Here is a 1,153,433-nt window from a genome sequence, read left to right as displayed (position 1 = left end):
GATGTATACATGCATATGTGTATGTCTGATGAAGCCTCGTTTCACCTAAGTCGTTATGTCAACTCACAGAATCACAGGTTCTGGACCGTGTAGAACCCACGAAACATCACTGCATTATCAGAAGCTTGATGCTTGGCGTGCAGTGTCAGCACGCCGCATTCTTGGTCCTATATTCTTTCATCAGAAGCTGACTTCGCCGCGCTACGTTGCCAACATTTTGAAACCATTTGCGGCAACAACCTACAGTTACTTCCAACAGAATGGCGCCATTGCCCGCACAGCCTGCCGAACCTTGGCGCACATTTACACCATCTTCACGCCTGACGTTAGCATAGGTTAGTCTGGAGATGCCATACCCAGGTCACTTGATCTGTCAGTGTGCAATTGCTTCCTGTGGATAGCCCTCAAATGTAAACTGTATCGAAACAACTCTCGTGGTCTTCAAGAATTGCAGCAAAACATTTTGGCTGAGACTGCAGCAATTCCAGCCGTCTAGCTTCGATCCGCTTTTGTAACTTGTAGACTAGGTCCCAAAAGTGCTAATTCACGAGTGGTGGTCACTTTCAACATTTGCTACAGTCAGGTTAGAACTATTTCCTTTGCTCTGCTGTGTTCCTTTGTAATCTCGGACCCCGATCCCCGGACCACTTTTATTTGCCCAGCCTCTAGACGGCAGAACATGGCAGAACATAGCATTCTTTGTATATTTCTTTTTATGGGTAGATTCCTCTGTTATACGGTGCTGGAAAATAAATTAGTTCACTCCTTTAGAGATGGCCAATCCACTTAAGATTTATTGTTGAACAGTGCTGAGCCGTGGTAAAAATTGCTGTTTCGAACAGCGGGCCGCAGCGCGTAGTATGAAGCAGTCGTGCTCCGTTTCTGGCGGTGGCGCCACTGTGGCTATGGCACCCTTGGTGTCTCCCTCTGGTGGGAAAGGTTGCCTGTTCACGTGCATTTAAGGGCTATAAGAGCTCGCCAGTCGGTCATTCTGGGTCAGTCTCTGGTCCGCAGCTTGCCAGTCTGTCTCTCGTCCGAATTTGTTAGGCAGTTAGTGTCTGTCGTTCGGATCAACCTTTAAAGCCAGCAAAATGAGAGTCTTTCCACTCCGCCAGTAAGAGAACTAAGCGAGTGGTCGCCCGGTAGGGTTTTAGTTCTTGCATCTGAGTGTGCGCGTTAGGCCGCCAGTTTGCTCGAGTTCACTCAGGCAATCGTCATTGGCGGTTGGATCGATCGGTTGGTTGGTTGCACACTGAGGCACAAGATGACTTGTCCGCCTTGAGCGTCGGCGCGTGTGAGGTCGCCACGTGAGTCCAATGAGCCGCAGCGTATAGCGAGGGGTAATGACTTCGCGGTCGACACGAGAGCAACAGGAGTCAACCCACGACATCAGTCTGGCAGGTGGGAGCTGCGACGCCGTGAGACGGGAGATCGGCACGCCTTCCTGCGTCCGTTGAAGCGGCTGGCAGCGGACGGATCGGGACAGCGATTAGGGGGTGCTGCACCAGGTCCTCTCAAGAAATCGCACTTTATTAGAATTTAAGTGATTGGTGATATGTTGTTTGATTTACTCTTGTTAAATTCTACTTCTTTTCTTGGAGAGGTCACCAGCCGTTTTGCTTTGGGGTCGTCCCACCATTCTTCTCCGTTTGCCCACCCAAGGGAAGGTGGTTGCTTATAAACTGGGTGGTCAATTTTTCCCTTGTGGAGTACGGGCGGGTTGTTGGGTAATCTCCCTGTCAATCTACCGTACGTTAGTAGCTGCCGCTGTGATGTTTACGGATTTGGTGTGTTAACGAATTTATTGCTTTGAGTGTAACGGCCTAGTACCTGAAATATGTTTTGATCTTTGGGAACTCTGATTATATTGCCTGTGATCTTGAGAAGCGGTATCTGTGCACTGTAGATCATCTTAACTATCGTTTGGCCAACCTTGTAGAATTTTATGTAGATAGCATTTTATGGGCTTTTATTTAAATGATCATTTTCATATATAAAGTTGCCACCCTTTCACCGTAAGACTTTTCTTGTTGTTGATGTGGTCTTAAGACCTGAGACTGGTTTGATGCAGCTCTCCATGCTACTCTGTCCTGTGCAAGCTCCTTCATCTCCCACTATCTACTGCAGCCTACATTCTTCTGAATCTGCTTAGTTATCCATCTCTTGGTCTCCCTCTACGATTTTTACCCTCCATGCTGCCCTCCGATGCTAAATTTGTGATCCCTTGATGCCTCAGTACATATCCTACCAACCGATCCCTTCTTCTATTCAAGTTGTGCCACAAACTTCTCTTCTCCCCAATCCTATTCAATACCTCCACATTAGTTATGTGATGTACCCACCTAATCTTCAACATTCTTCTGTAGCACCACATTTCGAAAGCTTCTATTCTCTTCTAGTCCAAACTAGTTATCGTCCATGTTTCACTTCCATACACGGCTACACTCCATACAAATACTTTCAGAAATGACTTCCTGATACATAAATCTATATTCGATGTTAACAAATTTATCCACTTCAGAAGCGCTTTCCTTGCCATTGCCAGTCTACATTTTATATCCTCTCTACTTCGACCATCACCAGTTATTTTACTTCCTAAATAGCAGAACTCCTTTACTACTTTAAGTGTCTCATTTCCTAATCTAATAACCTCAGCATCACATGACTTAATTCGACTACATTCCATTATCCTCGTTTTGCTTCTGTTAAGGTTCATCTTATATACTCCTCTCAAGACACTGTCCATTCCATTCATCTGCTCCTCCAAGTCCTTTGCTGTCTCCTACAGAATTACAATGTCATCGGCGAACCTCAAAGTTTTTATTTCATCTCCATGGATTTTAATACCTACTCCGAATTTTTCTTTTGTTTCCTTTACTGCTTGCTCAATATACAGATTGAATGACATCGGGTAGAGGCTACAACCCTGTCTTACTCCCTTCCCAACCACTGCTTCTCTTTCATGTCCCTCGACTCTTATAACTGCCATCTGGTTTCTGTACAAATTGTAAATAGCTTTTCGCTCCCTGTATTTTACCCCTGCCATCTTTAGAATTTGAAAGAGAGTATTCCAGTCAACATTGTCAAAAGCTTTCTCTAAGTCTACAAATGCTAGAAACGTAGGTTTGCCTTTCCTTGATCTTTCTTCTAAGATAAGTCGTAAGGTCAGTATTGACTCACGTGTTCCAGTATTTCTACGGAATCCAAACTGACCTTCCCCGAGGTCGGCTTCTACTAGTTTTTCCATTCGTCTGTAAAGAATTCGTGTTAGTATTTTGCAGCTGTGACTTATTAAACTGATAGTTCGATAATTTTCACATCTGTCAACACCTGTTTTCTTTGGGATTGGAATTATTATATTCTTCTTGAAGTCTGAGGGTATTTCGCCTGTTTCATACATCTTGCTCACCAGCTGGTAGAGTTTTGCCAGGACTGGCTCTCCCAAGGTTGTCAGTAGTTCTAATGGAATGTTGTCTACTCCGGTGGCCTTGTTTCGACTCAGGTCTTTCAGTGCTCTGTCAGACTCTTCACACAGTATCGTATCCCCCATTTTATCTTCATCTACATCCTCTTCCATTTCCATAATATTGTCCTCAAGTACATCACCCTCCTATAGACCCTCTATATACTCCTTCCACCCTGCTGCTTTCCCTTCTTTGCTTAGAACTGGATTGAGCTCTTGATATTCATACAAGTGGTTCTCTTTTCTCCAAAGGTCTCATTAATTTTCCTGTAGGCAGTATCTATCTTACCCCTAGAGAGATAAGCTTCTACATCCTTACATTTGTCCTTTAGCCATCCCTGCTTAGCCATTTGGCACTTCCTGTCGATCTCATTTTTGAGACGTTTGTATTCCTTTTTGCCTGTTTCATTTACTGCATTTTTATATTTTCTCCTTTCATCAATTAAATTCAATATTTCTTCTGTTACCCAAGGATTTCTACTAGCCCTCGTCTTTTTACCTACTTCATCCTCTGCTGCCTTCACTACTTCATCCCTCAGAGCCACCCATTCTTCTTCTACTGTATTTCTTTCCCCGATTTCTGTCAATTGTTGCTTTTTCTTAGAAATTGAAATCAAGTTGCACCTTCGGTGGCAAGGTTAATATTTTAATTGTTAGTGTTTTGTACCACTTCCATCACTCCTATGGGGGGGGGGGGTGCATAGTTTGTGTGCTTGTGTAAATTGTTAAAACTCTTGGTTTAAAGTAATCTGGTGTGTTGGAGATGTGCACCAGTGTAGTCGTTCAGAGGCTGTTGTGAGCGGTCGTAAGTACGGCCATGTGAAAAGGGAGCGGCAAAGTTCTCTGCCCGAAAGCTCATACAGTCAAAACTTGTTTCTTTCTGCCTCTGAATAAATTGTAACTTTGAGATTTAAAGGGTGCTTTCTAATTTTAAATCTGTTTCTTTTAAAAAAATGTTTTAGGCGCTATTAAAGTAAATAAAATTCCCATTTGTTAAAAGGAATTTGATTATGATTTCATCTGTTACTCCCTGGCAACTACTTCCATGCTTACATAGTGATTAAATGTGTTAATGTTCTTGATGAATCGCTAGTAAGTAAAATAAATTCTTAAGAATATTCTTTGAAAGTAAATCACGGTTCAAATGCATATGAAGGGCATAAAATGACTGCATTTACAGATAAATAACATAGGAGGTTCTGGGGTACCAGGTGTCGACCTATGCTGAAACAGCCATACTACTTTGTGGTGTAGCCTCCGCAGGTAGCAATACAGGCGCTGAATCTGGTATCCAGTCGATCGTACAGATGGCTAATACTGTCCAGAGATATGCTATTACACACGTACTCAACCTGTTCGATTAATTCTGTAAGAGTTGTTGGCTGACAAGTGGCAAGAGCCACGTTTCATCCCATCAAATGCCATGTGCTCGAATGGAGGCAACACCAGAGATCGCACTGACAAGGGACGTTGCAGCACGTCTTTCAGAGCTCATTGAGTTTCGCAGGTAGTAGGTGGGCAAGCAATATCCTGTTGGAACAAAACGACGCCTTCCTATTGGAAGAACGGCAGAATAGTGGGTCCAACAATATTCGGCATGGACCGAGCGCTGTTTAGCGCCCTCTCCAGAAACACCAAACTTGAAGGAAAGTTGTAGCTTATCGCACCCCAGACAATGAGACCTGGGGTGAGGCCAGTCTGTTTTGGGTGAATCAGGTCTACAAGACAGCGCTCACCAGCGTCGTAAGCGCAAACGACCATCGTTTTCATACATCCTTTCATCGCTGGAGGTCAAGGCTCGCCATTCCAAGTGACCTTCTGATGGCACCAGTCGAGCTGTGCACTTCGATGCTGCGGGCTGAGTGGAAGAGGCTAGAGGTGTGCGTGCCTGTAGTCCCACTGCCAATAACAAGTTCGTGTGGACACGTCTGGACTCACAAGTCATCTTATCTGCGCTGCGGTGGCTGTACGATGTGCCACTGCTTCCCGTACAATACAACGATCCTGGCAAGCGTCTGTGCTGTGTTGATGTCCAGATCCTCGTCTACGGGTATGAGAATGTTCATTTAACCGCTGATACCAGCACCGTTGCACCACTGATACAGCATTTCCAACTTGTGTGATAGTTCTCGGAAAGGACTACCCGCCCAATCGGAAGAGCACTATTTGACACTTTGCAAACCCGCTCAGTTGGCTGTAGGAACCACGAGTGCATCTCCACGGCATGGGTGCCTACTTGCTTCTCACTGAGTCTCCTGGCAGTAAGCAATCTCTGTTAAAGGGTAGATACAGATGGCGCACTAGTAGCTGTGCCACTGTGCTATCTGTTGGCGGACGACGTTGAAATCATTATCAGTACGTCTACTATCCTCCAGGAAGCGTATATCGTCATCGGGTCAGAACCGACGTCGTCTTCCCAGGAGCACTAATTTTCCTTTTCCATCAGTGGATCTAATTTGGCAGTCTTAGAAAATATTGCAGAATGCTTCGTACATGAGCTGCATATATCAATAAGTTCCGTACGCGAACGAAACTTAAATACTTAACAAAAAAGATCGTGGAAAACACTCAAAGATAAACGAAGAATTACACGGGAAATTCATGGACTGAAATAAGAGAATGGCCATCAGACACTAAACGAGAGCCGTATGGAAGATCAGAAAGATAAATCATACAAAAGACTGAGAGATCCAAAAGGGTTCACACGATAATGAAGATCTGTACAAATTATAAAACTGCATATACAATGTAGGTGTGTACTAACTAGTATGTATGTATGTATATATGCATGCTCTAGAACTTTTTCCAAACAAATCAGCCGATTTCAACCAGACTTGGCGCAATATCATTTACCATCTGGAAAGAATCACTGTCGGGGTAAGAACCACCCACATATCAAAGGAGTGGCGGTGAAAATGAAGTGTAACTCACGACACGCCAATACCCGTACTTTTTTCATTCAGTATTTGAGAATGAGAGCACCTAGAGACTCGCAACAAACTTTATCGAGAATTTAAAACCTTTATGGAACTTTTCTCGCTATCGACCCCCACCAAATCATGACAGGAAGAATGTTTGTCGGTCACTAAATTTTGGCTGTACATGCAGTAAAACTTCCACATGAAACATGACGTTTTAATTTATAGCTCATTCACTACTACATGTATTCGTGACACGTTGTGCAGATAGTATTCACGTATACCATTGAATGTACCAGAATAGTTACGTCTTTGTAAGATACCTAGTTCAGGAGATACGAAGCCATAAGCACTGAATGCTTGAGAAACTACCGCATCATGCAACAGATATAAATTTCTTATTTCGTTCCTACCATCCGCTACACTTCTTCCAGACCGTTTCGCATTTGCTGCTAAATGTACATACAAAAATGTATCATTTTACGACACATGTTCAGGAGGTATGACGTCAAATACTGAAATGCGTGAAAAACTGATACATCATTATGACCTAATTTATTACTATTTTTCATACTAAATCTATTTGCAGTACTTTTCGCAAACAGCATCCACACTTGAAGCTGAATTTACGGAGCCAAATATGTCATTGTACAACACATACATCAGGAGATATGACGTCATTAACACTGACATACGTGACAAACTGCCGCGTCATGCATGAAATTTCAATTTATTACTTCTTTACTACTGATTCCATTCACAATACATTTCTCAGACAATAGGGACATATACTACTGGATCAAAAGTATCGGGACACCTGGCTGAAAATGACGTACAAATTCGTGGCGCCCTCCATCGGTAATGCTGGAATTTAATATGGTGTTAGCCCACCCTTAGCCTTGATGACAGCTTCCACTCTCGCACGCATACGTTAAGTCAGGCTCCGGAATGTTTCTTGGGCAATGGCAGCACATTCTTCACTGAATGCTGCACTGAGGAGCTATATCGATGTCGGTCGGTGAGGTCTGGTACGAAGTCAGCGTTCCATAACATCCCAAAGGTGTTCTGTAGGATTCAGATCAGGAATCTGTGCAGGCCAGTCTAATACAGGGATTTTATCGTCGTGTAATCAATCCGCCACAGGCCGCTCATTATGAACAGGTGCTCGATCGTGTTGGAGATGCAATCGCCGTCTTTGAATTGCTCTTCAACAGTGGGAAGCAAGGTGCTTAAAACATCAATGTAGGCCTGTGCTGTGATAGTGTCAAGCAAAAAAAGGGCTACAAGCTCCTTCCATGAAAAACACGACCACACCATAACACCACCGCCTCCGAATTTTACTGTTGCCACTACACACGCTGGCAGATGACGTTCACCGGGCATTCGCCATACCCATACTCTGCCATCAGATCGCTACATTGTGTACCGTGATCCGTCACTCCACACAACGTTTTCCCACTGTTCAAACGTCCCATGTTTATGCTCCTTACACCAAGCGAGGAGTCGTTTGTCATTTACTGGCATCATGTGTGGTTTGCCAGCAGCCGCTCGACTATGAAATCCAAGTTTTCTCACCTCCCGCCTAACTGTCATATTACCTGCAATGGATCCTGATGTAGTTTGGAATTCCTGTGTGATGGTCTGGGTAGATGTCTTCCTATTACACATTACGACGCTCTTCAACTGTCGGCGATTTGTGTCAGTTTACTGACGAGGTCGGCCTCTACGCCTTTGTGCTGTACGTGTCTCTTCACGTTTCCACTTCACTATCACATCGGGAACAGTGGACCTAGGGATGTTTAGGAGTGGAGAAATCTCGCGTACAGACATGACACAAGTGACACCCAATCACCTGACACCGTTCAAAGTCCGTGAGTTCCGCGGAACGCCCTATTCTGCTCTCTCACGATGTCTAATGACCACTGCGGTCGCTGATATGGAGTATCTGGCAGTAGGTGGCAGCACAAAGCACCTAATATGAAAAACGTATGTTTTGGGAGTGCCCGGATACTTTTGATCACATAGTGCATACAACTCGGTTTACATATAACATTATATCATTTTGCAGCACATAGCTTAGGGGATGATACTTCATGAACATTAAGCTACCTGAAAATGAGACTGTAGGGTGAAATTCAATGGACATATATGTGACATGTGTGTTCAAATACACGTGAAGCATGTTAAAAATCTAAACAGCCTACTTACAAAATATGTTTCACACATATTTATGTTGGTAACGCCACGTAGCTCTCTGTATGAAAATCGCTGGCTGTGCTGTGTGAAGTCTGTGGCTGGTTTGCATTGTTGGAATTTGCCATTGTAGTGTTGGGCAGTTGGCTGTTAACAGCGCGTAGCATTGCGCAGTTGGAGGTGAGCCGCCAGCAGTGGTTGATGTGGGGGGGGGGGGGGGGGGGGGGAGATGGCAGAATTTTGAGAGCAGACGAACTGGACGTGTGTCCATCAGAAAGAGTAAACTTGTAATACTGTATATCATGAACTGATACATATATGATGACATTTGAACACTTAATGTAAATACATTGTTTGTTCTCTATCAAAACTTTATTTGCTAACTATGCCTATCAGTAGTTAGTGCCTTCAGTAGTTAGAATCTTTTATTTAGCTGGCACTATTAGCTCTCGCTGTATTGCAGTAGTTCGAGTAATGAAGATTTTTGTGAGGTAAGTGATTCATGAAAGGTATAGGTTATTGTTTATCAAGGCCATTCTTTTGTAGGGATTATTAAAAGTCAGATTGCGTTGCACTAAAAATATTGTGTGTCAGTTTAGAGATGATCAGAATAAGTAAAGAGACAAATGCCTGAGTACATTCAGTTTTGCTCAGCTGTTGGAAAATCAAATAACGTAAGGGGTTTACCAGCACAGTAGTTCACAAATTTTTCTAAGGGAACGTTTCAATTTGACATGTGAGTATTCGAGCAAATACCCTGGTAAAAAGCTCATCCTAACCTCCAGGAGCGATTTCTAGCACATCTGGTACACACACCAATATATGCAGGGGTAACGGTTAACAACCTCCTATTGGGAAAGGTGTGATAACGTGGAGAGAGAATGTAAGACAAGGAAATGGACAAACAGGGAGGGTGAAGGAGGAGATGGGCACTGCTGGAGGAGGAGGAGATGGGCATAGATAGAGGAGATAGTGAAATGGACTGAGAGAGGTAAAATAAGGAGATGGAGACTGAAGGGAAAGAGTAGGAGATGGACAGAAGCAGGAGGAGACAGGGACAGATAGTGGCAGGGGGGAGGAGGAGATTAACAGATGAATACAGAAACGGAAGAGGAAATGGAAAGGGAAGAAGAGGAGATGTAAAGAGATATGGACAGGGAATGGGTGGGGCAGGGGAGGGGAGGGGAGGGGGTTTGGGAGGTGGACACATAAAGAAAGAGAGATGGAGAAACAGAGAGAGGGGTTAAGATGGACAGGGCTAGAGTGACGGATTGAGAGATGAGGGACGACAGGTGGATAAAGAGCGAGAGAATGGATAGAGAGAGGGGAGAGGAGGAGGAGGTGGATAGAGAATAAATGAATACATGGGCAACGCTGGGTTTGTCAGCTAGTGATAACTATAAAAATCTGCCTCCTCCTCTTGAGCTTGTGATATTCACTTATATAATTTTTACTGCAAATATCCCTCCTTAAAAACTGCTGAAACCACACAGATTACCTTTTGTGTAAATAAGTATATCTGGCCAGGACCACACCCTCACACAGTGGTTAAACATCTCACTGATCCGTCAAGTGCTCAACGCCTTATATTTTGCGAAGAAGGTGTATAATCGCAACTTGTCGAACGATGGTACACGCATCAATTAATGTCCACTTTTCGTGTTTGGGTCACTGAAAACCTGCAGCTTTATCAGCCTGTATTAACAACGGCCTTTTTCGAGGTACCCGATCCCAAATATCCAGTGTATACAATGTCCTTCGCAGTGTTCTCCCTTGGAACTTGTTGAGACAGACGTGCATTCGAAAATAACAGGAACTTCTTGTCAGATTGGAAATCAACTTTGGCTGACAAAGCACGGGACACGTCTCCAGTGTCAGTTGGTTAGGCTCTTCTTACGACCACTACCCTTACACTGTGGCGTGAGTGATACATTTCTTGAAGACACGTTGGACATTCTTAATGGTGAATGTCAAGGTCATAATAAATGGTACATTTAAATGAAATTACAAGAAAAACATTTGAAAGACCCAAGATCGTTTTTTTATAGCTTATGTTTACATTACCGGTTTCAGCAAGGAAAGTGTCATCTTCGGATCTGTAAAGCATATATCTTAACTGTATAAATATAGGTTCATGTGTAATTCAGTGTGATATATTTTTACATAACAAAGATACATATATACATAAAACATACGTTATGCAAAGGATTTCTACGAATCTTGATCAAATGCACATTATACTGTGTCCTACCATAAAAAGACAATTCAAGAACGTGAATGCCATCGTAAATCGACATGTCAGGTGCAAAACACGCGTCATATAAAATGCCAAACATATTGCAGCGATTATACAATCTCGTGTTAGCACAACACAGTCGTTGCAACCAACCTGTAGTTGGCACTGTAATAGTGCCATAAAACTCATAAGGGTAAAATAACATCCAAGAATCATACACTGCAGTTATTCAAATTGTCTCCACGTGTAAGAAGAAATATTCATCGAAATAAAAGTACATTTCAAAATAGTTTAGTTCGAAACTCCGAATTTATTTTTATAAAATTATAAGAAAGTGTCGTACGTTCATTGTGGCACTTATTACAAAGGAAGTCAAGCTATCTTGTTTTCACAGCCTATAAACAATGATAACTCAATACACAGAACTTGACAGGGAACAAGATGACGAAAAAATAAAACATGACAAACTGTGAAGAATAACAGACACCGTAAAAACGTATTACAGCAGGAAAAGTACACCTGGGACAAAAAACAAAACTGTGTTTTGCTAAAAGCGGATCCCACCCAAAAACATATGACGTCAAGCCAATTATGTGCCGAGTTCATGTCGGGGATATATCAACAAAACAACATATCGACACTCAATTAAGGTGTAAGTAACAAGGATACAGAAACAATATAGGAAGTACATGTCGTAATAGCGCAGACAGCGTCATCGACTAGGCTTAACAATATCATTTCAGATTTAGGTAATTAGAGTGTTGAAAGCATCAAGAAAGTATGTATCATAATATACATATGTGGGAACGAGTGTCAACCTTTAGCTTGCTATACACAATTCACAATATTATGAACCATCAACCATACGCCACAAAGTCTAGGTGCTAGTATAACTCTGTCTAGTGGTAGTGTAGCAGACATGAACTTTTTTCTAAAATCTCGAATAGTTTTGCTAAACATACTCGATGATGAACATTTTCTACATTGTACTCGCCGTTTAACCTCTCACACGATAGTACTTGGACTTGTACATGGCAAGTAATAGTGTGAAAGTTGAATATTCCCTTTAGGAGGTTACATTCCCGATTAAATTACATCTAAATATCGAGAAACAATTTTCATAGTACCTAGATTTCATGCCGTACTGTTAACGGTATATAATAAAGTGATTTGCATATGGCTACTTAAAAGTACCAGTTAACCATACTTGTGCAGCCAGCGCTATTACAATGTGTACTTTATACATTGTTTCTATATCCTTGTTACCTAAACCTTGAGTGAGTTACTGTAAGTTATTTTGTCGACATATTTTTGACATGACCTCGCCACATAATGGGCTTGACCTCATATAAATGATAAAATGAACATAAAATAGTTTGTTATTATTTTTAAACAGAAATCCAAAATTATAAACTAAACCATTTTGTAATGTACTCTGATTTGGATTAATTGTTTCTCTACATGCAGACAATTAGTATAATTGCATTATATAATTCTTGAATATTATTTTACCCTTATGCATTATACAGCACGATGTATTCTATTTGCCACTGCAGTGTCACGTGGTGGTCTATCACAACATTTGTGCTGTTTACTTTAGAATCTCATCTTCATTCAGTTACTGTGTGAACATGAGATTGTATAATTGGTGCAATATGTGTGGCATTCTATATAACATTTGGTTTATACTTGACACAAAAGTATATCATGGTTTTCATGATCTTGAATTGTCTTTTTTATGATGTGACACGGTATAACGTGCAAGTGGCCAAGATTCTTCGAAATATTTTGCATAAGGTATGTTGCATATGTCCTCGTTATGTAAAAATGCATGATCCCCATTGTATATGACTCTGTTCTGCTTACAGTTTCGATATGTGCTTTACAGATCCGAAGACACCAACTTAGTTAGCTTAAACCGGTAATCTAATTAAACGCTGTACTACAGCGATCTTGGCTGTTTGAAGCTCTTTACTTCCAAATTCATATTAATCTAGATCGCCACAAATGCTTGAAAAATTTGGAGCATATATAGTAAATTTAAAACAATATTAATTCAACATTGTCTTGTTTCTTGGCAAAATAGTACATCAATATTAGAGAACAAACAGTGTCCTAGTGTCCTGTGAAATATTATTTATTTGGCACTAATCTTTATTTGGCTTCTTAGGAGACTGTCAAGTGACAACTGCAGATTTCAGTCACAAATGAACTGACATGTTATTATATTACTTATACACAAGATACAAAAATGAGGACGAATGGAGAGTGTATAAAGGAAAGTATTATATTTTTTGTCAAGGAGAAGTAGTTGTATGTAATTGAAAATGAGAAATCAAGTTTTATATGTGCTACATATTTAATAACGCATGAAAATAAATTTACAATTGTAATATAATGACGGTGTAACTGAGGCTTAATTTACAGAGAGGATAAATAGAACTGAATTTAGCCATATATATTGCTGAAGGCCTAGAACGAGGACCTGGTGACCCTGTCCCAGTTGCACATTGCCCATCTAACGACTTAAGGGTAATTAAAATTTGAATTTCAATATTTTAAGTAAGTATCCACGGAATTTAAATATTTAAAATGCTCTTGTAATCTACTCATGAATGTTTAACATACTAAGACAAGTATTAAAATTAGAATCTGTATAGGCGTCTTGAAGCAGTGTAACTGACACCACTCAAATTACATAGAATGTATTCATCCAGTAACGGCTTCCGTCAAACGTTATACATAATTTCAAACCACTTCGAAACTTAATCTTGCTAAAATCTCCAAAAAAATAATGAAGGGAAGACAGTTTACCGCGTTTTATATTTTGCTGTTGATTTAGGAAAGCTCCAGCATCAGGTATGTAGTTTTAAGTTATCACTTCTTTATCACTTATCCTACTCACAACTAACTCACACAGAATATCCACGCATATCACTGAATGAACCTGAAAAATTATATCATTGTACGACTCATGCTCCAGGACATTCGTCATAGTCAGTAAATAGTTCAGGACATACGTCATCAACTAGCTTTTCTTAAAAAAAGTTTTATAGGCCTAACGTAAAATATTTAAAAATATTAACTAAATTCAAAGTAAGCAGGCGTTTGAAGCTGTAGTTGTGCGGCATATTGTCTTAAAACGAGGCTAGCATTCTGTGTGCTGTGTTTATGGATTTAGCACCTTTCCAGTAAGATTATCTTTCTGCTTTTCGTCGACAGTATGTAAAACTTAATAATCCCTATAATATGAGTGGATTTCCAGCTAAAAGATTTTTGCAAATGTTGAATCTGTCTTTCTTGGTCTGCAGCTTTTCTCATGATGCACTAACGTCGAATATCGTATTATCGGTTTGCGACATTCACTTGTCACATGACGATGGCCTAAGAAGGCGACAGCCAGTTTGTAACGAAATGAACTATTTTTCATAACATTAGGGGAGTGTTTACCCGCGTGGATAGCCGTACGTATTATAGCACCGCTTCCGAGACGAGGAGATGCGCCGTCCCCGAATTGAATCCGCTCGGAGGATAAACGACAGGCTTGTAGCCTGTTACCCGCATCCAATTACGTCTGTATCTACGTGATTACTCTGCTATTTACAATAGTGTCTGGCAGAGAGTTCAATGAACCACCTTCAAGCTGTCTCTCTACCATTCCACTCTAGAAATGTGCGCGCAGAAAACGGGAACTCAAATTATTCTGTGCGAGCTCTCATTTCCCTTATTTTATCGTGATGACAATTTCTCCCTATGTAGACGGGTACCACCAAAATGTTTTCGCAATCGGAGGAGAAAACGGGTGATTGGAATTTCATGAGAAGATCCCGTCGCAACGAAAACGCCTTTGTTTTAATGATTGCCACTCCAATTCACGTATGTCTGTGACACCATCTCCCCTATTTCACTATAATACAGAGCGAGCAGCACTTCTTTGATCTTTTTCGATGTCATGCATCAGTCCCATCTGATACGGATCCCACACCGCACAGTAATACTCCAGAAAAGGGCGAACGAACATAGTGTAAGCAGTCTCTTTAGTACACCTGTTGTAGGTTCTAAGTGTTCTGTCAATGAATCGCAGTCTTTGGTTTGTTCTACTCGCAACATTATCTATGTTATCGTTCCAACTTAAGTTATTTGTAATTGTAATCCGTAAGTATTTAGTTGAATTTACAGCCTTAAGATTTGTGTAACTTATCACGTAATCAAAATTTAGCGGATTTCTGTTAGTACTCATGTGAATAACTTCAAACTTTTCCTTGTTCAGGATCAAATGGTTCAAATGGCTCTGAGCACTATGGGACTCAACTTCTGTGGTCATTAGTCCCCTAGAACTTAGAACTACTTAAACCTAACTAACCTAAGGACATCACACACATCCATGCCCGAGGCAGGATTCGAACCTGCGACCGTAGCAGTCGCACAGTTCCGGACTGCGCGCCTAGAACCGTGAGACCACCGCGGCCGGCGTTCAGGATCAATTGCCACTTTTCGCACCATACAGGTATCTTATCTAAATCATTTTACAGTTCGATTTGGTCATCTGATGGCTTGACAAGACGGTAAATGGCAGTATGATGTGCAAACAATCTAATAGGGTTACTCACATTGTCTCATATGTCGTTAATATAGATCAGGAACAACAGAGACCTATGACACTTCCTTGGGGAACGCTGGAAATTCTTTCTTTTTTACTCGATGACTTTCCGCCTATTACTACGAACTGTGACCTTTGTGACAGGAAATCACGAATCCAGTTTCACAACAGAGGCGATACTCTGTAGGCACGCAGTTTGGTTAGAAGACGCTTGTGAGGAAGGTGTCGAAAGCCTTCTGGAAGTCTAAAAATATGGAATCAATTTGACATCCCCTGTCGACAGCACTTATTACTTCATGAGTATAAAGAGCTAGTTGTGTTTCACAAGAACAGTATTTTCTGAATCCGTGATGACTATGTTTCAATAAATCGTTTTCTTCTAGATAATTCATTATGTTCGAATATAGTATATGTTCCCAAACCCGACTGCAAATCAACGTTAGCGATATGGAGCTGTAATTCAGCAGATTACTCCTATTCCCCTTTTTAGGTACTGGTGTGATTTGAGCACTTTTCCAGTCTTTAGGTACGGATCTTTCTGTGAGCGAGCGGTTGTAAACAATTGCTAAATATGGAGCTCTTTTATCAGTATGCTCTGAAAATAACCTGACTGGTATACAATCTGGAACGGAGGCGTTGATTTTATGTGATTTAAGCTGCTTTGTTACATCGAGAATATCCACTTGTATGTTTCTCATCTTGGCAGTTTTTCTTGATTCGAATTCTAGGTTAATACTGGGCCCGTACCCTAGTCCCTCCTGACACGATTCTGAAACATTCAGAAAAACATTCGCACACTTTCACATGAATAACACTGTACACTGATAGTGGGGTACACATATTTCATCCTGCAGGGTAGCGAGGTGATGGAAGCCAGCGCTTAGATCAGCCATGAAAACGCTTTTTTGACTTTGCCGGCCCTACGCAGATGCGGGACAATGAGACAAGAAAAGGAAGAAGTAGCGAAGTCTTTCCTATATTTAATAATTAGCTGTTTCCGTTCACGTGTTGCTGTGGCTCAGTGTGTAAAACGGAAATGTAAGAAAAGTGAAGGCACACGTTCGTAATGTATAGTCCCATGGGAATCGTATATACGTTCTAGTCTCCTTCTCCCCCATGTGACTGTACCCATCCCCTCCTTCCGCTTTCTTTGTGCATATTTTTTTCCTTCACCGCTCTTCTTCCCCTCTCTCTACCCATCTCATCCTCCTCCCCCCCCCCCCTCCACTCTGTCCACCATCTCATCCTCTTCGTTCTCCGTCTTCTCCTGCCCCTAATCTCTGTCCATATCTTCTTTTACACTTTCTATACCAATTTCCTCTATTCTCTCCATCTCCTATTCCCCCTTTCCCTGACCTCAAGCCACCTTTATCTTTCAGATTCTGAAGTAGTATTCTAATCACAAGCCAAAAAATACAACTGTCCTGCTTGGTGACAACATTTCACAATTACATCTTTTTTATATGAATTTATGTATTATATATATATTAAAATAAATAGCTTACACGTGTACACTTTTATTTTACATATATATCTATATGTTAAAATATGTAGCCTATGTCCGTTCGAATGTTCATAAGAGTATTGTGTAAAAATTTGAAGTAAATCGGCCTAGAACTTTTATAGAGTTTTGATAATGATATTTCCCCTTTATGTAATACATATGTATTTTTAATTTAAATGTATTAAAAATATGTACGTAAGAACGCGTGCGTATTCGAATGCAACGTTTGTCAAAAATTCGAAGTAACCGCTAAGAACATTTGGATATTTGAGATTTTGAACAAACATCTGTATTTTTATAAAGATTTCCCATACATACGTATATAAAAACAAGCACCTATTGCATAGCAACGGTGTCAAAATTTGAAAGCAGTCAGCGAAGAGCTTCCAGAAATTTAAGTTTTTGGACGAAGAAACATTCGCATTTTTACTTATAACGTACATTCATTCAGGGCCTACAAGCTGCTGGCAGTGGTTTGCAACATAAAATGAAACACTCTCATAATTCGTTTTGAATACGTAGAGGTGTGAAGTAGTGCGGCTTCACTGTCAGCCGTGTGACCGTCGTGCTTGAGCCAGGCGTCTGAGGCGCACTGCCGCCGTGTTGTACCTACGTACCCCCCTCGGCAGGCAAGAATACCAAACGGGCATGTTTTGAGAAATAAATTACCTTACGTAAAGGTTTGTCCCGCAGGCCGCCTTTCCCTGGCGTGTCTCTGCCGCCGCGGCGACCGCTCCTGTTTGGTCAACAAACACGTGGGCTCACGTGTCCACTGCGCGCCAGCTCAAAGAGCCACGAGCGGCGCTTGTTTTTTCTGCGGGCACACTGGGCCGGATGACTCAATGCCGGGCCGGAGTGCGGTCCACAAATTACAGGCAGTGCACCAGTTGCTCCCAGAGATTTACCACTAACGAGCATACCGCACGCGGAGCGCAGACGATGCGTCGCCGAAGATAGCGGTGACGGCGGACCGAGTGGGGGCAGCTGGACAGACAATATTTATGGCCAGGCGGTATCAACGAAACTGTCGCTGTTGCTTTAAATGTGGGACGTCTTTATTGTTCATCAGCCTGATGAAATTCAACTGCAGCGTATTTTACATTCCCACATCCACCATCTTGTAATTCCTTCACAGGCAGACGTAACAACTTAGTGATAATGTTCTTTATTTTTATATGTTTTACGACACGCCCACGTGACTTTTTCACAGTGCCGTAACCAGTTTCTACCAGATCTCCTCAGATTGTCAGTAGATCTTCTTCTTTCTGCGAGTTTTCTACATCATGCGGTGTCTCTGGCATCAAAGTTCCCATTTCCTTTTGTTATGCCCGTCCTCTTCTTGCATGGGTCTGTGCTGCACCGCATGGTTCAAATGGCTCTGTGCACTATGGGACTTAACTGAGGTCATCAGTCCCCTAGAACTTATAACTACTTAAACCTAACTAACCTAGGGACATCACACACACCCATGTCTGAGGCAGGATTCGTACCTGCGACCGTAGCGGTCGGGCGGTTCCAGACTGTAGAGCCTAGAACCGCTCGGCCACACCAGCCGGGTGCACCGCATACCTCATTCCATCGTTCGAATGTAGCTGAGTTCTTACTCTTCTTCATTGTCGTAGACGTCTCCAGTGCTATATTTCAAAAGGTCATCTCTCCTCTGGTCTTATTCTAAGACGTCCATATCGTGTTAGGCCCTCGTTCTCAATTGTGGCCACAATGGCCTTCATAGCTCCCATCCGTTGTCGTAGCACTTACCTCTTCTTGTTACTTCAGAACTTCGTCTCCAAAACTCCATTTCCACTGACTTTTCATTTCTTCTTATTGACCCTGGAGGTTTCCTATGGTGCAGCACCACAAAGAACAATATTAGACCAATTTTTATTCCGAATAATAGAATATAACTGCATAATGGCCACCTTTCTCTTTCCTATTCTGTGTTTCGGTTCCCTGTTGCTTCCACCTTTGCACGAAAAGACTGTCCCTAAATATTTGTATGGTCGGCTACACTTTACTTTACTGTAGATCTGTCATCCATAACAAGAGCGCTTCGTATACCTGCGACAACCAAGTACTCAGTATATGTTAAGTTAATTTTCATACCCCATTTCTAATGTTCTTCTTTAAGCTTTCTTAACATATAATACACATTCAAATCTTCCTCGCCGAAAACAATCTGATCGTTGGCGAAATTTGTGGAAAACGTTATGTTATCACCTATTCTAAGTCCCATGTTTTTGCACCTTTCCAATTTTTCGGTGCTTCGTTCAAATATATTTGAAACTGGGTAGGCACTAAATAGCATCCTCGTTTCAGCCCTTTGCTAGACTTAAATTTCTGTGGTAGTAACTTCCTAAACATAATGCAACGTGTATTATCTGAATACAGCTTTCTAATAGCTTGTACATGACATTTATGATCTGTTTATTTATTGCTTCTCGCATTCTAGAAAATGGTACACTATCGTAAGCCTTACGCAAGTCTATACAAACCAATTGTGTCTCCAAGTTATGTGACATTCTCTTGTCTGTCACCTGTATAATGCTGCAGATGTGATCAATACAGGATCTGCTTGCCCGGAAGCTATTCTGTTCTTCCGTTTCCTCAATTTTCCTCTCAATTCGAGTTTTAAGGATATTATGATAGTCTCGATACAGAATTGTGATGTGTCGATTATTTGCGCAGTCATCCTTGTTTCCCTTTTTAAATATGTTTCTGATGGACAATTCTTTGACCTCGACAGGTATTTCTTCTCCACTAAGACAGAGATTAAAGGGCTTCGTCAGATGTTCAAATAATACATTCGGCACTACCTTCAACGACTTATATATAACTCCTGGGCAAATCTTGCAACAAAGAATCATTGCATAACCTGCAAAATCTGCCCGAATTAAAAGCGGTGAAAACTAAGACGGGAGACTGAAAAACCAATCAAATTAGGAAGAGCCAATATCAGGACAGTCGGTTTAGCTTTTGCAGACAATCAGGCTATATCATACCTCAAGACATTCAGGCTGCACAAAAAGGAATAGAAATTCTTATAGGTTCAGCAGAAAGTATAGATGTTGAAATACAATTTGTAAAAGACAAAAAAAAGGATCAAAGAACATGTCTAACAACAACTTGGCACCCAGAATTTCGTAAAGTAAATGTGGTCCGGGAAAATCGGGAAAGTTTCTCAGTTGAAATATTTAGGGGAACCCATTCAGGGAACTGACATGGAAAATATTGGTAACGAAGTTCGTTGCTGCAAAATGCAAACAGAGTTCAGTCTCACAAAAGATATCTACAACTATAAAATGCATCTCAAAATTCGCAGAATGAAACACTGCAATGCTGTCTGGAAACTAGAGTTTCTTTATAGTACTGAAACAATCATTCTAAATACACTCCTGGAAATGGAAAAAAGGACACATTGACTCCGGTGTGTCAGACCCACCATACTTGCTCCGGACACTGCGAGAGGGCTGTACAAGCAATGATCACACGCACGGCACAGCGGACACACCAGGAACCGCGGTGTTGGCCGTCGAATGGCGCTAGCTGCGCAGCGTTTGTGCACCGCCGCCGTCACTTTCAGCCAGTTTGCCGTGGCATACGGAGCTCCATCGCAGTCTTTAACAGTGGTAGCATGCCGCGACAGCGTGGACGTGAACCGTATGTGCAGTTGACGGACTTTGAGCGAGGGCGTATAGAGGGCATGCGGGAGACCGGGTGGACGTACCGCCGAATTGCTCAACACGTGGGCCGTAAGGTCTCCACAGTACATCGATGTTGTCGCCAGTGGTCGGCGGAAGGTGCACGTGCCCGTCGTCCTGGGACCGGACCGAAGCGACGCACGGATGCACGCCAAGACCGTAGGATCCTACGCAGTGCCGTAGGGGACCGCACCACCACTTCCCAGAAAATTAGGGACACTGTTGCTCCTAGGGTATCGGCGAGGACCATTCGCAACCTTCTCCATGAAGCTGGGCTACGGTCCCGCACACCGTTAGGCCGTCTTCCGCTCACGCCCCAACATCGTGCAGCCAGCCTCCAGTGTTGTGGCGACAGGCGTGAATGGAGGGACGAATGGAGACGTGTCATCTTCAGCGATGAGAGTCGCTTCTGCCTTGGTGCCAATGATGGTCGTATGCGTGTTTGGCGCCGTGCAGGTGAGCGCCACAATCAGGACTGCATACGACCGAGGCACACAGGGCCAACACCCGGCATCATGGTGTGGGGAGCGATCTCTTACACTGGCCATACACCTCTGGTGATCGTCGAGGGGACACTGAATAGTGCACGGTACATCCAAACCGTCATCGAAACCATCGTTCTACCATTCATAGACCGACAAGGGAATTTGCTGTTCCAACAGGACAATGCACGTCCGCATGTATCCCGTGCCACCCAACGTGCTCTGGAAGGTGTAAGTCAACTACCCTGGCCAGCAAGATCTCCGGATCTGTCCCCCATTGAGCATGTTTGGGACTGGATGAAGCGTCGTCTCACGCGGTCTGCACGTCCAGCACGAACGCTGGTCCAACTGAGGCACCAGGTGGAAATGGCATGGCAAGCCGTTCCACAGGACTACATCCAGCATCTCTACGATCGTCTTCATGGGAGAATAGCAGCCTGCATTGCTGCGAAAGGTGGATATACACTGTACTAGTGCCGACATTGTGCATGCTCTGTTGCCTGTGTCTATGTGCCTGTGGTTCTGTCAGTGTGATCATGTGATGTATCTGAACCCAGGAATGTGTCAATAAAGTTTCCCCTTCCTGGGACAATGAATTCACGGTGTTCTTATTTCAATTTCCAGGAGTGTAGTAAGAGACGCATGGAAGAAATGCAAAAGAGAGAACGAAAAGTAACCAGGAAAAATTTAGGTCCAAATTATCCTGGGGAATGACCATACAAACTAAGAGCAAGAAACGAAATGCAGAAATATATCAACATTTTTTCCCCTTTCTGGGAGGAAAAAAAAAACATTAAAAGAAGGAACTTGAGGGGTGGACTGCCATCAAACGAAAGTTGTCAGCAAGATTAGAATATACTAAAGCTTTTCAATATTAGCACAAACAAAAATATCCATCCGTATCGGCTGACATGGGAGACCACAATACTTTCGAGCCACGACGAACACACTTGTTGTCGAAACGCTATTTACATGGACTTACGTATCTGGAACGATGTAAAAATCAAACGAGGGCAATTAATCACTTTGTAATTTACTTACGATTTTTGGTGCCTCGAAACAAGAACAGCCTCAGACATTAACGGCTGAAAATGGTCACTACATTTGCCACTTTTTTCTGTTCGAGTATTCCGCCTGTTATTTACAACAGATTTTCTGCAAAGATACGTTTTTGTACCTAGTTCAAATGGTTCAAAGCACTATGGGACTTAACATCTGAGGTCATCAGTCCCCTAGAACTTAGAACTACTTAAACCGAACTAACCTAAGGACATCACACACATCCATGTCCGAGGCAGGATTCGAACTTGCGACCGTAGCCGCCATGCGGTTGCGGACTGCAGCGCCTAGAACCACTCGGCCACAGCGGAAGGCTTTCTGTAGCTAGTCATTGGTCAACACCAACGTAGACTGTCCAGTCCATTAATGTGACCTCTAATCAGATGCCTGAATAGCCATCTTTTGTAGTGCGCACAACTGAGAAACGTGCAAGAAGAGAGTTGGTGAGGTTCTGTAAGGTACTGACAGAGATATGCAGCCATGCCGAGTACAGCGCTGTGGTTTGGTGCTTGAGTAGCCATGGCGAGAACAGCACGATTGAGATAGTCCCAGGCGCTAAAGTCTGGAACCGCGCGACCGCTACGGTCGCAGGTTCGAATTCTGCCTCGGGCATGGATGTGTGTTAGGTTAGTTAGGTTTAAGTAGTTCTAAGTTCTAGGGGACTGATGACCTCAGATGTTAAGTCACGTAGTGCTGAGAGCCATTTGAACCGTTTTTGAGATAGTCCCAGCATTGTCTATTGGGTTTTAATCACGAGAATTTGGTGGCAAGGGGAGTACGGTGAAGTCACCGTGGTGCCCTTCGAACCACGCACGTGCATTGCGAGCTGTTTGGCAAGTCGTCCTAGTGGTAGGTGGCATCGTGATGAGGAAAAATAAACTGCATTCAGGGATGGAAATAGTTCCCAAAGATTTATCCATACTTGCGTTGATCCACTGTCCCTTCCAGAACGACTAGATCACACAGAGAATGCCACGAAAACATTTCCCAGACCATAATGCTCCAGCCTCTGGCCTGGACCCTTTCGACGATTGTTGAAAGGTGTTAGCTTCCAGATGTTTCACGCAGTACACGCCAATGGCCATTTGTCCGATGGAGCGTAAAACGTGAGTCATCTGAAAAGGCCACCTGTTGTCGCTCAGTGGACATCCAGTTGCGTTCCTCGCCGATGAACAGCATCAGCGTGGGTGCAAGAAGAAGGCCCTGCTGGGGAGCCCCTTATGCAACAACTGGTTACTGGGAGAATCTCGGGTAACTGCGATTCATCAGCAAAGGAGGTAAAATATAAGACGTTATTGCGATCTGAACTAGAGTGCCGCTCAGGCGTTTGGGAGCCGTACCAGGTCCGATTAAAAGAAGCATTTCAGAAGCATACTGCTAGATTTGTTACTGGTAGGTTCGAACAACACGCAAGTGTTACCGAGATGCTTCGGGAACTCAAATGGAAATCTCTGGAGAGAAGGGGACATTCTTTTCGAGGAACCCTATTCAGAAAATCTAGAGAATCCGCATATGAAGCTGACGGCAAAACTATTCCGTTGCCTCCAACATAAGAGGATCACTTTTATGGAAAGAATCGACAGGGCATCGTGTTCGTTCATCGTGTCAAATGATGTCCTTTCACGGTCTACCACTCTTGGCCAATCACTCACTACGCCCCCATTACGTTTCACCTCTCTGCCGGTGTTGGATCTATATTAATATTGCTCTGTTTGTCCCTATGTTAATCAGTAATCCCGACGATTGTGAAGTGCGCCCGGTTTATTCGGTTATTAAAAGCAAAACAAGTTCGTCCTGCTGAATTTCACCTGCAGCATGTTGAAGGTTATGTTGTAGGCGTAATGAACGATCGTAATGTATGTAATTAGGAAAGTGGAAAAGTGGAAATTTGTGGTAAGTTCCTATGAGAGCAAACTGCTGAGGTCATCGGTACCTAGGCTTACACACTACTTAATCTATCTTACACTAACTTACGCTAAGGAAAATGCATACACTGATCCCCGAGGGAGGACTCGAACCTGCGACGGGGGAAGCCGCGGGAACCGTGGCAAGCCGCCTGAGACCACGCGGCTGTACGTAATTAGTGTACGCTGCCAGAAAGGTCTTGTCTTCATGAAGAACAATGTGGACTGCCTACTGTCATGAATGAAGACTTGACACAAAAAGGTGATGAGGAAATTCCCCAAAACAAACGCTTCACTATTGACGTGCTACATCAGAAGTTTCCACCAAGTTTCAGAATAAGTAGTTAATCACACTGTTACCGCCAAACTTCACTAAAAAAACGAATGTGCGGGATGGATGCCGAAAATGTTGACAGAACAACAGAAACCACAAAACACATTAATGTGGTTTGACCGTGTAGTTTGTCTTCTGCACAGCCTGAGTTTCCGTTCAGCGTGTCAGTCAGGACCCAGGCCGCCTCACCCCGATTGATGTGTATCGTTTTCGAGGAGACGATAGTTTTGGCGAAACTGGCGTGAAGTCTTGCCTGGGCAGTCTGATGGCAGGTTCGGTGATAGCGGCGCGACGTTTCGGTAACGTGCAATTTTACGGCGTGGAGGATGAGCATATTTCCAATACAAGTTTTTTAATCAGTCACAGAGTGTGTTAGGTCTACGCGTAATTATTTTTTTGGTTCGCATCGCGAAGTTGTAGAGAATCTCACTAAAACATTAATGACCTTAGAACTTGGCTTACTGTAGAAATACGTCTTTCTGAAGAATTATGTTTCGATTGCAGTACAGAATCTGTTTGACGCATTTTAACTGTTTTACCGTTCGGATGAATTAATAGCACTCTCCCTATAAAGTAGCTTCACTAATTGTTTACCGCTGCAAATAGATTTTTCTTTGTTTAAATATTGAAACTTTGTTCAAATGGCTCTGAGCACTATGGGACTTCTGCGGTCATCAGTCCCCTAGAACTTAGAGCTACTTAAACATAACTAATCTAAGGACATCACACACATCCATGCCCGAGGCAGGAGTCGAACCTGCGAACGTAGCCATCACGCGGTTCCGGACTGAAGCGCCCAGAACCGCTCGGCCACCGCGACCGGTTGAAACTTGGTGTTCCAAGTGTTACTGAACAGTAATATTGTAGCGCTAGGAATCTTCATTGTTTCCTAGAGACCGTTATGTGGCTTTATAACCAAATATTCGCATATCAATTAATTTCCTTGTCACCACATGCCTATTTAGATGAGTTTACTCTGAACTGCTATTAGACGTTAGCCTCGTGTCAATCGATGCAGGGTGTATAGTACACGCTATTAGCAATGGTAGTAATTTTCTAGAAGTAGTAGTACAATGAGTCCCAAAATTAGAACCAATTGCGAGGAACACTATACTTCACTACTCTATGTTTGATTTTTCAGTATAAAACGTAGGTGACAGAGGCTGTCGCAGTAGGTTGAGTCACTGTTCTATTTTCTATGATGTGTGTTTATTTGTATTTATAAGCTATAATAACAGTATGGGTCCACAAGCGCATTGCACGCTAAAGAGCTTTTAGTCCCTGTTGCTGACATTTCTCACACAAAGTCAGATGTTCTTGTAAATCAATTTTCGCTTGCAGTGGCCACTATAAACTGTTGTGTAATGCAAACCTTTGTCTCCTAGACAATCTATAGATATTAGATATTATAAAAGTGTATGTACGTACGTATATTCTACATATCAGAAGGATGTAGGTTGCACTAAGTACTGGGAGATGAAGAAGCTTGCACAGGATAGAGTAGGATGGAGAGCTGCCTCAAACCAGTCTCAGGACTGAAGACCACAACAACAACAACAACTTTCTGCTAACCCACTGATCGATTTAAGGCAGACTTGCTACACATATTACTCACTGTCTGGAAAGAAATACGGTGAGGGTAAGAAACAGCAGCGTCCTATTAGTAGATGTGATGGCATAGAGAGAGAAGGGATGAGGGAAATATAAACTGAGAGAGGCAGAGGGGGAGGTAGGCAAAGACAGGGTGAGGAGGAAATTGACAGATGAAAGGAAGACCAGAAGATGGACAGACTGAAAAGGAGAAGGACAGAGAAAGGAAAGAAGAAGTGGTGGACAGGGAGAGAGAAAGGAGGAGATCAACAGGGAGGGGAAGAGGAGATAGATAGGGATAGGAGGAGAGAGACTGGGAGAGGGGGAGGAGCCAGAGGGGAAAGCAGTAGATTGACACAGAAAGGAAAGAGGAGAAGGTAGACACCGACATTGGTAAGGAAGAGATGGACAAAGAGAGGGGTAGGAGGCAATGGACAGAGAAAGGGAAGAGAAGAAAATGGACAGACAGAAAGCACAGGAGGAAGTGTAAAGGGAAAGGAAAGAGGAGCAGATGGACAGAAGAGGAGAGAAGAGGAGAGAAGAGGAGATGTACAGAAGAGGAGAGAAGAGGAGATGGACAGACGGCCGGAGAGGAGGAGATGTACTGAGGGAGGAGATGGACTTAGGGGAGTAAGAACAGCTGGACAGAGGCAGGTAGAGAAGAAGATGGGCAGGGAGAGGGGGAAGGAGCAAATGAAGGGAGCAGCAGGTGGACAGAGTAGGGAGTGGAGGATGTGGACAGAGAGAAGTGAGGAGGAGAGAAACAGAGAATGGGGAAGGAAGCGACAGAAAGAGAGAGGTGGAAGGAGAAGGTGAACTAATCGAACACTGGAATAATGGAGGGCCTTCTATAAATTTTGCAGTAAGATCGTGTTACTAAGTCATTTCATGTGGCTAAACATTGTATATGACAGGGCATTTTCAATTCAGGACGTATTGCTAGTCCTTCAACAGTTTCATCTGTAATATACTGGCCTCTTCACGGTGTGTGGCAGAGAGTACTTTATCAGTGTCAGTTCCCCTTTTTCTGTTCCAGTCGCCAATGGTACACGGGAAGAACGATTTCTGACAAGTCCCCGTATTGGCTCGAATCTCTCGCTCATTTTATCTTCATGTTCTTTTCGCGACCTATACGAAGGAGAAAACAATATATTGGCTTTCTCTTACAGGAACATACGCTGTCGAAACTTTAACAGAAAACCACACTGTGATGCAGAACGCCACTCTTGCAGCGTCTTCCATTGGAATTAGCTGATCATCTGTGTTATGTTTCCGCGTTTATTAAATAAACTTGTGACGAAACGTGAAGCTCTTCTTTGGATCTTCTATATGTCCTCTATCAAACCTGTGTGGTACAGATCCCATATTGGCGAGTAGTATTCAAGTACTGTCGATTGAGTGTTTTGTAACCTACCTTCTTTCTTGATAGACTACGTTTCTTGAGGATTTTTCCAATGAATATCAGCCTGGCACCTGCCTTATCCGCGTTTAATTTTATGTGGTCGTTCCACTTTCAATGGCCCCATACGCATGCGCCTAGATATTTTGTGGAAGTAACTGCTTCCAGTGATTGTTCTACATTTTCATAATCACACAGTAAAGGGCCTTCCCGCCTATGTACACGCTGTACGTTACTTTGTTTATGTTGAAGGTCAATTGCCACTCCCTGCGACAAACCTTGATCCTCTGCAGATCTTTCTACATCCCGCTACAATTTTCCAGCTGTACGACTGCTCTGAATACAACAGCATTATCCGCGAAAAGTGTCATAGAGCTTCTGGTATTTAGAATGTCATTTACAGTATGTATACTGTGAAAAGTAATGTTTCTACAACACTCCTTTTAGGGATACCTGAAGTTACTTTTACGTATGAAGACCTTTCTGTGAAGAACGACATGCTGTTTTCTGTTGGCTGGAAACTCTTCTCTCCAGGCCGGAATGGCCGTGCGGTTCTAGGCGCTACAGTCTGGGGCCGAGTGGCCGCTACGGTCGCAGGTTCGAATCCTGCCTCGGTCATGGATGTCTCTGATTTCCTTAGGTTAGTTAGGTTTAATCAGTTCTATCTTCTAGACGACTCATGACCTCAGAAGTTAAGTCGCATAGTGCTCAGAGCCATTTGAACCATTTTGTCTAGTCACACACTTTATCTGATATTCCCTACGCTCGTATTTTGTTCATTAGGTTGCAGTGCAGAACTGTAGCAAACGCCTTCCGGAAGATAAGGAATATGGCATCTACCTGTGTCCCTGAGTATAATGCTTTATGGGTCTCGTGTACAAGCAAGGCGAGCTGGGTTCCACATGACAGTTACTTTCGCAAACCGTGTTGATTCCTATGGCGGAGATTTTTGGTCTCCAGAAATACCATAATACGTGAGCATTAAACATGTTCCAATATTGTACAACAGACCGACCTCATAAACGTCTAAGATGTCTAAGTGTTTATCTTTTCCCTTTGCTTGTAAAAGATGTGCTTACCTTATCCCTTCACAAGCCAACTCTTTCAGTGTTCTTGAGTAGTACCAATACTATGACTCTTTTGCAAGACGTGCTGCTAAAGCAGTTTTATTAGTTATGTAGGAGTTCTCTAAATCGCCTATTATATGCATTTCACATCACAGACGAGGAATGAAACATTATAAACTCCCACGTTTTCTTATTTACTATTTTTTCATTTATTATATCGTGTTTGTGCTTTAATGCCAGTTGACTTTCTGAAGGCGAATTTTGTATTATGCATCCGAAACATGTGTTCTACTTTGTCAGACGTCTTACCGATGGTGATGAATTTTACTTTCTTCTGAATATCCGGAGTTCGCTGTTTCTTTTCGTAATTTTTTTGTGTATCCTGTGGACTACTTTCAGGCTATATTCAATTTTATGGGCAACCTGTTATAAAATCCTAAATTATCTCTGACAGCTGCAATGGAAGACTAAGAATCGTATGGAAGAATAAGTAGAAGGAAACGTGAAATGAAAAAATTCAGTATTTGTAATAACGCACCTATACTTACTGCAATCACTGTTCTGAGGAGCATTGTATGAAATGTGAATTTCCGAATAACGTCATTGGACTGATTTCCCGTAGTTCCTTATTGATGATATGCCGTTTAACCCTTTGAGTGTCCACCTACTTTTCAGTTTAATTAGAATCGGCATATTATTCTGGATGGTAAAATTTCACTAAGCTACTGAACGAACATTATAAAGGGCTCAATTTGTGAGCTGTCTTCCAGCCCGCACAAGAATAAGGAGTCGCAGAAAACGTTTGGCGCATAGGTGGTCAGACACTAGGAAACTGATATTGCTTTGCAGTTTTTACATGGCCACTGCTCACCTAACGGAACGTTTCTTGTCGTCGAATTTACTGTTGGTGGAGAAAAGGAAACTGAATATCTGTCCGATGATGATCTGCTTGGCTTTAGGTAAGGTAACGGCACCAGAAAGACAGTTCTGACGTTGCATTTGATAATGGCTGCGAGACTTAAGGAAACCACACGCATTAGGATTTGTGTAACTAGTAAAAGTGTTCGGTAATGTAAAAAGGTGCAGTTTTCAGGCAAATGGGTACAAGCTATAGCTAAAGACGGATAATAAATGTTATGTACTAGAACCAGGTGGTGAGAAATAATAAAAGAAGACCAAGAACGAAGTGCTTGGATTCGAGAAAATATAAGACATGACCGTAGTTTTTCGCCCCTACATTGCAGTCTGACATCCTGCGAGCAAAATAACGTATGATGGACGAAGAAACGAGGACATAAAAGGCAGATTAGTACTGCTCAAGAGGGCATTCCTTACAAAGTGAAGTTTTCTAGTGTCAAACACAGGGCTTAATTATTTGAGGAAAATATTTCTGGTAACATAAATTAGGAGTATAGCTTTATATAGTACTGAGTCATAGACTGCGGGAAAGTGGGAAAAGAAGATAATCGACGAATTTGAGATGTAGCGGTACAGAAAGAGGTGAAAACTAAGATGGTCTGATAAGATCTTAGAAAGTTCCTCGCAGATACGGTGAGGAGAGAAACATACAGAGAACGTTGACAAAAGGAAGGAGCAGGATAACAGGACAGACGTTAACACATCAAGGAATATCTTCCAAGGTTCTTGATGGAGATGTAGAGGGTGAAAATATCAGGGAAAGACAGGGACTGGAATACTTCCAGCAAATAATGGAGGACTTTGGCTACAAGTACTGCTGTGATTGTGAGATGGAAGAGGTTGGCACAGAAGGAAATGATGAGCTACAAAGAAAAAAAATACTGAGTGCTAAGTTAGAGTACATCAGTCACAAACCACATTGCTTTAGCGATGAAGGAACCCAGCGAGCATCAATCCATGCCTGTAGCAAAGATGTGGGTTACGATGAAAGAAGTGAAAAATGGAGTAGTCTCCATTATTGTACTGAAGGAGCCCGTACACCCAGTACTGATCACGTGTTTCCACCACACTATCTCCTGCTTCCTAGATGGTATGCAGGGCCGCTGTCATCGTCCATCAACCACACATCTCTACAGGTGCCAGTCAGCTACCGTTTCTGATGGATCTATGGAGCCATAATCTTAAGGACACAGGCATCTGATTTCGTGTCGCCATCTAGACCTGTGATGAAAAGTGAGCTTTCTGTCTTTAATCCCTGAAACATATTTCTTATTGGTAGTGTCGCCCTGTCTCTCCCTTTGGTGTACTCCTCGGTTCTACAGATTTTGGATTTTGGCAAAAAAAAACTTACTGTTAACAAGCTTAGCTCGCAAGCAGGCAGACTTGTAATCGCCCCCACTGTCTACAAATACGACGAGGTGATGTGGATACGTCAAACAAGTCTGGGAATTTGCTCGTTAGTGCTACGCCGATCCGACGAGCATCTCGAGCTACTAAATTCCGGTATCGACCGCGCAACAAGCCGCTCGCAAACGAGTAGCTATACCCTGCGGTTTGCCGGGGCCTTATCTCCGCGGGCTCTTATTTCTCTTTTAAAAACTTGAATTATAATCATTCGATGCACAGCGCCGTCGCGCTGGAGCGAGAGATACGCACGACGACGGGGCTCTCAGCTCATGGGAGCGGAACGGGCCGCGTGCTGGCCACGAGGCCTCGGCGCCGATAAGAAGCGCTGCGGAGGCTGCTAACGAACCTCGATTAGCCTTGCCGCGGGTATGCGTCAGCCGGTGTGGCGTGCCGCGGCGCGCCGGCTCGTAAGTCACAATCAGCCGATACGTGGGGGCGGGTGGCCGCGGTGGGCGGCGGTGAAGGGACGGTGCACCGGCCCGGCTGCCGCTGCCGACAGCGTTCGGGAGGTCCCAATCAGCGCGGAGTGTAGGCCGGCGCTGACGGTCAGCAGCCTCTGGACTGACCCTCACTGGCGTGAGTCATCACACACCGGCGACATCACGCTGTCTGAAAGCTTTACTCCGGAGTGAATGGAATCGAAAACAGGGGAATGAGACTTCTCAGACATATCGCTAGTGTGCACTAACATTTGCCTATATCTGTAAAGAAGCGCTTACTTCAGAGATAATGGAACAGAATACGAGGAAACGGGCCCTGCCTATGACTGCTGCGACGCTAATAAACTGTCCATTCAAAATGGTTCAAATGGCTCTGACCACGATGGGGAGTTACCATCTGAGGTCATCAGTCCCCTAGAACTTAGAACTATTTAAACCGAACTAACCTAAGGACATCACACACATCCATGCCCGAGGCAGGATTCGAACCTACGACCGTAGCAGTCACGCGGTTTCGGACTGAAGCGCCTACAACCGCTCGGCCACCGCGGCCGGCACTGTCCAGTCCTATGACCACTTGTCAGAAGCCTGAATAACCAGCTTTAGCAGCGCGAGACGTACAGAAAGAGTCAGTGAAGTTCTGGGAGATGTCGAGAACATTGTGTATCCATGCCGCCTCCAGTGCCGTGGGCAGTTTCGCTAGTTTTCACTGTTGACGAACCATAGCGGGAACAGCCCGTTCGGGGTGGTTCAAATGGTTCTGAGCACTATGGGACTTAACATCTATGGCCATCAGTCCCCTAGTTCTTAGAACTACTTAAACCTAACTAACCAAAGGACATCACACAACACCCAGTCATCACGAGGCAGAGAAAATCCATGACCCCGCCGGGAATCGAACCCGGGAACCCGGGCGTGGGAAGCGAGAACGCTACCGCAAGACCACGAGCTCTGCGGACCCGTACGGGGTGGTCTTTCGATTGGTATCAGTCTGGGCAGTTTGCTAGCCGGGGTAGTAGAGTAACCTCACATTGGTTTTCTCCGAACCATGCATGTACAATGTGAGCTGTGTCTGACATTACACTGCCCTGCTGGTAGATGGCATTGTGCAGATGAAAACAAACTGTGTGCAGTGGTGGACATGTCTCAAGGCATACTTTTCTTGATCCACTGGGGCTTCCCGAACGACAAAATCACCCAGAAAATGCGACGAAAACTTTCCCCAGACTATAAAGCTCCCTGCTGGGTGCACTATGTTTTCAGACATTTCACGTTGTACACGCCAAAGTCCATTTATCCAATGGGGCATAAGAAATTGGTTCATTTGGAAAAGTTACCTGTCGCCACTCAGTGGATGTAAGGCTGCGGGCCGCGCGGAGTGGCCGCGAGGTTTGAGGCGCCATGTCACAGATTGCGCGGATCCTCCTGCGGGAGGTTCGAGTCCTGCCTCCGGCAGGGGTGTGTGTGTTTTTGTTAGGATAAATTAGTTTAAGCAATGTGTAAGTCTATGGAGAGATGACCTCAGCAGTTAGGAATCCACACACATTTGAACATTTTAAGGCTCCGGTACTGACGTGCTTATTCCAGACTCCCTCGCCGATGAACGGTAGTCAGCGTGAACCAAGCGACTCGTGTTGAGGCTCATACACAGCAAACGATCGCTATGCATTTCTATGCGACCGTACACATTTTCGTAGCCGCCGTTCACCCGTGTCATCTATGACCTCTAGTGCACCACAGTTGCCTCTGCGTCGGTTTTCAATAACGTCATTTTCCGATGGAAGGTATATTTTAACCACGGCTGCACGCGAACTGCTAATAAACGTAGCCATTTCGGAAATGCTTCCATCCTTGGCCCGATAGCCAAAGATCATGCATGCCCTTTTGGACGTCACATAAATTGCTCAGTTTCCCCATGACGACCACAACTGTTCCGTTTTCCTCATCCCCCCAAACGCTTTTTATACATCCCGCACTGGTAGTACCGACACCTGCCATCGGTGAGTTGTTATTGCGCGTTGACGTCGAACTTGTCATTCAGACGTGCGTGGATCTCAGAAGGTACTGCAGAGTAGTCCGTTAAACACAGATACTTCAAATATTATTTACAAGCCTGGGCAAAGGGCACTACAAAAATATGTAAGTTTGTTCATGGGTGGGAATCACGACGATTGTGTGAGTGCAGGACGTGGACACACGGTAACGTATGGAGGTCTGCGTCGGCTCTGAAGGTGTGCGCAGATAGCGGAACTGCTCAAGGCAGCCGCTCACGTAAACCGAGAAAACCGGGTTCGAGTTCCGCGCTGCCAAAAGTTTTAATACGTTGCCAAGAGTGTTGGAGTCTCATCCTATTCGCATCTGCGATTACATTTCTTAGAATTCAGAAGAGTTACTCAACTGAGAATATCATTTACATGTTCACTCACCAAATTTTACAAATATTATATTAAATTAATAGCACTGGTTGGTATTTTCTTTGACCTATCTGCTTGGCTTTGAATCTCATAATATCTTCTTAGCAAACTGGGCTCATATGGGACTGATGATATGAACAAACAGTGGATGTCACCTATAACAAAAGGATTTCAGGAAGCTGTACATCTACAACTACATGGAAACTCCGCCAGCCAACGTACGGAGTGTGGCAGAGTCATTTCCTTTCTTGTACCATTCACAAACAGAGCGAGGGGTAAAGGACTACGTCTATACCTCCTTACGAGCCCTAATCTCTCTAATCGTATCTGAATGGTCCTTACACTTACTGGTAGCGGCATCATTCTGCCGTCAGCCTCAAACGCTGCATCTTTAAATTTTCTCAATAGTGTTCCTCGAAAAGAGCGTCGCCTTCCCTCGAGCGATTCCCACCTCTCAATTGCTTCGTTGTGTTCTTTTAATCCGACCTGGAAAGGCTCCCAAACACTCAAGCAGTACTCAATAATGGGTCACACTAACGTCCTTATACGCTGTCTCCTGTAAGGATGATCCGCACTTTCCCACAGTTCTCCCAATAAACCTAAGTCGACTATTCGTCATCCTTACCATAATCCTTACATTCTCGTTCCATTTCATATAACTTTGCAACTTTACGCCTAGATATTTAATCGACGCGACTGTATCAAGCAGCAGACAGCTAATGCTGTGCTCGAACATCATCTATCTGTTTTTCCTCATCGTTTCAAAATGGCTCTGAGCACTATGGGAATTAACTGTTGAGGTCATCAGTCCCCTAGAACTTAGAACTACTTAAACCTAACTAACCTAGGGACATCACACACATCCATGCCCGAGGCAGGATTCGAACCTGCGACCGTAGCGGCCGCACGGTTCCAGACTGTAGCGCCTAGAACCGCTCGGTCACACCGTCCGGCCCCTCATCATTTGTATTAACTTACATTTTTCTATATTTTCGATTTTAGAGCTACCTACCATTCGTCACACCAACTAGAAATTTTGTGTAATCATCTTGTATTCACCTACAATCGCCCAACGACAACACCTTCCCATACAGCACACCATCACAGCAAACTGTCACAGACTGCTGCTTACCCTATCCGCCATATAATTTATAGATGTAGAAAAAAACAGTGGCCCTACTACACTTAGTGGGTCGCCACTCATGATACCCCTGCCTCTGATTAAGTCACCGTCGAGGACGACATACTGAGTTCAGTTACTTGAAAAGCCTTCGAGCCACTCACAAATCTAGGAACCCATTTAGTATGCTTGTACCTTCTTTAACACTCGTCTCTGTGGTAGTGTGTGAAATTCTTTACAGAAATCTAGGAATATTGAATTCGCCTGTTGCCCTTCATCCATGGTTCGCATGATATCATGTGAGAAAGGGGCAAGCTGAATTGTGATGCCTGCTAAAGTCGTACTGATTTGCAGACAGAAGCTTTACCCTCTCTAGGAAATTTATTCTATTCGAACTGACAATATGTTCGAGAATTATACAGCAAACCAATATTAATAATACTAGTCTCTAATTCCGCAGGTCCGTTCTTTTACCCTTCTTATATACAGGGAGTCACCTGCGTTTTTTTTTTTTTTCAATCTCTTGGGACTTCGCGCTGGTCAGTAGATTCTCAATAAATTCAAGCTGAGTAAGGGCATCAGAGATGCTTTTATTGTGTGCTCCACACGGGACTCCATGCGATAGTTAAACGACGGTTATGTTTGTACGATTCTCCTGAGTGATTACCTTTGCTATCGTCTACTGCCACATCAGAACGCTCAACGAATGACTGAATAGCGATTTTACGTAGGGCAAGAATTTTCTCGGAATCTCGGCAAGATCTATTGCTAAGATGTGATGGTGGTAATTGTTGTAAGCTTCTAGCATCGATTTCCTTACAGGCACACGAGTTTCTATTAACTTTTGCCTGTTCTCATTTGCGCGTTCTCTTTTGTACCGAGAATACAACAGCCTTTGTTTCAGCAGTTTCCGAATTTCAATGCTAAACCTCAGTTAGTCTATTCCGTCCGCAATCCACTTACGCAGCACGTACTTCTCGAGAGTATGATTTACGATCCGTTTAAACTTTGCCCATACTTCCTCTACGTCCATCGTGCTGGAACGAAGTGACGTCAATTCAATGTCTAAGTGGGATACTGTCTATCTGCTCTTTCAAGCAGAATACACTTCTAGCATTCTTGACTGGTTAATTAACTTTAGTAACCGAAGTTGCTATGATGACATAATTGTCGCTAATTTCTGTCTCTCTACTGATGTCGTCGGGTAGATCAGGCCTGTTTGTAGCTGTATGGCAAAAATATTTCCGTTGCACGTGTGCTGTCGAAATAGCTGCTCAAGAGACTTTTCGGAAAATGTGTTGAAAGTAACTTCGCAAGACTGTCTGTACCCCCAGCAATGAATCTATAGATGCCTGTTTCTATGCTCGGCAGGCTGAAGTCGCCCCCAACTAATATTGCATGATATGGGTATTTCCATGCTACGTCCGTAAACTTTCAATGAAATTCTTCCAATTTAGTTACAATCATAATTTGGAATCATTGCAAACATTGGGAAAAGAGATATCAGTATGATAACGTATTTTTCATGTTTTCAGTCAATAATAGGGAATAATGTTTTAGGGCGCTTATCTTTAAAAAAAGATAGTTTTCATTGCCCAAAAACGTACTGTAAGAATAATCTGTGGTGCCCACTAACGATCATCTTGTAGAATTTCTTAGAGGAGTTAGCCATTTAACTCTGCTTCAAACTATATTTATTCCCCAACGAGGTTTCCTGTAAATAGCCCACTAGAGTTAAAAATGGAACAAAGATGTACATCATGCACAGAATGGCGTTCATGTTTCAATTCCAAGGTTGTTCGTAGCAGAAAAATGGTAGGCACAAAGTTGACACCAGTATCTTTGATGACTTAGCTAATATATAAAATGCATGACGAAGAGAAAAATTAAATTTGAAAACGAAATGAAGAAATTGGTCCTCGATAACACCATCCATTCCGTAGATCAGTTTCTATTTACGTAGTATGTAAGAAGTGCTGGGTGGCAATTACTAATTAACATCCGTATTAAAAAAGAGAAGAGCTTTAAATTGTCAGCATGTAGCCAAATTTGCATACACTGCTGACAAAATAAAGTTAGGCACCCAAAAAGAACACGTGGTCAAATGTGAATGTTACTTCACACACCTAACACCATAAGTGGGTATGCAAATAATTAGATTTGAAATTCTGTGTGACAATTGGAACAGCTACCACAAGGCATTAGTGCTGTTCGTGTTTATTGTTGTTACCTGTCCTGGTAGAGTAATTGGCGTGATGCTGTGAAGGCCACAGAGATTTGACGTATTCGTATGACACAGCGTTATCAGCCCCTGGCAGAGTTTGAAAAGGGCTTCACTGTGTTTCTCCGTTTGGCTGGCTGGTCGAATCTTACGGTATCAATATTTGTGTTGCATTTGGATGTGAGAATGGCGCGACCTTCGACTGCATGGGAATGTGCGAGCAGGCGTACTCTTGTCAACGTTCTGGTAGACCATGTCTGACCACCGTAAGGGAAGATTGCCATATTGTGCACGAAGCACATGGTAACTCCTTCATGTCTGTGCCTGTCATCGAGAAAAACAAAATGAATTACCTGCTATCATTTGTGTCATTCGCGCCATTGATCAGAGATTACAGCAACCACGACACAAATGGGAGCGTTTAAAGTGGTGCCGTGATCGGGAAACATGGACTATTGGTGAACGTCATTGCATTGCATTCAGCGATGAATTGTGTTCTGCTGCATCCCAGATGACTATCGCGGCAGCTATGGCGGCCACCTAGGGAGAAGTCCCGTTAATTCAGTTTTGTGGGGAGGTACATAGGTATGTATGGGGAGCGAACGGGTATGATTTGAGGTCACATCTGGTAGTGATTCAGGGAAATCTGAAGCCACAACAGTATGTCATTGGCATCCTGCATTATCATTCGTTACCTCTCACGTGACAGTATCGTGGTGCGATTTTTTAACATAGCAACGCTTGTCTAAAATTGGAGCATGTCTCTATGAACTGTCTGCGTGATGCTGAGGTACTCTTGTGGCCATTAAAATCCCATGACGTGTCTTCAGTATAACATGTGTGGGACCAGCTCGAACGTAAGCTCTGTCCCCACGCCGTATCCGGCATATCGAGAACCAGTCCTCATGAGAAGGTCCGACAGCGTTACGACACCCCTCCCAGCCGAACCAGTGCATGCATCGAGGGAACAGGAGGGCGCAGCTTCATACTGGTAAATGGGCTCGTACTGTAAAGTTTTTCCGAAACTGACTCGATTTTGTAATCATTGAATTAATACTATATGTCTTCAAATTCCTTCCAACCTGTGGAATTTCATTTCGTTTGCTCTTTGATTTCTGTATACTTCTCAGACACTGTGTGTATATGTAATGCGAATGTGAAATGACTCGTTCTATGTCATTACGATTAATCTTACAAATGATCCTTGGAACATGAAACAGCCCTGAAAATTCATGGATTGAAGGAATTGACGGGAATAAAATCAAGATGTAATGACATAAAATGGTAACAAACTTTAATGATATGAAACGTCAATGCTTACCTTTCAAACACGCTGCAACTTCGATGCAATGAATGTCTCTGCAATGCACATCAGTAACAATGAAATTTTGCGTTATATCTGATTATGGCAGCTGCTGGCCAAAAGCAGGAAATCGAGGTTCGTGTGCTTCAAATGGTTCAAATGGTTCTAAGCACTATGGGACATAACATCTGAGGTCATCAGTCCACTAGGCTTAGAACTACTTAAACCTAAGTAACCTAAGGACACGGAACACATCCATGCCCGAGGCAGTATTCGAACCTGCTACCGTAGCAGCCGCGTGGTTCCGGACTGAAGCGCTTAGAACCACTGCTCGGCCACCGCGGCAGGCTGTTCGTGTGCTCATCTGTCACAAACTTTCAGCTGTCACTATATATTCAACAATACTGGTTGCCTGCGTTGTGGCCAACGGTCTCGGTGCATAGCTAACACTAATGTTTAAAAAGACTGCGCTTGAATTTTTTATTGCTATATTTCATCTCAAGCAGTTAACTATCTTCAAAGAGCACAGTGCCATTCTTCGGTTCAGGCGGTAATATGTGCGACATACTGATTTTTAACCGTGTAACGGATCTACTAATGTTCCACCTACCGGTACCAACAGTATGCTTTGAACTTTTTTTTAACTGGTCAGTTGAAGCCTGAAGTTACGACAATACTGTAGAAGCATCCTTGCAAAATTGTCAACGTAGTTTCGATTTCATATTTTCGTGACCTGAAGCTCTGTTACCATATTCATATACTATGATGATCAGACTCATAAAATTACTAGAAACCAATCACTCGGAGAGACACTGCAAAATATATTCATTGCCGATTTTCGTAAGCTCATCCGCAACTTGCAAGCGGATGATCAATTATTCTATGTACCCCGATTTCTCAGTATCAATGACATTGCCATCAGAGCCGTTTACTTCCCTTCTGTATACGTTGAACAACAAATCTCACCGTAAATGACTGACACGCAATCGTATTACTTTATTTGAGCGGAGCACGTTGTAGAAAGGCGACCGTGAGAGCTGTATTTCTTTGTCGCAGAAATGTATCCACCACACTCCGCTCGCCAGATGCTACAAGCAAATCGACTTCCTGGAGGACAAATTCCTGAATGGTGGAACGATTCCATTAAATCAGTCTAGCCGCGGATTCCACGTTAATGGCTTTGAATCTCTTAGTAGGAATCGCGCCACATAAGAACAAGACTAGTTATTTCGTTCTTGCTGTCTTACCTGTACGATAAAGACGGCGCGCACTTCTTCAAAGAGGCATGTGAAGACATTCAAAGCGAGTTTTGTCTTGGATTGTCCCGCATGCCTCTGTTCCCATGTAATAAAAGACGCGATTTAGGTTTCAGAATGTTTGAGGTGAGAGGGACCTTAATGACAACGTCCGCTGGATATCAGGAAAGGAAGTGGAAATAAACTGTTCAATGTATTGTATATAAAGCTAAAGAAAATACCTATTATTCTTAGATTACGTTACATGTTTCGTAGTGGGAAGGAATCAGGACCAGAGGAGATATCAATAAGTTTCTACGAAGGTTATGTGATAGAAATTGCCTTTCCTCTAGCAGAAGAATATCGTAGATCGCTAGAGTGAAGAAGAGTACCTAGCGACAGGATAAAAAGCGCAGCTCATTTCCGTTTTTGAGAAGGGTTGTAAGACAAATTCATATAAATATAGGCCTATACTGTTGATGTCAATCTATTGTAGGATTACGAAATATGTATTACGCACAAGAATTATGATGTTCTTGGAGAAAGAAACTCTTCTAAAGAAGTCAACATGGACTCCGCAAATGGAGGCCATGCAAAACTCAGCTCTCTCTGTTCCCATAGCACTGTATATTAACGGCGCTCAGGTAAATCTCGTATGCCTTGACTTTAGGAAGGCATTTGTCATCGTCGCGCACTGCCGGTTAGTGAAAAATTAAATAAATAAATAAATAAAAAACAGTACGAGCACCAGATATAAGACTGGATTGGAGATTTTCTTGCAGACAGACCTCAACACGTCACACTCAACGCAGAAAAACCGACAGATGCGAAGTTAATTTTCAGAGTACCCCAAGGAAGTGCGACAGGACCGCTACTGTTCCCAATATTTATAAATGATCTAGTAAATGATTCAAACAGCTCTGAGCACTATGGGACTTAACATCTGAGGTCATCAGTCCCCTTGAAATTTGAACTACTTAAACCTAACTAACTTAAGGACATCACACACATCCATGCCCCACGCAGGGTTCGAACCTGAGACTGTAGCAGTCGCCCGGTTCCAGACTGAAGAGACTACAACCGTTCGGCCACACCAGCCGGCAATGATCTAGTCAAAAGAGTCGAAAGCTCCTTAGGACTGTTCGAAGATCAAGCGGTTGTCTATAAGAAAGTAACAACGGCAGAAGACAGTATCGATTTGCAGAATGACCTGCAAAACATTTATGATTGGTGCTGGCTCTGGCAGTTGATCCTGAATGTAAATAAATGTAACATGTTGCGCATACATAGGAAAAGGAATCCACTACAGTACACCTACACTAATGATGAAAAATTGCTGGAAATAATACCCACAGTAAAAATCTAGAAGTAACTATCCGAGCGACCTTAGTAGAATGGCCGCATAAAACAAGTAGTAGCAAAATCAGATGCCAGACACATTCATACGAAGAATCTTAAGGAAATATAAGTCATCCACAAAGGAAGTGGCTTGCAAGACACCTGTTATTCATCAATCTGGGGCCCTTACTAGGTAGGACTGATAGGAGAGAGAGACTGAAGATACAACGAGGATAGGCGCGTTTCGTCACATGATCTTGTAGTCGGTGCGAGAGCATTACAGGGATCGTCAACGAACTACAGTGGCAAACGTTGGATGAGAGGCTTTGTTATCACGGAGAGATTTTGAAATTTCAAGAGAGCTCTTATTGGGAAGTGTCGGAGACAACATAATACATTCTCCCACGTACGGGAAAATTCGAGTAATTAGAGATAACACTGGGCGTTATCCATGTGCCATTCCGGAGTGGAACAGCGAAGAGGGACATCAGTTAGCGGTATACGCCATTAGGTGGCTTGGGAAGTGTCATGTACATGTAGATACAGATGCTCACAGGAAACGATCACACCCTTAAAATATCTAGTACTATTCATACGAAAGGATGTAAGTGGATAGACACATTAAGTAGTTGTCGGAAAGTCTTATGCCTGTTTCATATCCATTGGAAAAACTGCAAGGAAATGTAGTTAACCGTGGAGGAGAACTAGAGCAGGCAGAAATGATGTGGAGAAGGGTTATGCATTCCGTCAGGGGTTGTTCGATAAGCACGAATATGTCACCAACTTGCGCATTTAACGCCAGCGGAAGACGACATAAGAAGGTGTTGTTTATCACAAAGGAACTTACCTTTAAACAATTCCGAGAGAGCAGGGAATGTTCAAGTACCATTCTTTTGTTTCCAATCGTGTTTCTCAAAGTGAACGAAGCAGTAAAGTCACGTAAATTGGGGTTCATTTGAAGAATTAGCGACAGCTATTCCCATACACCATCCGCGAATGGGACAGGAAAGAGGGGGAAATGGCAGCTGTAGCCCAAACTGCCTGCGCCGTATAGATACAGCCAAAAAAAGACCAGTTTCCAGGCTCTATCAATAAAAAATGGGTGATGTTGCCCATTCTGGAGTGGTGTAGTATTAACATACACCAAATTATGAACAATTTAAAAGTCGAAGTGTCAAACGAGCTAATAGATATTCTATCGCTAAACTTATTTCGAATGCTGTTGTGTTCTCTATACTCTGCTGAATGTCCCTAGACTTGTTCCGAGAGCCCAATCATGGAGAAAATGTTTCAAACTCATTACGAGGTGGTGCATGGTCTTTGTGCCAAGCGGCACTTCCGTCTAAAATTCCAAATTACATCCATCAAAGTCGCTTCCATTTAGATGATGAACAGTTTGTCTGGTAAGCAGAGTGGATGTTAGCTTTCGTTTGTGTCAGTAAAACACCTTTGTAATGGAAGGAGAAGATTTGGGCTTCAAAACCGACAAAGAACGTTGGATGAAAAAGGTAAGCAAAGCATTTGTTCCACAAGATTTACGGAATAGAGTTGAATCTGCTACAGCTATGAACGATTACCATGTAAATCCAAAGGATACAACTTATTTCTTTCATTTCAAAGATGCTGCTTGAAAGTAGTTGTTAATACAGGAGTGTAAGTTCTCCAAATCCGAATCAAATAGCAATTCTGATCTCTTGCTCTAGAATAGAAGAATGGAAAAAGTCAGTGTATTCAAAAGAGAAAAGATCGTAGCTGATGTACGGCATACAATACTCCATCGAAAAAATAAGTTGCATTTGTCAGTTGCTAAACGGAAAATGTTTACAATGTTGCCATTCCTTCCTCAACAGTACAGGGAGTTCTACAGTAAACTTTGCAATATCTGATCCCAAGAATTAAGTTTTGTAAGTAACAGAAGTCAGTATCGAGGAATTTAAGCTTAATGAAATAATAAAAACGCCACTGTTCATTTCAGTGCTTCCAACATCTGTATTATATATATGTATACTACTGGCCATTAAAACTGCTACTTAAAGAAGAAAGGCAGATGATAAACGGGTATTCATTGGATAAATATATTATACTAGCACTGACATGTGATTACATCTGAAATGTAACGTCCACTGTTCAAAGTGCCGTCAATGCGAACAAGAGGTGACAGAGATGTGTAACCAATGGCACCCCATACCATCACGCCGGGCGATACGCCAGTACACAATGACGAATACACGCTTCCAATGTGCGTTCATCGCGATGTCGCCAAACACGGATGCGACCATTATGATGGTGTAAACAGAACCTGGATTCATCCGGAAAAATGACGTTTTGCCATCCGTGCACCCAGGTTCGTCGTTGAGTACAGTATCGCAGGCACTCCTGTCTGGGTAACCGCAGCCATTGTCTCCGTTCTGATAATCCCTGCAGCTGCAAACGTCGTCGAACTGTTCGTGCTGATGGTTGTTGTCTTGCAAACGTCCCCATTTGTTGACTCGGGGATCGATACATGGCTGCACGATCCGTTACAGGCATGCGGATAAGATGCCTGTCATCTCGGCTGGTAGTGATACGAGGCTGTTGGGATCCAGCACGGCGTACCATACTACCCTCCTGAACCAACCGATTCCATATTCTGCTAGCAGTCATTGGATCTCGACAAGTGCGAGCAGCAATGTCGCGATATGATAAACCGCAATCGCGATAGGCTACAATCCGACCGTTATCAAAGTCGCAAACGGAATGGTACGCATTTCTCCTTCTTACACGAGGCATCACAACAACGTTTCACCAGGAAACGCCGGTCAACTGCCCTTTGTGTACGAGAAATCGGTTGGAAACTTTCCTCATGTCAGCACGTTTGAATGCTCTGAAAAGCTAATCATTTGCATATCACAGCATCTTCTTCCTGTCGGTTAAATTTCGCGTCTGTAGCACGACATCTTCGTGGTGTAGCAATTTTAATGGCCAGTACTGTATATATATAAATAAGGCAGTGTGTGTGTGTGTGTGCGCGTGCGTGTGTGTGTGTGTGTGTGTGTGAGAGAGAGAGAGAGAGAGAGAGAGAGAGAGAGAGAGAGAGAGATCTGCTCCCCAAACCCTGGATAGAATCAGATCCAATAAGGGTGGAAGTACAAGCATAAACGTGCTTTTACACTTCCTGGTGAGTAGGCTGTCCTGCATGACAGGACTCTTTTGTGGAAACAGTATCAGCCTGCCAAATCCATCTCCTTCGAAGGGTAGCCTACATCTCAGGGGCAAGAAATGGTTTTCTGGGCCACAACGTGTAGCCTGCCTGCATGGCTGTACCATGAGAGTATTATCGACCTGCTTTATTGCAGAGGGTACAAGTTCCAATGAGGATGCCTAGAGACAGACTGAAATGGACAAAGGAGGGGATGGACAGAGCAAGAGGGAAATGGAAACAGAGGAGAGGAGGGGGGATGCATGAGGCAGCTTGAAGGTGTTGAGGAGTAGTGGGTCAGTGGAAAAGGAAGAGTGGGAGCTAGGCATGGAAAGAGTGAGGGGAGTAAGATATGCTCAGGACTTCAAGCTCCCTGATGACGACACTACTCGTTTGGTTTGGATTTCGTTAACTCTATCTGTCTGTTCTATATATACTGATTACTACTGAATTTGTAATGACAGGCTAATTAGGGACTTGTTTACTTTTGATGGCAGGAATTTCTTTCATTCTTTTTATATGGCTGTTGTGATAAAAGATCTTGCACACAGAATCTCTGACTGTTATTCCCGTTAACAGACTACGGTTTTGGCCCACCTAAATTTTGAGAACAGTCTCATCACCGATTGAACTTTATTCCAGGGTGCTCTTTTGCATTAACGGATATTTTATAAGATCGCAACGGATAACGCAATAGGAATTTGGGGGCAGTCAGAGAAAAGTAAGTGCTGGCCTGCACTAATCTTGTGCCAGCAACTTAAGATTGGGTAGCCTAATCATAAATGCTATTAACGTGACTTTTTTAGGCATGGTTAAAAATAAGGTAGCGATAAACGGAAGTTGTTTTCAGATTACGAGTTGTTTTTGTTTTTGATTAATCTTTCTGCGTTTAACAGTTTGACAGACATTCGTGATATTATTTATAGGGGGTCAGACACCTTTCGAAACTATTTCACCATATCTCACCTGAGAATTACAAGCCGTATTGGTTTCAATTTGCACAGTCCTGTGGGGAAGGGGAAGTTTTGGAAAGCACGTGGTCACTGCACTATTTTAACGATAGACATTCACATGCACTAATCAGCACGGGCAGGCAAATATCGACAGCACTTTGGTCAGAATATTTTTTTGTACTTCATTTCTAGCATCGAGCAGTATTTTGTGATGGCGTGTTGTTAGAATGCAGCGCTTGTAAAGAAACCGAATCGTCTCACAAAACGCGCACTCGGTATAAATTTTGAAAAGAGCATTCCGACATCGACACAAGATAATTTAAAAATATTCATTAATAATAAAAGGCAAGCTGTAACATTTCTTACTAAGTTTAACGGAAATTTAGATTTGAATTTATGGACCGCGTGGTCGCATCTAATGAAAATCACATTCTCATATTACTGTGTAGCCAATTAATTGGACTAAAAATGATAACCGGTCCCGAAATAATCATCACTGAAACACATCTATCAAAAGGAAATTGATGACTTTAGCAAATAAGTAAAATTCAAATACCTTTGTTCCGTATTCGACACAGCCGTTCTAAGGGAACGTCCGGTCTCTTACCTGTCTTAAAAATACTCTCCGCTACTAATTGCCGCGTGGAGCCCTCTCAGAGCAGCACGAGGTGGTGGGGAAGCCAATGACCAACCTATGCTAGGAAAACTTTTCAGCTTTTACACAACTTGGGCCAACCGTCCTGTTCCTGCTGTTTGCCTTCCACTAACCCACCACTTCCCTGGTTCGTCTGCTACCACATTCATCCCGCGTCCGGCCGTCCTGATTTAGGTTTCCCGTTATTTCCCTGAATCGCTCCAGGAAAATGCCGGGGAGTTTCCTTTGAAAGGGCACGGTCGACTTCCTTCCCCATCCTTTCTTAATCCGATGAGACCGATGACCTCGCAGTTTGGTCTCTTCCCCCAAACAACCAACCAAATTCAAAACGTTCATACGTGGCCACACACGTTAAGGAGGGGTAAAAAAAGGCAAAGGAGGACACAGGACGTGCACATTGGAATGAAAACAAAATACGTCGACCCATAATTATTACACAGGCATGCGGTAGTTGGGGCTGAGATACTACACGGTTAATTAATTACGTAAAAGATGAATTTATGCGGATTTTTGTATATCAGATAGTATGATCATACTCAGATCGAAAAAAGTTTTGCCTCATTCCAGTTCCCAGAACTCCGGAAGACAGATGTTGACTGTGGATATTTATCACAAACACAGGTCTTTGACCGTTCAGGGCTGTCACTAAACCCGCCTAAAGATGTAAACAACCTAGCATGAGCAGCGCCTATTAGACGGAGGGGGACAACAGCATATCAGTTCCAGTCATTCCACCAGGAAGCAGGTACACGGTTCGTGTTGTCTGTAGTTCAACCACGCCTAGACGGTGAGTACAGAGGTTCGATTGCGTCCGAACTGTTACATTGTGCCACAAAGGGCTCTGAACAAGGGAGGTGTCCAGGCGTCTCGGAGTGAACCAAAGCGATGTTGTTCGGGCATGGAGGAGATACAGAGTGACAGGAACTGTCGATGACATGCCTCGCTCAGGCTGCACAAGGGCTACTACTGCAGTGGATGACTGCCATCTATGGATTATGGCTAGGAGGAACCGTAACAGCAACGCCACTACGTTGAAAAATGCTTTTCGTGCAGACACAGGACGTCATGTTACGACTCAAACTGTGTGCAATAGGCTGCATGATGCGCAACTTCCGACGTCCATGGCCAGGTCCATTTTGCAACCTGGACACTATGCAGCGTGGTACAGATGGGCCCAAGAACATGCCTATTGGACGGCTCAGGATTGGCATCACGTTCTCTTCACCGATGAGTGTCACATATGCCTTGAGCCAGACAATCGTCGAATACGTATTAGGAGGCTATCTGATCAGGCTGAACGCCTTAGACACACGGTCCAGCAATTGCAAAAAGGTGAAGGTCCCCCACTGTTTTGGGGTGGCATTATGTGGGACCATGGAAGTTGCCGTAACGGCTTTACGATAAATGAATGCCATCCTACGACCGATTGTGCAACCATATCGGCAGCATATTGGCGAGGCATTCGTCTTCATGGACAACAATTCGCTCCCCCATCGTGCACATCTTGTGAATGACTTCTTTCAGAATAACGAAATCGCTCGACTAGAATGGCCAGTATGTTCCCCAGACATGAACCCTATCGAACATGCCTGGGATAGATTGAAAAGTGCTGTTTATGGACGACGTGACCCACCAACCACTTTGAGGGATATACGCCGAATCGCCGTTGAGGAGTGGGACAATCTGTACCAACAGTGTCTTGATGAACTTGTGGATAGTATGCTACGACGAATACAGACATGCATCAATGCAAGAGGATGTGCTACTGGGTATTAGAGATACCGGTGTGTACAGAAATCTGGACCACCATGTCTGAAGATCTCGCTGTATGGTGATACAACATGCCATGTGTGGTTTCCCTCATCAATAAAAAAGGGCAGAAATGATGTTTATGTTTACCGCTATTCCAATTTTCTGTACAGGTTCCAGGACTCTCCGAACCGAGGTGATGTAAAACTTTTTTGATGTGTGTATATTGGAGCACTAAATTTAATCATGGAACGGCACGTATTGTGACGTTACAGGAGGGAAAGGGATGATGTGGTTGGAGAGAAGAGGTGGAAGAAATAGACAAAGACAGGGGAGGAGGGAGAGGAGATAAACAAACATGGATAATAAGGAAGAGGAGATAGAGATGGAATATGAGGTGGACAGATAGAGGGATGAAGAGAGGAGGAGGTGCATTCAATATACGTGTCAAATGCATGTGGGGGCGAAGCTGTGTCAAAAGGACTAGTCACAAATAAAACATAATGACACAGTAATAATGGCGCTTGAAATAAAAACTGGATTGTTGTCACTCAGAACTATTCAGAACTATTTTCTAATTTGTCTATTTTTCCAGTCATGAGGTGAGCAGCATGAATCTTTAGTATGCAACTACATCCTAAATTTTTTGGAGAGATACATTTAATACAGTTTTGCATTCAGTTAAGGCAAATGTGCTAGATGCAGAAGTATCGGAAACTTATTTAAAGTACGTGATAATTGCTTTCACTTCGACAAATTTTTTCCTACTTTGTGTCATAGCTCGATTTATAGTAGTTAATACTTATAAATCTACGGAAGAACTTCCTCTGAAGCGTTTGAACCAAAATAATAAATATCTGCGAAGCACGTACTAAGACTGAAAAAAAGTAATAGTATGCTTATATTAAGTATGATAATCTCTGGCCTTTTTTCCTAGGTGTTAGTTGTGTTTTTATTCAGGTGGTTTCGTGCATTTCACTTGCATTATCTTACTGTACAAGACCGATGTGGACATTAAGTATTTCCAGAAACTGAAAAAAGAAAGAGAAACAGAAGCGCTCATGTCAACAACTCTTGTACGGGGGAAAAAGAAGATAGTGACCCCTTGACAACGAGTACATCAGAGACTGAGCAGTATCTCGGATTGGGAAAGGATGGAGAAGGAAATCGGCCACGCCCTTTCCGAAGAAGCCATCCTAGCGTTTGCCTTAAGTCCTATAGATAAATAAAAAAAACTCTTTATCTATATGCTCACAGATGTATCTGAATCGTTGCATCCTGAATGCGATTCCGCTGTGATAAGCACGGCGCTAACTCGTCAGGTAGTAGCTACTCGAGAGCAAATCAAATGTATAAACACAAATTTTGTTTCCTCTTTCAAATGAAATTGTGTAATAATGGTTCAAATAGCTTTGAGCACTATGCGACTTAACTTCTGAGGTCATCAGTCGCCTAGAACTTAGAACTAACTAAACCTAACTAACCGAAGGACATCACACACATCCATGCTCGAGGCAGGATTCGAACCTGCGACGGTAGCGGTCGCTCGGTTCCAGACTGAAGCGCCTAGAACCGCACGGCCACTCCGTCCAGTGAAATTGTGTAATACACGACACGATATTTGCAAGTGTAGCTATAATTAATTCTGGTACAATTTCTGACTTAACAAATAATATTATGACTGGAGCAGTTACTCAGAAACAGACCGAAAGCACTTATCGCGTGCATAGGAGTAATGGTGTCCAAAGTTTGCTACCCTTGGCCAGATCTTTCCCTGGACAGTCCCACGTACTGTGTCATCTCTGATACTTCTGTACATTAGACAAATTGCTAGTGGAAATATTTCTCGCACCAATGTGAAGGTAAGCTTCTTCATTATTGTAAAACGTAAATGAGCTTTTGTATTAGTGTATTTAGTGTTTCATTGTTTACTTTGAGACAGGAGGTAGAACCTAAGCTTATAAACTACTCGCATCTCCTTCCAACACAACAGAAAATGATAGAGTGATCCATCTGATGCGCTATCCTCTCGTTAGAAAAATGCACAAGAGCTGTCGGTAATACTGCCGGAACGAGTCAGCGAGGAAGTGTGTGTTACGTTAATTTTGTACATTTTGTTTACGTATTTGCTACAAGTTTACTCATCGTTCTCTATATGAGCAGGTAACCACGAAATAGAAATTAAGGAACTCTGATATCTCGGAAGTAAAACAACCTATGACTGAAAGACGCAAGGAACATGTAAAAGGCACAGGGTAAGAGGGCATTCGTATCAAAAATAAGTCTACCAGCATCAAACATAAACATTGAGGAAAAATTTCTAATATTGTATGTCTAGAGTATTGTATGATGTGGGAAAACCGACAAACAAGAGTAAGCGTCTGAGATGTGATGCTATAGAAGTATGTAGCAGATCACATGGAACCGTAAGATAAGGAATAAGGAGACTCTCCGCAGTGTCAGAGAAGAAAGGAACATTTGGAACACACTGACAAGACTCAACAAAATGCCGACAAGACACGTTAACTTCCATGGTGATTGATTGAGCTATAGATGGTATAAAAGTAGGAGAAGGAAGAGGCTGGAATACATCCAACGTGAACGTAGGGTGCATGTGCTACTCTGAGATGAAGAGGTTGACGCGAGAGAGCAATCTCTGGTCAGCCGTATCATACCAGTCAGAAGACTGATGACTCAGATACGTACCTTCTGAAACTACCACAGGCTCCATAAAAATCGAGGCAACTGTCTGTCAGTGTATAACACTGCCACATACGGCAAGCTTGCTTGGCGCAGTGCATGTTTCAAGCAGACGTTTGTCTGGGTGACGTCGTACCTGTACACAACCATTGACCCAATATAACAAGAAACGTGATTCATCCCACCAAGCTAAGTGTTAACATTGATTCACGGTCCAGTCTATACGATTCCGTTTACAATTTACTCGCGATTGACGATGTCGTAGGGTCAGTAGAAGGACTCATAAGGGTCATCTGTTGTGGAATTCCATGACCAACAATGTGCGCTGAATGAGATGTTTCGAAAGGCTAGTGCTTGCTCTAGCGCTGTACTGTGTTTCCAGATCAGCCACAGATCGCCGCACGTGTTATACAGCAGTCGGGTCTCTGAGCTCCACGTTCTGTAATGTGGCCATGACGTCCAACACCTTGTCGGCTATCCATGGTTTCATTATCCTTCAACCGCTTTAGACCTTACATTTTCCTAAACGTGTGAAGCACACTGATTTTATAAGGATCTGTAACGTGATTATAAATTAGGTTCCATTATTTATGTTTTCACAAGAACTTCCTCTGTAAGTTTCCCAAATTCTCTCAGATACCTTTTTTGTATTCGCTTCAGGCTACAGTTATTGTACTTTCGGTTTAGGAAACTTTTGTCTAATGTACTGAGAAGTGCTGCGGTTCGCGTTGGTGCTGTTTGTAGGTTTCCGCCCTCTGTTGTAGGCCAGGCCCTATCGATTAGTTGGCATAGTTCGGATTGTTTGTCTTCTTCTCGTCTTGACTGGCGCCACTCGTTTCGCAAGCGTTGGCTGTCCGCTAGTGGCACCAGCGGTGGTTATCGATATGTAGTAACTGTTGCTCTATATTTGGGGCGACGTCATTGTTTTTCCGTGTCGTGTGAGTAGCCAGTTCGTTTGGGGACTCAGGAGGAGCCAGGTCCACGAAGTGCCAGAACACGCCGGGACCGCTGGTGGCGCGCATGGACTGCTGGATGGAAGGGCTGTGGTCATAAGGGTGCACGACCTCGTCGTAAACCAGATCCTGCAGGATTAAAGATGAGTGCATTTCAGTTCAAGTACAGAAACCTCCACCATTATGACATCTCGCGATTTTCCAGCGACTTGGGTTGTTGTTGCTGCTCGTAGTGTCTCCGAGGCAAATAGCAGCAAGTGGGGTGCTTATTACTACTTACTGCGTTCAGCTTGTTACAATTTGTTAAGCTCAACCAGCGGTATCTTTCCTGCCTGGTAGCCGCTAACCCCCCCAGATACCTGCCCTAGGGGTTAGTGTATGAAACGGCAGTTTGCCGCTGCTGTCCGATAGGGCGTGTAGTTTTGACAGCTTTCTTGATTATAGGCCGTTTGTGATTCTTCTACTCTATTAGTAGTGATTCCTTTCTCGTTCGGGGCACGCCAAGCACAGTATTCTGGGGGCGTAGTGCAGTCTACTGGTTCTGGCTTTGGCGTGTTGTTCCATTCTTGCATTTGGTTCTCTGGACGTCAGTTAGCTTCACCAAGGTTATCATTATTCATTCGTTAGACTGCCAATAGTCTGAGTTACCATCTTGTGAAGTGAATGCAACTCTTGGCTACCTATCTCATCGCTAGCGAAAGTGTTTGTTGCCGGACCATCTCAGAGGTCGATTCCTAGACAACCATCTGTGACTGGTTCTTGTGGTTTATTATTGTGTTATTTATTACCATACCTTGTAATGCCTACATTAATGGATATGTACTGAATGTCTAGTTAATAGTTCCGGTCGCATTCTGGAATAAATCTAGCAGTGTAAAGGTTGTTTTACAAGGATACCATCATCGTATTTCATCTGTTTGGTGGTCAGTTGCTTGTTTCCTTCAATTAACCTTTGCTATAATTTGCTGTTTTACATCAGGTTTCTTAATTTTTTTATATATATTAATACCATTCCTGACGTGTAAGACCTTCAGCCGTGAATGTGGTCATTTGCTGTAAAAAAATATTCGATATTTGTATTTTAGCATTAAGCCTTAAAACCTTCTTTACTACTACCCCTGACGTCTGATACCTTCTGCTGTGTTTGTGGCCACTTACGTTTAATATTTCAATAACTGTAAGCTATAATTGCAGCGAGTTCTTAAATATTCTTAATTTGTTGCCATTTTTGGCGTGTAAGGCCTTCAGCTGTGATCACAGTGGCTTGTTTTTCTAAACTTTATCTGTATCTGTATTTTATGGTATTTGCTAAATTATAACGCACTGAAAACACTTATTTACACGGTTGTTTATTCCTTCATTAATAACGTGTGGAATTTATTTATTGTTTAGTCTGGAATTACTGTTTCAAATATATGTGTGTAACTGTAAAAGGCAACCAATAGTAACTGATTAAGGTCCCGTCCACAATCGTAACTAAATCCTGCCTTCCCTTGACTATTAGGTTTCAGGTACAATGACGTGGTCAGACAGCGATGTAACTTTGTACACGTATACATTATCAATAGGTATGCAATGAATTACAGTTTCAATTATCTGTGACAGGTAGAACATTCACCAGACGGTATTAGTTTTGTTCTTGTTTAGAATTGTTGTAGGAATCAACATGGATTCCGGAAACAGCGATCGTGTGAGACCCAACTCGCTTTATTTGTTCATGAGACCCAGAAAATATTAGATACAGGATCCCAAGTAGATGCCATTTTCCTTGACTTCCGGAAGGCGTTCGATACAGTTCCGCACTGTCGCCTGATAAAGTAAGAGCCTACGCAATATCAGACCGGCTGTGTGGCTGGATTGAAGAGTTTTTAGCAAAACAGAACACAGCATGTTCTCAATGGAGAGACGTCTACAGAAGTTAAAGTAACCTCTGGCGTGGGACAGGGGAGTGTTATGGGACCATTGCTTTTCACAATATATATAAATGGCCTAGTAGATAATGTCGGGAGTTCCATGCGGCCTTTCGCGGATGATGCTGTAGTATACAGAGAATTTGCAGCATTAGAAAATTGCAGCGAAATGCAGGAAGATCTGCAGTGGATAGGCACTTGGTGCAGGGAGTGGCAACTGACCCTTAACATGGACAAATGTAATGTATTGCGAATACATAGAAAGAAGGATCCTTTATTGTATGATAGAGGAACAAACACTGGTAGCAGTTACTTCTGTAAAATGTCTGTGAGTATGCGTACGGAACGATTTGAAGTGGAATGATCATATAAAATTAGTTGTTGATAATGCGGGTGCCAGGTTGGGATTCATTGGGAGAGTCCTTAGTAAATGTAGTCCATCAACAAAGGAGATGGCTTACAAAACACTCGTTCGACCTATATTTGAGTATTGCTAATCAGTGTAGAATCCGTATCAGGTCGGGCTGATGGAGGAGGTAGAGAAGATCCAAAGAAGAGCGGCGCGTTTCGTCACAGGGTTATTTGGTAAGCGTGATAGCGTTACGGGAGATGTTTAGGAAACTTAAGTGGCAGGCTCTGCAAGAGAGGCGCTCTGCATCGCGGTGTAGCTTGCTGTCCAGGTTTCGAGAGGGTGCGTTTCTGGATGAGTTATCGAATATATTGCTTCCCCCTACTTATACCTCCCGAGGAGATCACGAATGTAAAATTAGAGAGATTCGAGCGCGCACGGAGGCTTTCCGGCAGCCGTTTTTCCCGCGAACCATACGCGACTGGAACAGAAAACGGAGGTAATGACAGTGACACGTAAAGTGCCCTCGCCACACACCCTCGGGTGGCTTGCGGAGTATAAATGAAGATGTAGATATAGGTGTGAGACAGTGTTATCAGAACCTGACATATAAAGTGGCCTTATAGTAGGCCTCTGTTTTTCCGGCTGGTCGAATCGTGCACTATCCAGGTTTCTGGGGCATACGGATGTGACAGTGGCTAGATGATGGACTGCTTGGAAATGCGAGGTCAGACATACTAGTCATCAAGGTTCTGGCTGACCACATGTGATCATCACAAGAGAGGGTCACAGTATTGTGCACCCCTTGCATTGGAATCTCATCACACCTGCGCCGGCCATCCAAGAGCAAGTAATTTATTGCCTGCAGCATTTCATGTAGTGCTGCAACACTGGTCGGAGGCTAGTATCACCTGGACTGAGAGTTACCGTCCCATGCGTATGCTGCCACTGACAGAAACAACAAAAACGGCTACATTTGGAGTGACAACTTGGTCGGGAAGTGTGGGCGGGTGATGCATGGAGTGGCACTGCGTTCAGCACTACCACGGATGACCATCGCCGACGAGTATGGCGGCGACCTGGAGAGAGAGGTCCCATTCACACAGGAACAGCAGCGCTACTTCTGGCGTCATGATGTGGTGGGCCATCGGATACGTCTTCAGGTCACGGCTGGTAGTGACTGAGAAAACACTGACGGCATACGACAAATGATGGACGTCCAGCGTCCTCATGTGGTACTTGGTATCCGACAGTTTTCTGGTGCTATTATTCAACAGGACAATGCGCATCTACAAATGGTAGTGTGTCTAGGAAGTACCTGCATGATAAGATGTTACCTTGGGTATCATGATCCACAGACATTTTCCTGATAGAACATCTGTGGAGTCAACTAGAGCGTCAACTCGGTCCAGGATGTCGAGGACCAGTGTTTATACCCAGGTCACAGTGATGTGACGCCATACTGATAACTGGGCTCGTGCTCCAAGTTCTTTGTAAATTTGACTCAGTTCTGTTATCACTTTACGAACACTGTATACCCTCTCAACACGTTAGGTTTCATTTTGCTTGCTCCTCCCCTTCCGAGTGCCCACATTTTTTGCCAGGCATGAACGGAAAGCTGCTCGTAGTCATTTCCACATTGTGCCCAGGGCAATGGTCTAGAGAGAAAGGTAAATCTGTTCTCAGCCCAAATGTCGGTTTGAACAGTCCAGTGCTTTACTACACGTGGAGCCACGAAATGGGGTATACCATTGCCTTCCTCTGACGTTTGAACTGACTTACGCACTCATGTATAGATAGATCTACAGTTTAACTTAGTCTCTGAATGACGGCACGACTTGACATATTTTATAATAACAAGTAACTGCCAGAGGTGAAAGAAACGATACGGGAGAGAGAAAATACCAGGATAGACTAGGGATCAAACCCAATCCTCAGGAATCGTTGTCTAGCACTCTCTCAGTGAGATAACAAGCTGTAGAGACAAATCACTTATGGCTTGTTAATTTAAATGAACTCGTGTGGCGATATACGTATAATTCTCCGAAACGCTTAATGGAAAATTAATAGAAGTGGCTAATTAAAATCATTTGTGTACTTAAATTGACATTCATCGTTGTCTGGCCTAACCTAAATGTTCGTATTTCTGAGTCAGCTTCATTTAACAGATATTAGATTTACAAGTAACTGGTGTGATCGGACACGAAAGCAGCGTTCTGCTACACATTTCATTCATTATATGTTTCCATTTGCCTACACCGCTACTAATTACTCCGTTTCGAAACGAATGCCGTGTATATCGAGAAACTGTCAGATACGCACACATCCTCCTGAAGCGCCCATACGATCACGGATCTTCAATTACTGTTGACAAACTTACGAGCCTGGACAAAATACGCAGGCTGTCTGCTAATTGCGCCTGAAGAATGGCCTCTCCCTATTTGACAAGAGTGTTTATGCACCGGTAGGCAGTTTCTCAAGTCCTCCATACCCTGCCTCCCTCCACTATGTAGTGAATTTAACGACCTATCGTCACGCTCCGGTAAAGAACAGCGACAAGAGGAATGTATTGCACACAATTATTAACAGCCTTGTATTACACCCGTGCCCTGAATATAGATCAAATTATACAGAATGTTCAACAATTACTGTTATGAGCTTCTAGTAGTTGTAGACGAGCCTTCCTAGATAAAGTTCTAATAAGAACCCTATGCCCGGAAATGTTCCTTTTGGACGTAAAGTAAGTTAGAAGATCACTTTCAAAGCTTCTTCTTTACGGTACGCACACACACACACACACACACACACACACACACACACACACACACACACACACACGGGAGACATTGGGCTCTGATGCGTGTACAGTATAGGAGCCCGTGGCATGGGCAATGTTTCGAGAACTCGTCAGGTTCTCTTATGCGTGTCGAAGGAGGACCTTTTCAAAGTGGACAGAGTGGAGCGTCCGTGGGGCACCACAGTGAACCCTACTAGTGGTGACGGTAGCAGTTTTCGCAGTTTTGTTGTAGACGGACGAAAATTGTGTGCTGTGCCATAATTACATCAGAGACTGACCATAGCTTCCTCTTCTCAGTTTGTGTGTGTACCGGGAGATTTGAAAACGATATGATCTTCAAGCTTATTTTATATCTAAGTGGTACCCCTATAAACGTTGTTAGATTATAAGTGCAGATATTTTTACTGGTGACAGGACAGTGCACTGAACAACACTACACATACATTTACTTCATTTTCAGACTAATAATTACAGCTATTAGAAGTAGTATGTTTTTAGGTTGCTTAGTAACTCCAAGTACACCTATCAAGGGCAAGCCATTGATATTTATACTTCCCTGGACAGCAGGTTATATACTGGTGTAGATGTGTGGACGCAAAGCGGTTATTCTTTACTGACAAGAGTAGTCTACTTAGTGGGGCAGTTATGACTGTGCAAAAATTTTCAGGTAGTAGGTTATGTGAAGTGTTTGTGGAAGGACTGTTAGACACAGAGAAAAAACAACTAATACAACGAAGTGGTTACACATTAAGATGTCAGTGATCACAATATCTGCACCTGTACTCCTAACAATCTTTATATCTGGAACGGCATGGAGCTGGTTGGGAAGAGGTGGTAAGGTACTGCGACCACAAAGTAAAGTATACTTAAGCGACTCAACACTTTACAGGGAGAAAATGCTGATACATATGATTACCGAATAAGGCAGTTAAAGCCAAAGCTCATCACGTCAATAAATACAATCCTCGAAAGGGATGGGCGCAAGATAGTAGTTAAAAAAATATATATACAGCTAAGAATGCCCTACGTTGGTGGGTCAGAATAAAATTATCAAAATAACTTAAAAGTGTTAAACAGCTGCAGTAAAATTATTGACAGCTATACGACATTGTCGTTAACAGACAATTTACAGGTCAAGAAAATCAAAAGATAAAACAAATAATTACACTTACCAGCTGCAGAGATTTCCTAATGTCAAATGTCTACCATTGCGAACCCAAAACAATTTAAAGTACTTAAGCTTTCCATACAAACGCCTCGGTCATGAAGAGCAGTTTATGTCAACACTGGCAAAGCTTAAGAGATCAGAATTTCACTACGCAGAAGGTAAACAGCGTTTAAACAAATACAGAATAACTGAATTAAAGGCCGGAGGTCATGTAAACAGTTGGTGAAGGTGATTACATGAAATTTGGTTAAAATACAAGAAACCCATAAGGAACCATTTTGAACCTACGTCTAAACATGCGTCCACGGGAAGGTATGTTATCAGGTTGTCAAGCATATAAACGCAGTGAGCTCCACAGCACAAATTTGATTAAAAAACTAGGTTGAAGCTATACTAAAGATTGTCTGTAGACGGTTTCGCTTAAGTTTATTTAAGCAGAATTTAAGTGAAATAAATCCCTTTATATCATAAAGGGGAATCATTTTATATCTTAGATTGATTTCAACCAAATTCTGCACAGAAACAGTAGGCCGTTTGAGTGTAAAAACAAAAAAATGTTCAAACGTGTGAAATCGTACGGGACTTAACTGCTAAGGTCATCAGTCCCTAAGCTAACACACTATTTTACCTAAATTATCCTAAGGACCAAAACACATACCTATGCCCCAAGGAATGACTCGAACCTCCGCCGGGACCAGCCGCACAGTCCATGACTGCAGTGCCTTAGACCGTTTTGAGTATCAGCATAGTGGGGCTTTAACCTCCTAGGTCCAGTAACAGCAGAGATACAGACAAAAACGTGATTTTCCCGTGCTATGGTATTAGGCTGCCCTGCATGACAGAATGTGGGAACTGTAGGCCAACCAAGTCAACCTGATTTGCAAGGCCACCTACACGTCAGTGGCAAGAAACAGCTTTCCAGACCCCAACATGTAGGCTACCTTGCATGAGAGGTGTGTTGTGGGAGTAGTATTGGCCTGCATTAAAGTGGCTGCTTGTAACGATGAGAATGACTGGGGACTGTTTGAGATGGACAGAGGAGGGCATGAACAAAGCAAGGGAGAAGAGCAAACGGAGAGAAAATGGGGAGGAGATGCATGAGACTGATGGTAGATGCAGAGAGGTAGTGAACTGGGGGAAAGGAAGAGGGGGAGACCAAGATGGAAAGAGAGGATGGTAGGACGATATGCTCAGAAGGAAGGGGGAGGAGAATATGGTCAGGGGGAGGAGGTGGAGGAAATGCACAAAGAGGTGAGGAGGGAGGGATGGAAAATTGTACGAGGTGGTGTGTTCAATATACGTGTTGAATTGGTGTGCAGGTGAAGCCACATGGAGAAGGCTAGTTAACTATGAATATGAAGATTCCACTATCAATACCAAATGAAATTTAAATATGGAACACCAAAGCACGGCAAAAACTTAATCTTGTGCGTTACAGGGAAGCAAACAACAGCCATAGCCAACCAAATACACAAATAAAATTAGGCTAACCCAGTGGGCAGAAAAGTTGAAGATACAAGTCACACGATACTAATTACACTGGTGGCTAGTTAGCAAAACCCCTAATGACCAGCAACACGGATTTACTAGACTCACCTGCTCAGCTGCCTTCTCAAAATAGATACATTTTTCGCGGCTGTATGAGGAATTTACATAATAAAATGATTTGGTCAGGCATCTTTCTGGGCTTGTCCATGAATTCGATAAATAAGGCGTTAAATAACGGCTAATCTGTCCTGTAACGCACACTTCTAAGCAGAAGTAAACAGTACGCCAGTAAAATACACAACAACAATCAATTAGAGAAGGCTGGTGACTGCCGAATACGTAATGTACCAGACAGGTAACTTAGAGAAAGATTTGGTAGAAAGAGTGAAGTTTCATACGTAAACAATCCAGTCACGCTACTACGTAATGCGGCAAGTAGACAACAAAATCAAATTTTAATCCAAGTTCGGGCCATAAATCTCTAATACTTGTCCAGAAAGTCGGGTAAACACAGTCTGGTAAAAATATATAAAGTGCTACTTTGGCTCACAGTAGACGTGAGGAACGACCACATATACCAGCTATACCCAACAGAGAGCAGGATGCCGTGGGTCACATCACAGTTACCATTAGTATAATGTTGCTGTTCACCATAAAAAGTCGCGTCATATGATCCACGATATAAGAGCCAAATAGGCTCGCTACCTCCAGAGGTAGAGGAATTGACAGTGAAACTCCAGCCGGCGTGATGGCGTCAGCAACCCTCCATAGGCTGGGCCGTCGCCCTCTAGCGATGTCCAGCCCAGCAGAACGCTCACACGCATTTATGTAAGACCGGGCCTTCAACTGTCCACAGTGCTGCCAGCAAGTCCCTCCAATCTGTTTGCTGCACACGCCCCTACATTGCCGTCCGCTGCTGCTTTCGCACGAAACCTCTCGCTGGCCGCTATCGTCCGGTACCCCATCAACGGTGCAAGCACATACACAGAAAAGTATAATAGATTACTGGGCGTCAAGGACGTTGTGCGCACATGGGGCAATATCTCTATGCTTCTCATTGTTACTCGGTGCCACATGAATTCCTTCATGGACATTAGTGCTGCGATGATAGGGTGCCTTCTGAAAACACTGCTATGTTATAAGATATCCGACTCCCTTTGGCATCTCACACGTATCAGAGCCGCAAACTCATTGTACTATCTCTAAAGACTACAACAAACAATGAAGCTACTACATACTAGAAATAACTGTTGTCGAGAATATAGAATGATTCGTTCTCTGATGTAATGTGTGTCGCCTATGACCAGTACTTACAATTTATGAGAGGGATTTAGAGATTTTACCTAATCTTGAACGCCGCAAAATTCTTACACACAGTGCTGAAATTTTGGGCGACAAAATTGTGGAGTAACCAGAAGGGAAAGAGGAAACAAAATAAATCTTCTCAACTTGAGATGGTTTACGATGCTATTTCAAAGAAATCGAGTCAAGTTTGCAAAGAACTTGGCCAAAATTACAATGATTTCTTATCGGCCAGCAGCGTGGTGTAAGTCGTTGAATTGGACGCCTAGTCAGCGATGTGTGTGTTCCTAACGCCCCATGCCCCCCCCCCCCCCCCCCCCCCACGTGTCTTTCCCGGCGTCTCCTCGAATCGCTGACAGATAAAGGCTAGATTCAATTGCAGACTGAAAATTCCGTGATACAAGGATTCGATTACAGCGACCTCTCGACTTCTAGACACGTTTCTTACCGCTAGACCTACAGGCTCGACAATTTAGCAGTAAGAGCCCACTTATGAGCATGACGCTATACCCTCTCTGGGCCAATGTATGTACTGATTCAGTTGGTAACAGTGTCTTGGAGCCTCTTCTCAGATAAGCTGGCTGACAAAATTTAACAACTCCTCTTTGATATTATAGATACTGGGTGGAACTTACGACCGACTCTGCCCGACACATGTTACGTCGGAGGAGATTGGGGGCGGCTATTACAAGTCACAGAAGTATCTCAGAATCAGGCAGTTAGTTCAGCATTGTCCTGTTGATAAAAATGCATTATGATGACGTCGCATCAGAGCTGACGTATGTGACACTATATGTTCATGACAGATCTCTCAATCACTACCAGACGTGACCTGAAGGTATACCCAGCGTCTCCCCATGCCATGATTCCAGGAGTAAGGTCACCCTCACTCTGTAAGAGTGGAAGAATGGACCTTTCCCCAGATAGCCGCAATAATCGCGCGTTATGTAAATCCAGGATAGTGCCGCCATTCTTCAGCAATCCATGCTTCCTCAGCACGGTACCACTCCAAACAAAGCCTATATGTTATGCTGATAACGAGAGCCTGCACAAATAACGGTAATTCCGTTGTCTGGCTGCTGCTATTCTCCGACCAATAGTGTGGGATGACACAAGACGTCGTAGTGAGTGCTTAACTTATCCTAGAATAGGAATGGGTTACTTATCTTGTTATTCATTTTTTATTTACAAGTCAAGTTCCGTAGGAACAAACTGAGGAACAAATCTCCAAGATCATGGAATGTGACAGTACAGGAAATTTCAATATAGAAGTGATAACAGATAAAAATAAAATATTTATGAACATGAAAAGCCAATCCACAAATTTAAGTGAACGCAATCAATGATACAACAAGAATCAGCTTAATTTTTCAAGGAACTCCTCACAAGAAGAGAATGAGTGACCCTTGAAGAAACGCTTCAGTTTTGATTTCAAAGCGCTTGAATTAATCCTAAGATTATTGAATTGTAGTGGTAGCTTATTGAAAATGGATGCAGTAGTATACTGCATGCATTTCTGCACAAGAGTTAAAGAAATCCGATCCAAATGCAGGTTGGATTTCTGTAGAGTATTAACTGAGTGAAAGCTGCTGCTTCTTGCGAATAAGCTAATACTGTTAACAAGAAATGACAGTAAGGAATATACATATATTGAGAGGTCAGTGTGAAAATACCCAGACTCGTGAACAGGCGTTGACAAGACGTTCGTGAACTTACACCACTTAGTGCCCGAACCGCCCATTTCCGAACTAAAAATATTCTTTTGGAATGGGATGAGTTACCCCAACACCATACGACATAAGCGAATGAAGATCAGCAAAGTAGACTAATTTTCGTGTCGAACCATCACTCACTTCAGATACCGTTCGAATAGTGAAAATTGCAGCATTAAATCTTTGAAGAAGATCCTGGACTTGGACTTCCCTCAACAGTTTACTATCTCTATTTTGTCGAAAGTCGACATGTTGAGAAACGTGGCTGTTGTACTATAAGGTTTATAATTTATAAAAAAAAAAACAGCTACCAGCCACATGTATGGTTTAAAAAGGTTTATTTTCTTCAGACCATGACCTGTTTCGGATTTTTCTTTACAAATCCATCTTCAGATGTCAGTTACAAGCATTCTTAGTTGGACCTAGTTTTGTTTTTGTTATTCGTTTGCTGCACTGGGAAGGAAAAGAAATATTTTTGTTTTGATATCGGTAATGGAATTTTTACGAAAGATTTACTTCTTTTTCAATATCTAATTGCTCATGAGATTGTTTTTTAACCTTGGCAAACGTGCAGGTTAGTGTACTTACGTGCTGTGTAGTTCTGCCTGACGAAATATTCGTGCGTTTTTGGTTTCGAACGCAAGCTTAATACACTTTTCAATATGCACTATGTGAGTGCTATTCCAATCAATGGACGTCACTTTCAACCTCATCATCTTAATTACACACGCAGCACACACGAATAACGTTTACAAAACGTGGCCCAGCTTCATATTACCAACGAGAACAATATTTGCAAAGAGCTTACAGTCATAACGATGTTAACTTACAGATGCTGTATAGTCGATATGGGTACAGAAAAATATCTCTTTGCTAGTGTATGAAATTTCTCTAAAACGGAATAAAATAAAAATTACATACAAATAAGATTACAAACATTGTAGGAGATAAGTTCTAATATTTGACATGATAAGCAATGCACATGTTTTCATTATACAAATTTTATTTTATTCCGTTTTATATTAATTTTATACACTAGTAAAGAGATATTTTACTGTACCCATGTCGACTATACAGCATCTGTAAGTTAACATCGTTATGACTGTAAGCTCTTTGCCAATATTGTTCTCGTTTGTAATATGAAGCTGGGCCTCGTTTTGTAAACGTTATTCGTGAGTGCTGCGTGTTTAATTAAGATGATGAGGTTGAAAGTGACGTCCATTGACTGGAATAGCACTCACATAGTTCATATTGAAAAGTAATTTTTCTATTATTCCCCTGATGATCCAGTCCTCTGTTGATCTGATTAGATGTCCGAAATATGAAATGCGTTTCTTCCTCATTGTACTCATTGCCGGTTCTATTTCCTTGTAGACTGTTTCATTTGTAGCTACTCTCCAGTGTCCATCTTTCTGGTATGATTTGTTGATGCATATTCTAATGATTCTTCTCTCTATTTTGAGTATTTTGCCTGTTTGTGCAGTGTTAGTAGTTTTGAAGATGATTTCACTTGTATATGTTATTTCTGGTGTTTCAATTTTGTTGCTATTGACAGGTTCTTTTTGTTGTAGGTATTCTTGGTGATATATTGTGCTCTAGCCAATTCGTTTATTCTGTTATGCCGTGTTGGCTTTTCATTGAGGTTATATGTTATGATTTCTCCCAGATATTTAAATTTATCTACAATTTTGATTTCTTGTTTCCTATGGCAATCTTATTTATGAGTGGTGGGTCAGTTAACATGATGACTGTTTTTTCAAAGGATTTTCCAAGACCAATTTTCTGTGCCATTTCCAGCAGTGAGATAACTAGTTTGGTTTCCTCAATACTGTTGGACAAGAGAGCAAGGTCATTAGCAAATCCTAGACGTAAACTTATTTTGTCTTTGGGACTTCCAATTTGGATGTTCTTTTGGTTAATCTTGTACCATTCCCTTATGATGTATTCTAAAGCACAGTTGAACAGCAGGAGTGCCAAGCAATGTCCTTGTTTTAAACCTGTTTTTATGGTGAATGGCTCAGTTTCCCCCTGAACTTGACTTTTGATACAGTGTTGGTTAAGGTGAGTTCTATCAGTCCGATTAATTTTGTATGGAGCGCGAGCTTTAAGATTTTTAACATGGAAGATCTATGGATGCAGTCATATGCTTTTTGAAGTCCACGAATGTTACTACAACAGGTTTATTTCGTTTCTTGTAATATGCTATGGCTAATTTTAAAGTGATGATCGTTCTGCACCACCAAGATCTTCTTGGTATTCACCTAATTCTTCCTCTAGTTGCTCTTTGATCCTCTTTTACAGCATTCGGGAGAAACTCTTGTATGTGCAGTCTAAGAGAGAGATACCTCTGTAATTATCTGGGTTGCTTTTATCTCATTTTTTGTGGTGTGGGTGGATTATGATTGTGGTCCAATGTTCAGGAATATTTTCTGTTAACCAGATTTTTGTTAGGGCTATGTCTAAGGATGTTCGAACTGTATCACTGGCATATTCCAACATTTCTGCAAAAATTTGGTCTTCCTCGAATGCCATATAATTTTTCATCTCCCTGAGTGCTGTTTTCACCTCTTGCATTGTTGTATAATTTATAAGATCATGTGGAGTCTTGATGGGTGTGTATGTATTAATTACTAAAAGTTCCTGGGGTTCTTCACAATTCAAAATCCTTTTGCCATGATTTCGACATTTCCCTTGTCATTATGTGCCATTTTTCTATCTTTCTTTTTCAGCGTTAACGTGCGAGGGGCAAATTTTGTAAAAGTCTCTGTAATTGGTTTTACGGTAATTTTCTTCTATAGAGTCGATTAGATCAATCTGTGATTGTCTATTGGTTTGCCTGACAATTTGTGTGAACTTTTCACTAATAGTTTTGAGCTTGATTACATTTTATTCTGTTTTGTGTGTTTTTATCCATACATGATGTCCTCCTTCATGAATTTTGTCACATTCTGAGTTCCACCAGACATGTCTTTTACGTAGGTTCAGGGGGACTAAATTTTCTGCTTGTTGCCTGAGAATTTGAATCAGTTCTTCTAAATTATGTCAGTTTTATATTTTGTGTGACTTCTCCATACTTATCATTCTAATTAATTGGTGTGGATCGACGTTCCTCTTTCGTTTATTGCATTTTGGTTTCTTTTTAGTGGTGTGAACTTAACTTTGATTTTGACAATGTAATGATCTGAACCTGTATTTACCCCTCTTAATATTTTAACATTGTAGATTTCTCTGTGGAAGAATTTGTCCATAAATACATGATCCACCTGCCATTTTCTCCAGTCAGGATATTTCCAAGTTTTAATTTTGTTTGGCATTCTTTTGAAGTATATGGACTTTGAGATTAGTTTGTGTTCTCTACATAGTTCAACAAGTCTTTCACCATTCTTATTTGTTTTTTATGTGGAGCCCAAATTGCCAATGATTCTTACAACTGACCACCTGGTTTTAAATTTATCCTGTGAATTAGCTATTCTATTTGCATACCACATACTCCTTGCCTTCCTAATAACATTTTTAAGAACCTTACAGTGCTGTTAGTAATGGGCTACTGTAGCTTGATTGTGAGTATTTCTAACATTTTTATATAATTCCCGCTTTGTTCTACGTGATGTCCATACCCCACTAGTCAGCCACCCGAGCTGCCTTTTAGTGCTAGTACCCCAATTAGAACGTTGTAATGGAAAGCAACTCTCTAAGAGCATGAGAAATATGTTAAGAAAAGCATTAAAAATTAACGTCGTCTGTCAACAGACAGCGAATTTGTATAGTTGCCAGGGCATCTGTGTCTACCCTTTCGTACGGAATGCTCACAGCCTCAAGGCCCTATGTGGTTCAAACGTGTGAGGCAAGCAGGCAACCATGCCTCCTAGATGCACTCATACTTCGTGCAGCCAACTGAGCGAGTTTTAAAGTGGTGAAATTACGGGCTTCCGAACGGCCATACAAGTTGGATGGGCTGCTTCAGTTGCGCAACGATGTTGATATCAATGGTCACCTGAACATTCTGATCCTTAGGCGAGGTTCTGCAGTCCAAGCAGCACGGACACCCGCCAGGACCGTCGTATTATAAGGACAGCCGTGGCAGATCGCACAGCTATCACAGCACAGATAAGAGGGCTTTTGACTGCCCAGACGTGCCGTCATGAACTGTTGTGAACTTGTTTTTAGCAATGGGACTACGGGCACACACACCTCTAGCCTGTCTTCCACTCTCGTATCAGCACTAACGACCAGAGCTCCCAGAGGATCATCTGGAAGACGGAATGGCGCACGGTGGTCTTCAGAGATGAAGGCAGACCCAGCCAGCACTTCAGTAATGGTCGTGTTCGCGAACGACGTAGATCTAGTGAGTGCTGTCTCGTAACTTCAACTATCCAAGACACACTGACCCCACCACAAGCCTTATGGTCTGAGGTGCGATAAGCTACAACTCTCATTTGCCTTCGGTGTTTCTGGAGGGGGACTCTAATCAGCGTACAGTATGTGCCGGATGTCGTTAGACTCGTTCCTTTGCCATTCTCGCAAGGTGATGCGTTGCTCCAACAGCAACATGTCCGTGAAACTCAACGTTTTCTGCAAGATGTGAAGCAAGTTCCCGGGCAGCACGATGTCCGGACTTGGCTCCAGTCAACCCGTGTGGTATGGGACGGGACAAGAAGTGACTTGTGATACTTTGTATCGAAAATCTCTAACAGAACTACGTGTGGAATATCGTATCCCAGGGCAGTATTCGCAATCTTTACGGCCGACTCGATGCCTGAGTGAGCGCATGTATCGCCGCCTGTGGAGACTACACCACAGGCTAATGTGGCTGTTTCAGCATGTGACGACACCACGTACCTGAGAACCGCTTCCTGTATTTATCTGTAAAGGTAATCATTTCATGTACTACATATGAACTGTTGCGATAATACGCTATTGGCCATTAAAATTGCTACACCAAGATGAAATGCAGATGATAAACGGGTATTCATTGGACAAATTATTATACTAGAACTGGCATGTGATTACATTATCACGCAATTTGGGTGCATAGATCTTGAGAAATCTGTGCCCAGAACAACCACCTCTGGCCGTAATCTTGAGAAATCTGTGCCCAGAACAACCACCTCTGGCCGTAATAACGGCCTTGATGCGCCCTGGCATTGAGTGAAACAGAGCTTGGATAGCGTCTACAGGGACAGCTGCCAACGCAGCTTCAACACAATACCACAGTTCATCAAGAGTAGTGACTGACGTATCGTGACGAGCCAGTTGCTTGGCCACCATTTAACAGACGTTTTCAATTGGTGAGAGATCTGGAGAATGTGCTGGCCAGGGCAGCAGTCGAACATTTTCTGTATCCAGACAGGCCCGTACAGGACCTGCAACATGCAGTCGTGCATTTACTGCTGAAATGTAGAGTTTCGCAGGAATCGAATGAAGGGTAGAGCCACGGGTCGTAACACATCTGAAATATGACTTCCACTGTACAAAGTGCCGTCAGTACGAACAAGAGGTGACCGAGACGTGTAACCAATGACACCCCATACCATCACGCCGGGTGATAAGCTAGTATGGCAACGAATACACGCTTCCAATGTGCGTTCACCGCGATGTCGCCAAACGCGACCATCATGATGCCTTAAACAGGACCCGGATTCATCCGAAAAAATGACATTTTACCATTCGTGCACCCAGGTTCGTCGTTGAGTACACCATCGCAGGCGCTCCTGTCTGTGATGCAGCGTCAAGAGTAACCGCAGCCACCGCAGCCATGGTCTCCGAGCTGATAGTCCATGCTGCTGCAAACGTCGTCGATCTGTTCGTGAAGATGGTTGTTGTCTTGCAAACGCCCCTATTTGTTGACTCAGGGATCGAGACGTGGCTGCACGATCCGTTTCAATCATGCGTGTAAGATGCCTGTCATCTCGAGTGCTAGTGATACGAGGCCGTTGGGATCCAGCACGGCGTCCCATATGACCCTCCTGAACTTACCGATTCCATATTCTGCTAACAGTCATTGGATCTCGACCAACGCGAGCAGAAATGTCGTAATCATGATAGGCTACAATCCGACCTTTATCAAAGTCGGAAACGTAATGGTATGCATTTCTCCTCCTTACACGAGGCATCACATCAACGTTTCACCAGGCAACGCCGGTCAACTGCTGTTTGTGTATGAGAAATCGGTTCGAAACTTTCCTCATGTCAGCACGTTGTAGGTGTCGCCACCGGCCCCAACATTGTGTGAATGCTCTGAAAAGCTAAACATTTGCAAATCACAGCATCTTCTTCCTTTCGGTTAAATATCGCGTCTGTAGCACGTCACCTTCGTGGTGTAGCAATTGTAATGGCCAGTAATGTAAATCTTGGGTGAATTGGAAAACTGGAAACCTCTGGAAGCATGTACTACTTTTTTTCCTGAATACCAGTCGGATGGGCCACACGCCTGCAGGTCTCTAGTGACGCCTCTCTCAGAACGAAATGCAATGCTGACACGTCTCGTGTGGCGCGGAAATACTGTGATAAGGAGCAGACGGCGAGGTTGGCGAGCGAGGGAGGTGTGGCAGCCAGCGAGCCGTAAACGCGGACGCAGCAGCGCGGCGTGTCCACCCGACCACAAACAATGCGCCGGCAGGCGTCGAGACGCCTCAGCAGTGTCGCCTTAATTGGACGACGGCGAAGGCGCCGGGCGTCGGGCGCGCGTCACAGCCGCTAAGCGGCGAGCCTCGTTACGTCTCCTCACCGGAGACGTTTCTGCCCGCCTCACGCCAGCCATCCTCGGGATGGCCATCTCATTAACGTACAACGCGCCCACGAGACACCGAAACCCGCCGAACGAGTCGACAGCGGGCCACGGTCAACAATTTGTCGAGTAGGCATAGCGGGGCTCTCGTAATTCCAAAATGTGCTACGACCTCTCGCAGTTGCCCCCATTCCGCACGAACGTCTTCGCCTGCAATATCAGAGAGTGCTATTGTATGGAATTGCAACTCACATCATTCTATTGAGAATTTTCAGCTTGTTAGTGCGACATATATATCGTTAAAAAGTATCCGCTAACTACGAAATGACTCACGTTGGACAACGTAGCAAGATCCTTAGCTAGACAGAGCAAGTAATTTCTCAGTCTGTCGCACACATTGCAAACTAAGGTTGCAGCGTTGAATAAAAATAGCTCGTAAAAAAAATTTAAAAATGTTCAAATGTGTGTGAAATCTTATGCGACTTAACTGCTAAGGTCATCAATCCCTAAGCTTACACACTTCTTAACCTAAATTATCCTAAGGACAAACACACACACACACACACACACACACACACGCCCGAGGGAGGACTCGAACCTCCGCCGGGACCTGCCGCACTGTCCATGACTGCAGCATCTGAGACCGCTCGCCTAATCCCGCGCGGCTAGCTCTTCCAGAACTTGTTACAAATCATGGTGGGATGATACAGCACCCAGTGTCAAATGTTTCTGAGAGATAAGCAGTATTAGCTGCAAAACGGGCATTATTATGTTATATTGTAGCATTAGCGCATTTCGCCTTGTTTAAAGCATTTTCATATTTTCTGGCACAGCAGGTACTACACACATAGGCTGCCGTTCATGGAACTGTCTTGTCACGCAAACACCGTTGTCAATGTTAAGAACACTGCGTGGTGCGCTGACATATGTTGTGTTGAGTACATGGGAAGTCAGTTCTAACATATACAAAAATCTAAGTAGATTTTGCCCCTGCCGAGTTTTATCAGACATCGCGAAGTGTCCTTGTAGAGTGTATAGTACATTCCAAAAGACATGGGAGGAGGAGAGTAGCGTTTAATGTCCCGTCGACAACGAGTTCATTAGAGACGGAGCGCAAGCTCGGGTGAGGGAAGGATGGGGAAGGAAATCGGCCGGCATTTGCCTGAAGCGATTTAGGGAAATCACGGAAAACCTATATCAGGATGGCCGGAGACGGGATTGAACCGTCGTCCTCCCGAATGCGAGTCCAGTGTGAAAGAGACATGGGATCGGCACTACAGAAGTGCATCGCAACATGTAACTTTTAAGAAATACCACCCTCGATATTCTGGCCGCGCAAATAACAATAGATATTGGAATAGAGCTAAAAGGAAGGTTGGGTTTAACGTTCCGTCGACGTCGAAGTCATTAGAGACGGACCACTAGCTCGGATCGTGTCAAGGATGGGGAAGCGAATAGGCCGTGCTCTTTTCAAGGAACCATCCCGGTAATTGCTTGGAGCGTTTTAGGGAAATCATGGAAAACCTAAATCTCGATGTCGGGACGCGGGTTTGAACCGTTGTCCTCCCGAATGCGAGTCCAATGTGTGAATCACTGCGCCACCTTCTCCGTGGAGTAAAAGAGTTCTGTAACTAGTGACGCTAGCTACGCATCACTTGTAGTCCAATACTCAGTATTATTTGTGCGGCCATAATGTCTATAACGGCATTTCTTACATGCTTACATTTTGTGATGCACTTTTGTAGGCCTGATACCGTTTTGGTGTCTTTTGGACCGCGCTACATTCTCTACAAAGGCATTGCGCGAAGTCTCTAAAAACTCGACAAAGGCAACGACCTACTGATATCTTTATGTATTTTAAAAGTGGCTTCCCGTGTACTCAGTACTATTTATATCAGGGCACCTCGCAGTGATCTTGAAACACTGACAACAGCGTTTGCGTCTTAAGACATTTGCATGGACGGCAGCCTACGTGTTTAATACCTGTTGTGCCAGCCATTCTGAAGATGCCATAAACAAGGCAGAACGTGTTACTGGCATAATACAAGATAATAAAGTCTGTTTTGTTTACAAAAGAACTCTTACAGCCCTCTCGGCCTTCGAACTGCTCTGCTGATTTGGTGTCACAGTTGTGAGAAACTGGACTAGGATTCGGAAAGCTGACGATTTAATTGACCATCTACTCAGCCAGCCATATTTTTCGTGGTTCCTCAAATCTCTTCAGATAAAGGGTTGCTTCCGAAAGCACTAGGCTAGTATCACACCCTCCCCCAATCCGACCGAGTACGTGCTCCCTCTTTAAAGAGCTAGTTAGTCATATTTCTTAATATTCATATTGACCAACTAGGATCACATAACTTCTTAAGTTCTTATTTCTTCTGTGTTTTCTATTTTTATAGCTTTGTTAGTGTGTGTCTTCTCTTTTCTTTTGTTCACGTTATTCTCTTTTATTTACAGTTTGTTAAGTAAGAGCGTGGTCTGCATTACACACTGAAGGTAAAAAGATATCGCTCTAGCTCTTTCACAGGCCATCAGAGGGAATCTTTGTCCTTCATGTAGCGTCCGTAAAGCATTATTTTAGTCTGATTTCCTGACTGAGCTACACAGAAAGAGAGATGAGTGCAGCTTACCCTATGCATTTATCAAAGGTGTATTATGACGACTGCCAAACGTTGAATCACCGCCAAAAATGAAGATTGTATTCTGCAGGAGGATAATGATTCGAAGCAACGCATCAGCGACTGGAAAAGGGAGGAAGGTGTGCAAGTTATGGATTCGGCCTCTCAGTCACCTGACGCTAATCCTATTGAAAATGTGTAGTCTTACATAAAAAAGAGGTTGCATGGAGAAAAGTTCTTCACTTTGAAACGACTGTCAAACGCAAATTCGACGCATTTTGAGGTCTCTTCCACGTGAATACGCAGAAAACTTGGTTTCAAGCATGCCTGGGAGATGTCAAGCAAATATCGACACTAGCGGTGACCGGGCGTAGTATTAATCGTAATTGAATTTTGCTTTTGTTTGTATATTATGTATATGTATGTTTCAGCTGGTTGTCAAAAACATTTTCCTACTGATTAACCCGACCACGACTTACTTAATAGACTGTATTTCTTCTGGTTTGGTAGCCTTTTAAATTTAGTGTTCCTGTTTTTTCCGAGTCCCTGAAGTCGTTTCTTTCTATTTTTCTTGCTTCTGAAATCCAGGTTACCATCTATTTCTTTTCCTAGAATTTCAGTAACGTTTGTTTCGATAGACGGTTCTCACTCATTCCTTAGGGGTGACCAAAGACGATTAATTTTCCTTTTGTCATTACTTGTAACATTATGTTTTCGTTGATTTCCTCGATACTCCTCATTTTCCAACGGTGTGTAGTTTGAATCTCATCCGCTACTTTTCTAATAATCCGTTTTTCAAGTTCATCTGCTCTATCCAGCTTATACTACATTTTCAGACATGGAGATGCACTTAAATATGGTCTTACGACTATGTTGATTTGTTTTTTCTAGATATGCATTAGCGTTGTAAATATTTGTCTAACCACATGTTCTTTCCATTTCATCAAGGCTTTTACATCTTTCGCAAACTTTTTGCTCCATTTTGCTGTGCAGTTTCTCCAAGGTATTTAAATTTAATAGCTCAATCCATTTTATCTACTTGCGTTCCTATGTATTTTGGTATATTTTTTAATGTTTACCAATTTTTTTCTGCATATGAAATATTGAGAGAGTTCTATTCGTTTCTTTCCAGAAGATTTACTTGAAAAACTGTTTGTCACATTTGTGAAACTATCATCTGCAAAAGGCAGAAAGCTTACTTTACTTCCATTTCTTTTCCGTCCCAGAATCACTAGCTCAGTTTTGTGATATTTATCTCCTAATTCCAGATTTCCATTTTTTTCCTGTCCTCGTATCCAACGCAAGTTTTTATTTGAAATAGCTGTGATATTCGTCTCATAAATTTAGCTTTATATATTGTATTTGTTAGAGTTTGACGAATTGTGTTTTGTCTCACTACCTGTCGTTTCTCTGTCTACTAAATCAAATGGATTGTTGAAATCAATAAATGTTAGTATTGTATGTATGCTGTTCAACATTCTGTGTCGAATTGTCGATTTAAATTTACAAATCTGTTCTGTGCAGGATCTTCTCTATGGAAAGTCACTCTGATTTTCTCCCAGTCGTTTGATTAAACACATAAAACGATGTTTTATTTTTTATTACCTTTATGAGAAACTATCCATCTGCAAGAAACTTCATCACAAAAGTATATGTAATGTCGCTTACAGAAGAACAGATATTAATTGTAACTTACAGACAGTATACGTACTGTGTAATAAGTAACTTCTGTATTCCATGCTTTTCCTTCGCAGTTATGGAATAGCAATAATTTTATTCATGATGTCTCCTGTTCTTCTCGCTGCTACCACATCGATTTTATTTGATGATCTTACATTTTTCAAGTAGCTGAACCAGGAAATTGTTCCCATGTTGTCTGAAGGTAGAACGACCGATTGCTTATTGCGTCATGTCGTTTAAGTATTTAGTTCTCCGCTTTTCGAACCTGACGATCTATTTTCACGAAATTCTCATATTCCATGGCGGCCACAGATATATTTTCACCACGGAAAACCTATACTATTATTTCCTACTGAAAACAGTTTCCACGAAGTCCGAATTAATATTCTATAGAAATTTTTACGTGGATGTGGGTATGGTTTTTCACGGTCAAAGAGCCTTCAAACAAAGATGTTGCTCAACAGTCACCACGCCCTGTTAGAATCAAAATTTCATCATGTGTGACGGCTTAAGAATTTAAATGAAGGGTATTCTCTACGGCAGAAAGGTTAGCTGCACCTCGATGTGTGTAATATTACCAACCACGTCGTTCATTCGTGTTTGTAGCGTGTCTTTCCCGAGACAAACCTCCATCCATGTACTGAATACTTTTTCCAGAATTTAAATATTTCTCTCACTTCTGCCTGCTGGATAGGAAAGATACATGACAGGCTCTGTGCAGGAGAATTTCTTACGGTTTTTTGTATGCCACTGATAAATGATTTTTCTTTGTAATTGCCGACACTATTTTTTTACCATTACTAATTTTTGGGCTGCAGTACGTACTGTCCTCTGTAAGCATTAGTGGCAGTACGGCAACAAAATACCTATAACCCAGCAAACGTCGGATGGAGCCGTTCAAGTCAGAGTCCCCATTTATATTGTTAAACAGCTAAAAGGTTATTCTGTCATCTGTCCCAGTTGCAGGCTCTATGTAGCAGCTTCTAGGAGCAATAATAAAAATTTAATTATCCCAAATAAAAAAAGAAAATGCTGTCATAATGTGCTCATTAAGATTTTATGTATATAGACTGAAGCGGCGAGTGAAGGCTAATACTAATGCTGGGAATGGAACAGCGTCTCCTGCTCACTAGGCAGGTGCGTTAACCAATAAGCCACTTTGGCACAGCAGTTCACGCAAGTGCACGGTTACCCTGGCACGGCTCCTTCTCCGATCCAAACTCTCAGTGCCGCCCCAGTCTGCTTTAAATTCCCGCTTACATACGAACAGAACTGCCGAGATTCTCCATGTTCTGCAATAGCACCGTAGCATCGAACGTAAATGGGGGACCCAGCCTGAAACCCAGGTGCAGGTACTTATACAACTGAAATAACACTATTTCAGAGACGTTACTGGTTTCATACAGATATGATTTTACGTATATAGACTGAAGCGGAGAGTGAAAATTTGTTCGTGTGTAACAGGGAACTAGATTGGAGCGGCAGGGAGAGTTTGGATCGAACGGGAGGGCGTGCCAGGATAATACGTATTTTGTGAACTGCTGTGCCAAAGTGGCCTAGTGACAGACAGTTTTTTTTCTAATTTCCGTAGTAGAGTGTTTCATAATTCATCCCAGAGTTAGGGTGTTACTGCAAATAAGAGTTGATTCATGCTTTTTCCACTCTGTTCATTCGAATGTTGTTCTTCGCATAACTGTGCCTCGATAGTCTCACCGAATCTGGCAGCTTGCCCCTCTGTCATCCTCGCGGTGGTATTAATAATAATTCACAGAAAAGGAAATAAATAAATAAATCGTTGACGTTCTTTGTACTTTTGTAACAGGCTCCCTACACATTTTTGATTCCTGGGCGGAAGGAACGGGACATGGTGGCCAGGCTTCGTGTTGCGATCCATGTCTACTTTGCCTCCCCCCCCCCCCCCCTTTTGGGACCAGAAGGAAAATGGTTAACGAACCTGCCCACTAAGCAGGAGACCGGTGTTCGATTCCTGATCTTGGTACAGATTTTCACTCTCCGCTTCAGTCTATATACATAAAAATCATCTCTGTAAGTCCAGTAAAATCTCGAAAATTGTGTCATTTCATTTACGGGTTAAATGTTATAATCTTATTTTTGAGGTTTGATGGAGCTATCATTTGTACTCAGACGATTTATGTGAAAAGGTCTGCTACGTGATTGTGGCCGCACCATGGGAATTAACAAACTTTGATCGCGGAATAGTAGTTAGAGCTAGACCCATGGGATATTACATTTTGAAAATCGTTAAGGAATTAATTATTCAGAGATAGACAGTGTCAAGAGCTTGCCGAGAAAACCAAATTTCAGGCATTACCTTTCAGCACGGACAAAGCTGTGGCCGATGGCCTTTACTTAACGATCGATATCAGCGGTGTTTGTGTAGAGTTGAGACTGCTATCAGTAACCTAACTGTGAAAAAAAAAAAAACAGACATTACTTAGGGATTACGACGAACATATCCGTTTGGGCAGTGCATCGAAATTTGGCGGTAATGGACTATGGCAGCAGGCGACTCACGCCATGGTTCGAGTGTGGCGTAGACTTCCCGAAGCCATGGACCCAAGTTGTCAAGATACTCTGCAAGTTGGCGGTGATCCATAATGGTGTGAGTTGTGTTTGCATGGAATGGGCTAGTTCCTCTGGTCCAATTGAACCGATTAGGATCTCTTTTAAATAATAATTGCGGTGTTAGTTTGCTTCCTGTATCCCTTAAAGGCTAGTTTTTTATCTGCTTTCGAAACGTATACAGGAAGCAAACTACCGCAGATATTATTATTCATGAAACATCCTGCCACTCCATAAGATGGAAGCACGCATACTCTCATAGCATGATTGACACGTTTCTAAGAACCCCGGTGTCTGCTGTAATCTTTAACAATGAAATAAATATACTGAAATCGTAGCTGTAAATAGTGGATACCAAGGACTGCTAGTTGGTAACATCTTTCAGAATAGGGAAAAAGCTAAAACATGTAGAACAAATCAAAAAATTACCCTAACTAAAGACAAAGGTGTTTAAAAAAAGCAGGTATATAAGTTTTCCATATGTAGCTAGTATCTCGGAAAAAATAAACAATTTTTTTTTACGAAAAGTAATGTAACGTTGTCTTTTCGAACTGATAATAGCATTCCAACAATACTGCAAAAGAACGTAGGTACAAAAAAGTCAGTCAATGACAGGTCAGTCAACAATGTGAAAAGTTTTACAAGTGCCAGACGGGGAGGAAACTAAAGACAAGGTCTCTTGAGCACGCACAACAATCAAACACCTCAGCTCTGGGCTTCCATCTTGAAGCTTGTAACCGCACAATAGGTACCACTGATGAGAAAATGAAAATGCTACATCAAGCCAAAAAGGGATTAAGCATGAACCTTCTGAAGGAAACTGAAATCTTTTCTAACTTTGAAAAACATCCAAAATGATGTTTTCAATGAATACAAAGATTTGAGAATTAGGCTTTCTTGGAGAAATTCTCCGAGGTCTTTCACTTACCTGATTCCAACCCATAGCCTGTCTTTTTGAATTTTATCATTACTCCTTCCTCTTACCTGCAATCCCATTAAGCTTTTCTTCTTGATAAACCTTATAGTTTAATTTTATAATATGAAGAGACTGCCTGATATACATGTGACAAGTTTCATCTAGCATTTCAATGTCAACACCTGATATAAATAACACTTTTATTGCACATTCTTATACTCCCTGTTAGGTTTCTTCATTACGAGAATGTAGTACACATCCTGTGTATTACCATGGTTCATTATAAACATCTATAAAATGTTTGTAACTTCTCTCCTGTTTTGCACAGTGTATGGTAACAATTAGTAATTCTGTTTTTAACTTCTATTATATTTGACATAGACTTCTGGTCATTAAGTTGCCTTCACGTAAGGTATATTCCTATTCCCAAGATGTAGTTCTCGTTTTAATGAACTAAAGGTCATGTACTTCTTTTTTACTTAAACTGTGTGTTGTTCAGTGCTATTATGTACATAATCATCATGTATTGATATATTAGATAAGTCATCTACAGCTTTATGTCTACATTCCATCAAGTGTGTAAAAGTCTGTACACATGCGAGTACGTATTTTCGTTAGCCATCACTTGCCCTAATTACGCAAAGAATTTTTCCCTATTTGCCTCTCAAAGTGTATACTGAATGGCTGGTCCTCTAATGCCTTTAGCTAAAGTTTTACATTGTTTAAAGAATGTTACTCATCACTACCACTGCTATATACATGTGTTGTCAATATTACGTAAATCCAAATTTGGGTATATGCTTGGTTATGCTGTTATTTATGCCCGTCCCCTTCTTTACGATACTAGCATTACTTATGTATTAAGCTTCGAGCTAAGCTCTATTATTAAACTTTTTTATATATGAATATTATCTTTAAATATAGTCGATATGTCACAGTAATTGGTTCACTACTATAACTGGGATGCATATGAACACAGAGTGACATCTCATCACATTTTTGAGCACTGTATTTTAGTTTGTCTTAATGTTATAACTCATGAGGGTAACTATTAGCAACAATAAATACGTAAAACTGTCATTTTTTCAAAATAAGTGTTCAACAGATCACACTTTATCAAATTGTTCTTATTTCTCGGCCACTACGTGAGACATATTGAAATAATGCTTACAAGCGCTACTAGCGCCAACATGTGCATTTTCTAAATAAAGTTCACGTTATATTTTCTGTCAAGTAACTACTAATTAAGTTAACACAGGTCCCAACACGAAAAAATATGTAATACTTCCTACAAAGTACTTTACGTACCCATATCAGTTTTATAATTAATTTTATAATTAATAATAATTAGCCAAAGAGGCGTAAACGGTCACTGTTACATGTTATATAGTAATTTTAAATATCTAGCATATTACAGACATGAAAAAGTAATTGTAATTTTACACAGCTTTACTCATAATAATTTCATGTTACTACTTAGTTACTATACAACATAAATATAACAAAAAAATGTCGTCAAAATTGTAAACTTCAGGCGCAGCTCAAAGACGGCGCCATAGGCAAAACCGATGTGTACTGTGAAACCAACATATAATTTTATGACAGTAATGGTTTAACTGTGTAAGCATTCACTAGAACAAGAACAACTGCTACAATTCCTCACTTGGATGTAATGTTAACATTAAAAGACAATGTGATGGACTTACAACTTTTGTAAATCACATTGTAATATATACTCTTGTTTGTTTTAGCATTGATAATGACCTGCCACAGGTCGAAATCTGATCTGCGTTGTGACTGGAATTGTCATATTAAACCAAATTAATTTTACGACTGATTGCTGCTCTACCTAACCCATAATACCAAAGATGTTCACCAAAGATAACCTAGACGTTTACACTACCAAGTAAGTTGTCATGAACATACATTTATACAATGTGACGGAAATATTCTACACTCCTGGAAATTGAAATAAGAACACCGTGAATTCATTCTCTCAGGAAGGGGAAACTTTATTGACACATTCCTGGGGTCAGATACATCACATGATCACACTGACAGAACAACAGGCACATAGACACAGGCAACAGAGCATGCACAATGTCGGCACTAGTACAGTGTATATCCACCTTTCACAGCAATGCAGGCTGCTATTCTCCCATGGAGACGATCGTAGAGATGCTGGATGTAGTCCTGCGGAACGGCTTGCCATGCCATTTCCACCTGGCGCCTGAGTTGGACCAGCGTTCGTGCTGGACGTGCAGACCGCGTGAGACGACGCTTCATCCAGTCCCAAACATGCTCAATGGGGGACAGATCCGGAGATCTTGCTGGCCAGGGTAGTTGACTTACACCTTCTACGTGACGTTGGGTGGCACGGGATATATGCGGACGTGCATTGTCCTGTTGGAACATCAAGTTCCCTTGCCGGTCTAGGAATGGTAGAACGGTGGGTTCGATGACGGTTTGGATGTACCGTGCACTATTCAGTGTCCCCTCGACGATCACCAGAGGTGTACGGCCAGTGTAGGAGATCGCTCCCCACACCATGATGCCGGGTGTTGGCCCTGTGTGCCTCGGTCGTATGCAGTCCTGATTGTGGCGCTCACCTGCACGGCGCCAAACACGCATACGACCATCATTGGCACCAAGGCAGAAGCGACTCTCATCGCTGAAGACGACACGTCTCCATTCGTCCCTCCATTCAAACCTGTCGCGACACCACTGGAGGCGGGCTGCACGATGTTGGGGCGTAAGCGGAAGACGGCCTAACGGTGTGCGGGACCGTAGCCCAGCTTCATGGAGACGGTTGCGAATGGTCCTCGCCGATACCCCAGGAGCAACAGTGTCCCTAATTTGCTGGGAAGTGGCGGTGCGGTCCCCTACGGCACTGCGTAGGATCCTACGGTCTTGGCGTGCACCCGTGCGTGGCTGCGGTCCGGTCCCAGATCGACGGGCACGTGCACCTTCCGCCGACCACTGGCGACAACATCGATGTACTGTGGAGACCACACGCCCCACGTGTTGAGCAATTCGGCGGTACGTCCACCCGGCCTCCCGCATGCGCACTATATGCCCTCGCTCAAAGTCCGTCAACTGCACATACGGTTCACGTCCACGCTGTCGCGGCATGCTACCAGTGTTAAAGACTGCGATGGAGCTCCGTATGCCACGGCAAACTGGCTGACACTGACGGCGGCGGTGCACAAATGCTGCGCAGCTAGCGCCATTCGACGGCCAACACTGCGGTTCCTGGTGTGTCCGCTGTGCCGTGCGTGTGATCATTGCTTGTACAGCCCTCTCGCAGTGTCCGGAGCAAGTATGGTGGGTCTGACACACCGGTGTCAATGTGTTCTTTTTTCCATTTCCAGGAGTGTATTAAAAATGTTTGACTAGTTTCTCAATATTCTGTGTAAGCAATACTCACAGTTATTAACTTCCCTCTATACATTTAGTATTCGTATGTTTGCTTTCTAAGTCCTGTGTCATATATTTACATTCATGGCATGCTCTACACATTTTAAGTAATGGCTAATGCAATATGGTGGCCTAAACCATTTTAATCCTGTAAGTATTCAGGTTATTTTGCAGTTCTTTGTAAAGAACTGTTGACATTTCTTGTATACTACAGGTAATTATTTGTATCTTTGGATAGTATATGTAAGGATGGTCCAAGACCGAAGCGGGTAGATATCTTGGTTTAAAATAAAAAAAGCTGATGGGTCAAATATGCATTTTATACATCAGATATATGCACCGGGTTAAAGAAGATGAGTGTGATATACGTTCCATCCTGAATGTAGTTAAGATGGTTTCCCACAATTGTTTGTGCAAACGGTTGGTGTAGTGACAGTACTCACGACTCCAGAGAGTATCCTGGAACCGCGCGACTGCTGCGGTCGCAGGTTCGATTCCTGCCTCGGGCATGGATGTGTGTGATGTCCTTAGATTAGTTAGGTTTAAGTAGTTCTAAGTTCTAGGGTACTGATGACCACAGCAGTTAAATCCCATAGTGCTCAGAGCCATTTGAATCATCCAGAGAGTACCGCACTATACTCAATATGCCGCGCTCGAAATACCAATAGCACTGTGTGGGTTGGATGTACGAACTATACTGAGGTTCGCCAGGAACCCCAGCTGCCAACCCATGGGCATTACGAGTGTGGATAGCGATCGGTCGATGCCTCGTTAAATACTGGAGCACCGAGTTACGGGAGACAGTTCTATTGAGTGCACCGAGCCGTGTACAGTATCCAGTTACCGCCGAGTCTACAAGCTGCAGTGTTCGTCCGTCGTCTTCGAGACTCAGGCTCCTTAGGCATCGTAGACGAGCTCTGGACTCTACGTAGGCATCACTCAGAGGCACTGTGTCAGAAAGTTAACATATTAGAGGACTTTTAATAGAGTCAACCCTCTAATAGTGCTAGATATTTCACAAGAAGAAGTCTCATTTAAGTTGAATATTTCTCCATATTTAATTAATATAATTTTATTACTAATTGTTGTGAATCTTTCTGACTGAAAATAACCTACGCCGTAATCCTTCATTCCCAACACTGGGCTGGTTGGTCCCTCATCTCAGTCATAAAAAAGGAAACATGTAGATAAAACACGACAGCACTTTATACACAACTGAAAAACAATGAAAGGGCAAACATCCGTTCTATAGATGCTTCCATCAGTCGAATTTATTTAAATTACCAAATTATACGTGATATGTGGAAACGATTTTTTTAAGAAACCTGTGGCACTGTCTGATATCAGAACACGAAAATAACTTCGTTACAGCAGCACTGATTGCGCAAAAAATTCTATGTAAAAATTATTTATGTTATGTAAAATGAAATAATTCCGCCTGGTGATGGGAGTATAATCCGGCGAACATTTAATGGAAACAATAAACGTGACTGGTGACATCTACTTCTGTACTGCAGTCGTTTTTTTAATGGTAAAATTTACTTTTCACTTCAGCACATTTTATTGTCTAGTTCTGTGACTATAAGTTTAAACTATGAAAACATGAGCACAATTTAACCGGCCCCTAACCCCTGATTCTTCATTACTGGACGCATTTGTGTATTGGAAAATAGCTTTAATAGTCTGACTGGCAGCAAAATTCATATTCATGATGATCGGATTATAAAAAGTTACTGTGGAAATGAGTGACGCGGCTTCGGGACTTCGTAGAGATCTCGCTTATTTCCGTGTTGGAAGACACGGCACGCGGCAAGCCGACACGGCGCCAGACAGTTGAGGCTGAATGAGTTATTGAGGAGAGGGACAAAGCCGCGTGTTTCCGGTAACACGTCTTTCCGGCGGAAGATAAGTCATCTCTCTCGAGTTTCTTTGTATTCGCGGCAGCGGACTCTAACGGCAGCAGCATTTGAGAGGACACCCGAAAATGTGTGTTCCTGACAAAGAAAGTCATCTTAAAATGCAACTGCACTACTGTCCTGAGATTCTGTGTGCGTCTCTGTTCGTATTTATAATACACTACTAACCCATCCTATCTTCGAACGAGTTGAACTATCTACGCTCGGACGACTTGTCTAATGACTTGTCTAACACAAATCTTCATCGTGAATCAGTCTACCTATTAGTAAAAATCATATCAAGATCCCTACAGTAGTTCTTGACATTAGATTTCACACAAACAGAAAAATACAAATTAGGATTTTACCTTAAAATATCTATACATTTACTTATACGGGATGATCAGAAGCAATCAGAAAAGCTTGTGACAGTGTTGCAGGTTAGGTTGTGCTGAGAAATAATAGAAAGTTTGAACCGTTCCGATTTAATTTGCCTTGAACTTGGCCAATCAGGTCGTTGCGTACATAAATACAAGCAGCTCGCCAGAGGCGGAGTTACCAAACGTGTTCTTTGTCTGGTTAGCTGAAACCACAGGAAAAAAAGGTACCGTTCACGGCGGCGAGATCGAGCACTACTACCGTCCACTGTCCAATTTTTATACTGATTTCTTGCTCGGTTTGACGTAACCAAGTAAACAACATCGCTGGCAATATTGTCTCTGGCAGCCTACTTGAATTTGTGCGTGGAACGACCTGACTGCCTAACTTCAGTGCTAATTAAATTGAGAACAGTACACTGTTTAGGATTTCTTTCATAACAGATAATGCTAAGTACAACCTACACTGCAACATCCTTACAAGCTTTTCAGACTGTTTCTGATGACGTTGTGTACGAGCTATATAATCTTCAACTTACAAGCCTAAGGCATTAATAGCTTGAATAGTAATTGGTGAAAGAAGGTGCAGCAGTCAGACGCAATTTGTGGCTATTGTAGCAGATCTAGATTTCGGTCACTTAGTGACCATCCGCAATATAGCAGATACAGTCAGCATATTTCAGCTGTTAATCGGCAAATTTTACACGACAAGAGTGCATATCGAACGAGGGACTATACCAGTTTACGGCTGAAATGTGTTAACTTTATCGCTGCACTGAAGATGCTCACTCAGTGACCAAAATCTAGATTTGCTACAGTAAACACAAGTTGTGTCTGGCCGTTGCTCGTTGTTTCACCAATTGAAGTAAGTACGGTGCCTGAGCACTTCAGAGTTTCAGATGGAGTCAAATTTTAATAAGTATGTGTAATACTTTTGAAAGCGAAATGTAAGAAAATGGGTTATGCTTATGATTATACCTAACGACATCAGATAAAAATAGAGTTTTAAAAAACTCTCTCTGAGATCAGAGACTGCCACCATTAATTCGTTCTGATCACTTCAAATTCAACAGAAACCAGATTTACTTTAATCATAGAATATTAGTGTACGGGACAGGGTCTGTAATATATGTTAATGACGATAACTTGTGTAACTGATAGTTAGGATACTGAAGGAAACTGTTAGGGCAAGGTGAAGCTATATATCTAGACTTGGGATTTATTAACAGAACAGTCTTTAACTTATTATCTCTCTTCCCGTCCAGGCGTCTGGAAGAGCTTAATGGGGAAGCGAACGGAATTACGTTTCAAACCCAAGATAAAAAAGTTCGTCAATTTCGAAGTAACAATTTAATTTCAAATGAAAGTAGATTTCTTATAGGCACATACGTAAAGAAAATAGTTAGACATGAAATGCTCGTGGCTCAGAAAGTAACCATTGGTTTATTATTTGGACCTTACCGTGACGATTGAAACTTATGATCCTTTAACATAATAAGAAAATGGAATACATTGAAATCATACACACAGTCACAATCGGGTCTAGTTCTGTGTACAGAGCGGGGATAGGATACGGATCACGTAGTTAAGCCGCTCAATCTATCACTGAAACGCACAGCAACGAATAAAGGTAGTGTTCATTTCAGCTACCCGCTTTTCCAAAACTATTCAGAAACCAAGCAAAATAGGGCATGTGGGAGTAATCATGTGGACACACGGTTAGTAAAATATATTAGAAATTAGAAATCGGAGAAAGAAAAATCTCCACGCTTGCGGGAGTTAATTCTGAAGGAAAATAACGTTCAGCAACATGAATAATATTGTAGTGCAACAGTTAACAAAGAAGGAGCACATTGCGTACGGGATGCACTCAGCCTCGTCATGCTCACTGAGGAGCTACTTGACCGAACAGTAGTGGCTGCAGACCTGGAAGACCTGCAAAACTGCCGGGACAGCGGTGTGCTGAACACATGCCCCTCCGTGTCACATTCGCATGACGCCGCATGGCGGCCGGTAGACATTTCTTGGGCCTTTATAGCCTGTACGAGAAGGTCGTTTTGAAACCATTCTTTATACGTTATTCCTAACTGTGGAATTCCTCCAGAATTTTATCTCAATTTCAGTAAAAGCTTCATGCAAAAGTAAACAATTATTCTCGAAAAATAAGTTTATGCTGTCAGTAGTGAAAACTATTTTTTGTGCTTTCTGTTGTATCTTAGAGTGCAGCTATTAAAAACTAGGGGACATCTCGACACGAAACTTCAATGAGAGAAAATTTAACTTTCGTCTGTTGTTAGTACGGTCGCTCTTGTTTACATCATTTATCTATATGAACGTTTACACCACGCACTAACCTTAACATTCGATTTATTTTCCTCTTTTCGCATGACAGCTGTTATGACACATTGATCATTCATGAGGCGTAAAGGCATATTAGTTTTCCTCAGAAAGAACCAAAATCCCCTTAATTTTAACGAATGCTTTTGTATAATCTGTAAATCGGCACGATTCACTCACATATTCTCTACTCTTTTCGCTTATTTCGGCAGGAAGAACGTAGTCATCCGTATTATGTCGTCCTTTAAAACCATTTGTTATTAAAACGTTTCCTCTCCTATTTTTAATTGTGTATAAGTTAACTTTTTCATAAATTTGTCCGTAAGTCGAATAAGCGTTGCCACAATTCATTCCACCGTTCAAAACAAACTGAACTACCGCAATGGTTTGTAAAGTTGGTTTATACTGTTCATCACAAAGAACAGAAATTTTTCATTTGCACCGACCTCAAAAATCGTTTCAGCACCGAAGATTATGCGTTATCTTTAATCGCCCGTCCATAAGAAATTTAAAACAGAACCATCGACTCCTAGAGTCATGTTAACCATTTTCTTGAGTGTCGTTAGTCCACGTTCATATGACTTTCAGGAAGAGCAACGGACTATCTATACCCTATACTACCTAGGCATGATTGGTAGCGAAGTCAAGCTAGAGCTGAAGAAGAAATATCGGAATGGCAGAAGATAGGTGTGCTACAGCTCCAAAGCAACGATCGACCTCACATGGCACAGATGACGCTGAAAACTATGTTGAAGAGGATTCGGGGATTAAAACCTATCCTTCTTACAGCCCCGATCCTGCCCCTTCGAATTTTTATCTGTCTTATCCGATGGAAGAAACTCTGCATGGTATCAAGATCGGAGAAGACGTAAAGAAAAAGTGCTAAGCAGATTCTAGATGAAGGTAAAGAATTCTCCCCTAAAGGAACGAGAAGACTCCTAAGAAGACGGAAAAAGTGCATAGTGTGTGGTGGAGGTTACGTGGGGAAAAAGACAAAAATTGTATAGGTTTCATTAACTAGGTTTGATGTACAAATATTTATCTGTTTAACGTCTATAATACATACTTACAATTTTCACGTACAAAAGAATTACTGAAAGATCATCTGCTTCAAGGACCTTCCGCTAATGCTCATTCTGAGTGCTCCGTGCTGCTTTTTTTGGGTAGCTTCTGGACGAAGTATCAGCTAGCACGTGACCTGTCGCTTTTAATGACGTGTTGAGCGACCAGAGACACCATTTCCGCCCCACGTGTTGCAGGCAACCACGTGTAGAGTGTATCCATTAGCCATCGCCGGCATGCCTGTGCCATGTCAACCCGTGTAAATAGCGATAGTTTCTAATATACCAGTAATTGCCCCCAAGGATTCCTTAAAGAATCGATTTCCCACGTATCATAGCCCCGCTTTACGAAAAGCAAGTTTTTCACGTATCTCAACGTGCACAACGTCATGTCTCCTGAATTATGCGTGGTACAGTGATGTAATTTCGCCGGTAAATTCAGTGTACAGGTGGATACTGTCTTGAAAAATATGTCCCAATAGAGTTAGTGGTAATGAATAAAACAGTCAGATGTGATGGTGAAGTTCTACTGCATCTACAACGAAAATGTAGTAAGCGATACTCGTACTTTTCTCTTTTCATTATTTTGTGTGGTTATCAAAGAGAAAAATTTTGGAAAAGCTTTGAAATTACGGGTGAAGTTTGTTGGAAGTCTCTATGTACTCTCATTCTCAAATACTGTGTGAATAAGACTGGTTAACTTGCGCACTGTTAGTTACGATAAGCCAGTCTATATTTGATATCCTCAGTACTTCGACCATCATCAATTATTTTTCTCCCAAATAACAAAACTCATCTACTACTTTTAGTATCTCGTTTCCTAATCTAAATCCCTCAGCATCACCTAATTTAATTCAACAAGTTCTATTCTTCTTGTTTCTATTTTCTTGATGTTCGTCTTATATCCTCCTTTCGAGACACTATCCATTCCGTTGAATTGCTCTTGCAAGCCCATTGCTCTAAGCCAGTCTATATTTGATATCCTCAGTACTTCGACCATCATCAGTTATTTTTCTCCCAAATAACAAAACTCATCTACTACTTTTAGTATCTCGTTTCCTAATCTAAATCCCTCAGCATCACCTAATTTAATTCAACAAGTTCTATTCTTCTTGTTTCTATTTTCTTGATGTTCGTCTTATATCCTCCTTTCGAGACACTATCAATTCCGTTGAATTGGTCTTGCAAGCCCATTGCTCTCACCGACAGGATTACAATTTAATTTTGTCTCCCTGGACTTTATATCCTACTCCAAATTCTTCTTTGGTTTCCTTTACTGCTTGCTCAGTGTACAGATTGAACAGTGTCAGGGACAGGCTACAACCCTGTCTCACTCTCTTCCCAACCACTGCTACGCTTTCATGCCTCTTAACTCTTACAACTGCCGTCTAGTTTCTGTACAAGCTTTACGTGCTACAAAGTCTTTTTTTAAGATTTTTATACGGAAGTGAAACATGGGAGATAAGCAGCTCAGACACGAAGAGAAAGAAGCTTTTGAAATGTGTAGCTGTAGAAGAATAGTCAGGACCAAATGAACACATCGAATAACTAATTAGGTACTAAATCGATGGGGCAGCAAAAAAAAAAAAAAAAAAATTGTAGCACAGATAAACTAAAAGAGGAGATTGGTTGACATGGCACATTATGTGGTGTTTGGTAATGGTGAGAAGCACAGAAGTAAAAATTTTAGAGGGAGTCCAAGGCATGAATATGGTACGCAGATGAAATGGATGCAGCTTGCATTGTTTACTCATGTATGAAGAGGAACAATCGCGGAACTGACCTTGAGAGCTTTTTGCTCTATTTTACCCCACTGCCTTTACAATTTCAAAGAGAGTTCTCCAGTCAAAGTTGTCGAAAGCTTATCTTAAGTCTAGAAACACTATAAACTTAGGTTTACCGTCTCTGAACCTATCATCTAAGGTAAGTCTTAGGGTCAGTAGTCCGATGTCCAAACTGATCTTCCCCGAGGTCAGCTTCTGCCAGTTTTTCCATTCATCATCAAATATGTCTTGTTAGTGTTTTGCAACCATGACTTATTAAACTGACAGATCTGTAATATTCGCAGTGTTCAGCACCTACTTTCTTTGGAGTTGGAACTGTTATATGCTTCGCCTGTCTCGTACATTTTGCATACCAGATGGGAGATTTTTGTCATGGCTGCCTCTCTCAAGGCTACCATTAGTTTTAACGGAATACCGTCTACTACCACTGCCTTTTTTGACATAGGTCTGTCACTGCTGTGTCAAATTTTTGTTGCAGTATCATATCTCCCATCTCATCTTCATCTACGTCCACTTCCCTTTCTGTAATATTGGCTTCTAGTTTATGTCCCTTGTATAGACCCTCTACACACTCCTTCCACATTTCAGCTTTTCCTACTTTGCTTAGAACTGGTTTTCATTTTGAGCTTTTGGTATCCATACAGCTCTTTCCTTCAAAGGCCTCTTTAATTTTCCTGTAGGCTGTATCCTGTATCTGTCTTATCCCTAGTGATGCATGCTTTAAACCCTTACAATTGTCTTCTAGACACTTCTGTTTAGCCACTTTACACTTCGTGTCGTTTTTCAGACTTTTGTATTCATTTTCACCTTTCATCAATGAAATTCGATATATCCAGTGTTATCCAAGAATTTCTGCTAGGGCTTGTCTGTTTACCTATTTAGTCCTTTGCTGCCTTCTGTTTCATCTCTCAAAACTATCCATTCTTCTTCTATTGTATTCCTTTCCCGTATTCTTGTCAATAACTGCCTAATGCTCCATCTGAAACTCTCAAAAAGCTCTGGTTCTTTGAACTTATGCAGGCCCTATCTAATTAGTAGGGCTCATTTGAAAGTGTTGTGCTAACAGTTATGACAGGAAAAGTATTAGCTGCTAGTGACTCACCTTGTGAATCAGGAGGGCGACAGAAAATGTGCAGAGGTAACCTTCTGTAGGATGTACGTATTACCCTGTACAAAATGGACATTAACTTACACCATGAACACCGAACGAAAAATAGTGCGCCACAGTAATCACAAAGGATCGCACCATCAAAACCGTAAACCGTGAAAGACGTTCTGCTAGGTACCCACTCTTATAGAATGCGTATAGAATCTTATTGGTGTAACGGGGTGATGAGAGGTGATGTAATGTGGTAGCATGAAACTGAATTCGAAACGTTCTGTCGTGGTATTTATCGCGAAACTGGCAATCCTTTCTCGTGCAGCAGTAGATAATGCGATAATCAGTTTTACATCCAAGGAAAAAACAAACATTCAGAAGCTAAACTTGTCCATTGGTTCCAGGTGCTATGAACTGTAATGTCACACACTGGATAGTTTGCTCTAAATGAGATTGATTTTGATATGCAGACGAGAAAGCAAGCAAAACCTGATTAGTTTCACCGGCTATTGGCCAAAAGCAGTATTCATACCATAGCTGTAGCTCTCTTACACCCATTTTACCATTCTTGCGTCCTGTGACGTAATTATCCATACTGTCCTTGCAAGAACACGCACACGAGAAAGAATTGTAGGGGGCAGAGCAAATCTAACTTCTTGCAGCTTAATAAATAAGTTTCCAACCAATTTACCATCTAGGTTAACAGTCGGCACAATTGTATACCAATGCTTTAAGGCACAACTCCGTCGGTACCTCCAATTTCCAGCGTTCCTTTCACATGCATTTCCTCAACAAACCCCGATTGGACGGAGGTGAAAACAAGTCCACCATGGGACAACTCTGTTTATGCCATCTACAAATTTTCAGGCCTATTCCACAGTTTTCTGTGGTTCGTCAAGTTGACGCTTTCTTTAAAATTTCGTTACCTTCGTCTTTCAATTCTACGGCACTGTTTTAAATTGCGCAAACATCCACTGCTTCGCTTGAGATAGCTGTAATCTATGTAGCAAGCAGTATGATGCACATTCTGTAAACTGTATCGACCATGCCTTAACAGCGTATACCCAAGCTTTTGTAAGAAGTTCATCTTGTCCTCCCTTGGAAATATCCGTACCTTTTCTTATGTGCTACACGGTCATATTGGTGCAGACGTATTCGAAAACTATTCATAATTTTTTTTTACTATGTGCGAATGATTTTCCTTGCACTTACTTATTTTAATTAGTACTCACTGCTTGGACAACGATTCTCTCTTACAACGTATCACTGGAGGCGGGATTTGTGGCTCCCTGTTCTACAAGGATGATAAATTACATGGCTCGACCCATGTCTCAACATCACTTTAAAGTATCGTCATCATTGCACGCCTAATGTACACTGTTCTCAGAGTCGACCGTATACGACACCACAGATTCAATTGACTCACCTTGCAGAAATGCTAATATTGTATCTGTCACTTCTCTCTGACTCTTTGAAATTCCTTGTGTTCCTTTCTGGCGAAATATGTACTTCGACAACTGTTGTTGATGTAATGCGTCTGCTTTGTTTTTCGTTGTCATGGCTCTACTTCGTTTCAACTCCATTAGCACTGCACCACTATTGTGAGTTACTCGTCGACCTAGCAGTTCAATTAAACTCCGTATTCCCATGCTGAGCTCGGCATTGGATACCTCCAGCACCTCCCCGTGTTGCCGTTAGCAGCCAATATTATGGTTGCATGGTAGACAAAATTTGGGGTATCGAATGCCGGAAACATCATTTGGCTTTTCCTATCTCACTCTCAAGGGGTTCCTTGCTAGAACACTTACTCTTAGACAAATTTCTTCCTCAGGCAAACTCGCACACAAATGATCCGCTCTTTACTTAGGCGCCCGGGACAACACCGGTCACGATGAAGCTCACCAAGCGGCGGCGTGCGCCTTCCGAGGGTGGTCCTCCACACTGCTACAGCATCAGCCGCGACAACAGAAACACTTGGGCTCGCCGCAGTAAACAAAGTGGCGGGGAAGGAGCAGTGACGCCTCGGAGCTGCGCGTCGATGGATGGGCGGCAGACGAGATGCTCTGACGCCGGCGATGGCGCCTGCATGAAGCGCTGGCCCGAGGTCGGCGCAGAACGAGGGTACTCTCGTATCAAGCATTGTCCACTTCTGTTACCGGAACATGGACATCTACGAGCTCCCTACCCTGTTTATTATTTGTTGCTGGTATAGCAGGTTAAGAGGAAGTGAAAAATGTTTGCCAGTACAGAACTAAATGTGCTATTTTTTCTTTGTTTCGGATCTGAAGTCGAGCTCGTTTGCGTAAAACCAGTAACTTCTAGGAAATTATTATTTATTATTTTCTCTTTTCACACTTATTCGCTTGCTTTTATAACAATGCTTCTTCCATCAGAAAAGTGACTAATTCTGCCTTCTGATTCAAAGGGAGAACACTCTACATGAGACAGAAAGAACACACACACCTGTAAGTTAGGAATGTCACAGAAAATCACTTACAGGAAATGGAATTAAAAAGATACCTCACGCGGTCGAAGTAATTTAGAGGTTTAGGGCCGAGTACTGGCCCATCCAATCGGTTAGACTGCTCAGTTTACGATGAATAACACCAAAACTATATCTTCTCTGTTGGGATGAGAATCACTTTATTCATTCGAAGGTCAAGTTATACTGAATGTCTTTTAGACACTGTATACAACGATGACAAGACTCGTGAGAAGACGAAATCGAATCGTGTCCCGTCGAACGTGACACAGAAGCGTTCTGCTCCCAGCGTTCTACAGATGACTTTTCTGCTTCCTGCTTTCCTGCGCTTGTCGGAGCTGGCTTGTGGACGCTGTGTACTGACCTCAGTTTAGGTTTAGGTGGTTTTTCCCATGCTGCCAAGTACCAGGATGATGGTGAGGTCGCGGCAGTATTTGCAAAACTTGGCGTAATAATTTGTTTACAACGGTTTTAAGACTGTGCAGGTACCTACAGTCACGCACAAATTTAACTGTCGTTATTGAGAGAGCTAGAGCCATGCTGACGGCACATTACGGGTATTTTACTTGTCCATCTGTGAGGCTACTATACGGCGTTCAAGTATATCCACACTTCAAACATTTCTCAGAGTATTCTAGAGTGTAAGGAGTTTTACGTTTTTGCTCTGGTTCTCAGGCGTCGAGGAGCTGTGATGCGTCATAGGACAAGCAGAAATTTTGCCGCTGATAACAGAGTAACAATAATGTCACTAAAGGATATTTTATTTATTTTCATACTACACTCATGATGTATGAACTATTTGTGAATTGTTCACACGTGCTTTTTTGTTTGTGCTTGAGACAATATTTAATTCGAAAACACGTTATTACAAAATTCTCCATTCAGTGGAATTATTAGTCATGGAAAGGAGTACCACCTGCAGAAATATTTTGGATTCCTTGCATGTTTTACAGTCAGTAAAATAAGTTAGGGATGGCGAGGGTTTCTAGACTTTGTACTGATCCAGATTATGTTACACGTGACTTTTACGTCATGTTGTTTTGTGGGTGTGAGGCTGCACATACCCACCGCTCTTGATCTGCCAGTAAGCGACATCATACTTAGACTCATGGATCACGTTAAGTAACTGCAATGCATACTGGATTCATTGAAATATTCGTTAAAGCTCACTTTTTCCTTCCTCTAAATCATTCAACGACAAACGGCATTAGTAATTAACCTGGGATCAAAATTTCGTGTAAAAAGTTAATATTTTCATAGAATTTCACTCAAATCGCACATCTTGCACTCAATGTAGTTGAACGAAATGTGTAGGAGACATTCAAAACAAGCGCGCGCGCGCACACACACACACACACACACACACACACACACACACACACACACACACACACACACAGTCTTAGGGTAAACAACTACAAGCACTTGAGCACGCTACCTAGTTTTGCGCCCAACAATAGTATGCCAGTTGAGCACTAAAAATTCGTCAAACGTCTTCAGTGGTGATACAAGAAGCCAAGCTGCCTGGGTAAGTGACTGGTAGACTAAGGGGAAATGTAGAGCAGATGGAAATGAATGCGGAAGCTATTGTCACATGCCATGTGCTCAGGTCTATGAACGAAGCACAATGACATCATGGTAACACAAAGATACCATCGTACTGGTGATCGAGTGGAGTGTCACAAGAAGGCCCAGATACAATGCAACAGCCACTGGTAAAGCAGAAAAGAGCATGTGAAAGACAAAATTACGAAAGTCTGAAGCCACCTAATATGCATGGTGTTCTTGCTACCATCAATGCAGCAGAGCACATAGGGAGTGCTACAATAAGTATGAAACCTTACCTAATGATCTCAGTTGCAAATGTAGGGGGGGGGGGGGGGAGGAGGAGGACATACTAGTCGGCCTTCTATGCATGTAGCCATCTGTGCTCATCTGTGCTGCAGTGCAAACTTCTGGGTTGTCATTGATGGGGTGCAGAGACCGCCATCAACCTGTTTGCCTACTGGTGGCTTGACCAGGGAGGTGAAGAAGCTGCTGACCATTCGCCATCTTGAGGGGAGCCACTGGTGCTGTTTACCCATTCCTGCAGCCAACACTAATACTGCCGGCCGCTGACTCCTAAGTGGGGCAACAGGTCGTACTCTGTACAGCAAGAAATACTACAGGCCGGGATGGACAGCGAGTCTCCTGGGTGTGTGTCTTCGATGTCAACTGGAACGCTTTGGGGATCAGCTCGCAGAGCACTGACCAGCCGTGTCTTAAGGGCTGCCACGTGAGCCGTCCACTACACAACAGCACTGCTATGCAGATGTGTGACTGCTCCTGCTGATGGTGAAGAGGCCTACACACCAACAACCTGAGCTGCCAGCTCTCTGGTGAGACAGATCTGTATTCTTAATATAAATATGTCATTATGTCTGATTTTTCTTTGGAGGCCTCTAGTGTAAAGAGATTGTCACTGGATCCTGCTCAGCACAGTCCTGATTGTAGGGGTCTTGGACCAGACCCCTAATCTGGTGTCAGCACATAGTTGCCAGCAATAGAGGTGTCTATGCACGATGCCACCCCCAATGTCTACAGCATCAGCAGTCGACATAATATGTGAAGCTCAGCTGTAAAGTCAATTGCTATAGATTCCTGTTTGCTATGATGTGTGGTGTGTGACATATTTGTTGACCTTGATCTTTTGTCTTTTGTAGTGGCTACATTGAGCCTCAAGGGTTTCCACAATACGTTAAGTTATTTGTTAGGTCTGATTTGTCTTTCTTCCTTGGGAATACTTAGAAGTTTACCTACAGCCAGTGAGATTTAATTATTGCTATTTGTGTGGGCACAACTGACCATGCTGTGTCAGCTACATGTAGCCTATGTAGAAGGTTTGGTCCCGTGCCCAACAGTGGACAGAGCCCCACAGGGCCATTATGCAGCACAAAGATTAAGTGCCATTTCTTTTTTCTTATTTGTGTATTGGATGTATTGATTCCTTATTTTTCTTGTATACTGGCAGATAGAGCTTACGCAAACACCAGACCCACAGGGCGCAACTTTGAATGAAACAGTGGAAGTCCTGAAGGGGCAAATAGCTATGTTGCGGGAGACTGCAGCCCAACATCAGCAGCACAACGAGGCACTGTATGGGAGATTGGAGGGATGGGAAGCCTCTGGTCGGCAAGTACCTTCTGATTCAGGAGAGATCGAAACAGTGTTGAGCGTACTCGCCCCTTGTTGTTCCCACAACAGCTCATCTTATTGTGCCATTTTCGGGAAAATCAACCTAGGATGCATCTACTTCTACTGCTAATGTGAAGCTTGCTGCTGAATTGTAAAAATGGTCGGAGGAAACGGCGCTGAATATGGCTAAATTGCGGTTAGCAAACGACGTAAAAACATATGTTAGTTACCACGTGACTCTTGGTAAGGCATCGACATGTAATGAGGTCCAGTGCTACTGTACGCAGAATGCTGCAAGATTTCTTAGAGAGAAACTCAGTGGACTCTGGCAGAAACGTGGCCAAACAGTACAGACTTTCTCTGACAGGATTAGCAAATTGAATGGGCGCACATACAAGTTAAGGTGCAATGCAGAATTCGACAGTGTCGTCCTTTGTGACGCAGAGAATAGCGCTCTTGATGTGTTTGTAAGGTGCGTTTCCGATGACGTGTCAAGGAGAATCAGATTGGAGAGTCCAAACAATGTATCTACCGTCATTAGAACCGCCATGAAATGAGAGGAAATCAACATTGCGAAACATAGACGGAGTGACCACAGCGTATTCTCTTCTGAAATGTTATAGATGTGGGTGTGGGCAACACCAGGAAGCAATGTCATCTGCCGGAAGTTTATGAATGTCGGAAGGTGGGCCTTAAGGCGTGTGATTGCTTCTTCAGAGGTCAACGCATGTTGTTTCAGTTCAGGAGTGAGCTGCCGTGGCAGCCATCTGGTAGACACTTTGCGAAACTTTAGCAGTTCATGAAGGATGTGGTGTGCCGAGCCTGTGATGTGCCGAGCCATGAATAATGGTCAGATACGCGGCTATTTCATCCACCATAACACCGAAATTTTCCATCACAATGGTTGCAACTGATGCAGTGTACTCTGGTGTCACAACGTGGTGTGCCTGATCCGGACACAGAGCATCTGTCACAGAAGTCATGCCACTTCCGAGCTGTCTACCACACTCATATCTGGTGCAGTGATAGGCATGCATCACCAAACTGGACCTCTACTCGTTGATAGATTTCAATGTGTTTCGTACTTTCACTGCTCAGAAAACATATGACAGAACGCTATTCTTTGTTGGTGCATGTCGCAAGTGGGACAGTTATTTTCACTGAGGCCGTATTTCACTTGTCTGCAGCACGCTTCCGCCTGTAGGGCGTTCCTTACATCATTTGTAACAGTAAAGCAGACTTACAGAACTATGATAGGAAACGTCGATTCTTCACTTTTAAGGTTTTCACTTGCAAAATTTTAGGTATCAGTGGAACGTTAAATGTGGGTGTGACTGCATGTTGTATATGTGTGAGGGAGGGGGGGGGGGGGGGGTTGAGAGACAGTGAAAGACAGCCACATGAAGTGAAACCTGGATCCGCGGGAAGGTTCCAGTAGGAATGAAGGAGCTCCCTTCGGAACAAGAGCCGGGAGGCCAGTGGAGGATGTCACTTCAGAAAGTGCAGCGAGCTGCAGGCGGGCGGGATTCCAGAGCCGTATACGGCCGTCGCAAGTAAATTCCACAGGATGAGTGGGAGAGGATAGCGGCCGCCCGCGGAATCCAGCACTCAGCCTTCACGGCGGCAGGCATTCTTTCGAAAACAGCACCGCCATTACGGGCGCTCTAGTCCAGCTAGTAGCGCCCACGAGATTCCCGTGTCTCCTGCAAACACTGAGATTTTTACTTCCTTCGTGATATGCTCCTGAGGCAGCGCTAAATGTTTGGAATCTCATTCTTTCCAGCCAAGTCGCAGCGGCCTGGGAGTGGGAATATCTGTGGTTCATTTCTGTTTCCTGATAACTAAAGGAAGCCTTCTGAAAATTTTGCTCTGAACTAGAGAATTGGAAACATTTTCATTTGTTTCTAGGGTAATACTGTGCTTTGTCCCACACAAATATTATTTTCGCTCTGGAAATTCAGTTCATTCGATTTCATCCATTATTATACCGGTCAGAGAATGCTGTTTGGGATCCGGCCCGTTGATTGAAGAACTCTGTTACTTTCTGCCAAATGCCAACAATCTGGTAGTGAGTCAGAGGGTTTGCCAAGCGCGAACATTGGAGAGGAGAGGGGGGGGGTGGGGGTGGATGGGGGGAATAAACAGCACTAGTTTGCTTTATAACCAATTGAAACCTTCCGCAAACCTCGGTTATAGCCGGGGGATTCATTTACATCTTCATCTACAAATGTATGATTACTCTGTAAATCAGAATCAAGTACCTCGCAGAAGCTTCACCGAACAGTGCGCGTAAAAAATCGTTTCCTACGTCTCTGATATTTCTTATTTTATAATAATAATTATGATTTCTCCTTACGTACTTGCGCCAACGTAGATGGGTAGCCCTCTGAGCCCTGCTATTGCTAACCTATTTATGGAATGTTTCGAACAATAAGTGCTGCAGTCGCCAAAAAAAAAAAAAAAAAAAAAAAAAAAAAAAAAAAAAAAAAAAAAAAAAGCGCTTTGAAATGGGATCGATACGTGGATGACACCTTTGTGACATGGAATCATGCTGAAGAGGAACTGAGTGATTTTTTGGTGCACATAAATAGTTTCAATCCGAAGATACAATTCACCATGGAGAAAGAGAGTAATGGACAACTAATTATTTTGGATGTATTGTGTATTGGTTATTAAACGGGCAGATGGGACTTTGGGGCACAAGGTATATAGGAAACACACACACACACACACACACACACACACACACACACCGATAGTTACCTACATAAGGATTCGAATCATCATCCTAGGCAGAAGAGAGGAGTCATAAAAGCCTTAGTGGACAGGGCTAATAACATCTGTCAGCCAATTTATTTGCAAGATGAATTAAGCCATTTGCGAACGGCTTTCAAGAGAAATGGGTACACTGACAACGAAATAGGTCGAGCACTTCACCCTAGAAGAAAAGTGTCCGAAATACACAACAACAACCGTCGGCTGGAAAAGTTTTTCTTTCATTTATTCATAACATCACGGACCGTATTGGGAAAGTTTTGGCCAAGTTTCAAGTGGAGACAATCTTTCGACCTACAAAGAAAATTACTGAAAGTTTAAGATCGGTGAAAGACGCACGACACGCTTTAGCTACCCCAGGTGTGTACAAAATTCCGTGTAGCTGTGGCATGGTTCATATTGGAACAACTAAAAGGAGTGTTAATACCCGCCTAACGGAACACAAGAGGAACTGTAGGTTGGGACAAATTGACAAATCAGATGTAGCGGAACACGTTTTCAAAGACGATGATCAGGAAATAAAATTTAGTAGACAAAGGTGATAGCTAGGACCTGTATAGAGAAACTATAGAGATCTACAGACACGAAAATAATTTTAATAAAATAGAAGGATTAAAACTAGACAAGATATGGCGGTCGACTCTGTACCAACGAAGTGACTATCGATTACCTATAATCGAGAGAGATGGCACTAGCCAGAGAGAGGTCTAAAGTCGAAAGCACGTGACGAGTGGAGGCGCCATATAAGCGCTCTATATAAGCGGGACCTCCAGCGCCTAGCAGGCAGTCGCCGACTCACCTCAGAAGATGTTGGCCGCAGTAGGCAACGAAACGTCAGGAAGGAGAGGCAGTTTTATATATGGACCACGGCAATTCAACCCGGAAGTTTTAATTAATGAAGACGCCGGCCGTGAAAGCTTACATCTTATGATTTCTTTAGTCTTGCTTCCATTACCGGCCTGAACGTTAGAGTTGCTTCTCTGGTGCTTTTACCTTTCTTAAAGCCGAACTGTTCTTACACAAGCTCTAAGGAATAAACCACACATTGTCAACATTGTCCAACAACCAATGACAGTCTCACAGGCTATCAAAGAACTTGTTCTCGCTACATAAGCGTATCAAGTTTCTTGCGAAAAACATAACCCGTTCAATTCCGAAGCAAGAGCCGACAAGTGCGAGGATTCTCGCACTATCAGTTTAACAGCTCATGCACGCAATATGCTGACAAAAATATAGAATACTGTAAAAGAAAATTGAGGGTCTGTGAGGTGACGATCAGTTTGGTTTTAGGGAAGGTAAAGGCTCCAGAAGGGCTATTCTGACGTTGTGCTTGAAAATGGAAGCTAAGCTTAAAAATAAAAGAGACAACTTCATATGACCCAAGTGTCCAGGCAAATCCCGTGTTCCTTCATTTCCGAAGGCAAGGGAGTGATGCAGGGCCATTACTTTCTGCAATATACTTAAATTACCTAGTGCACATCGTCGAAAGTTCCATGAGACTTTTTTCCAATCATTCTGTTGTATACAGAGAAGTTGCACGCTAGAAAATTGTACCGAAATGCAGGAGACCTGTAGAGAACTGATCCTTGGTTCAGTAATTTGAAGTAGCTCCTCAGTACAAACAAATGTGTCGTATTGCGTATAAATAAATAGACTCATTACTGTGTGATTATGCGATCGCAGAATAAATACTGAAAGTAGACAAAGCCATTCAATAATTATGAGTTTACGTGTGGAACTACTTAAAGTGGAACAGCCTCATCAAACTAATCGCAGGCAACACAGGTGCAGCCAGACTGTGATTCACTGCAACAATCCTGAGGAAGTGTGCAACACTCAAAAGGGAGGTAGCTTACAAAACGCTCGGCCTGAATTTAACATTGCTCGTCAGTCTTGGAACCGTAACTGATAGGATCGACAGAGGATACAGAGAAGATCCGCAGAAGAGCTGCACTTCTAGTTACAGGTTCATTTAGCAAGAGCGAAAGCGTCATGAAGATTCTCATGCAACTACAGTGGCAGAGGTTGCAGAGGCGTTCTACACAGCGGTATGGTCCACTGTTAAAATTTCAAGATCGTACGTTCCTAGAAGAATCAAGCAATATATTGTTCCTTTTTAATTACATCTCGAGAAATGACCATGAAGATAAAATCAGCTCACACGGAGACTTACCAGTAGTCGCTCTTCTCCCGAACCTTACGCAACTGGAACAGGAGAAGAGGGAAATGAAAGTGACACGCCAAGCACCGTAACGTGGCTTACACAGTACAAATGTAGATGCAGATACAGGATTTGTCTAGCTAGAAAAAGCGTTCGACAATGTAAAAGGGCTCAAGCTGTCGGAAATTCGTAACAAAATAGATGTAAACTGTAGGGAAGGACAGGTACCACACAGTATGTGCAAGAACTAAAAAGAGGGAAATCTGTACAGCGAAGAAGCAGTGGCGAAAATAGACACAGGTTCAAGAGTGGGATTAAAATTGAAGGTGAAAGAATATCAGTGATAAGATTCACTGAAGTCACTGGTGTTCTCATTGAAAGTAAGGAAGAGTTACAGAATCTGTCTAATGGAATGAACAGGCTTATGAGAACTGAATATGGAGTGAAAGCAAAGGAGCAAAAGACGAAAGTGACGAGGAGTGGAAGAAATCATATCAGCCCTAAACTTACGGTAAAAATCTGGAACCACAAAGTAGGCGGAGTGAGGAATTTTGCTACCTTGGAAGCAAAATGGATGTCGGACGTAGCAAAGACGACATAAAAAGGAGTCTAACGGAGGCTAAAAGGGCATTCGTGAATAAAGGATACCTACTACAAACGGCGATCAAAAAGTTTCCGTTCGGCGCCCGCACAGTCCAGGATTCGTATGCCGATCAAGCAACCTTCCCCGTAATAATGGCCGGCTGTGGTGGCCGAGCGGTTCTAGGCCTTACAGTCTGAAAAGACACGAGCGTTACGGTCGCAGGTTCGAATCCTGCCTCGGGCATGGATATGTGTGATGTCCTTAGGTTAGTTAGGTTTAAGTAGTTCTAAGTTCCAGGGGACTGATGACCTCAGAAGTTAAGTCCCATAGTGCTCAGAGCCATTTGAACCATTTGAACCTTAGTAATGAGCAAGTATCCCATCGACGCGCCAGGTTAAATGAGGGTTTCTTCTGTTTTTTTTCACATATTCTGCGTAGTTATGATTATAGGTAATGTCCTATATTTGGTCCACGGACACATCTTGGACATTCATTTTATGTACATGACATAAGTATGACGTTCAACGGTTTACATCTCAGCATTTTATACCTTCGTATGACACGGATGTATTTATGTTATTTTGGAAGCTTACCATACTGTCATTTAGATTTTGTTGATGTTGTCTTTCAACAAGGCTACTTTATCACAGATATATAGATGTTTTTCATTCTGAACATTATATTGACTTTTATATATTCAGTGCACGGTATGATATAGGTCATCTCTACATTTTGTTTCTATACACATTTCTGGACATTCATTTTATACATACGTCGTAAGTATGGCTATATTTGGTTTTCACTTTAGCATTTTATAACACTAATATCCTTGTGCAAGAAGACTACTTCCGCATAGATGCATGTTTTTTCGCTTTACTTCTTTCTGAGGGCTGTTTTTTCTTTCATACATTTACCACTTACTGCACTTTTATCGTATAGTCGGTTATTTCAGGATTGTGCAGATAAAGTATCGTCCAATCAAACAATAAAAATCATGGAATATTTAATTAATGAAGTTATTAATAAAGAGTACAATTGTACAGTGTATAGTGTGGGTATTGGTTGTAGTATACTTACGTACACTATGTGATCAAAAGTATCCGGACACCCCCAATAACATACGTTTTTCATTTTAGGTGCACTGTGCTGCCACCTGCTGCCAGGTACTCCATATCAGTGACCTCAGCTGTCATTATATATCGTGAGAGCAGAGTGGGGAGCTCCGCAGAACTCACAGACTTCGAACGTGGTCAGGTGACTAGGTGTCACTTGTGTCATACGTCTGTACGCCAGATTCCCACACTCCTTAACATCCCTAGATAACTGTTTCCGATTTGATAGTGAAGTGGAAACGTGAAGGGACACGTACGGCACTAAAGCGTACAGATCGACATCGTCTGTTGACTGACAGAGACCGCCGACAGTAGAGGAGGGTTGTAATGTGTAATAGGCAGACATCTATCCAGTCCATCATACAGGAATTTAAAACTGTATCAAGATGCACTGAAAGTACTATGACAGTTATGCGGGAGGTGAAAAAACTTTGATTATATGGTGGCCGAGCGGCTGCGTATAAGCAACACATCACACCGATAAATGCCAAACGACGCCTCGCTTTATATCTGGAGCTTAAACATTGGACGATTGAACTGTGGAAAAGCTTTGTGTGGAGTGACATAATGTGGCGATCCGATGACAGGGTGTCTGTATGGCGAATGCCTAGTGAACGTCATCTGCTGAAGTCTGCACTAACATTCGGAGGTAGTGGTGTTGTGGTGTGGTCGTGATTTTCATGGAGGAGGCTAGCACCCCTTGTTGTTTTGCGTGGCACTATCACAGCACAGGCCTACGTTGATGTTTTGAGTACCTTCTTGCTTCCCACTGTTGAAGAGTAATTCGGGAATGGCGACTGCATCTTTCAACGCGATGGAGCACCTGTTCATAATGCACGGCCTGTGGCGGAGTGGTTACACGACAATAACATCCCTGTAATGCACTAGCCTGCACAGAGTCCTGACCTGAATCCTATAGAACACCTTTGGTATGTTTTGGAAAGCCGACTTCGTGGCAAGCCTCACAGACCGACATCGATACCTCTCCTCGGTGCAGCACTCTGTGAAGAATGGGCTGCCATTCCTCAAGAAGCTATCCAGCATCTTATTGAACATTTACCTGCGATAATGGAAGCTGTCATCAAGGCTAAAGGCGGGCCAACATCATACTGAATTCTAGGATTACTGATGGAGGGCACCACGAACTTGTAAGTTATTTTCAGCCAAGTGCCCGGATACGTTTTATCACATCTGAAGACCACAACACCAAGAACAGTGTATCTGTTGGTTTTATCAAATGATTACTGTTAAGTCACCTGTAGAGTCTTGTCCTTGATTCTATTTTTAATCAGTCTTTTGTATTGTATGGTTGGCAAGTTTGTGGTGCTATAATTACTGTTTATGAATACAGACCTGAAGATGGTGCACTGAAGCGCCGAAACTTGTGGCCATACAATAAATGACATTATAAGAATGGCTGCAGGTGTCATTTCCTCACATATGTGAACGACTGTAGTCTCCCAGACCTCCAATCAGAAGGATGGACTTACAAAAAGATTGAAGAGAAGCCTACCCATTTGGTAAATTACAGCTTCCTACTGCGTAAAGAAGCCTGTTACTGCCTGCTTCATATGCTCGTGGTCCCTCCAAGACCGTTTTTAAGGAATGCGTCATAATCACGTGGGGAGAGATCGTGACCGTAGAACAGGTGCTCAAGTGTCTCCCACTTGAGTGAGAGTGGCCTTCCAGATCGACGGGGTCAAATCAAATGGGTATGAGCACTATGGGACTTAACATCTGTGGTCATCAATCCCCTAGAACCTAGAACTTAGAACTACTTAAATCTAACTAATCTAAGGACATCACACACATCCATGCCCGAGGCAGGTTTCGAAACTGCGACCGTAGCGGTCGCGCGTTTCCAGACTGTAGCGCCTAGAGCTACATGACCACAGATGTTAAGTCTCATAGTGCTCAGACATAGTGCTACAGCGAGGAGATTCTCCGCCGAACCTGCGAGGAGACGAACATGCAGGAAACACTAACATGAAGAAGAGACGAGATAATAGGATACATGTTAAGACCTCAAGGAGTTATCTTCATTGTACTTGAGGAAACTGCCAGGTGACTGATGCTTAAGAAAATAAGTATCGAAACACAGTGTTAAAGAGTTTAAGATTCATTACATTTCTAATATGTCACAGCGTGTATTTTCGATGAAGAAAAGGCCGAAAAACTTAATTCGGTCTTCTGAAATTGTTTCAGCATGAATGATTATAACACAGTCTCTCCCTTCAAGTATCGTACGAACGTCGAAATGACATACATTGAGGTAACCGATAGCGACATAGAAAAACAGCTAGGAGTGGAAAGGCATGAGGACCATATGAGATAACCGTAAGATCCTACATAGATAATACGAAGGAACTTGATATCCATGTAGCAGCAGTTCGTCGTAGATCGGTGGAGCAAAAAAGGGTACCTAACGACTGGAAAAAAGCACATGTAATTCTCATTTTCAAGAAGGGTAGTAGGGCAGATGCACATAATTATAGGCTTATGTCGTTGACGTTAGTCTATTATAGAAATATGGAACATTATTTAAGCCAAGAATTATGACTTTTTTTAAGACTAAAATCTCGACCATAAAAAAACATGGAATTCGCAAACAGAGATCCTGCGAAACTTTTCTCGGTCAGTTCCTCCATAAGGTCTACAACACTGTAAACAACGGCTTTCAAGTTGATGTCGTGTTCCATGATTTCGGGCTGGCTTTTTGACAGCGTTCCGAACTGTCAGTTGGCAAAAAAAAAAAAAAAAAAAAAAAAAAAAAAAAAAAAAAATAGGTATTTGGTGAGGCTCGGACCAGATTTGAGATTGGATTCAAGACTTCCTTGCAAACAGACCTCAGCACGCCAGTCTTAAAGGAAGAATATCGCTAGACGTTAATTTCCGGAGTAGTCCAAGGAATTGCGATAAGATCATTACTGTTTATAATGTATAAAGATGATGTAGTAGAAACCGTCGGATGGTCTTTAAGACACTTTGCAGATGATGCAGTTGTCTATAGGAATGTATCGAAGCCAGAAGACGCTATAGCGTTACATAAATGCTGAACAAACTCGAGTGGCAGACGTTACAAGAGAAGAAGATTCGTTTGAAGTCCCGTCGTCATCGAGGTCATTACAGACGGAGCACACGCTCGGATTGTCAAAAATGGGGAAGGAAATCGGTCGTGGCCTTTCAAAGGAACCATCCCGGCATTTGCCAACAGCGATTTACGGAAAGCACGGAAAACCTAGATCTGGACTCCCGGATGCGAGTCCAGTGCGCCACCTCGCTCGGTGCGTTACAAGAGAGATTCGCTTTTGAAATTTCGAGCGAGATCTTTCCTCGAAGAGCTGGGCAACATGTTACTTCTTTCCACACACATCTCACGAAATAAATACGACGACGCAGTTCGAGAAATTAGAGCTAATACAGAGGCTTGCCTATAGTAATTCCTCCCACGCGCCATTCGCAAATGGAATAAATAAGGGAAGACCTGGAGTATCCTCCACCACACATCTTTAGGGAACTTTTGGAGTATGATGTAGATGAAGAACACAAAACATTATTTGTTTATTTACCATTCCAAATGATGCGCTAATAGCACTGGCAAGAAGCGGTACCATACCAGGAGTTATAATGGGTAAGACGATTGTGAGACCATTCGGGCAGTGATAGTGCGAAGTAGAGAAGAGGGAAGATCGATTCATCCTTTGGGTACATATTCCAGGAAACTCAGGGCTCTCTTAACTTCCTGGTAGTTATTTCCTTTGTAATTCCCTGGAAAAGGCAGAAGAAGACAGCGGTCGGCGCGCCGGCTTGCGGTATTTGGTGTTCACTCGGTAGAGAGCGGGGCCGTGATTCGATTACGGCCCTTGAGGAGGATCCCCCGGTATGTAATCGGGCAGCTGAGATGGATGGAGGCGGCGTGACGCTGCGTCCCGCCCTGGCTGGCGCTCAATTTCACGGCTCCTCACGGGACGCAGCCTCCGTTTCGTTCCGGACGACCCATCGCGCACAGCCATCGGCGCAAGACTCGCCCACTGGTAAGGGCTACAGCCGAAAGACGTCCTCACAACGGTCGTGAATTCCAAATTTGCGTATACAATCCGCAATTCACCTTATAGTGTGTGGCAGAGAGGACTTTGTGTATCACTGTCGCTTAACCTTTTCCCTGTCCCGACTCAGCTCCAAACACTCTCATTTTACCCTTATGTTCTTTTCCCGAGATAAAGGTAGGAAGAAACACTATATCCCTTGACTCTTCAAGGAATGTTAGTTCTCAAACTTTTAACAGTAAGTCACGCTGTCACGGAACACACCTCTCTGATTGTCTCTGCAACTGCAGTTGGCTGAGCATCTTCGTGACGTCTTCACACGTAAGCTGTGGGCACACAGACCGTGGTTTGCTTTCGAACTCCAACGCTGAGCGTGCCGAGTTGCACGTGCTGCTGAAAGCTCAGGAACGGTGCGGCTTGTACATACGGTACGTCTGCCTCAGCGTTACATACGTGATAGCAGTGCACTCCAGCGGCAGTTGTCAGTTATTTGGATCGAACATCACACTGTTTACGAAATGGACGGGCGTAAAATTCCTATATTAGCCCAATTAAAACGCATATTCGCTCCCTTTCCATAAGCTAGTCATGTTGTTATGTCTGTACTATAAGTTAGTAAAAACTTCAATATCCATGGACAGCTTGTAAGGCAGACAGGGAACTACCTTGTCCAAATATGACGATACAAATTTATAATAGTTCGCAACATAAGATAACAATTATTTCGTCATTCCCACTTTTTAGCAAAATACTAAGTTCATTTTTATTTGATCATGTTCCTAAGCAACAGCAGAAACTCTGCGAAACGCGAATCTCTACAAAATGTGGAAAACAAGACTTAACACAAGAAAGTGCGAAGTATCTTACTCCAGGTAGTCCAAGTGGTCTTGTAGGTTAAGCCAATCGAACAAACTCTCCCCAAAAGGAGCTAATTTTATTTACCTAATATCGGAAGTTGTAGAATATACTTTTATTAAACTAGTTAGAACCTTTTATAAAACGAGAAGGAAAATAAATTTTTTTAAAGTAGTGAGACTCAAACCAGGAACAAATTAACCGACATTTTATGTGTCCACGGCAACACTTTTTTTGTTGTTGTACTTGGTCGTAGCGGACGTCACGTAACATGATAAGTTCATTGATGATCCCTTCACTCAGTCTTTTTATTAGAGACCAGTCAGCTTTCTGACCGAACACGCTGAGCTACAGTGCCGGTAACGCTAGACTGACGGTATGTGTCATTTGATCATATTTTGCACCTTACGGTATCCTAAAAGCGCCGGCCGCGGTGGTCTCGCGGTTCTAGGCGCGCAGTCCGGAACCGTGCGACTGCTACGGTCGCAGGTTCGAATCCTGCCTCGGGCATGGATGTGTGTGATGTCCTCAGGTTAGTTAGGTTTAAGTAGTTCTAAGTTCTATGGGACTGATAACCACAGCAGTTAAGTCCCATAGTGCTCAGAGCCATTTGAACCATTTTTTTCCTAAAAGCTTCAATCGTAGATATGTTATTAACTGCTAGAATAAATTGTATCCAGAACACTGCATTTCTTATGGATCCTCAGAGTGCTGTTGCCTTGAAATGGCATACTTTCATCATAAGCAAGTTACAGTAATTCTTTAACCACCAATATGACGTTTCCTGTCATTTTTTAAAAACAAATCATACGATCAACGACAGGTTTTCAATAGCTCCTGAATTTTCTGATGCTTAGAAATGACATATATAGACACAGGCTTCAACTGAAAGCCAATATGGTACCTCTCGATTCTGTACTGAAGAGAGATGGCGATCATGTGACGTATATGTCGTTCTTCCAACTCACTGTTCTACCAAAAGAGAAAGAAGTTCAGGAGTTAATAGGGAGACGCAATAGGGGAACGTGGGGTAAGAGCTGGGAGTGGAGTGAAACCGGATACCGTGTTTCTGATGTCACTATTTTGCCCTCTGGTGGAACTCATGGAATATATGTCATGCTAGATATTGCTCTGCACATTCGGAGAGTGTCCCCAATACGCTACTTCCACGGTATGACACCAGAAACTCGGCACTCTCAACGCTCAGTGTTCGAATGCTTTAAGGAACAGGGCCGCACCGAAGTCATGGCGAGATAAGCCCCCACCAAGGCTGCAGTCACCGAGGGGGCACAAGAACAGACTGGAAAATACAACCAAAAGAGAAAGAAGTTCAGGAATTAATAGGGAGACGCAATAGGGGAACGTGGGGTAAGAGCTGGGAGTGGAGTGAAACCGGATACCGTGTTTCTGATGTCACTATTTTGCCCTCTGGTGGAACTCATGGAATTACACTCCACTAGTCAAGAAGAAAGAGCAACCATATTGGCTTTTTGTTGCTCTTTAGTTTTCTAAGCGCCTCTCAAAGTAAGTTTGCCGGCCGCGGTGACCGAGCGGTTATAGACGGTTCAGTCCAGAACCGGGCGACTGCTACGGACGCAGGTTCGAATCCAGCCTCGGGCATGGATGTGTGTGATGACCTTAGGTTAGTTAGGTTTAAGTAGTTCTAAGTTCTAGGGGACTGACGACCTCGGATGTTAAGTTCCACAGTGCTCAGAGGGATTTGAACATTTTTTTTAGTATGTTTGTTTTAGGGTACCAACTTAGTAATGTTCTCTTATTTTTAAACTGCAATTATTTCCTAGTCATCACAGTTATAAAAACGCTATGAAGTCAGGAATGTTACATGATTAGTAAGTATTTGTATACTAGCAAAATATAATGATTTGGTTCAAGAACAGCGTGCTTTTGTTTCGGTTTTATAACCCCTGCACTCGGGGTAAGATCAGGTACACTGAATGGGGGCAAGAACGAATAGTACCTCGTCAGTTCTTCGACTATGATTCTATGGATGAAGACGATAAAAGCAATAGAGACATCAATTGCTTGTATTGTATTTTCAAACTCAGAAGAGGGAGGTTGGATTCAATGCAGAAAGTATCTTTTTTGGGCCCACAAAAGCTACAGTGGTGTAGATGATAGGAGTTGTTACTTTACATGTAAACTTTGTCAGTAATTTTGTTACTTGAATTATATTTCAGTAAACAATTCTGGCACTTTCCCACTGAAAATCCTGTTCTGTAATCCCTTGAAGTTATCATGTGTACCCGCTCTTACTCCACTAGTGGGGTAAGGTCGGATGATTTGCCTCCTCCTGTAATCGTACTCACTTGAACTATAATCACTTTTAGTAAATATAAAAATTTGTATGTTACATGTTTTAGCTCGAAAGGACCTCGGAGTTCTAGCTACCAGATCTTACCCCACTTTCCGCTGCTTGCATTCCCGTAGTCGCCGCGTTCCTATCGCCTACTTACGAGGATATGCTTTCCCCATAGCCCGAAACTGTAAAAGAACGCTGTTGTCACAGTGTCATTTCTACAATGTTATTTTGTCCAAGTAGGCACCGTGGAGATTCGCCTATTATCGAACAGACTTCTGTCACTAACACGGTTTATGTATTAACAGCGCGTGCGGTCAACACAGCTGCTGTTTGGACAATTCGCTCATGTTCAACGATGAACTTGTTGCTGTTAATTTCAAAAATGGTTCAAATGGCTCTGAGCACTATGGGACTCAACTGCTGTGGTCATTACTCCACTAGAACTTAGAACTACTTAAATCTAACTAACCTAAGGACGTCACACACATCCATGCCCGAGGCAGGATTCGAACCTGCGACCGTAGTAGTCGCACGGTTCCAGACTGCGCGCCTAGAACCGCGAGATCACCGCGGTCGCCTGCTGTTAGTTTCCTACGGTACTGTAGGATCTCAGGGCTAGGCGAGCGGGTTCTGTGGCAAATATGCTATCCGAAAGAAAGCTTCCGATTATTAATGATTTCTTCGGATACAGGAATGGAGCGAGACGCAACAGAGGAGGACGCTAGTGAAAATATGGAAAGCCTGTACACTGCTTGACAAATGCTAAGGAACTGATACTTTCTAAAGAATAATTGCCAGTTGCTATGGAACAACCGACAACTGCTACGGAACTCTTGATCAGTAACAGTGAAACGAAGTGAGGAGGGTGGGACGTGTTAGCTCCAGAGTAGCCTGCGCACGATCGCTCTGTACGCATTCGACGTTCCATTCAGTACGGTGCCTGACGAAAGTAGTTGTGGAGCAGATTAGTGCAACAGTTGGTGGTACGGCAACATATCTGCAAGACGCCTCTTGAGTGCTTAGGATCGTGGACGAGCAGTTGGAGTTCGAAGCCGGTCGAAGTGTCGACACTGTGGCCATAGAAAAGAGTGTGTCCAAAAGTCTCATCTCGCTGTCAAAAGAGGCCACCAAAAGTGGAAATGCTATGTGAAAGCAAGATAGTGGTCGTAGACGGACCACCACACCGCAATAGGATCGATACGAAGCCATAGCGGCGCAAAGGAACAACATATCACTCCTAGTCAGATCGCTACAGAAACTGGAACCGCTAATGCTACACTTGCTCCAGCCGTTCTCTGAAGCCTGTTAAATGTATACAACTTCAAACACGCCATCGTCGAGAAAGAGTTAGTTGGTATAGGGTGCTTGTTGGTTGGGGTCAGCAACAGCGGTCCAGAATTATGTTCTCCCACGAATCTCGCTTCACTGTGGCAAGCGATTCTGGTCACCAGTTAGAATGGAGAGAGAGGGGAGCACGTCACACAACACAATGTTCATGAAAGTCGTCGGTATGGCCTGGGCGTTGTGGTGCGGGCAGGAATTATGCGCGATGGCCGTAGACCTCTGCATATCTCTGCGCGAGGTACCGTTAGAGCCCAGCGATATTGCAGGTAAATTATCCCGGATCAGGTCCGTCTGTTTAGTGGTGCGGTAGATGCCGACATTCTGTTAATGGATGACAGAGTCCATTCATACACAACTGCTGAGCTGTCGCACACACTGGAAAGTGAAGGTATTGAACGTATGGAATGGCATGATACTCCCCGGACCTAAATGCCTAGAATGTGCTTGGAGGACGCGTTTCTCAATGAAAACCCCTCCCCGAACTGTGCAAGAAGTGGAAATCGCCCGAGGAGGGTATATTCCTTACTGAGAGTCCGATATGGGCCGTTGTGTTGGGAGTCTGACGTGTGTCATAATTGAAAATTATTTTTGTCTGTTATCCTGCTTTCCCATGTTGTGAAATCTGTAACAGATTTCATTATAAATAGACCACTCCACCTCTATTATGTATGTACTGTTGTCGTCTATCACTGCAAGTGATTATTTCTGTCCAAAAATGACTCTTCTTCATCAACTATGAAGCTCTGTAAAATTTGCTTACTCCTCCTGCCAGTACTTTTCCTGTTCCCAAGTTTCAGTTGATACGATCTGTTGTGTAAGTAAGAAATAACTCAAGAATAAGTCTTATGTGGGTAAGTAATAATATTACGAGAGTTGCTAGTGGTTGTAACTGGAGTCAGCAATACTCTGTTCATCCGTATTGATCCTTCGTGGAAACACATGCATGCACAGCCATAAGTTATCGGCTGCATTGCTCAAGTATATTGTATCGTTAAACCGCTGGAAGTAGGCCCTATTTCTGTATTAGGTATTTTGATGGCATCCTAGAGTGCAAGAATCTCTGACAGACGCTGAATTGTCCGAAGTCGTAATCTTCTTTGCTAGTCACTGTGCCAAACGTTTAACTCTCGTAGTTGTTCTATCAAACACCACTGGACAGGCAGTTTCGTTGTATTTTATTTTTATTAAACCTACTTACATCACTACAAAATTTGATAAACCCCGGTAGAAAGAACTGCAGAAAGACTGTTTGATGGCGGTGAAGGGGCGGGGGCTGGGAATTGCGTAGCTTTGATGGTTACGCCTTCGGACAAAGGCGCTGCTTCACGTCGATAGCGCTCTCTTACGAAATGGCCCGTATAGAATCGCGCTGCTCTTCTTTCGATCTTCTATTTCTTCTGTCATTCCTACCCGTCACGTATCCCTGACAGACGAGAAGTATTCTTGTATTGCTCGAGCTAGTGTTTTGTAAGGCAGTTGCTTGTGGATGATTCAAACTTACCGAGGATTCCTCCAATATGTCTGTGTAGCATCCGTCTCATCTGCAATTACTTGTAGATGTTCGTTCCACTTTAAATCGTTCGTCCCATTCACTGGTAGATATTTAAAGCTCCCTGTATCTGTTCTGCACTCGCATGACCGTACAATTAAGAGTCTGTCAATGTATGCTCAGTACGTTACATTTGTTTATGGTGAGGGTCAACTGCCAATTCCTGCACTAAGCGCTAATCATCTACAGATCTTCCTGCATTTCGCTGCAGTTTTCCAGCGTGTGACTTCTCTGCATACAACAACGTCATCCGGAAAATGCTTCGTGGAACTCTCGACTTTATGCACTACGCACTATGTCATTTATATAAATTGTGAAAATTGCTTCAACACTCCTTTGGGTTACGCTTGAAGTTACTACTACGTCTGAAAATTTCTTTCCATTAAGAATGAAATGCTGGATTTTGTTTGGTAGGTACTCTTCAATGTAACCACGCAACTGGTCAGAAATTCCGTACGCTAGCATTTAGTTCGATAAACAGCAGTGAAAAACTGTATCGAATGTCTCCCGGAAGTTAACGAACACGGCATCTATCTGAGCGCCAGGATCTGCTGTTCTTTGGGTCTCGTGGGCCAAAAGAGCGAGCTCAGTTTCCCATGATCGTCGTTTGCGGAATCCATGTTGATTCTGGTAGTCGATTTCTGGTTTACAGAAGAGTCGCAGAACACGAGCACTGAATTTGTTCCGAAATTCCACAAGTCTGACGCCAGTGATACAGGCCGGCAGTTTTGTACATATTTTCGTGACCCTTCTTGAAAACAGGGATAACATTTTTCCAGTCACTGCGAATGCTTCACGCTTCTAGTGACTGCTGCTAGAAGAGGAGTAAGTTCTTTCTCACACGCTTGGTCATCGTCATGATCGGTTCCAAGGGAACAGTTGTGCCCCACGGCCCTGATGTAATCCAGGACAGAAAGAGGCTCAGTGTCGGTCATAATGTCATCTATCTTTTCTATTGTGTTGTATATATAGATTTCAGCTGAAGCACAGCTGCCATCAGTGCGTTGTAAGTAGTCATGTAGCCTGAACGTAACTATAACAACACATATTGTTACTAAGACATGTACAAGCATTAATCAAATTAAAGGACTGATGAACTAACGTTTGCACATGCGTGAATTATACTGCGATGCCTGTCGTTATAATTACGTTCAGTCCGCATGACTTCTTAAGATGCACTGAGGATAGCTGGACTATCAGTTGAAATCTAGATCTGCAGTGCAATAAAAAAGGTAGATGATATTACGCCCGATGCTTACGTCTTTCCGTCCTGGATTACGTAGACGCGCTACGTGACGTGTTTCTGAAGTTGCAGCGTGGAGAACGCCCATTTGCGTCAACATTCAGCGTAGTCCATGTAGTTTGAAGGACCAGTTTCTTTTCGCGAATGGCTTGTGTCTAAACTATGAGGTTGGAAATGATTATTTACATTATTATGTGATTTTCATTTCTTTTGAGAGCATTATACAGTGTTGAATATGTTGTTCTCTAAAATTCTCTGAGGCAGTGTAGCATGTACACTCCTGGAAATTGAAATAAGAACACTGTGAATTCATTGTCCCAGGAAGGGGAAACTTCATTGACACATTCCTGGGGTCAGATACATCACATGATCACACTGACAGAACCACAGGCACATAGACACAGGCAACAGAGCATGCACAATGTCGGCACTAGTACAGTGTATATCCACCTTTCGCAGCAATGCAGGCTGCTATTCTCCCATGGAGACGATAGTAGAGATGCTGGATGTAGTCCTGTGGAACGGCTTGCCATGCCATTTCCACCTGGCGCCTCAGTTGGACCAGCGTTCGTGCTGGACGTGCAGACCGCGTGAGACGACGCTTCATCCAGTCCCAAACATGCTCAATGGGGGACAGATCCGGAGATCTTGCTGGCCAGGGTAGTTGACTTACACCTTCTAGGGCACGTTGGGAGGCACGGGATACATGCGGACGTGCATTGTCCTGTTGGAACAGCAAGTTCCCTTGCCGGTCTAGGAATGGTAGAACGCCGGCCGCGGTGGTCTCGCGGTTCTAGGCGCGAAGTCCGGAACCGTGCGACTGCTACGGTCGCAGGTTCGAATCCTGCCTCGGGCATGGATGTGTGTGATGTCCTTAGGTTAGGTAGGTTTAAGTAGTTCTAAGTTCTAGAGGACTGATGACCACAGCAGTTGAGTCCCATAGTGCTCAGAGCCATTTGAACCATTTGAATGGTAGAACGATGGGTTCGATGACGGTTTGGATGTACCGTGCACTATTCAGTGACCCCTCGACGATCACCAGAGGTGTACGGCCAGTGCAGGAGATCGCTCCCCACACCATGATGCCGGGTGTTGGCCCTGTGTACCTCGGTCGTATGCAGTCCTGATTGTGGCGCTCACCTGCACGGCGCCAAACACGCATACGACCATCATTGGCACCAAGGCAGAAGCGACTCTCATCGCTGAAGACGACACGTCTCCTTTCGTCCCTCCATTCACGCCTGTCGCGACACCACTGGAGGCGGGCTGCACGATGTTGGGGCGTGAGCGGAAGACGGCCTAACGGTGTGCGGGACCGTAGCCCAGCTTCATGGAGACGGTTGCGAATGGTCCTCGCCGATATCCCAGGAGCAACAGTGTCCCTAATTTGCTGGGAAGTGGCAGTGCGGTCCCCTACGGCACTGCGTAGGATCCTACGGTCTTGGCGTGCATCCGTGCGTCGCTGCGGTCCGGTCCCAGGTCGACGGGCACATGCACCTTCCGCCGACCACTGGCGACAACATCGATGTACTGTGGAGACCTCACGCCCCACGTGTTGAGCAATTCGGCGGTACGTCCACCCGGCCTCCCGCATGCCCAATATACGCCCTCGCTCAAAGTCCGTCAACTGCACATACGGTTCACGTCCACGCTGTCGCGGCATGCTACCAGTGTTAAAGACTGCGATGGAGCTCCGTATGCCACGGCAAACTGGCTGACACTGACGGCGGCGGTGCACAAATGCTGCGCAGCTAGCGCCATTCGACGGCCAACACCGCGGTTCCTGGTGTGTCCGCTGTGCCGTGCGAGTGATCATTGCTTGTACAGCCCTCTCGCAGTGTCCGGAGCAAGTATGGTGGGTCTGACACACCGGTGTCAACGTGTTCTTTTTTCCATTTCCAGGAGTGTAGTTCAGTATGAATAAGGGTGATGACGATCATGATAATACGACGGCTTATTCCAACAACATAAATAAGTAATTGACTAACAATGACTTCGGTAGTAGCACTGGACACTAGGGGTCCAGTTGAAATTGCCCTGATTAAACATACCAACTTTACAAATGGAAAAAAGTCCAACGGAAATAATATTATTACGCAAACTACCACCAGGAATAATTCATCGTGTGTAACGCAACGGAAGTTCTGTTGGCATCTGAAATAATCTACTGTTGGTTATAGTGACCTAGTAATATATTCTTGACATACAATGTACCTAGACAACGAAACAGTTGCCTTGTAATTGTCGACTCAGACTTGCCTTCCAATACATTAAAATAGTTTACTAATGCTAAGATATGTTTGCTGTTTGAATAAACTTCTCGGAACAGAAGTGGCTCCAATTGGACAATCGATAGAATTACAGCACGAGAATAGTTATGTAATTATCTCTAGTTAACGCATTAATGCAAGCGTCGTGACTGTTCAGTGCTGCAAGACTAGTTTAATAATTTTAATTAGATTGCTAATAGGAACGAGACAGCAATGTAGACACAAAAGTTTGTATTTTATTCACTGTTATCTGGTCACAAAACAGCACGGGAATTATATAACTGAAACAATGCTGCACACATGCTGAATAGGTTACTTAATAAAACGTCATCAGCTGGTGCAAGAATGACTTTAATATTGTACGTTTGTGTATAGTCTATCATCAGATATCTGTGAAACAGATAACACAAAGTCAAGTAGTAAAAGCAACAGCGCTGCCACGCCACATAAAAAAATATTCACTGGTTACACCTAAAGAACACATGTAGGTTCATCGAGTTGTACAGATGAACTGAAGCTATATGGTATACACGTAACCATCAGAGGCAAACTGACGTGCAGGCAGTGATATCAGCAACACTTAACAAAATTCTACCTGTAGACGACGATAGTGAATCCTTAGTGGCACTGCATAGCGTCAAGTGACTAACATCTGTTTAGGTGCTACCATTTTTAAAGAATAACATAATCCGACAATATAAAACATACAGATAATTAAATTGGTAGTTTACATTACCAACGCTGCAAACAAAAATCTCAAATTTGCATAGGTAAAGGAGTAGTTTGTTTACTAACTATGCAGATGGTTACAATGTTCCCGGGTACCATAATGACCAAAATGTAACTAATGATCCAAAAAAACAACTTGAGAAATTGAAGGCAGATTTACTATTGGCTTAAGAACCCCAGTGCAACAAACAAACTGCAACAACTTTACGTTACGTAAGTAAACTAATTTTCCTTTCGAAAGATACACAGACATGTACAGGATAAAAATATACAGATGATATCGTAAAAAGTCTGGCACGGATAAATAAAAGCACTACTTAATAGTTAATCGACTTATTTTGGTGCCGTGCAACAAAATGGTTCAAATGGCTCTGAGCACTATGGGACTTAACTTCTGAGGTCATCAGTCACCTAGAACTTAGAACTACTTAAACCTAACTAACCTAAGGACATCACACACATCCATGCCCGAAGCAGGATTCGAACCTGCGACCGGAGCGGTCGCGCGGTTCCAGACTGTAGCGCCAAGAATCACTTGGCCACTCCAGCCGGCGCCGTGCTACATGTATTGTGAAAAGATTAACAGACATGATATATCAAAATCGCTAAAATAAGGCAGTGCATCAGACAATCTTAAGATCATAACATCTTGAGATACAGAGATTTAGTCAATTTTAAAATACCTAAAATAAGAAAAGCAAGGTGGCTAGATAGCGGCTGTGATGTCTCAAAAGTTACGTAACCAATTATGTCGTTAGAATATCAAAAAATAATTGGTGACAGTTCGTTCAGTTTTGTAAGCAGGTCATATGATTGGTGCGTATAGCTCTCCATCTGTTCCAGAATGCCCAGTTGACGCTCTTTAGATTCAACATGTGGGACGTTCATTCCTCTGTCATATGAAGTATGAAATGCTCTTCTTTTAACAGATGGCAGCTTAAGGCCGTATTATTTTCTTATCTGTGTTCCCTAAATCTGACAGAAAAATCCCACTTAGTATGGTCTCATGCTTTCTGTACTGCCTTTGTGGCTCCTCCAACAAGAATTAGAGAGAACAGTCATATTAATGTCACATGATATACGTTGTGCTATCAGCTTAATTACACTAGTGTGCAAAATTATAGCAACAGACCGCCATTTCCCCATCCTCTGTCTAGTTCACTATCTGATGATACAGACCTGACCAGATGTGCGTACGATTGTGTTCTGCACGGAAGATGGCAATCCATCAACGGAAAACCGTGCCAACCGTGACGTCAGGGCACCTATGAAACGAGATAGTGTGTGCCGGGTAGTCCCACATCCACAGTCACTGTGAATGCAGTCACAGACGGTGCCGTATGGCACAGAAAAGATGCCTACCAGACACTCTGCGGTAGAGGCCAGAGAAAGAAAGGACAGTCGCAAACTGATATGGCCCGATGGCTTAGTGTGAATCGTTCAGTTGTTTCTCGTATGTGGCGACAGTGTATGGGGACAAACTGTATCCCGAAGACCAGGGCAGGGTGTGAGAGGTCCATTATTTGACTGTAACGCCAAGGCAAGACAGTACCGCGTTAGTGATGCACAGCAGCTGGCATGTGAGCTCGCAACATCCACTGGACGTGTTGTACCGAGGCAAACGGTATGCAGAAGGCTTTGGCAGAGTGGCTTTTCCTGTCGTTTTGTCACAGAAGTGAACGTACCACCTGGACGGTCGGACAGTTTTCACAGAAGTCATGATTTAGCCAGGAGAGTGATTTTCGATGTATTCGTATCTGCAGGGAACGTGAAACGCGATTTCGGGACCCAAACATTGTAGAATGAGATCGCTATCGAGTAGGATCCCTAACGATGGGGGCAGAGCTTATGTTTGTCACTCGAACTACACTTCATGAAATTGTACGGGTGAGTCGGCAAGGTTTAACTGCTGTCAGGTATCCTGACAAGATCTGATTGCGGTTGTTGAGAGGTGCTGTGGGCCCAGAATTTGTATTTATGGGCGATAATGCTTGAACTCATAGAGCATGGATGGTTTGTGTTTTCTTGGATACGGAAAATATTGCACGCATGGCGTGGCCATCTCGCTCTCCCAATTTGAATACTATAGACTAGCGCATGTCTGGGATGCACTAGGGAGACGGCTTCATAACGTCAGCGTCCACCAACTCTACAAGACTGGCAGCAGCTCTCCAGGAAGAAAGGGCGTTATTGCGTCAACATGACTGATGACATCATTCACAACATACCCTGTCGTTGTCAAGCCTTTGTTGCTGCTAAAGGTGGTCACATCAACGAGTTGTCACAATGTGTTTGAAAATCCGTTATGTTGGAAAACGAAGAACATTTTTGTCTACCGTTCAGCTTGTTGCAGTTGTTTACGTTCTGTCTTCGTTCCATTGTTTCTACTTTACCATCATCTGTTTATATTGTTTTGTATGAAAAATTGAACCCTACAAAACTTCCGTGTGGTGCTTTAATTTTGGATACCAGTGTACAAGAATACAAAGCCTTGCTTCAAAACGTTGATTTGAAATATATATATACACTCAAACACGTATCAAACAACACGTAAACTGCATCGGATCTGCAGCACATCGATCATGACTCCGACATTCACTCCGCTACTCACACTGGACAACATTGACAAGTTGCTGCACCGTTCCAGTATACAAGAAGCTCGGCAGGTCATATAATAAACGCAATACCTTGTACTGCAGAACACGCGCACAGAGAGGACCTGTATAAGCTTGTCATCATCACTTCCTGAATAGAAGCCCATTGCTGCTTCCATGCATCGCTTCCTCTCTCTCAGTATACAGGTCGTTCAAGATTCCTGTTACATGCTTTTAGAGGCTGTAGAGGGGAATCAATTTTTGAACAGTTGCGATGTAAAATCTGTATGAATATCGGATCACTTTTCAATCTTGCACTTCACTGTGCGCACATAAACGGAGAAGAAGGCACCGTTGTCATTTCCCGTTGTGACTATGACATCACGTGACACCTTCGTCTGACGAGAACAACGGCTACGGGAACCTGGTACGGTAGAAAATAGTAGTGTTGGCTGTGGTGCTACACAAAGTCGCTGCCCTCTCTACTTTGAACAGGACGTCTTTCGTCATGTTGAAGAGAAGTCGAAGATAGGTACTCCAAACATTCCAGAATGAGATTTTCACTTTGCAGCGGAGTGTGCGCTCATATAAAACTTCCTGACAGATTAAAACTCTGTGCCGGACCGAGACTCGAACTCCGGACCTTTGCCTTTCGCGGGCAAGTTATCTACCAATCTGCCAGGAACTTTCATATCAGCGCACACTCCGCTCCAGAGTGAAAATCTCATTCTGGAAACGTCCCCCAGGCTGTGGCTAACCCATGTCTCCGCAATATCCTTTCTTTCAGGAGTGCTAGTTCTGCAAGGTTCGCAGGAGAGCTTCTGTGAAGTTTGAAAGGTAGGAGGCGAGGTACTGGTGCAAGTGAAGCTGTGAAGACGGGGCGTGAGTCGTGCTTGGGTAGCTCACTTGGTAGAGCACTTGCCCGCGAAAGGCAAAGGACCCGAGTTCGAGCCTCGGTCCGGCACATAGTTTTAATGTGCCATGAAGTTTCACTCCAAACATTACTCATACCATACGATCCTACGACACGCAGGTCAGCTCTCATTGTCCCTGTTGTGTGCGCATCGTGAGGCGGGAGATTCGAAAGTCATCCCATCGTCAAACTAATGTTACATCCAAACGGTACATTTTCCGGACTTGGGTTCCTTATCAAAACTTAATTTCTAAGTCCCCTCTACAACCCCTAGAAGCCTGAAATAGGAATTTCGAATCACCCCCTATGTTAATTCAGCCATATCACACGAGAGCACATCATACCAAACACGGATAAGAGACGTCTTCCACAGCTGAAACAGAACAGTCTGAACTAGAACGCTGTATTTTCCTTCCAAACCGGCAAGCAATGTGTGGCTAGACACCGGCGGAAATCAGTCTCGCGTCAAATTCGTCAGGCAGTATCGTTGCGATGCGGAAAGTGACGAGAACATGCCTCATTCCACGGCCGCTGGCGTGTGGCTTCGACTCCCGCTAAGCTCTGGTGCGACGCACCCGCTGCCGGCAGCGCGCTATACGCCACCTGCACACCTATCGACCCACCACCCACTCCTCCGCTGGGCCACTTGTTGGGCGCACCAGAGCAACGGAGTCAATGTTAATGAGCCAGCGCAACCTCGCCTCGCGCCACTCCATCCCAACGGTCTGTGTACCAACAACACACTTCTCACTAACACACGGGCTTCGACACAATTTTCCACGTTCCCCTTCCCTCACCTCCTAATTAACGCTTATGGAAATTGATATGATCAGGGAAAAGGAACGAGCTAACTCTATAGCTAGATTAGATGAGTACCCGGCGTCGGCCGGGTTTGCATACAGTGTGTTCGGAATTTCCCGTTACATGTTTCTAGGATTTGTGGAGGGGAGTGAACATAATATTTTGAATCTGTTGTCAATTACAACATACATTCCACTTCTAAATTTACTGTGGTGTTTCTGACTATCTGGGAGGAGACTGAGCAGTGAAACGTGTTACTTTTACACATAAACAAGAACGATCTGTCACACTACTACACTTTATAACACAGTTTATATGTAATTCATGTCATACAGTCTCATACGGAACCTACATCGGCTTTCTTTTATATACTGTATATGATAAGATACTGTCATCCCCCTTCCCTTCTGTGTGAGAGGATGAATGAGCAAATGTATTTCTAGTTGCATGCTTGAGGGTAGCAGACAAGCCTGTCTGCCAGAGAACAGTAGGACCAACGTCGGAACAAGTAGCTACGCTTTCTAGAAGCAAAGAGGTTTCTATTCTTAGTATGGTCCCGTCCGTCCCTTGTCATGTTGGTATGGGGAGCTGCCTCTCTGGTCACTTCCGTTGTATTTGTGAAGCACGCTCAGTAGGAGCCCAGCAGGTCAGTCTGTCCGTGGCGAACGTCTGAAGTGGTAAGATCTCCGACTAAGCGCGTGTCTGCTAAGTCCGTAGGACAATGGATTTCTTAAGATCAGCCTAACTGAAAATTTAATCACCTTTATTTCAGGTTTATATCTAATGTTATCTTAAATAGAAACGCAGTGTAATTCGAGTGTGAAGCTCAGAATATATTCCGGTAGTTGCTTTGTTACTACTTTGTGAGTAAAGTGGAACCACGTGTGATCAGTAACTCTAAGATCATCAATCTTAAATGCGAATGTGCGTGAGATTATAACGTCTCGTCTTGACAATATTTTTCAATACAGCAACTTTTCTTTATGTTCAACCCACGTGGGGCGTACTTTGTGAGACCTGTACCACGCGCTTATACAATTGGTTGACCCATCAGGCTAATAGTAAGACGATAGTAACCAGTTCGAGGTTTTCCTTTTGTAAATTGCTTTTCGATCTAATTTATTTTAATTATCAAAATTATTGTGGAGTTACACTCTTTGTGTAAACCAAGTTTACCACGTGAAGCATGTGGTGTAATCATCAAAGTAGCCCTCAGCTATTCTTTTCGGGAAGATTTCACAGAGAGTTAGTATGAATTTAGTATATCAGTGTGTGGTAATTACATGACGGACAGGATTGCGCTACGAACGTAACTTCTTTCGGTGAGAATTGAATCGGTTGGTTGTGGTTAATTTCCTCTTGCATAGGTTTCAACGTTCTTCGTGTGTTATTTTATGAATGCAGTTTTCGGCGATTCCCCTAGATCGCGACAGGCGAAGTCCGGGGTGGTTCCCTTGAAAGAGCACTGCCGAGTTGCTTCTCTATCCTTGATACCATCAGATCTTGTGCTCCATCTCTAATGACGTAGATGTCGACGAGACGTTAAACCCAATCTCTGTTTGTCCATCTTTTCACACAAGATTGCGGCACCTCAGTTGTTCAGTGCAGAATCTCAAACCAAACGCCTTTCAGCCGCCCAAATTGTGATTTATTGGGCTACCAGTTTCGGGGATATTACGCCATCTTCAGGGCTCCTTGATCGGCGTGCTGGAAGAGTCCCGCCTTTGGTAAGGCCCAAATAGGAGCAAGCATTCAGTGCCTGGTATCCGTGTAAAAATCTGCGGAAACTAGGCACTGAATGCTGGCTCCCATTTTTACTTTACCAAAGTTGGGTATCCTCCGGCCCGCATCTCGAGGTCGTGTGGTAGCGTTCTCGCTTCGCACGCCCGGGTTCCCGGGTTCGATTCCCGGCTGGGTCAGAGATTTTCTCTGCCTCGTGATGGCTGGGTGTTGTGTGCTGTCTTTAGGTTAGTTAGGTTTAAGTAGTTCTAAGTTCTAGGGGACTGATGAGCATAGATATTAAGTCCCATAGTGCTCAGAGCCATTTGAACCATTTTTTGGGAATCCTCCTCCATGCCGGTCAGGGGTCATGAAGGTGGCGTAATTTATCGCAGAAACTGGTAGCCCAACAAAATAACAATTTACACTGCTGAAAGACGTTTGATTTGACATTCTATTCTTTAAACCAGATCTTCCTTCCTTCTTTCCAACCTCTCTGACCTTGTTCAAGTGTCATGCACTTGTTTGTGAGTCTCAGAGTGACAGCTGATTTCACGTTTGCAGAAAGCACCTACATTATTCTTCTGACTGGCGAAGCAGACACAGTAATGGAAGAGCCGCTCGTCGCCTTTATCAGGGTCGTTCTCTACAATGTACAATTTCACCGCAAGCAACGGCTTCGAGAAAAGATTCCTTCATCGTTAGCAGGCGTGACCGTGGTGCTCCAAGGAGACGCCACACACTTGAATTGGAGGGTACCGTACTACATCGCGTTGAAGAGAACCCGTCAACGAGGATAAGAGCAGTGCTCTCACGCCATATATAAGTTCATTCTGTGTGTGGTAATTTGTGCACCGGTTACCATCAAGACTCAAGAATTCTAGTGTTTGACAACTTGCCGCCCGGCTTAGGTAGCCGAGCGGTTCTAAGAGCTACAGTCTGGAACCACGCGACCGCTACGGTCGCAGGTTCGAATCCTGCCTCGGGCATGGATGTGTGTGATGTCCTTAGGTTAGTGAAATTTAAGTAGTTCTAAGTTAAAGGGAACTGATGACTTCAGAAGTTAAGTCCCATAGTGCTCAGAGTCATTGGATCCATTTTTGAACAACTTGCGAGTGAAGTCTGGAAACTAAATTAACGGACATTTCTAACTGATTGTGTTGTGATTAACAACGGTGTGGAATGTCATCGTCACAGCCGTGAGATGATGTTCGACACGGTGATGTTCTATTGTGGACTGACTTGATTGCACTACTGCAGTGTATTTTACTCTAATCAGTTACCGCTGAACAGTTCTTGAGACATAAATGGTGTGATCAAGACTGAACTTTTAGTCAAAATATAATAATCTATTGATCACTGTATTCCAAAAATGTTTACCAAAATTGCTTGATATAAACGATGTCGATTTTATGCTTTCTGGGCCACAACTGAATATTTAGCTTCGCCACTGTGATTACTAGGTATTGTAGGAACTACCCTCATGTGAGCTCTAATTAGTCTTTTTATATCTGGTAAAGTGCCCATTGACTCAATTAACCCTCCTAAACGTGAATGGAAGTGCTAATTAGTAGAATTAAAATTGTTAAATTTTGTACATTATTGAGTGCAGACCTTCCGACAGGAACTAAGATTCTTGCAGCTTCATTGCATGTACGGACTGAAAATCGCTAACGTGTGGTCGCCGAGACTAGCAGCACCAGGGTAGTTTTGCCACAACCTGCTAAACTGCATGTCTTCCATTTAACATGGACGTCCTGCGTCCTGCAAAAAAATGGCTCTGAACACTATGGGACTTAACAGCTGAGATCATCAGTCCCCTAAAACTTAGAACTACCTAAACCTAATTAACCTAAGGACATCACACAAATCCATGCCCGAGGCAGGATTCGAACCTGCGACCGTGGCGGTCACGCGGTTCCAGACTGAAGCGCCTAGAACCGCATGGCCACACCGGCCGATTGCGTCCTGCAGATTTGCCAATTGTCATCTCCAATCCTACTTCTGATGTCGTGTCTTTTTCATCTGGCTGACAAGGTGAGAGTCGGTAACCCTTCCTACAGTCCTCACTGCAGAAAGACATCGACTTGCGTCAGGAATTTTTGATCACCTGAAATGAAACACAACTGTGGCTAGGTGAAACGCCTTGGGTGGATGACTGAAAAAGGTGCACCCACACCACTCCTTAAGATGCCCTCACATGGGATGTGTTTCTCATAGCGAAACACGCGAGAAATAGTGTCTGTTGTGGTCGCTACACTATCTAAAAGGACCTGCTACCTCACGCGGAAACCTCATCGTGATTTGCAACCACAGTGCTCTGTACTGGCAGCTGGCAGCTGCATCTGGCACTCTAATCACAGTTTTTTCCGGAAAATGGACACTATAGAAATACCTGCGTTAACTGTGTCGGCGATCGTCAAAGAATGGTGGGGAAACTTGCAAAGAACATTCTGGACTCGTCGATGTCTTGAAAAGTGAAATGGTAGAAAGGAACATTACATACGCTGCACAACGGTATGAGGTACATAACAGTAGAAGTCATTCGTTAGTTGAATCAGCATCACATTTTCGATTTTAAATTTAATATAGTTAAAGTAAGGCGACTAACGTCGGCAATTGCTACGCAAACACTGTGTCTTCACGTACGCGTACACCATAATTACTGTACCACGCAAACACTGGGGCTACACTCGTCTGGGATTCTGGGATGAGACGTTCCCAGGGCGTAGGGGGGGGGGGGGGGTCTACACAATATTCTAGACGCTATATTAACCACCACCACTCTGAAGTACCGCACTTAATCACATAGGTTTCATGATCGAGAACCGTTTCGCAATCTCATTCGAATGGAAGACGATATTTTTTCAAAGCTACTCACCATCACTGGAAATAATATTTGCCGGCAACATACAAACAAGACAGAACCCATAAAACCAAGAGACAATTGCCAACCTCATACACGAAGTTTCATTATAAGAGTAACTTGTTTTTAATTTTTGATATAGGCAGCAACTTACACTACTGGCTATTATAATTGATACAGTACGAAGATGACGTGCTACAGACGCGACATTTAACCAACAGGAAGAAGATGCTGTGATATGCAAATGATTAGCTTTTCAGAGCATTCACACAAGGTTGGCACCTGTGGCGACACCTACAACGTGATGACATGAGGGCCGGCCGCTGGTGGCCGAGCGGTTCTGGCGCTACAGTCTGGAACCGCGCGACTGTTGCGGTCGCAGGTTCGAATCCTGCCTCGGGCATGGATGTGTGTGATGTCCTTAGGTTAGTTAGGTTTAAGTAGTTCTAAGTTCTAGGGGACTGATGACCACAGCAGTTAAGTCCCATAGTGTTCAGAACCATTTGAACCATTTGAACCATAGTGCTCAGAGCCATTTGAACCATTTTTGATGACATGAGGAAAGTTTCCAACCGACTTCTCATACACAAACAGCAGTTGACCGGCGTTGCCTTGTGAAACATTGTTGTGATGCCACGCAAGGAGGAGGAGGAGGAGGGCAGTGTTTAACGTCCCGCCGACAACGAGGTCATTAGAGACGGAGTGCAAGATCGGGTTGGGGAAGGATGGGGAAGGAAATCGGCCGTGCCCTTTCAAAGGAAACATCCCAGCATTTGCCTGAAAGGATTTAGGGAAATCATGGAAAACCTAAATCAGGATGGCCGGAGATGGTATTGAACCGTCGTCCTCCCTAATGCTAGTCCAGTGTGCTAACCACTGCGCCATCTCGCTCGGTCGCAAGGAGGAGAAATGCGTACCATCGCGTTTCCGACTTTGATGACGGTCGGATTGTAGCCTATCGCAAAAGCGGTTTATCGTATCGCGACATTGCTGCTCGCGTTGGTCGAGATCCAATGACTGTTAGCAGAATATGGAATCCGTGGGTTCAGGAGGGTAATACGGAACGCCGTGCTGGATCCCAAAGACCTCATATCACTAGCAGTCGAGATGACAGGCATCTTATCCGCATGGCTGTAAGGGATCGTGCGGCCACGTCTCGATCCCTTAGTCAACAGATGGAGAAGTTTGCAAGACAACAACCATCTGCACGATCAGTTCGACGACGTTTGCAGCACCACGGACTATCAACTCTGAGACTATGGCTGAGGTTACCCATGACGCTGCATCACAGACAGGAGCGCCTGCGATGGTGCACAAATGGAAAAACGTCGTTTTTTTTTTGGGATGAATCCAGGTTCTGTTTACAGCATCATGATAATCGCATCCATGTTTGGCGACATCGCGGAGAACGCACATTGGAAGCGTGTATTCGTCATCGCCATACTGGCGTATCACCGGGCTGATGGTATAGGATGCCATTGGTTACACGTCTTGGTCGCCTCTTGTTCGCATTGACGGCACTTTGAACAGTGGACTTTACATTTCAGATGTGTTACGACCCGTGGCTCTACCCTTCATTTGAACTCTGCGAAACTCTACATTTCGGCAGGATAATGCACGACCGCATGTTGCAGGTCCTGAATGGGCCTTTCTGATACAGAAAATGTTCGACTGCTGCCCTGGCCAGCACATTCTCCATATCTCTCACCAACTGAAAACGGCTGGTCAATGGTGGCCGAGCAACTGGCTCGATACAATACGCCAGTCACTACTCTTGATGAACTGTTGTCTCGTGTTGAAGCTGCATGGGTAGCTGTACCTGTACACGCCATCCAAGCTCTGTTTGACTCAATGGCCAGGCGTAACAAGGCCGTTATTAGGGCCAGAGGTGGTTGTTCTGGGTTCTCATTTCTCAGGATCTATGCACCCAAATTGAGTGAAAATGTAATCACATGTCAGTTCTAGTATAATATATTTGTCCAATGAATGCCCGTTTATCATCTGCATTTTTTCTTGGTGTAGTAAGTTTAATGACCAGTAGTGCATTGTGAGACTTATGCATATTGAGAAACATTCCAGTCTTTGGTTCGTATAATAAGAACAGCATCAAATACATTATTTGTAAGAGGGGATCAAAAAGTTTCCTTTCGAAGTCCGTACAGTCAAGAATCGGTGTGGCAATCAGGCAAAATCGCTGTGAACACTGAGGTAATCGTCCCACTGACTATTGTGGTGAAACAGCGTAACCTGGCGCACGATGATGTCCGTAGCTGCCTGGTTGTCGTCCGATACAGATAATCGAACCTTCAGTGCCTTTCTTAAGGGCCCAGAGGCGTGATAATGAGAGAGAGAGAGAGAGAGAGAGAGAGAGAGAGAGAGAGAGAGAGAGAGAGAGTCCGGATGCGTGATGATGAGAGATATACCAGAACTGTAGGGCGAGTGCTCGAGTGTCTGCCACTAGAGTTAGCATAACTTGTGCGCTACGGCATTTGCGATATGGGGACGTGAGTTATTGGGGGCGGTATGGAACTTGGCGCACCATTCCGCAACATTTGTTTGCGACAGACATGTAGCACCATACACATTCTTCGTTCCCCGATGTTTGATCCTTTCCGAATAATAGGAATTGTCGAAGTATGCAAAATAGCTATTAGTTTCTGCAATCACCTCCTCTTTGTCCCGCCAGCCATTTATTCAAATTGGGGAACAAATAGTAGTCCGAGGGAGCCAAGTCTGGAGGATAGGTGGGGATGGGAAACGAGTTGGAATCCTATTTCCGTTAATTTTGCGACCATACCTGCTGAGGTGCATCGTTGTAATGGAAAAGGACTTTTTTACGGTCCAATCGCCAGGGTTTTTCTTGCAGCTCGATTTTCAAAAGGTCCAATAATGATGAATAATATGCTCCTGTAATAGTTTTACCCTTTCCAGATAGTCGAAGAGGAATATCCTTTGCGAATCCCAAAAGACAGTGGCCATAACCTTTCCGGCCGAAGGAATAATTTTCGCCATTTTTGGTGCAGATTCTCCCATGGTAACACATTGTTTGGATTGTTGTTTGGTATTAGGAGTATAGTAATGTATCCATGTTTCATCCACTGTGACGAAACGACGCTTTAAGTCCTGTAGATTCATCCTGAACAGTTGAAAACCATCCTTGCGACAGTTCACACGGTTCCGTGTTTGGTTAAGCGTGAGCAATCGCGGAACCCATCTTGCGGATAGCTTTCTCATGTCCAAATGTTTATGCAAAATATTATGTACCCGTTCATTCGAGATGACCACAGCACTAGCAATCTCAAGCGCCCTTAACTCTTCTGTCATCCATCACGATATCATGGATTTTATCAATGATTTCCGCACGGGGCGTCCAGAACGTAGAGCATCCCTTGTGCTCATATCCACTCCAAAAAGTCTGTTCTAATCGAAGGTGCAGAGTCACTGTAATGCTTATCAAGCTTCTCTTTAGTCTCCTGAGGCGTTTTACCTTTCATAAAATGTTTAATCACCACACAAAATCCTGTTTCGTCAATTTTTTTACATACACTCTACTTCCTTGATTCACACAAATGTCAAACACAAAGAAATAAACCAATATGGCTCAAACTTGGTGTGCGTTCTTTCCAAAGATGCTACTAACTGAGCAACACCTCGATACGCGCCGGTGGTTCCATCTCTCGGACTTTGCACGGACTTTTCAAACACCCCTCGCTATCTATGTAGTATGCTATAAAATTTTATTATTTGACATTTAACTATGACAAATTGTACCAAAAACAACGCGCTTTTGATAAATCATAATACACAATTTATAACACGAAAAGTTTCAAATAAGAAGAGCCTTTAATTACCGATTTGTAGATTCCTGTCATTTTATTATTAAAAGTCGTACCCGAAACGGCGCTTTTTCGAGAGACCCTCAGCGTACCGGTGCAATAAAGCAGCTTATATTCATACGACACTTCCTATAATATAAAAACCACCAAACATAGAGCTCAGGCCCATGACATCACACAAAAAATGATTCAAATGGCTTTGAGCACTATGGGACTTAAAATCTGAGGTCATCAGTCCCCTAGAACTTAGAACTACTTAAACCTAACTAACCTAAGGACATCACATATATCCATGCACGAGGCAGGATTCGAACCAGCGACCGTAGCGGCCGCGTGGTTCCAGACTGACGCGCCTTGAACCGTTTGGCCACACCGGCCGGCGACATCATACAATATGGCGTTTTCTAAGATCTGCTTACGACGTTAAAACCGATGCTGCATCTATGTCATTGGCCACGTTCCTCTCCGTAATGCAAATATCCGACAAGACGAATTCTTCCTTTTTACGTTTCGCTGTGTAGTGAATGATGGAATTTCACGCTGTAGCATCATTAGCTTTTTATCCACAAACGTTTTCACGTCACCTGAGATGGCGCCTTTAGTTGTTTATTGTATGCGAGTGCTGTGTGTCGTCTGGTCAATAATTACAGGTTCTTAAAATTATACAAGACGTTTTTACGCTACGTATGTCAAGTCTGCACAAATATCGTTTGTTTCGCTTTACCTTGTGGAATTTCTTCAGGGACCTAAAAGTGACGTTGCTGTCTTAAGGGATCATTTTAGGTAATTGGTGTACAGCCACAACTGCACTGAATTTAAAGTCTTCATATTAAGTTTTGGTGGTGGTTAGTGTTTAACGTCCCGTCGACAACGAGATCATTAGAGACGGAGCGCAAGCTCGGGTTAGGGAAGAATTGGGAAGGAAATCGGCCGTGCCCTTTCAAAGGAACCATCCTGGCATTTGCCTGAAGCGATTTAGGGAAATCACGGAAAACCTAAATCAGGATGGTCGGAGACGGGACTGAACCGTCGTCCTCCCGAATGCGAGTCCAGTGTGCTAACCACTGCGCCACCTCGCATAATAAGTTTTACCAACAGCTAGAAGCTGTAACGTAACTGAGAACCTCTCCCCACATAATATCTTGCTACTATACTATTTCTCATCAGAACATATGGCTTGACTTTTAGCAGCTTAAAAAGCATTTCTCATACAGTCCCAGAATTCTGAGACCGTCCAACCCAGCACCTTCAGTAACAAAGCATTTGTGTATCTCTTCCTTTGAGGAAGCCTTTTATTTCACAACGTAGCTTTTCACGGCGACATTTTTCAATTAATACCTCACGGACGTCATACCGCGCCAGATTTGTATTCAGTCTCAAGCTTTCGACGACTTCCTCCGCCGTTATTGTCCACAGATTTGAGTACGCTATTAGATACTTCAATAGTTGGAGGGATAAAACTCGTTACACAACACTTCCTGCAAACCTGGTTGTATTTTGACTTCACTCGCAATATCTACGACCATTTGATCGGATCTCAACTTTCGTTAGCATTCGATACGGGCTTCTCAAAAGACTTCATGCATTCATATCGGAAATTATAAAAAACACGTTCTTGAAATGATTTATTATAATTATTGCTACAATTAAATTCACATAATGATTTATCGACGGTTAATGCCTCTATATGAGAATCCTCTCTCAGAAATCAGTCGTTACCTTCAATGTTTCATAAATTAAGCATGAAACACGCTCGTATTATAATTTGTAGTATGCCGTTTAGGGGTAACCGAGCATTGAAAATTTATCACTGACACCTCACCATTATCGTTAAATATCTCTTAATAATGCATCTATGATATGAGCATTCAAGAGATACTGTGATAACCAAGACAGAGGACAAACACTGCAGGGGAATGTGTGACCATAATAGATAAAGTCCTCGATTCTAGAATCGTACGATGTGGGTTCGCAATTCGTCAAACGCAACTTATTCTCAAGTTAATGTTGTTAATAAATTCTGGGACTTTCTTATGAATGTAATACAAGTATGTTCTTCAATATTGGATGGTATTTACATTCTATTGAGTTGAGAATGAAGAATGAAATAAATATTTAGAGATTTTCGTGTGTGATTAGGCAGGAATCTAAGAGGACAGCTTAAATTGCTGCGATTGAAACGCGCAACAATAAAATTCTTATTCTTCCCTCTCACAAACATTTGGCTCTTTATTTTCAAAAATGCTCCGTATTCCGAGTGCGTAGCTAGACAGGAACCTAAGAAGACAGCTTATTCCTGTGAGTGAAACGAGAAACACTAAAATTCATATTTTTCCTTGTCGCAAATATTTTGCTGTTTATTAACGAATATGTGGTGGTTTCCGTGTGTGCTGTTAGGCGGGTGGCTAACAGTACAGCTTTAAACGTTGCGGCTAAAATGAGCTACAATAAAATACGTATTTCTTCTACTTTACAAATTTTTTACTACTTGTTACCGCATGTGTGGCGCCTTCCGAGTGTGTGGTTAGGGAGGAACCTAATAGGACAGCTTAAATTGCTGTGAGTGAAACGAGGAGCAACAACATTCGTATTCTTCCTTGTCACAAAGCCGACGGCCGATTGTGCGGTCTCGATATTTCACGTGATGTCACGTTTGCAGGAAGTGCTGTGAAACGAGTGTTACCTTAGTTGGACGAATGTTACGGAGGCGATAGCAGCTCACAGGGCCTCCATGTGCTATCACAGATTGTGTTAATGTCGTGACTAAATAAGGAAAGTAGACATGCTGATTTCGTCAGATGTGGATGACAAGTGATTTCACTGTTACCTCCCAGCATCAAGCACCCTCTAAAGGTGTAGTCACTGTCCCCGTTAAAGTAGTTGTTACATATCCGGGTCTGAACAGTTTCTTTTCTGACAGAATCCCGATAAGTCGATGCACGGGATAATATTTCCGTTTCACCAAACATAATGGTCTGTTCATGAGGCTATGACTGTCACATAAAATATATAATTTCGACAAATCTGCAGCTTCCGAACCTAGCCTTAATGGCCTTACAAAATTTCTTGAGACATCAAGTTGGAGACTTTGAAATTTCATAGGCTTTAGAATAATTTCGTGAGGCCGAGTTTCCGAATTAAATTCTGACAGGACTTAGGAATTATTGAGTAGTTTTCGGTGATAGTTTTTGTACGATCACGCAAACGTCAGCCCGCATTTCGTGGTCGTGCGGTAGCGTACTCGCTTCCCACGCCCGGGTTCCCGTCCCGGGTTCGATTCCCGGCGGGGTCAGGGATTTTCTCTGCATTGTGATGGCTGGGTGTTGTGTGATGTCCTTAGGTTAGTTAGGTTTAAGTAGTTCTAAGTTCTAGGGGACTGATGACCATAGATGTTAAGTCCCATAGTGCTCAGAGCCATTTGCACGCAAACGTCGAAGTTGTTTAAGCAACGTAATACAGCTGTGAAGTATAAAACTTCGCTGCATTTATTAACTGTAATAGTTTGACGAACTTGTTAGCTATTGTGTTTAAATGCACGCACTACGTGACTACATCTTCCACTGCTTAAGTAACTGACTTATCAACATTTTTGCAAATCTGTGTAAGGTTACCATTCGCATTTGTGTACATATTTACTGAAGAAACATTCTTTGGAATTGAACTCTATTTGGTTCGGGCTACATAACCCTCGTGATTGTATCCAATCACTCCACGTACCTTCAGTTACCTCCTTATTTATTATTTAATATGGTTTCACTAACTGGTTCCTTCTACCAGTCAACGGTTTGTTGTGTATTTATTGATAAAGATTTAGGTTTGAAAGCGATGGTGCCCGACCGCCCACTACTAAGTTGTAGAGAGCCAAGCCAATAAAGTTTTACGTCGTTCATTTACCACAACAATACGCCAGTTTAGTCATAACTGTCTTTGCTCGTCCGATAAAACAGGTAGCGTCATAACCATTCTTCGAAATGTGTACCCGCAAACGCTTGAGGATTTTCATCGGACCACCGATGTGAGTTTAGTGTGTTACTGTTACCATCACCAGTAAAAGTATTGTCTTTGTGATTTCAGACGCTAACAGACGTAAAAATTCGAGGCTGTCAGGCGTCGAAGGGGCCTCTTACTTCTTGTTATTGAGAACTTGTGATTGAAAATACTAACACAACTTCTAAAACGTTTCGGTACAGTCTTATTAGCGTGTTAATTTAAATGAAAGTCGCTTGAGAAAGCTGGGCGTGTAATCTAAAGATTTTAGTTACTAGGAAAGGAGACTATTTGTTATGTAGAAAGGCATTTTAGAATTTATGAAAATAGGTTTAAATAATTTATTGATTGCCGATTAAAATTTTAATTAAGGCACGCCAAACTACATTTCTCTTCCGGATAAACAGGTTTCAGTAACTTAATAAGTGTTCTCCACGAGGTCGCTTTTGCTGCAAATGGGAATTTTGACTTTATCGATCACTTGTGAAATATATATGTCAGTAAACTACTTTTCGGGAAAGTGATAGGTTCCTGAATAAACCTTTCTGTCCATCAGTAATTTCTTAGAAGCTGAGATAATAGCCTGGCCGACATTTAATGAACGTGTAAAAGTAAATGTCCATTCTCTTAAATTGTAAACATTAATTCTGGCTGAAAAATTTTACTCTGCACCGCAAGGCAAAAATTGCTATAACGTTCAATAAATTAGAAGACGAGTTTCTACTGCAGGCAGAAAATACTCTAGAAAGCGATGCGGACGACAGCGATTGGCTGTGGTGCATATGAAGCAGGCAAAGGAAACATTTGCCCGTACTTTCAAAAAAAAAAAAAATAAATAAACAAATAAAAATAAAATAAAGAAGAGACGTGTTAAGCTAAGCTTTATCCTTACATAATTAGTAAATAAGATAACGCGCTTACAGACAATAATTCAGTACATAATGCTTTATTACAAATCAGGTTCATTATAGTCTACATTGAAATATACAGGGTGTAAATTTTACGTTGACAAACCAGAATAACTCGAAAAATAAGACCCACACGAAAAAACTGTGTAGAATCCAAAGTTGCTTATTTTCGAGGGGGACATCTGCTAGTGATAAAATTAGCCCGCCACTCCAGCCCCCTAGGGTTGGCCGGAAGAGAACTTTAAAATTCAAATGAGAACCCCCAATTTTTATTGCAGAATCAGATTCTACATAAAAAAACTACCTACATTTTGTTTTAAACATTTGTTTTGACTTTGGTAGTTGGCGCTGTAATTCAAGAAAAATCATGTTCTCATTTTTACGTGGAAAACGGTTACGGATAAACAAAGAAATACTAATTTACTTCGTAAATTTTGATTTGCTAAAACTAAAACTCTCCCAATTGGGTCAACACTTGTGCGTTTGAGAGAGGAATTAAAGTTTTTGTATAAGTCTAATATCTCTGTGTCAAACCAAGAAGTGTTGACCCAATGGGTCAACATTTGTAAAACTATAATTCCTCTCTCTCAGACCCCACCCTATGTAGAGAGCGGGAGAGTTTTAGTTTTAGCGAATCAAAATTTACGAAGTAAATAAGTATTTTTTATTTTTTACGTAACCATTTTTCACACAAAAACGAGAACATGGATTTTCTTTAATTACAACGCCAACTACCAAGAATCGAAACAAATGTTTAAAACAAAATGTACGTATTTTTCATGTAGAATCTGATTCCGCAATTAAAAATGGGGGCTCACATTTGAAATTTTAAAGTTGACTCCTGCCCCACTCCCAGGGGACTGGGGTGGCCGTCTAATTTTAGCACTAGCAGATGCCCCCTCGATTCCACACTTTTCTTCGTGTGTAGCTTATTTTTCGAGTTATTCTGGTTTGTCAACTTAAATTTTACACAATGTATATACATTCCCAAAGCGTTGTCAGGTGATCTATTCTGCTGTTTCTGCACGTATGGCGCTGACGTTTGGTAACGATTTTAACGCCTTGAAACATAGTAAAAACTTTAATATAGCAAACCACAGTGAAGAAGAGGTTTTCATCGGTGATATGAATTTAACTGTGGAATGGGTAATGCATACGACACATTCATTGACTACTCCAACCCTAGGCAAACTGCCGCCTCTCAACATAATCTTGACCTCTGATTACGCTACAGTCGAGTGTGTTCGTAGCCTCTATAAAAAATAGTTCAGATGGTGACATCATTGGTCAAAGCAGTGCGACAGTATTACGATCTTGAATTCACGCACCGCCTCTACTAGACGCACATAGGTTCAGTACGCAGCACGATCCATCTCAGTAGCCTGCCATCACCACTACTATACACAAAACGTAACTCGGTCCTTTTGCAGGTGATGCAGTGAGCATAGGCAAGAAATCGCCATATAGATTAAGGTGCTGCGGGAGGAGGGTGGGGGTGGGGGGGGGGGGTGGCTGGAGGAGGGATGCGAAGCAATGTGTGGGTGGGTGTGGGGGTAGTAGATCTCGCCTTTTCCCCAAAGGGCAGGCAGCAAGCTGGACTCTACAATGTATTCATAGTGCTTACCACAATGCTACGTCGCGTTATGTTGTTTAGTAACTTACGTTGGCAACGGACGGAAACACTTTATACTGCCCGAGCTCATCGGACTTCCAACCAAGTTATATTGCACGTATAGTACATATGTCTTCCGAATACCTCAATGTAAGCTATTAACAACAAGAACTAAAAAAAAGTTTGGCTTTCAGAAAGTCGACCAGTTTGGCTTTAGGAAAGGTAAAGACAGCCGAGGGCATTGCTGATGTTTTGGCTGACAATGGAAGCAAGACTTAATGAAAATAAACTCACGTTAGAAGCATTTGTTGACTTCCAAAAACCTCTCTAAAAAAGTTCAAATGGCTCTGAGCACTATCGGACTCAACTACTGTGGTCATTAGTCCCCTAGAACTTAGAACTACTTAAACCTAACCAACCTAAGGACATCACACACATCCATGCCCGAGGCAGGATTCGAACCTGCGACCATAGCAGTCGCACGGTTCCGGACTGCGCGCCTAGAACCGCGAGACCACCAGGGCCGGCCAAAAACTTCTCTACGTTGTAAACTGGTGCCAGATGTTCGAAATTCTAAAAAAAAATAGAAGTAAGCTATAGGGAAAGACAAAGTAAGTACAAAAATAAGATGAAACAATAGAATTGAAATACCAAGAACGAAGTGCTTGGATTGAAAGAGGAGTTAGACAGGGATCTAGTCTCTCGCATCCACTATTCAGTGTATACATTGAAGAAGCATCGATGGAAATAAAACAGCGGTTCAAGAGTGTGATAAAAATTTAGGATGAGAGGTGCGATAAAATTTCGGGATGAAAGGATATCACTGATGAGATTAGAAGAAGACATGGCTATCTCCAGCGAAAGTGAAGAGGAGTTAGACGAAGTGTTGAATGAAATGAGCAGTGTGAAGAGTACTGGATATGAACGGAGGATAAACCGAAAGAAGTTGGAAGTAATGAAAAGCAGCAAGAGTAAAACTAGCTATAAACTTAACATTCAAATTGAGACCGAGAATGTAAGGACCACTGCTACCCTAAAAGCAAAATGACGGACGAACGACGCAGATTAAACAGACAAGTAGACCGCACTTGGTCAACATAAGTGTGCTACTTTGAAACAACGGCCTTTATCTCCGGAAGAAATGTCTGAAAATGTACGTTTGCAGCTCAGCTTTTTACGGTAGTGAATAATGCAGTGTGTGGAAACCGGAGAAGAGAGTCGAAGCGGTTAGCATGTAGAGGATAGAATGATGTTGAAAATTAGGTGGACTGACAGGGAATGAGAATGCTCTCCGTAGAATCGGCAAAGAAACGATCGTATGGAAAACACTAACATTAAGAAGAGACAAGATGATAGGACAAGTGTTAAGATCTCAGGCGATAACTTCTAATGCACTAGAGTTAGTTTCATATTCCAAGAATCATTTTTCACGTTAAATCCCAATGATGTAGAACAAATCGTTTTACATTCACATCTTAAATTAATTTGTTCCTACGGTTACAAGCTGAACACTTCTAAGATTTTTAATAAAAAATAAAAAAGATATAGAGGCACGAGTTAGTAGTTCCTACCCACCACATTTCACACATTACAATAATAGAAATTATTCCAAGCAGTAGAAGCAGTTGTCGAGGAGTAACTTTCTCAGTTTCTTTCCTAACTACTCTGCTGTCTGTCAGACATTTTGTATCTCTCGGTAAGCGATCAAAAATTTTTGTTGCTGCATTGTGCACCCCTTATTGTGCTAAAGATAACCTTAATGTGGAGTAATCAATGCCACTTTTACTTCTGGTATTGTATCTACGTACATTAGTGTACCTTCTGAACTGTAGTGAACTATTTACAACAAACGTCGTGAGGGAATAATTATACTCTGAAGAAATAACCAGAATGCTGAACTCATATCAGACGTGTACAACATCATCGTGGGTGAGCAACATGTGTTATTCTATTAGCACATTTGTTAGCAACTAAGACCTTTTTCTTAAAGACGAGTTAGCCCAGAACATTATTCCATATGACATAAATGAATGAAAATATGCAAAACGTATCAGCTTAAAGATTTTTCTCTCTCCAAGATTTTCAACGATTCCAAGCGATGGCTGATCTAAGTTGTTTTGGCAGTTCCCAAACGTGATTTTTCCTGTTTAAATTCTCATGAATATGAACACCTAAATATTTTGAACTTTCTGCCCTTTTTACTATTTTCTCATCATTTGTTACACTTTTCATTGGTGTAGTACCCCTAGGTGTGCAGAACTGAATATGTTGTCTTTTTTAAAATTGAGGGTGAGACCAATCGCAGAAAAGCAGTCTATTGTCATTTTAAGAACACCCATTTCTTCTGTTTCCATATCTATACTTGGAGTGATTACAATAGTGTCATCTGCAAGGAGGACACATTGTGCTTGTGGTATTTGGATGGAAGATCACCCACATACATGAGGAAGGTTGATGGAGCTGTAGAGAGTAAAAATTGTATGGGAAGACAGAGATTCTAGTACGTCCGACAAGTAACTGAGGACATAGGGTGCCGATACTGCTCTGAGATGAAGAGATTGGCACAAGAATGGAATTCGCTGAGGGCGTAAGTGATGCTGTCAGAAGACTGATGACAAAAATATGTGTAGTGTTTAGGAAGAAAATGGTATAGACTTTACTGGCCCTACCGTTTGAACTCACACGTGGGTAGCATTTCCTGCACCTGACTAAGTACGAGATGATGGAGAAGTAAATCGCTTTAGAAGTGCTGCGCTGGAGTAGGAAGAACAAGAAGGACGCGAGCACCCGCGGCAAGCGGCCGGATTCCTCCAGGGACGGGAAATAAATCTGGGCAGCCCAGCCGCAGCTCCAGCCGGAAAGCCGAATTCCAGGCCGGCGGGCGGCGCTCCCAGCCAACGTCCCGCCTGGAGCACTGCTGAGAGGCCACTTCCCCCTTTTACGTCGTCTCAGGATGAAGCGGGGTTTCGCTTCCGACTCCTAAAACTCGGACCTTTCGACCGAAGCCCCGGTTCCTATAGGTAGAAACAGTCACAGACTGCTGAACATTTAAATTCCACTATTCAATACGCTGAAACGTTCCCTTGTCCGTACCTCGAAGCTTTCGTAACGTCTGGTAAAGACCCACTCACGAATGCGAAGATAACCTTGAGAATCCCTGCACTCTTAGGGGGCGTCCACTAATTACGTGAAATCCAAATGAAGAGGGGAGGAGGGGTTCAGTAAAATATCGTCAAATCTCATTTGACAGGACCGGGGAGGTAGGAATGAGTGTCTAGCACAGCCAATATTACTCGCTAAACTTTATGGCCTCTATGAACTGAATTGAATGATTTACAGATTCATTGAAACAAGTGTCAGGTTGCATCTAGATAGTTTCCAGCCACGCTGCTCGAAATAACTGCGTATCAGTCAGTGTATCAGTCACGATATTCTGAAACGCACGTAAAGTTGGCGTTAACTGTGTTCACACTGAATTTGTATCAAAACGTTTACAGCGCGCAGGTTAATCAGCATGACAGCAAATTGAAACAAACACACCAGCAAGAAGTTAATCGTCTGTGAAAGAAAGCTAAGATGAAGTTCAGGCCTACGAGCTGGCAGTAGTGCGGCTCGCTGCATTGCAGTAGTTCGAGTAACGAAGATTTTTGTGAGTTAAGTCATTCATGAAAGGTATAGGTTATTGTTAGTCAAGGCCATTCTTTTGTAGGGATTTTTGAAAGTCAGATTACGTTGGGCATAAAATATTGTGTGTCAGTTTAGTGTTAATCAGAATTAGTAAAGAGAGAAATGTCTGAGTACGTTCAGTGTTTCTCAGCTGTTTGAAAATCAAATAATGGAAGAGATTTATCAGCACAGTAATTCAATAATTTTTCTAAGGGGACGATGCACATGTTACAGCTCATTTTATTACTTCTCTTCAAATCACATTAATCATGGAATGTAAACACACAGCAACAGAACGTACCAGCGTGACTTCAAACACTTTGTTACAGGAAATGTTCAAAATGTCCTCCGTTAGCGAGGTTACATGCATCCACCCACCGTCACATGGAATCCCTGATGCGCTGGTGCAGCCCTGGAGAATGGCGTATTGTATTACAGCCGTCCACAATACGAGCACGAAGAGTCTCTAGATTTGGTACCGGGGTTGCGTAGACAAGAGCTTCCAAATGCCCCCATAAATGAAAGTCAAGAGGGTTGAGGTCAGGAGAGCATGGAGGCCATGGAATTGGTCCGCCTCTACCAATCCATCGGTCACCGAATCTGTTGTTGAGAGGCGTACGAACACTTCGACTGAAATGTGCAGGAGCTCCATCGTGCATGAACCACATGTTGTGTCGTACTTGTAAAGGCACATGTTCAACATCACCTTCCTTCAATTGCGCCAACTGGCGGTGAATCGAGGAAGTACTGTACATACTGACGAAACTGAAATGAGTTCTAACATGGAAATTAAGCTTTTCCGGACACATGTCCACATAACATCTTTTCTTTATTTGTGTGTGAGGAATGTTTCCTGGAAGTTTGGCCGTACCTTTTTGTAACACCCTGTATTACTGAGTGAAACAGAACACACTGAGCCTACTTTCTCTTTACTTATTCTTATCTTTACAGCACTAACCCACAATATCCTAACGCAACGCAATCTGTTCAAAAATGATAACCAGAGGTCCTGAATTAGTAGAAACCCTAAATATTAGCTATACATTTCATAAATCACTTACCTCACAATAATCTTCATTACCCGAACTACAGCAATGCCGCAAGCAGCAATACTGCCCGCCAAATAAAAGATTCTAATTGCGGAAGGCTCTAACCACTGATAGGCATGTGGTTACCAAAGGGAAGATTTAGTTGCAGAGCAAACAATCTACTTACCTTAAAAATATGACAACCAGTTCATAATTTTGTAATTTCCATGACATCCAGTTCCAAAAATTATATAATAATCGACAAATTACATTTCCATGACGGACACACGTCCAGATCGTCCGCTCGCAGTACACTGCATACCTTCAACACTGCTAATTATTAACATCTCACCTCCAATACTGCTGACTGCTCACATTTAGCTTCCATCACTGCTGGCTGTTCACATCCAACAGCTATCACGGCGGACTGTTAACTTTCAACTGTTAGTGCGACCAGCCACAGAGTCTCTTACGAAATGCGTACAGCGCAGTCTGAGATTTAATACAGAGCGTTACATAGCGCTACCAACATACAATCACATAAACAGCATACTTACTATGCATTTTTGTGGTATGAAGCAACAATAAGAACATATCAAGTAAAGTTAATTATTTAAAAATTATGGAGTAAACTTCACTCGACGGGCATGGGGCGGGGAGCCATCTCACCAAATCTCACCAAGGGGCGTTCAAACTTAATGAACGTCCCCTTAGCTTAGCACTGTATGGTACACGGACGAATCTTGCGATGTATTTCACAGCAGACTTCCCTTTCGTTTAGATTTATATTTCAACTCCTCACTTTTTATTCCATTTACCTATCTTCAGACACATGTTTATGTTGTTTTCGTGATTGTACGGGGGATTTGGATAAACCCATATTTACACAATTAAATGCTCAAGTTATTACACTTTTTTCCACAATGAATTTTCAAAAAATAGCATGAGAAGTAAATTAGACATTTCTTTTTTATCAGTTCACACTGTTTCCTAAATCTGATCGTGAGCGATAGATTCTATGTAGATGCAGAAGATAACAAACGCAGTTAAAGTTGTGTGCGTGGTGGGGGGGGACAGTTGCCCGGTCTAACTGTATCCACGTAAATCACATTCTTGTAGGAATCTGAGCTAGTAATGCAGGATAATATCCACTTTTCGCTTGTTGGGACATTCTCACGTCTTCGCCAATGTTGTTTTCTGTGGCTCTTCACTTCACGTAAGTAGTCTGCATGCGACGATTTCAACTCGAGGACAGTTACTATAAATGAAGCTTAGGAACGCACAAACGGAAGACTGATTGCCTGATTCCTCCGTTTACTGCGAACATATTCCATCACTACATCAAATATTGAGTGCAACAGTGGACTATTTTATTCTATCTCCGAAGTTGAATATTTTTAAGGCCTACCGGGAATCGGACTCGATTACGGGAACCGATGAGAAAACTGATTTTTTACTGAACTTGTATACAGATGATGCTTGGAAAAGGATTTTTTTGATTTTGAAAGTGTTTTAGATGTTACGTGTTAAATGGAACCTACGCCCCCAAAATGTAGGAAGCTGTAGGCGCTAGATGAATTAGTTCAAGTAAAGAGTCGACAAGTACACGTATTTCTTTCCAATGAAAATTTGCTTAAAAGATGCACTGGTACCAATATGCAAAATGACAACGAGATATTCAGAGCATTCATTTGGAAACGGGTACGGAAATATTCAGTGTGGGGCGAAAACTGTTGAATTAGCAGCACATATAGTTGCAGGCAAATTCAGCAAAGACTAGTCATCTGTTCTGAAGACCACGAACGTTTTAGGTATCACCATCGTCACGAAAAGAAAAAACTTCGCGAAGGTATCTGACAGGAATCGCACGGCCGCCGCTGGGCAAGGAATGTGTCAGTTTGCTAAAAGAGCCCACATTGAAAAACGCACAGCACCAAATTCAGAACTAAAGCTAGGATCGCAGATTAACAGTAAATTTTGAAATGATGTATTTATTATGTTTTATTTTATGTATTTTTTATTTTTTATTTATTTATTTATTTATTTATTTATTTTTTTTTTTTTTTTTTGCTTACTACAACCTTCAAACTCGTTTTTCTCGAGCAACATTTTTCAGCTCACGAAGCGCACTAAAGCCTCGACAGATTAAACGATTCATTTGATTCTTTTAAAAAATGAAATATATTTAAATGTACAGGATCTTGGCGAAGCTACTTTTTATTTTATTTCAGTTTACTTTAGTTTTTATTTTTATTTATTTATTTATTTATTTTTTTTTTTTTGAGTTTCAGAAATAGCCATGAGTCTGCACAACGCTTCGCGCAAACCAGAACGCTCTGCGAGCGAGCGCTTTACAAGGGCTAGAGTCGCCTTTTTTAATTTGTTATGACTTTTTTTTTCATTTTAGGATGTATGTATAATAAAGTGATGAAACCTCAGTTTTAATTAAAAAAAAACGACTTCTATACATGTAATCAGCCCAAGTAAGGTTCACCGTAACACAGGATTAAAATAGCCACTTCTTCTATGCCACAAATCAAAGAACTGTGGCAGTCCAGCTGCTATCAAATGACCGATCCGATCACTGGATTGGAAAAAGAACGCAGCTACGCCATTGGTTTCTAGCCAAAAACGAGATAACAAAGTAAAGTTAAAAGCGAAAAGACGTACACATAACTACAACTTTCCACTGGAACAAATGGAATTTATTGTCTTCTGTAAGATTTCGCTACACCTGTCTCGTAGATACCAACACTAGCTCCATGTGGCTGATGTTTCGACGTTATGATATGAGACCTATGTCCATCTAGGCAATGTCCATACATTAAGTCATAGGCCTTGTCAGTAAACGGACTTGCTAACTGTTTCAGCTTTCTGTAGCTAAACAACTACTTTACTGATCACTGAGGATCACTGAGTGCAGATTCCATGTGTGCAGCATTTTTAAAACCACAGACCTGCTCCATAGGGCATACCACTATCGTTCCATCTCCATAAGGGCTGCCTGCTGATTTCCCATTTCGAGATCTCGACACTCCTCCGCGAAAGTATTGTGTGATTATAATTAAGGTTCCAATTTCAAGAAGTTTAAAAAAAAGAACGACAGCTCAAAACGACGTCATATTTGAACGGAATATTATGGAAGAAATGGTAAACATTATGGAAACAAAACAATTTAACAAGAATTTTTCCACTAGATGGCGATGTAAGCGGCAGATTATACAAAACGAGACATGTAGGGTACATGGATATTCCTCCGTTTGAATCTGACACACTTGACATGACTGTCTCAATGCAGCATCGTGTGCTGCTGGTAATGTCCTTTTATGAGAACGATGCCTGTGTATCAGTAGCTACACAGAAGTTCTGCACAATCAAGGGTATGAAAATGGCGCTGGTATAATGCCTTCGCTCCCGGGATTCACATTTTTGTTCCTGAAGTAACTTCCTACTACTTGCACACTAATCGAACTCACCAGTAAAACAATCTAGCAGCCCATCTCTGAATTTCTTCAATGCCTCCCTTTAATCTGATGTGGTGGGGCTCCTAAACACTCTAGCAGTACGCTCTAGTGACCTGTATGCCGTATTCTTTCCAGATAAGCCACACTTTCCTAACATTCTTCTAGTATCATGCACCCTCGGCATAAATTAAAATTACTTTGATTTTATCTACTACTGATAAGACATCCATTACTTCACTGTGAGGTGTCAGATTGTATGACTGTCAATTTCACTCCTTATGAGAGATTTTATATGTCATAACAAGTAGAGGAATATGTCACCTGACATACTTCACTGATAATGAGTAGATTTGCCTGTCAAAATGTACAGAATGTAATACAAAGGAATGACACTCAATTCGACAGTATTAACACACCAAACCCAAATGAGCAAAAGATGAAAAAAGCTTCTGGAGGAAATGTTTCAGTTTTGGGGGCAGACACGAGTTGTGCCATCGCGACCCGAGTACAATGCAAAACTCCTAAAAAGGGGTTGGTGACCCGCAGTGAGAGGGACAACGAACGCACCGGATGATACATCGATGAGAGCCGGTAGCAGGCCAGCACTGCTTGTGACATTGCGATTGGTGGTGGTAGTTTCCACAAGATGAAAGGAATGCTCCCATTGGTTTAAAAGAGCCTGAAGTGAAGCATTAAAGGACCCAAGTTTGGGACAGTTTTCTACGAAAGACAAGACCGAAAACTTCAGGCACTCTCCTCTGAGCCACGGTCAAATGTGGAACAGGCGCATCAAATTGTGTACAACGCCAAAAGAGGAATTTTGTATGAACACTGCGTTCATTATGACTGACATTCAATTAGAAATTAGCTGAAGGATCGTTGAGCTCCAATAGCGGAGAAACGAAACTACAACATAGTTAATTATTCTTGCGAGAACTGAGAGGGCATTGAAGTATACATGCTACACCATCTATTAACGTGTATATCGCCATATGTTCCAGACAAGGGATGAGTGCATGTCTTCTCTCCTAACGAGAAACATAGGACAGTTTCAGCTGATAACATTAGTAAATACACTCCTGGAAATGGAAAAAAGAACACGTTGACACCGGTGTGTCAGACCCACCATACTTGCTCCGGACACTGCTAGAGGGCTGTACAAGCAATGATCACACGCACGGCACAGCGGACACACCAGGAACCGCGGTGTTGGCCGTCGAATGGCGCTAACTGCGCAGCATTTGTGCACCGCCGCCGTCAGTGTCAGCCAGTTTGCCGTGGCATACGGAGCTCCATCGCAGTCTTTAACACTGGAAGCATGCTGCGACAGCGTGGACGTGAACCGTATGTGCAGTTGACGGAATTTGAGCGACGGCGTATAGTGGGCATGCGGGAGGCCGGGTGGACGTACCGCCGAATTGCTCAACACGTAGGGCGTGAGGTCTCCACAGTACATCGATGTTGTCGCCAGTGGTCGGCGGAAGGTGCACGTGCCCGTCGACCTGGGACCGGACCGCAACGACGCACGGATGCACGCCAAGACCGTAGGATCCTACGCAGTGCCGTAGGGGACCGCACCGCCACTTCCCAGCAAATTAGGGTCACTATTGCTCCTGGGGTATTGGCGAGGACCATTCGCAACCGTCTCCATGAAGCTGGGCTACGGTCCCGCATACCGTTAGGCCGTCTTCCGCTCACGCCCCAACATCGTGCAGCCCGCCTCCAGTGGTGTCGCGACAGGCGTGAATGGAGACGTGTCGTCTTCAGCGATGAGAGTCGCTTCTGCCTTGGTGCCAATGATGGTCGTATGCATGTTTGGCGCCGTGCATGTGAGCGCCACAATCAGGACTGCATACGACCGAGGCACACAGGGCCAACACCCGGCATCATGGAGTGGGGAGCGATCTCCTACACTGGCCGTACACCTCTGGTGATCGTCGAGGGGACACTGAATAGTGCACGGTACATCCAAACCGTCATCGAACCCATCGTTCTACCATTCCCAGACCGGCAAGGGAACTTGCTATTCCAACAGGACAATGCACGTTCGCATGTATCCCGTGCCACCCAACGTGCTCTAGAAGGTGTAAGTCAACTACCCTGGCCAGCAAGATCTCCGGATCTGTCCCCCATTGAGCATGTTTGGGACTGGATGAAGCGTCGTTCACGCGGTCTGCACGTCCAGCACGAACGCTGGTCCAACTGAGGCGCCAGGTGGAAATGGCATGGCAAGCCGTTCCACAGGACTACATCCATCATCTCTACGATCGTCTCCATGGGAGAATAGCAGCCTGCATTGCTGCGAAAGGTGGATATACACTGTACTAGTGCCGACATTGTGCATGCTCTGTTGCCTGTGTCTATGTGCCTGTGGTTCTGTCAGTGTGATCATGTGATGTATCTGACCCCAGGAATGTGTCAATAAAGTTTCCCCTTCCTGGGACAATGAATTCACGGTGTTCTTATTTCAATTTCCAGGAGTGTACTTTGATTAGCTTTTTACAGGATTTTCAAAGGGTGAGCGCACTCATGAAGCTGACAGCTCATCACAGTTAAGGTAAATGCTACTGGCAGAGGCATAAACTTGTTGGTTCACCAGCTTACGTCCACTTGCGAACTCTAGCAACCTTGATTAATGGTTTGCTCACCTTGCCACAAAAACTTACCCTCCTCTGTAGACTTTGTCATTCTAAATAGTACTGAACTTAAAACGGGAATCGGATGATTTCTCGTAATATTGAACAACTTGACGGTGTAGTAGTAAGAATAATCTTATGGAGAACCTATTTAAATTTGATATTGTTGTTTTCAGGGCTATTTCCACTAAACAAGACGTAATGCGTTATACTAACAACTGTCCTGTAAGTGTAATATCACAATATATGTAATTTCGTGTACTTCTTCGACAATAATTCTGGAACAAAACCAATTTTAAGCTAAACACCAATGTGCTCTGTCCGAGAATAAGGATCCATTCCTAACCGCAGTCACTGATTCTAGCGACGTTGACGCACTCATACGGTGTTTTTTCTTATGTCCGACGAACGTGAAAAGGAGTGGAGTGTCAGATCACATGTAGCAGAAAGGTTCCGAAGAATAGTAGTGCCATGTCGTTTGGTGTTTACGTTTATAAAGGGCCGCAGCTGCAGAGAGGAGTGCCGTATGGTGGGCCTTCCATGCGAGGGCACTCTGTATGATCTGTGTGCGCGTGTGCACGTAGTACCCACATTGTCTCTGGTGCGACAGTTACGTCAGTTGGATGAAAGAATACAAGGAGACCATTCACCCTGATCGTGAGACTCGAAGGGAGTCACCGAATACTGACGGTGTGGTGACTCACAGAAATCAGGCATCCTGATGGTGTGAGCACTCACCCAAATCAAGCGTCCCGATTGTATGGGGATGTACCAAAATCAGCGCTGAAAGGAACAGAAAACTACATTACGTTAAAAGTAGCTTCTCTGTCGTGAAAGTTTATCTTTTTGCAGAATCAAATTAAAACTATTAACGGAAACAACAGTGATTAGGACAAAAATGTTTAAACATTTACAGTAAATGTAATGTTGAGTCAGATGAGTCTGCGAGGGGGAAAGTGGGTAGGGGTTGTCCAGTTTTAGCACAGACCGATGTCCCCCTTGAAAATATTAACTTTCAACCTGGAATTTGTTTTCCTTTTTTGTATGATGTGTATTTCTTGAGAAACTTATCAGCAGTTCAGAATGGAGTTTAGTATGTATAAACAAAATCCTTAAGTCATTTTTCCTATAACATAAAATGTTTGACAGGTAATCTAGTACCTTTTAAACATTTTTGGAAGGTTACTGTGAACATCCGTTAAGGACTGTATAAAATACATGTTTGAAACATCAGCTATTTTTATTTTACGCCAGAAAATCTACCGGTTGCGGTATTGGGATATCTTCACGGATGAAGGGTTAAAATGTTTTAAACCATCATATTGCATCAGTCATTACTTAAAATATGTATTGAATGCCATGACTAAATATATGACACAGGACTTTAAAAGCAAACACACGAACACTAATGTATACAGACCAGTACTGAGCAGTACATAACCTAAAGTCATTTCTTCTGATCTACTCCTCCTATCCCCCCCTAAAAAACAAGATGAAAACAGGTAGCTTAAAAAATAAAAATAATAAAAATAACTGATTTTCAGTGTAGTTGCATAAGTAAATCTCAAATATAACATTTTAATTCGTCTTAAATTTAGATCTTTGTGGCATTTCGAAACTTGTAGTCACCTACTTACGGAAGTAGTTGCTTTTATAAGGTTCCTTTTATAAGGTTCCTTTTATAAGGTGCCTTGCTTCCATCCAGAAACTATCGAGGTTCGTCACAGGGCCACACAGAGTCTGGCCACCCAAAATAACAATGTATTAATAGAAACAATGACGATAGTGTATGGCAGCAGTTAAATGTGTTCTTGCACTGAACTGCCTTTGGTCTAGTCCTGAACTCAGTGAACGGTAGCTGCAACCACTTGTAGAGCATCCAGTTGGCTGTTCTTGGCAACGATTGTAGACAAGACCCTCATACGGCGTTAAGGTGCTGCTGACTGTCGATACCGTGCGATACTGTGGCGAAACTGATGCTTATATTGACTTAAGTGGAGTCGTGTCCGCGCCCAGTGGGTGAATGCCCACTTCGGAACTACAGCACATTAGCGACGTGTCTTGCCTTGTGGCGCCCTCTCTCGATACAAGTCTTAACTCAGTGCTATCTGAGTTGAAAGCTCGCCATTTCTATTTAGGGCTCTGTCTCCGTATCCTGTAAGCTAACTCGTTGCAGATCATTGCAATTAAAAAATCATTCAAATTAAATATGTAACATGTAGCTAACTAACTTTTCTGCCAACGACAATATTCACTACGACAAAAAAGGCCCACTACTAGGTTGTTATGCAAATTGGTCATAAACTTATAATTACACAGGTATCAAGGGACAATGCGAACTTATAACTCTGGTGACTGATGTATATCTGTATGGGCTTGCAACGCAATTTCATTGCACATTTGGTAAGGATAGTAAAGAGGGAACATATCGATACGGGGATACAAAACCTTTGTAAACTCCATTCCCTGTTCTCAGCTGGGCTGTAAACATGCCTCACAGAGAGGCAGGTGAATAGTACACGTATATATCATTTGACAGAGGACGTATAGCTGGGCACAAATAAGACATTAGCTTAGATTTAGTTCCATAGACCCAAAAATGAGAGGATTCTCGTGGACCTAGAACTTGTCAGAGATTATAATATTAAAAACGTAAAACATTTGAATATGATACTTGCTACTGTGATCATTTGTCACGAGATTGTTAAAATAGGTAAATACATTTGCTATAAACTAGAACTGCTAATATTTACAGAATTAATACATTGCCAGAATGAAACATTTTTACGAACTTTTAATAAATTTATCGTACAGAAAATACCTAATCTTCACTATTACAATCAAGTGCTGTCAAAACTGAAATCTAACAGACTCTTAAGATATTCACCTATAGAGTAGAAGAACTAGTCTACCAAAAAGTCTTTCAAACTCTGTTCAAACCGTGAATTTTCTGAAGCCAAGTTTTAATGGTTACTGGCAATTTATTTAAAATGTGCATTGCTGAATATTGACCCCGTTTTTAGGCCCTTATGTAGATTGTTCTTATTCCTAATATTGGTACTATGTTGAGCTATTGGTTGGAAATAAAAATATATTACTTGCAACAAATATCATCAAGGAATAAATATACTGAGAAGCAGTGGTTAGAATACAAAGTTCTTTGAAGAGGTTTCTACACGATGTTCTCCAATTTACACTACAAATGATTCTAATTACACGCTTTTGCAAGCTGAAAACTTTTGCTTGGTTTGATGAATCACCCCAGAATATCATTCCGTATGTCATAATAGAAGAAAGTCAGCGAAGTATGCAAGTTTTTTCACAAGTATATTTCCTACATCCGACATCATTCTCACTGCAAATACAGACTTGTTCAGGCACTTCAGCAATACTGTGGTATGCCCTTCCCAACTTAATCGAGTTGTAATCCCAGAATTTCTCATGCTGGAAGGAAATCTCTTACAGGTCTGAAGGGTCCTTTTGAAGTGAATTTGCTTTAAACCATTTACTAACGTCAGTGAAAATTTGATTAGGAGTTATTTTTAAATCTGTACTTGACTTGCTGCAATGTTTGCATCATCTGCAAACAAAACAAACCTAACATCTGGCAATGTAACGGACGAGAGGTCATTTACGTACACAAGGAAAAGCAATTGACACAAGATGGAACCTTGAGGAACACCATATGTAATTAATTTCCAATCAGAGGAAGACAATTTACCGTACAGGTATATCACAACGACTCCCTTTGTTTCTTGTTAGTTGGATAAGACTCGAACCATATCGTAACATTATTGATGACACCACAATACTCTAATTTTCTTAAGAGAATGCTATGATTGAGGAAGTCAAAGGCTTTGAATATGCCAGTACCCTCTAATTTGTTGTCCAATGAATTAACTACATTCTCACTGTAAGTGTAGAATATTTTCTCTTTATCAGAACCCTTAAGAGATCGAAATTCTGACTTGGACAGTTTATTTGAATAGGAGTGATGCCACTACTCGGCGGTCTTAGCAGGAATGGGTGAAGCATGGCCGAACACATTGTCAAGAAGGAAGTGGTCGACCTAGAGAGACGACAGAACGTGAGGCCAGGACTCGCCGTTATCATCGATCCAAAATGCAACTGATTCTTCTGTTCACAATAGGCGGTTCACGGAATGGGGGACGAGCTCACGTTGCACTTTGAACGGACTGCCATTGACCTCTGTTCACCGACAAGCACATTTGCAGCGGTGTCGCACACATTCGGCCTGGTATCTCACTGACTGGATTACCATTGTCTCCAGCGATGAGTCACGGTTCGAACTGAGTCCCAATGACAAGTGAAGACGTCTCCGGAGACGCTCTGGACTGCGATTAACAATCTGACTGTCGCCCACCATTCGGTTCTACAAGCAGGAGTAATGGTCTGGGGTTACATAACAGGACCCCAGCGGTACGTCGACGATATTCTACGACCCATTTTGTTACCCTTCACAGCAAGCCGTCCTGGCCTTATATTTCAACAACATAATTCCCGGGACCACATGGGGAGATTTTCTACTGGTTATCTTCGTCCTTGCCAAGTCCTACTTTCGTCAGCAAGATCATCGGATCTCTCTTCAATTGAGGACGTTTGGGGCATTATGGGCAGGGCCCGTGGGCCAGCTCGAGGTTTTGACGATCTAAAACTCCAATTGAACAGAATTTGGCACGATGTCCTCAGGATATTCAACAACTCTGTCACTCGATGCCAAGCCGAATAACTGCATAGAGGCCAGAGGTGGACCAACGTGTTATTGACTTGCTCAATTTGTGCAGCTCTTTCTCTTGAATAAATTACCCAGTTTTTATTAATGTAATCATTTGTGTGTACACGTACATCACACCTGATTTCAGTCCTTTTTGGATAATTTCTTCGTGATGCGTCGTAATTGTGTGTGTGTGTGTGTGTGTGTGTGTGTGTGTGTGTGTGTGTGTGTGTGTGTGTGTGTGTGTGTGTGTTAGAATGTACTTCGCTGTAGACAGCTGCATCGTCAGCGAACAGTTTTATACGACGCGCGATCATCGTCGGCCGCCACAACTGCTTAGAATGGCGTCTCACGTACCAACCATATGAGAACAAGTATGATACGGCGCTGCCCTCGACCGGTGACACACGAAATTCCTGCCGCCACGCTCCAGAAAACTGTCACGCACGCGCTAGGCGGACGCTCCGCGGGTTACAAATGGCCGCCTAACCCTGACCCTCCAGGGAGTGGCCTGCTCAGATCGTACAAGCACACTGCCTTCGCAAGTTGCAGAGTCGAGGACCTGCACAGTTTCTCAGTGAAAGCGTTATGAGTATCGAACCAACTTGGCACGCTCAATTCAACATTTCCTAAAAGACAGGTTCTGAGCACTACGGCTCTGACCACTATGGGACTATTCTTGCTTGGTTATTCGTACTGACTTATTAAATAAGTCTAAAATTACAGGTGACACACTTTCTTTCCATTTTGGCTTTTAAGCCTCCGTAAAAGACTTAGGGAATCTGTTCATACCGCCACGCTGCTTCGTCAGTAAGATTTGCGGTATTGCACTGCTTCTCTAAATGTGATGACCTCCGCTTAGTAAGTTCAAATGATTCAAGTGGCTCTGAGCACTACGGGACTTAACTTCTGAAGTCATCAGTCCCCTAGAACTTAGAACTACCTAAACGTAAATAACGTAAGGACATCACACACATCCGTGTCTGAGGCAGGATTCGAACCTGCGACCGTAGCAGAATGACACTACAACTCTATCCAGCATTGTCACGTGCCAATCGCATGCATGGGAGTTCACACAAGATCGAATGTACATCTGTATCTATACGCATAGTCCAAAAACCATTTTACAGTGTGTGGCCCAGGGTACTCTGTGTATCAGTATCCCTTCCCCCTTTTCCTGTTCCAGTCGCGAATGGTTCGCAGGAAGAACGTTTGGTGGCAAGCATCTGTGCGAGCTAGAATCTCTCTAATTTCACCTTTTCGTGAGGTGTAAGTAGGAGGAAGCAGTATGTCAGTTAATTTTTCTGGGAATGTACGCTCTCGGAACTTCAACAGTAAACCATATCATGATGCGAACTCCTCCATACAGCGTCTGCCACTGGAATTGGCTGAGCATTTGCGTGACGCTTTCGAGCTTACTAAACAAACCTGTTTGTATCAACTCTATCAGACCTATCTAGTACGAATCTCAGACTGGGGATCAGAATTCAAGTATTGGTCTAACGAGTGCTTTGTAAGCTACTTCCTTTGTTGATGGACTGACTACATGTCTTGAGAGTTCTGCCAATGAATCGCAGTCTGGCATCTCCCTTACTCCCAATTAGTTTTATTCCGCCGTTCCACCTCAGATCACTAAACACGTACCTCCCTGGTATTTTATGGAAGTAGCTCCTACCAATGATTGTTCTGCAGTCCTGTAATGCTACAATAAACGGTCTTTCTGTATATGTATACGCAACACATTTGTTTATGTTGAGTGTCAGACTCCACTCCCTGCCTCAACCGTCGGTCCTCTGCATGTCTTCCTGCACTTCGCTATAGTTTTCCAGCTTCGGGCTTCCCTCTATACAGGCTGTACCAAAGGAATCATCCGATTTAAAAAAAAAAACTTTTGTTATTTGAGATCTGCACGTGAATAACGTACTGTTGGAAGGAGCAAACTCTCAAGTTTGGCTTCGTTCCCGCTAGGTAACAGCAGTGTGTGCCCATTTCAGTTCTAGTAAAAATGGTGTAGGGACAAAAGAAAGCGTTTTGTGTTCTACGTTTTGCGGAATGTGGGTCAGTAATAACTGTCCAGCGTGACTTTCATGCTAGGTTTGGTGTGGCTCCTCCTACAGCACACAGCATTAGATGATGGCATCAATTCCGAGCCAACGGTCTTGCCGCAATGTAAACACCGTTTCCCGTCAGGTCTCCGAGTTAAGAGTTGTCGGGCTGGACTAGCTATTGTATGGGTGACACCCGGTCTGCCGAGCGCTGTTGGCAAGCGGGATGCACTTGGCCCCTGTGGGGAAAAATGAGGAGCTACTTGACAGAAGTAGCGGGTCCTGCCTCAAACTGACATACTGCGGGAGAGCGGTATGCTAATCATATATCCGCCAAGGTAGCCGAGAGCGCTAACGCGCTGTTTCCGCCCGCCCGGCGGATTAACGACGACGGCCGGTATGCCGGTCAGCCTGGGTGTGGTTTTCAGGCGGTTATCCACATCCTATTAGGTAAATACCGGGCTGGTCCCCACGTCCCTCCTCAGTTACACGACTCGCTGACATTTGAAACACATTCCCGCTATTCCACGATTTACACTGGACGCAGACACCTTGGGTACACTAATTCCGCCCCCGGGGGGGGGGGGGGGGGGGGGGTGTATGGGGTGGTGTCAGGAAGGGCATCCGCCCACCTCTTGACATTAACATTCCAAATCCGATTAACCATGACTGACCCTGCGTCACTGTGCGACAAGACGCAAGCGATAGATAGCGGTATGCTAATCACATGCCCCTCCAGATCCGCGTCCTGTGGCGCCTGTGGGCTGAGGATGTCTCGGATTTCATAGCCTGTTTGGGCGGAGTTTAGTTTAGTTTTATGAACAATTCCGAGAAATAGGTTGTTTGCGTAAAGACAAATCAGCGGGCCGTGCCCGAGTGACAAATATCGAACGCATCCGCCATAGTTTCACAAGAAGTCTGCAGAAACTTATCCGCCTTGCAACTCGACAGCTCAACATGCCCCCAATGTCCGTCTGTCGTGTGTTGCGTCGATGTTTACACATAAAACCATACAAAATTCAGCGACTGAAAGACCTTCGTGGAGGTGCCAGACAAAAAGTGTCGAGTTCTGTAATTTCGTTCTTTGTAAGAAGTTCAATCTTACATTACTGGCTTCCATGGTCACAGGACCTAACTATTAGTGAGCATTTCTTGTGGTAGTTTATAAAAGACTGTTTATGTGCTTCCGTTACCAACAACAACGAATGAACTGAGACATCGCATAATAGCAGCTGTGGAACTCGAAACATGCTCGCTGTAGTGTGCTAAATATAACATACTATACATAAACAACCAATTCAACAGTAATTTATGAGTTATGCAAAACAGTTCTATTATAACCATTTTACACAATGGAAAATTTTAATGAAACTAACATTTTTGGTTATTTCCGTTAAAATACCATCACTCTGGACATTAGCCATTTACGTGGTATCACTGAATACAAATTAAGCTGTATGTGCACAATCTTTTTATCATGGGTTAATATCAGGTATCAAAAAATGGGAGTATATAAAAGCTTAAGCGACAAGCCGTTATTCTAATGGATAATAATATATCCGTGGAACATAGTAACTTTTTTGAAAATAATGAACTATAAAAAGGAGAACATACCCATTGCCAATCACACACATGTTAGGTACACTTCATTGTTTACTAGTAGTGAACGGTGGACAAGGTACACTAGAGTTACGTTTGCAAAATTGTGTACTGTCGTCATAATAAAGTAACAGTGGCGTAATTTACTTAGACAACTTCGTTCCGAACACCACGAAAGAAATAGTAAGGGACCGAAAAAATGGTGTGAAACCCAGTTGTTACAAGGTAGTCAATAGTGTAAAATACATGCTAATCAATTAATAAAAGCTATTCATTCCAATAGAAGTATAAGTTAACACGCTGCTGAAATAATTTCTATGTCGGTGTCTCATCGAAGGTTGTAACCAGGATCTAAAATAATCAATTCCAGTAAGTTAACATGGTCGAAAGTACGATCAGGTACATGGCAATGCTCTACATAGAAGCAATCTAGGTAATGTCAGTTGAAATAAACGGTCATATATGTAACCTATTTGATGTTCCTCTAATAAACACACAAACGCAGCCACTCAATAAAATACACGATGTGTAACTCTTGTATTAAGTATGTGACCTCGTCGAGTGTCAATTCGAGTTAATTACGATCAATGATGCGGTTAATCTCTATCCACTATGGGCAAATAGTCTACTGGCCCAATCACTACTTTAACATGGGGACTCATTTATTTTACTTATCTTTACAATTCAGTAGTTTTATAAAATTGGTAGTTAAAGCGTATCGGCTACCCACTGATTTACGAGAAATGAGCATGAAAGTTGGAAGCACAATTATTTTGATTATAAGACCCATTTACTGAATAAGATAAACTGACTAATAACGGAAGTTGATAATGTACCAAGTATAAAATCTGTCTAATGAGGGCAAGTTACTCATCGAAGTAACAACATATTGCACTCCAATGCAGGTATAATCTAGGTGTAAACATGTGAACCATTAACTTGTAATCAGTACTAAACAGAACAATCTCTACACGTAGGGGAAAACAATTCAAGTATCGTCAACCTGTTGACATTAAACCTACGAGGAAGCTACGTCATTCTAAAAGCGATGTAACAGTAACATGCGGTAAGCGGACGGTGAAACGGTCGTGCTTCGTTGTTATTACGTGAAGGACGCCTAAGTAGATAACATTTTATAAGTAACTCGCCGTAATTGTTGACAGCAACCGTATGTGTCTAACACTAGGAGTCAGTGGTGAGATAGGCGTGTTCCATGCGGAAGGCAGGTAATAACTGATATGAAGTTAAAACTAGTGGTTCAAAGATCGTAACGAAGACAACTTCAGCACCAAAGATACGATATCGTGAAAGTAGTCCACTTATAGTATCGAGAATGAGAATATTCGATGCATACATACGAAATTTTTACACACACGACGCAAACTACTCCGAATCAACTTCTAACATTTATCGTACATATATTCTGAAAGTAACCTTATCATTGGCTGACAAACGTAAGGAAACCTTTCATACGCATGAACATGAGGTAAAAAGGACATATATTACATATCGAAAGTGACGAAGGACGGGATAGAAGAGCTTTTTTTTATTTATTTTTTTAAAGGGCAATGATCTGTGAATTTTTCCAATCGTCAGCGACACTTCATTCCCCTAGACATCTGCGATTCACTGCTGCTAGTAATGGGTTAAGTTTTTTCGCTTGTTCTAGTAGAATCAAACTAGTACCTCGTCGGGTCCAGGGGCCATTTCAGTGGATTTTTTTTATCTCTTGATCACATATTTCGATATATGTCACTTTGTCTCCCAAGCGACGATTTAAAGGAGGAACTATAGTGCGACCTGGTTGTAAAAAAGACGTTTAGTATTTCAACTTTGTATGTATTGTCCTCCGTTTCAGTGCCATTACGGTCACAGATTGTCTGGACAAGTGGTTTCAATCCGTTTACAAATTTAACAACGAAGCCCCACCAAAATCATCATCTTCTACTGTTTGCGAATTTGTAATCACTGAAATAACGTCAAATACCCTCTCAACCCGTTTCATTTCGTTTCCTCCTAGACATCTGGGTGTTTCAGTGTTTTCGCCAGGCAGTGTCTTTACGAGCCGGCCGCGGTGGTCTCGCGGTTCTAGGCGCGCAGTCCGGAACCGTACGACTTCTATGGTCGCAGGTTCGAATCCTGCCTCGGGCATGGATGTGTGTGATGTCCTTAGGTTAGTTAGGTTTAAGTAGTTCTAAGTTCTAGGGGACTGATGACCACAGCAGTTGAGTCCCATAGTGCTCAGAGCCATTTGAACCATTTTGTCTTTACGAAACAACACAGATCTCGCGAGTAACGGCTCGCTTCTTGGTTGTAGAAGCCGAACTCTCTGTGCCAATGGCATAATACATGCGTATCCTCGCAAAAGGGTTATCTCGTGGGAATTGTGTAATACGGACAAAAAAAAGTGTGATTCTGTTTGTTGATGATACAGCAGGTATCAGCAAAAATAAACACTAACCGAGAAGGACTATTCCTAATATGTAAAATGTGCTAGTTGGTTACAGCAACACGCATTTTAATTTATGAGGAAACTACGGTAAAGGTAATACCAAGTGGACATGCTGGAGGGTTAAATATTAAATTTTGGGCAAGAAAATCTTGTAAAAGTGAATGGATTTTGGTACCTCGATTTTAAAAGAGATAAAGAAGAAATATGAAATAATAACGTTGTACGGATTACAGAAGGCAAAAGGGTCTTCTATAAAAAGGAACAGTTATTAATATCCAAAAACATAGACCACCACACATGCAAAAGAGTCATGAAATTATGTGTTTGGAGGACAGCTCGATACCAGAAACGCGGACAGTGGGGAAGACAGAAATGAAATTATGAAATGTGGTACGCTAGTAGACCGTTCAAGATCAGATGATGCAGCAGTATTGCGTTTTATTCGAAGGACACTTAGAAAATGTGTCAGACCTACTAAGGAGACTGCCTACACTACGCTTGTCCGTCCGACTTTAGAATACTGCTGAGCGGTGTGGGATCCTTACCAGATGAGACTGACGGAGTACTTCGAAAAAGTTCAAAGAAAGACAGCACTTTTTGTATTATCGCGAAATATGGGAGAGAGTGTCACAGAAATGATACGAGATTTGGGCTGGAAATCATTAAAACAAAAATGGGTTTTTTGGTTGCGACGGAATCTTCTTGCGAAATTCCAATCACCAACTTTCTCCTCCGAATGTGAAAATATTTTGTTCACACCGACCTACATAGGGAGGAACGATCACCACGGTAAAATAGGGAAATTAGAGCTCGTACGGAAAGATATAGGTGTTCATTCTTTACGCGCCCTATACGATATTGGAATAATAGAGAATTGTGAAGGTGGTTCGATGAACCCTATGCCAGGCACTTAATTGTGATTTGCAGAGTATCCATATAGATATGGATGTAGAAACTGGCTATGACATCAGGGTTTTGACACGCTGCTGCCGTATGACGGTAGTGTTTGCGGAGTCTGTAATCCGTGGAGCCCAGAGGATCGAGACCTGCTTTTTAACGCTCAAGCACAACTTTCCCCATCCTATGCGCTCTAACGTCAGTACCCTATCGCCCAACAGATACACCCTGCGCTCTGCATTCAGCGCGCGCAGCAACAGCAATAGGACTAATGAAATGCCACCACATTCCCAACATGGGATACACAAAGTCAGGATAAGACTGTTTCCTATTGCAATGTTCACACTCCAACTACGACACATTACTGATATTCGTTTAGGAAGGACTAATTAAATCTTACGATAACTACTTACACTAAGAAGGCAAGGAACTGTTTCTTGATAGGATAAACCAACAGCAATAGAGCAAGGTAATTAACGTACATCTCAATAGTGCTGTGTACCACCATACCCAAAACCATCCGCCAGTTCTCCAGTGCCAATGAAGCGTTCACGGCTCACAAATACCCTAAGACGAAGCACTCGAAAAACGCTTTTTCGAGTGCTGTTGTAGATGCAAGTGTATTGTTTGAACTGGATAACATCCGGTACGGTGGTGTTCTGCAGTCGCGTTTACATTCACTTGCTGGTCTGCAGATCCTGGACCATAAAGTGTCTGACTACTACTCTCGGCAGGTGTTTCGTCACCTAACTGATAATTTCATTTAATGACACAGTGACATCGGGAATTTTACAGAAGACGACAGGCAGTAAATAAGATAAAAACTGGCATCTAATTGCAGCAAAACACACAAGTGCGGGGCAGTCCTGTCAAGTTTTCTAGAATACACACACAAATCTGGACTTGGCACGAAGCTACCGTGCTGTAATAGAAGAAATTAACAAAAAATCTCAAAATACACTAAACTTAAAAGAGATTGCATCCCGTTTGCAGGGAGCAAGAAACAGTTGAACGAGAGAATGGTAAGATGCTAGCCTCGCGATCCATACAACGAAAACAGGAGGAGGGGCCGAAAGAAAAGGCTTGTCTCATTACGATTCGTGAGGTCCCGATGCCGGGTTCTTGCTGTGCAAGCGATGTAATTGCTAGGTAGCAGCCAACGTGATTGCACCAAGTTTCCCTGATGCGAATCATGCTCATCTTCTCAGACCGCCCTAACACATGGCCGATCCCGGGATGATGAGAGACAACACTTGAAGAAGCAAAATGGTAGTAACTTCCTTAATTGCATGGTGCCCGAAGTGAAGCCGTCCGAGATCAGCAACCGAATGGAGCGGTGCGAGAATCTCCGCGCTGTTTGTAAACTCGGGCGCCGCAGGAGGAGGCAACGAACCGTTCCAGGCTCGCCCCGGAGAGGCTCTGTCTTAGGTTGGGAAACCTGTTCGGGTGCGATCGAGTAAAAACTGCCACCGAGTGGCCTCAGTTTACATTCAAACGTAATAGTCAGGAACTGTTCAGTATATTTGACATTTTGAGCATTTTCTACGTTAACTAAATGGAGAATGTGAAAATTACTCTGCCCCCTCCATTTGATGTTCCTCCATGTTTAGTGTTCTTTCGGTGATACTTGTTGGCTCGGGAAAATTAATTGCATAAAATGATCCATATACAGTTTTACGACTTGTTAATTAAAGATCTGTCTGGACTCATTATTATCAGTGGGCTCGAAATTTTGAACAAAACTCGAATGTGGTTGGAATTATCAAATTCATTCTCTTTGGCCCTGTTTCGTTGTGATGGCAACTAGCCAGTACAGCCGTTGAGGCCGCGGCCTGGGCTTGTGTTCTTCAACTGTGTCCCAGAGTGGTTCGCACAGTGGATGTTTGTGCCAACGTATCAGGAGCTCTCTCCACGCCACGTTTAGTTTTAATGTCGTTTTATAGTAACCGGGGCTTTGAAAAGTATTTTACGTTCCTACATGACTTGGAGGGAGACGGACGCTCCTTCCCAATATGTCTTCAATTTAGGATTTCCAACGCAGTCACAGCACCTGGCAGTAATCTGGCCGCCTCTTTATTTATTTGTTCCGTCTCGTTACACTGGACGGATTACATAAGAAGTCAACGACAACCGGCGTCTCATTAAGAAAACAAAAAAACAAAGACATAGAATTGTTGGGAGCGCAACTCTCGCTCAAAACAGTACTTGGAGGGACGGCGGAGGGCAGAGAATCCCAGGGGCAGGCCTACATGTGAGTACATGCGGCAATCAGCCTGTGACATCAGACGCAGCAGTTATATTGGGCTGAAGAGGTCACATGACAAGCGTAGAGAATGAAGAGCTGCATCAAAAACAAACCGCATGGCAGACCGAACCATGGCACAACCACGTTACCGGTTTCGACACATTCATATCGAAAGATCATGAATATTCACAAAAACATTTCGTCAAGAGCAACTGTAATGAAGACAGCTGTAGATCGAAGAGTGCCTAACGTCAAATTGCCGATTCTTAGGGAAATTTGAGTACTTCAAAAAAGTACACTAGTGGCCATTAAAATTGATACACCACGAAGATGACTGCTACAGACGTGAAATTTAACCGGCAGGAATATTATGCAGTGATATGTAAGTGATTAGCTTTTCAGAGCATTCACACAAAGTTAGTGCAGGTGATGACACCACCTACAACGTGCTGACATGAGGAAAGTTTCGAACCGATTTCTCATACACAAACAGCAGTTGACCGGCGTTGCCTGGTGAAACGTTTTTGTGATGCCATTTGTAAGGAGGCGAAATGCCTACCATTCCGTTTGCGACTTTGATAAAGGTCTGATTGTAGCCTATGGTGATTGCGGTTTATCGTATCGCGACATTGCTACTCGCGTTGGTCGAGATCCAATGACTGTTAGCAGAATATGGAATCGGTGGGTTCAGGAGGGTAATACGGAAAGCCTCCTATCACTAGCAGTCGAGATGACAGGCATCTTATCCACATGGCTGTAACAGATCGTGTAGCCACGTCTCGATCCCTGAGTCAATAGATGGGGACGTTTGCAAGACAACAATCATCTGCACGAACAGTTCGACGACGTTGCAGCAGTATGAACTATCAGCTCGGAGACCATGGCTGCGGTTAACCTTGACGCTGCATTACAGACAGGAGCGCCTGCGATGGTGTACTCAACGACGAACCTGGCTGCACGAATGGCAAAACTTCATTCTTTCGGATGAATCAAGGTTCTGTTTACAGCATGATGATGGTCGCATCCGTGTTTGGCGACATCGCGGTAAAAGCACATTGGAAGAGTGTATTCGTCATCGCTATACTGGCGTATCACCGGGCGTGATGGTATGGGGTGCCATTGCTTACACGTCTGGGTCACCTTTTATTCGCATTGACGGCATTTTGAACAGTGGACGTTACATTTCAGATGTATTACGACCCGTCGCTCTACCCTACATTCGATCCCTGAGAAACCCTATATTTCGTCAGGATAATGCACGACCGCATGTTGAACGTCCTGTACAGGCCTTTCTGAATACAGAAAATGTTAGACTGCTGCCCTGACCAGCATATTCTCCAGATCTTTCACCAATTGAAAACGTCTGGTCCATGGCGGCCAAGCAAGTAACTGGCTCGTCACAATACGCCAGTGAGTACTCTTGATGAACTTTGGTATCCTGTTGAAGCTGCATGGGCAGCTGTACCTGTACACGCCATCCAAGCTCTGTTTGACGGAATGCCCAGGCGTATCAATGCCGTTATTACGGCCAGAGGTGGTTGTTCTGGGCACTGATTTCTCATGATCTAAACACCCAAATTGCGTGAAAATGTAATACCATGTTAGTTCTAGTATAATATACTTGTCCAATGAATACCCGTCTATCATCTGCTTTTCTTCTTGGTGTAGCAATTTTAATAGCCAGTAGTGTACATTCCTCGCCGCATGCGAGGGGGTTTTGTCCTGCTGAAAATTGATATATAGAATGGCGTGCAGGAAGGGCAGTGCCTCTGTCTGTGAAAGCTCTCCGATTTAACGGTAGCTGTTCAAATTGCCCTCAAGTCGTAAGAGGTGATGTCAAGTGTTATAGCCAAGGCGTCCATTACACTTGGCGTATATCCGCTATGCCGCTCAGCAGTACAGTCAGCCTGATTCCGTTCAACACGACGGCGTCGATCGTGTATGCGGCCATTGCTATAGGGCAAGTTGAAGTTCGAAAACACTTTATTTTGCTATTCAGCATGCAAATGTCGGCGTTCACAGGCTCGCTACAGTCTGCGGTGCTCGTGGTTTATGGTGAGTGGAAGCCGACGCAATGGCATGCTCATCACTAGTTCAGCCCGCAGACGACGGAGACGAACAGTCGGGCAGACATGTCCACACACGTTGCAATGTTCTTTAATATACTTGTTGCATCTTCAACACTTTTCTATGTGATGTCTCCATCTGAAGCTGTCGTAAAGGATAGATAAGCTTTAAATGTGCATGATTTAACGTGCAAACGAGATTTAACTGATCTTTTCAGTACTTATGTTGACGACCTCATTCTCTTCGTACGTTTAAAGTAAATTTCCCCTTTTCGTACCATGCAACTACTTCGTCTAAATCATTTTTCCGTTCTGTTTATTTATTTTATTTAGCGTATGGCTCATAACATCACAGTAAAAATTATAGAAACAACACAATTTTTTAAAAAAGTCACATATGAATAAACAAAGCAAAAAATAACCGTTTGTATATAAGGACACCACCAATTGTAAATTTACACTCACAGAAGAGCAATCACAAACAAACGTACAGTTTAGATAATATATTGTCGATTGCCTCTTGAGTCGCCATTAAGAAATCCTGTGGGTCACCCTCATATGCCCTTAGTGGGCATTCCTGCACCATGTGTTTGATTGTCTGTCTCACAGCGCCACAGTCTCAAGCGGCCGAAGGAAGTTTACCCCAACTGGGTAAGGAATCGGCGCATCTCCCACAGTTTGTCCTGATACGATTAAGAGTTGATCAAACTTTGCGAGGGCAATCAAATCCTTCGGTTTACTAAAGATGCATGGCATACAGTGGCAGTTTACTGCTGTTCGCTGTCCCATTCCTCTTCCCTTCGGTCATTTACTTTAAAGTCGGTTTGGTGCAGTTCCTGTGCGGTCTTTAGTGGAGGATGCCTAGATCGAAGTCGGTTTCCTTGGATGTGATGAGTATCTTCATAGCTTTGTAATTAAGGGTTGGTCATAATTTTGTGAAATTCTCTAACCAGAGCGTGTTCTCGGCGCAGGTTAGGAGGGGCTATGTTACTGAGAACGGGCAGCTACACTGTAGGACTCGGCCTGAGTGTGCCTGATATAATACGCATTGTTGCATTAAGTTGGCTATCTACCAAGTGTGTGTGTGTGTTTGCTGTTGAGCCACACTGGGGCACAGTATTCTGCCACTGGATACACCAAGCCACGTGCGGATGTTCTTAAGGTAGATGCTGTGGAGCCCCAAGTGGTGCCACAGATAATTTTACTAGACGGTAACTGACAGCATCATCTGCAAACAGTCTAAAAGGGCTGCTGAAATTGTCTCCTGAAAGTTTCATAGAGATTAAGAGCAGCTGACGGCCTGTAACATTTTCTTGGGGAACCCTAGATATCATTTCAGCTTAATTAACCTAGTTGATTTCACGTAACTTATTACGAATTGTGAACTTTCTGACAGTAAATTACGAATCCAGTCCCACAGCTTAGACTATACTCCATAGCCACGCAATTTGATTAGGAGGCACAACCGAGGAACCGGATAAAAGCCTCGTTGAAATCTTAACGTATGGATTCAACTTAATACCATCAGTTGGTGGCATACATTATTTCGTGTGAAGAAAGTCCCAATTGTGTTTCAAGTTATTTCCTGAATCTGTGTTAGTATGTATGAATATATAAGCTTCTTCGAGGTATTCCATAACGCTAGAACACAGTTATGTTCCAAAATATCGCTGATATGCAATGGAGTGACAAAAGTAATGGTATAGCGGTCATACATACACAGATGGCGGTGGTATCGCGTGCACAAAGCATAACTCAATGGTAATTGGTGCTAGATGCATCGAACATACCATTTCAGAAATGGTTATGGAATTCTGTATTCAGAGATCCGCAGAGTAAAGAATGTGCCGGGAATACATAATTTCGGCATTACCTCTCACCGCGGACAACGCAGTGGCCGACGGCATTCACAACTAAGAGCAACGGTGTTTGCGTAGAGTTGTCAGTGGTGGCAAACAAGCAACACTGCGTGAAATAACCGCAGAAATCAATGCGGGACGTACGACGAACGTATCCGTTAGGGCAGTGCGGCGAAATTTTGGGCTAATGGGCTATGGCAGCAGACGACCGATGCGAGTGTCTTTACTAACAGCACGACATCTCCTGCAGCGATTCTCCTTATCTCGCGACCACGTCTGTTGAACCCTAGACAAATGGAGAACCATTGCCTGGTAATATGAGTCCCGATTTCAGTTGATAACAGCCGACGGTAGAGGTTGCCGACCAAACGACCAGATGTCCGCCTGCTGCTCGTAGCCGACGCTGACCCCGGTGAAGTACTCCGGATTCTCGCTCTGCGCTGGCATTTCTAGCGCAGCTCGTGATTTCGTCCGCTCGGACCTCATGGCCACCTCTTGCAGCGACGCTACTGCCAAACCGCAAACTTCGTCCTTCCTCTAGGGCTAGCGAACCCCGTATATGCATAGGCAAGAAAAGACCTTCTAACGACGCAACCCACAGATACCAACTCTTCCTCGTGAATATTGGCAATGGCGCCGCAAGAGGGATAGTATAGATTACACCTGAGCCAGTGGCGACAGATAGAACAAACTCAGTGGCCCCACGGCTCAAGCTCCCCCTCTCAAACTTGAACAAGCCACTTCGGGGCTAAGAACCCCTCACTCCACTGGAATGTTTAATCTGACTGAAATGAATCCTTATCAGCTTCCCCTTTCCCGGGTCCCTGAAAAAAAGATTCACAGGGCTTAAAATTATGACTATGGAATATGGACCTAGGAAAGCTTCCCTAAGCGTTTATCCCGAGAAGTCCGCCCAGGAACGTTCCTGATGTAGACAGGATCCCTTATCTTCCCTTGAAAGGAACGCATGTTTCTAATATAGCGACAGACCTGACAATCATGAGGCTTCCTATTATTTGCCCGAGTTCACCCCCATTTCTCACTAAGAACCTCCGGAGTGATAGACGGCGGCTAAAGATCATTTATCTCCCATAAATTGGAGAGCGGGGAAATCAAGGGACATGCGAGCAATAGGCTAAATGGGGTGGCCTGGGATGTTTCATGCCGTGCGGAGTTACAAGCAAGTTTAACTAAGGCAAGGTGGTATTCTACTCCTTGGGCGATTTATAGTGGTAAATAATCAACGCTGACTTTAAGTTGCGGCTAATTCTTCAGCAAAGAATAATACAGTGAGGTGTGGTAGGACACATTCTGAGAAATCAAGGGATCACCAATCACTGGAGTGCAGTGCTGTCAAGTGATGAATACAGTAAGCAGATCTAGAAAGATGCAGGTTGCGGTAGTTACTCGGGGATAAGGAGGCTGGCGCACGGTAGAGTAGCACGAAGAGCTGCATCATACCAGCGTTGTGACTGAATACCACAACAGCAGCAACCTGTACGAGCTCCAGTTTGTGACCAGTTTACACAACTCGTTCGTGGAGCATCTTTTTTTGTGAGTGTATTTGCAATGTGTGTCTCAGCGTGAGAACGTTTGGCCCAAGTACCCACACTACGCATTAAGTGTCTGCGCATATCTCACTATGGGTTCGTGAACGTGAAGGACCCCGCCGGATTATCTGGGATTCTGCTGACGCTCGCATCAGTCGCACGCCCACCGCTTGCCAAAAACATCCGTGTGAATAGCGAGTGGCCCGTATTTGGCTCTGTCGAGGCGGTAAGCGTTATGTCACCCTCGGCACGTCTCACAGTTGAAGAATGGAAGATTCATGCAGTCTGTGATCAAGATAACTCCAGAAAATACTGGTTGCGCCTCTGTCTTTGAATCCGTCTGTATTGCTCTCGGTCGTCCAACCAGAGGCAGTAGTTTATGAAATAGGTTATTTCTTGCTTCCACACAAAGTTTTTCTTTGGCTAAATACTGTGCCCCGCAAACCATCGTTCTCGCCGAGGTGAGGTGGGTTGCATACCTTAACGATACCGTAAATGAAACCGCAATAGAGCGATATCTGTGCACAGGCCAGGCTAACCCTTGGTTTCCGAAGAGGGGCGGCAACCTTTTCAGTAGTTGCAGGAGCAATAGTCTGGATCATTGACTGATCTGGCCTTGTAACATAGCCTTGCTATGTTGATACTACAAACGGCTAAGAGTAAACTGAGGCCCACTTGTTTCCAGAGTACGTGGAGCTTTCCTGCAATGCCTAATGATTTTGGCATCCTCTTTGGTAAAATATTCAGGAAGATGTTGTCATCTGGAAAAACAAAGCTGGCGTTTACGTGTCGGAGTGTGGAATAATAGATTCCTTAATCAGATAGGTACTTTACAGAAATGAAACGTATAGGTGGAAGTTAGATATAACGGAAATTAGTGAAGTGCGGTGGCAAGAAACAAAGGACTTCTGGTAAGTTCAGTGCAGATCAAGAAATCAAAACCAATTCGGGGTAACGCCTGATTAGGCCAAGTAATGAATAACACAATACGAAAGTGATTAAGGTACTGTGAACACTGTAGTCATTGTATTATTGTAACCAAGACAGATACGAAGCCCAAATTCACCACAAGAGAACAAGTTTATATGCGAAGTAGCTACAAGGACAATGAATACATTGAAAGGGAGGACACAGCATGTTATCTTGGATGGAGAGTCATCGTCAAATGTGAAAATAGTTTTTGGTGTGCTCCAGGGAAAAGAGTTGGGATCCTTGCTGTCCTGTTGTATATTAATGAATTTGCTTACAGTACTGATAGTGACTTCATACTTTTTGCGGATGGTGCTGTTATCCATCATGAAATATTGTATGAAAGAAGTTGCATCAATATTCATTCAGTTTGACAGGATTCCAATGTGGTGCAAAGATTCACAGTTTGCTTTAAATGTTCAGAAATGTAAAGTTCTGCACTTTAAAAAATCAAAAACGTGGTATCCAGTGACTATAACATCAATGAGTCGCAGTTGACTCGGTCAACTCATACAAATACCTGGGTGTAACACTTTGTACGGATATGAAGCGGAATGAAGAAGTAGACACCGTCGTGGGCAAAGCAGGTGGCATCTTCGGTTGTACTGTGGAAATGCAAAAAAAATGGAAATGAGCGTATGGCATCGTTGGCTGGGAGGTCCCATCAGGGGAAGTTCGGCAGCCAAGTGCAAGTCCTACTCCAGTCGACGTCATATTGGGCGACTTGCGTTGCCTGTCAGAAGGATGAAATGGTAATGAGGACAACACAACATGCAGTCCCTACCGGAGAAAGTCTCCGTCCCGGCCGGGAATCGAACCCGGGCCCGCTTTCACGAGGGGCAACCAAGTTACCAACCAGCTAAGAAGGTGGACTGCGGAAATTCAATCAGTATACTAAGTAACTTGTTAACAAATAACACATGCAAACAACTATAGAATATGGTTCAAGTGTGTGAGATCCGTACCAAATAGAACTAACAGGGAATGCTGAAGGGCTGCACGAATGGCCACAGGCTTGTTTGACCCGTGGGACAGTGTCACTAAGATGCTGAAGACACTGAACTGGCAGACTCTTGAAGATATACGTAAACTGTACTGAGAAACCTACTTAGCCGGCCGTTGTGGCCGAGTGGTTCTAGGCGCTTCAGGCTGGAACCGCGCGACCGCTACGGGCGCAGGTTAGAATCCTCCCTCGGGCATGGGTGTGTGTGATGTCCTTAGGTTAGTTAGGTTTAAGTAGTTCTAAGTCCTAGGGGCCTGCTGACCTCAGACGTAAAGTCCCATAGTGCTCAGACCCGAAGCCAACTTATAGTGTTGCAAAACCCTGTTTTAAATAGTCTCTAGGAATATACTACAACTCCGTATATACAGCTTGTACAGGGATCGTGAGTAGAAGCTTGAGTTCAGCACTTACAGAGGCACTTACAGAATATTTATTCCCGTGCTCAATACGTAATGGAAAGGGACGAACCCTAGTAACTGGTACAATTGGACGTACCCTTTGACAAGTACTTCACAGCGGTTTGCAGAGTGCAGATGTAGGTGTAGAAAGAATCTAGGTGCCAAAAATTTAATTTTGATGGCTGACTGGAATTTGATAGTAAGACAAGAAACAGAGGAAACAGCAGTAGGAGAACATGGACTGAGGGGAATGAATGACGAAGTACTCTATGGGATATAATTGTGCACAGATCTTAATATAATCATCGTTAACACTTCGTTTAAGAATCATCAAAAAAGACTATATACACTACTGGCCATTAAAATTACTACACCACGGAAAAGACGTGCTACAGATGAGAAATTTAACCGATAGGAAGGAGATGCTGTGATGTGCAAATGATTAGCTTTTCAGAGCATTCACACAACGTTGGCGCTGGTGGCGACACCTACGACGTACTGACATGAGGAAAGTTTCCAACAGATTTCTCGTACACAAACAGCAGTTGACCGGCGTTGCCTGATGAAACGTTGCTGTGATGCCTCGTATAAGGAGGAGAAATGTGCACCATCACGTTTCCGATTTTGATAAAGGTCGGATTATAGCCTATCGCGAATGCGATTAATGGTATCGCGACACTGCTGCGGCCGGCCGGTGTGGCCGAGCCGTTCTCGGCGCTTCAGTCTGGAACCACGCGACCGCTACGGTCGCAGGTTCTAATCCTGCCTCGGGCATGGATGTGTGTGATGTCCTTAGGTTAGTTAAGTTTAAGTGGTTCTAAGTTCTAGGGGACTGATGACCTCAGATGTTAAGTGCCATAGTCCTCAGAGCCATTTGAAACTTTTTTTTTTTTTGACATTGCTGCTTGTTTTGGTCGAGATCCAATGACTGTTAGCAGAATATGGAATCGGTGGGTTCAGTAGGGTAATACAGAACGCCGTGCTGGGTCCCAACGGCCTCGTATCACTAGCACTCGGGATGACAGGCATCTTATCCGCTTGGCTGTAACGGATCGTGCAGCCATGTCTCGATCCCTGAGTCAACAGATGGGGACGTTTGCAAGACAACAACCATCTGCACGAACAGTTCGATGACGTTTGCAGCAGCATGGACTATCAGCTCATAGACCATGGCTTCGGTTACCCTTGACGCTGCATCACAGACAGGAGCCACCGCGATGGTATACTCAACGACGAACCTGTCTGCACGAATGGCAAAAAGTCATTTTTTCGGATGAATCCAGATTCTGTTTACAGCATCATGATGGTCGCATTCATGTTTGGCGACATCACTGTTGACGCACATTGGAAGCGTGTATTCGTCATCGCCATACTGCCGTATCACCCAGCGTGATGGTATGGGGTGCCATTGGTTACACGTATCGGTCACCTCTTGTTCGCATTGACGGCACTTTCAACAGTGGACGTTACATTTCAGATGTGTTGCGACCCGTGGCTCTACCCTTCATTCGATCCCTGCGAAGCCCTATATTTCAGCAGGTTGCGGGTCCTGTACGGGCCTTTCTGGATACAGAAAATATTCGACTGCTGCCCTGCCACCACATTCTCCAGATGTCTCACCATTTTAAAACGTCTGGTCAATGGTGGCCGAGCAACTGGCTCGTCACAATACGCCAGTCACTACTCTTGATGAACTGTGCTATGGTATTGCAGCCACATGGGCAGCTCTATCTGTATACGTCGTCCAAGCTCTTTTTGATTCAATTACCAGGCGCATCAAGGCCGTTATTTCGGCAAGAGGTGGTTGTTCTGGGTACTAATTTCTCAGGACCTAAACACCCAAATTGCGTTATAAATGTTATCACATATCAGTTCTACTTTAATATATTCGTCCAATGAATACCCGTTTAATATCTGTATTTCTTCTTGGTGTAGGAATTCTAATGGCCGGTAGTGTTTGTTGAAGAGGCTTGAGGACACTTTAAGGTTGCAGACTAATGTTGAGACAGAATTTTGGAATCAGATTTTTAACTGTAAGACGTTAATGTAATAGATGCGGCGTCTGACGCAATTTATTGGTCGCGAATTGCAAACTAAAATGGATGAAACTGAAAAGAAGGTAGTAATTTAACGATATGAGATCTGGAGAAACTCAAAGAACAAGAGGTTTTTGTAAGGTTCACAGGAAGCATTACCAATGTCGGACTGAAACAGGGAAGAGGAATGCTACAAAAGACGAATGGGGTGCTCTAAGAGATGTAATAGGTAGTGATGACAGCAGAGGATCACACGGCTAAAATGACAAAGGCCTAGTAGACATCCTTAGATAACAAAGGAAGAATCGAATTTAATTGACGAAAGGGGAAAACATAAAATACAGTAAATTAAGCAGGTGAAAGGAAAATCAGATGTCTAAAAATGAAACTGATAGGAAATGCGAAGTGGCTAGACAGAGATGGATAGAACGAAATGCAAGACTGCAGAAACATACGTGGCAAGATAAAGATACATAGATACCGCCTACATCAAAAGTAAAGAGACCTTAGGGGATAAGGGGAGCAGCTGTATGTATGAGTATCAAGAGCTCAGAGAGCATCCAGCATTAAGCGAAGAAGAGAAAATTCAAAGATGAAAGAAATATATAAAGAGTCTATATTGGGAAAACAAACTTAAAGGCAATACTAAAGAAGGAGAAGAAAGGCAGCCTCGAGGAAATTGCTCCACCTGGTGTGGAATATGTATGAGACAGGCGAAATACCTTCGAACTTCAAGAAGGACGTAACAATTGCTGCTCCAAAGAAAACAGATGCTGACAGGCGTGCGTATTATTAAACCATCTAACTAATAAGTCATTGCTGCAAAATATTAACACGAATTATTTGGAGAATAAAAAACTGGTAGAAGATGATCTCGGAGTAGATCAGTTTGGGATCTGGAGAAATGAAGAAACACGTGAAGAAGCAGTACTGACACAACGTCTTGTCTTAGAAGGTAAATTGAAGAAATCCTAACCTGTGTTTGTAGAATTTGTAGATTTAAAGACAACTTTTGACGATGTTGAGTGGACGACACTTTTTTGAAAGTTCATATACAGTTTGTACATAAACCAGACTTCTGTTATGAGCGTCGAGAAACATGAAAATGGAAACAGTGCTTAAAAACCGAGTGAAAAGGGTTTGCAGTTTATCCCTCATGTTATTCAATCTGTATATTGAGCAAGCACTAAAGGCAACCAAGAGAAAAACTGGAAATGAAATTAAAGTTTAGGGAGAATAAATAAAAACTTTGAGGTATTTCGACGTTTTTGTAACTCCGTGCAAACGATAAAATGCTTGCTAGAGCAGTAAAACGGAATTGAAAGTGTCTTGAAACGCAGCTAAATGCTGAACATCAATAAAAATAAAACAAGGGTAAGGGAGTGTAGCTGAATTACATCAGGCGATTCTGGGAGAATTAGTTTAGGAAATGAGACACTAAAAGTAGGAGATAACATTTCTTTTTGGCCAACAAAATAACTCATGATCGCCGAAATGGGAAGGGTATAAAATGCAGCTATTTGTCTAGAGGCTAGGCTTTTATGGACGTGAAACGTGGACAACAAACTGTTCACACAAGAAGGGAATAGAAGCTTTTGAAATGTGGTGCTACAGAAGAATACTGGGGATTAAATGGGTAGTGAAGATAGTGATGAAGAGGTTGTTGTTGTTGTTGTCTTCAGTCGAGAGACTGGTTTGATGCAGCTCTCCATGCTACTCTATCCTGTGCAAGCTTCTTCATCTCCCAGTACCTACTGCAGTCTACATCCATCTGAATCTGCTTAGTGTACTCATCTCTTGATCTCCCTCTACAATTTTTACCCTCCAGGCTGCCCTCTAGTACTAAATTGGTGATCCCTTGATGCCTCAGAACATGTCCTACCAACCGATTCCTTCTTCTAGTCAAGTTGTGCACAAACTGCTCTTCTCCCCAATTCTATTCAATACCTTCTCATTAGTTATGTGATCTACCCATCTAATCTTCGGCATTCTTCTGTAGCACAACATTTCAAAAGCTTCTATTCTCTTTTGTCCAAACTATTTATCGTCCACATTTCACTTCCATACATGGCTACACTCCATACAAGTACTTTCAGAAACGACTTCCTAACACTTAACTCAATACTCGATGTTAAATTTCTCTTCTTCAGAAACACTTTTCTTGCCATTGCCTTCGACCATCATCAGTTATTTTGCTCTCCAAATAGCAGAAGCCCTTTACCACTGTAAGTCTCTCATTTCCTAATCTAATTCCCTCAGAATCACCCGACTTAATTCGACTACATTCCATTATCCTCGTTTTGCTTTTGTTGATGTTCATCTTATACCCTCCTAACAAGACTCTGTCCATTCCGTTCAACTGCTCTTCCAAGTCCTTTGCCGTCTCTGACACAATTACGATGTCATCCGCGAACCTCAAAGTTTTTATTTCTTCTCCGTGGATTTTAGTACGTACTCCGAACTTTTCTTTTGTTTCCTTTACTGCTTGCTCAATATTCAGATTGAATAGCATCGGGGAGAGGCTACAACCCTGTCTCCTTCCCTTCCCAACCACTGCCCTTCGACTCTTATTACTGCCATCTGCTTTCTGTACAAATTGTAAATAGCCTTCCGCTCCCTGTATTTGACCCCTGCCATCTTCAGAATTTGAAAGAGAGTATTCCAGTCAACATTGTCAAATGCTTTCTCTAAGTCTACAAATGCTAGAAACGTAGGTTTGCCTTTCCTTAATCTTTCTTCTAAGATAAGTCGTAGGGTCAGTATTGCCTCACGTGTTCCAATCCAAACTGATCTTCCCCAAGGTCTACCAGTTTTTCCATTCGTCTGTAAAGAATTCGCATTAGTATTTTTCAGCTGTGACTTATTAAACTGATAGTTCGGTAATTTTCACATCTGCCAACATCTGCTTTGTTTGGGACTGGAATTGGAATTACTATATTCTTCTTGAAGTCCTAGGGAATTTCGCCTGTCTCATACATCGCAGTATCATATCTCCCATTTCATCTTCATCTACATCCTCTTCCATTTCCATGATACTGTCCTCAAGTACATCGCCCCTGTATGGACCCTCTATATAGTCCTTCCACCTTTCTGCTTTCCGTTCTTAGAACTGGGTTTCCATCTGAGCTCTTCATATTCATGCAAGGTCTCTTTAATTTTCCTGTAGGCAGTATCTATCTTACCCCTCGTGAGACAAGCCTCTACATCCTTACATTTGTCCTCTAGCCATCCCTGCTTAGCCATTTTTCACTTCCTGTCGATCTCATTTTTGAGACGTTTGTATTCCTTTTTGCCTGCTTCACTTACTGCTTTTTTGTATTTTCTCCTTTCATCAATTAAATTCAGTATCTCTTCTGTTACCTAAGGATTTCTACTAGCCCTCGTCTTTTTACCTACTTGATCCTCTGCTACCTTCACTATTTCATTCCTCAAAGCTACCCATTCTTCTGCTGTATTTCTTTCTGAAGAGGTACTGAATTGGAAATGGAGAAGAAAGCTGTCTGGCGCAACATGACTAAAAGAATTAATCGGTTGATACGACACATCCAGAGTCATTAGGTAAACGTCAGTTCGGTGTGGAGTGAAGAGTGTGTGTGTGTGTGTGTGTGTGTGTGTGTGTGTGGTGGGTCGGGGAGGAAGGAGGGGAGTAAAACGGAGGGAAACGTAGGTTTGAATACAGTAAGCAAATTGCAGTAAATATTCACAGATAAAGAGTCTAGCACAGAATATACTATCATGGACAGCTGCGTCAAATCAGTCCTCGTACTGAAGACCACAACTACAAATAATGTGAACTACACTGTAGCTGATATGATAAGAAATTCAGTTCTGTTACACTGTGAATTTCGAAGCAACATCCACTGTTTGTTCACTTCGTGTCTCTTGTTCTTCTACAAATAAGACAAGAGAGGCCAGCTGAATAGTGTTACGACGAAAATCACTTTACCTTTTGTATTCCAAATCTGAAGTACTTGCCTGAAAGTTTTTATAACTAATGAATATATTCTTCATTTGTGGGGTCGTCCACAGTTCCATTACAATAAGGGTATTTAAATTCTGCCAGTGCAAGTACTAGAAAATGCATTTCTGTCACCATGTGCATTTCGAATATCGGACATAAAATGCTACCACTGATGTTCTTTCATATCAGTAAAATGAAATACTTCTGCAATAGAAATGCACATTTCCTGGTAGCTGCATTAACATGATTTAAATACTTCTAATTTGAAAAACGGGTATTTTAATTATGTATTCGAATAACCATTTTACAGAATACTATGAATCAACTTTGGTTTTGCTTCTTTGTGTTTATTATTCGTTTCTCCTAGGCTTCCTTCATCCTTCGAGAGTGTCATTCCTTTTCTTCGAGAGTCCACTTCTTTTCCTTTGCAGAACTCTTTCTTCATTGAAATTCTGCCCTTTGCGTTGCTTCTCTAAAAATATTCCCTTATCTATTACGAAAATTGCAATTCCAGTGCTTTCCATATCTTTGTCAGTTTCAGTCTACGATGAGAGTTTGTGTTTATAGCTGCTTAGTAAGTTGAAGAACAGCTTAGTCAGTCTGCTAGCATCCACTCAGTGTAAGTGTCTATAAAACTTCAGTCATCTTTCATTTTCAAATAAAGCTCTCTGTTTTACCTTAATTTGTGTTCAATATTACTATTACTTCTAGGTCTGAGGATTTTTCTTCGAATTCTTGGTTCAAATTTTTCCAGTTTTTCAAGATCCCCAAAATTGTTATTAAACGTTTCTGCTGCATACAGCCTTTCAAATTAGTTTGATAGTGTGTTACTGTTGCGTTCCACGACAAAGATTTTTTGTTATACATGTCTTTTGTCATGCGGAATTCCCTTCCCATTTTATGCACTCTCTTTTCTATGGCTATCTTTTTCTCCGACTTGTTTTTATCCATTCGCCGCGAGGGTATTTAAAACCGTTTGTTTCAGATTTAGTGTTGTTATGAATATTAAGATTTTGGAAAGTATCATTAATATTTGTCCCGAAGTGTGTTCTATCAGGTAATAGTTTAAGTCCTATTTTTCCTGCTTGTTTCTGTAGTTCTGTGATTTGTTCTTTGGCACTAAAATGAAAATGTCGTGTGACTAGGGCCACCCGTCAAACAGACCGTTCGCCAAGTGCAAGTCTTTCGATTTGACGTCATTTCGGTAACTTGCGTCTCGGTGGGAATGAAATGATGATGCTTAGGACAACACAACACCCAGTCCCTGAGTGGAGAAAATCTCTGACCCAACCGGGAATCGAAGCCGGGCCTTTAGGATTGACATTCTGTCGCGTTGAGCACTCAGCTACTGGGGACGGACTTCTTTGGCACTTATCAAGTAAGTCAGTAATTAATGCCATGTCATCTGCAATAGCTAGACAACCTGTTGTTGTTGTTGTCTTCAGTCCTGAGACTGGTTTGATGCAGCTCTCCATGCTACTCTATCCTGTGCAAGCTGCTTCATCTCCCAGTACCTACTGCAACCTACATCCTTCTGAATCTGCTTAGTGTACTCATCTCTCGGTCTCCCTCTACGATTTTTACCCTCCACACTGCCCTCCAATGCTAAATTTGTGATCCCTTGATGCCTCAAAACATGTCCTACCAACCGATCCCTTCTTCTAGTCAAGTTGTGCCACAAACTTCTCTTCTCCCCAATCCTATTCAATACCTCCTCATTAGTTACGTGATCTATCCACCTTATCTTCAGTATTCTTCTGTAGCACCACATTTCAAAAGCTTCTATTCTCTTCTTGTCCAAACTAGTTATCGTCCATGTTTCACTTCCATACATGGCTACACTCCAAACAAATACTTTCAGAAACGACTTCCTGATACATAAATCTATATTCGATTTTAACAAATTTCTCTTCTTCAGAAACGCTTTCCTTGCCATTGCCAGTCTACATTTTATATCCTCTCTATTTCGACCATCATCAGTTATTGTACTTCCTAAATAGCAAAACTCCTTTACTACTTTAAGTGTCTCATTTCCTAATCTAATTCCCTCAGCATCACCCGATTTAATTTGACTACATTCCATTATCCTCGTTTTGCTTTTGTTGATGTTCATCTTATATCCTCCTTTCAAGACACTGTCCATTCCGTTCAACTGCTCTTCCAAGTCCTTTGCCGTCTCTGACAGAATTACAATGTCATCGGCGAACCTCAAGGTTTTTACTTCGTCTCCATGAATTTTAATACCTACTCCAAATTTTTCTTTTGTTTCCTTTACTGCTTGCTCAATATACAGATTGAATAACATCGGGGAGAGGCTGCAACCCTGTCTCACTCCTTTCCCAACCACTGCTTCCCTTTCATGCCCCTCGACTCTTATTACTGCCATCTGGTTTCTGTACAAATTATAAATAGCCTTTCGCTCCCTGTATTTTACCCCTGCCACCTTTAGAATTTGAAAAAGAGAATTCCAGTCAACATTGTCAAAAGCTTTCTCCAAGTCTACAAATGCTAGAAACGTAGGTTTGCCTTTTCTTAATCTTTCTTCTAAGATAAGTCGTAAGGTCAGTATTGCCTCACATGTTCCAACATTTCGACGGAATCCAAACTGATCCTCCCCGAGGTCTGCATCTACCAGTTTTTCCATTCGTCTGTAAAGAATTCGCGTTAGTATTTTGCAGCCGTGGCTTATTAAACTGATAGTTCGGTAATTTTCACATCTGTCAGCACCTGCTTTCTTTGGGATTGGAATTATTATATTCTTCTTGAAGTCTGAGGGTATTTCGCCTGTCTCATACATCTTGCTCACTTATGGTGACATTATGTGGGTTTCTTCCAACATGGACACCCTTAGTATTGATGGATTTCCTCCATTCTCTCTCTACCTTCTCTAACGCACAGATGGAAAGCAAAGGTGATAAACCATCTTCCTGTCCTATTGATTTTGTTTCAAAACATTCGACAGTGCTTCATAAATTTTTCTTTCGACTTGTGTTTCTTACAGTTCCTGCATTTTTTACGTTGTTTAATTATCGAGTTCGAATACTGATTAGCGCATTACTATCAGTTGGGGCATATGCCTTTAAAATCGACAGATGTTATCACGTATTTCAAGTTTCTGATGTTCCTCATTTCTGTTACATCCTTTAGATTTAGTATTTGGGTTGCACAGGACCTTCCCTTCCCAAATTCTGCTTGATGCTTTCCTATTCGTGAGCTGAGTATTTCTTCAGCGCTCTTTAAAAGTGTCATGGACAATAATTTGTGCGTCAGTGACAGGAGGAAGATTCCTCTATAAGATCAGTTTTTTCCTGTTTTATGTTGTGGATGAATTACTATCGATGTCCATTCTGACGGTAAGCTGCATATTATCCAAATTTCATGAATTATTTCTGTTACACATATAATAATGTTGTCACTACAGTGTTTCTACAATTCAGCAACTATATTTCCCTCTGAAGCTTTGTAATTTTTAAGCCGTTTGAAATTTTTCTTGATTTCCTTTATTGTTGATCGCTTTGAGTCTGGTTGTGTTAGGATTACGTTATTATAAGGAAACTCTTCTTTGGGTGGGTCGCAGTTGAGCGGTTCTTCGAAGTTGCCCACAAGTATTCTACAGTTCTCAGTGTTATTATATGTAGTCTTTTGTGTGTATGGCTCTATCAAATTTAAATTTGATAGCCTGCATTCTCTTAAACTATTTTTTAGTGTTTTATTAAAATCCCCTTTGTTATTTTACTTAAAATATGACTCATCTGGCATTCATTGAGCTTTTATACACTGCACTCTGATCTTTTTGAGATTCTTTAATACTCGTTTCCTCACTTCTATAAAATTTTCCGTGTTCTTATCATTTTCATTTGTGTTCCAGATATTCCAATCTCGTTGTCTCTTTAGAATTAACTCATCACAATCGTCATTCCTCCAGGTATGTTTCCATTTCTTTTTAACAGAAATAGTTTCTTCTGCAATCTGAATAATGTCTATTTGAAGTTGTTCAGAATATTCAGCTATTCTTTTACATAAATTTCATATTCGATCATATTCTCTAGATAACTGCTGTGTGACACATTTTTCGCGTTGGTACTGGTTCTTTTTTATTTAAATATTGGTTTGACTTGAATTGAATGATAGACAGGTCATAGTCTGAAAAGCTGTCAATCTTAGCAACTTTTATATTGAGTACATCCATTGCAGAGTGTTCGCATATAGCAATCAATTTCTTTTTAACAATAAATCGGATTTAGTGACAACCATGGAGTTTGTTTTCTAGGAAGCTTTTAGTACTATGTTATGCTGTCTGCACAGGCGAAAGAGCCTTTCTCCATTTGTATTTAGCAGAATTTATAGCCTTCAGATTTGTGTCACTTAACGTGTAATCGAAATTTCTTTTAGTACTCATGTGAATAACTTTACATTTTTCTTTATTCGGGGTTAATTGCCACTTTTCGTATCATACAGATATCTTATCTAACTCATATTGCAATTCGTTTTTGTCGTCTGATGACTTTACAAGACGGTAAATGGCACCATCACCTGGAAACAATCTAAGACGGCTACTCAGATTGTCTCTTATGTCGTCAATATCGACCAGGAACAATATAGGGCGTATAACACTTCCTTGGGGAACCCCGGATGTTACTTCTGTTTTACTCGAAACTGTCAATCTCTCACAACATTACACATTTTATAGTACACAATCACGATAGAATATAAGTACAAATTATTGCTTTCTTGCTAGTTACTGTTAAGAAACAAGCGGAAACAGAAATAAATGCAGAATAATGGTGTTGCCAACGAACAAATGAAATGGTATGACTTCAAAGAATATGAAGTATAAGCAATTATTTTGCCTATGGTTATGGTCACACAGTCGCCTAATGTAACAACCACGGTGCAGCATTTTGTCTAGACTCTTGTAAGTCTGTTGCTCGTTCCATGACATAGCCTGTTATGAATTGACTACCTGCAAGATTTGGCCCATTCTGTTTGCTCTGTAACACGAATACATGACTGATTTTGAAACAAATTGTTCTTTCACCTAATAGTGATACACACCTACTTTAAATTTTTAACTTTAACTCATTTTTTATAAATTTTATGATTTGGTTGGTTTTGACATGATACTTACTAGCTAGCTAGCTAGACTGCCTCTGGTGGCTGCCTCATTTATTTTGGAGGCGCACCTTGCACCTCGGCCTGCCTTAGTGACCAGGAAGACAGCCGAGTAGTGAAGGTGCCCGCTAAACTCTCCCTCCAGCACCGCAGCCCCCACCCCGCCGTCCCCTCTTCCCTCCCCCACCCCAGCCGGTGGTCTGTGACTTCACAAGGACGCGAAACTGCCCTGCTCGCATCGATCTCGCCCTCCGCCCTTAGCCCTTCCCCACGCGTTCGACCTCCTCCTCGACTATGCCACCCTGGTAGTGGGTGCCCTTCTCAACCCTTCACCCACAGGGTCACAAGGTCGCAAGGGACGGACCGACCGACCTGCGTGCGTGCAGTCGAGCGGAAAGCTTGTTTACTTCGTTCCAGTCTCGTGTTCACAGGGGGCGTCGCTGCCACTCATGTGCCGTTCTTTGAAGATTCACTTATCGTTGTCGGAGAATATAAGCTCCCATGAAGCCCCGGAATTTCTCATCTCGAGACAGTGCGTGATACTCAACAAATTCATTAATTCCATGTGAACGAGACACCTTTTTCTTGTTGCATAATGATACATGTAATTTCCCAGACAAGTTTCATTTTTGGCGTAAAAGACGCCGTGAGTCGACTTACAGGAATAAAATTTTTCTATGTATATTAATCAGAGCTTTAAAACAACTACATCCCATTTTTTTACTTTACTCAAATGGTACTTACCAAAATTTTTTGATCTGTTCTATCGATTTCTGTGTTTTCTCTTGCTGAGGAAGAACATGAATTGTGCCCTGTTTTCCTGTAAGTAAAGCGTAAATGCCTCCTTCAATCTATGACCGCATGAGGGAATATGCAGAGAACGTTGGGACAGCGAAAAATTAGTATTTAATTTACGTAATAAAATTAAAAGATGAGCTGTTTTAAACCGATTCTTAGTGTAAAAACAAAACTGTATTCGTGAACATCCATTGCAGACGTCGTTCATGCAGAAAATGAAACCAATGTGCGAAATTCAATGCCAGTATAGCAAAACGAAAAATATGATTTCCTTGTAAATAATTATTTATATAATAACACCCTGAAATGCCCACTCCGACAAACATTACTTATGAATGTTAATGGTTACTGGTTCCGCGCTGGTGATAAAATTACTTCACGAAATTCAGAAATCGGCCTGTTTTGTATGGTTTTCCTTATGTCAAGACGTGTTCTGGGCTTTCAGTTGAGGTAATACATTTATATCTTTATCAATAGAACTTTTTTGTCGACCCGGTCCGTCATGCATATAGAAGAAAAAACTAAATGCTGAGACTTTAGGTCCTTTTACTAGGCACACGAGTGTTGTTGAAAAATATTCAGACATTGTTAAGCAATCTTGTACCACGAGCAGTGGTTATTTTTATTCAGTTCAGTAGGATACAAAAATGTGTTAAGCAATAATTGTACAACCGAAATTAGGTCTAAAAATCGTTTATTTCTTTTATATAACCCTATTTTCTACATTGTCGGGTTCTGTGCAACGCTCTTTGCATTAACGTATACCGTTAGCTTGTCATCTGCAACTAAATGATGTTACGCTAAATTTGGTTTGCGAGTTAACAAATCATACTACCTCTTAACGTAATTTTGTTGCACTACATTTGCGATTACTCAGAGGTACACTCCTGGAAATTGAAATAAGAACACCGTGAATTCATTGTCCCAGGAAGGGGAAACTTTATTTACACATTCCTGGGGTCAGATACATCACATGATCACACTGACAGAACCACAGGCACATAGACACAGGCAACAGAGCATGCACAATGTCGGCCCTAGTACAGTGTATATCCACCTTTCGCAGCAATGCAGGCTGCTATTCTCCCATGGAGACGATCGTAGAGATGCTGGATGTAGTCCTGTGGAACGGCTTGCAATGCCATTTCCACCTGGCGCCTGAGTTGGACCAGCGTTCGTGCTGGACGTGCAGACCGCGTGAGACGACGCTTCATCCAGTCCCAAACATGCTCAACGGGGGGCAGGTCCGGAGATCTTGCTGGCCAGGGTAATTGACTTACACCTTCTAGAGCACGTTGGGTGGCACGTGATACATGCGGATGTGCATTGTCCTGTTGGAACAGCAAGTTCCCTTGCCGGTCTACGAATGGTAGAACGATGGGTTCGATGACGGTTTGGATGTACCGTGCACTATTCAGTGTCCCCTCGACGATCACCAGAGGTGTACGGCCAGTGTAGGAGATCGCTCCCCACAACATGATGCCGGGTGTTGGCCCTGTGTGCCTCGGTCATATGCAGTCCTGATTGTGGCGCTCACCTGCAAGGCGCCAAACACGCATACAACCATCATTGGCACCAAGGCAGAAGCGACTCTCATCGCTGAAGACGACACGTCTCCATTCGTCCCTCCATTCACGCCTGTTGCGACACCACTGGAGGCGGGCTGCACGATGTTGGGGCGTGAGCGGAAGACGGCCTAACGGTGTGCGGGACCGTAGCCCAGCTTCATGGAGACGGTTGCGAATGGTGCTCGCCGAAACCCCAGGAGCAACAGTGTCCCTAATTTGCTGGGAAGTGGCGGTGCGGTCCCCTACGGCACTGCGTAGGATCCTACGGTCTTGGCGTGCATCCGTGCGTCGCTGCGGTCCGGTCCCAGGTCGACGGGCACGTGCACCTTCCGCCGACCACTGGCGACAACATCGATGTACTGTGGAGACCTCACGCCCCACGTGTTGAGCAATTCGGCGGTACGTCCACCCGGCCTCCCGCATGCCCACTATACGCCCTCGCTCAAAGTCCGTCAACTGCACATACGGTTCACGTCCACGCTGTCGCGGCCTGCTACCAGTGTTAAAGACTGCGATGGAGCTCCGTATGCCACGGAAAACTGGCTGACACTGACGGTGGCGGTGCACAAATGCTGCGCAGCTAGCGCCATTCGACGGCCAACACCGCGGTTCCTGGTGTGTCCGCTGTGCCGTGCGTGTGATCATTGCTTGTACAGCCCTCTCGCAGTGTCCGGAGCAAGTATGGTGGGTCTGACACACCGGTGTCAATGTGTTCTTTTTTCCATTTCCAGGAGTGTATGTAAGATTGTTATTATTACATATCTACTTATATATAACATATATTGAAATATATGTATCCTATGTCCGTCCGAACGTTTATTAGGCTATTGCGTAAAAATCTGAAGTAAACGAAGCCAAGAATTATTCGATTTTTTTGCTAACAACGTTTCCCCTTTATCTAGTTACATACCATATATATTTAAACAATGTGAAGCCTATGTCCGTTCGAACGCTTATCAGAATATACTGTAAAAATTTTAAGTAAATCGGTGAAGAAATTTTACAAATATTTGGTAACAATGTTAAAGAACGACTTGTCTTTATACAGTAGTATGGAATACATTATGCGAACTAAGGATGCATGAAGGCATCCTTTTGTATTGATTATGCCTCTGAGTGGGGACGGGGCATAGATACTCTGTGGCCTGAGTATGAACTATGTATTGCCCATAATCCACCCCGTAGCAATTCTGGACTCTTGGGGTATCGCATTGTTAAACCGAAGACGTGGGACAGGGGGCGACCAAAATTAAAGTTCCTGATTTCCTTCTAAGACATTTTTCTCCGCTTAGAGACACTTATTCTTGTGGTTTTCTGGTTAAAAATCACACTCTCAATTTACTGGGATGGGTAGCAGACCCTGCTGTTTTGGTGAGATATGGTCCCAAACCGCAGAACAGTACAGGATGGCTAGCTTCGCCTCGAAGCATCGGTAAACATTTTGTCTGTAGCAAAAGTTGTTCTACTTGGGCATATCTACCACCTCTAGCCATTCTGACGCAAAGACTATCGAAACACCCTGAATAGAGGCTGGTTGCTGTACTTCTTCAAGTAATCCAAGAAGCTTATACTGCTAATTTAAATTCCTCTCCTGAAATGAAATAATTTCGCTTTCTACACCTGGCTAAAAATGGCATGTTGAGCATGTTAGGGGGGTGGGGAGGGGGGAGGGAGGGTTGTTGTCGGTTTGCTCTTTATTATGTGAAAGCACAATATGGTTCATGTAGCAACAGCTCTGCGGTTCCCCATTACAATGCCACATGAATTCGCTTTGCAGGATCTTGATAAAGCCACCATTTCCCTAAACAGCTTCATAGTTAACTTGACATATTCCGTTAAAAAAGAAAAGAAAAATCCAATACATAAGAAAAGTATCACAGCAGTTACGTTACAGGTCGCAACCATTGCCTGCAGCTTCTAACCTAATTTCTTTTAAAATAGCCAAAGTTTAAAATGAAATAATGATCAACAAAAGTAACTGTTTCAGTGAACTGGCTACCGTTGATGCTTTTAGCTGTCGGAGTTGCTTTTACAGTGTCGTGTTTTTTGAGTTTTGGAAGAGATTTCTGGATTCATTAGGTTTTATGTATAGCACAAACACAAATGAAAGATACACGAATTGTTCCTTCTTCCAATACTTAGATTCAGTTGTCACAACACAACGCGCCCGCCCGCTTCGCGCATCACATTGCTATTTACAGACAGAAGGTATGACAAAACTCAACCTCTTATTGGTTGTTACTATGGTAGCTCTCTTGTAAACAGAACAAGCAGAGATTACAACAACTTCATTTGTAAAAAGGTTCGCAGAACAGCTTCTGTGAAGTTTGGAAGGTAGGAGACGAGGTCGGTAGCTCTCTTGTAAACAGGACAGGCAGAGATTAGAACAACTTCATTTGTAAAAAGGTTCGCAGAAGAGCTTCTGTGAAGTTTGGAGGGAGGAGACGAGGTACTGGCGGAATATATAGCTGTGAGAACGGGTAGCGAGTCGTGTGATTTTCCTTGTTTCCCCTAAACACTGTGGTTCCTATGGAAAGAAAACGTCCGATTTTCTCCCTCGATGCTTGTCGGTCATCCGTCTTCTACGAACTCGGCGTCGACGGGGCGTTACCCCTAAACATACTTCCTTCCTTCTTCCAAGTGAAGCAGATGGAGCTAACATCACTTCCAAAGGAAGCACTATTAACAGGGAAACCGCACAAAGAATTTTATAGCTTCATTAAGTCCCACATTAAACTTCTTACGCAATTAGACTGGAACATAACAAGACCATTAAAAAAGCAGTTACTACGCAGCAGTTGGTATACAAGAAAACATCAAAAACACTTCGCTACAAAACTACTGCAGTAGAGGAAGCACCCATAGCTTTATAAGGGCGTGAATAAATCGAAGGGACAGAATACTATAGAGAAGCAACCCCGCAACAACGGAGAAACCAATTGGCCAACCCTCCGTCATCTCTTATTGCGCCAGAACAAAAGGGCTTGCAGTAGGATAGTTATAGATAATATTTCAAGTAATTATGAAGTAACATCGAAAGCTGCAAATTACTGAACTAAATTACCTCTGATAATAGAGGAAAAACACTTCAAATGTATCGTCTCTCGGCAATGACAGTAACACGATCATTTGCATGACATTTACGGTAAGACACGACCTCAAAAATAAAATTTAGCTTTAGTCTTCGTAGGATTTAATGCACCCATCTCCACACGAAAGAATCTCTACAGAAATGTGTAGCAGATATGTGTAATCCACAACTTTCGGAGAAGAACAGATAGTCCTAAATAAGTTTACTTTTAAGTAAATTATGTGCTACACGTCATTAACTTTTGTTTGAAACAGAAGTAAGAAAAATAAACTTTGTGTCACCAGGGCCAATCACAAAAACGCCGACTAGTGTAACAGGTACGTTTTGACCCAATCCCACCCATAAAGTCGCGCATGAGACCAAATTTTGCAAAATGACTATGCATGTAGAAATCGATAACAATATCTAGTATCATACAGCACTTTTCAGTTTGCACTTTGCGAACAAAGAGCTTCCGTCAAGATTTGAAATTATAATTTAAGACAAGTAACTACCCATTCAAAGAACTCTAGCAGCCTTCCTGTGTACAATCCATACTTTCTAATGTGAAAACAAATTTCATTTAAAATTGAAGAGAAAGCTGCAAAAACAATTACTCGAGTAATACCTGCTACAAATGCCACAAACTCAATCAATGGGTTTAGAGTACTCACTCTAGAGACATAATTCACTGTAGCTTCCATGCGAAAACGAAGTTTTCAATCAAAATAAAACCTTATGACTTTATGTTTCTGAAGTTATGGAAATGTTACAAACTATTCTGATAGACTTTGTCAACAGGTCTTTATAGTCACGAAACTCTGTGAATGTCATACGGCTTATGGTACCTTGAAATAATTCGGATACAACAAGTTTTATAATACAAGCAAAACAATAGACCAATGCACGCAAAATACAGTACAGTGTCTTCAATCTTTTGTCCAGATATTTGTTAGCAATTGTACACTGAATACGCGGCAGTATGATTTCTAAAACACAATCATCAGTTGTGTAGGTTGCAAAACGAAAAACGAGCTCTCCTGCCGTCAATAAATAACTGCGGAATAACCGTTTAAGATATGGCGGCTAATAGTGCGGCAGAGCCCTAAAGTAACGCTCCGCAGCCCATCTATGAACACCACAGCCATTTGCAGTGAAACGTGGTAATGTTCCAAGTCACCTGTACCAGCTTAATGTAAGTGATAGACCCTATTGTGAGTGTGAAAATGAAGCAGTTGCAGATACCAACTACCACCCCGGTTGTAATAATTCACCAACGAGAGATAATTAGGAACCAAGTAAAGTAAATTGTATCTCGACCAGTGTCCTGCAGTACACCATCGCAGCAACTATCTCGACAGCAGTCGGATGCAGAACTCTGACCTGTGACCATAGAAATTCCGCGTGCCTGCAGGTATTCCCTTGATATGCATAGTCCGTCCCGACATAGTTGGGCGAAAACCTTCGTTCGGTCAGTACTTGACTGATGATTATTTATCCATTTCAGATTACAAATTTCATGTCATAGGCTGTAACAGTAACTGAAATAGAGAACTCTCAGGTCAGCAGCATACTACAATACTTCATCAGGAGACGCCTAAATATCCAGAACAATTGATTTCTTCACGTAGAGCTTCGAATTTTTTGTCCCTCTCGTAGTTTTGTTCCTAAAAATAGTTGTTCTTATCGTTGTGCTTCTTAGTCTGAAGATGATTTATGCAGGTCTCCATAATGCTCTATCCTGTACAAGCCTCTTCAGCACCGAAACATTACTGCTACCTACATCTTTTTGAACCAGCTTACTGTATTCAGCTCGTAGTCTTCCCTCCAGTACTAGATTGGTGATCCCTTGGCGTCTAAGAACGTACTCCGTCAACCTATACTTTCTTTTAGTCAAGTTGTACCAAAAGTTTCTTTTCTGCTCAGTAATATTCAATTCCTCCTCATTACTTGCGCGATCTATCTATCTAGACTTCAGCAGTCTTCTATAGTATCATATTCCAAAAGATATTCCAAAAGCTTCTATTCTCTTCTTGTCTGAAATGTTCATTATCCACGTATCACTTCCATACATAACATCAAAGAGGAATTCCTAAAAATTACATTTAAATTCGATATTAAGTAATTTCTGTTCTTCAAAAATGCTTTTCTTGCCATTGCCAGTCTATAATTTTATATCATCTTTTCTTCGGCCATTTTGAGCTATTTTGCTGTCCAAATAGCAAAACACATCTACTGCTTTTGGTGACTCAGTTAATAATCTAATTCCCTCAGCGTCGCGTGACTTAATTCGACTACATTTTATTATCCTTGTCTGGCTTTTGTTGGTGTTCGTCTCATACTCTCATTTCCAGACATTTGGCACATATAAATGGACACTCTGCAAACCATACTTAAGAGCCTGACACAGGGTTCATCGAACCACCTTCAGATTCTCCATTATTCCATCTTCGAACAGCGCGCGGAAAAAACGAACACTTGTATCTTTCCGTACGAGCTCTGATTTCTCTTATGTGATTACGATGATCGTTTGTCCCTATGTGAGTTGGCGTCAACAAAATATTTTAGTATTCGGAGAAGGAATCAGGTGATTAATATTTCGTGAGAAGATACCACCGCAACGAGGAACTCCCTGTGTCATATCATTGACACTCTCTCCCCTATTTCTCGATAATACAAAACGTGCTGCTCTTCACTGAACTTTCACGATGTACTCCGTTAATCCTATCTGGTAAGGATCCCACACCGTGCAGCAGTACTCCTAAATAGGACAAACAGGCGTAGTGTTGGCCGTCTCTGTTTTGTCTCTAGGTGCTCTGCCAATGAAACGCAGTCTTTGTTTCGGCTTCCCCACGACATTTTCTAAGTGTTCTTTCAAATTTCAGTTGTGCGTAATTGTAACTCCGAGGTATTTAGTTGAATTTACTGCCTTAAGATTTTATTGATTTATCATGTAACCTAGGTTTAACGGATTCCTTTTAGCGCTAATGCGGATGACCTCACATTTTTCGTTATTTAGGATCAATTGTCAGTTTTTGAACCATTCACATATCTTTTCTAAATTTATTTTGATCTTCTGATGAGTGTACGAGACGATAAACGACAGCTTCATCTGCAAACAAGATCTGACGGCTGCTCAGATTGTCTCCTAAATCATCTCCTGTAAGACCACCTTGGACAACGCTAGAAATCACTTATGTTTTACTCGTTGACTTTCCGTCAATTACTACGAACTGTGACCTGTCTGACAGGAAATCACGAATCCAATCATGTAACTACATAAGACGATTTTCCATAAGCATGCAATTTGACTACAATGCGCTTGTGAGGTAGGGTAGAAAGAGTTCTGCAGATCTAGTAATACGAACTCAATTTGAAATCCCTTCTCCATAGTGTTCAACACTTCGTGTGCTAAAGAGCTAGTTATGTTTCAGAAGAACGATGTGCTTCCTAAATCCGTGTTGCGTGCCTGCCAATAGACCGTTCTCTTCGAGGTGATCCATAATGTTGGAACACAACATATGTTTCATCATTCTGCTGCAAATCGAAGTTAATGATATGGGCCTGAAATTTAGTAGGTTACTTCTATTGTCTTTCCTGAATATTGGTGTGACCTATGCAACATTCCAGTCTTTGGGTACGGCTCTTTCGTCGAGAGAGCGGTTGTATGTTATTGTTAAGTATGGGGCTACTGCATCAGCATACTCTGAAAGGAAAGTAAGTGGTATACAATCTTGTCCGAAAGCCTTCCTTTTATTAGTGATTTAAGTTGCTTCACTATTCTGGGAGTATCTACTTCTAAGTTACTCATGTTGGCAGCTGTCCTTGATTCGAATTCTGGAACATTGACTTTGTCCTCTTTGGTGAAGGAATTTCGGTGGTCTGCGTTTGGTAACTGCTTTGGCAGCACTGTCGTCGATGGTATTTCTATTGCTATCGCTCAGAGAAGGTATCGATTATGTCTTGCCACTACCATACTTTACATACGACCATAATGTCATTGGATTTTATGCCAAGTTTCCAGGCAGGGTTTCGTTGTAGAAACTATTATAAGCATCTTGCTTTGAAGTCCCCGCTAAATGGCCTAAATCTCTCAATTACTGTCGATATTATTATTTTTTAATTGATACAACATCTGGTCTACATTTACCAGTAGATCGTTAATTTGGAAGGAGTGGAGACTGTCTCTCGGAGAGGCGTCAAGGTAATTTTTACCTGATTGTGTGAACAGTTATGTTTACGTTTATTTTAGGAGGATTGGTAAGTTACAATATTCTGTCTCGTCGAGACAACTCTGTGTTCACTAATTCCTGTATCCTTTCTGATGCTCGTTATTAGGTCAGGATTATCTGTTGGTAAGAGGTGTGTTTTTACAATCATTTACCATTCGAGTGGGCTTATGAACTAACTATGTTTTATGTGTACCTCCGGATTTAAACAATTATTGTCCCTAACACATCGAGGATAAATTAAAGTCACCACCAAATAATTGTCTGAGCTAGGTACGTATTTGAAATTAGACTCAAGTTTTCTTTGAACCTCCATTCCGTTCAACTGCTCTACCAAGTCCTTTGCTGTCTCTGTCAGAATTACAATGCCATCGACAAACCTCAAATTTTTACTTGTTTTCCGTGAAGTTTAATTTCTTCTCCAAGAGTGTGTAATCCAGTCAACATTCTCAAAAGCTTACTCTAAGTCTACAGATGCTATAAACAAAGATTTCCCTTTCTTTAACCCATCTTCTACGATAAGCCTTAGGATCATTATTTCCTTACGTTTTCGCACATTTCTCCAGAATCCACACTAATCTTCCCCGACATTGGATTCCACCAATTCTTCTCCATTCTTCTGTAAAGAATTCGTGTTAGTACAAGGCTTGTCCTGAAAGTAAGTTATGATCAGTCGCGAAATGAAAACTACATTGAAAATTAGAAATGTTTTATTTGCGACAGTTGGCTCCACCTTCCAGCTACTTCTCTATATAGTCGCACTCCAGCTAGGACATCTGTCGTACTGTTATATCAACTTTCCAATGCTGTCGCCACAAAAGACAGCCGCCTGTGCTTCCAGCCAATTCTATACGCTCATCTATAGCTCGTTGCTTGTGCGAAAATGTTGTCTTCATAGCTACTAGTTAATGTGAGCAGAGATGAAACACAGAGTGAGCCAATTACTGGCTGTAGTGCGGGTGATCAAACACTTCCCATCGAAAACGCTGCAGGAGTATTTTCATTGACCCTCCAGATTGCGACCCAGAATCGTCACGAAGTAGCAACCGTATGACAGTTCTGTAATGTGGGCTGCATAACATCAGGCGAAATCTCTCACCAGGACTTCATACTGGGAGGTAGACACTATTTTCTACACATCTTTATGCGCTCACCATGCGATCGGAACTGGAAAGAGCGAAGTGATGCAACCGACAGGGATACTAGAGACACTATCGAACAATGTGCAATAGTATCGGAAATTCACGGAGATCCGAATTGTGAAATAATTTGGGTGAAGGTCACGGTTAAACCAGGCTCAGACATGGTACTTGGATGTCTCTATAGGCCCCCGGGCTCAGCAGCTGTTGTGGCTGAGCACCTGAAGAATAATTTGGAAAATATTTCGAGTAGTTATAGTTCTGGGTGGACATTTTAATTTGCCGGATGTAGACTGGGAGACTCAAACGTTCATAACGGGTGGCAGGGACAAAGAATCCAGTGAAATATTTTTAAGTGCTTTATCTGAAAACTACCTTGAGCAGTTAAACAGAGAACCGATTCGTGGCGATAACATATTAGACCTTCTGGTGACAAACAGACCCGAACTATTTCAATCAGTTAATGCAGAACAGGGAATCAGCGACATAAAGCGATTACTGCATCGATGATTTCAGCCGTAAATAGAAATATTAAAAAAGGTAGGAAGATTTTTCTGTTTAGCAAAAGTGACAAAAAGCAGATTTCAGAATACTTGATGGCTTAACACAAAAGTTTTGTCTCAAGTACAGATAGTGTTGAGGATCAGTGGACAAAGTTCAAAACCATCGTACAATATGCGTTAGATGAGTATGTGCCAAGCAAGATCGTAAGAGATGGAAAAGAGCCACCGTGGTACAACAACCGAGTTGGAAAACTGCTGCGGAAGCAAAGGGAACTTCACAGCAAACATAAACATAGCCAAAGCCTCGCAGACAAACAAAAATTACGCGAAGCTAACTGTAGTGTGAGGAGGGCTATGCGAGAGTCGTTCAATGAATTCGAAAGTAAAGTTCTATGTACTGACTTGGCAGAAAATCCTAAGAAATTTTGGTCCTATGTCAAAGCAGTAGGTGGATCAAAACAAAATGTCCAGACACACTGTGGCCAAAATGGTACTGAAACAGAATATGAAAGACTAAAGGCCGAAATACTAAATGTCTTCTTCCAAAGCTGTTTCACAGAGGAAGACTGAACTGTAGTTCCTTCTCTAGATTGTCGCACAGATGACAAAATGGTAGATATCGAAATAGACGACAGAGGGATAGAGAAACAATTAAAATAGCTCAAAAGAGGAAAGGACCTGATGGGATACCAGTTCGATTTTACACAGAGTACGCGAAGGAACTTGCCCCCCTTCTTGCAGCGGTGTACCGTAGGTCTCTAGAAGAGCGAAGCGTACCAAAGTATTGGAAAAGGGCACAGGTCATCCCCGTTTTCAAGAAGGGACGTCGAACAAATGTGCAGAACTATAGACATATATCTCTAACGTCGATCAGTTGCAGAATTTTGGAACACGTATTATGTTCGAGTATAGTGACTTTTCTGGAGACTAGAAATCTAGTCTGTAGGAATCAGCATGGGTTTCGAAAAAGACGATCGTGTGAAACCCAGCTCGCGCTATTCGTCCACGAGACTCAGAGGGCCATAGACACGGGTTTACACGTAGATGCCGTGTTTCTTGACTTCCGCAAGGCGTTTGACACAGTTCTCCACAGTCGTTTAATGAACAAAGTAAGAGCATATGGACTATCAGACCAATTGTGTGATTGGATTGAAGAGTTCCTACATAACAGAACGCAGCATGTCATTCTCAATGGAGAGAAGTCTTCCGAAGTAAGAGTGATTTCAGGTGTGCCGCAGGGTAGGGTCATAGGACCGTTGCTATTCACAATATACATAAATGACCTGGTGGATGACATCGGAAGTTCACTGAGGATTTTTGCGGATGATGCTGTGGAATATCGAGAGGTTGTAACAATGGAAAATTGTACTGAAATGCAGAAGGATCTGCAGCGAATTGACGCATGGTGCACGGAATGGCAATTGAATCTCAATGTAGACAAGTGTAACGTGCTGCGAATACATAGAAAGAAAGATCCCTTATCATTTAGCTACAAAATAGCAGGTCAGCAACTGGAAGCAGTTAATTCCATAAATTATCTGGGAGTACGCATTAGGAGGGATTTAAAATGGAATGATCATATAAAGCTGATTGTCGGTAAAGCAGATGCCAGACAGATTCAGTGGAAGAGTCCTAAGGAAGTAGGTTACAGTACGCTTGTTCGCCCACTGCTTGAATACTGCTCAACAGTGTGGGATCCGTAACAGATAGGATTGATAGAAGAGAGAGAGAGAGAGAGAGAGAGAGATAGAGAGAGAGAGAGAGAGAGAGAAGATCCAACGGAGAGCAGCGCGCTTCGTTACAGGATCATTTAGTAATCGCGAAAGCTTTACGGAGATGATAGATAAACTCCAGTGGAAGACTCTGCATGAGAGACGCTCAGCAGCTCGGTACGGGCTTTTGTTAAAGTTTCGAGAATATACCTTCACCGAAGAGTCAAGCAGTATATTGCTCCCTCTTACGTATATCTCGCGAAGAGACCATGAGGATAAAATCAGAGAGATTAGAGCCCACACAGAAGCACACCGACAATCCTCCTTTCCACGAACAATACGAGACTGGAATAGAAGGGAGAACCGATAGAGGTACTCAGGGTACCCTCCGCCACACACCGTCAGGTGGCTTGCGGAGTATGGATGTAGATGTAGAACACATATGTGCAGAGCTTTATTACTTTCTGACAGTGGTTTCCATTTCTTGACCGATAGGAATTTACTTTCCGAATATCCTTCGTATTTTGTAACCATGACTGATTGAACTGATAGTTCGGTATTAGCCACACCGGTCAGCACCTTCTTTGTATGGAATTAGAATTACTACATTCTTCATGAGGTCTGAGGCTGTTTCGTCTGTATCATGCACCTTGAACATCAGGTGGAATAGAGCCTTGTTTCGACGTCCATCCTTCAGTGCTCTCTCTAGTTCCCCCCTCTCATCAACATATACGCCGTCTTCCCTTTGCATAACGTTACTTTCAAGTTCTTTTCCTTTGTATAGCCCCCTATATACTGCATCCACCTTTCAGCTTTCTCATCCTTGATTAGAACTGGTTTTCCAACAGAGCTCTTTACATGCATGAGACATCTTGTCCTCAAATGCCTTTTTAATTTTCCTCTAAGCTATGTCTACCTTCGCCCTAGCTATATATGCTACTATGTTCTTACATTTGTCCTCATGCCCTTCCTGCTTAGCCATTTTGCGCTTCCTATCAGTATTATTGTTTAGATGTTCAAATCCCCTTTCGCCTGCTTCATTTGCTACATTTTTATATTTTCTTCTTGCGTCTGTTAGATCCCATATTACTTGTGCCATCACAGAATTTTTACTCGGCCTTTTCTTTCTATCTATTTGATACCTTGCTGTTTTCATCATCTCATCCCTCAAAGCTACCTGTTCTTCTTCTACTATATTCTTTTCCCTTGTTTCAGTCAATTGTGGCCTAATACTCCTGCCGAAACTCTCAGTAACATCTACATCTTTTAACTTGCCAAGGTCCGGTCTCATTAATTTTCTACCTTCTTGCTGTCTCTTAGGTTTTCACCTACAGTTCATAACAATAAATTGTCGTCAGAGTCCACATCTGCTGCTGGAAAAGTCTTATAATTTAAAATCTGGTTCCGAAATCTTTCTCTTACAATTATGCAATGAATCATATTTCAGTATATTTCAGTGTCTCCAGGTCTCTTCCACGTGTACAAATTCTTTCACGATTCTTAGACTAAACATAAGCGGTTATTAAGCTATGCTCTGTCCTAAATTCTATTAGGGGGCTTCCTTTTTCGTTTCTTACCTCCTATCCGCATTCTCCTGATATATTTCCTTCCCTTCTGCTCCCTAGTATTCATTTCCAGCCACCCATCATAACTAAATTTTCATGTCTTTTACCTATTTCTATAAGCTTCTGTATCTGATCACGTGTTCTTTCAATTCGTTTATCATCTGTGGAACTAGATGGAACATACGGTGGGAAGTGTCTTCGTATCTTGGCTTCTATAATGAGTGGACTACGCTGTTCGTAGTAACTTACCCGCTTTCCTATTGTCTTACTCATTATTAGATCTATATCTGTGCTGTTTACCCTGTAACGATCTGACCAAAAGTCTTTTTCTCCCTTTACATCTCGTTTCAGTTATTCACCCTACGTCTCACTTCAACTTCTCCAATTCCCTTCTTAAATTCTCTAACCCATATATCACATTCAGGGACCTAATATTCCAGATTCCGAGCCACAGAATGCCATTTTTGTTTTCCCTGATGACGACATCCTCCTGAGTAGTCCCCAACCGGAGACCCGGAAGGGGGACTATTTTAAGTCCGGATTTTACGCAAGAGGAGGCCAGCATCATTTAACTGTGCAGTGGTGTTGCATGCCATCGGGAAAAATAATGCCTGTAGTTTCCCCTGCTTTCAGCCGTTCACAATGGCAGCACAGCAAGATCTTGTTACTTGATGTTTCAAGGCCAGATCAGTGAATCATGCAGATTGTTGCCAGTAAACTACTGAAAAGGCTGTTACCGCTCTTCAGGAAATATTTATTTGTGTGGCCTCTCAAAATGTGTTGCATCTAAAGCATAGCTATCTACATTTAGATCTACTTGACTAATCAGCAATTCACAACTGAGTGCCTGGCTGAAGTTTCACTTAACTCCATCAAGCCATTGCTCTACCGTTCCACTCTCGAATAGCTGGCGTGAAAACGAACATTTGAATCTTTCAGAGTGAGATCTGGTTTCTCTTATTTGGTTACAAGGAGCATTTCTCATTATGTAGGTGGGCGCCAACAAAATATTTTCGCATTAGGAGGTCATCGTTGGTGATTGAAATTTGCCTTTGTTGATTAAAGCTGCTTTACTATACCGAGAATATCTACACTATTTTATCAAAAGTATCCGGACACCTGGCTGAAAATGACTTTCAAGTTCGTGGCGCCCTCCATCGGTAATGCTGGAATTCAATATGGTGCTGGCCCACCTTTATCCTTGATGACAGATTCCACCCTCGCAGGCATACGTTCTATCAGATGCTGGAAGGTTTCTTGTGGAATGGCAGGCCATTCTACACGCAGTGCCGCTTTGAGGAGCGGTATCGATGTCGGTCGGTGAGGCTTGGCACGAAGACGGCGTTCCAAAACATCCCGGAGGTAGTCTGTAGGATTCAGGTCAGGATTCTGTGCACGATGTTGTTGTCGTATAACCACTCCGTCACAGGCCGTGCATTATGAACAATTGCTCTATCGTGTTGAAAGATGCAATCGCCATCCCCGAACTGCTCTTCAACAATGGAAAGCAAGAATTTGCTTAAAACATCAATGTAGGCCTGTGCTGTGATAGTGGCGGGCAAAACAACAAAGGGGTGCAAGCTCCCTCCATGAAAAACACGACCTCACCATAACACCACCATCTCCGAGTTTTACTGTTGGCACTACACACGCTAGCAGATGACTTTCACCGGGCATTCGACATACCCACACCCTGCCATCGGATCGCCACATTGTGTACCGTGATTCGTCACTCCACACAACGTTTTTCCACTATACGCTCTTTACACCAAGCGAGACATCGTTTGTCATTTACCGGCGTGATGTGTGGCTTATGAGCAGCCGCTAGACCACGAAATCAAAGTTTTCTCACCTCCCGCCCAACTGTCATAGTACTTGCAGTGGATCGTGATGCAGTTTTGAATTCATATGTGATGGTCTGGGTAGTTTTCTGCATTACAACCCTCTTCATATGTCGGCGGTCTCTGTCATTCAATAGACAAGGTCGGTCTATACGCTTTTGTGCTGTACGTGTCCCTTCACGTTTCCACTTCTGTATAACATCGGAAACAGTGGACGTAGGGATTTTTAGGAGTGTAGAAATCTCGTGTACACATGTATGACTCAAGTGACATCCATCACCTGGTCACGTTCGAAGTCCGTGTGTTCCGCGGAGTTCCCCATTCTGTTCTCTCACTATGTCTAATGATTACTGAGGTCGCTGATATGGAATACGTGACAGCAGATGGCTGCAAATGCACCTAATATGGAAAAATATGTGTTTTGGGGTGTCCGGATACTTTTGATCACAGAGTGTAGTTCTATGTTACTCATGTTAGCACATATCTTTATTCGAATTGTGGAATATTTACTTGAGGCACACAAGTCTTCCCACGTTGACAGGGTCAGTGCCTCTCGGGGGTCCTGCAAATGGTAACAAGAAAAATCTAGAGCTCTAGAAAATTTTTGTGTGGTATCTTTACCGTGTACGTGGTGCAGGAAATTGACGAGCACTTGCCACCATTCCCAGCATCCATTATCTGTTACCTTGTCCATGTACCACGTTGGACAAAATGGACCACATGCAGACCCATAACCACAGATAATTTTCATGAAATATCGATATTCAAGCCCTGGTGGAGGAAAATATATGGTCGCATTTGCAGTACATGTCTCCATAATATTTAAGTGTCAACATGAATGCTAGTAGGCGATTCATCTCTCCAGATATCAATGATACAAAAATAAATTTCATTTAAGACTGTTCCTTTGCAGAAGTTAATAACAGTTTCAATAAGCAGCACACGGACTCGACTAAAAATGGTGATCCAGGATGTGTAGAATTTGTTCATTTTAGACCAGTCCATGATCCAAAACAAGTTTTGTACTTCGGATATCGATTTCAGTAAGTGGCGGACATCTTCAGATGCGTTTCATTATTATTGTTAACAATTGTTTTGATTTTACAAAGTGAACGAATTTAAAGGTTTGTCTAATACTGTACATTACTTATTGGTTTCTGCTACATCTCTTGTCATATTTTCCACGACAAAGGAATGTATAAGAAAAGCGTAAGGAAAATAATGGTCAATAGATTTTCTGATCAGCTTGTCAGAATGTTTATCTTGTTCTCTTCTTTGAATCTGGAACATGCGATGTAATAAGGTCTTGTGGGAGCGGAATCGGAAATTATTTTCTTTCCATTCCAGTGACGCTACGTGGCGGTCGTATTGTAGTTGGGCAGCGTACAAAGTATGAGCATCTCTGGTCGGCACGCTTAGATAGCTGCAGTTTGACATCTACTGTTTGCAGAGATCACAGGAGGTCAACAGTTGTTGCCATCTGTAGCCTAACAACAAAATGCCCGAACAAAAGTTACTTGCACATTGCACTGATACCACTGAAACCACTGTGAATTTTTCCGCCTCCACGATATATGCTAAGTACGCTATACAAAATGCTAGGTATGCAAGAAAATAATTTTTGAAGCAGTTATATAAAAGTACTAAACGTTTCTTTCGTGTTTTCTTTGTTGCATGAGCGACGCTGAGATCAGTCTGGTCTTCGCACGACACAGGATTACATCCTCTCCGCATCGATAGCTGTCTAACGGAAGAGGAAGCCCGAAGCTGTTCCAAATATACTGCGTCAATTATTAGTAACCATGAAACAAAATGAATGTGAAGAACTGTAATGTTGCTGTTAATATCGTCAAGATATAATTTATTACTTTAATTAAACCATTTGAATACGTCTCAAATGCGAGGCATTCTTTGGAAAAGATAAAACACGTTGAAGTAGTTTGGAAATAATCAGCATTAACTGAGTTCGTCTATTTTATGACTCCTGAAAGCAATTTTAATTCCATCAGAGGAAAATGTATATTTCTAGAGGTATTCAATTTGTGAGAAGAATAGATAATGAGAAGCAATACATCTGGTGCTAAAATAGTTGCCCGAGACGTATTACCAAAAAAGTATCCGCGTTTATAAAGACGGAGTTAGACAGTAATGATATTTGAATAAAAGGTATTTTGCACCGATATGTTGACAGCTGCTCTATAATACTTTAATATTGAAATATTTTAATCTAGATTTGATTCATAGACTTTTCAGCAATTTGCGTGCGTATGATTAAAAAAAATGGTTCAAATGGCTCTTAGCACTATGGGACTTAACTTCTGAGGACATCAGTCCACTAGAACTTAGAACTACTTAAACCTAACTTACCTAACATCACACACATCCATGCCCGAGGCAGGATTCGAACCTGCGACCGTAGCGGCCGCGCGGTTCCAGACTGTAGCGCCTAGAACCACTCGGCCACTCAGGCCGGCTACGGATTATCGTGTCAGTTATGAGACTGGATTCGCGATTTCCTGTCAGGAACGTTACAGTTCATAGTAATCGACGGAAACTAGACGAGCAACACAGAAGTTACATGTGGCGCCCCAAAGAAGTTCCTAATCTATATAAACGATTTAGGGGACCGCTGAGCATCCCGCATAGGTTCTTTGCAAAAGTTGCTGACATGTAACATCTCGTTAAGTCATCAAATGTCAAAACCAATTACTAAATCATTTAGACACGATTTCTTTGTGGTGCGAAAAGAGGCATTTAACTCAAAAGAAGCAAATGTTTGAGCTCACCCACACGAGTACCAAGAGAAATCCGTCAACCTTCGATTGCAAGATAAATCACAATCCGATAAGTACTTAGGAATTACAACCACAGACAGCTTCAATTGGAACGATCAAGTGGATAATGTTGCGGGGAGAGGGAACAGAAGATTGTCTTTTGTTCGCAGAACAATTTTAGTCTGTCCAAAATTGCTTTAAGATTGATACTTTGGTAGAGCATGTGGAGGTTTGGAATATAGGTGCCATGTCCTGCACACGCCTAATGTTACATTTCATTCAGCTAGCTGCAACAGGAAAAGTATTCACGTTCTAAATATGGAAATTGCTTTAGTGTGTTTTGATTTTAGTATTGTCTAGGTAACAAATTATGAAGACTATATAGGGACAGTTTACGAGAATGCATTTTCTCACTACGTTACCGAATTTTCGATTAGCGGGAAACTGAAGTTAAATGATAACATAAGGGAATGAAATCTTAAGAATGCGTGACATTTTCATATGGTCGAAACCAGAATTAATGAGAGATAATTAGAGTTAAATATGACACAATTGTCGGCTCGTGCGCCAACTACTAATCGGACGCCTGTATAGTTTCGATACGAGGAACAGATCGCTACAGGCTTATAACCGAACTTTTATTAATTTTCTCTGATCCGACTACTTAATTCTAACACAACAAACAATGAGATTAGACGTCTTTATCACGATGAGGAAACATAAATAAGCCATTCTATTGTTTCGAAAGGACAAAAGCGATACGTAAAACGGTTCCCCTGTTTTACAGCAGTTATACTGTAAACTGTAATATTTATTCTGTGTGATAGATACTGAATTCCTGAGATGGACTTCCTTGGGCATTAGTTGCTATTAAGTGCCTATTATTAAAATCTTACGACGATATAATTTTGTTCTAAAAGTACTTGCACTTGTTCTGTAAGTACTGCACACGCCAAACAAGTATCTTGAATCTTGATCGGCCTGTTCTCCATGTCTACGGGGATAGTGGAAAAAATCTACTGGTGTCACTCTCGTAGCTATGACGGATTCCTGAAGTGTCGCTGTCACTGTTACTGCGGTAATCTAGCGGAACTGTCATCTCCTCCAACGAATTTTCCTAAAAGAGCTTCATTCTGCCTTGCTCTTTCCGTTATGCTTTACGTATGTTTGACGGTGTTGTTCCAGTTCACCGCGATGACGTTCCTGATATCTCCCCTTGTGAGTACTTCGACTACAGAGAATGTAAACTTATTACTGTTCTTGGAAACGCGAACTTTAATTTGATCACTTATTAACTTGGTTAAGTTGAAATGACAGTGTTAAGTTGGTGACCAAAAGAGTGTATGTCTTTTTTTCAGTTCGCCTATTTCGCATAGTGGGAATTGTGGATTATGTAGAGATTTTTACTCCACCTTTTTAGCTCATTACTTACATCCACTTAATGACGCTGAAACCAATTAATTATGCCATGGCAGATGCCTTGTCGAAAACGACTGAATGGTAAGGGGCATTATGTAGAACAATCGTTGACAGATTTCCGAGATTTGGGACTACTGAATGATCGAACGACTTTGGAAATGTAATGTCGTTCATTTATTCGTGATAATATCCTGTTTTCAAAAAATGTTTCAAATGGATCTGAGCACTATGGGACTTAACATCTGAGGTCATCAGTCACCTAGAGTTAGAACTACTTAAACCTAACTAACCTAAGGACATCACCCACACCCACGCCCAAGGCAGGATTCGAACCTGCGACAGTAGCAGCAGTGCGGTTGCAGACTGAAGCGCCTAGAACCGACGGCCACAACTTTGATTTAAAAATCAGTAGGCTATTGGGGAGAAACCATGCGAAGTGCCTGCAAGAACAAGACTAAGTGTGCCCGCTTGCCAGAAGACCTGGCCATTGTTCCTTAAATTGTTTCGTCTGTCCAGCCACGCTTGACAACGGGACCAGAACTGACACACGTTTCGTCAAACCACACCACTTCGTCGATATTCATGCTACGGATGTCCCTTAAAAATTGGCATCCACATACAGCTACATCGTCCCTCTCTATCAAGATGGCCACAGTAATGTCCATGTAGGTTGTGTAAAATTGTCGACAACTTTGAAAAGTTCCTGATTATTTAGATATGACCAGTAGCTTCCTGACAATTAGTTGTTCCTTCCGGCGATAATAATCATAAACAAAACGATGAATCGCATCCTCTGCAAACGAATCGATGCTCGTAATCCCCATTTCTGTAAGTCCTTTATGCCCCGGGGCGTTAAATTTCAAGTTTTCCTCAACTTCCGTTTCTGTATGTTTCCTTCGCAATCACAACAACAGTGTTTTTGTTTATATTCAAAGCCGCAGAAGTTCTGTCGATCACTTTGGTAACGGAGAGTAGCTGGGCTTTCATTCTCAAAGCAGGCACGTAAAAAATTTGTCTTGACGGCCCTCGTATGAACGACAGAACGACGTTGAACTTTTCCACTTATAACTTTCGACGAAATTTCCACTGTCGACGTTCAGTACCACACAACGAATAACGGAAACAAAGAATAACGGAAACAAGAAACAAAAATAACGGTAATAACGAGTAACAGTAAAAACAAATAAAAGAATGAATCTTGCAGCCGTAAAAACGAACATACAGAAAGTCAAAGGGCGCAACGATCACACAGGACAGCAGGATGGCTGCAACTGAAGCCCACTGCGAGGAGGAAGTGTTGTGTGGGCCAAAGGTTTGGCCACTTCGGGGATTTTCTGCTGCGACAGATGGCGTGGCACTGGCGGAAAGTGGCAGGGGCCTGTCGCGTGGGTGCCTCCCCCTCCCCCCTCTCCCCTCCCCCGTGGGCGGCCTCTCCTTCCCCCATTACCGCTTTCCGTTCTCGCTGTCAAAGCTAAAATAAAGTTGGACAGACCACATAAGATGCAACGGGTCCACTGGAGAGACTGCCTACATTACGCTTGTTCGTAACCAGATACAGCATTGCCGACGCGGTACGGGATCTTTACCAGAATTCTTGAACATATCGTCATTTAGAACATAAAAAATTTCCTTGAGACAGAAAAGCTTCCGTCCACGAATCAGCACTGTTTTAGAAAGCATAGCTTGTGCGAAACGCAGCTTGCCTTTTTCTCACATGTTACCAAGCGAACCATGGAGGAAGGGTACAGGCAGATGTACTGGCAGCTTCCACATTCCTAGATTTCCGAAAACCATTTGACACAGTGTCCCGCTGCAGACTGTTAACGAAGATATGAGCATAAGGAATAGGTTCCTGTATATGTGAGGCTCTCGGAGGCTTATTAAATAGCTGAACCCAGAAAGTTGTCCTCGACTGCGAATGTTCCATCAAACAAGGGTATCGGCAGGAGTACCACATGGAATTGTACTGAGACTGCTCTTATTCTCTGTATACATAAGTGATCTGACAGGCAGGGCGACAACCACAAAACTGCAGCGCCCTTGGGCAGCGTACTGGTTTAGAAAACAGTAAGATACAGAGGCGTGTCATATTCTTCGGGGATCTGATACCCACCTCCTCTCCTGTATATCTTAAAATTATTTTCTTTAAAGAAATTGTGAAGTGTTCCAGATGTTAGTATTTCGTTCCAGAGCAGCAATACGTCCGCTTTGTTTATCTACATCTCCAGGCTGCGTATTTTAAAAACAAGTAACTAACTACTAACTAAGTAATTTAAATATCAGTTCTCAATCGGTCAGTCTAAAAAAACAGAAGCGGCAATATGAAACACAAATTAGCCATCTGCGTGTCGCTGTTGACAGCCCTACACAATTTGACGAAAACATTGTTCGAAAATATTTTGTTATAATTCGGCAAAGGTAGCAAAAATACCGTAGTTGAAACAGATTTCTTGGTGTGGCCATTTAACGCAGCAAGTATAAAGAGAAGCGCCTTTTCTTTCTGAAATCTATATCTGTTTATGTTCCAGACCCGTTTTATATTAAGGCATCTTCAGTGGATGTAATACTGAATAATACAGTTTTGCTTTTATATGAGATACTTGTGTATGTAACGTATGTGATGGTATGTACGTGGGGCAAACAGGTAGAACTTTCGATTTCCGGTACAAAAAACATACGACAGCCAGCATCTATGGGATAAATTGTTCCACATTCGCAAAGCATCTCAGAGAACACAACCACAAAACAATCATCAGGGAAAATACACGGAAATAATAAGAATAAGCAATAAAAAACACCTTCTAACTATACTGGAAAATTATAGCACGTAGAAAACCAATACTAGGAAGAAAATCCTTTTCAATAACCATGTGGATCGTCCATCGCCACTGTTCACATTATTAGATAAAAAAGTAGAATAATACCCCAAAAATGATAGTCACAATAATGCCATGCAAACCCTTTCCCCTCACTCTCCTCTGTTCCCCTCCGAATAACCTCTGACCCAGGGGTCTACGAACCTCGGCCCGCAGGAGGCATGAAGTTCAATAGAATATCAGTGCGGCCCACGAAGCGAATATCCATCACGCGGTCGATAAAAGCATTAAAAAACCCATATCATTCCGTTTATCTAAAGCTGTAATAGATCTGAATATTTTCAATTTGAAATTATCACCGCACCATGCTATTCTCTCTCATTGGGTGGGGTTGGGTTGTTTGGGGAAGGAGACCAGACAGCGAGGTCATCGCTCTCATCTGATTACGGAAGGATGGGGAAGGAATTCGTTCGTGCCCTTTCAAAGGTACCATCCCAGCATTTGTCTGGAGCGATTTAGGGAAATCACGGAAAACCTATATCAGGATGGCCGGATGTGGGATTGAACCGTCGTCCTCCCGAATGCGAGTCCAGTGTCCTCTCATTGACCTATCCCGTCTTTTGTTTGTATTAAGTATAACAAGTGCACCCCAAAACAACTTGTGTGTTTCCAGTGTGGCCCAGGTTAGCTTAAAGGCTTGACACCCCAGCTCTAAGACAAAAATCCAACGGTCTGAATTCCTAGAAATCTTTACCACCTCTCTGACGACTATTAGATCCACATTCGATTACCTAGAATACCCTTTCGCGATGTCCTTGTATTTAAAAAATATTAAAAGATACACGTATTCCTATACACACTGAAAAAGAGAGAATCGAAAGGAATAGTCGTCATGCTTGTTACACTTGCATACACAATTAAGAAAAGAGACACCTAGCGTCAAACAGTGTTACAACCGACATATGTCATTTCCATTCTAAGGAAAATCTGCGCTTCTTGGTAGATCAGTAACGGTGTACTACAGAACATGCGTTACGAAATATGAAAACTACTTAAACATACAGATGCCGGGATGAAAATTCGCCGATTTTTCACAATTGAAGTGACAGGATGGTCTCTAACCACCGAGCAGGTTGACCGGAAAACGAATACCTAAGTTCTTTTCTAATACTTAACTAGGTCATACAAATCTTCATCTTCTTGTGCCTTCACATTCCTGCGTGGGTCTTTGTCGTCTTAACAGTTCCTTTCTCTTGTGCCCCTTCGTTTACTTTCCTTCTCCATCCTGCGTTTGATAGGGTTTTGGTGTTTCCTTCCACGTCGTCCAGCCGTCACTTGCGTGGTCTTCCTTTTAATCTTCTTCCTCTCGGTTACCATTGCGAGATCTCCTTTGCAGTTCTTGTGTCATTCATCCTTAGGACGTGTTCCAGCCATGATACACTTTTACTTTTAAGTAGCCTTACCATATTAGCTCCTTGTATGAGATGATCCAACTCATAATTGTTCCTTGCTATCCAAGAACCACCATTATTTCAGATCCCTCCACAAATTTTCCGTAGTATTCTGCGTTCATATACGCCGAGATATTGTTCATCACTGCTACTTAGTGTACATGTTTCATATACATATGCAACCACTGGCCAAATCATAACCTTGTCTAGAGACTGAGTTCTCGATTTACCATCGTAGATGTCATTAGCTTTTTAAATGTATGGTAACATGTATTACCTCTTAGAATGCGGTGTTTTATTTCAATGATCACGGAATTTACTTTATCAATATTAGCAGCGAGATATTCAAAATCTCGGCATGCTGAAAATTAAATCCTGCTGCTGACAAATTATCCAAGTTATTGTCCCCTGTTCTATGGAGTTTCATATATTTGGTTTTGGATTCGTTAATTTCCAGTTCCTTATGCTGTGCGGCTTCTTTAAGTTCCACCCCTCCCCTCTCCAATTACATCCTTCGTCTACTACTAACTGCAACGTCATCAGCATATGCAGCCAACTGCGTGATTCTTACACCTATGTATCGCGATATTTGTATTTTTTGTGTAATTTCTCCTAAAGTCAAACTGAAAAGTATTGTGGAAAGAGCTCCGTTATTGACATTGAAAGAGTCGCTTGATTCACCATCCACTCTCACCATTGCCTTAGAATTTGTCAGGGCTAAGTTAATAAACGAAATATGTTTGGATGGCATTTCTTACCTACTTACGCTAACAAAGACTTGCTTGAAGTCCGCGTAGGTATTTCTGGGTTCTATATTATATTGACAAGCCTTTTCCTGTATTTGTCTCATTAAAAATATCTGATCCACAGCTGATCTACTATGGACAACGCCACACTGATAGTCACTCAATATATCTTCTACGTGTGGGACTAAACTATTGGATAGGATTGCGGATAAAACCTTACATGTTACATTCAACACAATGACCCCTCTGTAGTCAGACCACCATTCCTAGTCACCTTTCTTATTTATGGGCTGGATTACACCTGCAGTCCATCGTTCTGGAACTCTTCCTTGATTTCAGATTAAAAAGCTAATTATCCGTTTGTGTAATGTAATGCCTGCTCTGTTTTATAGCTCGCAATTACTGCATCGTTTCCTTAATCTTCCAGATTAAGTGCGCTGAAGATGTCTTAATGCAAAAGGCAAAAAGCGTGTGGAACATAAATAACCATAGATAGCAGCAAGAAAGGGGAGTTTCAATTTATAAAACGAATACCGTAGCTGCAGTTTAAGCAAGAAGAGGGACGCTGTTTTGGGAGGCGCTGCTGCCCCGCTGCAAGTAACGTTCCTACGTCAGATGCGCCTGCCCTCCACCCCACCGAGGAAATCCGCTGGGACCCCGCGCCACCTCCTGGCCCGCCCTGCAACCCTGTCCTTGTAGGGCCTCGGCCACCCTTCGCCCTGCGCTAGGGCCCCCTCACAAACGTGCTCTAAGGAAGCACCAGCCAGGTAACAGAGACGGTTGGTTGGTTGCATAGCCGTCCCTGACCTCTCTCTAGAGAGAGAAATTCTTACACCGATGTATTTGGTGTAGTCGAGACACACTCGTTACAAAGAATTACTGCATGTCATTACTGATTTAGCCGTTACAGACAAACAAATACTTTTTACTTGCCTTTCCGGTTCTTGGTATGAAGACAGTCAAACACACTATAACACTAGCGATCATTTCGTAACACACAGCGACAGCAGCGCTCCAAGCGGGCAGAAAGCTAGACTCCTGAATACGATATCGGCTGAGTGCGAATAAAATCGTTTATATTGATTTGAGTCATAGTTTCAACAACAGGAACGTATGTAGTGCAGGAAACGTTAGCGACAGCCCCGGACATTTGCACAAGCCCCGCCCATTTAGCCCCCTCCACACCTACCCCCCGCCACACCAACCAAGAGCGCATCAATATGATCTTTGGTAGTCCTCGTCGCTGTAGTGTTTTTGTCAGTCGTTTTTTGTTTTACCGCGGTTATTCATACTAGCAGAACTGCTGTCAAAACCGATATCTAACAGACATTAAAGTACGATAAGATGTGTTGGAATGACACTGACGAAATTATGTACATATGTTTAACAATAGGCAGCTCTAAAGCTCTCAAACACTGAAGAAGAACTCAAAGTAATCTCGTGTCTGCTATAAGCAAGCAGTCATAAGAGTTCACAAGTAAATATTCACCCATTATACAGGCAAATATTACTGAAGAATGTCACTGTATAAATATCTGACTGCTTGCATTACGCATTTCTACATTATCCCATTCTTATATTCTTTAGTCTTAATGAGGTAATCAGAAACAAACCATGACATCGACTTTGCCTTGTTTATGCACAACATTGACTTTAGACAATCGAGATAAATGGACAGCAGCCTTGGCGATACTACCAATTAATATATCCCAACAAAATTTCTTACACTACGCGAGGTGCCGGGAGTTAGCACTCATTGCAGTTAACAAATATCAGATTTTTTGATATAGTGCAGATGGAAGCTCATGAAATAAAAAAGACAGTGTAGATATCATTTTTATTTTTCTTTCTTATTGATGATTTTTCAACTCGCATACTCAATGAACATATTTCTAATTTTTTCACAATGGTACCGGAAAAACTGCATTTCGTACTGACTACTGATTATCTCCCTTGTTATGATTGACATATCTGTGATGGGAACAACTTTGTTGTTGGAACATGCGGCAGACCATGGGCGGAGCTTAGGATATGGATTGGTGTGGAGGGTGTGATTGGGCGGGACTTGTGCACCGCCCAGGGCTGTCGCTAACGTTACGTATGAAGTACCATAAAAATCCACACTAAAGAAAAAAATACACTACATTTCTCTTTCTTTAGTTACCTAAGTGCCCTATGAGATACTGACTGCACCAGTAGGAATAATGTGTGTTCATCCACGGGCGTCATGCTGGTACCTGTTCAATGATCTAAGCGCCTTATACTGCTGTGTCACAATACATATATTCGCTAATGAAATTTGTCATAAATAATGAATCACAATTTGAGAACAACAGTGGTGTCCATACGTATAACGCTAGCGGAAAAAATCACATTTATTACCCGTAGATGAAGCTGTCAGTGGCACAGAAAAGAGTTCCATGTGCAGCAATAAAAGTTTTTGATTATAACATAACATAAAATTTGTGACAAGTAGCGAAGCAAGTTTTAAATCTAGTATAAAATCGTTTCTCCTGGATAACTACTATTTCACTGACGAATTTCTATCTAAAACTAGTAGACAGTAAAAATAAAAATAAAATAAATTTAAAAATGTGTAGTTTCACGACGAGAAGTAAAAACAGTCATGTGTTCACTACAGGTAACACCAATCGTCCACATCCACATCGTTCCCATAAAAAAATCGTTCAGATAATCTGTGGAACTTGCTCCAAACTAACGTTGCAAGACAGCTTATTTACGATTCTCTTGTAACCTACAGAAACTTACTGAAGACTGTTGCTTTCTAGTAAGAACAGGAAAGTGAGTAGTAAAGAGCAAATGAACGAACCTTCTGAAGAAAGACGTCGTATGTCTACTCAGTAACGTGAGGTTCTTTCATTACACTTCCATTCAAATTAATAAATGTAGGACGTAGGAAACATGTGTGGAATTCAGTACCTACATTATTTAATGTACGAAATAAGCCAAACTCCACCAGAAGAGAAAGCCATACGGATTAATAATAAGACGTCCCAGCACAAAGACACCAATTTGACAATTGTTGCTACATCTGAGCCACAAAGGGCGAGGATCTTAAACACATTCGCTTTTGAAGCAAAAGTAATTACATCCGCATAATTATTCTGTATCAGAAAGCGAAGTGAAGTCTAAAAACATGTGAATCACTCGACTCCACACAAAATAATTATGTGCCAAGGAAAGTGCCTATCATAATAACAGACAATAGAAGTAAGTGCTCCTCAGGCATTAAATATGTGTTTTCTTTCAAAACAGCAAGCTGTAGCTACACACACATATCTGAATATATTTTCCGTGAATAGGTTGCAGCTTATGTCACTAAATCCATGAGATTCAGCTGTTTTTACATTTATATCACGATCATTTACTAATGCTTCGGACGCAAAAACATAGTTACTATTCCGTTAATTAACTGGAAAAATGATTAAAAAGAAGCGTAATTATACGGCTGGCTGTTCCCCGCTAGACGCGCTAACGTCGTTCGAAGCGTCAGACGGTAATAGTTTTCACAGCAGTCAGCGTCGCGATTCTGTATGTCAAACTGTGGTGTAACAGTGCACGTGAATGTTTCATTTTAGTGGGATCTTTTTCCTGAACAGTTTTTTTCGAAAGCTAGAAATTTAAAAAACTGAGTTTTGTCTTCGACACACTGATCAGCAGTCAGTCACCATCACTCCACCGGCATCACCGGTAACAGCTGATGTTGCAAGAGCTGAAATCGTCACAGCAAAATAAATCCAAACTGAACAGCCATGCTACGGTCTCACGTAGTCCACTTCATGGAGACACAGCAATTCCGACCGGCCCCTGCATGGCTAGACACTGTACGGTCGCCGGTTAGCCGAAGCACCGTTAGAAACCCCCGTATAAGGCTGTAGGCTGTCGAAAGGCCGGCCATTCGCACAAGAAGGAAACGGCAGCAAATGAAACTGGGAGATTGGCACGGTTACGATACTGCCGACTCCGACAGAGTCGCACACGAATTAGGTGTGACAAAATGTGCTCATTGCTCCTACTCAGTTACGACTTGCTCCTCTGAGAATTTGAAACTGGAGGAGCTCCCTGAGTCGGGAGCGAACTATGTTCGAGAGAGAAAACACGACAGTAATGAAACGTTATAGGTACGATATGCAACAGCGTTACCTGTCTCTCCCCTCCATTATCTCGCAGGGTGCAACTTTTCACCACGTTTTTTTGTTCGTTCGCTTTCTTATCTGGTTGTCTCTTCGGTACAAATTTTACAATTGATTTTGAACTAGTTTCCTGATGAGCTAGATAAATGAAAATTTAAATACAGCTCAGAACTGAATGACAATGCAATATTAACTCGCTTTATTGTCGTGTGGCGGAAGGTACTTTGTTTACAACTATCATTTCCCAATGGCGTGAGACTTTCAACATTGCTCAGAACTGGGTGACAACGCAAAATTAACTCCTTTCTTGTGTTGTGTTTGGCGGGGGTACTTCTTGTATCGCTGCCATTTCTCCCTTTTCCTGTTCCTGTCACGAATGGTTCTTGAGAAGAAAGGCTGCTGGAAAGCCTCTCTGTGAGCTCAGTTCTGTCTGATTTTCAGCTTCACGGTCTTTTCGCGAATGTACGTAGAGGGAAGCAATATACTGGTTGAGTCAGGTGAAGAGAAACTGAAATAAACCTGAAATTTACAAGCTATCCCTGTTGTAATTTCATCAAAATAATTGAAGTCGATTGAAAAATTGACACCCATAAGATTAAAAACGTTGTTGTTGTGGTCTTCAGTCCTGAGACTGGTTTGATGCAGCTCTCCATGCAAATCTATCCTGTGCAACCTCCTTCATCTCCCAGTACCTATTGCAACCTACATCCTTCTGAATCTGCTTATTGTATTCATCTCTTGGTCTCCCTCTACGATTTTTACCCTCCACACTGCCCTCCAATGCTAAATTTGTGATCCCTTGATGCCTCAGGAGATGTCCTACCAAACGATCCCTTCTTCTAGTCAAGTTATGCCACAAACTTCTCCACAATCCTATTCAATACCTCCTCATTACTTACGTGATCTACCCACCTAATCTTCAACATTCTTCTGTAGTACCACATTTCAAAAGCTTCTATTCTACCGTAGCCGTCGCGCGGTTCCAGACTGTAGCGCCTAGAACCGCTCAGCCACCACGCCCGGCCCAATGTCTTTATTAAATTGCAGCATGCAGAGTCATTAGTTAAACTAAAAAAAGAGCTACTCCCCATAGTAAAACGAGCGTCTGACAATAAAACCTAATTGATGTGAAATTGTATTCATAATTAATATACCGTAAAAAGTACAAATACTAATATAACACAGCCACTGTTTTAGAGAACATACGTATAATCAAAGCAAGAGCGCTTTCGGTACATATTTAGATGGAGAAAGATATTTAATAGGAAGCATAGACAATAATATGAAAGTGTTGCATAGGGCGCCAAAGGGACAGTTGCTGAATCTACTCGAAGAAAGGGAGAGTTATGTGCACAGAAAACGACAACCTCAGTTACTGCTGAATGAACAGAGTGAGTTCACTCGAAATGCTTATTTTGATATATTGAGAGACCTACTAATCTGAGCAGCGTAGAGCACCCCAGCCGGTTGACGTGCGCCGGCCGCCGATGACGAGGAGTGCGGGCCTTCCTCCGTAAACTCCGCCACAGGAAAACAAGGATACTTCGACATGTCGCCATTGAGACCCCGCGCTGGATATAATATCGACTATCGACTTTTTTACTTGTAACGTGTAGCTACCATTTCATTAATTGTGCTACAGTTACGTTTATGGGAACTGCTCTGTTAGGCTGTAAGAGTTTTTAGATATTTTATTTCGTTGTTACACTTTGTATACTACCTTATACAGGTGTATGTTTACCTAGTCAGCCTAGTGGCTGAATTATGTTAGTATTTGTACTTTTTTATGGTATTTTAAGTACAAATCCAATGTCACATCAGTTACGTTTTATTGTCAGACGCTCGTTTTGCTATGGGGAGTAATTTAAAAAAATTTATCTAATGACTGTGAATACCGCAATTTAATCATCACATTGGCGACACTGGTTTAAAATGCGCTCCAGCTACAGTGCCCTCTGCTGGCATTAGTCTCTTGTATAAATACCAGGTGCAATTTGAGTATTACCAGCACGTGCCATGTACCCACATGTTTAACTTGACGGTGATTTACAGCAGAATATTTCAATCGTATGTATGGCTGCTACACGTGGCTATAAACATTTTATAGTTTTGTGTTTGATGTATCACTAAGACTTGTTAGATTTAGCGTTGACTTATTGAACCTGTAGCTTACACAATATTTACAACAGATCTGAGGATGGCAGTATGCCCAGACCGGTAATAAAGTGTAAGAAATCTGTGTGATCGAGACGGACTTGTGGAAATAAAGGAGTACGTCCGATACTGTCGGCCAGCTGCAGCTCGGGTGGTAGCCGTAACGCGGTGTACAGTATAACCGCTGCCCGCGCCGGGTGCGGGCTATCCGGTGAGGGCAGAGGTCGGTCGGCCGCGGAGGAGAGCGGCAGTGGCCTGGAGATGCCTGCGCGATGAGTGGTGGGCGCCTGTGCCGTTCTCCGGCCTGCTCTGATGTATGGCCACGTCTCGGAATACAAATTACCCGCGCGCCGTCGAACGTGTCGGGGGTAGCGCTTGCCCGCTGCCCGACCGATACATGCACTCACACGAAAGCTCTCTCTCTCGCTCGCTCACACACACACGCACCACGTAACAAAAGGTGGAAGCTTCTTCGAAGGTGAGCAACAACCACACGCGCATGTAATGTTCGGTTCTCTGATTAGGAGAGGAGGGGGGTTACAGTTTATCACTGTCTTCCACCTCCACCCAACTCGGCTACGGTAACAATAACAACATATACTGATCGAACCACACTGTTTCAGGTCCCTGAAGAGTCTAGATTAGATAAGAAAACAAAAGCGGTTATCCAGCAAACGCTGACATACACCACCTAAGCAGTGACAGTGAGAGGAGAGATTTCTGATGCCTTTGAAATCGGAGCAGGGGTGAGACAAGCAGACTGTCTATATCGTATCTGCTCTTCATTTGTATTCGAGAAAAATCATCCCAAAATAGCGCAAAGAAAAGAAAAAATCATGGATAGATAATGGGGTAAGGCTAGACTACTAGTATAATGACAGTCAAACGAAAGCAATACAGATGTAAAAAAACTAATTAAACTATTTCTTGTTTCAAAAGTAATCGCCGTAATTGTTAATATATTTATCCAGCTGAGAGAGAAATCGATCCTTGGCATCATGGAAAACTTTTGCTGTTTGTTGCCTACGGAACCACGATTGTACTTACGAGTGCACCACCCGCAGCAAATTAAAGGCCACGAAAGTTCTTTTTGTTCAGAGCTCCCAAACTATGGAAGTTAATTGGGAACAGATAGGGACTATATGGACGATGTGTAAGTGTTTCACCGTGAAATCTCTGCAACGTATCTGAAGCGGAATCGTTCTGTTGCAGGGTTGGCCGAGCGGTTCTAGGCGCTACACTCTGGAACCGCACGACTGCCACGGTCACAGTTTCGAATCCTGCCTCGGGCATGGATGTCTGTGATGTCCTTAAGTTAGTAAGGTTTAAGTAGTCGTAAGTTCTAGGGGACTGATGACCTCAGACGTTAAGTCCCATAGTGCTCAGAGCCCTTGGAATCATTTCTTGCAGGGTAATGCCCAGCCACATGTTGCCAAGGTTAATTCAACTACGCTGCAGAGATTTCTGTGGCAGGTCGTTATAATCTTCCATACAGTCCCGATCTCGCCCCATGCGATTCCCACATTTTTGAAGCCCCGAAGAAAGATAATTGTGGCCGTAGATTTACTTCGGACGAAACGGTATACAGCTTGGTCTAAGGTGGTCTTAGGTTGTGTTCCAAAAGTGAACAGCACAGAGACAGAAGTGATGACACTTTCTGCAGGACCTGACCATCATTTTGCAGGACGATGCTCAAGCACGTGCAGTCCAAGCTGTTACTGATTTGTTTGACTGATGGGGCTGCTAAGTGCTATACCACCTTCTGCACTCCCCTGACTTAAACCCTCGTAAGTTCAACTCTATTTATAAACTGAAGGGAACACTTCACATCATTCGCTTCAGAACTGCAACAAATTCGTCGGGCAGTAGACCGCGCTGCTCGAACTGTCAACACATCTGGCACTGTTAAGAGTATCCAACGACTTCCACATCGCTGGCAACGGGCTATGCACAATGCTGGTGACTACTTTGAAGGTCAGCAAAACTCTGGAACACGTATCTATTTTGTACGAGCTGTAAATAAATAGTTGCAGCTATTAAAGTTCCAATCCTCGTATATGAATGTTACAAGCAGACAATGTAATGATCTTTACAGACTGCATAGATACACCAGCAAAAGATTTTAAACAGCTGAAGACAGAGGCAGCGAAGAATGGGCTTCAAATCTCCATTGATAAGAGACAAACGTAAAATGCGCCAAGGGACCTGAAATCCGGACAAGGAAAAAGTTAAGCAGGCAGAAAAATTTAAATACGTTGTTCAATGGGTACAGTCAAACCTATCAAAGGCTGAAGTCTTCGTACTACCTATTAACAAAACAGAAAAGGCCCAACTACTAATTAAAGGTATCTACAATCAGAGGTCGATGTCCTTAAATACCAAAATTACATAGTACTGCACTTTTGTTCGGCACTACATGAAGCAGAGAGTCTTATGATGAACAAGAAAGTCCTAATGGAGAGACTTCTGGCCAAAGAGAGAAAAATTTTAAAAAGCAACCTGGGCGCATCAAAAAAAGCAGCGAGTGCAGAGAGCGTCACAACCATACGAAAGCACGTCGAGAAGATAAGCGACATGATCCTGAAAAGGACTATCTTTTATGATCACGTGACACGAATAAACTCAGGATGGGTATCTAAAGGAATACTAACCTACTTTCTAGACAGTAAAACCAAACGGGTTTGGTTCATAGAAGTTGAAAGTGATCTGCAGGAACTGGAGACTTCTCCTCAAGATATCGAGGACCGTTACCGGCTTAAGGGAAACGACGAATACAAAAAGGTTTCCCTGTAAAAACGAAGCTGAAGCTGGTGGAGGCGTGGACCCATGAGAAGGAAGAAGAAGAAGAAATTTATGTTTTAATAGGACAGAAATAATTTGTTTACATCAGTTGCTTAGTACTTCACTTTACCACAACTTACAAGAAATTAATTTAGTTTTGTCCCAATATAGGCTGTTGAACTCCGTGATTGTTCCTTAACAGGGATATCTTGAAGAAAATCCGCTATCAGTCAAGAATGAAAGCTATTTTGTTTAAAACACGACCGGTTTCAGGCTTCGACTTCAGGTGATTACATTCAGTTTCAGCTTTACATATTCAATGTTAGAATTACTTGTTTAACATAAAAGACAAATTCTTAGAATCGGTTTCTAGTGGTCTCATTATAACCGGGATCTTGAAACCTCGTTTTCCTATTTTCCTTGCAGAGTTAGTTATGAATAACCTCTCGCTTTATGTAGGCATTTTCGCACTCTGAAATATAGATCTTGAGAAAAATACGTATTGAGATATGCAGTAATATTCCTGGAAAGTAAAGCAAAGACATAAAGTGAAACTTAAAATAAAGACCCGATTAATTTTCTAGAAAATCGTAAGTTGTATACTGTCAGATATAGAGAATCGTGGATTATTGTAAGACATTTAGCAGCTCACAAGGTGTTCCTCGTTTGTCCTTCGTTGAAGATCTGACTTGTTGCACATGGTGACAATCAAGAGGAGGTGCAAGGTGTTAACTGGTAACCAGAAACCAAATCTGTCACACGTGCAAAAACTAGCGCAATCAGATCGTTCAATAACTTCTAAGAGACAGACAGGCAGAGTTAAAGATCTACCTCGAAATTGACATATCCCTGTGTCTCAAGCACGCATTAACAGAGTGAAAGTTGCGTTTAAGAGGAGCCTCTGCAAGTTCTTTCGGCGTGCATGACATACTTTGAAGTACGAATGTGCGAAGTGTGATTAATAATACAGTCACTGATAGACGACTGGGTTCGTGACGGTCCCATCGCACGGTCCTCGCACTTTCCCGATGTTACGTCATTAGACTTCTTCTTGTGGGGTTACGTAGAGTATCATGTGTGCACAACACCACGTGACATTGCTACTCTTCTTGGATGAAGCAATGGAGCAATCAGAACTGTTGATGATGTGCTGACCTGTAAATAGGTAGAACTCGAACATCGCCTTGATGTTCTGCAAGCGATGAGACATACACTGAAAATCTGGCAAAATTGTCAAGTACTGTTAGAAATGATAACACGTTTTACAACAAACAACAATGCTTCATCTCTAATAGTTTCCAAGTTACGATTTTTTTGAAGTGATAGCGGTGACTTTATGGACACCCTGTTCACTGTAAAATCTCATTCCTAAGGTAGATCATGATACGAGAAGCACATACGATCCAAAAGCGATAAAGCCAGGAAAAAGCAAAAGGGTATATCATATCAGCCGTCTGAAGCGTGACTACGCGATTTTATCAGTAGTGCAACCAGCATTTCTGAGCGGCAACTGCCTGTCAGACTTTTGACAGCGAAGTCGGTGGGGGTTGTCCGTAGAATCACAACTGTGGTAGGCACTGCGGTCGAATGGTTAATGCACAGGTCGCTCAGACGAAATGCGTCGCCACATAACGTAACTTTTTCCCGAAGAAGGAGACAGGTTGGCGGAAGGCAATCTGACTCGGTGGGCAACTGTTGTGTTCAGTGTAATTCTAAACTTGCTTCAGTGTAATCGTAAGAAAAGAACACCGTACAGTGCGATGCCTCAGTTTGAAGACAGGTTTGATGCAGGTCTCCACAGTACTCTATTCTGTGTTCGTCTCCGCGTAACTGCAGTGACCTACATCCGTTTGATTCTGCCTACTGTACTGAGGCGTTGGTCTGACTCTGTATTTCCCCATCCCCTCTTCCTCACAATTCCCTCAACCTTCAAACTGACGATTCTCCGATGTCTCAAAATTTATTTTATTCAAGTAATACCATAAATTCCTTGTTTCCCCTAATTCGATTCAGTAACTCCTCATTAATTACTCGATCTACACATATAATATTCAGCATTCTCATGCAACACCCATTTGAAAACCTTCTATTGTCTTCTAATCTGAACTGATTATCATTCACGTTTCATTTCCACACAAGCCAACACTCCAGGCAAACAGCTTCAGAAAAGACTTCTTAATACTTAGATTTATATAAAAATAACCACAAAATTCTCTTTTTCAGAAATTATTTTCGTATTCTACTTCGGCCATCATAAGTTATTTTGTTGCCCAATAACAAAACATGTCTACTGCTTTTAGTGTTCCATTTCCTAATGTGATTCCTGCAGCACCGCTAGATATATTCATTTCGATTACATTCCATTATACTTGCTTTACTCTTGTTCATGATCATTTTATAATTTCTTTTCAAGTCACTATTCATTCCCTTCCACAGATATTCCAAGCCATTTGCCGTCTCTGATAAAATTACAATGTCATCTACAAACCTCGAATTTTTTGTTTCTTCTCACTAGACTTTTATTGGTCCTTTATTTCTTTCACTGCATATTTAGTGCACAGATTAAATAACGTTGTGAATGGGCTACAACGCTGTCTCTCTGACGGTATCCTGTACCTCCCTATGTGCCCTAATTTCTCGAATATTATCTTCGTGCTTCTCACGCGCAATGTATGTTGGCGGCAGCAGACTTGTTCGGCAGTCACTTGCAAATGCCGGTTCTTTAAACTTTCTCAGTAGTGTTTTTCGAAAAGAACGTCGCCGTGCTGTATTTTATCCCGGCTACTTTTAAATTCCTATCACTCGACATTGTCAAAAGCTTTCTTTAAACGTACAAGTGCTATAAACTTGGGATCTGCGCCTTTCTAGGAGGGAACGACATCAGGGGATGCATAATCCTGGACAAATAGTGAGTATCGTGACGAATACAGGGATTAGCGACCACAAGGCAGTAGCTGCTATGCTGAATACCGTTACTCATAGAACCATCAAAAAGAAACGCAAAGTATATCTATTTTAAAAAGCTGATAGAAATGCTCTTAACGCATTTTTAAGAGACAGTCTGCACTTCGTCCTATATGATCATGTAACCGCAGAAAAATTGTGGAATGGTTTCAAATATATAGTATCAACAGCAATCGAGAGATACATACCACATAAATTAATAAGTAATGGTACTGATCCTCCATGGTACACAAAACATATCCCTGAATTCCAATGAATAACAACTGCCAATGTGATAAACATAGAAATAGATATCTTCGGGTTCGCAAAGCAGCTGAAATCACTTAATAAAAGCAAGGCTTCCGGTCCGTGTTGTATTCCTCTCCGAATATGCTGATACAATAGCGCCATACTTAGCAATTATATACAACCACTCGCTCACAGAAAGATCCGTATCTAAAGACTGGAAAATTGCTCAAGTCACACCATACCCAAAAAGGGAAGTAGGAGTAATCCGTTGAATTACAAGCCCATATAACCAACCTCGATTTTCAGTGGGGTTTTGGAACATATGCTGTATTCGAACATTATGAAGTACGTCGAAGAAAACGATTTATTGACACGTAGTCAGCTCGGATTCAGAAAATATCTTTCTTGCGAAACACAACTAGGTCTTTATACTCGTGAAGTAATGAGTGCAATCGACAGGGGATGTCAAATTGATTCCATATTTTTAGATTTCCGGAAAGCTTTCGACACCGTTCCTTACCAAAGTCTTCTAACCAAACTGCGTGCCTATGGAATATCGCCTCAGTTGTGCGACTGGATTCGTGATTTCCTGTCAGAAAGGTCACAGTTCGTAGTAATATATGGAAAGTCGTCGGGTAAAACAGAAATAATATCCGGCGTCCCCCAAGGAAGTGTTAAAGGCCCTCTATTGTTCCTTATCTATATTAACGACATAGGAGACAATCTCAGTCTTAGGTTGTTAGCAGATGATGCTATCATTTACCGTCTTATAAGGTCTTCATGGCCAAAACGAATTGCAAAATGATTTAGATAAGATATGTGTGTGGAGCGAAAAGTGACAATTGACCCTGAACAAGGAAAAGTCTGAAGTTATTCACTAAGAAAACGAAATCCGCTAAATTTCGGTTACACGATAAGTCACGCAAACCTGAAGTCTGTAAATTCAACTAAATACTTAGGGATTACAATTAGAAATACCCTAAATTGGAACGATCACATAAATAATGTTGTGGGTAGAGCAAACCAAAGACTGCGATTCGTTGGCAGAACACTTGGAAGGAGCAACAGGTCTACTAAAGAGACAGCTTACATCACGCTTGTCCGCCCTATTCTGGAGTATTGCTATGCGGTGTGGGATCCGCATCAGATGGGACTGACCGATGACATCGAAAAAGTTTTGTATTATCGCGAAGTAGGGGAGATAGTGCCACAGACATGATACCTGAATTGGGGTGGCAATCATTAAAACAAAGATGTTTTTCGTTACGTCGGGATCTTCTCATGAAATTTCAATCATCAGTTTTCTCCTCCGGTTGCAAAATCTTCTGTTGGCACCCACCTACATATGGATAAATGATCATCAGAATAAAATAAGTGAAATCAGGTCTCGCACAGAAAAATTTATGTGGTCGTTTTTCCCGCGCGCCGTTCGGGAGTGGAACGGTAGAGAGACAGCTTGAAGGTGGTCCATTGAACCCTCTGCCACACACTTTATTGTGAATAGCAGGGTAATAACGTAGATGTAGATGTAAATGTAGAGATGCTTGCGGTCTGCAGTAATGTTCATGTAGTCCTCGTCTGCCGTGGTGGCTTCGATTGCTAACACAGGTCCCATGGAGTCCCAGGTGAATGTCCCACATAGCATAATACTGTTCCAAAAAGCCTACGTCCGTGCCGAGCTGGATATTTTGACCAGCAGTTCGCCTGGTCGTTGGCGTATCCTGACACGACCATCGACCTTGTGTAGAAAGACACATGATTCATCCGATATTACGACACGTTTCCGTCGGATCTAGACGAGCCAGTCCCCACCAAACCGTAACTGACGTTGTGAACACGCAGAGGTTGTATGCTGCGGAGCCGCAGGTTCAGCAGTTGGCGCAGTACAATACAGTCCGAAACACTCTGAATACTGCACTCTGTCGCCAGATCTGCTACTGATCATCGCCTACCTTGCTTTTCCGGAGCGAGGAAGCTTCGACCTGGACGTTCTGTAAATAGGCGTGGACGTTCGACACCTTGTGGTTTTACCGTCTTTCAACCACTTGCCATAGGTGGCTCTGAGCACTATGGGACTTAACATCTATGGTCATCAGTCCCCTAGAACGTAGAACTACTTACACCTAACTAACCTAAGGACACCACACAACACCCAGTCATCACGAGGCAGAGAATTAGGCCATAGGTGCTCACAACAGTAGTGGCCATAGAGCCGACCAACTTCGGTGTTCCCATGGTGCTCATTTCCAGTCGACAGACTATGTGTGTATTCAGACACAAAAAAAGGTCGAAAAATTTTAAAGTTTACAAACACAGATGAAATGACAACACACCTGTATGGAACTAACAGCTACTCTAAGAACAAAATGACCAACATTTTTTAGCCGGTCATAGTGGCCGTGCGGTTCTAGGCGCTACAGTCTGGAACCGAGCGACCGCTACGGTCGCAGGTTCGAATCCTGCCTCGGTCATGGATGTGTGTGAAGTCCTTAGGTTAGTTATGTTTAATTAGTTTCAAGTTCTAGGCGACTGATGACCTCGGAAGTTAAGTCGCATAGTGCTCAGAGCCATTTGAACCATTTGAACCAACCAATTTTTAAAATGTTGTACACTGAAATTGTTGCGGGATAATACCTTCAGAAAGCATCGCTCGTGCGAAACTCAGCTTTCCCTTTTCTCGCATGATATACTGCGAGCTGTGGATGAATGGCAAGAAGTAGATTCCATATTGCCAGCTTTCTGTAAAGAATTTGAGACGATGCGTCAGTGCAGACTATTACCGAAGGTACGAGCATATGGGTTCCCAGTTAATGAGAGTGTCTTGAAGACTTATTAAGTGATGGAACCCAGTACGCTTACCTCGACGGTGAGTGTTCATCAGACACATTTGTATCGTCAGAAGTGACCACGGGAAGTGCGATAAACGGCTGTTATTTTCCATATACACTACTGTTCATTAAAATTGCTACAGCAAGAAGAAATGCAGATGATAAACGGGTATTCATTGGACAAATATATTATACTAGAACTGACATGTGATTAAATTTTCACGCAATTTGGGTGCATAAATCCTGAGAAATCAGTACCCAGAACAAGCCCCTCTGGCCGTAATAACGGCCTTGATACGCCTGGGCATTGAGTCAAACAGAGCTTGGATGGCGTGTACAGGTACAGCTGCCCATGCAACTTAAACACGATACCACAGCTCATCAAGAGTAGTGACCGGCGTATTGTGACGAGCCAGTTTCTCGGCCACCATTGACCGGACGTTTTCAATTTGTGAGAGACCTGCAGAATGTGCTGGCCAGGGCAGCAGTCGAACATTTTCTGTACCCTGAAAGGCCTGTACAGGACCTGCAACATGCGGTCGTGCATTATTCTGCTGAAACGTAGGTTTTCTCAGGGATCGAATGAAGGGTAGAGCCACGGGTCGTATCACATCTGAAATGTAACATCCGCTGTTCAAAGTGCCGTCAATACGAAGAGGTGACCGAGACGTGTAACCAATGGGCCCCCATACTATCAAGCCGGGTGATATGCCAATATGGCGATGACGAATGAGTAGGAAGACCAAACCCGTAATGTTCGGTAATAGTTTTAATAGTGTCCTGCTTGACACTGACAAGTCGTTTAAATATCTGGGCATAACGTTGCAAAGCGATATGAAATGCAACGAACGTGTGAGAATTGTGGTAAAGAAGGCGAATGGTCGACTTCGGTTTATAGGGAGAATTTTAGGAAACAGCCTGTTAAGGAGAACGCACAAAGGACGCTTTGCGATCTATTCTTGAATACCGCTCGAGTGTTCGGAATCCGTACCAGGTTGCATTGAAGGAAGACCCGAAGCAATTCAGAGGCAGGCTGCTAAATTTGTTACCCATAGGTTCGAACTGTACGGTAGAGGTACTCTAGAGGTGCTTCGGAAACCCAAATGGGAATCTGTGGAGGGAAGGCGATGTTCTTTTCGGGGAACACTGTTGAGGAAATTTAGAAAAGCGGCATTTGAGGCTGACTGCAGAATTATTCTGCTGCATCCGACATACATTTTACGTAGCGACCACGTAGATAAGATACGAGAAATTAGGTCTCATACCGAGGCATATAGACCATCGTTTTTCCCTTGCTCTATTTGCGAGTGCAATAGAAAAGGGATGATGGTTCCCTCCGACTCTCACCGTACGGTGTATTGCGGAGTATGTGTATACATACAGATGAAGATGGTATTTCTCACGTTCAGTAAATATATGTACAATGACCTCATTAATGGTGCAGAAATCACAGCTCTTGGAGAGTATTAATTTCTGTTTTATTAGTATTCATGTGCCCTTCTCGTTGTCTGTTTGTAGTAGCAGTTTCTTTTTTTCCTCGTCAGCCTCGACTTGAGATAACATGGGTGGTGTACAATCTGTTCAAAAAATGGTTCAAATGGCTCTGAACACTATGGGACTTAACATCTATGGTCATCAGTCCCCTAGAACTTAGAACTACCTTAACCTAAGGACATCACACAACACCCAGTCATCACGAGGCAGAGAAAATCCCTGACCCCGCCGGGAATCGAACCCGAGGACCCGGGTGCGGTAAGCGAGAACGCTACCGCGCGACCACGAGCTGCGGACTGCAATCTGTTGCTGAATCGCACAGTATCATGTGCCTTTGATGTTACGGTCTATGTCCAGTACCTCTGTCCAAGCCGTTTCTGCTTGGTTAGTGGGTCTATAACGAAAATCACTGATTGGTACGCGTCAGTAGTAGACGTTGCACCTTTTTCGTCAGTTGGTCTGTACATTCGTTGACCCCCCATTGTAGATGAAACAGTCGACGTAGCTGCCTTACTCGGCTGCGATTTTTCAAAATGTCGTGTGCTGACGGTTTTCCTTCAGCTACCCCGCTTGAGCGGAAGCCTCTCGGACCATAAAGATCTGTGCGGATTACCGGTAGCTGGGAGCTCCAGGCCCTTAATTGGGCCTCATAGGGATCTGGCTGCCAAGACTGGAAGAAAAACAGTGTGTGCTCTGAGGTCATACCGGGTGGAATAATTCCAGATGTAGAACGGTGGCTTCGGATGTCATGAAGAGCACAGGGTGCAGCCAACTGCAGGTAACGGCTCATGTCGAAACTAATAATACCTACTGCTCTGGATCGGAAAAGATTCTCTCTTGTTTCGGGGGGCTATATGAATTGATAAAGACTGACAGTCTTGCTTGCTGGATGAAGGAAGAGCTCACCATCCGAAGCCTCCTGGACAGGAACCACGGCAGACCTTTGGTAAAGACCCGAGTAGGGGATCTGCATCAGAGGCGGAGACGGTTCTGCGACTGTGGATACTGTAGATTCCTCGACTTGCGCCATAGGGTTGTGGGCTTTCGGGTTCTACTTAACAGGCCAGGAATCCATTACACACAGCAAGCAGACACATGGCTAGCGGGTGCTGTGTGGAGAGGACTCGGCGGTTTTTTTTATATTTATTTTTAGGTTAGGAGGTCTCGGGAAAATATAGAAAGGGCGTCAGTCTCAAATGGTGCAGCAGAAACAGAAGACAAAGGTCGACTTAGGAACAGTCAGTATTGTAGTTATAAATTGTCTTATCTGTCCAAGAGCTAACAGAAAGTACTGAAGCTCAAGTCGTTACAGGTATCGATAGCTGACTAAAGCCGGAAATAAATTCAGCCGAAATTTTTACAGAGGACCTAAGGGTAGGTTAAATACCTTTTGTGATGGAGTGTTTGTTGCTGTAGCTAATCCTGTAAAGAAATTGAGGTAAGTAGTTTATCTGAGTTAGTGTGAGGAGATATTGTGATACTTGGTTTCTTTTACCGACTGCCCGCATGATTCAGTTGCTGAACAGTTCAAAGAAAGCTGTCTCATTTGAAATAGGTACCCCACTCATAAAATTGTAGTTGGTGGTGTCTTCGATCTAACCTCGATAGGTTGGTGAAAATACATGTGTGAAGTTGGTTGAGGCACAACACATCATCCGATATTGTACTAAATTATTTCACCGATAGTTATTTTGAACAGGAGCCAACTAGAAGTGTAAATTGTTGCGGAAACGTAATTGACCTCTCCACTCCTTCAGACTAATTATGTAGGAGTAGACAAGACGTTGCTTGGATTCAAAGAAATAGTATCGGTGACAACTGAGAGATTTCTGCAGCACATATTAACAAAATGGTACACTCCATGGTACACAAAACAAATCAGAACACGGTTGCAGAAACAACAAAAACGTGAAAAATTTAAGAAAACACGAAGTTTCCAAAAGTGACAAAGTTTCACTGAAGTTCGAAACCTAGTACGTACTTCAAGATACTTTTAATAACTTCCACAAAGAAACTTTGTCTTAAAATATGGCAGAATATCCGTGAGCTGAAAACAGCCATTCAGGAGGTCTTCAACAGCATCGATGTCCCGACAGCGGTCATGAGGAATTTCACTATTCGTCAAAGATGGCAGACATGTGGAACATTTCATAACCTAAATCCCAATATGTGCAGTACCGTGTGCAAGCCGTAGTTTGTAACTAATTTACGTTTCTCTCATGTAGTTCAATAATTGCCACCCTGTATCTTCCTCCCGCGCAGATCGGTGCTCTACCAGAAACATTTGGCGACGGTTAAATTGGGCTGACCGGTATTCTCGGAAGCCTGATACATGTATACCACTTCAAACATGCCGTCGTCAAGAAAGATTTCGTTGGTGTAGGAGGCGTCTTGGTTGCGCTCAGCAACAGAGATCTAGTAAAGTGATGTTCTCCGGCGAATTCCACTTTCTGTGGCAAGTGATTCTGGCCACCAGTGAGTGGGGAAGAGAGAGGAACACCTTACATACCAAGAAATGTTCATGGACGTCACCGGTATGGGCGAGGAGTTATGGCGTGGGCAGGGATCATCTACAATGGGCAGTCACCACTGCATATCATTGCGCCTGGTGCCATTAAGGCAAAGCGCTATCGCACGGAGATTATTCTGGATCATGGCCGTCTGTTTAGGGGTGCGTTAGGTCCCGACTTCCTGCCTGTGGACGACAGTGCCCACCTACTCAGGATCACTGAGGGATAGGGCACACTGGAACGTGAACATACGGAACGTACGGAATGGCCTGCGTGCTCCCCAGACCTAAACCCTGTAAAACATGCCTGGGATGTTCTTGGCAGACGTGTTACTCAAAGAACTCCCCTTCCCGAAACGTCCAAGAACTGAAAAACTCCTTCACAGCGGAGTGGGACAATATCCCCCAACGACCCTTCAACCGTTTGGTAGCCAGCGTGAACAATAGGTGCAAAACGTGCATTACTGCCTGAGGACTAAGAGTCCGGTAGCGACCGTCATCTAACATGATTATTTCTGAATCTGTATCATTTTTCGTTACAAATATACCACTCCACCTCTATTACGGACGTACAGTGTTTCATGCGGTCCATCATTGCCTCTGATTATTCCTGCCCAACAGTGTATCTGTTCTTCAGCAACCGTCAATCAGTACAAATCTTTCCTTTGTTTCCAGGGCACGAGGCCGAGGTTGAAGGAGAAGCCCTCCATTAAGGTTCATGGGAATGGTCTGAGAGTGCAATGAAGCAAGTGGTTTCAAATGTTTTAAGGCGAAATGACCGAAAGGGCTGTTGCCGATCGTTTTAATTTTTCCAGAAGTACACTGCAAAAGAAATTAAAATCATTGTAGTTAATCAGCTGACTTTTGTGACAGCACAGCTTGGGCCATCATTTTTTTAAGGGATTTTTCGAAGAAACCTGGATCCATTGTGAAAGATATGAGGGCTGGGCACATGAACTTTGTGCAGACATTGAGAACTAATTTGTATTTTAATGAACACAGTCTTTTCTTGCTTTCTGCTTTGTTACCTAACTTGAATCGCGTGGAAGAACCAAAGTATTATTTTCCGTGGAAAAATTTGTGTTTCTGTTGTAAGTTTTTGCTTTAATTTTTTCAGTATATTGTAATTTTGCTGTATAAATAGATCAAATTTGTTTGAGTACCACAGAAGCACCTTTTTTTAAAATTAAAAACCTATATTTTGTTTATGACCCATGATTTGTGTGTGTCATTTTGGATAGAAATCTTATCTTTCATCATTCACACAAAAACATATCTTAAAATAAAGGTTTTACACAGTTATACCTCATTTCAGTACAACGTCAAAACCAGTTTTGGCTTATATGGTCCATTCTAGCTGCCGTTCCCCTGACTGCCGTAATAATAAATTTGCTCTGAACAAAATTTAAAATATTGTAATGTAACCTACAGACATATTTATTAATTAAGTCTAGAAATATTTTTACTTTATACATCTTTTTTTTCTTCTCTCTCAAGCAGTAGACAAGTTGTTTTGTTCTGACTTCTTGATTCATCACCGTCTCATTGGTCTACCGTTTCTTCTTCCTTTACCTTTACATTTCGAAAGCTTCTATTCTCTTCTTGTCCAAACTATGTATTGCCCACGTTTCACTTCCATACATGGCTACACACCATACAAATATTTTCAGAAACAACTTCCTGACAAATCAATACTCAATGTTAACAAATTTCTCTTCTTCAGAAACACTTTCCTTGCCATTGCCAGTCTACATTTTATATCCTCTCTACTTCGACCATCATCAGTTATTTTGCTCCCCAAATAGCAAAACTCCTTTACCACTTTAAGTGTCTCATTTCCTAATTTAATTCCCTCAGCCTCACCCGACTTAATTCGACTGCATTCCATTATCCTCGTTTGGCTTTTGTTGATGTTCATGCTATATATTCCTTTCAAGACACTGTCCATTCCGTTCAACTGCTTTTCCAAGTCCTTTGCCGTCTCTGACAGAATTACAATGTCATCGGCGAACCTCAAAGTTTTTATTTCTTGTCCCTGGATTTTAATACCTACTCCAAATTTTTCTTTTGTTCCCTTTACTGCTTGCTCAATATACAGATTCAATAACATCGGGGAGAGGCTACAACCCTGTCTCACTCCCTTCCCAACCACTGCTTCCCTTTCATGCCCCTCGACTTTTATAACTGCCATCTGGTTTCTGTACAAATTGGAAATAGCCTTTCGCTCCCTGTATTTTACCCCTGCCCCATTTACAATTTGAAAGACAGTATTTCAATCAACATTGTCAAAAGCTTTCTCTAAGTCTACAAATGCTAGAAATGTAGGTTTGCCTTTCCTTAATCTTTCTTCTAAGATAAGTCGTAGGATCAGTATTGTCTGACGTGTTCCAACATTTACACGGAATCCAAACTGATCTTCCCCGAGGTCGGCTTCTACCAGTTTTTCCATTCGTCTCTAAGGAATTCGCGTTAGTATTTTGCAGCGATACGCAGTGTAATTCATCCAAGAATATCTGTACAGAAGTACGAATGCTTCGCCCGTGACCCTAGACTGCGACGTATTTTGAAACAGCTGGAAGACTGTAACTTCATTTTACTTTTGTGGATTTGGATTTATTCTACATCAACTAAGCGTTTTAATGAATAAATGACGCATATTGTCAGAGAACTAGTTTATGAAACAGCTTCCAAGTCCGCACCCTAATGCCAAATGCAAATTTCTAGTGGGCTGTTCAAGAATTTCTCTTCAAAGTTCAGCTGCGATTTTGTCAGTGACATTCTCACCAACAGTCTGCGGTGGCATCGAACTCAGACGTTCTGTCAGTAAATCCCGATATAGCCAGTTTATAAACGGTCTTCATGTCATTCGATGTTCATTTTGTTGTTATGCTCACCAAAAGTTTTGTATAGTCCATTATTTAGTTCCTAAGTAATTTCTCTAATACGCAACGTAGAGTTACGACATGTACGGGGGTGGCAGTATTTGAAGCACAGCTACTCACGGAGAACCAGTGTGGGCTGTAATACCTTTCAGTCGGCGATAGTCTAACGCAGCGCTGTAATTGCTGCCGTTCACCTAAGACAGTTTCACTAACAGTGCACAGACTCTCTTTTCGATAGCCATACTGTTGACTCATGTTAAAGCTCGTCATATGGCAGCGTCGAGACCGTACCTTCAGCGCGACTGCTACGGTCGCAGGTTCGAATCCTGCCTCGGGCATGGATGTGTGTGATGTCCTTGGGTTAGTTAGGTTTAAGTAGTTCTAGGGGACTGATGACCGCAGATGTTAAGTCCCATAGTGCTCAGAACCATTTGAACCACTTTCATCTGGTGGGCACAGTTGGAACTACTTAGTTTTCCAGCGTAAATCGGTTCCTCGTCAAAGCATTAGAATATGTACCAGGTTCCTCTGCCATACGACAATTACAGCCCACAATGTTCCACCGTGAGAAGCTGCACATCAATTATTACCACCCGTTGGTACGAAAGGTCTGTCTCACTTCATCACAGGGTCTTCTCAGGACTGCCATTAAAAGAATTATTATAAAGACGTCCGCGATCTCTCAGTACCCATCAAAACACATTTAAGCAACATTTTAACAAGATCATCGGAGACACTGCATACACAGCCTTACGCGCTGGAGTTTCAATTACGAGTCCCGATTGCAGCCCGCACAGTCCGGTTTCAGAATGCGAGAATGCGTGCTTCCCTGGTTGGTAAATTTAGTTATTTCTCGTCCAGCTTTCCAGTTTTATATTTTCCGTGATTTTCCTAAATCGCCCTAGGTAAATGCCTGGGTGTCTCATCTGAAAGGGCAATGCCTATTTCCATAACCTTGAAACATTCCTAGCTTCTGCTGCATCTCTAATGGTTCCGACACCGACGGGACGTTAAATCCTGATCTTCCTTTTTTTCCATTGATGGCCAGTGTCAATTGTATCCGCTCTGATAGCTAGGTAAATTCTCTAACTAACGAATTACAAATCTTAAATGGAATTTATGTTGTTTACGAAAACCATCATCATTTCGTCATTGGTACGACTGTCCCCTGCAAGCCTGTGTTTTCTGTAGAAGATATAGGCCATACGATAATTTCCTATTTAGTGCTGAACTCCTCCAGTCCTGAATTCCAATTTACCTTACGCCATCTCTGGCCCCTTCCTCACACCGAAGATTTGGCCTTCCATCTCTCCTGGATCATTCAGCTACTGCGTTGAACCTGTTCTTAACAGTTCTGTTGTTAACTCTCAGTGCATCTCTTACCCGTTCCAGCCTTTTAATCTTAATATAACTGACTGGCTCATTCTATAGATAACTAGCTCAGTATCCGGTGTTGCCCGGATATGTATTTATTCCAATCTGTTACTAGTCCGTCTCCTTCTTCTCCCTCTCTCTATCCATCTCTTACTTCACTCCTCCATTGTCCATCTCTTCCACCCTTCTCTCTGTCCATCTCCTCCACCCACCACCCTCAGTCTCCTACTGTCCAACTCTCTGTCTCCTCCTCCCCTGTCTCATTGTCTACATGTATTTCTCTATCTGTTTTTCCCCCTTTTCCTCCTCCGCACTGTATCTCCTCCTCCTCCTCTCTTTGTCCATCTCCTTTTATGCCCTCTCTCTCTGGTCATCTCCTCCTTCCCTTCTCACTGCATGTTTTCGCCTCGTCTACATCTCCTCCTTTCTTTGTGCATCTGCTCTTTCGTGTGCATCTCCTCCCCTCCTCTTTCTCTATACATCTCTTTCTCCACCTGTCTGTGTCCACCTCTTCTCCCCCCCCCCCCCCAACTGACTGTCCGTCCCCTCCTTCCCCCTTCGCTCTCCACAGTATCACGCTCATCCGACTAGGCGGCTGGTGTTTGTTGGCCCACAGGTTTTCTTTTCAGAGCGAACTAAATGTGTACCAAATTTGGTTGAAACCGTTCCAGTGGTTTAGCATCTATTTACCTACGGCTTTGCCGGTTACGCGCATATCACATTTATTTAACAATTTCATCCATAACTATACACATCTTTCACCTGTATATCTAACAAATTTCGCCCTGCAGTTACATTTTCACGCAGTTGAATCCTATCTTCAAAAATATGAAATACAAAATTATATAATTTTGCACGTACATTCAGTGGTATCTGTGGTAAATATCTGCTAGTATCTTGTGAATAAATTTGGTAGTAAAAAAGTAATAAATCAAAACGTGCATGATTCCGAAGTTTTTCACGCATTTCACAAGGGAACGGTCCAAATCGTCGTGTCGAAAATTTTTCACGCAGTAAGAATATGCCGAAAGAAATGCACTTTGATAATTTTAGCTGTTAAGGCGCACTACACGTACTAAAAAAAAAAAGGTTACTCATTTCTGTCGTACGAAGAACAGCTTATGATAGCTGTTTGTACAGCCCTTCCTGCTTAGCGCCGAATATGCGAATAAGCAGGGGCAACCGTGGCTAGAAGATTTCGCGCCGCATAGCGCGAAGTCCAATGTACACACACGCGAATTTTAAGCATTTGACAATACCAAAAATGCCTGAAATCATTAAGTTTTTGAATAACTTGCAGTTCATATCGACAGCTAAACTATTGCAGATATAATCGTTACTCTAGTGACTAGCACAGGAAATAACACCAAGCAAGTGCTTGATGTTACATTACAGATGACTTCGTAGATCGGGACTTTAATTTGTTGAGATTAAATATTTTATAATAATTCCTGTAGCACAGTTCTTATGATATTTTTGAATAATGTATCTTTTGCTAACAAAGAAACAGTTCCTTGTTTATTTACTGTAGTTCTCACAAAGATGCGAAGTGTCTATTGGATGACGAAAGTGATACCTTACACCAGGCATTGCTGATGAAAGAAAAATTAATGTATTCAGGCACTTCACGGTAATTACTAGTTTTATTTAGACAGTACCGGAATTGAGTAATAAATGTTCGTGGCCGTTGTTCTGCATATTTTGCTCCATGCCAGGTGTAGTGGATTAAATTAATTCGTAAAATGTGCTGAAGCAAACTGACAATGCAGAAATGACTGAAGCTTAACAATACTACTCCGGTGATAAACGTGAAATGACAAAGAGCTAACGGAAATTGGATTGGCCGACAATCTTCTGAAAAATGCTTTAGCTTGTTGAAAATTTTTTATCTACCAACTCATTATTAGATCCGAGTGAAATAGGAATTACATTAAAAGTCGTTCCTTTGTCTTCATAAAGACAGAGGTGTTGTTATGTCCAGGCTGAGCCCAACAAAAGCAATGAATGTCTCAAAATGGTAAGAAGACTCTTCGCATGGAACACTGAAAATTACTCTAATTTTTCCAGATTTTGCTTCATCGATTACAAGATTTTTGCAACTAAACAGTCCTTTTTTTAAATTTTGCATCTTAATTTGTCTTGATGTCCCCGAAGATAGACATAACCCAGCAGAAGCAGTAATACACTGATTCTTACCACTCCCATTGGTGTATACGAATGCGTCCAGCATTCATCGACTTCACCACCGACTCTGTCTTTTTTTTTTTTTTTACTCGAAATGATTAAGTGCGGTTTGCACGAAACCTGACAGATTGGCTTTATATGCAGCTCTTTAGAGGCTAACAAGAAGCTTCGTCTTCAAGTCGGCTACGCTTTTCTCTGTGGTGTTGCCTATTAATGACATTTCCTCAATACGTTTGCTCGAAGTAAACTTCGTAATTTTGTGACTTTCTTTTCTGTATAATTCCCAGAATATGTTTAACAGATCGACGGAGTAATCATCTCACTGGCAATTCAGAGCGCTCAGTCACGTACCTTTCCTTCAGTAATGGCGCGTTGACTCTCATGAGCAGTTCTAAATGTTTCGAAAAGTTCTCTTTTTTTCACATTTTTGCGAGTTTCATATTGCCGTGTATTTCATACTTAGTGTAAATCTTTATTCCACTTATAAATTTATGTTCATATTTTACGAAACGAAACCGGCTTTGTATATTGCTTATGTATAAAAGTGTTCTTCCTCACCAAAAATTTTAGTCTGCTCTTTGACACTGAATACTATTACCGTACATGTTTTCTTCGGGCAAGGAAGATACTGTGTTTTTGTTCTGGCCTTTATCACAACAATCATCGTTCGAACCACAATTTACGGAATCGTCCGAGTCATTTCCCGTTTGCTGTAATGTTTCCACAATTTCTAACGAAATGTCGACATCATTCGAATAAATGTCCAAGAAAATAATTGACAAATAACACATATGTAAATTTTCAGAAATAGGTGATTTCAGTTGAATACCACGTTCTTCATATTTCATCTTGCATGGTCTGAAAGATAAATGGATTCCACATTACTGTGAAACTGTGGAGCTTTCGCAAATACATATTCTGCCATTCATGAACATAATTCCGGATGGTGTTCTCCAACAGTGTAACATTCAGCTGCCGAGAATTTTTCCAGGGTGTATGACCGTAGTCCCTGGAACTCTTATATCTCTGACGTTTCGTCCAAACCTGCGTTGGACATCTTCGGAGGTGCTCCTGGTTGTGCTGAGTCTTGCCGACTGCTTCCATGGACCACGGCTATACAACCCGGAAGAATTCTCGGCAGCTGAAACATCCTGTCGTGAAAGCCTTCATACCCTATTGTAACCCACCATGCTCCACAGTGTCAACAAGTTGCCTTTGCCAACTCGGTCATCAGATCTGTCTCCAATCGAGCACACATGAGAGATCATTGGACGACAAGTACACTGTCATCCACATTGTTAATGGTCCCTGTATTGATCGAGTAAGTGCAACGGGCATGTAATTCTACCCCACAAACTGACACCCGGCACCTCTACAACACAATGCATGCACGTTTGCATGCTTGCATTCAACGCCTGTTTCGACGTAACGTCAAGCGCCGGCGCGAAAATTAAGAACGGTACAGCAGAGAGGGCAGTGACACGACGTCAGCCAATAGTGCGCTGACTAGGACGTCACCACGACAGGAGCGAAGAGAAGAAGAGAGACACGCCGCCTAGCCGCGGCCGCACTAACAGATCCGGACTAGAAGAGAGCGCTAGAAGAGGTGCATTGATACTAACGATAGCAGTGATTTAGAATTTATGTGATTAGCTTGCATGGAAATTGTATCTATCAAAGGACAGTCATTAGTTGCTTGTAGCCAAGTGCTTACGACCCACCATGTAGAAACGGAAGTTCGGTATTGTTAATTCAATTACTTTAATAAACTCCATTAGTATGTTTTGCTAGTATGTTGTCCAGTTATTTGAGAAAACAGCTTCCTAGGCACCCTATAAGAGATCAGTGGGCAGGATACCACAACACCGGTTATTAATGTACCAGCATTTCTCATTTGCAATGACTTATCTTGCGCTACATTGTGATCTTGTAATGTTAAATATATTACCCATACAAATGTTATCCAAAAGTTTCATTACTCTACATTAATTATTTTTCGGTGTTGCTATTTTTTTTTTGAGCACTATGGGACTTAACATATGTGGTCATCAGTCCCCTAGCACTTAGAACTACTAAAACCTAACTAACCAAAGGACATCACACACATCCACGCCCGAGGCAGGATTCGAACATGCGACCGTAGCGGTCACGCGGTTCCAGACTGAAGCGCCTAGAACCGCACGCCCACACCGGCCGGCTGTTGCGATTTCTTTCTTTCAGTCTACATGTATATATATACGGTATGGAAATAATTTATAGCTGATTCTTCACTGTTCCAAGAATTTTCTTCTTCATCTTTCTTTAAAAGATGCCAAGTTGCTTTTCGTCGTATTTAGTTAACTTCCATGTTTCAGCACCTATATTAGTACCGGATTCACTGAAACGCTATGCATCACAAATTTAGTTTTCCTGAAAAACAGCTTTGATTTCTAATGTTTTCTGGTGGATAGTAGCAATTGTCAGCAGACAATATTCATTTTTGTGTCTCAGAGCCGGAATAGTTCTTACAGTTTATTTCTGATGGAAGGCAAGTGGATCTATGCAAAACATCAAACTTCCATGAATGGGAGTTAGGGTATTCTTTCTTCGCAATAGGCACGTCCTTAGTTTCTAGCAGAATTGCCACAATATTACTTCCTAAATGACAAATTAATTTCAGATACTGGTATTTTTAATCGTCATATGGACTGGCGTAACTATATTCTTTCATCAACATAATTCCTGCCTATATTCATAACTTTTTTCTATTCATTCAATAAGTAATAATGAGCGTATGGCATTGGTGGCCGGGAGACGCCTCGCGGGGTGGTTCCACCGCCGTTCCACAAGTTCTTTAACGTCACTACGGCGACTTGTGAGTGAATGAGGATGAAATGATGATGAAAGACACACGACAACCAGTCATCTCGAGGCAGAGAAAACCATTGACCCGCCGAGAATCGAACCCGTGACCCCGCGCGAGGGAAGCGAGAACGCTACCGCAAGACCACGAGCCGTCGACTATTCATTCAGTGAACGCTACTCACTCCACTATTTGCAAAATATTACTGCACCTGCTCATGCTATCGCTGTAAGGTTATCGTGGTCCTAGGATGGCGACTAACAAAATAGTAGAATAGAGTTCCCTGGTGAGCCCCTTATAACAGCTAGCAGAATACAGATGAAGACACACGTGTAGAGACTTCCTAACAGCCCAGAGCGGCCGTTGTGTTTCCTGAGTGGCGCTGCGGCACTTCCGCAGCTACGTGTGTGGCTTTTGTACACTGCTGAGGGTCGGAGGCACCGAACGAGCCGCTGACAGCGCGGAGGCGAGCAGCAGCGCACAAGCAGGCCGCCGACTGACGCTGACAAACACTGCCCGACCAGCGACCCGAGAAAGCTCCTAGCTCAGGGAACAGCGCCGTCGCTACGTCGGAATGTTAGGTTCATGTGCAAGCTGAGGCAGCCAACCAGCCTACTCCTCATCACCGGTTTCGTCCAGATTTCTGGTATATGCAGGGCTAGGTCAGAAATGAAAGTGACAAAAGCGGGCGCCCCGATGTAGCCAAGCGTTCAAATGAATACCATTTCTGGCACGGATAGGAAAAGGTACGAGTGACATGTATTAGCGTAGTCTCCAGTCACCAGCTGCTGCAGTGGAATGAGCTTCTGTTTCGTTTTTTTTTTTTTTTTTTTTTTTTTGTTTGAGTCACCTGACTGGTTTGATGCAGCCCATCACAGTTCTCCTCCTATGCCAGACTCTTTATATCAGAGAAGCGCTTGCAACCTACGTCCTCTATTATTGGGTGGATATATTGAAATCTCTGTCTTCACTACACTATAAAGCTGTGCTCCAGACATACATTCTCAGATACTTCAGATATTAGTTCCTCAAATTCAAGCCGATGTCTAATACCAGCAGACTTCTCTTGGCCGGGAATGGCCTCTTCACCTGTGCCACTCTGCTTTTTGTCCTCCTTTCTCCGTCCGCCACGGGTAATTTTGCTTCCAAGGTAGCAGAATTAATTAAATGCATTATCACCGGTCCTGATATTAAGTTTCTTCCTTTTCTGATTTCTACTGTTTCTCATTACTTTCGTCTTTCTTCGATTTACTCTCAGTCCATATTATGTACTCATCAAACTGTCCATTCCATACAGTTGATCCTATAGTAGTTCTTCACTTTCATGCGGATAGGAATGTCAGCAGCGAATCCTATCGTTTCACCTTGAATTTTAATTGAACTTTTGAACTTTCCTTTCATTTCCGTCATTAATACTTCGTGACCCTCAATTTTGATACATACATGATTACTTTCTTTAGTGCTGTATTTTTACTACTATGCCCCTCTGTTGTAGATTACAATACAACAATTTTCGAATAAAATCAGAATTAAACAGCGATAATTACAATACCCCTTTGTTTCACGTTACAAATGAATAATTTTCTAATAAAACCTGAATTAAAGATTTACAATTACAATTTTTCTATAAATTCTTTTTTGTTTTTAAGTAACAAACGGGAAGAAACTGCGTAGAACAACAATTTTCCGTAGGTTATGCGGCCCTATATAGATTCTAAACGGTTCACCGCTTCCAGTTTCTAGGGGACTCTAGTAAGTCGCTGATCGCTTACTTAAACAAAGCCATCCGTATGAGTTAATGCACGATAGGTGTGCAACACTCAAACGGTGAATGTAATGCAGCTTCGTCTTTAACTGATCAACGCTACTAGGAAAACTCCCCGAATATAAACTTACTTTGTCCATCGTAGTTTTACAACTCTAGTCTCGTCTCTGCCAGCGAGAGCGACGCATCTTTGCCAAAAAAAAAAAAAAAAAAAAAAAAAAAAAAGCACCTTCGTTATGGCCAGCACGCTGCAACAATTACTCTCCAGAAATTTGTCTTGAGTTTGATGTGCGTTCATTGGATCATTATGATGAACTCACGGGGAGCAGTGATTATTTCAGTTGTATTCGCATGGCAAGATCCATTATAACATGCAAGTTACGTAACATCATGTCTTTTGCGCGTTTTCTTTTGCATATGGACTTGACGTGATCGGACTCCGTCTCTATGCTCACACTTTGAGAATCTTGCTACTTTGATGGAAGAACTTCTTTTGAAGCTTAATAATTTTGTTTGAAAAATGAAAGGACCTTGTTTTATTCAGTGATTACTTCAATTTGTTACTTATAGTGTTCGGCAGAGCATTTATTGACGTCCCGCGGGATACCAGTGTTCAGAGGAACACGGTTTGACAATCCATTCTCTAAACCATTTACATCAACTTGAAAAAAATTAAAATTTAAAAGACCACAGAGCGGCCGCAACGCGGAAGAGTATGCAGGGACTCCTGGATAGCCATCACCAGACGAGAACGAGGGAAACACTGGTCGAGAGCTCTTAAACCGCTCAGGGAATCGCTACAGATAACGAAGGACTCACCTGAGCAGGAGCGGATATACTCTAGGGCACGAAAGATGGCGACCAGCTCAGCAGTGTAAACACTGCAGCCAGCCGGCAACGAACGTTGTTCAGAATGGTCCCCTAGAGTTAGTGCATAACCGACTAGACCAGCAACCATCGAACCGTCGGTGTAGACAACGCCAGAGCCCTGGCCAAGATGGAATAAAAGCGGCATCGGAAGGCCTCCGGAGGGACCGAGTCCTTCAGGCCCTTTGCCAAGTCGAGCCGAAGGCAATGGTGAGGCACACACCATGGGGGTGTACGCAATATGGCCCGGAAAGGAGGTGGAACAGTGAGAACCCTAGGGCCGGAAAGAAGCTCTTTGACTCGGACCGCGATCGTACAACCCGGCCGAGGCCGACGTTCTGGCAGATGGACGACCGATTGCGGGAAGAGGAGACGATAGTTGGGATGCCCAGGCAAGCTAAAAACGTGGGCAGCATAAGCGGCCAGCAAACGTTGGCGTCGTAACTGCAGGGCAGAGACACCTGCCTCCACAAGTATGCTGTCCACAGGGCTGGTCCGGAAGGCACCAGTGGCAAGTCGTATCCCGCTGCGTAGTATTAGGTTCAGCACCCGCAACGCAGATGGGGAAGCTGAGCCATAAGCCAGACTCCCATAGTACAGACGGGACTGGATTAACGCCTGGTAAAGCCGTAGGAGAGTAGATCGGTCGGCGCCCCACCTGTTGTGGCTCAGACATCGCATAGCATTTAGATGCCGCCAACACGCCTGTTTAAGCTGCCGAAAAGGAGGCAGCCAAGTCAACCGGGCATCAAAAACCACCCCCAAAAACCTATGTGACTCCACCACTGTAAGAAGCTCGCCGTCGAGACAAAGCTGCGGCTCCAGGTGAACAGTCCGTCGCCGGGGAAATGCATAACGCAGGTCTTGACTGCCGAAAACTGAAAACCATGCGCTACAGCCCAAGACTGCGCTTTGCGGATTGCGCCCTGTAGCTGACTTTCAGCAGCTGCAATGCCAATAGAGCTGTAGTAAAGGCAGAAGTCGTCAGCATACAGGGAAGCGGAGACAGAATTTCCCACGGCCCCAGCGAGCCCGTTAATGGCTATTAAAAACAGACATACACTTAGAACAGAACCCTGTGGCACACCGTTTTCCTGGACTTGGGAGGAACTATATGAGGCCGCGACGTGTACGCGGAAGGTACGATACGACAGAAAATTGCGGATATAGATCGGCAGAGGGCCCCGAAGGCCCCATCCATGAAGCGTAGAAAGGATTTGACGACGCCATGTCGTATCATAAACCTTCCGCATGTCGAAAAAGACAGCGACCAGATGCTGACAGCGGGCAAAGGCAGTACGGATGGCTGACTCTAGGCTCACCAGACTGTCGGCGGCGGAGCGGCCTTTACGGAACCCACCCTGAGACGGAGCCAGAAGGCCCCGAGACTCCAGTACCAAATTCAAGCGCCGGCTCACCATCCGTTCAAGCAACTTGCAAAGAACGTTGGTGAGGCTAATGGGACGGTAGCTGTCCGCCTCCAAAGGGTTCTTCCCTGGTTTCAGAATGGTGACAACAAGACTTTCCCGCCATTGCGACGGAAACTCACCCTCGACCCAAATGTGGTTGTAAAGGTCGAGGAGGCGTCGCTGGCAGTCCACTGAAAGGTGTTGCAGCATCTGAGAGTGGATGCTATCTGGCCCAGGAGCGGTATCAGGACAAGAGGCGAGGGCACTGCGAAATTCCCACTAACTGAATGGAACATTGTACAATTCAGGATGGTGGGTGCGAAAAGAAAGACTCCGACGTTCTATCCGTTCTTTAATGGGGCGGAAGCCGAAGGGGTAGTTGGCAGAAGCGGAATTCAGAGCAAAGTGCTCTGCCAAGCGGTTTGCAATGACGTCGGAGTCAGTACAAACTGCTCCATTCAGTGAGAGCGCAGGGACGCTGACAGGGGTCCGATAGCCATAGACGCGTCAAATCTTGGCCCAGACCTGCGATGGAGTGACATGGAGGCCAATGGTGGACACATACCGCTCCCAGCACTCCTGCTTGCGTTGGCGGATAATGCGGCGGGCTCCCGCACGCAGCCGTTTGAAGGCGATAAGGTGTTCGATTGAGGGATGTCGCTTGTGACGCTGGAGCGCCCGCCGGCGAGCTTTAATCGCTTCAGCGATCTCAGGCGACCACCAAGGCACAGTCCGCCACCGAGGGGACCCAGAAGAACGGTGAATGGCAGATTCAGCGGCAGTAACGATGCCGGTGGTGACCGATTGAACCACTGCTTCAATATCATCGTTAGAGAGAGGCTCAATAGCGGCAGTGGAGGAGAACAAGTCCCAGTCAGCCTTATTCACGGCCCATCTGCTAGGGCGCTCAGAAGACGGACGCTGTGGCAGTGACAGAAAGATCGGAAAGTGGTCACTACCACACAGGTCGTCATGCACTCTCCATTGGACGGACGGTAAGAAGCTAGGGCTACAGATCGAAAGTCAATGGCGGAGTATGTTCCATGCGCCACACTGAAGTGTGTGAAGGCACCATCATTTAATATCGAGAGATCGTCTGCGCCAATAAATGCTCAACGATGGCGCCTCGACCTGTTGCCACTGACCCACCCCACAGATCGTTATGGGCGTTAGAGTCGCCCAGTAAGAAGAAAGGTAGCGGCAATTGGGCTTTCAGAGCAGCCAGGACATGCTGCGCGACATCACCATCTGGTGGAAGGTAAAGACTGCAGACGGTAACAGCCTGTGGCGTCCATACCCGAACAGCTACAGCCTCTAAAGGTGTTTGGAGAGGTACAGACTCGCTGTGAAGAGAGTTCAGGACATAGATGCAGACGCCACCAGACACCCTTTCATAAGCTGCCCGGTTCTTATAATAACCCCGATAGCCACAGAGGGCGGGGGTCCGCATTGCCGGAAACCAAGTTTCCTGCAGGGCAATGCAGAGGAAAGGGTGAAGACTGATAAGTTGGCGGAGCTCAGCTAGATGGTGGAAGAAACCGCTGCAGTTTCACTGGAGGATGGTGTTGTCCACGGCTGAGAAAGGCATGATGAGACTGGGAAGTCAGATTACGCCGCTGGGTCACCTGCTGCCTCCGACTGAGCAACTGTGATAGTGCTTTCCATGGCGTCTGAGGGACCGGCGAGATCGAGGTCCTCAGCGGACGCCAAAATCTCTACCTCATCCTCAGACGCAGAGCTTGCAGGAAGCGGTGGGACAGGTGCCACCGCAATGTCGTTAGCCTTGGGGAATTTATTCTTCTGTTCCTCTCGCTGTGCCTTCGGTGGTTCAGGCTTCACAGGCTTCACTGAGTCAGTCTCAGGGACGGACGACGACCGTGAGGCCCGACGACCAGGGACTGGTGATTGTTTTAGCCACTTGCGGGTGTCCGCTTTTCCACTGGTCGGAACTTGTGAAGGGAGGTCCCCAAGGGACCCCCTCCTGGCGAGAGTAGTCGAAGAAGTCTTACACTTCTCCAGCTGGGAAGGGGGAGCTGATGTCCCCGATGGTTGGGAGGGTGTTGCTCCTGAAGAAGATGGAGCAACAGGGTGTGAAGTGCCCCCACAACCAAGGGGGCTGTTGGATTCTGACCAATCAGAGAACCAACCGTATGGGACGACACAGGAGATGGAAGAACCGTCGTTGCAGCAGCGGCGTACGTTGACGTCATTGGCACAGGATGGAGCCTCTCATATTTCCGCCTAGCCTCTGAGTAGGTCAGGCGGTCCAGGGTTTTGTATTCCATTATCTTCCGTTCTTTCTAGAAGATCCTACAGTCCGGCGAGCAGGGAGAATGGTGTTCTCTGCAGTTAACACAGATGGGAGGCGGAGCACATGGAGTATTGGGAATGCGAAGGACGTCCACAATCTGGACATATGATGCTGGAAGTACAGCGGGATGACATGTGCCCAAACTTCCAGCATTTAAAACACCGCATCGGAGGAGGGATATATGGCTTCACATCACAACGGTAAACCATCACCTTGACCTTTACGGGTAAAACATCACCTTCGAAGGCCAAGACGAAGGCACTGGTGGCTACCTGATTATCCCTCAGACCCCGATGGACGCACCGGACAAAGGGAACACCCCGTCGTTCTAGATTGGTGCGTAGTTCATCGTCGGACTGCAGTAGAAGATCCCTGTGGAATATATTACCCTGGACCATGTTTAGACTTTTATGGGGAGTGATGGTGACAGAAACATCCCCCAACTTGTCACAAGTGAGCAACTTCCGTGACTGGGCAGAGGATGCTGTTTTGATGAGAACCGACCCAGAGCGCATTTTGGACAAGCCCTCCACCTCCCCGAACTTGTCCTCTAAATTCTCCACAAAAAACTGGGGCTTGGTCGACATAAATGATTCCCCACCAACTCGCGTACACACGAGGTACCGGGGTGAATAATATCCACTGCCTTCTTTAGCCATACATTCCTCCCATGGAGTGGCCAGGGAGGGATAGGCATCTACTCCTCGGCATACGTGTGGAGGTAGCAGCTCAGGCATCAGCAGTGTGATCCCTGTGTAGTCAGGGGGCTACCACCAAGAGGGTACATGACAACCCCACCACAACGGACTGGCTACCGTGCTGGATGTCGGGTGTCAAAATATCCATGTACATCACGAGGACAAAGATGGAAGTGCACTATGGAGGGGACGGACGCTACCCGGAACACACTGCAGCAGATGTGGCCAGAAGCTCGATGGAAGTCGAACTCCTTGACAATATCGGGTGGGCCAGATCTTAGGGCAAGATGGATATATAATACACCACGTAAGGCGTCCTTCCCAAAATGGTACGCACTAACAGAAAATTTTGAAAGGTAGTGGTCAAACCCTTTAGGGGACCATCACATTAAGGCCGAAACGTTTGAGACTCCTTTTAGTCGCCTCTTACGACAGGCAGGAATACTGCGGGCCTATCCTTACCCCCAAACCCGAAGGGGGGCGTCTAGAAAGAAGACTGCATACAAAACATTCGTGCGACTCATCCTACAATATTGTTCAAGTGTGTGGGATCCGTACCAAATAGGAGATAAAAGGAATATTGACAGGAGAGAAGAAGGGCAGCACGAATGGTTCAGGTCTCTTCGACTCGAGGCCAAGAGTCACGAGGATGCTGAAAAAACTGTTGTGACAGAAAGAAGATAAACACAAACTAACCCTTGAAAACTTATTTAGAAGATTTCTAAAACCTACTTTAGATGATGAATCTAGAGGTATATTATATCTCCCTACGTTTTGCTCCCAGAGAGACTGCGAGAGAATATTAGGATAATCACATCCTGCACACAGACATTTAAGCAGTCATTCTTCCCGTGATCTGAACGTGAATGGGATGGGAAAATGCCGTAGTAATTGATATAGTGGGACGCACGCTCTGCCATGCAGTTCACGGAGGTTCAAAATGGTTCAAATGGCTCGGAGCACTATGGGACTTAACTTCTGAGGTCATCAGTCCCCTAGAACTTAGAACTACTTAAACCTAACTAACCTAAGGACATCACACACATCCATGCCCGAGGCAGGATTCGAACCTGCGACCGTAGCGATCGAACGGTTCCAGCCCTAGCGCCTAGAACCGCTCGGCCACTGCGGCCGGCAGTATGTTACAGAAGGTACTTGAAAGAAATACACTATGCCTTTGAACAGGCAAAGGTGAAACGCGTATGGGATAAAAGTAACTAGCAGTAAAAAAAGGCAGTTTTATTTACAAAAAAAGTATTTATATGCTTTCTGCGGACTTGTTAAATACGCTAGGAGATGAGCAGAAATGACGCTTATATTCAAAGACAACAGTTAGTACTACATTGAATTCACCGTAATTCTTGGTGGTCCCTTAAACATTACTAAAGGCCAGACGTGGTTCTTAGTGCGGTATGTTATAATAACAGATGGCATTGCACAGTCTGCGACGTGCTCCCATGCTGGTCCCAAGTTTGGTAGTAAGTTCTTGTGAGATGGTGTTCCATCCATCCACCGGCTCAATTAACAAGTGCTCGATGGTCGTTGGTGCATGTGGACTTGTACAATAGGGTCTTCCCCACGCATCCCACACGTTCTCTATGGGCTTTAAACGGGAGTCGGGTACTGCAGTCCACTTGCCAAATATCCGCTTGTTCCTATAGCTCCTTCTCCTATTCGATGCTGTCGCACATTGTCACACATAAAAATTAAGCCAAAGTCGAATGGACCCTGAAAATATGCACGTGGCGAAGCAGTACAGTGTCACAATAACGTTGACCAGTGAGTGTATCAAGTTCAAAGGTCACTACGCCTGTGCAGCATTACACCTACCCACGTCGTGACACGTGGAGCGCCATAACTATCATGCTCGACAATGTTCTTCGGTGTATTACGTGTTCCCACCTCTCGCCATATAAGGGTACGTCTACTATTCTCTCTAGACCTATTTATAGACCTATTTCTATGCCATCGGTGTTTGCTAAAGTTATCGAGAAGGTTGTATATACAAGGTTACTGGAGCATTTAAATTCACATAATTTGTTGTCAAATATACAGATTGGTTTTAGAAATGGTTTAACAACCGAAAATCCTATATTCGCTTTTCTCTGTGAGGTTTTGGACGGATTAAATAAAAGGTTGCGAACGCTAGGTGTTTGATTTAATGAAGGCTTTTGACTGTGTTGACCACAAGATATTACTGCAGAAGTTGGACCATTATGGATTAAGGGGAGTAGCTTACAATTGGTTCGCCTCTTGCTATAAAAACAGAAAACAGAAGGTAATTCTCCGCAATATGGAGAGTGGTAGCGGTGTTCAGTCCCAATGGGGCACTGTTAAGTGGAGTGTTCCCCAAGGATCGGTGCTGGGGCCACTGCTGTTTCTTATTTATATAAATGATATGCCTTTTAGTATTACAGGTGATTCAAAAATATTTCTGTTTGCTGATGACACCAGCTTGGTAGTTAAGGATCTCGTGTGTAATATTGAAACATTATCAAATAATGTAGTTCATGAAATAAGTTCGTGGCTTGTGGAAAATAATTTGATGCTAAATCACAGTAAGACCCAGTTTTCACAGTTCCTAACTCACAATTCGACAAGAACTGATACTTTGATCAGACAGAATGGGCATATTATAAGCGAGACGGAACAGTTCAAGATCCTAGGCGTTCGGATAGATAGTAAGCTGTTGTGGAAAGCCCATGTTCAGGATCTTGTTCAGAAATTAAATGCTCCTTTACTTACCATTAGAACAGTATCTGAAATAAGTGACAGTTCAACATGAAAAGTAGTCTACTTCGCATATTTTCATACGCTTAATATTATGGAAATGGAAGAGGATGTAGATGAAGATGAACTGGGAGATACGATACTGCGTGAAGAGTTTGACAGAGCACTGAAAGACCTGAGTCGAAACAAGGCCCCCGGAGTAGACAAAATTCCATTGGAACTACTGACGGCCTTGGGAGAGCCAGTCTTGACAAAACTCTACCATCTGGTGAGCGAGATGTATGAAACAGACGAAATACCCTCGGACGTCAAGAAGAATATAATAATTCCAATCCAAAAAAAGCAGGTGTTGACAGACGTGAAAATTACCGAACTATCAGTTTAATAAGTCACAGCTGCAAAATACTAACGCGAATTCTTTACAGACGAATGGAAAAACTAGTAGAAGCCGACTAGTAGAAGCCGAAGATCAGTTTGGGTTCCGTAGAAATGTTGGAACACGTGAGGCAATACTGACCCTACGACTTATCTTAGAAGCTAGATTAAGGAAAGGCAAACCTACGTTTCTAGCATTTGTGGACACAGAGAAAGCTTTTGACAATGTTGACTGGAATACTCTCTTTCAAATTCTGAAGGTGGCAGGGGTAAAATACAGGGAGTGAAAGGAAATTTACAATTTGTACAGAAACCAGATGGCAGGTATAAGAGTCGAGGGGCACGAAATGGAGGCAGTGGTTGGGAAGGGAGTGAGACAGGGTTGTACTCTCTCCCCGATGTTATTTAATCTGTATATTGAGCAAGCAGTAAAGGAAACAAAAGAAAAATTTGGAGTAGGTATTAAAATCCATGTAGAAGAAATAAAAACTTTGAAGTTCACCGAAGACATTGTAATTCTCTCAGAGACAGCAAAGGACTTGGAAGAGCTGTTGAACGGAGTGGACAGTGTCTTGAAAGTAGGATATAAGATGAACATCGACAAAAGCAAAACGAGGATAATGCAATGTAGTCGAATTAAGTCGGGTGATGCTGAGGAAATTAGATTAGCAAGTGAGACACTTAAAGTAGTAAAGGAGTTTTGCTATTTGATGGTCGAAGTAGAGAGGATATAAAATGTAGACTGGCAATGGCAAGGAAAGCGTTTCTGAAGAAGAGAAGTTTGTTAAGATCGAGTATAGATTTAAGTGTCAGGAAGTCATTTCTGAAAGTATTTGTATGGAGTGTAGCCATGTATGGAAGTGAAACATGGACGATAAATAGTTTGGACAAGAAGAGAATAGAAGCTTTTGAAATGTGGTGCTACAGAAGAATGCTTAAGATTAGATGGGAAGATCACATAACTAATGAGGATGTATTGAATAGGATTGGGGAGAAGAGGAGCTTGTGGCACAACTTGGCCAGAAGAAGGGATCGGTTGGTAGGACGTGTTCTGAGGTATCAAGCGATCACCAATTTAACATTGGAGGGCAGTGTGGAGGGTAAAAATCGTAGAGGGAGACCAAGAGATGAATACACTAAGCAGATTCAGAAGGATGTAAGTTGCAGTAGGTACTGGGAGATGATGAAGCTATCACAGGATAGAGTAGCATGGAGAGCTGCATCAAACCAGTCTCAGGACTGAAGACCACAACCACAACAACAACAACAATGTCATATGGTATTATTTTTTGGGGTAATTCTTCTGATTCAGAAAGGGTATCTTTGGCTCAAAAACGGGCTGTTCGAGCTATATGTGGTGTAAGTTCGAGAACCTCTTGTCGACCCCTATTCAATAGTCTGGGAATTCTGACATTACCCTCGCCGTATATATTTTCTTTAATCTCGTTTGTTGTTAGCAATTTTAGCTCATTCACCAGATTTAGCAGCTTTCACTCAGTTAATACTAGGCAGAAATCAAATCTGCGTGTGGAATGCGCTTCCTTGACTCTTGTGCAGAAAGGAGTGCACTATTCTGCTGCATCGATTTTCAATAAGCTACCACAAGAACTCAAAAATCTTAGCAGTAGCCCAAACGCTTTTCAGCTGCAGAGTTTACCCATGGCTCGAGGAGCTCCTGGAAGAGCTGAAAAATTAAGCAAATTCCAGTGTCACATTGTTGATTGACTTTATTTAAACTTACGAATTGTCGCTTGAATACGTTTCTTACATTTCATTTTATCTGTTTCTATTATCGTGTTATAATTTCATGTGTTGACTCGTTCTATGAGCATGGAAACTTCTCCTTAATTTGGTCCCGCGGAGCAATAAACAAATAAATAAATAATTAAAAAATGACAATCGTTTTGGTGGTTCAGACGTCATGGTGTGGGGATGCATAATGTTAATGCGCAAACTGAACTCCAAATCTTTGAACATGGTACAGTCATCAGACGACATTATTGTGACACTGTACTCCTTCCGCACGTGCGTCTTTACCGGTATGCTTTCGAACATAGCTGACTTTTCAAGGGTGAGAATGCGCGATCGAATCGTACGACATATGTGGAGGAGACCTTGGAACGAGAGAATATTCAGCGAGTTGACGGGCCTACCCGTTTCTCCTCCTCAAACTGCATTAAGCACTTATTGCGCAGCACGTTCAGATGTACCGAGGACCATACAGCAGCTTTCAACCGCGCTAGTGGAGGAATGGATCGGCCTACAGCAAGAACTCCTTACCAAGCTTGTTACAAGCAGAGGAGCACGTTGCAGAGCATGCGGTGCCATTCCTGGTGAGCAGGCACGTAACTAGGAACCATGTCCCACCTTTTATAATATCCAGCGAACGATCACGAATCACAGGCACTTCAGTGTTATTATTGTCTTTCAATTAAAATGTCATTTCTGTTCCTCTCATTCAGCATTGCTTTCAGTGACCTTCTGTACTACAGTTCTTTCTGTGTATTGTCAAAGTTCCTTCCAGTTGTGTTACTTGGCAGTGATACATCAGGCGAAAGTTATTTTCGTCCTTAAGTTTTGCACACTAGTGCATTACAGAAAATTAATGAAACTGGTTGTGGCCAACTTCGAGGATGATCACTTTGGGTTCTAGAGGAAAATGCAAGATGCAATCCTGTCAAATTGTTCAAAAATGGTTCAAATGGCTCTGAGCACTAAACTTCTTTGGTCATCAGTCCCCTAGAACTTAGAACTACTTAAACCTAACTAACCTAAGGACATCACACACAGCCATTCCCGAGGCAGGATTCGAATCTGCGACCGTAGCGTTCGCGCGGTTCCGGGCTGTTGCACCTCGTACCGCCGGCCTGCAGTGCTATCCCCACAGCTTGCAGTCAGTTCCACAAGAAAAGGCACACCATACTTTTAAACATAACGTCCGCAGCGACATCTCTGCTACTGATCTCAAATCTGTATTCAGTGCACTTTTGCACAGCGTAAAGGTAAACAGTGTAAGGGTTGAATGTTTTGTTTTGTCTGCCACAGTTTAAAATGAGTAAAATATCTGCAGCGTTCCGAGGCACAGCAAAAATTTTCAATATTTATCAAAAATGCTTGCTGAGGTCTGTTAAGAAGCTATTTGATTTGAACGAAGCAAACTGAATGCTTCAAGACGATAATGATCCGAAACATCACAGCTGTCTCCGTACAGCGCGGAAACAGGATATCGGAGTTTTCACGATGCACGGGCCTGCAATGTCTCCGGATGCAAATCCGATCGAAAATTTTGGTCGTATATTAAGATGAAGTTTAAACGAAAGCCAATATAGTACACTTTGGAGCAGCTGTCGTATAACATTAGTACGATACGGAGACCGTTAACGAGGGAATATGCAGAAAATCTCGTGACAAGCATGCTAAAATGGTGTCTAGCTATAATAGATAATGGCCTGGACTGGAATAACTATTAAGTAATTGTGAAATAACTAATAACATGTATTTTCATGTGAACATAAATTTATAATACTGTCTTTTTTCATAATGACGTATACTTTCTCGTGGAACTGACAGTATCTTACTAGACAGAATAAAGAAATGCATACCTTCTTTCAGAGCGTTTATAGATTTACAGAAAACTTTTGATAATGTTTAATGGAATAACCTCTTAGGAATTACGAAGGCAGCAGGGATAGACCACAAGTAAGGAAAATCATCAGCGACTTATATAGAAACAAGACTGTGGCTATAAGAATCGAAGGAGGGAAAAGAGGAGCAGTATTTGATAATGGAGTGAGAAAAGATGGTTGCCTATACACGGTATGGAATGTGTACCTCAGCAAAGCTGTGTATGAAACAAAGGAGAAACATGGAAAGTCAATTAAAGTTGAAGGTGAAGAAACAACAATTTCTGAGACAGCAAAGGACTTGGAAGAGCGTCTGAGCGAAATGGATAGGATCTTGACGAAAGGGTCTGAGATGAACTTCTACAAACGTAAAACGAAGGTAATGTAGTTGAATCAAATCAGGTGGTGTAGAGAGAATTAAATGAAGAAATTGGATACTAAAAGTTTTAGAGAATGCTATTTGACCAGCAAAATAATTGACGAAAGAGAAAGAGAGGATATAAAATGTAGACTGGTAATAGCATGAATAGCGTTTCCGGAAAAGAGAAATTCGTTTGAATATAATATAAAGTTATGAAGTTATTTGTCTCGAGTGAAGCTTCGAACGGAAGTGAAACGTGAGCGATAAGTAATTTAGAGAATGCTCTTCTATCCCCATATACTTCCTGCCCTGTCCTCATAAAGCATGACTTTTTTGTTGTGGGCTGTATATATTGACTCCTGAATTGCACTGTATTGCCTTGACAAATCCTCTTCATTTTGCAATGTTCCTTAGATGAATCAAGTTAAATAAGCAATCTTTTGCAATGTAATGCTATAGAAAAATGCTGAAGATCACATGAGACGGTTGAGTAAGTACTAAGGTATTGAACCCAATTGAGAGAAAAAAAAAGAAATGTATGGCCCATCTGACTAAAAGACGGGAACGTTTGAAGTGATACATCCTGATCTATCAAGGAATTGCAAGTTTTGTAGTTGGAGGTGGGGAGGGATTTGGGGGGGGGGGTGGATTTTTAGAGGGACATCAAGTCTCTAATGCACTAAACAGGATCGAATGGACGGAAGTTGCAGCAGTTATGCACAGATGAAGAGACTTAAATAGGATACAGTAGCGTGAAGTGCTGTGTCAGAGGAGTCTTCGGGGTGTCAGACGAGTCTACGGACAACAACAGCAACCCCTGTTTCGAAGAAGGGCGCCTACGTCTGCTAAATACTGGACGATTGAGAGCTCAAGAGCTTGAATTTTCGGCAAAGGAAGACGCATCTGCCTAAAACCGGGTCCGAATATGGAAGTGCTTGACACGAGGGTCAGTATGGCAGTAACGTAAGTCTGTCATTCACTATCGCTAGAGTGATAAGTTGAGGCCTGGTCTGGGTCGCGTCTGAGACTGTCTCAGCCAGCGAAGGGTCTTCCCGCTTGATGGCGGGCCGCGCCACGAGTCTAAACAAACACACGAGCTGCAAGCACATCGGCTGCGCGTGGAATGAATGCACCGATTGATACACTATTTGCACAAGAGACGCTCTTTCTCAGTCAGGCAGAAGGGCCGCAGGGGCAGAAGGTCACGTAAACAATTCCTCTCGGCGCGTCCACAACGGTAAATCAAAGTGGACCTGTCGTAGTACGACGCTAACAGAGCATATACCCGTAAATATATTATGAATGAAAACACACTGGTGTAATATTCTGCAATATTCCTTATTTATTTCACAAACCGGTTTCGACCATTACATCGTTATCAGGTAGAAAGATAAAGACGTAGTGAGGTGAAATGTTGTTGGATCAAAGTTTTTAAACTAGTAAATGTAGAGAATATTTCCATTCCAGAGATGAACAATCGATCTTGGATTTAAGAATAAAAAAAGAGAGATTATTTCAGCGTAAATGCGATGTAAGATTATTTAACTAAGATAAAATATGTGACACATTAACTAATGAACTAGATGCAAATTACAGCAGTTGTTCATAGAAGAAAGTAAATTGAACAATAAACTTGGGCGCCATTTTTCAAAGATGTGGTTGAACAAAATAATCTTGTCCGTAATAGGTCCTAAATTAAAAACAGTTAAGACGGACTAGTGAGATTAAGGAGGTAAGTGAAACAGCTGTGATATACAAAATATTTTTTTTAACACAACAACAGAAAATGCATTGTTAAATGAAACAACAAAAAATGTATTGTTGAATGAAAGGCCTGTTGAAAATTAGAAGGTATTACAGTAAATAAATCTTGAAATTATTAATATCGTCACTGATGTCTGTGATCAGATGTCCTTTGGTTTTATTCCTGGATCTAATATCAATATTTTTCATTCCTGAAACTAGGGATACACTGTAGATGGACTGGTTTAAATCTAATCCAACAAAAATTTCACTGCACCACACATTTATCTGTGTGCCTGGAGTAACAGCCAGATGTTTCCGGCTTGTGAAATAAATAATAAATATTGTATAACGTTACACCAGTGTTGTGTGCTCCATTCATAAAGCATAAAACATTTTGTCAAGAACCGATGGAACAGTCAATCAGAAGTCAGTAGGCTCTATAGGTTAACATTAACTTGAAAACAATGTAATAGATACCGAAGAGAAAATAAATGAAGAGGAGAGGGGCCACATGACACTACGAGAAAAATTTGACAGAGCACTGAAAGACTGGCGTCGACGTCTTTCCCTCGGAAGTACTGCGATTTCTAGGAGATAAAACTATTCCACCTGGTGTGCGAGAAATACGACACTGGCGAATTTCCCTTGTAGATGAAGAATAATGTAATAACTCCAACTATAAAAAATTCAGATGCTGACAGGCGCGAATATTAATGAACTATCGAATTAATAAAATATTGTTGCAAAATATTGATCCGAGTTATTTACAGCAGAATGAAAATACTGGTATAGATCGACCTAAACGAAGCGAAAATGGTTTTCCGGAGGAATATAGGAACATACGAGGCTATACTGACCCTACAACTTAACTTAGATGATAGACTGAAGTTATACAAACCACGGTTATAGCATTCGTAAATTTAACTGGAAGAAAGACAACTTCCCTGCCAAGAAATTATTTGTGAAACGTTTATTTACGAAGACCGGTTTCGGTAAACAGATTTACAACCTTATAATCTTTGTACAAATTAATACATGTGGCCAATCTGCGTTACAAATGTACTCCATATCTTAGTTACCTATATAGTTGACGTTAAGACGCTCTGTAACGTCAAAGTTAAAACCAGTATTTACATTATGTTCAAAGTTACAACTAGTATTTACAGCACAAACTGTTCAGCGGCGCTTTTGCATACAGATGAACTTGACGAAAGCCTTTGTAAATACTGGTTTTAACTTTGAACATATTGTAGGTACTACTTTTAACTTTGACATGCCAATGCATCTTAAGTGAAGTGCCCAGCTGATTAATATATGGAACACATTTATTGTGCTTATTGGTATCTTAGATGTTAACCTCTATATTGACCACATTGTGATGAAAACCAAGATGAAACTTAATGGGAATTCAGGGAGAAGAGATAAAAGCTTTGAAGTTTGCTGATGCCATCGTAATTCTGACAGACAGAACTGGCAGTAAAAAGAAAATAATTAGTGAAGAAGAGGAATTTTTTAACATCGAATATATGTTTCAACGTTGTAAAATCTTTTACGAAGCTGTTTTTATGGAGTGTAACCTCGTGCGGATGTGGAACATGGACATATAAGAGAACAGAAGCTTTTGAAACATGGTGTTGCCGAAGTATGCTGAAGGTTAATGGGTAGATCGAATATCCAATGAGAAGTTAGTGAACTGAATTGGGGAAAATGTAAATTTGTGCTACAACCTGACGGGAAGAAGGAAGCGGTTGATAGGGCACATACTGAGTAATCAAGAAGTCTGCAGTTTTGTAATGGAGGAATTTGTATGTATGTGTTGAGGTTGAGGATGAGGGTTGAAAAATTGTCGAGGGGGACGGAGATTCTAATACAGTAAGCATGTAACTTTGTCTCGAAACCTGGAAGAAAATCGAAAGAAATTCTGGTCGTATATAAAGTATGTTAGCGGCAAGACCGAATCAATGCCTTTTGGGTGATAGCAATGGAAATAGTATCTATGGCAGTGCTGATAAAGAAGAGTTACTAAACACAGCCTTCCGGAACTCCTTCAGCAAAGATGAAGAATTAAATATTTGAGAATTCGAATCAAGAACAGCTGCCAATAGGAGTAACTTAGAAGTAGATATCCTCCAACTTAATCGCTTAACAAAAGCAAGTCTTCCGTTCGAGACTCTATACCAATTACATTCCTTTCAGACTATCCTGATGCAATAGCTCCATACGTAACAGTCATGTACGCTGACTCGACGGAAGATCCGTACCCAAAGACGGGGAAGTTGCACAGGTCACACCAATACCCATGAATGGCAGTAGGAGTAATCCACTAAATTACAGACCCGTATCATTAATTTTGATATGTAACAGAATTTTGGAACATTTATTGTGTTCGAACATTATGAATTACTTCGACGAGAACGATCTCACACAGTCAACACGGATTCAGAAAATATCATCCTTGTGAAACACAACTATCTATTTACTTACACGAAATTTTGAGCGCTGTTGAGAAGGGATTTTAAATTGGTTCCGTATTACTACACTTCCAGAAGGCTTTTGACAATGTACTTCACAAGCGGCTTGCAGTCATATTGCGTGTTTGTGGAATATCGTCTCATTTATGGGGCTGGAGTCGTAATTTCCTGTAAGAGACGTCACAGTTCTTAGTAACTGACAAAGAGTCACCGAGCAAAGCAGAAGTGATTTATGGAGTTCGCCAAGATAGTATTATGGGTCCTCTTATTTATTTTTATAAATGATTTAGGAGACAATATGAAAAATCGTTTTAGGTTATTTGCAGATGATGCTGCCGTTTATCGTCCAATACATTCATCGGAAGATCAAGATAATTGCAAAACGATTTAGAAAAGACACCTGTATGGTTCGGGTGTTGGCCGTTGACCGTAACTAAAGAAAAGTGTGAATTCATCCGCATCAGTGCTAGAAGGAATCCGTTATACTTCGGTTACACGATGAATCAATCAGTTATAAAGCCTATAAATTTAACGTAACACCTAGGACTTACAATTACGAACAATTTAAATTGTAAAGAGCACATAGAAAATGCTGTGGGAAAGGTGAACCCAAGACTGTGATTTATTGGCAGAACACTTAGAGGACGCAACAGATCTATTAATGAGACTGCCCAGACTGCGCTTGCCCGCCCTCTTTTTTAGTATTACTGGGCGGCGTGGGGTCCTTACCAGACAGGGTTAACGAAGTACGTCCAGACGCTTCAAAGAAGAGCAGCACGTTTTTTACTATCGAGAAAGAGGGGAGGGAGTGTCAGGGACATGATATAGGATTTGCTGTGGACATCATTCCTCGCTGCAGCGGGATCCTCTTACAAAATTTCTGTCACCAACTTCCTCCTCCGAATGCGAAAATATTTTGTTGACATGGGCCTACGTAGGGAAAATGATCTTTATAATAAAATAATGCCAATTAGAGCTGGCATGGGAAAGTGGTTCGATGAACCCTCTGCCAAGCACTTAAGTGTTATTTTCAGGGTAGCCATGTAGATGGAGATATATATATGAGTCGACTAGAGCTGTACCTTTGTACTGAAGACAGCAACAATCATATTGAGTGCACTTACACAACAGTGACTTGCCTTACATCTTCATTATTGTTTTTCTACATTAGCTGCGTTAAGTTAGTGGACTGCTCCGTTCGTAGCTATTCAGTGAAATTTATTACGTGTGGTTCGTTGTCAGTTTCCTCTCAGAAAGAATTGAGGGGAGAGATTCATTTTCTGTAATTAGAATGGACTAAAGCTGACTGGCTTGTTAGTGAACGAAAAATTAACGAGTCGATAAATCGCTTTAAAAGTAGACATGTGTGTCGGCGACGAAAAGCACTGGAGTTGGCCACCCTCTTCTAAAATGGACATTAACATCAACACAGCTGAGTAAATCATTCGTAATGATTATCGTGCCTGAACGGAAATTACTGTGCATCAACTGCACATTAGCCACGTTTCAACATTTGCGATCACCCATGAACCTCTGAACTGTGGCAAAGTTAGCGCTGCTTGGATATTACATGAAATGACAGTCAGGAACATCTGGAAATTTCAAAATATCATGTAAGTCCTTTTGGAGAGGGAAGAGAAGAGACATTGTCTGTCGCGCAGCGGTTGTTGGTGAGAAGGGGTCAATCACTATGAAGCACAGAGTAGCAGGTAGAGCATGGTGGGGAGATATCCATCTTCAATTACTGCGAACGAGTTCAAGGGCCAAGCTTCTGAACGAATGTTGAGACTGACAGAGTTCTGCGATATGAAAGGTCCACTGACGATTCATTCACTGCTAAATGTCAGTCAGAGGATAGTGACAGCTGCTGGAAACTACTGCGAGACCTGATACCGAAAATCAAAACAGAGATGAGAGGCAAGCCTCATAAAGGTGTAATTCTCAATTCAAGATAAGGCTGACCGTCCTGCAGCTGGGAAACAATTAAGTACATTCAAAATTTTCCTTTAAGCTGTTGGAGCATCTACCTTACAGTCACCACCTAGGCACCAGAGAGATTTTTCCCTTTTATGTCCGACGAAGGAGCACCTGTGTGATACGAAGTTTTGGTGGGTCGACGAAGTTGTTGAGATGGTGCACAAGTGGATGTGAATGAGGACGAGTAGCTTCTGCAGCGACAGAATTAGGAACCTTATCTCTGGACCAAGTCCTGAGAGGCTGAGAGAGATTAGGTGGAGAAATGATTTTATTTACAATGACGCTTTCCCAATAAAACACTAGCTTTAAAAAAACTACCTTTACCTTTTTACTTTCACTCGAACTTCCTCACCCTTTGACAGACCATTGTATCAATTGGTTGTATTTACTGTGACGAATGGCTTGTACGAGAATCTCTATAATATATGAATATTCAGAATACGGATGCTGTAACTTGGCACCTCAATTTTGGCTCAAATGAAGTAATAACTTGAGCACATTTTTTATTCAGCAGAGACAAACAGAGGTACAATTCCTTTTATTATTAATCCCACTTGTGATTCAAATGAAGCACCTTTTGGTCTTATTTCAAACCGGTAGGTGGATCAAAACAAAATGTCCAGACACTCTGTGACCAAAATGGTACTGAAACAGAGGATGACAGACTAAAGACCGAATAACTAAATGTCTTTTTCCAAAGTTGTTTCACAGGAAGACTGCACTGTAGTTCCTTCTCTAGACTGTCGCACAGGTGACAAAATGGTAGTTATCGAAATAGACGACATAGGGATAGAGAAACAATCGAAATCACTCAAAAGAGGAAAGGCCGCTGGACCTGATGGGATACCAGTTCCATTTTACACAGAGTACGCGAAGGAACTTGCCCCCTTCTTGCAGCGGTATACCGTAGGTCTCTAGAAGAGCGTAGCGTTCCAAGGGATTGGAAAAGGGCACAGGTCATCCCCGTTTTCAAGAAGGGTCGTCGAACAGATGTGCAGAACTATAGACCTATATCTCTAACGTCGATCAGTTGTAGATTTTTGGAACACGTATTATGTTCGAGTATAATGACTTTCCTGGAGACTAGAAATCTACTTTGTAGGAATCAGCATGGGTTTCGAAAAAGACGGTCGTGTGAAACCCAGCTCGCGCTATTCGTCCACGAGACTCAGAGGGCCATAGACACGGGTTCACAGGTAGATGCCGTGTTTCTTGACTTCCTCAAGGTGTTCGATACAGTTCCCCACAGTCATTTAATGAACATAGTAACAACATATGGACTATCAGACCAATTCTGTGATTGGATTGAAGAGTTCCTAGATAACAGAACGCAGCATGTCATTCTCAATGGAGAGAAGTCTTCCGAAGTAAGAGTGATTTCAGGTGTGCCGCAGGGGAGTGTCGTAGGACCGTTGCTATTCACAATATACATAAATGACCTGGTGGATGACATCCGAAGTTCACTGAGGCTTTTTACAGATGATGCTGTGGTGTATAGAGAGGTTGTAACAATGGAAAATTGTACTGAAATGCAGGAGGATCTGCAGCGAATTGACGCATGGTGCACGGAATGGCAATTGAATCTCAATGTAGACAAGTGTAATGTGCTGCGAATACATAAAAAGAAAGCTCCCTTATCGTTTAGCTACAATATAGCAGGTCAGCAACTGGAAGCAGTTAATTCCATAAATTACCTGGCAGTACGCATTAGGATTGATTTAAAATGGAATGATCATATAAAGTTGATCGTCGGTAAAGCAGATACCAGACAGATTCATTGGAAGAATCCTAAGGTAATGCAATCTGAAAACAAAGGAAGTAGGTTACAGTACGCTTGTTCGCCCATTGCTTGAATACTGCTCAGCAGTGTGGGATCCGTACCAGATAGGGTTGATAGAAGAGAGAGAGAAGATCCAACGGAGAGCAGCGCGCTTCGTTACCGGATTATATAGTAATCGTTAAAGTGTTACGGAGACGATAGATAAACTCCAGTGGAATACTCTGCAGGAGAGACGCTCAGTAGCTCGGTACGGGCTTTTGTTGAAGTTTCGAGAACATACCTTCACCGAAGAGTCAAGCAGTATATTGCTCCCTCTTACGTATATCTCGCGAAGAGACCACGAGGATAAGATCAGAGAGATTAGATCCCACACAGAGGCATACCGACCATCCTTCTGTCCACCAAAAATACGAGACTCGAATAGAAGGGAGAACCGGTATAGGTAATCAAGGTACCCTCCGCCACACACCGTCAGGTTGCTTGCGGAGTATGGATGTAGTTGTAGATAGATCCATGTTGTGGAAGTGCATTTTACGGTATATTTTTCTCTTTAGGTATAGAGGTGTGAAAAGTACTGACTTAGGTTTTACTACTAAACTTAACACATTATTTGCTGAGTTTGGAACATCTACTGCATTTCCGCCTTCCATTGCGGGTAAAAATTTTGTTGTTAACCTTTAACGAAATTTTAAAGCAGTCACACAGAGAGTAACTGCGATGTGAGAGAACGCCAAGTCACAGATAAAAATCAAATGTACCATACTTATTTTACCTTCTGTAGAGGAAGACTCTATGTATCCGTTTTTCGAGAGAGTTCGATTCGGCTCGCCCGCTCAGGATAGTTTTTAATTACCATTAAGCTAAATCAGTTATGAGAAGTTCTGGAGATGCAAAAGATTAGACGTCGCATGTCGTAACACTGTTGTGCAATTCATAGAAAAGCCATACAAAACGTGTAATTATTATTTTACAATCAACATTAATTCCACTTAATTCCCCAGTCCTATTTGAACACTGCAGTTCAAATTATTTAATATAAGATCCGCTAGACATTTAAATGACTATATTGAGATGCAGCAATCGTAAATTAGAAATGCAGGGGTCGTTCTTATAATTTCAGTACTCGTAGAATTCTTTATTTGCAAAGTGCAATTTAACAAACAGCGTATTGGTTGGGCAATACCAACCATCCGACTTTTACTATCGGCACACTTCCAGTGATTACGAGCTTGGACAGGTTTCATACCTCATAAAAGTTATCTGGCACTGAGTGCTCCAGTGAAAGCGTACAGGACATGTGGCCTTGTGAATGCCTTTTAGATGGAGCAATGAAGTTTCATTGTAGTTCCAAAGAGAGAAGAAAAACTATGCAGATGTCTTAATGAAATTTGGATATATCTATGGGGTGTTTAAGAATCTTTACACCAGACGTCCAGGGGTGATAGATCACTTCACAAGGAACAACTTTTGTTACAGACAAAATGTTCGCTGGCACTTCCCAGCGATAGTAGGTCCTTCAGCATTCGCTGGTTCTGGGATGACCAGATTTCATCGAAGTGACAGGGTGCACATGAGAGATTGCGGGGCGGTAATGCAACTTAATTTTCTTAGGAAGATGATCTTTATTATGATGTGACTTCCTAAATCATGATGAAGTGGTGGGCAGTAGTTAATGCTCTGGCTTGTGTGCTATAGTGAAAGAAAGGCGGTAAGCTTTACCTGTGTTCAAAGGAACAGGGTGCGATTTAAACGACTGCAGTAAAAGCTTATGGCGACTGAGGGCCTAGGGGAGCGCGTTTTTTTTCTACAGAGCATGGGTGAAAACATTTCTGGAGTGGCAAGTTCCGCAGTCTCATTGTGCAGACATTTTGCTTGGCCCCAGACGGTGGGCTGCCGCGTCCAGGTAGGCTGATTAGCGCCGAGAAGTCGCCGCTGAACGGCCAGCGCATTGAAGACCGGTAATGAAGCAGCGGATGGGTCCCTGCTAGGTAGGAAGCCGATGAGACAACTGTGAGCTTTCTACGAATTTCCGTGAGACAGGTCACTGGCGCCCAGGCGTCCAGATTGTGATACAAAACGTATGTGTGAAGTCACGAGACTTTTAGCGAGCTTATGGCTGTTCTTTGGAAACTTTGAAATGGACAGGGGAGATAACGATCTTTTTAAGGAGGGCTGTGGTTCCATCCTGGGCATGTTTTAGCAAAAGACATGGCGTAAACGCGTGGAAAAGAGTCCATGAAGCTGAATTTTTTTTTTTCCTTTTTTCCCAATTAACTTTAAAGTCTCTGATTGGTGAAATCTGTGTATGCAGAGCAAGGGGCATCTCCCATCTTCGGATGCTGTGCTACAGCTCATGATTGGCTTGTGCTAAAGTGGGAGTAGTCTAAAATGTAAATGTTCTTTGCTACCGAGCTGGCAAGGGTGAGGAGAAAGAGGAGTGGTCACTCTTGTACTGGCGCTTCACTAGTAAAGAACTGCAGGTCTCTATCTAAATGGCGAGACTTCTGTCCTTTGCTAGTGTGCCACTTAGAGCCTGTGCCAGTCACCTTCTGAACCATCAGAGGTACTGCTTCTAGCATCATGCACACAAAGAGTGATGCATGGGTCTACTCGTACTTAACTGTCTTGAGTCGGCTGCTTAAGCAATTGACATGTTCCGTCACACATAGTCGTGGGACGGAGTCAAATTGGTTTGGCAGACCAGCAAACGGGTCCACCTGTACACTGGAATCCACCGGGCTTTCAGAGTCTCATAGGGAAATACCAGCATTCCGAATCAGCTGAACGCGAGATCGCGTACTGTCAATTTTTGGGTGCGTGCCGTTAATAACAGATTGCTGTCGCCCAAGACTTCAGTCACCGAACGCATCTTGGTGTGCCGCCCTGACCAACAGAAGGGTACAGTATTTGCTGCTACGGCGTAGGGCTCTAGTATATGTTTCTCAGCATCCTGTTCTTTCGATACATATTTTTCTTTTTGGAATAGTAGAGTATAGATGCTTGATGGTGGCATAGTTTTTGTGCCGTACCCCGGATTCACGTGTATGAAGTCAGATAAAGTGATTAGTGTTCTGGTTAGTGTCGTGTGTCGATGCCCAGCTGATCACTTTGTCCACCATAAATCCCATATTAGTGAAAGCATTTGCCTTGTGATGTTAAGAATGAATAATCCTATTGTAGTTCAGATCACAGCTCCTCCTTGTGCTCTTATTCCATTTTTATTAAAGTCCAAATTGTAAAAGAAAGTAACTAACCTACACACTAACCGGTTATGTGCTAACTATCTATGCCACTAAGTTGATACAGTGATATTCAACCAGTAAATCTGAAGAATCAGTTAGAAGCGCAACAGGAACCTTAATTTTGCTGTACCTACCACTTTTCATGCAGAGGAGATGGCTGGATTATAGGCAGCAAACATTGCACAACCGCACCGAATGGTGCCTACGTCCTGCCACGTGTCAGTAGACATAACCAGTACAAAAGGATGCCCAGTGCCTCCAGGAAACGCCGTCGAACATTTTGTCTCTGATAAAAGTTGTTTAGCATCACGTGATCTGTCGTTCCTAGTCGTTTGATACTTTGATACTTTGAAACATCAAGTGTTGACCATCACGCCTTAGGCTGCTCCGTCCCTGTCTAGCAGTTTCAGGAGCCAAGGAAAATTTGGTTTCCAGTGTCCCATTCTCATTAATCACGAAATATAAAACTTTACAATGCTACAATAGCCTGCTCTTTAAGAGGTATCATCTTACCGTAACAGGAGACTCCACAAAAAATTTAACTTTTCTTCTACTTTGCCGATTAAATTATTAACATTTCCATTAAAATGAACGCATAGAACCGATAAATTATATAGCAGTTCAATGCATTCAGTTCAATGGAAATGATAATAATTTAACTTGAGTATTATTTCAAACATAAAATTTCTGTAAATAAATGTGATAATAAAACAGATAAACCCCTTCTCGATAATATAAATTGTAAGTGGGCTGTTTAGGTTTTTATACTGGTGGCTGTTTAGGTTTTTGTATTGTATTGCAGTATATGAAAGTCACTGGCTGTGCTGTATGCAGTCTGTGGCTGCGCGGCATTGTTGTAATTTTCGCTATTGTAGTGTTGGACAGTTGGCTGTTAACAGCGCGTAGCGTTGTGCAGTTGGAGGTAAGCCGCCAGCAGTGGTGGATGTGGGGAGAGAAATGGCGGAGTTTTGAGAGCGGATGGTATGGACGTGTGTCCATCAGAAACAGCACATTTGTCAGAATGGATGTCATGTACTGCTATATATATTATGACTCTTGAACACTATTAAGGTAAACACATTGTTTGTTCTCTATCAAAATCTTTTATTTTATAACTATGCCGATCAGTAGCTTGTGCCTTCAGTAGTTTGAATCTTTTATTTAGTTGGCAGTTGTGGCGCTCGCTGTATTGCAGTAGTTCGAGTAACGAAGATTTTTGTGAGGTAAGTGATTTGTTCAAGGTATAGGTTAATGTTAGTCTGGTCCATTCTTTTGTAGGGATTATTGAAAGTCAGATTGCGTTGCGCTAAAAATATTGTGTGTCAGTTTAAGCACAGTCATTTATAATTTTTCTAAGGCGACGTTTCAAAATGCATAGAAGTATGCTAATATCTCAACATTACTTTCTGCAAACACTTCATTGAGATTGCTTAATATTTAGGATAAAAATCCTGGCTTTGAACGTAGAAAACCAATTTGCAGGAAAATGTATTTTAAATTTTCGTTGAAAAACGAACGCACAAAAGATAAACATCCGTTAGAACTCATCAGCACGATACGTTTTGCATTCTTGTCCCTGTAGGGCTTCCTCGTCTTCTAACTTCAAGAGCAGGGTAGCCTTTTCTGGATTTTTCCTTTTTCTTTTTCAGCATCTTGTGGACTGCTTGATCCATCTTTGATCTCAAGATAAGCAGAAATTCTCCAAGAAGAGTGATAAAGAAGTACTGGAACTCAGGCTTTCTTCGGTTTTCAAACATCACTCACTCAACTGAGGAACTGCTCCTACAAGACCCAAAAGTAGGTTTTTTTTCTTTAGGACACATGGAGCAAATGACACTGTGCAGATTGTCATCTGCATTTTGTATCTTGCCATCAGCACGTCTTGCAGCAGTGCATCGGATACAAGTCTCTGATTGACAGCTATTATCTTGACCAGAACATCTGTAATAGCAAAGTGTGAATATTATCGCTGTGAGGTATTCGGACTTGTGAGTCGGATACAGTCAAACCGCTTTGGTATCTAGGAGTAAGCACTCCAAGTTTTAGGGTGGTGTCTCCCCTTAAATGTTCAACTATTAGAAATTGTCTGTATGCTGTACGCCAGCATAACTCACAGCTTGTAAATTAGACATACTATACTCATCCAGCGAGAGCACTTAACGACTATGAACGAACTTTACCCTTAATTTTAAACCATTTCGAAACATTTTGTCCCTTACATTTCGCCGGCCGTTGTAGCCGAGCGGTTCTAGGCGCTACAGTCTCGAACTGCGCGACCGCTATGGTCGCAGGTTCGAATCCTGCCTCGGGCATGGATGTGTGTGATGTCCTCATGTTAGTTAGATTTAAGTAGTTCTAAGTTCTAGGGGACTGATGACCTCAAAAGTTAAGTCCCATAGTGGTCAGAGCCATTTGAATCTTACATTTCCCACAAATTAATGAAAGGAAAAAAGTTTATCGCTTGCTGCGTTTTCGCGGTTCATTCAGAAAAACTTCAGCATGAGGAATTTACATACGACACGGAGTCCAGGAGATATGACGTCATGAAACTGAGATGAACCAAAAACTAGCCTCTATTAAAATGGAGATCATTTCATTAAGGAACTGGGTTTGTGGGGGCGAGAGTCTACTGGTGTCATTAGGAAACTTGCAGGGACAACGTTATTGAACATAGCTGCAGAGTGTAATATGTGGAGGAGTCTGGAAGAAGCAACCAGAGCCGAAGCCAGGATTTTTGTCTAGAGGCGGGGGGGGGGGGGGGGGGGGGGGGGGCGGAGCGAAGGCGGGGGAGTGGCAGGCGGGGAAGAGTTGAGCTCATGATGGAAAGTTTCTATCACCACGCCGGCTCCAAATTCTCTACCGTAAGAGAAGATGTTTTCTTAATCTACTACACTCCATCTACAACAGCGAGCAAATTTTCGAGACTGAACAGTCTCTCTCTTCCCCCTCACACAGTTCTCTCAAGCAGCTCCTTAGTTGGACTCACAAGGTCTGAGTGCACCCCACTTGCCAACAGCGAACTGGAGACATGGACTGCCATCTACGTCAGGCGGATGATTTAACTTCTGTGACCAAACGGGAACCGACGTATCCACCGCTGAAAGGCCTTTGACTGTTGTGTTAAATACACTGACGGAAATGTAAGGTGTTGCACCGTGAAGCAAGTTGTGTTCGTCATATAAAGCGTTTTAAATGATTTAGCTTTCTTTCCTCTCAGTACTGATGACCAGAATCATGTGATGTGAACACCTGCGAGCACGAATACACTCTTGTATTTGTTGTAGTTTGGAAGCCAACAGCCTCCGAATGTCATGTTGAGGAATTACCTGTCTTTGCTGTAGCAGTTCATCAAGACTGCTGGCTCGAAGCTGGTGCACAAGTATGCATCTGCCCATCGCGTCGCAAACATGCTTTGGGTGACAAAGCAGTGGGTACAGGCAAGCGACACAACTACCCGTACATTCCTCAAAACGTTTGTGGTGTCAGCGGAAGCATGATGTGTTAGAATATCCTGTTAGAATATGCCGTTCAGTACCCTGGTCACGAACGGTACGATGACAGGGTTTATCATTTTTGCCACAAACTGTTGAGTATTCCACCTCTCTTACACAATTATCAAATCAGTCATGTTGTTCAAAAATGGTTCAAATGGCTCTGAGCACTATGGGACTTAACATCTATGGTCATCAGTCCCCTAGAACTTAGAACTACTTAAACCTAACTAACCTAAGGACAACACACAACACCCAGCCATCACGAGGCAGAGAAAATCCCTGACCCCGCCGGGAATCGAACCCGGTCGCGGGAAGCGAGAACGCTACCGCACGACCAGTCATGTTGTCATATCCAATAATTTCTTACACCATGACTCTTGCAGTTGGACAGGTATGAGTCTACAGAATCCGTGGTTTCTCTAATTTTTCACCAAGCCGTATATCAGCGCGTTGGCATCTATCTGAAGTCCAATAGCAGCAGCGAGGCTCACAGCTGAAACCGCAAATTGCCACTCAGTGTGCAGTTGACTCTGGCTCTACACTACGCAATTCTCTCTTGCTTTTCGTATGGTGCGTGCAGTTATCTACACAAGGGGACTCAATACCCCATCCTGGCTTCCAGTAAAATATTCCCGACATCGTTGTAACACGCATCCTGTAACCTCTGGCCGGATTTCAGCCATAAGTCTATTCGTCAGAATCAGTCCAACAATCGTACCACTTTCTCGTGGTATACTCTTTTTTTGGAGGCTCCGTGCCCACTCTCCTCTTAACACCGCTGTTTTAAGTTTCGTCAACACTCGTTCTGCAGCCACATTTTTACAGACAAGTATCTATGCAGTATGAAACTTCCTGGCAGATTAAAACTGTGTGCCGGACCGAGACTCGAACTCGGGACCTTTGCCTTTCGCGGGCAAGTGCTCTACCAACAGAGCTACCCAAGCACGACTCATACCCCGTCCTCACAGCTTGGATGTTTGGAAGTTAGGAGACGAAGTACTGGCAGAAGTAAAGCTGTGAGTACCGGTCGTGAGTCGTGCTTCGGTAGCTCAGTTGGTAGAGCACTTGCCTGCGAAAGGCAAAGGTCCCGAGTTCGAGTCTCGGTCCGGCACACAGTTTTAATCTGCCAGGAAGTTTCATATCAGCGCACACTCCGCTGCAGAGTGAAAATCTCCTTCTGTATCTATGCAGTATGTTGGCTTGGTGCTTCCTAGTCCCCGATGATTCGCGCTTTTTTGGAATTTGAAATATGTGGAAAAGCTGCAGGTGCACTTTCTCTGTGCGTTCTGTGTTTAGATCTTCTTATGACAAGTTCCAGTAACGTTATACGTACCCAATAGCCACCATGTGCTCACACCAATCTTCAGCTGTACTGACATTAACTAACATAAGAGTGAAATTTGAATCAATAGATATGTAAATATTTTAATATCAAGTGGGTGGCGTTCAGTCAGTGTTAACAGACTAAAATTTTGTCTGTATGAGTGTGGTTCGGTGGCTCATTGCAAAGTGCCAGACTACAAAATCCAAAGGTCTCGCGTTGGATCCCCGGTCAGTTCAAATGGTTCAAATGGCTCTAAGCACTATGGAACTTAACATCTGCCGTCATCAGTCCCCTAGAACTTAGAACTACATAAACCTAACTAACCTAAGGACATCACACACATCCGTGCCCGAGGCAGGATTCGAACCTGCGACCGTGGCGGTGGCACGGTTCTAGACGGTAGCGCCTAGAACTGCTCGGTCTCTCCGGCCGGCTCCCGATCAGTCAGAGGATTTTTATCGGTCACTTAGCACTTCGTTCCCGACTGTCAATGTTTGTTTGATGTGAAAACTGCCGAACTCCATCTTTGTTAAACTATAGGTCTGCCTATAACTGTATGGCTAAGTAAGTTCAAGGGTCGGAGGAACACAATGGCGTACCACCATCAACAAAAGCATGACTACTAAAGCTCTGTAGTGTTCAGAAGAATCTTCGAATTGATGACTGCATCGAGAGCGCGTGGATTCGACGAGGAGACTTCAAAAAGTAAGTCACTCAATGTTATAGCAGTCCAAGTAACTTTTACTGATTGCTGCATTACACTTTAAAGTTAAACAGATACATGAAACTACCGTTTCAACACAGTCGTTAAGTATCTGTAAACAGTTACCGATAAAGCCAAACCATCATTTAATTCCTCGACGACAGAAATCAGCTGATTGGTAGTGGAGACGTTAGACAATCGCGAATGTTCTCAACGTTAGTAAATCTATCCCTACCTCCACCCCCCCCCCCTTTCCAGATGTCCTTTCAGCTTGGCGGAAAGATGAAAATCGCATGGTGCATGATCCGGACTTCACGATCGGCATCCACATCTGTTGGCCTTTGTCGAATTGTTGGCATCACTTCATTACCCTTGGATGCGGCGCTGCATTTGGTCCATGTAACGCCTGATTTCCACACTGATTCCGTGTGCAGTGTATACAGAATGCTCACAAGAATCCAACAATGCTGCATAATTCAGCTTTTTATTACGCTTACAGTTGCCACGCAGTTTCATTCCTACACTGTGGTGCACCTGTTATCTGGACGACAGAAGAACCATATTTGCAGGAAACGCGGAATGTGTATTCTCTTTTGGCAATGTGGCGCTCTTGTTGCGTTCTGGTGTTAGCGTGTGTCAATAGACGCAGTTTACTTTCTGAAACCCCTATGTTTATTGCACTGAGGTCACAAATGATAGTACAGCGATATGCAAATGCACAGATGGCGATACTATCGCGTACACAAGGTATAAAAGAGCACTGCGTTGGCTGCAGGAATCAATGCTGGACGTACGACTAATGTATCCGTTGAGCCGAAATTTGGCGTTAATGGGCTGTGGCAGCAAAGAACTAACGCGAGTGCCTTAGCTAACATTACATCACCTGCAGCGCCTCTCCTAAGCTCCTGAGCATACCGGTTGGTCCCTAGATGAGTGGGAAACCGTGCCCTGGTCAGATGAGCCACAATTTCAAGTGGTAAGAGCTAATAATAGGTTTCGAGTGTGGCGCAGGCCCCACGAAGCCATTGCCCCAAGTTGTCAACAAGGCACTGTGCAAGCTGGTGATGGCTTTAATAGTGTGTGTGTTGTGTTTACAGGGAATGGACCGGGTCCTGTCGTCCAACTGACCCTATTATTGAATGAAAATGGTTATGTTCGGCTACTTGGAGACCATTTGCAGCTATTCATGATGTTCCCAAACAAAAATTGAATTTTTATGGATGACAATGAGCCATGTCACTTGTCCATAAATATTCGCGATTGGTTCGAAGAATATTCTAGACAATTCGAGCGAATGATTTGGCCACCCAGATCGCACGATATGAATACCATCAAACGCTTGTGACATATAATCGAGAGGACAGTTCGTGCACAAAGCCCTGCATTGCCAACACTTTTACAAATACGAATGGCTTTAGAGGTAGCATGGCTCAGTATTTCTGCAGAGGCTCTTCCGACAACTTCTGGAATCCATACCAGGTCGAGTTGCTGCACTACACGCGGCTAAGGGAGGTCCGACACGATATTAGGAAGTATTCCAGAACTGAAACTTCCTGGCAGATTAAAACTGTGTGCCCGACCGAGACTCGAACTCGGGACCTTTGACTTGCCCCTTTGACTTGCAGAGTGAAAATCTCATTCTGGAAACGTCCACCAGGCTGTGGCTAAGCCATGTCTCCGCAGTATCCTTTCTTTCAGGAGTGCTAGTTCTGCGAGGTTCGCAGAGGAGCATCTGTAAAGTTTGGAAGGTAGGAGACGGATACTGGCAGAAGTAAAGCTGTGAGTACCGGACGTGAGTCGTGCTTCGGTGGCTCAGTTGGTAGAGCACTTGCCCGCGAAAGTCAAAGGTCCCGAGTTCGAGTCTCGGTCGGGCACACAGTTTTAATCTGCCAGGAAGTTTCATATCAGCGCACACTCCGCTGCAGAGTGAAAATCTCATTCTATTCCAGAAGCGTTGACACCTCGTTATAAGTTTTTCTGTCATGTTCTACATCTCCTCACTATAGGTCTACAGAGCAATGGATCTAAATATGTATCTAAATTCATGTTGTTGTTGTTGTTGCGGTCTTCAGTCCAGAGACTGGTTTGATGCAGCTCTTCATGCTACTGTACCCTGTGCAAGCTTCTTCATCTCAGAGTAACTACTTCAACCTATATCCTTCTGAATCTGCTTAGTGTATTCAGGGCTAGGTCTCCCTGTACTGTTTCCCCCCCCCCCCCCCCCCTTCCCTCCAATTGATGATCCCTTGATGCCACAGAACGTGTCCTACCAACCGATCCCTTCTTCTATTCAAATTGAGTCCACAAATTCTTCTTCTCCCCAAATCTGTTCAATGCCTCCTCATTAGTTACGTCATCTGCCCATCTAATATTCAGCATCCTTCTGCAGCACCACATTTCGAAAGCTTCTATTCTCTTCTTCTCTAAACTATTTATCGATCATGTTTCACTTCCATATATGGCTACACTCCATACGAGTACTTTTAGAAGAGATTTCTTGACACTTCAAAAATGGTTCAAGTGGCTCTGAGCACTATGTGACTTAACTTCTGAGGTCATCAGTCCCCTAGAACTTAGAACTACTTAAACCTAACTAACCTAAGAACATCACACACATCCATGCCCGACGCAGGATTGGAACTTGCGACTGTACCGGTCGCCCGGTTCCAGACTTCAGCGCCTAGAACCGCTCGGCCACTCCGGCCGGCTCCTGGCGCTTAAATCTATACTCGATGTTAACAAATTTGTCTTCTTCAGAAGCGCTTTCCTCGCCATTGACAGTCTATATTTTATATCCTGTCTATTTCGACCATCATCAGTTATTTTGCTCCCCAAACAGCAAAAGTCATTTAATACTTTAATACTTTAAGTGTGTTATTTCGTAATCTAATTCCCTCAGTAACACCTGATTTAATTCGACTTCATTCCATTGTCCTCGTTTTGCTTTTGTTGATGTTCATCTTATATCCTCCTTTCCACACACTGTCCATTCCGTTCAAGTGCTCTTACAGGTCCTATGCTGTCTCTGACAGAATTATAAGGTCGTCCTCAAACCTCGAAAGTGTTATTTCTTCTCCTTGGATTTTAATCCCTACTCCAAATTTTTCTTTTGCTTCTTTTACTGCTTGCTTAACATAGAAACTGAATAACTTCAGAGATATATAGATTGGATAACATCAGGGATAGGCTACAACCCCGTCTCACTCCTTTCTCAACCACTGCTTCCCTTTCGTGCCCCTCGACTCTTGTAACTGCCATCTGGTTTCTGTACAAATTGTGAATATCCTTTCGCTCCCTGTATTTGACACCAGCCACCTTCAAAATTCATACATGTTATAAAAATGGATGTATGTATGCAGATTTGTATGTCTGCTCAACATCTCCTCCTCAACAACTGAACCGATTTAAGTACACTAGTTACACATATGACTTACTGCCTGGAAAGAAGCGCTGTGGGCATAGGAATCACGTAGGCCATGACCCGTCAATACCCACACTTCATCCAACCAGTATTTGAGAATGAGAGCACTTAGTATCTTAAAACGAACCTTACACACGGTTTTAAACTTTTTTCAAACTTTTTCACGCTGACAACCCCCACAAAATGAAGAAAGGGAAAAACTTAATCGCTTACTACGTTTTTCCCTCTTTATGCAGTGAAACTTCACCATCAGACATATCATTTTAAGTTATTTCTTCTTTACTACTAACTCATTTCATAACATTTTGGAGACAGTACCCAACACACCAATGAATGTACCTGCAAAATTACGTCACTGTACCGCACACAGTTTAGGAGACATGATGTCATAAAATTGAGATGTGTGAAAAGCTTTTCTGAAAACGGAGATCGGTTCTTATATGTGACATGTGAGTATGTGGGCAAAGCCAAGGGTAAAAAAATTCTACAGCCCTGGATCGATTTCCACCAGACTTATTACACATACTGCTTACTATCTGGAAACCAATTTCTGCTGGGGTGAGAACAAGCTATCTTCTATTGGGGTGTGGCTGACAAGGTAGGGAAAGAGGGTGGCAGGAAGAGAAGGACAGACAGAGAGGAGAAGGAGACATTGGTATAAGTATGAGGGAGGAGGAGATGGACCGAAAAAGGAAGATGAGCAGAGTGACCGATAGAGGAGGGAGGAGGAGATAAGAAGTGAGGAGCAATAGTGGGACTGGAGGTGATGGGCACAAGGTGAAGGAGTAGATGGACAGAATGGGGAGGAGCAGATCGGCATAGAGAGGAAGGAGGAGCAGATGGACTGTGTGGCAGGAGGATATAGGCAGAGATGTGGGGTGTGGAGAACGTGGGGAAAGGGAGGGGGCAGGAGGAGATGAACAGAGGAGGAGATAGACAGAGGAGGAAGGAGGAGATAAACTAATAAATACATATCCAGGCAACGACAGAATTCTCAACTCAGTGTCTGATAAAGTACATGGCAATCTTATTTTCACTGATGATAGCACTGTTGGTTCTGCTATTGCCAATATGAAGTAACACATTTCATCAAATCTCAGTCACCAAGATGTATATTCGAAAAGAAAAAGTGAATGTACAGAAACCATTTTTATCATGCAAAGTTCAAAAATGTACACTTCAAATCCTTTTCCTCTTTAATTTTTCTTTTCATACAGAGAATCGGGCTGATTTATATGCCCACTGAAAGTTGGCCGTAATTTTATTTTTTATTTATTTTACTTTTGATGCAAATCACACGATTCGCTACCGCGACACATGGTAGTCCATGTCTTTCCCATAAGTGTTTCTGAAACTGACGTTGAGAATATTTCAAAACCCTATTACCTGCTACTTCGTCGCCAGAAAACTTTTCATCCAGTACAAAAAGTATTAAACCTTACTTTTTATTCAGAGAAAGGCAAGCGAAAAAACAGCAGCGATTCTGTAATCATGGTGGTGGTGGTGGTGGTGGTGGTGATGATGATGATGATGATGATGGCCCTGTGAGCTTGATCATAGAGCAACTAAAACAGAAGAATAATATTGTGTTCGTAGCACCTGAAGATAAGCGAAACACAGTTATTGAATGCCTCAGGCAACTGTCTTTCGCTGTTCTTCAGACAGAAAGTATTTACCTTTCTCGTGACTTAAAGTTGGTCACAGAAACACGCCTGTTTTCCAATGAGTAAACTTAAATACGGGCCTGTCTAATACAATATCGGACGTCGGCAAACAAATCCCGTGCGCTCAGTTGATCAACGTAGGCGGAGTTTGATTCCTAATCGAGTGCAGCCAGGACGTAACCCTTCGGGCACACGACGGCGGCCGCCCGGCAGACTGAATTTGTTTGCCGAGCGTCAGGGAGCTTCCGGCCGCGCACCCTTGGCCACGCAGTAAATAAACCGACGGGCGACCAATTTTCAGCGCGGTACTTAGTCTCTGGTAAGACGTATAGAGAGGGGCGCAGCTGCGTCCACAGGGGCACGTGGCTCGTGACGTCACTGACACGTGCTCGCTGATTGGACGCCGGGGACGCGCCGACTCTATTAGGGAACATTCAACTGGCTAATAAGTTCGTTGGTAGCTGTGTGGAGTGTCAGCAGGAGGCAGCACAGTTGAAAACAAAATATTGCGTTCTTCCTCGAGTCCCTTGCGAATGACTCACGAACTGTCTTCCGTAGTCAATGTCTTTGCAACGAAGTGAAACATGGTTAAAACTGTTGCGAGTTAGCTTATTATAACCGTTTTATGAAGTGTGGTTCCTAGGACAGGGCAGCAGCATTCGACAACTGCAGTGTGTGTGAGTTTCGTGGCGGGCGCATTAAGTTATTCCCATGACGCAGTGTTGGCTGGTAGCAGAACATAGAAAGATGAATTCGCACATCTTATACGGAAAAAAATAAAACACCTGTTGCTGTTTCGAAATTACTGCATCGTTTCTCAGCCGAATTTGACGAAACCCATCGATAAAATATACATCTGCATATGCGGCAAGTGGAATAAGTTATCCTGTAGCTGAAGGTGACGCAGTAGGAAGAAAGCGACCGGTCAGTAACAGGGACATTCAATATTATGACAAAAAAGCATTAAATTTGACTCAACAGATGGTTCCGTGTTGATGATGGTTGGTTTGTGGAACGTTCAACTGCGCGGTCATCAACAACCGAACAGATGGCTCCGTAGGCGACTCACAATAGCAATAACAATGATGCCGTCTGCGAACGTATAATAGAAAATCAGATGCGTGTGAATCAGGAACGACTGTCAACAGTTTCAAATGTAGAGTACCACCACAGGAAAACTTCCACGGAACTTATATAAGCCCACAGTTAAAGGTCATACATAGGGTATTTGGAAAGCAAAAAAGTTGATGCAGGAACGATACATCCTATGTTGTTGCGAAAAATTATTCTCCATCAAATGCCAAGGATCCATGACCACATTGTCAATATCTTACAAGCTGATAGAAAAAAATTAAAAAATTGAAGCCAAAACTTCAGCGACTGCAGATTACTTGGTACAGTCACAAAAAATATCTTAAGTAAATTTTGAGGCATATATTTCTAACCACATGGTGTTGAATCAAGGAGTAATTCTAGTTGTCTATGCAGAACTTTCTGAAGTACAAATTCAGGGACCAATAACCCCCAGTGTTCATGTCATTAAAGTAACACGATAGACGAAAGTGTCACTTAGAGCGACGCGTGCCGTGTTATAAATTGGCAGACCTGCATCCCCACTTTTGACGATCAAATCCTTCCGCAGTACGTGTATATTCGTAGCACACGCTGTGAAGTTACTCATGCGTACCAGGAGTGAAACAATGTTTACAATATACTGATAATTTTTAGTTTTGCACCGTCTAACTACAACTGAATGAAACACAATTTTGGTGCCATAGGCGTTTCGTCTTTATTCTCTGCAAGGAATCTTCAGTAGCCTAGAATATATACATATTTTCACTATTTTGTTTAAATTTTGGGACAATGTATCTATAGGTTATAAACAGTTCTGGTGGTTGGTTTTCCTATGACGTAGTAATATTTTAAATTCTATTAACAGATTCCATGGACGATTTTCTACATGTTATGCTTTTGTTCCGTTTTTGGCGCTGTTCCTGTTCTCATAATTGCCATTTGCAGTTTTCCACATTTCACAGCACAAGGAAATGAATACTTGTTTTGACGCTATGTTTTGGTTTGTCTTGCCGTCTGTCAGATGTTATTGCCAAAGGTCGAATGTTATGGCCAATTTTCAAGTGTAATTTTTGGGATATATGTGATCTCTATGTGTGTGCATGTGTGTTTTTGTGTGAAATGGTATTTGTTTTGGTGAGATTTATTTTTTTAAATTGTGATAGTGTGAGGATTTTTTTTCACTTTATTTAGTGTGTGTGTGTGTGTGTGTGTGTGTGTGTGTGTGCGCGCGCGCGCGCGCATGAGTGACCAGAATGTGAAAGGGGAAGAGAGAGAGAGAGAGAGAGAGAGAGAGAGAGAGAGAGAGAGAGAGAGAGAGAAATGTAGATATGTATTTGTTTTAATGTGGCTGTATGTGGTGTGTGCAAGAGGGATGATTTTCATCTTATCATTTCTTTTATTAACTGTAGTAGGGAGTTTGTAATGATGTGTGTTTGCTCATTTATCACATGTTTGTCTTCAGCGATGGCTTTCTGCATGTGGAACTTTCTTGCATTTGTATAAGGCATTTATCATGGTTGTTTATTCTCATTATTTTCATTTCTTGTTGTTTGTAGGATGGTGCTTATGGTGTTTTAAATGCTCTGCAGATATGCAATGGTTTGTTTCATACTTCCTACACCTGATGTGTTCTGTGTACCATGTTTCAAAATTCCTGCATGTCATGCTTATGTATCCTGCATCACAACTTTGACATTCAGGTTTATATATTCCTGATCTGTGGAATGTATTTCTCTTGGTAATTGGTTGGCTTAAGTGTGATTCGATGCTTTGCACAGTCTAACATGCTATTTGGAAGCCTTGTGTCTTTAGTGTGTTTGCCACTCTGTGTCTTAATATATGTGTGTAAGCCATAGTGTACCATCTGCTTCTTTTCTGTGTGATGTCATTGTGTGTGTCTGCAAGTTCGCAGCTTGCGAGTTATCTTCTATACTGAATGTGTTGTGTTTGTTTGGTATTTGTGTGTTTATATTTTGATGATTGTACTCGTTCCTTTTTCATCTATATAACATATGTCTTAGTGTTGCAAGCTTCTGGTTGTGGGGATGATTAGATGTGGAATATATTGTTGTGTCTGTGTTTGCTGGTTTTCTGAAGGTGTTAAATGTATGTATACCATTTTCTATTATTATTGTGATGTCAAGAAAATTTATTTGACTTTCTTTTTCAAGTTTGAACTTTATGTTCCGATGTGCTTAGTTGATATCTGAGTGGAGTTCATCTTTTTTTTTCATTTGGCTCATCTACCAGACAAACAATATCATCCACATATGTGTACAAATATCTGATTAAAATATTTCATTGGCGATTATCTTTTCAAATAACTGATTTTCTAGATGACTATTAAAAATGTTTGCTAATGTTCCTGATATTGGGGATCCCATGGGCAGTCCATTATTTTGTAGGTAATACTCATTCTCAAACTGGAAGAATTTTTGTACGGTTGTCAGTCTGAGCATATTTGTTACTTCTACTATTACCTCTGTTATGAGGCTGCTGTGGAATGCGATATTTTGTTCTATGATTTCTACTGTTTCTGTTCTAGGGATGGATGTATACATGTTTTCTATATCATATGAAAGAAGTGACGCTGTGAATGGTACCTGTATATTCTGGATATATTCCTTTAGGTTTCCTGTTTTTATCACTGTTCTGTTGTTTTCTATTTCATAGTGTTTTGTGATTAACTTGTGGAGATGTTTGGCTATGTGGTATGTTGGTCCTTTTCTGAAGTTAATAACGGATCTCATTGGTGTTCCATCTTTATGTATCTTTGGTTGGTTGCTGAGTGTTGGTGCTTGTAGGTTTTTCTGTGTTATGTAGTATTTCTGTTTATCTGTGAGCGTGGGTTCAATGTTTTCCAGTATTTGTTTCAGGTTTGCCTGAAATCATGTAGCTGAATCGGACTTCAGTTTTTGTATAATTTTGGCAGTTATATATCCCTTGGTTTTCGTGATGCATTTTCCTTTGTCCATAGGTACTGTAACATTTCCCTTGTCTGCTCTTGTTATAACAATGCTGTTGTTTACCATTGTTTTAACGTTTTCATGGTGGCTGCTTCTGTTTGGTTGTTCTTATATGAATCTGTTGTGTATGTTCTCTTATGCCTTTTATTTCTTTTTTACTAATTCTCTTGTCAGTCCTATGTTTATTTCATATTTATTTTGTTGTTCTTCACTTGTAAGGACGTGTTCAGTTTCTATTATGAGATTTTCTACGCAATGGTTGTTTAACTTGCCGTTTTCCAAGAGCATTTTTTCCTTTTACGTGTAGTTTTGTCTCTGTTAGATTAACTAAAAGTGGGTGAAATGTGTGTGTGTTATTGTGGTTTCACATTCAAAATATGAATGTATTTTGTGTGTGTTTTATTGTTAATTTCATTATTTTCTGTTTATGCTTGTTGTGAAAATATTTCACTGCTGTGTATGTGTTGCGTTAAATATTTTTTGTGTCATGAGAACTGTGGGATATCGTATGTTCTGCACCAATTTTAGATGAGTGTCATAAGAGTATCATGTTTAGGAACTTTTTTTTTTAAATATATCGTAATAGTACATGCAACTGAGGTAGACAGGACTACAAAAGTTGAAGATACTAATGCTTCAAGTGTTTACGTTATGGCCATACACCCAGACAATATCGCAGCTAGTATCGTTGCTGTTGATGTGGTGGTCAACAGACTAGGGAACAGTTCCAAAACATCAGTAAATATTTCGGACAGTGCGGTGAGAGACATGAAGCTACGAACAAAAACTGTAAAGCGTTCTTAATTAGGAGACGAGTTAATGAAACAGCAGATTTTAACAATTGGAGCTTAACAACGCTGAGAATTATCTGCCAAATTAAACATTCTAAGGGCTCTGCACTTTTTCCCTGTGTCTACAATAATTAATGTACCTCAAACACAACCATATGGACTTACAAAACTTACAAACGAATTAGGTTTTCACCCTCTTTCTCGAGCAAGAGCAAAACCGGAAACAGAAAGTACTGTAGAGGCTCCCAGAGACATACAGTATAACATGCAGGACATATGTCAACAAACTGCTAATCCAACCATTGATAGAGCACAATTGGCGACAAGAAACACACGTATGGCCAGTGAACAAAGGCATCATGAAGGATGTAAATATCTACAGCAATTATGAAAAGGCCCAAGACAAAATTGTGTAAATGCGACCCGAGGTAACACGCACCTCCCCGGCGTTAGGACCACAGACATAATTGCGCGGGGTTTCAGTGCTATCTGGCAGTAAAACTCTGCATCATAGTACTTAATTGGGTAGAAGAAATACGAAGTGAACGAAACATACAGCTGTCGTTAGTAAAACCGTCGGTTGACAACCTACTAATATCAAGTTATGGGGTTTAACATTTTATAGGGAAACTGTGGCTCCGTTATTTCATATAAAGAATGTTTAGTCAGACAATTACACCAGAGCTGCGTAGCAGCAATTTTTAATCAAAGGCTATATTTCATTCAGTGTTGACAGAGATTATGGAAGAGGAACAGTACTAGTCAGAGACAATATAATCCACCAACCAATAGCTTTAAACTTGTTTAATTTGCCATTCATCGCTGTGGCTGCTAGGGCGGAATTACTCAGTATTCTAATATTTTTTTGTATTGTTGTGTATTTACCAAAATCTCTGGCTAAGAAGATCAGTGGGAAGCATTAATGATTACAACATTAGTAAAGTTGGGGTTGCATGTTTAATGACAGAAGAGTGAATACATCCTGGCATTATTGGATAATGAATCGCTGACTGTTAAGAATGATAACTCTCCTACAATGGTTCCCTGAGAGAGGAAAATCAGCATTAGATCTGATACTATGCTTCCTTTGCATTGCAGTAATGTCTACGTGGCAAGCAGCCCAGGATTCTCTAGAATCAGATTATTATCATATAATTATGAAGATCAGGTGTGAATAGAGACGCTATTAGTATACATACTCCACTGCTACATGGAATGTTAGGAAAGAAAACTAGGAACGGTGTCGTCAAGATAGTTCCAACATTACAATACGTGTATGAAAAGTTCGTCCCACTAATCGAACGAGCAGTAGCGTCGAATCAGCAGCAAACACAAACGACCGGCAGTTGTTTGGTGGAAGATAAACTGTTCCAGGGCCCTATCATATAGAACATTAGCTCTATCGCAATACAGAAAAATACGAACGTTACAAAATTTTTTACATTGAAATCTAATGGGACCGCAATAAAAAATGTTTTTAAGGCGCACGAGACGGAAAATTGAGTCGTTACGAAAAGATACCAGCATGACAGAAGTATGCCCATAGATCGGATGTTATAGAAATGGGAAATGAAACACAAAACTCATCAGGAAACAAATGTTATGGTTAGAATCATTCTTGGAGAGAATTGCACCATCTTCAACCCGTAATGAACATATTTACTTTCATGACGACTACAGAGCATGAATTGTGCACCCCTTTTACTGAACAAGAACTGATTAATGCTTTACAAAATTCACATAATACAGCACAAGGCACCAGATATCGACGGAATACGTTAGGGCATGATCTGAAACTTGCCATCTGAGGCACTATCCATACTAAGAAGCTTGTACAATGAAATATGAATGTGTGGTTCAGTATTTGAGGAATGGACGACGGAAATTTTGATTCATATTCTTAAACCAATGAAAGATACTCTTAACCCGTCTTCATGTTTATCAAAGACGCTTGAAAAAAAGAGTTATAAAATAGTTTAGAATGGTGGATGGCGACGATTAATATTTCCACTACGATGAATCTCAGATTTCGGAAGGGAAACAGTGCACTTGATAACTGAAATTCAACTGACTTTCATGAACAAATGTTTCCTGTTTCCGTGTTCTGTGATATAGCAAAACTTACGACATGTGAAAATCAGCACTGGAAAGAAAACTTGTTTCAACTGGTTTACCGCAGGAACTGATTTTGGGAATTAAATCATTGGTCTTAGAAAGAAGAATCTACGTTGAGTACAAAGGAAAAGCCATTGAGCCTCAGATAGTCGGCAATGGTCTCCCTCAGGGAGCTATACGAAACCTTCACCTGTGTTTAGCGTACGCGCGAGATCTTGGAAAATGTTTCTCGCCGGGAGTAACTACAAATCGCTGATGATCTTTGACTGTATTAGATGGCTTATTCTTCACAGACAGCAAAAGAAATTTTGGATCATGTTGTACCAAATCTCAGAATTTGGTTGAAAGACAATCGCCTGGAGATAACACCAGAAAACTCATAGAAAGTTATCTTTAGGCGACGCAGAGTTCCAGATTGCCCGGACAGTATGAGGACTGGTGGAATAAACATCGATTCAGGAGCCAACCTATGTTTCTAAACATGAGGCCTGACTCGAGACTAGCGTGGAGACCTCACATAAATATTTCTTCTGAGATAGAAACAATGAAAAATGGACTGAGATGTGTGGTCAGTACATAGTTGGGATAGCACACAAAAAATCTCCTGAACTTGTATGGAACACTACTGGTATCAGTCTTGGATTATGGATGCATATTTTATCACAATGGGGCACAAACTTCGATAACGAAGCAATACAAACTTCGATAACGAAGCTATACAAACTTCAGAGTTTCTGTATTTGAATATGCGCTCGACCCATGCTATCAGGAGTCGGACAAACTATGTATGGTAGCACTCCGCATTGTTGCCAAATTTATTCAAGATGTCGTTTCAAAGACGGCAGCGATAGATATTGAAACATCCCAATGACGCCATGGTGGGAAGCTCAAATTTTAGCGGATAAATAGGCCAATTGGTCTATCTCCAATAATCTAACACTCCCCAGCTCCCCTCCACCCATCCCGAGAAAATGACGGGAAGTTATTTAGGAATGGATTTCACGACGTTTATTTATTACACTGACACAAAACACTAGCTTGACAAGCTTGGGCGTCACACTACATAGGCTACAAAGTTGCAAACTACTCATAAATCACCAAAATAATTCATGTACAACGCACTGCAGACACGGTCACTAATTATAAATTGACGAAATAATGCATACAATTTATTTAGGGACGGATTTCACGTAGTTTATTTATCACACTGATAAAAAACACTCACCCTAGCGTGCTTGGGGTCACAGTAAATAGTGTACAGACCCGCAGACTATTCTAAAGTCACCGAAATAATGCAGCACACTGACGTTCAGGCATGCAAACCAATAGTAAATTGTCAACATAATGCATGTAAAAGGCTCTGCATACACCCTTGCTAATCGTCAACTGTCGAAATTATGGACTGCACAGCCTGCACACCTCTTTACAAAATAATACAACAGAGACGAAAACAACTCGTAAGTTGTCAAAAATAAAGCATGAGTAACGCTACGCAAACACGCTCCCAACGCTTAAACAGCTGAAAATAACGCAGTGCTCAAACACTCATTTCACATAAAAAACGATTTCCAACTATCGCCAACTGCAACGTACCAGCAAACTCTTCCGTACAAAGGTCCCACGGCATGCACGCCCGACAGCGCACTCACGCCAGTACCATATGCGAGGCGCCTCTGGGCCACACGAACGTGTTTTCCATTGCTGGCGCTATGCCTTTCTATCTGTGATACAGCGAAAATCTAACTGTCGAGTTACTTACCATCGTAGATGCAGATAAAAGGTTTTCAATGTTACACTGACGTGATATGTCGATGTAAACAATAGTCAAATGGTTCAAATGGCTCTGAGCACTATGGTACTTAACATCCATGGTCATCAGTCCCCTAGAACTTAGAGCTACTTATACCTAACTAACCTAACGACATTACACAACACCCAGTCATCACGAGGCAGAAAAAATCCCTGACCCCGCCGGGAATCGAACCCGGGAAAACAGTAGCCAAGTCTCTCTCTGAACGCACTATAGAAATCTGCTACAATGCTTCCCAGAATAGCACAGGGTGCATTGTTCCTAGCGATCCTAACAGGACATGGGAGATGCATCTGACTGTGCACATGTTTTCTGTGACTTTTGTATAGCTTTCAGACCTGTGAGTCCAGAGAGAGACGTTTGCATAGCAGCTCACCTGCGCACGTGCAGCTAAAAGGTTGTCAGTATTATACTGACATCATATGTCTATGTAAACAAGAACCAAGTCTACCTTTCAGAAATCGTGAAGTGTCACAGAAATAGTTAATGTAAGATTTTGTACGAACTTTCGTGATGTCTCAGCTTGTCTGCGCGGAAATTCCTGTCCTAACAGTGTCTGTTTACGAAAATAGTCCAGAATAACCTTGAATGAATTCCTCCTGATGGTCCTGACGTGGCACCCCGTCCATCACGTGTTACCTTTCTTGGAAATCGTCAAGTCCTGATTTCAACAGACATCTCCGAAATGCAGACTTTTCACCACTATGTAGAAGCTCCTATGTCCAAGCACCAAGGATGTCTTTCGAATAAATGGAGCCTTCTGATTGGCTCTTACTGAATTTACCCTCAAAATTACTGATGCTGGTGGTTTGGAAGCACAGTCCGCCATTTTTCTTTCTACAGAAGAAACTTTCAGTGGCAAAACTATTTTGTACAGATCGCCATATTGCAATCCTGCAGAAGTGTCCTACAGATCGTCAAATAAGGAAAGGCTCTTGCTCAGTTTCACTGCTCTGCCAGTGACGACGGAAAATTGAATATTTGAGCTTGAAACCGATTTCCACGTAACATATTGATGTAGTAAACATACAAGCCGTATCGTGAACCATAATGAGTCGCCCCTTTTGCAGCATGAATATACACTCCTGGAAATTGAAATAAGAACACCGTGAATTCATTGTCCCAGGAAGGGGAAACTTTATTGACACATTCCTGGGGTCAGATACATCACATGATCACACTGACAGAACCACAGGCACATAGACACAGGCAACAGAGCATGCACAATGTCGGCACTAGTACAGTGTATATCCACCTTTCGCAGCAATGCAGGCTGCTATTCTCCCTTGGAGACGATCGTAGGGTTGCTAGATGTAGTCCTGTGGAACGGCTTGCCATGCCATTTCCACCTGGCGCCTCAGTTGGAGCAGCGTTCGTGCTGGACGTGCAGACCGCGTGAGACGACGCTTCATCCAGTCCCAAACATGCTCAGTGGGGGACAGATCCGGAGATCTTGCTGGCCAGGGTAGTTGACTTACACCTTCTAGAGCACGTTGGGTGGCACGGGAAACATGCGGACGTGCATTGTCCTGTTGGAACAGCATGTTCCCTTGCCGGTCTAGGAATGGTAGAACGATGTGTTCGATGACGGTTTGGATGTACCGTGCACTATTCAGTGTCCCCTCAACGATCACCAGAGGTGTACGGCCAGTGTAGGAGATCGCTCCCCACACCATGATGCCGGGTGTTGGCCCTGTGTGCCTCGGTCGTATGCAGTCCTGATTGTGACGCTCACCTCCACGGCGCCAAACACGCATACGACCATCATTGGCACCAAGGCAGAAGCGACTCTCATCGCTGAAGACGACACGTCTCCATTCGTCCCTCCATTCACGCCTGTCGCGACACCACTGGAGGCGGCCTGCACGATGTTGGGGCGTGAGCGGAAGACGGCTAACGGTGTGCGGGACCGTAGCCCAGCTTCATGGAGACGGTTGCGAATGGTCCTCGCCGATACCCCAGGAGCAACAGTGTCCCTAATTTGCTGGGAAGTGGCGGTGTGGTCCCCTACGGCACTGCGTAGGATCCTACGGTCTTGGCGTGCATCCGTGCGTCGCGGCGGTCCGGTCCCAGGTCGGCGGGCACGTACACCTTCCGCCGACCACCCGCAACAACATCGATGTACTGTGGAGACCTCACGCCCCACGTGTTGAGCAATTCGGCGGTACGTCCACCCGGCCTCCCGCATGCCCACTATACGCCCTCGCTCAAAGTCCGTCAACTGCACATACGGTTCACGTCCACGCTGTCGCGGCATGCTACCAGTGTTAAAGACTGCGATGGAGCTCCGTATGCCACGGCAAACTGGCTGACACTGACGACGGCGGTGCACAAATGCTGCGCAGCTAGCACCATTCGACGGCCAACACCGCGGTTCCTGGTGTGTCCGCTGTGCCGTGCGTGTGATCATTGCTTGTACAGCCCTCTCGCAGTGTCCGGAGCAAGTATGGTGGGTCTGACACACCGGTGTCAATGTGTTCTTTTTTCCATTTCCAGGAGTGTAGTTATCGATCACGAGACACTCGTACATATACCGCAAAGACAGACAACATAAGCACATGCACTGTAAATACTCCTCGCAGCCCAAGATGTTTCCCGCGAGATCGGGTGGTCATCCACTGCAGCCAACAGTCACAAGTCATCGCTCCTGACAGGTGACCAGAGCGTCCTCGGGGGACTGAAGTCCTCTCCGAATTGTTGTACAAAGTTAGGCTCCTTTCCCCTCAGCGCAAAGATGTTACTGTTTCTGGCCCCGAACTGCTTGCTCTCTACACCCGTCTCCAGACTCTGGGATTACAAGAACATACGTAATTTCTCATGGTTTGCCAGGATATCATACCAGTTTCTCGATACTTTTCGACATCAAGAACACAGGAATATCGCTTGCATAGCAGTATCACTTGCACAGTATAATTCTGGAGGTAGAGACTGGAAATTATTTCTCTAGAAACTAATAGCTTTAGTGAGGTGGAGCATGCTGTAAATCGTTTAGTAACTACACACTGATCTCGTCTACGAAGACCTTTACGTGACACCTCAAAGAAAAGAGAGGAAACTGATATTCCCACTCGCAAATAAAGATGTCAGTGATATAACAGATTCCAAATCATATCTATAATTTACAAAGTCAACTAAGGTCTTTCTCATGTCTATAGAACCAGCAAGCGTGTCTTTCCTTTGTCTTTCACCGCAAACGTGTTGTAAGTAGGCTGTTTAGGTTTTCTTATTGGTAACGCCACGTAGCGCTCTGTATGAAAATCGCTGGCTGTGCTGTGTGCAGTCTGTGGCTGGTTTGCACTGTTGTCTGCAATTGTAGTGTTGGGCAGCGGCAGCTGGATGTGAACAGCGCATAGCGTTGCGCAGTTGGAGGTGAGCCGCCAGCAGTGGTGGACGTGGGGAGAGAGATGGCGGAGTTTTGAAATTTGTAAGAATTGGTGTCATGAAGTGATATATATATATTATGACTACTAAGGTAAATACATTGTTCGTTCTCTATTAAAATCTTTCATTTGCTAACTATGCCTATCAGTAGTTACTGCCTTCCGTAGTTTGAATCTTTTATTTTGCTGGCAGTAGTGGCGCTCGTTGTATTGCAGTAGTTCGAGTAACGAAGATTTTTGGTGAGGTAAGTGATTTGTGAAAGGTATAGGTTAATGTTAGTCAGGGCCATTCTTCTGTAGGGATTATTGAAAGTCAGATTGCGTTGCGCTAAAAATAGTGTGTGTAAGCTTAAGCACAGTCTTGTACAATTTTTCTAAGGGGCGTTTCATAGTGTCTTTTCCCTATCTTTAACCTACTAAGACGCACACACCACAATCGATGTTCTCCCGACTAAATAAAGGTGTGAATTGGGGAGAAGCAGTCATCTGGACAATTTACATGGAAGGGAATAATGGTCCAGTGCAAACACACGTCCATATTGAATCTTCTCAAATTTCCACACGATAACGAATGCTGTCCAACGTGCACTAACTAATAGTTCACTATTCGACCGTCTAGAGGACGACACGGTTAAGTCAGCTACATTCCTGCATTCCAACACGCCTCTCGATTCGGACGGGCTTGCCATTAGTGGGAAACGGTTATCATTCCCGCCACAGGCCACCGCCGCCGCCACGCACCCCTAGACAGAATCGTCAAAGGAAACCGGCCACACACAAATTTGTTCGATATACTTCCAATTAAACATTACGATCGTGGTCTCAATTATACGACATTGGGCAATGAGCAAAGTATCGCAAAAACACCGTGCTGATGGCTGTGGCCCTGAAAATAGAAATATCTGTACCGTTATTATGACTTGACATACTATTCCCTTACTGTCACAGACATACAAAAAGCAGAGCAAACCCTCTGCAAATGGAATATGTGGGTGGAAGTGCCTGGATGCAACCGGGTACAGTGCTATACTGTGCAGCCTGATCAGAAATTTAGTGCATTTGTGCTAGGTGTTGGCAGCTGTACTACATTTACAAGCAATTTTAGAGCACGATACGAGAGGTTATGTTATGATCGCATGGGTAGAAGTGAAATAAAATCGATAGAATTGCGAAAAATTACGGAAAATATGTATAAATTGATGGAATATACACGAAAATGGGAGGAAATTGAGGAAATACTTTATGTCTTCTGGCTGGCACAGAATAATTTGTACATAGGAACAAGAATGGGACAGCAAGAGGAATCCGAGAAAACTTCGGCATGGAAACGAATGCAACCAGGAAAGCAGTCACATTTTTTTCCATCCAGGCGTCACTGTACTGTGTATCTATTGAGGTAACAATGATACACACTAGTTGACTACTATATTTGACGCTTTTCAGTAAAACAGAGAACAATCACCCTCTAAACTTACATGCATTTGCATTAAAGGATAACACAAAGTGGACAGAGTGATCGATTGAGATGGAGCTGTAACGAGGTCCAATTTAATTGCAGACTGATAATGCATTCTAGAGAGGAAGATGTTGCTGCAGGTAATTTGACAATTTTTTTCTTTTGTTCAGTCAGGACGAAATAGTTGTGTGACATAGCCTGTGTTCGACTCGTGTACAACCACTTAGAGCACTGTCTACTTGCGATCGTTAACAGCAAACATCTCGGTCATCAGAGGACTTCCATTTCATGTGCGATGAAACGTGACCATCTTATTGCGACACATTCCTCAAAATGAAATTTTTTGTGATGTACTCCATTCCCCTGTCGTATCTTGGGTATAAAATCGAGTCTTCAGTTTCATAACTAAGATGATTCTAAGTTAGCGATAGGTGTTTGTGACACACTGCAATCCCCTTGTATACATCTGCTTGACGGATGTGCTGTATATAGAGTTAGTGGTGGCACGATGTGTAATTTCACATGTCGGACGCTGCTGCTAAGCATTTATGTTTCCTTGCAAGATATATTCTCCAGTACTAACGATCATGAGACTCATGCGGGAATAGTTTAGTTTCTGAACTGTGATCGGATGTGAACAGTGGATGCTATACATCCCTGGAAAGCTATATTATGCATGTATCACACAGAGCCAATGTTTTAAGGAAGCAGTTTTTTTTTATTTTACGGTTTGTTACCACAGTTTATCGTAGAGAAACCTGCGAGACGGATGTATCTCATGCGCTCGAAATATATTTCTCACAGTGGAATATGAACAGCGGTGCATTCCACATGACTGATAGTTTGGAAACTGAAGCGATCTAACATTATAGCCTGTTTTAAGTGGAGAACCGTGTAGCCTTAGGAGAGCATGCGTTTATGTTCTGTCTTACCAATACCCTCCTGATACTGATCCCAGACACTAGAACAATACTTTAAAATTGATAGTGTAGCTGATTTACGTAAAATGCTTCGAACTCCACCTTTCTTGAGCTCCATCATGCATTACCCATTTCTTATTGTGCTTAACCATCTGCTATTATATCACAACACTTGCAAATCTGTTACTATACACCGATAAGGAGTGCTAACCTCCTCTACATGGGCTTATCTGGAGAAATCTCGAACCATTCACCAGACAGGGAATGTAGTGTCCTACTTCTGGTCAGCTGCAGATTAAATCAATAACAGTGGTGCACAGTAGGTTGGTCAAAGTAGTGTGAGGTGTCATTCAGTCTCTAATTTTATCCTAAGAATGCAAGAATGCTCTTTGATTCCCATCTGCATAGAGATAGATCGTAAATTATGCACTATACTTGAGGGGCTAGAAATACGTAGAGCAATGTCTGGTATACTTTGATGATGCATATGTTCGAGAATTAACAACGAATGGACATACTGCACAGTCATCTATCTACATTCGCAAAGATACTCGCAAATTAGAGAAGGGGCAGTTTAGCGATTATACTGAATTTGGGAAACATGCTGTTGTATCATTGGTTGGTGTTGAAATTACTGTAAAATTGCTTAAGTTGTTCGCACTACCAACTGTGATGCTTATTATTACAGTACACAGAGAGTGACTTCTCCATCCCATCCGTCCACTCGTACGCTGTTGGTTACCCCATAATGACTGACTGATATTGCTTGTTTGAGATGGAGAAAGAGTTTTCGTGTGGGGGGGAACACCTTCTGGGGATGGCTAGAACTGATATGGTGATCGCGTACATGACTGCAATATGAGGAATCAGTCGAAACGAAACGCAGAGCCATCAGCTATTTTATCACTGTGACACTTTAAATGTAGAGGTCATCAATCACATTCGGACAGCAGTTTGGAAACCCTCCAAAAGGCCGCCAAACTCTTCCAGTTTCCTTATGTTGTAACTGTATTTTATTTAAAATCATCCAGTGTGTATGCTGTGTTATGGCAGCAGCAGTAACATGATTTACACCGTGCGACATCTTGTTTTCTGTGAGATGCAATGGCTCAACACATGTTACTGTCACTTTAGAACCTGACACAGATCTCGAAGTTGTGACAGAAGTAGCAAAATTTATGGCAGTGTACAAAGTGTGTTGCAGCAGAAAAAAAACGTTTCAAACAATGACACAAGTTCACAGAAAGCATCTCCTCGGTTATACACTACTGGCCATTAAAATGTGCTACAGAAGCGAAATTTAACCGACAGGAAGAAGATGCTGTGATATGCAAATGATTAGCTTTTCAGAGCATTCACACAAGGTTGGCGCCGGTGGCGACACCTACAACGTGCTGAAGTGAGGAAACTTTCCAGCCGATTTCTCATACACAAACACCACTTGACCAGCGTTGCCTGGTGAAACGCTGTTGTGATACCTCGAGTAAGGAGGAGAAATGCATACCATCACGTTCCCGACTTTGATAAAGGTCGGATTGTAGACTACCGCGATTGCGGTTTATCGAATCGCGACATTACTGCTCGCGTTGGTCAAGTTCCAATGACTGTTAGCAGAATATGGAATCGGTGGGTTCAGGAGGGTAATACGGAACGCCGTGCTGGATCTCAACGGCCTCGTATCACTAGCAGTCGAGATGACAGGCATCTTATATGCATGGCTGTAACGGATCGTGCCCCCACGTTTCGATCCCTGAGTCAACAGATGAGGACGTTTGCAAGACAACGACCATCTGCACGAACAGTTCGACGACGTTTGCAGCAGCATGGACTATCAGCTCGGAGACAGTGGCTGCGGTTACCCTTGACGCAGCATCAGACAGGAGCGCCAGCGATGGTTTACTCAACGACGTTACATTCCACATCTGTTACGACCCGTGGCTCTACCCTTCATTCGATCCCTGAGAAACCCTACATTTGACAAGGATAATGCACATGCGCATATTGTAGGTCCTGTACGGGCCTTTCTGCATACAGAAAATGTTCGACTGCTGCCCAGGGCAGCTCATTCTCCAGATCTCTCACCAATTGAAAACGTCTGGTCAATGGTGGCAGAGCAACTGGCTCGCCACAATAGGCAAACGTGCTTGGATCAAGGAACAGTCGGAATTGTAGTTGTGAATTATTATAGTTGTGCTGGGAAAGTCCCTGAGCTTCAAGCGCTAATAGAAAGCACAGAAGCTGAAATCGTTATAGGTACAGAAAGCTGGCTAAAGCCTGAAATAAGTTCTGCAGAAATTTCTACGAAGACTCCGACGGTGTTCAGGAAAGATAGATTAAGCAGAATTGGTGGTGGAGTGTTTGTGCCCGTCAGTAGTTGTTTATCTTCTAGTGAAGTCGAAGTAGATACTCCGTGCGAATTGGTATGGGTGAAGGTTATAATTAACAGCCGAACTAAGTTAGTAATTGGCTCCTTCTGCCGACACCCAGACTCCGATGATACAGTTGCTGAACAGTTCAGAGAAAATTTGAGTCTCGTAACAAATAAATAACTCACTCATATGGTTGTAGTTCGTGGGGACTTCAACTTTCCCTCGATATGTTGACAAAAATACTTGTTCAAAACCGGCAGAAAACATCTACCGAGATTTTCTTAAAAGCTTTTTCCGAAAATTATTTCGAGCAGTTAGTCCATGAACCCACGCGAATTGTAAATGGTTGCGAAAACAGTCTTGACCTCTTAGCCACAAACAATCCAGAGCTAATAGAGAGCATCCTGACTGATACAGGGATTAGTGATCACAAGGTCGTTGTAGCTAGGCTCAATACCGTTTATTCCAAATCCACCAGAAACAAACGCAAAATAATTTTATTAAAAAAAGCAGATAAAGTGTCACTAGACACCTTCCTAAGAGACAATCTCCATACCTTCCGAACTGACTAAGCGAATGTAGACGAGATGTGGCTCAAATTCAAAGATATAGTAGCACCAGCAATTGAGAGATTCATACCTCATAAATTGCGAAGAGATGAAACTGATCCCCCATGGTACACAAAAAAGGTCCGAACGCTGTTGCAGAGGCAACTGAAAAAGCATGCGTAGTTCAGAAGAACGTGAAATCCTGAAGATCGGCTAAAATTTACAGACGCTCGAAATTTGGCACGGACTTCAATGCGAGATGCCTTTAATAGGTTCCACAACGAAACATTGTCTCGAAATTTGGTAGAAAATCCGAAGAAATTCTGATCATATGTAAAGTACACAAGCGGCAAGACGCAGTCAATACCTTCGCTGCGCAGTGCCGATGGTACTGTTATCGACGACTGTGCCGCTAAAGCGGAGTTATTGAACGCAGTTTTCCGAAATTCCTTCACCAGGGAAGACGAATGGAATATTCCAGAATTTGAAACACGGACAACTGCTAGCATGAGTTTCTTAGAAGTAGATTCCTTAGGGGTTGCGAAGCAACTCAAATCGCTTGATACGGGCAAGTCTTCAGGTCCAGGTTGTATACCGATTACGTTCCTTTCAGATTACGCTGATACTATAGCTCCCTACTTAGCACTCATATACAACCGCTTGCTCACCGATATATCTGTACCTACAGATTGGAAAATTGCGCAGGTCGCACCAGTGTTTAAGAAGGGTAGTAGGAGTAATCCATCGAACTACAGACCTACATCATTGACGTCGGTTTGCAGTAGGGTTTTGGAGCATATACGGTATTCAAACATTATGAATCACCTCGAAGGGAACGATCTATTGATACGTAATCAGTATGGTTTCAGAAAACATCGTTCTTGTGCAACGCAGCTAGCTCTTTATTCGCACGAAGTAATGGCCGCTATCGACAGGGGATCTCAAGTTGATTCCGTATTTCTAGATTTCCGGAAAGCTTTTGTCACCGTTCCTCACAAGCGACTTCTAATCAAGCTGCGGGCCTATGGGGTATCGTCTCAGTTGTGTGACTGGCTTCATGATTTCCTGTCAGGAAGGTCGCAGTTCGTAGTAATAGACGGCAAATCATCGAGTAAAAGAGCTATCAGGTGTTCCTCAGGGAAGCGTCCTGGGACCTTTGCTCTTCCTGATCTATATAAATGACCTGGGTGACAATCTGAGCAGTTCTCTTAGGTTGCTCGCCGTTGATGCTGTAATTTACCGTCCAGTAAGGTCATCCGAAGACCAGTATCAGTTGCAAAGCGATTTAGAAAAGATTGCTGTATGGTGTGACTAAATAATCGAAAGTGTGAGGTGATCCATATGAGTTCCAAAAGAAATCCGTTGGAATTCGATTACTCGATAAATAGTAGAATTCTCAAGGCCGTCAATTCAACTAAGTACCTGGGTGTTAATATTACGAACAACTTCAGTTGGGAATACCACATAGATAATTTTGTGGGGAAGGCAAGCCAAAGGTTGCATTTCATTGGCAGGACACGTAATTGGGGACGGACTGTGGCAGATATGATACGCGTGTTGGGATGTAAGTCATTAAAGCAAAGACGTTTTTCGTCGCGGGGAGATCTATTTACGAAATTTCAGTCTCGAATTTTCTCTTACGAATGCGAAAATTTAAAATAAATCAGGGAAATCAGAGCTCTAACAGAAAGGTTTAGGTGTTCGTTTTTCCCGCGCACTGTTCGGGTGTGGAATGGTAGAGAGATCGTATGATTGTGGTTCGATGAGCCCTCTGTCAAGCACTTAAATGTGAATTGCAGAGTAATCATGTAGATGTAGATGTACTTAACCCTGCAGAAAATTATAAAGCTCTATATTCTATACCTAACGAAGCAGTATCTTACTAAGTGCCGACCGGAGTGGCCAAGCGCATCTAGGCGCTACAGTTTGGAACTGCGCGACCGCTACGGTAGCAGGTTCGAATTCTGCCTCTGGCATGGATATGTGTGATGTCCTTAGGTTAGTTAGGTTTAAGTAGTTCTAAGTTCCAGGGGACTGATGACTTCAGAAGTTAAGTCCCGTAGTGCTCAGAGCCATTTGAATCATTTGAACTTACTAAGCGAAGGTCATCACATTTAGAGAAGCAGTGCAATACCGCAAATCTTACTGACGAAGCAGCGTGGCGATATGAACAGATTCCCTAAGTCTTTTACGGAGGCTTAAAAGACAAAATGGAGCGAAAGTGTGTCACCTGTAATTTTAGACTTATTAAATAAGTCAGTACGAATAACCAAGCAAGAATAGTCACAAATTTCTTGTGGTTTCAAGGCACAGTGACATCTTTTATAATAAAATAGTAGACAGCTTAGCGAAGCGAGCACTGATCTTAGATGAAATCTCAACAAGTAATGCTGAGCTTAATCAATGAAAAAGTGAGAAACGATTGCCAGACTCCGCTGCAGAGTGAAAATCTCATTCTGGAAACATGCCCCAGGCTGTGGCTAAGCCATGTCTCCGCAATATCCTTTCTTTCAGGAGTGCTAGTTCTGCAAGGTTCGCAGGAGAACTTCTGTAAAGTTTGGAAGGTAGGAGACGGATACTAGCAGAAGTAAAGCTGTGAGTACCGGGCGTGAGTCATGCTTCGGTAGTTCAGATGGTAGAGCACTTGCCCACGAAAGGCAAAGGTCCCGAGTTCGAGTCTCGGTCGGGCACACAGTTTTAATCTGCCAGGCAGTTTCATATCAGCGCACACTCCGCTGCAGAGTGAAAATCTCATTCTGTAAATATAATTTATCTTCCGACTTTTTAAAAAGGAAAGTGTTCAAAGAGAATTCTTTTTCATTGCGAAGTTTAGTTAGGCGTTGATGTTGATGCTGCTGATGACTGATGGTGCTGAGGAGGGGCGGGTACTACCTACTGTTTGATAGCACTCAGGGATAACGGCCTCAGGAAGGTTGGGCTCGATTGTGGCTAACATTCCTCAGTAAGAGTACTGCCTGCGAAAACCGGGACCTGACTACGATTCCTCGCTAAGTGTAAATTTTTTTCGTCTTAAGGAAGGAAGAAATGGTCTTTAGAAGCGCAGCTGAAGCTGGGAAAGCTATGGATATGGAAGCAATTCGGGGATATCTTTGTCGAAGAAACCATCCCAGCTTTCCCCTTATGTCGTTCACGCAAGCACGAATGCGCCATCTCTGTCCGTTCTTAAATGAAGATGACGTAACCGCTGTAGCGTGTACTGATACGCTCGAAGAAGCGGTTTCTGCTGCCATTAGAGATCAGTTTGGAGACAAGACTTCTTATCCACAACAAGCCGTCGCTCTAGAAACCTCCCATCAAGACTGGACACACGTTGTGTATTCGAGCACCTCATCCGCTCTTGGGTCAAGCGCTTTTCGGTGACACATTCACCAGCCGCTTAACCTGCTCCGCTCTCTCAGTCTTCAGTACTAATCAGCCAAATGCCTCTCCAATTGTCCTCACGAAGCTAGGTCAGCGTTCTCAGACGAGATCAAATAAAGGAAATCATCTGCTGTGGTCCTCCGATTGTCTTCTTCAGACCTATTAACGAGCATCCTCGTGCAGCCGGGTCGACAGCAGGGCAACAGTGTCCCGTAACAGATCCTCACAGAGAGTAGCTCGGCACCCTAAAAGTACACAGCTTGGAACGGCACCGGTCGTTTGGGGTGTATTTAAAAAGTTTATGTCCGTGAGGAATTGAGCACCTAACCCTTTCCCGCCACACGAAACATCGACTTTTCCAACGTGCCTGTCTCAACTATACAGATTGCCATGCCGTAGTTTTAATCACAACAGAATATCTGTAGCTAGACTTGTTTAACCTATCCTTCCTAAAGACGGGTAGCAGCCTGTACGATTGACTGATCTGGCCTTGTAATATCAACCAACAAAGCCTTGCTGTGCTGGTACTGTGAACGGCTGAAAGCAAAGAGAAACTACAGCCGTTGTCGCTGCAGAACAATTGCTACTTGCCACACTTCTCGAATTCAAATTGTTCAAATGGCTCTAATATCAATGGGACTTAACATGTGAGGTCATCAATCCCCTAGACTTAGAACTACTTAAACCTAACCAACCTAAGGACATCACACACATCCATACACGAGGCACGATTCGAACCTGCGACGACAGCAGCCGCGCGGTTCCGAACTGAAGCGACTAGAACCGCTCGTTCACAGCGGCCGGCTTTTCGAATTTGTGATTTATTTCAAGTTAACAAGTTTCGCTCCTGGGCCCATCGTCGTAAGGCAATGATTTCTAGTACAAAATTCACTTTTTTGTCTTAAGGAAAGGTTTTGCTTTACACATGACAGCATTACATCATTCATTCGTGAAGCGCTGCTCATGTTAAGTACGCGTTGTCAACAATTTACGAAAAGAATGTGGACCTATCCTGTGTTAAGCCTTTTCAGTCAATCACGAACTAAAGACACTCCGGCTTGGAGAGAATGATAACCAGCAGGTGATCAACGACGCCAGTGAATTACCACATGTATCGCCCTGTCTGTCTACAAGCGGTACACAGCTTATAGTTACTCAGACACAGTTCAGCCGCCCCTAGCATATATCAGCCTGTATTGGCAAGCAAGGTGAATAATGATAGTATTGCTCCTCCAATCAATAAAAGCCAGTCCAGCTAGTGTGACAGTAACGACAGTGGTTTACTTGTAGTCTTTAAGCATACAAAATATGGCCAGGCAACATCAAATGATGTTTTATAAAAAAAATCGAATATAGAACAGCATACCTCACATTTCGCCAGAATAGCGGAACACAAATAAAGTTGAAACCAATTGTCACGTAACCAGTGATGTCCTGGTTAGTAGTGAAGTGCCAACTCCGGGTTCCAACCGTGCAATTCCGAGCGGCCATACTGTCGCCGTGTACCGATGACGTCATTTATATACGGTACAATAGAGCACGAGGTCAGAATGTCCTTCTGTAGAATGTTGTCAGCTCTTAGGCCTCGGAGCCGCAACATTTTTTTTCAAGCAACACCTAAGGTGGCATCACAAGGCTGAGCGCGTCCTATTCCATTCCTCCCACCAAATGAAAGTCCTTGGTATTACCTGAGAACTGAACATGATTCCTCTGCATCGAGGTCACACAAGTTGATCGATCAACTAGGTTGGCGGTCAGCAGTGAAGCAGCAGCTAAACCATATGCAAACAGCAGCTCTGCGTATTTACGAAGGGTGTATTAAAATGACACCCTTATCTGTCAAGTGTCTTGTGTGCCCAACACATGCTGAGGGCCAGATCGTCTATTAATCGTCCAATACACAGTGACATTACAATCACGGTGGGATGTTACTGTCACGTATTGCTATGCGGTATTAATTCGTTTCATGCTGCTATTTCGCAGTTAGTTTAGTTAGGATTCTGGTGCGATGTGTTTGGAAAGGCGGCCTTATGTTCGCCACACTGGGGCGCCGTTTTGCTAAAAACGTCTCTACGACCTGTTTTCTCGTCATAAGCCATTCTGTGAATCTCATTACGTCAAGAGGGCCTTATCTAGGCGATGCGGGCAAATCCGCTGAATTCCGGACAGGCACTTGCATCGCCTGTGGTCATTGAACCGTTACAGTCGCAACACATTCCCTAGAGAATAACTGAGAATGACACTTTCGCTTTCTACGTGCATTTCAGAGAGACACACGCTACGGCACCGCCCAAACAGCATAGGACACTCAGTTGCGCTCTCTAAAAATTTGGTTCAGCCAATAGTAGTGTATTGTTCTGCACAGCTTTCTTTGCGCGTAAGGCATACTAATCGTGAAGACACTGGTTTGGCCCGGTACGGATTTCGTATTGAAAAATGTGCGCAGAATGAGGTAAGTTACGTGTGGTTTCCCCGGCTTTTTCATGAATTTAGCAACAGTTCTCGTTCGTCACACTGGCAACGGCATGGAGCAATTCTCTCCATGCAGCGTTTTTTGAAAGTAGAGAGCTCTGGGCTGTGAACTTTAATTCTGCAGTTTCTGCTCCAATCCGTCACAGAGAAGGTGTCATCTCTGGTCACTGTATGGTGTTGACCAGTGCACGCTACCTGTTTAGGGGAATGTAAGTATCGCAGTTGCGGTAGCGCGATTCCTATTCTGTGCAGATCGTTACTTGCTTAGTTTGCCACGCAACTTGTAGTACCTAATTTGCTTAAAATTTGTGGTTTCTTACTGTAACATTAACTTTTGTTTTGGGAAACTTCTCAGGCAAGCAGATCTTGTTCCACTTTCTCCATACAGTCTTCCACACCTTTTGGTAACTCCCTATTATGTTAGCATTTTTTGTAGTTCGATTTGAGTTGTATGGAAATTTGCTCTCTATTAATTTCAGCCGGCCTCTGTGACCGAGCGGTTCTAGGAGCTTCAGTCCGGAAGCGCGCTGCTGTTACGGTCGCAGCTTCGAATCCAGCCTCGGACATGGATGTGTGTGATGTCCTTAGGTTAGTTAGGTTTAAGTAGTTCTAAGTCTAGGGGACTGATGACCTCAGATGTTAAGTCCCATAGTGCTTGGAGCCATTTTTTTGTTAATTTTATTGTGATTTCTGTCATCATTATAGCAAATAAACAACTTTTAATCTAGGCTTTGACTGAGATTTCAAGGCCTTTTAACGTCTTCTTTTGTTGGTTATGGGGTGCATTAAAAAATAAATATAACCTATTGTATACAAACTGGTTGACCTCAATATGTAGGGATTGCCCTTCTGCACATTGTTAATCTAAAAGGATAATTTACTTACTAGTTTTTTTAAAGCAACGAGCACTGCAATCACTTGTCTTGCATTCCTATGATGCGGTTTTACGTGGTACGCTGTGATAACAACGAGCATTGCACTCGATCATCTTGTGTTACTTCACATTGATTTCAGAAAAAGTTGCCAGAGCTTTCAACATTGGAAATTAACTCGATGACTAAATCCAGGAATATCCGACAGCACATGTTCACATCAGTTCTGCAGAACATATGTTGTGTCAAACAAAAGATTTCACTTCAAATATTGACTGTGGTGTATATGATGGGTAAACTACTGAAGTATCCGTGTCCCTAAATAAAATGAGAGTCTACACCCTGGCCTGTAGGCAAGATTCCAGAAAGGAGGGTCGACCATTGTTCAAATTTTCACCATGAGGCAAGTCTGGGAAATGTGCTGGGAATTCAACCATCGGTTTCTGGTGACGTTCGTGGCCTTCTCAAAGGCTTATGACAGTATCCACAGATTAAGTACATGCAACATCCTGAGAAAGATTGGTATACCAATGAAGTTAATAAATACGGTCAAGGTGTGCACAGTGGAGACAATAGTCAAAGTCATATACCAAGCGGAGTTGCCAGAGCAATTCCATATCAGGACTGATGTGAGAGAAGATGATGTTATTTCACCACTGTTCTTTAATCTCGTCCTAGAGAAAGCAATCCGAGAAATAAAAAGAGAAAATAAAGGGGTGACGCTAAATGGTTGGACAGATTTATTGGGTTATGCAGACGACATCGCAGTTCTAGGAGGATCAGAGGAAGAGATGGCAGAAACTGAAGAGGACCTAGCGCAAAATGCAAGTAAGATCGGGTTACGGAATAATACGGAAAAGACTGAGGTAATGGAGGTAACAAGGGAAGCCCCTACAGACATCCCATTGCAGGTAGTTGGGGTTGGGTTGTTTGGGGAAGGAGAGCAGACAGCGAAGTCATCGGTCTCATCGGATTAGGGAAGGATGGGGAGGGAAGTCGGCTGTGCCCTTTCAAAGGAACCATCCCGGCATTTGCCTGGAGCGATTTAGGGAAAGCACGGAAAACCTAAATCAGGATGGCCAGAGACGGGATTGAACCGTCTGCAGGTAGTGGTATGGAAATTTGCTAAAGTGGAAAATTTTAAATACCTTGGTACATGGATAAACAGGAAAAATAAATTAAAACAGGAAATAAACCAGCGTATTGTGAACGGGTCTAAAACTTATTTCAGTCTAAAGCAGATAATGTCATCCAAGAATCTGTCAATTAAGACCAAAGTTAAAGCATACAATGCCGTTGTAGTGCCAGTATTGTCGTATGGGACAGAAACCCTAAGCACAACAAAGAAGGATGAAGAAACATCCTTGGTCTTCGAAATAAAGTTCTTTGGACCTGTCCAGTCAGGGAGCTCGTGGAGATTAGAAACAAACAAGAATTGTATGAGTTGATGAGGCAACCGAACATCGTTCAAAAACTGAAAGCGCGGAGAATAAGCTTGGCAGGCAACATTGCTAGGAGACCAGACGCCTCTCGGGCAAAAGTCGTACTTATGGGAAGACTTGATGGTACCCGTCCAATTGGAAAACCCAGCAAGCGATGGGGGGGGATGAGCTACAGAAAGAACTCTGCCAACTAGGAGTCCCTGATAACTGGATCCAAAATTCACGAGATCGCGGTCTATGGAGGAGCATTCTGAGGTCGGCGAATGATTTACAGGGTTCTCTATCACCAATTTGATTGATTGATTGATTGATTGATTCACAGACACGTCTAGATTGACATATTGTGCGACCAGTGGTGGACAGTCGAACGTTTTCCTTCCAGGAAAGAAATACGGGCCATTGAGAGCAGTCTGCTCGCAACAGGACTATCGTAACACATGGCTCTGGTCAGGCCGCCATTGACACAGCAACACTGCCAAACTCGGGTTTTCTGGTGTCTTGAAAGAGTGCATTAGAGTGGCGCTTTGTTGTCTTCAGTGATGAGAGTAGGTTCCGTCTGTATGCAACTGATGGTCGCAGTGCATCCGGCTAAGACACCCAGGTCTCATCCCAAGCTTCATGGACGGGAGAGGGGGGGGGGGGCATCAGTTACGACACTTAGTCATATTTGGTGTTTGTGCATGACACACTAACCAGCGCCCTCTACATTGTGCAGGTTGTTACCTCCTTGTTGTTGCCCTTTGTTCGAAAGGGAGGTGGCGTGCAGTACAATGCGTGTCCACATGCTCTGTCTAGAGAGACCACCATTTCTGTCGTCAGCTGAATACATATGGGATATCGTGAAACGGAGACTTACTCGTTCTCCAGGGCATGCAAGAATCTTCTCCGAATTGCAAAAATATGTGCGAGATGCTTGGAAAAATCTATCACAGGATGCCATTCGACACCTTTATGGTCGTTTGCGTATAGGAACACACCCCTGGGTTGCCGCCAGAGGAAGGTACACTGCGTATTAATGCGACTTTTTGGGCACCCTTTACTATGACTTGTGTGTTTTATTTAGTCTGGGTTTGTTATCTTACAATCCTACAGTGATGAATTAACTGTCGCACCGCTTGTGAATAAAATGACTTTGTTCTCGAGGGTGTTGCATTTTCGTTTTCCTGCAGTATAGAATGTGATGCTAATAACCCATCACAGCTGTCGATGGTGCTGATGGGCTGGCATGCCCTATACTTTACGTTCTCACAAAAAGAGGCCACTGGCTTATCTTGCAGTCTTTCGAAGCGAATACAAAAGTCGTAACGACCTGCTCTCGACTACACGCCCTTTTTGCGATCTCGGAATACGGATGAGGCGTGCCGTCTCGTCAGATGCCAATCAGGCGGGCAGATTCCGGCGACGTGCGCGGTTTACGACCGGAAGCGGGCGGCAGCTGACACGGCCCGGCATCTGGTCCCGATTACGTGGACGGAATGGTGCCCAGGCCCACTGGGGGATCAAGAACCACTGTGCTGAAGTGGCCGGCCTCCCAGCGCCTTGATTAGGGGAATTTATGAGCATGAATCAGCCGGCGAGTAATTAACAGCCAGCGCCTGTTGCAAATTCTGCGCGGGCCGCCCATTGCTCCTGCCGGGCCGGGAAGGCACACTCTGCTTAAAGCAATGGCCGTTTGACCCTTGACTACACGGCTTTTAGCTCTTCGGCTGTCCCGAGACGTTCATTATGCAGCTACCGTATCCTACAGAGGGGACTGTATTCCAGCTGCCCAAGAAACAAACGACGTGCAACTTGGCACAATTAGTCGTTGCGGCCATACGCTGCTGTTTGGAAAAAGTGAAACATGAAGACCAAGAGATGTGATCACAATAAAATTTATTCCACTGATTAAAGACCTGACGGTATTCAAATGAGTAGTATTACAGACCTGACATTCACTGTGACTCTGAAATTCAGTACGAAGTAGCTTCACCACATCCTGCAATCTGAGCCGCTACACGTCGTGGCATGGTATCAAAGAACACCTGAGTATGCTGGTGAGGAATACTTTGCCACGCTGTTTGTAGGTGCGTCCACAAAGCGTCAGCAATGGCTGTACGAGGACCTGAACGAACAAGCTGCCGACCGACCATATCCGAGACGTGTTCGATGGGCGACGTGTCAGGGGAACTGACTGGCCTTCTCACATGTGGCCGAGCGTTGTCCTGCTGAAATATGACATGTGGAACGGCGTGCAGGAAGGACTGTGCCTCTGGCTGTAAAATCTCCCTGATGTAGCGGTTGCTCTTCAGATTGCCCTCAAAATGTAGGAAGCAAGATCGTGTGTTATTGGCAATGGCGCACCAAGCAGTCACACTTTATGTTTAACTCGTATGTCGGTCATCAATACAGTCTGCCCGATTGCGCTCATCACGGCGGTGTCGAATGCGTGTACGGTCATCACTGTTGGACACGCCAGTGTCGACGTTCCCGTAACCATTGTAGTCTGAGGCGTTGGTCGGTTCTGGTCAGTGGAAGGCGAAGCAACGGCATGTGTGCCACCAATCCACCCCGCGGAAGATGGCGTAGAACCCTGGACGCAGACGTGTCCACACCAGTTGTAGTGCTACAGCTTCGCGCCATCATTGTGGACGAAAGTTTACTGTCCGCAATGACCAAGCGGACAGGATTGCGGTCATCTGGCGCTGTGGTCGCATTGTGTCGTCCAATACCCTGCCGGCGCTATGTGCGCCCCTCTTCTTTCCACTGGTTCGACATGCACCTCACTGTTGAAGCAGCGTGCACTGTACCAGCCGCAGTTTCACGGAACGATTGACCGACCTCCTCGTGACCGATCATTCTGCCCCGTTCGAACGCACTCACACGCCGATGTTCCACACTGTGGTGCTAGAGAGGTATACCGGGATATAGTTAAACCATTTCCACTTCGTATAACTGCTGCACACTCACTTAGCGTTGCGTAACACTGACCTGCCAGGGCACACGAAAGAGAGCGCTGTTGGGCCTACGTGCGCGCCGCTTCTCTCTAATTTAAACCACTTAGCGTGGTTCTAATGTGCTACACGTCCTCTTAACGTGGTGTGTTGACAGCCATTCGTTCTCAGTATTTCACTTTTTACAAACAGCCGTGTATCTTGGGTGGCCTAGGTTTGTCACCCCCAGGAGACACCACGCTGATACCGTGTAGCCCCCTATTCTGGGCCGGCCGGTGTGACCGAGCGGATTTAGGCGCTTCAGTGTGGAACCGCGGGACCGCTACAGTCGCAGGTTCGAATTCTGCCTAGGGCATGGATGTGTGTGTTGTCCTTAGGTTAGTTAGGTTTAAGTAGTCCTATGTCTAGGGGCATGATGACCTCAGCTCTTAAGTCCCATAGTGCTCAAAGCCATCTGAACCCCCTATTCTGGAGGCTTCAGGGTGTGTTCCGTTCGGCTAGGAAGCGAGTGTAATAGATTTTTAAAGTATGTCACATCCGGTTCAAGTGAATCATTGGCTACTAACTCTCGATGATATTTGTTACTAAATTTTACTCAATGTTCTAAATAATCTCAGACTTTTTCTATCAAATTAACCTTCAGACTGCTATGTAAGGTTCAACTGGGCTCAGTGTAGAAGTTTTAGCTATTTCGAGTGAAATACCTAATTTAGAATTCCGCAATTTTTGTAATGTGTAACAAATTCAATCAGCTTTATTACCATAAAAGAATTCCGTAAAATATTCAATACATACAATTGTAAAAAAAAAGTACTATATGGGATCCACTACAACTCCTCATAGCAGTTTATATCTCATAAACGTTTTTGGATCTTTGGAGTTTTATGTTGGGTGCCCTGCGTTTTTCAGTTATTCTAACATGCATTGTTGGCTGCTTTGTGCTTTTCAGTTATTTTAGTCAGCCTTGTTGGCTTGAAATTGTGTGGAAACAGTTCAGTACTCGCCTAGTGTCCGTTGTGAGGTGTTGTCATGTCGAAACGGTAAGGTGAAACTTTTTATTTATGTAATCCTATGAATTTATGTAAAGCTATGCGATTAATAAATTATAACAATGATGAAGATGGATATGATATAAATGTAGAAATTTCGGATTCAGAGAATAAGGATGCTTTAGAACGAGAAGAGGAAACTTTAGACATACAAGAACGCGGAAATGACAGTGAAGATAACAGTGACAGAGACAATGAACATAAGAATGTTGAGTGCCTCATTGTTAAAAGTTATATGGTATGATAGGCCGATCTGTCAAATCCAACTCGACGGACTGGGCACTCCTCCTGGTTTGATAACCTGATCTCAAGGTATTCAGTCGGTGAACGAAGCTTTCTAGTTGTTCATTGATAAACACGCATTACAAATTATTGTAGACTGCACCAATAAAAAGGCTCAAAATTTTTATGATGAATCGAATGCTAAATCCCCGAATAAACGACAACAGCGGCATCCTACAAAACTGATGAAACACATGCCATTTTACGCATTATCGTCACAATGGGATCCCTAAAAGCTAGAAAGGAGTCTGTAGAATTTTTGTTGACAACAGATTCTCTCTGCAAGAGAGACATTTTCCTTGCCACACTGTCTAGAGCTAGCTTCCGACAGTTATCGTTTATTGGGTCTGATGATGTAAGTACAAGGTCCGTACGAAAAGGAGCTGATAAATCAGCAGCAGTTTGAGACATTTTTGGACTTTTTGCTACCCGCTGCAAATCCAACTATAATATTGATTTGCATATGACTGGGGACGAACATCTTGTTTTCTTCAGAGGACACTGTATGTTTACTGTGTATATGGAGTCGAAGCTGGCAGTATACAGCATAAAAATATTGGCCAGGGTGAATGTGAACTCAAAATATTGTATAAACATTCACATCAATAGTGGAAAACTGAGAAATTCAAGTGATAAAAACGAGCAGAAACGAATTGTCCTCGTCCAAACGAACTGTCTTCAAGCGTTCACTATGTCACAACAGATAACTTCTTATGTTCTGGTAATATACCGCGTTATGTACTAATCCACCACGGCTCTCGGGGTTATAGCACGAACTAGTAACACCTGAAGATGAACGTACAAGAACCCGAAACCGGTCGTGTCCTAAATAAAAGAACCTTGCAACTGTAGCGGTATTTTCAACCTCTGGATTATAAGAAAAATCTGATCCTTCATGGTACCCTCGGAAAGAACAAGGCTGATATTCCTGAAGGTATGCTTCTTAATGCATCCAGACCAGTGGAGCCCTCTAATTTTTGCTTTCAAAGGTGAACAGTATATTCTGGCAGTATTCAGGCTGTAATTTTACTGAGTACTGCGAACCACGACAAAAAATTGAGAGTGTAAAACAGAGGCTTTATAATCAAACAAAAGGTGGTGTGGATACAATGGATAAAATGATAGAAGACTATTCCACAAATCGCACTGCAAGATGGCCGTATTTTCTGCTGATTTGCATTACTGATATAGGATCCGTAAATGTGTAAATATTATGAAAGACAAAAAAACTATATGGAGATGGTGTCTGTTCTTTCGGACATTGTCTGCCGCGAGTAATGAGTGTCATGGGCAGGGGCACTACGAATGTAGTGTGTGGACATTGAGTTGGGAATGTGGGTCTCACGGGGAGCGTGTAAGGGATAAGTCCCTGCAGTCGCCCTCGGAGGCTCAGATGGATAGAGCGTCTGCCATGTAAGCAGGAGATCCCAGGTTCGAGTCCCGGTCTGGGCACACATTTTCACCTGTCCCCGTTGATGTATATTAATGCCTGTCGGCAGCGTAGGGTCCTGATTTAGTTATCATTAAAAAAAAACATGTTGAAAGCAAATTCGTCACACCATAGAAGATATTTTCTTCTAGAATTAGGAAAGGAGCTGGTGAACAAGGGGACAGAACCTTGAGTCGGCCTACACAAAGCTATTGCTGATGGTATTAGAAATCTAACAACGGATGAGAAGAGTGCGGAACTTGCAAGAGGGCCGCTGAAACTAAAAGGCCGATGTGATTTATGTCCAAGAAAAAATGACAGGGAAACTGAAACAAAGATATTGCAAGAAATTCATTTTCTATACTCACTGCGAGGAAATGCAGACAGTAGTGTGTCTTGGATGTTACATTTAGTGAATATGAATTGTGGAACTTCGCGTAAAAAATATTAAACGATACTGACAGTACATTGTAATGTTCATGACGGCGTCCCCATCATTTCGTTAATGGTCGCAGTTATTGTGATATTCACATGGAAGTAAGACAATGCGAAATTCGAAAGAGTTTGTAATGAAAAATAGAGGTCACTATGAATAAGGGTTTTATGCATATTGCATAATAAGTTGTACGGTAGGTAATTTAGCTAACGTATTGAATTTTTCTTTAGAATTGGCTGGAGGCCTCTATCCATCACCAATCTGGATAAAACTGATCTGACGTAGCACATTCATTTGCGATCGCGCCGTGCCATCGATAAAGCCAGCGTGAAATATCCACAACATCGCTCATATTTCATAAACGGTTTGAGGTATCGAAATGAGGTTTTGGCAAATAGTAGCACGCAAAGAGGAGAGCATTTATCGATGTGGTTATTATACAAAACTTCATTATCTACCGTGTTATTCCATAACTACAGACTTTTTCGACGGAAGACTGCAGTTTTTAAGCATCATCGATAGCTGATGAAAGAAGAAATGTCCGCAGCTCGTGGTCGTGCGGTAGCGTTCTCGCTTCCCACGCCCAGGTTCCCGGGTTCGGTTCCCGGCGGGGTCAGGGATTTTCTTTGCCTCGTGATCACTAGGCGTTGTGTGCTGTCCTTAGGTTAGTTAGGTTTAAGTAGTTCTAAGTTCTAGGGGACTGATGGCCATAGATGTTAAGTCCCATAGTGCTCAAAGCAATTTGAACCATTTGAACCAAAAGAGAAATGGTACTGGTTTCGGAACAACGTGAGTGAAGACATTACACGTTTGTTTTGTACTGAGAATGTGCTTTTTATAAGGCACTGACCTAACGTTTCCTTTATTTCCTCACTTAATAAACAGGTTTTCCAGATCTCCTATGCAACTGTGCCTACACATGTTATTGAGGTGAGACTGTGTAACCTCTGCAGTGTTTTGGTAAAAGTTACAAATGGTTAAAAATCGCTGCATTTTCGGCGAAATTCTTTTCAGATACTAACCAAAGCAGAAGTTACAATAGATATTTCCCCCAGGAAAGTGTGGGCCTGAAAGGCCCCCATTTAATATTTACAGAAAATGTGTGTCTAAGCTTCAGTTTACAGTGGCATTTCCCCTACAGCGCATTCCCGTAACCCCCATCACTACCGCTCTCCCCATGAATGCCCTGCCGTCTGGCGTATCTAACAGCCATGGCAATGTGCATGCACGGTGCTTCTCAGGTTCTGTGGTGTTTGGCCCATGTCAGCAATGGCCTTTTGCAACGTACCAAACAGTTTACGACCACTGTCATTACGCCATGTTATATGGCTGAAACTAATACAGCATTATTTCTAGACACGATGGATGTCTCGCGTTTATACATCAGCAAATCGAGCAACGTGATGTATTGTGTGGTCATGGACACATATAAAACGATACCTCGTTTCTCTCATTCTATCACTGCACGTCGACCAGTGCTACTACACTGATTTTATACAACCGACTGGTATGTACACACTAATTCTCTTCCATGATTAACGTCAACAGTGGAAGGCTACATTACCGCCTCGTACAAATTCTGCATCATCTTCTCAAAGCAACCAGTTGCTCTTTTGACGAACTGACGAAAATTGTCCGATGGGCTTTTATATTAATGAGCCAAAGCATTCTGACCACCTGCTTAATAGCATGTTGGTCCACTTAGGAACGCAAAAGTAAAGTGAGTCTGCTTGGCATGGATCCTACAGGTCCTTCGTAATTTTCTGCGCATATATGACACCAGATGTCTGCGTGCAAATGACTTACGCCCCGTAAATATCGACCTGGGCGCCGAGATGCCGCCCAATAACGTTCCACATGTATTCCGTGGATTACAGATCAAGGGAATTTGGTTGCCAAAAGATCAACCTGAGTTCACTATCATGCTCCTCAAATCACTCGCAGCACGATTCCGGCCTTGTGACACGGACATTTATCCTATTGTAACTTGATCTTGCCAAGAATGAAGGCATGCAGACGGCCCACGGCTGTCATAGTGTTTTCGATTACTACCACAGGCCCCACGGAAGCTCAGGTTTATGTCCTCTATGGCACACTAAAGCAGCCACCGATCTGCGTCCGTGACGGGCTGCATTTTTCTAGCTGCTATTCGCCTGAATGATGGAGTATCCGGACACGGTCATCGACCTACTGAAGAAGGAAACGATATTCAGTCTACCAGGCGACAATTTTCCATTGATCCACATTCACTATAGATGATACCGTGCACAATGCAGTCATAATTGCCAACATCGTTTGGGAGTACGCAGGGATCATCCGCTGAGGAAACTCATCTTCAACAATACGAACTGAACGGTGAGCTCCGAAACGTACCTACACCAGCATCGTACTCTGTCGTACTCTGACCTGTTTTATAGGGAGAGTAAGCCTCTCTGACGTCCACGTATTATGGTGATATTTGGACGTTCAACACTGTCACATGCACTTAGTTTCACCATCCTTCCACCATGTCCCGTAGAGGTACAGCCGACCAGCTTCGCCGTATTTGTTATTCTCCAACCCAAACACTGCGCCATAACAACTTGTCAAAAACGTTCTTCCCGATTTAAAGTCCGTTTGGTCCCAATTTACTTCCCTTTCTTTTCTGTTCCGCTCGCATATTTTCCTTATCGCCTCATAATGCCAGCGATGTCACCTTGCATTCACTCTCGCGGTGGGCAGTGGTCATAATGTTTTGGCAGATCACTGTATGAGCCCCCTCACCATTACGCTGACACGTCGTTGGCCGATCGGTCTATAAATAGTTTCGTGTTCGCGCGAGAAGTTTCCAACAGTCGTTCTATCCACGTACTATTCGTGACTGGAACAGGAAAGGTGTTATATGAACATCGGTCTGGAAAAGCCTTGTTTCCTTGCTACAACGCATTTTCTCCAATTCATTAAATATGGAAAACACACGTGAACAGAACGGACAATGCAACTCTTTCTCACAGATCTTCAATATACCGTCCATGGGCGCTGCTGCATGGAACACCCGCAGTCGCAGTGAATCCCGGATGCGCTGATGTATCCCTGGAGCGGTTTTGCAGCCTTCCACAATATGGGCACGTAGATTCTGAACACCTTGTACTGGGCTTCCATACACAAGAGTCTTCGAATGATGGATTTAGGTCCGGAGAACGTGAACGTCAGGCAGCTGGCCCATCTCTACCATTCATCTGTTACCGAATGTGTTATTTAGAAGCTGACGGACATTAACACTGAAATGAGGAAGTGTTCCATCTTGCATGAAGTACCGCAGATGCTTTGTCACACAGCTAAAGGCACATCTGCTAAAACTCAGGCGGAACATTCTCCATGGAATTGTGAGAACCTCGTCCCTTGAGCCAGAGTAGAAGAAAATGAGGCCCTACCAAGCAGACACCAACAAAGCAAGCCCAAACACTGACAGCAAATCATTGGTGATAACTTGCTGCAACAGTTGCGTGAGTATGAAATTCTTCCAATGTCGACTGTGAAAATTTACAATCTGCTCTCATTAAAATGACGCCTCATCTGTGAACAGCACCGTTGCATTAAAATTAGCATTGACACTTTGTTGAACGAAACATTCGCAGAAGAGTACACCTGCAGGAAAATTAACTGCTAATAGTGCGTGCACACGCTGTAAGTGGTTTGGATACAGCTGCTCCTCGTGTAACACTTACAAGACATTATGTGGTCAACATTCAGTGTTGCCGCTACGTGTCTTGTACAGACACTAGGGTCGTTTTTGTAATCCCTCGTCGCCTGTTTTCGTAAAGGCCTCGTCGCTACTGCAATGGAGGCCGAGTTTTCATTGTTACTGTAGGCTGAGTTTGTGTGTTGGTGAAACGGATTCTGGTGCAGTACACTCCTAAGTTCATTTCTCCCTGCCACTATTATACAGCCATGCCCCAGGATCAAGCAACAGGATAGGAGAACGAAGGTTCTACAACATTCCAACACATTAGTAACTGGCAGAAGCAAAGCTGTGAGGACGGGGCGTGAGTCGTGCTTGGGTATCTCAGTTGGTAGAGCACTTACCCGCAAAAGGCAATGGTCCCGAGTTCGCGTCTCGGTCCGGCACTCAGTTTTAATCTGCCAGGAAGTTTCATATCAGCGCACACTCCGCAGCAGAGTGAAAATCTCGTTCTGAAAATTAGTAACAAATTCACACAAATTAATTAAAAAGGTTTACTTATCTTTGTGACTTGTCGAATAATGAAGTCAGCAACACTGCATGCAATATAACACCAAGTAGACCCTCAAGGGCTAAGTGTAAATAATCGTAGATGAAATTCATAATAAAAAGCAATTTACAACAACTGTCTGGTCGCTTCTAAGAGTTCGTCAAACGACGTTCTCTGTCTAAGGCCTGGACGATGATTATAACCAAGTAGGCGAGAGCTGCTTGTCTATCTTCCGAGCTGGCTTCTGTACATTGTCGTTCGGTCATTGGCGGATTGTAATCGGCCGGCAACTAGCCGAGGCAAAGTCGATATCTACATCCTCAGCGCCGGCGCTGGTGGAACTCGGCTCAAGTGACGAGGCTCTATGGCACTGGTACCTATTCATATCTATGCGCCTGTGTGATTTTGCCTTGGCTGTGTCTTGTTCGGACGAAACAGCAGTCGTCAAATGCATAATGAACTGCCGCCTCCCATTGCGGTGTCTTCGTACTTCTAGGCCTCTCCGATCGCTAGTATCAGCCTTAAATGCCGCATGTTCCCTAAGAACGTTTTCCTGTCGGGGCACTTTAGTCCTGGAAATGTCTCCTGTTATAAACGTTGAGCGCGAGCGCCATTTCCACCAGCTAATCCGTACATCAAATGGGCGTCCGCCGTCTCTGCATTTGTATACACTGTCAATGCACGGGTCAAGTCTGCGATTGACTGTACATAGCAACCCGTGTGTTTGCACTCGTCGTAGTGATCGCTGAAACAGCTGATGTTACGTGTAAACAAGCAATGACGTACGTCGCATGGCAACAGAGACACGTAAAACAAAACAATGGCGATGGACAACGTAACCAGACGTTAGCAATAGTGCGTGCTCCTCATGATTTTAACGTTTTGTTTTTGTGTGTTTCCCATGGTTAATGAATTGGAGAAAATAAGCTGTAACGTGAGAAGAAAGGTTTCCAGACCAATGTTCGTATAACATAATTTCTTCGTCCACTTGTAAGGAATGTGTCCTGCAATTTGTGTCGCACATTTTTGTTGCACCCTGTATGTATATCACTCGGTCGTGAGAGCACAATTCCTTGATCTAACAGCACAAAGGTGTCTCTCAGTAGAAAGTTGCCTCTGACCCGATCATATTTATTGTGTCTCACTGTTTAGAGGCACAAAACGCGTGGTTATTTTCAGCTCTTTACTAATTGCAAATAAATAAGAGGCCGAGTTGATAGGAGCTGAAGGAGTCCAGGTTGCAATAATATGCGGTACAGCACACTGTTAGAGAGAAGGATTATTATTCAAGAAACACATAGTACAATGAAAATTACTTATCTTCAGTAGTTTGTAGGACTATAACTAATACAACATATTCTCAGGGACTAAGGCTGATGGCCCCCCTCAGGGAATCAATGCAAACAGAACTGGTTGAGGGCCGATTATGAGAGTGCGTCTGCCTAGGTTGAAATCTAGCTAAGAAGTGAACGAGGCACACTCGAGTTCCGTCGGGCTGCACAGCCCGCTATAGTGGCTGTGCTCGGCAGACAATGGGCTGCCAACCTTGTGTTGGCGCGGCGTTGTAGTAGTATCTGTGGCAACGATACTACAATATATTCGGTAGAAAATGAACCTCAAGGGGAGGCATTTTGGCAACACTGCAGTCACATGTCTGTCAAGAGTCTTCATTGAACAAATGGAACCACGCTGACCAGCTAGATGTCTGACGCACTCGGGCCGTGTCGGTTTAAATATCGTGCAGAGTTCAGCGCGGCTCGCGGCAGGACGTCTTTCTTTTATAGACTGTAACGCCAACGACAACATTCAGACAGACGCCAGGAAATTCACAGTCACATTCGGATTCCCATATGGGCAAGAGAGCCCCCATATCCAAAACGCTGACAGCTGGTTAGTCGAAACACTCTGTCTTTCTGAACACGTAGTACAGTTTTCAGTTGCCAACGCGAATTAAGTGAAAGCAATTAACAGTGAGATATGCGTACCAGTGGTGCTCCGCTTTGCTGCCGCCGTTCATTTTACTACTTCCATGGCAGCGACGTACAGAGAATCTGTGGCTTAGTCCGGTATGGGTCCGCACAACGTAAAGAGGCACAACTTGTCATCTGATGCATCCAATGAGACTACAAAACACTGTTCTGTAAATATAGAACTGTTCTGTAAATACAGTAGGAGAAATGATCCACTAACAAACGTTTGAGAGAATGGAGCGGTGTGCGAGTGGTACGAATAGATATGAAGAAGCATGTACCCTTTTACTTGATCGTAAATGATTGGAAGGCTGTGATTATACAGGATGTTCAAAAACAAGCGTTTAGTTAAATATATGGTAGTACTCATCGAAACAAGAAAATAAGTCCAATGAGCATGGGTTCGGGAACGCATAATTTCCGGGAGAAGCAGGTGTTTATAGGAAAGGCTGCGTGACGCTTGGTTGCGGATTTAAGCGCAGTCATTGGATTGGCGCTCCATGTCGGCAGGGTATTACGGCGCCACAGTCATATCACGCTACCTACTATTAGGTGGTGTGCAATCAGTTGTGTGTTTGGAGTCGTGTTGTACGCTACGTTAGTTTTCGCCGTGTTTGTGTGCGTTATTGTACACTGGCTTGTTAACTGTTACTGCGCCATTTGTACTTACATTTAAATTTTGCCTCTTCCTTCACTTGTTAGTAATGGAAACAGACTACTGGACAAGTGAAATGGCATATATGATATTCTGCTATGGTTTTAGCAAATGGACGTAGCCTGCGAGCTCGTGCCCTCCACAATGAAAAATATCCACAGGGCAGAGTGCCCTCTGAGAAGCTGTTCGGAAGACTTCTCCAGCGTCTGAGGGACAGAGGTACCATTGCACCTCGGAAGACTGACAGTGGTAGGCTCTGCATAGTATGCACACTTGACATGGAGGAGAGTGTGCCACGCTAGGTAGAAGAAACCCCTGGGAGCATTGGGAGACGATTAGCAGTAGCAGAAGGCTCCTTATCTGGGAGGGAGGGTACTTCATGAACAATTACTGTACCCATACCATCTGCAGAGCGTTCAGGCACTAAGGTCACAGGATCATCATGGCAGACTGCAGTTCTGTCAAAGGCTGTTGCAGCAGTGTCCGTAGTTCACATCCAAGATTTTATCTACCGATGAGTCAGGGTTTAGAAGAAATTGTGCTGTGTATTTCTATAAACAGCATGCACGGACAGATGTAAATCCCCAAGCAATTCAGGAAAGAACACCGATTCTCAGTCAACGTATGGGCAGATCTATTTGGCGATAGATTAATATGTGAACCGAAAGTAAGTGAACTGAAATTTTTAAAGAAAATGTATGAGGGCCAGTCGCGCACCTGTGTGGCGTGGGGTGGTTTAGACTACCTACGACTCCAGGGCCCGGCTACCACTGCATCCAGACAAGCACTCAGCTGTCGCGAGAACCGACGAAATAGGACTCTGAAGGCAGACTCTTGCTCAGGACGCTTGATTAACAGCCACACCTGTGTCATGACAGGCGGTTAAGACGCAGCAGTGGAATGCACCCACGACATCAGGACTCCAACCTACTGCCAAATCAACAGGCGCGATTACGCCGCTTCACAACAGCAGGTTCGCCCTCTTCTAGCTCGACGGCCATTCACTTCTCATTCCATGCGCCTTGCAGGAGAAAAGACAGAGCGGAAACATAAATTTATGCGCAACATCGATCTCTTTGGATAACAGCACGTGATAACAACGTCAGCCGAGAGGCCACACCAGTCGCAAACAAAACCGCAACCCTCGGCATCACAAAGGGTTCGTTCTCAGCCTTTAGAGCTCCCGAACAAACCAGTGTATCCCAAAAAATTCGTGCAGAATCGATCAAAAAGCGCGAGACTCGAGTCGATTCCATGGAGGGCCAACGGAAAAGTCGCACACGTAGAAATTCTAGGAAATTGACACACGATGGGGAACGCGTCATTGTGTTTCCCACTCCGATGCAACTGGCACCTGATAACGCTCATCACCAGCAGAACACAGAACAGATGGAGGTCAGTCAGTCTGATGGGGAACGCGTCATTGTGTTTCCCACTCCGATGCAACTGGCACCTGATAACGCTCATCACCAGCAGAACACAGAACAGATGGAGGTCAGTCAGTCTGATGGGGAACGCGTCATTGTGTTTCCCACTCCGATGCAACTGGCACCTGATAACGCTCATCACCAGCAGAACACAGAACAGATGGAGGTCAGTCAGTCTGATGGGGAACGCGTCATTGTGTTTCCCACTCCGATGCAACTGGCACCTGATAACGCTCATCACCAGCAGAACACAGAACAGATGGAGGTCAGTCAGTCTAGAACCTTAGGCCACTGGAGGTACCGAGGGCTAACTGAAACTCAACATGCAAACCTACAAATTTGTCAAATTAAATCTCAACCGGATACGGCCTGGTGGCAACCAGCTGATGTAGATCTTTCCCCAGGATGCCACCGACGGCAAACTAGCAGCCACGGCAAGCCACAACACAATTATCAAAATTGGACCAGAAGCAAGCACTGTGACCATGTTCAAACGAGGAATCCCGTGTACCCAACGGTCCCTGTTCCTCTCTTGGAGAGTCATAGTTGCTCGGTTACCACGACCTGCTTTTGATAAACATTTATGCTTCCTCTAGACGGAATCACGGAGCAGAAAGGTGTCATTTCTACCACTGCCGAAAAACGCAGCTTTCCACGTCTTTGCGAGCGCCGGTAAATCTGAATGGAAATTGCAACCGTGTACATCGTGTCAAATCCTAGGCTACAATTATTCCGAGTAACTTCATACAACAGTAGCGGAAATGATATCTGAAGATGTTTGGTGGTGACTGAAACCAAATTCCGTCGCTCCCACTGAACATCGTTGACTATGAGATGTGTCCTGTCAGCTTTTCAGATAATATTGTTTTCCACAAATCAGAAGTGTGTGTAGGAGCTTAGAGCACTGGCGCCTCAGATGTAGCGTTCTAGCGCTCAGACGTGGCAGTCCAAGTCGAGTAAAGTTGGCGATCAGCACCGGCCAAGACTTCAGACTCACTTTGGTGGACCAGACACGCTAAGATGAAATTGAGAAACTACTTAAAAACCTTCGCAGTTAATCGAATCAGATGGCATAACGCGGCTAATGACTTATTTTCCGGCGACTTGGTGAGAAGATTCACAACCAGTATGTTCTGTTCAAAACACAGCCGCAGTCAAACAGATTAAAGCGAAGATCTCGAGTTTAAACTAAGGGGCAGCCAAACGAAAGCGATACAGATGGAAGAATAATAAATAAACTGTTTATTATTTCAAAAGCAATCGCCATAACTATTAGTACAGGTACATCACTGTGAGAGAAGACTGTCGACGCAACCGTGATTGTACCCAGGCGTGCATCTCTTCATCCGCAGTCAAGTCGATGGCCACGAATCTCTTCCTTCGGGGCTCCAAGCACATGGAAACCGCATGGGGAGAGGACGGTACTGTATGGAGAATGTGTAAGGGCTTACCAGCGAAACATCTGCACCGTAGTCGAAACCACCTTGACAACGTGTTGACGGGCATTATCATGCAGCAGAATGATGCTGTCCCCTCAACATTCCTGGGTGTTTGGACGTGATGGTGCACTTTAATTTTTTCAGACTGCCCACCTACCGTCTTGCTTTAGTTGTGACACCGTACTCCACAAAGTCAGTGAGCAGCGGGTTGACGCACAGTGGCATTCTGCTGCAGAATAACGCCCGCCCTCATGTTGCCGAGGTTGCTGCGACGACACTCGAGATGTTTCGTGGCAATATGAAATTCCGGAATATCTGGCCTTACTCATCCTCCATTCAGTCCGGACAGCTCCTCATGCGATTTCCACTTTTTGGAGTACTAAAGGAAGATATTCGTAGGCGTTGATTGGCTCTAGACGAAGAGGCACACACCTGGATACAATATGGTTCCATAAGCAGCTGTGAACATTTTCCCATGAAGGCATCAACCGTCTTGTCTGTCACAGTGGGGTAAATGTTTTAACAGTTGTAAAGATTATTTTTGCAGTTGTAAACAGCGGAGTGTGAGCTGATGTGAAACTTCCTGGCACATTAAAATTGTGTTCCGGACCGAGACTCGAACTTGGGACTTCAGCCTTAGGCCGGCAAGTGCCCTACCAACATTTTTCAAAAATTTTTTCGTTATCTGTTTTTTTAATTTGAAAAATGTCTTCCTTCTAGAGAACAAATGGAATAAATACCTACTAAATGAGCGAAGTGTCGCAAGTAATGAGAAAAGAAATAAAAACCTCTACTGTTAGAAAATAAAAGATGACACTTTTCGTAAAACAAAACAACATTTCTTAAAAACGTTAACCATAAATAAGTATACCTTCTCAGCAACCAACTAAGCTACCCAAGCGCGACTGACGACCGTTTCTCACACCTTCACATCCGCCAGTACCTCCAGACTTCACAGAAGCTCTTCTGCGAACCAGTTTGGAAGGTAGGAGAGGAGGTACTGGCGGACGTGAATCTGTGAGGAACGGTCGTTAGTCATGCTTGGGTGCTCAGTAGTTCTACGTGTTCGGTCAGATAGTTAGCTACCCTCTGCAGTAATAAAAAAAAAAAAAAACTGAGTGAACTGATCAACGAAGAACCTGAACGGGTGTCAACGGACGTCCGCCCCGAACAAATTCAACCAACAATATAGAACAAAATGAGATAAAAATCAAAAAACAAACATTGTTGGTATAGCACTTGACCGCGAAAGGCAGAGGTTCCGAGTTCGAATCTCGGTCCGGCAAACAATTTTAATCTGCCCGAAAGTTTCACATCAGCGCACACTCCACTACAGAGTGAAAATTTGACTCTGGAAACATCCCCCAGGCTGTAGCCTAGCCATGTTTCCGCAATATCCTTTCTTCCAAGAGTGTTAGTTCTGCGAGGTTCGCAGAAGATTTTCTGTGAAGTTTGAAAGGTAGGAGACGAGGTACTGGTGGATGTGAAACTGTGAGGAGAGGTAGCGACCACTTGCACGTGAAAGGCAAAGGTTCCGAGTTCGATTCTAGGTCCGGCACTCAGTTTTAGTCTACCAGGAAGTTTCAGTTTACCCACTTTTTCCTACCTGTCTTGTTTTCATTCGACTGCTCCATATACGTCAAACTTTCGCTGGTTGCGAAGTTTATGCCTGGGACTAGAGTAACAGCATTTATACTCCTCATCCATTCTCTATGTGATTCAAAAGTTGCAACCTATCCGCTCTCATTTAATCACCACCATACGCGGTAACAAATGGTTCAAATGGCTCTGAGCACTATGCGACTTAACATCTGTGGTCATCAGTCGCCTAGAACTTAGAACTAATTAAACCTAACTAACCTAAGGACATCACACACATCCATGTCCGAGGCAGGATTCGAACCTGCGACCGTAGCAGTCGCGCGGTTCCGGACTGAGCGCCTAGAACCACGAGACCACCGCGGCCGGCACGTGGTGACAAGGACGTGCTCTAAACATTCATGATGGTGTCTGTTTGTTGATATTGTGTCTCCCTACCACTTTCGCGCAACGACGCTCGGAGCCTGTTTTTTAGGGAATTAACTAGTTTGAACCTGGGACCTGTTGCTGGTAAGGAGACGCCAGACCACACATGACATGTAGAATTCAGAAGAGTTCAGTGAGACTAGCGATGATATAACCAAATACTTAATGATCTCAGCGTCAGCTCCACTGCACTCCCTGTAAGAGAACCTTAATACTAACTAAATTTAGTGGAAGTCTACTCAGTAGACTATGTATGCCGTTACTGACAGTGCATATGAAATATTACAACTGGACACTCATAGTGAATGTAACAAGTATGTCTGATACCTACACATTGACAAATTTTGTAATTATTTCTGTGCTATGACATGTAATTTATTTTTAACTGATTATTATTTTTCATGAATATTTGTGACATGTCAAAGCACTAATTGTTATGTTCTATATTTAAAAATGAATATATTTTTGGAATACATATCGTTTGATAAACGGTATATACTGTGGTGATAAAGCCTTGGGATACCTCCTAATATGGTGTCGGACCTCCTTTTATCCGACGTAGTGCACAAACTCGACGTGGCATGGACTCAAGAAGTCGTTGAAAGTCCCCTGCAAAAAAACTGAGCCATGCTGCCTCTATAGCAGTCTATAAGTGTGAAAATGCTGCCGGTGCATGATTCTGTGCACAAACCGATCTCTCTATTATATCCCATGAATAGCCGATTGGATTCACGTCGGGCTGTCTGCGTGGCCAAATCATTTGCTCCAACTGTACAGAATGTTATTCAAACCAGTCACTAACAGTTGTAGCCAAGCGACATGGCGCATTCTCATCCATAAAATGAGTGACTGCAAATGGTCTCACAGTAGTCGTACATAACCATTTCCAGTCAACGATCGGTTCAGTTGGAGCAGAGGACTCACTTCATTCCATGTAAACAGAGCCTACACCATTATGAAACAACCACCAGCTTGCCCTGTGCGTTGTTGACAACTTGCGTCCGTGGCTTCTTGAGGTCTGCGTCACGCTAGAACCCTACCATCAGCTCGTCTACAATCCAACAGATATGGTCACGAGAGGAGCAGAGGCGCTGAAGGCGATGTCAAAATATGCTGTAAGCAAAGGCACTCACATCGATCGTCTCCTGCTGTACGCCACTAAATCCAAATTTCAAATGCTTCAAATGACTCTAAGCACTATGTGACTTAATATCTGTGGTCATCAGTCCCCTAGACTTAGAACTACATAAACCCAACTAACCTAAGGACATCACACACAGCCATGGCCGACGCAGGATTCGAACTTGCGACCGTAGCAGCAGCGTGGTTCCGGACTGAAGGGCCTAGAACCGCTCGGCCACAGCGGCCGGCTTCCACATTTCGCCACGCTGTCCTAACGGATACGTTCGTCGTACACCCCACATGGATTTCTGCGGTTCTTTCACTCGTTGTTACTTGTCTGTTATCACTAACAACTGCACACAAACGCTGCTGCTCCGGGTCGTTAAGTGAACGCCATCGGCCACTACATTGTACATGGTGAGAGGTAACGCCAGAAATATAATACTCTCAGCTAGTGGATCTCGGAATACTGAAATTTCTAACAATTTCCTGTTTGGAATGTATCATACATCTCGCTCCAACTACCATTTCCGTTCATAGTCTGTTAATCCCCGTCGTAAGATCATTGTTGTTGTTGTTGTTGTCTTCAGTCCTGAGACTGGTTTGATGCAGCTCTCCACGCTACTCTATCCTGTGCAAGCTGCTTCATCTCCCAGTACCTACTGCAAACTACATCCTTCTGAATCTGCTTAGCGTATTCATCTCTTGGTCTCCCTCTACGATTTTTACCCTCCACGCTGCCCTCCAATGCTAAATTTGTGATCCCTTGATGCCTCAAAACATGTCCTACCAACCGATCCCTTCTTCTAGTCAAGTTGTGCCACAAACTTCTCTTCTCCCCAATCCTATTCAATACCTCCTCATTAGTTACGTGATCTACCCATCTAATCTTCAGCATTCTTCTTTAGCACCACATTTCGAAAGCTTCTATTCTCTTCTTGTCCAAACTATTTATCGTCCACGTTTCACTTCCATACATGGCTACACTCCAAACAAATACTTTCATAAACGACTTCCTGATACATAAATCTATATTCGATGTTAACAAATTTCTCTTCTTGAGAAACGCTTTCCTTGCCATTGCCAGTCTACATTTTATATCCTCTCTACTTCGACCATCATCAGTTATTTTACTTCCTAAATAGCAAAACTCCTTTACTACTTTAAGTGTCTCATTTCCTAATCTAATTCCCTCAGCATCACCCGATTTAATTTGACCACATTCCATTATCCTCGTTTTGCTTTTGTTGATGTTCATCTTATATCCTCCTCTTGAAAGACACTGTCCATTCCATTCAACTGCTCTTCCAAGTCCTTTGCCGTCTCTGACAGAATTACAATGTCATCGGTGAACCTCAAAGTTTTTATTTCTTCTCCATGAATTTTAATACCTACTCCAAATTTTTCTTTAGTTTCCTTTACTGCTTGCTCAATATACAGATTGAATAACATCGGGGAGAGGCTACAACCCTGTCTCACTCCTTTCCCAACCACTGCTTCCCTTTCATACCCCTCGACTCTTATGACTGCCATCTGGTTTCTGTACAAATTATAAATAGCCTTTCGCTCCCTGTATTTTACCCCTGCCACCTTCAGAATTTGAAAGAGTGTATTCCAGTCAACATTGTCAAAAGCTTTCTCTAAGTCTACAAATGCTAGAAACGTAGGTTTGCCTTTTCTTAATCTTTCTTCTAAGATAAGTCGTAAGGTCAGTATTGCCTCACGTGTTCCAACATTTCGACGGAATCCAAACTGATCCTCCCCGAGGTCCGCATCTAGCAGTTTTTCCATTCGTCTGTAAAGAATTCGCGTTAGTATTTTGCAGCTGCGACTTATTAAACTGATTGTTCGGTAATTTTCACATCTGTCAGCACCTGCTTTCTTTGGGATTGCAATTATTATATTCTTCTTGAGGTCTGAGGGTATTTCACCTGTCTCATACATCTTGCTCACCAGCTGGTAGAGTTTTGTCATGACTGGCTCTCCGAAGGCCGTCAGTAGTTCTAATGGAATGTTGTCTACTCCGGGGGCCTTGTTTCGACTCAGGTCTTTCAGTGCTCTGTCAAACTCTTCACGCAGTATCTTACCTCCCATATCGTCTTCATCTACGTCCTCTTCCATTTCCATAATATTGTCCTCAAGTACATCGCCCTTCTATAAACCTTCTATATACTCCTTCCACCTTTCTGCCTTCCCTTCTTTGCTTGGAACTGGATTGCCATCTGAGCTCTTGATATTCATACACGTGGTTCTCTTCTCTCCAAAGGTCTCTCTAATTTTCCTGTAGGCAGTATCTATCTTACCCCTAGTGAGATAAGCTTCTACATCCTTACATTTGTCCTCTAGCCATCCCTGCTTAGCCATTGTGCACTTCCTGTCGATCTCATTTTTTAGATGTTTGTATTCCTTTTTGCCTGCTTCATTTACTGCATTTTTATATTTTCTCCTTTCATCAATTAAATTCAATATTTCTTCTGTTACCCAAGGGTTTCTAGCAGCCCTCGTCTTTTTACCTACTTTATCCTCTGCTGCCTTCACTACTTCATCCCTCAGAGCTACCCATTCTTCTTCAACTGTGTTTCTTTCCCCCATTGCTGCCAATTGTTCCCTTATGCTCTCCTTGAAACTCTGTACAACCTCTGGTTCTTTCAGCTTATCCAGATCCCATGTCCTTAAGTTCCCACCTTTTTGCAGTTTCTTCAGTTTAAATCTACATTTCATAACCAATAGATTGTGGTCAGAGTCCACATCTGCCCTTGGAAATGTCTTACAATTTAAAACCTGGTTCCTAAATCTCTGTCTTACCATTATATAATCTATCTGATACCTTTTAGTATCTCCAGGATTCTTCCATGTATACAACCTTCTTTTATGATTCTTGAACCAAGTGTTAGCTATGATTAAGTTATGCTCTGTGCAAAATTCTACCAGACGGCTTCCTCTTTCATTTCTTAGCCCCAATCCATAATCACCTATTATGTTTCCTTCTCTCCCTTATCCTACTGACGAATTCCAGTCACCCATGACTATTAAATTTTCGTCTCCCTTCACTATCTGAATAATTTCTTTTATCTCATCATACATTTCATCAATTTCTTCATCATCTGCAGAGCTAGTTGGCATATAAAGTTGTACTACTGTCGTAGGCATGGGCTTTGTGTCTATCTTGGCCACAATAATGCGTTCACTATGCTGTTTGTAGTAGCTTACCAGCATTCCTATTTTCCTATTCATTATTAAACCTACTCCTGCATTACCGCTATTTGATTTTGTATTTATAACCCTGTATTCACCTGACCAAAAGTCATGTTCCTCCTGCCACCGAACTTCACTAATTCCCACTATATCTAACTTTAACCTATCCATTTCCCTTTTTAAATTTTCTAACCTCCCTGCCCGATTAAGGGATTCCACGCTCCGATCCGTAGAATGCCAGTTTTCTTTGTCCTGATAACGACGTCCTCCTGAGTAGTCCCCGCCCGGAGATCCGAATGGGGGACTATTTTACCTCCGGAATATTTTACCCAAGAGGACGTCATCATCATTTAATCATACAGTAAAGCTGCATGTCCTCGGGATAAATTACGGCTGTAGTTTCCCCTTGCTTTCAGCCGTTCGCAGTTCCAGCACAGCTAGGCCGTTTTGGTTAATGTTGCAAGGCCAGATCAGTCAATCATCCAGACTGTTGCCCCTGCAACTACTGAAAAGGCTGCTGCCCCTCTTCAGGAACCACATGTTTGTCTGGCCTCTCAACAGATACCCCTCCGTTGTGGTTGCACCTACGGTACGGCCATCTGTATCGCTGAGGCACGCAAGCCTCCCCACGAACGGCAAGGTCCATGGTTCATGGGGGGATGATCATAGTCAAGTCGATATCTTTGCACATGAATCATATGAGTACAAATCAGAGCTCCGTGAATGCAGTGTCTTTTTATATCTTTTGCACGTGATACTACTGCCATCTATATATTTGCATAAAGCTATCCCATAACTTTCGTTACCACATTACATATTACAGCATTATTCGGCAAATCAAAAGTAGAAAACAGACTATATACACGTACATATCGATTATAACTCTTTGAGTATTATAAAGCAATACTCTACCCACTATTGTAACACGCTTTTTTTTGGGGGGGGGGGGGGGACATTCTCCGCTAACAACCCAGCCTTCGCTCGCCAAAATCGCCTTCATCGGCATTGGCTTCTTCTGCCGTTCCAGACATTTCATTGTAACTCTACTTAGGTTGTTGGAAAGTAAGCCCACTATCCGCACGGTTTCTTTTCCATTTTGTCGACGTCATTTGACTTTGTTGAAATTAAAAGAAACTTCTCTTAAACTGAAAAAAAGTTCCCCTAAGTTTCGGGTTGTGGCACTGGCTTTCAAAGGTAATTTGAATACATCGTACTGCAAAACGTATCAAGATGTTGAAGACAGAACGCGCTATACAATCGGATTACGCATGTACATCACTGCTGCTGTATGCCGTAGATGCGTAATCGTGTATTGGCTTTCTGGAGGCGTCCGAGGTGCCTCGCGTTTGTCTACGTGAGCCGACTTTTATATTTTCCACCCTAATGTGCCAGTCAGTCCCCATCACATCGTTTCAGCAGGCAGTGAACATCACCACCAGATGGTTCTGGGTGTCTACTCGAGGCAACCATGGGTACTGTAGTTCATGCGGATGCAGACTTACGGATAGGATTGCAGATTCGTGTATACGAGTATTCACTAGTACATTACCGTGCTGTTAGACGAGCTGTGTGACTCTGTCATCTTGGATTGTCAAGGTGACATCATCTGCATAGGCTCGGGTGAATGTTTTGAGCTCATAGAGACTGATGGCCGGTAGAGTGTGCTGGAGACGTCGTAGGAGAGCTTCCATGACTACTGTGTACAAAGTAGCGGAAGAAGGGCCATAATATCGCAGTACTCATTGAAAAGAGATCAGATCCGTGCATGTTTCATTTATTTTTATTCTCAATAGTGTGTCGCTGATACCTGAGACTACGAATTCAACTAAGATGGATTGAAAATCGAGGGCAGACACTGTGCAATAGGTAACCATAATACATTCCGTCTTATTCTCCTCCTTGGTCTAACAATGTGATGGCGGTAGATGGGTTCGCCTGCCAGGACATGTGTATCTTGTCTCTATAATGGACTAGAATATTCGTCACTGATCGCTCCTCTATGCCTCTATGCTGGTGCAATCTCAGGAGGCAACATAAGAGGGGTTTCACTCTGTTTTCAATAGCGCGCATCAGCAGTTTGAAATCGGGGTTGAACAACGTAATCGGCCGCAGAGGTTGTGTTGTCACGACATTGGTCGTTTTGGGAATGAGTGCTGAGTGAAATCTGCTGGTATGGTCGCACCTTGAAACAGTTCATTAATCATTTCTGGAAATAAGTCCTCGAAGAGATGCCAGTAGCGCACACAAACTCGACAGGTAGTGCGTTTTTAAAGCTGAGTGCAGTTCCTCTGTTGAAAATCGTGCGGGTAAGGTTCAAAATGGCTCTGAGCACTATGGGACTTAACTTCTGAAGTCATCAGTCCCCTAGAGCTTAGAACTACTTAAACCTAACTAACCTAAGGACATCACACACATCCATACCCGAGGCAGGATTCGAACCTGCTACCGTAGCGGTGCGCTGTTACAGACTGAAGCGTCTAGAACCGCTCGGGTACTCCTGCCGGCGTGCGGGTAAGGTTCTGTTTTGTTCGTCGGTGATTTTTGTGCGTTGATGAGGTGCTCCTAGCCAGGGCTAAGTGTGCGTGAAGTCTGCGATATCCGTAGAATATAAAGCGCTTTAGAGCTTGTAATACCTATATCGATTAGAAGTAGGTTTATACTATATAACTATGAATCTGTGATTACGAAGTGTTTGTTTTTTCTTACTTAAGGTCATTGATTTGTGACAGGAAATTTATAGTTTGTAATGTATGTATGGAAGAAACTAAATCATGTTTAAAATAACGACATTTTATAATACAGGGGGGCCCAAAAAATGTATCCACAGTTCAAAAGTCCATAACTGGCAAACTAATTGACGGAGTTGTCTCATCCTTGGTAGTGTAACAGTTTGTAGTTCCAGCAATCACCACACCAGCGTTGTATTGCGTTGTTTTGTTTTGTCCGATGACAGTCGTCAGATAGCCAGTGTTTTGTTCTTAGTTGCACAACGATGAATAGTTTGCAGAGATAATTGTGTGGTCTGATGAGGCACAGTTCAAACTCAATGGTACAGTAAATCGCCACAATTGCATCTACTGGGCCGCCGAAAATCTGAAAGTCCATTAGACAAAGCCGTGAATTTGCCAGGAGCAAATGTGTAGTGTGGGTTGTTTTACCGGGGCTTGATTGGGCCATTCTTTGATGGCACAGTTACCGGTGAGGTGTACCTTCAGACATCCATTTTACCTGCCATCCGAGACTTTTATGGTGAGGGAAGAGTTTACTTTCAACAAGATGGTGCCCCAGCCCACTACCAAAATCGTGTTAGGGCGTATCTCGGCGAAAATCTACCAGGAAGATGGATAGGCCGTAGAGGTGCTGTGAAGCATCCACCACGTTCCCCAGACCTAACTCCTCTGGACTTTTGCCTGTGGGGAAAACTAAAGGACATCGTTTATCGACAAAAGCCACGCACATTGGATGTACTTAGAGAATCCATCGTACATTGATGTGCACATATCCAACTGAACACGTTGCAGTCATTAGTTCGTGCTGCAGATCGGCGGCATCGTTTGTGTGTGGATGTTAATGGTGACTATTTCGAACACCTACTGTGATATCTTTAAGTTGGACTTTAAGCTACACTTTCACCAAAAATGAGACAACTCCGGGAATTAGTTTGCAAGTTTTGGACTTTTATACAGTGTATACATTTTTTTGGACCCGTCTGTATATGTGTGTTAATAAACAAAACATTGTATATTGGAAGCTGGTTCATGCTTGTATTGTATAACATAAAAGATGTAGGGAAGTCCCTCCGCAAAGGAAGTGGCTAGTTGCGTTGTAAAAGGTGGTTTTGGCGGTCGAACTGGGCGGCTTCTTGGTGGAAACGGTACGCAGTCAGTGGCTAGTCATTGCACGGTACATATCGACGGTGCTAAGGGAGCCAATTGGAAGCCGTTTTGCAAGGAATTTTGCCTCGGATGTGGATTTGGCTGTTGCATGGCCCTCTCGGCTCCAACACGTTTAAAATCGTTCGCCAAGAAGAAATTGTACAGAGCATTCAGACATCAAGAGCCGTGAGTACAGTCAGCCGCCACGTCGCTTGCCACCACAACTTTGCCACTGCTCCACCAGCTTCATGCATGCAGATATGCATCTGAGCACGGACCAGCTAATTTGTATGAGTGTTTGCAGTAATAATCTGTGTCCTATAAACCTTTGTTTAGAACCATAAATTTTATCCTAATCACGAACCTCTGCAGGTTCCCCTCCCAAGTGTTCATAAAACCAAGTATCCTGTTTCTAATGAACTAGTGATTTATTTCTGTGTATAAAATGTACTAACATTCACTGCCAAGCTGTGTAAATGTCACAGTCTAAAATACCTGCTTCTCAGGTGATCAAAAGGGCACACAAGTTAAACTTATCTGGAATATAATTTAGCCGTCATTGCTATCATAAACGACTTTTTTAAGTTAATCGAGCTCATTGTTGAATATTTGCCTTGAAAAATAAAAAAATATTCCAAGTGAGGCTCATAATTAAATTTTGTTGAATTGAACTTAACTATTGAAATAGAGATTGACTAGTGAGACAGTATCTGTTTATGGGTCCCAACCATATTTTTCTCATATGAGAAAGATAATTCGATTATTATCTCTACTAAAGAAATCTGATATATTTCAATAGGTGGGAATATAAACAGTGTAACTGTGGTATTATTTAATTTTATTTGTGGTATTTATATGTCAGTTAAGTCAGAAGCCTCTGCATGTCCAACTTTAGTTCGGTGCTTCCTGAACTAAAATTATAAATTATAATATATTCAAAATTACATAATGATAGCGATTGTTAATGTTATTATTATGAGTTGGGTACAATTTGCTTTGTATGATTACTGCTACCCACAACTTAGATTGTCCTGTATTCGTGTAAGGTGTCAGGCAAATCCAACACCTTCCATGAAAACCCTGACATGATAAGCAAATCCAGTAGTATGTCACATAGATCCGAATAAACCGTGACATTAAATTAACCAAAGTAATACGAGTAACGAGTGATCAAATGGAATGCCACAGACTAACACAAGAATGCCTAAATGCATGTCGTACCTTCCCACCGTGAGGCAGACGCAGTTCCGAGGGGAGAAACGAGGACAGAAGCCGAGAGCAGAACCGTGGTGTTAAGCTAGAAGGCCCTACGATAACGGACGGACTGGACACCCACGTTGGCAGCCTACCTCTAAGTCTACCACCTGCACGTTTTAGCGTGAGACTTTTTCGCGTCCCTGTTACGTCAAGGACCACCCCCAGCCCATGTTAAAAACTAGAGCCCTCCAGAAAAACAGTATATATCTTACGATAACACAAAAAGGGCAACTACCACCCGCAAGTTTTAGCGTGAGACTTTTTCGCGTCTCAGGTACGTCAAGGACCACCCCCCAGCCCATGTTAAAAGATAGAAACCTCCAGAAGAACAGTATAGATCTTACGATAACGCTAAAAGGACCACACCAGCTCCAGGGTTTAGCGTGAGACTTTTTAGCTTCTCTGTTACGTTGCAAACTTTAAAAACATTGCCCCACCACGAAAAGTATAACGTTTCTCATTGGATAGACAGAATTTTTGTAGGCGGAGCTTAAGGTTAACATTGAGACCCTGATTGGTCAGATGAAAACATAGCCAGATAGTTTTTTTTAAACTAACTTCGGTAAATTGTAGTAAGGAGAAGTTAGGAGAGTTAGTTCCGAGACGGCGAGCTGTATGGCTGGTGCGCCGGCCGCTGACGCCCTGACGCTGCCTAAACACCGACAAGGTAATGAACGCACGCGATGCCGCATTTTTGAGCGCATAAGGCTTCACTCAGAACTGCAGAAGACTCATCTGTTACACCCCTTTTTTGCGTAATACTAGTGTCGATCGTTAATTAAAACTCATGGTGTTCACATTTGCCACTTGAAGAAAAGATCTGAAACGCGCTGATTTTTCTTTTATATAGTTATTGAGAAGGCACATCAGCCACTGTAATTTACGACAAGTTAGATAAGTAATTAAAGATAATTGAGGGTCACTGTAGACCATTTTGATAGTTTTCTCTTTTGTGAAACTTAAATTAAACCTGGATTATAGATGTGATATGGCATAGGTCATCCTTCGATCGATTGTAGAACTTGGAAACCCATTCAGGGAATATTCGTTCACACTTTTGTTGAACGCAGTTGGTTTTTACCATCCTGTATTAAAACATCTTCTTTTATCAATAGTGCCATTTATAAACAATGTTTTGTGAGTAGAATAAAATATCCAATGGTAAACTTAACTGCTTTTTCGACGTTATTATACCAGCTAACTAAAAATAGATGCTCAAATCGACTTCTTTTAATCTCCAAATATTTAGCGAGTCACTGAGTCATGTTTCTCTGAACTCATCGCTTATAGGGGGAGCACTGAAAACGATTGTGCTCTCATTGCTGTGATAGTACGAATTATGTGGCTTTGTCTGCAAAATGTGGTCTCATGAAAATGTTGGTACCTCACGACGGCACCACAAGTAAAGACAGTCGTTGCCAGAAGAAGCAAAGAATAGGAAACGTCGGTGTAGGGTTGCCCGCATCTGTTTCCTTAGGTCGAGGCATCTTTGAAATTATTTGTGTCCGAGCGCAATGCCGCTCAACTCAGTTTCTATGCAATCGCCCTGTCTCGATACAATGAGCCACCACTTGTACTCATCGCTAAAGACAACAGTGTCCTGTAGGCACAGATCGGGCTACGTACTGATAGACCTCTTATTCTGAATTTTACATGAAGTTACAGATCATTGTACTCTGGTGTGCAACAATCGTTGTGCAATGAACAAATCGCTAATGTTATGCCAGCGACTGCATCAAGTACATATCATCTTTGTGGACCCTAATTGTTTCCAAAGTTAAGTATTTGCCGTGTCTAAATCTTCATAAATTACTAATGATATGTGTTTGTGTTGCAGTGTGAACCGTGGTAAACACTGCTGTTTTGAAGAGCCCGCCGCAGCGCGTAGTGTGAAGCAGTCGCCCTCCGTTTCTGGCGGTGGCAATCGCAGCTTTGGTATCTCCCTCTGGTGGGAGAGGGGAAAGGTTGCCTGTTCACGTGCATTTAAGGGGTGCTATGAGCTCGCCAGTCTGTCAGTGGGCCAGTCTGGGTCAGTCTCTCGTCCGCATTTGTTAGGCGGTTAGTGTCTGGCTTTCGAGTGCTAGTATGTCTGTCGTTCGGATCAACCTTTAAAGCCAGCAAAATGAGTCTCTTTCCACTCCGCCAGTAAGATAACTCAGCGAGTGGTCGCCCGGTCGGGGCTTAGTTCCTGCATCTGCACGTTAGGCCGCTAGTCTGCTCGAGTTCGCTCAGGCAATGGCCACTGGCGATTGGATCGATCGGTTGGTCGGTCGCGCACTGAGACATAAGATGACTTGTCCGTCTTGAGCGTCGGCGTATGTGAGGTCGCCACGTGAGTCCAGTGGGCCGCGGCGTATAGCGAGGGATAGTGACTTCGCGGTCGACACGAGAGCAACAGAAGTCAACCCACATCAGTCTGGCCGGTGCGAGTTGCGATGCCGTCCATTGAAACGGCTGGCAGCGGACGGTTCGGGGGAGCGATTTGGGGGTGATGCGCCATGTCTTCTCGAGAAATCGCAGTTTATTGTAAGTTAAGTGATTGGTGATATCTTGTTTGATTTACTCTTGTTAAATTCTACTTGTTTTCTTGGTGAGGTCACCAGCCGTTTTGCCTTAGGGTTGTCCCACCATTCTCCTCCGTTTGCCCACCCGCGTGAATGTGGTTGTTTATAAATTGGGTAATCGTTTTCCCCTTGTGGACTAGGGGCGGGTTAGAGCAACCTGCGGTTCGGGTTCTTCGGTAATCTCCCTATCAATCTACCGTACGTTAGAAGCGGCCTCTGTCATGTTTGTCGGATTTTGTGTGTTAACGAATTTATTGGTTGGAGTGTAACGGCCTAATACCTGAAATATGTTTTGATCTTTGTAAACTTTGATATTGTTGCCTATGATCTTGAGAGGCGGTATATGTGTACTGTAGAGCATCTTAACTATTGTTTGACCAACCTTGTAGAATTTTATATAAGATTGCATTTCACGGGCAATTATTTCAATTATCATTTTAGTTTATAAAGTTGCCACCCTTCACCGTAACACTTTTCTTAGAAATTAATATCAAGTTGCACTTCGGAGGCAAGGTTAATATTTTAATTGTTAGTGTTTATACCATTTCCGTTACTCCTACAGGGGGTGCATAGTTTTTGTGCTTGAGTAAATTGTTAAAACTCTTAGTTTAAAGTTACCTGGTGTGTTGCAGATTTGCACCAGTGTAGTCTTTCAGAGGCTGTTGTGAGCGGTCGTAACTACGGCCGTGTCAAAGGGATCGGCAAGGTTCTTTGCCCCGAAAGCTCATTTAGTTAAAACTTGATTCTTTCTGCCTCTGAATCAATTGTACCTTTGATATTTGGTGGGTGCTTTCTGATTATAATTTTACATCTGTTTCATTTAAAAAATGCTCTTATTCACTATTAAAGTGAAGTAAAGGAAACAAAAGAAAAATTTGGAGTAGGTATTAAAATCCATGGAGAAGAAATAAAAACTTTGAGGTTCGCCGATGGCATTGTAATTCTGTCAGATACAGCAAAGGACTTGGAAGAGCAGTTGAGCGGAATGGATAGTGTGTTGAAAGGAGGATATAAGATAAACATCAACAAAAGCAAAACGAGGATAATGGAATGAAGTCGAATTAAGTCGGGTGATGCTGAGGGAATTAGATTAGGAAATGAGATACTTAAATTAGTAAAGGAGTTTTGCTATTTGGGGAGCAAAAAACTGATGATGGTCGAAGTAGAGAGGATATAAAATGTATACTGGCAATGGCAAGGAAAGCGTTTCTGAAGAAGAGAAATTTTGTTAACATCGAGTATAGATTTAAGTGTCAGGAAGTCATTGCTGAAAGTATTTGTATGGAGTGTAGCCATGTATGGAAGTGAAACATGGACGATAAATAGTTTGGACAAGAAGAGAATAGAAGCTTTCGAAATGTGGTGCTACAGAAGAATGCTGAAGATTAGATGGGTAGATCACATAACTAATGAGAAAGTATTGAACACGATTGGGGAGAAGAGAAGTTTATGGCACAACTTGACCACGGGATCGGTTGATAGGACATGTTCTGAGGCATCAAGGGATCACCAATTTAGTATTGGAGAGCAGCGTAGAGGGTAAAAATTGTAGAGGGAGACCAAGAGATGATTACACTAAGCAGATTCAGAAGGATGTGGGTTGCAGTGGGTACTGGGAGATGAAGAAGCTTGCACAGGATAGAGTATCATGGAGAGCTGCATCACGCCATTCTCAGGACGGAAGACCACAACAAGAAAGTGACTAAAAGGAATTTGGTTATGATTTCCTCAGTTACTCCCTGCCAACTACTTCCATGCTTACATAGTGTGATTAAATGTGTTAATGATCTTGATGAATCGCTAGTAAATAAAATAAATTCTTAAGAATATTGTTTGAAAGTAAATCACAGTTCACAGTGTCTACTCGACCTTCTCAAATAACCGAAGTGCTACAATATACCACAAAATAACTGCTCACTTGTGTATAAGGCCTGCTGTAGTTGCTGTATACCATAACGATAATCATACCATGTAGGCAAAAACTAGAAAATGCAAAAAAAAAAGCACCTAGACCCGGAATGTAACCCTTAAACTCTAGTAGTCTAACGCAAAAAGTGTCCTTTTTGTTCGTCCCATTGCGTGTTTCTTTCAATTATTCGTACATTCTTTCTAAGTATGGTTCATGTTTCATGAGATGTGTTACGTGGCATAGATACATCATGCGAAACCTACTTCCACACTAAAGTTTTGCACATTAATATATAATAAGCGATCAAAAAGCTTCTTTCGAAGGCTGTACAGTCCAGAATCGGTATGCCTGTCAGGCAAAATCGCCGTGAGCACTGAGACAATCGTCCCACCGACGCAAAAGTTTGGAGTTAAGTTTGGTAAAACGCTGTGTCCTGCCGTGCAAAGAAATCCGTAACTGCCTGTTGCATATCCTCGTCTGACAGGAATCGTTAAACCTTCAGCAGCATTTTTAAGAGACAGAAGTCGTGATAATCGTATGAGGAGAGATCAGGTTTATGGAGCGGATGATCCAGTCTCTCCGGCATGAGTTAGCGTCACTTCTGCGTTACGACATTTGCGATTTTGGGTCGTGCGATATCATAATTCAGCACCACCCCTTGTCACAATTTTCTACAACTGCCGTTTCGACAGACATCCTGCGCCGTACACATTCTGCGTTCTGCCTTTGTGTCGGTACTTATACACCCACATCTGAGTCGCGTTACGTTGCATATGAACTGCAGTAAAATCCTCAAACGGAAACATTTTGATCGTCCATTATATATTACATATATTCCTCAGAAGTTTGGTAGTTAACCTTTCGTTCATGATACATGTCTCAACCGACTATGTTGAAATAGGAAACCAATCGTCGGGAACGCATAAATAGGGTAAACCATCTAAGACTTACACGGCAAATATAGCGAAAATGGGAAATGCTATTCACGTATGGTTCATAAAATGGATTGGTAGTCAGAGGCTGCTTTTGTCAGCCAATCAACAGATTTTAATAGTACTCAGAAAGTGTATTTTTGTGCAGAGATACACTCTTTTTAAATCCAACAGTGCCTATTGACATTAACAAACTAAGGGTAAATTAAAATAACAGTGGTGTCTGTTGCAGGATTATAGTGCGAGTCTTTTGTGAGATATCGTATTTTGCAAAGCTCCCACACTGACATTTGTGTAATATCTGTGCTAGCATGTACTAAAGAGCAACACAAATGCATACACTACTTACGTCCATTCTGAGCAGTATCGAGACGAGTGACCAAAACATGTTATGTTCAAAATGACCACCAACAGCATCAATACACACACCTAATCTGGTATGGAACAACTGCTGCACATGTGTTAACACTTCAGTGGAGATATCCAAGCAGGCTGCAGTAGTACATCACTGCATATAATCAGATGTAGTTGGTGTGTCCTTGTAGACAGCGTGTTTCAGCTTTCTCCACAGAAAAAAGTCTACAGGTATTCCAAGCATCTGGAAACAATTCATGAAGACATGCTAGAATACTTAGTGCACAATTGGATGGAAGCAACTGCGTTGGTACCACGGTCTCTGGAGGAATGGCTTCTAGTATCTTCGGAAGATAATCTGTTAGGTTACTGTGATACTCACGTGCCTTCAGTGTTCCAGCTATGAAAAATGGGCCTAAGTCACTGATGGTTCACTATCCCACTCTCAATGGATGCTTACGTTCCACCTGATGAAAAAAATGGGGATTGTCAGCCGACCAATAGTGCACATTTTGGTGGTATACCTGCCCATGATTGGTAGACATGGCTTCATCAATAAACAAGATACAGGAAAAATCTGGAGTATCCTGTCTTAATGCTCATGTACAGAAGTTAAGACGATTTTCACAATCGTTTCCATGCAGCTCTTGAGGAAGAATGGAACATTTGTCGATGCAGAATGTGTAGACACTTGCCTGACTCATGCCACTTCCTTGTGCAATTGTGTGGGGGCTAAGATGTGGATTAACTGCGGCAGCGCCAAGAACATTAATATTTCCCTCTCTTGTGCTATCACTTGTTTCCTTCTGTTACGTTATCTAGGTGTTATACTACTACTTTCATGTAACTGGTTGAAGAAATTGAATAACAGTTGATGTGTGTTGGTATATATTGCAGCATAAACTATAGAAGAACGAACTGCATTCTTCCTACATTATACATACACCATGAGCATTCAGCTTTTTCTGCGTTGGTAAATCCGACTGTCCATCCATGACCAACTATCTGAACTACCATAAATTACCTGACTAGAAAATCGCAGTGCACTTAGGGAACGCACAAGCGCTATGTAAGCGAAGATAATCACATTATACCTAGCAACAATGCAGACTGAATGGCACAGACAAGTGTCTGTGTGGGAAGTTTTCCAAATATGATATCTCATAAACAACCCACACTAAAATCGTACAACAAAAACCACTGATATTCTAATTTATCATATTTTTACTCTGTTAATGTCAATAGGCATGTTTACATTTAAAAAATAATGCGTTTGCACAAAAAATATACATTCTAAGTATTATTACAATCTGTTTACTGGCTCACAGTACAAGCCCCTGACTACCAATCCATTCTGTCAAAACCGCACATCGTCAGCACTTTCCATTTCCGCAAATATTTGCGCCGCAAGTCTTAAGAGATTTACCCTGTATGTTGTATTATGGACATATGCTGCATACAGCGCATAATAATGAAGAGTGTACCAATTCCTCAAAGTGACGACTGCTAGTCTCAATAAATGCATTGCAATTGTGCATGCTGTTCTGAAGAAGTCTTGCGAAGATTTCGGTTGTGTGTTGTATAATGGAACAGACAGCAGGTGATAAACAGCACACACCCCTGACCACCCAACAAACGTGCTGTACACAACTTAGCTCATAGCATGTATGTCATGTGACAACCGAACGCATCACACCACCACACTAACATGTGCATGCTGCATGCACACCAATGCCCCTGGTGTCAGTTGTCTCTTGCACCAGCCATCTTGCGATGTGTCCACGGAGAGGTGTGTTACTGTGTGCATTGCTTGATGAGATGGAATTTTTCTCATCACGAGAGTTGGCAGATATGCGTTCATTGTATGGTGTGACAAGGCATAGTGCTCATAAAGCAGCAGAGAATGCAGGCATCATTTTCACTGGAAGAAGTTTATCTGTGTGGATACCAAATTACGGGAGACAGGATTGTTTCTGCCAGTACTGTGTCTGGACACCAGATTTTGAGGTGGTGGTGTTGGATCATGTGACTGACCACCCAGCAATCTGTCAACTTCCCTGTGAAATTCCCATTTCAAAGAAAGGTAAAGGTGGCACAGGTATTACTCTCCTATCATTAAGAATGTGTGCAAGCACTGATAGTAACGGATTTTGAGGCCTAGTGCCGAACTTTGTACAGTTTGTTGTTGTTGTTGTGATCTTCAGTCCTGAGACTAGTTCGATGCAGCTCTCCATGCTACTCTATCCTGTGCAAGCTTCTTCATCTCCCAGTACTTACTGCAACCTACATCGTTCTGAATCTGCTTAGTGTATTCATCTCTTGGTTGTTCACAGATAAGGCCTAATTAACCTGTGATGGTGTTTTCAACAGCCACATGTGGAGTAGGACAGTCCCCAAACGCCACCCATACTAACGGCGACCAGCAACTATTCTCTGTCAACGTATGGGTGGGTGTTGTCCAAGATCACTTAATAGGACGCTATTTGATGCTTCCCTGTTTGACTGGTCTGTGTTACCTGACGTCACTTCGAGATGAGCTACCCAAACTCTTGGAGGCTGTAGTCCTTTATTTCCAAGCAAGGATGTGGTCTCAGTGTGACAGTGTTCTAGTCCAAGTCAATGTTAATGTCTGCGAGCATCTGAATAACATATACCATCATCATTGGTTTGGAAGCAGAGGTCCTATCCCAGCACCAGCACCACTGTCAGGTCTCACACCCCTGGACCTTTTCCTCTGGGGTTGTGTCAAGATGTTAATGTATGAAATCTCTATAGAAATAGATGACGATTTGCTTGTTAGTGTCCAAGCTGCTTGTCTCCTGGTACAATAGACACCAGGGATATTTGAGAGAGTGCAGCAGAACTTCATGCCACACATGCACTGCACTTAGTGACGAAATAAGGGTGTGTGCAGTGGCGTCGACAGAGACAAGGAATACCACGACAGTGAGGGAACCCACGTGACTCAGACGGCTACCGCCGGCTAGCGTCGCGTTACGCCTGCACAAAGGCGAGAGAAATCGCTGCTGAAAGCGCGAGGAGGAGGTGTCTGCAATACACCTGTACACGCGGCGTGATTCATGGCTGGAGTAAAGCGGCGCATGCGCGCTGGCGACAGGCGGTAAATCTGCGCCGACGGCCGCCGCTGACCTCATCCGCACCGCAGAGCCTGCCGCCGCCACAGGTCGTGGGAGGAGCACTCCGACCTGCACCAACGAAGGCGGGCGCCGCGCGCCCTACGTCTCCAGCTCCTTCCCCGTTGGCACACGAGCAGCAACTCCCATCCACCTGTCAGGCCACCTGTAGCTGTGCGCGCAATTACGGGCAAGGTGGGTAACACTCGGCCGCCTCACAGTTCACATTACCATCGGCGAAAGTTATTTTTATTATATTGGTACATATCAAGTTAGTTGATAGGAGAGTGACGACTTGAGTAACGTTAACATTTGTTAACACGACAGAAGTGAAAGAAATAAGAGAATTTTTCCATCTAAATACCAAGTAAGATATGTAGAAACCAATAAAGCTGAAACGTCCCCTTACAAAAATTATACAAGACTGCGCATAAACTGACACAATATTTTTAGCGCAACCCAATCTGACTTTTAAAAACCCCTACGAAAGAATGGCCCGGACTAACATTAACCTATACCTTTCACAAATCACTTACCACACCAAAAATCTTCGTTACTCGAACTACTGCAATACAGCGAGGGCCACTACTGCCAGCTAAATAAAAGATTCAAACTACGGAAGTCACTAACTACTGATAGGCACAGTTAGCAAATGAAAGATTTTAATAGAGAACAAACAATGTATTTACCTTAATAGTCATAATGTATATAGTAGTTCATGACATCCAGTCTTACAAATTACAAAACTCCGCCATCTCTCTCCCCACGTCCACCACTGCTGGCGGCTCACCTCCAACTGCGCAACGCTACGCGCTGTTCACATCCAGCTGCCGCTGCCCAACACTACAATTGCAGACAACAGTGCAAACCAGCCACAGACTGCGCACAGCACAGCCTGCGGTTTTCTTACAGAGCGCTACGTGGCGGTACCAATAAAAAACCCTAAAAAGCCTATTTACAAAGCTAGCAGATGTAGTAGCAAGTTTTCCTCAGTAAAAGATCTCTAGTTGTATTATTTGTTGAACAGAATTAGGAAGACTTTCTTGGAAGTGTGCGTCTGGAGCGCAGCATCCTAGTACAGTAGTTATTTTACTCATATTCATACGTGAATCACTTTTACAAGGATATTGGACATGTCATGGTATTGCAGTTTAAGAACAAACGAACAAGAAACATAATTTATGCACACACACACACACACACACACAGTTAGTTGCTTACACATCTAGTCTGACAAAGAGTCGAACAGATGGTTAAACGTAACCTCATAGTAGGAACCATCCCCGCATTTGCCTATATTAATTTAAGGAAATGGAGATCGGAGCCTCCACCCTCCCATCTCTCTCTCTCTCTCTCTCTCTCTCTCTCTCTCTCTCTCTCTGTGTGTGTGTGTGTGTGTGTGTGTGTGTGTGTGTGTGTGTGTTCCACTCGCGGATCGCGCGCTGGAAGAACGGAAGAACGACTGTCTGAACGCCTCAGTACGAGCTCTGATTTCCCTTACCTTTGAATGGTGATCATTGCGCGGCTTGGAAGTTGGTGGTAATAATATACGCTCTACATCCTCGGTGAAGAACGGATTTCGGAATTTTATGAGCAGCCCCTTCTGTTTATCGCGCCGTCTATCTGCAAGTGTGTCCCTCTTCATACTTTCTATGAGATTTGTAACGCTCTCGCGATGGCTAAATGTGCCAGTCACGAATCTTGCCGCTCTTCTTTAGACCTTCTCAATCTCTTGAATCAGACCCAACTAGTAAGGGTACCATACAGACGAAAAATACTCCAAGACTGGATGAAGTAACATATCTTCAGCTATTTCCTTTGTTGAAGGACTGCATCGCTTCAGGATTCTAGCAATAAACCTCAGTCTAGAGTTCGCCTCACCCGTTACTTGTGTAATCTGATCATTCCATTTGAGATCGAATAGTCACACCCAGATACTTGACGGACGTTACCGCTTCCAAAGGCTGGGCATTTATTTTGTACTCGTACATTAATGGGGATTTTCGCCTTCTTATACGCAGTAGGTTACACTCACTAATAGTGAGATATAACTGCCAGTCGTTACACCACGCATTTATTTTCTGCAAATCCTCACTGATTTGTTCACAACTTTCGTGTGATACTACCTTCCTGTAGACTACAGCATCATCGGAAAACAGACTCAGGCCGCTGTCAATTCCATCAATCAGATCGTTTACGTAAATCGTATAAAGCAGAAGACCTATTACGCTGACCTGGGGCACACCTAAAGTTATGCTTGTATCTGTTGAAGTCACCCCGTTCAGGAAGACGCACTGCTCCACGTCTGTCAGAAAACTTTCTATCGAACCGCATACGTCATCGGATACAACGTAAGCGCGCACTCTTTGTAGCAAGCGACAGTGCGGAAATTAGTTGAATGCCTTTCGAAAGTAGAGAAATATAGCAAATCGGGGAGCCAACATCTAGAGCCTGTTGTATATTATGCACGAAGAGGGCCAGCTGTGTCTCGCATGACCACTGTTTCCTAAAACCGTGCTGGTCTTCTCAGTCTAGAAAGGTCATTATGTCTGAACACAAAATATGTTCTATGATTCTACAACAAATCGATGTCAGCGAAACTGGCCGGTAATTGTGTGCATCCGATTTTCTACTCTTTTTATAGATCGCTATGACCTGGGCCTTCTTCCAGTCCCGTGGAACTTTCTGCTGTTCCAATGATCTCTGATAGATGATGGATAAGAATGGTGCTGTATTTGTAACATAGTCAACATAAATCTTACGGGGATACCGTCTGGGTCAAATGCCTTCCTGACGTCTAAGGACCTTAACTGTTTTACAATCCCAGATATACTAAACACTATGTCATCCATCCTTTCGTTTGTTCGATAACTGAAATGGGGATTGGTGCTGCAGTCCTCTACCGTAAACGAGTTTTTTAAAGCTAGGTTTAGAATTTCGGCTTTCTGTTTATCATCATCAGTTACATTACCCGTACTGTCAGCAAGAGAAGATACTGAATTATTTGTAGCGTTCGTAGATTTTACGTACGAACAAAATTTTTTGGGGTTACTTTTAGAATCAGCTAATAAAATATTCGTTAAAAGAATCTCTTATTGTCCTTCTGACAGCTGCTTTCATATCGCATGATTTCTGTTTGTCAGCGGAGCAGTGACTACGTTTAAAATGACTGTGCAAAATTCTCTGCTTTCTCAGCAACTTCCTAATTGTTGTAGCAAGGTGGATCCTTTCCCTCTCCTATACTTTTGCTACGCACATAATTCTCTAGCACATGGTGGACAATACCTTTAAATTCCGGCCAAAGATGCTCAATATCTTTGTGTCCCGCGGTGAATGCTTGGAGCTGACTATGAAGATATTCATTGCTGACACTTTTATTTGTTTTCTCAAACAAGAAAACAAATTTTTTAATTTTATTTTTTTTTTTTTTTTTTTTTTTTTTTTTTTTTTTTTTTTTTTTTTGCAACTTCCACTGACATAGAAGCCACAACGACATTAAGGTCGTTAATACCCTTTTCTAGATTAACTTCCTCAAAAATATCAGGTCTGTTTGCCCCCAACATATCTAATACGTTCCCATTTCGAGTTGGTTTTCTAACCAATTGCTCAAGGTTGTACGTTGAGAGCGCTCCTAGAATAACTTCACACGAATTTTTGCTTTGCCTCCTGTGATAAACGTGTAATTTACCCAGTCAGTGGATGCTAGATTTAAGTCTCCACGTTTAACTAATGGATAATTTGGATATTTACTTCCTATATACTCAAGAATTTCCCTGAAACGTTCTGCGACATTTGTTGCGGATGCTGGTGGTCTATAAAAACATACTAATACAATGGTCAATCCTTGTTTTATTGACAGCTTTATCCAGACTATTTCATAGTCCGACCCAGTATCGATTTAAACTGCTTTTAAAAAGCTTTTAACAGCAATGAACACACCACCTCTCATAGCATCAGGCCAACCCTTCCTAAACTTGGTCCAATCCGAGTTCGTAGTACAGAACACACTTTTGCAAAAATAGTTATTTAATAATGTAAAACATTAAGCTACACATCCATTTATTTCTAGTTACCAGTTACTGCACACGCTATACACACGTTATTTCGTAACGTAGCGTATATCTATTATCAGATGACATCAGGACCTTAGAGACATGTTTGGTTTCCATTTTGTGTTCCACAGCATCCCATTGCTAGCCTGAAAAATTTATTGAGCGTCCCATCATAGTAAATAAGATGAGAAAGAGGATAACGTGTTAGCATTTCAGGTTGTAGAGCTTTGCGAGAAATGTTCGAGAAAGTAAAAAAAAAAAAAAAAAAAAAAAAAAAAAAAAAAAAATTAACGTGTTGGGTGAAATGATAGAGATGTTTATTATCCTTCATTTTACAGAATTATTACTGGATGTATTTATATGAACTGGAAACTAAACACCAAACGTGTGTCCTGTGTATGAGGATAATGCCATTCATCTTTGCACGGCAAGAAAACGGGTTTCTCGTTTTAAGGAGGATATTTCTGACATTAGTGACCCTCAACATTCAGGAAGAAATAAGGTGTTTGATGAAGATCGTTTACTTGCATTAATCCACAGTTATCAACATCACTGTAGACTAGACTACTTGAGAAGTGGTAAGTGTTATGAAATATGATCATTCCACCACAGTACACACATTTGCATTCAATGCGGAGGGTTCAAAAAATCGGATGCATGGATACCGCATGCTCTAAGGTAAAATAAAAAATAGAAAATGGGAGGCCATTTGTACATCTCTGCTTGCTCATCATCCTTTGGCTCATTAACACCACCAAACATTCCTATCCTGTATCGTTACTGGTGACGAGAAGTGAAGCATTCATGCTAACATAAGGAAAAGAAAGCAATGTCTGAGCCGAAACAAACCAGCAACCCCTTGTACAAAGACCTGCATGCCTCTACAGAAGATACTGTTACTCATCTGGTGAAATAGTGAGGGTGTGGTGTACGTTGAATTGCTTCCCTGATGTGTAACCATCCCTACTGACATTTATTGTCAACAGCTGAGACATCTTCCGGAAACAATCAAAGAACATTGATTAGAAAGACTGCATCAAGTAATGCTACTGCACAATAACGCAAGACTGACAAAAACGCTATACAGTAGATGGGTTAGAAAGTCATCGCACACCCACACTATTCACGAGATCTTGCACCCTCAGATTTTCACCTTTTCCGCGCTCTACCAAACAACCTTCAAGGAACTTCCTTTCGAAACGGAAGGAAATGCACTCCGAAAGTAGCTCGACGAGTTCTTCATCTAAAAACCACATGATTTCTGCAGTCGCACTATCTGAAAGTTACTCCAGCGTTGCCAGACGGTCATAAATAGTGAAGGAGAAAATATTATTGATGACTAAAGTCTCTCTTATGTGTGTCTCTTGTGTTTCTTAAACTTATCAAGAAACGCTACGAACTTATGCACCAACCTAATATAATGATATACTGTCTGAAACTGTTTTTTGGTATAGGAAATGGAATGATCACATAGGCTCAGTCGCAAGTAAAGTAGGTGGAAGACTTCATTGCATTGGAGGCGTTGTGCCACAGTTCTCCTGGGAGTAAAATGCGATGACTGACTTTGCTAGGGAATGTCACACCATAGTGACGCAAGGAGCCACATTACAGGACTGGTTAGGCGTTTGCACCTAGGACACTGTAAGGGGATTGTGCAGATACCGTAAAAACCTTTCTTCAAGCGCTAAGTAACTATACAGCCAGAGGCATAAAAAAACCAACACACTGGTAAAGCTTGTTGTTCAGCGATCACGCTTTGCACCTTTGTTCTGACTTAGAGAGAAGGAATATTGTTGTTTTAGAAACAATAGCAAACTAGGCTTGCATATATGCTGCAGATATTAGATAGGCATCATCAGCCACCAACACTAGCCAGCTATGAGAGAACGACTATGCTAGACACTGCTAGGAAATGGGTCAACAAGCTGCTACATCAGATGCTGTCTCAACTAAGCGTACACTAGTTCGTGACTGGGCCACATACCCACCCAGCCTTCATTGCCTGTGTGGATGAATTCAGTTGCTGTTCATCACCCTGTGTGGGAAAATAGGGCTGTCGTCCGGCATTGCCTGTGCAGACACATCTCATCGCCACAAGATGCTGATGCTGCCATCCATGATGGAGTCCACAGCTCAACTCTGCACACCTTGGCATGCTGCGTTCTAAGGTTCGTGCAAGCACTTTGATGTGGGTGCCCCTCCCAGAATTGGCACAAAAGCTATTCACCCAGGCAGGAGGATTGACTTAGCAGTTCCCCACCAACGCACCACTGACAGAGGACACTGCTGCGCATGCCACAACAGCCCTTTGCCCAGGCTGGAGTCCTTAGTTGGTAGTTCGTCACAGCCACAATGCAGATGGGGGATGTTGCTGCCATGCTGCAACAGCCTCTTGCCCAGACTGGAGTCCTGACTTCGCAGCTCTTTTCCCCCACAGTGTGTCTTGCACTATTTTCATAACTCGGCCCTGGGTGGTCATCTTGGTTTTTTTTTTTTTTTTTTTTTTGACCTTAGCGAAGGTCCGCAAGAAATTTTTCTGCGATGTTCGTTCTTACGTCAACAATTGTTATGATTGTAAAAAGACTAAACCCAACTCCGGGTCTCAGAAAGGACTGCTACAGTGTACTCGCAAGCAGTGTCCTTTGGATCGTATATACATTATTTTGTTGGACCTTTGCCGCTTACTAAGAGAGGAAACAAGTACATCTTTGTGGCCGTTGATGCCTTCTCTCGCTTTCTCTGGTTGAGGCCTACCACCGTTCAGCAGCTAACCCAGATTTTCGCCTGGTTTGGACCCCCGAAGAGTTTGGTTTCCGATAACGCGTCGGCCTTTTTGTCTCGCCACTTTCAGGGATTTTGTTTTAATCAAGGTATTAGGCATATTACCATCACCCCTTATTATCCCCGTCCTTCGTTTTCAGAAAGAATTAACCGCAATTTGAAGGCGGCTCTTTGTATTTATCACGCTCGGGCCCCTGCTAAGTGGGATACCACCTTAGGTTCGCTCAATCAGGCGTTCAATTCCGCCAGGCACGAATCCACCGACTCTTGTCCCAACAAGTTGATGTTTTCCTATCAGGTCAATTCGCCACTCTCTAATCTCTGGATCATCAATGATCTTCTTCTGGAGCAATTTACTCCAGCGATGTTCCGGAAAAATTGGGAGAGAGCAAGGAGAAACGTCTTCGCGACCTACCAGAAAGAGGCCGACAGGTGTAATAAGGGAAGACGGCCATTTAATGCTAAGATTGGTGATTTAGTTTTTGCCCGTACGATTTCTGAGACTGGTGGACACTGTTTCGGAGGAAAATTTACACCGCGGTTTCGGGGGCTCTGTCGCATTGCTAAAATCTTGGGACCTTTGAGGTAAGAGATCTCTCTCCCGGACGTATTTCCAGGGTGCACCTCAGCCAGCTTAAATGCCCGCCTTTGGGGAAGGAAGATTTTGCCATTTCTCTGGCGCGTTGCCTATCCGGCACTATCGATAGCGACTTGTATTTCTGTTTCCGTCTGGTTCGGCCTGCGCAAGCGCTGAGGCGGCTGCTGCCCTCTGGAGCATTTTTCGCGGGGGGCCGCGCACGCTCGGCTCGGCAGTTGGATTCGCACCGAGCTGGTGGTATTTTGCCATCCGCTCCGGCACGGAGGTGTGGTCTCGTTGTTGGCGGCCCTCGTTGATTTGGTCGTTAGGTGGTGTGGCGTGTTGGTGATGTGCTGTAGTGCGCAACTGATAGATCCCCGCACGCGATCGCTCGATGTTCTCCGCCTCTGAAAAGGATGCAACGATATCGCTTGGATTTCAGGAGTTGGAAGGACTGCAGGGCAGGCTTTCTGTGTATCTGCTCTGTCCGGCCTGCGTGGCGGGATTCGTTTCACCTTACTTCAGCTGTTGTTTATATTTTCTGCGTGATTCGTTTTGGCTGGAGTCTAAAAAAATGGTTCAAATGGCTCTGATCACTATGGGACTCAACATCTTAGGTCATCAGTCCCCTAGAACTTAGAACTACTTAAACCTAAGTAACCTAAGGACATCACACACATCCATGCCCGAGGCAGGATTCGAACCTGCGACCGTAGCAGTCCCACGGATCCGGACTGAAGCGCCTAGAACCGCAAGATCACCGCGGCCGGCGCTGGAGTCTAGGTGTCGAGTTTTCTGCTGGTGTGTTCCGGTCTTCGCCCCCCTTTTTCCGACCTGGGGGACAGTCGTATTTGTTGGTGGGAATTATTTGGCAGTGTGTGTTTTGCGTGAACCCGGTGTGCTCACGCGCCCTTATTCTGAGTTGAAATTACTGTGGTTAGGCTGGCTCGGTTGCTGGAGTGTGTGTTATTGGTTTTCTGCCTTGCTGGGGACTGCTCCCGCGCCTTTTACGTTTTGTGATGTGGCAGCAGTCTGATATTTTTATGTGTGCTTGTTAAGTTGCTAGCAATTGCTTTTAGGCTTGTGTTTACTTATCCCTATTTAAATTGCTGCGCATTGTCATTTGCCTGTTCTTTTACCTTTATTTATTCGTATTGTCAATTAAGCCTAAGACGATGTCCAAGGTGCTAGCAATTGATTTTAGCCTCGTGTGTACTTAATCCCATTTAAATTCTTGGACATTGCCATTAGCTTGTTCCTTTACTCTTATTTATTTTTGTAACCAGTTTCCCCTAAGATGATGTCAGACCTTTGTATCTGTCAACCTTATTTTGGCTACTAGCGCTCAGGCGCAATATTTCCGGGCCTATCCCGGATTTTGTCATTAACTGAGATCCTTTTATACTGCATTTTTAGTAGTAGGTTTGGCAAGAGCACTTGCGTATGGTATTTACTATGCCCCCCCCCCTCCCCTCCTCCTCCGTGTAAACTGATTTTGGTAAGATTGCTAGGTGGCCTGTGTTCTTTTATTATGCAAGTTTCCCTGCTGCAGCAGACGTAACATGTTTTGACCGTCAAGCAGCCCATGTTGGCTAGAGTTTGAATGTGGTCTGCGCTGTTGAAATCAGCAAACTTTCTGTAAGGAAGCAAATGTTGGGCTTTGCCGTACATTATTTATTATTTGAGCTAGTCAAATGGTTCAAATGGCCCTGAGCACTATGGGACTCAACTACTGTGGTCATCAGTCCCCTAGAACTTAGAACTACTTAAACCTAACTAACCTACGGTCATCACACACATCCATGCCCGAGGCAGGATTCGAACCTGCGACCGTAGCAGTCGCACGGTTCCTGACAGCGTCATGACTAGTCATGTACGTGTTGTTGTGTTAAGGGTTTTTGGGCATTTTTAATTGAGATACCTTTTGGAAATTTTATTACTCTTTTAAAGAAGGTATAGGAAGGAGTAACTTCGACTGAAAATTTAATTGTAAATTATACATTTGTGTTTCACATAAAATTTAACTGTATTCGGTGAAGGTATGTAGTTTAATGCACAATGATTATTTGTTAATGCATCAATTGTAAACAGCTTTGTTTGGCAGTGATTCAAACGGTACAATTAAGTTTCTCTGTTCACCAGTGGCATATAACATTTTTATTACCTCATATTGTAAGCAGCTTGATTTGTTCGTGTCACTGTAATTTGTAACCCACAGTAATTTATTACAATTAATTGTTTTGGGGAAATAAACGTTGAATTGTATGTCCCCTTTTCATTAACCGAATCCCACCCAAACCGTCCGCTCACCTATAAAGGAGGATGTTGTGCAAATGCAGGCAAGCTACAAAGGAGATTACAAAACAGTCGTGAGGCTCATTCTATAATATTTATCAAATGTGTGGGATATTACCATATAGATCTAACATGGGATTTTCAGCATGTAGAAAGGGAGGCATTACCAATGTTCCCAGGTTTGCTTGACTCATGGGAGAACATAATGTAGACGGTGAAGCAACTGAAATGGTAGAGGCATGACAGTAAGCGCCAACTTTCCTGCAAATGCATAATTACAACATTTCAAGAACCCATCTTATGTAGGAGTTCTGAGAATATATAGTTCATGAAATATTTTAAAACAATTGTGTAACTTGAATGTGAAATAGCCTTTTGCATCTTATTCTGAGCTCATGAAAATATTTATCCAGAAACATGCTATTTTCTACTTGAAGTTTAGACCAAATCAATTATTTATAGCTCAATCTGAATATATTTTTAAAAATTGGACATGTGCGAGTAGGTTTCCGCTCTGAAGTTTCACTACAAACTTAATTATGCACACAGACAATTCATATATTATGGAAATGACAATCTCGACGATATTTGCTGTTATCTACATTGACATTGGCGTGATATGGGGCCCAGGAAATGCAATACTTCCGAGAATGTTTAAGTCGGATAACAAATGCCAAAGAAATATTCTTTTCTTGTGGTAGTGTTACAAATTAACAATTTTCTGATTTTTTCCCCTTTGCTTGTACTGTAAATCCTTGCCTTCTGCCAAATTTCATGATGCTAGGTCAACGGGACGTACGCTATAGGTTTAAAGGAATGAGACACAAATGATAGTATCTTTTGATTGAATTGCCCTACGAGCTTAACTTCTTTTACACCAAGAAGGTACCATACACTTCAGTATGTGACAAATTTCAGCTTCATACGTCTACCAGTTACTGAGAAAAAACACACCTTAACAAGAGACGGACAGTCAGTCAGATAACAAATCATGTGGGTACGATATACTTATAGATAAACAATTTTCGTATTTTTATTTATTTTTTTTACTTTTACTGTGAACGCTTTCTGTTTGCCAAATTTTATGATTCTAGGTCAACTGGAAGTACGCCATAGGCTTTTACGAGTGAGTTTGTGTATATCAAAAGCGCGTGACATAAATGACCGTATCTTTTCGTTTCAATGACTTAGACGTTCAATTTGTTTACAACGAAAAGGGACTGTAGACCTTAGTATGTGGCGCAACTTTCAACTTGATATGTCTATCCGCTCCTCAGAAATAGGGGTTTTAACAGGACAAACAGACGGACTACTAGGCTATGATCCTATAAGGGTTCCGTTTTTGCCGACTGAGGCGTGGAGCCCTAAGAAGGAACATATTTAAACGTAGTTACTGCTTAGTTCGCACAACGGAATGAATAGAGGACTTAAATGTGTTTCGCCGAATTTTATAATCACAATTACTACTTGCAAGTTCATTACCTGATTTTGAGAATATGTAGATAACCAACCTTCCAGGCAAACTATGTGCAATGAGCCTACGTGGCTCACCCTTATAATTTAACGCTTTTACACCTAGGTACTTGAAACATATAGATCCAAAACAATCACAGCGTCATTTACCTATAACACATGCAAAGAATGGCAAAAGTGTTCTGCTGATTGCAGCTCTTAAACTGTGTATATGGATTGCAATAGTGGCTCACGTTGACTAGTATTCCTGCTGAAGACAAAGTGTATGAGGATAAAGTATGTAGTTAAGTACAGGATGCAGTGTGCATGCAGTAGCGTCCTTAAACAATCTGTCATTTGGACAGGAACATTAATAACTCTCAAAAGCTTCAATTACAATGACAATTATTTCGACTCAGTACATAACCAGCGATGCAAGAGAGACTGAGATTTTCTGTACATGAAATTCATGGCCAACAGATCACTACAAAGAAGTGACTAACATGAAATTCTGTATACATGTAAATGCTGGAAACGTTTCACTAAACGGGAGTGTGACGAGTTCAACAAGCCTGTTAGTTAGGTGAATCAATGAAAATCCGAGTCTGTACCATGTACCTAGAAAAAACCAAATCATTGAACCACGAACGTTAAGTTCGAATACAAACAGATGTACGTTAATGATCAGAAAATGCTACAAATGATATTACGCCAAGATGTGGAATGCTATCCAGAATCTCACCATACATATGAGATTCCTTGCATGAAAATGACTATCATGAGACAACATCAATACAAGTTAATACATCATTCGTCCAATGCACAGTTGCAGCAAATGACTACCTAGAAACGCCAAAAGGGAGAAGACCAGACCAGACTCTACTAGAATGTCTTGCGTAAAGCAAACGGCATGCGCACAAAGAGCACACAAGTTGTAATTGCCTACAGTTTCTAGCGTTCAAAGTATATCACTTAGCTAGACAAAGACAATGATACATTCAGTTACACATCACTTAGTACAGAATGTCTTTGCGGTATGCTTGAGACCCAGTATCGAAATAAAAAAATAGTTTTGAAAGTTGACACTTTGTCAATTAACTTTCAAGACAAATACCTGCACATAAAGCAACAAATTGTACAGTAAGTAACAGACAACCTTTCCTAGTTTCTCTGAACATATTGCCGATAAGTTAGTTCGGAAAACCGCCGATAGTGGTGTTACTGTCAGTAGTTCCTGGAAAGCAGAAAGAACATTTTGTGTGCTAGAATTTGTCCGTTGTCTATCGTTAGCAAGGGTGCAAAAAATTTTCAGTTGCAATTTCCACGAGACACCACCAGTTTACAATTGCATAGCGGAGTTGTACTAGAAATTCAAGGAGTATGGTTATTTGTACGATGCAAAACGTTCGAGTCGACCGAGCGCGTCAGAATAGGCAGTGAACCCTATGAAGGACGTGGTACTGCGAAGTCCTGTAAGGTCCACCTATCGAGCTAGTTCAGAAATGAACAGCCCTCAGCCACCAACATAGGGAGTCCGTCGGTAGTGATGAAGAAAGACTCCGTAGTAATTGCAGCTCCTCTTAGCCACAAGCTATGACGATACATTTTACTGTTTACGGTCCTGCATTTATATGCATAACCATCTTCGACAAGACGACTTCACAAGGAAATATACCTTCAACGACGGAATCAGTTTTCATTTTTGGGGAATTTCAACCTATAGACGCATAGAGCTGTTGTCCAGCTGTCGACCATGTCCAGGATTCCGAGACAGCTGACGTGTTCTGCGCCATGTCCACCAAGACAGTGTATGAACTATACTCCTTTGCTGAAAGAACTATCAGTGGTATCATCTATGTCTACATGCTGCACCACCACTCGAAATTGATGGCAGAGATTTCATAAGATGGAGCACCTACACATTTCCAAATTTGAAGAGTAATTACGAGGTGACTTATATCAGTCGGGTAAGTAACTCCAGAACAGAGCTCCTCGAAGTTTGGTTATTAATATTTAACATGCATGTGTGCAATTAAGAACCTGACCTTACGATCTACCTGTAAAGGTCGGAACAATGTTATTAAGATCCTTGATATTTTGAAATAGGGGAACTGGGTTCATATCTTGTGGCGATAAGACACTTTGTAACCAAAATAATCGTCGTTGATGTTTTTCCTGTTTATAATATGATGAAAAATGTTGTATTAAATAATTATTACTGGTACACATTATTATTTTAAGTGGATGTGGATGAAATAGAGAACTATTATTTTTGAAATAAGTCAAAATGTCCCATTTGGTACCACAAACTGTTTACTAATAAACACCACAGGAATACAACTTTTAACACTTCTGTACTATCCATGTACGTTTATATTACATTGTACCAGACGTCAATACGACCGTGATAAACCATAGAAACATAAATCTGAGTCCATGCTTTCATTGGAACCTTCAAATCTGAATATATGTTTATAACAAGGCTTAACGAGATGATGATGCCCTACATTTAATTTGGAAAGGACTTTTGCACATCACTTGTTTTTTCTGGTTTCAGTTTGTTTCACAATGACAACTTTGGCACACTTATAGAAGATTACGGTTTTCCTCTTTTCAGTAGACTGTGCTTACACACGCCTGCAGGATTGGAATACATCGGCCTACATGGGACTCCAATCATGTCAGTGATTCTGTGTGAACTTTAAAAGCTCTATCAATTGGTGAAAAACTGTGTCCACGTACAGGCTACGTTACTGCAAAAGTTACATCATAATGCCCAGTGAGTTTGCTAAGCGTATACAGTATGACGTAGTTCTTCTCTTAAGCCCCATATCCATGAGAAAACAAATTAATTTTTCTTATGTGTTTCTTCTCACCACAACGTCCGGATAAAAAATGGAACAGTACTAAATGTTTCTTAATTACCCATTTTAGCATCGCCTTCGGATTATGTAAAGAAATGTTAATCATTCAAAGTTTAATTCGATTTACCTCCATAATGAAGAACTAAAAATAAATATTAGTGCCATACGTAACGAACTTAAAACACTTCTTCCAAAAATGTTCGAGCTAAAGGCTGGTTCTGCATGAAGTCGAATACAAAACTTGCAGAAGTTTCAGGGGCAGGTTCACTCAAGAGTTTGTGGAACTGTTTTGTCCTCTGTTTATGAACAGCGAGTTCACAAACTAATTCTTTCTTCACTTCTTCATTATGCTTACAGTGAATTCTTTGTAATCTCTTCCTGCAGTAACTGCAGACCTTTGTGCTCCGATTCCCAGTTAACGGTTCATAAGACAGTGATAGTTACAGGTTTTAACATCCTTCCATCTTAATATTCATCCGGAAACATGTTCCCCATTATTCGGATGCTGAGTTCTGTAGGCAAGTATTATCTATATGGTGTCTAAAGGAATGACGAAAAACACAATGTATTTTATTTTTTATGAAACGAATACATTATGCAATTTTTCTTTTTCATTTATGTTTACTGAAATAGAAGTACGGAGTGGTATGTACACCCTAAGACAACATGATGAAATTCAGAGTCCTAGGGCAAGTCGTAAAGTTCCATTGCGTATTAATAAAGCAGGCCAATTTATAAAATTGTGTAAGAACATAAAATTTTTTAATATGATCTTTTCTCTATCATAGCATCCAGATAAACACGTATAACTTCCTTGGGTATGATGTACTCTTTCGTTTTCCAGCTGCTTTTTTTTTTCCTCTTGAAGCGCCAATTACGAATCGATGTTCAGCCAAACGTTGGGCACGCTTCGGATCAATCCTAAGAAAATTACAGATAGTTGCATAACAAACTTTTAACTTGGTTCCTTTAGCACTTTCAATGAAATACGTAGCGGAAAACAGCCTTTCCCGTTTTCCATGATTACTTCTATTACATTCAGTTGGCTTACTAGAATATTATTAGTCATAAAGTTATCTTGTACTACTTCGGTAATAATATCACTATAATATAAGGTCTAAAATCTCACTAAGTCCTTCTCTAATAATAGTTTCCCTTCGCAATTTCCATCATTGTTCTTACAAGATACTTTCAGTCTGCTACCGTCACTTCATATATCCGGGCCTACTACTTGTTTTTTCGCCATTATGATGGATCACGTCTACTATTTCTCGCAAAACAACATTGTTTTCATGTTATAACGTCAAGTGGCTCTGAGCACTATGCGACTTAATTTCTGAGGTCATCAGTCGCCTAGAACTTATAACAACTTAAACTTAACCAACCTAAGGACATCACACACATCCATGCCCGAGGCAGGATTCGAACCTGCGACCGCAGCGGTCGCTCGGTTCCAGGCTGTAGCACCTAGAACCGCACGGGCACTCCTACCGGCTTAACGTCATCAAAAGATGCCGTAATTGCCAATAAGTAACACTCCAAGCACCGTACACAACCACAAAACACGCATTCAAACAACTAAAGCAGACACTACTGTGACGTAAACACGTGACTTCAAGCACTGATTCTGTTGGCCAGGTGGAAGTAAGTCCGACAGGAAATAAAGGAGCTAAGCAATAGCGTCATTTTGGAAATAAACACACTTTTCTGTTATACTTGTAGATGGGTTTTGCACGCTTTGAAAACAAAATACGCATACTGTTAGAATGACAAAAGACATACGAGAATGCGAGAATGGTGTTAGCTCAGTTTTTTTTTTTTTAGTATGGATGTAAGTCATTTTGAAAATACACTCTTCAGTTGTGTTCGAGGTTACCTGAATGAGACGTTACGACGTCTCTGGATAGGCCATGCTGAACTGGCACTACTCGAGTGGCCGTCATTGTCGCCACATTTTACGCCTTTCTATTTCTTCTTGCAAGACAGTGTTATAATCCACATCTGCCACAGAATCTCGAAAGCCTGTGACATCACATCCCAGCTGCTGTTCTAACCGTCACTCCCGATATGCTGGATGCAGTATAGGCATAATTGGACCACTGATTAGATGTACGCCTTCAGACAAAGGGTAGACACCCAGAATAATTATAAACATTGTAAGAAAAGCTTTGAGAGGTGTGATCTCCCCCCTCCTTGCTGATTCCATCTATTAGCCACATTAGTCTTTTATGAAAATTTGAGAGGAGCGAAGATTACAATACACTGTCTAGTTTACTTCGCTTGTCTAGGGGTCTGATTCTGGAAGCTGAAAACGTCACATTTTAGGTCCTCACGGTTCAATTCAGCCAAATAAATTTGAAGATTGTTGTTGCAGAATTTTTGTGTTTACGTAAATATTTTTTTTAATATTTTAGTATATTATATAGTCTTTTGATTTTTCACGTTAACAAACCCGACATTACATTGTCCGCACGAAATACAAAAATACGACCGATCACATCACAGGCATGCTTTCGGCTCTGCCGAATTACAATATTCCGAACGGTTTGTAATTTTTCTTCACAAATGAATTTCTACTAGAGTCTGTTACATTATTACTTTCGATTATTATTTCATAAATGAACCCAGAAATTAACATAGTAACCAGTAGCGCATTGCATAAATAATAGAAATTATAAGTGTAATTTCAAATGTTTCTAAGAAATTAATTTTAACTATACATTCAGAACTAGTACTTATCGATTATAACATGGAAACTAAAGCATTTTATGAGGTAGTTCATTTTGTAGGTTTTAGCTTGAAATATAACATAGCGTGTATAAAATTATATGAAAGTTTTCAGAAAAGCAACTGAGACAATATTGACCTGTCCTCAATTCGAAAAATAATACTGGTATTGACGACTAATGTTAAGGAAAAGTAATGCTAGAGGACAATGTCACACTACAGAATTTTTCAGTACTGTACCATTTGTTACGTTCTTTTTCGCCATCTGCATTTCTTTTTGGGATATTTGATGGAATTTAAAATTATCGTGTACTCCAGTCATTCATGTTCGTTTCTGTGTGTACCGTCAATCCAAAATTTGACTGACTACTGTGTGAAAAACCATTTAAATTACCATTCTTCCCGCGCTCCATACATGAACTGAACGGGAAGAAGCCCTCACATGTGGGGTAGTGGGAAGTAGCCTGTACCATACACGTCGTTTTTTTGTTCACACTGAACATATCATGACCACTGCTTTAGAGGATCGAAGAATGGCTAATGCTGAATGATATACAACAATCTGTTTTCCAAACGTTGTCGACAAAATCAGAGGAAGAATCGAAAACTTTGCAACGTTATTCACTATTAAAATTCCAGCTACATCAAAAAATTTATTATTTGACGGAGAAAAACGCGAAATTAATGTTTAATAGTTTTCACCTCCTTAGGTTTGGCACAGGATCCTAAAATCCACAAAACTCTATACTTAGGCGATCCATTTCTCGGCCATCTTCAGGAGGAACGCTGCTGCTGTTGCTGCTGCTGAGTCCTGCTGACAACTGATGCCTGAACTGGATATCTTCGTCCTGTATATGTGCAATAGCTTGAATTCACCTGACGACGTGTATGACAAAAATAAATCAGTCGACTGCTCTTTTTATTACTTTAGTATCTGTTGAATCCATTTGAATCTTTTCTGTGGGACCAGCATCAGAAAGGGAATACTGTTTCCTTATTTGATTCAAATGTGTGCAAGAGTGTTTAAATTGTAAAAGGGATTTGTAAACGGCTGAAACGGTCAACCTGTCAACTAGTCTAGCTGCAGGTTGCCTGTCTAATGTCTTTCAAGGAAATAAATTTTTCGTTGGTAGGACACGTTCTGAGGCATCAAGGGATAACCAATTTAGTATTTGAAGGAAGCTTGGAGGATAAAAAATCGTAGAGGGGGACTAAGAGATGAATACACTAAGCAGATTCAGAAGGATGTAGGTTGCAGTAGTTACTCGGAGATGAAGAAGGTTGCACAGGATAGAGTAGCATGGAGAGCTGTATAAAACCAGTCATTGGAGGGAAGACAACAACAACACACACACATGTGCAAAAATCCAGGCTCTACTTATTGCTGCTAAGATGTTGAGTTATTACCAACCAAAGACATGTTGAAACTTGGATAGGAGGCAGTGGTAGGGAGTCTTCCAGACTTTTGCAACTGACATAAGATTCTCTGCAGCACACTGAGTATGCCACAAAAGCATGGAGACTACAAGCGTACACTGCAGACACAGAATTTCTAGGTCATGGGAATAAGTCTGAAAGAATGTAACTGCAATAATAATGTGAATATTAGAGGTTTAGAGACACTGATGACTGGACAAAATGGGTTGCTGTTAACCGTCTGAAGATAACCTCTTACAATGAACGAGTATGACTACAGGGAATCTTATAAGTCGTTTCCTATTTCTAAACAGTTTTTATTTATTTATTTATGAACCAATTTTCTTAGAACCTCTTTATTTTGAAATAGCACTCCTGGAGATTGTGTTTAACATCTTTTTTTTCTTGTGTGTCAGTTGATACATGCCGCCTGTGTTGTCTGTAGAAGAACGGTCCAAAATAGCAGCCCGTTATGAAGTCTGGTGCTCTGTGATGCTATTACTAATGTGGTGGAGGGCTGAATCCATGCAACACTGGATGCAAAAACAGTTAAAAAATGCCATTCCAAATTACTAACAACAGGGAATGTTACCGATGGAAGAGGATCAGGATGACCATCAACTTTGAAGAAACCAGAGAATGTTGACAGTGCTCGTGAAATGTTCATGAGGAGCCCCAAGAAATCACTGCATGAAGGATCTCGTGAAATTCGTCTTTCACGTTACGCAGTTACAACGATTCTTAAGAAAGTACCGCTTTTACGGCATGTAAGCCGCATTGTGTGGAGCAATTGTTCCCTGATGGCTGTTACAGAAGAATGGAATTTAGAGAAATTTTTCGGGTTGGAATGATGATTGACCTGAACTTCTTGGGAAGATTCTCTGGACCGATGAGGCTATTTTCCACATTGTAGGATTTATAAACAGCGTAACTGCCATTACTGGGCAACGGAAAACCCACACAAATGTGCAGGAGCGTCTAGGTGATAGTACGGTGTGATATCACGTCATCCGAAGTTGTTGGTCATTTTTTTCTGCGGAACACAAGGAATGGCGAAAGATACTTGGAAATGGTTGAAGGTCGTGTATGGCCAGTAACGTCAGAATGGAACAACCAACAGCTTCACTTCACGCATGATGGAGCACCTGCACATCTCCCAAAAGATGTCTGCGAAAGTCTGCATGATCATTTCCCAGGTCGTTGGATTGGTAGACGAGGTGCAGATGAATGGCCTCTCCGCAACACTGATTTAACGCCCTGCGATTTTTTTTTCTGGGGGTGGGCTGAGGAGGAGGTTTACAAGAGAAAAGCACGTAACTTGGATTAAGTGGAAGCACTGATTTAATACAGGGGTCATTTGCTGAAAAATTCCCGGAAACAGCTCTAAATGCGGTTCTCGACTTGCTGAGAAATTTCAAAATACAGGCTCAGTGTTAGGTGTCAAACGAACTGGAAGACCACCTTAATAAACGGATAGAAAACGTTAGGTATTTCTGCCTCTATCCAGCGGACCCTAGCAAAAATCCGCAAGTTGGCATAATAAAACAATATCGGGCTCGCAAATGCATCAAACGGCTGTGCAATCATTGAAATTGTTCCCATATGAAGTGACAGCAGTGCATGAGCTGAAAGATGAGGGCCACTAAATGCGAATCCGCTACTGCCAAATGATTTTGCGAGGACATTCTTGAGATCTGCACCTATGCAGAAGAGAACTGGTTCCATGTCTCTGGTCATGTTAACACAGAAAACACAAATAGTGTGGAGAACGAAGAAGCCTCGTGCTGTCCTTGACAGGCCAATGCATGATTAGAGAACTGACATGTGGCTAGCAATTTCCAGACAGAGTATTACTGAACTTTCATTCTTTGAAGAAACCATGAATAGTGAACGTTGTTGTATAATTATCCACGATTTCATTGACCAGCTAAAGGAAGACGAAATCAGCTACTCATGGTTTCAACAAGATGGTACATTGCGCACGCAACTAACAACACTGAGTCTTCTAGAAGAGCTTCTTGATAAACCTGCCTTCTGTCGCCTCCTCGCACGCCAGACCTCGCTTCACCAGACTTTCCTCTTTGGGGAGCATCAAAAACTGCAGTGTACCGCAGTCGCCCACGCAGGTCTGGTTATTTGAAAACTGAAATAACTGATTTACCTGCATAATATCTTGTAGAGCCCCCACGAACGTGGCCTGGACTCGAATAATGTCTGAAGTAGTGCTGGAGGGAACTGATACCATGAATCCTGCAAGGCTGTCCGTAAACCCGTAAGAGAACGAAGAGGTAAAGATCTCTTCTAAAGAGCACGTTTCAAGGCATCCCAGACAGGCTCAGTGATATTCATGTCTGGGAAGTTTAGTGGCCAGTGGAAGTGTTTAACCTTAGAAGAGTGTTCCTGGAGCCACACTCTAGCTATTCTGGACGTGTCCTGCTGGAATTTCCCAAGTTCGTCGGAATGCTCAATGGACATCAATCGATGCAGGTGATCAGACAGGATGCTTACGTGCGTGTGACCTGTCAGAGTCGTATCTAGACGTATCAGAGGTCTCTTATCACTTCAACTGCACACGCTCCCTACCAGAACAGAGCCTTCACCAGATTGAACAATCCCAGCTGACATGCAGGATCCATGGATTCATGAGGTTGTCTCCATATCCGTCATGTCCATCCTCTCGATACAATTTGAAACGGGATGAGTCCGAGCAGGCAACATGTTTCCAGTCATGACCAGTCAGTCCAGTGTCGATGTTGACGGCCCCAGGCGACACGTAAAGCTTTGTGTCGTGCAGTCATAAGGGTAGGTACACAAGTGGGTCTTCGGCTCCGAAAGCCCATATCGATGATGTTTCATTGAATGATTCGCACTCTGACACTTGTTGATGGCCCAGCTCTGAAATCTCCAGCAATTAGGGGAAGAGTTGCACTTCTGTCACGTCGAACGGTTCTCTTCAGTCGTTGTTGGTCCCGTACTTGCAGGATCTTCATCCGGCTTCAGCGATGTCTGAGATACCTTACCGGATTCCTGATATTCACGGTACACTCGTGAAATGGTCTTACGAGAAAATCCCCACTTCATCGCTACCTCGGAGGAGGTGTACCCCATCGGTCGTGCGTCGACTATAACACCACGTCCAGACCCACTTAAATCTTGATAACCTACCATTGTGGCAGCAGCAACCAATCTATCAACTGCGCCAGACATTTGTTGTCTGATAGCATATAGGCGTTGCCTACTGCAGCGCCGTATTCTGCCTGTTCATATATCTCTATATTAACACACATCCCTATACCAGTTTCTTCGACGCTTCAGTATATATATATATATATATATGTCTTTGTGGGTGTAAATGTAGATGAATAATCTCTCTGTAATGTAATTGTTACGTGTTGCGTGAAATTATTTTTACCACAGAAGTTTTTACAATCTTTTAAACTGTAAAAATGTGAATACGGATTTGTTACACGCAACAATTCCTTGAACTAAACAATTGATTATAACTATTTCCTTTTATCGATGTTACGTAATTGCTCACTAAAGCCAAAAAACATCTCTTTTGGTCTCAGGGGTTGACACTTTTGGATTTTTATACAAAAAACTAGAATATTCAAGTCACAATATAAAAGGTAGCATGTATACAAAGAATTTTACGAACGCTTACACATCAAACCTCGTAGCGCCACCACTGTCCAATTAGTATAACATTAAGCGATTGTGACGTATATGACGATATATAATCCAGACTATTTAAACATATAGTCTGAAATATCAAAGACCACTAAAGCAAGAGCATAACACACATCAAACAAATATTTTTATTGACAATAAAACATATTTCATTGCGTACAATGCCATATGACTCAAAATTAATAAACATATAATAGAATACATTTAATGCCTTATACTAATAAAAAGTATATCATCCTTACAAAAGTTCATTCCTACTGTCCAGAACCATCTCAGTAGTAGTACTCCACGAATAACCATTATCAAAAATGGGCCACACCAAGCATTAACAACACGCAAAGAATGCTTTGAAGTCCATTTACGGTAAACAGAATCCTCCCACCGGTAACAAAGCCTGATTTGCGATGAAGGGGATCAAGCCAGTTATCACCTTCTAAAGGAATGCTGTAAGCGAGGAAAATTACAATTTAAAAAATAGGTTAATCGAAATTATATATATATATATATATATATATATATATATATATAGAGAGAGAGAGAGAGAGAGAGAGAGAGAGAGAGAGAGAGGGGGGGGGGGAAGCAATGTGTTCCATTGATCAATCTAATGGTAACCGTTATTATGTGGAACATATGAAGTGCATAAGAAATGCACACATGAAATAGGGTTTTTTTAAAAAAATAAGCTTAAAGTTTTTATTACATACCCTATTCCCTTAAACTGAACGAACTGCGTATTTAATACCTATAGATTTATTTGTTCCTTTTCAAGAATTCATTTATGGTATAGAAGGAGTTGTCAACGAGATATGATTTCAATTTATTTTTGAAACTATTACTGCTGTATGATTGCAATTTATTTTTGAAACTATTACTGCTGTCTGTCAGATATTTTATTTCATGTGGTAATTTATCGAAAGGTTTTGCAGCAGCATATTTCACCGCTTTCTGTTCAAAAAGTAGGTTAAGTAGAGGATAGTGTAAGTCTTTCTTTCTTCTGGTGTTATAATCATGAATGTCACTTTTCTTTTTAAATTGATCCATGTTGTTGAGAACAAATTTCATTACTCAGTAAATGTCCCCTTCTGTTCTTGACATGTGTGAATCTCAAACAAGAAGCTAAACTGACACTGTCTGCTGTTAATTAACTCAGTAAAATAAACTCCAATAGAAAATGATATAAATAATATATTTGCAAAAGTCATTGATTGGTTTTCTGCGAATGGCCTCGCTCTGAACTTCGAAAAAAAAAAAAATCACAGTGCATCCGATTTTCTACTGCAAGAAGTAAAATTACTTCACTACTGAGATGGCTAACCACTCTTGAGTATTTTTGAAAATACTGTAAGCAAGGATACTGGCCAGCAATTATTGACATCTGTGATGACCCTTTTTGGTAGAGAAGCCTGACAATGGAATATTTTAACCTTTCTTGGAAAACACCTTGAGTTAGTGATACATTACATATGTGTCTCAGAAAATCAGCTGTAACTTCTCCACATTGTTTTAGTATCTTGTTAGAGATGTCATCTACTCCATCAGAACATTTATTTTTCAAAGATTTAATGATTTTCCTTATTTCACAAGAAGTTGTTACATGAAAACTAATCTGACTAGGATTTTTCAAAACTGACTCTTCCATGCACTGCTTGGCTTATTCTTTCGAACTATTCTCAATAATTTTTTCACTACATTTAAGAAATAGTTGTTAAATACATTAGCCACTTGTGTGCTGTTGATTAAAATGGTCTCATTCTCTTTAATAGTAATACTACCTACCCTGGTGGTTACTTTTCTCTCTTCTAACAACATTCCACACTGATTTGTTTTGTTGCCAGAGTTGTTGATTTCACCTCTAACATACATATTTTTTGATTTTATGACAACTTTTCTCAGTATGTTACAAAAAATTTTATTGTGTAAAATTGCTTCTGAGTCTTTACTAATTCTTGCTACCTTGTGCAATTTTTTTTCCTTTCAGATGGGACTTTAATACCTGATCCAAAGTTTCTTTGAAAACTGTTTGGTGTTACATTTAGTAATTTTTTTGAGGCAACTGTGTTCAAAAAGGGTACAAATTTATCAAAAAATATGTTGCATTTATAATTGGCATTTGGCTTATTATATACATCTCCCCAATTAATATTTCTTAAACTTTCTCTCAAGTGCTCTATAGACACCAGGTTGACCAGCCTTGCACTTTTAGTTAATGGCTCCAGAACTGCACAACCTGCTAAGTTTTGTAAGTTAATCCGTTGTGCATCTTATAATCCATTTATTACAGGGAAAGCATGTGTTAGTTTTACATCCTCACACCACACAAATACATTATCTATTAGAGTGCTACTGTCTTGAGATATATGTGTAGGGAAATTGATCACTGATTCTACATTATATGTCATTAATAACACTTCTAGTTGATTTTCAATATCGTAATTGCCTAGAAAGTTTACATTGAAGCCACAACAGATTAATAACTTCTTTTTGTCTGACAGAGAGCATAATAGGGAGTCAAACGTTTTTTTTATGAAGAGCTCCCAATTTCCTAATGGGGTCCTGTACTCTGTTACTAATATCAACACTACATTATCTAGCCATAGTTCACATGCAGAATCTTCAAAGTACTGATCGACACAAAATTTGCTTACTTTTACGGTTTTGTATTTATACCCATCTTTTGTGCCAATGGAAACTACTCCTGTATCCATGCTAAATCTGCAAGTGTAAGCTGCTAAATTAAACCCATTTATTCTGACACTTTCCAGCCCCACAGTAACATGGTGTTCAGACAGACAAAGTATATCAATCTCATTCTTATTTTCTAGATCATCTAAACACACTACAGCTCATCAACTTTACTTTTTATTCCCTTGTTATTTTTATGAAGTAAATTGAGACTACCCTTAGCTTTATCCCTATTTATTGTACATGAAGCTTCTTTTATTCTATTTTTCTTGATTACTGTCTGTCTGGACTTTTGCATTTAACCTAAAATCCTGTCTGCCTGGTCCCATTAACCACAGGGATCATCCCTTCCTGTTTAGGTGCAAGCCATGTGTAGTGTACCCCATTTACCAATATCATAAACTGGAACACTACTCATGTGAGATTTTGCCAGTGTCTGGAGCATCCTGTTCATCTCAGAGTTAACTTGCCTTACAGCAGTGTTTACCCAGAGCAGATCATGGCGCTGAACGACCACCACAAACCCCACATTTGTGTGCGCAGTTTCTGCTCCTATTTTGTCCAGGTCACTCGTAATACTATATCTTGGATTCATAGTCAGGCTGTTTCCTGCTCCACCAACTATATTTATCTGATCCCTGCGTAGCTGACCTAAGTTTTTTATCACCTGGCTAAGACTAGCGCTTGTATTCACAAAATCTGTGACCTGGTATTCTTCACCTAATTTCTCCTGAAGCTGCTGAGCTACACCCCTCCCACGACTGCTACCTGGAAGCAGAATTCTTCTTTTCCTAATCTGATGGAGGGTGAGAAGGGGAGAGGGAGGGAGGGAGAGAGAGAGAGAGAGAGAGAGAGAGAGAGAGAGAGAGAGAGAGAGAGAGAGAGAAGGGTTTAATCCACTATACACACAATTTAACAAATAGAGGCATCAGAAGAATTAATCTCTGTTTTAAATTGTATACATAAGGCAGTTATGACGTTGCTGCTGATGGTGGAAGCAAGACTGAAGAAAAATCAAGCTACGTTCATACGATTTGTCGACCTGGAAAGAGAGTTAGATAGAGTAAAATGGTGCAAAATGTTCGAAATTCTGAGAAAAATGGGGTTAAGCAACAGGTACAGATTGGTGAAATACAATACGTACAAGATTAAAAAGGGTGTAAGACAGGAATGTAAAGTCTTTCACACCCACTATTCAATCTGTACAACGAAGAAGCAAAATCAATGACGGAAATGAAGGAAAAATTCAAGAGTGGAACTGAAATTCAGTATGATAGAAGGTTAATGATGATAATGAAATTACCATCAGTGAAAGTGAAGAAGAATTACATTATCTGCTGAGTAGAATAAACAGTCCTATGAGAACAGAATATGAAGTAAGAGTAAATCGAAGAAAGCCAAAAGTAATGAGAAATAGCAAACATGAGAACATAGAGGAACTTAATGTCAGGATTGATAGATGACTTTGAGGAATTCTGCTACCTAGGCATCAAAATAACCTATGACGTTCGGAGCATGGAGTACATAAAAAGCAAATTAGCACTGGCAAAAGAGGCTTTCCTGGCTAAGACGTCTCTAGTATGAAACACAGGTCTCAATTTGCGGAAGAAATTTCTGAGGCTGTAGATTTGGAGCACAGCATTCTATAGTAATAATATAGTATAGTAGTGGACTGTGGGAAAACAGGAAGAGAAAAGAATCGATGCACTTGAGATGTGATGCTACAGAAGAATGTTGGAAATTAGATGGCCTAGTAAGGCAAGGAATGAGGAGTTTCTCTGCACAATCGGCGAGGAAAGGAATACTCGTACACGGAAAACACTGACGAGAAGAAGAGACATGATGACAGGACATCTGTTAAGACATCAGGGTATGGTAGTAAAGGGAGCTGCAGAGGGTATAAACTATAATAAACTATAGAGGAGGACAGAGATTGAAATAAATCCAGCAAATAATTGAGTATGTAGGTTGCAAGGACTGCACTCAAGAAGGTGCTTCACGCCATACTACACGTCATCTGCTCTTCCCGCCCCTTCCCCCCCCCCCCCCCCCAACACCCACCCAATTCACTTCCCACTCCGTCTTCTCTTCCTTCACCAGTTGTGTTTGGCCTCCCACCTATCCTTTCACTCACTCTACCCCAGAACGATGTTTTAATTTTGGCGTGTCACAGTCTTGGCATGCCTTTAAAACTGGCTCGAACCCTTTCGTCGCTTACGTTTCAAATCACTTTGTCTTACCAGTGAGAGGGTTCTGTTCACTGTGGACTCCAACGCATTTGTTTGTATGTTTTTAGTCCGTGGATTGGCCTATTCTGTCTTTGACAACGGCTATAAGATTATTAGTAGGGTACTACTAACGGGATGATTTTGGTCAGTACGAATGAACTTTGCAAACATGAAGTTATGCTCTTTATTTCTATGATGTAATAAATCTCTTCTATTATGTGTTTATCAATTGTAGGTAGGATGGTAGTGTATGTATTGCAATATGTTATATTATCAATAAAAATATATTGTATGTTTGTTAATGCTCTTACTTAACTGATAAAGGATATTTTAGCTTGTGACTTTAAATAATTTGGATTGTGTATCAGCATGTACGTTAGATTCGCTTATTGTTATACTGATTGGCCACTGGTGGCGCTACGAGAAGGGCCGAGTATGCGTTTGCAAGATCTCTCTCTCTCTCTCTCTCTCTCTCTCTCTCTCTCTCTCTCTCTCTCTCTCTCTCTCTTCCTCTCCCTCTTTTGTAGAAGTGGTATTTTATGTTTTAACATCAAACAAAAATGAATACTATCATGGTCATATGTGACCGTTATTTTGTAATTTTGTAAAATAAAACAATCATCACCCGAGCGACGCACTCCCTCCAGCGCTCCCCACCTGAGTTTACCTAATGATGTTCAGTGCTCACGTAACACGTTTTTGTTGCACGCAACACTGAACTGTCGTACGCAAACAGTATCTTGCAGTTAGCCACTCATACAAGAAGTGTGATAGAAGTACACACATTATGGCGTTATGTTAGGAGTCATGTGGTATGTCATCATCTTGTGAACACATACAATTACTTCGGTTTATGTTATATGTTGTATGCGTTATTTGTAACACGGTATACTCTCTTCTACAGGATGTTTTGCTAATGAACAGAAGTCCGAAATTGGTCGCCATTTTATTAAAAACAGACATCAGTGCAGCTTTGAAGAGTTTGTGATTTCATGCAGTGACGTATGTTGTAACTGCACAGCAACTTTCCGAACACCATACACTATATTGAGTTTAAAATGACCGCACAGACGAAAGTGGACAACATTGAATACCACAAAATGACAGGATATTTTGTCCACATACAGAAACGGTAACCAGTACAGCATATTGATGTCATTTAAAAATGTTTTAAAAACCCAAAACGTTCTGTGCCTTCGTCCACCGAAATACGTCATCGCACAATCTCATGAACTTCGGCTGTTGGGATCCATGTGTCCCTAGGAAATTTCGGTGCGCGTGACAAATTATGCCACGTATCGCACCAATGATCTGGATGGATACGTTTGACGGTAGACCTAGATTAATTTTCCAATACATTGTAGTATTCTACAAGAGACAGACGTCAATGGGGCTGGATGGCAGTTTTGTGGATCACTTCTGTAAACGGATGTGGCCTGTACTTTCTTCCTTTCTAACGACTTAACCGTATTCTTCTCGCACCACGATGTATTGCAGAAACTGCACTGCTGCCTTACTTGGCTTAGTTCTCGAGTGTGGCGACTACAGTTCACGCTACACGTTTTGGATTTATTCCTACGGTCGCCTTCACCGCTGCTTGGCAGCTTAATAAAACGTATGATCCGAGCACTGCCTTTCAACGACCGCAGCGGCTGTTCCTATCGCGGTGCGCTCGAACCTGTTGCTGCGCCCACGCCCGGTGCACTTACTAATAGATCACACCACCGGACTGAGGCTGCCCCGCAGGCGGTGAAACGTGCGTCGTACAGCCCAGTCCCGCAAAGTGCGCGCCTGCTCTATTCCTTCCAGCATTAGTCCCTCCTTGGAGAGGGACCCAATCCCTCCCACTTATGTTTTTCCTACTATTGCTGCTTTCATTACAGCCTGTTACTCAGCCCGCAGGACCTGGCAGTTCTGTCGGTACTGGCGACACAGACATGACTTCTGCGCATATGTAGAAAAAAATCACAGAAACAGTTCGTAGAAGGAGGGTTGTTTCGTATGGTCATACTGCGCTGTGAGTCCTAAAAGGCTGGGCCACAGGATCTTCCGTTACTTTTTTTAACAAGAAAACCGAGACGTGGATCATCGCGGTAGCAAAAGACCTGAAAACCGAAAGGTATCCATAAATGCATTCCGCTCAAGAAGAAACGCAAAGAGCACCTTGTTTTACAAGAAAAAACGAAACTAAAAGCCTTTAAAACCTGGACTGAAGCGAGGAAGGAACAACATGGAAACCGAAGGCGGGAATACTGGGCTAGAGTTAAGAATCAGGCACTTGGAAAAGACGTGCAGTTTAAATAGCGCGGCCCTGAGCTAGCCAATACGAAAAGAAGAAGAAGAAGAAGAAGAAGAAGGTAGCGCAGCTATGGAACGTGAATTTCAACAGCAAATAATGTTATGCCCTGTAATGTAATGTACAGACAAACGCTTTTTGAAGTAGTCGTTGGATGGATTTAAGATTCATGAGTTCTAAATAGCTTGCTAATTAGGGCTTTTTCAAAAAATCGTGGTACTGGCGAATGTGGAATACTGCTGTTAAAACGGCCATAAAACGTTAGCCACAGCAACAGAAATTGTAACGTACAAGTGCCGTTTGATCTAATCGTAAGATGTCTTAAACGAAGTAACAGAATAGTGAGAACCAGTAAGAAGGCTGATTGATCGCGGAGTCCCTTAAGAGACCGAAGGCTTCAGCCTACCAGCAAACAAGACTTAAGACGCTGTTACACGATGCACAGTGAGCGTGACGCCGGAAACTCTGCATTCTGGTGGATGTTCTTGCAGCAAGAGGTAAGCATGGGTAGGGTTGTTTGTGGGAAGAGACCAAACTGCGAGGTCATTAGTCTCGTCGGATCAGGGAAGGAAGTCGGCCGTGCCCTTTCAGAGGAACCATCCCGGCATTTGTCTGGGGCGATTTCGGGGAAATCACGGAAAACATAAATCAGTATGCGAGTCCAGTGTGCTAACCACTGCGCCACCTCGCTCGGTAGGTAAGCACGTGTCATTGGGCAGTGGCCGATACGGAGACGAGTGAGGACCACCTCGTGTCTTTGTGGAGTTCGAAAGTAAGTGCACCATCGGAGTACAGTCGATTTGGTGGGCCGGGATTTGTCGTTGCCCTCTTTCCCGACACTGCGTTCCCGAGTCAGCCAACACTGGCTCTGTCACCTACGACACGACAGTCTGTAGGGGGACGTGAAGTTTGTTTTGCGTTGTTTTTCCCGGGGGGCTGCTTTCGCCTCTCTATGAACTTCCCGATTCCTCTCCCCCCTACATTCATAAGTCCAGAAACCCATCTTTTTCTTCTGCTGTGCATGAAATGGATAGCGTCCTGGGCGTCTCAACGATCGTATCTGCTGGAAAATTTGCTGACTAGCCAGTAGAGCACTAAGAGAGCCAGTGCAGATAAGAAACTTCCCTCCACCAAGGAATGTCACGTCCTCCAGTGCCTGCTTGACGGACGACTGCGCTACGTAGTACACTGAGAACTAGCTTTGTAGGCGGAGTTCAATGACAAAATGCGGGAAGATAATAGAACACAGACATTGCTCTCTCGCTTCGATCCATCGGTAAAAACCAGTATGCGATCCGGATACTCCGATAAAATGCCGTTAAAAACTCCTTTTAGAACTGAAGGCCAAGTGTAAAGCTTGTTATAATCTGACATATTCAAGTTAGCAATGGGCCTGTCAGCCGTCCAGGGAAGAGATTTGCCCTGTCCCTATTTAAGAACTGGTATGTCTGACACACAAAGTTGCTCAAAATATTCTTTCGCACGTGCATAAGAGTCTTAGCAGCCTGGCGACCGGTAAACTTGCTTTGTGTGATCAAGCCACAGGCCGACAAAGGTTCTATAGAATGTGGGCAATCTGGATCGATCTGCTCTCCTGTTATTGCCATTAAGACATTTTAAAATGTTTAGGACCTTTGGATATATACATTTCAAGTCCTAAAGATGTGTTACCACGTTAACCTCCGATCACATATGAGGCCCAAGAATCTCACTGAGGTCTTAAAATGCAAGGTAGTGCACCTCAGCCGGTATTCTGGGTTGGGGAATCATTGATGTGAATGACTAAAATACGAGCATAAAGTTTTTTTTCCGTGGATAATTAAAATTCAGTGCCTCCGGCCTGTTAAGAACCAGCTGCAGTTGACATTTCGTATCTTGAGACTGGAGGATGAACTGTTCGATACCACATCAAGTACACAGCCCGAGGCACGTTATGTCACGTTTGTAAATAACTTCGCTAGTGACTTTATTTACTTGTGCTTATCACACAGACAACATTACTAGTAATCAAATATGTAGAAGTTCTATCGGTACAGTGCGTAAACATTATACTGTTACCAATTTACTCGCAACATCACAGAAAAAATAGCATTCAAACTAATTAAGATATTCACACCATGTTCGGCTCGTGAGACAGACAATCTCACAAGAATTTGTTTGTTTGCTCTCCGGCTGTACGAGATGTTCTAGACCAGGTGTTTCAAGATAACTGAATAGGCACGGGTATCCAGATCTGTGGCCTCCTCCGTCGCTTGACATTACACCAGTGGACTTCTTTCTATGTGGGTATGTCAAGGACAGAATCTACCAAACAGCTGTCAACCATTTAAATGAATTAAAGAACCGAGTCTTGCCGCCAGTCACAGTTGATGTGAACGTGATGCGCCGAGTGTGTACATAGCTTGAATACTGGATGTTGTGCATGCCACCAAAGGCGCACAAATAAATAGCAATTGAATGGCCTAAAAAGTTTGTGAGATAGTTAACCAAACATTTTAATAAATGTCTTCATTAGGTGCCATAACACATTAAAGTTGTACAGTATCATTCCGGCAACTGTGAACGCCAAGTCTGTCCCAGTCTGAGTAAGTAACTGACGTGCAATTTTAATCACTGTCAGACCAGCATTAAAACACTTCAGGATGTTGTCATTAAATTTCAGTCAAAACTAAAAGACGTGTGTTCGTGAATTTATTTCGAATGTCAGCAATATGTTCCACATAATAAAAACACATACGGACGGAGACTGCAGTGAAGAGAGTGCATTCGGAATTTCAGTCAGGATAAAGAATATGCGAAATCATTATTCTTTATTTTAGTAACATACAACCACTACTTTTATAAAACGTGGGAGACACGTCGTTTTCACCATTTTAAAGAAGAAGGAGATGTAATTATAAGCCATAATATCTGCTGTGGCTCTGGCAGCTTGTAATGTTCCAGCCGTCATGAAACCTTATTTTGCCGACGTTCTGTCCATCACCAACGACCAACGCATGGCATTCATTCTTTAGTTCTTTCATTACCTCTTCAATATACAAATTATTTATCTGTGGAAACGATGGGCAACGCTGCATTACACATTTCCATCGGAGCCTTCATACATGCTTGCGCATTCCACTAGCGCGGAGTTGCTGTCGCCCTGTAACGTTCAGGAACTCGTTTTAATCCACCGCTCACGCTCGAACCCTACCTACAGAGCAACAGTTTCAGCCACTCAGCGTACAACTTTTCATCTACCGAGTAATGCGCGGTCACGTGCGTATCGATGGAGACCCTCGGCCCATTACATTTCTGCCAAGTCGGCGCTCGACAGCTGTAATGGGTCTCCAGCAGGGTCGCCGCCCGGAGAGGAGCTATTTGTCATCTGGCAGCGACCGTGGCCGCTACCTTAATGCGGGACCACCGGCCGTGAACAGCCAGTCCGCAGCCGGTCACCGGCCTGCCCCCAGATGTCTGCAGGCTGCGCGCCAACGCCCACGCCTCCACAAACGGTGTGCAATGCGTCCACACCTCCACGTCTCAGACAGGCACTCACAATCAGACACGTGCACTGCATAGGGTATCGTCTCAAAATTACTGTGAGGACCATTTGCTTTTCAACACCACGAGGGATAGCAAAGAACCTTTTTTTTCTTATAATTGTAGCGAATAATGGCCTGGAATCTCACTGGCTTCAGTGATGAGTCCCACTTTGGACTGAGCCCCGAAGGTGTGTCTGAAGGCGCCCCGGACAGCAATAAGATACCAAGCCGACCCAAAAATCAGAAGTGATAGTCTGGGCTGCCATATCTTTTCGTAGCACGATCTCTCTGGCTGTCACCCGTCGTACCGTAACGGCACAGCGATACGTCGACGATATTCAATGCCCCGTTTTGTTGCCCTTCATAGAAAGCCATCACGGCCTTGCATTTCAGCAAGGCCAGCCGGAGTGGTCGAGCGGTTCTAGGCGCTACAGTCTGGAGCCGCGCGACCGCTACGGTCGCAGGTTCGAATCCTGCCTCAGGCATAGATGTCTGTGATGTCCCTATGTTAGTTAGGTTTAAGTAGTTCTAAGTTATAGGGGACTCATGACCTCAGAAGTTAAGTCCCATAGTGCTCAGAGCCATTACAGCAAGATAATGCCCACCTGCACACAGCGGATGGTTCTACTGTTTGTCTTTGTACATCCAAAACCTACCCTCTACACCACTGAAGCTGGGCCCTCCAACCATCTCGGGATTTTGACCATCTAACGCGCCAATTTAACAGAACTATGCACGATATCCCTCAGGAGGTCATCCAACAACTCTTATCAATCAATTACAAGCAGAATAACTACTTGCATATGGGCCAGAGGTAGACTAGCACGTTATTGACTTTCTCAGTCTGTGAAGTTCTTTCTCTTGAATAAATCATCCAATTATTCTGAAATTGTAATTATTTATTTGGATGTAGATGCATATCACGTACATCACATCCACCAATTTCCACCCCATTCGGTTTATTCCTTCATGCTGCGTCGTTTCTTTTTTCTTTTTCTTTTTTTGTCTTAGAATGTACATCAAATAAGGAAGAATACACAATTAAATCTATAGGTGTTTTAGCAATACGTAAGATAAAATGTTCATTAGTCAGAGCTGCCACCTCTGACAGCAACAATGGCTCCAACTCGTCTGGACATATAGTCAAACTGAGGTCAGATGCGGGTGTCACATTCCATGCTGTTTCACCCCTAAGCCAGAATTCATGAGTGGCTGGCGAGTAGCGGCGTACAGTATCTCGACAGCATCTGAGCAAAGTTTTTCATTGGGTTAAATATCTGGGAAACGTGCTGGCAGAGTAACAGTCAAGCACCTCCTCATCGATGGAGGCAGGATGGGCAAGATTATATCACGGAGACCTCGAAAATAGCCTGCAGCCACTGACCTTAACACATCAGAGAAGTAATGCTTGTTGTCCAGTTTATGCATTATGTGAGCCAGAGGTCATGGTAAGTGCCCAAAGGTAATCCGATACTAGAACATCAGGCGCTGGGCCTGTGTGGCCATGAAGTATGCAACTGGAAATATTTTTAATGGAGTCTCCACATACAGATACAACCAACGTGATTATGAAACCAGAACCGGTACTCGTATGAACAATAGAGTACGTCTTTCGTCTCTCAATCCAGTCATGTCCTAGCGTTTAGATTTTGCGTGGCGTTAAATACGGCTCTCCTGAACCCACTGATTCCATGTTCTTGTCACACCTGTGAGATTCTGACCAATATCAGCAGGAAAAATGAGCTACAGTCTAAATAAAGCATAATCATAGCAGCGGAATGTATAATAAAATATATTCCAAATAGTTTTAACATGTTATACAGCACTTAAATGTATAATATGCTAAATATATATAAAGGCTTCTCAAAACACTACCTATGTCTAACAACGCTGTATAAAATGGCAGAAACTGGTTATGACAGTAGTGTGCATCTTCAAGTCTTTTTAAATTCAGTCACTAGACTCAAGTACCGACCAAAAAAAAACATCGTGTGTTCGAGGTAGACTATCATCTAGACATAACACTCTTCCCTGTTATTAATAATATGTCCCAAAGACTTAGGGCTAAAATTACAGCGAAGTTGGAAAATTGTCTACTGATAACTTCGATATAAGAAATTAATAGTTGGAAGCTGATATTTATTTTTTATTGATATTAACAACTTACATCTCAAAGAAACAATTCAAGCTCGTACCAATTCTTTCAAAGTGACGTCCATTGGGCTCAATGCATGCATTACAGTGAAATCCAGTCACAGATCCGAACGTGACCTCATTGATCGAATTCACTGCTTATATATGATGTAAAATAACACGATCATCCCTTATAGTTCAACGTGATGATTTTCCTCTATGAAGAAACGGTTCTTATTTTTCGCAGAACAATATTTATGAAAATATGCAAAGTTATTGGTTTTACTATACTATATCCTTTTTTAAAGAAAATATTCTATGAAGGTGTATACAATCAATTGTAAGTTATACCGCTGTGGAAATGCTAGGGACTTGGTGTATTGTAACTACCAAGCTTCGAAAGAATCGCTTTGGAGAGAAATCTGTGGACGTGGGCAGTCTGCTTTAAACCTGAAAACCTGACCTCTGCAGTCGCTAGAATGTGGACGCTCGAGAGTGCATATGAGGTATGCTCGTTAGATATGTGAACTACCAGTTGTCTCGTATGTTGCACTCTGCGGTAGCAGTGGGGATAGTCGTCACAGAGAAGGGACCCCACTCACAGTTACAATACTCGTGACACGATCCGGAGTGACCCAGTTAAGTAGCGTTTGGTGGAACAATGTTGCCTTTCACCACACGAAGACGTCGTTTACTGCATTGTCATAACGCGCAAGAACTAAAGAGCACCATCCACACAGGATGTCAATTTGATTCCATATTTCTAGGTTTCCAGGGGCTTTTGATACCGTTCGTCACACGCGGCTTCTAATATAATTGCGGGCAAACGTAGTGTCGTCTCAGTTGTACATCTGGATTCGTGATTTCCTGTCAGGAAGATCACGTAACTGACGGAAAGTGATTTAGAGAAAGTGAAGTGATTTCTGGTGTTCCCCAAGGAAGGGTATAGGGCCCCTGGTGCTATTGATCTATACAAACGAACTAAGAGACAATCTGAGCTGCCCTCTTAGACTGTTTGCAGATGATCCTGTCGTTTACCGACTTGTAAAGTCACCAGAAGATCAAAATTAATTGAAAAATGATTTAGACAGAGTATCTGCTTCACGGAAAAAGACGCCCCGAAAGCCGCACGTGCTGAAACGCCACTCCCGGGACGGGGAGTTGCGCACGCACCGAATCGAAGCCACCCGGCTGACTAACGAAGAGGGCCAGTGTGTCGGACGGCCTGAAGGTGGTTTTTAGGCAGTTTTCCACATCCTAAATGTCGGGTTAGTACCCCAGTCTGGCCTCAGATATCGTTTCACAAATTTTTAGAAACCTCCACTCACTTTTATATGAATAACACTACACACAGACATTTGGTGTGTGTGTTCTGTCCTGTGGGTTACGAGGTGGCGACAGGAAGAGCATCTGCCCACCTCTTAAACTAACCATACCAAATCCGTAAATAACTATAGCGAACCTGCGCTGATGCGAGACAAAGGCACAAGAAAAAGAAGCAGATCGGTATGTTGCGAAAAGTGGCAATTAACCCTGAACATGTTGCGAAGAAGGCGAACCAAAGACAGCGTTTTAATGGTAGAACGCATAGAGGGTGCAACAGACCTTCTAAAGAGGCTGTCTACAGCATGCTTATCCATACTCTTTTGCGTGGTATAGAATTCTTACCAGATAGAATCTGTACCGAAGAAATTTACGGCACTCTCGAACGCTCGAATTAATCAGCAAGAAAGTTCGTAATGGCATTCATTTAAATCACTGAAGTCATAACGTGCAAATATCAAAAGCTGACTCCCAGGATAATCTCTTTCTTAATAGCAACCAGCAGCCTATAATGGGACAACAGAATATTACACAACCATTTCTGAAAACAGTTGATCCAGGACATTAAAACCGAAAGATATCAAATTCTCCGTACCAAAAATTACAACATTCTCCCCCCCCCCCCCCTCTTGACTTAAAATTAATAAACTGACAGAGCTGACTCTACCATTAAATAACCAACAATAACCTTGTTTCGTAACAATAATTACAACTACATAAATAAGACATCAATATAAGAGACTGTAATTTACTCCATGTATCTTAATTGACAAGACGGTGCGAATGGTAGAGTTCGATAACCGTGTCTTCGAGTAAGAACGTTTCTAGACATGCCATGTATCCAGCTGGTCAAGGTCGAGTAGTCCTTTCACTCGTAATACTGAGACCTTCATCCTCCCAGCTCCCTGCTCCAAAAGAGCAAATAGATCATTCATATATAGCAACACTCAGAATGCATGCACAGTACAGCACTCTACTACAGAAAATCACTTGCGGCGTCGTCGTCAGCAGAGCTTCAGGAGCCGTGAAACTGCCTGGCTCTATCCCATCGTCCAGTCTTCTGAAAACCAAGTGACAAGAGGATTCTCATCGACACATATCTTGTCAATCGCTGGCCACAAGGAAAGTATCCATGTTAGTGCCAGTTCACCTTCGTATTACTTTTCTAAAATCTACATAATTTCTTACAATTTCGGTTCTCTTACATCAGACCATATGGTGACACTCAACAGCTCAAGGCAGTACGACACGTTTTCACTTCGTCCTCTCAACGCCTTCCCCCAGTCAACTATTACTCGCCATCCTTCTACTGCTGTCAGTTGGCGGCTCCTTTCTCCACTGCCTCGTCGCGTCGAGGCTCCGTCCATAAGGAAAAGGCGCTGAGCACTAATCGACAGCAAAACCCCAGTCGATTCGCAGAATCGAGCCAACTGGCAGAAATTGACAGACATCGAAAAAGTTCAGAAAAGGCAGATCGTTTTGTGTTTTCGTGAATAGATGAAAGTGTGTCGCGGATGTAACAAGCAACCTTGAAAATGAAGGCGTTTTCGTTCTGTGAGCTCTGTGCCAAAACGTTGAGTTGTAGATAAATCATGTAGATGTAGGTGCAACTGTTGCTCGTTCTGCACAAGGTGTAGTTACATAAGCTGCTTCTTTGGGGTATAAATTTTTGCCTCTCTCTTCCTATCCCTTTCCCCTCTAATCCCATGTCATGAAAACCAGTGATTTGTTCCCCTTTCCTCGTCGCAGGCATTCCTAGAATGACGGGAAGCAGATCTTCGAGATGGAATTTCTGAAGGGCCAAAATGCATATTTTTGTAAACGCAACCTCCGCCAAATCATTGGGAAATACACTGTATAGCCACATTAACGTGATCGCCCATCAAAGACTGAAGGACCATCTTTTGCAGCGAGGACTTGCAGGAGAGAGTCAGTGAGGTTCTGGAAGGTACCGACAGGAATGTGGAACTGTACTGACACAAGTGCTGTGGTCAGTGGCGCTCTTCTGCCAGTTGAGCATTCATGACACAGATTCTTGATTTGGTTTAAATCCGGGTCATTTGGTGGCCAGGGGAGTACGGTAAACTTGTCCTTGTACACTTCGAACCACGTACGTGCACTCTCTGCTGTAAGGGACGTTGCACTGTCCACCAAGTAGATGCTATCGTGCCGACCAAAAATAAACTGGATTTAGGAGAGGATATGGTCCTTAAGGATAGATGCATACTTGTGTTGATCCATTTTGCCTTCCAGCATGACGAGATCACACAGGGAATGCTCTCAGGCCTGGAACCTTACGACGGTTCTCGGTTCTTGCAGGGTGTTTTCTTTCAAACGTTTCGTGCCGTACACGCCACCGGCCATTTGTCCGATAGAGCTTGAAATGGTTCAAATGGCTCTAAGCACTATGGCATTTAACATCTGAGGTCATCAGTCCCATAAAAATTAGAACTACTTACCTAACTAACCTAAGGACATTACAACACATCCATGCCCGAGGCAGGATTCGAACCTGCAACTGCAGCAGCAGTGCGGCTCCGGACTGAAGTGCTTAGAACCGCTCGGCCACAGCGGCCGCCTCCGATAGAGCATAATACGTGATTTGTCTGAAAGGCCACATCTCACCACTTAGTGCACGTCCATTTTCGGTAGTGGCGTGAAAATCCCAGCTTTCATCCCAATGAACACCAGTCAGCAGGGGGTGCATGAACTAGACGCCAGCAGCGGAGGCCCAATCGCACCAGTGTCCGCTTGAGGAGACACTGTTGGCAGCCCGTTCGTTCATATGGGTGGTCAGTTCCTCAACAGTCGCACGTGTATTCGCCCGTACACATCTCCGCAGCCGTCGCTCACCCCTGCCTTCTATTGCCCATTATGAACCATAGTTGCCTCGCCGCTGGTTTTGAGTAGCGTCATTTTTTCCACACGCTATACCTTAACCACAGCATCTCGCGAATAGTGTACAGACTTTGCCGTTTCGAAAATGCTTCCACCCTTGGTCCGAAAGCCAATGATCAGGCCATTTTGGACGTCAGGTAAATCGCGTCGCTTCCGCATGAAGACAACGACTGCACCGTTTGCCACGTCGCCTCCACACGCCTTATACAGGTGGTCAGAAATAGTTTGGAAAGCTTTTAATGGTGCTGCTGAGTACGTTTTGTCGAGAAATAATAGTTCCGAGTTAATGAGCAGCTAATCAGACCGTTGCGAGTGCAAATGCAAGCGGCCTGTTAGGGACGGAGACGCCAAACGTGTTCTTCGTTTGTTTCCCTAAAACCGAACAAGAGAGCAATACAAAAAGTGATGGAAATGGCGTGTGACTAGGGCCTCCCGTCGGGTAGACTGGTCGCCTGGTGCAAGTCTCTCGAGTTGACGCCACTTCGGCGACTTGCGTGTCGAGAGGGATGAAATGATAAGGACAATACAACACCCAGTCCCTGAGCGGAGCAAATCTCCGACCCAGACGGAAATCAAAACCGCGCCGTTAGGCATGACATTCCGTCGTGCTGTCCACTCAACTACCAGGGGCGGACATACAAAAAGTGAACATGGGACGATAGTAAGGATCAAATCCGAGCCAATGGCTGAGCACTATCATCTACGCTATGAGAAGAATTGACACAAATTGTATCTGGCGGGCTGCGGGAGCAACGGACTGATAGCCTATCTTCAAGGCTAATTACCACGGAAATTTAACAATTATTTCTCAGCAGAGACTACCCTGCAACAGTCTTAGAAGCTTTTCAGGCTGTTTCTGACCCTTCCGTGTACCCTCCCTGCTAGTTCTGCCACGTACCGTTTGTGAGTTGTTACTGCACTTCTGCACGTTGGTGTCGAGCATTGGCGATGGTCATATTAATTTGAGTGGACCATGTGTGTAGCACATTCAAGAGTCGACATGTAGAGATGGATTAACACCTTGACTAAGTTTCATGAGCACGTCTCGATTTTTTTCGAAGTGGTAACTAATTCTCGTTCAGTCACGAGTTGTATTGCGGAAAACATCGCGGAACGCAGCTCGGCGCCACACACTTTTCACCGGCGCTTATCAGCCTGTCGCGGCTACACACGTAGTACAAGGTTCCTTTCCAAAGCCGCGCTCATGTATTTCACATGAGCGACGCGACAGCGGCGGCTGCGACGGCAGCGCTCACCATTCCGCGTGTCAGCCCAGGCAACTACGCCGGCCGCATGTAATCCTCGAGGCGAACGTTTTCATCTCTGAAAATAATGCTGCGCGGGGGCCGACGGTTTTGAAACTTTCACCGGCTAGGCGAACAGCTGTCCACGGCGTTGCGTCAAGTGGAACATTCCAAAAAACAATTTTTACCCAGTGTCCACTGCAGCGCCGCGACGCGATGAATAATTCATGAGAGTCGCATTAAATAATACATGCAAGTGTACGCGCAACATTCATCAGGTCTGGCGCGCAGAACGCGACACTGTCGTTGGCCGGTCAGCAATGCAGAGCTCGGCCGGTTGCGGGGTTATCCAGCGCCGCTCTGATTTACGGCGATACTTATTTTTTCCCACCGTCCACGATACCCATTCACAGCAGCGCACGGAATTAAGCCCTAATTTGATTTCACTTGTTCGGTGATTTGTTGAGCGGGTTATTTTGCAGTTCTGCCTTTTGTATTCGTATTTCTTCCTTCGTGCCCTAACCGCTCTCTCGCCATTTTACACACACACACACACACAAATGCGAAACCGCTTTCATTTCGCAGTGCCTGTAATGTTGGTACTTGCTGGTCGTGATAGCTGGACATTTTCCTGGCGAAATTAACGGCGGCTACTGCTCTCTGATGCAATATCTCGCGAATTATTTTTCCACCAGCGCACAACAGACTCAACAGCGAGCGTGTCTGCACCTGTTAATTTGCCAGGCCCTGCGATGGTTATTTTACGCCCTTCCATTCGTTCAGCTGCAGAAACGGCATGACAGTAAATATACACACACATTCAGGAACTATTCCCAAGCGCTTGTTTAATTGGTAGCGTTTTTAAATATCAAAAGTTTATTTCCAAATTAAGATCGCCGCTTCAGGGGTCAAGTGCAAGAGTACAGATCAAGGTCACAAGTTTCATGCCCGGTCAGTACTTGGATTGTTATGTGTCACTTATCATCTCCAACACTCCTGACAATGTTCGTTCAAGAGAGCACGCTGAACTACTCTGTGGTTTAGAGTACACATTAAATTTTAGGTCCCCCATGCAACTGGCTGGGTAAGTTAACTCAAAGGTCGAAGGAAGCCATCGCCATACCACCGCCATAAGACTGTAGGAGGATACAAGACTATTTAGACAAAATTGCTAGCTGGTGTGATCAACTGCAGCTAGATCTAAATGTAGAAAATGTAAATTAATGCAGATGGGTAGGTAAAAAAGACCCATAGAGTTCAAATACAGCGTTAGTACTGCGGTGCTTGACACAGATACGTCGATTAAATATCAAGGAGTAACGTTACATAGCGATATGAAATGGACCAAGGATGTGAGGATTGTTGTGTGGAAGGCGAATGTTTGACTGTTTTACTGGGAGATTGTGAGGGAAATGTGGTACACCAATAAAGCAGACCGCAAATGGGACGCTATTGCGACCTATTCTTGAGTACTGCTGAGAAGTTTCGGATCCCCACCAGGTCGGACTGAAGGGCGCCATCGAAGAAATTCCGCCGCGGGTTATTAGATTTGTTACCGGTAGATTCTAACGACGTGCAAGTATTACAAAGATGCTTCAGGAACTCAAATCGGTATCCCTGCAGCGAAGGCGTTGTTCTTTTCGAGGGACACTACTGAGAAAATTTAGAGAACTGATATCTGAAGTTGACTGCAGAACGATTATCCTTCCGCCAACGTACATTCCGCGTGAGAACCACGAAGGTAAGAGACATTCGGGCTCGTACGGAAGCATATAGACAGTCGTTTTTCCCTCGCTCTGTTTGCGAGTGAAACAGCATAGGAAATGACTATTAGTGGTAGAAAGCATCCTCCACCATGCACGGTAAGGTGGCGTGAGGATTACGCACGTAGATGTAGGTGTATTTAGTAAAGCACTGCGGTATTCAAATCAACTGTCGGATTATGACACGTTTAGATTGATACAAATAAGGCATCTTCAGTGCTAACCCACTTCTCGTTCATGAGTCACAAAGAATACCTCATTTGCCCTGATATGAAAAACTGCGCCTTTTAGTTGAACGAGTAATGACCTACGCAATTCATTAGTAAACGCGGTCTGACTGGAAGGAAGTTTTAAGGGGTGATCCAAAAGGCGGTACACTCCATAAGTGTTATGTCAGTAACTCAGAATCGTCGCCGGCCGGGTGGCCGAGCGGTTCTAGGCGCTACAGTATGGAACCGCGGGACCGCTATGGTCGCAGGTTCGAATCTTCCCTCGGGCATGGATGTGTGTGATGTCCTTAGGTTATTTAGGTTTAATTAGTTCTAAGTTCTAGAGGACTGGTGACCTCAGAAGTTAAGTCCCATATGCACAGAGTCATTTGAACCAGCCAGAATTCCCGTCAGCTCTGAGGCAATCATCCCGCCGACGCACCAGGTTGAAAATACTCATTTGGTAGAACACCATGCCCTGCTGCGTGGAGAAGTACGTAACTGCCCGCTGCACGTCCTCCGACAGGAATCGTCCACCCTACAAGGCCTTTTTTAATGGACAGATGGCATGATAATCGCATGGGAGAGTTCAGGACTATAGCGCAGATGCTCCAATGTCTTCCACTCGAGATGGCGTAACTTCTGAGTTACGACATTTGCAATATGAGGACGTGTGTTTTCATGATGCAGCAACAACCATTGGCGCACCATTCAACAGCGGTGGTTTTTGGGACACGTACTGCCCCATACACAGTCTTCATTTATCAAAACTAGACATGATTGTCTTAATGGGAATTCCGCGATCGTTCATTAAATAAAAATGTGGCATTTCAGTCTCTGATCGCTATTTTTTATTTTCAGTGACGAGTATCAGGCTAGCTGCCCATATTCAGATCATATAATGCAGTTACAGAGTAACTTGTCAGTACAGAAATATCGGTTCGCTGTCATAGTGAGTTATAGCCTGAAAGCGGTCATTGAAAATAAAAAATAGCGATCAAAGACTGAAATGCCATATTCTTGTTTTACTTTGTTCATTCTCTAGTGAGTGTTTATCGCTGTTTGTCCTTCGACAGCCAAGAAAAGAACACGTTGGTCCTGTTCGGAAGCATTTGGTAATAACGTCGCCATCATTCAGGTTTCCGTATTTACCGCACGCTCTGTCAGAAAGACACGAATGGCAAACAATCCCTTTCCTACATTCGGTCCTTATATACCGACATCGGAGTCGCGCTACGTTGTATTTACGCTGCAGCACGCCTTCAAACGGAAAACTCTTGATAGCTCCTTATAGTGGAGCAGAATCTCGCATAACGTAAGGACAACAGTCGTAGTGTCGGTAATTGAACATAAGGAAACCTGAAAAATCAGTTATAAGATACTGTCAAGGTTATAACTTCCATGGTTCATCAAAATATGCTAGAATTCAGTGTGAAAAAGGCTTTATTCGTGAATGGTCAGATCCTTGGGAACCTTGTCCATCCCTGCATGCAATTTGTTCTTTCTCCGCACGATGGCATCTTCCAGTAGGACAATGCAACGTCCTACACAGCTCACAGCGTACGTGCATGTTTCGAAGAGCTCCACGTTTGAGTTTATCGTACTTTTAGCGTCTTTTAGCGCTCTTTAAAAAAGGCGGTGTCAGATAACATGTGCGATTGACCACTTCTTAAATTACCATGATTTTGTATTATCAACTGTATTTAGTACTTAAGTAAAGTTACTCGAAAAATTGTAAATTGCTCAGTAAATAAATACACAAGTATGACAATCTTTGAGGTATTCTTGGTGTATTCATTTCTCAGTAGTTTTGGACAATAAGATGGTCAGCGTGATCGAGAGATATAGAAAACGTAATAAAATAGAAACAGGTACGTAGCTTTCAGGGATGGTGGCGATCGTCATCTGAGATATCGTCTGTTGGAATCGCATAAATCGTTTAAAAGTTGTCAATTCAGAAGCTCATTGTAAAAATGCTTATTCACTGTGAAGTATTAACTTTTGTAGATTTAAAGATATTGAAATATTGTTGTGTTATTGGCTGCGATTCATTTATCTGAGATCGCTGATATATTCAGACTTGCTTTAATACTTGGCAGTATGTTGTTATAGATTCCCAAAGAACTGTGAGAAGCCATCTTTCAGCTTGTGTGGCAGTCCGCCATGTTTGATGCCTCTAATGCACAAAACCCACGCTAGCAGCAGCCGCCCAAAGTCCCAGCGTTGTGGTTTCCCCCATTTCCGGCTACGCCGTCGTCTCTGCAGCTGGCTCGCCTGTACCGGCTGCTTCTGCTTGCCCAGTCAAGGCGCTTTGGCTGGCGCCGCCACTCCGCGCCCTGAGGTCCAGCTTCCACCCCCCCCCCACCCCCCCCACCCCACACACACACACACACACAAGCAACACCTCCCACCAACTCAAGCAGGCCAAATCTCTCGCCTACATATGCATAACACTACGTGACCCAACGACTATCTTAGCCGGAGGGTTGAAGAAAGACATACCTCCATTTAGAGAATGTATAGATTAGTAGAAAGTTGTTGACATTGTTCACCATATTACACATTTTGCAGGTGGCAGGGAGAGAGTACAATGAGCGAAAGGTTATTCACAATTTGTATAGACACCAGAGTGCGGCTGTAAGAGTCGAAAGATATGAAAGGGAAGTTGTATTTGAGAAGGGAGTGACATACAGTTACGACCTATCCATGATTTTATTCAAACTGTTAGTTGATCAAACAACAAAGGAAACATGGGTGAAATTCTGAAACGGAATTAAGGTTGAGGCAGAAGAAAGAAGGACTTCAAGATAAGCCAGTGACATAGTAATTCTTCCAGATGCGACAAATGACTTGAAAGAGTAGCAGAACGAAATGGAAGTCTTTAAAATAGATTATTATTTATTTATTTTATTTATTTAACCTGATCTGACTAGGGCCATCAGGCCCTTTCGTGCATCAGACCAAGGTTTCACACTTAAGAGAACCTTTCTAACATCACAGTTCACCAAAATAATAATTTTAGTATGGCAAATGTGCTGAGATGTCAAGTCATGGGGTATCACCTAATACCGTATCGGACGTCCTTTCGCACAGCGTAGTGCAGCAACTCGATGTGGCATGGATTCAACAAGTTGTTGGAAGTCCGTTGCAGAAATATTGAGGCATGCTGTCTCTATATGGCCACAGTCAAACCCTACTAACAGCTCTTACCAACTGAGATCGAGACTCATCTGACCAGGTCACTGTTTTGCAATTGTCTAGGGTCCAACCGACATGGTCACGAGCCCAGGAGAGGCGCTGCAGGCGATGTCGTGCTGTTAGCAAAGGCACTCGCATCGGTCGTCTGTTGCTATATCTCATAAATTTTGACGCACTGTCCTAACGGAGAAGTTGGAAGTACGCCCCACATTGATCTCTGCGGTTACTTCACGCATTGATGCTTGTCTATTAGCAATGACAACTCTACGCAAACGCTGCTGCTCTCGGTCGTTAAGTGAAGGCCGTTGCCCACTGCGTTGCCCGTTGTGAGTGGTAATGTCTAAAATGTGGCATGCTCGGCACAAAATTGACGCGGTAGATTGCGGAATACTGAATTCCTTAACAATGTCCGAAATGGAATGTACCATGCGTCTAGTTCCAACTACCATTCCGCTGTTAATACCCGTCGTGCAGCCATAATAACGTCAGAAATCTGTTCACATGAATCAACTAAGTACAAATGAATCCTCCGCCAATGCTCTACCCATATATACTTTGTGTACGCTATACTGCCGACTTCTCTACAGATCTGCGTAACACTATCCCATAACTTTTGTTCAAAATGGTTCAAATGGCTCTGAGCACTATGGGACTCAACTGCTGTGGTCATTAGTCCCCTAGAACTACTTAAACCTAACTAACCTAAGGACATCACACACATCCATGCCCGAGGCAGGATTCGAACCTGCGACCGTAGCAGTCGCACGGTTCCGGACTGCGCGCCTAGAACCGCGAGACCACGGCGGCCGGCCATAACTTTTGTCACTTCAGGCTAGTACTGAAATGATTTGAGTGTCTATAAAGATAATGTGAGTAAATAATACTGAACATGAACAAATAAAGTCAATACTGACAGTACTTCTGCTACTACTGCTGCTGCTGCTGCTGCCACTAATGATAATAAGAATAATGATAATAATAATGAGTGTAACAACAATAACGAAAGTGGCAGTTACAAAAAGAATTTGTAGCTGCACAAAATAGACGTTTTCTGATACACCGAGTTCTGGGGAAAAGAAATATTAGGAGTGTGCGCCAGCTAAGATTACTGGGAAATGAGGAAAATCTGGTTGGAAAGAAGGATGTACAGGGGTAACGAGTGCGTACACGGACAATTGTAGTTGTTATTGTTGCTTTCGTATATATACCATTAACTCGCTTCTGGAACTGGAGATGTTATTCAGTTCTCTAACATAATATAGGAGGTTATTCGAGTGTTGGGTTGCTGCTACTGAGAAGGACTTCGAGGAAGTGGCTGAACGATAGAGTGGGACAGAAAGTAGTCTGCTCTGATTGGAAACGATATTTCTTGAGTCTACTCGTTCTGAGCCTCAAGGGGCGATCTGTGATATTACAGAACACACATATCTTCGGCAAGATCGTTAACAATAACCTATTTTTCTCCGGTTTTTATAATCAGTGTTACCATCTTCAGGTCTCGACAGAGAGGTTTCTTAAAATAGCATTAAAAGTATTCTTTCTCATGAATTTTCAGATACATGGACAGACTAGATGATTGATACAATGGACCGGCTATGTGGCCGAGCGGCTCTAGGCGCTTCAGTCGAACTGCGCGACCGCTACGGTTGCAGGTTCGAATCCTGCCTCGGCCATGGATATGTGTGATGTCCTTAGGTTAGTTACGATTAAGTAGTTCTAAGTTCTAGGGGACTAATTACCTTCCATAGCGTTCAGAGCCATTTGAGCCACTGATACACTGGCACGTCAAATCAGAGCGACTATATACACAGTCATTCAGCACATACATCTGTCTTATCCCACTCACAAAAAAGCACATCATTGCAGCCGCAGCACCGCTGCCATATAGTTCAGACAAGAACGTTAAGGCCCAGTAGAGCTAAGAGGGACAGTACATTTTGATAAACAATAAAAGAGACATTATATGTAACTTGAAGAAAGAAAAGGACACTACGCGGAATCAGCGGCGACGAGTAAAAATGTGTACCGGACCCGGACTCGAACCCAGGATCTCCTGCTTACTAGGCAGATGCGTTAACCATTGCGCAGTCCGGAACACAGAGTTACTGCAACTGCGATAACTATCGCGGCAATCGTCACGATCAATTCACACTTCCATCGAGCGCCATCTATCTACTGTCTCTGTCCAATTGCTCCATGTTAGCTGCTCTCAGATTCCCACAGGATGTCGGACGTATTTGTGCAACCGCTCTGAAGAAGGTGAATCCATTTCCCAGCTAAGCGAGTCAATAATACGAATGTGTGGTGCCTGAAAGAACAGACGCCACGCATGCAGATAGTAGAGGAGATAGACTGAACGGAAATCATTGCGCTTGTCTGCACGCAACCAAGATTGCTGGCTTATGATTGTGAAATATGATCAAAGATTCGGACGTCACAGATACAACGAACACTGGCATTCATAACCAATTCCAGGCTCCGTGGGCATTCCTGAGAAAGACCTTATAGAATAACATAGCTGTAATCAGTGACTGGAGGTATAAATATCTGTAACTTTCTTTTTCTAGTCAAGAGGCAAGACTCTTTATTTTATATATTTCTGTAGGCATGGAGAGATGCTGATGCCTATCGCTTATTATGTGCTCAGTCCATTTTACATTTTCATCTACTATTATTCCTAGAATCTTGGCTGATAGACATTGAAATTTGGCTCATTTGGGATTGAATGTGCTAGGGATTCCCGATATTTCGGGCTAACAAGCCTAAAATGTCCAACCAGCACCGTTTGCGTTTTGCCTGGGTTGAACACTAACCTGCGTTCTGTGTCCATTTTGCTAGTGCACACAGGTCAATATTGAGATTCTCAGTAGGCCTCTTCAGGTTCATTGGTTTTGCACTTAGATACTGGAGGCCTTCAGCGCGCATGTAGTTTTTACAGTAGGACAACATGAGTCGACAGATCGTTGAGGTACAATAAAAGATGTAAGATGACTGACGAAAGCCCTCGGGTCTCCAGCCGAGTGCCGGTGTTGAACTACGGCGACATTCCGAAGAGGTTGCCAGAAGGTGATGAGTATGACACTATTCTGTTCAAATGGCTCTGAGCACTCTGGGACTTAGCATTTGAGGTCATCAGTCCCCTAGACTTAGAACTACTTAAACCTGCCTAACAAAAGGACAGCACACACATCCATGCCCGAGGCAGGATTCGAACCTACGACCGTAGCAGCAGTGCGGTTCCGGAGTGAAGCGCCACAGCGGACGGCTACTATTCGGAACGTCGTTGTACTTCCGCACCGGCACTCGACTGGATGCCAGAGAGTGTTTCATCAACAGTATCCCTCAGAAAGTCTACATTCACAGATTATAAGAGGAACATCAACACAACTAAAGCAAGGGTAAATAAGGCGATGTTGAGAGAATTACATTAATAAGTGAGCCACTAAAAGTAGTTGATAGGTTCTGCTATTTGAAGATCAGAGTAACTGTTAACGGTCGAAGTAGAAAAGACACTAAATGCAAGACAACAGCAAGAAAAGCATTTTTGAAGTAGAGGATTTTGTTAACATCTCAGACAAATTTAGGAAGTCTATTGTGGATGGATTTGTCTAGAGTGTAACCTCGTACGGAACTGAAACGTGGGCGATAAACAGTTCAGACAAAAAGAAATTAGAAACTTGTGAAATGTGGAGCTACAGAAGAAAGCTATTGTATTTAGATGGTCAGAACGACTGACGATGTACTTAATCGAACTGAGGAGGAAATAAGTGTGTGTCACGAGTGACCTGTTCGATTAGTAGGACACATCATGACGCCTCAGAGAATGAAGAGTGGGGTGAAATGATAATTAAATCAAGACCCTAAGCTGTGGGCAGGTGTTCGAACCGGGATCTCTTGCTTATATGGCAGACGCTCTATCCATATGAGCCACCGAGGGCACAGATGATATTGTGATTGCAGGGATTTATCCCTTGCACGCTCCCCGTGAGACCCACATTCCCAACTCAATGTTCACTCACTACATTCGTAGTGCCCCTGCCCATTACACTCATAACTCGCGGCAGACAATCTTACCGAGTCCCGTAAGAGTTCGGGCAATGCCTGTGCATCCAGCATAGAAGAAGAAGGTCAATGGCCGGAAGAGCAGATACCATTTTCATATAGGAAGTGTGGGAGGTAAAAATTATAAAGGGAGACCTAGTCATGAATACAGTGAGCAAGTTCACATTGTTGTAGGTTTCAGTTGTTATTCAGAGATCTAGAAGCTTTCACAGGATAGTCTAGTGAGGAGGGCTACATCAAATCAGTCCTCGGACTGAAGACGACAAGAACAACTAAAAATCTTATTGCTGAAGTAATACGCTCTCTACTTCTCTGCGCCAGTTAACATGCAAATTTGATCATACTGAAGCGTAAAGGAATATGGCTCTGAGCACTATGGGACTTAACTTTTGAGGTCATCAGTCCTCCAGAACTTGGAACTACGTAAACCTAACTAACCTAAGGACATCACACACATCCATGATCGAGGCAGGATTCGAACCTGCGACCGTATCGGTTCCGGACTGTAGCGCCTAGAACCGCTCGGCCACTCCGGCCGGCATGCATCCGTGGAAAGACCCACGTGGGAAAGAGCAGTGTCACAATAACATTATTAGGTGAGTGTACCGTGTTGAAAGATTTGGAAGTCAGAAGATAGTCGCAGGGTCATACTTCCCCACACTATAACACCTTGACCACCAATATGATCATGTTCGACAATGCTAGACATACTCTTACATGGCCGGAGGTGGGAAAACATAACGCACAGAGTAACAATGTCGGGCGTGTTTCAATTTTATGGATGAGAAGGAATAGTCAGTTAGTTAATGAAGGGAATTTGAGAAGTGTTCTTTGATTCAGCCATGCTCAATTTTTGCGTATCGATTACGAGAGAGTTCTTTGGTTTGTTTTCCGACCGCCAACTGCTCGATTTCGATATCCCTTTGCTACATGGGAAGTATTTAGGTTTCATTGGCGCTGTTTCTAGTGAATATCTCCGCCAATGGTCAAGTGGCTAGCTTCGCTACCTCTGGATCACGGGGTCACGAGTTCGACTCCCAGTCGGGCTGAGGATTTTCTGTGCCCGGGGACTGGGCGTTTGTTTTGTTTTTATCATTCCATCATCATTCATGAAAGTGGCTACACTGGACTGTGTACAGATTCGGAATGTGAACGAGCGCTGATGACCGCGCAGTTCAGCGCTCCACGATCCAAACATTATCATCATCAATGAGAGCCTATGCCTAGGATGTGGTGATACCTCGTGTGGGAGTGGTATTTGAAGGACGGAAAGTAGGCAGCTGCAGCGTGGCAGTTATGACTGTGAACATGACTCGAACTGTTCGAACGGTTTACGCACAGTTCGGGAAACCTCTAGTTGTGTTCGATCTTTCCATTAGCCAGCGACCTAGTGTACGGTTTTTGATGGTAAGTTCACGACCAGTCTTAGCGTCTTCAATGTATTGTGGATTTTAATAGTAAAAGCAGCTGCGAAACAAGGACTAAGAAATTTTCTAGGGTGCATATCACATATAACAACAGCATTTAATAAACAAATAGAAGCTTTCAGTCATATTTCTGTTCAATCCTCGAGCCTTCCCTCGTCTCACGATCTAGTAACGTCTGGGACTACTATTTCCAAGACCGGTCATGTCATTTTAGTTTATTCTGGCGATAACAACTATTGACAGTTTACCACTATATATTTCGTTTGTTAGGCATTTAATTCTTGATTAATATTCCTCCTTGTTTCATTTGAACGTTGCCATCTCGTTTTCAGACTGCTTTGTAAAATTACGTGCTATTGAAAATCTGTTTATACAGACATCGTAATGTTATTTTTCAGCCCACTCGGTAAATCGTTAGTCTCTCATCAGCAAATTAATTTTTTTTTCCGAGGACAATAGTTTCGCCTTTTCCCGTAACTTTTACTTAAAAATCTGCGAAAATGTTTAGATATGCATACATAGACGTACTGTATGAAAATTCTTACTACAAACTTATTCAAATATAACAGGAGTTTGTGCAGTGGCGAGATTTAAAGTTAATTTCCTTCTGAGTTTCAGAAATTGTCAACTTTTAAGTAGAGCCCCAGCTCGTTGTTGTGGCTGGTTCGTAGTGTCTCGCGCCACGCAAGTCAAATGTCACGTTGTTCTAACAGGCCCCACACCGTATATAACGCTGCGGCGCATCGGGAACTCTCGAACCTCTTCGAACGCTGGTATTATTTTCTCAGCCCTAGTGGCAGCTGTAAAGAGCAGTTGTAGTGAGGCAGTCAGCCTGTTGTCAGATGTGCGCAGTCCTAATTTGACATGTAGTGCAGTGTAGTGCAGTGCATGTTGTTATGAATTAGTCAGTTCTGAGCAGTTTTGTGCGCGAAACCCTTGTTACTGTGAGTTGGTGCAGGCAGGCAGTGCTGAGCCGGAAGAGATCGGCTGAAAGTTGTTTGAGCCATGCGCGGCGGTGTTCATGTCGTTCATTGCTTGGCATCTTGTCATAGCGGTTATGGCATCTCGTTTCTTATTCGATTTACTGGAGTCACTAAGTTGTTGGCTTGCCTACCCTTGAGTGGCAGCAGTAGCGCTTATCAATACGAGTACTGTGGTACTGTCTTTGGAGCGACCGCTAGTATTTCCGAGTCGCGCTGTGTGGCGTGGGCAATGGCGAACGGACATCAGGTCAGTTGGGGACGCAGCAGCGAGCAAGTCAGTGCTGCGTGAGCGCATTGCTGGAGCTGCTGGCGGAGTGTTGCCATTGTCGGTTGGGGGGAGAGGTAGCTGCGAGAGCGATGACCTCGTCACACACCGAACCCTGGACGTTTAAGTTGAGTGAAGAGTCAACTGCTAATGCAACCTCGACTATTCTGAGATCTCGCCTTGGGCAGGCAGGTTGTTGCTCCCAGGGCCGCTGAGCCTGGCGGCAACGAGTGAAGTGTTTCGAGGTGGTGAAATATCGCAGCCGTCTTTCTCTATTTGTTATTCATCACTGAATTTAGTATTATTCTTATTAGTGAAGTGCCACCAGCGGTATTTTCTACCTTGTGGCCGCTACCGCCCCAGTTAACTGCCTGAAGGTTAGCGTACTTTTCCGGCAGTGTACCTTTCCTCGTCGTGTTGATGCTGTCCGACACGGCGTATAGGTCGACAGACTTTTGTATTGTACTGTGCATTTGTTTTTTGGAATGGCTACCTTCGTTTTAGTGTTTCCTTCGGCCTTGGGAGTTTTCTGAAGGCGTGGTGCTGTCTGTCTCTTCGCCCTTGCCTAAAAATGTTCCATCGTTGTACCGGTGATCGGACGTTAGGCGGATTGGTCAGTCGGTCGGTCGGCGCAATAGCTGCCCCTAGTTTGACTTGCCATCCTGTTCGTGAGTACAACTTTGGGCTGCCTCTCTCACGTTACCTTATGTTTCAGTTACATCCCAGGCCACCCCTTGAAACACTTACTCAGAACTGATTGTCCTGATTCCTTAGATTGTGATGTTTGTTTTAAGGCTATTTGTAATTTTCTAATTAATGTTTATGTGGCCTTCAGCTGAGCAATAATTTCACTTCTTTTGGTGATAAGGCCTTCAGCCATGTTACAATTTGTTTTAAAAAGAAGTATTTATCTTAATTTGTGCTATTTGGAATTGTTCTTCTAATTCAGGCCTACAGCCGTTTGTTGTTTGAGATTATTGTTGGTGGCTTTCGGCACTAAAATTGTGGAACTTTTTTTCTGTGATAAGGCCTTCAAATATCATACAGTCATTTGGGTTTTTAAGAGATTGTTTTAAAATTTTAGTATCTTTAAATAAAGTTTACATATTTGTTGTGCAACCGAGGGTAACTGATTACGGCCCCATCCACAATCGTGATCTTATCCTGCCCCATCCTGAGAACCCAGCTCTCACTGTTTTCATCAGAGAAGCTATGGTCTGATAATTCTGTTGCCATTCAGCTGAAGAAAAGGTATCGCTACTGATAATGGCTGCAATATTAGATTTCAAAGAGCATCCTCTGTTTTTTGAATTGATTTTGACAAGTACATGTTGCTCTTCTCTGTGCATTCTGCTCAGCGATCAGAGGTAATATGTTATTGCTTCCCTTTTCTTACAGCTTGGGGTGTATCTAGTAGCAATGTGATTTTCTAACGAACCACATAGCAGAGAGACGATGAAGTTAAGCTCAATATTCCGTGTTGTTTGTGTTTTCGTCCAATTTTTAACGATCAGTCGGGAGTTACTAAATCAGTTTTCATTCACCAAACAGATAGCAAATATTTCTCTTTTTTCGTAATACTGCTGATTCATGACTCACTCGTGATGTAACTGTATTAAGTATAGGAGATGCTACGTGTTGTATTAGTTTATGTGACGGTTTCTTGGACTAATTATTCTAATAAACGGAATTCTTTTTATTTTTACAATTTTTTATGTCGGTCAGACTAATGCTTACATCTTGTGCCTTTTCTACACTAATACTCAATAACTATTTTAAGAGTATGTGGATTATTAACTTCTTGCTGGCTCAGTATGATTGAGGAGTCACAGCTGTATGTTTTCCGCCCCCGGTAGCTGAGTGGTCAGCGCGACAGACTGTCAATCCTAAGGGCCCGGGTTCGATTCCCGGCTGGGTCGGGGATTTTCTCCACTCAGGGGCTGGGTGTTGTGTTGTCCTAATCATCATCATTTCATCCCCATCGACGAGCAAGTCACCGAATTGGCGTCAACTCTAAAGACTTGCAGCCGGTGAACGGTCTACCCGACGGGAGGCCCACATCACACATTTCATTTCATTTCAGCTGTATGTTATGGTCAGTTTTATAAAAGTAAGTCACACTGCCGAACGACGAAGCTAAGCCTTTTTCAGATGGTGTACCATTATCAGTTAATGTGTGAGTAATTGCCTGACTTAACTTTTTATTCTATCTAAGAATAGGAATTGGCCGTCAGTAGCCTACAGAGATTGTCTGTTGAACGAGCCACTCCCGAACATCTCTAAATACTGATATAGATTGTACTGTTGTGTATTGGAGTGGGTGGATCCGTGCCTAGATTTAGTCAGATGCTCATTTTCGATTTATGAGCAGTGTTCAAATGAAAAGGTACGAAATGTAAATACCGGCCGCGGTGGCCGAGCGATTCTAGGCGCTTCAGTCCGGAACCGCGCGACTGCTACGGTCGCAGGTTCGAATCCTGCCTCGGACATGGATATGTATGATGTCTTTAGGTTAGTTAGGTTTAAGTAGTTCTAAGTTCTAGGGGACTGATGACCTCCGATGTTAAGCCCCATAGTGCTCAGAGCCATTTGAACCATTTTTGAAATAATGTAACAACTATTGGGTTGATATTTCCATATGCTGCTTTGGGATATCGTAGTGAGAAATCTAGGGACGCGAATGTAATATCGTCACCTTTTCCTAGAAAAATCAAAGCTGTACACTCAACAGGCAAGGTCTTTTTAGGCGTCAGAGGATCGATGCCCAACGAATTACTAGAGCATGGATGAACTATTAACAGTGACGTGCGTAACCGACGCAAGTCGCTCAAGAACAAACTGTCAGGGCTGCTTCTGGAGCGAGTGAGTCTTCTCCACGGTATTACTTGTCCATAGGGCTCCAAGTTGACACAAAGTGTAATGGCGGACTGTGAGCAGCTTTAACATTTGCCCTGTAGCCTGGACATGTCACACTGCAACTCCCAGGTGTTTCGTCTGATACAAAAACATATCAAAGGGAAGCGCTTCAACTTGTACGACGAACTGAAAGACACAGTGGAGGACTGGGTCTTATCACATACGCAGGAATTCTGGGAACATGGAGTCCTTCGGGCCTTGGAGCAGTGGGTAGTTGCTCTAAGGCCTCTGGTGATTACTTTTGAATAAAGACCTCAGTTATACCCACAGTGTTGTTCATTGCGTTTTATTTTGGACACGCCTAATACATACTTCTCTCTACGGACTCAATATAAATTTTGAGTTATAAAAACACTAGTTAACAAATTTGAACTTTCTCTGCGTTTGGTTTGTAAATGGATGAATTTACCTAGTTTTGGGGTGCTGAATAGACTGGTAAAATCACTTTTTCTCTATGACGTCACATTTCCTAGACACAGCAGAATAAAAAATGGTAATAGCGAAAACTGACACTACCAATTCAATCAAAAATACACATTCACGTTTGAAATCAATACTATTTTGTATGTATATATAGGCATTATGCCAATAAAAGGTCCACATCAGATATTTTCATTTTTAATCGTCTTTGGTTTTTAAAAAATACGATGACGGAGCTCTTCTCTTATTTGCCGTTTTGGCACTCTCCCTAACAAGACACCAGCAGTTGCCGCCCATCATCGAAGGGTTCTAATGACCTTGGTAACGGTGTTCCATGGTAAGAATGTCTTGGTAAAAGAGTTTACCATGCTCATTGTTTACAGCTCCCAAATTTTCCGGGAAGAAATCAAGGCGAGAATGTAAAAAGTGAATTTTAAGTGACAATCTACACTCCATGTTGTTCTATACCCAAAAAGCCCTTCATAATTGCTTTAAATGAAGACCTAGCAGCTAATTGGATATCTGTGAGTTTGGTATCGCAGGTAGGATCTTTCAGCAATTTTCTTACTTGTGGTCCAACAAACATACGCTCTTTCAGCTTTGTCTCACTTAATTTCGGAAACTTTTCTTTTAAGTGATTGAAGACCTTGATAAGGGAAGGCAAAATGATATTTTTGGGTTCAACCAGTGGGTTATTGTTCACATTTACATTTTCAATAACATACGACTTCCTTATAGGCCATTTCTCGACAGTATAGTCGTGTCACGGCTGTCCCAAAGGCACAAAAAGTAGCAGTATTTCGTGAATCCGACCTGTAACCCTGTAAGGAGTGCAACAACGTTTAAGCAAATCTGCCATCCATGATCCTTATATTTGATTGCTTCTAGCAGCAAAGCCATTGTTTCGTAAGTTTCTTTCGTGTTTACTGCGTAAGCCAAAGGTACCGATGGAAATACATTGCCATTTTGCAGTAGTACTGTTTTAAAGCTGGTTTTTATTTGAGTTAATAAATAGTCGCCACTCCTGTGGATTATGTTGTACACCTAGACTATGGACATCTCTACATATACACACTAATACTGCATATCGAAATATTGAGTGAAGGAAGCACCTCTTGATCTGAAACAGGAAATTTTTGTCCCTGGAGGTAGAAGGTTCCGTTGCTGCCGTCTTGACCCCAAGAGTTCAGCTTGCTGTTTCGAAAGTTGTACATCGCGAACCAGATCGTTCAAATCCTTTTCATTAAAGAGCTGAGGCGAAGTGTCATGATACTGAGTGCCGTACTCTTCTATATGTTCAATACTTTCTGATTCACATGACATGGTGTCCGGTTCAGTGGCTTTCAAGTTAGACAGGAATAGGCAACCCTTCATCATGGGCCACTGGTAAATGCACTGAAGGTACATTTTGATAATTTATTTTATGTCTAGTTTTGCTTAAATGTCCCGAAATATTTGTAAGACAGAAGTAACAGTCTGAGTAATGGTCTTCAGGCTCACACCACACCATCGAAACAACGAATAGCATGGCCCGGCGTTTTCCTTTCACCACTCGTTTAAGGTTGTAGTACAGGTTATGCAGGCAATATGAGGTGCAAAATTTTTATCTAGATCTCCAACAGGACAATCAAAATACAATTAACCAAATCAGTAATTAGTTTTCTTTGGGCTTTTGGAGTGAATTTTCCACACGCATAACAAAAGTTGACAGTGTGGTTTGTACAGCGACTAGATTTAGTAGTTGCCATTTTTCTTGGTGTACGTTTTAACCACAAAAAGTTTGCACTATCTTTCATAGGAAACACTCAATGAGGATCTCTTTCACACCACTGGATTACCACACCAACCGTTTACTGATGATTTATAGATCTTCTAGCTCTCCTTTGAAAATCAAAAACAAACAATTAATCATCAAAACAGAAGAAGAGAAAAAAGCGAAATACTGAATACGATGAATAAAAAACCTTTAAAAACTCAAAATGGTACGTTCTATAACAGTTTGAAAGGTATATTCGGATTCTACACCCAAAAATACATACTAGATGATGTATCACGTCCGGATGAAAAACGGCTGTTGACTAGTGAAATCGTAGAGACCACGGCTTCAATATTGTAAACAGGTTCAAGTAGACGTAATTATACAGATGTGAAAAGACTTACACAATATAGTCTCGTATGAAGAGTTGCAAAAAAGAAAAAAGTTTTCGGACTAAGGGCTACAACCACATCAACAGCAACAAAAGTACTTAATTAATGGACATAAAGTTACCAAATTTCTCCGACTTCACGAATGAGTGCTTTTCGGTTTTGGCCTGTCACTTTACCAAATTTTAAAACTACGTGTAATTTATGTCACTTTCGAAGAACACAAATATTGTGCACACAGAATTTCTTGGCTTTGTCTATCAGTGCAACGTTCAGGGAAGCAACGACGCAATTTTCCACTGAATTATAGTGAAAACATTTACTATAACGTCTTAGTTGCGTACCGAGCAAGGTGGCGTAGTGCTTAGCACACTGGACTCGCATTCGGGAGGACAACGGTTCAAACCCGTCTCCGGAAATACTGACTTAGGTTTTCCGCGATTTCCCTAAATTGTTTCAGGCAAATGTCGGGATGGTTCCTTTGAAAGGGCACGGCCGATTTCCTTTCCCATCCTTCCCTGATCCTAACATGTGCTTCGCCTCTAGTGACCTCCTTGTCGTCGGTACGTCAAACACTGATCTCCTACCCTTACCTGCGTAGTATCGCCGTAGTTGGCCAGACTCGAACTTGAGTTACGATCAAAGCATGCAGCAGTTACTTGATATTACACTGTAGTCTACTTGTTTATTTTCTGTTTAATATTTATAATCTCGAGCACCGTGGTTTATGTTGACAATTAATAAAGCCATACATAACACGTCTGGTAGCATTTCTCACTCGTCGTTCTCAAAATGGCAATATTCCAAGAACGAGTTAGGCCGCTTAAATAAGGTCGTTCACGACGTTTAGGCGCTGTTTGGTGTGAAATATTTTTGACAGGTACGAGGCACAAAACACAGGGCGTGTCTGCGGCTGGATGTTATCTGCATAGTATAGCGCTGATTCTGTCAGTTGCACTAGCAATTCTTTAACACGGGATACAGTATTTTACACTCGCGGAGCAATTGGAAGTTGTAATGCCATTCTTTTAACGACCATCCCTGAAGGTTAGAACTGACCTACCAGCATTATATGCTTCGCTTACTACCAAAGCTGTTCCATTTCACACCATCACAGGTTGTTACACCCAAACGCTCTAGACGAACAGGAGTGCAGGGACTTTCACAAGAAAAAAAAAATTGACCACCGACTTCTGAGATGTTACAAGACTTGACGATAAACTACACAAAATTTCTGAATGCACATTTGAAACTTTTTGATTCAGTATAAAAGCCGTTAATGAAATGTATGGTACCGAGATGGATGATAGATTTAGAAATAGAGTGGAACGTAATTGCTGTAACAACAGCTCTGCCACACAGTAAAAGGTATTCACCGTTGTGGAGTATCGAAAAGAATATTGGATAAGATCGAAATTTTCATAAGAAACAGAAATGATCAGGTACTTGGCAACTGAAAGACATGATCGGAAGTAAAAGTAGCGTATGATGTGCTACCATCGTCAAAAGTACCCGAACGACCTTAAATGCGTTCCGTCTTCCCCACAATTTCTGTGCCTTGTTGCAGGTCTTCTAATAGCTTTTCGATACTGTCGTTTGACTACACAAAATGGTTACTACAAGAGACCACTAAAGAACTTTGCTGTGTGTGGCTATCAGTCAAGAGCTAAATTAACACCACGACAATACAAATAACAGGAAACACGTTATTAAAAGTGACAACGTTTGTAAATTAAAATTTATTTCAGTAAATTACATTTCTAAAAGCAAGCTTCAACTTGACATTACACTGTGCAATGTTTTGTACTAGTTAGGGACTCAGGACTCCTATCTAGCAGATTACAGAAATGTTTCGATTCCACCCGTCTGCATTTATCCGTGACGTCATCAATATGGTGGAGATGGCCGTTATATTTACCTTGTCCCCACCATAGAACCTCCAATTTGCACGGTTGTCCCGTTAGTGTGATTGTGTTTTTGAAGGGAGATGTTATGGTCTTATTTATTTATATTTTCGTGTTTATTTCCGTATGTATGTGGTGACGTCTTAGGCGCCATATTGGAGGCGCTGAGAACGGCCATTGCGTCAACCACTAATGTCGATATTAAAAAACCAACACCTACAGGTGCAAAAAGTAAAACCAAAGCCACAACACCTCAAAAGCCCAAAAATTAAATACACCTACCTAAATTAAAACACTATCAGTGCACCATAAATACACAAACCATCACAACTCGAGAAGAATAGACACAAAAAATCCTTACTTACACCAACAAATACCGGCGTTGCAAACTAGGTTCGCCATCCCCCCCAGCAAAAAAAAAAAAAAAAAAAAAAAAAAAAAAAAAAAAAAAAAAAAAAAAAAAAAAAAACGCAGAAAAGAACTACCAAACCACCCACTAACTATCAACCCCAAACCACCCACGTTACGTAACCCCCCCCCCCCCCAAAAAAAAAAACACGCCAACAAATAAAAACCACAAAATAAATTAAAATCATTCACACCTTACACACCAGCAACTGCAACAAAAAAGGTCCTCCACAACATTATCATAAAACAATACCCCCAACCCATAATGCACCCGCCTAAATCCACAACCATTACACACAAGCCTTCCCCCCCCCCCCCCCTTGCCCCTGCCAACCACACATATCAAACGCTCTCATTTAACCACCTAAGGCCTGTACATATTACCCACAGCCATCAGAAAAACATGAAAATACAATAATCCCCGGGGACGCTCGTCCGCCAGTAATACTAATATAAAAGAGAACGCCTCTTACCCCTCCCTATAACCGATTTACCCCCCCCCCCCTCGCAAAACCTCTCTATTGTATTAGAATTCGCCCCACTTTCATAATTTTTGAACTCTAAACTATGATTCACAACTAAATGATCAAAACCCCTCTTCCCCAAAGCCCTATAACACGAATCCTCATCTGAAACAACAGTGCTCCCCTCCTCAATATACTCTTCAATAAACCATACCAATTCCCTCTTAGTACGGCCCTCCAAAACCCTAAAAACACAATCAGCATACCCACTCCCCCAAAATAACAGCCCCCCCCCCCCCACACCCACAAACCAACCAGAGAACCATATCTCCCATACTTCCTCTTCCCAAACTGCGATTCGTCGATCTCAGCCACCAGGCCGCCTCACCCAACCCACCCCTATACGTAACATATTCAGAATACACTTCCCTACAATAAACTATTCCAACACCACTCACTCCAGTCTTTTGCGCACAAAAACTAATCGAGAACATATAACAGAAATCGTATGAGTTCATCAACAAAACAATTTCTATCATGGTCAATCTAGACGACTCGAACCAGGTACCGCGTCTAATGGAGCGCCCACGTTTTCACGACGACACCGTCACATACAGGCCCGTCTCTGGTCCCAGACTCCGGATCGTTTGTCAATTTCATATTCTCGCGGCAAATAGTACACTTCACAGTCTCAGCCATCAGTGCAAGTAACTGGAGGAATTTAATAACAGACATGATGTTCTCCATTTCCGACCGCAACATATCACTGTTACCTTTCACTGTCATTTTTACCTAACAACAGAAGCCACACAATAAATTAAATGTCACCGCACCACCAACAGCAAACAAATAAACCAAAAAAAGTAATAATTCGCTGAAAATAATTCCAATTCTTACGTCCCGAACTAGAAACAATGTCAGCCACTTCACACGTCCAACACCGAAGCTCAAAGTAACCCAATACAACACATTACACTCAGCACGTACACGCACATCGCCAGAGGATACCATCAAACACAAGGCGACATCTACGAACACAACCAACTCAGAAACACTGCGTCGTTATGACGTCACACACCATAACACCCTTACGTCACGGGTCATACTAGACGGGTGGAATCGGACGCTCACGTTGTCCCGCTGTTGTTCCTGGTAAATAATAGCGAATGATCTCAAATATGGTCCTGATCACAAGTAATAAATGTAAGTATATTTAAACTTGTTTGAAGTTGTGTTAAAGGGGATTCGAACCCAGTACCTTATCGGATCCTTAATTAATCTATTCTTAATTAATCTAATGTTGTATATCGAAATTTTTCACCGTGAGATGGCTTCAACTGAATGACAATATGAAAAAAATTTCTTACCACGGTTCAAAATCGGCATGTACAGCGACGTTTTCTAGCCGTGAAGTATCTAGACGTTAAACATCGATTTACATAACCAGCAGCGAGAAGTGCACATATGAGCTGGAAATAAGGTGAAGAAACGTTCTGTGCTGACTGGGGATGAAGGCCACACATATAACCACTGTAGATTGCACATGAAGAGGCATCATCTATTGAATTTTTTTCACCGGTAGCTGGGAGTAGCATGTTTGAACCTTAAACGAACTGACGGGAAGTTCCGTATCTCATTAGAAGTCGAAACACACTTATCGATAATGTTGAAAACACGCAAAGAGAGACACACTATGCTATGGGGCGATCAGTATCGTTCGAAATGAAGAAAATACTTCGTACGCCATGATCATGGTGTAGACACTTTCACTATTCCAAAGACGACCGGTTTCCAACGGTCTTCTGCTGCCGTCATCTGATCTTATGGAACTTGGTATGCGCCACGGATTTGTATACAATGTGATCAAAGTATCCGGACACCTGGCTGAAACTGACTTACCAGTTCGTGGCGCCCTCCATCGGTAATTCTAGAATTCAATATGGTGTTGGCCCACCCTTAGCCTTGATGACAGATTTCACCCCCGCAGGCGTAAGTTTAGTCAGGTGCTGGGGAATGGCAGCACATTCTTCATGGAGTGCTGCACTAAGGAGGGGTATCGATGTCGGTCGGTGAGGCCTGGGACAAAGTCGGCTTTCCAAAACATCCCACAGGTGTTCTATAGTATTCAGGTCGGAAGTCTGTGCAGCCCACTCCATTACAGGGACGTTATTGTCTTATAACCATTCCGCCACAACCTGTGCATTATGAACGAGTGCTCCGTCGTGTTGAAAGATGCAATCTCCATCCCCGAAATGCTCTTCAACAGTGGGAAGCTTAAAACATTAATGTAGGCCTGTGTTGTGATAGTGCCACGCAAAACAACAAGGGGTAGTAGCCCCTCCCATGAAAAACACAACAACATAACTCCACCACCTCCGAATTTTGCTGTTGGCACTACACGCACTGGCAGATTACGTTCATTGGGCATTCGCCATACCCATAACTTACCATCGCATGGCCACATTGTGTACCGTGATTCGTCACTCCACACAACGTTTCTCCACTGTTAAATCGTCCAATATTGACGCTCCTTAAACCAATCGAGGCGTCGTTTGTCACGGACCGGCGTGATGTGTGACTTGTGAGCAACCGCTCGACCATCAGATCCAAGTTTTCTCACCTGCCACCTAACTGCCATAGTACTTTCAGTGGATCCTGATGCAGTTTGGAATTCCTGTGTGATGTTCTGGCTAGATGTCGGCCTGTTACACATTACGATCCTCTTCTGTTGTCGACGGTCTCCGTCAGTCAACAGACGAGGTCGGCCTGTACGTTTTTGTGCTGTACGTGCCCCTCCACGTTTCCACTTCACTACCACATCGGAAACAATGGACCTAGGGGTGTTTATAAATGTGCAAATGTGGTGTACAGACGTATGACAAGTTACACCCAGTCACCTGACCACGTTCGAAGCCTGTGGGTTCCGCGGAACATCACATTCTGCTCTCACGACGTCTAATGACTACTGAGGTACCTGGCAGTAAGTGACATATCAATACATCAAGTGTGAAAAACGTATGTTTTTTGGGGTGTTTGGATACTTTTGATCACAAAAAATGGTTCAAATGGATCTGCGCATTATAGGACATAACATCTGAGGACATCAGTCCCCTAGAACTTAGAACTACTTAAACCTAACTAACCTAAGGACATCGCACAGATCCATGCCCGAGGCAGGGTTCGAACCTGCGACCGTAGCAGTCGCGCGGTTCCGGACTGAGCGCCTAGAACCGCACGGCCACCTGGGCCGGCCTTTTGATCACATAGTGTATTTACTCCACAATAATTTCCCTAATGACTTTGAATTAATCACTCCTTCCTGAAAAATACTAACATTTCCCTTGATTCACACAATGCGCGGTTACGATTCATTTATCTGCCTGTTCTAGCACGCCGTTTCCTCATCTACCACAGCGCAACTACGTTTCTGGCAATGCAACGAAAAAAGTCTCACATGGGCACAGCACAACTTCGATGTCTGATATTTCAATAAACTTTTACAACTTAGCTACAGACATCCTTCTAATGGCTTCGGCCAAGTATCCTGGTGACTAGCTTGATCAACTCTATTCCACTAATAGCAACCCAAGGGAAAACTAACTCCACATGCCATGTCACTAATGTCGAACAAAAACAAGAAGATCGTGAATTCGCTGCATGTTGCCCTCTTCACGATCTTCTCGTATGTAACGTTTCCGCTTCAACATCATTTAGATGAATATCCTCCATACGTGAAATGGACCACAGTACATATTAAAGAACTTACAGCACAGAACCATGTGTCTTCGACTCTCAAAGTGATCTGATGAACACCTTCTGCCCAACTTCAAGATTCATGCTGCATAACACACCCTTTTACTTACATCTTTGCTTTTGTACATGACTTCGGATAAACTCAGTTGATAATCTCACATTGCTTACTCCTCCCGATGGTGGGAAATGTAATCAACTGCTTAATCTTAACATCCGGATACAAACTTTCCAGAACAAGAACCGAAACCATCCCAGTAGAGGCATGTGGCTGTTCATTGATCACATTTTGGAAATCTTCGACGAAGCTGTTCAAAGTTCAGTGTTGTCTATGGCGGTACAGTTAACACATTCTCTCTAGCTCTTTCATAACTGGATTGAAGTCAGAATGGTACCAAGATGTATACAGAGTATTCAATTTCCTCCGCCGCAACCGATTTTGCCACATACATAAATGTAATTGGATATCATTATCGGAAATCACCTTATCTACATTTCCTACATCCCTTAAGAACTTCTCCATTAACGCCTTGGTCACAGACCTTGCCTGCGTAATACGTTGGCGGAAAAATGTTCACAAACTTTGAAGTTACTCCCCTTGTAACCAACACGTACTGAAAAACATTTTGTATTCGAGGTAATGGTCCAAACAAGTTGTTCACAGCAAAAAATGGTTCAAATGGCTCTGAGCACTTTGGGCTCAACTGCTGTGGTCATTAGTCCCCTAGAACTTAGAACTACTTAAACCTAACTAACCTAAGGACATCACATACATCCATGCCCGAGGCAGGATTCAAACCTGCGACCGTAGCAGTCGCACGGTTCCGGACTGCGCGCCTAGAACCGCGAGACCACCGCGGCCGGCTGTTCACAGCAAATTCGCATAATCTCACCGGCACAATCGATTACAACCGACCATTGTGTGAAACAGTTGGAAGTTTTGCTTTTGAAGGGCCTTGCAAGTTGCAAGTACTATCCGAATCCTCTCCTTCATATTATTAAAGCATGCATATACCTACAAGTCGTATCTCTTTCTAGGACCAAAGTTTTTTTACTCAAGTGTGTATACCACTCCAACTCGTTTACAAATTCCATGGGGACACACACAACAGATTTACCATCCGACAGATTTCTACTTCGGAATAACACTCCATTTTCAGTTGGTGACATCAATAAATGCTTACTTGATTTCTGTCTTTCCATTTCACCTTCATTTCCGTAATGATTGGTTCTTTATTTCGTTTATTGACTATGTGTATCAGAATTACACCAACGTAATTCTCAAAGATACACCGAAATGGTTTTCTTGCAAGTCTGTGTCACTCTCTCGTGTTCCTGCAACTGACAGACAGAGTATCAGGAGCAGGATTGCCTTTTCCTTGTAAACATTGAATTGTAAACCTGAATTCCTGTAAGTACAGTGACCAGCAGGTCAGCAACCCGGATCCATCAACTGTGCTGTCATTAGAAATTACACAGCCTTATGGTCACGATAATAGCCCTTCCACATAAAAATTTCCGAAGTTTAGTAAACCCCTATATAGTTGTGAGAACCTCTAACTTGGTCACAGGGTTCTTTCTCTCTGATTTGTTCAAAATTTGGCTTCAAAATGCGATAATCTATTCTACTATCACGTCGTTTCGATCCACTTTCTGAAAGGCTCAAAATCGTGAGGTATCTGACGAGAAGCAAAACTCCTCATTCAGATCTGGATGGAGTATTCACTAAAGCTTCATTCAGCAATTAAGACTCCCTTGGTGTCCCTTAACTCCAGCCCTAGATTACATTCTGGCCCATTAGTCAGCCCAAGTACAGGATCGTTATCGTGTTCTCGACAAATATCTCAATAATTCTTTAACCCAAGAAATCCATAGTCTTGACGTCTTGACGTGGGTACAGCATAATACCATATAACTTGAAATTATTTGGATTCAGGACATATCCCTTCTGATGTAATTACATGCCTCAGAAACTATTTCACTATATGCGAAATCGGACTTCTGTACGTTCATCATCACACCATGTGCCTTGAATGCTTCTAATGTCTAGAGACTTATTACGCATGGACCACATATGTAAACCACACCTGGTTTACATAAAGAGTAACCTTCTCTTTTAGTCCTCTGGTATTACTGTGCTTAGCCCTTGAATGAAGGGGGCAGATGATACGTTCAGCCCAAAAGGCAGCTTCCAGTGTCGATAAGAGCATCTGTAACAGAGGAAAGCCATAAATTTTCAGCACGCCAGGTAATTCGATCTTCCAACGGCTTGCTTAAAGGCCATGTGAAGTAAGCAACTTCACTCCATAAAACGCATTAACATTTCAGTGTTCGTCTCTGGTCGGTCTGTCTCCCTTTCAATTATCGTATTTATTGCAACGAATCGAGAACCAATCATATAGAACTATCCTTCTTGCGCATGCAAAGGAGAGGGCTATTGTAAGAAGAGGTCGTTGCTTCAATCAGGCTCCGTGCAGTCATAGATAATATTTCGTCTTCCACCCTTTTTTGGTGCATTAAGGGGATGGTGTAGGGATTCACGAAGAAGTTCTAGCGTTCCTTGATCTTAAACATGCAGCCAAAACCAATAATTGCTTCGGGAATATTTCACAATACATCCCGGTGAGAGTTTAGTACTCTTCTCAACTGATTCCGCCAGGTAAGTGGCCTTATGTGATTTAGCTTACCGTCAGTTATCGGTAATACATTACTGTCATTATTCTTCAGTTTCAAAGATTCAGCCATGGAAGTGGCCATAAAACCTGTCGAGCCGCCGTCTTTCATACATTCCTTGTCCAGACAAGTCATCAAACTTTAACTGCACGACTCTTCCTCTCAGCTTTGTCTCAACATACCTTCCACATTATTTGTAACCGCACAGTATTGATTGAGAAACATCAACAGACGGGGAGGTGTACACAAGAAATTCGCACTTAACAGAAGAGACTGACACAGAAAATAAATCTCTTCTTGTTTTTTAGTACCCAAACTTCTTCCGCTTGCAGCAGCTGTAACACTTGTTACCGAGATTTAGGATTCCAGTGATTTGCCTAAAACACCCTAGGCAAATGGTTCCTTTGAAAGGGCACGGCCGGTTTCCTTACCCATCCTTGACACAATCCAAGTTTGTGCTCCGTCTCTAATGACCTCGACGTCGACAGGACATTACACCTAGTCTTCCTTCCTTTGTGCTAACCATTGTTTTCTGCAGAGACCATTCATCGTCGAGAAGATATTTTGAAATGTAGCCCTTCCTTCCTTCCTTATTTTATCGTCATTGAAGAAGTACGCTCTTGTTCAGAGAAAACGGAACACATTGAACAGCTAGAGGTAGAACTTTCATACTCACAGGACATGTGCATCAGTATGTTCTGCAGAAACAATTAGCATTTCAGTCACCTCGGTCCAGCATGTGTCCTGTTGCCTAGTAGGCACAGAGTCTGCCATGGGCCTTGATAACTTGTTCCCTGCGTGACGGGATCGATGCGTATTAGGCGCGAATGGCGTCCATGCTGCATCCATCTGGGACCAGGGCAAAAGGCTAACATCCTACGACTCCAAGAAGGCACGTGTTCGTGCAGCACAGTGTGGTCGTGCATTGTCAAGCTGAAAAATGGCGTCTGGGGGATTCCGCAGAAAGCATATGGCTACGGGTCGCAGGATGTCATTCACGTAGGTCACGCTCTTCGTAAGGCCTTGGACACTACCAACTGTGGTTTTTGGTTGTACTCAATAGTCCTCCACACCATAAGGGCTTGAGATGGCGCCGTAGGTCTTATGTGAATAAAGCCACTGTGATGCAGCTCCCCCTGTCTGTGGCGAATCAAAATACGGTCATCGTTTCCAAACACACAGAACCAGTATTCATCGGAAAACGTTTTCTGATGCCATTCCTAACCCCAGTGACTCGTTCCGTACACCATTGCCACTAGCGTGTTTCTGCACATTCGTCAATTGTAGGTGGAGAAATGGTCGACTCGCATATAACCCATACCATAATAAACGGCGACGGACTGTCTCCCCCGACAGTGTACGATGTGTTACACTGTTCCACAGTTGCGCTGGAGTAGATGAAGACATCTGTCCAGTAATGCCGTTCAAACGGGGGTGGTCTGGGTGGCGTGACCGGACCGATCTTCGGCTTTCCGTGAACGATTCTCCACACAGCCGTTGCACTGCCGACACATTTCATCCCACACGAACAGCAACTTACCGGATGGATGCATCTCATTCTCTAATGCCAATAATGCGCCCTCTTTCAAAGTCACTGATTTTACGGTATTGTTCGCGCATACGTCTGCGAAGCATCCTGCACGTCTGCTCAAGTCACACTGATCCATTATCTTCGGTTTGTAGCCACAACGAGAGCCGTAGGCACATTTTAGCAGTAGGTGACGTTGCGCTGCGTTGTCGATGTTCATCTCGAACCCACGGGCGACATGGTTCAGATGATAATGATTTCTGTGGAACACACTAATGTACATGTCCTGTGAATATGGACGTCCTGTCTCTGGTCGTTCAAAACCTTCTTTTTTCTGTGTATTTCTGTCTATTTAGACACCGAATTGTACATCTAAAAATAACTGAGACTTCACACAGAGCTACACTTGCGTAAAGAGACGAATTTGGCCTTTCTTTAGTTTGTAAATTAAGGTTTTTAATGAAGACCAAAAAGAAAATTTGATTTAAATGCAATAATGCTTCTCTCATGTGCAACTTCGGCGGTAGTAGACGTTGATTGTATTTTATTCGTAAGGCGTCAGTTTAGTGTAGATACCTGTATGTTTCATGGGTCATAACTACAAGCTGCCTTTATAATGTGGCACGAGTCATATTTACAATAATGATAAAGTTTCCCTGCGAAAATACATTTTTAAATTTTTGCCTGCTGTTGCACCGCAACTTATTTACTTGGCAGGGCTAAATAAAATAATAATGCTGCCACGGGTAGCCCAAGAGCCTCATGGAAGCGGGTTCGACTGGGGCTGACCAGGCACTTGCTTCAGTAGCGACCTTTACTCAGCGTATCTACGCCGCTTAACGAGTCTGCATGGACCAACTAGTGGCGATCACGGTTCAGTGGCGCTGTTAGCTGCAGCCCTGCTGCAGTTCATGTTAAGTCCGATGCTGCAAACTTAGTGCCCTGTAACAAATGCGAAATAATCTTCTTCTAACAAATCCTCAGTTTTGTTTCCCAATTTTCTATTATTTTTGTCAGCATCTGTGAGCATGCACCGTTGAGTTGGTTGAGCAGTAGTTCTCGCACTTTTGTGCTCTTGCTGTCTTTGGAAATGTGCAGAAGACTTTCATCAGAAAGTCACATGGTATGTCTTCAGATTTATAGATTCTTCGCATCAACTTGAATAGTTCCTTGTTTGCCCCATTTACCAATGATTTCATAAAGTCGTTAAAAGTCTTTCAAATGTCTATTAAACAGAGACTTTAATACTGTGCGACGTTGTCTAATGCTTACCGCTAGTGTGGTTGCTCCTCTGAAGAGACCATTTGCGTCTTTACCTGTGGCTACTCATACTGTAGCTAGAAATGCGATTTAATAAAATCGCATGTTGTTGTTGTTGTGGTTGTTGTGGTCTTCAGTCCTGAGACTGGTTTGATGCAGCTCTCCATGCGACTCTATCCTGTGCAAGCTTCTTCATCTCCCAGTACCTACTGTAACCTACATCCTTCTGAATCTGCTTAGTGTATTCATCTCTTGGTCTCCCCCTACGATTTTTACCCTCCACGCTGCCCTCCAATACTAAATAGGTGATCCCTTGATGCCTCAGAACATGTCCTACCAACCGATCCCTTCTTCTGGTCAAGTTGTGCCACAAACTTCTCTTCTCCCCAATCCTAATCAATACTTCCTCATTAGTTATGTGATCTACCCATCTAATCTTCAGCATTCTTCTGTAGCACCACATTTCGAAAGCTTCTATTGTCTTCTTGTCCAAACTATTTATCGTCGATGTTTCACATGGAAATACATAGAAATATAAAATAAAAGATGAATGACTAGTTAAATAAGAGGATTCTCTTCTAACGTCTGTAATTAATTTAGATGACAGATAAATATGTTGGAAAATTTTAATTCAAGAAAGAACATCGCAAATAAATAGCAAGTGATCCTACGTTATTCAGTTAAACTGTAGACAGAAAATATCTTTATCACCCGCAGTGAAGTTACATTCAGAAGAATGGTAGCAAAATTTCCAAATTAATTTGCATTCAAACACACGTAAAAATGAAGACCATTTCAGAATCGCAACACTCGAAATATTGCAAATTGTAAATTTTTGATAAGATCTTATGGGACCAAACTGCTTAGGTCATCGGTCCCTAAGCTTACACACTACGTGTCCATTATAATTATCCTGACTGTTATGCCGTGGTCGGTTGGTGAATTCTGTGTCAATTCCCAACGTTTCGTCCCCGTCTGAGGAGGACATTTTCAAGGGGGTCTGTAGCTCGATGGAAGGTCCAACACACCCAATGGCTCAGTACTAACTGCCGCTAAATTCTGTGTCTGCGAGCTCCCGCGCCGAGACGTGACGTCACGTGTTTTGAAAACGTCAGTGCAATTGACGTCGATCGCCGTTGCCATCACCCAGTGTTGGACGTGGTACACATCTCCTTCAACACCGGCATCCATATACCGTTTAATTTCACGCCCTCCTCCTTTCGATTGAAATTATTTGGTTGTTTGGCGAGTTCGATTGCCTCCCTCTAGAGCTTTTCGTAATATCCACTTGAGGCAGCTAGTACTTGCGTCTCCTCAAAACGAATATGGTGGTTAACTGGTTGGAAAGCATGCTCTGCAACAGCTGATCGTTCCGTTTCTCCTCTTCTACAATTGCCGTTGTGCTCTTCCCAAACGTTTTGAAACAGTTCTTTTAGTGATACCCTCATAAACATCTCCAGATCTGCATGGGATCATATACACTCCAGCTTTTTCCAATGGTTTGCGAGCGTCCTTGGCAGACACAGTGCCTAACGCATCTGTGCAAAGCTTAATCAGTATTTTCACTGTATTTTCCATTTCGAGACCGATCGTTCCTTTCTTTCCGAATAACCCTCGTATTTTCAATTCCAATTATAACGGCGAGACTTTGGAATAAAGAAAATGGTTTTCGCGGGCAATCTTTAATAGGACGATGCTAGTCCATGTATCAGTAACAAAGGTTTGAATCGCGAATGCAGAAAATGATTTCAAGAAATCGTAATCGGACTTCGTAAATAATAAAAAGATAATGGAGAGGTTATTTGACCGATCACAAAAATGTGCACATAGGCGGCTACAAAGCCGGCCAATCAATTGCATGACTGTGTCAAGACGTCCACGTTGTTTCGCCTGAAGATAAAGTTGAAACAGATTAGAAACGGGTTATGACATGGTATTTACAATCATCTTAGTAAAAGCATAAATGTATGTTGTACTAAAATATAGAAACATGAATAAAAAAATACCGCACCTCCCAAATACAGCATGTGTGTACCGCAAGACAGGAGAAGAGCGACAGTGTATGTGCGAAGGAGATAAAATCCATCGCTAAAAATAACAGTGCAATTTGTTTCAAACGTTACGTTTATATTTTACAGCGCCGCGTCATTCTAAGGAATGGTCGATAGTGCGATTAATTTTTGAAAAATGTGTATCAAAATGTCCAGGTAAACCACACCGTGGACGGTAGACTCGATGAAAAATAATGGACGAATGATGCAATTTTGCACAAATCCGGACCAAGTACTGACCGTGGGACTGTCTCTTTCCTTTTGACATGTAACATGAGGATGGAGTGCGTCCGATATACGAACGTTATGAATTGTCAGTTTGCAGGATCTACGAAACGTTGATTCATCGGGGAAACAGATCTTTCCAAAAAATTCATTGTTTTTCATCATCCTTGCCTAGCATAGCCACTGAAAACTGTCCGCGCTGTTTGTCTGTAGGCTTTAATGCCTGAAGCAGATATAAAGCCGTAAACTCTTGCGCAATACATTGTGCACTATTGATCGTCTCATTTACAACAACACTCTGGTGGCCGTACGCACCGATTTTGTCGGCATCGCAACCCCCGCCGTACCTTCCCCCGCCGTACCTTCCCCGCATTGGCGTCTGAAGCAAATGGGCGACCCGCCCCTTCTTGTATGCAAAACGCTGTCTGTTTCCACAAATAACGTATGCCAAGCCCGAATAGGTGTTTGGGACGGTGGTTGCCTTTCGCACCCTGTTCGAAAGTTCCGTTGCTCTTGGGTACCGAACGTCGTCCGCTTGGACCAGGTCACACACTGAACTTTGTCCTGTGTATCCACATTTGATGAGGTTTTCAAGTTCAATTTTGCTTCAAAAATTGGTTCACCTAAAGGTAAATCTTTGACCTTTAGGCTACACCACAGAACTTTGTCGTTTACTGTTGAATGTTCGGGTACGTTCGCTTCGGCTTAAACTGTTATAGAGTAACAATGATGCACTGTGCACTGCTCACATATTCGGCGCTCCCTGGAGCTCTAGTTTCAGTTCGCCACGGTACCTCTGAAGATGTCTGCCGCAGTCGGAGAGGAAAGGTTAGATGAAAGTTTTATGCATCGACAATGGCCTATTAGCCCGGAAGTTTCTACATCTACATCTAGATCAATACTCCGCTTGCCACCTAACGGTGTGTGGTGGAGGTTATTTTGAGTACCTCTATCGGCTCTCCCTTCTATTCCTGTCTCGTATTGTTCGTGGGAAGAAAGATTGTCGGTATGCCTCTGTGTGGGCTCTAATCTCTGATTTTATCCTCATGGTCTCTGCGCCAGATATACGTAGAAGGGAGCAATATATGGACTCCTAGGTGAAGGTATGTTCTCGAAACGTCAACGAAAGCCCGTACCGAGCTACTGAGCGTCTCTCTTGTAGTCTTCCACTAGAGTTTAACTATCATCTCTGTAACGTTTTCACGATTACTAAATGATCCTGTAACGAAGCGCGCTGCTCTCCGTTGGTTCTTCTCTATTTCTTCTATCAACTCTAACTGGTGCGGACCCCACAATGGTGAGCAGTATTCAAGCAGTGGGCGAACAAGTGTACTGTAACCTACTTCCTTTGTTTTCGGATTGCAATTCTTGCAATGAATCTCAGTCTGACATCTGCTTTACCGGCGATCAACTTTATATGATCATTCCATTTTAAAACACTCCTAATGCCTACTTCCAGATAATTTATGAAATTAACTGCTTCCAGTTTCTGACCTGCTATATTGTAGCTAAATGATAAAGCATCTTTCTTTCTGTGTATTCGCAGCACATTACACTTGTCTACATTGGGATTCAATTGCCATTCCCTGCACCACGCGTCAATTCGTTGCAGATCCTCCTGCATTTCAGTACAATTTTCCATTGTTACAACCTCTCGATAGACTACAGCATCATCCGCAAAAAGCCTCAGTGAACTTGCGACGTTATCCACAAGCTCATTTAGGTATATTGTGAATAGCAACGGTCCTACGACACTCCCCTACGGCACACCTGAAATCACTCTTACTTCGGAAGACTTCTCTCCATTGAGAATGACATGCCGCGTTCTGTTATCTAGGAACTCTTCAATACAATCACACAATTGGTCTGATAGTCCATATGCTCTTACTTTGTTCATTAAATGACTGTGGAGAACGGTATCGAACAGCATCAACCTGGGACCCCGTGTCTATGGCCTTCTGAGTCTCGTGAACGAATAGTGCGCGCTGGGTTTCACACTATCGTCTTTTTCGTAACACGTGCTGATTCCTACAGAGTAGATTTCTAGTCTCCAGAAAAGTCATTATACTCTAACATAATACGTGTTTGGCTGGCTCTGAGCACTATGGGACTTAACTTCTGAGGTCATCAGTCCCCTAAAACTTAGAGCTAATTAAACCTAACTAAGCTAAGGACAGCACACACATCCATGACCGAGGCAGGATTCGAACCTGCGACCGTAGCTTTCGCGCGGTTCCAGACTGTAGCGCCTAGAACCGCTCGGCCACATGGCGGCAATACATGTTTTAAGTGACGTTTGTTCATGATACTACTTGAACGAAATGACACGGTAAAAATGACAGTGTGTCAACAGCGAGCACTTACACCCGCGGGCCAAGTTGGGTAAATTCTTAAACCCGTTTTCTCTTTTTTCTCGATCAGTTTTTCCGCCCCTTGGTGGGTGCGCGTAACCTACACCTTCGGTACGACCATGTTAGTGTTAAAAAGGATTACCGCAAAGTGGGCACGTAGATTCACAAGGTACACTGTAGAGCACAACTACACATATCGCTTAATTTTACAACTGAATTCTCATGAAGTATTGGGAGTGTGTGTTGGGAGACACTGCTGTCGTTCGCTGTTGCGACTGCAAGATTAAGCGAAATGCATGCAGTAAATTCAAGTCTGTCGTCAGTACGAGAAACGTGCTCGTTCGTACACGGCTCGGCCACGACAGGCCACAGATCCGGGTTCGAGACCCTGTGCAGACCACGGTACCAATCTACAACGGAAATACATTACAGCGCACACTGCAGTGCAGAGGAAAGAGGTAAGTGGCTGAGATGCGATGGGACGGTAATGTGAAACCGTGTCGTGACAAGCGGGCGTGAGTGGCAGCTGCGTAAATGTGTCACGCGTGTGTTGTTTCATTATACAAGACCACCGAGTGGCGGTGATACTTCAAACATGACATCTGCCACCGTATGCGTGCAATCGTGCATGCAAAACTGTTAAATAATGTGGGAGCTCAAATATCTGACAGAGCAACAGCCAAAAATCCGCTTCCAGTAGGCGTTAATATTTTTGCTGAAATAAACACGCGCACTGTGTTCAGTGTCCCACTCACTGTAACTAAAACATTGGGCTTATATGGAAAGGAATGAAGAATGAATTAAATCTCTCTGTGCGTAACGCTGAACTGGTACAACAAAACTCTGTTCGACAGAAGCTAGGGAACAATTGACACATGCCTAGGAATAACTGCGAATTACTTGGAAATAATCTAACACTGCTACAGAACGCTCGACCAGTGATAGCAAAAGGAAATGCAGAGGGCTTAGCTGCAGAGGGCCTCGCACGGCAGCATGCCTGCAAGACATCACTGGAATGCTTACGATCGTGGATGATCAGCTGGACGGCTCGAAGCTGGTCAGTGTCACTACCGTGGCCAAAGTAATGGGTGTCTCGAAAAGTCTCATCTCGTGATTAAAATCGTCCACTGAAAGTGCAAATTCTACTCGAAACCGTGCCACTTGTTGTGGACGGACCATCTTAAAAATGGCTCTGAGCACTATACGACTTAACGTCTGAGGTCATCAGTCGCCTAGAACTTAGAAATTAAACCTAACTGACCTAAGGACATCACACACACCCATGCCCGAAGCAGGATTCGAACCTGTGAACGTAGCGGTCGCTCGGCTCCAGACTGTAGTGCATAGAACCGCACGGCCACTCCGGCCGGCGGACCATCTCACCCAAAACGATCGATACGTAGCGCGAGTGGCTAAAAGAAACAGATATCTCACTCCCAGACAGATCGGTTCAGACATTGCAAGCGCTGCGGGTACACATGTCTCTGCCAGAACCATTTCGTGGCAATTAGGTTTGTTTGTATATCGAAGCTTGTTAAATGCATCCCACTTCAACCTTGCCATATCGAGAAAGAGTTAACTGGTGTAAGGAGCATGTTGGTTGGGATCAACAACAATGGTCCAGGGTGATGCTCTCCAATGATAACGAATCTACTACAGTGCGGCAAATTGTGTGCTGTGGCTGTGTGTGTGAAGAGAGGGGGAGGGGGAGGGGGAGGGAGGAGAGAGAGAGAGAGAGAGAGAGAGAGAGAGAGAGAGAGAGAGCGGGGGAGGGAGGGGGGGGGGGAACACGTTACACACCGCAGAATGTTCATGATCGTCATCGGTATCGCCTAGTCGTTGTGTGGGCGGGCATTACGCAAAATGGTGGAACATCGTTGGATATGTTTGGGCGAAGTACCATTACAACACAAAGGTACTGCAGGGACATCTGTTGAGAGGTCCAATAGACCCCGACTTCCTATTTATAGACGACGATGCCCTCCCATGCAGAACCGCAAAAGAGTCGGACACACTCAGAAGATATTGAATGTACGGAATGGCCTGCCTGTTCCCCGGGATTCTCTTTGGAGACGTGTTTCTCAACAAACATCCCCTCCCCAAAGCGTGCAAAAACTGAATACCGCCTTAGGAATGGGAAAATATCCCCCGTGGACGCCTCATCAGTTTGATAGACTACATGAATAACAGATGCAAAATGTGCATTAGGGTCTGAGGAGCGCATATTTCTTACTTAGTGTACGATATCTACCTTTTTGCGGGAGTCTAGCCTGTAACAAACATGAACGTCATTTTATGTTCTTATACTGCTTTCGCATCTGGTGAAATCTCTACTGTTTTGGGTGTAAATACATCTCTCCACCTCTGATAGGTATGTACTATATTTCAAGACATCCATTATTGCTCGTGATTATTCCTGTCCAAAAATGTTCCTTAGCGATTGTCAAGCAGTGCACTGTGGTGCGCTTGAAGTAATTATTAGAAAGAGTAGGTCTAAGAGTAATTCTGAATATAAGAGATGAGCTTCATGGTCTTAATGTACTTTCTATAGAGATGAAACAACGTATTAAAACAGTCACAACTGTTATAAGTTGCAACTGTTGTTACCTTACAACTGCTAAAGGGGATTTTTTTCTCGTCGTACTACACTGATGGAAATAAAAAGTAGGACACTATGTAGCAGCAGTACCATGTTTATCAAATGTTGTGCAACTGTTCATCACATATTGGGTTCAAATATGAAGTTTTCAATCCATTTGAAACTAATACCCACTTTTAACGTCAGTGTGAGCTCTGAACCCTAACAGCAAAAATACAGCTTTGCATTCATTGTGACACAGAAGCAAAGAGCCTCCAAATGTCATGATGAGAAATTCCTTGTCGTGCCCGAGACACTGTCAGTTCATGAAGCCAGCTTGCTGCAAGCTACGAGAGTAATCCCAAAAGTAAGGTCTCCTATAAGTACATAGATCTGTTTATTTCTACAATGGTTCACATCAGTTTACAGCTTGAACATTTAGCTATTTTTCGACATAATCACTATTTCTGTCGATGGATTTTTGTAGACGCTGTGGCAGTTTTTGTATGCCCAAGTCATACCAGCTCGCCGCCACGCTATTCACAAAGTTATTAACCTCTTCGTTCACCTCGTAGTATGGAAATACACGTCTTCCTGTCGCATCACAGACATGCTTATGAGTGACAAATTAAAGGACTAGACAGACTACTCAAGACCCTGTATATTCCTCAAAACAATTCTGGTGCGAACTGTAGTATGGGTTCTTGCTTTATTCTGCTTGAACGTGCCATTTGGCAACCTAGCCTGCAGAGTGCATTCTTGCCACATACTGGTGAACACTAGAGATCCCATCAGCAACTACCTAATAAGTGCTGTTATCACGCACAATAGATCCTCATACCGTGATTCCGGGTGTTAAGGTATGTGTCTCCCATGCTTACTCTTCTTAGCAGGTGGGAAGTGTAGAATGTCGGTGAGCACTTGGAAAAGAAGGACAGGGAGGCAGAGATGGAAAAAGTGAGGGGGGAGGGCATGTTCAAATGGAGGGAGCACGAAGATATGGTCATTCAGTCAGACAGAGGGATGGAGAAAACGCAAAAAGTGAGGGGGGAGGAGATGGAGAGACCGTGGGGAACGAGTTACACACACAGTGGGAGGAGAATGGCCGGCCGGTGTGGCCCAGCGGTTCTATGTGCTGCAGTTTGGAACCGCGAGACAGCTACGGTCGCAGGTTCGAATCCTGCCTCGGGCATGCATGTGTGTGATGTCCTTAGGTTAGTTAGGTTTAACTAGTTCTAAGTTCTAGGGGACGGATGACCTCAGATGTTAAGTCCCACAGTGCTCAGAGCCATTTGAACCATTTTTTGTAAGAGGATGAGGTGGATAGACAAAGGGAGGAAGAGGTGGACAAAGCGAGGGTGAGGAGGTGTGTTCAATATATGTATCAAACCCACAGATGGACGCAGAAAAAAGTTTAGTTATCAAAATAATTAAAACGACTATTACAGTAGTGCAAATTTACGATTTATTGCTATCAGATTATTATCAACAATCCAAAGAATAGTGAAATCAGTCTTCGCATCGTTTACATACCGTCATTTCAAAGACATTTGTCTGTTGGAAATACATTTGTTTCTTTTCCGCACTTAACCGTTACGTTTCTGTCGTTTATTATGGAACAAACACGAAAGCATCCTGCTCCAGCAGTACTCTCCTTTGGGGTGATTTAGAGGGGTGTAGCTTGAGGTTCTTTTCTCAAAGTATCACTTCATCGTGGACTATAACATCCTTTTCAACATGGTCATCATTAATGCACTCAAACTCGATGCTGTATTGCGTCCATGTTCGTTTACTCCCTCAGTATTACTTTCATCTTCCCAATAAAGTATCCTGAATACTTCTTCTTTAGATGACTTTTTCTGTCATAGAAGTGACGAAAAGAATCTATCACTCGCCTCCTGGATCTAGAAAATTTTTGTAATTATTAGATCTGCTGTTCTTTTTTATTATTTCTGTAGCAGTAGCACTGTTCTTTATCGCCATAAAATAACTTCATAAAAAAGAAAATGTAGAAAGAGATGCATATAGGAACCTTATACTGGGCATGAATTGTTCCAGCTACACTCCTGGAAATTGAAATAAGAACACCGTGAATTTATTGTCCTAGGAAGGGGAAACTTTATTGACACATTCCTGGGGTCAGATACATCACATGATCACACTGACAGAACCACAGGCACATAGACACAGGCAACAGAGCATGCACAATGTCAGCACTAGTACAGTGTATATCCACCTTTCGCAGCAATGCAGGCTGCTATTCTCCCATGGAGACGATCGTACAGATGCTGGATGTAGTCCTGTGGAACGGCTTGCCATGCCATTTCCACCTGGCGCCTCACTTGGACCAGCGTTCGTGCTGGACGTGCAGACCGCGTGAGACGACACTTCATCCAGTCCCAAACATGCTCAATGGGGGACAGATCCGGAGATCTTGCTGGCCAGGGTAGTTGACTTACACCTTCTAGAGCACGTTGGGTGGCACAGGATACATGCGGACGTGCATTGCCCTGTTGGAACAGCAAGTTCCCTTGCCGGTCTAGGAATGGTAGAACGATGGGTTCGATGACGGTTTGGATGTAACGTGCACTATTCAGTGTCCCCTCGACGATCACCAGAGGTGTACGGCCAGTGTAGGCGATCGCTCCCCACACCATGATGCCGGGTGTTGGCCCTGTGTGCCTCGGTCGTATGCAGTCCTGATTGTGCCGCTCACCTGCACGGCGCCAAACACGCATACGACCATCATTGGCATCAAGGCAGAAGCGACTCTCATCGCTGAAGACGACACGTCTCCATTCGTCCCTCCATTCACCCCTGTCGCGACACCACTGCAGGCGGGCTGCACGATGTTGGGGCGTGAGCGGAAGACGGCCTAACGGTGTGAGGGACCGTAGCTCAGATTCATGGAGACGGTTGCGAATGGTCCTCGCCGATACCCCAGGAGCAACAGTGTCCCTAATTTGCTGGGAAGTGGCGGTGCGGTCCCCTACGGCACTGCGTAGGATCCTACGGTCTTGGCGTGCATCCGTGCGTCGCTGCGGTCCGGTCCCAGGTCGACGGGCACGTGCACCTTCCGCCGACCACTGGCGACAACATCGATGTACTGTGGAGACCTCACGCCCCACGTGTTGAGCAATTCGGCGGTACGTCCACCCGGCCTCCCGCATGCCCACTACACGCCCTCGTTCAAAGTCCGTCAACTGCACATACGGTTCACGTCCACGCTGTCGCGGCATGCTACCAGTGTTAAAGACTGCGATGGAGCTCCGTATGCCACGGCAAACTGGCTGACACTGACGGCGGCGGTGCACAAATGCTGCGCAGCTAGCGCCATTCGACGACCAACACCGCGGTTCCTGGTGTGTCCGCTGTGCCGTGCGTGTGATCATTGCTTGTACAGCCCTCTCGCAGTGTCCGGAGCAAGTATGGTGGGTCTGACACACCGGTGTCAATGTGTTCTTTTTTCCATTTCCAGGAGTGTATGTTACTAGTGCGAAAAGTTGGAAAGACCACATAGATAATATTGTGGGGAAGGCGAGCCAAAGGTTGCGTTTCATTGGCAGGACACTTAGAAGATGCAACAAGTCCACTAAAGAGACAGCTTACACTACACTCGTTCGTCCTCTGTTAGAATATTGCTGCGCAGTGTGGGATCCTTACCAGGTGTGATTGACGGAGAGCATCGAAAGGGTGCAAAAAAGGGGCAGCTCGTTTTGTATTATCACGTAATAGGGGAGAGAGTGTGGCAGATATGATACGCGAACTGGGATGGAAGTCATTACAGCAAAGACGTTTTTCGTCGCGGCTAGATCTATTTACGAAATTTCAGTTACCAACTTTCTCTTCCGAATGCGAAAATATTTTGTTGAGCCCAACCTACATAGGTAGGAATGATCATCAAAATAAAATAAATCAGAGCTCGAACAGAAAGGTTTAGGTGTTCGTTTTTCCCGCGCGCTGTTAGGGAGTGGAATAGTAGAGAGATAGTATGATTGTGGTTCGATTAACCCTCTACCAAGCACTTAAATGTGAATTTCAGAGTAATCATGTAGATGTAGAAAAGAACCACTTCAAGCCAGTTTGCAGCTGCTACTATCTAAAGATTAGCTGTAACTTCAAATGATGTCTTAGAAACATTTAAAATCGAAATAAATGGTGAATGCAGCTCCCAGTTAAAACTGTTTTGTATCTGGTATTATGGGTTTGGGTATCGCATATAGCCTGAAAATTACTTCTGGTGTTCACCATGAAGATCATCAGTGAAGTGTGACATAAATAAACACTGTATGGCTCACATGATATCAAACCGATCTGTGTTGAAACCATAAATCTCGACGAAATTAGAATTATATTAATACCTTCAGCTGCTGACGGGCGTTGATATATATCAACGGGGACAGGTGAAAATGTGTGCCCCGACCGGGATTCGAACCCGGGACCTCCTCCTTCCATAGCAGACGATCTACCGATTTAATTTTTTTTTCATTTTTTTATTTTGTGTGTGTGTGTGTGTGTGTGTGTGTGTGTGTGTGGTGTCGTTGCGGACATCACATGACATCCTTTAAAGTTCGTTTGTTGATCCATTCAGTTTTTTATTACAGAGGCCAGCCAACTCTCTGGCCGAACACGCTGAGCTACCGTGCCGGCGTCCATCTGACCCACCGAGGGCACAGAGGATAGTGCGACTACAGGGACCATCTCACCTTGCATGTCCACACACTACATTCGTAGTGTCCCACCCGAACACACACATTACTCGTGGAAGACATACGACATATCCGGAAGAACAGACACCATATCCATATAAATATAGATATTTGACCTTTTCCAGTTTTGTGTGTTTGTATATTTATTTTTCTTATGAAATAATGATCACAGGCTACGCAACTTTTTGTGCTTACATTCGTGAACATGATAGTCATTCACAGGAAATCCGATGATAGAGTTGAATAACGAGATTATAACTACATGCATGACTGAAACAAATGAAATGGGGAGTTAGGAGAGCAGGACAGATGCAGTTGGGTGCTTCGATATCATAGCCTGGAGGAAACAGGAGCATTTTGCAGCTGTGGAATTTGGATCTTTATTCATTGAATTACTATGAAGTGTACGACAGACGAGATAAATATCTACGAAGCGAAAAGAAAAGTAACCAGCAAAACTTTTCAAATGAATTATTTATTTCAATGTAGCTAGATTAGAGTCTGGACCCATTGTAAGATGGCAGCGAGGATTCATCGTACAACATTCACGTTTTTGTCCTGTAATAGCAACAGAATATAATTTTCTTGTTTACAAAAGATTTAACATTAAAGATTTTGCGGTACAATACACCATAGCTATAGAAGTATTCATTAATGTTCCATATTGTTCTTCGTTACAGCTCATTAAATCACTGGCTACCGTGGCGTCCGATGTAAACAACTGTCTCAACCGTCTTGTCTCTAGTATAGAATCGTGTTCACCACGTTATCTATGATCTCTATGCCGTAGTGTATAAAGCAAAACTTCTCCTCAAACGAGTAAAATGTGAAGACATTGTACACAATGTAAAAAGTTTCAGTAAACAAGAAAATCATGCATATCCAATGTCATTACATGATAAAAATGTGAAATTTGTACGAAGAACCCTCGCTGCCGTCTGAAGTTGGACCGAAGCCGTAATCCATTTTCGGTGAAATACATCATTCATACAAATACTGTAGATGGTTTCAGTGTTTCCTTTAGTGATTCACGTGGCATTCCAAATTAACCATTTATAAAATAACTTTTTATTGTAAAATATAGTACGGTTTCTTATCGCTCCACTCAAAGACTTTAACATTCGCATTGCTGCCCTGACGGACAGTTCCTGGAGTTTTCTAACCATGCTGTCGGGAAATGTACAGTGTCTTTCTTCAAGTGTCTACCATTTAAGATTTTCCACCATGTTCTCGTGCCAGTCAGACAAGCCTGTGACCATTGACACCTCTCATTTCTGTATGCACTCAAATACAAGTGTTGAGGGTACTGTGAACGATCAAACTTGTTTGTCCAATTATCTGTCTCCTTTCCAATCGTTTGTACGAATATCATGAGCTCATATGGGAACCCAGTTCTTCTCAAAGAAGGGAAAGCAGAAAGGTGGAAGGAGTATATAGAGGGTCCATACAAGGGCGATGTTCTTGAGAACAATATTATGGAAATGGAAGGGGAGGCAGAAGAAGATAAAATGGGGGATATAATACTGCGTTAACTTTTTGACAGAGCACTGAAAGACCTAAGTCGAAACAAGGCCCCGGGAGTAGACAACATTCCATTAGAACTACTGACAGCCTTGGGAGAGCCAGCCCTGATAAAACTCTAATATCTGGTGAGCAAAATGTATGAGACAGGCGAAATGCCCTCAGACTTTAAGAATATAATAATTCCAATTCCAAAGGAAGCAGGTGCTGACAGATGTGAAAATTACCGTACTATCAGTTTAATAAGCCACGGCTGCAAAATACTAACTCGAATTCCTTACAGACGAATGGAAATACTGGTAGAAGCCTACCACGGGGAAGACTAGTTTGGATTCCGTAGAAATGTTGAAACACGTGAGGCAGTAGTGACCCTACGACATGTCTTAGGCGTTCTTGTGTTTGTCTGTGGTATTCCATTTGCTCACTCGTTACTCGTGTTACTTTGGTTAATTTAATGTCACGATTTATTCGGAGCTATGTGACATACTACTGGATTTGCTTATCATGTCAGGGTTTTCATGGAAAGTGTTGGATTTGCCTGACACCTTACACATCTTATGACCAATGATTACTAATAGTATACTCAAAGATATTCTGCAGTTAATTACGATTCCTAATATGGGAAACCTCTGACTTTATGTCCCATACCAACAAAAACTTTTAACTACCTGTGACGTTAAACAAATGGCTCAGTGTGCAAATTAGTGATTTAAGACAGAGACAGTGTAATTATTCTTGATATCGTAGCGTCTTCTCAAAGCTCTGTGTATGGTAAACTCCTTATGTTGTATATTTCTTCAGCATTGTGATGTTAGTTTTGTGGAATTTCTAATTTCGAATGAATTCAGTTCTAATGCTAGTTACTCATACTAATCAGAAATTTTGTTATGTTATATACATATTTGGCAACCATTAATCTTTGATGCTACTCTACGACATAACTATAGTATCTCAAATATAACTTCATATTTGTTTCAATATTGTTGATAAACCCTTACTTTATTTATCAGAATCATCAATATGTTTACATCTGATGCCATGAATCATCAATGTTACTCTGTACCATAAACCTTGTATCTCGAAGACAACATAATCTTTGTTCAGAAGGACGTTAATGCATTTATCTTCTCTCGCCGACTGAAACATTGTATTGAATTTTAAGTTGTGTGCGATAGTGCAGTGCAGGTATGGTGAGTCTATTTATTCATCACATTTTAAAATTTTCAGTGGTCATTGTTACAACACCTAATTAACATTTTGAAAACACAAAGATGTAAAAGAAAAAGATATTGCATTAAAATTGAACCGGTTATAGCCCTATCTCAGATTATTATTTTTGTTTTCACACTGTCATGCTATCAACATGTAGTTGAAATACATATACTGTGAACAACTGTACACTTTTATCATAAGGAACTCATTAGAAAGTATGAATAGTTTTCCATTAGATATGTAGTTGATATACAAATTAGTAGTCAGAAACATAGGCTGAAGTGAAAGGACAACATGGACGAGATCAGCATGGATTCAGACATCAATCTTTATAACCAAAAAACCGTAGAACCTGTAAAATTTATTTAGTCATTTATTTATCTTTATAACCAAAGTTATGGAACATGTAAGAATTATTGACCTTCATCTTCACAAAAGGCTTTTGTACAATTATTTTTACATGACTCCTCATGTAACTACTGTTTCCTTGTGTAGCAACTCTTTACCTACATCATCACTAACCTACTTTGGCTTTATTCATCACTTTCATGTTATAGAGTTACAGAGTTCATTGTTTCCAGTTGGTTCATCAGGAGCGCCCAGTGTCATATCTTTATTTTTGTTGTTTGCTTTATATCGTATGAAGTCACGCTTTGTGGATGAACAAATCATATTTGATAATATCGATCAGTATTACAATTTATTATTTAGTTTGGAATCAAAACATCTGGTCTCTCAATATTTTTGCACTATGTACAATGATTTTCTTTTTATCTGTTTTGCTAGATTAATTAATGTGGAGAACTTCTATTAAAATACATGGTACCAAGATATGAATGCAGTGGACTTTCACAAGAAAAGTAAGCCCTACGGCACTTGCATGTCCATACCTTGTGTCCGTCCATGTACAAATGCTTTTTTATTGTAATCTTGCGGTCAAAATGATTAGGATTTGTATTGAAGGCAGCAATAAACTTAGTTGTACAAGCTATCAACAGTCATTATGATTCTCGTGAGCCAAATACATCAGACAAATATTCGTGGAGTACCAGTTTTGCTACACATTTTATCACGTAGATAAAAATCTGTCTAAAATTGCCATAGTTGTTATAAATATATGTTGGCGACTGCCAATGACCTTTTAATATAAAGGATGCAATAATCATAGGAGTGTAATTCACCAATTACTTTTGAAATCCTTAACATAGTACAGCAGTCAGAATAAAATGCAGCTGTATACCACTGTACATCATTTTCTTCTACTACTACTACTACTACTACTACTACTACTTCTACCACCGCTGCTACTGTAAATGATGATGAATTTGTAACTGTTCATCTCGTCCAGAATAAGCCCAATGACAACCTAAATACCCGTAGCTTACTTTTCTCGTAGAATGTGTAAGACTACGATTACTTCTCGTCTCTCTGACCTACTTTAACGACATATCTTCACTAAACTATAGGCAGAGGTCTCTTGTTGTTATCTGTAAGAGAAACTCACTGTGAGGTTATTCGTTCTGTTTTCTACGAATAAAATCTTGAAATATTTTACGCACCAAACTGCAAAACATGTTTCAGAATTTATTATGCATTATCCAGAATTAACTGGAGAGCTTAAGAATTTTCTGTCTAAGTGATACCGAGAGGAAACTTTGAATGCGCTCCGATTTGAAAAATAACTGTTGATGTTTGCAGCCATTTGAACGAAAAATTTGGCAGGCGGAGAAGCATTAGGTCTTAATTCTAATCGACACTCAGTAAGCTTTAAATGGAGCTTTGCAAGCTGTATTACATAATGCACCCAACGAAAGGAAAAAAGTTATCAATTTACAAATATTGATATTAAAGGAGAACGAGTTTCACTGTCTAGCTATTCTTATAAGCTATAAATTAGCACATTCACTCGCCGTCGGGGATGTAGCTCAGTGGTAGAGCGTTCGCTTTGCATGTGAAAGGCCCCGGGTTCGATCCCCGGCATCTCCACAATAATTTTTTAGTGTTTCTTATTACATTATTTAGAGATTTTTTTCATACTGTAAGACTTTGTTTCTTCAAATCTGTTATCGATAAATACAAACATGAGTTTGATTTACAAATATCAAACATATTACAATGGCTGTAGAACGAAATGCCAATATTTTTAGGTCTGCAGTTGCTTCTTGTAGTGACTCTACCTTTGCTAACTGTACCTTCGGTATTGTCCTCGTACAAACATCCAAAATGTAACTGTAACTCGCCTGTAACTGACTTGTTAATCAACTTTTATTCATTAAATAAACTTCACTGTGATGTCAAGACTACTTAAATTATTCCATTTATATGCTTTACTTAGAACTCTGAAATTTTCTCAGAACATGGTATAGTTCCCAGCTGAAACTATATGTTGCTTTTATCAGTGGCTGTTCATCGTTTGATTATGTAGCTACTCGTAATGTTGCCTATTCCAGAGTAAAAATTTTGTTTAGTCTGAATCGTATACGTGACGACGTCAGGAAATAATCGTTAGTGTCCTACTAGGAGAACGTTTCAATTTAATATTCGGCAACAATCACCTGCAACAATTAACAAGGTCACTAGTAACTTACAACACAAAATTTAAAGGGAAACACCTTAAAGCTTCAGTTTGAAAGTACAACACTCAAATGTAATTTTTGTAATTGTGTAGAGTGTCATACAAAAATACATTCGCCTTATAAGATGTCATGTTCCACTCTGAAATGAGTCACATAACTTTAAAGACGCTCTCGAGAGTGAGTTCACTTTGTACATAGTCAGTCTGATGATAATAATTGGTCGTTTATGAGCGTGAAATTCCATCAAAACTACAGAATTATTTCTAGGTTATTTAATTTTTAATGATCCAATAACAAAGTGAAATAATAACTCCTCTCTGCAAAAAAATGAATAAATAAAAATTTAAAAAATTAAGAAGTTGTAAATCTGGCGTCCTCTAACACCCTGCTGGTCAACAGCTTATAATTATTTGAGAAAGTAAATTATATGCAAATGGCAGTGTACAAGTTTTACCAGATGAGCTGTAAATTAAGTTTTGACAATCTAAATTGAAGTAAGGTCATCGCTTGTAAACGATCCAGTTTAATTAAAGTTTCGCATTAGTTATAATGTACGGTAAAGGCAAAATATTGTACATTATTCGAAACACACCTACCAGAGGATATGCACCAAGGACACCAGAACTGTCAAAAAGGAATATGAGAAAAGAGATTTATACCAAATTATAGGAGTTGGTTCAGGTTCTACATTAATGCAGGCTTAAAAAGCTGAGCTACAAAAAATAACGATTGTAAGTGAATACAAACGTAGATATCGAAGTTTCTCTTATTGGTAAAAGTTTGCAGCAGAATAGATAAAGCCAGAAACGATAGTAGCCTATAAGGGGAGAAATGGGTATTCACCATTAACAAACAACAAAACGTTACAAAATAAAATAAAACAGGTTTAAGCTGGAAGATGTTCTGTAAATGTTGGATGTAGGGATTTCGAGGCTTACAAACCTTTAATACAATTTAGTTTAGTGAGGAGTTTATTTATTTACTAAATCATAATATGCTGCATATCATTTTTCTACAGTCGTCTGTATGTTCACTATACGGGGGTATGTTTACAACTCTGTTCTTACAGAGGTCGGTTTATGCCTACCGCAATGTTATTCGATTAACTGATTAACATACCTTCTCGGAAGATTCTTCTGACTACGCAGCACGGCTTTTTAGGTGAAGTGCAGTGGACTAAAGCGCAGGTAAACCCCTCTTTTCTGCTGTGATGTTTACCACTGAAGTTTACATTGTTGGTATGCCGCTGTTCTTGCAACATCTACAGTTTCGTTGTTCCAGTAGGTTTTCTTTCTAGCTTTCATTATCAATTCTTTAATTGCTATGAGATTTACAGTTCTGATGCTGTCATTCTTCCAAAGCTCTTTTAGTGTCGATAAGAATGTTTTTCTCCGTTTTTTCAATACTTAATTGTGATATTTTTTAATATATCCACTGTAGAGCAAAAACTGGTATGTGTTTTGCACTCGTCATTACAGGCATGCAGGATATCTGGCCATGTACTTGACAGGTAATAAATTCGTTACACCACTATGAAGGGTAATCATAAAGTTTTAAACATCACTTCGAAAAAAAGTTCCGTTGCTCATTTTTTGATTGTTTTAGACACATGTATGCAGTTGTGGTATACATTCCAGTTTTACTTCTCAATAACTGGTATTTTTTGGTCTCTATTATAATATGCGTTTATTTTTTACTAGCAACAGAGTAAAGCAAGAGAAATGTCAATTAGCCATAGCAGCAGTTTTTAAGTACGTTTTAAAGAGTTATTTTTGTTCGTAAAATTTGCATTAGTTTGACATACTGCGTTATTACAGAAAGTGGGAAAAGCGATATTCGTAACAGTAAATACATATATAGATATATATTACATTGATTATTAAGAAAGCACCAAGTATACACATTGCAAAACTGATATGTGATATTTACAAAATCTATCAGTTTAACAGTTTACGATAATATTTCGTCTAGGATTTTCATACTGAAATTACGTTTGACATGTTTATTTTTGTTTAGTACATATTAATTATTGCTTTGTGAATCAAACATCAAAGCCGGGCATGTGAGGCCGTTTAATCAAACGTTATGTGAGCTTCAGAGTATCTGTTTAGTTTCATAAGTTTTTAAAATTTTGGAAAAGGGTTATTCGCTAAATAAATCTGTTCATTTAAGATGGTGTGGGGTGATTTGTTGTTATGGGAGAATCTCTAATTTTTCCAGGAGGTTCATCTTTATCTACAGTGCGTAGAATATGGAGGTTGGTTTTTGTATCTGTAATTGGATGACTATTTTGTGCTGGGTGGGCTGCAAAACTGGTTTTGTTTAAATCACTTAAACCTAGTGCATCAGTGTAATTCGTTTTCCAAGCAAAAGCAAATATGTCAAACGTAATTTCAGTAGTGAATTGGTCGACGAAATCTCATCCTAAACTTCTAGACTGATGGAGTTCATAAACAGCACAATTTTACAATAATGAACGTAGTATAAATCGATATACCCCTTTACTTAATGTCACCAATATGCAATGCGAATGCTGAGAAAAGGAAGTCTTTGCACCAACGTAAATTCTGTGAACATTTAGTCATGCTCTTCGGTTTATTTACGTTGCGTAAAACACGTGGCGATCGCTACATGTGGCCAAGTTCGTGTAGCGAGAACAATAAATTTTCGATACTAGTAACGTAAGTAATGCCTTGAAGTTCATCTCGTTAGTGTAAATCAATTCTCGCCAAATTCAGTCTTTACTTGTTTTATACCCTGGCGCAGCTACACGACTCCTACAATGCCGCAAACATTCAGTAAATGTGTACTGTCGGATGATGAATCGCTAGGCGATCCCAAACCAGTCATGGCAAGTAAAGACTGAAGAGTCACAAAAGGCAACTGGTAGCAGTTATTTCTGGAAACCTTTGTACCTTTCGTTTTATCGTTTAGCTGTTGACCTATACTAATTGGTATTTAAAATACGTCAGGTTGACGCACTGTTTCACAATCTTTACTAAATGCAGTTACAATCTGAGACTTCCTTATCAAAGGAAATATGAACCTGAGACTGCAGAGGCTCATCACCAAAATCGGTGAATGGGAAAGGCTATGCGTTGTTCAATTTCTCAGCCGTGTCATAGGTACCAGTAACAGTCTACGTAAAGCCGAAACAGAAGTGTTGCTTTTAAGGTGTTATTAGAAATGACGACTCATCACGGAGGTCGAGTTCACCGCTACGAGAGCGTCCAGAGCCGATGGAGAAAGAGTGTGTGAGAGAGGAAGAGGGGCTGCGAGAAGGGGGGCGGGGGAGGAGAGTGCGGTAGGCCCATGGCCAGGCACGTGACTGGAGTGGGGATGAGTGTGGCAGGGGTGGGAGGGAGGGGAGGGCCCCCGCTGCCGAATCTGGCGTGGCCAGGCCGCCACCTGCTGGGACCGGCTGATCTCCTGGTCGCGTTTGGCCCGCCGGGACCCCCGAAAACCGGCCCGCACGGTCGCCGACCCCGAGGTTGGCAGCCCGGGCCAACTTCCCCCCCGCCACCATTCTCTCTGTTACGTCTGCTTCTGCTCGCACCGTCTGCAGTGCTACAGCCTGCCCTCCCACCGAAACATTGCCAGCCAACAAACTACCGTTGTCACAGAGACAGGTTTCGCTCTCTCCGATCTTCTTCGCCTCTTCTCCTTTCTACCCCTCTCCCTTCCACAATTCATCACAGAGCGGAGCGAGTTGCCCACACCGGTTAAGGCCCCACATCCGAGGGACGGATCGCAGCGGGCGATCCGTCGCCTGATGGTGCGATTTCTCCGCGGATCCCACGTGTATGGGCAGATCGCATGGATTGATCGCTGATCACTCTTAAGTTTCAATGCGCTCTGATGAGTCGGATGCGACGTCTGACAATATGTCTCCGTGACGTTTGGTCATTTATTAAAAGCAGTTGTATAAGTTATTTTCGTTTCGCTTTGCCCACTTCGAATAAGAACTTAGCGTTACAGTCCATAGGTATTCAGGGATCACGAGCCACCTTGAGAAGTGAAGTAGAGACTGGAAATGCGATTTATATTAGTATGTTATACAAATACAGAAAGTGATTTTGCAGTGATTAGGATTTTCTAACTCATGTTACAATTAGAATTCATGCGAAGTTCATTGAAACAGTCGTCGTACACTGGGCACCATCTGGTGATTATGAATTATTTATGAAACAGCTATATGCATTATTAAATTTTTTAACTTGGAATAATGTATTGTAGTACAAAAAATAGAGATTTAAATGTTTAGTCAAATCTGTTATACAGTTATACTCAATTGTCTTGGCATTTCATATAACTAACTTCCCTCATACGATTTATATATAAGTCATAAGAATCAGACACGCTGCTATTGACAGTATTTCTATAAAAACTTCGAAATTTCGAAACACGTTGTGTAAATACCTGAACTAAAAGGCTAATGAATGGAAAAAAATAGAGGACTTCTAATAAAAACCGAACTGCGCTAGCACACTGGAAAGTTGTACACAATCCACTTGACGTCAGTGAAAATGTAATATATTCTTTAAAGTAGGTAACTCGAAGTTCTTAAGACAACAGTGTCAAAACGAATTAAATACATTACCACTCTCGTTTTTTAAATTTGTTTTGCAAATATTTATGGAGATCTGAATATGAACTGCCTCTGTTGCTAAACTCAGCAGTTCATTTTCCACGGGAGAACTTCACGACTCCATGACGTTCGTAATACTGGTTGAAACTGCATGTTCAACCGGTCGTAATTGCAGAGTCAAAAATGGTTCAAATGGCTCTGAGCACTATGGGACTTAACATCTGTGGTCATCAGTCCCTTAGAACTTAGAACTAGTTAAACCTAACTAACCTAAGGACATCACACACATCCATGCGCGAGGCAGGATGCGAACCTGCGACCGTAGCAGTCCCGCGGTTCCGGACTGCAGCGCCTAGAACCGCACGGCCACCGCGGCCGGCAATTGCAGAGTCGAAGCTAGCGACATATAGCAGGTGATATCGCAAGCGAAGGTCAGGACACCTGTACAGTGGGACACAAAGTACGCGGGTGAATCTCATATAGGGACCTTTGGTCTTTTGGCTGATTTTTAGTCTTCCATGTATGTTTTCGTTTCATAGTTTACAGAAATTGGTTTCATCAGTGTGCTTCTGATTACGACTTTTCGTGTGTATTGCACTCTTTGAATTGATTTGTAAATATGTTACTCGTATTCTGATTGCTTTCTTCTCGCTTCAATATTTGTTAGGAGAATGTTTCGAAAGTTGTTTTTGTTTCGTATGAAACAGATGCTGCTTTCGTTGCTTGGTCTTCGGCGTTCTTACGTGTATCTGATACCGCTTACGAAGCTGAGTGTGAACTGCTCGATTTAAATTCATTCTAAGTACATTGCTGGTATTCTGTGTCATTTTGTTTGAATCTTTTTTCTGTAATTTCTCTCATTTAATGAAGAACTCAAAGTTAGCATGTTTAGACACCACTGGCACTCGGCTTTATTATATCTCGCCACGGAATGAGTATGTAATTCTGCTTTGAATTGTGTTGCTTCCAGCAATTCACAGTATCTTGGACAATATGGATGTAGATATAGCTGAGTAGGCCCTATACCTTCTAGCCTTGATGACTACAGCATTCTGCCTCGCAAATTCAACAGTAGTTACACAAGTGTTTTCACATAATATTAACATGTACTGCAAATAATACATTTCAGCAAAAGTCAATGAAAATATCGGTGGCTTTCTTTAAATAGAGTACGAAAAACTGCTGGTAACAAAAATAACGTAGAATACTAGCAATATACTTAAAGTGCATTTAAATCGATAAGTTCACATACGGATTGTAAGCAATAACGAACAGACAAGTCCACAGGATACCAAGTCACTAATCTAATTTCCGTACCATATGAAATAAAAACAAATATGGAGTCATTTACCTCACCACATATTACGGATGCGAGCAGAAGTTAAGCAGAATACGGGCAACATATTTACATTGGAATTCAAAGAGTGCAATTACGCACAAGATGTTCGTAATTAGGAACGTAATTTCCACTGATAACAGACACACGGTCGAAATTGCACTGCTGGGTTTTACAAATACCTACCAGACCCACCCATAAAGTATAAATGAAAAATATCATGTAATACTAGTATTTCGGAAAGCAAGAAACAGTTTTCCGCGCCATATGCCTTGTATTCGAAGTTCACTGCCACACCACTTCAGCTCTGCTGTCGTTCTGTTTCCGTTCTGATATTTTGGTCTTGTGGCAGTTGATGCAGCTACCAGTACTCATACACATAATTTGCCAAACTTGGGGACATGCACCCTACTCGTAGCGACTTCTGGCTCTTTTTTCCAAAATGTAGGAGCGCATGTCCACGTGCGCCTTTGTGCTAAATTTGCCCTTTTGCTTCCGTGCGTCAGCAGTTGCGCTGGTGAAAGACCCTTCGTGTGGACATACCTTTACGTTGTCAGGTGCTTAAAACATAGGGACGTTTCGTTTAAGGAAGAATAATGACATAATAAGAGTTTCTAAAAGAAAAAGTTCCCAAACTGTATAAATTTTGAACATAGTATACGTCTGTCACTTTTGCGTACGGAAAGTTGGCCTATAAGGGCCTACGTATTTTAGTCACTGTCAGGATGGGGTACGTGACTGGGGAATACTGACGTGTTTGTTGTTACTTTGGACTCCTCATGCCGATGAGATGCTGCCTCCAAAGGTTCAAATTTCGCACGGAAGTTAACCTTATCGCTACAGTTTGCTAAGCACAATTTCTTAAATGTCACTAACTTTCCTGGAAATATGCAAACAAAGTGTCAGCGCCCTTTTGTATTTCTCGTACCTATGCTGTTTAGATAATATTTTACCCACATTCGTCTTATGTTTACGTTTTCTGTCGTCTTTCATCGCAATAAATGCAGCACAAATTGCGGAGCAAAGTAATAGATATAGAACATACCTCTTGCACAACGAAGCAACATCTGATCACGAGAAAGCGCATGTCCACGTGCGCCTTTGTGCTAAATTTGCCCTTTTGCTTCCGTGCGTCAGCAGTTGCGCTGGAGAAAGACCCTTCGTGTGGATATACCTTGTCATACGTTGTCAGGTGCTTACGATTTCACCAAGAGCAGTACATTAGTGGAGTGCGTAAAATGCTCACTGGAACGCAAAAGCAGCGGTGTGAAGAAATAAAATAGTCTACAAAAAGCAGGTGTTGCGTTCTTTTGTACCTCACGTAATGTGACTAAGAAGCTACAAGAGATGTGTATGAACGTCTCTGTACCGGGCTTTTATGAATCTCTGATACTTCTGTGCGTCAACCACAGAAAGTGTTTAAGAATCACGAGCTGTGTAAGTTATCGGAACTGCGAAATATCTTCAGAATCGCGGCAGTGGTACTGGTTTCAGCGATATTCCTACATCTGTTTCGTTTTACCATTATGCGAAAAGAAGCTAGCTTTCAGAAGTAAATTTTTATTTCTTCAAATACGCGTTTCAAGGTTTCACTGCTTTTTCCGAAGATTACAATTTTGTGAAACAACGAAACTAATCATTGAAGAAATAAAAATTAGATTAACAGAACAGGCAATAAAGTTAAATATATATTAAAAAATCAAACATAAAAACTAAAAATGAATTTTCTTTTCAGACACCTCCAGTGGAGGATAACCGGAAATAGTGAGTTATTACCAAAAGAAAAACTCAATTTCGCTGCGTCTGTTGACGTCTTTAGTAGGAAACACAAAAGGATGTACTGCCTCTGTTAATTTATAATTGCAGACTGCCATGACATGGCTCTTACGATGCTGTTAAAGTAATTTTTATGCTGTTTCATACTGTGCACGTGGTATTTTTACAAGAACGTGTTTGAAACGCAAAATAACTAATATCAACGCGAAATAAGGTTGTGCTAACCTTAAGACCATAGATGATATTCTGCTGCGTAATCTGATTACAATGTTCAGGCCACATTTAAATTTTCGCAAAAAAAAAAATTGAAGTCCTAGAAACGTTCAAAAATCTGTACTACACAACAGACAAGTCTCTGACGAGTATTTTGGTGCACATTATGTAAATAAATCGCACATCACATAATTTGTTGCTTTGAGACAATGTAGCGGTATGGTAACAGGTGCTGAGCTTACCTCTGAAATTCAGTAAATTCCACTTTGAGGAAGAGCAGCGTCTTTGGCGGATGAACACAGTGTTACTCTTGGATCATTATCAAAGTTTCTTTTCCACTGTTCACGGAACATTTGTACACGGTATCGAGTAAATTTATCTCTCAGTTATTATGTCCAAAGTGGAAACTAATCTGAAACACACGCACAACTACGGCGGTAATCAGAATGTTTAGACTGTTGACTGCTGCTAAGTAATACAAACGTTTCTGAAGCCAAATTTCGTTTAATATGACATTATTTTGAAAGTTAACTTTCCTTGCAATACACATCTGCAGTCAAAACCACTGTGCTACGAGTGGTGTCACTAGTAACTCCTGTTTCGACCACCAATGGCGCTCACTGTCCCAGAATGCCGTCAACGTTAGGTGGCGGTATGTTGGCTGCTGAGGTTTCTTGTGGGCGTCATTGAATAGGAATATCTGTGGAGAGAGCACTCGTAACATAATTTTGTCTTCAACTACGTTACGTGTACATGCCACTCAGCTTCTGGGAGATGAACGCCGTACTTACGACTCCGTATTTACATGTATAGGACTAAAGCGGTTTTAATAAACCAGTCAAATACCGTTTTTCCAATCGTCTGTGTCAAAGTATTGTCCCTGGGAATAAACTGTTTCCGTCTCTTCAGTTAAACTCCATGCTAAGTCTAATATTTCTACTTCTCATCCGCAGCAGTGAAACTCACTCTTTCCAAATAAACTAAGTTTTTTTCTTTTTTTTTTAATGGCCTAACCTGACGACGGGAAAACGTTTAGAAAACAGTTGTGCGTTTACGTGGGAGCGAAAATTGACTGTGGAGGAGGAAATCAGGTGACTAGAACCGCATTTCCAAAATCGATATTGGAGTTTACGTGACCAACCTGAAGCGGTACTGGGAAATTGGTTTACTAAATCGGATTTTGAGATCCGCATGTAAACGTAGTGATTAATGGTCCCCGAAGTCACGTGACTTCGTGGTAGAGTACTTACCTATGAAAAGAAGTGGTTCTTCCTTTCACGTATTTCGGTTTGTATCTGTAGTAGCAAAAATTGGTTACCGTTATTGTGAATAAAAAATAAATGCGTGAAAACAGAAAAAATAAGTATAATACTTAGTGAAACATGTGAACAGCTTTATACATAAGCCACGTGACAATTCCGGTTTGATGTTGGAGATACACGCAGTAGATCATGCTCGTCCTGTAGGAACTACATGTGGAGTGCATGCTGAGGAGGAGTTTTCTATGAACGGTACAGAGCGAGGTGATGCATTCACAAGACACTGAAGTAGTACTGAGCAAGACAGCGGCTCAAATACTCTTCCTGCCATCCACGTTGTTTCTCCAGATTACTATACACTGCAAAGGTAAACGCCAGATTGATTTCTTTGAAAAGGATGCGACCGACTGCCTTTTCCGATCCTGGCTCTTGGTCAAATACTAATGAGTAGCCGCCAGTTGCACGTTAAACAGTAGTCGTCCTTCTGTTCGTATTATTCGTCGGCCACTTGAGATCGTTGCAGTGCGTGTGAAGTTCACGGCGCTTCCATTAGGTGTTCGACTGTTCGCCAAACATGCGGTTGTTTGGCGGGCGGAATTTCCGCAGCGGCAACAGAGTAACAGATTCAAGCTGCTGACCCGCAACATGGGCGTCCGCAGAAATTTATTCTCATGAGGGGATGAGATTCTAAAATTGCTATTTTGCAAATAACCAATTCGGTGACTCTGAGAGTGTATAGTGCCCGCAAAAATAAATTTGACAGGAATCAACCAACAGACTTTTTTTTGAGTCATCAACCTTCCGACTGATTTGACACGGCCCGCCACGAATTCCTCTCCTGTGTAAACTCTTCATCTCAGATTAGCACTTGCGGCCTACGTTTTCTGTTATTTGCTGCATTTACTCGAATCTCTGTCTTCTTCCACAGTTTTGACCTTCTGAAGCTCCCTCTAGTACCATGGAAATTATTCCCTGCCGTCTTACCACATGTCCCATCATCCTGTCCCTTCTTCTTGTCAGCGTTTCTCATACATTCCTTTCCTCGTTCATTCCGCGAAGAACTTCTTCATTCCTTACCTTTTCAGTCCACTTAATTTTCAAAATCGTCTGTAACACCACTTCTAAAATGCTTTGATTCTCTTCTGTTCCGGTTTTCCCACAATATACGTCGCACCACCGGACAATACTGTGCTCCAAACGTACATTGTCAGAAATTTCTTTCTCAAATTAAGACCTATGTTTGATACGAGAAGACTTCTCTTGGGCAGGAATGCCTTTTTTGTCAGTGCTAGTCTCCTTATCACGTCCTCCTTGCTGTGTCCATCATGAGTTATTTTGCTGCCTAGGTAACCATTTCTCCTCGATAATCAATTCTGATGGCAACTTTCTCTCTGTTCTCATTTCTCCTACTTCTCATTAATTTCATCTTTCTTCTCTTTACTCTCAATCCATAGTCTGCAGTCATTAGACTGCCCTTTGCTTTCAGAAGACCATGAAATTCTTGAAACTTCCTGTCAGATTAAAACTGTGTGCCCGACCGAGACTCGAACTCGGGACCTTTGCCTTTCGCGGACAAGTGCTCTACCATCTGAGCTACCGAAGCACGACTCACGCCCGGTACTCACAGCTCCCCGCGAAAGGCAAAGGTCTCGAGTTCGAGTTCGAGTCTCGGTCGGGCACACAGTTTTAATCTGCCAGGAAGTTTCATATCAGCGCACACTCCGCTGCAGAGTGAAAATCTCATTCTGGAAGCATGAAATTCTTATTTACTTTCACTGAAGATAGCAACGTCACCGTCATTGATATCCCTTCGCCTTGAATTTTAATTCCACTCCTGAACCTTTCTTTTATTTCCGTCATTGCTTCTTAGATGTACAGATTGTAAGAATACATCCCCGTCTTACGCCCTTTTTAATCCGAGCACTTCGTTCTTGGTCGTCCACTGTTATTGTTCCCTCTTAGATATGAACGTCAAATGGGATGCCTTCGTACCACACAGTACGGTTCTTGAGAAGGCAAAAGCCACAGTTATTCGTCACAACTCAAATGGATTGGGTATGTCCAGCGGACAAGAAACAACAGACTTCCTCCACAAATTTTGTATAATGAAGCGAGCACAGTTAGTAAGCTCCGTGTAAGCTCCTCTGAAGCGCTATAAAGACTAATTCAAGGAGACTCTAAACATTAACCCGTTTAATTGGTACGCCGCTGCAGGTCACAGAAGCTGACGCACAACTACTTACAGCTGAAGACGAAAGTCGGAAGCAGAAAAATGAAAAACGTAAGAGATGTATAATTCGTCGGGCCCAGTCATGCTATGTTATGTGGAATGCATATAGTCGCATGTTTCATGCCAGGATTGGTCTGCTAAGCCGTCAAAGGCATCTCCATATCTGAACTCCGATGTAGTAATGGAAATGAAGGAGAAAAATAAAACTCGGATACGAACGTCAGCTGTTGCCGCCGCCGCCGACGACCACTACTACTACACAAAGAAAAGTCTTTGGTTTACTTCAAGCTTCTACATAATACTTTAATGAACAGTTGTATATACATTTTTAATATAATTACGTGCTTGTCTGCGACTCAACGTTTCCGTTATGTTATATTAGCAATTTATACTTTTCATAATATTTTGATTATTCCATCCTGGATTTTCCTCATAGATATTTACGTAATATATAAAGGGGAAACGATGTGACCATAAATGTCGAAAAGTACTTGACTTGTTTACTTCAAATTTTTACTCACTACTCTAATAAACAATCAGACAGACAAAGAGTATACAATCGTTTAAACAGTGTACAGGTTTTCTGTTAAAACCGACTGTGAGAAATAAAATAATGTGCTGTATTGTGAAAATTTGCAGTTTCGTTTTCTTTCTTTCGGCAGACAGAGAGATGCGGAAGGAGGTGATGGACAAAGAGGTGGGGAGGAGGAGGAGATGGACAGTGAAAGGTGGAGGAAGAGATGGATAGAGAGAGGGGGAAAAGGGAATTCCCATAGATATATAACACTTAAGAAGATTTGTCGAGCTGGCTTGTATTATTATCATACTGAAACAATAAGCACATATTATTATTGGGTCTATAGTGTTCAGATGAATATGAATGACAGCTTTTTGATTCAAGTATCTGAAACATCCTTCTTATGATCAAATTCGTGGTGTGGGGCAGTTTTCCTCAATAATTTTTTTTCTTGATAAACAGATAATTTTCAGTTTTTACAAAAAAGGAAAATTGAGAACAACTGAGAAAGTCGTTTTGAATAGCAAGAAAAAGTATCAAGGAAATTCGTCTAATAAATATTGAATGTGGAAAAACAGACACACTTCTTAAAAGTACAGTATTTCCTAAAGCGCACGACACTGCAAATTAGGCGATTTAGTATAATCATAGAATTATTAGTTAGAAATGAGCGAGAACTTCGTAATGCCCCGCATTTCAGACAACGGCCTAGCCTTCAAATCACCGAAGTTAAGCGCTGTCGGGCTTGGCTAGTATTTATCGGATGGTCACCATCCGGGTCTGTGGAGTGCTACTTGATCGAGAAATAGCGGCACGAAAACTGACCACATTATCCTCCGTATCTGCATTTAATGACGCTCAAGGCCTGAGGAAGACTCGACGGCTGGTCGGTTCAGTTGGAGCTAAAACCAAAACATCATAAATTTAAATTAAAAATTAAGTAAAAAGACACTTAAACCTTCAGAAATGGACCACTTGGAAGAAGTGAGGAAGTTTGAGGAAGGATGCAGACATCTTGTACTATTATGAATAGAAGAAGAAATACTGCTTCGATGGTTAGAGCAAGTCAAAAGAAAAGAAGACAGATGGCCAAAGAGATCACTTTCAGCCAGACGAATAGAAGAGAATAAGGAAGAATGGCGAGATCGATGCGTTTGGTGACAAGACTGCGGGATGGGATGCTATGGAAGCGAAGGACCCTCACGGCAAATGAAAGAAAGAGAAAAAAAAGAAGGAAAACAGCAGTGTCAGGTGACTCAGTTGCTGCGTCGTATTCTTGAAAAGCTGGTTTCTATTCGGGTCCAGTCATTCTCGCTTACGTTTTCCATGAACTCAAATCTGTTAAGGGCGAATGCAAGAGGACATGGCCACTTCTTTCGTCTGAATTGGCCATTCCAAGCACTTGCTCCCTACCTGATGATCTCGTCATTAAATCCAAACTTTACAGAGGACACTGAACAACGTGTTAAGCATGTGAATCTGGGCCACGCTCTGTAAATATTTATCGTTTGCGCCTCCATCAAACAGAGAGTGATGTGTGAAGTGTTTTCCAGTATACTGAACTTCAGTCACACGATGCACATCCACAAATGCGTTGATTTTATAATTCATAACAGAAACACAGGGTGATTTAGTCTGTGGTGTCACCGCCAGACACCACACTTGCTAGGTGGTAGTCTTTAAATCGGCCACGGTCCGGTAGTATACGTCGGACTCGCGTGTCGCCACTATCAATGATTGCAGACCGAGCGCCGCCAGATCTAGTCTAGAGACTTCCTAGCACTCGCCCCAGTTGTACAGCCGACTTTGCTAGCGATGGTTCACTGACTTCTACGCTCTCATTTGCCGAAACGATAGTTAGCATAGCCTTCAGCTACGTTATTTGATACGACCTAGCAAGGCGCCGTAGTCAGTACTATTGATATTGTAAACCGTGTATCGTCAAGAGCGACGATCGTCATTAATGGATTAAAGTTAAGTATTCCACCAGCTACATCCGTTTTTCTCAATTCTAATTCCCTTGCCATGTTCCAGACCTCACGCCAGCCTGCGTGAGCTAAAACGCGTGCATTTCGGCCTCCTTTAGTTATACGGGTTGGCTCTCCAGCCAACCACAACATAGTCACATAGAATTACACAGCACATATGATTTCGTCACATTTCACGTTTTAATAACTGTCAAACCGTTTCATAAATGTTTTAATAGAGATAAATTAAATTTTGCCTAATAGCGAACAAAAGCTTTCTCTTTTGCTAGCGCAGCAAACCAATAACCATTACAAAACGAGGCCCCAGCAAGAAAACAATGAAGCCTGTAACAACCATCTGGAGATGGATTTGTAAAAAATGCAAACCTGGTCATAGTTTGACTCAAATAAACCTTTTTAAACCAAATTTGTGGCTGGTTGCTGTTTCAGTTACAAACGTTAGTAAGAAAGTTTTCCATACTCCCGAAGGATTACGACACACATAAACTTGTCATGAAACGTATTATTTCTTCCCAGTTACATCTCATGCAATCTAAATTACGGTAAAGTTAGAGCAATTCAAAATTATACCGTAGCAAGAGCTGCGCTAGGATTTCACTCGGAACAAGTCCTGCCTATTCACCCCCCCCCCCCCCCCCCTCCGTGCCTGCCCACGTGGTCGCGCGGTAGCGTTCTCGCTTCCCGCGCCCGGGTTCCCGTGTTCGATTCCCTGTGGGTTCAGGGATTTTCTTTGCCTCGTGACGGCTGGGTGTTGTATGTTGTCCTTCGGTTAGTTAGGTTTAAGTAGTTCTAAGTTCTAGTGGACTGATGACCATAGATGTTAAGTCCCATAGTGCTCAGAGCCATTTTTGAACCCTCCATGCCTATTCCTAAACAGCCGCCAGTTCCGCAAACTGGAAGCTACATCAAAGTTGTTATCGTCACAGTCCAACACATAATACACTGTGATGAAATTCAGTAATGATAAGAAATATAAGTTTTTCTGGGTAGTAATATAATATGAATTTGCCTTATTAAAAAAAAATATATATATTTGAAAGCATCGCCAGCAATAGAAAACAAAAAATAACGTGATGTTATTTAAGGACAATAGCTACAGATTTTCATTAACTAATTCACTTATTATAATACGTTTATTTGAGGGAAACAGCGGAGCAAACATACAATGAGAAAACAATGGTCTAGAATCTGTCACGTCGGCAGTAAAGCCACGCATGCAGTCGAATAACTCTGTTGTCTAAAATCAACGTTATATAGAAATAAGTCAAAGTCGTTTTGTTTATGTAGGCCCTCACAGCACCTCACGAAAATTAAAAAATATAAGAATGTCATAAAGTAGAAATGCCTAACTAAAAAATTAAGAAATTTGCTTATATGACATATTTCGTTAGTACTTGCTTAACTTGTAAATTCTTCTAATGCCATACCTGCGCATTATAAACGAGGTTATAAAGAATTGTGGCTGTTTCTGTGTGATTAGTGTCCTATATGCTGTCGTTATTCTTTGTCCTGTCTGGTTTTAACGAAAATATTCATTAATTTCGTAAATGTCATTCGAATCCATTTTTTTTAAATAATAATGATGATGTGTATGTTTGTCACAGAGCAGTTATGGAGGAAATAAATGCTGCAGTGTTTCACGGCTGTAAAACGTCCTTCATGCTGTGCTAGTTCTTCTTGCACCCCTGAAAGTTTTCAGTAAAACTATTCAGTGAAGAACACGCAAAAACAGATTGGATCGATCTAGCAATTTTGATGCACTCTGGAAGTATAGTGAACATTGGTGTTTGTTTCACATATACTGTCTGAGTTCTGAAACTTAAGTGTCAAGTAAGTATACTGCGGTTCCTCTTTATCCAAGCAAATTATTCTTTGAGGGCAGGTTCTTCCTGTCCTAGCTTTGGGTGCTTTTTCTCACATAGAAGTATGTTTCTTCATAGGCTATTAAAGAATTCAGTGCTCAATTGTTTTCTCGTATGCTTGGTGTGAAAGTACCTGGCACAACTGAGGCCAATTGTGTACGTTTTTCGTAACGATTCTTTTAACCATGTGGCAAAATTTAACACCTAGCATCATATTAATTTAACATTCACTGCAAGTGCAGCCGAACGCTGTAAACCACGTGGGTCAACTGAAACGATGCCCAGGCGCCGAACAAAGACCGGGAAAACCGGGGGTGAATGGCCGGTACTTGTTCCGGGTGAAATCCTAGCGCTAACGATTCCTGCTTCTTGCTGTTCCAGCATACTTCAACAAATGTAATAGCAAAAATGAAAAACTGTAGTGGTTACTGTACCCCTCTGCCAAATTAACGTACTATTATTTCAGAGTATAGATGTAGTGGGAATTTTCTAGTGTCGACTGTTCCCCAGCTATAAGGTGTCATGAGCTCACGAAATCCATCACGCAGCTGCTGGGTTTGTGGAAGCTGCCGTCGAAGTTCCGTACTTCGCCGCAGCGCAGCGCTGCGTGAGGCGGAGTGATCGCGGCTTGCAGGAGAAGCAGACAGCGGCGGCGGCCGTCCCCGTTCCCTGCGCGCGAGTGCTGGGTACAGAGAGAGACAGTGAGAGAGAGAGAGAGGGAGAGAGATGCTGTCTGTCGGGACGCCGGAGATGGGATGCAGGCGGCAGTGAACTCCGGCCCAGAGGGATGCTGCGGGCAGTTTGGTCCAGAGGGAAGGCGCCGCGGTGTCCGTGCCACCAGGCTAGCACAAGCTGCCAGGAGGTGGCGGCGCAGGAAACAGCGGCGGCGCACTGCGCGTGCCTGGCGCGGGCGCGCGGCCTTGTTCAACTGCCGCTTTCGCAGACGGCACTACGAGTTGCGTATAGACAGTCGTTAAGGAAAATCAAAGGCGTCAACGATCTGAAACTACCAACTCTAATTTTAGCTATAATTTTGCAAAGGTTTCACTATTACCATCGGGTTTCCGTTTCTTTTCTTTAACCCCTAAATTATGGGATTACTACGGCGTGCTGCATCCACGTTGCATTCACAAAATTCAAGCATGATGTACAAAAAACAGTGCCTGCTTCGAGTATGTGGAGCTCAGACGACGACGATTTAATCGTTTTGGTCGGCTGTTTCGTCGTGATGCCGAAACAAAGAAAGAGGGCTCGTGATGTGTGGGGAAATGCCTTATTGGTAAAATGAAAAACTTGTTTTCACTTTAAATTACTCTGCCATGGAAGAAGATATACCTCACGATACTCACGATAGACGTAAGATATGAAGTTCTAAAGCAAATCAAGAACAACAAAGCTCGAAGAACCGATGACATGGCAATAGAACTGCTGAAATAAGGCAGAGAAGCATGCAGGAAAGCACTGAACAGAATAATTCTGCACTTTTGGAAAAATGGAAAAAATGTCCAATAAATGGCAACAAGCAGTGATATGCCAAACATATAAGAAAGGAGAGAGAACTAATCGTGAGTGTTACAGGGGGGTACCATTATTATATAGAGCATGCAAGGTATTTGGGCGCACTCTCTTATGAAGTATGTTATCGTATATAGAGTAAAATCTTGAAGAGCAACAAGACATATTTCTGATTGGCGTAACGGCAGCCCAAATGTTAATTACAAGAGAAGCACCTAGAAAGACTTGCAAATTTAAAAAGAAGCATTGACTACTTACAGATTTTAAGAAAGTCTGTGATAGTGTCCACAGATCCACAAAGAAATCATACGGAGGATAACGGAAGATTAAGGAATACCTCCGAAACTGATCAGGCTAACCAGAATGTACATTGAAAAAGCTAAGTGTAAAGTGAGGGTTCAAGGTAAGCAATGTGACTGTCTTATGGTGAAGACAGGTCTCAAACAGGGAGACTGCACCTTCCCAAGCTTTTGACTAAAAAGAGCGTCATGGACTGGAAGAAGTGTAAATGTAACTGTTCAAGTGAAACTCTCAACGTTAGAAGAGGAAGGACATAATAAAAACAACCGGCGTGCTATTAGGAGAGGAACAAAAAGTGAGTTTGAGGATCAAGACAAAAAAAAGAGTGTCTGACAATGACGGGGAAAAGGGGAGATCATTGACAAGAGAAGATTCCGAATTTAAGGCGACCAGGTCCTTCAAATATCGAGGAAGGTACTGTTATTGCGAACAACAAAATGCAGGAGGAATTAATAAATCGGATAAAATATACAGAGAGGCATCTGTTTTCAATGAGCGAACAATCCAGCAGCAAGGAAGAACAACAAAACTCCGCATGAACAAATCAATTATGCACCGGCATAATCTATGAGGCTGAAACACGAACGCTGAGCAAGAAAATAGAGAGAAATATAATGACCTTCGAAAACAAGGTGTTAAAAAAATCATTGGACCTGCCAGAAAATGGAACTTCCAGTAGAAGGAAAAACACAGAAATCCACATGTGTTTCTTGAACCACATCTAGCAGTTGTAATAAGGAGCAGAAGAATTTAGTGGCTGCAACATGTACTGAGAATAGAAGAAAGAATGAAATAGGCGATGCTGGAAGGGAAGCCACAAGGTTCGAGGCCCCCAGTAAATAAAAACTGAGGTGGATGGATGGATGGAGTCAAAGAAGACCTTGAGAGCCTTGGAGCCCACACGAGAACTTGGCCAGCAACAGATGCCAACGGAAAAGGCTAAGTAGGCAATGAATCGACTAAGTAACTAAGATATACCGAAGGCGAACCTGGAGAAGAGAAAAGTTAATAAATGGATTGCTATTACAATTAATGTATCAACGTGAGATGTCAGAGGTTTAGCAAATAAAGAAGAAGAGTTGGCAGTAATTTTAAATATGGCCACGGTAGACGTATCGTCCATAATACAAATGAAGAAAAGCTATAGGGTAACAAGTATGCAAGAGAATGTTTGATGTTATATAGTGGAACACGAAAACAGGAGAGAGTATTCAAAGGGGTTCAAACTTCCCGGCAGGTTAAAACTGTGTGTCCGACAGAGACTCGAACTCGGGACCTTTGCCTTTCGCGGGCAAGTGCTCTACCAACTGAGCTGTGAGGACCGGGCGTGTGGCGTGCTTCGGTAGCTCAGGTGGTAGAGCACTTGCCCGCGAAAGGCAAAGGTCCCGAGTTCGAGTCTCGGTCGGCACACAGTTTTAATCTTCCAGCAAGTTTCATACCAGCGCACACTCCGCTGCAGAGTGAAACTCTCATTCTGGATTCAAAGGGGTTGTTTCCATTTACATACATAAGAGATGCGACAAGACAATTATAGGGTACAGTTACATAAACGAATGAATTACAGCTTATACTGCCAAAGAAAAGAGACAAAATTTGTCTATCGTTCTGGTTTACACTCCTGATGAAGGGAAAAAGAGAAGTGCATAGATTTCTACAACAACAGTTCGGCGCTAGCGGCCGTGCGGAGCGGAGGTCCGATACTTCCGCCTGTGCGGCGTGTGCGAGTGTTTGTTTACTTGTGGACTTAGTCTGCGCGCGGGCTAATAACAACGATCATGGCGAACAAGTACAGAAAAACTACATTACGATTCAATTTCTGCAAAGACTACGAAAGACCAAAGGCTTTAGCAGTGGAACGATTCATACGTGAGGACGTCAAGATACCGCCAAACGATATTGTCGGAATTCACCTGTCCATCGTTAGTCCCACGGTGTATGTTAAGATGGTAAATGACGCGGCGTGTGAGAGAATTCTACAGGCGACAAAAGCAGGTCTCCGATTTTGCCATAGTGACGGGAATGTCGGCACGGTAACTGTAGAACATGCTGGTCTGGGTGTACGGACAATACGTGTTTTTGAGCTGCCATTTGAGCTCCCGGCTGAGGAAGTTATTGAGGCTTTTAAGCCATACGGCACGGTACATGGTCACACAGCAGAACTCTGGACACAATTCGCCACGTACCCCGTGCTTAACGGAGTGAGACAGATCACTATTGATCTTCAGAAGCATGTACCGTCCTATCTGACAATTGGTGGTTGTAGGGCGGTGGTGATTTACGATGGGCAACCACGTACATGTTCTGGCTGTGGCCAGGAGGGACACCTCAGGTCGAACTGTATGCAACGGCGGATTACGCAACTGCCTACAGATGTGCGGGAGCCGTCGCCAGAGATGACAGTACTGCCGATCACCTATGCCAAAGCCCTCACTGCGTCCGCTGATGACCGAAAGGACACAGCCCCGGTGGAAGTTCCCGATGGCACTCTCCGAAACCTTGTAGCAGACGTCGGGATGACAGAGGATGCTGCTCCATCGAGCATACAATCTACGGCGACAACATCAGTTGACACCGAACTCCTACCAAGCACACCGATAGTACACGAAGCAGTTCCAGCCACTACGGATGCTGTTCCGTCTGGAACGCACTCTGTGACGACAACATCAGTTTCGACCGAACTCCCGCCAACTACAACGATGGGACTCGAAACACTTCCAGTTCCTACGGATGCTTTTCTGTCGGGCAGCCGTGATTCCCTACAATCTGAGGACACGGAAGGAAGATCACGCAAACAACGTTCTCCGAAAAGGAGGAAACGGCCTCGTCGCACGACATCTCCTCGGGATGACTCCCCTTGCCCCGATGACGATGCGCCTGTGGAGCAAGACGACACAACAGCCTCTACGAAGCAGGATGAGGCAATGGAAACTGTTCGATCAGACCCGCAGCGGTCTGTCACATTGACGGTAGCGGGACGTGGTGATGCTGAAGAGGAACCACAACCAGTTGGCTCTCCAGACGCAGATGCTGTCGCTATGGACACGAATATATCACTGCCTGCAAAGATGTGGTATGACGATATTGAGGAGGCGCCGGACGTCATACAGAGGCAGCCGGCACTCACAAAGACGGCCTAGTAATTGCTGAAGGTGAAGAGAGAGGGGCGAGAGAACGTCTTCTAACTCAGCCCCCAGCGCCGATGCAGGGAGATATTGTTGCGCCTCGACAGAGTGGGATTCAATGCCATGCGAACCGTATTGCGACATTAAATATAAATGACGTGCGTTCACCAACCAAAATACACCTACTGAAGGAAACGATTTGGGCATCTGATGCGGATATTGCTTTGCTGCAGGAAGTCCACATAGCTGCACTCCCACACATCGCAGGCTACCAATCCTATTCGTCACATGGAGATCACAATGGGAGTGGGGTGGCAGTTTACGTGCGAGATGGCTTACCCGTGGAAAACGTGTGTTACCTTCCGTCGGCCAGGGGAATGGCTTTCACGACGTTTGGGACACGCATCATCAATCTTTATGCACCGTCGGGAAACAATCGGCGGCGGGAAAGGGCGCGATTTTATGCAGAAGATATTGCACCACTTTTCCATGGACGTTATGAATGTGTAATAATTGGTGGAGATTTCAACTGTGTTCTCAGCCAGAAAGACCAATGGCCGCAAGCAAACATCAGCCAGGAGTTGCGAATCGTTGTCAGCGACCTTGTACTTAGTGACACGTGGGAATTACGACATGGAGATGCACCGGGATACACCTATGTGACAAGTCATTCGGCGAGCAGATTAGATCGCATTTATATCTCACGGGCTCATGCAAATGATGTCCAGGACGCGGAACGCTGGCCATTGGCATTTTCCGATCACAGCGCTTACATCTGTACGGTGCTTCTTCCCCGTAGAGAGGTGTGGAACAGCAAGGCCCCGTGGAAATTAAACATTCAACATCTACATGATCCCGAATGTCGTCAACGGATCCTTGAGACAAGGACGATGTGCGAGCCAAAGGTTGGAAGGTATGCGACGAAGCTTGATTGGTGGCTGACTTGTGCTAAACCGGCGCTTCGCCGTACGTTCATCTCATATAGCATCGGTGAATGTGCAAACAGCTACTGGCGAATGCCGTGATGTAATAGCGCTGGAGGAGGAGTGCCGGCTTAAAGCGGCGATGGTGGCGGTTGATTTTGACAGTACTTTTGATAAGGTGCGCCACAACTATCTGTACGCTGTACTGGAACAAATGGGATTTCCAGACTGTTTTACTGGTCTCATTAGAAGGATTTATGGGAGCGCACAATCCTTGGTACACGTTAATGGGCGTATAGCAGGGCCCATTCAAATTCGACGTTCCATTCTCCAGGGTTGCCCTCTTTCGATGCTGCTGTTCGCGATAGCGTTGGAACCATTAATTGGGAGGCTAACAAATTCTCTTTCTGGGGTGGAACTGTGGGGCTACACCTTCAAATGTCGTGCTTATGCGGACGACCTCCTGCTGCTCGTTCGTTCTGAGGAAGAGGTGAAGACGGTTCTTGAACTGTTGTTGGACCACAGTGTGAGGGCGGGTAGTGCAGTGAACATGAACAAATCGGCAGCAATGCCGGTTGGAAGGGGCCTTACGCCGGAAGAAATCAGTCCGTTTCCTTATGTGCAATGATTCCGCTATCTCGGCATAGACTTTACCTCATCTGTGAAACATACTGCGGCAGTTAACTACCGACGTATTTTACAGACAACACGTACCATGGTCCGCAAACATCTCCTACGACGCCTTGATCCTTTGCAGCGAGTCGAATATCTGAACACTTATGTGGTTTCTCGAATGGTGCATATTTCGCAGATCCCGCCCCTACCACTCACGCTTGGGCATCGCCTTCAATCAGCACTAGGCTATTTTGTGATGATTGGGTCGCCCCTCAAGGTGCGATACGCAACGCTCACGCTCCCTACGGACAAAGGGGGACTCGGACTTGCGAGTGTTCGCTGCCGAGCGACGGCGCTCCTTCTAGCCACGATGTACAAGCAATGGCGTAGCGGGCGTGATTCCCTTACATCCCGCCTACTGGATCTCCTAGTCCCAGCGTCCCTCACACCTCCGGTGGCGGTGGGCAACATTACGCCACATTTTGCGCATGTATCAACATTTATCGTGGAACTTAGTTATATCAGAGACGAGCTTCCGCGCACGAGACCACCATGCGCGAAGGATTTTTATGTTTGGCTGCTACGACGGATAAGTCGTAATGTCATTGAACTGAAACACCCCACGTTGCATTGGCCGAAGATTTGGAGACATGTGCACCAAAAATTCTTTCCTACCTTCGTTCGGGCACTGTGGTTCTCTGTCACCTGTGTCAAGTTCAACACCAACCAACGACTCCATGGAATTGGACTAGTGGACACTCCACTGTGCCCGAAATGTCGCCAAGTGGATGACGACCATCACCGCTTAACTTGTATCGCGGTGGAGGACGTATGGCTCCTAGGACGACAGATGGTGGCTTGCTACCTCCGTGTGACCCCGCAACATATTACACCTGGTTCCTTCTTACATCCGGAGAGTGACTACTTTCCGGCGACTAAATCACAGTCGATCATCTGGGTCAAAGGTTGGACGATCGCGTACCTCTATGGGGATGCTGCCAAGTCGCGACTCGACTTTTGGTATTTCTTACAGCAAGCCCACTATGAGGTTCATAGATGGTCACACTATCGGAAAACCTTTGCCAAACTATCTTCAGGCAGTCTTCCTCGACCCCCCCACCCAGTTGGGATGTGCCGGGTGCAGTAGGTGTTCACATTTGTCAGCTGATAATGAACCTCACGCTTCTCTCAACGCTCCATATGTAATGCACATACTATACCATGAAATGATCTACATGATCTACATGTTCCTTTTAACAGGGTGATTGTGGAAAATAAATAAATATAATAAATAAAAACAACATCCCTGTATCCCTGTTCCTTTACATTTTGTGATTTGTTGTACAATGATTTTCTTTTGTTTTTGTTTTTGCAGAGGGAAAAAAAAGGTGGTAGAGCACTTGCCCGCGAAAGGCAAAGGTCCCGAGTTCGAGTCTCGGTCGGCATACAGTTTTAATCTTCCAGCAAGTTTCATACCAGCGCACACTCCGCTGCAGAGTGAAACTCTCATTCTGGATTCAAAGGGGTTGTTTCCATTTACATACATAAGAGATGCGACAAGACAATTATAGGGTACAGTTACATAAACGAATGAATTACAGCTTATACTGCCAAAGAAAAGAGACAAAATTTGTCTATCGTTCTGGTTTACACTCCTGATGAAGGGAAAAAGAGAAGTGCATAGATTTCTACAACAAACTGCAATCGGTTTTAGACAAGTATGACAATTAGTGTCAAAATATTGACTGGAGATTTAAACTCGAGGATGGGGAATAAACCTATCCGAAAGTTTGTGCTAACGATGGGAGAAAACGTCAAAATAAAAGTGGAAGATTGCTTCGAGATTTTGTTTCCTTTAACAAACGAAAGGTAACCAATATGTTCTTCAGCAAAAACATTCATAAATATACTTGGTCACTTCGAAGATGTAACCTCTTTTTGGCTACATTATCATTAATGAAAAAATATAAGGCAAAGTAAGGGACCTAAGTGTGCAGGGGATATGACATAGATCCTGACAGTTTCTTCGTGATATCTAAAATCTATATGTACATCGGAAACGGAGATATGCAACACATCGAGCAATGAAACGAGCTCGCTAAGAATCTTGGAACTGGTGTATACGTAATCAAAGATGATATTCACGGAAGGCGAAATATAGCTTATAAAACAACGAGAATGTTCAATCGAACAGGAAAAGAAGTTGCTCAAATAAATAACACCCAACAGCAAAATGGATAGAACTTTAAAGGAATTTAAGGTATGAATAAATGTACTCCACAGAGAATATAGAAGATGAAATTGAAATAGGACGTGTAGGCAATTTATGTATGGACAAATTACGAGAAGCCCTCAATCTCACAAAAATGAGCTACTGTATGGATTGTATAAATTGTGAACAGGTAAAATATGGAGGCTCCTCTCCCGTAGAAGACATTACTACATGTATTTAGTATGTGTGGAGAAAGGTAATTATTCCGGAAGCATGATCACAAGCAAAAGTTAGATCGCCGTTTGAAGCAGGAGGCTGCAATAGCTGTGAGAACTGTAGGGGAATTAGCTTCCTTGTCAACGCATACAAGGTTTATGCAAGAACAGTGAACAAGAGTTTAAAGGATATTGCTGAGATGGGGTTTCGGACGGGTAGATCTGCAACAGCTGAATTATTTATAATAAAACAACCAATCGAAAAACAGAAAACATAATAAGGAAACTCATTTAGCGTTAATTTATTTTGATACGGCATTCGATAATGTTGATGGAAATTGTGAAGAATTATGAGAAAAAGATAATATGCACAGCTTCAAATAAACGTTTAAAAGAGTCTGCACAATCACACGACTGTAATTTTAGATATAAATGGCCCTCTGACACAACCTGTAGCCACAAACAGTGGAGCAAGACAAGGGTGAAGCATTTCACCCACAGTTTTTAACATTTATTTAGATGAAGCATTTCGGAAATGGAAGTAGACATTTAACGGAAAAATTAAAATTAACAGTAATTCCCCACTTGAATTCTCTTTTATTCGCAGACGACGCCACACTGCTAGAAGATAAAGATGATGATGCACAAAGGGGAATACATTTATTAGGTATGGTGTGTGAAGGGTACCATTTGACGATTTCAGATAAGAAGACGAAATCAGTGGCTTTCAAAAGGAAATATAATGCGCGGACAAAAATTGTGATCAACAACAGAACGCTAGGAAGGTCAAACATTTTAACTATTTAGTTTGTGACGGTTACATATGAGAAGAAATGAACCAAGTTTCGGAATATATGTGCAACAATAAATAGATGTCTCACAAATAAAACGAGGAAATTTTATGAGACAATGACAGTTCCAACGTATGTAAACAAGCGGAAGTGAATAAATCGCAGGCATAAGTAAACATCAAGAAAGGTGCGGATAAGCAACAAAGATGAGGTTCTAAGAGCGATAAAGAGATGCATAAGAGCCGACAGATTTCGAAATTCGGGATTTTATGAAAAACTGAATAATTGATCAATTGTGTGATTGGATTGAGGAGTTCCTAGATAACAGAACGCAGCACGTCATTCTCAATGGAGAGAAGTCTTCCGAAGTAAGAGTGATTTCAGGTGTGCCGCAGGGGAGTGTCATAGGACCGTTGCTATTCACAATATACATAAATGACCTGGTGGATGACATCGGAAGTTCACTGAGGCTTTTTGCAGATGATGCTGTGTTGTATCGAGAGGTTGCAACAATGGAAAATTGTACTGAAATGCAGGAGGATCTGCAGCGAATTGACGCATGGTGCACGGAATGGCAATTGAATCTCAATGTAGCGAAGTGTAATGTGATGCGAATACATAGAAAGATAGGTCCCTTATCATTTAGCTACAAAATAGCAGGTCAGCAACTGGAAGCAGTTAATTCCATAAATTATCTGGGAGTACGCATTAGGAGTGATTTAAAATGGAATGATCATATAAAGTTGATCGTCGGTAAAGCAGATGCCAGACTGAGATTCATTGGAAGAATCCTAAGGAAATGCAATCCGACAACAAAGGAAGTAGGTTACAGTACGCTTGTTCGCCCAATGCTTGAATACTGCTCAGCAGTGTGGGATCCGCACCAGGGTTGATAGAAGAGATAGAGAAGATCCAACGGAGAGCAGCGAGCTTCGTTACAGGATCATTTAGTAATTGCGAAAGCGTTACGGAGATGATAGATAAACTCCAGTGGAAGACTCTGCAGGAGAGACGCTCAGTAGCTCGGTACGGGCTTTTGTTGAAGTTTCGAGAACATACCTTCACCGAAGAGTCAAGCAGTATATTGCTCCCTCCTACGTATATCTCGCGAAGAGACCATGAGGATAAAATCAGAGAGATTAGAGCCCACACAGAAGCATACCGACAATCCTTCTTTCCACGTACAATACGAGACTGGAATAGAAGGGAGAACCGGTAGAGGTACTCAGGGTACCCTCCGCCACACACCGTCAGGTGGCTTGCGGAGTACGGATGTAGATGTAGATGTAGAATTTAACATCCTCAGTTAAACACAAGAAAATATGAGAACCTGTAATGAACATCTCTAAAGAATGAGTAGAGAAAGATTACCTTTTCAGATAATATTTAAGCCACTGGGAGAAGAAGTCAAGGAAGACGGAGGAAGCGATTGGTGCCGTAACAGGCAAAACAAAGAAAAAAAAAAGCCTGATGCGTGAAATGGTGCTGGTGGTGGTGGTTGTGGTGAAGTAAGATACAATAATTTGAGGACAAAAGAGAAAGATATTTTAACCTCCTATTAGCTGCAACACGTTCCATTAAAAAGTAGGATACAAACAGGAGAGAAGCTATAATACCACACGAAATATTGCGATTTCTCGCGTGCTGGAGACGATTAGATTTCCGTCGACCACATGCGTCTTGAACGAGCACATCGGGGCGATTTATGACTTCTTGAAGTAGGTGCCCTATTTTTATTCCTTCAGAGACCTTGATAGATAGTTGCTACAACAGTGTTCCGTAATGCCCTTGTCGAATATGAATCAAAAACGTCTTTGCTGTGTTTGTCTTTCTCCAACAGAACCTTCCATCATGAAGGTGTTTCTAACGAAAGTGTAAGACGACCTTGACGTTCTTGTTTAACTGCTGTGTTAACATGTTTCTATGACATTTTCGATCGGATATCCCCAAGGCATCCTACAGTTTTTGGGAGACAGGATGTAGTAGAAGAGTTAAGACAATGCCCTGTCACCGCTCACTTTAAATACTTACAAGTCGAGAAGATTTTTCAGTTTTGGTTGAGTGTATATTTTTGTGCATGTTATGGTTCATAAGTTTCAATTACACTAGAGTGGCGGCTGCACAAGAACACCGACTGAATGAGCGTAACCAAACTGTTGAAACGAGCGTGAGTTGTATCGTTTCCTGCACCCCTTATATCCTTCTTAGCTAAAGTGTTGGTTGTTGTCTGATTATTATGTACTTCTTAATTTATAAGCTTCAAAAATATATCATCTAAATCTTCACCTTTTCTTTTAACAAAATTCCCTGATATTCTTCTGTTCTGTGAATATTCTGGAGCTGGTAAGTGGTCATGACGTCAAGTTTTCGCTGCCTCCAGTAAATAAGTTAGGACAGCACCGCGAATTTTCACCACAGCCTCTACATTGTACTACAGACTCTAGAATGCTTCGCATTACAAATTAAATTAACGTTACCACGATCATTAAAAATGCTGCAAAATCAACCTCTGCCACAATTTCGCTTTGAACGGCTAACTTAAAGTAGACAACGAAACACTGTCAGATGGCTAACTCGTTGGAACTTGGACCGTTCTGATACCTGAGGACAAAGTTTTATGAGACCGAGTAAGAGTTTAACTGACCGTTTTCGGTACGACTCCCGAGATGCCATCCATAAATGTGATCAGAGTTGTTGTACGAACTTTTTTTATGTAGTGCAACTGAATCCACCGTTATTGCTATTATCTCATAAACTATTATGTACTCAAAAAACTTATTGGAGGTTTCTGCAGAACTCTTGGGGAGATAATCAGAAATTGTAATAATAATTTTTTCGCAAACTGGCAAGTAATTTTCAACAAAATTAATTTTTTCCGAATACTATTGTTTTATCCGAAAATGCCTGCAGAACTATTCAACTTATGCATAGAGAACTGTAGAACTATGTCATATCTGTCAACAACTCTGAAAAAATGTAATATATCGTAAGTTGGATGGCAGCTTCAGCAGTCTGACCTGTGGATATGAAAAGCCACCGTTGAATGCTCGGAGCTTTTGGTAGAGCAGTGGCGTATTCTCGCCGAAAACCCAGCCCTGCAGTTGTCATTGAAGTGCACCTGTTGAAATAGGGTTACCGCTGTCTCCACTTACCGCACGCTGGGTAATGAACGAGCGAGGCGATTGAGGCAGGGAGGCCGCTGTCAGCCTACCAACGGCGCCGAGGTAAGCTATTGGTTTTGATGCGCAGCGTGCGTGGTCAAGTCATTTTCTGACCATGGCATATGTTCGATGTCAACGTGTAGCATCAAAAGTGCAGGTCATATGAAGTCAGGGAGTCGTAATACGGAAACGCAGCGATTGATCTGACGTTGAAAAGGGCACAACCATCGCCGTTCGGAACAAGTATGGAGGCTTTTCCTAAACAGCTAAGTTTGTAAACTGTTCGCGTGCCGCCGTGGTTAAGGCATACAGTGCACGGCAAAATGGCGCTATCCAAAACCGGGGCCGAGGCAACTGTGATGCACCGCGGGCCACAGATGACAGGGGTAAACGACGGCTACGGAGCAGGTGCTGGCGACGGCGGCTGGAATTTGGACGCCAGAACTGCAATTGGACGTCCACTGAGACGGTCTTCTAAGATCAATCATAGTTTATGCTCCATTGTAGAGATAGCCGTTGATGTGTAGGACTCTTCAACAATCGTAAGGGTCTAGGCCGGAGGAGGAAGCGTTTTGGTCTGAGGAATGTTTTCGTGGCATTCCCCTGGGAGATCTCGTCATTCTGGAAAGTACAATGGATCAACAAAAGTATCTTGGAGACATTGTCCACCCCTACAAGCAGATTGTTTTCCCCGGCACGATGGCGCCTACGAACAGGACAATACAGAGTGTCATAGCTTGCGATGTACGTGCATGGGAGCACCAGGATGCGTCTATGGTACTCCCTTGACCACCTGAGTCTCCCGATCTGAACCCAATCGAGAATCTGTGGGACCATCTCGATCGGGCTGTAGCCGAAAAACATAGCACTGGACTCGGTATGGCTTCACATCTGTGTCGGTACCTTCCAGAACCCCACTGGTTCTCTTGTTGCACGTCTCGCGGAGGTCAGTGCTAACCGAAAGTGATTATTCAGGCTTTCGACAGGTGGTCACGTTAATGGGACCCTAAGTTATTATCTTCTTTCATCTATAAGATGTAGTTTGTGATTTAGAAGCAGTTACCATAATTATCAGCGTTAGTAGATTAACACTAGTTGCAATCACTGCTTGTTGGTGCACTCTACACAAGTAGCCTACATGGGCTGTCTTCTGGCTGTTGACATAATGTTTGATTCGATCCACTGAACAAAATATTCGAAGCTATTATTCCGTGGTTAGAAGAATTTCTCCACAGTCAGCGAGACAGAGTGTGCGTCGGACCTCCGAAAGAGTTGCACCCTCCAGTGGAGAAGTACTTAGCAGACTGGGACTAAACATTGAGTTTCAACGAGAAATTCATCCGACTACGCATAATAGCTCGGTATATTTTTGTCGGACGCAAAAATTCACGTTTTGCAATTTGTATCGTTTCACATCACTGAAGATTTTGATTAGTGTTGCTATTTACGGAACTCGCTATGTGAATTAATGAATGCTTCTTCTTTTTCTGCTCCTTTGCACTTCAAATATTAGGCCTTTGACCGTTATGGTGTCTACCTCTCCCTAACTTCTTCGACCTACCGGATTATCATTTCCGACTTTGTAAGGTAGTCTGCCTCTTTTGATTCTGTCTAGAATATAATAAATCATATAGAAAGAGATAATAGTGTGTTCATCAGAGACAAGGATACCGTAAGGAGTGTTCCTGGGAAGCGTGATAGGACATGTGACCTGGTGGATGGGGTAAGAAACAGTCTGAGGCTGTTTGCTGATGATGCCGTGGCTTTTGAGGAGATGTCCTCGTTGAGTGGCTGTAGGACACGAGATCACTCAGACAAAATTTCCAGCTGCTGTGACGAATGGCAGCTAGCTCTAAATGTAGAAGAATACAAGTCAGTACAGATGAGTAGGGAAACCAAACCCAGTATTAATAACATGCTGCTTCTCGCAGTCTCTTCGATTAAATACCTGGGCGTAACGTTGCAAAGTAATGTGAAATGGAACGAGCGTGTCAGGATTGTAGTAGGGAACGGTTTTGGGGAGAATTTTAAGGAAGTGTGGTTCATCTGAAACGGAGACTGGGTATAGAGCACTAGTGAGACCCATTGTTGACTTCTGTTACAGTGTTTAGGATCCGCACCAGTTCGGGTTAACGGAAGACATCGAAGCAATTCAGAGACCGGCTGCTTTATTTGTTACCAGTAGGTTCGAACAACACCCAAGTATTACGGAGATATTTAGGAAACTGAATTGGGAATAACTGGAGAGAAAGCGAAGTTCTTTTCGAGGAGCACTCTTGAGAATATTTAGAGAACTGCAGAACGATTCTACTGCCGCCAACGTACATTTCGCGTACGGACCACAAAGATAAGGTTGGAGAGATTATGGCGCATACGGGGGCGTATAGAAAGTCGATTTTCCCTCGTTCTATTTGCCACCAGAACAGGAAAGCAAATAACCAGTAGTGATGGACAGTACCGGCCGCCACGAAACGTACAGAGGCTTGTGGAGGTTGTATGTAGATATAGACGTAGAGGCTCACCTTATTTTCTTCTGTTGTCTTCAGTTGGTTTCATACGTTAAGTATGACTATTCGGTTCTAATATCGCTGTTCTTTAAAGTTTCTGCTCTGGTGCAGCCTTTCACCTAAGAAATTTCATTTAAGCTGTCTGGGTGTTATTTGGTTGTTGTTTGTTTATGACCCACGACTTACTGCAGTGTAGTAGGTTGCTGACGGCCATTACTTTATAAAACTCCACTCGGTCTTGTGTTTGAAGAAGTTGTTTATTGCTCTACATATGTTTCCAAATTTAGCTACTTTCTTGTTTAAATCTTGCTTTCTTGTCTATGACTTTATTATACACATAGTATAAGTCACGTCATGTACCAGAAAATTAAAATAGCGACGGGTCCTACTACTTTTCTGTTCACTACCGTTTGGTTCATATGGGATCCCTTCCCATAGCCGTATTTTATTTATGAGGAAAATCAATTTTTGCAGGTCATTCTCTTTCTCTGTCGAAACTATGACATCGTCTGCACATCAAACGCAATTCAGAGTACTACGTCTGTCTGTTCTAATATCTGCAGGAAATTTGCTTTTCCTTTAACACGGTACAATAATAGCAATAATAATAATAATAATAATAATAATAATAATGTATGAACGAATGCCCTGTCGTAAGTCTTTCAGTTGGACGCCAATACGGCGACTTATATGTCCCTAACGTTCCCGAGTTATTCAATCGGAGAAAGGGAATCTACAGTTTAACGTGGAACCCCAACCACGTGTTGTTTCTGGCGACTCCTCACATCGTTGGGAGATGAAGGTCAGGTTAAAACGAAGACTGAAAAACCCGTGGTCCGATCGAGATTCAATCTCGTCACCTCTCGGTTATATTAAATAACTTGAGTGAAGTGATCTTATCTGACCTCGCTGTCTGTTACGAAAGGTGCTGCCAACTCGCAATTTATATCTAACATGACTGTTGTGTTTTTGTATCTTAAGATTTTTATGAAATGGAGTACATACTCTCTTTTCTTCGTATCTTCTTAAGTTTTCCCTATTAACTTAATGCTAAGTGGATTCCTCGATTAAAATCTGTATGTTTTTCAGTGATCTGCTTCATCACAATTACTGTGCCTTTTGTCGATTTTCCTCTACAGCAGTGGTTCCCAACCTTTTTGACACCACTGCCCTTGAGTGCAATCACATATTAGTATTCCTAGCGCCATGATCAACACTTGCTTCACTCACACCCTGCACCCCCATTTAGAATCAACGAAGCTAAAATTTGTGCATTATACTTATTGTTTTTAAATGGCTCGATTTGCTGGACTCCTTGCTTCTGAACTGACATAAACCCGTAGACTTTATACTGTCAGTGCTTTTTGCCTGGACACTACCACCAATAATAATAATAATAATAATGTTAATTATAACGAAACTGTCGTGTAGCCGCTGCAGTAGTGCAGTAGCCATTACATAATTAGTGTTGTGTTGCGCTGTCAGTTAGCTTATCTATAGGGAAGTAATAATGAAACAACTTTTTGTCCATCTGGCAATTACCTACGATTCGGAGAAGGAATTTTCATGAGATATTTAAATATACGTGACGTATAAGTCTCATTTTTAATGTCACTGATGAACGGTTGCAAAGTATGTGTCTAGTGGGTGTATTATGGAAGAAAGATGTTGTTCATGCATTCGTTCCACATGGGTAACCTACATAAACAGTATTACAGTCTTGAAATACTGGTAGTAGGAATGATCGTTTAAAACTAATTTAGCTTCGTGTCTGAATCACAATGAAACTCTCAGGAAACTGAATTTAACCCATCAGGGGGTAGATTGGGAACCACTGCGCTGCTGAAACCCATTTGTTGTTCTTGTTGTTCACGTAATAAACACTGTGGTACTACTTTTAATCCATGTTCAGAATTCTAGAGTAAGCTTGCCCACTGCGTCCAGTAAGCTAACTTCTATATAATCCCGGCAGTTACTTTTGTCCCTTTTTTTTTTTTTTAAAGTGATATAACTTTATGTTGTTGCATGCTATTTGTAATGAAACTTTTCATATTGCACATGTCGGATAGATTCAGTACGCTCTGGTGGAGAGCAACTCCACCGTGTTTTAGTTTATTGTTGACACTGTTCATGCCTGAATGCTCTGGTACTGGTTTTAACAATGTAGTGTTCAGTGTGCGAATGAATTCCATGCAAGTGATTTGGCTAAAAGCTTTTAGACAGTCCTGGTCTGTGGGCGGGCCGCCTCGTGCTGGCAGGGTGTAGCGGCCACCTCCTCGCAGCGGCTGCTAACCTGGTCCCTCGGCCGCAGACTCAATCTCAGCTCGCTCGCTCCGCCACGCCACGAACAGCACTCCTGTCGCACCGTGTCCCTCCACGCCGCTCTCCTCCCTCTCTGCCGTTCCCCCTTTCCCCTCCACCACCCACCACTGCTCCAACACAGCCCAGTCCAGTCAGTAACGGCCCCGCTCCCATTCAGAAACGAGCTATCCAGCTGCGTGTCGTGCCGATTTTCTCTCGGGCACTTTTGCCGTTTGCGGGTTCTCATTATGTCACTAAAGAAATGCAACAATCGAGTACCATAGCAAATGAACAGAAATTTCGTAATTCAGAAAAGATAGTCCACCTGAAGAAAGACACTGTTTTTCCTTACCCATACCCACTGCAGCACTTTTCGTACAGCCATCAGGGAAATTTTTTATTGTTCACTCTGAAAATTATTACTACTATTACGTTTATTTATTTTATGGCCTTCGAGGACCACTGTAGCCAGTTACTCAAAGGTTTATACGAGTTGTTGTTCAAAATAAAATTCAATTCAATATATTCAATAATAAAGTGATTATCCAAGCATTATTATAATTTATTATTATTGAAGTGTGGTTTGCTATTTTGTCTGCCCAACATTTCTCCATTCTTTCAAATATTTTCTTTCTTTCTCCATCAGAGATCACTTTTGCTGTAATCCTTTTATTCATTTTCGTTTCTGGTCTGGCTTGTGTGTCTTGTAGTATTCTGGATCTCTCTGTTTTGTTTCTAAGTCATCTACTTTAATTTGAAGTTCCCTTAATTTCTGTGATTCTTTTAGTGTTGCTCTTACCATTCCACAGTTCTTCTATTGTTCCATTACTAACTCTGTTTTCTGGTGTTCTCAACACATGTCCAAAGAATGAGATGCGTTTCTTTCGAATCACGCTCATCACTGGTTCTATTTTATTGTATAATGTTCCATCTGCAGCTATTCTTCAGTGCTAATGAACTTGAAATTGTTTATTTATGCATTTCAAAATTATTCTTTTTTTCGTCTTTTGTAATTTGTCAATTTCTGTTGTATTAGTTGTTTTGTAATTCTTCCAATCCATATGTGGCATAAAGCAAACCGGTGCTTAACATATTGGTTAAAAACAGTCTTGGTTGCAATTTTAGCTTTTTATCTTTCAACGACGCGTTTCGCCTTATTTAGTCATCTTCAGGTTATCTCTTCTAGATGGACGCGAGAGGCACCAAGACCTGCATAACGCGTTCCCGTTCACAGAAGCGAGTAACAGAGTAAGATGGGTGCTCAGGTAATTACCTATTTTTGAAAAAAAAGTGGACAAAGCACCTTCTTTTCCTGTACTCTTGATATTTGTGCTATCTTATCTTGAGCATAGCTCCTGGTTCACCATGTCAGATGTCAGTGATGGAGACCACTATGCAATAATGTATTAAGCAAAATCTTTCACCAAGTAAGTAGAATATCAAGACAATGTGTATGATTAAAAATGAATTACAACTTTTGGAAAGCAGAAATTCACTAATGTTCTATTATCTTACAGGGCAAAGATGTGCAGTTTATACGGGGAATGCTCGTTGCCATCTTACGATAAGTGTTGTCCACAACTAGTTACGGTGGAATAAATCATTCACTCACAAAACAGTTGGCTGATTTCAGGTTTTTTCTTTTGTGACGTTTCTGATCATTTTTTTTTCAAACTCCATCGCTGGTCTACAAGAAAGTGAAGGAAACAACTGTTTGTTTCAAAAAATATTTTTGGATAAACAGTTTTTAATTTTTTTGGTTTGCTTTGAGTCATCAGTCTTGTGATTGGTTTGCTGCGGTCCGCCACGAATTCCTCTCCTGTGTCAAACTTTCCATCCCGAAGTAGAACACTCAGCGTACATTTTCAGTTATTTGCTGGATGTCTTCCAATCTCTGTCTTCCCCCAGAAGTTACTCCCTAATGTCTAATTAGATGTTCCATCATCCTGTCACTTATTCTCGTCAGCATTTTCCATATATTCCTTTCCTCGTTGATTCTGCGGAGAACCTCCACATTCCTTCATTTTTTAAATTCTTCTGTAGCACACCACATCTCAAACGCTTCTATTCATTTTTGTTCCGGTTTTCGCACAATCTGTCTCACTCTCATACAATGCTGTGCTCCAAACGAACATTGTCAGAAATTTCTTCCTCAGGTTACGGCCTATGTTTGACTCTTGGCCAGGAACGCCCATTCTGCCGGTGGTAGTCTGCTTTCCACGTCCTTCTTGCTCTCTCCATCATGTGTTATTTTCCTGCCTACGTAGCTGATAACCAGTTTGATGTCAGGTTTCTTTCTGTTCTCATTTCCTCAACTTCTCTTTAATTTCCTCTTTCTTCAGTTCACTCCCAATCCATATTTTTCACTCATTAGACTGTCGATTCCATTCAATAGATCCTCTATTTCTTCTTCACTTTCATTCAGGATAGCAATGTCATCTTTGAATATTATTACTGAGATCCTTTCACCTTGAATATTAATCCTACTATTGAACTCTTCTTTTGTTTCTGTCTTGCTTTCTCGATCTATAGATTTAACAGTAGGGGCGAAATACTACATCCTTGTCTTACACCAGTTCTAATGCAAGCACTCCGTTCTTGGTCTTCCAGTCTTATTGTTCACTCTTAATTATTGTACATGTTGTATATTACTCGTCTTTCCTTGCAGCTTTACTCTATTCTTCTCAGAATTTCGAACATAGCGCACCATTTTACATCATCGAACGCTTTTTCCAGATCATCAAATCCTATGAACGTGTCTTGGTTTTTCTTCCTTGTTGCTGCTGTTATCCATCACATTAGAACTGCCTTTCTGGCGCCTTTACCTTTGCTGAAGCCAAACACATCCTCAATTTTCTTTTCCACTCTTCTGTATATTATTCTTGTCAGAAACCCGCATGAATGAGCTGTTAAGCTGATAGAGCGATAATTCTCGCACTTGTCGGTTCTTGCAATCTTTGAAATTGCGCAGATACTAATTTCCTGGAAGTATGATGATATATCGCCAATCTCATACATTCTACACACCAATGTGAATAGTCGTTTTGTTACCAATTCCCCCAATGATTTTAGATGTCTAGACGGAATGTTATCTGTCTCTTATGCCTTATTTGATCCTAAGTCTTCAAATGCTCTTCAGAGTTCTGATTCTAGTACTGAATCCCTATCTCTTCCCTATCCACTCCTCTTTCTTCTCCTATCACATATGATAAGTCCTTCCCATCACAGTGGCCTTCAGTGTACTCTTTCCATCTCTACGCCCTCTCCAGTGAAATTCCCACTGCACTCTTAATGTTCATTTCAAGGAAGGTTTTTTTTACTTCCGTCCTTCTGACAGTCATTTTTGCTGAGTTCTTCACATGTTTCATGCAGCTGTTTCGGCTTGGATTCCGTGCACTTCCTCTTCATTTCATACGTAAGTAATTTGTATTTCTGTATTCATGAATTTCCCTGAACATTTTTGTACTTCCTTCTTTCGCTGATTAACTGAAGTATTTTTTCCGTTACCCAAGGCTTCTTGGCCGTTACGTTACAAGCACCAATGATTTTCTTTCAAACTTTTGTGATAGACCTTTTTGATAAGTCCATTCCTGTGCAACTGAGCTGTCTGCTGTGCTTTTCCTTATCGCAGTTCTTTGCATATTGATTCTTCCTGACAACCCTCTTGAACTTCAGCCTAATTTTTATCTTAACTAAATTGTGATCTAAATCTATACTGAAGCTCGAAAGAAACTTTTATAGGTATGCGTATTCAAATACAGAGATATGCAAACAGGCAGAATATGGCGTTGCGGTCGGCAACGCCTAGATAAGACAAGTGTCTGGCGGAGTTGTTAGATCGGTTACTGATGCTATAAGGGCAAGCTTTCAAGATTTAAATCAGTTTGAGCATAGTGTTATAGTCGGTGCACGAGCGATGGGACACAGCGTCTCCGAGGTAGCGATGAAGTGGGAATTTTCCCGTACGCCTCGTCTGGGCCCGTCAACATCGACATTGGACTGTTGATGACTGGAAACATGTCATTTGGTCGCACGAGTCTCGTTTCAAATTGTATCGAGTGGGTGGACGTCATGCATGTCCCCATGGGACTGTTCAAGCTCGTGGAGGCTCCGTAATGGTGTATGACGTGTGCAGTTGGAGTGATGTGGGACCCCTGACGCGTCTAGATATGCTCTGACAGGTGACAGATGCATAAGCTTCCTGCCTGAGCACCTACATCCATTCGTGCCCATTGTGCATTCCGACGGACTTGGGCAAATCCAGCAGAAAATGCGACACCCCACACGTCCAGAATTGCTATAGAGTGGCTCCAGGAACACTCTTCTGAGTTCAGAACTTCCGCTGGCCACCATACTCCCCAGACATGAACATTATAGAGCATATCTAGGATGCCTTGCAACGTGCTGTTCAGAAGAGATGTCCACCCCCTCGTACTCTTAAGGATTTATGGGCAGCTCTGCAGGATTCATGGTGTCAATTCCCTACAGCACTGCTTCAGACGTTAGTCGAGTCCAAGCCACGTCGTGTTGCAGTACTTCTGCGTGCTTGCTGGGGCCCTATACGAAGTTAGGCATGAGTATCAGTTTCTTTGGCTTTTCGGTGTATATCTGCTCCTGGGTACGCCTTAAAACCCAGTTTCTGATTTTAGAGTCGATGTCTAACCATTATGTAACGTAACTAAAACTTTCCCACATCTTCCGGTCTTTTCTAAGTCGACTCTCTCTTCTTGTGATTCTTGAACAGAGTATTAGCTATTGCTAGCTGAAATTTATTGTAAAACTCTCTGTTCGCCTCTCTCCTCTCTCATTCCTACCGTGAAGTCCATAATCTTCTGTAACCCTGTCTTCTAATCCCTCCCGTACAACAGATTCCAGTCCCCCATGACGAATACGTTTTCATCTCCCTTTACGTACTTAATTACCCGTTCAATATCCTCATATATTTTCTTTATCTGTTCTTCTTCTGTTTGAGACGTCGGCATGTATCCATGAACTATTGCTGTAAGTGTTAGTTTTTTGTTGCTTCTTATGAGAACAACCCCATCACTGGAATCTTCACAGTAGCTAACTCTTCCTATTCGTAATGGATTCTTCTCTCTCTCTATGCAAGTTTCTGCTGCTGTTCATATTACCGCATACTTATCTGACCAAAGGTCCTTGCCTTCTTTAACTTCACTGACACCCACTGTATCCAGAATGCGCTCTAGCATTTCACTTTTCATATTTTCTAGCTTCCCTACCTACCACGTTCAAACTTCCAACTTTCCACTCCCCGACAGTACGTTATCCATTCGTTGGTTGTTAAATCTTTTTTAATCTTTCTCTCCTCTACCTTAGAAGTCCCCTCCCGGAAATCGGAATGGTGGACTATTCGCCAGTGGAGAGATCATCATGACACTTTTTCAATTACAGGCCGCATGTCCTGCAGATGCACGTATTGTGTATTTTATTGGAGTTGTTTCCATTGCCTCCTCATGCTTTTGATCAGTGCAGTTTTCCACCCCACCGTCAAGAGAGTGCCCTGAACCTCTGTATGCTCCTCTGTCCTCTTTGACAGGACCGTCGCCAAATGAGGGTGACTTCTTATGCCGGAAATCTTCGGCCGCCATTGCTGACGACTTTACTTAAAATTTAAGGAGTGCCGAGGTTCGAATCCGTGAGCGAGGACGTTTCGATTAGTAATCAAAGACGGCATACATGTTTCGTACCAGCTCTTACAGGTTAAGATAATATTCACACCATTTGCAGTTATTTTCATTTCATAACTACTTTTATGTCTCTGTATTTTAAGTTTGACCACTGGCACTTGAATAACCACTTCAGGACTTATATTTCTTTGATGCGATCCGCTACACTTGCCACTAGGTTATCTGACGAATCATGGCAACTGTAAGGGATGGCAAAAGAGAAGGAATATTGCAGAGGAAAGATAGTGGGTGATGTGAAAGCGGGGAAGGCTGCTGAAGTCGGTGTGCGTGTGCGTGTGTCGGGAGGATTTCCTTTTAGAAGAAAACTATTATTCCACACTTTTATTATAATTTATGTTGAGCGATGCGTTGGAATACTTTTCTTCCTATTTGTGCTCTTTTGTTCATCATTCAAATCCACTTTTTTCCTGATGCCACCAGTTATGGAACAGTGCCAGGTGCTGTGGTTGCACATCATGGAAAATGCCGTAGTGGAAAACGGACAGTGAAGCTGGACTGAGGAAAGATGCAGAAGTCCTTAGTGCAGGAGTAGCTGGATAGCGATTTCGCCGACTGGGTGGCACCAGGCGTAACGACAACCTTCCGGGGCTAGCAGACTGTCATCCAGCTGGCCGTGTAGGAACCAACCCATCATGGTCCTGTACTTAAAATGAGTCTTATAAAATATAATGTCTAATTTCGAGTCATACAGCCAAATAGGATCAGTCTCCCGCCACCTCGAAAGATTGACAGCTTTTTCTAAGCCATACTACGACGAAATTGTATTCTACGTTTACATCTACATACTCTGTAAATCACATTCAAGTGCCTGGTAGGGGGTTCATCGAACCACTTAAACAATTACCTATTATTCCAGCGCGCGGAAGGAACGAAAGCCTATATCTTTCCGTACGAGCTCTAATTTCCCTTATTTTATCATGGTGATAGTTTCTACCTACGTAGGTCGGCGTCAACAAAATATTTTCGCATTCGGAGGAGAAATTTGATGATTGGAATTTCGTGAGAAAATTCCGCAGCAGCGAAAAACGCTTTTGTTTCAATGATGTCCACACCTAACCCTGTATCATTTCAGTGTCATTCTCTCCTCTATTTCGCTATAATACAGAACGTGCAATTCATCTTTGAAGTTCTTCGATGTACTCCGTCAATCCTATTTATTTTTTATTTTATTTATTTATTGTTCCGTGAGACCAAATTAAGGAGAAGTCTCCATGGTCATGGAACGAGTGCCTAGAACCGCTCGGCCACAGCAGCCGGCCAAGTGAATTTTTATCTGCCTTTTTGAATAGGTATATTTTTCGTTTATTTTTGGAGCACTTGGGGGCTACAATATTCAGTCTCGATACGACAACTCTGTGTTCACTAATTCCAGTATCTGGTACTAGACCCTGATAGGGTGGCGCAAAAATTCATAGTGCAAGCCAGTCTGTAGACAATACCACTCGAAAAAGGGCATTTCGTCGTCAGCACTCATGAGCAGTGGATGGGCAAGATTATTCATAGCCTCCCATGATCTGCTGGATAGGTTTCAGTAAAATAATGCACAAAATTGGTGAGATACTGTGAATAGACAGACAGTGCAGGTTCTGACGCATTCTGAATTGTTGCCAGGTTTGTAATTGTCATCGATTATGTGGTGCACTGTTGCCAGATCCCCTCTCCCTCTGCCCCCACCGCCGCTGACACAGGACACTTGACTTATGTATAGAATGATGGCAAGATCAGAAAAGCCATGCCCCACCCCCCGCTCCTATGCATCACTGCAGAAGTACAGTTGTTGTCCAAAGCAGAAATTAACAGGAAATTAAATATATGAGATTGTGGATTCTCTAGTGTGAAATTCAAAACATTATTGACAGCTGGCCCCGGTCACTGGTGCAGCTCTATGGTGTCAGAATCCAAATGGCAACCTTTCCAATCCAGGACAACGAGGATGTGACCAAAGTGATTTTACCTATTATTTATAGGTAACCTATTTTCAACGACATGAAAAACCACTTCAGACATTATCCTCAACAAGATAGAATGCTATTTTTCACTCAAAAGCTTAGGGCCATGAAGTGCTATTTATAGCAGTCATGGTTATCAGGTCACTTGTTGTAAGTATGGAATCAAAGACAACCATTGGGATTTCTCCTGATGTCATACATATTACAGGTCTTAAGTTAAAAGTCCATTAGTACTACATTTAAATTCAATTCAGTATCAGTTCAATACAAAACTGTGCAACACATATTGCCATTATCATGTGTAACAGGAACAGGATAGGAAGAGAATAAAAATAGGATAGGAACAAACACAGCACTGGGGAGAGCCTTCTCTCCAGACATATTGATCGTGAGTGCGTGCTCCTTCCACCACAAGGTCTCCAATCGTTTACTACATAGGGCTTTTTATAGCCACGCTGGGCTGGGCTGTGCTGGGTCATGCAATGCATTAGATCGTGCCACTGTGCATGCGCCAGAGGCTTCTGCCCAGACTGGCTGCCCACATCGTATTCATCACCTATATTCTCAGAGCTCACTGTGCACCACATGACGTCATGCAGTCCCATGTCAGCAATGACTTCAAGTCCCTGGCCAATCATTTTCTCCTGCATGGTATGAGTCTGAACAGGCTGGGGTCACATCATCAGTATGATATGTGGGCAGACATATTTCAGTCTCCGGTTGTTTGATAGTGGCTGAATAGTTCAATACAGCTAGTTACAAGATTCTGCTCTTGGCGCTATTCTAATTTTAGAACTGAACGGTGGCTTACTGCATCTGTTGGGTCCAGGCTAAGAACTAAGACAGGAGCCGACACCACTCTGCTCATTGTGCCAAATGACACTGTTCTTAGAATCTTTAATAATACTTCTTAGAGAAAGGAATGAAACTACTTTAAAACCTGAGCTTTCCTCTGTGTTAAGAACAACACGCCAATTACTAGAAATTCTCCAACCCAATCACAAATCTAGTATGATATTCTGTATTTTATAAATGTGGTAACAGTGTGAACTGTTTCAAACATGGTACCAGCTTAGACACCTATATCTACCATCATCTGTGTCTGTGAATGAACAGAGCGAGTTACTTCACCACAAAGAACAACATGCATATGCGAACATTTACATCCCCTAAAACGCTCTAGCATGTTATTGGCGTTTACAATTACTTCAGGATGTGCAGTAGCTATCACCTAAGTAAAATTTGAAAGGAAGGTAGTGATACAACAGCTTGTTAATGTTTAGTTTGCAATGAAAGTTCTTGGAAAATATTACCTTCAATATAGTAATTTATACAGCGACTATATAATGCGATAGACTTCCTAATGAAACAAATGGACCAATGGAAGATATCGAAACAAATTCAAAGTCAAAATCAGCGAATTTAAAGGTGAATTCATTGAAATGTACCTCGAAATAGGTCAATTTAATGCTGAGATTAGCAAATATTACACGATAATCGTAAGACTATACCTAGAGGAGACTTTACAGTCCAAGTTCTTGATATGTCGAAGAGAGTTAGCACATTTTACACGTGATGGAACCTAACAGATTACAATATCAAACAGAGATTTGAGAGTTGCTACATTTTCAGTCCCGGTAAGCTACTACAAACAGCATAGTGAACTCATTATTGTGGCCAAGATAGACACGAAGCCCACACCTACTGCAGTAGTACAAGTTTATATGCCAACTAGGTTGGCAGATGACGAAGAAATTGATGATATGTATGAAGAGATAAAATAAATTATTCAGATAGTGAAGGGAAACGAAAATTTAATAGTCATGGGTGACTGGAATTCGATAGTAGGAAAAGGAAGAGAAGGAAACGCAGTAGTTGAATATGGATTGGAGGTAAGAAATGAAAGAGGAAGCCACCTGGTAGAATTTTGCACAGAGCATAACTTAATCATAGCTGACACTTGGTTCAAGAATCATGAAAGGAATGAGATTAACAGAGAGCCCAAAATGGCTAAGCAGGGGTGGCTAGAGGACAAATGTAAGAATTTAGAGGTTTATCTCACTAGGAGTAAGATAGATGCTACCTAGAGGAAAATTAAAGACACCTTTGGAGAAAAGAGGACCATTTCTATGAACATCAAGAGCTCAGATGGAAAACCAGTTCTAAGCAAAGAAGAGAAAGCAGAAAGGTGGAAGGGGTATACAGGGGGTCTATACAAGGGCGATGTACTTGAGGACAATATCATGGAAATGGAAGAGGATGTAGATGAAGATGAAATGGGAGATATGATACTGCATGAAGAGTTTGACAGAGCACTGAAAGACCTAAGCAGAAACAAGGCCCGGGAGTAGACGAGATTCCATTAGAACTACTGATAGCCTTGGGAGAGCCATCCCTGACAAAACTCTACCGTCTGGTGAACAAGATGTATGAGACAGGTGAAATACCTCCACACTTCAAGAAGAATATAATAATTCCAATATCAAAGAAAGCACGTGTTGGCGGATATGAAAATTCGCGAACTATCAGTTTAATAAGTCAAGGCTGCATAATACTAACGCGAATTCTTTACAGACGAATAGAAAAACTGGTTGAAGCCGACCTCGCGGAAGATCAGTTTGGATTCCGTAGAAATATTGGAACACGTGAGGCAATACTGACCCTACGACTTGTCTTAGAAGATAGATTAAGGAAACACAAACCTACTTTCCTAGCATTTGTAGACTTAGAGAAAGCTTTTGACAATGTTGACTGGAATACTCTCTCTCAAATTGGGAAGGTGGCAGGGGTAAAATACAGGGAGCGAAAGGCTACTTACATTTTGTACAGAAACAAGATGGAAGTTATAAGAGTTGAAGGGCATGAAAAGGAAGCATTGGATGGGAAGGGAGTGAGACAGGGTTGTAACCTATCACCGTTGTTATTCAATCTGTATATTGACCAAGCAGTAAAGGTAACAAAATAAAAATTCGGAGTAGGTATTAAAATCCATGGAGAAGAAATAAAAACTTCGAAGTTCGCCGATGACATTGTAATTCTGTCAGAGATAGCAAAGGACTTGGAAGAGCAGTTGAAAGGAATGGGCAGTGTCTTGAAAGGAGGATATAAGATGAACATCAACAAAAGCAAAACAAGGTAATGGAATGTAGTCGAATTAAGTAGGGTGATGCTGAGGGAATTAAATTAGGAAATGAGACACTTAAAGTAGCAAAGGACTTTGGCTATTTGGGGAGCAAAATAACTGATGACCATGGAGACTTCTCCTTAATTTGGTCCCACGGAACAATAAATAAATAAAATAAAAAGGATATCTAATGTAGACAGGCAATGGCAAGAAAAGCATTTCTGAAGAAGAGAAGTTTGTTCACATCGAGTATAGATTTAAGTGTCAGGAAGTCGTTTCTGAAAGTATTTGTATGGAGTGTAGCCATGTATGGAAGTGAAACATGGACGATAAGTAGTTTGGACAAGAAGAGAATAGAAGCTTTCGAAATGTGGTGCTACAGAACAATGCTGAAGATTATATGTATAGATCACATAACTAATGGGAGCTATTGAACAGAATTGGGGAGAAGAGGAGTTTGTGGCACAACATTTTCAGTTGTTGTGGTTGTGTAGACAAACTTAATGGTTCATGCATTTTCAGCTACTGCTGGATTTAACACTTCATGATTAGAAGAGGAAAAACGTGTTTGGATTATGGTTGCTCAAAAATTAAAGTATGGACAAGTGAACCATTCAAGACTTAGTGGACTTAAGTACAGAAGACATACACACACCTACATACATTTTCAACTATTCCTCCGTATCATGAACTTTATGTTCCAATATATAGTTGTCAAAGAGCGATTTAAAAGTCCTTCACCATAGACTGACCCAGGCACGACTCTAGTGTACGTTCCATTGACCTCAAACCACAGCTTTTTGCGACCTCATTGGATGGCAGGGTGGAGGTCTGTTGCGTTTTCTAGTGAAACCTGGTTCTGCCTCGGTACCAGTGAGGGCCATTTATTGGTTAAGGGAGGACAGTTGAAAGCCTGCAACCAACCTGTCTGGTTGCTGTACACACTGGACCTACACTTGGAGTTATGGTCTGGGGTGCGATTGAGTATGACAGTAGGAGCACTCTCGTGGTTATCCCACGCAACCTGACTGCAAATCTGTACGTCAGTTTGATGATTCGCCCTTTTGTGCTGGCATTCATGCATAGCATTCGAGAGGGTGTTTTCTAATAGAATAAAGTTCACCCACATACCACTGTTGTATTGGAAAATGCTCTACAGGATATCTACATGTTGCCTTGGCCTGCTTGATCAAGAGATCCGCCTCGAATACTTCACCTATGGGACATCATGGGATGACAACCCCAGCATCATCCACATACAGCAAAACCCTCCCTGTAGGGACCAAGTGCAACAGGCATGGAACCCCATCTTACAACCTGACATCCGGCACCATGTATAACACAATGCATGCACATTTGCACTCAACATCCTAGCGGTTACACCAGATATTAACGTGCCAGTATTACATACACTCCTGGAAATGGAAAAAAGAACACATTGACACCGGTGTGTCAGACCCACCATACTTGCTCCGGACACTGCGATAGGGCTGTACAAGCAATGATCACACGCACGGCACAGCGGACACACCAGGAACCGCGGTGTTGGCCGTCGAATGGCGCTAGCTGCGCAGCATTTGTGCACCGCCGCCATCAGTGTCAGCCAGTTTGCCGTGGCATACGGAGCTCCATCGCAGTCTTTAACACTGGTAGCATGCCGCGACAGCGTGGACGTGAACCGTATGTGCAGTTGACGGACTTTGAGCGACGGCGTATAGTGGGCATGCGGGAGGCCGGGTGGACGTACCGCCGAATTGCTCAACACGTGGAGCGTGAGGTCTCCACAGTACATCGATGTTGTCGCCAGTGGTCGGCGGAAGGTGCACGTGCCCGTCGACCTGGGACCGGACCGCAGCGACGCACGGATGCACGCCAAGACCGTAGGATCCTACGCAGTGCCGTAGGGGACCGCACCGCCACTTCCCAGCAAATTAGGGACACTGTTGCTCCTGGGGTATCGGCGAGGACCATTCGCAACCGTCTCCATGAAGCTGGGTTACGGTCCCGCACACCGTTAGGCCGTCTTCCGCTCACGCCCCAACATCGTGCAGCCCGCTTCCAGTGGTGTCGCGACAGGCGTGAATGGAGGGACGAATGGAGACGTGTCGTCTTCAGCGATGAGAGTCGCTTCTGCCTTGGTGCCAATGATGGTCGTATGCGTGTTTGGCGCCGCGCAGGTGAGCGCCACAATCAGGGCTGCATACGACCGAGGCACACAGGGCCAACACCCGGCATCATGGTGAGGGGAGCGATCTCCTACACTGGCTGTACAACTCTGGTGATCGTCGAGGGGACACTGAATAGTGCACTGTACATCCAAACCGTCATCGAACCCATCGTTCTACCATTCCTAGACCGGCAAGGGAACTTGCTGTTCCAACAGGACAGCGCACGTCCGCATGTATCCCGTGCCACCCAACTTGCTCTAGAAGGTGTAAGTCAACTACCCTGGCCAGCAAGATCTCCGGATCTGTCCCCCATTGAGCATGTTTGGGACTGGATGAAGCGTCGTCTCACGCGGTCTGCACGTCCAGCACGAACGCTGGTCCAACTGAGGCGCCAGGTGGAAATGGCATGGCAAGCTGTTCCACAGGACTACATACAGCAACTCTACGATCGTCTCCATGGGAGAATAGCAGCCTGCATTGCTGCGAAAGGTGGATATACACTGTACTAGTGCCGACATTGTGCATGTTCTGTTGCCTGTGTCTATGTGCCTGTGGTTCTGTCAGTGTGATCATGTGATGCATCTGACCCCAGGAATGTGTCAATAAAGTTTCTCCTTCCTGGGACAATGAATTAACGGTGTTCTTATTTCAATTTCCAAGAGTGTATTTTCAACAGCTTACAGCTTATCTTGCTCTTGCATTAATCAGTGATCTTGCAATGTCAATCACTTAAATATGTTATCTAGGCAAATACAGGGGTCACTCCAAAAGAAATGCACACAATTTTTTTAATCCATCTTTTATTCTGTATGTTTGAAAGTTCTACAGTGTGTGAATACATCCTTTAGGAACAATATTTTCATTTCTCCACATAATTTCCATCCCTGTCAACTGCCTTACGCCATCTTGAAACCAGCGCCTGTATACCCACACGATAAAATTCTGGACCAACATGTTGGAGCCACTGTTTGGCATTGAGCAGAAGGGAGTCATCATCTTCAAACCATGTTCCACGAAGAGAGTCTTTCAGTTTCGCGAAGAGATGATAGTCACATGGAGCCAGGTCAGGACTAAGGCAGGTATTACAGTGTTGTCCATCCGAGTTTTGTGATCGCTTCCATGGTTTTTTGACAGGCATGTGGCCGTGAATCGTCCTGCAACAGCGAAATATCCTACTTTTGCCGATATGGTTGAACATGACTCACTCGAGGTAGAAGTTTCTTAGTGTCGTCACATATGCATCAGAATGTATGGTGGTTTCACTTGGCATGGTGTCCACAAGCAAGAGTCCTTCGGAATCGAAAAACTTTGTAGCCATAACTTTTCCAGCAGAAGGTGTGGTTTTGAATTTTTTTTTCTTGGGTGAATTTGTATGATGCCACTCCAATGATTGCCTCTTCGTCTCTGGTGAAAAATGATGGAGCCATGTTTCATCACTTGTCACAATTTTTGCAAGAAATTCATCTCCACCATTCTCGTACTGTTTCAAAAGTTAGCTGCATACAGTTTTTCTTGTTTATTTGTGAGCCACTGTCAAAATCCTGGGAACCCACCTGGCACAAATCTTTTTTAACACCCAACGCTTTCAGTATTCTCCAAACACTTCCTTCCCCTATGCCAACGTAGCGTGACAATTCGGTCACTATGCTGCGTCTGTCAGCAGTCACCAATTCGTTAACTCTCTGCACATTGTCTCGAGTGCGTGCAGAACGAGGCCTGCCACTGCGATGACAATCCTCAATATTGCTGTGCCCTCTTTCATCACGTAACCTGCTTGCCCACCGACTAACTGTACTGCTATCGACAGCAGCACTTCCATGCACCTTTTTCAAGCTATTGTGGACGTTTCCCACTGTCTCGTTTCCACAGCACAGGAATTCGATGACAGCACGTTGCTTCTGACGAACGTTAAGTGTAGCAGCCATCTTGAAGACATGCTGTGACGGCGCCACGCACGGGAACAGGTTGACCTAAGTGTGAAAACAAACGAAAAGGATGTATCTACACACTGCAAAACTTTCACACATGCAGAATCTAAACTGTATTTTTACAAAAATAGTTCGCGTTTCTTTTGGAGTGACCCTCGTACATTGCCGAAATTTAAAAAAAAATGTTCAAATGTGTGTGAAATCCTATGGGGCTTTACTGCTAAGGTCATTAGTCCCTAAGCTTACACACTACTTAACCTAAATTATCCTAAGGACGAACACACACACCCATGCCCGAGGAAGGACTCGAACCTCCGCCGGGACCAGCCGCACAGTCCTTGACTGCAGCGCCCTATACCGCTCGGCTAATCCCGCTCGGCAGAAAATTTCATTAGTGTACATTAATTATATATTAGTGTTGCGATTTTTTTCCTTCTATATACGTAGACGGCAGCGATCACTGTGGTACCGCTCGCCGGTTCAGGTTGCGTCCGTGTGGGAGGAGACTTCATGTTAGGGAATTTCCCTACTGTTGACAATACTGCCGCGGCTCTTCTGTACTGTTTTATTTACGGGCGAAGTGTGCACCGCAACCGCCACAGCGTGGGTGGCACCATTTTCCAGCTCTGTTTCGGGCCGAGCGCCTATGTTCTCTCTGCGGCTGTCACCACGCACGTGCGTGCTTACGCACGGGTGGGCACGCACTGCCGCACCTGTGGCCGGATCTCGCACGCACCGCCGCACCGAATCGGCAGGTGGCCTGCTTGCGTGAGCCACGATACGCAACGAACAACGAGACCTCCCGCTGCTTTAATTTGGTCACCCTTTGTGTGCAGCGGAGGCCCAATTTACCTCGCTTTGCGCCCGCACCGGTACTCTTTCTTATTTCGTTTAACGTATGGCAACAGCCCCGGAGAAGCATCGCGGGAAATTAATTTGTTTAACGGTCTGCCGGCGCTAGTGTTTGGGCCGGACATCCTGGGGGATACAGTGACAAGTAGCTGCGCGTGAAGGGCTCCACCACCAAGCGTTGCGTGCCAGCGCCTGTTTCTTAACGGCTGCTGAATTTTGTAATCAGAGTTGTGCTATAGCACACGCGATATGGTGGTTAACATTGCGGGAACGGTGGTACATATCGAAGCGTGACGATGTCTCGCCGGCTTTGAGACGATTATCCACGAAGACACGTGCAGTGGGTAAGAATGAAACGAATATGGTGGTCAAGGTCTGTGGGAAAACCGTATTTATTTTATATTCTATTGTATTGTATGTTAACCGGGGACCTAGAAACGACGGAGAGGCTCCGTCCCCGCCGCAGCCGCAGTGGTCCACAACCCTACGACGACTACCGCAGTCCACTTCACCCCTCCGTCTCCCCACACCGAACCTAGGGTTATTGTGCGGTTCGGCCCCCGGTGGACCCCCCAGGGAACGTCTCACACCAGGCGAGTGTAACCCCTATGTTTGCGTGGTAGAGTAATGGTGGTGTACGCGTACTTGGAGAACTTGTTTGCGCAGCAATCGCCGACATAGTGTAGCTGAGGCGGAATAAGGGGAACCAGCACGCATTCGCCGAGGCAGATGGAAAACCGCGTAAAAACCATCCACAGATTGGCCGGTTCACCGGATCTCGACACAAATCCGACGGGCGGATTCGTGCCGGGGACCCGGCGCTCCTTCCCGCCCGGAGGTATTTATTTTACTTGTTGCTATATCGAACACTCAGAACCTATCTCCTATCGCTAACTGTCGTATTGGATTATTGAACACAGTCATTATCAGTGACTTTCTCTTTAGTTCGGATGGCTTAATTCCGTGATGCCATATACGAGACGTCTTTTTAAAGTAAATACCGTTTTGAAATTCCCCCGTTGGAGCGCCGCCGTCGACATTTGCCTCATGTGCGTTGTGTACCGCATTCTATTGACAAGCCACAGATGCCATTTCATAGTCATTCGGTGTTATGTCTGTTTGTGAGTGTTTGAAATGCCTCCTTCGACTGAGAACACCCCTCTCCCTCCGAACCCCCCCCCCCCCCACAACCCCGTTTGTGAAATACGCGATGTGAATCGTTTTCATAGTGCTAAAGACTGAAATTCATAGTCAGATCAGTGAAGTGTGCGGAGAGAAAATCATGAGGGGTGGAATGGTACGGAAATGGGTGAGGGCTTTCAAAGATTGTCGTACGAATGTTCGTCACGAGTAAAGAAGTGGGCGACATGCAGTCATTACTGGCGCTTTGGTACAGAAAGTTGATCAAAAAGTGAGAGAGAACATACGCTTAGTAATTTCGATGTTAAGTGGTGAGTTTCCTCAAGTGTCAGGAAGTGTACTTTATGCAGTGCTGCAGAACGTTTAAATTAACGAAAGTTGCACTTATGCTGGGTACCAAAAATCCTGGATGATTAGCAAAAAAGAAAACGTTCAGCCAGTTCTTTCTCAGAACAATATAATGAGGAAGGTGACTGGTTTTTATGCCTAATCGACACGTGCCATGAAACATGGATGGCATACATTAGACCTGAACCAAAGCAGAAATCCATGGAACGACGGCATTCAGCTTTGTCCAAGAACGCGAAGTACAAGCTAACAATGTTATCCAGAAAATCATGAGTACATTTTTTTGGTATAGGAAGGGAATGTTGCTTGTGGATTTTTTGTCTCGTGGTGACATAATAGTCGGCCGCGGTCGCCGAGCGGTTCTCGGTGCATCAGTCCGGAACCGCGAGATTGCTACGGTCGCAAAAAATGGCTCTGAGTACTATGGACTTAACATCGATGCTCATCAGTCCCCTAGAACTTAGAACTACTTAAACCTAACTAACCTAAGGACATCACACTACACCCAGCCATCACGAGGCAGAGAAAATCGAACCCGGGAACCCGAGCGTGGGAAGCGAGAACGCTACCGCACGACCACGACCTACTGTCGCAGGTTCGAATCCTGCCTCCGGCATGGATGTGTATGATGTCCTTAGGTTAGTTAGGTTTAAGTATTTCTATGTTCTTGGGGACTGATGACCTCAGATGTTGAGTCCCATAGTGCTCGGAGACATTTCAATCATTTTTGACATAAAAAATTCTAAGATTTTAAACATGGCTGCGTGATCAGCGACCGTTTACAAATTAAAGCTAAAGCAACTACAGCCCTCGGTCGCAAAAATAAGGTAATTTTTGCACTCGAGTGCTGAAATTGCTTCAACTTTAAATTCTAAGACGTATTGTGAGACCTTAAACAGTCTGCAGTGTGCAATACAAGAGGTGTCATGCTGAATAAGGAGGATCGTTTGGTTTATGACAATGCCTGTCCACACGCGACCAATAGAAGAATTGATCGGATCATTTGGCCCTGTGCAGCCTCGATCTAGCCCCCACTGACTACCACATGTCCTGAATTGGAAGAAGCATCTGAGTGGTCAGCATTACGATGACGAACATATTGCAATCGTTGTCTGATCAGACAGGTGATTTCTACAGGGTTAATATTCGAAAGCTGCTGGTACGATACGATAAGTGGCTTCACATTGGTAGGAATTATGTAGAAAAGTAGATGCTTTCATGCAAAAATAAAATGCTAAGAATAGTCTACTTGTTTTATTTTTATTTCAAAATTGTACTTACTTTAAAAACACGTATCATATTTAGCGATATTGTGACTTGGAATGGGCAGAAATAATGTTAATAACCGAAATGCGAGCCAGCCACAACACAGATCGTGCATTCAAGTTGTTCATGTAGTTTCCAGCCTAACACCTGGATATTTTTTCACTGATGTCGCTGAATATCAGCTTGCTTAGTAAAATGGACTTATGTAAGTGCATAGCACCATCCTTTCTTTGAATATAGGACAATGGAACTGTATGTTGCGAATTCATTCTTTTAAAAAAAAGCAACACTTCGTAACATAAATATTCTGTATGCTTTCACGAGAGATGAACGCTACTGCTGTCAAAGCAAAAAATTTCAGATTAAATTTGCAGACTTCTCTATCAAGTCATTTATTCCGGCCTCTGCTGGACCCCTTCCGTTTCGCGGAATTATCTTATTGGAACGTAATTCTTCAAACTTTAGTGCACGGGTCTTATGCATGCTATTCATTAAGACCGATAACATCTCACCTTCTCTAATGAACGTATTCAGGTTACGAGAATACTGAACTGGCAAGTATCGACTATATTACACCGTGATGCTACAGTCCAGTATTAATCAAACTTTATGGCGATGCTCCTTACATCTCAGGTATTAAATGATTTACTCCAGTCAGCGAAGGAAAATAATGGGAAAATCGTATAGCTGCAAATTTTTGGACAGTGATAGGAAGGAGTGTCATGGACAACATGACCTGACTAGTGAGTTTTGAGTGTTCGAGTGGGGGAGGCCCTTAAATGTCACTTTCTTGTGTTTTTTCTTGAATAACTCTAAAAGTTCATGGCTTCTGCTGAAAATGTTGCCCACAGCAAAATTATACTACACTAAATTTCCTAAGAAATAGGTTTTCTCCATTTTTTTCCTAGGATGGAAATATCTCGTGTTATTAAAAATATTGTTCCGACTGTACGAAATTAATGTTTATCTTTAAACAAAGTGGGTTAAGAACAAATATTAAATATGTGCACTACATCTAAACGAGAAATTATAACGACAGTATCGAATACATACTTACATATGCTACACTTTGGAAGGCTCTGATGTCTTAACAGATGTCCTATCAACCTGTCCCTTCTTCTTGTCAGTGTTTTCCACATAATCCTTTCCTCTCCGATTCTGCGCGAAACAACTTCATTCCTCAATTTATCGGTCCACCTAATTCTCAGAAATCTCTTCCACAAATTAAGGCCTATATTTGATACTAGCTCTCATCTGCTTTATGCCAACGATTCGACTGTTTTTAGAGTCCGGAAGAGAGCGACAGGAGGCACATACGCGTTTTCTCCGCAGGCTATGTAGCAATTTCCACCTGAAAAGTTACAATAACATTAGAGTCACCCAATAGCCATTATCTACCCACACTATTCTTCATCTGTAGGAACGAACTTCTTCTGTACTGAAATTAGTTTTGCACTATCTGAGACACCTGACATTTTCCAGAGATTTATTTATTCCACTCTTCTCTACTCCACCTCTTCCTCCTTCCCATCTGTCCATCTCCTCCTTCCTCTTTGTCCGTCCATTTCCTGCTCTCCCCTCTCTCTGTTCATCTCCTCTTCCCTCCTCTCTCTCTTCACATTCTCATTTTCCTCTCTCTGCCCATCTCTTCCTCCCTCCTCTCTGTCCATCACCTCCTCTCCCCCTCTCTGTGTCCATCACCTCCTCCTCCCTATGTACCCCTTTTCTCCCCCCCCTCTCTCTCTAGCTTCTGCTCATCCCTCTCTCTGTCCATCTCCTACACACACTACATATTCATCTGCTCCTCCCTACTCTCTCTCTCTCTCTGTCATTCTTCTTCTCCACAGTTCTCTGTCAGTCCATCTCCTCATCCCCACTCAAACCATCTTCTTTACCTTCTTTACCACCCTTCTCCATCTGTCACCCTATTATAACGTCCATCCTCACCGCAATGGGGGGTTGGTGGCTCTCACCCTGACATTACTTCTTTACATATACCAAGTAACCAACAAAAACCCGATTTTTAAAGAACAGAACTCTCTGAACAGAGCAGCTTCAGCTGCTGATTGTTTTACAAATGAGATAATGTTTTGAATATCTGATGTTAAGCGCTTTGGAATACTGAAGGTACCAGGGAGCGAAAGGCTGTTAGCAGCTTGTACAGAAACCAGACGGCAATATGTGAGTCGACGGGCATGAGAGGATAATAGTGGTTGAGAAAGGAGTAAGACAGGGTTGTAGCTTATCCCCGATGATATTCAATCTGTATATATAACAAGCAGTAAAGCAAACCAAAGAAAAAAATAGGATTAGGACTTATAGTTTAGGGATAAAGCATAAAAAGTTTGAGGTTTGCAGATGACATTGTTCATGTAATTCCGTCAGAGACGGCAAAGAACTTGGAAGAGCAGTTGAAGGAATGGACATCGTCTTGAAAGGAGGATGTAAGATTATTATCAACAAAACCAAAATAAGGACAATAGCACGTAACTGAATTGAATCAGGTGATGCTGAGGGAATTATATTACAAAATGAGGCACCTAAAGCATTAGATGATTTTTGATATCTGGGCATCAAAATAACTGATGATGGCTAAACTAGAGGGCGTATAAAATGCACACTAACAATTGCAAGAAAAGCGTTATTATTTAAGGAAGTGTTTTCTGAAGGTATTTGTCTGGAATGTAGCCATGATTGGAAGTGAAACATGGACGGTAAACAATTTAGGTACGAGGAGAACACAAGCTTCTGAAATGTAGTGATACAGAATAATGCTGAAGATTAGATGGGTAGGCCACGTAAGTAATGAGGAAGCGCTGAATAGAATTTGGGAGACAAGGAATTTGTGGCACAACGTGACTAAAAGCAGGAATCGGTTGACACGACACGTTCTGAGACATCAAGGGAGCACCAGCTCAGTACTGGAGGGGAGTATAGGAGGTGAAAATCTTAGGGGGACACGAAGAGGTGAACAAACAAGCAGATTCAGAAAGCTACAGGTTGCAGTAGTCGTTCGGAGATGAAGAAGCTTGCACAACATACAGTAGTATGGAGATCTGCATCAAACCAATTTTCGGACTAAAGACCAGAACAACAAGAAGCATGTAAGTGATAAAAAGTTTTAAAGTTTTTTGAAATTATGTTTAAGGTTGTTGGAAGTTGCGAAGTGCTCTCAGTATCATAAACAGGGTGAGTAAAGTCGGGATAACCTAGGCCCCGTTTTAATAACACCTGGTATCTCAGGCATCTCAGCATTCATGACTTCATATTTCTTGAACTAGGAGTTGTACAGTAGCATAAGTTTGCAGGTACAATCAGTGATATATGTGGATACAATCTGCAAAATGTGTTGCGAACAGAATTAGTAGTAAAGAAGTAATAAACTAAAACATCATACCTGATGCGGCAGTTTTCTTAGATGTCAATGTTTACGACGTCATAAATCCTGAACCGCGTGTCGTACAGCGATTTAATTTTACAGGTAAATTCGACAGTATTTGGGGATACTGTGAGCAAAATGTGTTAGGAATACTGTTTGTAATACAAATGTAATAAATTAAAAAGTCCTGCTTGATGAGACAGTTTTACTGCATGAAAAACGAAAATGTTTTGTTTTTTTCATTTTGCGAGGAAAGTTTCATAAATGTTTGAAATGATGTGCAGAGTTTTCTGGAACCATCTACGTGCTCTCACTCTCAAATACTGACTGAATATAGCTATTTACGCCTGCTGCATTACATTTCTTTTTCACTCCCACCCCCTTCTATTTAAGAAGTAACCGATTCTTGTTCCCACAGCGCTTCTTTACAGTTAGCATGTAATATTGGTACCAAGTTTGATTGAAGTCAATCGAGCTGTTTAGAGGATGATGTTGAAAGTACACACACACACACACACACACACACAAACGTACATACATGGTATATCCTTTATATATATATATATACTCGTGTGACAGCAGTTGCTGAGCACTTCGACAATGAGCGATGACTAACAGGAGAAAGTCATAGACGAGTGACGGAAGACTGCATCTGCCTTTCGTGTATGTATGTGCAGCCTTCGGGGATACTAACAATATCTCCTTCAACGGAAGCGCTCCTCGCCTACGAAAACACGATGCATAAACACAAGGAACATTATTCGCAGCGCAGCTCTACCTGCGAAACAAACGTGCATGTAGGTCTTGGCGCACTGAAAGTGAACAGCTCATTTCCATTCAAACTGCGTAATTATGCAGCTCGTTACGCGTCCGGGCTACACTGTACTGCTGTCCCAACAGATGTTTCCGCCTTAAGGACTGTCTATTTTTAAACAGGGTGTTACTTACACGATGATATTCCGTATTTCGTTTTGTTACTTCCACATTTAGTCCAACGCAGCGTTTCTCAGCCTTTCAGTATTCGCGACCCAGTTTTCGGTCACAAATATCATCATGTTCCTCACTCCCTTTTTCCTCATACTGCACGTAACAAACCTTACAAATTACGAAGAATAAGTTAATTTAATGCTATTTCGCAACATGGATCTGCCTCATTGACGAACCTAAAAGTTTTTACTGCTTATCTTCACGCTTCTCCACCTTCACGAAAAAGGTCACCATATCTCTCCGCAAATGAGAACGTCTGGAGAATTATACGCAGAACCCTCCAACCAGCTCAGGATTTTGACGATTTAACGGAGCAATTGGACAGAATGTGGAACGGTATCCCTCAGGAGGGATGCTAAACCGACCGAGTAACTGCTTGCATAAGGGTCAGAGGTGGACCGACGCGTTATGACCAGCTCAGTTTGTGAAGCTCCTTCTCTTCAATAAATCTTTCGATTTTTCTGAAATTGCAATCATTTGTTTGTCTGTGTATGAACTCGTACACCACAACTACCGTTTCCGTCCCATTCGGATAATTCCTTCGCGGTGCGTGGTTTTTCTGTCTTATAATGTATTACCGTTTTCAGCAACCTACCTTTGCGAAACGTCATTTTTGTGTTCGTTGCTTGAAGACAAACTATTGATCACAGCTAAACATAGAAGAAGAGCTCAGAGTGTGCATTTGTAATATTCAACTCTCCTGCGTACAACTTTGCTCTGCATTCCGGGCCCAAGAGAGTCACTAATAATTGCGACTTATTTTTAGTTTATAATTGTATATTATTCAATACATTGTTCACTACTGATACAGTCCTATTTATAAATGCATTATATCAGTGTAAATGGGAATTTTAATTGTTTTAATATGTCAGTGTGTATTTTGCTTTGCTTTTATTAAGTTGTTCAGTTTCTGAATTCATATTTCTTTCTTTTCGACAAACTTAGTGTTCTCACACCTCTCTAGAGTGGGGGGAGGGGTTAGTATGCGTCAAAGATTGATTGAAAGTCGTTGTCCTAACGAGATTTACGAAACTGTGGGTGAAAACTGACAACTAACGACCCTTGAACCAGTTATTACTTCCTGATCCAATAGAAATAACAATAATCTGTTCAACGAGAAACCAGCCAAAGTTGCAAATTTCACTTTTTTTAATCACTCGATGAGTGTTAAAGGCAGGAACCCATTTTCAAATCATTGTAACATAGTTAAGAAAGATATTTCCGAAAATACAAAAACCGAGTCAAAAATGTACAAACGAGCAGTTACAGCGCATCTGTTTTATCATATTCGTAAGCTGATGTCTCATGACCTGCTGTAACACGTTTCAGTAGTTCTGTGTCGTTGAATTCATCTTGCGATTCCTAAACAACTTGCATTCATCGCTGTTTTTGTTCGAAATTCAACCATTTTGCAACAAATTTTGCTCATTCGTAATCAGTTCTTTCGTTTTCCGCCGATTTCATCGGTTGATATGCTGCGTCGTCCAGGACGCTCGTCATCTTCAGTGCCTTAATGGAAGTGTTCGAAACGCTTTTACTACTCGTAAATCCTTGTTTTACCCATAGCAAATTGGCCAAAAGCAAACATTTCCAAAATTTCATTGCACTTCATTTTATCTTTTTCATAAAATATAATACAAACTGTCTGATTCATTTTTATACAAGCTTAGTCTCCCAGGCTTCAAAAACACAAGTAACCTCTTTGACAGATGACAGTAGTTAGTTTAAATATCCAGTCTGCCTAACATGTACAGATACTTTTCAGATCTGGTTACCAAAACCAGAACGAAAAAATCATGCGAGTCACACTAATGCGACAAGAGATATTACGTTTCCGAAATGCTTATTGGATATGTAATGAGTAATGAAAATTTGTGGCATACGTAGATTTCCCAGCGCCTTTCATGAGAAGTCAGCCTTACTTTTTTTTTTAGTTATCCTTGTAACCATAACACTCTTTCGTCAAAGTTTGCCCTCGTCGATCTCGGTTCTATGCCATTCATCTTTTTATACAAATTCTGTTGTTTCACGTATTTTCCGGCTAGCAATTATACTGCACAAATTACGGACTCATTATATTGGGTGACGTGTATTAATTTTCTATACATAGCCCTTCTAAGTGCTTCCTTAAACTTGAGCTGACATTCACAAATAACAAGACTTAATGTTGGAAATTAAAAATGAGTCAGTAACCTCGCTCCTGACTAGTAAAATAAAACTGAATCTCCACTGCGGCTTCACAGACCTAGTCTTGCTATAGTGTTGTCTTTAAGAAGTACACAAAACAATAGTCTTGAGGACTTCTAATCTTGAACAATACAAAAAAATAGTTCAAATGGCTCTGAGCATTAAGGGACTTAACATCTCAGGTCATTAGTCCACTAGAACTTAGAACTACTTAAACCTAACTAACCTAAGGACATCACACAAATCCATGCCCGAGGCAGGATTCGAACCTGCGACCGTAGTGGTCGAGCGGTTCGAGACTGTAGCGCCTAGAACCGCTAGGCCACCACGGCCGGCGAACAATACAAATTTAGTGATAAATCAAACGGCTCCGCAAGCGACTATGTGGCTGGGTTTATTTGACTGACACAGATGAGCTGAACTTTCTTTATTCAAATTTCATAAGAACTGTAGAATGTACGTAGGAGCTGATGTTGCACTATCTTTCTAGCACCGAAGACGTAAATGCGTCATATGAAGTCAGGTGTAACTCACTCTTGCGCCTAGAACGAGGAGTGTTAAGTCGCTGGCCCTTAACTGACAGCGCCAACAGTTTATTTTCTACCGCCTGCCGTAGGAGGCACGCTAAGGTCTTTACCAAGAACACTGTATTTTACAAACTGTCAAGTATTTGTCAATGATTCTCTCCTCAGCTTAAAACAACTCTCGTCTACAATTATGGCACTTCAGAATTCTAAATTTGATGAGATATTTAAATCTGAATTTTTGGATTCTAAAAAAATTAATTACTTTAAAATGAACAAGTCTTAAAAATATTTCGATAATTTAAAAAGGCGCTCTTGTGTCCTGAGGGCATATAATAACAAGATCTCCAAACGACTTTAATTACTTTAAATTTCGTAAGCCTTGCGACGTGACAAACAAACCGAATTAATAATCAACAACTGAAAAGATTATATTGCACTACACTGGTTGATGCGAAGCAAATTCTTAAGGGTGCCCGAACGGCAGTTTTAGCCTTTCCATCAAATAAGCACTGCTCGCTCTTCAGTTTACGAACGGGCTATGAAAGCACTACGAACGACACGGGCAACTCTTGTGCCCACTAGCAAGTTGGTTGAGATCGTCGTCTCCAGGGACCGATATAATCGATAGCATATGTCAGCTGCAACACGCTACATCTGGCTCCGGCTCAAAGAGGCGCTGCAATCAACTCCGGCAGTACAGGCAGTCCTCACAACAGGAGCAGCTCTCGCCAAGGGCCCGCCCTGCCCCACGCTGCATTGTGGGAAGGAAGGCTGCGGCAACCCTTCTGCCTAGCTGTCAATAGCAGCTCAGCGGCATGTCAGACAAACGCCAGCGCCAGGCCTGTGGACTGCATTTGTTCCCACGAGGCTGCCGGAACCACTTGACACACCGTTCCTGCCAGTGTGGGCAAAAATTTGTTATCCCAGAGTGCTATCGACGTAACATGACTACAGTGTGCTGGAGACGTACCTCTACCCGTTGGAAGATACAGCATATAGTATGTTGGAATATGTAGATGTAAAAACTATGTATCTTGTGAATCTATACAGGGTACACTATTGATAGTGACCGGGCCAAATATCTCCCGAAATAAGCATCAAACTAAAAAAACTACAAAGAACGAAACTCGTCTAGCTTGAAGGGGGAAACCAGATGGCGCTATGGTTGGCACGCCAGATGGCGCTGACATAGGTCAAACCGATATCAACTGCGGTTTTTTTTTTTAATAGGAACCCCCCATTTTTATCACATATTCGTGTAGTACGTAAAGGAATATCAATGTTTTATTGAACCACTTTTTTCCCTTTCTGATAGATGGCGCTTTAATAGTCACAAATGTATAAGTACGTGGTATCATGTAACATTCCGCCTGTGCGGACGGTATTTGCTTCGTGATACATTACACGTGTTAAAATGGACCATTTACCAATTGCGAAAAAGGTCGATATCGTGTTGATGTATAGCTGTTGTGATCAAAATGCCCAATTGGCGTGTGCTATGTATGCTGCTCGGTATCCTGGATGACATCATCCAAGTGCCCGGACCGTTCGCCGGATAGTTATGTTATTTAAGGAAACAGGGAGTGTAGCCACATGTGAAACGCCTACCTCGACCTGCAACAAATGTGGATGCCCAAGTAGGTGTTTTAGCTGCTGGCGCGGCTAATCCGCACTTCAGTAGCAGACAAATTGCGCGAATATCGGGAATCTCAAAAACGTCGGTGTTGAGAATGCTACACAAACATCGATTGCATCCGTACCATATTTCTATACACCATAAATTGCATGGCGACGATTTTGAACCTCGTATACAGTTCTGCCACTGGGCACAAGAGAAATTACTGGACGGTGACAGATTTTTTGCTAGCGTACTGTTTATCGACGAAGCGTCATTCACCAACCGCGGTAACGTAAACTGGCATAATATGCACTATTGGGCAAAGGAAAATCCACAATGGCTGCGACAAGTCCAACATCAGCGACCTTGGCGGGTTAATCTATGGTGCGGCATTACGGGAGGAAGGATAATTGGCCCCCATTTTATCGATGGCAATGTAAATGGTGCAATGTATGCTGATTTCCTACGTAATGTTCTATCGATGTTACTACAAGATGTTTCACTGCATGACAGAATGGCGATATACTTCCAAAATGATGGATGTTCGGCACATAGCTCTCGTGCGGTTGAAGCGGTTTTGAATGGCACATTTCATGACAGGTGGATTGGTCGTCGAAGCACCATACAATGGCCCGCACGTTCACCGGATCTGACGTCCCCGGATTTCTTTCTGTGGGGAAAGTTGGAGGATATTTGCTATCGTGATCCACCGACAAGGCCTGTAAACATGCGTCAGCGCATTGTCAACGCATGTGCGAACATTACGGAAGGCGAACTAGTCGCTGTTGAGATGGCACGGTGATAAAACATAGTAATCGCATTCTGTAGGAAGACGGTTTATATCCCAATCCGACCATCCAGATTTGGGTTTCGATTGTGTACCTTAATCGCTTATTCCGGTCAGATCCATGACAGAAGTCTGGATTTTCTAAGAGATCCGACATTCTCAATGGGTCGAAACTTAAAGATATAAAGATTTTTTTGTAATATCGCCATTACTGTTTACAACACACCCTGTCTAGTCACATTAATGAGACCACCTGTCAAAAGCCTGCATAACAAACTTTTTCAAGACGGATCGCTGCGAAGCGTGCGGGAACAGAGTCAGTGAGGTTCTGGAAGGTGCAGACAGGGGAGTTATGCTGGACCCTGTGCTTTGGCCAGCTGCGCTGAGTTTCTCGGCTGAGGATCCATGGCGCGAACACTCCGATCGAGGTGGGCTCACAGATTCTCGATTTGGTTTAAATCTGTCGAGTTTGTTCGCCCGGGGAGTGGAGTAAACTCATCGTGGTGTTCCTCGAACGTCTCACGTATACTGAGAGCTCTGTGACATAACGAATTATGTTATTAGTAGATTGTGCTGAGGAAAGAACAATCTGTATGTAAAGGCGAACATAGGTCCCCAGGATAGATGCATACTTGTGTCGATCCAGTGTACCTACCAGAATGACGAGACCAGCCGGGGAATGTCACGAAAACATTCCTCAGACCATAACATCCCTCCTTCGGCCTGGACCCTTTCGACGATTGTCGCAGGGCCATACACACCAACGGCATATTCCCGATAGACCATACGACGTCATTCATCTGAAAACACCATCTACGGTCACTCAGTGGACGCCCAGTTTCGGACAAAAAAATGGTTCAAATGGCTCTGAGCACTATGGGACTCAAGGTCATTAGTCCCATAGAACTTCGAACTACTTAAACCTAACTAATCTAAGGACATCACACACATCCATGCCTGAGGCAGGATTCGAACCTGCGACCGAAACGGTCGCGCGGTTCCAGACTGTAGCGCCTAGAACCACTCGGCCAGTTGCGGACAGAAAATGAGGTTAGGCAAATGGAAATCAGTGTGAATGTGGCGAAGAATGAGCTAAAGAACATCTGTCCTGCCCAAATTCGAGTGAAGAATGAGCTGTTGAAAACTTACCCCTGAGATCCCAGTGAATCCTAGACGGGAGACACTACAACTGTAAGTCGAACGAACGCAGAAATGTCTTTACCGAATTTCGAAAACACCATTCTTCTCACTCCCTCTCCCCCCCCCCCCCTCCTCAAGAACGCTTCCAAGGAAACCACGATTTCCTACCAACCATTATGCATTAGAAGCACAATGTCCAAATTAGAGACAATGTAGCACGTACAAATGATATGGTCATTCACTTTTACCGTAATTCATAACTACTCCACGATCAGATCTTCAGTAACCCTTGATGGTGACCAACCAACGTGTCATCATCTGCCAAAGACGTCAGTTCCATGAGGCATAGAAGGCCACGAGGCCATCAGACCTCCCCTCCAGTCGTCATACATCTGAACCTCGGTGCCGCTACTACTCATTCAATATTTATTTACGTATTTATTGTAGTCCACTACCTTCATGATGGTGATAGACATGTGAATATTTTCGGTGATCTATTTTTTTCCTATTCTGAATGCATAACTAAGTTTATAATGTCTATCCAACTTTTTTTCCTCACCTGTATTTGCTAGTATTACTACCGCTCTAACATTGCGACGACAATCTTTACGATACTCTACATGTAGTTATCCTAAATATCTTCTCCCATTCTAGACAGGTGCATCGTTACTGTGACCCCAGAAGTGCCATAGAGTTTCATTATTTCAAACTATTTTTCCTAATTTTATAGTTACCTTTATCACCCACCACCATTATTACTGTTACACCAGCCCATACTACGACTACATTAACAAACACAACGTACTGCAGCTAATACTAATAGTGAAACTTACATTGCTAAAACGAGTACTAATGCAAATACTTCTGCTACGATTACTAATGATAATGTTAACGTTACGTACTCTAAGAGAACAGTTCAGTATAGCAGCTTCACTGTTTCTTTTCCCTGTAGTCTGAAATGGAAACACAGAGACACGCTTTTTACCATTGAAACTCATCCACTTCCTCTGTACATCCCGTAACAAATCGTCCTTGCTGTCGGTTCAGTGATATCTTACTCCTTCCGGAGAACATGGCGACGGATGAGAACGCATCACTTGTATTTCACTGATTCTTCTCGTTCTTCTGACGTGCTCACTGAGCAGCCCTGATGCAGCTAATCAAACCAATTGACATCAGCGGATATCGAACCCTAGTTCACTGCAAGGCAGTAAGAAACGCTAGAGAAGCGAACCCATAAGCCAATATAGTACTAACGCAGTCAGATTTTGCTGATGCAGATGAACGTCCAACGAAAATCTCTGTGAATTCCGTTAGTGTAATCAACAGGGAATGGGGCCATGTTCACAGTTTCATCCCAATAAAGTAACAGACATGGAAAGCTCCGGTTCAGTTGCAAGGCTTTTTTTTTTTTTTAATTCGCGACCGCTTTGGGGCTTTCAAATATCCATCATCAGTTACAATTACTGAACACAAACAAGATAACTGAGCTAAATAATATTCTTTACATACGTTTGTATAAGTAAAATAACGAAAACTAATGAGGTCTCATGCTATTTGCTTCCAGTGATCCTAACAGATGGTCTTAAGACCGTCGCAGCAAAGTGAACTCGAGAACGCAGCACACGATGTAAGTGGTCTGGTTCTTACCTCATACTATGTCTCTTCACCTAGGTGGTTTCTCTGTTTTATTATTTGTTGTCTGCACGGTATTGAGAAATATTCCTCTCCCAACTTTCACCGTACCGCAGATAGAAATTTATGTACGATAGTTCTCATTAATGTTCATTATTTTATGCATACAAGCGTATGTAAAGATTATTTTTAGCGGACTTATCTTGGTGGTTTTCAGTAATTGCATCTAACTAAGGGCATTTGTTAGCCCGAAACGGGTCGTCAATTTAAATATGAAAGCCATACAACTGAAACGGTGGTTTCTATGTCTATTACGATGCGCAGATGGGTATCTCCTCCAATCTTTAATTAACCACCAATCATTGCTCAATCAGTTGACCTTAGTTGCTGATTAGACCTGTTTCTAGACGTCCCTAAAAAAAAGTCCTTGCAGTAACGGATACCGAACCCAGCACCTTCGTATGAGAATGACACAGGCATTGAATGTGACCCTTTCTTCAGTGCAATAAGAAGGCTGAAAAATATGGTAAATACTGACATGACACCAAGACTTGATTGCAGTATTTGTTTATTTGCTTAGGGTCATCAGGCCCTCTCTTGCATCCAAGCAGGCATTCTAAATATTTTGCATCACATTCATTCCGATAATCATTTTGTAAGTTGCATCTAATATACAATTCCATAAAACATTTGGCAATTGCTGTAGAGCAGAAAAAGAGAAAGAGATAAACACTCTTTACACTAGTACAACAACAGACAGAAGTTACAGGAAGGTAGATTTCAACTATGAGGGCTAAGAGCAAAGGACGTATGGGGAGGGGTGGAAGAAGAAACGCGATAAAACACAATAATGGTAAGGAAAAAGTAAGTGATGTGACTCAGAAATGAAAAGAGCTAGAAGCGTAAATTGAAGAAGATAGAAGCTTTTGCTTTACTATTTGACAGACAGAGAAACTGAACATTTACGCGAACTTTAAGGGAATCATTGTGAGTGACAGAAGAAAATGTTTCAGTTTCTTCTTAAAAGCAGCAGGGACACTGAATTGTGCGTAGAGTGGAAGTAGCGTGTTTCAGAAATGGACGGCAGCAGCAGAGAATGAGTTTGCGTGTGTTTGTTTTATGGTTAGACACAGCTAGGGCGCTACGTAAGTGAGACCTTGTTTTTCGATTATGGTGCTTAATCCCTGGTGCGAGGTAATGGGGCGAATGCGTGCAGTGGAGCCGATGCAGTAAACATAACGTATGGTAGTCACGTAACTTGTCTGTTTGCAGCAAACCTAATTGATCCTATAAAGCACTGACACGGTCAGATAGACATATGTTTCAAAGGAAACGCACACAAGCATCCCTAACCGTTGAGTGTTCACACTACTCGTGCCATGCTGGATTGTGTCGCCATGCAGAGGTTCGATACTAAACAATTTTAAATGGATGTAGGTTGCAGTAGTTATGCAGAGATAGGGAGACAAGCGTGGAGAGTCTTCGAACAAAAGAACACAACAAAACAACACAGAGCCGAAAAGAAGGAAGGTACAACGGTTGAACCAAACTACGGAAACGCCGCGGGATGTGATTACTTAAACATAAACGCAGGTGTTAGGCAAGCCTGCAACGTGCTAGCCGTGGTCAGAGCACTGTTTTGTGTAACTGTGCAATTGTTGAGTGGATATGTCGGAGCTGACTGACAGCGAAATCGGTAGAATTATTGGTGCTCGTATGGTGGGCGCTCAAGTAACGAAGTTAGCCGAGAGCCGCCATATCGAATATTTATACTGCATAGAGGGAAAGCGGAAAAACTTCAACCGCTAATTCACAACGCTATATGTTAAGTGATCGCGACGGACATTCACTGAAGATGATGACGACGATAAATACGCTACTGGACATTAAAATTGTTACGCAACGAAGATGACGTGCTACAGACACGAAATTTAACAGCAGGAAGAAAATGCTGTGATATGCAAATGATTAGCTTTTCCGAGCATTCACACAAGGTTGGCGCCGGTAACGACACCTACAACGTGTAGACATGAGGAAAGTTTCCAACCGATTTCTCATACAGTAACAGCAGTTGATCGGCGTTGCCTGGTGAAACGTTGTTGTGATGCCTCGTGTAACGAGGAGAAATGAGTACCATCATGTTCCCGACTTTCATCAAGGTCGGATTGTAGCCTACCGCGATTGCTGTTTATCGTATCGCGACATTGCTGCTCGCGTTGGTCGAGATCCAATGATTCTTAGCAGAATATGGAATCGGTGGGTTCAGGAGGGTAATACGGAACGCCGTGCTGGATCCCAAAGGCCTCGTATCACTAGCAGTCGAGATGAGAGGCATGGCTGTAACGGATCGTGCAGCCACGTCTCGATCCCTAAGTCAACAGATGGGGATGTTTGCAAGACAACAACCATCTACACGAACAACCATCTGCACGAACAAACATCTGCACGAACCCTTGACGCTGCATCACAGACAGGAGTGCGATGGTGTACTCAACGACGAACCTGGGTGCATGAATGGCAAAACGTCATTTTTTCGGATGAATCCAGGTTCTGTTTACAGCATCATGATGGTCGCGTCCGTGTTTGGCGACATCGCGGTGAACGGACATTGGAAGAGTATATTCGTCATCGCCATACTGGCATATCACCCGGCGGGATGGTATGGGGTGCCATTGCTTACACGTCTCGGTAACCTCTTGTTCGCACTGACGGTACTTTGAACAGTGGACGTTACATTTCAGGTGTTTTACGATCCGTGACTCTACCCTTCATTCGATCCCTGCGAAACCCTGCATTTCAGCAGGATAATGCAAAACCGCATGTTGCAGGTACTGTACAGGCCTTTCTGGATACAGAATATGTTCGACTGCTGCCCTGGCCAGCACATTCTCCATATCTCTCACTAACTAAAAACGTCTGGTCCATGGTGACCGGGCAACTGGTTCGTCACAATACGCCAGTCACTACTCTTGATGAACTGTGGTGTCGTGTTGAAGCTGCATGGGCAGCTGTACCTGTACACGCCATCCAATCTCTGTTTGACTCAAAGCCCAGGCGTATCAAGGCCGTTATTATGGCCAGAGGTGGTTGTTCTGGGTACTGATTTCTCACGATTTATGCACCCAAATTGCATGAATATGTAATCACATGTCAGTTCTAGTATAATATATTTGTGCAATTAATACCCGTTTATCATCTGCATTTCTTCTTGGTGTAGCAATTTTAATGACCAGTGGTGTAACAGGGCGACAGCTGCAAAATTCACTGCAGAATCTGCGTGTTGCACTAGCGAACACTCTCAGCATCTATAGAGCACGAACGGAGCTCCATAAGCAGCGAACTGCACGACGAGCTGGAATTCCACAACCATTCATCAGCAGTGAAAGTACCCGTAACAGGCAAACATGGTGCTGAAGCCATAAAACCTAGGTGGACTATGAAACAATGGCAGAACGTTATTTGATAGTGCGAGCCATGTTTCACATTGTTTACGACTTCTGGCCGAGTTTACATCCCAACAGCGAAACGTGGCAGGCTTTCGGTGATGATTTGGCAGCTTTGTCGTGGTATTCCATGTTCCTCATTGTTACATCGCAAGATCGCATTACTGTCAAGGATTATGTAACCATTTTGTCCGGCCAGTTCCATCTCATGGTACAACGTTTGTTCTCCAAAGATGACACTATGATCCAAGAACACAGAGCCCCTTTTCAAGCAGGTCGCATCGTCCAGGACTGGCTTTGTGAGCACGAGGATGAATTGTTGCATCTTCTCTGGCCACCATTGTCACGGGGTCTCAATATCATTGATCCATTGTGGTTTACCCTGGACAGCTGGAGAGGAGAAAGCGTGATTGCTACCCACATCCATCACCGTTACGGAACTTGCCAACATTTTCCCTTCCGAGACGACTGGAAACTGTTTTGTATTCCAAAGGTTTTCTTACACCGTATTAGGCATGGTACTGCGTTGTATTCTTGCTGTCTCCACATTTTTGTGCCCTCCCCCCCTCCGCTCTATTATTCTGGTGTTGCCATCAAGAGGACGTTCATGTCAAAGATTCGATTAAAAAGTGACTGTATTACAGTCCTTACGTGTGAAATTTCTACGGAAACGAAGATCCTCTCACTCACCAAACGTCTGGCATTGTCATTGTTGTGCTCTTCAGTCCTGAGACTGGTTTGATGGAGCTCTCCATGCCACTCTATCCTGTGCAAGCTCTTTCATCTCCCAGTACCTTCTGCAGCCTACATCCCTCTGAATCTGCTTAGTGTATGCATCTCTTGGTCTCCCTCTACGATTTTTACCCTCAACGCTGCCCTCCAATAATAAATTGGTGATCCCACGATATCTCAGAACATGTCCTACCAACCGATCCCTCCTTCTAGTCAAGTTGTGCCACAAGCTCTTCTTCTCCCCAGTTCTATTCAATACCTCCTCGTTAGTTATGTGATCTACCCATCTAATCTTCAGCATTCTTCTGTAGCAGTGGTTGGGAAGGGAGTGAGACAGGGTTGTAGCCTATTCCCGATGTTATTCAATCTGTATATTGAGCAAGCAATAAAGGAAACGAAAGAAAAGTTCGGAGTAGATATTAAAATCCATGGAGAAGAAATAAAAACTTTGAGGTTCGCTGATGACATTGTAATTCTGTCAGAGACAGCAAGGGACTTGGAAGAGCAGTTGAATGGAATGGACAGTGTCTTGAAAGGAGGCATAGATTGCCCGAAAGAAAGTTGTTCCCTCTTGATCGCGATTAGTTCCGATCGTCATCAATGGACCACGTGCTGAGTGCACAGAATACATAAATATGTAACGGGGAATAAATCATTCACCGGTATGGAGTACCGCCGTGCTCTTCGATATTATCGCGGAGCAATGAATATCATCTGGAAATCGTCCGGAACTAAAATTACAGTCGCCGAGATTTAGTGCTCAGCCAGAGAATGCAATTTAGACATCGATCGCGCCAAGTGCAGCGTTTCTAGTTTTGGAAAATTATGTAATTACGATGTGTCGTATCGATAACAAGTAAACAGCGGGTCCGGCCAGCGTGTCGCTTATTACGGGTCGTGATTTGACGATGCGGACCGGCGATACGAGCGGTCACTCCCACTTGGCGCCTCCATCCGTCCTGTTTATAAATGAGGCTATTACTAAATAAGGGGTGTAAATTTTAGGGGCTTCAGTTATTTTAGACCGGCTTTTACGGGCGTGCCTCCGACCATAAAAATATATATGGTGTCGTATAAACATAAAATCCGGAACAGATGTTGGGTCTTCCCCTCCCCACCCACGCCCCTCGTACGTGTCCCTTTAACGCAGGGCACAGGGCGCTGTGTAAATAGGGCGACACCCTCCGGCCAAGTCACTGATAATTTTCCTGTGACAGACTAACGGCTTTAGACTGTGCTCTGTAAGCGGCAGTTCGTTGCTACCGTTCTCCTAATTCATTTAGCAATCTCCACAGTGACATCTCATTCGTGGATTACCTGTCACACTATTGTCTCTCGCTTTAATGAAGAATGTGATTTCATGTAATCTCGTTTCTCACTTAGTACTACGTCTATACTCCCTAAATCATCGTGAAGCGTTTTGTAAACCCTCTTCGACGGCCCAGTTTTTTAAGCCTACGTCGCCAGTTTTGTAAAGACCTCGTCGCTACTGCTGTCGAAGCCGAGTTGCCACTGTTGTTACGGCAGGCAGAATCTGTGAGTTCCTGCAGTACACCGCTAAGACAATTTCTCAGGTTCGAATTCTGCTTCGGGCATGGATGTGTGTGATGTCCTTAGGTTAATTAGGTTTAAGTAGTTCTAAGTTCTAGGGGACTGGTGACCGCAGAAGTTAAGTTCCATAGTGCTCAGAGCCATTTGAACCATTTGAACCATTTGAACAATTTCTCACTGTCACTATTACACAGCTGTACCCCATGGTCAGGTATGAAAGCGAAGGTTCTACAACACTCCAACAAATCAATAACACAATTGAGCTCAAAGGGCTTACTTATCTTTTTGACTTGTTGAATAATGAAGTCTGCAACACTAAATGTACTATAACACAAAAAAGGTCCTCAATGGCTAAGCGCACGTAACTTCAGAGTACATAGCAAATGCAATTTACAACAGTCTGTTCACTTCTAAGAGTTCACTAAACGACGTTCCCTGACTAACTCAGCCCTGGACGATGATCTCTACCCAAGTGGGCGAAATCTGCTCTTCTATGTTCCGACTACGCATCTGTCCGTTGTCGTCTGGTCATTGGGAGATTGTACTCGTCCGGAAATTGGCCGTGGCCCTGGTGGAACTCGCGCAAATCGCGAATCTCTCTGGCACTGGCTCCAGTTCGCAACTTTGACCCTGTGGTGCTTTTTTCCCTGGCTGTGTCTTGTTCGGATGACACAGAAAAGTGCATGGGCAAGAGTACTTCCCTTTGTACCAGTTATTTGGCTCTTGCAGATAATTTACCGGGGCCCACTATCACAGAAAGCAAGATCCGCGTGGTTACTGGTGTCAGAAAGGTACCTTTTTTAGGTTAGAAGCAGGATTCAGGCTCCCTGTTTTCAGAGAAGTCAAAATAATGCTTAAAATGCACAGCGATGTAAGGTTAGCTTATTTAATCAATATATTAAATGACCGAGTAACAAGACAGGAGAGCTACTTGTCTGTATAGAATATTTAGAGCGTTCTGAGAAGATAGACATCCTGTGTCTATCTGAGCACCACATAACCACAGGGTCAGGAAAGTTACATATAAAGATTGCATTCCAGCAGTAACAATACAGGAGAGTTTCTTGTATGTTTGGAATATTTAGAGAAGGTAGACATCATGTGCCTATCTGAGCACCACATAACCACAGGGTTAGAAAAGTTACGTATAAAAATTACATTCTAGCAAGTTAATGATGCAGAACTAATATGAGAAGAGGAGGAGTTGTTAGATATATTAATCCAGAACGTTGAAAACATTGAGACCAGTAGATTTTATAGCGATCGGTACATTGATGTGCTTGCTTGTGAATTAAAACTGAAAAATGAATCACTTTCAATTGTAACTGGTTATAGATCCCCAATGGAAAATTTTGAAATGTTTATGAGAAATCTGGATTCCTTATTAAGCCATTTTCCAGATAGCAGTATGCTATTAACAGTCTGTGGTGACTTCACTGTAGATTTTCTAAAGGAATCTGACTGGAATAATGATCTAGAAACCTTATTAGATTCTACAATTTGACCCCAGTGATCAGCTTTCTAACTGGTTGAATAAAGATAATTTTCTTTGGTGAAGTTCAAAGCAATAAAACAGCTGTTTGCCCAGTCATAAATGCTGATCATGATGCACAGCTGCTAAAGATAAATTATAGTGTCTTAAAGTACAGGTGTTCCTCAGTGGAAATCAGAATAATTAATGACTCCAGGACAAAAGCTTTAAGAACGGTTTACGCGAGAACCAGAGATTAATGGAAGGGAGACTGATCAACGGGAAAAGCACTGCACATCGCACAATTAGCGCAAAACATGTTGACACTTAGTGAAATGACTGACGGGAGGAACCATATTTAATGCCCTTTTAGTCGCTCTCGTCAGCTAACGCACCGAGTGACAACTTGTTTTGCGCATATATTACCACATACGTACTGATGGGCCCGTCCTAGTGGAGACATGTGTGAAGCATATCTTGATTCAAGGCGGATTTTTTTTTTTTTACTTTTTTGTCGGGCCACACAAAACCCTTAATGAGCCGCATGTGGTCTGCGGGCAGCTATTTGCCCACACTTGATATAACGATCCAATGGACTATGTCACATTTAACCAAAAGCATGGAGAAAGTAAGTCAACTACAGTAGTCTGGGGACATTATTCTTACTGGGGAGAAATCACGTACGAGCCTCCTCTAGGCTCTATCTTACGTTCACTGTTGTTTCTCATATATTTGAACGACCTCTTTTTCGGATACACAGTAAGGAGAATTAGTTCTTTTTTCAGATGACACTAGTATTGTAATCTATCCAAGCATACACGCAGGTTGTTATCATTGTTGTTGTTGTGATGGTGGTGGTGTGGAGTTCGAAGACTGGTTTGATTGCCGATCTCTAATATAGTGTATCCTGTTCAAGCCTCTTCATTTCCGAGTAACTACTGCAACGAACAAGAGCTTCGAACCTGATTACTATATCCATTCCTAGGTCCCCTTCTACAATTTTTATCTATCACTGTTACCTCCAGTACCAAACTGACCATATTTTGTTGCCTCATTATGTCTCCTGTCAACCTATCCCTTAATTTAGTGAAGTTAGGCCATAAATTTCCTTTTTCCCCAAATCGATAGAGTACCTCCTCATAAATTACTCGATCTATCAGTCTGGGCTGCAGTATTCCTCCGTAGCACCAAATTTCAAAATCTTCTATTATCTTCTCATCTGAAATGCTTATAATCCGTGTCTATCTTCTGTACGAGCCTAAACGCCACTCAGATACCTTAAGAAAAGGTTAAGTAACAATTAAATTTACGTTAGATATTAACAAATTCCTCTTTTTCAGAGTCGATTTCTTGATGTAGTTGGTTTGCAATTTATATCATCTATACTTCCACGTATTTCAACAATACTGTAGAATGAGTCGACTTGTGTTTTTTTTTAAATTATCTACCTTGTAGACTCACTGCATTTTCCTACTAACCTACCTGTGAACCGATCTCTGCTGCCTGCCTTATCTACGTCTGAGATTATGTGGTCTACCAATTTCATGTCCCCACAAATTTTTACATCCAGTTAACTATATAAGCCGGCCGCTGTGGCCGAGCGGTTCTAGGCGCTTCAGTCCTAAACCGCACTGCCGCCACGGTCGCAGGTTCGAATCCTGCCTGGGGCATGGATGTGTGTGGTGTCCTTAGGTTGGTTAGGTTTAAGTAGTTCTAAGTTCTAGGGGACTGATGACCTGAGATGTTAAGTCGCATAGCGCTTAGAGCCATTTTAACTGGATGAAATGATAGATTCCAGTTATGACTCTTGGATATTTTCGTCATACACTACTACGGTTTTTTTCGTTTTGTAAAGTGCACAGTTTTACATTCTGCACATGCGGAACAGGTTGCCTAAATTTGCACGACTTTTTAGTTCAAATGGCTCTGAGCACCATGGGACTTAACAGCGAAGGTCATCAGTCCCCCCAGAACTTAGAACTACTCAAACCTAACTGACCTAAGGACATCACGGACATCCATGCTCGAGCAGGATTCGAACCTGCGATCGTTGCAGTAGCGTTGTTCCGGACTGAAGTGCCTAGAACCACTCGGCCACCGTGGTCGGCTTACCGCTTTTTAATTTTGTTAGTATCTGGCTAATTATTTATGCGGTTTTTTAGACAGTACTTCATTATAGATAACTGCATCATGTGAGAAAAGTCTAAGGTTCCTATTACTATTGCCCATAAGGACATTATATATGAGATGAACAGCAAGGGTTGCAACATACTTCCACGGGAAGGAAGGGCGCGCAGCTATCATTCGCAATCACATTACTTTTTATTACTCTTGCAAGCCTAGATCTTGGCTGTAAAAAGCCATCGTCAGGGCATCTGAGTTACAATCCAACAAACTCGAGGCAGTACACGTCTCCATACCATCTTACCAGTGTATAATCTCGATGCCTCATACTCTGTTACTTCCTATACATTCACAGGCACTTTACTGATGCAGCTTTAAGAGCCCACGACTTCTGACCCTCTACATGGATGTAGGATAGTGGAGCGGAGGTGCGATAGTCTGGTCCTGTGGTAGACCAGGGCGCTTATGAGACATCATTCAGTTAACAGTCATTTGAAAAAGAATCTTTATTTCAACAACAATAATAATTATACAACATAACCCACTTCCTTATATGATTAGTGGGTCTATCCATGCGCAGGCGGTATAGGAGTAGGGCGCGTATTCGGTATTTAGTATGTCTCAATTTTTTTACATTAATTTGTTAATTTATGTCCCTCAGGTATTCCTTTAGCACTTTTCGTGATACCTCATCTGAGAGTTTATCGAGAGTTTGAAAAGTGTCTTGATGTCTTATTAGTTGGTATGTGTCACAGTCAGGTAATTGGTCACTTAATATGGAAGCAACATCGATGGAAAGGGGGCACTCGTAGATCACATGATCTGGGGTACCCTCCGGTTCACCACATTCACACGTGGGTGTGGCCCTTTTCCCGAACCGACATAAGTATGTCGGGTATGGCCCATGTCCAGTGAGAAAATGGATCAGTCCTCTAGTCGGTTCAAAGTATGTCATTTTCAATCGTTCCCTAACGTTTGGAAGAAGTTCAAAAGTTCTACGCCCTCTTTCATCCGCCTCCCATAGTTCTTGCCACAGTTGTTCGCCCCTTTGCCGAATCTCGCCCTTATCCCTAGCCCCAGTGCCTAATATCTCTTCTGTCTTCGTGACGTTCCCTTTCTGAACCCAGAACCACGCAGCCTGCTCTATAATTTTGATGTCCAGTGGGCAGAGCCCTATTATGACAATCATTTATTTCCGAGAAGCTTACAGTCTCCCCGTCTTTTTGGCAGTGCGGCCTAGCAGCGGCCGAGCTGGGCTCGAGCTGCAAGGTTCAAATGGTTCAAATGGCTCTGAGCACCATGGGACTCAACTGCTGTGGTCATCAGTCCCCTAGACTTAGAATTACTTAAACCTAACTAACCTAAGGACATCACACACATCCATGCCAGAGGCAGGATTCGAACCTGCGGCCGTAGCAGTCGCACGGTTCCGGACTGCGCGCCTAGAACCGCGAGACCACCGCTGCCGGCGAGCTGCAAGGAGCCGCGGAGTAGCGTCTCAGGGCCTGGAGAGGAATCTGATGGCGCAGCCCTGGCGTTGTCTGAAGTCGGCGGCCGGCGCGTCTGCAGTCTGGCGTGGCTGTGGACGTCTGTCGAGGCCTCAGCGCTCTTTTCCGGTCCAACACATATGTTTAATCTGCCATAAGGTTCCCAAAGTTCAGTTGGCGTGAAGAACGATGTACATTAATGCAATGCCTGTCTTATTCTGATTACAATGCAAAGTTCAGTGGACGTGCATGCATATGCAAAGGAATCAGACTAACACAGACACTGCAAATCGTATTCATCTGCAGATACCGGGCAAGCGAGTTTCAAGTACAACGTTTGAACTGTATGGTAGTATACATAAATGGTGTACGAGTCCAGGTCGTAGACGCGTGGTTGATGACACACGGAAGTTTGCGTGTGGCCGTGAGTCGTGCACTGATAGCCAAAAACCGCTGGCACGGTAGCTCGGCGAGTGCGGTCAGAGAGCTGACTGGTCTTTGTAATAACAAATAAATAAAAACAGGGAAGAAATCAACAACTAACTTCAATGAATGTCACGTGACGTCAGGTACCACCAAATAAATGAACAAAAAGGAAAAAAAAATAGTAAGGCGACCGGTTGCGATAAGCGGGAAATCCGGGTTCGAGTCACGGTCTGGCCCAAATTTTCATTGTCGTCAATCCATTCTACAGCTGATGGTTGTCATTACTCGCTATTGCGAATCCATTTAATGAAGAATAATGCGACGTTTTCGGTTGCTTCTCTTGATTTCATCGAAGTCTTGCAGTATATAAATTGTTGTGTGTTATTCAGCTTTAGCTGCTCTTAGATTCTCTTAAGGAATGGTTCCGACATGTACGTTGTAACCTATGAAGCAAACGATCTTTTCTGCTGGTTTCCGCTCGTCTTGGAACATCCAAACACTTAATTGATATTTAATTTTCGGCTCGTACGAATGCACCCAAGTTACATTTTCTCTATATACCACACGTATTTTGCATCGTCCCTAAAACAAGCACGTTGGAAACACTCTACTGTCTTTCATTCTACCCCTTTAGTTAATTTCTTTCTTGTCTTTCAGCTGATTCTACTTACACACAGTGGTCAGAAACAGTCTGAAAGGCTTGTAAGGGTGTTGCAGGGTTGGTTGTGATGAGAAATAATTGTAAAGAAACAAGTCAATATGTTGTGTCATTTCCGAGTTAATTAGCGTTGCAGTTAGCTAATGAGGCTGTGGCGCGCTCAGATTCACGCGGCCCGGCAGAGACGGTGTCGCCAAACGTGTTCTTAGTTTGGTTTCCTAAAACCGAGCAAGAGAGAGATACAAAAAATGGACACTGGACGGTAGAAACGATCGAACACGAGCCAAAGGCTGAGCCGTCTCACTTTTTATCGCCTACGCTGTGAGAACAAAATTAATTACGCTAACTATGTCTGGCAGGCCGCAATGGTGTGACTGGTTAACTTCAATGCTAATTAACTCAGAAACGTATGAATTTTTTCCTTAACAATTATTTCTCACCATAACCGATACTGTAACACCTCTACAAGCTTCTCAGACTGTTTCTCACTACCCTGCATATACGCAGTGTGCTGGCGATTGTCTAACTATTATTCGTTCAGCAAATCATGCATATTGTTCTTCACGTCTTAATTAACAATCCACTTATTCCATTGACATCGTTAATTTTCCGAAAAGTACTTTCATTTACGATGAATCAGTAACTGACGTTATCCACTTATAATCGTCAAAACAGTATGAGCTAAAAACAGTTTGTGCACAAAGGGATCTAGCTTCTTGGATAGTCCTATTATTGCACTTTTCAGTAGCCAGTTTAATTTCTCCGAAAACTTGTTAATCTTATAAAACATTCATACTTAAAATCTGGCCACACCTCAGATCACTTTCGCTTCTGGAGACCTTAAGCTTGTTTAATACTACGATTCGTTGTCGCAGTTACTCTTAACCTCATAGCAATTTTAGTTTTCCACATTATCTACTAAATGAGAATTTTTTGAGCATTTACTTGCAGAACAGTTACGCGCCAGTTTTTAAATTTCATTCCAGTTCTGCGAAATCCACATGGAATATATCCTTTAGCAACTAAACGCTCACGCAAAACCACACGTTGTGCAGTCTAAGCTATACATAAGAATGGCTCTGTCTCGTAGCACGTGATATGCCAATCTCCCCCAAATGTAGGAGCAACAAATCTTATGTCGTTTGGACTGACAACAGTTCGTAGTCGAACTCCATGAATATCATCGCTGACGGAAGTAAATCCATGACGAAATTCCGCAAAATCAATTGCAAACTGTCTTCCCTGAAGGTGATTGACCACTAAAAGCTGTAATAAGTGACTGGAGGTTGTTTGTTGAGTTAGGCTTGTACGTAAATCGTAAAGAGTCATCCATCGAAAATATGCACATGAAATAAATGTTTTTTCACATCAGTAACTTTTTAAATGCTATCTGTAAACAAATCGCTTGGCCAGTTTCGGATCTGTCATAGTTTTCACTACACCAAAAAAACAAATTTTGATACAACATTAACGTCACACCTCAATAAGTCAGTAAAATCTTAAAACTGCTCTTTTTGAAAAATTTGAGCGTGACCAGCTGTTATTGACATGATACGGAGTAACCTACCGTACTTGACTCAACAAACTCTCAAGCACACCAAGCCTGAGTGCGACCCCAGAAAGTATACTCGCAGAGGAACATGACAACTGACTGTGTTAACGTCAACTCTCTAATCACTAAATGGCTACCAGCCGCAGGATGGCATTTAGAGAGAGAGCGAAAATTTGTTTTTCAGTACTTCATAAAATTATTGGCCGAATTTAATCATTTTAGATGCTGTCATAATCTTCTCTTTAAGAGGTGTACTCTTATGTTAAAGGCTTAACATAACAAAGCAAGCATTAACATTTTAAAAAAAGGTGTATATGTCTTGAGACATGAAACTAATGGCGCATAAATTGTCCACAGTACACTCATACATATATGAGAATAAGAGAATTTAGCGACTTTCAACGAAATTTCACTGCGTTTAGAAACTTTTTTCGCTGACATCTCTACAAAATAATGAAAGGAAAAATGTTGTCACTACATTTTCGCTGTTCATGCAGTATAACTTCAGTATCAGAGGTAAGTTTAAAATTATTACTTGTTTTACTATTATCTTTATTCGCAAAACATTTTGCACACAGTATCCTCATTAACCTCTGAAAGTACTTGCAGAATTATACCATCGTATGGCACGTAGTTCAGGATATATGATGTGATAAATATCAAGATGCGTCAAACAGATATTTTATACATGAGAGTGCGATTCTTTGAAGATTCGGGTATTGGAGGGATGTGGGGGACGTGAGGAGGGGGGGGGGGGGGGGGGGGAAGCGTTACTGCTCCATACGATTATATGTCAGTAGTAGGGAAATAGCAGCATGAGCGCAATTTTGATACCAAATTGATATGAAAATTATTTAAATTCGCCAATTATTTACCCCCACCACATCCACCTGCATCCTCTGCCCACTCCCGGATGACTTCATGTATTTTCCTCAGCTTCCACATTGGTCCCTGCACCCTCCCCCTCCCCTTCCCACCCTTCCCCGTTTCCCACCCATCCTATTGGTGGAAATTTCGAATTTCAGCTGCAATTTAGAATTTTGTTCAACAGTTCAGTTGTCAACTCATAGGACGTAATGTTAACAGAAATTGTTTATAAAACTGAAATAGGTGGTAGAAATCGAAAAACCATTCAGAGGAAAGGAAATCGGTGAACTGTGCTCTGAGAAGGACATAGTTTGCGGTTTGTTTAACTTCTGATCGCTTCATCACTTCGTATACTGTGATCACAAAGTCATTAAAATGCTCCGTGGTGCGCTGGCAGGTGCGAGTGCGCTAGCGGTGCTCCGGGCCTCAGCCCTCCCGCACCTCCTGCACCACGCCACGTCCCATGACCTTGGGCGGCTCGGTCTGTCCCCCACGGGACTGCATTCATGATGGCCGTAGTAGCTGTCTTGCTGGACACTATCGGAACTGCTTACTGCCTCCTCCTCTGCTCCAGGGGGCTTGAGATGAAAGGGAGCCGCGCCACACACATGCTCGGGACTCCCTTAGATGGCACAAACCATGCCACGTGCGCCATTGGCGATTTGCACAGTTTGACCACCTGCACTTGTGGTCCCCTTGGCTTCCACGCCACAGGCTGTGGTAGCAGCCAGCAGTTGGAAATCGGCAGATGATTGTAATATACAGTGCCATTCTCAAGCTGTCGTTTGTTGGACATTTACCATGAACAATAGATTTGTTTTTGAAGGTTACTGTTTCCCTCTCACAGCTGTGTCCCTGTATCCTAACGGAAAAAAACAACATATATTGCGAGGGATACATCTGACATCAGAATTAACAAAGAGTGTTTCTGTAAAGCTAGCGGCTACATCCAACTTTCCTCCATCTCAGCTGTGATCTATTCCTCAAACAGCACCAAGCTTGTTTGAAGAAATATGAAGCAAGTTTTAGCTCACTGGTATGGCATTCTGAGTTCCTATTAGCCCTCTGCAAAATAGAGGGTGGAGTCTGAAGGTATATAAAGCCCAACACCCACCACAATCATCATCAGTCTTTGACAGTGCCTAGGTATGTCTGTGTGATTCTTACATTATGAAACGGTCAGTCAGAAGTGATGCCAGCGGTAGTGGTGGTCGGAAACGGACAGACTTGGTGCAATTGCCGTGTAAGCGTTTATAAAAAAAAATTGTGGACTCAAATTGCAACAGCTATAAAATTTCGTAGCAAAGTATTGAAATTTTTCGAGATTCTCATGCATTTCCGCGACAAGTAGTTACAAAAGTTCTTTTTTTTCTTGCTGTTGCAGCTTTCATTCCAGAAATGTTGGCTGAGTTAGGACGCCAGTTGGAACCTGAAAGTCATCAGAAAGCAAAGAGGTTGTCTTGTCATCATGTAAGTATATCTCAAAATTCTGTGTGTGATAGTTTACATGCTCAGAAAGCATCTCTTAAAACGATCAGATCGTAATAAGTGCCTGTAACATTTCTACTGTTGTTCTAGCATTAGAGCAGCAGCAGCTCGAAGCTGAAAGTCACCATTAGGGTGAAGAGCTCGTGCTACCATCATGTAATTACATCTCCAAATTCTATGCTGCAAGCTCACTCACCCCCCCCCCCCCCCCCCCCCCGTCCCCCAACCAAACATTTGGGTGCTGCTGAGGAGAAAAGCCCTAACTACATCTGAGGTGATAATGGCATTATATCGTGGAGTACATCAATTGCCGACTGGTATCTTGACTCCACCTTGGGTACTTTGATGGTCCTGTTTCCTGAGATGGAAATAAGAAGACATGAATCTATATTCATATCTATGACCCTTTAAATGGAGTGTCTAGTTATACCAAACTCCCTGGGGGTATTAAGAACAACCAGGCTTGTATTAACGATCAAAATGAAAAGGATGGCACTTGTTTTACATGGTCAATCCTGGCTTGTGAAAGAAATTACACGAAAGATCCATATCTCACACCTCAATATGGAATAGCTCTTAACATTCGGGACATACCAAAATTTGAGGCACAAAATCCCAGAATATTTGTTCATTTTTATGGCCTGAAGAAGAAGCAGAAAAGGAAGCCAGATGAGCCAACTACATACTGTAGTTGGACCACTCAATTTTTCGAAATATGCAGGTGAGTGTGATCTTCATGTAAACTCGCTGCTCTTCTCCGAAGGTGATGATCAGCATTACTCATGGATCAAAGACATGCCCCACCTCTTTTACAGCCAATTGTCGAAACGTGAACATAAAAAACAAATTTGATTCAGGTGTCTAAATACCTTTCTAGAAAAAAGTACTTCAAAAGATATCTGGAGGACTGTGGATCCAAGGAACCAGTACGTGTTATGCTACAGAACAAAACAAGTTCTTTACACTTAAGAATGCTCACCACCAGGAACGACGTCCATTTGTTGGATACGCATACTTCGAAGCTCTCCACGCTGTGAAGGGAACTCCTAGACCTCACATAGAATCTTCACACAAAAACACTTTCCGTACATGGTAGCATACCAAATTTTGTGTTCATATGAATCAAGTCTTAACCACCATGAATCTTATGTGGGGGACATTCCTGCGATTTGGTTACTCACTGAGCTTGAAAAACACTCATGCAGCAGCATCAATGAGGTTGATAGCTTTACGACACCAACGTCTCCATAACCGATTCGGAGGAGGATAAAAAACTATAAAATCTTGTGGTTAACTGTCATATTTGTGGGCAGTCGTTAGGAAAGCTCAAATTCCCCGTAGGGACCACTGTCGTGTTACGGGGAGCAATTGGTTCATTTCGGCTGAGAGAAAAATCGGGTTAGTGTCCTGCCTGGGAGTGTTGAAAAGTATATTTCGTTCTCCAAACGAATCACGCCAAAAATTACGCTCCGCTTCTTTGACACGCTAAGCTTTATCCAGGCGCCACTCCAAAAACGCGATGAAACTGTACCTCGGGAGGATACGCATTTCAATCGATCTGCATACCCCAATGAAGAAAAGTTACAGCTTATGACTAGGAAAGAAGTTTTCCCTTATGAGTATTTGAATAGTAAGGCGAAACTCGACGAAACCCCGCTACCCAACATATCTGCATTTACCAGTACTCGCACAGGAGATGCCATTGCTTGTGCAGACCGTGAACATGCCGTGAATGTCTGGAGGGAATTCAGCATTCCCAATTTGGCTGAATACGCAAAAGTATACATGGACACCGACGCCCGTTTGCTTGAAGATGTTTTTGGAAAGTTCAAGAGTATATGCATGGCCACGTACTCTCTGGACCCCTCCTTTTATTATACGGCGCCTGGGTTTTCCTATGACGCAATTATGAAGAAAACGACGCGCAGCATCGAACTTTTGACTGATTCTGATAGACTTCTTTTCTTTGAGCGCGGAATCAGTGGGGTATATTGCCAATGTGTCCTTAGACATGCCAATAACCAACGTATTGGGGGGGGGGGGGGCAGGGAGTTCAATGCATGCCTCGATTCAAGTTACATTCCATACTTGGATATGAATAACTTATATGGACACGCCATGGTGCAGCCACTGCCAGTTGGCAGGTTTCAGTGGGTGCCCAAAAACGAATTAGAGGGATTAGGCGGAAAATATTGGGTATGGCGGCTGATTCTGATGTAGGGTGTGTGGTGGAGGCAGACCTTATATACTCTGTTAGTATGTATGAAAATACAAACGACTTTCCATTATGTCCAGAGCAACAAGTTCTGCGAGGAAGCACTATCCCTGTTGGACACAAGCAGATGTGTGTAATTCATTATTGTAATCTCCATTAGTGCCTCAGCTTAGGGATGGAGCTAGGCAGAATCACCTGGGCTATCTCCTCCAATCAGTCCCCCTGATTGAAGAAGTATATTGAATTAAATATCGACAAGAGAGCGGGTGCGACTAATTATTTCGAAAAAGATTTTTATGAACTGATGAATAATTCCGTTTTCGATAAAACCATGCAGAATTTAGGAAATGAATGCGATATTTTGATTAGACCGAATGCGAATGGCCGTGGGACGTAATAAAGTCTTCCGCCAGACCAGTTTTAAGTAGGTAACTACACTCCTGGAAATGGAAAAAAGAACACATTGACACCGGTGTGTCAGACCCACCATACTTGCTCCGGACACTGTGAGAGGGTTGTACAAGCAATGATCACACGCACGGCACAGCGGACACATCAGGAACCGCGGTGTTGGCCGTCGAATGGCGCTAGCTGCGCAGCATTTGTGCACCGCCGCCGTCAGTGTCAGCCAGTTTGCCGTGGCATACGGAGCTCCATCGCAGTCTTTAACACTGGTAGCATGCCGCGACAGCGTGGACGTGAACCGTATGTGCAGCTGACGGACTTTGAGCGAGGGCGTATAGTGGGCATGCGGGAGGCCGGGTGGACGTACCTCCGAATTGCTCAACACGTGGGGCGTGAGGTCTCCACAGTACATCGATGTTGTCGCCAGTGGTCGGCGGAAGGTGCACGTGCCCGTCGACCCGTGACCGGACCACAGCGACGCACGGATGCACGCCAAGACCGTAGGATCCTACGCAGTGCCGTAGGGTACCGCACCGCCACTTCCCAGCAAATTAGGGACACTGTTGCTCCTGGGGTATCGGCGAGGACCATTCGCAACCGTCTCCATGAAGCTGGGCTACGGTCCCGCACACCGTTAGGCCGTCTTCCGCTCACGCCGCAACATCGTGCAGCCCGCCTCCAGTGGTGACGCGACAGGCGTGAATGGAGGGACGAATGGAGACGTGTCGTCTTCAGCGATGAAAGTCGCTTCTGCCTTGGTGCCAATGATGGTCGTATGCGTGTTTGGCGCCGTGCAGGAGAGCGCCACAATCAGGACTGCATACGACCGAGGCACACAGGGCCAACACCCGGCATCATGGTGTGGGTAGCGATCTCCTACACTGGCCGTACACCTCTGGTGATCGTCGAGGGGACACTGAATAGTGCACGGTACATCCAAACCGTCATCGAACCCATCGTTCTACCATTCCTAGACCAGCAAGGGAACTTGCTGTTCCAACAGGACAATGCACGTCCGCATGTATCCCGTGCCACCCAACGTGCTCTAGAAGGTGTAAGTCAACTACCCTGGCCAGCATGATCTCCGGATCTGTCCCCCATTGAGCATGTTTGGGACTGGATGAAGCGTCGTCTCACGCGATCTGCACGTCCAGCACGAACGCTGGTCCAACTGAGGCGCCAGGTGGAAATGGCATGGCAAGCCGTTCCACAGGACTACATCCAGCATCTCTACGATCGTCTCCATGGGAGAATAGCAGCCTGCATTGCTGCGAAAGGTGGATATACACTGTACTAGTGCCGACATTGTGCATGCTCTGTTGCCTGTGTCTATGTGCCTGTGGTTCTGTCAGTGTGATCATGTGATGTATCTGACCCCAGGAATGTGTCAATAAAGTTTCCCCTTCCTGGGACAATGAATTCACGGTGTTCTTATTTCAATTTCCAGGAGTGTATTTTCAATGAGTACTTTGTGCTGTGGAGATGCCAAACATTTCAGTAGAGTCTACGAACCAGAATATTTGAGTATGTGCATACTGAAAATCTACAAACTCCACATGTACCGCTTCCAATATGAGTTTGCAAAAACTCATTTCGTGGAACCAAAGTTACTTTATGTTGATACAGATAGCTTCATCTATTGGGTGAAGAATTGCGAACCATATGAAGTAATTAGGTGTCACAGTAATGAATTCGACACATTGGGATACACAGCCGATAATCCTTATCGTATTATTCCTCAGAACCAGAAAGTTATTGGCCTAATGAAAGATGAGGCGGATGGATTGCTGGTGGTGGAATTTTTTGGTCGAAGATCCAAAATACATGCATATCGCACAATGGCTGGAGACACCCAGATGCGCGCTAAGTATGTGCAACGTGAGGCATCACGTGTCCTCACGGTGCATGTACGGTGTTGTTCGTGGTGCTGAGTCTCAACCTCCACATTTGGTACAGCAGACTAGTATTCGATCGCAGGGTCACGAGGTGTACACTGTGCTGCAATCTAACGTCGGATTGTAACCATATGACGATAAAAGAGCCATTTGTGATGATGGGATCGAAACCATCCCATACTCACAATATTTACTTGAAGCGAAACAAAGGGTTGAGGACTCCGGCAGTGTGAATGAGAGTGACTGGCTGAGTGAGATCTTATACCTAATAGTATGGCTCTCTTTACCATAGTGTGAATACTGTATGTGTGTGATGTCTACATCCACATCATACTCAGCAAGTCACCTAAATGGTGTGTGGCGGAGGGTACTTTCGGTACCACTATCTGAACCCTCCAACCCTGTTCCACTCACGAATAGTGCATGGGAAGAATGATTGTCTGTAAGCCATTGTATTGACTCTAATTTCTCGAATTTTCTCCTCGTGTCAATATGCGAGATGTTTGTGGGGGGAAGTAATATTTTGTCTGACTCCTCCTGAAAAGTGCTGTCACGAAATTTCTATTGTAACTCTCTCGCACAACGTCTCTCTTATAACGTTTGCCAGTGGAGTTTGTTTAGCATCTCCGTAACGCTCCCTAGACAGCTAAACGATCCCGTGACGAAACGCGCCGCTCTTCATTAGATCGTCTCTATTTCCTCCTTCAGTCCTACCTGAAAGGGATCCGATATAGATGAACAATACTCAAGAATCGGAATCGCCTTATAAGCCGCTTCTTTCGTGGATGAGCTACATTTCCTTAAGATTCTTCCGATGAATATGAGTCTTGTGTCTGCTTTTCCCACTATCTCTTTTATATGGTAATTTCACTTCAGGTCGCTTTGGATATTTTTTTTACGGCAGACTCTGTCTTCTGCTGTTTGTCATCAATAGTGTAGCTGTAGAGTAGTGTATTTCTTTTCTTGTTTATCCCCAATCTACATCTACATCTACATTCATGCTCCGCAAGCCACCCAACGGTGTGTGACGGAGGGCACTTTATATGCCACTGTCATTACCTCCCTTTCCTGTTCCAGTCGCGTATGGCTCGCGGGAAGAACGACTGCCGGAAAGCCTCCGTGCGCACTCGAATCTCTCTAATTTTACATTCGTGATCTCTTCGGGAGGTATAAGTAGGGGGAAGCAATATATTCCATACCTCATCCAGAAACGCACCCTCTCGAAACATGGACAGCAAGCTACACCGCGATGCAGAGCGCCTCTCTAGCAGAGGCTGCCACTTGAGTTTGCTAAAACATTTCCGTAACGCTATCACGGTTACCAAATAACCCTGTGACGAAACGCGCCGCTCTTCTTTGGATGTTCTCTGTCTCCTGTGTCAACCCGACCTGGTACGGATCCCACACTGATAAGCAATACTCAAGTATAGGTCGAACGAGTGTTTTGTAAGCCACCTCCTTTGTTGATGGACTGCATTTTCTAAGGAGTCTCCCAATGAATCTCAACCTGGCATCCGCCTTACCATCAATTAATTTTATATGATCATTTCACTTCAAATCGTTCCGTACGCATACTCCCAGATATTTTACAGAAGTAACTGCTATCAGTGTTTATTCCGTTATCATATAATCATACAATAAAGGATCCTTCTTTCTATATGTTACATTTATTTACGTTCAGGGTCAACTGCCATGGTCTGCACCATTCATCAATTCTCTGCAGGTCGTTCTGCAAATTCTTACTATCTTCTGTCGTTACTACTTTGGTATAAACAACTGCAGCATCTGCGAATAGCCTTAAAGAGCATCCGACGCTTCCTACTAGATCCTTTATATATACTGTGAACAGCAACGGTTCTATCACACTTCTCTGTGATGCTACGGATATTACCTTTACCTCTGTCGATTTAGTTCCGTTAAGAACGACATGTTGAATTTTGTCTGCAAGGAAGTCTTGAATCCAATCGCAGTTCTGCACCGATACTCCGTAAGCTCGAATTTTTTTTTCACTAAACGGCAATGCGGGACGGTATCAAATGCTTTACTGATGTCAAGCCTGAACATCAGCCTGAGCGCCGTTGTCCACTGCGCTGTGGATCTCATGGAGGAACAGAGCGAGCTGAGCTTCGTAGGGTCTCTGTTTGCGGAATCCATGTTTATTTATATAGAGAAGTTGTTCGGTTTCCAAAAATGTCATAACTCCTGAGTGAAAACATGTCCCATAATTCTACAACTGATTGACGTCAACGATATGAGGTCTAAAATTGTGTGGATCTGTTTCACGGCCTTTCTTAAAAACTGGAATGACCTGCGATTTTTACCAGTCGTGCAGTAATTTTCGTTGCTCAATCGATCTACGATAAATTACTGCTAGAAAGGGAGCAAGTTCTTCCGCATAATCTCTTAGAATCTTATAGGTATCTTATCTGCTACTGAAGCCTTTCCACTACTAAGCGTTTGTAGCTGCTTTTCAATTTTTCAATTCCGCGATCGGTTATCTCAGTATCTGCCACTTCGACGTTCGCACGACGATTGAAGGGAGGGACAGTGTTACGATCTTCTGCGATGAAACAACTTCGGAAGACCGAAATCAGTATTTCAGCCTTTTCTCCGTTATCTTCCATTTAGGTCCCGGCGTGGTCGCTGAAACAATGAATAGATGATTTTGATCCACATACTGATTTTCATACGACCAAAATCTGTTAGGGTTTTTACCCAGGTAGGTCGACAACGTTTTATTTTCGAAATCATTGAACGCTTCCCTCATGTTCGCTGCTTTCAGCTTTTGTTCGTCAGCTAGGTTTTTACTTCTCTTGAATCTGAGGTGAAGGGCTCTTTGTTTACGTAGAGCTTTTCAAACACGGCTATTAAAGCATGGTGGATCTTTCCCATCCCTTAAAATCTTACTCGGAACGTACTTGTCTAGGGAATATTGAACGATGCCTTTGATTTTTTTTCCATTTGTTCTCCACATCTTCGTCCTCATCACCGAACATATGATGCTGACTGCTGAGATATTCTCAAATTTGTATCGTGTCACGCTTTCTGAGAAAATATATCTTCCTACCTTTCTTAACATTCCTTGTAGGACCCGTCGTCATAGATGTTGTCACAGCCTTATGATCACTGATGCCTTCCTTTACGTTAACTGATTCGATAAGTTCAGGTCTGTTTGTTGCCAGGAGATTTAAGTTACCCTCACGAGTTGGTTCTCTAACTGTCTGCTCAAGGTAATTTTCGGACAAGACATCTAGGACAATGCCACACGATTCCCTGTCTCTAACACCATTTTTTATGGCATAGCACTTCCGATCTATTCCTGGCAAGTTGGAGTCACTCCCCATTACAACAGTGATCAGGAAAATTACTAATGATATTCTGCAAGCTCTGTCTGAAGCGCTCTACAATCCCGAGCCGGATTGTCTATAAAAGCATCCGATAACCATTTTCCTTTGATACTCAGTTTCACCCAGATTAATTCACATTCGGAATCTGTGATAACCTCGCTAGATTTTATCGAATTTTTTACTGCAGTAAACACGCCGTCACCATTGGCGACTAACCTATCCTTACGATAAACATTGCAGTCTGAACTTAAGCTTTCGTTGTCATTGACGTCTGGCTTCAACCAGCTTTCTGTTCCCAATACTATCTCTGTATTATAACCCTCAATAAGCGTCGGCCGGGGTGGCCGAGAGTTTCTAGGCGCTACAGTCTGGAACCGCGGGACCGCTACGGTCGCAGGTTCGAGTCCTGCCTCGGGCATGGATGTGTGTGATGTCCTTAGGTTAGTTAGGTTTAAGTACTTTTAAGTTCTAGGGGACTGATGACCTCAGAAGTTAAGTCTCAATGTGCTCAGAGCCATTTTTGAACCTCAATAAGCGATACTAGTTCTGGGATCTTTCCTTGGATGCTCCAGCAGTTTACTGAAATTATATTAATCTTTTCTATCTTTGATGTACGAGGACCAAGATTCTCTGAGGCCTACTGTAGCTGATTTAACAGGAAAATCGTGTTAGCTCCCAAGGGAGGGGTCCTCTAACCTAAAAAGCCCCATGTACTCGTCACACGAACTCCGCTACAATTGTAACCGCATCCTGCGTGTAGTGCACGCCTGACCTATTAAGGGGTACCGAACAATTCTGCACCGAGTAGCGGAGGTCGAGAAATTCGCATCTGATACCGTCGCAGAGCAGTCTGAGCCTCTGGTCTAGACCTTCCACTCTGCTCCAAACCAGGGAACCGCGATGAACCCTTGGTACGATGCTACAAATAGACAGCTTAGCCTGCAACCCGTGTGCTTTACTAGTTGCCTTCACCAAATCAGCCAGCCGCCGAAAGGAGCCAAGGATGGCCTCAGAACCCAAGCGGCAGGCGTCATTCGTGCCGACATGTGCCACTACATGCAGCCGGTTGCACACAGTGCGCTCAACAGCCGCCGGCAGGGCCTCCTCCACATCACGGATTAGACCTCCCGGCAAACATACCGAATGCACACAGGAATTCTTCCTCGCCTTGATTTCTTTCTCCCTGAGGGGCTCCATCACTCGCCTGACATTGGGAACTGCATAGCACATAGTGTGCCTGCGTGTGTGAGTGCCTATGTGTGGCTGTGTGTATGGTTGTGAGTGTGTTCGAGTATGGACGTCTGTGTGCATATATTTACCTGCGTGTAAATATATTCTGTTTTCTTTCTTAATAAGTAGCATAATATCCATGCATGAATATATAAAGACCATGTGCTGGATAAAAAAGTTAAAATGTGCAATAAAAATATATATATATAAGATTAGAAAACGGGCTTAAAACATCAAAAAATTTAAATTGTATGAGTACGTGTGTAAATACTTAGATTAGTTTTTAAGTTTCACCTGCCGCTAGCTATCTAAGTCATACTAGTTTTAAGTATGAGTTCCACCCAATTCATTTTAGTGCAGCTGTTAGGGATGAATACTTTAGGGCCATCCGCTTCATTGTATTAGGAGATTATTTCAGCTGTTTGAGGTGGAAAATGTATAGAGACACTCAGTTCAAAGTATAAATTAAGTCTTATGTTTGGATGGAATTTCACTTGTAATAGTTGAATAGAAAAATTGTACACGACTGGTCTATATGAAACGTCCCCTTTGAAAATTTATACAAGACTGTGCTTAAACTGACACACAATATTTTTTTGTGCAACGCAATCTGACTTTCAGTAATCCCTACAAGAGAATGGCCCTGACTAACATTAATCTATATATTTCACAAGTCACTTACCTCACAAAAATCTTCGTTACTCGAACTACTGCAATACAGCGAGCGCCACTACTGCCAGCTAACTAAAATATTCAAACTACGGAAGTCACTAACTACTGATAGGCACAGTTAGCAAATGAGAGATTTTAATAGAGAGCAAACAATGTATTTACCTTAATAGTCATAATATATATAGCAGTTCATGACACCAATTCTTACAAATTTCAAAACTCCGCCATCTCTCTCCACGTCCACCACTGCTGGCGGCTCACCTCCAACTGCGCAACGCTACGCGCTGTTAGCATCCAGCTGCCGCAGCTCAACACTACAATGGCAGACAACAATGCAAACTAAACACAGACTGCGCACAGCACAGCCAGTGATTTTCATACAGAGCGCTATGTGGCGTTACCAATAAGAAAACCTAAACAGCCTACTTACATAGTATTAGTGTAAGAGAAACTATACTTCTGCAGTAGCTGTAAACAGCAGTGCAATCTAAAGTAAAAAGTTTTCTCAACCAGTACTATTACTTGTAAAACCATAAACTGTATATAAAGAACTGTGAATTTAAAAACAGTATTACTTCGTGTATCGTAAAAACAACCAGATTTGTTGGTGTAAAGCTGTATTACTACTGTGAATATTACGCCTGAATAAAAAATATATTATTCGTTACCATACGTCTTCGCTGTTATTTCACAAATCCCTATCCTTCCAAATGTAAGGAAAGGTTGTGCAAGATGCACAAGAGATTAGTTTGAAGCATTAGGGAGGTAACGTTTAAGATGGAGGAAAACAAAATATATGTAATGATTGCATGGGATTTCACCTGTCATGCTGCATGTGTAGATTTTTGGGAACAGGCGGTGTGTCATCGTGTCCGCTTCTAAAGACATATAGCGAACATGGATGAAATTATATCTCCTCTGCTTGAACAAAGCCATAAATGTAGGATCTGGGGTAAGCTACAAACTATCTAAATAGGAGGTAGCTGGGGAAAGAAAGAAAAACGCAGAATATGAGACAAAAAAATTATTTTATTTTCATTTATCAAACTTAAAATAATTGTAAATTTTCATAACCAGATACTGCCCTATTTTCACACATCTTCTCCTTGAACTGTTGAGTAGCAGGGCATCCGTAGACTTCCAGGTCTTGAATAGATGCAAACTTTAAGATTCGCTGCATCCATGTGATCTCCTCGCCTTTGAAGCAGATGATCGCCTCAGGATGATCCAATATTCGAAGTGACGTCATCATTTCTTTATTGGATATACCAGGATCGTCCTAGTGGAATCCATGAAAGAAATGTGTTAGCTAGCCACTTTGCACTCTTCCGTGTTTTAGCACAGTTCACATCCTTGATGGCCTCGGGGATGCAATTCTTCCTGAGAATGTATTATACTAGCATCTTCTGTGTATGCTATGAGTGCAACATCTTTAAATATGAATCGTCTACACTCATCAACGTTGAGTGTAGGCAACGACGTTCACACGACAACTTGTCGTTGTGAAAATCTCTAGGCCATTTATACAGCACGCTACACAACACCAGTAAGTGGGCAAGGTCATGTAGGACCAGAGCATATGGTGCAGTGTTTTATGGGAAATTCGATGAGAATTCAAATTCTATTCGTATAGTTAATGGTCCTGATTTCATTACATCATTCAGCTTAGAACAGTTTACTATGACAACCGGTGCCAGCTCGTTGAATTTCCGTGAACTGAGTAGGCATCCTTCCTCTTCAACACCTTCATAGTAAGAAGCACAGAACCTTGCCGGACTGTATAATACATGTAACACTAAATTGTCACACGGATAGAATTCTGAATTCATATAGACTCTGGCATTAATTAATTTACAGTTGTCAAATACGGTGGAGTCATCGGGCAAATTCCCCTTCTATTGGTCTGAAATGCAAATATGATGAATCTCTGTGTTTCCAGTGGCATGGAGGTTTTAATGAAATGGCTCTAAGTACTATGGAACTTAACATCCGTCGAACTTGACTTACAACTACTTAAACCTAACTAACCTAAGGATATCACACACATTCATGCCCGAGGCGGGATTCGAACTTGCGAACGTAGCAGCAGCGCGGTTTCGGACTGAAGTACGTACACCCGCTCGGCCATAGCGGCGATGTTTGTCTGCTCGCTGTCGGTAGCACCGGTTACTCAAAAATCTCCCACGAGCGGAAAGTTAATGGCAGATATGTACCGGCATTTAGAACTTTCAAAGGATTCAAACGCTCCTCGCCTGCCACAATGATGTGTGGCATTTTCCACATGATTTTATTGGTGATGATCTTATTCTCCTCTTGAGCTTCTTGTCCGTATGAGCCGCCATCTGGTGCAGTCAGTATTAGAATAAAATCCTGTTTAGCATTCATAATAATTCGTTGCATGTCCTCAAAGTACCTCATTAGCTTTTTTAGAGGTATGCATTCAGTAAATCGGCGCTACTCTTCCGCTGTTCTGCCCACAGGCTCGTTTACGGACCAGCCTGAATTTTCGAAACCATTCAGATCCGAGGATGATGATGAGACATATGTTTTAAGGGTTGATGCTATGTCAATATTATGTGTACGATCAATCTCTACCCCACTAAATTCATACCGTATTTCCTGGGACAGGAATGCCACAGCACTACGTGTACGCTTTGATCCCGCTGCATGACTACCACCCTTTTTCTTAAACGACCCATCACAATATATGAAACTCTTGCATGGAAGAGTCAAAGCTTGGTGCTGGATGATAATCTTAATTTCATCGTTCTTGTTAAATATCGTTGAAACATAAGGTTTATGCGAGAAGTATTCCTGGGATATGATTCGCTCATCATATTCCATCGGGTGAAATATATTTAGCGACTACCTCATTGCGATATTTCAAGCCTACTGATTTAAGGAACTCGCAGTTCGCACGTGTTATCACCTCGCGACTGTGTTGCGAAGTGCTGTGCTGTGCGCTGTGTGAAATAGTTTTAAGCTTTACATCCATCTTGTTTTAGATGTAGTCGTACAATGACTTCCTCGACACGGAAGTCAACAAGTTGGTTATTCTGATCCACAACACCCAGCTCCAGATAGTCCAATGACTGAATTGTCACTGGAAGATATATGGCGTTGGTAGGAGTCTCAACAATCTTATACCCTGTTACAACTGACGAGAAGAATGTGTAAATTGAATGATCGAATGTGTCGTTCAAATGTGAGTTCATTGCAATGTGACACTCAACATGGATTATATTGACAGGGAGAATATCCACTGTCTGATCAGATTTATAAAATTTACTGGGATCTGTCTTCAAAACCGGTGCCTTTGTGAAACCCTGTAGTAAAGCCTACTGAACCTTTCTGCTTAAAGTCAGTCGATGCATTCACCGCCCTTATTTCAAATTTGAGTGCCCTGGTGTTTGACCGGGCCTCTATTACTCTTCCAAACTGTTTCAAATCTATGAATATCGTATGCACGAGGTTCGATTTCCACAATTTCGTTTTTACCATTAATTTCCAGATGCAGTTTATAGTTAGCATCTGAAACATTTTTGATGGTGTTGTATGTCTCCAGTTCAGTCAGCGCGATACTCCAATCTCTAATACTTAACTCAATTGATGGGAAGTAATTCGCACGTAATACAAACGATCGTTCTTTTAGAGTCAGAGTGTACGACAATGCAACTAAACATCAACTGGTGAAACGTCAGGAGGAACATGATGCGTAGATGACTACACAGGAATGTGTTAAAGTCTTGGTAGCGTCTAAGATTGTAAAACACATGCCTTCTGCCTGTGAAGTATCGTTGTAATTCTTCTGGGACTTGCAGGTCGCCGAATGAGTCGAAATAGTACACGTTATTTGTATTTTTTTTAACATACGCTACCCAGTGAGTTCGAGGTCCTCCTGCTACATCCAGATTCAGAATTCCGCATTCTCCTGATTATTTGTGAGAGGATATCTGTCCATTTGTGTGGGCCACGAATATTGAATCGCATTCACATTTGGGTTTTCACTGATCTGTTTAGACGTCCCACGATACTTGCCTTCAACTGGGTGAATGTTGAGTAGTGATGTATTCCATACCGCTCTATAACAGTCTTGAAATATCAGTTGTAAAACTCGCCGCCTTGATTTGTTTGAAGATCGTCTGGCCTTCGACTCGTCCCCATCTGTAGCAATCTCTCACAAACATGCGCCATATCCTTCCCTATTTTCGCTTTCACAGGTAATGCCCAGACATATTTAGAATAATTATCAATGACCATTAAAATATATATGAAGCCGTTATTCACACTAGAGTATTCCTTCATGTCGACAAGATATGCCTGCCACCGGTCGTCCAAACCTTTAATAATAACATATCTTCGAGGGTATGTTTTGCGTGCTGGTTTGTGCAGTTCTCGAACTACAGTCTCCATAAATATTCAATGATACCTTTCTCTCTAAGCTCAGAAATTAATGAAAAAACTTCATTCGCATTACTAGAGGCAGTTGATGCCATGAGCAGTCGTAGCCAGTCTATTGTTCACCCTTTTATGCTGAATATCAACACCACCACCACTGCTATCATTTTTTTATCATCCAAAATAGGTTTTATAATGGTTTTGAATTTCACACTGCTCCGACTTTCTGCATTCTAATGCAGATCAGTCAAAAGCGGTATTTCACGATACATTTCCAGATCTTCAAGCGAATAATTTACAGTTTTTGTGAGTCTTAGCAATATAAGGTTCAGTAGACCGGGTGTTCTTTGTAACTGTTTATCGCCGATCTGTATTGCTTCTTTCATTTAAATTTACAGACTGTGTGCCCAAAATGTATAGTTTCTCATTACCGACACAAAAAGTTTTGTCAATCGTAGCGTCGCTTTGACGTTTAAAGAAATCAGCAATAGCGTCATGGTCGTTGTGGAATTTCGCTGAGAGTTCACTGAGAGATTCAGTAACTGGTTTAAAGGTTTCTCGCAGTGTCTGCTCCCGCTTCAAATGCCCTAACCTCAGCACTTTAGCTTCTCGCGAACGTCCTTCCGTGCCTCGATGACTTTATGCTTAGTCGATGTGTCGGTGTATACTAATCGGAATTCTGTGCAGCGTGAGGTTTTGTATATCCACTCTTTTTCTTCTTATGCTGCTCTCCCTTCTCGGTAAAAGGTATTTTCCCTTCAGTTAATTTGCCCACTTTCTTTTCACTGCGTTAACCCATTCACACAGCGTACCCATCTCAATAACAGGTTTTCCCCCTTCAATTAAGTCGTTTACATTCTTCTCGATTCCATTAACCAGGTCGTTCAGTGTACTGTCCAGTCTCAGAAGGGTATGAAAATTCGTCTCTAGTTCCTTGCGTACGCCCCCAACTTCACGTTCGAGAGTTCGAATTTTCGAGTCCATGTATAAGCAAATGTTCTGTCTATGCACACCCATCCTGTCAAACTGAGCTCCCGGCGTGCATGCGAATTTGTCCGTGGTGATGGGTATGTCTATAACGCCATCATTCAGTGTTCTTGTTTTATCAATAACGAGAAACCCACACTGTGATTACAGCAATCTCCACATATATTTACGAAATCATTGAACAATATATAGGCTCCTATACGAGACTGGTAAATGTGTTTTAAATTCAGAGGGTCATGTTTGAACGCTATAGCTAGGTTTGCATTATCCCTCAGCAGCTGTTTTGGGATTCTAAAATATGCCCGACTCAGATAAAATACATCACTAGCTATATGGTGACCGAAAGAGAAATATCACCGAATTTGATCTGAGTTTTCCGCAGCAACATTGTCAAAAATGAACTCTGTGTTTGGCTTCACTTTTTTCCGATGGAGGAAATGTCTTACGTGCCACATCATCTACAACCTGCAATATCTCCTGTAATAGTTGGTATTTGGACTGAAGTAGTGCTTTTGAAAATACATATACATGCTCAAAGCGGGCTCCATCCAAGTGTGTTAGCAGCAACATCGGAATATTTGTCTTGCTGCAGTTGGGTGGACCTACAATTACAGGACGTGTGTTGTTGGGAAGGTGTATGCTATTCTTCTTCCGGTCTTCTTGCGCACCGTCACAGCTCCAGCTGATTACAACAAAGTTTTGATGTTTCACCCGCTCTGCCATGATACCTACTACCTCACGTGATGGCCTGCAACGTGTTTTTATAGAAAATAATGACAAGTATGCTCTTCCATGATACCGATATGTCAGGTACTGGTGTGCAAAGGACTTTTACGGGGAACCTAGTTAAATGAAATAATTTTCTGCTCTTTTATGTTTGCAGCGAAAATTCTGGAGGCAATAGCTTTAGCAATTGCAATATAATGAGAGGCAAGAAATAAAAACATGTAAATGGTAGCATAGACGTTTATTCAGTAATCATACACAGGATGCACGAAATCAACAGGTTCTTTCTTCATCTTAACACCAGTACAGAATATAGAAAATAAAGACTTCTTCTAAGCACAGAATTCAACATGTATTTCCCTCAAACTTAATGGCCGTACATTAGTTTCCGTTGGTACTATACCGACCCACGGTTCGAAGTCGTCTACATTCACACTGTTCGTACTTAGATAATCTGCAATGTCTCTATAGACAGCAACTATTCGTTCAGCCCCTGCAACGCAGTGGGGAACACTATCTGTAGACCGGGCAGGTCTGTCAGTGCAGGGTCATTGCGCACTGTTGTAATCGATAGAGTTAGAGCAGCACAATAATGTCCGGAGGAGGACGGCTTGGATGATACTCTGCTGTCAACTGCTACTTGAGGTAGTCTTTTGCACGACACTTCATCCCATTCCAGCTCCATAAATCGCAATTTAATGCTTTTAGCTGCATTCTCGATCTCTACCACAACGCGCCAGTCTATCTCTGCAGTTGCGTCTATACTAACCTGTGAACACTTCAAACCACTAGTGGTTATATTATACACTGAAGCGTAATGGTGCACAGGGCTTCTCTCATCCACCTAATCCTCAATTTGTCCATGCAGTATCGATTGGGAACCCCAGCGAGTCAGGGGCTGGCTGGGTGTCTTCAATCGACAGTAACAGCTGATCGTCCTGCTCCGTCAAGCTGACCAGGTGCACGACAGGAGCGTCCTGCTCCGTCAAGCTGACCAGGTGCATGACAGGAGCTCAGGGTAGTGCCACTGCTGCGGGTACCAACAGGCTGGGACACGTCGCTGTTGCAGCTGTGACTGCTGACTACAACTGAGGCTGCAGAACTGCTGGGCACGCCTTATACCCGTAGCGTGACCGGATGCTGCGTTCCTGTTGGCTACTGTCAATTTCAGGCACCTCTGTTGGTAAAATTGTGTTAGGAGGGTGCACTCTGGCTTTCCTTCGAGGAGGGGCAGTGTCCGAGTCCCGGAAAGGGCACCGCCATTTTTAATTTCCGGACAGTTCCCAGGTGGGAGTGGGGATGTGGGGGGGGGGGGGGGGGGGACCGTCAGCACAGCCCTGGGACAAAGAGATTCCCACCAAAATTCGAAATTCCCCCCAATAGGATTGGTCGGAGAGGGGGGGGGGGGGGGATATGTAATGTTTCTGGCTTTACAGCCATCATATCGACTACAAAAAGCTCTTTTTAGAGCAATTGAGAAGACAGCAGTGGCAAAAGACGTAATGTGGCGTGAGGTACCGATGACAGACGGTTTGTTCGGTACAGGTATTGTGATAAAGACCGCCTAAATTGTGGTCCTTCTCCGCGATTGGCTGCTGCGTTCGGAAGCTGCGCGTCAAAATGTTAATCTTCTGCTACTAATATCAGACAAACTAAACAGAGTATTTAGTTACATTTCAAATTAAAGCATCTTTCAAAGGTGTGCTTTCATTCCATTATTTCACAAGTATTAATAACAGCAGAATAAAAAACAACTGCTAAATGCAGACGAAGCACTTCGGTGATCTACGGATTGGCTGTAAGATCAGAGCTGGTTCGGCAGTGTCGGAGAACAGACATGTTGTCTGCCGCTGTCGGTGTTAGTTAAGACTTTATTAGCAGTGTATGCTTATTTGCAACATATAGTTGAGGACAGTGTGGCAGTTATTCCGGAAATATGCAGTTCATTAATTTGTTGAAAAATAGAAATATTTGTGACTCTAAAGTGGAATGTAATTGTGCACTTTCTCGTGTTCTGCTAATAAAAAGCGAGTGGCTTCCCATATAAACAAAGAAAGTGAAAATTTAATTAATCACATAACATCAGTTCCTTCCTAAGAGTTTCTGACAGCATCAAGATAACGGATTCACTACCTATGTGCTGTTTCTTTGCGCGGGGGGACGACAACTATAGAAGATTGCGGATTGGTGAACATTTATTAGGACTTTTTGATTCCACTCAGGGCTGTGGAAGCAAATAGGCACCTCGCGTGAACTGCAATCTTAGTACCAATGAGATCAGTGACACATCATCTGTGGTGATATTTTTCAGGGAAGGTATATCTTTCCCACTCATGCTCTCTCTTTTTCAACTTGCCATAGAGGGTGCAGAAACCCACATGCAGACTGAGCAAGACACTCACCGTCATCACGGAGTGGGTTGGCGCGGCCGGGCGGAGGGGGGGGGGGGGGTTTGGCGTGTTGGTCTTCGTGCAATTAAATTATAAATATCAAAATTACGTTGGTGCAGCCATCTTCCTACTATTTATGTCAACTTACCTGTATCAATTACTTTAGTTTCGAAAGCAACTGATGATAATCTGCCTGTAGATTTCATGTGGTCCATTTTGCAATAAATCGGAAAAGATAATGACAATTTTCCCTAAAAGAGACATTTCTATCTCGTGGACACAGTCAGATCACAGCACCAGTACCAATCTGGTCCATATTTTAATTTGATTGCTTCAAAACAAATTTCAGATGAACGGGAGGAGCGGTCTACATATCCTTTCTGAGATGCGATTACACGTGGAGTACTCTGTGACATAGTTAATCGCTCTACGCGTCCGCAGATGGTGGATTTCTAGTGTCTGGAAGTAATTGTTGTGGGGTAAGAACCTTGTAGCTATCAAACGGGTGGGCGTGTGGGGGAGGGGGGGGGGGTTGTGAAAGTGCAGCCCACGACGCACCACCGTCCATATTTTCATCGTGTATTATTTGAGAATGAGAGTACTTGCAGACTTCAAACAAAATTTACACGCCATTTCATATCTTCACGAAACTGTTTCTCGCTGACGACTCCTACAGAATGATGAAAGAAAAAAAGTTCATCGCTTATTATATTTTCGCTGTCCATGCAGTAAAACTTTCACATGAAACATGGAGTTTTAATGTATTACTTCTTCAATACTAACTGTTTTCTCGACACTTTTGCAAACAATATTCACATATACCACTGAATGTATCAGAAGGATTGTATCATTATATGGCTCATAGTTCAGGAGCTAAGACGTGAAATACGGAGATGCGGGAAAAACAGCCGTAGCATGCATGACGTTTAAATTTATTACTTCTTTGCTGCTAACCCTGTTCGCAACAGATTTGCAAACAGTATCTACACATGTCGCTCACTGTACCTATAAAAATACATCATTGTACGGCACATAGTTCAGGAGAATGACGTCATAAATTCTGAGATGCGTGAAAAACTGCCGTATCATGCATGAAATTTTAATTTATTACTTCTTTGCCACTAACTTTTTTCAACAACACATTTTGCAGAACATTTATATCATTGTACAAAACATTGTTACGGAGATACCACGTCATAAATATCAAGATACGTGAAAATGAAACGGCAGAGCTAAATTAACTTGAGATACAGGTGATATATGGGTACAAATACATGTGAAATATTTTAAATACATGTGAAATATATTTAAAGTGTACATGCATTGGCAAAGCCACGAACAAAAACGCTCACCCTAAACCTCTGTAACGGTTTCAACCAAAGTTTCTGAAGTCATTTTCACTATTTTTCGACCGTGACTGTCTCAAGAAATATCTAAAGGTTTTTTAAATTACCGCTACCAGTCACAAACTTTGTTAACTATCGCGTTATTTATTTATTTTGCTGCATGTTTCGAGGGAATACCTCATCTTCAGGCTAAATGGCACTACAAAACCAATTTTACGATAAGGTTACACTGATGTTACATAGTCTTTTCATAAATGCTGTGGTGATCCTGTGGAAGAAGAGGAAACTTGGTAAAAGGCGATGTCACCTTGGAAGCTGGACTGATGTTTCAATGAAAATGTTTTGTAACAGTCACTCACTTTGTCCTTCTGGCGTGGCAGTCTCGTTGTCATGAGCTGCGGTGTTCCTATTTCCGTGGCTCTCTTGGATTTCTTGACCACTGTTCGCAAATTTTCACTAACGTAACAGTAACACGATCACAAAAAACAAATCTGTAATGCAGTATACAAGATGTCGGTCAAAATGCAGCTCGTTTCGATTACCGGTGGCGTGGGATGTAGTGGGGGGAGGGGGGGGGGGGGGGGCGGCGCCACGAACTTGTAAGTCATTTTCAGCCAGGTGTCCAGATACTTTCGATCACATTATGTATATGCTGGCCACTGCTGAATTGTGTTTCGATTGGAGTTAAACCCCTCAGCATCATTTAAGGCTTGATGATGGTGTACTGAAGCACCAAAACTGTAGCCATGTAATAAACAGCGTCGTAAGACCTGATGATGATGTAATGAAGCACCGAGACTATAGCCATATAATGAATAGCGTCGTAAGGACGTCTGTAGGTGTTCCACTTTATTACATAAGAAATGAGGAGGTTCTTCGCAGAATCGGCGAAAACTCTGAGAAGAAGAGAGGTAGTATTATAGGAGACGCGTTAAGACATCAAGGAATAGGGAAGCTACAGAGGTTAAAAAATGTAGGGAAAGAATCTACTGCCAACTGCGGGAAGGGCTGTCGCCATCCACCACCCTGTGGGTCAGCCTGCCTTCTGACCCAGCGGCAACTATTATGGGGTGAGGATCAGACTGAGATCCTCCTGGCCACTGACCGATGAGCGTCAACCGACTCCAGGCACCACCAGCCAGACGTCGGCTCGAGGGTTCGGTCCCCAGATGACATTACTTCCATCACGCGATCCTGTTGGGGCCGGCAAAAAGCATGCTCGGCTAACAGCATATCAGTGCCTGTCAGCAGGACCATCACCTGACGCAACTCCGCCACCCAACTGGAAATGCCTACTGAGCAAGCTCATTCTGCTCCCCAGCCACTCTTAGTGAGGCAGCCGACTACACGACAGTGAGACGCTATCAAGGACCGTGCAAATGGCTCTGAGCACTATGGTCATCAGTACCCTAGAACTTAGAACTACTTAAACCTAACGACATCACACAACACCCAGTCATCACGAAGCAGAGAAAATCCCTGACCCCGCCGGGAATCGAACCCGGGAACCCGTTCGCGGGAAGCGAGAACACTACCGCACGACTACGAGCTGCGGACTAAGGACCGTGCACCCCCTGTCTTCTGAATGTCGGCAGAGATCCTCCACTGCACTAAGCAAGGAAGATACAGAATTTAAACTCCCGTCCTATTAGAGATGGAGCAGAAGCCATGTCCTTTCAAAGGAATCATCTTGCCCTTTGCCTGGAGCGATATAGTGAAACCATGGGAAAGTAAATCTGGATTGCCAAACGTGGATTTGAACCATCATCCTGCCGAACCCAAGTCCTGTGTTGTAACCACTGCATCCACTCAGTTTCTGTCCTGTAGACTGAACCAAATAAGTTGACTACTACCAAGCCAAATGTGTCTGAATTTGCTCTTGCTTACTGTCTACACGTTATTACTCTCGGTATTTCATCCTGCTAAGTAAGGGCAGAGGGTTATGCGTCAACTTGACTTCTTTGAACACACCATTTTCTATGCGGAACTGAGCGTTAATACAGTCACCAGGGCCAGTTTCCAGTTGGAGGGCAAAGGGGGATTCATTTGGTCTGGAGATGATTAGCAGTTCCGTCCATAATCCTACGTGGATGGTCGTTGATGTTGTCTAGACAAATTTCAAGAATAAGTTATTTTCCTCACCTGTTCCTGTGAAACTTTCAAAAATCCTGATAGGAAGCGGCATCTTACTGAAATCCTTTGAGCGGCAGCAAGAAATGGCCAGTGAAAACACCTGCATTATGCTCCTGATTCTTACTGCCTGGGAAGCCTGAATGTTAATCAATTTCGTGGAGTGTTTTGGAGTCCGAAAAATCGAGGGATGCAGGAGGCAAGTTTTGTGTCCTCTGTGCCAGAGATTGTGTTGTGGGGTGTACTTCAGAAAGGGTCCTCAGTGACCAATAAAGCTGTGCTCCCAGTGTGGAAAGCTTCGATAGAGTTCGGTAGCGTGTTCCCGAACGTGGGTATGGAAATCGGGTTCGGCGTTGGCCTGTTTTCAAGGAGTGCGTTTCTGTGGGAATGGTGGGTGTAGCAGAGGGTGTTGCCGTCACCTGTCTGCACGTGTTATCCAATAGACGTCCGCCCCAGGCAGCTGAGTGGTCAGCGCTACACAATGTCAATCCTAAGGGACCAGGTTCGATTCCCGGCTGGGTCGGAGACTTTTCCCCGCTCAAAGACTGGGTGTTGTGTTGTCCTAATCAGCATCATTTCATCCCCCTCGATGCGCAAGTCACTGAAGTGGCATCAAATCAAAAGACCTGCACCCGGCGAACGGTCTACCCGACGGGAGGCCCTAGTCACGCGACTTTTTTTCTTTTCCAATAGACAGGCAGACTTTGGCATATTTAATATTTGTTACGTGAATTCCGGGGAGACTCTTTCCCTTAGTGACTTTGAACTCCATTTCCGTTTTTTTGTGGAGATTATCGGCGGAAGCTGTTACGAACTAGCTGGAAGAGGTGTATGAATTTTCAGCAGTGAACATATTCCTGACTTGTGGCCGGATATCGCTTCTTTCTGAAAGTACTTGAACTGGTAACGGGCTATTAATTGTTCACTTTGGAGTGGTAAGGCGTTTAACCCTGCCTCGCTGGTCACTACCAGGTTGGCGACCATTCTCTGGAGCTATTTTACATGTGTAGTAGGGTAGAGAATCAGTGAGGGTCTTCCAATCTGTGGAGCAGTGGGCCACTCAGAAGGGGACGGAGCCTACTCTTCATCACCGATTTCGTCCAAATTTATGGCATATGCAAGGCTTGGCCAGAAATCAAAGTGGCAGAAGTGGGAGTGCCAGATGGGCAAGAGTTTAGAAAAATATAATATTTTTTGTCTGAGGTCGGATGCTGTATGAGATATTTACATTGGTTTCCCAGTAGCTGTTGGTGCAGCGGAGAGAGTATAGAACAGTAAAGCGAGAGTCATTGGATCGAGTCACTACACGGACAATGTTTACGTTATTTACACTGCAAATAAACCGAAATAATGCCCAGTATATGTTTTCTACCAATGATTTCATAAAATACATGGAAGGAAAATAAACACGAAACTTTGGTATAGCAAATAAATTTCCAAGAAAGGAGTTTAGTTAGAGCATCCACGATGACTCTGTAAATAAATTTCGAGGGATGGATTGCATAGTGTACACAAGTCATACAATAAATTGGATACTTTCATTATCCTACTGTTAATGATTTACACGTCCTGGGGCTATACTCGTCGTAACACAGGGGAAGCAGTAATTTTATGGGCGTTTTGCGTTATAAAAGCTGCATTTTTTCAATTGCATTGTAGTTTTAAGGTTCCTATAGAAAAACAAACTTGGCTTATGCTCATCAAAGCTGTCTCTTATCGGCCATTTGTAGCGAACCACGCGTGTCGCTGCTGGAAGGTCTAAGCGAAACCAATGGAATAGAATTCCATTAATTACAGTCCTGCCTAGGAAATTTATTTACAGGGTCCTCGTTGACGCTAAACCACAATCCGTTTTTGGAAAACTATTTGATGCCCCAAATCTTCACGTGTTTCATAATACTATTAAGAAATGCAATAGATCAAGCATGTCGGTTTATTTGCACCGAAAGTAAAGGGACTCAACGCTAGGTCCATCGGATTACCGTTCTGTACTCTTTTCACTGATCCAACCGCTACCTGGAATATACATAAGCTAACGCAATTGATTCGTGCCTCGCCCGACGTCAGAAATGTTGTTTTTTTCTAACCGCTATGCCATTTTGAGCTGCCACTTGTGTCACTTTGATTTCTGGCCAAATTCTGCGCATACCATAAATTAGAACGAAATCTGTGAGTATGCGCCTTATGAGAATGCCTAAGACTTGACGTTCATTACCCACAGCAACACGCCGAACAGAAGACAAGTCAAAGGAAAATTGCTCTCTAGAGAATTTGCGTAATCCTTGTCCGTGCCTCAAGGCTACCGTCAGCATGTTCGTTTAAACGTCGATTTTTTCTCCTTGTCTTTATGTATGTACATCGTGTAAAATATCCCCTCTGACGGTGGAACATTAAGTATGGACAAAAAAACGTACCGTGGCACTACACTCAAGTACACACCGTGATCGCCGTGGCCACATGCTACAAGAAGAAGCACACGTAAGACTCTTACGATGTATTGTCACGTTTTATGAAGACGCATCCGTTTCTTGCCGTCTCGCTCTCCAGCGGTACGGGGAAACTATGTTTATGGTCGGGGTGCTGTTAGCGAGCAATAAACAACTGCCCGTTTATGGCTGCCAAAGGCTCTCGAATGATCGCTCAACGAATGCGCCGTCCGGCGTGTTTAGCCAATAAAATGTGTGAATGAGGCGAGCCGTACTGCGAGACCGGTCGACTTCGTTATCACTAACGTCAGCTAGCAGATGGTCTCTCCCTACTGTAAGCAGTTTGTTTTGCGCCGATTAATAGCCTAAAGCTTTTACATTTCACAATTTTTTCAGCGCCATATTCTTCTCGGCCTATTAACATCACCTTATACACCGACGGAAAAAATCTTAGTACTAAAAAGAAGTTATGTGATATGAACGAAAGTTGGTAGGCGTGTTTGTACATTTGAAATATGATGTTTGCCCAAATTTCGTGCCAGTCGCATAAGAGTCGCATTAGTAGCACCACTAGAAGGACGCATATCAGGTTTGTTTTAAATATACGCCATAACAGCCGTGAGCGTTAGTTTTTAAGTAGGCTGTTTAGGTTTTCATGGTGGTAGCGCCACGCAGCGCTCTGTGTGAAAATCACTGGCTGTGCGGTGTGCAGTCTGTGGATGGTTGGCATTGTTGTAATACTCGTCATTGTAGCGTTGGGCAGTTGGATGTTAACAGCGCGTAGCGTTGCGCAGTTGGAGGTGAGCCGCCAGCAGTGATGGATGTGAGGAGAGAGATGGCGGAGTTTTGCGAGCGAATGATCTGGACGTTTGTCCATCAGAGACAGTAAGTTTGTAAGACTGGATGTCATGAACTGATATATATATTAAAAACAAAGATTCCATGACTTACCAAGCGGGAAAGCGCCGGTAGATAGGCACAATAAAAAACACACAAATTTTCGAGCGGTTGCTTCGTCAGGAAAGAGGGAAGGATGAAAGGATGTGGGTTTTAAGGAAGAGGGTAAAGAGTCAGACATATGTCTGCTTGTGTCTGTATTTGTGTGGATGGATATATGCGGTGTGTGTGTGTGTGTGTGTGTGTGTGTGTGTGTGTGTGTGTGTGTGTGTGTGTGAGTGGTAAGTCTTTCCACTCCCGGGATTGGAATGACTCCTTACCCTCTCCCTTAAAACCCACATCCTTTCATCTTTCCCTCTCCTTCCCTCTTTCCTGACGAAGCAACCACCGGTTGCGAACGCTCGAAATTTTGTGTGTGTGTTTGTGTGTTTTTTTTATTGTGCCTATCTACCGGCGCTTTCCCGCTTGGGCCGGTCGCGGTGGTCTCGCGGTTCTAGGCGCGCAGTCCGGAACAGTGCGACTGCTACGGTCGCAGGTTCGAATTCTGCCTCTGGCATGGATGTGTGTGATGTCCTTAGGTTAGTTAGGTTTAAGTAGTTCTAAGTTCTAGGGGACTGATGACCACAGCTGTTGAGTCTATTAGTGCTCAGAGCCATTTTCCCGCTTGGTAAGTCATGGAATCTTTGTTTTTAATATATTTTTCCCATGTGGAATGTTTCTTTCTATTATATATAGTGGCTTCAGTAGTTAGAATCTTTTATTTAGCTGGCAGTATTGGTGCTCGCTGTATTGCAGTAGTTCGAATAACAAAAATTTTTGTGAAGTAAGTGATTCATGAAAGGTATAGGTTATTATTAGTTAGGGCCCTTCTTTCGTTCAAAAATGGTTCAAATGGCTCTGAGCACTATGGGACTCAACTGCTGTGTCATCAGTCCCCTAGAACGTAGAACAACTTAAACCTAACTACCCTAAGGACATCACACACACCCATGCCCCAGGCAGGATTCGAACCTGCGACTGTAGCATCAGCGCGGCTCCGGACTGGAGCGCCTAGAACCGCACGGCCACCGCCGCCGGCCATTCCTTTGTAGAGATTATTGAAAGTCAGATTGCGTTGCGCTAAAAATATTGTGTGCCAGTTTAGTGTTGATCAGAATAAGTAAAGAGTGAAATGTCTGATTACGTTCAGTTCTGCTCAGCTGTTTGAAAATCAAATAACGTAAGGGGTTTATCAGCACAGTAGTTCATTAATTTTTCTAAGGAGACGTTTCAAGTTAACTTTGAGATTGGACGAGGTGAGTTGGTGAACTCAATAATGTATTTAAGGTGACAAAGACGCTATTATCAACACCTCGCCGAATTTGAACGAGTTTGTGTAATAGCGCTACCAGAAAGTTGATATTCGTTTGCGATACTGCAGAAAGGTTTGGCAGAAATGTAGCCACTGTACAAGACTGTTGCCAGCGGTGGTCACGAGAACGTTCGATCGCAAGACGATCAGTGTCCAGTCGGCCGCGTGACACTACTGAGACGGAAGACCATGGTGTCCTGCGTACAGCTGTGGCGCATCGTACTGCATCTGCAGCAGCAGCTGGCACCACAGTGACACAAAGGACCATGGCAAATCGGTTACTTGAAGGACAGCTCCGAGCCAGACGCCCTGTAGCGTGTCTTCCACCAACCCCAAACTACCGCTATTTGCGACTTTACTGGTGTCAAAAGAGAACTCGTTGGAGGGCAGACTCGAGGTCTTTTACGTTTATTGATCAAACGTGGTTCTTCCTCGGCGCCAGTGATGGCCGTGTGTTGGTTAGAAGGAGACCAGTTGAGAATCCGCAACCAACTTGTCTGTGTGTTAGACACAGAGGACCTAGGTCTGGAGTTATGGTATGGGGTGCGATTCCGTGTAACAGCAGAAGCACTCACGCGGTTATCCTACGCACCCTGACTGAAAAAAAAGAAAAAGAAAACAATTGTACGTTAGTCTGGCGACTGGACCTGTTTTGCTGCCATTCATGAACAGCATTCTAGGAGATGTTTTCCAACTGGGTAATGTTCTCTCACATACCGCTGTTGTAACCCAACATGGTGTTCGGAATGTCAACATGTTGCCTTGGCCTGCTCGATCACCACATCTGTCTCCAATCAAGCACATATGGGATATCCTCGGACAACAACTCCAGCGTCATCCACAAAGTGCATTAACCGTCTCTTTATTGAATGACTAGGTGCTGCAGGCATGGAACTCCATCCCACAAACTGACATCCTATACCCGTGCAAAACAGTGCATGCACGTTTGCATGCTTCTATTCTGTCGGTTACACCTATTATTAATGTACGAGCCTTTCACATTTGCAAGGGGCTATCTCGCGCTTACGTTAACTTGTGGTCTTGATATGGTAATCAATCACATATGGTACCTAACCAAATGTATTTCTGAAATTTAATTTACATTTTATGGTGATGTGATTTTTTGTCAATGTAGTCTTGTGTTGAAGTTAAGCTAAACAAGAAGAAACTAGAACGATTTACAATGTGGATTTACAGAAATGTATGAAGACGTAACAGAGTAGATGAGGACGAGGAGCAAATGCACATTAATAGAACACAAGTAATCCATCACCCCGAGTTTGTAAATAATCGAAATACCGTGTATAAGACAGCTGCAGATATCTTATTACTTCACAAAGGAGTTGATGACGATTTTATTAATTTCGGATTATTCACGCTGTAACTTATGGCAAGGTTTAGAAAAGGTTTGAAATCACTTTGAAAATTTGTTGAAAGTCACTAAGTGCTCTCATTATCAAATACTGTATCATTATAGTTTTGGTAATTTTCATCCAGTTTTAAGAAAACCTGGTTTTTCATATATCTCAATGTTTATGACGTCATGTTCCCTGAACTATGTGTCGTACAATGGTATGATATGGCGGCTACATTTAGTAGTCCCCGTGGATATCATCTGCGAAATATGTCGCGAACAGAGTTAGTAGTAAAGAAGTAGTAAATAAAAACTCATGGCTGATACTGAAGTTCTACTGCACCAACAGTGACAGCGTAGTAAGCGATAAAACATTTCCGTTATTTTGTGTGGAGTGTTAGCGAGGAAAAGTTTAGAAGAGGTTTGAAATCACGTTTAAAGTTTGTTGGAAGTCGCTAAGTGCTCTCATTCTCAAATGCTGTATGAATATAGTCTCGATAATTTGCTCGCCAGGAGTTATCCTGTCTCAAGATATATACATTGTGTTCCTGAACTTTTCGCTCAAATTAAAGCAATAGGTAGAGAATATCAGAACAAACGTATTTAGTTATGCAGCATGTGGTCCCTCACTGCAATTTCTGATGCTACAGAGAAGTAGACTATTAAGCACGCTGATTACTACAAAGGCATTCAAAGGACCACAGATTGTCGTGTCTCTTCGAAGATTCCTGACAAGTGCGTAATGGTAGCAGCGGTTCTAGCGACGATTTTCTCTTCTGTTTCTACAATGCTTTCGTACACCAGCTGCTTCATATGCCCCCAGAGGAAGAAATCCAGACACATTGTATCACGTGACTTGAGTGACCAGACCACAGGGCCACCTCAACCGATCCGTCGATCCCCGAAGATGCCTCTCAGATGGTTCCTCACAGCAGTGCTAAATGGGTTGGCGCCCCATCGTGGTTCATGTACATTATTTGTCCAACATTCTAAGGCACATCTTACACCCTTTATATGACTGAAATTCTCAATAACGTCTTTGAAATCTATTTCAGTTGTTATAATGGGCAGATTGGCTAGACGTTCTTGATTCATCGTAGAGTGAAGACAATTTTGCAGTAGTTTCAGTTTAGAAAAACTTCTCTCACGTGAAGCGACTCATACTCGAATAGTCATGAATTACTTGATTATAAGTGAAGTACAGGATAATGATTTACTGAAGTTCCATGTAATTGTAAATTTAAGGAGATCTTGGTCTGTCTATCTGGCAACAACGTCCTCGCTCGTATAGGCTGCACGTAGGTGCCAATGACACCTTTTTATTTCTTGCAACGCCTGCTCCTTGTCAGACTCGTAGTAAATGTCTAGTAGATTCTCCAGTGCTACGGCCAGAGCATCATCTGAAGCTTTAAAAAATTTTTGGAGAATTTTATTGATATCCTTCGTCGGTGGGTATCGTTGTGACAGTTCTTGTATGAATCGCTCTATAGATTCAAAAATGGATCAATGAACTTCTTCTTCAATCGATAATCCATTATCATTATGTAGCTCACCCGTAATTATTTTATTTACTCTCCTTTTTCTCGTCAGTTAACGTTAATGTCTGCATCATTGCATTCTTTAGTGTAAAAAGTAACAGCTTTGCCTGTAATTGTAGTTCACCTCGTGCATGGTTTTTAATTTGGCAAGTCCTTTATGATTTTTGGAGATGGTAGATCTTGCTGGATTGAATTTATTTCCTTCAGTATCGTTTGTCAAAAGATGATGTGGATCCAAAAGGTAAAATGACTTATAGCTGGAAAGAGCAAGTCTGCTGCAGATCAAATACCAAGAGTTGCCATCTATGGACGGAGCTTGCATAACTTCCAGAGCGTTCACAATTGTTTCCACGTTGCCTTCTATGACTTTAAAAGAATTGCAATGACGACTCCGGGGCATATCATTCAATCGTTTCAAAGTTGTTCCTGTTTTCTGTCTCTGTCTGTCTGTCTCTCTCTCTCTCTAAAAAGCGGTTTGCATCTTTAGAAACAAAACTAGAATAACGAATATTATTTCTCTATTGTTCCAAAACACATTACGCTAGAGGGAACACATGAGAATGCATGAACTCCACAAAGATTTAAGTACTGTTAAGCACAGGGACTGAACGTAGCTTTTGGACTGACTTCTAGAATTTTTCGTTCTATTTCTCCATTTACACCTGACACTGACGTGGCATTGTTATAACCTTGAGCCCTGAACAACGCAGTATCCAGCCTGCTTTTGTCAGCTGCTGCCGGCCGAGGTAGCCAAGCGGTTCTAGGCGCTACACTCTGGAACCGTGCGACCGCTACGGTCGAGGTTCGAATCCTGCCTCGGGCATGGATGTGTGTGTGATGTCGTTAGGTTAGTTAGGTTTAAGTAGTTCTACGTTCTAGGGAACTGATGACCTTAGAAGTTAAATCTCATAGTGCTCAGAGCCATTTGAATCTTTTTTTTTTTTTTTTTTTTTTTTTTTTTTTTTTTTTTTTTTTTGTTAGCTGCTGTTGAATATCTTTCGATACAACCTCTGCGCCCTTTCCCGACCAAAGAAAAGGAGAGAAAGAGAGAGAGACCTACGAAGGGTTCTCGCACTTCCACAATGTTGTCTTCGGCATGGACGTATCGAATTATTTGGCTCATTTGGTCAGTTCTGCTTTCACCGAGAGTTCTGTGAAAAACTGTTCCGTTATATTCAGCCTTTTTTACGTGCAATAATTGTTTCCCAAAATGTCAAACAAACTAAAAATAAATTCATTTTGTGCCCATTTTGACAAATAAGAAGGTACTCTCGTTGACCGACTAGCGAACTCTTCAAGTTTTAAACAGAGGTCTTTCAATTCTAGATCATCTTTCAACATCATTTGCACAAGTTCTAATAAATTTCCTCTATTTTCCGACGATACATCTTCAGGATGACCGCAGAAGGCAAGGTTTTTCTGGGCTAAGCATATTTTAATATCTAAAAGACGATATAAATGTTAGTCCATTTCTTGGGCTCATCATTAACTTATGCTCGTAATTTAAACTGTCCTTAGACCTACAGTACACCTGCGTAGATGCCATAGGTATGAAAAACGTTTCCTGTGCAATTATGATTCTACTGTATTTAGGTTTAATGTAACGTTTTACAAAAAAAATTGTGAGAATTTTTGTTACATCTAATAGCAATTGTCATTATCTAATAATAGGCACGTAGGCAACCATGTCTGCATTTTGTATACTTATGGGGCCTGTAACTCCAAATTGGCTTTAATTACTGAACGTATTTCTGCCGTGCTTCGGATTCGATAAAAATAGTCTGGTTCTGAGGGGCCTCCAAATCACGAGGTCCTCGAAATTTGGAGCCACCCAGGCCCATAGGCCTGGCGCTACCAGTCCCTCTGCTACCCTCTCCCCTCTCCACCACTTTAGCCCGCCAGTGTCCAGGAAGATATTAACAAAGTGCGGGCGGTGGATACATCGGTCCCCGTCAGATCAGGGAAGTTAAGCGCCGTCGGCTGCGGTTGGCACTTGGATGGGTGACCACATGACCCGCCATGAGCTGTTGGCCTACCGGGATACACTCAACCTCATGATGGCAGTTGAGCAGCAACTTGACTGAGAAGCAGCGTCTCCAAGTCACAAAAACTGGCGACGGCCGGGCGAGCAGTGTACTGATCCCACGCACCTCCATATGCACATCCGATGACGCCATTCGTCTGATGGTGACACGGCGGTCGGTTGCTACCGTTGGGACTTCCGAAACATGTTCGGACGGCGGGTTTCCAGAAGCTGTTAGACAGACAACCTACAGCTGGAACTGGGTGACCAGGTAGCTGTTTTAGCCGTGTAGTGATGTAAATACCATAAAACATGTAGAGACAGAGAACCTGCCCAATAACGTACGTAGTGAGGGCAGAAGCCTCTTCCCCCACACCGAAAAAAAAGTACCCAAAGCATCTTCCCCTGCCAAACAGATGTGTTAGTCCAGTATCACTTTGAAGAAATCTAGTACATGTACTGAATATTGCTTAGTAGCATATGCACTCGAATCAGTTTTATCATGTAAATATCACCGTCGTTTGATGATTTTATGGTACTGCTGCCACTCTTCAATATAAGTGACTCAGTGAATATATACTCTAAGGCAAAAAACGGCGCTCCATGTATGTTTTACACAAATGGAAAGAAATCACATGTATAAACAAACAAATCATTACAATTTCAGAAAAATTGGATGATTTATTCAAGAGAATGAGTTTTACAAACTGAGCAAGCATTGGTCTACCTGTGGCTCTTATGAAAAACAGTCATTCTACTTGGCATAGATTGAAGAGTTGTTGGATATCCTCCTGAGGGATATCGTGCCAGAGTCTGTGCAATTGGCGCTTTAGATCATCAAAATCTTGAGCTGGTTGGAGGGCCCTGCCCACAGTCTTCCAAACGTTCTCAGTTGGGAAGAGAACTGATGATTTTGCCGGGTATGGTTAGTCAAGTAAGGAGATAAGCGGTAGAAATTCTCGCCGTGTGCGGGCGGGCATCATTTTGCTCAAATTTAAGGACAGGATAGGTCGCCATGAAGGGAAAAAAGGGCGTAGAATATCGTCGACGCTGTGCTGTAGGAGTAGACGACAGCCGAAGAGGTCTTGCTATGAAATGAGATGTCACTTCAGACTATCAACACGAGTATCTGGACAGCTTTACTGACATTGTAGTCATGGGCTGGTCCAAACGCTGCAGCCCCTTGCTGTCACGTCTCCACGACGACCTACTTTATCGCCCTGATTCCATACAACTTAGTGGCACGTACACACCATCTCATTACATCATATCATTACATCAGCCGTGGAGCGTCATATGAAAGCCTGCTACCAGTTCTACACTATCAACAAGCGCTGAAAACCTACAAGTTTGCCCTTTTAAAGTAGTGACTATTCTTTACCCGGTGAGCTTGTATCCACAGCTCAAGGCAGAACTATTATTACTGTCTTACGAATAATTCCATCTGTTTAGCTGCTGCTCTTTGCGGAAACGGGAAATTAACTCTTTCGATCGGAACCTCATACCTCGTAAGCTCTAAAATATAATGCCACATACTCACCGGGAGTCTATTCACGTAACGAACACAAGTACTTAAAGGCGGGTTGTAGGCGAAATACAACTACAAATCATTATGACTCGCCATATCCACAAATTTTGAAGACCATGACCGAAATTTTATACAAAGGTTAACAATAATGCAGTATATCTGTTGACCATTTCTCATAATTTTAAGTGAAAAATTTGAATTTGTTTTTCTAATTTTTAACTTTTTTTACCCCATTATTCACAAAGGTATCATTTTTTTTAGAAATTCTCCAAGAAATTGTCTTGCAAATTCCCCATAGACTCATTTTAATGATTGATATTCAAAGAAATTTTTATGTTTCAAAACATTTTTAACTGATGAGCATAAAATCCTATATTCTGTATTTTGGTATATAGAAATAATATTAAAACTTTCCTCTGTGTGTAAGTTTCTTATACATACTGCAAAGAGCATACCAAAAATCATGGCTGTTCCCTTTCTAGTTTCTGAGAAAAATGTACCGGAAAACGGAAATGGTAATTCTGAGAAAATTACCTTTAAAGTTGAATGTAGTTTTGCTTTGGCATTCCCTGTATCAAAAGGCTCCAGGACTATGCTGAGTGTCCTCCTTTTCTTAAAGACTTATTTTTTGGTTTCTTCTTTTATGTCTTGTGTTCTGTGCAAAAACTTCAATGGATTTCTCAGCTGCAGTTATACATTGTGTGTCAGACCTCTTCGCGGAGAGATTTTCGATTGAAATCTCGAGAGAGCGCTTTCCGGGAGGAGATGGACAAGATATTCCTGCCCTCACACACGTCTCGCGTAATGACCAAAAGGAGAAATTAGAGCCAGTACAGAGACTTGCCGACAATCGTTCTTCCCACACGCTATTCGCCAGTGTAACAGGGATCGAGGACTCAATCAGTTGCACAAAAAGTACCCTCCGCCACATACCATTAAGTGGCCTGCGGAGGATGATTTAGATGTAGACGTAAATGATGTGTCGAGTGAATGCTCCACCGCGAAGCCCATTCCCTGCAAGACCATTACCTCTCTGAGTTACCACCGTTAACTGCAATTTTATGTACGGTGGCGAAGATAAGTTTCCATCAAGGACGTTCAGAGAGACAGAGTTCTGCGTTTTGCTATTAACATGCTGAAAATTTGTTTTTTATTTGCCTCCGCCATTTACAAATGACCTGTCACGTAGTTACTAAGACAGGTGAAGTTGTACGTGCACGGAATGTGAAACTTACTTGATATTTCTTAATTGTAATAAGGATTAACAATATCGCAGCTTGAAACACTTACAGACTTAAAAGTAATTAAGAAATGAAAATCTTAAATATATGAACAGAAGATACGATTTTACCAAGACAGAAAAGAGCTTATGACTTAATATCACTTTATGACATATTATACATTCTGTAAATTTTTCTAAAATAACAAAAATCTTGCATTTAATAAAGAGAAGAAAATGATAATAGAAAAGTACATATTTTTGAATTAGAGATCCAACTACGTAGCTATCTCAGATGTGCACGCTTTGAAAATCATCGAGCCTGTCAGATTCCAGCTAGCGTACAAAACACTAGTGCTGCCCAGAAAGTAATGCACCGCATTTGTTTTCTAAGCCGCAAACAGCGCTAGGAATGCGAAGCGCTTTGTATGCATTATCTGAAGTCTCCTGAGTGAACGCGCCAAGTTTCCGTCACTTCTGACAGATAGCGTAGTTGCAGGACAGTTTTAAAATGGCGTCTGTAGATGATTTACGTTACTTGTGTGGAATATTCAAAAACGCTTGTGCAAAGTCTATGGAGCATCTGCTGTTGCCATAAGTAATGTTAGTCTCTGGACACGGAGCTCCACGATTCGCAGTGGTTGGGGAAACCACGCACTGCCGTCACACCTGACACGTCTGACCTAGCCCCCTGGTACATCCACTTGTTTGGACCATTAAAGGATGCCATTCGTGGAGAACATTTTGAGGAAGATGAGGAGGTGATTCCCACGCTGAAGAACTGGCTCCACCACCAGGTCAAAGACTGGTACCGATAGGGCGTACACGCTGGAGGAAGGTGATAGAGCGAGATGGAGATTACGTGGAATAATAGGGTCTGTACATAAAACACCATTGTTACGTGTGTGTAATTCTCATTATGTTCAATAAAGAACTGATGAAGAAAAAAATGCGGTGCATTACTTTCTGGGCAACCCTCCTATATATTTAGTACTCATCTGATATATTTATATGTACAGACGTGTATTTGTATTAGTCTTATACCACAACTATTACAGGTCATATATATTTTACACAGGGCACAATCGGTACATTGTTTGTGCATCTTTGACTTCCTAATTTCTATGTGTTGTGTGCATGGTGCTAGTGTTGCCTGTAAGACAAAAACTTATCTGAGTTTAATAACCAATTGTATCATATTCGTTATGGATATTGTTTTACCTAAGCTTAATAAACACAATGAGAAGCTCGGGGTTGGACAGAAAACTGAATATCAGTGTAGGTTAATCCTTACAAAGAAGAAAACAGCAACCAGCCACTATTAATACTGCTATTTATTTAGGTAAATAGCGCTGTTACCGGTTTCGAAATGACAAGTTCATCATTAGACGGCTGTTCACATGATTTTCAAGATACACTTTACATTATCGTCCGTTTTAGATTTTTATTATTCCACTGTGGCGAAGTATTTTTGGTGTGTTGTTGCAGTGCAGTAGAAAAACAGTGTTAGAAGCGCCCTTTGTGGAAATAATTAACCTCCAAACGATGAAATAGAACCTAAATAAATATGTGAGGTTAACTGGTTATGGTACTTACGTCGAAAATTCCGCGCGATTTTGTTGCGAAGTTGCAGGATTGTATTTTTCGCATATGCAACTGTGAAATTGATTTAAAAATAAAAGTGGTGTGCCATACTAGATTTATATTATTACTACTGTCACATTATTCATGTATCTCATTTAAATGTTGTCACCTGTTTATGGCACTGCATTTACACAGTACCTTATAAGTAACATTCATACAACTGGCCGTCACATTTTCCGAATCTATTTATAATTAATGCTCGCTGAATATGGTATTCTTTGTAATACAAATACCTGTGATGTACTTTTAATGCTACCTTGATTCTTGAAAAAAAAATTACTGTTACTATACTTGATTCAAAATATCAGTGCACCATACATAGATGTTAATACAATTGTTACTGTCATATTATTCATTTTATCTCACCTCTATGTTGCTCCTTGTATATAGCACAGTATTTACATAATACCATATAAGTAGCATTCACACAAGCTGGTTACTACATCTGTCAACTTCATTTGTAATATTATATGCTCATAATGTAAGGTTTATCTCTGTGTTTTAATTTTCATTAGGTTATGTTATTCTTTACAAAAAGTCGTTCTGTGAAATCAAAGCAACCTGTATATTGTGATGTATCTGAGAAAGAACGTGCCTGACACTGTTGTGTTTGTAAATCTGCAATAACTTCACATGTGGCAAATTATTTTTGGTGTGTGTGTGTGTGTGTGTGTGTGTGTGTGTGTGTGTGTGTGGTACTTTGCACACTATGGTGATGTACAAGTTACGTAAGTGCTGGCTATATTTAGGAATATGCGAAAAATACCATCCTGCAACTTCGCAACAAAATCGCGTGGAATTTTCGACGTTAGTACCATAACCAGTTAACCTCACATATTCATTTACGCTCTATTTCATCGTTTGGAGTTTAGTTATTTTCACAAAGGGCGCTTCTAACACTGTTTTTCTACCGTAGGGCAACAACACAACAAAAATACTTCGCCACAGTGGAATAATAAAAATCTAAAACGGACGATACTGCAAAGTGTATCTTGAAAATCATGTGAACAGCCGTCTGATGATGAACTTGCCAGTTCGAAACCGGTAACGGCGCTCTTTATCTCAGTAAATAGCAGTATTAATAGTGGCTGTTTGCAGTTTTCTTCTTTGTAAGGATTAACCTACATTAATTGTACACAGCCACGGTCTCACCATGTCAGTTTTAGACAAAGTAGCAGAAAACTGAATACTGGCTAGATGGCGAACACTATCGATACAGGAAGAGTTTCCTTGCGAGTGTAAGGAATGGCATCCTTCTGGGGTTGGTTATGGCGACACCAATTAATGGAGCACACAGATTGTGAAAAATTGTGGCAAGATGGACACCATGTGCATGTAATCTTTTTATGGCACTTAGGAGGTGATTTGGATTATGAAACTTCACAGAAGTATCGTCAATAAGTTGTGCTAATGAATAAAAAGTAAACTGACGAATAACTGTTTTTTTTTTGCACGTCCCTGCGCGTACAGCAGCACTGTCCTCCGCTGCAGCTGATGGCGGAGATAAGCGGGAACTGTGCTGTCGCGCCTGCGGCCTAACTCAGCGGTCTACCTGGCGCGGGATGAACTCGCCGCTCTTGACACGTGCGGCTACCCGCCACCCTCCAGCATGAGCATTAAGATAGGCATCGCCGGTAACGATAGGTGCCGGCCGTGAGAGCTGCGCCCGTGACGTTTTCTATTAGGGGAGATGATATCTCGCCCGCCAGATATCAATAAGGCCCGCGTGCTTAATGCGGCGTCACTGCCGGGCCATAAATTCTGGGCCTCTCTGGCGCGACTGGGCAGGCGCTGGCCGCTGACCGCGACACCTCACGCGCTGCCGAGACCCTCATTCCGCCTCCGAGTCCGTCGCACGGCTGCGGAACTCGGCTTTGCAGGTGTGTCGTTGTGTAGAAAGTGCGCACCAAGCAATCTGGTCGGTATCTGTGCATACGGTGCGCTAGGGAAGGAGGCGGCAGCGGTTGGGATTGTGTTACGAACGGCCACACGGCGGCAGTGGAAGTGCAGAACCACAGCTGAAGCCTCCTCACAAGCGTGTGTCTCGCTTGTCTTGTAAGCTCCAACTAGAGAGACTGCAAACCTTTGTAGTAGGACCCGAACAATCAGGGTTCCATAAAAATTATGTATGCAGACAGTTCATCCATTCCGGCAATCAGGAATCTCGATCATTTTTGCCTGTTATCGACATTGATATTGGCAAGATATCGGTAACAAGGATTCCAATATTTTCGAGAATGTTTTAATTTCAATATTAAAATGTGACCGAAATTCATGATTCGAGGCCAAGAGAAATACCCCGCAGATTCTGCTAATGAGTTGCGGGTATTAAAATAAAAATATAGTCGCATTTTTTGACTGCACTAACATGGAAGCTTCAATTTTTACCCTCCCAAGGGACCATGGACGTCGATATGTGGCATAAATTTCAATAATATTGAGAGTTGGCAATACTCTCTTAGGATGTAAAGGTTGGCTACAGCGTGCACACAGGCTCTGGAATCTAAGATATTTTTGTCGCGCTTCGCAGCGCACGGATTAACTAGTGGCCGTTTGGAAGCCAGTGTAGTTAGCCCGCCTGCTGTGGTGCGTACGTGTGTTGGGCTAGGGGTCGTCGCCGAGCTGCCGTACTACTGTGTCCGCCAGCAGAGACACGGGATTTGGTAGTGAGTTGATATTTTTTATAAATTTCAGAGCGCTTATTAATTTAAAGAAAAGGGTTTGTGTATGTGCGTAGCAGCAGACGGTAATTTTGATAATGATACGAGTTGAATTCTTAAGGGAAACCATTCTTAAGCGAATAGATTAAGTATTGATTTTTGTCATCGCCTTATTTTGTAATCGTCAGGGAATTGTTTCACTATGTATTTAATTGAGAAGTATTTCAGTCTGTCTCAAGAGTTTGATTAATTTGTAATTTTGCTTTAATGCCACTGAAGGCAGATTTACATACGAAGCGATTGTTCAACAGCTTCTAAACTTTTGTTAATTGAATGAGAAAGAATCGCTTACAGAATATAGTTTTTTTTTAAAAAAAAAAAAAGGAATTACTTGTTTGTGTTATCATTTGTCGAGTTTGGATTTGACCAAACCCTTTCTCTTGAATTATATGTAGTTGTAGTAAGCAGCAGCAACAGCAGAAGCCGCCATAGAGAACATGCATTGCACTCAGCATGAATAATAGGTTTTTTATGTTTTTTTTTTTAAATAATGGAATGCAGCAGATCAAGCAGTGGCAGCATAAAGACCAAGTAAGTTATTTGTTGCGCACAGGACCAATTTAAAAAAAAAAGTGTTTAGGCGATCTATGTAATAGTGAAGTTAACAAGAGTACAACACGAGATTTTCAGTAGAAAACACGAGATAAGAAGACAGAGCTCGCGAGTTTCAATATGTCTACCATTCCTTATCAAAAGGGTTTTTAACAGTCGGACAGACGGACCGCTCTCACACTGAAGAGCGAAAGAACCTGCTACACGTGCCTAATATCGTGTAGGGCCCCCGCAAGCAGGCAGAAGTGCCGCAACACGACTTGGCATGGACTCGACTAATGTCTGAAGTGCTGGAAGGAACTGACACCATGAGTCCTGCAGGGCTTCACATAAATCCGTAAGAGTACTTCCACCAGTAAAGAGCCTCAACTGAAAAAAGCGGGCATTTACAAAATTCACTGTGAGTGTGGTGCTGCATACATAGACCAGACAACACAAACTGGATATTGGATGGTAGTTTTGTGTTTCAGTTCTTCTACCCTTCTTGTATATGGGTGTGAACTGTGCCTGTTTCCAAGAACTGGGCATGGTTTTGTCTTCAAGGGATCTACAATATTGTGAGAAGAGGGGCTAACTCACAAGTAAATTCAGTATAGAATCTGACAGGGATTCCATCAGGGTCTGGAGCTTTGTCCACTTTTAATGATTTTGGTTGTTTCTCAGCACCACTGACACTAATACTTATTTCGTTTATCTTTTCGGTTATACGAGGATTAAACTGGGGCAATTCTCCTGGGTTTTCCTTACCAAAGTAAAATTTGAAAACGGAGTTAAGCATTTCAGCTTTTGCTTTATTACCCTCAATTTCAGTTCCTGTCTCATTTCATAGGGACTGCATACTACCTTAACATATGACCATGATTTCTTTGGATTTTGTGAAATGTCATTTGACAAAATTCTGCTACAGTAGTCACTGAAGGCATCGTGCATTGTTCTCTCGACAGCCAAATGCGTTTCATTCTGCATCTCCTATCTCTTGCCCTAGAAAATTTAGAAACTAAAAAAAATTTGTGTAGAGCAACATATGGAAGCATGTGCCACTGAACTAAAACTAAATGATGGCACTTTTAAAATTGTAACAGTGTATAAGTCCCCCTCAGGGAATTGCCAGCTATTTCTAGAAAACTTTGATGCTTTGTTGTGCTATCTGTCAGACACGGGGAAGCAAATTATCATTTGTGGGGATTTCAGTGTTGATTCCCTGAAAGAGTGTAATAGGAAGAATGACCTTGTAGTATTACTCAGTTCTTTCAATTTGAGCTCCGTCATTGATTTTCCTACTCGGATAACAAAGAACAGCAGGACATTTATAGACAACTTTTTTATAGACCAAGGTAAGTTTAAGGACATAAATGCTTATCCTGTTAAGAATGGTCTTTCAGATCATGGTGCACAGCTAGTTACAGTACATGACATAGCTCCATGCAGTATATCAAATCAGAATTTCAAAGCAGTGCGTTCAATTAACAATATAAATACTGCAAACTTTAAGGAAAGCCTAAAGCAGCTAGACGGGGATGAAGTGTATATGGAACCCGATGCAAACTTGAAATATAACTTATTTCACGATACATTTTTAAGGGTATTTGAAAACTGTTTTCCCAAGAAAATAGTTAAACATAATTCCAAGAAAACATAAAAAACCTTGTCTAACTAAAGGAATAAGAATATCTTGCAACCATAAAAGAGAACTGTATCTAACAGTAAGAGGGAGTACTGACCCCGAAATTGTTCAATATTATAAAAACTATTGTGCGGTACTAAGAAAAGTTATTAAAAAGTCCAGGAGCATGTGTATCATGTCTGAGATCAGTAACTCTGATAATAAAATTAAAGCAATTTGGAATATTATTGAAAGGGAAACAGGGGAACCAAGAGCACAGGAAGACTTTAGTGCCGTAAAACTGAATGACAAGTGTACTAACAAACAATCAGAAATTGGAAACATTGTCAATAATCATTTTTTAAATGTTGTGGAGAAAATAGGATCTAGATCTTCACTAGAAGAGGCAAGGCTTCTAATAGAAGAGGTCATACCTGTGCAGTTTGAAACAACTGTATTTCCACCAACCTCTCCCTCTGAAATCAGTAAAATAATAAACTCACTGAAAAGTAAAAGCTCTTACGGAATTGATGGCATTTCCAGAAAGATACTTAAAGCTTGTTCCCCACAGATAAGTAGGATTCTCAGCCACGTATGTAATAGCTCTTTGCAGCAGGGTGTTTTCCCCGATAGACTGAAATATGCCATTGTAAAACCATTGCATAAAAGGGGGATACGTCGGATGTCAACAACTATCGCCCAATCTCTCTTCTGACAGCTCTATTAAAATTTTTTTAGAAAGTAATGTATTCAAGAGTAGCCTCCCATACTTGTAAAAATAAAGTACTAACAAAATATCAGTTTGGTTTTCAGAAAGGCTTTTCAACAGAAAATGCTATATACGCTTTCACTGATCAAATATTAAATGCTCTGAATAACCGGACATCACCCATTGGTATTTTTTATGATCTCTCAAAGGCATTTGATTGTGTAAATCATGGAATTCCTTTAAATAAGCTAAATCATTATGGTTTGAGGGGGGCAGTGCACAAATGGTTTAATTCATACTTAACTGGAAGAATGCAGAAAGTTGAAATAAGTGGTTCATGTAATGTTAAAACAACAGCTGATTCCTCAAACTGGGGGGGGGGGGGGGGGGGGCTATCAAGTTCGCGGTCCCACAGGGTTCGGTCTTACGTCCTTTACTGTTCTTGATATACATTAATGACTTACCATTCCATATTGATGAAGATGCAAAGTTAGTTCATGATGATACAAGTATAGTAATAACATCCAAAAACCAAGAACTAAGTGATGTAATTGTAAATGATGTTTTTTACAAAATTATTTAGTGGTTCTCAGCAAACGGACTCTCTTTAAATTTTGATAAAACACTGTATATACAGTTCCGTACAGTAAATGGCACAACTCCAGTAATAAATATAGACTTTGAACAGAAGTCTGTAGCTAAGGTAGAATTTTCAAAATTTTTAGGTGTGTACATTGATGAGAGGTTAAACTGGAAGCAACACATTGTTGGTCTGCTGAAACGTCTCAGTAGAGCTACGTATGCTATTAGAGTTATTGCAAATTTTGGTGATAAGAATATCAGTAAATTAGCTTACTATGCCTACTTTCATTCACTGCTTTCGTATGGCATCGTATTCTGGGGTAATTCATCGTTGAGTAGAAAAGTATTCATTGCTCAAAAACGTGTAATCAGAATAATTGCTGGAGCCCACCCACGGTCATCCTGCAGACATCTATTTAAGGATCTAGGGATCCTCACAGTAACCTCGCAGTATATATATTCACTTATCAAATTTGTTGTTAATAATCCAACCCAGTTCAAAAGTAATAGCAGTGTGCATAGCTATAACACCAGGAGAAATTATGATCTTCACTATGCAGGCTTAAATCTGACTTTGGCACAGAGAGGGGTGAATTATGCTGCCACAAAAGTCTTTGGTCACCTACCAAACAGCATCAAAAGCCTGACAGATAGTCAACCAACATTTAAAAATAAATTAAAAGAATTTCTAGATGACAACTCCTTCTACTCATTGGCTGAATTTTTAGATATAAATTAAGGGAGGGAAAAAAAACTAACTTACCTTAGTGTCATGCAATATTTTGTGTAATGTAATATCTTGTACAGACATCTTTCATTTACCTGACACGTTCTACATCATTACGAAGTCTCGTATCATGATCTATGGAACAAGTATTAATCTAATCTAATCTAATCTACACTTTGTTTTACACCTATTATGCAGTCATCTCTCCTTCTTTAGAAGTTTCTTTACAATGACTGTATACCATGGAGGTTCCCTTCCATTACGTACTGTCCTACTAGGCACATATCTAATCAGTGTGTGATCAAATTTTCTTTTAAACTTGAGCCAGAGTTTCGCTACATGCACCTGACCTGTGTTGAAAGTTTCAAGTTCTTCATTGAGACATGACATTACTGATCTGTATCCAGTTTACTCAACATTTTAGGAGGTACTGAACAGCACGTTGCAAGGCATCCCACATATGCTCAATAATGTTCATGTATGGGGATTTTGATGCCCAGCTGAAGTATTTAAACTCAGAAGAGTGTTCATGCAGGCTGTAGCAGTTCTGGACATCTGGGGTGTCTCATTATCCTTCTAGAATTGTCCGAGTCCGTCGGAACGCACAATGGACATGAATGGACGCAGATGATCAAATTGGATGCTTACGTACGTGTCACCTGCCAGAGTCGTATCTAGATGTATCAGGCGTCCTATACCACTCCAACTGTACACGCCCCACACCGTTACAGAGCCTCCACCAGCATGAACAGTCCCCTGTTGATATGTAGCGGTTGTCTTCATACCCGTACACGTCCATCCACTCGATAAAATTTGGAACAACACTCGTCCGACCGGACAACATATCAACAGTCCAAAGTCGATGTTGACGGGCCCAGGCGAGGCGTAAAGATTAGTGTCGTGCAGTCATCAATGGTACACGACTGGCTCTTCGGCTCCGAAAGCTCAAATCTATGATGTTTCGTTGAATGGTTCACACGCTGACACTTGTGGATGGCCTGCAGCAATCTGCTCAAGGGTTGCGTTTCCGTCACGTTGAACGATTCTCTTCAGTCGTTGTTGGTCCCGTTCTCGCAGGGTCTTTTTCCGGCCGCAGGGATGTCGGAGAATTGATGTTTTACCGTATTCCTGGTACTCACGGTAAACTCGTGAAATGATCGTACGGGGAAATTCCCACTTCATCGCTGCCTCGGACACGCTGTGTCCCATCGCTCGTGCGCTGACTATAACACCACGTTCAAACGTAAATTTTGATTACCTGCCATTGTAGCAGCAGTAACCAAACTAACAATTGCGCCAGACACATGTTGTCTTATATAGGCGATGTCCACCGCAGCACCATATTCTACCTGTTTACATATCTCTGTATATGAATACACATGCCTATACCAGTTTCTTTGGAGCTTCAGTGTATAACTGCTTCGTTTCTACAGACTGAGGTACGGCACTATAAAATTGTCTTATATTGCTACAGGAGGTAATATTACCCAACACTAGAAGAAAAGTACCTATAGTTACTGTATATAAGGGGCGATCAAAAAGTTTCTAGAATGAGATTTTCACTCTGCAGCGGAGTGTGCGCTGATATGAAACTTCCTGGCAGATTAAAGGCAAAGGTCCCGAGTTCGAGTCTCGGTCGGGCACACAGTTTTAATCTGCCAGGAAGTTTCGTATCAGCGCACACTCCGCTGCAGAGTGAAAATCTCATTCTGGAAACATCCCCCAGGCTGTGGCTAAGCCATGTCTCCACAGTATCCTTTCTTTCAGGAGTGCTAGTTCTGCATGTTTCGCAGAAGAGCTTCTGTAAAGTTTGGAAGGTAGGAGACGGATACTGGCAGAAGTAAAGCTGTGAGTACCGGGCGTGAGTCGTGCTTCGGTAGCTCAGTTGGTAGAGCACTTGCCCGCGAAAGGCAAAGGTCCCGAGTTCGAGTCTCGGTCGGGCACACAGTTTTAATCTGCCAGGAAGTTTCAAAAAGTTTCTGTTTGAGGGTGTTGCTGCAGCGTGTATGCAACATAGCGCGACTCCGATGCGGGTATACAGGCACTGATATGTAGCATTCATGTCCTCCGGCGTGCGTTCAGTAAATCAGAAAATATAAATTATGGACATATTATTACCAAATGCGTCCAAACAGGGTCAGTGTGCTGTTATTGTTTTCTTGGCTGCAGGAGAACAAATACTGGTAGACATCCATCACAGAATGAAGAATGTGTATTGGACAGCACATCTGTCAAAAACCACCGTTGTGAAATAGTCCGCCAAATTCCGTGTTGGTCCGTTTTCACACAAGACGGCAGTCGATCTGGGAGACCAGCCTCATCCATTACAAACAAGAGGAAGACACTCGAGCACACGCACTATAATTCTGATCTGTCCCCATGCGATTAACACGCGTTCCGTCACTTAAAAATGGACTTCAAGGGTCGACAATTCCTGCCTGACGTTGATCTGTTGCAGGCAGTTATGGGCTTCTTCACGCAGCAGGACACAGCGGGTATGTTCAACCTGTTACATCAATGGGATTATTGCCACAGTATGGCATACCAATTCTGTATTGCCCGGTCTTCAAACAAAAACTTTTTGATCACCTCTTATATGTGCAGAAACCAATACTGTTGAGATACGGACCACTCTACTTGTGACGAGTAATTTTTGTAGTATTTGGTGGTGTAGTATGATTCAGAGAAGATGGCACAGTAAATTCCCATGACACACATGTCTAAGCAGAAGCAACTCCTTTAGCCATTGTGGAAGTCATACATCAGGATTGCTTCAGTACCAATGTATGAGCAGAAATTGTTTGTGATAGACTGATGGGGCCAAACGTTTTATCAAACAGATTAGTGGGTGCTGTGTATCCCAATTTCTGCATTATGAATTACCAGCCCTATTAGAGAACATTTCCCTTACAGAAGGACAACTTCATTGGTTTATGCACGACAGAGCACCAGATGGTGTGATGGTACCTCACCACAATGGTTCATGGGCAATGGATTGACTCAGGAGGTCTGGTTGCATGACCTCTGTGTTTATCAAACGTAAATCCATTGGTTTTCTGGCTATGGGTGACATTTAAAGCTGTTAGTGTATTCCCAGCCTATCGACAATGTGCAAACCTTCCAGGAGTGTGTGACCAATACGCGTTCTGTAATCAGAATGCAGCCAGGTATATTTGAAAGTGTGTGTGACTCACTGTGATGAATGTTTGAAGAATAATAAATGTAGCTTGGTGGAAAATGTCACTTACTGCAGTACTGAACCTGTAAAATGAAGAATATGAGTCACACTGAAATTAGGTGTCAGTCCCCCGAAAAACTGTTCGTCAATATTACGTACATATAAAAAAATGCTTTCTTCTACATCTTTTCTGAAGTCCTTTCCCCTTTATTGTTCGATTGGAGTATATATCGCTTCGTGCAAATCTGCAGGAGCCATACCAGTTTGTGCACGCTTTACTCCCTCCAGGAAAGATTTCCGAAAGGTGTTCAATTGTACCACACCACTGACTCATAACCAAAATACTGCCGTGTGGAGGATCTTCATTCACTAACACGTTATTGGCACAACCCAGCATGTTGTACTGGACGGTACTGGACTAGATGACTAAGGAGGTCATTTGGTTGACTGAGTTAGCGACAGCTGCACTTCAGCGTCCCGTTTTTGACATTGCCTGAAACAAAAGTGGCTATGAAAAATAGGGTTGCCTTAAGCGGTGGGACGTTTCCAAAGCGATCCCTAAGCGCTTGTATTTTCCTTGTCATTGTTTGCCCTGTCTGCGGACGTTTGGCCACCCGCACACAGAAAGATAATTGCTCCTCAGCCGTGTCATTTCGTCTGCTCACTTTTGACATTGCTTCACCAGTGAAACACCGTAATATTGAAACAAAAAGTACGATACAAACAACAACGATTTCCCTTAGCTTCAAAGCAGGTATACCAATGAAACAACTACTTATTTCTCCAACAGCACAAAGTCAAGATGGGTATGGGGACATATCGGACACAACTTATAATTCGTTTCTATATCAGTGCCTATAGTTAGCGTTTAAAGAAGCGTGGTATGCTTTGACTACAATATATAGGGTCATTCTGAGTGATTCCTCTAGCTCCAAAGCACTATTTTTTGACAAGTGTATGGTGTACAAAGACATATAATACATGAAAAGATACACTCACCAAGTTTAAAAACTGCGCCTCGTGATTCACATGCACACTATCCTCAGTTCGTCATAAAAATAAACGTCATGTAAACATTCCACTACGTATTATTCCGCGTTCACTGGAGCCTCATTGGATTTCGTTTCACGCGGAGCGGAAGCCAAGCTGTCCCAAGTACAGTCAGGTACAATAATCAGGATACGTTTTATGCTGTGCGTTACGCGTGCGTTGACTCAGTTATAATACGGGGCGCATTAAACTTGGACAGCAGTGGCCAGGCAAGTGATCCAACGAACCTGCACTGATGCGAACAGTTACAGCAAAGACATAAAAAGCGACGAGCAGAGAACAACGTAGTTTTCAGTGTCATCTAAATTTTAGACAGAATCAAATAATACGTGGCAAAACACTGGCGATACGCTTCTTAAGTGACCGGTCGGGAAATAACATGCTATCGATCTTAGCTAAGACAGTACTATAATTAAAAATAATAGTAATGAAAATTCCTGACTTTAACAAGGGTAATCTTTCTGCATGAGTTACGTATGGCTTAAAAGTGCACTACTGATTTCCCATGTAGTTAGATATTGAAGCCACTCAAGGTGTTACAATCAGTTGTCTCGTAATCTTTGAACTCCTTCCATATCGGACTCCGAGGAACACAGTTCAGTACTGCTACGCTGATAACGAGGCGATCAGCAACAGAATCCCAAGCCGCCAAACAATCCACATTTCCTCCTCCTCTTTTATTACGTGCTGTTCTTCAATTCGCCATGGTTCGGGAGTGAGTGTCTCAAAGTTTCGTGTATTATTTCCAGAACGTTTGGCAGCTTAAAAGTCTTGTTATTTCTCACGACAAATCCCTTAACTTGCCTCCACATCGATTCTATTGGGTCCAAAAATGCGGCATTTGTACATCATGGTCGACGCCGTGAAAATTATTGCACTCCATGTTTCTACGACGCTTATCGCTCTGGTAAGTGTGAGACCACGTCTGCCATACAAAACAATAGGCTTATTCAAATAAAGAGTATTTGATTTTTCATTTTTCTCCAATAAATTTAACTGTGTAATCTTTTCTTAATTTCAGCAATCTTCAACAAACTTTTAGAAAATATCGATGATCAAGGATTTATGTCTGCAATAAAAACCAGAATTTTTAGTACAATATGTAACTAAAAACTAGAAGACTTGCATTTTTCTTGGAAAATGATGGTCAATTATGAGTTAATTGATGCATATTTGATGAATTTCATATTTAAATCGAACAAAAACTATAGACCACAAAAACATTCGAACTGCCACCCCACAGAATACACATTTCACAATCTACGCCTCTGCCGATAACGCCAAGCATATAATTGGCATATACTCTTTTCTTTATTACACAGTGTTTGTCGAAAAATACCAAAGCTGATTTCTCTCTGTAACCTTGTGAAAAACTTTGAGAACAATTTGTGTCTCGCCATTAACGGTGTTCCGCGCGCGTTTTTCACTACGAAGCAGGAAGCAGTGTCATCCATTTTCACGGTACGTAGGCCTATTATCTGTGAGACAAGCCGAGCACAAGCAGCGTTCGCAGAGAGTATGACTGTACGCGACTTTTGAAATAAAAATTACATAGATAAAATACGATTAAGAAAAACGTTGATGGCTCTTAATACACCAGAATGTCTTAAAGTTTCACTTACAGTGATACAGTAATAATATTTCTAAAACATGATGTGGACCTACTTCCAAGAGCGGAGCAACAGCAGTGTGCGAGAGGTACGGCTGCTGACCAGTCATCACGCTTGTGTTTGTTTACATCAGGTTTATTCTTACGATGAAAGAAGTTTTGTATATATATTGCAGGCCTGTGACGGCACTCTACAAGATGAGCGGCCATTTTCGATAGGAATTTTTGTGTCGTTGAATATGCTAAGCACTGATTACGAGCGTTGAGCGTATATTTCAAAGTAAATACGTAAAAACTGCGCCTGGTCATCACAGAATTTTGCAGCGGTTTCGCCTGTTACATGGTACTGGTTGTCTGTGTAAAGAGAAAAGCACGGATGACAGTGGTATCAGAGGAAGTTGTGCTCCGTGTGAGACAGAGCTCTATGTGCAGCCCATAAGAATCAACTGTTCGGGCTAGCCGTGGCAATGGCCTTCCTGCAAAAAAGAGAGTGGAAAGTTGTGAAGCAGCTTTTGCACTTCAAACCCTACCGTTTGCAATTGTTACAACACTTGACTCCAGATGATTATGTTTGCCAACTGGAATTTTGTACCCGAATGCGCCCAGCTATGGGTGATGATGATAACTTTGGGGGGCATTGATATTCAGTGACGAGGCGACTTCCCATCTGTCGGGAAAGATGAATCGTCGCAATGTGAGGATGTGGGCTACTGAATTTCTGCATGTCCATGTGGTTAGAAACGCATTCTTCAAAAATGAATCTTCTGTGTCATATCCAAGACAAAGGTGGCCCCTTTTTGTTCATCAAGCATACTGTGGCACGTTTCGTGTACCTCGATATGCTGCAGCTGCGGTTGCTGCTGCAACTGCCTACCGAACCCTCGACTTTCATTTTACAGTAGGATGAGACTCCACCTCACTGGAGCACAATTGTCGTCTCCTATCTCAACAGAAAACTGCCACATCGCTGGACAGAGCTCGTGCCAGATTTCATGCCATGTGAGTTCTTCCTGTTTTGTAATTTCAAGGATAAAGTTTGTGTACCCCCAACGCCAAAAACGCCGCAAGAACTGTAGGAGAGCATGACTTCTGCTGTGACGGACATTCGCAGAAACATGCCAGTGAACGTGTGGAAAGAATTGCTTACCATGTGGATCTGTGTCGAGTGGAAAACGTCGCGGCGCACACATTGAGCATCTGCTGAATAAACCAGAAATTTTGTGAGTGTATCTCTTGAGGCGTAGCGCCGTATAAACGATCCTGCCCTAGAGGCGATTAAGTGGGAGACGTGTCAGAGCTGAATAGTGGCAGATGGTGACGCGAGACTAGACGCGCACGTAGTTTATGTATCAGCCGATAGAGGACGGTATTGGATAGGGGGACTGTGATTTTAGTTTCGATTCTGCTCACTAGAGTGCACTAAAGTAATTGAATGTTGTTCATAATTTACATAAAGTATTATATGTCTTTTTATGTATGTAAAATGTTGTAAATGTGTTTTAGCAGTATGAATGATGTGTGAGTGTGGTTTAAGGTTAATATGGAGATAATTGTTTAACGAGTTATGTAGTAGGATGTAGTGTGGGAACATTTCGAAGAACTATGGATATGGACAAAGAGGATTTTTGTAGAAAAGATTTGTAAAGTAAGTTTATAGTAAAGGGAAAGTTAATTCAGGTATAAATAACAATAGTAACTAACTTTAGGCATAAGCAAAACTTCAGCATATTAGGTAGTTACGTGGGTAAAAAGTGCAGTGGTGAGGTTTACTATTTTGCGATTGGTTATTGACGAAATGCGCGGATTGACGCGGGAGAATAATGTTTTGCTATTGGCTGTTGAGTAAACTGACCAATGGCAAAGCAATATTCTTCGCGCGCCTTTCTCTGCTGGTACAGAAGACTTTGTGTATTCTAGGGAGGAGTCGAAGCCTAGCTATGAAAGAGATCGGATGTGTGTAGTAGTAGTTCCGATGGAAATTATAAGTTGCCGGATGTAGCAGTGTTCCATACATCAAAATTGTTGGAAAGTGAAGACATAATTAGTCCGATGTGTGTGTAGAAATTTCGGAATTTTTAAGTGAATTTTATGACGAGATAAGACACATATTCCGCGTGGCGTACTGAGCAGGTCGGTGGCTAAAAACTGTGACTGTATTTGGTACTGACAGACTTAATATTTGGCCAGCATTATCGATCTAAAACAATCAGCATTGTTGTTATTACGTTTTCGGGAAATTGCAACACCATAAACTTGCTGACGTGAGTGAAAGAGATTGTGAGTGACTGTGCTAAGTCTAGCACGGTCTTGGCAGTGATACTTGTTCACCTAACTTTCAGAATGTATTAATTGAGGACAAAATTTCCAAACTTTCGTGTTTCTCCTGAAACGTAGATCAGTGACTTAAATTGCAGCCTGGTTCACGTCGAGTACAGTATGGTTCACTAGGCTTTCCTGCTGATGATCTGCTGAGACAGTGTTCACAGGTAGGTGCAGGTGCGTCGTAAAGGGACGGAAAGAACCGCGCCGCCACAGGTGGTGCATCGGTGCCGGGAAACACTAAAGCTGTAGTATTTTGTATCCGCGGTCGAGAGAAAGATTTTGATGGATTGAACAGTGAACGTTAGTGAAAGAATTTAGTGAATCGGTACTAGCAGAAGTTTGAATGGAACCCGTTTCGAGTTGCTGGAGTTGCAAGATGATACGCAACGGCTGCAGTAGCGACGGAAGCGCAGCGAAGCAACAGATGGCATCTCAGCGGTCGCGGCGAGCAGTACAACGGGGCAGCGTGGTCAGCCTTCACGACGAGCGGAGGCCGGGAAACTGTTACGGCAGCCGCAGGGGATCGGACTCGCAGCTTCAACACGCCGAGGCTGCAGCAATCGACAAAAGATAAGTCAACTTTGTTACATCTGTTTTGTGTGTGTGTGTGTGTGTGTGTGTGTGTGTGTGTGTGTGTGTGAGCGCGCGCTGAAAGACTGAGAAACATGGCAAGTGATACAGATTTTGTGAGTACGGTGAAGGAGGAAGAACTTTCATTCAGTGGGAGTGCTTCACACACTGGCACACCTGAACAGAGGAGTAGATGATAAAATAAAAGGGGTTATTTTTGATGATACGTCTGTGTTATTTACGGACAGTGGAATTTAGTCTGCTTCAAGTATTGTCTGTTAATGTAACTAGTGGGGATAATACTAATTCAAAAAGTGACGTTAAGCATGAACTCAGTAACGATCAGGTGTGTGATGAGAGTGTTGGGAATGTTACTGAATCAAACGTGGATACCAAATTTGGTATAGTGTCAGTGGAACAAGTTAACAAGAAACAGTGATGCCAAAAATGGAACTAGGAAGTATGCAGGAAACGTTTGCCGCTTTAATGGGCTCTATACAAGGACAAACTGAAAAAATTAGTAGTAAACTCGAAAAACTTGACAGTGGTTTTAATGAAAAAATTAGTAAACGTGGCAGTGGTTTTAATGAAAAACTTGAAAGCCACTCTGCTGTTTTTAAAGAAATGTGGGAAAATGAATTGAAGTCATTAGAAAATAAAGAAGACAAAATTTCTCGAGTTGAGAATAATTGCAAAAGATCTGCCAGCATTGTAAAAGGTGAATTAAAAGAGGATTTGAAAAGAGTTGCTATTGGAAACAAACAAAGAGTAGATGAAATTAAAGAAGGTATACAAAAAGTACAGGTTAAAATAGCGGCTGTAGAATCTGTATGTGAAATGATAACAAAGTGTTAGTCAGCAAAATCAGTTTTGAATCTGACAAATGTATGAATGAAGTAAAAACTGTCAGAACGAGTGGATGAGTCTGAAAAAAATGTTCTTCAGCTTACTAACCAAGTATAAGAGGTGGAAAGTAGGTTGGATGAGCATGACAGTAGACTATGCTAAGTTGAAACTAACCTCAAACATTGAATTAACAGTAGTGGGTGTAATTTTGTGGTAGAATCATCTGAAATTTCATATGTCACTAACAGACAGTTTTTACATTTTGATCCAACAGGAAATGTGCATCCAAAAGAATTTTGGAATGATTTTAGAGGTGTTACCTAGTTTGTGGTCATACAAACAAAAAATAGGTTTTATTACGTTAAAATTCTTAGGAGAGGGCAGAATGTGGGGCGTAATTGCTTTTGAACAGTACGATACTTTGGATAAATTTAAAGAGGCATTTTTGAAAGATTATTGGGGTTAGCAAAAACAGATGGAGTTATTAAATAGCTTCTGTCTGGGGAAAAGTTTAATCCCAGAAGGGAAAGTGTAAAAAAGTTCGCGTTAAAGTGGATGACAAATTTGTCATACTTGAACAACAAAATCGAGCCACAGCAAATTGTTATGGGCTTGGGAGGTAAAATGCCTATGCATTGGCGGAACAAACGTATTGCAGCGCCGAGGGATGATGTACATAAGTTCATTAGTTACTTACAGAGGGTCGAGAAGTTATTGCTTGAGGAGGATCATGCAAATTGTAATGACAGACCACCAAATGATGCAGGACGGCGACATAATGTAAACATTTACAGAATTGGCGTGTTCCGTGGAAATGGCAGAGGCAGAGGTGCCGGGAGGTGTCGCTATCCTGCAAATGATAGGCGAAGTAATGGGGAACAGTTGCACGATTATCCATCGTATTCTCCAGTGCGAGAAAATTATGTTGGGCAAAGGCAGCAGCAGAGAGGGGTAAACGTAAGAAAGGATACCGAATTACAGAATCCGTCAAACTAAATGCCGTCTGTGAAAAGGGCTCGCATTCACCAGACGGGAAGTAGTACTTTGAGCCCGCTAGCAAAACCTTTTGTATGTGTTAATAGTAGCCAGACAGGGACTGTGAGGGAGGTAGAAGAGTCAGACGAAACGAGCTACATAAAAATCTGCACGTTTAATGGAGTTTTAGAGGATTCTTTTGGAGAGACATCAACAAGATAAACACTGTATTGCAGACGAGAGGGATGGTATATTAGTGGAATATGCGACTCCGACTGAAAGCAAGTGGTTATCAACCAAGCTGAAGTCGAGTCATGTTCTGAGGAAGGAGAAAGTACAGAGGCTGCAGAATCACAGGAAATTAGTAATGATGCCAGTGTGGAGGAAATATTAGCGTCTATAAAGGACGACATTTGTGAGGCTATTAGGGAGAAGTAGAAGGATGGTGACCAAAGTGGGGGTCGACTAATTAATAGTGGAGAAAGGGAAGAGAGAGGCTATAATGGAGAATAGTGAAACGCCAGAAGGGAATTTTGAGTTGTCACTAGTGGATAGAATGGTATGGGGGGGGAAAAGTGGTGAAGGTGGTTCTGCAAAAATCTGTAGTTTCCGGCAACAGGCAAGGTTTAGATAGAAGAGAGGTTGTGAACGACTAGTTGGAGGAGGGTGCTGATACTAGCAAGCAAAGGAAAGTATTGAGTCAACCAATAACTAGTCTGCAAGAGTATAATGAAGAGGTACAGTGTTTAGCAGATACAGGTAGTGATTTATGTGCTGTGAGTAAAGGTTGATTAAAATGATTGCAAAAAGGGAATGACCTTGTAATTATGCCACTAATGGGGTACAGATTATTATAGCTACTGGAAAAGTGAAAAAACCTGTTAAAGTTCTGTTGCCAGTGAAAATAAATGGGGTGAAAGTATTCCATAACTTCCTTATAAATGGTTCAAATGGCTCTGAGCACTATGGGACTTATCTGAGGTCATCAGTCGCCTAGAACTTAGAACTACTTAAACCTAACTAACCTAAGGACATTACACACATCCATGCCCGAGGCAGGATTCGAACATGCGACCGTAGCAGTCGCGCACTTCCAGACTAGCGCCTAGAGCCGCTCGGCCACACTGGCCGGCACTTCCTTATAATTCCTGATGTTTGTATAAAAATGTTGGAGTAGATTTCTTTAACCATTACAAAGGCAGATTAAATTATAAGGGAAGTGTGATAATTTTTGAAATAAATGGGAGAGATGTGGTTGTGCCATTTTTTCGAAAAGACTATGTAATTGATGAAGTAGCCAGTATACCAGTTAGGTATCGTAGGAGGACAGAGGATTTGGGGGACTACAATTAGTATGGAGATGATGTGGGGGTGGACTTTGAGGTAGATGTCAGTTAACCTTCCAGGCCTCAGAGGGCATTGCAACCTATGCAATGCTAGGTGTTTGACGAACACTGGCAGTGCTATTTCATTTTCTTTTCGTATTGCCAGCCTTCCTCTTCTAATCACTGAGCTGAATCTATCTTCTTTCATATTCTTCTCTATCAGGGAAGGTGTGTTTGTAGGTGTAAGATGGAGTCGTGGGATTAAGATGAAGTAAGTTTTGTGGGGAGAGAGAGAGAGAGAGAGAGAGAGAGAGAGAGAGAGAGAGAGAGAGAGAGAGAGAGAGAGTTGGGGGTCAGTTTGTGATTGAAGGCTGAGTGACATGTACAAATATGAGAGTAACCAGACGTGACAACGTCAGTCAGTAAAGGAGATCTAGGGGAAGAATATTTTTTACGAGTGGAGTATGAATGAATTGGAGAATATATGTATATTTTCTAAATACATTTCTTGATTTCTGTTACATAGTGGTGAAACTATGAGGAAGAAGTGATGAAAAGATACACTACATAAAAAGTGGTAATTATGTACTATAAAAGTGTTCGTAAATAATTGCTTTAGTGAAAATGTGTTTACCAGTAAATATTTTCCAGTAGAGTGAAAGTTAAAGAGAAAAAAATTAATATAACCATTGCTTGCAATAGCAACTAGTTCTCTTAAATTCTATTAAGTTTTTTGGAAAAGAAGTAAATTTTAGAAAAGATTTTCGAATAGATTAGATCTTGCTGATTTGACCAAGCAATGCTCTGTTAATTTACTTTCATTTGAATTCAAGTTAAACTAAATACTAAAAATGTGAATAATCTCCTATACTACAAGCAATTGTACATTAGGATGTATATAAAGGAAGTAGGCTTAGACGGAAGTATGGTTTCAGGGACAGCAAAGCATGTAAACAATGGAGGGACCAATAAGTGGAGAACGGAGGTGTGTTATGGACGCTACAATGCAAGGTGCCACACTCGAGACTCACGGAAAAAGATGTGATAAAGAGGCGATAGTTATGTGCAGTTTTTTTAAAGGTAGGACATAATACTATTATTAAATAGTAGGACACCAACCGCAGTGCCTGAAAAGACATTCATAAAAGTAAATGTAAAAAGTTTAGGAACGTTTCGAGTGGAGGGTCTGAATCAGAGGCTCAGACGTTTTACCACCGTGTTGGCTGCAGATTCCTTGACTTGCGCCATAGGGTGGTGGGTTTTCGGGTTCCGCTGAATAGGTCAGGAGTTCACTACACTCAGCTGGCGGCTAAACGGGTAGCGTAGGGTGTGTTACGTGGACTGGTCGGTTTTTTAGGTTAGAAGGCCGCGGGAAGTACGTGGTGGGCTGCAATCTCAAAGGGTGCGTAGCAAATACAGGACGTGCTTGAATCAAGGAACAGTCGGAATTGTAGATGTAAATTGTTGTAGTTGTGCTGGGAAAGTCTCTTGAGCTTCAAGCGCTAATAGAAAGCACAGAAGCTGAAATCGTTATAGGCACAGAAAGCTGGCTAAAGCCTGAAATAAAATCTGCAGAAATTTTTACGAAGTCTCAGACGGTGTTCAGGAAAGATAGATTAGGCAGAATTGGTGGTGGAGTGTTTGTGTCTGTCAGTAGTGGTTTATCTTGTAGTGAAGTCGAAGTAGATACTTCGCGCGAATTGGTATGGGCGGAGGTTATACTTAACAGCCGAACTAAGTTAATAATTGGCTCCTTCTACCGACCCCCAGACTCCGATAATACAGTTGCTGAACAGTTCAGAGAAAATTTGAGTCTCGTAACAAATAAATACCCCCCTCATACAGTTATAGTTGGTGGGGACTTCAACCTTCCCTCGATATGTTTGCAAAAATACTTGTTCAAAACCAGTGGTAGGCAGAAAATATCATCGGGGTTGTCCTAAATGCTTTCTCCAAAAATTATTTCCAGCAGTTAGTCCACGAACCCACGAGAGTTGTAGATGGTTGCGAAAACACACTTGACCTCTTAGCCACAACAATCCAGAGCTAACAGATAGCATCATGACTGATACAGGGATTAGTGATGACAAGGTCGTTGTAGCTAGGCTCAATACCGTTTCTTCCAAATCCACCAGAAACAAAAGCAAAATAATTTTATTTAAAAAAGCGGATAAAGTGTCACTAGATGCTTTCCTAAGCGACAATCTCCATTCCTTCCGCACTGACTATGCAAATGTAGACAAGATGTGGCTCAAATTCAAAGATACAGTAGCAACAGCAATTCAGAGATTCACACCTCATAAATTCCTAAGAGATGGAACCGATCCCCCATGGTACACAAAACAGGTCCGACCGCTGTTGCAGAGGCAACGGAAAAAGCGTGCGAAGTTCAGAAGAACGCGAAATCCCGAAGATTGGTTAAAATTTACAGACGCGCGAAATTTGTCACGGACTTCAATGCGAGTTGCCTTTATTAGGTTGCACAACGAAACAGTCTCGAAATTTGGTAGAAAATCCAAAGAAATTGTGGTCGTATGTAAAGTACACAAGCGGCAAGACGCAAGACGCAGTCAATACCTTCGCAGCGCAGTGCCGATGGTACTGTTATCGACGACTGTGCCGCTAAAGCGGAGTTATTGAACGTAGTTTTCCGAAATTCCTTCACCAGGGAAGACGAATGGAATATTTCAGAATCTGAAACGCGAACAGCTGCTAGCATGAGTTTCTTAGAAGTAGATACCTTAGGGGTTGCGAAGCAATTCAAATCGCTTGATACGGGCAAGTCTTCAGGTCCAGATTGAATACCGATTAGGTTCCTTTCAGATTACGCTGATACAATAGCTCCCTACTTAGCACTCATATACAACCGCTCGCTCACCGATAGATCTGTACTTACAGATTGGAAAATTGCACATGTCGCACCAGTGTTTAAGAAGGGTAGTAAAAGTAATCCCACGAACTATAGACCTATATCATTGACGTCGGTTTGCAGTAGGGTTTTGGAGCATATACTGTATTCATTATGAATCACCTCGAAGGGAACGATCTATTGATATGTAATCAGCATGGTTTCAGAAAACATCTATCTTGTGCAACGCAGCTAGCTCTTTATTCACACGAAGTAATGGCCGCTATCGACAGGGGATCTCAAGTTGATTCCATATTTCTAGATTTCCGGAAAGCTTTTGACACCGTTCCTCACAAACGACTTCTAATCAAGCTGCGGGCCTATGGGGTATCGTCTCAGTTGTGCGACTGGATTCGTGATTTCCTGTCAGGAAGGTCGCAGTTCGTAGTAATAGACTGCAAATCATCGAGTAAAACTGAAGTGATATCAGGTGTTCCCCAGGGAAGCGTCTGGGTACCTCTGCTGTTCCTGATCTATATAAATAACCTGGGTGACAATCTGAGCAGTTTTCTCTTAGGTTGTTCGCAGATGGTGCTGTAATTTACGGTCTAGTAAGGTCATCCAAAGACCAGTATCAGTTGCAAAGCGATTTAGAGAAGATTGCTGTATGGTGTGGCAGGTGGCAGTTGATGCTAAATAACGAAAAGTGTGAGGTGATCCACATGAGTTCCAAAAGAAATCCGTTGGAATTCGATTACTCGATAAATAGTAAAATTCTCAAGGCTGTCAATTCTACTAAATACCTGGGTGTTAAAATTACGAACAACTTCTGTTGGAAAGACCACATTGATATTATTGAGGGGAAGGGACCCAAAGGTTGCGTTTCATTGGCAGGACACTAAGAAAATGCAACTAAGTTCACTAAAAAGACAGCTTACACTAAACTCGTTCGTCTTCTGTTAGAATATTGCTGCGCGGTGTGGGATCGTTACCAGGTGGGATTGACAGAGAACATCGAAAGGGTGCAAAAAAGGGCAGCTCGTTTTGTATTATCATGTAATAGGGGAGAGAGTGTGGCAGATATGATACACGAGTTGGGATGGAAGTCATTAAAGCTAAGACGTTTTTCGTCGCGGTGAGATCTATTTACGAAATTTCAGTCACCAACTTTCTCTGCCGAATGCGAAAATATTTTGTTGAGCCCAGGCTACATTGGTAGGAATGATCATCAAAATAAAATAAGAGAAATCGGAGCTCGAACAGAAACGTTTAGGTGTTCGTTTTCCCCACGCGCTGTTCGGGAGTGGAATGGTAGAAGGATAGTATGATTGTGGTTCGATGAACCCTGTGAGTTGCAGAGTAATCATGTAGATGTAGATTTTTTGAGAGATTTGCAAAAAATCTTTTCAGGTAAGAAAGGATTATTATCAAAGAAATTAAAGATTTCAGAATGGGTTAGTTATAGACTGCCAAGTCCAAGGTAAGAGATTTGTGATTTTAGTTTATAAGAATGAGAATTTTTTGTGAAATATTTTGTAATTTTAAGTCAGGAACGATATTATTATAATTTTAAAATTCTTTGGAATCGAATTTTATAATCGTAGGGGCGTGAGACGTCGCGCCGTATAACGATCATGCCTTAGAGGCGGTTAAGTGGGAGATATGTCTCACAGCTGGATAGTGGCAGATGGTGACGCGAGACTGGACGCGCACCATTAGCCGATAGAGGACGGTATTGGATAGGGGGACTGTGATTTTAGTTTCGATTGTGCCCACTAGAGTGCACTAAAGTAATTGAATGTTGTTCATAAACTTTTCTAGTATTTTCATAACGTATTATATCTTTTTATGTATTTAAAATGTTGTAAATGTGTTTTAGCAGTATGAATGATGCGTGATTGTGGTTTAAGGTTAATATGGAGATAACTGTTTGAGTTATATAGTAGGATATAGTGTAGGAACATTTCGAGGAAATATGGATATGGAGAAAGGGGATTTATGTAGAACAGATCTGTAAAGTAAGTTTATAGTAAAGGGAAAGTTAATTCAGGTATAAATAACAACAATAACTAACTTTAGGCATAAGCAAAATTGCAGCATATTAGATCATTGTCGGTAAAAAGTGCAGTCGTGAGGTTTACTATTTTGCGATTGGTTACTGATGAAATGCGCGGATTGACGCGGGAGAATGATGTTTTGCTATTGGCTGTTGAGTAAACTGACCAATGGCAAAGCAATATTCTTCGCGCGCTTTTCTGTGCTTGTAGAGAAGACTTTGTGTATTCTAGGAAGGAGTCGAAGCCTAGCCACAAAAGAGATCGGACGTGTTTAGTAGTATTTCCGATGGAAATTATAAGTTGCCGGATGTAGCAGTGTCTCATACGTCAAAAGTGTTGGAGAGTGAAGGCATAATTATGTCGATGTGTGTGTAGAAATTTCGGAATTTTTAAGTGAATTTTATGACGAGATAAGACATATATTCCGCGTGGCGTACTGAGCTGGTCGGTGGCTAAAAACTGTGACTGTATTTGGTACCGACGGACTTAATATTTGGCGAGCATTATCGATATAAGTATTTTTGTAGCTTTTAAGTTTTCGGAAATTGCAACACCATAAACTTGCTGACGTTAGTGAGGGGGATTGTGAGTGACTGTGTTAAGACTAGCACGGTCTTGGCAGTGATACTTGTTCACCTAAGTTGCAGAATATATTGATTGAGGACAAAATTTCCAAACTTGCATTTCGTGTTTCTCCCCAAACGTAGATCAGTGACTTAAATTGCAGCCTGGTTCACGTCGAGTACAGTATGGTTCACTCGGCTTTCCTGCTGATGATCTGCTGAGACAATGTTCACAGGTAGGTGCAGGTGCGTCGTAAAGGGACGGAAAGAACCGCGCCGCCGCACTGTCTATATTCGTAGTATACTTGTCGATACACAGTACTTTGAAATCTAATGAATCATTTAGGCTAACCCTGCATAATACTATTTTCGTGCAGCTCGGTGGCCCACATGCACCAGGCGACCGGTATACCCAACGGGAGACCCTAGCCATATGACATTCCATTTCAGTAGTCGTTGAAGAGAAGTAAATCAGCGTTAACACGGGAGAAGACAGGTGATGTTGACGTGCACAGATATCCAACATCGAGTTACACGGGACGAGCTAGTTAAAGTGATTTTGCGCTTCCAGCGGTCTCCAGTGGCAGTTTTTGGCTTTATTTGGCTCGCAGATCATACAGTTTGTTCAAGAAAATGACGGGCGTGCAATTCTTATGTTAGCTATATTACAACAACGCGTTTCTTCCCTCTTCCCTATGCTAGTCATCTTGTTCTGCCTGTGGTACACATAAATAAAAGTTGAGTATCCGTGGACATGTAATCAGACAAAAATGATACATATATGTCCACTCAGTAAGGACATCAGTTTATAAAATTTCACCAAATTGTATAAACTCACTCCTGACATAGAGTGCACTTATATTACATAATATCAAATATTACAGAAAATATTTATATTAATTTTCGTAAGGACATCCCTCAGTCTTTTAGAAAACGCGAAAGTGAAGATTTTTTTTTGACACAAGGGGGGGGGGGGGGGGGAGAGGAGGAGGATGTGAACTGTCTACCAGTCTAGGCGCTGCTCCGTAACGTGTCTATCTACCACCTACATTAGCAGGTCTTCACTGAGAGACCTTGTATTTTATGCTGCAATTTTCTAAATGCTTCAGTCACCGAAGTGTTATTATTTGACAATTAAATCAAATCCTACCAAGAATGATACGTTTATCGTGACTCTTCCATGTGCAGTTGCTTTAAACTGATTTACTTTCATAACATAAGAGTTACAACACGGAAATGACGAAATACGAAAATTCCATAACCACCCATATGACGTTTCCCGTCATTTTGTTACCACAAATCGACGCTGTGGTTCGCTGGTCCTTAGGAGCATAAATTCATAGGGTGTAAGATCTACATACAAGCCACTAAATATTGGCTTCTACAGAAGACGACAAATACAGTATGGTGTACAGCTTTCTTCTTGCTTCCTACTGGTTCAGCGTGGAACGTTGCCGTAAACATCGCAGAACTTATTTTTTATTTCATGTGACGAAACGGCTCCTTAATGTGAAATAGCAGGAAGTGACGTGTTAAAACTCGTAGAGCGCCACTTCATCGTTAGCTAACTCGTCCCGTGTGAGGACGACATTCTTCCCTTGGTCTGTGTGTGAACTGAACGGAAATAAACATTCATATATATTGTACAATAAAGATGAACCTCTCCCAGTCACTTCAGTTGTTCGCGGTGTATGGATATAGATGTCGGTGAGGAGAACGAGGAAGCGTTCATTTTATTCAGTAACTCGACACAACGCTCAGTGCAGCGGAGTGGTGCTGTAAGTATAGTTGATTGGATACACGAATGACCGTAGTATCAGCTGACAACAGAACAAATGAAATTATGATGGATGTGGCGGGAAAAGACGAAGAAGAGGAGATCGCGATAGGGACAGGTTGTCTCCTGGACGGCGGTCCGTGTCTGCGCGTGACCCCAGCACGGGGGCGGTCGTTGCTCGTGTACGCGACAGACAACACAGATAGTGTGATTACGATACCGCGAAACGAGCCTCGCCGGGCATGTGTTGAACTTCGTCCGGAGGAAGACAAACGACGCTGTTGCACAGTAAAAGTGACAACCTCAGGACCCTCGTCACAGCTACGTGTTCTGGTCGCAAATAGACTAGTGTAATATCTTCACTAGAGATAAGAGTAGTTTATTAGTTTATTTTTAATTCGTGACTCAGACGTTTGTTTATAGCTTTTAGAATAGAACACCAGTTAATGTCATTTATATTACAACAAATAAGCCTTCGGTCACAAATATTAAGTCAAAATTGACCAGGTTTCGACGCTTCTATGAGTGTCTGTTGTTGCAACCCTTGTTCACTAAAGTATGACCAGCCCTTAGTGGCTCGCCATCTTACTTACAACTATTCATGACGCCGCCTTTCCGGCTTAGTGTGTGACTTGTAAGTACTGCATCTTTTTCCAATCAGTACAAACTTTATAATTAATGTATTATATACTTAATGTTGTAGAACAGTTAGTCTAATTCCGAAGAAGACGCTCATAGTAGCGTAGAAACCTGGCCAATTTTGGCTTAATATTTGTGACTGAGGGCTTATTTGTTCTAATATAATTCTGACACGGTAACTGAACCTTAGCAGCTAAAGTCATTTAGTTTTTAATAATTTAGTTCCTGTTCCAGTAATGACCCGTGTAAGGCCAGGGTCTTCGCAGCCAGATAACAGGCTAGCTGATTCTGAGCCAGAAGGAGTCTCAATTCGAATTACTTGGGATGGGATTCCCGTTCTAACACTAACTACAACCAAAGGATCCCTCTTGAAAATACTGGCCATAACAGGGGGTTGGAACTACTTTTTATTTAATTCTGCAGCAAAAACTGAAGGTGTAGTGTATGTGAAAAATGTACTTGTTTATGAGTGTACAGAATGCATTCAATGACTCCCTCGGTACGTGCAATGCACCTACGATGCTGGAGAAGCGTTACCTGTTGATACCAGAATTTTTAAACATCAATAAATGCAGTATTTGCCTACAACAAAGACAAAGATCCAGATTGTATTAGATTATCAGGTTATTAGTAAACATGTTGAGGTCACATCGTATGTTTGAAGGTAATACTAAGAAGTGATGTTAAATGGGATGCTTAATTATGAGGCGTACTGAAAAGTAATTCCTTGAAATTTTTTATTCTGTTATCAATATTGGTTGAGGTATTCTATGTTTTGCATATTACTCGGTCGATTTCCCATCTCCTCAGACCCAACTTGCAAGCCTTTGCCTCTATAGGGCTATGAAATGCAGCGTGTGACATGACGGTGTGAAATGTAACTATGTCGGAGCATGGGGAACTTTCATAGAGTTTCACAAATTTGATGAGTTTGTGCACATATGCAGCAACCTCTCTCCCAGCATGACAAATCCAGGCCACACATGAATGCTGCGACATTGACAACAACCTGACGCCTTGGGTTCTTCCATACAGTCCGGACTTGGCTCCATCCAAGTTTTACCTCATTCCAGAACTTTAAGAACGCCTTTGAGCACTTCATTTTGCTAGTGATGAAGCAGTGCAAGCACAAGTGATGCTGTGGCTCCGTGGACAAAGTCAAACATTCTACAGTGACACTACCAACAAAGTGGTCTCTCGTTGCGAGAACCGGGTTCACCGCCAGAGTAACTCTGTAAAGAAATAAATATGTAGAAATGAAGAATAAAGATGTAGAATATTCATAACATTTGTTTCATTTTAAAACCTTTTAGTTTTCACATAAAAGATTGAGAGTCATTAGTTTTCAGCTTGCCCTCGTAAAAAATCAGTACTGGAAAAGGCGAATGGAAGACTGGATTTGTTGGAAAGGTTCACGGAAAATGCATTTCTTCTGTAAAGGAAGTGGCATACAAGAAGCAAGCAGGAGCAATTCTATAGTACTGTTTCTGTGATTGGAATCCTTATCAAATAGTCATGGCAACAAACGTCGAAATAATTCTGAGTTGCAGTACTTCAATCGTAATGGCACAACTGAAATGGGAATCGCTGAAAGAAGGACGACGCAGCCCTCGCATAGCCCCGTGGGGTAAATTTAGAGAACCTGTATTGGAAGAAGACTGAACGACCATCATCTTGTCTCCACTGCGCATGTCACATAGGATCGTGAAAATACAATAAGAGAAAGGACACATTCGAAGGCAAACACAGTCATTTTTCCTCCGTCAATACACGAACTGAATAGGACAGAAAACAGCTATGATTTAGCCTCCCCCAGGCACTGTACAGCTGTTGTAGAGTATATATCCAAATGTGGACCTGAAGATGATGCATCTGATGCATAATTGACCAGCTATGCGAAACCTACATGTATTTTACTTATTAGACCCCAACATCCATACTTATAATCAATCTGGGACAACATTTAACTTTTCACCAAATCATTAAAATATCAGTACCACCCTCCAATCTCTAAAGAATCGAATAACCATTTTCAGAATTGACAAAACAGAAATGGTCTGGAAAATATTTCATACACCTTAATATAGGTTCAGAATGGGACAAATACAAGAGGCCTGGAAAATATTTCATGCATCTTAATATAGGCAATCCAACTTACACAGCATGCACTAGGGGTAGATGATTTATTATTTTCAGTTATTTATTTAACCTGATCTGATAAGGGCAATCAGGTCCTCTCTTGGATCATACGGGGTTTCACATATGCAGTACATTTCCTCCATCATAGTTACTTAATAAAAATTTTAATATGACAAATACCATTAAAATAAGCTAAATGTCTGTGAAGACAATGTGATGAAATAATACTAAGATCTAATAACGTTAATACCGGCCATAGTTCTACTCATTTTAACTGTACGGTGTATGTTACATTGCATTTAGAAACTTTCAGGTAATTGAACATCATCAATAGTTACAGATTTCTGTAGTTGCATATATACGTTTGGATGTAGCTGTATTGTGTTGATGTACTGGTGGATATTGTGTGGTAGGACTCCTGTAGTATAATTGGTAGAGGAAAGGTGCCTAATATGAGAGACATTTTTGTAACCCAATTTAAAAAACCTAGAAGTAAGAGGAATTGTATTTCTTATAATGGTAATAATATCTTGGATTATTTAATTTTATCATACAATTATTGTATTTGCAATAATAAACAATCTTTCAGAGTAGTAATTAAATCTTCACAAACAAGGCATTTCGTAGAAATGAGATCAAGGTTTCCTAATATGAGACAGTAATAATATTTTGCTTTAATTATTTTATCACAGAATAATGACATATGAATATACAATTTTTACATGTTCATTCATTGCTGTTATCCTTCACTCAATTCACACTACTTAGGTTTTACATTTAAGATATCCGGGACAAACAAAATTGTCTTCTGTGACACCGGAATCTTCATGAGCCCAGAAATAACATTTCGTGCAGTGTGCCCATGTCTCGTCGTGTTTGTCCTCAGAAAAGCGCCTAGTACAGAACAGACCCGATGTGTCATAGTCATCACTGCTGTCTGAATCCCCACTGACCTCAAGATGGACATCGGATGCAGAGTCACTAGACGAAGGGATTCTTGAGCCTATTCCTGACAGCTAACTGTAAGGCCATGCTTCGTATGTCCTTACATTTAAGAGCATAAAATCGCTCTTCCATTGCAAGGCAGTATTTCACTAGTTCGTCTTCCAGTTGAGATGAGAGAACAGGTCTTCTGCCAAGATTAACCCCAACCAGCTTCTGGGCTGTAAGAGTTTTATCCTTCACATTCTTTCCAAACTATGTTTTGATACAGCAAAAACTTTTGAGGCTTTTAAGTACCCAATCTCACCATTTCTCACACACGTAATGGCACGAACCATAGCGTCTTTATCCCACGTTTTCCTTTTAGGTGCCAATGCCATCTAGTTCTTAAAGGACTTCAACTTCTATGATTTTATTTGTTGGATTATCTTTTATAAGTATAGTGAAGGGCATAATACCGATAACCTTGTGAGCAAAATACTGCCATGAAAGAAAGTTCCAGAAAACATTCCAATTTCTGATCATTTAGCTAGTCAAAGCAATCCCTGTTTATGATAATTTAATTAAATTAAAATAATCACAGTTGCCAAAATTTTACTCCAAGAAATGATAAAATATTGTTCTCATCATAATATTGCGTAAATTATATATAACAAATGTCGGGAGAACGCATTCCCCCAATATTCGATAGGTATCGTAATACGCGACACTGTCGCGTGTTTGGATCCCCATACTATCGCATATTAGGAGTTTCGCCATCTTACACAAAGAATCGCGCACTTTCTAACAACGTTCGTTGGAAAATTAACTTAATTGTCAATAATTATAGGTAATACCGCCACAAATAACAAATCCACTCACCTTTAAGCCGAAATATTGTCTTAACACCGGTGTCGCAAAAACTCCAAACACAAGAAATTTTGTATCAACCTCTACATACTGTGTCCAGTTCAATAATGGCGTCCTACTCACTGTGCCATCGTCTGGCACGCAATAGATGTGTTTAAGAAACTCTCCACCAGAGTGCAACCCCTAACATGAGCACAGTTGGGGTGTCTCATATTAGGGAACTATCACATAATAGGCACCTCTCCTCTATAATGTCAACTTTATACTGATGCCACATGTTCTTGACTTCCTCAGCCAGTTGGATGTATTTTTAAATTTTTTTCTCCTGTTTTCTTCTGGATATATGTTGTATTGGGTATGGATATTTCGATTCGTTGTGTTAATTTCTTGTTATTGGTGAGTATGATGTCAGGTTTATGTGGTGGTGTTTTATCTGTTATAATGGTTCTGTTCCAGTATAATTTGTATTCATCATTCTCCAGCACGTTTTGTGGTGAATACTTACATGTTGTTTTACTAGTTTGTTGTATGGCAAGTTGTTGAGGAATTATTTTTGCTACATTGTCATGTCTTCTGGTGTATTCTGTATTTGCTAGTATTGTACATCTGCTTGTGATGTGATCTACTGTTTCTATTTTCTTGTTTGCAAAGTCTGCATTTATCTGTTGTGGTATTGGGATATTTAATAGTATGCTTGCTGTAATATCTGGTGTATATTGTTTGATCCTGTATTTCAATCATGAAACCTTTCATCTCACTGTATATATTGCCTTTTCTTAGCCATGTGTTGGATGCGTCTTGATCGATGAGTGGCTGTGTTAGGTGATACAGGTGCTTCACATGTAGTGCTTTCATTTTCCAATTTACTTCCTTTGTATCTGTTGATGTTATGTGATCTAAAGGGTTGTAGAAGTGGTTATGAATTTGCCGTGGTGTAGCTGTTGTATTTATGAGTGATTGCTTTGTGTGTTTTGCTAGTTTCTGCTTGTCCTATAACAATTTTTTTTAAATTGTCTACCTGTTGATAATGTGGGCTTTTTATGTCGATAAATCCCCTTCCTCCTTCCTTTCTGCTTAATGTGAATCTTTTGTTGCTGAATGTATGTGATGTATTCTATATTTGTGGCATTGTAATAGTGTAAGTGTATTGAGTGCTTCTAGGTCTGTGTTACTCCATTTCACTACTCCAAATGAGTAGGTCAATATTGGTATAGCACAAGTATTTATAGCTTTTGTCTTGTTTCTTGCTGTCAATACTGTTTTCAGTATTTTTTAGTCTTTGACTATATTTTTCTTTTAGTTCTTCTTTAATATTTGTATTATCTATTCCAATTTTTTGTCTGTATCCTAGATATTTATAGGCATTTGTTTTTTCCATTGCTTCTATGCAGTCACTGTGGTTAATTAATCTTCTTGTTTAGTGTGTTTTCCCTTGAATATACTATTTTTCTTACATTTGTCTGTTACGAAAGCCATATTTATATCATTGCTGAATACTTCTGTTATCTTTAGTAATTGTCTGAGTTGTTGTTTTGTTATTGCCAGTAGTTTCAGATCATCCATTTATAGCAAATGTGTGATTTTGTGTTGGTATGTTCCAGTAATATTATATCCATAATTTGTATTATTTAGCATGTTGGATAGTGGGTTCAGAGCAAGTCAGAACCAGAAAGCACTTAATAAATCTCCTTGGTATATTCCACACTCAATCTGTATTGGCTGTGATGTGAAATTATTTGAATTTGTTCGGATATTAAGTGTGGTTTTCCAATTTTCCATTACTATGTTTAGGAGCGGTATCAATTTAGGATCTACTTTGTATATTTCCAATATCTGTAGTAACCATGAGTCAGGTACACTATCAAAAGCTTTTTGGTAATCAATGTATGCGTAGTGTAGCGACCTTTGTTTAGTTTTAGCTTGATATGTCACCTCTGCATCTATTATCAGTTGTTCTTTACATCCTCCTCCTCCTTTGCAGCAGCCTTTTTTCTTCATTTATAATTTTATTCTGTGTTGTATGTGCCATTAATTTCTGTGCAATGACTGAAGTTAATATTTTGTATATTGTTGGAAGGCATGTTATGGGGCGATATTTTGTTGGGTTTGCTGTGTCTGTTTGAACTTTAGGTTTCAGGTAAGTTATTCCTTGTGTAAGTGTATCAGGGACTGTGTAAGGGTGTGCAATGTCACTGTTAAATAATTTAGTTAGATGTGAATGTGTTGAGGTGAACTTCTTCAGCCAGAAAGTTACTATTTTATCTTTTCTAGGGGCTTTCCAATTGTGCATAGAATTAATTGCTCAAGTGACTTCATGTTGTAAATTATCACTTCCGACATTTGTGGTAAAATCTTGTATGTGTCTGTTTCTGCTAGTATCCATCATGCATGTCTGTCACGTTGTGCTGGGTTTGACCATATGTTTCTCCAGAAGTTTTCAATGTATGTTATGTTTGGTTGTTGTTGTTGTTGTTGTCTTCAGTCCTGAGACTGGTTTGATGCAGCTCTCCATGCTACTCTATCCTCTGCAAGCTTCTTCATCTCCCAGTACCTACTGCAGCCTACATCCTTCTGAATCTGCTTAGTGTATCCATCTCTTTGTCTCCCTCTACGATTTTTACCCCCCCCCCCCCTCCCCCCCCACGCTGCCCTCCAATGCTAAATTTGTAATACCTTGATGGCTCGGGACATTTCCTACCAACCGATCCCTTCTTCTAGTCAAGTTGTGCCACGAACTCCTCTTCTCCCCTATTCTATTCGTTACTAATCATTAGTAACGTGATCTACCCATCTAATCTTCAGCATTCTTCAGTAGCACCACATTTCGAAAGCTTTTATTCTCTTCTTGTCCAAGCTATTGATTGTCCATGTTTCACTTCCATACATGGCTACATTCCATACAAATACTTTCAGAAACGGCTTCCTGACACTTAAATCTATACTCGATGTTACCAAATCTCTCCTTCAGAAACGCTTTCCTTGCCATTGCCAGTCTAAATTTTATATCCTCTCTACTTTGACCATCATCAGTTATTTTGCTCCCCAAATAGCAGAACTCCTTTACTACTTTAAGTGTCTCATTTCCTAATCTAATTCCCTCAGCATCACCCGACTTAATTAGACTACTTCCATTATCCTCGTTTTGCTTTTGTTGATGTTCATTTTATATCCTCCTTTCAAGACACTGTCCATTCCGTTCAACTGCTCTTCAAAGTCCTTTGCTGTCTCTGACAGAATTACAATGCCATTGGCGAACCTCAAAGTTTTTACTTCTTCTCCATGAATTTTAATACCTACTCCAAATTGTTCTTTCGTTTCCTTTACTGCTTTCTCAATATACAGACTGAATGGCATCAGGAAGAGGCTACAACCCTGTCTCACTACCTTCCCAACCACTGCTTCCCTTTCATGTCCCTTTCATGTCCCTTGACTCTTCTGCCATCTGCTTTCTGTACTAATTGTAGATAGCCTTTCGCTCCCTGTATTTTACAACTGCCATCTTCAGAATTTGAAAGAGTATTCCAGTCAACACTGTCAAAAGCTTTCTCTAAGTCTACAAATGCTAGAAATGTAGGTTTGCCTTTCGTAAGGTCAGTACTGCCTCAGGTGTTCCATCATTTCTATAGAATCCAAACTGATCTTCTCCGAGGTAGACTTCTACCACTTTTTCCATTTGTTTGTAAAGAATTCGTGTTAGTATTTTGCAGCTGTGACTTATTAAACTTATAGTTTGGTAATTTTCACATCTGTCAGCACCTGCTTTCTTTGGGATTGGAATTATTATATTCTTCTTGAAGTCTGAGGGTATTTCGCCTGTCTCATACATCTTGCTCACCAGATGGTAGAGTTTTGTCAGGACTGGCTCTCCCAAGGCTGTCAGTAGTTCTAATGGAATGTTGTCTACTCCCGGGGTCTTGTTTTGACTTTTTCAGTGCTCTGTCAAACTCTTTACGCAGTATTGTATCTCCCATTTCATCTTCATCCTCTTCTATTTCCATAATATTGTCCTGAAGAACACCACCCCTGTATAGACCCTCTAAATACTCCTTCCACCTTTCTGCTTTCCCTTCTTTGCTAAGCTCTTGATATTCATACAAGTGGTTCTCTTTTCTCCAAAGGTCTCTTTAATTTTCCTGTAGGCAGTATCTATCTTGCCCCTAGTGATATAAGCCTCTACATCCTTACATTTGTCCTCTAGCCATGCCTGCTTAGTCCTTTATGATTGGTGGATTGTCTATTTTAATGTGTGTGTTACCTATTGTCTGATCAAATTTCTTTTGGTTTGTGTTGAATGTTTCATTTTGTTTCCTTCTATTTTCACTTTTTTTTTGTATCTTCTAAATCGTGTGGCCAATGCTTGTAAGTTCCGCTTTTTTTCATCTGATTGCTCTATCGCTTCTTGTTGTGAGATTTTACCTAACCTTTGTCGTTTTTTGTCTGATATTTCATTTCTTAAAAATTGTGTTAGCTGTCTGATGTCTCTTCTCAGTTTTTCTATTCTGATCTGTAGCCTGTGTTGCCAGGCTGGTTTTGTGGGTTTTTTCTGTGTGTTGGTTGGTTCTGATCTCTGCCTAGTGTGTACATTTAGTGCAGTGAGTGCTTCTATATAAACCAGTAGTTGTAACTCTTCCATAGTTGTATTTTCATTTATTTTGTTGTGTATGATTGTGTTGATAGCTGTTATTGTTGTTTTGACTAGTGGGTTATTTGGGAGTCTATGCAAGAATGGTCTAATGTCTGTATTTGTGTCTTTGTATTCTATATATGTCAGCTGAAATTTTTCTTCTATATCTAGCATGTCACTTCGTGTTCTATTTGTGCTTCTTCTGGTGACTGTCTTAAGATTTTGTTTTCCTCTGATTGTTTAATTGATGCGTGTTGTTCTTCGTTTGTTTGCTCTGGGGTGTTTGAGTCCATAACTGTATTTTCTTCTTCTGATTGCACATTATTTTGTTCCAGTATTTGTTGTACTTGTTGTTTGATGTTTTCTAATTCTGACTGGGGCGTCCTATTATTTTTGATTGTTACACGGATCTGATCAGGTAGTTGTTCTGTTAAAGATTTTAATTCTGGGTATCTGGTAATAAATATTGTGTATACTTGTGATCTGTATCCAGTTGTGTTGGTTCCTAAGTTTGTTGCTTGGTAATAACAGAACATGAGGTGTCGGTTAACTTCATATGACCATCCCATCCTCTGTCTTTGTTTTCCCTCTAGAATGGTTGCAGGAAGCATATCCTGAAAAACACACCTAGTTGGTGTGACTTCTGAAATTTTCCCGGCGTATTTGTTCTTCTAATAATTTCCGTGTATGCAGCTGCATCCCGTTGACATTCTGCCACGATATTTCGGCCCAGAGACGTCCGGCCATCATCAGGTGAGTACACAACTACTGAAGAGCCCAAGTGCAGTCGCGGTATTTATACCGATTCTCGCGCACGTGTTGACATGCGTGGCAGAATGTCGACTGGATCCGGCTGCATACCCGGAAATTATTAGAAGAACACCTATTTGGATTTAAATCATTTTCCTTGTGGCTAGCAGTGTCGATTGTGGACAGGCATAGGGTTCAAGCGTCGATCCCAACCATGACAGCGCTTGTCCGAGGCCTCATTAGTTCTGTCCTGAACCAACTAATCACACTAAAAGGGGGCGTTAGCCCTATTAATGGTTTGTTCTTTTCAACCCCTTTTAGAACTGGCAGAATATAACAGAGGCCTATTCTTTTCCCGGGCCTCCACAGGGTTATTTGTTACTATTGCAGTAATAGCTGTGGTATCGTCTGAAGACCGTAGTGCCAGATTGAGGTTGATACCTAGACACAACCATAAGAAATGATACTCGCTGCAAGCCACGTTGGCAAGTGAGCGACACTGGTGCATCCACGCCAGCAAAAGCACAGAACCGATCTGCCCAGCCATCGATCATCTGGTATGACAATAGCATCGTCTTCTAGTAGACGAGGTGGGTGATCAGTGTCTTAGACAGAAATATAAATTACCTTAATTGTGAAACTTAAATTTTGTCTGTATCAAGTTACAGCATAATTTTCAGACATAGTTGTGGGTATTCATGACATTTCTGTGGAATTGATTATAAATAGTTAAGTAATTCATCTTATCTTTGTTGTTGTTGTAAAGCAAATTAATTTTTTGTGTTATAGAATCCATTCCCCCCCCCCCCTCCCCCCCCCCCACCTACCGCCATCCCCTCCCCAAGGAGCAAACCAAAGAATGGACCACTGTACCGGCAACTGCATTTTCGTTTGTCAGAATAATAATAATAATAACAATAACATTAACATTAATAATGACAATATTGCTGGCCGGAGTGGCCGTGCAGTTTTAGGCGCTACAGTCTGGAACCGCGTGACCGCTATGGTCACAGATTCAAATCCTGCCTAGGGCATGGATGTGTGTGATGTCCTTCAGTTAGTTAGGTTTAAGTAGATCTAAGTTCTAGGGGACTGATGACCACAGCAGTTAAGTCCCATAGTGCTCAGTGCCATTTGAATCATTGTTTTGAATAACAATTTTGATATTGACGGATATAAATAGAATTTATAGGTGTACAAAATAGATGTTTACTGATATAGCGAGTTCTGAGGAGAGGACATACTAATGATACTCGACCAGATGATAAATACTACTTGGAAAGAAGGATGCACAGAAGTAATGAGTACAATAGGCAATGGTAGTCATTATTGTTGCTTCAATTAATGTGTCAATAAACGTCTTCTGAAGACAGTATTCAGTTCTCTAATATAGTGAAGGAGGGGAAGGAGGATACAGAAATATCAGCGCTTGTCTATACGCAACCAGGAATGTTATGCCTATAACAGGCAAATGTGATAGAAGCGTTAAACATCACAGATATATCGAACAAAGGCATTCTTAACCAGCCATGAGGTTTCCTGAGAAAGACCTTGCAAGATGATTTACTCTGTAATTAATAATTGGAAGTGTAAATGTTTGTACAAGTTTCTTTTTCAGGTCAAGAGCGAAGAACTTTTTATATTTTAGTAGGTCAAAGAGAGAGCCCAAGGCCTTCTTGCACATTGAAGTTGCGTGATCAGTGCAATTTATATTCTCATCTATTGTTGCTCCTAGATTCTTTGCTGAGGGAGAGAAGTTTATATTTGTCCCCTTTAAGAGTAAAGTTGGTAGGGTTCCCGATACTTCCGGCTAATGAGACTAGAATGATCAACCAGTACTGCTTGGATTTTCGGTGGGCTGAGCTTCGAAACAACATTGAGTCTTTTCTGATGGTGCATACAGATCATTATTGAGATTGTCAATAGCTGTCTTCGGATTTATTCAATTTGAATTTAGATACAACTGAAAACCACTAGCGTGCAGGTGGTACTTCCAGTAGGACAAAACTGATGACACATCATTGCCATACAATGAAAAGAGTGTGGGACCTAAGACCGAACCCTGGGGAATGCCTAATACTACCTGCCTCCATTGTGTCTTAATGCTGCAGTACAACTCGCATTGCTGGCGAGACGTCAGCGAAACCATTGGACTGAAATTTGCTGTTCGCAAGTAAAATGTCAAAGTAGACAGCGTCAAATGCTTTGCTGAAGTCTAAGAAGCACATGATAGTTGCCCCTTGTGTGTACATGGCAAGTTTCAGGCCATCCGTTGCCCTTATTCAGGCAGATGTTGTGCTGCGATCTTTATGGAAACCTTATTGGAATTCGTCTAGTAGGCTGTCTGTATTAGGAACTTTGTTAGGTGGTCGTACACTATGTATTCTAGGGCGTTGAAGAGTGCAGCAAGAATGCAAACAGTTGGTAATCAGAGGGTGCTGTGGTAACGTACTTTCTATGCAGTGGCTTAGCTGGTCCCTGTTTCCAGGCTTCAGGGAAAACATTGTGGCCAAGATGTAGTTGAAGATACCTGTTGTAGCAGGCAGTAGTCTGTCAATAACCAGCTTCATTATTTGGACTCTGTCCTTAGATGCTGATGTAATTTGCAGGGTGACTGTTTTGACAGTGTTGCAAGTAACATATTTTGCATGGAATTTTTCTTGGCATAAGTTGCTTATCGTGATGTAGCAGTCAATGAGTCTCTGTTTTGTTTGGGCATGAGTTGTGGTTTAAGTGATGTGAAGTACCGGTTGAGTTCTTCGACTGGGACAATGGGATCAGTTTCAGCTTTTACTTTTCCTATATCAAGACCACACAAGTTTTTCCATAGCACAGCTGGTCTGTTTCTGTTGGTGTTTCATGTATGGGCATGCCTGAGTTTGTTCCGCTTCTATTTTGAGTTTGTTCCGCTTCTATTTGTAAGCAATATGATTTTCATACACAGGACGTAGGCTGTACGAACAATGTGCAGGGTCTCTGCGATTCATGAGGAGTTTTAGTTTTACAATTAGCTAAGTTGCACATTTTCCTCTTACTTTTCCCATCTTTTGGGGAGCATATTCGTCATATAGTTGAGGAAGTTTGTTATGTATGCTATGTTCGAGAAGGGAATGGAAGACGTCTCACAATCTGTTTCTTGGACCTGAGCTGCAAGTTCAGATAAATTAACGCATTTGAAGTCTCAGTATGTAGTCAGTTGTTGTTTCTTTCTGGGACATTCTATTGAGCTCGTCATGAAAATTAAGAGATGAGCACACACGTCAGGTAAAAGTGTCAGAGGTGCGAATTGCTCTGCTTGAGGATTTGGTTGCAAATATATCTCAGTGTGTGACTACCATTCATATTATGGATAGGGACAAACTCAAGTAGCGATAAATTTGAAGAATAAAGCTTTCGCTTAAATTTCACAAAAAAAGGCTGTTGTATAGAAAATAGTGCAACCACCTATTGTTATATGCTCGTATGTCGATTCAAGATTAGAAACAGCAGTTTCACAGTAGATAAAGCAGCCTACTTTAGAAAGCTTGTACACAACACTATCAGACGATTTCTGTTAAGGGATTTGTTCTCTATGAACATATATTTCATTAGCTTTTCTTCATTATTGTTGGATGTGTACAGCACAGTAGGTGATAACTCAGATCATATGTATGCCCCTACTCCACCACCTCGTCTGTTATGTCTGTCGTGTCTTACAAAGAAGTAGCCTTCTAGATACATCTAACATGTGGGAATACTTGATTTAAGCCAGTTTTCCGACAGACATGCGACATGGATGTCTGACTTGAAATATATATTGGAACTCGTCGAGATGAGCTGGCAGAAAGACATTTGCATCTACAACACAGAGCTTACAACTGTCCCCTAAGCTGTCTGTGCTTTCTCTGTGGCTGTACAAAGAACAATCTAAGATATTACTGTGGCACACCAGTGTGTTGACTCAGAGTACTGTACGGCGCAGGATAGGCTCAAGGACGTTACAATGAAAAGAGATGGTGTTACCTATACCGAGAACAGGCACTGATCTCAGGCTGCAACTACGAGGCAGACAGCATGAAATCATGCAAAGACCAATACAAGGGTTTCTCCTGTGTAGAACTTGGCCTCTCAAGCCCACGCGAGATTAGACGAGCGATCTAAGGCGCTGCAGTGATGGACTGTGCGGCTGATCATGGCGGAGGTTAGAGTCCTCCCTCGGGCATGGTGTGTGTGTGTGTGTGTGTGTGTGTGTGTGTGTGTGTGTGTGTGTGTGTGTGTGTGTGTGTGTGTCACAGTTTTTATTTTATAATTACATCACAGTTACAGATACATTCAGTTTCATGTCTGTAAGGGAAGAATTTGAAGAGTATTAAGTTGTACACTTAAATAAGCATTTTATTTACAACAAAAAGTGGTTCAAATGCCTCTGAGCACTTTGTGACTTAACATCTGAGGTCATCAGTCCCCTAGAACGTAGAACTACTTAAACCTACCTAACCTAAGGACATCACACACATCCATGCCCGAGGCAGGATTCAAACCTGCGACCGTAGCGGTCGCGTGGTTCCAGACTGAAGCACCTAGAACTGCTCGGCAACAAAAAAGTACTCCACTGCCTTGTGAATTAAAATCTTCATTTCATTTTATCACGTATTTTTCAGTTACATTAGCCGGTCGTTGTGGCCGTTCGCTTCTAGGCGCTTCAGTCTGAAACCGCGTGACTACTAAAGTCACAGGTTCGAATCCTGTCTGACATGGATGTGTGTGATGTCCTTAGGTTAGTTAGGTTTAAGTAGTTCTACGTTCTAGAGGACTGATGACCATAGATGTTAAGTCCCATAGTGCTCAGAGCCATTTGATCAGTGACATATATAAAAATAGTATTTTTTTTTCTTTTTTCTTTTTTTCTTTTTTTACTTTTCTCGCCGAAGTGAAGTACACAAAAAAGTCATATCTCTATCTCGAAATTTATTCACTTAAGGGCAGTTGTATCAGTTTTGTCAATGCTACTTCGTAATTTGCCACCGTAAGGACTGTGTTGACTCTTTAGCATTGCTTTTGGCAGGTGCGCATGACTCATTCCGAGTTGTGAAACATTTCAACTTTCATCTGTAAGGTAAGTTGAATTAAATATTACAGGGTCTATGTTTATACAGTGTGTATATCTTTCATTACAGCGTTCTTCATCCATGCCTGTCTTTTTTGTCGAGTACAGCTGTTGTAAATACTACAAAATTCCGTTATTCCGTTCGTTGCAGTGTACAAAAGAAAAATGAGAAGAAACAGAATTCTGAAGCAAGCTCATACTGAACACTTGTTTCTAAGGGAAAGGTATTTCTTCATTCTAACAATTGTATAAGCCCATTTATGTGTCCTTGTTTTCATAAACTGTGTTCCTTAAATTTTGCGTATTGAAGTGCCTTACTAACTTGCATTAATTTTCATAAATTATAATTTTGGATTTTTCTTATGCTACAGTTTAACTTTTTTTTGCTTTTTGTTCCAACGTAAGCAGTAATTTCGCCTTATTCAGGGTTGAATGTCATATTATACTACAGTAAGTAACAAATACGTAATTTTTGGAGTGGAAAAGTTGCAAAGGTTTTACCTGAATGGTCATAATAAATACAAAAAACTCTTTAAAAAAGCAAGAAAAGTTACACAGTTCAAAGAACAAATTAACAATTACCTGATAACACTTCACATTCGACACATCAGGACTGCATGTCTACACTACTGGCCATTAAAAATGCTACACCACGAAGATGACATGCTACAGACACGAAATTTAACTGACAGGAAGAAGATGTTGTGATATGTAAATGATAAGCTTTTCAGTGCATTCACACAAGGTTGGTGCCAGTGGCAGACACCTGCAACGTGCTGACATGAGGAAAGTTTCCAACCGATTTCTCATACACAAACAGCAGTTGACCGGCGTTGCCAAATGAAATGTTGTTGTGATGCCTCGTGTACGGAGGAGATACGCATACCATCACGTTTCCGACTTTGATGAAGGACGGATTGTAGGCTATCGCGATTATGGTTTATAGTACCGCGACATTGCTGCTCTCGTTGGTCGAGATGCAATGACTGTTAGCAGAATATCGAATCGGTGGGTTCAGGAGGGTAATACGGAAAGCTGTGCTGGATCCCAACGGTCTCGTATCATTAACAGTCGAAATGACAGGCATCTTGACCATATGGCTGTAACGGATCGTGCAGCCACGTCTCGTTCCCTGAGTCAACAGATGGGGACGTTTGCAAGACAACAACCATCTGCACGAACAGTTAGACGACATTTGCAGCAGCACGGACTATCAGCTCGGAGACCATGGCTGCGGTTACCCTTGATGCTGCATCACAGAAAGGAGCTCCTGCGATGGGGTACTCAGTGACGAACCTGGGTGCACGAATGGCAAAACGTCATTTTTTTCGGATGAATCCAGGTTCTGTTTACAGTATCATGATGGTCGCATCCGTGTTTGGCGACATCGTGGTAAATGCACATTGGAAGCGTGTATTCATCATCGTCACCTGACATAATGGTATGGGGTGCCATTGGTTACATGTCTCGGTCACCTCTTCTTCGCATTGACGGCACTTTGAACAGTGGACGTTACTTCTCAGATGTGTTACGGCCCGTGGCTCTACCCTTCCTTCGATCCCTGAGAAATCCTACATTTGAGCAGGATAATGCACGACTGCATGTTGCAGGTCCTGTACAACTGCTGCCCTGGCCAACACACTCTCCAGATCTCTCACTAAAAAACGTCTGGTTGATGGTGGCCGAGCAACTGGCTCGTCACGATACGCCAGTCACTACTCTTGATGAATTGTGGTATCGTGTTGAAGGTGCTTGGGCAGCTGTACCTGTACACACCATCGAAGCTGTGTTTGACTCAATGCCCAGGCGTATCAGTGCCATTATCATGGGCAGAGGTGGTTGTTCTGGGTACTGATTTCTCAGGATCTATGCACCCAAATTGCGTGAAAATGTAATCACATGTCAGTTGTAGTACAATATATTTGTCCAATGAATACCCGTTTATCATCTGCATTTCTTCTTGGTGTAGCTATTTTAATGGCCAGTGGTGTATATTACTGCTGTGTAGTAGAACGTAATGGAATTTGCTGCTGGAAATTTGGAGGAATTTTTTATTATTTTAATGTAAGTTTTAGAGAATTCTTTAAATGGAGTATGTACATCCTATAATTTGCAATATTGATGCCTCATCATCTCAGAACCTTTGGGAAGTATAGTTTCACTGCTTTTCTGATTACTGAAGAAGAATCATAACAAAGACAAGTAATTAACTAGTTTTGATTTTTAAAAATTTATCTTCAGTTTTTATTAAAACCACTTTTGCTTCTGTAAGCAAAAAACCATTATAGGTATAAAGGTTTTGGTGGTTTATGAGCAACAGTAAACTAAGTGGTAACATAGTGTAAAGTTAGATATACGTATCTGTAATAGTTTCTTAGATAATGGGTCAAATACTGAAAAAATTAATTTTCAGGAAATCAGATTTAAACGTTTCATTTCATATTAACCCACATATGGAGGCATGCCACCTCCTAGAAACATTCAGGCCCATAATCAGTATTATTTGGATTCTGTTCTTGGTCCTCCTACAGACTTAAAAGCTTCTTTCTTTTGCTACCTCTTGTTCTTTAGTCATTTCCTCTGCTGCATGCTGGGCTTTCATGATCCATTCGCTGGAAGGCTTTCAGTGTGTTGGCTCCTGGAGTGACACCAAGTTGCTCTAGTACCCTAATTGTTGTCTTATTACAATCATTAGACGTTATCACAATACACAGTATTCATTCATACAAAGACATTTTTTGATATGCAGGTTCAAATGACGTTATTGAAACACTCATTTGTTCTTTGTGTTCGACCGTGTAGACATCTGGAAAGAACATCAGTCTGAACTTGTAAGCTGTCAGGCAAATCCAACACCTTCCATGAAAACCCTGACATGATAAGCAATTCCAGTAGTACGTCACATAGCTCCTAATAAATCATGATATTAAATTAACCAAAGTAATATGAGTAATGAGTGAGCAAATGGAATAACACAAACACAAGAATGCCTGAATGCATGTTGTACCTTCCCACCGTGAGACAGACGCATTTCTGAGGGGAGAAACGAGAACATGAGCCGAGACCACCCCCATCCCATGTTAGAGGCTAGAGCCCTCCAGAAGAACAGTATAGATCTTACGATAACACTAAAAGGGCCACACCAGCTGCAAGTTTTAGCGTGAGACTTTTTCGCGTCTGTTACATTGCAAACTTTAAAGACATTACCCCACCACGAAAAGCATAACATTTCTCATTGGATAGACAGAATTTTTGTAGGCGGAGCTTAAGGTTAAGATTGAGACCCTGATTGGTCAGATGAAAACACAGCCAGATAGTTTTTTTCTTTAAACCTACTTTGGTAAATTGTAGTAAGGAGAAGTTAAGAGAGAGTTGCTTCAGAGACGGCGAGCTGTATGGAGCTGTGCCGGCCGCCGCCCCCTGACGAACACCGACAAGGTAATGAACGCACACGATACCGCATTTTTGATTGCATAAGGCTTCACTCAGAACTGCAGAAGTCTCATCTGTTACATCCCCTTTTTATGTAATACTAGTGTTGATCGTCAATTGAAGCTCATGGTATTTACATTTGCTTTGTAAGTTAAAATCTGAAACGTGATGATTTTTCTTTTATATAGTTATTGAGAAGCCACATCAGCCACTGTAATTAACGACAAGTTAGATAAATAAAGATAATTGAGGGTCACTGTAGACCATTTTGATAGTTTTCTCTTTTGTGAAACTTAATTTAAAACTAGATTATAGATGTGATATGGAGTAGGTCATCCTTCAATCCATTGTAGAACTTTGAAACCCACTCAGGGAATATTCGTACACATTTTTGTCGAACGCAGTTGGTGTTTATCATCCTGTATTAAAATATTTCCTTTTTATCAATTTATAAACAATGTTTTGTGAGTAGAATAAAATTTCCAATAGTAAACTTAACTGCGTTTTCAACATTATTTTACCAGCTAACTAAAAATAGGGAAGCCTTGAACCCTTCCACTAAATTTAGTTAGTACTAAGATTCTTTTACAGGGAGTGCAGTGGAGCTGATTCTGAAATCATTAAGTATTTGGTTATATCATCGCTACACTCACTGAACTCTTCTGAAATCTACATGTCACGTGTGGTCTGGCGTCTCCTTACCAGCAACAGGTCCCAGCTTCAAACTAGTAAATTCCCTAAAAAAACATGCCCAGGCGCGAAAGTGGTAGGGAGACGCGACTTAGAACAGACAGACATCATGCACAATGTTAGAAACTCTCTCTCTCTCTCTCTCTCTCTCTCTCTCTCTCTCTCTCTCTCTCTCTCTCTCTCTCTCTCTCTCTCTCTCCCCCTCCCCTTCCATCACTGCAGATGGTATGCTATTTTTGTGTCCAAATTGTTGCTCTTTACCCGCTGCCTGATCTTTGTTGCACTTGTACCAGGTGGGAAAAGACCATGTATAGGTGTATAAAGAGTGGAGAATTTGTGGAAGAATGTAGCCCACACTGCTCTCTTCATCCATTGTAGGTAATGTGTATTGTTTCTTATTGCTATTTGATAGTATTGCCTGAAAGTCTTCCTTTACCATTTAGAGCCTCCACAAAATGCATGTGTAATACCGCCATTTCTGTTTACACACTGCATCCAACTTCTTAACACGAACATTAACATGAATTCAAGGAATAAATAGCTGAAAACCAGCCTTCTAGACTGAATAGTTCCAGAGATATAAATACTTAATGAAGTCAGTCCAGAATGGCTCTGAGCACTATGTGACTTGACATCTGAGGTCATCAGTCCCCTAGAACTACTTAAACGTAAGTAACCTAAGGACATCACACACATCCATGCCCGAGGCAGGATTCGAACCTGCGACCGTAGCGGTCGCACGGTTCCAGACTGTAGCGCCTAGAACCGCTCGGCCACACCGGCCGGTCCGTTCAGAATGACTGGACTTTTTACACCTGCACTATTAACTTCGAAATAATAAATAATTTAACTAGAATTCCAATTGGAATTAATCGGCAAATGCACCAAATTATTCAGGAGAGATCGAATATTATTAAGAGATAATGATCATATCATTTTTTTAATAATCATAATCTTTTTTTTACCCATTTTACCATACCTACTACCCTTAAGCCGGTGTTCCTCAAGTATTGCACATTTTACTTGTTTTGCTGCCCTTGCCGTGGTGTGATATGTGGAATGGGTGCTTGTGTACTCTTTGTACCAAATAGTTAAATTTCTGATCCTCTGGACTTAACCGATTGATTCTTGGAAATTGTCAAGCAGTGTAAGAGATTCACGACTGCACCGTGGTACGTATAATTCAGTCTGTGTGGGATCCTCCTTTAAGTCTGAGATGGGCAGACGGCAGCTAGAGTCCGAGGGGACTTAAAAATAGACGTTTATGAGCGTCCGTGTAACGCGAACGTGCGCCCTGTGTTTACAGCTCGGATGTTTCTGGGAAGCCGGTCAAAGACGCCGGGTGCCACTGAACTGAGTTCTGGCTCGAGACGTGTGTACGAGTGCGGTCGTGAGTGGCGTGGAGGGGGAGAGGTAGGGGCGGGAAGACTGTGCTGGGGTAAGGCGAGCAGGCTTGTACCGCAGGCCTCGGCCACCCCTCCGCCGGCTCAGTTTTTTGTGCGGCTGAGTGTGGGCTGCACTTTGGCGAGCAGTTCCCGCGGCGCGCCTAAAAGCTCCTCCAAGTCGGCCGCCGGCTCAGCACGGGCTCAGAGAGCGCGAAACACTCGCGTAGTACGCATCAAGAGTTCACGTCTTGCTTTTCTGTACGTTAGGCGCTGGCGACAAAATGCTGCTGCCTTGGAATGTGAACGTTCTGACACGGCTCTAATCGTGAGTGATACCACGAACGGCAGCTCAGTTTTGGCTCTACTTTATGGGCAAAACATCTAGTAATACAGAAGTCATACCTGGCGTTATCCAAGGAAGAGTTGTTAGAGGCCCTCTGCTGCTGCGTATCTACGTAAACGATTTTGTACCCAATCTGAGTAGCCTCCTGAGATTGGTTGCAGATGATGCTCTCATTTACCGTCTTGTAAAGTCATCAGATGATCAAAACCAATTGCAAAATGATTTCGGCAAGATATGTCGTTGTGGTATTCAACCCTGAGATTGGTTTGATGCAGCTCTCCATGCTACTCTATCCTGTGGAAGCTTCATCTCCCAGTACCTACTGCAACCTACATCCTTCTGTATCTGTTTAGTGTATTCATCTCTTGGTCTCCCTCCACGCTGCTCTCCAATACTAAATTGGAGATCCCTTGACGCCTCAGAACATGTCCAACCAACAGATCCCTTCTTCTAGTCAAGTTGTTCCACAAACTTCTCTTCTCCCCAATCTCATTCAGTACTAATCATTAGTTATGTGATCTACTGATCTAATCTTCAGCATTCTTCTGTTGCACCACATTTCAAAAGCTTCTATTCTCTTATTGTGCAAAATATTTATCGTCCATGTATCATTTCCATACATGGTTACACTCCATACAAATACTTTCAGAAACGACTTCCTAACATTTAAATCTATACTCGATGTTAACAAATTTCTCATCTTCAGAAACGCTTTCCTTGCCATTGCCAGTCTACATTTTATATCCTCTCTACTTCGACCATTATCAGTTTTTTGCTCTTCCAAGTCCTTTGCTGTCTCCGACAGAATAACAATCATCAGCGAACCTCAAAGTTTTTACTTCTTCCCCATGGATTTTAATACCTACTCCGAATTTTTCTTTTGCTTCCTTCACTGCGTGCTCAATATACAGATGGAATGACATCGGGGAGAGGCTATATCCCTGTCTCACTCCCTTCGCAACCACTGCTTCCCTTTCGTGTCTTCGACTCTTATAACTGGCATCTGGTTTCTGTACAAATTGTAAATAGCCTTTCGCTGCCTGTATTTACCCCTGCCACCTTCAGAATTTGGAAGAGAGTATTCCAGTCAGCATTGTCAAAATCTTTAAGTCTAAAAATGCTAGAAACGTAGGTTTGCCTTTCCTTAATCTAGCTTCTAAGATAAGTTGTAGGATCAGTGTTGCCTCACGTGTTCCAACATTTCTACGGAATCCAAACTGATCTTCCCCGAGGTCGGCTTCTGCTAGTGTTTCCATTCATCTGTAAAAAATTCGCCTTAGTATCTTGTAGCCGTGACTTATTAAACTGATAGTTAGGCAATTTTCGCATCTGTCAACACCTGCTTTCTTCGGGATTGGAATTATTATATTCTTCTTGAAGTCTGAGGGTATTTCGCCTGTCTCATATATCTTGCTCACCAGACGGTAGAGTTTTGTCAGGACTTGGGAGAGCCAGTCCTGATACATATATGGTGCGAAAATTGGCAATTGACTCTAACTAATGAAAAGTATAAAGGTCAACCACATGAGTACGGTAAATTTCTGTTGCACGATAAATCATACAAATCTAAAGGCTGTAAATTCAACTTAATACTTGGGGATTACAATTACAAATAACTTAAATTGGAATGATCACATAGATAATGTTGTGGGGAAGGCAGATCAAAGAGTACGATTGATTGGAAGAAAACTAGTAAATGTAACAAGTCTACTATAGTGACTGCTTACACTACGCCTGTCCGCCCTCTTCTGGAGTATTGTTACACTGTGTGGGATCTGCATCAGACAAGACTGACGGAGGATGTATTATGTCGAAATAGGGGAGAGAGTGCCACGAACATGATACGTGACCTCGGGTCATTAAAACAAAAGTGTTTGCCGTTGCGGCAGGATCTTCTCGTGAAATTCCTATCACCTACTTTCTGCTCCGAATGGTAAAATATTTGTTTGAATCCATCTACATAGGAAGAAATGATCATGATAAAATAGAGAAATCAGCGCTCGCACGTGTAGATTTAAGGGTTAGTTTTTCCCGCGCTCTGTTAGAGAGTGGAACGGTAAAGAAATAGCTTGAAGGTGGCTCGATAAACCTTCTGCCAGACACTTAACTGTGAATTGCAGAGAAATCATGTGGGCGTAGTTGCTGGAACAGGACGCTATCTAGTGTACACATTTATCGTCAGTCTTTTTACAGATTTGATGTTGCCAGCCAAGAATTCTTTCCTATCAGACTCTTCGCCTCATACCAAAACTAATGCCGAACGGCCTAGATTGTTTTTTTTCTTTCCCTACAATGGCTTCGTCTAGTAACACGGAATTTATTTTCTGACGTAACAGATTTCCGATGATCGTGTCCCTTCTTATATTCAATAATGAGTTAAAAATCACCCACAGCAACATACAACAAAAACAGTGGATGTCCATTACCAAAGTAGCATGGTAGATCTTAAGACACTCCATCACGTCCGGAAATAACATACATTTGATTTAAAGTACGTATAAATTTTTGTACACAAAATGTCATGAGAAATAATTCTGAATGACAAGATAAACAATTATGTTCCTTGTGCCTTCGTCTCGCATCAGCAAAGAGTCGGCGTGGTCATTAATGGATTTAACTTTGTTGACTTAATGAGTGGCCTGATACATTTTCTGTAGGCATACTGTAACCCACTGGGATGAGATAAGTCACCCCAACTGCTTGCGAGTAGGGTTATTCATGAGAAACTGAGCGAAAGTTTTCTGTATGTTTGCGAATCGTGTAACTTAGCCAGGACTTGAGTACCAACTCATTATTCACCTAGTGGGACGTGGAAAACCACCTAAGAACCAGATCCAGGTTGGCTGGCACACTGACCTCATCACTAGTCGACCGAGCGTATTCGATACGCAGCCTGTGTACCTCTCCACCCCACAAGCGGTGCCTTAACACGCCCAGCGATCCTGGTGGGTTTTTTCTTGTGTTTAACAACTGTAGTAAGTCTGTACAATTCTGTTCTTTATAAATTCTCTGAATATTTGTAACAAAATAGCACAAAAACTGTTAATTTAAATATTCGCTGTTATACTGCCAGCAGCTTGAATTAAACCTCCCAGTTTATAAGCTGTTTCACTTCGAATTAAATAACGGAGCTTCCGACAGATGTCTCCGCCAGTCATCATGCATAAAAAATCACTGATAATAGCGGCTGGCATGTGTCCATTTTATATAGTAGCGATAGCAGTGTCAGGAACCTTCCAGAGAGGGGATAACTCACGCATGTGCGGTAAGGCAAATAATTGTGCTTCTCATGGTAGCTGCAGTATCGAGTGACTTCAGGTGGAGAAAGGGTCGCTCCTACCTTTCTTAAAGTGTCAAGCATCCGACTTAGCGTTCGCTCGGTATCAAAAGCCCGTCCCCAAAACCTACTAAGTGTATACCCCTGCTCTCTGTTGAAGTTGTTGCGGTTTATTCTAACCTTCGCCGTCTCTTTTGCAATATGCGTGTGCCAAGACTCTCGTCTTTTCTAATTGCAGTTTATGTCTATTTTCCAGGCACTGTTTAGCTATGGCCAACTTTGAAAGCTCCGTTTGTTTAATACGTCACATGTGCTCATAACAGCTCTCAGCAACAGTGAGAATAGATTGACCTATTCACATTCTGCAGCGATTTCACGGGACACCGTACTCACTGGACATTCGAACAGCTATGTCGTCTTCAAGGCGGCGTAACATATTTCTTATCGTTGAGGCGAGCCAGAACATTGGTTTCATATATCACTGCAGAACCAGTTCTAAATGAAAACTGTTAGTTCCAGCACTCAGTGAGTTTAACTTCCGATGATGATGGCGGGGACACCTATCGAAAGGTCGACTGTTTTAGTCGCAGTGACACGTCTTATAAACTGATCAGATTTTATTCAGCCCATGAAAGACTGTAAGGACACTAACTGAAGTTACAAGTGACAATTCCGTATAAATACAAACGCAGTCTACTCAAACAAAACACCTGTAACTGTACCCAAATTATATGGGAAGCAATACTGTCTCATTATTTTCGAACCATATTATGATTTTATGTAAAATAAACAGTGTGAATGATGGTTTGCGTGCAAGTGACTTTCTCCGTAATGAAGGAGGCGCAATATTTGAGTAGATACACCGAAGATAACTACTTTCTAACATTCGCATCTAAAAAGTACAAGATTTTATTTTCTGATTGCAGTATCACGACAAAAAAAAGATAGCAGGGCAAGAGAAGCAAAACGACACACACATCGATATCACATAAAATAATAATGCAAACTGCCACAGAACTTGAAAATGGAGATAAATTCCTCAAAAATGTTGTGCCTCCAAGAAAAAATGTAACTGATACGGTGTTCGTTATTTAATTTATTATTGACTTAACTGCAAGCTTCCGAATGCAGTCGTTATAATGATTGAAATTACCTCCTAGTCAGTATTTTCCGTATATTCCTCTAATAGCGGATTCTGTAGAACGCCTCCTCACTGCTTACCTTATCAGACCAAATAATTTTTGCCATCCTGCAACAGCATCTCCCAAATGGTTCTATTCTCTTCTTTTCCGATTTTCCTACTGTCCGTTATTCACTTCCATAGGTCACTGTACCCCAGTTGTACATCCTAAAAAATTTCTCATGATACTACCTATGTTTGATACCCAGTGAGGAATGCCTTGTTTGCCTGTGCTAACCTTTTTTTAGTGTCCTCTCTGCTTCATCCGTCATGCATTATTTTGCTTCCAGGGCAGCACTGCCTTTTAATGTGTCGTTTTAGCACTCCCTATCGCGACTGATGCCATGCACTTCCGAGCAGGACAGGCCGTACCGTATGAGCCAAATAGGAAAGCAATATATGTATATTAAATTACTGGTCATTAAAATTGCTACAGCAAGAAGAAATGCACATGATAAACGGGTATTCATTTGACAAATATATTATACTAAAACTGACATGTGATTAAATTTTCACGCAATTTGGGTGCTTAGATCCTGAGAAATCAGTACCCAGAACAACCGCCTCTGGCCTTAATAACGGCCTTGATACGCCTGGGCATCGAGTCAAAGCTTGGATGGCGTGTTCAGGTACGGTTGCCCATGCAGCTTCAACACGATACCACAGTTCATCAAGAGTAGTGACTGGCGTATTGTGACGAGCCAGTTGCTCGGCCACCACTGACCAGACGTTTTCAATTGGTGAGATATCTGGAGAATGGGCTGGCCAGGGCAGCAGTCGAACATTTTCTGTATCAGAAAGGCCCATTCAGGACCTGCAACATGCGGTCGTGCATTATGCTGCCGAAATGTAGGGTTTCGCAAGGATCGAATGATAGAGGCACGGGTCGTAACACATCTGAAATGTAACGTCCACTGTTCAAAGTGCCGTCAATGCGAACAGGAGGTGACCGAGACGTGTAACCAATGGCACGCCGGGTGGCGATGACGAATACACGCTTCCAATGTGCGTTCACCGCGATGTCGCCAAACACGGATGCGACCATCATGATACTGTAAACAGAACCTGGATTCATCCGCAAAAAATGACTTTTTGCCATTCGTGCACCCAGGTTCGTCATTGAGTACCGCATCGCAGGAGATCCTTTCTGTGATGCAGCATCAAGGGTTACCTCAGCTATGGTCTCTCAGCCATGGTCTCAGATGTGATAGTCCATGCTGCTGACAACGTCGTCGAACTGTTCGTGCAGATGGTTGTTGTCTTGCAGACGTTCCCATCTGTTGACTCAGGGATCGAGACGTCGCTGCACGATCCGTTACAGCCATGGGGATAAGATGCCTGTTATCTCGACTACTAGTGATACGAGGGTGTTGGGATCCAGCACGGCGTTCCATATTACCCTCCTGAACGCACCGATTCGATATTCTGCTAAGTCATTGGATCTCGACCAAAGCGAGCACCAATATCGCTATACGATAAACCGCAATCGCGAAGGCTACAATCCGACCTTTATGAAAGTCGGAAACGTGATGGTACGCATTTCTCCTCCTTACGAGGCGTCACAACAACGTTTCACCAGGCAACGCCGGTCAACTGCTGTTTGTGTATGAGAAATCAGCTGGAAACCTTCTCGTGTCAGCTGGTTGTATGTGTCGCTACCGGCGCCAGCCTTGTGTGAATGCTCCGAAAAGCTAATCATTTGCATATCACAGCATCTTCATCCTGCGGTTAAATTTCGCGTCTGTAGCACGTCATCTTCGTGGTGTAGCAATTTTAATGGCCATTAGTGTAGACGTCTGTCTTCTGACTCATTCTATGCGGTCTGCAATGTCTTGGCAGTGCCGTACCTCTCTCTTCATCAGAGTAACACACAAACCCGACGCCCTCAACTATTCGTTCTTCCCTACACTTGCTCTCTATGGCCCCCTCTAGAGCTATGCGAGTTTTTCTCCTAATGTGTTAACATACCACATATCATCCAGCTCTTGGATAAAATACGACCTTGACGTCCCTCGCCTCCTCTTTCCTCTGCCGCTACCCTTCCTCCCCAGCTTCATTTCTAAGCCAAATTCGTTGTCCTCTCCCCCCTCCTCCTCTCTCCTAATCCACGCACCTTCCCCTCTCCTCTCCTTCCCCCCTTTAAAGCCATTCCTCTTTCCTGGAAATATCTCAGCCTGAAAGCTTCTAATTCTACATACATACTGAACTCTTCCAGTAACAGTGCAGCATATTACTATCCAGTCATATTCCTCAGCTCCTTAAGCTAAGCACACTTATTGGGAATAAGCCGAAAAGAAGGCGTCTAAACGAAATGCGTTACACTTATTCATCTGCATAAATAACCAATTGTTCAAATGGCTCTGAACACTATGGTACTTAACATCTGAGGTCATCAATCCCCTAGAAGTTAGAACAACTGAAATCTAACTTCTCTAAGGACATCATAGACCAGACATTCGTGCCCGAGGCAGGATTCGAACCTGTGATTGTAGCGGTCGCACGGTTCCAGACTGAAGCGCATAGAACCGTTCGGCCACAACGGCTGGCCATCAATATTTTACTGTCCAGTCACATTTCTGAACCCATTAAAGCACACCTCTTGCTTGTAAATAGGCCAATCAGGTGTGTCGCGCTGTTTTCGGTCTCCCAACTCAGCTCAGTATTTTACTGTCCAATCACTTTTTCATTTCCTCCCTAAGCCACTTTTTTCAAGTGACTATAGTCTGCGAGGAGGTATGACACAAATCTCGTCCAGAACTGGCGAACTGACGAAAATTGCTTATTGTATGCCATCCGAGTTGAAACAGACATACGTACTCGTACTGCGACCGTCTGCGTGCAGTCAAGTACTTTTAAACAGAAATATAGCTCTTGAAATTAACAACATAATGCCCGTTATTCAAATCATCATCTTCGTTTATAGCTAGATAATTGTATACATTCTAGCTCCACGGTCGTCTACGCATTCGGAGGAATACATTAAAACTTTGAGGATTAACACGGTTACTAACTACAAATTACGTTTGCCTTATTTTAAAACATAAGCATTGTTTCTAAGAAAATGTTTCAGAATTTTGCTATATGTCTGAGATGGGTAAAAGCTGTCTCCACCGTAATGAGAAGCCATAGTAAAGCTGCCTTCATGTGATCTCGCTTATAAGAAGTAACTTCTTGAGTAACAATAGTCTAAGACGGTAATGCTTCATTCTGCAATATTACATCGTTCTTACTTGAAGATAATATCCAAAATCACTCTAGCTTTCAAATACTTGCCCTCGAAATTTACACTTCCATTGCAGAAGACATCTGGAATAAATTTGAGAAAATTTTCGTGAAGGAACAGTTTAATATCCATATTCTTTTCCACATTTAGATAGACCAGATATAATACATCTCGTTATATCTGGAAACAAATCACATTGTTTGCGGTTTTCTGGTTGTAATCCAGTTTCAAAAGTAATAGAACTGATGAGGAAACTTGTAGTGATAATAAGTTAGGCGTTTTCCTGGGTGCATTACATACCCTCGTATGACGAGATGTGGAAACATTTAACGTAACCATCAAAATTGTCAAACACGAGTGTCCTGAACTGTATCTCACCCTTTGTAATGTCCAAGGGACAGACATAAATCGTGGCGACTTCGGTGTAGTTATTGTCTTTGAATAACCGTGTCGAAAAAATGTGACTATGTAACAATGTCAATTAAATTAACAATCTCACTAAAATGATATTAATACAAGAGTACTGAAGAACAGCTTGAAGAGTGATTACATATGGAATATGATACAAAAACAGAGTGAAAGAAAAAACTAACAACTGTAACAGGAAATTGGTAAGCTACATTATGTACGAGAACGTGATGAAAAGCAATGACTCCATTTTTTATTTTTTTTACTTTTTCAATACCGGTTCAGGTATTACATGTCACGCATATTACTCGGTTGACTTTGCCACTTCGCAGACGCAAGTTGCAATCCTCCGTCACTAGAGGAATCCCAGTTGTATGTAGTATGTAACTTTACGGTAGTTAACAGCGTGTTGTAATCGACTTTCTAATGGTCCACAAATGGAGCATCCTTTCCCTCAGCATGATAGCCAGATCACAGACGAGCACTGCGGTATCTTCAACAATCCCTCGACTCGGGTTCATCACCCTTCATACCCCGATTTGGCCCCATCCGAATTTCTTCTGTTTAAGCAACCCCTTCGAGGACTTCACAATGTTCAAGCGATGCAAGCAGAGGGTAGTTTCTGCCTCCGTCAACAAATTCAAATATTCTACAGTATATAGTATAATGTCGTGTGGCGAGGCCGCCCCATCGGATAGACAGCTCGCCTGGTGCAAGTCTTTCAATTTGCCGCCACTTCGGCGACTTGAGCGTCGATGTGGATGAAATAATGATGATTAGGACAACACAACACCCTTAAGCGGAGAAAATATCCGACCCAACCAGGAATCAAACCCGGGCCCTTACGATTGACAGTCCGTCGCGCTGACCACTCAGCTGCCGGGGCGGACATTTTGTACAGTGACAGCACCAATCAAACCTGTTTCTCGTTGGAAGCAGTAAGTTCGTCGCTGGGGTGACCGTTGAGAAATAAAAATATAGACTTAAAGGATAAAGATGCACAAAGTTAATAAAGTTTATTTTATTTAAAAAGCTCTGAGTTCCCATACAAAAAACTCAGAGGAATTACTTTCTAGCACTCCCTCGTGTCAGTGGCATGAAAATTCTTTTTACTGTTGGGAAAACGTACATTTTGTAAAGTAACACAATGTTTGAAGTACATAGACAACCAAACTGAAATAAATAATACAGGGAAAAAGGAGAAATATAATGGAAGAGAGAGTGTGGGAAGAATTGGATGGTTCAAATGGCTCTAAGCACTATGGGACATAACATCTGAGGTCATGAATCCCCTAGACTTAGAACTACTTAAACCTAACCAACCTAAGGACATCACACACATCCATTCCCGAGGCAGGATTCGGACCTGCCACCGTAGCAGCAGCACAGTTCCGGACTGAAGCGTCTAGAACCGGTCTGCCACAACGGCCGGCGAAGAATTGGAAAACTGTAAGAATTAGGCCTACATGATGTTTTGATGTTTAAAAGAGAAGTATCGAGGTGTATTCGGTCATTCAATAATAAATCAGGTGTGTGAAACAATGTTTTCTGGCTTACAGGCCTTTCAACACATTAAGATTATGATCTTCGTTTGCAAAGTGGAGGAAAGTCACATGTCCTCCACTTTCTAAAAAAAGATGTTACATATTCCTCTGATTGCAAAGAGGACAGTATCAATATGTGCCGTAACACAAAATCAGAAGTTTCTGGCACCATGCAGCCACTAAAAAGCAACGTATTTCTGGTGCTGCTGGTCGATGTATGCATGCACATTTTGCACGTTTGTGTGCATATCAGTACACCCTCTAGTTCTCAGCTATGGGATCGGGACCGGGACGAATATCGGGCGCCCGACAAGGAGGTGCGCAAAAATGAAATCTTTCTGCTCACGATCCCCTACGAAAGCCATCAGCACTGGCTGCTTTTAGACTGGGCGTTCTTAAAACCTTCCCTCCCAGCACTCCCGAATGCGATACTGTTCTGCTCCCATATTAGCCACTCCGCGACCCCATCTACTTCACGGTTGTCAAGTACGTGCGAGCACTGCACACACGGTGCGTGCCGAATGGAACGTACGCACAGGCGAGTACGTCAACGCTGAGGTTCAGGTTATAAGGGCTGCTTTTTAAGTTATTTTTCGAAAGCAATCAAAAGAAAATCAATTTTTCCTGTAAATGGTTTCACAAACAAAACACTTTCCCATGCTTTCCACCCAGTTCTAGAAACTTGAAGAAAGTAAATATCAATAGCCGTAACTTTATTTAGTAATTATATTCAGCTACCAGTTTCGGTGCCTCAGGTCTCTATACACGTAGCTGGATAAGTCACCTAAACGTTCGTGCCATTATAGGGTCCACTATATCCCACTGGTATCCGTAGACTACTTCCTGGTAGACGCGGACCCTTCATACCTTTCAGGTGTTTTATTCAATAAAATTATGGCTGTTGCTATTGTCTTCATGTCGTCGACAGGTTGCAGTCCCATTTTATTTATACAAGTCGCAATAACAGAAAGTTCCGGAAACAGTAAGTTTTGAGAACATTTTTCGTGCGGAATATTAGTTGCCTTGATAAAATATTTTAAAACTAATTTGAAAGCATTCGTCACTGAGATAAACCATTTATTAGTAATGGAAACCGGTTTCGGTCAAACTGTTACCATCTTCAGTACGCCCCCGGTAGCTGAGGGGATGATACATGGGAGAAGATACATGGCGACAGACGTGGATACACCTACGTCACGAGTCACTCTGCAAGTCGGCTCGATCGCATTTACGTAACACGTCGTCTCGAACCTGCGATCCTCGATGCGGAATTGTGGCCTGTCGCCTTTTCAGATCACATAGCATATATTTGCACGATCTCCCTGAGTCGTCAACAAGTTTTGAGGAGTCGCAGTATTTGGAAACTGAATACAGCACACCTCAGGGAACCTGAGTGCAGACGCATAGTCGAAGATGCTTGGCACGTGTGTGAACGACGCCTCCTGACATATCCGACGACGTTGCAGTGGTGGCTGGAATGCGTTAAGCCTGCATTGCGCCGAGCGTTAATTGCATACGGAAGAGAGCAGATGATGTGGAGGCGACACACGACGGAATTTTATTTCACGATGCTCCGCGAACTTTCTGTACAAGCACCTTCACAGGAGCGTCGAGCCGGTATAAAACGAGCACAAGCCCAAATAATTTCCATAACGCGCCGCCGTCTGGAGGGAGTCGCAATCCGTGCAAGGGCCTTTGAACGAGTCCGTGGAGAATCACCGTCGATGTATCACATTATCAGAGAAAAACAACGTAGCCGCAGAACCTTAATACAGGCGGTCGTACTGCCAGATGGTCGCCGCATGACAACGCAAAAAGATATTGCCAACGCTTTCGTGGAACACTACGGTCATCTCTATGAAGAAGCGGAACACGATCAGCCAGCCTTTCAGGAGGTCCGACGAACGCTCTCCGCGTGTCTCGACGAGCCGGCCAACCTAGAGTTGAACAGGTGAAATCACAGTTGACGACGTAATGGAAGCGATTGAAAAGGGAGCGTCGCACAAATCGCCGGGGCCCGACGGGTTTCCGTTAGAGTTCTATCGTACATTTAAAGATCTCATGATTCCACGATGGACTGCCATGTACTGCGAATTGATGTCTCCCAACGTGCCTCTTCCACCCGCCTTCGTGGAAGGAATGATCATCCCCATCCACAAACCATCTGGCGGCACAGGGATACAGGCCTACCGGCCACTGACCCTTCTTAATTGCGACTACAAGATCTACGCCAGGATACTTGCAGCACGTTTTAAACGCGTAATACGCCAAGTGCTTTCACTCGACCAAACCCAGCTAGGAGGAGACAGCAATATACAAACGGCACTCAGTGACTACCGCGATGTTATCGCACTGGCATCAACATGTCGTCTCCGGGGTGTATTGGTATCGATAGACTTCGATCGCGCATTTGACAGGCTGAGTCATGCTTCTCACGGAGGTTATGACAAAAATGAAGTTTCCGGAAAGTTTTGTCACCGTCGTTGTGAGACTACTCCACGGAGCCGCATCCAAAGTGCTCATCAATGGACGCTTGGTGGGGCCCATCACCATCTCACCATCGGTCAGACAAGGGTGCCCACTGTCAACGATATTGTATGCCATCGCTGTCGAGCCGCTGCTCTGCGGGCTCCGGAATCGACTCCAAGGAATGACGATAAGGCACAACAAGTTTATATGCCGAACATACGCAGATGACCTAGTGTTTTTAGCACGGTCAGGAGACGAGGCAAGAGCCTCCTTGCATTGTATTAATTTGTATTGTATGGCTACGGGAAGTCGCCTGAACATGGCAAAGTCGGGAGCGATGAACATCGGGAGAGGACTCCCGACAGGAAGTGTAGCACCATTACAGCCGATCAACAAGATGAAATGCTTAGGAATTATCTTCACTACAGACGTTCGACGCACGGCGGCACTGAGTTACAGACATCTTCTGCAAACAATTCGTGCGAGTGTCCGAAGTCACAGGTTAAGGGCACTGGATATGATCCAACGGGTCACCTTTGCCAACACTTATCTAGCCTCTCGCATCCCCCACCTGGCACAAGTTCTTCCTATACCGGTGGTGCTGGCCCGCCGAATCCTGGCGGCACTAGGATATTTTGTGAGCACGGGTCTGCTTTTTAAGGTAGGATACGAAACCCTCACCCTTCCTCGTAGTCGTGGAGGTCTTGGACTAGTCCACGTACGCGACCGAGCAGTGGCTATTTATGTAACCACAATGATAAAGATGTGGACACGACACCAGACATGTCTGACGGGCACATTGATAGACGAACTCGCTCCACCTTCGCGTTCGGCTCCGGTAGCGGTGGCTCACATCTCACCATCGCTTACCCATATGCGAACCTTTTTTGTGGAACACAGTTATGTACATATGGAACTACCGACTACCAGGACGGCAACGGCACGTGATATATATCACATCTTAACTCGACGACGGCCGAACAATGCCGTGGAGCGCCGCCAACCAACAGTTACGTGGTCAGTGGTATGGCGTACAGTGCACCATCCACACCTTGATACGGGAACGCGCGCACTGTGGTATCAGGTGGTAAATGGGAAATACGTGACTCGTTCCAGGTTGCATACAATTCATATGGCGGACGAGCCACTGTGTCCGCAGTGCAATGTTATAGACACAGAGGAGCATCGCCTGATATGCGGCCCTTCGGCGGACGTATGGTGTTTGGTCAAAAAAATGATCGCCTTCCTCCTTCGGGTGGGGCCGCAAACAGTAGAACCACGCACATTACTTCTCCCAGATAGGACATATTATCCCCGAACAAAGACAAACGCAGTGACTTGGATTCGAGGTTTGACTGTGCGTTATCTTTTCCGAGACGGCAGTAAGAATGTGCTTGACTTCTGGGCCTTATTACAGGAACATCACTCACAGCTTATGAGACATCCGAGATATAGAACATATTACGCAAATTTTTTAGGGAGTGCCTTGCTTGATCCCCCACCCAGTTGGGGTGTCCCGGGTAGGAGAATGTAATTATTACCTATAAGTATTAGAACAAGAAAGGACCAGGACAGTGGAGAGGATCCACAAACACACGTGAAGACGTACCCGACACCAACGCGAGGTATGACGGGATTATCGAGGTACGCGCCTGAAAGAAGAACGTAGACCGTTGTTGTTTTGTCCTGACGGAAGCAGGATTTTTTTTCCCCACACTTATGTAAAAAAAAAAGGTGGAAAGTCCACTTATTTACGTTTCCCAGAAAAAAATTTATGTTATGAAGTCATCGTCTTCTATATTAAAATAAAATGCTAGAAGCAGTTTGTTTGTTATATATATATAAAAAAAAGGGTCAGCGCGATAGAATGTCGTTCCTAAGGGCTCCGGTTCGATTCCCGGCGGGGTCGGAGATTTTCTCCGCTAAAAAAGTGGGTGTTTTGTTCTAATCATCAACATTTCATTCCCATCGACGCGCAAGTCGCCGAAGTGGCGTCTAATCGAAGGACTTGTACCAATCGAACGGTTTGTCCGACGGGAGACAATAGTCCCACGACATTTACATTTTACCGTATTAAACTCAAGTGTAAATACAAAATGGATTTAGAGGGACATTTGCTAATAATACCAAAATATAAAATACGAAAAATATAACCGAAGTTAAAAGAAATAGATCATATCCATGACGGCTGGCGGTGACCAGAGCAGGCGTCGTGGATCGACGAATCAGCTTCTGTAGAGAGTAACGGAGTTGCTCCCTGCACCCCATACCGCACTACGTCCGTTGTAGCCCATCGCGTATGGAAGAAGTCAAACAATTATTACAATAAGATATACGCAGAATAGTTATACAAAAAGTTAATAACAAATGCAGAAATTGATACATTACATTACGAAAACAGCTGCCATTACAAATGGTTCAAATGGCTCTGAGCACCATGGCACTTAATATCTGAGGTCATCAGTCCCCTAGAACGTAGAACTACTTAAACCTAACTAACCTAAGGACATCGCGCGCGCGCGCGCACACACACACGCGCGCACACACGCGCGCGCGCTGACACGCGCGCACACACGCGCGCGCGCTTACACGCGCGCGCTGACACGCGCGCGCACGCCTACGCACACACGCGCGCACGCCCGAAGCAGGATTCGAACCTGCGACTGTAGCGATCACGCGGTTCCGGACTGAAGCGCTTAGAACCGCACGGCCACACCGGCCGGCTCTGCCATTACAACAATTTGGTCAAGAGAAACAACGAGCGATAATCGTCTGTGGGAATATAGATTGCCAAATGCGAAGATTTGCAGAAACTCTTAGATCATATGACACCAAACACAGGGCTTGGGTAACGCCGCTGTCTCCCACGGAGAGGCGTGGAAGTATCGATATGGAAGTTTCGGAAGGATTCAGCTGCTTCTTATCGTAATGAAACTCGCTGTCGACTCATTTTTTGTGTGATGTACATCCACAACTACACTCCAAAAGCCATCTTACGGTGTGTGGTGGAGGGTACTTTGTGTATCAGTGTCACTTGCCTGCGTTCCAGTCGCGAATGGCACGCTAGAAGAACGGCCGTTGGTGAGCGTGCATGTGATCTGGAATCTCCAATTTTACCCCGAGGTCATTTTTCGAGCTACAATGATGAGATAAAAGTCACGGAATACCTCCTAATATCGTGCCAGACCTTCTCTTGCCCGGAAGAGTGTAGCAACTTAAAGTGGCACGGACTCAACAGGTCGTTGGAAGTCCCCTGCTCAAATACTGGGCCATGCTGCCTTGATAGCTGTCCAGAATTGTGAAGGTGTGCCCGGAACAGGATTTTCTGCACGAACTGGCGTCTCTATTACGTCCAAATATTTGGGATACTTGAGTCGTGCGATCTGGCTGTCAACGTTATTGCCCAGAATGTTCTTCAAATCAATCGAACCAAGTATGGCCCGGTGATATAGCCATTGTCATCCATAAAAATTCCATCTGTGTTTGGGGACATAAAGTCCATGAGTGGCTGCGAGTGCCCGCAGAGTAGCCGAATACAATCATCTCCATTCAATGATTATTCAGTTGGACCAGAGGACCCAATCCATTCCATGTAAACACAGGTCACACCAGATTGCACAGCGCCTCCTTGAGAACTTGGGTCCATGGGTTCTTAGGGTCTGCGCCACACTTGAATGCTACCATCAGTTCTTATCAACTGAAATTGGGACTCATCTGACCAGGCCAAAGCTTTCCAGACGTCTGGGGTCCAAATGACGGCGTCGCGACCATCAGAGAGGCGCCTCAAGGGACGTCGTAGTTAGCAAAGGCTCTCTTGTCATCTTCTGCTGCCACAGCGCATTCACGAGAAATTTCACCGCACTATCCTAACGGATACATTCGTTGTATGTTCCACATTGATTTCTGCAGTTCTTTCAGGCATTTCTGCTTGTCTATTAACACTAAATACTCACAGATGCCGCTGCTCTCGCTCGTCAAGTGAAGGCTGTCGGACTGTGTCGTCTGTGGTTAGAGACAATATCTGAAATACGGTATTCTCGTCACCCTCTTGACACTGTGGATCTCGGAATATTGAATTCCATAACGAATTTCGAAATGGGATGTCCCATGCGTCTAGCTCAGACTCCCATTCCGCATTCGATGTTTCTAATTCCCGTCGTGCGGCCGTAATCACTTCGGAAACCTTTGCACATGAATTACCTGAGTACAAATGACAGCTCCGGCAATGCACTGCTGTTTTGTACACCCTACTATCTGCATCTGTATATGTCCATAACGCAATCCCATGACTTTTGTTTACTCACTATACCTGTATATGTGGGAGTAACCAATATATTAGTCGACTCCACGCTGGACATACACTCTCGAAATTTTCACATTTAAAGTCATTGTTGTATACAGCGCCTCTTTTGTAGCGTCAGCGTTTGGAATCGGATGAGCATCTCTGAGACTAAACTGATCTGTGACGAAAAGTGCTGCTCTTCTTTGGATCTTCTGTTTCCTCTGCCAGTCTTGCCTGATAAGCGTACCAGACAGACGAGCAACATTAAAGTGTCGGTTGAACGCAGGATTTGTAAGCTACCTCCTTCATGGTTGGGTTACACTTTTTCAAGATTCCCCCAGTAAATCTTAGTCTGGCATACACTTTTCCAACAGTTTTATGTTGTCCTATTTTAATTTGCTCTCATCAACATACATCAGGCCATTTTTAAAGCTTTTAAACCAGTCATGTGTTTGTGTCTACCCTAAAGCGTCATTGCCGAATGCTTGTACTAACATTTTATGTGATTCTTTGGCAGTTTGACCAAATTTAAAACAGAACTTCATACAGCAACACTGTTCTTTCAGGTCGGTCATTGAAAAATCGCTAACTAAAGCAAACATCGCAATGGAAAACTTCCCACCGACAACAAACACTTCCACTTAGATAAAAGCCGGTAGGCGTACTGACGCACGAAACATACATTGCGGCGTTTGGGTGCGCTATTGCCTGTAAGCGCTGGAACTTCTTAGGTAGCACCTTTTATGCCTCGACGGGCGCTCAATAAACAATGCAACACATTTTTTCTCTGAAATCAAGTTAGTTTTATTCTGGATTCCAATACAGCGTGTTATTCCCCATTATTTTATTTATAAAACCCTATTTTTCAGCATAATCTCTGTTCAGTGTGACGGCCTTCCGCATCAGTAACATCTCCCTCATCCACGTTCTGCTTCCTGTGGAGTGGATCCTTCATTGGGCCAAACAGGCGGGAGTCGGAAGGTGCGAGATCCGGGCTGTAGCGTGCATGAGGTAGAACAGTCCAATGAGCTCTTCTCGGGCGCGCTGACTCGTGTGACGCCTTGAGTTGTCATGGAGAAGAAGTTACTTTGTATTTTTGTGATGTCATTTCCTCGATTTCCTGATGGTTGCACACACAATTCAGAGTTGATCGTTGCACCATGAAGGAGGAAATCAAAGAGAATAACCCCATCAAAGACCCAGAAGGCCGTCGCCATTACTGTGGCCGCTGCGGTCTGCCCCAATAGCTAAACGGTCAGCGCTTTGGATTGCCATGCATGGGCCCAGGTTCGATTCTCAGGTGGGGAGAGAGATTTTCACCCCTCAGGGACTGGATGTTGTGCTGTTCTCATTTCATCCCCATCGTCGAAGCACAAATCGCACACAATAAGACTTGCAGTTGGCGGCCGCACTTCCCGACTGGGAACTCCCGGTCACTGATGACATACGCTCATTTCCATTGCTGGCTGAGGACACGGTAATGAACATTTTCTTCGGAGGATAGGTGGTGTGGCGTCGTTAGTTGAATTGCCATTTTGTTTCTGGTTCGAAGTGATGAACCCGTCTTTCGTCGCCTGTGATGATGATCGACAAAAAATTGTCACGATCAGCCTCGTAACGACTTCTGTTAGGCAACGAGGAAACCAGCGGGCACACACCTTGAGTATCCCAACTGCCTGACGCGTGTGCCAGCGCTACCACAGAAGACGCCTAGTTGAGCAGCGAGGCTTTTGACTGTGATTAGTCGATCACCTCGAATGAGAGCGTTTGCCGGTTTCAACATTGATGGACTCAGTCGTCTGCAACCGGTCGGCACGCGGGGATGGTACAAGTTTGTGCTACTTTGTAGCGATGATGACAGATGCCTCGCCCAACAACTCACCGCGCTTTTGTTCTTTGCCAAGTCTCCGTAGGCATTCTACAAGCGCCTATGAATTTCTGCGATGCTCTGGTTTTCCGCCAAGAGAAATTCGATGACAGCTATCTGCTTCGAACGCACTTCTGTTACAGACGCCACTTTCAAGGCGACGTGCATCAGCAAAACCTGTCGGAACTTCACTAAGCTATATGTTCCGCAACAATTTTCTGCATTCTTTCAGCCGATATTGGCCGAGAAGAAACGTATTGCATTACTTACTGAACGGCCCTCGCACATCAGAACGACCGAGCGAGGTGGTGCAGTGGCTAGCACACTGGACTCGCAATCGGAAGGACGACGGTTCAGTCCCGCGTCCGGCCATCCTGATTTAGGTTTTCCGTGATTTACCTAAATCGATCCAGGTAAATGCCGGGATGGTTCCATTGAAAGGGAACGGCCGACTTCCTTCCCCGTTCTTACCTCATTTGATGAGACCGATGACCTCGCTGTTTGGTCTCTTCCCCCCAAACAACCTAACCCAACATAAGAACGAACTTCTCCCAAGCGAAAATTAGGTTATGATGAACAAAGGAACTTCCTTCTAAAGCAAGCATTCAGGCGTAGTTAAGGCCCTGCAGCGAATTATTGGCTTCCAAAAAACGGAGAATTCACTAGTTACGCTCACTTTGGTAACCAAAACATTATGACCACTCACGGCGTGACGGTGGATGCCTCCTGGTGGCGTCGCAGGGACGTGAGGGGGTGACGGTAGTATGCAAGCGGGTCAGGCACGGACAGGGGATCACCTTAGCTGACCCTAGCTGCAAATGGGGGAAATCCATTGAGATAAGACTTTGACAGCAAGCAGATGATTATTACGCAGAGGCTGTGAACGAGTAACTCGAAAACGGCGAAGCTAATTGAATGTTCACGTGCTCCTGTCGTGAGCATCTACGGAAAGAGATAAGTGACACTACCATTAGGCGCTCTTGGTTGGACGTCCACGACTCTTCACGGAACGTGGGATTCAGAAGCTCTGTCAGCTCTGTACAGTAGGATAGAATGCGATTTTCGCCATCTCTGCCGAAAGAGCACAATGCTGGTGCATGTGTTCCGCAGCACACCGTTCATCATTGATGAACATGTAGTTCCGCAGCAGACCACCCCTACGTGAACGTAAGTTGACCCAACGGCATCGTCAATTACGAATTCAGTGGGCACGGGACCCTCGAGATTAGACCATCGATCAATGGAAGCGTGTCGGCTCCTCAGGTGAATCGCATTTTTGCTGCACTAGGTCAATGATCGTCTCCACAAACGCCGTCACCGAGGAGAACGGAGGCTCAAGACGTGCAGCACGCTAAGGGCGCAGGCTGGTGGGAGCAGTATTGTGCTACGGGAAACATTATCCAGCGCTTGCGTGGAACCTGTGGTAGCAATCGAAGGCACGCTGATAGCTGCTAACCACCTGTATTCCTTCACGCTTGATGTCTTTCCCGACGGCGAATTCATCTCTCATCAGTATAATTGTTCGTATTCCGGAGCGAGAAACGTGCTACAGTGGTTTGGGGAAAACATTAAACTCACGTTGATGTCTTGGTGACCAAATTCGCCTCATGCAAATCCTATGCAACCCATGTAGGTCATCAGGCTCGATCAGCGCGTACGCAGATCAGCGGTGCGCTTTTTACACGAATTACATGATCTGTGCGTAGACACCTAACACCACATACCTCCATGAACGTACCAACAAACTGTCGGATCCGTGACATTCAGTATCAGTGACATATTTCGTTGCAAAGACGGGCAAACAAGCTTTGAAGCAGGTGATCATGATGTTTGACTTACCAGTGTTTGTCTAAACTACTTAACACACATTTGTCACACTTCGCTAAGAAAAGGCGCGACTGTTTGCGAAAGAAGAAAATCCTTTCCAGATTAGGCTGCGGAGTTACCGATCGGGGTCTCCCAACCAACAGTGTTATACGACGCACAATATACTGGCGTCAGCCCAGGCTGCCTGCAGGAAAAGCCCATCAGGGTACGCAATTCAGAAGAACAGGTGACAAGAACTTCCGAGCAGATAAATCTCGAGAACAATGCTTTACCGTCTGGCTGGAGTCCAGACAGCGAACATACGTAAGGTTATTGCTTGCAACCTAAGACAGACGCTTAAATCAGCCATCGACGCCCTCTGCTTAAAAATAGAGTCGGTGAACTCTGCTGTATACTCGAAAATATACCGTCCATCACTCACTCCGGAATAAGCTCAGAAAACGCAGAGAGTGAAGTACACAGTCGGCTGCAACTCTACAGCTGCCCTTGAATATACGCCAAGGAGAGCGGTGGACGTGAAAACCGGAGAGGACGTGAGTTCCTGATATACGTACACAGCACATTTGCCTCGCAACGATGTCTCTATGTGGTCACCTGCATAATGTCTCCGCTCTTGCAGTGGCGTATCAGAGTTCTATGCATTATTCATATGGCCTTCCACTATACGACATTCTGTACAAGCTACAAAGAAGGTAGGAACTTGTTGTTTGGGCTGAAAAACCCCAGCGTGTAACACATAGTGCTATGCAGTGATAGGAGCTCTCGTGGCAAGCTGGAAACGCCATCTCGACCGAGCAGCGAACGTATTTTACATGTTGCGAAGTGTAACTCCACTGCGACCTTGGTACAAAATAAGAAAAGGTATTTAAGAGTTATTTCCATTGTATTCGATACCGTTCACGCAGCGAGATTTCAGTTCTTGATTCCTCAAAGATAAATGTATTTACGATTCTGAACAACGCTTTATCTGCATCAGCTCATACATTCGGCAACCAATTCTATGGTGTGTCGGGGAGGTATTCAGTCTGATATTAACGATCCGCTGTCCAGCTGCGTTAACTTATTGCACAGAGGATGGGAATACTATATATACATTCCTCTGTAGCCTCCTACACTTCACACTATAACGGAAAAAAATTACACACCACGAAGGCATTATCTGAATGGGACGGAAATAGGTAGGTGTGATGTACATGTACAGACAAATAAATGACCACAATTACAGAAAAACTGGGATATTTATTCAAGAGAAACAGCTTGATAAACTTACAAAGTGAACTACGCGTTGGACCATCTCTGGCTCTTCTGCAAGCAGTTGTTCGGCTTGGCATTCATTGACAGAATTATTGAATGTCTGCCAGTGCGATATCGCGCCGGATTTTGTTCAATTGGCGTGTTTGCTCGTCAATATCCCAAGCTGGTTGGATGGTCTTCCTTGTAGTGGTCCTAACGTTCTCAACTGGGGAGAGACCCGGAGATCTTGCTGGCCAAGGTAGGGTTTTGTAAGCATCAAGACAAGTGGCAGAAACTTTCGCTGTATGCGAGCGGCTATTATCTTGCTGAAATGTAAGCCGAGGATGGCTTGCCATGAACGACAAGAACACGGGACGTAGAATATCGCCGATGTACCACTGTATACATACATTAATCTTTGTTCCATAGATCATGAATACGACATTTCGTAATAATGTGGAACGTTTCGCCTTAACATAAGATTTCTTTAGACAAAAATTAGTTTTTTTTTTTTTACAGTTACTACTTCATATCTAAGAATTCATTATGGAGTATGAGTTGTTATTCAGAAATTCTTTTAACTTGCTTTTAAATGTTGGCTGGCTATCTGTCAGACTTTTAATACGATTTGGCAAATGATCAAAGATTTTTGTGGCAGCATAATTCACCCCTTTCTGTGCGAAAGTGAGATTGCATGCAGAATAGTGAATATCATTCGTTCTTCTAGTGTTGTAGCTATGTACTTCGCTGTTATTTTTGAACTGGGATGGGTTATTAATGACAAATTTCATAAGTGAATATATGTTTGCGAAGTTACTACGAATACCGAGAGTTTCTTAAATAAATGTCTGCAAGGTGATCTTGGGTGGGCTACAGCTATTATTCTGATCACACGCTTTTGTGCAATGAATACTTTCTCTCTCAATGGCGAATTGCCCTAAAATATGCCATATGAAAGCAGTAAATGAAAATGGGCATAGTAGGCTAATTTACTGATATGTTTATCACCAAAATTTGCAATAACCCTAATAGCACAAGTAGCTGAACCTAACCGTTTCAGCAGGTCACCTATGTGTTTCTTCCAATAAAATTTCTCATCAATGCACACACCCAGAAATTTTGAGTACTCTACCTAGGCAACATACTTCCGTTCATAGTCTATATTTATCAATGGTGTTATGTCATTTACTATACAGAATTGTATAAACTGTGTTTTCTCAAAATTTTGTGAGTCCATTTGCAGACAACCACTTAATAATTTACTGAAAGGCATTATTTACGATTTCCTCATCTGATTCTTGCCTGTTTGGGTGTGATGGGTGTGATTACTATACTTCTATGATCAACAAAAAGAACTAACTTAATAGCTTCATGAATTCAGAGTGGCAAGTCGTTAATATACACCACTGGCCATTAATACGCTACACCACGAAGATGACGTGCTACAGATGCGAAATTTAAGCGCAGGAAGAAGATGCTGTGATATGCAAATGATTAGCTTTTCAGACCATTCACATAAGGTTGTCGCCAGTGGCGACACCTACAACCTGCTGACACGAGGAAAGTTTCCAACTGATTTCTCATACACAAACAGCAGTTGACCGACGTTTCCTGGTGAAACGTTGTTGTGATACCTCGTGTAAGGAGGTAAATGCGTACCATCACGTTTCCGACTTTGATAAAGGTCGGATTGTAGCCTATCGCGATTGCGGTTTATCGTATAGCGACATTGTTGCTCGCGTTGGTCGAGATGCAATGACTGTTACCAGAACATGGAATCTGTGGATTAAGGAGCGTAATGCGGAACGCTGTGCTGGATCCCAACGGCCTCGTGTCACTAGCTGTCGAGATGACAGGCATCTTACCCGTATGACTGTAATGGATCGTGCAGCCACGTCTCGATCCCTGAGTCAACAGATGGGGACGTTTGCAGGACAACAACCATCTGCATGAACAGTTCGACGACGTTTGCAGCAGCATGGCGTATCAGCTCCGAGACCATGGCTGCGGTTACCCTTGACGCTGCATCACAGACAGGATCGTCTGCGATGGGGTACTCAACGACGAACCTCGAATGGCAAAACGTCATTTTTTCGGATGAATCCTGGTTCTGTTTACAGTATCGTGATTGTCGCATCCGTGTTTGGCGACATGGCGGTGAACGCACATTGGAAGCGTATATTCATCATCGCCATACTGGCGGATCACCCTGCGTGATGGTCACCTCTTGTTCGCATTGACGGCACTGTCAACAGTGGACGTTACATTTCAGATGTGTTAAGACCCGTGGCTCTACCCTTCGATACCTGCGAAACCCAACATTTCAGCAGGATAATGAACGACCACATGTTGCAGGTTCTGCACGGGCCTTTCTGGATACAGAAAATATTAGACAGCTGCCCAGGCCAGCACATTCTCCAGATCTCTCACCAACCGAAAACGTGTTGTCAATGGTGGCCGAGCAACTGGCACGTCACAATACGCCAGTCACTACTCTTGAAGAACTGAGGTATCGTGTTGAAGCTGCATGGGCAGCTGTACCTGTACACGCCATCCAAGCTCTGTTTGTCTCAATGCCCAGGTGCATCAAGGCCGTTATTACGGCCAGAGGTGGTTGTTCTGGGTGCTGGTTTCTCAGGATCTATGCACCCAAATTGCGTGAAAATGTAATCATATGTCAGTTCTAGTATACTATATTTGTCCCCTGAGTACCCGTTTATCATCTGCATTTCTTCTTGTGGTAGCAATTTTAATGGCCAGTAGTGTATGTTAATAACACTAAGGGACCCAAGATTGAGCCCTGTACTGTCAGGGTGCCATTGATGGCAACCCAAGGCGTCTCACTTTGAACGGAAAGAGCAGCCCAGAGCACCATTCCTGGTTGTCGGGTTGCATGACGGGTGACAGGCAGGTTGGTATGCTACCGCTGCCCTGGGCGTCTCCAGACACCATGTTCGATCATTGAATGAACTGTCTTCAGTGATGAGTCCTTCCTCGAAATGAGCCCCAATGACTAGTGAAGACGCACCTGGAGACGCCCCACACATCGGTGGTGTACCTACCTGACTACAGTTGGTCATGCTGTCCAACAACCAGGAATGATGGTCATCCACGGCGCCCTTACAGTACAGTGGTATATCGACCATATTCTACGTCCCGTGTTGTTGTCCTTCATGGTAAGCCATCCTCGGCTTACATTTCAGCAAGATAACAGCAGCCCGCACACAGTGAGAGTTTCTTCTGGTTGTCTTGGTGCTTGCCAAATTCTACCTTGGCCAGCTAAGTCGCCGGATCTCTCCCCCAGTGATAGTATTTGGGGCATTATGGGCAGGGCACTCCTCACGGCTCGGAATTTTTACGATCTGACGCGCCAGTCGGACAGAATTTGGCACTGCATCCCACAGGAGGACTTCCAAAAACTGTCAATCAATGCCATGTCGCTGCTTGCATAAGGGCCTGAGATGGACCAACACGTTATTGACTTGCTCAGTTTGTGAAGCTTTTTCTCTTGAATAAATTTTCCAATTTTTCTGAAATTTTAATCATTTTTTGTCTGTAGGAATTCATCATGTACATCACATCTGCCGATTCCATCCGATTCGGATAGTTCCATGGTAAAGTGCGGGCGTGTTTCTCTATTTCCTTTTTTTTACTTTTTTATTTCGTAGGGTGTATTAACGATTTGCTGCCCTGTTCCATTAATATTAGCATACTGAACGAATAAAAAACTACGTTTGAAACGTCCCCTTAGAACAATTATACACGACTGTGCTTAAACTGACACAGAATATTTTTAGCGCAACGCAATCTGACTTCCAAAAATCCCTACAAGAGAATGGCCCTGACTAACATTAATCTATACGTTTCACAAATCACTTACCTCACAAAAATCTTCGTTACTCAAGCTACGGCAATACAGCGAGCGCCACTACTGCCAGCTAAATAAAAGATTCAAACTACGGAAGGCACTAACTACTGATAGGCATAGTTAGCAAATGAAAGATTTTAATAGAGAACAAACAATGTATTTACCTTAATAGTCAAAATATATATGATAGTTCATGACATCCAGTCTTACAAATTACAAAACTCCGCTATCTCTCTCCCCATGTCCACCACTGCTGGCGGCTCACCTCCAACTGCGCAACGCTATGCGCTGTTAGCATCCAGCTGCCGCTGCCCGACACTACAATTGCAGACAACAATGCAAACTAGCCACAGACTGCGCACAGCACAGCCCAGCCAGTGATTTTTCATGCAGAGCGCTATGTGGCGTTACCAATAAGAAAACCTAAACAGCCTACTTACATAGCCCCCATGCTCCCCACAAAAAAAGTTACAAATTGTTTTGGGCAGTGGCCAATACAGATTTGAAAATTTTTTTCGTAATTACAATGACAAAGATATCAAATGCACACACTTATTGATACAATGTTGGTCAAAAGCTAAAATTTTCTCACGGTCCATAAAGACAGTCCTGATCATTCAACAAAGTAAAATTGCAGTGTTTTTCTCAAAGTCTGAGTAGTAAAAGAAAATGCACATGGAAGTAGTGGGTTTCCATGAAGTCTTGAAGAAGTGTTGTCCTTTCAACAAAAGAAAGTGCTGACTCTCGACATGCAGACAGGTAATGGGCCACAGCAGAATCATCGATGTTGAAGACTATCGGTAGGTAGGTCATCACAGAGCAGACCCACTGTAGTCCTGGTAGAGATTACTATTTGTTGGCCACCAGAGGTGCAGACCCACTGCAGTCCTTGTAGAAATAATGGTATTGGTGGGTCATCAAAGGTGTAGACCCACTGTAGCCCTTGTAAAAATAATGGTTTTGGTGGGTCATCAAAGGTGTAGACCCACTGTAGTCCTTGTAGAGATGGCCAGCAGCCATCTGTTGCGAATGTGCAGGTGCACAATCACCCTCGAAGAGTCTTGAGAAGAATATAGCAAGTTCATAAACACCACTTGTGCACTCACATAAATTGTTTTTGAAATGTCCTTACAACCAGCAATGCTGTTGTCCAGTCCCTTACTGAATTATAAACACACGTGCAAACACTATCAGTCCCTACTTCTCACATATTGTCCATATACTATGACCAACAGAAATGTGTGCAGTGAAATGTAATTTACAAGTTACTTAATTTGATGAACTGGTGTCAATTACAATTTTATAACATAAGAATACAATGACAAAGGTACAAAATACATCTTTAAATAACATAACAATACAGATAACATTTGCAGTAGTACACGCTTTACCAAAGAATCAAAATAACATATACATCAGTGTTACAGGAATTACAACATACGTACATATATAAAAGATCAGAATAACTTTTGAAACATCAACTTCACACATGAGCATTAAAATAAAAGAGAATAAATAATGTCTGAACATATTTACAAAGAAAATAACATAGTATTTGAAAAATTCTACAACATAAATCTTATTAGCTAAACACATAAAGACAGGAAAAAGACAAATACACAAGGGTACATAAACACATAAAGGGATAATACGAAAGGAAAGGACAGGGTTTGTTTTACTGCAGTATTTAGCATAGAGATCTCCCTTAGTTCATCATTATTCCCAAAAAGTCCTATCTAAACCTGCTTTCTGTATTCTGTTCACATCCTCTTTCAAAAATAGTTTTTCTCCACTGTACACTACTTTTTTGGCCAAACCATTTCCTTATAGCTTCTCAATGCTTTTCTTCCAATTCATCATAGTTAGTTTCTTATATAGTCTACCCCCTCTTAAGCTAACCTAAAGCTACTGAGCTCATATGCTAAACTAAGGGACGAGGCAATGCAGCAGCACAAAACAATAAATACAAACAACAATGAAAAAAATGGAAGTTATCAAAGCAAGCAGCAATATTAAAACTAATATAAGGCAATGCGCAGCAAACAAGAAAAATAAATCCGTAGTTGAACTGGCTTAACAGAGTAATACAAAGTCAAATTCAGTAACATTATGCCTGGCACACATCAGCAGCAAATGCAATAGCTTATAATTAAACATGACAAAGCTCAAGCAGAAAAAATATTACAGTAAAGACAACAATGCAGAAAAGGGAAATGTCTATTCACATATTAATATCTATGTCATTAAAGAGGTCCACCACAAGAAGTTATCCTACCATAAAAATTACCAAGTACTTGAAAAGAAAATTATGTATGCACTTCCTGTGAAGGGAAGTCTTTTTGTGCTCCTTCGTTTTTTTTAAGTACATCGTAAAGTTATTATTTACTGGGTCTGTAGACAGAAAGTAGTTATATTAGTACATGTATCAAATTTTAATTTAAACAATGCTCCGTTGCAACAAGAAACTAGATATTAAACAAAATAGGCAAAGCAAGGCGTGAAACGTCATTCGCTAGCCATAAGGCATTTCATAATGCAGTAAACAATCTTCCAGCTAGCAAGACAATAGACATCAAACGTTTCTCATCATTTCATTTCAGTAAATATCATAAATTAAGAACTCTACAGTGTAATCATGTTTCCAAGTTTGAGGGTGTCGTATTTACGATGATTTCTACAAAGGAATGTCAATAGCGAGGATAATGGCCTCTTTTTTTTTTCACCACCTGTGCCTCTGACAGGCACACACTAATGACCTTTTTTTCCAGGCGCCTGTCGCGCAGCTGGGTGCCCACGACGCATTACGTGCAGGTGGTCACTTACCTTTCTTACTGAAAAATTTACGACATCAGTTTCCGCTACAGTGACAGTCACACACAAAAATATTTTCACAGGTTGAGAATTTGCGTTACAAATCTGTAGAAACAAAATCCTTTAAATATAATAGTGTCCAAAAAATTTTCATCGGCATTGTAATACATTCACGCATTTACATACATTTCAGAACTCTTAAAGTACGATTCTTGGTTTCCAACCACCTTTTTCACAAACCAGAGTCCCTAACCACTACTCATTATTCCTTACCTTATTCATCGACACTTCTTCAATATTTCATCATAACAGATACGTAGCATAATCAAATAACTCATATAGCATCAGCTTATTGATCATAAACATACTGCAACAGCATAATACACGTAGTCATCGTAATAATATCATAACACCTCAGTCAACTCTCAAAAATCGTCGTAGCTTCCTCCAATAATTTCAAAACCTAAAAGAAAAATTCTCTGCTTATGTCAAGTGTCATCTGCCTCAAACGTACTTTAAAAATCATGATCCCATACCAAATATGTCATTCAAAGCTCTCATAGTATCACAATGGTTCTGAAAAAATATGAACAGTTCACAAAGTGCAGACAAAATACAATTTCGTAAGTGTGAAGTTATCCAACTGTGTAATTACGTAAATATCTGTCACTGATGTAGTAAAATGAATGTTTGTCTCTCCCAGTTAAATGATCAGATAGCTGTGTAATTAATGTGTTAGAGAAATACGGTACCGATGTGTAAAGTTGTATAAGCAAATACCATATTAGCTAGGGCTCCTTGTGCTTGCCACACACATGGTACACAAAGTAAGCGTGTAACCCCCTGAGGATTAATGTAATTATACCCTCAGGTGTTACAGATTACAGCAATGGAATGAAATGTATCACAAAAAACTTTCTTTTTAATTCAACAATATTAATAAATAAATGGTTTAAGTACCAAATTAATCACTCAAATGCGTGCCCTGTGTTGCTAAATGTGCATTTTGCTGTAAGATAATTCTGTGGAACTGTCGTAGTTATCGTCCTCTGTAAGCAAAGTTCTGCTGAAGTCAATGTACTTACCTCATCATAAACGAAGGTGAAATGCTTTCCGTATAGATATCGTAGTTATTACGTACCTTACCGTGATCAAGAAAGTACTATAATGTAACATATTGTTGTGCTACGATAAAGGCTGTCTCATTGTAGCTATAACACAAAAGTTACTACTAAAACATGTTTTACTTTCCAGAATAATACAGAAAAACAGTGCAGATATAAAACAGATACACCGCAAAAGCAACAATGTAAATCGTGTCACACAATAGTAGCGTCGTGATATAATCGTGTAGCTATCAAAGAAACCAAATGCAAAGTCATCTTTAATCTCACAAAACTGCAAAGCAATTATCATGTTGTATAAGTCGGTAAAGAATGCTAAAATTTTTTTCAAGGTTAGTGTCTTGTTATTTTTTTCGGAGCCAGTGGGCGCACGTGGCTGCCTGCGGTGCGAGTCATTGCCTATTATGTCTTTGTTGGCGCGCGTCGTTATTGGGATTTGGAGACCTAACTTCTACAAATTCACCTTGTCGAGAGGGCCCTGCTCTGTTTGAATCCCGCCAGTTCTGCTGCAATTCAGGTCTGTCGTTACGATCATATCGTGTGTCGTCATGTCGGTAAATTCCATAGTTTCTTTCTTGTCGGTCACGTGGTGGAGAATTTCTCCCTGAATCGTAACTGCACGCTGGACCGTTGCGTCTTAAGTTATTCCGTCTCCCTTGGTAATAATTATTTTGGTTTACCTACTACAGTAGTACAAGTTTATATGCCAACTAGCTCTGCAGATGATGAAGAAATTGAAGAAATGTACGATGAAATAAAAGAAATTATTCAGATAGTGAAGGGAGACGAAAATTTAATAGTAATGGGTGACTGGAATTCGAGTGTAGGAAAAGGGAGAGAAGGAACCATAGTAGGTGAATATGGATTGGGGCTAAGAAATGAAAGAGGAAGCTGCCTAGTAGAATTTTGCACAGAGCACAACTTAATCATAGCTAACACTTGGTTTAAGAATCATGAAAGAAGGTTGTATACGTGGAAGAACCCTGGAGATACTAAAAGGTATCAGATAGATTATATAATGGTAAGACAGAGATTTAGGAACCAGGTTTTAAGTTGTAAGACATTTCCAGGGGCAGATGTGGACTCTGACCACAATCTATTGGTTATGACCTGTAGATTAAAACTGAAGAAACTGCAAAAATGTGGGAAATTAAGGAGATGGGACCTGGATAAACTGAAAGAACCAGAGGTTGTACAGAGTTTCAGGGAGAGCGTAAGGGAACAAATGGCAGGAATGGGGGAAAGAAATACAGTAGAACAAGAATGGGTAGCTCTGAGGGATGTAGTAGTGAAGGCAGCAGAGGATAAAGTAGGTACAAAGACGAGGGCTGCTAGAAATCCTTGGGTAACAGAAGAAATATTGAATTTAATTGATGAAAGGAGAAAATATAAAAATGCACTAAACGAAGCAGGCAAAAAGGAATACAAACGTCTCAAAAATGAGATCGACAGGAAGGGCAAAATGGCTAAACAGGGATGGCTAGAGGACAAATGTAAGGATGTAGCTTATCTCACTAGGGGTAAGATAGATACTGCCTACAGGAAAATTAGAGAGACCTTTGGAGAGAAGAGAACCACGTGTATGAATATCAAGAGCTCAGATGGCAGCCCAGTTCTAAGCAAAGAAGGGAAGGCAGAAAGGTGGAAGGAGTATATAGAAGGTTTATACAAGGGCGATGCACTTGCGGACAATATTATGGAAATAGAAGAGGATGTAGATGAAGACGAAATGGGAGATACGATACTGCGTGAAGAGTTTGACGGAGCACTGAAAGACCTGAGTCGAAACAAGGCCCCCGGAGTAGACAACATTCCATTAGAACTACTGACGGCCTTGGGAGAACCAGTCATGACAAAACTCTACCAGATGGTGAGCAAGATGTATGAGACAGGCGAAATACCATCAGACTTAAAGAAGAATATAATAATTCCAATCCCAAAGAAAGCAGGTGCTGACAGATGTGAAAATTACCGAACTATCAGTTTAATAAGTCACGGCTGCAAAATACTAACGCGAATTCTTTACAGACGAATGAAAAAACTGGTAGATGCAGACCTCGGGGAAGATCAGTTTTGGATTCCGTCGAAATGTTGGAACACGTGAGGCAATACTGACCTTACGACTTATCTTAGAAGAAAGATTAAGAAAAGGCAAACCTACGTTTCTAGCATTCGTAGACTTAGAGAAAGTTTTTGACAGTGTTGACTGGAATACTCTTTTTCAAATTCTAAAGGTGGCAGGGGTAAAATACAGGGAGCGAAAGGCTATTTATGATTTGTACAGAAACCAGATGGCAGTAATAAGAGTCGAGGGGCATGAAAGGGAAGCAGTGGTTGGGAAAGGAGTGAGACAGGGTTGTAGCCTCTCCCCGATGTTATTCCATCTGTATATTGAGCAAGCAGTAAAGGAAACAAAAGAAAAATTTGGAGTAGGTATTAAAATTCATGGAGATGAAGTAAAAACTTTGAGGTTCGCCGATGACATTGTAATTCTGTCAGAGACGGCAAAGGACTTGGAAGAGCAGTTGAACGGAATGGATAGTGTCTTGAAAGGAGGATATAAGATGAACATTAACAAAAGCAAAACGAGGATTATGGAATGTAGTCAAATTAAATCGGGTGATGCTGAGGGAATTAGATTAGGAAATGAGACACTTAATGTAGTAAAGGAGTTTTGCTATTTAGGAAGTAAAATAACTGATGATTGTCGAAGTAGAGAGGATATAAAATGTAGACTGGCAATGGCAAGGAAAGCGTTTCTGAAGAAGAGAAATTTGTTAACATCGAATATAGATTTATGTATCAGGAAGTCGTTTCTGAAAGTATTTGTTTGGTGTGTAGCCATGTATGGAAGTGAAACATGGACGATAACTAGTTTGGACAAGAAGAGAATAGAAGCTTTCGAAATGTGGTGCTACAGAAGAATACTGAAGATAAGGTGGATAGATCACGTAACTAATGAGGAGGTATTGAATAGGATTGGGGAGAAGAGAAGTTTGTGGCACAACTTGACTAGAAGAAGGGATCGGTTGGTAGGACATGTTTTGAGGCATCAAGGGATCACAAATTTAGCATTGGAGGGCAGCGTGGAGGGTAAAAATCGTAGAGGGAGACCGAGAGATAGTACACTAAGCAGATTCAGAAAGATGTAGGTTGCAGTAGGTACTGGGAGATGAAGCAGCTTGCACAGGATAGAGTAGCATGGAGAGCTGCATCAAACCAGTCTCAGGACTGAAGACAACAACAACAACAACAACAACAACAACAACATTGTCTATTTCTCTGATTGTCTCTGTGATAGTCATTACCGCGGAGAGGTGATCTTTCCCTGTAATAATTACTACTCTGCCAACGGTTGTCATACGGGTGGTGTCTGTTTTGGTCACGATTTACGTTGTACGAATAGCCTTGTCGTGTATTATTTCTGTCATCGCGGAATTGTGACAGGTGTGACCTGTAATTGTTGTGCTCCTGTTTTCGCGTTCCGCGATTGTCAGTGTCAATTTCCAGTTCTTGTAACAGTCCCTGAAAAGCTTCAATGTCGTCTTTGCATCGTCCTGCTAAAATAATCTGTCGTAAATGTTCAGGTAATTTGATTAAGCAAATGCGGATGAGTTCTGAGGGGCTGTATGGGTTTGAAAGATACTGATTCTTATGTAACATGTCTTCAAAATATTTGAAAAGACTGGAAAATTCAGATTGTTCGAAATGTTTCATCATTATGATGCTATGGTTTACTCGGTCTTGTGTAGCTTGAGACCAATATGCTGAGAGGAAGGCATGATAAAATTCTCCTTCACTATGACAATCGTGAATGACCGATCGCATTCTTACAGCTGGTTCATTCTCCAAGTAGCCACACACAAATTCTAATCTGTGCTGTAATGACCAGTTGGGAGGAAAACAATGAGAGAATTGATGGAGCCACGCTTGTGGATGAATGTCGTTGCCAGAATTCTTAAATGTTTTGAATTTACGTGCAGTAATGAACAGCTTAGTCAAAATCATCGTGTCGGCGGGTAGCATATCGTTCATTGTTACGTCGTGTCGGCAGTTCCATCTCAAAATTCGGTGCACCTTGCCAATTTCTTTCACAATTTCCGAAATGCCCTGTGTTATTATTTTGTGGCTTTTCCGTATTTATAAGTCCCTCTTCCCGTGTTGGAGCGCGACTGTCCTCTGAAATACGTAATTCTTGTATTACCTGTGTCAGCTGACCTTGCACTTCCCGGATTTCTCTTTGGTGTTGTGTATTAATTTGATTCTGATTTTGTTTGAATTTCCTAATTTGTTCGCACTCTTCTGTGTCATTAAAGACTACCGGTTTTATGTCATTCAGATTATCATCTCCCTTCATAGATAAATTAGTGAACTGATCCGAAAGTTCGGCTACTTTCTCCGATAGTAAACACATTTCCTCAGTGTGTTTTTCTGAACCAAGTTTCAGAGTGTCCATTTGTGTTGAAATCGAATCTACTGTGTCCTTTAAGTTTTCCTGAGTTCTTGCAAGTTGCATAACCGAATCGGTGGATGCAACTGATTCCATTTTAGCTTGCAAGGTGTCGTGATTTTCACGAACAACAGTTTGCAATTCTTTTATGGCTGCTTCGTGATTCTGTAATGCGTTTTCATGCCGCGAAAAAATAGGTTGAAAATGCTCACAAATTTGTTTTTACGTCATTACAGATTTTTTGACATTTCGATTCAATGTTATGTAACTCAGTAGTTAAATCTTCACGTGTTTGTTCAAGTGTGGTGTCTAACTTCCGAAGATTTTGTTCCATTGTGTCTAACTTTTGAAGATTTTGTCCCATTTGTTTCTGATTTTGTTCAAGCGTTGTGTCTAACTTTTGTAGCCTTTGTCCCATTTGTTGCATTAACTGTAATAACAGTGCAGTGGTGTCTGAAACATGTTCCTCAGTGCTTTTCGGCAGTGCATTTGAACCGGCAATATTCGCATTTTGAAAAGCAGAAAATGTGTCTTGATTTATTTGAGAAAACGGTGAGGACGCAAAATCTGAATCTACAGTATTTGCAAGATTGTGTCCTGTCATTTCGGAATCCTGAGGCGAGCTGTTGCCGACCGACCGATCGATCGATAATGCTTCCCTGTTCACTAATTGTTTCACTGCCTACACCATTATTTGCACCCCGCTCCATTTCCCTATGCGCTATTACCAGATTACTACTTTGAACGTTAGTGAATTCATTACATGGTGACGCTAACACACTGCTTTCGTCTTCACTGTCATTTCTCAGTTTACTTTTGAGCCTAGTGTTACGTTTTTCACACGCCATTATTGTCACAATTTTTCACACAACACAGAAAAACACAATTTGAAGAACAAAAATAAGAGAACACATTAACATAGCACTGAAAATAATATCTAGTTAATTGCAAGCGCAGCTGCGAAATACTTGGTGCAAATCTACATGCATGCCACAACTGTTTTACTGTACAACAATGAAAGACTACAACTACAAAGGAAATTGTCTCTATGATTACGCGCTAGCAATAAAAAAAATCTACATTAATTACACAAACTACAAGAAAAAATCAGAAAATTCCAGTGAGGTATCCGTGGCTAAGGGTCGAGATATGAATCGTCCCCTTAGAACAATTATACACGACTGTGCTTAAACTGACACAGAATATTTTTAGCGCAACGCAATCTGACTTCCAAAAATCCCTACAAGAGAATGGCCCTGACTAACATTAACTTATACGTTTCACAAATCACTTACCTCACAAAAATCTTCGTTACTCAAGCTACTGCAATACAGCGAGCGCCACTACTGCCAGCTAAATAAAAGATTCAAACTATGGAAGGCATTAACTACTGATAGGCATAGTTAGCAAATGAAAGATTTTAATAGAGAACAAACAATGTATTTACCTTAATAGTCAAAATATGATAGTTCATTTCATCCAGTCTTACAAATTACAAAACTCCGCCATCTCTCTCCCCATGTCCACCACTGCTGGCGGCTCACCTCCAACTGCGCAACGCTATGCGCTGTTAGCATCCAGCTGCCGCTGCCCGACACTACAATGGCAGACAACAATGCAAACTAGCCACAGACTGCGCACAGCACAGCCCAGCCAGTGATTTTTCATGCAGAGCGCTATGTGGCGTTACCAATAAGAAAACCTAAACAGCATACTTACACGTTCTATATTCCTCTGTGTCTCCTTAATTTATATTACTCTTGCAATCCTTGCGCAACGTATGTACAATGTGACCCATAACAAGTAGAACATTTTTATTTGGTTATTATGAGGTTAGCGTACATTTACACTAATATAACCTAGTAATAACTGGCTACACAGTTTGCCGTTATCGAAAAAGCTAAACATACGTTTATTCCTTGAAACGACCACACACAAATGGGTTTCACCACTGGCGATGCATTGCTGAAGTCGTTCACTGGAGCTCCTCACTACATTCTGAATCTTTTCTTGAGGGACGGCCTTTATCTCTTCCCGGAGTGCTGCTTTCAATTTATCTGTATTTTGGAAGCATCGTCAAAATTCTTTGTCTGGAGGTAAACGCACAGAAGAAAGTCAGAGACTGAATCAGTGCTCTCACCGGACTTGGAATATCATCGAAACTTTAGAGTAATCGATATGGAAAGTGGCACATCATTGTTGGCATTGATTTACGGGCCGTACGCGTGTAACCCCATCTTACAAAAACCACATCGCGAGTAGATGGTCATGTCCCTGTTGTGCAATGAAGAAATATTGTTAACGATGATTACATACCGCTCCGAATTGATACTGGTGGCCGTTGTTGTTTTCGAAATAAATGGCCGAACGATTTTCGTGGACTGTCGAACAGCATAGACGATGGTGACTGGCCACCTCTCGACCTTGTCATTAACGAGCTATGGGTTTGGGTTCGAGTACTGTGGGAACTTTTGTGTACTGACCCATCCAGCTGAAAGTTTTCCTCATCTGACATTAAAAGATTTTTCAGAAATGTGTGACTCAATCAACTCAATCCAATAATCATTTTATCTTCCTGTCGGAACTGTTGAGCCAATTGCATCTTATAGGGATCAAACTTTAATTCCTGTCGTATAATCCTCTGCAGAAACGTGCGAGGGATTTGTAAAGTTCTGAAACGACAAGGTACAGATCGCTGTACGTTTCGTCGCATAACTGCCCAACCTCGCGGATATTTGCATATTTTCCGCCATTCTAATTGTCATCTCTGACGTTTTAAGCTTCACATTAATTATGGAATCTGTAACAACGAGAAGAAACTACAATCGTGTCACCACACTTGTGGGTTCTTTGATTGCTTGGGGAGATAGGCCACCGGAACTAAAACATATGAAATATTAATTCACTTTATTACATGAATGATAAAAAAAATTTACTTAACTTGATACAAGCCTTTAACTCACAAATGCTACATAATTTACTCCTGTCATTAACTATTAATGGATCACTTGATGCAGTAATTAACAAACTGTTCTCTTGAAGTACAATGTTCAGTATTTACGTTTCCAACTGAGACTAGAGTAACTCTTTAGTCCTACTCGATGATATTGATTGTTTCAGCTGAGGTCGCGAACTGGGCTGGGTACTTTCGTGCCTCGCTCTATATTGACCTCCATGTGAGGGCGCTGCTGTGCTTCTTCAACCTCCCCCCATTCGTCGTTGCCGATTGCAGCGAAATATCTTGGATATATTAGGTATCGATATGTGTTGCTAACTATGGCGTAGCACTACAATCTTTGGACGATACCGCAAAACCCGACTCGCGTCTCTGTTTTGTTCATCTGTATATCTGGCCAGTGCTCCGCACCGAACAGAATGGCATACTGAGTAGGTCTAATTAGACGCGAGCACACCTACGGGAGGGCCTAAGTCAAGATCGGATGTGTTTAATGTTATTACATAAAGCAAGAAGCAACATAAAGGCAAACGGGAATATGAAACGACTCCTTAGCTCTAGCATAAATCGTATTTAAAAGAAAAGATACGTGCGAGAGTGGAATAACACAGAAACGAATGTTCTTACATACTTCAGACTCTCTCTGTATGATGACCATCATTCTAGGCGCAGAGCTGGATTCTCTACCCAGCAAGTCTGCTTGCTCAGCGCATCATTTCGGAAGTGATCATTCTCAGGGTTGTCTTTCGCCCAGATACAAACAAATCGAGACCAGGAGCTGTGATAACCGCACACTCATTTGTCATCAAAACCTTATAACGAGCCCCTAATGATGGCAGAGATGCAATTAACTGTTCGCACGAATCACGTCGCGTATTCACATCACTTAATTCATTGATGCTGCTGCGTCGTAATGAAAGATAATCTTTGTTCTTCACCCAACGATGCAGCAAGGTTCTAGGACTTCACAGCTGTTGTTTTTTTTAATCAAATGTTTATTAATTATCTCTTTTGAGAAAGAACTGATACTACTTTCACTGGCCATATCAGCTGGCACACAACTAATTCTGAATTTAATTCCTTGGGATATAATCACAATAAAAATTAATCTTTGAAATAAATGACTAAGGCAGCAGGCTCTTCGCCGTAATTACTATGAGCCTCAGATGCTTATTTCATGTAGCTGCAATTCCAGATAAGTTCTAATTCGATTGAATAACATTAATCCAGAAATTTTGTGAAATCTCATCAGGGACTGTGAAATAAATTGTTCATATTCTCTGAAGTGAAAGGAGTATGTAAAGGACACGAACACTATTTATTATTTGAAGAGTTAATCACTTTCTTTGCAGCGACATTTACAGATACCTTTTCCGTAAGTCAACAGTACTCATCGAAAAACTGCAAAGGAGTGGCGTTTCGCAATGGCCATGATTAATTTTATAATATTCTATAGTGACAGTGAGTCATACCAGTATTGGCAAGGATTCATATTCCGCGCGTACGATTTCTCTGTATCATTACGTATTCTCTGGCCAACACCAGAGATAAATAGAATTTCATAACGTTTAGTAAAAAACGTGTTACAATTTCTTGGGTCTTCCACTGTGTGGTTCATATGTTCAAAAATGGTTCAAATGGCCCTAAGCACTCTGGGACTTCACAGCTGAGGTCATCAGTAGCCTAAACTTAAAGCTACTTTAAACCTAACTAACCTAAGGACATCACACACATCCGTACACGAGGCAAGATTCGAACCTGCGACCGTAGCAGCCGGGTGGGATTCATCTGTCACAGAACCGGTTGCAACGGTCTTTCTTTTCAGTTTTCGAGGATTAGCCGCCGTTGGGGCTTCTTTCCTGAAGCGTTTAAAAAGTCTTCCCTAATTTCACCACATACCTCACCCGTTCTTTCCATTTCATGCACCCATACGCAAAGAAGAAGACGTTCTTCAGTTCTGAATCTACATGTATTCCCCATTATAACAAAAACGTTTACAACAGTGTCATCTTGGTAGCAAAACAGAACACTATTACGCCCATTAACATTCCCCAGAACCTCAAGCAAGACAACACGATCATACGCCGTATTTTCACGGAATGTTGCCTGCACTGTGTCAATCTCACTGACATCTGAGCGTTACCAGAATAGAAACGTACTACATTGTTCCCACGGCCAGGTAACATTATTTTCAACTTAGAATACATTTCCAGATCCATGTAACGGTGAAACTATATGTTAACTTACTTGCATACTTCCCAGTCGCAACTTCAGGCCCACTAACAGGATGGCCAATAGAAGATGTACTCTTTCCCGTGAGCTGCCATTCACAGTCTTAATGAGAAGTGTTTCGCAAGAAAAACTTCGCCTTTTGTCAAAGATTTCCATTTCAGCTTTTGTTAGCGCATCATATACTATAGTTCATCTTCATGAACTTTTTCCAGATTGCTGGATTGGACGCAGAGGACCTGTATCTTGGCCAGTGGCCAGACCGGTCCCTGGATATAACGCCTGTACACTTTTTTCTGTCGGTGGAGGGGGGGGGGGGGGGAGCAGAAAGACGATGTTTACAGGGACATAGCGACTACACCGGTTGATATGCGACGATGTATTACTGCAGCTTGCTCGGACACTTCCTGTGAAATGCTAGCATGTGCGCAGCACTCGTTCCATTTCGTACTAGAATCGTGTCGCTGGCGGTGGTAATTCTGAACACAACCTCTGCTGATCAATTGTCTCGTAGTCCGCCCCCGGTAGCTGAGTGGTCAGCGCGACAGAATATCAATCCTACGGGCCCGGGTTCGGTTCCCGACTGGGTCGGCGATTTTCTCCTCTCACAGACTGGGTGTTGTGTTCTGCTAATCATCATCATTCCATCCATATCGACTAGCAAGTCGCTGAAGTGGCTTCAAATCGAAAGAATTGCACCCGGCGAACGGTCTACCTGACGGGAGGCCCTAGTCATATGGCATTTACAATTGTCTCGTTACTGCTCAGAATACACATAACTAGTGTATGCACTTGTGCTGTTCTTTAGTGAGTGCTAGCGCAGGAACTGTATAAGGGTCGATGTGCGAAATTTCAAAATATATCTCGTAAACAACTCGCACCAGAATCCTGCAACAAACACCACTGACATTCTAATGTACCCTACTTTTAGTTTGTTAACGTAAATTGCCATTGTTCAATTTAAAAAGATGTATGTTTGTACGAAAAGCACACACTAGAATTGTTATTAGAATCTTTTTATTGGCTTACAATAGGGGCCCTTGACTGCCATTCCATTCGGTGAAAACCACGCATTTAATGACACGTTCCATTTGCACAATATTTGCGGTGTACCCTGTATATATACCTTCTGTAAGTTCGTACTGTTATTTTACTGTCTCAACTTAGCTATACCATCTTATCTTCAATTATAATACCGCTTTTCCTCAAGAAACGACTTATTTTTAAATATGTTGCAGAATTGTTAACTACTTACATAATGTTACACTGAATGTTACAATAAATGTTACATTCGTACTTGTAACATTACACTGGATGTATAAGCTATGAATCACACAAACATGGAAAAATCTTTCTAGCGCACGAAGGCAAAGTAATTACGCTTTTTGTGCACTAGAAAGATTTTGCGTTGTTTGTCTTACTATACCATAGCACCATAAAAGAGATACAGTATATGGAATTTGGATATTTTATGCGTGTACGATGTACTAGAACTTCAACTTAGTGTATGAATGCTTATGTTGGTTTAAAACATGCTGTTCTTCCTGTTAATAACCTACTAGTTTTACTAGAGTTTAGTTTTTAGTCTAACTGATATATCCCATTAGAAAGTCCGGCATATTTTTAGTGGTGTTAACATGACAATGATTGCTACATCTGCACATGTAAGATGCCACAGGGTGTAAGAGCGATGAATCATCTAGTACTATAAGAAAGTATAAACTCTAAATGAGGCTGTTTTCCTCAAATCCGTAACTACTACTTCCATTTTGCATCACGCTGTACAGTAATTTAGGCGGGCTATACTGGCAACAAAGTAAGTCCCTTCTGCTTCGTGTAACGCTTATAGGTACTGTAATATATTGCTGAAATAATTGCACTGACATGGCGTAATACTGCTATGGTTTTCCAAATTCACTATAACACTGTTTAGAACATAAAATGAAAAAACAAAGTGCGCTTAGTATTAATATAATCTGTTGCTGGTTCTAATGTGCCACATGACATATTTGTCATTACATCCCTGTTATTTTATTTTATAGACTGACTGCCATACCTCAAAAAAGGTCGACATAATCTTCTGCATTTCAGATTTGGCACTGTAATTTCTACATTAGATGTGGCTTGACACTGTATGTATGAGTTTCGATCCTCTACTTTTAATAACGTATTATGTGCAGTTGTAACGAACATAATATGCCAGTCAGTATTGCGCCAGTAGCTTACTTAATACTATTGGCCATCCACAGATATGATTCTAAACATCTTTTGTGATACTATAACAACTAGGCTTATACTACGGCAGCTTTCTATTTTTGTCGGTGAATGGACGCAATTACGCACACTATTGTATTTTTTTTATTTTTTTGTGCCACATTAGCGCAGAAATACGATGAAAACCTGTCCACACGTACCAACGTTGATGCTTAAAATACGTAAGTAACTTGGGTTAAAAAGTATGTCAGTAGCCTGTTTGTATGTTGGCAGCGCTATAGACTGTGTTACTATCGCTGACAGCGCTCAGCGCCCTCGGCAAGAGATTCTGTGGTAGAACGGACTAGCAGTTATCGAGTGGATATAGAAGTTAATGGACATGTTTCTCTTAGTGGAGACTTCATGTTGGTAGGGCAAGCATGCACTGTAAAGTGAGACGTAAGGAAATGTAAAATGAGGATGGATGTTAGTAATGTTTAATTTTTGTAACTGAATATCACATGAATAAGGTAAAATTTTCTAAATACATTGTTTGCTCTTCAAGATTTTTTGCTAACCATATGCCTCCTAGTAGTTAGTCTATAGTAGTTATAATATTTTTTATTTAGCTGGCTGTAGTTGCTGCTTGCTATAACTGCTGTAGTTCGTGTTATGAACATTTTCTGTAAGGTAAGTTGCTTATATATATGGAGTTCGTGATTGAAATGAGTTCAAGCAGTTAAGAGTTGGAGGTAATTTCATATTTCTTTAATATTTTTTGGATTTTTGTTATTGTTAGAATTTCTTGCAATTAAGGGCCACTCTTTTGTCATTTATTGGAAGACATGTTGTCACTGTATAGCAGTCAGATTGTGTTGGGCTTGTATATTGTGGGTAACAAATGAATAGGTTAAGTTTGAGTTGTCTTTGTCAGGGAAAATGCTGTAGGACAGTGTTAAAATGATAAAACTAAGGAGAGACATAGTTTCAAGTATATGTTAATGCGAGAACTTGGAGACAGTGGATGTATAAACTAATGACACCATTTCTGAACTATAACTGGTGCATAAAAATAATTCACGTTTGAAACGGGCCGATTGCACGGATAACAAAGCGGAATTCAATCTTTTTGGACAATGTTTTCATTGTCAAATTCTCTACTATCTGGATTCGTTCGATTATTTTTAGTCGTACATACTTCATAATGACCACAAACGCTAGTGCAATGCTCTGGAAGTGGTCGCATTAGGCACTGTGTTCACAGACGCGCAACACTTTCCCAAAACTGTCTCAATGAATCTAACAAAGGCAAGTACACATCCAATAGGTCACTGACGTTGCTCATCTTTCACGCGATCGTTTATTGCTCAGAAGAACGTGCTCGTGAAGAATGCAGTAGCCACTCTGATGTGCCTATACGTGCAGCCCACGGTTCTCAGCTTCATTTTATAACAACTTCTAGCAACGAAAAACATCAACTGACGTTAAGAGCTTGAAAACAAAATACTTACTGATACATAATAGTCTAATATGTGCTGAATTTTAACCGACACTGATGAATTCGGCTGCGGGCTAAGTACAGTTTGACTCTTTTTATCTCAGGGCCCTAGCAGTAAGCAGCGGGCCGCTATAAGGTCAATAGAAGTGAGGGGGATTATCTTGTTTGTCTTCCAATGCTATCAACTCATGAGCGTGGGCAACTCGCAACAATCAGAACCTATGGCATTAATTTCAAACGGAGGTAAAATAGATTCGTGAATGCGCATTATAGAGACTTTCACTATTGTAGCAAACGATACGAAATAAAATTGTTGTTGTGGTCTTCAATCCTGAGACAGGTTTGATGCACCTCTCCATGCTACCCTATCCTGTGCAAGCTTCTTCATCTCCGAGTAACTACTGCGACCTACATCCTTCTGAATCTGTTTAGTGTACTCATGCCTTTGTCTCCCTCTACGATGGTTACCCTCCGCGCTTCCCTCCAATACTAAATTGATAATCACTTGATGCCTCAGAATGCGTCCTCCCCACTGATCCCTTCTTCCAGTCCAGTTGTGCCACAAATTCCTCTTCTCTTCAATTCTATTCAGTACCTCCTCATTAGTTACATGATCCACCATCTAATATTCAGCGTTCTTCTGTAGCACCACTTTCGAAAGCTTCTATTCTCTTCTTGTCAAAACTATTTATCGTCCATGTTTCACTTCCATACATGCCTACACTCCATACAAATACTTTCAGGAAAAATTTTCTACCACTTAAATCTATACTCGATGTTAACAAATTTCTCTTCTTCACAAACGATTTCCTTGCAATAGCCAGTCTACATTTTATATCCTTTCTACTTCGACCATCATTAGTTATTTTTCTCTCCAAATAGCAAAACTCATTTACTACGTTAACTGTCTCATTTCCTAATCTAATTCCCTCAGCGTCACCTGATTTATTTCGACTACATTCCATTACCCTTGTTTTGCTTTTCTTGATGATCATCTTATATCCTGCTTTCAAGACACTGTCCATTCTGCTCAACTGCTCTTCCATATCCTGTGCTGTCTTGACGGAATTACAACGTCGTCGTCAATCCTCGAAGTTTCTATTTCTTCTCCATGGATTTTAATTCCTACCACGAATTATTATTTTGTTCTCTTTGCTGCTTGCTCGATATACAGATTGAACAACATCGGCGATAGGCTACAACCCTGTCTCACTCCCTTCCCAACCATTGCTTCCCTTTCGTGCCCCTCGACTCTTATAACTGCCATCTGGTTTGTGCACAAATTATAAATAGCCTTTCGCTCTCTGTATTTGATCCACGCCACCTTCATAATTTGAAAGAGATTATTCGAGTCAACATTGTCAGAAGCTTTCTCTAAGTCTACAAATGGTAGAAACGTAGGTTTGCCTTTCCTTGATCTATCTTCTTAGATACGTCGTAGGGTCAGTATTGCCTCTCGTGTTCCACCATTTCTACGGAATCCAAACTGATGTTCCCAGAGGTCGGCTTCTACCAGTTTTTCCACTCGTCTGTAAAGAATTCGTGTTAGTATTTTGCAGCTGTAACTTACTAAACTGATAAACCGGTAATTTTCACACCTGTAAACGCTAGTTTTCTTTGGGATTGGAATTATTATACCCTTCTTGAAGTGTGAGGGAATTTCGCCTGTCCCATCTTGCTCACCAGATGGTAGTTTTGTCGTAGCTGGCTGTCCCAATGCTATCAGAAGTTCTAATGGAATGTTGTCTACTCCCGGGTCTCTGTTTGGACTTAGGTCTTTCAGTGCTCTGTCAAACTCTTTGCGCAGTATCGTATCTCCCATTTCATCATCTTCATCCTCTTCCATTTCCATAATATTGTCCTTAAGTACATCGTCCTTGTATAGACCCTCCATACGTTCCTTCCACATTTCTACCTTCCCTTCTTTGCTTAGAACTGGTTTTCCATCTAACCTCTTGATATTCATACAAGTGGCTCTCTTTTCTCCAAAGGTATCTTTAATTTTCCTGTAGGCAGTATCTATCTTACCACTAGTGGTATATACTTCTACATCCTTACATTTGTCCTGTAGCCATCCCTGCTTAGCCATTTTGCACTTCCTCTCGATTTCATGTTTGATACGTTTGTATTTCTTTTAATTACTGCTGCTTGCTAAAATGCAACGCAGTGAATAGAAGAAAAATGACGTTCAAAAAATGTAGTAAATATTTGTGATCGTGCTTGGTCTCATATTGCAGTTACTGTTATTAATTAAAATAATGTGTCAATTTACGTAGGTTATCACTTAATAAGAAGATATACAGGGAAAGATAAACTAAGGAGGACGGGAAAAGCGGCAACTGCATAATTCTTGCCCTGTTGCATGCCGGAAGTGGTGAGGCTAATTATAATATACATCAGTATTGCTCTCAGAGAAATTGCCAGAGGAAGTTTGTTTCACTGTTTTTCAGTAAAAACCTTCTTGATTTAGGGTCGTCTGATGACGACTAAGTCATTTACATTGTCTGAAGAGTAATAATCTTCTACAATATCAATGTTTAAATGGCGTCTTTTGCCTTACAAACATAGTGTCTTGTAATTTCTTTCAGTATGATGAATAGTTTCTGTGGATTGATACCGGCGACGTGGCGCCCAGTCGCGAAAAGTGGCCAAGCTGTTTACACAAATTAGAGTTAATTTCTTCACTGTTATTCTGCAGTTAGTAAGCGATAGATAAATTATGGTCAGAATCCATGTCTGCCCCTAGAAATGTTGCCCAGTTTAAAACAGAGTTCCGAAAAAACTGTTTTACTAATCTATGAGCAATCTTCCCGTCTCTGTAGGTCTTATCCACACAGACAACGACTAGCCATTATTAAACTGTACGCTGTGCAAAATTCCACCCGACACCCTCGCCATTCATTCGTGACATCGAAGTTATCCTTCTCGTTCTATTTTCCTTCTCCTACTTAAGCTTTCTTCCTCTTCTGGAGGATGTTTGAGTTAGACTGTGCTCGGGGATTCTTCAACAGACATAAATGAGCGATATTTTTCAGTAATTCTGTACATCTGTAAAGTCTTGTGATAGGAACCAGTACTTAATTGTGCGTAATTGTTTTAAAATTCGAATAAAGCCGTTTCGATACATTTTATCTAGAACCTTGAAATGACTTCGACCCATCTTAGACTTTTTTGGACGTATCTCTGGCATGATAATTTATAGTGGTTATCCAAATCCACCCTCCACGCCGTAAACCACTTGCCGTTATTTTTAGCAGGTTGGAGAGTAACTAATTGCGATAGTGTTCATCGTTACGATGTCTTTAATGACTGCAGAGATGGCTGATACTGCAAACAGTTAGCGGCTACAAGACACGAAAGTGTGAGCAGTCTCATAAAATTGTTAGCGCTCGACTGAGTGCAGGAATCGATCATCTACGTCAGGCCTTCGGGGCACGTGGCAGATAGAAATATGAGAGAGAGAGAGAGAGAGAGAGAGAGAGAGAGAGAGAGAGAACGAGAACGTGAACGTGATCCCCAAGAATTACAGTAGCTGCTGTTGCGGACGGTTTCTTCCGGTGACGTCACAGCACAATGGATTACTGGAGAGGGGGCGCCTCCAAATGGTGTGACATCACGCAGCCATGACACGTTTCGTTGTTGCCGGTTTTGGCGCACCGCCGCCACACCGACAAACAAGTGCGCGATCTGCCGCGCTACGGCCAGGGAAACAGAATAGAGCAGGAGGTAGGCGACAGCCGGTGCCGACTGCGCATGCGCGGTTACGCTCTCTCTCTCTCTCTCTCTCTCTCTCTCTCTCTCTCTCTCTCTCTCGCAGCGCGCCGAGTCGATTGCGCGTGTGGGGTTACGTAATAAGCGCAGAGCTGAGCACTGTGCAGCTGAGAGTTGGTTTACGTAGGTGAGTCAAACCGAACGTGTAGCGGTTAAAACTCCCTAACAAATAGCGCTTTTAGTTAGCAACCTAAACGTGCTCCGATGTGGAGACTCGCATATGAGCAAAGCAATGGTGCAGTCGCAATCGCAATGGCAGCAAACACTAAGTCTTCTCGTCTCCATGCAAGTAGATATCAGTTTTATTACGATAGTAATATGAGTTTCTAATAATAAAGAATGAACCCCTGTGCATTATTGAAACTTAAGCTGTAAGGCTCGTCCCCTAGTTCGAAATGGAGCTACAATATCACTAGTTAATTTCTTTCCGACAGAAACATTGTAGTATGAACTATACAATCGCTTGCGATTGTGGAACCGTATTTAAATGTGCAGCTTATCGACCTTTTATTTATGCTGGTGTAAAACAGTAGTGACAATAACAAATCTGATTCGATTCGTACCTAATATTTGTAGAAATTTTATAAGAAACAAAAAAAGTGGTCACGTTTGTCAGCGATTGCATCGGTTCATCTATATTATTTAACGTCGAACCTAATTGGTGACATCCCGTCCTAATTGCGGGCTGCCTATCCAGTAGCTTGCAAGGGAAATTTAAATTTGATTTTCAGTATTTCATGTAATTACTGCTGTCAAGATTTACTCATTGAGAGGTGTAATATTATGTTAAACCCTTAACACAGCAAGAGAAGTATTGTTAAAAACATTGTGTATGGCATGAGGAACGTTAAACTCACTGCGCACAAATACTCATACCTTATTTATCCAATATTTGAGAATGATAGCACCTAGCTAATTCCAACAAACCTTACACATAATTTCAAATCGTTCTGAAACTTTCTGCTTCTGATCTCCCCTCCCCCCCCCCCCCCACTAAATCATGAAACAAAAAAAGTTTACCGCTTTCACTGTTCATAATCTATTAGTAAAACCTCAGCATCAGACACGGCGGTTTAATTTATTACTTATTTTGCTAGCTCTGTTAGCAACAAAGTTTGTAGACGGTATACAGAGAAACCTCTGAAAGCATCTGCAGAATTACGTAATATTATACGTCACATAGCTCAGGTCATACAATGAATTGTGGGTCAAAAATTGGCCACCTATATAAAGAGGCCTTCACAGGCTCAGTAATATTGTCAAACGATCAATAGCCCGCATCTCGTGGTCGTGCGGTAGCGTTCTCGCTTCCCGCGCCTGGGTCCCCGAGTTAGATTCCCGGCGGGTTCAGGGATTTTCTCTGTCTCGTGATGGCTGGGTGTTGTGTGTTGTCCTTAGGTTAGTTAGGTTTAAGTAGTTTTAAGTTCTAGGGGACTGATGACCACAGATGTTAAGTCCCATAGTGCTCTAGAGCCATTTGAACCATTTTTTTTTCGATCAATATATTGAGCGTCCTAGAGCGTATTTTGACGTACTGTTAATACTATAAATACTGACGAGCAGTGTTGATGGCCTTCAAAATATTCTCGGTACTGTCAATACCTTACTTAGATTCTACAATTTGGTCTCAGTAATTAACTTCCCAACACAGGTGGATAAAGACAGTAGGACTGTATTGGTTTTCTTTATGAAACTCATTGAAAGATAGTAACTGTTTACCCCGTAACAAATGCTGTCTCCGCTTACCATGCAAAGTTAGTTAAGGAACTGGAGAAAAAACGTAACACCTTACAGTATGGATACTCCTCAGCGGAAACCAGCGTAATTAATGACTACAGAACAAATGTTTTTAGAGTAGCTTACAAGATATGACATGGAATGTATTTTATAGTGAACCATAAAATTTAATCAATTCATGGTAAATTCGTATCATTATTTGAAAATAGCTTTCCACATAAAATAATCAGAAGGAACATTAAAAAGCCATGTAAAAAACCCTGGGTCGAGGGATTAAAGTATCTTGTGAAAGGAAAAGGGAAAAGTATATTTTGGCAGAAACGAGTAGAGGTCGTGCAGTAGTTATACACTACAAAAACTACTCAGAATTACTAAGAAAGGATATTAAAAAAAACTACATAATATTAATGTCAGAAATCAGTACTTCCGACAACAGACATAAGGCTACATGGAATTCAGCGAAACGTGTGACGGGAAAATCAGCCACAGAACAAGGCAATGTCACTATCGAACTGAATGGAAAGGCAATAAATGAGGAGTCATAGGTAGCAAATGCATTTAACATTCGATTCATAAACATAGCAGAATACATAGGGACAACAGTTAAAGAGAAAAATCACAGTAGTGTTCTCAAAACATGCATCACCAGCTTCTCCTTCTGAAATTAAGAAAATTATACGTTCTCTGAAAAATGAAAGCCCATCTGTCTTTTGTGGTTTTTCCAACAATGTTAGAATTGTTCCCATGTTATAAGCCCAGTCCTATGTAATACTTTACTCTTTAAGGAAGGTGATAAGAGAGATGTCAATAAATGGCGACTCGTTTCACTACATCTACATATACGTGATTACTCTGCTATTCACAATGAAGTACCTGGCAGAGGGTTCAATGAACCACTTTCATGCTGTCTCTCTACCGTTCCACTCCCGAACGGCGCGCGGGAAAACGAGCACTTAAATTTGTCAGTGCGAGCCCTGATTTGTCTTATTTTATCGTGATCATTTCTCCCTACGTAGTTGGTGCCAACAGAATGTTTTCGCAATTGGAGGAGAAAACTTTTGATTGAAATTTCATGAGAAGACCCTGTAGCAACGAAAAACGCCTTTGTTTTAGTGACTGCCACTCCAATTCACGTATCATGTCTGTGGAACCATCTCCCCTATTTCGCGATAATACAAAACGAGCTGGCCTCCTTTGTACTTTTCCGATGTCATCCGTCAGTCCCACCTGATGCGGATCTCACACCGCACAGCAATGAGTTATTCTAGAATAGGGCGGACAAGCGTAGTGTAAGCAGTCTCTTCAGTAGACCTGTTGTGCCTCCTGTCCTCCTTTCCATTCCGTTCAACTGCTCTTTCAAGTCCTTTGCCGTCTCTGACAGAATTACAATGTCATCGGTGAACCTCAAAGTTTTTATTTCTTCTCCCTGGGTTTTAATAACTACTCCAAATTTTTCCTTTGTTTCCTTTACTGCTTGCTCAATACACAGATTGAATAACATCGGGGAGAGGCTACAACCCTGTCTCACTACCTTCCCAACCACTGCTCCCCTTTCATGCCCCTCGACTCTAATAACTGCCATCTGGTTTCTGTACAAATTGTAAATAGCCTTTCGCTCCCTCCATTTTACCCCTGCTACCTTCAGAATTTGAGAGAGAGTATTTCAGTCAACTTTGTGAAAAGCTTTCTCTAAGTCTACAAATGCTAGAAATGAAGGTTTGCCTTTCCTTCATCTTTCTTCTAAGATAAGTCGTAAGGTCAGTATTGCCTCACGTGTTCCAACATTTCTACGGAACCCAAACTGATCTTCCCCGAGGTCGGCTTCTACCAGTTTTTCCATTCTTCTGTAAAAAAATTCGCCTTAGTATTTTGCAGCCGTGACTTATTAAACTGATAGTTAGGCAATTTTCACATCTGTCAACACCTGCTTTCTTCGGGATTGGAATTATTATATTCTTCTTGAAGTCTGAGGGTATTTCGCCTGTCTCATACATCTTGCTCACCAGATGGTAGAGTTTTGTCAGGACTGGCTCTCCCAAGGCCGTCAGTAGTTCCAATGGAATGTTTTCTACTCTGGGGGCCTTGTTTCGACTCAGGTCTTTCAGTGCTCTGTCAAACTCTTCACGCAGTATCGTATCTCCCATTTCTTCTTCATCTGCATCCTCTTCCATTTCCATAATATTGTCCTCAAGTACATCACCCTTGTATAGACCCTCTATATACTCCTTCCACCTTCCTCCTTTCCCTTCTTTGCTTAGAACTGGGTTTCCATCTGAGATCTTGATGTTCATACAAGTGGTTCTCTTCTCTCCAAAGGTCTCTTTAATTTTCTTGTAGGCAGCATCTATCTTACCCCTACTGAGATAAGTTTCTACATCCTTACATTTGTCCTCTAGCCAAGCCTGCTTAGCCGTTTTGCACTTGCTGTCGATCTCATTTTTGAGGCGTTTGTATTCCTTTTTGCCTGCTTCGTTTAGTGCATTTTTATATTTTCTCCTTTCATCAATTAAATTCAATATTTCTTCTGTTACCCAACGATTTCTACTAGCTCTCGTCTTTTTACCTACTTGATCCTCTGCTGCCTTCACTACTTCATCCCTCAAAGCTACCCATTCTTCTTCTACTGTATTTCTTTCCTCCATGCTTGTCAATTGATCCCTTATGCTCTCCCTGAAACTCTGTACAACCTCTGGTTCTTTGTTTATCCAGGTCCCATCTCGTTAAATTCCCACCTTTTTGCAGTTTCTTTAGTTTTAATCTTCAGTTCATAACCAATATATTGTGATTAGAGTCCACATCTGCCCCTGGAAATATCTTACAATTTAAAAGAGGTACTACACCAATAATAAGTGTAACACATGGTGAGGAAGTCATAAATGGGGTGGAACTTCAAATGTTTTAGTTGTCCATATTGATGAGAATTTAAACTGATAAAAACACATTTTGGAACTCATAAAAGAACTTAGTTCAACCACATTTGCACTTAGAATCAGTGCACATTTTGGGAGAGACAAATCAATAAGTTGGCATATTCTGCATATTTTTATTCATTTATGTCGTATGGAATAAAGTTCTTGGATAAGTCAACTTTAAGAAAGAAAGTCGTTATTGCTCAGAGAAGTGCTGTAAGAATAAAATGTGGTGCTTACCCGCGCTCATCTTGTAAACATCTGTTTAGGAGGTTGGGCATTCTGACTACTGCTTCACATTATATTTATTCTCACATGTAGTTGGTTGTAGATAATCCACCATTGTTCTAAAGAAACAATGAGGTACGCAATTACAATTACTCCACACTATTGTTGTCTTTAGCAGAAAAAGGGATGCACAGTGCCGCAACAAACATTTTTGATCACTTTCCCTGAGATATAAAATATGTCAGATATCAAAGCAAAATCTGATACAAACTGAGGAAGTTTCTACTTGTCAACTCCTTCTACTCCTTAGAAGAATTTCTATTAATGTAATGTGTAAAATGTGGTGGTAGGAACTACTAACTCACATCTGTATATCTTTTTACTTTTTGTCGAAAAAACTTAGAAATGTTCAGAATGTAACTATATGTACAAATTAATTTGCGGCGTAGAACGACTCGTTCCACATCATTTGATCTATCATGCAAAATGTTCAATGGAACGTGTAACAACCTAACTACTAAACGTTAAGGTCAAGTATTGACGGTCTGACAATACTCTACATTCTGATTTTGACAGAGCCACATGAGGTTAGTGTGCACTGTTTCTTTTCAATTCGCCTTTGTACATATCGTACCACAGATTAAATTTTTCAAGTAGCCTTTTAATACAAAACTTTTTTGTTAGATCTTTGCTAGTGTAATCGTGGTATGCAGCATTTTAGTGTGGACAACGAAATAAACTGAAGAAACTGCAAAAAGGTGGGAATTTAAGGAGATGGGACCTGGATAAACTGACTAAAGCAGAGGTTGTACAGAATTTCAGGGAGAGCATAAGGGAACAATTGACAGGAGTAGGGGAAAGAAATACAGTAGAAGAATGGGTGGCTCTGAGGGATGAAGTAGTGAAGGCAGCAGAGTATCTAGAAAGTAAAAAAGACGAGGGCTAGTAGAAATCCTGGGGTAGCAGAAGAAATATTGAATTTAATTGATGAAAGGAGAAAATATAAAAATGCCGAAAATGAAGGAGGCAAAAAGGAATACAAACGTCTCAAAAATGAGATCGTCAGGCAGTGCAAAATGGCTAAGCAGGAATGGCTAGAGCACAAATGTAAGGATGTAGAGGCTTATCTCACTAGGGGTAAGATAGATACTGCCTACAGGAAAATTAGAGACACATTTGGAGAAGAGAGAGCCACTTGCATGAATATCAAGAGATCAGATGGAAACCCAGTTCTAAGCAAAGAAAGGAAAGCAGAAAGGTGGAAGGAGTATATAGAAGGTCTATACAGGGGTGGTGTTCTTCAGGACAATATTATGGAAATGGAAGACGATGAAGATGAAATGGGAGATACGATACTGCGTGAAGAGTTTGACAGAGCACAGAAAAAGTCTAAACAAGACCCCGGGAGTAGACAACATTCCATTAGAACTATTGACGGCCTTGGGAGAGCCAGTCCTAACAAAACTCTACCATCTTGTGAGCAAGATGTATGAGACAGGCGAAATACCCTCAGAATTCAAGAAGAATATAATAATTCCAATCCCAAAGAAAGCAGGTGTTGACAGGTGTGAAAATTACCGAACTATAAGTTTAAGAAGTCACAGCTGCAAAATACTAACGCGAATTCTATACGGACGAATGGAAAAACTTGTAGAAGCCGACGTCGGGGAAGATCAGTTTTTATTCCGTAGAAATACTGGAACACGTGAGGCAATACTGACCTTAAGACTTATCTTAGAAGAAAGATTAAGAAAAGGCAAACCTACATTTCTAGCATTTGTAGGCTTAGAGAAAGCTTTTCACAATGTTGATTCAAATACTCTCTTTCAAATTTTAAAGGGGGCAGGGTTAAAATACAGGGAGCGAAAGGCTTTATACAATTTGTACAGAAACCAGATGGCAGTCATAAGAGTCGAAGGGCATGACAGGAAAGCAGTTCTTGGGAAAGGAGTGAGACAGGGTTGTAGCCTCTCCCCGATGTTATTCAATCTGTATATTGAGCAAGCAGTAAAGGAAACTAAAGAAAAATTCGGAGTAGGTATTAAAATCCAGGGAGAAGGAATAAAAACTGAGGTTCGCCGATGAGATTGTAATTCTGTCAGAGACGGCAAGACTTGGAAGACCAGTTCAACGGAATGGACAGTGTCTTGAAAGGAGGATATAGGATGAACATCAACAAAAGCAAAACGAGGACAATGGAATGTAGTCGAATTATGTCTGGTGATGCTGAGAGAATTAGATTAGGAAATGAGACACTTAAAGTAGTAAAGGAGTTTTGATATTTGGGGAGCAAAATAACTGATGTTCGAAGTAGAGAGGATATAAAATGTAGACTGGCAATGGCGAAGAAAGCGTTTCTGAGGAAGAACAATTTAACATCGAGTATTGATTTAAGTGTCAGGAAGACGTTTCTGAAAGTATTTGTATGGAGTGTAGCCATGTATGGAAGTAAAACGTGGACGATAAATAGTTTGGACAAGAAGAGAATAGAAGCTTTCGAAATGTGGTGCTACAGAAGAATGCTGAAGATTAGATGGGTAGACCACGTAACTAATGAGGAGGTATTGAATAGGATTGGGGAGAAGAGGAGTTCGTGGCACAACTTGACTAGAAGAAGGGATCGGTTGGTAGGACATGTCCCGAGCCATCAAGGTATCACAAATTTAGCATTGGAGGGCAGCGTGGGGGGGGGGGGGGGGGTAAAAATCGTAGAGGGAGACAAAGAGATGGATACATTAAGCAGATTCAGAAGGATGTAGGCTGCAGTAGGCACTGGGAGATGGCGCTTGCACAGGATAGAGTAGCATGGAGAGCTGCATCAAACCAGTCTCAGGATTGAAGACCACAACAACAACGAAATATTCTCTGTGGCACTGCTTATTTTATTTATTTGAAAATATAGATTGGTGAATTACATAGCAGTTTGGAAAAATTCCTTCCACCTCGAAAAATACGTCATATGTCTACGATGACAAACGAAACGTCTGCGAAATGCATGTGAGTTTCGACAAATTATTACCGCACGAAACGTAAAAAAAAGAAAAAAAGAGGTTTTAGGTAAACTGTCCTAGTAAATCTCTGCCAGGCAGATCTAACTGCTTGATCGGTTTCCATGGAATTTTAATGATTGTGTTTGCTGATTTTATAGAACAAAACTTCGGAAATTTCTGAAAGTTGCTCCTAATCTCTCATCTAAACCGATTGCCTCTTATTAACATACTCGATTTTTGAAATTTTTCGGGTCCACGAGTCTCATTTGAAAGTAAATTAACATGTTACCTGTGGTTGCTTTTTTTCAACAATTCTCATACTCGTTTTCTCTTTTTTTGCTGTTTTCCGTTACTTGCAAGTCATAGGTAATATAACTGAAGCAATCGCTTTCTTTTTGTTCGACATCTTAATCTTGGATAACTGTGTTGTATTCTTGATGGTGTTAGGTCGCATTATGACAAAGTACTGTTGTCAATAAATATTGAACGTGTGCAGGCCCTTTAGTTAAACAGCTAGCTCCGGTCACAACTAACGGCTTACAGGGGCAACATAAATTTGATTTTCAACCTTTCACAAAGCTATTGACCGAATTTAAAACTTTAAAATGCTGTCGTAATCTCATGATTAAAAGCTATCACCTTATTAAAGGTTTGAGACAAGAAGTCAAGTATTACAGTTAAGAACCGCGTATAGTGTTGAGGTACTGCAACTCACAGCGTGCAGATTTCCGTGACTATATTCATCCCGCATCTGGGAATGAGAGCACTTAGCGACTTACAACAAACTTTACTCATAATTTTAAACTTCTGCGAGACATTATCTCGCTGACACACTACACGAAATGATGAAAGAAAAAGTTTATCGCTTATTTTATTTACGCTGTTCACGCAGTGAACTGCAGCAACAAGCCTTATGTTTTCATTTACTTCTTCACTGGTAACTCTTCTCGCAGCTCGTTTTGTGGACAGTATCCACGTACACCGATCAACCAGAACATAATGACCTCGGTATGCCCACCTTTGGCAGAGTAACAGTGGCGACGCGTTGTGGCATGGAAGCTATGAGGCCTTGGTAGGTCGCTGGAGGGAGTTGGCACCACATCTGCACACACAAGCCGCCTCAAGTCATCTAATTCCCTACAATCCGGGGAGAGAGGCGATGAGCACCAACGTCACATTCGATCACATCATCACATCCTAGATGTGTTCGATCGGGTTTATAGCTGACGATATGGGGGGGGGGGGGGGCAGCACATCAATTGGAACTCGCCGCTGTGTTCCTCGAATTACTCCGTCACACTCCTGGCGTTGCGACATGGCGCTTTATCTTCTTGAAAAATGACACTACCGTTGGAAAACGTCTTCGTTATATAAGGAGTGTACGTGGACTGCAACCACTCTACGATACTCCCTGACCATCAAGGTACCTTGACGAGCTCCACTGGACCCACTGATGCTCACGGGAGTGATCTCTACGGCATGGTGGAGCCGCCGTAAGCTTGTTTCCGCCCCGCAGTAAAGGCATCAAGGAGCTCCTTTCCTGGAAGATGACGGATTCGCGTCCCCCTAGGGGATGATAAATAAGGTATCAGTACTCATGAGACCATTCAACGCTCTACCACTGCGCCAACGTCTAGTGCCAATGGTCATGTGCTCGTTTGAGTCGTTGCCAGTGTGCTGGCGTTTAACCCTTGCATGTGTATGGGTCGTCGGCACTCTTTAGGAGTGTTCGGTGCTCTGTATGTTCAGACACACTAGTACTCTGTCGAACAGTAAAGTCTGATGTTAATGCCGCCACAGTCCGCCACCTAAAGCGACTAGGTTGAGCAACTTTTGCAATCAGAATAATTGCCAATTTTGAGGATGTAGAAGTTAGTAAGCTAACATACTTTGCATACTTCCACTCTCTGATATCATACGGAATAATATTCTGCGGCAACACTACACTTGGGCGAAAGGTATTCACTGCTCAAAAGAAAGTAGTTAGAATAAGGTGTGGGGTTCATAGTCGCACATCTTGTAGGCAGCTGTTTAAAGGGTTACGAATTCTTACAACTACTTCACAGTAGCCGGCCGGAGTGGCCGTGCGGTTCTAGGCGCTTCAGTCTTGAGCCGCGTGACCGCTGCGGTCGCAAGTTCTAATCCTATCTCGGGCATGGATGTGTGTGATGTCCTTTGGTTAGATAAGTTCTAAGTTATAGGTGACTGCTGATTTCAGAAGTCGCATAGTGCTCAGAGCCATTTGAACCATGTAAACTTCACAGTACATTTACTCAGTAATGACATTTTTTCTCAACAACTTGGACCAGTTTAAAATCAACAGCGACATCCGTGATTACAATACCAGAAAGAAGAAAGACCTACATTATCCTTTACTTAACCTATCTTTGGCACAGAAACGGGTAAAATATGCTGCTGTATAACTTTTTGATAAATTACCAGATGAAATTAAATGTCTGACAGACAGCAGTAATAGTTTCAAAAACAGTTTGAAATCATACCTACTTGACAACTCCTATACCATTGATATATTCTTCAATATGTGGAAATAAATCTGGAGATACAATATATGCATTTTGTGCCATTTAAGGGAATGGCATAGATAATAGAAATATTTAGGTGTAACACTATAATGTAAATTTTTTTAAAAAAAACTTGTTTCCTGTGCGCATTTCTTGTGCATTTGACGCGTTCGACATCATAACGGTTGTCCGTGCTATAGATCAATGGAACACGTAACTAAATAAGTAAACTGTTCTGTTTTACCAATCTGTCCAGGCTACGACTTCTGGCATCTGTAATGACAGGTGGCCGCCCAAGCCCACGACATCTGAACGTAGTTTCCCTTTGGTTTCGCCACGTGTTGTAGTCACTCACCACAGCACTCCTCAAACACCCGACAAGTGCCGAGTCTCCGGGACGTCACAATCCGCCCTCGGTCAAACTCAGATTGTGGAGCTTCCTCATTCTACACACGGACATCACACTCGCTGATACTACATGTACTGTGCGTGTGTCTGACTAGCAGTGGTCGTAATGTTCTCGCTCATCAGTGTATACCTCCGAATGTACCTGCAACATTCTACTACGGCACCTAGTTTGGGAAACATGACGTTTCATACGTGGACGTTCCATTTTTTAAAGAATCGCTAGTGGGTTATTTGGGCCAGTACGGTAATAACTATCTGGGACCTGTTACCAGGATGGAAATGGAACGTTGTAAACTAGTAATTGTAAGAATACCCATTTTACTTAATTCTAATGACGCTGTTGTTGCTTTACTCATGCCTTATTCACAAGGGCTGACAAAGTCCGAAGCGTATAGACAAAGTTGGCGCGGTGGCACAGAGAGAGAGAGGCAGGCAGGCTGCTGGTAGGTTTGTTCGGTTTGTAAAGGTCACTGCACTGCTGCCACTTCGCCAACGGGAGAATGACGCAGCGCGGCACTCGCAACATGTAGCTGCCCGGCGAACATCCGTACGCTGGAGGTAAGTCGGAGCCCGAGCTGCTTACGTCGCAGCGGAGGCAGCCTACGTCACAGCGGAGGCAGATGTGCATGGCGCATGCGTCATACTGGCGCAGCACCGCACACTTGCTGCACCGTAACAGTTTCCAACAGATGAGAGCCAAAGGACGCACCGGCGTGCGTTAACATCCCTACAGGCACGCCCCAGGCGGTAGCTGTTCGCTTAAAGTAACCTAACGAAACATAACTTTAATCACCACTTACGTGCGGACCCCTTCACTAGTGGAAAATGCTTATATATACATGATTATACTATGTGCACAGTTTCTTCACATTCACATTCCTATTTCATATTTTAGTCTGTCACGTGTAACAAACAAATTATTCCATTTCTGGAATAAGTGACTAGTGAAAGGTTAGAACATTAGCGTCTTTCCAGTGGTACTTAAGATTAATTCATAGAATTCGTGTGAATTTCTTTCACAGGTGTTGTTTTTGAACTGTGATTCAACGAACGCCGTGTAGTCACATGCAACTACATATAACACACATCAAGTTAAGCAGTATAGGTACTTTGTTCTCTATATGCTGAAGTATTTTGTCGCAACAAAAATTTGGCAAATAGCAGTTCGGTTGACCGCGTTCACATGGTACAAAATCCGTGCTTTTAACAAGTTTTCTTCTAGTGGACATTCGTCTCTACGTTCCTTGAAGGCAGTTCAAGGTAAAAGAAAAAACACAAGTAATTGAAACACGCATATTGTAATTCTTAGGTCTTTGTTTGAGCTCTACAGTCTAACGGAATCTCATCAGCGTCGTCTTCTAAAGTGGCGGTTCCCAACCTAGGGTAACCACCTAAGCGTTACAATGAAATTTTCTGAGCAAAAGGGCTCGTTTGTGTTTCGATCACGAAACTAAATTATTTTTGAAGTATCATTACTATTTCATAAAGCTGTAATACTGATAAGTTACCAACAGCTACATTTGATTTTCAGGTACTATAGTAGTGCGTGACGTATTGTTGTGGATGCTACAGCTTGTGAAACATCTTTCTCACATAGACCACCAATTACACACATTACTTTTCACCATACTTTTCCGACAGTAAAACTGGAACTTAAACGACACATGTGCTTAAATATCTCGTGAAAATGCGTTCTCCGAATTTTCTGTAACGGCGAGAAATTGCTTATTATTCACTTCGCAAAAGATACATTAAATAATTGCTTTTCGCTGTAATAGTATTTCTTCTCGTCTGGTGAACGTCTCAAGAAGGCCTACTGTTAAGTCTATCCATCACAGAATTCAAATGATTCTTCTGCGGCCTTCCTTTTCCTTGCTTCCGTATAGCTTTTCTCTTCCAATATAGAGCGCAGGCATTCGTTGTGAGATGTCATGTGGGCAATGAATTTTGTTTTCCTCTTTTCAATGGTAGTGATCAATTCTCCAGTTTTGTTTACTTCTTTGAGAACCCACTCGTTCGACTTTTTCTCTTTCCAGCTTGTTTTCATCATTTCTCTCTCCACGTTGATATTTCCATTCCTTTCAGGAGCTGTATATTCTGTTTTCTTAGCACTGGTGTTTCACAGCCGTATAACAAAAAAACTCCAGACAACTGTTAATTCTTTGCTAGTTGCAATACTCACGTGCCTTCTTGTCAGAAGTGCAAAGAAGTTACTAAAAGATTGTTTGGGAAGGACAGTTCTGATTTCCGTGGTGCACGTATTTATTTTGAGTGACAATGTTACCTCTATAGCAGACTGCATTGTTGTAAGAGTTCATCATCATGTTGATGTTTGTATCTCTTCATTGGATTTTCTTGGCAGTTATTACTTTGATTTTTGAAGTATTCAGTTTCAGTTTGTAAGGGATTCATTAGGGGTTCAGTACTATTCGCTAGCGCACTTGAGCAGATGTAATTTCGATGGATTGCTCACGCGCTGCTTGCGATATGGAACATCTATGCTACAATAGAATCTCAGGTCAGAGCAGTGTTGGCAGTAAGTCGAGTTTAGTAGCTCGCAGAGGGCAGCCTTGTTTTGTAGCTCGCACAGAGCACTTCTGGATTTCGAACAGGGCAGAGCAGCCCATGACTTGTGTTGGGTCGGTCGTGCAGAACGATGGCGGTCTCTGTTGTCGAGCGCATATGTTAATTGCCACAATTGATTTGACCGCTATTTCTATGTTAAAGCCCCATGTAATTCCTTGCAGAAATGTTTCAATAATAACTTTTGTTCTGAAGAAAGCTTTCGCCAGTCATTTATCTGACTTTACGAATTTTTTCCTGTGCATACTCATCTTGATAAAGGACTAGAAAATCAATTGTTTTCCTACAAATGAAAATCTAGTGGCCAGCATTGCTCTGAGCTGTGCGAAAAGTTTTTTTATTGGAGCAGATATATAGATAGCGTTATGTGGTGACATCATTGTAAGGTAAGAATTTTTCAGTTTATTCAGGATGATTTCACAGGGCCTTGACGCAGCGCTGCTGACGTCAAAACTTATTAATCTCGATATGCAGTCAGTCTCTTATGATACTGAGACTGACTGTTGTCAGCTACCTCATAAGTGAGCGAATGCTGTCAGAACACTAAACTGTTTAGAGTCACAAGAGGCTGTAGAGGTCACTACACACTACCCTTAACTACACGCTTCTACGCAACAAACGCTTCCTTCCTCATTGACGAGTTATCCAAGAATATGAAGCGGTAATAACATTCATTAGTCGACTGTCTGATATTTTCCGAAACGCAAAAGTTGCGCAGCTTAGACCTATCAATAAATAACGGTCGCGTACACTGTTCCTTCTAGCAGCCCGGGTGCGCCCTCAGGGTTCGACTGATCTGTCCCAGAGCCACAGGTGGGAAGTGACGCAATTTTGGCATCGTCCGCAACCAGGCTGCCAGCCTGAGAGGAAGGTGGGAGGCGCAGCGGCCGTGGCGGCGCTTGGAAGCACTCGATGCTCTTTGACGTTTTGCAGGAGGGCTCCAAGAAACATCACATAATGTGTGTACTAGTGTTGCGCATAATAGTTCGCGACTGGGAACGTTCAGTTTAGTTCGCAGTTCCGTCGCGAACTAAGTCGCTCTTTTAGTTCGTTAGCTCCCATCTCGATTTCCAGAAAGACAGTTAGCTCTCTTTGCTACCGCTACTGCACACGCTCTTTTATTCGTTGTGCTAGTCTTTTAAATAATGGCCAGTGTTGCCAATGCCTGTATTATTACAGTTTTACGTCGAGTAATTAGACTTCGAAAGGGCAAATAAACCAGTTATTTACACAAATGGGTAAAATGGGGTCCTCAACTACTTTACTTTACATACAGTGCACTCGTAGTATTTTAATTTTAAAATTTTATTAATTAATTAATTTATTTATTTATTTATTAGTTCATTGTAGGAATATTACTTACAGAATATGCTAAATGTGTTTTTTTGTGAATAAAAATACGCTTCCATAAACGACTTTTTAAAATTTTGGAAGTAACCAACAAAAATATTTGTGCTTTAGGTACAGGTTATGTACTATATGGCACAAACAATAATACCTTTATCATTAACAGAAGAAACACTAACACTTATAATTTGTTACCAAACAATTAGACATAGAAAAAATAACGATGACCCCTGAGTGAAGTATTCTAAAGCATACTTTTTGTGCTTTGCATTATCATTCATTAAATAATCACTCTTCTAATTTTCAAGTGAAATATTACAAAAATTTACATATTATGTAAAAATATTAATTTGGAAACTTTGTTGGTTGACAAGTGTTCTTCGTTCATTAAGGATGTGTCCCGTCGCCGGGAAAATGCGTTCGCAGGGCACTGATGTCGCTACTATGCAAAACCTCTTTAACACACATGCATATACATGAGGATATAACTGACGACACTTGTGCCACCACTCAAGCGGATCCTTTTTGCGATCTAAATACTCTTCATTGAGGTATTTATCGCGTTCGCGAATACCAGCAGCAAGCTGGTTATCTGGTCTAGTGATTTTTCTTATTTCTTGGTCATACTCGTCCCATATAGAGTCTTTATTTTCATTACTACTGCCACTAGAACAAGACGCCGAAAGGTCGCTAGCAGTGGGATCAGCCACTAAAATATCTCGATTCTCCCTCTGTAGTAACTGCACTCCGCCAACTTCATTTTTGAGGCGTTGTATTGCAACTTCACAAGCTTTTTGATTTCTAAATCCTCTCTGTCTAAATCGGGGGTCCAGAATAGTACACTCAGCGTATAGAATGTTATTCTCCAAATCTTTAAAGCGGTCATCTACATCTACATGATTACTCTGCAATTCACATTCAAGTGCTTGGCAGAGGGTTCATCGAACCACAATCATACTATCTCTCTACCATTCCACTCCCGAACAGCTTGCGGGAAAAACGAACACCTAAACCTTTCTGTTCGAGCTCTGAATTCTCTTATTTTATTTTGATGATCATTCCTACCTATGTAGGTTGGGCTCAGCAAAATATTTTCGCATTCAGAAGAGAAAGTTGGTAACTGAAATTTCGTATATAGATCTAGCCGCGACGAAAAACGTCTATGCTTTAATGACTTCCATCCCAATTCGCGTATCATATCTGCCACACTCTCCCCCCATTACGTGATAATACAAAACGAGCTGCCCCTTTTTTTTTTTGCAACCTTTCGATGTCTTCCGTCAATCCCACCTGGTAAGGATCCCACACCGCGCAGTTATATTCCAACAGAGGACGAACGAGTGTAGTGTAAGCTGTCTCTTTAGTGGACTTGTTGCACCTTCTAAGTCAAGGAAACGCAACCTTTTGGCTCGCCTTCCCCACAATATTATCTATGTGGTCTTTCCAACTGAAGTTGTTCGTAATTTCTACACCCAGGTACTTAGTTGAATAGACAGCCTTGAGAATTGTACTATTTATCGAGTTATCGAAGCCCGCATATCGTGGTCGTGAGGTAGCGTTCTCGCTTCCCGCGCCCGGGTTCCCGGGTTCGCTTCCCGGCGGGGTCAGGGATTTTCTCTGCCTCGTGATGGCTGGGTGTTGTGTGTCGTCCTTTGGTTAGTTACGTTTAAGTAATTCTAGGGGACTGATGACCGTAGATGTTAAGTCCCATGCTGCTCAGAGCCACTTGAACATTTTTTTTCCTTGAGTAAACGAATTTCAACTGATTTCTTTTGGAACTCAAGTGGATCACCTCACACTTTTCGTTATTTAGCGTCAACTGCCACTTGCCACACCATACAGTAATCTTTTCTAAATCGCTTTGCAACTGATACTGGTCTTCGGATGACCTTACTAGACGGTAAATTACAGCACCAGCTGCGAAAAACCTTAGAGAACTGCTCAGATTGTCACCCAGGTTATTTATATAGATCAGGAACAGCAGAGGTCCCAGGACGCTTCCCTGAGGAACACCTTATATCACTTCAGTTTTACTCGATGATTTGCCGTCTATTACTGCGACCTTCCTGACAGGAAATCACGAATCCAGTCGCACAGCTGAGACGATACCCCATAGGCCCGCAGTTTGATTAGAAGTCGCTTGTGAGGAGCGGTATCAAAAGCTTTCCGGAAATCTAGAAATATGGAATCAACTTGAGATCTCCTGTCGATAGCGGCCATTACTTCGTGCGAATGAAGAGCTAGCTGCGTTGCACAAGAACGATGTTTTCTGAAACCACGATGATTACGTATCAATATATTGTTCCCTTCGAGGTGATTCATAATGTTTGCTCCAAAACTTTCCTACAAACCGACGTCAATGTATAGGTCTGTAGTTCGATGGATTACTTCTACTACCCTTCTTAAACACTGGTATGACTTGCGCAATTTTCCAATCTGCAGGTACAGATCTATCGGTGAGCGGTGCCTTTCTTGAGCAGTGATTGCACAGCGACAATTTTTTTTTTTATTGTTAGAAGCATGCTTCTGCAGAAAACTGTTGAGCAGTTTACAAAACACAATAACTTTTGACAAAGTCACACTTCTTTCGGCACTTATTTCTACCGTAATGTCATAGAATGGACTAAGGGCAAAACTCCTATCATTTGCCAGTCACTTTCTTTTATTGTTATGCCACTGCGGGCCTACTGCGGGCTCTCGCTCCGTCTCGCAATTGTCCGTCGGTCTTCGGGAAAGAGCGAACGAACTAAGTAGCGAGGTTATCCGTGAACTAGTTCGCGTAGTTAGCCTGTGGTCTTCCGAACTAGTTCGTTGGCGAACTACACAAGACTAGTGTGCACTAACAAAGACGCTTGGGCAATGGTCACCATGTGTTAAAAGGAGACATCTTCCCCCGACTATGAAGCTTAAAAAGGCGTTAAAATATGTCCTATCACTGCACCTAAGTTTCCCATTAACCTTATACAGAATGCTTCCGAAAGTGCGTCCAAAAATGTAACAGGAGTAGACAATGCTCCACTGAACAATTTGAGGTAGGGAACCAGGGATCGGAGAAGCCAGCTTAAGAAAATACGGAAGTAAACGTGTCTACCGCTTTGTCTAGCATTACTGTTTTCCAGCTTATTTACAACTGACATATCTACAAGTTTACACATACTGTGCTGTATATTTACATGTATATTCTTTTTCCTGCTAGGAAACAACTAGGACGAGCCTGATTACCAGGAAGTCACGATGCAGGTTTTGTTCACTTGACTTGCCCATAAGGTGGCTCTGTTGTACAGTAGTTACATTGTCCCATGTCAGAAAGTGCTACGAATCAACGACAGACCAACTCACTACACAGTGCTATTCGGTGACGTATAGTGCAATACGATGGAGCAGTACCGGTACAGTTTCGCAGAACTCACCGACATGCGCCTTGTGTACGGGGAAGTACGTTGCAGTGCTCTCGCTGCTGAAAGGCTGTTGAAGGAATGATTTCCTAACAGCCATCATCCTTCACGATGAGTGTTTACTTCTCTCGATCGACGAATGTGGCAGACTGATTCATTGGAAGGAAGAAACGAGGGACCTGGCAACAGCAGGACCAAAGCACAGATATTATCAAGGTACATAAGAAACTTGTTCGTCGATGTCTTGCTTGCACTGAAATTGATGGCTATCCATTTGAGCACATTTTGTAAGGTACAGTACAAATGGTACGTTCATTGTGACAATGATTGTATTTGCAGTTAACTGCAAAAAACTAATTTAAATAAAAATGTTTACTGCAACGTGATTTTATTCCTTTTATCTTCTTAGGCTGGCTTCTCCGACCTAAGGTTCCGTTCCTCAGATTGTTCAGTGGAGCATCCTCTATGCCCTGTTTAACTTTTGTACGCTCTTACGGAAACACCCTGTATAGAACCACATCTGTCGGAAAACAGACTTCAAGGAAATTTCAGAAGAACGTAGTGCAGATACCTAGGTGGCCAGGAACAAGTCTTGCATTGTATGAACTGCATGTTTTATATATATATTCCACCATAGATGCAAATTTTCTCTTTTAAATTAATTTATTTTTAGGTTACTTTTCATTTTCAACGAGGTCCTCTATATACAGGGGGAGTCAGGACAAAAGTTACATGCTTTGTATAGTGTATTGGTGATTCTGAATAAAAAACTTCAAATGAACATGTTAGATTAGATTGGATTAGATTTACTTTCATTCCAATGTATCTGTAGTGTGGAGATCCTCCATGACGTAGAACATCTCAGGAAAACAAAAATACGGGGCAAACATTTACAAGTAAAACAAGTGAGCCAATGTACCTTCCACAGGTCCCAAGTGGAATGATCGTCATCTTTTTTAATGAACACTATATGAAATGATCATTTTACAACAGTCATTTACTAAGATCGCATTAATGCACTGAATTTAAAATTATTTTTTTTTACATTTATTAGGAAATAAACATATAATAGAACTACGACAATACTTATTTACAATTAACACACTACTGCACTGAAGTGGTGCAGAAGATATAAGCTGGTTCTACTGAGAAATTCATCAATGGAGTAAGAGTTGTCCACCAATAAATGTTTGTCTTCTCTTAAACTAAATTTATTGTTTGTTAAGCTTTTTATGGAAATCTGTTCCTGAATAACGCACACAGTTTTGTACAAGAGTAAGTGACTGTAAATGCTTGTCAAGATTATTCTTATTTCCAGTATTGACTCCATGAATTGAGCTATTGGTTTGAAAAAGTGATATATTTTTAATGACATATTTCATTGAGGAATAAATGTATTGGGAAGCAGTAGTTAGTATCTCTAGTTCCCGGAACAGGCCTCTGCAGGATGTTCCTGAGTTCAGACCACATATAACTCTTATTGAACGTTTTCTTAACCGTATCCAAGATACAGTTGTTTGAAAATCAGCATGTCCTTCTTTACCAGCACTCACGTGCGCGTACAACCAAAGCGACATTAAGGTACGCACTGCCTGTTGTCTTTACTAAAGATTTCAATGCGCACTTTGCTTGCGCATGGTGGTCCGACGAGTCCCACAAGTGAACATGTTATTTACCTCATGTCTCACAAAGCAAACTTCTCATCGCACCCCTCTCAGACGTAGTGATAAGAGATCCCACTGGATAGCCCGTCAAAAACTGAACACATATCAAGCATGAAAACAGGAAGATGTGCTGAAGCGTGACAACAAGAAGCAAACTAGAAACAGTGAACGGTTGATAATATAAGAAAAGAAGTGCAACATAGACTAATTCGGAACGGCGATGGCGTCGTGGTAGGGTGGTCACTACGTTAGAGTAATAAGCACACAAGCCGTATTCAAACCTCCCGCATATATATATATATATATATATATATATATATATATATATATATATATATATATACTACTGGTCATTAAAACTGCTACACCACGAAGATGACGTGCCACATGCACGAAATTTAACCGTAAGGAAGATGATGCTGTGATATGCAAATGATTAGATTTCAGAACATTCACACAAGGTTGGCGCCGGTGACGACACCTACAACGTGCTGACATGACGAAAGTTTCCAACCGATTGCTCATACACAAACAGTTGACCGGCGTTGCCTGGTGAAACGTTGTTGTGATGCCCCGTGTAAGGAGGAGAAATGCGTACCGTCACGTTTCCGACTAAAGGTCGGACTGTAGCTTATAGCGATTGCGGTTTATCGTATCGCGACACTGCTGCTCGCGTTGTTCTAGATAGAATAACTGTTAGCAGAATTTGGAATCAGTGGGTTCAGGAGGGTAATACGGAACGCCATGCTGGATCCCAACGACCTCGTATCACTAGCAGTCGAGATGGCAGGCGTCTTAGCCTCATGGCTGTAACGGATCGTGCAGCTACGTCTCGATCCCTGAGTCAACAGATGGGGACGTTTGCAAGACAACAACGATCTGAACGACCAGTTCGACGACGTTTGCAGCAGCATGGACTATCAGCTAGGAGACCATGGCTGCGGTTACCCTTGACGCTGCATCACAGACAGGAGCGCGTGCGATGGTGTACTCAACTACAAACCTGCGTTCTGTTTACAGCATCGTGATGGTCGCATCCGTGTTTGGCAACATCGCGGTGAACGCACATTGGAAGCGTGTATTCGTCATCGCCATACTGGCGTATCGCCCGGCCTGATGGTATGGGGTGCTATTGGTACACGTTTCGGTCACCTCTTGTTCACACTGGCGGCACTTTGAACAGTGGAGGTTACTAATCAGATGTGTTACGACCCGTGGCTCTACCCTTCATTCGATCCCTGCGAAACCCTACTTTTCAGCAGGATAGTGCACGACCACATGTTGCAGGTCCTTTACGGGCCTTTCTGGATACAGAAAATGTTCGGCTGTGGCCGTGGCCAGCACATTATCTAGATCTCTCACCAACTGAAAACGTCTGGTCAATGGTGGCCGAGCAACTGGCTCGTCACAATACGCCAGTCACCACTCTTGATGAACTGTGGTATCGTGTTGAAGCTGCATGGGCAGCTGTACCTGTACACGCCATCCAAGCTCTGTTTGACTCAATACCCTGGCGTATCAAGGCCGTTATTACGGCCAGAAGTGGTTGTTCTGGGTACTGATTTCTCAGGATCTATTCACCCAAATTGCCTGAAAATGTAATCGTATAATATGTCTAATGAATACACGTTTATCATCTGCATTTCTTCTTGGTGCAGCAATTTTGTATATATTTTATCTGTATTCAAATTTTGCGTCTGCGTCGTGTTGTAACGTCCGTTTGCAATAGCGAGGTTTGAGGAAGTGATCTACAGTGAAAGTTGATTCTGCACAACCACTCTATTAACAGCCGGAAGGAAGTGACTTTCGAATGGGAACCTCAAACCTTTGACAATACAGCGGGACATCAACCGAATTCTCTGCCTGGAAATACGTCTGATGTGCATTAGAGTTGGTACGTGTATCATATGACAGGAATATCTTATCGCCGCATCTAATTTGTACGTCTGGTGAGTGAGAGATATGCCTCCTCCCTCGATTTAGGTGTTCGTATGAATGTGAATATGGTCACTCCAAAGGAAATGATGAAAACATAATAGTTTTTCACATAAGCTGTAACAAATGAACGCAACAGTTTCCCAGTTACACAGTTTCTCTGTGTTCTTTGAAAACATGTTTTCAACATTTTTTGAAGTTGCGTTCCATTTCTGAAGTATTGACTCTTGAATTCCTTTGTTGTAACTAGTTCACACCCGTTTACTAACTGTTTTTATTTCTGTGAGAAGTCTATGTGGTATCTCGCCTGTTCTTAGTATTCATCACATTTACATGCTACGGAAGTTCATGCTCACCAGGAAGTCTTCAGATGTCGTAGCTAATGATCTCTATTCAACATCCAACCAGCTGCTGGTATTAAATGTGGGACCTAGAATTTATGAACTGATATTCAATGACACTACCATTGGACCCCAGTGACCTGTGTCAAATAACTTCCACAGTCAACTTTTTCACAGTTCCGTTTGTCTGGTTCATCTGTATGGAGCAGCCTCTTGAGTTTTCGTTCAGAACTGGACAATGATCCCAGTCCATCGAGTCTCTTAAGACTTCCCAGTCACGTATTGGAGTGATAAATGGCGAACAGAAGTAAATGTCAATAGCTGGATTTATTTAATAATGCGAATGCAGTGTTGAATCCAGGATTACGGTCTGGGGAGGGCGCTGAGTTCATAGAAATGCCTGAAACCCCATGAACACCTCTCCATATCCCCTGTTTCTCTGCCCCCATGGATCTGCTGCTGGGTAAAGATACAGTTATCAGTGAAATGTCACTTAATAACACATGGTTTTATTTTCCTATTAATAAAAGCTCACTTGCACCATTTCTGCATGTGACTTTCAATGAAATTATTATACCACCCATGAATAATTTTGTTTTTTGTAGCTTCTGCGTGGCATCAGGTGTGAAATACTTGGCAAAATTGTAACATTGCCAAATGGGATGCCATTTAACGAAAACTGTGAGCTCAAACATTTTGATAAATCTGATACTACATCATAAAGTGTATGCTAAGTTGTGTAGATACGAGGGGGAGTTGGAAAATAAGTTTCCCCTGTCGATTGTGGGCAGAGTGGTGTGATATGGGCGAAAGACGACACGGCAGGTGGACGCGCGCGTGCAAGACAGAGATACACTGTTGGATAGAGGTCAACCGCGATCAAGCAGAGGGCGATGACGCAGTGCCTGCGCAAAGCGGAGGTTAGCCGCTCAATCTTTTCCTGAAGACGGTGCTTTTTGGAGTCGTGGTTGAAGGCGAAAGTGAGAGCTGTTATCCGTTATGAATTGGCACGTGTCAGGCACAGAAATACATAACCGCCTTGTTGAGGTGTATGGATCAGGTGTGACGTCGAGGCAAATGGTGCGGAGATGGTGCTAGCAATTCAGTGATGGACGTCAGCTAGTGCAGGACACACCGAGACCTGGACGGACGCGCACGGCCACTACAGATGCAAATGTCAGGAAGGTGGATGACATGATTGAAGCGAACCGTCCTATCACCATCGATGCAGCAGCGGCAGAACTTGGAATCGGACATGAGCGAGCTCACAAGATCACCTACGACGTTCTTCGATACAGCAAGGTGTCAGCACGATGGGTGCCCCGCCAACTGACCGCGACACACATGGAACAACGCATGGCGTTCAGCTTGGAACAGCTTGTGCGTTACCATGATTCTGGCAATGACCTTCTGTTTTGGATTGTTACGAAGGATAAAAGGTGGGACCACCATTACATGCCCTAATCGAAGGCCGCATCCGTGGAGTGGAAACATCCGTCATCATCTGTCCGAAAGAAGTTCAAAAGCACTCCGTCTGCAGGTAAAGTGCTACTCGCCGTTTTCTGGGACGCCAAAGGAGAGTTGCTGCTGGACTATTTGGAGGATACAACCATCAATGCTACGCGGAACTGTGCCACTCAGTCGAAGTTGGAAGAGGTGATTCGGGAAATGCGGCCTGGTATTCTCAGATCTGGCGTTCTGCTGTTGGATGACAATGCGAGCCCACGGACGTTGACGGCAACGCAAAATCATATTGCAACTTTTGGTTGGGAGCGCCTACACCATCCGCCTTATAGTTCAGATCTCGCACCAAGTGACTTCCATCTGTTTCCTGCTCTGAAGAAGACTCTCGGCGAAGGCGCTTTGGCAGCAATGCTGGCGTCAAACAAGCCGTTCAACGCTTCTTCCTTATGCAACGCCCTGATTTTTTTTTTTTTTTTCTGGAAGGCTTTTTGAAGCTTATAAAGCGGTACGACAGATGTCTCAATGTACTTGCAAATTGTGTAGAAAACTAAAGATAATGTCTTATCTTTAATGTCTCATTCTCTTTTTTTTCCCCTTCCATACACAACTTTGACCACAGTCGACAGGGTAAACTTATTTTCCAACTCCCCTTGTAAATACTATACCTTGCAACATTTTTAGTTCACTCTATTCATGAAGTAAAGTCATATGAAGAGTAATTAAGATGAAATATAATTAATTTACCATGATCTCTTATCACTAACTGAAAATATGTCAAAACCAATGTAAACAAATGTCCAAATTGTAATTTACAAAATTAATACATTGGAAAGCTTTAAATATTATTACTCAGCTAACCAAAAGACGCAGGATTCATCTCAGGAGAAAAAACAAATCTGCTTTTACAAAATTATTTATGAAAGTTTGATACGATAATGATCAACACAAAAGAAATGAATTAAATTTTGTTGCGGCTGGGACTCGAACCTGGGTTTTCTTGTTTGCTAGGAAGAAATACTAGCCATTACACCATCGCTACACAATGGTCAACACTGCTGCAGAAATTACCGAAGTTGAGTGTCCTCCCCAACTCAAATTTCAATTCATATCTTCAGCTTATTTTCCCTAACATTGTCATTACTGCCAGGGCTTCCCGGCATTAGAATAGCATCCCAGCGTTGGACGTAATGGGAAAGTTCTGTACCACAGGTGATCTTATAGATGTCTTTGACCAAATTATGTGAAATACCTTCCTACAATAATGCCCAATTTATCATACTTTCTTATAATTCGTTTCCCTGAGACATTTAAGTCTCTTCATTATCTATGATAATGATCGAAGCAGAAGAAATGAATTAAAATTTGTGCTGTGACCATAGTGACAATGTAAGGGAAAATAAGCTGAAGATATGAATTGAAGTCTGTGTTGGGAAGGGCACTCAACTTAGGTAGTTTGTGCAGCAATGTTGACAGTTATGTTGTGGTGGTGTAATGGTTGGCATTTGTGCCTAGCAACGAAGACGACCCAGGTTTCTTTATTTCATTGCGTAGCTGTTCTGCACGCGCGCCCGTGTGTGTGGTTCGTGAATGAAGGATGCACACACACACACACACACACACACACACACACACACACACACACACACACACACACAGAGAGAGAGAGAGAGAGAGAGAGAGAGAGAGAGAGAGAGATATGCAAGTAAACAAAATTAAAATTCTGCGCCTAACTCACTCGGGAACAAATGAACGCTGACGGGCTTTGGAAACATAACAACTACGTTTACTTTGCGTTTTGCGAAATGAAAAGGCATTTGTTAATCCAAAATCATACAACTGATTCACTAAAGAAAGAGATGAAAAAAATTATGTCATATTACGGCAGCAAAGCTTCAGTGTGGCTGTGGTCCATTTGTGGAGCACAAGTTCCAAGTTGTGTATGCCAATATATGCAATTGGATTAAACAATCCACAGCCAAAGTGATTTTGATTCTGACGCAACCTTTAAAGGCAAGATAATATTCCCTCCAAAGTATCTGAATGATAGGTGATGAATTCGTTGTAGTTATCAAATATAATAACAATTTTTAAAGGCATAGGCCTATAGCTTTGTGAAATAGTTATTAAATGCCACTATTTTCTTTGTTTTTTTCAGAATCTCCTAACACCTATGACAGCACAGGCGTAATGGAGGTTGTTTTTGCTGATAATACCAAGGTGTGTTTATTTACTGCCTAACTTTCTGTTGTAATTATACTTTAGAATGATTAATTCATTATAGTAACAAAGCTGTTCGCTTCTCCTTTGTAGCAGTTATTATTCATATGCAAATCCCAATTCTGTGATGTGGTGCTAATTAATCATTATGTTGAGCGATACACTGTAAGACCATAATGTTTTTGGTATTGCTGGAGTAAAACAACACTTCTGGTTTATATTCAAACTGGAAGCTGTTGTCATTTTCTTTTCTAGATTTATTAGGAACAGTAACTATTGCATACATAATACTGGCTTGTGCAATCTTCTCTAGCAGCTATATGTAATATTGGAGGGAGTGGGAGCTAAGTGGAGAAGTAACACTTTGCTCTCTCCTGTCTTGTTTTCTACAATTTCAATTGAAAGCTGTAAATTTTTGCAGGATATGAATCCCTGTTCATAGATGCCTGAAGTAAGCACGCCATTGTTGACACATTCAAGAGTTAAGAAACATAAAACGCTTTCATAATAAGTCATTATATGATAGCACATCAGTTGTCACAAAATAAATGTTGTAATATTCTAAAACCCCATTTTTGTTCATAATTAAACAATTATGTAGTCATTTACAAATAGGTGGTGTGTGATGCCTTGTGTGTAAGCTGAATGCAGATCATATGCCTGGAATTATATTAATTAAATATAGGCTAAATTGTGTGCAACCCACTGAGCTGCAGTCAAGTGTGTGGCAAATAATACGAAATGAAGGAAGAGTTGAGCACTTCAGATTAAACAATTTGTGCATTACAAAATATGCAAAGAGCATAGAAAGTAGTTCTAATTTGTGTTTTCCTATCTGATGAGACTGGGTATAAAAAGCCTCTAAATGATTTTAAGAAGCCCTTGGCATCCTCATTTTGATTTAAATGGAGGCTTTGTGAATAGAGCTAACATTGGTTCCACAAGCTTGCAGATATTTCCAAATGAGACAACTGGTAAGCAAATTAATATGTTACTCTCTTCACAGGTTTTATCTGTATTGTAATGTAGTCTGAAAATATTGCATTAATTGTTGACCTCATCCTCTCCCACACAAATTTCACATCATTTGGAGAGGTGGAGGGGGAACCCAGATGTTTGGTGTGTACATACATCGGCAGTGCTTATAATTACTTATTAAGCTTGCCTCCTGTTTAAGGTAGAATCTTCGTCATTGCCTATAGAGCTACAAAGAAATATGCTTGAACTCTTACATATTTCAAAGTATATTCTCCATTCTAGTATTTTAAACTGGGGTTACTTACACCATTTCCTGGTAACTTTGACCCACTAGTGAGGAAAAAATCTTTAATTTTGTCCCAGGTGAAAGTTACTGTCCTTATCTAAGAGAAATCAGGGCAGCAGTCATTCTCAGTGTGGAAAGAATGATCCTGAAGGAGGCGAGTTAACATATCTTCTTGGGATATTGGCAGCACTATACCAAATGTTGATTGTAAATATTGTAAGAGCTATTACCTCCCAAAAACTTCTGCCTGGGGATTAGGAGAGTGTAATTTTACTTTCTGTCAGTATTATTTAATAGGGTGAGCAAATGTCATTTGTGTAAAATACAGCTTAGTTATGATGTAAATAAAATAGAAAGAAACTTCCACTCTTTGCCTTTAAATGTGTGTGTGTGTGTGTGTGTGTGTGTGTGTGTGTGTGTGTGTGTGTGTGTGTGTGTGTGTGTGTGTGTGTGTGTGTGTGTGTGTGTGCGCGCGCGCGCGAGTGTACACCTGTCCTTTTTTTCCCCTAAGGGAAGTCTTTCCGCTCCCGGGATTGGAATGACTCCTTACCCTCTCCCTTAAAACCCACATCCTTTCGTCTTTCCCTCTCCTTCCTGAAGAAGCAACCATCGGTTGCGAAAGCTAGTAATTCTGTGTGTGTGTTTGTGTGTTTTGTTCATGTGCCTGTCTGCCGGCGCTTTCCCGCTTGGTAAGTCTTGGAATCTTTGTTTTTAATATATTTTTCCCATGTGGAAGTTTCTTTCTATTTTATTTACATCATCATAAATTTGTAAATACTTTGACATGTCCTGTATCCCTGTAAAAAAGAGATACACAGATGAATAAAGCTGCTGCTGCTGCTGCTGCTACTACTACTACTACTACTACTACTACTACTACATTTACAATGCCAGAAGAAAATGCATATTTATTTCTTGCAAGAGACCAGTCAGGCTAAAGAAGACAAGCGCAGAGTGTACCACTGTTGGCGACTGCTAAAGAGTTGGATCCATGTGCCATTGCATAGACTGACTTAGCCAACTTGTCAAATGGTGGTGCTCCAGAAGCAGCATGAGGAGTCCCAGAGGAGGGAAGAGCTGTTTAGATTCAAGAAAGAGCTAGAGCTCAAAATTAAGATTGTAAAAGAGAAATTTAAAAAAAAAATCTGAATAAAAACATTAATCCATATAAATGATTTTCATTTAATTCACAAAAATTCCATTTTTTAATTACAAAAGACAACTGAAGTAATTAACAAATGTCTCTTTTTGGCATGCTGTCCATTGTATTGTGCTTCATGCAGTCTTTCATCTGCAATTGTCATACCAATGGGCGGCTGAAAAACTGTTTCGAATGGAGGCAATACTTCGTTAATTTCTATTGTCATGTTGTGTAGTACAGCACTTTCAACAATGACTGCCTCTGCCCTTTCAGTCTGCAGTTTTATTCCATTGACTAGCACTGAAAACCTTGTCTTCCACACACCATACCACTTCCCTAAAATAGTTCTTGTTCTTATATGTTGTTTATTCTCAGTTCGTGTCCTTGGATTGGTTAATTGAGGAGGGAGACAATTTGGCAATGCATAACCAGAATCTCACAACACATGATTGCCCATTTCACTATGAGCTTCCAGCCTAGAAGTACTAAGTGGTTTGATCATATGCTGAACCTGGCCACCTACAGACAATGTTTAATATTTTTAAGTCTTAGGTTGTCACTGTTTCCATATTCCTGCTGGCTGTCCCTTTGTCCATTCCAGTGAAGTCTCCAACAGATGCTAGGAAATTGCCATAGGCCAAATACATCAGGGTAAGCAGCAGTTGGCTCATTGGTGGGATGGAATCATTTTGGAAATAAAGATAAGAATTAAATGAATTTGTGTAACAATTGAGCTTGAATCTTAATACATAATTCATTGTGAGTATGGTGTTTACAGCCTCCTCTGAAGCCAAACACACATTCTTTAAGTTTTAAGCACACTCAGACTTACATTATCCATTCACACACTTCTAATAAGTCACAAAGAGCATAGAAGGTTATGTACCAAGTTATTAATGTGCAGGAGCAGACTCAGTAAGCTGCTTCTGGGAAAGTATATGAAAAACCAGTTTGAACTAGTGATAACCTGACAGTCATAAAAATTACTTAACAAATTTGTATGTGTTAGGACAACAAAATTTCTTTTTCAAGAAGCCAATGCTCTTCAACTACTCAGCTACTATTTTGAAATAAAGAATTAATGTAACTGTAGACAGATTACTATTGATTGTATAGGCTTCCTGACAAAATCAAAGGTTATTTAATACAAACAGTTGATCAAAAGTCCACATATACAGGTAAACTGAAGGAGTGGTTGAGGTATTTTCATGATTTGGTATAAGGAAACTGTATTCTCAATGTCCTGTATAGTGTTAATATGTTACATGCTATCACACCACAATATGAACTATTGTTCTGAACCCTGCATAGGAAATAGTAATCTATTCGGAAATTATTTTTCTACTTTCAGTGTTCAAGCTTTGATGCTACAACTATGTACATCCAATAACTAGTTTCTTGTTCCGCTCTTATAAAATACATATGCTGTACAGCTGTTGCTAATATCTGAGAAATAGAACAGTTGTCTGCTAGAGGTTTCTTTATAAAACCTGATATTTCTGTTAATTTCACTACGTTAAACTTATCGAGAGTAAGTGCTAATAATTTACATGTTTATGGGAATAATGCTATGTGGTGGACAGTTATGTTGCTCTGAAGCATTCAATAATAGATGCAAAGTTGTCGTCCCAACAGGAGGTAGGCATGAACAACATTTTCTGCTACATATGTGACTGAGTGAACTTGGATCATCAGTGTACTATCAAACTTTGTTACGTTAAACAGTCATAAGAAGCTGTCAATTTCAGAAAAATGGTACCTTACACAAGTACAATATAAGATATTACAACTTAAGTTACCTTCAATTAGCTAAAATCTGACACAGATGAGGACACTGAAAATAACTTCATATTCAAGGAAAGTTCAAAGCAGCATTCCAGGCAGGCTCACACACACTTCTCTTATGCAGATTGAGTAACTAGATTTATGTTCTGCTCTTACAATATACACATATAGCTATTATGATAAATATGGGTGGGCTTATATGGATAACTGAGAAATACAAGAGTGTTCTGTAGCTGGGGAAGAACACCTTAAAAGATAAAAATAAGTTTCCTGTTAATCTTACTGCGTTAAACTTTGCTTGATTAAGCACAAATGGTTCATAGACTCTAGTAACTAATTTTAGCTGGGAGACCATGTTGTTCCTCTGTGGCATTAATGGGCCTGTGATCCTAATACTCTCACCAAAAGATAGAAAATTCTTGTGGTACTGCTGTGGTGTTTACAGAAAGTATCATTCCCAATATAAAACAGAGTGGAACAATATTTTATTCTACTGATGTAATGTGTCTGAGTGAAACTGAGACACTGGTGTTTTATCAAAACATTTTGCAACATGAGAAATCATAATGTTTTTGTCAAACTGCAAAAGCTGTTAAAACAACAACAACCACAACTGCTGTAGTTTTTCAGTTTGGTAAGTCTATTATGTCACTGTTTGCTAAATAAAACAAACAGTTCTTTCCACTGCTGCTGCAGTTGTAACATATGCCAGATAAAAAAGATTATTTTGGCATGAATCATCATTTTAATCTGTGTAGCTTACACAAATAACCCAACGGAATGCATGAATTATTGAAAACAGATGCACTTTGCAATACATAAAGAGTATTATTTTAGAAAACAGGGAAATAATCACAACTGTCATATGTTGCAGTTTCCCATGCATAAGATTGACAAGATGAAGTACGGGTTCCTTTGGTAAGTGGAATCTACATATAAATTCAGAATTGTCAAATTCTTCGTAATAATTGGGGCGACTCTTAGTTTCTCCGTCTTCCTCATTCTGGTGAATGATTTCATTGCTGTCAGAATCTATCAAGATCTCTGCCCTCTTGAAAAGTTGTCCCACAGTTAAGCTTGTTAACCAGCTAGAAATCACTGGTTAAGTTATCCCGAGTTTACTCTCCAGTTAGGTGTTGTGCAGGATTTGTACAATGTGTTTCTACCGCTATTCCGAGAATAGCGCTTAACCGTCTGCTAACTGGTGATTGCACTACTGGCCCTTAACTGGGAGTCAACAAGTGTTTGTGGGTTTGTGCAATGCAACACTGGGTAGTAGTGATGTAGAGTACAGTAATACTAAGTATTTAAACTTAAAATGATACTCCGAGCAAATGTTACCTTTTTCAGTGGGTACACACAATGACAAATCAGTGTAAGTGCTTTCAAAAAAATTGTATTAGAAGCAGAAGCATCTGATTTTGAAAATAAGTATGTTCTATGTACACCATAAATTTAATGACTCCAGCAGAGCATATGCCCATTTTTAAATGATGTGCCTGGCAAGCGGATACAATGAGATGGATTTATATATACTGTGATGATGATTTGTAGGGATTTCATGAGGTGTTGGTTAAGTCTAGTATATATTGTAGTATTTTGAAGATGATGATTATTATGTGGTTGCTATGTGTCTGGGAACTTTATTCTGTAGGCCTACTGTTATTTATGATGTAGTATGTGTCATGTAGTGTAAGTCTGTACCTAGAAATTGGAAAATGTCTGGGGTAAAGTGACATTGCTGACACAAATTTTGTACCAACTGAGTAATTTTTGTAGGAAGTCTGGATTGCAGTATTTAAAGAGAGTAATGCTTAAGGAGGGATTGGGATGATGTTCGGTCAATAATGGAACCATAAAACTATGTTTGATGTAGAAGGAGATGTTGGAGGCTCTTGGATCTGGTAGTGTACTACATAATTTTGTTGATGTACAGAGTCATTCCATGTCAATTTGAACAAGTTTGAAAAATTGTTTGAACTCATAGTTTCACATTTGGTAGAAATTTGGCACACCAATGATATCATTTGTGGAATGCTCGTGTACAAAGTATAAGTTTCCTCTAAGAATTGGTTCAGAATTATAGCTTGCGAAAGAAGGCGATGCGACCCAGAAAAAGTAATGTGCATTTGACAACCAATTTTCAGAGCCAGCTTTAGGACTTAATAACTTAGGGAGTATTCCTCACAGTTCAATGAAATTTTTATCACCTAAAACATACACTTAGGGAATATGCTTAATGTATCATAACACCAACATATTTCTGAGGGAAAATAAAAAAAATTCAAAATGTGTTGAAAAATGTAACACGTTAAAAGATATGTATTGTAAGTGCCCACCATGCTGAATATAATTCACTCAGGAGGGGGATAAGCAGTATATCTAGTAATACTGATGTGGACTAAACATACATGCAACACATCATGTCCACATCTTTCATACATACTCAAACAATGGAAAATCCTGGATGGAATGTAACAATACCAGAGAAGAAAAGTTGCTACTCGCCATATAGCAGAGATGGTGAATCGTGATAGGTGCAATAAAAAGATTCACACAATCATAGCTTTCGGCCATTAATGCCTTCATGAGCAGTAGACACACATACTCACACGCACACTCACACAAATGCAACTTACACGCTCATTTCCATTTCCATGGCATATTTTAAAACGAGGCTGCCCCTCATAAATTCTGCAAAATACTGCAGTGATGGGCAGCTAGCCAGCACAAAAATTTTAAAAATATCTTCATGGATTAATGTGATTTTCAGATTCTTGCAGAATGGTATTTTTTCACAATAAGTCATGGTAAAAATGTATGTTACAGTATTGGTGCTATCGTTAAGTGCATGGCATTATCAACTAGTCTGTGGTACCCTACAGAAGGCCACATCTCTTCAATTATTAGCTGGATACAGAAAAATACCTCCAGTGTACAATCATTTTATGTTTCAAAAGATGAGGTCAGATCTGTCGAAGAGTTGCTAAAAAGCAGACTAGAAGACATGAAAACTAATACAATATTGTGCAGATGAGCAGACTGTCTAGTTAACTTGTACCTGACCATGGATTCAGAAGCAAAAGTGGCAACATACAACCAGGTTGCTATTTGTGATCAAAAATGTTACTTAGGATGTGTCGCAGACTGCTGCAAAGCAGGTGAGGTATTAGGGAATGTCTTGGGACCAGCAGAATCAGCAAGATAATTTCACTAGCCACATTTGACACACACATTGGATTTCTTTTGAAAATGTTGCTGTGACTGTTATAGCTCCCACTATTGTGTCAGGGAGACAGTTCAATTTGCCATTCAGTGTACTGAGTACAGTAGCTACAGCATGGGAAAATTTCTGATCTAAGCAAAGCAACTGTTCTTTAACAGTTGCAGTGCATTAAATGTTAATGATAGGTTGTGTTAATTTACCTATATGTTGTTGCTTAGTGGGGGGGGGGGGGGGGGATAAGAAGAGGAAGCAGAGTTTAAGATACGCTTTTTTCGAAAGTGTGTTCTGCAACAATGGCCATGCCACCAAATACCTCTGTCGAATTTTGTTGTGCACAAACACCTTGCACACATGTAAACAGTGTGTTAGATCATTGATTCATAGCAATTTATGTGAAGCATGTTCACATTGGTAACATTTCACATAATTTACATCATTTCGTGAAGTACAGAGCTTCATACTCATTTGATGTTATTGAATTTCTACAGTAAAAAGGCATATTTTCGGCAATGATACGTATATATCTCAGAGGATTTTGAAGTCTGACATGTGCTAAAGTAAAGTCTTTAGCCGTACCACTTGAAAAGGCACAAAGGCCAAAATTGCAATTGTGAAATAAGTAAGTTCTACAGTCAAAGCAGAATATGAGACTATTAAAAAGTAGGCCTTACAAAGAGGGTGTAAAAGTTTTCCCATGTTAATTCATGCTAAACCTAGCTAATTCCAATGTCAAGGAAGAAAGTGAACTGCAAAGCACCTTCAACTTGTATACAACAGTCATATTACACTCATGGCATATAATGTTATAACTGTTGATCTATACCTTTGTGAAAGCACCACCAACATAAGTTTATAAATGAAGCAGAATTGATTTATGCTTTAATTTGCATTTACAAACAATTGACAATATACCTGAAATGATTTATATCTTAAATGCTGATGGTGAATTTTATATAACACTGTCAAATGAAGATTATATAATAGGACTAGTCTAGAATAAGCTACAGAACTTAACAATTATTTAGGGTTACACAATGACACTTACATGAATGAAATACACTTGTAAAGAATACTCGAAAGAATGAAACTGTCTGCATTTTATCAAGAGTAACTACAACTCATATATTTTCTAGATGAGAAAATGACTAATAATCAAAATAAATGATCATGCTGATGATAGCATACATGTGGAAGGTGTTACCATGCTATGTAACTGAAAGTTTTACCTTACGTAAAGTAAATTACATTTCAAAGTAAATTACATATGCTATTATTCTGTGACTTACAATAGATGAGTTGAAAATATCCCAATATTAATTTTAATAAGTAATACATATAATTATGGTACTACTTTATCTTGTAAAACTTTGGTTCATGCACACTACATGCAACCCAAAGGTAGAACAAGACACACTAGTTACTAAGATTCTGTATACAGGCTGTTTCTGTAAGAGAGTGTAAAAATATAAGAGGACACAGAGAATGCTCCACTGAACAATTTGACATAAGGAATGTGGATCAGACAAGCTAGCTTAAGGAGATACAGAAGTAAACTTATCTACCACTTTGTGTAGCATAACTGTTTTCCAGCTTATTTACAACTAACATGCATACAAGTTTACATGTACATTCTTTATTTCCTGCCAGTAAACAAGTAGGACAAGCCTGATTTCAAGGAAGTCATGATGCAGGTTTTGTTTACTCTACTTGTCTATAAGTTGCCACTGTTGTATTTACATTGTTCCATGACAGAAAATTTCGTGAATTGACACCAGACCCAGTCATTTCTCAGAGCTATTCAGAGCCGTACAGTACGATACAGTGGTGCAGTACTGGTACAGTTCCACAGAACGCATTGACATGCACCTCGTGTATGGGGAAGTACGCTGCAATGATTTCAGTGCTGAAAGGCTGTACAGGGAATGATTTCCTAACAGGCATCATACATCATGACGAAGGTTTATTTCCTCGATTGACAAATGCAGAGACTGGTTCAACAGGAAGAAGAAACGAGGGATCTGGAAACACGAGGACCCCACACACATCTGATTTTGAAGAGAAGGTGATGGAACATGTTGCAGCAGATGCCACTACAAGTACTCATTGTATTGCATGTGAAACAGGTGCTCCACATAGTAGCCTTTGGTTAGTACTCCACAAGCAACAGTTACAACCATATCACCCACAAGAAGTCTATGGAATGTTTGTGACTGACTTTGCACCAAGGGTCACATTGTGTCAGCATTTGCTCCAGTGTGGATTGATCAACCAGATTTCCTCCAAATCATGCTATTTATTGATGTAGCATCATTTGATTGTGGTGATACTTTGAACAGCAGGAATAGCCATGTGTGGGATGAGGAAAACCCTCATGCTGTGGTAGAGTCACGCCATCAATTACATTTAGCTGTGAACATCTGGGCTGGTGTTGTAGGTGACAATCTGACTGGGCCATATCTTTTACCTGGCCATCTGAATGACCACCTGTACTTGAGGTTCATGCAAAGAATTCTACCTGGGTTGGTGAAAGCACGCTTGGCTGTGCATAAGATCTGGACAGAATATAATGGTGCACTGCCTCACTTCAATATGGATGCCAACAACCATCTCAATGCTGTATTTCCTGGTTGCTGGATTGGAAGGGGAAGTCCTATTCATTTATGGCTTGTGAAATCAACTGACCTGAATCCCCTTGATTACTTTCTGTGGGGATACATAGTCACTTGGGCAAGAGATCCCAGTGGATATGGAGATGGAATTAGTTGCCAGAATTGTAGCTGCCTGTTATGTGATTCAAAACATACCAGACAACAGCCATTAGTTTCAGCATATTTTGCAACATACAGTACAAATGGTATGTTCATTGTGTCGATGATAGTATTTACAGTTTACTGTAACTAATGTAAATAAAAAAGAGCACAGTAGTGTGATTTTATTCTTATCTCCTGAAGTTGGATTCTCCAACCCCAGGTTCCCTACCTCAAACTGTTCAGTGGAGCACCCTCTATGTCCTATTAGATTTTTTCATGGTCTTAGTGGAACACCCTGTATAGCACTGAGTTTCACAAGATACTTGCGTTAGCTGATAATATAATCACCTGGCACTTTTGAATATTAATTGCATGACATTAAAAATTGTCAGACTGGATTATGAATTGATGCAATATAATTAACTGATCATAATTATCACAACTTTGCTACACAAAGGTATCATAATTATTGTTTAAGATATGTCTATTCTGGTAAATGCAAGCTGCAATAAAGACTCATCCAGAATTCATAAGTGCGGTGTTGGTGTTCTGAGTGGGGGGGGGGGGGGGGGGGGATTGTAATGTAGCAGCATGAGATGACATGTATCAAAAACTGCAGTTCCAATCATTTTGATGAATACGTAACTTGGTGCAGATTAAAACTATGTGCCAGGGCAAGACGCGAACTTGGGACCTCTGCGTTTCATGAGAGAGTCCTCTATTGACTGAGATACGCAAGCATGACATGACATGTCTCACACCTTTACTTCATCTGCTACATAACTTCACAGAAAGAACCAAAGCTTGCAAAGTAGGAGGTGAGGTACTGACAGAAGTAAAGGTGTGAGGTTGGGTGGGGAGCTGTGCTTGGGTAGCTCAGTTAGTAGAACACTTGCTCATGAAAGGTAAACATCCCAAGTTTTAATCACAGTCTGGCACACAGGTTTTGTCTGCCAGGAAGTTTGATATCAGCACACATTCTGCTGCAGAGTGAAAATTTTGTTTTATGCAAAAGTAATTTAAGAAATTGACTGGCATGTGATTTATTGTTACTGCATTTACGAATGTTAGGATACAAGAGATACATAATAATAATTCCCAGAAATATGAGGGGTTGGTAATCATGATTCACAGCCCTTGGTGAGTAGTAGAGGAGAGGGTAATTGCACATTCATTGCTTCCCAGTTAACAAGACATACTGAAGTTTCACATATGTAAAGTAAAAATTGGATACCAATTTCATATTTAGTGCTTATAAATTAACAATAGAATCTTCAAACCAAAAAATGAATCAACAGTAAAACACTAAACAAACAATCTAAATCACAGAAACCTCCAGCCTGCATCAGTCTTTATCTGTATCTGGTTCTGCCAGTACATAACACACTGTTTCATTGCTCAACAAACTGCTCAATATTCGTGATACATGTCTCTCAATACGCCTTGGGGACATACATATTTACTGCAGGTCAGCCCTTTCTTATGAAGGTTAGTTCACTGAAGGTTCTTTCTAATCCTTATAAACACTGAAATGGGTTTGTCTATTTTACAGTGGAATAGGCAAACATTGTGTACTGGAATTGTAGCCATATCTTTCTGTTCATTTGTAAGTAGTAGAAGCAATAGTAGTTTTATTCATCCACAGATCACCATCACAAGGATAGTGGATGTGTCTTGGTATTACAGTCTGAGATGAGGAATGTAATGTAATTCGCATATGGAAATATTTACATACTTACAGATCCAGTGGGACAAGGATGGGACAGGTAGTCCGTCCTTACATTTGTGTGGTGTACGCTAATTGATAATAAAAAACCTGTTGAAACTATTATTGCCTTTAGAGGATCTAGGTCAGTTTTACCAATTTTCAGAGGGCAGATATGCTACAGTGTGTTAAATTTGTCAATTCTCCTCTCTTATCATCCTTAAAGCATCATGGATGTCTTTAGCAGTTCTCTGAGTTACATGGAAAATGGCCTTTGTTTCTCTGTAGTAGTTCTTCCTCTTTTCCTTATATGGAATACTGTATTTGCTTGCCCCAACTTGCAGTTTTGATAACATTGAGCAGACATAAGTGTCGACCACTTCCAGTCCTCAGTCAGGACTGAGCTGCTGCTCAGGCACCTGCTTTGAATCACAGAGATGCATCTTTTCAAGTGTATTTGGTGCTCAAGCACCACTGTTTACAAGACCATTGACATATAAAAATCAGTACTGGGTCAAGTAAAGTGAAAGTGAAAGGCATTGCTTCCCACATTGGCCTTCTGTTTTTGCAGGTGGTATTTTGAATTTTTCTCCTATAGTTGTGGTACTGGATTGCTTACCATACACAGTATACCTTCAGTTTACTTCTTGTATTAATTATATTGCATATCACCCAGGTATTCTTTTCCTCAGAGATTTTTACAGAAGGGCAGGATGTAACATTATAACTACAGTCAATTAAAGTAAAAAAACAACAGCCAGATGACATGCTTATCTGCTAGATTTGTAAATTCTGGCTACAAACTGTGTACAGATTAATTTTAATGTAAGATATTCACAATTTTAGCTTGTTGATTGTATTTGTAGTTTAATTTGAGATGCCCAGATGTCTGTATGGTAATATATTGGGCGTAACAGGTATAAGTGCAGATATTTATATTGGTGATTGAGAATGGTGTACTGAACAACTTCACATCAATATTTCTGCAGACTAATAATTATAGCAATAGCGAGTCATATACACTTGTTTTTGGGTTGGGTAGTACCTCCAATTACATGTGGCAAGAGCAAGTCATAATTGGTTATTTTTACTTTGGCAGCAGGTCAGGTGTCAAAGGGTGATTGCGTGGATGCAGAACATTTACTCTGTACTGACAGGTGTAATGCAGTTAGCGGTGCAGTTATGACTATGCAGAAAATGCATAGAGATTAATTAACTCATCTCTGTATGCTGATACAGTATGAAGGAATGTATACAGGTAAATTCACACACTAAATGTAATAAATGTGTGTAATGAATCTTCAACTTTTGTAAAATCTAGCTACAAACTGTGTACATACTAACTTTGATTTAAGATATTTATATTTTCATCTTGTTAACTTGTATTCATTTTTAATTTTAAAATGGCCCACTGTCTGTGTTGTAAATGCCACTTATATCCTATATCTATCACTACTATCGACAGTGATCAAAAGGATGAAAAATAATAAGTAAATGTGGCAGGCTCCAGAGGCTTACAACCAATCTTATAATTAGATATTATCAGCTTCTATTTCTGAAGTACAGGTATTATTTTGCATTTATCCATATTTGAAGAGATGGGATATGTAATACATTTAGTGTATACATGGTCCAAGTGAGTGTATGTTTTTTTACAGTCATCTAGCAGCTATACTTTTCTGTAGACAATAGCATCATCAGCAAACTATCTGTTACAACTACTGACTTTATCTGATAAATTCTGTATGTATACTGCGAACATTAACAGTCCCAACCTGTTGCTTAGGGCACACCTAATTTTAATTTCATATCTGTTGAACATTTGCCATCTAGTATACTGTACCAAGTTCTATTGGTGAACAATGTGGTGCAGATTTGGGAACCTGATGAAATTCAGGTAAACAGAATGTTCATTTTCATTTGCATCTCCTATTAGCAAGGTACCATGTGTAGAAAAGAGTGTTGTTTTTTACGTTTCTGGAGTTTACTGAACCCACGCTGTCTTCCTGAGAAGCTCTACTTTTCCTTCAGGAATTCATAATATTTGAGCTCACATCCTGCATCGAAGAGATACTGACCTGTGTTAATGAGCATACATCTTTTAATCTCTTTATAAACATCCCACTTCCAGTAAATATAGTGCGTCTTCTTTCTTCTTCTTTCAAAAGGCTAAGTCTTGTCTCTGCAGCCACAGCTTCCTCTCTTCAGTGGTCTTATTCAGCTTCATGTATGAACATCATCTCAGCTCACTGATCATATTTTTTAAGTAATATATTCTCGGTCAGTCCATCATTTTCTTGCCTATGATCTTGCCTTTGAAAATATTTTATAAAAGACTATCATGACTAATTCAGTGTCCAGTGACTTTTGCTTCACATTAGCCTATAATTTTAAGTAGTTTTTTTGTCTCTCCTATTTCTTGAAGAACCTTCTTATTCAGTTTTCTTTTTCCAACAAGTTCTTGTAATTCTCCTCCAGGACCACATTTCTGCAGCTTTGTGATGAGCTTTGTCCTGCTTTGCCAGTGTCCAGCTATTGATGCTGTATGTCAGGTCACTCAATACAAAGGTATATTATTCTTTCTTAGAGTGGAAGCTGATGTGTGTGTTCAGTTGGAGGTTCTTCTTATTTCAGTGGCACTCTCGGTCAGTGCTATGCTCCTCTTGATTTTCTTGAGATGTCCATTGTTTGCCTCCACATTGCTAACAAGGTAATGAAATTCAGTTACTTCCTCAAGTTACTGACCATTCTTATGTCACTCTTACATCCACCTCATTTCTTGTCTGTAACCATGACTTTTGTCTTCCAGAGATTTATTTTTATTTTCAGTTTTGTTTTCTCTTAATTTATGACCACAAGCATTATAGTTATTTCCTTTTATGAGTCTGCCACTGTTGCAACAAATTTAGCAAATCTGATGCAGTGTAGACGAAAAAAAATATATTACAGTTTGAAGTTCTGAGTTCTTCTGTGTACATACTGATGAAAACTCAAAGCAGAAAAACCACATTGCAGTCCTGCTAAAATGTTTAGGTTCAGGTACTTTTGCTACAAGAATAATTGTCAACTTTTAGGTCACACAAATCTGTGTATTTATATTTACTGGGTCCTATAGTGTAATATTCAGAGTTAATGTATCACTTAGACAAAAAGTATTTTATATTCATTGCACAAATGAAAGTGATTAGAACAACATGTGACGTTCACAAATTAGAACAACATGTGACGGTCACAAACTTACATCATCTTCCAGGCATCTGCCTCAAGTATATTTATTCACTCATGAAATTTATGGTCAGAATTCCAGTGAGAGCAATAGAGATATTCACAAATACAATCCTAAGTATTCTCAGGATCTGACGTATGCAGCGGCTGGGAATGACTCATGTTAATTATGTGATGAATGACAAAACAGTTTTGAAACTTCATTACAAATGGCTCTGGGTGCACTTGCTACTAGTCTGTAACCATTACATGTTCTAGCTTATTGCAGACTGATATGAAATTCATATGTCTGTCTCTGATAGGGCAAGAAGTGAGTTCAGTTTGTGAATTTTTTCTCTTTGTGTGTGTGTGTGTGTGTGTGTGTGTGTGTGTGTGTGTGTGTGTGTGTGTGTGTCCACATGTGGATTAATGTTGTTTCTGCTGAATAACTTCATCTTTTCAACAGAGGGATTCTTAAATAGAAATAAGTAGTCAGTTATAAATGGCCATTGTGTAACCATACAAATATTATTTTTAATCATCAGTGCAATTGTTTGTTCAACTAACTCATTCCATATCATAACATTTATTGTGAATATAATCTACATCTATGTACGTACTCCGCAAGGCACCATATGGTGCATGCACAGAGAGGATACTGTGCCCCACTACTAATCATTTCCTTTCTCATTCCACACACAGATAGAGCAAGGGAAAAATGACTGCCTATATGCAACTACAAGCTCTAATCCCTCTATTCTTACCTTAATGGTCATTATGCAAAATGTATGTTGGTGGCAGCAGAATTATTCTGCAGTCATTTTCAAATCCTGGTTCTCTAAATTTTCACAATAATGTTCCTCAAAAAGAATGTCACCTTGCTTCCAGCGACTTCCATTTGAGTTCCCGAAGCACCTCCATCACCCTGCCTCTGAATGATTTCGGTGTCTTCCTTTAATATGATGTGGTGCAGATGCCAAGCATTTGGTGTCCTATATGCAGTCTCCTTTACAGATGAACCACACTTTCCCAAAATTCTCCAAATTAATGAAAGTAGACCATTCACCTTCCCTACTATTGTCCTTGCATGCTGATTCTATTTCATATTGTTTTGCAGTTTATGCCTTGATATTTATACAGTGTGACTGTCAAGCAGCACATTACTGATGCTTTATTCATACATTTTGGGTTTGTTATTCCTACTCATCTACATTAACTTACGTTTTTTACATTCATTGCTAGATGCTATTCACCAAACCAATTATAAATTTTCTTTGTCACTTAGTAACCTTGTACAGTCACTCAACAATGACAGCTTCCTATACACCACAGTGTCAGCAGTATACAGCTGCAGATTGCTGCTCACCCTGTCCATCATATCTATGTGTATATAGACAATAATACTCCTATCACACCTCCTTGTGGCCCTTCAGACAATGTCCTTGTCTCTGATGAACACTCATTGAGGACAACTTACTGGGTCATATTACTTAAGAAGTCTTTGAGCCACTCACATATCTGGGAATCTATTTTGTATGCTTACTTCTTCATTTACAGCCAGCAGTGTGGCTTGCACCATGTCAAATGCTTTACGTAAATCCTCAAATGTGGACTCCACCTATTGCCCTTCATCCATAATTCAATGTGATGCATTCTAATACCATGCTGATTTGTGGACATAAAATTTTCCCTCTCAAGGAAGTTTATTGTACACAGACTGACAATGTGTCCAGGGATTCTGCAGCAAACCAGTGTTAAGGATATTTTGCAGGTCAGTTCTTTTATCCTTCTTATATACAGGAGTCACTGGAGCTTTTTTCCAGTAACTTGGATTCACGATAAATGCCAGCTAAGTAAGCAGCCAGTACTGTAGAGTACTCTTTGTAAAACTGAAACGGGGTTCTATAAGGACCTGGTGACTTATTTCCTTTCAACTCTTTCAGTTCTTTCTTTATGACAGGGATATTTACTACTATATCCTCCTTATGGGAGTCTCTGTGATGGCCAAACAATAGTATGTTTGTATGATTCTCCTGCTTGAACTTTTCTTAAAGTGTGAAATTTAAAACTGGCTTTATGTTTGTTATTTTCTACTGCCACCCCAGACTGGTTAATGAGTAACTTAGACCCACTTAGCAATTTTACTTAGGACCATAATTTTCTTGGGTTCTTGGCAAGATCTCTTGGTAAGATATGATAGTGGTTGTTGTTGCAAGCTTTGCTCATTGTTCTTTTTATGGACACACAAATTTCTATTAACTTTTGCCTGTCAACATTTGGGGACACTATTTTGAACTAAGAGTGCAACAGTCTTTGCTTCCTCAGCATTCTTCGAATTTTTTTTGTTAAACCACAGTGGGTCCTTTTCATCCTTGAATCCACCTGCTCAGTACATACTTCTCTAGAGTGTGACTTACGAATTTAAACTTTGCCCATAGTTTCTCTACATCCAACATATTGGAAATTATATCAATTCATTGTCTAAGTGGGATGTTAACAACTGTCTATCAGCTCTTCCTAGCAAAAATACACTCCTGCCCTTATTGACTGTTTTATTATTTTTAAGTACCAAAGTCACTATGATGACATCATGGTCACTTATGCCTGTCTCTCTACTGACACTGTTGATTAGGGCAGGCCTGCCTGTAGTTACAAGATCTGAAATATTTCCATTTTGTATGGGCTACTGAACTGGCTGCTCAAGACTGTTTTCGGTAAACATATACAAAAGTACTTTCCAAACTGTTTGTCTGTTAAACATGTAACTAATTAACTGACTAACTAACAAAAACAGTGTACATTCTTTTCCAGGCACACAGTACTATTAATTTTGCAAGCTAATATAAAAAATGATGTGAGTAATGGGATTTTTCTGCAGTATAGTCACTGTTTGATCTAGTGTTCATGCATACCTTTCTTACGAATGCACGAGTTGCTATTAAGTTATCTTCATCAACTTCTCTATATTCTCCTTGTGAAATGTAACTATGTGGGGTTAGCTCCATTTACGACAATCCAACTGCTTCAGTATCTATTCTTTTCTTTTTTTCCACTATGTATATAATAAATATGCTGTAGTTATGTGAAATATCCAGTTTCTTGTTCAAGCTGATGTTCACAAAACTTTGTTATTCACTAAGAAATTTCATAATTTGTAACAACACCATAATTAGTTTATCAAAAAATAATTTATTTAAAATAATGGAAAGTATAGGCTGGGGTATCAACAACATTATGAAAATGGTAGAGTGCTACTCATTGTAGAGATGTCATGTTGAGTTGCAGATAGGCACAACAAAAAAATCTGTGACACATTGAGCTTTTGACAAAGGCATACTTCAGAAAGAAAACACACCCATGTTCACACAGGCAAGCATATATGACTGACCACTATCTCCGGCCGCTCTGGCCGGAATGCAACTGTCATGTTGAATGAAAGCAGCCACCAGGAATGTGGGGTGGGGGTGGGGGTGGGGGGATAGCTGGGTATGACTGGGGGGGGGGGGCAGGGGATAAATCAGCACTGTCTCGTGGGGTGTGTAGGAACTAGATGATGGTGGGGCAAGGGTGTCAGGCACAGTGCTGAGAGGCTGTGGGGAAGGAGAGGAGAAGGGGGCGACGGAGCAGGAAAGGGGAAAAGACTGCTGGGTGCATTGGCCATGAGCGGTACACAATGAGGGTGAGGGGACATGAAATTGGAGAAGGTGATAGGACAGAGGGGGTGGAAACTGTTGGGTGGACGGTGTGAGAACTGTAGGTTGCCATAGGTTGAGAGCGAGATGACTTTGGAATTGGAGAATGTGCTTTAAGGATAATTCTTTTCTGAATCATGTAAATAGGATTTATCCTTACCAAATATTCTCTGCTCCCCAAATTATCCTGGTCTCAGCCTATAGTAACTTAATGTCCTCATACCCTCTACCCACCCATCCTATCACTACCTCTCAGTAATGTTCCCTCATCCTCCTTGTGTGCCGCTCTCTGCCAAAGCACCCACTTGGCTTTTGCTCTTCTTTGCCCCTTCTCCACTGCTCATTTCTCCTCTTCTCTTCCCACAGCCTCTTGACAGTGCGCTTGACATTCTTGTCATGTTGCCATCTAGAACCTGCATGCTCTGCTAGACAGTGTTGACTTCTCCCCCCTCCCCCCCCCCTCTCCCACCAATTGTACCGTGCTATGTGGCCCCTTTCCTTGCCCCACTCCAAACCGCGGCTTTCATTCAATGCATCTGTTGTGTTCTGGCAGGAGTGGCTGCAGGTAGCAGTCATTTGTGTGCATGAGGTTTGCTTCCTTGTGTGTGTGTGTGTGTGTGTGTGTGTGTGTGTGTGTGTGTGTGTGTGTGTGTCAGAGAGAGAGAGAGAGAGAGAGAGAGAGAGAGAGAGAGTGCGCGCGTGCTCACGCGCGCACACACACACACACACACACACACACACACACACACATGTTCTTTCTTTTCTGAAGAAGGCTTTGGCTGAAAGCTTAATATATTTCTTTTTGTTGTGCTCATCATGTCATCTTTATGGTAAGTACCCATCTATCCCTTTCAATATGTTAGTTTAGTTAAAATATTATTAAGCATTTTTTATCTCTACAGAATGTTTTGTTCCTCTTTCCAGTAGACATCATACTTTTACAAAAATTTCTTATTTCAAAAGTTATTAATAATTAAAATTTTTGTTTTGCAGAACCTTTGATTTAAAACAGGTGATAATTTGTAAAATCCACTTCAGACATAGTGTTACAAAAATGCTCACCTGTGCTAGTATAACATGTAAGTTTGCTAATTATTTGATTCAGAGAATAACATGTACAGGAAATGTGAAACTCTGTTGAAGTATGCATTATATTCATAACATAGTTCTTGTAATTTTGTTAATTTTCTCATTATCCAACCTGTAGTTCGTGGTGGTATACATTTTTCATTTAGAAATACGTGTTTCACCTCTTCTTCGGAATCGGATAAAAGATAATAGTGTATAAAATGTTATTTAGTTAGTTAGTATGGGGAGGACTTCATACTGTGTGTGTATTGGTTTCATGGTTGCACAGAGTTAGAGTGAGACGTGAGTGCAGAACATCACTAAGGTACAAGAGTGACTGAGCTTCTCCACGTGCTGTGAAGGTTTGCTTGTGCTTTGGTGTCATGGCTGGGCAGTGTTTTGCAAGGTAGAGAACAAGAGGCATTGCCTACAGTGACACTACCCAGAAAGAGATGAAAACACTTGAAGTAGAATGCCATTACATTCTTTCTGTTCTGAGATTTATGTTGGAGATATTGTTCTAATTAATAAGAGGTCTGTGACCCAGTGTTGTAATTGTTTTCTAAAAACAACAAATTACAGAAATACTGTAAAAACTAGTTACATCATTTTGTAGCTAGCTCTCTTACAGCCCTTGATCCTCTGCAGGTGGAGAAGGAGTCACATGGTACAAGGAATGGTGCTGAATAGCAGGTCCACAGCTTCAAGAAACTATAAGAAGGTGACTGTAAGAAAATAATAAAGGTAAAAGTTATCACAAAAGCATTAGGATGGCAGATCAGTAGTGAAGTTGTTGACTCAGTTACAACTCACAAGTTGAGCTGTAACACTTCAAGTTAGACAGACTCATTGTACCCAGCTTAATACTGTATCCTCTAAATTGATCTCATTTTTGTCAGTAGCCAACATGTATCCCCATATTTTGAAATTTAATCTAATGCACATCTATAAATGTGAGTAATGAACAATGCCTCAGTTGGTATGCATTTGGAAATCATTTTAGTAACATCATATAGTCACTTGTGTTATGACTCAATAAGAGTTTTCCTCAAAACATGAACAATTCTGCTCCAGTTATGCAGTCAATCAATAATATAGACTTGATAGTTTTCATGTGACTAACTAATGCAGTGTTGCACCTGTCATTTAAAACTTATAAACAGTTTCCAGCAGAGCAACCAGACACTGGGAAGTAGCAGTGAAACCACTGAGGTAAATCCAGGTTGGTAATGCCCCACTCTGTAATGTAACACAATATCTGTTTTTGAAACATTCTCTGCATGTGGAACTTTGTAACATTTTATTAATTTGCCTGATATATGCACTGTGTTATCAAAAGTATCCTGTCATCCCTATATAATGCTGAATTAACCACTAAATGTCACATGAAGTGGAGGTGGGGAATGTTGCATTGTCAATATAAAAACAGAACCAATATATCAGGAGAGCTCTGTGACTTCAAACATTACGTGAGTAATATATTCATCAGGAGCATTTCAGCTCTTCTAAAGCTGACGAAATCAACTAACTGTTGGTGATGTGACTGTGAACAGGAAATATGAACGAACAACCACAGCTACACCAAGATCAGGTAGATCTCATGTACTGTTAAACAAGAATCATTTAACACTGCCAAGGGTGGCTATAAAAATCAAATGAAATCAGAAGAAGGAATTACTTGTGAATTCCAAAGTGCTATCAGCAGACTACATAGCACAATGACTGAGTAGGGAGTTGAAAAGAATAGGTTTGGGTTTGGCAAATGCTCTTGAGAACTTTACCAGCTGGCATATGAAGTGTCAACAGTGAAGAGTGGAGGAGATGGTTTTATGGCATGAGAGCTGTTTTTTTTGTGCTCATGGAGTGATCACATTATTGCACTTAGGAAAATGGTAAATGCAGAAGGGTGAGAACAAATTTTACAGCATTATGTACTGTGTAAAGTAGAGGAACAGTTCAGAGATGATTACTGTTTGTATCAACATGACATTGTACCCTCTCATAAAGCAGCATCTGTTAGGCAAAGGTTTGTAGGCAATATCACTCCTGAAGCAGACTGGTCTGCCCAGGGTCCAAACTTGAAACCAGTGGAACTCCTTTGGGATGAGTTAGAATGTCGATTTGTCTCCAGACCCCAGCATCCAACATCTTCTCTGTATATGGCCCTTGGTGAAGAATGGACTGTCACTCTGCCAAAGACACCTCACTGAAAGCGACCCCAGCAAGTTCAAGCCATGATCAAGATGAAAGGTAGACACAACCCGCTCCTGCTTGTACACTCCTGGTGTTCAAATAACTTATTGGAATGCAGCTGGTGATGTCGTTGACAACTGCCAAGAGCACCTCTCTCTCTCTCTCTCTCTCTCTCTCTCTCTCTCTCTCTCTCTCTCTCACTCACACACACACACACACACACACACACACACACACACACGGCCAGTAGTACAAGCAGATAGAGAGAGTTACAATTTTCAGAATGTCCACAGAAAATGTGTTATAAATAAATGAAAGCAAAATATTTCTGGAAACACTATTCTTTTTATTGCAGTAAGCTAAAAATGGAAAAATAAAGAATTGATAATAACAGCTGTCACACCAGATAAATGTGCAAACAAGCAGAATATAATCAGTATGACTAAATAGTCAACGTAGTATGAAGGTGTGCTGAAAAGTAACACTTCTGAATTTTTATTCTGTTCTCAGTATCAGTCCAATATCAGTTGAGGTATTACATGGCTTGCATATTACTCAGTTGGCCTTCCCTCTGATGTAGCTAGAGGACTCTGAATTGTAATGTGTAACATGGCAGTGTGTAACATAACTATGTCAGTGCATGAAAAAACTGCATGCTGTAATCGAGTGTTTGGCTGTAGAAAATTTCATGCACACACAAAGAACCCTTTCATTCAGCATGACAATGCCAGAGCACACATAAGGGCTGTGAAACCTGCAACAATCTGGTGCTTTAACAATATTATGAAAAGGATAGATTTCTACTCACCATATAGTGGAAATGCCGAGTCACAGACAGGCATAACAAAAAGATTTTAAAAGTATTTTTATTGTACATGTCTGTGACTCAACATCTCTATTATATGGTGAGTAGCAATCTGTCCCTTTCATAATATTGTCATTATTTCATCCTGGATTTTCCATTGTTTAATCTGACCCTTTGGGTTCACTGTCATCATTCATCCCGCATACAGTCCCAACTTGGCTCCATCCGTTTTTCATGTTTCCTAAACTTTAAGAACCCCTTTGAGGACTTCGCTTTGATAGTGATGAAACAGTGCAAGCATAGGTAACGTTATGGCTCTGTAAACAAAGTCAGGCATTCTCCAGTGATTGTGTCAACAAATTGGTCTTTTGTTGGGAGAAACGTGTTCATCGACAGGCTGACAATGTTGAGAAATAATGTTGACATGAAGAATAAAGATGTAGAATGTTAATAAAGTTTGTTTTATTGAAAAATCTTCAAGAGTTTTTAGTTAAAAAAATTTAGAGGCATTACTTTTGAGCACACATTCATATGTGGAAGCATTTCTGTTAGGTTTATCTGTGACTTACTACATCACTGTTCCCTAGGCACACAAATTTCCTTGTGAAGAGTACAGTGTGCCATAGTACCAGTATATATGTGTTTCATCTAAACCTTTCTTCCTGTGTAAAAGGAATGTTTACATTCACAAAAGCAAAGAAAATATTTGTGTAATATGTACACTATTTTCATTTATACCTAAAAATGATTGGGAGAAAAGGTCCAGATTGAAAGAATATGCAAAGATCATTTCAAGCATCTTCTTAAAATGATAAATTTTATTGTATAGAAGTCTGTGATACACAGTGAATAGGAAATGGTGATAACTGCAATATCTGTAACTTTTAGAAGAATTATTTAAGTGTTTTTACATTCTAAAAAAATACGTAATATAAAATCTATTTCATAAGATAATAAACATGCCAATTAGGCTTCACTCTCATTATACCTCTATAGGATAAATGTGCCAGCTATCTGACTTACAAGTACGTCAACATGTAAAATAAATATGAAATTGCTTCAAATAGTTTGAACCTCTTTCTCAGCATCTTAAGCAGTGAAAACATAGAGTTTTCAAAGATAAACAGGATTATGTTGTAAAGACTGTCATTCTTCTGGATAGATAATTAAGGAATGACTTCACAAAAAAGATGCACACAAATAAATAAATAAACAAAGTACACACAATTTATTACATGTAACACATAATTGTCTATTGTATGGTCCCAAATATAATTTATACAAAGTTTGTATCATTATTCACATATAGTACCATACAAAACTGCAAATTCAGTTTATCACATTATGCAGAGTATTTGTAGTTCCAAGCTTTGAAAGTTCACTTTTAAAATTTCAACACAAAGTTGTTATTGCTTATGACAAGTAAACATTCACTGGTTTTAAATGAAGACACCATAAAGTGGCTTTATCACTGCTAAATATACTCTCTCAATAAACTAAGAAAGAAATGAAACAAAGTTCTAGAGCTGGAAATTTTAGATATACAGTTTACAATTTGGATTGCTTTTTAGATACAATTTTTTGTACTATTAGCTTAAAATTACAAGATGTAAATATTTAAGTGTCAATGTGCATAGCAACTTTTTCTGATGAAACAGTTTCTTGCACTATTTTTTGTGAGACTTGCATTTTTTAACTCAAAGTGATATATATTCTCATACAAAATAGCTAAAGTTAAAAAAAGACCTGTCAGGTAATGCTTTTTTGTGTAGTTCCTGAATAATTTACAAAGCTACGTTTTGCAATTGGATGTTATTATTATTTATACTAATGCAAGCAACAATGATGTAAATTAAATGACTGACAAAAATATGAAGCATATCAAAGTAATTACTGAAAAAAGGATCAGCTTGCTGACAGATGACAAACTAATTTTTTTTGTTTTTGTGATCGCTTACTACTGTCACTAAGTTCAACACTGCATTTTTTTCAGGCCTTAAAGTTTATTTATTTCGTTAATTGTTATCATCGTGCTAATTTTCATAGGCCTCTCTTCTCAGGGAAAAGAAAAGTCCGTAACAAAAATTCAGATCAGTTTATTGTTTTCAGTATCGTGAATGAGCTTCTCTTTTGTGCGATCCTGTCTCAACATACCTGTCAATGTTGAAACATGTATATCACAAAAGGAATTATTTCTTTTAAATTAACTTGTTGTTATTGTAAATGTATTACAACGCCAAAAATTAAAACATTTACAGGCGCTCCACGAAAGTTTAAGTAGAACTATAAATGTATGAAGTTTGTTTAATTGAAATTGAATACTACCCAGTCAGCACAAAAATAGTGAATTCCAATGGAATTAAAAAGTAAATAAATTCTCTATTGTTCTTATGCAGTACTTTGTCTTGCCACTGAGTTCTATCTGTACTGCACTTACAAGACAGTTCTATGTCAGATGCAGATTCTGTATCACAGTTTTGAATTTACTCAAGATCTTTAAATTTATGTGGGAAATATTTCTATTCATAAGATCATGGACGAGATTATTGAGAAATTCAGTTCTTCAGATATTTAAACAGTATTTACTGTAGATATTTAACTTCATTAACCACTGGTAAGTTAGATAAGCAAGTACTTGATATTACTGTGATGTGTATTTCACGTCATGAAACAAATACAGTCAGTAGCATAAGTAATGTAAAACTATTTACAGTATGCTGTAGAATCAGCAATACTAGTTCTTTTTCATTCACTAAAATGAGATTTAATTACAAAAGCAGTACGTCATGTGACAATAAAAAAGTTGTCCAGGTCCATAAAAAGTACCTCATACATTTACATTTATGCATAAAATGACATTTTTATGCCGATTCACCTTGCAGCAGAAAGCCATACTTCTAAGCAAGACTTCATATTACGCAGCACTGTCATGTATGAGAAGGCAGATTAACGGTACCACCAGCTTCAGATCACAGCCACTTTTCTTCAGCGCTTCATATGAAGCTTCCAGCGAAATACCCAGTATGTTACAAATCTTATAAGGATAAAGAACCCAACAAGTGCCACTGCATCAATCCAGTACACAGCTTCCCCCATGTCGAGTTCTTCCAGATATTTCTTGGGATTTTTGAAATGGCAATACATCTCCGAACATTTCAGTTTTGGGCGTCCATGACCGTACAGTGCAACCATGGTTCCTTCAAAGCCATATCGAACATAACTTATGTATGGAACCCATTGTAAATATTTTGGAAGTGCACTAAATGTCACAAAGAAGCCTGAAAATAATATTATTGGCACAGAAGATGCTGGGCCAAAGAATATGCCATTCTGAAACAGAAAAAGAATAGATATATATACAACTGATTAAAATGCTTTACACTTTACATTAGGTAAATTCATTCATTTTTGATAAGAACTCAAAATTTCAAATTATAGTAATTCTGGAAAAAAAAATCTTCCACAATACCTCTATGCTCATGGAGGCTCCCACAAGCAGACCCAGACTCTGTGCCACTAATGATGTAAGTACACACATGCTCAGCACCATAAAAAACCTCTTTGTTTCATGTGGCTGTGACGTCATGAAGTAAACTATCGTAACATACACAACAGAACACAAAGACTGGAAAAAGAGAAATAATATAGAATTAGCCTTACAGCTTTACACATTACAGTTAATAACAAACTTAAAAAACTACTTCAATTGAAGTCACTAACTTACTGAGCTCAATAAAAAAAAATTATTCTGTATTTGCACCTCCAATTATTACGTCAATTTCCTCCACTTGCCACTGTACCTGTGACTCACGTTTGTGAGGTTTTTATGTTTCACTCTTTTCCTTTTCTTGTCCACATTTTCATACTTGTTCATTGAGTTTGTTTCTGTTAACAAATCAGGGCTATCTTTGTGACTCTGGTTTTATCAATGCCAGTATAAAACTGTTTGATCAACTTCAGTAATTTGATAAGTTGCCAGCACAGTGAAGTCAGCCAGGACAATGTAACCAAACAGGTGTATATCTGTGTATGTGTACGCTACAGTTCTGAAGTAGTATTTGTGCAAAAGCTAGCTAAGTTCTTATTCTTGTTTGTGGACCTACTGACTTTTTGGAATTGTATCACAGGGTTGCGAACTGTAGGGTCTCCTTAAATGGGTCAGGTGTACTCATGAGAGGCAGGTAACTGTCTGTGTCTGTAAACACAAGATTTTTCTGCATTAGATAAGTCTCCACCCAATGTAGATAATAAAAGATGTTCCAGATCTTGAAGTTCATTACAAGATCCAGAGAAATGTCCCTTGTGCTAAGAGTATTAAAATCCTAGAGATTAACTGCTCAAGCATTCATAAAAAAAGTGTCATAATTTGAAGCACTCCTAAAGAACAGTGCAGCTCACATAATACTAGGCACAGAAAGCTGATTAAAACCTGAAATTGATGGAAGTGAGATTTTTGAGGAAAATTTAAGTGTATACAGAAAGGATAGGCAAATGAGAAATGGAAGTGGAGTATTTGTTGCACCAGACAAAACCGCAAATCCATTAAGAAAGAAATCGAAACTGCTTGAAAGACTATCTGAACAAGACACTGCATCAAGGGTGAACACAAACTTATAATCAGTTCTTTCTACCGATATCCAAACTTGCCTCTAGATGTAACCAAGAAATCTAGAGAAAACATAATTTCTCAAGGATATAGGTTTCCTAATCATACTGTCATCATTCAATCAAATTTCACTCATCCAACAGTCAGTTGGTAAAATTACAGCTTTATAAGTGGTGGGCATGACAAACATCCTACAACACATTAATAAATTCCTTCTTCAGGAACTGTCAAGTACAGATTGTTTGGAGGCTCACATGTGGCGGAAATATATTGGATTTGACAGCAACTAACAGACCTGACCTCTTTGAGCATATCAACATTGAAACTGATATCAAAGACCATAAGGCTATTGTAGCAACAATGATTGCCAAAGTACAAAGGGCAACCAAAACTTTAAGCTCTGAAGAGGAACATATAGAAGAACTTTGGTTGACATTTGAAAAAACAACAGACCATGCAAGTGACCACGCATCTGATAGAAACGTCCTGCATAGACCAGCACATGATGGGAAGAACCCTCCATGGTATGCAGTCACTATAAAGAAAGTTCTATAGAAACAGAGACTACAGTGTAAAAGATGTAAAACAATGCAGACAGCTATAGATAAGGAGTTACTGAATTAAATGTGTGTAACTGTCAAGGGGGCAATTCATGAAGCCATCAATGACTATCATAGCAGAATATCATTGAAGGATCTCTCATAAAATTCTAAGAAATTCCAGTCATATACAGAGGCTGTTAGTGGCAACAAAATTAGTTTCCAGACACTCATTGGAAAAACACAAATACTGAACTGCATTTCCAAATGTTTGTTCACAAATAAAGGTTCAGCAGTGTTGCCTTATTTCATTTTCACACCACTGCAAAGATGGGTAATACCGATAGAATGTCGGTGGTGTTGAGAAACAGCTGCAGTCAGAAACATTAAACAAAACTCCAGGGCTCAACAATATCTCTATCAGATTCAATGTCAAATTTGCAGCTGAGTTAGACCCTATTTTAAGCATAATTTACCAAAGAACTATTGAATAAAAAACCATGTCCAGTGTTCAAAAGAAAACACAGGTCACACCATCTACATGAAGAGTAGCAGAGGTACACCATGAAACTAATGTCTGAAATCCTTGGTATTAATTTGTTGTATTATCAGAATATACTCTGAATGCAAATGAAATTATATATCTTGAACAGAATGATCTTTTCCTTGACAACCAGCATGGATTCCAAAAAACATCAATCATGTGTAACTCCCAATTTTCTCACGACGTCCTGAAGACAATGGATCAAGACAGTCGGGTGTGGCCCAGGGAAGAGAGTTGGGATTTATATTGTATATTAATGAATTTTCAGACAATATTAACTGTAAGTTCAGAATTTTCACTCGTGGTGTAGTTATCTACACTGAGGTGACAAAAGTTACAAGATATCTCCTAATATCATGTTGGACCTCAGTTTGCTCAGTGTAGTGTGGAAACTCAACATGGCATGGATCCAACAAGTCATAGGAAGTCCCCTGCAGAAATATTGAACCATGCTGACCCCAGAGCTATTAATAATTGCAAAAGTGTTTCTGGTGCATGATTTTGCACATGAACTGACCTCTTGATTATATCCTATAAATTTTTGGTGGGATTCATGTTGGGCAATCTGGGTGACCAAATCATTTGTTTGAACTGTACAGAATTTTCTTCTAATCAGTTGTGAAAGATTGTGTTCCGATGACATGGTATGTTGTAATCCACAAAACTTCCATTGCAAATGGCTGCAAATGGTCTTCAAGTTGCTGAAAACAACCATTTCCACTCAATGATCAGTTTTGTTAGACCAGAGGACCCAGTCCATTTCATGTAATAGACTAGAGGATGCAGTCCATTCCATGTAATCATAGCCCACAGCATTATGGAACAATCACCAGCTTCCATCATTGTTTGGGAACAAGAAGTCCATGTTTGGCTGCAGAATTTCTCAAAGTACCTGCACATAACCATTTACAGTCAATGGTCAGTTCATTTTGACCAGAGACTCAGTCCATTCTATGTAACACAGCCCACAGCATTATGAAGCCACTATCACCTTGCACAGTGTCTTGTTGACAACTTGAGTTCATCGCTTTGTTGGGTCTGTGCCACACTCGAACCCTACCGTCAGCTGTTACCGACTGAAATTGGGGCTCATCTGACCAGACTATGGTTTTCCAGTCATGTAGGATCTGACTGATATGGTCATGAGCCCAGGAGAGGCACTGCAGCCAATGTCATGCTGTTAGCAAAAGCACTAATGTAGAGTGTCTGCTGCCATAGCCCATTAATCACAAAGTGCACTGCTCTGTCCTAATGGATATATTTGTCATACATTCCACATTGACTTCCGCAGTCATTTCACACATTGTTGCTTGTCTGTTAGCACTGACAGCTCTACACAAACGCCGCTGCTCCTGGTCGTTACATGAAGCCATCAGCCACTTTGTTGTCTCTGCTGATAGGTAGTGCCTGAAATTTGGTGTTTTGGCACAATATTGACACTTTGGATCATAGAATATTGATTTTTCTAATGATTTCTGAAATGGACTGTCCCACGTGTCTAGCTCCAACTGCCATTCCATATTCAGAATCTGCTAATTCGCACTATGCAACCATCATCACGGTGGAAACCTTTTCATGTGGATCACCTGAGTTCAAATGACAGCTCCACCACTGCACTGCCCTTTTACACCTTGTATATGTGGTACTACTGTCATATGCACATGTGAATATCACTGTCCTATGACTTTTGTCAATTTAGTGTGTAATGAAGTACTGTCTGAAAACAGCTGCACAAATATTCAGGTTGGATCTTAATAAGATTTCAAAGTGATGCAAAGATTAGCAGCTGGCTTTAAATGTTCAGAAATATAAAAATATGTGCTTCACAAACTGAAAAAATGTGGTATCATATGACTACAATATCAATAAGCTTAGTGTAGAAATTTGTAGGGGTATGGAATTGAACAATCACATAGGCTCAGTTGTAGCTAAAGCAGTTGGCAGACTGCAGTTCATTTATTTAATACTAAGGAAATGCACGCAGTCTACAAAGATGACTGCTTACAAAACACTTGGGTGACCCATCCTAGAATATTGTTCAAGTGTGTGGAACCCAAACCATGTTGTACTAATGAGGGATGTTGAACCTATACAGAGAAGACCAGCACAAATGGTCGCAGGTTGGTTTGACCTGTGGGATAGTATCACAGAGATGCTGAAGAAACCAAACTGGTAGACACCTGAAGGCAGCTACAAACCATCCTGACTAAGCCTACTTAGAAATTTTCAAGAAGTTGCATTTCAAATGATGAGTCTAGGAGTATACAACACTCCTTATGTATTGATCTCATATGAATCCTGAGCACAATGTTTGATTTACAATGCATCTTTAAACAATCATTCATTCCACACTGCATATATGAATGGAATGGGAGAAATCTTAATAAATGCTTCAGTGGGAAGTCCCCTCAGCCATGCACTTCATAGTATGGGTGTAGATGCAGATGTAGATTTTATTTTTAAATCTTGCTTTGATTTATCCCCAGTCCCTTTTATTTGACTTCGCTGACCTAGGGTCCTGAATGACCTGTCAATGCTTCATCTCTATGTATCATAACTCTGTCCCTTTCTCTTATGATATCACTTCAGTTGATAAAGAAATAATGCTATGGCAGTTCACTGTTGATTTCTGATACTACAGATGCTCCTCTGTTTCATTTAAGACTCTCACTTGTGTATGGCAGCTTGTGCATTTTCCTACTGCACCACTTAAAAATAAACTATAAAGTCTGAAACTAGTTGTGGTACAATAAAAGATATGCAGCTGAGTTGGTATTTTACGTAATATTTGTACAGTGATTAGATTAATGAGAAATTATATTATGATCTACTGTTAACATGTTGCAAACTTCACTTGCAGCACATGTTGAACTTGAGTTCAAAATGTTATCTTTAACAGTCACAGCAGACTCAATATTGAGCTCACATTTCGAAAGGACAGTCTGGATAGTTTGACTATGGATGAAACAAAATAGCGCATCCTTACAGCTGCAACTTAGATACGTTTTGCTACTATTTTTCTAGCCAGTGCTCACTATTGCCAGCCTATACATTGTATATGAAATGATTCCCATACATTTAGTTTCATTGCATATTAAGAAGGGAAATAGTGAGGAAAGGATGAAAATAAAGTATCATAACTGCACTGATCAGAGAGATGGAACACAGACACACAAATGTGGCTATTGTAGTCTTACCACATGTTGGATGAAATGGATGTCAATAGCTGAAAAATGCTTTTATGAGTATATAATTTTCACCTTATTTCATTCAAGCCTATGGCAACTGTTTCAGACTTCTGCCTGCATGCAGATATATTGAGAAAATAAGCAGATGTTCTTGTACGGAATGATGTGGGTCCACAGTGGTTGGATGTTGCATATATACTTAAGTTATGTTTTAAGTTGTTCTCTTACATGTAATATAAACATTGTGTTCCTATTTGATAAAGTTCATACAAATGTTCATAAGTGGTTGCACATATGGTCTAGTGGACTGATTTGTATGTCACATCTGTTATGACATACAGAGAACTAAAAACTCTGCAGCTCATAATGGACTATGTTTTCTCTTGAGGAGTGGATAGTGGATTGAAGAAAGGTTACGGGATAAATATCAACAAAAGCAAAACAATGGTAACATAATGCATAACCATTAAATCAGGTAGTTCTGAGAGAATTGATGAGGAAATGAGACACTGAAACTAGTAGACGAGTTTTGATATTTTGGTAGCAAAAGAAATGATGATGGACAGAGAAGACAGGATACAAATAGAGACTGGCAATAGCAAGAAATGCATTCTGAAATTTGTAACATCAAATATAAATTTAAATATTATGAAATCTTAACTGAAGGTATTTGTATGGAGTGTAGCCTTGTACAGAAGTGAAACACTGATAATAAATGGTTCAGATGAGAAGACAACAGAAACTTTGTAAATGTAATGACACAGAATAATGCTGAAGATTAGACAGGTGGAACAAATAACTAATGAAGAGGTAGTGAATTAAACAAGAGAAAAAATCAATTTATGCACAACTTGAGTAGAAGAAGATACTGGCTGATAGGGAACATCATGAAGCCTCAAGGAATCATCAAGATGGTAATGGAGGGAAGTGCAGAAGACAAAAATTGCAGAGGAAGACCAAAGCTTGAACACAGTATGCAAGTTCAAATTTATGTAGTTTCCAGTTATTATGTACAGATGAGGAGGCTTCTACAGAGCAGAAGAGCTTGGAGAGCTGCACCAAATGAGCCTACAGACTGAAGACCACAACAACAACAACAGAAGGTAAAGCACAGGCAGCTCAGATGGACAGAAAATGATATAATCAATTTAAATGTGGTATAGATGAAACATTACAGAAACTTTTAGTAGATAGACATAGATTATGTAAAAGAACAATATGGGAACAATGTATAGAATAAGTGTCACAGGTGTTAATGAAAGTGAACGGTAGGGAAGGTATGAGTGGTAACAAACTAATCGAAGAACTTGTAAAAGTATGGTAACTTCAAATTGTCTTAACTTATAACTATATCTGTTACCTGCAATGGGAGATCAGCCATGGTTTTTGCAAAATAAAATGACTTCAGTGAATACCAGTAATTCAAATGCTCCTTCACAAAGACTCCCATTTCAACAGGAACTAGAAAAAATAAATTTCAGGAATTCAGTACATTAATTAGTATGTGAATACTGAAAATGTATTTAAAAATTAAGAAAGAAACTATTTATTACATGTTAGAATAGTTGGCATCATTGCATTAAAAGTAAGGAAAAGAACAGATGCAAATATGCACCCTGCATTGCTAATAACTTTTGAAGCTTCATTTCCAATGCCAAAATAAATCATTCCTATAAGAATTCCAAGGCCAGCATGTGACAGTAACCTCATTAATGTGAGTGTCTGGAACAAAAGAAGTTTTGTTAGTCCCTGCAGACAGTTTCAATTTTTAATATGAACTAATTAATTCAGAAAAAATCTAGAACTGTCTTGAAAGCAAGAAACTGTGTTGCTATTATTATATTATTTTAGTACCTTATCTCTGAAAGTTGATAGGAACGTTCTTTTCAGCAGTATATAAAACTGCAGATATCCAGATGTTGGGAAACCTGGACTATGACCTATTGGGAAACTTTCATCCGAGTCCAATAATGATGTTGTCACAGTTACACTAGTTGTCCCTGGCTTTACTACTCCATTTGCATGGACACCTGGAAGATAGTAAACAAGTTAAAATAATGGCACTATATTATTTAAAAAAAAGTTTATTACAACACTAAACAAAGGGATTCAGTTTATTCATGTTTATCATTTATAAGATCTGTTTTTTAAAACCCTTTTAGCCAAGGACTGAATGCTTCTACAGTGAGGTACACTTGTTACTACTTCTCTCAGATATCTTCTTTAATATAACTTTTAATTGGTTATATGGAGCAAAATACTTTTTTGATTTTACAGTAAAACTTCTGAGGAAAGTATTCTTTAAGAAAAGATAAGTTACACGGACGAGGTGTTTAGTGCGGTACTGATGACTGTTCAGTTAACAGTTACTTTTCAGAAATTACAAAGTGGTTCAGCTGCAAAGAAGATAAAGTAATTTGAAAAACCAAAAGATCATATTAACCCATTTCTTTCTAAATGGTAGAAAACAAGGCACCTCACCCCCAATCTATAGGTAGATACAGACCGGTGAAACATCAGAAACTGCAAAAGTAACTTCCATGACTAGACAAAAAGATTTTTAAATAATAGTCCTTTATAATGGAAATCCAGTTTCCCAACCAAAAAGTTATCGATCTTGTAAGGAGGTTAAATTTCTCAGAACCGTGTATTAATCAAGAAATACAAGATAAACAAATGACTGGACAATAATAATGATACTCCACTTCTTTATTTCTTCTACATTATAGTCTATTACCTAGTTATCCACGGTAGATAATGTGGTATTTTCTATCTACAGTTTCATTTCTAGACCTCACAAATAATGTCCTAGGAGAGCCAAAAAGGAAGAATTATCCTTTTTGTGTTTTAGGTGACCTTAATTCCTTTGATTGTGCAGATGATAAATTTCTACATGGGGAACTAAGTGATATGGAATTAAAGATATCTCTCTTTATATGGATGGACTCTTACTTTATAACAGACAAAAAAAGGGTTTCATTGTCAAATTATGTCACAGTAATGAAAATAGTAATTCCATAAGTATCAGTACTGATTCCACTTAGTCACCTTAACCCTCCACGTACATAATCTTCCATTGATTTTCAAGGACAGTTTTTAAAAAAATGTAATGTTTGTTGATGACACATGAATACTAATCAAGGGTCCAAAATGAGCATTACTAGATGCAGCTCAGTTGACACTGAACAGGTCTGCAAATGGTTGACAGCAATCAGTTTAATTCTTAATTTATCAAGGATACATGTTATGCAGTTTCAGTCGAACAAAAACCAAACATTAATGGTCAACACTAAATGAAACACTGCATGTAAAATTCCTTGTGATAGCTGGATAGCAAATTAAAATGAAGTCAACAAACAAATAAATAAATGATGCTCAGTTCAGCATCTTCTTCTCTAAGAAACATCTGTCATTATATTAACCCAAATAATAGGATGCTGGCTTATTTTGCTCTCGGTCTTCATTTGGAATTGTGTTTTGGACCAATGTTCTAAAGTAGATAAAGCATTTACTAAGCAGTAAGAATATTCTGTAAAGTTAAAAAAATCGCTCATTTTTGTAGAAGGGTTTTTAAGGTTCTTGGAATTCATATGTTCATTTCACAATAAATTTACCTCTTAATGGAAATACAAGGCACAGGTCTTGGCTTCAGGCTGAAGTTACATACTGTGCTCCACAGGTATTTAACAAATTCTCAACCAACATAATGCAGAGAAATTAGGAATTGCTAGGCCCAGTTAAAATATGCTTCATTAGTCACACCTACAAATTATTGTCTGTTTAAATATATTAAAGGAGTGAAATTTCCTGTTAGCTACATATCAAGCAGCGGTGTTTACTGTAAAGCTTTGTGAGGGGGTTGGGGGAAGGGGGTTTATGAAAATGTTTTGAGAAGAAGAAGTGTATTGTAAGAAGGCCTCTGTTGTGACAGATATAGGTAACAGTTTCTTTCAAAAATACTAATGTAATCAAGCTGTTACTCACCATAGAGTGGTGACGCTGAGTCCAGATAGGCACAACAAAAAGATTTTCACACTTGGTCATGTGTGTGAGTTGTGTTTGTGTGTGTGCGTATTAATGTCTATTGTTGACAAATGCCATTGGCCGAATGCTGTAAGCGTGAAAATCTTTTTGTTGTGCCTATCAGTGACTCAGCACCTCCGCTGTATGGTGAGTAGCAACTTTCCTTCTCATAATATTGTTCCATTATATCCTGGATTTTCCATTGTTTGAGCTGATGTAATCAAGTAAATATTAAGTTACCAAGACAGGATAAAAAGGAACTGTTTTATATAACAGAGGGAGCAACTTTTTTGTCAAGGCTACACCTTGTTTCTGCAGCCACAGCTTTCTCTCTTCATAAATCCTCTGCATCTCCATGTATGAGGAGCATCCCCTCATTTCTTTCCATATGATGCTGCCTTTGACATTATATGCAAGGAAATATAACGTCTAATTAAGTGGCCAATCTGCTTTGCTTTGTTCTAGTTTATACTATTTAGTAATTCTTTCTTCTCTCGTATTTCTTGTGTTCTTTTTTTTTTCTTCTGCCAGTCCAACTACTTCTTGCAATTCTCCTCCAGAATAACATTTTCACAACTTTTAAGTGAGCTTTTTCCTGCTTCGCAAACATCCATGGTTCACATCTGTATGTCAGGGCACTTGATACAGAGATCTTTTCAAATCATATGCTTATGGGCTTATTCAGCAGAAGGATCTTCATATTTTGGCATGTACTTTGGCCAGTGCTATTCTTCTGGTGATTTCCTCAAGACATCTATTATTGATTTTCTCCACAACGCCACTGCTATAGTGAAATTTGTTTTACTACCTCAAGTTGCCCACTGCCTATTCTTATGTCAGTTTTACCTCCTTCTCCTATCTTCTTTATAACCATGACTTTTGTGTTCTTAATGTTTATTTTTAGATTTTTGAACTTAAGCATTTTATTTAGTTCCTTCTTTAACTTTGCCTTTAATATTTCCATGTTCGTGAAGGTTCTCCTTCTTGATGAGATTTGTGGAACACTGTGAATTAATGTTATCTGAGTAGATGTAGGAAACAGTTGAATGAGCTTCTGAGACCAGAACTCAGATTAGAAGATTTTCTTCTCTAGTTTTTACTCTTCCATTACATTCCACTCATCTTCTTAACCATGTATCACATTTGCATCCTACATTAACCTCTTCGCAACAACTGTAGGATTTGTTTATTGATTCTACCACCCTTTTTCCTTTTGCATATGGCCCTTGAATGTCCTTCCTTATGCCTATGTACATTAATGAGTCAGTTCAGTATAAAAATGGGTTTTATCCCCCTAATGCATGTTATGACAAAGCTTAATGAAAAATCGTGTTCGTTTATACCAGAGCAGTATATGACTTATACATTTTGCTTGTTGCCATAAATAAACATTGCAGAAATGAAACATTACGGCAAACCACATTAGTGAAGAAAAGTCAGCGGGTACTCTAAGACGCAACTGTTGAATGGTGCTGGATGCACTGGCAGTGATGATGATAGGTTCCTCATGGGAGAGTGTTCATCACTTTGGTTACTTGTTTTCACAAGAAGCAATTTGACAAACAATGGCTGCTTTGGCTGTTAATAGGTTACTATTTGTGTGAGCAAAGGAAAATGAGTTTCAGGAACTATTAGTGAAGTACAGTACCACAGTCAGGTGTCCCTATGCCACTGTGAAAAAGGTGACATTTCAGTAACATTACTTGTTGTGAGAGTTAGCTTTATTATGATAACTTGGCATGATAGCAATTGCAGTTTCATGTGCTCCTGACATGTTAAAATTAATAATAAGTGATGGATTTTTATCATCCACAGGCAAAACTGTAGCACTAGCACAGGCGTGAACACATCTTACAATGTTCGCTCATAATGGCCCTGTTTGTGAAGCATCACCCAACCATCTAGGTTCGAGTCCCAGTACTCCTTGCAGTTTCAGGAAGAATCATTACAGTGCAATTCTACTGCAGAATTAAGATTTTAGTCTGGGATTTAAATTTTTTTTTCCAAAGATTTGTAAATCATTTCACTTTCAGAATTTTGCTGTAACTGACAGTTTCTAAAACATTCTTACCACTTTTTTTAATTTGGTGGTTGTGAATATAAGCTGATAAGAAAAATTATTTGCATTAATCTATAGTCACAATTTTTATTTTGCCTCTTGGCAACCAGATACAGTACCAGATACCACCATCAGGCAACCCCTGGCATACAGCTGTCATGTTCACTTCCCAAGTAGATGTTGGAAAGTAAGCATTGCGACTGTGTGCCAGGGGGTGGTCTGATGACTGTACTTGGCACCAAAAGTGGTAGCCAGAAGGCAAAAAAAGATAAGTAAGTAAATTAAAAAAAATTGAATGTGTTGGTTACTGTTTTAACTGACAGTGCACTGGGAATATATAATTCTCTCTCTCTCTCTCTCTCTCTTTTTTTTTTTTTTTTTTTAACACTGCAGCTGTATGGCAAAGTGTATTTATGGTGCTTTTGATTACATACTGATATCAACTGCAAAGAAATGTATGTGAATAAGCTGTAATTATAAATACATATTTTTATGACAGTAATTACTTGATTTATTGTGAAGTGGAAACAGAAAGCAATGCCTCAATGCCCAATGAACAGTAAAGGTCTGTGTCATACCTTCTGAACTGTCTTTCACAATATCATTTGCAATGCAAGGTGCAGATCCATTTGCTGTCAGTTGTTGTTGATCAAGATTATTACACTTTCTATTATTTACAGCCAACACCAACTTATGTACACAGTCTCCATGTTCTCCACATGCCACTTCCATCACTGAAAATAACAAAATTCAGTATATTAGTGGCACAATTTTTTCTTTGGTGCAGAATATAGATTTTGTCACAAGTGAAGGCCTAACAAAATAATAATGAAGACACTTATGGTATTTAGATACAATGAATACCAAAAAGCTGAGGGAAAGTTGGTTGCAATGTATAGTTTCTGAATGGAAACCTTGTTCAGAAACTTCAACAATCTACACAGTTAAAGCACTAGCAATACTCTCAGTGTCATATATACTTGACTGTGCAAACATGAGGAGTAAATTGATGATGATATGTGCTTAGCAAGTGAAAGTGATATTGAAACAAATAGGTGTTGAGCCATGTAGTTCATCGTCCTTGCCAGACAGGAAGCCACAGACCCAATCTCCAGTGAAACGTAGTAAAGGGCAATCATTGTCCAAACAACAGTTACTAACTATAATTATAATAGTGAAAAATCAATTATGAACATATTTTGAGTAAGTCCACAGTAGTATGACTCTGTAATCCATAAGAAAAACTTCAGATGTTTCTAAGGGAGGACAAGGTACACTTATTACAAAAACCAGTCTGGTCCTTTGTCTTCACCCCTCCTCCTTCCCCTTCAGCTCTTCTGCCAGAAGGATCCCTTGGCTCTGAAAGCTTGTAAGAGTGAAACCTCGTTGTGTGTGTGTTCTCCTGTCACTGCTTGGTGAGTAGATAATTTATCTATCCATTTACATTATATTGTCAAAAACTGGTGTTTGCATGTTTCAAGGATGCTTGATACAATTTACAGATTGTGCATGATAGTAACCTACTACGTTATGCACATAAAATAGTGTGCAGCATAGATTACAGTGATTTCAAGACAGCAGTGGAGGATTGCATTACTTCAACCAGTGCTATAGAATTGGAAGATGTAAGATACTGAAATTTCAAACAACGCATCAACATGTCAGTGCACAGCAAACTGCAGAATTGGCCCAAAAACATGTTTTTCATCTTCAATTATTCCCTCATGATGGTTTAAGTTGTGTGTAATCAAGGTTTATGAGTTGCTTCAGACAATAAGGGTATTTGTTATGACCTTTTACATTTCTTCAGCATATTTCACAAATTGTTTTTCTGACTTTTGATATGTGTCACGCTCACTCAAAGAAACGTAATGAATCTTACTTAAATACACCCCTTCCCCCCCCCTCCCCCCCCCCCCCACCACCACACACAGAGAGAGAGAGAGAGAGAGAGAGAGAGAGAGAGAGAGAGAGAGAGAGAGAGAGAGAGAGAGAGAGAGAGAGGGCATGGCGGCAGGGGGGGGGGGGGGAGAAATATTAGTGCTGTTTTTGCTTATGCTATATGGATACTTCAATACACAGCCAACTAGTAATGTGCAAAATAAAAACTTCTATGTCTAAATGTTTTTTCTATCAGGGTAGAAGTTTGAGTAGAGAATGTACACCCTATCATACACTGATGAGACAAAATATTCGATCACTGCCCTCCATGAGATTGAATGACACTTTGGGATGCATTAAGTAAATCATATAAGAGAAGCAAAGAATCAAAAAATGATATGAGCTCCAATTATGAAGTCCACTGACATAATTGACCTCATAGAAGGCTGATTGTGATGGTGTGACACCCAAGAATGAGTATTTCAGAAAGGCAGAAGTGGCTAGCTGTTCATATTCTAGTGTCCTGAGTACCTATGGCAAGTGGTTGAAGGACAGTGAAACCAAGAGGAGGCTACAACCTGCTAGACATTCAACACCTCATCACTGAATGTGAAGTTCAGAGAATTGGCTGCTCTGTAAAGCAGTATAGACATAATCTGTAGCAGATATGACAAAGTGCTGGAGCAGGAAAAAGTGTTTTGGAGCACACTGTTCACACATAGTTGAACACGGTGCTCTGGAGCAGATTATTTCTATACTTACTCAACAACATCGTTAATTATGTTTGTAGTGGGCAATATTTCATTGAGATTGGACTATGTATAAATGGAAACTTGTCATCTGGTCTGATGAATCATATAATCATATTTATTGCTACACCAGTGGATGGATGGATCTGGATATGCCATCATCCAAGCAAACAGCTGCTCAAAACATGCACCACACCATGGATGAAGTCCATCCAAGACAGTATTGTACTGGGAGAGGGGGGGAGGTGGGGACGACACTTACCTGGGTTTCCATAAGACCTGTAATAGTAATTTATTACAATACAACAGCTGTGAACTAAGTGAACATTCATTACAGACTGTTTGTACCTATTCATGCCTGATGTCTTCCATGATGGTGATGGCATCATCCAGCAAAATAAGTGTGCATGTCACAGTTCCCTAATTGTGCTACAGTGATTTAAGGGGCATGACAGTGAATTCATGTTGATTTAGTAACCATCAAATGCACCTGAAATGACCTCAGTGGAACATATCTGGGATGGAGACACCATCTCCATGCCCAAAAACCATCAGCCCCTAATTTACAGAGAAGGGGAATGCATCGCCTGTGCATAGACATCTGATGCCACAAACCTCTAGAAATGTATCAGGGACTTTTGTAACAGAATAAAGGACTGAGGGACAAAATGTATTTTGTTCTATTTGTTTCTGAGAGTTACAAAAAGCAACAATAAATGGTTTGATTCAGACCAATGTCTAAATGAAGACAGTGAAAATTCCAGTTATTTTATGCTACTGTGTGATAGAATCACAAATAATTCCTCATAACATTGAAAGAGAATTTACAAACAACAGAGAGAAAAGATCTAATAAGCAACCATCATAGGTAAAGCATTGAGTTTACTTTCCATTTATTTATAAAACTCCGTGAACACAATTTTCAAATGACACATGACAGAAAATTTATAAATGGAAGAAAAAGAAATGATTACCGTGTGTGATTAAGATATTGTGTACCAAAAAGTGATGAGTCCACTTATTTCAGAGAACTATATATAATCAACAGCTGGATATACACTACAGAAGACAGTCCTAATGTGTATTGTCATGAAAGGGAAATATCTGCCTCCAGCACATAAGTAAAAACAATAATACATTAGCAAATGAATTTCCTGGAGCACTATTAAATAGGAAACAAATAAATACAGTTATATTTAGTTGTTATTAGGAATGAATTAGATGAACACAATATGAAATTATTTTCCAATTTCAGTTAACTGTTTTAACAATAAAAAATAAAATGGGGAAGGGATGGATGGCAACAGTCAAGTAGAGATCCCTTAGAAATACTCAGGCAGACATTGCAAGAATCCTTTAGGAACTTCCTTCTCAAGGATACAATCAGAAAAAAGATTAGAAAAAAATTAGGTCCCTAAAAAGTAATACTTCACCTTCCAATATAGCTGATTTAGCATAGTAATGAAATAATTGGGGGTTTAGCAATCTGAACTATTTTAATTTCAAGAAGAATGTTTTAACAAATAAAAATCTATCTAAAGTAAAAAATGCACAATGGCGAAGAGTGAGCATATGATTTGTCAACTATTTTTTCTGTGGTTAAGTACTGCTGGTTATCAGAGCTAATATAACAAAATGTATGGAAAACAACACACACACACACACACACACACACACACACACACACACGCACACACGATCAGATGTCATGAGATACAGTGTCAAGGTGAATGGAAGAAATTGTAGAAGCATAAAATTTGACATATCTAATTTTTTTTATTACAGTTTGCTATTCATAATCTTTACTGGCATAAAGTCACTTACCAAAATCTGCTGGGTTGTGGTAACTGGGACAGTGGAGGCCGTGAGAAGAGAGAAAAGGAACAAGGCCTTGAACACTTCCTTGATAAATACATTGTCCATCAGTCAGAATGTACAGATGGTCAAACATTTCAAACAGTCTTGCACTCGGTTGGTGAATAGTACAGATGATGGTGCGCCCACCACGTGCCAGTGATTTGAGCAGCGAAAGGCACTGGAAACATGAAGCACTGTCGAGTCCACTGAAACAGAGATGTTCAGTAGTGATTATTCCCGTTAATGTTGTCATTTCTCAAAAGAAGTTATAAAATTGAATTTCATTTGTTCAATAAAAAACTTTCATAAGCATAAATGTAAAATCTGTTCACAGGCCCTGATAGGCCCATCAGTACTGATTTACTTCCATGTCACCCACTGCCAATGGTGTCACTGGATGCAGTTGGCAGGGATGTGGGGTCAGCACATGGTTCTCATAGCTGTTGCCAGTTTTCATGTCCTTAGTATAATGAGTTACTGTTTTTGATTCACACTAACATAATTGGGAATGCAAGATTATATACAAAAATATAAGTTAATTTTTTATTATGACCATCATATATATTGGAGTCACAGTGCTAATATTAGTGTACTTCCACTTAATCATCTGCTGCAGATACAGGGTGGCACACAAAATGTGTAACCATTTTGCTTTTGTATATAAACTTTATTGTCAACACGATCTGAAAGGAACATATACTACAATGAAGAGCCATCCATGGAGATTTGTTCTAACTTAGCAAATGCCCAATATGTCCACCATTTCGTTTCCTAACTTCCTTCAAACGAACAGTGAAGTTAGTGATTACCCTACGGCACATGTCTACCGTAATTTCACTACAAGCTTGAAGAATAAGTCTTCTGAGCTCCGTTAAATCACCTGGACATTTCGGGAAATTTTTTTCCTTTAGGTACCTCCAAAGACAAAAGTCACATGGATTGAGGTCTGGACTATTGAAGGGGCCAATTTTGTCCATCATTGAAGTGACCTGGAAACCTGAGTCAAATGATCCGCATGTCGAAACGCTCGTGTAAAAACTCCAACACAGTGTTTGCAGTATGTGGCCTTGCTCCATCGGCAAGGCAGTAGCAAGAAGCTGTGGAATGAAGTTATTGTGAAGCATGCTCAAATAACGCTTGCTGTTCAGTTTCTTCACAGAAAAAGGGTCCAATAAATTCATGACTGGAAATTGCTGCACACGCTGTAATCCTCGGATCATAATGTTGTTATTTATGAAGCACTTGTGAGTTTTCAGTGGCCCAAAAGTGTACCTTTTGTTTGTTAACCACACCATCTAAACGAAAATGCGCCTCGTCTGAAAACCAAACGTTGTTGAGAGTTTCTTCCCTATCCTCTGCCCACTGAGAAAACAGTAGTATCTGCTGCTTATGTTCTTCAGTGAGCTTCTGTGCACAGGTCATCTTGTATGGGTACATATGGAGGTCACTTTTAAGAATGCGTTGAACGGAGCGTCTGGATATTCCGAGTTGCACTGCTGCATTTCTACATGATTTCCTGGGACTTCTCTGTACAGCAACTCGTTCTGCTTCAATATTCTCTGGCGAACAAACAGGCTTAGGCTGAGGTCACTTCGCTTCCAATACTGTTCCTTCCTGTACAAATTTATCATACAACCTGTGGATGGTCTTCTTGCAAGGGACCCATCATGTGTTAAACTGTTGTCGAATATGCCTCTGAGTCACAACAAGGCTTTTTGTTTCATGGAAAAGTAACACAATTGCCGATTGTTGCTGTGTTGTCAGTCTTCCATTGTCAGCCATTGCTGCTTACTAGTCTCCTAGCAGCAGTATCTGGAATTACATGTCATTTCGTAACTCATTTGTTTTTCCAAGCTCTTCTGGTACTGCTGTAGAGATCCCAGTGGGATATCTAATGGCGGTTGTAAATTGTGAAAGAAACAATTGGTAACACATTTCATGTGGCACCCTGTATATCTTTAATAATCTCATATTAACTCTTTGGTGGTCTGAAGTTATTTAAGAAAGCTTTATTTGGTCATTAGTGTGGCAGTTGTGCCTGATGCAGAAGTGAATCCTGAAGAACTGAATATGATGTTAAGAAAAATAAAGGGAAATCCACTGATGATTAGATATCACCAATATAAGTGTCATAAACAAAAACAATAAATTGGATTTTGCTGTAGGCATAATCTTTTTAAAACATTTATTGTTTAAGCAAATGTAGGCACAAATATTGAGCTCTCATGATTAGATATCACGAAATATAAGTATCAGAGAAGCAAAAACAATAAATTTGATTTTTCTCTAAGCAGAATCTCAAACATTTATTGCTTAAGCAAATATAGGTAGAAATATTGAGCTTTTATGAAGAAAAAAATAAAACATGATCTTAATTGTCCATTAACAGTCACATGAAGTTAATGATATAGAAGCACAGTTCTTATGTAGAATTAAAACTTCAACAATTTTATGTATGACAGAAATTCATAGAAATAATATAAATTCCTAGTAGAACAATAAGTAAAATAAGGCATACGCAACCATGTGGACATCCAAAAACACACTCGTGTGAAAATGGTGAGACTAATTATTGGTTATTGATTATTGAGAGCATTTGCTTCTGCTGATGGAGATGGGAAAGGGTAGAGATGGATGGAGGAAGCAATAGGTTGGCAGTGGGGAAGTGTGAGGCAAGTCTTCTGCCAGATGATTCAGTGTCTGCACAAGATGGAAGGAATAGAGTGGGTAGAGCCAATAAAAGGTATATTGGGAGAAGGTGGTAAAATGAGGCAAGCTGATATGAGGAGGCAGACACGGAGGGGGGAGGGAGAGTAAGGGAGAGGGGTAGAGAGGAGAGAGGGGGGAAAGTGGGGGGATGAAGGGAGGGAGGGAGAGAGGGGGGGGGGAGGGAGGGGGGGAGAGAGAGAGAGAGAGAGAGAATGAATACCCGGCTCATGGGGGAGGAGTGGTGGGAGAAGCTGGTACAGCACATGATCTGGACAGCAATCTAGTGGTGTAAACAGAATATGGTAGGTTAAAGGTATGGAAGGACAGTGGAAAACAGGTTAGCAGAGGTCTAGACCAGGGGTTTGTGAGGGTGTAGTATGAGCTGGACAGGTATTTCCTGTGTGTGTAGTTCAGAGACACTTGTGCTGGAAGGGGGTATTAAAATGGCACACAAAATAAAGCAGCTGTTGAAGTTATTTGCTTTGTGGTGTGCAGCATATTCAGCAACTAGATGGTCAGGTTTTTGGTTTTCCACAGTTTTGTAGTTGCCATTCATGCGAGCAAACAAATAGTTACTTGTTGTACCCACAGAGAATGCTGTGCAGTAACTACAGCATAGTGGATATACAAGATGGCTGCTTTCACAGATGGCCCTACTTTTTGTTGGGTAGGAAATGCTGGGAGTGGATATATGGAATGGTTCTTGTGCCCAGACCAACCCCAATGAAATTGTCATGGGGTACAGGATTGGGTTAGGGACAATATGTTGAGAGGATGGAAGTGTGATGAGGAGAGGAAGGAAGTGTGATGTGAGTAGGACATCCCTCACCTCAGGGAGGAAGGAGCTCAAAGATGTAGTGAAGGATGTGGTTTAGCTTTTCAAGGGCATGGTGATACTGCATTAGCAGAGGAATGCTGCTGAGTGGATGCTTAATAGATTTACTGTTGTCAGAGGTGGAGATGGCACAGGAGACCTGTTTATGGATGAGATGGACAGGATATTGTGTGTCAGTCAAGGCTTTGGCAAGATTGTCAGTATGTTTTGACAACTCTTGCTTTCCATAACAGATGTCACATTCACAATTGGAAGGCTGTAAGGAAGAGACTTTTCAATGTAGAATGGGTGACAGCTGTCAAAGTGGAGGTACTGTTAATACTTGGTGTGCTTGATAGGAACAAATGTATTTACAGAGTGATCCAAGAGGTGGAAACCCCCTTGCCTTAAACATCTGCTAACTTGTTCCCCACTAGGCTATGACCATACCAGACTGTCATTCCCTCTTCTCACCATTTACCTTCTCCCTTCTGTCCATACCACTCCTTCCCAGTCCAGATCATGTACTGCTTCTGCCACCACTTGCCAATATTCCTCTCTCCCGCATGTTGCCCTCCCCCCCCCCCCCCCCAATTCTCTCTGTCTCTTTCTCTTCCTCCTTCCTATCTCTCCCCCTTTTTCAGTCTTCTCCCTTTCTCTCTCCCCTCCCTGTCTCCCTCTCCATCTCCACCCTCTTTCTTTACCCCTCTCTCTCACTCTATAGCTGTACCCTCTCAAATCATTTCAGCTTGTTGTGCAGCCAGTGAGTCACCTGTCAAAATATCTGTCTCACATTATACTGCTAATCCCTCCTTGCCTCTTGGTCTTGGATCCTTCCCCACCCCTCCTCACAACGCTCAGCTCAGTAACTAATTTTAGTAAATGATAATCAATAATGAGCCTTGCCATGGGAGCAGGCATTTGACTGTTCATGTGTCTGAATGTGTGCACTGTTGCTACAGGGTAAGAGCCAAGAGCTGGAAAGCTAGTGTAAATACTGTTTTCTGTTTCATGTGTCTATGTACCACACATCAATCCACTGCAGGTGAGTGGTTGCATCTCCCTTATTTTACATAGAGATAGAAAATATTTGGAAACAGAAGTGTGATTTCATGTCACCCCCCTCCCTTTTCCTAAACAGCTTGAAGCTGAAATTTTTATGTTAAAAATGCACATATCTTCTTAAGTCCATTAACCAAGTGCTCAGGCAGAATACAAGTTTGGCTCAGCTACACAACTAGGTAGTCTGCACACTAGCTTTTCACTTCACAGGCAGGTAAAAATATTTTTAGGGTTACTGTACTATGTACATATGAAACAGTAACTAATTATGCTATCTTCACTTATAAATGCTACCTTCACTTATGATTGGAAGTGTCTGTACCTGGTAGGTTCATCAAAAAACATCACTGGTGGGTTATTGACAAGTTCAAGGGCAATAGACAACCTCTTGCGTTGGCCTCCTGAGAGATTAGCTGTCCTAGTATTACTGCATTCCACCAGGCCCAACATCTCAAGGATTTCTTCCACCTGCAACATGTAAAGTCAATAAATTTTATGTTTATAGCACTTGCAATTTTCCACATTATTGCCCTCTGCTTGCAGTAACAACTGAACATGGTAATGCTGTATTGCCATACAACTACACTAAAAAATGATTTTAGGTAGGAAATGTTTCTGAATAAAATGTTTATGCTCGTAATTATGTATAGCATTTATTTAATGGAACTGATTGCTGATAATAAAAATTGACTGTACATGAACTGTAAGACAGAGAATTACATTGCAAGGCACAGAAATATTTATCACCTAGAGCTTGTATCTTTAGCTTTCCACAGGCATAGAGAAAAGTACCAAGTATCTATGCAGAATAAATTAAAAGAATAACTTACTTGTTTGGGTTGCAAATCCAGATTACTAGTAGAACACTTAATAGTGGAATGAATGAAATTTTCACTCTGCAGCAGAGTGTGCGCTGATATGAAACTTCCTGGTAGATTAAAACTGTGTGCCGGACCGAAACTCGAACTTGGGACCTTTGCCTTCCGCGGGCACTTCACATAATAGTGGGAAAGTCATTCAGATCCCAGGATGAAATGGACCCACCTGTTGTGAGGAGGTGTGGGGAGATAAAGATCTTAGTCTTCCTTCATTCTGACAATAGATGGGTCCCTCTCATCCTAAGGTCTGAGTGACATGCCCTTCCAATTAACTTTCTCCACTTAGTTCCTTCCCCTCCTGAAGGAAGTACTTTTTATACCTTAAACTAGAACAAGGTTGTTAATTTTTATACACAATGTGTTAACTGTAAGTTGGCCTTTGCCAGAAAAGGGGGGGGGGGGAGGTGCTTGTAATGGAGGAAGCAAGCTCAGCTTCCAAACGGATCATCACGGGGTGGGGGTGGGGGGAAATGTGTGGGGGGAGGGGGTTGGGAAATAATCCACACACAGATAGGCACCTTAATCTATTGTTCATGCTTTTGTGTGAGCATGGAGCTAAAGATCATTTTAAAGTTGTCAAAGTTGTTTGTAATAAAAAAATGACTTTTTATGTACTAACATGTTTAATAAAGATCTCAACTGCAGCAATAACATTTAAAAATTACATAATGAAATAGTAACAAGACCTTATTAATTTCGTGGCCTTCATATATGAGATTTTCGTTTTTTTGTGTAGTTGGTATATGCTTTCCTGATATGTGTTTTAATTTTCCAGTGTTTTCAGTATTTAGTTTATTGTTGACAGTTGAAAAGGTTATACCTGTTTTTGAGCGCTTAGAAAATTTTTACTTTCAAAAAAGATGGACAAAGTGTGTGCATTAAACATTGTTTGAAAAATGAAATAAAGTGCAGCACCACATTTGAAATGTTGACCGTGGATCTTGCATATTTATGAATGGTACAATCATTTCAAAGAGACCAGATGTGCCACCGACTGTTCCAATTATCCCTTATATGGTACCTGTGTTATGTTCTTCCCTGAAAGACAGAACCATGTTTTAACCCTTCTTACTTTCATAGTTGTCCTTGTAGACCTATGGTCTCAAAACACCCTACTACTGTCTATGTGTCTCCTCACAAACAAGAAAATAATTCATAGGCATTTAGATTATACACACAATCAACCATTTTCTTATTGCCTTCTAAACCTATTCATGCTTAAGAAATACAATGAGTGGTTATAATTGAAGTGCAGCTACTCACAGAGGTCCACTGCCAGCTGTAATTATCATATGGCAAAAAATATGGTAACTATTCTACAGCATTAATGCAAAAACAATTCACACTGGATAGAAATGTTTCCATATGTAATGGATTTGGAATGGGTCATTGGCAGAAAGGTTCAAACAAATGAGAAAGACATAATGTTGATTTTATTATTAACTGCTGCTTACACAATTTATTCAACATGATCACTAAAAAATCAACAAAACACTGCATCTGTGAAATAATGTGATCAACAGTTGCTTGTAGCAATTCCAGTGGAATCTGAGCAATTTGTTCCTATATATGCCCATTCAGGTCAGAATGAGACCAAACATGTCCCTCATAAATCCATTCTTTTAGATATCCCCAGACCCAAAAGCCACATGGATTCAGATCATGTGAACTTCCACACCTTGCATCTGGAAAACCTCTGGAGATAACACATTTGCCGAAGGTTGTATGAAGCGAATCACACTGGGCGAGCAACATGGGGTGTTCCCCGTCCTGCGTGGACACAATGGTTTCCTCACAGCTGAACTCTTCCAAAGCAGAAATCACATACTTTATGAGGATAACATTCAGACCATATGGTACACCTGAAAGGTCCTCTGTGTGTGTTCTTGTCAAAGAAAAACAGACTGAAAATAAATTAAAAACAAAGATTCCAAGACTTACCAAGCGGGAAAGCGCCGGCAGACAGGCACATGAACAAAACACACAAACACACACACAGAATTACGAGCTTTCGCAACTGGCAGTTGCTTTGTCAGGAAAGACTGAAAATAAAGATACTTGTGAATCTACACCACACAGTCACATAAGACGTGTGCAATGGCTCTTTGTGCACAACATGCAGTTTAACAGTATCCGAAATTCAGCAGTTCTGCATATTCACTGCACCCTCTGGTGTAAAATGTGCCCCATCACTCCATAGAATACTGGTCGGCCATAAGTCATGCCGAGCAAATTCAGAACTTTGCTGTGAATCATGAGGTTTCAGTTGCTGTATCATCTGGATCTTGTACGGGTACCACTACAGAACAGACTAAAATTTTCCATGCTGTTGACCATAGGATGGACAATTCTTGCGACACTGCATGAACACTAGCACTCATTTGGGGCATGTGCTGCACGGTCAGTCGCAGCAACAGCAACCTTGTAAACAGCTTCCAATGCCTTCCTCTTCCATGTGTCACACCATGCTCACCCATGTTTTTGAATTTCATTGTCATCTTCTTTAAACTATTTAATGACATCAGGCCTCACCTCAGACCTTTCAGTTGGTGATATTCTCTCAATGCAGCACTGTAATTGGTGCTATCCACATAAAAGAGTTTCTCTAACAGTGCAAATCTCTCTTCTCATTAGCTATAGCATTCGCTCACATTATGGCTTGTCTAGTGGCAACATGGATGTCATACCAACATATAAACTGTGTACAACATCAGATTTGCACATTGTGGCCACAACCAGAACTAATTTTTTTCCAGCATAAATTAGTTTCACATTAACGCATTAGTGTCTCTACCAAGTTCCACAGCCACAGGATAATTGTAGCCCACATTGGCCCTCCATGAGTAGCTGCACTTTAATTGTAACTACACAGTGTATTCATGGCTACTATTTCCTAACTGAAGTTTGTTGCATATGAAGTTATGATTTTGAAGTGGAACTTTATCAAAGGAGGCCCCATTTAATATTATTCATTTGTTTGAATCATATAACAATATATAAATCTGTTTCCACATAAACATTATATTTGTATTGGAGAAACTCCTCAGGGACATTCTTACAATCATTATATCATATTCAACTGTAGTCCCAATGAAAGGCAGATTTATTACAATTACACTGGTAGACATTTCAGTCAAACATACACTGCCAGCATGCATTCTTTCGCAACAACCAACCATTGAATAGAACACTAAAATTATCAAATTTCTGCAAATCCATATAGTGAATGTAGCTGTATTTAGTGGTTAAAAATGGTTGTGTATACATGATTTATTCCACAGACTTAAAGACTCTCCTTCAAAATAAAGTTTGTGTAACATGGTGAATAAATGAATAAATTGGTCATTGTGGAAAGCAAGTGTATCTGTATATCACTGACATTTACAAAAAATGAAAGTTCTGTGCAGGGAGAATAGAGGAGGCCACTTTTTGAGTTCAGTGTATCTTTGGTGTTGAGTAGTAACATATAGAACTCAGTTGCTCAATTTCTTGTGTATGCAAGAAAATTTTATATTAATGTAAACTCCGTATACATAATGGAAACCTTAAAAGAATGCAAGGGCCACACTCCAGTAGAGCTCCTTCCTATTACTATTGGCTTCTCATATATGATCACAAATTTAACTTCTCTGGCTACATTATGACAAGAAATTTCCTTCAATATTGTTCATTGATATTGTTAGATCCAAATATCCCACTGATGTTCCTGGCTATATGTTCTATACTGTTGTCAACTTGAAATTCATGATATAAGATTGTAAAACCCACTCAGAATGTGGAAAATAAATGCTGGCGAATCAGCACAATTCTAAGGAAATGATGCTGCTGTACAATAGGATTCATTTGTGAGACATTCTTGTGACATACTTGTTTAGATGTTTATTAAGTAAGAGAAATGGCACAAAGAAGAGCTGTATCATTCATGACATCTTCATCTGGTTAACAAGGAGAAATTCTCACATGTTTAAAGGACACCACAGGGAGAATGTGAAAGTAAGACATAATGTTATCTGTTCAGACCATTTTGAAAATCCTGAGACTTTCTTTATATTGGTCTAAGAATATATAACTCCTGCCAACTTATCCTCCAAAATAAAAATGGAGCTCAGTAACCACAGTGATCAAATTCCCAGACTTACAGTATATATGACAATAAAAAAGTCATTTCTTCCACAAATTCATTAATTTTTTGTGTCCCATGTTTCTCATCAAGAATGAGAAACTTCAGGGATATGCAAAGAGCCAAGTTTACATTAACCAAAGAGAAGAAATATTTATAATTTGTAAACCTTACTGACAATAAACTACCACTATACTTTGTAATGTTGTTGGCATTTACCACAAATAAAGGTAGCCTGTTTCGACGAAAAACTGCTTTTTGCTCAGTTTTATTAAACGGTTACTCTGTATCGCCCACTGCTGGCTTAAAATTTGCATCAATATTTAAATAAGAATAGTTACCTACATATGTCACAACACAGCCTTATGGCAGAGCTCAATGCCAGTTTCAAGGGACAAATGAAAGCAATATAAAAGATTGAGAAATATTACAAGAGAATGGCTTGTGAAATATCAGATTAGCTATAAATGTAAGAGCTCTCAATATATTCTTATTTTTGTTAAACGTGTTTCCTTTAGTTTGTTACAATAATTAGAGTGCACCACTTTATTTATTTTGATTTTATTCTTCTAATGACATACCACAACTTTCTTAGCACTTCGTGAAACATCCTTTCCCAATTTGAGGTTTGCAGAGATGTTCATGGCCTCCATGACTGTCAGATGTGGCAGCAACTGGTCATCCTGCATTATGTAGCACGACATTTTCCTGAAGCGCCGCAGCTGCCTTTCTTTCCCATTAATCCTCACTGATCCTGTCAAGTGGGATGTCCTGTGAAGAGAACAACAGAAACAAAATGAGTGATTTGCCCATGATAAGAAACTAATGGTAACTTGCAGCAAAAATTTAATTCAATGGTTGAACACTAGTGCTTGTGCTTGGGAAGATGCCCAAGAGAATGGATCAAATTGAGTTTCCAGTTTTACAGGAAGCTTCTAGGAACATTTTTCAGCTAACATAAAATAAAATAAAATATTGGTTATGTGAACTTCCTATCTTACAAAAAAGACCTGCATTATATAATCATGATTAGAGCCTATTAGTATTGAGCAAATTTACTAACTCATTCTGTAATGTATTTTTGACCAAGTGATACCTGAGCTTACCAAAAGTTTACAGAAAAGTAGGGACTGATTAATGTAATTATACCCAATATCAGAAAGATGGTGTGCATAAAAAGTAAGGAAAAGGAAAAAAATGTGTTTTACTGAAACTCAGAATCTGAGATTCAAAATATGAGGCAGTCTGATAACATATTTCCCAATTTGTAATATGTTTGATTAGTAATATAAGATTGTACAGCTTTTAGTCATACCATCAGGGCATTTTTTTCATTATTTTCCAAAATGATACAGGACATCCAAAACTGAGTATGAAATCATTCCACACACTTGTTTAACATGGCTGCCTTGTCACCTGTGGTGAACGTGTTATTGAGAAATTCTTGACCTTTAAAAAACAAAATGACAACATGGAATGCTCAAAGTAATAGTACAAATAACTGTGTCATACTTGCATAGTGATGTAATGCCACTTTGTCTGAGACAGAAGAGAAGTGTCTTTGTTGTTGTTGTCTTCAGTCCTGAGACTGGTTTGATGCAGCTCTCCATGCTACTCTATCCTGTGCAAGCTTCTTCATCTCCCAGTACCTACTGCAACCTACATCCTTCTGAATCTGCTTAGTGTATTCATCTCTTGGTCTTCCTCTACGATTTTTACCCTCCACGCTGCCCCCCAATATCAAATTGGTGATCCCTTGATGCCTCAGAACATGTCCTACCAACTGATCCCTTCTTCTGGTCAAGTTGTGCCACAAACTTCTCTTCTCCCCAATCCTATTCAATACTTCCTCATTAGTTATGTGATCTACCCATCTAATCTTCAGCATTCTTCTGTAGCACCACATTTCGAAAGCTTCTATTCTCTTCTTGTCCAAACTAGTTATCGTCCATGTTTCACCTCCATACATGGCTACACTCCATACAAATACTTTCAGAAACTACTTCCTGACACTTAAATCTATACTCGATATTAACAAATTTCTCTTTTTCAGAAACGGTTTCCTTGCCATTGCCAGTCTACATTTTATATCCTCTCTACTTCGACCATCATCAGTTACTTTGCTCCCCAAATAGCAAAACTCCTTTACTACTTTAAGTGTCTCATTTCCTAATCTAATTCCCTCAGCATCACCCGACTTAATTCGACTACATTCCATTATTCTCGTTTTGCTTTTGTTGATGTTCATCTTACATACTCCTTTCAAGACACTGTCCATTCCGTTCAACTGCTCTTCCAAGTCCTTTGCTGTCTCTGACAGAATTACAATGTCATTGGCGAACCTCAATGTTTTTATTTCTTCTCCATGGATTTTAATAGCTACTCTGAATTTTTCTTTTGTTTCCTTTACTGATTGCTCAATATACAGATTGAATAACATCAGGGAGAGGCTACAACCCTGTCTCACTCCCTTCCCAATCACTGCTTCCCTTTCATGTCCCTCGACTCTTATAACTGCCATCCGGTTTCTGTACAAATTGTAAATAGCCTTTCACTCCCTGTATTTTACCCCTAACACCTTTAGAATTTGAAAGAGAGTATTCCTGTCAACATTGTCAAAAGCTTTCTCTAGGTCTACAAATGCTAGAAACGTAGGTTTGCCTTTCCTTAATCTTTCTTCTAAGATAAGTCGTAAGGTCAGTATTGCCTCACGTGTTCCAGTATTTCTACGGAATCCAAACTGATCTTCCCCGAGGTCGGATTCTACTAGTTTTTCCATTCGTCTGTAAAGAATTCGAGTTAGTATTTTGCAGCTGTGGCTTATTAAACTGATAGTTCGAGAAGTGTCTTTAATAGGAGAAAATGAGGCAGGTCTGACACATATACACACAATGTAGAAAATATAACTTAATCTTAAACTTCTGAGTTTTAAATAACTGCTTTTCCAGGGAAAGAAAAATTTTGCATCAGGGTTAATTGATGAAAAAAAAAATTGCTTCCAATTGTTTTCCATCACTTAGTGCCTCATTAGCTGCAGGTTTTGAAGAAACTTTTTCTTATTTAGTATCTGTGAATCTCATTCTTTTCTGTTCCTGTTCCTTATCTATCTCTTTTTTCTAATCAAAAACTACTAAAAAGTTCTGAAAGTTAGAACATGAATTGTGGGATGTAGTAGTAACTATTAATGTAATTGAAATGCATACACAAAACATAGAACAGCTAGGAGCAACATGCTTAATGATAACTGACAAACTTTTCACATGGGAAAAATTACTTTCTTATTTCTGTGGAATGTTCAGGGTAAAGGGTAGGCACATTGTTGGTGAATGATATATAGCAGACCTAAGGTGATTAAGAAATATGTTACTTACTTGTAGCCTGCAAGGCTGTTCATAAGCGTACTCTTGCCTGCTCCTGAAGGCCCCATGATGGCTGTCAGTTCACCAGAGCGGAATTTGCCATTAACACACTTCAGAATTGTGTTGTACCCTGGAAACAAAGGTTCCATAACAATGAAGCTTCTCTGCAGTAAGCAGAATAATGAAGCTAAGGCAGAAGTGACAACTTTAATTTATGGCTTTAGCATGTTCTTTCATTTCTTTTTCTGAAGCTATCCTACATACTATCATATAAAACCAATACAACAATTTTTTATGGGGAAAAAGACACTTACTTTACTAATTGTTTATTTTTGTATGTCTTGTTCTTGGGTGCTATTAGTCTGTTGTGTAGCAATACTTGCCAAGGCTTTGTTGTCCACACAAATTATAAAGAATTTAAAAAAATTAATCGTCAATACTAAAGGTACAGGATAGTTCTCTCTTAATCGAAGGATGCTAAAATAACTAAGTAGCACATGGATCTATAGTGGGGCCAAATTTAACAAAATTTTAACTGGTAATCAACTAGATTTAGCAGTATCAAAAAATGGAGAGTAGCTGAAGTTTGTATGTTCATTTAGTAGTTGTTCAGGATCATTCTGCCAGGATTTCTTATCTCCAGTATTTCAAGTAGTGGTAGTTTCTGCTTATTGTGCATATAGTACAGTATTTCTGTACCTGCAGCATAGCTGTATCTGGTTTTTAGACAGTGCTGCACAAATGTGGAGTCTGTTTTCTGCAGGTTCTGTGCAGTTCTCCAAGTATGGAGCACACTGATATACCATTTTTGGCTATGTAGTATAAATGATACTCTTTGCAGCTGATCTTATTTACACCACTTTTATTCACTGGGGACTGCTTGCTTTTGTGATCAAAAAATATTTTTGCTATCTCCTCCATAGTACACTAGTATTTCTTTTTTTTTCAGACTATTACCTGCTCTGGTAGAAAGTCTACCAACAAACAGTAGTACACATCTTTTTCTAGCATCATTTGAGCACTGTTGGTATACAGATCTAGACTTGTCTTTTAAACACTGTCAACAAGAGTGGGTTGGCAATCATTGTTTACAGCTACTGTTTTGACTGCATGCAGTTCTTGTTCAAAATCAGAGGCTAACATTGGAACTGATAGCAAACAGTATATCATAAAATGAAAAGCAGCAAGTTTATGGCTGGCAGGATGCACTGAAGAAGATGGAATATAGGAGTCTGTTTAAGAGTCTTTACTGTTTATATCAAATTAGTGACTATTTCAAGCTGAATATATCAAATTAGTGACTATTTCAAGCTGAACTGTATTTTTTCATATTTTGCGGAAATATTTGTAACTGTTTGGCAGTTACTTTCCACATACACAGCACTATCTCTACTCTACAAACCATTGTGAGGTCCATGGCAGAACATAAGTCCCATTGTACCAGTTATTCGGGTTTCTTCCGGTTCTATTCATGTATGGAGTGTGAAAAGAATGATTGTTTGAATCATAATACCTATGTGAGTGATGCTTGTTGTCGTATATTCCTAGTGTCATCATTGAAAGCCAGTTCTTGAAGCTTTGTTAATAGATTTTATCAAGATAGTTTATGTCTATCTTCAAGAGTCTTCCAGTTCAGTTCCTTCAATAACTCTGTGACACCCTCCCACAGAGATAATAGACAGATGTATTAAATATGAAAATATTTCTATATGTCCTTCTTGCATTCACAATGCCAGATTTGCATGTGGTGTAGATCGGTTCCACATTAACGCATTAGAATACCTACCAAGTTTTCCTGCCATACAATAATTGCAGCCCACTGTGGACTTCTGTGAGTAGCTGTACTTTAATTATAACTACTAGGTAGTACCATCAGGCACCACTGCACCACAGGACAAGTGAAAGCTTGAGAACTGGATATAATCATGAACACAGTCTTTCATTTATTTATTAATTGCCTTGGTAGTTATTTCAGTCTGTGTTTCACAGTTATTTTTGTTTTTAAATTCCATAGTGCATTACACATGCTGGGGCAGATGGCGGAGGCAATACAGTTAAAGAGTCCTAAACTGGACTCTAAGCCCCTTCCCCCCTCCAAACCGGACCCCCTGGTTTTTGGCTCTGCATTCTACTGAACCCTAGTATAAATAGTAGTAGATGTTTCTACTACTCTGTAGTGGACAACTCTCCCACTTCCCTTGTTATGTATCAGTTTACCATTACATGTACTGACAATGGAAAATTTTTTTACAACATGCTACATTTTTTATTATTTCTGCTAGATATTGGCAGGTAAGCTTTCAACCTAATACGTTTTTAATGTTGATGTTTATTGTTAAGCTGTCTCATTTAGATGTTTGGTTAAAAAAATTTTACATTAACGAAGTATAGATTATAGTCACACAAATGGGTCACCTTGCTTTTTAATGTTTAATGTCTGCCTGTATTACCACACACTTTAATTCTCTCAGAATTCTCTTTCAGATTTCAAGAGGGTAATAAGGAAGGTTCCTGAAAGAAAGTGGTATCAGTCTAAAATTAGCAAAGTTACTGTTGCACTTAAAAAGGGAAATTGCTTGGATGAAGGCCAATAAACAGTTTTATACTAAAAAACGATACCTATAAGGTTTTCCAACATGAAGTAAACTACATATGAGGAAGCAGTAAAAACAAAAAGAAGCTTCCTTCTTTGTGCTTGGGAAGAATGGCCATTCAATTGACAAAGACAAATAGCACAGAACACCCTTTCAAGGACGAAATTACTGAGAAAAAGTGGGCTAATCTTTTTGTTAAACGCCACAAAAGGGCATTGCCAGTAAGCCTGCAGGAACATGATGTAACATGCAACTTGAATTCAACAAAGGCAACACAAAGAAATTCTCTAACCTTCTGGAAGATGTAATACTACACTTATACTTTGAAACTAGATTATGTTTTCTCTAATTTAATGTCTTTTCCTAATTTTGTTTAGTGTAATTTTGATCAGTATTACAAGGGATCCCATTTTGGCAAATTCTATATTTTTCGAGCTTCCTAAATGAAAGATTTTAAAAATAGTTTTTTATGATGACTTTTAATTATATTCTCTTAGAATAAGGTACAAACGGTGCATAACATTATAAAGTACATATTACATGATTTTAAAAATTGCTTTTTTAAATCAAAGAACAAAATGGGAATCCAGTTGTGGGTACTTGCCTCTACTAATAAAAGTCATTAGATTGTAGGCCGATCGAATGATCTAGGAGATCCCAAAACCTAATGACCTGTGACTCCTCGAGCAATTTGTGTCGTCCTCAAGCACTTCACTAAGAGCGCGAGTAGCAGACCGCCCGAGGGAGAGGGCCAGATTGGGGCAGAAGCACCTCCACGCTGTGAAACTACGTCCGCATACTGTTCCGTGCTCATGCAAAATCAGGGCTGGCATAACCATTATAAGGACCGCGCGCCACTTCCGGTATTATGAGGATCGTACTGGACACTGTCTTGGACAGGGTTTAGTCTCTTGATTGACTGATTTCTGAATAAGTAAAGAAACTACGCGCAACACAAATCAAAGCGAAGTTCATAGACATATCAGCAATGGCCCCAGCCACAGAAAGGAAAATTTAGTTTTTTTATGGCCAAATTCGGAGTTATTTTTAGACAAATCGGGTATTTTTTTGTCAAATTTGAAGTTATTTTTTTGCCAAATTCGCTGTTTTTTTGCCAATTTCCATGGTTCTTTTCCAAATTCGTTGTTTCATACCAAATTCCTTGTATTTTTGCCAAATTTGGTGTTATTTTTTCGCAAATTCTACGTCACTTTTTGCAAAATACGGTTGTATTGGCCAATCTGGTGTTAGACTTATTCCTTTTCCTAATGCAGTGTAACTTTTTTGCTAACTTTGGTGTCCTTTTTTGCCAGACTGAGTGTACTATTTTTGCAAAATCCTTGGAGTCCAGTTTTGGGTACTTTCCTCTACCAACGAAGGTCATTAGATCGTGTGCCGATCGAAGGACCTAGCAAGACCCGAAATCTAAAGAGCTGTTACTGCCGGAGCAATTCGAGTCATGCTCAAGCAGTACACCAACCTCCGAACTCTACCGATATCTTACGCAACGACAAATCAGGGCAGCCTCTACGTAAAACTGACACACTTAAGTGTCCGCATAATAAATCCCAACGGAAAATAATAAATGCAGTGAGTAGGGTGCGGCAGTTACCTCTCTTGCGGCCCTCGGGCACGGAGTAGGAGAGGTTGGTGAACTCGATGTCGACGGGCGGCCGGCTGGGCAGGTGGCTGAGCACCATGGGCCGGCGGCCGTTGGCGGCGTCTGGTGGCGGCGGAGGCGCGCCCTCCTTGTTGGGCACCTTCTTGGCCAGCACGCCGGGGGCCGCGCTGGGGCACCCGCACGCGCCCGCCCCCAGCATGTGCTGTAGCGGCGAGTCCAGCGACGGCGCCGAACCGCCCCGGCTGCCGACAAAAAGACACTCTCTGTAGCAAACACTTTTCATTTGAGGAAGGACGCTCGATAATGAGCTGAGACAATTGTGGCAACACTGAATGTCACCTGCTGGAGCAGTATGCACATGACGCAGTTAGCAAAGTACTCAAAATGTCCCTAAAAGAATGTCCCAGTCGTGGTACCACAATGCTTTGACGACTCATGGGATAGCGATACGCACGTGTGCAAATGGCGGTAGTCTCGCTACACAGGATATAAAAGCGCAGTGCCTTGGCGGAGCTGTCATATCTACCAGGTGATCAAAAAGACAGTATAAATTTGAAAACTTAGGAAACCACGGAATAATGTAGATAGAGAAGTAAAAATTGACACACATGCTGGGAATAACATGGGCTTTTATTAGAACAAAAAGAAAAAAGTTCACAAAATGTCCGACAGATGGCGCTGGACAGCAAAATGTCAGTGACTGCGCAAGACAATCGTGTATAAAAGGAGCTGTAATGAGAGAGAGAATTAGATGCGCCAGCAGTCGCAGAATGTATTATTAGAATGGGGAATGTGCTAGTTCAGCGTTACGATCCTATCGCCATAGGAAGGGGATTCGAAAGGGTAAAGGTCCGTTGACAAATGCAGCTGTGGCGAGAATGATTTCGAAGTTCGAAGCCACGGGTTGTTTGGACGATAGACCCCGTAGTGGCCGACCGAGCACAAGGCGTAATGCTGCTGAGACAGTTTAGGAAGAAATGGAGACTGTAGCGGGTTCGTCTATACACGGGGAAGTCAGCGCTCGTGCAGTCGCATGTCGCACCGGCATTCCATACACTACTGTTTGGTTGGCACTTAGGCGTACCCTCCGATTCTATCCGTCCAAAATCCACCGGCATCATAAACTGTTACCTGGCGATTTAGTGAAGCGGAGGGCATTTGCGGCGTGGGCGTTTCGAAAGATGGCAGAAGATGACGATTGGTTGAGTAACGTGTTGTGGACCGACGAAGCTCATTTCATGCTCCGAGGGTCTGTCAACGCCCACAGCTGCAGAATTTGGGCTACCGAAAATCCTAGAACTGTCATGGAAACTCCATTGCACGACGAGAAAGTCACGGTATGGGTTGGATTTACCACATCTACCGTTATCGGACCTATTTTCTTCGAGGAAATGCGTGATTCTGGTTTTGTAACTGCTACCGTGACAGGTGAGAGGTACGCCGGTATGATGCAGAATCGCATCACGCCCAGCCTGGCTGATAAACACCTGCTGCAACGTACGATGTTTATGCAGGATGGCACTCCACCCCATATTGCTAGACGCGTGAAAGATCTCTTGCGCGCGTCGCTTGATGATGATCGTGTGTTCATCCGCCACTTTCGTCATGCTTGGCCTCCCAGTCCGTGCGATTATTGGCTTTGGGGTTACTTGAAGTCGAAAGTGTATAGTGATCGATCGAAATCTCTAGGGATGCTGAAAGACAACATCCGACGCCTATGCCTCACCATAACTCCGGACATGCTTTACAGTGCAGTTCACAACATTATTCCTCGACTACAGCTATTGTTGAGGAATGATCGAGGACATATTGAGCATATCCTGTAAAGAACACCATCTTTGCTTTGTCTTACTTTTTTATGTTAATTATTTCTATTCTGATCAGATGAAACGCCGTCTGCCTGACATTTTTTGAACTTCTGTATTTTTTTTTGGTTCTAATAAAACCCCATGTCATTCCAAGCATCTGTGTCAATTTGTACCTCTCTGTCTACATTATTCCGTAATTTATTTAGTTTTCAAATTTATATTTACTTTTTGATCACCCTGTACTTAGATGATTCATGTGAAAAGATTTCAGACGTGACTGTGGCCACACGAAGGGAGTTAACAGATTCTGAACGCGGGATAATAGTTGTAGCTAGACGTAAAAGACATCCCATTTCGGAAATCGTCGAGGAATTCGACATTCCGCGAGCCACAGCGTCAATAGTGTGCCGAGAATCCAAAATTTCAGGCATTGCCACGGACAACGAAGTGTCGGACGAGCTTTCCTCAACGACCGAGAGCAGCTCAACACTGCGCCAATTAACCCAGAAATCAATGAGGGACGTACGGCGAACGTATCTGTTAGGACAGTGCGACGAAATATGGCGTTAATGGGCTATGGCAGCAGACGACCGATGCGAGTGCCTTTGCTAACACCTCGACATCGCCTGCAGCGCCTCATCTGGGCTCGTGCCAATATCGGTTGGAGCCTAGATGACTGGAAAACCGTGGCCTAGTCAGATGAGTCTCGATTTCAGTTTGGTAAGAACTGATGGTGGGTTTCGAGTGTGGCGCAGACCCCACGAAGCCATGAACTCAGGTAGTCAACAAAGCAATGTGCAAGCTGGTGGTGGCTCCATAATGGCTGTGTTTACATGGAATGGACTGGGTCCTCCGGTTATGTTCGGCTCCTTGGAGGCCATTTGCAGCCACTCATAAACTTCATGTCCCCAAATAACGATGGAATTTTTATGGATAACAATGCGCCATGTTACCGGGCCACAATTGTTCGCGGTTGGTTTGTCGAGCATTCTGGACAATTCGAACGAATGATTTGGCCACCTAGATCACCCGACATGAAGCCCCTCCACCATTTATGGTACATAACCGAGAAGTCATTTCGCGCACAAAATCCTGCACCAGCAACACTTACGTTGTTACGGGCGACCATAGAGGCAGCACAGCTCAATATTTCCGCAGGGGACTAGCAACGATTTGTCGAGTCCCTGCCACATCGAGTTGCTGCACTACACCGGGAAAAGGAGATATATCCCATTACTTTTGTCCCTCAGTGTATTATCAACTGTAAGAGTTGTTCAGTGTTGGTTCAAGGTCGTTGTTATAGAGCAACCCAAATACCTATAGATAAATAACCCAGTAGATAAAGTGAGGAGTTCCATGATCCTTTTCGTGGATGATGCTATTGTACACAGAGAAATCGAGGCGCTAGAAAATCCAAACGAAATGCAGAAACCCCTGCAGAGGATCGCCTTTTGGTGCAGGTAGTGGAAATTGATGCTCAACAAAAACAAATGTAACTTATTGAGAATCCATACACAGAAAGATTGTTACTGTTTGATTACAAAACTTTAGAAGAATCAGTGGAAGCAGTTACTTCCATAAAATATCTAGGAGTATGTGTACAGAGTTATTTGAACTGGAACGACCACATAAATTTCATCGCGAGTAAGGCAGATCACAGACTGATACTGAATAGAACAAACCTTAGGAATTGTAGTACACCTGCCTAGGAACTAGCTGACAAAACACTCGTTCGAACAATACTTGAATATTGCTCTGCAGTATGGGATCCGTACCAGATGGGAATGATAGAGGAATCAGAAAAGATCCAAAGAACGGCAGCACGTTTCGTTACAGATTGATTTAGTACGCGGGAAAGCGTCGCGGAGATGCTCAGTGAACTCTAGTGGCAGGCGCTGCAAGAGAGGCATTCTGCATCACGTTATAATCTATTAAATTTCCAAGAGCATACATTCCTAGAAGAGACAGTTCATTGCTTCCTCCTACGTATATCTCGCGAAAAGACAATGAAGATATAACGAGAGAGAATCAACCCCACGGCAATCGTTCTTTCCATGAGCCATATGCCAGTCAAAAAGGAAAAGGAGGAAGTGACATTGGTAAAAGCATCTTGGGTCACACACTGTAAGCTGGTTTTCGGAATATGGCTGCAGATGTAAACAGAACAGATCCACAAAACTATAGTTCATTGTTCTTGACATCGATATGTTGTAGTATCTTAGAACATATCGTATTTTGGTAGGCCGAGCGGTTCTAGGCGCTTCAGTCCGGAACCGCGCTGCTGCTACACTCTCAAGTTCGAATCTTGTCTCGGCCATGGATGTATGTGATATCCTTAGCTTAGTTAGGTTTAAGTAGTTCTAAGTCTAGGGGACTTACGACCTCCGATGTTAAGTCTCATAGTGCTTGGAGCCATTTAAATAGTGTGGTATTTCGAACAGAATACCCTCCCTCCTACCAACCAGCAAGAATTTCGAAAACATAGATCACGTGAAACCCAACTCACACCTTCTCCACATGACATCCTGAAAGCCATGTATCAAGACAGTCGGGTCGATGTAGTATTCCTCCATTACCGAAAAGCGTTTGACTCGGTTACACACATTAATAGTAACTTCAGACTTCTCGCAGATGATGCAGTTATCTGCAACGAAACCGTGCAAATGTTCAGTCTCGCCTTGATAAGATTTGAAAATGCTGCAAAGATTCGCAACTTGCTTTAAATGTTCAATATTCAAAATTATGCACTTCACAAAACTAAAACAGACAGTATCCTATGAATATACTATAAGTGAGTGGAATCTGTAAACTTACACAAATACCTTGGTGTAACGCTTAGTAGGGACATGAAACGGAACTATCACATAGTGTCAGTCGTGGTTAAAATAGGTAGCAGACTTCCTTTAATTGGTCGAATAAAAAGGAAAAAAACAATCAGCCTGCAAAGGAGATTGCTTACAAATAGCTCGTGGGACCCATCCTAGAACACTGCTCAAAGGTGTGGAACCCATTTCAAATAGGATTGGCAGGGAGTATACATAACGTATACAGAAAAGGGCAGCACGAACGGTCAAAAGTTTGGTTGGCCCACGGGAGAGCGTCACAGAGATGCTGAAAACCGTTAAGTGGGAGGCACCTGAAGATAGACGCAAACGGGAGAGTATCACTTAGATGACGAAATAACAGAACTGGTAGACTCTTAACGGAAACCATCCTGAGAAAGTCTACTAACAAAGTTTCAAGAACCCACTTTAAATGATGACTCTAGGAACATATTACAATACCCTACATTTCACTCCCGTAGAGTTCGTGCGGGCCAAGATTAGACTGATTACAGCAAGCAGAAGCATTTCATTTTTCCCGCGCTCCATATGTAAATGCAACGGGGAAAGCTCCAGTAACTGGTGTAGTGGGACGTACCATCTGTCATACGCTTCACAATTGTTCTCAGAATACAGATGTAGAGGCAGATATAGATGTAAGCGCGTGCACTAGTGCTGATTTGTCGTTTTCTCGGTCCCAGTGCCATAGACGCGAAATGGTCACTCCAGAGCATGAACTGTTTTGTGTTCTGCTGTTTGCTAAAAGTGAATTTGTAATTCCAGTACAACGTGCGTTTCGTTTAAAGTTTAACTGTTATCTTATATGTGGCAAAAACATCTGCCAATGATTACAGTCAATTCGAAACGCCTGGATGAACATGTAAAGCGAAAAGCACGGGATGACCAAAAATAAGATGTCTATTGGCTTGGTTCAAATGGCTCTGAGCGCTATGTGACTTAACTTCTGAGGTCATCAGTCGCCTAGAACTTAGAACTAATTAAACCTAACTAACCTAAGGACATCACACACATCCATGCTCGAGGCAGGATTCGAACCTGAGACCGTAGCGATCGCTCGGCTCCAGACTGTAGCGCCTAGAACTGCACGGCCACTCCGGCCGGCATGTCTATTCGGAGTGCAAGTGTTGCTTTTCAGTTGACAAAGATGACAGTATGAAAGGTTTTAAGAAAATGTTTACACATAGATCCATAGCGGTTACAGTTGGTTCATGCTTTAAACCCAGGTGACTGTCACGTACTTTATAACTTTGTAGGTGAATTGTTGCATCAGGAAGAGGACTTTGTTGATCTTCTGGTGTTCAGTGAAGGGGCAAGGTAGTGCGGTTGATTCCTTTGGGGGAAAAGGACCAAACAGCGAGGCCATCGGTCCCATAGGATTAGGGAAGGATGGGGAAAGAAATCGACCATGCTCTTTCAAAGGAACCGTGCCGGTATTTATCTGAAGCGATTTAGGGAAATCACGGAATACCTAAATCAGGACGGCCGGACGCCGGTTTGAACCGTCGTCCTCGTGAATGCGAGTACAGTGTGCTAACCACTGCGCGACCTCGCTCGGTCAATGATGAGGCAACTTTTCATCTAAGTGGGGATGTAAATACCTATAATATTATATCTGGGGGTCAGAACAGCCTCATCAAACAGTACGATATTAAATAAGAGTCCCCAAAATTAAACGCTTTATGCACTCTGTACCGATGTCAAGTGTGCTGTTGCTATTGTAGCAGGAGTTGCTTATCTGGACATGTTACAGGAATGGCTCATTTTCAGTTACAAGTTGTGTCCGAAAATTTCCTTTGGCAACAAGATGGAGTGCCTACCCATTGGCACGAGAGTGGTTTAACGTCAAAGTCCTTGATCGTTCGACTGTCCGCAATGCTCTTTTGCGCTGGCATCCACGCTCGCCTCACCTCACGGCACGCGATAATTTCCTTTGGGGTTTTATGAAATATCGTGTCAACGTTTTGCCACTACCTAAAGCTTTGCCAGAGTTGAGAGGCTATTCCTTCCATCACTCTGAAATTGTTAATGAAACAACCAAAAACAACTCCTCTACAGCCGCGCGGGATTAGCCGAGCGGTCCAAGGTGCTGCAGTCATGGACCGTGCGGCTGGTCCCGGCGGAGGTTCGAGTCCTCCCTCGGGCATGGTTGTGTGTGTTTGTTCTTAGGATAATTTAGGTTAGATTTCACACACATCTGAACATGTTTGAACTCCTCTACAGAGACGTTGAGGGGTTAACACCAATATAGAATGGAGTCAAATACTAGGGTACACAAATGCTCAACAGCCATTCGCTACCGAGTGACCGCCATCGTTTTATAAGGTTGTCCATACGTCTGTAAAAATAAACACCGCAAGGCTACACAGCGGAGTACATGTTGGAGGAATTACTTTAATACTGCATTTGGCAGAACATCTCCATCTTGAACAGTTTAATTGAGAATGAAAAACAAAAGCAGTATGGGAAACGGGAATCGATACAGAGACCTCTCGCTTATGAAACTAAGCGCTTAACTTGGCTATGCGCGCCTTGAATTATACCGCCCATACAACGTAGGGCTCTATGTATGCATGCTTAATATTTTCAATCTCGAAAACGGTCCTGTTTACAAATGTTGAAGTCCTAGTCATGCCGCCCGCATCTCGTGGTCGTGCGTTAGCGTTCTCGCTTCCCACGCCCGGGTTCCCGGGTTCGATTCCCGGCGGGGTCAGGGCTTTTCTCTGCCTCGTGATGGCTGGGTGTTGTGTGATGTCCTTAGGTTAGTTAGGTTTAAGTAGTTCTAAGTTCTAGGGGACTGATGACCATAGATGTTAAGTCCCATAGTGCTCAGAGCCATTTTTGAGCCTAGTCATGCCCCACACACCCTGTGGTAAAATACAGTCGGCAAAAATGGGATTTTTAAAGAGTGTTAGAGGATGTACGACGATGGATAGGATGCGTAATGAAGATGTCAGTGAAGAATTAAATGTAGAATAAGTACATAATAAAATATTAAATAACAGAAATGGACCAATCTCTTACAAAGAAAAGGTTCTCAACTGCGGATATTTGGGAGGGAAGTTCCAATTTCCGCATTTGCTTGATGACCAAGGGAAACCTCGCAGAATGTCTTGGCCAGAACCGAGGGACTGGAATGATTTCAAGTTACTCCTGGAACAATGTTTGCCATTATCCCAGACAAAAATTAATATCTGCGTATGTGCCATCTTTCAATCCCTACTCATAAGATTTGGATGGGTTATTTTCCGGGCGAATATTCTGTTTGGCTGAGACTACGATAGAGGAGATCCCAACTGGGAAAATTTGGGAGGAGATTTCCAGTTATAACATTTGCCTGATAATTAAAGGAAACCTCCCGCAAACCCTGATCTACATCTACATCCGTACTCCACAAGCCACCTGACGGTGTGTGGCGGAGGGTACCCTGAGTACCTCTATCGGTTCTCCCTTCTATTCCAGTCTCGTATTGTACGTGGAAAGAAGGATTGTCGGTATGCTTCTGTGTGGGCTCTAATCTCTCTGATTTTATCCTCATGGTCTCTTCGCGAGTTATACGTAGGAGGGAGCAATATACTGCTTGACTCTTCGGTGAAGGTATGTTCTCGAAACTTTAACAAAAGCCCGTACCGAGCTACTGAGCGTCTCTCCTGCAGAGTCTTCCACTGGAGTTTATCTATCATCTCCGTAACGCTTTCGCAATTACTAAATGATCCTGTAACGAAGCGCGCTGCTCTCCGTTGGATCTTCTCTATCTCTTCTATCAACCCTACCTGGTGCGGATCCCACACTGCTGAACAGTATTCAAGCACTGGGCGAACAAGCGTACTGTAACCTACTTCCTTTGTTGTCGGATTGCATTTCCTTAGGATTCTTCCAATGAATCTCAGTCTGGCATCTGCTTTACCGACGATCAACTTTATATGATCATTCCATTTTAAATCACTCCTAATGCGTACTCCCAGATAATTTATGGAATTAACTGCTTCCAGTTGCTGACCTGCTATTTTGTAGCTAAATGATAAGGGACCTATCTTTCTATGTATTCGCATCACTTTACACTTCGCTACATTGAGATTCAATTGCCATTCCGTGCACCATGCGTCAATTCGCTGCAGATCCTCCTGCATTTCAGCACAATTTTCCATTGTTGCAACCTCTCGATACACCACAGCATCATCTGCAAAAAGCCTCAGTGAACTTCCGATGTCATCCACCAGGTCATTTATGTATATTGTGAATAGCAACGGTCCTATGACACTCCCCTGCGGCACACCTGAAATCACTCTTACTTCGGAAGACTTCTCTCCATTGAGAAAGACATGCTGCGTTCTGTTATCTAGGAACTCCTCAATCCAATCACACAATTGATCTAATAGTCCGTATGCTCTTACTTTGTTCATTAAATGACTGTGGGGAACTGTGTCAAACGCCTTGCGGAAGTCAAGAAACACGGCATCTACCTGTGAACCCGTGTCTAAGGCCCTCTGAGTCTCGTGGACGAATAGCGCGAGCTGGGTTTCACACGATCGTCTTTTTCGAAACCCATGCTGATTCCTACAGAGTAGATTTCTAGTCTCCAGAAAAGACATTATACTCGAACATAATACGTGTTCCAAAATTCTACAACTGATCGACGTTAGAGATATAGGTCTATAGTTCTGCACATCTGTTCGACGTCCCTTCTTGAGAACGGGGATGACCTGTGCCCTTTTCCAATCCTTTGGAACGCTTCGCTCTTCTAGAGACCTACGGTACACCGCTGCAAGAAGGGGGGCAAGTTCCTTCGCGTACTCTGTGTAAAATCGAACTGGTATCCCATCAGGACCAGCGGCCTTTCCTCTTTTGAGCGATTTTAATTGCTTCTCTATCCCTCTGTCGTCTACTTCGATATCTACCATTTTGTCAACTGTGCGACAATCTAGAGAAGGAAGCACAGTGCAGTCTTCCTCTGTGAAACAGCTTTGGAAGAAGACATTTAGTATTTCGGCCTTTAGTCTGTCATCCTCTGTTTCAGTACCATTTTGGTCACAGAGTGTCTGGACATTTTGTTTTGATCCACCTACCGCTTTGACATAGGACCAAAATTTCTTAGGATTTTCTGCCAAGTCAGTACATAGAACTTTACTTTCGAATTCATTGAAAGCCTCTCGCATAGCCCTCCTCACACTACATTTCGCTTCGCGTAATTTTTGTTTGTCTGCAAGGCTTTGGCTATGTTTATGTTTGCTGTGAAGTTCCCTTTGCTTCCGCAGCAGTTTTCTAACTCGGTTGTTGTACCACGGTGGCTCTTTTCCATCTCTTACGATCTTGCTTGGCACATACTCATCTAACGCATATTGTACCATGGTTTTGAACTTTGTCCACTGATCCTCAACACTATCTGCACTTGAGACAAAACTTTTGTGTTGAGCCGTCAGGTACTCTGTAATCTGCTTTTTGTCACTTTTGCTAAACAGAAAAATCTTCCTACCTTTTTTAATATTTCTATTTACGGCTGAAATCATCGATGCAGTAACCGCTTTATGATCGCTGATTCCCTGTTCTGGATTAACTGATTCAAATAGTTCGGGTCTGTTTGTCACCAGAAGGTCTAATATATTATCGCCACGAGTCGGTTTTCTGTTTAACTGCTCAAGGTAGTTTTCAGATAAAGCACTTAAAAATATTTCACTGGATTCTTTGTCCCTGCCATCCCTTATGAACGTTTGAGTCTCCCAGTCTATATCCGGCAAATTAAAATCTCCACCCAGAACTATAACATGGTGGGGAAATCTACTCGAAATATTTTCCAAATTATTCTTCAGGTGCTGAGCCACAACAGCTGCTGAGCCCGGGGGCCTATAGAGACATCCAATTACCATGTCTGAGCCTGCTTTAACCGTGACCTTCACCCAAATCATTTCACAATTCGAATCTCCGTCAATTTCCTTCGATACTATTGCACTTCTTATCGCTATAAACACGCCTCCCCCTTCACTGTCCAGCCTATCTCTGCGGTATACATTCCAATCAGAGTTTAGGGTTTCATTACTGTTTACGTCTGGTTTCAGCCAACTTTCTGTTCCTAGTACTATATGGGTGTTGTGACCGTTTATTAATGAGAGCAGTTCTGGGACCTTTCTATAGACGCTCCTGCAGTTTACTATTAGCACATTAATATTGTTATTCCTTGTTGCATTTTGCCTACTCCTGCCTTGCCGCGTCTCAGGAGGCGTCTTGTCGGGCCTAGGGAGGGAATTCTCTAACCGGGGTGGCCGAGCGGTTCTAGGCGCTACAGTCTGGAACCGCGCGACCGCTACGGTCGCAGGTTCCAATCCTGCCTCGGTCGTGGATGTGTGTCATGTTCTTAGGTTGGTTAGGTTTAAGTAGTTCTAAGTTCTAGTGGACTAATGACCTCAGAAGTTAAGTCCCATAGTGCTCAGAGCCATTTGAACCATTTGCAACGCTGTCCATTGTTACAGACAAAAATCAAAAAGTACGTGAGTGTGTATGTTTGTGGGTGGGTGGGTTTTGTGTCCATATTTGACCAAAGTTGTACATGTAGATCCAGCAGAACAAATTATACTGTGATCTTCCGTGCAATGAAGAGATAGAGAGAGAAAAAGAGAGAGAGAGAGAGAGAGAGAGAGAGAGAGAGAGAGAGAGAGAGAGAGAAAGTGACATAAGGAGAGATTCTACACCTGGGAGACGTCCATGAGATGATGAGCGAACCTGATTCGGTAGACATCGGAGGGCCAGCGACTGGAGACTGCGCTGGCCAGGAGCTCTGCTTGGCTGAGAACGCTGCTAACGGAGGAGCAGCACGTGGATGGGGTACGGTGCACCGGCGCCGTCAGAACGCTCTCCAGGCTCACGAACCTACCACGCATTTTGGCGACGAGTTCGACAGGCACAAAAAAGTGTTGCTGCGTAGTCGTTACCTGACCCTCAATATACTAGTCCCACCAGAGACCTCCACTCACCAAATGGCAGTTTCTCCCCCGCCAAATTCACTGCGCCGATTGTTGAGATGTGTTTAACAAGGTGGATCAAACAGAACCACACCGATGAAGTTCGGAAGCCCAAAATAACTACTGCGTTATGGGGAAGTTGACTGGCTCACCAGTCCACTGTTTATCCCTAGTTCATGCACTTACACAGGTTAGTTTTCAACCACCAGTCAAGACTCTTCGAAACATTTCGAAATAGCAAACTTTCCATTACACTGCGCAATGTTTAGCAACACGAAATGCCTGGCCTGTTGCCGTTTTTTGTTAAAAACTACTAACATGATTTTACTGGATTTTGGAAACACATCTCAATAGGCATTTCCCTGGGAGGCAGTCTGCTATTGGAACAGGTATCGACACTCGCACTGCGGGATCTATGTACCCTGTTGTGGAAGAGACGGTTACTAATCCTGACTGATCCGCCCGCGATTTGGACACGGTAAACTAAACTAGCAATATTCTCGATAAATCGTCAACAACCGCGGGTTCGCCACTGCGGGCGTTCAAAGCGGAACCACAGTGATAAAGGCGAAACGTGTGACTGTCAAGAGTTGACCGAACAGTACGAAGCACCACAGAGACTGGTTGTGCCCGTCGCGGCAACACGTCCAGCGCGAGGTCTGCGGGTAGAGGTGGAGCAGCGGTTACCGCCGCGCCGGGCCACAGACTGCGGCTACAGCTGGGCGCACTCGCCGCCCCGACAACGGGGTCATGCTCTTAATGATTGGTGCGCCGCCTGCCGGCCCAACTCCCACGGCCATTGCCGGCTAGACAGACGGGAGTACAGAGACCGGCGCGTTAGCACACGTGTGCGCCATTGCCCGCTGCCGTTGAAACAAGCTTCCGCTTCGCGAGCGGAAGTAATAGCGTCATACTAAATGTGCACGCTAATTTCACCCGATGCGTAACAAACACAACATTGTCAAGGATGTATTCTGACTGCGTGACTTACTGAAGCAATTAAACGTAGTGTAGCGCAGGGTTCGATTTTGGGTCCGGCGTTATCGGCATCATGCGACACCATGATTAACGATAAGTTCCAAAACGCAGCATATATAAATAGGTTTTTCCGGCGATCATACTTAGTGCTGTATTGGTGACAGGAACGTAGGGTCAAGTGTTTCGGATAGCCATTGGCTAGCGACTATTTTTATGCCCAGCAATGGCTTGGTTCAAATGGCTCTGACCACTATGCTACTTAACTTCTGAGGTCATCAGTCGCCTAGAACTTAGAACTAATTAAACCTAACTAACCTAACTAACCTAAGGACATCACACACATCCATGCCCGAGGCAGGATTCGAACCTGCGACCATAGCGGTCGCTCGGCTCCAGACTGCAGCGCCTAGAACCGCACGGCCACTCCGGCCGGCTGATGCCCAGCACATAGATGGTCTTGCTGTAATTATTCTATAGCACAGGGTCAAAGTTTGAATATTATGCACTTCCTCCAGCAAAGCCGGCCGCTGTGGCCGAGCGGTTCTAGGCGTTTCAGTTCGGAACCTCGCTGCTGCTACTGTCGCAGGTTCGAATCCTGCCTCGAGCATGGATATGTGTGATGTCCTTAGGTTAGTTAGGTTTAAGTAGTTCTAAGCCTAGGGAACTGATGACCTCAGACGTTAAGTCCCATGGTGCTTGGAGCCATTTGAACCACCAGCAAAGGCAAATGGAATAAATAGTTCGGTTCTTTTGTATTATATCTGATTTATGGTGCGGCGTAAGAAGCTTATGGAGGCATTGTATAGTTCATGAGCGGTTTTTGAGAAAACAGAAAAAAATGTTTTTTTTTTTTTTGTCACAAAACCTGGCCGCAAAATTAAAGATAGTTATGAACAGCATATGGCTGATATTTGTAAGATACATTCCTAAGATCCTGACCTCGAACAATCTTGAAAACTGTCTTGATATCTCTGTCCGTTTCAGAGACACTAAGATTCAAAGTTACCCTACTCGTACAAATAAAACACGCGCGTAAACTACGGTCTGAGGCGAAACATAGTTTATAAGTGACGTAGCACGGAGAAAGATGGTGCAAAGTTTCTCCGTTATCATCGGAAGGGTTCTGAGAACCGCTATATTGTAATACTGGCAAATGCAAAATTTTAGTGCAATTTTACTGACCAATAAAGTCCATTTAATATGAGTGACATGCTCCGCTGTAGCAGGGAAAAAGAAGGGAACCAGCAAAAAATGCTGCTTTCGGATCTCACAAAAGGCTCATATGGCTCTGAGCACTATGGGACGTAACATCTGAGGTCATCAGTCCCATAGAACTTAGAACTACTTAAACCGAACTAATCTAAGGACATCACACACATCCATGACCGAGGCAGGATTCGAACCTGTGACCGTAGCGGTCGCGCGGTTCCAGACTGAAGCGCCTATAACCCCTCGGCCACACCGACCGGCTTCACAAAAGGCGAATATGCTCTTATTTGTTAAAACACTGTCACTGAAAAGTAGAGTACCATCTGCTTTATTCTACTCATATCTTTCTCGGCACCTTTAAAAAAAATTCCAAAAATTTTAGCATGCGAACATATTCGCGATTTTTTAAGCTGAGAGAGTAGGAGACCGAGGAAGTGAGAAAGAGACGGAGAAGTTGTAAATGCAGGAAGATAGTAGACAGTGGTTGCGGTACACAAAAAGCGAAGGGACAATGGCATCGTGAGAGAAAGAGAGGGGCACAGTGGCAGTCCAATACAGTTGAGGGTAACAAAATTCAAGGAGATCTAACCAGTGGAAGAGGAATAAAGGCATGGAGAAAGTGGAAGTGGATGGGAGCCAGTGATAATAAGAGATTCTATGACATGAGAACGACGAAGAGAGAGATAGTGACAGTGAGAAAAGAATGAATGAGGTAGTAGGAGTAAAGGAGATCAATAGGGAGACAGGGAGAATGAGAAGCTACATCATTAGTAGGACAGAACGAAAGACACGCTGGCTGTGAGACAGAGGATGGTGACAGAGAAACACAAACGCATAATGTCTATGTGTTGAGCTGAATGAGTGAGTAAGAATGGGAAAGTAGACGGGATACGCATGAGCGACTTATAGCGATGGACTAGTGGGTCTGAGCAAGTTACAATAAGGGGAGCTGGTGGAAATATAGTGAGCTGTATAGTGCCGGCTGCTGTGGTCGAGCGGTTCTAGGCACTTCAGTCCGGAACCGCGCTGCTGCTACGGTCGCAGGTTCGAATCCTGCATGGGCATGGATGCTTGTGATGACCTTAGGTTAGTTGGGTTTAAGTAGTTCTACGTTTAGGGGACTGATGACCTCAGATGTTAAGTCCCATAGTGCTCAGAGCCATTTGAACCGTTTGAGCTGCATGTTAAAAACATCGCGAATACTTTCGCATGCCACAATTTTTAGGAAAATTTTTAAATTGGCGGAGAAAGGTATAGTGAGGCTGCTGGTACCCCCACTTTTCAGTCAGAGTTTTTTAAAACAGGGGCATATTATCTTGTTGGTGCTCTGGTAGGGGAATTTTACCACTGGTGTCTGTATAACTTACTGAAGCAATCGGATACCGTGTACGGCAGGGTTCGAGTCTGGATCCACTGTTATTTCTGATATACATAAATGATCTTGCAGTTGCATGGTCAGAAGATTAAAACTTCCTCCATTTAACGGGTGATAGAAGTAAAGAAATGAAAAGTAGTATCTGAGAAGGCAACTGCCGAAATGTTTCTAAATGCCAGCAAATAATCATTAAATTGTGAAAAGGCTCAACAGCTGCAACTCTGTACTTCTCACAGAACTCCACAACCTACAAAAATACCCTCTCAAAGAATGAATCTTTCGCCTCTGCAGAGAAGTGTGCACTGTTTTGAAACTCTCTGACAGATGACACCTTTTTATCGAATTGTGAAAGGCAAGGTTGCTGGTTTGACTCCCAGTCGGACACACAGTTTTAATCCATCAGGAAATTTCAAATCAGCAGACACTCAACTGCTTCTTCTTTTACTGCCTAGCCACTGCAAATGTTGGACAACATCACAGCTATATCACTTTCGCTTGTGTGTGAGGTCCACGTCCTCAAGTTTAAAATTTTATTCATGGCTGTCAATCAGCAGCTGTGAAGCACGTTTCAAGAATAGAAATAATCAGTTGTACAAATTTTCAAAATTTTTATTACATTAACTTCTTGACTAGTTCCTTCTACCCCCGCCCCCCCCCCCCCCCCCTCCCCAGTCCTCTTTCACCAGGTATCTTTCCTTGCAGAAAGTTCTGTAGCAGTTTAGACCTGTTTCCATCCTTCATTTCATGACCGATAGATTGTATTATATGTATTTTAAAGGGTTTAGGAATTCTTTTTCTTTCTACATTTTGCGGAAATGTCGTTGTTGTAATTTTATCCATTCACACATGGTACTCTTTAACATTCTCCTGTACAGCCACGTATCAAATGCCTCAAGTCGTTGTCCCACCGTCTCGGGCAAAGTCCAGGCCTGATCTCTATAGAAAACGATGGGAAATATGTAGGAGATCAGAATCGTTAATTTTGTTTCGGTTGAGAGGTGATAACTCTCGAACACATTAGTCATTTTACATAACGCGGCCCTGGCTTTATACGGACTTTTCCACGTGAGTTACGACATTGGTTGTCAATGTTAGTTCCCAGTTATACAGGGTGTTTCAAACCTCGACGGTAAAACTTCAGGAAGTGGTTCCTCATATGACAAGAAAATAAAATCTAGTACACATTTACTCTAAAATGCATACCTTAAGAGTTATGACCACATGTTCAATACGGAAGAGATGTGATTGACAGTAGTGAAAATGAACAAGGCCATACTTCTTACTGTATACATTTTACTGGACTTCTTTTCTTGTTTTGATCCACACTACCTTCTCCCAAGATATGGAATGCAAAGAGCTTGTAGTAGAAGAGATTTGTTTCACAGTATCGTTGCTGAAGAGGTGCTCATAGGTCGTAAGTTACGCATTTTAGAGGCCATGTTTACTAGACTTTTTTCTATTTCTTATATAAAGAATCCATTCCTGAAATTGTGCCGTCGAGTATTGAAACAAACTGAGTGTATCTGTTTATATTTTCAATATGTTTACCATTGATGTTTAGATAACAATTTGATATGGCATTCTTGCTGATGACTACTAATTTTGTTCTATTTATGTTGACTTAGAGACCACAATGCTCACTACATTCGTCAACTCTGGACAAAAGATAATGAAGACTATTTACGATGTCGGCACCGAGCTTTTTTATACACGATGCGGTGGTCTTATTTTTGGATAGTCCATTCTGAACAAATACCCAAAAAAATATCCTCCTCTTCCAGACTGTTACCGAGGTGCTCTTCACATTCTGGTAGACTTCTTTTTGCTCCAAAGTTTCCAGCCGGCCTCCGTGTGGACTGCACACATGATTTTTAGTGGTATTCTCCTTTCCAGGCTCTCCAACCTCTCTAGCTTGTGTTTCATTGAGAGGCATTTACTGGCGTACAGGCATTTTATTTTGTCCGCAGCATTATAGTATCTTAGTTTGGTAATCCAGCATATGCACTTTTTGATGCAAACATTTTTTACTCAGCTCACACGCGCTCTCCATTTTTGAGATCCGATCACCCATCGCAGCTTTCCTAGTCCATTTTCTTCTATAGTCTGACCGAGGTACTTTAATTAATCTGGCCCATCTCTATTTTAAAGAATTTCAGTACTTGTTTGTCATTCATCATGGATTTCTTCTTTTCTACGGAGCCACTCAGCCCTGTTCTGCTGGCCCTCCCTTCTCGGAGGCTTATGTGAATGATGACATTATCTTACATTCACTACACCAAGTGCGGACTTTGTCCAAATGCACTAACACGGAACCCATTGAGTGCGAGATGGCAAGTTCAATCATTTGAAAATGTTGAGTTAACAATTATTATGACAGGAAATATATTAGCTGATAATGAATCACCACGTGCAGCAGGAGAGCGACAGAAAATGTGTGTTCCGGCGTTGCACAGACCAACCTTCTGTGGGATGTGTGTATTATACTTCACAAAATGGACATCATCGACATTCAAGAAATGTTCAAAACAAACCATTAACTTGCACTATGAGCGTCGAATGAAAAATGGTACGCCAATGTGGTCGCAAAGGTTCGCACCATCGCGATCGAAGGCGAACTCCTTGGGAAGTGCAAACCATGCGGAACGTTCAGCTAGGTACCCACACTTAGAGAATGCATACAGAATCAAATTAGCGTAACTGGGTAATGAGAACTGATGGAATCTTGTGGAATGCAACTAAATTCAAACAGTCTGTCGTGGAGCTTATCGTGGAACTGGCTGTCCTTTAAGTCGTGGCTGCGGATAGTGCGATAACATGTTTTATAGGCACGGAAAAAAACAAATGTCGAGAAACTGAATTTGTCCAGTGGTTCCAGGTGATATCAATTGCAATATCACACACTTTTCAGGAGGGATAGCTTGCTCTAAGGGTGTGTGATTTTTATACGCAGACCAGGAATCAAGCAAAGGCAAGTTATTTTGACCAGCCATTGGGCAAAATCAGTGCTTATATCATAGTTGTAGTTCTCTTACGCCCATTTTCCCATTCTTGCTTGCTGTGATGTAAATATTCGTACTGCAGCTGCAAGATCGCACACACGGGAAAGAATCGTAGACGGGAAGAGCGCCTCTAACTTCTCGCAGCACAAAAAATAATTTTCCAACCAGTTTATCACCAAACTGCATAACTGTATAAGAACGCCGTAAGACATTGATGTTAGTTGATCTTGATACAACTTTCTTGGTGCCTCTAACTTCCAAGTTTCCTTTTATGTGCATTTCCACTTCAAATCCTGATTGGCCGGAGTTGAAAACAAATTTCTTACTGAACGATGGGATAAGTTTGTTTATCTCATCTACAAATTTTCGAGCCTATTTCGCAATTTACTATTCATCGACAAGTTGATACTTGACGTCTTCTTTCTCACGTCTCGAAATTCCTTGGGTTTCTTTCTGATGAAATGTTAACTTTGGCAACTGTTGTTTTAGATATAATGCAACGTTTTCTTTGTTTATCGTTGCCATAGTTCCATTTTCTATCAACACTATTAGCACTGTTGTGAGTTATTCGTCGACTAAGCATTTCAACTACGATCCGCAGCCTCACGCTGTGCTCACCATTGCATGCTTCCGGTCCCACTCTCTGTTGGCATTAGCAGTCAATATTCTGGTTGCATGGTAGACAACATGTGGGATGTCGAATGCCGTAAATATCATTGGCCTTTTGCGGCCTCGTAAAAGAGAGATCATGTGAGACTCTCACATTATCTGTGCCTGATTCAAAGACTGACGGTAGATTCTGAACATAATTAAAAGTAATGTAATGTTCGTAAATTGAAGGAAACTCATACTTCATTTGACTACAAGATGGGTGACCTATCACTGGAATTAACCAAAACCTTCATGTACCTAAGAGTTTGTTTCAAGAGCGATTTAACATGGAGCGTAAGATTAAAATTTAACAGTGGGGAAGGTAGACACCAGCCTCAAATTCACTAGGAGAAATCTGAAGACAGGCAATTTACGTACAAAGAGGTTGACTACAAAACCCTTGTTCGATTGATTGCTATTTTGTTAGCTTTAAAGCGTCACAGAAATACTCAACGAACTGCAGTGGAGAAATTTTTTAAGACAACCGTCGTATTTGGCGGAGAGAGTTATGAAATTCCGAGAGCTCATGTCCCAAAATGACCCAAGTTACATCGGTATACCACTAAACGGCTAAATGACACGCACTCCCACTTGCAAGCTGCTAATCTAACAGCTTCTAGGTGTAATTTTTTAATTTCAGAATTTTATGTAATTATTGACCGAATATAAAAATTTAAAATGCTGTCATATGCTACTCATTAAGAGGTATAATCTTACGTGAAATGTTAAACACAGTAAGTCAAGTATTATAGTTAGAAACAGTTTACACAGGGTGTCCCAAGAGGAATGATAAGTATTCAGAGATATGACAGGAACGACCATCCGAAGCAAAGAATCGTAGTAAACATGGGCTTTAAAATGTGTACCTTCGGAGCTGCGAGCACGTGTTCATGTTTGCTACTCTGAGACACGTCTTTTTTACTGGACAAGTGTTCATGTCTCCTAAGGTATACATTTTAGAGCCCATGTTTACTAGACATTTTGCTTCGAAAGATGGTTCCTGTCACATCCCTGAATACTGACCATTCCTCCTATGATATCCTGTATGTCCTGAGACAGTGTAACTCATGGCGCGCAAATTACAGAGATTGTATTCATTCAGTATTCGAGAGTGACAGCACTTACGGACTTCCAGCAAACTTTATACGTAATTTTTGTAGCTGAAACCCCCTCTCCTCCCTCCCCCCCCCCCCCCCCCCAGAAAATAAGGAAAGGAAAAGTTTTATCTCTTACTAAATTTTCGCTGTTAATGTAGTAAAACTTCAACATCATGCACGACGTTTTAATTTAGTTCTTCTTTACTACTAGTTCTATTCGCAACACAGTTTGCACGTAGATCCACATATACCACTGAATATACCTGCAGAATTATGTTATTGTACTATTCATAGTTCAGGGGATACGGTGTCACAAGACGTAATGATTTTGGAAAAAAATGTATTTTAAAAAGGGTTCCGAAGTATATCTGTATTACTTAGCGGGTAACCCTGAGAACACATCCAGTTGCATATTGCCTATCTAATGGCTTCCAGGCGAAACAAAAATTTGATTTTCATTATTTTATACAGTTAATGACCGAATCTGAACTTTTTAAATGCTGTCGTAATCTACTCGTTAAGAGCTATATACTTACGTTAAAGATTTAAACCCATAAATATTAGCGATAGAAACAGTGTGCATATGTCTTGAGGTGGAGTAACTCATGGCGCACAAATTATCCAAATAGTATTCATCCAGAATTTGAGAGTGAGAGAACTTATCACTTACACATAATTTGAAACCTTTAGAAAACTTTTTCTTGCTGACATCACTGCAAAATGAAGAATGGAGAAATATTTATCGTTTACTATGTTTTCGCTGTTCATGCAGTGAAACTTCAGTAATATGCACGGCGTTTTAATCTGTTACTTCTTTACTACTGACTCCATTCGCGACAAATTTCACAGACAGTGTCCACGCATACCTCTGAATGTACTGACAGAATTATATCATTGTACGACACACAGTTCGCGATATTTACGTTACATACGTGACAGTTCGATTCTTTAAAGAAACGGGTTTTTGGGTTTACTGTTTGTTTCATAAACGCCTTTAATAACGACCAAATTAAAGTGAGGGAACGTAAAATACACATGATTAACCATCTGCTGTTTAATTTCATTGCCAAGTGTAAATTACACTCTATTGCTACAATGCAGCTATTGTAAGGATAGCGTATTTCACATTATTTCATTTAACCTGGTTAATTCTAGTGCGATTTTCTAATTCGACTTGCTCTTCGAGTTGAAAGTTCAATTGAGGTTGATCTCTCTAACCATTTGTTTCGGTTATAAGCTTTGGTTAGTCACTTGACAATAAGTATTACAATAAACTGTCCAGTTTCCTATTTTGGTAGGGAAAGATGCTAGAAAATGGCCTTGCGGGCTGAAACAAACTGGTTGCCTTTTGTAGAGACCAAGAAAGAAGAATTTTGGCAGCAATGGTGCTCCTGAAAATTCCTGGTACATTAAAACTGTCTGTCGTACTGGGACCCGAATGTGTACACACCTCTGCAGAGTAAAATGCCGTTCGAGAAGTGATGGTCTTCCACACCAGGAGTTAATGTTTTAATACCGAAGCTAATTAGTGCACAGGCTATAAATTGTGACATTTCACTGAAACTTAGTAAACAATGAAATTATGGAATGAATCAATTAATTAAATCGAGATCTTTTCACACCTGTCACTTTTAAGTTTACTCATTCCCAAAACGAACAAAGAAAAGATACGACTGTGTTGGGCGACATTAGTGACAGTTTCTTTCTACAACGTCCACGCTCCCAAGTTCTTAAGGAAATCAAATTTTCGCTTCCGACACACTATTTACACATTCGCAGCAATGCTCTTCGAGATCTGTCTTACATTTGGTCGCTTCTGAGCTGTCAAATCTCAATGCGTACAAGACTCCATACGAATAGCGTCTTTCACAAACGTAATGTTATCACGACGCAGGATCAAATAATGAACTAGGATTCTCATATCTGGGTAGCTTACCTGAGAATATGGAGTACGTTTATAGCCGACGAAAGTTGTGGATCAGCGGTGATGAGTGGTACGCGCGAAATCTTTTTCTAGTGAATCTTGTATCTTTGGTCGAGTGTTATCTTTGGCACAGACTGTGTGCTATCTTCTGTGAGATTTTTTCAATCAACTCCTTTACCCACGCGAACGATATTGAAACCAAATTGTCTCTGAATTAACTGACATAGAAGTCAGTCAGTATACAGTTCGTCAAAACGTACTAACCACTGAATGACCTGGACTATCACCCCGTAAGTTATTTATTCTTTAGCTGTATCACTATTATTTGCAAACTCGATCTCCTTTTAATTTTCACGGAATTTATGGCACAGTACGAGAAACACGTCGATGGCTTATCTGTTTGTGTTAGCCAAAGAAATAAGCAACAATTTAAGAAGCTCTTTGTGATGTTTCGTTTCTGGTGAATGACATTCCATCATTAGCACTGGCGTCCCTCATCTATCTTTCTGTAATGCTTGTATAGCAGCACTAGGTAGTTAGCTAGTTTACTCGTGCAGTGACAGTTTACACGATGATATTATTGTGATGACCGCACCTGTAGCCGAGAGATTAGACCACTTTTCTTTTGCTGAGTGTGAAAGCGGCAGTGCAATGTAGGATTAACTCCGATTTCGTTTTATTCTTATTGGATTAGGGAGAGTAACTTGGAATTAAACAAGCGAGATTCTTAAGATTGAATCAATGAGTAATTCATGAGTGGAAACTTTTATTAAAATGTTCAATTTTTACGAAAAATGTGGTAGCGCGTATGACTAGGAACTGAAAGGTTGCAGTATCGAATTCCGGAAAGGTCAATTTTTTTCCTCTCGATGATATGGAGATTCCCTAAATACGAAATGTGGCTCGAATTCCACGATACGGGTTCAAATCCTGGTATCTCCTCAAATTTTTGCTGAGGCAGGTAAGTCTGGAGCGGCGACTGCACTCAGACCTTGTTAGATCAAATGACGAGCTGCTTGAATAAAGAAAGGCATCACAAGGATACGTCTACTGGCAAAACGCTGATAGGAAGCTTTGCAACAGTTGTAATAGTTGGTACTGTCTTGTATTACTGTGAACTGAGGCAGACGGACGCAGGGTACCGAAGGACACATTAAGTGATGTGGCAGCAGCTGGGACACGACCAGACATTCCTAAAAGGGAAGCTATGTTCCGTTTATAATTACGCTGAAGAGCCAAAGAAACTGCTACACCTGCCTAATATCGTGTAAGGCCCCCGTGAGCACGCAGAAGTGCCGCATACGACTTGGCATGGACTCGACTAATATCTGACGTAGCACTGGAGGGAACTGACCCCATGAATCTTGCAGCGCTGTTCACAAATCCGTAAGAGCACGAGCGGGTGGAGATCTCTTCTGAACAGAACGTTTCAAGGCATCCCAGATATGTTCAATAATGTTCATGTCTGTGGAGTTTGCCCAGCGGAAGTATTTAAACTCAGAAGAGTGATCCTGGAGCCACTCTGTAGCAATTCTGGACGTGTGAGGTGTCACATTACCCTGCTGGAATTGCCCAAGTCCGACGGAATGCACAATGATCATGAATGTATGCAGGTGATCAGACAGGGTGCTTACGTACGTGTCACCTGTCAGAGTCGTATCTATACGTATCAGGGGTCCAATGTCACTCCAACTGCACACGATCCACACCATTACAGAGCGTCCTCCAGCTTGAGCAGCCCATGCTAACATGAAGAGTCCATGGATTCATGAGGTCGTCTCCATACACGTCCATCCGCTCGATACAGACTCGTGCGACCAGCCATCAATAGTCCAATGCCGGCGTTGACGGGCTCAGCGATTCGTAAAGCTTTCTGTCGCCCAGTCATCAAGGGTACACGAGTGGGCCCTCGGCTCCGAAAACCCATGTCGATGATGTTTCGTTGAATGGTTTGCACGTTGGCACTTGTTGAAGGCCCAGAAATGAAATCTGCAGCAATTTGCGGAAGGGTTGCACTTCTGTCATGTTAAACGATTCTCTTAAGTCGTCGTTGGTCCCGTTCTTGCACGATCTTTTGCCGGCCGCATCGACGTCGGAGATTTGATGTTTTACCGGATTCCTGATGTTCAAGGTACACTCGTGAAATGGTAATACGGGAAAATCTGCACAACATTGCTGCCTCGGAGATGCTGTGTCCCATTGCGCGTGCGCCGACTATAACACCAGAGTCAAACTTACTTAAATCTTGATAGCCTGCCACTGTAGCAGCAGTAATCGATCTAACAACCGCGCCAGACACTTTTTGTCTTACATAGGCGTTGCCGACCGCAGAGCCGTATTTTTACTGGTTACATATCTCTGTATCTGAAGACGCATGCCTGTACCAGTTTCTTTGGCGCTTCAGTGTAAGTACAAATGTAAATTCTGCAGTCATGAACGTCGACTAATTGCCGCTTACTTCCCTACTAAATGTGAAACAAGTTTCCTGTCTATTCACTATAACTAGTTAGTCATGGTATTCTTTGAATTGTTAATAATTTTCTCTTTGGTTTCTTAAGCTTATTTGTGCCCCATAAGTCAGTGTTGAAAGAGGTATGTCATTAGCAGTTTACAGAAGGTGAACGAAACTGAAATGTCAAAAAGGAGAATAGTATTAAAAAGGGTTGAATTTTAGATGTTAAACTGTGTAATTTTATTAACGTTATTGGTATGGCTGGAATATTGTCTTGAATGTTTTTCTTAAGAAAGTAGTTTCATTTTGAAGTAGTTTATAATTGCTCTTTTTAAATGAGGAGAAAAAAGAAGAAAATACAGACCACTGTCCTAACAGATAATTGTATTGAGAATTGCCTTTGTGGACGACGTGACCATCGGTGAAATTTGATCTTAATAAATTTTAAAAATGTTGATGTAGTCCCTACTCAGTCAATCGCTCCTTTCTTTACACGCCTGTGGCTCTGTAATCTATTACATGGTAAACGGGAAGAAAACATTAATTTCATTTCAGCGAATGTACTTTACATGATAGAGAAAATTGTTGAAAATGTTCAATTATTTATCTTGTAGCGAAGTACTATCCTTCCTTTGTGCAGTGTGTTTTTATATATTTACAGTCTGTTAAGGACGCCCACATTACGTAGCAAAAACTGCATGTTGACGTCAATGGACCCAGCATGAACCCTGAGGTAAGCATTTAGGAATTCGTATCCCGTCAGCAGGTGCTTCCTCTAAGCAGTGGTGTTCAACCACTTGTTACATCACTTACTCTGATTTGCGCACGAGTCATGACCTAAATAACTGTAAAGGGTCATCTGAAAACTGCACATGATCCAAAGGCACGCCAACATGGCGGACGGCGTCCCAGTTTCGGAGCGTGCCAAGTGAGACGCCTCCGTGGCCGCAGGCGACACAGACTCTGAGCCATCAGGAGCTGCAGTCATTAGCTAAGTGCGCGGGACGCTCGGGTCAGGGACAAAGGAACATTCTCTGCGGCACTGCAGACGCCGAGTCCGCTGGGAGCTAACACGGGGGCGAGTTGCGCGCGATGGTTGGGAAAATCCCAGTGACTGACTCTCTTCAGATCAGTCCTCGGATTTGGGCTATCTTTTGTTTTATAAGATACTATTGTTACGACCAGACGAAACTACAATCGTCTATGGGTTCTAAGGGTTCTTTCATTGTCCTGGGAGATGGTTCATCGGAACTACAAGTATAAGTTAATTCTTACATGAATGAATAAAAGATTTAATTAACTTGATTCAATCCTTAGCCATAGCAGTGCGTACAATATTTACAACTGTCACTGACTATTAAAGCGTCACTTAATGCACTAACTAACAAACTGCTCTCCTGCAGTGCAATGTATAGCATTCACAAAAGTACATTTCCATCTGATATGTTGACTGCTTCAGCTGAGGTCACAGACTGGGGTAGAGCATTTCCACGGTCGACTCAACAGGGTCTTCGGAAAATTCCCTCTACAAACTTCTAGGTCTTGTGTAAAGGAGTGGGTACATATTATTTCGAATAGGAGCCAATGTCCGGAAACGTTCTGTTTCCGTGCTAATGGCGTTTGAAAACATGTTTGCTAGATATGTATACAACAGGGTGGTCATGGTGGCGGGTGCTTATGTCGGATCGGTTGATGTCACTTGAAGTATGTCCTACATTTCTGGCCTGGTTAAAGCCTCATTCACGAGTCAGTGAGTTGCTAGAGTGACAGGTATGAGTACACGTATGCAGAATACACTGGCATGATCCTTCTGACAAGGGAACCTCCCCATCGCATCCCCCTCAGATTTAGTTTTAAGTTGGCACAGTGGATAGGCCTTGAAAAACTGAACACAGATCAATCGAGAAAACAGGAAGAAGTTATGTGGAACTATGAAAAAATTAGTAAAATATACAAACTGAGTTGTCCATGCGCAACATAGGCAACATCAAAGAGAATGGAAGTCTAGGAACGCCGTGGTCCCGTGGTTAGCGTAAGTAACTGTGGAGCGAGAAGTCCTTGGTTCACGTCTTCCCTCCACTGTAAATTTTACTTTCTTTATTTTCGCAAAGTTATGATCTGTCCGTTCGTTCATTGACGTCTCTGTTCGCTGTAATAAGTTTAGTGTCTGTGTTTTGCGACCGCACCGCAAAACCGTGCGATTAGTAGGCGAAAGGACGTGCCTCTCCAATGGAAACCGAAAACATTTGATCGCAAGGTCATAGGTCAACCGGTTCCTCCACAGGAAAACACGTCTGATATATTCTATACGACACTGGTGACGGTATGTGCATCACATGACAGGAATATGTTGTCGGCCCACCTAACTTGTACACTTAGCGAATGGGTATATAGATTCTTCTACCTTGCTCGATTTAGGTTTTCTTGTGAATGTGATAATCACTCCCAAAAAAGTGATGAAAACATAAGAGGTTGTCACGTAAACTGAAAATAAAAAATTAAACTTTTCACTCGAGGGAAGACTTGAACCTAGGACAGCTCGCTTCGTAGCTGCTCTCGCTAACCACGGGACCACGGCGTTCCCTGACTCCCATTCTCCTTGATGTTCCTATCTTGGCATGGGATACTCAGTTTGTATATTTTACTAATTTTTTTCATAGTTCCACACAACTTCATCCTGTTTTCTCGATTGATCTGTGTTCAGTTTTTCAAGGCCTATCCACTGTGCCAATTTATAAATAAATCTGAGGAGGGTGCGATGGGGAGGTTCCCTTGTGAGGGGCTAAGCTCAGCCGCGCGGGATTAGCCGAGAAGTCTAAGGCGCTGCATGTATGGACTGTACGGCTGGTCCCGGCGGAGGTTCGAGTCCTCCCTCGGGCATGGGTGTATGTGTTTGTCCTTAGGATAATTTAGGTTAAGTAGTGTGTAAGCTTAGGGACTAATGACCTTAGCTGTTAAGTCCCATAAGATTTCACACACATTTGAACATTTTTTGACTGAGCTCATGGTAATGGAAGAGCTAATCGTCGCCTTTATGAATGTCGATCACCACAACATCCGAATGCATCGCATACCCTTTTTGCCACAGATCCACAATGGTTTCGACAAAGGGTGCCTTCACTGTCAATAGGGGTGACTGTGGTGCTCCAATGAGACGCCGCATACCCGATTTGGAAGAGACCGCACTGCGTCAGGTTGAAGAGAACCCAACAGCGAGTAATGAGTGGAATTATAAAACAAGTAACGTACTGGATCACACCTGATAAATTACTTGTAAAAGTGGTCGTATTTACATCATATTCTCATAGGGTCGTACCATGGAAACGGTACTTTCCAATTCGAAACATTGTTTACTCAATCAGTCTACAAATCCTAGAAGTTTGTAATGGGAATTTTCGAACACCCTGTATATTGACCTCAATGTGAGGATGCTGCTGTGCTGAGAGAGGACGTGTCCTCTTCAGCCTCTCCCATCCGCCATTGTGAATTGCAGCGAGACATCGCCACTGTCTGTAGTATCGAGAGATGTTGCTGACTTTGGTGCGCCGGTGTGATCTTTGGACAATACCACTGGCCAAATAATTAACCACTCCTAGAGAAATCGTTATAAGCGTCATTTAATACCGCCTGTGGACTTCATAACCTCCTGGATTCAGTTAGGAAGGGAGTCCACAAGGTTGTGCAGGTACATCACATCCAGGTTAAACCACTCACTGCGGATTTGGTCGCACTGTTCAACCAAATCGTCGGGATGCTCTCGTCGGCTTTTTACCTGCAGCTCCAACATGTCCCACAGATCTTCTGTGGGGTTCACGTCAGATGATTTTGCAGGCCAGTTGAGATCTAACAGAGGAGCAGAGTGTTTATAAAATCAGTCACATATTCTTCCAGAACAATGAACTTCGGTGTTGTCACCGTTAAGTGCCTGTGTGTGCAATCGCCTCTTGTGAGGTGACCGACTTCTAATGTTCAACGTATGCATTTCCTGTCCCAATATACTCTCGCTAACAGATTGGTATGAACATTCATTCACAGCCCGTAGCAATTCCTGTCATATTGTGAAGCGATTTAGATTCACAAGCCGCGAAATATGTCTCCGGTATCTCTCAGTCAGGATCTTTTGCCGGAACAGTTCTAACGTTGCCTATTGTGGCCATGCGTCTTAAACCACTGCTTGTAAAGACGTTTATCAGTACGTCTCCAAACACCAAAAAATCCAGCAACTCCACACACCATATGATCATGGGCACGGCCAAACACGATTCCTCTTTTTGTAATTCTGTCACGTCCTTACATTTACCTACGTTTACGTAGAATGTTTGCTTCAAACATAAATGTCTCACCGATTACTATTGGATTATGCTCACGTAGAGGTAGCTCGCAACTGGTTGAGCGCATGACTCGATCGCTGTGCTATCTGTAAAGGCTTAATGATTCATCTGTGCATGCGCACTGGAGCGAATAATTTTTTGCCAGGTGAGCTTATTTGCGAAAACTGCAGTTATAGATGGAATGTTATGAATCACTTCAAAACTAAATGATGTGTACAACACAGAGAGGTGGCAAGTACGTGGGCCTATCAGCGCCCGCTCTTGTGTGTCCGGACATGTCAGCTATGCAACGCTCTACAGATACGGAGCTTTTAGACTCAGTGGAACGTGGAATCTAGTGCTAGTATGCTTCGTCGACGTCAAATGACGCACTATCAGCATGTGACTTCGAACGGGACGGAATGCTTGGTCTCTTGGAAGCGATTTGACAGACAATAGTCCATCGGCTCGTGTGGGACACACTGGTATGAGAGTGATGTGTGTACGGTACCAGCGGATGGAAGAGGGTTGTACACAGTAATGTGCGGGTACTTGACCACATCACGGGAGAGAGGTGGCGTAGTGGTTAGCACACTGGCATTCGGGAGGACGACGGTTCAATCCCGTCTCCGGCCATCCTGATTTAGGTTTTCCGTGATTTCCCTAAATCGCTTCAGGCAAATGCCGGGATGGTTCCTTTGAAAGGACACGGCCGATCTCCTTCCCCATCCTTCCCTCACCCGAGCTTGCACTCCGTCTCTAATGACCTCGTTGTCGACGGGACGTTAAACACTAATCTCCTCCTCCTCCACATCAGGGGATGACCGCAATCTTGTCAGCATGACCGTAATTGACGGAACAGCTTCGTTCGCAGTGTTAACTCGAAGTTGAAGCACTACAGCCGGCCTCTGTGTCCGAGCGGTTCTAGGCCCTTCAGTCCGGAACCGCGCTGCTGTTACGGTCGCAGGTTAGAATCCTGCCTCGGGCATGGATGTATGTGATGTCCTTAGGTTAGTTAGGTTTAAGCAGTTCTAAGTCTAGGGGACTGATGACCTCAGACGTTAAGTCCCATAGTGCTTAGAGACATTTGACCCATTTGAAGCACTACGGCTGGTGTGAACATTTCGATTCCACGTCACCTGCTGCGGGATGGACTGGTGGCACAGATGCCATTATGGCGACTTCCATTGACTAGAAACCTAGTGATATTAACAACAGAATGAAAACTAATAGGTCTAATCGTTATTAGTTTTACGTAATAGTTCATTCACTCTTTTCGAGTGACGCCCTTCTGTTGGAGCTACTGAACGAAAGCAATGATTGCACTCCATTGTAGTTTTGCAATTTCAGCGATTTATTCATTCTTTCATTTCGAGTAAGGCAAGCCTGTACTCTTTCTGCCATCCAAACCGAGAGTAGTTTCAGGTAATTTTTTCACAGTAGTCTAGGTGAATGCTAGATTAGTTAACCACTGCAATAAATCAAGCACTGTCAAATTTTCTCTCCCCTCCCCCCCCTCACCCGACAGAAATATACGGTACCACCCGATTCATGGCTGTATTTCAATTTATTTTCGTTTGTAAAATATTTAAATTATGACTTTGGACATTTATGAAGTTTTCTAGCAGTTGGGCTAATCTTTTTCACACACGCTACATAGTTTTCCTTGCGTATATCGATCGTTATCTATGTTACGATACTATACCACGAAAATTCGTTTTACAGTATGTGTTAGGGGAAGCGTATAAAACAGAATATTATGACTTTTTGCAAAGTTATTTTACATCATTCAAGGCAATTCTCTTTATTTACATTCTTACTGATTTACAAGTGATATCTGATTAATGTATCAACTTGACATACAGCTAGTAACTTTATAAACATTTACTCTCACTTTACAATAGTGTTATTACCTATTAATTTCATAAATATTTAAAAGAATTTACATCTAGGAAACTTAAAATTAAAATTGAAAATATTATAAAGCTTAAACACGAAAGTAACCTAGATATTAATTTGATCTATAGAACTTTCTGGATTCTTCTCTAATAATCAGCGAGGCTTATACTATTGTTGTTCGACGCCAATACCGTCAGACTCGTCCTGCATCGGTGAAAGTGAACAGGACGATAAGGTCTTTGAGTTTTTGTGGTTAGAAAAATGGATCTGTTATGTGCATTCCGAGTTCATATTTGCCTTACGATTTTAGACAGTGTTGTGGCTCTGGATTGATTAATGTTAAATGTAAACAAAACATGATAATCTGGAAACAAGTTATTAAGCTTCTTCTGTCTCATTTCAACAGCCAAAGACCTAATGAGTTGTATTATGACTTCGCACTTATCGGTACCCCTGGACACTGACACGTTTTACAAGTTGAGTAAATAATTAAGTATATGTGTGAAGATTTTTCACCTGTACTTTATCTATGGACATTGCATATGAAGTGATTTCTACTTAAAAGCAATGCCACTTAAAATTAACATTTGCAGTGTTGAAAATTAAGGAAGGATCTTTGCAGCATCAAAAGAATATTAGCAAATGATGGCAAAATATTTGTCACGAAAAAACAGTTCCGAATAGCATATCTTGAAAAGCAATTGGTTAAGTCATCAAACAGTTAGGAAGAAATGTATCCTGTATGGTTTCTGTTCACGTCACCTCATCGTTTCCCAAAAGAGGGTTAGTCACCTTTTGTGTTTGGGAAACTAAATGACCAAAATGTGCCGGCCTGGGTAGCCAAGCGGTTCTAGGCGCTACAGTCTAGAACCGCGCGACCGCTACGGTCGGAGATTCGAATCCTGCCTCGGGCATGGATGTGTGTGATGTCCTTAAGTTAGTTCTTCTAAGTTATAGGGGACTGATGACCTCAGCAGTTAAGTCCCATAGTGCTTAGAGCCATTTTATTTGTCCAAAACGTAATCCACATCTTTATGTTGTTATTCATTAACAGTCTTCATAGTAATGTTCGAGGAAGCAAAGTCGGGTCTTCTTTATTTGTAACGTAAACTCCGTCCATAGACCCTGGCGGGCCCATCGCTACTGACCGACCACCGTGTCATCCTCTGCCAATGTCGTCAGGCGTACGCTCAGCACCAGCTTTCTCGGCCATTGTCAGCTTTCGTGACCTGGACCTGCCTTTACTCGGTCAAGTAGCTCCTCAGTTCGCATCAGGAGGTTGAGTGCACCCCATTCCAGTCGCCCTATCGAGGAAAAATCCCTCGCAGTGCCGGGGATCGAACCCGGGTGCTCCACTTACTAATCAGCCCCACAGGCCACTCAGCTACGAACTCTGACCTTCTTTTGTTGTGCTATGACAGAAATAACGCATCACACAGACAGCTCAGGCCCTTAGTCCGACAATAACGCAAACCAGTGACCTGTATTTCTTGACCTGATTGCTGAGTAGCGAATTGTACAATTAGACAAATGAACATTGCGTGATAGCCCGCTGGTAACGCGGTCACAATCAAGATGGCCAGACTGAGCTCTTATTCACTTGTACAGTTGTCTGTGTAACATCTAATGAGAGCACTGAGTTTGAAGTTGCGCCCAAGAAAAGGGAGAGCTTCAGACTGAATTTCAGTGGTGTCGACACTGTGGCAGTTTGTAAACATTTTCCCGAGATGCAGCCCACAATGCAGGACAACGGAACTGCAGTAGTTGCTGATTCGCAACATTAATTACATCGACCTTCAGTTATATTTTAATGGTGCATGTGACATATTTCGGCTTTTTTTTCTCGGAGCCGTAATTTGTTGAACAATTCATTTTCTATTTGTCTTCAACTTTAATATTACTGTATGTTTAGCACAGTAGAGATACGTGTTACCACTGTACCAAAACCAGTCCCACTCTATGGAACATGAAGTTTTAAAATCGTTCTCTGTATCCGGAACACATTCCAGAATGACCTACTCTAATATCTAAGAATGCAAGCACCTTTTCAGTTTCAAAAGGTAGTTCACGGTTCACTTCTTATCGCAACAGAGACTATATTTTTCTCCACGAGGCTGAATGATTTCTACTAGATACGTAAATCTATCTGTTTCTCTGGTTTTTGCACACAGTGAATTTAGTTTCGGCAGTGCAGTAGCAGTTTTAGTCATAACTACTGACTGTCAGAGCAGATTTGCTGCCCTACATTTCTGCTACTTTTTAACGTATTTCTGTCCGTTTCTCTTCTGTCTCTTTACCGTCTGTCAGATCTGCTGTACCACCCGAAAATGTTAAAGCAGAAATTTTTAGATAGCCATTGTGCACAAAATTTGTGTCTCATATATCCTTTGTTAGCAACTTCGTTTCGCAGACCTAATTTAAAAGATAAGACTATCAAATTACTGGTTCAGTAACAGACCAATTATTACCAACGTTCCACAGTTCACAATTATTGTTTACACAGATGATCCTCGACAAATCATTATATTCGCACTGAGAAATGGAACCGCCATTCTTTAAAAATTTCTCTTTCAAAATTATAATAGATACAATACGAATCTGCTCCAAACAGAAGAGGCGTAAGAAGCACCTCACATTGGGCATGTGCAAAGCCTGCTTTTCCTCCTGTTCTCAATTAGTTAAATATTTGTCATACCGAAGAATGTGAATGCCATTGGCGCTCGTTTCACACACGGTAATTTAAACTATTCTTTTAGGTTCCTAACTAACCATACTCTCGGAAATCGCCGTATTCTCGGAAATAAGCAGCCAAATATATATTTCACTGTACATTTTCTTGTCAGACAGAAATGTGAATAACACTGAATATAGCAGGAAATATTTATGTTACATTAATAAGAAAGTCACAGGCTGTGTTTACAACACTGAAATGTAAGAAAAATATTACCACCTAGCAGGACGCAAACCTACAGCCGTAATTTCTTTGGCAATGTAATCCACCTCATTATCCATTGCCCTATGCCGGAGTCATACCACTTCCGTCTTTTCTCTTGGGTATCATAGTCTCTCTTTTTTTCCTTTATTGATTTTCAATTCCCCCCGAAGGGGGCGGGCTGGCAGCATCTTAGTACGCTGTTCTACAGCCTACAGACTTTTCTAAAAATCGGAAGAAGAAAAGAAACAAAAAAAAAGCAGGCGATAAAACGGCGACTTAAAGTGTAAAATGGCGGAAAAATGCGGAAAGTTAAAACAGAAAGCAAAGAGGTCGGCAATGTTAATAAAACACACAGGAATCAGACAAGTAACATAGTAGACACACAATTAAAAAGCATGGCGACAGTCTGGTTTCTGTTCGCAAGAGATAAAAAAGAAATCACACCCAGCGACAATATGATGGCCGTTCGTAACACTTCCCAAAAGACACAACACGGAACACTCACTGTAAAACACTGCACGAAAATGGCGGCACAAAGATGACACTCCCGAGCCAAAGGCAGATGGGGGGGGGGGGGGGCTGGAAGAGGGGGAAAAAACAAGGGGGGCGGAGAGGAGAAAACGAAAAAGGGGGGGGACCAAGGAGGGAGAGGACTCATAAGGGGGGATGTCTCTTTTGAAGGCTTATGTCTTTTACACGTCGTTAACAGACGTTTAATGATGAGAGTGACGTGTTTGTGATAAATCTTCAGTGTCCTCTTCCCTTGAGAAGGTGTACTGCAAGTTATAATATAAATTAAATATGCCAAAATAAATACGGTGTCTGCCGCATCGAGTCACTTCCGTTTGGAGCAAATGCGTGTTGTAGCGCTGAGGTGCTACCCTCTGTAGTCCTGACGGTAACTACGTCGGTCTCGCTGGTTACCTCGCAATGTTATTAAAGACCGCGCTTCCGTCTGCTGAAAGTTAACTCAGCCATATGGCTTCTCTATTGGTCATATGGTTCTACGAATATTGCCATACCAGAAAACAAAGGGAAAATTCCAGTTCTTTTTCACACCAGTTTCCCTACTCTGTTTTAAACAAATCTAATCTGTTTTTTACCCTATATAATTCTACTTTCTGTGTTTTGATACGCACGTTTGTAAGTCAAATGCACTCAAAAATGAACATTTTTTTAAAAAAAAAGACGCTGTAGGATGTTACTGCAAAAACGTTCTCCGAACAGAACTCCGACAGTTCACCCATAACTTTTACATCACATTTTGTGTATGCGAGTGTTTATTTGCTGACTTCCCGTACAGTCAACTTTGCAGCAATATTCAGTCAGTGATCTATGAGGGAGATTTCACAAACAATCTCCGGCTAAGTTTTTGCTGTCGCCTTGGTACGACCTACTTGGCTGAGTGTTGACTGTAAATTGCACGGGCCGGAGGAAGATGCAGATGAGCCACCCACGCTTCGCTGCTAAGGGTCGACGCCCCGTAGCTCATGCAGTATTCAGGCGGGCACGCGTCCCCGGGAGACATTTGCGAACGTCACCAGTCCGTCCCACGAGGGCTCATCTCTGTCGCCTCGTCTGCCTGTTTCAGTTCCGACTCACGTGCTCATCGCGTCACGTTTGCTCTCTTCCATCTACCACTTAAAAATGTGCCGCTGCTGCAGTCTCACCGCAAAAGAAATTGTCTCAGTATGTCGTAACAATTGAATATTTGTACCAGAGCGGGACTCGAACTCTGTTATCCTTGTTTTCGTGAGCAGTGATTCAAACTTTCGTTGTTACTGATGTTTTCACCCGCGCTGAGCGACCGCTGGAACCAGTTGTTTTCATACAGAGTATGCGGTGTGAGCACCACCGTGAGGGGGGGGGGGGGGGAGGGGGGAGGGCAGTATGTTACAGTACGCTTGTTCGCCCACTGTTTGAATACTGCTCAGCAGTGTGGGATCCGCACCAGGTAGGGTTGATAGAAGAGATAGAGAAGATCCAACGGAGAGCAGCGCGCTTCGTTACAGGATCATTTAGTAATTGCGAAGGCTTTACGGAGATGATAGATAAACTCCAGTGGAAGACTCTGCAGGAGAGACGCTCAGTAGCTCGGTACGGGCTTTTGTTAAAGTTTCGAGAACATACCTTCACCGAAGAGTCAAGCAGTATATTGCTCCCTCCTACGTATATCTCGCGAAGAGACCATGAGGATAAAATCAGAGAGATTAGAGCCCACACAGAAGCATACCGACAATCCTTCTTTCCACGTACAATACGAGACTGGAATAGAAGGGAGAACCGATAGAGGTACTCAGGGTACCCTACGCCACACACCGTCAGGTGGCTTGCGGAGTATGGCTGTAGATGTAGATGTAGATGTTACCTGATCAGAAGCATCCGGACACCTTCAAAATGGTTCAAATGGCTCTGAGCACTATGGGACTCAACTGCTGTGGTCATCAGTCCCCTAGAACTTAGAACTAATTAAACCTAACTAACCTAAGGACATCACACACATCCATGCCCGAGGCAGGATTCGAACCTGCGACCGCAACAGTCTCACGGTTCCGGACTGCGCGCCTAGAACCGCGAGACCACCGCGGCCGGCCCGGACACCTAGTAGTGGATATTATTATTGGGTGTGTCCATCCTCAACCTTTACGAGCTCTGCTGGGGGCACTTTCAGCGAGGTGTCTGATGTTTGTGGAGGAATGGCAACCCATTCTGCCTGAAGAGCCAAAGCCAAAGAAGCTAGTGAAGTTGGACGCTGGGGTCTGGAGTGATGTCAAAGTTCTTACTCACCCGAAGGTCTACCTTTGGATTGAGGTCGTGACTCTAGGCAGGCCAGTCCATTCCACATATGTTATTGTCCACAAATAGAGGCTGCTTTGTGGAAGCTTGCTCATTGTTCGGATACAAATAGCCACCGTCACCGTACTATTTGTGTACTGTACGGTGTACAAAATGTTGTAACATGTGTCCATATCCTTCCCCATATAGCATTTTCTGCGGCGCAATACTGGTACTACACGGTAACCATGGGAAACAATCCCATACCGTAACTCCACATCTTGCGTACTTCATTGTTCTACACGCTATGGCAGGTAACGTTCTAGAGGTGTTCGCCAAACCCAAACCCTTTCATCGGCTTGATTTGCCGCTCCAAATCACTCGTTTTCTGCCATCCATCATCCAGTCGCGTCGCCCTTTATACCACCTCAAGCACTGCTTCTTACTGGCTACAGAAATATCTGGCTTATGAGGAGTTGCTCGACTATTATGTGTGATTCTTCTTACATCTGACTAAAAAAAGTGATGACCCCTTATATGCTCACGTAAGATAGTTTTGGCAAATAGTGCATAGTGTCGAGCCGTTTATTTTAGGTTTCATCATAGCGGCAATTTAACAATATCATTTGTTTGCTAATATGGATCAATTTTGTAATTTACGTGAGGCATACGTAAAAAAAAGATAAAAATGCATTTATGTGCACTTTAAATATAAGTAATTAAATTAGAAAAAGTTAAAAACACAAAGTGTAGGTTGGAAAACTTAAAATGTCACTTGCATTTATATATAGTATTGATGCTGAAGTCTTGCCGCGCGAAGAACAAACATTTAGTAAACGATAAACTATTTTCCTTTTATTATTTTGTGGGGCCGAAAGTGACAAAAAAGGTTTAGTAACGGTTTCTTAATTGTCTTTAAGTAATCGCATTATCAAACACTGAACGAGTGTAGTCTGTGCAATTTGCGTTTAGCTTGAGAAAAGCTACATTTCCACGTTTCTCAGTATTCATGAGGTATTTGCTGAACTATGTGTCGTGCAGTGTCATAATTTTGCAGGTATGAGTGATACACGTGGATACTATCTGCAAAATATGTTGCTAGTGGAGCTAGCAATAATTAAAACATTATGCCTGATCGTAAAATTTTACTGCATGAACAGCGAATGTGCAGTAAGCAACAAACTTTTCCCGTTTCATTATTCTATGAGGGTATCGGCGAGAAAAAGTTTCGAAAAGATTATTATGCATAAAGTTTGTTGCAAGTCTCTAGGTGCTGTCCTTCTCAAATGCTGGTTGAATACAGTCCGCTTGGGTTATGCTACCTCAAGACATTTACAGTTCCTAACTTTAATACTTGACATACTTCAACGTAAGATTATACAGATTCATGAGTAGATTAGGACACCATTTAAATTTTTTTTAAATTCTATCAGTAATGACATGTATTATTTCTCAACTGTGTTTTTTTGTCGATACACCGTATCTCCCCTCTTAGTCAAAATTAATGAGGGAGGCATCATTTTCAAGATTTCATTCACCACTCATGGCGAAAAGGACACAGATACTTTTGAGTTATTGTTTTCGTTAAAAAGTTTTATTCTGAAAACATTTCTATAAAAACAATGTAGAAGGTGCCATCTATTGACAGTCTGAGTAACTAACAAGCACGACAGCTGTTGCAGCTGTTTTGGTTTTTTTTTTTTATGGAAGCTTAATCTACCGCACAGTTCCGGCCATACACGTTGATGTGAAGAATTTAGAAGGTGTCCTCTACTAACAATATATGTATTTTACTATTGCGCACAATAGCGGTTGGAGTTGTTTACTTTCTTTGATACTTGCGAGGGCAGGCGTTGTTACCAACCTTCTACCAGAGGGACGCACACCACACTCGATTTTCAGACTACCTGTATCCAACCTGAACACATTGGTATCATTGATTCGCACTCAGGTGACTCTGATCTCACCATTTGGGACGAGATGTCAATGGTTCCCAAACAACGCGATGAGCGTTTTCGATCGGCTTTTGAGTGACATCATGTACAATAATCTCCGTTAAATATGGCGAAATAATTATGTCTGGTAGAGATTCCCGTCAGGTATTAAGCGTCGTTACACGTGCCATCTAAATAACAGCTGAACAATCACTCTTATGACGTCGCGTTAAAATTCATAAGCTGACTTAAAATATGGGGGCAAATGGTGAGCTGTTTTTCACTGAATGGTTACTTCAGTTTTGAAGCGGTGATTTAGTAACTCAAATAGATTACCTCAACGAAGCGATCAAAACTCCAACGCATATTTATCGTAATTATGGTAGTTTTATTATCACCACATTTAATGCCACAGAAATCAATGAACAAAAGTTTCTCATTTCTATTCAACGGTCATTCTATGTGCAAAAAATGACGATCGTACAACAATTAATGGATATACCATTTCCAGTTTGTTACTTGGAGAGGCAAAGGCTTACCTCAATTCCGATTCTGTCCAACTTGAAGAAATAAACAACGTTCAACTGTACCCAGTAGAATTCTTGACCTTTCAAAACTGGCTGATTTACCATCTCTTGCATTGCTTTGAAAGAAAAATGCTGTTATTATGGTAACTAGAGTCTTAATGCTAATCAGGAATCAATTAAGAGTGCAAGATTAATGGTAACTCACTTAGGCGATTACATTATCGTCGCTTAATTCATTACTTGAGACATAACTGTGCTGGTACCCCACATTAACCTCACACCTTCTGATTCAAACATACATATTCAAATGATTAGATAACAGTTCTCAAGAAAAGTAGTCTTCGATATGACTATTAATAAAGAGCGAGGTCAGATGCTTCAAAGGGCAGGTTTGTGGCTTTTTCACAAGTTCACTCATACAGTGATAGTGATGTTTGTGTTAAAGACACATACTGCCAAAAAGCAAAGGTTGATCACAACTGCGAACATTTTTTTCGAAGAAGTTTTGTGAAATAAAGAAGTTTTAAAAATTGAAATTCATCTGACAAAAACAAGATCTGCTTTTAAGTTTTACAGTTAACAGTAATTATATAATGATATCTTTTTTCAGTCAGACTAATATTTGTTACTGCTGTTTTGTTTATAATATTATTCTTAATAAATACTTGCATTTACTTATTTCTCTGTTACTATACCCTATCGGCGTCTGATCAGGACAGAGTGCGAATTATTCACACGGGTCAACTATAATCCGATTAAAATTACTTGATAGCTGACGTCTGTCATTTGCTGCTACACACACACACACACACACACACACACACACACACACACACACGCACGGCGAGTTATTGATAAATTCTTTTAATGTGTAGCACGGAGCCATGTTGGGAGCGGCCGCTGCGATGTATGACGAAATGCGAGGTGCTCTGTCGACAGCTGATTTTAACTAGCCAATGACTGAACTGCGGCAGGCGACACGTTTTGTAGCGTTGAATGTAAACTCGTGTCCTAAGCTATCCACAAAATCGTGATTTACAATGTATTGGAGGAAACGGCGGTCAACGATATGCGGCAGAACTAAAATCACGATCGCTTTTATTAAAGCTAGTCTCTGCGAGAAAAAGCTCGAGACATCAGAAATTCAGTTTTAGCCCTAAAAGCAAACTATAATTTCTCACTATCGTAATTTATCGTTATAATTGGTTACCTGAAATTTTCCTCACACGAGCTGTCGCAGTTAACAACTGATGAGCAGTTCTCGTTGGTACTTGGTTGCAAACTATAGACGAGACAGGCAGATCCCTAATGAAGAAGAACGACAGGAAGAAAAATAAGAGGAAATAAAATCAACACGATGATGAACATGACACGGAAAAGAATTGTAAATAAAAAAATGCGTTGAAAAACTGAATATAAATGGTAGTAAAACTCTTTTGGTTAGGTTTAGGTATAAAAACAATTCTCTACACATGAGGGGATTCGAACCCACGACCTTCTACATTACATTTTAATACGCTAACCATTACGCTACGGCACAACAATTCGCTGTAGGCTTATGTTTATCACTATGGCCCCAGTTGCAATGATGAGTTGCAGCCTCCAAAAATTCGGCTTCACGCATAATCGGGAAAATCTTATCTAATGCAACCTATCTGTGCGGTTACGATAACCGTATATAAGGCGCTGAACTGAACCTCGTGCGGAAGTATCCAGCACCGTTCGATCAGTGCTGTGTATGAAACGTGCATGTGTGTGTGTTTTTTTGTGTAGTTAACATGGGTGACGAAATACGAAATAAAAGTAACAGAACTCAGGATACAAAGACATCAAGAAAGAATGCCTGACAAAAGATTGGAAGGGAACTGACGAATTGTGACGATTTGACAAAGGCGAACCGTTAGGGCGTGACGTTGAGCGTTGTAATTGGAGGAAACCAGCTCCAATGTGTCAAGTGTCAACTATCGAGTAATTTTAATCTGACTATAGTTATATGAAATACGGAAAATCAATTGTTTGTTGCCCCTAGAAACTTACCGTTTTAGCTGTTTGGGAATATAGATTGTTAAAATGTAATGGGTTGCCAAATGTAAAAACGTACTAGCCCATGCATCTTTTAAGGCGAATGCTGGAATGGTTTCTCAGAAAATCCACGTAGGAATTATGTGTATATGTGTTTTGTGTGTGTGTGTGTGTGTGTGTGTGTGTGTGTGTGTGTGTGTTTGTGTTTGAGAGAATACGAGCTTCAGTTCACACATCGTCCAGAGACAGACATTACGTAATCGCTGGTTTCCAGTGAGTCAGGGTCGTCGTGTTCCTGGAAAACATTGGCGCCGCAACATCGGACAGACCAGGATGACGTAGCCGGCGTCCTACTACCGCACCGTAAAGCCGCTACTCCAGTACGGTGTGTTTCCCGTACGCGGAACGAGAGAAGCGAGGCAGTTTCGCGCCCAGCAAGCGACATGGGCCTGGCTCGATGCGAGGCAGCCTCTCGCAGCTCATTCCGATTACGGCTGCATCACCCGTCTGTCGCGCGAGGCTGGTACCTCTACTGTTATAACGCAGCTTTACGTGTATAAAGACGCTGCTTGCCAGAGCCATCGCCAGATGCCTTGGTCAAAATGCATTCGCTTTCCTTGGTCGGTTGCCAGTGGAATGTTCCCCTTAACAATCCTCTAGCTACAGATTAGACCTGCACTGCATTTTTGTTGTTGTTGTTGTTAAAAAGGCGACGAATTCATATACAGAAAATTTATGTTTCTCATGAAACATACGCTCTTTCTTGAATTATTCGAACAACCTGAATAATTCTTCGAACACATAATAAAGAAGAAAGCGATCTATTACATAGAACATAAAATCAGTACGTTGTTAGGTCACCTCACCTGCCTCTTCATTTTCTTCTTGCACACCTGACGTTTCGCCCTCTCTTTTGCGACTTTGTAATGTCCTCGGGTAACCCAATGGTCACCAAAAGCTTCTGAAATAGATCCCAACAAAGGAGCTCAGGAATCGGAGTTCAACAGAAACAAGGTGCGGCCTAGCAACCTTCAAGGTTTTACCTCCTGTGACAACGGCCACAAATGCGTGCAGACTGTCCAGTCACCACAGATGCCTCGGCGCCTGTTTTGGATAGCGCCTACTTCAACCACGGTGGCATGCGAACAGTTTACAAACTTAGCTGTCTCCGAAATGAACCCATCCTTGACCGGAAAGCCAATGATCCTGACCTTTTGGATGTCAGATAAACCATTCCGTTTTCGCGTGACGACAACGACTGCACTCCAGAATGAGATATCCACTCTGCAGCGGAGTGTGCGCTGATACGAAACTTCCTGGCAGATTAAAACTGTGTGCCGGGCCGACACTCGAACTCGGAACCTTTGACTTTCGCGGGCAAGTGCTCTACCAATTGAGCTAAAAACATGGTTCAAATGGCTCTCAGCACTATGGGACTCAACTTCTGTGGTCATTAGTCCCCTAGAACTTAGAACTACTTCAACCTAACTAACCTAAGGACATCACACACATCCATGCCCGAGACAGGATTCGAACCTGCGACCGTAGCAGTAGCACGGTTCCGGGCTGTGCGCCTAGAACCGCGAGACCACCGCGGCCGGCGCAACTGAGCTACGCAAGCACGACTTATGCTCCGTCCTCATAGCTTTACTTCTGCCAGTACCTTCGTTCTACCTTCCAAACTTAACAGAAGCTCTCCTGCAAACCTTGCAGAACAGAAGTTTCGTATCAGCGCACACTCCGCTGCAGAGTGAAAATCTCATTCTGGAGTGCAGTCGTTGTCGTCACGCGAAAACGGAATGGTTTATCTGACATCCAAAAGGTCAGGATCATTGGCTTTCAGGTCAAGGATGGATTCATTTCTGAAACAGCAAGTTTGTAAACTGTTCGCATGCCACCGTGGTTGAAGTATACCATGCATGACAAAATGGCGCTATCCAAAACAGGCGCCGAGGCATCTGTGGTGCATCACTGGCCATAGAACAATGGCTGTGGAGATGTGTGCAACTGTTGAGGAACTGACCGCCCAGATGAACCAAGGCGCTGTCAACAGTGTCCCCCCCCCCCCCCCCCCCCCCCCAACGACAGTTCAGCGAACGCTGCTGCGTACAGGCCTCTGCAGATGGCGCCTGGTTCATGCATTCATGCGCACAGGGCGAAGGAGGGAGCGTTATGGCCTCGGAAATGTCGCATTTCCTGGGTGATTTAGACATTTTGAAATGCCCAAGAGGGTGTATCATAGAGAAGCATCAGTTAACTGTACAGCATTTATAAAGCCGCTGGCTAAAATGCCACGCATCTACTCCAATGAAGTACACGCAAATATGATGTACATTTACGACTTCTGCGGGGGTAGTGCTCCTGCTGTCTGAGACAACCGTCGGCGCTTTTCGACTCGTCAAATTCGAGGTCGTAGACTGCTTACCAGAATTTTCACCACAAAGCGTGTAACATATATTCTTTCAAGTTCCCATTTCTATTCTAAACGTGTAGTTCAATGACCTGCGCTGGAATAGCAACATATTGTTGAAACAGTGAAGCGTAGCCCGACTACCAGCACAAGGCGACTTTCTGCTTGTGTCCCACGTATACGTGTATCGCGAACATAGCATACGGAAAACTTTCACCAATTTCACGTACAGCGTGCTCATAATTTTGATATTGGCGATAAAGCCAAACGACTTGAATTTTGCCAGTGATTAAATGAGAATCGTCATTTGCTTCCAGTAATACTATTCACTGATGAAGCTACGTTCACACGGAATGGAATCAGCAAAACGCGTATTAATCATCGATGACCACAGGAAAAGCCACACACTACAGTAGAAACCAATTTTCAATCTCGTTTTTCGATCAGTGTTTGGTGCGGCATGATCGGTAACATGTTGACTGGTCCAACCACTTTACTTGAGCGAAAGGCGGAACAGAATTACTTGCATGTTTTGGAAATTTTCCTTTGTTGAACGCCTTGACGACATTTCTTTGGCTTAAATGGTTCAAATGGCTCTAAGCACAATGGAACTAAACACCTGAGATCATCAGTCCCCTAGACTTAGAACTACTTACACCTAACTAACCGAAGGACATCACACACACCTATGCCCGAGGCAGGATTCGAACCTGGGATCGTAGCAGCAGCGCGGTTCCGGACTGAAGCGCCTAGAACCGCTCGGTCACAGTGGCCGGCCATTTCTTTGGCCACGTGCACAATGTACTCATAGCATGACGAAACCCCTCCACATTTTCCAGATGTGTGAGAGAACATTTCTACCTCACTTTCCGTAATTGCTGGGTTAGACGTGCTAGCACAATTAACTGGCCACTAAGATCAAAAGACCTTGCGCCATTAGGTTTTTGTTCATGGGATTAGATGAATTCTGAGGTGTGGAAACGAAAGGTGAATACCCGAGATGAACTGCCTGCTCGCATCTTGGATGCTACTGTCCTCTTCAGGGAACGTGCAGCGGCACTTGAGCAAAGCAATATGTTCTCCCAAGATTGCACAAATGTAGTGGAGTTGACTGAGTGATATTCGAACACTTAATGTGAACTTTACAACACCTGCAATGTAACGTTTACGATGATTCCTAGGGATTTATTTATCAACTGATACTTTGTAAAACGCATATTGTAATGTTGACTAACTCTTGTACACGTGTTCATGAATGGACCTGACAGTCTATTGAATAACACAGCAAATAAATAACAATATATGTTAAATGTGTTCTACTTCGGAAACCAGTCGGAATAGGACATGCGTTCACATGAAGTTTTTAGCTTCAAACGATCATTCCTGTCATTTCCACAAATATTGACAATACCTCCGGGGACATAAAATATTCACATTTTTCAAGTGAATACTTTTCGGGCAAGATCACTGTCGCAAGTAAAATAAAACTGAGCTTTTTTCTTCGTATAAAAACTGAAGAATCCTTATTTACTAATGTTTTCACAGCAACAATGTTTTCGCTAGCCATTTGCTGGCGCAAGGAAAACGTCCGAATTATTTCTTTACAATTTTTTATTTAACACATAACTTTTCTCATAATTACAGCACCAGAGCAAAAAAGAAACTCAATGTATACATAATTGTGTAGACTGCAGTTGGTAACTATGCATAGTTACCAACCGTACATAGGCAGGGTGACGACTCTAGCGAGCGACCAAATGGTGTAAATTGTCCTGAAGATGACACCATCGCGGGTTGAAACCGGTTGGTGGCAAAATAAATAAAGAGATTGTGACTGTCATTTTGAATAATTGATTATAAGTAAATTAATCGCTGTGTATCTCCATACAACTATGTTGTCTAAAAATTTAAGTTTCACAAATGTCCCATTTTACACGCTGTCTACTCCCGCTACCATGTCCAACTGTACAGGCGATACCTACAGCACACAGGTCGTAAGGTACACTTAAGGCTCCCACAGAGGATCAAACAGTTTGTAAAATTATATGCCAGTGTACTGCTTTCTTCCATGTGCTTGTCGTACAATGAATTTACGTGTTTGAAGGGGATTAGGATTGAGTGCCCATTTGTGAAACAGATTTAACGGTTTACGCTCGCATTTGCCAAACAAAGAGTCAGATACTTGTCAGACTTCCAAGATGGCGAACGGTTTAATTGCAGATATTTTGTGGAGCATTTTGAGCGAAAACAAACTTATGTTGCGGCTCTTCGTTGTATCATGAACTCCCACGGTTGTGGAAACTAAGATCAGAAAATGTTTGGAGAAGAATAAAAGACCACAGGTCATATGTTGTTATACTCTCGACATATAAGCTAGAATCTTTCGAATACTTTATTTACTGCTTCGCGCATTTTCATAATAATGTCATCAGTGTTCGAGATGCAATGGAGGACACAAATTTTAAACCTTAGAAATGTCCTAAGGTTGCGAAATATTTAATATTTGTCGATAATTGTAGAGAAACTGGAATAGATTTTCGCGTAACTACATCTTTTTCAATACGAGGGCGAAGTAATTCTTACAGGCCAATGAGAGTTTGGCTGTCTATTCGGAGAAAGTTGATATAATCATTACCTTCCGACCTAGTAATTTTTCTATCATCTTTTCATGGTCATATTTATCCCTCAGTTTCAACACTCTACATTGGACCAGCGGGCCGCGAAGGTTAGCAGCGCGGTCTAGGCGCCTTGGCACGGTTAGAACATAAAGCGAACATCAAACCGACGCACGCCAACCATGCGGAGTCGCACCACAATCCAGCAGAAAAGAATCCTGTGCTAAACGCGCTGGCAGTCCCAGAGCGTCAGATTATTCACACTGACAACCTCCAACACGAGCTGAACGAGCTCCTGATGATATTCCATATGTACTGATATATTACGGAGAACATACAGCCAACTAGGGAAAAATCTCTTTGTTTTGCTCACTTACCTTACGTCAGAGTAATCAGCGAACGTGTAGGCCAGGTGATGTGCGGCGGAGGAATTAAAGGTATACTCCAGAGCGATCGCAAGATTCTAGATCTGTTGAGGCACACTAAAGATCCCGTAGATGTACACTACACTGCTCTGCACGCTCATTGTGTGTGAATGTGGTGAAGTGTATGTTGGGGAAACCGTTTAGCGCTCTCGTGTCGCAGCATGATCATTTCGCACGACTGAGGCACCACAGCTAATCAGCTGTACCCGAACACCACCAGGATTGTAACCGAACTATTAATTTTCAAGAAATTAAATGCCCTAACAGCAAGTACATAGAGGATGGCTACTAGCCACCGACGGCCAGGCTGCCAAAGACCTCTGTCCATCGGCCGCGTTTCTTCTCCAGCTAGCACCCGGGTTCAACAATATAAACAAATCACCAGCCAGAGTATCACAGACAGTAGCCTACCGTACAGCCACCCCTCCATAGCAAAATTTTACTTCGACTTGTCTAATGGCATGCTAGAATGTGACGTCGGTAGCCACCTGAAAGCCGAAATAAAACGGTATACAGGGGAACAGAATTCATTCGCGTCCTTCAGCATACTGATGACACCGCTTTCCCCAACCTCTGTCCTACGCTCCAGAAATCCCAACGATCCCTCCAGATTCACCTGTCAGTCTACCTCCTGGTACAACCAATAGCTCCTGAAGTTCAAAGCTTCCAAAGCTCAGGCAATAATTATAAGACGCATGGCTCCATCTTGTGTCTCTGTGACCTCTACCTCACCATTTACGATCGTGCTATCTATTTAAGTAAAACACTAAAATACATTGGACAAACCAACAACTGGTAACTAATGTGCAAACCTTATCTACTACCCACCCAACAGAGTCACAACAGATTAAAGCTGCCTACTGATTGAACTTAGGGATTGCACCCATCCATTGTTCTCTAGACCAACAAATCCCTGACGTGACCCTATATGTTTCATGGATATCTGCTCCCCCCTCCCTTCCCCCAAGTTCTCTAAGTCCCTCCAGATCTTTGAACGCCATGCACTCTGCCTTGCCTTCTGCATCCGACTACCTTCCCCCACATAAGTCCTTTACCAACTCATCAAATTCCCATCACTCCTTACTCACACTGAACACCCCCAAACAACGTACTCCATAAGCGACCTCGACTCTAATAATCCTATGGTTTCCCTCTATTTAACCTTAGTACACTGCCATGTCTCTACCAACACAGTCCACCAACCTTCACCTATACACCATCCACATACTGTCCAAAGCAACTTCAACCGTCTCCCCATACCAAATAATGAAATGCATCCCGACATTTATCTCTCCTAACAACTTTAAACCAACCCCACCTGTTCCACCCTTGTTAGGTCTCCCTCTCTCCCTTACCCAGTTTTTACCTACCCCCTTTTCTCCTTCCACCCTTCTTTGACTAGCCCATTTCACTCATCAAACTTTAACTTCACTAAACACTGTCTACTCTAACGCCTCTTGTATCAAAATAACTATTCCTACCCCATCGATACATCCGCAACAGTCCTCCATTTTACCCATCTCAACAACCAAGGTTTCCCTTCTAGAACAGATCACTTATCTCAGGACAGGTTCTTCTAGCTTTAGTGCCAGTGAATTGCTGCTTTCTTTTTTTTTAAGCAAGGGGGATGAAATAACAATAAAGGGAAAAAAGGAATCCAGTAGTTAGTCGCCCTGAAGAAGACTGCTGCAAACTCGAGCGGTACGTCGGCATTTTATCTGTTTTAGTGTTTCGTAATGTCGCAGCCTAACACCCAGAGTGATTTTACTCGCATTGACACAGCACATGGAAGCCTGCGAATCTACTTCTGGACTAGAACAGGGGGAAGAAAGGGTGAAATTACAGACTCGAAAAGAAGTTCTCTCCAGACAATGGAATCTCCTAGAACTCTTTGGCATATAAGAATGTGCCACATTCAGTCATAGACGTAGGAATCATGCAGTTCAGTTAGCATGGCTACACAGTAATGAGGCAAACAGGTGGGACGGGAATGGCGTTAGTTCATTCCTAGGATGTTAAGAGTCGATTATACCGGCTTTTTTATAATGGGTTTTGGAAGATTTCCCACGTTTATCTAGTCGTCTAGTGGCTGGGCTGGGCTGATTTGGGGGAAGAGGCCAAACAGCTATGTCATCTGTCTCATTGGATTAGGGAAGGACGGGGAATGAAATGGGCCGTGCCCTTTCAAAGGAACCATCCCGGCATTTGCCTGGAGCGATTTAGGGAAATCACGGAAAACATAAATCAGGATGACTGGACGCGGGACTGAACCGTCGTCCTCCCGAATGCAAGTCCACCGTGCTAACAACTGCGCCACCTCGCTCGGTCCGTCTGCTGTCCTTTGGTTATAGTTTATATAGCATTCTAAACCGTTTTGTTCAACTTTAGATGTAGCAGTCAACAATAAGGCCATTAAAAACAGAGAACATGAAAGCAATGCAATAAATCCATGGACGTGGTCAGATGTCAAGTTTTATAAGAAGACAGATAATATCGAACGTGAGCAACCTTCTTTTAAACCGGTATTCCCTGCTCCCCACTTCAAGAAATGTTGATGTAGCATGTTGTTTTGGCTGTGTTTGTTGATAGCGAACTGGAGTTTATTAACAATTCTGATTTTTTTCGATTTTTAAATTTCAGTTGCAACCTATTATTAGACCACGAGCATTTTCTCCCTTTGTTATTATATGAAGACGTAATTTCAGATTTTTGAATAGAAATGGTGGCATCCATACTGATATTAACAACATAGAAACTGTACTATGCTTATTTATTTAAGTACACCAGACTGCCTGAGTATTATGACCACCTATCTAATAGCCGCTATGCCCGAATTGGCACGGATAACAAAGGCGACGCATGTGGCATGGAAGCAACGAGACCTTGATCAGTCGTTGGGGAAGTTGGCACATCTGCACACACAAGTCGCATAATTCCAGTGAATTCCGTGGAGGAGGGGGAGGGAGAGGGCGACGAACTCGGGCGCCACGTTCAATCACATCCCATGTGTGTTCGATCAGATTCAGATCTGGCGAGTTGGGAGGCCAGCACTCAATTGGAACTCGCCACTGTCTTCCTCGAACCACTCCATCACAGTCCTCGCCTTGTGACATGGCGCATTATCTTGCCGAAAAATGCCACTGTCGTCGTCACAAGGAATGTAAGTGGTCTGCAACCAGTGTACGACGCTCCTCGGCCGCCATGGTGCCTTACACGATCTCCACAGGATCCGTGGATGCCTACGTGAATGTTCTTCAGAGAATAATGGAGCCGTCACCATCTTGTATTTGTCCCACAGTACAGGTGTCAAGGACTGTTACCCTGGAAGACGACTGATTCGCGCCCTGTCATCGGCATGATGAAGAAGGTATCGGGATTCGTCAGACCATGGAAAGCTGTGCCGCTGCGCCAACGTTCAGTGGCGATGGTCGGGTGCCCATTTCAACGGCAGTTGACGATGTGGTGGCACATGCACGGGTCGTCGGCTGCGGAGGCCCGTCCTTCGGAGCATTCGGAGCACTGTGTGTTCAGACACACTTGTACTTCGCCTGCGTTAAAGTCTCATGTTAGTTCCACCAGATTTCGGCGCTCATCCTCTTTTAAAAGTGTGCCCAGCCTACGGCATCCGAGATCTGTATTGAGGGGTGGTCGCCCAACCGCACGACGTCTGGACGTTGTTTCACTTTAGTTTCGCCACGTATTTTAGACACTTACTACTGCACCCCTCGAACACCCGACAGGTCGTGCAGTTTACGAAATGCTTATGACGAGCCTCCGGGTCATCACAATTTGCCGTCGGTCAAACAGAGATACATGGCGCGCCTTACCCATTCTACTCATGGACAGGACGCTCACTGATACTACATGCACCGTGCGTGTGTCTGACTGGCAGTCATTTCTCGTCAGGTGACGCTGCTATTGCCTGGACGGGTTTATATCGATAGTAGGTCGAAGGTCTTAATGTTCTGACTGATCAATGCATGCCTATCATTTGAAAATAAAAGCAATTTAAAAATGTTATTTTATCCTTGTTGGATTTGGTGCATTACCTGGCCGTTAATGATTTTCATCTGGCTAATGATCTTCAGATGGCTAATATTTTTAGTTACACATATGTTTTGATCAACTGCATGTTGTCTGCTCCCACGATGCACAAGAATAAAATGGTTATTGTACCTGTAAACAGAGAGTAAAAACAGTGGAGCCAAATCACTTTGTAAATTAAATATTTGGGAGAAACAATAACGGATACTGCCATAGAAAAAAAAAAGGTGTCAAGCTTCGAGTAGCTAAACTTAGGAGGGCACACATTTTAACACAGAAGCTGTACAACAAAAAATGCCCATCTCGCAATGCATAGTTATTAGACTACAATACAGTGACGAGAATTGAAGTTCAATATGCAGCAGAAACACTCTCCCTAAAGAACAAATAGATAGCCGGCCGCGGTGACCGACCGCTTCTAGGCACTGCAGTCCGGAACCGCGCAACTGCTACGGTCTTAGGTTCGAATCCTGCCTCAGGCATGGATGTGTGTGATGTCCTTAGATTAGTTAGCTTTAAGTAGTTCTAAGTTCTAGGGGACTGATGACCTCAGATGTTAAGTCCCATAGTGCTCAGACCCATTTGAACCATTTTTGACTAATAGATGAGCTCCAGTAGAAGGAAAAGATTCTTGGTGGACACCAAAAAATTGGTGAGAGATGGTTAAAGATGAGCAGTAAGAAGATCTACCAATTTATTAAACCAGTCACAACGGGAATGAGAAAGAGTAGGCTGATGTTCTTTGGTCATCCGGTGAGAATGGATGATGGCAGATAACGAATAAAATCTTCAATGTAATTCAACAGAGGAAAACACGCAACTCTTGGTTGCAAAGACTAAAGAAAGACCTCGGTGAACTTAGACTCACAGAAATGGCCGCAAAGAACAGGGACAAGTACAGAAAGGCAATAACGGAATTTGAGGTTTTTCAGGAGGTTCCAAAGCCGAAGACCAACAGGCAATTAACAGCTGAACATTTGGCAAAAATGGCAGCAGGCAGAAGAGCAGCCCGAGAGAAGAGAAAGAAAAATGTGAACATGAAATAGAATTTATAACGCGGTCCATAGTTAGTCAATTCCTGTAAATAAATAATAACGTAAGTAAACACAACTATTTTGTATCATATATAAAAATGCAAGTACTTTAGCGTATTTTTATTAATGAAACAGCTTATAAAGTGGGAGCAGACGATATGCTGTTGGTAAAAACACGTGTGTAACTAAAGATTTTAGCCAGTTGAAGATGGGCATCGTTGCCCGAAAGCGGCTATGACACCAAAATAAAACATTTAAAAATTATTTGTGGCTGGCTGCATCACTGACCGACTAATTTAAAAATTTTAACTGATTAATTATTAGTAGTTTGAGATACGACAAATTTTGAGTTCTTCTTGGCAAATCTAGCTCTTGAGGCACGACAGGTTCCCAAGCTCACTGAATCACTTGTATAAACTGAGGAGAACACTGCATTCCAGTGAATAAATTTCTGCCTGTAAGGATTTTGCCCACTGTTGACATTGATTTTCCCCACCTAAAGGTAGAGATTTATTCGAGCTGCTAAAAAGTATATTGTCTATTTTCGTATCGTGGAAGAATTACTTTTTTTCGTAAAAGCCATAAGTCACTCAGTCACTAATAATCATTCATTTGCTTCATCGAGTTTATTCTTGGATCCAGCAGAAGAGAAATGATTTGTAATCAGAGGCACAGCGATCTAATCATACGATAAAAATTGATGGTGATGGTGTCAGCAGAGGTCACTGCCTTCGTCACGTTCTGTTGCAGTTGGGCGAAATGAAAGTGCAGTGAAAGTAGAGTCTGTTTGTCGTTCCCCTCCACCGCTACACATCCGCTCCACCTCCTCCCCCGTCACCCTTCAACACCAAACACCGAGGCAACGGTATTACTTTCCTCTAGCTAGTGACACCGTCAATATTGACGCGAGGATGACGCAGCAGTGCCATAAAAAACGCAAGTAGCCAAGCGTTCAGTTCCAGGAGATGGCAGTGGTGTTAGTGGCAAGGCGCATTGTAAATGCTCCTGCAACTAAGTGAAAGCTTTAATATCTCTGCAGAAGAAACGAAAATATCTGTTTCTTCAGTTTTATGATCTTACGGCGATAAAAAAAAAGAGTGAAATACGGCAATCGAAGTGACCGAAACACTTACAGTGGCCGAATGTACGACTACAGTGATCAGCGCAGTAAGTGCCGTACGTATTCATTCATTCCCTCCTATGTGCTACACTGATGACAAGTAGCTGCTTCCATTTGTACTGGAAATGCAGCACTTGCAAGGGGTGTGTTTGTGCTCTGCCTCGTGAAAGCAGAACACCGAGATTCTGCAATGATTCACCCACCTGACATTGCCCCTGCGCAGACGTAGCACTAAGTTCGCTAGTCCGTTGTTCTCGAAGTGAGACAAATTTAAAAGTAAGTAAGAGAAGGCTTTCAACGCTACAAAAATATCAATAAAACTTCGATCAGGGATACCAGAGGCATTTCTTTACTTAACGCACAAATCATATAGCAAACAAAGCCATAAACTGCTAACAAAGCACTCTCGAAACACACGTCTATATACACTCCTGGAAATGGAAAAAAGAACACATTGACACCGGTGTGTCAGACCCACCATACTTGCTCCGGACACTGCGAGAGGGCTGTACAAGCAATGATCACAAGCACAGCACAGCGGACACACCAGGAACCGTGGTGTTGGCCGTCGAATGGCGCTAGCTGCGCAGCATTTGTGCACCGCCGCCGTCAGTGTCAGCCAGTTTGCCGTGGCATACGGAGCTCCATCGCAGTCTTTAACACTCGCAGCATGCCGCGACAGCGTGGACGTGAACCGTATGTGCAGTTGACGGACTTTGAGCGAGGGCGTATAGTGGGCATGCGGGAGGCCGGGTGGACGTACCGCCGAATTGCTCAACACGTGGGGCGTGAGGTCTCCACAGTACATCGATGTTGTCGCCAGTGGTCGGCGGAAGGTGCACGTGCCCGTCGACCTGGGACCGGACCGCAGCGACGCACGGATGCACGCCAAGACCGTAGGATCCTACGCAGTGCCGTAGGGGACCGCACCGCCACTTCCCAGCAAATTAGGGACACTGTTGCTCCCGGGATATCGGCGAGGACCATTCGCAACCGTCTCCATGAAGCTGGGCTACGGTCCCGCACACCGTTAGGCCGTCTTCCGCTCACGCCCCAATATCGTGCAGCCCGCCTCCAGTGGTGTCGCGACAGGCGTGAATGGAGGGACGAATGGAGACGTGTCGTCTTCAGCGATGAGAGTCGCTTCTGCCTTGGTGCCAATGATGGTCGTATGCGTGTTTGGCGCCGTGCAAGTGAGCGCCACAATCAGGACTACATACGACCGAGGCACACAGGGCCAACACCCGGCATCATGGTGTGGAGAGCGATCTCCTACACTGGCCGTACACCTCTGGTGATCGTCGAGGGGACACTGAATAGTGCACGGTACATCCAAACCGTCATCGAACCCATCGTTCTACCATTCCTAGACCGGCAAGGGAACTTGCTGTTCCAACAGGACAATGCACGTCCGCATGTATCCCGTGCCACCCAACGTGCTCTAGAAGGTGTAAGTCAACTACCCTGGCCAGCAAGATCTCCGGATCTGTCCCCCATTGAGCATGTTTGGGACTGGATGAAGCGTCGTCTCACGCGGTCTGCACGTCCAGCAAGAACGCTGGTCCAACTGAGGCGCCAGGTGGAAATGGCATGGCGAGACGTTCCACAGGACTACATCCAGCATCTCTACGATCGTCTCCATGGGAGAATAGCAGCCTGCATTGCTGCGAAAGGTGGATATACACTGTACTAGTGCCGACATTGTGCATGCTCTGTTCCTGTGACTATGTGCCTGTGGTTCTGTCATTGTGATCATGTGATGTATCTGACCCCAGGAATGTGTCAATAAAGTTTCCCCTTCCTGGGACAATGAATTCACGGTGTTCTTATTTCAATTTCCAGGAGTGTAGTCGCACGCATCACAGTTCATGTATGCAACACTCATTATTTTTGTAGTTTGATTGCCTTGCAGAAATTACTTTTATATTCAAGTTACATGTTGTCTACTCTGGTCTTCTCTGCACTGCACGGAGAGACAGGATTATTTAAGGTCAGGCTATACGATGAGCAACTCAGAGCTTAATCGAGCTGTCCGTAAATCGAACAGTATGTATTGCAAGGCCCCTGCTAATAGTCTGAAGTAGCCAACACGAAAGACTTCGCTCGGTGAGCAATTTTGGCTGGAGCCTATGTTGCACGAGGCGCTTCTTCTGAATATCGTTACTCTGATGTTACTGAAGGTTGCTATAAATATGAATTCTGAAGTAAGTGGCTGATAACGTACTATTGGGAGGGTGTTTAGCAGTCTAGATAATAAGATCCGAGGTATACTTTATACAATGCTGTTGTTGTTGTTGTCTTCAGTCCTGAGACTGGTTTGATGCAGCTCTCCATGCTACTCTATCCTGTGCAAGCTGCTTCATCTCCCAGTACCTACTGCAACCTACATCCTTCTGAATCTGCTTAGTGTACTCATCTCTCGGTCTCCCTCTACGATTTTTACCCTCCACGCTGCCCTCCAATGCTAAATTTGTGATCCCTTGATGCCTCAAAACATGTCCTACCAACCGATCCCTTCTTCTAGTCAAGTTGTGCCACAAACTTCTCTTCTCCCCAATCCTATTCAATACCTCCTCATTAGTTACGTGATCTATCCACCTTATCTTCAGTATTCTTCTGTAGCACCACATTTCGAAAGCTTCTATTCTCTTCTTGTCCAAACTAGTTATCGTCCATGTTTCACTTCCATACATGGCTACACTCCAAACAAATACTTTCAGAAACGACTTCCTGATACATAAATCTATATTCGATGTTAACAAATTTCTCTTCTTCAGAAACGCTTTCCTTGCCATTGCCAGTCTACATTTTATATCCTCTCTACTTCGACCATCATCAGTTATTTTACTTCCTAAATAGCAAAACTCCTTTACTACTTTAAGTGTCTCATTTCCTAATCTAATTCCCTCAGCATCACCCGATTTAATTTGACTACATTCCATTATCCTCGTTTTGCTTTTGTTAATGTTCATCTTATATCCTCCTTTCAAGACACTGTCCATTCCGTTCAACTGCTCTTCCAAGTCCTTTGCCGTCTCTGACAGAATTACAATGTCATCGGCGAACCTCAATGTTTTTACTTCGTCTCCATGAATTTTAATACCTACTCCAAATTTTTCTTTTGTTTCCTTTACTGCTTGCTCAATATACAGATTGAATAACATCGGGGAGAGGCTACAACCCTGTCTCACTCCTTTCCCAACCACTGCTTCCCTTTCATGCCCCTCGACTCTTATTACTGCCATCTGGTTTCTGTACAAATTGTAAATAGCCTTTCGCTCCCTGTATTTTACCCCTGCCACCTTTAGAATTTGAAAAAGAGTATTCCAGTCAACATTGTCAAAAGCTTTCTCTAAGTCTACAAATGCTAGAAACGTAGGTTTGCCTTTTCTTAATCTTTCTTCTAAGATAAGTCGTAAGGTCAGTATTGCCTCACGTGTTCCAACATTTCTACGGAATCCAAACTGATCTTCCCCGAGGTCTGCATCTACCAGTTTTTCCATTCGTCTGTAAAGAATTCGCGTTAGTATTTTGCAGCCGTGGCTTATTAGACTGATAGTTCGGTAATTTTCACATCTGTCAGCACCTGCTTTCTTTGGGATTGGAATTATTATATTCTTCTTGAAGTCTGAGGGTATTTCGCCTGTCTCATACATCTTGCTCACCAGCTGGTAGAGTTTTGTCATTACTGGCTCTCCCAAGGCCGTCAGTAGTTCTAATGGAATGTTGTCTACTCCGGGGGCCCTGTTTCGACTGAGGTCTTTCAGTGCTCTGTCAAACTCTTCACGCAGTATCGTATCTCCCATTTCGTCTTCATCTACATCCTCTTCTATTTCCATAATATTGTCCTCAAGTACATCGCCCTTGTATAAACCTTCTATATACTCCTTCCACCTTTCTGCCTTCCCTTCTTTGCTTAGAACTGGGCTGCCATCTGAGCTCTTGATATTCATACACGTGGTTCTCTTCTCTCCAAAGGTCTCTTTAATTTTCCTGTAGGCAGTATCTATCTTACCCCTAGTGAGATAAGCTTCTACATCCTTACATTTGTCCTCTAGCCATCCCTGTTTAGCCATTTTGCACTTCCTGTCGATCTCATTTTTGAGACGTTTGTATTCCTTTTTGCCTGCTTCATTTACTGCATTTTTATATTTTCTCCTTTCATCAATTAAATTCAATATTTCTTCTGTTACCCAAGGATTTCTAGCAGCCCTCGTCTTTGTACCTACTTTATCCTCTGCTGCCTTCACTACTACATCCCTCAGAGCTACCCATTCTTCTTCTACTGTATTTCTTTCCCCTATTCCTGTCAATTGTTCCCTTATGCTATCTCTGAAACTCTGTACAACCTCTGGTTCTTTCAGTTTATCCAGGTCCCATCTCCTTAATTTCCCACATTTTTGCAGTTTCTTCAGTTTTAATCTACAGGTCATAACCAATAGATTGTGGTCAGAGTCCACATCTGCCCCTGGAAATGTCTTACAACTTAAAACCTGGTTCCTAAATCTCTGTCTTACCATTATATAATCTATCTGATACCTTTTAGTATCTCCAGGGTTCTTCCACGTATACAACCTTCTTTCGTGATTCTTAAACCAAGTGTTAGCTATGATTAAGTTGTGCTCTGTGCAAAATTCTACTAGGCGGCTTCCTCTTTCATTTCTTAGCCCCAATCCATATTCACCTACTATGTTTCCTTCTCTCCCTTTTCCTACACTCGAATTCCAGTCACCCATTACTATTAAATTTTCGTCTCCCTTCACTATCTGAATAATTTCTTTTATTTCATCGTACATTTCTTCAATTTCTTCATCATCTGCAGAGCTAGTTGGCATATAAACTTGTACTACTGTAGTAGGTGTGGGCTTCGTATCTATCTTGGCCACAATAATGCGTTCACTATGCTGTTTGTAGTAGCTTACCCGCATTCCTATTTTCCTATTCATTATTAAACCTACTCCTGCATTACCCCTATTTGATTTTGTGTTTATAACCCTGTAGTCACCTGACCAGAAGTCTTGTTCCTCCTGCCACCGAACTTCACTAATTCCCACTATATCTAACTTTAACCTATCCATTTCCCTTTTTAAATTTTCTAACCTACCTGCCCGATTAAGGGATCTGACATTCCACGCTCCGATCCGTAGAACGCCAGTTTTCTTTCTCCTGATAACGGCATCCTCCTGAGTAGTCCCCGCCCGGAGATCCGAATGGGGGACTATTTTACCTCCGGAATATTTTACCCAAGAGGATGCCATCATCATTTAATCATACAGTAAAGCTGCATGTCCTCGGGAAAAATTACGGCTGTAGTTTCCCCTTGCTTTCAGCCGTTCGCAGTACCAGCACAGCAAAGCCGTTTTGGTTAATGTTGCAAGGCCAGATCAGTCAATCATCCAGACTGTTGCCCCTGCAACTACTGAAAAGGCTGCTGCCCCTCTTCAGGAACCACACGCTTGTCTGGCCTCTCAACAGATACCCCTCCGTTGTGGTTGCACCTACGGTACGGCCATCTGTATCGCTGAGACACGCAAGCCTCCCCACCAACGGCAAAGTCCATGGTTCATGGGGGGAGGATACAATGCTAGCGGGACCAAATGTAATGTTTAACCTCCGCTCGATTACGAGCATAATCTCATCAGCTAATGACGTCACCCACCACAACCATACTACGTCACGGGCCGGCAGCTGTGGCCGAGCGGTTCTAGGCGCTTCAGTCTGGAACCGCGCGACCGCTACGGTCGCAGGTTCGAATCCTGCCTCGGGCATGGATGTGTGTGAAGTCCTTCGGTTAGTTAGGTTTAAGTAGATCCAAGTGCTAGGGGACTGATGACCTCAGATGTTAAGTCCCATAGTGCTCAGAGCCATTTGAACCATTTTGAACTACGTCACGGCTCACAGCTGTTGGATGACATGAAAGGCTCGAATCCGTATGTAAACAACCAGCGATGAAAACATCGAAGGCTTAGAACAAAAACAACTAATTACGAGTTGGCTGTATGTAGAGTGACCTAATCCCCTCTCGTGCGCATGACTCAATCAGTCGTGTACATGACTTAAACGACAAGATGAAAATGTTTTGTTCGTTAACAAAAATAGTGCATCGAAATATCTCAGTGAGGAACTGAATGCCGTGTATTTCCCGTCTGCTTGTCCGCTTCACTAAGAGAAAGTCGCTACTCGGACTTTCTGAACAACAGTCGACCGACAATTGGAAGATTGAAAAGGCACTTACTCGGTAAATGTTGTCGTCCATCAGTTCTTGCGACAGCGCTCTCACTTACTTGCAACAAAAAAAAAAAAAAAAAAAAAAAAAAAAAAAAAAAAAAAAAAAAACGTTTTGTTCACCACAGTCGTATTAAAACATCTTTTAGTTCTGGCAGATTTGCAGAGCTCTTATTGTACCTGTAAACAGAGAGTAAAAACTGTGGAGCCAAATCACTTTGAACTAAAAGTCTAGCTCTAGTCATTGCATTGTTCAGCACCGATACTGGTGGTCTCGGTTTGAACTATTGAGACAAGCTTCAGTTCTTCGTATCAGTAGTCAAGAAAAAACCTAAATACTCATATTTTATCATTACATATACATCTACATAGCAATTCTGAAATTCTCATTCTAGTGCCCAGCTGAGGGACCATCGAACTAATTTCATTCTAGTTTTCCACTGTTCTACTCTCGAACAGCGCACCGGCTAAACGAACACTTAAATCTATCTCGGTGAGATCTAATTCTCAATAGCTCTCAAAATAATCGACTCTGGTTACTCTGTGGTCTATATAACCTATTAGCGATTAGCGAAAACGGCAATTCATAGCAAATGCTAAATATATATGGGAATTCCATATACATACTAAACCCCCCCCCCCCCCCCCACCACCACCACCACCGGTCTCTGCCCATCTCCTCCTCCTCCTCCCCCCTCTCTGACAGTCTTTCTCTCCTTTCCTTCCTCTCTTTGTGCATCACCTCCTCCATCCTCTCTCTGCCCACATTCTTCTTCCCCCTACGTCCATTTCATCCGCTCCCCTCTCTGTGCTCTTTCGGACGGCAACGAAGAAAACAAAAAAACTCATTGTTGCATGTACAATTTTAGTCTGAAATTATATACAACGAAAAAGAGCATATACGTGAGAAACAATTTGTACATCGATGTACATACCTTGCTTTTGTAGTTCAAACTGACTGCAAGAAACAAAACAAAAGGGCGCATTTTCAAACCACAACACAGAATTTTCTTACTCGCAGTCGGTTCTAAAAGAAAACCTGCAAACGATCTTTGAAAAATATATAGCCTATGTCCATCTGAATGTTTATTGGTTGTCTTGTAAAAAAATCGAAGTAAATCGGTCAAGATCTTTTCGAGATTTTTGCTAGCAACGTTTCCCTTCTCGATATTAGATATGTGTTATATATTTTTCAGAATCAAATCCAGTCGTTCAGTTGCAAATATACATTGAGTGAAAAAAATCGCAACGCCAAGGGGTTGTGCGACATAGACGAAAATTGGTAGGCCTGTTTCTACACCTAAGAGATGAAGATTGTTCATAGTAGTGCAGCTATGAGGATGAAAATCAAGTTTGCTTTAAATACACGCTGCAACGGTCGTGAAAGTTAGCTACCTTTGAGATTATTGAACATATTCTAAGTTCGAATGTATTGAAGTTCCCTGAGGTGGTGCAGGGTTTTCTCGACAAATCAGCACTAAATTGGACAGCATTGCCCTTGCTAAACTCATCTTGCCCATTACTCGCATGGCTTCCTGCAAGCCATGAATGAAGGGCAACAGATCGATATAACATTCCTAGATTTCTGGAAAGCGTTTGATACGGTGCCGCTGTGCAGACTGTTACGGAATAGACTTCTTAAGTAACAGTGCCCAGCACGTTGTCTACGACGGCGAGTGTTCATAAGAGACAAGCGTATCGCCAGGAGCGCCCCGAGAAAGTGTGATAGGATCGCTATTATTCTCTGTATACGTAAGTCATCTGACGGACAGGGTGAGCAGCAATCTGTGGTTGTTTGCCGATGATGCTGTGGTGCACGGGAAGGAGTCGTCCTTGGATCAAATGGTTCAGATGGCTCTGAGCACTATGGGACTTAACATCTGAGGTCATCAGTCCCCTAGACTTAGAACTACTTAAACCTAACTAACCTAAGGACATCACACACATCCATGCCCGAGGCAGGATTCGAACCTGCGACCTTACCAGTCGCGCGGTTCCGGACTGAAGCGCCTACAACAGTCGTCCTTGAACGACTATAGTGGGATACAGGATATAGACAAAATTACTAGTTCGTGTGATGAGTAACAGTTAGCTCCAAGTGCAGAAAAATGTTAGTTACTGCAGATGAACAGGAAATAAGAATCCTGCAGTAATCGAATACAGCATTAATAGTGTGCAAAGCGATATGAACTGGAACGAGCATGTTAAGGATTATAATGAGGAAGGCGACTGGTCGACTTTGGTTTATTGGGAAAGTTCTAGGAAAGTGTGGTTTGTATGTAAAGGAGACCGCATATACCTGTACACTATGTGATCAAAAGTATCCGAATATCTGGCTGAAAATTACGTACAAGATGGTGGTGCCCTCCATCGATAATCCTGGAATTCAATACGGTGTTGGCCCACCCTTAGCGTTGATGACAGCGTCCACTCTCGCAGGCATACGTTCAATCAGGTGCTGGAAGGTTTCTTGGGGAATTGCAGCCCATTCTTTACGGATCGTTGTACTGAGGAGAGGTATCGATGTCGGTTGGTAGTCCTGACACGAAGTCGGCGTTCCAAAACATCCCAAAGGTATTCTATAGGACTCAGGTCAGGACTCTGTGCAGGCCAGTCGATTACAGGGATGTTATGTCATGTAACCACTCCGCCACGGGCCTTGCAGTATGAAAAGGTGCTCGATCGTGTTGAAAGATGCAATCGCCATCCCCGAATTGCTCTTCAGTAGTGGGAGGCACGAAGGTGCTTAAAACATCAAAGTAGGCCTGTGGTGTGATAGTGCCACGCAAAACAACAAGGGGTGCAAGCCCCCTCCATGAAAAACATGACCACAACACAACACCGCCGCTTCCGAATATTACTGTTGGCACTACACATGCTGGCAGATAACGTTCACCGGGCATTCGCCATACCCACACCCTGCCATTGGATCGCCACATTGTGTATCGTCATTCGTCACTCCAAACAACTTTTTTCCACTGTTCAATCGATCAATGCTTACGCTCCTCACACCAAGCGAGGCGTCGTTTGGCATTTACCGGTGTGATGTGTGGCTTATGAGCAGCCGATCGACCAAGATATCCAAGTTTTCTTACCTCCCACAAAACTGTTATAGTACTTGCAGTGGATCCTGATGCAGTTTGGAATTCCTGTGTGATGGTCTGGATAGATGTCTGTCTATTGCAATTTACGGCCCTCTTCAACTGTCTGCGGTCTCTGTCAGTCAACAGACGAGGTCGGCCTGTACAATTTTGTATTGTACGTGCCTCTTCACGTTTCCACTTAACTATCACATCGGAAACAGTGGACCTAGCATTGTTTAGGAGTGTGGAAATCTCGCGTACTGACGTATGACACAAGTGACATCCAATCACCTGACCACGTTCAAAGTTCGTGAGTTCCGCGGGGCACCCCATTCTGCTCTCTCACGATGTCTAATGTCTACTGAGGTCGCTGATATGGAGTACCTGGCAGTAGGTAGCAGCACAATGCAGCTAATATGAAAAACGCATGTCGGGATACTTTTGATCACATAGTGTAGAACAATAGTGCGGCCCGTTCCTGAGTTCTGCTGAAGTATCTGGGATCTCCACCATGTCAGATTAAAGGAAGGCATAGAAGCAATACAAAGCCGGGCTGCCAGACTTTTTACTGGTATGTTTGAGCAACCCGCAGTTATTACGGAGACGTGTCGGGAGTTGAAATGGGAATCCCTGGAGGAAATGTGACTTTTTTTTGGAAGAACGATATCGGGAAAATTTAGAGAAGCGGCATTTGAAGCGGAGTGTAGAACGATCCTTCTGCCGCCAACGAAAATTTCGTGGAAGTACCACGAACGTAAGAGAAATTAGGGCTCGCAAGGAGTCATATAGATAGTCATTTTGCTCTCACTATATTTGATAGTGGAATAGTAGTAGTCGCGCTATTCGTCTGTGCCCTCGGTGGCTCAGATGGATAGAGCGTCTGCCATGTAAGCAGTAGATCCCGGGTTCGAATCCCGGTTGAGGCACACATTTTCAGCTGTCCCCATCGAGGTATATCAACAACAGCTGTCGGCAGCTGAGGGTTAAAATTAATTATCTTTACTCTATGTTAAATATTTCTCGGTGTTGGAATTTTCCGTCAGTTGTTGTTGCGGATTTGTTGTTGGCAATATTAAATGATTCGAACAAACTGCACCATTCATTCAGTGGACACTGGATGGAAAAACGATATACATTTACACAGGACGTCCTTAACCAAAGTACAGCAAGGTGTGCACTGCACAACAGGTTTTTATTTTCAATAGGCTTCCAGCAGAACAGAAAAAACTGACTGATAAACCCCACTTATTCAAATCGAAGTTGAAAGGTTACCTTGGGGGACACTCCTATTGTGTACATGACTTCCTTGCAGTAGATAAGAAGTTCAATGTGTGTGTGTGTGTGTGTGTGTGTGTGTGTGTGTGTGTGTGTGTGTGTGCGTGTCATTCACTACCACTTAGGGTGAATGTAAGAGCTTTGGTTTGGAGTGAGATCCTCCATTCACGTCGCGCTTTGCTAAAACCCCATATTTCATGCGACGATGTCATGCCGTCCTGTCAGGGATGCACGCTAGACTCGCCATGAAATGTGAATGGGGCGCTGAATAGACACTAGTTCCCCGTAAAAGGTCGGTCGATAGACGCTTTTCGGTAGCGATGGTCAGAAATAGTTCCGCGGGTCACGACACACTTCATTCCACAAGACATTGACAGATATCCAGAATGTGATAAAAGTAGCCCGTCCACCTTTAATAAAGTATAGTTTACTCTTTCTTGCGAGCCACAATTTCTCGTATTTTGTTCTTACGGTCCTCACTCGAGGTGAAGGTTGCAGTCAGTAGAACAGTTTTGCAGTCTTGTCGCAAGCTGTGTTTTTCTAAACTTCCTCATCAGCGAAACTTCCTTGCAGATTAAAACTGTGTGCCCGATCGAGACTCGAACTCGGGACCTTTGCCTTTCACCGGCAAGTGCTCTACCATCTGAGCTACCGAAGCACGACTCACGCCCGGTACTCACAGCTTTACTTCTGCCAGTATCTCGTCTCCTACCTTCCAAACTTTACAGAAGCTCTCCTGCAACCCTTGCAGAACTAGCACTCCTGAAAGAAAAGATACTGCGGAGACATGGCTTAGCCACAGCCTGGGAGATGTTTCAGAATGAGATTTTCACTCTGCAGCGGAGTGTGCGCTGATATGAAACTTCCTGGCAGATTAAAACTTTGTGCCCGATCGAGACTCGAACTCGGGACCTTTACCTTTCTCCGGCAAGTGCTCTACCACGTGAGCCACCGAAGCACTGTTGTCGTTGGCAGGAGAGCCAACCGTGTTAGTAAAGGAGGCCGAAATGCACGCGTTTTAGCTCACGCAGGCTGGCGTGAGGTCTGGAACATGACAAGGGAATTAGAATTGAGAAAAACGGACGTAGCTGGTGGAATACTTAACTTTAATCCATTAATGACGAACGTCGCTCTTGACGGTACATGATTTACAATATCAATAGAAACTGATCATGGCGCCTTGCTAGGTCGTAGCAAATAACGTAGCTGAAGGCTATGCTAACTATCGTCTCGGCAAATGAGAGCGTAGAAGTGAGTGAACCATCGCTAGCAAAGTCGGCTGTACAACTGGGGCGAGTGCTAGGAAGTCTCTCTAGACCTGCCGTGTGGCGGCGCTCGGTCTGCAATCACTGATAGTGGCGACACGCAGGTCCGACGTATACTACCGGACCGCGGCCGATTTAAAGGCTACCACCTAGCAAGTGTGGTGTCTGGCGGTGACATCACAAGGACGACTCACGCCTGGTACTCACAGCTTTACTTCTGCTAGTATCTCGGCTCCTACCTTCCTGATCAGCGTTTCGCGGAAATATAGCCTTCTTCCGTCCAAGGATACTCATCTAAACTCACGGACGACTTACGTAACATTCTCGCACTGATCAAATCGACGGGAAAGAAATGTAGGAGCACAACGTTGAATGCGTTGGATGTCTTCTTTTGTAGTATACAGGTTTTGTGCTCCACCACTGAGTATTTCGCCGCCTACAAGATGAATGGTAAAGTGCGATGTGCGGTATAGTATGTACGAGGAGCGTTCCTGGGCGTTTTGACTTTATGGCGCGTCGCAGTATCAGCAGTCTTCATAGCGCTGTGCATTGAATGTGGTTCCACTCTTGAAGAACTCGACGAGCAGAGGGCCCCAGCTGTCGAAGGAGAATGGCATGACCTTACCGGAACCTGTGTGAACTGATTTGAATTTATTTAGCGGGAGAGATGTGGGATGTTTCCACTGCTGACTTTGCCGTATGTCCACGCGGTGTCGGAATGCTGTCGGACGAAATCGTCCTGTTGCACGTCAATGTCCGCCCCCGCAGAACGGGACGAAGGCTACGCTTCAGCGATTTGGTTGGGAAGCACTGCAGCATCCTCCGCACAGCCTCGATCTTTCACGGTGTGGTTTCACGCCTTTCGACCTGACGAAACACATGCGTGTACGTCGGTATCAGTCGAAATAAGAAATGCAAGACTGGCTGCGGTTGTGAATCTGTCAGCGGACGACCGTCTCGTGTCTCTGTGGGATAAAAGTCTGAACGTGTGTCGTGATTACTTTTGAATGGAACCGTTCCATGGCTTCGTTGTGGCCGGTGTTCGGTTTTCATTTGACTGCTCCTCATATTAACGTGTTATGACCTCAGTATACCACATCTATCTCCCTATATTTGTACTTAGTTGGCCTGTGTACACCAGGATATCCGATTTCCGGCGATTTCCAACACATTTCAGTTGAGCACTTCACATTCACTGTGTGTTAGACGTGTGTGTTCAGTATCTATTGTTTTGCCAGTTGGCGCTGTTGGGTTTTTATTCCTGTTTGCTTTGAACTGTAGTGTCTGTATGTAATTTGATACTCGTTCGATTGTTGTGTGTGCATGTGTCATTGTGTATGATAGGAACTGCTCAAGGAAAATAGGATAATTTTGAGTGGAGTGAAATACAATAATATATATTTTTAAAGTGTTTGAGGTGCTGAGGTTAACTTATTATTTAGCATTCTTATTTTCTGCATCTACATACATAACAGAAAACAATAAGCACATTTCTGTCATATTTGCAAACAGCATTAGAAAGAAGCATACGCCAAGGAGTTAGAATGTCAAGATTACAAAGTAGTATACTTAGGGATTACGGGTAAGAATTTCAAAAACTATATGTATCAAAACAGCCATTATGTCTTTGCTGAACACCTAACAAAGCATGAGCGTGAAACATCTAAGATGGAGCAAATTATAAGAATAAACAGTTACAATACATATCTCCTAACATTACTCTGAAACTTTCCATACAAAGGGCCTTCGCAATGAACAAAAAATAAAAAAATGTTCAAATCAATATTATTAACAACTCACTGACCATGTTAGTCATTAAAACAATAACGAAAATATGCAACATAACCAGAGTAAATAATAGCTTAATTTCCCTATCATAGACCATAAAAAATTAAATTAAATAACACAAAAATTTTATTGTAGTACTCAAAATTCTCCCATTTCCTAGACCAGGCCGAAGCACAGTAGATAACACAAGGACACACATAACAAGCAGAAGTGTATCAGACTACATTCAGACGCCACAGCGCAAATGAAACGCTTAAGGAAACCAACATTTCCACTTGGTAACAGTATACACAGTAAGCACACCACCATGCAGTCAAAGTGAAGAGTTGAACTGAAATGTGTTCTAAAACGGCAAAACTGAATGTCCTGGTGTACACACGCCAACTAAATACAACTGCTGGACGACACAGATGGAGTAATCGTAAGTAGACCAAACAGTAATGTAACCTAACGAAGCTTGTGCTTCACAAACGTGTTTCTTACTTAAAAACGAGAAAAAAAACATGTAATTGTAATAGAGTAATATATCTGGAATTATCATTGTAACTATAAGACATCTAGATAAAATCAGTTTATCTACGTATTAGTAAAACCTGACAATAAGAGGATAACACATAATTGTAACATAGTAACATGTCTGGAATCATCATTCTCGTAATTATATATCAGTTTGCCTACGTATTAGTGAAACTGTATCAAAATCCGTACGGTAGTTGTTGAGATTAGCCTTATTATACAGACAGAAGAATGCGGCAGGGGACCTCAGATTTTGTATATAGATATATTTTGTGTATAGATATACACAAACCTCCTTGTCAAACAGTCTATCTACAAATGGAAACATCATCAGAATCTGTACAGTAGTTCACGAGATTAGCTTTCACTTACAGACATTATAAAGCAGCAGTGAACTTTAATTTTATAAAACGATATTGCAGTGCCTGTGTTATTCCGAAGGAACTTCACACCGTCATTCGAAATAACATAGGCACTGCAATATCGTACTTATCCGCCGACACCGGGCAAGAGACTTTCCAGTGAAATGTCTCCCTGTACAGGGACATACATGATGAGTGCACGAGTACAACATGTAGATACATGATTGACGACATACGGAACTTTGTGTCGGGCCGTGGGTCGTGCTCGGATAGCCAAATGGTAAAAAAAGGGGTAAGTTGAGCGCTCTCGATCCATACACGCAACTGAAAATAGATTCCTTGTATTTAATTCGTAATGTGTATAGATTCTGGTCAGGCTTCGCTGTTATCTGGAGTTAGAGTAGGTAGGACGCCTATTTACTGCTATTGCCGCCAGATACTACTTCCTCTCTAGCATTTGAAAAACAATGAGACAAATAGATTTTGTAGTGATCAGCACACAGAAGTGGGTGCTTGTGAATTAATGCTGAAAAACAGTTTCCTTTGAATTGTAACTATGTAGGCCCCACTAGGAAATTTTGAACAATTCATAAGGAATCTGGATTCCTTACTGTGCTATCTGTCAGATGGCAGAAAACAGTTAATAGTCTGACAAATCTTCAATGTATACGTTTTAAGGGATTTTGATAAGAAAAATGACCTGGGAACCTCATTTGGATCAAACTACTTTCTCGCGTTCAGAGTTTGTTCATTCCTGTCGTGAAGCCATAATCCTGTAGGAAACCTTTTCACATGGATCACCTGAGTAGCCGGCCGGAGTGGCCGAGAGGTTCTAGGTGCTTCGGTCTGGAGCCGCTCGCCCGCTACGGTCGCAAGTTCGAATCCTGCCTCGGGCATGGATGTGTGTGATGTCCTTAGGTTTATGTAGTTCTAGGGGACTGATGACCTCAGATGTTAAGTCCCATAGTGCTCAGAGCCATTTGAACCGTTTTTTCACCTGAGTACCAGTGACAGCTTCACCAATGCACTGACCTTTATACCCCGTTTATGCGATACTACCGACATCTGTATATGAGCATATCGCTATCCCGTGACTTACGTCACCTCAGTCTAAGTCGCTGGTATCCAGCTAACGAAATCCTTTCTGGAGCAGAGCAAGGGGAAAGAAAGGGAAATGGGTAGAGCACTGAGGTGTTGCACTGGCGGAAGTTCATTATTTGTGTCGGACCGGAACTCGAACACCGATGATCCGCTTCTCTAGAACAGTGCCTTAACACACTCGGCCACCCGGACAAGCTTCGCATCCGACATTAATTCTCAAATTGGCAGTTTTCCTCGTCCAATTGGTGCAATAGACCCACTCGCAAATCCTTAATTCCTGTAGGGGTTCGAACGAAATCTGTGCACGTGCACCGAAACATATTTGATAGAGCAGTCGCGCTCTATTATATTGATTTAAATGAGTGTTTTTTCTGTAGGACGTTCGGGATGTTGCGTCCTGTACTTCATTTTCTGAAATAAAGGAAGGAACATGTGCGACAGTCAGACAACACTACGTTACATTAACAAAAAGTGTTGCTAGCCTTACGCTGCAGTTTGACAAGCAGATAATCATAAATCTAACTGTGACTTCCTTCTGAAATTTGCAAACAAAGCGTCGCTGTCTCTTTGTATGTCTCGCAACTCTGTTATTTACTGTTTACTGTTTCGCCCATAGTCGCCTTGGGTTCTCTTTTTCTGCCCTCTTTTATCAGAATAAACGCAGAACAAACTGCAGTGAAGGAAAAGAATGTATAACAGACTGCTTGCACAGCGAGGCAATCTGTGGACACTAGAATACGCATGTGTACGAGCGTTTCTTCTATTAATTAATTTGCAAGCGCTTTTGTTGGCGTGAGTCATCTATTGAGCGGGAGGAAAGAGCCACAATGTGGACATGCTTTAAGGCAAAGACGTGGAAACTACGATACGAGGGATACAATACTGAGCGGACTGAGACGTTTAAGTGTCACGAAGAAGAAAAAAGTGCACACAATAAAAATCTCTCTAACTATATTGATAAATGTATTGTTGGAAAGCACTTTTTGCGATATGGTGAAAAATACAAAGAAACATCGAACTCCACAACTTTTGTTTCTCAGAATTTGTTTTCAAGACCAGTAAGAAAACTGAGAATATTGTCCTGTTTGGGGATTCTGTTTTAAAAGGAGTCGGAATAAAAGAGTTATCATATGCGAATGAAACAAGGTAATTTCGAACTCGCCACACTGCAGCCTGGGAAAAATAAAACTGACCCAGAAAGTACATTGGCATGCAAAACTGAAGGAAAAAAGTGACTTTGACATGATGTGTCACTGCAAAATACACTGAAGAGCCAAAGAAACTGGTACACGTGCCTAATATCGTGCAGGCCCCCGCGAGCACGCAAAAGTGCCGCAACACGACGTGGCATGGACTCGACTAACGTCTGAAGTAGCACTGGAGGGAACTGACACCGTGAATCCTGCAGGTCTATCCATGAATCCGTAAGAGTGCAATGGGATGGGGATCTCTTCTGAACAGCACGTTGCATGGCATCCAGATATGTGATTGTTCAATTTCTCCAGGCGTATTGTATGACAAAATAAATCTCGGGTGAACAGCCTGGTATGAGTGTGTATAGGACACAATATTTCGGCAATCGACCACGTTACCATCATCAGGTGCACTGATGTACTGACCGGCGGCGGACAGGCACGAGGTATATATAGGAGAATCGCCCTCCCGCTCCTCCCTCAGGCGCTTCCTATGAGTCGGTGCGGTCCGCGCCCCGCGCGCGGTCCATGTATAGCTTCCGTTCTCCCGCCGTCTGGGAGCTGCGTCCTAGGTCTTCTCGTTCAGGAGGGTCGGCCGGCATCGCTCTCGTCATTCTTCCCTTCTCCTCCGAAGTCAGTACACTCTGGGAAATATTCTTCCTATATATACACGGCGCCGGCCCGGTCAGTACATCAGCGCACCTGATGATGCCAACGTGGTCGATTGCCGAAATATTGTGTCCTATGAACACTCATACCAGGCTGTTCACCCGAGATTTATTTCATCCCAGATATGCTCAACAATGTTGATGTATGGGAAGTTTGGTGGCCAGCGGAAATGCTTAAACTCAGAAGAGTGTTTCTGGAGCTACTCTGTAGCAATTCTGGACGTCTGGGGTGTCGCACTGCCCTGCTGGAATTTGCCCAACTGTGCCGGAATGCACAATGGACATGAAAGGATGCAGGTGATCAGGCACGATGCTTACGTACGTGTCACCTGTCAGAGTGGGCCTTCGTCTCCGACAGCCCATATATGATGTTTCGTTGAATGGTTCGCACGCTGACACTTGTTCATGGCCCAGCACTGAAATCTGCAGAAATTTGCCGGCCGCAATGGTCTCGCGGTTCTAGGGGCTTCAGTCCGGAGCCGCGCGATTGCAGGTTCGAATCCTGCCTCGGGCATGGATGTGTGTGATGTCCTTAGGTTAGTTAGGTTTAAGTAGTTCTAAGTTCTAGGGGACTGATGACCACAGCAGTTGAGCCCCATAGTGCTCAGAGCCATTTGAACCATTTTTTTTTTTGCTCAGAGCCATCTGAACCATTTTTTTCTGCATAAATTTGCGGAACGGTTGCGCTCCTGTCACCTTGAACGATTCCCTTCAGTCGTAGTTGGTCCCGTTCTGGCAGGATCTCTTTCCGGCCGCAGCGATGTCGCAGATTTGATGTTTCACCGAATTCCTGATATTCACGGTACACTCGGTCGTACGGGAAAATCCCCATTTCATCGCCACCTCGCAGATGCTATGTCCCATCGCTTGTGCGCCCACTATAAAACCACGTCGAAATTCAGTTAAATCTTGATAACCTGCCACTGTAGCAGCAGTAACCGACCTAACAACTGCTCCAGACACTTATTGTCTTACATAGGCATTGACGACCGCAGCGCCGTATGCTGCCTGTTTACATATCTCTTTATTTGAATACGCACGTTTATACCAGTTTCGTTGGCGCTTCAGTGTGATTCGATGAAACTTGGAGCCTATGTAGAAAGAACTGCTAAAGCATAGTACAGAACGTAACTGAAGGAAACACGCAATGAGACTAACGGAAATGACACTTTTATTCAAGGACAATATTTACATTGAAGCCAACGCCATTTCTGACGGTCCTCTGGACATTACAAATGGCGGAACGTGGTTCTTAACAGAATGTTAGATTACCACGGATGGCAATGCTTGCTCTTCAACATGCTTTCATGCTAGTTACAGCGTTTCTAACGAGTTATTACGGTAGGAAGTTCCGTACCTCCACCATTGGGGTTGACAGCAGATGTTGGATGGTCGTCAGTGCATATGGAGGTGCTGCAGCGCGTCTTCCCAGCGCAACCCACGCGTGCTCAGTGGCATTTTAGACGAGGGAACGGACACTCAGCGAGTATCCTCCACCTTCACAGTTCGATGCGGTCGCTCAATATCAATCACAAAAATGATGCCAGGGCGCAATGTGCACCTGCAAAGATGAACACCGGGAAGGAGTATAGTGTTACAATCACGTGACCGGTGAGCGTAACGTGTTCAGACATTTGGAAGCAAGTACGCCGACGCTACATTATGCCTCACGATCTCATAACACCTGGACCATCAAGCTGATCATGTTGAACGAAAGTCTTGGATGCAGTACGTATTATCATCTCCCACGGTATGAGGATATGTCTAGAATCGCATCTCACGCTGACAATGCTCCAACCACCCCTCTCTGATCGCGTCCATGCGCTCTCAGCACCATCGCAAACGGTGCCGCCGACGTGTGGGTGCCAAATTGGAGACAACGTACTGGTCCTGGGGCAAAGAGACCAGCCCAGCCCCATGCAGTCCTCGTGCCACAGTGGAGCATGATATCGCCTGCCTTACAGTACAGTCAAATTTGCTTGCGATTGCTCCCGCTCTTTGGCGTGGGTCCGCTCTTTCCTGTTGCACAATGCACCCGTCATCTGCTGCTGTAGTTGGCCGTTGTTGACCACTTTCTTTCTTCCGGACAGTATGCCCGCTGTTCGGAACGCTCCCAATGCACGTGAGCAGTACCAAATTTCTGGGATACACTTGTACTCTTCACCCGTCTTCCGCCTTTCCGATGATTTTTCCATGTGTGACGTCATCCAGATGTTGTCCCTGGGCCTTGTTGTAATGTCGAACACCACCACACTGCGCCATAGCTGCTCTACGATCAACACACACTGTCTTTTCTATTTCCTTCAACGGCCCTGTGTTGCGGGACCAGCCCCCATCTGGCACTGTAGTCACACTGACCTCACGCCATGAGACTTCCAACATTTTGAGCACCACAGAGAGGCCTCTGGCAACATGTTGCAGCACTGTCATTCATTTCCACCAAGTGGTTAAAGTAACATAATACACTGAAGCACCAAAGAAACTGCTATAGTCACGCGTATTCAAATACAGAGATATGTAAACAGGCAGAATTCGGCGCTGCTATCAGCAACGCCTGTATACGACAACAAGTGTCTGGTGCAGTTATTAGATTGGTTACTGGTGCTACAACGGTAGCTTATCAAGACTTAATTGAGTTTGAACGTGGTGTTATAGTCGGCGCACGAACGGTGGGATACAGCATCTCCGATAGAACATCAAATCTCCGACATCGCTGTGGCAGGAAAAAGATCTAGCAAGAACGGAACCAATAACGACTGAAGAGAATCGTTCAACATGACAGAAGTGCAACCCTTCCGCAAATCGCTGCAGATATCAATGCTGGGCCATCAACAAGTGTAATCGTGCGAACCATTTAACGAAACATTATCGATATGAGGTCACGGAGCCAAAGACCCACTTGTATAGCCTTGACGACTCCACGACACAAAACTTTACGCCTCGCCTGGGCCCGACGACATCGATATTATACTGTTGATGACTGGAAACGTGTTGCCTGGTCGGACAAGTCTCGTTTCAAATTGTATCGAGCGTTTGGACGTGTACAGGTATGGAGACAACCTCATGAATCGTAGGACTCTGCATGTCAGCAGGAGACTGTTCAAGCTGGTGGAGGCTCTATAATTGTGTGGGGCGCGTGCATTTGGAGTGATATGAGACCCCTGACACGTACGTAAGCATCCTGTATGATCACCTGCATCTGTTCATATCCATTATGCATTCCGACAGACTTGGGCAATTCCAGGAGGGCAGTGCAATATACCACATATCCCGAATTGCTACAGAGCTGCTGCAGAATACTATTCTCAGTATGAACACTTCCGCTGACCACCAGACTCCCCAGAGGAGAACATAATTGAGCATATTTGGGATGTCTTGCAACGCACTTTTCAGAAGAGATCTCCACGCCACGTGCTTTTACGGATTTATGGACAACCTCCAGCACTACTTCAGACATTCGTCCAGTCCATGCCATGTCGTGTTGCGGCACTTCTGCGTGCTTGCGGGTGCCCTACGCGATATTAGGCAGGTGTACCAGCTTCTTTGGCTCTTCAGTGTATATCATCTTCTCGTCCTCAAGATTTGTAGAGTAGTGTATTTCTTGCATTTTATGTTAGGCAACACAACTTACATCATCTGAACGCACTGCCCAGGATGGAAGTTGCGTTGCCTATCTTAAGGTGCATGAAATATTTTCTGGGCCAGTTTTATTTTTGTCACCCTGTTAATTACGTTTTATATGAAAGAAACATAAAGCATCAAAATTAAAAGATCCCATGGTTTATTCAGACACAATGGACAGTGAATAAATGTTGTAGTGTAATGTCTGCAAGCAGTACTGCCAAGCAAAATTGCCAGGGAGTGACATGTTGTATTATGCACTGGACTGATGTACTAACGTGAATCACGTGTCACTGCTCGACTTGTAAGAACACTGGGGAATACGCCATTACTGCCTCCCCCTCCTTGTTTCTCGGGTGTAAAAACTACAGTATTGGCACTTAGACTGGGTCTTCATATCACCTTAGCAGTTAGTACTAAATTCACAGAATTTTTTTTGTCCGTTAATGAGTCGACATCAAATAAATTCACTAACGTTGAAATAGCGAGCCAGTAGACTGGTTTTTGCGAGACAAGGCACAGAGAATAAAGTAAGTATTTTCAGCTATTGTACAGACAGACATTAAAGCATTTCTAAAATTAACGACCAAATTACTGAACGATTAAAATAGTCATCCGGTTCTACTTGCAGGTTGCATATCTAATGACTTGCAGGGGCATCAAAATTTTTATTTTCAGAATTTCATGTAATTATTGACAGAATTTAAAAATCAGAGGTGCCGTCGCAATCTACTCGTTAAGAAGTTTAATCTTTGGTTAAAGGTTTAACACATTAAGACAAGCGTTTAAGTTAAAAACTGTGTCTATGTCTTAAGACAGTGCAAATTACCTAGATTATATTCAGCCAGTATTTAGGAATGAGAGCAGTTTGCAACTTCCAATAAATTTTACTCATAATTTCAAACTTTTTCGATTTTTTTTCTCCCGGACGACACCCACAAAACAATGAAAGGGAAAAAATATATCGCTTGCTACATTTTCACGTTCATGCAATAAAAGTCAAGCATCAGGCATGACGTTTTAATTTATTACTTCTTTACTACTGATTCTATTCGCAAACCATTTTGCAGATGGTATGTAAATATATCAATGAATGTAGCTGCAAAATTAAATCGGTGTACGACAGTTTGTCTATGGGTGAATGAATAATCCGAAACTAACAAAACCAACATAACTAAGGTTTTGCGTCATCAACCATAAAAGTTTTAATGATTAACGTGAAATATTTAATACGTTAACGAACTTTTTATCCAGTTTCTAAGCGGTTTCACACATGCGAGTTTGATTTGATAACATTATCGTAAAGACTAAGCTCTAATAGCTGCTGAAGAATATACTCATTCATATTCCAGTACACTGAAATAATACTATTTTAATTTGGCGCTGCCATTATTACTTCCCTATGGCCGTGATATTGGTTCGAATTTCAATCCATTTAATACCTCCCAAAGTAAAACGTGATTTTCTAATTTGGAGTAACATATAACCCACGGTAACGAATTAATTCTGCGGAGCTCCGTTTTAATGTGGATATCGATACACGCAATGGCTTTTCGGATTCATTACGAGAGGTAAACATGAGCGATGAGCCTGAATTCCAGCGTATCTGTGTTTCGAGAGGAGCCAATAATAATTAGAACTGTATTTCGGTGAATCAGTCATGGGGAAATTATTGGCGACGGGCGATCTCTGTTTCGACGCTTTTAGTGAGCAGTAGACCTTTCTACAACTGCCACGACATCTATACATTATACAAGGGCCTGCATGTTTCGGTACAGTGTTAAGTGTGTAGGAAATCATTTCTCACTCACCATGTTTCATATTTTCTTAAGCTAAATACATCGTCTTAGCAGAAGTATAAGATGATCAAGAAACTAAGTTCAGTATGGTTTGCTCATAGATGTAACCTTCACTGCGATGATACGCAAACGTAAATTGTAGTACATATATTACTTTCGTTCTATACTGCGTTATACAGGGTGAACATAAATATAACAGATAGAATGCAGGGACGGATTCCTGACTGGAAGTGGAGGGAAAGAAAGCCCTATGAACATGTTTCCGGAAATGCTTTGTTTTGACGGTAGATGGCACTAACGAATGAAAGTTACTCTGATCACGTGCCGTGTATTACTTGTGTGCTGGAGGCAGTGTCACTGACGGCACGTACTGTAAGCAACAGAATGGACCCATATTCACACCGGTAGCAAGCAAAGATGGTGTTTGTGTACGGCCAAGAAGATGGAAACAGTCGAGAGGCAGCACGGCTATAATAAAACAAGTATCCTCACAGGCATCAACCACATCACACAACATTTCAAACGCCTTTTGGGCGTTTGTGTAATCACGGGTTCTTTCGGACAAACGTATAGGGAGGCTGCGGACTGTGTGTACATCAGAATTGGCGGACTGTGTTCTGCAAGATATTGAGACAAGCCCCAGAACAAGTTCTAGGGAAGTAGTTCGGCAGCGTGGTGTAAGCCAAAGTACGATCATGTGTATCCTGCATACGATAGCTACTATCCATATCACCTGCAGTCCCATGGAGGCCACGCTGAATATATGTTGTGACGTGAGTGCGATGCATCTCTGTACAGTGTTCATGGACGATTTGTTATCTTTGCAAGTACACCGTCCATTTCCGGACACATGTACAGAGGACATGCTTTCCTCCATTCCCAATCAGAAATCCGTCCCTCCAGTTTATCCGTTTTATTAGTGTTAACCCTGTGTACGAATCATTTGAGGATTTACAGGGTGTCCGAGAAATGTTGCGACGAACTTCGAGGGGTTGCAGTGGGTGTTTTGAGGAACACATATAGTAGAGAAACTCGCGTCCGGAGTCAAACGCGAGGAATGGCAGTATTGCAGAAACTAGATAACCGAGGATCTTGCAAATACGTCTTCCAATATACTACAATCGTTAAAATCACTTTTCACTAGCCGGCTTCTTTGGCCGAGCGGTTCTAGGCGCTTCAGTCTGGAACCGCGATGCTGCTAAGGTCGCAGGTTCGAAATCTGCCTCGGGCATGGATGTATGTGATGTCCTTAGGTTAGTTTGGTTTAAGTAATTCTAAGTTCTAGGGGATTGATGACCTCAGATGTTAAGTCCCATAGTGCTCAGAGCCATTGGAACCATTTGATCTTTTCACTACATATAAAACTTAATGACATTTCTAATAAGTAATAAGCAGCAGTTTCAGATGGAGTGCAATCTACATAAGAAATACATGTTGGCTGTGCCTACTTCTCGTAGGTTGAGAAGGTAGTTTTGGTTTCTTGTGTCTTGAAGCATGCTCTTTCTTATCTAACTGAAATAAATGTCGTCCACCGTTCATGTAAGGGTTAGGTTGTGCCTAAATGAAAGTAAGGGTTGGTATCTAACAGCGGGTCCTGATAGGTTGCTCTATTTATGGTACCTGATATTCGGCGGTAGTTTATACAAACAGATGTTCTAACTTTTATTCCGGATGCCTCACTTCCAGTATCTGAGAGACAAAGACATTGGGCCACTGATGAGTAAACCATACTAAACAGCCACAACAATAGAAGTGGCTCTAAGTGGTTTCAAAAAACGTGGGATCTGTCCTTGTGACCCCTGGTTTTTTCATCTGTGGCTTTTTCTCCTTGACAATCCGCAGTAAATCATGATATAGCATCAGAAGCTACTGCTGGACCATTATCGATTGCAGTTAATAGAAGAAGGTCTGCTTTTGAAATCAGCTCCCCTCCTTTACTTCCACCATCAAACCCAAAACCAAGAACAGGAAAAGCAGTAGTGTTGATGTAATCTCCTTTTAAAAATGCTTTGTGTCAGTCCCTAACTAAATGGGATAACAAAGCAAGTACCAAGACTACGAGAAAGACGCCACCTTCGTCAGGTCCTTTTGCAGAGGCTTAAATCGGTGTATCTGACAGACCTTCAACATTTAGGGCTACCAAACGGAAGGTCATTGTAAGGAAGAACCAGAGAGCTACGAAGTAGCAGAATTATGGTGAGCAAGACTCAGACTGATGCATTGACGAAACCGTGTTGAGAGCCTCATTGTCTGAATGTGAAGAAGACGAGGAGTGTATGTACCATGAGCAATCCTGCTCAACTGCTAAGGGCTTTGGTTGCTTTCGCTGTTGTCATGAGCTTTGTGCAGGTGTCGACGATGATATTTCGAAAGATTTTAAATGCGACTTCTGTATCGAAAAGCACAAAGAATGAACATTTTCTATTAATGGCTGAAATGTCTGCAGAGTAATCGGCAGTTGTGCAGCGCTCTTCCATTTGAAGCGACATTTTGATGCGAATCAATGCGGTGCTACGAATTCATTAAAATTTGTTTACTTACAACCCGTAATTAGGAAACTCGGAAACCCGAAATCAGGAACGATTCTTTCCGAAGCTAAAAAATACATGTTCCAGTTCTTTGACCTACTATTACAGAATGAGAAAAGATTAGGGAGATTTTGGCAGGGGTAGTATTTTTCCATTCTTGAAAAAGTGCTCGTTTACCGGTAATCTTAAATTCAGAAACGGTACCTAATAATAAGGCGCTCCGCGCTACGCTGTGAAGAAACCTCCATTACATTTGCAGGAGCGAAATTTAGTACACCGGGCTATCACGTCTGGCAAGAATGACTGTCATCCGCGTGGACAACGTGTCGCATTCAGCGTGGATGAGAGATACAGCTACGTTATTCCATGCAGTGTCATCTCTGTGCCAGAGTTCATCAACTGTCGAGTAGTGGCATGCAAGTATCTGGGGAACCTATGGCCTGATGTTTTTGTGGACGGAGAATGTGCTGGCTGGGGCAGCTGTCATATACCATCTGTCTGGATGTGAGTCAGGACAGCACGGGCAACATGCTGTCTCCTATTAACCTGTTGAGAAATAGAAAACCAGTATTAAGGAAAGAAGGGAAAACTGAATAATGTAAAAAGTTTATAGAGGGACCACAAAAGGAAAAATGTTAGAGCAAAGGAAGAGGACTTAGAAGAAGATGAGAAGGGAGATACGATACTACAGGAAGAATATGACGGAGCACTGAAATGCCTAAGCCGAAAACGGGTCTTGTAGTAGACGACGTTCCGTCTTAACTACTGACATCCTTGGGAGAGCCAGCCATGACGAAACTATTCCACCTGGTGAGCGGGACGAGCGAGACAGGCGAAATACCATCAGACTTCAAGAAGGATATATTACTTCCAATTCCAATAAAAGCAGGTGTTGACAGGTGTGAATACTGCGGGACCTTTAGTTTAGTAAGTAATAGTTGTAAAAAGGTGACACGAATTTTTATGGAATACCGGGAGGATCAGTTCGGATTCAGCAGATATGTTGGAACACGTGTGGTAATACTGACTTTAGGACTTCCGTTAGAAGATAGATTAAGAAAAGGAAAACCAATGTTTGTATACGGTACAATCACATTAATGTGGCCGCCGTCAATGTTCGACGCCAACACATACAATAACCACTCGCATACGGCAGGTGGCACCATTAGCAGAGCACGGTATGGACGGGGGAGGGGGGGGGGGGGCGGTAGACAGTGCAGTCGTTGTAATGCGGAGACGGAGCGATTTTCTGACGTCCAAAAGGCACACTCATTAGCTTCCGGTTCAAGAGTCGAAGCATTTCTGAATCAAATTACAATGAAATAAACACCCTTAGCTGCTTACAGGCGTTGAGATACGTCAACGGGGACAGATGAAAATGTGTGCCCCGACCGGGACTCGAACCAGGGATCTCCTGCTTACATGGCAGACGCTCTATCGATCTGAGCCACCGAGGACACAGAGTATAGCGCGACTGCAGGGATATATCTCTGGCACGCATCCCGCGAAACCCACATTCTCAACGCATCGTCCCGCACTACATGAATAGTGCCGCCGCCCATTATTTGAATTTCGGGTGGATCGAGTTCAGATGTTCTAGAAAGGCATTCAAATTCTCCCTACCATGAGGCCAAACAACAAAGGTGTCGTCAACACATCTAAAGAAATAGGCGGGTTTCAAAGGCGCCGACGCCAATGCACGTTCCTCGAAGTTTTCCATAAACAAATATGAAATCACAGGAGACGACGGACTACCCATCGCAACTCCATCTGTCTGCTCATAATTCTGACAATTGAATAAAAACTAAGTGGATGACAACGCATGCCGAAAGAGATTAGTAAATTCAACACCAATTAACCGCTACGAATCAGACAGAGGAACTCGAGTGAAGAGAGAAACCACATCGAAACTCACTAATTAGTGGTTAGGAGGAAAGGTTATGGATCATTGGGACACGCAGTCTACAGGAAACATACTCACACCGACTTGTACTTACAGGCTAATACTTGTCACCATCCGGCTCAGCGTGAAGGGGTACTTAGTACCTTGGTACACAGGGCACATGTCGTTTCTGACGCTGAGACTTTGTCAGCTGAGCTGTCCCATCTTGAAGTTGCGTTTCGTCAAAATAGTTATAGTGATAGACAGACTGAATGTGCGTAGAATAGTTAGGAAGAAACCAGGAGTCTTAAGACAGTCTTCACTGGAAGAGGCCGCTATTAAGAACATCCTCCCTCAGACGCCGCTGGCACCGACATGGTTCATAGATTCTCGATTCCCGAAACACATGCGCTACAAGACGCCACCGTTTCCTGCGCATGTTCCCCGACACTAATGTGGGACATGATCACAATGCACACGGACACATGCCGCACAACGGTTTGGCATACTATGGATCAGGTGGTCGAGCAGCTGCTCGGATGTAGCCTGCCATTGTTGCACCAGTGCCTGTGGGAGTTCCTGAAGTGTCGATGGGGTTTGAAGACGTGCAGCGGCATGTCGACCGAGAGCATTCCAGACGTGCTCGATGGGCTTTAGGTCTGGAAAACTGGCAGGCCACTCCATTCGCCTTATATCTTCTATTTCAACGTACTCCTCCATGAGGGCAGTTCGGTGGGGCTGTGCGTTATCATCCATCAGGAGGAATTTGGGACCCACTGCACCCCTGCAAAGGCGGACATACTGGTACAAAATGACGTCCCGGCACACCTTACCTGTTACTGTTCCTCTGTCAAAGACATGCAGAGGTGTACGTGCACTAGTCATAATCCCACCTCACACCATCAAACGATGACCTCCATACAGGTCCCTTTCAAGGACATTAAGGGGTTGGTATCGGGTTCCTGGCTCACGCCAGATGAAAACCAGGCGAGAATCACTGTTCAAACTATACCTGGACTCGTCCGTGAACATAAAATGGGACCACTGTTCCAATGACCCTGTACTGTGTTCTTGACACCAGGCTTTCAAATGGTTAAAATGGCTCTGAGCACTATGGGACTTAACATCTGAGGTCATCAGTCCCTTAGAACTTAGAACTACTTAAACCTAACTAGCCTAAGGACATCACACAGTTCCAAGCTCGAAGCAGGATTCGAACCTGCGACCGTAGCAGTCGCGCGGTTCCGGACTGAAGCGCCTAGAACCGCTCGGCCGCCGCGGCCGGCGACACCATGCTTTACGGGCTCTCCTATGACCAGGGGTCAGTGGAATGCACCTTACACGTCTCCGGGCGAATAAACCATAACTGTTCCGTCGTCTGTAGACTGTGTGTCTTGAGACAACTGTTCCAGTGGCTGCTGTGAAGTCCCGAGCAAGCCTACCTGCAGTACAACTGTTCCAGTGGCTGCTGTGATGTCCCGAGCAAGCCTACCTGCAGTACTCCGTGGCCGTCTGCGGCACTGATGGTGTAACAGCGGTCGTCTTGTGGTGTTGTACACCGCGGATGTCCTATACTGTAGCGCTTGGACACGTTTCCTCTCTGCTGGAACCGTTGCCATAATCTTGAGCTCGCACTTTGTGCTACGACCAGCTGTGTCTGACCGGCCCCCAGTCGCCCTAGTATTCTACCCCTTATAACGACATCACTATGTGTTCCTTGAGCCATTTTCAACACACAGTCACCATTAGCACGTCTGAAAAAACGTCAGAATACTTACTCGCTGCACCTTACTCTGACATGCATCAACACACCTATGGGTATGTGGACTGCTGCCAGCGCCACCGTGCGACTGCCACAGGTCAAATGCATCGCATGGTCATACCCCGAGCTTATTTTAACCGGCAAACCACCCACCAGAGCGATGTTTCACCATGTATCAGCATTATCCTTAATTTATGAGCGTGAGTGTACATTTAGATCCATCGACAATGCGCATATGTTCCAGGTGTGTGTGACCAATGCTTGTGATACAATCGGAATGGAGCCAGCTGTATTTGAAAGAGTGCCTGGTATACAGTGAAGAAGGACTCAGGGATGCGTCTGGATGATAGGTAACCACACGTAGCACTGTCCGTAGTGCCTACTCATGGTGAGAGGATGCCTGTCCTTCAGCCACAACTTCCCCAGAGAACAAGTCTATGTATCTCACCTGCCTATGTCTAGTGTAGGTTACGTGGTGAAGTGGGATAACGTTTGCATAGTGTGTAACTGAGGCTGCCACTTTTTTTTACTTCAATATCCATAATTTAGTTTCCAACACAACACACCCTTCTGCAACTAGTCACCTTATTTCCTCAATAATAATTTTTTTCACCTATCACATTCGTTATATGTATTGTTCAACATCCATAAACACTTTCTCCTTCCCTTAAATTTAGTTACAATCTCTCCAGCTAACGTTAGCATGAGAGCACTCCCTAATACCTTCAACCTTCTGATCTCCTTTAGATAATAAAGATGTTTAAAGATGACAGAAATACACACATAAAAAAAGTTTAGCGTCACCTGAAGGAAGTCATTCACAACACGTGCACGATGGGGGTGCGTATTGTCGTCCATGAAGACGAATGCCTCGTCAATATGCTGCCGATGTGGTTGCACAATCGGAGGACGGCACTCACGTATCGCACAGTCGTTACAGCGTCTTCCATGACCACCAGAGGCGTACGTCGGCCCCACATAATGCCACCCCAAAACAGCAGGGAACCTCCACCTTACCGCACTCGCTGTAGAGTGTGTCTAAGGAGTTCAGCCTGACTGCGTTGCCTCCAAACACGTCCGCGACGATTGTCTGATTGAAGACATATGCGACACTCATCAGTGAAGAGAAAGCGATACTAATCCTGAGTGGTCCATTCGGCATGTTATTGGGCCAGTCTGTACCGCGGTGCATGTTGTGGTTGCAGAGATGGACCTAGCCTTAAAGTGAAGTTGCGCATCATTCAGCCTATTGCGCGCAATCTGAGTCGTAAGACGATGTCCTGTGGCTGCACGAAAAGCATTATTCAACATGGTGGGGTTGCTGTCAGCGTTCCTCCGAGCCATAATCTGTAGTAGCGGTCATCCACTGCAGTAGTAGCCCTTGGTCTACCTGAACGAGGCATGTCATCGACAGTTATTGTCTCTCTGTGTGCCTTCCATGTCTGAACAACATCGCCTTGGTTCACTCCAAGACACCTGGACACTTCCCTTGTTGAGAGCCCTTCCTGGCACAAACTAACAACCCCTGACCGTCTAGCATGGTTGAACTACAGACAACACGAGCCGTATACCACCTTCCTGGTGGAATGACTGGAACTGGTCGCCTGTCGGACCCTCTCCGTCTAATAGGCGCTGCTCACACTTGGTTGTTTACATCTTTGGGCGGGTTTAGTGACATCTCTGAACAGTCAAAGGGACTGTGTCTGTGATACAATATCCACAGTCAACGTCTGTTTTCAGGAATTCTGGGAATCGGGGTACTGCAAAACATTTTTGATGTATGTAGTTCAGAATGACAGAAGAGGAAGATTGGCAATAAGCTATCCAGCCGAGTAACTGCTTTCTCTAGTAATATACATTAAAGCTACCCATTTGTAGTTAATCATTCGCGGCGCTGTAGAGTGCTTACAGTTGTATTACCATACGAACGTTATATCTATAGCGTCAGGTACACATTAGCAAGTAATTGCGAGTAAGGTAATAGCTGTTGTGACCTCTCATTATGCAAAACGTCACATCCGCGTACAGCACACAAGCAATTAACCCACCATCACTGGACACGTCATTTATTCACGTCAGTAAGGCGATGCTATATTCGAAGGTAACCGGCACAGGGTAATACCGATTGCCCGCAGACCCAAAATTTTACCTGCTCTTGAAGCGGTCAAGTGCGCGTGCGGTCTCTTTTTGAACTCGGTCAACTGCGCATGATGGTCGATTTTTGAGTCAACTGCAAGTTAAGTTGGCACTGCAGCATTTTTAAAGAAATACGACTTAGCCTCTCTATGACTGCTAAGCTAGACCATTCATGGGTATGGTTAAAATGTAAAATTTTCAATTTCGGGTTTAATGCTCATTTAAACGCCAACGAAACCACCCCCAAGTTCGTCGGGAAAGAGAAAAGCCATGCCAAACACCTTGTGTAACCCTCTACCTACATCAGTGTTATTTTGCTTATAATCTGAATGTAGCTACAACGCTTGAATTTTCCTCCACCAGGCCTGCTTCAGATGATTAATTTTAAATTTCTCTCACATAATTAACAGCCTTACGTTTTACACTATTGAAAGTTATTCGTCTGTTTAAATTATCAATGTCTTCGTGGTTGTGACTGACTTCTTTAGTAAAGAGATTATGGGTTGAAGAATTGTTCAAGTAAATACCTTTTTTTACTGTGCACCATCACGCTACTACACGTTGTTTTTCTCTATCCTCCCAAAATTTATTTCTTTCAACAATGATCGACACACAACTTCTTTCACGTGCCATATGCTACACTGTGGCTATACAATCCATTTCTAACTTAGTATTCACATTCGAGGTTTCGGAACTAGCACGCTCGGAGAAAGCGGCTAATGGTAACAGCGCTAAAAACAGTTCAGTACGAACACTACCAAGCAGTAAATAACACACGCGCGCAGTCGATCTGTTTGCTTAGGTAGTGCTGAAACTGCTCTCGCGCAGTTTGGCAAACAGCAAAGGTTTTCGCACGCAATCAGTACCCACCCGCCGGCACGTGTCAAGTTTATGGAAGAAAACTGCGTCAATGGTGTCAGACCTAAAAGTGCAGCACAGATTGATATGTTCAAGTTACGTTCAACAGTTTTTGACGGCACCTGTATCTCTCGCACCAGTTCCTCAGTCAGGCAGAAGAGATTATATAGCCTCTATCCTCGGAAGCATCCCCTTGACCTGAATGAAGTAGTTAACAGTGGGACTGACTGATCGAGGGTGTGTGTAGGTCTGTGTAGGCGAATGGCAGGTGTCATACTAGAATCATAGTCCTGCGAACACTTGTTAACGAAAGTACAATCATATGAATATCAAACGAAATTTGACAGTTGACTCTCTGGGTAGGGAGGACGCGGCATGTTATCTTGGATCAAGAAGGAGCGACTTATGCACAGGTATCTTCTCGTGTGCCGCAAGGACGTGGCTTCGGACACTTGATGTTCATGTTGTTTATTAATGACCTGACAATATTAAAAGTACCCTCAGACTTTTCGTAAACGATGCAGTTCTATGCATTGTGTTAATTTTAACTAAAGACATCGAAATATCTCGAAAAAAAAAAGATACCGGATCAAAAGAAAATTTCAATATCTTGTCTCTGAGGGGAACATGCAACGATACCTCACTCGACCTGCATCGCACCCTGCGCGGGTGGTGAGGGGTACCTTTGAAATCTTCAGTGGGAACACCCTTGCAGATTACGATTCTACGGCAGAATGTACATACATTTTGTCTGATGCATTTTCTTCATTTCGACACAGATGGCGCTGAGATCGGTGCAATAGAAATGGGTACACAATCGTAATTTACGACAAACTGTTCAGTGTCCGTTGAATATCCAATAACACAGGAGGCCCCCACCTCCACGCTGCGAGGGTAGGATAGACCAGTATTTGATAACTTGTAATTGGCCGCCCCATTCGCAACGTCATATTCCTCCGACATATCGAACCATCGCGGTCGTGTAGCGAACTGCGATGTATCAAACCAGGCAGTGCACTGCATCCGGAGCTCACGTATTGTGCAGACGTAGAACAGATAGCGACTCTAACCGTTACAGTACTTGCACAGTGTTTATTGCCTACACATCCACCTATCATTTGTAGAACAGACGTGCAAGTGGACGATGAATTTAGTAGTTACAGAAGAACAAACGGAAATGTAATGTAGGAGAAATGCCGAGGCTGTTGTTGCCTTCTATGCCGAGCGTTATCCAGAGAAAGTTAGCTCTTGTTAGTTCTTTTGCAAGGCTGTGAAAGCCTTTGTGTCTGATGGCAGTGCACAGACCGGCAAAAGGAAACGAAGTAAACGTGAGACAGGAGAAGCTAATGAAATAGCTGTACTGGCGGCATATCACCACAACCCATGGATAAGCACCCGGCAATTACACCGTGATTCCGCTATGTCCATGGGTAGTATTGTCACAATACTGCATCGTCATAAGCATCACCCATACCACAAGTCACTTCATCAAGAGGTTCATGGCGCCGATTTCCATAACTGAGTAGTATTTTGGGAATGGGCTCGTTAACAAACACAAACAACCCCCATATTATTTGACGAAGTGCTATTTTCTGATGAGTCTACATTCACAAACAACAAGCGTTAACCGGCATTACATGAATTACCGGTGTGTAGACAATCCCGAACTGGTTACGGGAAGTTGAACATCAAAATCTATAGTCGGTTAACGTATAGTGTGGTATGATGGGGAAGAAACTTGTTAGTCCGTATTTTATCGACGGCACTTTGAATGGACGCAAGTATCGGACGTTTTGGAACATGGTACTACGGCAGGATGTCGCCCCGGACCTTCGGCATTCAGTTTGACCGTCGCCTTGGCATTATGCAACTGAAGCATGTGAGGTATTAGACCGTGTTTACCCTTGTCGGTGGCCCCCTTTTGTCATTCCATCAGAACGAGAGAGAGGGGGAGGGGTACGGAGGGGGAGAGGGGGTTGTCGTGGAATAGCATCACTTCACGCAGTCTTCTCGATCTTTGTGCTTGGACTGCGTCTGCAAGACGTCTCAGTTGTTGATAATAAATGTCAGCAGCGATGGATGCACGTGGGGGAAGCAATTCGTAGTACATCACACTGTCGCTGTCCCACCAAATACGAAACGTTATCTTTTGTGGACGCACGTAGGTCTTTGTACGCGCAGTTGCTGCTTGTTTGGGCACAACTGTCTCTTATGTTAGCACAAGACGCCATTTCTCCTGACCAGTAACGATATAGGATAGGAATGGTCGGTGCTGTTCACTTGTTCACAAGCCAATTGATGACGAGCAAGGAGGGATTCACATATTGCCACTATCAGTTTGTTGTGAATTTGGCTTAGAGCATGCGGTACCCACACACCCGATTTTTGAACCTGCTGACTTAGGTCATTGTGGATAAATACGTTTAAACGTTTTTCGTCAAACCTTGTCACCACACATGTTCTTGGCTTCCTCCGGTCCTGTCAACCCTCTGTTTATCTCAGCCGGAAGAATACGTCGGAAATGCTCCGATTTCTCAACTTATCACTCTTTTTTTCAGCGTCCCCAGCTCCACTCACTTCCTCCAAATGACAAAATGACAACATGTAAACTCAAACATCAACAGTGAAACATAAATAAAAAATGATAATCCATATATAAACCAATAGCAACCTGAATACCAGCATGCAAAACAAAAACGCTACGAACTTATACACCAACGTAATACATTAACCATGGCGGCACACGAACATTTTATAGACTTAGTTGTTTCGGAAATGCTTTCACCCTGGGTCTGAAAGCCAATGAGATGTACTTTTGGACGTCAGATAAATCGATCCAGATCCACATCACGACAACGACTGCACTGTTTTTGTTTTTCCACGTGCCCCCCCCCTCCCCCCTCCTGACACGCTTTATATACCCTCCACTGCTGTCACCTGGCGTCCGTGAGTTGTTATTGAACGTTGGCGTCGAAAATGTGGGAGGGGTTACATTAATGTGACTGGACCGTGTGGAAGTCAGTATCAGTGCCTAGTGTCATTGGTGTTCGAGAAACACACACCTACCATACGCAAAATAAAAGGAAATTTGTGAAATAAACGGCTTTTGGAAACAGAGAAACATCAGATCCTTATAAAAATGCGTAGCTTACCTTGTTCCAGCAGTGTGTTCCGTTAGACTGGCTACAGCGTCATACAATAAACGAGCGTGGCCCACTTCTGTGACGCCTCACAGCTTTCGGTTGTCCTTAGTCTACCATGCGGGAACTGTTGCATGCAGGCAAACTCGTTGCCCCAGTCTGTCTGATAAGACATATTAATGTTGACGAGAGCTTTCCGTGTCAGAATTTCTACGGCTTCTTTTAATTACGCCGCCCCTTGGCCGCTGCCTGCAACAGCACGTTACTGCTCCTGAAATAGTGTGTGTCGGCGTCACCAAGCCGTATTCTGTCAAGACTGATTACTGCCCGCCCCAGAGAGGGAGGAGGCATCTCATGTGCTGGCACGGGGCTGTGAACTGAAGCCTCAATACTGCTCGACTTGCGCCGCATTCAGTACCAGACGGCGTAATAAAAAATAAATACGTGAATAGCGTCAATTATGAAAACACGTGCACATGGCGGCTACTAATGAGGAAACTCTTTATCTGAAGGTGGGCAAAATGAAATGCCCAAAAAATATTTTATCCACTTTAAAAAGAACAGCCTAACTTACCATGTACGCCCCGTTTGCTGTTGGTCCCAGTTTGGTTGCCTCTCTTAAGGCGAATAAAAAGTTTTCTGGGTCGCTTTTACACGGCCCAGTCACATTAATGTGACCTCCTGTCAAAAGCCCGAATAACCTACTTTTGCAGCGCGGACTGTTGTAAGAAAATGGTTCAAATGGCTCTGAGCACTATGGGACTCAACTGCTGTGGTCATTAGTCCCCTAGAACTTAGAACTACTTAAACCTAACTAACCTAAGGACATCACACACATCCATGCCCGAAGCAGGATTCGAACCTGCGACCGTAGCAGTCCCACGGTTCCGGACTACGCGCCTAGAACCGCGAGACCACCGCGGCCGGCGCTGTTGTAAGAGGTTCGGGAAGAGAGTCAGTGAAGTTATGGAAGGTACCGACAACGACCGCATTATTTTCGCGTCCCCATGGCACTCTTTATAAACCCTAGACTACTAATGCTTCCACCAGCCGTCTATGAGTGGTTACTGCATGTTGACATTTACTCTGGCGACGGTCACATTAATGGGACTGGCCCATGTACTTTTCCCACCTTGTAAAAGTAAATTTAACAACCAGGGCACATCAACCAAATAGTCAGACAATTTCAAAAAACTCTGCCTTGTTGCTGCACACACTTTTCTTCTCTGTTTCGTGCTGCCCTCTTTATTTTTAATTTTGATACTTTTATCTGCAATAAATATTTTTTGGTGCCCCTTTGTCATTAATTTCTTTCGAAACGCCTTCACTGTTTTTTTTTTTCTGCCCAACCAGTTCTTCTCCAAAGTCGCACTTCCATCGCTTCTAAGTTTCCAGCTTTCGCTGTCATACAGGACGACACTCCAGATACTTTGCGTTGATAAATTACTTCGTTGTTTACAGACTATTTGTTCACTAATATTTTCTCTTTTTACGGAAAATACATTTTGGTGTTGCAGATCCTTTTATGATTTTTCTAGCGTATTTCTTGATTTCCTTAACTAAGGTTCCGAAATCACAATGGCTAACAACTAGCGTATTTCTTGATTTCCTTAACTAAGGTTCCGAAATCACAATGGCTAACAACTCTTTTCATTTTATTTCCTTCAGTTTTAATGGTAATTACCCTTCTCACTTATTATTTGCTTACTATCATAAATTTAATTTTTTAGTATTACTGAATACATAGTTTTTTATATGAAAGCCTTAAGCTATTATGGAGATAAAATACAACTTTGTCTTACCCCTTTTCTAATTTGTTTCATCAAGAATATAAATGAGGTTATTTGCATATAAAACATAACTTTGTAGGTATGCCATATAAACGAAAGTGTCTGGAAGATTAGATACCTTTATCAGGAGACACGGTTTCACATCTCCTCCAAATCACAGTCTGCAGCAAATTTTTCACGCATATTGGAGCCTACACAACAGAATCAACGAAAGGATTAGTTACAAGCGACTTCACTTCTTGGAATCGTATAATGACCCCTTCGGCACATCTTTCAGTTCATCTTCAAAGAGAGATACTGCTATAAGAACTATTTTGGATGCCATTTAGGACTTACTGCAAAAATGGTTCGATCCTTATGAATATTGTCGCTGAATTTATGACGTTATTTACTTGAACAGTAATGGTTAAATACGAGCCGCTGTAAGTGAGGGAATGTGTCTTTCGTTTAGAATGCATCAGAGGCTGCGAGGCTATCCTTGAGACACCGATAAGAGGAGGCATCTCACTAGATAATGTGAGACCAAGCAGGATGCTCTCATACTGTGTCGAGGGAAACAAAACATGCATCCAGAGCTTAAGGATACTAGTACAGTGGAAGGGAACTGAGAAATTGACAATTCAACTGGACGCAGGGTTTTGCAGATATCAGGAAACATTAAGGGGGATTTTTGTGCCTGGAGGATAGGCACATGACATGTTCGTTGAATATGTGATGTTTATTGGTCAGTCTTCTTGGCCAATGATTGAATGTAGTGACTGATCTTCGAACCACATGAAGGAATGAGTACTAGAAACCATCACAAGCAGTCTCCAGTATTTTATTCTACTTTTGCTTATGTGAGACATGAGGTTTTGATTTTGCAGCGACTGTAAATATTACGAGTTCTACATTTTGTATGATGTATTAAAGTTGTTTTAAGAGTATTGCTAAATCTTCAGTTACAGAATTTTATGGTGAGTAAAGTTCTGTATATTTTAAAAAATAGTTAGATAACGTGTGGACAGTTGAGTCATACTTCGTTGATGGTCCAACATCTTGCACCTTGGCGCGGAAGAAGGTCTTTTATCATGAAAATGTGAAATATGCTAATGAACTGAGTTCCTTTACTGTCTTACAGTTTTTGATCATATTTCTTTTTAGCTTGATTTCACTTACTATCTATTGGGGTGAAGGAGAATAATAACGTAACAGATACCATTAAATACATACTAGCAAGATTTTCTCGATTACAGCCCTTTAAAATTTCAATACGATATTTGCTCCAAGGTACACGACAATGTTGTATCTTCGAACAGCTTCTCTTATTTGGAAGAAAAACTTATTAGAATTTTTTTAATTTCAGGAAAAGACTGCAGCACACATAGAATGATTGTTATCCTTTTACAATGGAATAAAAAATATATGAAACATCTATTACAGGCTGTCTAGACACGAAAGTCTGAAATGTCTCCCAAGGTACAATACCGACCTCTACACAAATTCATGGAGTAATGATACTAGAGAGAAATATTTGGGGAGTGTATGAACCTTCTAGCACCTATAACCACCAGGGCCTTCGATTATTTAAAGAATCTAACTTCCATGTGTAAAACAGCTAATTGTTTAAGCATCTATTTATGACGTCATCTCTTCTGAACGATGTGTTGTACAGTGATATAATTTTGCAGTAACAGTCAGTAGTAATGTGTGGATATTGCCCTCTGAATGAGCTGCGAATAGAGTTAATACTAAAGAAGGAATAAATTAATACATCATGTCTTATGTTGAAGTTTCACTGTATGAACAGCGAAAAATTTACTCCAGTAAGGGATAAGCCTTGCGCCTTTCATTGTTTGTGTGTGCTGTCAGAGAGGAAAAGTTTCAAAAAGGTTTTCAGTTTTGTCTAAATATTGTTGGAAGTTGCTACGTGTTCTCGTTCTCAAATACTGGATGAATATAGTCCGGGTTTTGGGCGGCATGAGTTACGCTGTACCAATACGTATACACAGTTCTACCTTAAATAGTTGAGTTGCTGCGGTAAATCTTTAACGTAAGATTTTACCTCTAGATGAGCTGATTATGACATCAAATTAAATTTATAAGTTCGATCAATAATAATACGAAGTACTCAAAACCAAATTTTTGTTGCCCCCTAGAATTCGTTCGATAGAGAACCTCCAACAGGAGGTGGGGTAAAAGCCATGTCACACAGCGCCAACCGAAGTTGCTGGCAAATACTTCAACTGGTGAGACGGAGACTCTGAGCTGCCGATGTGAGAGGACATACCAAAAGTAAACTGAGAGTAATGCCGCCAATTTGGCCACTTCGTTGTAAGGTCTGAATGTTCTGCACTTCATCTGCTTCTGGAAGTTGGCTTAGTACTTTGACTCTTAATCCAATAGGCCGTTACTCACCTGGCCAGTTTGACGAAGCCTACCACGATGCTTCAGTGATAACAGATTCAGCCCAGAGTGTCCTCAATTATTTTCTGTACGTACTCCAGTCGCTGTCTTCCACAACAACTTTTGTCCTCTGTAGCAATAGAACTATGAAAGTTACTCCTTGGGGTCCTGCTTCCTCTATGTAGAGCTATCCACATATTCTACTTGACTGCGCGACTGTACTCCTTACATGCTCTTTGCTCCGCCCTTCATTCGTAATTTTTCTTTCAAAGCAGCAGAATCGTTCACCGTACTTGCTGCCCGCATCCGAGTTTGATGTTAAATTTGTTGCTAATCGAGTTTCTGCTCGTTTTCAATACTTTCGTCTTTCTTTTTGACACAATATCACACACAAAATAATGTATAAAACCGTTTTCATTATGCGATGACAGTAATTATTTCTAAATATATAGAGTGATAAATACTCCGAAACGTGTCGTATCGTTATAAAAATAAACCTGACAGGCTTTAAATTTTCTTTTCGGTTCTTAACTACTTTACTATCGATACTGGCTAAAGTAATCTAAAGCTTTTCAGTCCGAGTAATGACAAATTGTGTTATCAAATTTTGTTCTTTTCAGGTTATTGCGAAGGAAATTTAAACTTTATAGATTTTTTATGATATATTGATACGCTCGAAAGCACCTTTCCACGAATATTGGCCGTGTTAAAAAAATACCTTGTGTAGGTGAGTGCTTCCGTGGGAACTACAAGTGAACAAAACGAGAGGACTAAACTGTGTTAAGCTGCGACAGCATTTTGACGAGAGCGGGTTGCGCAAATTATATTAAGGCGCTAATAACCACGCTGTCCAACGTAACCGCTAGTGTTGTTGTAACGGCGAAGTGCTGGCAGTATATCACCCAAATTACGAGGCACTTCACGTTATTTTACCGGTGGTGACTGGTAAACGGGCCGTTCCATGAAACCACACGTATTTCGAGCGAGAAGCTACGGAACGAACCCATATTAGAAATGTACTTATCTCAGAAACAAGTCATGTACCTTACAACGTTCTTCTTCAGTGAAGCTAAGAAACTGTGCCAAGTTTATGGGAAATTTATTTGCGATGTGACAAGCTATGGTCAAAGTATTTCTACAGTTTTCATTCGTAAGTTTTGACAATAATCCAATATTCACGCATTATTCTTTGCTAAGCTACCTTCAGTTCATGTTTTAGTTGTTCACAATTTTTCTTCATGAGAAGGAGAGATTTCACTGCGCAATATTGTGACGAACTTAGCTCTTGCAAGCATTATTCCATCTCTGTGAAAGACATCCTAGGTTGAAGTATTCAGAAAGACGAAACTTCTGTGTCCTCTTTCATTGTTTTTCTACATCTACATCTACATGGATACTCTGAAAATCACATTTAAGTGCCTGGCAGACGTTCACCGAACCATCTTCACAATTCTCTATTATTCCAATCTGGTATAGCGCGCGGAAAGAACGACTCTTTGCGTACGAGCTCTGATTTCACTTATTTTATCATGGTGATCACTTCTCCCTATGTAAGTCGGTGTCAAAATATTTTCGCATTCGGAGGAGAGAGTTGGCGATTCGAATTTCGTGAGAAGATTCCGCCGCAACGAAAAACAGCTTTGTTTTAATGATGTCAACCCCAATTCGTGTATCATTTCAGTGACACTCTTGCCCCTATTAGAAAACGTCCTGCTCTTCTTTGAACTTTTACGATGTACTCCGTCAATCCTATCTGGAAAGGATCCCACACCGCGCAGCAGTACTTTTAAAAGAGGACTGACAAGCGTAATGTAGGCAGTTTCCTTAGTTGATCTGTACATGGGTAATAGATAACCCCTATACTTTTTAGTGTCACTTTCATAACACGATTGCCCATCAGAGCGTACCGTTTTATATTTTAATAATTCATAAAAATGATAGTGTCGGAGCACAAAAAGGTAAATATGTTCCTATTTTAAAAGACTCTGACAGAAAATAGAGAAGCCAAATGCCTCAATCCTCATTCCGCTTTCCTGACCAAAAATTTTAGCAAGTGAACACGTTTCCGCTGCTTCCCTTCTCCTTGCTACAGCATAGAGTGCAGCTTATATAAATCGAATTACATTTTATTTATATACTTCGACACATTTATGTTCTTTGAGACATATCAACAACAAGTAAGTACACTTAATATAAGGTTAACTCAAAATCTATTACTTTATATTTTTTCTGGGCACCTTGCTCATCGATCGCAATTCATCGAAAACATCTGGATTATGATTTGCACCTTACAAGGATAAAAATGTTATTTGAAATATTTTACTGAATTTGCAATATTTACAGGTTTACATAGTTTTTGGCAGTCATTCTAAGATTTTTAAGAGTCTCTGTAATGTTAAGACGCTTTTTAATCCATTTTTTGTCACTTCCTATCTCAAGACGCGACCAATTGTACAAAATTCCTCCAACCAAGAGCCAAGTGTAGGGGGTTTGAGAAAAATGTGGAAACACCGTGGGAAATTCGTGATTGATCATAAAATCAGATGCTAGCCAAGCCTTCTGGTCGTGTTGTTGCATTTTTCCGTTCAGGTCCCCCATAAGTTGCAAGTGGCATTCGTGGTCAGAACAGCGTTCTGTGTAGTTGTGAGCACATCACGTCGGAGCTAAGTGACTTCGAACGTGGGAGTGTGCGCTGATACGAAACTTCCTGGCAGATTAAAACTGTGTGCCCGACCGAGACTCGAACTCGGGACCTTTGCCTTTCGCGGGCAAGAGCTTCTGTAAAGTTTGGAAGGTAGGAGACGAGGTACTGGCAGAAGTAAAGATGTGAGTACCGGGCGAGTCGTGCTTCGGTAGCTCAGATGGTAGAGCACTTGCCCGTGAAAGGCAAAGGTCCCGAGTTCGATTCTCGGTCGGGCACACAATTTTAATCTACCAGGAAGTTTCATATCAGTGGGAAAATCGTTGATGCGCGAATATTTATATTGCACACAAGAAAAGTGGAAAAATACGGTTCGTTAAGTCACAACGTGGAAGAAAGTGTGTGCTGAGTGAACGAGACAGACGGCCAATAAAGAGAGTTGTGTCGAAAGAGGACAACAGCTGCGAAAGTCACAGCAGAACAGAGCGTCGAAGTCGCGGAACCTGCTAGCAGCAAAACAACACGAAGGGAGCTCCGTAAGCAGGGAATTGCAGGGCGAGGTGGATTTCCAAAACCATAAATTGTTGATGCAAACGCCCTTAACACGGAAACGTGATGTCGAAGACTTAAAAACTGAACGATGGAGCAATAGAAGAATCTCTACACACAGTTTTCAACTTCTGAGCAAGTTTAAAGTACAAAGAAGGATGTCGATGATTATTTTGGCAGCCGTAGCGTCCTACCACAGACCTCATGGTTACTGCTAAAGGGCGTATTGCTGCCAAGGATTATGTGACCATTTTGGCCGATCACGTGCATCCGGTTGTACAGCGTTCGTTCCCCAATGATGATGCTGTGTTCCAAGACAACATGATTTCTGTTCACACTTCTCGCGTCGCCAGAGCTGGCTTTGTGAGCACGAGGATGAACTGCTGCACCTGCCCTGGCCACCACGGTCACCAGATCTGCTTTGGAAAGAAGTGCGCGAAATCGCAATCCACCTCCATATTGGTAACTAAACTTGCAAATATTTTGCAGGAAAAATGGTATAAGATTCCCTTGAAACCACAAAGGACCTGTATGTATATATTTCGAGACGACTGGAAGCTGTTCCGGCTGCCAACGGTTTCTCTGAACTGTACTAGACATGGAAATGTGTTGTATTTTTCATGTTTCAATATCTTCATCCGCTCCCTGAATACGCCTTGATGTTTCTCTGTTATCTGACTCACTCATGTCATTTACAGTTCAAAATATACAGTACATGTATCTGTAAAAACCTAATGGTGCCTCACTATCACACGTCCGGCTCAATGTTGGCGAATCGGAATATTCTTATCGCTAGAAAGTGATGACAAGAAAATGGCATAAGAAATATAACCAGAGCTACTGAATGTCAAAGGGTGATTATATTGAAAGTAAAACCTTCTAGCTTGTCAGCCTGCGTCACGTTCCTCTTCAGTTTCTTTTCCACGATCGAAGGTTCGACCCCACTGTTGGCGTCGCCTTCAGTATAGCGTGGTGGTCACGGTTAGGTGAATGGTGCGAAAGACCAGTTTCCGTTATGAAAGGGAGTATTCTCGCGCTTATGCCGAAGAAGTGGGGTAACAAAAAACTAGGTGAAATTCTTCTGGATGCTACTGGTAGGCCACTGGTAGGCCATCGTCATTGGATAGAAGCGAAGCAGGCAGAGCAACAGAGGGAGAGTTTCTATTAAAGAAAGAAAACTATTATTGTTGTGCTGCAGAAGTGTCCTCCTGATCGTTCCTCACGGACTGTGGCTGCATATTTACTTTCTTAACGGTAGGAAGCCACGGAAGTGGTAGATGCCCATAACCGTCTCTCTATTGAAGTTATGTTCGTTTTCGGAAATCTGAATTGTTCGCCTCGGTAGCTGTGCGGTCAGCACGGCGGATTGCTAACCGAATGGCCCCGGGTTCCATTCCCAGTCCGGTCGGAGATTTTACCTGCTCGGGACTGGGTCTTGTCTTCACATTCGTATAATCATGATGGAAATTACATTTTTGACATAGGTGTACTGGCACGTCCCGGAAGCCAATAAATTAAAAAATGTCAATCGCTTCTCGCACTTTGCTCCGACGAATGTTGGTTCACTTGGACGTAACACGTAAGCTGCTGAAATCAATTTCCTGGACGCAGTTCTCCTGGTGTTGCGTTACCGCAGATTTCAACACGCTGTTTAAACAGCATATGGCACTGTGCTCCTTAATATGCTCTTTTACTGTCCTTCCCGTTTCGCCTATACAGGGTGGTCGGTAATTCTCGTTACATAGTTCTAGAACTCGTAAATGGGAGCAAATACATAATATTTTGAATAGGAACTCATGCCCGGTAACGTGCCATTCCCGTCCTACGACGTTTACAATCCAGATGTGTTATGCGTCCACGTTTCCTCAGGTAAAGAGAAAGGTCTCAAAGTTGCCTGCCCTGGTATGCAATAGGGTAGACAGGGAGACGTGTACGTTGTCAGGCGGTCACCCGATGTCACTTAACGCCTGCCTTGCTGCGAGACTTATTCAATGCCTGTGCGTCTCTGATTCAGATCGCCTGGCACAAGTTTGGTCGCTGCACTAGAAACTGGAAAGATACCAGGTGGGATGCATACTGCGTAGCAGAACAAGCTTCGTAGGTAACAACTTTGCCGATCGCCACATCGAGCAGCGGTTGTAATACATCAGTACTGTTCTGTACGTACAATAAGGTGGGTTCTTTTTGTTTTGGAGTAATGTGAACACGAAATTTTTAAGTGTCGATGTTTCGTTATGCTTCCTTTCATTTTGTTACCTTATATTATACTGCATCAGGCATAATTCAATCCCTCAAGCAGAGGTGGCTGAATTAAACACCTGAACTGAAGCCGTCGTAGAATGGAAACGGTACGTTTCCGGGCATGGGTTCCTATTCAAATATTAATTATCTACTCTCCTTTACAAGTCTTAGAAGTTTGTAACGGAAATTGCGGAACACCATGTATACATCTTGCCACAGCCACACGTCAACTTCATAGACTCCCACAGTTTGAAGTTAATCAGGTGCGTCGGATTTGTGTTGAATAAAGTATTTTATTTTGTTCTAACTGTAAAATGTGGTACGTATAACATTTTTCCATACAATTCTGCTGATGCCATCAGTAACTCTAGAAACAACGGTAGCGTAACGCAGTGGGAAGGCGATTCCTCGCCCTTCTCAACGGCATGTTTAGTAGTACTCTGTGTGTTAGTGTTCTGTTCGAAACAAACCACGATAACCATTGCCTCAGTTAAAGTCTTCGGCTGTAAAGAATGGCAGTTCTAGGCGCTAGAGTCTGGAACCTCGCGACCGCTAAGGTCGCAGGCTCGAATCCTGTCTCGGGCATGGATGTGTGTGATGTCCTTAGGTTAGGTTTAAGTAATTCTAAGTTCTAGGGGACTGAAGACCTCAGAAGTTAAGTCCCACAGTGTTCAGAGCATTTCTTTTTTTTTTTTTTTTTTTTTTTGAGAAATTGGGCAGCAAATTTTCAACAAAATCTCATAAATAAGACATTTCAAGTACACACATTGTGATTCTTTTATTTAGATAAGTAATTTTTTCAAATATTTCTAGAGTAACGACAAATTTTTTTAAATCATGAATTCTATTCAGAAGTTTATTCGGTAAGAGTACATGAATAGGTACTTAACATTGTTTAGTTGTAAACTGGGTGCCCGTGACATGGATGAAAATTGAAATACCACTATTTATTTGTTGGGTCAGTTAACGCAACGTTACTACGAAAGTCCACAAAAATATAAATTTAAAATCACCGAACTGTTTCACTTTATGGTAGTAAGATTTACATTGTTTCAGTTTATGGTACTAAGATTTGCGACCAATTTTTGCAATAATAAAGCATAAAAACCACAAAAGTCAATCAGTGATTTAGTAGAATATAAAATTAGCTCTAGTATCATGCGACCATACAGGTTCTACCAGCAAGGTGACGTAAAACCGTCACATTCAACGGAAATTATGTTGAAAAATAGGGTTTTGTAGCCAAAAGAGCGGGGAATAATGTGCTATATGGGCATCGTGAATAAACCAAAATGTTTTCAGAAATAAAGTGTCACGTTACTTAATGATCGCCTTCCTATACATTCTGTGTCGTAGAGAGTGGTCGGACCTGTAAGACAACGATATATCTATAAACAGGAGATCGAGCTCTCTCTCTACCTCCAAGGTGAAGTCGACTGTATGGTAAATCTCTCCTTCCTGACTGCAGTGTTTTAATCGCGCTTTGTGGAAAGTGTCGAAGAGTTTTCGTGGCTCAGCACGCCCCCTCTGCGAGCTCGGCTGCTGCAGTTGGACCCGCCCCGCACGCTGGCGGACCGGTCCACGCGCTCGGCGCCAGCTATCGGCTTTAAGCCCGCGTCCGCCCCCGCGCTTGCGAAGCCCTCGGCACCTGCCCCTATTCCACCCCCATTGTGCCGTCCCCGCCGCCGCCACCACCCCCGTTCCCGCCCGTTTGCCACTATTTAATTATCCGGTGAGCGTCCCCGCGTTCGATACCGCAGCGGTCTTCACGCCGAGCGGGACCACGGGAGCAGCGGAGCGGTTTCTGCGTGGGAGGCGCAGAGGGAAGCGCTAAATGCGACGAGGCGACAGCGCAAAGTTGAGGGCCCTGTCTTTCCTCACACCGCCCTTAGACGGCCGCAAGAGAAGTGAATGAAGTACACGACCGGAGTTGCAAAACGTGTCCGTATGTATGCGCCATTTTTTTACCTTTCTTTTTGCAGTGTCATTTTGTACTTGTTATAAGACGAACGTTCACAAAAGTAAAACGAGTGTAACGGAAGGTACTTCATTTAAATCATCAGCTCATCGTGATGGAATCACAGCACAGGGGGGGGGGGGGGGGGGGGGGCGTTGTTGGGGGAAGGAGACCAAACAGCGAGGTCATCGGTCTCGTCACAGTAACGAAGGACGGGGAAGGAAATCGGCCGTCTCCTTTCAAAGGAACCATTCCGCTCGGTGGTCGGGTCACCGTGGGAACACGTAGCAGTGGCCTTTTGCATGGCCCGTTGTTCAACAATGTGCGCTGTGTACTCCGAAATATATTTGCCTGCAGAAGCATTATACTCGGTATGTCACATCTGCTACAAACCGGCGCTTATCATATTATACGAGTACAGAGCGGGCAAGCCTACCACGTCTAAGTTCTCTCGTAACACATGGACATTAACACAATGTCACGCACTCGTGGTTTCACCGGCCTTCAACCACTGTCCATTTGACGCTCTCGACAGTAACCAGCGAACAACCGTCCAGCTTCGCCCTTTCTGAGATGATCGTTCCTGGGCGCCGGACCAAAGCAGTCTGCCCTTCGCCATAACCGCGTACGTCATGGTTTTCCCCGTTCGCCAGAATGACCCCCCACCCTCCCCCCTCCCCCATTCCTGTCTTTTCCATTTCGTTCTCTCCCTGAGGGAGAAGAGTGGGATGATTGAGAGCACGCTACCTATCCTTTTCAGCCATAAAATTTTTACATTTTATTCTTTCTTTAATTTTATTTCATTTTTCCTTTATTACACTTCCTATTCGTCTCTGCTCCACCTATATACTTTCCCCACCGCGTCACGTGTCCGCAACACCACCAACCAACATTCAATCTCCAGTTGGGCTATTGTCGTAAGCGTTTGGCTTACCATTACGTTTGCCCGGCTCATTCTAAAAACTGTGATAGGACATTGCTATATCTTGATCTGTACCTGGCAAACTTCAATTAAATTTAGATATTTATATTTCTTGGTACATAAAAGTATCGAAAAGAGCTTAAAGTGTAGTGTAAGTGCAGTTCATGATAAACCACCTATTTTAGATAATGTGGTTTTCTGTGTAACTTACCAAATAATATATTAGAGGAATATTTATGTAGGTAGACAAACATCTACGTCTACATCTACATGATTACTCTGCAATTCACATTTAAGTGCTTGGCAGAGGGTTCATCGAACCACAATCATACTATCTCTCTACTATTCCACTCCCGAACAGCGCGCGGGAAAAACGAACACCTAAACCTTTCTGTTCGAGCTCTCATTTCTCTTATTTTATTTTGATGATCATTCCTACCTATGTAGGTTGGGCTCAACAAAATATTTTCGCATTCGGAAAGTTGGTGACTGAAATTTCGTAAATAGAACTTGCCGCGACGGAAAACGTCTTTGCTTTAACGACCTCCATCCCAACTCGCGTATCATATCTGCCACACTCTCTCTCCTATTACGTGATAATACAAAACGAGGTGCTCTTTTTTGCACCCCCTTTCGAAGTCCTCCGTCAATCCCACCTGGTAAGGATCCCACACCGCGCAACAATATTCTAACAGAGGACGAACGAGTGTAGTGTAAGCTGTCGCTTTAGTGGACTTGTTGCATCTTCCAAGTGTCCCGCTAATGAAAGGCAACCTTTGGCTCCCCTTCCCCACAATATTATCTATGTGGACTTTCCAACTGAAGTTGTTCGTAATTTGAACACCCAGGTACTTAGTTGAATAGACAGCCTTGAGAACTGTACTATTTATCAAGTAATCGAATTCCAATGGATTTCTTTTGGAACTCATGTAGATCACCTCATTGTTGTTGTTGTTGTGGTCTTCAGTCCTGAGACAGGTTTGATGCAGCTCTTCATGCTACTCTATCTTGTGCAAGCTGCTTCATCTCTCAGTACGTACTGCAACCTACATCCTTCTGAATCTACTTAGTGTAGTCATCTCTTGGCCTCCCTCTACAATTTTTACCCTCCACGCTGCCCTACAATACTAAATTGGTGATCCCTTGATGCCTCAGAACATGTCCTACCAACCGATCCTTTCTTCTGGTCAAGTTGTGCCACAAACTTTTCTTCTCCCCAATCCTATTCAATACTTCCTCATTAGTTATGTGATCTACCCATCTAATCTTCAGCATTCTTCTGTAGCACCACATTTCGAAAGCTTCTATTCTCTTCTTGTCCAAACTATTTATCGTCCATGTTTCACTTCCATACATGGCTACACTCCATACAAATACTTTCAGAAATGACTTCCTGACACTTAAATCTATACTCGATGTTAACATTCTTCTCTTCTTCAGAAACGTTTTCCTTGCCATGGCCAGTCTACATTTTATATCCTCTCTACTTCGACCATCATCAGTTATTTTTCTCTCCAAATAGAAAAACTCCTTTACTACTTTAAGCGTCTCATTTGCTAATCTAATTCCCGCAGCATCACTCGATTTAATTCGACTACATTCCATTATCCTCGTTTTGCTTTTGTTGACGTTCATCTTATATCCTCCTTTCAAGACACTGTCCATTCCGTTCAACTGCTCTTCCAGGTCCTTTACTGTCTCTGACAGTATTACAATATCATCGGCGAACCTCAACGTTTTTATTTCTTCTCTGTGGATTTTAATTCCTACTCCGAATTTTTCTTTTGTTTCCAACACTGCTTGCTCAATATACAGATTGAATAACATCTATGATAGGCTACAACCCTGTCTCACCCCCTTCCCATCCACTGCTTCCCTTTCATGCCCTTCAACTCTTATAACTGCCACCTGGTTTCTGTAGAAATTGTAAATAGCCTCCCGCTCCCTGTATTTTACCCCTGCTACCTTCAGAATTTGAAAGAGAGTATTCCAATCAACATTGTCAAAAGCTTTCTCTAAGTCTGCAAATGCTAGAAACGTAGGTTTGACCTTCCTTAATCTAGCCTCTAAGGTAAGTCGTAGGGACAGTATTGCTTCACGTGTTCCAACATTTCTACGGAATCCAAACTGATCTTCCCCGAGGTCGGCTTCTACTAGTTTTTCCATTCGTCTGTAAAGAATTCGTGCTAGTATTTTGCAGCTGTGGCTTATTAAACTGATAGTTCGGTAATTTTCACATCTGTCAACACCTGCTTTCTTTGGGATTGGAATTATTATATTATTCTTGAAGTCGGAGGGTATTTCGCCTGTCTCATACATCTTCCTCACCATATGGTAGAGTTATGTCAGGACTGGCTCTCCCAAGGCCGTCAGTAGTTCCAATGGAATGTTGTCTACTCCGGGGGCCTTGTTTCGACTCAGGTCTTTCAGTGCTCTGTCAAACTCTTCACGCAGTATCGAATCTCCCATTTCATCTTCATCTACATCCTCTTCCATTTCCATAATATTGTCCTCAAGTACATCGCCCTTGTATAGACTCTCTATATAAGCCTTCCACTTTTCTGCTTTCCCTTCTTTGCTTGGAACTGGGTTTCCATCTGAGTTCTTGATGTTCATACAAGTGGCTCCCTTATCTCCAAAGGTCTCTAAATTTTCCTGTTGGTAGTATCTATCTTACCGCTAGTGAGATAAGCCTCTACATCCTTACATTTGTCCTCTAGCCATTCCTGCTTAGCCATTTTGCACTTCCTGTCGATCTCATTTTTGAGACGTCTGTATTCCTTTTTGCCTGCTTCATTTACTGCATTTTATACACTCCTGGAAATTGAAATAAGAACACCGTGAATTCATTGTCCCAGGAAGGGGAAAGTTTATTGACACATTCCTGGGGTCAGATACATCACACGATCACACTGACAGAACCACAGGCACATAGACACAGGCAACAGAGCATGCACAATGTCGGCACTAGTACAGTGTATATCCACCTTTCGCAGCAATGTAGGCTGCTATTCTCCCATGGAGACGATCGTAGAGATGCCGGATGTAGTCCTGTGGAACGGCTTGCCATGCCATTTCCACCTGGCGCCTCAGTTGGACCAGCGTTCGTGCTGGACGTGCAGACCGCGTGAGACGACGCTTCATCCAGTCCCAAACATGCTCAATGGGGGACAGATCCGGAGATCTTGCTGGCCAGGGTAGTTGACTTACACTTTCTAGAGCACGTTGGGTGGCACGGGATACATGCGGACGTGCATTGTCCTGTTGGAACAGCAAGTTACCTTGCCGGTCTAGGAATGGGTTCGATGACGGTTTGGATGTACCGTGCACTATTCAGTGTCCCCTCGACGATCACCAGAGGTGTACGGCCAGTGTAGGAGATCACTCCCCACACCATGATGCCGGGTGTTGGCCCTGTGTGCCTCGGTCGTTTGCAGTCCTGATTGCCACAATCAGGACTGCAAACGACCGAGGCACACAGGGCCAACACCCGGCATCATGGTGTGGGGAGTGATCTCCTACACTGGCCGTACACCTCTGGTGATCGTCGAGGGGACACTGAATAGTGCACGGTACATCCAAACCGTCATCGAACCCATTCCTAGACCGGCAAGGTAACTCACCTGCACGGCGCCAAACACGCATACGACCATCATTGGCACCAAGGCAGAAGCGACTCTCATCGCTGAAGACGACACGTCTCCATTCGTCCCTCCATTCACGCCTGTCGCGACACCACTGGAGGCGGGCTGCACGATGTTGGGGCGTGAGCGGAAGACGGCCTAACGGTGTGCGGAACCGTAGCACAGCTTCATGGAGACGGTTGCGAATGGTCCTCGCCGATACCCCAGGAGCAACAGTGTCCCTAATTTGCTGGGAAGTGGCGGTGCCGTCCCCTACGGCACTGCGTAGGATCCTACGGTATTGGTGTGCATCCGTGCGTCGCTGCGGTCCGGTCCCAGGTCGACGGGCACGTGCACCTTCCGCCGACCACTGGCAACAACATCGATGTACTGTGGAGACCTCACGCCCCACGTGTTGAGCAATTCGGCGGTACGTCCATCCAGCCTCCCGCATGCCCACTATACGCCCTCGTTCAAAGTCCGTCAACTGCACATACGGTTCACGTCCACGCTGTCGCGGCATGCTACCAGTGTTAAAGACTGCGATGGAGCTCCGTATGCCACGGCAAACTGGCTGACACTGACGGCGGCGGTGCACAAATGCTGCGCAGCTAGCGCCATTCGACGGCCAACACCGCGGTTCCTGGTGTGTCCGCTGTGCCGTGCGTGTGATAATTGCTTGTGCAGCCCTCTCGCAGTGTCCGGAGCAAGTAAGGTGGGTCTGACACACCGGTGTCAATGTGTTCTTTTTTCCATTTCCAGGAGTGTATTTTCTCCTTTCATCAATTAAATTCAATATTTCTTCTGTTACCCAAGGATTTCTACTAGCCCTCGTCTTTTTACCTACTTGATCCTCTGCTGCCTTCACTACTTCATCCCTCAAAGCTACCCATTCTTCTTCCACCGTATTTCTATCCCCCATTCCTGTCAATTGCTCCCTTATGCTCTCCCTGAAACTATGTACAACCTCTGGCTCTTTTAGATTATCCAGGTCCCATCTCCTTAAATTCCCTCCTTTTTGCAGTTTCTTCAGTTTTAATCTACAGGTCATAACCAATAGATTGTGGTCAAAGTCCACATCTGCCCCTGGAAGTGTCTTACAATTTAAAACCTGGTTCTTAAATCTCTGTCTTACCATTATATAATATATCTGAAACCTGTCAGTATCTCCAGGCTTCTTCCATGTATACAGCCTTATTTTATGATTCTTGAACCAAGTGTTAGCTATGATTAAGTTGTGCTCTGTGCAAAATTCTACCAGGCGGCTTCCTCTTTCATTTCTTTGCCCCAGTCCATGTTCACCTACTACGTTTCCTTCTCTCCCTTTTCCTACTACGGAATTCCAGTCACCGATGACTATTAAATTTTCGTCAATCTTCACTATCTGAATAATTTCTTTTATTTTATCATACATTTCTTCAATTTCTTCGTCATCTGCAGAGCTAGTTGGCATATAAACTTGTACTACTGTAGTAGGTGTGGGCTTCGTATCTATCTTGGCCACAATAATGCGTTCACTATGCTGTTTGTAGTAGCTTACCCGCATTCCTATTTTCCTATTCATTATTAAACCTACTCCTGCATTACCCGTATTTGATTTTGTGTTTGTAAACCTATAGTCACCTGACCAAAAGTCTTGTTCCTCCTGCCACCGAACTTCACTAATTCCCACTATATCTAACTTTAACCTATGCATTTCCCTTTTTAAATTTTCTAACATACCTGCCCGATTAAGGGATCTGACATTCCACGCTCCGATTCGTAGAACGCCAGTTTTCTTTCTCCTGATAACGACATCCTCCTGAGTAGTCCCCGCCCGGAGATCTGAATGGGGGACTATTTTACCTCCGGAATATTTTTCCCAAGAGGACGCCATCATCATTTAATCATACAGTAAAGCTGCATGCCCTCGGGAAAAATTACGGCTGTAGTTTCCCCTTGCTTTCAGCCGTTCGCAGTTTCGGCACAGCAAGGCCGTTTTGGTTATTGTTACAAGTCAGATCAGTCAGTTGCCCCCTGCAACTACTGAAAAGGCTGCTGCCCCTTTCAGGAACCACACGTTTATCTGGCCTCTCAACAGATACCCCTCCGTCGTGGTTGCACCTACGGTACGGCTATCTGTATCGCTGAGGCACGCAAGCCTCCCCACCAACGGCAAGGTCCATGGTTCATGGGGGGAGGGATCACCTCATACTTTTCGTTATTTAGCGTCAACTGCCACCTGCCACATCATACAGCACTCTTTTCTAAATCGCTTTGCAACTGATACTGGTCTTCGGATGACCTTACTAGACGGTAAATTAGATCATCATCTGCGAACAACCTAACGTGGAAAGCGTTGCTCTTTGCCGCGCGGGATAGCCGTGCAGTCTCAGGCGTGTTGCCACTGTACACGCGGCTGCCTTCCTGTCACGTGGCTGACGTATTTGAACCAACTGGGTACAAATCAGTTTAGATCGAATCTCTATCAGTTTTATAAGGCGCACTGCAATGAAAACGAAACAGACGGAAAAAAATAATAAACTGTTTACTATTCCAAAAGTAATTGCCACAGCTGTTTATCCATTTACGTCAATGTGAGATATTACTGTCACTGCCATCATGAGGTAATCTTTGCGGTTGCCTACTGTACCATGATTGCACCCAGATCTGCATTTCGTCGTCAGAAGCAAATCGACGACAACAGAATGTCTTTCTCCAGTACTCCAAAAATATGGAAATCGGGTACCGCTGTGCGTTAATTGTGGTGCTGTGTTCAAGAACAACGAAGGGGGAAACGGATCCACTTGCAGTGTCGGGAATACGCTGCATTTCGTCTATTTGCGCAAAAGTATGCAATTATTGGACGATGAGTCAACATCAGGAGCACTCAACATAAGCGGCACTGCAGGTTGGGGCAGGTGGAGAAATCGGGCGTGGTGTAGCACGCGCTGTGTGAACCCAACCAAATAGTAAAATTGGCCGACACGGAAGTTCTTGCTGTAGACCAGAGCTATCACACCCGCTTGTTCAGAGAAGCTATAGAAATGCACAAACATGAGAACAGGTTCAATAGGAATGAAGAAAGCCTCAAGGTGAACGTATCCTGGATTCCCATGCTGCAGCGAACGACCGTTCCAGGTAGCAAGCGGAAAAATAGTCACTGGAAAGCCCGTGGACATAGGCGCGCCAGGTGTGACCGCGAGCTCGACTCCAGTCCACCAGCAGCAGTTGAGGGGGAAGCAGCCGGCCGCGGTGGCCGAGCGGTTAAGGCGCTCAGTCCGAAACCGCGCGACTGCTGCGGTCGCAGGTTCGAATCCTGCCTCGGGCATGGATGTGTGTGATGTCCTTATGTTACTTAGGTTTAAGTAGTTCTAAGTTCTAGGGGACTGATGACCACAGCAGTTAAGTTCCATAGTGCTCAGAGCCATTTGAACCATTTGAGGGTGAAAGCTTTGAAAATGCGACATACTCGTGCTGGCGAAACGTCACAAAATTCATCAAAGAAACATCGTCCGAAGAACCCCAAAAATGGTTCAAATGGCTCTGAGCACTATGGGACTTAACATCTGTGGTCATCAGTCCCCTAGAACTTAGAACTACTTAAACCTAACTAACCTAAGGACATCACACACAACCATGCCCGAGGCAGGATTCTAACCTGCGACCGTAGCGGCCGCGCGGCTCCGGACTGAGCGCCTAGAAGAACCCCCGAGACAGAAGGCAAAGTGCAGTTTGTCAGCAAACCGACACCTATTCGCCTGAGTGGGCCCCGCAACTGCTCTGGCGCCTGGGGGCAGGCAACCCATTGCAAAGAAATGCCTGCCTTCACATTCTAGAGCATGTCGAGTGATTCGTAACTAAATTTTTAAAGTGTGCAGCGAAGGTGTGAGGTTGGCACGGAGGGTGTTGCCGAACTGAGGGATCTTAGAGGACCCTTTGCCATTTTATTCACGCACATGTCTGTCTTCCACCCTCCCTGTGATGACGTGACAGAAAGGATCGAAAAAGGAGGGGAGATAGAGCATAAAGCTCCTTTGCTGCTTAGGATCACATTCAAATTTCATCTAACTGTTTTGAATAGGCCTAGTCGTTCCACCATGTACATCAGAGCAAAAATTTCAGTCGCGCTACACTCTAAAGCAGTCAGCTCATTTTCCGTGAGATTGAGAAAGTATTGAATTACACAGGGGGTGATAACTTTGGAGAAGTTTGTCAAGACAACCATCCTGTTGCTCATCACACTGTGAATTGTCGCTTTAGACCACAAGGAAACTGGTGGTTTCATTGATGATGCTCTTTATGCCACCTCATACAAGTCTTTTCGCGTCGATTCTAAGCGGCGATGTCTCTGAACTGTTTTCCTCGGCAACCTATATAGAAACCGGGTGATTAAATTCTGTGCTTTGGGGCCCTGACTTCAATCGCAGAGGCGTCAAAAAAAGAAAAAAAAAGGGAGAAGGAGGTGAAATGTGGGTAAGAGGGGTTCTGACGACTTACCGATTGTTTGACACGTCCACCATGGCACTGGGTAGAACTGTGGTGAACTCTGTGACAATGTAAAATAATTAACCCACCTTACACTTCACATAAAGGTTCCCGTAAGATCACCGAAGTTAAGCGCTCTCGGGCGTGGTTGGCACTTGGATGGGTGAACATCCAGGCCGCCTTGCGCTGTTGCCAGTTTTCGGGGTGCACTCAATCTCGTGATGCCAACTGTGGAGTACTCGACCGAATACTAACGGCTTCGGTCAAGAATACCATCGTAACGACCGGCAGAGCAGTGTGCTAACGCCACGCCCCTCCTATCCGCATACTCCATTGAGGATGACGCGGCGATCGGATGGTCCCGGTAGGCCACTCGTGGCCTGAAGACGGAGTGTCTTTTTTTTTCATTTCACGTGAAGTACTGAACTCTGATCTATTTTAGAATGTTTCGAGACCTTGAAGCATCGTCGAACCCGAGGGTGACGCTGCAGGGTGCGAGGTTTTTGTACCATTACAGAGAAAGGTTGTAGGCCCCTTGGAGCCAAATTTAAAACTTATGCGTCGCAGTGGGAGACAATTATGGGCGCAACGAGACATCTTTAGAAAATATGAGGTAAGTAGGGATCCTCTCCAGCAACCAGCGAACTCCCGAGTACAAACTTTTACAACTTAGTTTCTGAGTGTGTCCGTCGTAGTCATCCATAAGCAACTTAAGACTGGTTTAGGTTACAGATGTAGCATATTCAGATGGAATGCCGGACATTTGCCACGCCGGACATTTGCCACACTTACCCCTTCGCCAGGTGGCTTGATTAGCGATCCCTCAGGTAAGGGACGCCCTTCCTCGTACTACTTCTGTCCGCTTTCAAATAGCCGTCTCCACATCTTACTTTATACAACCAGTACGTAAGGATCCTTCTTCTTTAACATCTTGGCGAAATAAAGAGTTTCTTTTCCGAAATCGAAATATTTATAACTTTCGGGAAACGAAAGCAATACCAGCGATTATGTCCCATATGTAATTAATTCTGCCAAGTATAAATATAGATCCCTCTGACTGTACGGTAGCTTCGTTTCACGCTTACTGATCGCGATAGAAACGGTCCATCGCCATGGGAGCAACAAGAAAGGAACGATGTAAAGAGAATGCGAATGTACGCTAGTCATTTCTTTTTGACCACTGCATTTGTGCCTACTTTAATTACTGCAACTGCATGCCCAAAAGACAATAACGAAAGAAGAAGTGGGAATGTGAATATTTGAAAAGAAGAACGAAATACTTCATATTAATTTACTGTCTAAAATCCGATATTCCTTGCAGCGAAACATTAGTGAATAAAGTGTAGCGAGACAATGTTCAAAACATAACTGAAATTCGTTCACGAAATAGAGATAAGAACATCTATTATTGACATCTCATCTAAAGTCGACGTACAACTTTAAAATGTTAGAAATAAGGAAATGAAGTAATACAGAATGCTATGGTTGTAACGTACGTTGTTGTTCTACATTGGTTAGCTCTGGTATTTACAGGGTGATAGAGAAAGCATCCTAGATTTTGAGGGAAAAGCCGTAATTGTAATGATCTGCACTACAACAGAAATAAGAAGCACAACTTAAGGAAAAATAATGTAATGTGTGTTTTAGCTCACAAGCGACATTGAAGCAGATAGTTCCCGTGACTTACTACGGGCAGAGGTTATATTCGACAACCGGAATAAATTAATAACTGGCTCCTTTTACCGAGCCTTGGTCTCAGATGAAACAGTTGCTGATCAGTTCAAAGAAAACTTGAGCCTTATCACAAATAGGTACGCTACTCAAACAATTATAGTTGGCAGTGACTTCAATCTACCTTCCGTATGTTGACAAAAATACATTTTCAGACCCTACTGTAGATATAAAACAACTTCCGTAATTGTTCTAAATGCTTTTTTAAAAATTCTTATGAACAATTAGTTCACGAGGCCATTCAAATTGTAAATGGTTACGAAAACACACTTGACCTCTTAGCCGCAAATAATCCTGAGCATCACGACGGATACAGGGATTAGTGAACACACAACCGAGGGAGGCTCAATTCCGTAACAAAGAAATTCACCGAAACTAAAGGCGAAATATATCTATTTATAAAAGCAGCTAAAAATTCGGTTGGCGTCTATGTAAGAGACAGTCTCCAATACCCAAACTATGTAAGTGACGACCATATGTGGCTTAAGTTCAAAGAAATAGTATCAACAGCACTCGAGGGATTCATACCAAATAAATTAATAAGAGAGGGACCTGATACCCCATGGTACACAAAACACGACAGAAAGCTGCTGCATGAGCACCGAAAAAGGCACGTATAATTTAGACGAACGCAAAATCTTCAAGATTGGCGAAGTTTTACTGAGCCTCGAAATTTGGTGCGGATTTCAATGCGAGATGCATTTAATAATTTCCATAACGAAAGTCTCTTTCAAAATGTGGCGGAAAATCCAAAAAGATTCTATGTTAAGTATATCAGCGAAAAGGCTCAGTAAGCGATGAGGAAGAGGAGGAGGAGGAGGGGGAGACAAGGGACCACCCCTTCGGAGCAGGTGAAATCGTGGCAAATGTCCGCACACCTTTCAGATGCAAGCCATATGTCACGGCAAAACTTTTCCTTTCTTTCCAAGAGTCCAGGAATTGCTACAAAGCGCCTACTTTTCGGATTTTCGCTGTCAACCGTGCCGCTTAGCAGAATTCGCGCGCATCGACTCCGCTCCGCGGTGCGGCACAGCGCCGCTGGCAGCCGTCCAGACGGTTACGCGCGGCCTCCGGAGCCGGCGCTGCCAGCCGGTGAGCACACACACGGCCTTGACAGCGGAGGGCCTCTCGAGTACCCGCCGGCCGATCAATGCGCCCGCCCCCGCATCGCGCCGGCCTCCCTCCTAACACGGCGCCGCCTGAATTTACAGCCCCGCTGGGTCACAGAGTCGGAAGCGAGCGCACGACCTGACGCACCAAGCGACGCGTCAGAGGTCGGCCGGTCACGATCCCAACTACTCCACCAGTAGCTTTGGCTGCAGTACAGGAGGAGCCTCCGAGCAACACGCCTCAATTTAAGTTCATACAGAGCTGCTAGCCTATGAATGATTTATATGCTACTGGCCTTTAAAATTGCTACGTTACGAAGATGACGTGCTATAGTCGCGAAATTTAACCGACACGAGGAAGATGCTGTGATATGCAAATGTTTAGCTTTTCAGAGCATTCACCCAAGGTTGGCACCGGTGGCGACACCTACAACGCGCTGACATGAGGACAGTTTCCAACCGATTTCTCATACACGAACAACAACTGACCGGCGTTGCTTGGTGAAACGTTGCCTCGTGTAAGAAGGAGAAATGCGTACCATCACGTTTCCAACTTTGGTAAAGGTCGGATTGTAGCCTATCGCAATTGTGATTTATCGTATGGCGACATTGCTGCTCGAGGTGGTCGAGATCCAATGACTGTTAGCAGAATATGGAATCGGTGGATTCAGGAGAGTAATACGGAACACCGTGCTGCATCCCAACGGCCTCGTATCACTAGCAGTCGAGATGACAGGCATCTTATCCGCATGGCTGCAACGGATCGTGCAGCCACGTCTCGATCTCTGAGTCAACAGATAGGGACGTTTGCAAGACAACAAACATCTGCACGAACAGTTCGACAACGTTTGCAGCAGCATGGACTATCAGCTCGGAGATCATGGATGCGGTTACCCTTGACGCTGCATCACAGACAGGAGCGCCTGCGATGGTGTACTCAACGACGAACCTGGCTGCACGAATGGCAAAACGTCATTTTTTCAGATAAAGCCAGGTTCCCTTTACAGCATCATGATGGTCGCGTCCGTGTTTGGCGACATCACGGTGAACGCACATTGGCAGCGTGTATTCTTCATCGCCATACTGCCGTATCACTCAGTGTGATGGTATGGGGTGCTATTGGTTACACGTCTCGGTCACCTCTTGTTCCCATTGACGGCACTTTGAACAGTGGACGTTACATTTCAGATGTCTTACGACCCGTGGTTCTACCCTTCATTCGATCCCTGCGAAACCCTACATTTCAACAGAATAATGCACGACCGCATGTTGCAGGATCTGTATGGGCCTTCTGGATACAGATAATGTTCGACTGCTGCCCTGGCCAGCACATTCTCCAGATCTCTCACCAACTGAAAGCGTCTGGTCAATGGTGGTCGAGCAACTGGCTCGTCACAATACGCCAGTCACTATTCTTGATGAAATGTGGTATCGTGTTGAAGCTGCATGGGCAGCTGTACCTGTACACGCCATCCAAGCTCTGTTTGACTCAATGCCCAGGCGTATCAAGGCAGTTATTACGCCCACGGGCGGTTGTTGTGGGTATTGATTTCTGAGGAGCTATGCACCCAAGTTGCGAGAAAATGCAATCACATGTCAGTTCTAGTATAATATATTTGTCCAATGAATACCCGATTATCATATGCATTTCTTCTTGGTGTAGCAATTTTAATGGCGAGTAGTGTATATTTTCAAAGCTCAAGGCCCAGTCACATTAATGTGACAATAGTCTATGTTCGACGGCAACGTGTAGTAACCAGTCACAGACAGCAGGTGGCAGCACAAGCAATGCAGCTTATATAAACCGCATCGGGGGGACGTGGAAAACAATACAGTCGTTGTCGTAATACGGAAACCGAGCGATTTACCTGACGTCCAAAAGAGTGCGATCATCTACTTGCAGGTAAAGAGTGGAAGCATTTCCGACACGGCAAAGTTTCTAAACTGTTCTCGTACCGCCGTGGTAAAAGCATAAAGTGCATGCCAAAATGCCGCTATCCAAAACCAGCGCCAAGGCAACTGATGTACCACGAGCCATAGATGACTAGGATGAAAGGCGGCAGCAGAGATGTGTATGGGCGAATAGACTTGCAACTGTTGAGCAATTGACTGCCCAGATGAACCAAATGGCTACCAACAGTGCATACTCAACAACCGTTCAGCAAACGTTGCTACTTATGGGCCTCTGCAGCCCGCTCCTGGTTCATGCGCCAACGATGACCCCTTTTCATCGGTGATTAAGGCTAGAATTTACACGCCCGTAACTGAGTCGTAATAGGTGGCCTTCTGAGATGTATCATGTTTTATGCTCCGTCGGACTGAAATCAAACACCCTGAAACAATCGTCGGAAGGATCCAGGCCCGAGAACTAATCGTTATTGGCTGTCATTCCCTTGGTGGTCTCGTCGGTCTGGAGGGCACAGTGGACCAACACAAGTACCCATCTATCCTTGGGAACCAGATGCACCCCTACATTCAGTATGTTTTTCCTCATCACGATGCTACCTACCAGCAGTACGCCCGCGAGTCACAAAGCTCGCGGGGTAGGTGCGTGGTTCGAAGAGCACCAGAATGAGTCTTCCTTACTCGCCTGGCCACCAAACGGTCCGGATTTTAACCCAATGGAGAACCTGTGGGATCACTTCGATCGGTCTGTTTGCGCCACGGTCCTCAGCTTAGAAATGTAGCGCAGCTCGTCATGTCACTAAAGTCTGCATGGCTCCACATCCATTCAGGTACCTTCAAGATCATCACTGGAAATGAGCGTTTGGCGCCATTGGCCCGGTCCGCCTTGGTGCAGGTCTTATTACGTTCGACGCCACATTGGGCGACCTGCAGTCCGGATGGGGGTGAAATGATGATGAAGACAACACCTCGTCTCTGAGGGGAGAAAATCCCCGACCCAGGCGGGAATCGAGCACGGGCCCCTTAGGACGGCAGTCAGTCACGCTGACCATTCAGCTATCGGGGCGGACAAGAACATCACTCTCCTCCTGCACGTCTCGTAGTAGAAAAGTTGTGTATCAGGCTTTTGACAGGTTGTCACATTAATGTGACTGGACAATGTAGAACTTTCGCTAAGCACAGACACCTCCATGCACAGGAAGCAGTCCGAAGGTTGGTTTAGGAACACGATAAATTTCGATAGCCATCTCTGTAAGTGATGTAATGGCCACCCTCTCACTTGTCCGACTGTCACTAAAATTGAGAGAACTGGCATTAATACAATAAAGTAAGGGAAATTTAAAAATGACTTATCTTATCAATGATATCGATGATCGTCCAGCGTCTTTAGCGTTCCTTTCGTTTTGGTGCACAACCAGTTGCGACTGACGTGTAAAGTGTAAGGAGCGATCAAAAAGTTTCCGTTCGAAGGTCACACTAACCTCTTGCTTACTTTTTGGTGCTTGTAGACCCACCACGGTACTGCGCTCGGTTGCATATACGTTGCAGCAACGGACTGAAACGGAAACTATTCGACCGCCGCATGCAGAAGCACTTATTGGTGTGCATTTCATGCGCATAGGTCATGTAGTAGCGCCGATAGTTCGTGAAACGTGAAAGCTTAAACTGAATAGCGTACATCTGCCGTAAAACGTGTACAGAACCAGTGAGATAACCATTACGCTCGCGAAATGCTCACGAACACCGTATCAGTGAAGTGGAATAGGTTGTTGCAAATGTGATTCAGATCGATGAGTAAAAAGAAGCGCGTGTAAAGTGCGTCCCTCTGATGTGCTTGTTTAAGAAATTAATGAATGTTTCGTTCCAGCTGTGTCCATTTATTTGGTAGTATAGCATTGACTAATTCCCTCCTTATTGAACCCTGTACTAAGTGAGCGTTTCATCATTGTCATAGTCATGGAGTTGCGGAGGAAGAAACAGTTTCTTACTGGATTTGGCAGGTACATTTGCAAGAGACACGGTCATAAAACATAAGCCCCTCTCCTCGTAGTAGTACGGACAGCCAGGCCGCTACCTCCCATACAATGCTTTGCTCAAGACGTACAGTACCAGAAATTTGTTTCTCAAACTATGGCATGTGTTTGAAACTAATGGACGGCGTTTGGCGAGGATTTCTTTCTTTGTCGGTGTTAATCTACATCGTATGTCCTTGCTTTATTTATTTTATCTTATATTTACCCGGTTAGATCCATAGGACCAAACTGAGAAGCAGGTCTCCAAGGTCATGGAACATATCAGTACATGAAATTACAACATGAAAATAATAACAGATAAAAATTAAATGTTTATGAACCCGAAAAAAGTCAATCCATAAGTAAACGCAATCAACAATACAAGAAGAATTAGCTTAACTTTTCAAAGAACTCCTCGACAGAATAGAAGGAGTGACCCATGAGGAAGCTCTTCAGTTTCGATTTGAAAGGCGTGGATTACTGCTAAGATTTTTGAATTCGAGTGGTAGCTTATTAAAAATTGTTGCAGCAGTATACTGCACAACTTTCGCACTAAAGTTAAGGAAGACGGATCCGTCTGATTTCTGGCGAGTATTCACTGAATCAAAGCTCCTTAATTCTTGGGTATAAGCTAATATTGTTAACAAGAATGGCAATAAGGAATGTAAATGTTGAGAGACCAGTCTCAAAAGACCCAGACTCGTGAACAGGGATCGACAAGAAGGTTCGAGAACTTACACCACTTATTGCCCGAACCACCCATTTCTGAGCCAAAAATATCCTTTTAGAATGGGAAGAGTTACACCAAAATATAATACCATACGACATAAGTGAATGAAAATAAGCTAAGTAGATAAATTTTTGTGTCGAACTATCACTCACTTAAGGTATCGTTCGAAATAGGTCTAAAACTGTCTACATTATCCTTGTCCCCCTTTTTATAAAGCGGCTTTACTACTGAGCACTTTAATCGTTCAGGTAACTGACCATTCCTAAAGAAAAATTATAAATATGTCTAAATACAGCGTTAACATGTGCAGCATAGTACTTTAATATTCATCTAGGCACTTCATAATATCCATGATTTAATTATTGACGCAATCCCTCCCTTGTCCGTATCACAGAGGAGTATTTCAGACATCACTCTCGGAAAGGCATTTGGCAAGAAAGTTGTAAGATACCCTGTAACTAAATTTTTATTTAATTCACGAGCAATGCTCATAAAATGATAAATACTGTACAAATATCTGATTTATCAGTAACAGAAATATTTGTACTACGAACTGACTTTATATCATTGACCTTGTGCTGCTGACCAGACACTTCCTACACAACTGACCATATGGTTTTAATTTTATTCTGTGAATTAGCTATTCTATTTGCTTACCACATATACTTTGCCTTCCTAATAACCTTTTTAAGCACCTTTCAAAGCTGTTTGTAATGGGCTAAAAGAAACTATACGGCCCGAGAGACATTTTCAAGCCTCAGACTTCTATGCTGTATATATGCACACAGGAGAAGAATGGAAATTTGTACCAGGGCATGAAAGCGAATTTGGATTTAGCGCATCTGCCTAGTGAGAAGGAGGCCCATGTTCGAATCACGGCCTTGATACAAATTTTCGTTCTTCGCTTCAGTCTGTGTACATACTTCCGTCTATCTTTTGGCTCCTCACAGTCCAAATTCCGCTCTCAGCAAGCTGTTTGTACCACTCAACAGATTCTGTAGTTTTTTTCTCTTGTCAACAGAGAATCTTATCTCTTGGTATCCTTCCACCCTGAATTTTAATCCCCCTTGTGAACATTTGTTTCCTTCATTACTTCTTCGATATTAGAGATGTGTGTTAGTAGTGACTAGAGCACCATTTATATTCCATTATCACGACTTCCGATGTTTAACAGCGTGTTTGATACTGTTAACACATACCAGAAGCGTAGTCTATTTTGCCCCTAAACGGATATGAGGAACAACGTGTGAAGACCAGTGAGGGCTATATACAGTGCAGGAGATAATCAGGTTGGGAGAAGCTTGACAAAATGTTTGCCTGGCGTCAGTCCCATCAATTCATGGAGTGTTTAGCGAGGGCTATAGCTGTTTATTGACCTTACGCGCTCCCCGCGGCAAGTTAATATTTGTCGGACTATCTAACTTGTCCATCATCATTTCGAACGATGTACTCGAGGTATGTTAGGAGCATACGAATTTGCCAAAATGAACCGTTACGGGATAGAGCGAGGAGAAAGTCTATAGAAAAGCTTCTGTGATGAATGTTGTGCAACCATACGTGCTGACATATTTGCAGCGTATTCACCTCAACTGACTCATGATGTGTATTTGGGCTTTATTTGCTCTTCCTCCTGCTCCGAAAAAGAGTCTTAAGCTAACTACACACTTACTGACGAAAAAACAAAGCACATACGCTCCAATAAAAAATTAGAATTGAACAGAAATCGGTAAACGTGATGTACATGTACAAAGAAACAAATGATAACAGTTACAGGTAAATTGGATGATTTATTCAAGAGAAAGAGCTTCAGAAGTTGATTAAGTCAATAACGTGTTTGTCCACTTTTGGCCCTCATGTAAGCAGGTATTTCGCTTGACAGAGTGATTGGGTGTCCTCCTAAGGTATATCGTGCCAAATTCCGTCCAAGGCACCGAACGTTCTCAGGTGGAGAGAGATCCGGCGAGCTTGTTGACCAAGATAGAGCTTGTTAATCACGAAGACAAACAGTCGAAACGTCGTCATGTGCGGGCGGAAATTATCTTGCTGAAATGTAAGCCCAGGATGACTTGTCCTGAAGGACTACAAAATGGGGCGGTGACTATTGCCATTGTACTTCTGTGCTGTAAGGGTGCCGCGAAGCTGTACTCATCACTGAGGACGGGCAAGGAAAGCGACAGTACCCTTTCGAAGTAACCATCCCGAATTTGCCTTAAGCGATTTAAGGAAATCACGGAAAACCAAAATCATGACACGCGTTTGAATCATCATCCTCTCCAATGCGAGTCCATTGTCGTAACCATTGCGCTACCCCGATGGGTCCATAGGGCGCGACAATCAGGACTGATGATCTGGGGTGTCATTTCTTTTCGTAGTAGGACCCCTTTACTTGCCATCCGCGACAGTTATACAGCACGGCTATACGTCTATGACATTCTATGCCCTGTTTTGTTGCCCTTCATGGCAAGTCATCCTGGCTTTACATTTCAGCAATATAATGTCCACCCGGACGCTGCAAGTGTCTTTGTGCTTGTCTTTGTGCTTGGAAAACCGTACCTTGGTCAGCAAGATGCCGGGTTACTCGCCATTAGAGAACGTTTGGAGCATTGTGGGTTGGGTCTTCAAACCAGTTCGGGATTTGGACGAACTAGTTCGTAACTTGGACAGAATTTGGTGCGATATCTCTCAGTACCCATCCAAAAATAGTATCAGCCAACGCCACGGCGAATAACTGCTTGCATAAGGAACAGAGGAGGACCAACGCGTTATTAACTTAATTACATCTATCGATTTTCGTCCCACTCGGACATTTCCTTCGTGGTGCGTCGTTTTCTTTCTTTTTTTGTCTTAGAGTGTTCTTGTTGTTGCGGTCTTCAGTCCAGAGACTGGGTTGATGCAGCTCTCCATGCTACTCTATCCTGTGCAAGCTTCTTCCTCAGCCAGTACACCCAGTACCTAGTGCAACCTACATCCTTCTCAATCTGTTTAGTGTATTTATCTCTTGGTCTCCCTCTAAGATTTTTACCCTCCACGCTGTCTCCCAATACTAAATTGGTGATCTCTTGATGCCTCAGAATATGCCCTATCAACCGATCCCTTCTTCTAGTCAAGTTGTGCCCCAAATTTCTCTTCTCTCCTATTCTATTCAATAACTCCTCATTAGTTATGTGATCTGCCCATCGAATCTTCAGCATTCTTCTGTAGCACCACATTTCGAAAGCTTCTATTCTCTTCTTGTCCAAACTATTTATCGTCCACGTTTCACTTCCATGCATGACTTCACTCCATACAAATACTTTCAGAAACGACTTCCTGACACTTAAGTCTATACTCGTTGTTAACAAATTTCTCTTCTTCAGAAACGCTTTCCTTGCCATTGCCAGTCTACATTTTATATCCTCTCTACTTCGACCATCATCAGTTATTTTGCTCTCCAAATAGCAAAACTCCTTTACTACTTTAAGCGTCTCATTTGCTAATCTAATTCCCGCAGCATCACTCGATTTAATTCGACTACATTCCATTATCCTCGTTTTGCTTTTGTTGACGTTCATCTTATATCCTCCTTTCAAGACACTGTCCATTCCGTTCAACTGCTCTTCCAGGTCCTTTACTGTCTCTGACAGTATTACAATGTCATCGGCGAACCTCAAAGTTTTTATTTCTTCTCTGTGGATTTTAATTCCTACTCCGAATTTTTCTTTTGTTTCCAACACTGCTTGCTCAATATACAGATTGAATAACATCTATGATAGGCTACAACCCTGTCTCACTCCCTTCCCATCCACTGCTTCCTTTTCATGCCCTTCAACTCTTATAACTGCCACCTGGTTTCTGTAGAAATTGTAAATGGCCTTTTTACCCCTGCCACCTTCAGAATTTGAAAGAGAGTATTCCAGTGAACACTGTCAAAAGCTTTATCTGAGTCTACAAATGCTAGAAACGTAGGTTTGCCTTTCCTTAATCTATTTTCTAAGATAAGTCACAGGGTCAGTATTGGCTCACGTGTTCCAACATTTCTATGGAATCCAAACTGATCTTCCTCGAGGTCGGCTTCTACCAGTTTCTCCATTCGTCTGTAAAGAATTCGCGTTAGTATTTTGCAGCGGTGGCTTATTAAACTGATAGTTCGCTAATTAGAGTGTACAATGAGATAAAATAATCGCAGCCGTTCTGGCCATTGACGGGTCAATGCTGACCGTCAAACTGCCGTGTCAGCCATTAGGCAGCGGGGTAATGTGGATACGGCGTGGAGGAGGGCAGGGTCAGCGCAGCACACCACGCTCCCGCCCACTGTCAGGTGACACATTTGGTGGCGCAATTATTCGGACTAGCAGCTCTTTGACGACTCTCAGTGCATCCTGTTCCAGTCTTCCTACGAAGGAGAAACCCCTGGGAAAGTGAGAAATCGAAGCCAGGGAATCCCTGCCATCTTTAATCCTGAATGGGACAAATGTCATCTTCTCTCCTTCAGCAAAGAGTCTCGGAATAGTAATAGATGAAAATCTGAATTAGACTGAGCATGTAACGGTAACGATTAAGAAGGCATTAACATCGTTCCACGCCTTACAAAAATATAAATAGCTCTTTTCCTCTTGGGTCCAAAAACAAATTTGTACAAAGACTTATACATCCAATTATTGATTACAATGATGTTATCCTGCAAGGTCTTTGTTAGGAAATCTCACGGTGACTGGAACTGGTTATGAGTGCCTGTGTTCGCTATATCTGTGATATTTGAGTCTTTCCACCATCATATACACTTTATCTTGGCCGCTTGCAAATAAGCGCAAGGGATTTCATACCCTCTTCTCTACTGGCTTATCAACGCACACTGTCCCTCACGTCTCTCCTCGACTTTAACGCCATTTTATGAACAACGTTGTAGAATAACTCGTTCACATCGAAGCAAAGCCTTTTCTGTCCCACTCCATCGTCCAGCCTCTTTCTCGAAGTCCTTCTCAGTAGCAGGCATCCTACTATGTAATAACCTCCCGCGTTATGTTAGAGAACTGAATAACATCTCCAGCTTCAGAAGGCAGTTAATGACACGTCTACTGAAGCAGCAATAGTGACTACCATTGTCCCTGTACGCACTCGTTACCCTTGTGCATCCTTGTTTCCAATCAGACCACCCTCATTTCCAGGTATTCGTAGTTCGCGCAGTCTCCTTGCATTTCTTTCCCACAGAACTCTATAAAAGAAAAAATCTATTTTTGTACACCAATAAATTCTTATTATGTCTGCCATTATGATTAAACAGCTGCAGCATCAGCGGTAAAGAAACTGCTAGCATTAATTTTGTAAGTTCGTAGTCAGTATTATTTACTCCCACTATGTCTACAGACAAACAAATAATTTTAATACTATTTGACATTTTAAAATTATTTCTTGGGCAAGTGTGACGTAACAAACGTACTGTATGTGTGTGTGAAACTCTGAGGCGATGTAACAGAGGGCCTGATGGCCCTAATCAGATCAGGTTAAATAAATAAATAAGAGGAAACCCTCGACAATCCCTGTTGTGATTATGACATCACCTACAATTTTCGTTCCACTACAACAACGGCCACGAGAAACTGATACGTTCGCAGTTAAGAGGGTGGACTGTAGATCTCCACTGGCGCGCCGTTTTCTCGACTTTCAAGATGACTTGCTTCGTCACGTAGCCGGCGACGAGTACTCGAAACTTTGTCCATGCCATGGGTTTCTGTAGAGCACACAGACCAAAGCTTTTTGCCCTCGCTGTGTTTGCTACTGTGAAACGTAAGCTTTGAAAGTGAATCGTTCTTCAAACGTATTTGGCATCGAAATAATACGTTTTCGGATATGGTTTCACCTCTACAACTTCTGGAAGCCTGTAATAGGAATTGTGAAATACTGTACTCCACTGTCAAGTTTTTTGACGGTTGCGTTTTTACTCCATGTTTCGATGAGGGATGGCGTTCGTGTCTAAAAAGGCCGGTAGTCTTTCTTTTGTTATTTATAATGTAATTAAAAATTTTGTCATATAGTTTACCCTATGTAGGTTAGCAACAGGTTTTTTCGCATCATCTTTACGTCAATTGTTTGGCACCTGAGGATGTGACTTCATAGTCAATAGTCACGAAATTAGTTGTGAATCAACAGGAGATGAATAAATCTTCTCACGACTGCAGTTATTTATTTATTGAAAAATTTTATATGACTGACACATAGGGGACAAAAGTTCCCTACCTAACGTTACCTTGACGACTTCGGAGTCAGTAATGGCGTATGGCAGCTCAGTTAAATAAAAAATGAATTTTCCAATACTTAAGTACATAGGAGCCCGTCATAGATGGAGTTAAACGTTAACGAAAAGATGAAAGAAGTCAATTGGTTTCGAAACCATTTCAATTGTACAAAACAAACGATGTACTGGAGATATTTTTGGATGAATCCGATTATAACCATGCGAAACGTTGTATCGAGAAAACAGCAATCTACTTTTTTAATCTTCAGCCTTACTACGAGCAGAGAGATTTTGTGCCTACATGTTAGCGGGTGATGTTGAGGCATAGCGCCGTTGCATCGCGCCTGTGGATCTCAGACGAAAGGAGAGAGCTTCTTATGACGATTAGTCACAGTTCTAGCGCGGTAGATGTACGCTTAACGGTGGAACAGATTCAAGTACACTGCGCGGAGTAAAAGGATCACCCGTAATTCTCTCCCATTGCGAACCATAAGTTTGATATTTAGCTCAAAGGCGCGTACAACTTTCCTCGATAACGGCACAACAGCGTGGCGTCCTGCGACGTCACCCTCGGACTCATCGACGCTTCAAACAATAACGTGGGCCTGCCACACGATAGGAAGGTCGTCACGGCCCCTCTTACCCACATTTCACCCCTCCTCTGACACCTCTGCGATGGAGGTCACAACCGCGACCTCCAACATCGGAAACAAGCGGTTTTATTATGAGTGGCCGAAGTCAACATTTCAGACACACCGTCGCACAGAATCGCCAGGAAATTCCCTCCGAAGTTGGCATAAAGGACGTCAATGAAATCATCCCTTTCCTTGGGACGTTGATTCCCACATGCCTCGGCTGAAAACGACAGTTTGCAGTACGGTGAGCAACGGAAATACACTCTTCACAATCTTTGATACTGGCGGCATCTCCCTGACGCTGCAACACTTCTCTAAAGACAAAGTGGGCTAGAAAACGCAATGAACGTGAGCTCACCCCTTTGGAGTTCAATGCGACCTCAATATTTCCACTGGTGAACAGGATGGAACCACTAGGAACCTTTCAAAACGGTTCCACGAAATCTGAACATGATCCTAAACAGCAAAAGTTTCCTATACTTCTTCAGTGCTGCTGTTTCATGCCCTCCTGTGGCGTGATCTAGGCGGGACGCTATGTTGACACATGCGTGGACAGAACGGCAAAGGGTCCTTCTAGTAAAACTTCCCCTCTCCCCTCAGTCTGGCAATAATCTCAGTGGAACCCTTTCAGATTCATTGAAAATTCTAAAACTGTGACTTTACAGATAAAATCTTCGAAGAAGTGCTACACGCCTGTAGGTAGGCAACCACGTCACACACCGGTGCCAGTTGCCTTCCTGGAGGTGCCTAGCACTACTTCGAAGGTTACTTCTGTAAAGGCACAGTTTTAAAATTCTCAATAAATGGGTAGAACTACAGACTATAAAATCGTAAGTAGTAAAAACAACATAATTTGGAAACTTTATTTTCTGTGATGGTTATGTGGTTTGTTAATTATCGCTGTTTAGATATATTTCGTAATTGGTGCGAATGAAGTTGTGAATGCGAAGTAACATAATATAAGAATATTGTTATGTCAGTTACCTGAGTAAATGATAGCGTGGGAATAATGTCTGTATAGAGAGTCAATCATACTCCCAGGGGAAATTTGTAATGTGTAATTCGCCAATTTATGGTACTGGGGAAATAAGAAACATTTCACAATAGTTCAATGATTTCAAGGGGGTAGTTATTTTGATATTTGTGGGATTTATAAAATTGTTTATTTCGTAAATTGCTCAGAAATGTTATTCAATTGTAACTGGTCCAATGTAAAAGACGCGGGATTGCGCTATTTAATACTTATACCGCATTGGGTCTAATGTTTCACAGCCAGGTCTAATGTTTCACAGCCAGTGCGAAAAGAGTATGCTGGCGCGTATTTTATGAGGTAAAGAATTGCTTCGTGGACGCTAAATTCGGATCTCAGCCACCCGGACGGCAGGAAGTGTACGTGGTTCAAATGGTTGAAATGGCTCTGAGCAGTATGGGACTTAACATCTGAGGTCATCAGTCCCCTAGAACTTAGAACTACTTAAACCTAACTAACCTAAGGACATCACACACATCCATGCCCGAGGCAAGATTCGAACCTGCGACAATAGTGGTCATGTGGTTCAGGACTGTAGCACCTAGAACCGCTCGGCCATTCCGGCCGGCGAAGTGTACATTAGGGGTTCTGAGTACACGTAATAATTTTGCGGAATGATAAGTTAAACTTGACTGTGGAGCCCCGCAAAGTAATCGTGAAAGAGTGAGAAAGACGAACGACGAAATTCAGGATTTTTTTGTGTGTAAAGTGTGACTTCTAAAGTAACTAAAAAAAAAAAAACAGTCGTGGTCTAGAACTGATAAGTCGAAGGGACTGATTCGGATAACTTTAGAGGGAGCATTCCGTTTGCTATCTTTCCGGTAACAGGGTCGGTTAAATACCATAGCTGGATGTTACGAGTGATTATGATTGCGTGCGAATCACGAAACTGTAACTTCAGACGGACTTTGCGATAAGTTTGTGACAAAGAAATGAGAATATAGTAGAATTTTCATTGTAAGACTTTCCTTTTACTCAATAGCTAACTGGACCAGAATATAGAAAAAGTTTTATCGTTTAGACAGATGTTGCCTTACAGGTTCTACTGCAGTTTATGTAGTACAGAAACATTATTTGTTTTCTAGCAGGGCTGCACTGCAGAAGAAGAAATCAAAGGAAGGTGAGTGGAAACGTTCTGTAGGAATAACACTAACAGCGCCATTGAATTGTGGAAGGAAATCTCGAAAACAGAAAGAGGGTTGAGGAAGCGGGGAAAATGGGAGGGGATTGGGGAGGGGCAGGAGATAAATGTGACGCGAAAAGACGGCGGCTGGTAAGGAAGGCGGGAGGGAGCGGATCAATGCGGGGGCGGCTCGCGTGCGGCCAGGAATAAATCGCGTGCTGCTGCCTGCGGGCTGTTTTTGGTGCAGCAGTCTTTGGCGTTCTGCGGACCGCCCTATAGGTCCCCGCCCTACAGCTCTCCGCCCTTTCTGCTCGGCCGCCGGCGGGATTCTGGGTCAACAGACTGCCCGGAGACTAACTTTGAAATACCAGTCAAGAAACCGTAACTCGTAACTCGATGGTGACAGCAACATGTTGCGTGGAAAAGCAGTACCTCTAATTGGTCTCTGACCAGTAACATTTAATCAACCTGAAAACCCCCAAATCCAATTCAGGTTTCAATATAGCTCACAAGATATTTAAAGCGGAAGTAAGGAAGATTAAGTTTAACGTCTCGTCGACATAGAGGTCATTAGAGGCGGAGCAAAGGTCAGATTGTGTCAAGGATGGAGAAAGAAATCGGCTGTGCTCTTTCAAAGGAACCGCCTCGGCATTTTTCTGGAGTAATTTTAGGCAAATCACGGAAAACCTAAATCTTGATGGCCAGACGACGCGAGTCCAGTGTGCTAATTACAGCGCCACCTCGCTCGGTAATATTTAAAGCGTATGCAACCTCCAATTTCTACCAAGCGTCAGTTTTCTGCTTTTTCTTATTTTCTTTTATTTTTTTGTCGGTTTCCCACTCGATGGTCCTTAGACCCAACTACATAATTTTTCGTATATCTACCAGAACACGACAATAATGGGGCAAAACGTTTGCCGTGGAACCAATAAACACCCCGCAGCCTGACGAGATACAGATGAGATTAGAACATGGATTCAGATTTGTGTTTAGGGCTAGGTCATTTAGTAAGTATAATAAAAGGAAAATTTACAGATATCTTATACATAAGCACTGGACAACATACAGTGTGATATAAAAAGAGCAAAACATTATTTGAGATGTACAATATTACAATTACAACAGTACAGTTTACAATATTATAAAACACTATTTACAATGATGTGTGACCGGCAACATACATAAATATGTGAGAGCAATAGTGAGGAATTTGCGTGAGAGATGTTAGTTTGGATTACCAACGTGGTAACAGCACCGGGTTAAGACGTTTATGCTTGTGCTGGTCATTGAGATCATACTTGAATAGTTGAAGAATGAGTGCATTGGTGGGAAAAGAAAGTTTGTCGTAAAAGCTTTCAGATGTGGATCGGATCTCCTCTGGAACGGTGTTATTTTTAAGTAATAGTGAATCATTGTGTTCCTAATGAACCATGGAGCATTTGTTATGATGCGCAATGCCTTATTTTGAACAACATGTTTTTGGAGATGTGTAGACGTGGCATCTCCCCATGTGACTGGCCCTATTACCGAGTTATAAAGCAGGAGACTGTTTTTCTGATTTACAGATGAATTTCTGTTTGTTAAGCGATACGTGGCTGCTACTGCTACTACACTGTGCGCTTTGTTCGCACCGTTGGAAACATATTTCTTAAAGGTAGACGTTTACCGAGGTGAACTCGAATTTATATATAGCATAATTTCACAGCCCTGAACACAAAATTTCACCTGCCTACACTGATAACAAACAGTAGATTAAACGAATACATAGCTTTCAGATGTTTGGGGAAAAGTTGCCGAAATGGTATCATCTTGGGGAATTTTTCATCTTTATGGGGGAATCTGAAAAACTCAATGTGGAAACACTGACGTGGGAAGAAGGCTCGATGTTGAGTCTGTTGTGCGCTGCCGGGCGCGAATACGTAGCGTCCAGAATTTTGTGGAAAGTGGAATTAACAGTAGAAAAAAAGTATATCAGTTGATTGCGGAAAGGCGCTTGGTATTAAGTACTAGATTTGTGGTCGATATAGTTTTACTGGTTCCCTTCCATGCCAGTATAACATGAATGTTAAAACCGCCAAAAATAACCGGTATCTGAAATTGTGGGTTTTTTATTCCTATTATTTCTTGTAATGTTCATGCGGCTCGCCACGAACTCCTCTCCAGTCGTAACCTCTTCATCTCAGAGGAGCACTTGTAACCTATGTCCTCAATTATCTGTCTTTCTCTACAGTTTTTTCTCCCTCTAGTGCCATGCAAGTGACTCCCTTATGCCTTAACAGATGTCCTATCATCCTGTCCCTACTCCTTATCAGTGTTTTCTACATATTCCTTTCCTGTCTGATTCTGCGGAGAACCTCCTCATTCCTTATCCTATCAGTCTACCTAATTTTCAACATCTTTCTGTAGCACCAAATCTCAAACGCTTCGATTCTCTTCTATTCCGGTTTTCCCACTGTCAATGTTTCTCTACCATACAAAGCTGTACTCCAGACGTACATTCTCAGAAATTTCTTCCTCAAATTAAGACCGATATTCGATATTAGTAGACTTCTCTTGGCCAGGAGTGCCATTGCTAGTCTGCTTTTGATGTCCTCCTTGCTCCGTCCGTCATCGGTTGTTTTACTGCCTAGGTAGCAACTCCCTTAACTTCATCTACCTCATGACCATCAATCCTGATGTTAAGTTCCTCGCTGTTCTCGTTCCTACTACTTCTCATTACCTTCGTCTTTTTTTCGAATTACTCTCAATCCATACTCTGTACTCGTTAGACTGTTCATTCCGTTCGGCAGATCATGTAATTCTTCTTCACTTCCACCCAGGATAGCAATGTCATCAGCGAATCATCTCACTGATATCCTTTCACTTTGAATTTTAATTGCAATCCTGAACCTTTCTTTTATTTCCATTACTGCTTCCTCGATGTACAGACTGAACAGTAAGGGCGAAAGGCTACACCCTTGTCTTACACCCTTTTTAATACAAGCACTTTGTTCTTGGTCGTTCACTCTTATTAATCCCTCTATTCTGTTGTACATATTGTGTATTACCCATCTCTCCCTATAGCTTACCCCTACTTTTTTTCAGAATTTCGAACATATTGCACCATTTACATTGTCGAACGCTTTTTCCAAGTCGAGAAATCCTGTGAACGAATCTTGATTTTTCTTTAGCCTTCCTTCCGTTATTAACCACAACGTCAGATTTGCCTCTCTCGCGCCTTTACCTTTCCTAGCGTCACCTAGCGCATCCTTAAATTTCTTTTCCTTTCTTCTGTATATTATTATTGTAAGTAACTTGGATGCATGAGCTGTCAAGCTGATTGTGCGATAATTATCGGACTTGTCAGCTCTTGCAGTATTCGGAATTGTGTGGATGATGCTTTTCCGATTGTATGTCACCAGAATCACACATTCTACACACCACGTGAATAGTCGTTTTGTTGCTACTTCTCCCAACCATTTTAGAAATTCTGATGGAATGTTATCCACCCCTTCTGCCTTATTTGGCCTGAAGTCTTCCAAAGCTCTTTTAAATGCTGATTCTAATGCTGGATTGCCAGTCTCATCTAAATTGATTCTTGTTTCTTCTTCTATCACATCATACAGATCTTCCCCTCATAAGAGTCTTTCAATGTATTCTTTGCACCCATCCGCTTTCTCCTCTGCGTTTAACAGTGAAATTCCCGTTGCGCTCTTTAATGTTATCACCCTTGCTTTTACTGTCACCGAAGGTTGTTTTGACTTTCGTGTATGCTGAGTTTGTCCTTCCAGTAATCATTTATTTTTCGACGTCTTCAAATTTTTCCTGCAGCCATTTCGTCTTAGCTTCCCTGCACTTCCTATTTATTTCATTCCACAGCGACTTGTATTTCTGCATTTCTGAGTTTCCCGGAAAACTTTACTACTTAATCCTTTCGTCGATCAACAGAATATTTCTTCTGTTACCCATGGTTTCTTCGCAGTTACCTTCTTTGTACCTATATTCTCCTTGCCTGTTTCTGTGATGGCTCTTCTTAGAGATGTCCATTCCTCTTCATCTATACTGCCTACTGAGATATTCTTTATTGCTGTATCTATAGTTTTAGAGAACTTCTACCGTATCTCGTCATTCCTTAGAACTTCCGTATCCCACTTCTTTGCGTAGTGATTCTTTTTGACTAATGTCTTAAACTTCAGACCTCTCTTTATCACTACTGTATTGTGGTCTGAGTCTATATCTGCTCCTGGGTACGCCTTAAAGTCCAGTATCTAATTTCGGAATCTCTGTCTGGCCATGTTTTAATCTGACTGAAACCTTCCCGTATCACCTGGCCTTTTCCAAGTATGCCACATCCTCTGGTGTGATTCTTGAACAGACTATTCGCCTATTACTAGCTGAAGCTTGTTACAGAACTCAATTGGTCTTTCTCCTCTCATTTCTTGTCCCATGCCCATATTCTCCTGTAACCTTTTCTTCTACTCTTTCTCCTACAACTGCATTTCAGTCCCTCATGGCTATTAGATTTTCATCCCCCTTTGCATAATATATTACCCTTTCAAAATCCTCATATAGTTCTCTATCTCTTCATCTTCAGCTTGCGACGTCGGCATGTATATCTGAACTACCGTTGTCGGTGTTGGTTTGTTGTCGATTCTGATACGAACAACCCTGTCACTGAACTGTTCACAGTAACACACAGTAACACACTCTCTCTTCTTGTTCATAAAGAATTCTACTCCCGTTATACCATTTTCTGCTGCTGTTGATATTACCCTATACTCATCCGACCAGAAATCCTTGTCTTTTTTCTACTTGACTTCACTGAGCCCTTCTATATTTAGATGAGCCTTTGCATTTCTCTTTTCAGATTTTCCTGTTTCCTTACCACGTTCAAGTTTCTGACATTCCACGCCCCGACTCATAGAACGTTATCCTTTTGTTTATTATTCAATATTTTTCTCATGGTAACCTCCACCTTGGTAGTCCCCTCCCGGAGATGCGAATGGGGGTCTATTCCGGAATCTTTCGCCAATGGAGAGATCATCATGACACTTTGTCAATTACAGACCACATGTCCTGTGAATACACGTTACATATCCTGCAATAAACATGAAAATAGGACAAATATTGAAAAAAATTTTACTCACTTAGTTTCAGGGCACATTGTTTCAAAATTTTAAATTGACTAGGCAAATAAAGTAAACTTAGTCCGCCCACCGTTCGCTGCTTTTATTGAAAAGTCATAAATGGTTGAATACTGCGAAAAATTAAAACTATTCTCCTTTTGATTCTAATTTTTTCACACTATGCTAAAAACTCATGTTGTAATCGGGGACCATACCATTATGTAGGCATCACAAATAGCGCTAAAGAATGAAAACTGAGGTTGAAGGACCGTATTTTTCTTGTTAATTTTTCCATTTTCAAGGGCTATAAGCAAATAAAGTCCTCTTCTGCAGGAATAGGGAGTAGAAGGCTACTTTCTATTTTTATTGTATACTATGAATGAATTGTTGTTAAGTTTTTGTTTTATTACTGTTACCATAATTTCCTTCCTCTTTTTCATAGAAATGGGAGACACGTCTTTAGACTTGTAAAAGCAAATAAAGCATTGTACGTCACTGCTACGACACTTCGTAAAAATGTTTCCAGGCTAGAGTTGGTGACATTCTGCAATACAACGGATGTTCGGCGGTAACAGCGCGAAACAGCCGCATAGACCAGGTAGGGGCAAGTCTTGCACACTGTACACTACACACTGCACATTGTCGTATCAATTCTTATTCCAAGTGTTTGTGTTTCTGTCGGCATTGTTATTAAAATAGCGCTGATCGCTTTTCTCATTTTCTATAATAGCGTAATATTTCAAACCAATGCAAATTTTACGAGCAAAAATTACTCCTTCATTTAAAAACGAAAAAACCTAGCGCTGCTGCTGTGGCCAATTGATATTCAGGTTATTATAAAAAAATATAAAAACACCTTTTATAACCGAGACGAAGCCAGTATCGAAAAATACCAATTATTCAGAACTAAAATACTGGCATCGGTTTTAACCGGTCGGTATCAACAGTCTCCGGTTCGAGAATCAGTAGTTGTCATGGAGAAACATATTGATATATAGAACATAGATAAAAAGGCTTTCGTGATCAGTCGTTACCTGTTTCATAGATGTGGAAACGCAATGTGGCAGTTGTAACTTCAGTGAGAATGTGAAACAAACATAACTGTTAAGCGAGACTGGACGAGCGCAGGCCTTGTTGGGGAAGTATGTTACGTGCAACAGGGTTAGTAAACGAATATAACTTGACTTTAATTATCATTTTAGCGTGACATTTCTCAGTCTTTAGATGAATAACTTTAATATGTGAAAATTATAAGATACATGTATTCATATTAGGCACATGGTCGGGCTTTTTCGTAATGAAGCGTGATTTCTATGAGAAGCTCCCATATTTGAGTCTGATAGTTCAACAGTCGCTGAAATAAACTAGAAAAGCCATTAACGAGATAATTTGAGAAAAAAATGGTTCAAATGGCTCTGAGCACTATGGGACTTACCATCTGTGGTTATCAGTCCCCTAGAACTTAGAACTACTTAAACCTAACTGACCTAAGGACATCACACACATCCATGCCCGAGGCAGGATTCGAACCTGCGACCGTAGCAGTCGCGCGATTCCGGACTGAGCGCCTAGAACCGCTAGACCACCGCGGCCGGCTGATAATTTAAGAACTATGCACGCTGCAGAAACAGCAGTACCACAGCCTTTCTACCCATCATGAATATTACTTTGTTCTTTAAGCCTTGGGAGCATACAAAGTGTTAGCAAGTTTGTCAGAATGAATCCGTTCAACCGCGTAGCGTGCAATTAGATGCGGTATATAAGAGCATTTTGACGCACTAGTTATTGTGAGGAAAGAAGAGTGCTGTATACAATGGTATCCTAAACTGCAGCTTACTCTTAACTGGTAGCATATCTGCGTACGCAAGAGAACAAAAGCCTAACTGTAGCAAAGTGGTATTCTGCAACAGCGAATGACAAAAATAATGAATAAGATAAAAGTGACATTAGTACTCACAATTTCTGATGTTTAGATGAATGTCAGTGTCACTCGTCTCCTTACCTGAAACATAGATTAATAACCACAATCTGTAAAATCCGTTTCAGGATAAGTGGCAACGAACGGAGTTGAAGATAATAAGCACGAAAGTTGAAATAACTGTTTATAATTAAGAAAGACATCTAGTCAACGGCCAGGAAAATAAGCGAAGTTGATACAGGGTATAATGAAGAAAAGTGCATATATTTCTATATGTGGTACCTTAATACATATGTACACATAGCAGTGTGTTTTCTGTGTCGAACAGTCTTCCACAAACACGTCGTCACAAAATTTACGACCTGTTATTTTCTACATGGTCGTAACTGCACCACTAAGTGGACTACGCCTGTCAGTATAGACTGACTGTTTTGCATCCACGTGTCACATTTCACCACCTGGTCTGCTGCCCAGAGGAAAAGAAGCATTAATAGTTTGTTCTTGCCACACGTTCTTGGGTGGTGCTATCCAACCTAAAAACGTGCAGTTGGTAAGAACTGCAGTTATTAGTTTAAAAATGGCGTAAAAAACTGATATAAAGTTGTTCAGTACACCATTCTCAATCACCCATAGAAATATCTGCACTCATACCTGTTACACCTTATATAAATATCTTTTTCACTAACTGCCGGTATTACAGGTTTATCATAACGAAATGAGTAACTCTAAACTTTGCCATTTCCGGGAAACAATGCATGTCCTTAGGACATGTATGATACACCCTCGTTCATCATAAAATCTGATATTGGAATAACAGCTTTCGTACATGCAACATACCGTACGGTCTACGCTGTGTAAACTAGTGCACCAGGGAGAGTTGCAGTTAACCAACAGTCTCCCGTGTACTTAGCCAGAGGCTGCCGCAAGAACTTGATTGCCAGTCACCTGCCAGGATCAGCCCAGTTGCTTTTTGTGGCCAGGCTATGCATGAAAATAAAGGAGTAGGTGCTTTTGGATATGAATTAAGGTGAACTCTTTTATGAAAGTTATAAACTGATTAGCCGCGCGGGATTAGCCGAGCGGTTTCAGGCGCTGCAGTCATGGGCTGTGCGGCTGGTCCCGGGGGAGGTGCGAGTCCTCCCTCGGGCATGGGTGTGTGTGTTTGTCCTTAGGATAATTTAGGTTAAGTAGTGTCTAAGCTTAGGGACTGAGGACCTTAGCAGTTACGTCCCATAAGATTTCACACACATTTGAATATTTTATAAACTGATTACAGGACTGTCATTGTATCCACAGCGAGAGACAAACTACGACGATGATTTTAATTGCCAGTTTAAGTGAAACTTCCTGGCAGATTAAAACTGTGTGCCCTACCGAGACTCGAACTCGGGACCTTTGCCTTTCGCGGGCAAGTACTCTACCATCTGAGCTACCGAAGTACGACTCACGCCCGGTACGCATAGCTTTACTTCTGCCAGTAACTGCCAGTCGTGCTTCGGTAGCTCAGATGGTAGAGTACTTGCCCGCGAAAGGCAAAGGTCCCGAGTTCGAGTCTCGGTCAGTCACACAGTTTTAATCTGCCAGGAAGTCTCATATCAGCGCACAGTCCGCTGCAGAGTGGATATCTCATTCTGGACAGGTTATGTATTTGTGATATGAAAACTGTGACTTTTTGTGCTCGGTACGATTTATTGTACCATTAACTAGTTCTCGGGCCACTGCAGGCTCATCATCAGTGCCGGCCCGTGTGACCGAGTGGTTCTAGGCGCTTCAGTCTGGAACCGCGCGATTGCTAGCTCGCAGGTTCGAGTCCTGCCTCGGGCATGGATGTGTGTGATGTCCTTAGGTTGGTTAGATTGAAGTAGTTCTAAGTTCTAGGGGACTGATGACCACAGAAGTTAAGTCCCATAGCGCTCAGAGCCATCATCATCAGATACAGCTGTTACAGGAAAATTGTTTGCTGGACAGGGTAGTGGCACTGTCGAAAGCATCATTTAATATGACGATGAAAAGTGTACGAAACGAAGTGATTATTATGTTTTAAATTACACTGCATCGGATCATGGTGTCCACGACAGATTCATTCCGATAGGGTATATTTTCGCCTTATACAATTAAGGCGTTTCGCCTAACGCCAACATAATAATCATAACCTGAAGTGATAAATCGTGTCTGTCGTACATACTTTTGATTTTGATGACAATAGCAGAAATGGGATGACTGCACCAAGTAGTTTAATGCTAGACAATGATTATAAAGGGCAAATACGTTAAGAGATATTGCGTTTTAAGGTTCAAATGGCTCTGAGCACTATGGGACTCAACTAGTGTGGTCATTAGTCGCCTAGAACTTAGAACTACTTAAACCTAACTAACCTAAGGACATCACACACATCCATGCCCGAGGCAGGATTCGAACCTGCGACCGTAGCAGTCGCACGGCTCTGTACTGCGCGCCTAGAACCGCGAGACCACCGCGGCCGGCGCGTTTTAAGGAAACTCATAGACTGTGATGGGTAGGTATGAGATTTTCACCATGGAAGGAGAGTTAAGTTGAGAGTATTGTCTACCGCTTTGCAAGACTGTATTCCTTTATTCTAAAAATACCGCAGTCAGTGACCGGACCGTCTTGACAGACGTTACATAACACGCCGCAGATCCCGCCGCTATTGGAAATGATTAACCCTGCTCACGATGCAGTTAACCTCTGACCGCCTGTCTTTGACTCGGGGACGAGTGCCGCTATTGTTCAACATGCGTTCTGCACAGTGCCAAAATTGTGGCTATTTTCGTATCATTAGGTTAAACGGAGGCAACAGAGTTCGTAACTTCACAGCAGTTACCGCGACACTAAGGCTGCGAACAGAGACGAATGGGGATCATTCTGGCGACGATACGGACCGTAAAATGGGAGATTCAACAGCGGAAGCGACTTTGATAAAGGGCAGATTGCGATAAGAACGAGCAGTTTGGAGACGACGAAGCAGGTTTGCCGTTCACGTCATAGCCGGCCGAAGTGGCCGAGCGGTTCTGGGCGTTTCAGTCTGTAACCGCGCGACCGCTACGGTCGCAGGTTCAAATCCTGCCTCGCGCATGGATGTGTGTGATGTCCTTAGGTTAGTTAGGTTTACGTTGTTCTAAGTTCTAGGGGACTGACGACCTCAGCAGTTAGATCCCATAGTGTTCAGAGCCATTTGAAGCATTCCCTCACGTGTTGCTTTCGTGAGCATCTGTGGAAAATGTTTGAAGGACGGTGAAACCACGGATAGGCGACAAGGATTTGGTCGTGCACGTGGAGAACTCCCCGCCCTGTAAATCAGGAATAAGCGGTCTGTGACAGATCTGACGGCAGGGTACAATGCTGCTAGAGGCACAAGTGTTTGGTGGCACGCTGTTTATCACACACCACTAAAACTCCGCCCCCAACGCGCAGTTCTTTAAAGAAACGAACTCCTTTGTTTAAAACAACTACAGATGTCCGATCACTTTATAAATCAGTTAACATCTTGAATATTTGACGTAATGAAAGTAATGCCTTTACGGTGCAAGACGCAAACCTCTAATTACGTTACTTTTATTACTCTCGTCTTATTTACCCATAGACAAAAAAATGGTCAAAGCCAAAACCTGTAAACCAAGAAAGTGATAATACGTTTAATATGTTCATGTCAGACCTTTTTGGCAAAATGGACGAGTATAGTCTACGTAATTTGCGCGCCGAGGGCTATGTTGCCTCAAGACGTGTACACAATTTGTAATTTTTGTATTTGACTTACTGTGTTAAACCTGTAACGTTAGGTTACATAAGAACATTTTAAACGTTTGAATTTGATTAGTAATGATATGAAATGCCAAAAAATCAATTTTTTGTTGACATCTTGAGGTGTCTTCCATTCACATTATTTCAATTAAGAGTCACGTGACCCGTCGAAATATTCTGTATCCATGATACTGATATCCGGACGAACAACCGACACCTCTAGATCACTGGGAAAGCCTTCCCATAAGCATTCCTTCGTGCTTGATGTAGTCCCCGACATCTTCCAATTGCATAAGCGTCACTGTCACAAAGTTAGAATCATGCTACAATGATTTGAGAAGCATGTTAATGAATTAATTGTCTTAAGCACCAAATTTGCCTGATCTAAGCCCGATGGAACACACCTCGGACACTCTCGGGCGCCAGATCCGCACCCATGGGTGACTGGTCCGTAATTTACAAGAACTGTGTGACCGGTGCATGAACACAGAGTTCCCCACGCCGCCTGAAACCGGCCAAGTGCTTGTCGAATCTATGCCACACTGAATCACTGTTGCCTTTCGTTCCAAAGGTGGTCCAATAGGCTATTAAGGATCATAATGCTCTGATCATCACTTTAAGTACATATCTTATTCTTTTAGAAATGCTGTTTGTTATAATATAAAATATAAAAATATACCTCACTGAAGTATACATTTGTAATAAGCTAAGAACGCCAGAAGAAACAAAGAAAATATGATATTTCTGTAAGCAATGTTTACTGGTTACACAAAGTCTTTGGCGGCCCTCTTACGAGCATATCCTTCCGGCGCTTGCTATTCTTAGGAGGACTTGTTTCGTTGACCAGTTGGTCATTAGGAACCTGGGCTCGCCAAGTACATGTTACCGACGTAGAAACATACCACACGAATATGTGGCCTTTATAATTATCCCCGTAATATTTACTATATCACTATAGTAAGTCTGCCCTAGAGTAATAACTGTGTCTTATTGCTCAGAATTTGTCGAGGGCGAACGTCTTACCATTCCTGGGTAAAAATCACCACTTTCTTAAAATAAATGAAATGAAATTTGCAGAAAAAAAGCATTCAAAGCTCTATCTATTCTCATTCTAATTAATTAAATCTAATCGTAGGACATCATTACAGTTCAGCCGAGTAAAAGACTAAAGAGACAAATAAAAACACTTTCAACAGAAATTAAAATCGAGGCCACTGTATTTGCTAATAATATAAGCAGTCAGGCGTTACTTGGAATCTCGAACTAGCCTTTAAAGTCAATCACAGGATTTAAGAATAAATGCAATACCCTGCTTGGAGCGACGGATTTAATCGCAAAGTTGCTTACAAGCTGGAGCAGCAATTTCTTTGTAACATTTCTCATAATTGCAACCTTCGCCGCGAGGTTATGGACTCCTTAGCGGATGTTTCATTCTCGCTCGGCTGTCGCTGCCCGCTGCTATCGACCAGTTGTGCGGTTCAGCGATCGTTTTACTAACAGCGAAGTGCCATAACTTAAGCTATGCTTTCTGCAAAAATTATTAGTTTCTATTAAAACACTGGAACCGCTTGGAGTGGCCGCGCGCTTAGAGACCCCATGTCACTAATCGTGAGGCCCTCCCGTCGGAGGTTCGAGTCCTCCCTCGCGCATGGGTGTGAGTGTTGTCCTTAGCGCTAAGATAGTTTAAGTAGTGTGTAAGTCTAGGGACCGATGACCTCAGCAGATTGGTCCCTTAGGAATTCACACACACACATAAAACACTGAAAATTCCCCTTGTCTTGACATGTCTCGTCTCAGTTGTCTATGTAACTTCCCACCATGACGAGTCTAAGCCGCGCGATCCGTGGGTATAGTAAGTTAAGATGACCGACGTAAACGGTCTGTGACACCCTGTAGTTTCAGTTGACCAGCTACACCTTTGCACTGTTAAATAGTGAAAGAATGTGAACCTCAAATGTCAAACTATCGAAGGAAATACGCAACACGCATGCACAGGACTGTAGAAACACCAGTTCCACAAATGTTTCACCTAGCTAGTATTCTCCGAGTTATAAATTTAAAATATTTCCGAAAATTTCCACGCTATTCCGCGAGCAATGCTGGTAAGATCGAAATCAAAACTGACGCATGACGATGACGCAAAGCTCCGAAATGTGCTGTAATCCCAACATTAAAGTTTAGTAGGTTGTGCTTGTTTATTTATTGTGTGAATACTATGAACCGGGAGCAACTGAATGGATGCGTTGTACCTCTGCCACGCCACCCCGTCGTGAAACTGCTTGACTGCTGGAAATACCAGCAGTTTAAGGAGAGGTTGGTCCTGGAGTTATACTGTCCAGTGACATTAATGTGAACACCTGTTAAAAGCTTGAATAACCACGTTTTGCAGTACGGACCGCTGCGAGACAGGAAGGAAAAGAATCACTGAGGTTCTGGACGTCACCGATATGGATGTGGAGCCACGCCGACTCCAGTGCTGTGGTCAGCTGCGCTGGGTTTCTCGGCTGAGGATCCATGGCGCGAACAGCCCGATCTAGGTGGATTCTCGATTGGGTTTAAGCGCGGGGAGTTTCGTGGCCTTGGTAGTACTGTAAGCTCATTCTGCTGCTCTACGAACCGCGCACGTGCGCTGAGAGTTGTGTGACACGTTACATATCTTGCTAGTAGGTGCCATCGTACAGAGGAAACACAAACTGGATGTAGGGATGGACATGATCCCAAAGGATAGATGCATGCTTTTGTTGCTCCACTGTACCTTTTAGAATGACGAGATCTCCGAGGGGATGCCACGAAAACAATCCCCAGACCTCAACGCTCCCTCTTCTGGCCTGGACCCTTTCGGTGACGGTCGCAGTGCTTTTGCTTTTAGTCCAATGGAGCATAAAACGTGGGTAGAATAGACCACATGTTGCCACTCAGTGGACGCTCAGTTGAAGTGCTGGCCTTCGTCGCTGATGAACGGCAGCCAGCCTGGGTGCATAAACCAGGGGCCTGCTGCGGACAACCGTACCCAGCAACGTCCGCTGAACGTCCGTTGTGGTTACTGTCGACGGTTTCTTATATTCTTATTCCTACTGATAATATAAAAAGATTTATCTACCTTCAAAAAAATTAATGGCTGTATAAGCGTCGAACATACAATAAGTTTTTGATCATTCATCATTTTCTTTGGGCCTTTGTCCCGATTCAACGTGGGGTAGGCCTTGTTACTATGGATGTGACAGTGTCAGTTGCACAGGGTGGCCGGATGCCCTTCCTGTCGCCATCCCGAACCCCCTCGGTTCAAATGGTTCAAATGGCTCTGAGCACTATGGGACTTAACTGCTGGGGTCACCAGTCCCTCAGACCTTAGAACTACTTAAACCTACTAACCTAACGACATCACACACATCCATGCCCGAGGCAGGATTCGAACCTGCGACAGTAGCGGTCGCGCGGTTCCAGACTGTAGCGTCTAGAACCGCTCGGCCACTATGGCCAGCGAGCCCCCTGGGACGAAATTAGTGTACCTCAGCTGTCTGCATCTAGTGTAAGCCAGGAAATAGTGCGAACGTTTTCAAATGTCTGCGAGTCGTGTAACTGAGGCGGAACGTTGGGACCAGCCCAGTATTCACCTAGTGGGATGTGGAAAATCGCCAAAAAACATTCAGGCTGGCCGGCATACCGGCGCTCGTCGTTAAACCGCCGGGCTCATTCGATCCGGGCCGGAGCATCTACCCCTGCCGCGTCTACAATAGGTTTTGGATATTCAAGTCAAATTAATTTCTTTAGGCGCGACGCATTCTCAAACTCAACTAATCGGTTGTATCAAAAAAATAAAAAAAATGCAGTCATGCAGAGTCATTTCTGCGGACGCACAAGTCTACTGTATTAAAAATGCTAAAGGAGTATCAGTCTTTCAGATACAATCATTTTTGTGTTCAACTTATCAAATTTATTTTTTCCGGCACAAAACTCACATAATAAGTTATGTCAAAGGTAACAATTTTAAGATATCGCCCCCTCTTGGCAAAATCTCTGCGAACGCCCAAGGTCCAAGGTGGGCGTTTCCAAACGAGCAACCACCGACGTCCGAACAAGAAACGGAGCTGCGACGGTCGTGTTTCGGAATTTCATACTGCAGGAGTGATCAGTCGTCAGTAAGCTTTCAACATGAAGAAAGAGGTCTCCTGACGCAGGAAATAGGTAATCCTTTTGCTACTCGGAGATTTCCCACCCTGCCTGTAGCCAACCGACGCGAAGGCGGATGTTTGCTGAATCAAGGCACTTCTTTGAAAAAGAGGAGCCGTTAAAATGTACATCTGGTTCTAGGGGTTGCTCCATTTTGAAGAATCTGCCAAGTTTTCTCATGATGATCGCATTGGTTATTCGATGTTCTTATTACGTGTGTTCTTTCATCTTCGGCACACTTTTCAGCCCGTTTTCTTGAACTGCCGTTCTTAGAAATCGGGTGGCTATAATTAAACTGTGTACCAGGTGCTGCTGTACATCGCAGGATGCTGAAATATCGCAGGTATGTTCGTTAATCGGTGCGCTCGCAGAGTACGCTAAATGTTTCAAACGGCTATGAGCACTATGGGACTTAACTTCTGAGTTCATCAGTCCCCTAGAATGTAGAACTACTTAAACCTAACTAACCTAAGGACATTACACACATCCATTCCCGAAGCAGGATTCGAAGCTGTGACCGTAGCGGTCGCGCGGCTCCAGACTGTAGCGCCTAGAACCGCTCGGCCCCACCGGCCGGCACCGGATATGCTGGAAAATAGTAGTTTCACTTCGTGCCACCAAGAGAAAATAAGGCGCTGTAAGCAATCCTAATGTGATGCGGGTGCAGGAAAACGGGAGGAAAGACCAAACACAAGATAACGATGGTTGTGTCACGTGTATTACTATACAGCTGCAAATTACAACAGGTTTTCAACACGGGCTCCCGTCTCAGCAACGTGCTGTATTTGTAACACAGCTTGGTCGACAGTTGCTCGTAACATATCCAGTTCATTCAGAGTGATGTGTCGGCGTATGGTGTCCTTCAGATCAGGATACATCCCTGGTAGACGCGATCTTTCGGATATCTCCAGTACCAGAAGTCACACAGATCTAGGTCGGGGAATCTGGAAGGCGACAGATCTTGAAATTGCCCAGAAATAATGCGTTACCGAAAGTTTCTCGAAGCAAATTTTTCACCTACATAGCGACGAGTGGTGTCGCTTCATTGCGCATGAAAACAGTGATACGGACCCGATTACGTTGAGCAAAGTTGGAATCATGTCTTGCATAAGCAGATCCCTATAGCGTGCAGATGTCACTGTGCACCTAACAGCCCCACGAGGTGTCTCCTCATCGAAGAAAAACGGACCGAGAATGAAGGAGTTTGTGAAACCAGACCATACAATCACATAATCTGACGGCAGTAGATGTTCCTGCACAACATTTTGTATATTCACGGCACCGTAATGAGTAAAATGTGCATCGCCCGTTCAAACAATATTTTCTAGCTATATGTCATCCAATTCCATGCGTGCCTAAAAGCGAAGAGCAATGTCACGGCATTGTGGCCTATCTTGGGGCTTCACTACGTGCACGTTTTGAATCTTATAGAGATAACAGTGTAAAAACGTGCCGCAAAATCTTTTATACACACAGGAAGACGGCACGAGTGGGGTCGGGGATTTGTCCGAAATTTTGTGTGGTGAAAGAGGACCCCTAACACCTAACGTGGTTAAAATATTAGGGCGCACTACCCAGAAAATTCCGAGAAAAATCGATCCAAAGTTTCTTAGGTGCCGTATGAGTGTAAAACGTTAGTCCAGTCCCCAGTTGCCGTTTGGCCTACATGGTTAGCGCTCGGACAGTTACACCAGAGGTCTCGGGATCGAATTCTCCACCCGCACTTTTTTTTCTTCTGTTGCTTGCAAAATTGCATCGCGTTGTTACAGGAGAATCGTGAAATTAATTCCCGGGGATATTGTATAAAAATTCATTCTATAATTCACCATCAATTATTGTCACCAATATTCCGAGACATGATTCAATATTCCTGGTTTGCCTCAAAATTATGAGAAACTCAAAACATTTTCATAAATGTTAATGGGGCATGTTTTTGTACAGATTTGTTGCAAACGCCCTGTGATTGTAAAAAATCCGCTTTTATATGTTGCGCAAGATGTCGCTAAAATTATTGCTTTGTTTGTTTTTACGATGATTACCACTGCGGTTCTTGTTTATAATTATTATCTGTAAAAAATTGAATGTTTCCCAATTGACTTTGTTATTCTGATTAAAAACCCAATGTTTCTTCCTCATATACTTTACAATGAAAAGTGGAAAACCCACCGCCATGAATTGTGTTGTTGGACATAAAGAAAATAATTTTTATTCAGTAATGTAACTGATTTGTTAAAGATAATGTAGGTTTGGGAAACTTTCTGAATAATTGCAAAAGAAAATAAAACAGAAGAAAAAAAGGGCCAGAGGAGGAATCGAACCCGAGACCTAAGGCGTAATAGTTCGAGCCCTAATCATCTAGGACAGACGGCGGCTCGGAAGTACACTAACACGGTCGTGCCGTCTCCTTGTCAGTGTAAAACGTGCCGCACAATCTTTTGTACTCAGTGTAAAACGTGCTGCAAAATCTTTTGAACTGTTGACCAAGCGACTGACAATTCCTCCGCGATACAACTCTAGCACTTTCTATGGATTTTGTGGCGTGTGCTTCACGGTCGGCTATTGCTACAGCAACTTCATCAACAACTGCCAAGGGAATGGACCGCATCACTCTCCCTGCTGCACCACCTAATTCACCTGTTTCTTCACATTTCTTGATTATAATCCTTACTCCATTTATTGACGCGGGGCCTCTTCGTAGCTGTTCCTGTCCGCGATATTCTCGCAATGCAGCGCTCCTGTTGCTGACGTCATCGGTCCCTACGCTTACACGCTGCTTAAAGTAACTTATGCCAAGGACAATACGCACATCCATCTCCGAGGAAGGACTCGAACCTGCGACGGGGGGACCAAAGTATGAGCCACCTGATCCGTGTTCAGTGAAGACAGATTTGTGAATAGAAGCCTGTAGCTCCCAGGATCGTGTGATTTTTATTTATCGAGCACACTAAAAATAAAAGTGAATGCTGACAATCCTCGCGCAATAGACGATCTTAAACGGAACATTCACAGAGAAATTAACAACATCACGACTGCAGAATTACAGTGTGTTGCCGGTAACGTCACCACACGAAGTCAGCGATGCCTGGATTACCATGGCTAGCTGCCCGCAGCTCGTGGTCGTGCTGTAGCGTTCTCGCATCCCGCGGCCGGGTTCCCGGATTCGATTCCCGGCGGGGTCAGGGAATTTCTCTGCCTCGAGATGACTGGGTGTTGTGTGCTTAGGTTTGTTAGGTTTAAGTAGTTCTAAGTTCTAGAGGACTGATGACCATAGATGTTAAGTCCCACAGTGCTCAGAGCCACTTTTGAATCCCATGGCTACCATTCCAGCATCTGTTATAAACAGGTAACTATATATTTTTAACGTCACTATTATCCACTCTTTTTTAGTTAGTTCATTGTTGCTTGAATCTAGGAAGTGGAGCTAACGGGTTTTATGTGGGACACCCTGTACTAACATTTCACGTCATTATTCACTGACAAGAACTGTTAATATCTTAATTTGCAGTACATACAAAGGGCGTTTCAGGAGGAATACTAAATGCTTGAGGAGGTGGTACTAAAACTTACTTCCAATAAAACATTCATACACGTACGCTGTCTGACCTGGATGGGGAGGAGGAACTAAATTTGTTGCTGAATCACAGTCTCGTACAGTATTTTCAATGTCTTGAAATTTGTCATCGTCAGCGTTTTTTATGTAAGTAAGAAATTCCATTTCTTTCTGTAGTTAGGGTACGCCTAAACCTGCTTCCTGTTTTTAAGGTTTTGTGGGAGTACCAGTTATGCAAGTCGCGGCCGTAGTAATAATTCACTGCAGGACCTTCGTCGCACCTCTCGTGTCTCCGTGAAATGCTAATACCTGGAATAGATTCCGGTGTACGTGGCAGCTTCGCTCTCAACGCTAATTCTCGGCTGTACTCAAATTAACATGCGGTGACAGTGCGGGCTGTTTACACTAGAGCAGGACCGGTGACCATTGCTGCAGTGCCAAGTGGACTTTAGCTTGGGGTCGCACGTCAAACCGTCGCCACTTCTTCCCCATGTACCTTGGGATCACGTCAACAGGGAAAATCACGTAGACGGACAAGAGCTCCCAGTTTGAGATGGCCTTTCAGAGGAAAGGATGGCAAGCTCATCATTGTCAACTCCCAAGTTAGCTCAAGTGTAAGAGACTCAACGCCGCTAACCCACAACAGCAGTCGCTAAGGGAAAGTCTTCCCTCGTGAAACTTTATCAACTTATTTCACTTCAGCCGTTAGAAGTGTATGGAATAAATCGTGGAACGCCCTTTAGAGACTCCATATTTTATTTATAACAGAAATATCTTACGAGTATGTCACAATAGAGAGAGCGCTGTGGGAGGAAATTGAAAACCTCGGTAGGAGAGATTGGAATACGGCGTATGCAAAAACTCAATACACAAATTTGGTGGCCGCTGTGGCCGAGCGGTTCTAGGCGCTTCAGTCTGGAACTGCACAGCTGCTACGGTCGCAGGTTCGAATCCTACCTCCGGCATGGATGTGTGTGATGTCCTTAGGTTAAATAGGATTAAGTAGTTCTAAGTCTAGGGCACTGATGACCTCAAATGGTAAGTCCCATAGTGCTTAGAGCCATTTGAACCATTTTTAGACACATTAGGTTCGATTGTGAACGTTCATTTTCGCCATCCAGACAATGCACATCAGGTGCTTTTGTCCCGATGACTCTACAGCTGTCCAACAATAAAGTGTAGACATTGGTTCATCATGCGGACTTGCTGCTCTTGTATTTGCACTGTGTTCATCCCATGGGCTATTGAGAAGTACACACAAATGCTACACATACTTTGCTGAATTTTGTTGTGCCAGTAATGATTACTTTTTACTTCGCCAAAACACAGTGTTTTGCATAACAGATGGACGATATATACATAATTAGGCAACTGTATTTGTTGTGGGTTCACCGTGTCGTAGAATTTTTTCAGTACCTTCACACTCGTCATCGACTGTACCCCTTATTACAACATCCAGTATTGAAATATCGACCCAGGTCATTATCAAGCAGTTACAACTTAATTAGTTAATCCTCTGGTATTGCAGCGCTGACGATGACAAATTTCAAGACATTGAAAATATTGTACGAGAATGTGATTCAGCAACAAATTTAGTTCCTCCCCCCCCCCATCAGAGTCAGACAGCGTACGTGTATGAATGTTTTATTGGAAGTAAGTTTTAGTATCACCTCCTCAAGCATTTTGTATTCCTCCTGAAACGCCCTTTGTATGTTCTGCAAATTAAGATTTTAACAGTTCTTGTCAGTGAATAATGACGCGAAATGTTAGTACAAGGTGTCCCACATAAAACCCGTTAGCTCGACTTCCTATATTCAAGCAACAATGAACTAACTAAAAAAGAGTGGATAATAGTGACGTTAAAATGTATAGTTACCTGTTTATAACAGATGCTGGAATGGTAGCCATGGGATTCAAAAGTGGCTCTGAGCACTATGGGACTTAACATCTATGGTCATCAGTCCTCTAGAACTTAGAACTACTTAAACCTAACAAACCTAAGCACACAACACCCAGTCATCTCGAGGCAGAGAAATTCCCTGACCCCGCCGGGAATCGAATCCGGGAACCCGGCCGCGGGATGCGAGAACGCTACCGCACGACCACGAGCTGCGGGCAGCTAGCCATGGTAATACAGGCATCGCTGACTTCGTGTGGTGACGTTACCGGCAACACACTGTAATTCTGCAGTCGTGATGTTGTTAATTTCTCTATGAATGTTCCGTTTAAGATCGTCTATTGCGCGAGGATTGTCAGCATTCACTTTTACTTTTAGTGTGCTCGATAAATAAAAATCACACGATCCTGGGAGCTACAGGCCTCTATTCACAAATCTGTCTTCACTGAACACGGATCAGGTGGCTCATAATTTGGTCCCCCCGTCGCAGGTTCGAGTCCTCCCTCGGACATGGATGTGCGTATTGTCCTTGGCATAAGTTACTTTAAGCAGCGTGTAAGCCTAGGGACCGATGACCTCAGCAATTTGGTTCGATAGGAACTTACCACAAATTTCCAAATTTCCATACTTTGGTTGGATGTGTGAGCAGTTGCTCCATCTTACTGTTATACTAATGTATAAAGCTTCTATGCATCTGTTAATTGTGCACAGAATGAATAAAATATCTCTAGATTGTGATTTTCACTCTGCAGCGGGGTATGCACTGATGAGAAATTTCCTGGCAGATTAAAAATGTGTGCCGGACCGAAACTCGAACTCAGGACCTTTGTCTTTCGCGAGCAAGTGGTCTCCCGACCGATCTACCCACGCACGACTCATGACCCCTCCTCACAGCTTCAATTCTGCCAGTCTCTTATCTTCGTCTTCTATCTTCCAGAATTGAAGCTGTGAGGACGGGCCGTGAGTCGTGCTTGGCTAGCTCAGTCGGTAGAGCACTTGCCCGCGAAAGGCAAAGATCCAGAATTCGAGTCTCGGTCCGGCATACACTTTTAATCTGCCAAGAAGCTTCAGATCTCTTAGATATCTGGCGCAGTTTAAGGTGTACTTGAAAGATATGGGACCAATAATGCTCATGCCCGACAATGTACACCAAACAACTATCTTCTCTGAGTGGAGAGGTCCTTCATGCAGAATATGTGGGCTGTCCTGAGACCTGTTACTGCAATTCTGGAATTTATATAATCTGATAAATGAAACTAACTAGTTACAATCATGAACTGTCTTTTTTCGTGGTCCTCAAATTTCAAGTGCTACACCACGCTCACACAACAGGCTTTTAATTCCATGTATTTTAGTACACGACGACACGATTTACTAAGTAGAGCAACCTGCTGGAATAACATCCTTACCGGGTTTCGGTGATTTATCGTAAAGTCCATATGAATACTGTGTACAGTCTCAGGGGTCCTCAGTATCTGTCGTCTATTCCTCTGCACATTCTGAACGGATCCGTCAGCCGTCCATTTCTTTTACTGCTCTCGATTAGTGCTGGTCGTGAGGAGATTCCTATCAGGAGACTTCGCTTTATTCCTTGACGCACACTGTCTTTATGTAGCACTCCACAATATCAGTTCGCTGTTTTAACGCAAACTGCCTCAATTCTGTAACATCTCAACAAATCGAGCTTCTCACAACAACTGACGCACGAACATACGTCTGCAGTGTAGCCAACTTTCGAAACAGTGTTGCCAGTTCACAATCAATTCGACTAGAGATGATTAACTGATACATGAGGAGTGCCGGTTTTATGTGGGACACTCTGTTAAAAACGTCAGACTACACAGAAAAGTAAAACGCCGCTCCAAAGTAGAAATGGCTTGCCATTTCGTCCATCAAATATCTCTGAAGAGACACGTCTCCAAAGTTTAAAATAACGGTAGACGGTGTGCCATTCTACTACAGCAGCCGTGAAAGCGGCGTAATTTGGGCAAGACGCGATGCAGCAGCTCGGCTGGCTTAGCCGCAAGCTGCACGTAATGTGAGGACAGAGACAAAGGCCCTCGGCCAACGGTGTAATGTATACGCAGCACTTAGCACGGCACCCGACTAATGAGGCCGCGCCAATGCACTGTACTGCTCTGCTGGACTGCGCACACGTTTCAAGGGGCGCTACCGCCACCGGCGGTCCGAAGGCACAAGTGACGAGTCCACGAAACCGCGAAAAACCGCAGAACTGTTCCTCCTTCCAGTCGTAACACGAATGCAAAATAGGGATGGGAAAAAGCGACCGGTTAAAACCGATACCGGTGTTTTAGTTCTGAACAACCAAAGTTTTCGGTATTTGTCTGGTCTCGGTTATAAAAGATGGTTTTTATTTTGTAATGAACACCGAGTAAGAAACAGAAATATCAATTAGCCAAAGCAGCTGTGCCAAATTTTTTTAGAAGGAGTAATTTTTATCCGTAACATTGCATTGGTTTGAAATGTTGCGTTATTATAGAAAACGGGAAAAGCTTTCAGTGCAATTTTATTAACAATGACGACAGAAAGGGGCGAGGAACACAAGGCATAAGAACTGGTACAAGTTTTCTGTGACAATAACGTTCCTGTTGTTTGGTGTCGTGCGTAACTCAAGGTAGGCGTGTACGTGGAGTGTGCAACACTTGCCTCCACCTGGTCTGTGCGGTAGTTTCTCGCTGTAGTCGGCGGACATCCGTTGTACTGCTCAGTGGCACCAACAGGTAGCCTCGAAATATTTTTACGAAGTGATGTGGCAATACTTCATTTACATTAAGAGATTACAGATTTGGTCCGCATTTCTATCAAATAATAAAACAGGAAGCCATTATGGTAACAGTAATAAATTAAAGACTTAACAATAATTCATTCACAGTATACAATAAAAATATGAAGTACCAGATCTGCTGCCTGTGTGTGCATAATATGCCTTTATTTGCTTGTAGTCCTTCAAACTGGACAAATTAACATGAAAAATAGAGTTCTCCAACCTCAATTTTCACCCTTTAGCGCTGACTATCCATAATGCTCAAATACTGATATAACATGATTTTTCAGCAGAGCTTCAGAAAATTAGTTTCAACTGACGAATATTGATTATTTTTGTAGTATTCAATCATTAATCACTTTTCGAGAACATCAGTGAAAAGTGAGAGGGCTAAGTATCCGTTTGTTTGCCTATTTAATTTAATACTTTCATTCTACACTACTGGCCATTAAAATTGTTACAGCAAGAAGAAATGCAGATGATAAACGGGTATTCACTGGAAAAATATATTATACTACAACTGACATGTAATTGCATTTGTACGCAATTCTGGTGCATAGATCCTGAGCAATCAGTGCCCAGAACAACCACCTCTGGCCGTAATAACGGCCTTGATACGCCTGGGCATTGAGTCAAACAGAGCTTGGATAGCGTGTACAGGTACAGCTGACCATGCAGCTGCAACACGATACCACAGTCCATCAAGAGTAGTGACTGGCGTATTGTGACGAGCCAGTTGCTCGGCCACCATTGACCAGACGTTTTCAATTGGTGAGCGATCTCGTGAATGTACTGGCCAGCTTAGCAGTCGAACATTTTCTGTATTCAGAAAGGCCCGTACAGGACCTGCAACATGCGGTCGTGATTCTCCTGCTGAAATGTAGGATTTCGCAGGGTTTGAATGAAGGGTAGAGCCACGGGTCGTAACACATCTGAAATGAAACGTCCACTGTTCAAAGTGCCGTCAATGCGAACAAGACGTGACCGAGACGTGTAACCAATGGCACCCTATACCAGCACGCCGGGTGAAACGCCAGTATGGCGCTGACGAATACACGCTTCCAATGTGCGTCAACAGCGATGTCGCCAAACACGGATGCGACCATCATGATGCTGCAAACAGAACCTGGATTCATCTGAAAAAAAGTTTTGCCATTCGTGCATCCAGGTTAAAAAAAAATGGTTCAAATGGCTCTGAGCACTATGAGATTTAACGTCTGAGGTCATCAGTCGCCTAGTACTTAGAACTAATTAAACCTAACTAACCTAAGGACATCACACACCTCCATGCCCGAGGCAGGATGCGAACCTGCGACCGTAGCGGTCGCTCTGTTCCAGACTGTAGCGCCCAGAACCGCACGGCCACTCCGGCCGGTACACCCAGGTTCGTCGTTGAGTATATCATCGCAGGGCATGGATGTGTGTGATGTTCATAGGTTAGTTAGGTTTAAGTAGTTCTACGTTCTAGGGGACTGATGACCTCAGATGTTAAGTCCCATAGTGCTCAAAGACATTTTGAACACCATCGCAGGCGCTCCTGTCTGTGATGCAGCGTCAAGGGTGACCGCAGCCATGGTCTCCGACCTGATGGTCCATGCTGCTGCAAACGTCGTCTAACTGTTCGTGCAGATGGTTGATGTCTTGCAAACGTGTCCATCCGTTGACTCAGAGACTTGGCTGCACGATCCGTTACAGCCATGCGGATAAGACGCCTGTCATCTCGACTGCTAGTGATACGAGGCCGTTGGGATCCAGCACGGCGTTGCGTATTACACTCCTGAACCCACCGATTCCATATTCTGCTAACAGTTATTGGATCTCGAGCAAGCCGGCAGGAGTGGCCGAGCGGTTCTAGGCGTTTCAGTCTGGAACCGCGTGACCGCTAGGGTCGCAGGTTCGAATCCTGCCTCGGGCATGGATGTGTGAGATATCCTTAGGTTAGTTAGGTTTAAGTAGTTCTTATTTCTTTGGGATTGATGACCCCAGATGTTAAGTCCCATAGTGCTCAGAGCCATTTGAACCATTTTGATCTCGACCAACGCGAGCAGCAATGTAACGATACGATAAACCGCAATCGCGATAGGCTACAATCCGACCTTTAACAAAGTCGGAAACGTGATGGTACGCACTTACCTCCTTACACGAGGCATCACAACAACGTTTCACCAGGCAACGCCGGTCAACTGCAGTTCGTGTACGAGAAATCGGATGGAAACTTTCCTCATGTCAGCACGTTTTAGGTGTCGCCACCGGCGCCAACCTTGTGTGAATGCTCTGAAAAGCTAATCATTTGCATATCACAACATCTTCTTCATGTCGGTTAAATTTCGCGTCAGCAGCACGTCATCTTCGTGGTGTAGCAATTTTAATGGTCAGTAGTGTATCAATCTTTAAACTAAGAGACTCAAAATTATGCAGTCTTTGGAAGATTTCTACGTCTACAACAGGAAATAACAGGAATAAAAAACCGCAAGTTGGTTACGTCAGAAACCTGTTATTGGGGACGGTTTTAATAGTCAAGTTCGAATGGCGTGGAAAAGAAGTGATGCAACCGAAAACCGGTTGTTTCAGCGATAAACGCCGAATTAGCAGATACGGACATAGCTGAGAGGGGAATAGAGAAGCAACTAAAACCACTGTCCAGGCATCCTGAATAGACGAGATTCGTGCGAGATGGCATGATACCGCACTCTATAGTGTGAAGAAACAACGCCACGTCAGCATTAAGAGATTTCAAGATTAAAAACCTCTTGAGGCAAGCAACGATACTGATTAGTTTGATTTTTTTAAAAGCTCACATCAGCTTTGAAAAATCACAAAAAATGAAAAGCAACAGGTTTAGATGCAATTAATAGTGAGCTAATTAGGAGGGGCTTTCAATAAGTAATGCAACAATTTTTTTTCTGAAACCACGTTGGTTTTATTCAGAATTCCAATAGACCATATTAGTCCCCATTCTCTTACAAAACCATATTTTTCAACATAATCTACGTCCAATACGTCGCAGCCCTACGTCACATTACTGGGAGAGCTTGTATGCCCGCACAGTATCACTCCGCTGGTCGTCGTCGGAGCCAACGTGTTGCTGCACCAGTAACCTCCCTATTCTCCACGTAGTGCTTCCCGGGGGGTGCGTCCTTCATTTATCCAAACTGATGGAAGTCGGTCGTTGCGGGATCTGTGCTGTAAGGTGGATGAGGGAGAACAGTACAATGAAGTTTTGTATGCTCCTCTTGAGTGTATTTTAATTTAAAAAACCTACCTGCTACCAACTGCTCTTCTAAAATTGTGAGCCATATGTTTGTGGCTATTACAGTGCCAGCTATCACAAAGCGAAAAAAGTGGTCCAACTAAAACATTCATATTTCTTTACGTACTACACGAATATGTAATAAAAAATGGGGGTTCCTATTTTTAAAAAAACGCAGTTGATATCCGTTTCTCCTACGGCAGCGACATTTAGCGGGCCAACAATAGCGCCATCTGGTTTCCCCCTTCAAGCTAGACAAGTTTCGTGCTTTTTAGTTTTTTCGTTTGACGCCTATTTCGTGAGATATTTGGCCCGGTCACTATCAATGGACCACCCTGTATAACTGTCGTCTTAGTGTTTTCTTATGTTGGGAATCTGTGTTTCAATACTGACAAGTAGTAATTATCATATGATAAGTAATCCTTAACTACCGTTCAGCGAACGTTGCTGCATATTGGCCTCCACAATAGGGGCCCGGTTCATGAACCCTTGGTGACTGCCGTTCATCGGCGACGAAGGCTGGAATCTGCATGCCAGCACCATAACTGGACGTGCACTGAATGGCTTTTTCAGATTAATCATGTTTTACGCCCCATCGGACAGATGGGCGACGGCGTGTACGGTCCTGCGACAATTGACGGAATAGCCCAGGCCGGAGGAGGGAGCTTTATGGTTTGGAGAATATTTTCGTGGCATTTCCTGGGTGATCCCGTCATTCTGTAAGACATAGTGGACCAACATGAGTACGCATCTATGCACTGGAACCATGTCCACCTCTACAGGCAGTTTGTTTTTTCTCGGCACTATGGCATTTACCAGCAGGACAAAGCAACGTGTCACACAGTTGAAAGTGTACGTGTGTGGTTGAGTGAGCACCAGGATGAGTTAACCATACTCGCCTGGCCACCATATTCCCCGGGTTTAAACCCAATCGAGAATCTGTTGGGCCAACTCGACAGGGATGTACGAGCCATGGATTCTCAAGCGAGAAACCTAGCACAGCTGGTGACGGCGCTGGGGTCGGCATGGCGCCACATCCCTGGCGGTACTTTTCAGAACCCCACTGACTCTCTCTCTGCACGTCTCGCAGCGGTTTGCGCTGCAAAATGTGTTTATTCTGGCTTTTGACAAACGTTCACATTTATGTAATTGCACCGTGTATATACACTCCTGGAAATGGAAAAAAGAACACATTGACACCGGTGTGTCAGACCCACCATACTTGCTCCGGACACTGCGAGAGGGCTGTACAAGCAATGATCACACGCACGGCACAGCGGACACACCAGGAACCGCGGTGTTGGCCGTCGAATGGCGCTAGCTGCGCAGCATTTTTGCACCGCCGCCGTCAGTGTCAGCCAGTTTGCCGTGGCATACGGAGCTCCATCGCAGTCTTTAACACTGGTAGCATGCCGCGACAGCGTGGACGTGAACCGTATGTGCAGTTGACGGACTTTGAGCGAGGGCGTATAGTGGGCATGCGGGAGGCCGGGTGGACGTACCGCCGAACTGCTCAACACGTGGGGCGTGAGGTCTCCACAGTACATCGATGTTGTCGCCAGTGGTCGGCGGAAGGTGCACGTGCCCGTCGACCTGGGACCGGACCGCAGCGACGCACGGATGCACGCCAAGACCGTAGGATCCTACGCAGTGCCGTAGGGGACCGCACCGCCACTTCCCAGCAAATTAGGGACACTGTTGCTCCTGGGGTATCGGCGAGGACCATTCGCAACCGTCTCCATGAAGCTGGGCTACGGTCCCGCACACCGTTAGGCCGTCTTCCGCTCACGCCCCAACATCGTGCAGCCCGCCTCCAGTGGTGTCGCGACAGGCGTGAATGGAGGGACGAATGGAGACGTGTCGTCTTCAGCGATGAGAGTCGCTTCTGCCTTGGTGCCAATGATGGTCGTATGCGTGTTTGGCGCCGTGCAGGTGAGCGCCACAATCAGGACTGCATACGACCGAGGCACACAGGGCCAACACCCGGCATCATGGTGTGGGGAGCGATCTCCTACACTGGCCGTAGACCTCTGGTGATCTTCGAGGGGACACTGAATAGTGCACGGTACATCCAAACCGTCATCGAACCCATCGTTCTACCATTCCTAGACCGGCAAGGGAACTTGCTGTTCCAACAGGACAATTCACGTCCACATGTATCCCGTGCCACCCAACGTGCTCTAGATGGTGTAAGTCAATTACCCTGGCCAGCAAGATCTCCGGATCTGTCCCCCATTGAGCATGTTTGGGACTGGATGAAGCGTCGTCTCACGCGGTCTGCACGTCCAGCACGAACGCTGGTCCAACTGAGGCGCCAGGTGGAAATGGCATGGCAAGCCGTTCATCGGGACTACATCCAGCATCTCTACGATCGTCTCCATGGGAGAATAGCAGCCTGCATTGCTGCGAAAGGTGGATATACACTGTACTAGTGCCGACATTGTGCATGCTCTGTTGCCTGTGTCTATGTGCCTGTGGTTCTGTCACTGTGATCATGTGATGTATCTGACCCCAGGAATGGGTCAATAAAATTTCCCCTTCCTGGGACAATGGATTCACGGTGTTCTTATTTCAATTTCCAGGAGTGTATGAATGTCGGAAGCCCCATGACACTTTGTGGAGATGATGCTGTTGCCTAAAAGAACGTGGTATTGCCAGAAAACTGTAGCGAAATGCTAAAGACCTGTCGAGGCGCAATGATCGTTGAAGCGACTGGCTGTTGACCGTGGACACAAATATATGCAACATACTGCGAATAATAGCAAAGAGATACACCATTACTGAATACTCATTGGAAATAGTAACCGCAAATATCCACGAGTAACCGCATGGAAAGACGTAAAGTGGAATGATCACATAAAGCTACTTGCAGGAAAAGCAGAGTTAGGCTGGATACTTTGGAAGAATCTTAAAGAAATGTAATTCATCAACGAAAGAACTTGCTTCTTTTTTTATTTTGTTTTGTGACCAGTCTGGGAGCGCAACCAAGTAGGTTTAACAGGGTAGATAGGGGAGATCCAACGAAGAGCGGCTCGTTTCTTCATGGTATCGTTTAATGCACGCGGTATCCTTACGAAGATGCTCAATAAACTATGGCGGTACCATGGAGAGGTTTCTCCTGTTGAAATTCATAGAGCGCAGTGTCGATGAAGAGACGGACAACATATTAGTTCCTCCCACATTTCTCTCGCAATGAGCACGATAATAAAATAAGAGAAACTAGAACCGATGAGGAAATTTTAAGACAGTAGTTCTTCCCGGTGCCTTTTGCGAATGGAAGCTGATACTGGTTCCAGATGTAAACTTCGCCACACACCAGAAGGTGAATTGCGGAATATGCGAATAGATGTAGATGTAATAGGCGCCGTTCGGAGCAGTCAGTGACATTTTCCTATTATCTAAAAGTAAACTGTGGTGAATAGGTGTGGACCCCCCCCCCCTTGTGAAACAAAACAAGAGAATAAACAGAAATTTAAATTCAAGTAGGATGAGATGGGAGAAGGGGAAAGCCTGTATGCTTTGTTGCCAACATGGCTGCCATTATGGAAACCACCATCATGGATGCAACTCGTAATCTTCAAATGGAAAGAGTCATGTCACATACACTGTGCAGTCACTTTAATGTGACCACCTGTCAAAAGGTTCAGTAATCAACTTTTGGAGCGCAGACCGCTGCTAGACCCACCGGAAGAGAGTTTATGAGATTCTTGAAGATATGGACAGACTCCAGACCCGTGGCTTGCTGCGGTTGAGGGTCGATGGCGCAAATAGGCCGATCGAAATAGTCCCACAAATTCTCGACGGGCTTAAATCCGGCGAGCCGGCCACTGTGGCCGAGCGGTTCTAGGTGCTTCAGTCTGGAACCGCGCGACCGCTACGGTCGCAGGTTCGAATCCTGCTTCGGGCTAAGATGTGTTTGGTGTCCTTAGGTTTGTTAGGTTTAAGTAGATCTAAGTTCTAGGAGACTGATGACCTCAGATGTTAAGTCCCATAGCGCTCAGAGCCATTTGAACCATTTAAATCCGGAGAGCCCGGTGGCCAAGTAAATACGGTAAACTCATGCTGGTTCTCTTCGAACCATGCGCCTACACTGTGAGATGTGTGACACCTGGCATTTCCTACTCGTAGTTGCCACCGTGCTGAGGAAAAACAAAGTGCTTTAGGGGCTGAAATGCTTGTCAAGGATAGATGTATACTAACTTTGGTGCATCAAATCAATGGTATTACAAGGTTGATTAGAGAATTTAAGTGAATACTGGGGCAGGACTGGCCAAGATGTACTACTCATGGGCCTGGGAAAAACAGCAAAAGAAGAGAATCGAAGCTTTTGAGGGAGTGAGTAGAAGTTGAAAATTATGTGACTGATGGTAGGATAAGTTTTAAGACTTCAAGGAATAACTTCCATTGTACATGAGGGAGCTGTAGAGTGTAAAAAAAAATGTAGGGGAAGACAGAGACTGGCATACATCCAACAAATAATTGAAGACGTTAGGAACAAGTGGTACTCTGATATGAAGACACAGAGAGGAATTAGTAGTGGGATGCAAAAAATCAACCAGAAAAGAGATGACACAAAAATGGCAAACAAGAGTTGACTGTATCACCTCAAGAAGCTATGTTTTTTGAGTACCAACAAATGTGAGGAACAAAATGTTTCCAGGATTGGAACGTATGTAGAGTCGTATAAATTTGAAAATCAAATATCCTGAGAACAATAAGCAACTTTTTGCATTTTTTATTCGTTTTATTTTATATTTATTTGTGAAAAGTTCGAACTGATACGCTAACCGGTAACACAACCCTTTGTCACAGGCCTGAATTAATCGCAAAATAGTTTTATTGAAGCTTCAGGAAGGTGAATTCGAAATATTAGCTAATTCAGCAAGTGTGATTGCTCGAAGCTGGACGTTATGAACAATCTGGAGAAGAGAGAGATGAACTGCGCTAAATTCAAATACGTAGCCTATATTTCCACTACGTTCAAGAGCGAAATAAGGCGAGCTCTGCAATAGAAACAAGCTGCACTGTGCTGCACCTTCGTTTCCTTGTAGTCCTTTGGTGTTCCAAACAAAGAATTTAAGTTAGACAAGGGAACGGCTGTGGTGGCCGTGTTTATGCAAATGCGCCCCCAGGCAGCGCTGGTGTAGTATCGCGCGGCCGCCGGTGCACTAAATGGGTTTCGGTTTTTGCCGCGAGCTCACGCTATACAAGCACCACGCGAATACAGCGTAGAGCTGTCAGCCGCAGCACCGAGTATGCGGTCTGAGCGGGCGCTCAATAATGTGTGGGGCCACCGGCCACGCGTTGCGTTGCGTCGCTGTGGCGAGGAGAGCGAAATGCACGCTGCCAGCTATGTATCGGTGTCAGCAGGTATGGACAGTGGCTATTGTGTCGCATGAACCGACAAGAAAACTGCTTTAGCCAACTGGCCACTTACATATACATAAGTACTCTGCAGTTCGCATTTAAGTATTTGGCAGAAAGTTTAACGATCCACTGTCAGACAGTTTCGCGACCGTTCCATTCTGTAATACCACGGTGGAAAATGAACACTTAACTCTTAGTTAAGAGTTTTCTTATTTCATTTCCCCCTGCGCAGGTGGAACTCAGCAAAATATTTTCGCATTCGAAGGAGAACGTTGTTGATTCATATTTCGAATACAGATCTAGGCTGAGCAAAAAGGCTTTATTTTACTCATTGCCAACCAAATCGCTTATCACATCTCTCCATTATTAAGCGACAATATCAAGCGAGCTGCCCTTCTTTGAATTTTTCGATGCCCTCCGCCTACCCTGTCTCGTAAGGATCCCATACCGCGCACCAATACTCCACAAGAGAATGGACAAGCGTAGAGTAAGCAGTCATTATATCAAATTTTTTCAGCTTCCCTTTTGCCAATAAAACGTTATGTTTCGTTTGCCTTCACCACTATATTTCCTACGTTCAAATTTTAGTTGTTCGTAACTCTAATCCCTAGGTATTAGTTGTGAAACCTAATCCCTGTGTGTCTAGCGATGCAAGTCGTGCTCGTGCAATGCTTACTGATTTCACACAACTCTTAACCCATTGAATACCAATGGTTTCTTCCCAATTCTGTTAATTTCATTTCTTTTAAGTAGCAATGCCTTTCGCTTGAATCGATCGATGCTATTGCAAGACAGAGACATCCAGTGATACACCGAGGTACTTCTACTAACGCAGTGCTCTGTATCAGTCACTAAGAGAGTTCAAAGCAACAGTCGGTGTGGCGATTGTGCTGCGTGGTAGTAGGGGTTGTGGCGTATGTTTTATACAGTGATCATATTGATGATGATGATGATGATGATGACGATGTTTGGTTCTGCTTGGCACTCAAGTGTCCTATTTTTTACACAGTCTAGTCGAGTCACTGCCACGAATTATGATGATGATGATGATGATGAAATGATGAGGACAACATAAACACCCAGTCCCCGGGCAGACAAAATCCCCAACCCGGCTGGGAATCGAATTCAGAACCCCGCGATCCAGAGGCAGCAACGCCATACACTAGACCACGAGCTGCGGACGATCATATTGAGGAAATCACTGCAATGAACGTAAGTATATCTAAAGTTGTCGTTACGTAAGTTTGAGTTTGTACTACTGCTTTTATGGGTGGTTTCCAAATGAAACCACAGTAGCAGTGTGTACGTTTTATGTAAATTTATTAAATTTTAGCTCATTTTTACTTCTATTTAGGACTATAATTTGATTCAGGAATTATGAGTTCATGGAAGTTGCGAAATGTTTGAGTGTGTCTAGGAAAAAATGCGAAATTGTTTTCAAATATATTTCATGAAATGATGGTTGGCTGAAAACTCTGTGTCCTAGTAGTTTCAAAGTGAAACTTTAATACTTAATTTCTGTAGTCGTTGCTTACTATGTTACAATGGTTAATTCTGCCAAAGATCTTGAAATTATGTTCCAAAGTGAAACGACTTCCTTAACATTGTTGATCGTTTACTTTTTGCCATTTTTTCTTGTCTTCGTTACTTATTATGATGATAAACATAGATCCTCTGAAAAATTTTGAATTTTTTTTTATATTGTTGGGACTCAAAGTGTAAAGAGTACTGGTGCAGAACGAGTGTGTACAATGCTTGTTGCTTTTACAAAATAATAAGTCAGTTGTCTTCGTAGTAGGCGACTGTGCACAAGAGCAACACCGAAACAGTGGAGTGAAACAATTGAGATTACAACCGGTTATAACCGTTTTTAAAGGGCTGCCTAACAAAGAGAAGTTGTAGGACAAATAAAAGGATTGTGAAATGTAAGTCAGTTGGAGTTTATCAGTTATTTACTTGGTCTTGCGAAATCACAAAGAATTAGATTACAAAATGACTTTGACACAATGGGAGATACCAAAAACGGTGGAAGACTGTATGGAGCTAGCACAACAAGATCTGCTTATCTGGGCAGCTCGTGTAATCAGAGTTAATGTTACAACAAGACGCCGCAAAACTGTGGGGTGCTAAAAAAATGGCATTAAACAACACTGTGGGTATAATTAAAGTCTTCTTTCAGAAGCAATCACTTGAGTTGAGGCCTTAGCACAAGTATCCCACCGTTTCAGGAGCCGAAGGATTACATGTTACCAGAATTTCTGTAGCTGTAACAGGAATCAGTCATCCACTGTGTCCTTCATATCGTTGTCGCAGCTGAAGTCATTCCATTTGAGGTTTTTTTAGCTGACCAGATACAAGGAAGTCGTAGGGTGGCATGGCCGGGTTGCTGCTCCCACTTGAACTTGGCCATTACGCTTCGTGTGACCTTGGAGACTTACGGACACACGTCATCACGGAGCAGAATCATTCCCTCCCTGAAAAGCCTAGGCCGTTTGCTCTTGAAGGGCTTGGGTAGGATTCGGAGTGTCCCACAGTAGACGTCACTGTTAATGGTTTCCCGGGCTTGGGGAATACGATGATTATCGGATCTCGGACGTCGAGAAAGATGGTCAGCATCACCTTGCCAGATGAGGATACAGCTCTGAATTTTTTAGGGGGAGGCGACAAATGCACACAACCACGCCGGACACTACATTCGCTACCCTGCATGTCGCACTACGTTATCCCAAAGCGGTATATGCAAATTTCAGAACGGTTTGGTTATAGTGGCGTTTCATACCTTATCATTTGAACACTCATAAAACCAAAACAAGCAACAGAAGTTTCGCGCCAGGTAGAAGTAAGGAAATGCACGGGATATAGATCGCGCTATCGTAATTTCTCTATTTACATTCCTTTAAACAGGTAGTATGCGCCGACCAGCAGCAAACGTCGTTCGAATATGACGCCCTCCCCACGAGGGCCCGGAACATAGTGCTTAGACTGCACGTTCACTGTCCTCACCTCTCTGATCTCTAAATACTCTACGTCGAGGGGTTGCTGTTGCCATTATGACGAGCCAGAATTGTTGCTAAGTTCTTCAAGAAGCATGTGAAAGCGAGCACTAGGAATAGTCAGTGCTAAAGGGGGGAAACTAAACTAAAGACTATAATTGTGTAGGCTTCCGCGGCCAGAGTCAGTCGAAATAAAAGTTTTTGGGTTTGGTACCGCGCCATAATGTAAAAACTACTGCTGCTGGAGAAAAACCAACGTTTCGGCCACGATTGCAGCGGCTTTATGTGGTTCTAGACCCAGACCCAGAAGAAGCCTACTGCAATCTAGACCCAGACCCAGGAGAAGCCCGCTGCAATCGTGGCCGACACGTTGGTTTTTCTCCAGCAGCAGTAGTTTTTTACATTTACCCAGAAAACTTTTATGTCGACTAAACTAAAGAAGTCTATTTTTTGTGTAAGTTGACCATTGTCTATGGCTACAAGCAAATAAAATTATATTATGTAGACACAAGCGCCGGCCGGAGTGGCCGTGTGGTTCTAGGCGCTACAGTCTGGAACCGAGCGTCCGCTACGGTTGCAGGTTCGAATCCTGGCTAGGGCATGGATGTGTGTGATGTCCTTAGGTTAGTTGGGTTTAATTAGTTCTAAGTTCTAGGGGACTGCTGACCTGAGATGTTAAATCCCATAGTGCTCAGAGCCATTGTGAACCATTTTTCAGACACAAACGGCAGATCAACTGCTTTCTACTCTTACTGTATGCTATGAATGAATTGTCGCTAAGCTTTCGATTTATGTCGATTTATTAGTGTAACCCTGATTTCCTTCCTCTTTTATTGTTTCATATAAACTTCAGATAAATATTTAATCTCATAAAGCAAATAAAGCAATGTACTTCATTGCTACGTTAGCCATGCGTTTAAAACATGTACGCATGACCAAAGGAACTTTGCATCGTAATTCAGAATAATAACAATTCTTTTGAACAAGAATCACGGCACTTGCCTGTCTTTCACACCAACTTAGCTTAGTTTGATGTGCAAGGTGATGCAGATACATTTATTTGTCGGACAGTGTTCCACAGTATTTTTATTCAGAATGATTCAATCATAGCGATAGGGATGAACCACTGAGCCTTTGACTTATTGTGACGAGAAAAATTATTTTTATGTCAATTCTTGTATGTGTGAATACATTATGTTTGTGTGAACTTTCCCCGTGCACGCTTAAGATTTCCTTTTCAGTTATCACCGCAATGTACCTCAGCACTCAATATAATAATAATATAAATGAGTTAATTAAATACCAGGCAACGAATTTTTAATACGGAGTTTTGTTGTAATGAACTATGTTAAACTGTAAGACTATTTTTAATACATCCCACCAGCGTTTCTGAAGCGCAAAACACAGGCCTTATATTTGTAGACTTTTGTCTGATTACCTTATTTTTTGTTCACGCTTAAGCTTCTGCTTTCTGTGTGTTATTTGGTGTATCGTTTGTGCTTAAATTGTTCCCATTTGGTCATTCCATATATTCACTGGGATCTTTTTATTAATATAAACAAGTTAGTTATGCTTATTAATTCACTGATTAATTCAGTCCTTGTATTACATTTCGGCAATTTCAATTAAATTAGGCAGCGACTCAGAAAAATTTTGTAGCACATGAAACTTACAGTAGAATCGAGAGTTCCACGTTGTCTAACTTCCTCAGTTTCTGTTAACAAATTACTTTCGCCGATTAATAACCTCTTAACTTTAATAGGGAATGCTCATAGCCAGGATACTCAGTATGAAGCAAACTGGCAACCATGCCACGGAAACGCACTCGTGCTTCCTGCATCCAACTGAGCGAGTTTAAAAGGGGTCAGATTATGGCCTTCCAAGTGGCGGGACGGTCCTTTCCGAGAATTGTCACCCAATCTGGACGCGCTGCATCAGTTATGCAGTGATGCTGGTATCGATGATCACATGAACATTCTGGCACCCATAGACGCCCACGCAGCACAGACCCCCGCCAGCATAGTCGTATTGTAAGGACTAATCGTACAGCTACCGCCGCGTAGATGAGAGGGCTGGTGAGCCCAGACATGTCAACACGGACTGTTGCGAACCTGTCATCAGGACCGGGACCAGGGTACGTACCCTCAAGCCCGTCCCTCGACTCATGCTTCAGCATCGATGAGCACGGCTCGACTGCTTGCCGTCGGAGGTTCATTGGAAGACAGAATGACGCGCCGTGGTCTACAGCGATGAAAGAAGGTTCTGCCTGCACGAAGAGATGGTCGTTTGTGAGTACGGCCGCGTTGGATAGCTGCGCGGTCTATGCGTTTTGCCACGGTTCGCGCGGCTCCCCCCGTCGGAGGTTCGAGTCCTCCCTCGGGCATGGGCGTGTGTATTGTGCTTAACGTAAGTTACTTTATATGAAGGTAGTATCTGTCCCCGAAAGAACAGATACAATTGATGACTGTGCAGATTCTCTAGAATGAAATGATAATTAACTCGACACGCTAGCTGCAAAAAGGCGTTGATATACATCACTGGGGACATGTTGAAAATGTGTGCCCCTACCGGGACTCGAACCCGGGTCTCCTGCTTGCATGGCAGACGCTCTATCCATCTGAGCCACCGAGGGCACAGAGGATAATGTGACTGCAGGGACTTATCCCTTGCACGCTGCCAGTGAGACACACATTCCCAACATTTCCACACCACTACATTCGTAGTGCGCCTAATAGATGTTTGCCCATCGGATACTACTTACTTATATGGTTAAAATATGGCTACCCGGCCATTGACCTTCTTCTGCGAACGCATATGCTATGCCCCAACTCGTACGGGACTTGGTAGATTAATCTGCCACGAGTAATGATTGTGATGGATATACATCTCTTAGGCGCACTACGAATGTAGTGGTGTGGACATGTTGGGAATGTGGGTCTCACGGGGAGCGTGCAAGGGATAAGTCCCTGCAGTGGCGCTATCCTCTGTGTCCTCGATGGCTCAGATGGATAGACCGTCTGCCATGCAAGCAGGAGATCCCGGGGTCGAGTCCCGGTCGGGGCACACATTTTCAACATGTCCTCAATGATGTATATCAACGCCTGTTTGGAGCTAGGGTGTCGAGTTAATTATCATTTCGTTAAGTTAGTTTAAGTTACATTAAGTAGTGTGTAAACCTAGGGACCGATGACCTCAGCGGTTTGTTCCCACTAGAATTTACCACAAATTTTCAAAATTTGTGGGTACGAAAGAGATCTGGTGAGTGCCGTCTGGTAAGTTGCATTTGTACAAAACACACCGACCAAACCACAGGCCTTATGGCCTGGGGTACGGCAAGCTACGACTCTCGATCATCTGTCGCGTTTCTGGAGGAAACGCTAACCAGCGCTCGGTAGGTGCAGAATGTAGTCACTCCCGTTCTTTTGCCGGTCTTGCAACACGAAGAAAATGTTTTGGTGCAACAGGATAATGCTCGCCCACACACTGTCTGTGAAACTCAAGGTGCCGTGCTGGCGAGAACAATTTTCGAACTTGTCTTCAATCGATCACGTGTAGAGTATGATGGGACGAGAAGTGACTCTGCAACTCGTCAACCGACAACTCTTACAAAATTACGTGAATTACGTGAACAGGCAGAGCAGAGGTGGAATGACGTACCTCAAGACAGTATTCGCCATCTGTCCGACCGACTGGATGCCAGGGTCAGCGCCTGCATTGGCGCCCGTAGAGGCTACATCACGTACCAGTATGGATGTGTCAGAATGCATCGATACCTGGTACGTCGTAACCACTTACTTACGCTGTTTCTCTATAAACGCAATAATTTCATGTACTTCATATGCCATCCTGGAGCAATAAATCTTGAGAGAAATGGAAACCTCTGATAGAGTAATAGGATTACATTCAGACGTATACATGGTGGGCGGAAATTCCCGTTACAAATGTCTAGGACTTGTAGAGGGTAGTGAGCACAGAACACCTTGAACAAAAAAATGGCTCTGGGCACTAAGGGACTTAACTACTGTGGTCATCAGTCCCCTAGAATTTAGAACTACTTAAACCTAACTAACCTAAGGACATCACACACATCCATGCCCGAGGCAGGATTCGAACCTGCGACCGTAGCAGTCGCGCACACTCTGAACAGGAACCCATGTCTAGAATCGTATCGTTTCCGTTCTACGACAGTTTCAATTCAGATGTGTACCTCGTCAACGTCTGCTTAGGGCAAGAGAAACGTCTCAGAGTACCCTGTCCTGGTATGCAACAGGGTAGACATGATGACGTGTACAACGTCAAACGATCCCTAGATGTCACTCATTGTCCGCTTTGCTGTGAGACGGAGTCAATACCTGTGCATCACCGATAGAGGAAAGATGGTGGAGTACACGTTTGCGGAATACACAGACATGCTCCTTGTGAATGGCGAAGCTGGAGGTTACGGAAGAGCTGCTAGTCGGCTGTATCACGAACGATTTTCCACACCGTCACACTCCACCGCGCAAACTGTTTGCCCAACTTACACAACGGCTTAGAGAAACGGGTACCTCCACCGTGAGGACTGTGGGGCCCCACGGCGACGGCGAACTCCTGAATTTGAAGATCCGTCAACTTGTTCGCGAAAAATTGCGCGTGGAATGGCTGTTAGTCACAGTGCCGTGTTGTACGTCCTGCATGAGAAACAATTACATCCGTAACACTTACAAAGGGTGCACGCTATGAGTCCAGTAGACTTTCGACAACGCGTCGCCTTCTGAACATGGTTCCTGCACCGTTGCATCGACGAGCCCCTGTTTCCACGTCGAGTTCTCTTCACAGATAAATGTAGGTTCACAAGGGATTGTGTTCTGAATGCTCGAAATAGCCATGTCTGGGCTGACGAAAACTCTCATGCCACGCATGTTCAGGTATTTCAAGACAAGTTTGGAATTAACGTGTGGGCAGGTATGCTGGACAGTCATGTGATTGGACCATACCTCCTTCCATCCAATTTCACGGGCCCGCATACTTAGTCTTCCTACGACACGTAATGGACCCGTTCTTGGAAGCTGGGCCGTTGAATGTCCGCCAGGAAATGTGGTTTCAGCATGATGGAGCACCACCTCACTTTTCACTGGCTGTCCTGACATCTCAACAGACGGTATGGTGAAAGATGGATAGGCCGTTGTGGTCCACCCACGTGGCCGCCACGATCGTCGTATTTAACCTCTATGACTACTTCTTGTAGGGTCGTATGAAGAGCCTAATTTATGAGACACCTGTACAGACAGAGGAAGATCTGCTGGCACAAGCTCTGGCCGCTGCACAAGACATTGTAAAGACACCAGGTGGGATGGAGAGAGTGTAAAACAACATGCTTCTGAGGTTCGATGTGTGTAACGACGTTGGTGGTCGCCACACCGAGAAGCTGTTGTAATGCACGTTGCGGCTGGTGCCGTAGATGCTGGGTTCTTTTGTCGAGTAATGTAAACCATAAGGTGTAAGTTGTAATGCAAATGTGTAAGTAATAACGGAACAAGTCAGTATTCTTTTCAAATAGATTGCAACAATTGTACTGGGTCACGCCTAAGTACATTCCTCACGTGGGTGTGGATGAGATAATCATCTACATTGAAACTGTCGTAGAACGGAAACGATACGTTGCCGGACATGGGTTCCTATTCAAAATGTTAAGTACTCACATGTCCTAGACGTTTGTAATGGGAATTTCCGACCACCCAATATAGGCAATATAATTTTTAAACAGTACCGTATTGCTTTCCCATAAAAACCGAATGCTACAAACAGAATGCTGTACTGTGCGAAAAGTGCGGTTTCGTTTTTTTTTTTTTCATTCAGTTTTGACTATGATAACTTGAATGTAACGTAGCTGCAATGACATGTTTTCGGGCAGGTTTACTTTGCAAATGGGGAGCATCATAAAATGTCAGTCGATTCATACTTTGTAACAGTATTCTAATCACAAGCTGCCAGTGACGTTTGTTTGTGTAGGTTTACTCTGAAAACGGGGATCGTCCTAAAGTGTCGGTCGATTTAAAATTTGTAGTTGCATCCTTATCACAATCCAGAGCTACACCTTTTGTAATATACAGATTGTCTATGAAAACTGACTGCGAGGAAGCAAATAAAACAGCGTATTGTTGTGCATACAATTTTTGTTTAAATTGATATGCACGCACATACAATATACACTCCTGGAAATGGAAAAAAGAACACATTGACACCGGTGTGTCAGACCCACCATACTTGCTCCGGACACTGCGAGAGGGCTGTACAAGCAATGATCACACGCACGGCACAGTGGACACACCAGGAACCGCGGTGTTGGCCGTCGAATGGCGCTAGCTGCGCAGCATTTGTGCACCGCCGCCGTCAGTGTCAGCCAGTTTGCCGTGGCATACGGAGCTCCATCGCAGTCTTTAACACTGGTAGGATGCCGCGACAGCGTGGACCTGAACCGTATGTGCAGCTGACGGACTTTGAGCGAGGGCGAATAGTGGGCATGCGGGAGGCCGGGTGGATGTACCGCCGAATTGCTCAACACGTGGGGCGTGAGGTCTCCGCAGTACATCGATGTTGTCGCCAGTGGTCGGCGGAAGGTGCACGTGCCCGTCGACCTGGGACCGGACCGCAGCGACGCACGGATGCACGCCAAGACCGTAGGATCTTACGCAGTGCCGTAGGGGACCGCACCGCCACTTCCCAGCAAATTAGGGACACTGTTGCTCCTGGGGTATCGGCGAGGACCATTCGCAACCGTCTCCATGAAGCTGGGCTACGGTCCCGCACACCGTTAGGCCGTCTTCCGTGAGCCCCAACATCGTGCAGCCCGCCTCCAGTGGTGTCGCGACAGGCGTGAATGGAGGGACGAATGGAGACGTGTCGTCTTCAGCGATGAGAGTCGCTTCTGCCTTGGTGCCAATGATGGTCGTATGCGTGTTTGGCGCCGTGCAGGTGAGCGCTACAATCAGGACTGCATACGACCGAGGCACACAGGGCCAACACCCGGCATCATGGTGTGGGGAGCGGTATCCTACACTGGCCGTACACCTCTGGTGATCGTCGAGGGGACAGTGAATAGTGCACGGTACATCCAAACCATCATCGAACCCATCGTTCTACCATTCCTAGACCGGCAAGGGAACTTGCTGCTCCAACAGGACAATACACGTCCACATGTATCCCGTGCCACCCAACGTGCTCTAGAAGGTGTAAGTCAACTACCCTGGCCAGCAAGATCTCCGGATCTGTCCCCCATTGAGCATGTTTGGGACTGGATGAAGCGTCGTCTCACGCGGTCTGCACGTCCAGCACGAACGCTGGTCCAACTGAGGTGCCAGGTGGAAATGGCGTGGCAAGCCGTTCCACAGGACTACATCCAGCATCTCTACGATCGTCTCCATGGGAGAATAGCAGCCTGCATTGCTGCGAAAGGTGGATATACACTGTACTAGTGCCGACATTGTGCATGCTCTGTTACTTGTGTCTATGTGCCTGTGGTTCTGTCAGTGTGATCATGTGATGTATCTGACCCCAGGAATGGGTCAATAAAGTTTCCCCTTCCTGGGACAATGAATTCACGGTGTTCGTATTTCAATTTCCAGGAGTGTATATTTTGTGTAATGGTTTAAATACCTTTCCATCGTGCACAAAACCGACTGCGATAAGGAAAACGAACACGCACACTTTCACAGTACACCGTTTTGTTTCTCAACAGCAATTCTGAACATTGTCGTTTAAAAACAATGTATAGCCTTATATCATGTAAAACAATTGAAGTAAATCTATCAAGATGTTTTCAAGATCTTTTTCATACATATTCTTTAAGATTTAGGTCATTACGAGTTACATTCAAAAGGGCCAATTCACGACGAGGAGCAGAAATTTGCTTCGTGACACAGTTCCCATGGCTATCCGCAGATTACGAACTACATCCAATACATTTCAGATTTAGAACAACTCTCTCATATCTCTACGGTATGATTCTGACTCTGGTACAGAAAATAAAATACACAAATCAGGTACAAAAACATACCACCTTGAAAGACTACAAAGTAATGGCGGTTCCTGTGTTACCGCATGGAAGCGAAAGCTGGAAAAAAAAAGGAAATTCAGAGAGCAGACGCGAGGTTCCTAAGGGGAACGAAGGACAGTACAAGAAGCTACTTTATCAGAAACGACAATATGAGAACAGAATTAAATATTTTCAAATTGAATGAAAAAAAGTCAAAATTATCATGAAAATTGTTGTCAACAACACATCAGAATGCCAGCCCACAGAAATACCTATAAGGTTCTGAACTACTAACCGACTGGAATAAGAAAATCTGGAGCACCTTCGAAAAGATGAGATTGATTTTGTTTGTGAGATCGGAACAGGCAGTAGCCTAATCCTTGAAAGTAAGATGATGGTAATAATTCTCATGGAATACCTTCAAATATTGACTCGCTACAATTTCGCATCAAATAGTTAATATCCTGCTATCTTTATTTTACGTTTCGTTTTTCCGTTTTATGTGTGCACATTCCTGACCTCGTTGCGTAGCATATCGCGTAGCTCTCTTTATCTTGTGGGGCTGTTGGCCCAGTGCACCAAACTCGGTCAGAAGGTGATGTACCCAACGTATCGCGATGAGGGTTAAAGTAAACCACATTTAAAACGTTTCTGCGCTGCACCAACTTAAATCGCCAGTCAGCAAACCATCATCAGCCAGCTGTGAATTTCATGGCGGTTAATTCCGTGTATTGCATTGGAAGGCGCCCTGGAGATGAAAGGACGTAACTGAGATATGAATATGCACGCGGCCACCTATATACGTAAGTTCAAATGACTCTGGGCACAATGGGACTTGACTTCTGAGGTCATCAGTCCCCTAGAACTTAGAACTACTTAAACCTAACTAACCTAAGGACATCACACACATCCATGCCCGAAGCAGGATTCGAACCTGTGACCGTAGTGGTCACGCGGATCCAGACTGAAGCGCCTAGAACCGCTCGGCCACACAGGCCGGCTATACGTAAGTCTTCTACACATTTGCTAGTGAGTGACGTCATTGTCAGATGCCTTGACTTTCGTCAACAAGCAGAAGTGTATCTACACCTCACTACTAATCTGTTCGTTCATTTCTGAAGAAATGGAAATCAAAAGGATTATTCCAAATTTTTTTAAGTGCTAGATGGACATACTTCTCAAACTGACCGGTGCGAATGCATCAGTTATTGAAAATGAAAGAACTTACGGCTGCAGTGTAAAAAGAAATGTACAGAGTCTCATTTCCATCATTATTTCTTTCGTCTTTTTTCGTTCAGTTCGAATACCTACGTCATTTAAATTTAAACTTCATTAAATGTATGCCAATTAACACATCAAATTGTTTTTCTTATGAAAAATGCATGTCTTTTTTTTGTAACTACATACTGCACACAGAAATCCAGTTCTCATTGTAAACAAAAATTCTTATGATTCCCAACATAATCATTCAGTGAAGGATGCTATCTACAATTTTATTTCGTAATGTTCTTCTGAAAATAAATTCATCTGCCAAGATCGCCATGTAACACAAATGTACGACGTCACTGTAACGCCTCGACCTTTTTTATGCATATTGTATAGTGCTCATGTGACAGAGTGGTGTTAGAATTGCATGATCGAAGTACCACTTCCTGGTTTTGTGGATCTGAGGATGGCAACAGACATTGTCGGAGCTAGTATTCCAGTAACTGTGTTAAAATAGCGGCCTTGGCAAGCAAATTAGTTTTCAAGAGAAGATTACAATACAGAAATTCTTAATTGCTGTTCATCAAGACTGCATGATTGAAAAAAAACTACGAAATAAATTTTTTCTATCGTTTTTTTATTTTACGCTTTACGTAAATGGTTATAGAATATGCACCTTTATTAAAGAATCCATCTGTAATCGAACACATGCCCCCCACGCAGCAAGCAAGCACGCTGCCAGAGAGCCACACTGCTTTATTTTAGCATACTGAATATGGTCAGAAAACTTAGAAGTCTATTTTCTGGAGATTTTTTGATAGTTCCTTTCAACTACTTTGGGGGAGGAATATCTGGAGTTTTCAACTTGACATACTATGAATAAATTACTGGAATCCGATTGTCGTGCGGCCTCTTCCTAGAGAGAATCAGAAAGAAATCAAATCAAATGTGTGTGAAATCTTATGGGACTTAACTGCTCAGTCCCTAAGGTTACACACTACTTAACCTAAATTATCCTGAGAACAAACACACACACCCATGCCCGAGGGAGGACTCGAACCTCCGCCGGGACTAGCCGCATAGTCCATGACTGCAGCGCCTAAGACCGCCTAATCCCGCGCGGCTCTTAGAGAGAAACGGGCAGTGTAGTCACATGTGGAGACACAATTTAATTCTACTCCTGGTAAGTCTGATTGATAAAATAATGAACTTCCTTTGTTCATGGTAAGTACTCGTATACAATACCTTGAATCAGTTTCAGTACATCTAAATGGGCAGCCATATCACTACCGTCCGCTTATAAAATCCTGGTCGTGTAGGGAAATCTGGGCGTGAGCTTAGGTCAAATTTAACAGTGTTCTACTTCCTCATAGAGATCGGTGCACCAAAGTTTGCGTTGAACAGGATTTCATGCCGAAATTACCACGGTTAACTTTTAATCGAGGTTGTTGCACTCTGCCGAGTGAGGAGAGCCAGACTCCGATACACTCCACGCGGCGGCCTAATGACCGGGTGGTGCACTGGCCAGCAGTTTCCCACGCTCGTTTAGGCAAATAATGGACCGATCTCCAATCTCCGCCCTATAAAATATGACAGTAAGAAAAATGTTTACAGTATTCACACACACACGTAGCCCACACGTCTTTCTCCCTGATGACTATGGCAACAATAGGGGCATCCGGCCGCAAAGAGAAACCGAAATAAAATCTGCGAAATTACGAAAAACAGTGGATCCTGTACAGTGTGATAAACGCTGGAAAAGAGAAATACACTCTAAGAAAAACAAAGCAAATACACCATTAAGGAATTATCCGAATTCGATGGAAATCAGTAGATGTGACTTACAGACAGTTAAATGATCACAACTTTAGAAAAATAGGATGGTTTATTCAAGGGAAAGAACTTGACGAACTGAGCAAGTCAAAAAGACGTTGGCCCACCTCAGGCCCCATATGCAAGTAGTTATTCGGCTTGGAACTGATTGGCAGAGTTGTTGGATGACATCCTGAGGGTTATCGGTCTAAGTTCTGTCCAACTGGTCAGGTAGATCGTCAAATTCCTGAGCATCTTTCAGGGCCCTACCCACGTAGCTCAAAACGTTCTCAAATGGGGAGACATCCGGAAACCTTTCAGGCCAAGATAGGGGTTTGAAAGCAATAGAAACGTTCGTGGTGTGCGGGCAAGCATTATCTTAGTGAAATTTAAGTCCGGGATGGATTGCCGTGAAGGGCAGCAAAACGGGTCTTAGAATATCGCCTACGTATCACTGCGCTTTAAGGGTGCCGTGGATGACAACCAAAGGGATCCTGTAGTGTCAAGAAACTACACGCCAGACCATCACTCCTGGCTCTTGGGACGTATGGCGGGCAACAATCAGGTTTGTATCAAACAGCTGTCTGGATCGTCTCCAGACACGTCTTCGCCCTGGAATCTCATTGACTGGAATATAAGTGTCTTTAGTTATCTGCTCCGATGAGATCGGTGGCATATCAACATGTCTGTGGCCCGCCATACGGCCCCACAACCAGGACTGATGCTCTGGGCTGCCTTTTCTTTTCATAGTAGGACTACTTTGGTTGTCATCGGCAGTACCATTACAGCGCAGCAGTACATCGACGATATTGTTCGCCTTGTTTTGTTGCTACCCTGGGGTTACATTTCAGCAAGATAATGTCCACCCGCACATGGAGACTGCTTGTTTTCGTCCTTGTCAGACCCTACCTCGGCCATCAAGGTCGCCAGATTTCTCACAGCTGAGAACATTTGGAGTTTTATGGAGAGGGCCTTCCAACTACCTCGGGATTTTGAATATCTAAGGCGCCAGTTGGACATAATTTAGCACGATATAGCTCTGGAGGACATCCAAAAACTCTATCAATCAGTGCCAATCCGAATAAATGCTTTCGTAAGAACCAGATGTGAACCGGCGCGTCACTGAGTTGCTCCATTTGTGAAACTCTTACTCTTGAATAAATCTGCACATGTGCACCAAGTCAACCGATTTCCGTCCCATTCGGATAATTCGTTTGTGGTGCGCCGTTATTTTTTTTTGTTTTTTTGTTTTGTTTTATGCTTTAGAATGTATGTGACCCATTCTTACGTAACTTTGTCACACGCTATTAATACACCATTCTTACACAACTCCCTTAGTTTCACTTGCCGGTAGAGTTGCCACACTTTGGTAGAAGCACACACAGCATCAAGGTTTCAATGACGTTTTCGCCGTCATAACACATATTTGGGCCACAGCTGTCCAGTTATCAGGTTACTGTCGAAATATCTGTGCGAGAAAAGGTCAATTTCACGTTCGATAGGATGCCATTCGTATCGGCACGTGTGTGAATATTGAAGTGATAAGCTCTGCCCTTGCGACACTTCTATTCTATTATCAGAAATCTCTGAATTTCGATATAGGAGCCCGAGACAGGGGGGAATAATTTCTTTAGTGGAGCGCCTCCCATCCTATGTGTTGCGGGCAGGTTTGTCACGTATCTCAATTTAAGTGGAATTGTCCCTGTTTTCCTTCTAATAACTCGACACCCAACGACGATAAAATAAAATACGCGCGACAGTGAATGAATGAACACTTGTAGCAACTGAAAGTGACGACAGGCAGTGTCTAGTGCAACATGTGCCCTGCATATTCTTTCTCTCCTCTTTGTTCCCACAGACAGCTAGACAGCATAGCAAGACCATCGCCAGGGGTGCCCCAGGAATGTGTGATAGTACTGCTGTTATTCTCTGTATACACACATGATCTGACGGACAAGATGAGTACCAATCTACGCCGGCCGGTGTGGCCGTGCGGTTCTAGGCGCTTCAGTCTGGAACCGCGTGACCGCTAGGGTCGCAGGTTCGAATGCTGCCTCGGGCATGGATGTGTGTGATGTCCTTAGGTTAGTTAGGTTTAAGTAGTTCTAGGTTCTAGGGGACTGATGACCACAGATGTTAAGTCCCATAGTGCTCAGAGCCGTTTGAACCATTTTGAGTACCAATCTACAGCCGTTTGCTGATGATGCCGTGGTGTACAGGAAGTTGTCGTCATCGAGTGACTGTAGGAGAATACAATATCACTTACACACATGTTGTGAATAGTTATGATGATTGGCAGTTTTTTGTAATTGTATTCAAATGTACGTTAATACTGATAATTAAGAAAAACAATCTCGTTGTATTTGAATACAGCATTAGTAGCGTGCTGCTTGGCACACTCACTTCAATTAAATATAGGACTGGAACAACAATTTGATCAAAACTGTAGCGCAGAAAGGCATCAAACGAAGGACTTGGAATATAGGAGCTAAGGGTCACGGTTGCATATTTACGGGGCTATATGCATGAACATCAACTCGGGCTGTGTGACGGTCTTCATGTGTGAAACTAATTTGTCTTTGCCAGATGTAAATAAGCTACACTCGACACACTGTCGCTAGTTGGCAATGATGTGCAGCGCAGAACGTGGTCATACCTCGTAGGGTTTGGCAGGCACTTTATCCGCATCGCAGGCTGCCACAAAAAACACTTTTGTGTTAGTTGGCAGACTCATGAGAGAAACAGAACCTTTGTGGGTAAATAAGCGTGAATAAGGCAGAGACACACTGTCCTTTCGGCTTAGTTTGACGACAATGTGTTCCATCGCGTATAGCAAGATCCAATGACAAGTACTATACGAATAGCTCATGGAGATGGCGTGGAACGGCATCTGGTACAAGTTTGGACCGGACGATTTCACTAGGCGTCTTGAATTTGTTGACAACGAGTATCAAGGCAGCCGCATTTATCCGAACGTGTATTATTTGCGGACGATGCTTGTTTTATCCGTGAAGGCATTTTCAGTTCACCCAACAGCTGCGTTCGGGCAACGTACGCCGATGAACATTGAGTGCGATTCGCTGTAAACATGTGGGCGGGAATTGTAAGTGGCTCTTTCATTGGCTCGTACATGTTACTGTAAAGGTTGAATGCCCACAGGTACCTTGTGTTTTTGCAACAAGTGTAGCATGCACACTTGTGGGATGAATCGCTTGAGTAAGGCAGGACCTTTGGTTCTAACATGACGGCGCAACTCCATATTTTGCACATGCTGTCCGAGATCACCTAGACAGGACATTTGCAGACACATGGATCGGACGCGGTTGACCAACGCGGTGGCCTCCACGTTCGCCACACTTGACACAGCTCTGGGGCATCCCTGAAAGACAACGCATATGCTACACCAGTTGAGATGAACAGGGCTTGATGGCTCACGTTATGGCAGCAGCAGAAGTGATTGACACTATTCCTACTGTACTTCAGAGAACAAGCCAATCCCTGCATCGCCGCTATGTTCTATGCCAGCGTGAAAACTATAGTAAATTTCAACTTTTGCTACGATGCACTCATAGTAACTAAGTGGTAGCTAGTCTGTGTACAAGAGCATACCTATTATTCATTTATTGGAACATGTTGTAACATGAAATATGAATATGTAGTTGTTTTTATATCTACATAAATATTATATGGTCCGTCAGCTAAGTACGATGGACATGTAAGTCATGCTTTAATTTTTTTGTTCTCATCGTGACTATAAGTTACTCCAGTCATTTTGTTTACGTACACATTTTCTGTGAATTAGTTTTCATCCATTAGTGATATTACAATTACGTTCACATAGCGCGTTAAATATGCAACCGCAACCCATATTTCCTATACTCAAATTATTTCGTTTTATGTTGTCTTTCTGCGTACACTTTCGGTTATATTATTTTCCCGTACCTTGCATCTAGGCGTTACGTTGCAAGGCGATATGATCTGGAACGAGCACGTAACGACGATAGTAGGGATGGCGAATGGTCGACTTCGGTTTAATGGGATAATTTTACGGAAGTGTGGTTCAGCTGTAGAGGGGATAAAACACAGAACACTAGTGCAATCCAGTCTATAATACTGCTAGAGTGTTTGAGATCTCCACTAGGTAGCACTGAAGGAAGACATAGCCGCAATTCAGAGCCAGTTTGCGGATTTCTTACCGATTGGTTCGACTAACACACCGTATTATGGACACGCTTCGCGAATTCATGTGGGATTGCCTGGGGGGGGGAAGATGACGTTCTTTTTTCTAAACCGGCATTTGAATCTGACTGCAGAACGAGTCTACTACCGCCCGCGTATATTTCACGTAAGGTCCATTAAGATAAGACAGAGAAATAATGGCTCGTATAGAGGCGTATAGATAGCTTTTTCCTCGCTCTGTGTGCGACTGGAAGAGTAAAAGGAGTAAATAGTAATGGTACAAGGTACGGTCCGTCATGAACCACACGGTAGCTTGCGGAGTATGTATCTATGTTTGTATATATTTAAATTGTAAACATGGCTGCGGTAACGGTACAGATGTAAACTTGATATGATTGGAAAATAATAGTCAGCAATTGAAGAACTAAAGATGAACAATCTGTCTCTTTGCACTCTCCTGTGGAGCAAGAATCACGAGTTGGCGAAACAGTTGGCAGTAACGATGTTCTGCCTCGCCAACGTGTGACACATTTCAAAGGCGTGTGAAAATTTCTTTAATCAAAGGCCAGCGGCTATTTTCATATTGGCTATAAAAAGTTCTATAGCTGACGCACTGAGAATGACGCAGTGGAGCGGCCGTTCTGCCGAACGCGCTACCAGCACGTATTTATCACATCGATCGACTGCCGTGTCATTTCGGGAGAACCCGTAGCAGCCACTCCGTCCTGACGGATCGGATAGCACGAGGTGTAGCGCAGTGAGAGCTTACCGCGTCACGAATGCGATTATGCGACATCGCATCCACATGCAAAGTCCAGCCGAACTCGATGGTTGGCACACTGGTCTTTAAAGTCGCGTTCACGTCGTGGATGTTGAAGATGGACCGCTAGATATCTTTGGGCAATGACTGGGGTGGGAATGGACCGAAGTATTTTCTAAGAATTATTCAGATGTTTGCCTAAATTACTCAGTGGAACAAAGGAAAAAATAAATCAATATGAGACGATCGAATTTCAATATGGTTCTTCTGGAAAGTAGAAGCAAAAGTTGGGAGAAAGACCCGTTTTCACTTTAGCGTTTCGCAGATGTAGTAGAATGTAAGTTGAGATTAATCCACATGTGTGCGTTTCGTTACTGTTCATACTTCATAAGTGTTAACTGCAAAAATGTGGGGCGATCAAAAATTTTGCATTCTAAGGGCTCACTAACGTCTTCTCTACACGTCGGTGCTTATATTTATCTGCATCAGGGTCGCGCTGGGTTGTATGTACGCTGTTGCAAAGGTCTTAAAAGGAAGGTTTCTGGTCGCCCCTTATAGCAGTTCCTCTATAAATACTATTGTTCTTGACATCTAGGTGGGCCTTATACGTGAAACCATGTATATGAACAATGTATTTAGAGGTATAAAGTAACAGCTAGAGCTACACACTGTCCGCACTGGTTGGCCTTTTTCTCCAGTTTGTTGCCGGATCCTACAATATACATGACACGGCATTTCAGCGCTCCATCTGTCCACTATCGTCGGGAGAGCACTGCCCTGCAATGAATCCCCCTGAAAACTCGTGCCAAAGCTTTTATTTTATTTACCCTTTTCATTCTCCACTCCTAGGAGTAGAATGGGCACTTAGAGATCCGGCCCAGTAAAGGGTCGCGTCAGGCAAGCTGATAGTAGGGAAAATGGGGGATCCCACTTGGAAATAAGTGGTAAGAGCTGACAAATTCCGGCATACGCCTTAAAACCAAGGGCAACGTCCCGAAAACTTTGATTGTAGGCGGGGGATTGGAACCATATTGACTTATCTCTCAGGCATCATTCTTCGTTGAGGATACTACTCCAAACGTGTGTGTGTGTGTGTATACGAGTTACTGAACGAGTGCAGTGTTGATATTAAGGTTCCAAACCGTCGTCCTATACAGGCTGCGTACTATACACAGCACATACGCCACCCACCACAGTTGTTGCCCCGAAGACTGGGCTGGTGGCGCCGTCACTAGTGGATGCTGGTGGCAAAGTACCGGGTGATCAAAAAGTCAGTATAAATTTGAAAACTTAATAAACTATTGAATAATGTAGATAGAGAGGTAAAAGTTGACACACATGCTTGGAGTGACATGGGGTTTTATTAGAACCGCACCATATTGCTAGAGGCGTGAAAGATCTCTTGCGCGCGTCGTTTGGTGATGATCGTGTGCTCAGCCGCCACTTTGGTCATGCTTGGCCTGCCAGGTCCCCAGACCTCACTCCGTGTGATTATTGGCTTTGGGGTTACCTTAAGTCGCAAGTGTGTCGTGATCGACCGACATGCCTAGGGATGCTGAAAGACAACATCCGACGCCAATGCCTCACCATAACTCCGGACATGCTCTACAGTGCTGTTCACAACATTATTCCTCGACTACAGCTATTTTTGAGGAATGATGGTGGAAATATTGAGCATTTCCTGTTAAGAACATCATCTTTGCTTTGTCTTACTTTGTTATGCTAATTATTGCTATTCTGATCAGATTAAGCGCAATCTGTCGGACATTTTTGAACTTTTGCATGACAGTCCAAGTATGTGTGTGAATGTGTACCTCTCTATCTACATTATTCCGTGATTTATTCAAATTTGTACTGACTTTTTGATCGCCCGGTATATCGTACTCAGACTATCTTGATATCCTCGGGCCGGCCGCAGCGAAGAACGTTGAGTTTTGATGTGACATAGTACAGCGTTTCACGTTCTGCTAAGAGGAAAACTATTACACTTATGTAACACAACTTTTCTTGGTGCGGCTGGTTTGGGTGTTTGAAGAGTACGCTATATCGTTGGCGCTGGTGTTCTGCAAGGAACGGAGCCACCAGCCGAGTCTTGGGTGGCGCCAACTGTGATCGGTGCATACACTGTTCACAGTATGGCGGGATATACAGCAATGATTTACAGCCTTGCATGTACAGTAATCCAGAATCTCTACACAACCACTCTCTACTGTCGCCCCTGCTCTTCTCTCCTGGTACTCTGCCGCGTCTATACCACCATATTCCTCCAAAACTACACCTATATACTCTCCACATCCTCTCCAACAAAACTTTAATGATCTTCCTTTACCCGATCATGAAATCTGCTTTGACATATACTCGTTCTACCACATCTAGCACAACCCACCCTTCCGTCACCTCCCTGGCCTCCTGTCCTCACCACTAACAGCCGCCCACTGCCTAACGCTTGGTTCAGAATCTCATGCTTTTCACCTGCCCAAATCCCTCAACCAATAATCCGTCATCCACACCTCACCCCAAAACCTGCATATCTCACGACACCCCTACCCCCGGCAGTCAACATAAACCCATCACTTTCTTCATCTGTGTAAATATCTTAAGCAATCAACAAATCAGCCTTTTATCTTTCAACCAACACAACTTGCCATCTGTATTTTATTTTGTGAACACAATTATTTTTGAACAGTGTGGTACAAAATTTTAATATGATTTAAATTTTTATAACCACTTGGGTCAAGAGCTGCGAATTGTAAACGCTGACAGAGCACATCTCGCCTTCTTGGGGCGAGGGGGATGTTACCACACATTTTTGCCTTAGCTGTTGCCTAGCCCTATTTGGCCCTGTGACCAGGCTGTATAATTGCCGCTTGCAAACAAGCCACGTCATAATAGCAACTGCTTTTGGAGGTAGAGGATTCTCTTCCTGCCACATTTACATGCTTTTTTTCCGTTATTATTATTTCACCCACCTCGCCCCATGTGAACAGCGGGGGGGGGGGGGGGGGGGGGGGGGATTGTCAGTGGTACAAAACTCCGCTCTTCAACGAAAACAAATATTACAAAAGGGTGAAAAGTTCACAGATAGTTCTAAGGATTATAAAAGGTATGAATTTTATTGGCGTTTACGTAAAATAACTTACACACTTTTTGGGTAGATGACATTATTCTAAAAAAGCAGCTCAGGTGAAGAAGAAGCACAGGAAGAGAAAGATAGAAAGATTTGGGGAGAAGATAGCTTCTGTGGGGTTGAGAGGTGTGGGTAACAGAGTGTAATAGTCCATTAGGTACGATACTATGGAGATACGGGAGCTGCTGGAGTGGATACTTGCAAATCAGAAGCTGGAGAGTCTGGTGTGTGGGTAGTGCGGTAGTATCTAGAGGAAAGGGTTGGAAAGGGATGTCGAGGAATAAGAAGAGGGGAAGGGGGGTCCTGATGTGGAGTAGGACAAGTATGAAAGGTGAATATTGGGATCTCGTTGACTTGCAGATGTACTCGGTGGAAGTTGCGTTGGAATGGGATATGGAGTGTATGCAAGTGTAGGGACAGTGGGATGTGTTTATAAAGGGTACTGCAGCACACCTAGGTTCGGGATCACAGGGAAAATAATAGGGTTATTAGAATCTAGTTTGTGAATAGTGTCGGATATGCGAAGTTGTTAATTGTGGCTGTGGAGAGTTGCAAATTTGATGAAATATTAGAGGATTCATGTGGGGAAAGGTAAACGGACACAGAAAACAAGGCAGATTGCACAACGTTCAAGCACTTGGAGGGACTTACAGAATTTTGGTGGGGTGGATATCCAAGCAGCATTTTGGATAGGAAAGGTTGGGTTGAATCAAGATTTTACATTTGTGAAGGCTAGTAGATCCCCATTTTAGAGCTGTTAGTAGTTTCAGTTTATTGTTTGCTTTCTGTTGGACCATTATTAGGTGAGGTTTTCCTGTTAGATGCCGGTCGGGATTAGCCCAAGGTATTTTAGTGCATCATTTATACAAGATCCAGTAACATTAATGCGGCCACCTCCTATGTTCGACGTCAACGAGCAGTAACCACCCACAAACGGCAGGTGGCAGCACTAGCAGGGGAGGGTAGATAAAACGGAAATTAGTGGAGTCGTTGTCATAATGCAGAAATGGAGTGATTAATTTGACGTCGAAACAGCTATCATCATTCACTTTCAGGGTAGATGGATTTCCGAAACGGCTAGGTTTGTATACTGTTCACGTTCTGCTATGGTGGAAGCATACCGTGCATGGTAAATCAGCGCTGTCCAAAACCGGTGCCGAGGCAACTGAAAAAAAAAGTTCAAATGTGAGTGAAATCTTATGGGACTTAACTGCTAAGATCATCAGTCCCTAAGCTAATACGCTACTTAACCTAAATTATACTAAGGACAAACACACACACACACACACACACACACACACACACACACACACACACGTACACACACACACACACACACACCCATGCCCGAGGGAGGACTCGAACCGCCGCCGGGACCAACAACACAGTCCATGACTGAGGCAAATGAAAGCGAACACCTGCAATAATAAGCAGAAGGGTCCAGACTGGAGGAGGGAACGGGCCATAGATAACAGAGGTAAATACAGGCCGTAGAGATGTCAGTATCTGACCACTAGATGAACCAAGGGGCTACCAACAGCGTCTCCTCAAAGACCATTGAGCGAACACTACTGCGAATTGGTCTCCACAGCAGGCGCCTCATTCATGCACCCACGCTGACTGCTATTCATAGGCGTTGAAACCTGAAATTTGCACCCTGATAACTGCAACTTGACGTCAACTGAGCGGCGACAGGTGGCCTTTTCAGATGAATCACGTTTTATGCTCCACCGGACACATGGTCGTTGGCGTGTACAGAGCGAAACTTCTGGAAAGATACACCATGCATTAATCACCAGAATGGTGCAGACTGGAGGAGGGAGCATAGTGGTCTTAGGAATGTTTTCGTGGCATTCGCTTTGTGATATCGTTACTCTGAAAGGCACATTGGATCATCACAGGTGCATATCTATCCTCGGGGACCATGTCCAACCATACAAGTATTTTGCTTTTCCTCAGCACGACGGCATCTACCAGCGCAAAAAAATGGCTCTGAGCACTATATGACTCAACTGCTGTGGTCATTAGTCCCCTAGAACTTAGAACTACTTATACCTAACTACCCTAAGGACATCACACACATCCATGCGCGAGGCAGGATTCGAACCTGCGACCGTAGCAGTCTCACGGTTCCGGACTGCGCGCCTAGAACCGCGAGACCACCGCGGCCGGCACTACCAGCGCAACAATGCAACGTGTCACACAACTCGCAGTGGATGTGCACGATTCTAAGAGCACTTCGATAAGTTTACTGTACTATGATGCCCACGAAACTAAGAGAATTTAAACTTAGTCGCGGATCTGTGGGACCAACTCGTTCGGGCTGTTCGTGCCATGGATCCTCAACTGAGAAACCTGGCAAAGCTAGTCAAGGCACTGGAGTTGGCATGGCTCCACCCACATCCTTGTCGGTCCTTTTTGATAATTCACTGCGTCTCTTCTAGCACGTCAACAGGTGGTTATTCGGGCTTCTGACAGGTGATTGTGTTAATGTCAATGGACACTGTATATTCGACGCCAAATGCATTAGGTGGACTCAAATCTACATCTATATCTACATACATACTCCGCAATCCACCATACGGTGCGTGGTAGAGGTTACCTCGTACCACAACTAGCATCTTCTCTCCCTGTTCCATTACCAAACACAACGAGGGAACAATGACTGCCTATATGCCTCTGTACGAGCCCTAATCTCTCTTATCTTATCTTTGTTCGTCTTTCCGCGAAATATAAGTTGGCGGCAGTAAAATTGTACTGCAGTCAGCCTCAAATGCTGGTTCTCTAAATTTCCTCAGTAGCGATTCACGGAAAGAACGCCTCCTTTCCTCCAGAGACTCCCACCCGAGATCCTGAAGCATTTCCGTAACACTCGCGCGATGATCAAACCTACCCATAACAAATCTAGCAGCCCGCCTCTGAATTGCTTCTATGTCCTCCCGCAATCCGACCTGATAGGGATCCCAAACGCTGGAGTAGTACTCAAGAATAGGTCGTATTAATGTTTTATTAGCGGTCTCCTTTACAGATGAACCATGTGTTCCCAAAATTCTACCAATGAACCGAAGACGACTATCCGCCTTCCCCACGACTGCCATTACATGCTTGGCCCACTTCATATCGCTCTGCAATGTTACGCCCTAATATTTAATGGACGTGACTGTGTCAATGGGCTACACTACTAATGGAGTACTCAAACATTACGGGACTCTTTTTCCTATTCATCTGCATTAATTTACATTTATCTAAATTTAGAGTTAGCTGCCATTCTTTACACCAATCACAAATCCTGTCCAAGTCATCTTGCATCCTCCTACATTCACTCAACGACGACACCTTCCCGTACACCACAGCATCATCAGCAAATAGCCGCACATTGCTATCCACCCTATCCAGAAGACTATTTATGTAGACAGAAAACAATAGCGGACCTACCACACTTCCCTGGGGCACTCCAGATGATACCCGCACCTCCGATGAACACTCACCATCGAGGACAACGTACTGGGTTCTATTACTTAAGAAGTCTTCGAGCCACTCACATACTTGGGAACCAAACCCATATGCTTGTACCTTAGGTAGGAGTCTGCAGTGGGGCACCGAGTCAAACGCAGTACTCAAGAATAGGTCGTATGGATGCGAGTGAAGGAAAACTTGTAACATTAAGAGGAGCTGAGACGCGGAAGTATTTGGACGACAGAATAAGTAATCCAATTTGAGCTGCAGCGAACCTCCCGCCATTGCGAGCTACCCGGGCCCCGTCCCTGGCGCAGTAACTGAGCTGAGCCGGCCGCAGTGCGACGGTAGCGGGCCGCGCTGCCAGTGACAGAGGGCGGGCGCGCTGCAGACAAGGGTCCGACTAATTACTGGCAGGCCGCGACCAGGGCTCATTAGTCGTCCAGCCGCCTCGCCACTCGCTGGTCCGCCGCTCGCCATGTAACGCCGCTCCCGACCTGCTGCCGACCCCGCCATCAATTCTGGCTGCCCTGCGCACGTTGCTCAGCTCGAGCGGATACTGACGGGTATCGTCCGACTAACAGGGTCTTCCTCAGGAAATCTCACGTCGCTTGGAGCTGGTGATGGACGCCGACATACAACTGGAACATGTCGACAGGACACCGTATCCTCCAAACTGTTTCATGTTTTCGTGTTCTCTGTGCAAGCGCGCCCAACCCGGGTCGCGTGTTTGCAAAGAGTATCACATATACCACCCCACGTGCGTCGCGAAGCTGGCAACGGAATTGGATGTTTCTCTTCGAGGCTAATTGCGGTCGCCACGGACCTGATGGACCCAATGATGCGCGCCTGCTGAGCCACACCTCCAGTGGCTTGGTATCGTGAGCGCTCTCTAGTGCCGCAATACAGGATGGCCGGTGGTAGCCACTCAGCCCACTTTCACTTGAAGTCTTTTCGCTATGGAACCACCATTCGTGCTTAGTACAGTGACCCTTATGTTGCTGCACTATCTGCAACATCTCTTCGTACACTGGGAGAAATGCAAGTTAAGTAAATCTCATGTTTACTGTGATAACATGTCCTCTAATCATTCCTGCTCCTGTCCAGATATAACAGTTGCCAAAGCATTCAGTACCCACATCTCCTTACTGTTGTATATGAAGTCATATACAACACAAAGCATACAGAGTTAAGTTGGAAATTTCCATAGTTACCACATACTTCCATTTGTATATGCTGATTACAGTAATTTTCCTAGAAACCTTGGTCAGTTGAGATAGGCCCGCCCGGTTGGCCGTGCGGTCTAGAGCTCCTGGTTCAAATGGCTCTGAGCACTATGGGACTTAACATCTTAGGTCATCAGTCCCCTAGAACTTAGAACTACTTAAACCTAACTAACCTAAGGACATCACACACATCCATGCCTGAGGCAGGATTCGAACCTGCGACCGTAGCAGTCCCGCGATTCCGGACTGCAGCGCCAGAACCGCAATACCACCGCGGCCGGCGAGCTCCTGGTCCCCGGCACGAACCCGCCCGGCGGATTTGTGTCGAGGTCCGGTGAACCGGCCAGTCTGTGGATGGTTTTTACGCGGTTTTCCATCTGCCTCGGCGAATGCGGGCTGGTTCCCCTTATTCCGCCTCACACTATGTAGGCGATTGCTGCGCAAACAATTTCTCCACGTACGCGTACATCACCATTACTCTACCACGCAAACATAGGGGTTACGCTCGTCTCGTGTGAGATGCTCCCCGGGGGGTCCACCGAGGGTTAAACCGCACAATAACCCTGGGTTCGGTGTAGGGCGGCGGAGGGGTGAAGTGGACTGTGGAAGTCGTCGTGGGGTTGTGGACTACTGCGGCTGCGGCGGGGACGGAGCCTCTCCGTCGTTTATAGGCCCCCGGTTAACATACAATACAATAAAATACAGTTAAGATACTACCAACATTACCTGTATGTTAGGTGTTTTCGATACCTATTGAGCGTTACTCATTTCAATTGAATTGTTCGAGTAGTCAACCGATTTCATAATACTCCCCTAGAAACCAGAAGTGGTGAACTATCTAGAAATTGAGAGAGGACACGTAAAGAGTCACATAACCTATGGAACATTTTTGTTCTTGATAGTTATCCTCCTGTCAGTTACTTAAAAACGGGCAGTGTACAAGGCGAAATTGAAATCGTAAATGTTTAATTCAGATTTCTTCAAAAATGTTTGATTTGTACACTGAAACAGATGAACAGTGGAGCAAAAATAAAATGGATATTGCAGCACACTTCTCATATATCATTAGAAAATGCATTTTCCCACAAGAAAAGGTAAAATTAAAAAAACAACTGCCAAAGAATAATATATCAAACACTGCTTCAGTACTTCATCGACCTTATATAGAACATATTTCTGTTATTCTTCAAGAACGTTAGCATTTATGAAAAATAACAGTAAAAACTTGCCGTTAATCATGGTGAAGACCGTTCTACTGAGTAGAAAATAATAACAATAATTATACAGCTTTTTTATGTTTATGTATGTAAAATGTACAGGGTGACAGTTATTGAACATTATGAAAAAAACGTAACTTAGTTACAAACAACAGCACTCACACCCTTTATTCAACAAGTAAACGTCACTACAGATATTCGGGGATAGGTTATGACATGTTCGATGTGCCTGCCATCGTGATGATGATGTGGCGGAGACGAACAGCGAACTGGAGTCCAGGAACATGGATGCTGTCAGTGGTCTCCTGAATGGCTCAGCAATGGTTCTGGGTTTATCGCTGTGCATCTTGTGTTTAATATAGGAACAAAAAGGAAGTAGCATGCTTTAAATCCGGAGAATATAGCGGCCAATCGAGGGCCATGCCAATGGTCTCTGGGTACTCCAGAGCCAGAATGCGGTCTCCAAAGTGCTCTTCCAGGATATCAAACACTCTCCGGCTTCTATGGGATTGAGCTCCGTTCTGCATGAACCACATCTTGTCGAAATCAAGGGATGGGGATGAAATCATCTTCCAAAACCTTCACGTACTGATCGGTAGTCAACGTGCCATCAAGGCAAATCGGACCGATTATTCCGTGATTGGACAGTGCACGCCACACTCTCACTCGCTGAGAGTGAAGAGACTGCTGATTCTCAGTCCCCAAAATGGGTCGATTTAGCTTATCGACGAATCTATCTAAATGAAAGGGTGCCTCGTCGCTAAACAAAACCATACAGCCAACCACGCAGTTTCAACGTCATAACGCAAACACTTCAGAAATTATGGCGATTTTATTTCATATACACCGAAGAGTCACAGAAACAGGTACACCTGCCTAATATCGTGTGGGGCCCCTACGAGCACCCAGAAGTGCCGCAACACAGTGTGGCATGAACTCGACTAATGTCTGAAGAAGTGCTGGAGGGAATTGGCGCCATGAATCCTGCAGGGCTTTCCATAAATCCGTAAAGTACGAGGGGTGGAAATCTCTTCTGAACAGCGCTTTGCAAGGTATCCCCGATACGCTCAATAATGTTAATGCCTGGGGAGTCTGGTGGCCGGAGGAGGTGTTTAAACGCAGAAGAGTGTTCCTGGAGCCAATCTGTAGAAATACTGGATGTGCGGGATGTCGCATTGTCCGGCTGCAATCGCCCAAGTCCGTCGGAATGCACAGTGGACATGAATGGATGTAGATGATCAGACAGCATGCTTACGTACATGTCACATGTCAGAGTCGTATCCAGACGTATCAGGAGTCCCATATCACTCCAACTGTATGCGCCCCACACCATTACAGAGCCTCTATCAGCATGAAAAGCTCCTGTTGACATGCAGGGTCCATGGATTCATGAGGTTATCTTCATACCCGTACACGTCCATCCACTCGATACAATTTTAAACGTGGCTCGTCCGACCAGGCAACATGTTCCTGTCATCAGCAGTCCAATGTCGGTGTTGACGGACCTAGGCGAGGAGTAAAGCTTTGTGTCGTGCAGTCATAAAGGGTACGCGAGTGGGCCTTCGGCTCCGAAAGCCCATATCGATGATGTTTCGTTGAATGGTTCGCACGCTGACACTTTTCAATGATCCGCATTAAAATCTGTAGCAATTTGCGGAAGGATTGCACTTCTGTCTCGTTGAACGATTCTCTTCAGTAGTCGTTCGTCCCGTTTTTGTAGGATTTTTCTCCGGCAGCAGCGATGTCGGAGATTTGATGTTTCACCGAATTTCTGATATTCACGGTACATTTGTGGAATGGCCGTGCAGGAAAACACCCATTTCATCGGTACCTCGGAGATGCTATGTTCCATTTCTCGTGCGCAGAGTTTAACACCACGTTCAAACTCACTTAAATCTTGACAACCTGCCATTGTAGTAGTAGCAGCCAATCTAACAACAGCCCCAGACACTCGTTGTTTTATATGGGAGTTGCCCACCACAACATGGTATTATGCCTGTTTACGTACCACTGTATTTGAATACGCATACTTATATTCGTTTCTCTGGCCCTTCAGTATAGTTCAGTAATTGTCACCTTGTACTTAGATCAGAAGTGATTACTTTAGTTACATAAAAGCGCTGAAGTTAAGCGATGAAGTAATTTTTATTACTTGTAGAATGCAGTTTATATTTTTTAAGGCTATAAAATACACAATGGACTACTACTGAACGTTGTGCGGTGATAATTATGTGCAAAACCAATCGACAAACAAACAAACAAAGAGAAGTCGTCGGCTCCCAGTTTTCCCCTTACACATTCGTTTATGTTTCTTTCCCTACGTATGCTACCAATAGTACCGATAATCCCATCATTTACTGCGCAATTGATGTTCTATAGCAAAACAATCATACTGCAGTTTTGGTAGAGCGCATCCCTAGGAGCGTTCCTTGCGAGTCGATAGGTCGGTGACAGATATCTCTGCACCGTTTCACGCGTCATATCTTTGTCAGTTCAGGAACTGCGACCAGTGCGAGGCAATGAGAGCACCGTGAGACACGCTGCTTACTCGGAAGTGACGTCCAAATGACGTGAACGTGTCCAGCAGCATATTTAGAGTGAGCCAAACGTGACACTGATACTAGGTTCTCTCGTGCGCGCGCGCGCGTTTGTGTGTGTGTGTGTGTGTGTGTGTGTGTGTGTGTGTGTGTGTGTGTGTGTGAAACCTCGGAAATCGCAACATAGTCTGAAATAAACAGCCTAATATTTGTCACAAGAAATAATGTAATTATCATTGGCGCTCGTTTCACCTGCAGCAATTGAAGCTGACCTGTTAGGTTCCTGCCGAACCACATCCTCGGAAATCGTGCCATATTCGAAAAAAATATTTCTGAAAAGTAGGAATACAAATGTCATTGCTGGCCCCTGAATCTGTTAAAAACGCAAAGATGGAAAGAAAAATAGTGTACAGCAAGATGCAAACATTCATGCTTCGATTTCACAACTCGGCGCCCCTAACCACAAGACCTGCAAGTTTACATGCATGTACTATAGGTTTTTCCTTATGTGACGAGTAAGAAGTATCTTCCCTCCGTTATTTGTTAAAAATGGGTAATGTCTGAAGTGTGTCTTGTACGAATTGTGAACACATGAAGAATAAATTACGGAATTAAAGGCAATTAGTGTTTTGATTTAGCACAATTAAAAGCTCAGGAAACACTAGATGTCAACATCGTGGTTGAACCTGCAAATGAAACACCGAAGAAAAGTTTTATAATTCGTTATTGTTGTAACTCTCACTTTACATTCCATCTGATGTTGTGCTTAAGCAGCTGTAAATGACTAAAATATTAGGCTGTTTATTTCAGATTATGTTGCGATTTCCGAGGGTTCACACACACACACACACACACACACACAGCCACGTGTGTCACGGTCGCGCCACCGCGTTCTCATTGGCTCGCACTGGAACGGCGCAGAGATATCTGTCACTGACCTATCGACTCGCAACGGACGCTGTTGAGATGCGCTCTACCAAACCTGCAGTTCAATTGTTTTGGTACAGTAATAAATTACAGACTAGTTATAGGATTACCGGTAGTATTGGTAGCATACATAGGGAAAGAAACATAAGCGAATGAGCAAGAGGGTAACTGGTAGCCTACGAATTCTCTTTGGTTTAATTAGTACCGCACAACGTTCATTGGTAGTTCATTGTGTATTTTATAGCCCCAAAAATACAAATTGCATTCTACAAGCAATAAAAATTACTTCATCGCTTAATTTCAGCGCTTTTATGTAACCAAAGCAATCACTTCCGATTTAAGTACTAGGTGACGAAGAAGTAACGATAAATGTAGCTCGTCTGGAAAGTTGAGATGTTTTAAGTTCGTACATGATACGTATGCAGATAGTGGACATTCAGATGTGAGTCCAAAATTTAATCATTTACTGTCAGTCGTGTGGTGAAAAATTCAACGATGTTTGATAAATGTCGGACTGGACTGGCACCCGCCTCCCACCACCTTCCTCCCAACGGGTAAGTCTGACACGGTAGCCAGCCGCTGTGGCCGAGCGGTTCTAGGCGAGTCAGTCTAGAACTTCAAGACCGCTACGGTCGCAGGTTCGAATCCTGCATCGGGCTTGGATGTGTATGATGTCCTTAGGTCGGTTAGGGTTCAGTAGTTCTAAGTTCTAGGGGACTGATGACCTCAGGTGTTAAGTTCCATAGTGCTCAGAGCAATTTGAACCATTTCTGACAGGTTCCTCTTCCCAGGCGTATTGTTTCGCAGACAACAATAACGAGGCAGGGTAAACTGCAGCGGTGGTGTCTTGTAGCGTGCGCGACACCGCCGCTGAGCGGGAGAAGCCCTGAGGCACGTGGAGGGCTGCGCATTGCCCCCCGTGTCAACGACCGCGCCTGACGCCATCGGCTGCGCGCCGCCCGTGCACAGCGTCACGCGTCGCCGTGGGCGGCCTGCAGCGCCACGTGCGTGCATTCATTGCAGACGGGATCTCCGTCACCATAGTGGTACTTCCTTCTCTGCACAGCGATGATGGACGGACGTCGGGCGAAACAACGTTATTTATCTCTTTAAGTGACAAAATTTTTTACTCACTATTTTAACGATAAAATACACGGTCCAGTCACATTAATATGCCACCGACTGCGTTCGACGTAGGAGGGGTAGCTCTAGCAGTGTAGGATATAGAAAGCGTATGGCGAAGAGGGGGGGGGGGGAGGGGGGGCGAAAGATCATTGGCTTTGGTTCAAATGGCTATGAGCACTATGGGACTAAACTTCTGAGGTCATCAGTCCCCTAGAACTTAGAACTATTTAAACTTATCTAACCTAAGGACACCACACATATCCATGCCCGAGGCGGGATTCCAACCTGCGACCGTAGCGGTCGCGCGGCTCCAGACTGTAGCGCCTAGAACCGCTCTGTCACTCCGGCCGGCCATTGGCTTTCACGCCAAGGTTGGAAGTTTTTCCAAAACGGCTAAGCTCGTAAACTGTTCGCGTGTCGCCGTGGCTGAAGTATACTGTGCATGGCAAAATGACTGTGTCCAAAACTGTCGCCGAAGCAGTTGTGCAGCTACACGAACCGTTGATGACAGGTGTGAATGACGTGTACGGAGGAACAGAAGAGCAGCTGTTGAGCATTTGGCTGACCAGGTGAACCAAGCGGCTACCAACACTGTCTCCTCCACTACCGTTCATCTAACGTTCCTCTGTATTGGTCTCCATAGCGTGTGCCTGGTTAATGCGCCTGTGCTCATTGCTGTTCGCCTGCGAGGAAATCTGAAATTTGCTCGTCAATACCGCAACTGGACGTCCATTGAATCGTGACAGGTGTCCTTTTCAGCACAATCGCGTTTAATGTTCCATCGGACAGATGGCCTTCGGTGTGTACGGCGTGAAACGTCAGAATGCAGGCACCCAGGTCGAGGGAGGGAGCGTTATGGTCTGGAGAATATTTTAGTGGCGTTCCCTGGATGATCTCATGATTCTGAAAGGCACAATGAATAAACACAATCGGCCGCTGTGGCCGAGCGGTTGTAGGCGCTTCAGTCCGGGACCGCGCTGCTGCGGTCGCAGGTTCGAATCCTGCCTCGGGCATGGATGTGTGTGGTGTCCATAGGTTAGATAGGTTTAGGCAGTTCTAAGTCTAGGGGACTGATGACCTCAGATGTTAAATCGCTTAGTTCTTAGAACCATTTGAACCAATAAACACAAGTGTGCATCTATCATTGGAGACTAAGTCCTACTACACATGCAGTTTTGTTGTTCCTCGAGATGATGGCGTCTACCAGGACGAGAATGCAACGTCAAACGGAGCTCTCAGAGCACGTGCATGATTCGAAGTGCATCTGGCCACCAAACTCCCAGAATTTAACCCGATATCAAGAATCTGTGGGACCACCTGGATCGGGCTGTTTGCACTGTGGATCCTCAGCCGAGAAACATATCGCTGCTGGCCGCGGCAGCGGAGTCGTCGTTGCATATCCATGTTGGTATCTTCCGGATCCTCACTAACTCTCTTCCTGCACGTCTTGCAGTGGTGCGCGACGCAAGAAGTGGTTTTTCAGGCTTTTGACAATTGGTCACTTTAGTGTGACTGGGCACTGTACATGTCAGTACGCACTCTTTTGGAACCGTAATCAATAAAACTTCCCAGTTTATAATATACTTCTAAGTCCACCTTGACTTATCGGGTGGTCAGTATTCGTGTCAGTGAATCACGAGCACAAAACTTGTGTTGAGAAAGTTTGAAACAGTCTGCAGCAATGTCAATGTCTGTTAGTACATACTAATATATATCCTCAGGAGAATAACATTTTTCGAAGACTTGGGTTCACAACCAACTTTAGACAATGCACATGAATTCACATTTGCAGCCATTTCAGTATCCCAGTTTTTACGACTTCTGTAAAATTCTTCTTCAGTCACAGGCAAACGATCTACGTTACCTGCTGCATCTCAACTAGACGTTTCAACCACTGATCCATTTGACACTGCTTTACTCAGACCATCAGTTGCCGTCCGCTCTGGCCGAGCGGTTCTAGCCGCTTCAGTATGGAACCGCGCAACCGCTACGGTCGCAGGTTCGAATCCTGCCTCCGGCATGGATGTGTGTGATGTCCTTAGGTTAGTTAGGTTTACGTAGTTCTGAGTAATAGGGGACTGATGACCTCAGATGTTAATTCCCATAGTGCTCAGAACCATTTGAACCATCTGTTAGTGTAGTAGTGCGTGAAACTGTGGAATAGCAGCTCTTCTGCAATCTCTTATCAGCAGTTCGTTACAACAATCAGGCAGAACTTCATCTGCCATGGAACTATGCCACCTTCATGAAGTCATGGGCCTGAAAGAAATATTCACAAATGTCTGCAAGATTCCTCTAACTATAAAAATCAACCAAGAATCGTTACTTGATATGACTATTACATTCAGTTGTGTGCAAAAACTGCTTTAGTCATGTTACATATTTTTAGTAATCATCCTGCATGTGCATCGGTAGCGGAAATAATTTATATTATTTCAATGCCTAACATTTTGTACGCAATTTGTGGAAGCATTTCACAGCATGTAATAAATGAAACTGGATGTAACTAGGATCCGAATAATTCGCTTACATGTAGGGTGAGGAAGCAAACTAGCTGTAAATATGCTTAAAAATTACTTCCGTATTGATTTTATGCTTTATAATGTAGCATGTTACTGCGAATTGAACTTAGCTTCGTTTATATGCTAAGATGTCAGATGACTAAATCCACAGGTGACAAATGCTAGCTGATCTTTAGATGACCGCCCCCAAGTCTATCGGTAAATAGTCATGCCATTACTGTGGGGCGTTATTTCACCTGGCTGCATCTAGATGCCCTTGAGAATGTTCAGTGCTGAAACTGGTAGTGCAATTAGAATAATTTAAAACACAGTCTGGTGGAATAATTTCCTTTTATTGAGGCTGTGAGATACAGCCAGAAGGAATTGATTGTTACTGACTTGTTCGCAGATACCTAAAACCTGCCGACTTAGGAACATAAAAATTACCAGAGAAACTATTGTATGTTAATGCAAATAAAGTAGATTGTTTCTTGTTTAAAATCAGTGGCCTATATATTTCCCAGTATCAGTTAAAGGTTTAAATAACACTTTTGCCCTAATGGTGTAAGTGCGTGAACATAGCACTGGGGCAGTACTCTTATTTAAATCATTCACGAGTATGAGACGCTCTTCTCGTTGGAGACTCTTATGCCAACAGTTTAAACAGGATGATTAAAGAAAATGGAAAAGTTTCATACACTACTATGCAACACAAAAGTTTTTGCATTCGCGAGTTCAATAAAAACGAGACTGAGACAGCGGAGCAGCGTGCATTTATGAGTAAGTTTAACGTTGAACCTCCAACGAGGAAGAGCATTGACAACTGGAATAAATAATTTGACGAAATTCACTCTCTATGTAAAACTAAAAGCCCAGGCCGACCGGGTATATCTGAGGAAGGAGCACGTGGAGTGCATTCGAGTGAGCTCTCATTGTTCCTCAAATGAATGGAGTTCCAGGACATAACGTTTTCCAATAGGACGGAGCTCCACCCAATTGGAATTTAAATATGCAACGTTTCCTGAAAGAATCACCGACTCAGCGATGGATAAGTCGCACGTGGAATGAAGAATTAGCACTTCTGGCCACCGAGGTCTCCTGATATTACACGCCGCGAATTTTTCTTGTGGTGGTTCGTGAGAGATTCGGTTTACAAGCGACATATTCCCACAGATTTGAATGACCTAAGAAAACGTATCACAGGTGCAGCGAACTCAGTGACACAAGACATTCGTCACTGAGTGTGAGATGCCTTCAGCTACCGTTTAGATGTTATCTATGAAGCCAGAGGATGACTGTTAAATTCTACGCTTGTATAATCAAATCTAATTGACAGTTAATACAACATACTATCGCCTCGAATGACCTCGTTGTCGATGGGGCGTTAAACACTAATCTCTTCTTCCTTCTCCGAGTCACCTATGAGTTTTGTGTAACCTGCAACGCCTTCAGATTTCACGTGCGAAATTTGCATATTCACTAGCTCTTTCGCTCGCTACACAAAAAATTATCAGTTCTATATAAAAAAAAGAAATATGAAACGTAGGAAATTTTATTCTGGGAGACGTTTCCGATAGAGGCTATATGTTTCGAATTATTTAAGAAAAACGTACTAAAGTGAAATTCAAACGCGTTTTTCCTGACTATCTCGAAAACTGTGGCCTCCAGCGAAAACGTAATCCAGTACAAAATTTAACTCCAGCAGAAACGTAATGCAGTACAAAATTTAACTACGTTAAATTTCCTACAAAAAGATCCAGTTCAATTTTTCTGTAGGGCTAATAGTTTACGTTTAGCGACCGAGAGAATCTGAAAATCTCGTGCGTGGTTTTTTATGGCGATACGGGTTGCATAAAACTTTTAAGTGGGGACAGGTGAATCGCCCTGCATAGATGGGTAAATATAGCGAACTGAAACGAGCCATTTTTTAATCACCGTGTGTACTTAATTAACAATTGTAAATTATATGCTCCCACAGAGGGTGACTTCATCAAATTGCAAAGGTATGGGTAAACGCTTGAAAATGTCACTGCACCAAATTCAGCTGATTGTGTGAAGTAAAAGATTTTGATCATAATACAGGCGAAACGGAAAATGGAAGTGCCTTTATCATGTGAGAAAATGCTTCTACTTGTATTCGGAAGCCACCTTAAAGTATGCGGTGGAGGGATCTCTATGTTCCTCTCTCACATGCCCCATTCCCTGTTCTAGTTGCGAATGGTGCGTAGGAGAAACGATTATACACAAACCTCTGTATGAGCTCGAATTTCTGTAATTTTACTTCAAAGGCTTTACACAAAATATATTGGTTGATTCTTCTAGAAATGTGCGCCCTCGGAATTAAAACAAAGATCTACATTGTGATGCACAGTGCCTCTCTTGTAGTGTCTGTCACGAGAGTTGGGTGAGCATCTACATGGCGCTTTCACGCTTCCTACATAAACTTGTATCAAAACGCGCTGCTCTTCTTCTTATCTTCTCTATTTAATCCATCAATTTCTTCTGGTAAGTATTCCAAATTGACAAGCAATAGTCAGATAGCGGTCAAACGAGGGTTTTGTATGCTACTTTCCTTTGACTAAATCTACATCTATATTCCGCAAGCCACCTTGCAGGGAACGGCGGAGGGTACTTTGCGTACCACTGTCACTTCCGCCCATTACTGTTCCAGTAGCGAGTACTTCGCGGGAAGAGCGATTGAAGGTAAGCCCCTATGTGGGATCTAATCTCTCTAATTTTGCTGTCGTGGTCTTTGCGCTACATACAAGTAGAAGGAAGCGATATATTTGTTGACTCCTCTAGGAATGTACGTTCTCGGAACTTTTAACAACAAACCACAAAGTGACAAGGGACGCATCATCTATTTTTCCTCTATCAGTCCTATCTGCTAGGTATTCGACACTGACCAGCAATATTCAACTACCTCCTCCTTTGGTGATGGACTACATTTCTTGAGGGGTCTTCCAATGCTTCTCAGTGTGGCATCTGCCTTCCTCGTGAATAGTTTTATGCGGTCGTCCCATTTCAAATCTCTGCGAATGAATACTCCTAGATATAATACAGAAGTACTTACTTAGAATTATTGATCTGCAATTCTGTAATCGTAAAATAAAGGACCTTTCTGTGTACATGCAAAACGTTAACTTCTTAATGTTGAGGATCAACTTTTACTCCCTACACCAAATTTCAGTCCTCTGCAGGTCTTTCTGAGATTAAATGATATTTAATTGAGACCCTCAGGTGCCGAGAGGCATAGTGTGGTTGATATACCTCGATGGGGACAGCTGAAAATGTGTGCCCCGTCCGGGACTCGAACCCGGGATCTCCTGCTTATATGGCAGAAGCTCTATCCATCTGAGACACCGAGGAGACAGATGAATAGCGCGACTGCAGGGACTTATCCCCTGCACGCTTCCCGTGAGACCCACATTCCCAGCTGTCCACAATCCACATACGTAATGTTCCTAATAGATATTTGCCGATCCACTCATTACTCGCGCCCACTATTAGGAACATTACGTATGTAGATTGTGGACAGTTGGGAATGTGGGTCTCACGGGAAACGAGCAAGGGATACGTCCCTGCAGTCGCGCTATTGATCTGTGTACTCGGTGGCTCAGATGGATAGATCGTCTGCCAATTAAGCAGGAGGTCCCGGGTTCGAGTCCCGGTCGGGGCACACATTTCCAGCTCTCCCCACCGAAGTATATCAACAAGACCTGCCGGTAGCTGAGGGTTTCAATTAATTATCATTTAGTCTAGAGAAGCTGCACGCTCACCAATGATATCTGTTCTTTCAAGAACAGTTACTATCTTCATATACTTTCTGAGATTCATGAGGATTCTTCCAATGAATCCTTTGGATCTTCCCCACTCGTCGCTTATAGGGTTCCTAAAGGATACTGCGTTCTCGGAATGCTATACAACTGTTCAAGCAAATAACATTAATAGTTTTATTTCTATAAAACAGTTGACAACACTTAACTTTGAGATTTACAAGTAGTAGTCGCAAACGAGGGGCGACATGCAATATAATTTAGAATTCTTGGCTATGTGTAATGCTCCTGGAAGTTGACACCCGTCACTAATAATGCTCCCATCCCCACTGTTGTCCGTATATGGAGCCGACTGATACGCCGAAGCTGGCAGGAGCAGCACTTATATTCTCTTCTTGCAGGGGGCGCTCCTGGCGCGGCTCGGTCCTTGTCAGCGACTATTTGCTGACGTTTCCTCACCGCCTTCTCTGGTTTTCCGTTCTTCGTCTTCATTGGTGCTTGTGCTTACGCCAGAACAAATCCCAATCTGGCTTCTATCCTTCCTACAATTGATTTCATGAGGTCATTCCACTTTAAATCGCCTCCTGCGCATACTCCCAGATATTTAATCAGTATGACTGCTTCCAATGACTGTTCGACAATCATCATCCGATGCATGCACAATACGTTGTGTCCGTTGATGTTCAGCTGTTAATCACGTTAATCCCTGCACCAATTATCGATTGTCTGCAGTTCTTTCTTCATTTCCGGGTACTCTGTATCGTTGAAACTTCTAACAGCATCAAACGCGACCATCCTCACGAAGCTCCCTACATTATCCACTTGGTCATTTATATACTGTATACTGCAAACAATGGTGGTGCTATAACACCCGCCTGGGTTACACCCGGAGTTCCTTTTATGTTTGAAGACTCATCTCCGTTAAGAATGACATGCTGCATTCTATGAGGGCTATTCGTTCATTATGTTTGAAGACTCATCTCCGTTAAGAATGACATGCTGCATTCTATGAGGGCTATTCGTTCATTATGTTTGAAGACTCATCTCCGTTAAGAATGACATGCTGCATTCTATGAGGGCTATTCGTTCATTATGTTTGAAGACTCATCTCCGTTAAGAATGACATGCTGCATTCTATGAGGGCTATTCGTTCATTATGTTTGAAGACTCATCTCCGTTAAGAATGACATGCTGCATTCTATGAGGGCTATTCGTTCATTATGTTTGAAGACTCATCTCCGTTAAGAATGACATGCTGCATTCTATGAGGGCTATTCGTTCATTATGTTTGAAGACTCATCTCCGTTAAGAATGACATGCTGCATTCTATGAGGGCTATTCGTTCATTATGTTTGAAGACTCATCTCCGTTAAGAATGACATGCTGCATTCTATGAGGGCTATTCGTTCATTATGTTTGAAGACTCATCTCCGTTAAGAATGACATGCTGCATTCTATGAGGGCTATTCGTTCATTATGTTTGAAGACTCATCTCCGTTAAGAATGACATGCTGCATTCTATGAGGGCTATTCGTTCATTATGTTTGAAGACTCATCTCCGTTAAGAATGACATGCTGCATTCTATGAGGGCTATTCGTTCATTATGTTTGAAGACTCATCTCCGTTAAGAATGACATGCTGCATTCTATGAGGGCTATTCGTTCATTATGTTTGAAGACTCATCTCCGTTAAGAATGACATGCTGCATTCTATGAGGGCTATTCGTTCATTATGTTTGAAGACTCATCTCCGTTAAGAATGACATGCTGCATTCTATGAGGGCTATTCGTTCATTATGTTTGAAGACTCATCTCCGTTAAGAATGACATGCTGCATTCTGTGAGGGCTATTCGTTCATTAATGTCCAATAGGACGCGAAACGGAAATCGCAGTGAAAATCCGATGACGTTTTGCACAGATGTGCTGGGCAGTGTCTCTAATATGCTCAACGATTACATCACGTTGTCCTCTTCAGTTCTGAGCGCACAGTAAGCACGTAAAGATGCCTAGAAAACCGTGTCTTCCGCCATGTATGACTGCCTGCTGGGACATTTCGCCCGATTTCCGGCAGCCCACATAACGTATCTGTTATGCATTTCTTTCTTCATGACAATTATTGGCCACAAACTGCAGGGGCAATGAAGACGCTACTGCAGCGTTTCCAATGGGACGTGTTTGGTCACGTACTACACAGCCTGAACTTGGCTCCCTCTCTGTTTCATCTATGCTCACATGAAGCACTGGCTATGAAGACAACATTTTAAAACAGACAACGGGCTGGAAACCAGCATGACTGGCGGAAAGCACAGGCGGCTGCTTTCTGTGACGAAGGTATTGGAAAGTTGGTACAACGCTACGACAGGTGTCTGAATTGGAGCCTTTACTATGTAGAGAGGTAGCTGGAAGGTGTAGCTAATTGTTGAAAATAAAACATTTTTGATATTCGCTGTCGTTTCCACTTAGTGACCAATCGGCCTTAAGTAATCGAATAGTCCTCGTGTTCGTGAGGAGTTCTTCGAACCAATCACAAATCTGGCGTGTTGTTCCGTACGCTCGTACTTTGGTCGCTAGGTAGGAATGATCATCAAAATAAAATAAGAGAAATCAGAGCTCGAACAGAAAGGTTTAGGTGTTCGTTTTTCCCGCTCGCTGTTCGGGAGTGGAATAGTAGAGAGATAGTATGATTGTGGTTCGATGAACCCTCTGCCAAGCACTTAAATGTGAATTGCAGAGTAGTCATGTAGATGTAGATGTATCGACCATCTTCCGGAAGTGAAGGAATACTGCATCTATCCGGGCGTCTGTATCAACTGCCCTTGGGTGTCGTGAACAAACAGAGCGAACTGGGCTTCACACAATCGTTGATTGCGGAATCCGTGTTGACTCCTACAGCAGAAATTTTCATTCTCCAAGTAAATCATAAAAAGCTGCCATAAAACTTCTTCTAAAATTCTGCAGCGATAAAGGCATATGGTTTTAATCCTCCGTTCGACGGCCTTTCTTGATAACGGGAATGAACCCACATTTTCCTAATCACCGGGATCTCTTCCTTGCTCCAACCACCTACGGTAGAATGCTTATAGCAGATATACAAGTTCTTTCGCACAGAGTACGCAGAACCTTATAGGTGTCTCATCGGGCCCGGTGCTATTCCCACCGTCAAGTGATTTTACTTGTTTTCATGTCCTGCCATCACTTATTTCGATTCCTCTCATCTTGGCGTTCGTGTGACGAGTTAAATGGGAAGTCTAGTACGATCTCTGACAGAGAGTTTTGTGAAAATAACTTAATTGTTCGGTGTTCTCTCTCTCTCATCCTGCGTTTCGAAGATATTAGAGTCACTGAGTGTCTTGACAGGAGCACTCGATCTGTTTGCTGTTAAGACCAAAACTTTTTTTGATTTTATACCGTATCAGTAGACAGTAGTTCGAATTCGTTGAATTCTTCCTGGTGTATGGTTGGTTTCAGCTATCGGCTTCCATTTCAAAGAGCACGAAATATTTTGTACACTAATATCTTCAAAGGCAATTGTTTTTTTACAAGTTGCGTCGTACTGCTTTAGGAAATTGACGTTGGGGCACCGAATGTCATATCGTATAAGTGTGAAGGAAATCTATGAAGACCAGTCTCTATCGTCCCCTTCCCAAATTGCTGCGCACCCCATCTCGACATGTAATTTATGTACCTGGGAAACAGGAGCGATCCTATCACAGGTCTCTCCTAGTGTGTTTATCTCCCATACGACACGTCTTTAGGCAAGTGGTCGCCAAATGTTTTTGTTCAAAAGCCAATACTGACGTTCTATGGCAACACCTCGGGCCTCATGCGCACGGATCTTGGTATTAATTGGTGACGCACATAAATTAGTATGCTGTGAGCCCCTAACGGATTAGCTCCTGTAAGGGCGTGATACGTTAGTCACCAGCTACCAAGTGCTGATCGTTAAAATTCGGCACCATTCGGAATACTTCCTGTCGACTGCTCAGTTTCTAAGAACCTCAGCAGCAACCAAGATGTTACACCATCAAGGCCTGACGAAGTATTTTTGTGTCCTCTGTGTGAATGGATGATTAACTAATTAATGACAATAATTATATTTAAAAGAATAATGTAATATGAGGCACATTACAAATATTTACCAAAATTGAAGTTCTGAATGTCATTTTTCCTCTTCTCGTTGTGTCGGGTTAAAATAGCCTTAATTTAATTTTAGATTTCTCGCTGCAAATACGCGGTGATTCCGTGATGATATTACGGACTTTCAGGGATAATGTAAAAGGATAAGTGTATCAATCTGGAGCAACAGACACTGGCACGGAAAAGATCGAGTGGAAAGTTAAAGCCAAAATTTACTGTTACCTCTGACACTAGAATACTTATACAAATACTGTTGTTACTATGACTGTAGGGTTGGCAACCAGTAGAGGCGGTAGTATCGACCAAAACCAGAAAAGTGCACACCTTAAGAGCTACAAGGATTTGTTCAGCTTCGCTACTGTTAAACATATCTCGTCTACTGAACTAGTGCTCATAGCTTGTAAGGTTTGAATTTTAGAACCCATGTTTACTGCACAATTTGCTTTTGCTTTGGTCCGTAGTACCTCCTCCGAGAATATAGAAATCAAAGAGCTAGCAATGGAAGAGATTTGTTTCGCAGTATCAAAGACGAAGAAGTGGTCATAACTCGTCAGGTACGAATTTTGGAGCCCATTAACTCTCCTTTCCTGGTCCACACAATTTGCTTTTGCTTTGGTACGTAGTACCTCCTCCCAGAATATAGAAATCAAAGAGCTAGCAATGGAAGAGATTTGTTTCGCAGTATCGAAGACGAAGAAGTGCTCATAACTCGTCAGGTATGAATTTTGCAGCCCATTAACTCTCCTTTTCAGGTCCATACCACACAACCTCTGAAAGTTGCCAACCCTAAAATCTTAACAACAATGGTACTGGTACGTGCAGTCCACTGTCAGAGGTATGAGAACGATTTTCGCTTATAATCTGAGATTCGTTCGTTTCCGGACCTAGGGCTCTTACCTCAAATTGATACATTTACCCTTCTCCACTATCCCTAGAAGTACCTAACACCGTTACACAGGCACCCTTTATGTACCACACTTGAAAATTACCGTCTTTATAATGTATATTCACGAATCTGTGTTACTTCCGTTTTAAATTTACACCATTGTGGCTGATTAGTACGAGTGTGGAGCACCAGAACACAAACAATACAATACTCCCAATTTCATAAGTTCTAACCCTGCAGTGGTCGCGATAGTTTCCCTATGCTCCTGAGGTAAGTGACATAACTCACCAACGTCAATTAAAATTAAGCACATCTTAAAATATTACTGTGTCTGTAAGTATTTTTGTTTGTTACTGAGCAGGAAGTCTACAAACATAAAACGCTAGTAACGTTAGTAGACGTTTTTGGATTCGACTGCCAGCTGCCTGATGTAATGTATATTACCATGAAATATGGCCGAGGACAGCGGGCCGCACAGTCTTTGAGCCGGGTCGCATGCAGCCTTCGGCCCGCAGTTTCACGTCCACTGCTGTAGACTGATGCCCCTGCGAGGCGTGCACTCTGCTACCCGCATAGCTCTCCTTAAAGTGTGGTTGCGTAACTGTAGTTTTAAAGGCGCTACGAAGTGCGGGGAAAATCGGTAGCAGGAAGGTGTGTAGCAAAATTGCTGTCCAATAGGCAGTTGAATCGCCGTTACCAAACGCAGTACCATTTTAAGAGAAAAAAAGGAAACGGAACATATAAAGTTTTGTTTATTCCTGACAATCACCTTTTTTTCACACAATCATAAGGCCCACGAAGGACATCTTCAGATGCTACAGGGAGCATGTGGTGAACAGATGCTCATGCTTCGTCAACGGTTGAATATTTTTTCCCCAAATGCCGTCCATATTATCTGAAAATGGACATTATATGCCGAGGCGGTTATGATAACGTCATAAAAAGTGATTGCGACAAAAATAAAGACTTCACAACAAGTCAGTCACCATCTCCATACACGAAATGTCGTTTTTCTCAAAAATGAACTTGCTTTTCTCTGCACAGTTCAGACTTGGACATTGTAATACATCACTACCAGAAAAAAAAGATTTTGGAATTTATACTGAAATGTGGATGTTACATTCTTCCGAAGTCTAATTGTTCAGAAGTCGGGGCACATCACCATGACCACAGCAGAAAACAGAAGATGGTATCAATGTTCGGTTACATGTACTGTGAGTGGCCAATTTAAGTTAATTTGGTTACTTCCGTTAACAGTTGCCAGGTTCAGATTCTTTACTGACAAGCAGATAAGTTTGGTGACTGCGGACCGTGATTCTATGAAATGTAGTACAACAAAATAATTTGCGTCACACGGATTTAGCTGCAACGTTCTATTTCTTCTATGTCGTGCAAATCTGCACATATTAGCGCGCGGATAGCGTGCAAAACGACACGTCGCCAAACTCATCTCCTGCCAACGTAATTAACACTGAAGCAAAAAAAAACTATACACGTCTTTACTGAAAGATATTAGTATCATTTCTGACAAACGAAACATAGACTAAATCAGAATTTCCATTTATTATTTGAAATATACTACGAACAAGTAATATGAAATGCTTATACTATGGAAAGCAAAAGACGACAGCTAGCAGATACTGTAGGAGGTGATTCGTGCATCTCTTATTCTGCAGGATGAACATCAAAAATAACGCCAAAAAGTGTGTAAAAATTGTAGTGGTATTATGGAATTTTGTCTTTGCAGAGTGAAATAATTTTTTATGGTATGCCACAAGAATGAAAGGAATAAATTAAAACAAACACTCAGAAGTGGCATTAAAATTCAGGGTTAAGACTTGTTGATGGGATTCCTACTACCTGTGAAAGTATAGAAGAATTGTAGGATCCATTGAATGAAATGGACGGTCTGAATTTGAGAGTAGAAGTATTGAGGAGCAGTAGGATCATGAATTATTTTTTTTTGTCATCAGTCTACTGATTGGTTTGATGCGGCCCGCCACGAATTCCTCCCCTGTGCTAACCTCTTCATCTCAGAGTAGCACTTGCAACCTCTGTCCTCAATTATTTGCTTGACGTATTCCAATCTCTGTTTTCCTCTACAGTTTTTGCCCTCTACAGTTCCCTCTAGTACCATGGAAGTCATTCCCTCATGTCTTAGCAGATGTCCTATCATCCTGTCCCTTCTCCTTATCAGTGTTTCCACATATTCCTTTCCTCTCTGATTCTGCGTAGAACCTCCTCATTCCTTACCTTATCAGTCCACCTAATTTTCAACATTCGTCTATAGCACCACATCTCAAATGCTTCGATTTTCTTCTGTTCCGGTTTTCCCACAGTCCATGTTTCACTACCATACAATGCTGTACTCCAGAGGTACATCCTCAGAAATTTCTTCCTCAAATTAAGGCTGGTATTTGATATTAGTAGACTTCTCTTGGCCAGAAATGCCTTTTTTGCCATAGCGAGTCTGCTTTTGGTGTCCTCCTTGCTCCGTCCGTCATTGGTTATTTTACTGCCTAGGTAGCAGAATTCCTTAACTTCATTGACTTCGTGACCATCAATCCTGATGTTAAGTTTCTCGCTGTTCTCATTTCTACTACTTCACATTACCTTCGTCTTTCTCCGATTTACTCTCAAACCATACTGTGTACTCATTAGACTGTTCATTCCGTTCAGCAGATCATTTAATTCTTCTTCACTTTCACTCAGGATAGCAATGTCATCAGTGAATCGTATCATTGATATCCTTTCACCTTGTATTTTAATTCTACTCCTAAACCTTTCTTTTATTTCCATCATTACTTCCTCTATGTACAGATTGAAGAGTTGGGGCGAAAGGCTACAGTCTTGTCTTACGCCCTTCTTAATACGAGCACTTCGTTCTTGATCGTCCACTCTTATTATTCCCTCTTGGTTGTTGTAGATATTGTATATGATCCGTTTCTCCCTATAGCTTACCCCTACTTTTTTCAGAATCTTGAACAGCTTGCACCATTTTATATTGTCGAATGCTTTTTCAAGGTCGACAAATCCTGTGAACGTGTCTTGATTTTTCTTTAGCCTTGCTTCCATTATTAGCCGTAACGTCAGAATTGCCTCTCTCGTGCCTTTACTTTTCCTAAAGCCAAACTGATCGTCACCTAGCGCAATCTCAATTTTCTTTTCCATTCTTCTGTATATTATTCTTGTAAGAAGCTTCGATGCATGAGCTGTTAAGCTGATTGTGCGATAATTCTCGCACTTGTCAGCTCTTGCCGTCTTCGGAATTGTGTGGATGATGCTTTTCCGAAAGTCAGATGGTATGTCGCCAGACTCGTATATTCTACACTCCAACGTGAATAGTCGTTTTGTTGCCACTTCCCGTAATGATTTTAGAAATTCTGATAGAATGTTATCTATCCCTTCTGCCTTATTTGACCGTAAGTCCTCCAAAGCTCTTTTAAATTCCGATTCTAATACTGGATCCCCTATCTCTTCTAAATCGACTCCTGTTTCTTCTTCTATCACATCAGACAAATCTTCATCCTCATAGAGGCTTTCAATGTATTCTTTCCACCTATCTGCTCTCCTCTGCATTTAACAGTGGAATTCCCGTTGCACTCTTAATGTTACCACCGTTGCTTTTAATGTCACCAAAGGTTGTTTTGACTTTCCTGTACGCTGAGTCTGCCCTTCCGACCACCATATCTTTTTCGATGTCTTCACATTTTTCCTGCAGCCATTTCGTCTTAGCTTCCCTGCACTTCCTATTTATTTCATTCCTCAGCGACTTGTATTTCTGTATTCCTGATTTTCCCGGAACATGTTTGTACTTCCTCCTTTCATCAATCAACTGAAGTATTTCTTCTGTTACCCATGGTTTCTTCTATGATGGCCCTTTTTAGAGACGTCCATTCCTCTTCAACTGTGTTGCCTACTGCGCTATTCCTTGTTGCTGTAACTATAGCGTTAGAGAGCTTCAAACGTATCTCGTCATTCCTTAGAACTTCCGTATACCACTTCTGAGCGTATTGATTCTTCCTGACTAATGTCTTGAACTTCAGCCTACTCTTCATCACTACTATATTGTGATCTGAGTCTATATCTGCTCTAGCTGAAACTTGTTACAGAAATCAATTAGTCTTTCTCCTCTTTCATTCCTTGTCCCAAGCCCATATTCTCCTGTAACCCTTTCTTCTACTCCTTCCCCTACAACTGCATTCCAGTCGCCCATGACTATTAGATTTTCGTCCCCCTTCACATACTGCATTACCCTTTCAATATCCTCATACACTTTCTCTATCTGTTCATCTTCAGCTTGCGACGTCGGCATGTATACCTGAACTATCGTTGTCGGTGTTGGTCTGCTGTCGATTCTGATTAGAACAACCCGGTCACTGAACTGTTCACAGTAACAGACCCTCTGCCCTACCTTCCTATTCATAACGAATCCTACACCTGTTATACCATTTTCTGCTGCTTTTGATATTACCCGATACTCATCTTACCAGAAATCCTTGTCTTCCTTCCACTTCACTTCACTGACTCCTACTATATCTAGATCGAGCCTTTGCATTTCCCTTTTCAGATTTTCTAGTTTCCCTACCACGTTCAAGCTTCTGACATTCCACGCCCCGACTCGTAGAACATTGTCCTTTCGTTGATTATTCAATCTTTTTCTGATGGTAACCTCCACCTTGGCAGTCCCCTCGCGGAGATCCGAACGGGGGACTAATCTTTTGCCAATGGAGAGATCATCATGACACTTCTTCAACTACAGGCCACATGTTCTGTGGATACACGTTACATGTCATTAATGCAGTGGTTTCCAATGCCTTCTGCATCCTCATGTCGTTGATCATTGCTGATTCTTCCGCCTTTAGGGGCAATTTCCCACCCCTAGGACAAGAGAGTGCCCTGAACCTCTATCCGCTCCTCCGCCCTCTTTTACAAGGCCGTTGGCAGAATGAGGCTGACTTCTTATGCCGGAAGTCTTCAGCCAATGCTGTTTATTTATCAAAATTTAGGCAGTGGCGGGGATCGAACCTGGGACCGAAGACGTTTTGATTATGAATCAAAGACGATACCCCTCGACCACGGGTACAGGGCGACACGGTAATATACGAAATCGTTGTAGACTGATGCCCCTGTCTGGTGCGCAGCCGCTACCCGCAGCGCTTTCTTGCAAGTTTGGTTGCAAAAAGGTAGCGTTAAATTGGCTACGAAGTTGCTTGGAGGAGGAGGGGGGCGGGGGAGGAGGTGGGATATACAGCAACAAAGGTGTATTGTAAAGCGGTTGTCCAACAGGAAATTGAATAACTACTGTATGTCCTCAAAGAACACACTACCAAACCTAGTAGTATTTTAAACAAAAAGAACAAAGAGCAATGTGCTTTTCTCTGAGTGCCTTGGGCGAGCTATAAGGAATGAAAAAAAGGAGATAAAAGAAGCGCCCGTAAGTAGGATTAACATTCAGGTTGGAGATACATCAATGATAAGATATACTGATGATGTAACGGTAATCAGCAACAGTGCGAAAGAATTAAGAATTAAATGAAATGGAGAATCTATTCCGCACAGAATATGAATTTGAGAGTAAATCGAAGGACGGAAGTATTGAAAAGCAACAAAACTGGGAATAAAAACAACTTTCATATAAAATTACGGACACAGAATAGATTAGTGAACGAATTCTTGGAAACAGCCTGAAGCAAAGTGAGGGCACTTTGGCCTAACAGATAACACGTAGACAGTAACTTAACACTCAACATATCTTACCAGTTAACGACTACGTTCGCTATGTTTAGTATTTCAAGCAAGAACGACGCAAGAAGCAGGCTGGCACAGGCAAAGAGAAAATTCCTGGCCAAAAGAAGTTCACCAGTATCAAACATAGGCCTTGATGTCAAACAGTTTTGTCCAAGAGGCAACACTGGCATTGTGAGGCGGCACCTCGAGCCCATTGCACTTGTCTTATTATTAACTGGTAACCTACGTAAATTAGTGTGTTGAGAGTCCGCAGAAGACAAGTAGTAGTAAGAGCGCGTTAGGGCTGCCGCCAGCCTCCAAGAACTGATTTTTAAAACTCGCCACCGTTCGTCACACTTCGTGTCGACTGTTCTCTGTTTCAGATTACCACCAACCTCAGCGTTCCCGAAGTTGTGACACTGTAATTCAAATGGCTCTGAGCACTATGGGACTTAATATCTTAGGTCATCAGTCGCCTAGAACTTAGAACTACTTAAACCTCACTAACCTAAGGACATCACACAACACCCATCCATCACGAGGCAGAGAAAATCCCTGACCCCGCCGGGAAACGAACCCGGGAAGACACTGTAATTACCTGATGAAGTTTTGTTATGTTGTCTTTGTAAGAGGATGATTACTTGATTACATCTACATCTGCATCTACATATATACTCCGCTAGCCACAAAGCGGTGTGTGGCGGAGGGCACAATTCGCGCAAAAGTCATAATCCCCCCCCCCCACTGTTTGCGGATCGCACGAGGGAAAAACTACTGTCTGAACGCCTCAGTACGAGCTCTTATTTCCCTTATCTTTGAATGGTGATCATTGCGCAATTTGAAAGTTGGTGGTAATAATATATGCTCTACATCCTCGGTGAAGATCGGATTTCGGAATTTAGTGAGCAGCCCCTTCCGTTTAGCGCGCCGTCTATCTGCAAGTGTGTCCCACTTCAAACTTTCTATGAGATTTGTAACGCTCTCGCGATGGCTAAATGTGCCAGTCACGAATCTTGCCGCTCTTCTTTGGACTTTCTCAATCTCTTGAATCAGAACCAACTGGTAAGGGTCACATACAAACGAACAATACTAACGTATTGTAAGCTATTTCCTTTGTTGAAGGACTGCATCGCTTCAGGATTCTACCAATAAACCAAAATCTAGAGTTCACCTTACCCGTTACTTGTGTAATCTCATCATTCCACTTGAGGTCATTTCGAATTGTCACACCCAGATAGTTGACGGACGTTACCGCTTTCAAAGACTGGGCATTTATTCTGTACTCGTACATTAATGGCGATTTTCGACTTTTTATACGCAATAGGTTGCACTTACTAATATTGAGAGATAACTGCCAGTCACTACACCACGCATTTATTTTCTGCAAATCCTCACTGATTTGTTCACAACTTTCGTGTGATACTACTTTCCTGTAGACTACAGCATCATCAGCAAACAGTCTCAGGCCGCTATCAATACCATCAACCAGATTGTTTATGTAAATCGTAAAAAGCAGAGGACCTATTACGCTGCCCTGGACACACCTGAAGTTACGCTTGTTTCTGTTGAAGTCACTCAGTTCAGGATCACATACTGCTCCCTGTCTGTTAGAAAACTTTCTATCCAACCGCATATGTCATCGGATAGACCGTAAGCGCGCACTTTTTGTAGCAAGCGACAGTGCGGAACTGAGTCGAAGGCTGTTCGAAAGTCGAGAAATATGGCATCAACCTTGAAGCCGGTATATCTAGATATTGTTGTATATCATGCACAAGGAGGGCCAGCTGTGTCTCGCATGACCGCTGTTTCCTAAAACCGTGCTGGTTTCTGCAGATGAGCTTCTCAGAGTCTAGAAAGGTCATTATGTCTGGACACAAAATATGTTCCATGATTCTACAACAAATCGATGTCAGTGAAATTGGCCGGAAATTATGTGCATCCGATTTTCTACCCCTTTTTATAGATTGCTATGACATGGGCGTTCTTCCAGTACGCAATAAATGAATTCTTAATTAAATGAATTCATAATTAAATGATTTGTGTAGTTTGAGACACTATTACAAATGGTTACTATATATTTTGAATGTTATTCTTCTCCTATTCATTACTTTGCATTACAATAGCCTTAATTTAATTTTACATTACTTGTTACAAACATGTGTCGCATTTGAAGATGACCGTCTCTGTAATGCACTTTCACGAAAACATATTATTTCCGTGTCAATTTAATATCGTAGCCGCTCATCGATACGGGTAGGGTACGTCCGTAAGTTGTCAGTACTGGAAGACAATGAAACTTTCCTTTTTTCACGTATTCTAACCCCGCTGTGGCCGCCCTACTTACCCCTTTGTCCCTGAGATAAGAGTCAAATTTCACTTAGCTCACGACAGAACCCAACGACATCAGTTACAACACGTCTTAAAATATAAGTGATTTTCTTTGTTACTGAGTAGGAAAACTACGCTTCTGAGAGGCTCTTAAAGTTAGTTTACGATTTTTTGGTTCCATCTGTTAGTTGGCGGATGCATATTATTATAAAATACGGCTGAGAATCGTGGGTTGCAGGAATACTTGGGCCGCAGTTTGACGACAACGGTCGTAATTTAAGAAAGAAATTTCTTTGCTTTTTTGCTTCTTTTATTTTTGTGGTGAGTTCAGCATGTATGGAACAGAATCATGGATTGTGGGAAAACCGGAAAAGGAGAGAACCGAAGGAGTTGAGAAGCAGTGCCGCAGAAGAATACTGAAACTTAAATAGACTCAGAGTAAAAAATGACGGTGTTCTCGGCAGAATCGGTGCGGTATAAAATACGGTATGTGAAAAACGCCAACTTCATGCATTAAGGCATCAACCAATAAGTGTCTTGGCACTAGAAACAGCAGTAGAGAGCAGTCACTGTCGGATAAGCTTTCGATTAAAGTATACACAGGGTGTAATGGGTATATGTGTAAATATTATTGTATGAGGTACGTTAATTTGTTCACACATGAGTATGTTGGTTGTTTTACATCTGCGACGAACAGTCTTCCCATAAACTCATCATTAAATTTGCGACCATATGTTTCCTGCATAACCATACAGTACCTGGGATATGCAGTGAACAACGCCAGGCAGTGTAGACTAACCGTTTTGGGTCCACGCTTCCAAATTTCAACACCTTACCCGCTGCCAAGGGGGAGGGCTTGGTCTTGCTACGTGTAGTTGGGGGTACTAAGCAACCTATAAACCCGTTACTCGTAACAGCTATAATTATTAGTCAGCAAATGACGTAAATACTGATGTAATACTGTTTACTACGCCGCCGTCAGACACCAGTAGAAACATGTGCTCTTATGCCCATTTCACCGTGCATACAAAACAAAGAATAGGTATAGATATTAATCCTGTGCCATTTATTTAAGCTTATCGATAGAGTTCGGAAAGGATATAAAGCACATATTGCCGCGCTCGATGCATTCAACATTACAGGACTTCTAGGGCTCATTCTGAAATTATTCTTTGAAGAAACAGCTCTTAAGCTGTCCTTAATAAATGAGAGAATACAAACTTCTTTCACCTAATGCGTTCATTACCCTCCTCATTTCTCAGGAAATAGACATAAATTAAGTCTCTATCTCCAGTTAAAAGAGACTAAAGAAAGGCAAGTATGTACAATAAAACACTGAAAAAGACATCATTGAATACCGTCAACTCAACATGCTAAACACCGAAATGCCTCTAAAAATGCTCATACTTTCATAGATCTTCTGGAACATGATTTCTCTACAGTAAGTAATCCACTAAAGCATACGATTATGATGTAAGAGATAACTATTCTTACATTCTTTCGAAGCAAAGAATTGTTTATGTTTAAAGAACAGCTGCGTTCTTGTGAAAAGGTTCTTACTTATTTAGTACTTTACGCTGAAATTTGCTTAGTTCAGCATATAGCATGTGGTTCCAATAGTGCTGTATAGTACATGATGTCAATGGTGCTGGAACAGGAGCTTGTTACTGCAGAAATATCGAGCCACAGGTTACCAGACGCGGTACGCCCAATACATACAGGATGACAATTATAGAACTACATGAGGAAAAACGTAAATTAGTTACAAACTGCGGCATGCACGCACTTTATTTGACATGTAAACGTCACTAAGGATATTTGCATTTCGGTTATGACATGTTCGATATGCCTGCCATAATTGATGATGATGTGGCGCAGGCGAATAGCGAAATGCTGTACGACCCGCTGAAGTGTCGGAACATCGATGCTGCCGATGACCCCCTGAATGGCTGTTTTCCGCTCAGCGATGATCTTGGGGTTATTGCTGTGCCCCTTGTCTTTGATTCAGCCCCACAAAATGGAGTCTCACGTGTTCAGATCCGGGCAATATGGCGGCCAATCGAGGCCCTTGCCAGTGGCCTCTGGGTACCCCAGAGCCAGAGAGTGGTCCCCAAAGTGCTCCTCCAGGACATCATACGCTGTCCTGCTTCGATGGGGCAGAGCTCCGTCTTGCATGAACCACATCCTGTTGAGATCAGTGTCACTTCGGTTAATGAGGATGAAATCATCTTCCAGAATCTTCACGTATCGTTCGATAGTCGCCGTGCCATCAAGGAATACCGCATCGATTATTCTGTGATTGGGCGTTGCACACTACATAGTCATCCGTTGAGTGTGAAGAGACTTCTCGATCGGGAAATGACGATTCTCAGTCCCCCAAATGGGCCAGTTTTGCTTATTGGCAAACCCATCTAAAAGAAAATGGGCTTCGTCGCTAAACCAAACCATACTAATCCCCACCATGCTCCGCCTTTAACCGTGCAGTTTGAACGTCCTAATGCAAACCGTTCAGAAGGTATAACGAGTTTATATCACGTAGTTCAGTAACTGTCACTCTGTACCTGATATAAAGCAACCTGATGATGGAACGATACTCCTCTGAAATGCTTATACAAAGTATTATACAATAAACGTGAATGTGATATTTATTTCCAATTGACAACAGTCATAGACTTTCCTAATCTTCAATGTTCTGTCCGGTTCTCTTCTTTTGCTGTATTCCAACAGTCCTCAAAAATATGGCAACGTTGTTAGTTATGAGTAAAGCCGTAAGAAAATGAAAACAACGCTGGCTGTTGCTTCCACTGTCTGTGACTCGCTCTCTTTAACACGCATCATGTAGCCGTGAAATGTTAGGCTCCCTTCATCCCCCACCTCTCTCTCTCTCTCTGTGTGTGTGTCTGTGTATGCGTAGTGTGTGTCGCAGCGGAAGTTTGTCGCCGGTCCAACAACAACATGCCAGGGTGGAGAGGGTGGGTCACAGGGAGAGGTGGTGGAAGGGGGAGGGGGATCGATGAGACGAGGGCGCCTCTGCAGGCGGCACGGGGAACTGCAGTGGTCGTCCAGTCGCCGCCGTTCCGCCAGTAAGGAAAAAGAGAAAAAGAAGCGAAAAGTCTCTCAGCACTGCAGGGCAGCACGTCTCTCCCTGGACACGTCACCTCGGGCTGGTGGCCTCAGCTGACCGTCGTATCCACGTGATTTCAAATCGCCGCAGCGAATGAACTGCCGACACGCAACGACCGCTAATCTCCCACCAGTGCACTTAACTGCGCTGACATTAGTGAAAAATTGCATAATCTGAAAGAACCATCTATACGAATACCTTGGTTATGTAAAACAGTGCACAAAGTAATTCAGACTCCAGAGACGTGGCATACAAACAAATACAGTAGTAGGGTCAGCTATTGAGCAACTGGAAAGGTTAGATTTACGCCAAGTTCGGACACAGAAGAGTCGTCAAATGAACTGGAAACGAGAAAGATAGTTTCAGTATGCCTCGATACCAGAGGGTGAAACCCATGTGATGTAATTGGTCCGATCTGCTAGTTAATTTCAAACAGGTAAGCAGTTCTACACTCACAGAAAAGGATAGTGTTACACCATCTACCAGAAGTATTAATTTCCTCATGTAACAGATATCAAATAATAAAACTTCCATTCTGGCTGGAATTGATGTCCTTCCTCAACATCAACAAAAGATGGGGCACGAATATACTTCTATGTTTGTCGTAGCATGGAAAGAAGCAGTTAGGTTATGTCATCTTGAGGGATTTAGGGAACTGTCGGAAGGACTGCTCAGCATATAGTGAAGTGAAAACAACCTTCGGTGAAGTTAATATCAAGGGCGGTAAGAGGACAATGCTAATCCCAATCCTAACCGCAGAGGAGACAGCGGATAGGCGGAAGAGTCTTGTCTGATGACATGACAGAAAAGAAACAAGAGCCGACAGGCAAAAGATAGGCGATCCAGTATTATGGAAAACATTATTCACACAATTCCAAAAATAGTAAAGCAGTAAAGTGCGAGAAATATCGCACAAACAGCTTAATACATCATGCAGCTAAGCTGCTGAGAAGAGTAATATATAGGAGAATCGAAAAGAAAAATTGAGAATCTGTTGATAGATGGCCATCAGTTTTACTTTGGTGCGTTTACCTTTCCTAAAGTAAAACTTTCCTAGAGAGGCAGTTACGACGTTGCGGTTAATAATGGAAGCAAGACTGGGGAAAAATAGGATTCGCTGACCTGGAAAAATCTTTTGACAATGTACAATGATGTAAAAAGTACGAAATTCTGAGAAAAATAGGGGTAAGCTGTAGGGGAAGACGAGTAACATACAACATGTTCAAGAACAAAGAGGGAACAATGAGACTGGAAGAACAAGAACGAAGTGCTTGGATTAAAAACGGAGTAAGGCAGGAGTGTAGGCTTCCGTCCCTACTGTTCAGTCTATAAACTGAAGAAGCAATGACGGTACTAAAAGAAACGTTCCATATTGAAACTGAAATTCAAGGTGAAAGGATTTCAGTGATAAGATTGGCTGATGACACTGCTATTCTCTATGACAGTGGAGAAGAATTACATGGCCTGTTGAATGGAATGAACAATCTAACACACTCATGTTCAGAAAGAAGAGGAGACCTTGAACGAGTAGAGATAGGATATTCACATTCACCAGGATGTACATTAGTATGTTCTGCAGAAATTATTAGCATTCCAGTCACCTCTGTTCAGAATTTGTTCTTTTGCGTAGTAAGCACAGGGTCTGCCATGGGTCCTGATAACTTTTTCCATGCGTGATGGCATCGACACATATAAGGCGCGAATGACCTCCTGTGGTATAGCCATCCATGCTACATTCGTCTGATTCCAAAGTTCATCCGTGCTGGGCGGCACTGGGTCACAGCAATGCACCCGTCGTTTCACCATATCCCACATATTTTCGATTTGTGACAAGTCTGGTATCTGGGGGACCAGAGCAAAACGCTGACATCCTACGACACCAAGAAGGCACTTTTTCGTGCACCAACATGTGATCGCGCTTTGACTCGCTGAAAAATGGCATCTAGGGTGCTGTGCAGAAGTGGTATGGTTACGAGTCGCAGGATGTCATTCACGTAGGTCACACGTGTCACAGGGCCCTGAACACGCACTGTGGTTTGTGGTTGTACCCAATAGCACCGCCGGCCTGTGTGGCCGACCGTTTCTAGGCGCTTCAGTCTGGAACCGCGTGACCGCTACGGTCGCAAGTTCGAATCCTGCCTCGAGCATGGATGTGTGTGATGTCCTTATGTTAGTTATGTTTAAGTAGTCCTAAGTTCTAGAGGACTGATGACCTCAGATGTTAAGTCCCATAGTGCTCAGAACCATTTGAACCAATAGCACCCCACACCACAACGCCTCGGGTTGGCGCTCTACATCTTGTACGAATGTAGTCATTGTGATGTAGCTCCCCCTGTCTGCCGCGAACCAAAATGCGGCCATCATTTTCAAACAATCAGAACCTGGATTCGTCCGAAAACATTGTCTGGTGCAATTCCTGTCCATTGTGAAGTTGTTACACACACACTTGCCGTCTAGCAGGTTTCTGCACATTCGCCAAAGGTAGCGGAGAAGTGGACGACTTGCACGTAGCCCGTGCCGTAATAAACCCCTGGTAGTGTACCATGTGTTCCACTGTTGCGCCAGTGCCCTGGACACAGATCTGTCCTGAAATGCCATTCAGATGAGATGCAGATCTTCTCAGGGAGTGGCCTGAGTGATGCGACCTGACCCATCTCGTCGCGTTCTACGGCCTTCCGTGAGCCATTTTGCACACATCCGTTGCAAATTGGAAATTTGTGGCAAGGACTATGTTACCAAACTGCTGGGGTCATCGGTCTCTAGTCTTACACACTAATTAATCTAACTTACGCTAAGGAGAACACACACACCCATGGCCGAGGGACGACTCGAACCTCCGACGGGCGGACGCGCGTGAACTGCGACAAGACGCCCCAAATCGCGCGACACACCGGTTGCACGGCCGAGACCCTTTGTCCTACACGAGAAGCAATTTCCCGGATGGATGCATCACATTTTATCATGCCAATGCTCTTTCAGCCTCACTGACATGAAGGTACATTTAGCACATACGCCTGCGAGGCACAATTCACGTCTGCTCAAAGAACACTGATCCATTACCATCGGTTTATAACGACAACGAGAGCCGAAGGCGCATTTTACCGGTGGGTGGTGTTGCGCAGCGATATCTGTGTTGACCTTGAACCCTCTGGCCGACATGGTCTAAATACTAATAATTTCTGCAGGATTAATTAATGTAAATGCGCTGTGAATATGAAAGTCCTATCTCTAGGTGATAAGGTGTACTGTTTTTTTCTGAACGTGAGTGTACCGACAGAATGTGGATTGAGAGTAAATCGAAGAAAGACGAAAGTAATGAGAACTAGCTCAAATGAGAACAGTGAGACTCATGAAGTAGCCGACGTTAAGGAATTCTGCTACATAATGAGCAAAATAACGCATAATGGACGGAGCAAGGAGGACATAAAAAGCAGGCTAGCACTGAAGAAAGGGTAAAGAGAAATCTAATAGTATCAAACATAGGCCTTTGTTTGAGGAAGAAATGTATGAGAATGTAGGTCTGGTAGTCGAACATGAACTGTCGGAAAACCGGAACAAAAGAGAATCGAAGCACTTGAGATGTGGTGCTACAGAATAATGTTGCAGATTAAGTGGATTAATGGAGTAAGAAATGAGGAGGTTATCTGCAGAATAGGCGAGGAGAGGAATATATAGGAAACACTGACAGAAGAAGAAGAAGTAAATAACTGAGAACGTAGGTGGAAAGTGGTACTCTGAGATAAAAAGCTCGACACAGGGGAGGAATTCGTGGTGCGCCGCATCAACCCAGTCAGAAGACTGATACTGATGATTTAAAAAAAAAAAAAAAAAAAACTGCTACTGAAGTAGGCTGTAGTTATCATACTTCAGCTCCTTTTTTATAAGTGGTAAACACATGGGCTTCACCCATGTACAAACACACATCCAATTTCTGCGAAGACCAAACTAAAATGCTACGAAAACAGGCATTACAGAGCACTGCCATCTTCTGTCAGCTATTCAACATTTTTCGGCTACTTCTCGTTCTGAAACATCTGCGAGGTATCTAGATTACGTATCGACAGGTAATCTGCCACTCGAAACCTATCAGCTGGGTCTATGTGTAATCAGCCGACAGCAACTTTGTTACTTTATCTGTATCTCATTGTGATAATCAGGTGTTTCGCGATATTATTATGTGTAATACCGTAAATCACAGTCTAATGATATTACTTCTTTGAAATCGCCGACTCAAATATCTCCACCGTCGTTAATGCAAAGTAAGTACACGCCTCCGATTACGTTTTCCCTGATAGCATGCGTTTACCGGCTGTAAACGGCTCATTATTTTCAAATTGAGCTTTCAATATGTTGGCGATTTCTTAGCTTTGGCATAAGCTTTTACACGTTGGAACAAAATAAAATCTTTCATGGCATTCTAAATTAACCCAATGACTTCATACACACTACTCCCATTACCTCCAAGTTTTTCGTCATTTTGGGGACAAGCGCAGACGCAGATGTAAAATGTGAAGATACCATTAGTTCTCAAAATATAGTTATGTAGGTTTCCGCGGCCAGAGACAGTTGACACAAACGTTTTCTTTACTATGGTACCGCGCCATAATGCAAAAACCTGAACTGAAGAAACCAACGTTTTGGCCACAGATACAGTGATCTTCTTCGTTGTCTCCAGTAGACTCTTTGTGGGTGGACAGCGTTTCCAGAGGATTCTTCCAATTTTTCTCAGTGCGGTTTCTGCCTTCCCTTCGATTAGTTTTATGTGATTGCTCCACTTTAAACCGTTCCATACTCATACTTCTAGATATTTTATGGATAAGGCGGCTGCCAGTGATTATTGTGCAGTCCTGTAATCATACAAGAACGGGTTTTCCTGTCTATTTGTGCGTGGTAGTTCAGATCTCTTTATGGTCAGGATCAACTGACAGCCCATATACTAAGCGTAGAATCTCTGCACGTGTTCGCCGCGCGGGATTAGCCGAGCGGTTTAGGGCGCTGCTGTCATGGTCTGTGCGGCTGGTCCCGGCGGAGGTTCGAGTCCTCCTTCGGGCATGGGTGTGTCTGTTAGGATAATTTAGGTGAAGTAGTGTGTAAGCTTAGGGACTGATGACCTTAGCTGTTAAGTCCCATAAGATTTCACACACATTTGAACATTTTTCTGCACGTGTTCCTGCATATCGCTACAATTTTCCAGCGTTGCTGCTTCTCTGGATACAACTGCTTCAGCCACGAAAAGCCATCTTTCCAGCGCTTCAAATCGACTTACCCTGTCCAGTTGGTATTTCACATCTGTCTCCGGCATTAGTTTTAACTGCTTCCAATTTATTCCTACTTGTTTTTTCCAGTATTCACACTTCACCTCCATATTCTACTGGACAGATGACATACGTTTCCAGAAATTTCTCCCTCTTATGAGATTGAATCTTTGATACCACTAGCAATTTAATGCTTGCCTTGGTTACCAGTCTGAAATTTCAAAATTATAGTTTTACTTGTAAGATTAATGTAATTTCTATTGTAGAATCTTATATATTAGTTTAACAGGTACAAAAATATCTTTCGGCACAGTGCGACTTATGTTTTATTCTGAATGTGCCCAGGAGATAAGGGAAAGCACAGAACTCAGACTATAATAACCAAGAGATAGGGAAAAGTAAAGAACTGATTGCTAACGAAGAAGTCCGCAGTTAGATTCAAAGAACATGTTCAAAATTGTAAAAGTAATCAGTCTATATTTTACATGCATTTACACAACCAAAAACACACAGAAAAACGAATAGAAAATGCAATGAAAATTCTACATAGTCTACCCATAGAAACCACGATGAACATCTTGAGGAAAAAAAAGAGAGAACCTCGAAATCTGGATCCACGCAGACGCGTATCCAGACTACGTTCTTATGAACGAACGGAATTGAACCGGAGACAGTATTTATAAAACTGTATTGACTTCCCAAAAGAAAAGAATAAATTTTAACCCCTAACGATAAGAGGAAATAAATTTTAAAACAATAGAATTTTCTACATAGAAATATGTTTACAAGCTACACTAAAACATATAGCAATGCGATATTTACAACATAGCTATTACAAGTGATTTTCCGCAGATGTAAACTCTTTTTTAAGCGTGTATGCGTCAATGGCTAAGCTTCACTTTCACGTAAACACAGCAGCAAATACCAAAGTGAGCACCATACGTTAATTTCTGATGGATCCCAAAAGCACCAAGGACTGAGAAATAATCTCTGTAAAGAACTGTATGATGCTATATCGTAGCGTAAAATACGTAAGGGAAATAATAATCAACATATAAATAAGCAGTGCTACATAAGCTTCTACAGAGTGTTCTGAATTTGCCATTAAAAGCTTCTAGGAATGGTAGGGTAGACTGAGAAGATTATATTCTGAATTGGAGTCCATGTCTGGAAACGTACCGTTTCCGTGCTACAACCATCTGAAGAAATGTTAGTAACGAGACCCCTTTTACAAGTTATGTACTAAGCGTGACCCAGTACATCACATATTTTACAATTCCACCCACCGGTAAGCACAGAAATAAAAAGGAAACACAGTTTTCACAAATACTGTTGTTTACACTACGGCCTCTTCCAGTTCGGGTGCGCGGCGACTCCTTGGAGTACAATAGTCAGGCCTGCTCACGGTGAAGGTACCCCTTTAACGAAGTCGTTGCCTATTTGTGGCGAAAAGAGTTTGCTATGGAGTCGGACGTACTGGATAACGATCCAGATGAAGGCGACGAGCACCTCTTCCACTACCGTGAGCTTCGCCACAGACAAGGATCTGTCGGTGTGCTCTGCAAACGCGAACTCAACCATGTTGCTGTAACACACACAGACATGTGAATGAGGCTAAAACCAGGCTAGAGGGCTAGGACAGACGTCAAATGACATCAGCCGATCCGACGTAAGCATCCTCCTCCCTAACTACTCTGTTACATACTACCTAGCAAACACGTTATAAAACAGCTGTTGCATGGAAACGGTACATTTCCCGACATGGATTCCAATTCAAAATATTGTCTACGCAGTTCCCCCTAGAAGTCTTACAAGTGTGCAAGCGGTATTTTAGAGCACCCTGTATAATTTTATACAAAAAGTTACAATCATTAATGCTGGAGGATCGTTTTAAACTGGCACAACAGCCCATGCAGATGAAACTTGAAAAATATACACAATGCCATTTACCGAGTTAATGCATGCTGCGGTTTGCCCATCGGAAAAGAAAAAGAGCTGTGAATGTCTACATATTATTTTGATCCATAGATCCAAGAATATAAGACGTACGCTTAGCTGCATGACACTTTCGAATGTTCGTTGTAAATGTGTCATAACTGACAATATAGATCTAGTTATGCTTTGATGTATTTATGAATGTGGTTGTGCAAAAATTAAGCTAGCAATAAGAGATAAAAATTAGCAATAAAATTTCTGTACGTGGAAGAAGGAAATATTTTAGAGATAAAAAGCAGCACTTTAAAACAAATGAGGCAGAAGGAACTATTTTGTTTAATGTAGCATTTTTTCCCCAAATTTTACTGTGTTAATTTGGTGTATGTAAGCATAAACAGTTTACAGAAGTCTACTGACAGTCCATACTGCACACAGTGTACAATTGCCTACCTTTTGTTAATCTATATTTGGACTTTTTTGCGAGTCCTGAAGGTTTTCCTTTACATTACGATTTATAGAACACTATGAAGGAATACCAAAATGCAGTGATTGCTTAGGGTGGGTCACAGGAATTAAATTTGCATACTTTACCATCAGCCGGCCAGGTTGGCCGAGCGGTTCTAGGCGCTACAATCTGGAACCGCCCGACCACTACGGTCGCAGGTACGAATCCTGCATCGGGCATGGATGTGTGTGATGTCCTTAGGTTAGTTAGGTTAAGTAGTTCTAAGTTCTAGGGGACTGATGACCTCAGAAGTTAAGTCCCATAGTGGTCAGAACCATTTTGAACCTTTGCCATCAGATGAATTTTGATTTTGCAACTGAAAACGTCACCAACAATCGTATAATATTGCATATCGCGAATCCCAGCAGATGGGTTTGGAAAGCAGTAGTACGCGATTAGCATCCGCTCAAGTTTATGACATGTTTTCCTTTTCTGCGACTGTGAATGCACGACCTCGTTACGGGAGCTCTTATCGCAGCGCCCAGGGCCGCGAAGCAGTCTAAAGTTTTCTCTTTCCGCTTTCATTGTTCAGCTGGTTCTATAAGGGACCAAAGTGTATCACACGTTAGCCACCTGTTGTTCAACAAAACAGCGACACGTGTCAAACTATATCTTTACTAGCATAACACAAAGGTTACAAAGTCGTAAGTTTCCATTGCTGAAATATATTTGCTGCCGGCAAATGGTGGAACAATAATACAATACGCTGTTAAGTGCTGTACGGACTGGGCTCCGCACTCTTCCGCGAGCGACAAACGCGGCGCAGATAAAGTATTACAGCCTGCCACTGATTGCTGGTATCAGCAACGCAGCTGTTGTTTGCATACTGGCTCTGAGCACTATGGGACTTTAACATCTTAGGTCATCAGTCCCCTAGAACTTAGAACTTCTTAAACCTAACTAACCTAAGGACATCACACACATCCATGCCCGAGGCAGGATTCGAACCTGCGACCGTAGCGGTTTGCATACTCTGCCGATTATGTGTTACACATTTAGTTAAATAAGATGAACGGAGACTCGTCTGCACAAATTGCCTTAAGTGACACAAAATCAGTGCAGAAAACTCATGTATCACCTTAAGTTTCATGAAGAAGAAAATATCATACGTTTTGTGTGTGGTGTCTCAAGAATTCTCTATTATTGCGTAAGTGAGCATGTATTAATTGTTTACTTTTCAACTATGAAGTGAAGATTGATATTGTACTCACAAGCTGTATTTACGCTTACATCCATCACATTTGGTCTCTCACCTGCAACATAAAACATGATGGTAAACGCAACATTCAGAATACAAATTCATGTAAATATAATGACATAATCGAAAAGGAACAATTAGTCGCACGAATGTGTGCTTTATTATTGGAAGTAATCCTGAGCAAGTGAAAGTAATGTAATATCGTGACAATTGCTTGTCCTTCAATTTCGTGCGTTCCCCCCTCTAGTCATGCAAAAAAAAAAGTTCAAATGTGTGTGAAATCTTATGGGACTTAACTGCTAAGGTGATCAGTCCCTAAGCTTACACACTACTTAACCTAAATTATCCTAAGGACAAACACACGCACCCATGCCCGAGGGAGAACTCGAGCCTCCGCCGGGACCAGTCGCACAGTCTATAACTGCAGCGCCCTACACCGCTCGGCTAATCCCGCGCGGCTCTAGGCATACTTTTAAGGTCTTGTGTATCATTTGTTGATTTTCATTCGTGCGCTCTTTAGATCGGAAGAGGAGGTCCAATTGTAGTTCCATTGACACCCTATCCACGTCATCTGACGCCTCTGTATTTGTTTCTTTTTTGAGGTACATCAAGTGCCTCGCGTATGTGAACCATTTGCCGATGAAGAAACACTTCGTACCAGGATACCTGCAGCGTCTGATGAACTTCGTACTAAGTCTGGTGTACTTGGTAGAGTGCGCTAGGACTTTCAACGAAGTGGTACAGGGTACCCTCCGCTACGCACCCTCATCTATGTTTACGCAGATGTACATGAGTGTGATGGTCTCTATGTTGAACACCGTATGTAATACACAACTTATTGAGTAAACAGTACATTATCTTTGCTGAACTTAAGATAGGTGTACAGTGATTGTTTTTGTTGCTCCTGACATTCCAAAGCTTTCACAGGTTCAGAATTACTTCCAAGACCATAAGTTATTACTCCAAAGCTCTTGTACTTCGAATCCTCTATTAGCTGATTCAGTTCTGTGCAGCCTTTCCAAACACACTCATGTGCAGGTATGAGGGACAGGGGGTACAAAAATGTGAAAACATCATCATGCCTAACATCGAGTAGCAAAATTATTGACATGCACAACAGCTTCCAGACGCCTCGGAATGAAGAAATACAGGTCCTGTATGGTTTTCAAGGCAGTCTTACACCATTCTTTCTGCAAAACAGTGGCAAGTTCAGGTAACTAGATGGATGTGGTTAGCGGCTAAGGAGCCTTCTTTCCGAAACAGAACAGAAAGGCTCAATAATAATCAGATCTGATCACAGTAGCGGCCACGGGAGATAATTCATACTCGTGTTCACGAACCAATCCCGAACAGAGCGAGCTGTGTCACCCTGGGCACTCTAGCCTAGGAACACAGCGTCGACATTGGGAAACACAAATTGTACCATTGGATAGACCTGGTCAGCCGAAATGGTCACAGAAACCTTGGCAGTTGCGTGGTCTTGCAGCCCATGGAATGGCACTGTATGGCTGTTCAAAATATGATCAAACCCCATCCATGTTTCATTCCTGGGATTTAAGCTAGACCAGAAGTTGGAATCAGCGTGAAACATCTCTCATGTGACCAAATGACTTTCTTCCATTGCTCCATAGACCAGGTTTAATGGCTTCGGCACCACGTTTTCCTGTTATAGGGGTGTCCATCACTAATGAGTTGTTTTGGAATTTCAGCTCGCTCTGCTTCGGGAGCTTCTTTCGTTTTGTTTTGGTGCTGTCAGTGTTTTATCGAGTACGACATTCAGTTCTGCACTGGCTTTTTCAGCTGTGGTCTTCTTATTTATCATAGTCCTCTTCAATGAACGTCTGCCACGATCACAGAACACAAACTTTCGTCCAGGTTATGACTTAGCGGACGATGTTTCACACTTTCCCTGTGTGCGATATAAATCTTCCTAACGATGGCTGATGAAACACCAAACACTTTGGCTACCTCAGTTACGGAATGACCCACCATACGAGTACCAGCATTTTGGCCCAGTTTGCCTATTTTAGAATCCACTTAGCTCCAGGACTCACAACTACGCACAACACTGCTCTGACCAAAAGTGACACTTGCAACGTATAGAGGACACTGTGCAGCTGCCGTCCGAGGCCAAATACACGAGCGCAGCCTGCAGGCGTGCCTGTTATTTCCATTTATATTCATGCATGCACTTCTTGCGTTCTTTCCCTATTTGTCCAACCGTTTTATGCAGTCAGAGAACAGATACTGTGTTGAAATGGCAATGACGCAGCCTAAATACAAAATAGTGGAAAACTGTAATAGATCAATATTCACATCACCGGCATCGGTGTAAGTACTTAGTATAAAAACGCACGTAAATTTACCAGCTGCACAAATCATTTCTATTCTAAACACACACGATTCCTAAGTACTGTACTTCGTGCTGTTGCAAGTAGATGGTGGTGTGTATAACGCGTGCCACGCTGAATTGGACACATTGACTATTTTGCTAATGGTCCCATCCTGTTCTGAGCAAACGCCCGTAATACTACGGCACTCGATTTGTAAGTCAAGTTTGATTCCTGGTGATGTGACTAAACAATCTGTAGATCATTGGTATATATATTGAACACAATAATAAATACATATGTATGGAAATATTGATAATATTACGGGAATAGACTTAAATAATCCTCTCTGCTGCTACTCGTCTTTTCTGTAACCAACGGTCACAGCATAGAAGAATATGTTCCGGGCTCCTCTTTCTCCACAGGAGCAATTAGCCTCCAGCAGGAAATGCGTGGGGCGAGAACCGTGGGTGCTTAAGAACGTTCTGTGCATCCGTATATGGCGGTATTCATACGTCAGTAGCCGATACCGAGAGCCACGCTTTTCAACTGTAGCCCTTTTCTCGGTTATTTTTGTCAAATCTTTCAGTGCCAACATTAAAAAGCTACACTACTCTCACCTGACATCACATCAATGGACACCCACAAATCAACTGAAGAAACAATCAAAATAATAGAAAGACAACTATGACAGACCAACTTTATCCCACAAACACAAACACAAGAAGGCTCAAGCCCTTTGAAAGCAGTCACAGGACAAAATTATTTCAAAATTAAAGATAAATTCTACACTCAACAGAAAGTATTTCCCATAGGATCACCCATAAGTGGCCTGCTGACCAACATCTTCCTTAATCACCTTGAAAACAAAATCTTTGAAGAAATAGTAAAACTAGAACGGTACAAAGAATACACTAGTACCGCTACGTTGAGGACATAATATGTCTGGTAGATGAAGCACGTTTGTGGCTACTACAGTTACACAGTTCACCCAAAAATACATTTCACCCTTGAAAAACAGAAACAGACGAAGAAATAAATTTCCAAGATGTGACAACAGAAAACAGAAACCACAGACACGGGTGCTTAATATACAGAAAACCAATATCAACCAATACTGCTATCCACAACAGGGCAAACACCCCAATAGCCCACAAGCAGGACAGTCTTAGATACCTCCTAGATAGACTGAACAGAATTCCAAAGGACAAAGGTAAAGGACAGATTGCCACAGAAAATGATTACAAGATCAACCCTGTTGACAAAATGAATCAGAAAATAAACAAAACTGACACCGAACCCTCAGAACAGTACCACAGCACGACACACCAGCAACAACCACACCACAGAGAACACGCAACGTACAGAAGATGGCACACACTGACATTTGAGAGCAACATAAGACACAAAAGATTAATCATTACGAGAAAACAAGGTATACATATGGCATATAAAACAAACAACACACTACAGAAAAGATTAAAATCATCCAACATCACCATACATAAATCCAACAAAACTGATATATACCAGTTAATCTGTGAAGAATGTGGTTCAGTAAACATCGGACAGGCACAAAGAATTTTAGGATAAGATATTTTTAACATTTAAGAGCACTCAAAAGTTACATAATACATTCCGCCTTTGCAGGCAGCCTCATGAAAACCAACCGCCAACCTAGTGGCGCAGAAATAGTAATCTTCTGTAACATTTTTTAAACGATAGCAGAAAATTACCACATCCAAAAAGTTGTCACATTTGGCAAGAAAGGGATCAAGTATCAAACAATACTCTGCAGAAACAGCGCTATACAACACTTTAAACGAACTGTTAGACAACAAAAAGTAAAGCGCGTGCGCGCGCGCACACACACACACACACACACACACACTCGCACACACGCCCGCATACACGCCAACATTCACACACAAACACACACACACACAAACCAAAACAAAACAGTGAAACAAACGTCAAAAGTGCATAAGAAACGTAAAAGTTTATAACAAGACACAGTTTTCACAAATAAGTAGGAGAGTAAATTGTTTTAAAACACGGAATGTAATCCAGTAGCAACAAACCACATCGAACAGTTCTCTATACCAAAGCTCCACGAAATTCTTACCGATGTTCACAGATCAGTCCAATTACACAAAAACAACAAATATATATTTGGTACACAAATACACACCAGCCACAGGTCAAGACAAGCCAAATACAATAATGGTAAGGACAAAAAAGGGTCACATACCACGATTTTTACCGGAATATACATTTTAAAGGTTGTATTACTACGAAAATTCAATGCAGACGATATCCTAACATGCTGTACTAAGTTAGATCTGTGGCTGATTACGGTTGGCAACCACAAGACAAACGCAATGTAAAACAAAACTTAGAGCTCATATGTAATTTAAATAACAACAAAATTCGATGTAACACGTCCTCGGCATCACGAAGCGCTCTCTGCCTGGCAGTGACGAGGAAAACACGGCGAGTGCCATAACCCGATTTCTTAGAAACTTCCCTCAGTGGAAAAAGGGTAAAAATTAACGAACACTTGTCTCGGCCTATCCGTAGATACTGGACCGTTTTTGAGAAAACGACTGCCAAAACTTTCGAGTACCAAATTCAGCTGAATTGGTGGCGCAGTGACAAGCGTCGCGATTACTGCTTTTATTTTTGCTTTTTGTTGTTTGATTGGTTTGCGGGAGGGGACCAAACAGAGAGGTCATTGGTCCCATCGGATTAGGCAAGGTTGGGTTAGCAAGTCGCGCATGTCCTTTCAAGAGAACCATCCCAGCATTTCCCTAAAGAGATTTAGAAAAATCACGGACGCTGGATTGAGCCGTCGTCCTCCCCAATGCAAATCCAGTGTGATTACGACTGCGCCACCTCGCTTGGTACTGTTTCTGTTTTTCATCTAGCTACCCATGCACGTAGGAGGTTACTGGACGAATGTTTCCCAACGTATGTTGAATAACATTTTGTCTGCTAATTGGCTACCTGTTAAAAGAAGCCGGCCGATGTGACCGAGCGCTTCTAGACACTTCAGTCTGGAACCGCGCGACCGCTACAGTCGCAGGTTCGAATCCTGCCTCGGGCATGGATGTGTGTGCTGTCCTTAGTTTAGTTAGGTTTAAGTAGTTCTAAGTTCTAGGGGACTGATGACCTCCGATGTTAAGTCCCATAGTGCTCAGAGCTATTTGAACCATTTTTTGTTAAATGAATTTAAGAAATGAGAAAATTATTTGAAATTGTTTACGGTGAAATCCCTTTAGTGTTTCATAAACAACTGCACGTGCAAGTTTTCGGAAAAATTATCTGTTATGCGTGGTTTGCTGTGAAATTATTGCCACCTTGTTAAACCTTCAGCACGTTTCTTTCCCGAGTGAGATTCATACGAAGAAATATAACTTTCTCAAACATGTCTTCGAGCAATGCTCGTGGTGTTCGGAATTTCTATGTTTCAAATGTTTCAACAATTGATATCATCCAGGGAACACACCAAATCTTCTTGAATAATAAAAATAAGAATAAAATATAAAGAATTAATATAAGAATTCCTCTAATAATATTAGAATTTAAAAATATTGCAGCCCCTGAAAATACCATCCCGACATACGTTATATAATAAATGTATGCCAGTTACCGTGAAACAGATGTAATTTTATAATTGACATAAAGCCTTTGTGTCGCCTCAATTGATGTCTATCCTGGGCAAGCTTCTTCATCTCCCAGTACCTACTGCAACCTACATCCTTCTGAATCTGCTTAGTGTATTCATCTCTAGGATTTTTACCCTCCACGCTGCCCTCCAGTATTAAATTCATGATCCCTTGATGCCTCAGAACGTGTCTTACCAACCAATCCCTTCTTCTGGTCAAGTTGCGCCACTAACTCCTCTTCTCCCCAATTCGATTCAGTACCTGCTCATTAGTTATGTGATCTAACCATCTAATCTTCAGCATTCTTCTGTAGCTCCACATTTCGAAAGCTTCTATTCTCTTCTTGTCTAAACTATTTATCGTCCATGTTTCACTCCCATACATGGCTACACTCCATACAAATACTTTCAGAAACGAAATCCTGACACATAAATCAATACTCGATGCCAACAAATTCCTCTTCTTCAGAAACGCTTTCCTTGCCATTGCCAGTCTACATTTTATTTCCACTCTACTTCGACCATCATCAGCAAAAGCTCCCCAAATAGTAAAACTCCTTTACTAATTTAAATGTCTCATTTCCTAATCTAATTCCCTCAGCATCATCCGACTTAATTCGACTACATACCATTATCCTCGTTTTGCATTTGTTGATGTTCATCTTATACCCTCCTTTCAAGACACTTTCCATTCCGTTCAACTGCTTTTCCAAGTCCTTTGCTGTCTCTGACAGAATTACAATGTCATCGGCGAACCTCAAAGTTTTTATTTCTTCTCTATGGATTTTGATACATACTCCGAACTTTTCTTTTCTTTCCTTTACTGCTTCTTCAATATACAGATGGAATAGCATCGGGGAGAGGCTACAACCCTGTTATAGGTATATAAATTAAATTAATAAATAGTGGCAACAACAACCGGCTGTAGAACACGGACGCAAAAGTGTAATGCCGCAAAGCTGTCCAGTGTGCCACCACTTTCAATGAACGTATCACGCGCTAAAAGGCATCTACGGTACGCCGAAAACTTTGACTGCCGTTTTCTCAGAAACGGCCGAGAAACGTGGTCGGTTATTTCAAACCCTCTTCCACGGAGGGAATTTTCTGGGAAATCAAGTTATAGAACTCGCCGTGGTCTCCTCGTAAACTGTGAATGGAGTAGTAAACCTGGCCGTAATCGCCATGCGGATTTCCTTTGCAAGACGGACGTGTGGCGGCGATATCCTTCCCTCTTTTCGTGTACTTCCCGCGAAGGTGGCGTCTCGGAAGTGTGTCAAGGCCGGCAGTGTGTGCAGTCTCGCCTCCCCTCGTACCTCCCCGGGCTTCGTCGGTCGGCCAGAATGCGGGGAGGATCTTCCTGCTGGTTTAGCCTCCCCTGGGAGCCGGAACGCATGTCCCGGGACGGGCGTCGTGAATTTTTCATCGGCCTACGTCCCCACCGCCGGCGTACGGCGAGGCCGCTGTGTTAAGGCGCCCTGGCTGGGATTAAACTGCCCGCCGAATGCGCAACCCCGCTGCAAAGTTCTCCACAAGCACACAAAGTTTATCCTGGACACGTTTCAGCAGATTTGTAAGGGTAGAGGTGGATCGAGAACATGTATCCGCGCAAGTTAAATAAGTTAAATATCACTTTGCGACCCCCCCTTATGAGCTTCTTGACGTCTCAAGTAAATTGAAGGTGGGTTGAGGGGAAGAAAAGGGAGGGAATAAACTTATCATATCAGCTGTATCGGAACTTAATACGGAATCAGCGGCGACGAGTGAAAATGTGTGTCTAACCCGACTGGAACCCTCCACGATCTCCTGCTTAGTAGGCAGTTGCCGTAACCTCTACGCCACGCGGAAACAGTATTTATCGCAAATGCGCCGACTATCTCGGCACACTACCTGGCCCACCCACAACTCCCACCTAGTGTCACCTATCCAATGTCCACGTCCGTGTCCTCCACGCTAATCTTAGATTACTGCTGGAGGTCGAACGAAATATGCATCAGCACTTAAGGTTGGTGATTCATTTCCCATCGAGGCGAGTCAGTTACGTGAATGCGTGGTGTCCATTCTTTCGGAAATGTCCGCGCGGAATCTACAGCTGTGATACATATTGTTGTTGTGGTCTTCAGTCCTGAGACTGGTTTGATGCAGCTCTCCATGCTACTCTATCCTGTGCAAGCTTCTTCATCTCCAAGTACCTACTGCAACCTACATCCTTCTGAATCTGCTTAGTGTATTCATCTCTTGGTCTCGCTCTACGATTTTTACCCTCCACGCTGCCCTCCAGTATTAAATTCATGATCCCTTGATGCCTCAGAACGTGTCCTACCAACCAATCCCTTCTGGTCAAGTTGCGCCACTAACTCTTCTTCTCCCCAATTCGATTCAGTACCTCCTCATTAGTTATGTGATCTAACCATCTAATCTTCAGCATTCTTCTGTAGCTCCACATTTCTAAAGCTTCTATTCTCTTCTTGTCTAAACTATTTATCGTCCATGTTTCACTTCCATACAGGGCTACACTCCATACAAATACTTTCAGAAATGATTTCCTGACACTTAAATCAATACTCGATGCCAACAAATTTCTCTTCTTCAGAAACACTTTCCTTGCCATTGTCAGTCTACATTTTATATCCTCTCTACTTCGACCATCATCAGTTATTTTGCTCCCCAAATAGGAAAACTCCTTTACTACTTTAGTGTCTCATTTCCTAATCTAATTCCCCCAGCGTCGCCCGACATAATTCAACTACATTCCATCATCCTCGTTTTGCTTTTGTTGATTTTCATCTTATATCCTCCTTTCAATACACTGTCCTTCCGTTCAACTGCTCTTCCAAGTACTTTGCTGTCTCTAACAGAATTATAGTGTCATTGGCGAACCTCAAAGTTTTTATTTCTTCTCCATGGTTTTTAATACCTATTCCGAATTTTTCTTTTGTTTTCTTTACTGCTTGCTCAATATACAGATTGAATAACATCGGGGAGAGGCTACAACCCTGGCTTACTCCCTTTCCAACCACTGCTTCCCTTTCATGCCCCTCAACTCTTATAACTGCCATTTGGTTTCTATACAAATTGTAAATAGCCTTTCGCTCCCTGTATTTTACCCCTGCCACCTTTAGAATTTGAAAGAGAGTACTCCAGTCAACATTTTCAAAAGCTTTCTCTAAGTCTACAAATGCTAGAAACGTAGGTTTGCCTTTCCATAATCTTTCTTCTAAGATAAGTCGTAAGGTCAGTATTGCCTCATGTGTTCTAGTGTTTCTACGGAATCCAAACTGATCTTCGGCTTCTACTAGTCGGCTTCTACTAGTTTTTCCATTCGTCTGTAAAGAATTCGTGTTAGTATTTTGCAGCTGTGGCTTATTAAACTGATTGTTCGGTAATTTTCACATCTGTCATCACCTGCTTTTTTTGGGATTGGAATTATTATATTCTACTTGAAGTCTGAGGGTATTTCACCTGTTTCATATATCTTGCTCGCCAGATGGTAGAGTTTTGTCAGGACTGGCTCTCCCAAAGCCGTCAGTAGTTCCAATGGAATGTTGTCTACTCCGGGGGCCTTGTTTCGACTCAGATCTTTCAGTGCTCTGCCAAACTCTTCAGACAGTATAGTATCTCCCATTTCATCTTCATCTACATCCTCTTTCATTTCCATAATATTGTCCTCAAGTACATCGCCCTTGTATAGACCTTCTATATACTCCTTCCATCTTTCTGCTTCCCCTTATTTGCTTAGAACCGGGTTTCCATCTGAGCTCTTGATGTTTATACAAGTGGTTCTCTTATCTCCAAAGGTCTCTTTAGTTTTCCTGTAGGTAGTATCTATCTTACCCCTAGTGAGATAAGCCTCTACATCCTTACATTTGTCCTCTAGCCATGCCTGCTTAGCCATTTTGCACTTCCTGTCGATCTAATTTTTGAGACGTTTGTATTCCATTTTGCCTGCTTCATTTAGTGCATTTTTATATTTTCTCCTTTCATCAATTAAATTCAATATTTCTTCTGTTATCCAAATATTTCTACTAGCCCTCGTCTTTTTACCTACTTGATCCTGTGATGCCTTCACTACGTCATCCCCCAAAGCTACCCATTCTTCTTCTACTGTATTTCTTTCCCCCATTCCTGTCAATTGCTCCCTTATGCTCTCCCTGAAACTCTGTACAACCTCTTGTTCTTTCAGTTTATCCAGATCCCATTTCCTTAAATTCCCACCTTTTTGCAGTTTCTTTAGTTTTAATCTACAGGTCATAAACAATAGATTGTCGTCAGAGTCTACATCTGCCCCTTGGAAATGTCTTACAATTTAAGACCTGGTTCCTAAATCTCTGTCTTACCATTATATAATCTATCTGATACCTTTTAGTATCTCCAGGATTCTTCCATGTATGCAACCTTCTTTCATGATTATTAAACCAAGTGTTAGCTATGACTAAATTATGCTCTGTGCAAAATTCTACCAGGCGGCTTCCTCTTTCGTTTCTTAGCCCCAATCCATATTCACCTACTACGTTTCCTTCTTTCCCTTTTCCTACTACGGAATTCCAGTCACCCATGACTATTAAATTTTCATCACCCTTCACTATCTGAATAATTTCTTTTATTTCATCACACATTTCTTCAATTTCTTCGTCATCTGCAGAGCTAGTTGGCATATAAACTTGTACTACTGTAGTAGGTGTGGGCTTCGTATCTATCTTGGCCACAATAATGCGTGCACTGTGCTGTTTGTAGTAGCTTACCCGCATTCCTATTTTCCTATTCATTATTAAACCTACTCCTGCATTACCCGTATTTGATTTTGTGTTTATAACCCTGTAGTCGCCTGACCAAAAGTCTTGTTCCTCCTGCCACCGAACTTCACTAATTCCCACTATATCTAACTGTAACCTATCCATTTCCCTTTTTAAATTTTCTAACCTACCTGCCCGATTAAGAGATCTGACATTCCTTGCTCCGATCCGTAGAATGCCAGTTTTCTTTCTCCTGATAACGACATCCTCTTGAGTAGTCCCCGCGCGGAGATCCGAATGGGGACTATTTTACCTCCGGAATATTTTACCCAAGAGGACGCCATCATCATTTAATCATACAGTAAAGCTGCATGCCCTCGGGAAAAATTACGGCCGTAGTTTCCCCTTGCTTTCAGCCGTTCGCAGTACCAGCACAGCAAAGGCCGTTTTGGTTATTGTTACAAGGCCAGATCAGTCAATCATCCAGACTGTTGTCCTTGCAACCACTGAAAAGGCTGCTGCCCTCCTTCAGGAACCACACGTTTGTCTGGCCTCTCAACAGATACCCCTCCGTTGTGGTTGCACCTACGGTACGGCTATCTGTATCACAGAGACACGCAAGCCTCCTCACCAACGGCAAGGTCCATGGTTCATGGGGGGAGGATGATACATATTAAGTAAACTGAAGTTGGTGGGGAGATAAACGAAAGGAAGCGAAGGATCTAATGATATCACCTGCATTGAGATTTTATGAAGAATCAGTGGTGACGAGTGAAAAGTTGTGTCGGACTAGACATGTCCGAGAGAACAGACCATGCATTCGTATAACTGATTCGCCTTGATGGGCAATGAATCCACGCCATTCGACCTCCAGCGGGAATCTAAAATTAGCTAGCAAGAAATTAACATATTTGCTGTTAAGTTTCTTGGATTACGTACATATTTAACTTCTCTTGCTGAATTTAAAAAATTTATTTTCAAAAATGATATACGCACTTTGTTCTCAAAAAGATTTTACAAATTTTCTCTCTTTAATCTCTCTGAATATAGTGCCTTACATGAGGTTTTCTGAATATATCGAATATGACAAATTTAATAGTTTTCAATTATAATTCTATAAGAACAATATAAAATTCATGCAAAATTCCAAGAACTTTGACCCATATCTCAGCTTACATTCAGAATTTCAAAATTTATTATTGAGACAAAGTTTACGGAGGTTATAGAATGAAGCGTACAAATTTTCATTTCTAGCGTTCATGGAGTCTGAGAAAAATGTTTGTAAACTTTGAAAAACATAATTTTCAGGAAATGCAATTTAAAGTTCAACCCAACATTAGTTCTTATGTAACGTCCTCAGAAGGTCCCAGATTTGTACTGAGCGTTCTCTTTCCCATCCCCCCTCTTCTGGTTTCTTGTTTTCTGCTTTCATTCCTTTACCACATTTTCAACTGACTCTTCAGTTGCAGAGGGGCGCTGTAAATCTATTTTGCTAAAGATGTCTTGAGTGAAATTTCCATTTCTTAAAAGCCCATTCTCTCTAATACATTCACCCTGCTACGTTCCCATTATTAAATACAAGAACTGCATAATAAGTTGTAATTTTGACAACTGTAGAAGATGAAAATCTGGTTTCAGGGGATCGTTTCCATATCAATGAATTTAGATACTCTGACAAATGTAGCAGACGAAAATCTGGTTTTGGGGCATCGTTTAAATTTGAGTAAATTTAAAGACTCATTTGGATTTTGGGTTTTGCCATGAACACACTTCTTTGGAAGATCATGATCTTCCAGAAACCTGTAAGTTGCTTCCACAACATCCAAGAAAGAATTTGGAAGCGTCTCCTTGTGAATGTAATCCACAGAATTGTTGTTAACCGAACTAATACCGTAGCGTTGTTTCAAAAATCGGACGTGGCAGGAATGTTGCATCACACATTTATCTATTTTGCAGGCTCTTCGGATGCGATTTGAATATTGAAACTTTGGGAGCTTATTGTGCAAGAGCTCTATTAGTAAATGAAACATAAATTGAAAATTGACCTTTTCGGCCTGTTTCATGAACGTCCCCCATTAAAAGAAGAAACAATTAACGTATATGCAGGGTAATTCCTGAGATCTTTAAAAGCTTTCAGTGAAAGCAGTAATAACTATACTTATTGTATTGCTCTCGCTTCAACAAAAATATGTTTTTGTTATTTTTCTCGTGTTTTTCCTTCCGAATTTGGCCAAGCATTGTAGGCTTTGTAAGACGGCGGTGCCTTCTGGGCAGGCCACTGCCGTGGTAATACCCGTCAGGCACCTTTGTTTCGGTGATCATCATACAATTTCATTCGCCTTTGGTGTATCTAAATTTTCCCTGATTGATAGTTATCGATGGACTATTAGGGTTAGGGTAAACTACTGATTGATCTCACAGTACTTACATGACTTGAGTAGCAGTAGTAGAACTCAACTCGGCTATAGAGACAGATGTTTGGACGCTGGAGGTGACCATTGCATTAATGGCAGCTTTAGAAGTTTCCCCGTGCAGCAAGCAAGTTGGCGGAGCCCTGTCATTGCCAGTCTTCCTTTTGTCGTCACCGAAACTGGCCGAGGGCCCTTGCAGGGCAGCGGTTAATGGGCCGCCATTCTGGCGCCCGGCCTTGTTCCGCTAGCGACCAAGCAAGAGGATGGGAACGCTACGAAATGACACTTCTTCAGAAACTGGCGACGCCGGTCATCCTGGCGAAGGCTTAACCGCTTTATTAGCTAGGCGACGTGGTGTGGGAGTCTGGTCTCCTTATCCCGTGTGCACGTTCAGGTAAAAGTTGCGTTGGGCTGGCGGCCGGCTAATGTGTTTCTTACAAGAAAGCGTACCTTGTGAGACGGGACTACGAATTTCTCTGGATGTCACGTTTCTTAGATGCCGCCGCACTCCGCCAAAATGGTGCCAATTAAATCGTTTTGAAACGCCTTTATTTAAACTTATCTGTACTTAAATTGCTGAATGACTGAGAAGATGAAACTTCTACGTTATTTGATTCTGAAAAAGCTGAATAAAACTGTACTGAGCCTACTTTCATTTTACATTTTTATCACGTCAACACTGACCTACAATATTCTAGCGCAACGAAATCTGACTGTTCAAAAAAATTACAACCTGACTTCAAATAATTAATTCAAAAGAATGTCCCTAACTAAAAAGAAATCTTAACAATAACCTATACATTTCATTAAGCACTTACCTCACAAAAATCTTGCAAAGTTCAAAGAGCTGATTTTAAATTATGACTCTAAGAGTGTACTAAAACTCCTTACGTATCGCTCACTTCGGGGTGATGCGGACAAGATCAGATTAATTGCAGCATGCATAGAGGCATTTACACAATTATTCTTCCTACGCTTTATCTTCAATAACTGGTACGTCGGGAGCTAACCTCAGTCATGCACTTCCTACTGGTTTGCACAGTAAGGAAGTAGATGCATATGTAGATTTTACGAGTACTAGTTGACTTGCGATGACTCACTACCACTGCTGCTAAAAGAGCTGCTCGTTTTCCAAAACGGAATTACATCATACAGTGGCGTTAGAAATACTGGTTGAAATCGCATGGTAAATCACTTGCGTTTGGTGGGGTCGAAGCGGGTGGCAGACTGCAGACGATATCGCTATCGCCAACGATCCGTCCGCGTATGTGCGGCCCTTAACACTGCGGAGACACAAAGACGTTTCCACAGGAACGTAAACAATATCGCGCCACGTGACTGGCCGTGACAGTGCAAGGAGCCGCCGCTTCTTTCGCTCTACGAAGGAGTAGCCACCCCAGCAGTACCCACGATGCTGCCGCAGTCGGCAACAGCTGAGGGAGAAAGTCGCAGTAGTAGCCGTCGGTGGTGGAGAGATGCCTGCCCGCACGGCGGGCCGGCTGCTAGCAACAGGCGGGTCCCAGAATAGCGCAGAACCGCCGCCCTGCGCTGACGTAGCGACGTTTGCGTCTTGCTACGCTACGCCACGGCCACGGCCGCTGACAGCGCGTGCTCAAGCTACGCGCGCAACCGGACACCCACACACTGTGTGGAGGAAACGGGGGCTCCCTTTGCATGCCAGGCACCGCTGTTCCCGTCGACCCAAGTCTACAGTGCCACGGATAACACGAAACCTGCTTGATACGTGCGCATGCTGTGGCGGAACAGGTATGGTATCGGACAGTTCAATACGTTTTTATGCTTAAATGCCTACCAACGTATGCTGTAAATGATAAAATACATATGGAACACTATACTTGGCGACCCTACTCATAGAATCCCTTAGTTTTCACCTTCTGCTCTTGAACATTTTTTTCTTACGCTTGGCGGCTACAGCTAGAATTGCGACCACATACATTGAGGCGACAAAAGTCATGGGACAGAGATACGCACATATACATTCGGCAGTGTTTCTCGTCCACAAGGCATGAAACGGTAGGGCATTAGCGGAGCTGTCATTTCTACGCAGGTGATTGATGTCAAAACGTTTCTGACGCGGTTGTGGCCGCACAACGGAAATTAACAGACTTTGAACGCGGAACGGTAGTTGGAGCTAGGCGAGTGGGCTACTCTGTTTCGGAAATCGTTATGGAATTCAGTATCACGAGATCCACAGTGTCAACAGCGTACCGATAATACCAAATTTCAGGTACTACCTCTCACCACAGACAACACAGTGGCCGACGACCTTGGTTTAATGAGCGAAAGCAGACGCGTTGGCGTGGAGTTATCATTGCTAACAGACAAGCTATACTGGGTCCCAGAAATCAATGTGGGAAGTACGCCGAACATATCCGTTCGGACAGTGTGGTGAAATTTGGCGCTAAGAGGCTTTGCCACCAGAAGACGTGTTTGCTAACAGCACGACATCGCCTGCAACGCCTCTCCAGTGCTCCTGACCATATCGGTTCGACCATAGACGTCTGAAAAACTCGAGGCCTGGTCATATGAGTCCCGAATACAGTTGGTAAGAGATGATGGTAGAGTCCAGTGCGGTGCAGAACTAACGAAGTCATGGACTCAAATTGTCGAGAAGACACTATGCAAGCCGCTGTTGGCTCCATAACGACGTGGGTTGCGTTTACATGGAATGGACTGGATCCTCTGGAAGTTCGCCTATTTGGAGACCACTTGCAGCCATTCATGGACGTCATGTTCCCAAAAAACGATGGAGCTGTTATGGATAACAATCTGTCATGTCATCGGGCCACAGTTGTTCGGGACTGGTTTGAAGAACATTCTTGACATTTCCAGCGAATTGTCTGGCCACGCTGGTAACCCGACATGTATCCCATCGAAGATTTTGGGACATAATGGAGAAGTCAGATCGTGAAAAAATCCAGCACCGGCAACACTTTCGCAATTATATATGACTATAGAGAGACCCACTATTTCTGCAGGGGACGTCCGACGACTTGTTAAGTCCATGATACGTTGAGCTGCTACATTACACCTGGCAAAAAGGGAGGTCCTACACTATATTAGGAGGTATTTACTATCAAAACCAGTCTTTATCACGATTTATTTATCAAGGTGACCGGTTTCGACCACTACTGTGGTTATCTTCAGACCATTGAGTAGGAACCTCTTTCTGTTTGAATTCTCCAACAGGAAGAGGTTCCAACTCAATGGTCTGAAGATGACCACAGTAGTGGTCGAAACCGGTCACCTTGATAAATAAATCGTGATCAAGACTGATTTGGATCGTAAATATTTGTAAGACACTGATCACTGCCTTTCCCGTAATGTATTCAAAAGTAATATTAGGAGGTATTCCACGACTTATGGCACATACTTTCTCAGCAAGGTTCACGCAGACATTTGCAGGACCATGGCAACTGTTAGGGTAGGTGGAGGTTAAGCCAAAAAATTTCAATTTTTCTAGTATTGTGGTCAGTGAAGAATAGATTTTCTCGCGCTTTCAAATTGAAGTCATAGGTTGAGTTGATACCTATAACCTACCCAAATTCCATCTCCGTCTGATTATTAACCACAGAGAAATTTACGATTTACCTAAAACGAAAATTGCGAAGTTTTATATCACAAAATGGGGCAAAGTTCCGCAGCGCGGGTCTTGGCATCATTAGATATGAACAAGGATAAAAATGGATGACCGCATAATAAAAGAACTTGAAATACTCCTTTGTAACATTGTTGTGTTGCAGCGAAGTTACCCAACACAATACAGAAGGGTAATGTGTCGTAAATTTAAACATACTGCTTAAAATACTTTAACAAAAGTAATTCTTCTCCACGAAGGAGCGTTAGTAGGGTAACCTGTAAGAGTTCAATTACTGCGTACTTTGTTTAGTCGTCTCATTCTTCCTTGCAGTGCCAGGCTCTTCCTCTTCTTGTTTTTCTTCTTAGTATACTTATTCACTAAATAGCAAGTCCATTTCTATATCTGAACTAGTGTCATGATGAGAAAAGTCTGAATCTGCCTCTAAAGAATAATCAAGTGGCTGTTTGATTTGTTTTCTCCCTATCTTACGTCACTGTGTTTCTATAGCACATTTTGCATTTCAGTTGCTGAAAACTGATGCCAGGGCATTTTTTGTGGCATGTTGTGTCCAAAGAGTGATCACCTTTGGCGATTTGTTCTTCTGGAGTGGCAAGGTGTGAGAAATAGTGTATTCGCTTGCAAAGGAACTTGGGCTCTCTGTGGGTCTTTGAGTCTTTGAGGGTGTTGGTTAGGTAGTCGTACGAGTGATGGACAGTAACTATTTACATGTAAAATACCGAATAACTGAAGAAAGGATCATGTTTGATGGCCCTAGTGGGGGTGCAAAATGGCTCGAGGCACTTTGTATTTGTGCCAGTGTCGTGGTAGGGCCTGGCCTGCATTAGTCATGTTCAAATGTGTGTGAATTTCTAAGGGAGCAAACTGCTGAGATCATCGGTCCCTAGTCTTACACACTGCATAAACTAACTTAAACTAACTTATGCTAAGAACAACACTTAAACCAATGCCCGAGGGAGGACACGAACCCCCGACGGGAGGGGCCGCGCAGTCCGTGGCATGGCGCCCAAGACCGCTCGATTACTCCGCACGGCTACAGTAGCAAGTTGGCGGACATTTCTCCGATACTCGTCTAATTTGTGAAAAAGACGAGTCTCCTGGTCTTTGGTCTTCTCAGTGACGTATTTGTTCTCGAGTCAGCTCGTGTACTTCCCTCGTCCTGGCCCAGCTTGGGGCGCCTAGGCTCCACTTCAAACATCCGTTCTGCAGTGGTTGCAAACTGCGTATATTAGAGTCACACGTTGTTCCGCAAGTCGTCAGGCCGTACAGCAGGGAGGGTTGTACCGTTGCTGTATAAAGTTTTAATTTCGTTGATCGGTTTAGATTCCTGATCGTGAAAAACGGCATGATTCATTTTTCTATCTGGTATGTGTGGGGTAAAAGTCATCCATTTATCCAGTATCACTCGCAAGTATTTCGTCGTTGTAGTCCACGGTATTGGCTGTCCATTGATGGTAAATCGCGGCCTCAGTTCCGGCCATTTCGTCGTTAACAGTACTGCTGCAGTTTTCGTAGGGTTTAGGGTGATTTCATTGCTCTTTTTCCATTGTTCGGTGACAAGTTGTCGCTGCATACTGTTGACAAGTTGTTCAATGTTCCTTCTAGAGGTTAGAAAGGCCGACTGGCGGTGACGTGTTGAATGGTGGGAATGTCATTAATATACAAATTATACAGGCATGGCGGTATCACGGCTCCGTGTGAGACACCAGCTGAGACAGTTTTCAGTGATGATTTCTTCCCATCTGTTTGTACAAACAGACGCCTGTCCTGCAGAAAGCTATCAGTCAGCTTAATGTAACAGTCGGGGAGACGAAAACGCCAAGGCTGCAAATCGTCTTCTTGTATAGGTTTCCGACCCGTACACGGCGCATGCGCCGCCCACCAGCGTTGCTGCCATTAGTAGAACAACGGCGGCAAAGATATATCGCATGGAAAGACCATTTACAAACACTCGGGCTGGTCACCCTGAAGAACGTTGTGTTTTAATGAGGGACAGTCCAGGGTTCTACGTCCTGCTAGGAGGAAAACCATTGTGTCTGTTAACAAATTGTCTGCCAAACTAATTTCTGTCGTCTTTGTAGACAGTGTTAAAAAAAACCGCTAGCACTAGCAACTATCGCAATCTCATTACATTTCATTCCGTATCTCTCATTTAGGTCGTATTTTGCCACCGCCGATTTTTCCGCCTTTTGAGGCCCAGTGTGATAGCGATGTTCCACGCACCTGCCATGGACTGCTCGTATCGAATACCCGACGCAAGCCTTCCCACACTAATACGGAATTTAGTATATACCAGGCTTCTTAAGTCTCAATCCACCTTTCACAGAGCCAAGAACTTCCATAATGTTCTAAGGTGGACGGAACGCACTCTTAATGTTAAAACTCCTAAGAATTCTTGCTTTAAAAAAATTTGCCCCCAGCACTAGAATAAAGGCTACAGATCTAAGGTCCTCTTGATGAATCTCCGGCGAATGTACTTCTCAGAGTATCCATTTTCTTAAACACAGCCACCAATTGTGCAAGTTCTTGGGTTAAACGGTCCGCGTCGGAAATGGCGTATGCTCTGCGTACCAGAGTCCTAAGGACGCCATTGCGTTGGCACGGTGGACGGTAACTCCTAGCCTGTAGATACCAATCGGTGTTTGTCGGGTTTTGGTGACTGTATCGGTTTTATGTACATCATTACATTTAAAAGCGGAAGGATAAAAAAAATGGTTCGAATGGCTCTAAGCACTATGGGACTTAACATCTATGGTCATCATTTCCATAAAACTTAGAACTACTTAAACCTAACTAACCTAAAGACAGCACACAACACCCAGTCATCACGAGGCAGAGAAAATCCCTGACACCGCCGGGAACCGAACCCGGGCGCGGGAAGTGAGGCGGAAGGGTCCCATTACTATTTACCTCTATGGTAAATTTGATATTGGGATGGAGACAGTTAAAGTGGTCCAAAAATCTGTTGAGAACATCACGTCCATGAGCCCAGACAATTAAGAATCATCTATGTATTTTCAGAAGCTTAATCAACTTTTCCAGGGTGACGCAGATAAATAGTGATACCACATCAAAACTCACTAGTAATTCCGAAGGAACCAGCCTCCAAGTTTTTAAACGTCGAATAAAATCCACCGAATTGGAGATATGGTGTTCATACTTGTTAACATATGGGCTGAGGAGAAGGACAAACTAAGGGTGATTAGGTCTCGTACATTCTCCTCCGCTCGCCTTGTGAACGGAATAGGTAAGAGAACGGCTACCGGAGGGACGAAGTAGCTTCCGCCAAGCTCTGCGAAATCTATATGTGCGAAAAGCTGTGTAGTGTGTACGAATTATTGAGGGCTGTTGAAATTTGAGATGACTTAAATTACACATGTTTTATGTGACCACCTCGCTATCAACAGATAAAAGAAATCCTACTGGCAGATCTCCTGTTCCCTGACCGTGGCAGCATCGGCAGTCTAACCTACAACAAGTGTTTCCGCCAGAAAAAAGTGTAAAGAATGATGGATAGGCGGAAACCACAAACTCGTAAAATGCAAGCAATATATCTATGGGAAAAGTTATATACTGATCATTCAAAGATAAGTTTAAATGTGAGGTAGCCTTATTACAGCATGGAAGGACGTCATCCACAATTATAGATTACTTGGCGAATGCTCTGCTCGTCCAATGCCCTGCTCATATAGTACTCTACGGGAAACAAAAGAAACAAGAGAAAAGCAATTGAACAAAAGAAATACATGTTTGTCCAGTCCCTAGGCACTCCTAACTAGTGGAACGTGAGAAATCATCTTGAGAAACTTACAGAAGGTAACGCTATTGACCACGAGAGACCAGAGATTCGAAGATAGAGGGTGGTAAACACGGCATCTCATATCACATCATCAGTGAGTGACGTGCAGGCAGCTCGCAGAGAAAGTTGTGAGCACGTGTGCCATTGCAGCAGCCGAGGTAAACGCGTGCGTACCCTCGCAGCACAAGTGTATATAAGGATGTGGTTTTACACATGACTGATTTCAAAGTAACTGAAGCCAGTTCCTGTTACCTAAATATGGCGGCGACGTGAATCTGCAGTCGAACGGTCTCTGCCCGTAGCCTGCCAAGAGTGGGCTCTGAGAGCAGGTCTCAGTGGTTTCATTGTCTCAGAGGTAGCACAGTGGACTGCCTGGGAGCAGTGCTGATCATTCCAGCGACCTTTGAAATGAGAGGCGAAGGAAGACGCCCTGACGCTTAACTTGGTCATTCTGCGTTGTTGCCAGGAAGGAGACTCACACGTTAAAAACCGTCTCCTTGCACACTGCCGTGTCTGCATCGCCAGTTTAATGCAACGGTTCTGTATTTTAGCGATTTACACCATCTTGTGACATTTTCAGAGCAACTATTCAGCTTATATTAAAACTGATTCGCCCCAAGATCTGATGGTCCTGTATGTAGGCAACATGCTGGTGGGCCCAGGTGATATTATAAAGGGTGATCATAAAGTTTCTGTTTAAGGACGCTGCTGCAGCCAATATGCAATATACTGGTATAGAAGCACCGACTTGTATGTAACGTATTAATGTCGCATTCGTGTCTTTGCGACAAGCGTGCGGAAATGTGGAAAAGTAATGTATGATGGCATTATTACCAAATGTGTTCAAACAGGACTAAGGTGGTGTTATTCTTTTCTTGGCTATCGAAGGACAAACACGGGTAAACATCCACCAGAGAAAGAAGAATGTGTATGGGCAGCATGTTAGGCGAAACGTCCTGGAAAAGTGCAACAAGAGGTGCTGTTACTTCATGATAACGCACGTCCCCATACAGCCAACGTCGTAACGCAGAAGTTACGCCAACTTAAGTGGCAGACACTCGAGTGCCCGCCTTATAGTCTTGACCTCTCTCTCCTTGTGCTTCTCACGCCTTCGGTGACATAAAAAAGATCTTGAAGGGTCGACGATTCCTGTCCAACGAGGCTGTGCAGCAAGCAGCTACAGACTTTTCCAATGAGCAGAACATGGTGTATTACCACGCGGTTATATGCACGCTGGTGCGCCGTGGGGTGATTGCTTGAATGCTCACGGCGATTTTGCCTGATTGGCATATCGATTCTGGACTGTACAGCCTTCGAACGCAACTTTTTGATCGTCCCTTATATTACAGATATTTTCCTATTAAGTTTTCTGACGTGTTGATTGTTACTGCAATTGGCCCGTGATTACTGTCATTGGATCTGTCATATTATCTCTTGTTTGAGACTATGACTGGAAATGATAGTATCCAATTAATTAAGAACACCTGAATCATAAAATATGTGCAATGGTTCCATTCTGTATGAACTGTTCAGCATCGCTGCTTCGTGTTTCGTGACATATTACACAGCATGGATGAATGGTGTCGTAGTATTTAGTATTTCTGAGAAGACATTTACACTCATGCTCATAAATTAAGGATAATGCTGATACATTGTGAAACAACGCCCTGGTGGGCGGTTTGCGGGTTTTAATTACCTCGGGGTTTAACCATGCGGTGCATTTGACTTGCAGTTGTCGCACGGTGGCGCTGGCAGCAATCCACATATGCAGAGGTGTGTTGGAGCATGTCAGAGTACGATGCAGCGAGTAAGTGTGCAGATGTTTCCAGACGTGCTAATGGTGACTGTGTGTTGAAAATGGCTCAAAGAACACACATTGATGACGTTATGAGGGGTAGAATACTAGGGCGACTGGAGGCTGGTCAAACACAGCAGGTCGTAGCACGGACCCTTCGTGTGCCACAAAGTGTGATCTGAGGATTATGGCAGCGATTTCAGCAGACAGGAAACGTATCCAGGCACTACAGTACGGGACGTCCAGAGTGTACAATACCACAAGAATATCTCATCATCAGTGCCCGCAGACGGCCATGGAATACTGCAGGTAGCCTTGCTAGGGACCTTACCGCAGCCACTGGAACAGTTGTCTCCAGACACATAGTCTACAGACGACTGAACATACATGGTTTAATCGCCCGAAGACCTGCAAGGTGTATTCCACTATCCCCTGGTCATAGGAGAGCCCGTAAAGCCTGGTATCAAGAACACAGTACGTGGTCATTGGAACAGTGGTTCCAGGTTATGTTCACGGATGAGTCCAGGCATAGTCTGAACAGTGTCTCTTGCGAGTCCTCATCTGGAGTGAACCAGGAACCAGACACCAACCAACTTAATGTCATTGAAAGGGACCAGTATGGAGGTCGTGGTTTGATGGTGTGAGGTGGGATTATGATTGGTGCACGTACACCCCTGCATGTCTTTGACAGAGAAACTGTAACAGGTCAGGTGTATCGGGACGTCATTTTGCACCAGTATGTCTGCCTTTTCTGGGTGCAATGGTTCCCACCTTCCTCCTGATGGATGATAACGCACGGCCCCACCAAGCTGCCATCGTGGAGGAGTAAGTTGAAACAGAATATATCAGGCGAATGGAGTGGCCTGCCTGTTCTCCAGACCTAAACCTCATTGAGCACGTCTGGGGTTCTCTCAGTCGATGTATCGCTGCACGTTTTCAAACCCCTAGGACACTCCAGGAGCTCCGACAGGCACTGGTGCAGTGATGGGAGGCTATACCCTAGCAGCTGCTCTACCACCTGATCCAGAGTATGTCAATCCGTTGTGCAGCCTGTGTACGTGTGCATGGTGATCATATCCCATATTGATGTCGGGCTACATGCGCAGGAAGCATTGGCGTTTCGTAGCACCTGTTTTTCAAGACGGTTTTCTCTACTTACCACCAATACCGTGGACTTACAGATCTGTATCGTGTGTGTTGCCCATGTGCCTACGCTATTGGTGCCAGTTTTGTGTAGTGCTACGTTGTGTGGCACCACATTCTGCAATTATCCTTAATTTATGAGCATGAGTGTATATTTTGACACAGAAACACTGGCGGTAACGACTTCTTGGAACCGTCACTCTGCAAATGACCCAGCAGAGGACGACAACGCCGGACGGTGCCATAAATCTGAAACCTGAGCTGACAGGGTGTCACGACTCCTTAAGTTGCGCCCACGAGGAGAATTAACCGAGAGAGCGTTACGAGGAATTAAGTGTAGTCATGTTGTGGCCTAAACAACTTCACAGTCTCGGAAGCAACTGCCTCGTAGGCTGGTCCTACAATTGAGACAACGACCTCAACTGAGTGTTCGCGCAATTCGTCATAATTCGCTGCATTTCGCGTCTGCTCGAGTCACTGCGTTAGTCTTGCAAGTTCTCATCTGAACCGTTAGCGCCGATACTGCTTTGCTGTCTTGCGAGCATAGTTAAATTACGCGATATGGTACAGTAGATACAGCGAATTGTACAGACTCTATCACAGCGAATACTGCATAATAATGGAAGAAAAAAAGTTCCAGTACATATGGGTTCGAAAGGGAGCCATTTGCGAGATGATTGCCGACATATAGTTGCAATCCACCATTTATTGCAGAATGAGATATTATCCTAGATGGTACAAATGTATCTGAAATGTAGCCATTTCGATAAAGACTCCATGTGATTAGTTAAAAAATATAATTGGGTTCTTATTTCATATAAATCCACAGGATTTTCATGACGCACCAAACCAGCAATGTTTCTCACTGAATGTGTGGTTAGGGGTACTAGGAGATCGTTTCATTGGGTCTCGCAGTCTGTAAGAAAACTTGATGGACGTGTGTCCCAACGATTTCTGCTGCGGGATCTGCCGACGGTTGCCCTGAGGATGTACCCCTGCACAACTTTGGTGAATACACTACCTGATCGCGAGTGTCCTGACGCCAATCATTGTACATTAATATATAATGTTCTTGATGACAGATTGAACAATCCTGGTGACTCTTTCAGTCAGATGTCTGAATGCCTGTGTCCCTCGAGAAATCGCAGACCATTCTACCTCAAGAATAGAAACCAAAGAAAACAGAGATGTTGTGTGATGGGTTGTGGAGCTACGTCGACTTTCTAATTTATCCCAAAGTTGTTCCGTTATATTCAGCTCGGGACTCCGTCTGGGCAGGCCAGCACATTTCAGGACTGTTATTATCCACAAACCGTTGCCTCACAGACGCTGTTTTATGACGAGGTCCATTGCCATGCTGATGCAGTTATCGCCTCCAAAATGTTCCTCTACTGTGCACAGAACACAATCCTGTGAAATGTGTCCCTTTCCTTCCAAATTAAGAGTTTTCTTAATTGCAATAATCAAGAAAAACACCGGAATAACTTAACACCACCCTTTCCGTACTTCACTGCCATTCACATGACAACAGGTAATATTCTACAGACGTCCGCCAAACCTAAACGCTTCCATTGGATTGAGTCAGTATATAGCGTGATATTGACTCCAAATCACTCGTATCGAGTCATCCACCGTTCAGTGGCATCGCTGTTTACACTACCACAAGCTTTTCTTTAGTAACGACTACAGAAATGTGTGATTTACAAGGAGTTTCTCGATCATTATACCTCATTACTTATCTCTCTAAAACATTCCTCATCCTAGCTGGACTATTAGTAGCACTTTGGAACTCACGAGTTATTCTTGTGCCGATCGCATTCGAATTTTTACCACCACCCTCCGCAGTGATCGACGGTCCCTGTTCGCAGTACGTGTGGTCAGCGTAGTCTTGGTGCAGATGTGTGTGTTCACTCGTGGTTCCACTTCACAGTCGAAATGGGCAGCTTTACATGGGTTCAAATGTCCCTGACGGATGTGCTACTCTGGTGAGGTACAATGGCCAGGTCTGCTGTTGCTGCTTCTCTTCTCACAACACAATACTCCACCCGCATGGATGGCCACCTCTTGTGACATCTAATGGTCCAGTCTTGATACTTTTTATTAGATAGTTTTTGCTTATTTACAATGGACTGAATTCTCTTTTTAAATATGTGTCTAGTGGCAATACCAATGGTAGTCATATTGGTATGATTCATGCATATGTTTCTATTTATGTCGACACTTAAGAGAATAAGTATACCTTCCGCCAAGTTTCTCTATATAGCTCAAACAACAATTTTACCTCAGACACCAAATGAATCCCTGGACCTATAGCTCTGGAAAAAGATGTATATCTACGAGGGGGTGCTGAAAAGCAATACATCACAATGCTTTACGTGAAAACTCTTTAAGCTTTCTACACAAAACAGACATGATTAACATTCTACATCTTTGTTCTTCATGTCTACATATATATTTCTCAACATAGTCCGCCGGTGACGAACAGATTTCTCCCAACGAAAGAGCAGTTCGCAGATACGGCCACTGCAGAATGTTTGACTTGGTTGAGAGAGCCCTGACCTTGCCTCTTCTTGCACCGCTTCATTACTATCAAACTGAAGTCCTCTAAGCTATTCTTTAACTTCTGCAAACAGATGAAAATGGGAAGGGGCAAAGTCGGATCTGTATGGCTCTCAAACAAGGGGTCGGATTGTTCCCCGCGTTGCACCACTAACGTGTGGCCTGGTATCTTCCTGCTGTACTAATCAGTGCTCGAGTACTTTACGAAAATAAAATTAAATACGTCTCTAGTAAATAAGGGTACCACACGTGTTTTACACTGTCACTTCGACGTATTAAGATGTTTCACTAGCAGCAAGGACATGTCAAGCACAATGCTATCAATAACTATGGTAATACGAAATAAGGATCTGCGTCGTGTCGGGCAAATGGCTTCAGTTCAATAACAAAGCGATGTATTTCTATAACACGAAACCTGAGTTTCTCCAGCATATAAAATGCTCAAACACCTTACGGGAATGCCGCCGGGTGACGTCTTCCACAATCGTTGATATTTCGACAGTTGAACGCCCCGCTATTTTCAAGTCACGAATGCGCTGTACACGTAAATTTTAAACCTTAGAGTGACCCCTTCTAGCTAAGCCGATTGGCGACAACTGTAGTGAAAGGGTACTTCGAACCTTGATTCATAGGGCTCATGCCATATCAGAACGTGAGGTTTGTCGGCTGAGGTAGCCAATCTTGAAGTACCCTTTCGTCAGAACCGGCTACCGTGACAGACACATCAGCCGCACGCTGTGTTATCGATCAACGTTAAATCGGGTGGATGAAGGAAACAGCATGGTCTCAGGCTCAGTTCGTGGCAGTACATTATTGTCTTCACTTCGTGACCAGCAGTCGCGCGTTAGTATCCGCCATCCGCCATCCGCCATTTTGCGCTTATGTGTTCGTTTCAAACTCCGTGGAAGTAGCCAGGCTCAGCAACGTTCAGTCATTCGCGGCAGAAGGCTTATAGGAATGCTGACCGTGTTCAAGATACAAAGACTCGGTTTACATCTCCAGAGATCAGCCTCGCGGTTCTACGGATGCAATTTCGGTAGTCTTTGTCGTGCCGCTCCGGTCAGAGAGCTCGCATCGTTTTTCCACTCATGTCATTCGTATCCTGGAGTTCATCTTCGTTATGCTGCGTCAGAACTGTCTCTAGGAACTGGAATAGTTGCCGTTATCTTTATTCGTATTTTATATCTTTCCACGTACTTCTGGCTTTCCCCGAAGCAAGTCTGCGGATTGCTTGTTAGTCCGAAATTGTAGACTGGCTAGTTACCATCTGCATGTATTTAGTCTGCCTTTCATTTCATGGCAACTTATCGTCTATCTGTATCGAGGCTGCCTCTCATTTCATGGCTCGTTATCGTCTATGTGTATCGAGAGTGTCTCTCATTTCATTTTTTTTTTACGGGACTAAATAAGAGTTTCTGTTAGCTGTCTATTAATGGTCTGTAATTCCCCCCCCCCCCCTGTGTGCTCTTCATTAACCAGTTAATTTAAACCAGCAATCCAGATTCCTGCAGTACGCGAAAAACAATCAGACGCCTGCACAGTCTAGAGTGCAGCATATTATCAGATGAGATTCTCCTAATCTGATGGTAGGGAAGACAGTGCCAGGCAAAATTCATTTTTTTTTCATTTCGATTCCTCTTAAGCCAAAAGAAACAAGCAAGTTACAGTAACTTCTGACGTCGTCATCTTAGGTTGTGTGATGAGGCTAGCTCTTTATGCTGTATCATGGTTCTTAGACGGCGAGCCCCATCTGCCAAGGGTTTACGTTTTCCTGCACAATCTCGTAGCGGTTATGCCTTGAATATACCGGCGTGTTCACCTGTTGACGTATCAACGACTGTCGAAGGCGTCACCCGTTATTCCAGTAAGTTGTTTGAACATTTGTATAACGTTTTAATTTATATATACCAGTTTACTTGTTTTTTCATCAGCTGCTAATGCGCTTGTTCGTATGAAAGAGTAAGCTCGTGCACTGCGAAGTCAGCCTCTCTCTAGTCTACGGGATCTATGCATAGGGCAAATGGGTTTGTGTCACGTGCTATTCACCACAGTGCTGCGCGAAATGACATTTGGTTTCCACTGTAATTCCTCTGGAGAAGCGCTGGGGGGAAGAACCGATTCAGTCAGACGGATCGACTCTACTGTCGTCCTTTGTCCCCGTGACGTGGAATCAGTACTGACGTCGCTTTTCGATATTCCCCCACCCTCCTCCCCACCAGGGTTGGCTTTTCCTGAACGCCAATAAGAAGAAAGCACCGAATGCCACTGTGAAGGAAGATGATTGCTTTGTTGCTTCACCGCACTTTGATGGTAAAACTAAGAGCGCAGAGAAGAGAGAGAGAGAGAGAGAGAGAGAGAGAGAGAGAGAGAGAGAGAGAGAGAGAGTACAGGGTGAACTAAATACTGTGAAACTGCCCTGGAAAATACAGTTTAAGGAAAAGAAGGCGATGCAACATGAATGAACTATCCGAATGAGATGTACATCGATAGATGTAATGTACATGCAGAGGCAAACAAATGATTACGATTTCAGACGAATTGAATGAATTATTTAGGAGACGAGCTTCACAGACGAGCATTATCTTGCTGAAATATAATACTGGGATGGCTTGCTAAGAAGGCTAAGAAAATGGGGCGTAGAATATCGTCGACGTTCCGCTGTGCTGTAAGGGTGCCGCGGATAACAACAAAAGGGATCCTGCTGCGAAATGGCACACCAGACCATAGCTCCTATTGTCGGGCCGTTTGGCGGGCGGCAATCAGATTGGAATCCCACTGCTGTCCAGGGTATCTCCAGATGCGTCTTCGCATGTCGCGGGGCTCAATTTGTAGCGGAATTCGTCACTGGAGACCATTCTGTTCTAGTCAAGGAGATTCCAGGCCGAAAATGTTTCTAGAGACGCCCCAGACAGTAATGTGGAACCAGCATGACTGCCGCCCGCCATACAGCCCGATAAGCAGGAGTAGATGATCTGGGGTGCCATTTATGCCCATAGCAGGACGCTTTTGGCTGTCATAGGAGGCACTCTTGCAGCAAAGCCGTACGTCGACGACATTCTACGCCCCGTTTCTTGCCATTCATGGAAAGCCATCTTGGGCGTACATTTAAGGAAGAGTTATGGGCAAGGACGTTCAACCATCTCCAGATTTTGATTATGTAACGCGCCAGTTGGACAGAATTTGCACGATATCCCTCGGGACATCCATCAGCTCTATGAATCAGTGGCAAGACAAATAACTGCTTGCATAAGGCCAGAGGTGGACAAACGCGTTATCGACTTGCTCAGCATTTGAGGCTCTGTCTCTTAAATAAATCACACAATTTTACTGAAATTCTAACCATTTGTCACATACAGCGATTTCCGTCCCATTTCTATAATTCCAATGTGGTGTGTCATGTAGTGAATTCCGTGCACTTTAAGGTAGGAAACACAAGTTACATCAATTGCCCTTGGTAAGGATGACGTAAGTTAGTTTGCCTATCTTAAGATGCTAGCAATAGTTTTCGGATCAGTCTCATTTTGCCAAATGTCTTCAAACTCGATGCCGCATATGGGGAGACTCGCAACAAAATGATCGAATTTTCCTCATAACGCAATTTCAAACTTCAGTAGCCCTGATAAAAATGTACATGACGTTATTGTCTTGACATCGTTTTAAAGGAGAAGATTCGGAGCTTGCGCCAATACCACTTAAAAAATCACCTGGAGGCCTTACTTCGTCATCTAAGCATGCACAAAGTGACATAAAATTTTGTACTTCACGGATCGTGAATAAACGGGATCATATCTCAAGAGTCTATTTATTGGATACGAATAAATCAACGGTTGATTTGAAGAGCAGTGTTTGTGTTAGAACGTGCGTTGGTTTTTAAGTGCTTGCCTCAAAAACGCAGAATAGGTACGCGGCATTGTATTTGCGAAAATCTGAAAATCACCCTTTCATCCTTAAAATATTGCGTTAATAGCTAATTAGCTGAGTCCATTCGGCCGTGCCGTGTACTATTAAGTGAGACACCAAACAGCATTTTGACGTACCGGTTATTGTGAACAAAGAAAAGGATACTGTGCATAAAGGGATCTCCGACACGAACACAGTGGTTGACTCTCGATTGTTCTGAAAATGTAGTTTTCCTGACTTTCAGACTACTGGTTGCTTATCTGTGTCGGTAAGAAAATATAAACACAACAAAAGAAGAATACTATTCTAAAATAGCGAATGACAAGGTTAAAGTGAAATTAGTACTCACATCTTCTGGTACTTAGATGAATGTCACACTTATCTCCTTACCTGGAACATAGAAGGACATTATCTGTAGAAGCATTACGGAAATGAGAGATTCCAGTTTAAGTGGTAATGATGAGACTTTATGCTAACAAGGATGAAACAAGAAACAGCTTTTCTGTCCAGAACCAAAATAAAGAGTATGTAAGGAAAATGTTGTTTAGTTAGCAAGAAGACATTTAATAATCACTTCTTCGTTCAATACGAAGATATGGACAGCAGTACGTCTTTTTTAAGTAACAAACTACATTTTTTATTTGGCAGTCTACTTCTCCTCCTCAAGACCCTTTCAAAAACATGTCAAAGTGTACCACCACGTAAACATGATGTTATTAGAGACGTATCGAAAATTAACTTTAACTTTCTTGTATTATCACAGAACTCGGGGATTTGTGGTAATGTAACTCGCCCACTTGCTGGAGTTGACAGTAAACAAAAGGAAAATTGTCTTGTGTTGAAGGTTCGTGCGAGTGCAAATACACCAACTAAGAGAATGTAAAAATACTAGCCATCTATGGAAGATGTGAGGTAACAGGTATTCTTATTTACAATACTGATATATGTAGTACATTACAGTGTACTTTTAAACGATATTTTGTGTACAGTAAACACAGTAATACAGTACGGTTCTTTTAACTGTGGCAACTAGAATGCCCGCCAGAGTGGATTAGTCTTGTCACCAGATGATCCCGTCAAGACCGACAATTTATACACTGTCCATTCTCAATAAGTAACCATCTCTTCTAGTACGAACGTGCAGGCGATGAGTCAAAGAGGATCTGGAAGCTAGTGACGAGAGACGTAGAACAACGTTGACTCCATTGCCGTGACACTGTCCATTCTCAATAATGTGACCACCTGCCAAAAACCTAAGTAATCATCTCTTCTAGTGCGGACGTGCAGGAGATGAGTCAAAGAGGATCTCGAAGCTACTGACAAGAGACGCAGAACCATACTGACTCCATTGCGTGACCAGCTGCGCTACGTTTCTCGGTAGGCAATCCATGAAGTGAACTGCGTTTAAATCCGATGAGTTTGGGGGCGGGGGAATTAGGTTAACTCATCCTGGTGATCTTCGAACCACGCACGCACACTGAGCGCTCTGTGAACTCTGTGACACTTGCCATATTCTCAAGGAAAAACGAACTGCACAGAGGGGTGTACATGGTCCGCAAGGATAGATTTATACTTTTGCTGATCCATTGTCCGAGAATGACGAGACCACTTAGAGAGTGCCAAGAAAACGTTCCCCTGGCCATGACGCTCCCTCCTGGGGCGTGCACCGTTCCGACAAATGTTACAGTGTGTTTGCTTTCAGACGTTCCGCGCCGTACACGCCACCGGCCGTCTCCAATGGAGCATAAAAAGTGATTCATCTGAAAAGGCCACCAGTTCCGGTATTAGTGAGCAAATTAGAGCCTTCGTCGCCGATGAACAGTTCCCAGCAAGGGACAGTGAACCAGGCGTCCGCTGCGGAGTCCTATACGCAGCAACGTTCACTGAATGGCCGTTGAGGAGAGACCTTGGTAGAACCTTGGTTCATCTGGGTTGCTCAACAGCTGCACGTCTATTTGCTCGTACACACTCCACACCCGTCATTCACTCTTGTCATCTATGTCCCAAGGTGCACCACAACTGCCTTGGCGCCGGTTTTGGATAAGCCAATTTACCATGACGCTTCGGAAATGCTTCCACCCTTGGCCCGAAAGCCAATGATGGTGCCCTTTTGGACGTAACATAAATTGCTCTGTTGCCACATTACAACGAATGCACTGTTTTACGCGCCCACCGACATGCATTATACACCCTACACTGCTAGTGCTGCGATCTGACGTCTGTAAGTGGTTATTGCCCGTTGTGGTCAAACACAGTCAAAGGCCACATTAATGTGAGTGGACCGTGTATAATGAAGTTTAATGTGCCAGATGTTGCTGAGCGTTATGTAGCGTCCTGGATAATAGTGCACGTTCCTCAGAAACAATGTCACCAGCAGTAACCAGAACTTGAAAGGGGCATCACTATTCGAACTGTGCAATGCAGAGGCATATTGGGCGGCTGGATACGACAGTGGCCTGACGGTGGACTGAATGGGATTGTGGTATAAACTGTAACCAGTGTCAAAGTTCTGGTCAGCCAAGTGTTACCAAACCAAGGGATTGCCCGACTGCGCGTCAAGCACGCGGTAACCCGTTCATATCCAGACCTGCCATTCGGGCACTCTGATACCACGTGTCACACTGAACCTTTACTAGGAACGTAGCAACGGGGTGCTGAACTGCTGTCCTGTATATTGTCTGTCGTTGACATTACAACACAGACTGCTGCGTCTGTGGCGGTGACATACCCTGCAGTCATGGATTCCTGACGAGTGACTTCGTATGATTTTCAGTAATGAGCCTCAGGAATTGGTTGTTTGACGACTGTACTACGCTGAGGGGGAGGACACATTCCGCCAATGCTTTGGAGAGACAAGATTGTGTTATCACTAGTTTCACAGTGCAGGTAGCCATGGGATGCGACTTTAGGTCACCTCTGATGGTGATTCAACCTTTTCTGCACAGCAGTCCATCAGTGTTATCGTGGGTTACCATGTGTCGTGTCTTATGAGATAATACTCCTGCGTTATTTTTCAGCAGTACGACGATCGTCAACACATGTCATGTTTCTTTAGAACTATTTTCTGTCCCTGACATGTCATGTGTCGGACCAGATCTCATGAAACTCCACCCCTGTGTCAATTCCCAAGATATCAAGGGCCAGCTGCAGTAATTGTAGGTCATTTTAATTGAGGAGAGGACAGTGATGTAAAAGTTTTGGCTAATGGGACCTACATTGTGACCTGCCAAATCACGATATGACTTTATTGGGAGACAGTCACTCCAGTCAAATAATTTGAGACATGCAAACTGTAATGAAAATGTAGGCTTTCACGGCCGGTGTTGTCTTCAGTTGAAACTTCCGGGTTGAGAGGCCGTGGTCGATGTATAAAATTTTCACCTAACGTTTCGTCTCCCTCTGCGGGACACATCTTCTGAGGTCGTAATAGCTGGCCAACCTCAGAATATGTCTCCCGTAGATGGAGACGAAACGTTAGCAACAAGGAAAGTTTTAGTCGAAATGTGCATAAATTTTACGAAATGGATAAAACTGCAAGACGACTCAAAACATTTTCGTCCAGCCACAGTAACTTCTTGCTGCTCGCAAACTGAACGTAAATCAATGTGCAAGTACGGCCTGGATATTATCGAGCAAATTTCGAAATGCATTGTGGTTAGCTAACAGACATGCCATTTTAGTTTCCTAAGTTCACTTTCTGGGCCCTGATTGTGCGATTTCATCTTTTGTTGTAAATGTTGTGTAAAATGAAAGACAGTTGCGATTGCCTCGGACTAAAGGTGTCTCTCATTTTGTGTCGTACGTACACTTCTCTTGCAAGTAATTTGAGCTGGTGTAGCTCTCTGTAGTTGGAAACAGTTTATATCATTTCACATTTGCTGCCCATCTCTACGTTAGTTCCTGTCCCGTCGATTCGTGAAATTGAACGCCCTTTAGGAATGTTTAATTTATACTTAGATAAACAAATTGCAAATAAAAATTAAACTATTCGCCAACTAAAACAGTTCACTTTCCACATAGACAAACGAGAGACAAACCACTCTCAGTGTTCTGACAACCATCGATATGGCGGTCGAGTTAACCGTTGGTAGCCGCAAGGAGCGCTGTAATTCGTGCGTTAACCATTCTATGAAATTTAAACTCGTTGAGCTATCTAGAAAAAATGTTCAAATGTGTGTGAAATCTTATGTGACTTAACTGCTAAGGTCATTAGTCCCTGCCGGCCGGAGTGACCGAGCGGTTGTAGGCGCTACAGTCTGGAACCGCGCGACCGCTACGGTCGCAGGTTCGAATCCTGCCTCGGGCATGGATGTGTGTGATGTCCTTAGGTTTAAGTAGTTCTAAGTTCTAGAGACCTTATAACCTTAGAAGTAAAGTCCCATAGTGCTCAGAGCCATTTGAACCATTTCATTAGTCTCTAAGCTTACGCACTACTTAACCTAAATTATCCTAAGAACAAACACACACACCCATGCCCGAGGGAGGACTCGAACCTCCGCCGGGACCAGCCGCACAGTCCATGACTGCAGCGCCTTAGATCGATCGGCTAATCCCGCGCGGCGAGCTATCTAGAGATGTGCGATAACACTGAAGCGTTATTGGTTAAGGTAGCCGCGCTAAGCTGTCGCGCCCAGCCTGCAGCTACTGTCAGGGGTCAACAACATAGTCCCACTCAAGTATAGTGAAAAATGACTTGCGGCATACCCTGTAGTTAGCAGTCCTTCTGAAACTACGCGCATACGCATCACGCGCTATTAAACGAAAACTTTCACTTACTGATAGGATTAGTGGCGGCAACTCGTCTGACATCAGCGAAATGCGTGTGGGAGGGCGCATTGAGATTTGCGCTGGCGGCAGCGGCTGCTCCAGAAACACAGTTGTGGCGGATTCGCGCCCGTATCGACCGCGCATGCGCACTGCGCCAAGGAGTATCTCCAGGCAGTCTGCCGCACGTTTCGCCACAGACGGCAGACAGCCACTCTGCTCTCCCAACGAGGACGCAGACAGCCGCATTAAGGCCGGAGCTGTTGCTGCCCTCTGCGATTAGCGACACTTTACATGCAAGCTGGGGAGCAACACGGCGCAATCGCGGTGGACTACATTTCGAGATGGCTCGCTGGCCCGACGGTGTCGCCTCTGCAGTGGCAAAACGACTGCCACCACGAATGCCACTACCACTGCCGCCTCCCTGCAGTGTTACCGTCACCGTCACAACAGCTGACACAGATGTGTTTAGTTACACCATTACAGTAGTAGATCCTGCGTACCTCTCCCTCTGGATTTTGACTTCTCATTCTTTCTCGCTTTGGGCGAGTTAACTGGGCCATGAGATGTACAGAAAAAGGATATCTCAGACTTTGCATTGAGGCTTTTTTTGTCAGGACATTACTTTCATTCTCTCAGAACTGACCCTTTTCCTAGTGTCAGAGTAAATAGTTACGGTTCCCATGTGTTTTTCTGACAGACCAACATTTGCAAGGGATATAGGATTCACCACTTTAAACGTGTGCATTTACTTGTGAGCTTATTTTGTACCATCACTATAAACAAAGCACAAGCCCAGACGCTGCATGTTTCACGCGTGGACTTTCAAAGTGTCAGTTCCTCACTGCCAACTCTATATGACTCTCTTCCAAGTTAATGAAGCAAACAAGCTGTTCGTTTGTTCCCCCAATCTTTCTACTTCAAACGTTATTTATAAAGAAGTTTTATCAGTCAAAAACAAGTTCCACTTGTACAAAGTCTCGGGTACAGCTATAAATAAATACTTTGGCAACGCCAGGTTTCTCCGTTAATAATGGTGATAAAGATAGGCCTGGAAATCAAGGGTTTTCTCCGATAGACATATGACGACTGAGTACACGAACACATTATAGCAGAGCCCCCGACGATGCGCCCTGCATATGCCTGCACGCCTGCAAATATCCCAGCCGTGTTGCGAATGCAATAACAATCCTCATTGCGTTCCAACAGTTCATCGGTTCTTTTAACAGATATACACTGAAGAACCAAAGAAACTGGTACACATGCCTAACATCATGTATGGCCCTCAAGAGGGCCGGCCGCGGTGGTCTCGTGGTTCTAGGCGCGCAGTCCGGAACCGTGCGACTGCTACGGTCGAAGGTTCGAATCCTGCCTCGGGCATGGATGTGTGTGATGTCCTTAGGTTAGTTAGGTTTAAGTAGTTCTAAGTTCTAGGGGACTGATGACCACAGCTGTTAAGTCCCATAGTGCTCAGAGCCATTTGAACCACTTCTGAACCCTCAAGAGCACGCAGAACTGCCGCAAAACCACGTGCCATGGACTCGACTGATGTCTGATATAGTGCTGGAGGGAATTGCATCATAAATTCCACATGGCTGTCTATCAACCCGTAAGAGTACGAGAGGGTGGAAATCTCTCATGAACAGCACGTTGCAAGGCATCTCAGATGTGCTCAATAATGTTAATGCCTGGGGAGTCTGGCGGCCGGCGGAAGTGTTTAAACCCAGAAGAGTGTTGCTGGAGCCAATCTGTAGCAATTGTGGACGTGTGGGGTGTCGCATTGTCCGACTAGAAGTGCCAAAGTCCGTCGGAATGCACAATGGACATGAATGGAGGCAGGTGATCAGACAGCATGCTTACGTACGTGTCACACGTCAGAGTCGTATCCAGACGTATCAGCAGTCCCATATCAGTCCAACTGTACGCGCCCCACACGATTAAAGAGTCTCTACCAGCATGAAAAGCTCCTGTTGACATGCAGGGTCCATATATTCATGAGGTTATCTTCATACCCGTACACGTCCATCCACTCGATACAATTTTAAATGTGGCTCGTCCGGCCAGGCAACATGTTCCTGTCATAAGCAGTCCAATGTCGGTGTTGACGGGCCCAGGCGAGGGGTAAACCTTTGTATCGTGCGGTTATCGAGAGTACACGAGTGGGCCTTCGGCTCCGAAAGTCCATATCGGTGATGTTTCAAAAATGGTTCAAATAGCTCTAAGCACTATGGGAATTAACATCTGAGGTCATCAGTCCCCTATACTTAGAACTGCTTAAACCTAACGAACCTAAGGACATCCATGCTCGAGGCAGGATTCGAACCTGCGACCGTAGCAGCCACGTGGTTCCCGATTGAAGCGCCTGGAACCGCTCGACCAGATGATGTTTCGTTGAACGGTTTGCACGCTGACACTTGGTTATGGCCCGGCATTGAAATCTGCAGCAATTTGCGGAAGGGTTGCACTTCTGTCACGTTAAACAATTCTCTTCTGTCGTCGTTGGTCGTGTTCTTGCAGGATCGTTTTCCGGCAGCAGCGATGTCGGAGATTTGATGTTTTGCCGTATTTTTGCTATTCATGGTACACTCGTGAAATGGTCGTATGGGAAAATCCCCTTTTCATTGCTGTGTCACATCGCTCGTGCGCCGACTATAACGCAACGTTCATACTCACTTAAATCTTAATAACCGGCTGTTGTACCAGCAGAAACAGATCTAACAACTGCGCCAGACACTTGTTGTATACAGGCTTTGCAGACTTCAGCGCCATATTCAGACTTTATACATACCTCTGTATTTCAATACGCATGCCTGTACCAGTTTCTTTGACGATGCAGCGTACAATACACCAAAGCTTCTTACTATCTGTACATACAAAAATCCATACTGATCAAGTGGGGGACTTGAGACACCAGAGTACTGGCAAGACACGACCGATACACTTGTTGAAACGCTGTTTAGCCGTACGCAGAACGATGGTAAAATCAAACGAGGGCCGATCGCGGTGTCCAAGTGGTTCTAGGCGCTTCAGTCCGGAACCGCGCGAGTGCTATGGCGCAGGTTCGAATCCTGCCTCGGGCATGGGTGTGTGTGATGTCTTTAGGTTAGTTAGGTTTAAGTAGTTCTAAGTTCTAGGGGACTGATGACCTGAGATATTAAGTCCCATAGTGCTCAGAGCATTTGAACCATCAAACGAGGGATGGTTACCACTTTGAAATTTATGCCTCACTTAACGGTGTTTCTAGGCAAACGTAACCTTACGTCAACAGTGTTATACCATGTGTATATGTCGTGGTGATGATGATGATGATGATGACGATTATGATGCACTGGAAATGGTTGGCCGCTTAACAGTTTGGTCATCAATGTCCGTTTTCAAGATGTGGTACTGATTGAGGAGGAGCTACTCTTGTTAAAACGAACAGCAAAGACTATAAACTACAGCCACAGCCATAAAGAATTTCACATTCAGTCTCCGGTATAGCTATTCATACCGTCGATAGAATCGCGATCATCCCATGGATTTTTCACTCTTCGTTTTAACCAAACCTTCACCAGTCAACGATGAGGTTGGCCCGATTGGTTAACTGGGGCAGGTTACGTTCACGCAAGTCGCCGAAGTGACGCCCACAAGAAAGTGTTGCATCGGCCCACTGAGGGCAACAAATTATTATTATTATTATTATTATTATTATTATTATTATTACTATTTATGTACATAATTAACTTTGTACGGAACCCTCAACGCGCGAGTCTTACTCACATTAGCCCGGTATTTGTTTTAAGTTTAGCTTAAGTGCGAGTTGGTGGTCCTCCACAACTTCTCTATTTAATCTAGTTGATTAACTTGGCGGGCTGCTAGATTTGTTACCAGTAGGCTCGATCGACACGCGATTAATACGTAATACGTAAATACTTCATCAAGTCTTGTGGAAGAAGTAGTTTCCCGTCCTCCCATAGACCTTTTGTCTGAATTCTTTCTATGCTCGTATACCTGAGCACGTCCTTATCAACGTCTTGGGTCGTCAGCAACAAGAGGTCACTTCCAGTCAAGGCATATTTAATTAAGGCTTTTCGGGTATGTCGCTTCAGTAGAATATTTGTCTAAGGGGAGTACTAGGGCCAGACTGATACACTGACTCGTTATTTCCCGTCAGAAACTTTTAAGAATAGAAAACTTGGAGAGGGTGTGTATCTTATACTGAAGGTAACATTTAAGAAAGAATTATTCGAAATTTCACTCTTCAGTGGGCGAAGTAGGGGATCAAAGGCTTTTTAAAAATACATCGCTATTAAGGCTATTTTGGAGACAGAACTACGAAAATTTTTATTCGGTTTCTAAGTCAGAAATAAAAAGTATGTGTTTCAGCAGATTTTGAAATTAGTAAAGCAGATTTAGAAAGCAGATAAAGCAGTGGCTGAAAATTTTTTTGTCAAAAAATTATTAAAGAACAGCTGAAATATTTTTAAAGCTGATCTATGGGAGTCAGTATTTGACTTCTCGGCTAGATATAAAAAAATATACGTGTTTCAATGTTTTTGGGAATTCAGTCCCCAAAGGTAGCTTAAGAAAGGATGAAAAGTCTTATGAAATTATTTCGTTATGAAAATATTTTCAAAGCTAAATCTATGAAAATTTCTATTTGGCTTTTCTGTTTGAATTTTAAAAATACGTGTTTCAGTGTTTTTGGACATTCAATCCCTTAGGGGGTGAAATATGGAGAGAAAATTTTTAAGAAGATATTTCGTTACATTAAAAAGTTTTTAAAGCTAAATCTATGAAAACTGGCATTTCACTTCTCTCCTAGATGTAAGGATATATGTGTTAGGGGATGAATGCTGCCATGGGAACGAAAAAGGCACAATTAACAAAAACTTTAGCCTACTGCTACCTGGATCGCTGTTTGGTCAGAAGTACATTCGGATGAGACCACGCTCCTAGGGCTTTAATTAGCACGAAACGCTGAGAAGGTTATGCAGTTTGTAAACAACATAAAAATTTGATTAAAGAACAACAGAATATGATCTGTGCAGATCATATAATGTGCGTGAGCGAAGCAGCGGGCGCTAAGATAGTAGTGTGGTAAACCGGAAGAGCAGTTTCCTGGTGGCAAACGGAAATCTTATGAATAACTGATAACATGGTGATTTACGATACTGCTCACAAAAAAGGGAAAAAAGGAAACAAAAGGGTCCAAAGCATTGACTGTCTGTAATTCAATGATCATCATAGGCCGAAAACTACGTTATTTCTAGTGAGACAGTGGTATTCGACAGTTCGCATTGTTGGAGACTTGATGTGAGTTTCAAAGGGAAGTCAGAGCGGTTACTGAACCAGGAAAGAGTAATTGGTCTCCTTAACGTCGAAGGCGTGACGCGCGAAGAAAGTGTTCGTACATACGGGCAGCAACAATGTGCGGTGAAAGCGGTTTGTACGGAATCACGCGGCTATTAGATGCTGCTACGTTTACATCTACACGCACCCATATACTTCGAGATACACCGCAGGGTGCATAGCGGAGAGCACTTCTTACAAATATTAGTCATTTTCTGTGCAATTGCATCCGTGTATGAACAGAAAGATACATGACTGTCTCACGGTCATGCAGATAAGGTGTTTTTCTCGGTAAGTTACAAAGAAATACAGGACTCTTGTAAATGTTTTATTTGTTTTCAAAGTTCTATACTTTCCAAAGTACTGCATGTACAAATATGACAAATACCACCAGTTGGTGTTACGAGTGCAGTGCGTTGATAAAATGTAGGATGCATTTGTGGGTGAACATTTCGCCCCCAAGCTGATATTCAGCGACGAAGAAAACTTCGATTTATCTGAAAGAGGTCTAGCTATTTGTCTCCATCTTAATTCAGAGGCACTCACACGTAAACTTCTCTTCGGAGCACGCACACATCACCTGCGATTTAGTCATCCAGTAAGTATGACGGCACAATATTCGTTTGAAGAACAACGAGATATGGTTTTTGTTTATGGACTAGTCGACGGTACCGCTCATGAAGCTCGACAGCTGTATGAGGAACGGTACCCAGCAAGACGCCACCCACACCCGCAAACGTTTACAGCAATTCACCGGTGGCTTGGCGAAACAGGTTTGTTAGCGGATAACAAGGTTATGCTGGAAGGCCTCTAACACGACGGGATGCTGCATTTGAAGACACTGTTCTCGAGCGCTTCGAGGAAGCACCTACGACAAGTACTCGAGCGGTTGGACACGACATGGGGGTCACTCATCGGTTAGTCTGAGAGGTTTTGAGGAAAGACGGCCAGCATCCATTTAGTTTCCACCTTGTCCAACACATAAATCCTGTGGCAGACTATGAACACACACTAGGGTTTTGCCGGTGGTTTCTGCTACGTGTTGCACGATATCCCGACTTCCCATTCATTGTGTTGTTTACCGACGAGTGCACCTTCCAGCGGGATGGTCTTTACCAACACTCGAAACGTTCATTACTAGGCAAGGGGAAATCCCCACGTCACACACGTCCACGAACAGGAACGATTTTTGCTCAACATTTGGGTAGGCATAGTGGGTGACCATCTGATTGGGCCTGTCACTCTACCTCCTCGACTTACCGGGGAAATTACCTTCACTTTTTCCTAGAAACTCTACCCAGCATGCTGGGTCATGTTCCCCTGTACATACGGTTACGAATATGGTTGTAGCATGATAGCTCGCACATAACAGCTGTACTGTGCGCGGATATTTAAATGTACACTTCAACGGCCGGGTAGTTGGCAGAAGTGCTCGTAGGACATGGCCCTCGAGATCCCCAGACCTCACGCCAGTGGACTTTTTCCTGTAGGGGATCTTCAAGGTTCTAGTTCACCCACCCGGATTCGCACCACCTGGAAACGAAGAGGAATTAATGGATCGCATTAAACATGCTACCAGTCACATCAGGGCAATGTCAGGAATCTTTGAAAGAGTTCGGCAAAACGCTGTTTGACATTACCAAGCTTGTGTCGCGTCAAGAGGGTCGCCAGTTCTAGCACTTGCTATAAGTAGCTACAAAAAAAGGCCCTTTTCAAGGCCGACATAATTTGTAAAGGACTTTCTATATGCGAACTAACAGCTGTTGACGGGTTTGTTCCCGGTACGTCTCATTATGAAACTAAAATGCATGTGTCAGGACCTCGGCGGATTCGTCCCCAGACCACCAGAGTGGAAGGTTGCGCGCTACCACCGAGCGTGCAGGCCGCCTTGGATAGATCGCGATTGTCGCGGTCATGTGTTGTCCAGAGCATCTGGCAACATATCAATCCCTCGGCCAATCGAAGCGCGTGACTCCGAGTTTCTGTAGTTTTAAATGTTCAAATGTGTGTTAGTTCTTAAGGGACCAAACTGCAGCGGTCATTTGTCCCTAGACTTACACACTACTTAAACTAGCTTAAATTCCAAAATTTGTTACGGACCGGGACTCGAACCCGGATTTCCCGCACTACGCGAGCGGCCGCCTTAACCGCTGCAGCAAATCGAACACGAGTCACAGCCAGATCCAAACTTCTACATGTCATCAACGTTCAAGAATTACAATTTGCACTCGTACATGTTATGTAATTCCCGTACAGCCGGAGGACATTTTAACTGAAAGTCGCTGCCTGGTATCAGCAGATAAATGCAATACTGCACTGCCTGCGCTGTTAAGATGTCATGTTCCTTCGGACTTGGATGCATGTTCGAAGGAACATTGCTTTGCATTTCTGAATAACACAGGCACTTCAGTGTCGTATTTATCCGCCGACACCACGGGAGTGACTCAATTTATATCCCTCCTCTCTACGGGAATGTATGTAATGGATATACGAGTGCAAATAGTACACACATATTTGCCGTCATATGCAAGTTTTGGACTCAGTCATGAGTCGTGCTCGGATGGCCTAGTGGTGCCGGCACGGTAGCTCAGCGTCTTCAGAGGATTAGCTACCACCTGCAGAAAAAAAAACTGAGTGAATGGATCAACGAAGAAGGTAAACTGATGTAGAACAAAATGAGAGCATCATGACTGATACAGGGATTAGTGATCACAAGGTCATTGTAGCTAGGCTCAATACCATTTCTTCCAAATCCATCAGAAACAAACGCAAAATAATTTTATTTAAAAAAGCGGATAAAGTGCCACTAGAAGCCTTCCTAAAAGACAATTTCCATTCCTTCCGAACTGACTATGCGAATGTAGACGAGATGTGGCTCAAATTCAAAGATATAGTAGCAACAGCAATTGAGATATTCATACCTCATAAATTGGTAAGAGATGGAACGGATCCCCCGTGGTACACAAAAAAGGTCCGAACGCTGTTGCAGAGGCAACGGAAAAAGCATGCGAAGGTCAGAAGAACGCGAAATCCTGAAGATGGGCTAAAATTTACAGACGCGCGAAATTTGGCACGTACTTCGATGCGAGATGCCTTTAATAGGTTCCACAACGAAACATTGTCTCGAAATTTGGTAGAAAATCCGAAGAAATTCTGGTCGTATGTAAAGTACACAAGCGGCAAGACGCAGTCAATACCTTCGCTGCGCAGTGCCGATGGTACTGTTATCGACGACTGCGCCGCTAAAGCGGAGTTATTGAACGCAGTTTTCCGAAATTCCTTCACCAGGGAAGACGAATGGAATATTCCAGAATTTGAAACACGAACATCTGCTAGCATGAGTTTCTTAGAAGTAGATACCTTAGGGGTTGCGAAGCAACTCAAATCGCTTGATACGGGCAAGTCTTCAGGTCCAGATTGTATACCGATTAGGTTCCTTTCAGATTACGCTGATACTATAGCTCCCTACTTAGCACTCATATACAACCGCTCGCTCACCGATAGATCTGTACCTACAGATTGGAAAATTGCGCAGGTCGCACCAGTGTTCAAGAAGGGTAGTAGGAGTAATCCATTTAACTACAGACCTATATCATTGACGTCGGTTTGCAGTAGGGTTTTGGAGCATATACTGTATTCAAACATTATGAATCACCTCGAAGGGAACGATCTATTGACACGTAATCAGCATGGCTTCAGAAAACATCGCTCTTGTGCAACGCAGCTAGCTCTTTATTCGCACGAAGTAATGGCCGCTATCGACAGGGGATCTCAAGTTGATTCCGTATTTCTAGATTTCCGGAAAGCTTTTGACACCGTTCCTCACAAGCGACTTCTAATCAAGCTGCGGAGCTATGGGGTATCGTCTCAGTTGTGCGACTGGATTCGTGATTTCCTGTCAGGAAGGTCGCAGTTCGTAGTAATAGACGGCAAATCATCGAGTAAAACTGAAGTGATATCAGGTGTTCCCCAGGGAAGCGTCCTGGGACCTCTGTTGTTCCTGATCTATATAAATGACCTGGGTGACAATCTGAGCAGTTCTCTTAGGTTGTTCGCAGATGATGCTGTAATTTACCGTCTAGTAAGGTCATCCGAAGACCAGTATCAGCTGCAAAGCGATTTAGAAAAGATTGCTGTATGGTGTGTCAGGTGGCAGTTGACGCTAAATAACGAAAAGTGTGAGATGATCCACATGAGTTCCAAAAGAAATCCGTTGGAATTCGATTACTCGATAAATAGTACAATTCTCAAGGCTGTCAACTCAACTAAGTACCTGGGTGTTAAAATTACAAACAACTCCAGTTGGAAGGACCACATAGACAATATTGTGGGGAAGGCGAGCCAAAGGTTGCGTTTCATTGGCAGGACACTTAGAAGATGCAACAAGTCCACTAAAGAGACAGCTTACACTACACTCGTTCGTCCTCTGTTAGAATATTGCTGCGCGGTGTGGGATCCTTACCAGGTGGGATTGACGGAGGACATCGAGAGGGTGCAAAGAAGGGCAGCTCGTTTTGTATTATCGCGTTATAGGGGAGAGAGTGTGGCAGATATGATACACGAGTTGGGATGGAAGTCATTACAGCATAGACGTTTTTCGTCGAGGCGAGACCTTTTTACGAAATTTCAGTCACCAACTTTCTCTTCCGAATGCGAAAATATTTTGTTGAGCCCAACCTACATAGGTAGGAATGATCATCAAAATAAAATAAGAGAAATCAGAGCTCGAACAGAAAGGTTTAGGTGTTCGTTTTTCCCGCTCGCTGTTCGGGAGTGGAATAGTAGAGAGATAGTATGATTGTGGTTCGATGAACCCTCTGCCAAGCACTTAAATGTGAATTGCAGAGTAGTCATGTAGATGTAGATGTAGATGAGATAAAAAATAAAAAATGTGGTAAGGCTACTGCTCGCTATAAGCGGGAGACCTGGGATCGAATCCCATTCCAACACAAATTTTCATTGTCGTCATTCCATTATACACCTCATGATTGTCCATATACAGAACTGAGAATACATTTCATGTACGTAAAAATGTCTTTCATCAGTTAATGTTTCCTGTGCAGCGTTGCAGACGAAGTCCGTTTTTCTTTTGTGAGAAGACTGTAACAGGTACCTCTTACCACGATATACTGCAATTGTGCTTGCTTCCATAACTAACAGTTGATTCCAAGAATTTCATCTTACAACAAGACCGGGCATCGATGTTCGTCGCAACCTAACGGATGAACTTCCGCGTCGCTGGTTTGAGTGTAGTGATAAAGGTGAAGTGGCTCTGTTCTCTCGGCTCCCCATAGCACCTGACCTAACGCGTTTTCCTTTCGCGGGTGCTTTAAGGACTGTATTTACGTACCTGTACTGCCGACAACACAGGACCTCCTCGGAGAACGTATCAATGCTCCTGTTATGACCACTGACATAAGGCGTGAAACGAATTTGACTACAGCTTGGACGTGTACCGTTGTTGTCCACTCATTGCACATTTGTAGATTGCAAAATGCAAAACCGATGAGCTTACGCAGTAGTCATGCATTAGCTACATTTGCGCATGTGATCCTTTGGGAAACATTGAGCTCTGAAAACTTATGAGTCTTATAGTAGTCGACCGGGGTGGCCGAGCGGTTCTAGGCGCTACAGTCTGGAACCGCTCGACCGCTACGGTCGCAGGTTCGAATCCTTCCACGGGCATGTATATCTTTGATGTCCTTAGGTTAGTTAGGTTAAAGTAGTTCTGAATTCTAGGCGACTAACGACCTCACAAGTTAAGTCTAGTGCTCAGAGTCATTTGAACCACATTTTCTTATAGTAGCCCTGTATGTATTTAGATAGGTACACATAAGAAACATTACTCTTCCTGAGAAATTATGAGCAACATTTATTAGATATCTTACAGAGAGTTACAGCAATGAGATGTATTTTTTAAGTAAGAACACGACTATTTTTTTATCATGCAGCCGCTGTGCTTGAACTAACGGTCTACAAATCAGGGTAAATGAGATTTCTACGAATTTTTGTTTGAAACATTCAGAGTTTTGAGGAAGGCTGCAACTTAGTGCACATAACTGGTTATGTTGAGATGGATCTTCTGGTGGCGAAACGGCGTTCAAATTAGTGTCAATTTTTCTGGCTGCGCAGCTCAGTGGGCCTTCAAAACACCCTCGAACGAGATGTACAAGATGCTGTTATGGAGAGAGATAGGATTTGTACGTAATCAACAACAAGGCATTTCGCCAATTATGGGGAAGGGAAACGAAGCAGTTCTTTCGAATCGAGATTCAACGCAATCCCAAATATTCTTAAGTATACCTAGTTCCTCGCTTTCTCCTGGCGTGGAGTTAATGTATCCTAGAACGCGTACTGCACTATCAGTGTCTTCGTGAAGTGCAGCAACGGTTCGAACTTCAAGGGCGACGCGATTAGCTTGCAAAAGCAACGGCTGCCGTAGGCAGCGAGAATGGAAGAGAATGCTCGAAACGCACGCGATATTGGATTCCTTGCAGTCAGCGGCCTCGGTTTTCTTCTTTATGGCTACCACAGGCCGGTTATAGGGGCCTGTAAAGCTTAATTTTATCCCCGGCGTAGTTATATTGCTATCGCTCAGTTCTGGGCATTTCCTCAGCGCGTTCCTTTATCGTAACGTACAAAGTTTCGTTGAGTAAGAGTCAGACTACAATAATAAAAGAGCGTTTTTATTTCATTTTTAACCAGAAAAAGGAAGAAGAAAGATTGGGTTTAACGTCCCTCGACAACGGAATCATAAGGGATGGGGCACAAGTTCGGACTGGGGACTAGTAGTCAGCATAACGGGCGTGTCCTTTTCAAAGGAACCACCTCGCCATTTGCCTGAGAAGATTTAAGGAAACCATGGAGAACCTAAATCTGAATGGACTGACGGAGACTTGAACGCCACTTTTCTGAATGCGAGTCCAGTTCCTTACCACCTCGCCACCTCGCTCGGTTTTTGCAGAGGGAGCTCTGTATTACAATAACATTTCCTAAACACTATGTGTTACACACGAACTGGGAAGGAAAGAAAATGTGGACCATTTGCGTAATAAAGGAACATAGACCTTTTGTCATACGTAATCCCTTTGTCGCAGTTTTTTGTTCGATTCACACTACCTGAACAATAAAGACCATGATACTGAACCACATGTGCTAATAAAGTTCATAATTGATAAACTGTTTCTTGTCGATCACAAATGAACTCTTTGTTTATTCTGAAATTCTTCGTATACAGAGTAAGACGAGGTAATTTGGTAGTATTTTCAAAGAAACGTATTGTTTTATTAAACTAAAATAACAAAAAATGTCGCAGTTAAGTTTATTAAGTAACTAATGAGCAGGTACTGGATAGGATTGGGGGGAAGAGAAGTTTGTGGCACAACTTGACTAGAAAGGATCGGTTGGTAGGACATGTTCTGAGACATGAAGGGATCACAAATTTAGCATTGGAGGGCAGCGTGGAGGGTAAAAATCGTAGAGGGAGACCAAGAGATGAATACACTAAGCAGATTCAGAAGGATGTAGGTTGCAGTAGGTACTGGGAGATGAAGAAGCTTGCCCAGGATAGAGTAGCATGGAGAGCTGCATCAAACCAGTCTCAGGACTGAAGACCACAACAACAACCACATTTGTGAGCAAAACTTATTACACTCTTATTATTGACACGATTGGGAATTGTACATAACATTGAAGTATATGCAGGAACGTAATTTTGTAATACGTGCACTAGCAATAAGATAACTTCGTAACACAAAGTTTCATTCACCCTAATGCATCAGTCCTCATCTTCAGAATTTGTATGTTCAAACAGTTATGAGACATATAGCCACCTATTTAGTTCTTTGCGGCTATCATGGTGGGGTATGAAACAAAAAGAGCATCGCGTCCATGATGCACCTGTGGTTTTCTTCACATCATTTATGTGTGTGTGTGCCGGCCGCTGTGGCCGAGCGCTTCTAGGCGCTTCAGTCCGGAACGGTTCTGCTGCTGCGGTCGCAGGTTCGAATCCTGCCTCGGGCATGGATGTGTGTGATGTCCTTAGGTTAGTTAGGTTTAAGTAGTTCTAAGTCTAGGGGACCGATGATCTCAGATGTTAAGTCCAGTAGTGCTTGAGGCGTTTGAACCGTTTTGAAGTTATGTGTGTGATATACTTGTCTGCAAATAAGTAACCCAAGACGAAGTCCGATTGTTATAACACTAAGCTTTCACTTCCTAATGTACCTGTCATCACACATTTCACAAAACAAATAAACCAAAGTATTTATATTTCGCTATAGGTCTCATAGGTTGTGTTTGAATATGATTTACATCGATTGCTTATATCAAATCTAAATTGGATTCAGAACGATAAAGAAAATAACAACGCTACTTTCACAACGAAATGCGCCACGCGCCAGTGAAATGTTTTGTCAGTGAATACTTTCGACCGCGGGAGAGCGCAGCTGTAGAATACTTTGTCATCCCATCTGTTGGCAAGACCAGGAAACACTAGACTGAAAAAGTTCATCGCAGCTAGCTTATAACAAAATATTGCAAAATTACCTGTACTGCGAAATTTCCTTACCTTGCACTACAGGATGGCCCCAGGAAAATCGTAAATTTTCAGTTGTCGTGGAGCTAAGATGTATACTTGGATCATAATAACAAAGTGATTGGCTTTTAGGCACGGGAAAGGGTCGACGTTGTCGTGTAGCTATTAAACACACACACACACACACACACAGACACACACACACACACACACACACATATTCACACACACACGCGCAATGTGTCGGGGGCAGAAAGAGCTGTTTATAGTTCAGTGCTTTCGTACGTCTCCCGACAATCTGCAGTACTCAGTTCGCCTTGCAGGATCGTAATGGCCTTATCACTCTGCTACTCACGTGCACAATCAGCTACGGCCGTTCTTTTGCGTATTATAGAAATGAATAAGCAAGAAGAAGGAACGCACATGATGAAAACGAAAGGTAACAGTAATCTTAGTGGGGGTAAACGTCGTCTAATGAAATAAATGGGAAGGATGGATGAGAAAAGAAAGGCACGGCAAAGCTCATTATCTGGATAGTTGTTGCTATGGTAGCCCTTTTGTAAACAACTAGCTGTCAATCACTTAATTGTTCTGATACGGGAACAACTTACGACAAGAAACTCCATAGATTTCTCTAAGCTCACCGGCGTTAAAATGTTTTGAACAATCCAATTGTGACACTGTGGCGCTTGAAGAATTCCAGGAATAGTTTTCTAAACGCTCCAGAACACTACCAACATTAGATATGTTTTTGTGCTGTTATCAAGACCCTTGTCATTTCAGTAGAAATCACCCCTGTGCGTCTGCAGATGGAGCTGATCGGTCTGGAATGTAATTTCCGTTTAAAGGATGATTCTTTTACGTTGGTACTGTCCATGGGGTTCTACGTTGTTTTACTCAGGAAGAGTTTCCACGTCTCCATAATGAGGCTGCAAACGTGGTATCAATGTTTTGATCAACATATGTGAGTGAAAGGCTTTTCTCTACTATGAAACCAAACAAGTCACGACTATGTGGCAATCTGAGTGACGAAAATCTGCGAAACTGACTGCAACTGTACATTTGCCGACGTCTTGTGCAAGGTACAAATATTATTATGTCTTCAGCACACCAAAAATAATTAAATGATACTAGAAATTTGTTTAACTTGTTATCTTATTGTTGAGAAATATGAACATATGTGTACACATTATAGATGTACACAATTTATCATGTGTCCCTTATACGTGCATCCATTATGTTACACATTTTGCTATTAGTCACTAAGTACTAAAAAACCGCAAACCCATTGACTGATTGAGAATACTGTCTCGCCAAAGTCGTGTCGAGTATAGACGACTGAATGAAAAGGAAATATCACGATATGTCCTTTATGAGACAGTGTGCTGAACAGAGAAATGGATTATTTTGTGCACTAAGTGACTAACAGAAAACTGTGTAGGGTAATGGATGCATTTATAAGCGACAGGTGCTTAATGTAATTGATAAATTCTCTCGGGCTTCCAGCCTCGTCAAGAAGTTTAAAATTCACAAACTTTTGATAGAGAATTCCTCGGCCATTTTCAAGTCGTAATTGTTGCCCAGTCCTGCGCCATATAAGGTAATAGCTTGGTTGCAAGATCACCGCGCCCGTTTCATTCTTCCGAAGGCATGTTCCCAAGCTGTGCTTAACTGCAGACTGCCGCCTTTAGTGAAGGTGTTTTCAGAATTTTTTTCTCAATCGCTTCTTTTACGATGCTATCCCAGAAACCATTTGCCAGTTTAATGAGAAAAGTTTCGTCGAATGCAACTCGATGTCCGTTTTCCAGAACATGGTCTTCTGCTGGTGATTTCCCAGGATACTTCGTTTTGATGTTGACCACAACATTAAAATAATCTATACGAGGTGTAATTGGATACTCAAAACATCAAACGAAAACATACTGTGTGTCAGTGAAGTGCAGTGTACTAAAGTTCTATGTGCAGAAGAACATTAGGAATAAAATAGAAACAAAAGATTTGAGAAATGGAGAAGCTTTTGAGTGAAGCGAATCGTGTATGGTATAAATAAGACTTATTACAGTTAGAGTAGTCGATGCACAGGGTGGTCATAAACGGCGTGGAAAGCTTGTAATACTGTTGGAGGGATTTTATGTAGAGAAATAACTGTTAAGAAAAAAATTCGATACACACAAAAAAATTCGAAACACATCAGCACAAGTCTGCTGCACACGGACGGATCCCAGAGAAAAGAGATCGGTCGGACGTAGTCGGTACAAGCTAGCGCCTGTTCTTGCTTGTGACTGGGTGTATTTCGCACTTAATTACCAACTATGAACATAGAGAAGCTTATAAATCTTGTGAATGAGAACAGACCACTGTGGAATGTGCTAGGTAGGAGGTATTACCACCGCGACTTAAAGAGGAAACTATGGTTGAAAGTTGTAGACTACGTGAGTGAAGGAGCTAAGTGGAAACGCTAATCATAACGTAGCAAAAAAAGTAACACTGCGTGATCAAATTTATTGAATATGTGATACGCTGACGTACAACGAACAATCTGTTCAAAATTCCTATGCGGGGCGGTCACATGAAAACCGAATATCCGCTACGACGGAATGAAGTGGTTCAATTCAAAAGTAACCACCACACGCGTTAAGACATTCATGCCACCAGGAGACGACACGATCAGTTCCTGTCTAGTAGAACGCGGCCGGCCGCTGACGGAAACACAATAGTAGCCACTCTTGCACTTTCTCGTCTGACTCAAATCGACAATGCACTTCTGCGACTACAGCTGTCATGAAATTCATGAAATGTGTTCGCATTTGCGAATATGGAGAACCATCAACTGTGTAATGGAGTGACGACAATGGAAATTCGTGCCGAACCGGGACTCGAACCGGATTTTCGCTTTCTACATCTACATCTACGTGATTACTCTGGTATTCACAATAAAGTGCCTGGCAGAGGGTTCAATGAACCACCTTCAAGCTGTCTCTCTACCGTTCCACTCTCGAACGGTACGCGGGAAAAACGAGCACTTAAATTTTTCTGTGCGAGCCCTGATTTCTTTTATTTTATCGTTATGATCATTTCTCCCTATGTAGGTGGGTGCCAACAGAATGTTTTCGCAATTGGAGGAGAAAACTGGTGATTGAAATTTCATTAGAAGATCCCGTCGCAATGAAAACTCCTTTGTTTTAATGATTCCCACTCCAATTCACGTATCATGTCTGTGACACTGTCTCCTCTATTTCACGATAATACAAAACGATTTGCCCTTCTTTGTACTTTTTTGATGTCATCCGTCAGTCCCACCTGATGCGGATCCCACACCGCACAGCAATACTCCAAAATAGGGCGGACAAGCGTGGTGTAAGCAGTCTCATTAGTAGACCTGTTTCAACTTCTAAGTGTTCTGCATATGAATCGCAGTCTTTGCTCTGCTCTACGCACAATATTATCTATGTTATCGTTCAAATTAGGTTATTTGTAATTGTACTCCTAAGTATTTAGTTGAATTTACAGCCTTCAAATTTGTGTGACTTTTCGCATAATCGAAATTTAGCTGATTTCTTTTAGTACTCATGTCAAAAACTTCACACTTTTCGTTATTCAAGGTCAATTGCCACACCATACAGATATCTTATCTAAATCATTTTGCAAGTCGTTTTGATCATCTGATGACTTTACAAGACGGTAAATGACAGCACTTGTGCGAGAGATCGACTTCACCACTTTGGCTGCCCAAACACGACCCAAACATCCATGTGTCTTCTTTCATGCGTCACAACTGCACTCGTACACATTACGTAATTCTCTTAAAGCGGCGGAGTACTTTCTTCAATTGAAAATCGCGATCCCCCGTCCTCTCCCCTCCGCTGTAGCTATATCTTAACGACACAGGCACAGCAACATCGCATTCAGCGATTTCGCTGGGAAAAACTGCAACATCATCCGTACAGCCCGGATCTTTCACCGTGGGCTTTGTCGACCTGAAGAAAGGATGCGTGGACGCCGGTTTGAGAGATACGAGGAGGTGTGTTGGGTTATGGATCCGTCAATGGCCGACCGTGTTCTACAGAGGAGGAATTGATCGTCTCATTTCCCAGTGGGATAAATGGCTTAACGAGTGTGGTGAGTACTTTTAAATGGAACCACTGCATGGTCTCGCTGTATCAGGTCTTCGGTTCTCATTTAACTTCCTCTTGTAGAAACTGTGTTCAAAAACAAAACTGAGAAGAACCTGAAGAAGCTCCAAAATCCTGTCTTGCCTACATCAACCAGATCGCCTTAGCGTGGCGTGGTGAAAGAAAGAAATATTGCATAAAGCACATGTTGTGACATTTTTCTATCGAATCCTCGGCTGTTTTTGTACATTAAAGACCGCTTGGAAGAACTCCATTCGAAAAGACTGTTTCATAAATTCTAGAAACTCCATTAAAATTAAAAAGTGAGATGAATATCTTCAACCTTAAATTCATCCTATGCACCTAGTATTCTCTAAAGTACGGAAACCGCTTTCATTCATGCACTTCTTCTGAATAAAAGAAAGTTGAAAACTTATCTCTCGTGGAAAACGCTGCTCTAACGTTGCGGTTCTCGCCAACAAAAACGATTTCATCAATTGTGTTTTCTTGCAAGAGACTGCATCTGCTGTTTCTTCCCTCCCCCCCCCCCCCCCTCCCAATCATCCCCTGTGAGTGGCCGAGAGGTTCTAGGCGCTTCAGTCCGGAACCGCATCACCGCTACGGTCGCAGGTTCGAATCCTGCCTCGGGCATGGATGTGTGTGATGTCCTTAGGTTATTTAGGTTTAAGTAGTTCTAAGTTCTAGGGGACTGATGACCACAGCAGTTGAGTCCCATAGTGCTCAGAGCCATTTGAACCATTTGAACCCCCTCTTTGTCAGTTGCGATGTTGCGCACCCAGCATACACGTGTCAACATTATGAGGGCTATAAGTTTCAATAAATTTTTGGCAGCAATTTCCATTTGCTAGCCATTATTTCAAAGGCCCACTCTATCACTTGTCGAGTCTTAGAAGGACGCCTATCGAAAGTCTTTTGCATCGGCCGACACTTAGACATTGGGAATGTATGGTCCCATCATTTAAGTATTCAGTTGCTTCAAGACTGTTTGCTGGCCATCTGTCAGATGTAACTGAACTGTGGAGGATCAGTTTCATCAGTCCCCCGTAGTTGTACGACCATACGGACAACCTGTTAGTCGCACGAATACGGCCCCAATCGACGTTCAGTCTTAATCGTAGGGACTAACTGGATGTGTCTCTCCACAGGACTCAGAAACGCTTGCTGTTTCTTTATGTTATCAAATTTTGTGTCACTACCTGTATTCTGCTGCTATGGTAGTCAGTGACTCACTCTTCTTTCCTCAGATCCAGAAACCATTGCCTGGGAGCCATTTTCAATATGACAACGAGATTACTTTCCTGGACAGCCAAAATGCAAACTTCTACAACCAAGATCCTTGACCAGCAATCCATCATTGGAGAAACTGTGTGTCACTGAAGGGTAAACGTATAGAGAAGGACCAACTTCCTCACCCAGTTTCATGGATGCAGGTTAGGTTTCCCAAGGTGATAATTAAAACTTTATTTCTACCCTGGGTACTAGAATATCCCGGTGGTGGGGAGGGAGGGGGAGGGGATATACAGCTACACGGAAAATTATCAGAACAGCCCTGTAATAAGCTTCGCTCGAGAAAGCTTCCTACTGAAATAATGATAGGCCAGTAGTGTTGCACGCCACGTGGCTTTCGAGTTGCCTCAAGCCGGTTCTAATGAATGCAATGAGCGCCGACGAAAATGCACGCGACACTTTCCTAGTTTTGCCTGGAGTCCCAGCTGCTTGGCCGACGCTGAAAACCTTCACCCACACAATAGAAAAGAAATGACACCGCATTCAGACTGCGCAAGCGCCGCAGAATGTCTATGGGGTTCGTGAGTAGTAATTACACACATTTAGAACACAGTGTTTAATTTGCAAGAGGTTTTGCCTTAGAGAAAAGCACATCACGTACAAAAGAAACAGTAATTAAGTTTATTCGTGGCGCCATTTAGATGCATTCCTATTTCACATCCCTCCTAAAAATATGTGGTGACAGCGGTAATAACAGTATGTCGGAGCAACTGAATAGGCGAATGTTTCTCAATGCCCCTTACTGAATTTGTTAAATTCTGTAACTGTCGAAGTGATCCACTAACTTACAGGGCCATAACATTAACGTCGATATGCAGCAGTATTTTGGAACATATATTGTGTCCTAACATTATGAATTACCTCGAAGAAAACAGTCTATCGAAACACAGTCAACATGCATTTAGGAAACGTCGTTCTTGTGAAACACACCTTGCTCTTTACTCGCATGAAATGTTGAGTGCTACTGACAAGAGATTTCAGATTGATTCCGCATTTCTGGATTTCCGGAAGGCTTTGACACTGTACCACACACGCGCCTGGTAGTGAAATTGCTTGCTTGCGGAATAACGTGTTACTTATGTGACTAGATTCATGATTTCCTGTCAGAGAGACCACAGTTAGTAGTAATTGAGGGAAAGTCATCGAGTAAAACAGAAGTAATTTCTGGCGTACCCCAAGGTACTGCTACAGGACCTTTGGTGTTCCTCAACTATATAAACGATTTGGGAGACAATCTAAGCAGCCACGTATGTTGTTTGCACATGACGCTGTCGTTTATCGAGTAATAAACTCATCAGAAGATCAAAATAAATTGCAAAACGATTTAGAAAAGATATTTGTATGGTGCCAAAATGGGCAATTACCCTAAATAACTAAAAGTGTGAGGTCATCCACATGACTGCTAAAAGGAATTCGTTAAACTTCGGTTACACGATAAATCACTCAAATCTAAAGGCCGTAAATGCAACTAAATATCAAGAAATTACAATTATGAACGACTTAAATTTGAAGGAACACATAGAAAATGTGGGGAAAGCTAACCAAAGACTGTTTTATTGGCAGGTCATTTAGAAAATGTAACAAATCTGCTAAGGAGACTGGCTACACTATGCTTGTCCGTCCTCTTTTAGAATACTGCTGCGCGGTGTTGGATCCTTACCAGGTAGGATTGACGGGGCAAATCGAAAAACTTCAAAGAAGGGCAGCACGTCTTGTATTATCGCGAAATAGAGGAGAGAGTGTCACTGACATGATACAGGATTTGGGATGGACATAACTAAAACTAAGTCATTTTTCGTTGCGGCGGAATTTTCTCACGAAATTCCTATCGTCAACTTTCGCCTCCGAATGCGAAAATATTTTGTTGACACCGACCTACATAGGGAGAAACGATCACCATTATAAAATAAGGGAAATCAGAACTCTTGCGGAAAGGTATAGGTGTTCGTTCTTTCCGGGCTATACGGGGCTGGAATAATAGATAATTATGAAGGTGGCTCGATGAACCCTCTGCCAGGCACTTAAATATGATTTGCAACTCTGTAGATGCAGATGTAGAGAACTGTATTTTCTTGATTTTATGACTATTTCGTCCATCATCTCACACGTATACCAGTGTCAAAATAGGGTTTCCAAATAGAACAGAAGTAATTGTTTCATTAATCAACAGTACTTCTGTAATGGCTACTACCCTGCTGTAAGGCCTACATTGTATAGTATTAACAACAACAACAATAATAATAATTATTATTAGTGGCATTGTCAGACAAAACATCGACAGCCTGAAATCTTTCAGTTTCTGTCAGATCACAAGTCAGCAGCCCAGCAATAAAGTAATTTACATACAGTACGTCTAACTATATTGCAAAGTTTTAACCTAGCTGGGCCAAGCAAGTGTCACTAGGGAGAGGAGTGGTGCAGTAGAAGCTCGCTTTGTAACAAGTGTCTACCCTCAATGTGGATAGTTAGCTCCCATTTCTGAGAAGGAGTTGTATGATACACTCGCGATGCACTGAGAACCGCTTCATCTTTCCACGAAAAAAGGTTGTTAGAAATAATCAATATCAGTTGTATCACTGAGTCATTTAATAAAACAACTACGAGAACTAAATATCATTTACCTTTTGTCATTTTAAAAATCTAAATGTTCAGAGAAAATTTTGCTTTCTAAAGTTTACTTAGCCGCTAATGCTGATGACTCGGGGATGGGGTGGGGTATTAGCTGATATCTGATCGTGCTCCGGGTTAATGGTCCTAAAAACACTGGGAACAAATCAGCTAGACTGACTGAGCACAGATGTAGTTGGAGATTAAAACAGTCAGCTTTTGCAGAAGGTAGGTCATCGATACTGAACCAGAAGAGTAGTGCTATGTAAAGCCAACAAAGGGAAAAACAGCCTATTCCCAGCTTTTGAGGTAACTAACTACTTACCAGAAAACCCCCATCTTCTTCCAAGTGATATGTTATAGCCGCACACCTTCCTACAACCTTTAGAATTACATTCATACAGTTTGTATATTTTAATATTGCGTGTTTTCGTTATGTACTGTGTTTGATGGTACTCAGCTTGTAAATCGTCATTTAACGTGTTTGGCGCATGATACCAGTGATGAGAGCTCACTAATGTCATAACCAAGAATTCAGTGTGCATTCAGAGTAACTTTGTTTCTAATGTTTGGTCTCATCCGCATTAGTGTCTCTTGTGAACACTAGCCAGTTGTTTCCTGAAGACGGCCCAAGATGGCGAAAACAGGTCAGATTAATATTAGCTGAACACAAAACTATGTCTTAAGAACAGAAAACACAGTCTTGATTGCATAAGACAGTTTTATTCAGTCTTCAAATGTGACGCGTTTCGTCTGTTCTAGGAATCATCATCATTGTGAGCTTTTTCACTATGGCTCCACGGCGCCTTCTCACTTGCTTGACAGTCTAGATGCCGGCATGATAGCGCATACTCACAGAATTGTAAACAGCCCATATTTGTGTTCATGGGACTATCTCATCATGGATAAGTTATCATCGTTACAGTTAGGTTCATTGTTCTGCCACCTCACCACTATGAATCCCAATATGGAACGGTATCCATTGAAAGATTACGCTTTTTATTTATTTTAATAATGAGTTTTCTCAAACATAATTTTGATGAATTTATTGTTTCCTTCAACTAGTTCTGGCTATCGACACCACTATGATTTTATAGCTCTGTTTTCGACCCTGTATTCAGTTTGAAACAGATCATTGACAAATTTCCCAGTAGAACTAAGTGATGTATATGTTATTAATAGAATCAAACAACGTAAATGCTATATAAAATCTGACTTTTGCTCATCTTCAGTGCAATAATGCGATCAAGTGTTTTAACCTGATTTTCTGTTTTCTGATGCGTGGCAGTAAGTCTAAGAAGCGACATATACACCTCGGTGCATTTTACACTCACATGTTTTGCGACGTGTTTGTTATTACCTCTCACATGAAAATAAGTTTCAGATTTTACTTCCATGAAGTTTACTTACATAACTTAGGACATGTGGGTGTGAAATTAGTAGTTGCCTCTTCTTGTAAATATATATTATGTACTATTGAGGATCTGCTGAACAAATAACATAGCTAATCTATCTAGTTTAAGTGAGAAGCACCGAGAATATAATTCTGAAACATTGTTTGCGACCATAGACAACGCTACAAGGTAGGACATAGTTATAGGATAAAAATTCTGAAAACGCTCTGTGACAAGAACGTTTCACGCTAATTCGTAGTAATTATAAAATGTATGTACAAATATACTGCTATTTATTAGCAATTACTAATAACGCTACTAGGAAATTTGTATCGGCAATTCAACAGAATTGGAAGAAATGACACAGTTAACTGACGATCACAATTCGATTATAGCCGCAAACCAAAGGATTGTGTGGAAAGCAGCATCAACAATAAAAAGTCAATTTGAGGAAAACGATCATGGATACTTGAGACTATGAAGAAAACATCTGAAGTTCTAAGATTGTTGTATCTTTATTTTGTATGTCTCTTTCGTATTCAATACACCAGAGTAGCTAGGAAACTACTCCTTACCTGAGTAAGAAAAGCATGTGTGATTGAGCAGCAGCGCTAGATTAAGACTATCTTTGTCAGACTTGATGCTCAGCTGCTTGTATTTTGACGGATGGAGAGCGTCTTGTCTAATCGGCGTACCGCGAATTATTTTATCAGACTGTGCGATCTACCTCGGCCATAGAGTTATGCCATTAGTAATGACTTCAAGTATTTTATGACTGCAGGTGCTTCATTAATTCATGAATCATTACTTATCACAAACTGACGGTATCTTATTACATATCAATCATATTCAAAGTCCATTTCACTGTAGTGCCAGATACAATGTTGGAGAAAACGCTTAGATCTATAGATCTGAGATGGTCTATTTACTCTTTCTTAGAGTGCTGTTACCTAAAAAAAGATTTAAAACCCGAATATGCCTAGGATTTTGTTTTAAAATAGGTACGATCTACACTCCTGGAAATTGAAATAAGAACACCGTGAATTCATTGTTCCAGGAAGGGGAAACTTTATTGACACATTCCTGGGGTCAGATACATCACATGCTCACACTGACAGAACCACAGGCACATAGACACAGACAACAGAGCATGCACAATGTCGGCACTAGTACAGTGTATATCCACCTTTCTCAGCAATGCAGGCTGCTATTCTCCCATGGAGACGATCGTAGAGATGCTGGATGTAGTCCTGTGGAACGGCTTGCCATGCCATTTCCACCTGGCGCCTCAGTTGGACCAGCGTTCGTGCTGGACGTGCAGACCGCGTGAGACGACGCTTCATCCAGTCCCAAACATGCTCAATCGGGGACAGATCCGGAGATCTTGCTGGCCAGGGTAGTTGACTTACACCTTCTAGAGCAAGTTGGGTGGCACGGGATACATGCGGACGTGCATTGTCCTGTTGGAACAGCAAGTTCCCTTGCCGGTCTAGGAATGGTAGAACGATGGGTTCGATGACGGTTTGGATGTACCGTGCACTATTCAGTGTCCCCTCGACCATCACCAGAGGTGTACGGCCAGTGTAGGAGATCGCTCCCCACACCATGATGCCGGGTGTTGGCCCTGTGTGCCTCGGTCGTATGCAGTCCTGACTGTGGCGCTCACCTGCACGGCGCCAAACACGCATACGACCATCATTGGCACCAAGGCAGAAGCGACTCTCATCGCTGAAGACGACACGTCTCCATTCGTCCCTACATTCACGCCTGTCGCGACACCACTGGAGGTGGGCTGCACGATGTTGGGGCGTGAGCGGAAGACGGCCTAACGGTGTGCGGGACCGTAGCCCATCTTCATGGAGACGGTTGCGAATGGTCCTCGCCGATACCCCAGAAGCAACAGTGTCCCTAATTTGCTGGGAAGTGGCGGTGCGATCCCCTACGGCACTACGTAGGATCCTACGGTCTTGGCGTGCATCCGTGCGTCGCTGCGGTCCGGTCCCAGGTCGACGGGCACGTGTACCTTCCGCCGACCACTGGCGACAACATCGATGTACTGTGGAGACCTCACGCCCCACGTGTTGAGCAATTCGGCGGTACGTCGACCCGGCCTCCCGCATGCCCACTATACACCCTCGCTCAAAGTCCGTCAACTGCACATACGGTTCACGTCCACGCTGTCGCGGCATGCTACCAGTGTTAAAGACTGCGATGGAGCTCCGTATGCCACGGCAAACTGGCTGACACTGACGGCGGCGGTGCACAAATGCTGCGCAACTAGCGCCATTCGACGGCCAACACCGCGGTTCCTGGTGTGTCCTCTGTGCCGTGCGTGTGATCATTGCTTGTACAGCCCTCTCGCAGTGTCCGGAGCAAGTATGGTGGGTCTGACACACCGGTGTCACTGTGTTCTTTTTTCCATTTCCAGGAGTGTATATCGACGTAGGAGTCTCTTTATAATACAAGCGGACGCTATTACTAACATTTGTCTTTGGCAGTTGGCTCTGCGTCGTAATTCCGGATTTTAATTCCGAAATCTGAGTCCCAATTATACTTGCTACAATTTCTTAATACAAGTAGAGTCTTGTAATACTTCTGGTTTTAGTATCTGCTTACTGCTGTTGTTCGAGGGACGCTAAGGAAGGAATCAAATAGCTTTTCGTGCTGTGTCCTCTTCATCCATGTAACTGTTGAAAAGATAATCGATCTTCTCAACTGTTTCTATTTGTAAATACCAGAGATTTTTAACTTCAAAATAAAGTAGGAATCGACAAATTGCGATAACTGCCTCACATAGAAAGAATAATACTGTTTACTTTGAGGGAACTTGCGATGTGTCTGCGTATCATTAGTACATTTTGCACGATTCACAAACGGAGGGTAGAAAAAAGAGAGAAATGCTGTCATAACATAACTTAAGTGATTTCACTTTCAACAATCACAATTAGTAAAAGAAATGGCAATATAACTCAGAATTAATACATTAGCTACTCAAGTGCACTGGATATAATTCATAGTTTCAATTACAGGGAACGGCGATAAATTTCTTACTATCGGCGAATACGTGCTTTTGTATAATCGTAAAAACTATTTTGTTATGAGACAGGTATGTTAAAGAGAGTATTAAATTGAAGGAAAATTTGAGGATTAATGCCGGTCGGTGTGGCCGAACGGTTCTAGGCGCTTCAGCCTGGAACCGCGCGACCGCTACGGTCACAGGTTCGAATCCTGCCCTGGGTATGGATGTGTGTGATATCCTTAGATTAGTTAGGTTTAAGTAGTTCTAAGTCTAGGGGACTGATGACCTCAGCAGTTAAGTCCCATAGTGCTCAGAGCCATTTGAACCATTTTTTTGAGGAACAACTTGTGTGCGAGACAACGTACGATGACTCAGGGACAGAGTTAATAGCAATCTGTGGCTGTTTGCCGACGATGCCGTCTTGTGCTGGAAGATCGTGCCGTTCAGTAACTGCATAAATATACAGGATAGACAAATTTCTAAGCTGTGCGGTTAATGGCAGCCTGCTGTACATGTAGAAAAATGTGCGTTAACAGATCAGCAGGAAAAACAATCCTTTATGTTGGAATTTGTAGTGTGTTGCTTTTCGAATTTGCAGTATGTTGTTTAGCACAGTCACGGCGATTACACATCTAGGCCTAACGTTGCAAAACAATTTGAAATGGAACGGGCGCGGAAAGATGGCAGTAGGGAAGGCAAACGGTCGACTTTGATTAATTGGAAGAATTCTAGGAAAGTGTATAATGGAGATCGTGTGTGGAGCATCAGTGAGACGCGCATTCTGGAGATCTGCTCGAGTTTCTGGGTGGTCACCAGACTGGATTAAAGGAAGACGTCGAAGTAATTGAGAAGCCTGCAGATGTATTTGTTCCCGGTAGGTTCGAAAAACACGAGAGTATTACGGTGTCCTTGGAAGGAAGACAGTGATATTCTTGCAAAACACTATTGAGAAAATTTAGAGAACTAAAATCTGAAGCTGATAGCAGAACAATTCTACTGCCACGAAAATTACGTCTCGTATAAGGACCGCGAAGATAAGATGGGCGAAATTAGGGCTCATACGGAAGCATATAAGCAGTCGTACATCACATATACCGATTTCAGATTTATTTATTTGGAGTTAACTTCAACCACTTCGATTTATACGAGATAATAATTCCCGCAGCATCCCCTAACTTAATTCGACTACGCGCGATTACAGTTGATTTAATTCTCTATATGTTAATTTTATAAACCATTTCCAAGAAACTATTCACACCGTTACAATGATCTTTCAAGTACCTGACACTTCCTGACAAAATCACAATGTCATCGACAAACCTTCTCTATGAACTTTAATTCCTTTTCCAAATTTCTCTTCGATGTCCTGTACTGTTTGTTCAATGTACGGATTGAAAAACATGGGGAGCAGCGTGCAACCTAGAGTCACTCCCTGCCCATTTACTGTTCTCCGCTACAGCCTTCCACTCTTTTATTTACAGATGCCTATAAGAAGGGCATGCTCAGGTCCACGAGACCTCCAACTGCTGTCGTACGACGGGATATTACGTAGTTACCTCAGTACCTACATGTGTGTTTATATTTCGCAAGCCACCACATGATGTGTCATAGAAACTACTTTGGACACGACTGTCATTTTCGCCCTCCCCCTCCCCAAACCTCTCATTTCTTGTTCGATCCACGAAAAGTGTATGGGAAGAACGGCTGTCGGTAATATTTAATATAAGCTCGAATTTCTCTGATTTTATCGTCTTGGTTACTTCGCGAGATGTTGGAGTTCCATAAGCATCTCTGTTACGCTAACGAGCAACTAAAAGAACTTTTCATGCGAATGATTTGCATCGTTTCCGAGCTTCAAGGAATGCTTCGTTGCTCCAGTGACTTACGAACAACTGCAGGAAGTTCTTTCCAGTAGTTTATCTAGAATCGTAGAGGTATCTCATTAGGAAACTTTCCTCTACCCTGATTTTAGTGTTTTCTATTCTGCGATTACTTATCTCAAGGTTTGAACACATCACTACATCGACTTCTTTAGAGATCCAGAGTTCTTTTTAAGATACGATGAATTTTTAAAGACAAGAGAAAGAGTCGTCATGGTCAAATGTTTGAGTGGAGCGAAAACAAGACTCCCTAGAAATTACACAAAGAGTTTTTGCCCGATTTGTCATATTCAGACGAAGAGTGGGAACTAGACAAACTGGATATCAAATTGACTATCGTGAGTTGTAGTTTTCAAAAACAGTTCATTGCTTGAAAGTAATTAGGGTAATTTAAAAAAAACGTAATTAGTGAATTCAGGAAAAATTGTAATATTTTGCGAAGAGCTATATAAAGGAAGTGTGAACATGGTCATCTCTTCAAGGTCTAGCTATCTTGCAGGTAGCAAGTTACACTGGTATGATGTTTGTCAACTCCCTAGAAACCACGCAATGGATTTTTTCCGAGTTTTCATAGCCAAAGGAAGAGTGGGAAATGAACAAAATTTGGAAAAAACAAAATAAATATCAAATTGCAACGTAAATTATTGAAATTTCTCTGATGTCTGTTAATCTTTTATTAATAACAGAATAGCGATCTATATTTAGATGTATTTTATTTCGTCGTTTGTAAACAAAACTAGAAAATAAAAGAAGAAGAAATGACGGTCAGACGGTTTGTGAAATGATTTATTTAAACGTAAGAAATAAAATACATCACAGAAACATTTGACACGTGTTGAAATCACTTAGAGCATATGAGGTGCCGATTCTTCAGAAATAATGAACTCTATGGAACTTAATATGTTTGAGTATTTTTTAATCAGTTTTATAGCTTTTTTTAAAATGTGTCTGTCTGAAGAGCGGACCAGTGACAGCTTACTATTAGCCGTCATGGACGATGAGGGTGAAATAATATTAAATTTAAAAAAAATGGTAGATGGCATTAACTGAAAACTGATTATACGCAAATGTATAGGGGGAGTGGGACATGTATAGAAAATGGATGAAAGAAATTTACAAGTCTATAATGAAACTTAACGAATACTGGCCCACTAATAAATTCAAGGAATCATAATTTCGCTGCGCTTCTACGATATATAGATAGTGTCACATAACAACAGATGGGCGATCACTGAGTGTGGCAGTATGGTATTGTCGACTGTCGACCGTTCGAAATTCAAGAGACCGTAGCAAAAGCTCGAAAGATTGATAGTTCAATTTGACGAAGCTGATGAAAGAGAAATCATGTAAAAGTCTAAATAATGGCATCCCCCTATAAAACAAAGTTAAAAATGTTTCTGTATTTAAAATAACATTCGTATTTCTGTAAAAAACCAACTTAAAGTTTTTTTACCAGTTTTATTATTTTTCATTTATTGTAACATTTTAAACGACAGGCGCTTGTAGGTTTCCGAAATTTTATTTTGAGAAGAAATCAGTGACTTTTTCATTTTCAATGACCTCCGGGGAGCATGGTCAAGCGCATTTTCTATTGTGACCAATGTCGAAAATAAATTACCGTCGAATTTCATTCTAATGCACCGACACACACACTATTTCTTGCCTTTATCAAGGATTTTTAAGGAACCGGCAACTATTTCGAAATATCGGTAAGTTGGTTTATTGAGATTCGAATTAGCAAGGGTCGACTGCACACCATTTTGTGACCGTTGCAATAAATACTTACCTTGGCATGCAAATAATGCCTCCACTGGGTGACTGTTGGTCAGTGTGCGGTAGATCTTAGACACTGCAGAACAGCATGCTATTCGGGATCGTGGAAATGTGGGTGACGGAGAAAGAGTGTTGGTGACAAGGAGGGGTGGGGACGCAGAAGAAGGGCATTGCTTTGCCGAGGCCTAAGAGAAAGACAGACCGCGGCGCGTACGTCACGAAGGTAGTCATGCGCTCGCTCGCTCTCTCAAATCAGCAGACAAACTACGCTTCTACACCTGTTAACTCGTGACTAGGCGTGTGCGTACAAACGAAAACGGAATCTTCTACTGGAATCCGCTATTATGGAATCTTACTGTTATTAGTCCTATAATGACGGGAAGTCCATGGGCCTACTTACAATTTGTTACGGCTGTACTGGCGTACAATAAAATAAAATCGTGTTGAAATCACTATCAGTTGCATAAGACACCACTTCCAGCATGTAATGAGTACTGTAAAGCAGAAGAGACTAAATGCTATAAACAAGCCATTATACCATTTATATCGAGTATTGGTCTAAAATTAAATTTTCCTGTAGTATTGTTAATCAGCAAGACTTCATAATAGCAGATTCCAGCGGAAGATGCAATTCTCGTTAGTGCGTACACGCCTAGCTGCGAGCTAACAGGTTTAGAAACGCATTTTGTCTGCTGAGCTGAGCGAGCGAGAGAATTCAGGACTACCTTCGTGACGTACGCGGCGCAGCCTGTCTTTCTCGTGGGCCTCGTTGCTGCGCTGCGTGACGTCACAGCGAGAGCGGCCGCCCTTGACTCTTGCGCGAGGCCCAGGACAAGCCAGCTGGCCGGCTGTCTGCCACGCCCGAACACTGCCGGAAACACCCGATCCTGCCTCCGACCTCCGATAGGTAACAGCGCTTACTCGCGTTTCTTCACTTCAGGTAACTGTGCAGTGGCGACGTTTCAGCGGGATTGTCAGAAATACCATCAGAAATATCTCGGGGTAGAATGTAGCACGGAATATACTACAGTTAATCATACTCAAAGCAGTGCATGGCGTACTGAAGGAAGTATGAAGCGTAGTTGTAAGGTTTCAATTACCTCGAAAAAAATCAAGTCCTAATCTACATAATCAGCGTTCAATGCGACAAATTTCTCCCAGCGATGAATGACATCTCGAAAACCTTGTTTGTAGAACGGATGTTCAGGAAACGTTCCACCTGGAGAAACACCTCTTCCTCGTTCTGAAAACTCCAGTCACGCAATGGTTTCTCCATTAGAGGACAGAGAAACAAGTGAGTTGCTGTGATATCAAGAGAACATGGCAGGTGATGCAATATTCGACAGTCCAAAAAAGTAGCATGTTTGACTGTGTGGTGGGCATAATGACCTAGGGCTCTGAGCACTATGCCACTTAACATCTGAGGTCATCAGTCCCTTAGAACTTAAAAGTACTTAAACCTAATTAACCTAAGGACATCACACACATCCATGCCCGAGGCAGGAATCGAACCTGCGACCGTAGCGGTCGCGTCGTTCCAGACTGTAGCGCCTAGAACTGCTCGGCCACACCTGCCGGCAGAGCGGAAAAACTCCTTGGACAGCTTACGGCAGCTCTTCGTTTTGAAAGTCTTTAATAACCACTGTAACCGCTTGTCTGGTTCTCTCTATCTGAGTGAATCTTCCTAAAACTATATACCAAAGCCTCTTAGAAATGATTACCAAACAAACTAATTCCTTACTTGAACTGTTTTACTGTGTAAAACTCTTGATTGACTGAATTATGCAGAGACTTGTTCTGTCAATTGATTTGGGGATAATCTGCTCTTCTGGGAAACCTCCCCACAACTCCCTCTCCCCGTCCTCCTTCCCCACCCTCTCCCCTCCCCTAGATGATACAAGCATGCTTTTGATATCAAATTAACTGATTAATTAATTAAATCGATAAATTAATTAATACCTCCCCCTTTGGGAAACCAATCATTCTCCCTCCCCTGCCGGCCGGAGTGGTCGAGCGGTTCTAGGCGCTTCAGTCTGGAACGACGCGACCGCTACCGTCGCAGGTTCGAATCCTACTTCGGGCATGAATGTCTGTGATGTCCTTAGGTTAGCTAGGTTTAAGTAGTTCTAAGTTATAGGGGACTGATGACATCAGATGTTAAGTCCCATAGTGCTCAGAGCCATTTGAACCATTTTTTTGAACCCCCTCCCCTACCCCAACTGGAAATTAGCGGAAAAAAGACCCAGTGTGACCCAGACAGGAAGGATCTCATGGTACAAAACTGAAGTCAGTGCCAATTACAGAGCAGAATATATACTGTTTATTTATAAAATTGAATTTTCAGGGGTCGAATCTCTTTATTAGGTGGGAAAATTTCACGAATGGTTCAAATGTCTCTGAGCACTATGGGACTTGACATCTGAGGTCATCAGTCCTCTACAACGTAGAACTTCTTAAACCTGACTAACCTGAGGACATCACACACATCCATGCCCGAGGCAGGATTCGAACCTGCAACCGTAGAGGTCGCGCGGGTCCAGACTGAAGCGCCTAGAACCGCTCGGCCACATCGGCCGGTTGGAAAATCACATATCCAGCAGCTACATGCCCTAATTATGTAATTACACTGTCGCAGATTGGAGGTGTTGTCTTGTTGGAAAATTTTCGTGTGCGTACTTATTTTGTCGTGCAGGGATGGACCAAGCTAGTGCACTATGCCACCACCAAAGAACATCATGTCCTCCCCATCCCTCTTAGAAAACTTGACTGAAAAAAGACTCAATCTGTGTTGGAGAGGAAGGATCTCATGACACGAAATTCAATTGAATGTCAATAATATATTGATGCATATTCTTTATTTAATCAGTTTGCGGAAGACAGGGCTCTCCCATTTGGATAGAGCTCACGTATGCTCTGCGGCCCACCCACACTTCCTATAACGCAGTGACTGTAAGCACCGAGGAATGGAGTGAAGTGCAGTATAGTAGCCACCGTTTGTGGTCTCCCACGTGTGTCTCTATTGTCCGGGCTCCGCCACGGAGGTCAGAAAACAGCTGATGTCCTAATTAAAAATGACAGTAGTAAGTACCACCGACTACGGATCGGATATCGGCCACCTTTGATCTCGTGGTCCAAAACAAGGTGGCGGCATTATGTTGATCGGCAAATTACAGACTCGTTTCTTGTCTCTGTTTCTCTAAGAGGCTACTTCCTGTTTGTGTGTGTGAACCAACGTCTGCAAACACACAGACGGAGGGTCTAATCAGTCCTCAGAATTCTGTGCTCCTATTGGCCAATGCTGGTGACAAAGGGAGAGCTGACACAATTTCAATATCAAAAACAGAGGGAAATAGTTTATTTGCACTGCCCCACCAAATTAATTATTTAACAATATACAGGAGTCAAACAGATCGCTTAAAACACTCACCATCACCTTACGTTTATCCTTCTTCGTAATAAAAGAATATTATCAAGTTTGAGTATCACAGGCAAGGCCGGCCGCTGTGACCGAGCGGTTCTAGGCACTTCAGTCTGGAACCGCGCTACCGCTACGGTCGCAGGTTCGAATCCTGCCTTGGGTATGGATGTGTGTGATGTCCTTAGGTTACTTACGTTTAAGTAGTTCTAAGTTCTAGGGGACTGATGAACTCAGATGTTAAATTCTTTAGTGCTCAGCGCCATTTCAACCATCACAGGCAAAAACATTACGGGAATCAAGTTTATGCCACAAGTAGATTGTAGCCCTTTATATGAGAGGTCTTATATGCACCGACGTTTGAGAACACAAGCACACTCTTCCACCCCAACGTTTTCACTAACCATACCTGGTTAGAAGATCCAACCGATCACACTCGCGATAGCGAAGAGTGCGCTGTCCGCCGATTGCCCGGAGCTGCGTTCGCGCCGTCCGACACCGGCAGGGAGGCTACACACCTCCGGAAAGCTACATTCTGGAAGTATCACAAAGAGTCTGTGTTTTTCTTTGTTCTAGAATAAAGTAGTTTTATCTAATTAAAGTTTGTCACCGTAGTGAGTGGTATAGACAACTTGCATGGTGGTTGTATGTCAGATGTTCGGCATAACAGTATATCTCCTACATTAGACTGTTAAGAGTGTTGACCTCCGCATGATTAATATTTCGGAAACCACATGGCTTTAACATTATAGCTTCTTTATGTATAGAGCCGTGTAGCCTTAGGAGTGCATGTGATTATGTTCAGTGATCATTTTTATCTTGCCCATACGTTCTTTCCCAGACACTAGAACAATGCTTTTGAATTGATAGCAGAGTTTGTTTACGTAAAATGCTTCAAACTCCGTCTGTCTGGAGCTCCATCATACATAAACAACAAACTTCTTCTTGATCGTCTGTTATATCACGACAACACTCCCATGTCTACTATACACCTGATCTCAAGGTATTCATTTTAGCAACCTCAATGATCTGTGTTACTTCGAACCTTCTGATGTAATCTACCTATCTGTCAGATGTGGGGTGCCCAGGAAACCTGCTATCTGGGATCGCTAGACAACAGTTCAAGCAAATCGCATTAAAGAGTCTTATTACAAAAGGAAATGATTACAATACTTAACAGATGGTGTAGCAAGCAAAGGACAACAGACAGAATAAGTAATCTCTTCAGCATAGGCAATGCTATCGTAGCAGAAGCGAATGACTAGTCTTGACGCTATTCTTGAACTCGCTGCTGTAGAACTCGGCGAACTTCTTCTCATAGAGGGCGCTGCCATTGCGTTGTCGTCCTGGAGAGGGGTCGAACAGCGTGCAATTGTCGGACGTCGTCTCTTTTACAATTAACCCCATTCTCCAAGTTCCCTACATTACAAAGCTTCTTGATGCCTCTGGGTGTTTCCTATGAATCAATTCCTTCTTTTAGTCAAGCTCTGCCAAAAGTTAATTTCTTCCCAGTTCCATTCATTACCTACTCGTTTGTTATGCGATCTATCCGTCTCACTGTAGCACTATATTTATATCGTTTCGCCATCTAGGAAGCACGTGGAACCGTTACTTAGGACTGGCTTTCTTGACCTTCTTATCTTCCCAAAACTTCCTCTTCCTTTCACTTTGTGTCAGTCTTCTTTCTTACGTCCATGAGCTTTTAGGTTTCATTCCTGTTGGGTTCTCGGGTATGAAGTTATATGTGTTGATTTTCTGCCTGTCTGTTGATCGTGGGTGGAAACCGGTTTCTTTCGGGTCAATTTGGGTGTCTACCAGCGAACGTATTTTCGATTGTCGGGTTCCGTTGATGATGTGTAACATTTTCTTTTCCTTGGTCAAGGGAGAGTCGTCCGTTCGTGCTACACACCGTGTAATGTCGTACGACTTTTCGATGCAAGTGAGTTCAACCGCTCAGTCACCGAATATAGTTCTTCTGAACTTTTGAGCATCCACATACGAACTTGGGTTTTGGGTACAAATATTTTTCTCAGTACTTATTGTTCTAATTTCTCGATGTCTTTGGCGTTAGTAGTTAATGATGACGTCTCCTTTGCATAGAGTACGACTGTAAAAACGACTGTAAGGTAGTAACGAAGTTTGGCTTTGATGGACAGGGAGTTCTTGTTATACGTATTGCAGATAACTGTGTAGGCGTTTTATTTTACAAGTTTCTAGCCTTTTTTGTCTGAGCTGATTATGTGCACATTTCACTTCCGCAAAAGGATACAATCGAGACAAATACCTTCAATTGAGACTTCCTAACACAAATTTATATTCACTATTAACTTATTTCTGTTTTTGAGAAATACTTTTCTTGCCATTTGTAGTCTGCCTCTTACATCCTCTCTAATTTGTCAAACGTCATTTATTTTGCTGCCAAAATAGTTGCCTCATGTACTTTGTTTAGAATCTCATTTCCTAGCTAGAGACTGTCAGCGTCCATTATCCCAGTTTTACTTTTGTTGATGTTCGCCTTCTCAAAGTACTGCAGCAGGAGCACAGTCCGTGGATTTGGCAGCTAGCGACTGGAGTCGTACCTGTTAGGAGCCCCAGACACCTGCTGCGGTTCATGGACCGCCCAGGGAAACCTAAGTCACGCCAAGAGCAAGGCTACGCCTCGCCGTTATGTGCGGGAGCAGCCACACATACCACCAGCACACACCTGCTATCCAGCACTCTTCAAGGGACGATCATCGGAACAAAGGAGGGCCCACTCCAATCCATTTTTTTTTTCTCCCTCGTTTCCTGTCGTCAGTCTTACGGCTAGTTTGATATGGCCCTCCACAATTCTTTCTCCTGTGCTAACCGCTTCATCTCAAAGCACCGCCCAACATCGTCAATTGCTTCGTGTTGTGGTCTTGAGTCTTGGCCGAGCAGTTGTGGGCGCTACAGTCTGGAACCGCATGACCGCTACGGTCGCAGCTTCGAATCCTGCCTCGGGCATGGAAGTGTGTGATGTCCTTAGGTTAGTTAGGTTTATGTAGTTCTAAGTTCTAGGGGACTGATGACCTCAAACGTTAAGTCCCACAGTGCTCAGAGCCATTTGAGCCATGAGCCAAGGGGACACGGAACACAGTGCAGTCGTTATGATCATGCGGAAACGGAGCAATTAAATGGTTGAAATGGATCTGAGCACAATGGGATTTAACATCTGAAGTCATCAGTCCCCTATAACTTAGAACTACTTAAACCAAACTAACCTAAGGACATCACATACATCCATGCCCGAGGCAGGATTCGAACCTTCGACCGTAGCGGTTGCGCGGTTCTAGACTGAAGCGCCTAGAATCGCTCGGTCACAGCGGCCGGCACGGAGCAATTATCTGACGTCAAAAAGAGCATTCGGGCTAAGGGTGAAATCAATTTAGAAACGGCAAAAACTGTTCAAGTGCCACTGTGGTGAAAGATTACCGTCCGTGGCTAAATGGCGCTATGCACAACCGGTACCGAGGCAACTGTGTTGGACCAGGTGCCATAGATGACAGGAGTGAACGACGACTGCGGAGATGTGTAATGGCGAATAGACGTGCAACTGTTCAGGAACTGACCTCTCACATGAAGAAAGGGGCTACCAAAAGTTTCTCCTCAACAAGTGTTCAGCGAACGTTCCTGCCTATGGGCCATCGCAACAGGCGCCTGGCTCATGCGCCCATGCTGAAGGAGGCTGGAATTTGCATTCCAATATCGCAAATGGACGTCCACTGAGTGGTGACAGGTGGCCTTTCCAGATGAATCACGTTTTGTGTTCCACCGGACAGATGGCCGTCAGCGTGTACGGTGTGAACCGTCTAAAAGCAAACACCCTAAAACAATTGCCGTAAGTGTCCAGACCGGTGGAGGAAGCGCTGTGGTTTGGGGAATGTTTTCGACGCGTTCCCAGAGTGCTGTGGCCATTCTGGAAGGCACGGTGGATCAACAAATGCATGCATTCATGTCCATCCCTACATGTACTTTGTCTTCCCTCGGTACGATGCCATCTACGACCATGATAATGCAAGCTGTAACGCAGTGCGCGAGCCTGATTCTAGAAGGAGAAGTTAACCGTACTCCACTGGCCAAGGAGCTCCTCGGCTTTAAACCCAATCGAGAATCTGTGGCACCACCGCGATCGGCCTGCACGCGCTGTGGATCCTCAGCCGAGAAACCTAGCGCAGCTGGCCATGGCAATGTAGTCGGCATCGCTCGACATCCCTGTTGGACCTTGCAGAAACTCACTGACTTTCTCCCTGTACGTCTCGCGCTGGAAACGGTGGGTGCACAAGCTTTTGACACGTGGTCATATTAATGTAACTGGACAGTGTGTATTTGGTGTCTACAAATTTGACTTTTTTAAAAATAATTTTCTTGCTATTACTGATATGTACATCCGCTCCACGCTGGTCAAATACCAAAACTTCTTTACGTCTTTTAGTTCATTTCCTACTTCAGTTCCCTCAGCATTAAAAAAAATGATTCAAATGGCTCAAGCACTATGGGACTTAACATCTGAGGTCATCAGTCCCCTAGACTTAGAACTACTTAAACATAACTAACCTAAGAACATCATACACATCCATGCCCGAGGCAGGATTCGAAACTGCAACCGCAGCAGCTGCGCCGTTCCGCACTGAAGCGCCTAGAGCCGCTCGGCCACAACAGCTGGCCCCTCAGAATCGCCTGGCCGAATTCGATTACATTCCGTCGCCCTTGTCACATTATTGTCGACGTCCTCCTTATAATCTGTTTTCAAAATTCTGTCCACTTCTTTCGACTATCTCCCAAGTACTATGCCATCTGTTCAATTGTTCTTCCAAGTTCTTGCCTTCTTTAACAGAATTATAGTTCGCCGGTAAACCGAAAAGCCTTTACTTTCTCTTCCTCAACTTTAAAACACTTCACAAATTTCTCTTTCTTTTGGGTTATTCCTTGCAAAACGTGCTAATTGAATAACTTCGTGGATAGGCGACGACCCTGTCTCCCTCTCTTTTCAACCATCGCTTCCCTCTGGTATCCTTCGATTCTTATAGTTGCACTTTCATTTTTGCGAAATTCGTAAATAAACATCCATTTTCCTTACTTTATCCCTGCTACTTTCAGAGCTTCAAAATGTGTTCCAAACAACTAACGTAAAAGCTTTGTCTAAATCTAGAAATGCTATAAAAGTAGGTTTGCCTTTCTTGACTCTTATATTCCAAGAAAAATCGTAGCGTCCGTAATGCCTCGGTTGTTCCCACATTTCTTCGGAACCCACAGTGGTCTTCCCAGTTTTTCCATTCCGGCGGCCTGGGTGGCCGAGCGGTTCTAAGCGCTACAGTCTGGAACCGCGCGACCACTACGGTCGCAGGTTCGAATCCTGCCTCGGGCATGAATGTGTGTGATGTCCTTAGATTAGTTACGTTTATGTCTAGGGGACTGATGACCTCAGAAGTTAAGTCCCGTAGTACTCAGAGCTTTTTTTCCATTCTTCTGTAAATAATTCGTGACGGTATTTTGCAGTCACGACATAATACACGGTCCTCTCAGATTAATGCTATCACCACCTATGTTCTGCCGGCCGGAGTGGCCGTGCGGTTCTAGGCGCTCCAATCTGGAACCGAGGGACCGCTACGGTCGTAGGTTCGAATCTTGCCTCGTGCATGGATGTGTGTGCTGTTCTTAGGTTAGTTAGGTTTAAGTAGTTCTAAGTTCTAGGGGACTGATGACGACAGCAGTTAAGTCCCATAGTGCTCAGAGCCATTTGACCCATTTGAACCACCTATGTTCCACGTCAACATGCAATAAACACTCACAGAAGACAGGTGCCGTCACTAACAGTGGCGTGTATAGAAAGCACTTCCGGGGAACGCGGTAAACAGTGCAGTCCTTGTCGTAATGCGGAAAAGTAGCCATTTATCTCACGTCCGAAAGGCCGTGATCAGTGGCGTTCGGGACCAGAGTGGAAGCATTTCCGAAACGGCTAAGTTTGTAAGCTATTCACGCTACGCCTCATAAAGTATACCGTGAATGGCAAAATGGCGCTATCTTAAACAGGCGTCGAGCCAACTGTGGTATAACACGAGCCGTGGATGACAGTGGCTCAAGTGTTCAAATGGCTCTGAGCACTTAACATCTCAGGTCATCAGTCCCCTACAATTAGAACTAAGGACATCACACACATCCATGCCCGAGGCAAGATTCGAACCTGTGACCGTAGCAGCAGCGCGGTTCCAGACTGAAGCGCTTAGAACCTCTCGGCTACAACGGACGGCAGATGACAGTGGTGGACGACGGATACGGAGATGTGTGCGGACGAACAGACGTGCAAATGTTGGTTTATTGACTGTCCAGATTAAACAAGGCGCTACCAATATTGTCTCCAACGAACACTGCTAGTATGGGTCTCCGCAGCAGGTGTCTGGTTTATGTACCCATGCTCGCTGCTGTTCATCGCCGATGAAGGCTGGAATTTGCTCGCCAGTACCCCAACTGGACGTCCATTGAGTGGCGGCAGGTGGCCTTTGTAATCAAATCATGTGTAATGCTCCATCGGACAGATGGTCGTTGGTACGTAGGGCCTGAAACGTCTGAAAGCAACCACTGTAACTGTCGTCGAAAGGGTCTAGGAGTGAGGAGAGAGTGTTATGGTCTGGGGATATTTTCGTGGCGTTTCCTGGGCTATCGTATCTTTCTGGAGGCACAGTCATCAACACACGTATGTGTCTACCCTTGGGGACAATGTCCAATCCTACATGCAGTTTGTTTTTTCTGGCATCTAGCAGTAAAATAGTGCAATGTGTCCCATAGCTTGCTGTGTTCATGCGTGGTTCGGAAAACACCGGAAAATAGTTTACAGTACGCTCCTGCCGCCCCCCTCCCACGCCACTTCCACAAAGTCGCCGGATTTAAAAGCAATCGAGAAGCTCTGGGACCACCTCGATTCAGCTGAAAGCACCATGGATCCTCAGTTGAGAAGTCTATTTAGCCTCCTTCTTATATCAGCCTTGCTCTGCCGGTCATGCGTTGTATTGCTTGCATGGTAGAAGAACTTATTCATTTCGGCTACTGCGTGTCGCCGAAGTACGATGATTAGTTTGCGTGTCGCCGAAGTACGATGATTAGTTTGTCGCTGATCTTATTCCAGCTTTAAGCGCTGTTGGGCTGGGCTAGCAGTTGGATGGGTGACAATCCGGTCTGTCCAGCGCTGTTGGCACGTGGGGTGCACTCAGTCCCTGTGAGGCAAACTGAGCTGCTACTTGATTGAGAAGTAGCGGCACCGGTCTCGTAAACTGACATACGGCCGGAAGAGCGGTGTGCTGACCACATGCCCCTCCATATCCGCATCCAGTGACGCCTGTGGGCTGAGGATGACACGGCGGCCGGTCGGTACCGGACGGGGTTTAGTTTTTTTTTAGTTTTCTCATTCCTGCTGCTTTTCCATATTGTAGTCTTTATTTGACTTACTCTCAACCTATTTTGTGCTCAGTGGACTGTTCATTCCATTCAGCAAGTCCAGTAACTCTTACTCACTTTCTGTGATGTACTGAATTTTAATTCCACAACCGAACCTTGCTTTTATTTCCATCGTTACTTCTTCCATGTACAGACTGAACAGTAAAGGTGAGAGCCTACATTGCTGTTTCATATTATTTCTCATCCGAACACCTTACTTCGTCGAAAGATTTTTATAAATCACCAATTCTGTGATTTTTGTAAAGTTTTGCTTCCACCGCATTAGATAAATTTTAATATGTGGAACAATAAAAAGGATCCCTGCCACCCAATTTACAGCAATTTGCAGAGTACAGATGTAGATTTACACTATCTGAACCAAACCATCAAGACAGCTCATAGTGGAGGTTAATTTAGACTTAGGCTGTAGGGAGTACGAATTAGGAAACCAGGCTCCATAACCGTACCGAAGGTGCAAATTTGAAAAACGTTAGAAACTCATTTTTCGAAATGATTTTTGTATTTGTGTTGAAGTTGGTTGATAGCTTACGAAATAAAAATTGAATGTACGCTAAACAAATTGCGTTACTTGCTCGTAAATTATCCTAAGAAATATAGTAATTTTCCCTTAAGGGCTAAGACTTGACCCACCTTACCCTACATAGGGACGTCCGGATATTTTTGATCAAATAGTGTACATGCACAGTCTTCCAATAGCAATTGTTTTCGCTGTATTTTACCTGTATCCATTCCCTCGACTTGCAATTGTCCAATGACTCAGCAGCGTACACACGTCTATGATTGCCTTTGTAGAAGTATAGTGCCATCTCCGCTAATTCATGCACTAGATACACGTGTCGGTTTGCCTACAGCTACTCAGGAGTTCATTGCACTCAAGTATCTCCCCACAACGTTTCGGCTACTTTTCCTGCAGCGCAGTTGCTCAACAAAATTCACCGAGATGGGAATAGGTAGGTAAATTTGTGATGACATGATTAAATAAACCAAGAAATCTGTGTTGCAAAGTGACAACACTATTGACAAAATTAATGAAAACTGTTGTCATCTTCTCTACAGGAACCTGTACGTAGTCACCACTGACACAAAGACGAAGGTTTTCCGCACGGAAGACTGCAACATAAATTTTAGAGCACCAGACTATTAGATAGATAATTAAAGCACTGTACTGCATCCGTAGTATATTTCATGTAACAGCCACAAGGGCAGGATAAGGGGCAATAGAGTATCTACAAAAACACAAAAACGTAAGTTTATACGAGATAATTCTGCTGTTCATAATTGCAAATGTGCAGAATCTCAGCTAAGATACGATTCTCCCCTAATAACGGTCGTTAATTTCCATAGCGATTTATCTCCAAATTCAACGCAGGAAAAGACCTGCTGTTATTTTTATCCACGTCTGCATACATTATTTCGCTACGAATCGCTGCAAGCACTATTTTAAGTACGCGGTATATCTGTGTCTAGGGCTTGTCTTGTTGCAAACCTCTCACTCGCTTTATGCCAATCACTTTCGCATTATATATTTAAAAGATGTTAGTGTCAGCTTTGAATATTAAAAAATCCTTTATAAATTATTTATTCTTAGCACATATTAAAATTAAAAAATTCAGACATGTGTGTTTTGATCAGATGGCCTTTGGCCGAGTGTATAACCTTTTGGCATCTTCCTTATAAATAGCATCAAACTTCTGCATACGTTCTGTTGATCACATTAGCCGCGGAAGCCGTGTGGTTCTAGGCGCTACAGTCCGGAACCGCGGGACTGCTACGGTCGCAGGTTCGAATCCTGCCTCGGACATCGATGCGTGTGATGTCTTTAGGTTAGTTAGGTTTAAGTAGTTCTAAGTTCTAGGGGACTGATGACCTAAGATGTTAAGTCCCATAGTGCTCAGAGCCATTTTTCGTATCACATTAAAAGAATGATGAAATATTCAACAGGTCTATATACTTCGAACACGCGTGATTTTGACTATAGGCGACTAGTATGTGGAGACCAAAACAAATTTAAGCGTCCTGTGAGTCTATTGAAGCTGTCGCATAGCGTATGATTGTAAAAGTGCCTTCACAAGGACCATATTTCACGGCGATGTAACACATTTTGCAGACTGTATTCACATAGACCTCTGAATGTAGAAGAAAAATTATGTCATTGTGCTACTAATAGTTCAGGAGATACGACGTCAAACATGGAGGCCGGAACCGCGCGACTGCTACGGTCGCAGGTTCGAATCCTGCTCGGCATGGATGTGTGTCATGTCCTTAGGTTAGTTAGGTTTAAGTAGTTCTAAGTTCTAGGGGACTGATGACCAGAGTAGTTAAGTCCCATAGTGCTCAGAGCCATTTGAACCATCAAACATGGAGGAAAAACTGTCTCATCATGCATGACTTTTTAATGTATTACTCATTCTCGTGACGGTATTTTGCAATCACGACATTATAAACGGTCCTGTCACAGAGAGTAGTCACATACACTGATCAGTCCGTACGTTATGACCATCGATCTACTATCGAAATAAGCCCGTCCACCCAATAGCAGGGTCACCTGGCGAGGAAAGGTTGCTGGTCAGACATACGCAAGGAGCACATACGAGTAGCATCGGTCAGCATACTGTCTGTGTGTACAATGCGCGCGATCTATCTGAGTTTGACCGAGGAAAGATTGTGATGGTCCGGAGGCTCGGCATGAGGATTTCGGGAACTGCACGACTTGTCGGGTGTTCGAAGAGTGCTGTGGTAAGTGTCTTCAACACGTGCCGAATCCGAGGTGAAACCACGTCTAGACGTCTTAGAGTTGGGCGGCCTCTCATTACAGAAGTTGGAGTTCGTAGGTTGGTCAGACTGCTAAAACAGGACAGGTAGCGAACTGTGGCGGAACTAACATCAGAATTCAATGCTAGGCAGAGTACCAATGCATCTGAACACACAGTGCACCGAACACTCCAAACGATGGGCCTCCACTACCGACGACCCGTGCATGCGCCACGACATTGGCAAATAGGACTGAAATGGGCATGTGAACATCGGCACTGGACGTTGGCTCAGTGGCAGAGCGTTGCATGATCTGATAAATTCCGATACCTTCATCATGCCGATGGGAGAGCGTCTTGCAGGGGAACAGGTCCCTGACACCTGTACTGCGGGACGGAGACAAGCTGGCGGCGACTGCTCTGGGGAACATTACGTGGGCGTCCATGGATCCAGTGGGGCTCGTAGAAGACACTATGACGGCCTGGGAGTATCGTACACTGGTTGCAGACCACGTACACCTCTCATGACGGTCATGTTTCCCGATGGCAGTGGCACTTTTCAACAAGATAATGCACCATGTCACAAGGCCAGAGGTATAATGGTGTGGTTCGAAGGACGCAGTAACGAGTACCAATTGATGTGCTGGCCCACAAACTTTTCAAATCTGAACCAGATGGAACACATCTGGGATGCTATTCAACGTGATGTCACAGCTCCTCGTACCTCTTCCCGGTATTTAAGGGAATTAGGTAACTGGTATGTGTAGATGTGTTGCCAACTCCCTTCAGTGACCTACTATGGCCTCATTGCTTCATTCCATGAGGTGTCATCGCTGTTATCCGTGCCATAGGTGGACGTACCGACTATTAGGTAGGTGGTCATAATGTTTTGGCTGGTCAGTGTATTGGATGTACCTGCAGAATTATATCATTGTTCAGCACATCGTTCAGGAGATATGACGTCATAAACAATGAGCTGCAATACTGCAGGACGAAATTAGTTAGAGAAACAGGTCAAAATATGTGTACAAATACCTGTCAGATATGTTAAATATATGTGAAATGAGCGTACGTGGGCAAAGTCATTGGTAAAAAGCTCATCCATACAGTGGAGTCAATCTAAAATGACTAAAGCTGTTTATGCAGTTCACAAAAAGTAGATAGGTTGTAGGAAGGCTAGTAAAAAGTTTAATATTCCATAAACAACACTTACGACGTTGTACAGTATGAAATACAGTACACTTGTGAAAGCACTAAAACATAGAGGCATGGTTCCAATGGCTCTGAGCACTATGGGACTCAACTGCTGTGGTCATTAGTCCCCTAGAACTTAGAACTACTTAAACCTAACTGACCTAAGGACATCACACACATCCATGCCCGAGGCAGGATTCGAACCTGCGACCGTAGCAGTCGCACGGTTCCGGACTGCGCGCCTAGAACCGCGAGACCACCGCGGCCGGCCATAGAGGCATACTTCCGATTCTGCGTAAAGATCTTGAAGGAAAGGTGGTTTCCTATTGCCTTGCTACGTAAGCATCTTTCTTTCGGCTTACTCGTAATGATAGCGAGGAATGACCTTATAGTTGGCAGAGAGATTCAAAGACCAAATTGCTGGGAAAATGTGGGGTAGTCTTTTTGTTACAAGCCACAAAATCAAACTGTAGGAAAGAAAGCGTACAGGAAATGACTATAGCAGGGCTGTTCGGTTCAGCAAAGTAAACACAGAAAATTCCTTTAACCTTCTGCAAGACGTTTTATGATTTTACTGTGAAACTAGGTTACGTTTTCTCAGATTTACTGCCCTTTTCTAATTTTTTTAGTGTTATTTTCACTATTTTTAAAGGGGTACGATTTTCGGAATTATTTTTCAAACTCTCTAAGTTCAGTGTCAGGTTTTTGAAATCAATTTTTCATAATAACTTCTAATGACTTGTTCTAAGAGAAAAATGTAAACGGTGCACCCCTTTATAGAGCAAATATTATGCGTCTTCGAAAACATCCCATCTTAATATTTTTTAAAAATCAAAAACAGAATATTAGTCCGGTTTTGGGTAGTTTTTCTAATGCACCCAGCATAAATTCACGAGTTAAAATATCGAAATCATTTCATTCACTGAAAAATAACGCAACCACAAAGCCTGAGATTTCTTTCTCATGCTAACTTTTCTGCTTGTGGAATGCAAATGCAGGAGAACGACACTTACTTCAAATTAGTTAGCTTTTGTCCCTTTGGTGGCCATATTGTGGCCCCTGTTAACACTTTTGGCCCTGAAACGTATTTTCGCAACCATTATGCGGTAACAGAAACGATCTGACCGACCAAAAACATCTTCGACTCAAGCATTCAGTGCTGCTGTGTTGCTACACTTTACTAGCCATACCAAAAATCTGTAAAGCAGGATGGACGTGAATGCGGGGTAAGCAGGCCAAGCGTACGACGAATTCTGAAGCGGAAAGTGTACATTCGAGATCGCTGCGCGCTGTGCAGGAGGACGATCCGGATAGAAGGATGGGCTACTGCGAGTGGCTTGGAGGCGCGCTTCGCGAGGATGAACGGTTCGAAGGAGTGATTATCAGGTCCGACGAGGCACAGTTCAAACCGAATAGCACTGTTTACCGCCACAGCTGCTTGTACTGGGCTCCTTAGAATCCTCACATTCACGTGGTCAAGAATGTCAATCTACTGGGTGTTAACGTGTGATGTGGGCCCAGTCTTCTTTGAAAGTACCGTAACTGGTGAGGTGTATCTTCATATGCTCGAATCGTCGATTTTACCTGCATCTGAGAAGTGCTTGGAAATGAAAGATTCTACTCGCAACAAGATGGCGCTCCGGCTCACTACCACAGAGATGTCATAGCCTACTCGGACGAAAATCTACACTCATGGTCATAAAATAAGGATAATTGCAGAATGTGGTGCCACACGACGTGGCACTACACAAAACTGGCGCTAACAGCATAGGCACATAGGGAACACAGACAAAGATCTGTAAGTCCACGGCATTGGTGATAAGTTGAGACAACCGTCCCAAAAGACATGTGCTACATAACGCCACTGTTTCCTGCGCATGTACCTCGACATCAATATAAGATATGATCACCATGCACACGTACACAGGACGCACAACGGATTGGTATACTCTGAATCAAGCAGTCAAGCAGCTGCTGGGGTATAGCCTCCCATTCTTGAACCAGTGCCTGCCGGAGCCCCTGAAGTGTCGTAGGGGTTTGAAGACGTGCAGCGATACGTCGACCGAGAGAATCCCAGTCGTGCTCGATGGGGTTTAGGTCTGGAGAACAGGCAGGCCACTCCGTTCACCTGATATCTTCTGTTTCAAGGTACTCCTCAACGTCGGCAACTCGGTGGGGCCGTACGTTATCGTCCATCAGGAGAAAGGTGGGACCCACTGCAACCCTGAAAAGGTGGACATACTGGTGCAAAACGATTTCCCAATGCACCTGACCTGTTACAGTTCCTCTGTCAAAGAGATGCAAGGGTGTAGGTCCGCCAATCACAATCCCACCCCACTATATCAAACAACGACCTCCATACAGGTCCCTTTCAAGGGCATTAAGGGATTAGTATCTGGTTCCTGCTTCATGCCAGATGAAAACCCGGCGAGAATCAGTGTTCAGACTATACCTGAACTCGTCCGTGAACATAACCTGGGATCACTGTTCCAATGACCATGTACTGTGTTCTTGACACCAGGCTTTACGGGCTCTCCTGTGACCAGGGGGCCGTGGAATGCAGCTTGCAGGTCACCGGGAAAATCAACGATGTCTGTTCAGTCGTCTGTAGTCTGTGTGTCTGGAGACAACTGTTCCAGTGGCTGCAGTAAGGTTCCGAGCAAGGCTAGCTGCAGTACTCCGTGCCCATCTGCGGGCACTGATGGTAAGATATCGGTCGTCTTGTGGTGTTGTACTCTGTTAACGTCCCGTACTGTGGCGCCAGGACACGTTTCCTATCTGCTGGAATCGTTGCTATAATCTTCAGATCACACTTTGTGGCACACGGAGGGCCCGTGCTACGACCTGCTGTGTCTGAGCAGCGTCCCGTTGCCCTAGTATTCTACTTCTCATAACGTCATCAATATGTGTTCTTTGAGCCATTTTCAACACACAGTCACCATTAGCACGTCTGAAAACGTCTGCACACATACTCGCTGCACCGCACTCTGACATGAGCCGACACACCTCTGCGTATGTGGACTGCTGCCAGCGCCAACGTGCAACGAGCGCAGGTCAAGTGCACCGCACGGTCATACCTCGACGTGATTTAAACCCGCAAACCACCCACAACAGCATTGTTTCACTAAGTATCAGCATTTATCAGCATGAGTGTACTTGGACTATGGACAGGTTGAAGAGAAGCTGTTGAGCACCCAGCACGGTCTCCAGATCTTACACTTCTTGAGTTCTACCTACTGGAGGACCTTGAAAACGGTACACCGGCAACGCTGACAGCCGTACTTCGGTCAACAGTTCAGAGACATCGACATTGTTTGGCTGCTAGACGCGGTCACTTTCAAGACATGTAATAACCTTCCCCCCGTCCAAGAACTGAAACGGGTTGTCATTTTGTTACACTGATATCAAAGAGTGTCTACATTTTTCTGGACCTCTCTGCATATGTAAACCCCTTGAAGCGAGCCACATTACAGCAAGTTGTCACAAATTTGATCCACCGAATGTGCAAAAAGCTGTGCTAACCTAAATGTTAAAACAGCACATTACGCATTCTCGCCATAAATTTCGAGCACTCCACGAGTATTGGCCGTGGCGATAAAAGGCCGAAGTTAGGGCGGACAGAGAGTTTTCGAATGGAGATTATTTCGTCGCCGGACACGATTACGCTGTATCGCAGCAGTGCACAGAAACGTTTCGTGAGCAACATCCGCAAAGCAGCACAACGGCGAGCCTTGAGAGGCACGTAAAAGCGGGAAGGCGCGGTCTGCCGGTCGATACGGGCGAGCACCGAGGTCGCGGGAGTGCGGATCTGCTCTCACGTTGCAGGGTGCAGGCGCTCCAGCCCGCTGCTGCGCCTCCACTGGGCATTTCCTCACTGTGGCGAAACTACAGTCGCGTGGTGTATCAAGCGCAGTTTTCTATCTGGACCGACAATTTCTTGGTTGAGGGGTCGCCGTATGTTGTCTTGGATCGAGAGATATCGACGGGACCTGAAAGGAAGATACCTATGCCGTCTCACTAGTGACCATTGTCAGAAGAGATGTTACGGGTTTCTTGCAAACAGTATTGCTGCGGTATGTATAACAGTGTGCAAGTGAAATGGTGCGGCAACTGAAAACGTACTCCAAAGTTGAAGTATGCGGGGCAGTACGATTCTTTCGCGGAAAACTTCTGAATTGCTCACAGATTCACTGTGAAACTCTAGCAGTATATGGACCAAATGTAATGTCGCCCCCAGCCGCACTGGAGTGGTGCTGGCCCAAATGGCTCTGGGACTTAACATCTGAGGTCATCAGTCCCCTAGGACTTAGAATCACTTAAATCTAACTAACCTAAGGACATCACACACAGCCATGCCCGAGGCAGGATTCGAACCTGCGACCGTAGCGGTCGCGCGGTTCCAGACTGAAGCGCCTAGAACCGCTCGGCCACACAGGCCTGCTGGAGTGGTGTCAACAATTTGACAAAGCCCGCATAGTAGTTGGTGATCCTGATCAGAGAGGAACGCCATCGACATCGGCAAAATACGTCTAGGTCCAGGCCATCGAGAAACTGATTCGCAGCAACAGCAAATTTTCGAACGATGAGTACTTTCACACAGCGAGTCTCCAAGGGCTTCGTGACAAAGGGACAGATTTCTGTTGTTATTATTGCTATTGTTGTTGTTGTTGTTGTTGTTGTTGTTTTGGTCGTCATTCCAAGGGCTGGTTTGACACAGCTCTGTATGCTGTGCAGAACTCTGGCTCTCCGAAAAACCTACCTTCTTCATCAGGTTACCTTCTATTCAGAAAGCTGTTGCACTCAGCGACTGTTATATTGACTTGTAAATAAGAGATTTTAGCTATCAGTCGTCCTTTTTAAATTTTACTGTGCAGATCTAGATTTCGGCTAGAACCTAGGCATTCTCAATGCACCATTATTTTTGCTCAATGAACTGTGGATGAAGCCCGACGAACAGACATTACATGCATTGAGCGAAAATAATAGTGCATTGAGAATGGCTAGCTACTAGCCGAAATCTAGATCTGCACAATAAAATTTAAAAAGGACGACTGATCGCTGCAATCTATAATTTACAAAACCTACATTCTTCTGAATCTGCTTACTGCATTCATCTCTTGGTCTCTCTCTCTACAATTTGTATCACTAATACTTTCCTCCAATACTAAACTGACGATTCCTTCACGTGTGCCGGTCAATGTGGCCGATCGGTTCTAGGCGCTTCAGTATGGAACCGGGCGACCGCTACGGTCGCAGGTTCGAATCCTGCCTCGGGCATGGCTGTGTGTGATGTCCTTAGGTTAGTTAGGTTTAAATAGTTCTAAGTCCTAGGGTACTGATGATCTTAGATGTTTACGTCCCACAGTGCTCAGAGCCTTTTGAACCAACCTACACGTGTCATAATATGTCTTATCAACTGATCAATAGATTTATTCGGGGCCACAAATTTCCTTTTTTCCCAGTTTGATTCGGTGTTCCTCATTCATCTACATCCACATGACTACTCTGCAATTCACATTTAAGTGCTTGGCAGAGGGTTCATCGAACCACAATCATACTATCTCTCTACCATTCCACTCCCTAACAGCGCGCGGGAAAAACGAACATCTAAACCTTTCTGTTCGAGCTCTGATTCCTCGTATTTTATTTTCATGATCATTCCTACCTATGTAGGTGTGGCTCAACAAAATATTTTCGCATTCGCAAGAGAAAGTTGGTGACCGAAATTTCGTAAAAAGATCTCGCTGCGACGAAAAACGTCATTGCTGTAATGACTTCCATCCCAATTCGCGTATCAAATCTGCCACACTCTCTCCCCTGTTCATCTACATCTACATCTACATTCATACTCCGCAAGCCACCCAACGGCGTGTGGCGGAGGGCACTTTACGTGCCTCTGTCATTACCTCCCTTTTCTGTTCCAGTCGCGTATGGTTCGCGGGAAGAACGACTGTCTGAAAGCCTCCGTGCGCGCTCGAATCTCTCTAATTTTACATTCGTTATCTCCACGGGAGGTATAAGTAGCGGGAAGCAGTATATTTGATACCTCATCCAGAAACGCACCCTCTCGAAACCTGGCGAGCAAGCTACATCACGATGCAGAGCGCCTCTCTTGCAGAGTCTGCCACTTGAGTTTGCTAAACATCTCCGTAACGCTATCACGGTTACCAAATAACTCTGTGACGAAACGCGCCGCTCTTCTTTGGATCTTCTCTATCTCCTCCGTCAACCCGATCTGGTACGGATCCCACACTTATGAGCAATACTCAAGTATAGGTCGAACGAGTGTTTTGTAAGCCACCTTCTTTGTTGATGGACTACATTTTCTAAGGACTCTCCCAATGAATCTCAACCTGGTACCCGCCTTATCAACAATTAATTTTATATGATCATTCCATTTCAAATCGTTCCGCACGCATACTCCCAGATATTTAACAGAAGTAACTGCTACCAGTGTTTGTTCCGCTATCATATAATCATACAATAAAGGATCCTTCTTTCTATGTATTCGCAATACATTACATTTGTCTACGTTAAGGGTCAGTTGCCACTCCCTACACCAAGTGCTTATTCGCTGCAGATCTTCCTGCATTTCGCTACAATTTTCTAATGTTGCAACTTCTCTGTATACTACAGCATCATCCGCGAAAAGCCGCATGGAACTTCCGACACTATCTACTAGGTCATTTATATATATTGTGAAAAGCAATTGTCCCATAACACTCCCCAGTCGCACGCAAGAGGTTACTTTAAGGTCTGTAGACGTCTCTCTATTGATAACAACATGCTGTGTTCTGTTTGTTAAAAACTCTTCAATCCAGCCACACAGCTGGTCTGATATTCCGTAGGCTCTTACTTTGTTTATCAGGCGACAGTGCGGAACTGTATCGAACGCCTTCCGTAAGTCTAGGAAAATAGCATCTACCTGGGAGCCTGTATCTAATAATTTCTAGGTCTCATGAACAAATAAAGCGAGTTGGGTCTCACTCGATCGCTGTTTCCGGAATCCATGTTGATTCCTACAGAGTAGATTCTGGGTTTCCAAAAACGACATGATACTCGAGCAAAAAAAAAGTTCTAAAACTCTACAACAGATCAACGTCAGAGATATAGGTCTATAGCTTTGCGCATCTGCTCGACGATCCTTTTTGAAGACTGGGACTACCTGTGCTCTTTTCCAATCATTTGGAACCTTCCGTTCCTCTAGAGATTTGCGGTACACGGCTGTTAGAAGGGTGGCAAGTTCTTTCGCGTGCTCTGTTACGTGATAATACAGAACGAGCTGCCATTTTCGCACCCTTTCGATGTCCTCCGTCATTTCCACCTGGTAAGGATCCCACACCGCGCAGCAATATTCTAACAGAGGACGAACGAGTGCAGTGGACATGTTGGATCTTCTAAGTGTCCTGCCAATGAAACGCAACCTTTGGCTCGCCTTCCCCACAATATTATCTATGTAGTCTTTCCAACTGAAGTTGTTCTTAATTTTAACACCCAGTTACTTAGTTGAATTGACAGCCTTGAGAATTGTACTATTAATCGAGTAATCGAATTCCACGGATTTCTTTTGGAACTCATGTGGATCACCTCACACTTTTCGTTATTTAGCGTCAACTGCCACCTGCCACACCATACAGCAATCTTTTCTAAATCGCTTTGCAACTGATACTGATCTTCGGATGACCTTACTAGACGGTAAATTACAGCATCATCTGCGAACAACCTAAGAGAACTGCTCAGGTTCGTTAAGCGATCCCCTCATCTATCCTTCAACATACATCTGTAAGACCACATTTCAAAACGTCCTATTCTCTTCGAGTTCACAAACTGCAGTTATGGTCCCGCATCAGCTGCAGAATATTTCAGGAAAATGAAAATTTGTGCCACACCGGGACTTGAACCCGGATTTTCCGCTCGCAACAAAGAGAGAAATCCTGTTTCGACTCCTGGTCCGGCACAAACTTTCATTTGTTCTGAAATATTTTACAGCTGATGCTGAACCGTGATCTCAGTTTGCGAGTTTATTCTTAACTGAATGTGCCTATTGATTGAAAACGCACTGTCCCAGCAACAGCACTGAAATAATCTCACCTGGTCTGAACTGTTTCTCGTTGATATTTTACACCTGTGAAAAGTGGCACACGAAACAAATACCCTCAGGAAAGAGTTCCTAAAGCTTAAATTTATACAGGGTGGATATTAATTTATACAGGATGGAACTGCAGGGACGGATTACTGGCGGAGGAAGGAAAGATCTATGAATATATCCTTGCCACGGTAGAAGGCGCTGGCTAATGAAATTTCCTCTGACCACGCGCCGTGTGTTACTTGTGTATTGCGGGCTGCGTGATGGACGCAGCATACTGCAAGCAGCAGAATGGCCCGGTATTCATGCCTGTAATGGCCCGGTATTCATGCCTGTAACAAGCGAGATGGTATTTGTGCACCGCCAAGCAGATGGAAACGGTCGAGAGGCAGCGTATCCTTTAGAAACCGATCCCTCCGAATGTGGTGTCCACGCAGTCCACCATCTCCCTGCACGTTCGTCTGTCGGCGAGGACCCATAGTCATGCAAACGCCCAAAAAGGACTTTAAATGTTTTGTGATGTGGTTCGTGCCTGTGAGGGTACTTGTCCTGGTATAGGTGTGCTACTTCTCGAGTGCTTGACCGTACACAAACACCGTCTCGGCTTGTTCCCGATATGAATACCGGACCGTTCTGCTGCTTCCAGTTCTCTGCGTCAATCACACAGTCTGCGGCATATAAGGAACACACCGCGCGTGTCTCAGTGCTGTCTAGCACTGGAATGATGCATTCCCGGACACTTGTTCATAAGACCTTTTTTACTCCATTTCCATTGAGGAATCCGTTTCTGCAGTTTTTCGGTTTTATTAAATGTTCACCCTGTATTAGATTAACAAATTTATCTTTTTATGAAATGATTTCATTGCTACAGTCAGTCTGCATTTTATATCATCATTTATCGTGCTGCTGAAACAGAGAAACTCATATACTACTTCCAGTTTCTCATTTCCTGGTCTGATTCATCCACACCTACATCTACGTACATACTCCACAGGCGTGGCGGAGGAGACTTGGACCACTACTAGTCATTTTCTGTTCTGTTCCACTGGAAAACACAACGAGAGAAGAACGACTCTTTATTACCTCCGTAACAGCCATAGTTTCTCGTATCCTATACCTGTGGTCCTTTCGCGAAATGTATGTTGGTGCACTAGAATTGCTCTGCAGGTACCTTCAATGCTGGTTATCTAAATTTTCTCAATAGCGTTTCTCGAAAAGAACGTCGCTTTCCCTGCAGGGATTCCTGTTCTTCGTAACACTAGCGTGTTGTTCGAACCTACCGGTAACAAACGTAGCATCCCCCAACAACGCCCAATTTAATTCACTACGTTCCATTACCTTTGTTTTTCTTTTGTTAATGTTCATCTTACGTGTCTTGTCAAGGAACTGAGTGACCGGTAGAGCCTTCCGACCGATGTTTACGTGGACTTTGTGACTGTGTCGAAAAGTATTGTCACATATCCGTGCCACTTTGAAGTCAGGTGCAGCATTCAATAAAAGTTACTTGGCTTGCCGAAATAACGTGTAACTTACTTCTTGAAGACCGCCGTTAATAGTAGTGTCAGGTGAGGCTTGTGGAAGAGTGGTGTGACCCTTGCTGTTCATGATGTAAATTAATAATCTTGAAAACAACCGCATCACACATTTCACTGATGTTATAGCTGTCTGTAACGTAGTACCGTCTAAAACAAGCTAAAAGGTGCACTAGAATTGCTCTGCAGGTACCTTCAATGCTGGTTATCTAAATTTTCTCAATAGCGTTTCTCGAAAAGAACGTCGCTTTCCCTGCAGGGATTCCTGTTCTTCGTAACACTAGCGTGTTGTTCGAACCTACCGGTAACAAACGTAGCATCCCCCAACAACGCCCAATTTAATTCACTACGTTCCATTACCTTTGTTTTTCTTTTGTTAATGTTCATCTTACGTGTCTTGTCAAGGAACTGAGTGACCGGTAGAGCCTTCCGACCGATGTTTACGTGGACTTTGTGACTGTGTCGAAAAGTATTGTCACATATCCGTGCCACTTTGAAGTCAGGTGCAGCATTCAATAAAAGTTACTTGGCTTGCCGAAATAACGTGTAACTTACTTCTTGAAGACCGCCGTTAATAGTAGTGTCAGGTGAGGCTTGTGGAAGAGTGGTGTGACCCTTGCTGTTCATGATGTAAATTAATAATCTTGAAAACAACCGCATCACACATTTCACTGATGTTATAGCTGTCTGTAACGTAGTACCGTCTAAAACAAGCTGCATAAGTATTTAGCCAGGTCTTGATAACATCTGAAAGTGACGGAAAGACTGGCAATTTTCTTTAGACTACCAGGAATGTGAAATTGTGCCGTTCACAAAACAAAATTGGTCAACTCATACCAATAGCTGGGTGTAATAATTTGTAGGGGTTTGCTGGCTCAGTCATAGGTCAATCAGGAAGCAGACTTCGGTTCTTTGGCAGAATACTAGGACAATGCAGTCACTATTAAAGGAGATCGTTTACAGAACACTCGTTGCGGGTCATGCTAGAATATTGTCCTAGTGTGTAGTATTCGTACAACACAGGACTATCACGGGATATTGAGCGTATTAAATGAACGGCAGAACGATTATACATGGGTTCGTTTGCCCAATGGGACAGCTAGGTCGAGATTCTGAGAACACTGAAATGACATATGCATGAACAAAGTCGCAAAACTGTCCCGTGAAGGCATTCCTACGAAGTTTCAAGATCCAGCTGTAAATGAAGATTTCAGGGATGTATTGCAGTCCCCACGTACCGCAGCAGTAGAGATCGCGAGGACAAGGTAGGATTAATTACAGTGAAGGCGTTTAGAAGAGCAAATATTTCTGCTTTACATACGTGAATGGAACGAGAAGAGCCCTAATAACTGGTATAATGGGAAGTACCTTCTGCTATGCGCTTTGCAAAGTTAGTATGTAGATGCAGATCCTGTAACTTCATTCTATCGTCAGTCACCACCGAGTGTGAGCTGGCAGCCGTAGAACCTCCTACTTCCCTTCCGAAGATACGAGACTGGCGCCCAAAAGTACCTGAGATACGTTAATTAAAATTATTACGTCTTACCTAGATCGTAATATACACTACCACCTTCAAAGTAGTCCTCTTGCGAACAGGTAAACAGGTTCCAACACTTACGGCACTTTTGAAATGTACACTGGAAATCTTTCTTACGGTGTTTAGTAGAATCTGTGATCCTGTTGAATCTCCTCCACTGTACCAAACCTTCGTCTCTTTCATCCTGCAGAAAAGAAAAATTTTCCGCCTCACGTCCTACCTTCAAATGTAGTGATATGAATATTCTGACTCGTCACCACACAGATGAACATGTCATTCCGAGCTAATGTTACGTATTTACAGACTTTTTAAATAGTTAGTGACTGAGCGGGGGATATAAAAGACGAACAGCATATCGCACACGTGGCTCTTGGTGGCGTTTCAGAGGGAATGTTGAGTACTAAGTGAGACAGAGGCTGTGAAGTTCAAACTCTGTAGAGAAGACAAAGATAACGTCAGTCAAAACCAATCTTTGATCAGGAAATTTAACAGAACAAATTCCCTACTTTTAAGTACAGTAGCATAAATAGAACTTAAGAAAACAGTACGACGTGAAGTCACGTAAGAGGTTTGCACCCACTTTAAAGTAATGCTGCGTAGCGTCCGTAGTAGCGCTGATACAACTTCCAGAGAACTGAATTAATCCGTACTGTGGGCCCTCCTTTAAACCGTCGGAAGAACGTCAAGGTGACAGGTTTTGAAATAAGTGACAAGGCAAGAGAAATGCAACTAAGATCCCCCAACAGAGGACAAATACGATTATACTGTATATAAAGTACACGAAAGAGCTTACTCGTCTTCTAGCCGCAGTGTACTGTAGGGTACTAGAGGAGCGACTGGTTCGTAGTGATCTGAAAAAGCACAGTTGGTTCTCGTTTTAAAAAAGGGTCATCGCTAAGACGTACACTTTCGGCTTATAGTCTTGACGTCGGTCTGTTGCTTTGTTATTTTATCCTGTGCATTTTGAACATACTTTCAGTCCACTGTTAATGTTACGTCCAAGTACTTATATGAGTCCGTAACATTAATAATTTCCTTCTCCGTTTTTAAACCACTCCTTTCCAATCCTCTGAACATATGCAGCGTTTTTCCAACATTTGGCTCGATACCCCACAAGTCATACTCCTACACTAATTTCCTAACCATACAACATGCATCGTCTTCTTCTTCGGCTACAATATACACTCCTGGAAATTGAAATAAGAACACCGTGAATTCATTGTCCCACGAAGGGGAAACTTTATTGACACATTCCTGGGGTCAGATATATCACATGATCACAATGACAGAACCACAGGCACATAGACACCGGCAACAGAGCATGCACAATGTCGGCACTAGTACAGTGTATATCCACCTTTCGCAGCAATGCAGGCTGCTATTCTCCCATGGAGACGATCGTAGAGATGCTGGATGTAGTCCTGTGGAACGGCTTGCCATGCCATTTCCACCTGGCGCCTCAGTTGGACCAGCGTTCGTGCTGGACGTGCTGACCGCGTGAGACGACGCTTCATTCAGTCCCAAACATGCTCAATGGGGGACAGATCCGGAGATCTTGCTGGCCAGGGTAGTTGACTTACACCTTCTAGAGAACGTTGGGTGGCACGGGATACATGCGGACGTACATTGTCCTGTTGAAACAGCAAGTTCCCTTGCCGGTCTAGGAATGGTAGAACGATGGGTTCGATGACGGTTTGGATGTACCGTGCACTATTCAGTGTCCCCTCGACGATCACCAGAGGTGTACGGCCAGTGTAGGAGATCGCTCCCCACACCATGATGCCGGTTGTTGGCCCTGTGTGCCTCGGTCGTATGCAGTCCTGATTGTGGCGCTCACCTGCACGGCGCCAAACACGCATACGACCATCATTGGCACCAAGGCAGAAGCGACTCTCATCGCTGAAGACGACACGTCTCCATTCGTCCCTCCATTCACGCCTGTCGTGACACCACTGGAGGCGGGCTGCACGATGTTGGGGCGTGAGCGGAAGACGGCCTAACGGTGTGCGGGACCGTAGCCCAGCTTCATGGAGAATGGTCCTCGCCGATACCCCAGGAATAACAGTGTCCCTAATTAGCTGGGAAGTGGCGGTGCGGTCCCCTACGGCACTGCGTAAGATCCTACGGTCTTGGCGTGCATCCGTGCGTCCCTGCGGTCCGGTCCCAGGTCGACGGGCACGTGCACCTTCCGCCGACCACTGGCGACAACATCGATGTACTGTGGAGACCTCACGCCCCACGTGTTGAGCAATTCGGCGGTACGTCCACCCGGCCTCCCGCATGCCCACTATACGCCTCGCTCAAAGTCCGTCAACTGCACATACGGTTCACGTCCACGCTGTCGCGGCATGCTACCAGTGTTAAAGACTGCGATGGAGCTCCGTATGCCACGGCAAACTGGCTGACACTGACGGCGGCGGTGCACAAATGCTGCGCAGCTAGCGCCATTCGACGGCCAACACTGCGGTTCCTGGTGTGTCCGCTGTGCCGTGCGTGTGATCATTGCTTGTACAGCCCTCTCGCAGTGTCCGGAGCAAGTATGGTGGGTCTGACACACCGGTGTCAATGTGTTCTTTTTTCCATTTCCAGGAGTGTAAATACACCAATACAAAGACAAATACAATCAAATACATGGGATGCCATCCCGGGCTTACATTTCAGCAAGTTAGTGCCCTTCCTCTCACGGCGAGTGTTTGTACTGCTTGTCGTGCTGCTTGACAAACCCTATCTTGGCCAGCAAGATCCTCGGATCTCTCTCCGATTGAGAACGTTAGGAACACTGTAGGAAAAGCCCTCCAACCATCTCTGGATTTTGCCGATCTAACGAGCCAAATCATCTAATTCTTTCTGAAAGTGTAATCATTTGTTTGTTTGTTTATTATTGGGTTGGTGCATAAGTCTGTAGCCGCGTTGGGTAGCCGTGCGGTCTTGGGGAGCCTTGCCACGGTTCACACGGTTCCCCCTGTTGGAGGTTCGAGTCCTCCCTTGGGCATGGGTGTGTGTGTTGTCGTTAGCAAGTTAGTTTAAGTTAGATTAAGTAGAGTGTAAGTCTAGGGACCGATGACATTAGCAGTTTGTTCCCATAGAACTTACCACAAAATTCCATAAGTCTGTAGGGTTTTTGTTTTACATGTTGATACTCCGGTTGCAACGGGTTTATTTTCTGATTTTCATTTTTTAGTCATAGTTCGCTATTCGTATCTGAGTTTACCCATTGTCATTTTGTCAGTCGGAGATAGTAAGTGCAGTTGTGGACGTTAGAAAGTAGAGTGCCAAGTGGAGAAATTCGAACATCTCCGACGTATTCTTCCGTTTGAGTTCAATAGAGGGACGACAGCAGCAGAGGTACCCAGAAACATTTCTGCCGTATATGGGGATAATGGTATTGGACAGAGCAGGACAAGAAAATGGTTTTCTTTGTTTTAAAGAGAATCATTTTGACAATACTGACTCTCCATGTTCAGAAAGACCTTCGGGATTTAATCAAGATCGTTTAACGCTTTAATCCACAATGACCCACGTCGGTGTACTATAGAACTGGCGAATGTGGTGGTCATCAATATACCATAGAGCGAACTTTGAATGCAATGGAGAAGGTTCGAAAATCGGGTAAATGGGTACCGCGTGATTTGAGCCAAAATCACAAAAATCAGCCAGTGGCCATATGTGCATCTCTGCTTGCTGGTCCTCAGTTGGCTCGTGAACAACACCGACCATTCCTTTCCGACGAGAAATTGTGTTTTTATGGTAACATAACGAAAAGAACGGATGGCTGAGCCCAAACAAAGCATCGATTCCCCGTACAAATACCTGAGCGCATTCACTAATGATAATGTTATGCATGTGGTTGAACAGCGATGGTGTGATGTAACCGTCACTGCTGACATTTGTTGTCAGCAACTGTGACGACATGCAGACGCAGTACAAGAACAACGACCCGAAAGATGGCGCGACATGAAGCCACTACACGATAACGCCCGCCCGCATTCTGTTAGAATGATAAAAAACGCTATTAGGAGTTGGGTTTGGAGGTCATTCCATACTCACCTTTTTCATCTAATCTTGCGCCCACAAATTTTCACCTTTACCGCTCTCTATCGAACAACCTTCAAGGATCTTCCTTTTCGTATGTAACTACGGTTCAAATGTGTTTCGCGGAATCGGAAAGTTACCCCAGCGTTGGCAGACTGTTGTAAATAGTGAATGAGAATATACACTACTGTCCACTAAAATTGCTACAGCAAGAGGAAATGAAGATGATAAACGGGTATTCATTGGCCAAACATATTATACTAGAACTGACATGTCATTACATTTTCACGCCATTTGCGTACATAGATCCTGAGAAATCACTACCCAGAACAAACACCTCTGGCGGTAATAACGGACTTTACACGCCTGGGAATTGAGTCAAACAGAGCTTCGATGGGGTGTACAGGTACAACTGCCCATGCAGCTACAACACGATACCACAGTTCATCAAGAGTAGTGACTGGTGTATTGCAACGAGCCAGTTGCTCAGCCACCATTGACCAGTCGTTTTCACTTGGTGGGAGATCTGGAGAATGTGCTGGCCAGGGCAGCAGTCGAACATTTTCCGTATCCAGAAAGGCCCGTACAGGACGTGCAACATGCGGTCGTATATTATCCTGCTGAAATGTAAGGTTCCGCAGGGATCGAATGAAGGGTAGAGCCACGGGTCGTAACGCGTCTGAAATGTAACGACCAGTGTTCAAAGTGCCGTCAGTGCAAACAAGAGGTGACCGGGACGTGTAACCAATGGCACCCCATAGCATCACGCCGGGTGATACGAAAGTATGGCGATGTCGAATACACCCGATTCAGCCAAACAAGGATGCGACCATCGCGATGCTGTAAACAGAACCTGGATTCATCCGAAAAAATGACGTTTTGCATTCGTGCACTCAAGTTCGTCGTTGAGTACACCATCGCAGGCGCTCCTTTCTGTGACGCAGCGTCAAGGGTAACCGCAGTCATAGTCTCCAAGCTGATAGTCCATGCTGCTGCAAACGTCGTCGAACTGTTCGTGTAGATGGTTGTTGTCTTGCAAACGTCCCCATCTGTTGACTGAGGGATCCAGACGTGGCTGCACGATCCGTTACAGCCATTCGGATAAGATGCCTGTCATCTCGACTGCTAGTGATACGAGGCCGTTGAGATCCAGCACGATGTTCCGTATTACCCTCCTCAACCCACCAAGTCCATATTCTGCTAACAGTCATTGGAACTTGACCAACGCGAGCAGCAATGTCGCGATACGATGAACCGCAATCTCGATAGGCTACAATCCGACCTTTATCGAAGTCGGAAACGTGATGGTACGCATTTCTCCTCCTGACAATAGGCATCACAACAACGTTTCAGCAGGCAACGCCGGTCAACTGCTGTTTGTGTATGAGAAATCGGTTGGAAACTTTCCTCATGTCAGCAGGTTGTAGTTGTTGGCACCGGCGGCAACCTTGTGTGAATGATCTGAAAAGCTAATCATCTGCATATCACAGCGTCTTCTTCCTGTCGGTTTAATTTCGCGTCTGTAGCACGTCATCTTCGTGGTCTAGCAATTTTAATGGCCAGTAATGTATTAGTGATGATGAACGTCTGTTATGTGTATCTGTTGCGTTTATCAAACTTATGTACCAACCTACTACATCACGAATTTCGTCCCATTCGGATAATTCCTTCGCCGTGCGACGTATTTTGGGGATGGTAGCAGCAGTGCAGTTGCTCGGGTAATTTTAATGCTTTTATAGGGCGCAGACTGCGGCATCCGCGGCACAGTGGTTAATGCCAAGAGCGCGAGCGGCGCGGGACGCCTGCCAAGCAGTGTTGCGCCGCCGACAGCGGCCGCTGCGCGAGCGAATCCTCCGGCCCGCCGCGTGCGCCTGCACCCGCCGGCCTCGGGTCCGCCGGCCGGTGCCTTTAACGGCGAACGTAAAAAGAAGGAGCCGGCCTGCGGTGCATTGTCGGCGGTTTTGCGGGCTCTGCATGCTTTGACGTCTCCTGTCTGAGGGCCACTTACAGCACGGACTAGTGCCTGGCTCCCTTGTTTGTAGGCTATTTATGTGTTCCGCCACTGAATAGGCAACCCAACAGGCGAGTATTAAATGAAGGATCGGTGCATTATTCTCAATAGAATTACGTCAAAAGACAGCCAACAGCTCGGAATGGTACCGATAGTGACAGTCCTGCTGTCGGAACTGCAACTTCCTTCCGCTGTCTACAGATACATAACAGCTTAACATAAGATCTTTCTGAAACTTCCTGGCAGATTAAAACTGTGTGCCAGGCCGAGACTCGAAATCGGGACCTTTGCCTTTCGCGGGCAAGTGCTCTACCAACTGAGCAACCCAAGCACGACTCACGCCCCGTCCTCACAGCTTTACTTCCGCCAGTACCTCGTCTCCTACCTTCCAAACTTTATAGAAGCTCTCCTGCGAAGCATGTAGAACTAACACTCCTGAAAGGAAGGATATTGCGGAGACATGGCTTAGCCACAGCCTGGGCGATGTTTCCAGAATGATATTTTCACTCTGCAGCGGAGTGTGCGCTGATATGAAACTTCCTGACAGATTTGGAAGGTAGGAGACGAGGTACTGGCGGAAGTACAGCTGTGAGGACGGGGCGTGAGTCGTGCTTTGGTAGCTCTGTTGGTAGAGCACTTGCTCGCAAAAGGCAAAGGTCCCGAGTTCGAATCTCGGTCCGGCACACAGTTTTAATCTGCCAGGAAGTTTCATATAAGCGCACACTCCGCTGCACAGTGAAAATCTCATTCAGGATAACATCTTCCTACCTTCCCGATCATGGCATCAACGGAGAATGGAAGCCACAGCAAACGTTTTAGCCGGAAAGTGTTGCAGAATTAGGGGCAAGGGGTAAGCCACACACATTTAGCTGAGAGGACGAAGATCAATTACTTTTTCTACGTACTGGACCATAAACAGAAATGAAATCCGAGCCAGTCTTTACAGTCAGCCCCTAAAAGAGTGTGGCAGCACCAATGCACATTGCCAGATTTTTCGTAGTAGCCGCTTCTTCTACACAGGATTATACACTGTCCAGTCACAGTAACGTGCCCACCTATAAGAAACTGGACAGGGTGGACCACTGTGAGACGTGCAGGGAGAGAGTTAATGACGTTCTGGAAGCTACCGACAGGAATGTGGAACCATGACGACTCCGACTGCTGTGGCTAGCTGCATGAGGTTTCTCCACTGACAATCTATGGCGCGAACAGTCTGATCGAGATTGTGCTACACAGTCTCGATTGTGTTTACATTCGTTGAGGTTCATGGCCAGGTGAGTACGGCAGACTCATCCTACAGTTGTTCGAACCATGCGCGTGCACTGCCAGCTGTGTGACAAGTTACATTGCTCTGCCGGTAAATGCCATCGTGCCGAGCAAAAACAAGCTGCATACTGGGATGCAAATGGTCACCAAGCATAGATGCATATTTGTGTTGATCCATTGTGCGTTCCAGAATGACGAGATCGCCCAGAGAATGCCATGAAAACGTTCCCCATATTGTAACGTCGGGGCAAATTTTCGCAAAATCCCCAAGATAGGCGATCTTTTACAGAAGCTCGATATTTAGTGCGGACTTCAATGCGAGATGCTTATAACTGTTTCCACAACAAACTTTGCCTCGTTACCTCACAAAAAATCAATGCCTTCTCTACGCCATAGCATTGGAGATACTATCGAAGACAGTGCTGCCAAAGCAGTTACTAAACACAGCCTTCCGAAATGCCTTCACAAAAGAAGACGAAGTAAATATTCCAGAATTAGAATCGAAAACAGCTGCCAGCATGAGTAACGTAGAAGTAAATATCCTCGGAGTAGTGAAGCAACTTAAATAACTTAGTAAAATAAAGGCTTCTGGTCCAGACTGTATACAAATTAGGTTCCTTCCGGAGTATGCTGATGCATTAACTCCATAATTAACAATCATATACAACCGTTCGCTCGACGAAAGGTACGTACCCAAAGACTGGAAAGTTGCACAGGTCACATCAATACTCAAGAAAGGTAGTAGGAGTAATCCACTATATTACAGGCCCATTCGTTAACGTCGATATGAAGCAGGATTTTGGAACGTATATTGTTTTCGAACATTATGAATTACCTCGAAGAAAACGGTCTATTGACACACAGTCAACATGAGTTTAGAAAACATCATTCCTGTGAAACACAACTAGCTCGTTGTTCATATGAACTGTTGAGTGCTATTGACAAGAGATTTGAGATCGATTCCGTATTTCTGGATTTCCGGAAGGCTTTTGATACTGTAACACACAAGCGGCTCGTAGTGAAATTGCGTGCTTTTGGAATATCGTCTCAGTTATGTGACTGCATTTGTGATTTCCTATCAGAGAGGTCACAGTTCGTAGTAACTGACGGGAAGTCATCGAGTAAAACAGAAGTGATTTCTGGCGTTCCCCAAGGCAGTGCTACAGGCCCTTTGCTGTTCTTTATCTATATAAACGATTTTGAAGACAATCTGAGCAGTCGCCTTCGGTTGTTTGCAGATGACGCTGTCGTTTATCGAATAACAAAGTCATCAGAAGATCAAAACAAACTGCAAAACGATTTATAAAAAATATCTGAATGGTGCGAAAAGTGGCAACCATAAATAACGAAAAGTGTGAGGTCATCCACATGAGTACTAAAAGGAACTCGTTAAACTTCGGTTACACCATAAATCAGTCTAATCTAAAAGCTGTAAATTCAACAATATACCTGCGTATTACAATTACGAACAACTTAAATTGGAAGGAACACAGAAAAAGTTGTGGGGAAGGTTAACCAAAGGCTGCGTTTTATTGGCAGGACACTTGAGCCTGCCTACACTACGCTTGTCCGTCCTCTTTTAGAATACTGTTGCGCGGTGTGGGATGCTTACCAGATAGGACTGACGGAGTACATCGAAAAAGTTCAAAGAAAGCCTGCACGGTTTTTATTATAGCGAAATATGGGAGAGAGTGTCACAGAAATGATACATGATTTGGGATGGACATAATTAAAAGAAAGGCGTTTTTCGTTGCGACGGAATGTTCTCACGAAATTCCAATCACCAACTTTCTTTTCCGAATCCAAAACTATTTTGTTGACACCTACCTACAAAGGGAGAAACGATCACCACGATAAAATAAGGGAAATCAGAGTTCGTACGGTAACATACATGTGTTCATTCTTTCCGCGCGCTACACGAGATTGGAATAATAGAGAATTGTGCCAAGCACTTAAATGTGATTTACAGTGTATCCATTAACATGTAAATGTAGAGCGCTCCGTCTTCCTGCCTTGACTCCTCCGACAGTTATTGCCGCAGGGCGTTTGCTTTTAGATGTTTCACCTCGTACACGCCGTACACCTGAAAGAGCCACCTGCCGCCACTCAGCAGATGTCTAGTTACTGCAGTGGCGCACAGATTCCACCTTTCTTCGCTCGAGATCAGCAATTAACATGCTGCATGAACCAGGCGCTCGCTACGAAGGCGCATACGCAACAACCAACGCTGAACAGTCGTTGAGGAGGCACTGTTGGTAAACCCTTGGTTGGTCTGGGCGCTCAGTTGCGCAACACTTGGAAGGTCTAGTCGCTGGTATACATCGCCGCATCCGTCGTTCACCCCTGCCATGTATGCCCTGTGGTGCAGCACAGTTACATCGGAGCTAGTTTTTGATAGCGCAGTTTTGTTATGAACGGTGAACTTTAATCACAGGAGGCATACGAACAGTTTACAGACTTAGCCGTTCCGGAACTGCTTCCACATTTGGCCCTAAAGCCAATGATCACGCGCTCTTGGACATCAGATAAATCACTACGTTTCCCATAGGATTCAAACCCAGGTCTCCTGGTGGCTAAGGAATCAACGAGATTGGAAAATCATATTGCTCAGACCAATGTGCCACGACTGTGCCCTTGTGGCACGATTGGTTATCCTGCCGGAAGATTCCATCGCCTCAGGGAGAGACGTCAAACAGGAAGGAACGCTTGTCGTCCGCAATCATTTTCACGTAGTCTACAGCTCTCATGGTGCCTTACTACCACACGCTTCTTGGAAGCCAAGTTGAATGTTCCCCGTAGCATAATCCTGACCCCATCAGCCTGCATCCGTGGTGCGGTGTAAGGATTCGAACAGCCTCGATGACGCCATATACCTTAGGTAAAGAGAAACATGATTAATCCGACGGGGCGACACGTTTCCGTTTCAAGCGAAACTGTATGGTTCCGGAAACCTTTCCAAGTCTTAAGCATCTATAATGTGCACACGCAGACTGAAGCAACGAAAGACTCGAACCCAGCCCTCCTGCTCACTAGGCAGATGCACTGACCACTATGCCACACTCGCGCAGTCGTTTAGCACAGCTGTTCAGATTACACTAGCTCGCCTTCCTCCTCAATCCAAATTACCATCTACGTCGCATCTTACTTAGTATTCCACCTAAACTCGAACAGTATTGCAGAGGCTCTGCATCTGTAGTGGAATACCAACTCAGTGTCGAACGAAACAGGGTATCCGGCTTGACACCCAGGCATGGGTGGTGTAGTGAGTTTCATTTGATTAAAACACTTACACCTGAGGTTCAAGCAGGTTGACTTATTTCGTTCGATTCTGAGTTGCCATTGTAATACAGCTGGTGAGCCTCTGCAATTCTGTTCGAGTTTAAGTGGAATATCAGGTGGCCTGAGACGTGAATGACAGTTTGGATTGAGGAAGGCGTGCTAGAGTAGTCCATGCAGTTGTCAAAGCCACTGCGCCAGAGTGGCTTGGTGGTTAGTGTATCTCTCTAGTGAGCACCCGGGTTCGAATCCCAACCTTGGTACAAATTATCATTCGTCGCTTTAATTTGTATATATAAGTTTCCATTTATCCACAGTCAATTCTCGATGATGCCATGCCCACTGCAATCGTAATTGACAATGTTTTTCGGTTAATATAAGAACTGGTAGTCGTCGTCTGGTGTTGTGTCTCAACTTCAACAATGCGCACTGAACGGTGTGCTTCGCAAAACTTGTGCCTACACCAGGTCTGCCGTAGACCACCGCCTATCCTGATTACCAAACTGGACAAGCCTGTGATCTCTATGTTTTTTGCATGATGTGTGCTTGTCCAACATTTTACCCTTCAACTACTTTCCGTAGACGTTCAGGACTGTAGCGTGCCAACAGCTGATCAGCTCCGCCGTTCCGAGGTGATTTGCCCTTGAGGTCAAAACTGACGCTATAGTGTTTCTACTTTCGTTTCTGCTCCACTTATATACATACATTCCTTACAGTCTCGCGTGCCCGTAACTCCACTAAGAAGCATTCAGCCCAATGGATATTGGTCATAATGTTTTTGCTTGTCAGTGGAAAATACAAGAGTCGTGATGCCCCACAATTTTTTCCAACTGTATTTATCTTTAAGAGTTACAATTTTGTACATTTCTTTTACACGTACTGTTTTTCAACAAGACTCCATCACATCATATTGGCTTAACGACAGCGTTGTGTAATTGCGTGTATTGCCTGTTGGAGCAAGGTATTGTTATTTGCTCGTAGTCATGTTTTCACTGCATGAATTACGCTCTCATCATCTACAAAGTATGTGCCAAAAAAATCCTGGCTTTGTCGGGAGAGGGAGGTACCTCGCATTTCTTCTCTTTTACTGTTTGCAGGTGGTGACACTTCAGTGACTCTCAGTTTGTTTTCAGCTCAAAGTGATGCACCCAGATCTCATCACCTGTAACCGTCCGTTGCAAAACTGTGTCTCATGTGGCCTTACACTCCTACAAATGAAATGAATTTTCCTATCGTCTGTTGTGAGCATTCGTAGAACTCATCTTGACCATACCATTAAATATTTAAGAGTCTCAGTCATTGCACACACACTTCCAATGCTAACCAATGGCTGTAAAGCCAGTCATCGAATTCTGATGGGTCTGTCTGCACGAATAATGGGAGCTGCGTGTTCCACCATGTAGTGAGCAGTGGCTGTTACCCAACGACCAAAACGTTACCGACTATGGAACTCAGCTTCTGCACATACTCACGATTTTACCCTCTTTACCCTCCGCCCAATCGTACTTCTATCAACTTTATTCTTAGTATACACGGCACACAAACGGTTATGAACGTTCACGGCGGTTTCTTTTTCCCTAATCAAGAATTCAGTTAACACATTGCTCGTAATGAGTGGTTTGCGTAGACGCCATTTTAATGGTTCATTACGGCTCTGCCAGCTGCCTGAATTGTTAGAAATGTCACGCATATGCAGAAGAAACAGCATATTTAAAGGACCTGAAAGGTTTCCAGAATGAGATTTTCACTCTGCAGCGGAGAGATTAAAACTGGCAGATTAAAACTGTGTGCCGGACCGAGACTCGAACTCGGGACCTTTGCCTTTCGCTGGCCAGTTCTCTACCATCAGAGCTACTCAAGCATGACTCACGCCCCGTCATCACAGCTTTACTTCCGCCGGTACCCTCTTCTCCTACTTTCCAAAGTTCACAGGAGCTCTCCTGCGAACCTTGCAGAAATAAGACTCCTGGAAGAAAGGATAGTGTGGAGACATGGCTTTGCTACAGCCTGGGGGATGTTTCCAGAATGAGGTCGACTCTCGGTCCGGCACACAGTTTCAATCTGCCAGGAAGTTTCAGCCTGAAAGGTCTTTTCGACGTATACAGGGTGACGGCAAGAGGACTTTACACCTTCAAAAATTCATAGAAACGAAACAGTGCAACTTACTCGCTTCGAAGCCTTCACCTGTGAACAGAATATCTCTGGATGCCGTTTTTTTACGAATGGGCACAATTATTTTGTTTCAGGCTGTCGCCACCAGTAAGTGTGAGTGTAAAAAACGGCAACTACGCCTCAACACAAGATAGTATGGTGCCGTTATTCATTTTCAAAAAAAGAAAATTGCTATCTGCTGTTCAACGAGAATTTCTCACGCATTTTCAACAGAAGTCATCCAGCAGGGCCCCCTTTTTCGTCTCGTACAACAGTCTGAAGACATCAACTGTATTTGGAAACCAAATGTTGATCACAATCGAACAGCGTCCCAGTGAATCCTTCAGAAATCTACAACTCACGCAAGTCATGAGTCTCACATCTCATAAATAACCGCTCGCAAAATTCGCGGTGAAACAGTACAGACTGCACTTGGTCCAGGACGTTTTACTCTGCGCTCTGACCCCTGCACCAAGATATTGGCAGGAATGGGGACTGACAACGACACATCAGAGAGTTAGCAACGTTTCACGCTAATATTGAAGTTAACTGGCACAGTGTTAGTTTTTGGGGAACAGAAACCCCCGGTTCACAATGGAACTTCGATATTCGCCAAAGATCAGTGTGTTTTATACAATGTCGAAGAATAAGACCATCAGCCTCTTCTTTTTCACGCAGAAAACGGCTGCAGGCATTTGCTACCACGACACGTTTTCTCTATGGTTTCTGCCTCAGTTGCAAGAAGGCTCCAACAACTTAATGTTGCAACAAGATGGTTCAACTCTTCACTTCCACTTAGCCGTACAGAAATATGTAACACACTTGTGCCCGGACGATGGTAGGCCATGCTGGTACTAATGATGATGTGTGGTGCCATTGGCTGCCATGAACACCAGACTCAAACTCATTGTAATTTTTTATAGTGTAATGTGAAAGACGACGACGCAGTATTTGCCACAGCTATGGCAGCGAATCGCACCTGCGGCAGAGACTATTACTACTCATTTTTCGCCCAGGTTTTGGGAAGAGTATGAATATCATCTCGACGTTCTCCTTGTTACAAAAATCCAGTAACCTGGGAAAAAAACAGAACTTCTGGAGATACTCTATTAACAGGATATGGTTTAAGATGAAAATACTTGAACTGTTTCGTTTGAATACTTTTTGGAAATGTAAGGTTCTTTTGGGTTCAACTTCTAAACCTGCTGGTGAATTGACTATTGAACGACTCTCATTTATTACGATGTTTATTGTCTCTTACAAAGACGGTTGACAGCAACATTGCCAAATACTGAGTTGGAAACAACGGTTTCCTCCCCAGGCGGAGAATGTTTGGTGTCTACAGCGGGTTGCTGGGCACGTGTTACTCACCTGAACAACGCGGCACCATTGTTGAGGCTCTCTGGCGGGGACCGCACGTAGTGGGCGCCGGGCGTGAGCGGCGCGGCGGCCTGGTGCACGCACGGCAGCCCCCCAGAGCCCGGAACGTGCACGTGCACGCTGCGCAGGTCGTCCATGCTGTGCCGCCTCACACCATCTGGAACACGGCACACCGCACATGGCTCACTCATTCACAGCCCACCTGCTCGACAGCAGTTACTCCTGCCACATGCAGATAAAAAACTACGTGCCAAACAGCTCCAAGCTGTGCCTCCTCACACAATCTGGAACATAGAACACCGCACATGGCTCACTCATTCACAGCCCACCTGCTCGACAGCAGTTACGCCTGCCACATGCAGATAAAAAACTACGTGCCAACCAGCTCCAAGCTGTGCCCCCTCACACAATCTGGAACATAGAACATCGCACATGGATCACTCATTCACAGCCCACCTGCTCAACAGCAGCTACGCCTGCCACATGAAGATAAAAAACTACATGCCGAACAGCTCCAAGCTATGCTGCCTCACACCATTTGGAACATACCACACCGCACATCACTCACTCATTCACAGCACACATGCTGAACAACAGTTATGCCTGCCACATGCAGATAAATAACTACACGCCTAACAGGTCCAAGCTGTGCCTCTTCACACAATCTCACTCACAGCGCACCTGCTCAACAGCAGTTACGCCTGCCACATGTAGATAAAAAAGTACACGCTGAACAAGTCCAAGCTGCGTGCCTCGCACCATCTGGAAACGGGCTGCACATCAGTCACAGCCTGCCTACTTAACAACAGCTATCCCTGGCACACTGACATACATGCTACATGGGTTGTCCATATTGTACTGTCTCACACCATAAGCAACACAGCACATGGTAGATTACTCATTCAATCACAACCTGCCTGATCAACAAGAGGTGAGCCTGGAACATTCATGTGCACGCTGTGCATGTCATTCAAGCGTGTCAGCCTTCCACTGTTTTCAACCACACATCAGCCAAGAGTTTTGTGTGCTTCGAGGGGGATTTAAAAGTAAGGCGCAGTTCACACTGAGACAATGTGATACAACATGTCGTAATAAAGATCGCGCAACGCAACTATTGCTCTCACTGGGGTAATACGATATGCAACACGACACACAATGCGACTCACCATATGACAAGCTGAAACGTCCCCTTAGAAAAATTATACATGACTGTGCTTAAACTGACACACAATATTTTTAGCGCAACGCAATCTGACTTCCAATAATCCTTACAAAAGAATGGCCCTGACTAACATTGACCTATACCTTTCACAAATCACTTACCTCGCCAAAAATCTTCGTTACTCGAACTACTGCAATACAGAGAGCGCCACTACTGCCAGCTAAATAAAAGATTCAAACTACGGAAGGCACTAACTACTGATAGGCATAGTTAGCAAATCAAAGATTTTACTAAAGAACAAACAATGTATTTACCTTAATAGTCATAATATATATAGCAGTTCATGACATCCATTCTTACAAATTTCAAAACTCCGCCATCTCTCTCCCCACATCCACCACTGCTGGCGGCTCACCTCCAACTGCGCAACGCTTCGCGCTGTTCACATCGATCTGCCCAACGCTACAATAGCAGACAACAATGCAAACCAGCCACAGACTGCACACAGCACAGCCAGTGATTTTCATACAGAGCGCTACGTGGCGTTACCAATATAAAAAACCTAAACAGCCTACTTACAAAGCAACAAGATATCACGAATAGCGTTTCTATTTAATTTTCATCTTTAATCATAAGTTCTTCTAAAGAGAACGTTATAGTGGCTTACCATTATTTAAAGCTCAAGAAACTAAACAAGAAAATGAAGTACTGATTGCGCCCATGAAATGCGGTAAATATCAAACATAGTTCAGCTGTGGTTTCTCGTGGTCTCTCCCTTTCTCGTGTCCTCTCCCAACATGAACACACTTTCTAAGAATTCTACAGAATTAGTCCAGACAGTGTCCACTTTGTGGAGCAGTTATTATGAGCTACTTTGTCAAAGTAGCTACAGGTTTTCGACTTATTGGTTGTCCTGCTGAGAAGTTGCTTATTAGAGCAAGGTAAGTTGGTGCTAGTGTTTTTGAATAACATTAAAAATGTCGCTATGAAAGTTAACTTTCAGTAGGACTACCTAGTGTGGTACTTTATTCAGTTTCGTTCATAATAGTTACAAATTAATAAAGCTAGGATAGTGTTTTTACAACTGTTCAGTTTCGCAAAGTAGTAAATGACTCAGATTGAGGAGTACTCAGAAGAAACGTTGCTGGTTTTGAAGAAAGACCAGTCATCATGGATGGTGCAGCCCAAGGAGGTGAACACTGCATAGGGATACACAATGTTAAGAAAGGGGTGATGAGGATGGTTCTAGGGAAATTCTGAGGAGTCCTTCTCAGCTTCATCTATCTGCTCGTTCAGAAGTAAAAGGATTTTAGCTTTCATGTCTCTTTTACGCCTGTCGCAATGTTTCCTGACATAAAGGAGCATGGACTGAAGAAAATCATCCTGTCAGTATCATCAACTGATGAGTACCAGTGTCTTTTCATAACTAGGTCCGACAGCATACGGAAAACAGATATAACGGCAGTTCCGCGCTCCACACAGCAGGCTGTAGCAGGCGACAACAGTCTCTTGCGCGACGCCCAGCTAGCAGCCTCATTGTGGGCGATCTCACGACTGCCTTACTTTACACACAGCTGGAAATATTTTAACTTCCTGCTCAAATCAGTCGCACGTGAGGGAAGTAAAATCTTTGTACCTATTTACACATGATCTCGTATTAACTAGGAGGATGTGGGAGGTGTATAGGGCTCACAACTCTAGTTTAAAAAGACGTTTGTGATTAGCAATAAACAACGAGAGATGTTCTGATACCAAAAAAGTGGAAACTGTCTGGATTCGTCCTGTAGAACTCATTGAATCTGTGTTCGTACTGCGAGAGCTGACGAGAAATCACAAATTAAATATATTTGATACTCATAGCATCGTGCGGGTGCACCCAACTGTTCAGTTCATGAACCAAGAGCAACCTTCACTGACGATATGTCAATGCATAGAAACGCAAGCTTAGTAGTATCAACACACGAAGAAGGTACATAGTTGTTTAAGCCAAACCAGCACTAGTACCATGTATGGAAGAGATTGCATGAATAGATCTGATCACGCTAGAGATATATTTCAGAGTCCTCGAGACATCTATGAAAGCTACAAAGGGGGTGGTCGTGGTGATTGCCTACCACATGGCTGGGTCTGCCGGTGTTCGGCTGAGACGTGATGTACTCGCGCACGCCAAGTAGAAACGGTGACGTCTGTACAGGAGCGACATTATGACGTTCTGCTCAAAGTGATGGACAGACAAACTGTGACCAGCTGCAAGGCGCAAGTGCCAAGAACAATGCTCATTTACGTTAGTGTCGCCTGGCAGAATTTGTCGGTCAACAGGGAAGCAAACCGAGATAGGGTGATGTGGCTGAAATTTCTGTATCAGAGGCAACTGCTCTCTAGTGAGCTCCCGACTCCAAAAAATAGAGCAATTGGCAACTACGGGGAGTAACAGAATCTAAGGACTGCCTGCTTTGACAATGGTAACTAATAACAAATCTCTTACTTCCTGTTCTGCCTCAGTTCCAACCGTCGAATAATAGCCGTCTCTATGTCCCAACACCTCTATGCAGAAAAACAAAAGCCACTTGAAGTTTGCGTATTTTTATCGCTTGGCACCATTTTAAGCAAGTTATCAGCTCTTCTCAAAGTAATCGCAACCGAAACCCGATTCCTGTTTTCAGTTCCGCAGTACTTCAGTGATCTGTTTATTATGGTCTCCTTTCTAGGAAATTTGTGGTAAGTTCCTATGGGACCAAACTGCTGAAGTCATCGGTCCATAGGCTTACACACTACTTAATCTAATTTGAACTAACTTATGCTAAGGACAACACACACACGCATGCCCGAGGGAGGACTCGAACCTCCGACGGAGGGAGGCACTTGAAACGTGGCACGGCGCCCCAGATCGCGCGGCTGCCTCACGTGACTCTCCTTTCTCTAGGAATTTCTGTTAAGAGATTAATTTGACCATGAAATGTAAGAAAGTTCAAAATAAAATTAACAGTTCTCTAACGAATTCAACCGTGGGTTGGTCACAAGGAAACAGTAAAAAACTTGTAATGATAGTGATGAATTATCAGCTACTTGGTGTCCCTCGTTTTGGTTGTGAGCTTTCCGTGGGCACGCAACTACATGTCCCGACATGTGGCGAGTCGTTGTGTCACAGAATGTCTTTTTATCTGTTCCTTGCATCAGTGTGACACGGCAAAATGGACCCAGAAACATGCGATCATATAAAGACAATATCTACATCGAATAGAAGAATTTAAAGGTGAGCACCATTGTTTAAACATCACCGTTCCACAAATCGCGTAACGTAAGTGCAGAGAAAAATAAATACAATCTGTAGTACAATTCTCCTACGAAATAACAATCTATTATTGCGTGAATTGATTAAATGGCGGATAATGTTCCACTCACATAAGTTGAAGTCAGATATGACCTTGCCTCAGTGAGTGTGGTAACTACTTCGAATATCATGTCCTGAACTGACAGAAATTCGCATTTCTAGTCTTTTTTTCTTTCTGTGCTTGTGCTGGTCATCTAGTGCCAATGAAGGTAAATAAATTAACTGGACAGAATCTGACCACCCAAAAATTAAACATTATTATGCGGAGATATAAATATAAACAAAAATATCATAGATAACATGAATACTACTCCCAAACACATCTCTCACAGTATTGCCATGGCTTTTTTCGTCAACAGTGCTGAAAATGGTAACTAAATAAAAAGCATCAACAATTCGTCAAGTGGTTGAAAATATACACAAGGAGCATAAATTAATGATAAAAGACATACGAGATTCTACGAAGGAATTTCACAATAAGTTTTAGAGAGAATTCGACCACTGCACTGTGTAACTTTGATGAAGATTTATTCACTTAATTAGGCTTCTTGTAATGAATCTGAACATTCCGAATCTATGACGGACGAAGTTGAAGAAAACAAATTTTAATATGTCAGATGTATCGAAATCTGAGATATGGCTGAAAATCACTTAGGTATTTGGGAAAATTATTCGAAACCATCACGAAACAAGTAGTACATTACTGTGAGTTCGGTAAGAGATTCAAATTTGCATCAAGATTCACGTTTTTGAATTTAGAGAAAGACAAACAATTAATGATCGCGTAGATAATGTGTGCCATATTATGTACCCAATGAGACCAATATCTCCATAGCAACGACCAGGAAAAGCGTGAAATGCAGCTATAGTTAAAACGAGGAATTACGCATTCGGGAACCGACATGAATCATTTTAAAGGCGCCATCAGAGCATCCGCCTTGCCTCACTGAAACGTATTTGATTTAGACAGAATCAGAGTTAATTATGTGTATTCACGATTACAGGTCAGACATTGCACTCACACTTTCGTATGATTTTATGCATTGCTGCCCTTAACATAACACGTCGCTGTTAAGAGTGGAACTTGCTCACTATTACCTGAAGTAGTATTTGAACATCTGGGGCATAAATTCCTGTTAAGTGCGAAGAGCCCACAAGTTTCCAGACCGCGACAAGCGTTTACAGCAGAGGAAGAAACGTTACGTTATACGGCCATAATCTGGCGCAGTAACAGCCCCTTGGAGGCAGTAAAGGTAGAACAGAGCCACCAGGATAACAGCGGTCCTAGTGCAGAACCTCGTAGGATGCCAACGACCGCCTGTCTGACATATCTTTACCGGCAGCAGAGGAACTGAGAATAATGCAGTCGTGTCACCTGCGAGCGGTTCTATGTTTTGTAGGACAGCAGCGCTTCTCGTGCATTGCATAGTCGCAAAACTGAATCCACAGTGAAAAAAAAAAGTTTTATTTGCAGCATTTACTATATCTTCCAGCTACTTCTCAACCTAGTCGCCGCTACGACTTAGATATTCGTAGCGTTGTACCAATTTTCGAATACCTTCGTCATGGAAGGCAGCCGCCTGCACTTTCCGTTTCTTAGGCTTGTATGGAACTCGCTGACTGTGCCAGAATGCTGTCTTTCATGTGAGCAGCGATGAACCTCAGAGGGAGCCAAGTCCTACCATTTTCTGGTAATGCTTAACTTTTATTCTTACAATATGACGAAATTTGCTAAATTTGCCTGGAAAGAAAACTGCAGAAAGTTAGTATTTGTTTTGTAGGGGAAAGGGCCGGGGGTGGAGGGTGGAGGGTGGAAGTGTCCGGTGTTGCGGTATTGACAGCCCTACCAGTGCGACATGGGATTTTGGTATGTAACATGAGCATAGCTTGGGGCAACAAACAAGCTTTATTTCATCAAAATCGGATTACGAACAAAAAATATATAAAAATATAGCGATTTAAAGTTTTCTCTGAAACCGTTGTGTCTGTGTGTTTGAACAAACTAATCTACAAAACTACTTGAAGAGTTTTCATGGCGTTTTCACAGGTAACTTTAACGTTGCTTAGACAACCGTATAGGCTTAATTTCATCAAAATTGGGATACGAAAAAAAAAAAAAAAAAACGATATCGTAATTTAAAGTTTTTGGAGTCTGTTCAGCTTAGTAGTTCGGATGTTTACCTTAGGGATAGCATAGTAGTCCAAAGAACCAATAGATGGCGCTGTTATTTCTTACGCCAGTGGCAGAAGTATTTTCGGAAGTTTACGTCAGTGACAGAATTAAGCGCCGCAACCTTGTTTTTACGAGTACGAACTTACACTGAATTTACTGGGGTAGAATATACGTGTTTACTGATTTTGCTTTATGTATTTAAAAGATAATTGCTTTCCTTCAGTCGATAGGTCTCATTTATATTTCGCTTCTTGGCTAGGAGAAGCAAATTTATTGACAAAGTGGTGCTATAAAGGTTAAGTTTTCACCGACTGAGGACCGAAACCCTAAAAGCGACAGTATGCAAATGCCTCTTTTTTAACGTCAGTTGCGGAGCACGGCCGTAAGATAATATTAAATAACATTCGAATTTAATCAGGAAAATGAACATGTTCGTCTTAAAAGAGGGTACTGCACAATGGACGATTTGCAAATAGCTAAGGATTTAAATAATCAGACATCCCCGCAATCTATCGCGTGTGATAAAAGCTCGGCGTGGACAGGATGTAAAAAATCTAGCCTCCTCCAGTGTCTCAGCAGACAACAACGGAATGTGCTGACGCCGCCACGTCAGTTGTTAGAATGCCCCGCTGTCGGCCGTTGCCACACCACAGCTCGGATAGCAGTACTACGTAGCGTCGGCCTGCTGGGAGCACAAAGTGCTGTGACAGCGTTTCAGTGCCTTTTACAGACTACGGCAGTCGCTCAAGGCGCTTCTGTTGCGACCAAGGCAAGCAACTAGCGATAGCGAGATCCCTAGCGCTGGTGACTGCGTTAGGCGTAGGCATTATGCCCTCAACCGCCGCCCACTGAGCACACCGTTTCCGGGATTCCGATGTCTCGTAGACCACATCACGCACCGTGTGCCACTCCACCATTCGTTTATCTACCTGATAAAACTTACGTATGGAGAAGCGAGTGGGATATCCAATGACGGAAAAAATTCGTAACAACAAAAGATAATTAATGAAGAATAATGCAATTCCGCCAATATATTTTTCTAGGTAACACATTTACGTAATTATTTGGTCTACAACTTTCCTTCCGCCGTTTTGCAATAGACGGCAGTAGCGACAAGTGGGGTTTGGGTGGCTGGTCATAGGTGTAATACAATAAGATTGTTGTTGTTGTCGTCTTCAGTCCTGAGACTGGTTTGATGCAGCTCCCCATGCTACTCTATCCTGTGCAAGCTGCTTCATCTCCCAGTACCTACTGCAACCTACATCCTTCTGAATCTGCTTGGTGTATTCATTTCTTGGTCTCCCTCTACGATTTTTACCCTCCACGCTGCCCTCCAATGCTAAATTGGTGATCCCTTGATGCCTCAGAACATGTCCTACTAACAGGTTCCTTCTTCTAGTCAAGCTGTGCCACAAACTTCTCTTCTCCCCAATCCTCTGCAACACCTCCTCATTAGTTATGTGATCTACCCATCTAATCTTCAGCATTCTTCTGTAGCACCACATTTCGAAAGCTTCTATTCTCCTCTTGTCTAAACTATTTATCGTCCATGTTTCACTTCCATACATGGCTACACTCCATACAAATACTTTCAGAAACGACTTCCTGACACATCTATACTCGATGTTAACAAATTTCTCTTCTTCAGCAACGCTTTCCTTGCCATTGCCAGTCTACATTTTATATCCTCTCTACTTCGACCGTCATCAGTTAAAAAAAAAATGGTTAAAATGGCTCTGAGCACTATGGGACTCAACTGCTGTGGTCATTAGTCCCCTAGAACTTAGAACTACTTAAACCTAACTAACCTAAGGACACCACACACATCCATGCCCGAGGCAGGATTCGAACCTGCGACCGTAGCAGTCGCACGGTTCCGTACTGCGCGTCTAGAACCGCGAGACCACCGCGGCCGGCCATCATCAGTTATTTTGCTCAGCAAATAGCAAAACTCCTTTACTACTTTAAGTGTCTCATTTCCTAATCTAATACCCTCAGCATCACCCGACTTAATTCGACTACATTCCATTATCCTCGTTTTGCTTTCGTTGATGTTCATCTTATATCCTTTCAAGACACTATCCATTCCATGCAACTGCTCTTCCAAGTCCTTTGCTGTCTCTGACAGAATTACAATGTCATCGGCGAACCTCAAAGTTTTTATTTCTTCTCCATGGATTTTAATACCTACTCCGAATTTTTCTTTTGTTTCCTTCACTGCTTGTTCAATATACAGATTCAATAACATCGGGGAGAGGCTACAACCCTGTCTCACTCCCTTCCCTTATAACTGCCATTTGGTTTCTATACAAATTGTAAATAGCCTTTCGCTCCCTACATTTTACCCCTGCCACCTTCAGAATTAGAAAGAGAGTATTCCACTCAACATTGTCAAAAGCTTTCTCTAAGTCTACAAATGCTAGAAACGTTGGTTTGCCTTTCCTTAATCTATTTTCTAAGATAAGTCGTAGGGTCAGTATTGCCTCACTTGTTCCTACGTTTCTACGGAATCCAAACTGATCTTCCCCTAGGTCGGTTTCTACTAGGTTTTCCATTCGTCTGGAAAGAATTCGCATTAGTATTTTGCAGCCGTGACTTATTAAACTGATAGTTCGGTAATTTTCACATCTTTCAACACCTGCTTTCTTTGGGATTGGAATTATTATATTCTTCTTGAAGCCTGAGGGTATTTCACGTGTCTCATACATCTTGCTCACCAGATGGTAGAGTTTTGTCAGGACTGGATCTCCCAAGGCCGTCAGTAGTTCTAATGGAATGTTATCTACTCCCGGGGCCTTGTTTCGACTCAGGTCTACCAGTGCTCTGTCAGACTCTTCACGCAGTATCATATCTCCCATTTCATCTTCATCTACATCGTCTTCCATTTCCATAATATTGTCCTCATGTACATCGCCCTTTTATAGACCCTCTATATACTCCCTCCATCTTTCTGCTTTCTCTTCTTTGCTTAGAACTGGGATTCCATCTGAGCTCTTAATATTCATACAAGTGGTTCTCTATTCTCCAAAGGTCTCTTTAATTTTCCTGTAGACAGTGTCTATCTTGCCCCTAGTGAGATAAGCCTCTACATCCTTACATTTATCCTTTAGCTATCCCTGCTTAGAGATTATGCACTTCCTTTTTGCCTGCTTCATTTACTGAATGTTTATTCTTTCTTCTTTCATCAATTAAGTTCAATATTTCTTCTGTTACCCAATGATTTCTACTAGCCCTCGTCTTTTTACCTACTTGATCGTCTGCTGCCTTCACTATTTCATGCCTCAAAGCTACCCATTCTTCCTCTATTGTATTTCTTTCCCCCATTCCTGCCATTTGTTCCCTTAGGCTCTCCCTGAATAAGCTTAGGCATCTGTAAACATAATGCCATAAAAATAATACTCGATTTGTGATTGCATCATAAGGTTATTCTCGATTAAATACGTCAACTTAAGTACCCACTTCTCGCCATTTGCGGGAAGTTTTAGTTTTCTGCTTTAACATGAAGAATTCTGCGGCTGTGACTCTTAAAATGCTGGGTAACACCAATGGCGAGGGAACTATCAGTGGAAGAACGTGCAGAGAATGTTTTCAACGCCTTAAGAACGGTGGTTTTGATGTCGAAGAACGGCATGGCGGTGGGAGACAGAACGTTATCTTTGCTACTGAAACACACGAAGACAGTCACAGGACATCATTATCGAAAGCAATTGATGCGCGGGTCCAGCACTGAAACACAAACGGCCACAATACAGCATTAGACACGTGAAGGTAATTTTGCAGCAGGTCAGTGCTCGACCCCACGTCGCAAAACCCGTCAACATGTACATGGAAACTTTGAAATGAGAAGTCCTATCCCTCCTGCCGTATTCTCCATACAGTCTGACTGACCAGAACTTCCGATCACATGAACAAGTGCAAAACTGAATCGATTCATGGATCCCCACAAAAGACGCCCAGTTCTTCCGCCAAGGGATTCGTATGCTATCCGAAAGATGGGAGAATGTAGTGGCCAGCGATGGGCAATACTATGAATGATATTTTTTTTGTTTTTCACAATAAAGCTCCGAACTCCGAGAAAAAACGGCGGAAGCAAAGTTGTACACCTAGTAACATTCCAAAATCACATGTTAACGTAAGCGCAAGATAAGCCCATTGCGATTGTGAAATGCTGGTACAATAGCAACCGGTGTAACGGCCACTATATTGAATGCAAGCATGCTAACGTGCATGCTCTGTGTTGTACAGGTGACGGATGTCAGTTTGTGGTATGGAGTTCCATTTGATCGGTCAATGCAGGGACGGCTAATGCTATTTCCGGATGACGACGGAGTTGTCGTCGGATGATATCCTGTATGCACCCGGCTGGAGACAGATCAGGTGATCGAGCAGACGAGGCCAACATGTCAACGCTCTGTAGAGCACATTGGTTACAACAGCAGTATGTGGATGAGCGTTATCCTGTTGGTAAACACCCCCTGGAATGGAATTCTGTTCGTGAATGGCAGAATAATAGGTCGAATCACCAGACTGACGCAAAAATTTGCTGTCGTGGTGCGTGGGATAACGACGAAAGCGATCCTGCTGTCATACGAAACTGCACCTCGGACTATAACCCCAGGTGTAGGTTCAGTGTCCAGCACGCAGACAGGCTGGCTGCAGGCCTTAAACTGACCTCATTTTAACCAACACATGGCCATCACTGTCCCAGAGTCAGAAAAAGATAATAGATCTCCACCCTGCCCTCGAATGAGCTCTCGCTTGACACCACTGAACTCACAAATGGTGGTGGCTCGGGGTCAGTGGAATGCACGCTACAGGACGTCTGGCTCGTAACTGTCTTTGAAGTAACCGATTTGTACCAGTCCGTTGTCTTACTATAGTGGCAACTGCTGTCCGTATTGTTGCTGCAGATGCAGTACGGTGTATCAGAGCCATACGTCCATACGTCGAACTCGATGATCTTCCCTCTCGGTAATGCCACGTGGCCACCCGGTTACCTTGCGACCGTACATTCTCGTGATAACTGCTGCTAACAGTCAAGTACAGTGGCTACATGCCTGCCAAGTCTTTCCTCAATAGTGCAGAAGAAACATTCATCTTTTCGTAGCCCTATCTCATGGCCTCGTCCAAATTCAGTGAGGTGTTGATAACGGCGCCTTTGACGCCTCAAAGGCATTTTTGATATCGTCAACTCACCACGTCAAATATCAAAGATAACTAACGTTCGCGACGGTTACAGCGTGTATTTAAAGCAAAACTGATTTGCATCCTCATAGTGGACCTACTAGGGCTATTCTTATGCGACTAGTGCGAAATGTGAATATACGTCATCTTTTGGATGTAGAAACACGCCTACCAACTTTCGTTTATGTCGTACAGTCCCTTCTTGGTGTTCCGATTTTTTTCTGTCAGTGTGTTTACAGTCTATATAAGAAAGCAGTATTAATAGAAAGTGAAGATGGAGCAGATGAACATGAGATGGGAGATATACTGCAAGAAGAAACTATTACACACACACACACACACACACACACACACACACACACAAAGCACGCACGCCATCAGTACCCCATCACACGCAGAGACTAAGTAAAGAACAGAAGTTGTCGGAACTGCCGCTACAGCTTTTAGAACCTTCTGGCGACACAAGCGATCATCAAGAGGACGTAATGTTTCGAATTACTGTCAAGGCGCACGCTCTATATTTTTTGAAGCAACTAAAAGCCGAGTAACGAGAGTGAGCATATCACAGATTACGTTACAACCTTGTGTCCATCAAAACTGTATCCACAATACTGACGACGTATGTAACTTCAAATTTTCATATCTGTTAACAATAACCGCTCATGTCATTACAGTGAAAAGGCGCTATAAAACGGCAACAAACATAGAAAGGATGCAGTGATTCAAAAGTAAAAATAAGGTATTTTAAAATTGTTGACACAAAATAATAGTTGGAACCAAATAGCACACATGTAATAACATTTTGTAATGTTTTGTAATGGTGCTAATTTTGCATAGTTTAGATTAATCCTTTAATTCATAGTGTTGATGATCAGCTACAGACTTCATTTCTTCTATGTATTCCATACTGAGCAACACTTGGTAACAAATTCGTTATGTAGTTAAGTGTATACACTTTACTGCAGCTGCCAAGGTGCTAGTAGTTCTTCATAGCGATCGTAAATGGCAGGATGAACTGAACCAGTTCGACAATCAACTGTGTGGATGTACTGCCGCGCGTGTGATTTGGCGGAAAGTAGATAAGTTCTTTTGGTGTTTGTGCACTGATTTGTGGGTTTGAAAATTACTTTTTTATTTTGAGAACGTAAGTAGATATGGTGTAGACAGTTAATTCGAGTGTCTTTACGATAGATTTGAAATTAGGTCTGTTTTTGTGTTTGTAGCGATTGTCAAATTTTTACAGTTTGAAATAAAAAATCATGCATTTAAGGGTTAAAGAAAAGCCCGCTCATGGCTACGATATTGCCGCTAAAATTATTTTGGAGAAGAAAGTAGACAAAAGTGTTTTGCACGAAAGTGGAACAGAAATTCTATGTTATTTTTATGCGAGCACAGACCAACTGAAGAATTTCCAAGTCACAGTGACTATTCTACGTCGTATGCAAAATACACTCCTGGAAATGGAAAAAAGAACACATTGACACCGGTGTGTCAGACCCACCATACTTGCTCCGGACACTACGAGATGGCTGTACAAGCAATGATCACACGCACGGCACAGCGGACACACCAGGAACCGCGGTGTTGGCCGTCGAATGGCGCTAGCTGCGCTGCATTTGTGCTCCACCGCCGTTAGTGTCAGCCAGTTTGCCCTGGCTTACGGAGCTCCATCGCGCTCTTTAACACTGGTAGCATGCCGCGACAGCGTGGACGTGAACTGTATGAGCAGTTGACGGACTTTGAGCGAGGGCGTATAGTGGGCATGCGGGAGGCCGGGTGGACGTACCGCCGAATTGCTCAACACGTGGGGCGTCAGGTCTCCACAGTACAACGATGTTGTCGCCAGTGGTCGGCGGAAGGTGCACGTGCCCGTCGACCTAGGACCGGACCGCAGCGACGCACGGATGCACGCCAAGACCGTAGGATCCTACGCAGTGCCGTAGGGGACCGCACCGCCTCTTCCCAGCAAATTAGGGACACTGTTGCTCCTGGGGTATCGGCGAGGACCATTCGCAACCGTCTCCATGAAGCTGGGCTACGGTCCCGCACACCGTTAGGCCGTCTTCCACTCACGCCCCAACATCGTGCAGCCCGCCTCCAGTGGTATCGCGACAGGCGTGAATGGAGGGACGAATGGATACGTGTCGTCTTCAGCGATGAGAGTCGCTTCTGCCTTGGTGCCAATGATGGTCGTATGCGTGTTTGGCGCCGTGCAGGTGAGCGCCACAATCAGGACTGCATACGACCGAGGCACACAGGGCCAACACCCGGCATCATGGTGTGGGGAGCGATCTCCTACACTGGCCGTGCACCTCTGGTGATCGTCGAGGGGACACTGAATAGTGCACGGTACATCCAAACCGTCATCGAACCCATCGTTCTACCATTCCTAGACCGCCAAGGGAACTTGCTGTTCCAACAGGACAATGCACGTCCGCATGTATCCCGTGCCACCCAATGTGCTCTAGAAGGTGTAAGTCAACTACCCTGGCCAGCAAGATCTCCGGATCTGTCCCCCATTGAGCATGTTTGGGACTGGATGAAGCGTCGTCTCACGCGGTCTGCACGTCCAGCACGAACGCTGGTCCAACTGAGGCGCCAGGTGGAAATGGCATGGCAAGCTGTTCCACAGGACTACATCCAGCAACTCTACGATCGTCTCCATGGGAGAATAGCAGCCAGCATTGCTGCGAAAGGAGGATATACACTGTACTAGTGCCGACATTGTGCATGCTCTCTTGCCTGTGCCTATGTGCCTGTGGTTCTGTCAGTGTGATCATGTGATGTATCTGACCCCAGGAATGTGTCAATAAAGTTTCCCCTTCCTGGGACAATGAATTCACGGTGTTCTTATTTCAATTTCCAGGAGTGTACATGACACAAGCGAAATTCACTTCAAGAATAATGTAATAACTCGACTCCAAAGAAGCATGGTGACTGACAGATGCATCACTTTAATAAGTAATGGTTGAAATACTGACAGGAATTATCTACAGAAGCGGCATAGGGAGCATCAGTTTGCGTTCTGGAGAAATGTAGGAAGACACGAGGCAATACTGACACTGCTCCTTATCTTATAAGACAGGTTGAAGAACGCCAAACATACGTTTATAGCATTTGTAGATTAAGAGGAAGTTTTTGACAGTGTTGAATACACTCTTTGACACTTTGAAGGTAGCAGGGATAAAATATAGGGAGCAAAAAATTATTCACAACTTGTACAGAAACCAGCTACAGGATTCGACGAACTTGTAAGGGAAGCCGCAGCTGCGAAGGGAATGAGACAGGTTTCTAGCTTCTCTCCAGTGACATTCAACCTGTACAATGAGCAAGCTGTGAAGGAAAGCAAGAAAACATTTGAAAAGGGAATTAAAGTACTGATGACACTGTAATTGTTTCAGAGACGGGAAAGGACTTTGAAAGCAGTTGAAGGAACTGAAAGTGTCTCGAACATTGTTTGTTAGGTGACCATGAACAAAAGTTGACCTAGGGCAGTGGAATTTAATCGAATTAAATCATATGATTCTGAGGGCATTAGGTTAGGAAATGAGATACTAAAAGTAATAGATGCATTCTGTTATTTGGGAACCAAATACCTGACAAGAGGCGAAGTAGAGAGGATATAAATTGCAGCCGGCTATAGGAAGGAAATAATTTCTGAAAAAGACGAACTTGTGAACATCTTATATAAAATTAAGCTTTAGGCAGTCATTTCTAAAGATACACTCCTGGAAATGGAAAAAAGAACACATTGACACCGGTGTGTCAGACCCACCATACTTGCTCCGGACACTGCGAGAGGGCTGTACAAGCAATGATCACACGCACGGCACAGCGGACACACCAGGAACCGCGGTGTTGGCCGTCGAATGGCGCTAGCTGCGCAGCATTTGTGCACCGCCGCCGTCAGTGTCAGCCAGTTTGCCGTGGCATACGGAGCTGCATCGCAGTCTTTAACACTGGTAGCATGCCGCGACAGCGTGGACGTGAACCGTATGTGCAGTTGACGGACTTTGAGCGAGGGCGTATAGTGGGCATGCGGGAGACCGGGTGGACGTACCGCCGAATTGCTCAACACGTGGGGCGTGAGGTCTCCACAGTACATCGATGTTGTCGCCAGTGGTCGGCGGAAGGTGCACGTGCCCGTCGACCTGGGACCGGACCGCAGCGACGCACGGATGCACGCCAAGACCGTAGGGTCCTACGCAGTGCCGTAGGGGATCGCACCGCCACTTCCCAGCAAATTAGGGACACTGTTGCTCCTGGCGTATCGGCGAGGACCATTCGCAACCGTCTCCATGAAGCTGGGCTACGGTCCCGCACACCGTTAGGCCGTCTTCCGCTCACGCCCCAACATCGTGCAGCCCGCCTCCAGTGGTGTCGCGACAGGCGTGAATGGAGGGACGAATGGAGACGTGTCGTCTTCAGCGATGAGAGTCGCTTCTGCCTTGGTGCCAATGATGGTCGTATGCGTGTTTGGCGCCGTGCAGGTGAGCGCCACAATCAGGACTGCATACGACCGAGGCACACAGGGCCAACACCCGGCATCATGGTGTGGGGAGCGATCTCCTACACTGGCCGTACACCTCTGGTGATCGTTGAGGGGACACTGAATAGTGCACGGTACATCCAAACCGTCATCGAACCCATCGTTCTACCATTCCTAGACCGGCAAGGGAACTTGCTGTTCCAACAGGACAATGCACGTCCGCATGTATCTCGTGCCACCCAACGTGCTCTAGAAGGTGTAAGTCAACTACCCTGGCCAGCAAGATCTCCGGAACTGTCCCCCATTGAGCATGTTTGGTACTGGATGAAGCGTCGTCTCACGCGGTCTGCACGTCCAGCACGAACGCTGGTCCAACTGAGGCGCCAGGTGGAAATGGCATGGCAAGCCGTTCCACAGGACTACATCCAGCATCTCTACGATCGTCTCCATGGGAGAATAGCAGCCTGCATTGCTGCGAAAGGTGGATATACACTGTACTAGTGCCGACATTGTGCATGCTCTGTTGCCTGTGTCTATGTGCCTGTGGTTCTGTCAGTGTGATCATGTGATGTATCTGACCCCAGGAATGTGTCAATAAAGTTTCCCCTTCCTGGGACAATGAATTCACGGTGTTCTTATTTCAATTTGCAGGAGTGTATTTGTATTGAGTATTGACCTGCACGAATGTGTAACGCAGGCGATAAAGAGTTTACCCAAGAGGAGAATACAAGCTTTTGAAAAGTGATGTTACAAAAGAAACCTGAAGATCGGACCGGTTGATTGAGTAACAAATGAGAAGGCACTAAAAAAACTGGGAGAATGTTTTTGGCATAACTGGACTCAAAGACGGCTAAAAGATAAGACAAATTCTGAGGCATCAGTTAACCGTCAATTTGGCAACGGAAGGAAGTGTGAGGGACACAAAATGTAGTGAGAGACCAGAGATTGAATACATTAAGCAGTTTAAATTGGATGTGGGGATAGACGGCCTTGGAGAGCTGCATCAAATCAGTATTTTGACTGAGGACCACAAACAACAACAACGACAACATGAAGTTTACAATACAATACAAATCTGCAGTGGCTGTGCTGTTCCGTAATTCGATGCAATATTCCTTCGAACATGCTTGATATCCGAAGGACCAGTCACTGCGGCGACTACGGATGTTATGAAATGCCTGAAATGTGTTCACAGTTGGGAATATGGACAACTATCAGCTGTATAACTGAATGTCGACATTGAAAATTTGTGTCGGACGGGGAATGTTAGCCCGGATTTATAGGCTCTCCGAGAACTTCGACATTTCGTCGTCAAACATGTGTCTGCAACCTGGTCTCCTACATCCATTACGTATATTCCTGTACAGGGGAGACTTCTAACTGAAAGTCGCTTGCTGCATGTCCAAAGAAATATTGCACTGTTCTTCAGAAGAACACAGACACTGTGATACTGTATTTATCTGCAGACACCGGGCAAGTGAGTTTCAATTAAAACATCTCCCCTGTACGGGAATATACATAGCGGATGTACGAGTACAGGATGTAGAGAAGCGGGAAATCAAGGTTAAAAGTTCCGGTCCAGCACATATTTTCACTGTCGTAATTTCATCATACAGCTGATGATTGTCGGTATTCGCAACTGCGAATACATTTCACTCGTTTCATACATGAAGTTTAGTTCCTTAATTTATTATCTTTTCGTCTTTTAATTTGCATACTTTGTGTGAGCTTGCATGTAACCAGAGCTAGTTTGCGAGAGAAGTGTGAAAGTTCATTACGGCCCGAAGTTCTTTGGCAGTTCTGGACGTTGAACAGGGATGAGAATGATAGTGATGATGACTATTTTGTGGTGCTCAACGGCGTGATTATTAGAGTCCTTCCTGAATATAAATATATGCAGTTTGTGAAATGGACAAAGATTTGATTACTTACGAAACGTGTTTTAGTTATGGCGTGCCGCGCAAATACATTTACAGCTTATCCGAGAGTGTGAGGCAATGCCAACGTTTGGAGCGGCTGACACCTCACGATACCCACCATAGCCACCACAGCACGGCTCATTGTGGTTCCAGGTTAAAAATTAACAGGTGCAGCAGTGAAACGGGCGATTTTCAAACTTCCTCCAGTGATACAAATTTATTCATAGCGATATAATAGAAGTACAACATGAATTTACAATGTTTGCAATTTAAAAAGAGCATCACTTGAAAATGACATCTCGTGGCTGGCTGCCATTTTCCTGCACACACATTTCAAGTCTTTTACAGAAGTAGGACATCACATCTTGACGACTGGCACTGAAAATCAGTAAACTTCCAACCACATTTGATCTTTCAGATCCTGGATGGTCTGTGGTGTTTCACACCGGAAGATCTGTGATATGAAATGACCGCAAAGGAAGAAATAACACGCTGAGATGTCAGGGGATCTTGGAGGTCAGGAAATGTACCTGTTATTGCAGATGAGTCAAGCACAAATGATGTCTACAACGCGTTAATGGAATGCCACGAGGTATGGCATGTGGTCCCATCCTGTTGGAGGAATAGGTTTGCAGTTGCAGGAAGATCAAGCAAGCTGTCGCACTAGGAAATGGTACAATTTGTGAACATAACGGTCTGTATTCACAGTAGTACATTGTCACGATCGTCTTAAAAATATAACGCCCTATGATATCAAACGATGAACGCCACACCACACTAGTTTTCTGATAGTAAAGTGATGTTTCATGAATCATCAGGATTGTCACGTGACCAGTGTCTATAGTTTTTCTAGTTAACAAAGCCTCTCACATGAAACTTGACGTCCTTGCTGATGATGAGAGTGTCGCACAGCCCTGGGTGGTCCACTTGTTCCAATAGTTCCTAGCAGATGCATAGTCTCTTCGGCAGGTCGTCTGCATTCAGATTTTCCACTATATGAATTTTGTATGGGTGATACTGAATTTCCTTGTGCAATATTCGCCGTACACTGCGATGCGATATGTCAAGTTGCAGCTTATGTTTGGGTGCAGAACGCCTGGGACTTCGGCTGAAGGCTTCTTCCTCTTGCAACACTCTCTAGTGTGTACTCGCGTTTTGTACTTGCACCCGTTTTCACACCGTGTCACCCGTTTTCAAAAATGTCTGTACTCACACTTCGATAGCATGTGCCCACGAGACTGGAGCATGACGAGCCAGATTGTAATGAGCACGAAATAGACGCTCCGCGGCCACGTAGTTGTCGTTGTTTCTGTGAAACGTCCTCACGGAAACAGCGCATTGTTCACAGGCTCACAATGCCCTCTTGACTTTACATGGATATCAGAATAAATGGCAAAGGTTTGTTGTGCAGACGACACCAACCCTTTTTTTCTGATTCGTAAAGTAATGTGCTGCTCCCAGAGTTGCCAATCGCTCGTTTCACTGAGGCACCTGCTATATTGGAAGAGCCAGCTTAAAACAAAAGAAAACAAAAATTGTTACTTTCAAATAATGAATGCTCTGGAGAGAAAGTGAAAATGTCGGAACGCAAAAGCAATATATAGCAGTTTTTCTTGTGTTACTGTTTCTGGCGTTGCTGCTGTTACAATCCGAGAAACAGTACTAACGGAGCACACATAGCATTTGTATGGTCCGTGGCAGCGTTCGGGAACTCGGTAGCAGTAAGAATGATAAAATATTTCACAGTGCTCAAAAGTTAATGCGATGAAGCGGCTGCGGGCACAGGTTAGAACAGACATATCTCTCATCCTCTTCGCTTAGCCCAATAATTTGCCTGGAAGACTGCCAAATATACTCCCTCCCCTCTTCGATCGCAAAGCCACACCACCAGACGTACCAGCCATTCGGGAACTTCGATGCAGCGAACTATAACTCCGTTCCGTGGAGTACGACGGATAGTTCTGCAAACCGGAAACTAGCCTTTCCGTAGATACCGCGAACAGTATAAAGGACCTGTTTAAAACACTAATAAGCAAAATATCTAATTGTGTAGATCATGTTAGTCTCTAAAAAAAACTATCAAGAACAAAAATTCGATACCCTGCTCCAAACGTGATCTTCGTTCTCTTTTCTAAAACCTAACAAGAGAGCGATGCAAAAATTCGACATGGGACGGTAGTAAGGGACGAAACCGGGCTAAGGCCTGAGCAGTATCACGCGCTATCACCTACACTATGAGACCAACTAGTACAATTTTATCTGGCACGCTAGTTGAACTTGCGCGCCAACGGCCTAGATGGCTAATTTCAGTGTTAATTAATTAGGAATCGGCGCAATGTATCTATTCGTTTCTTAACAATTATTTCTCACCACCATATTCCCTGCAATACCCTAATGAAAATCATCATAATGATCTATCACCATTCCAGAAGAACAGTCATGTCCATACCTAGTACAACACGAGAGAAAAAATCTCCTTTGTTACTTATTACTGATACTATCAGTGACTCTGGAAGGAGTTCAGTGGGCAACAGCAAAAGTTTTTGATCATTTGACCAATGACATAAAATGCCTGACAGGTTTTAAAGCAGGTTTTAAATGTAACCTAAAACCCTTTCTTCTGGACTCCCATTCGTTAGGCGATTTCTTATTTTAAAAATAGACTGTAGAAAAGCTCTTTACGGACCATTTCCACAAAACATTCGACATATTTCAAAATGATTTCAAAAAATAAAGTATACAGCCAACCGGTTGCGTAACTTTATTGCAAGAACTTTGACTAAGTTACAATACCGCTAAGAGTATCTGCTTCAGAAGGAAAGTCAACTGTGTTAAGTAATTGTCTACCGTTGTCTTTCTATTTGGTAACAACCCTGGATACAACAGTAACCATAAATAAATATTCAATAAATAAAGTATACAGCCCACTGGTTTATTGTAAAAACCTTGATCAGGTTTAAACACCACTAAAGGCATCTGCTTCAGAGGGAAAGTCACCTGTGTTAAGCATTTTCCTTCCGATATCTTTGTGTTTGGTAACAGCCTTGGATACTTGGGGAGTCAAAAACCTCACTGTTTTAAACATGACTGCCTTATATCCTTAGTGGCACTGAAACTTTAAAAAATGTATGACTGTGTCTGTCCCAGTGTTCATTAGAGTATCCTGAAAAATCTGAAGTAAGTCGCTCAGTTATTTTTCGATATTTTTGGTAACAACGACTTGTCTATCGATATATTTTTCTATTTAGAATAAGCAAATTACTATTTGTGAATTCTAGACATAAAGATTTTGTAATTACTGCCCAATACATTTCAATACACTTTACTTCTGTCAGTATCTGTTTTTTTGCTTACAATTTTTTTCTCAACTAGTCCATGTTCTTTCAATATTTGAAAGAGTCATTCGTAGTTAACTGAGTCATAGGCTTGTTTGAAATCAACAAATGCGTATACTAAATTTTTGCTACAAATTCACTGGTGTAATAGGATTACCTTCAGGCCCAAGATATGCTCTATACACAAACGGCGTGGTCTGAATCTGGTTAATACTTTCAAATTTTCGGCTCAAGCTGTTTATGTGCTCTATCGAGAAAATACTGGGGTATAATTTTGTATGAAATGATACTACTGAGATTTTCCTGCAGTTATTTACATCTGTTCTTTCGCCCTTCTTGTCTACGGGATGTGTTAAGGTATTTTTACAATCTTCTGGAATTTGTTACGTTTGCCAAAGTCTTGCACGATTTTGGTGATTTGTTTTATTGTTTTAGAACCTGCTAATTTGGTTTTCTGCTGATCCCACTCACACTTTAATGTTTTTAAGTCTTTTGATAGGTCTCGCAGTTTATTCTTCTTTTTTAGTCGTACGGGATAGCCGAGCAGTCTAAGGCCTCTTGTCACGGTCCGCGCGGCCGGCCCCGTCAGAGGTACGAGTCCTCCCTCGGACATGGGTGTGTGTGTCGTCCTTAGCATAAGTAACATTAAGTAGTGTGTTTAGCTTAGTGCTCTCAGGACCTTGTGATGGGAAATTTCTGTTTGTTCCTGGCAGTTAAATAATTCTTTGAATTATTGATCTTATTAGTATATTATTGCTAACATAATATAAAACTGAGATGTTGCCTCACTAAGGGTGTCTGGTTAAAAGTGAGAGAAGGCTTGAAGGCTTAAATTCAGAAATAAATGAAATTTTACATAGCTCTTCCCTCTATTCGGACCGAATTAACAAAGTACAACAGTAACGAAGCCATCACAAAGAGAAAAACAGAGAGATAGCAAGTGCCACAGTGCGCAGGTGCGCTCAGAGACACTGGCGTTAGAATCTCAACCAAAATAGCAATAAATCTCTTACATTTATAACAAAATCATATTTACTCATCCTGTAATGATGCTTTTCGTATTGTGTGTGTGTGTTTTCTTGACCGCTGTTTTGAATCTGGTTTTGATTTAAATAAACAAACACAATGTAATCAGTCATTAAACTATACTTTTTTAATTATGAAGAGTTACATAGGCTTTACTGGATCGAGAAGTGACAGTTTGGGTAGTTGGATCCTTTGCATTTCTCCTGAGATGTTTAAAAATCTAGAATGTTTTAAAGCTATAATTTTGATTGCAACGTTTTCGGATGGATTATTGAGAAGAAAGTTGCAACTACTGCTGCATACCTGCTATCCCTTGCATTGTGTTGCATTTATTCCCGTTCCTAGAGAGCTTTGCGTTTGAGCCTTACATCCTCTCACAGTTTACCGTGAGTACCAGGGATGTTACACGAATTTAGCGTCTTCAGGCTTATAGAGATAGTATAGGCGTTTGGTGACTTGTGGCATAATGACTGCATATCACTGGATATTAGTTTTAAACATTGCTACATAAATGATAGTGGTGTTTACTTTATTTTGAAAATTAGCATCCGTATGGTTACAAAGAATATTTACAACTTCAATTTTATTTTAATTTCATTATATTAACTAAAATGGGTATAATTTGTTCTGATCTGGAGAACTATAGTTGCTGCGGTAAGTACAAGAAGGTCTGCACTAAAATTACGTTGGGTCAACGGCATGTGAGGTACTTTCTAGGACAGAAGCGCCTCCCGCTAAAAATCTGTGTCACCTCTGTGTCTTCGTTGTTAGTACTTTAACTGAGGATTACATTTGGCTGTACCTTTTGGTATCTGTATATTTCTAGCATCTCCAAGATATTTATCTTTATGCCATTTGGGCCTATATGCAAAATGGTCAACGCTTTATTTATGCCTATTATTTAGTGTCCTGTTTAAAGAAGAATGGTTGCAACAGCTGACATTCCTTACATCCACAGTCGCAGGGTTACCATCTGTTCACAGAATCTAATGGCGACGGCAATCAGTCCTTGTCAGTCCTACATATAATGCCACTAATACACTCTATTTTATACACACCAGTTTCCTCAAATGTATCGGATACTTTTTGTGGTAGGCTTATTCCTAACATATTCCTTTGAGAATCTCATGTTGGTCCAATACTTCTCCAGGGTCCTTGCTTATTCGATACATGATATGCTGTGCTGTGGTAGTCCTTTTGTTTTCTAAATTCTTCTTGAGTTCCTCTACTACTCTCTGTCTTATTAGCTCTGCTTTTTAACATTCTGTTGTCAGTTTGAATTTCATAGCAACTGTTTTGTAGCTAACTGGTTTATGATACAGATTTTAGTTGAAAGTGCATCTACCGACAGAGGCAGTGTTACCGCACTCTGGATAATGTAACTATAACCTGTTAGGTTTTGTGGTACGTGAGCAGCGTATAAAACATGTTCGTGTGTACAGTTATTTTTACCTTTTAGTTTGTTAAAATGTTCAAATGTGTGTAAATTCCTAAGGGACTAAACTACTGAGGTCATCGGTCCCTAGGATTACACACTATTTAAACTAATTTATGCTATGAACAACACACACACCCATGCCCCAGGGAGGACTCGAACCTCCGGCGGGAGGGGCCGCGCAATCCGTGACATGGCGCCTCAAACCAAGCAGCCATTCCGTGCGCCTCTTTAAGTTTGTCTTGTGCTAAATATGCGAGCGTTTATGTGTGTGTGTGTGTGTGTGTGTGTGTGTGTGTGTGTGTGTGTGTGTATGTGTATGTGTGTGTGTGTGTGAGAGAGAGAGAGAGAGAGAGAGAGAGAGAGAGAGAGAGAGAGAGAGAAACGTTCGACAGCAGAGTGATGCGTGTTATGGGAGAGATTGTGAAGCTTTAAAGTATTACGGAACGTTTGTGGTAGGATATCAGTCTCCCCAAACACTTCGCTACGCACACTTAGTTATCAGTAAATGTTAGTTTTGTACTTCCGTTGAGTATCCACTTGTAGATATTCGAGTTACAATGAAGTCTTTGAGCTACGATTTGATCTGCTAACAGAGATAGGCTCACAATGAACCCAATTCGTCGAATAAGAAATTTCCAGCTCCTGCCCTCCTAATTTAAAGGTCACATACGAAAGGTGGCAAAAGTTTTACCATTGTTGACAACGGAGCTACCAGTTCTGTTCAACTGGACGGAGAAATCAGCTTTCTGAATTTTTCTACAAATATTTATTTGATAATCACTCCAACTTAGTATCATACCGTACTTCCTGTGAATCTTTCTCTTTTTTCGCATAACACGCAACTGTGGTTTCCACCTCTTCTTTGTTATTGATATTACTATTTCCACCTTTTATGTCCAGTAACTTCTATTGCAAGTGTCGGATACTATAGTACAAACAAGACTTCCTATAAGACACATGTCGTAAAGAATGAAACGCAGCCGGCATTGTGGCCGAACGATTGTAGGCGTTTCAGTCTGGAACCGCGCGCCCACTACAGTCCCAGGTTCGAGTCCTGCCTCGGGCATGGATGTGTGTGATGTCATTAGGATAGTTTAAGTAGGTCTAAGTTCTAGGGGACTAATGACCTCAGATGTTAATTCCCATAGTGCTCAGAGCTATTTGAACCAATGAAACCCAAAATATGTAGAATTCCTGATTACGTCTAAGAAGAGGTGCCTAATCTTGCCAGGATAAATAAATGAACAAATATTTTAATGCCTCTAGCTGAATTAGACCTTTTACGGCCTGCCTTTCCTTTTGCTAAGAACTGTTGGTGCTGTACCTGCATTTTAATGCATGAGACGCTCACTGCTATTATTTGTGTCGAAATTATTAAAACCACACCTGGTACTTGTATCATGCTGCACTGCGGCCCATGTACGTATATCGAACGAACATTTGTAGCTTTGAAGTTAAACAGGTGGTCATAAATTACGCTGCCAATAATGTTCTAGGAGCTACAATTATTTCACTGTAGCAAAGACTGCAGGCAGGATTAAATTTTAATGTTTAATGTTTAGTGTTTTTAATGGTGATAAATATAAAAGTAAAAAACAATTAAGGAGGCTGAGTAAACATATTTAGAGTTTGCAGCAGGAAATAGTTAGGCAGTAGATAATTCCCTGCTAATTACTAGATTCGCTGTGGGTTACATCGCCTTCGTGTCAACAGTTATGTAAGTTCGAAACAAAAGGAATCAATATCAACTATCTGGCTTTTTCTGATGGCCTTACAGTCTTTGCAAAGATATTGAATCAGTATTCACCCAACTTAATCACCACGGGAAAATATCAGAGAAATCAGGCCTACAAATCTCGACATTCAAAACAGAATACATGTAAAATATCGTAGAGTGCCAGGAACTCGCTGAAGACAGATTTTTAAAAAATTGAAAAAGTTTAAGAATTTGAATACCTCTGAGAAACCATCCAAGGAAGCAAACAGTTCATCTGTAGGTTTTGATGAGTAAGTTTGTGAATATTACACCATGTAACATAAATGGCCGTTCGTTTGATTGAATTGACTCAGAAGCTTAACTTTTTTACACCGCCAAGGAGCCGCAGGCATTAGTATTTGACATAGGTTTCATACCCCTATCCGTTACTAAGAAAAAGAGAGACAGAAGGACAGGCGGACAAAAATGGCTAAAAATTATATGTTATGTGATATAATTAGAAATTGACAATTTTCGGACTTTTTCCTTGACTTTTACTTGGCTTCTAGGCCAAATTTCAGGATTCAAAGTCAACGGGAAGGTTTTGATTAGTGAGTTTCTGTGTTTCAAAATGTGTAATACAAACGTCCGTATCGTTTGACTGCATTGACTTAGAAGCTTAAATTTTTTCCATCGTCGAAATACTGTAGTTCTCATGAGTTTCAGCTTTACACCGCTACCGTTCCTTAAAAAACGGCTCTTAACGGGCGGCCAGACGGACGGACAACGAAGTGATCTTATAAGTATACATACTGAAAGTAAAACTCAAACATATTAAAATATACTCACGTGAGGATATGCTGTAAGACTGATTGAGAATGCAATTTCCCGCGTTCCCTGTTTAGTGGCTCATAGACTGATACAACCGGTTTAGTACCATGCAGATACGTCTGCAGGTGTATTTCTGCGGGAAATAATATTAAAAAAACTTATGCAGAACTTCATAAGAGCCGCATTATTGACTTACTAATTTCATAATTCTGAATATTAAAAAAATTAAAATCATGGCACGTAAATTAATAACAAGACAGATGAGCCACTATCGTAAAATTACTTACGAGGTCTACTGTTATCTAAATGACCTAATGCGTGTTCCAAAGTGCAATGAGGAGCACTAACCAACGGAACCACCAACGAGGGTCAATAAAGCGTTATACGCCGCTGCAGTATACATGTTTAAAAATAACAGTGAGGAAGATCCAACAAGGGCTATAAGTAGACCCAAATGAAACAATAATGATTAAAACAGTGAAGTCGAACTCACATGTGATAACGTGAAACCGTCAATACCGTTGAACATCTTAATTTTGAGGTGGCAGCGGTGAATACATCTGTGTGCACCGCTCCCATTTTGACACACATAAATATCCTCAGAAATGGTGTGTTCCTAAAATGAAAGTCTATGTGAGGCAAAATTTCTCACTGTTCTAAATAAAACAAGGGAAACGGAAATTAAGGATGGCCCTCACCAGAAAGTGATGGGCTATACATGTGTGTGCGGAATGAACATTCATTTCGCATAGTAGTAAGGCCGTCATAATTGCTTTACTGGGTTAAAGGACGACGCAGCCTCCGTGGCGAACATAGGGAGTCCAGTTAACAAGAGACCACTAACCACTGTAAACCGGCGCGGTGCGTGGATGATAACGAGAGTGTAAGGCATGCGCGCCGCTACCACTGTAAGGTTCCAGGACACCAGTGCGCTGACTGTACCTTGGGACTTGCTTACAGAACAGACAGAAGATGTATTTGTACTGCCGCACATAACGGTAAAAATGTAAAAGAGTATACTAATACTGCGTTGTATAGAGGGACTTCCTATTATACAAAATACGATATTTGATTTATCGACGTAATACACTACAGGCCATTAAAATCGCTACACCACCAAAATGACGCGCTACAGACGCGAAATTTAACCGACAGGAAGAAGATGCTGTGATATGCAAATGATTAGCTTTTCAGAGCATTCACACAAGGTTGGCGCCGTAGGCGACACCTACAACGTGCTGACATGAGGAAAGTTTCCAACCGATTTCTCATACACAAACAGCAGTTGACCAGCGTTGCCTGGTGAAACGTTGTTGTGATGCCTCGTGTAAGGAGGAGAAATGCGTACCATCACGTTTCCGACTTTGATAAAGGTCGGATTGTATCATATCGCGATTGCGGTTTGTCCTATCGCGACATTTCTGCCCGCGTTGGTCGATATCCAATGACTGTTAGCAGAATATCGAATCAGTCGATTCAGGAGGGTAATACGGAACGCCGTGCTGGATCCCACCGGCCTCGTATCACTAGCAGTCGAGATGAAAGGCATCTTATCCGCATGGCTGTAACGGATCGTACAGCCACGTCTCGATCCCTGAGTCAGCAGATGGGGGCGTTTGCAAGACAACAACCATCTGCACGAACAGTTCAACGACGTTTGCAGCAGCATGGACTATCAGCTCGGAGACTATGGCTGCGGTTACCCTTGATTCTGCATTACAGACAGGAGCGCCGGCGATGGAGTACTCAACGATGAACCTGGGTGCACGAATGGCTAAATGTAATTTTTTGTAATGAATCCACGTTCTGTTTAAAGGATCATGATGGCCGCATCCGTGTTTGGCGACATCGCGGTGAACGAACGTTGGAAGCGTGTATTCGACATCGCCATACTGGCGTATCACCCGGCGTGATGGTATGGGGTGCCATTGGTTACACGTCTCGGTCACCTCTTGTTTGCACTGACGGCACTTTGAACAGTGGACGTTACATTTCAGATGTGTTACGACCCGTGGCTCTACCCTTCATTCGATCCCTGCGAAACCCTACATTTCAGTAGGATAATGCACGACCGCAGGTTGCAGGTCCTGTACGGTCCTTTCTGGATCAGAAAATGTTCGACTGCTGCCCTGGCCAGCACATTCTCTACATCTCTCACCAATTGAAAACGTCTGGTCAATGGTGGCCGAGGAACTAGCTCATCACAATACGCGAGTCACTACTCTTGATGAACTGTGGTGTCGTGTTGAAGCTGCATGGGCAGCTGTACCTGTAAACGCCATCTATGCTCTGTTTGACTCAATGCCCAGGCGTATCAAGGTTGTTATTACGGCCATAGGTGGTCGTTCTGGGTACTGATTTCTCAGGATCTATGCACCCAAATTGCGTGACAAGGTAATCACATGTCAGTTCTAGTATAATATATTTGTCCAATGAAAACCCGTTTATCACCTGCATTTCTTCTTGGTGTAGCAATTTTAATGGCCAGTAGTGTATATTAGCAGGGACAGTAAAACATCAGGAATAATCAGTCCGCCAGCAGCGACTGAGCAGCGCTGCAGTCTGGCGAAAAGGTGGTGCTGTCGCTGGTTAAGTACTGGTTATTCTTCGTATTTTACTGTCCCTATTGACACATATCGATGAAAGGAATGCCACACTACTTTAATCTGGGACCTCTGTATCGAATGGGCACGTACAATTCTGCTTTAAAAATCATATTTGTACCGGGAAACATACCAACGCTTCCGTCGACAGTGGGCATCATATGAAAGACGTAATGAGCATTACTCTTTTGGGTTGATTATAGCTACACATTGCAAATACCTACCACAACAACAGACAAAATGCGCCTGGCCACTCGTACGAGAAACACCTTACACAGTCCCACTTTTTGTGCTTTTCACCCGGTAGAAACGAAGTACTGTAACATTTTTTACAAATCTCAAGGGGACAGGAAGGGACACACAATTAGACTTTGGTTCAGATTCACCGATAAAATTAGAATTAAGTTGCTAGATAAGAAGCATGTGATTATCACAAAGGGGTAGCAAATTATTTCTGCTTGACGACCAACAGTAGTAAAAATGATTCAAATGGCTCTGAGCACTATGGGACTCAACTGCTGTGGTCATCAGTCCCCTAGAACTTAGAACTACTTAAATCTAACTAACCTAAGGACATCACACACATCCACGCCCGAGGCAGGATTCGAACCTGCGACCGTAGCGGTCGCGCGGCTCCAGACTGTAGCGCCTAAAACCGCTCGGCCATCCCGGCCGGCAGCTGAATTATGTATCCGCATTATCCAATCTTTAACTATACTGCATTCACGTCTCGTAGATATGCGGAATGGATTCAGTTCTATGTACATGAACTACTCAGGCATTTACGGAAATACCTTGAGAGACGAAACGATATGGCCTCTTCTCCAAGCGTCAGTCTTGTTACGACAGCAGCTCACCATACTGCTAAGGACTGGTTTTTGAGAAGTGGTTTGTGTTCCTGAAATGCGACGGGAGTCTACATCTACGTTGATGAGCCAAAGAAATATGGGCATACTGTCGCATGGCTGTATCGTAATACAGTGCTTGCAGGAGCATGACAGTGAGTTCACTTCGATGTCTTGCCCACCAACTTAAACTGATATGGCTCTAATAGAAGATATCTAGCACGATACGACGGGCCAGCTTAGCACCCAAAAACCACCAGGGCCGTATTTTATGGGAACAGCGTGCCTGTTAGTAATCATCTGTTTCCACATACCTCATGAAGCTTGCCAGATACTTCTTCAATGCATGCCATCCAGAATCACTACTTTGTTTCTTTCTAAAGGTTCCTTGGAAACTACTTCTTTATTTAAGTCTCGCTAGTGTGTCTTCATATACATTTTGTTTGACTAGCAATAGAAGACTTCTTTGTCCGTAGCAAGTCCTTCACGAGGGTTGTCATTTGGATGATGATGTGTATAATATGCTTCGGCAGTAAGTGGAAGCAGGGTCACTTGTTACGTAAGGTTAGCAAGATCATTGTCGAAGGAACCAGCTATCGACGTCAACTGAGAGACACAAAGAAACAGCATCTCTCGCTTGCGTCGTCTTTTCGTGGGTCTTTCCACTCGTCGCTGTCCTTGGTCGTGGTAATTTCGCTGCGTCCTTCTGAAACTATCTTTCGACATGCAGAGCCTTATCTTTTTTCTAATAATGTCGGCGACCTTTTTTGTGTGTGTAGTCTGAAGTACGTGACTTGCAGGGACAAGTCTGTACCATTGACACGTGTAGCGTCATGAATAGGCGCTACTTCTGACGCTAACATTTTATGTGGTGGTTGCAAACAAAACCTTTTATCTTTCTCGATATTCCGCATCATGGTCGAGAGACATTTCTTGGATGAAAAAGACATGAGAATTAAGAAAATTTCATGACATGTTCGTACTGTGTGCCAGAACAGAACACGAATGCCCGTAACGACTGACGTATCCAGCGCGACCCAGGATCCATCTTCACTACTTCAGTTATGGCAGTTGCTCTCCCTTGCTGACGTCATGCATTATGGTTATTACATATTTCATGAAATGCGTGACAAGAAGCTGTACATAAGTCCTTTGCTACCTCTATCCGTTGATAATCATAATCATCACAGTATAATACTTTATAAATTATTTACGTGTCGTTGCGTGTCACATCCATATGGCAATGATATTCATACAGCTATCAGCACTGCTGATATCAAAAGAACAAGCACATACGCGTAATTAATCCCATCCCTTGAAAATGGATATCTGTTTCTTCTTTGACGTCAACAATTCTGAAGGGGCTGTATTAATAACATTATCATACTGATATGACATAATATTACATGTAAATAAGTTTTTTGAGATTCGAGGTTCCTCAAAAAATTCTTCCAGAGGACGACTATTGTTGTTAAAGCCGTGTGCACAATAGCGCCATCTTGTTCAAGCGGTGACTAGTTTATTTCGTCTTTCTTTAGCTGGCCGATGCAAACATAGATCATTGAACAATAACGTTCAGTGTTCACTGTTTCTTCCAAAAATAGAGGTCCCACCTGGATATTGGTGCTCACACTCCAATTTTCTGATTATGCAATGGCATTGCAACCACAGCACCAGGATTCTCCGTTGACCACAATCGTCTGTTAATATGACCAGAGAGGTGGAACCAGCCCTCATCTGATATCAAGAATATCAGTGGTATTGCTCTCAATAAAAGATGTAACACGGTTCCAGTAATGGATTCGCTTTTTGTGGTACGCATTTTTTAATTCTTGCAGTGCTGTCGCTTTATGCGGGAACAATATCAGTGTTTGACAACCCGCCTTCTGCACGGTAACAAATCCGATATCCATATAAGTATATAGTTCTGGCAATACCGGCCATGACCTTCTTCTTCTGCGCAGATGCACAATTATTTCCCGAACTCTTATGGCACTTGGTAAGAATGTCTTCCACGCGTAATTAGTGTGTTGGGTGGGACACTACGAATGTAGTGTGTGGACATACAAGGTGAGAATGTTGGTCTCGCGGGAGGCGTACGCGAGATAGTCCCTGCAATCGCACTATCCTCTGTGCCCTCGGTGGCTCAGCTGGAAGCCGGCACAGTAGCTCAACGTGTTCGGTCAGACAGCTGGTCGACCTCTGTAAAAAAAAAAAAAAAAAAAAAAAAAAAAGAAAAAAAAAAGAAAAGAAAAGAAAAGAAGACTGAGTGGAAGGGTCAACAAACAAACTTGAACCGATGTCATGTGACGTCCGCAACGACGAAACACAACAATCAACAACGAACAAAATGCAAAAAAGAAGAAAAAATGGATAGAGCGTGTGCTCTGTAAGCAGGAGATCCCGGGTTCGGTTATCGGTCGGGGCACGCATTTTCACCTTTCCCCGTAGATATATATCAACGCCCCTCAGTAGCTGAAGGTATTAAACTATTTCTCATTTCGGTATCCGTTTGTTGTGCCAACTTGCGCAGTGATTTTGCTATGCTCTGCTACATAGGCTCTGAAATATCCAGCAGTTTCTGTTAGTTTAATTTAGTTTAGGTGGCTCGGCATCTGACAATGAGCCAGTCTCTCGAAATTTCCCAATAAGTCGACGAACTACAGTACGAGAAGGTACCCCTGTTTCCGGGATTTTCCAGTAAATGTCTCCTGCATTAAATCTGCGTATTTATCGCAAACACCTATTCACCAAGAGACATACGCTCCTGAATTGAAACTACAATAATTTAGAAACAAATTTAGCATCCAAACAAGACACATCGTACTCAGTAGCTTTCATCAACTGAGCCGAACAGTTAAACATTACGCAGCAGTACAACGAATTAAAAAATAATCGCTTACCTATGACAATACAGTTATGTCAACATTCGTTCGAGCTTCCGACGTAATTTACATCCATAGTCCAGAGTTCATCGCGTAGCGACTTCCCAAACGCATTGCAACTTTTTGTATTGAGATTACAAAACTCTTCAAAAGACGAGAACAGTGACGTAACGCTTGTTAATTTTGGCGTTGAGTCTTTTCGCAAAAATATAAGAGAAAAGTTTCGAAACTGAAATCTATAGTGGCCGGAATGGCTACTGCGGCGTAAACACTTTGAAAACGGGCTCCCTCGCCGAGTTCCGCCGTTGTTTTAGGCTTTCAACTGTTTACTTGTTTCCGCAAATGCCTCTCACTTAAACACGAGTATGTATACACGTGTTAACAAGTTTTCCTAAGCTACTGCTTATACGCTAGAAGAGAGCGTATAATTCCATTGACATCAGTCGTTTACTCTGTATCTGTATCGTATGCATTAGGGTCATGCGGGATATGTTTTATCTTGTAGCGTAGGCCTGACTTGCTGTTGCATGTAACGACTGAGCATGAGTGTCTTGACTTGGCGATGTTTGCTCCACAGAATACAATCCCGCCCGCGCCGCCTTTGAGCTTTAGTAGGTTTCTCGTACTTAGCTTGCAAAAATGTTATTAACCTGACTTCACTGTCCTGAGTAAATCCGAACAGCCGATTTGCAGATGTCATTCGTGTAAACATCCGACGCTTGGGAACCTACATTATCTAATAGGAAGTAACTGGACACCTATTAATGATCATTAAAGTGGGAAGTGTCGACCTTTCGCCTTTATGGCGGATTGGAGTCTACTGGGAACACATTCAGCGAGGTGCCTGAATGTCTGTGGAGAACTGGCAGCCCATTATTCCCCAAGAGCTGAAATTAGATAAGTTAGTGATGTTGGATGCTGGAGGATGGAGCAAAGTGGACGTTCTAACTCACCTCAAATTAGTTCCACTGGTTTCAGATCAGGACTCTGGGCAGGCTGGTCCCTTTCAGTAATGTTATTGTCCACAAACCATTGACTCACAGATGCTGCATTTTGGCAGGGTGCATTGTCATGTTGATACAATCATCCCCTCCAAACTTTTCCTCTGCTGCGCTCAGTACACACTGATGTAAAATGTGTTCATATCCTTCAGAATTTAGCGTTTTCTTGAGCGCAGTAAGGAGAACACACGTTAACCATACTACAACACTACCTCCTCAATACTTCACTGTTGGCCCTATACATAACGCCAGCTAACGTTCTCCAGACATTCGCGAAACCCAAACCTTCCATCGGACTGCCACAGGGTACCGTGTGATCCACTACTCCGAATCACTAGTTCCCAGAGATTCCCAACGCACACTCGCCATGCCAGCTAGACTGCTAGTAACACTTAGGAACTCAAGGGTGATTCCTCCCTCTGATTTCATGCCACGTTTTATAACAACCTTCTGCAATACTGAACGGTCCCAGTCTCTCAGTACATGAGGTCTAGCAGGTTTTGAATTAACTGCAGTTGTTCCTTCCGCTTTCCGCTTCAACATCACGTCACCATCAGTCGGCTGGAGCAGCTTTAGGACAGGTGTAATGTCTCCAGCGGGTTTGTTGCTCAGGTGACATCCAATGGCTAGTCCACGTTTGAAGTCACTGAGAGCTCCTGGCTAGCACATCCTGTTGTTACTGCCCCTCTGCTGACAACACAATATTCCCCGTGAGTCAACTGGTCCACATCTCCTGACGTCAATATTTTTTTCTTTATTGTTATTTCATCCCCACGTGCCTCATGTGGGCGAGGCGTGGGCTGGCAGCGGTACAATCAACCACGTCTTCAACCAGTAGACACTATTTAATAACTTAGATGCTGAACGCAAAAGAAGGAGACATAATTTTTAAAATCGTTTTAAATGTGATGTTAATCGGAGAGTATAAGAAATAATGCTGTCTATATGACAGCTTTGGAAACACTGATAAAATTATGGACAGACAGCACAGTTAAGAACATCACTTGACGAAAACTAAAAGCACTTTAAAACAATTGAAGAACACTGAACACGACAGAGAAGACTCTGCCCATTAAAAACGGAGCACTGTACACTTCACTAATCTGGAAAGGACCTGCGCTGGGATGGTAGATTGTTTTTGAAAGGATAGGTTCTTTTGGAGGGAAATAGGACAGTGGTGATGATGACGACTGAGGACTGGTGAGAAGTAGTGATAAGGTAGAGGTAGCTGTTGGGGAACAAGGAGAGACAGAGGGAATTTGAAAGAAAAAGGGGAGGGGCGACTGGAAAGGAGAAAAGGAGGAGTTGTGTTATGGAGGGAGGTCAAGGATGGAGTCTTCGCGTGGAGGAGGGCGGTAAGGTGGAGTGGATTCAGAGCTGGTACGATGGGTACATGTCGGGGGGGAGGTCATAGTATAGGAGAGCGAGACGATGGAAATTTCTTTGGGAGATGACGAGGAGGGTGTGCATGTGGAGTGTTGTGGGATGTGGAGGTAGAGGCGCAGTAGCGCTCTAGGTTTGGAAAGCAGATGGCACATAATAGCATTGTTGAAGTCAACTTTTCAGATAATGTTGGTTATTTGGAGGTGTTCGAGTGAATAAGGAGGGGTCTGAATTTGATGAGTTGGTAAAGGAGCGCTGTGGGGGAAGGTAAGCAGATGTGGTAAGCGAGGAGGACAGCATGGCGTTCGAGGATCCACACAACCTGAGTGGGGCAGATACCCATGCAGTATGTGCATAGAAAAGGATGGGGTGGATCAGGGATTTGTATGTGTGGAGGACAGTGGAAGAGTATATTCACCGAGTTCGGCCAGTTACTGTAGGCGAGGATTCCACGTTAGTTGTCCATCGAAAGTTGGTCCAAGGTCTTTAATGTGTTAGTTAGCTGAATAGGAAGGTCGTAAATGGTGACGTATGTTATGTTACCGGAAGATGCGGATGAGCGTCCTATTATTATTGCTTGGGTTTGGGAGGGGTTATATCAGGAGGCAAACTGATTGAGATGGTTTTAGAGGGATCATTGGGATTTAGGATTCAGGTCGAGGAAAGCGCTGTCTGGCATCTGTCATTTCCGAATTATACAGAGGTGTCGGGATATTTTTGATCACAGAATGTGTGTATCGCAGGGCTAGCAAACTCGGTTCAGTGCTAACACGCAGGGCAGAGATTTTTTTTCTAGAGAAAGTTGTGTCGTTTGTAACTGCAGGCGTAGAGTGTGCTCGCTTAGAAAGCGATACGTGTAAGTTAACTGGCGCTGAGCGACCCTGTGTAGGCGTGGAGCTGCGAACACTAATTAACGAGTGTTTAGTGCCGTCTAGCGGGACAGGGACGAACGATGACGGGAGGGCCCGTTAGTTCTTCATCAGCGCATCACAAGTTCGCACTGCCGGATGTGAAGCGCACCGTTAGGCCCCTCTGCGCTGCGTGCTGCAGAGAACAAAGACCCGGCGGGGCTGCCACTAAGCAGACAGCACTTTCCTGGGACAGATGATTGCGCCAGCTATCTGCCCGGTTCCACACCCTACAGAATACGAGGAAGTTCTCACGATAAACAAGAAGCGCAGAAGCTGCCAAAGTAAATTTAATCTCGGCTCAGCAACTATTGACACACGGCCACAGTTTACGGTGTTGAGTCGGATGACATCTAACAATGGTATCTCGTACAGCACACACGAGAACCGTGTTCTTTATTTGCCGTGCGCTGTAAGGCAACAATTTATCTCCCAGTAAATGATTGTTCTGTCTTTGCAGTTCAGCAAACTACTTAACTCTAGGTTACCAAACCGTTGTAAAATTTCAGACTGCAATTGGTACCAATTCGCGGATCTCGCGAATCTGGTATTGGAAGTACAGGTCATAAAACAGAATATTTTATACCTATTTTTGTATGTGACATACTATTGGTTCAAATGGTTCAAATGCCTCTGAGCACTATGGAACTTAAACTGAGCGAGGTGGCGCAGTGGCTAGCACACTGGACTCGCATTCGGGAGGACGACGGTTCAATCCTGCGTTCGACCATCCTGATTTAGGTTTTCCGTGATTTCCCTAAATCGCTCCAGGCAAATGCCGGGATGGTTCCTTTGAAAGGGTACGGCCGACTTCCTTCTCCGTCCTTCCCTAATCCGATGAGACCGATGACATCGCTGTCAGGTCCCCTTCCCCAAACAACCCAACCCAACCCAACTATGGGACTTAACATCTGAGGTCATTAGTCCCCTAGAACTTAGAACTACTTAAACCTAACTAACCTAAGGACATCACACACATCCATGCCCAAGGCAGGATTCGAACCTGCGACCGTAACACTCACGCGGTTCCAGACTAAAGCGCCTAGAACCGCTCGGCCACCGCGGCCGGCTACTATTGGCAACCGTACAAGTGTAATTAACTAGTGCATGAACAATAAATTATGACTTCCTCTGAGTAAAATATGGAGTAATAAAATGTAAGTTGGTTTAGTAATGATCTAACATTCCCCCCCCCCCCCCCTTTTAATGTTCTAGCGTTAAACTAATTCATCAGAGTGAAAAACCTACAAGGGCGAAAACTACCAATACAAGTACAACTAAATGTTCCTGTGTTGTTTGACCAGGAGCAGGACAGGACACCAGGCAAACTACAGAAAAATTATCGTCTCTAGATATAAGGTCACTTCATAGTTTAATCTCAACGGCTTCTTTATCAACAGTATTTCATTAAATGGTAAGATAATAAATAAGCATATTCCTCGCAGAATCGCCGAAGAAAGGAATTTGTAAAAAGAAACCTCTTCTCTGGGAGTAGATCCTGTTCTTCCAAGGACTTAGTTATACCACTGGACGACGGTTCAAATCCGTGTCCGGCCATCCAGATTTAAGTTTTCCATGATTTCTCTAAAACACTGCAGAAAAATGCCGGAATGCCTCGTTTCAAAGGGTACGGCCGATTTTTTGCCCGTCCTTGACACTATCCATGTTTGTGCTCCGTCTCTAATGACCTCGATGTCGACGAGAGGTTAAACCCTAATCTTCCTTCCTTTCTTTCCAAGGATTAACCTCTTGCCGTACCTTGACTAGACTGACCTGTGTAAACAACTTTAGACTAGATGTCAATACGTCGAGTCAATCTTATGGAAATAAATGCAGACCAAACGTAAACAACGCGTGTCTAACTCATGAGACAAGCACTTCTCATTTACGATCGTGGTTTAGTTCTTATCTGTATGCCGCGAATTCGTTAGTCATAAGTTTAGAAAGCACGCGTGCAAGTGGTTCTGTGCTTTCATTTTAGAAGACAAAAAAAAAATGGTTCAAATGGCTCTGAGCACTATAGGACTCCACTGCTGTGGTCATCAGTCCCCTAGAACTACTTAAACCTAACTAGCCTAAGGACATCACACACATCCATGCCCGAGGAAGGATTCGAACCTGCGACCGTAGGAGTCTGCACGGATCCGGACTGCGCGCCTAGAGCCGCGAGACCACCGCGGCCGGCTTTTGAAGACAAATAAAAGAAACCTTTACATGAAGTGAAGAGTAGATCGTTTGCATGGACATAGTGATGAAGAACCCAGTGATTGCGGCCTGACTACAAAGCAGAAAGATGCGAAACGTTTAATTATACATGAGTATGGTGAGGAGGAAAATTCAATAGCTAAATCATGTTTATGATGGATTTGGCAGGGAGCGAAAAACAGTAATTTGGAAATATTCTCGTTCTCGTGGCATAAAAACATTTGTTACAAATCATTTAAGTGGACACTCAGGATTATTAGAACTATTTTCTATTATGTTAGACGACAAATTTTGAGAGATGCTTGTTTCAGAAACAAATCTCTACGTACATCAGATAATAGACAACAAGTGGAAAAAAAAGGAACGCCGATGACACACGGTACCTATGATGTTCGACGAAATGAAGGCAGCACTTAGCATTTTAATGGCTCAAGTCAGGAAACCAATATCCGAATGTCTTCAACTAAAAGACCAATAATTGAAACGTCAATCTTTAGAAAATGTCGTGCCCCTTAAGATATTTAAGCAAATTCTGAGACTTTTACATTTTCGCAGTAATGGAACTACTGACCGGCTTCGAAAGAAAGTAGCGGTCGCGCGGTTCCGGTCTGTAACGCCTAGAACATCTCGGCCACTACGGCCGGCTATTAACAGTTACGACGATTACTTTCGAAATAATGAACAGTTTACTTACTTCTTTCATCTGTCTCCTTTTCATCTGACAACTCCAAACAGAATAAAATACCACTGTGACGGACTTAAAAATAATTTCGAAATAAATTCTTCAAGCTCATAAATTCATAAGGTAACTTTTTGATACTTCACGTTTGCAAAAAGAAACATTTTCCGCTGTGATGAATGTTTTTGTGATAACAATTGCTTGAATAATAAAAAATAAAATGCATTATTATGTTTAGTAATCAGCTCATCGTTGTAACATAGCCCCATAGTATCGGATGAACCAACGATTTTCTTCGAATCTACGTATTTGTAACAAAATAAGTGTAAGGGCGGTGACTTAAGACTGATATCTGATAATGAGAACATTTACAGAGTCATCACAGTTCGATATGTAGGTTAAAACGATACTGGTAAGATTCGCAACAAAGAAAGCAATCACTGCACAAATGAGTGCCATAAAAACAGCGTGTTGTCTCACGAACGATCGTTTCATAGACGACAAGGTATTTTTACTACATAACAATAAATAATTTTCTCGTGAAATTAACTGAAAAATAATTTGCTAGATTTGAGAACTAATAATGGCTCCTATAAGAGAAATACTAGGAGAAAAAAATTAATATTGGGTTGAGTAATATTTTCACGAAAATCTTTCATCACTTAGACAATGTTACCTAATGATCTACAACTAGCAGAGTTGAATTTGAAAGTAAGTTAAAAAAATTCCTTGTGTGCAATTTCTTTTATCCATAAGATAATATTTTAGTAGATGTTAACAACTTGTAAAGTGACTAGTTCCATGTTATTACGACGTATCATGCTCGTAATTTGTGTAACATGTAACGTACTAACTAGTAGCATGATTTTCAAAGTTTTTACGAGTGTCTTTCTCACTCTAATTCGCCCTTCTTCGCCTTCTCTTTTGTGAAAGTTCGTAGTAGTCGCCTTCGTGGGCGATTACACTGATTTGTATGAAACAGCGCTTCCTCACTGATACCCCAAAATAATTTTAATCGAGAAACAAATGGCAAAAAATCTGGTTTATTGAGAAAGTTGGGAACAAATACCGGCAGTCTCCCTCGGCGACTGATTATCAAGCCGATCCATAAGTCTACTCATCTGCCGGATGGGTAGGTCAAGCACAGACAGCCTTTAGCAGTTTATGGGATGTCTAGACCATTCACTGACATCTAGGCCAATCACTAGCTGCTTTTCAGTCCATAATTATCCACCATCCAATTCATCCAACCATATTACTCAATAAAAACGCTTACCTCAGTGATTCCCGTGGTTCATCTACGTATTTCACACATAGTTAATAATGGTTGCCTCTATTACAACAATTCAATGAATACCATGGAAGGTATTTTCTTCGAAGCACACCGTCAAGAATACGATTTTCCATTTTCTCCAACTAATTGTGACATACGAGAACTCCAGCAGATGTCAGCAAAAGTTTGTAGTGGCTTGGTTTTAGATGCTGGTAAGCAAATTCATTTCTGTTATTGGAGCAGTAGGGGTAACTATCTTGATACATTTGTACAGGCAAAACACTTTTCGATCAATTGCTGTTTCAAATGGCTCTGATGTTAAGCCCCATAGTGCTCAGAGCAATTTGAACCAAAAACCAACTTACTCTTCGTGTTTACGCTGACGCAACTGTCACGGAAAGTTTAACTGGGGAATTCGAATTACAGTTATTTTTTAAGAGTATTTCATCTCGTCACAGCCCCAGCTCATTCTGCAAAGATCTCTCGAAAACACTTTTGTCAACTGTCTCACAATACATATATTCACGAGTGTACTTTTGTCGCTGTCTAGATTTTTCTTTTTTCAAAAAATGCATGATTCTTATTCTAAACCTGAAAACAATCATTACAATGACTAGAATAGATGAACATTAGTACAGAATGGAGTCATATACAAGATTACGCATGTATTCAACAACTTTCTAGGAAATATTAAGTTATTCTTCTTGAGCAACTCCATCTACTCCATTGAAGAGTAGGTCTACACTCGTATGCACAGGGTTCCTAAAAATTAATATATTAGCTTATAACATAGTTTATATAAGCATGTTCCATAAATGGAATAAAATTTGGAATATATAAAAGAAAAAACAGAATCATAAGCAAATTTTAGGTTCAACGAGAAGCAAAGCCTGGAAATTAAGAAACAACAATGAAATACACTGGGTCTTAAAAAAGAGTATTCCGTATTTTGAAAGATGATAGTACGAACCAAACAAGAGAAAATGTTCAGTAATCATGGGCAGTAAAATGCATAGTTTATGAGCTGTGAACACTTTCCTATCTTCGCTACTGTGAAACACAGTTCTCCTTATGCAAACTCCTTGCTTTTACGAACGACGTACGGAATGTAGTAAATATACGGGGAAAGATTCCTTTGTTACTGTACCTGAATAACGCATGAAATAAACATCTGTAGTGTTGTTACTGTAAAACGTATTCACAGTATTGGGTAAGTGCAGAGCATGTATTATATCTAACGGAAGCAGGTAGCGTTTTGATAAATTTTTTGTGCAATCCTTTTACAGTGTAGTACCTTTGAACTTATGAGCATAACTGAAGCCTATTATACCACATGAAGAACGTGCAGACATCATCTTCTGCTATAGTCTGCAACGGGAAGCAACCGTAGAGAGCATGTTTTGTAAGCTGAAAAATATCCAGAACGCCGGGTAACATCTGCACAGTTATTCAGCTTTTTTTCCAATGATAAGCAGACTCTGGCTCCGTAGCTGATAGTGGCAAAGTTGGCACCATTCGTACTCCTGTTGTGAAGGAGTGAGTACGGTAACGCACGGAAGAAGATCCTGGAATTAGAGCGCGTAGAATTTCAGCATCTACTGAGTATAGTCACCCTCTCTTCTGAGCGATCCCGCGTGAACGACTGCTATAGACGCCCATACTATGTGCAATGTGTGCAAGACCTTCAGCAACAAGATCAGCCTGCCCGAATGCTCAGTAGCTGTTTCAAACATGTAAAGATAGGTTTTTTTACAACGCACATATTGTTCACAACACGATGTTAGTTTCAAGCGAGACAAGATTTTTTTTTTCATTATTGTATGAGGGATAATGCAAATCCACGTGCATTTAAAGAGGCAAGCCATTACTGCCGATTTCCAGTTAATGTATGAGGCAGGAATTATTGGTTACATACTAATAGCATCTACATACTACCACACAGTACGGCTGGTGAAAAGTACCATCAGTTCCTGTGAAACGACTTGACTGTTCTACTAGAGGAGGTACCATTCCAACATCTGTTGGAGATGCACTTCATGCTCGATGGAGCACTTACTCATTTCCACCGAAATGTCCGAAAACACCCCCAAAAATGGTTCAAATGGCTCTGAGCACTATGGGACTCAACTGCTGTGGTCATCAGTCCCCTAGAACTTAGAACTACTTAAACCTAACTACCCTAAGGACATCATACACATCCATGCCCGAGGCAGGATTCGAACCTGCGACCGTAGCAGTCGCGCGGTTCCGGACTGAGCGCCTAGAACAGCTAGACCACCGCGGCCGGCTGAAAACACACCACACAGACATTTTAATGATCAGTGAATTGATCGATGAGGTCCAGTACGTTGGCCAGCTCGTTACCCCATCTTAATTCCACAGATTTTTGGTTGTGGGGACACCTGAAATCTTTGGTTTACGCAAAACCCACGGAGTTTTTGAGAGAGTGCGTGTTTTCCTTACAGAAGCGTGCCTTGCTGCGAATGGACACCATATACGCACCTCCGTTAGCGTTGGATCACAAGTGCATGTTGTATATAAAAGCAAGCAGATTACATTGAAAGCTCTGCTGTTCCACCCTAACAGAACAATGTGATATAATTTGTTTACTTGTTTATTGCAGTCGATAGGTCGTTAATAGCAAAAGAACTTGCAGGATACGTGTTTCACAGTAGCGAAGAGAACAAATGTTCATAGCCCTTAAGGTATGCATTTTAGAGCATATGTTTAGTGAACATTTTCTTCTTGTTCTGGTCCATACTACTACTGCTCAAAATATAGAATGCAGTGTTGAACACCTTGCATAAAAACATAGAAAAAAACCAGAAACAGTTAAGGAAAGAAGACTGCACATAGGTAGGAGATCAGATACTGGCAGAAGTAAAGCTGTGAGTACCGGGCGTGAGTCGTGCTTCGGTAGCTCAGATGGTAGAGCACTTGCCCGCGAAAGGCAAAGGTCCCGAGTTCGAGTCTCGGTCGGGCACACAGTTTTAATCTGCCAGGAAGTTTCAAGACTGCACATCTCTACAGCATGAATAACAATACCCCGGCCTCTGTGGCCGAATGGTTCTTGGCGTTTCAGTCCGGATCCACGATACTGCTACGGTTGCAGGTTCGAATCCTGCCTCGGGCATGGATGTGAGTGATGTTCGTAGGTTAGTTTGCTTTAAGTAGTTCTAAGTTCTAGGGCACTGATGACCTCAGATGTTAAGTCCCATTGTGCTCAGAGCCTTTGAACCAATAACAATACGCTGCCGAAATAGATCGTCAGATATCTATGGAAATGGAAGTTAACAAAAAATGTTGACCCGAGGCGTTAAAAAGATATATAAATGTCCCACAAAAAAGCGGAAGCATCACAAAGAATTATTTGCAGAGGGGGAGTGTTAAATTTAGAAGGAATTAAAAGCGGTCTGTAGATAGAAAAATTCTTTAAAAAAAGAATTGTTGAAATGTTTGTTAAATGATGTTTCTAAAAGTAAGAAGTAAAATAACTTAGAGAAACATCTCACGCTTTTTTGATGGATGCTCGAAATCATGTACAGCGAATGAGGTGGCGATTGAGAACTTAAAAGCTCAATGTTTGACGTGGAATTTCACAGAACACTGGAGAATATTTGTCCGGTTTGTTATGTAGACTGTGCAGTGTGCTGTTATGTGGCGTTGAAATAGTACTGCTATGTGTAACGAAGCGGTGAAATTTTTTCCCAGTTGAAACAATATTGCTATGGGAAGTCAGGCGGTTAAAAATTTTATCCACAGAGTTCCCGTTGTCATAAATTCTCAATAGGCACTTCATTTTCTGTACATGATTTCAACAACATTTGAAGTCGTCTCCAATATCTCTCTAAGATATTTTATTTCTTAATTTTCGAAAAATCATTTCGCAAAACATTTGACAATTTTTACCAGTTATTTAAAATTTTTATGTTTTATTCAGAAAGCAATTGTTTGTGAAATATTCCAAATAGCCAACTACGTTCTTCTTAATTACCCTGATTACTTTAGCAATTAAATCTTACGGGGGGAAAGTAGGACCCAAACTGTCAATTTATCACCTAATTTTTCCGTTTTCCATTCTTCGTTTGGCTATGGAAATTCGGGCAAAAGTTTTTCCTCAAATCACTAATTAACTTTTTCTCAATTGCAATGATTATTTTCAAGAAATTAAACAAAATTTGTGAAACTAGACACCACTCTGGTTAATTTGATACCCCATTTGTCCATTTATAACTCTTTGTTTGTCTTTGAAAATATAGACAAAACTCCATTGCATAATCTCTAGATAATCTTATTTTTGCTTTGCTGAAAGAGTTGACCTATCCCTAGTTGGTCGAAATGAAAGGGGAAAATAACTTCCCTGTTAATTAAGGGTCTTAACAATGTTGAATATGTAGCTGCACTAAGGTACTGTAGATAAAACAATGGGAGTATAAACTTCTATACGGTTCAAGTGTCATACAATCCCTTACGTTCAGTCACTCATGCCAGACCGGAGTGAGAATTATCCAGGAACTCTGCTGCAGACGCAAAAAATCCTGACTCCTAAACCACACTGGCTGACTTTCTCCGAACAGCAGTTGAAAAGACGCCTCGACGCAACGCGCCAGTTTTGCGAATCACAGCACTTCACCGCTAAGCGGACTCGGCCGGCGACGTAAATTACTCTCACCGTTACCGAGCCGCTAACCATCTACTACATCACCGCCGTCGCTTGTCCCTCAACACCATGTTGAAAGCCTGTCGGCTGTCGGCAACACGTACAAGGAACTGGACGAAAGTGATGAAGCAGACAGTATCCACACATACGGCGGAATGTACCTACAAAATTATTTCACTGTATGGCATGTAGATAAGGAGATATGACGTCGTAAATACGGAAATGCGCAAAAAAATACCGCATCATGCATGACGTTTCAATTTATTCCTTTTTGCTACCTAATTCTATTCGCAACGTGTTTCGCAGACAATATCTACATATGCCACTGAATGTACCTACACAAATACATCGCTGTACGACACTTACCAAGAGATATGACATCATAAACACTGAGATGCGTCAAATGCTTCATCCTGCATGAAGTTTTAATACATTTTCATTACTGCTAAGACACTGCCACAGGCGCGTCAACTGATAATTAAAAAGAACATTTAGTTTAACAAAACTTACATATACTACAAAGAAAAAGTGAATAAATGAACAAGCAATGATAAAACTAATAGGAACAAAAAATAAGAAATTTAAAAATTAACTAAAACAGAAAAAAAGAAGACACACAAATATTTAAAGAAAATAAAAGAAAAACGAAGCACATCCCCCTTCATTACCACAACAACGTCTGTATTATATATAAATAAAGATAGATATTGAACCTGTTTACCAATAAAAGTATTATATTATATTCTTTCTATTTAATCTTTCTTATCACTCATAATAAAGAAAGATTAAATAATATAATAAATATATTTAATATCATTACGTAATTTAATGTAGTATGTTATTAATATAAAATTATCTTTATATTAAGTTAACTTAAATATTAATTATCTAAATAATCTCTGACCTCTCGAAGCCTTTCGACAGCTTTCTGCCGCCAAGCGCAGACAGCAGTAAGCGAAAACAGAAGTCTGTAGAGCTATGAAGATGTGTTGCAATATAGACGTTTACTAAATGGCATGAAGAAACGCCAAGCAGCTGCTCCAAGCTTACAGAAACTGTCCAGGATCATCCCACACTGAGTGTACTGCAGGAGTGCATGTAACGTCTCGTTTCTAACAGTAAACTGTTAAATGAACACCCGGGTAATGCCAGGTTTGTCAACTAGTATGTATATACGGGGTGATCCAAAAGTTAGTTAACATTTAAAAATCCACTAATTCACGGAATAATGTAGGTTGAGATGTAAAATTTGACACACCTGCCTGAAATGACATGAGGTTTTACTGAAACTAAAAACGAATGCAAAAAAGCCCAACAGATGGCGCTGGACAACAACACGTCTGTGACGCTGCATGAGAACCGCGTATAAAATAAATTGTAATGAGTGAGGGTGTGTCATACGCCAGCAATCGCGACATGTGGACTTTACCAGAAAAGGCACAGAAGACGACAATTAGTTGTCTTTTCGTAGACGGGCGAAGCCCATTTCCCACTATGAAGGTGTGTCAATACCCACAACAGCGAATTTGGGCTACCGAAAATCCTTGAACTGATGTGAATTTACCACAGAAATCGTGATCAGACCCTTTTTCTTCGAAAAAATCAGGGGTGCTACTTTTCAGTCAGTGTGATGAGTGCGAGTAAAGCCGATATGTTACAGAATCTCATTATAACTAGCCTGGTTGATAAACACCTGCTGGAGGGTACAACTTTTATGCAATATGGTGCTGCACGCCACGTGTGAAATATCTCTTGCGCGTGTGGTTTGGTGATAATCACGTGCTGAGCCACCACTGCCGTCATGCTTGGCCTCCCAGGTCCGCAGACCTCAACCCGTGTGATTGGGGCTCCCTGCACTCACAGGTCTACTGCGATCGTCCGGCCTCATTAATGATGCTAAGAAACGACATCCGACGGCAATTTCTCACCGCACCGTCTGATATGCTGCACAGTGCTGTTCACAACATTGTCGCTCGATAACAGGTATTGTTGATTAATGAAGCCGACATGCTGAGCATTTGTAATAAAGAACATCGCTTTTCTTAAAAATCAATTGCTATGCTAATTGTTGTTTTTCTGTCATACGAAGCATCACCTGTTGGTCATTTGAGCACTTTTGTTTGGTTTCAATAAAATCCTATGTCATTTCAAGCATGTGTGTCAAGTATTGCCTCTCTACCTACACTATTACGTGAAGCAATGAATTTTTAAATGTTAATAGACTTTTTGGGACATCCTGTATATGCAAAGTGTTCCTCTTAGGAGTCGCCAGGCGCGTTTTTTCTGTTTCATGGCAGGTGTCAGCCCAAACAATCATGTCTTTCATGCGAGGCCCGGTGGCGTCGGAAATCGTCAGTTTGTTCCCTTTGCGGCCAAAATGATTATTAAAGATGAATTTTAGCCGATGATTCTATAGAGCGCTTCTAAATAGTCTAGTCCGATGTTCGTTATATCCATGTGCATTAAAAGGGACAGTAAAACACGAAGGCTAACCAGTACTTCAATAGCGACTGAGCAGTGTTGCTGCATGGCGGCAGCAGTCGGTGCAGGCCAGGGCGTTACTCAGTCGCTAATCTTCGTGTTTTATTGTCCCTTTTTATGCATATGGATAGAACGGAAATCAGACTAGACTAATTTGGAAACGCTCTATCGAATGGTTAGATCAAATTCCGCTTTAAACATCATTTTGTTTGTAATGGGATACAAACCGCCTCTTTCCGCCGGCACGGGGCGTCGCATGAAAGAAGTGATGACCAGTACTTGGTTGGGCTGACTGCAGCGACACTTTGCAAAACTTTAACTGCAAACATGTGCCGAAACATCAGAGAAAACGCACCTGACGACTCTTAGAAATTGCTCGTAATACTCGTGTGTGTGTGTGTGTGTGTTTGCTCTATTGAAACGTTCCAGATCATAGCGTTTATCGTGAATATGATAAATGGGACACATAAGAGTGCAGCAACTCCGACAAGTTTAACAGACACGGCTGTCAGAGGAACTGTGGCATCCTGAAAAATCACCTCAGTCAACCAAATGATTAATAAAAATCCGTAATTATCAAACGTGCCAGATTGAGTTGTAAGCAAAGCACTGTTCGTGTGACACATCGGCCCCGTAGGCTACATCATTATTCTGACGTTTCTTGCAATGCTCGTTTTGCTATTTTGTCTTTGGTTGTACAGTTACAACAAACATCTACAGAGCAGATTCAGGAACTCACGGAATGCCGTTTGTAATCAACATCGACCGACATTTCAGTTACGTAAGGGAAGCGTCCTTCACCCAGAGCGAAACTTCCGCTTGCGGCGCACTTTGTTAAGACCAGAACACAACTGCACGTCGGTGCAAGTAGTCGTTATAGGTTCTCGGGGACGGCTGTTAGAGGTCACAGTAAACGTGTGTTAGCGAGCGGTTGTGTCATTCGTTGCTGAGGTCCGACATTCAGATGTTACCTAACTTTTTCAATCAATTCCCAGTATTTGGCGTGATGGATAATCATCGCGTCCGCTTCACATACTTGAAAATAGGTCTGTGTAGTTGATCAGTATTTTATCCTGTTACTGTTATCGGATTAAATTGTTATTGCACATATGTATGAAACTGGTAACAGTGCAGCATTGCCCTGCCATACGAGCTACTTTTACGGCTATGGACGAACCTGTATTAACTGTCCAACTTTACTTCAAAATTGATAGTTTTCAGTCAACATTTTACTCCATCTGCCGTCGCGTTTTCTGCTGAACTACGCACGTAGACTGCAGGTTACAACTAGAAAGTAAGTCCTGTAACTCATACTTGATGTGCATAAATTCACAATATCTTCGATGATAAAATACTGCTAGAGAAGTTAATCCATCTCGTAACGTTAAAAAATAACGGGCTCATTAGACACATTATTGGCAAAAAGTAACGTTTGCTCCTATTTCAAGTTTTCTTTTGAGTGTTATGAAGTGTTTACGTATTGCGTGTCACACTGCGACAAGTAAACTTTGTTCTGAGTGTATTCTTATTAAAACAAAAAAAAGGCACCTAAGAAACTTTGGATCGATTTTTCTCGGGATTTTCCAGGTCGCGCGTCCTAATATTTTAACCAAGTGAGGTATTAGGGGTCCTCTTTCACCCGGGCAAATCCCCCCCCCCCCCCCCCCCCCCCGGTCGTGCCGTGTCCTTGTAAGTTGAAGACTTCCGTTCGATCCAGAATTTCGCCTGGACTTTCCCAAGCACCCTCTCAACCCGAGTCATGTGCCAAAACACCACCTCCCATACATTCTCTTGCTGAAATATCTTCGAATCTATCATATTTACCGTAAAACAGACTCAGCACCCAACACAGTACCCTCTAACCACTAATCTTTGTGCCAAGCTGCGCTATTACACCTGCATCCTACCTTGAATGCACATACATCTCTTGTCCGCTTTCTCCAGAAGTTCCTTATTTCCAGTCCGCAACAATGAACTCAGTCCCAAAATACTCACTTCCTATCACACGTAGCCAACTACAGCCCTTCCCAGCTCCTACATCTACACGCAGTAAGTTATCTCCGGCGTGAGGCGGAGAGTACCTTTCGTACGACTGTCACTGGCCCCGTTCCCTGGTTCAATCCCAGAACAGGGCATGGTAAGGACGATTGTTATCAAGATTCCAAACGATCTCAAATCTCTCTGATCTTACTTTTATAGTGTTTCAGGGAGATGTACGTAGAACGAAAGAGTGTACTGGTTAAATGTTCTAGAAATACACTCCTGGAAACTGAAATAAGAACACCGTGAATTCATTGTCCCAGGAAGGGGAAACTTTATTGACACATTCCTGGGGTCAGATACATCACATGATCACACTGACAGAACCACAGGCACATAGACACAGGCAACAGAGCATGCGACGATCGTAGAGATGCTGGATGTAGTCCTGTGGAACGGCTTGCCATGCCATTTCCACCTGGCACCTCAGTTGGACCAGCGTTCGTGCTGGACGTGCAGACCGCGTGAGACGACGCTTCATCCAGTCCCAAACATGCTCAATGGGGGACACATCCGGAGATCTTGCTGGCCTGGATAGTTGACTTACACCTTCTAGAGCACGTTGGGTGGCACGGGATACAAGCGGACGTGCATTGTTCTGTTGGAACAGCAGGTTCCCTTGCCGGTCTAGGAATAGTAGAACGATGGGTTCGATGACGGTTTGTATGTACCGTGCACTATTCAGTGTCCCCTCGACGATCACCAGAGGTGTACGGCCAGTGTAGGAGATCGCTCCCCACACCATGATGCCGGGTGTTGGCCCTGTGTGCCTCGGTCGTATGCAGTCCTGATTGTGGCGCTCACCTGCACGGCGACAAACACGCATACGACCATCATTGGCACCAAGGCAGTAGCGACTCTCATCGCTGAAGACGACACGTCTCCATTCGCCCCTCTATTCACGCCTGTCGCGACACCACTGGAGGCGGGCTGCACGATGTTGGGGCGTGAGCGGAAGACGGCCTAACGGTGTGCGGGACCGTAGCCCAGCTTCATGGAGAATGGTCCTCGCCGATACCCCAGGAGCAACAGTGTCCCTAATTTGCTGGGAAGTGGCGGTGCGGTCCCCTGCGGCACTGAGTAGGATCCTACGGTCTTGGCGTGGATCCGTGCGTCGCTGCGGTCCGGTCCCAGGTCGACGGGCACGTGCACCTTCCGCCGACCACTGGCGACAACATCGATTTACTGTGGAGACCTCACGCCCCACGTGTTGAGCAATTCGGCGGTACGTCCACCCGGCCTCCCGCATGCCCACTATATGCCCTCGCTTAAAGTCCGTCAACTGCACATACGGTTCACGTCCACGCTGTCGCGGCATGCTACCAGTGTTAAAGACTGCAATGGAGCTCCGTATGTTACGGCAAACTGGCTGACACTGACGGCGGCGGTGCACAAATGCTGCGCAGGTAGCGCCATTCGACGGCCAACACTGCGGTTCCTGGTGTGTCCGCTGTGCCGTGCGTGTGATCATTGCTTGTACAGCCCTCTCGCAGTGTCCGGAGCAAGTATGGTGGGTCTGACACACCGGTGTCAATGTGTTCTTTTTTCCATTTCCAGGAGTGTATGCCTTCTCGGAATTTCAACAGTAAACCACATTGCGATGCTAGATATCCCATTTTCTATATAATCTCGCGTTTCGTTATGCTCTTGTCAACCTATTAATCACGTAACTAAGTATAATGCCCATGCGTCACTGATCTGACCAACGATTGTATTATTCTTCAACTTAGCTGAAAAACGCGCTTTGTGAGCGACTTATTCCTTGGAGCACAGTATTGCTGCATGTCGAAATGAAGAATAGGCATGTTTTTTTGACTTAGGTCTTCTTGTCTGGTAGTTGTGCAGAGATGTGTAACTGATTAATTACTAAATACTACGCCATTACACGTTGTACAATTGGAATTGGATTTTCAATGGAAAAATATCGAATAAATGTTGTCATCATTAGACCGCTGGTGAGGCTAAAACTGAATTACTTCAACTACGTATTTCATTAATAAGAACTTGCGACTTCAACTTCTCGTCGGTACAGGTACAGTAGGTACGTCTGTAGATCGCGGTGGAGCCTGCAGCACGGTCAACAGAATTTTATGACATCTCTGAGAGATCTTCCAGCTTCAGTATCGGACACGAATTTCACTCTGCGTAGGCACTCCGACCAAAGAATAAAATATTTTGATCACACAGTCATCATTTTCAAACTGACTTTCTATCTGTACTTGTCAACCAATTACAGATTTCTGTTTCGAACTAACGCTTAAATTCAATGCATGAATTATCAGTTGGTAGACACGAAGGGGTAATTCACTGCACAACGCTTCTCCTGAAGGGTATGTCACCGGAGTTGGGTTGTACTGTTTGTGACGTGAGACTTTCGCGTTTGCCAAATGAACCTGTGATGAAACGATCTGTTTTTCTTTGTACCTTCTCCATTTCCTCTAGCAATCCTATATACTCTTTGAAGGTTTTCCCAATGAATCTCAGTACGGTATCTGTCTTTCCTGAGATTAGTTCGACATGGTTTAACTTTAACTCGCTCCCTACGTATACCCCTGATATTTAACGTATGTGACTGCTTCCAGTGATTGTTCGACAGTCGTGTATTCATACAGTAATGGATCTACCAACTTATTATACATAAAATGATACTGAGTAAGGTCGTGGTATCACGCGAAAAACCGAGGTGTCGCCAGCACCAGCCAAATGAGAGGATGCCTTTAACAAAAGCCGAAACCGGCCATAATGAATAAATGTTATTCCAAACTCAACTGTTGTTTAAATCAAATTTTAGCACCAGATCACTGCGCTCCACGTACAATGTGGTCAAAATTTATGATACATGATATATTTGTATATACTGAAAATCATCCGCCAACACTTATCCCAAGCACCGATCCTTTCTGGCGCTTGTTCCTCTTTATACAGAGCAGCATCATCTGTGAGAAATCACATGGAGGTTCCGACGTAATGGAATGGAATATTTTCATCTCCATTATGAACATAATTGCTCTCAAACACCATCACTACTACCATGACCACCTGCAAATAGCACTAAAAACACCCTTCCTTTGCGCTCTAAGCGCTGTTTGATATCTCCAGCTTGTACAAAAATTCATCAAACGCTTTAAGCCTTGCAATTGTCATCCAAGTAGGGCCAATATGCATCTCGTTTGATTGTTTCGATTTAAAACTGTGTACACCTTAGCAGATGAACAGATTTCGTTCTGTTGTCAGACCAATTCATCGTGAGAATTAAAAACAACTAAAAAAGAAAAAGTTGGTTTAGGAAACGACGGTCAAGCAACATCAAGAGCATTTTAGAAAAACAATCAGAAGTCAGTCTAGAAACACTTGTTGTTTTCATTGTTTTCACAAACGGCTTTGACTTCGTTGTTAAAAGTAGACTATGCCTAATAATGAACAAGTGGGGATACCCCATTCGTCTCATGCAGATATTTGAAAAATGTGTATACATATACCAAAATAATCATAAATGCAAGCACTTCGAAAACGCAGATAGAGAAGTAACACGTCACCGACTCTTTTTAATGTTTATATCAAAATCTCATAAAAAACTGAAAGAAGAAAATCCATGAAGGTATAGAGCTGAAGAGGAACTACGAGCTAAATCAGTTCAAGAGCCAATACTCATACTGTCGAGCGGCACTTCGGACCGCATACGTACCAGTCTTATTATTGATGGGGAACTTACATTAATTAGTATGTTATGAGGCAAAAGAAGAGTAGCTATAGCAAGGGTGTGGTACGTTGGGCGACGACCATAATAACTGATCGTTAAAAGTCGACACCATTCGGAACTCTACGTGTCCACTGTTCTTGTCTCGACTGTTCTCAGTTTTACACTGCTGCCACTCTGAGCGACATCAAGGTTGTGACACTGCAGTTTACTGACGAAGTGCTGTTGTTATGTCTGTGTGAGCGGATCGTCAATTTATTAATAACAGTTATTGTAATTATATTTAAATGCATTTTGGAACATGGGATACAACTACAAATGTTTACTAAATGTTTTGAATGACATTCTTCTTCTATTCATTGCGTTGTATTTTAATTTCACATTCCATGTTACAAACATGTACTACATTTGAATGCGGCCGTCTCTATATTACCATAGCAGCCGTGTCGTGTGATTCGCGCACGCACGTGTGTTGTCGGTACCTGAGGACAATCAACAAAACTTTCTCCCTCTCACATCCAACACATCTTAAAATATCACTGCCTCTGTAAGTATTTTTGTTTATTACTGAGTACGAAAACTACACTTCTAAGAAGCTCTTAATGTCAGTTTACATTTACGATTTTGGCTATTAGTTGCTAGATGTTTAGCATTGTAAGATATGGCTGAGTACCGCTGGTGGCAACAATACGTGATTCGGACTGCATGCGCAGTTTGGCGACCACTGATCTAAATGCTATGCAGAAGATATAATTGTATTACAAAACACAGAGGTAGACTTACAAGAGTCTGTACATAAGATACGTGAGTTGAGAAGAAAACTTTACAATTTAAAAATATCCTCTACAAAAAAAGAAGTTATGGCTAACTACGGAAAATTCCCAGCTTGACCTAAGATTGTTATCCATAACCAGGTACTTGAACAAGACTCCAATTTTAGTTATTTGGGCAGTTACATAAGTTTGCACACACACAAAGGCATAGAAAAGAAAATCAACAGATTTCAAGATATATGTGGAAGTGTAACTGTAAACAAAATTTAAAAAAAATAATGTTAGCAAAGCCACAAAATTCAAAATGTACAAAACAATGACAGTACTTGTGCTACTTTACGGCAGCGAATCCTGGGTTGAGAGAAAAAGAATTAAATATAACATACAATCAGCACAAACGAGATTTTTAAGAACTCTTACAAGACGTTCAAGGAAGGACCACGAAATAAATGAAGACATTCGGGCCGAATTCGGTATTTTGTAATGTGACTGAGAAGAATGAAGAATACAGAAAAGAATGGGGACAGCACATAAAGCTGATGGATGAAGGTAGAATTCCAGTCATTGTAAATAAAGACACGCCCTCAGCAAGAAGAGATGTGGAACAGCCGAGAAATGGAGTTAATGATGTGTAGTCGGAACTGGCATATTGGATAAGCCTTGAAGTACAAAAGAAGAAGATGAAGAAAAAGGAAACCCTAACCCCAGAGAAGTAACTCTATTTATATCTTTCTAAACAGAAATTTTGTGGACTTGAAGTTACTGGGATATTTTTAACTCCAGTTAACATCCGAAAGAGAATATGGATCTTGGTATGATCACTGAGCTATACAGAAATTTAGAGTGGTATTAAAAGAAAGAAAAAGCTTAAGAATAGCTGCGGATAGGGGTCATAATTTCTGTTCATTATTCGCACACGGTTTTGATCTACGACACGTAAAAAAGGTTACGTTCAACACTAAACATGTGAAAACACAAAATGCTAGCGCAACCCTTCTAAGGCAACGATATGGAAAAATTATCAGTTCCACTGCGATAACTGCTCAACAGTTCCATCGCTCTTCCACAAACTCAAGCAGATAACGCTGTCCAGCAGAAATTCCATGCACACGAGCAGTATTTTGGAGCACGTGTCGGAATGCTTCGTAAGCGAAGTCGTAGCCAGCAAAGCAAAATGCTGCGCTCTACTGATAGGTTGTCGCTTGCTTAGAGTAAAATTAAAGTAACGAAATTCTTTCCTCTCACACGCTCTGTATTACTTACGATGCATATTCTGAAAGAAGGAGTCTCGCCATATCCGTTTCTGAATACTATCAGGGTTCTGAATGTTATCGCGTATCTCTCGAGACTCGGAACCTGGGTCAGGCGTTTAGATTTTGAGAGTCCTTTAACGCCTCACGTTATGTCTGATGAGTAAATATATAGTGTCGACAGCATTTATGTCCAGACCTTGATTTCCTCCCACAAATCGGCACGGGTTTTGAAGGCCCTCTTCTCACGCACCACGGATGAAGGGCAACGCAGATTACATATTGGTAGATTTCCGGAAAACGTTTGACATGGTGCCCCGCAGCAGAATGTTAACGAAGGTTAGAGCATACGGATTACCTTCCCAAGTATGTGAGTGGCTCAAAGACTTGACAATAATAGAAAGTAGAACGTTTTCGACGATGGCGAGTTTTCATAAAAGAGAAGAATATCATCAAGGGTGACCCGGCAAGTGTGACAGGACCGCTCTACAAACATAAACGATCTGGTGGACACAGTGAGCAGCAGTTGTTGAATGTTGATGACATTGTGGTGTACAGGAAGGCATCGCAGTTGAATGACTTTTTGAGGATACAAGATGACTTAAACAAAATCACTAGTTGGTGACCCGGGTTCCCGGATTCGATTCCCGGCGGGGTCAGGGATTTTCTCTGCCTCGTGATGGCTGGGTGTTGTGTGATGTCCTTAGGTTAGTTAGGTTTAAGTAGTTCTAAGTTCTAGGGAACTGATGACCATACATGTTAAGTCACATAGTGCTCAGAGCTATTTGAACCATTTGAACTAGTTGGTGAAATTAATAGTTGGTGTGATGAGTGGGAGGAAAAACAATCCACTATTTCGAACACAGCATTACTAATGTGCTGATTGAGACAGTCAGGACGATGAAATATGTAGATGTTACGTTACAAAGGGATATAAAATAGAACGAGCACATAAGGACGGTAGTAGAGAAAACGAAAAGTTTATTGGCGTAATTTTAGGGAAATGTGGTTCATCCATAAAGCAGGCTGTGTATAGAATACTATTGTTACCCATCCTTGATACTGCACGTGTGTTTGGGATCCTCACCAGCTTGGATTAAAGGAAGACATCCAAACAGCTCAGCGGCGCGTTACCGGTAGGTTCTATCAATCCGCAGGTATTATTGAGATGCTTTGTGAACTCAAAGGGGTATTCCTGGAGGGAAGACGAGATTCTGTTAGCGGAAAACCATTGACAAAATTTAGAGAAACGGGATTTGAGGCTGACTGCAGAACGGTTCTACTGCTAACGCATATTTCGCGCAAGAACCACTAAGATTAGGTAAGAGAAATTAGGTCTCGTACGGAGGCATAAAGATGGTTGTTTTTCTGTCACTTCATTTGCGAGTCAAACAGAAGATGAAACTGCGTATTGTGGCTTGCGGAATACGTATGTAAATATGTTTTCTCTAAATATTCTCGTTGTGTCATGATAAACAACAGATACTGACAGGGTCGAAAGTATACGATGTGTGGTTACCAGATTCCACCAACTTCAGCAACAAATATTGTCCTAGTTAGTACAAATTTGTTTTAAATGTGGACTTTGGATTCAGACCTAAACTAATTGGCCTCAAGTGTCACCAATGACCTACTTCACCTAGAAACGCAATTCTACTTCAGCATGTCACATGTTACAAACAACTAACTGTACCTGCCAAATGAGATGTATCATGTGACATTCTCGCGTATGGATGCAATACTGCATTCGACCTGTCAGTGAGTTTCGAACTCTTTCGAACACCCTTCGCATAATGTCGAAAATCTTGACAAGACTGCACAAGTCAGTGCTCCAGTTGAGTAACGGTATCAACGAGAGTGCTTTACACTTCTGAGTTAACCCTACACGGAATATTGCAGAGGATTGAGATCAGCCAGTATAAGAGACCACGGAACAATCTTTGCTCATCCTACTCATATCCAACTATATTGGCACGTTGGATAACGACTTACTTCAGAAAAAGAAATTTGTCCGTTGCCCATCATACATGAATCACAGTCCTACGCCACGAGTCATGGGTCAATTGAGAGTCCAATTAGCTGGAGATTTAATTGAAAAGCTTACATTCGAAATATGATGTCGCTGTGTAGGACAAAATATCATACAGCAGTCTGGATGCCCTCGTTTCTCCTCATTTCATTCTTCTTTTTCACTTCACGGTATAGGCGGAAAGCCGGGTTTAGCTTCGCCCAAAGAACTGTCCTCTGGGGTCTTCTGTTGTCTTTTCGTCCCTTATATCTGTCCAAAGATAGACACAAAGCCCATGCCTACTACAGTAGTACAAGTTTATATGCCAACTAGCTCTGCAGATGATGAAGAAATTGATGAAATGTATGATGAGATAAAAGAAGTTATTCAGGTAGTGAAGGGAGACGAAAATTTAATAGTCATGGGTGACTGGAATTCGTCAGTAGGAAAACGGAGAGAAGGAAACATAGTACGTGATTATGGATTGGGGCTAAGAAATGAAAGAGGAAGCCGTCTGGTAGAATTTTGCACAGAGCATAACTTAATCATAACTAACACTTGGTTCAAGAATCATAAAAGAAGGTTGTATACATGGAAGAATCCTGGAGATACTAAAAGGTATCAGATAGATTATATAATGGTAAAACAGAGATTTAGGAATGAGGTTTTAAATTGTAGGACATTTCCAGGGCAGATGTGGACTCTGACCACAATCTATTGGTTATGACCTGTAGGTTAAAACTGAAGAAACTGCAAAAAGGTGGAAATTTAAGGACATGGGATCTGGATAAGCTGAAAGAACCAGAGGTTGTACAGAGTTTCAAGGAGAGCATAAGGGAACAATTGACAGCAGTGGGGGAAAGAAACACAGTAGAAGAAGAATGGGTAGCTCTGAAGGATGAAGTAGTGAAAGCAGCAGAGGATAAAGTAGGTAAAAAGACGAGGGCTGCTAGAAATCCTTGGGTAACAGAAAAAATATTGAATTTAATTGATGAAAGGAGGAAATATAAAAATGCAGTAAATGAAGCAGGCAAAAAGGAATACAAACGTCTCAAAAATGAGATCGACAGGAAGTGCAAAATGGCTAAGCAGGGATGGCTAGAGGACAAATGTAAGGATATAGAAGCTTATCTCACTAGAGGTAAGATAGATACTGCCTACAGGAAAATTAAAGAGACCTTTGGAGAGAAGAGAACCACGTGTATGAATATCAAGAGCTCAGACGGCAACCCAGTTTTAAGCAAAGAAGGGAAGGCAGAAAGGTGGAAGGAGTATATAGAAGGTTTATACAAGGGCGATGTACTTGAGGACAATATTATGGAAATGGAAGAGGACGTAGATGAAGACGAATTGGGAGGTAAGATACTGCGTGAAGAGTTTGACAGAGCACTGAAAGACCTGAGTCGAAACAAGGCCCCCGGAGTAGACAACATTCCATTAGAACTACTGACGGCCTTGGGAGAGCCAGTCATGACAAAACTCTACCAGCTGGTGAGCAAGATGTATGAGGCAGGTGAAATACCCTCAGACTTCAAGAAGAATATAATAATTCCAATCCCAAAGAAAGCAGGTGCTGACAGATGTGAAAATTACCGAACTATCAGTTTCATAAGTCACAGCTGCAAAATACTAACGCGAATTCTTTACAGACGAATGGAAAAACTGGTAGATGTGTACCTCGGGAAGGATCAGTTTGGATTCTGTAGAAATGTTGGAACACGTGAGGCAATACTGACCTTACGACTTATCTTAGAAGAAAGATTAAGAAAAGGCTAACCTACATTTCTAGCATTTGTAGACTTAGAGAAAGCTTTTGACAATGTTGACTGGAATACTCTCTTTCCAATTCTAAAGTTGGCAGGGGTAAAATACAGGGAGCGAAAGGCTATTTACAATTTGTACAGAAACCAGATGGCAGTTATTAGAGTCGAGGGGGATGAAAGGGAAGCAGTGGTTGGGAAAGGAATGAGACAGGGTTGTAGCCTCTCCCCAATGTTATTCAATCTGTATATTGAGCAAGCAGTAAAGGAAACAAAAGAAAAATTTGGAGTAGGTATTAAAATTCATGGAGAAGAAGTAAAAACTTTGAGGTTCGCCGATGACATTTTAATTCTGTCAGAGACGGCAAAGGACTTAGAAGAGCAGTTGAACGGAATGGACAGTGTCTTGAAAGAAGGATATAAGATGAACATCAACAAAAGCAAAACGAGGATAATGGAATGTAGTCAAATTAAATCGGGTGATGCTGAGGGAATTAGATTAGGAAATGAGACACTTAAAGTAGTAAAGGAGTTTTGCTATTTAGGAAGTAAAATAACTGATGATGGTCGAAGCAGAGAGGATATAAAATGTAGACTGGCAATGGCAAGGAAAGCGGTTCTGAAGAAGAGAAATTTGTTAACATCGAATATAGATTTATGTATCAGGAAGTCGTTTCTGAAAGTATTTGTTTGGAGTGTAGCCATGTATGGAAGTGAAACATGGACGATAACTAGTTTGGACAAGAAGAGAATAGAAGCTTTCGAAATGTGGTGCTACAGAAGAATGGAGAATATTAGATGGGTAGGTCACGTAACTAATGAGGAGGTATTGAATAGGATTGGGGAGAAGAGAAGTTTGTGGCACAACTTGACTAGAAGAAGGGATCGGTTGGTAGGACATGTTTTGAGGCATCAAGGGATCACAAATTTAGCATTGGAGGGCAGCGTGGATGGTAAAAATCGTAGAGGGAGACCAAGAGATGAATACATTAAGCAGATTCAGAAGGATGTAGGTTGCAGTAGGTACTGGGAGATGAAGCAGCTTGCACAGGATAGAGTAGCATGGAGAGCTGCATCAAACCAGTCTCAGGACTGAAGACAACAACAACAACATATCTGTAGTCTTCTGTAAGTTGAAGAAGACTTCTCTCGTCCATTCTGTTAATAAGATCTTTCCATTTCACCTTATTTTCTTATACTTTATGTCCTTCCACGCTTCATAACATTCAGTTCTGTCTGCATATGATTACTTGTAGTTAGATGGCCAATTTTCTCTAAAACTATCACCAGCATATTTCAGAGTATTTTCGTGCTCATTTTCCTTGATGAAGTAGTCGAACACTGATGCTCTATAATACCTGAAACCAAAAATCAGTACCTCAAGTTACAGTACCTTGTATTGTTTACTGTTTACCTTTTCTGTTAGTAAGATGATAGGGCTGCACAGTTGGGAGCGTACGTGCTCGCTAACGATAGATAAGAATCCTTTGAACAGGAGTTGGGAGTTGAGTACTATAAAAAATGTTCAAAAGCGAAGGCAAAGACACAGGCTCAAGTAGACAGCCAGACATTCAGTTCCTTCATCGCACTCCCTCCAGGCGGCACATGGGATGACTACTTTCTGTCGAAAAGCACTATATTGTTCATAGAAGCCTTTCAGAAAGATAGGAGATCTCTGTCCAAGTATGACGTTCCAGAGATTACCTTATGAATCTTCGTTACCTCAGGGACAATGCCATGAAATAAAGTTTGGCTTGAAATTTCAGAACCCAGCGTTCTGGTTTATCCTTACTGTTATTTTTCGTAGCTCACGCAGTTTCTCCCCATCGTCCATGCTTGCATGTCAGCTGTCTCTTATGTCTGTTTTAAAATAATGACAGGTAATGGGAGAGATTTTCTTCCCTCCTCTTCACCTCAGAACTCTACTGGTTCGTAATAACAAAGATCCGCGGATAGGAGGGGCGTGTGGTCAGCACACCGCTCTCCCGGTCGTCATGATGGTTTTCTTTGACCGGAGACGTTACTATGCGGTCGAGTAGCTTCTCAATTGGCATCACGAGAGTGAGTGCACCCCGAAAAATTGCAACAGCACATGGCAGCTGGATGGTCACCCATCCAAGTGCCGGCCACGCCCGACAGCGCTTAACTTCGGTTATCGCACGGGAACCGGTGTATCCACTGCGGAAAGGCCGTTGGCACTCCGTTGTAGAGTGTCTGGAAATTAGTTATTATTCGAGCGATGTTCAGGATTAGCCCGCCATCAGGAATCTTATACTGCCACTAATCATATTCAAGTTGGCATTACGTATAGTGCCAAGCAAATGTCAGCGCTTCTTTTTCTCAGGGGGGAAACCTGAGAAACATAACCAAATAAGAACACGGTAATTTGTTACAATCACCAAAGCCGAATGTCAGCTTCGCAGAAAATGAGTTGTCCCCAAGCAATGCGTTACAGTGCTCCACAGTCAACATACATGTGCACTATGTGATCAAAAGTATCCGGACACCTGGCTAAAAATGCCATAAGTTCGTGGCGCCCTCCATCGGTAATCGGTAATGCTGGAATTCAATATGGCGTTGGCCCACAAGCCTTGATGACAGCTTCCACTCTCGCAAGCGTAGCTTCAATCAGGTGCTGGAAGATTTCTTGAGGAATGGCTGCCCATTCTTCACGGAGTGCTGCACTGAGGAGAGGTATCGATGTTGGTCGGTGAGGCCTGGCAGAAGTCAGCGTTCCAAAATATCTCAAAGGTGTTCTATAAGATTCAGGTAAGAACTCCGTGCAGACCAGTCCATTACAGGGATGTTATTGCCGTGTAGCCAATCCGCCACCGTTCATGAATTATGAACAGGTGCTCGATCATGTTGAAAGAAGCAATCGCCATCCCCGAATTCCTCGCCAACAGTGGCAGGCAAGAAGGTGCTTAAATCATCAATGTAGGCCTGTGCTGTGATAGAGAGTCGCAGAAGAACAAGGGTGCAAGCCCCCTCCATGAAAAACACGACCACACCATAACACCACCGTTTCCGAATTTTACTGTTGGCCCTACATACGCTGGCAGATCACGTTCACCGGGCATTCGCCATAACGACACCCTGCCATCGGATCGCCGCATTGTCTACCGTGATTCGTAACTCCACACAACGATTTTACACTGTTCAATCGTCCAATGTTTACGGTCCTTATACCAAAAAAGTCGTCGTTTGGCATTATTGGCGTGATGTGTGGCTCATGAGCAGCCGCTCTACAATGTAATCCAAGTTTTCTCACCTCCCGACTAAGTGTCATAGTACTTGCAGGGGATCCTGATGCAGTTTTGAAGTCCTGTGTGATGGTTTGGATAGATGTCTGTCTATTACACATTACGATCCTCTTCAACTGTAGGCGGTCTCCTTCAGTCAACAGACGAGGTCGGCCTGTATGCCTTTGTGCTGTACGTGTCCCTTCACGTTTCCACTTCACTATCACATCGGAAACAGTGGACCTAGGGATATTTAGGAGTGTGAAAATGTCGCGTACAGACGAATGACACAAGTGACACCCAATCATCTGCCCACGTTCCAAGTCCATTAGTTCCGCGGAGCGCCCCATTCTGCTCTTTCACGATGTCTAATGACTACTGAGGTCGCTGATACGGAGTACGTGGCATTAGGTGGGAGCACAATGCACCTAACATGAAAAACGTATGTTTTTGGGAGTGTCTGGATACTTTTCATCACACACTGTATCTACATGTATTCACAGAGAGAGGACGCCGTATTTTAGTAGCTCAATATTCAGACCATCTAACGGTTTAACGTTTTTAGATAACATTAGTACTTCTTTTCATCGCTCGCAGTATCTGATTCGTAGAATTTTTTGTTCTCTTTATCTTGCTCGTTAACTTTAGGAAACAAAAAAAAGTTCAAAACCGGGATTCGAAAGGGCTGCGTTGGCGGTAGCCACGTTGGCAGCAGACGTAGAGTACGCTAAATGTTGAAGCAGTTTCTTCGCGAATACTGAACGACATGCGAGCAACACGGGAGAGCGAATAACAACTGAGGCGCAAGTACTGGTGCCCTTCCGGCATTATCACTGTCCGACGCCTTTAGCAGAGTCCATATAACTATCTTTTCCCCAAGCGCGGGTGCTTTAATTACTGCTAGATTACTTCCTTTTTTCGTTATGTGTCTTGCAAGGCTGTTTCATAATTATACGCCTTAACGACTTGCAAAACGTGTTTACGCGGCTGTCAATATCGACCTCCTCTATCGCTAGTACAGACGGATAAGCAGAGGTTGGATACACAACGCTATTCCTAGAATTTAAAATGAACGTGACTTCGATAATTTACTTTGCTCACGTCGAAGGCTTTACGACACAGTATCCATTAAAACAACATTTTTAGCCTAAGTAAGTACCGCTGCACGCTTTGTTTTGGGTAATTTAAAACAATTTTGATCGTTTTCTCACCTATTGTTACTTTAAGTGCAACAAAATTCACACTTCCTCTGATCACACTCAAATTTGGAAGAACCATTTTCACTAGCCAATCTGCACATCATGCCATTCTGGATGAATTTATGAGACTTAAAGTAATTATCAACCAATAAATTTATGACATTGGTGAAGCCTAACATTGTCAGGAAGGAGACTGCTGTCTCAACGAAGCTTATTGAATTTTTTTTTTTAAATATAAAAAGCTTTTACTGCCTACACTGTTGTTTGCATGATGACTAGTTTAGGTTGCTTTCAACAAACATTTTAATTTGGTTCAAATCTTAAAAACAACTGAGAAACATCATCATTAGCAACAGTCATGCAATGACAAGCATTCGTATTATGGGCCGACAAGATTTGAACAGTTTGCTTTTAAAAGCATCATCGAGGAGCTAGCCAGGTTGTGTAAAACATAATCTCAAAAGGTGCAGGTAATGAAGAAGGTAGAAGACCAGTTGCGTAAATAATTATACAGGTTTTAATTACGCAACTAGTTATTTTTCTTCTTTATTACCTGCATCTTCCGAGATTGTAGTTTATAATCGGGTTCGCTCCTCGACGATGCTTTCAACAGCGAACTGTCCGAGTCTTCTAGATCTATAATACGAATGCGTGTCATTGCGTGACTGTTGCTGATGATGATGTTTCTCAGTTCATATTCAACTTGTTTTTACGATTTGAAAGATCTTAAAATGTTTGTTGAAAGCAATCGAAACCATTAATCATGTTTTGATTGAATAATGTAAACTGCAGTCTAGGCTGTTAAAGTTTTGCCGGCCATTGTGGCCGAACGGTTCTAGGCGCTTTAGTTCAGAACCGCGCTGCTGCTACCGTCGCAGGTTCGAATCCTGCCTCGGGCATGGATGTGTGTGACGTCCTTGGTTTAGTTAAGTTTAAGTGGTTTTAAGTCTAGGGGACTGATGACCTCAGACGTTAAGTCCCATAGTGGTCAGGGCCATTTGAATCATTTAGTAAAAAATTTTTTATGTCAAAAGAATTATTCAATAAATTTATGATACTTTTAAATCTTTTAATATTCCGTGTCATTACTGGTTTTGATAAAAATGTTCGTCATCGCTTCCTGTAGTACATTAATGAGCCTGCAGCCATCTGATACTGAATGTTTTCAGAACGAAGTTTTCGATATGCAGCGGAGTGCGCGCTGTTCTGAAAATTCCTGGTAGATAAAAACTGTGTGCCGGACCGAGACTCGAACTCGGGAGCACTTGCCTGTGAAAAGAAAAAGGTCCCGACCTCGTGTCTCGGTCAGCCACACAGTTTTAATCTACCAAGAAGAATAAATGTTTTGTTCGAAACCCCTATGACACAGATAAATAAATGATTTCATCGTGGCCGGCCGCTGTGGCCGAGCGGTTCTAGGCGTTTCACTCCGGAACCACGCGGCTGCTACAGTCGCAGGTTCGAATCCTGCCTCGGGTATAGATGTGTGTGATTTCCTTAGGTTAGTTAGGCTTAAGCAGTTCTAAGTCTAGGGGACTGATGACCTCAGGTGTTAAGTCCCATAGTGCTTAGAGCCATTTGAACCATGTTTGATTTCATCGTGTCAGAAATAACACTTATCTCACCATAAGCTCACTGCATTCTTCATACGACTATTTACTAAATAACTTTATACCTAATAATTGCAGTTTACAATGACTACTCTGCTACCTCTATCGTTTAGTGTCATAACAGGATACTAGTGACGTTAATATTAGTGAAACCGCGTCTTACTGAAATTAGAGGGTAGTGAAAAGCCTTTCCATTTTTTACGGAGTCATTTTCTTGTGCCCTATTCAAACTCTTTTTCAAAAATGTTTAATCAGAAAATAACCCTCCCTTTGAAATTCGACGTTAAAGATGACCGTGAGGTATGGTAAGTCGTTGCAAAAAATTCACGGTGAAATACTGTGAGAGATAAAGGAAGAAGGAACAATTTTCGAAGAAATCACTCTTGCAGGTATCTGGAATGACAGTATATCCGTTCAAATATTCTGAATTTGTTGATACTTTTTTTGCTTGGGGCACTATCCTTTGTGCAGAATGTATGAATAATAAACAGCAGTGCTGAAGTGAGGTCCGGGGTGAACCGCTGGAACAGAGACTGACACTGGAAAAATAACCTTGTCCTATCGATCGCGACATTTAGGATGAGGAAGCCCAGAGCTTTCTCTCAGCCTTAAAAAAACAAATGTATGAAAAGGAAAACGGGAGACGGGAATACGCCGGCGGCTCGGAAAGTCGATCCGCTACAGCGGACTTGGAATTAGCCTCAGTTCCGTGCGGCTTTTCGTTGATTTCGCTGTCAACTTAATGCAAACAGCGGAGGACACTCGTACGAGCAGAATGGGAAATGCAGGGGAGGGAAGAGATAATGCAACGTAGCGGACGGTCAAAGGGGTTAGAGACAGCACGAACATACATAAGACAATGAAGCGCGTTTATTTCACGAGCAGAGCCACGTGAAAGGTACAGTTCGATGGTGGACTGTAGCTTCGCTGTAAGGAAAACGTTCACAGATCTTTAGAATAATCGCAGAAGCAACCGGCATTTCAAATAATGAAGTTCATCATCTGGTGAAATACTATGGATCTTTCACTGTCATTATTTCCACACACAAAACACGTCTCGCAAATGCTCCATTCTGTATTTATTTTCAGTAACCATGGCTGTTTCACTTCCACTGGCAGTGTCATTTGATTCACTTTCATCTTATTACTATGACTTATCACTATTCCATTCGTACCGTTCGTAGTAGACCACGTATTAATCTCTCGCTGAACCACTCTTCATAATTTGAGAAGACAATGTTGTACTATAATCCCGTGCTTTGTGGACAGATTTAAAACTTACGTAGGCAATCTGGTCAATAGCGTACTCGCTGCCAGAGTGGATGACGATTATTTCGCTTCCTTTCGAAACGGTTTTCAACAGATCCTGCAGTAAATTCTCAATCCAACCATACGATGGTGTGTGCTCGTTCATTCAGATGACTGGACAATATTCATGACTGCACACTTCGGGATTCTTTTTAAGTAAGCATTTGTTTCGCCCTGACACTACTTTGTTCCCGGAGAACTCTTCGATTGTTCACCGTCTTCTTCCATCTAAATCCTACAATGCGAAGAATTTTTCGAAGTGTGTTTGTACATCCTCCAAAATTTATTAAACTCTGTGTCTCTTTTATGAATTTCCTTGAAAATATGCCTTCTTATACTTGTAATGCAGAAATTATTCACCAGGCGGCGAAGGACTTGCCCATTAAAATGGTGTAAAGTGACCTTCCGGAATTCTGTGTGCCTTTTCTTATTAGGTGTTGAAAATACCGAGAAATCACTTGCCTGGAGACTCTGCAGATCTCTCTTTACTCGCCGAACAGAAGGAAACTATAGACCAGTTGATTAGGTCATTGGTTTCAATATAAATTTTACTTTCAATGAACACCAAGCCCAGCTTCTTTATTCATACTATCTTTGCAGTGTCTATGCGAGATACTTATAACAGTTTCCTCGAAACCTGACAGAAAACCCAAACAGATTCTGGTCGTATGTGAAGTATGTTAGAGGCAGGAAACAATCAATGCCTTCTCTGCACGATAGCAATGGAGATACTATCGGAGACAGTGCAGCCAAAGCAGAGTTACTAAACAGAGCCTTCAGAAATGCCTTCACAAAAGAAGACGAATAAAATATTCCAGAATTCGAATCGATAACTGCTGCCAACATGAGTAACGTAGAAGTAAATATCCTCGGAGTAGTGAAGCAACTTAAATCACTTAATAAAAGCAAGCCTTCCGGTCCAGACTGTATACCAGTCAGGTTCCTTTCAGAGTATGGTGATGCATTACCTCCATACTTAACAATCATGTACAACCGTTCGCTTGACGAAAGATCCGTACCCAAAGACTGGAAAGTTGCACAGGCCACACCAATATTCAAGAAAGGTAGTAGGAGTAATCCACCAAATTACAGGCCCATATCGTTAACGTCGATATGCAGCAGGATTTTGGAACATATATTGTGTTCGAACGTTATGAATTACCTCGAAGAAAACGGTCTATTGACACACAGTCGCCGGCCGTGGTGGCCTAGCGGTTCTAAGCGCTACAGTCTAGAACTGCGCTACCGCTACGGTCGCAGGTTCGAATCCTGCGTCGGGCATGGATGTGTGCGATGTCCTTAGGTTAATTAGGTTTAAGTATTTCTAATTTCTAGGGAACTGATGACCTCAGAAGTTAAGTCCCATAGTGCTCAGAGCCATTTGAACCATTTGACACACAGTCAGCATGGGTTTAGAAAACATCGTTCTTGTGAAACATAACTAACTCTTTATTAACATCAAGTGTTGAGTGCTATTGACAAGGGATTTCAGATCGATTCCGTATGTCTGGATTTCCGGAAGGCTTTTGACACTGTAAAACACAAGCGGCTCGTAGCGAAACTGCGTGCTTATGGAATATCGTATCCGTTATGTGACTGGATTTGTAATTTCCTGTCAGTGAGGTCACAGTTCGTAGTAACTGACGGAAATTTATCGAGTTAAACAGAAGTGATTTGTGGCGTTCCCCAAGGTAGTGTTATAGGCCCTTTGCTGTTCCTTATCTATATAAACGATTTGGGAGACAATCTGAACAGCCGTCTTCGGTTGTTTGCAGATGACGCTGTCGTTTATCGACTAATAAAGTCATCAGAAGATCAAAACAAACTGCAAAACAATTTAGAAAATATATCTGAATGGTGCGAAAAGTGCCAGTTGACCCTGAATAACGAAAAGTGTGAGGTCATCCACATGAGTGCTAAAAGGAATTCGTTAATCTTGCGTTACACGATAAATCAGCCTAATCTAAAAGCCGTAAATTCAACTAAATACCTAGGTATTACAACTACGAACAACTTAAATTGGAAGGAAGACATAGAAAATGTTGTGGGGAAGATTAACCAAACACTGCGTTTTATTGGCAGGAAACTTATAAAATGTAACAGATCTACTAAGAATACTGCCTACACTACTCTTGTCCGTCCTCTCTTAGAATACTGCTGCGCGGTGTGGGATCCTTACCAGATAGGACTGACAGAGTACATCGAAAAAGTTCAAAGAAGGGGAGCACGTTTTGTACTATCGCGAAATATGGGAGAGAGTGTCAGAGAAAAGATACAGGATTTGGACTGGACATCATTAAAAGAAAGGCGTTTTTCGTTGCGACGGAATCTTCTCACGAAATTCGAATCACCAACTTTCTCCTCTGAATGCGAAAATATTTTGTTGACACCGATCACCACAATAAAAAAAGGTGTTCATTCTTTCCACGTGCTATATGGGATTGGAATAATAGAGAATTGTGAAGGTGGTTCGATGAACCCTCTGGCAGGCACTTAAATGTGATTTGCAGAGTATCCGTGTAGATGTACATGTTTTATGGTGCAGTATGCAGTTTCATTATATAGTACATCGTAACACACAGAAACTACAGAAATAGTGTTACATGGATAGACAGATCGCGACAATAATAAATCACTCTCTCCGTGTGCGGGAATCACAGCGACTGTGAGAGTGCAGGATGTGGACATGCTATGACATAAGGCGGTTTGGGTCGGCCTGGGAGGCGTGCTCGGGTAGCCGAAGTGATTATACCGAATGATCTCGTAAAGTGGAAAATCCTGGTTCGAAGCCCGGTCCGGTACAAGTTTTGTTATGTCACCAATATACTACGCTTACCAAAGAAAAATCACCAACAGCCGCATGTTTGCTGAGCTCATTTTATTTAACATTAACGCCATCTTTTCACTCCATGTCTGATTATATATACATGGAGTGGAAAGATGGGATTACTGACATGCCGAAACTGGTCGTCTAAATAAAATAACTTCTGAAAAATCACGACTGTTTACCGATTTTTCACTGATAACGAGAAGCGTGTTCCGAAGAAATTGTGTAGGGATATATGGTTTATATCTTCTTCCTTTTCGCAAACATATAGAGAGGCGGCGCTTAACTTAACTCGATGGAGGTATTTGTTGAGCTTCCAAATGGTTCAAATGGCTCTGAGCACTATGGGACTTAACATCTGAGGTCATCAGTCCCCTAGACTTAGAACTACTTAAACCTAACTAACCTAAGGACATCACACACATCCATGTCCGAGGCAGGATTCGAACCTGCGACCGTAGCAGCAGCGCGGTTGCGGATTGAAGCGCCTAGAACCGCTCGGCCATAACGGCCGGCGTTGAGCTTCCGACTATTAAATTTCAGCCTTGCGATAACTGTCGTGAAGCTCCTCGACGCTTTGGCTTTGTCATACCACGGTGCTCTTGGAATCGTGGGCTCAATATTGTGTAGTGACTGCCTCTGATTTTAAGTGTCCTCAGTCATTTCCCTTTCCAGGACGACAACGACAGTTTCTGAGTGTGGATATCATATCTGTGAGAAGGGATTTGTCATATTTAATAGCTCCATATAGAGATGGTTACTTTGTTAGGGTATCTACTTGTTCGTTTCCACGTACCCCAGAGTGGCCTTTTATCCATACCATCACGATGTTGCGATAGTTTCTTCGAGCCCGACACATAACGCCGATTATTTACCTTCGTTTAAAGAGAACTGCCGTTTATTACACTGAGTGGAAACTTCGTCGAAGTTTCCTGATGATAACAGTATCGTCAGCGAAAATCTGATAGTGCATTTGACACTTTCTGACAAATCGTTTCTCTATGCTGAGAACATGATATCGTGCTTGAGTAAAGTGAGCTTTGTTCCGTAAGGATGGTTTGAAGTAAGAGAAGGGACGGGGAGGGGGAAACGACCGTCCTTATGCCTCCCCAGGAGTGGAGGCATAAGGAATTACGCCTCCATAAAATGGAAGCAATAGGGTCTCGGAAAACATTTCCATTCTTCCAATAACCTCTAAAGAAGTTCTCTGAGACTCATTAATGCACGTATGGGCTATACCCAACCTGTTACAGCCCTACAAGTGTTCGTAGGAACTCCTTTGGTGTGTTTTGTTAGGTTCACCTGATTAATGCAAAATTATTGTAGTAGTGGTACTTTAGAACGGTTCAGACCACATTCTTGTACGTGCTTTCCTAAACAGATACCCTGAACGTTCTCAGAATCTTCTCATTCCTCTCCCGTTCTCATTTCCAAATACTTATTTCACTCCTTCGTTCATTTTATATGGATTCGCTGCTTTAGCCCTGAGAATTTAACGCTGAAACATGGTCAAGACTTTTACAGTGCTATAATATGTTACGTCCTCTTGATTATGCGCTTTACCTTACTCGTGTCCTTATTCAAAGAAAGCTGTCATTCAGCTCAAAATCGTCTTCATCATAATCATCACCACCACCACTGTCAGTCACTGATCACTAATCGTGAAGATCACGCTACGCCTCAACACATCATACTCTTGTCTACTGATTTTAAGATTTCTTTTTGCACACTCCTTAATTATTGTGAAACTCGTTTAAGTGGTTTTTCGAACTCTTCCCACCAAGGTTGCCTTGACCTGACAAGTAGGCAGTGCTGCGGTAGTCCTTACTTTAAAACTCTGGCCAGCGCACTGGATTCGTTTGCTACTCAACATATTTGTAATTCCCTTACCTCCCATATTCAACTGTTGGAACTCTGCATTCCTCCCACCCTTTGGCTCATTATCATTCTCTAACAGATAATGACCTTCTTACCACTTGTCTTCTGGGCTGTTTATTGCTCCTGCGCCACACAGAAAAACTGGTCCAGCAATGGTGCCTCGTATCTTGATCTTAGTCCGGTATAAGGGAGTTTAAATCTCGGTGCATTTCACAGGCACTTGGTTTTTTACTTCATATAAAACTCTAATTCCCTATGGTAAACTACTTCTAGACAAGCAAATTTATCCGGCGATTTAAATACATCTACATATAGCGGGATTTGGTCCTGGTAAGAATTTGAGATCAGGTTGTACCCGTTCTTACTTTCATCGACTTGTAAGTATACATTCTTCGCCTATTTCATGATGAATTCTGCCGTATTTCCCAGCTCATCCAAGTTCTAGTTCAGCAGTGCAATATCTTCTACATAAGCTCTTCACTTATACTCACCACTCAATACCAAAAACACCCGTTGTGGTCTGTCCGCCTGCCTAGAGCTAAACTCAATGAATGTGGGTAAGTACACCAGGTGGAGACAGTGTTTAAGCTAGTATGTTGTTGCTCGATAAGCTATTCAGATGTTCTATTGACGGTATTACTTCACATGACCGATTTCTAAATCCTACAATTTCATCTGTAGACGGTCCAACTCAACCGAAATATTGAAGTATATAAGATGATCCATATCGCAAAACATAAAATATCAATAGTGCCATCTACAAAACAACAAATTATCACGAAATTCTCTCCAACTAATTGCGCTGTTCCCGAAGTCAGTACATTTCTAGATAGCAGTACCGATTTTAGATGTCATTGTGTTTTGGTAACTTTATGCAACGGCCTATTTCAATGTTTCGCTTCAGTTGGACTGCCACACGCAAGTCTTAAGATGATTTCCAAACCAATCATTTGAATTGAATACCATCAATAAAACAGCAGAATGGGTTATCCAGTAAAAATACATTAATGCAATACAGCTGCATCCATAAAGATGAATCACAACAAAACAAATGTCTAAGCTATTTACGATTTTCTTACAGCCATTCAGGGACGATACTTAGCCGTAGACAAGATTATCAAAAAATGGTTCAAATGGCTCTGAGCACTATGGGACTTAACATCTGAGATCATCAGTCCTCGAAACCTTAGTACTTCTTAAACCTAACTAACCTAAGGACATCACTCACATCCATGCCCGAGGCAGGATTCGAACCTGCGAACGTAGCGGTCGCGCGGTTCGACTGAACAAGATTATCGTCTGTGTAGATTGTGAGAATGCTGCGGAATCTACCTATAAATACTTTCTTTACCTTTTTACCTTACAGAAAACTGTTGTGACTATAAGTCAGTGCCAAAAAATGACATCTGTCTGTAGTTGTGAAGAACATTCGCCTGAATAGGATACCCGCTAAAGTACCAAGCTAAAGTGCTTGGTAAACAGAGGGAATCGCAGATAAAAGCGCACATTAACAATGTACGCCGCGTGTTTGCGAGCTGTGACTTGCGCCGGCTGCTTCCCCACTTCCATCACCAGCGACACTCGTTTGTTCGCGTCTAGACTGTGTCATGCGGCAGCCCGGTTGCCTCGGCAGCTGATAAACAAGCCTCTGTTTGATAACATAGTGGCGGAGGCGCAACCAGCACGAACAACACTACCGACGTCAGCGCTACGCAACTACGCAACCTGTGACGCGTCTCATGTCTATGGAGGCGGCTAGCTTAGCAAAAAATGTGCGAGGCCTTGTGTACTGAGACCGCAACAAGGAACGCTCTATCTAATTTTTCGCAGGTTTTCCTTATGTTGTATCTGTACCTAGGTATGTGCATCACTGGACAACAAACAATGATAATTTATCTCGCCTGGATTTAAAATTACATCACGGTAATGTCGGTCACCAACAATTTATGAAATATACCCAGCGATAGCTTTGGAAAATTGCAAGGATAATCTAAGCACATGGGAATTCCAATAAATGATAGGGTGAGTCAGCTGCCCCTGCCGATGGGTTTTATACATCCTGCAGCACTTTCAATATCGCACGCAATAATTTCATATCTTCTCACTCACTATGTGCAGACTAATATTCCAAGAGAAATAATGAACATGAGCATTTTGCCCAAAATTTAATGAAGTTAAATTTTCTACTGGGATACATTTTCGCTAGGGGCCACAGTTTTCGAATTATTCGCCGGCAGGAGTGGCTGGGCGGTTCTAGGCGCTACAATCTGGAGTCGAGGGGCCGCTACGGTCGCAGGTTCGAATCCTGCCTCGGGCATAGATGTGTGTGGTGTCCTTAGGTTAGTTAGGCTTAATTAGTTCTAAGTTCTACGCGACTGATGACCTCAGAAGTTAAGTCGCATAGTGCTCAGAGCCATTTGAACCATTTTTTCGAAACTTTTTTTTTTGTTATTCAAGACAAACGTACAAAAGTGAACTTTAAACACATTTTCCTTGAATTATATGAAAACTGTGGCCTCTAGCGGAAACGTATCCCAGTACAAAGTTTCTCTACTTTAAATTTCCTTCGAAAATGTTATGATTATTCCGTCTGTGTGACTAAAGCTCGCACATAGCGACTAATAGAATATGAAAACGTCGTGTGTTGTTTTTGAAGACGTTGTGGGTTGCATAATACCTGTCAGTAGGGGCAGTTAAATCCCCTTATATTCTCACACTTTTCTGATGAGCAGCTAAATTTGGCATAAGATGAAGAAAACAGTGGATATATAATTAGGAAATTAATAGACTAATATGAGAAATTGAGACTTCATTCAACGTCAATGAAACAAAATACATGGTAACAGGAGGAAGACATCGAAATTTGACTCAGGAAGAAGGGTTGGAAACGCTTACAAATGCTGAAGATTGGAAATATCTAGAAGAAAAAACTCAGAGACTGGGGTAAACAGGATAAGAAAGTTAATTCAACAATACATACTGAAAAATTCACTATTGGAACATTAAATGGTATTGTATTGGGTCAACAGTCTAGAAAGGAAACGAAAAAATACTTGAAAACAATTACTACAAGCTTTATGACATAAGAGTAAGAGGTATGGATGATGATGATGATTATGATGTTTGGTTTTTGGGGCGCTCAACTGCACGGTTATCAGCGCCCGTACAAATTCCCAACCTGTGCTCAATCAAATGTCGCCATTTTCAGGATTGATGATGAAATGATGAGGACAACACAAACACCCAGTCATCACGAGGCAGGTGAAAATCCCTGACCCGCCCGGAAATCGAACCCGGGACCCCGTGCCAGAGATATGGACAGTTAAATATCAATAAATGATGACAACTGAGATGGACTATTGGAGTCGACCTGCAGGGTTACCGGGAGGGAAACGAATGCGAAAATATTTCGTCAGGAAGAAACGGCTATCAAAAATTCGATTACCTATTTTGTGTAAGAAAAAGAAATAATTTGGTACGGATATACGAAAAGAATGTCAAACGAGTGATTGCCATGACGAATCATGGAATGAGAATCACGGGGAATGAATAAAAGACGGAGACCACGGGCCACGTGAATAGAAAGGTATTCAGATATTAATTGGAAGGAAAAGTGTTGAAGAAATTTTATGGGTAGATCGACGAAAATGGAGAATGATAATTAAAATCTGTGTTACCATAAAATGTAGATGATTTGTAAACAAATATACAATTGCAATGTCACTTTTGCCTTGTCAAGCTGGAGTCAGTGCAGACAAATAGTACTCATCATGTCTTTCACGCGACGCCTAGTTTCTACAGGGAGCAACGGTTCAATGGCTCTAAGCACTATAGGACTTAACATCTGAGGTCATTAGTCCCCTAGACTTGGAACTACTTAAACGTAACTAACCTAAGACATCACACACATCCATGCCCGAGGTAGGATTCGAACCTGCGACCGTAGCAGCAGCGCGGTTCCGGACTAAAGCGCCTAGAACTGCTCGGCCGCAGCGGCCGGCTACACAGGAAGCATCGGTTTATTTATCGTTGTAAACAAAGTTATTTTAAAGTGGAACTGTTCGTGCCTATTCGATAGAACAGTCCCAGATTTGACCAGTGCGACATTTGTTTTATCAATATGTGTTAACAAAGAGAGTAAAACTCCAAGAATAACCAGTACTCGAGCACCGAAGCAATGCCCTGTTCCGCGCTGACCGCTACCGCCAAGCATACAGCGCTACTGAGTCGCTGTTGGATTGTTGTTTATTCTTCGTGTCTGAGCCCCGATGGCCAACGAAACGCGTCTGGAAACGCCACGAACGGCGGTGGAATGCCAACCTCATAGTCGCCAGCCATAGGACCCGACAACCACAAGTGACGGTATGGGCTGCTTTTTTTTCCTTCTTCTTTAAACCGTAAAAGGACCTCTTTGGTTGTCATCCATAGCACCCTTACAGAAGTACGTAGACGATATTCTTCTCCCAGTTTTCACCTTCATGGCAAGCCGTACTGAGTTTTTATTTCAGCAAAATAATATCCCGCCGGACACGGCGTTAGTTTCACACTGCTTGAGCTTGCCAGTTCTGATCTTGACAAGCAACGGATCTGTCCCCAGTTGAGAACTATTGGAGGGTTACGGGCAGGGCCCTTCAACCGTCTCGGGATTTTGACGATGTAGCATACCAGTGGGACAGAATTTGGCACGATATCCCTCAGGAGGCTATCCAACAACGCTATTAATTAATGCCAAGCTGAACAAATGCTTGTATAAGGGCCAGAGGTCCACCAATGGTTTATTGAGTTGTTCAGTTTATGAGACTCCTTCGCTTGAACAAGTCATCTAGTTTTTCTGAAACTGTAATCATTTATTTGTCTGTGCATGTACTTCATGTTTACTAATGTCCGTCGTTTTACAATGATATCTTCACAGAGCGTCTTTTTTTTTTTTTTTTGTTTTGGCTCCGAGTGTGCGCGCAGTTTGTAAAATCAAGTGTTGTAAACAATGGAGACACAAAGACAGAGCTATCATCGTTTGCTCAGAATGTCGCTACTAACAAATAATACATACGAACAAAGCAAATACTTAAACTGATACTACAATGAGGAATGGCGCCCTCATCTCTGTCTAACACGAAAACGTGATGATTTATGCTGCCAGTCAGCATCCTAGATACATTTATACATGCTCAAAAAAGGTTTACACAACACTCAAGACTCGCATAATTATTTCTGTGAATGAAAACCTTTTTCTCAATACTTTCATGACTACAGGAAGGCCCAAGATACGTCTCGTGCCTAACGGAGGAAACTGTAAACTTATTTTTCTACACAGATTGGTAGGGCACAGCGTATTTGCAATCGTGAAGGGGACGATGAGGCTTGCCTGCATTCTTGATTCAGGTTGTCAACATGGCTCGGAGGGACATTTTAGGCTTATATCGAGGGCACATTGCCACATTACGGCACAAAGGGCCGTCAGCATGGGAAGTTGCTCGATGAATTTGTATACACCGCAGCGATGACCTTGGAATATTAAACCACTGTCTTGAAACACAAAACATTGAATATACATCTTGCAGTAGTCGCCTGTGGTCAAAAACACCAGCTCCCCCGAGGACAACGCAACATTACTGCACGCTTCCGTTTTTTAACTGTAAGGACCATCTTGACCCAGACAGCCCGCAGCCGCACCACGCGATACATTTGGCCTCTAGGTGTCTACTGCGAACAATGGTACAAACACCTGTAGGACCGTACGCAAAGAAGGTAGGAAAGGCAACACATGGAATGGAACTTGGATCATTGCCGTGTGGTTCTGTCCATAGACGACCGTCGTGGAAGAGTGTGCAGGCGGACACATGACAATTCATGTACTATTCTCCTAAACATGGCGTTATTATAAATGTGACACAAAACTGACTTTGACGACCTGCATAAGCACGCAGTGCAGATTTTCGGGGTAACGTGTCTCGTCCGCTAATTGCAGTTGTCGGTAAACAAATGGAAACACAAATATAATGAACAGCAGTCACTCAGTCAACTGCCTCCAGCTGAAGTTTTGTGTGAGTACAGTATACACCGAGGAAGGGAAGATAGAAATGTTACTCATCTATGGACAGTGTAACTTCGAGACTACACTTCCCGTTTCCTGAAGAGTCACAAGAAGACAAGAAAATATGTCTGAAAGGTTGGTCGGTATCTGTGAACCGCTCTCTACAGAGTTCCTTTGCTTGTGTAGCATGAGGCCTGCCTTCAAACTCAATAAAAGAAAAGTAATTACGATGCAGTTTTCAATCGATGACTATCTTTGTCGCACACAATATAAACTGTGTACTAGTTTACAAGAGTCAAAATCAATTTGATTACGTTTTTAATAACTTTATGTGCATCTGAATGCTGAACTGTGATTCGTTTTTGAATAGATCTTGAGAACAGGAAGTTTATTGTTCAAAAATAGGGAGCGTTATTTTAAAAAAGGCATACAGCTGTTAATAATGGCGTAGCGAAAAAAGTTACGAGAAAGGCAGTCATGCTATCCCTGGTAGCTAAACAACATTTGTTTGGTACATTTTCTATTTTGCTTCTGGGCTAAATGTTATTTCGGCTGGTCAAGATAAATTGGAGAACTTGCACATATTCTTCTTTCTCTCGTGTCTGTGTCCCGTTTCGGTGTAGGACCGAATTTCAGTAAAGGATGTAGCATGGTTAAATTAAGGGTGGACGGATGCTTCTCTTACCGTCACCTCATTTCTCCTCGGGACGGAATATGCGTTTGCGCGTAGTGTTAGTCATGTGAAAGTGAGTAAATCATGTAACTGGGTCAAGACTTGGGTACTATCCCGGTATTCACCTAGCGAATGTCGCAAACCGCCTCAAAGCAACAACCAAGCTTGACGGCACAGCGTGGACTCGATCTGAGGCCGGCGCATCTCCCCCTCTTGGAAGAGGCGCTTTAGCACACACTCGGCTACCCGAAACCCTGTATATATTGACAACTGTTAAATAAAAATCTGTTGTTCAGTGACATTTAGTAAAGTATTGCAGCATAGTAAGGGTTGGTCAGCAGGTGAACGATCCTGCCCCGACTTGTGCAGCCTTCAGATTACCCACGAGAGCGATGAAGCCCATCATTACACGATACTGGCCAAAAGCGAGAAGTAAAAGTTCATAAGAAAACGAATATAAATATCTCACAGTACTTCTGAACATCACGGAGTGCTTTTTTCCTAAGTGTTACGCGATAAATCACACAAATCTAAATGCTATGACTTCAACTAAATACTTACTGATTACAATTAAGAATAACGTAAACTGGAACGATGGCATGGATAATGTTGTGAGGAGGGCGACCAAAGACTGCGATTTATTTTCAGAGTACTCAGAAAATGCAACAGGTCGACTAAAGCGTCTGCCTACACTACGTTTGTCCGTCATTTTCTGCAGTATTGCTGCGCGGTGTTTGATCCACATCAGGTAGTATTGATGGAGGACGCAAAAAAGTTCAAAGAAGGGTAGCATGTTTCGTATTATCGCGAAATAGGGGATGGAGTGCCACGGACGTGATACAAAAATTGAGGTGGCAATCTTTAAAACAAAGGCGTTTTCTGTTGCGGGAGATTTTCTAGTAAAACTTCAATCACCGTCCATCTACATAGGGAGAAATAATAGTCGTAATTAAATAAAAGAAATCAGTGCTCATGCTGAAAGATTTATTTCTTCCACACGCTTTCAGAAAGTGGAACGGTAGAGAAATCGTTTGTAGGCGGTTTGATGAAACCTCTGCCACGCACTTAATTGTGAATTTCAGAGTAACCATGGAGGTGAAGATAGATGCGTATAAACCCACTGCTCTACTGATAGCACTTACGCAGTAATGCAGTAGACCGCCTACGGCCAGAGTGTTTACATGAACTGTTGAAAAAGTGCAAGTGTCGTCTGCGCGAATTCCCCCGGAAATGCCGACAGAGGGTGCGCAGGTCCCGGAATCATGCTTCGCGACTGGCGCCAGTCCGGAACGGCGCTCGCCATTCGCTCAATACGCCGTGCTGCACTGCGTTCTAATTTCAGTTCATTTCTTGGCTGACACAGTTTGTCTTGTCGATCGGACGCCTGCTGAACGTAACTGTACACTCTCTGTCCTTCGCCGGTGATAGTTTTTTAAAATTTATAAAAAGATATTGCAGATACTCCTATGTCACATTTTTTTGGTATCTTGCTTCAGTCGTCTAACATTGTTTCGAGGTATAACCACATCATCAGGCAAAAATGGCAACATAAAAACAATCAATATAAATAAGCTCTCCGAAAAAAAAATCACCACAGTGCGTAGGCACAGGTGAGTTGTTAATGCAGGTGGGGCAGCGACAGAGCCACATATTCAGCTGCGCGCTTATGCGTTTCAGGCGGGCATTGTACGTAAACAAGAGTAGATGTACTTAATGAATACATTAGGACAGCATTTTAAATTTTTTATTCTGTTGATAATCAGGCGAAATACTGAAAGTCAAAATTTTTTTGGCCCTGGAAGCCGTTAGATAGGCAACGTGCAACTGGTACCGGGTTCCAGGTTCTGGAATAGTTGCTTAGTAATATAGTGACAGCGAGTCAAAAAGGAGCCATCCTGTTTGGCTGTACACACGGCCATACGGTGACGTGTCAGCAGGCAGTGGTGTAACACACCTAGCCACGCAACACAACGTAAGAATTATGGTTTGAAAAAAGTTATGACTAGAGGGACTGGGGACGCGTTTCATGGCTTGTGAATCAAAATCGCTTTCAAAACAGATACGAATTGGTGCAGGTAATGACTGAAGGTCCATCCCTAACTATTTGCGAGAGAACATTGCGACAGGATCTGCATATAACGAACATTTTGAGTTGCTCACGTCGAAAGACACACAGGCACCTAAAGACAACAGTAGAGAAGTTCATAGTGCTGGAATAATATGTGACTGGTTTTCTGAACACTTCCCTACCCCATTAGATATCGATTGGCCAACAAAATCACTGAACTTGAACGTCATAGAAAATCTATGGGGCATGTTGGAACAGTGGATAAAACGCGGCTGGAAATACGCAATCAAATCCTTAGTGAGCGGCTTAAACCCTACGTGATGTACCTGTACAACTTTGTGGACTGACTTCATAATTGAATCCAGGAGGTTATCGAGTCCAGGTTCGGAATTACAGGTATTAGACGACACACGTCTTATTCCTCTGGGGGATACTAATTCTTTGTCCTATAAGCTTATCTTAAATGGTTGTGAGGTGTCACTTACCTAAAATATTTGGTGGCGGCAAAAATGGATCTGATGATTCTGTTTTCAAGCTGTTTAAAAGCATATATATATAAATCCATCGGGAATGGGGTACGACACGGCAGTGTAAGACTTCTCCTACATAGGAACAAAGACTATGCAGGGTGGCCAAAGCACAGAAAACATCAGATCTCGAGTAGTACAGGCGTGGAAAGCATTCGACAAATGAGATCTACTGCTTCCAGTTATTGATATAGCTATCAACTAAATCGGTCATGGCCTATGTTGCGACAGTTTCTTTAGAGTAAAAGATGCGTGTGATAAAGGCAAAAAGGTAACTACTACTAAATGACCAAGTGAATATGGCTAACCACTCATTGTTTACACTAACTAATTTCATAACAGGCCAACATCCGAGTAGACAATTACACATTCCATTGGAAAACAAAAAGAAGCCAACATCTAGGAAAGAGATTAAATAACTTCAGATTTGTTGACGACAGTGTTCCATTTGCAAATGATATACAAGAACTTCTGGTATTAGCGAACCTGGGTTGGTTTGCACTGAAAATCACTCCGTCTTCAGGCCACAAGTGGCCCACCGGGACCATCCGACCGTCGTATCATCCTCAGCTGAGGATGCGGATAGGAGGGGCATGTGGTCAGCAAACCGCTCTCCCGGTCGTTATGATGATTTTCTTTGACCGGAGCCGCTACTATTCAGTCGAGTAGCTCCTCAATTGGCATCACGAGGCTGAGTGCACCCCGAAAAATGGCAACAGCTCATGGCGGTCCGGATGGTCACCCATCCAAATGCCGGCCACGCCCGACAGCGCTTAACTTCCGTGATCTCGCGGGAACTGGTTTATCCACTGCGGCAAGGCAGTTGCCGAGTTTGCACTGAAGTTGATCTAATAATGATCTATCACAAAACCAAGATCATGATAAATGAATGGAAAATGGAGGGAAAATTTGTTTTGGAAGTACAGAACCACAAAGAAACGCAGAACATGTCTTCAGATGATTGTAAAGCATTACGGATACATTACGCATCCGCATACAGAGTGAGATGGGAACACGTAATGCACCCAGGAACATTGTCGAACAAAGTCGTTTTGGTGGTCCAGATGTTATGGTGTGGGGAGTCTTAATGCTTCGTGGACGTAGGGACCTCCAAATCTTTAGCGCGGTACATTCATCGGTTATTGTGGTGCTGTACTCCTTCCCCAGTTGCGTCATTCGGGAGGTGGATGACAATGCACCACCGCATCGAACAGTACAGGTGGAGCAGCTTTTGGCAAGAGAGGATATTCAGCGAATGGAGTGGCCTCCGACTTAAATCCGGTCGAGAAAGTTCCATGCGTTAAGGAGATGCTCTGCAGCACGGCCACATATACCAACGACAGTTCAGCAGTTGTCGACACTGCTGGTAAAGGAATGGAACGCCCTGTCGCAAAAACTACTGACGAACCTTTTGGCCAGCACGGGAAAACGTTGCAGAGGATACGTTGCCGTCCGTGATGATCACACACCCTATTAAGAACCGTGTCCTGTATGTACTGTCCACGGTAAAAATGTAAAGCTGTCATCAGCAAGTAAACTGACTGTTCTACCAGTCCACATTATGTTTGGCCCTAATGGAGGCGTACTGCACTTTTCTCCCCCCAGTTTGAGAACAAGTACACCTGGTCAGTTATGAGAGAGCACGCAGTTTTGCATATAATGTGAACCACACTGCAATACTGCATTATTTTCGCACACCATTAGTAAGAGTCTCACTAAAAGAAGTCAGTTGTTAATTTGGTTAATTTGAAATAACAGTCCTTTAATAGCCATGTCCTTCATGCTCTTGCCTTCCTCCTACCTTTGAACTGACTTACTCAGACAGTTATAAGGGTCGCATTATGTGTGGTTCTAATGGAGGCGTACTGAACTCTTCTCCCTCCAGTTTGAGAACAAGTACACCCAGACAGTAATGAGACAGCACCCAGTTTTGCATATAATGTGAACCACATTGCGATACTGAATTTATTTTCGCACACCATTAGTAACAGTCTCACTAAAAGAAATCAGTGGTTATTTTGAAACAACAGTGCTTTAATAGGCAGGTCCTACATGCTCTTGCCTTCCTCCTGTCTTTGAACTGACCTACTAAAACAGTTATAAGAGACCCTAAAGTGGATTCCGGACCAAGTTACAACTTGACAATTGCCTCAGTGACTGTGCCACATGTAAAAGAACGTAAAGGTGTTAGAAAAAAATCCAAGGACCGATAAAGAAAGTAACCCAAGGAAGAAGCAGTATTAATAGGCAGAAAAAGCGTGTTTTCTTCGCCTTTTCAGAAGTCTAATTTTCTCCGAATATTATACCTGTAACAGTAAGAATGTTGTAAATAAAGTATTATATACATCATCTGTTCAAAGTATCCAGACACGCCTACTTAATCCAGAAATGGCCACTAGATGTCACGAGAGGCGTCCCTGCCAGTATTTTATAAATAGAGGCGAGTTCTGCTGTACATAGAAAAACAGTAACAGCAGAATGCGTTAGACAGGAGAGCTCAGTGACTTCGAATGTGGACAAGTTTTATGTCGCCTCAGTAACAAATCCACTCGAGACATTACAGCCCTTATAAAGTACCCCAAGATGACTGTTGGTGGTATGACTGTCAAGTAGAAATGTGAAGGAACAATTATAGATAAATCAGGATCAGGAAAAACTCATGTACTGACAGAGAGGGACCATCGAGAATTGCTGGAAATTGTTATAAGAAACACATGAAATCATTTGGAAGAAATCACTCATGAGTTCCAAAGTGCTAGCAGGAGTCCAATTCGCACAATGACTATAACCAGAAAATAAAATGAGTGATGTCAATGGTGGAGCAGCTCCTCATAAGCCACACGTATCTGTATTCAGCGCTAAGCGCTGCTTTAGGTGCTGCAAAGAGCAGCGTCATTGGACTGTGGATGACGGGAAACGAGTGGTTTGGAATGATGAATCGTGCTGTATTCTGAGACAGTCCGATGGAAGGGTTTGGGTTTGGCGAATGTCTATAGAAGGTTAGCTGCTATCAAATGTACCATCAACAGTGAAGTTCAGAGGAGATGGAGTTACGGTATGGGTTGTTTTTCGGGTTCAGCACGTGGTCCCGTTATTGCACTTAGGAAAACGCTATGTGAGAAAGACTATGAACACAATTTACAGCGTTGTGAACTGCTTACTGTAGAGGAACACGTCGGAGACGATGATTGTTCCAGTTTAATGGTGACCAATGTCATAAAGCAGCATCTGTGAGGCAATTGTTTGTCGACAGTAACATTCCTAAAATGAACTGACTATCCCAGAGTTCCGTCCTGGACCCAGTGGAACACCTCTGGAAAGAGTTAAATCGCCTGCTACACTCCACACTCCAGTTTCAGAATCACTTTCTTCTCTTTTCTCGGCTCTCGAGGAAAAATAGGGTTCAATTCCTCAGCAGACACTCTGAAATTTCGCCGAGAGTGCCCTCGCCAGTGTTCAATTCTTTATAAACGCGAAGAATGTATGTCTGGATACTTTTGCTCAAACACTGTACATAAAATCAACTTGCGATCTGGCATAGGATATGATATGTTGATGGCCTCTTCGGAGATAGTGGTAATTGTTATGCTGTAAATTGCGTTTATTACAGCACGATGTTCTCAATGTTTAATACACCTGCTGAAGAGCGAAATGACCGAAAATTTTCGGTATTATATAAGCAGCTCTTCCAATAAAGACTTCATTGTAACTGTAAAAGAGTGTTCTGTGTCGATGAATATTTTTATTTCACTTTATTTTGTACTAGAAATCATTACGCTGGTGTGCATCAAAAAGAAAGTCATAAAATGTTACAACATAGCTCCTTATGATTTTATATTTGATGTACACTTCATGTAAAGATTTTCTAACCTGTGGACCTTTGACGATGGCTCAAATGTCGAAACCGATCGCTAGTGCAGAACCAACAAAAAAATATCTATTTCAGCTTAACAGCCTTTCTGAAAACGATGTTGTCCGTGGAATTTATTGAGACTGTGGTGCCCGACTTTAAAAACTGAGTTAGCTTGTAATTTAAATGTAGCCATTTAAAGTGACTGATCTCATAATGGTGCACATTACTAAGCTTCAGTATTCATGTCTTTATAATATACATATCAAATATATCCAAATCTGTGACGTGTTCCCCAATTAATGTTGAGAAATAACAGCGCCTCCTCTTGTAACGGCTTCCGGGTATTTTTTGAGTTACTACGTTGTAGCGAATATCAACAAAAGCAAACCGAGAATAATGGAATGTAGTCGAATTAAATCGAGTGATGCTGAGGGAATTAGACTAGGAAATGAGACGCTTAAAGTAATAAATGAATTTTGTTATTTGGGGAGCAAAATAACTGATGGTAGAAGTAGAGAGGATATAATATGTAGACCGACAATGGCAAGGAAACCGTTTCTGAAGAAGAGAAATTTGTTAACATTGAGTATAGATTTAAGTGTCAGGAAGTCGTTTCTAAAAGTATTTGTATGCAGTGTAGCCATGTATCGAAGTGAGACGTGGACGATAAGTAGTTTAGACAAGAAGAGAATAGAAGCCTTCGAAATGTGGTACTATAGAAGAATGCTGAAGATTAGATGGATAGATCACATAACTAATGAGGAGGTATTGAATAGAATTAGGGAGAAGAGAAATTTGTGGCACGACTTGACTAGAAGAAGGGATCGGTTGTTAGGACTTATTCGGAGGCATCAAGGGACCACCAACTTAGTATTGGATGGCAGCGTGGAGGGTAAAAATGTTAAGAGGGAGACCGAGAGATGAATACACTAAACAGACTCAGAAGGATGTAGGTTGCAGTAGGTACTGGGAGATGAAGAAGCCTGCACAGGATAGAGTAGCATGGAGAGCTGCATCAAACCAGTCTCTGGACTGAAGACCACAACAAGAACAACTTTGTAGTGAGTCGTGAGGAACAGCGCACTGTCACGTTGACAAGGCATTTAATGGATAGTAGAGATACAGTTACACGGCGCGAGCTTGTGACTTCACATGCGGCTTACAGTGAATAGTTACTTGAGGCGCACATACTATCGTCAGTTTAGAGAAAAAATTACGATGACGAGCATAAGTTTGCAGCCGACAGAAAACTGGTTCTGCCGTATCATGTTTCAGCATTGAGGTCATCATAGCATACGGCATCAGTACATCTAAATAATTAATGAATTTGTCAACTACTCTGAACAAAGAAAGGCAGGCGTTGAGAGCTCAGTTCCTAGAGATGTTCCCACTGAACTCTTTCGTTGCTAGTTAAAGTAAACATCGCATTTATACACCCTCTTGTGATTTCTATTGCGGCGAGTGTTGAAAAGGTTCCTGGAGTGAATGTATTTCTGTCACCATACGGAAACAGTTACTGCTTATGCTTCATTTAGATCACAAGGAGATGATATCAGCTGATATCAGCTGACGGATGAATCGTAACGGAGTAAAGTTTTGTATAATACATGATGCTGTTGTGTATCGAGAGGTTGCAACAATGGAAAATTGTACTGAAATGCAGGAGGATCTGCAGCGAATTGACGCATGGTGCAGGGAATGTCAATTGAATCTCAATGTAGACAAGTGTAACGTGCTGTGAATACATAGAAAGATAGATCCATTATCATTTAGCTACAAAATAGGTGGTCAGCAACTGGAAGCTGTTAATTCCATAAATTATCTGGGAGTAGGCATTAGGACTGATTTAAAATGGAATGATCATATAAAGTTGATCGTCGGTAAAGCAGATGCCAGACTGAGATTCATTGGAAGAATCCTAGGGAAATGCAATCCGAAAACAAAGGAAGTAGGTTAGAGTACGCTTGTTCGCCCACTGCTTGAATACTGCTCAGCAGTGGTGGATATGTACCAGATAGGGTTGATAGAACAGATAGAGAAGATCCAACGGAGAGCAGCGCGCTTCGTTACAGGATCATTTAGTAATCGCGAAAGCGTTATGGAGATGATAGATAAACTTCAGTGGAAGACTCTGCAGGAGAGACCCTCAGTAGCTCGGTACGGGCTTTTGTTAAAGTTTCGAGAACATACCTTCACCGAAGAGTCAAGCAGTATATTGCTCGCTCTTACGTATATTTCGCGAAGAGACCATGAGGATAAAATCAGAGAGATTAGAGCACACACAGAATCATACCGACAATCCTTCTTTCCACGAACAATACGAGACTGGAATAGAAGGGAGAACCGATAGAGGTACTCAGAGTACCCTCCGCCACACACCGTCAGGTGGCTTGCGGGGTATGGATGTAGATGTAGAATGTCGAGTTCCGTACGTGATACGCTATCAGTGTATCTGAATCATTATTGAATTTGACAACTGTTTTGCACAAAGAAATGTAGCTCATTCTGCGCCCATCTGCTAGTGACATCTCCACTGATGACTTTCGTTGTGCGTCAAAATAAATAATACTTTTTTCTTCATTAGATATTTGTAAACACCGAGAGAATTTGTGGCTAAACTCAGCAGATATACACCATGCAGAGAGTGCGCACTGTTCGCATGGGATGAAAACCATTTCTAAAAATATTTTGTTGCTATTGGCACGAGCATGGAGTAGATAGCTGTGGCGAATATACTCTCCTCACTTTACAGAAACAGATAGCATGTGTGTGCTTCACTTGTCACTTAAAACAGAAGCAGAATTTGGCAGTTGACAGGACTTTTGTATTGTACATATGAACAGGTCAATATTGAAATTGATAGCATACGGATTCAGCGTACAGTTAATGAATACGTCAACTGTTTTGAACAAAAACGAGTAACTCATGCCGTTTGCTGTGATAACTTTCGTTGGGAGTTAAAAACATCGTCTCTTTATATGGTTTACAGAATCAGGTACCTCACACTTTTTCATGACTTTTGCTGCCACTAATATTGAATACATAAATGCGACGAATATGCTGCTGTCACTTTACAGAACAAATTAGTGTTTGTCCTTCACCTGTAAGGAGCATATGTTAACAGCCGGCGGAGGTTCTTATTCAGTGTATCTGAATCACTAATGAATTAGTCAAGGATTTCGAACAAAGAACAGCTCACTTCCTATAGACGCTTCATCAATTTCGCTGTAAGTGGAAACGGACACCACCATCATATGCTTCAGAGATTCAACTAGCCTATGGGAATTCTTTGAGTACACTCAATACAAATTCTTTCGACACAACTGCCATACACTGTGAAGAGGAGAAAACCCTATTAGGACATTTTCTTTTTTTATTGCACTGTGAGTGGATGCCTGCGGTGAACAGACTGCGGAAACAATCGGCTCGATTGCTTCACTTGTAGAGCGATCAGGTGCTGACAGCGCGCTGCCCGCTCGGCACTGCATCAGCTGAAGGGTCTGCCACTCACCAAAGGGGCCCACTCGGCCCGCAGCTGGGGAGCCAGGAAGAGGCGCACTCGCCCAGTGGCAACGCGGAAGCTGTGACTGCACCGCGGCGCTTTCACGGCACTCGTCTATCGCGACTCACTTGGCACCACTGTGCGCTGTCAGCCGCCGGCGGGGACAGCGGGCACACGCGCACCACAGCAGCTCCGCGACGGCAAACGCGACAGCCGGCCGCCAGTTACACACTGCCGGCTCACCTGGCAGCTGCCAACATGGACGCGCAAGTTCTTTGTGCGGCGGGCCCCCGCGCCTGCGCAATAGACTCCCACCACCACTCCCCACTCCCGGCCGGCGCGCCCCATGCAGATCTTCGGCGGCGGCTCGGCCTTCGGTGCAGACACGCCGCGTTCCTGTTCGCCGTGACTCACGGTGGGGTCGCGCCGGTGCACGCGCACTCGGCTATGGCAGCGGCCGACGCTCGCGGCCGTCGTGGCGTGTAATGAGTAGGTGTTGGGCCAGGCGTTTGAAGCGTCACAGTGTGTTCGTGGTTTAGATTCGTTTTCAAAAAAATATTGCAGCTCTGGCGTTTCTGTTCGAGGGAAGAGAGAGAGAGAGAACGAGAACGGGGTGGACGAGGGGGAGCTAGAGCTAGTGGTGATAGTGACTCCTACCAACACCGACTCAAAGGAAGGCCTCGGCGCTTGTTCGTGACGTCACGTCAGCTAGGCACGGCGAACGCCAGGTCTGTTGCAGGCGTACTCATAATTGTGGTGTCTCCCTCTCTGACACAGGAAAATGTGAAACTATGGCGGTAGTTGACCAACACACATTGTTCTGAGAGATTTCTGCAATCAATTAATTGTGGAATTCCTTACACTTCTTAACAAATAGTGCACTCCTGAACTTAAATTTCCACCTGTTTTAAGGATTGACATATAAAAACAACTTCATGGTCCAGCAGCAACAGAATTCGTGTTTCTTTACCTTATTTGTAAATCTGAGGAAGTTACGTTTGTACTGGGTTGCTTTTACGAGAAACTGTGAACATATTGGTGCTCTTCTTTAGGGATCTTGGTTGACTATGGGGTGAGGAACACTGAATGTTAATGAAATTTCTTGCGGTTGTAGACGTTGGGGGAGGGGGTGGGGGGTAGAAAAGAGACAAAAGAGAGATACCTGTTTTATGAAATAAATTTCTTTTATCTCATAAAGTTTCTCCTTTCAGTTGCAAGAGGAGAATATTTATCTTTTCTAATGAGCATGTTTAAAAATGTTAAGCTCAGCAGTATTTTCGATGTTTGATGATATTTTGTTTCCTGTTTAGAATTCATTCCGTTGAAAACTACTGTAATCTAATGACTGGAAACAGTTGGGCATTTACACATGTAAATTAGTTCACGATTCCAGTGACGAAGTCAAACGAAAATAAATAAACAAATAAAAGAAACGAGTTCATTGTAAGGGGGTTGGGGTAAGTTTAGATAGCAAAATGGATCAAGTAAATATAGTTTCTTAAATGTAAAATTTCCGAAGCTTGCAATGGGGCAAAGCATCTTCTCATATTGATCTACGTTTGTTTCGACAGGATCTTCATTTGTAGCCTTACGATAGTAAGAAAATCTTTCATCTAAATAAAACTGTAGAATCCAAAACAATACCAAACAGTTTGTCCAAAAATAAGAGATTTATACTGATAAGCACGCCCAGGCGTTTCTGCCTGCAACAGACCTGGCGTTCGCCGTGCCTAGCTGACGTGACGTCACCAACAAGCGCCGAGGCCTTCCTTTGTGTCAGTGTTGCTCCTACACGCCTTTCAAATTTTTCTGTTGGTCTCTAGAATAGAGGCGCAATCAGGTAGATGAATACGTGTTGATTTCCGAAAAGCATTTGACTCAGTACCACGCCTATGCTTATTATCAAACTTTCGATCATATGGGATATCAAGTGAAATTTATTACTGGCTTGAGAACCTTTTGGTAAGGAGGACGCAGCATGTCATCTTTGACGGAGGGTCATCGTCAGATTTAGAGATATCTTCTGGTGTGCCCCAGAGAAGTGTATTGGGACCCTAACTACACTGTTGTTGTTGTTGTTGTTGTTGTTGTTGTTGTGGTCTTCAGTCCTGAAACTGGTTTGATGCAGCTCTCCGTGCTACTCTATCCTGTGCAAGCTTCTTCATCTCCCAGTACCTACTGCAACCTACATCCTTCTGAATCTGCTTAGTGTAGTCATCTCTTGGTCTCCCTCTACGATTTTTACCCTCCACGCTGCCCTCCAATAACTACACTACTAGCCATTAAAATTGCTACACCAAGAAGAAATGCAGATGATAAACCGGTATTCACTGGACAAATATATATTACACTAGAACTGACATGTGATTACATTTTCACGCAATTTGGGTGCATAGATCCTGAGAAATCAGTGCCCAGCACAACCACCTCTTTCCGTAATAACGGCCTGGATACGCCTGGGCATTGAGTCAAACAGAGCTTAAATGGCGTGTACAGGTACAGCTGCCCATGCAGCTTCAACACGATACCACAGTTCATCAAGAGTAGTGACTCGCGTATTGTGACGAGCTAGTTCCTCGGCCACCATTGACCAGACATTTTCAGTTGGTGAGAGATCTAGAGAATGTGCTGGCCAGGGCAACAGTCGAACATTTCTTGTTTCCAGAAAGGCCCGTACAGGTCCTGCAACATGCGGTCGTGCTTTATCCTGCTGAAATGTAGAGTTTCGCAGGGATCGAATGAAGGGTAGAGCCACGTGTCGTAACACATCTGAAATGTAACGACCACTGTTCAAAATGCTGTCAGTGCGAACCAGAGGTGACCGAGACGTGTGACTGATGGCACCCCATACCATCACGCCGGGTGATGCGCCAGTATGGCGATGACGAATACACGCTTCCAACGTGCATTCACCTCGATGTCGTCAAGCACATATGCGACCATCATGATGCTGTAAACAGAGTCTGGATTCATCCCAAAAAATGACGTTTTGCCATTCGTGCACCCAGGTTCGTCGTTCAGTACACCATCGCAGGCGCTCCTGTCTGTGATGCAGCGTCAAGGGTAACAGCAGCCATAGTCTCCGAGCTGATAGTCCATGCTGCTGCAAACGTCGTCGAACTGTTCGTGCAGAAGGTTGTTGTCTTGCAAACGTCTCCATCTGTTGACTCAGGGATCGAGACGTGGCTGCACGATCCGTTACAGCCATGCGAATAAGATGCCTGTCATCTCGACTGCTGGTGATAAGAGGCCGTTGGGATCCAGCAGGGCGTTCCGTATTACCCTCCTGAACCCACCTATTCCATATTCTGCTAACAGTCAACGGATCTCGACCAATGCGGTAGGCTACAATCCGACCTTTATCAAAGACGGAAACGTGATGGTACGCATTTCTCCTCCTTACACGAGGCATCACAACAACGTTTCACCAGAAACGCCGGTCAACTGCTGTTTGTGTATGAGAAATCGGTTGGAAACTTTCCTCGTGTCAGCATGTTGTAGGTGTCGCCACCGGCACCAACATTGTGTGAATGCTCTGAAAAGCTAATTATTTGCATATCACAGCATCTTCTTCCTGTCGGTTAAATTTCACGTCTGTAGCATGTCATCTTCGTGGTGTAGCAATTTTAATGTGTATTAATGTTGTGTATTAATGATCTAGCAGACAATGTTAACGCCAACCTCAGTTTCCTTGCAGATGTTGCACTGTATCTGCAATATTCAGTGAGGTCTTCATAAGAATTTGAAGTGCTACAAAGACTGGCAACTTGCTTTAAATGTTCAGAAATATAAAATTGCTCACTTCACAAAAGCAATAAACGTAGTTTCTTATGACTGTATCAATGGGTCACAACTGGAATCAACCAACTCATGCGAATACCTTGGAGTAGCACTTTGTAAGGAATAGAATTAAATGATCACAGAGACTCAGCTGTGGGTAAATCAGGTAATAGACTGCAGTTTACTCGTAGAATACTGGGGAAGTGCAGTCAGTCTACAAAGGAGACCGCTTACAAATCGCTCGTACGACCCCTTCTAGAATATTACTCAAGCATGTGGTAAGAACCGGTTTTAACAGAAGTACTTGAATAATCATGACAGAACTAACAGTTATATTGGAATCCAACGTTGTTTGTTCTATTTACCATATGCTGCCAGTTACGACACCAGAGGCTATAGCTATAGCGTAATAGACTTGAGGGTAGCCCACTCATACAAAGAGTTACACCAGCAAAGCGATCGAACTCACATACATTCCTGGAAATGGAAAAAAGAACACATTGACACCGGTGTGTCAGACCCACCATACTTGCTCCGGACACTACGACAGGGCTGTACAAGCAATGATCACACGCACGGCACAGCGGACACACCAGGAACCGCGGTGTTGGCCGTCGAATGGCGCTACCTGCGCAGCATTTGTGCACCGCCGCCGTCAGTGTTAGCCAGTTTGCCGTGGTATACGGAGCTCCATCGCAGTCTTTAACACTGGTAGCATGCCGCGACAGCGTGGACGTGAACCGTATGTGCAGTTGACGGACTTTGAGCGAGGGCGTATAGTGGGCATGCGGGAGGCCGGGTGGACGTACCGCCGAATTGCTCAACACGTGGGGCGTGAGGTCTCCACAGTACATCGATGTTGTCGCCAGTGGTCGGCGGAAGGTGCACGTGCCCGTCGACCTGGGACCGGACCGCAGCGACACACGGATGCACGCCAAGACCGTAGGATCCTACCCAGTGCCGTAGGGGACCGCACCGCCACTTCCCAGCAAATTAGGGACACTGTTGCTCCTGGGGTATCGGCGAGGACCATTCGCAACCGTCTGCATGAAGCTGGGCTACGGTCCCGCACACCGTTAGGCCGTCTTCCGCTCACGCCCTAACATCGTGCAGCCCGCCTCCAGTGGTGTCGCGACAGGCGTGAATGGAGGGACGAATGGAGACGTTTCGTCTTCAGGGATGAGAGTCGCTTCTGCCTTGGTGCCAATGATGGTCGTATACGTGTTTGGCGCCGTGCAGGTGAGCGCCACAATCAGGACTGCATACGACCGAGGCACACAGGGCCAACACCCGGCGTCATGGTGTGGGGAGCGATCTCCTACACTGGCCGTACACCTCTGGTGATCGTCGAGGGGACACTGAATAGTGCATGGTACATCCAAACCGTCATCGAACCCATCGTTCTACCATTCCTAGACCGGCAAGGGAACTTGCTGTTCCAACAGGACAATGCACGTCCGCATGTATCCCGTGCCACCCAACGTGCTCTAGAAGGTGTAAGTCAACTACCCTGGCCAGCAAGATCTCCGGATCTGTCCCCCATTGAGCATGTTTGGGACTGGATGAAGCGTCGTCTCACGCGGTATGCACGTCCAGCACGAACGCTGATCCAACTGAGGCGCCAGGTGGAAATGGCATGGCAAGCCGTTCCACAGGACTACATCCAGCATCTCTACGATCGTCTCCATGGGATAATAGCAGCCTGCATTGCTGCGAAAGGTGGATATACACTGTACTAGTGCCGACATTGTGCATGGTCTGTTGCCTGTGTCTATGTGCCTGTGGTTCTGTCAGTGTGATCATGTGATGTATATGACCCCAGGAATGTGTCAATAAAGTTTCCCCTTCCTGGGACACTGAATTCACGGTGTTCTTATTTCAATTTCCAGGAGTGTTTATCCCTCACCGAACATCTACAAATATGAAATATACAAAGAGACGCGTGCTCCACTGATGCTACTTTACAGCACTCCAGTCATATCTTTAAGGTCCACGGGACTAGCTTAGGAAATCTGCACCTGTGTACGGAAGAGACTCTGAAAGCAATATCTCCAACCGAAACAACGAAGCATGTCACAAAATTCCTACTAATTCCAAGAAATCTACTGGATGTAAAACACTGTTGCGGACATTAATAACATCTACCGTCAATATGTAGCCACAACTTTAATAGTAGCATACATGATACATTTCGACGAACTATTGCTGAAGGACATATCGTGTGGCAAATCTGCTATTTACATATAACAATTGGCTGTAAAGGGTAACCTATTCCAAGTCAATCAATAAAACAAGCTCAATCAGTAAAACCAGCTAGAACTGCTCGGCAACACCGGCCGGCATGTATCATGTATGCTACTTTTAACACTGAGTGTGGATGTTATACTAATGTTGGCAACATTGTTTAACGTCCCGTAGATTTCTTGGAATTAGTAGGAACTTTGGTGACACTGTGTCAAGGGTCTCTTACATACACAAATTACACATCTGCTATACTAGTCTCGTGGATCTTAGCAATGTGACTGGGTTGCTGTAGAATAATATCAGTGGAGCACATATCTGTTTGTATATTTCATATCTGTAAGTGTTCCGGTGAGGGATATACGTGGCTTCCATCACTTTGCTAGTATAACTCTTTGTATGTGTGGTTTCCCTCTTGTCCATTAAGTCACTTGTGTATGTTTCTATTGGATTATTAAAAAAAAAAGCAATACAAGTTACACGCTGAATTTGTTTTGTATGCATAAAAATAAATGTTTTTATTATGTAATTTTATGATGTGATTTATCCCTCTTTTTAGTCATTGTGTCTGTGAGGAATTACCACAGGCTTTAAGTGAAGACTCTAGGAATATACTATTACCCCTATGTTTCGCTCACATAAGGAACCTAAGAAAAGCATTCAATCATACTTCCCGTGCACCATATATAAATATAATGGAAAGAAAACCTAGTAACTGATATAATGGGACGTACCCTCTGCCATATCCTTCACGGTGGTTTCCAGAGTATACATGTAGTTGTAGATACTTACACTATATCATTGGTTCCCTAACTCTCTGAGACATTTGCCCCCGAGGAGAATCAGATATAAGCTGTCACGTCCTCTCCCGAACCATCATCAGCATTACTCCTGAGTTCAATCAGATATTAGCTAGTACCCACCCCACGTGCCCCTACCATCACTAACATTAGCACATATTTTCTTTAAAGACTTTTATTTTCAAAATAATGAAAGGTAAGTAGCATTTGGTTTTTGTAGGTCTTTTATTAAACGACAAACTGTGAGCCAACGAGGCAATTGGTACTGCTTATTTCTAACAGTCCTTTTTTAGACAATGATGAAGCAGTTCTCGGTACATCACCAGTTCTGTCTATAACGCCGCCTCAGAAAGTAAAGCTAAGTATCCACATTGACAGTAGACATGCTTCCTTTTCAACACTCCTCCCTCTACCGGCTCTTGCTTGGCCCACACATTGCATCCATATTTGAAATCATCCAAGTTCACGTACACGCATTATGAAAAAAATTGTTCAAATGGCTTTGAGCACTATGCGATTTAACTTCTGAGGTCATCAGTCGCCTATAACTTAGAACTAATTAAACCTAACTAACCTAAGGACATCACACACATCCGTGCCCGAGGCAGGATTCGAACCTGCGACCGTAGCAGTCACGCGGTTCCGGACTGAGCGCCTAGATCCGCTCGGCCACAGCGGCAGGAACGAAGAGGAACAGGCAGAGATGGAACAAAAGAGGGAGTACGGATATGAATAGAGGGAGGAGGAAGACATGGTCACAGTGTTGAACACTTACTGAGCAAAGCTGTGGGGGCGGGGGTGGGGGGAGAAAGGCTAGTAAGTACAGTAACAATAAAACATGGAACATATCTTAATATAACAACTTACTTCTGTCAGTGCTCATAGTGGCTGTTTCGTGTGGCTCAATAGCCAGGTGCAAGTCTTTCAATTGGACATCACTTTAACGACTTGCATGTTCCCAATCTATTGGTGTTAACAATACTGGAAAAGAGACGTACAGTTAACATGGAATTCGAACCGCATGTAGCTGTTGACAACTTCTCACAGAGTTTGATGCGAAAGCTAGATTAAAGGTAGAGTGAAAATTTCCGCAATCCAACTTGATTCAATGCTGCGACACCTCGATTTCCTGGCATGTGCTTCACCTCTAGAGCACCAGATTTAGTACATTGTACAAAGTACTAAAAAAAATTATAATTTAGTGAAAAGGTGTGCATTACAAATTTTGATACATGCATGTGTCATAAAATTTTAAAAACTACAGTAGCAAAAATGACGAAAAAAAATAAGACTGACGTGGGGAGGACAACTAATTAGGATGGAAGAGGAAAGACTACTATGAGTAGAATTGTTTGAATCCATCGAGGACAGAAGGGATCGAGGAACGACACGGACATGGTGGGTGGATGATATCAACAAGGGTAGGAGGCGATGAGCCTGAGGAAAGGACAATGAACCACGAAAGACAGAACACAAATGATTAGTTGAGGAATGTAGAGAACGCCTATGAGCTCGAAGGACAGAAACAAACTTTTTTCAGACTTTTTGTATTGACTTGGTTTTATTGACCCATACAGTCAACAGCTCACAAAAAAAATTCATAAATACAGAGAATTCACAATATGAATGGCTTCAGCAAGATTTAGAATTATTTGCAACGTGACACATTACTGTCTCGTACAAAATAGAGAAAAGCCTTTTCATTTTTGAGAATCTTTATGACACAAAGAAACAGTACCACTTGCTGAAAGGGGCACCTTTAAATTCGTAAGCTTCCGCAGTGAACAGTATTGCTGTGGTTGTAAGAGACTACAAGAAAGTAACAAGTGCTTTACATCTCCTGCTCCATTCTTTTGACAGATGTAGAAAAGCTTATCCTTGACATCTGTCCAAACCAAGTGAAAAGGAGTTGGACATGGATGTTACACATTTGTACAAAGGTGGTTATCAGTCTCCTGATCACCTGTCGTTTGTAAAACCGAGGGGAGCTTCTAATTACGGATTGGGACGCAGCATATTGTTGATCTTTATGGCACAAGAAGAAGCGCATATCCACAGCCCATATTCCTCGACCAGTCTCCGTATACGTACTTTGAAATCGGAGGATAGTAGTCTACTTTTAATTTCAGGACAAGGAACTCTTTCACAACATTATAAACATCGTATCTTCCACGATATAAAATCGATTTGTGGACTGACCAGTATCACTATTTCAAACCGTAGCTAAGTAAACGTGTAATTGGGGAAATTCTTTTTTAGTTTGCTAATTGACGCCTATGTTTCTGTAAGGTCGATTTTTCTGTTATTATTTTCTTAGTGGAAGATCTTTCCGTCTTTGCCTTGCCTTACTCAACGTTCTTGGACTGAAAAACATGTCTCACTTACACTATCTAGTCAAGTGTATACGGATATCTATTAATGGATTTTAACCTAGAGTGTGTCGAACCTTCGCCTTTATAACATCTTGAAATCTGCGTGTCTGTGATGTGTCTGCATATCTGTGAAGGAATGGCAACCCATTCTTCCTCAAGAGCAGCAACCGAAGATGGTAGTGATGTTGGACTCAGAAATCTGGTGCGAAGTTGACGTTCTAACACATCCCAGAGTGTTCTAGAGAGTTCTAGTTTGGACTTTGGGCAGTTCGGTCCATTCAGGGGATGCAGTTATTCATAAACCATTACCTCAAAGTTGTTGCTCCATAACAGGGTGCACTGCGCCATTCGTATGAACTTGACAGTACTTGATATCAATGACGGGAGGTATCTCTCTCCACGCATTCTCCAAACACAGCTCTCGGATTGCCACAGAGTATAGCGTGATTGAGCACTCCCAACCACTCGTTTTCAGTCACCCACAGACCCGTCCCATCCTTCTTTACACCACTTGAAGCATCGCTCGGCACTGGTTACAGAAATGCATGATTGATGAGAAGCTATTTGATGAGTCTTTTCACCTCTCTACGCATGGTCCTTGTGGTAGCTGGACTGCTGGTAGCATTTTGGAACTCGAGGATTTCTTCCGCCGATTTCACGCAGTTCCTTACAACCCCCCCCCCTCCCCCCCTCAATGGTTTGCCGTCCCTGACCTTCACTACATGAGGTCTGCCTGGTTTTGGTGTTGCTGCGACTGTTACTTCTCATTTCCACTTAGCAGTAAGCACCAATCGACTTAGCAATTTTAGCCTGATAGACCCATTCTGCTATTACTGCTTCTCTGCTGACAACACAATACTTCCCGCCTCTTCGTATATGGGCGGGTCCACATCTCGCAACATCTGATGGTGAACTCCTCATTACACAGGGGTGTTCCCACACTTTGATCCTTACGCACGTCTTGGCCGTCAATTGAGGCGAATTCGCACTAGAGATCCACAAACCACACATAAGCATCTGTTACCAGCTCCACCACATGCACAGTAGAGTGCGAGGAATAGTTTAAAACTCTAGATCACGTACATTGGCGACCGTGTATTAAATCGCATGTGACTACTGTTGTAAGCTACTTATACACTTAACTAATTAGTCAGTAGTGCTAAATACTGTAGTAATTTAACATAACGTCATGGAAGGATTTGGATCTTTAAGCTAGCCAAGGTTGTAGTGTCTACCCATAAAAAGTCATTCAATGTAAACTGAGTTCAAGAAAACTGCAAATTAGGAATTAGTGCTTGGAAAAAGGGAAATCGTGTCAAAAGCTGTAGGGGAAGGCGGGGCAAGACAGGGAGGTGGGGTAAGACGGGGAAGGGCTATAAGCTACAGTTGGAGTGCTTCCATCTGTGGATAGCTACGTCAACATCATCAATACACAGGTCTCAGTGTGTTGACATTGCTGAACCTTAGTTTCGCGGCTGTTTCTGTAAGCTTTGCAAGGTACGTACAATTGTTATACTGATTTGCAATGTTTTACACCTTTCGAGGTCCTAAAACATGTTTTTCGTGAACATTTGTCCATACTGTATATACAGCACTGAATAGTACCTCTTATTAACAGTAAACTGCTGTGTCAGTAGTCAATGTTCACTAAATAGTGTTCATGTAGGCGTAACATAACCTGGCAGCATGGTAGGGGGCAGGACGGGGTGGGGCAAGATGGGGAGCTTCCCCGTCTTGACCCTACTATTTGTCCAACCATTACGTTCTTATCGTCTCATGTGTTTACCTCGCTCCGGGTGTCGAACACGTAAATTATACGTTGAAGTTTATTCGGCAAAGCCTTCATTCACTCAGCTACAATGCCCACAGCAGTGAACGGGTTTCGGAAAACAAGCATTTGGCCTGTTAACAGAAATGTGTTTCAGGAAAGTGATTACATTCCCTGTTCAACTACAGACATTCATCAAGCTCACACATCTGAAGTTACAGAAACGGAAGACCAAATACCAGAGATGTTGTCAAGACGTAAAACACCTGAACAATTAACAACTGACGATCAAGCCTCTGTTTCGTCTAACTTTCAGGTTACCAGTCCTGAAATGGTGTTAGCTATTCCAAAGGTGGATAAAAAAACCAAAAGGAAACCATCTAACAGACGTGGAAAACCCATTGTTTTAACCGAATCTCCTTATAGGGCTGACCTATCTGAAGAAATTAAACGAAAAGGAGTCCCCAAACGTGCTGCATGTAAACGAAAACTCTTCTCAAAGACGTTTAATAAACCTGGTCTATCAACAAAAGGACACAATGACAACGAAAAAGTGACGAACGTTACTGACGTCTTAACCACCCCTTCATGCTCAAGGGATAATAAACTGAGGTGCAATGACAACGAGGAAGAGAGTGAAGAATGTATATACTGCTATGACTTCTCTGAAGGATGCTGGATACGGTGTATTAGCTGCAGACTCTGGGCCCACGACAGTTGTGCAGGGATAGAAAGTGATGATGACGAGGCTCTCCACACTTGTGTACTATGTGAAAGTGAGAGGCCTAAATAAAACGTAGTACCTGATTCTACAATTCGCAGAACCATGTTTGGAAACCTTATCGTCACATGATATCGTTATTCCAGTCCTTATTTAAGCTTTATAGATGAATTCATGCTAGTTCCCCCTCTTACCCCACATGTAAGGTAAGACGAGGAATTGGTAGTTCATATTTCTAATCGAGATATTTCTAACTAAATGTAACGAGTTTGCAGGTTTCTTTGCATGCTATTGTTATTAAATGGTTAAGTAAACAAATGATAATCAAACCTACTTGAATTTGTTTATTTTTGATCCTTTTGTAAGGGTTTAAAGTTAGCTTCCCCATCCTGCCCCGCCTTCTCCTATATGTTTTTCCAGTTCAGGTCAAGTATATCGTCGCAACTCTAACATTTCACCACCATACAGGTTGCTTGGTTGCTTCAGACACGGTTTTTCCGTAGCTCACAAAATAATAAGCGAAAGCAATATTTGCTTAGGTTAAAAGCAATTTAAATCAGACTTTTTATCAGTTTTAGTTATGGAGCTACAACTCTAAAAATTTAGTGGGTTGCTGCAACATGATGTACACAATTGGCTTTGTTCAAATAGATGTTCTAATGGCGTAATGTTCATCTGAATGAGGTGTTCAAACGAGGGCCCTTTTCCCCTAATGCCCGACTCAGTGCACCTTCTAAGCGAGATGTCAGGTTGCTGGTATCATGGAGAAACAAGATTCGTAGATGGCCTGTTTATTGTGTGATGTCATCTGGATTTGTGAGTTCAGTGGCATAAGAACAACGCTTCAGATATAACCACAAAAAAATCTGTTACTGTTTAATCGCGCGACCATGTGTGCCATTCCAGAGGACCACGATGTCCTAACCATCTTCCATAAAATGTATTGTTCAGCTCTCGCAGAACATCGCACGGAGAGTGCGCTGAGTGACCATTGTGCTGAATGCACGTACGCCTTCTAAGTTTAGACTGCCATTTTCAAAGGAAGAATCTAAACTGTCGGTGATAACAGCCTGGTACATCTCACCTGTGAAGAAGTGTGGACTGCTGATTTCTTGTAAGAGGATTCCACACCACACACTGATCTACATCCTTTGACGATCGTCAAAGGATGTGGCCCAAGAATGCATATTACAATGAAACACTGCAATATAATTTGTTGTAGAGGTTGGAGTTGCGACCTTTCGCTGTGGTAGACAGGTAACGGTTATGCGTATGTCAGCAAGTAATGTAGTCTCCTACTCCAGAAAATGGGTCGAGAGTGGTGGTGGTGACTGGAACCGAGCGGCGCACCGCGGATAAGACATCCCCAGTTGAATTAGACTTTTAGTCATGTTAGGTACAGAGGTGTGGTTGCCACGAGACGAGAGGCCGTTGATCCCGGGGCGACGCAGTGGGCTGCAGAGCTCAGTGAGACCGTCGCCAGATATGGCGGGGCATCGGCGTGTATAAGCTGCGTCACCTGCTGCAGTCTTAAGAAAAATGGCTCTGAACACTATGGGACTCAACTGCTGTGATCATTAGTCCCCTAGAACTTAGAACTACTTAAACCTAACTAACCTAAGGACATCACGCACATCCATGCCCGAGGCAGGATTCGAACCTGCGACCGTAGCAGTCGCATGGTTCCGGACTGCGCGCCTAGGACCGCGAGATCACCGCGGCCGGCACAGTCTTAAGAAGACCGTAGTTGATAGAGGTCACACACCTTGGCTGATGTATGACACTATAACAGACTGCTGCCCCACCTCGGGTCGCTCACTATAGCACAGGATATGATGATATTCAAAACCGTAGCTCTCAGCATGATGGATACTGAAAGCATGTGCTCAAACTGAGCAATGATCAGTGTCGATGTATTAAATCTTATTATTAAATTAAATGTACCTTCAGGAACTGGTACACAGTGACAGAGAGATTGAGTCGTCCCCAGCCCGGTCTCGAACATACGTCGCACTACAGAGGTGGCCGCCAGCACGAGATAGTCACCCACAAGGAGACCCAGAGGTCGAAAATCGCTAATTCGTCTGCGTAAGTCCCCAGCACTTACATCCGCCCGCTCTACTGGATACTTCAGCTGGGTCTGCACAAGTATCCACATCGAAGTAAGAATCTGAGAACAAACGGGTACATCCGAGAGTTAGGAACTGGTTTGAGTCTGCCGGCCAGTAATTCCCAACAGCAGCAGCCATGTTCCGGAAGAGACATTAGGCCGCAGTAGTTGGGTGTCGCCAGTGAAAGGCGATGACTTCATTCGTTTTGCTCTTCTTGTTTAGTAGGCTGCTAACGGAACCTAGCTGGAGCCGTGGTATTGCCCAGCTTCACCCTTGAGAGACGTGGTTTGCTTCTTTCGCTTTATCATCTTCCTGAATAAGACATCTTCTACTCAGAATACGTCTTTTTACTTCATAGTGTGCGGTCACCACAATGACGACACCTCTCTCCATTTTTTTTTTTTTTTTTTTTCAGCAGCCCCTCTGACTGGTTTGCTGCGGCCGATCACGAATTCCTGTGCCAACTCCTTAATTTCAGAATTGAACATGCAACCTATGTCCTCAATTACTTGCTGGATGTGTTCCAGTCTCTGTCTTCCTGTACAGTTTTTACCATCTACGGCTCCATCTCGTACCATGGAAGCTATTCCGTGATGTCTTAATAGATTCACTACCATCCTGTCCCTTTGTTTTGTTAGTGTTTTCATACATCCCTTTTCTCGTTGATTCTGCGGGGAACCTCCTCATTCCTTGCCTTGTCAGTCTACTGAATTTTCAGCACTCTTCTGCAGCGCCACATCGCAAATGCTCCGATTCTCTTCTGTTTCAGTTTTCGAACAGTCCATGTCTCTATGTCATAATATGTTGTGCTCCAAACTTAAGTTCTCAGAATTTTCTACCTCAAAGGAAGGCCTGTGTTTGATACTAAAAAAACTTCTCTTGGCCAGGAACTCTCTTTTTGCCAGAACTAATCTGCTTTTTATGTCCTCCTTGCTACGTCTGTCGTGTATTGTTTTACTACCTAGGTAGCAGAATTCCGTAACTTTATGTACGGGGTGTGGAAAGCAAAAGTGGCCCAGACGAGTGGATAGGATATGTAGCAGCATTTTAGGAGGAGGAAAAGACCCACAGTTGCTTCCAACAGGATGGAATAACTGCCAGTACAGCCAGTCGAACCATGGAGCACATTTACACAGTCTTGACGCCTGAGAAGGTTGTCAGCAGAGGTCAGTCTGGTCGCGGCTCTAGCTGGCCATCAAGGTCACCTTATCTGTCAATGTGCAATTACTTTCTGCGGGGAGACCTCACTTCTAAAACGTGTCGCAACAACTCTCATAGTCTTCAAGAACTGTAGCACAACATATCGGATGAGGACAACCCCAGCAGTCCAGCTTCGATCCGCCTTCAGCAGCTTGCTGACCAGGGCTCAAAAGTGCCAAGACATGAATGGTAGTCACTTTCAACATCTGCTATAGTCAGGTTAGTACTGTATTTCCTTTCGGCTGCTGTGCTTCTTTGTACCCTTGAACTCTGTTCTCTGGGCCACTTTTATTTCCGCGACCCTGTGCTTCGGCATCACCAATCGTGATGTTAGGGTTCTCGCTGTCATTCCTTTCTTCTTTCTTCCATTTATTCTTAATCCATACTCTGCACTCATTAGACTATTCATTCCAGTCAACGGGTACTATAACACTTCTTCACTTTCTGTGACGATACCATTGTCATCAGCGAATCATATCATTGATATCCTTTCACCTTGAATTTTAATTCCATTGTAGAACCTTTCTTTTATTTCTGACATTGCTTCTCAGATGTACAGATTGTACAGCAGTGGTGAAAGACTAAACCTCTTTTTTTTAGTTCGGATACTTCGTTCTTGGTCTTCCAGTCTTATTGTTCGTTCTTGGTTCTTGTACATTTTGTATATTACATGCCTTTCCCTAAAGGTTATCCCCAAATTTCTCAGAATTAACATCTTCCACGATTTCACATTGTCGAACGCTTTCTCGATGTCGTCAAATCGGATGAATGTAACTTAATTTTGCGTTAGTCTTTCTTCCATGAACAACCGCAACGTCAGAACAGCCTCTCTGATGCCTATTCCTTTGCTAAAGCCAAACTGATCTAACACAGCCTAATTTTCTTTTCCATCCTACTGTATATTATCCTCGTTAACGCCTTGGATGTGCAAGCTGTTAAGATGATTGTGAGATAATTCTTCCAAGTGTCGGCTCTTGCAATCTTCTAAATTACGTGGACGATGGTTTTCCGAATGTCTGATGATATATCGCCAGACTCATACACAGTACACACCAACACGCAGATCAGCTTTGTTGCCACCACCTTCAATGATTTTAGGAATTCTGATTGAATGTCATCTATCCCTTCTACCTTATTGGATCTTAAGTCCTCCATAGCTCTTTCAAACTCTGATTCTTCCCTGTCGACTCCTGTTTCTTCGTCTATCACGTCTTCAGGCAAGCCCTCTTCATCCTAGATGTCTTCAGTGTACTCTTTCCACTTATCCGCTCTATCCGCTACATTTAACAGCGGAATTTCCATTGCACTCTTAATGTTACCACCCTTGATTTTAATTTCTCCGAAGGTTGTCCTCAATCTTCTATATGCTGAGTCCGTCCATCCGACAGTAATTTATTTTCGATTTCCTTGCAGTTTTCATGCTGCCCTTTCGCCTTAGCGTCCCTGCATTTCTTGTCTATTTCATTCCTACATCTACATCTAAATGGTTACTGTGTATTTCACAATTAAGTGCCTGGCACAGAGTTCATCGAACCACCTTTTAAGCTACATCTCTACCGTTCCACTCTCGAAGAACGTGCGGGGAAAACGAACACTTAGATCTTTCCGTGCGAACTCTGATTTCTCTTATTTTTTACGATGATCACTTCTCCCTCTGTAGATGGGTGTTAAAAAAAATTTCTCACACTCTGATGAGAAAGTTGTTGTTTTTGTGGTCTTCAGTCCTGAGACTGGTTTGATGCAGCTCTCCATGCTACCCTATCCTGTGCAAACTTCTTCATCTCCCAGTACCTACTGCAACCTACAACCTTCTGAATCTGCTTAGTGTATTCATCTCTTGGTCTCCCTCCACGCTGTCCTCCAATGCTAAATTTGTGATCCCTTGATGCCTCAGAACATGTCCTACCAACCGGTCCCTTCTTCTCGTCAAGTTGTGCCACAAAATCCTCTTCTCCCCAATTCTATTCAATACCTTCTCATTAGTTATGTGATCTACCCATCTAATCTTCAGCATTCATCTGTAGCACCACATTTCGAAAGCTTCTATTCTCTTCTTGTCCAAACTATTTGTCGTCCATGTTTCACTTCCACACATGGCTACGCTCCATACAAATACTTTCAGAAAAGACTTCCTGATACATAAATCTATACTCGATATCAACAAATTTCTCATCTTCAGAAACTCTTTCCTTGCCATTGCCAGTCTACATATTATATCCTCTCTACTTCGACCATCATCAGTTATTTTGCTCCCCAAATAGCAAAACTCCTTTACTAGTTTAAGTGTCTCATTTCCTAATCTAATTCCCTCAGCATCACCCGCCTTAATTCGACTACATTCCATTATCCTTGTTTTGATTTTGTTGATTTTCATCTTATATCCTCCTTTCAAGATACTGCCCATTCCGTTCAACTGCTCTTCCAAGTCCTTTGCCGTCTCTGACTGAATTACAATGTCATCGGCGAACCTCTTAGTTTTTGTTTCTTCTCCGTGGATTTTAATACCTACTCCGAATTTTTCTGTTGTTTCCCTCACTACTTGCTCAATATACAGATTGAATAACATTGGGGAGAGGCTACAGCCCTATCTTACTCCCTTCCCAACCACTGCTTCCCCGGAGTGGTCGAGCTGTTCTAGGCGCTATAGTCTGGAACCGCCAGACCACTACGGTCGCAGGTTCGAATCCTGCTTCGGGAATGGATGTGTGTGATGTCCTTAGGTTAGTTAGGTTTAAGTAGTTCTAGGTTCTAGGGCACTGATGACCACAGCAGTTAAGTCCCATTGTGCTCAGAGGCATTTGAATCATTTTGAACCACTGCTTCCCTTTCATGCCCCTCGACTCTTATAACTGCCATCTGCTTTCTGTACAAATTGTAAATAGCCTTACGCTCCCTGTATTTTACCCCTGCCACCTTTAAAATTTCAAAGAGAGTATTCCAGTCAACATTGTCAAAAGCTTTCTTTAAGTCTACAAATACTAGAAACGTAGGTTTGCCTTTCCTTAATCTTTCTTGGTCAGTATTGCCTCACGTGTTCCAATATTTCTACGGAATCTAAACTGATCTTCCCAGAGGTCGGCTTCTACTAGTTTTTCCATTAGTCTGTAAAGAATTCGCGTTAGTATTTTGCAGCTGTGACTTATTAAACTGATAGTTCGGTAATTTTCACATCTGTCAACATCTGCCTTCTTTGGGATTGGAATTATATTTTCCTTGAAGTCTGAGGGCATTTCACCTGTCTCAGACATCTTGCTCACCAGATGGTAGAGTTTTTTCAGGACTGGCTCTCCCAAGGCCGTCAGTAGTTCTAATGGAATGTCTACTCCGGGGGCCTTGTTTCAACTGAGGTCTTTCAATGCTGTGTCAAACTCTTCATGCAGTATTGTATCTCCCATTTCATCTTCATCTACATCCTCTTCCATTTCCATAATATTGTCGTCAAGTACATCGCCCTTGTATAGACCCTCTGTATACTCCTGCTACCTCTCTGCTTTCCCTTCTTTGCTTAGAACTGGGTTTCCGTCTGAGCTCTTAATTTTCATACAGGTGGTTCTCTTCTCTCCAAAGGTGTCTTTAATTTTCCTGTAGGCAGTATCTATCTTACCCCTAGTGAGATAAGCATCTACATCCTTACATTGGTCCTCTAGCCATCCCTGCATAGCCATTTTGCACTTCCTGTCGATCTCATTTTTCATACTTTTGTATTACTTTTTGCCTGCTTCATTTACTTCGTTTTTATATTTTCTCCTCTCATCAATTAAATTCAATATTTCTTCTGTTAGCCAAGGATTTCTACCAGCCCTCGTCTTTTTACCTAGTTGATCCTCCGCTGCCTTCACTACTTCATCCCTCAGAGCTACTCATTCTTCTTCTACCGTATTTATTTCCCCCCCATTCCTGTCAATTGTTCCCTTATGCTCTTCCTGAAACTCTGTTCAACCTCTGGTTTAGTCAGTTTATGCAGGTCTTATCCCCTTAAATTCCCACCTTTTTGCAGTTTCTTCAGTTTTAATCTACAGTTCATAACCAATATATTATGGTCAGAGTCCACATCTGCCCCTGGAAATGTCTTACAATTTAAAACCTGGTTCCTAAATCTCTGTCTTACCATTATACATTCTATCTGATACCTTTTAGTATCTCCGGGATTCTTCCATGTATACAACCTTCTTTTATGATTCTTGAACCAAGTGTTAGCAATGATTAAGTTATGCTCTGTGTAAAATTCTACCAGATGGCTTCCTCTTTCATTCCTTACCCTCAATCTATATTCACTTACTTTGTTTCCTTCTTTCCCTTTTCCTACTCTCGAGTTCCAGTCACACATGAATATTAAATTTTCGTCCCCCTTCACTACCTGAATGATTTCTTTTATCTCATCATACATTTCATCACTTTCTTCATCATCTGCAGAGCTAGTTGGCATATAAACTTGTACTACTGTAGTTGGCGTGGGCTTCATGTCTTTTTTGGCCATAATAATGCGTTCACTATGCTGTTTGTAGTAGCTTACCCGCACTCCTATTTCTTTATTCATTATTAAACCTACTCCTGCATTGCCCCTATTTGATTTTGTATTTGTAACCCCGTATTCACCTGACCAAAAGTCTTGTTCATCCTGCCACCGAACTTCACTAATTCCCACTAAATATAACTTTAACCTATCCATTTCCCTTTTTAAATTTTCTAACCTACCTCTCCGATTAAGGGATCTGACATTCCACGCTCCGATCCGTAGAACACCAGTTTTATTTCTCCTGATAACGACGTCCTCTTGAGTAGTCCCCGCCAGGAGATCCGAATGGGGGACTATTTCACCTCCAGAATATTTTACTCAAGAGGATGCCATCGTTATTTAACCATACAGTAAAGCTCCATGCGCTCGGGAAAAATTACGGCTGTATTTTCCCCGTGCTTTCAGCCGTTCGCAGTACCAGCACAGCAAGGCCGTTTTGGTTATTGTTGCAGGGCCAGATCAGTGAATCATCCAGACTGTTGCCCCTGCAACTACTGAAAAGGCTGCTGCCCATCTTCAGGAACCACACGTATGTCTGGCCTCTCAACAGATACCTCTCCGTTGTGGTTGCACCTATGGTACAGCCATCTGTATCGCTGAGGCACGGAAGCCTCCCCACCAACGGCAAGTCCATGGTTCATTGGGGGCGGGGGGGGGGGGGGGATAGAAAGTAGGGGGTTGAAATTTCATGAAAAGATCTTGCTGCAACTAAAAACTCCTTTGTCTTCCTGTGTTATATCCGTGGAACTCTCTCCCCTATTTCTGATAATACAAAACGAGCTGCCCTTCCTTGAACTTTGTCGTCGTCATCTGTCAACCCTATCTTATGTTGATCCCACACCACAGAGATATACTCTAGAAGTGGGCGGACTGGTGTGATGTAAGCAGTATACACTCCTGGAAATGGAAAAAAGAACACATTGACACCGGTGTGTCAGACCCACCATACTTGCTCCGGACACTGCGAGAGGGCTGTACAAGCAATGATCACACGCACGGCACAGCGGACACACCAGGAACCGCGGTGTTGGCCGTCGAATGGCGCTAGCTGCGCTGCATTTGTGCACCGCCGCCGTCAGTGTCAGCCAGTTTGCCGTGGCATACGGAGCTCCATCGCAGTCTTTAACACTGGTAGCATGCCGCGACAGCGTGGACGTGAACCGTATGTGCAGTTGACGGACTTTGAGCGAGGGCGTATAGTGGGCATGCGGGAGGCCGGGTGGACGTACCGCCGAATTGCTCAGCACGTGGGGCGTGAGGTCTCCACAGTACATCGATGTTGTCGCAAGTGGTCGGCGGAATGTGCACGTGTCCGTCGACCTGAGACCGGAACGCAGCCACGCACGGATGCACGCCAAGACCGTAGGATCCTACGCAGTGCCGTAGGGGACCGCACCGCCACTTCCCAGCAAATTAGGGACACTGTTGCTCCTGGGGTATCGGCGAGGACCATTCGCAACCGTCTCCATGAAGCTGGGCTACGGTCCCGCACACCGTTAGGCCGTCTTCCGCTCACGCCCCAACATCGTGCAGCCCGCCTCCAGTGGTGTCGCGACAGGCGTGAATGGAGGGACGAATGGAGACGTGTCGTCTTCAGCGATGAGAGTCGCTTCTAACTTGGTGCCAATGACGGTCGTATGCGTATTTGGCGCCGTGCAGGTGAGCGCCACAATCAGGACTGCATACGACCGAGGTACACAGGGCCAACACCCGGCATCATGGTGTGGGGAGCGATCTCCTACACTGGCCGTACACCTCTGGTGATCGTCGAGGGGACACTGAATAGTGCACGGTACATCCAAACCGTCATCGAACCCATCGTTCTACCATTCCAAAACCGGCAAGGGAACTTGTTGTTCCAACAGGACAATGCACGTCCGCATGTATCCCGTGCCACCCAACGTGCTCTAGAAGGTGTAAGTCAACTACCCTGGCCAGAAAAATCTCCGGATCTGTCCCCCACTGAGCATGTTTGGGACTGGATGAAGTGACGTCTCACGCGGTCTGCACGTCCAGCACGAACGCTGGTCCGACTGAGGCGCCAGGTGGAAATGGCATGGCAAGCCGTTCCACAGGACTACATCCAGCATCTCTACGATCGTCTCCATGGGAGAATAGCAGCCTGCATTGCTGCGAAAGGTACTGTACTAGTGCCGACATTGTGCATGCTCAGTTGCCTGTGTCTATGTGCCTGTGGTTCTGTCAGTGTGATCATGTGATGTATCTGACCCCAGGAATGTGTCAATAAAGTTTCCCCTTCCTGGGACAATGAATTCACGGTGTTCTTATTTCAATTTCCAGGAGTGTATTTTGTAGATCTGTCACATTTCCTAAGTGTTCTGCCAATGAATTGTAGTCTTTGGTTTTGTTAACCCACAACGTTATCTCTGAGATCGTTCCAAATTAAGTTAATCGTAACTGTAATCCCTAAACATTTAGGTTTAGTTCAGTTTACAGTCTTTAGATGTGCGTGATTTATCGTTTAGCTGAAATTTAGCGGATTCTTTTTAATGCTCATGTGAATGACTTCACACTTTTCATGACTTAGAGTCAATTGGCATTTTTTGGAGCATTCAGATATCTTGTCTAAATCAGTCCTAAATGCCTTGTGTTTCTGTATTCCTGAATTTCCCTGAACATTTATGTACTTTCTTCTTTACTCGATTAACTGAAGCATGTCTTCTGTAATCCATGGTTTCTTCACAGTTTCCTTTTTTGTACGTACATTTTCCTTTCCAACTTCTGTAATTGCCACTTCAACTAAACTGCCTAATGAACTACTAATTATCGCAGCGTCTATTGCCTCATAGAACTTCTAGCGTATCTCTTTTCTCCCTAGGACGAAGTTTTCCTGCATTGACACCGAGCACTTGAATGTTCCAGACTAGGGCGTGGTGAAACATTGTGAACGTCGGCTCATTTGAGAACATAACACTTTGTAAGCCACCCACAATGAAAACCTTAAAGGTCTCCTCGCTGAAAGCAACTGTCCGATTTAAATCGTTTCCATGTAGCTCCTGTGTCAGTGAAATCTCTACCGTGCAGCTGCTCTGTCAGTGACAGGTGGCACACGTCAAACTTGTGATTGTATAGTATTTGCCACATTGATATAAGGCTGAAACCAGTGCCTGCAACAACTTCTCCTAAGGTGATCCGAAGATCGTTGTGTATTTCGTTTAAAACAATCACTTTCATTTCTTACTTCTCACTGGTATTCGTCTTTTGCCCCCACGCCTTGACAAACTACTTGATTCTCGAAATCGCTATCTAGCATGTAGGTAGGTAATGGTTTGTCGAGCTTTTCGACCATGATATCTCCTTAAGGAAGTCATGGCTACACTGTTGGTGTATTTTTGGCATTCGTTAGATATGTGTACCATACTTATTCCACGTCAGTCAATGCTTCGTTTGTTGGTGCATTCCGACGAGCTTTGTACATGTCAGTGTAAGGATACATTCTACGAGGGTTGTCCAGAAAGTAAGTTCAGATCTGTCGCGAAATGGAAACCACAGTGGACACCCGATGAAGCTTTGCACAGGTGTGTTGGGTTGGGTCTCTAGTATGACAGTCGACGGAATCAAAACGGTCTTGTCAGTTGTGAGCGCACTGTGAGTGAGTAAAGGGCCTGGAACAACGATGTCTCCCGCCAAGTAGGAGGGCCCGCGGAGAGGCTTCGCCTTAATGAATGCAGCCCACGTAGCACAACTGCCACGCACTTCCTTCTTCATGGCAATTCTCAGTCGCACTCTGCAGGGGCAGTAAAGACGCTCCTGCAGCCTTTTCGATGGGAAGTGTTCGATCACCCACAACACAGCCCTAATTGGCTCGTCCTGAGTATCATCTCTGTTCACATGAAACGCTGCCTGCGAACATTTGGGCGCAAGGCTCCGCGCTATAGACCAGGGTAGAGAATTATCGGAAAGCACAGGCGGCTGCCTTCTATGACGATGGTGTTGGAAATTTGGTATAACCCTCTGACAAAAGTCTAAGTCGGTGAGGCGACTATGTAGAGAAGTATCTGGAAAGTGTAGCTAACTCTTTCAAACAAAATTTTCACTGTGGTTGCCATTTAGCTGCAGATCGGAACTTATTTTCTGGAAAACCCTAGTATAATGAAACTGAACATGACTTCAAGCAGCGCACCGAGGAAGCTGTGACACCAGTTACGTAGTTTCTCGTCCTCTGGATGTTTAGAAGGCGCACTGAGTTGCGAATTCAAGGAAATGGGAAGTCGTTTGAACGCGTCACTTAGACGAGTACCCCGCTACCAGAACACACCCCTGAACGCAGCCAGTTATGTACAGCATATTGTATACATCGTAAGACTTCGAATGCTTCTAGCTTCCTAATTAAGATAGGTAGATATTTTGCTTAAATGTTTTATACAAAACTGATTTAAATGAATCATTTACAAGGTAGTTAAAAAATCCTATTTAAAAATTGTGTCTCTCTGGAATAATATTTATAACTCAGCATAAGGAGTAAGGTTTCTTGCGTTTACCGATCCAAATAAACATCCTCTTCAGTTACAGAGAAAAACAACTCGTCTACACTTCCCTCACCGCCCCCCCCCCCCATCCCCTTGTAAATGTTGCAGGCTTCATGCACGTAGACATGGGCTATCAGAGGCTTAGGCACTCTTTCTGTGGAAGACGTTTTTAGTCACTCGCCTGTATAAGTGTTTCTAATGACGGAGTAACATAATTTTATTTTTAGCATGAAATAGATGTTTAGGCGCTGAAAATGTGATTAATAGCCGGCGACATCGGTGATATTACATCAGCAATGTATTGGCTCTGGTGGAATTTTTCCCTCAGTCGTAACTGACAGCCAATCGGTTGATCCCCCTTTGTTGAACAGAAAATTAGGAAACAAGATTCAAATTCAAATAAAAGTTAAACAACATTATAACATCAAAATTAACTTGACCTACAGCCGATAAGAGGACATCCGTTAACTATATATTTTTATTAATTAATTTTTTTATTTGCTGTCCTCCCTCCCACAACCCGCCCATGATGAGTTATGATGGAATGTTAGTGGCTCCCATTCACGCCGCCTCACGTGAAGTTTACTCTACAATATTTAAGAAATTTAATTCATTTGATATTTTCATGGTTTTGCTTCATATCTTAAAAATATCTGTTAGGTTGCTTGGAATAGATATTGTAAAACAAAGTGGGATTTCTGTGGGCATGTTCTGCCATATGGCAATTTTAAGAAGAGTTAATTAAGTTAAACTCGTTATAGTGCACTTTAAACGTAGTTATCATTTTAAGCTCTAATTTCACAGAAAATGTGTAGTACATACATTTAGAAAATCCATTGAAAAATGTTTTTAACACGTGGGTAAAAACGATTTATTTTAAACATTCCAACCGCTAGTAGCATTCGGATGGACAGACAGACAGATAAAAATGCTCCGCATAATAGTCTTGACGGTTTTGACAGATCACTAAAAAACTGTCCTTTAATTGATATATCATATATACTGCATGTCACTGACCCTCTACTTACTTTGCAAATGAAAGACATCATTGTCTGTACCTTCATTTGAACCGTATGATTACGTTAAAAGCTCTTGATTTATGCGATCACTACGAGAATTCTTGTCAATGAACTTCAGCATAACTTCCTTCCGCAAACGATACACTTGTCGTTGGTGCGTGCGTCTCGATTTTCGAGATATCGCTTAACATACGCATTTTAAAAGTGTTGATACAAATTCATCAGACAATCACTAAAGTATTCAGTTTAGATAGACCATAAAGATTGTCGGCACTTTAATACTGTTTGCTCGGGAGTAACTATATAAAACATAATATTAATCATAATAATAATGACACGCTTTTTCGAATTAAAAAAGTTGACATGAGATTTTCATTGCTCTTCACCCTCCTCCCCCCCCCCCCCTCATTCCCTAATTCTAGTGACGATTGGTGAGATTTGCCGGATATCTCCCCTCGTTCTAGGCTCACGTACTTAATGTACGTCCCCTAACGCAGCAAGTGTAGCAGTGCCAGCCAAAGGTTTTCTGGGACACTACTCGCTACAATGCCTCTACTCCCTAAAGGCGGTGGCTCCCTCATCCTGTGAAGTCTCACCTTCTCCGAAAGGCAGAAGTTCTTCTATTAGTCCCGAGAGAAGAAGTTACCTCTTAAGCCAGTTTCGCCGTCCTCAGAATTCTCCCCCTGCCGCTACTACCGTCCAGATAGTCCAGAAGTCCGAAGAAGTTAGCCGCCCCACTTCCAACAGCGGTTGCATCCCTCCTCACAGATTCGCCGCTTACCAATCAGCAAGATACGAAGCTCGACCCACATGGTACGTTTTTATGGAATTAGCGCAGTACAACCAAGAAAGAGGTATCATTAATCTAATGCCGTCACATTATATGAGGGTATGGTCTTAATAAAGAACACGGAAACAGAGAAGTCGGTAGAATTGAAATGCCGATGCAGTGATTGAAATTTGGAGGCAAAGATTCACATGTGACCCACTCCAATCATAAAGAAGCGTGGAATATTCGGAAACTAAAACAAAGACAGTGACTGTAACTAGAAAGTTTTTTTAACAGTGACAATTTCTATGTGTAATGAAAGCCTACTTAGTTTGGACGTACAAAAGATGGAACTAAGATATCTTTTTCGAGGATGATTTAGCGATACTAGTGCACAGTGAAATCACAGTAATCAAACGGATGTATCCTCATAGACGGGTCTGAAGAAGCTGAACTACAAATCTATTCTGAAAAACTCAGTTCAAAATACTTTAAGTATCTCGGTGATATCGTAGAAACCTATGGTCTAGAAAAGGCAGCACAGAGACGTCGACTACAGAAGTTCAGGAGAGAGTGTGGCAGAACACATGACAAAAGTGCATGTCCACACATACAAAAGTTAGAATTACGATACGGTGCTCAAACTTGAAGCTCTGTACGTGAGCGAAACTTTAACTCTTGACACAAAAGGAGATATGGGAAACATCTTGAAGGAAGATTGAAGGGTCATGGGCAAGATTCTTGGCCAGGATGAAACGGAGGACAGACGAAAGCTAATGTCCCGTAAAGCAAGAGAGAACTTATCAAACTTGGCATCAGATATTAGAAAAATAAGATTACAGTTTTATGGGCATGTTCAGAGTCTCCGAACAATGAGTTTAGCGTAGAACAGTACGACATACGTCGGGAAATTAAAGAATATATCACGGATACAAAAAGTTCACAAGATCTTGAGAAAGCCCACGTGTTAGACTGGAACCTGTTCAGTCAGAATGTGAACCGTAAGGTAATAAATATAAAGAATGAGGAAAAAAATGAGAAACCAAATAAAAGCGGTCTATGTAAAGGGAATGAGAGATCAGAAGATTTTAAAGAAAATCTGAAGGCGCTGCATGGCTCAACATGGATCTTACAGAGATAACAACAACAATAATAATAATAAAAATAAAATATGTAACGGATAACATACTTCATATGCTTGTGTATCATATTCACAAAGTATAGCAAATAAAATGGAATATCAAAAAGGAAGTTTGGAAAACAAATGAGGAAATAAAATTTCAGAATCTCATATGAAAACTGCCTATTCTAAACCGATTCTTAGCCAAAATGCTTAAATCGAAATGAATAGCAAGCAAATTAGATATATTTAATGGTATTACTTTAAGGATACAATGAGAAATGGAAAATTTAAGAAAGTAAAGACGTACAGAATAAATGGTATCGACGTACCAACGTAAACAGCACCAACACAGTATAAGGATATCAGAGAATGTGCGACCACCTAAAGTATTTCAGTTTCAGTTCGGAGGAAGGAGGGACACAGGAAAATTATATTGTGGCTGGATTGAACAGAATGTGTAGTCGTAGAACAGGAACTTTCTCAATGCTACTAACAAGCGAAAATATCGATGTTACATCTGAATGGCAACTTGACGACAAACGGAGGCCTGAAATGAATAGAAACTAGTCAAACAGACAAAATACAGACTCGTTATAATTTGTATAAATTTTCCAGAATGAGATTTTCACTCTGCAGCGGAGTGTGCGCTGATATGAAACTTCCTGGCAGATTAAAACTGTGTGCCGGAACGAGACTCGAAATCGGGACTTCTGCCTTTTGCGGGCAAGTGCTCTACCAACTGAGCTACACAAGCACAACTCACTCCACGTCCTCACAGCTTTACTTCCACCAGTACCTCGTCTCATACCTTCCAAACTCTACAGAAGCTCTCATGCGAACCTTGCATAGATTTTGTTAATGATACCGGAAATCGAATTTTTTGTTCCATTTTTTATGATGTTTATTATGTGTTGACTACGACGATGCTATTTGTAAACTATTGTCACACCTGAAGGTGGCAATTAATACATCTAAAGCAGTAATGTGAATATTTTTAGTTATTAGTGACGACCGCGACTTAATAAATTATTGTCTGAGCATTCCAACTGACAATATGTCAATTACAAAAATTAGTAGTGGCCAAGCCTTTACAGAGCGAGTAGTTCACAGCCAAACTATAAAAGCTTTTGCTACTGCATAGATCCCAACATGTTCCCATTGCATCCAGTAAGTAAACATGTATTTAAAAGCAACCACAAGCGGTTCTAGGTGCTTCAGTCCGGAACCGCGCGGCTGCTACGCTCGCAGGTTCGAATCCTGCCTTTGGCATGGATGTGTGTTATGTCCTTAGGTTATTTAGGTTTAAGTAGTTCTAAGTGACAGTGGTGTTTCAGCTGTACCAGACAAAATCACAAGAGATCGATGATCGCGTTTGTTTCCATTTTCTCGAAACAGCTCGAAGTAAAGAAAATGGGATCGCCGGATACACTATACGATCAATTCGCTGTTAAAGGCGCTTCCGAGGTTATTGACGTGTTATCAAACGTTACACTACCGCGATGATTAGGGAGTCAAACGTCTAATTTCCTAGAAGATTCTAACTTGATTGGGTGCTTGACATTCCCCGCTCGTAATGAAGTCTTTAGTGCTGATGGGAGACTGATTTGTTACATAGGGACTATAAAACTCAAATGGCTCTACCGTGCAGGGTTTGGGCTGCAGCAGGAACTCCGAGCGTGTGATGAGCACGCTCACCCTACGGAAATGAAGGCCTGAATCCCCCTCCGTGTGGGAGGGGCGCGTTATCTCCCTTCACACAGGAAATCGAAGCACTGCAAGCGGAGTGCCTGACTTAAAAGCAAGCCAGTTAGAGTAAAAAATACTGATACCCATATAAAAGCACATATGGCTTAAGGTCTCAGCGAGCTTATATATCTGTCTTGTGCCTTCTATGGTCGTCCAATGAAGGTCATTTCAATAGCATATTTACCTGCTATACACGAATAAATAATTAACCTTTAGTCATGACACCGACCTAAAACAAGACTGCAGAAGCCTTCCAGAGACGAATAGAAGATGATGCCTTTGGCGCTACATTTACAAGAGTCATTCAATATGTATGCATTACCTTTTTTTATCTGCCAATTTCAGTTGAAAAATGTGGAATTTTTTGTGGAACGTTGTGGAATATTCCCGCTTCTACGTCTAGAGTTTCATGAAGCTCCGACAGGTGGTAGCACTATACCTAATCTTCAAAATGGTGTCTGTGACGGAGGTGAGATCCAAGCAGATAGCTGTCACTGAGTTTCTTTTGGCGGAAAACCAGAAAAAGGGAGATATTCATACGTGCTAGCAGAATGTCTACAGTGGCGCGCAGTGAACAAAATCGCAGTGAGTTGGTGGGCTATGAGTCTGTCATTATCACAACAAGGTCACTCAAACCCGTCTGATCTCCCACGTGGCTGCCTGTTGCAGACTCTTGCAATGCTGGAACGTGCGGACAGTCTCATTCGAGGTAGTCAAATGGTTCAAATGGCTCTGGGCACTACGTGACTAAACTGCTGTGGTCATCAGTCCCCTAGAAGCTAGGACTACTTAAACCTAGCTAACCTAAGGACATCACACACATCCATGCCCGAGGCAGGATTCGAACCTGCGACCGTAGCGGTCGCTCTGTTCCGGACTCTAGCGCCTAGAACCGCTCGGCCACTCAGACCGGCATTCGAGGTAGTCGACGGCTCACAATCAAAGTCGTTGCTGCTCAGCTGTACGTCTCTGATGGTGGCGCTAACACACTCGCCCACTTGCTGGCATACTCAAAGTTGTGTGCCAGCTGGATTCCTCACCGTCCAACAGAAGACCATAACGAGAATGGAAGGACCATATATGCGGTTTACTTGCGCGTTATGAGGCTCACCCGTGATAATTTTTTCCTCAATTATCGTCACAGGCAATGAAATATCGCCGGTCTCTTTGGTCAGCGGTTCTAGGCCCTTGAGTCCGGAACCGCGCTGCAGCTACGGGCGCAAGTTGGAATTCTGCCTCGGAAATGGATGTGTGTGATGTCCTTAGGTTAGTTAGGTTTAAATAGTTCTAAGTCTAGAGGACTGATGATCTCAGATGTTAAGTCCCAGAGTGCTTAAACCCATTTGAACCATTTGATGAAACATGAGTTTACCACAGAATCCATGGTGTAGCCCCACACCACCAATCTTCCGAAAAGAATGTTCAAACCACACCCTCAGCCGATGAAGTAAAGGCGACCATCTTCTAGGACTCTGAAGAGGTTATTCTGTTTGATGTCTTCCCTCA

General features: G+C 42.7%; 1 protein-coding gene, 1 long non-coding RNA gene and 3 other non-coding genes across 9 annotated transcripts; 3 read left to right on the top strand and 2 right to left on the bottom strand.

Moving 5' to 3' along the window:
• The first annotated feature begins 415,749 nt into the window (after positions 1 to 415,749).
• Positions 415,750 to 415,821, top strand: Trnaa-ugc (transfer RNA alanine (anticodon UGC)). Its single transcript has one exon. It is a non-coding gene; the product is annotated as a tRNA-Ala (tRNA).
• Positions 415,822 to 620,297: 204,476 nt separating this feature from the next.
• Positions 620,298 to 671,867, top strand: LOC126278034 (uncharacterized). 3 transcript variants are annotated; one of them, XR_007550635.1, is made up of 5 exons: positions 620,298 to 620,468; positions 620,568 to 620,628; positions 650,886 to 650,947; positions 663,921 to 664,076; positions 671,431 to 671,867. It is a non-coding gene; the product is annotated as an uncharacterized LOC126278034 (long non-coding RNA). The 3 variants fall into 3 exon arrangements; XR_007550633.1 differs by having other exon boundaries at positions 663,918 to 664,076; XR_007550634.1 differs by lacking the exons at positions 663,921 to 664,076; positions 671,431 to 671,867 and adding an exon at positions 651,369 to 652,570.
• Positions 671,868 to 674,985: 3,118 nt separating this feature from the next.
• On the bottom strand, positions 674,986 to 1,123,550 carry LOC126278033 (ATP-binding cassette sub-family G member 4-like). Of its 3 annotated transcripts, XM_049977774.1 has the most exons (13): positions 1,123,281 to 1,123,550; positions 1,035,507 to 1,035,672; positions 710,375 to 710,625; positions 706,181 to 706,298; positions 703,391 to 703,580; positions 698,134 to 698,279; positions 693,194 to 693,432; positions 689,318 to 689,473; positions 684,512 to 684,687; positions 684,211 to 684,379; positions 684,018 to 684,118; positions 677,250 to 677,405; positions 674,986 to 677,110 (listed from the first exon to the last, which is right to left on the bottom strand). In XM_049977774.1, exons 2-13 carry the CDS (start codon positions 1,035,650 to 1,035,652, stop codon positions 676,766 to 676,768), a joined length of 2,193 nt encoding a protein of 730 aa, XP_049833731.1. In that variant the 5' UTR covers positions 1,035,653 to 1,035,672; positions 1,123,281 to 1,123,550; the 3' UTR covers positions 674,986 to 676,765. The 3 variants fall into 3 exon arrangements, with proteins under 3 accessions (XP_049833731.1, XP_049833732.1, XP_049833730.1); XM_049977775.1 differs by lacking the exons at positions 1,035,507 to 1,035,672; positions 1,123,281 to 1,123,550 and adding an exon at positions 732,230 to 732,306; XM_049977773.1 differs by lacking the exons at positions 1,035,507 to 1,035,672; positions 1,123,281 to 1,123,550 and adding an exon at positions 721,746 to 722,711.
• Trnat-ugu (transfer RNA threonine (anticodon UGU)) lies at positions 772,879 to 772,953 on the top strand. Its single transcript has one exon. It is a non-coding gene; the product is annotated as a tRNA-Thr (tRNA).
• Positions 872,336 to 872,409, bottom strand: Trnaa-ugc (transfer RNA alanine (anticodon UGC)). Its single transcript has one exon. It is a non-coding gene; the product is annotated as a tRNA-Ala (tRNA).
• Positions 1,123,551 to 1,153,433: the final 29,883 nt, after the last annotated feature.

This window comes from Schistocerca gregaria, chromosome 6, assembly GCF_023897955.1.
Source record: "Schistocerca gregaria isolate iqSchGreg1 chromosome 6, iqSchGreg1.2, whole genome shotgun sequence".
NCBI lineage: Eukaryota > Metazoa > Arthropoda > Insecta > Orthoptera > Acrididae > Schistocerca > Schistocerca gregaria.
The sequence above is the reverse complement of the archived record's forward strand: the minus strand, read 5'-3'. Positions and strand labels throughout refer to the sequence as shown.

Bases quoted from the DNA above. Each gene is read 5' to 3' on its own strand.
- LOC126278033 (XM_049977773.1), bottom strand. From the start codon at position 721,903: ATGCGTGGTAGGTTCGTGAGCCTGGAGAGCGTTCTGACGGCGCCGGTG. The intron at 689,474-693,193 runs GTAAGTGACTTT...TGTTATTTTCAG, and splicing joins CCACAACCCAGCAGATTTTG to TGATGGAAGTGGCATGTGGA. The intron at 684,380-684,511 runs GTACTAAAATAA...CTTTTGTTCCAG, and splicing joins TATCAACTTTCAGAGATAAG to ACACTCACATTAATGAGGTT.